Source organism: Lissotriton helveticus, chromosome 1_1 (assembly GCF_964261635.1).
Source record: "Lissotriton helveticus chromosome 1_1, aLisHel1.1, whole genome shotgun sequence".
NCBI lineage: Eukaryota > Metazoa > Chordata > Amphibia > Caudata > Salamandridae > Lissotriton > Lissotriton helveticus.
This window is the reverse complement of record NC_136057.1, coordinates 1,764,523,956-1,765,677,388: the sequence shown is the minus strand read 5'-3', so window position 1 is coordinate 1,765,677,388 and position 1,153,433 is coordinate 1,764,523,956. Positions and strand designations below refer to the sequence as shown.

General features: G+C 44.4%; 1 protein-coding gene across 1 annotated transcript; it reads left to right on the top strand.

The window, feature by feature from the left end:
* Positions 1-267,888: 267,888 nt before the first annotated feature.
* COL5A3 (collagen type V alpha 3 chain) lies at positions 267,889-866,772 on the top strand. Its single transcript, XM_078650321.1, has 67 exons — positions 267,889-268,448; positions 496,153-496,320; positions 499,150-499,363; positions 520,547-520,709; positions 556,959-557,090; positions 585,930-586,145; positions 594,854-594,979; positions 598,659-598,814; positions 602,903-602,950; positions 604,600-604,641; positions 609,277-609,339; positions 611,915-611,989; positions 614,176-614,259; positions 617,478-617,534; positions 617,823-617,876; positions 618,668-618,721; positions 625,385-625,438; positions 627,396-627,449; positions 632,151-632,204; positions 633,726-633,770; positions 634,442-634,495; positions 634,588-634,632; positions 641,439-641,492; positions 644,012-644,056; positions 651,626-651,679; positions 670,404-670,448; positions 671,787-671,840; positions 673,777-673,821; positions 682,061-682,114; positions 685,870-685,977; positions 689,668-689,721; positions 696,861-696,914; positions 697,934-697,978; positions 700,101-700,154; positions 702,552-702,596; positions 704,224-704,277; positions 708,247-708,300; positions 710,589-710,642; positions 727,128-727,235; positions 729,554-729,643; positions 730,081-730,134; positions 734,654-734,761; positions 741,175-741,282; positions 748,168-748,221; positions 749,901-749,954; positions 753,726-753,833; positions 761,188-761,241; positions 772,049-772,102; positions 779,456-779,509; positions 781,877-781,930; positions 782,433-782,540; positions 791,162-791,215; positions 813,766-813,819; positions 815,142-815,195; positions 816,111-816,164; positions 816,883-816,990; positions 820,683-820,736; positions 822,418-822,471; positions 824,386-824,493; positions 824,666-824,719; positions 827,999-828,034; positions 829,090-829,143; positions 836,270-836,522; positions 850,382-850,494; positions 859,667-859,735; positions 864,707-864,940; positions 866,458-866,772. Exons 1-67 carry the CDS (start codon positions 268,334-268,336, stop codon positions 866,602-866,604), a joined length of 5,454 nt encoding a protein of 1,817 aa, XP_078506447.1. The 5' UTR covers positions 267,889-268,333; the 3' UTR covers positions 866,605-866,772.
* Positions 866,773-1,153,433: the final 286,661 nt, after the last annotated feature.

The following is a 1,153,433-nucleotide window of genomic DNA, read 5'->3' as shown; positions in this document are numbered from 1 at the left end:
TGCACTACCTCTGTAAAAACATATAGATGTATTGCTTATTTCACAAGTTTTCAACTATCACCTAAAGCAACTGTTATGTCACACACACTTGAAGGACCATACACAATGCCAGCACAATTGTTGAGAGATGAAATTCATAACGATTTATGAATTTCAAAAATAGTGCAGTGACGGGCAGGGTGTTTGCTTCCATGTGCACACATACCCTTTAAGATGTACACTCGTAATAACAAATATAGGAATATGTTTAATGACTTGTGTGATAATACAGGCACCACAAGCACATTAGAGCGCGATGCAAGGGAGAGAGACAGCAGGATTGGACAGTGAGGGCTATAGTTGTAAAGAAGTCCATCATACAGTTCAATACAATATCTCAAGCGGGGGTGGAAGGATACACTCAAACAGCTTACAGCACCAGATAAGAGATGAAACAAGCCAAGATATGATTGACAAATGTTCAAGCCAATGGTGGAAAGAGGCTGGTCAAAACAAGCCAGCAGTTGAATTGGCAACCCAAAGTCCGCTCTATGTATACTTTAAGCAATATGACTCTTAAACATCTGGCAAAATCCTGATCTAAAATGGTGTCATGTCGATAGACCTGACTTTTACCAACCAACACACATATCACCAGTACACTTTATAAAGAAGCAAGGGTTTTGTCAATGAAGACAGAAGACACATGAATGTTGAGTCAAAATCTAGTTGCATAAAAGTAAACATTTTGAGGGGAGTATGCCTCCTCCCACTTTATGTTAACATAAAGGTATGTCCACTGACATATTTGTGGCAACGATACATTTTTTCAACAGCTTTAGTAAAAAGATATATAGGTACAGTTGATTTAAAGTTTATGGTTTTTCGAAAAACGTCGAAATTGTACATAAATGTTCGAATAATGCACGAACGATTTTCATGTAATGGCAAGCAAAACAAAGGGAGACCAACCCCCTATAAAGTAAAACATCGTAAAAGGAACATTCCCCAGGGTAATTTGCTCATCATACCTATCCCATTTGACACTTTTATTGAGACAAAAGATGTGAACTTCAAAGCCTTCTTAGAGGCTTGCCCCCTTTTACCAATATCTCCAAGCAAAATCTAGCAACTGGTTCTTCCTCAGAAAGTCCAAACTAAAACAAGAGAAAAGGAGAAAAATAAATCAAACAATATTAAAAATCCGAATTAGAGTGTTTTCACCTTGAAACAATATGATATGGGTGCAAGATTTTACAAAGCTGGATGTCAGATTTGCACATTTCATTGGAGACCACATATTCCTTCACATTTTTGGGTACATCAATATTTCACCAGGTAAATCTCCAAATTGTGGGGCATACGTACTAGGGAGTGGCGGAGTGAGGCGTTAGTGGTCATGGCTTAACACCACACTCCGCCACTTCAGAAACGCAAGGCTGCACCATATTTCCAAGGATATGGTGCAGCATTGCGCTTTCCCCTATGCTGGCGCTACACTGCAGGCACCCTTGCACAATAGTGCTAAGGTGTCTGTGTGCAGGGGAGGATTGTTTATGTGTAGGAAGGTGTCCCTTCCTGCAAATAAACAATTCTGAAATGCCATTTTGTCACTTCTATGTGTGCTGCTTAATGCAGCACACATGGAGGTTACAAATGTCACTTTTGTAAAGGATTGTTTATGTGCCGGAAGGGTCACCTTCCCACACATGAACAATCCAAGGCGTTTTGTTTCTTCCATGTGTGCTGCACAAGGCAGCGTACATGGGAAAAGGTAAAACAAGGAGAAATAAAGCATTTATCCTCCTTTCGCCAACTTAAGACCAGGTTTTACCTGGTCTTAATTTTGGCGCTGCCTCCTATTTACGCTGCCTTTGTAAATAGGAGGCAGCATCAACAACAATGGGTGTTGAGGTGGAATGCCCGCCGTAACACCCACTGCCCACCCCTTTCACGCTAAGCATAGCATGAAAACGGACCTTATTTACAAGGCAGCATTAAGCCACGTTAAAAGTGGCTTAACCCTGCCTTGTAAATAAGGCGAAGCCCCCATAACGGAAATGTCCCTTAAAGTGATGTTCCCGTGGTGATAGCGACCTGTACATATGCCCCTGTATTTTTTATTTAGTTCAGAGTTTATCAGAATGAAGGGTATAGATATCTGTCCGCCACACGTGCTTGCAGGTTCAAAGGCAGAACAAGGTTATGAGTATTGTACATGGAGCAATGAATGTTAAATGGTCTATGTCACAAAATAGCATAACGTTTGCTAATGCCAGCTAAGCCGCGGAGAAGATGATGAAAACAAGTTTGCTAGAAAATAAACTTACATTTTAGGATTATCAAAGGACACGTTCGGTTTGTACAAGAAGTTTTTTAATGTATCTTAATTTGCCTTGAGCCTTCACTGCTGCATTGTTTACAATGGGCAATACATTCACTAAGTGGCATGCCTACTTAAAGATGTAGCTTTCCTAATGCATAATTAGTTGATTCATTATTGTAACATGCTATCTAAACAAGTATTTCGGGTGACATGGCAATATTTTATCATACATGTTTCTAAGGGCTTGCTTTGAAATTTTGAAGTAAAATAAGTGGGTTCTGAAATGTGCATTACATTTGAAAATCGATTAACTCAATTTACTTCTCAGAACTCCCCATTTCACACCCAATGTCACAATAATTTATGGGAGCTGCTATTTCCCTCTGATATCCTTCCCTTTTCCATTCAAAAGATAGTGATTTGAGAGGGTTTTGTTGCAGAGATTGTAGAAATGCAGCCATTCTTCCCAGAGTTATTGTACTGCTGCACAGGGTCACCCTGGGACACCCACTGCCTGCTGCTTTAGGTCCTGTGTGATGCCTTGTGCAATCACGTCACCGTGAAGGCCAGCAGTCTTAAGCATCAGTGCAGTGCCAGTAGTGCAGGAATTGATGCGGTTGTGGAGACTGAGGTCCGGGCTGGAACGTCAAAAAACGGATATGAACTTCCAGATGTTTCCTATCCCCGGATATCCCCACCAGAGCCACCTGGAGCTGCAAGAGGTTTGGTTCAAAACTTACTTCTGTTAATCTCACAGACATTTAGAGCTGACATGTCATTAGTTCAAAAGGATAAACATTCCATCCAGCAATGTTCTTGATCCAGGAGCGCCTGCCTCTGATCTCCCTCTGGATTCATGGCGTGGGCTGTATCCCCATCACTCTTTGACCTTCCCCCAATCACAACAGAAAAATTATACAAGATGGATTGCTAGGGTGTCTTTACATGTTTTAAGTGCAAGTATATCCACTCAAAACTCTTTCATCAGTTTCCTTAGCTGGCCTCCTGAGTAAATTAGGTGGCACATCCTTTTGTATCCAGCAGACAGGAGTGTCAATGGAGGCTAAAAGGAAAATAACTGTAAGTCTTCCAGAAAAGCACTGCTGATGCTCCAGAAAGGTTGACTATAATCTTCAGTGGGGAAACAATGAGGCTTTGACCTGACCTGCACGCTTTGGAAATGCTATGGATTTGCACCGCCTCCCACTGGTATTTCCTGCATCTCAGATGTCTTTCAAAGCATGAAATATAAATCTGTGTCCCATCGAGTCACTAGTCACTAGTGACCCATGCCCACCAAAACCTTTTCTATGAAACACTCCTTAAAATGTCTGTAGCTCTCCAAGCCAGGGACATAATCAATTATTTGTTAGCAACTAGAACTGTTCCAAAAGAGCACTTCATGGCAAACATCAAAACTATATTTAAAAAAGCTGACTCTGATCTCACAGATCCTGACACCTTCAAGTCAATAGAGAACTTCTATGTGTGAGACAAAATGATTGGAATACCTGCTTTCAAATAAATATAAGCATTTATTAAAGATAATGCATACTATTGGACTACCAAAATTGCCTCCGCCATGGTCGTGGCACTGAAACATGCCACATAGGAAGAACATGAAAAACAACAGCTCCCTCTGATGGAGTGTGACATACTCCTACTAGAGCTTTCCGTGGCTTTTGACTAGATACAAAACCCAACGCTTTCCCAGAACCCTCACGACCGAGGGAGTCAAGGAACTGCCCTCAAATGAAATGAATCTTCCCTCGCACACAGGATGCTCACCATCTTAACCCCTTCGCTGCGGGCGCGATTTTTCCGCTGTGCGGTAAACAAACGAACAGGGCGGGGCCGTGACGAACCCCAGCCGTCATAAGCACACGCCCACCGTGGGGCGTGACGGCTGGGGTTCGTCACCAGCATGAGAGGGGTTAAGATAAGGTATTTATATAAATGGCATGAATATATTACCTAGTTTCCAACAAAATATTGGAAGAGAAGATGCCAGACCAGAAGTTAACCCCTTGGGCACGGGCGCGATTCTGCGCCTGTGCGGCACTTCTAAAGAGTGGGCGGGATCATGACGGCCCCCAGCCATCATCAGCACACGCCCACCGTGTTGCATGACGGACGGGGGCCGTCATCAGCATGGAAGGTGTTAAAGAATATCTGGGAATAACGCAGAGGACCAATTGTAATCAGTAAGTAAAATTAAAGGTTGTGACCAAAGTTTTAAACACAGAGCAGGTAGACGAATAAGGAGACCAGATGGGCTTTGTTGTCCTCATCTGCTCTCAATTCCAATCTCTATGTAGTGTATCTGACACTGAAATTAATGTATTTGTTCTGCGCCCTTTGCAGCTCGGCAGACCATCTCTGCTTCCGTCCCAGACACAACTTAGTTGGCTGGTTGCCTTATCTGGCAGAGTTTGTGTCCTTGGTGGCACTCCTCAATTTAGTGCCCGTGGGCATTGCTTGCCTTGTGGTCTTGTCTAATATTGTGTAAGCTGAAGAATAAGAAGGTGTGATTTCTGAAAAAAATAAAACATGAATGCTAAATATGACTTAATTAAAATGATCTTTTGTGAAGAGGAGAATCCATGGTCAGTTTTAGAGGCTTCACATTTTTGTCAGAATGGGATTAAGGGAGCCCTGAGAGGGCTATCATTTTTTACTTGTTTTGTAAGATGAGGTCAATGGGCAGATGCAGGATCCGGGCTGCTGGCATCTGCTGATACTTCACGGGCTGCGTTGATTCTCATGGGGATCCCCGGAGAGCCATCAGCAGGAAACGAACAGCATGTGTTAAGTGCATCTGAGGTCTCTGTGATGTGCTGCGTTTGCAGTCCAGACTCAACCCAATGAGTACTGGAGGTTCTACAAGACGAGACATTTGCGGAATGTGTCCAGAGGTCTGGCCAGGGATGCTTTCCTGCCTGCAAAATTACAATTCTGCATGGAGATCAACTCAAAGTTTTAGTGGAAGGAAGACCACTATCAATAAAGTTACTCCTATGGGATATGTTGAGAGGAAAGCATCAGCTATTAGTCATTAACAAACTAAATCACCCTTTTGTGCAATCAAGAGACTACATAGTTGCTCCCCGGGCACGTCTGAAAGGGTTCCACAGCAAAGTACCTTCTGGTCAGCACTGAAAACATAATACTTTAGATTACTGCTGGACCAAAAAGATTAGAACTACACCCACTACAAATACAAATGCTGCTGTTCAGTATTGTGGAACTAAGCTTAATTCATCTGGACCAAGACAATACACCACAGTCGAAAAATAAAAAGGACCCACAGCTTCTGCCAAATTACAAGCCATAAAAACACTTTTATATGAAGGTACTTCAGCAAACCTCATTTTTTTAAAGTCTGGTGTTAGCCAAGATCTTTTGTTTTTAATTAAAAGAATATCTATACATATATATATATATATATATATATATATATATATATATATATATATATATATATATATATATATATATATATATAATTCCGCAAATTGCCCTAAGCATTAAGAAGGCACACTCCATGCTCAGCCATCCAGCCTAATTGTGCTGTTTGCATATTCGCTCTCTGGTTTTTGGTTACCATAGCCGACGCGTTTCGGGGCTCAGGGCCCCTTCTTCCTGGGCTTGAATAGAAAACTCGAAGCCTGCATTACGTTGTCACTGGCTTTATTCAACCACACCCCCGCCTCACGTGGCCATATAGCAGTTGAATGTTCCTCGGGGCATTGTGGGGCATGTAGTTCACCATGCAGGTGAGTATTCCGCTTTAAGTAAGTTCGAGTGTGCTATTCAAAATTATAAATCCATTCTTTACTCTGAGTGAGTGCCAGTGAGAGATGTTGCAAACCTTATCATGCATCTTGGAGCATGGCGCTGATCAAAGTTCAGAAGAATTCTGAGCTGCAGCTCCGTGCAGCCGGTGGAGGGCGTATCCCACAGCTGCCGATGGTGCTCTTCTCCACGGCTGGGCCGCCGTGTTTTGACATGTAATTCCGCAAATTGCCCTAAGCATTAAGAAGGCACACTCCATGCTCAGCCATCCAGCCTAATTGTGCTGTTTGCATATTCGCTCTCTGGTTTTTGGTTACCATAGCCGACGCGTTTCGGGGCTCAGGGCCCCTTCTTCCTGGGCTTGAATAGAAAACTCGAAGCCTGCATTACGTTGTCACTGGCTTTATTCAACCACACCCCCGCCTCACGTGGCCATATAGCAGTTGAATGTTCCTCGGGGCATTGTGGGGCATGTAGTTCACCATGCAGGTGAGTATTCCGCTTTAAGTAAGTTTGAGTGTGCTATTCAAAATTATAAATCCATTCTTTACTCTGAGTGAGTGCCAGTGAGAGATGTTGCAAACCTTATCATGCATCTTGGAGCATGGCTGGATGGCTGAGCATGGAGTGTGCCTTCTTAATGCTTAGGGCAATTTGCGGAATTATAGCCGAACGGCTGAATGGATTTCCACCAAACTTGGCACAATTGTAGGGACTGGTACCCCGATGTGCCTTTGCTATGTCTCAAGATATATGCTCCAGTGGTTTTTACGAAAATTAACTTTGAAAAAATATATATTGGGCTACATTGGGCTATATATATGTTAGAGCCCAAATGTAACCCAATGTAGCCCAATGTAGCCCAAAGATGGCCACCAGAGACAAAAAAAACAAATGTAGCCCAAATATCAGCCAGATGTAGCCCAACTATAGCCCAATGACAGAATGTCCCAGAGTGTTCTAAAGAACAACTATAGCGCTAACAGTCTTACTTATGACAAAAGTATGGCACACCTGAAGTCATCTTGATTGGAATAAAGTGGTAACACTTAATACATTTAATTTGAAAAGGAACAAAATGAGGAGTTTCATTTTGCCATAGAAATTTTATATATATATATTCACTGAAAAAACCATAGGTTACACACCAGTTATAGTTAGGAATTAGCTTTTAAAAAACCTTTGAAATTCACTGAAAAAACCATAGGTTTCACACCAGTTATAGTTAGCTGGAAATTTTACTCGCATAAAACCATTGAAATTCCCACGTTATAGTTAGTTGGACTCACTATAACTTGCACGTCTGCAATGCACTGCTGATGACGTCACATATTACATCACTCATGCATATATTTAAATATTTAAACATTACTCGCTAATATATGTATTCACTAAGATACACTTAATAAGCCAGTTAACCAATCAAATTTTTTTTTAAAGCACTGTCATGAGTGATGTAATATGTGACGTCATCAGCAGTGCATTGCAGACGTGCAAGTTATAGTGAGTCCAACTAACAATAACGTGGGAATTTCAATGGTTTTATGCGAGTAAAATTTCCAGCTAACTATAACTGGTGTGAAACCTATGGTTTTTTCAGTGAATATATATATATATTCACAGAAAAAACCATAGGTTATAGACCATATATAGTTAGGAATTAGCATTTACAAAACCTTGAAAATTCCCTGAAAAAACCACAGGTTATAGACCATATATAGTTAGGAATTAGCATTTAGAAAACCTTATTTTACTCACACAAAACCATTGAAATTCCATATATAGTTAGTTGCACTAACTATATATCGTGCACCCGCAATCCACTGCTGATGATGTCACATATTACATCATTCATGACATGGTCAGTGACATCACTGATGACATCACTGATGACATCTCAAATGACATCACTGATGAGATCACTGATGACATCATCCAGTGACTGTGTGTTTCTATAAAGTTTAAATATGTCTTACATATTGAAGAATGAGTGGATGTGTAAGTGTCTGGACGAAGGATTTAGTAGGTGCATGACTGACTGTATGAGTGAGTGATTAAATGTGTCTCACTGACTGCATGGGTTAGTGACTAAACTGTCTTAATTTGCGCATCATTATGTCTGTTGTTCTGTAAACTGCTGCATGTGTTGATCAGTAGCTATATGAGTAACTATATGGGTTATTGATTGATTGCCCAAGTATTTGTATGGGAGACTGAGTGTGTGTGTGGCTAGCTGGGAGGTGTGTGACTCTGTGCAGATCAATCTGTACTTGTATCAATGATTGTATAAGAAGGTAAGTATGTGTTAGTATATGTTTGAAAATGTAAGGTGCTCTATGTTTAACTGTATAGACAAGAAAATGGAAGTGTCATTGATTCTTTACAGGACTGACTAGGTGTGTGAGTAACTCCATGGATGAGTGGCAGACTGTGAGTGTCTGTATAGGTGTATGAGTGCATATGATAGTGTTGTAAAGATGAGTGATTGTATGTATGAATGATTGTATGGGTGAATGAGTGAAGGTGTGTGTAGACGTAGCAATCAGTGAGTGCGTATGTAGTAACTAGTATTGGTGTGTCAATGGTTTCAAAAATTATACTCTCTTTTTAACACTGGGTGAAACAGAGGTTATATTAAAATGTGAGGAGATGCATTGTATTGTCACATGAATGATATCATCAGTGATGTGGTCATTGATGTCAAATGAGATGTCATCAGTGATGTCATCAGTGATGTCATTTGAGATGTCATCAGTGATGTCATCAGTGATGTCACTGACCATGTCATGAATGATGTAATATGTGACATCATCAGCAGTGGATTGCGGGTGCACGATATATAGTTAGTGCAACTAACTATATATGGAATTTCAATGGTTTTGTGTGAGTAAAATAAGGTTTTCTAAATGCTAATTCCTAACTATATATGGTCTATAACCTGTGGTTTTTTCAGTGAATTTTCAAGGTTTTGTAAATGCTAATTCCTAACTATATATGGTCTATAACCTATGGTTTTTTCTGTGAATTTCATTGGTTTTTTAACAGCTAATATCTGTAGCTGTAAAATGTATTCTTCTTTAAATCCAAAAATATATTTTATATGTTTATGAATAATTTTTTTTTTTAATATTTTTTTTTCTTCGTTCCCGCTTCGCGAATCGGGAAGCTTCCCGTTAGCTGACCTTGATGCCGCGAAATAGACCGCGAGCCGGTAAACGTTTCTTTACCGCAAGTGCCGCGTTAGAAAACAACACCGTGACGCCTCCCGTCCGCATGACGTTTCACGTTGTCGCGTGATACGTCATATGACGTGCTACGTTAGCGAACTGGTACGCGAAGCGAGTCGCAAAGCGCAGGTTTCTGGAAGCAAACCGGGAGGCCCTGCAAAGCGCTTAACGTAAACACAGCAAGTCATGTGACTTGGTAATAACACTTTTCATTGGTTCATTTCACTTTTGGTTTCCTAATGATGTAAGACTAGGTCATATAATCTAAAATGAACACTTTTGATTGGTTGAGAACTCTTGTTTTTCCCAAATGATGAAAATCCCTCCTTCTTTCCTCACTCTGACTTTCATCATTGTGAGAGAAAGACCCTTTGTGATCACTGAGCAATGGCTTCTTTAGTAGCTTCAGCTGGTGCTTCCCCACCACCTCCACCACATCCAAGGAAGAGTGGACCACCTGCTCAAGTTATAATTCAACAAGAAGAAGAAGAAGAGGAACAGGACGACGAGCACGAAGAGAGGCAGTTTTTGCCTGAGCAGCCCAGGACGTCTCACCGGAAAGAAAACTTCATTTGGCAATTTTTTAAAATTCCCAAAGGTCAGAAAAAAGTAAATGCAAGATACGTAACTTGCCTTATATGTCAAGATAGACTGTCCAGAGGAACCGAGAAAAAATACAGTTTCGGAAACTACACAATGCATCGCCATATGACTAGGTGGCATCCTAACAACTACAGTGCTGCACAGTTTCGGAACGACCTAGATAATCTCCCTATTATGGCCAGAAGATCTGTTGTACCGGAAGTAACGGGACCAGAGGGCAGGGAGATGGTGCCAAATATACAAATGAAATTTGGTGAAGTAAAACACACCTGCGTATTTTGCGATGGATTCATTTCCTACGGAGAAAAAAGCATCACTCTGATCAACAGAGCTATTGACTATCATATGCAAGTTTGTACGAAACGCCCAAAATAATAAATACTTCTTTTTTTGTTTTGTTGCTCCTGTTGAGCCCTTTACAATGAATCGTTTTCATTGCCCCCTCCAAGAAAAACCCAAAAAAATATAAAACTTCAGAAAAATTCAAAAAAAGTAAAAAAATGTTCCGAAAAATAATAAAAAAAATATAAAACAACAAAAACAATAAAAAAAAAGTTCTTTTCAGAACTACCTCCCCGTTATTAAAAAATTGGTACAATATTTGGAACTGTGCCAACCTCTATTTCTCTTAGTTCGCTTCCCAGTTCGCTCGCCGGTACGCGAACTAGAAGCGAACCAAAAACAGTAAGTATAAGGGAAGGAAACAGACACTTATGTTAAAAGAAAGACAGCTATAGGGGAGTAAACTAGAGATACTATTACCCGTAATCCACTGCTGATGATGTCACATATTACATCATTCATGACATGCTCAGTGACATCATCAGCAGAGGATTGCGGGTTTTTTGGCAACGTGCCTTATCCACGGTTTAATAACGCTGCCTTTTGCTTTATATAAGTTTTCAAATTGTATGAAATATATACCAATAGGTCGTTATGAACCTTTAGGTAGTGCTTTTCTTCATGAGGTCTGGTCGCTTCCATACACATACAGATGTTTCAAAGATGATCAAGAAGTTTATCTGAATGGAAAGGAATGCACTGAGACGCCAGATCATTCACTAATGTGTAGGCACATACAGTTACACGGTTCATGCAACAAACACCGACCAAATATGGCTTGCGTGTTGCAAGGCACGCCAGTTCCTGCTATCATCCCCACGTTCAAGTTGTTGGAAAATGGTAGTTATTTGATGCTCAATAATGAAGATTGTTCTGAGTTAATTGAAAAGGGTCTGCACCTCTGTACGGGTGTTCGCTATGTGAAGCACGAAAGTTTCACGGGCCGAACTCAAGGCCACCTCTCTCTGAGACAAAAGAGCTCTTATTCTTGCCATGCCGTTGAAATCTGTCCCAAGGTTGGTATTTGTGGCCAGATTGAAAACTCCCTATGTTCATGTGTGGGAGGAAATAGAACATTTCTGCAGCAAATAACCCGTTCACTTACTGTTACGATAAAAGGAATACTTTTAATTCAGATTTGCCTTTCAATTTCAGCAAGATGGTTCCGACTATCTTTAACGCATCCTCCACAAAGACCCTGGCGCACTTTTTTAAAGTTGTTACCAGTGGTCTCGTGACTTCATTTGAGAAAATCTTTGGAGTCATCCCTGCTTCCTTTCATTCCATTTTCTCCACTCCGGTTCGTGGATTGGCATTTTTACTTGCATTACCAGCGGACGCTCTTGTGCTTTTTTACATTTTTAAATATGGATGTCCCTCCTATGCAACCTCCCACCCTGCAGCTGCTGACACTGTTCCGCAATCGCATGCTAGAATATTATGGCACAATGCCGTTGGCGATATTAAGCACGGCATATGGATTATCTTTTCGATTCTCCTACTTCACCTGTGTCCAGCCTGTATTTCACTGCCTGAACTGTGATTTCGATTGGGCCATTGATTTGTGTCTCTGCGGACCGGTTTCTCCTGACGTCGACTTTAATCAGCTGATGACTCCTATCATTACTCACGAGTTGGTTTGTCCTGGCGAAAGGATTATGGCTGTGGCATTGATGCATGGACTACTTGGTCCCTGGAATTTACTGGCGGCAGCACAGTCTTTCTTGGAACAGAGCTTTCTTGAAAACCCACCGAGCTGTCCTCTGATGGTGATAGAGGATCCGGTGCTGGGAGAGCACGTATGTTCTTTTCCGCTTTTAAATTGGATGGCTGAACTGTTTTCGGATGAAGACGGTGACTTCCTATTGGAGGCTGTTGCAGCTTATTTTGCATACACAGTTATGTCATAGACCTTTTTCATGTTTGATATGCTGAGTACTAGCATTTCATTGACAATTCATTGACTTATTTGTCAAGTTTTTATTATTTACCTTGCCTATTGGCTTAAGACTCGATAAAGTACTTGGCTGTTTTATTTTTCTTTAGCATTAAATTTTCCTAGTTTTTAATGCTTTACCTTGCGGACCGTCCACATATAAACTTGCAATCTGCTCTCATGAGATGGCACTTCTATTATCTTATTCAGTTCGTTTCCGGATCATGGGGAGGTGTCATCTAGGTCCTGGATATCTTTACACCGTGTTAAGTTAGCATGGGCTCATTACCGGTTTAAACGCCATTTTTCCTTTTTTGCAACTTCTGCACACGACACTTAGTTGTTGCTTTAGCTTTCCACCTAGTAGTTCATCGTGGTTTACATGAGAATAATATGTTATTGCTCTACTATCTGCTTTGCTTGTTAAACTATATCTGTACAGCGAGTGCTAAAGTTTCAAGAACAACACGATACAGAATTGTTATGAGGTCTGATCTCCACGACTTCATACTCATAACATAAGTGCAACTTCTGCCAATTCTGGGCATGAGGCGAGTTTTATATTGCTTTGCCGAACACACATACACAACAGTTGATGCGGTTCACATGAAGAGAGAGCTGGTGTATGCTGATGTGATTCCTTCAAATCTAAGACACTAAAGTATGGGCACGCCCTAAACCAACACAAAGAGACCTTCTTAGCAAATAATATAATATGTGTATTAGGGAGGGTGAGATATAAGCAAACGCGGGCCGTGGAGGGAGTTACGGTGGGGCAGGGAGGCGGGGAGGGGGAGAAGCAGGGTGGAGCCCTCTCTACCTTGCCCCTCCCCCTCCCCGCCTCCCTGCCCCACCGTAACTCCCTCCACGGCCCGCGGCTGCTTATAAGTGTTGCTAACTCTTATTCATTTACTGCATGTTAACATACTGTCACCATTCGCTTTTTATGTACTAGTAACTATGCTGGTAATTTTGCTACTGATAATATGTGTACTTCTATTATCTAAGATACTACGCCTGAGAAGACGGCATTAGTAAATAAACATTTCAAATACACATGTGTTCTTCTTAACTCCATGTTCTGGTTTCTAAGAAATATATAACGACCGACTGTTCATGAGTTCCACGTATCCTGAGGTACTATAAGTTCATATTCTGGATTGTCTAAACATTGAGAGTTTGTTATATCCAATGTGACACTGTACCTAGCTTGCTAAGGAGTTTTTGATTACTAACGTGAGTTTTGGGACACCCTAATTCGCCGAGGTTCCAATCCTCTGTCCACAGTTCTGTGTGAGAACAGAAACCCTGCGACAGGGGCACCCCCGACCCTTGCTGGAGCTTCATCACACTTGCGATACAACTCCAGCAATGCGCCACCTTTACGGCACAGATACATCACGCATCTGTGCTGTTTTTGCCCCATGATGCGCCGCATTGTAAATGCAGCACACCATAGGTGACGGAACAGCGGCACAGAATGACTAACACATCCCTGGTGATGCGCCAGTCATCATAAATGTATCCCTATGCTTCTTATCTTGTTAGAGATGAACCGCCATATGTATCATCAAAGTTTTTTGCATTTACTAAATAGCGAACTTTAAGGAATAAATAGCGATTCTTTACCATTCCTAGTTTGCGATTAGCTATTTGCTAATTACAAATTACCCATTCATTTCCTTCATTTCCATAGGGCGGTTGGACTCACTTTTAGCTCGAACGGCTGAATGGATTTCCACGAAACTTGGCAAAATTGTAGGGACTGGTAGCCCGATGTGCCTTTGCTATGTCTCAAGATATATGCTCCAGTGGTTTTTACGAAAATTAACTTTGAAAAATATATATTGGGCTACATTGGCCTATATATATGTTGGAGCCCAAATGTAGCCCAATGTAGCCCAATGAAGCCCAATGTAGCCCAATGTAGCCCAAAGATGGCCGCCAGACACACAAAAAAACAAATGTAGCCCAAATATCAGCCAGATGTAGCCCAACTATAGCCCAGTGACAGAATGACCAATCAGCTTCGCAAACCTCCGTTACGCGAAGCGGAGCGCTGTTACAGATATATATCTTTTTTTGAACGTTAATTTCTCAAAATCCACTGGAGCACATATATTGAGACCTAGCAAAGGCACATCGGGCTACCAGTCCCTAATATTTTGCCAAGTTTCGTGCAAATCCATTCAGCCGTTCGATTATTATTATTATTATTTTTTTTTGCCCCGCGGGGCCCTTTTAAAACCTCCACATCAAACCTAGGGGGTCAGCGAGGATCTACTATGCCCCCTTATAGTTATTTCCCCCTTTGTTTTGACCTCCTCTTGTCTCTCGATCCTACCGAGAGACAAGATGGCGGCCGCTACGGACTTTTTGGAATGTTGACAGACGCCGGAGAACCAATCAGCTTCGCTTCACAAAGCTCCGTTGCGCGTAAAGTACGCGAACCGGAGCGCTGCCTGGTCCGCTATTACAGATATATATCTTTTTTTAAACGTTAATTTCTCAAAATCCACTGGAGCACATATATTGAGACCTACAAAAGGCACATCGGGCTACCAGTCCCTACAATTTTGCCAAGTTTCGTGCAAATCCATTCAGCCGTTCGGGCTAAAAGTGAGGCCAACCGCCCTATGGAAAACTCAATGTTAAAAACACGTTTTGGGACCCCCCTTTTTTCTCGGCCCCCCCTTGACGAACCCCCCCCAAATTTTCAAGGGCTGCTCAGAAACAAAATGTGCCATTTTCCTGAACATTTCAGCCAATTCCGTCCACAAACGCCAAAGTTATTAGACATAGAATTTTCAAAAAACCCATAGAGAAAAAATCCTAACTATATATACCTACTGGCGACCGCCAGTAGGTAATATATATATATATATATATATATATACATATATATATATATATATATTCACTGAAAAAACCATAGGTTATAGACCATATATAGTTAGGAATTAGCATTTACAAAACCTTGAAAATTCACTGAAAAAACCATAGGTTATAGACCATATATAGTTAGGAATTAGCATTTAAAAAACCTTATTTTACTCACACAAAACCATTGAAATTCCATATATAGTTAGTTGCACTAACTATATATCGCGCACCTGCAATCCACTGCTGATGATGTCACATATTACATCATTCATGACATGGTCAGTGACATCACTGATGACATCACTGATGACATCTCAAATGACATCACTGATGACATCACTGATGACATCTCATTTGACATCATTCTTGTGCTAATACGATAAACCTCTTCAGACTCTAATATAACCTTAGATGCACTCAGTGTATACAGACACTCACACACTGTCACTCATCCATGGAGTTACTCACACACCTAGTCAGTCATGCAAAGAAACAATCTCACCTCCATTTCTTCAACTATACAGTTATACACACCTTACTTATTCAAACATATACTAACACATATTTACTCTCTTATACAATCCCTGATACAAGTTCACAATGATCCATACAACCACTCACACATTCAGTGGCTCTCATGCACAGTTATTTATATATGCCAACTCTCACATGTACTGTGTTTTACATATGTACTTACTATGACATGTAGCATTGAGATATCCATTCACTCATCAATACACTCATGCACACAGTCAACTGCCCATGTAGCTGTTTCCACATGCACTCTTGAACTCATACACCTAGTGAATCAACTGCTCACACATCTATGCACAGAGTCACACACCTCCCAGCCACCCCCACACAAACTCAATCTCCCATACAAATACTTGGGCAACCAATCAATAACACATATAGCCTCTCGTATAGCTAATGATCAACACATGCAGCAGTTTACATCACAACAGACATAATGATGCACAAATTAAGACAGTTTAGTCACTAACCCATGCATTCAGTGAGACACATTTAATCACTCACTCATACAGTCAGTCACGCACCTACTAAATCCTTCATCCAGACACTTATACATCCACTCATTCTTCAATATGTAAGACATATTTTAACTTTACAGAAACATACAGTCACTGGATGTTGTCATCAGTGATGTCATCAGTGATGTCATTTGAGATGTCATCAGTGATGTCATCAGTGATGTCACTGACCATGTCATGAATGATGTAATATGTGACATCATCAGCAGTGGATTGCAGGTGCGCGATATATAGTTAGTGCAACTAACTATATATGGAATTTCAATGGTTTTGTGTGAGTAAAATAAGGTTTTTTAAATGCTAATTCCTAACTATATATGGTCTATAACCTATGGTTTTTTCAGTGAATTTTCAAGGTTTTGTAAATGCTAATTCCTAACTATATATGGTCTATAACCTATGGTTTTTTCAGTGAATTTCAATGGTTTTTTAATAGCAAATATCATAAGCTGTCGAATGTCAAGTACGTGGTAAGTGAAAACATTTTCGTGTTTATGCACACTGATCTGCTTTGAATGGTGCCCCCCCCCCTCATTTCTATTAGGAGTACTCTCTCTTTGCAGATAGTGAAAGGTAGTTAACGCAGGTCTTTGCCCCCATTGTAATCCGTCGTGCCTGCTTCTCTCTCCATTTGATTCATTGTTATCCAAGTATTTACTGTTTTAGAATTAGTTCTCTTTGGTTCATTCTCTATTTACAAACAAACACAGAGTCGCAATACTCTGTTTAGTCTTTGCAGATAACGAAAAATCGTGTAAAAAAAAAGAAAAAGAATCGAGCAAAATCAGTAGGCCACTAATGGGATCTCTTTTTGACCTCGCAAAAATAGAAACATTAGGAACAACCCCTCATGACAAATACAAAACTAGTGAGATGAACTGAACTCCACACAATGATGGCTGCAAAACAGCTCGGCTCCGCCACCCACCCCGCCCAAAATAACGATAAAGAACGGCTGCCATGATTGGTTGCGGAATGACCACGACGGAGCTACGAAATGGTGCTGCTCTCATGCTAACCCCAGCTTCAGTCTGAAACATCCAGAAACACTGTAGACTACCAATTCGATCAGTTCCGGTAGCGCCCCAATGTAACCCGGTAGAGAAGAACTAGCCCTCCCCTCTTTGACTGATGGTTCTTGTTGCCTGTCCCTTCTGTTGTCATTTAACAGAACTATTTAGCCTGCTGAAAGGGGTTGTGTTCCGACCGCTGGTTGGTGGAGACATTTTGACTATATTCTGTACCTGCGTTGTCGCGTAATGCGTCATATGACGCGCCGCGTTAGCGCATCCGGAAGTCATCCGGGGCGCGCAGCGCGTAACGTAAGCATAACAAGTCATGTGACTTGTTAATAAAACTTTTCATTGGTTCATTTTACTTTTCTTATTGTAATGATGAAAGGCTTGATCATATGACCTAAAAATTACGCTTTTCATTACTTCCGAACATTATTTTTTCTTAAATATATGTTATAATGTTCCAGGCTAATGTACTTTCCCGGAAATTTTACAACTGTCCTGCAAGTAAAATATATTCTTTTTTCGAGAAAAAGAGCGTTTCTTCGTCCCATGACGGAGCCGTTGAGCAAAAGAGGGTCGACCTGCTGTCTTAGTCGCCGATACGCCTGAATATGAGATTCTTATCGATCACTTTATGTTGCAGGAATAGAAAACACAACAGCCCTTGACCATTTATCTTTACTGCGTTCCTTCGTATTATACCTTTTACCCTTCATGTAATTGGTCTGCTTTATTTCACTTGCCTTTTAATGATTCTAAAACAGTGACTATTATTAAAAACTTTACCAATGTATATACTACTACCATGTTTTCTTTTAAAAACCTTTATTGTGAAAATTTCATTATACAAATACGAGCCTATAACCACGTGGGCCGGCCACGGAGCAAACTGTAATCGTATATGATGAATAGACATTTACACTGTAGAGGAACGTAACGGGCGGGCCATTAGGTTGCAAGAACTAAGGTGTCTAACAGTTACGGAATCGGTGGACGTACATTTTATAATTAAAATACGACAGGGCCAGTTACAATAAAATTATCTAGATATACATTTGCGGGCAAGTACCATGGGTGACGTTAATTCGAACTTTCAACAGTACAGTAATCAATAACACATCAGAACTTAATATCAATAGGGATGTCGAAATATTCAATCAATTCTCGTCCCCGCCCGCCATGTGCTTCAAAACTGCATACGTATCTCGTGATTTCAAGGTTCTGCAACCAGTACACAACAAGGAGTTACGAGTCCCATTTATTCTGGCGCCATTTTGGGCGAGGACGGGCAGGTCCAGGATATAGTCAAAATGTCTCTACCAACCATCGACTATGATGATGTTCATATGCTGTATTTATTAGAGTAACACTCAGATGTCCACATGAAATAAATTTGCCACAATCTAAACATGTCATTTTAATCTTTCCAAAGTTCTTCTAAATATTTGGGACCGTTTCCCTTGCCTCTGAAGCTCTCAGTGCCACTTCTTTGATGAATATACTAGCAGGTCAGGGGTTCTCCTCCAAATCTCTCTTTTATGCAGCACTATAATTAATTGTTGCCACCTCTCCATATGACGATGCATGGTATAGTTACCACAACTATATTTTTTTTCGGTTCCTCTAGAGAGTTCATCGTGGCAGATGAAGCGTGTAACGTACCGGGCATTTACCTTTTTTTGCATGTACAGGAAAGGAAAAAAAAATCGAGCGTCCGAGTTCTAAGGTGTCCCAGGGCCATTTTAGTGGACCAGGCCCAAATCCAAAGAACAGGCCGCCATTTTGAGAGTCCTGTTGCAGCCGCCTGTCGCTGTAGCATCAAGAGCAGCCGAAACTCAGCTGAATGGCAACTGAAACGGTAAAGGGGCGCCCCACTACAGCAGACGAGCCAGGCCCAAATCCAAAGAACTGCTATCTCACAGGCTAATGGGGCGACCCACGCCGAGTTTCAGCATTGTAGGATGACCACACAAGTACAGCAACTTGCTAGACATCACCTCGGTGCCATCCGGATCTCGGCGCCCCACTGCAGATGAAGTGCCTCTCAACTATGAAACCACCACGGTGACATCCGGATCTTGGCGCGTTGTGCTGCCTTCGGCCTATTCGCACATCGGTCCGCTACTGACGCCATCTCACAGGCTAATGGGGTGACCCACGCCGAGTTTCAGCATTGTAGGATGACCACAGCAACTTGCTAGACATCACCTCAGTGCCATCCGAATCTTGGCATCTCAACGCCTAGTGGTATCTTCCATACAAAAAATATTGTTACGCTGCCTTTGGCCCCATTCGCACACCAGTCCGCAACTTAGACATCACCTCGGTGCCATCCGGATCTTGGCATCTCAGCGCCTTGTGGTGTCAGTCAGAAAATATTGTTGTGCTGCCTTCGGCCTATTCGCAAATCCAAAGAACTGCTATCTCACAGGCTAATGGGGCGACCCACGCCGAGTTTCAGCATTGTAGGATGACCACACAAGTACAGCAACTTGCTAGACATCACCTCGGTGCCATCCGGATCTCGGCGCCCCACTGCAGATGAAGTGCCTCTCAACTATGAAACCACCACGGTGACATCCGGATCTTGGCGCGTTGTGCTGCCTTCGGCCTATTCGCACATCGGTCCGCTACTGACGCCATCTCACAGGCTAATGGGGTGACCCACGCCGAGTTTCAGCATTGTAGGATGACCACACCAACTTGCTAGACATCACCTCAGTGCCATCCGAATCTTGGCATCTCAACGCCTAGTGGTATCTTCCATACAAAAAATATTGTTACGCTGCCTTTGGCCCCATTCGCACACCAGTCCGCAACTTAGACATCACCTCGGTGCCATCCGGATCTTGGCATCTCAGCGCCTTGTGGTGTCAGTCAGAAAATATTGTTGTGCTGCCTTCGGCCTATTCGCACATCGGTCCGCTACTGACGCCATCTCACAGGCCAACGGGGCGCCCCACGCCGACTTTCAGCATTGTAGGATGGCCACACCAGTACCACAACTTGCAAGACACCACCTCGGTGCCATCCGGATCTTGGCATCTCAGCGCCTTGTGGTCTCTTCTACACCGGAAATATAGTAGAAAATATTGTTGCGCTGCCTTTAGCCCCATTCACACATCAGTCCGCTACTGACACCATCTCACAGGCCAACGGGGCGCCCCACGCCGACTTTCAACATTGTAGGATGGCCACAGAAGTGCGACAACTTACTAGACACCACCTCGGTGCCATCCGGATCTTGGCGCGTTGTGCTGCCTTCGGCCTATTCGCACATCGGTCCGCTACTGACGCAAACTCACAGGCCAACGGGGCGCCCCACGCCGACTTTCAGCATTGTAGGATGGCCACACCAGTGCGGCAACTTCCTACACACCACCTCGGTGCCATCCGGATCTTCGCGCGTAGTGAAGCTGCAGCAGCTGCAAATAAGCTTCAGACAGTGTTACAACCGCTGCTCAGAACTCTCAACTATGACACCACCTCGATGCCATCCGGATCTTGGCGCGTTGTGTTGCCTTCGGCCTATTCGCACATCGGTCCGCTACTGACACCGCCTCACGTGCCAACGTATTTTCTCCACATTTTATACCCTATGCCGCATAACAGGTCATGTGACTTCTTTATAAAACTTTTCATTGGTTCATTTTACTTTTGGTTTCCTAATGATGGAAGGCTTGATCATATGACCTAAAAACAACACTTTTCATTGGATGAAAACTTTTTTTTCCCCCCAAACGATGAAAGCCCCACCTTGTTTCTGGATGTTTCAGACTGAAGCTGGCGTCACCATGAGAGCACCACCATCTCGTAGCTCCGTCGTGGTCATTCCGCGAGCAATCATGGCAGCCGCTCCCCACCAGAAGCCTGCAGGAGTCGGGGCCCCCAAAACTTTTGATGAATTCTCAAGGCGGAGGGGACGCTTTCGAGAATGGGGTCCAAGACCTAGCAGACAAGCGTCCGATTTCCAAGGTGTCCCAGGGCCATTTCAGTGGACCAGGCCCAAAAAGGAAACAGCCTGCCGCCATTTTGAGAGTCCTGTGGCAGCCGCCTATCGCTGCACCGCAAGAGTGGGCGCAACTCAGCTGAATGGCGGATTTTGACACAGTGGACCAAAAGCGGACGGAATGGCAACTGAAACGGTAAAGGGGCGCCCCACTACAACAGATGACACTCCACCTGGAGAGGCCCGTTCACGCCGCCTCCCCCGGGGCGCCCCACGCCGTTATTCGGAGCAGCATTGTAGGATACCAAAACCAGTGCGGCAACTTACTGGACATCACCTTGGTGCCATCGTTCTGCTGCCTTGGAACTATTCGCACAACAGTTTGCTACTGATGACCCACCCCCCGCGACGCCCCACGCCGTTATTTGCTGGGTGGCAACTTACTAGACATCACTTTTGTGTCATCTAGATTTCGGCGCGTTCTGCTGCCTTGGAACTATTCGCACAACAGTTTGCTACTGATCACCCACCCCCCGCGACGCCCCACGCCGGAAATCTGGACGTTGTGCTGCGTTGGGACTATTCGCACAGCCGACCGCTACTTCGTTGTTTTTCTCTAAAAATGTTTATATGTTATTACTATTTTTGTTTTCTTGTATATATTTATAAATTATTAAAGTTTTATAATCTTACTACTTTGTCGGAGTGCTATATATTTTTAATGTGACACATAATTGTAAAAACTTTGATGTACAAAGAGTCATCCCTGGAATCTTCCGCTTCACGCTCGGTCCCCTCCCCAATCACAATACAGGATGGTTTTCAGATAATAGCAACGCTTCTGCTGTGACGGATCTCATCGAGTGTGGGCCTTGATCTACTATAACTCCTTTGAAGACGGGTGATTCTTTACAGCTGTGGCCATAAACTACATCTGCAGGGCTAGCTGATAGCCTAGGACCGGCCTGGACAATCGGACACAGAGGAAAAGGAGTGTCAGAGGGTGCGGTAGTGAATAGGGCGAAAGGGAGGTGTCGGGCGGGCACAGGGTGTGATTCTCAGGGAAGAACAGCGCAGATGGGGGGAGGTTTATTACCCATGCATAAAACAGAGAGCGGGGGTGACCACTGCCTGGAGGAGATGCTTGCGAGGGTGGGGAGCCATGGTAAGGATCGACAGCGTTCACAGAGTGGATCTGGTCAAGGCATCTAAAATGGCTGCCGTGCACGACAAAAGTGTGGCATTTGAAAAAAGACAAGATGGCGCACACAATGTTTTTCAACAATTCCTGATTTCCTTCGAATCGAACGTTAACAGACGTTGGGGCATATTACCAAAGTTAAGCGATATTTATCCCTAACGATGCATTGCAAAGATTTTTTTACCGTCAGAAATTATCGCAGATAAACCTTGCTATTATCAAGGTTTATCGCAAATACGATAAAAAACGAGCGCAATGCATTAATGTCGCTGAAAACTCCGCGATATTCATGCATTACCGAGCTAATGCTCTTAGCCATGTTATCCACCTCCCATTGGATAACATGGCTAAGAACTGCTCAGGGCAGCTGTTACTTTTTGGAGATATTCGCGCTTATCTCGAATATTTCCAAAAGTTGATAATAGGAGATAGCGATGTTAGCGACTGTTTCCAGTCGCTAACATCTTGGCATGCCCACTTTGCATGTCATTAGTGATAAATATCACTCACATGCAAAGTGGGACCCAAGATGGTCGCTATCTCCTACTAGCCGTCGCTAACTGGTGTTAGCAACAGCTAGGTAATACACATATAATTTTATCTCCGCGAAGCGGAGCGCTGTTACAGATATATATCTTGTTTTTGAACGTTAATTTCTCAAAATGCACTGAAGCACATATATTGAGACATAGCAAAGGCACATCGGGCTACCAGTCCCTAATATTTTACCAAGTTTCGTGCAAATCCATTCAGCCGTTCGATTATTATTATTATTATTTTTTTTTGCCCCGCGGGGCCCTTTTAAAACCTCCACATCAAACCTAGGGGGTCAGCGAGGATCTACTATGCCCCCTTATGGTCATCAGCCGTTCGATTATTATTATTATTTTTTTTTTTGCCCCGCGGGGCCCTTTTAAAACCTCCACATCAAACCTAGGGGGTCAGCGAGGATCTACTATGCCCCCTTATGGTCATTTGCCCCTTCGCTTTGGCCTCCTCTTGTCTCTCGATCCTACCGAGAGACAAGATGGCGGCCGCTACGTACTGTTTGGAATGTTTACAGACACCGGAGAGCCAATCAGCTTCGCTTCGCAAAGCTCCGTAACGCGAAAAGTACGCGAAGCGGTGCGCTGTTACAGATATATATCTTTTTTTGAACGTTAATTTCTCAAAATCCACTGAAGCACATATATTGAGACCTAGCAAAGGCACATCGGGCTACCAGTCCCTACAATTTTGCCAAGTTTCGTGCAAATCCATTCAGCCGTTCGATTATTATTATTATTATTTTTTTTTGCCCCGCGGGGCCCTTTTAAAACCTCCACATCAAACCTAGGGGGTCAGCGAGGATCTACTATGCCCCCTTATAGTTATTTCCCCCTTTGTTTTGACCTCCTCTTGTCTCTCGATCCTACCGAGAGACAAGATGGCGGCCGCTACGGACTGTTTGGAATGTTGACAGACGCCGGAGAACCAATCAGCTTCGCTTCACAAAGCTCCGTTGCGCGAAAAGTACGCGTCCTGGGCCGCTGCCCAGTCCGCTGTTACAGATATATATCTTTTTTTAAACGTTAATTTCTCAAAATCCACTGGAGCACATATATTGAGACCTACAAAAGGCACATCGGGCTACCAGTCCCTACAATTTTGCCAAGTTTCGTGCAAATCCATTCAGCCGTTCGGGCTAAAAGTGAGGCCAACCGCCCTATGGAAAACTCAATGTTAAAAACACGTTTTGGGACCCCCCTTTTTTCTCGACCCCCCCTGGACGAAACCCCCCCCAATTTTCAGGGGCTGCTCAGAAACAAAATGTGCCATTTTCCTGAAAATTTCAGCCAATTCCGTCCACAAACGCCAAAGTTATTAGACATAGAATTTTCAAAAAACCCATAGAGAAAAAATCCTAACTATATATACCTACTGGCGACCGCCAGTAGGTAATATATATATATATATATATATATATATATATATATATATATATATATATATATATATATATATATATATATATATATATATATATATATATATATATATATATATGTGTGTGTGTGTGATACATAAATACAGTGACTTTCAGTAAGCTGTCTTGTACTGGTCTCCTCTAGTGTCATTCACATTGTGCTTTGTCCCACCACATCATAAAGCAGGGGCCACAATGTCCACCCACTTCATCTCTTGGTTTACCTGCCTTTAAGGACATTTCACTGTTGCAGAAAGTGCATATCTGCAGAATATGATTTGAAGCCTGCCAGATGTAGAAAAATGTTACAGGCAGTCATTACAGCACATGGGGACTTGTTCTGCTATTAATAAAAAAAAACACACACACAGTGAGACGGTGTAAGGATACCCTGCCTTCTTAAGCCTTGTGGAAGGGTCCCAGAAGAACTCCATCTGGGGCCAAAGTGTATATCATTTTTTTTAAAAGGCCACAACCCATCGGGACTCCCCATGGTATTAAATTTTTTTCAAATAAAATAATACGCCCTCTGGCATTTTATACTTTATTTAGACCCCCGGGTGGGCCAGGGCCCAGAGGATCTTTTTATATAATACAGCCCACAGTAATAGCCACTCCCGCCAGGTGGGAGCAAAACTGGATCCCGCTGCACCCAGGAAGAGTGCATATGCAAAACCAGCTGGGGGTGCGAGGGCCCTTGGTTTCCACCCATGGCCCCTAATGTATTCACCAGAGCACCACCCAGAAGCAACTCACGCCCCTGGGGGATGAGGTCCCCTGGCGTGATGTGGCTCAGGGAGAGGGGCAGTGCACTCCCCCCTCTTAAAATATGTTTTGGCCTTGGAGGATGGGATCCCCAGACCCACTATTGGCTCAGAGAGGGAGCTGCACATGGTACTCGGGCCCCTTGTGTTTTGGGGAGGGGGATTGTGTGCCACCCTCCCCTTAAGAAATATTGTTCCCCCTCTCCTTCATTTAATTAAAGGTCCAAGGGGATGGGGTGTCTGAGGCCATTAGAGGCTTGGGGAAGTGGGCTCTGTGCCCCCCTACCCTTAGTAAAAAATAAAAAATAAATGGGGAATGGGGTATCCAGGGACCTTAGTGGCTCAGGGAGGGCAACTGTGCCCCCTCCCCTTCAAAATATGGCTCACGCAGGGTTTGAGGAGAGGGGCAACGTCAATGCGGTGGCTAATGGTATATAGAAATTCACACAAAAAAGCAAAGGTTAAAGTGACATTATAGTTAGATGAAAATTTCCGTGACAACATGACTTTTAACCTAAAAAACACTGAAATTCACCAGTTATAGTTATATCTAGTAACATTAAATCGTTCCCCAAAGTAGCTATAACTCGTGCCCTCTCTATGCAGTGCTAGTTACCCACATATTACATCACTCATGACATGATCTATGCCATCATTGATAACATGAGTGCAACATCTAAAATTACATAATTGATGACAAGATTGTGCATAGCTGGGGCGTGAGTTATGGTTATCTTAGGGCACGAGTTAAAGTTACTAGTGATAACTATAACTGGTGAATTTCAATGTTTTGGTTCAGCTTAACACTTTGGGATTGATTCCGATTCGGGAAAAAGCGCTCCGATTAGCTGTACGGAGCGTTTTTCCCGTACGAATCGTACACCTACAACGTCCCCGTACGAATGAGCAAGTACGATCCAAACCCAAAGTGCCACTCCGTACAACTCATACCAAACCCCGTACAACTAGAACAACTAGAAAGTTCACACGGATTGTCTCCGGGTGACGCTGTACGCTACGTCCGCACGTAAATAGGCAGCCATTTCCGGACCAGGAAGTACGATCCGTGTTGAAGACACTCCGTACGGCCCTTTTGCTACGAGAGCTGTAAACTGCCGTAAAACCAGAGTCCAGGCCGAACTGCACCCCGGTACGCGACATACACGACATGAACCCAATCGAGCGTGTCAGACCAGCCCTGTACGCCTACGACCTCGTATATAGAAACCGACGACGGCGCAGACGGTGAGTACAACCTACAGCAACAACGGAAGTATACCTGTACGGCGTGCCACACGCTAGCTCATGTCAACATTGCTATAGTGATACGTGCCTCACATACGCCATGAACGTCGAGGGTATGGCACGCCACATGCCAGCGCATATCAACATTGCTATACTGATACGTGCCTCACATACGCCATGAATGTCGGGGTATGGCGCGCCACACGCCAGCGCATATCACCATTGCAATAGTGATACGTGCCGCACATACGCCATTAACGTGGGGGGTATAGTGCGCCACACGCTAGCGCATATCACCATTGCTATAGTGATACGTGCCGCACATACACCTTCAACGTCGGTGTACAGTGCGTCACACGCTAGCGCATACCATCGTTGCAACAGCGAAATGTGCCGCACATACGCCATTAACGGGGGGGTTACAGTGCGCCACACGCTACCGCATATCACCATTACCATAGTGATACGTGCCGCACATACGCCATTAACGTCGGTGTACGGTGCGTCACACGCTAGCGCAAATCACCATTGCAACTGTGATACGTGCCGCACACACTTCTGAAATGTCAGGGTACAGTGCGTCACATCTGAGTGGTGGGTGGAAAAGACCCCCAGCAGTGCCCAACAGGGCCCAAGAGTATAGGGGGTGGGTGCAGAGGACTCCCAGCAGTGCCCAAGAGTGCCCAAGAGTATAGGGGGTGGGTGCTGAGGACCCCCAGCAGTGCCCAACAGTGCCCAACAGTGCCTAAGAGTATAGGGAGTGGGTGCAGAGGACTCCCAGCAGTGCCCAACAGTGCCCAAGAGTATAGGGGGCGTGTGCAGAGGACACCCAGCAGTGCCCAGCAGTGCCCAGGAGTTTAGGGGATGGGTGCAGAGGACTCCCCCCAGCAGTGCCCAACAGTGCCGGGTGGGTGCAGAGGACTCCCAGCAGTGCCCAAGAGTGCCCAAGAGTATAGGGGTGGGTGCAGAGGACCCCCAGCAGTGCCCAAGAGTGCCCAAGAGTATAGGGGTGGGTGCAGAGGACTCCCAGCAGTGTCCAACAGAGCCCAAGAGTATAGAGGGTGGGTGCAGAGGACTGCCAGCAGTGCCCAGGAGTATAGGGGTGGGTGCAGAGGACCCCCAGCAGTGCCCAGGAGTATAGGGGGTGGGTGCAGAGGACTCCCAGCAGTGCCCAGCAGTGCCCAAGAGTGCCCAAGAGTATAGGGGTGGGTGCAGAGGACCCCCAGCAGTGCCCAACAGTGCCCAAGAGTATAGGGGGTGGGTGCAGAGGACTCCCAGCAGTGCCCAGCAGTGCCCAGGAGTATAGGGTTGGGTGTGAGGACTCCCAGCAGTGCCCAGCAGTGCCCAAGAGTATAGGGGTGGGTGCAGAGGACTCCCAGCAGTGCCCAGTAGTGCCCAGGAGTATAGGGGGTGGGTGCAGAGGACTCCCAGCAGTGCCCAAGAGTGCCCAAGAGTATAGGGGGTGGGGGCAGAGGACCTCCAGCAGTGCCCAACAGTGCCCAAGAGTGCCCAAGATTATAGGGGGTTGGTGCAGAGGACTCCCAGCAGTGCCCAGCAGTGCCCAGGAGTAAAGAGGGTGGGTGCAGAGGACTCCCCCCAGCAGTGCCCAACAGTGCCCAAGAGTGCCCAAGAGTATAGGGGGTGGGTGCAGAGGACTCCCAGCAGTGCCCAAGAGCGCCCAAGAGTATAGGGGTGGGTGCAGAGGACCCCCAGCAGTGCCCAAGAGTGCCCAAGAGTATAGGGGTGGGTGCAGAGGACTCCCAGCAGTGTCCAACAGAGCCCAAGAGTATAGGGGGTGGGTGCAGAGGACTGCCAGCAGTGCCCAGGAGTATAGGGGTGGGTGCAGAGGACCCCCAGCAGTGCCCAGGAGTATAGGGGGTGGGTGCAGAGGACTCCCAGCAGTGCCCAGCAGTGCCCAAGAGTGCCCAAGAGTATAGGGGTGGGTGCAGAGGACCCCCAGCAGTGCCCAACAGTGCCCAAGAGTATAGGGGGTGGGTGCAGAGGACTCCCAGCAGTGCCCAGCAGTGCCCAGGAGTATAGGGTTGGGTGCGAGGACTGCCAGCAGTGCCCAGCAGTGCCCAAGAGTATAGGGGTGGGTGCAGATGACTCCCAACAGTGCCCAGCAGTGCCCAGGAGTATAGGGGGTGGGTGCAGAGGACTCCCAGCAGTGCCCAAGAGTGCCCAAGAGTATAGGGGGTGGGGGCAGAGGACCTCCAGCAGTGCCCAACAGTGCCCAAGAGTGCCCACGATTATAGGGGATTGGTGCAGAGGACTCCCAGCAGTGCCCAGCAGTGCCCAGGAGTATAGGGGGTGGGTGCAGAGATCTCCCAGCAGTGCCCAGAAGTATAGGGGGTGGGCGTAGAGGATCCCCAGCAGTGCCCAAGAGTATAGGGGGTGGGTGCAGAGGACTCCCAGCAGCGCTCAGTCATAGGGGTGTGCATGTCCAACATCATACAGCAAGTACATGCCTGTATGTGTACATCCCTAACTGGGAATACTCATGATAGTTGCATATCAACACATCACACACAGCAGGGACCTACTCCACAGAGAATGGTATCCTGTCACACACTGGGTGACACACCACATGTGGGTGTATAGTCAGATCCAACATGTATATCCACCCGTCTAGTTCTCTGGCTCACATGCCTCCATCATGTAAATGTAAATGTAAATGTAGTTGAGCTTATATAGCGCACAGCTACCCGCAGTGGGTTTCCCGGCGCTTACTTAGGGAACCCTTGCTGGTATTCCCCTGTGAGATAGCAGGGTATCCACAAGGTGAAAGTCAGGCATCCCCCCGCGAGGGGCCGTTGTGGAGATTAAGCAAGCTATTGCCCAGAGTCGCAGAGTGTGAACCCGTGAGTCAAGGAGGCACCGGGCGAGAATTATGGAGTCCGTGGAATTTTTTGCCCAAGACCCCGCCGAGGCGGGGAATTGAACCCTGGTCCAGGACCGATCTCAGCTTCCGGGTCTGCTGCCTCTAACCCCTGAGCCACACTTCTCCTATAGTGTTTAGTCATGTAAGAGACCACCAAACAAATGAAGCACTAATGAACTAATAAAGTGTCATGTACATCCTGGACATGATGTGAATGTGCAGGTGGTGCAACATATGCACCCTCATGGATGTAACAGGGTGGTAATCCCCTAGATACAAAGAACCAACATGTATTATGTGTGTCCAAATGTAAAAAAAGTACAATGTGAAACATAATGTTAAGGCTGATAACATTGTCACGCATAGTGTGATACAGTATGATGGTCTCCCTGAAGGCATTACTGCATACTACAACCCCAAGCACAGTGAGTAGCATGGATGGCACTGACCAATTATCTGAATTGATTGGTGAGCAGGCATGACCATTGGGTAAGGGAAGCTACAAATCTATAGGGAAGCAAAACAAACGTCATCACAACAATTGTGTAACTGTCCGTAGTGAAGATCACACGTGTCACTGAGGAAGGGACACTCTTTGGAACAATGTCTGCATGCAAACTGCACACACACCGATCTTGATATTTTGCTGCAATATTGGGATAGCACAAACATACCATGGTCCACCTCATTACCATCAGGAAATAGACATATGTTACAATACCCAAAAATGAACATTACACCAAATCGTAGGCACACAGCAGCTAAAGCAATTTCCTGAAAAGCAAAAATCCTGTTTGAAAAATGAAAAGCTTTATTCAGCGCAACAATCAAAAATACCAAAGTAATGAGTCCAGGCTCACAGAAGGCCAATGGCCAGTCCAAACAAATGTCCACAACAGTGTTGCCGCTGTGGATGTTGTCACACCCAAACTTGCCTGCACATGGAGTTCAGATGTCTGTGGACACATGGGGGGCATCATCGGTGTAATTTTCCGGCACCGCAGGGGCAGGAGAGGGAAGGGCAGGTGTAGTGGGTGCAGCTGGGGTGGATTTCTCCACAGTGGGTGGTGCAGCGCAAAAGGATGACAAATATTCTGCGCTGCACACTGCTGCCAGTTCTGATAAACTACTACTTGAACCCGGGGACACAATGGGGGTGGAGGTAGAGGGCTGTGAGTCAGCTGTCGTGTGTCTGTGGATGTGTGTTTGATGTCTGTCCCCTCTCCCTGTGGGTGTGCCTACATCCCCTTCAGATTGGATGCGTGGAGATTTGCGTTTTGACTGCTGTGTGGGTGTGCTGGGTGTGTCTGTTGTGGTGTCTGACCTGTGGCGTCTGCGTGTACGTTGGACAGGTATGGGAGAGGGTGATGTGGATGGGTCTGAAGGAGGGGGGGGCTGACGCTGCAGGATGGACAGTGCTGCCATCAGTGAAGACTCTATGGCTGCCAAACTCCGACTTTGGCCAGCCATGGCTGCTGACATGCCCTCCATGTATGACAACAACTGTGTCAAGATGTGTGTTTGGCCATGGAGGACAGTCAGCATTGACGTCTGACCAACTTGGATCTGCCGGAGCAGGTCCACAGGCTCAGCACTGAGGGCAGCAGGGGAGACAGGGGCAGGGGCTGCGGTGCCGGGGACAAAGGAGATACGGGGGTAGCACGGACCCTAGGGACCCTAACAACTGGGAGGGTGGAGATGGGTCTGGAGGAGGAGGGGACAGGCGTATTTGTTGTAGATGGCACAGCTGCATATTCCCCCTCCTCCTGTGAGTCAGAATCCGAGCCGTTCGCATGGTATGAGGTGTTGTGCTCATGAGGTCCGGTTGCCTGCCTCCCCTCACCCTCTGTGCCACTGCCTCCCTCCGACTCCTCAAAGCTGGTGGCACTGTTGCTGGGTCCCTCTGTCTGGTCCGTGCCTGTTTCTCCTCCAGGTTGTGGTGATGATGCTGTTGGCAACGAGAAAATGATAAATATATCAGTCACCTGTACACATCAGACATATCAGCAACAAAACCTTTGTGGACATTTCTAATCATGGCATGCATCATGAGTCACATGCCACATAACTCTGCACATATATAAGTCTAGTAATGCACAATTGTAATAGACACAATGCTCATTGTATACAAAGATACAAGTAACAGAACAGGCCACAACTTAGATGACAGTCACAATGATGAGCCACTGCCTGTCAACAGGATAGGTGTTGATCAATCACCGTTCAGTTGCCCACTCTGCCAACCAAGTCCAGACATGGTCATGTTCAAATCTGTTTGACCCTGTGCCACATGGGAACAATCCTGCCCGAACTGCCATGTGATGCCATCTCTGGACCTGAAACAAGTTTTCCATCACCTCTCACTGCCATCACAGCTGTCTACAGCCAGGCTTGTGTGACAAACAAGCATGGCAGAAGACGGCTGTAATGCCAGAAAGTGGTTCCAGGGACCATGTTACCAGTCCATGGAAGGCATGGCCTGACAATTATGGCTAGACTGTTCCCATGAGGCACATGGACAGGCAGATTTGCACATGACCATGTTTGAACTTGGGGGCAGAGTGTGCAACAGAGAGGTGATGGATAAAACCCTGACCTGTTGACTGGGTGTGAGTATATGATTGGTACAGAGGCCCCCTCCATCACCACACACTTCAGTGATACTCCTCACAGGGGCATCTATCCCCAGACCATACAGTTGCTAGCACATAACACACACTGGCTGTCAAGTGAAGTGGCACACATGTACCAAATCCAGAATAAGACAAAGCTAATGTGCCTACAATAGTCAATGTGAAAAACATTGATGCATTCTTGACACATCCGCAACCACATGGGAAAAGTGAATACAGTAGTGTGGACACCAAGACAAAACTGCGTTGCACCACCAAGCCATACATGTAGCATAAAACGATGTAGAACAATCATCTCTGTGAGCCAATAATATCGCCTGTAAATCCGACAATTACTGCATTGTCCAGCAGCACAGGCTAAGTGCATAGTGACAAGTTCACATCAGTAATAACATACACAGCACACCACTGACAAGGCAAAACAGGCAGGGCCAGCACACCTCCCAATCACTCCGTCAATATGAGTGATACAGCTCAAGTACAGAAAAATCAGAATCTGGGTCTCAATAACTAGTCAGCTATATTAAGTAAGCCAAGGTCACATTGTGTGGCTGCCCATCAATATTAGTCCCAAACAACCTGCAAAATATCTTGTGAATATGCACACACGCACTGCCCAGTGTGAGTATGCACAAGCCAAATTTTGTTTACATGGACAGTGTGCACATGTACCTAACACACGAGAAATACAAAGTATACCAGGGACAAAGGCCACTGAGGCAGACCCATGCAGAACTCCATGTTGAGACTCATGATCAGTGCAAAAATATCATGAAGGGCAACCACAGTGCACAGGTAGTGGAACAGTTAAGGTACCAACACATGTCACAGATCCCCCTCCAACAGGATGATGTGCTAAGCAATATGCATACTACTACATTGCACCCTAGGAGGACATGCACAAAAATGAAATACCCAAAGCAGGGGACAAATGTGGAGATGGGGAAGGGATGTAAAAGAGCATCTGCTGAATATGGGGCATTGAAATGACAATGCATAAAGTGCCTGTCTGACCAGACCACCCCAACTGTGGGAGTATTACCAGGCTTCGGAACACTGCAGGTAGCATGTGACACACATGACAACAAACAGACATGTACCTACCCCCTCCTTGCTGCTGTCCCTCCTGCAACTGCCTATGGAGGTCCGGAAAAACCATGGCCAGGACCCGGAGCAGGGTGGGGGTGAGGTGACGTGTGCCGCCATGGCGGCTTGGAGCCTCAAGGCGTTACGGCGGCTCCAGCACCGGATGTCCTGCTACCTCTTGCGGATGTTCCGTATCTTGCGGTGAGGGCCCAACTCAGACCTAACATCCCTGACAGCCCTGGCTATGTCCAGCCAGATCTCCTCCTTCTCATAGGCAGATACCTGTGAGGAAGACAAAGTAAAACAACATCAGTACACCTGCTCCATGTCCCAAAGACACACACTTGCACCACATTGACGATGACAACAGGGTAGAGGATGCTGACAGGACTTGCATCATTGTCCATGTGAATGTGGCCTGTGAGCGAACACAAATGCACTACATGCCTTTGAAAGGCAACAGATGCCCTAAGGGTTGCAAAGCACTCACTGAGCATGGCTAACACTTAACAAGATATGCTACTGCAGGGTGGTGGACAGCACGTGACATGCTCTCACATATCCCACTACACCTAAGAACTCTCAGCAGACCACACATGCTCTAGTGAATGTACTTAGCACAATGCCGGTAAGCAGTAAACACTATTTAGCTACATCATTCACTGCATGGTAGATACCTTAATGTACACACCAGGCACTCACTCCAAACTACATTGCATCTCTCTGTCCCATAAATACACAGTGGCTGTAGTGACACTCACACAATCATCACTCACCTGATCCCCTTGTTTCCCATACAGCTTGCTGTAGTTAGGTAGGAGGGCATCCAGCAGGGCCTCGTTTTCCTCCTCACTGAATGCAGGTGCCCTCTCCATGCTCAGCAAAATCAGGGTCCTGGGAATGCAGAGACAGCAGCAGTGTTGTCCACTCCAATGCTGAGGGGCTGTCAGTCTCAGGAAGACAGTGTGATAGGGCAGATTACTTTGCATCCTATGTTTCATCCAATCCCATTCCACATAAGGCCCTGACACACATTTGCATGGTTCAAAAATTGAGCTCTAGCTACACAACAAACATTGCAACATTGCATAGTTTTGGCCAACTGAATTTTGCAGAACACCTATAGCACACTCAAATCTCTGTTTCCTTGACAACTAGCCTGCATTCTGGGCATTCTACTCGTCCCCTAGGTGTTCCCTATGTATTTCCAGGGATCCACACACAGGTATGGTGCGTGAATCGTTGCAAACGCCAGTTTTCGGTAGTGAGATGACCCGTACACACGCACGCACAAGTGGGGTATGCTCCACTTGCCAATGGCTACAATGCAATAGCGAGACGACCCGTACACACGCTCACACAAGTGGGGTACTCTCCACACGCGTATGGCTACAATGCAATAGCGAGACGACCCGTACACACGCACGCACCAGTGGGGTACGCTCCATATGCGAATGGCTACAATGCAATAGCGAGATGAACCGTACACACGCACGCACCATTGGGGTACGCTCCACATGCGTACGGCTACAATGCAATAGCGAGACGACCCGTACACACGCACGCACCAGTGGGATACGCTCCACACGCGTACGGCTACAATGCAATAGGGAGACGACCCGTACACACGCACGCACCAGTGGGGTACGCTCCACACGCGTATGGCTACAATGCAATAGCAAGACGACCCGTACACACGCACGCACCAGTGAGGTACGCTCCACATGCGTATGGCTACAATGCAATAGCGAGACGACCCTCACACACGCACGCACCAGTGGGGTACGATCCACACGCGTATGGCTACAATGCAATAGCGAGACGACCCGTACACACTCACGCACCAGTGGGGTACGCTCCACACGCGTATGGCTACAATACAATAGCGAGACGAGCCGTACACACGCTCGCACCAGTGGGGTACGCTCCACACGCGTATCGCTACAATGCAATAGCGAGACGAGCCATACACACGCACGCACCAGTGGGGTACGCTCCACACGCGTATGGCTACAATGCAATAGCGAGACGACCCGTACACACGCACGCACCAGTGGGGTACTGGGCGTCTCACACGCTCTAGTGAATGCATGTGTACAGTGCGTTCCACAAGCTCACGCATGGCACCATTACTATAGTGATAACAGGAAAACAAATGGCAGGGAGGTGAGTGTGAGGTCATTATCAGGATGTCCATGTATGTGTTGGCATGGCATACTTACATGAGCAGGCCCTAGGTGTGGCACACAGTGATATAGCAGAGGGCATGTGATCTAGTGGCACAGTTGATGTGTGATGGGCTGTGGAGACATGACATTTGTGATGTGCCACTATGTGGTTCACATTACCTTGACACTTGTCACATGAGTAACCTCATGAACATGTTGGTATTCACATGAACACTGGAATGGCAAACTCTTCAGTACGGGCATCTGTCACATGATGCCAGGGACAGGGGCACTGTCTCACTTAACCAATTGATGCTCTGCATGACCCTGTGTGACAATGTAATGTGTGTGCCATGTAATATATTGGACATGCTGTTTGTATCGGGTAAACGTAATCCTCTTCAGGTGCATCTATGATGGGTCTGTGTCGTGATTGCAAGTGTCTCACATGTACGCATACCATGCCACAGGGGCATTTCTAAAGCTCATGTGTGTGATGGCATCATAGAGCATGTGTCCACAGACATACAGATCTGCATTCAGAGGACGGCTGTGGTGTAGTTTTGTCAAATGCACAACTCATGCACAATACCACAGAAATGTAAAATATATAGCACATGTGACGTGGGTGTGTTCCTTGCAGTCAGCTGTCTGGATGTGTTGACAACCTTCTCATGCAGGTCACGTGACGTGTGTCACTGACGTGATACATTGGTCTGCTAACTCAGACATGCCCAGATGATCATTTGTGTGCTTGTCGTGTCCATTTCACAGTCAACTGGTGAATCAGTTTTTGTTGTAGGAGTGCCAACTAGCTGGCATAAGTGTCCATGATGTATAGCCCACGGCAGATTCATAAGTGATTTCATGTGTTGAAGCAGTGTTGCTTGTGCTATGTACATTGTAATTGTTGATAGTTGTACACCTTTTTACCCAAACATGTCGTGCAGGGCACCCCCTCTGCCACGGCCGTTGCCTGACTTGGATACTATGAGGGAACATGATTGCATTCGCCGCTATAGATTCCCACAAGAGTTGATTCAGAAGTTGACGGACAGGCTGGAACAACATCTCCAATCGCGACACAGGTATCCAACTGCGCTGACACCCAAGGTAAAGGTGATGGCAGCCCTACATTTCTTTGCCACAGGTACGTTCCAATTTACCATAGGTGATGTGGGTGGGATGTCCCAGACCATGTTCAGGCGTGTGCTACGTGATGTCTTAGCTGCTATGTTGCAGCACATTGATGAATTCATTAAGTTCCCTACTCCACAGGAGTTGAACAATATCAAGGGTGCATTCTATGCCCTGGGACACATGCCACATGTAATTGGGTCCATTGATGGGACACATGTTGGACTGGTGCCACCACAGGCCCAGGAGCAGGCCTTCCGCAACCGGAAACATTACCACTCCATAAATGCCCTGGTGGTGTGTCTTGCTAACATGATGATTTGTGCACGTTTTCCAGGATAATGCCACGATGCATTCATCATGAGGCGGAGCAGGGTACCACAGATGATGCTGCAGCTGCGCAACCATCGGGCATGTCTTGTTGGTGGGTAAACACTGTTTCTCATGTATGTCTCAATGTTATTTATCCCTATCACGGCTACTCATTACACACTCATTGCCATGATGTATTTTTGTAGGAGACGCCAGATATTCCAACATTCCGTGGCTCATGACTCCACTACGCAACCCCAGAACTGCTGCAGACCAGCGGTACAATAATGCACACGGGCAGACCAGGCATGTGATAGAGCGTACGTTTGGACTCCTGAAGAGCCGGTTCAGGTGTCTCGACAAGACAGGTGGATCCCTACCATACGCCCCGCTCAAGGTGTGTGACATCTTCACCGTGTGCTGCATGCTGCACAACATAAAAAGTGGAGAAGGACGTGCCACTCATCCTGGATCCTGATGATGAGTGTTGGAAATGGGATCCCCGGCTGGCCAGGGCTTTCGCCAAAGTCAGTCAGAGACCACCACTCCCAAGTCAGGGCAAGGGAGTTACACGCCAAGATAACCCCTTCTCACCCTCTAGGTAACGTGGCGCGAGCAGCAAGGCTAAACTTGGAGGCGATGTAAGTTAAGTATTTGCGCACGCACCCCAGCAACAACATCCAGGACCCACCACAAAGGAAACTCCACACAAGGTTATAAAAAAATAGCCTTTGTATTACACCAAAACACATTAGATAAAACACACACTTTACAATGTGCCAGAGGCACGGGCAGAATTTACAGGGGATATGTACAAGACAGGGCCACCTGGACCACTGTCAGGAATAGCACTTTCTGAACGTAGAATACAATGCTTGTAGGCCTAGAACTTAGAACATAACAGAAAATCACTGTAGCACAAAATAGCACACAATCAGTAACTACTGGTAATCAGGTAAGTGCCACCTACGCAATCCTAACCACCTTAGGAACAGGTCACGCAGGGAACCAGGACCTCACTAGCACCACCTGTACTAGGAAGAAAACAACCACCTCAGTATCACAATACAAGTAGGGGCATAGACCTGGGGACAAAACACATGATGCATCATTATACATTCAGCGGTGTAGGGGAGGAAAACACATGATGAATAATCTACCCATTCAGAGGTGTAAGAGAAACACATGACGCATCAACACACGTTCAGCGGTGTAAGGAACAAGGCACATGATGCATCCACAACACATTCAGAGGTGCAGAACACAGGGTGCGCAAAACATACTACACATTGTACATTTCCTAACACCCAAAAGCAATAAGATATAGATCATAACAGCATCTAAACCTCAGTTAGCGCAGAAATTACCTTTAGCGCAGAACTCTTAAAGTCCAGGTTGCGCCACTTGCGCCAGACCTAAACATAGCAGCTGCCCACAAAGTGCTGGGCAGCTGAGGGACAGAACAGGGGGCCTAAACACTGCAGCTGGCACTAAGTGCTGCGCAGCTGGGAGAAGGCCAGGGATGAAGGAGTGCGCCTCACTCCTAAAGTCCAAAGTACATGTCCCTAAAAGAGAAAGACCTAATCGGTGCAGCTGCCCACTAATTGCTGGGCAGCTGGAAAATAAATCTGCGACAGGGGCCCTCACTGGCCCCTCAGGACAAGGACTGCGCCCAACTGAGCCCTCTGGCTCTAAAAACAAATATGCCCCGGGTTGGAGCCATCTAGGCTCAAGAAACACTACTGCCCAGCGTGGGAGCCCTCCGGCTCTGCGGTAAATACAATGTCCCAACACGTTGGAGCCACGGGGCTCAGCATGGGCTCCTCTGGCCCTTGAAATCGATACTGTGCCCTGGGGAATCATTAGGGAGACGTTGGGGCGGCCCTCTACCATCCGGGGCCGCCCTGAAGGCACCTCTCACATGGCGGAGTGCACGGACCCCGAAGAAAACGTTATGCCCCCACCGAGCACTCTAGGCTCGAAGAACAACTACTGGGGGCCGTTGGAGCGGCCCTCTGTCAAGCGGGGCCGCTCAGCGTTGCGAGGGGATCCCTCGCGCACTCTCACCACCCCCCCACCCCGGGGCAGCCCTACTCACCGGCTGCTCTCCGGAGGCGGCGGGGGACACAGTCGTCTGGCATCAGTCTGCCGGGGCTCTCCCTCGCTCACGGGGGCCCCGGCGGACATCCTCTGGCAGCGAGCGGGCTCTCCCTCGCCTCATGGGAGCCCCGCCCGCTCTCTCTTTCATCTTCACCCGGTCCCCCAGCTCGGGACCGGGACTCAGCTCCAAGCTCAGTCTTTCTGACGGCGCTGGCCAATCCCAGCGCGGCGGCGGGCGGGACTTCCTCCGGCAAACCGGAAGTCCCGCCCCGCATCAGGCACCGTAGTGCCTGACTTCCTGTTTTGCGGCGCTCGGGCCGCGGCGGTGAATCTTGGGGGCATTTCAGAGGGGTGGCACCCTCGAGATGAAATAAACAGCGAGGTGGGCACTCGCTTAAAGTAATAAACAGGGGCAAATAACGCCGGGTGGGCACTGGCTGAGATCAATAGCGCTCCCAAGCGCTAAAAGGCAAATAAAGCGCTCACCCAGCGCTAGGCACACGGAATACCGCTCTCATGCACCAGGGGTCAATGGAAAGCGCTCCCAAGCGCTAGGAAGGAAAATACAGCGCTCCCAGCGCTATGAAGGCACAAAAAGCAACAAGTCCTTCAGTATTCCAGCATCTCAGCAGTCCAGGGGCTGGGCAGGGCTCAGGGAGGCAAGCCTTCCCCTGAGCCCAAGCAGCAGCACGCCCCTGGCAAGATTCTAGTTGGGAACAAGAAAAATTTTCAAGAGGTTACAGCCTCTTTTTATACAGAGCAACCCTTTGTCTAAAGGTGCAGGGTGGGGGAAGAACCAGTCGCAGCTGGTCTGGGAGTACTGTTGATGGCTCAACCACCTTCTCTATTCACTGGCTGGGCTAGGGTCATCAGACACACCACAGGGGGGCGGAGCCAGCATTGTGTGGGGAAAAACCCAGCCCATCCAGGACACAGGTACACTCCTCCCACACATCACTCATGCTAATCTCACACTCACCACCGGGCAGACCCATCCAGACTTCCTGGAGCCTGGCATGTCAGCCAGCTCCAGCCAATCACGCTCCAGCACCCTCACTGCACACACACAGCCATGTCTAGAAGTGGCCCATCCCCACTAGACACATACAAGCCGCACATACCGTTGCGCAGCATTCACTCCCACGAGTTCACACATACCAAACTCGGGCCTGCACTCCCCACGCATCAGGAACTACCAGGGACACATACATTCCCCATGCATTCCTATGGGAGGGCAGGCCTACCTCACACACGCACTCAGGGAGCGCACGCACTTTACACTGCGCCACAGTGTCAAAGTGCGCAAAGACCAGAAATCACTATAATTTAAGGCAAAAAGTTCAGGGGTGAACCTGCCACAAGGCCCAAGTCCAACACAACCCCCTTACATCCAAAAAGCAGGGTAGGCCAATCACCACCGTGATGGACTTCACTGCTTGGGGCGATAGAACACGGACGCGGGCCCGCACTGCAGGGACACCCTCCGGTTCTACGCCACGTTGAACCATAAGACAAGCCCATCCTAAAAAAAAAAACAGGCCCAACTAGGCTACCCCACTGGTACTCCTTAGTTGTCCACGGCTAGGACCAGGCCCTAGGCCACCTAGATACCACTGCTCCTTGCCAATCCACAGAGTGGGGGGTAGTAACCCCTGGCCTGCACTAGCCATTCTCCACTCCCTCTCAGTGTAGTTCCAAACTACCACTGATCCTTCAACCTAGGGTCCGCACCCTCAGGCTGACCAGAGGTCACGGGAAGGACTGCCCCACCCTACCTCTACTTCTGAAGCACCCTCCAGAACACAACTCTCCCACCCGTTTAGGACCTTACTTCCTCAGCAGCAGTGACCACGGTCAGACCACCACCAGAACGGTGTAGCGAGGCGTTGCACGTTGCGGTGACCCCCAGTTGCGGTGCAGCCTATGGCTCGTTGACGGCGTCGAGACGACGTCGGTGAGCGCAGAGGCAGCGTTGCTCGAGGGGGACGTTGCTCAGTGCGGTGCCTACAGGACACCAGGGTGGTCATGACGGAGTCACAGCTCCCTTAACTGGTTTACCACCTGGGATTCAAATTCACCGGATGCACCGGGGTCAGACTCCCTCTGACCCCCTTCCAGAGTTCTGCACCCTCCCACTGTAGAACAGGATCCCTCCACTTAAGGTAGGCCCCACCTGCTCTCAGGGTAGTACCACAACACTCCGCCAAGAACCCTAAAGATCCCTGCTAGGTCTGTACCACCCCTTCTGGGAAACACAGGGTCTCTTCACTTAAGATGAGCCCCACCTGTGTTCACAGGGGTACCCCTAGAAGACAAACCGGCCAGGACACTGGCTACAGTCGCCCTGCCGTCCAGGACAGGCAACCACCTGAACCTGGCTCCCTAACCTAGGGACGCTACCCTTTGGTTAGATGCCTGGCGCACCAGGACTTCTACAAGTTGAAAACAAAAATCTAAGACTTTCTCTCCTCCTTCAGCAGCAAGGCAACCACTGCAGGTCAATCCCCCATACAGCTTACCCGGTTCCTTCTCTTCAGGCAGGAGTTCCCTCTTGTAACTTCAGGACACTACATACAGTTGCCCTTACGTCCAGATCCGGAAACACCGGCTACTGGCTCCCCAAACGAGGGACGTACCCCTTTGGTCAGATGCCTGGCGCACCAGGACTTCCTTGAGGGTGACACAACTAATGTGTCGTGTACAAGTCTACCTGACACTCAGGACAGAAGTGGCATCACCATGGTCACTCCCTGGCGACACAGCCCTTCTGGCTGGCCCCTGACCCACTGGCTCTTCCACTGGGGAACCTATCCCCCTCGCACCCCTCCATCTGGACTTCTGCACCCTCCCAACTGGAGCGGTACTGCCAGACACCAGAACTACTGGAACCCTGGTTACAGAGGTTCCACGTTCTCCAGACACTCTGGAAGATCCTCCTCAAATGACCTATTGGTACAGCCTAGGCCCCCGACCTGATGTTCCCTTCAGAAACATCCAGGCCCTGACACTGGGTTTCGGGCACATGGAGACATGCAGGTCCACCCACTCCTTCTCCTCTTGAGACAGGACGTGAGCCCCTACACCGAGACCTAGCTGGGCTACACTGAACCTCTTCCACCACGCTGGGCTGGAAGACACCTCAGACACTCCTTTTGGAATCACTCCATCCCCTATGCCTCTCTCCTCCCAGAACATTACCAACTCCAAAATTCTGTCTCTCAACAGACCACAGAAATCAAAAGCAGGCTCCACTGTCTGCAGACGTTCTTGGGAAAAGTTTAACACACAGGACTTAGGTATCTGAACAAAACAAGAGTACACAAGCATTCAGCAAGCTCCCCATCCAGAGAACTCACAAACACGTCCAGTGCCACACACCATTCATCCACACACACCCCTCCCCAGACTGGTAAGGCAGTTTCTACCACCCCTGACTTCTCAACCTGACCACACTTGACACAGGTACCATTACTCCAGGACAGGGACGGGGGACACATGCACTGGACACACTCATGCTGCCACCACTGGATCCCACCCTTCTGGTGAATCCAGAAAACACACTGCACTTAGGGGGATGATTAACCCTCCCGAGCTAGGGACACCTAACTCAAAGTGCACAAGAAACACATTTCCACAGAAATGACATTTTCAGCAAACTTAAACAATAATCCCCAAAATGTGATTCATCTAAAATGCAGAGCTTTGTGGTGCAGCCAGCTGCTACTGTGGTACAACGCAAACACAAATCCTTATCCCACCGCTTGCCGCCAATGTTGGAAATGGGATCCCCGGCTGGCCAGGGCTTTCGCCAAAGTCAGTCAGAGACCACCACTCCCAAGTCAGGGCAAGGGAGTTACACGCCAAGATAACCCCTGCTCACCCTCTAGGTAACGTGGCGCGAGCAGCAAGGCTAAACTTGGAGGCGATGTAAGTTAAGTATTTGCGCACGCACCCCAGCAACAACATCCAGGACCCACCACAAAGGAAACTCCACACAAGGTTATATAAAAATAGCCTTTGTATTACACCAAAACACATTAGATAAAACACACACTTTACAATGTGCCAGAGGCATGGGCAGAATTTACAGGGGATATGTACAAGACAGGGCCACCTGGACCACTGTCAGGAATAGCACTTTCTGAACGTAGAATACAATACTTGTAGGCCTAGAACTTAGAACATAACAGAAAATCACTGTAGCACAAAATAGCACACAATCAGTAACTACTGGTAATCAGGTAAGTGCCACCTACGCAATCCTAACCACCTTAGGAACAGGTCACGCAGGCAACCAGGACCTCACTAGCACCACCTGTACTAGGAAGAAAACAACCACCTCAGTATCACAATACAAGTAGGGGCATAGACCTGGGGACAAAACACATGATGCATCATTATACATTCAGCGGTGTAGGGGAGGAAAACACATGATGAATAATCTACCCATTCAGAGGTGTAAGAGAAACACATGACGCATCAACACACGTTCAGCGGTGTAAGGAACAAGGCACATGATGCATCCACAACACATTCAGAGGTGCAGAACACAGGGTGCGCAAAACATACTACACATTGTACATTTCCTAACACCCAAAAGCAATAAGATATAGATCATAACAGCATCTAAACCTCAGTTAGCGCAGAAATTACCTTTAGCGCAGAACTCACAAAGTCCAGGTTGCGCCACTTGCGCCAGACCTAAACGTAGCAGCTGCCCACAAAGTGCTGGGCAGCTGAGGGACAGAACAGGGGGCCTAAACACTGCAGCTGGCACTAAGTGCTGCGCAGCTGGGAGAAGGCCAGGGATGAAGGAGTGCGCCTCACTCCTAAAGTCCAAAGTACATGTCCCTAAAAGAGAAAGACCTAAACGGTGCAGCTGCCCACTAATTGCTAGGCAGCTGGAAAATAAATCTGCGACAGGGGCCCTCACTGGCCCCTCAGGACAAGGACTGCGCCCAACTGAGCCCTCTGGCTCTAAAAACAAATATGCCCCGGGTTGGAGCCATCTAGGCTCAAGAAACACTACTGCCCAGCGTGGGAGCCCTCCGGCTCTGCGGTAAATACAATGTCCCAACACGTTGGAGCCACGGGGCTCAGCACGGGCTCCTCGGGCCCTTGAAATCGATACTGTGCCCTGGGGAATCATTAGGGAGACGTTGGGGCGGCCCTCTACCATCCGGGGCCGCCCTGAAGGCACCTCTCACATGGCGGAGTGCACGGACCCCGAAGAAAACGTTATGCCCCCACCGAGCCCTCTAGGCTTGAAGAACAACTACTGGGGGCCGTTGGAGCGGCCCTCTGTCAAGCGGGGCCGCTCAGCGTTGCGAGGGGATCCCTCGCGCACTCTCACCACCCCCCCACCCCGGGGCAGCCCTACTCACCGGCTGCTGTCCGGAGGCGGCGGGGGACACAGTCGTCTGGCAGCAGTCTGCCTGGGCTCTCCCTCGCTCACGGGGGCCCCGGCGGACATCCTCTGGCAGCGAGCGGGGCTCTCCCTCGCCTCATGGGAGCCCCGCCCGCTATCTCTTTCATCTTCACCCGGTCCCCCAGCTCGGGACCGGGACTCAGCTCCAAGCTCAGTCTTTCTGACGGCGCTGGCCAATCCCAGCGCGGCGGCGGGCGGGACTTCCTCCGGCAAACCGGAAGTCCCGCCCCACGTCGGGCACCGTAGTGCCTGACTTCCTGTTTTGCGGTGCTCGGGCCGCGGCGGTGAATCTCGGGGGCATTTCAGAGGGGTGGCACCCTCGAGATGAAATAAACAGCGAGGTGGGCACTCGCTTAAAGTAATAAACAGGGGCAAATAACGCCGGGTGGGCACTGGCTGAGATCAATAGCGCTCCCAAGCGCTAAAAGGCAAATAAAGCGCTCGCCCAGCGCTAGGCACACAGAATACCGCTCTCATGCACCAGGGGTCAATGGAAAGCGCTCCCAAGCGCTAGGAAGGAAAATACAGCGCTCCCAGGGCTATGAAGGCACAAAAAGCAACAAGTCCTTCAGTATTCCAGCATCTCAGCAGTCCAGGGGCTGGGCAGGGCTCAGGGAGGCAAGCCTTCCCCTGAGCCCAAGCAGCAGCACGCCCCTGGCAAGATTCTAGTTGGGAACAAGAACATTTTTCAAGAGGTTACAGCCTCTTTTTATACAGAGCAACCCTTTGTCTAAAGGTGCAGGGTGGGGGGAGAACCAGTCGCAGCTGGTCTGGGAGTACTGTTGATGGCTCAACCACCTTCTCTATTCACTGGCTGGGCTAGGGTCATCAGACACACCACAGGGGGGCGGAGCCAGCATTGTGTGGGGAAAAACCCAGTCCATCCAGGACACAGGTACACTCCTCCCACACATCACTCATGCTAATCTCACACTCACCACCGGGCAGACCCATCCAGACTTCCTGGAGCCTGGCATGCCAGCCAGCTCCAGCCAATCACGCTCCAGCACCCTCACTGCACACACACAGCCATGTCTAGAAGTGGCCCATCCCCACTAGACACATACAAGCCGCACATACCGTTGCACAGCATTCACTCCCACGAGTTCACACATACCAAACTCGGGCCTGCACTCCCCACGCATCAGGAACTACCAGGGACACATACATTCCCCATGCATTCCTATGGGAGGGCAGGCCTACCTCACACACGCACTCAGGGAGCGCACGCACTTTACACTGCGCCACAGTGTCAAAGTGCGCAAAGACCAGAAATCACTATAATTTAAGGCAAAAAGTTCAGGGGTGAACCTGCCACAAGGCCCAAGTCCAACAATGAGGAACATCCACTCGTTGAGGATGAAGGCCTTGCCCAGGATGCTAGCGATGAGGAAGATGATGATGATATCCGGAGTCAGCTCATACGCAACTTTTTCTCATAACGGTGAGTATCTGTAAAATAGTGTGCAAGCTACTACCATAGAGTGACATGTGTAGCATACTGTGTGTCCAGCAGACTGTATACAATGTCACTTTGATGTTTGTGATGCAGTGTCACACAAGTACCGATGTCATGCCACACACATGAGCGCAATGACTGAACTTTGAATGTACAAGTGTACTACATTGTTAATGTATTGTACATGACCAAGTCTGAATGAATATATTCAGTACGTGACCCCTTGTGTGTCTGTCCTTTCCAGGTCGCCCTGTCTGTTGTCTGTTCGTGTCATCTTGGTCCCCCTGCAATTCCTCTTGATGATAGCAACGTCTGATGAATCTGGGTTCCCTGCACGGACATGTGGAAATGTCAGTTTGGGTAAGGATTCCAAACAGGCAGTTTATAGTTGGTATGGTTTTTGAATATGTGGAAACTGTTCATGCGCATGTTGTAGGCCCATACATACATGTTACATTAACATGTATCAAATTTCATGTTGCGCCACTCCCTTGACAAAACAGTCACCTTTCTTGACAGTCATCTGTAGTTGAGTTTTGACTTTGGTGAATGCATCAATGTGTGTTAACATTGACCCTGACACTTTGCGGATATCATGGGTTACCATTGTGTGTGACATCACAACACAGGCTCCGTGGAGAATTGCAGCCTCACTGTGTGCAACATGGTGTGTCTGAATCATCCACTCACCCTTGTGGGCCAGTACAGTTTGATTTCCTGAAAACCATGTTGTGCCGGTGTGGGCCAGTGTATGTCCCACATGTTCTGTCAACTGTCCTGTGAGTCTGTTTGCATGGATGCATTGCCCCTGTGGCAGGATGTCATGTCACTGTCATGTCGTTACCTCAGTGCCGGTGGAGAACATAGCGGTGTGGGGGTAGGTGGGGTAGGCTTGTGGTCCTAGGGCAAGAGTGGCTGTCAGTCAGTCCTCGGTGAGCTTGCACCAGCAGCGGCGTGGCATGGTCTGTGTGCCGGGGGGTGTGGTGGGTTTCCTGAAGGTGAAGTGGACGCTTCTGTGGTCTGTCCAGTGGTGTTAGGTGTTATTGTTGGATGAGACGTGTGGAGTTCCTGAGAAGATGGGGTCCTGTGTGTGTCTAGCGGTGTGGGTGTGGGTTGTCACGAGTTGTTGTAATCCAAGGTTGCCAAGGTTTTCCATCAGGGCGGTGGAGTTTGCGTCAATGTTGTTATGACGGTGGAAGTAAATTTCCCCAAGGAGGATGTAATCCGTGTATGTGAGGGCGTGCGTGCTGATGAGGTGAGCGATGGAGTTGATGAATAGTGGTAGGACTCCAGGTGGTCTGTAGATGAGTGTTCCTCTGAGGGTGGTGTTGGTGTCGGTGTGGATCTATAAATGCATGTGCTAGGCGGTGGGGATGGTGTCGTTGGTGTTGGTAGTGACTCTGGGAGTGTTAATGTGGATGATGGCAATTCCTCCTACCACTCTGTAGGTGCGGTGTTTGCGGGAGTTGTCATTGCCTTCTGGTATGGCTATGGTGATGTCTGTTGGCAAGGTGGTGTTCAGCCTGGTTGCCGTCCACAACACCATGAAGCCCAACTACAGCAACAACCTCTACACAAGAACAAGAACCTGACTCCCGGAGTACTTGTGTAAATCCAGGGTGTATGCACACACCTCATCCTCAACATCCCCTGCTACTGCCACATGACCATCCGCCTGAGATACCTACAATGGTCCCACAGTCAAATGCAGGTTCACCTTCATACTCCTCACTCACACTCAGACGGCACTCCACAGACCCAGCCAAAAAAAATGATATGGACGTCTACCATCCAACACCCCATTGCCCACAGTCCGTCTTGCCACCCTTGGCCAGGCCAACAATCTTCACATCCACAGTACAACAGCATGTGGCTGCTAGTTCTCATTCCTCATTAAACAGTTCCTGGTGCTCCCTCTGTGGACACCTACATATTAGCCATGCTCTTGACACCTCACACACTCTTGTATTACTGTCTCTCATTGCAGTATTTCAAGCAAACACCATCTTCTGCAGTTAGTAACCATAACGGGTGAGTATTGCCATCCATGTATGTAGTTTTGGCTATCTTGTGACCTATATGTGTCCACATCCGGACTCAGATCCTAGTGTGTGGATGGCTAGAGTTTGCAGGAGACTGTGGCATTTGAAGACATATCACCTCACAAATGTATTAGAATCTGGGTACATACAAATACATCAATGCATGTTGTGCTAGTTAGATTTATTTTGGACTCTTGTGAGTGTAACATGAGTAGGTGCTGTACAACAAGGGGGGAATCCAAATTTCACAGCAGGAGATGTATTGCCTTACAGTATGAGTCAACAGAGAAAACAGAGTCAAGGCCACGGTGCTTGGCATCATTGGGCACACTGCGACCAGCAAGTCCATGCGGGAGAATCTGAAAGTCAATAGGGTGATGCTGTTGCCCACAAAGGCAAGATGCCAGACCAGGTGACCTGGGAGTTGTGCATGACCCTATGCCTCTCAACGTCTGGACCGTGGACGACCTACCTTCCTTGGGGGGACCCTCACGTGCAGGCCTTGACGATGCATGGGAAGCTCCGTCTGACAATTCCTCCTCCTCCTCCTTCCCTGTGCCTGTTGTTGGTCTTTGCCTAGATGTTTCTGGCCTTGTTGCATGCTGACAGCGATCAGATGGAGTGATTGGTTAATTTCCCTATGCACCATCATGAACTCATCCAGTCTTGCCTCCATCCGTCCCTGGTGTCGTTCTTGACTGGCATGTAGCTGGGCCTGCTGATTTGTCATTTTGTTGAGGGCCTCCACTTCCAGGCTGAACTCCCTGGTGTCCCGCCGTATACATCCATGATGTCTCGGAGTTCTGCCATACCGGGCCCTGCAGCTGGCTGGTCAGGTTCTCGCCTCCGCCTTGCGCCACTCCCACCACCCCTGCCCACACGAGCCGGGACTACATTTGTGGGCACATCATGTCGACGGGACCCATGAGTGCTGGCAGTGGACGTGTCGTCTGTCACCTCATGGGTGCCCGGCGAACCATGTCCCTCAATGTCAGACTGGCTCTGTTGTGGATTGTGGGCAGGGCTCCGAGCAGGTTGCTGGGATGTGGCAGGAATGGGTGTGGTGGTTGGCACAGATGGCTTGTGTCGCCAGAACCATGCAGATCCAGCTGTGCTCTGTGTGGTCCAATCTGCACAATGCAGAGTTAATAATTGTGCCTGGTTCAAGCATGCACAGGGTTTTAATGCAGCATCTTTATGATGGCGAATGAGTGGAATTTTGCTGATTTCATTCAGCAACTTTTGAAAGGTGTTGCTGTGCCGTGACGGCCACTCTCTGCCAACCCCCCAGGACCAGTAGACCTACTTCCGTTACAGGGCTTTAGGACGTGGCACTTCTCCAATGACAGTGTCAGCTATTTTGTCAGTACTTTCACACTCCCTGTGCATTGAGCATGGTGCATGGGTGTGTACCTGGGCCATATGGGTTGAGTGCAGCCTCCTACCCTACACCTTGCACCCTCTCACCCTCCCCCTTGCAGCCTTCTGGCACTCCCCTTGCACCAACCCCATACTGTTAGGCACTGCTGGGAGTCATAGCCACACACCCCCACACCAACCCCATACAGTTAGGCACTACTGGGAGTCATAGCCACCCCCCCACACCAGCCCCATACTGTTAGGCACTGCTGGGAGTCATAGCCATACCCCCACATCAACCCCATACTGTTAGGCACTGCTGGGAGTCATAGCCACACCCCCCCACACCAACCCCACAATGTTAGGCACTGCTGGGAGTCATGGCCACCCACCCCCACACTGTTAGGCACTGCTGGGAGTCATAGCCACACCCCCCACACCAACCCCATACTGTTAGGCACTGCTGGGAGTCAGAGCCACACCCCTCACACTGTTAGGCACTGCTGGGAGTCATGGCCACCCACCCCCACACTGTTAGGCACTGCTGGGAGTCATAGCCACACACCCCCATACCAACCCCATACTGTTGGGCACTGCTGTTAGTCCCCCATGTTACATGAGTTGTTTGTATACTCACCAGGCTCCACGGCACCTTCAATTCCATAAACTCCCACTGGTGTAGCAGGGCCATGACATTCTCCTCCCAAGGATGGTATTGTGCAGGTCTGTGGGGAGCGCCATCTCCAGTGTGATGTGCGTTGGCGTTGTCCTCATCCCTCTTGCGCTTGACCATCCTCCGCAGATTGTACCACCTGTTCTGGCAATCCCTCCTAGTGCGCCTAGTGGCTGCAACAGCATTGACCTTCTCGACGATCCTCTCCCACAGGCGTGTCTTTTCAGCTATGCTGGTCTGTCTGACCAATGCACCAAACAGCTGTGGCTCAACTCTGATGACTTCATCTGTAAGGATCTCCATCTCTGGGATAGTGAACTTTGAATTCTTTTGTGTGTTCATGGTGTGGGGTGTATGTGATTGGGGGGGTGATGGTGTGTATGGATGAGGGTGTGTGGATCTGATTGTGAAAGGGGGGTGTATGTGTGAATGAGATAGGGTGTATGTGTGAAGGTGTGTGGCTGCAGTTGTTGGTGTGCTATCAGTGTCTTTGTGCAAATAGGTATGTTGCAAAGGATGATGGGTTGTATGTGTGGGCCCTTTTATTGGTCCATTTGTGGGTGTGGCTTATTTTGACATTTTGGTGGGTGTGGTATAAGGGGTGGGTGTGACTTGGTCCCTCTGTTTGCCTGTTTGGATGTGGCCAGGACATTTTTTTCCTATGGTGTGTACACAGTAGACTTGTTTTGTGGGGTTGTGCGACTCGTTTGCACCCTCCTTGTGCTGGATTAGGGGTTTGTGTGCACTTTATTAGTGGGGGGGTACAGTTAGTTGTTGTTGCTGGCTCATACGGGACATTTTTGGGGTGTTCGCGTATGCTTGATTGAGGGGTGTGCGGTTCGTATTTGTTGGTGCGGCTGGCTGTAACGGCCCGTTTTCGGGACCGGGGTTCGTGTATGCTTGTTTGTGGGGTGTGCGGTTCGTATTTGTTGGTGCGACTGGCTGTTACGGTCCGTTTTCGGGACCGGGGTTCGAGTACGCTTGTTTGATGGGTGTGCGGTTCGTATTTGTTGGTGAGGCTTGCTGTTACGGTCTGTTTTCGGGTTTGGGGTTCGTGTACGCTTGTTTGAGGGGTGAGCGGTTCGTATTTGTTGGTGCGGCTGGCTGTAATGGTCCGTTTTCGGGACCGGGGTTCGTGTACGCTTATTTGAGGGCTGTGCGGTTCGTATTTGTTGGTGTGGCTGGCTGTAACGGTCCGTTTTTGGGACCGGGGTTCGTGTACGCTTGTTTGAGGGGTGTGCGGTTCGTATTTGTTGGTGCGGCTGGCTGTAACAGTCCGTTTTCGGGACCGGGGTTCGTGTACGCTTGTTTGAGGGGTGTGCGGTTCATATTTGTTGGTGCGGCTGGCTGTAACGGTCTGTTTTCGGGACCAGGGTTCGGGCACGCATGTTTGAGGGGTGTGCGGGTCGTATTTGTTAGTGCGGCTGGCTGTAACGGCCCGTTTTCGGGACCGGGGTTCGTGTACGCTTGTTTGTGGGGCTTGCGGTTCGTATTTGTTGGTGTGGCTGGCTGTTACGGTCCGTTTTCGGGACCTGGGTTCGTGCACGCTTGTTTGAGGGGTGTGCGGTTCGTATTTGCTGGTGCGGCTGGCTGTTAAGGTCCGTTTTCGGGACCGGGGTTCGTGTACGCTTGTATGTGGGGTGTGCGGTTCATATTTGTTGGTGCGGCTGGCTGTTACGGTCCGTTTTCAGGATCGGGGTTCGTGTACGCTCGTTTGAGGGGTGTGCGGTTCGCATTTGTTGGTGCGGCTGGCTGTTACGGCCCGTTTTCAGGACCGGGCTTCGTGTACGCTTGTTTATGGGGTGTGCGGTTCGTATTTGTTGGTGCGGCTGGCTGTTATGGCCCGTTTTTGGGACCGGGGTTTGTGTACGCTTGTTTGTGGGGTGTGCGGTTTGTATTTGTTGGTGCGGCTGGCTGTTACGGTCTGTTTTCGGGACCGGGGTTCGTGTACGCTTGTTTGAGGGGTGTGCGGTTCGTATTTGTTGGTGCGGCTCGCTCATACGCGATGTTTTCCGTACGAATCATACTTCATGCGCGACTACGTTTGCCCATACAAATCGCGTACTTGGTCCCTGGTCTGGATCGTACTTGTTAGTTCGTACGGCATGTTTACAAATCATACAGTTAGAGTTCCGACGACATTTCATACTGGTCTTCGATTGTGGTTCGTACGGTTCGCTGATATTCGGACGTATTTTCAGAAATCGGATCGTACTACGTTATTCGGATGGACTTTTTTTAATTTGTACGGAGACGGATACGAATACAAATCATACGACGGTTTTTTATCCCGAATAGGAATCGAGCCCTTTATGTTGTCAATGAAATTTTCATACTTTAACGTAAAAAAAAATATATATATATAAAAAGCGAAACCTCCCAACAGCAAGAAGAGAGCAGGGGCCACGTAGGGGAGTTCCGGATACTTCTTTATTTCTGCATATCTCTGTAATGGCGGATGCATTTCGGCATATGTGTTGCCTTCCTCAGCGCCCAGAGTAATTATGGGGGGTGTGGGCGAAAACCATAGTAGTAGAGTGTCCTGCCGCACACCGATAGGATGACACCTGACTCCACCCCCGCAGCTGATGATCTGGCTCACCTGTTGCCTGGAGGCCTGCCGTGTGGACTACAGGACCCAGAATGCCGCACTGTGGCGAGGTGAGCAATGCGGGGACAAACAAATGTTGGTGCGGACTCTCGGACCTCTCGCTGTCACTCACAATAGTGTCCCACAGTTTGCAAAAATATTGTTGTGCCCTTGAGTCCCCTGAACCGCACCAACCCCCGAAGCAAAGGGATTCCAGTGGCAGAGGTAAGTCCGGGAATCCAGCTTGCCCAATGTGGAGCGTAATAACTCCAGCACCGCTGTATCTTCTTCCCAAGTCTCGGAGGTGGACCTGGGTAAATTCAGTACCCTGAAATTCGAAAAATCCGCCGTAGCAGCAGCCAGCAAAACCCAGGCCAACTTGTGATGCGGGGGCCCCTGTAACGCGATTCTGGCTATTGCGTGTAGACAGAAAGAGAAACCTCCCAACAGCAAGAAGAGAGCAGGGGCCACATAGGGAAGTTCAGGAAACTTCTTTATTTCTGCATATCTCTGTAATGGCAGATGCATTTCGGCATATGTGTTGCCTTCCTCAGCGCCCAGAGTAATGATGGGGGGTGTGGGCGAAAGCCATAGTAGTAGAGTGTCCTGCCGCTCACCGATAGGATGACATCTGACTCCGCCCCCGCAGATGATGATCTGGCTCACCTGTTGCCTGGAGGCCTGCCGTGTGGACTACAGGACCCAGAATGCCGCACTGTGGCGAGGTGAGCAATGCGGGGACAAACAAATGTTGGTGCGGACTCTCGGACCTCTCGCTGTCACTCACTATAGTGTCCCACAGTTTGCAAAAATATTGTTGTCCCCTTGAGTCCCCTGAACCGCACCAACCCCCGAAGCAAAGGGATTCCAATGGCGAGGGTAAGTCCGGGAATCCAGCTCGCCCAATGTGGAGCGTAATAGCTCCAGCACCGCTGTATCTTATTCCCAAGTCTCGGAGGTGGGCCTGGGTAAATATATAAATATATATATATATCCAAAGAAACTCGAACCAACACTCCAGCGGTCCCACTGTCCTTAGGATTTTACCGGAGCAAGAGACGAGAGCCGACCCAGTTTGCAGGTGAGAAATGTATTTATTTATTTCATCCGCCAGCTGCATAACGTTTTGGCCTTCCCAGAGGCCTTGTTCACACAACGCTACTAAGGAAACAGACGGTTTTTAAAGTGCCAGTGCTCTAAAAAATACTGTTACGTAATTGGTTGCCAAAAAAAGTCCGCCCAGTCATAGACATAGACAATTTCAAAGCGCCCATATTAATGAATGACGTGCATGTTTTGCACATTGAAACCAAAAGTCCATAACAACAGCATTGATAATTGTATAAATACATGAATCCGTTATTTAAAAATGCTAAAGTCAATTAGCAAATACCCAACCCCAACATTGAAAAAGGATTGACATCAACTCAGTGAAAGAAATGATGAATATATTACAAGCCCTTCAACATAATTTATCTGCTGAAAAGTCAGCACTGAATATAACCCAAGTGGGTAAATTGATCATGGGAATGCTAAAAGACTAAGTTGTTATTTACAAAATACAAAAGTGCATCGTGGTATCAACACTACGTAACAAAGTGCATAAGTACTGTGCAAATAGTGAGCTCAACATGACAGGATCAAATCCATCTTAGAAAAATGTTAAAAACCAAGTTAAAAAACAGAACGTATCACTGATATATATATATATATATATATATACACACATTTACAGGAGTCCGAATTCTACAGATTATAAGATTACATTTCTTAAAAGAGGACTAGGAATCAACGCCATCGGTAATAGGTATCTTTACCTATTACCGAAGGCGATGATGGCGGTGGGAGTACTCTCCTGAACTTGAATCTATTTGACCTTATACTGTTGGACCAGAGATTCCTAGTCCTCTTTTAAGAAATCCAATCTTATAATCTGTAGAATTTTATAATCTGTAGAATCTGTGGGATTCGGACTGCTGTAAATGGAAGGAATATTCTCCAATTTTTAGACCACACACAGTTTTAACCTGGAATGTGGTGACGATATTTCCATAAGAATACGTTTATGCCCTGATGAAGTCGTTGGGTGATTTTCCCCGAAACTAAACACGTGTCGGCTGTTGGCAGATTGGCTACATTTCATGATGTCTATGACACAGGATCTTTATTGAGAGACATTGCTTCAAATTTCTGCAATTGTGACAAAGAAAAGAAAACAAGAAAATAAAGGAATTATTAGTGTGAACTACCATATCTGGATGCTCAATTGGACTGATGATATAACTGAACTCTATTATTAGGTTTTGGTTGCTTGGGGACAATACCTTGTTTTCATTTTGTCCTCTGTGTTTCATCACAGAGGAGCTTTCCTGGCAAGTGGGTGGCGGTTTCTTTTGTTTCCTGGAGCATTTACTTTTGAAACTTTGCTATATTATTATTTTGTATTGGTTTGCGCAGGGTTTAACCTAGCCACGCTTCGCAGTTTGTCTAATAATATCGAAGTTAGTAATATCGACAGTCATAAAAAAGTTGTTAAAATATCGATTTTTTGTGTGTTTTAAGTGTTAGTATATGTGTTAAAAGTATGTATTATTTTTGTAATGTATATTTGAATTTTATTAAAGTAATACATTTTATGTTAATTAATTATTGTGTAATTTAATTCCGTATTGGGTTGTGGGTTTATTGGGGAATAGGGTGGGAATTAATTTAATTATATATATTATGATCATATTTTTTATATAGTGGCTCAAACAACACTTCTGATACTTGTAAGAGCTGTAATAACATTAACTCTCACCGACCCTAAAGCTTTTAAAGCTGAATTTGCTTTGCTAAGGTTTCCACTCTTTGCCTACAGGCCACGACAAGCATTTGGGTCACTGGGCTATCAGGCCAGCAGTGCGAGGGAAGCAGGGCTCTCTGGTGCACACATTTCAGGCCAAAAGTCCTCCATAAGAAGAAAGACTCAAGCAACAAAAACACACACAAAAATTTAACATCAAAGCAACATCTTGAAGATTAATCGTTAACAGCATACGTTTAGAAAAGGACTTATATTTCTTATTTTTTACAAGTATCCTCGTTTAGATGCATATGTCTTTCAAAAGGCCTGTGAAGTACTGTGGTGCTGCAGGCTGTGTGTGTGTGCGCCCGGGAAGGAATTTCCAGCAGCAGGAAGGGGGCCTGGAGAGAACTCTGGATTCGAGCGTGGCAAAGTTTTCTAGTATTTTGCGCTTCTAAATATAAATACAGACAAAGGAAATATAGATTTCCGTCTGTATTTATATGTAGAAATCCGTAAAAACCGGGATCCCTAATTATAATATATTTTTAACAAACTATTTACAAATGATTAATTATATTTTAATTACTTTTTGCATAATTTAATTCTGCAGCGGGCTGTATATTTATTGGAAAATAGGGTGGGAAGTAATTTAATTCTAATTATTTAATAATTTAGTATTTAATAATTTATATTGTTAATTAATGTAATATTAATTAATTATAAATGGATTAATAACAATTCATATGTAATTGGTAATTGTGGTAATTGAGTTATTCTTATTAATTAGATATTAATAATTAATAATTAATTTCTAAATATGTTATTTGTGTACTTTTTTTAGGGGTGGGTTGAGGGTTGATAGGGGAGTAGGGTAGGAAGTAAGTTACTTTTAATGTCATTTTTATTATTTTTTATATTATATTTATTAAAAGTTATTTTATAGTGTTAATTGTGTGAATTAATTTAGATGTGATGGTTATTAATTTACTTGTTAATTGTGTTTAGTTAATCAATGAATTGGTAATTAATTATGTTGATTTATGAATATTTAACAATATTGTAGGTGACGTTTATAGGGGAAAATGGTGGGAGGTAAATTAATTTTGGAAAAAAAATTACTTGTTAATTAATGTTAATTATATTGCAGGAGTCGGTATACTAAATTATTCCTCTACGCTATCCAACACTTTCCCTACTGTTACACTTGGTGGAGTGGGAATATTAAATTATTCCCACACGCTATCCAACCCTTACCCTACTGTTGCATTCGCTGGAGTGGGAATAGTATTTTTTACCCTCCCGCTATCCAACACTTTTCCTACTGTTGCACTCACTGGAGTGGGAATAGTAATTTTTACCCACCTGCTATCCAACACTTTCCCTACAGGTGCACTCACTGGAGTGGGAGTAGTGATTTTTACCCACCCGCCATCCAACACTTTCCCTACTGTTGCACTCATTAGAGTGGGAATAGTAATTTTTACCCTCCCGCTATCCAACACTTTTGCTATTGTAGCACTCACCTTGAGTGGGAATATTAATTTTTATCCAACACTTTCCCTATTGTTGCACTCACTGGAGTTGGAATAGCAATTTTTACCCTCCCTCTATCCAACACTTTCCCTACTGTAACACTCGGTGGAGTGGGAGTAGTACATTATTCACACCCGCTATCCAACACTTTCCCTACTGTTGCACTCACTGGAGTATGAATAGTAATTTTTACCCACCCGCTATCCATCACTTTCCTTACTGTTGCACTCACTGGAGTGGAAATTTAAATTTTTAGCCACCCGCTATCCAACACTTTCTTTACTGTTCCACTCGCTGGAGTGGGAAAAGTAATTTTTATCCACCCGCTATCCAACACTTTCCCTACTGTACCACTCGTAGGAGTAGATATAGTAATTTTATACGTTACGCTACGCAACGTATTTAGTAGTGTTATATTTAATGTAGTGAAAATGTTATTTTTTTAAAATATATATTTATTTTAATGTTTTAACCTTATTATATTTTTTTATAATACTATTGTAGGTTTATTTATATATATATATATATATAACTAGATTTTACATTTTTTTAACGTTATAAATAACAATATTATATATTAATAAATATTATTAAGTTAATATATATAATAAAAATAAAAATACATGTTTATGTTTTTTACATCACATTTATTATTTATTAATTTTACATTTTTTATTATTTTTACGTATGTTTTACTTAATTATATTTATTATTTAATTAATTTTATATTACTTTTAAGACATTTAAAATAGTTGATATTTTAGCAAACTATATTAATGACAACGATATTTAGGATTCGATATTTTTGTACTTACCTGTTTGTAGGTAGGAATTCGATATTCTGTTACTTAATATTTTCTCACCAGGAGTGTGCTCCCTGAAAAGTGACCGGTGTTCATATAGTGACAGGAATTAAATCTTCAGAAATCTAGAATTGTGCAAGTGCCTTGAAACTATTTTACTTTGAAAATAAGCATTTTCCAGCCTGCAGCTTAGTCAGGAGGTCAAACTAATACTGACAGAACCACGTTTTCTACTCTTCTGATTTGAATTTTCCAGTGCGTGAAGTACTGGACAAAAACACTAAGGGGCATCTCACACATTTTTTGGCTTTAATAGCCAAAAAATCTGAGATAATATTATCTCCCTATCAACAGCGCGGTGCTAACATGCATTAGCGCATATTAGCTGCCGTTTTTGTAAGACCATGCATCTTAGTGATATATATCGCTAATGAGATGCAAAGAAGCCGTTCCTGACCATTACTCTATGTAAATAATCGCTAACAAGGCTTCACGATATTTAGAAGCATGGAGCAGATCCGCAAAGCGATGAAAAAAGCTGCGCTAATCGCGGTTTTTGCCAGAATCTAACGCCTGGTAAAATCCTGACTCAGCTATCTTGTATATGGGGGCTGGATTTACAGGTTAAGTCCATACTCCTATGTTATTAAGCATTCCATGAGTGCTGTGAAATCATCGGTTGATTTCACGCGCTATTGACGATTATCACCGTCTATTGCTGGTTTTCACATCGCCATTTAGCAAAGCGTTGCTGATACGCAGCTAACACGGCGATGTGAATCAGCGATAGAGGGCAAAAATGGTAAACTCGATAAGCACGATTTGCGATGTTTATCGCATTACCTTGATAATATTCCCCTGAGATTCAAAATTGTTAACACTTCCCCGTTATCAGAAGGCATAACGTGCATTTGAAGATAAGCAGAGGACAGTGGGACAGCCGCAGCCGGTTGTGGGAGTACCGGCCGGGCAGTGACGTGGGGTGGGGCAGGGTGGGGGATAGTAATGTATGGATTATGGACTTTAAAAGGTAAGTAAACTTAAAAATACATAAAACGAATTTCGTTGCACACACTGCATCGCATTTGTTGATGGTGAATTCAAAGGGCGGATAACACGCAGCTGCAAGAAGTAACCGACCAAAGGAATATGGTAATTAATGTAACTAATAATCCAAGATCAGGTTATAGCCCTTGGTCTCTCCTTTTCTCCTGTCTCAGGCTTTGCCTATGCCCAAACAAGGGTGGATTTATTTAAGTTTGTGTGGAAGCTAAGGGGGGCATTAGGATCTCAGGTGGATCCGTCCCCACCCGCCACCCATTTCCCCCGCCATATTACTGTGGCTGGGGGCCCACAGCGAACGGAAAGACCGTCTGCCACTTTCCCGCCCAGTCAACCGGGCAGAAAAGAGTTTAATATGGTGGTGGTGTCTACTAGACACCGTCATCCATATTATGAAGGAGGCCAACACATACCTTTTCGCGGTGGCAAGGCATGCGGGAATCTCTGGCGGGGGCCCGTTGCGGCCCCAAGGGACTCTGGGAGGTGGGGGTACACATGGGGGGTACCCCTGCATTTCAATATACAACGTGGCAGGCACCGCACGGTGCCTGTCACGTTGTGCATTGAAAAGCATGACATGCTTTTTTAGCATTGCGGCCACAATGTTAAATATGCGGGATGCACCCGCCACTGTGGCTGGCGCATCCTAATGGCCCCCATGGGGCCCCACCCTTATGGTGGGGCGGTCCCTTTTCACATCGGGTTGGATGCCCACCATCCTAATGTGCCCCTAAGTCTGTAGAAATTCTTCAGTATGAAGCCAAAACCAAGACAGTTGATGACAAATATAAGAGATGAACAAGGCAACCTGCAAGTCTCTGAAATGGAGTATGTGAGAGACTTACTTTCTTTGGAAGGAGCAAACATTGAGGCAGATCCTGAGTTAGGGATTACCCAACTACTGGAACTATCAAGGATTAATGCGGGAAAGGGTGGTGACACCAACTTTAGAACCAAATCAAAATGTATTCCCCCAATTATGCATGATGGTTAAGAGATTTTTTTCTGATCTTTTGTCTGAGAAATGAGAAAAATGCAAACATAATCTGACATGAGAACTAGGAACATGTACAAACAGAATGAGCAATTCAGACAGGTAGAAAGGAAGTGGAGTATGAAAGAAGAGTGATATAAGCATCTGACAAAGGATGGAATGTGGTCCTCTAAGATAAAAACATGTATCTGGAAGAGGCATACCTGTAGCTAAATGATACCCATTTCTACAGGAGAATTTCGAGAATGGAGTATGAGAGCGTGAAGAATGACGTCCATGCACAACTGATAGAGTGGAAAGATGCAGAATTGCTTAATTTGGATGAATGGAGTGTTCTTAAAAGCACAGAACCTAAGGTGTCTGTATTTTGCCTGATACCCAAAATTCTTAAGAATAAGACCAAACCACCGGGAAGACCACCTATTTGAAAACACTTCTGTAAATATACATCATTTTTACAACATCTAGTATAGAACCTTCCCTTCTACAGAAATGATACAACTGATTTCCTTAAATCGATTATCGATGTGACGTGGGAGGAGGGTATGCTCATGATAAGTTTGGACGTAACGTCTCTGTATATGAGCATAAGACACAGAGATAGCCTGAGAGCAACACAACAGTTCCAGCCGCGGCCGGTAGTGGGAGTACCGGCCGGGCGGTGACGTGGGGAGGGGAAGGAGCAGGGTGGTGTGTAGTAATGTATGGATTACGGACTTTAAAAGGTAAGTAAACATAAAAATAAATAAAAATGGATTTCGTTGCACACACTGCATCACCAAATGCGATGCAGTGTGTGCAACGAAATTCGTTTAATTTATTTTTATGTTACTTACCTTTTAAAGTCCATAATCCATACATTACTATCCCCCACCCTGCCCTCCCCCTCCCCACGTCACCGCCCGGCCGGTACTCCCACTACCGGCCGCGGCTGAACAGGTCATTGGGGCAAGGGCAATCAAGTACTACAAAGACAACATGATGATCCTGCGAATGATACAGTGGTGCCTGAGCAAGCATATCTTCTTCTTTAATGACAACCTTTTTCAGCCAGAGGGGGACTTCGATGGGTACCAGCTTCACCTATAGCTATGTGAATCTGCATATTGGCTGATGGAAGGAGCAGGTACTCAATGGACCCGAACTGAGACAGTAGACAGATAAGATCATACTATGGGTTCGCTACATTGATGACTTTTCCATACTATGGAAAGGGGATGAAAAGATGGCCAGGCAGTTTGTAGAAGACACAAATAACAGCAGTCTCAATCTCAACTTTACCAATGAGATGAGCTGCACACAAATTGACTTCCTTGGTATGTAACTCATAGTCAAGGATTCTAAACTAACAACCACTGTGTTCCAGCTGCGGCCCATGCAGGTAAGTGCAGTGAGGCCAGGATGGGGGGTATTTCGACAGACAAAATTAATTATTTATTTAATTTTCCCTCATGGTTGTCTGTCGAATTGCCCCCCCCCAACCCAGCCACACCGCTCTTGTCTGCATTGGCCACGGCTACAGTGTTCAGAAAGCCCATGGTTGGAAACAGCATACTGCACGCTAACAGCTTTCACCCTCGAAAATTTTAAAATAATATTCCTTTTGGGGAACTGTTGCAGACACAGCGTATAAGTAGCAGTGAAGATCACTTCAAGAATACCCAGGACAGCATGCTGTCATGATTAAAACAGAAAGGTTACATAGAAACCACACTGAAGGAAGCTCAGGGAAGGGTCTCTAAATGTAAGAGAGAAGATATACTGTTCACTGAGAAAAAAACTAAATGAGAAAAGAGGCACTAACCAAGATGTTAGATTAATTAGCGCATTCCGTGATAAACCCAACAACGATGAGGAGAGCATTAGTGAAACACAGGCATTTGATTAAAAATTATCCGATTATTGGGAGCAGTGTCACAAAAGACCTCAGATCGCATTCAGGAAGGCAAGGTCAATGAGGAGCTTTTTTTAGTAAAGAGCGAGGTATCCACAGCTACCCACAACTTGGCTGAAACCCAGCCCAGGTTTTAAAAAGTGCCGAAAGTGCAAAGCTGCACCAATGGCAAGAACATTATTTGACTCCATTATTGAAAAGTTTAACATGCAAAACTGACTATGTGGTTTATGCATTATCCTGTCTGTGCCCTAAATGGCACACTGGAACTGTAATCCTACAGTTCCTTAAACACATCATATATTACTTACGAGCAATAAAGAATGTAGAAAACACTTGTCAAGTAGCACAGCACTTTCAGAAGTTTCATGGAGGTGATTACAAGTTATTCTCATACAGCGTGATTGACTGTGTGACGAAAAACTGAGAGGGGGACAGAGAGAAGGAGTAAAGAAGGCTCAAATTGAGATACATTCTTGAAATGGTTCGCACAGAATCATTAGGATTAAATGTGGATGAAGAACTTTATGTGCATCTATAACTCCTGGTCTGCTCGTTCTTGAAACCTCAGACGTTTTTTATTTGTATATGTGTTTTTTACAGGAACGAAATCTTGAATTCATTGAAGCGTAGAAGGTTATGTAACAGCAGGCACAAAGACAACTCTCCTTTTGGTACAATCCAGAGAATAGAGAGTCTCATTAACTAAGCTGGTTTGGCGTATGGTTTAAAATAAATATGTGGTTTATTTGGGGGAAGGTTTTCTGCATTACATTGATCAATTTATAATTGTATGATTTTTTTTGTGCCATATTTCAAAAAATTGATATTCAAATTTTGCACAATAGTGTGAGCCCACTTGAGCAGAATATGCAATAATATTGAGTATGAATAAATGATCAACCTGTATATTTTTTTTTTAATTGCCCACTTGGACTTCGCATTATTCTAAAGAAATACAGGAAACTAAACCATTCCAAGATGGCAAACAGATTAACATTGGTATTTGATTGTTGCAAGGACTGTAGCGCAAAATGTAATGAATCTGAATAAAACGTGTTTCATGCAAGGGATCTTTTCAATGAAATTTGAACATCAGAATTTATGATTTATGTCATCGAAACATGTTAAACAATAATCGTATGTGTACAACATGCCATGATGAACGACGCTGCAATATGTCAGGATTGAACAAGCATTTACAATTCAATGGTCTCGGCATTATTAAAGGTAGAGCTATTGGCATTGCTCATGACATTTTTTTTTTAAATCATAACATTACATTGCCAATAGCTTAATCGTTAAATAAATGGCATTGTCATTTACAATGCCAATAGCTTAATCGCTCGCAAATGCATGACCTATTGCATTTACACCCACACAGAACCACACACACAAAGCCACCCACACACACATACAGAGCCACCTACACAGAGCCACCCTCACACAGACAGAGCCACCCACACATAGAGCCACCTACAAAAAAAGCTATCCACACAGAGCCACACACACACAGAGCCACACACACAGAGCCACACACACACACAGAGCCCCACACACACACACAGAGCCACCCACACAGAGCCACACACACACACACACAGAGCCACACACACACACACACACAGAGCCACACACACACACACAGAACCACACACACACACACTTAGAGCCACACACACACACACACACAGAGCCACACACACCCAGCCACACACACACAGAGCCACACACACATAGAGCCACACACACACACAGAGCCACACACACACAGAGCCACACACACACAGAGCCACACACACACAGTTTTGCCATACAAATTTCCATGTTATTGTAAAGTTTTGATTAATTGTAACAGCCAATTCATTTTCACATCTGAACCCGTGCCTTTAATGCAAGATAGCTCGAAACTGGAATTTGTGAAAGTAAAATGGTGTTCGTCAGTCACAGAAACTAATAGCATTAAGCGCTACAGTGGTCCCTGCATGATGACGTAAGCATCACCACACATCATGACAATGCTTGTGCATTTTGTGTTCTCAACCCATCCAAGATGGTTAAACAAAAGTATGTGAAAGCAGATTATCAAGCTGACCAGTAGCAAAATGCAGCGGGGGTGGGTGGACAGAGATAGACCGAGAGAGACAGAGAGAGAGAGACCGAGAGAGAGAGAGAGACAGAGAGAGAGATAGAGAGAGAGAGAGAGACCGACAGAGAGAGAGAGACAGAGAAAGAGAGACAGAGAGAGGGAGAGAGAGACAGAGAGAGAGAGACAGAGAGAGAGAGAGACAGAGAGAGAGAGACAGAGACATTTAGTAGTTGGAGCAGGGAGCAAAGAATATGGGCATGGGGGATGAAATGTCTGTCAATGAGCAGTTACAAACGAGAACAGGCAGATGACTGGCATTTTATTTCCCCCAAAAAAACACTGAGAGGAAGTGTGAAAAAGAAGCACACAGGAGAGCACGAGAGACGAAAAAGAAGTTCTCTGAATGTAAGAAACGCAAGGACACAGGCCATCCAATCAGAACATAGTAAAAAAGAAATGCTCTAGAGTTAGAACAAAGAATATGGATGAAAGCCACTGAAGAAGAAGTAGGGAAATTAGATAGGCAAGAAACCTATCCCTCAAGAGCAAGGGGCTTTTTCAGTGCTCAATATTATAGTTTAAAGTATTAGAGACAGAAAGTCTTTGACAACATACACTTTAGGCAAGACCTAAAAAAGGCATCTGCTGCTAAAATATCACTTTACAAAACTTGACATGTACCTAAAGCCAAACACTTGATCTGAGAAAATGTAAATACTAGAGTTCCAATAGCACATTGATGCAGCCTTCTGACTAAGTGGGAAGTGACTGGCTGAATTCAGTAAAGCAACATTGTTAGGAGCCATTTATGTATACTCGATAGTTCACAGCAGAACATGTTAGGTCCGATTCCTGCAGTTTGTCTAGGTTTGTACAGAGAAGCTGGCAATTTATAGACACAAAAAGTTTTGGAAACTTGATCAAAAATATATATATATTAAGTCAAATTGTGCCTAATAAACACCAAGCTGCCACCCTGAACTTAGACCCGAATAATCAGATTCATAACCTTAAATCTATTCAGTTTCAGATTAATATCCTCTCACAAGCTAGACTAGTAACAAGCACAGGCAGGGGAGCAAGCACAGCCAGGGGGCAGGGGAGCAAGCACAGCCAGGGGGCAGGAGAGCAAGCACAGCCAGGGGGCAGGAGAGCAAGCACAGCCAGGGGGCAGGAGAGCAAGCACAGCCAGGGGGCAGGGGAGCAAGCACAGCCAGGGGGCAGGAGTGCAAGCACAGCCAGGGGGCAGGAGGGCAAGCACAGACAGGGAACAGGAGAGCAAGCACAGCCAGGGGGCAGGAGAGCAAGCAGAGCGAGGGGGCAGGAGAGCTAGCACAGCGAGGGGTCAGGGGAGCAAGCACAGCCAGGGGGCAGGGGAGCAAGCATGGACAGGGGGCAGGAGAACAAGCACAGCCAGGGGGACAGCCTCCCAGATATTGATGAATACTACTGAGCATGCTAGAACGATAGCACAGACTTACTTTTCCGTGCAACTTATACACAACAGGAAGATGCATGCACAAGACAAACTTGATCACAATACGCAGGAGAATAGAGTGCACACTGCACGCATGCAAGATCAGGATAACTTAGCTTAAAAAGAAATAATCATACTCAGACCCAGGAAGTATAGGTTAGACATACACTGTGTCATGACTCGCTCAGGTTACACTGGAGGGTGTATACACAAGACAGCGGCATGCTCAGGTTACAAAAGATGGAAGATGGCGCACATAGGAAGGGCTGACGTGGGCACACAACCGCCTGTTAGAGGCACAGGTAGAAGAAGGGTTCAACAGACTGGCACACCCACAGAAGGAAAGGTTGCTGAAATTAGCAGCAACATAGGAGGTGCTGGCACATACACTGGACTCTGTGGGGATGTATGACGGTACAACGCGTACCGTTACAACAAGTCCCTTTACGACACAGTTTTAACAACGCAAGTCGTTACAGCGACTTGCGTTGGGGGGGGGCGCTGATAGTGAATAGTTTAATTTACTATTCCAACACCAGTCCCCGTGGATAGTAGGGAAGGTGTTGGATAGTAAATTAAACTATCCCCTATCCTAGAGCGCCCCTCAGCGAAAGTCGTTGTAACGACTTTCGTTGTTAAAACTGCATCGTAACGGTACCGCGTTGTAGCGGTTCTGTTGTAAAGGATGTTTCCCCTCTGTGGGCACAAGAGGTGACAACACAAGCGCCACCGACCTGAAGTGACACAGGATGGACTAGAGTCCTCTGCAAATGGAGCCACGAATGCACGAGGTGGAGGGTGCAAACAAATTAGAGGGTGGCAGGCGCGGGGGGATGGGAGGGGTGGGACACGAGTTCACGTGGGATATTGCAGGGTGACGGGAGGGAGCTGCCGCAGGTTGGCACTTTGATGATAAAGGATGGCAGGCGCCCAGGAGGAGTGATGGCAAATGCGTACGAGGCGAGTCCATGGCTATGGAAAGGTTGCCACATGCCAGGGGATGGCGGGCCGCGAGGCGTTAGGAGCACAACCGAGACTGGTAGGGGAAAGGTGGGTGGGGTTGTTGCGCCGATATTGTCACATTCATAAAGTTTGGACGAGAAGCTGGAGGGCAGGCAGGGGGACAGAAGGGGTAGGCAAGGGTTGGCACAGGCATGGGAGAGTGAGGCATAAGCGAAGCTGCCACGGGCACTGCCAGAGGCACTTTCGTGGATACTAGAGTTGCTGGCACTGGCAGGGGCACAGGATAGGCTGGCTGGCATGAGCAAGTTAAGCACAAACACAGGGGACCGGCATGGCCAAGAGGTTGACTCGAGCCTGGGACTGGTACTGTCAGAAGTGCGCTGGTGCCAGGTCTCCAATGGGGCGGAGGGTGTTTAGAATGTATGGGTTTTAGCTGCCAATGCAAGGGTTGGTGCCATGCCACTGCGTCCACGATGGGAAACAACCTTTACAATGCAACTTTTACAACGCACTACCATTACAACAAAACTTTTACAACGCAACATCCATTACAATGCATGCAATTACAACGCAACTATTACAACGCATAACACTACAACGCACACCACTACAACGCATGTCATTACAACTCAGTCATTACAACGCATACCATTACAACGCATAACATTAACATTCAACACTTACCCTACTGTTGCACCCCCTGGGGTTAGAATAGTAATTTTTATGTAATATAGAAATTAGGTCACCATGTACTCATGAAACAGTGAGTCTAGGAAAACATGGCGGCCGGCTAACCAGCGGGTCGCGGATGTCAGGAGAGTGATGGTGTCAGGCTAATGTGTGAGGTCGATCGTCGAGTGCTGGAGTACGTTTTTCCACACGCACTTACTTGGGGAGAGCCACGGCGAGCTACCGGAGGATACTAGAAGCCGTTTGCCGGCTGGACACAGGAGACCAGCAGAAACGGCAGCGGCGGATGGCGGAGGGCACAGCGCAACAACCCGCCGAGACCGAGACTGTGGGGCGGAGTCGCGTTACCTGCCGGCCGGGAGCTGGGAGCGAGCGGCACAGGGTGTCTGCAGAGGCCGCCGAGTGCTTGCAAAAATCGGCACTCCAACGAGCGGAGGAAGGGGTCAAGGGCTCGAAGCTGCTACAAGTAATCCTGAATTGAAAAGTGTATTGCAGCGGACCATTACAGAACAAGTAAGCAAGAAGGGGAAGGAGGGAGGTAAGTCCTCAGGATACCAGTTGAGGAGTAAGAAGCTAAACAAAGAAACGTTTGTGGGACCGAGCAGAAGTGAAAATATACAAGTAGAAAAAATAAATAACGAGGAGACAGAGGAAAGTGCTTTTTCTAAATCTATTGCGTATAAATCTAAGGTTTCACCGTCTAAGAAAGAAAGGAAAAAAAGACAAAAAAAAGAAAAAGCGGTGTTTAAGACCCCTATCGCTCCCTCACTTAACCTTTATTTTAAGCCAGTCCCAAAGGTGTTGGTGTTGAAATCTGATTCTGTCTCTCAGCGTCAAAATAGGGTTGGCAAAGTAGTAGAGTCTGAAGAAAAAAGGGAACATCTATCAGAATATATGGAAGAACGCGAACAGGACTGGTCAACTCTTTCTACACCTAACCCATTTCAGGTTTTAGATACAGAGATGGAGGGGGATAAGGGTAGTAGCTGTGAGGCTGGGGCGCTTATAGAACAGATATCTCAATCTAATATACCAGCCACATTAAGTGAGTTAACTGAAAGTTCACCTATTGATGTCATGGAAGATAAGGTGGAAGAGGATATATTTAAAAGGAGAGAAGAAACTCCTATGAATGAGAAGTCGGTGTTCTCTAACACTGAGTCAATTTCAAGACAGCAAGAGAGATCTGCCTTCACAGATGGGACTGTCATGGAACTTTTAAAAAAGTTAGAACAAGACATACATTTAGGTTTTGAGGCCTCTAGAAAAAATCAAGAGCGTATTAGTGCTACATGCGTGCTGTTAGAGGATAAGATAGATAAACTAACGACTCGTGCAGGAGAGATGGAATCTGCAATGAAAACTATGCAAGGAAGAGTCCAGGACAATCGAAAGGAGATAGAGACTCTATATTCCCAAGATAGGCATATGGACGAAAGGCTAGAAAGGCTGGAAAATATACAAAGGCGGAATAACCTAAAAATTCTCAAACTCCCAGAAGGAAAAGAAGGGACAGACATAAAGGCTTTTGTAGTGCAGTTACTGAAGAAAGAGCTAGCACTAGAAGAAGATGAGGAAAGTTTGGCTCGTGACATACAACGAATACATCGAGATCCTTTTAGGTTGAATCCGGACCGGGCTAAGCCAAGGAAAATTTTGATCAATTTTGCGACCTATTCATTAAAAGAAAAAATTTTGTCACTCGCTTTGAAAAAAAAATCTATTTTAATAGATGGAATACTAGTTGATATTAGGTCAGACTTGTCACCAGCTACAGCTAATAGGCAATGGGAGATGGGAAAGCGGTTGGCACCATTAAGGGAGCTAGGAGCCACGGCTCAATTAAAATTTCCTGCCTTTCTTAAAGTTATGTGGCACAACAAAATGTATACCTTTCGAACGGTGGACGAGGTAGACGCTTTTTTGGATGTCATTCATAATACGAGGGAATAAGACTATCGACCATAATAAATCGAAAAATTAAGAGGCACCACCACTCAGACATCCACAGGCCTAGGCCATGGGAGTAATGGTTGGGTTTTCCGGGGTGGGAAGTGAGTGTAGGGAGAGGGGTGGGATAAGGGAAAGGGAGAAAATAAAAAAAAATATTCCTCATGAGCAGTCTTGCTGTGACTTAAACAGGAAGAAGAAATGGGCAGCATATGGCAAGCATGATAACTACGATGACCAGGGCCAGAGATAAGGAGTTAAGGTTCCTTAGTTGGAACGTTAATGGACTCCAAGTTAAATCTAGAAGACAGCTGATTCTGAAATATTTAGAGGATTCATCCGCAAAGATCATCATCTTGCAAGAAACACATTTAGCACAAAAGGAAAGTAATGAGATTTTTAGCACCCAAAAATGGATAGCAAACGCTATTTTTACATCCCAAGACTTGGTTACAAAGGGGGTTGCTATTCTGATAAGGAAAGGATCCGACATAGTAGTCGAAAGTAGTGTAGTAGATAGTAGAGGAAGATGGGTGATTTGTAGTCTGCGACTCTCGAGCGAAACGTTAACAGTAGTGGGTTACTATGGTCCGAATATAGACGATCCCGCAGTCTTAGAGAAAGTTGAATTGGAGCTATTGGATTTTCCTGGCAAAGTAATTATGGCAGGGGATTTTAATACGGTACTAGATGGGAAGATGGACAGGGCAGGTAATACTAGAGCAATAACAAATATCAAAATGACTGCCAAACTTAAGTCAATGATGGGGCAACTTGGACTTTGTGATATTTGGAGAGATAAATCTCCACAACAGTCAGGGTTTACTTTTTATAACAAAAAATATAAACACAACTCAAGGATAGATTTTTTTTTGGTTGATAGTAGATTGAGAGAGAGGGTTACTGAGGTAGTTCATTTAGGGGCGCATCTATCAGATCACTCGGGGGTGAGTTTAAATTTGAGTTTGGAAGAAGAGAAAATCACTTCAGTTTGGAGATTAGACCGGACAATTTTAGCCGATACAGAAGTCTTAGAGATTCTCAAAGAGGAGATACAAGTTTTCCTAGAAGTAAATGTGAGTTCAGCCAGGGATGACACAGTATGGGAAGCGTGCAAGGCATTTATGAGAGGCAGAATGGGAGTCCAGGGCGCAAAGAGAAGAAGACTGTATTATAGTCAGGTATCAAAGTTAGAAAAAGAGATTCGAGAGTGCGAAATGAACCGGATTCCCCAGGATGGTACTACTTTAGATGGTCCTTGGGAGAAAAAACTTTTAGACCTAAAGGTTCAGCTAACTGCGATACTTGCACAACGAGTCAAAGAAAGATGGGAAGCTAGTCGGTTGGCACATTTTTCATATGGGGAGGGATGTGGCAAGTTACTAGCCTGGAAAGCTAAGAAAGATGTCGTACGCAATCATATTAAAGAGATCAAGAAACCAGGCTCAGATCAAATTATAACAGAAAATAAACAGATGGTAAAAGCATTTCAGGAATATTTCACGAATGTGTATGCAGAAGACTTGTGTCCAGATACGGGGGAGATTGAGACCTGGCTATCTTTAATGAAACCATTATCAGATGAGGAGATGAGTGGGCTTAATAAGGAAATTACTCAAGAGGAGCTGATGAAGGTTATTAAAGATAGCAAGAGAGGAAAAGCCCCTGGACCGGATGGCCTACCCGCAGAAGTCTATAAAGCTCTTGATACTACGCTGGTCCCTACTCTTTGTCACTTATATAATAAAATATTTCGGGGGGGAAGCGAAAATCCCAAGCTCTTGGAATGAGGCAAATATTATTTTAATTCTTAAGCCAGGGAAATCCCCAAAAAATATGGATGCGTATAGGCCGATCTCGCTTTTAAATTGCGACTATAAATTCTACACAAAAATTTTGGCTGACAGGCTTAGTAAAATCATCCATAAATTAATACATGAAGATCAAAGAGGTTTTATTAAGAAGAGGTATTTAAAAGATCTTACCTACTCTTTGATAGGCATGATAGATTTAGCTTCTAAGTATGATTATCCCTTGGCAGCGATAGCATTAGACGCTGCCAAGGCTTTCGATTGCGTTAATTTTGTTTATTTAAAAACTCTTCTGCAATATCTCAATCTAGGAGATAAATTTACCCACTCCATTTTCTCATTATACAGTGCTCCGACTTCACGTGTACTTATAAATGGCACTCTTACATCTCCCATTAGGGTAATGCGGGGCACCCGGCAAGGATGCCCCTTATCACCTTTACTTTTCAATATATATATAGAACCCTTAGCCTGTAAAATTAGGGAATCAGAAGAGATACCCCCTTTTGCTGTGGTGGACTGGTCAAGGAAACTAGGTCTATATGCGGACGATATTATTGTTTATTCTACTAGTTTAGTTAGTTCTTTGGAAAATGTAGTAAAAATAACAAAGGATTTTGGTAGGATTTCTGGTTACCAGCTAAATCAAGAAAAGACCGAGATAATGACCTGGAATCTTAACACAAGAAGAGTAAAAACAACACCAGAAATGAGATACCTAGGTGTTAGGATCACACAGAAGATTGAGGACTTGGCTAAAACCAATCTTGACAGAGTAAAAAAAGAGGTTGGTGATTTGCTGAAGGGCTGGATGAATATACCTCTGTCAATATATGGGAGATCGAATCTAGTAAAGATGATGATTATTCCAAAAATTACCTTTTTGTTTGAAGCTATTCCATTATGTTTTAAAAAGGAATGGTTGGCGAAAATACAAAGCATGATAACTTCATTTATTTGGGCATCTAAAACCTCTCGAATTTCATGGAGGAAAATACGAAGAAGTGTAAATAAAGGAGGATTGGCGGCTCCTGATCTACAAATATATGCATGGGCTTTCTGTTTGAAAAATTGCAGGATGTTATTGGGTTCCCTTGTTCAGTCACAGATAGGTGAACTTTTTAAGACAATGCTGAAAATATCAGGCTATCATGAGTTTGGTTATTTATATAAGTTTGGAGACCCTAAGTTTTTAAAAAAAGTGAAACTCAAGACTCTGAAAGATTTGGCCGAGATTTGGTATAAAATAAGAAAAATCACTAAGATCCCTTATCTTAGTTACATGGCTCCAATATGGGAATCGCCGGGAGCTCCGACCTGGACAAGAGATGCGTTAGCTTTAAACTTGATAAAGGAGCCAGCCCTACAAAGATGGAGAGATCTATTCCAAGATGGAAAACTAATTTCATGGAGTTCATGTCAGCAAAATTGGGGCTCAGTTTTCTCAAAATACAAGTACTTACAGATTCAAAGTTGGGCAAACCACGAAGAATCAGAGATTGGACAGGAAAATGAATTTGAATTAAAACTGGAACTAGTGGTTTTTAAGAAGGAAGTTGCTTGCTGGTACTGGCGAATACTGGAGATGGAGGATGGGATATTTGATCTACCAGAGACCCTGTGGAAGAACAGCTTGCCAAGGATTGCTACAGAAGACCAATGGCAAGTAACTATGAGCATGCTATATAGAATTGTTAAACCTGCCAATCTAAGGCGAAATGTTTTATTTACTATCCACAGGGCATACTGGTCCCCCTACAGGCTTTCTAAATTTAAGAATGGAGGATTGGTGGAATGTCCAAAATGTAAAGCCCCAAATGTTGATGACCTCCATATGTTCGTATCATGCCCGAATATCAAACAATTTTGGATTGACGTGAGTAACTCCCTCTCCAAATCATTGAATCAACCCATTGAGGTAAGCCCCGAATTAATTATTTCTGGGAGACATGATTTGCAAAATAGAGTTTTGGGTAATAATGTAAGACTTATCTTTTATGCTATGTTATTAGCTCGTCGGGAGATATGTAAATTATGGGTCTCACCACACAGTCCTATTTTATTGGACTGGATATTAGCCATGAGATATATAGCAAAGTTAGATATGTTAGATACCTCTAAAAGAAATAGAGGTTTTTGGATACCCTTCCTGCTAAATTTTGGTTAAAGTTATATTTATGTTAAAAGTCCAATGATTAAGCCCGTGCCTGTCTCGCTGGTATTTGGAATCGATAACGAGGAATAGAGATGGTGGAGGATACACATCTTGGGTCAGGTGGTCAAGAAGGAGTTTCGAGAGGGGACCAGACCCAAAAATATGTGCTGTTCACGCCCCATTACTCTAGATCAGCCCAAGAGACAATAACAGCCCAGAGGTGGGAAAGTAACAAAGATATGGGCGGCAAGACGGCAAATGAGGATAAAAAAAAAAAGAAAAAAAAAAAAAAAAGGGCTAACTGGCAAAAGGAATATGGAAAAGAGAAATGGAACTAGGACACAGCTAAAACCCAATAGCTAGGCACGATGCGACATCGGTCAGGGGAGAAGTAATAAAAGAAAAATCTATAGGAAGAACAAGGAATTACTTGGGTGAACAGAAAAAAAATCAAAAATAGTTCACAAATTTAAGCCCTACCACTGGCCGCTAAACCATATACGGTAACCTCAGCTAATGTTCCAGTTCCTTCTTCAGGGAAAAATGAAACCTTGTTTCCTTTATGGTACAAAGCCATACACTACTTAGGAAGCAGAACAAAACGGACTTATGTAATATAGAAATTAGGTCACCATGTACAAGAGTCACAAATCTATAATTTTCATCCTTAGGTTACATAAATTTAGGGCTGTCTGTTCTTTAAGGGAAGAGGACAGTATCGTGACTAACAGCAGATGACACACTTTGATCCTGTATATCTCTTTTATTTTACTTCAATACTATATAGCCAAATTTGACATACACTGGTGAAGTGTTGTCTGTCTTGTTTACAGCACGAAAAATCATATCTGTGAAATTTAGTATCAGCGCAAATTCACCCAACTGTTGTGCAGCGATTACATCATCATGTAGAACCCTTCACAACACAGGTGAACTTGTAATAGTATCTAAAGCAGCAACATAAAACAAAAATATGCATAAAATAAAAAAATAAAAACACACACATGCCAAGCCATCAGATATACGCGCTGTATATCAAGCACAAAAAGCATAGACAAAGTACAATAGCATATGTAAATAAGCGGTAACACACAACACCATTGCATGCACTTTATGCACTGTGAACCTGCAGCCCAAAACAGAATATTCAGGCCTGCTTAATTTGTCAGGCTTAAAATCCTCACCCTCCTTTTGACAGCAGATCACTAGTTAGTGGAGATTTGGCTGTCAAACACAACTTACTGTGTTGCTTCTGACACACAGGACCAGCAGGAACAATTCATAAAAGGATAAAATGCAAAAATATGTAAAACGCACAAACATTTCTTTCCAAAGGAATTACGCAAAAACACATCTCTTTTCAACATACTGCTGACACTGCACATAACACACAAAATATCAACTGTTACTAACCATCTTTTGAAAACATGCTAAACCACCCCAATTTCGACGTCCCAAAAACTCTTTCACAGACACTCTGTGGGTCCCGTGCGCCAACACCCTATGAGGCCCTGCTTTTCCAAGCAATAATTTCTCCATCTGTTTACACTTACTCCTATCCTACCTCACTGACCTTAAGGTCAAAATCTGCCTTGCGGGCTCCTCATCCCTCTATCTCTTCCTCACTCTAAGGCTGAAAAAGACAAAAAACCTTCCCAACTCTTTCTAACCTGCAATAACCAACCCTATTTAAAAACACATGATACATATATTACTCCTGTTAGGGGCTACAATTTATTTCTATACGTAGATTATTAAAACAGTTACTGTGACTAATTCGCAGAACATAATAACACACATATCAGTTTATAGAACAAATGCTTGTTTGCAATGGTACTCATTTCATCAACCTTAAATGGATGAAGGTCTCAGTTAGGTCCAGCAAAAGTTAAAACCTTCCACCCTGATATTAAACTCAAACCTCTGCACCAGGCACATTGGCTCACTGAGCCATTTAAAAGCAAACCCAAATGGGAACAACCTGCAAATTTGTATTATACCTAAATGTATGCATTTACTGAAGCCTAAAGCACTTTAAAGCTATTGTAAATGGCAAAAATGCCCAAATGTTACCCAAATTCGACTTTGATATTTGGGGCACTTAAAAATAAAGATCCTACAATTGCATTACTTATTAATCATCTTCAGAATGTTCTTTACAAATTGCAGAGATTGGACATTAGACATATCTCATGCAAATCCTGAGAAAAATTAGTTTTTCACGCCTGCGCCAAGTGAAATTCTATATGCTAATGTCCTCATTATGCAGTATAACATAACTTAAATTAAATTATAATGCTAGGAGGTCACAGTATGAGTATCAAGCTTCATGAATAGTAAAAAACGAATTTTGTACCATTTTTGAAAATTCCACATATTAAGGCTCTATAATTCCTCGAATCTGACTTCATTTTTTTTTTTGCTCTGTGACACGTAGGCCTGCAAAGATAGCCTGGCGAACAAAGTGGTACACATTAACCAGATTAAACTGTAAGAAACTGACCTCCTCACCCGAAACTGACCTCGCAAAGCCAATTTCCCTGATTGATCTTTATCTGAGATTGCCAATCAATGTTCAAGACATCGTTAACTTTTTAGTTTCCTTGGACTTGCCTTATCTTGTTTCAGCATCTGTTACTGTTTCTTTCTTTTTAAATGTTTCTTCATTACATGGGTTAGTTATTATTTAGCAACAGAGCCAAGAATATACTTACAGAAATGCTTAAAGAAAGGAAAACCCTTAATTGAAATGTCTTCCTATAATACAAAATAATGAACCTTAGTTTTGGAACCTTTTTAAAACAACATTCTGAAATGCAAAGTTTCACACGTGCAACTGAGGGCAAAGTCCTGGCTGAATAAATATTCCTGTTTATGTAGCTTGCCTCTCAATGTTTGTAACATGAGCACGATGGCAATCTATTTAAAACTAAAACATATTAATTCTATAATATGCGTTTGAATTCAGCAAAAATTTACTTCAGCTGAAGTGTTTGCCTGTTAATATCTAATACAATGTATCTAAGGAAAATGCTGTAAGTTTATTTATTTTTCGCAAAACACCCAATTTCGTTTTTGGGGCCTTTTTTTATTCCTAGTGAATGTGAATTTACATTTTAGTTTTTAAGCATTTATACATTTTGCTTAATAGACTAAAAACATCAAAAAGAAACACAAACACACATTTAAGCTAATTTCAGACATAAACAGAAAGGGGTCAAACACTCAGGACACACAATACGGCGCGCTTTAGCCATGCATTTCATAAATAGCGCCATCGCTATGTACTTACAGAAGTTGCACTAATGGGAAAACCACATAGACATTTAAACACACATTTAACCCACAAACCAATACTTAGGACTGAAACAAAGGACAGCCCACAGACTGTACTTAAACCAAACCATTTGTAAATACTAGTTGTAAGTCATATTTACAAGAAACGCTTCTCAATTGTGTTCCAAAAGACTGCAAAAACAGACTGCTACATATCCAAGAAGCCAGCTTTGGCTGTCAGAACACCAAAAATCGCTCTGCATATCTTCATTCATAAAATTGCACAGAACAAAGGATCCTTGTATGTATTATGTCCATATTTTAATTCCCTGGGGATACAGAATCACCAAGGAAGAAATATGTTTATATACCTAAACCTATTTAGGTATTCCTTCTAGGAGAGCCGGCTAACTAATTTCACATCACACTATGGTACCTTCCAAATAAAGCAACACATTCCTCTATGTGAGCTTTGCAATAGGCATGCCAAAAATATTGCAAAATATACAATATTATATTCAAAGTAGTGCTTAATGTACTTTTCGTACGTGCACCGTTCAATAAAACCAAATAGAGAAAAATCTCCTCATTACCTGCCTACACAAATTGCATTTTGCATGTCAAATCCATACAAATCAAAAGTTGGCGAACACAAATTCCAAAGTTCCAAAGCTACAGTAGCTTTACTAAACTACCTTACTCTTATCAATCAAAAGATTGTCCAATTTCTAACTGCCAAGTTCTAAATGACCTAACGGTCCTTTTTTAGAATACTCACGCCAAAAAGGTTCTCAGTCAGGAGTGACATCATGTGGAGGATCAAAATCAGGAAGATCAGAAATATACTGGGCTGCAAAAACAAAGAATCTCCAAAATCCTTGTGCACAGAGTAGTAGAGTCCCGTCCTGTCCTCCTCAGTAGATTTCAGTCTCCTGACAGGATCACTCCTTCAAAAAGTCACTTCTCTGATGAAGCCCACGTTGGCCGCGCCATTTGAAGAACTGTAATCTTCATTCTCAGGGGTCTCACTAATGCGAAGAACTTGGCACAGAAGCTGATATATGAAGACATCTTTATTAAACTTAATTAAGTGAGACTACGTCACACAGAAGCCTTTAGCAACTGAATGAGGCAGTCTAAAGAGTACAAAACACAGAGGCCTTTTATATGCTTAGGATTACAAACTCAGCATAAAAGAAAGGGGCAGTCCTAGCTTCTGCAAGCATGCAAAATACCTAATATGGACATACAAGATCTGCAAAATATTAGCCAATAGGAAAATATTCAGAACAAAGCGTCATGTAACCAGAACGTCCCCCTTACGTCGTGTTTCTGCCCAACCCACAAGTAAATAAACTACAGCACCTATAGGTCAATCAGTAATGGCAGAACATGTCTGTATTCAGTTTAGGCCAGCTGGTGTCTGAGATTGATTTCAAAGCAAGGACAGAGGCGGGTTTTCAACACGTTGCAGTCCAAAGGGCAGAGACACTTCATGAATAGAGCAGCCTGTGTAAAGGCAACACAAAAATGACGACAAATGTAAGATGGAGTCAAAATTAAAGAACCTCATGCGTTGTAAATGTAGTTTTTTTTTTAAATGTTGTTGTAATGGCATGCGTTGTAATGGAATGCGTTGTAATGGATGTTGCGTTGTAAAAAATGTGTTGTAAAGGTATGCGTTGTAAAAGTGTGCATTGTAACGTCATACATCCGTCCACGATAGCCGTGTGTCCTCTTCGGTGACTTTGCAGAAAGTGCTTCTAATGATGCGGCCTGTACACAGATGAGCAGCCGCTAGAGCGCCCCTTGTGGCCGGACATCGTTGGTGCAGGCTGTTGGTTCAAAGTAACCCTTAGCGGGTGCTGCCAGTAAGATCATCTCTGGAGTCTGGCCCCGCTCCGGCTCGCTTGTCAGAGAAACGCGCATCCCTGGTTCTGTAGCTGAGCTCATAACAGGATGACATTCAGTTTGTCATTCCCTGCTCTATATTCACACACTCACTGACTCACCAGCTCCCGGCGCCCTTCCCCACCGGTCACAGCAGCAGCTCCAGCCGCCAGCGGCCTCCGCGACCCCGGGTGTCATACTCTCCGGCAGCACCAGCACCAGCTCTGCCCCTCCGGACTCCAGGCGCTGCCAGGAGGACCCGGGAGCCTGCCCGTCGCCAGAACTCTTCCTTCTGGCCGCCGCCATTGGAGTGATCTCAGCCGCAGCTCGGTCCTCCCAAGCCTGATCTGTGCCCATGTTTCGGGTGGCGCTGTGCGCTGCTGCCTACACGAAACATCTGAAGGCACCGAGACACTGACATACAAAGTCCAGAAAAAAAAGGCTTACAAAAGATTGTAATGTGAAAATACAGAATTAACATGAAAAACGTCTTCATGAGAAAACATTTGGAAGACGATGGTGAAACAATATGAGCGGGCAGGCAACCAAGCACAACGAGGAGGGGGCGGGCGGGAAACAAAGCACAACGAGGGGGGGGCAGGCGGGAAACAAAGCACAACGAGGGGGGGTGGGCGATAAACAAAGCACAACGAGGGAAGGGGGGGCAGAAAAGGGCCTCTCACCTGCATTGTAGAAGCGGGTCCATCACGCCGGTCTCCCCGAGAAGCGCTCCACACCACAATGTTTCTACAAGGTAAAGCAGAAATGCCTCGGAGAAACCACCGCCATTTTCGTGATTGCGGGCGTGTTTTCGTTCTCTCCTCTTCCCATTGGCTGGAATGTAAAATTCCAGCCAATGGGAAGAGGAGAGAAAGTAAATAGAAAGAAAGTTAAAAAACACGCCCCTGAATCGCAAAAAGACGGGGCTTGATCGGAGTGACGCCCCTCTCCTCCAATGGCTGGCCAGCATTTACTAGGCCAGCCAATGGAGAAGAGGGGCGGGTTCCAAACCCCCTCTAAGAAACAATAAATCTTCGGGCTCCGCCCACACTGCTTACAGCAGTGCGACGGGGTCCTCGACCTAAAAATGGAATGAGCTTGTCCTTCCTTAATGTCAAATAAATTGTTCACAGAGAGTGGTTCAAAATGGTGATTATTTGAGACGGTCAGCATCGTGAACAAGGTGTTCTGAGGCACCGAAATGCATTGATGTTGTTCTTTTGTGTGGATTAATTAAAACTTTATCAGCAACTGCACCAGAGTGGCATGACATTTTTGGACCAAGAGAAAGCTGCTTTTTGGAATCAAAAATTAACACACGGTGTAGTGCTGAGCACGAGCACCGCCTGTAATCAAGCAGCCCACAGCAACACACCGAAACCAGAAGACTATATCTATGTGTATTTATATGTATATATAAGTAAATAGACAGATAGACAGATAGATAGATAGATAGATAGATAGATAGATAGATAGATAGATAGATAGATAGAGAGAGAGAGATAGATAGATAGATAGATAGATAGATAGATAGATAGATAGATAGATAGATAGATAGATAGATAGATAGATAGATAGATAGATAGATAGATAGATAGATAGATAGATAGATAGATAGATAGATAGATAGATAGTCCTAAGAATGTGAAGCAGTTATCAGTCTAGTGAACCTCCTTTGTGGGCCCGGTGTGGTAACCTCAGCAGTGTCTCTGGCCTCATCACCTGTGCCTTGCAGCGTAGCAGCTCATTGAGTAATCCTTGTACTTGGAGTGTATCCTGAAAATCGCTTCTTTGTCATGTGACTCCCTATATTTCATCTGTTCTATCAAACAAATTACCGTATGTCTTCATAATAATTACAAGTTCAAGTTCATAAGTCTTTATTTCGAATAAAATTCATAAAAGACCACAAAATAAAATATTTACAAGATATCAACATTTTTGCATATTCCAAGGAACCCCAAATATAAAAAAAGGTTGCCCGTAGGCGACATACAAAATTTAAAAACACAAGTTAAGAAGAAGAATACAAGTTAATCAAAGCAGGGTTACACGTTCTTTGCACGTATCAGCCACATCCACCCCAGAAATTTAGCAACACAAATCACAGATTTTTCAGTGCGCATGTCGCGTAGTTTCAACAGGGCACTGCGATTCTCTACACAATTTAAAGTTTTACAAATTGGTTGCAGCCATTTTAGTCGGGGCAACCGATATGCTGGGCACGCAAAAAATATATGGCCAATACTCTCAACCTGATCAGAGCAAAAAGGACACTTAGAGGTAGAAGACTTTGTCCATCTTGCAGTAAAGGAATTGATCGGCAACGTTCCCACACGAAACTGAAAGTACAGCTTGCGGTCAAGGGCTTTGCATATCAAATCCCAAAAAGGCTCAAGGGATGGTATAATCTTATGTGATAAGAACAATCCCGTTAGGCTATTTTCTGATGAGAGTGAAACCAAAACAGATTTCTTTGCTGCCCAAAATAGCTCTTTAAACTCCACTTTGGAGGGGAACCTAGCACATTCCGGATGCAACCATAATTCAGAAAGGCCCATGGAGTCCAGAGTCTGTTTGACCTCCCGCAGCCAAGGGATTTTCATGGCACCCCACAATGATCTAATTTCACACAATTCGTGGGCAAAAAGGCTAAGCTCATGAGTAGTCCAGAGTCTTCGCCAGAAGGCGACAAGCCGGTACTGTGCCATCTCATCCAGAGGTCTGCAGCCCAAATCCAAAAGCAAGGGTTTTATGGGTGTCGATTGTGGAAGCCCAACTAGACTCCGAAGGAACCTATTCTGTGCTATGGTCAATGCTGTCAAGCTTTTGTAACCCCAAATGTCCGCACCGTACAAAGTGGCTGCGTTAACCTTGGCCTCATAAATTTTTAAAGCTGGTGTAATGCGTTTTGTCAAGGTTTTTTTTTGTTCCTTTAGCAAGCAGCCAGTGAGGCGGACAAATTTTAAAATTAAAACCTCCAGCTGGGGATTCCAGTTAAGTTGATGGTCAAGAGTCACGCCTAAATAGGACATGACTTTGACCTGTTCAATAGGGACACCTTCTAATAAAAATGAACTTGTAATTTGTTTGTTTTTGTTAAAAACCATAAATTTCGTTTTATCAGCGTTAATCTGAAGGTCATTTTCAGAACAAAATTCTGCAAATCTATTTAAAGCTGCCTGGAGGCCACTCCGAGTCCTAGAGAGGAGCAGGGTATCATCAGCGAATATTAACATGGGGTACTTGGCCCCCCCCAGGGTGGGTGCATCAGTTTGAGTTTCATTAAAGAAGGCAACCACCCGATTAATAAATAGGAGGAACAGCGTGGGTGCCAACACACAACCCTGCCGAACCCCGCGTTCGACAGGGAAGTTGGCGGTTACCTGACCCTGCTTCCCCCATCTTACACGGGCAAAATTATCCTCGTGTAGACGCCTAACCAGCTCTAGAAGTTCAAGTGGAAGGCCCATAAGTCTAAGGGCATCCCATAACTTGGCCCTCGGAACCAGGTCGAAAGCCGACCTGAGATCGACAAAGGCGGCATACATGACACCTCCGCCCAAGAGGACCACCTTCCAGTATAACATGGTAAGGCGAAACACCTGGTCTAGGGTGCTAGTACCTGATCTAAACCCTGCTTGCAAGGGGGAGAGTATATTATTCTGCTCCATCCACCCCTGAATTCTAGCTAGGGCCATTCTTGATACCACTTTCTGAATAGTATCTATCAAGCTGATGGGACGATAATTTTTCGGAGAAGTTCGATCCCCTTTCTTGTGTACCGGAAGTATTTCAGCCCCTTTCCAGGATTGTGGCACCCTAGCTCCCGCGGCAATAGAGTTTGCTAAAATTGTTATATAAGGGACCCATAATTCTATATTTAATTTAAAAAGATCTGCGGGAACAGCATCTATGCCTGGGGCTTTCCCAGACTGGACTAAGTGTAAGGCATGTTCGGTGTCAGAAAAGCAGAAGTTAAGAACATCCCCATAAACTTCTAGTGAGGTCCTCACTACAGACTCAGTAGCTAAATGAACGATGTTAGGGTCTTTAAACTGAGTGGAAAAGAATTCCACCCAATCATCAGGGGAAACATAATTTTCCGGAGTAAGTGAGTCAGAGCCCCGACCCCACCTAACCAACTCCCAAAACTTAATCTGGTTGGATGATTCACAGGCTTTAAGGAGTTCCGTCCAATATGAATCGTCCCATTCCCTTTTGGCTTCCCAAATAACGTGTTTATAGGCCTGTCGGGCTGTCCTGATTTCTGGGGTATTTCTAGATTTAACAGCAGCGATTAGTATACTATGGGCCTCTCGACAATTTTTAGTATACCAACCTTTGGGTTGCTTCACTTTCTGTTTTCTATATGGCCTAGTAAGCAGTTCTTTAATGGCCGCAAAACATGTCTCGTGAAGATCAACAATAGTGGGCTTAGCCCTGTCGTCGTCAGGTGAAAATGCAAGCATCTTATCTCTGGTTTCAAGGGCAAGATTTTCTATTTGACTGACAAGCTCCTGATCTACTATGACCCTCGGCCATTGGACTCGTCTTCTATTGTCACTTAGAACCAGATCTGATGTAATGCAGGCTGTTTCAGCCTGGGGGGTGCTAAGCCCGGGACCTTAAATACAAATAAGAGTGGATCATGATCACTCTCTGGCCTTATTTCAATTGACATGTCCACTACTGTGTCCCAGGAATCGATATTGACCAAAATATAGTCAATACGACTCACACCAAGCCCATTATTGAAAGTTGGGTTGCCCACCTTATCAGATAAGCAACGCCCGTTCACTGCACGGAACCCCCATTCCAAACAGAAACCAAGCCAGTGGAGGGCAGCCTCTGTTCCCTTAACTCCCTTAGTTATAGCCAGCGGGGGAATATTCCAGACAGAGTCATCCTCCAACCCTATATCCTCACCTAGATTCATAATGGGTTCAAATGTGCAGTTCAAGTCACCAGCCACCAAAACGAGCTGGTCACTTTTCTGCTCATTTAGGAAGGCTTCCAAGTCATTAAGGATGGGTTGTTTTTTTCCACCCTGGCAACCCCTGGCATAGATATTAATTAAAAGGATGTCCTTGCAGTTCTCCTTGCGCAATAGCAGACAAAGGAGATCGGGGTTCTTCACCTGGATTTCCTTCACACTAAAACAGAGTGAGTTTTTTACCCAAATAGTTAACCCACCTGAAGGCCTACCCCTAAGACCCTGCAAAGCAGGTATATAAAAGTTTAGAAAACCTACTCTAAACAGGGGATCAACTGACCAGGTTTCCTGGAAAACGATGATATCATGAGTGATAATGAAATCGACCCAATCATCGTTGTCCAGGCGACCCCTTAAACCTGCTATGTTCCAAGATGCCATATTTATTGGGTTAGCTGGATTACTAAAACTGGAGGTCGCAGTGTGTCCCGGAACTCCAGACTCAATCAGAATACGCTCACCATCGATGTCCACTGGAAATAATAATCCCGATGGCATCATGGTGCATTCTATACTAGGTGCTACCCGGGAAGGCAAGCTGAGATCTACTGGATGCTTAAGAGCAACCCCCCCCCCCATGTCAGTCAACCTCATCCAAACAGCCAAACATGTTACAGGTAGGCACACCTTGCCATCCAGTGTTCTGTGTGGGCCCACCATACCCAAAACCTCTAAGCCTGGGCTTTTGAATTGTCATCCAAGACCCACCCATGTCAAATTGCCGTTGAGGGGGATAAAAAAAGGTGAGGGGTCTAACAACGATTGACTGATCACCTTCGTAATGGGGCCATGAGCAAAGGTGCTGTGCAGTATTGGGATCAGCGAATGACACCACTATACAGTCACCAGTAATGTTTTTATAAGTGCGTCCAACCCATGGTACTCTTCGCACCATTAAGACCTGGCTTCTTAGGTGACTAGGTATCTGTTTGTTCTTGTTTAGCCAGTGGATGACTTTATTTTTAAGAGACCAGGGGTCCTCTTTTGTTTGATGGCCAAGAGAAGGAACGCCAGTTAATATGATGACATATGAGCTCGCCTCAGGAGGTAGATCAATATATCCACCACGAAAATTTGGTCTACTAGATTCTAACGGTGGACAGTTTTTATTAATCAAGTCGTTAGAACGTTGTACAACAGGTTTTAAGCTAGGTTTTGGACGTGTTGTATTCTGTGATGTGGTAGTGTGAGCCCTCGCCTTTGGTGGAATTGTAGTTTTAGCGGGGCAAGCTTGTTGTGTGGGTTTCGGTGGTATTGAGTCCTGAGGCATAGAACAAAGGCTAAGATTAGAAGAGTTGATGGCACTATCTCCAACAATTGTGCGAGGTTTAGGCACAGGTTTGGGGTTTGTGGTGGGGGGGGCAGGTGGATCTGCCACAAGTGGCTGTGGCATCAAGCTCCCATCCTGTATGACCCTAGCTTCCATTTGCTTAAGACTAAAGCTAGCCAAAGTAACAATAGTTTTGTCCATTTCTAACAAATGGTTTTCCATACGGGAGAGTCGTAGTTCTAGGGGAGTAAGTAACTTTTTGAGCGTGTCCCAAACTGTTTGTAAAAATTCCTCATCCCTCCTTCTGTCCCCCTCAACCTTACTCAATCTACACTTGTTTGGTACTATGTTATTGTTGACCTGGGAATTTTCCACTAAGGATTCAAACTCTACATCACTTGGGGCAAAACTAATGTCACTACCAAGTGGAGCAGGTACAACTTTATCTTTTGCATCCTCTGTCCCTAGTATACCCAATGGACGTCGATTATTAAAAAACTGGGAACGGGCAATCCTTGCCTTTTTACGAGCAAAGGTAGACCTTGCCAGAATTTTTTTCCGCTGGAGGGCAGCCTTTCTAGCGATAGCAGCTGACCTGGGCATGACAATTTTCCCCGGTGATTTTTTCCCTGCCACAAAAATGGATGGTACAGGCACCTCTGAAGCGGTTGGAATAAAAACCTTAACTTGCTTAAGAGGAGATACGGGTGGCGGGTGATGCATTTCAGCCATTGTAATCAAGGGGCGAGGGCCAGCTGGACGCTCGGGAGTTAGTGCTAAGGCCAGCTTTCCCAGGGACGATTTTTTGGAGGAAGCAATGTCCATAGACAGTTTCCGAGCAGCATCTAATTCCAAGGAAACCCTGTGCTGCATTTTATTTATTTCAGCATCAATGGCCAAGTTAGTCTTTGTGAGGAAATCGTCCAGAGTCCCACTAGGTTTTTTGAGACCCAAGGCAGTTTTGCTCCGACTACCCCGTGAGCACATTATTGACACAACAGAGGACAAGAATACACAGTGAGGTTAACACTAATAACAAAAAAGGTAATATAATAAAACCAAGGGGGGTAGCCCAGCCCAGCCCTCTTAGACCTCGAACGGCCTCAAACGGCCCGCTCTTAGCCCGGTCTTTGCCCCGGGCTGCGTCCCGCGCTGCGGGAGTTAAGTGCTGTGTTATAGGGCCGGGATGGGCAGGGGGCGGGCCAGCAGGGAGAGCGGACCGGATGCTGGTATCCCTGGTCTCGCAGGGACTCCTGGTTGACGGAGTCCCCGCACGCTCGCAGCCCCGCCGAGCCTCTTGCCCTGCCTGCCTTGCTGGTCCTCCTCCTTAGGATGCCGAGAAAATGCCCCACGCACTCCTGGGCGAAGCGGCACCCGCGAAGCGGGTGCGGCAAGAAGTGGAGAGAGTCGCCTTGTCCGGTCCGGTCAGGTACGCCTGTGGGTACGCCTGTGAGTACGCCTGTGCGTACGCCTGTGCTGCGCCGGTTCAGAATGGTGTCCCAAAGAAGAAAAGGTGGTGGAAGCCTTAACAAGCTTCAGCTGGGCAGGGGGCGGGCCAGCAGGGAGAGCGGACCGGATGCTGGTATCCCTGGTCTCGCAGGGATTCCTGGTTGACGGAGTCCCCGCACGCTCGCAGCCCCGCCGAGCCTCTTGCCCTGCCTGCCTTGCTGGTCCTCCTCCTTAGGATGCCGAGAAAATGCCCCACGCACTCCTGGGCGAAGCGGCACCCGCGAAGCGGGTGCGGCAAGAAGTGGAGAGAGTCGCCTTGTCCGGTCTGGTCAGGTACGCCTGTGGGTACGCCTGTGAGTACGCCTGTGCGTACGCCTGTGCTGCGCCGGTTCAGAATGGTGTCCCAAAGAAGAAAAGGTGGTGGAAGCCTTAACAAGCTTCAGCTGGGCAGGGGGCGGGCCAGCAGGGAGAGCGGACCGGATGCTGGTATCCCTGGTCTCGCAGGGACTCCTGGTTGACGGAGTCCCCGCACGCTCGCAGCCCCGCCGAGCCTCTTGCCCTGCCTGCCTTGCTGGTCCTCCTCCTTAGGATGCCGAGAAAATGCCCCACGCACTCCTGGGCGAAGCGGCACCCGCGAAGCGGGTGCGGCAAGAAGTGGAGAGAGTCGCCTTGTCCGGTCCGGTCAGGTACGCCTGTGGGTACGCCTGTGAGTACGCCTGTGCGTACGCCTGTGCTGCGCCGGTTCAGAATGGTGTCCCAAAGAAGAAAAGGTGGTGGAAGCCTTAACAAGCTTCAGCTGGGCAGGGGGCGGGCCAGCAGGGAGAGCGGACCGGATGCTGGTATCCCTGGTCTCGCAGGGACTCCTGGTTGACAGAGTCCCCGCACGCTCGCAGCCCCGCCGAGCCTCTTGCCCTGCCTGCCTTGCTGGTCCTCCTCCTTAGGATGCCGAGAAAATGCCCCACGCACTCCTGGGCGAAGCGGCACCCGCGAAGCGGGTGCGGCAAGAAGTGGAGAGAGTCGCCTTGTCCGGTCCGGTCAGGTACGCCTGTGGGTACGCCTGTGAGTACGCCTGTGCGTACGCCTGTGCTGCGCCGGTTCAGAATGGTGTCCCAAAGAAGAAAAGGTGGTGGAAGCCTTAACAAGCTTCAGCTGGGCAGGGGGCGGGCCAGCAGGGAGAGCGGACCGGATGCTGGTATCCCTGGTCTCGCAGGGACTCCTGGTTGACGGAGTCCCCGCACGCTCGCAGCCCCGCCGAGCCTCTTGCCCTGCCTGCCTTGCTGGTCCTCCTCCTTAGGATGCCGAGAAAATGCCCCACGCACTCCTGGGCGAAGCGGCACCCGCGAAGCGGGTGCGGCAAGAAGTGGAGAGAGTCGCCTTGTCCGGTCCGGTCAGGTACGCCTGTGGGTACGCCTGTGAGTACGCCTGTGCGTACGCCTGTGCTGCGCCGGTTCAGAATGGTGTCCCAAAGAAGAAAAGGTGGTGGAAGCCTTAACAAGCTTCAGCTGGGCAGGGGGCGGGCCAGCAGGGAGAGCGGACCGGATGCTGGTATCCCTGGTCTCGCAGGGACTCCTGGTTGACGGAGTCCCCGCACGCTCGCAGCCCCGCCGAGCCTCTTGCCCTGCCTGCCTTGCTGGTCCTCCTCCTTAGGATGCCGAGAAAATGCCCCACGCACTCCTGGGCGAAGCGGCACCCGCGAAGCGGGTGCGGCAAGAAGTGGAGAGAGTCGCCTTGTCCGGTCCGGTCAGGTACGCCTGTGGGTACGCCTGTGAGTACGCCTGTGCGTACGCCTGTGCTGCGCCGGTTCAGAATGGTGTCCCAAAGAAGAAAAGGTGGTGGAAGCCTTAACAAGCTTCAGCTGGGCAGGGGGCGGGCCAGCAGGGAGAGCGGACCGGATGCTGGTATCCCTGGTCTCGCAGGGACTCCTGGTTGACGGAGTCCCCGCACGCTCGCAGCCCCGCCGAGCCTCTTGCCCTGCCTGCCTTGCTGGTCCTCCTCCTTAGGATGCCGAGAAAATGCCCCACGCACTCCTGGGCGAAGCGGCACCCGCGAAGCGGGTGCGGCAAGAAGTGGAGAGAGTCGCCTTGTCCGGTCCGGTCAGGTACGCCTGTGGGTACGCCTGTGAGTACGCCTGTGCGTACGCCTGTGCTGCGCCGGTTCAGAATGGTGTTTATTGGCTGATGGATAACCTAAGAGTAGCAAGTGAATGTAACTTACAACAACCAATGGTTTATCTATTGCCCCCCTCCCAAGTAAATAACATAAGGCCGCGCACAAGAGCAAATGTGATCTTGCGCCAGGCCTGTTAATCATAGAAATTAAAAAATGTTGGAAGTGTTTTTTATTGTGGGAAAATACTCTCCGGAAAAGGTTTTCGTGGAAAAAAACATTCATCCCAAAAAATGTTTGTAGGACATTTCTGCACTGTTTTACCCACCAGCCCACAGCTTATACAGGTCTGGTAACTCCAGGCAAATGGCAGCTGCAGCAGACTCTGCTAAGTTCCCCTCTGGATAGGGATGGCTGAGATGACTGGAGCATCATTTGATGAACTGTACACCGTTCCTACTAGTCTGAGAGGCACCGACCTGTCAGGAGTCCTCCGGTTCTCCCTCTCACCCCGTCCGCCTCTGGGCCACTTCCTTGAACGTGAGGGATGACAGGGCCCACAAACCAGACATGAGCCGCTCAGGGGCCTCTGGACCCAAACATGACAGTAACATGTCGGCTACAATGAGCCCAATGTTTCAAGTCTTATTTTTTTCCCCGACCTTAAACCAGTTCAAAAGCTGCGTACCTACCGAGGAATGGTTGGTATGTGTCCGCATTCGACGGCGGTAACCACTGCCTCCTGGGTACCAGGCTCTATGTGCCGGAACCTGCCCAGAATGTACTGCATACTTTAAGAGTCGGGCATCAGACAGCCGGAGCACTTCTGCTGCCGTTCACGCTGAATATGAGCAATGTTACACTTCATGTGAATGTGTTATTTTCATCACATACTATCAGTATGTATTGAGTACAGAGACGTATTTACCATTTCCCGAAAGATGCATTCTGTATACCAGACTACTCATGACGTCAGCACGGGGACAGTGATTACTTACAACAACTGTACTCTGGTTTCATAATGTGTTTTGCAACCAGCAACATTTCCACAGGAAGAAAAAAAACACAACAGGCACTTCATTATTTAATCACACGTGTGTCTTTCTTTTCAACTTTCAACTTAAGAGATTTGTTTAAACTAATTTCTGGTCGCACTTTAGCATACTTTGGGCCTCATTTATGAAAAGTGACGCATCAATGCGTGAAAACAGCGATGTGTCACTTTTCACTACGCCCTCCTTGCAAGACCAATGATGCGTCATATTTACAGTATGATGCATCATGGCGCAAGGAGTTACAGATATGTCAGTATTTCTGACGTATCTGTATGGCGCAAAAGTGACGCATTGCTGGAGTGTGTCACAAAAGTGACGCAACTCCAGCAATGTGTCCTTTCACATGGTGCAAGCCCCATGTGAAAGGGCCCTCATCAGTCTTACGCCTGCTGTGAGGCAGGCGTAAGAAATTGTCGCATTTGTGTCCTAGAAGTGGCGCAGTGAAATCTTAAAGATTTCACTGCGTCACTTCTATGACCCTGTCTTGCGTCAGAACAGCCACCTACATACATTATACCTGGCGTAGGTATAATGTAGCGCAGGGGTTTACAAAGTGACGCATCTACTTAGATGCGTCACTTTGTAAATATGGTGCAACAAGGCCCATATTTTACACTGCTGGTGCGTCACAAAAAGTGACGCACCGGTGGCATAAAAGTGACGCAGGGCCTCATAAATGAGGCCCTTCGTTGTTTAGGACTGTAATTTGATTTCAGTATCAAAAGAACGGCTTTAACATATCTTCTGCATTGAAAACCAACAATATCTGTTGCATCAAATTCCACAGGATGCCAAGCTAGTCTTTTTGTGATCTATTTCCAAAGTATTTTCAGTTATAGCATACCCCATTCAAGCTTTTGCACACCACCCCAGAGTTTTATGAAAATACCACCCTATTCCCATACTCATTGACTTGGAGCATATCAGTATCGTCGATAGCAACTCTGTAGTTATGATTAAGAGTGATTGTCTGGCATGGGGGGCTTTTAGCGCCCATCCTCTTCCTCTTGCACATTAATAAGTTGGAGTCTGTTCTGGCTGGTTTAGGTGCAGATGTTCCCAGAGTAAAAAAGAAACTGGTACCGGCGCTCCTTTATGCGGATGACGCCATCTTGTTAGCCATTGCTCCTAACGGCCTTTTAGCCCTCATAGATGGCTTTGTTTGTTTTATGTTGAGCCTTTTTTTGAAAGCAAACATATCAAAATCCTATGTAACGGCCTGCGGTCCCAAGTCTGTGAAGAGCCACCCACTCTATATTAGGGATATGCGTATTTCAAGAACCTTTTCTTTTCCCTATTTTGGAATTACTTTTGCGAGAACCTCAAATGGACTTCTTGACATGGCAAATTGGTGCTCCAACTTTAAGCGGGCTACTGTGTTGGTCTTTAAAGTTTCAGCATGTGTGGCGAATAAACCCATTTGGCCACTGATAGGGATTTGCAAACACTGATGTGTCCCAGCACTGACACATGGTGCTAATACAGGATGCCTGCAGGTGGACGAGAACAAGATACTTTGCAAGCTTTTGGGGGTCCCGCCTTCTGTTAACAACTTTAAGGTGGTAGAGGAGCTCAGCTTATGTCCAACACTGTATAAATCTATCTCCTCTGTTAATTTGATGTTCTATTTGGCACAACGCACAGGCCTGCCTCAATAGGGACATTATTGAGGACTGTGTGGCGTGTGCAACAGGCCTTTCCATGCCATGGTTTCAGTACCTACAATTCAACATCTCAGATCTTGGAAGACCTATCCTATTCACTTACACATCAGAAGAAGGATAAAGGATGGGTGAAGAAACACTTTTTGCAGAAATGGTCTAGGGACAAGAGGTCGACTCTTTCAATTTCCGTCTCCCTTTGAAACTATGTGCTGATCCAAACATGTCCTGGGACCGAATCATATCTTGAGTGGGTTAATATTGTACAGGAAAGATCACTCCTTTCTAGATTTTGAATGGGCTTTGTCAGATGGAAGCTGTGTTTCCCCCTAGGGCAGGACGATGTGTCTGCTGTTTGACGCTGCCCTTGTGATGAAACTTATGATAAAACCATTCTGCTCTTTCTGTTTTTTGTAGGTATAACAGATAACAGTCAAAGGGGTTGCTTATCCCAGCTGTTCGGTAAATAAAGATAAATAACGGTAGATCGGTGTTATTTCACCTCCACTCTTTCTGCTCAGAGGAACTCTGTTTAAGAGGGGGCTTATTTTAAAAATCTGCTGTCAAATTGCGCAATTCTATGTTGTCTGGCACTTGTTTTAGCTGATTTTAAACATTCCAGTCTTTTAATGTATGAAATAGGTACTTTAGATCTGCTTTTGTAATTATTGTTTTTGTATATGCTTTTATGGTCACTTTCTCTGGTCGAAATAAAGATTTAATGAATGGAAAGTGTGATTGTCCTTTGAATAGGTGATTTTCTTTGCTTTACTCGCTATTTGATGAATTTAAACAAAACAAAGATAGAGGGGCTGAAAAATAAGCGCATTCCATGTTACCTCTGATAGGAAACGTTGCTCCACGCAAAAGCAACAGCAAAAATACAGAAAACTTGGCTTGAAACGAGGACTTTAGTCAGGGGAGAGGATCTCGGAGAGGAAATCTGCCTACTCAAAATATCTGGCTTTCACACAAAAAGTTCTGTCACAGCTGATATTATCCTACTCGTTGCACTGACCTGAGCGCTGCTTTGGAGGGAAACATAGGGTATAAGAAGGTTGGGTGAGCACACCCAGTCCTATGTAGGCAGGACCCAAGGGCTCTGCATCACAATAAAACATTGTTTTACAAACTGGATATTGTGGCAGGAATTGCCGATCTTTGGCTAGACTTGTGAAGTGAAGGCTGGTCTGCAGATCCTAGACAGTCCCTGGACCACACAGAACCTCTTGGGGGGTCTCAGAATCCAAAATCTTATCCAGAATTTACAAACTAAAAACGAAAAGTAAAAAACTAAATCAAAATGTTGGTGCTCCTCATGACATTTGGTTAACAGCTATGCACAGCAGGAGTTTGGTGTGTGTAAGAGATGGATGCAGACTCGCCCAAAGGGCTGGCAATTTGACTAGCCACTGATGCCACAGCTGAAGGCCATTTGCAGTGGTGGTAGGACCCTAGCCGCAGTTAGACACAGAACTCTGCAGAGGGCAAGAACCTATGGAAACCCCGCTGTGCATGGCAAAAGGATATGCAAAGCAGGCTTGGCTGCTCCAAGGGGCTGTCCCCAGGCCCTAGCTTTAGGCTGTTTGCATCTGGGATGGGTTTGTGTGGATGTGGCAGCATCCCTGGCCTTGCTGCAGCTAACCCTCACTGAAAATGGGAGTGGGGTAAAAGCAGGGGTGGGTACAAGTAAGAGTGTACATTTATGATGGTTGAGCACTTTTGCAGCCAACGCCCCATTGTGTATGACCAAAGGAGATGCACAGCTCAGGTTGGGCAAGCAAAGAGGTCAGCAGTGCCCTGCAGCCAGCAATTCTTTTTGTCGGGGTACACCATAGTGGTGGAGGGAAATAAATGGGTTTTGGGTATGTGCAGGAATTGAGCACCGGCCCTGAATGAAGTCTGTGTGCAGTGGGGGTAGGTCACAACAAAGAGGTAAGCAATATGATAGCAACTAAATCAGGAATGAGGTATACTACTCTGGTAAATTTAGTCTGCCATCTTGTTAATGCCTGACTTACTTGACAATGCCGCTCTAGAGTTTCCTCAGTATGATGATTATAATCAGCAGCTCATTGGTCGCTGTCAATAGAACATAAGATTCTAAAACTTTATGCAACTTCCTAGTCAACAAGACCATACCAGCCTGTTGGACAGACCATGCCCTTGTCAAGTTCAGCATCCCCATTCAAGTCCAACATATACGCACCACTGCCAGACCAGCCACCAGAACTGTTACGGCGTTACTGGAAAGGACTGGAACACCGCTCTCAACACTCACCAATGTGAACACAGCAACAGCCCCCATATCATCAAGAATTTCCACAATTGTGTTATCTCTTGCGTCCACTCGCTGGCCCCCATCAAACACAGCAATACGACAAGATCATGACCCCCAAGCCAATTGGTACATGGAGGATCTCATACTGTCGAAACACCACTGCAAACAACTAGAGCAAATAGAGAATGAACCAGGACAATACAGACAGGAGCACTTTCAAATCCACCCTAAAGAGCTACCACCAAATGATCCGCAACATCAAATGTGCGGGTATGGTGGACCACATTGATGCCAGCACCAACAGAAGCAAATAAATCTTCACCATTGAGAAAGATTTCATCTCACCAGAGGCTGCCTCCGCCTCCATCACCCCGTCGCAGGTCCTCTACAACAAACACTCTCAATTCTTCAGAAACAAAATGACCCCCAAATACAACAATTTCAACCCACAACAGGACCTGACAGGCCTCGACAAATGCCTCCTGATCTTATCCAAAGAACGAATGCTAATCACATGGCCCGTCAGCACCCCAGAAGAAATTACCTTCACCATTAAGTTCAACCACTCTGGGGCCACATCAAACCCACTATTCTCACCACACCAGAGGACTGAAACCCATCACGTCATACTCACACTCATTGTGAATGCCTTCACCTCTTCTGCGACCTTTCCAGACAACTGAAAACACACAACTGTCTTCCCATTGCTGAGGATACTCTTTGTAGACTCTTTAAAGCTCACCAACTACACACTGTTCTCCCTGCTACAATTCAAGAACTTAGAGAAAATCATCAACAGACACCTCACCGAATACCTTAATGACCACCAACTCATTGACACCACTCAGTCTTGTTTAAGACCCAACAACAGCACAGAAACTGCCCTCTTTGCTGCCATGGATTGTATCAACATTACTCTGGTCAGAGGAGGCACAGCCTTCCTTATCCTCATGGACCTCTGCAGTGTTTGATATGGTCTCCTATTCCATCCTCACCCAATGCCTACAAGATATTTAAAATCCAAGGACATGCACTCCAATAGATCTGCTCCTTCATGACAGGAATGACCCAGTCAGTCAGCTAGGGGAACCTCTTCTGTTGAGTTCTGCAAGGATCCTCCCTGAGCCTGACCCTCTTCAACTCATACATGATCCCGCTAGTCAGCATTATCCGCTCACACAACATCAACATTCTCTCCTATGCTGATGACATGCACCTCATTCTCCCCTTCATGACACTCAGTGCCCAGATCAAGTTCAATACCTGCAAGATTAAATTCGCTCACAGTATGAAGACCAACTGTCTTAAGTTGAACACCAACAAGACTGTAATTGTGATCTTCAAGAAGAGCAGTCACCATGGGACTCCACGAGGTTGACAGCAGTACTAGGACCAACACCCACCCCTAGCACCCATGACAAGAATCTCAGGAACTTCATCAACCGCAAACTCGACACCTCCACCGAAGTCAAAGCTGTCCCCATCTCATGCTTCCATATCCTGAAGATGCTGAGGAAGATTTTCAAATGATTCCCAATTTGTACCCGGAAAACCATCACACATGTCCATGTCACAAGCAAGCTGGACTAAGGGAACACCCATTATGACGGGATCAACAAAAAATCACCAAATGGCTGCAGGCCATTCAAACTCTGTGGCCAGAATGGCTCTCAACCTCCCATGCCACACTCACATCACACAACACTTTAAGGCGCTCCACGGGCTCACCCCACAATCAATCAATCAATCAATCATAACACTTGTATAGCGCACTACTCACCCGGAAGGGTCTCAAGGCACTTGGGGGAAGGGGTTCGCTACTGCTCGAACAGCCAGGTCTTGAGTTGTCTCCTGAAGGCCGATGGTCCCAGGTCAGCCGAAGGTGGATGGGGAGGGAGTTCCATGTCTTGGCCGCCAGGTAGGGGAAGGATCTGCCTCCGGCGGTGGCTCTTCGGATGCGTGGTACGGCGGCGAGGGCAAGGCTAGTAGACCGTAGCTGGCGTGTGGGCATGTAGAAGGTAAGGCGGTCGTTGAGGTACTTGGGGCCCAGGTCGTGGAGAGACTTGTGTGCGTGGGTGAGGAGCCTGAACGTGATCCTCTTGTTGACGGGGAGCCAGTGCAGGTCGCTCAGGTGGCCGGAGATGTGGCTGCGACGGGGGATGTCCAGGATGAGTCGGGCAGGGGCGTTCTGGATTCGTTGAAGTCTTTTCTGTAGCTTGGCTGTGGTTCCGGCATAGAGGGTGTTTCCGTAGTCCAGTCGGCTGGTGACGAGGGCCTGGGTGACCGTCTTCCTGGTTTCGGTCGGGACCCATTGTAAGATCTTGCGAAGCATGCGTAGGGTGTGAAAGCATGATGAGGAGACGGCGTTGACTTGTCTGGTCATCGAGAGGGAGGAGTCCAGGATGAAGCCCAGGTTGCGTGCGTGGTCTTTTGGCTTGGGAGTGGTGCCCAGGGCTGGGGGCCACCAGGAGTCGTCCCAGGCGGAGGGCGATGGTCCCAGGATGAGGACTTCCGTCTTGTCTGAGTTCAGTTTCAGGCGGCTGTTCTTCATCCACTCGGCGACGTCTTTCATCCCTTCGTGTAGGCTGGTTCTGGCGGTGTTGGGGTCTCTGGTGAGGGAGAGGATCAGCTGGGTGTCATCGGCGTAGGAGATGATGTTGAGGTTGTGTTGGCGTGCGATGGCTGCGAGAGGTCTCATGTAGACGTTGAAGAGGGTGAAGCTGAGTGATGATCCTTGCGGTACGCCGCAGATGACTTCGGTGGCCTCGGATCGAAACGGGGGGAGGCGGACTCTCTGTGTTCTTCCGGCGAGGAACGCGATGATCCACTCCAGTGCCTTCTCTTGGATGCCGGTGTTGCTGAGGCGTTGAACTAGGGTGCGGTGGCAGACAGTGTCGAACGCTGCAGAGAGGTCCAGGAGGATGAGTGCCGCTGTTTCCCCGTTGTCGAGCAGGGCTCGGATGTCGTCGGTGGCTGCGATGAGGGCAGTCTCGGTGCTGTGTTGGCTCTGAAACCGGACTGCGAGGGGTCGAGGGATCCGTTCGTCTCGAGGAAGGCGGCAAGCTGTCTGTTGACGATCTTCTCGATGACTTTGGCAGGAAAAGGGAGGAGCGAGATGGGCGGAAGTTTTTGAGGTCGGTGGGGTCCGCTGTTGGTTTCTTCAGTAGGGCGCTGAGCTCGGCATGCTTCCAGCTCTCCGGGAAGGTGGCGGTGTTGAAGGAGGTGTTGATGATGTTCCGGAGTTGGGGTGCGATGGTGGAGTCGGCCTTGTTGAAGACGTGGTGGGGCAGGGGTCGGTTGGTGATCCGGAGTGGATGGTGTTCATCGTGCGGGCTGTGTCTTCGGTTGTCACCGTGGTCCAGGTGCGGAGGGTGGCGGTGGGGGGCGTTGGTTCGACGGTTGGGTGCGTGGATGGTGCGCCGAAGCTGTTGTGGATGTTGGCGATCTTGCGGTGGAAGAACGAGGCGAGAGAGTCGCAGAGATCTTGTGAGGGAGTGATGTTGTTGTTGCCGGTGCTGGGGTTGGAGAACTCCTTGATGATGCTGAAGAGTTCCTTGCTGTCGTGGGCGTTGTTGTCCAGTCGTTCCTTCAGTCATGTTGTCAGTGGTCTGGTCGAGTAGCCAGGCTTTCTCGAGGGTGCGGCAGGTCTTCTTGGAGTCCTTGAGTTCGTCGGTGAACCAGGAAGCCTTCTTGCTTCTGGGTCTGCTGGGAGGGTTTTTCAGTGGTGCGAGGTCGTCGGCGCAGGCGGTCAGCCACTTTGTGAAGTTGCGGGCTGCTTCGTTGGGGTCCGTTGTGCTGGCGGGTGGGTTCTGGCTGAGGGAGGTGGTGAGCTGGTCGGTGGTGATCTTGCTCCAGCTCCTGTGAGGAGCCTGTTGCGGGTGGTGGTGGGTTGTGGTTCTTCTGAGGCTGAAGTGGACGCAACTGTGGTCGGTCCAGTGGAGTCCAGTGGAGTGGCTGAAGGTGATGTCCTTGCTGGATGAGAAGACGGGTTCAAGCGTGTGGCCGGCGTAGTAAGTGGGGGTGTTGACCAGTTGCTTGAGTCCGAGGTTGGCGAGGTTGTCCAGCAGAGCGGCGGTGTTGCGGTCCTTGTTGTTCTCCAGGTGGAAGTTGAGGTCCCCTAGGAGGATGTAGTCTGCGGAGCGGAGGGCGTGTGGGCTGATGAAGTGCGTGATGTCTTTGCTGAATTGTGTGCGTGGTCCCGGGGGTCTGTAGATGAGGGTGCCTCTGAGGGTCGTCTTTGGGTCAGTGTGAATCTGGAAGTAGAGGTGCTCGGCGGCGGCGAAGGTGTCGTTGGAGTCGGTCTTGATGCGGATGGTGTTCTTGTGGACGATGGCGATGCCTCCTCCGGTCTGGTTGACGCGGTCCCTCCTGATGATCTTGTACCCGTCCGGGATGGCGATGGCGATGTCGGGCGCTGAGGAGGCGGTCATCCAGGTTTCCGTCAGGAAGGCGACGTCTGGTGATGTTGTGTCGAGCAGGTTCCAGAGTTCGACGGCGTGTCTGTGGACGGAGCGGGTGTTGAGCAGGATGCACTTGAGGTGGTTGCTGCTGGTGCTTGGCTTGGCGGGTGCGGTGCAGGTTCGGAGGCAGGTGAACTTGCAGGTTTTGCAGGTGAAGGGTCCGTGGATGCGTTTCGGGGCGGCCAGGTAGCAGGCGGGGTTCCGGCCGGCATTGAGTGCATTGAGGGCGGCGGCGTCGTAGGTCTGTCGGGTCGTCTTGCATTGGTGGGGACCAGGGGTCCTGGCACTGGGCGCGGTCCAGGCGTGGACGGGCGCAGACGGGCTTGCCTTTGACGCGCCTTCGGCACGCAATCGGCGCGCCCGCTGCACATCAACGCTGCGCGTAGGCATGCACTGCCATAAGTGGAGAGTGGGGAGGGGAGGGGCGAGGGAGGAGCAGCTGGGAGGCTGGAGCGGGGTGGCGAGAGAGGGGGGAGCGGTGATGCTGGAGGGAGCGGGGGTGGGGCCGCGGGGGAGCAGCGGCAGGGAGCGGGGTGGGTCGGCGGTGGAGGCAGAGGGCAGGCGAACAATTACGGGAAAAACAATCAGGGCACAATCACGGCACAATAATACTCAGGGGTACAGGAGACAAGCAAACAATCACAGCAAAAACTATTCAGGCACAATACTACTCAGGGGTACAGGAGACAAGAATACAAACACGGCACAAGACTAATCAGGCAGAACGATACTTAGCAGGGGCACAGAGGACGAACTGGCAGCGGCAGTGGCGACGGATACCGGGACCTTCGGGGTGGGCCACGCGGCGGGAGGAGCGACCGGCTCTGACCAGGTCAGGTCAGGTCACAGCTCCCCGCCTCGCGGACACCACCTTTTCAATCCAGTGGGAGGGAGGAGCAGCTGGAAGGCGGGAGCGGGGTGGCGAGAGGGGGGGAGCGGTGATGCTGGAGGGAGCGGGGGTGGGGCCGCGGGGGAGCAGCGGCAGGGAGCGAGGTGGGTCGGCGGTCGAGGCAGAGGGCAGGCGAACAATTACAGGAAAAACAATCAGGGCACAATCACGGCACAATAATACTCAGGGGTACAGGAGACAAGCAAACAATCACGGCAAAAACTATTCAGGCACAATATTACTCAGGGGTACAGGAGACAAGAATACAATCACGGCACAAGACTAATCAGGCAGAACGATACTAAGCAGGGGCACAGAGGACGAACTGGCAGCGGCAGTGGCAGCGTATATCGGGACCTTCGGGGTGGGCCACGCGGCGGGAGGAGCGACCGGCTCTGACCAGGTCAGGTCAGGTCACAGCTCCCCGCCTCGCGGACACCACCTTTTCAATCCAGTGGGAGGGAGGAGCAGCTGGGAGGCGGGAGCGGGCTGGCGAGAGGGGGGGAGCGGTGATGCTGGAGGGAGCGGGGGTGGGGCCGCGGGGGAACAGTGGCAGGGAGCGGGGTGGGTCGGCGGTGGAGGCAGAGGGCAGGCGAACAATTACGGGAAAAACAATCGGGGCACAATCACGGCACAATAATACTCAGGGGTACAGGAGACAAGCAAACAATCACGGCAAAAACTATTCAGGCACAATACTACTCAGGGGTACAGGAGACAAGAATACAATCACGGCACAAAACGAATCAGGCAGAACGATACTTAGCAGGGGCACAGAGGACGAACTGGCAGCGGCAGTGGCGGCGGATACCGGGACCTTTGGGGTGGGCCACGCGGCGGGAGGAGCGACCGGCTCTGACCAGGTCAGGTCAGGTCACAGCTCCCCGCCTCGCGGACACCACCTTTTCAATCCAGTGGGAGGGAGGAGCAGCTGGGAGGCGGGAGCGGGGTGGCGAGAGGGGGGGGAGCGGTGATGCTGGAGGGAGCGGGGGTGGGGCCGCAGGGGAGCAGCGGCAGGGAGCGGGGTGGGTCGGCGGTGGAGGCAGAGGGCAGGCGAACAATTACGGGAAAAACAATCAGGGCACAATCACGGCACAATAATACTCAGGGGTACATGAGACAAGCAAACAATCACGGCAAAAACTATTCAGGCACAATACTACTCAGGGGTACAGGAGACAAGAATACAATCACGGCACAAGACTAATCAGGCAGAACGATACTTAGCAGGGGGACAGAGGACGAACTGGCAGCGGCAGTGGCGGCAGATACCGGGACCTGCGGGGTGGGCCACGCGGCGGGAGGAGCAACCGGCTCTGACCAGGTCAGGTCAGGTCACAGCTCCCCGCCTCGCGGACACCACCTTTTCAATCCAGTGGGAGGGAGGAGCAGCTGGGAGGCCGGAGCGGGGTGGCGAGAGGGGGGTGCGGTGATCCTGGAGGGAGCGGGGGTGGGGCCGCGGGGGAGCAGCGGCAGGGAGCGGGGTGGGTCGGCGGTGGAGGTAGAGGGCAGGCGAACAATTACGGGAAAAACAATCAGGGCACAATCACGGCACAATAATACTCAGGGGTACAGGAGACAAGCAAACAATCACGGCAAAAACTATTCAGGCACAATACTACTCAGGGGTACAGGAGGCAAGAATACAATCACGGCACAAGACTAATCAGGCAGAACGATACTTAGCAGGGGCACAGAGGACAAACTGGCAGCGGCAGTGGCGGCGGATACCAGGACCTTCGGGGTGGGCCACGCGGTGGGAGAAGCGACCGGCTCTGACCAGGCAACACAAATGAGCACAACTCAAAATCCTCACCCACACTTTCAATGCACTACACAATACTGGCCCAGCATACTTCAACAATTGCATATGATTTCACAATCCTTTCAGAAAGCTCCACTCGTCTGGACTCCTACTTGTACACACCCTGAGAATATGGAAAACAAGATCTGGTAATTGGGCCATCTCCTTCATCGCTTCTAAAGTGTGACACAACGTGCCGTTACACATAAGTGCATCCTCCACACTTTTTGAATTCTGCAAAAAGCTGAAGATCTGGTGGCATATTACCAAGCAATAGCGATAATTATCGCTATTGCTTGGTTAGAGACAAATATTTACAGCTGATCTGCGGCGATTTTTTATCGCAGATAAACCTTGTATTACCAAGGTTTATCGCAAATGCGATAAAAATCGGCCGCAATGCATGAATATCGCTGAAAAGTCAGCGATATTCATGCATTACCGAGCTAATGCTCTTAGCCATGTTATCCACCTCCCATTGGATAACATGGCTAAGAACTGCTCAGGGCAGGTGTTAGCTTTTGGAGATATTCGCGCTTAGCGCGAATATCTCCAAAAGTTGGTAATAGGAGATAGCGATGTTAGCGACTGTTTCCAGTCGCTAACATCTTGGCACGCCCACTTTGCATGTCATTAGTGATAAATATCACTGACATGCAAAGTGGGGCCCAAGATGGTCGCTATCTCCTACTAGCTGTCGCTAACTGGTGTTAGCGACAGCTAGGTAATAGGGAGATAATTTTATCTCCGCTTTCTTGGCTTTTAAAGCCAAAAAAGCGGAGATAAACCCCCTTGATAATATGCCCCCTGGTTTGTTGAGTAGTCGCAGCTTTAACTAGACTGGCACCTGCTCAATGCCAGGATATCCTTCTGGGTCATAGTGCACTCTACAAATCTGCATAACATAATTAGGTGTGATAAAATCATGATGGAACACCAGCTGGCTCAATGCAGTCTCTTTGCACACATGTCTCCAATCTACATAGGGCTCACTCTGCAATCTACTGACAACCAGTACGTAGAAACTCTTGATGGTAGTTTCAATGGAAGGCTACCTTTGTTGGCAATCATGGTTATCTTCAGTGCCTAATTTGTTAAAGAATAAGTGCTGGGACACAGAGCTCTGCTCAGAAGACTGGCACTGAATATCAAGGCTTGTGGTATTGAATCCACTTCATGCTTCTTTAATCCACTTCCAGACACTCACTGCCCCCTTATCACACTTTTGCAGGCTCCTGTTTTCTCCTTTTGTTGTGGTCTTTCCGACTTCTTTCTCATTTTTTCCCTTTGTGTGTTTTCCCTGTCTTGCGCTCCGAAAATGTCTGCTGAGGAAAAATAAGTGCGGTTATCTTCGAAACTACCTAATTTAAAGCATGAAGAAAGTATTACACTGCAATTCACATACAACAGAGAACAGAAAATGTAGAGCACTGGAAAGTGATTATGCACATGGTTTAGGGGTATTGCTAGGGTTGAGTTTAGGATTACGTTTGTGGTTAAGGCTTGGTTTATAACGATAGTTTGGGGTTACAGTTAGCTGAAATTCATTCTGGTTCCTTTTCTCTATGCTTGAATTAGTTGGAATACTGTAGACATATATTCACAAATAAACCATAGCGTCTCATTTGTCAGCTTCTGTGTTTGGCAACAAGTTTAGCAATAATTCTTACAAAAGAAAAATAATCCACAATCTCCTAGGAACCAAATTAGGCTTAGGAACATACTGTCCAAAGCTTTCTCGGAAAGTTATCTACATTTGGCAGTGAAAAGTTGGATAGACTTAAAAGCATTATCGTGCAATCCAGGATCCACCTTCAAATATCCACACCATGGGTTTTATTGCTGAGCGTGGAATCAAATTAGGAAGGTTCTCTCTCACAGCTGTGCAGTTCTAAAGTAACACCTGGTGTTGTGTTCAGTTCTACAAACCACACAAGCAGTAGTTTCCAATGACGCTTTTACACGTTGTTCCCTCCAAGGAGCACACACTGAGTCTGTGGATGTGTTTCCGAACTCCCAGCTGCAGTGTGGGGATGCATTCGTTCGTGAATTTGCGTGGGTTCATCATTAATCATGAAACTACTCAGGGACATCATAAGCATTTTGAGGACCTTGAGGTAATATATTTTGGAGGCCCCTGTTCTGAAAAGCTTTGAATTTATGATCCAATTTGAGCTCTTATATCATGCCCTCTTTGACCATGTCGCTGGCAATACACAGGCACAGATTAGATCTAATATTCAAGAATAATGATGTGTTTTTAATATTGTAACACAGCAGCATCTCACTAATGTTACAGCAACTCATCTCTATGACACCCTCCCATTTCTCCTATGTGAGGTCCTGTTCTGATCTTAAAGAAACATTTTATATGGATGTTGCATGGTGTTGGAACACAAGCATTTCTCCGCCAAATGTCTGTAATAGACTTCCATCCACCACCCACACTAAAAAATAAATGAAAGGAAAATTATACTTGATACAATCTGTTTAACCTGTTCCGTGCTAGTGACGGAACCACTCCATCACGAGCCACGGGCGCGCTGTGCTCATGACGGAGTGGTTCCATCACGCCGCGGCCGCTCCGCCCATGCGGCATTAATTCCCCGGCTGCGCGGGTGAATTAATGAGTGGGCGGGGCCGTGCGGAAGCACTCCATCATGAGCACAGCATGCCTGTGGCTTTCCGCGACCCTCCTCCGCCCCCCCAGTGCCGCAGCGGAATTCCCGCCATGGCCAAGGAGTTAAGAATTATTCAAGGTCATCAGGGCAAGACTCTTGTCTCTGCAGGTAGCTGGCTGTATCAGGTGGGCCTAGGGACCAAGCCCACTTTGCCCATCCCTTAAAACGTCTCTGAAGCTACTTTCCTTTAGGTCCAGCACCACGGTAATATGCATTTAAGAAAGCAAAGATAACTATTTTTTTAATGTTTTTGCTGTATGGGTTAGTGTGTACTTCTTCAGCCTTTGTCTTCACAGCTCTGTGAGGGAAGCTTACTTTGTCACTATACCCCACGGACCTGTAATGTCTTTATGAGGAACTGGAATAGTGCTTTAAATGGGCAGGTACTGTCTGGTACTAAGTACCTGCACAATGTAAGGTATCAACAAGGCTCCTTTAAAATTCACTTAAGCAGCTCCTGCTGAGTGGATTTGCTGGTTAGTTTTCCTGTGATACGGTCATTTAGTAGGTGTTCAGGGTGGGGCTCTGATTTTTGCTTTTCAGGGGAGAGAGATCTTTTAGGTGAGGATAGCATTTTGTCTTCATACTGTTCACTGTTCAGTGTGGCTGGTGAAAAGCCAGTTGCAGAAACTTCACACCTCTTTGTCCCTCTGTTGCGAGTACTACAGGCTGGTGACTACCTGGCTGTGAAGAGCATCACTCTACACAAAGGCTCTGTCTAGAGAATAGCCTAAGGATGACACCTGACAGAAGAACCATCTCACACTTGTTTCAAGATTCGAGACAGATAATTCACATTCCTTATCTGCTTTGACTGCTTAAAAGTGGAAGCTACTTACATATGTGTTGCTCCAGTTCCAAGTCCTTTCACCAAGGAAAGGAGTATTGTACAGCATACTTTGAGGACTGCTGTACAACACCAAGAACTGATGTCTGTGTGACAGCCAGCTTCCTCAGAGAAGAGGGTACATCAATTGGAGTCTTTACTTGTTGGAAGAACTGTACCCCTACCATGAAGAGCCTGGAAGCCAGCCTTCTTGCTGAGAGTGTGAAAGAGCCTGTCAAGCTGCAGGAGGTGTGACTGTCCAGGTAGTGCATGAACTACCAGACTCTAGTATGGAGGGTCTAACAGGAGAAAGAAGACTGCAGAAAGTGATATGCGACTCCGAAGAGAGTCAGTGCAGTCTCTCCTGAAGTGCAGTTTCAAGAGGGAATCACAAGCAAGCAGCCGACATTGGAATAGCAACAATCATGGTTAACCTTGCAGCCTAAATCAAGAATATAGCCACTGAAACCCAGGGCTGTTCCTGTGGCTGACTTCCCCACAGAAGTCAAAAACTATGTTTATGGTGGACGTCACCATCGTAGTCAAGGCTTGTGCGCATGACGGTCAATAGTGCAACCTGTGCTTGCTAACGTGCTGTTGGGACACTCATGTAAGTGGTGGCCCATCTGCTGCCTAGTGACCCAGAAGCTGGTCTGATGCCTGCCATGAGCCCTCCCTGACTTCCATTACCTGCATTCACCGAAGGACACACTGCTCCAGCTCTGGCTTCCACATTCCGCTGTGGCCTACCCAGACCGAGGGCCATTCCTGCAATTATGCTACCTCATCCTAGAAGCGGGCGAGAACAAAGACAGGTAAATCTGAAACGCTTAAAGATCTGCATTGTGGTGAGGCTGTATCTAGGAGATTGTACAGAACTGGGCACAATCAATTGAAATGGGGCACCACCATCAGACCCTTGATTAATGTCTCACAAATCTAACCTAACGGGTACGTGCATAGACTCACAGGAGGAGAGACTGCCTCGACAACAACGCACACAATAGCAAGGAGCTCTTCAACATTGTGAAGGAACTCTCCAACCCCAGCTCCAACGCCAACGCCATCCCGCCATCGCAAGCCCTGTGTGACTCCCTCGCCACCTTCTTCCACAACAAGACAGCAGTCATCCACGACAGCTTCAACACCCAGACAGCCCCAACAGACAGCAACACAACAGACCCTCCGCACACCATCGACCATGACCCCCTGCTAGCCTGGGCCAGTATGAGCATCGAGGACACCATCAAGACCATGCGCACAATCCACTTCAGCTCTTCATCAGACCCATTCCAGGACCACGTCTTCAACAGAGCAAGCAGCTCCATCGCACCCCACCTGCGCAACGTCATCAATCTCTCCCTCGAGACCGAAACATTCCCAGAGATCTGGAAACATGCCAAGATCAACGCCCTACTCAAAAAACCTAAGGCAGACCCAAGAGACCTCAAGAACTTCCGGCCCATCTCTCTGCTCCCCTTCCCGGGAAAAGGTCATCCAGAAAACCGTCAACAGACAGCTAACCCGATACCTCGAAGAAAACAGAATCCTGGACCCTTCCCAGTGAGGGTTCCGCAGCAACCACAGCACCGAGACTGTCTTCATTGCCGCCACCGATGACATCAGAACCCTGCTGGACAACGGCGAGACCGCAGCACTCATCCTCCTAGACATCTCTGTCGCCTTTGACACTGTCTGCCACCGCACACTACGCGCACGCCTCCACGCCACAGCAGGCGGCCCCTGGCAGGGATTTGGCGGCCTCGGGCCCCCTACCTACACTCACGGAGGCCCTGAGAAGGGAGTGTAGGTAGGGGGCCCGAGGCCGCCAAATCCCTGCCAGGGGCCGCCACGCAAATATGTATCTAAGGATATATATGGGCGTGGTGGCCCCTGGGGTTTGGCGGCCCTGTGCAGGTGCACAGCTTGCACATGCCTTAGGCCGGCGGATCTGAGACAAGGCTCTGGATTGGACCACCTCCTTCCTCTCCGGCAGAACCCAGAGCCTCCGCCTCCCCCCATTCCATTCCAAAGCCTCCAAGATCATCTGTGGCGTACCCCAAGGATCCTCACTCAGCCCGACGCTGTTCAACATTTACATGGCCCTGCTCACACACATAGCCCGACAGCACGACCTCACAATAATCTCCTACGTCGATGACACTCAGGACCCCATCACCGCCAAAGCCAACCTCCACGAAGGAAGGAAGGCTGTCGCCGACTGGATGAAGACCAGCTGTCTGAAGTTGAACTCGGACAAGAGGGAGGTCAAGCCTTCAGCCTGGGACGACTCCTGGTGGCCTACGGCACTGTGGGCAGCCCCGACACCCACCGACCATGCACGCAACCTGAGAATCATCCTCGACTCTATGCTCTCAATGACCAAGCAAGTCAACGACGTCTCCTCCTCCTGCTTCAACACCCTCCGCATGCTCCGCAAGATCTACAGATGGATCCCGACAGATACAAGAAAGACAGTCACCCAGGCCTTCGTCAGCAGCAGACTCGACTACGGAAACGCCCTCTACGCGGGAGCACCGACCAAGCTCATCAAATGACTACAACGAATCCAAAACTCCTCGGCATGACTGATCTTCGACATACCAGGCCACGGCCACATCACCCGCCACCTGAGAAACCTGCACTGGCTCCCCGTCAACAAGAGGACATCCTTCAAGTTCCTCATCCTTGTACACAAGGCACCCCACAAGACTGGCCCAGCCTACCTCAACACGGCTCTCCTTCCACATCCCCAACCGCCAGCTACACTCCACTGACCTCTCACTCGCCACCGTCCCGCGCATCCGAAGAACAACCACCGGTGGGAGATCCTTCTTCCACCTCGCCGCCAAGACATGGGACACCCTCCCACTGAGCCTACGACAGACCCAAGACCTGCTGACCTTCAGGAGGATATCCAAGACCTGGCTGTTCGATCAGTAGCGCCCCCCCCCCAGTGCCTTGAGACCCTCGCGGGTATGTAGTGCGCTTTACAAATGATTGATTGATTGATTGGTTGATTGGTTGATTGACTCATGTGAATGAGAGAAGATGAAAACAGTAAAGCCAGTATCCCAAGGTGCTGGAGCCTAAGTGGCTGTGCATAATATTGTATCTGCTGCAGTATACAGTTTTAAGAGTTTAAGTACGTTTCTTATCCACATAAAGCACTCGGTTGGGCAAACAGACATTGCTCTGCTGGGATATCTGAGTTCTAAGCTACCATACCGCTACACTACCTCCCTGAGACTTGTGTGAAGGTGAAGGTTATGCGTCGGTTCCTTGCTCCAGGGGAAGTGATGAGTTGGTTCCTTACTGCGGCGCAGGTGATCTGTTGGTTCCTTACCAGAGAGAAGGTGATGCCTCGATGTCTTACTGCGTGGGGAGGTGATGTGTCAGTTTCTTACTGATGGTACAGTGGTAGGACAGACCTGCCGCCTGATGGGATGATCCAGGATGATGTGTGGATTCTTGCAGCCGTACAGCAGGGCTTGCGTTGAAATGGGTGCAGTAATCTCGGACTTCGGAGACCCGTGCAGTCGATGCGGCGTGCATAGATTTCTCGAGCCACGGTCAGTTGCTATGTCGGTTTCTTCGGTGATGTGTCGGAAACACGTACGGATGCATTGCGCTTCTTGTCGTTGTGTCTCTTTTCCAGCTCCCAACAGCCAGAACAACCTCAAGAGGCCCATAACTGCTACAAGCACCTCTTGGCAGGTCTTAACTCCCAGAAAGTAAGTTCAGGGGAACTGGGGTGGAGTCTTTGTGTCCCTGAGACTTCAGAACAGGAGGCAAGCTCTTCTTCAAGCTTTTGGAGATGTTCCTCAAAGAGGGGACATGGCAAACAGCAAAGTCCTTTTCCCCTTCCTTGGCAGAAAGTAGCCACTGCAAGCCAATCACAGAGAGCAAACAGCACTGGGACAGTATTCCTCCTCAGTTTCTCCAGCTCTTCTCCTTGGCAAAGGTTCCTCTTGATTCCCAGAAGTGATCTGAACGTCTGGGGTCTGGGACCCTCTTTTTATAATACAACATCCTTTTTTCTCTGGAACCAGAGAGTGTCTTTGCCCAGCCAAAACCAGTTCTGTCCTCATTGGTGTAGCTTCCTAGCAGGAGGTGGAGACAGCATTGTCCTTGACCTACCAGGCCCATTCAGGTGTGAAAGACATGCCCTCCCCCTAGTCTGAATGCAGCCCAGGTCTATGTAGCCCAGTTCTGACTCACCCTGGAAAGGCAGGACCTACCTAACCCCCCCCCCAAGAAAATACAGACTTTCTAAAAGTGGTATTTTCAAACCCAGAATGTAAAAATCACCCTCACTAAAAGATGCTTCTTAACATTCTGAGTTCAGGCATATCAAACTGAATTTTCCAATCTTGTTCACATGGGCAGTTATGCCTATAAGATGTTATACGCAAACTCCCCATTCTATCCTATCAGGACAGATAGCCTTACTATAGTGGAAAACTAAATTTTCAGTATTTCACTATCCGGACATGCCACACACATCAGGGCATGTCCTACCTTTCACACAGTGCACTGTACTAGGGACTTAACAGTAAACCAAATAGACCAATCATGGAAAGTCTATATAGTCAGTGTCATTCACTTAATACGAAGGTTTCAATGGCAGTCAAGGGCACAATGCTTTAGGTAGGAATGGTGCAAAAGGCACTAAAGGCATTGAAGAAAAAGAATAAAAACAAATATTTTTTTAATAAAACTAATACTGTTTTAAAAACCACTTCACACCTTTTGGACAAACACCAGTACTCCACAAACCATGACATAACTCCTTGTGTTATTCTTGAAGCATTAATGCAATTAAGTTAATGCATGGTGCTATGATGTGAGTTTTAAAGCAACAAAACAAAAGTTTAAATGAGGGTCTACGGGCAAAATTAACCACCTACATACAGACACATGCCCCAACAATACGTCTTAATAACAAAGGGGGTCTGAGGGTCAAAAGAAAGAAAAGGGTCCGGATGTGTATACAGAATTAAAGCACAACTGGAGATAACAAAAAATTGGTGAAAGTGAAAATGGGTGTCAAAAAGCACTACATTCCTAAGGTTGGGAAAAAGTACCCATCAGTTCCCACTTGGTACCGCCTTTTGTCATCATATGGGCTCTCCGTAACCCAGGAGAAAGTGCTGCCTGTCACAAGATGTTATTGTGACAGACAATCAACTAGTGATGAATATATGTTTTCATGGATGATACCAAAGAATATCAGATGTCAAGGAAAGGGGTAACTGATTTGCAGTGCAATAGTGTAAAGTGAAAATGTGAAGTATATAAAATTGGATAGAAATGAGTAGAAGTTAGCAATTTAATAGTGTCTCTCAATTTTTCCAATATTAAAAACAATATGAAATACCAACATATTTAACTAAATATCTGTTTGCAGGGGGGGTCAACATGTTTCAGCATCTGTGGCAAATAAAATTATGCCACTGCTTTCTTCAGGACCAGTATGTTTATGCTACTCCAATAATTAATAAAAGAATGATACCAACTGTGTGTTCAGGTCATACTCAATATCCTCCAGAACACTGAAGAATCGTTGCGCCAAAGAACAGCAAACACAAAGAACCACAAGTGGAGGGAAAGAAAAGGGGACAGACATTACAATACTGTCACAACACATGATACATTTTGTTCAATGTGCCACTAGAGTATGGTACGATTTCCCATTACCCAAGTCAGAAATTTTCTTACCTAATAGGTAGGACAATAATGCATCACCCCACCTGGCTGCAGCTCAGGTGAGTGGAGCACCGCTCTAGTTGAAAAACAAAACATACATACAGTCACACACTTGCTGATATATTATTAGTTACAGAAAAGATGGTGGATGGTTCACCAGGGCGATCTATAGTTAGTTAGATTGCATCAATATTCCTTAGCCATTGCCAAGCATCCAATGTGTGCGTTCCCTTATGGAAGTTGTCATCAAAACAGCCGGATGACGTCAAGAATCACTGTCCATAGCCAGACATACCATGTATGAGTTCTTTTGTGGCAGTTGTCAGTAATAATAAGCCATGAGCATTCAAATTGATAACATCTGAGGACATAGCGGGAAATATATGTAGTAGCGCATTTAGCCGAAGTACTACTAGTTTCATAACTCAATCACACGCTGTCTACAGGTTTATTCGCACTCGTCTGGTGATGTATTCATTAATTTACATATGTAATGGCTGAGAAGTTTAAAAGTAAGTAGCGCGATACCCTAATATAAGGGTAAAGCCTGTTAGAATGCCGGTCATATGCTATCAAAAGGTATTTACTTGCAACGATATCAGCGGTTTAGCAGCAAATCAGTACAATACCTGATTGGACATTCATAGCGAATATCAGAGCGCTAGTGCAAATGTCAAACGATCAGTTCGGACATGTCCGTCGGTACACCGATGCGTCCCTCTGAGCAATCTGGGGGGGCGCCGGTCAGTATTTGGTCACCATTTTTGTTTTGCCAGATGATACAATCACGTGTGCCAGCGTATCACATGACACGGAACTACAAAATACTCAAAGGCTTGATGGAAGTTGTAGTTCATTGATGCAAAAACACATTACAATAAAGTTTCGGTTTTTGAACAAATGCCTTTGTTTTAACCGGGCAGTGTGGATCTTAACATCATTTGTCTCTCTGATGATATTTGGTAAATTAGGCATTATAGAAACTGCGAAAGCTATAATGCAATGTGGAAGACAATGATGTAGTTTGGATGTTTGGAGTTTTTAAGCACCATATTTAATGTGTTTCAATACTTCTGATATGTAGTTTTTAGGTCTGGCTATTGCCATACCTTGAGTAATCAACAGAAAAAAGCTTTAAGAAACACAAACGTTAGAGAGACTTTGGCTCCTCCCACATGGTTACCTTGAATAAAGCATTTGATTGGGCAAAACTTGTGTAGGGCTGCCAAGAAAGAGTGCAGTGCTTTTTGCACTTCTATTGACTCCTGAGTGGTGTTTCCTCAGCTAATATGGCTACCCAATTAAAACGCAATAACGTGGCAGTGTGCGGGAAGAAGACTATCCACAATGATGTGATAGCATTGGTTAAGAATATTGCTCTGTGAGCAAGCAGCAGTATAACTGGTGGAAGTATTGATGAACAGAGCTTCCCTACAAGGGATTCACCCAATCCGAAATGGTTGCTATGTCCAGCGTGATGACGCAGCGGTATCTGAGCTTGTTTGCTTTTTCTTCCCAATTTGCATTAGTGACATTCAAAACAAAAAAAATGTGTTTTGCCCAACCTTCCTCACACTTCCAGGCTCTCTGCACCCTTAGCCTGTGGTCCTGCATTGCACCAGCCTTATCCCAGTCCTTACCCACCTACACCAACCAACAACCTCACTTCACTCTCCTCAACTTCCCTGACTGAACCACAGACTGCTCCTATCTCATACATCAACTGTAGCCGGTGTGCCGGTGTGAGAACTCAGTCACCAGCGTGCGCTTATGAGTGGGCGGGGAGAGTAAAAAGTGAGCCCATGTGAGCAGAGGATAACTTGTGAGCCTGTGTGAGTGTATTGTGGGCTGAGTGAATGCATGATGATGTATCGCTAGATACTCTAAGTAATTCAGCAGCCTTCGACATCGATTTCCACCACACACTGATTTAAAGACTCCAGCAAATTGGCATCCAAGGTGATGTACTCAGATGAATCACTTCCTTCATCATCGGAAGGACCAAGCAGGTCTGCATATCATCTTTTACCGTTGAACACAAGAATATTGTCTGTGGTGTTGTGGTTCTGAAAAATCTGGATCCATATTAAGTTCTGGACCCGAGAATAAAAACTTTGTCGAAATAGGACGAATTTGGTATCAAAAGACCGAGAATGACGAGTACATCAAGTACATGTATTTTCGGCATATTCGAGTGACGATTTCACCTCGAAATCGTCATTTACCTTCTAAACCCTTAGCTGCATGTTGCCCTTTACATAGGCCTTAATCCAGTTGAATTTGATTCCACAAGGACACATACTCCTTAATCGACTTCTCCCTGACCCCAGTACAAGTTAGAACCATTGCCCCAGGCCGAACTCGTTAGGTCAGTTCCCTCCCAGTGGCCGAGCAAGATAGCATCTAGGCCCAACCAGCCATAAAACCATTTCAGCACGCACACCTGCCATATCTCGCTCACATCTTTCTCCACTCCTTTTCTTCACTTGCTCTATGATGGGGAGGTGACCATTTTTATTAGGGGTCCAGCGATATCTGATGAAATGTTGGGCCTTGCCGGATGATTTGTTATGGGCAGCACGACGTGAAATATGTACATGTCATCATGACTCTGCTTTTCTTTTGTAATCAGTAACCATAAATGAAATACCACGAATCCAAGGAATGTTTTGCCCAAGGCTGAATATTATGTATAAGAAGAGAAGCCTAACTTTGTGAAAGTGTGCAGTCTCCTGAATATACTCGTATTGTACTTCTAGGACCCTGTTACCTTGGTTGCAGCCAATAAAGTAATCTTTGACTTCACCTGGAAGACTCTGAGTTTCTGTAGGTCTGACTCAGGAGAACCCGAGGTCTCTGGGTGTTGATCCCCTGGCACCGCTGGGTTACCGGTTCTGTGCCGGTTCTTAAAAACCCAGTACCTCAGTTGGCGCCCACGTGGGGCGATTCCAGTGGTACCAATCAGCCTGAAGATCGTGAGGAGCTTCGTGTGGAAATTCCGGAGGAGGGCCCACCACCTCATCGACCCCTGCATGTCGACGTGGTCCGAAGGTCTTTGCTGCGAGGTTCCCCGCTTCCCGACGGCTACAAGGACTGCTGCCCTGGCTATCGCCCTGATGTTGGACCCTTGAAATTTTCGGTAGAGCGAAACGCTGAGACGAGTCTTCTGGTGACGCCATCGATATTTTTCAGTTAAGTATAAGTGGAGCGTCTCCCAGTCCTTAGTTGGACATACTTTGTGGTATCTTGGAGATACAAAAGGTTTTTATTGGTTCTTGCAAGCACCATAACCGAAGGACTCGTGTATTCACGAGAAATATCGTAATCGATAAATCCTTTGAAGTTTTGGAACTAGACTAGAGAGCGAGGATGCCTAGTCTTAGACTCGGGAATTGGTTTTGTCTTGGTAGTAATAATAGGGACTCCCGATTGGAGGACTCATGTCCGGTTCCTCCAGTTGGAACTCCGACTTACGAGCTATACGTTAAACATGGGGTAGGCCCCATCGTTTACAACGAGGTATGGATTAAATACACTAGGAAAGATGGTGTTTTAAAATGGACCCAATATGGTAGCTTTGATTCTGAAATCTTAGAAAACCTTGAAGTTAAACTCTTCAAAAAGAAAGCCCGGCCGGCGATGTTTGACTCTTTCCACTTATGGCGCAAAGAAGCCAAACAAAAAGAAATTAAATTAGCTAAGAAAAATAAGAGAGAAGGGGGACTTTCAGTAATGCAAGCTGCCGTGCACTTTAAAGATAATGAGGAAGAGCAGATAAATGAGCAGTTGCACAGGCAACGTAAAATGGCAATAGATAAATGTTATCCAGTTTTGCCGTCTCTTCAGCAAGGGACAGCAAAAGAGCGTGAAAAAGACCAATTAATGTCGCAATTATTAACTTCACCACCCCCCTATGCGCAGAATGCTACAGCACCCCCGCAACCTTTAGTTGCACAAGCTGCGCCTCCGGCTCTTCCACAGCACCCACCAGCTGTTCTTCAGCTGGCTCCTACTTCTTCGGTGCAGCCTCCTCCAGGCCCACCGACCACTTCTGTTTCACCTGTGTTTTCTACGATTTTGCCTACAGTGCTTTCTACATCTCCTAATGCCCCCTCTATGATTTTGCCTAGTACCACATCTATTATTCCTGATACCTCTTCTGCCATCTCTACCCCCGCCTTATCTCACCCCGTTTTTTCATCTGTTTGTCCTTCAGTTTTACCTTCCATTCGGCAGAAAATGGCCAGCACTGTTACTAATCTTCTTTTACCTCTTTTCGGGTCGCCTGCTACGACCCCTAACATAGGTAGAAGACAGTTGCGAAGTCAACTGCCTGATTATCAAGAGAGAGATTCCCTGAATAGTTTAGCTCGGAAATGGGTCATGGACACTGCAAAATATGATTTACAGTCTGTCATGGAAGTTTTCCATCAATGGGAAGCAGCGACACAGAGATATGTGTTCGAACAGATGTGTGTCTTTCTTGGCGAGGATTTAGAAGACAATGATCAAGAATGCATCCCGCGAGAGATGTGTCGTATACGATTTAAGTTTGGAGAGGGTATGATTGTAGGTCCCGATGTGGAAAAAGCAGTTGAAATGCTATTATCATATCGAAGTAAGGGAAGCAGTTCTGGGTCACCATCGGAATCCAGTGCATCTAGTAGGAAAAAGGCACGACAATACCCTATGAGAGAAGTTCCCCCACAGTGGAGAGAGGGTGACGCGACAGCTGTCCCACCTGTCCTGCCCCACTTTCACCGTGTATGGGTACATGTTCCATGGAAGCGAGCTGAAGTTTTAGCACTCAAACAAACACTACCAGATCCGCGTAAAAATCCTGCAGGGTACTATAAACAATTGTCGCAAACTGCTGGGTCATGTATAATGAATTTGGCCGATATCGATATGTTATTCGGGAACGTTGTTCCACAGCCTTTATGGGGAAAAATTTGCCATGTAGATCATGACCAGGAAGTAGGTGACACGTGGGTTAATATTACTGCTGCAGATGCACGACAAGTTGGTGGTGCCAAGCCAGAGCCTCTGATAGCGGAACTACCTGGTAGAATAGTAGATTACATGAAAACGATAATGCCTGCAATACGCGTAAATTGGGATAAGTTATCCGCATGCAAGCAAAAGAAAGAAGAAACTGTGTCAGATTTCTTCACCAGATTTGAAGAAACATTCATTGACCACAGCGGTCAAGATATGACCACAGAAGGTGGTCAGAGATTGTTTGTCGATAAATTTGTGCACAATCTACTTCCAGACTTGTGTAGGAAATTAAAAGATTCGGAAAGTTCTTGGGCAGTCTCATCTTCAGCCCAGATATTAGCTACCGCACAGTACTACGAGAATAGAGACAAAGATGAGAAAGATAAAGTAGAGAAGAAAACTAGAGAACTCAAAACGAAGGTTTTACTACAGCAAGCCTATCCGCCACGTGGTGGTGGTAATAAAAATAATAATGGTCAGAATAACTACCAGAACACTTTTCAGCAGCCTCAACAATATCAGAGAAACTTGCAAAGATTTGATTACAATCAAAACCGCGTAGTTCCCAACCAGTGTTTATACTGCAAACAAGAGGGTCATTACAAATATGACTGTCCTGCCCTACCACAACGTGCAAATGGAATTTCTGGCGTAAGAGGTCGTGGTAGTCAGCAAGCGCCTAGAGGTAGAGGGCGTGGAAACGCCCCTCAGGACGCACGTCCCCTTCCACCACAAAACTCTATGAACAGGTTTGACCAGCAAAATAACGTATCTGACAGGACAGCTCAATACTACGTTGATGAGTATTACACAGAAAATGAGCAGTGGGAGAATAATGATTGCTAGGACAGCCTTAGACAAGGAGAGGGAGTTGTTTCAGTTCCAGTAGATCAGAGTGGACCTTACGTTGAGGTGATTACATCGGGTGTGTCAGAACCTTTTCTGTTGGATACTGGTGCTACAAAGAGTTCTATTATGCACTCCAAACTCCCTGGCGCACCTTTGTCTGGCGAAATGAACGTTTCCGTAGGTTTTTCTGGCGCCCCGGTTAGAAATCCGATTTCTGACCCTTTATCTCTTTCTGTTGGTCCTTGTGAATTCGAAGCACCCCTTATTTTGACAACAGGTTGTGGTGAAAATTTGCTAGGATTAGATTTGCTAAAAAGATTGTATGCGACTTTGTACTGTTCCCCCTCAGGAGTACAACTTTCTTTAGGTAAGAAAGTGGTTTCTCCCATGTATTTGTCGAGAAATGCACTTCCAGCAGAATTGGCACTTCTACCAGATATTCTTTGGGCTACTGGTCCGAATGATGTAGGTCTTTTAGAAATTCCACCGTATGTTGTAACATTGAAGCCGAATGTCAAAATGCCACGAATTCCCCAATACAGGATATCCAATGAGGGCGAAAAAGCTTTGCTAGCGATTGTTTACGAGTTGATTGAAAAAGACGTAATTGAAGAAACACGAGGCAATGTTTGCAATAGTCCTGTTCTGCCTGTTTTAAAACGAACTGATCCTTCTCAGCCACCTGTGTATAGATTCGTGAATGATCTTAGGGAAGTAAATAAGATAGTGGTTCCACAATTCCCAGTTGTCCCCGACATTACAACATTATTGACTATGATTCCAGCCTCTGCCTCCTGGTTTTCGGTGATTGACCTGAAGAATGCTTTCTTCAGTATCCCGATTGCCGAGGAAAGCAGGGATATTTTTTCCTTTAGTTTAGGTGGTCGCAGCTTCCGCTTTAAACGCGCCCCTCAAGGCTACTGTGAAAGCCCCTCAATATATAGTCAAGCTCTGAAATGTCAGCTTGACACAATGGTTTTGCCCAAAGGTGCCACTCTCGTACAGTACGTGGACGATTTGCTCATAGCTGCGGATACTGAGAAAATATGTAAAATGGCCACGTTGGACTTACTGCGTCATCTATGTGATCTGCATCACAAGGTGTCACTTTCCAAGCTTCAATATTGCCGACAAGAAGTGACCTACTTAGGTCATCTCTTATCGAAGGAGGGAAGGAAACTGACCCCAGAAAGAATTCAGGCAATAGCTAAATTGAATGTGCCAAGAACGCAGAGAGAAGTACGCGCTTTCTTGGGCATTACATCGTACTGTAGACAGTGGATTCCAAATTTTTCGTTATTAGCCAAACCCTTATTGGCACTAACGTGTACAAATACACCCAATCCCATTCCTTGGTCTGATGAGTGTCAGAAAAGTTTTCTCGAATTACGCACAGCATTATGTTCGGCCCCTGTGTTAGGTAACCCCAACTACGGTAAACCTTTCACATTATATGTCCACGAGAAGGAGGGCTGTGCATTGTCTGTACTGACTCAGTTATACGGAGATAGACAGCGGCCATGCGCCTATTTTTCGTCAACTTTGGATCCGGTAGCACGAGCATTGCCGAGTTGTTTAAGGGCCACAGCAGCAGCAGCTGTTTCTATTCGACAGTCTGCAGGTCTAGTAATGAATAATACACTAATCGTGATGGTCCCGCATGCAGTAGACACGTTGTTAAATAGGACCAAGACACAGCACTTAACTAGTGCTCGACTGTCCAGTTATGAATTGACGCTACTAGCGAGCCATGTGCACATAAAAAGGTGCAGTACCTTGAACATAGCCACATTGTTACCAATTACAGAGGAATCGGATGCTTCAGAACAGCACGATTGTTTCCTCAGAACAGAGGAAGAGACGAAAGGGAGAGTTGATTTGTTCGACACTCCTCTTGCTGAATGTGATGGTACATTATGGGTGGATGGTTCCTGCTTTAAACTCCCAAATGGTAACGTGACTACAGCATATGCTGTCACAACTTTGCACACAATCATTGAAACTGCACGAATACCACATGGTTCAGCTCAAGCCGCTGAACTCGTGGCACTGACGAGAGCATGTGTGTTATCTAAAGGAATGAAAGTGACTGTCTATACCGACAGTCAGTATGCTTTTGGAGTGGCTCACAGTTTTGGACGATTGTGGAGAGAACGTGGGTTCCTGACTTCGCATGGAGCTAAGATTCAGCATGGTCAGTTGGTGAATGAGCTTCTTGAATCACTGACGTTGCCCCTGAAAGTAGCGATCGTGAAATGTAGTGCTCACAAGAAAGTGATTGATGATGTTGGTCGTGGAAATGCATTTGCTGATGAAACTGCTAAGGAAACTGCAAAGAATATGATGAGCCGAATGTATGTTGTGAGCCCAGAAAGATGGACTGGTGATGTTGGAATATGTGAAGACACGATAGAAAGTGTGAAGTCCATCCAAGCTGAGGCCACGGAGAAAGAGTTAAGCATGTGGAGAGAAAGTACAGGGAGAATGGATGCAAATGGTTGTTGGATTGAATCGACAGAGCAACAGAGATGGTTGTTACCCGATGCATATGTGCCTGCAGTGGTTACAATGGCTCATGGGATGGCCCATATCAGCGCGAAAGGGATTTGCGAGTTGTTGGCCCCAGTGTGGAAGAATTCAGGGATTCCCAAGTGTGCAGAGAATGTTGTCAAGAATTGCATGGTATGTCTGAAGCACAATCCTGGTAGGGGAACCCCAACTCCAGCTGGTCATTTTGCACCTCCTACGTATCCGTTCGAGGTTTTGCAGCTAGATTTCATACACATGGAGAGGTGCAACAACTTAAAATACGTGCTCGTGGTTGTTTGTGCCTTCTCAAGATGGGTAGAAGCCTATCCCCTAAGGGACAATACTGCCTTGTCCACAGCGAAAGCCCTTGTGAAAGAGTTCTTCCCCAGGTTCGGAATGCCTAGAATGGTCTGGTCTGACAACGGAAGTGAATTTGTGGGTTGTGTGATGAAAAGAGTGTGTGAAGGGCTAGGCATTAGGCAGAAGTTCCACGCTGCAAATCACCCCCAATCAGCTGGATTAGTGGAATGTTACAATGGCACGCTTAAACTTAAATTGGCCAAAATCCAAGCGAGCACAGGTCTTAAATGGCCTGACGCTCTACCCTTAGCACTCCTATCCACCAGAATGACTGTGCATTCGCGAATGAAACTCAGCCCCTACGAAATAATCTTTGGTCGGCCAGCCAACATATGGGGAGCGCCTAGGCCCACGAAGTTTAGCGAGCTGCAACACCCCATTTTGCTTGACTATTTGTATGAATTGACGGCTAAATTGCGTGTTTTATATCAACAGGTCCACAACACCTTGCCTCCGGTCTCTGAGACACCGGGTCACTCCATTGACCCCGGTTCCTGGGTGCTTGTCAGAAACTTCCAAAGAACAAGAAACGACCAGCCCAGATGGACCGGGCCTCACCTCGTCCTCCTGTCTACAAGGTCGACTGTTAGGGTGGAGGGGAAGGCCAATTGGGTCCACGGGATCCTTTGTAAGAAAATACCCTTCCCTCTGCCACATGACCAATGGGTCCGAAAAGGAGGCACTGACTCAGAGCGCACAACTGATGAACGTGTAAAAGAAGCCAATCCTGATTGTGAAAGTGGGAACATTTTTCAAGAAACTGCGCCACCACCAGAACAATTGAACTTTGTGGAACCTGAGCTACTATTTCTGGACCAGACAGTACCCGGGAAAAGACGCTACAAATTGCGACCAAGAAAAACAGACTAAAGTAAAAGTGATTTATTTTATGATCCGAGAGAAAAACCTGTGGACTAATAAAAAATGTGTTTTTCCCCAAATCCTATTTTTGAAAGTGCAGATTCTCCCATCTAGGTAACTTGCTTATTTTTGTTTTTTTCGAACCGCCATCCGGGTTCCGCTGCTAGGGTCGCGGTTGATTAAAGACTTTTGGGTGCAGCTGACGACGTTAGGTCGCTGGTTCCGGTTGGTCTAAGGGAGCTGCCCTAGACTGACGGAAGCATCCTTTAGCAGAAACAACCTACCACCGCGGGCAGCACCTTAGAGAGGATGGAGTTTCCTGATGTGGAGAGGCCTGCCAAACAAATGAACTTTAAGCAGAGACTTTTGAAAACAATAAGGACATTTTTATAATAATGTGTATTTTTATGCTATTTAGCGTAATGGTCTTTTTGATAAGCTATGTTTTATTCTCTTTTCATGTGACATTTGCGCCCACTACATCACCCATACCTCCTCCTACTGTTTCCTCTCATTCTTTCCACCCTTTGCCTGACCACGAATCAAATAAGAGATTAGAGTTCAATAATAACTCCTTCGTTCAGTTATTACACCAACACCAACTTGTAATGAACACAACCAACTGTTGGGTGTGTGGTCTCATGCCCCACACCACGGATAGAGGTATCCCCTATTTGGTCCTGCCATTTAGTCGCAATGGGTCAGTATGGGCATATAGGACAATGTTCATATATGCACGAGAAATCCAACCCCTACGTTCTGTAAAAGACAACCTCAAGACTAGCGCCCTAGTCAAGGGTATAGTTGACATGATCAAGGAAGTAACTTCTTACGAAGATACCCCGGATGATGAGATACTTGCATATGTAGGTTGGAATGTGACCGGATATGGCATTACATTAAGTGAGAAACAGCAAGCCAAGAGATCGTCCCCTATCTGGATCGTACCCCATCAAGGTCACCTGTGTCTGCAAGGTATTGGTAGGAATCCCAGAGCTCAGCTAGGGAAGAGTGTCTGTACAGAAACGTACGTTTTTGGATCTCAGACTTCCCCTGCCTTTTTAGCCGCTAAGGGTACTTATTTCATCTGCCATGATAGAGCCTATACATGGTTGCCCCCTGACTTCTCGGGCTCATGTTTTGTTTCATTCCTGTTACCTCCCACCTACACAGCAGCGGCGGATTACCATCGGACAAGGGTAGTTAGAGGTGTTTTGAGTAAAGAAGACACTGCAGGTCAAGAATTTGGTGACTTTGCAATGGGTGTTCTGCCGTTCTGGGGAGCCATGGCTAACAGCAGAAACATAAGGCAATTGACAAGGGTAGTTGAATCCACCGTGATTGAAACTGCTGGTGCCCTTAGTAACCTGACTGCTGAGCTCCAGTCGGATCGACTGATGACCCTTCAGAACTGGGTCGCTTTGGATGTAATACTTGCGGACCGAGGTGGAGTATGCAAATTGATCCAGTCCAGTTGTTGCATTTTTATTCCAGATAATGCTCCGACAGTGTACGGGGCCATCTCCAAACTACATAAGATTTCCGAATCTATTCATGTGGATAAAGGAGATTGGTCGTTAATGGGATGGTTCTGGGAACTGATATCTGCCTGGGGATGGAAAATTCTGATGGTCATTGGGATGGTCTTAGCCATTCTTTTCCTGTTCTGTCTATGCATACAGTGTGCTCCTGCAATATGTGGCCTCTGTGTTACATCATGTGTAAGGAAGCCTGTGTCAAGACATGAGCTCAGCACTAGAATGATGTTGCAGCAACATCTCAATGACTTTAGGAATATAGATCTGGACTCAGATTAACATGAGGATAGATTAATTGCCTATGTAAGGGCAAAAGGAGGGTGTGTGGTTCTGAAAAATCTGGATCCATATTAAGTTCTGGACCCGAGAATAAAAACTTTGTCGAAATAGGACGAATTTGGTATCAAAAGACCGAGAATGACGAGTACATCAAGTACATGTATTTTCGGCATATTCGAGTGACGATTTCACCTCGAAATCGTCATTTACCTTCTAAACCCTTAGCTGCATGTTGCCCTTTACATAGGCTTTAATCCAGTTGAATTTGATTCCACAAGGACACATGCTCCTTAATCGACTTCTCCCTGACCCCAGTACAAGTTAGAACCATTGCCCCAGGCCGAACTCGTTAGGTCAGTTCCCTCCCAGTGGCCGAGCAAGATAGCATCTAGGCCCAACCAGCCATAAAACCATTTCAGCGCGCACACCTGCCATATCTCGCTCACATCTTTCTCCACTCCTTTTCTTCACTTGCTTTATGATGGGGAGGTGACCATTTTTATTAGGGGTCCAGCGATATCTGATGAAATGTTGGGCCTTGCCGGATGATTTGTTATGGGCAGCACGACGTGAAATATGTACATGTCATCATGACTCTGCTTTTCTTTTGTAATCAGTAACCATAAATGAAATACCACGAATCCAAGGAATGTTTTGCCCAAGGCTGAATATTATGTATAAGAAGAGAAGCCTAACTTCGTGAAAGTGTGCAGTCTCCTGAATATACTCGTATTGTACTTCTAGGACCCTGTTACCTTGGTTGCAGCCAATAAACTAATCTTTGACTTCACCTGGAAGACTCTGAGTTTCTGTAGGTCTGACTCAGGAGAACCCGAGGTCTCTGGGTGTTGATCCCCTGGCACCGCTGGGTTACCGGTTCTGTGCCGGTTCTTAAAAACCCAGTACCTCAGTGTCACTCAGGGCTCATACCTCAGCCTTTCTCTCTTCAATACATACTTGACCCTACTGACCAATTTTTGGTCTCATAAAAATAATATCCTATGCAGATGACACCCAACTCATCATATCCCTCACCAATGACCCTTCCACCACTAAGACCAACTTGCACAGATGCAGGACAAGCATCACCGACTGGATGAAGAACAACTGCCTGAAGCTGAACATGGACAACAAGGACGTACTTATCTTCAGCAGCAACAGAAGAAACCCCAGGAACGACTCCTGGTGGTCCCTAGACCTGGGACTCGCCCCCTTACCTGCCAACCATGCCAGACACCTTGGAATTATCATTTATAAAAAGGTCACCATAAGTAACAGTTCAAAAGCTGTCACCTCCACCTGCTTCATCACTCTGTGCATGCTACAAAAGATCTTCAAGTGGCTACCCCAACACATGAGATGCACCGGTGCACAGGCTCTCATCACCAGCCAACTGGGCTATGACAACACTCTCGACATAGGAATCGCCACACACCTCCTACAGAGACTTCAAACCATACAGAATGCTGCAGCCAGACTTATCCTCAACCTCCCCGATGATCCCACATCACACCCCAAATCAGGCAACTCTACTGGCTCCCCATACAGAAGAGATGTCAGTTCAAGCTTCTGATCCACACACACAAGGCTCTACACAGCGAAGGACATGCCTACATTAACAACCACCTGAACTTCCACATACCGTTGAGAAGATTATGCTTCACTTCCCTATCACTTGCCCACATTCACCGAAACAGAAGTAAAGGACACTCCTTTTCCTACATCGCAGCAATGGGGCGTAATGTGGCAAATTGTTTTTATAGTATTGCCTCATAATTTTTTTATTTTTACAGATGGAAACACTGTCTCTGAAAGATTTTACCCTATTAATACCAATTCAACAATTAAATGCAGCATTAAGCAACTGAAATATGACCATTTGACCTTTGCGAAGGGCATTTCAGAGCGCAGGAACACATATTGCCATGTTTTTAGTGAATTGTGATCCATTTGAGCTAGGAACTATGTTTTGTCAAAATCTTTAGATTATGCAGCAGACAAAAGATTATGTGGCATATCCAATATTTTTCAAAAAATGCTTGAATTGCATGAATCCAGCGGCCCTGCTTATAGCATTCTCATTGCAGGCAATAATGTTTCAAAGTTTTACATTTGGAAACTATAAATTCTGATGAATGTCGGTCAATGCAGAAACTCATTTTAGTGTACTTAAGTGAAACGCCTCTAAGTTAAAGAAATATACTTTTTGAAGTATGAGTCTTTGACACATTTTTAAATGATGAATTATATATCACGTAGAGGGCTCAGTTCCTGTTTTGGAGCTTAGAGGCAAACCAGACCAATAGCTGGGCGCTTTACAAACATGGGAAAGCAGCACATTAATATATTGTAAATGAAATCCTTTCATTCTTTCTCCCACTTTGGCATTAACAGTTCGTAACAAGAGTGGGGACAGCAGGGGGGCTGCTAGCACACAAAGACCCGTGAACTGATAAATGGTCTTTTGAAGGCCTACGAAGAACTTTGGATGAGGCTGAGGCTGAGTTGCAGTCCGTGCCCATCCCCAGTCCACAACAGCTGACAAACCGCCTGTGCACTCCACAGACCGAGGGACTGGAGATGCGGGGTGGCTAAAGCCCTTTCAGCCTAATGGGAGTTGCACCCCTAAATAGCACAAACTAGAACCAAAGGTATTGGAATACTTTACATGAGCACCAGTTACATTACACAAGGACACTTTCATTTTTGTAGGCATGGGGAGATTAAGTGATTTTCCCAGAATTACATGATATTGAGCCTACGCCGAGACTCAAACCTGGTTCCCTGTTCCAAAAATGGCAGTTCTGTCCTTTACCCTACATCCTCTCCCCAGCTCCCTCGACCTCTCACAAACGCTGAAGTTGTTGGGGACAACACGAACTTTAAGAAGCAGATATAAACCCCATCTCAAAATAGCATTGTCCCATAATATGGAATGACATTTCCTTTGATATAAATCCTGCACTCTCACTCCAGATCTTAAATTTAAGCTAAAAGAACACTATTTAACCATGCCTGACCATGTTCTTTCTCACTGTCTGAACGCTACCTACACCTCCAGCTGACTGTGATCTGCAATCGACTAATTGCATACAGCCAATACTCAATTATGCATTTTTGTGTCCAAAGCTCCTTTTATCAACATCCTCTTTTAATGCAGATACGTTTAATGTGATGTTCTCTGCTACCTTACTGGTCAGAAACATCGTTTTTGTTCCTTGCTATGTAACACCCATGATGTTTTCCTCTGTAAACTTACCTCTACTGTAAGGTGCTCTGTCTTCATTATGGGGTTTACTAGTGCTATATAGGAAACGACTTAAATAAATGAATAAAAACAAAAAACTAAATAAAGGCTTGCATTAGAAAGCAGATGAAGCAAGAAACAAACAGAATAAGCGTGTTGCGAAGATTATTTTTTTTTTTAAATCTGTACAGTTTGAAGGTAGAGAAGAAGCGACGACCTATGGTAAAAAGTCATTTAAATGTGAGTATTTCCCAGCGAAGGAGGCTTCTTATGATGTACTGAGGGAGGGAGGAGGGGTCTGGAGAAACAGAATTAAGTTCTTGCATACAACCGAGGCTGTTATGTGCAACTGAGTAAACACAGAGAGTGCATAAAAATGAGGGGAGGTCTTTCTAGATAGGTGAAAAGGAAGTTTGACAGAAAAGAAAGGTATAAATAAGCAGGGAAGAAAAGAGATGAATAGATGGGAAAGACTAGGAGTGAAGTGAGATGGAGGGAAAAGAAAAGTGGAAAAGGGAGGAATAAGGAAGTAATATACACCAGTGGGGGGGTGGGGGGGGGGAGAGAGAGAGAGAGAGAGAGAGAGAGAGAGAGAGAGAGAGAGAGAGAGGAAAGGTCTCACTTTCCTCAGAGGAGGCACAGAGGCATAGACAGATGAGGCCGAGAAGAAATACGCAGAGGCGACAGGGTGGGAAAGTGGCAGTAGTGAAGCCAAAAAAGAGGTGACTTTAGCTAGCAATGGGGAGAGAAGCACAGCAAAGTAAGAGGAAGAGGTGAGAGAGCAGGATCTCGGAGCTTGAACAGGAGAAAGAGGGTGACATACGGGAAAAGAAACCTCCACATGTATCCTAATTCCCCGGACGAAAGCGGGAATGCTCAAAAGTGCAAATCATGTCATTATTGCATTATTGTACTGAACAGATCTATTTCCTTTGGCAGCGGCTGATTCTCCTCTGTGCCAAAACAAGTACAATTACATTAGGAAGGAAGAAGAGTGGAGGAGACAGATGTGTATGTGTCAGAGAGACAGGGAGACAATTTACATGTAAGGGGGCCAAATGAAGAGAAGTGAATGGAGGGGGAGAGAGACGAAAAGTAAAAGCGCAGGAAAAAGGGAAATAATGAGGTATGGTGGTGCGAGGTGGTGGAAGAGACATGCAATAAAACACAAGAGGGAAGTGAATTTACAGACAGCAAATGTCCCAAATCTTGGTCCCAATGTCTAGAGTTTGAGCATTGAAGAACCATATACACGCTGGTGGAGCATCCAGACAAATTGCACACCTTCCCTGTTGGCCGTGGCATCAACTAGAGTGACGATAACCTGAAAGGAGCTAATGTCCCACCTTATTTTTGGGACAGACTCCAGTAAGCTTGGTTCACTTCTATTCATTGTCCAAAAAAGTTCAGAAGGTGACTGAACAATAAAAATGCTTTGGATTTACACTTTAATCTTGTCACATTTGCTGTGCGTTCAAAACGGAGGTCAAACGTCAGACTGTGTCTACTAACAAATTACTGCATATTCCTTTCACATGGAGATTGGTGTTTACTTTTCTTTATCTGGCTGCAATTTTGTAGGATATTATAACTTGAACTTTGTGACATTATTGCCTGGAAAGGCTATAAGATGTCTATTTTTTCACAACAAAATTTTAATATCTGTAAATGAACTGTGTAAATATTTCAAAACGTAGTACCCCTTAGAAAGCACAAATTAAGCAAATGTGTTGCTCTTCTGGAGTGTGAGGGAAACAAAGCTTTTAATATGATCAAAACAAATCAAAACACATTACTATGTGATGCAAAAATGATAAATAGTAGATGACACCAACATATTATCTATTGTTTGTGTACTGTACATCTTTATTAGTAAGACTGCATGTCTCTGCCAATTTGGTGGCCATTTCAATAGAAAATCCATTGTATGTAAATGACAGTGAGGTACTTCATCACGCTTTAGTAACATATTTGTGAAAGTATGCTCCAAAAAGCACAAGCAACTAAATACTTCGGGGCAGATTTACAAGCTCCTTGCCCCACTTTTGTGTCATTTTTAACATGGGAAAAGTGACACAAATGTGGCGCAAGGGGCTTGTAAATCTGCTCCTTCATCCTTGCCATGCTGTTGCTGAATTTGCACAGCTCATTTGCTACACATGTTCTTTGTGTGACACTTGGATTTTTCAGAATCTCCTTGACTTAGTGATTTCACACCAGTGGCAGCACCCCTACTCTGAGAAATGTTCCAGCATCACTGAGTAAGTATGTAAGTAAGTATTTTTATTTGCATAATTAATTAAAATCGTTGCAATTTGTACAGACAGTAATTGCGATTAAAAAAAGAAAACTGTAAGCAGCATATAAAAGAAAAGGGAGATCATTTTAGGGAATAAAGTTCATTCTTGGGGTAGTAAATTTTTGATTCCTAACATAAATTTTACAAAGCGGGTGACCATCTGAGGTGAGTCGCCCCTTATACACAGTTCTAATGCTTCATGACATGTCCTAATGTTGAAAGAAAGCCAGATCGGACGAAGCCAGAAGACTCGTAGGGCAAGCAGGGGTCGACAAATGCATAGAATGTGAATTAGATTTTCTTCCGCTAGGTTGCAAAAACGACAATTTGTAGAAATTCCTTTTTTATATCCTTGGCCATGTTTGTACGTCGTTAGAGGGATTAGGCCAAATCGGAACCGCATTAATTCGTGCTTAATGTATGGTTTCATTAATGATGAAAAGTAAAGCGGTAGTGTTTTTGGAGCATAGAGTTTAGAAGTCTAGCTGCCATGGAAGAGCTTTGATACTGATAGAGCATCGTTTTCATAGGTCAAAATTTTAGCTTGCTTAGTCAGAAGTTTTAATGTCCTCTCTATGGGTAACGATGCTGACCATATGCCATGGGCTTTTAGCGAATTCAAGCAGTATGACAGATATTTGTTCCAAGATGAATCCGGATTGCTGAATAATGACCATATAATGCTCTTTAAAGTATGGTGGCGAGCTAGTTTTGTCTTTAGGCTATATGCAATGAACCTTGCACTCATGACCCAGTGTTGGGAGGACAAAGAAAATTCCATTCAGATTTGAGCATGAGAGGTGGAATTTGGTGATAAAAACACTCTGCGGTAGCATGCTTATCTTATCTTATCTTAAGTGACATTTATAAAGCGCACTGACACCATAAGTTTCCTGGCGCTAGAGAGTAGAGTGCATGGAATGTGAAGAGGCAGGCTAACCGGTTTGGGTGAAAAGGCGGGTTTTAAGAAGCTTCCTAAAATTAAGTAGAGAACAGCTGGACTTAATGGACAGAGGGAGAGGATTCCATAGTTTGGGGGCCAGGTGGGCAAATCTTCGGCCACCAGACTTGTTTGTTTTGATTTTGGGGGCGACCAGCAGGTGGAGATGAGCCGACCGGAGGTTACGCGCCGGTCGGTGCTGCGTGATCAGTGCTTTGAGAAAGGCAGGGCTGGTGCAGTGAAGAGACTTGAAAGTCAGGCAGCCGATCTTAAAGGCCGCCCTTTATTCGACTGGTAGCCAGTGCAGTTTGCGCAGCAGGGGTTTCACAGACTGCCATTTTGGCGTTTTATGGATAAGTCTGGCCACCTGGTTCTGCACGGTTTGAAGGCGGCGGAGCAGTGATTGTGGGAGTCCATGATATAAAGAATTCGAGAAGTCGAGGCGGGATAGTACCAGGGAGATGACAACCTGGACCAATGCCGCATGCGGCAGTAGATGGACTATTTTACGAATTTTACGAAGCTGGAACATGCATGCGGAGATCACAGCCCCTACTTGAGCCTTGCGAGAGAGCTCAGCATCAATGACCACCCCTAGGCTCTTCACCGAGCTGGCAGGGATGGGAGGGGGGGCCCAACTCGTTGGGCCAGAACTGGGGACCCCAGTGTACTAGGCTGTTCCCCGGGAGGATAAGCTCTGTTTTTCCGAGATTTAATTTCAATGCTGAATGAGCTCTGTTTAGCCAGCATGACATTTTGTCTTTATAGGTTATAGCACCGAAAGCTATCGTCGGCAGGAGTTTTGCGCCTATCAGTCTTATTAGTGGGGCGAGATCTGGAGAGTGGAGCGCGCTCTTTGTTCTAATGAAGGCTCCCTCTAAACTTCGGGTGACACTCTGCATTGCAGTAATGTGAGCGGTCGGTCTCCCCTTATGGTCTATCCAGACGCCCAAATATTTGTATGTGGAGACTGATTCCAGTGCCTTCCCCTTGATGAACCAAGTGCTTTTTCTTGTTTTCAAAGATGAGACTGTCATGACTTTCGTTTTGGCGATGTTAATCTCCAGAGTATTGATGTTACAGAACTGCTCGAGGGAATTGAGTAGTCTTTGGAGTCCCACCTGGGTCTGATCGAGTAAGATAGTATCATCAGCATACTGCAAGGTTTGGATCTTTGTTAGTTCGATTCGCGGGGGGAAGGCTCGACATCCGGCTAAGCTTTTAGGGAGATCTGCTAAATACAGGTTGAAAAGTAGGGGTGCATGGATACATCCTTGTTTTAGGCCTCTGGTGGTTAAAATTTTGTTGGTTGTAGACCATCTCGAGGTGACTTTTATTTTTACCCAGGTATCTTTATGTTATGAAATGAGAGCTCTCAATAAGGGCTGCGGAATGCCCCATTTTGCCAATTTTTCCCACAATTTGGGGTGAATCACACTGTCAAAAGCCATTCGAAAGTCAATGAAGCCCAGGTATGAAGATTTTCCTTTTGTGGCTAGTGTGGATTCGATCATATGGGATAGACAGATTAAGTTGTCTTCAATATGACAGCCCTTTTGGAAGCCAGTTTGTACAGAGGGGATTAAATTACAAATTTCAACCCAGGTTGTAAGTTCTGATAAAAGGACACTCACATACGCCTTTCCATCTACGTCAAGAAGGGCTATCATCCGATAGTTGTCGGGGCTGGAGCGAGAACCTTTTTTATGGATAGGGACAAGCCGCGACCCTCGCCAGGATGCCGGTATGGATCCACGCAGAGTTGCGGTTTCGAAGAGAGGAGCCAGCAGGTTGGCCCATTTCTGAGCGGATGCTTTGTATACTTGGGTAGGAATTCCGTTTGGTCCTGGGGCACCCGCTGAGCGCATTTTCTTTATTATGAGTGCAACTTGGTTTGGGGTGACCTTGATAGCTGGCGTCTTGTCGTCGGGGGAGCTGAAGTGGGGGAGGATGGAGAGATCGTTAAAAGTTATGTCACTTGGTTCGATATAAAGAGCTTTGATATAGGCCTCCCAATCGGCTGGAGAGATGTTTGTTACACTTGTTGGTTTAGTAACTTTAACAGCCTTATTTATCCAACTCCAGAACTTTCGTTGATCTTTTGTTTTTATAATCTCGTGAGCAGCCACCCAATGGTGTTCTTCTTCCAGTCTCTTTAGAGTGAATCTGGCCTTTCTGTATTCCTTTTGAGCGGCTGCTATTTCGCCCCGGAGAGATTTATATGTACTTTCGTGGTGGACATTGTTGCGCTGAAGCCTATTTAGTTTATGTTTGATACTAGTTATAAAGCATTTTTGCTCGGATATGGAAGATGAGACCGGAGGGTCTTTACCTTGAGCGTTTATCAATTTTGAGGCTAATTGGTCTCTGAACTCCGTCATGAAGATTTCCCATGAAGGAGCTATCGGACGACAATTGGAGTCTGGTGCCCATTTAGTCAGTAGATCGTCCACCTTAGCTCCCATAGTTTCCCGGTCATCCTCAGACCATCTCAGTTTTTTGGTGATCTCTAGGTTGGATTCTTTTCAAATCAGTGCTATTTTCGTGCGGTGGGAATGCGTAGTATCAATTTTACACGTGAGAGTTGCGTGGTCGCTTTCGAAAGAGGGGGTTACCAAGAACTGCTGTACTAACTGGAAGTGAGTAACAGCTATCCATATGTCATCTAGGGTGGCCATTCGAAAGGGAGATGAGTGGGTGTAGGCTGCCGGCTGGTCTGACTCGAATCGTCCATTTAAAATACGAAGGCCTAGTTGGTTTAGGTGCGTTGAGAGCTTTATCCCTTTTTCTTCCTTCCTTTGAAACTGGGATTTTATCTCCGGAATAGCCCACATTTCATCTGTTAATGATATTTGGGAAGTGGGTGTGGGTGCTACCTCCATTAAATTAGTGTTAAAGTCACCCATTATCAGCCATATGTCATTTGGGTGGAGAGCCTCGAGGTTGATTATATCAGGGAGCATTTTGCTCAGTGTCATCTCTCGTCTTGCTTTAGACGGATGCAAGTAGACGCTGCCGAGGATAATTTTTCGCAGTCTCTGCTTTTCTTTTTCATGGCACTGGATCTCAATGCTGATAAAAATGTAATCGCCTTGGCCCATCGAGAGCGGTGCGATCTTTGCGACTAGTGTGTTCTTCACGGCGATCAACACGCCTCCAGAGGCATGGCCACCTATGGCAGAGGGGATGGCATGGGATTCAGTAACAATGAAATCTTCCCAAACGGTATTTTCCAGGGCCCAGGTTTCTTGGAGAGCGATTATATCCTGAGTCTTCAGGAGACTTTTGGTTAGCAGTTCATTTTTCTCTTCTGTTAGGCCTCGAATATTCCAGGAGCAGATATTAAGTTATTGCAATTTGTCATTGGTCGTTCTTTCGTTGTTCCTTTTTTGTTGTGTTTTACCCTAAGGCCTGAGTAAGCCAAGACCAATCTTGAGTTTTATGTGGCACGAGGACACATTTGTGTGGGCCGCCCTCTTTTGACACTATTATTTGGAGGGGGTTCTCAATCCAGGGCAATGATTTTATTCCTGATCTTGAGGCAGATGATGTCAAAGAAGGCTGTTGGATCTGTTTGCCTTGATTTAACAATAATTTGTGATTGTCTGCCATTAGTGAATTCCGTGTATTATCTTTTAGGAAGTCCGGGTATTTAATGCTGGAAGAGAAGCTGACCTGGACGCCCCAGTTACTCAGTTGGGCTTTGTTGTTCATTAAGATTGTGATCAGACCTTTGTTGCGGAATGTTACCACTGTCGATTCGTTTTTTTTTGCCATGTTCTGGCTCCAAAAAGGCCACTGTTTCAATATCCGTTGATTGTATATTCTCTAATCCTGATAGATGCAAGCATAATTTTAGAATGTTTCCTCTGTTTAAAATGTCTCATTTTCCTTGGGATACATATTCTGAGTAGAACAATATTTTATTGTGTTCTTGAGAGAGAAGATACGACTCTCGAGAGTTTAGGTTGGAGTTGATCGGGTATTGTTGTTTGGGGAGAACCACTAATTTCTCTGTGTGATGGTTCTCAGTGATTAAGAGCATTGAATCACCTAGACTGTTTAAAGTAAATTGAGGGCCAGGAATTATCTGTTTGCTTTTTGTTTCTCTTCTCATCTCTCATTTTAAGTTGAATTAGTGGAGCTTCTGTAGTTTTTTTTGTGTTTGTTGTTTTGTCCTTTATTTTAGAGAAGGAAAAATCATCGTGATGAGTTATTGTTTTAAGCTTTAGTTTCTCATCAATTAATTTTTGAACTTGGTCAGTGGGCGTAGTGGGTTTGTTAGTTGGATTAATCAAGATTTCCTTTGGTTTTATAGAAGTAGTATGCAGTTTTTTGTTTTTGTTATTCTCTGCCATTTCTTTTTTGTCCATGGAGTTCGTCCAGTTCTTAAGTTCGTCTGACGGATGATTATAGACGTTGGTAGCTTTGGATGGAGTTACGACGGTGGTTTCTGTAGACTCTTCTTTGTAAAGGACAGATGTTTCCGTTGGCGGTGGTAGCATAGTTTTTAATTTGCTCTTATCTGTTCCTAACCACTGTAGTAATGCCTTACCCTTTTTTTTCGCTTTGTTTAATTTCTTTATTTTTTTCCTGTTCTTCCTAGATATAGGATTACCTTCCTTCGTGGTTTGGAGGGTCGGGTTTGAGGGGCCGGCACAATTTTGTGAGTTGGCTAGGTCAGGTTCAATGTTAGTTAAATAATTTTTTCCTGGGCCTTCAATGTTAGATGATGGTTAGAGTGGTCATCGCTTCCCTGGGGGCCTAGTATCTGCTCTTTAACGACAGCGAGGAGGTGATTTTGTTGACTACTTGGATTAGGGCCATGAGGTGAAGTTTTTGTTCTTTTCTCATTTGTATCGCGGCTCTGTTGCACAACATTGGTTGACAGGGCTTCTGTTCCAGGGGTCTTATTGTGAGGTTGAGAGTACGACGAAGTAGTAGTTTTCTGTGATGTGGCCAGGGCTGCGTTCTTCAGATCTTCAATCAGGGTAGACATTATTTCCGGGGGTGATTCTATTTTTTTCAAAAGCAGGCTGCAATTGCAGCCATTGTGGGTCTGTGTTAGGGGTACAGTTTCATTTGACTTCAAGATTCGGTTTGAACTTTGCATTTGATTTTGCTCCTCATTATTTTGGGCTCTCAATATCAGAGAATTTAATTTCTCAAGCTTTGAGTCTTTTCCCATTATTGAGTCAGCTACTAGATGTAAGATGTTAATTTGCGCATCTAGTTTATCAGCATGCATATGAGCGGCATTAGCAATTGAGTTCAAGGCTTGATTAGTGACTGAAAGAAGGGCCTCTACTTTAAGCATGGCTGGCATATCAAACAGGTCCACTTGGCTAAGTTCTAGTGGAGAGAACTTTTTTCCAGTTGAATAATGATGGAATTTATTGGTGTCTGATTTATTTGACACAATTTTATTCATTTGGGGAGTATTGCTTAGGTCCTGATGAAGATCTTGGTAGGAATTGCAAGTTTTTATTTCCGCCTTGCAGCTGTTGACATTTGTTGAAGAGACGTTGGGAGCACTAACCTTATCCTCGTATTGGCTTAGGTCGTTAGCCCCAGTAGGGGATGAATGCTGTCCAGTAGCAAGAAACGGGGTACATGTGAATGAGGGAAGGTCAAAACTCAGTTTTTGGATATGGTCTTCCAATGGGTCGTTTGATTGAATTGTTTTTTCGCCATAAGACGTTAAGTTTTGGAGGGCCAAAAGTTGTAGAGCTTGTGTAGGAGAGTGTGTCGATGAGATCCATATTATTGATTCTGGTGATTTACGAGGTGATTCTTGGACTCGGGTTTAGTTATGACTTTTTTGGGGGTCGTGATTGCTGGCTCTGGTTTTGAGTCATTATCGGCTCTGCGAGAGTTAAGTGTAACTGGTGATGGTGACAGAGCAGAGACCGACTTTGTTTTTTGCTGCTCGTCTGGCCTTTGATGTGATGGTTGCTGGTTTGGAAGAAGGGAGGGAAAATGGAAGATAGAGGGAGTTGCAGTTACTAATACCCTATCATGAACAATTATTTCAGGGAAAAGAGGTGCCATATGAGGGGAAGTGAAGGCTGTGACAGTGTGGTTGTGAGAGCTTGTAGTATTATTTGGCAACTGGTGGGGGGCGTTTTTGTTCAGCTGATCCATCCGAGTAAAGTGACTCCTAATGTCACTTGGATGGGTGGTTTTCGGTTTGGGTGGCTGCACGGGAAAGATCATTTGCATATTGTCACCCTCAGAGCAGGGTCCATCCGCCCCGACTGCGCCAAGGGGATGCAAAGGGTACGGAGGTGGCTGACACCCTCGGCCACCCACTTCGGAGTTGAGCAATTTGGTCTTCAGTCGTTTAGCGCTCTTGTGGGGGTGGTGAGTGCTTTGTAATTGTGTGGTACTCCTTGTTCGCATAGTTGGTCAAGAAAAACTTGTCCTTCACTTCACTTTGCTTGTTCTCCTCTTTTATTGCTTTTTGATATGTTGTATGTTCCTAAACGTTTTCTTGTGTGGTCTTGAACTTGACTGTACTTTAGTTGTGCTGTGCTTTATCACTTTGTGCTTTGTCAAGTGATCACTTGTCAGATTATTGACGGAGGGGAGTCTAGGGGCTCACCAAAGGCTCGCGGTGATTGTGGATGCGAGCGGAGCTCACAGGGAGGGCCGCGGGCAAAACTGACCTAGTCTGGCCGCCTCCCAGTCAACTCCCCGGGCTCTTACTCTGTGGCAGCCTCTAATGGCGGCCTCGCTCACCTCGTTCCCAAGGCCCTTTCTCTTTCCCTTACGTCGGTGATTCCTCAGCTCAGCAGGGCACCGGCACTGCCGCCAGTCGAACAAGTGGTGCAGAAGGGAAGGAATGTAGGTCCGCACACAGGTGGGGGCAGCTTTTAGGAGTGGTGAGGCGTGGAGGAAGGTGGAAGAGGCTGGATTGCCTGCGAGATGCTAGTTAGATTATATTATCGTTGGTAGCATCGAAGCAAAGTCACGACAACTGGATTTACGGAGTCGAAGTCCCCTGTTACCTGTTACCTGCCCACTGCGGCACACTCTTGCTTGGGCTTGCTGCCCCACCCCTCGGCCCGCAGCCACAGTTCACAGTTCACAGCTCTGCCCACTTCCCAGCCTGCCCAAACAGTTGTGCCACTCCCCTGCCGCTCCCCTGCTTACCAGCGGCCCACAGCAGGAGCGGGAGCAGCAGATCAGGGCACTTAGAGTTACTCTGGGGTACTCAGGGGCACTCAGGGGCTCAGGGGTACTGTGGGGCACTCCGGGGGACGAGAGGCAAGACTCAGCCACACTTGGTAACAGCACAGGCACAGGCCCCGCTTGCCCAAACCCCGTGTGAGGCAAGATCTGGCAAGATCTGGCAGGGCTGGGCAGGGGCTAGGAACAGAAAAATAAGTTGACAAGCTGGCAGCGTGTGGGAGCGAGGAGCCAGAAGCTGTTAGCCGGGAGCAGGGGCCGCGGGGCAGCAGTTCTCACCCCATCTGTTTGTCCTTATCCCTGTTGTGCTTTCTTGCTCACCGCTGAAGTTCGCCGATGGTCGCTGAGGCTGGGGCTGCTGGTCACAGGTCACAAGGGCGGCTACGGTCGGCTCGGTGGTAGCTGGAAGCCCGTCGAATTGCAGGGGGCACCCCACATAAGGGGCGTGGCCCCGTTGGTGGCAGCCAAAGGGCCGAATAGGCAGAGGGGTCCCTTCCGGGTCGCGCGACCCGGAAGGGATAAGGGTAGAAAAACAGGAAGCGCGTCAGGAGAAAGTGTCCGAGTGACCCGGAAGCAGTTCGAGAGCACGAGGCTTGAAAAGCCAGCGCCTCAGTTCACGCCCCCTCTTTGTCCACATCACCTCCCAGGAGTCGGACGTCGCAGAAGAAGTCCTGGTGGAACCATGTCGCGGCAGCCGGGGCGCGTGGAAAGTCAAGTCATCCGACTTCAGGCGCAGGTGAGTGGGCCTCGCAGTGCGATAGTGTGTGGAAAGTGTAGGTGTGATCCGTGCGCGATTTGAATGTATTGTTTGTGATCCGTGCGGAGAGCGTGGCGCTGGTCGAGGCGGGTGAGTGTACGCGATGCGACCAGCTTAGTGTGCGGGATGTTTGAGACGAGTGAGCGTGGAGATGCGGAAAATGTTCGCCGCGGGCGAGGGCCTAACAGAATCGGGTCCGTGACTGTGAGCGACTCGAGTGCGTGTCTGGGGCCAGCCTCGGGTTGAATGGGGTTGAATGGGGTTGGGAGCGTTTGTGTGCGCGATCGCGGGGCGATATCCTGCATTTTTGTCTTATGCCGGTCAGAGGGCTGCGCCTGTGTTCGCTGGCCCGGGGGGATGCAGCTCAGTGTTAGAGCCATGCTTTGCAAGTTCGAGGCCCCAGGTTCGATCCCAGGCATTTCCACTACCCTTTAACTGGCAGACGAAATTCATGCGCGAGGCTCCATATTTATGTGGCGAACCCAAGAGCCCCATAATAGTTGGTATAATGCCTTAGAGCGGCGCCATTTAATTTGCCCTTCATGCTGCAGCGTTTAACAGTTATATCAGCACTGGTATAGTACGGTAGCATTTCATACAGCCTGGCCTCCGCAGCAGCAGATGGAATCTTTAACTACACTAATTTTTATAAAGGGCAAAAGATACTTTGTAGCTTATCAATGTGGGCATGCTCTTCACTGGTTTCTTGTCTGGGGCGCTGGGAGGCACAACATTAAGAGTAGTGATATCTTGAGTAAGAACATTAAGGAAGATAGGCATCCTAATATCCATCCTTATTATTTCATAGCGTAGGATAGCAACAAAAATGGCTATCACATAACATATTTTGCTGATTTATATTTAACCCCAACAATGTATCTACATAATCGGAGTGCTTAGTATTTGCGACACCAGGTAACAAATGGGTGGCTAACCAGGAAGCGTTTGGTCATTAAAATTCAGGTCTAACACTTTTCTATTCTATTAAGTGCAGAATGCCGCCGAAATGGCCAATGAAGGGCAAGGGGTCCACGGCCAAAAGAGATGACTACCTGGCATTGACGGAACTGCTGGAGTTTACAAAGGAAAAAGGCGTCGATTGGGCGTTAAAGACTATGAGAGAAGGGGCAAGAGCAGATTCCCAGGAAGAAAGAGGACGAGGCAAGCGAGCTCGGCGCACACCGGAAAGGTTTAAAGAGGCCTCGTAAGAAAAGCGGCCGAGGGCAGTCGAGGCCCAATCAGCAGCCTCAGGTGAGAAAGAGGTGTTCGAAACAATAGACTTGATACCTAACACAACAAAAGAAAACAGTATCCCCCAGTCGGGCGCAGTAGGGGGAAGCAACACTCAGTCTAACATTACGCAGTCGGGGGTGGCGCCCGTCGCAAATGCGGAGGTGCCCGGTGTACAAGCATCCTTACCCCCAGTGGTCACTCAGCCGGGTAGTGGAATAGCACAAGTTTGGGTGCAGTCTGGGGAGGTAGCGCAATCCTCAGGCGTACTAGCGACAACTTCACACGGGCAGGCAATTAGTAATTGCCCTGCCAGCGCAATGGTTCTCTCCACAGCTTACCCTGGATTCGTAGGACCGATGGCGATGGGTACATCCCCAAACATAGTAACTTTGTCCCCCCAGGGGCAAACAGCAAACACCGGTGCAAACGTGACAGGGCCAACAAGTAATCAGATTCAAGGAGGACCGGTGCCGACAGGGCAGCCGTCGTTAGCTTACAGCCCTTTAATTTACGGTTCCTCGTCCATGACCCTATCGCCATCTGCGGAGATAACGTGGCATGTACCCTCTGACACCAAAGAAAAGATTCTAAAGGGAGAATTTATTGACGTATTCGATCTCATCAATACAGGGGTGGTTCCAGGTAAGGCGAGGGTTGGTAAGGAAGGCGAGTACAAGCAGAAAAAGGTATTGGTTGACTGGTCTATAAAGAATTGGATTACAGGATTCGCCATTTACGCTGCTATCATGGTAGAGAGGTACCCCGCGCTGGCCCCTCAGATAATCAGTTACATATCTTTGATACATGGGGCGGCCTCAGAGTTCTCAGGCACAGGGTGGTTACAGTATGACACTAAGTTCAGGCAAATGAAGGCAGTACACCCCAACATAGCATGGGACCAACACGAGATTAATGTATGGTATGCGGTATTTCATTCCTCTGCACCAGTGATTAAGACTAGTTACTCTTCACACAATCAGCCCTTTCGGAGCGACAGGGGGGCAGGAGATAAAAAGCAGGCCTGCTGGCTGTATAACAAAAATGAGTGCACCAGAGGGGCTACGTGTAGATTCAAGCATTGCTGCTCCTTCTGTGGGGGTCCATCACATCCTGAGGTCAGATGTTTTAAGAAGTCAGGAAGGCCAAAAGAACAGCCGGCCCAGGCTGCAGCTAAAGGGCGGCCCCCTCAGACATCCGAAAAATCTGCCAACTCCCATTAAGACTCATGTGCTGACACACCTCCTTAGCAAGTACGACAAGCTTCAAGATGCTCAGTTTCTACACAATGGTTTTATGTCTGGTTTCCGTATCCCATCTTTAGCTACTCCAGGCAATGTCGCCCCGCGCAACCAGAGCTCTGTGTTGCGGAACATGGAAACAGCTGAAGAGAAAATAATGAAAGAAGTTGCCTTGGGTAGGGTAGCGGGCCCTTTCAAACAATTGCCAAAACCTGATCTTGTCTGTTCTCCACTGGGGTTAGTAACTAAAAAAGAGATAGGGAAATTTCGCATGATACACAATTTGTCTAGCCCCCCTGGCCAATCCGTTAATGACAAACTTGACCCAGACTTATGCACGGTGCGCTACACAACGTTTGACACCGCAATCCAAAAGTTGCAGGCCATGGGGGAATGGGCCTTAATGGCCAAGTCCGACATCGAGGCGGCATTTAGGCTCCTGCCAGTGCACCCGGAGGATACTAAGTTGTTGTGTTTCACCTTCAGAGGAGATTATTTCGTTGATCTTTGCATGCCCATGGGCTGTTCAATTGCTTGCGCAGTATTTGAGTCTTTTGCCAGATTTTTAGAATGGGCGGTGGAACAATTTCTCTCTACAGACAAATCTCATGCAGTGGTACATTATCTAGATGACTTTTTATTCATGGGTCCCCAGGGTTCGCAGTCATGCAGGAAGGCCCTGCTGGGCTTCCAGCACCTGGCAAAAGCCCTAGGAGTACCGCTGGCAGCAGAAAAAACTGAAGGACCAACTACATGTTTAACATTCTTAGGCATTGAAATCGACACTAGAGAAGGGGTGTGCAGGCTGCCCAGGTCGAAGGTGACCGCCTTCAAGGATGCGATTGACGCCTGTTTGGGGGCAAGGAAGGTCACTCTACACCAGCTGCAAGTCTTAGTAGGACAACTGAACTTTGCTTTGAGAGTCATACCGATGGGCAGGGCCTTCTCCAGAAGCATAGCTAGGGCAATGTCAGGGCTGCGGGCTAACCATCATAGAGTTAGGCTATCAGCGGAAGTGAGGAAGGACCTAAACATTCGGAAGGACTTCTTGGAGAACTTTAATGGGTCCGTGATATGGCGTAGACCGAGCGCTTCGAACGCAGAGCTTGAATTGTTCACAGATGCGGCAGGTAGCGTAGGCTTCGGGGCAATCCTGAGTCACAAGTGGTGCATGCAGCATTGGTCGGAAGAATGGTCACAACAGGGCCTGACACGCAATATTACCTTCTTAGAACTGTTTCCCATAGTGGTGGCACTGCACTTGTGGGGAGATATGCTCACAAACAGGCACATTGTTTTCTGGTCAGACAGCATGTCGGTGGTGATGGTGATTAACAATCAGAGAGCAACGTGCACATGGGTGTTGCGCCTATTGAAAGAATTAGTGTTGCAATGTCTGCGTCGCAATGTACATTTTACTGCAAAGCATGTTCCTGGGGTAGACAACCAAGCCGCTGACACCTTGTCCCGTTTTAAGTTGGCAGAATTCCGCACACACTGGCCGCAAGCAGACAGAGAGATGACGAACTTCCCGGTGGGGCTATGGAAGCTTGGTGCCCCGCAGCCCCTGAGCTGATGACAGCATCCCTGGCCCCGAAGACTAAGAGTATGTATGAGAGGTCGTGGCAGTTTTATCAAGATTACTTACAAGGGGCGGGTGCAGTTGAGACTTTCTCTCCCCTGAGCGTCTTGGGTTTCATAGTGCACCAGAGAGCTAGCGGGAAATCAGTAGCGATGATGAAAAGACAATTGTCGGCATTGGCATTTTATGCTGGCTTAAGGGGGGTGGCGGACCCAATAAAGGACCAGAGAGTGAGGAAAGCTGTTAAGGGATGGGAACGTCTAACCCCGGGAGTGAAAGATTCAAGAAGACCCATAGACTTGAGTAGGTTGGTAAATATCCTGGAGACTCTGCCCAATGTTTGCTTCTCCCCATTCGAAACTCAGTTGTTCAGGGTAGCCTATGTACTAGCATTCTGTGGGGCACTCAGGATATCGGAATTGCTCCCTGCCTCTAAGGCGGATAGGGAAGGGGGCTTAAGGTGCGGTGACTTGATTATGGCAGGGGACGACCTGAAAGTCAGGGTCCGGAGATCTAAGACAGACCCATTGGGTAAAGGAATTTGGTTACCATTAGGCAGGGTAGCGGGAGTGACATACTGCCCGGTAAGACTAACAGGGGAATTCTTGCAAATGAGGCCGCAAGGGAGCGACGACAGAGTCCTGCTACATAAGAACGGTTTACCCCTCACCAGATTTCAGTTCATAAGTGTGGTTAAGCTGGCACTGTCTAGGCTGGGCGTTGACTCAACTGACTTTACATTCCATTCATTCCGTATCGGGGCGGCAACTACAGCGGCAGGCCTGGGGCTCCCAGTGGAAACTATTAAGAGATTAGGTCGTTGGAAGTCAGCCTGTTATGAGCGTTACGTTCGCCCGCAATTAGTTTGAGTTTCGTAGCGCGCCCCCCCCCCCTTATCGCACACAGGTAGCCTTGACTGGTTTTTTATCTCGATTTTGCCCTAGGTACCACAGCACACAGACCCCAGATATGCTGGTGCGGCCACTCTTTTATTCGCAGGGCTGGCCTGGTCTTCACGAATTCGCACAAGTTAAGAACATGGGAGGCGCAAGGACTTGACCACCATTGGGTGGGGGTGGGAGGACAACATTTAGCCGATGTTCCTAGCGATCTGAGGGCGGCCATGAACAGAGGCATGCCCACCCCCGACTTACTAGTGCTACACTCTGGAGGCAACGACATGATTCCGGCAGGTAGGAGGGGCGTAAAAGAGGCGTTGTTCACTGCCCTGGCAGCAATCAGGAATATGTTGCCTAACGCGATCTTGCTATGGTCCGAGGTAATTCCAAGGCAGAAATGGGCAAGGGGCGCCCCTCAAAAAGCGGTGAATAAGTCAGTGAAAAGGTTAAATCAGTCAGTTGCAGAAATTCTTCAGAAATCGAGCATTCGTACCATTAGGCACAAATTAATACTCACGTCAAGGCCAGAGCTATATGCTACAGATGGAGTACACCTGTCGGAAGTGGGCAATGAACTTTTCATACAAACGATATTAGGGGCCATCTCGGAAGCTCTTGAGTGCAGTGGGGGGGGGGGTCGAGTCCGCCAGTAAGCGCCTCGCCCCGTGGTGGGGTCCTGGACAAGAGGTATCACAGGGACTCCTTTGGTCAGTGCCATTTCTTACCCTAGAACAGGTCTTAAAATCATCATGGGCTCTGGGCTGGCGGGAGATTTGGGGCTGACCTGCTGGTGGCCCTGGATTCTCTAGCCCTACCCTGGAAGCCGTTGGTTGCCACAAGTGGTGGCAGATTATTTACCTGTGGCTCTGTTGACCGGAGGGCGGTTAACTTAAAGGGTGCAGGCTAACTTGGTTGTGGCCTGCTGGCACAGCCCGAAGGTCAAGCAAAGCCCCGTTGGAGAACTGGATGTAAATAGAATGACTATGTCTATGTATATACGTGTGAGTATTTGAATACTGTGATGTTGATAAACAAGTTTTAAAGAGTTTTTACAATAAATAAAAGAGGCCAATGGAGTAATTGGCCTGGAACTATATTTTAATAAAAATGGACACACTGCAAAAAATCAAACAGGACTCAGGTGTATCTTTGAGAGGAGGGGAGAAAATGGTGATGGGGTGAGTGCACTTTGTATGCCATCTATGCATGGGGCCACCCCACATAAGGGGCGTGGCCCCGTTAGTGGCAGCCAAAGGGCCGAATAGGCAGAGGGGTCCCTTCAGGGTCGCGCGACCCGGAAGGGATGAGGGTAGAAAACCAGGAAGAGCGTCAGGAGAAAGGGTCAGAGTGACCCGGAAGCAGTTCGAGAGCGCGAGGCTTGAAAAGCCAGCGCCTCAGTTCACGCCCCCTCTTTGTCCACATCGCCTCCCAGGAGTCGGACGTCGCAGAAGAAGTCACCCACCCACCCATCCCTGAACTAGGGCTTCAATTTGGCGGGGTCCTGGACAAGAGGTATCACAGGGTCTCCTTTGGTCAGTGCCATTTCTTACCCTAGAACAGGTCTTAAAATCATCATGGGCTCTGGGCTGGCGGGATATTTGGGGCTGACCTGCTGGTGGCCCTGGATTCTCTAGCCCTACCCTGGAAGCCGTTGGTTGCCACAAGTGGTGGCAGATTATTTACCTGCGGCTCTGTTGACCGGAGGGCGGTTAACTTAATGGGAGCAGGCTAACTTGGTTGTGGCCTGCTGGCACAGCCCGAAGGTCAAGCAAAGCCCCGTTGGAGAACGGGATGTAAATAGAATGACTATGTCTATGTATATACGTGTGAGTATTTGAATACTGTGATGTTGATAAACAAGTTTTAAAGAGTTTTTACAATAAATAAAAGAGACCAATGGAGTAATTGGCCTGGAACTATATTTTAATAAAAATGGACACACTGCGAAAAATCAAACAGGACTCAGGTGTATCTTTGAGAGGAGGGGAGAAAATGGTGATGGGGTGAGTGCACTTTGTATGCCATCTATGAGCACCAAGGGGGGGGACCCAACGCTCAGCCGCCCTGCAGCCAGCAGCCGGACGGTACTCCCGACGCGAAAGCCAGAATTAGCAGAAGCTGGAGCCGGGAGCCGTGAGCTCAGCCGCAGCCTGCCGCACCTCCTCGTCCTCGGCGTCCTGCTCGTCCCGCTCTAACGCTGCTGCCGGCAGTCAGAACCAAGACGTGGCAACTGGACCACAGAGCTCCGTCACGTGAAAAGCCTTCCTCCCCAGCATCACTGATTGTTAGTGCAAAAGTCAGCAAAGATTATAAACGTTCATTCCTCTACCTGGTCCTTCCGCCTAAGTTACAGCTTAGACAGAGACAGCATTAGCTGATGCCCCTTGATTGGTGATTTGGTCTGGTGCTCTGGCAGAGGTCAAAAGAAAATAATTTGCTTAGCTCTATCATTCAGGGGAGTAGTGTTTGCAGATGCGTAAAGGCGACCAGGCTTTTGACAGGCAAAGACATCTCAGAAGGTAGAAGAAGTATAAGTTATGTAGGGAGCAAAAAGGACTTGGAAGCATGATTTCCATGAGAAAACAAAATATCAGAATGAAATGGTGTGGAATTTAGACTACTGAAGCTGAGCAAAGAGGCCTTGGTCTATGTTAGTCAGGATATCTACAAAATACACATCCAAATGAAAATTTTCTCAATAGAGGCAATAAAGATTGTGAGTGCTTATCTTAAAAATCTTGTAGGAGACCTTGCGGTGGTAGATCGAAGCGTTTTTATAGGCAAGGGTACAACTATCTGCATTTGAGCCAAGCTCAAAAATGATGGGCTAGGACAGAGCTAGCAACAACAGCTGATTAAAATTAAAACGGAAGACTGTGTGTGGCAAAGTTGGTACTCTCACCTTGGACAGATAATCGCTGCTGATGATGCTTTGGCAGCAAATAAAACCATTACAAGTCAGTGGAGTAAGGCTTCTATTGAGGCATCTCATCAGACTTCCAGAATAGCTGAAATCCTTTTCAGATTTTGCTGTTGGCTCGTACTATAGCTTAATTGCTCAGAGCTCTCTTTCCCTAAGTTGAATGAGTATCACCACCATACAATATCTGTCCATAGTCTTCTTGTATTACAAAGACACTCACAGAAACTGCTCTTGGAGTAATCAACACTCAATCTACTAGCACAATCTTTGAAAACTGAGCCTGTAATTCTTAATCCCATTGACAAAGAACATAAAAAATTTCTCATCTAACAGACAATTCACTAACATGATCAGGTCTAATTAATGAAGTGAATTTTTACATGCAAAACTTTCTAAACCTGGAGGGAGAAAAAGTCTCTGCATGACACACATCTTGCAAAGTTTGTTAAGACACTGTAGTAAGTTTTAAAGTGTCCTTGGTTAGTCCTACCCTCGACAAGAGCTCTTCAACTACCTGCAGCAAACAGCAGCATCTACCTTGTCTCGACTGAAAGTGTTGCAAGCAGTGGCGGTGTGTCCATTGGAGCAGTGGAGCGTTGCTCCCAGCAGGAAACCACCATGAGCCTCCACCTGAAAATTATCTTTATAATTATACATCTGCTTGTCCTCTGCTCCAAAGACGGTGCTGCAGGGGTTGGGTTTGACTAGGGTGGAGGGGGGGGATACATTTTGTTGATTGGCAGCCTTGGGGGAGTACTTGTCTGATTGTAATATCAAGTGTGCATGTCAAATTGGACAGGCCTCTTGCTATGCCCAATCCCACATGCGTACTTCAGTACCTTCTACCCTGCACTTGTTTGGGGAGCCAGAGGGAGCACAGCACAGCCCCTTGTCTCCTATGGAGAGCCAGGTTGCCCTGCTCCACTCAATCCTTGCGCTGCTTTCAGGCAGTTTTCCCATTATAAACAGCATGATAGCCCCTCATGGGTTGGTTAAAGTGATGGTCTTTGACTCCTGCTTATAAGCCAGCACAGGGGTGTGGAGTCCGACCAGCAATAATTAGACACGGACTCTCGTATTCTTTCACCTGCTTTATAGATACAACCGTTCCCTTCTTGTCCCTACTCTAATCTGCCCCTTCCCTTGCTGGCCACCTTCCTTTCCTGTCCTGCCCACGTCTCTGCCCCTCAACCACTAGCACGCTCACTTGCATTATTACATCTCCCCTCTTCTTGAACAAATGCAACGGTCCCTTGTACTGGCAGCTGCCTGTCACCTCAGTGATAATGTGAACATATTTACAGTTCTTCAATCAACCTTACTGGTCTTCGAATGGTTTGTCGCGGTCTCAGATGAGCTTCTGGACCCTCATCTTCAGATTCAACGTGGTTCACGGGCCCTGGCGGAGTGCTGTCGCCTGCTGCATTTTCACTAGCCATGACCTTTGATGGAGTGGTGAGAGGCTCTTTGACTGCAGAAGTACATTTCTGAAAGTGTGACACGTTTCTTGTGATCCTCTTGTTTTCAGATTCCGCGGTGATCATAGTTCCTTTTTGCTGAGTGACCATTAATGGCTCAGCTCGATAGCGACAGTCCGTTTTCCTCTGTTGTTCTTGTCTGACCAGTACCCAGTCCCCTTCATGGATGGACGGGGTTTTGGCTCTCCTCTGAGTATCCACATATGATTTCATCTTTTCTTTGTTCTTCCGATCAGTTGCAGCAAGATCGTGGTGGTCACGCTCATGTGTGTTAGACCGTAAGGCATTTTCCAGAGTGGGTATCCTGGTCCTTAGGGATCGCCCAAACATGAGAGTCGCAGGGCACTTGCAAGTTGTAGCATGTGGGGTTGTTTGATATGCTCGTAGGACTTCATTTAAGGCAACTTGGGGATCCCTCTTGTCAAGTGCCGCTTGTTGGAATGTCTTCTTCAGGGTGGCCATAAATCTTTTGACCATTCCATTGGCCTGCGGCCATAGAGGGGTAATCTTGCGATGTTTGAAATTAAGATGTTTGGCAAATTCCCCAAACTCCTGCCCATTGAATGGCGGTCCATTAACTGTTTTGATTGTCTTCGGTATGCCCCATGCAGCAAAGACTTCATCGTGGACAGGTATGGTAATAGCAGCCTTTGTTGATGAGACGAACTGGGCAATGGGAAACCTGGAGTATTCGTCCATGATAACTAGGATGTATTTCTCTGATTGAAGAGGACCGAAGAAGTCCAGGGCAACGTCTTGCCAGACACCATTGGGTAGTGTGGACATTTGAAGGGTAGCAGGGGGCACTCCCTGGCTCACCAGTTGACACTGAGGGCAGTCTTTTAGTGTCAGTTCTACCACACTCTCTATCAGAGCTCTTTTGGTCGCCACCACTCCACGATGTCCTTCATGCACCAGGTTGATGACACCTTGGTGAACTTGCATGGGGATGACTATTCTCTGGTCTCGTGCACAAGTCCATCCGTAGCGACAGATAGTTCATCTTTCACATGTTTGAACGCACTCAGTTCTTGCCTTTCACTCGGCTCCCTTAGTTCATTCTCATCTGAATGCCGTCAACTGTTTGTTCTAAGGCGATGTTTTACCTGTTGCAGAATGACATCTTGGTTCGTGGCATCCCGAATGGCTTCTAGCGGCACAGCAGGTGGCCTGGCATGGTCAACCACAAAATAGATGTACTCTTCAGCTAGGGAGGGCCGCAATGTGATTGCGACCTTGGGATGCCTCGACATATAATCAGCAGGATTGGCAGCCTTCCAGGGTTTGTGTATGATGGTGTATGTGTACTCTTGGAGGCCCCATCGTTCTATCCTGGGGGGCATTTTAGCTCGTGGATTGCCAAAAATGGTGACCAAGGCTTGGTGGTCCATTATCAACGTGAAGTGTTTGCCATACACAAAGATGTGAAAGTGTTTGCATGCCCATACAACGGCCAGGCTCTCCTTCTCGGGCTGAGAATAGGCTCTTTCTGTGTCTGTAAGACTCCTGCTGGCGTATGCAACAATGTGTCGTTGGTCAGTATCATGATCAAACTGGGCTAGTATGGCTCATAAGCCAAGGGGGCTGGCATCAACCGTGATTTCCGTTTTCCTCTTCGGATTAAAGTATGCCAAGTTGTTGGCAGCTTCCACCGCTCTTTTAATCTCCTTTTTCGCATTGCGTTGTCCATTGGAATGGCTGACCCTGTTTTGTGAGTTTACGCAGTGGATAGCTGATGGTGGCATAGTCTCTTATGTACCTAGAACAGTAGCTCGCCATTCCTAGAAAGGATCGCACATGTCCTACATCCTGAGGGCTCGTGGTGTCGTTCAAAGCTGCTACCTTTTCAGGGTCTGGCTTCATCCCTGCACCTAGGAATATATGTCCAAAGAATTTCAACGTGGACTTATGAAATTCAAATTTTTCTTTGTTTAAAGTAAGATTAGCGTCCAGCAGGGCATGACAAACCCTGTCTAGTGCCGTGTCATGTTCCTGCACTGTTGCACCATAAACCAGGATGTCGTCACTGTAATTTAGGGCATTTGGAATGTGGTGGATTGTCTTTCTAATAGCTTCTTGAAAGATCTCAACTGCGGAGGAGACCCCAAAACTAAGCCGCTTGTACCTGAAAAGTCTGAGGTGAGTAGCAAACGTGGTGATGTACCTTGATTTCTCATGTAGTTCAAATTGATGGTATCCTTTGTTAAGGTCCAACTTAGAAAATACTTGAGCTCCATTGAGGGACGCAATCATGTCACTCAGATGCGGCCCAGGATGTCGTTTGCGCTCAATGGCGGTGTTGGGTACCCTCATGTCAACACAGAGGCGCACTTTGTCCGGGGTACCCTTTTTGGCACAATCACCACTGGAGAAACCCATGGGGTGGGTCCCTCTGTCTGTTTAATGATGTCAGCTTGCAGTAGCTCTTGTAATTCCTCTTCAACGCCCCTTTGGAGATGAAATGGAACCCTTCTGAGATGCTGAGCTACGGGAGTTACCTGTTCATTGATATGTAGCCGCACTTGACAGCGAGCCATCTTTCCAAGTCCGGTGAACAGTTTGGGAAACTTGTGGATGATGTCCGGGTCGTCACTTACACTGTAAAGGATTTCTACCAGTCGGAGTCGTTCAGCTGTGGGAAGGCTGAGAAGGCAATCTGCTTCTGGTCCCTCGATCACATTTATATGAGTGGGCACGGTGTGGTCCTTGTAGGTGAGAGTGGTTGCAAATTTTCCTAGGCAGAGAAGTGGTTTTCTTGACATCCAGGTGTACACCTTCACATGCGCCGGGCTCAGTGGAGGGGTTGGATTAATTCTGCGATATTCTGTCACTGGAATGTAGTTTAGGGATGCGCCACTGTCAAGCACGGATTTAGCCGCATGATCACCCACACGGATATCGAGTTGCGGGTATTTCTTAAGTTGATCAGGGTCTGCCACCATGCAGATGTATTCGTCACTGTCCTGTGACACAGGCGATGGTGATCTTGATTCTTGTGACGGTGACCTCCTCGACCAATACAATTTGTGTGATGCCCCGCTTGATTGTGAGGATCCAGTGGATGATCCTCGACGATCTCGAACTGCTTTGCGTGATGGCGTGTAGTCGTTGGACGAGATGACCTACCACGGTCCCTTTGCATGTCTCTTCGATATTCTCCACAGACGTTTTCAAAATGATTATCTCGCCCGCATTTCCGGCACTGTTGTCCCAGGGCGGGCCATGCATCAGTGTGAGGGAAGTCGTATCCGCATCGATAACACTTGAGCTGACGTTCCCATCTCTTGTCCGTTTTGCTTGAGTTGTGACGTCTGCGACCTGTGTGTTGATGATGAATTTTAGGTCTAGACGATTATTGTCTGCCATGAGGGGATCTGCGGGTGGCGCAAGATTGAAGTCGGAAGGCTTGTTCACGCTTCTCAGTATGCCCTGCCTCCATCTTCTTAGCATGTTCCTCCACCTGATCATGAACTCTAGTCATCTCTTCAATTTTATCTAATGTGTAGCTTTTTTTTAGAAGTCGCCTTCTTAGTGACTCCAATTGACATCCTTCTATGATGCGTAATCTGAGAGCATCTCCAGTGGAGAATGTGTCAAATTCGCAATATCGAGCCAACCGTCGAAGCCGTGTGGTGAACGTGCTTATGGGCTCTTCCTTCTCTTGTGAGGCTAGGTTGAAAGTATACCTTTCGTAGTCAACATTCCTCTGTGTAGAAACTTCCTGTTTAGTAGGATGCGCACTTTGGCGTATGACCCAGCATCACCAGTGGGCAGTTATTTTATGAGCTGACCAACCTCCTTTCCTATGAGGTTACGCAAAGCGATCAATTTCTGATCTTCTTCCGTCACATGAGACCCTTGCATGAAGTCTTCAAAGTCCTCAAGCCATTCTTGCCAAAAACGCCCATTCAGCTCACAGCGCAGAGCAGCAGCCATCGCCGGTCGCGCTGTAAGGCCCGCCCGCCATGCTCCAGCCTAGCTCTCGCCCCGGCATGACCGGCTTGACCCCTGCAAGCCGCTGACAGCCGAGGTGAGTCACGGAAGTGAAAAGCGGGAAAAAACGGGAGATGCCGCGGCCGGAGACCCGCGGCCACAGCAGGGCAAGGACCGCAGTGGAGACCTGCGGGGGAGACCCGTCGGGGGAAACTCGCCGAGAGCCGTGAGCAGCGGGAGTCACGCCCACCTGAGACCTGCAGCCGCAGCAGGACCGCGGGAGAGAGCCACACAAGACCTGCAGCCAAGGTGGGTGAAGAGACTACAGTGAGTGGTAACCAAACAGCATTTCTGCCGCCCAAAACGGTGTTGCCAAGCCACAGTCACCTGTAGCCCAAGTGAGGGCACCTCTCATGGGGGCCAAGAGGCGTGCAACGCACAATTAGCCTGTCAACTAACAGCAGTGCCGCCCTGTCGAATCATCGGTGGCCACCGTGATTCAGGTACCAGCCACAAGTGATTAATTGCAAAGGGGTGACTGGGGGCAGTGCAGACAGATAAGCGGGGTTGAGTAGGGTCCAGGGGGAGTTCCCCCTTGTTCCCTTGTTTCCCCCTCCCCCCCTTGCACCCTAAGGATACCAAGCGAAGGGAAGGAGAAGGAGGGGAAAAAAAACAAAGAGAGTCAAAAATCAAGAGCAGTCACTTCCACTCCTCCCTACTACTCCTCCTCGGTTAAGTCGCAATGCGGTCCGGAAGGCTGAAAAAAGAGACCGCAAGAAACCGCAAGAAGTTGAATAAGGAAAACAATGACCCACCTGAGAACTGGAGATAGTGCAACCCCATCCCTTGGCGTTACCCGCATTACCAACCTATCCGCAGGATTCTGAACGCAGACCCGACTCTATAGACCGTATTACCAAGAATGAAAAGTCACACCAGCCCCCAACTGAACAGCATAACACGCCGGACGAAACAACAAGTGACGTAAAAAAAAGGACCCTCAGAGACTTCTTGAAGAAACAAGGAATTAAAGTCCAAGCCCCAACCAACCCCATTGATATACTGTCACAACCGACACAGTCGCCTCAAACCACCATCAACACCGAACGAGCACAGATTAAAGTACAGGCCGTGGTTCACGAACACCTGCAAAACCAGGCCATTTTCACATCCCCAGATGACCATTTAATAAGGGAAGTATCACCCCCACCTGGGGAAAACAGTCAAAGGCCAGACATCAGGTCAGGATATACATCACCCCCTTCACAACAAACGCAACAACCTAACAAGGTTTGGCATTTCTCAACAATAACCATCTCAAGCGATGATTCTCCCCCTTTTCCCAGATTGCCTTTACAGCAGGAAACTAACCCCTACAGTGCGGGCTCCTTTGTAAACAAAACAGAATTCACCCCCAAGCAGCCCAATGGACCAGAACCCTTCCAGGAAACATAAAGCCATTAACACCAACAACGCCACCTGTCTGTGTCCAATATAAATCTCCTGAAATAAAGTCAGGCGAGCCTAATGATCACTCCCTTTTGGACCTATCCTTCTTCAAGACTGACCCCAACAAAACAAATGTCACAATGGAAGCCCACGACCCAGTAGTTCTTGAATCCACCACCATCTGGCCTCAGCTTCTACAAACACTACAATCCACAGTGTCTGCACTAAACTACCATTCAGACAAACTCGACATTCAAGTAGAACTTTTAAATACACTAGCAGCATATACGGCAGGGATAGACAATAAACTAGAAGGCTTGAACACCTTAATAACCAAAGCACAATCAAAAGCCAACCTGACCCAAGCAATATGCTGCTGTTCTCCAATAATTGATAGTCTGTCTACATTTCCACAGTTCCTTGCCCTGGTTCTGACAGAGATAAAGAAATTACCATCAGGTTCACAAGTTCAACCACACCTGTCAGGTCCGCACCCAACTAATGAAATCGCTCAGGAAGTCAATAACGAAAGTACAAATCATAAAAACTTGGGAAAAAACCACAAAGCACTTTCCTCAAAAATTGATATGCAATCAATGGACGCCCCGGCAGTAGCCCCATCCATGGACAATCGAGACAAACAAATGGTACCCAAGGAGTACAACATCTTTCTGTCGACAAAATCAAATAATAAAAACAACAACACGTTGAAAATAGATAAACAAACTACGACAGAGTCAGTGCAATCTGTCGACGTTAGAGAGACCGACCCAGGAACGGGACTAACAAACAAATTTCCCCAAAAACATCATCTGAGCAAGAGAGAAAGAAAGAGACTACGGAAAAAACGCAACAAACGTAGCTCAGTGATTCAAAATACGACCAGCGATCCACTATCCATCGAAAAGGGCAAGACACGATCTAGTTCAACTAGTACTGCAAGCTCAGACAGCATCCTTACTTCGCCACAAAAATCATTAACACAAACATCTACAGCATTAATCGACAAGGCTCTAACACCTCTCGTCATTAGCAAAAAGCATAAGGAGCCATCTGGGCTCAGGAGACACGTTCCAGCTAACCCATTACTGCCCCTGACCTTGGATGACCAGGGAAAGATCACGAAGCTGGGAACACCACCCCACGTCGCTAAGATCGGACTAGACGGCCCGATAGTCATAACAAATACAGTAAGCGGACCAAAGGCAAACCTAGACAAGGGAACGAATGAACAGTACGATAACGAGTATAGGCCGAGAGGCAAGGAGAATATCCAGATAACACTATTCAAGAACCCGGACACACCGCAAATGGGCAAGTCCCCACCCAATAAAATTGATCACCATTCACGAGGTGAAGACGGGAAAAACAAGCAACAATCATCACACATTCAAAGGAGAGTCGACCTACCGCAAAACAGGGTCAAAGACAATTATAAGATCACCGGCGAAAATATAGGACCCAAGCAACAATTGCCTTACACCCAAAGGAGAATCGATTCATCTCTAATCGTGGTCGAAGACAACTGTAAGACTCCCTGCCAGGACCCCCCATCGAATAATTTAAAAAATAAACTGTTATTCGTCCCTGAATATTACAGCCAAGGACCACATGACATCCTGAACAGAGGGAACATCCTGAAACTTTTTAAATGCATCCCTGAACTGCGTCACATTGAATCCAACGAACTTATCTCTATTGAGTTTATACCGATGAGAAGCTATCAGTTTGCAGAACAAACGTTAATCACTTTTTCAACTGTAGCGCTCACGGAAGAAATAATATCAAGGTCAGCTCTATTCAACAAATGGGGTATTAAAGTAGTCCCCCAATCGGAACCATGGTATCCCACGGTTCTCGCAAAACCCCCGTCCATATTAGACAAACAGGGCCAACGATCCCTCTCAATCTTAAGATCAGCCAAAGGCTGTTCCCCAGTAAGGGTGAGTCACCTAAAAATTAAGGAGACAAAAACCACAGAGACAGGGCCTGGCTGCCAGCGGCCCTGGATGGCGGTAACCACAACTGAACTGAACCCGGTCTCTCGGTGTGTTCATGGAACATCAACGGCCTCCAATCAAAATTTCAAACCCCAGATGTGATAAATTTCTTTAAAGATCATGAGGTTATATTACTGCAGGAAACTTGGTCCTTAGTCAGCCTCCCACTCGAAGGATATCTGGAATATAGAACACCCGCTCAGAAAACACATAAATCCGGTCGACCTAGCGGAGGTCTCTCAATCTACATTTCAACCAAGTTAAATGTTAATACAACACAACTGACATTTGAAGAAGATTGGATCTCTGGCGTACTTATTAACAACCCCACACAGACCGAACAACTGATTCTGATTAATATCTACATTTCTCCAAGCGCCAGGGAGAAAAAAACTAAGTTTAACCAACTAATCCAGGTACTGTGTAACATACAGAGTAATTACAAAAGACCAGCCTGTATAGTGTCCGGAGATTACAACACAAATCTTTTTCAAGAAGTCCCAGAAGAGTACGACGCACCATGGCCAGACACCATGGAACAAAAACAACCCGCCGGCAATAAACATAGCAAATTAGGCGAATACATGGTGTTGCAACTCACAGCCTTGGGTTATACAATCTTAAATGGTCGCTTTCCTAAGGACAACCCTCCTAATTGGACGAGAACAAATGGTCAAACCCATTCGTATTTAGATTACACCATTTGTAATAAGGAAATCCTCCCTTTTATCGAGAACTACACAGTTCGAGGGGACAGTGACCATCGTCCCCAAGTAACCACCCTGTCATTTCTCCTAACACATCACGCCACGACCAGCCAAACTACAGAAGGTAACTACACTGAAAATCTCAAAAGGTTAAAATTGACTGATTCGACCATACCAGCAATAATGAGTCAATGCAGAGCCCAGGAACATCCCATGAGTATTGATACATCTCGGCCCATCACATCGTGGGAGGGCTTCTCCCGTGCACTGCTTAAGAAATTTCCACGTATCACACAAAAAACCGCAAAAGGAAATCAGGTAATAACAACTGGCAAAATCAGGAATTTAAAATCAGCACGTAACAGCGCCTTAAGACAGGTACGCAGGAACCCAGGGGAAGAGCATTATCAAAACAATTTCAAGCAAGCTCAAAAAGCCCTCAGAAACGCAATATTCATCGAGAAAAAGAAACGATCTGAGCAGTTCTGGTTAAAACTGATACACGCAAGCAAAAATGATAATTCAAAGCCTTTTTGGTCTCTTGTTAACTCTAAAATACACAAACGAGGAGGACAAAGCAGTGCTAACATCTCTGAAAACGAATGGGTATTCTATCTCACAGATCATTTTGGCGAACCAGAAAATGAAACCTCACCGGATAGGCCATTAGCCATGGCTCTACAACCCAAAACATGCAAACCATCAGACATAATGGATGTGAAGACACCAGGAATCTATACCGAATCATACACAAGGGCTCCAATGATAACTGATATGAAATCCCAGGCCATAGAAACATCACAAAATGCTCCGACAACCCTAGAAATATCTGCAGAAAAAATCGCCTGAACGATAACAGAGGGCCGCTCAGACGGAGCGCCAGGGCCAAACGGTTTACCCCAGTCTCTGTTTAAACAGGACATAGAATTCTGGGCAAACAAGTTGGCTCCTCTTTTTTCCTATTGCCGGATTACCTCGGTTTTACCGGAATCGTGGCAAGGAGCTATTATACACCCAATTTATAAAGGCGGCAAGAGATCAGACCCCAAAAATTATAGGATGATCACCTTATTGGACGTGGAATCAAAATACTATGCCAAACAGCTACTTCAAGATCTGGCATCCTGGGTGGAAAAAAAACACCTCATACCCTTTAATCAGACAGGATTCGTCCAAAAATCAGGCACTATAACAAACCTGCTCGCAATCTCCGTTCTGTTAGATAAAGTGTCCACCTCAAGAATGCTGATGCATGGCTGTTTTGTCGACTTCAAGGCCGCCTTCAACCGCGTTCCTAGAAACAGACTATGGCTTAAACTGCAGAAATGGGGGATTCCACCAACGTTATTACAAGCCATAATCGCACTACATTCCAACACATGGATTCGCATAAAACTCGGGGATGGATCACATATCTCTAGGAAAATACAAACAACCCGTGGAGTAAAGCAGGGGTGTGTGCTGGCGCCCCTACTTTTCAACCTCTTCATCTCCGATGTGTCAGAGATACTTGACAAAGTTAACTCCCATCCTCCAAAACTGGCCGGGACAAGAGTCAGTAACCTACTGTACGCAGATGACCTGGTACTACTTAGTCACTCTAGGGTGGGCCTGCAGAGACTTCTTGATCAGCTGTCCCTATACACCATCGAAAACGACCTGGAACTTAATCTAACGAAGACAAACGCAATTACCTTTGGGCAAAGGAAATATCAAAGTAGTGGATGGCAATACAATGGCAAAAAAGTTGACGGAGCTCATTATTATAAGTACCTGGGGGTTCACCTGGACAGGAGGGGAACATTCTCTAAACATAGAGACGAGGTGGAAGCCAAAGCCCTGACAATCCAAGTAGCTTTTAAGACCCTTCCAAGACATCTGTCAGGCCCCAGCCTAATCCCACTTATCACTGTAATGAAGGCAAAAATCATCAACTTCCTTACATACAGCCAGGAGATCATGCAAGGGAAAGACAACAGCTGCGTGAATAAAATAATAACAAGAGTATTTAAACAGGTACTGGGCCTATCCAAGTCCTCCTCTCCTGCCCAAGTACGCCTGGAACTTGGTCTTCATGACCACCAAGCGATAGGGCGTGGAGCGTACATCAGGTTGTGTAACAAGCTGCGCAACTCCAGAGAGGGAAGCCTGTGGGCCCTTTTGTGGCTGGAGATCTCAGCCGGTCAAATCGGCAGCTCATATCGGCGCTACTTGAAGGATTTCATACAACTCCTTGATATAGAAGAAATCTGGACTTCTAATCCACCGCAGCAGGTACTTAAAACCCACATCAAAAGAAACGTCCGTCTCTGGTCCTTCCATTCTGATCGAGCTCAACTGATTCAACGTAAGCACGCCTGGACAGGTGTATCAGGATTTAAGCCAGGGATTACGGGCCCACACTTGTCATGTACCTACTCATTGCAGTGGAAAAAAAGATTCCTGGCCCTCAGGATGGGAGAATGGCCATTTCTCTATCACCTGCCGGTATGGCGACGTGCAAACCCAAACGTAACGTGCAGAGGCTGCGGGACCAGTACAGAAACAATCGAGCACGTGGTATGTCTTTGTGCTGCAGCTCAAGACGATCGAAGGAAACTGTTAAAGGGTGAATGGAACAAACTAGGCATTCGTACATGCTGTCAGGCTATTCTTGCATCAATGAACCCGGATAATCCACAACTTAACATCAGGTTCACTAAGTTTGTTGCAGTAACAGCAAGAAAATGTACAAACAGCGAGACTCTGCGAGCCAACAATGGTTAACCATTAAAAAAACAGACGAAGCCCTGCATCTACGTTGTCGTACTCTCACCCGACTACTACAATCCTTCGTAGTACGCAAGTACAGTTGATAACGGTCTCAGCACACGGACTGACCCATTTTTCCCCGTGAATCCCTAGAAATACTGTATGCAGGGGCTCATTACACAAATGGACTGTAGCCCCAGGATTCTCACCATAAACCCTGAACTATATTACCATTAAATGTTGCCTCTTATAAGCAAATGTCTGTATCCGATCCGATCAGATGGAAAAACTAGAACGGACAACTAAGGTTTACCACTGCTTTTAACAGGCTATTACGATTTTAAATTGTTTTTCTGACGAGTTGTACCCCTCATTTCCATTGTGATGGTATAAATGTAAATATATTAACTATTTATGATATATGTTTTATAGTGCTCGCATGTTCACCATTGTAATGATTTTTATTAATCAAACAATAAAGATATCTTCTTCTTCTTCTTCCATCCATTCTTGCCATCAAAGGCCCATTCCTCCTCCAGCCACAAGATGCGAGCGGTTCAGGTGGGCGTAGGAAGGAAACACCCATCATGCCTGGTTGGTTGGTGTCGGCTGGGGCTTGGGCTTGACGTGATGGTGATCCTGACATCCTTAGGAATAGTTTTTGTTACGTATTAGTATTCTCAGACAGTCACTTGCAGTGGTCTCACTCTTGTTCAGTCACGCACTCGCTGGTGTCGCAAGTTATTTCACTGCATGTATCACTGTAGGGACCATGTGCTTCTGGAACGCCTGTCTTCTTTCCCCTTTTTGTATTACAACAACATTTACGCAAGTTCGTGGCACTAAATTGCCGTTTTTCAGGCTTGCATTTGCCTGTGCTTGATGGTAGAACAACTGCCGCCTGACTTTACAATGTCCGCCGGCTATCCCTGGCAGGGGATAGATGCAGATGCCTGACCTCAAAATGGCCGCCACCGTCGAAATCTCGCTTCCTGCGAGATTTGGCTTGGTTCTTCACACCCTGGGGGCCTCGGCATACAAAGGCAGGCACTCACCGGGCAGACGATCGCGGCGATGCAACGAATGCAGGACAGCAAACCGGGGTGGGCTCCCGGCATCAAACAATCACTCCAGGGCAGCAGGTAAGACCGGGGTGGGCTCCCGGCATCAGGCAGCTACTTCCTGGGCAGTACACGTGGCTGGGGTGGACACCCAGATCACGGCGCGCATCCGCGCTTGCAGACACCACTCCCCACGGCTTAAGAAGCAGGAGGCTCGGGGAAACAAAATAGGTGACACTCAGCACGATCAGCTTAGCTGGAGTGGGCACCCAGATGACTGCTCTCACCGTGGCGTCGACACCACACACGCGGCATCACGGGAACAGGTCCACCGAATTCAGGGGTAGCTCGTTCAGGCCGTGCGCTAATTCACCACCCTCGTCGCCAGATGTAGAGTCTGACCAGCAATAATTAGACACGGACTCTCGTATTCTTTCACATGCTTTATTGATACAACCGTTCCCTTCGTGTCCCTACTCTAATCTGCCCCTTCCTTTGCTGGCCACCTCCCTTTCTTGTCCTGCCCACATCTCCACCCCTCAACCACTAGCACGCTCACTTGCATTATTACAAGGGGCGGAAGAATTACAGAACGTGGTCAAACACCGTGTGGCCTAATTATGAAGCCACAAAGTGATTGGCCATGTTTCTGTTCCCTGCGCTTGACCAATGCTCTTCCCTTCATGCACAGCGCCAGTGACGGCTCTACGCAGAAGTCGGTCAGAAGAGAGATGTTTTCTGTGCTCATCCCCAGCCTCTGTGAGCACGTAAGTCAACCCTTCCTGGGAGAGGCAGTCAAGGCCCGTTCTTCTCCTGGACATGGAACAGGCTCAGAGACTTCAGTTTCTTTGTTGCTGGCAACAACGACATTTATTTTTCAGGTGATAATTTTAAATGTTAGGTGGCGAGTGTGAAGGAGCCTTGATTTTGTCGTGGTTTTTAGCCCCTGGGTGAGCTGTCCCTTAATTCTGAAGTGGTGCATGCGGTGTGGCTGCCATAGATTTGCTGGGTGAGTTGGGTCTCTTAGTTCTGTCCTCACCGCTGCTCCAGACACAAGTACTATTTCACCCTGCATATCAATAAGTGGGTGTAAAGCTTCAAAGCAGGTTCCTTTCTGACACTTCTTCGATGCTTTAGCGGCAGACATAGAAAGTGACTCAGAGCAACTTTAAATTGGTATTGTGCCCCATCAGTGCTTGCATGGCCTGGATTGAACTCATTCAGATTTCAATCTCTACACAGAAAGTGCCAGAACTGCATCATAAACCCCCTTTGTTAATATATATCGTGGTTGACTGGAACGTGATAAAATGCATCTGGAAATGAGCCAAAATATTGCAGACACCGGGTGCCCAATAGTTAGTCACGTCACTCTTGGAGGGGCTCTTTTACATTTGTCTACATATCTGTTTTTGGTTTAACTCAAACGATTACAGTGATATCACTCCTAGAAGCCATTTCACAGCACCTTATAGGGATCAGCGTTTGGCTCTTATGTGCACACATGTATTTTCCAGAGAGTCGTGGAAATACATATGCACTAACTACTTCGATTTAAATCCAGACTGTGCACACAGACATAAGAAACTTTAGGTTAGGTTCCTCTTTGTAAAAAGCATTTACAATGCAATGGTTTCGCCTTTGGAAAAGTTAGAGCTATTGGCATTGTAAATGACAATATTTGTATTTATGTGTTGGTTTTGAAAACAGATAAATAAATGGCATTGTCATTTACATTGCCATTAGCTTAATCTCTGCAGTCACTCTGAAGTCCCATAGCACTCCATAGCACTCCCTAGTCACTCTGCACTCCCTAGTCACTCTGCACTCCCTAGCACTCCCTAGCCCTCCCTAGTCACGCTGCACTCCCTAGTCACTCTGCACTCCCTAGCACTCTGCACTCCCTAGTCACTCTGCACTCCCTAGCACTCTGCACTCCCTAGTCACTCTGCACTCCCTAGCACTCCCTTGCACTCTGCACTCCCTTGCACTCTGCACTCTCTTGCACTCTGCACTCCCTTGCACTCCCTAGCCCTCCCTAGTCACTCTGCACTCCCTAGCACTCCCTAGTCACTCTGCACTCCCTAGCACTCCCTAGTCACTCTGCACTCCCTAGCACTCTCTAGTCACTCTGCACTCCCTCGCACTCCCTAGTCACTCTGCACTCCCTAGTCACTCTGCACTCCCTCGCACTCCCTAGTCACTCTGCACTCCCTAGTCACTCTGCACTCCCTTGCACTCTGCACTCCCTTGCACTCTGCACTCCCTTGCACTCTGCACTCCCTTGCACTCTGCACTCTCTTGCACTCCCTAGCAGTCCCTAGTCACTCTGCACTCCCTAGCACTCCCTAGTCACTCTGCACTCCCTAGCACTCCCTAGTACTCCCTAGTCACTCTGCACTCCCTAGTCACTCTGCACTCCCTAGATTCATTGTCTGTATATTGTGTGTGTGGTGTAAAGTACTGATACACACTATACTGATATGAGTAGCGATATACAACAAATTAAATGCATATGAGAGAGGGGCTACGCAAAGATGAGGGGCACTGTTGGAGGGTGGCAGTGAGGAAATCCGAGAAGGAGGTAGTGGGAGGGGCTAGGGAGCGATGAGGGTCACTGTTGGAGGGTGACAGTGAGGGAATCCGAGGAAGAGGTCATCGGGTGGAGGGGGAGCTAGGGAGAGATGAGGTGCACTGGTGGAGGGTGGTAGTGAGAGAGTCTGAGAAGGAGGTCATGAGGGGGAGGGGCTACAGAGAAATGAGGGGCACTGGTGGAGGGTGGCAGTGAGGGAATCAGAGAAAGAGGTCATGAGGGGCAGGGGCTATGGGGAGATGAGGGGCACTTGTGGCGTGTGGCAGTGAGGGAATCTGAGGAAGAGGTCAATCAAGGGGCCATGGTGGGATGAGAGGCATTGTTGGAAGGTGGTAGTAAAGGTATTTGCGGAGAAAGAGGTTATTGGTATGGTGCCAAAAAAGACTTTCGCATAAGCGCTAAAGCCGGCCCTGTCAGCCTTTCCGTTTTTGTTTATTTAATTAGCAGTCGGGTCATAAGGGCTCCTGTGGAACATACTTTAAAGTGTGTGCTAATTATATTTACTGCTATATTCAATGTTTTAAGTTTGAAGGAGATTTTACTAATGTTTTTACCGGGAAAAATGAAAGTGGAGCCCGATGGTGCCTGATATGGGGCTGGGGCCTAAGGTCACCTGTGAGCCAAGGTGCACTGGAGAGGAGTAGTGGATAATCAAGCTTGTAAGGGAGTGTGTTGCAGAGTCCGGGGTCAGGTGGAGGTAGTAATGAAGAGGGATTTTCCCTGAAGGCTCGCACAGAGGGAGCCCGAGAAGTGTCACTTGCCTGATACTCCCACCTCAGAAACCGCCTCTTTCCATCAAAGGAACATTACATGGAAAAAAAACTTTTTGAGAGTGATAATATTTAGAAAGAGATTCAGAAAAGTGTGCGTTTTACTGGGCCTTGTAGGACTAAGAAGAGATAAAGGAGGGCACTCAAGCAGGCCTTCTCAGGCCTATATGCGACAAATCGAGCCCGCAGTGGCCCACCCAAATGCACCCTTGGCCAACCCAAATAAAAATTCCTGGAGCCGGGCCTGCTTGGTAGTAACACTGTATGCTGTCTTGTTAAACGTACAGCACTTTCCAGAGGACTGTTGTTAAGGTCCCACTAAAAGTGCTGAGCAGTTCCAACACCATCTTATCAAAAATAAATAAGCCCAGAAGTGCTGGTGCTGTCTGATTAAAAGTACTGTGGCCCTGCTGAGAAGTGAGTTCAGACACCCTTATGGTAAGTACTAATCATGTCACACCACAGGCATAGCAGCAGTACTGAGAAGGGCTGGCTCAGTCCGAGTTAAGGTATAGCAACCTGAAAAGGAAATGCTGGTACAAGTCTGTAAAATATATATTTTCTGTATAAGAAATGCTGCTACTTTCCTCAGTAAAGTTTAGCATTTCCAACAGGCGGGCAAGTAGAGCCAAATATCGGTGGGGGGGGGGAGGTGCTGAAAAAGATTGTGGGAGAAGCTAATTCTTTCAGCTATAGGCAGAGTTGCTCTAAGAAGGGGTGAAAACACAACACAAGCCTCATTAACAAGTAAATGGTCTTTTAAAGACCTGTGGTGCGGCTGCAATTAGACGGACGCCAGCCTGAGAAGCTGTCTCAGCCGGGCTGACACACACGAAGGGGGTGGTGGTGGGGAAGCTCTGATACTGTCTAATTAAGGAGTAAAATGCCTGCTGAGAGGCGACCTTGCTTTCCTACTAACATCCAACGGTTGTGCCAGTAACCGCTATAGCAGTCTTTGTGCGAATACAGCAGCACTAAAGAGAAATTATATGTGAACAGACTGCCCCAAAGTTAAGTGAAACCTAGAAACATATATATTATAGAAAAACTATATGGTTCCACTTGTAAAGGAAATTTTATGTATTTTCAGTATTCCCGTATGTTAACAAATTCCAAACAAAAATCAAAAGCACCAAACATGACATTACAATAATCTTTGTACTCATGTAAGACAGTTTTTTTAAAAATATAGTTACATAATAAAAAGTGATAGCTTATATGGTACAGTGGTAAGTGCAGCGGAGTGTACACTGCAATCAAAGCAATTGAATAGAACAATCTGAAAAAGAAAAAGAAACAACACTTCATTAAAAACAAGTGGCGAAAGTATTTATTATGGCAAAAAAGCCCAAACTATCTATGTTATGAGAAAATGAGGTCCTCAATTTGATCATCAGAGTTTTGATACGCCATATGCACTATATCGATGTTTCAGCTTTGTTGTGTTAATCAGCAGGACATCGGGGTTGGGAGCAACTTAGCAGTACATCTGAGTGTAATGTTAGATGTAGACTGCCTTTGAGGGAAAAAATAAGATTTATACTCCCCTGGCTGCGCACTCCACTGAATACAGTAGCGCCTTTTTTATGCTCATTATGAAAATATTGCATTATATGAATACATAGATTTCTTCTAAATTCATGTGAGTTCAGAGGTGCACATAGATTTTTATTTAACACATTAGTGAAGTGACATAGTTCTCCCATTAGAGGTGCAGCTGCTTTGTTGATAATGCAATATTGTGATGACAATATTATGCCCTTTAAATACTACTGCTTTTGCCATTAAAATACTAATATAAGTACTACTGAACTTACTGAATTACAATAGTATACTTACATAATAACATTATCCCCATAAAATACTAATACTATTGTACTTACAATGCAACACTAAGGCAGTGACAATACTCTCCTTCATATTTTAGCAACCTTACTGAGAAGTTTCATTATTGATCTGTTAGATATACAGCAGTGATAATGAGACGTTCGAATATTGCCGCATTAGAGGTAAAGCAACTTAGCTGAGCCGTGCTGTTCCTGTGAGTGTAGCTACCGTTGGTGCAGCAGGTGCTGTGGCACCGGGGTCCAGTGCCCTGAGAGGCAGGCGGGCAACTAGAGCCAAATGTCGGGGGGGGGCTGAAAAAGATTGGGGGGGGCTAATTCTTCCAGCCGTAACCAGAGTGCCTGTAAGAAGGGGTGAAAACATAACAAAAGCCTCATTTACATTTAAATGGTCTTTTACAGACCTGTGAAGTACTCGGGTGCGGCTGCAATTAGACGTCGCCAGCCGCGAAGATGTGTCAGCCCGGGCTGACACACACGACGGGGGGCTGAAGCCCGGTGAGCCCAATGGGTGTTGCGCGCCTGCTGAGAGGCCCTTAAACTTTGACAATAGCTGTATTTTACCACACCGAGAGCACTCAGATGGGCCATGTTCTTCGCTTGCACCAGGGGCCCCGGCATCCATGCTAAAGTACTGACTGGTACTAACCCATTAAAAATATCAGCGCTCTGCTACTGTCCCTTTAAATTTTAGCAGATCTGCTCAGTAACGGCGGTTGTGTCCTATTTTAACAGCGCTGTACAATAAAAATCCTATAGGAGAATGCAACAGAAAAAAATCGACAGAAACCTCCCGCATCGCACAAGATACACACACTATTGCTTCTAACACTGCTGTCCACTGTGAGTTCCCACACACAAGTGCATCGCCTCATAGTGGGTGGTACACCTCTCGTTCACTCAGCACGGGTATGCCTTACACCCAGCAGTGCTGTAGCGCTCAACAGCACTTTCCACTGAGTGCTTCTCCACGTCAATGCAATACCTGAGAACCAGAGCTGCCGACTTTGAAGCTGGGGAGTGAGTTTCGAGTCTCAGCGTCCTCAACATATTGTGATTGTGGGCAAATTATTTAATTTCCGCGTGCCCCGGCATCCATGCTAAAGTACTGACTGGTACTAACCCATTAAAAATATCAGCGCTCTGCTACTGTCCCTTTAAATTTTAGCAGATCTGCTCAGTAAAGGTGGCATTGTCCTATTTAAACAGCGCTGTACAATATAAATCCTATAGGAGAATGCAACAGAAAAAAATCGACAGAAACCTCCCGCATCGCACAAGAGACACACACTATTGCTTCTAACACTGCTGTCCACTGTGAGTTCCCACACACAAGTGCATCGCCTCATAGTGGGTGGTACACCTCTCGTTCACTCAGCACGGGTATGCCTTACACCCAGCAGTGCTGTAGCGCTCAACAGCACTTTCCACTGAGTGCTTCTCCACATCAATGCAATACCTGAGAACCAGAGCTGCCGACTTTGAAGCTGGGGAGTGAGTTTCGAGTCTCAGCGTCCTCAACATCCTGTGATTATGGGCAAATTATTTAATTTCCGCGTGTCTCATAAACATGAATGAGTAGTATAGCTGGGGCTCAGGTAAAGCGCTACAGTACCTTCGGTTCGAGTTCGTGCTATATAAAACTGAGAGAGAGAAAACACAGCACAGATATGCCTAATAGTGGGTATTAATATTGTATCGTAAAGTGTCACATCGCTTCATACAGGCACAGCAGACACCACCAAGATACATAACAAACATGGATGTACAAATGTTTAACTCTTTTACTGTCACAGAACACATCAGGCAGAAGACCCCACGCATCCAACGCAGCCCGCATGTGTCAAATATGTGCTAACGATGTCATATTGTAAGGTACCACATAATTTGCTAAAGCAGGCGGCATCTAAAAGCACAGAAGACATTAAATGTGTTGTTATTTCACTGCAAGATGAATACACTTGACAGAATATACTGCATATGTCGTATGTGGCAAATATCTGGCAACAATGTAATATTGTAAGATACCACGTCACTTCATATAGCAGACGCCAGCAAGATGTGCAACACACATGCACAGTTGTCATATTAAATGTGTTATTCTTTCACTGCGGTTGAACACTTTAGTCAAAGCAACCCACATGTATCCAGATGCCATGTATGCCAAGTACATGGCTGTCAAGTAGCTCCCAGAAAGACTACTATTGAAGGATACATTCCCATCCACACACAATAGAGCGCATCAGAGAAAACAAGGGCGAACTTGGTACAAATAAAAGTTAACATTTTAACAGAAGTGAAACAAGGAAAGGCACGGACAGCGGGAGGGGGGCGGGAAAGGAACGGACAGCGGGGGGGGCGGGAAAGGAACGGACAGCGGGAGGGGGGGCGGGAAAGGAACGGACAGCGGGAGGGGGGGCGGGAAAAACAACATGTTAGAAGCATAGTGTGCAAACAGAAACATTAACAACACGGGCATGTACAGACAACAGAAAAAAACAAACAAAAACTTAAAACAAAAGACAACATGAGACGGGGCATTGGAAATAACAACAACTTCAAACTCGCCAACCACTTCGGCCAAAGGCTTTTCCAAAATGACGAAAACATCACGGGACAAAAAAAAAAAAATACACGCCCACAGCCACATGATGTCAGAAAAGAGGCAGGATGAGAAAAACCTCGCCGAAACGCCCACGAATCGCCTCGAATGATGACAGGCAGATCTCACTTCCAATGGCTAGCCTCCATTTTTGGAGGTAGCCAATGGGAGAGTGAGGCGGTGCCCAAGCCACAATACTCTAACAAAAGATTTCGACCTGCGCCGGAAAGCTGCGCGGCGCAGCTTTTCGCCAGGTCGAAACCTAAATATAACACCACTGCCCTTTCCCTTGCGCTGTGGCAGGAGGGTTCAGGTGCACTCACTGCCAAAGCAGTGAGGTGGTTCATCCTAGCCTTGAGTGCCTGAACATGCACTTTTACAGTAGTGCAGTGATCAGTGCCGAGGTTAAGGTGGACTGGCAGAGTTAGTGGGATCAGCCCAGGGAAGGGTCAAATGGGTTTCATTAAGAAGAGCGCAGGCCTATTTCGAAACAAGTACACATGTGATATTAATTCTGTCTGGATTACCTGGTTGGTCACACAGGGGGTATTTTCAATCAAATAATCGGATTAAGTCGTCTGCTATAGAGATCTTTAGGTGCCCAGCATGTAAGATCCCCCCAGTAACAGCAGCAACATCTCTATGGTGATCAACGTACTTCCTGTTGGGAACTGTGTGCAGTCCATATAATTTTGGCATTCTCACTTCACCTGCTCTCTAAGTCAACCTTGTCCCCTCTTTTTACACCTCTCCGCTTTGAAAAGTCACCAGCCACCACCGGACTTGCAAGCTAATAAAGCTGGTGAGCAAACTGTGCTCAAAGTCTGAGGGAGTTACTTATTTGCTTCCGCTACTTGGATTGATGAGGTCTACTTCACCTACGTGTTGTGTTTATCTTAATAAAAATATTTGTAAATGACGCCTGATGGAGTTGTGGGGGTGCAGAAGAAGAAAAGTATGAAATCTGAAAAGTTCCAGAAATTATGATTTAGAATTATGCGACTGAACGATTAACTGTGTATCCTAAACAGCACCCAAGAAAACCAGAATACATATTTTTGAAATGCAAAAGTATGAACATTCACCGTTTCTAGGCAAGGGATGTGTGATTTTTCTTTCTCTCTCTAATATTAACGAGGGAGCTTGCATAAGCGAATGATAGTACAGTAGACACAGGGGCTTCAGGTGATGTTGATGAAGGTTAGTATTAACCATTAGAAATGTGTTGATTGGTTGCCTAATTAATTCATATGCTGTAATCTGATGCTCTTGCTCTGCAACAAAAACGGTAACACAAGGCTGGTTATTTAATGCTTGGTGTGGTCTTTCAGAATTTTGACTGATAATAAGACATTGTAGACTTGATGTGAACATAAAGGATGCTGTCAGTCCTTTTACAATATCTGTGAAGTTGAAGGGACCATTTTGTGAATAGAGGCTCCAGGGCATCCACATATTTCCTTGATCGCATTCTCATAGCCAGGGTCACTGCAACTACACCATTTTGGGGCTGCTACATTTTCAGCAAAATTATGGATTTACCACACTTGCTAAATGTATGAAGGTACCTCCTCAAATTAATTTGTAGGTCAGTGAGCAAGGTGTAAGAAAACCACAAGCAAAAAAGAAAAAAATCCCACACAACCTATATTCTTTTTTATAGGCTCGCTAGAGCTCTATGGGCTGCCCCTTACTCAAGCATGACAAATCATACACAAATTCATACTACTATTTGTCTTTTTGTTATATTTTACATTTATTCATATTTTTTCCCTTAATTTTTCGAAATGTTCAGAAAGATAAAAACATGTTTATAAAAAAATCATTAGGGCCAGTATACAAATGTTCCACTTGGAAATACATGTAGTAGTTATATTAATACATTATTACACTTTAGAGATGATACATGTATGATAACATTCAATATATCCCCCATATTTACCATGCGACCTCACACACAACAACACACTAACACTCTCTCATCATGTGCATAATCTGCCCAGTCTTAATTGCATGCATTGGTGGATATCCTGGAGAGAACACTTCAAATGATATCCACAAATGTGTTGTAGGCTGGGATTCCACATCAACCAGGTCAACGTACGTTTTGGTGGAGATTTTTTAGTTTTATCCACCTTCATCAGATCCACCCATTCATGAATTTAAAGGAGAGTGGTGGGGGAATAAGGATTGGCTGATAGGACTAATGTGCCCCTCCTGGGACTAGGGCCAGAATTGATGTATGAAGTGATTCCAATCAATGGTAAGTCCATCCAAAATAGAGAAAAACACTAACTCGTAGATGTCTTCAATATTGCCTTTTGTGCTTCTAGGCTTGGTGTGCCATGAAGTGTCGTACTAATGCCGAAATTAGTTTCTGCAGGGTATCCATTTCAGGTCAAAGACCTGTATGTGGCCGGGTCCTGCACTATGCACGTAAATCATCGGTGGAGGGTATCCTAGTACAGTACCAATGAAAACCAGAATACATATTTTTATAACGCAAAAGTATGGGCATTCACCGTTTCTAGGCAAGACATTTGTGATTTTTTTCTCTCTCTAATATTAACGAGGGATTTGGCGTAAGCGAATGATAGTACAGTAAACACAGGGGCTTCAGGTGATGTTGATGAAGGTTAGTATTAACCATTAGAAATGTGTGGATTTGGTTGACTAATTAATTCATATTCTGTAATCTGATGCACTTGCTCTGCAACAAAAAACTGTAACGCAAGCCTGGTTATTCAATGCTTGGTGTGGTCTTTCAGAATTTTGACTTATAATAAGACATTGTAGATTGATGAGAACATAAATGATGCTGTCAGTCCTTTTACAATATCTGTGAAGTTGAAGGGATTATTGTGTGAATAGAGGCTCCAGGGCCTCTTTATCTTTCCTTGATTGCGTAATCACAGCCGGGGTTCACTGCAACTACACCATTTTGGGGCTGCGACGTTTTCCGCAGAATTATGGATTTACCTCACTTGCCACATAATGAAAAAAAAATGTTGTCTCTTGCTTAAACTGATCAAATGTTACTAAAAATGCTACCACACGTAACCTCACAGTGGCAGGCCTTTTGCTGCATATCTGTAGGTCAATTTTTAGCAGCTGATTGCTGTATTTAGGTGTTAAACTGCTATTAAAGAGATGAAACATTTGCCCAGTGAGTGCTACCATGGGTACCAATGGCAAAATAGTGAAGTTATCCTGCTTCAAAATGTGCGCGCTATGCTACATAATTCAGTCAACCCTTCCACATAATTTGGTCCTTCCTTTCTGCATAATTCCAGTGTCCCCAGTCATGGTATATTTCATGGGAGGTGGTGCTAAAAGTAAGGCATAAACAGTATGGCAATTATTACACACAAAATATAGGTCTGTCAGGTGGGTGATATTCCTAGAAGAGTGACAACACTTTAGAGCTGTAGTCCACGAGAAACTAAAATGAACAGCATTAGCCCCAATTTTCTTACTCTCATCAATCAAAATAGTTTGCAAATATAATATTTTTCAATTAAGTCTGACATGTTCAAATCCACAGATTAGAAATGTTAATGGGGTTTTGCTGCAAGCAGGCTCAGGGGGCTTCCTGATCTGTGAGGAATCCCCAAGACTTTAGATTCATGCAGCTGCACCCAGTCAAGAGTAGCCACATCAGTTCAATGGTCCAGGGTTTGGTGGAGACACCCCAAGAAGATGGCAGGGTTATGGACTTCCCCTAACCCCCAGACTTTTAAAAATCACAACCCTGATGGGCCAAAGTGTACTAAATGGGCCTCACAGCTCTAGCATATGATCTCAGGACTGCAAAGAGAAGAAGCCAGCTAAGTGCTGGACCTTGGAAATGCAAAGCAAGGTGAGTTTGGTCATTATTATGTCTTTGGGTCACTTATCTGGTACCAGGCCTCTTTGAGTAGCAAAGTATGTGCTTATGCCATGTAGAAATTGTAAGTGAAATTAGATTTATATATAGCCCATACTACCCCTGACAAGGTGTTGAAGCACTTTTCAGCCAGTATCGCGCTACTCCGGAACTCAAAGAGGATTAGTGGTTAAATTGTATAGGGAGATATGAAATTAATTTAATTTGAGCAGTTCACATATGAGTTTTATTATTTGGATTGAAAAAGGATAGTGGAGGGATAGAAGAGGGAGGGAAATGTTTGCATTTATATAGTGCTTTCTACCCCTGACAAGTTGTTGAAGCACTTTTCAGCGAGTAGCACGCTACTCCTGAATCCAACATGAATTAGTGGTGGATTAGTATATGGAACTATACATTGTTAATTTGAGTAGTGGACATATGAGTCTGTTAGTTGGTTTGAATAGAATTAAGGAGAGATATGGGACGGAAGAGTCTGGAAAGTATTATTTGGAAGATCCTATTAGTAAAATGAGGTTTGGGTTGAGTCAAAAGAAGGATTGATGAGGGAAGTGTCTAGAAACCATTATTAGGGAGGTCATAGTTGTTAAATGAGGTCCGGATGAGTCAAAGGAGGGATAGAGGAAGGAAGAGTTTAGAAAGTGATATTTGGGTGATCATATTAGTAAAATGAGGTTTGGAATGAGTCAAAGGAGGGATAGAGGAGGAAAAGTCTAGATAGTGCTATTAGGGACATTATTGTAGTACAATGAGGTTTGAGATGAGTCAGAGAGTGGAGGTAGAGGTTATATTGAGAGAGGTATAGGATGAAGCATAGATTAGTGCAACAAAGAGAGTTGAATGTGTTTTTCCTACAGTAGGAGTAAAGTAATACATATATGGATACATAAGTACATAGAAAGATATACATGTACAAGGAGAATAATAAAGAGATATAAAGTTGTATTATATATAGTCACATGTGTGCATGTATGGATAAACTTTCAAGTGCTGCTTTTTTTGGTGAAATTATGTTTTTTATTTGTTTATTTATTTATATTAATTTTTATTAAATAATTTCCCGAAAAGTTCAACAGTGAAGCACGTATAGATACAATTGTTATGGTCATATTTAAACATTGTGATAGGTAAAATAAAAACAGAGACTCATAAGTATATAATCAAATAACATATTGGCTAACTGAGAACCACCTCCTGCTAAACACGTCCAAAACAGAATTCCTCCTCATTTCTCCCCAGAAACACACTCCTAATAGTGACCTCCGGATGAACCAACTCACTGGCTTCAACTGCTCCCCCCGCATCATTGACTCAGCTAAATCTCTAGGAATCACCTTGGACAAACATCTGAATATGAAGACCCATATTAGCAATGTAAGCAAGGGAGCTAACCACCTTCTGAGAACACCCAGGAATCTCAAACCTTTGTTACCACAAGCCGATTTCAAGCAAGTGGTCCAAGCGCTTGTTCTACCGAGGCTTGACTATGGAAGTGCCACGCTATGTGGCCTCTCCAAATACACTTTGGCCCCTCTAAAGACATCATTGAACACTGCGGCCAGACTGATTACGGGCACCAAGCGAAATGCCCACATCTCCCTTGTCCTAAAATCTCTAAACTGGCTGCCCTACGAAGCGAGAATTCAACTAAAGATTGCTTGCTTATCGCACAAAGCCCTCCACTTTAAAACCCCCAACTACCTGGCCCAAAAGTTAGAACTATCTGGAGGGGGTAGACCGTCGAGGAGTGCTAATTCCCTCCTCCTGAAACCTCAGATCTTCCGCAAAAAGAGAACATGTCAACAAGCCTTCTTGGGCTCTGCACCAAAAATCTGGAACTCTCTTCCACCGGAAATCCATAGAATCTCCTCCAAGGTTGCTTTCAAACTGGAAGCAAAAAGATTCCTCATGAACAAGTTCTTACCTTAACAAGAGCAGTGATTGTCAGCTCTAAGCACATCGGACTTAATACAAGAATGGTTTGTTAATCTTATATTTGACTATTGTATTTGCTCCCTTTTGTCATTATGTTCAAGCGACTAACCCATTCTACGCCTACCCCTGGTTTATAATTGGTCTTGTTTGTGTGCACTATTTGATTCAATGCCTATGTATATTCCCTATTGACTCATTTACTGATCTGTTACCTAATTTCCCTCACACTGTAAAGCGCTCTGATATCCTTTGGCATTAAGTTTGCGCTATATAAAACTTTATAAATAAATATAACTTATCACACATTGTGATAGATACACTAAAACAGAGATCCATAAGCATATAATCAAATAACATATTTTAACTATGCAGTGGCCTATATACATGTTAAGAATAAATGTTAGGGTGTACCTAAGGGTGGGAAACAGAAAAATTTGCAGATTACCAAGATAGTATCTCATTGATGAAGGAGAGCATGTTCATCAGGTAGCGTCACAGCTCCTGGTGGGAGCTTATCTGTATTCATTGATGGTTGTGAGGCACACTATGCAGACCTGCTGGTCCCCTGGAATTGGCTGAAAGTATTTTCTTGGAAAGCACTTCCGGTCAGCAGACAGGCAAATAGTGGCATCACTGCCAGGGGTAGAAATTCAGACTTAGTTCTAGCCTCAATCATTCAGAGAACACACAGGTGTGATTCAAGAAGCACCAATGGCCCACCAAGGCCCGGTTAAGTAGAGATCTTCACATTGCTGGACTCAAGCGTCAGCTTATAACTGCCACTTGTGGCAGTCAGGCCAAAAATCTAGTGCCAATCAAGATGCTGATTCGATTCAAGATTCGAAGCAGCGGCCAATCGTGTGCGAGGCATTATATATGGGGTTGCTTAGCATTAGAGGACCAGAAGCATGCTTGGACTAGGCACTCAAAGAATCCTCCAAGTAAAAGCCAGGTATGACTAAAATAGCTCTGTGTAAGGCACTTTGTCTCCTGTTGCTGAGGAGATTCTAGCTAGTCATCCTTCACTTTCGTGGGGATGCTGTCTGGGTAAATTGAACAAGAATAGAGTACTGGAAGCTTCTCCGATTGTTAGAGTTGGCCGGCAGTAGGCAACATGTAAGTCACAGAGAAGTAACTTACAGGCCACTGGAGATCACAGATAGTAGGACTGTCACATTTCTGGCGACATGAGGTAAGTGATCCCCCATACAGAAGGGTGCTTTGCTTCACCTCCTGGGAGTTGGCAGACCTCTTCCCTGAGATACAAACATTTTATACCTTTAAAATGTGCATATAGATTCAAATAAATAATGCAGTAAAGGGATCAGTGCATGCCACCTGAAAAGAAGGGTGGGGACCCTTTTCGGATCCTTTTCTAAAAGCAGCTGACTAGGGCTCTACTTGGAAGCACCTGAACTTGGGTTTAGGCAGTCCCTTACTTTAGGCCTAGTCTCGCCTCCAGTCAGAAAGAGTAGGGATGGAAGGGACAGCGATGGGTTCCTCGCTATCAGTCAGGCGGCGGATTACCTCCCAGACACGTGTGGCGACTAATTGATAAGGGGCGGGAAATTCGCGGATGCCGCCTGATTCCTGACATTTTGTGACCGAAGATATAAGACGACGTCATTGATGCCCCTCTCCCACCCACTGAGAGTTTCGAAATAAACTCAAATAAATACAATAAATATATTGTTTGATGTATTTCACAGACCAACGAGAAAAGTAAAGTTCGAATTTTGATTTGAGTATCGTTCTTATTGGCGACAAAGGAGAGGAAAGGAACGTGAGGGGACAAGTAGAGCCAGGTGAGAGGCAGTGGACGGGCCGTGTATTCAGAGAGTCCGCAGCGGGAGCAGCAACGTCAAGACACTGTCAGCAAGCGCGTCAATCCGCGCAGAACTGCAGGCAATCCCGGGTCAGCATCCCCGGGGCTGGTTCACTTCAGTCCCCGGCAATAGCCATTATTTAACAAGTGTTCACGGCTTGGACAGCGGCCCTAAACTTTTCGTCTTCTTAGGCACCTGTGCACTCTATAGAGGTACGCGTGGCGGTAGATCCAAGGGGAACAGGGGCGTAACACAAGGTCCTGCAACCCCTGCGACCCAGAGGCAACCCAAACTTTCCGGAGAACCCCAGCGCTTTCGGGGTACCCTGTCAGCCCACGGCCAATTAATACCTGTGATATATGAGAGGCTCAGGGGTCCCTCAAAACATTTTGCAGGGCGAGGTGCAGGGCACAAGTCCTAAATAAAGAAGTGGGGAGACGCTCAAAGACTGGAAGTGACGTCCCAACAGGAAGTGGCATCACGAAAAGGTAAAACATAGAAGTGGGGGAATGCTCAAAGACATGGAGTGTCGTCAAGACCGGAAGTGATGTTACGAAAGGTAAAGAACGTAGGCTTCTATTAATGGAGGTGCGTTGGGGCTGGTAGTTCCTGTCCAAGGTCGCTGCGGCGCACGCTTCTTAAGAGTCTTGCGTACTGGCCCAAAGTCTGCCCTCTGTTGCAGAGGTAGCAGTAGCGTGCACTTATCTTCTGTGCACCGTCTGCTGTGAGTAGACAGCTTTTAAAAAGGCTTATGGGAGGTTAGTGTCTTTATATTGGGTATGTGTTTGCATGTAGTTAATGGCAAGAATACTCTTTATTCCTCAGCAAGGGCATCTTTGCAGGGGGGGGGCGGCGACTCGAGCCCTGGGTAGGGGCATCTCATTTTGCGCTAAGTCATTGAAGAGAGAGGTGGGACCGGGACAGTTATTCCTCAGAGAATCTACTAGGCCCTCAAGGTTACGAGAGTAGTGTGCAACTGTCATTTGTGCAACAGGTACAGTAGCACCAGGATGCAGTGGTATGAAGGGTCCAGCCAGGGCTAATGTCCTCATGTCCATTGCTTGCATTAAGGCCCAGTGGCACTCTTGCTACACCACAGGTGTATAAAAGTGAGATAAAGCTTTTGTAACACTGAAGATTTTCACCAATGTATGAAATTTTATTTTACAATCCCGACTTCCCAAAAAACTTTGAGAGCCCTTTAGTCATTAATTCCATCTGCTTCCAAAATTTAAAAAGCATTTAGAACTCACAACAACATGGGCTTGTTTATTAGAAGTCCAAAAATAACTTTTATGAATTTGTAACAGATGCTTCCTTGGCTCTACTATAGTATGACTTTGAGTACCGAGCTGCTTCTGAAAATTCAGCTCCAGGATTCGTCAGAAAGTACACGTGTGAAAAAATAGGCAAAATGGATTCAAAGTAATCATTTTTTGTATAATATGCACACAGGAATATCTCATGGCAAGTCGGGATCAAACAAGTAAATCCTGGCACTTACAGTAAAAGTAGACCAAAATATTGCTGCCCGCAGGCATGTGACTCAAAATAATGTAAACATTCTATCAGCATCTCAGCTTGCTTGATGTAACTCATTTAATCCACTTAATTGCAAAGTTCCTGCTTCAAAGTTTAAAAAAATATAAACAGTGCCGACTGTCAAATCTTTACCAGCTAGCAGCCATAGCCTTTGGCGTCCGGCCCACCATCCTGCCAAGTCAGCAGAGGGATATATGCCACACCCTTGACCAAGGACCAGGAGCATTTGTAGAGGTACCCATGTGCCAATCAGGTAAGGTAAGGTAATGCTTTATTGTACATGGTTATTTAAAAACTTTACAATGTAGAAAAGAGTACAGTTAATAAAACAATGGTCGAATTCGTACATGTTAAGACAATAAATCCTTCAGTAAAACACATACAAAGACAGCAACATCAAAAGTTAAAATAAAGTATGAGTTCAGTTAGACAGCCTATTTGTCATAGTAAGTTGCCAATCAGGGATCGCTGCTGTGAAGGGAAGTTACGGTAAAACAAAAAGGAGGTGAGAGGGCCCGGTAACCCTCTAGAGCTTAGGCCACACCTCTGGAAATGAAACAATAGAAAATAGCTCTAACAGGATGGATACAGTAAAATTTCAAAAGGAAGCAAACTTATTATTTGTAACCTCACTGGGACTCAAATCACCCATTAAGATTGAATCCTGTGTATTCAATAGCACAAAGTACAATTATTATTGGTGGAATTGCTTTGCTACATTCAGGCAGAGCACTGACACAAAAAAACAGTTCACATCACAATTTTTACTTGTACCACGTCACTTACATATTTTACTAACAAAATTAGGAATTTGTGATCAAACATTAAGTAAAATATCAGAGAGCAACATTTATGTGCAGGTGACCATCAAGACCGTGTTGACGGAGAGTACACCGTTATTACAGGCGACAAGAGAATGCCATCTCCAGATAAGAACGCCAAGTTATGATGGACCAGGTATTGTATTGCATTGTATTGGTGGTTTTGTAGCGCGCTCAATTACTTAAGAGTATCCTGGCGCATAGAAATACAGAGGAGGCAGAGACATCTAGAGAAATTACAATGATAGTTTAAAAAGGTGAGTTTTAAATGCTTTTTAAAAAAGATTAAAATCCTGGATAGTGCGAAGCGACAGAGGGAGGCTGTTCCAGGCAGTGACTGCCTTAACAGTAATGGACTGGCCACCAAGGCGGGATCGATTAAAATGGGGAACAACCAACAAATGTTGGGAGGTGGACCGTGATGGGCGACTCGGCGAATACCAAGCAAAGCAAGTCCTCAAGCATGCGGGTCCTTGGTCATGAATGGCTCTATGCACCAGGGTGAGAGATTTAAACACAACCCTTTGTTTGACAGGGAGCCAGTGTAGACTGCGCAGGTGTTGGCGGACACTAGACTGCCTTGAGATATTGAAAAGGAGTCTGGCCGCCGCATTTTGAATAACTTGGAGACGATTGATGAGATAGGCAGGAATACCAGAGAACAGGGCATTTGAATAGTCAAGGCGAGAGATAAAAAGAGCCCTTGCCACTGTCTCTCTGGCCGTCCTTGGCAGCAGGGGAAAAAAACCTACAGAGGGCTTTCAGAGTGCCAAAGCACCCACAAGTGAGCTTTTTAATATGCTCCTAAAATTTAAGGTTTTCCCCAAACCAAACTCCTAAGTTCTTCGCTGATTTGCCAGCCGCACTCGGGAAGGGAACATCAGATGGCCATAAAGATTCTCTAAAGTTGGGGGGAAACTGCCCGTAAAGAAGTATTTCTGACTTATTCTCATTACATTTTAATTGGGCCAAAGCGAGCCAGGAAAAGACTGAGGAGAGGAATAACTGGACCGCAGAGGTGTCCAGATCCTCGCCAGGCCAGGTAAACAGCAGCTGCGTGTCGTCAGCATAAGCGATTATTTTTGCCCCTAGTTCCTCGGCCAAGAAGATCAGGGGGGTCAAATAGATATTAAACAACAGTGGGCTTAATGTAGACCCCTGTGGTACCCCGGTGGAAAGCAGCTTGGCCGAAGAAGCATAGGGTGCATCCACACCTGCTGAGTTTGATTGGTCAAAAATGAAGTCAGCCATTCTAGTGCAGAGCCAGCAATGCAATGAATGCCAACCGCGAGATCAGCTGCTGATGGGGCACCGTGTCGAACGCGGCAGAGAGGTCTAACATAATCAGAACCGCTCTGCCGCCTCCTTCCAGGCACTCACTTATAGCCTCAGAGATTTCCGCCAGAGCGGACTCAGTGCTATAGGTGGCACGAAACCCAGACTGAGCAGGATGGAGTGCATGAGAATCTTCCACTAAGGCATCCAGCTGGCGAAATGCTATTTTCTCGGTAACTTTGGCCAACGCAGGTAGCAAAGAGATGGGGCGGTAGTTGGCTGGGATTTCTGAATTTAGTCCTGATTTTTTGAGAAGCAGCAGGAGTTTGGCCTGTTTCCAGCAGTCAGGGACTGTAGCCGTCCTGAACGAAAGGCCAATAATCTCTGCGACCTCGGAGCAGACCACCTCCGCCACCCCCCTAAAATACGGGCCGGACAAGGATCAGTGGGGGAGCCAGATTTCATAGATTTGAGGACAGCTAAAGTGGCTGCCACAGTAGGAGATGAAAACACATTAAAAACAGGAGAAATAGGGGAGCAGGGACCAGAGGGATGCATATCCTGGTTACTCTGATCCTGGCAAATGACGCGCAGGATGTCCTGGTGATAGAGCGCGCAGGTCACCCAACCAACCAGATTTACCATACACGTATCGGGCCCATATATTTCAATTTATCATATTCATTAATCGGGTGACCATACACTCTACTACCAGTAACCCAGTTCCTTCCTATATATTTCTATTGTACCCGACTTACCAATCCACCGTCACGGGTACCTAATGACCACGATGAATCAGGGAGCTAGCTGTGAAGAAAAGGCAGATACCAAAATACTTATACATTATATATCCTATTTGTACTATAATAACCACAAACTCAGGAAGTTTGAAAACCTTTATCTAAAATTCATCAAGTTCAGAAAACACCAGATTTACAACGAGCAGGCAATCGATAACCAGAATTACAAAGAGCACGTATCCATAAAGGAAGTATATAAAACCAACCATTTGTGAATCTAAAGGGAGGTAAGAACAGGGAACATGCTAGGCAGCAGTTTCAGAATTTAAACTTAGTTTGGAGAGACTAAAAGACAGGGAAAAATAAAGAGCATACTAGAATATCAGAGTGAAATATTTCCCCATAAAGAAGAACTATAGATAAAATGCAAATAGACCATACTAATAAACTGGTGCAATTACTTGAATTAACTAAAAGATAGGTAAAAACAAAGAACATCTATGTATCATAAACTTGAAAAGGAATTTACTAAGGATGGGTACGAAAAATGGAACATGCTAGAATAACGTCAAATATCGCATGAGCTTTCATTCAGTGGGTTTGTGAAAAAGCATGGAAAATCAAAATATGCAAAGATATGTCTTTATTGAAGCAAAAGACAGAAAAATAGAAAGGTGCAGTATAGAGTTTCAGCACTATATTTACCTAGAATGGTGTGAAGACCAACCATGGCCACAGGTCAGTTAAGAACAGGAGGGACCCCAAAGGAAACCCGTCATCAACAGGACAGCAGGTGCAGAATGGACACCCCAGGACAGGACAGGAAACCCAGATTAGGATCAGGACAGGACCACCAGGATAAGACCAGCACCCGCAGTTTGGAAGAAATGCCTGCGCTCCACCGTCTCTGCAGTTATCGGCCAGAACCCCGATTGGGTTATCGAACTCCCCAGCAAAGTGCTCCGCCAGCACTTAGGGTTTCTTTAACAAAACCCTTGAGTCTATGGAATTATCGGACAGAGTGCTCCGCAGCCCTCTGTATCAAGTCACCTATTGAGTGCGTTGGGTCAGTGACAGGTCAACTATTCGGACAAGTCGGACAATTTCTCTAGCTAAACCTAGGCTAGTTATACTGTTTTCGGGTCGGTGTACCACCCCCCAAATGTTGCAAGTGTCAGAATCCCCAATTTCGATTGGTCCTCAAGTAAGTTAGGTCAACACACCAATCACATTTTACTTCTACAAGCCTACATTTACATGGTCTGGGACCGCCTAGTGAATTTGGGGTTCCCATGACAAGCTCTACAGAATATAATGGATAAATTACAAATGTATCATTTGCAGTACAGTTCGGCTCCATCCTGCTGGGTCGCAGGTCACTTTCTCAGGAGCATCTTCACTGTGGCTGCCAGCTGGCTGACTTCCACTGTTCAAGGTTGTCTTCCCTCTGTCAGGGTGACATGCGCAGTAGAGATTTTCAAGATGGATTCACGAGTGTCTTTCAAACCGTCAAGAACGTGGTACATGAAAAGTAAGCGTAAACAAATTAAAACACAGAAATAAATGAATACACTGTATACCATGAATTGCTACTCTATACCCCTTACTTTGTAATATCTATAGCGTTAGGGTAAATGCGGAACAAACGACTTTGCAAAAGCAGCTTTGCAAGCGCAGAGCATATGAGGAGACAAAGCGGCCATTTTAGCTGTATTGCGCATGAGCAAACATTTCCCAGCAGAACTGCGAGTACGTCACGTCACGTGAGTGTGACTAACGCATGCGCAGAAGAAACCCCGCCAAGCAGGGGCCATTTTCAGTGGCAAGCGTATTAATGTTAGTAAACACATAGACAAGCTTCACTGGGACACCCAAAATGTCTGAATAACAGGGAAATTAGTAAGACAAACAGGTTGGATTACTTTGTTACATATTATTCGAGGTTCATGAATTCAAGCAAGTCGCGTAATATGCGAATCCTTGCTCCATCAATCCCCTCTTTGATGATATTTACTATCATCACAAAACCAATGGAATCAGATGCCAACTTTTCTCACACTTGGTTCATTTCAATTACTTCTAACATTCGATTCAACTTTTCTTTAACTTCTTTGTTAGGGTGAGAATTCTTCACCCTTTTATAAATCTGATTATTCAGTTCCTCCAATTCAAGTTCATCCACACTTCGTTTCACACCTCTTTTATTCACAGTATACTTCTTTTGGTGTTTGCGACATTTGCAACAGACAAATATAAGGAATATGATAAAACCTACTACTGCAATTGGCATCAGTACCTTGTACAACAAACCTTTACCTAAATTAGAAAACCAATGACCTACAGAGGAGAGGCCATCAGTGAGTCTCTTCCAGGCACTATCAACCTCCAGTGGTTTGAGTTCCTTTTCCAAATTTGTGATGTTCCTCACATACTTTTTGATTTGTACACTTTTATCCGGTATGTAAGTGCAACAATGTTGCGGTTTCAACATCCGGCAGACTCCGCCCTCTTTTGCTAATAAGGTATCCAGAGCAAGTCTGTTCTGTAAAACCATAGATCTGATCGCAACCATTTGGGTATTGACCATCAGAAATCCACTTGCCGTGTCAGTAGACAACCGATCCAGTATTGTTGACAATTTGCAAATTCTGTGTGTGTTCAGAACCACTCCCACTGCAGGTATCAATGCACTAAAAATACTACCCATTATTTCACCTACACTTTCTCTTCTACTACGTACTAAACTGTTAGTGTTTTCACTGCTTCCAGCAATTTCTTTCACATGGTATATTTTCGGGAAGACAATGCCAAAATAGCAGCTTCCATACCAGTGATCCGGCAATTTGAAATAAGCCTTGTTTCCACATATGTAATAAATTCCGGGAAACACAGGTTCTGACCCATTTTTGAAACCCCAACCTCCAATTACCTTGTAATTGTGTTCACATTGACTGGAACCAATGAAAATGGTATTATAATAACTAGTCTTTTCTCGGTGAAGACAAAGCTTCCCTTTTCTCTCGAAATCCAGCAACAAAGCAGGACTAACCCCAACATTTGAGGTGCTTCCCATGTTTTCAGCCCACTTAGGTGTTTTCTGTTTTTATCATTTGCCTTTCTTTGGAAACTTTCTCTTCTTTTCTCTGCCATGTTTAGAAACATTTTCTCTTGTTCATGTAATGAACAGGTCAAATTGTCTCTGTGTGCTTCACCTAAATCTATGGTACCTATAGTCAGGAAATATTCTCACATATAACGTGTCACGTCACTTTTGGTATGTACAGGATTCAGATTTCCACGTATAGGAAGTTCAGAAAATATCACGTCTGACTTAGAGTAGTAATACTGTAACAGTCCTCTTTTGTAGAATAGGCTAGCTAAAATACTACAGGAAATTCCGTATGTTAATGGCAAGTGATGGTATGTCACTCCCTCAGCTACAGAAGTAGGTAGCTTCATGCAAACGTAGCAGTCCTCTATTTCCATGGTTTCTACATAATGCACTAAAAGGTTAGCGAATACATTTAAATGCCTCTGGTTCTTCACTCCATGATAATGCAGTCCTTCCTCATCTGATGCTTCTAAGTCCGGTTTAGTTTGTCTAACTTTAAGTACTCTTTCATGTCTTTCTACACTTTGTGATGTCGTTTCTCTTGCATTTTTCGTCACAGTCTCTGTGGTGTCAGTATCAGTACCTTTGCTCATCATATAAGGAATAGTAATTGTTAGTCCTATCCATAATATTAACACTAATGCTACACTACATATACATACTTTACAGCATGTTTTACAGCAATTACGTCTAGGTCTTCCATTCACATTTGAATCAGACATTTCTGCTCAACAGAAGCTTCTCTCAACCCCTCTTTGTAACTTTGCACAGGTAGCTTACACTGAGCAATTTCAGGTTGGTTCGTCTTCTTCGGCAGACTGGTCAGTAGTCTGTTCTTCGTCACTTTCGTCAGTTATATCAAGATCCTCAAATTCCTCCCACACCAGGAAAGTCCATTCAGGATCCTGGTACTTTTCGTTCTGTCTTTTTACTCGGGCACTTCTTCGCTTAGTGTTTTCTCCAGTTGGCTCTGTTTTACTTAAAGCTTGTTTTCTTTGCTCAAGCTTTTCTTCTACTGTTTTCAGTCTCAGTCTCAGTCTCTTAATGTACCTTGGTTCTGTATTTTTCTTCTTGAGTCTTTTGACTGGCACTGTGGTTGGGCTTTCGTCTAATGCTCTTTTATTTTCGTTCAGTTGTGGCACTTCTGCTTCCGCTTCTTCCCTTCCTGTCTGACTAGTCCCAGGTCTTATATCTGTTTCTTCTGCCTGGTCCCTAAGCTGGCCTTGTTCAGGTGTAGACTGAGTTTGACTTTTGAGCGTTTCAATTTCGGTATCCTGAACACATTCGTCTAATTCTATCTGATCCTGTTCAAGCACTTCGAACCTTTGATTTTATTCCGCTTGAACTTTTGCCCTTTTCTCTGTCTGTCCCTTTTCAATTTCAGGTGTTCTTGGAGGTGTGTCAATCACCTGTTCTGTCCTTATCTGATCTTCTTCTTCTTCAGATTTTACATGGATTTCGATAATCTGATTGTCTTCTTCTATTCCTGTCTCATCCTCACTATTCCACTCTCTGTCTGCGTAGGTCTGACTTCTTGTTCTGATTGGGTCATCAGTCAGGTCGATTATGGGTATCCACTCATCTCGACTGGTGCTCGGTTGTTCGTCATCAGCTACTTCAGGACCAACTTCTGGAGACCCCTCAGCTGGACAACCTTCAGCGTCAGTTTTCTTGTCTTCGATCACCTTCTTGGTGTGGCTGGCATGGATCCACTTCGGGACGCCGGCACACTTCACCGCTGTCGTGATCACCAGGATCACCTGTCTTGGCTTTCCCCACTTCGGTGCAAGGCAATTCGAACGGGTGTGCTTCTTGAGTACCACCCAATCGCCTGGAACCAATTTATGGACTGGAGTTGCTGGACTGGCGACGGCGTCTTCCCCAATCTGGCGAGATATAGAACGCACTTGGTCACCCAGTTGCTTGCAGTACTCAAGTACCAAATCATCAGAAATGCTTATCAGTTTGTGTCCTGGAACCCATGCTTGTCTCATCACTCTTCCCATCAGGATCTCATGGGGACTCAGGCCTGTATTTCGGTCTGGAATACTTCGGATTCACATCAGAACAAGAGGTAAAGCCTCTATCCAATTCATGTTAGTAGACTCACACATCTTTCCTAGTCTCGACTTGATAGTGCCATTTACTTGTTCCACCACTCCAGAAGCCTCTGGACGATATGCACAGTGCAGCTTTTGTGTAATCTTGAAGGCTTTACAGAGCTGATCAATTATTTCATTCTGGAAATGCCCACCTCTATCTGATTCAATTGTGACTGGAACCCCGTACCTAGGTATTAGCTCTCGTAGTAACAACTTGGCTACTGTGATGGCATCATTCTTTTTGGCTGGGTAAGCTTCTACCCATTTTGAAAATAGGCAGACAATGACAAGGACATATCTCATTCCTTTACAAAGGGGCAATTGAATGAAATCAATCTGCAATCTCACAAAAGGACCTCCCGACTTTCCAATTTTACCCATTTCAACTACTGTTCTCTTCCCAGCGTTGAACTGTTGACATGTCAAGCACCTCTGGCAGAGAGACTCTGCTACTTTCCTGAACTTCGAGCTGTACCATGTCTGTTGGAAAACACGAACCATGGCGTCCCTACCAATGTGTGTATTTCCATGTATAAGCCTGGCCATAGAAGCAAGCAAGCGGTTAGGTAACACAGGCATACCATCAGGGCCAACAATGACACCATCCTCGCTTCTTTGGTAACAACCAAACTTTCTCCATTTTCCCTTTTCCTTTGGTGTCGCAGCATGCTGCCAATCTTTCAATTCATCCCATGTAGGCACATCCTCAAACACGATAAGTTGGCAGCTGTTTCCGTATCCCCCCAATTTGATATTGACAGACATTCGATGTCTGGCACAATGTTGGGCTACTTGGTCAGCATAATTATTTCCTACTGTCACATGGTCATTTCCAGATTTGTGAGCAGCACACTTGACCACTGCCAATTCTTTTGGTAACTGGATTGCATCCAGCAATTCTTGTACAACCTTCCCATTTCTGATAGGAGTACCTGAAGATGTCAGAAACTCCCTTTGCAGCCACAATTGGCCGAAGTCATGCACAACTCCATAACCGTACTGACTGTCAGTATATACGGTTACTCTTTTATTTTTCCCAATTTTACAGGCTCTTGCCAATGCAACCAATTCGGCTACTTGTGCAGACTTTACTCCAAATAGACAAGATGCTTCTATAGTGCGTGATACCGTGACTACAGCATAAGCAGCACTTAGGCCTGCATATTCATGTCTCAGACATGAGCCATCCACAAACAACTTATAATCTTCCACAGGCAGGGGCATTTCCTTGATATCTGGGCGTGGTTTAGTACTGAACTCAGTCAGGTCAATGCAGTCATGCTCGACCTCTCCCTCTGCTTCTGCAATTAGTGAGTCTGGTAATAGGGTAGCTGGATTTAAGATGTTACACCTAGTAATGACCACATTCGCAGCACCTACAAGAATTCTTTCATATTTAGTCAGCCGACTAGGGGTAAGATACTGAGTTTTAGTTCTGGTCAGTAAAATTACAACTGCATGTGGAACATACACAGTTACAGGATGTCCCATAACGATGGATTCACTCTGTTCTAGACTCATGCAAGTTGCGGCTACTGCTTTCAGACATCCGGGCAATCCAGCAGCCACTGGATCCAAGGTAGCAGAAAAATACGCTACTGGACGTCTAGTCAGACCATGCTCTTGGGTTAGGACTGACAGTGCAAAATTATCTCATGTATCACAAAACAGTGCAAATTCTTTTGAATAATCAGGCATTCCTAAAGCAGGGGCTGTACAGAGGCATTCTCGTAATTTTGTAAATGCTGTCAGGCTTTCCTCGTCCCATTCTACTGGGTCTTTTGCTCCTTTCTTTGTCATTTTGATTAATGGTTTTGCTAGAACTGCAAATCCCACAATCCATTGTCTGCAATAACCTACGACTCAAAGGAACATTCTGACTTCTTTCTGAGTATTGGGTAACTGCATGTTTCGAATTATCCTAATTCTTTCTGAAGTAACTTTCCTGATACCTTTCTCTATCTGGTGTCCCAGATATTTTACTGATTTGGTACAGAACTGTAGTTTGTCAGGTGATACTTTGTGTCCTCCTTCACCTAAATGGTTCAGCAAGGCAATAGTGTCAACAACACAGTCTTTCTGATTTTTAGACGCCACCAAGACGTCGTCTATATATTGCACCAAAACTGAATTTCCAGGTAAGACTAGGGATTCAAGGCACTTTTTCAGAATCTGATTAAAGATTGAGGGGCTTTCTGTGTACCCCTGAGGGACACGATTCCAAACAAACACGTGACTGTCGAAGGCAAATGAGAAAAGAAATTTGCTATCTGGATGCAATGGGATCGAAAAGAATGCGTGACATAGGTCAATCACGGTGAACCACTCAGCATCCCAGGGAATCTGATAAAGAATCACTGCTGGGTTCGGAACAATAGGACAGCATGGAACAACAATTTTGTTTACCTTTCTCAGGTCCTGCACTACTCTGTACTTACCACTAGGTTTCTTGATTCCAATTATGGGGGAATTACATGGGCTACTCATCACTTCTTGTATGATGTTCGCTTCTAGCAATCTTTTTATTTCAATGGCAACTCCTGCTCTCACTTCTGCACTCATTTTGTAAGGCTTGGTATTGGGGTAAACTGCATTTTCTTTCATGGCTATCTTAATTGGATCAACATTTGCCATTAGTCCTACATCTTTTCCAGTAAAGTTTCTCCTGCAAAGACCAAATGCCAACAATTGGCGGATTTCTTTCACGGAAAAATCCTAAAAATCCTCGAGGCTATTCCCTCCGCGATTCCGGGTGAGGAACACGATCTCCCGCAACCGTCAACACCCTGCCATCTTTCTTCATGGGGCCAAGTCACGACTGAAGAAGTAGAAGACACGTTAACATCCATAAAAAGCGGCTCTCCTAAGGATCCCGCCCCACTCCGAATTCTCAAAAAGGTAGCCTCCACGATCATCCCCCCCGTGACTCACCTGATTAACACCTCACTCCAAAAGGGAGTCGTACCCCCAAGCTGGAAGGCGGCGGTCGTGAAAGCTCTGTTAAAAAAACCCTCCCTTGACCCCGAAAACCTGGCAAACTATAGGCCCATCTCCCTACTCCCAGGAATCAGCAAGATTGCTGAAAAACTGGTGAATAGAAAACTTTCCCAGTTCCTGGAGGGCAATAACATACTAAAAAGCTCCCAGACGGGCTTTCGCCCAGGGCAGGGCACAGACATCGCCCTCCTAGCAGCGGTTGAAGAGGCCAGAACGCTACTGGACGGAGGAGAATCAGTGGCAGTGATCCTCCTCGACCTAAGCGCGGCCTTCGACACCGTCGACCACCGACTCCTTATCAAAAGACTCAAGGGAGCCGGTGTAGAGGGCTCCGCCTTAGCCTGGCTTACATCTTTCCTGGCTCAAAGGACCTACCAAATCTGGGAGAACAACGCCCGCTCCTCCGAAATTCCCCTCCAATGTGGCGTGCCTCAGGGCTCCTCCCTGAGCCCCACTTTATTTAATATCTATATGTCCACATTGGAGGAGGTCATCATTCCATTCGGAGTGAGTGTCGTCAGTTACGCTGACGACACACAACTGGTTGTGTCACTATCCCACCCCAAACAACAACCAGCAGATCTATTTAATTGCCTTGTGGAGGTCCATCACTGGATGAACACCTCTGCCCTAAAATTAAATGGGTCAAAAACGGAGGTTCTGCTCCTGGGCCCAAAAGGACTCACACTGTCCCCAAACATCTGGCCAGCCTGTCTGGGCCCTCCTCCAGAACCCAGAGAGGAAGTAAAGAGCCTGGGAGTGTGGCTTGACACCGACCTCTCGTTCAACGTGCAGGCAAAGAAAGTGGCCGGGACCTGCTTTGGACTTTTGAAGTCATTGAGGAAAGTCCTGCCCATCCTGCCCCCCAACTCCCAAAAGTTGCTTATTCAAGGCCTAATAATCTCGAGGCTTGACTACAGCAACGTGATATACCTGGGCGCTCCAGAGATGACCCTGAATAAACTTCAAAGAATTCAGAATACCGCGGCCCGTATCCTCACGAATACCCCTGCCAGAGCGTCGGCCAAACCGGCCTTAAAACTCCTCCACTGGCTCCCCATAAGAGAGCAGGTCAAATTCAAGGCCCTGTGTCTGGCCCACAAACTACGACGAAATCAAGGCCCCCCTGCTCTCAAGAAATTCATCGCCCCTTACAAACCCTCAAGACCTCTCCGTTCTGACACCGAAAACCTCATTGTGGCCCCCAAATTCAAGAGAGCTCGATCGGGAGGAAGGCGTTTCTCAGTCCAGACTGCACGACTTTGGAACGCTCTCCCCCGAGTCCTGCGTCTCGAACCTCAATACCTCCGATTTAGGAAACAGCTCAAAACCCACCTCTTCCCACAGTGAATCACTCCTGGCCCGTATCTTGTTCCTTGTTCTGCCCTCCCTGTCCTCTTCCTTGTCCCTCCTTCCCTCTCCCCCTCCCTTGGTCCACTGTCCTCAGGAGATAAGATATTTTGTAGCGCTGGGATACCTCCGGGTGACTACGCGCTCTACAAAAATAAATAATAATAATAATAATAATAATAATAATAATAAAGTCCCATACTTCTGGTTTCACCGTCTGTTGGAGTTCTTCAGGTAAGTCTTGTATAGTCAGTCATTTAATTTCTGAGTCAGGTCTGATTAACATTAATTTGTATATTCCATCTTCGTCTGGGGTTTGAATTTCGACGCCTTTTGGTGTGCAAAAGATAGTGCAGTTCATTTTACACAACAAATCACGTCCTAATAAGTTTACAGGACTGGTATCACAGACAACAAATCTATGCATTTCTTTAAAATTCCCTATGGTAATCTCCATGGGTTCAGTAACTCGGGTACTAATCAATTGATTAGATACACCCACTACTTGGATTGCTTCTCCCGAGAGGGGTAGGTTTGGAACGTCTGCTATTCTCACAGTAGAACGGGTAGCACCAGTGTCCAACAGAAAGGTGACATCATTGCCTTCAACCTTTCCTTCAATGTATGGCCCTGACTGGTCTACCGGCAAGGAGGCGCCAAGCACGCACTCCTCGTCCTCCCCCCTCAGACCCCGTCAGTAAGGTTCATCGCAGAGGAAAGTGTCATTCAACAGAAATTGCGAAGTTGCTGCATTTCTATCCTCCCTTCCTCCCCAAATTTCTATGTCTTCACCTTGCGGTGTCTTTCCCTTATAATTCGGTTTAGGTGCATGAGGCAACTGACTCGCCTTTACCTGTTGCTGGGTTTTTCTTGGTTTTTCATTCTGCGTCTGTGGATTTAAATCAGGGTTTTGAGGGTTATTATTCTGTGCGTATGGACACTCGTCTCTCCAGTGCCCTATTTCTCCGCACTGGTGACAGGGGAATTTCTTTTTGGCTTCCTCTCGACTCATTTTCACTCTGGGCTTCCCTCCACCCCAAAACCTTGATTTTGGAAATTCTTATTCATTTTACCCAATTGCTTTTCCTGCTGTTCCGCTAGTTTTACTTGTGCCCACATGACCTTTTCCTTCAAAGCTTTTCGCTTATCAGCCATCTCGTCTTCGCAATACTTTGCGTATCGCAAGACTTTATCTATTTTCTTAGACTGCCAACAAATGTTATTGTCTTTGATCCATTGACAAATTTCAGGTCTTAAACCATTTACAAACCTGTAAATGAAGTGGGTCATATCCTTCATCTCAATGTTATCTATGCCACTATATGTTTTAAACACCTGTAGCAATCTTTCATAAAAGGAATGCACAGTCTCATCTCTTTCCTGTGTAGTTCTATCTATTCTGGTCCAATCAGTTTCTTTCGCGGGCACCTTTCCTTTCAAGTGTAATATTACCTGATCGTATTTTTTCATTACCTCATCAGAAGGAGCCCCTGAAACTGGATCCCTCGCGTATTCCTCACTAGGCCAACCAATGGCGATTTTACATTCTGTCCATAAATCTACGGGAACAACTATGTCGAAGAACCCATCCAGATCTTTCCACAGGCATTTTTGTACTTTCACGAACCTCTCAACCTGTCGGTACCAATCTACAATGGGCAGTACATTTGCCCCCAGCGTAGCGGGGTTATATGTCGCTGATTTTGAAGCTAGACATATTACACAACCAAACTGCCCCTGGACGGCCTCAATCAAAATATGGAGGCGTTACATTGATGATGTCCTAATGATATGGACAGGCAGTGATGAGCTACTACAAACCTTTCTGGGTTGGATAAATACACTAGACACCAACCTCAAATTCACCTCTGAACAAAGCAAAAATGAGATCACCTTCCTGGACGTCAAGATCCAGGTTTTTGGCACCAAACTATTAACAAAAACTTACCAAAAACCGACTGCTCGTAACAACCTTCTCGAATTCACAAGCTTCCACCCGAGGCCCCTAAAAGAAAACCTCCCATATGGACAATATTTGCGAATCAGACGCAACTGTTCAGAACTCCAAGACTTCAGAACCCAGTCGGCAGAACTAACAGAAAAGCTAAAATATCGAGGGTACCCTATCCAGATACTAAATAAAGGGTACAAGAGGGCACGTAACCAACCACGTGAGTCCCTCCTGGAAGATAAGATCATCAGCAATGAAACCATACCACTGACCTGCGTAACGACATACAATGCCATGTCCAACTACATGAAAAAAAATCAATTAACAGAAACTGGCGCATTGTATCCAGCATCAAAACTGACTGGGAGAAACCACTGTTCTCTTTCAGAAAAGGGCGCAGTCTGAGGGACAGCCTTGTACATACGCGACCCAGGATTGAAACACCAACCTCGGAAAGATCTGTCACAGAAACATGGGGTCTACCGAAAATCACTGGACACTTCCCTTGTGCCAACTGCAGTGTGTGCCACCTTACGACACACACAAAAACCCTAGAACTAGAACCAGGGAAAACGTGGACACAAAGATGTCAGACCAACTGTAACCCGGATAATGTTATCTACCTAATCACGTGTTCCTGCGACCTACGTTACGTAGGAATGACCACCCGCAAAGTCAAGCAAAGAATAGGAGAACACCGTTCCAATATCAGGTGTAAAAAACTAACAACAAAACTGAGTCGCCATTTCCTGGATCACAACCACACCCCCAACGACATGCGGTGGACCATTATTGAGCATGTAAGGGGCACAAAAAACATCACAAACCTTCTTTTTGAAAAAGAACAGAGATGGGTCTACCGATTGGGCACCCATCTTATTGGTTTAAATGATGATATTCCTTGGAATGCAGTAATCAAATGAATCAGAGTCCTGTGATATTAATGTTTCATTCATTGATTTGTCTGAGCCTCTTTCATTCATTGATTTGTCTGAGCCTCTAAAACAACTCCCCTGACCCTCATGTGAAGGTCATGATTTATCAGCTATACCTCCCTCTTTTTACCTCTACGCAACCAGTCAGGCTTAATAACCATGACGGTAATACGTCTGTATCTCTAGGAGCACTGTTACCCCGGTAATACGTCTGTACCCCGGCCCAGGTCATAGAAACAAACGAGGGACTATCCCTGCTCTCTCCGAGTTGTCTCTGACAAGACCTGGGCTCCCAAATCTTACATTAGATTGTGGTGCTGCACCGACATCTGTAACCAGTAATAGTTTTTAAATACGACCCACGGAAACGCCAGAGACGCTGTGGAACTTTCCTGTCCTTTGGAGCCATTAATCCACTGCTCGCCGCTCCCGCTGCGCGGGAGCCGCTTCGCCGCCTTGTCTTTGTGGGTGGTCCCACCAACGCTATCGAGTGTGGATCCTGACTGCTGCCCGAGGTAACATCGTGGGAAACAAACACCTAAGGAGGCTGCAGGGGTAGCGCGGCAGGGACTCACTATCCCAGGAGTCCCTGCGTGACCACCTGACATCTGGTCAGCGCCCCCCTGAGTGCCCCGCCCACCACCGGCAGTTTGATTTAAGGAAGCGGACCCACCTACTCCGCGTGTCCCACGGAAACGCCAGAGACGCTGTGGAACTTTCCTGTCCTTTGGAGCCATTAATCCACTGCTCGCCGCTCCCGCTGCGCGGGAGCCGCTTCGCCGCCTTGTCTTTGTGGGTGGTCCCACCAACGCTATCGAGTGTGGATCCTGACTGCTGCCCGAGGTAACATCGTGGGAAACAAACACCTAAGGAGGCTGCAGGGGTAGCGCGGCAGGGACTCACTATCCCAGGAGTCCCTGCGTGACCACCTGACATCTGGTCAGCGCCCCCCTGAGTGCCCCGCCCACCACCGGCAGTTTGATTTAAGGAAGCGGACCCACCTACTCCGCGTGTCCCACGGAAACGCCAGAGACGCTGTGGAACTTTCCTGTCCTTTGGAGCCATTAATCCACTGCTCGCCGCTCCCGCTGCGCGGGAGCCGCTTCGCCGCCTTGTCTTTGTGGGTGGTCTCACCAACGCTATCGAGTGTGGATCCTGACTGCTGCCCGAGGTAACATCGTGGGAAACAAACACCTAAGGAGGCTGCAGGGGTAGCGCGGCAGGGACTCACTATCCCAGGAGTCCCTGCGTGACCACCTGACATCTGGTCAGCGCCCCCCTGAGTGCCCCGCCCACCACCGGCAGTTTGATTTAAGGAAGCGGACCCACCTACTCCGCGTGTCCCACGGAAACGCCAGAGACGCTGTGGAACTTTCCTGTCCTTTGGAGCCATTAATCCACTGCTCGCCGCCTTGTCTTTGTGGGTGGTCCCACCAACGCTATCGAGTGTGGATCCTGACTGCTGCCCGAGGTAACATCGTGGGAAACAAACACCTAAGGAGGCTGCAGGGGTAGCGCGGCAGGGACTCACTATCCCAGGAGTCCCTGCGTGACCACCTGACATCTGGTCAGCGCCCCCCTGAGTGCCCCGCCCACCACCGGCAGTTTGATTTAAGGAAGCGGACCCACCTACTCCGCGTGTCCCACGGAAACGCCAGAGACGCTGTGGAACTTTCCTGTCCTTTGGAGCCATTAATCCACTGCTCGGCGCTCCCGCTGCGCGGGAGCCGCTTCGCCGCCTTGTCTTTGTGGGTGGTCCCACCAACGCTATCGAGTGTGGATCCTGACTGCTGCCCGAGGTAACATCGTGGGAAACAAACACCTAAGGAGGCTGCAGGGGTAGCGCGGCAGGGACTCACTATCCCAGGAGTCCCTGCGTGACCACCTGACATCTGGTCAGCGCCCCCCTGAGTGCCCCGCCCACCACCGGCAGTTTGATTTAAGGAAGCGGACCCACCTACTCCGCGTGTCCCACGGAAACGCCAGAGACGCTGTGGAACTTTCCTGTCCTTTGGAGCCATTAATCCACTGCTCGGCGCTCCCGCTGCGCGGGAGCCGCTTCGCCGCCTTGTCTTTGTGGGTGGTCCCACCAACGCTATCGAGTGTGGATCCTGACTGCTGCCCGAGGTAACATCGTGGGAAACAAACACCTAAGGAGGCTGCAGGGGTAGCGCGGCAGGGACTCACTATCCCAGGAGTCCCTGCGTGACCACCTGACATCTGGTCAGCGCCCCCCTGAGTGCCCCGCCCACCATCGCCTCGCCTACATCATCTAGCGAGAGCCCACCTTGCGGGACGCAAGCGGGACGCCGGGCGAAGCCCGGGCAAAGGGCGGGCCGTCTGTGGCCGTCCGGGGCCAGCAGGGGCCGGGACGGGCCACCCCCCTAACAACTCCGGTAAGCCTTCTGCCCATCATAAAACGAGTTGCTCATGTCTGCATATTCACCAATGGCAACACGCTCAGGCAGATGCTCACGTAAGGGGGGAAACACCACGTTAGGGACTATGGACAATTTCATAACCCGTGCAGTATCAGTGGTAGAAAAGGAGATCATACTAGCGGAACGCAGACTGTCACGGGAATACCTGGCTCATAGACGATCCTCTATGGGGTCCCTCGCACAGGCTAAATCACCCTCAAATAGCCTCATACCAGCCGACTCTAACATTGCTGCCATTCCTAGTGATACACAACCATGTGTCATTGACACACGACGGGCTAGTGACTTTTATGAAATTACATCTGACCAGGCTCCCCTACAAAAATCTCCTACGAACGTTCAAACAAACAACACTCAAACCTCAGTACCATTGCCCTTACCCTTAGTAATGATACATGACGCTCCCTCAGTCCACCCCCTCAAATCACCTCCTAAGATGACAGGGCGAACAGCTGCTAAAAGGAAAAGATTGTTCACCCCTCGTAAAGCGTATAGATTAAAAACCCTAAAAAGAATACGTAAGAACTTCATGAATGTAGGTGACCAGAGCCAAAAAGTAGCAAACCATCTAATGAACAACGGGAATGAGCATGGAGAATCCATGGAGCATAATAAAACAAGAGAGCATGCTGACACAGTTGTTACTATAGAATCAGCCAACAACTCTGTAGAAAAACCGGCATCAGGGAAGCTGACGGAAGAAATTCTTTCACTCATGACATCACTACTACAGCCAGTAACAGTAAAACTGGAAAGGCTAATGGACCGTTTGGACAAATTCGAACAAACATCTTTGGATAATTTTTTCGCCCTGAAAACGCTGGTAAAACTTCACTCAAAGATTGATCAAGAATCTGTAAGATCGGAAAAAAGTCCAATGTCACCCAGACCAGCATATCAACCTGGTCCAGCTATGAAAGACAGGGCTATGAACTCAAAAAAGCAGGTGGCCTCGAGTAGGTCAAATACTGTGCAGGAAGGACCAGGTATGGAGTCCCCGAAAATCTCAATAACCAGTGATAGACCGAAACCGGCTGATCCACCAATACCGGCTCCACGTAAAACTAAACAAACATCAAAGTCTACCACCCTGGAAACTAAGGCACCTGTTAATCCAACAAAGGGAACGCAAGCTGCAGCCACTTGCAATAACATCAATGCCCAAACATCTGACTGTAGCACTGTTCCGCATAAGCCCAAAAGGGCTTACAATGCACATCTTCCACCAGGATGCCAACCGTATGTGGTAGTTCTCACTGGGGTTCCACAATTAAAACCAAATAAAAGGGAGTCATACGACGAGCTAAAAAACAAGACCTTGTATTGGCTAAAAGAAAATAGACCTCTGCCCTACACAGTAAACTGCCAGGTTATCCACGTCCGAAGAGTCAGTTGGGTGGGAACAAGATTAAAAGACATTGAAGGAGATTGTATCCTGGTGAACTTTAAAGACCCCTCTGTTGCCCAACTTGTCTATAGCCAACAGCCATGCAGTAACAATAGAGGAATTGGGACCTGCGACCTTAGTTATTTTTACCCGATGCAAGGGGAACAGATTAGCAGAGTTCCACTTCAACATGGGATGACGACTAACAAATATTCCTTTTTTGACCCTCCGACACCACTTGAAAGAATACCACCGTTAATCGTAGGGTCAGATAAGAACTGGTCATGGTGGGGTTACTGACAAACAAACAAAGAGGTTGCACCCAAAAGTCCGCCTGCCCACCTATTCTATAAAGATCTGCAGGTAGGGAAAGCCGCAATCGTTGAAGGTAGCACTGGGGGCCACGGTTCCCTTCCACGTCCCTTGCACAACCAAGTTCATTGGTCTCAGGCAGTCGCACTGACAATCCTGGAGGTCCCCAAGGAGAGCCATCTCTCGGCTACAAGCCACTTAATTGATCGAGAACCTATTGGCCTTGAACCCTGTAAGCCAAAGCGTGACTTAAAGATCTTGTCATGGAACATTGCTGGGTTGTCCAGGAACCTGTGCGACAGAAACTGGAGCTCCTTTATTGAGGAGCATGACATCATACTTATGCAGGAAACATGGGCCACCAATATTATACACAGACTTGGCTTCAAAACGTTCTTCAAGGGGGCAATTCCATCATTAAGAGGTAGACCCTCTGGGGGTCTAATAATATGGACAAGTATCTCCCTGGACGTTGTTGTATCACCACTGTATTTTCCCTCTAAAGACTTACTAGGTGTTAAGATAACCACGAAAAATATGGGAGATGTATATATGATAAATGTTTACAATAGACCCTCCCCACGAAATAAGGCATCATTGGTTATTGAACAACTCAGTTCTTACTTAGTTAACATAGAGCCGGATTCCAAAATATACATAGGTGGGGACTTCAACTGCCAGTTCGAACCCATAGTAGGGCTCGAAAAATTACTAGAAATAGAAGATAGAGCGCTTGACATCCCCCCCTTAGATAATACAAAACATGTAAAATGTTCAGTGGCTGCTATGCAAATTTATGAACTGACTGTATCGCATGGATTGCGGGCATGTAATGGTCGATTAAACCCAGATAAACCGGCCAATTCTACTTTTAGTAAAGGTTTGTCTAAATCCCTGATCGATTTTATGTTAATTTCAATAAACCTCTGGTACCTATTGTTGGCCTTCAAGGTTGTGAACAGACCCGAAAGTGACCACTTCCCCTTACAGTTAGGATTATCATCTGACCCTTTTTTGATGCAAGACTGCGGGACGGAAAATGAGAGCGGGGTAGCTGAGGTTGCTATTTCTAACAATAGGAAGGCAATTAAATGGCCCCACATTCTAGCAAAAGAAGAGACACTCATGGGAATTTACAACATCTTCTCAGATATCGTCCCCCAATATGCAAACACAAGGCTGGGATCCCACAAGGTTTTGGAAATGCATTATCACCTAGTGGAATCTCTAACTCCCCTCCTGAGTAAATGTTGTACTACTAAAAAAGTTAATGTAAATAGGCAACTGGAACTAGAAACGCCCTGGTACAACGAACAATGCAGTATAGCAAAATCGAACTTAATAACTGCAGTGAAATCTAAAGACCAGATGAGGGTTAGAGAGTGTAGGAATGCTTATAAAACCCTTATGTTTAATGCAAAAAGGGAATGGGACGATCAAAACTGGGAAGACCTTTTGAGTGCAGCTAGGAGACATGATCAATGCACTTTCTGGAATTTAATAGCCAAAAATAATAAAAAAGGCTGTTCCAATAGGGATTTCTTCCTGGATGAAAAGGTTTGGTTTGACCATTTTGTGGGTTTGTATGATCAAGTAGGGTCCTCTGGTGTATATAATGACCCCGGGTTTCTTACTCAGTGCACAACTCCGGTGCAATTTAGTATTAATGAAACGCTCTGTGCTATAAAAGCAGTTAAGGCAGGGAAAGCTCCAGGTCCGGACAAGTTACCTGGCGACTTGTTCACCCATAATTTGGAGGTATGGAGCCCGTATATAAACTTCTTGTGCAATTCAATTCTATTGGGCACCCCGATCCCTGAAACATGGAAAGGGGCGGAAATTATAACTATTTATAAAAAAGGGGATCGTTACAATCCAGGGAACTATAGACCGATTAGTTTAATCGATATTTTACAGAAAATTTTTGCTAGACACATTTTAAATCGGCTTTTAATATGGATTGATGACTCTGAAATCCTATCTAATTATCAAGCAGGGTTCAGATCCAAGACTAGCACTGTGGACCAAGTGTATAGATTTATGTGTATATGCTGGAAGTATGTTAATATTAAGAAGAGTAGCATATATGTTGCATTTATGGACCTACGCTCTGCGTTCGATCTTGTCCCCCGCCACTTATTATGGGAGTGCTTAAAAAAGATGGGCGTCCCGGACGATTTGTTAGGTAATCTTATAAAATTGCATACAGACAACTTTGCTAAAGTAAGGTGGGGTAGAAATGGAGAACTTACCCGATCCATTCCAGTGAAAAGAGGTGTGAGACAAGGGTGCGTTCTAGCACCAACCCTCTTTTCATTGTTCGTAAATGATATCCCCCACTACTTAGCTCAATGCAATCATGATTCGCCCAAATTGTGCAGCGAGGCAGTCACTGCATTACTATTCGCGGATGACACCATCCTCATATCTCAAACTCCGAAAGGCTTGCAAAATCTAATAAATAAATTTAATAGTTATTGTGTAATGAAGGGGTTAGAAATAAATTCATCCAAAACGAAATATATGGCAATTAATCCCTCCAAATCCTTTAAGAAGAACTTGGTCCTAAATAATAACAAACTTGAATATGTGGAGTCTTTTGACTATCTGGGCATTAGGCTGGATAGCAGAATGTCTTGGGCGAACCAACTCGACAAAAGCAGGTTAACACTTACACAGAATTCATTGCCCATCTTAAAGATTCATGGTGGGAGTATATCTAAAGCTATTACACCTGCGATTGACGTGTTCCAAGCAAAAGCCCAATCCGCCGCCCTGTATGGGGCCGAAATTTGGGGGCCTTATTCTAAAAAAACATTTGACGTTGTAGAAAACAAGTTTTTCAGACGCCTACTTAGACTGCCCCTAAGAACACCTTTGGCGTCACTCTACTTAGACATTGATGTAAAGCGTACTGATTTCTTGTGTTTTTTGCGACCACTGCTTTATTGGGTGCGATTATGGTCTACCCCAGAACTAAGTAACTATAGAGCAGGCTTATTGGAAATTATGGAATTAGATTCATTCAACACAATTAAGTGGCTGAGACATGTATCTTACTGGTTTACAGTAATAGGCCTATCACATTACTGGGAAACACCAGCTGTATCTATCACCTTGCCTAATAGTTGTAAGATCCAGGTAAAATCTGCCTACTGGAACTATGTGAATAATCATATATATGAACGTGCCACTGGACAACTAACGTCCACATTCTTGCAATTCAAGGATCTTCCATTATTTGAACTTTTTATGGACGAAATTGAGCCACCCCTGGCTAAATCTGTCTTCCTCAAATTCAGATATGGAGTGTTACAGATTAAATCAAATTCCTGCCGGTGGGGAGGAGTAAGTAAAGATCCTCATTGTATTTCATGTGTACTAAACCAGAAAGAAGATGAGGCTCATATCCTCTTCTTTTGTCCATTATATGTTAAATCTCGAAAAAAATGGATCATGCCTCTATGTAAAAATATGGGGACACGTTCATTCAAAGAGGCAGAAAGAATATTTAGATCCTCTAACAGTAGGCTATTAGTGTTTGGTCTGAGTAGGTTTCTCCATGGTGTTTGTATAATCAGAAAGAAGCTTGGATTACCATTTTAGGATTAATTGATTTTAATATTAGTCTTTTAATATTTTTACTATTGTATATAACTGTTTTAAAGAGACATAAAAAAAAAAAAAAAAAGTTGATTGAACTGGTCGAGTATGATACCCTGGTATGTATATCCCCCTTAAAACCCATGATTAATGAATATGCCCTGAATTGCACTTTGTCCAAACAGCGCTTTTGTACAATATGAATGTTTTTAAAGTTTTTATTCATTGTAACAAATTTCTATTTCATGAAAAAGTATGTGTATTATATGTATGTTGGCTTAATGACAAAAATGTCGAATAAAAGCTTTTACTACTACTACGTCTGTATCTCTAGGAGCACTGTTACCCTGGTAACCACAGACGCCTTCCCTCGGACGAGGAGGGCTTTACAGCACGTCACCGCCAACCAATGGACTATTGCCGCCTAGCGACGCCTCCGTGATGAGGTTACGTGACCACACCCACCCGGAAGCGTCCTTTCACTGTTACCGCGGAGGTTTGGCGGCTACCCAGGCAACAGAAAGGCACCCTTACCGGGCAAACCCACGAGACAACGACCAATGGGACGCCCGCGTGTAGAGACGCCTACGTGACGTCTTACCACGCCACCAGGCCACGCCCACCCGGAAGTATTTGCCGCCCTGCCTCGCTGCATTAAAAACAACATACGGAACCCACTCACTTATCGTCGGGGTCGGGTAGAAGGGCGACGTAGGTACACTACGGGTGCCGAGCGTCGAGGGCGTAAGTAGGAACAACTTGCCTGCAATGAGCTAAGTATTGATCGCGCACGGCCAACCATTTGGGGCAATCATGATTCCAATGCCGGTTTTTGTTTTTCTTGTGTTATGTCATGATATAGGGTGTGCCAAATACGCTCCCACCCCCCTCCTGAGACCTATGGTGTTTATTCCTAACACCTCAAAAGTGAGACCCTTTTAACTTGATGATCATGTGTACATATTTTAATTTGATCGCAAAAATGTCGATCTTTTTTGGAAGATCTTCACTTGTTTTTATCCCTTAGTCACTACTAGCTCGTACCACAAATAGTACACAACACCTCTTATAGCCCTTGCGAACCCGTGGCTACTAGGCGGTGTTAAACATAGCGCTATTTTTCCACAGCTAGAGTGTCTTTCACGTTTGGAGCACCAATTTCACCATAAACCATTGTTGGCAACAAGGAGTAATTCTAAATGTTTGTCCTGTCCTATCTGTGTCTCTGTCCCTTACCTTTCAGGTGCAGAAACGATCAGTTGAAGCCTCCTAAACCAGGAGTAAATTAGGAATTAATCCTTTATTCCTAATTTTTTTGCACTTTTTCACATTTTTTATAATTTTCACATCTCACGTCCCTAGGTAAGGGTGGGCCTTAGAGTGCCCATACCGCCAGGGTTTATCACACCCAGTCCTGAAGAATTGCCGGGTAAATTGACACCGTTTCGATGGCAAGAAACATGTTGACTACTCTTTAGGATCCCACCATTCAATAAAAAGTGGACTGGATCCTTTAATACATTTTAAATTTTCTGTCTTTAGTGATCATTAATAAAATTGCTTCAGATACACTACTGACAATTTTTATAAATACCCTCATCACTCACTAATTTTTTCATTTTCACTCAACACGCCCTATATTCACCATCCAGCTCCGCAGTAATCCTGGCGTTGCAGCACACCAAAGAGACACTCGGTCTCTTTGGTGGGGCCCGATGATGAAGCATGTCATCACTAGGTGGTGAGTGAGGGCCTTCCAAAACATCCTAGTGTGGTTGTTACTGAGCTCCAAGCGTAGTTCTTCTTCCCTATTTTCTCCCAGACACCCTTCTTTTGTTTATTGGGTACCAATCTACAGGCTTCTCTCGCAATTTAGAGAAATCATTTGTAAAGGACACAATATCCTGTCGGGACCATGGAACGTGCACATACTTCCCACCTGGCACTTCTCGCATGGGGTATAACTGTTCTGGCTTGTCAACTTCCCTTAAAGCAAACTCAGAAGTCGTTTGTTTGGATCTAACTTCTTCCTTCTTCTTTGCCCACCTGGCTTTCCACTTTTCTACGTCTCCCCATTTTTGCAACACGGTCAACAATTCTTTGTTTTGCACCTTTTTCCCTGACACATTCATATTTTCCAAATCTTTGTCTGAGAAGTCAGCTCGATAGGGTTTTTGTAATGGCTTTGATTTTGAAATATCTATTCCCATACTAGCTGCAGTGTCTATTAATTTCTCATGGAGCACTCTGGTATTACGGGTAAGACTCTTGCCGATAAACAGCAGCTCCTCCTCGGAATAGGTATTTAATCTGTCTAACCCCACATTTCCGGCCGTCAGTTCTTCCATTTCAATTCTTAATTTGTAAATATCTAATGGTTTTGTCTGAGGAGTTTGTTTCTCTAGTTCTCGACTCCATCTCTCAATCTCTTCAGGAGTCACCAATGTGACACTCTTGGTACCTGAAGTCGATTCCATTTGAATCTCTCTCGTATTGAAAGGATTATGTCTCTTTTGCAAACTCCTTCCTGAGTTCCTAATCAGCAAATCCATTAAAGAAGCTTCAGATTCACATTCACTAGTCTGATCATCTACTATTAAGGGCTCTTTTCTTGGCTGCACTATAGTTGGGGTAATGATTGGGGCCTTTGGACTCCCTTGTCTATCCCCATACAAAGGAACAACTGGTCCAATAGTTACTGGGATTGTCAAGGCTTCGGGACTTGTATTTAACTGGGAGAGTTTCTGAATGATTTCGGTTCTTTGTTTGGCTAGAGCCTCTCGCTCTCTTTCCTGCAGAATTCTCTCCAGGCTTATTTCAGGTGCTATTTGCGGACTCAATGTTGGGGCAGTTGGATGCGTCATACTTGGTCCTTCACCATAATTAGGTTTTGGGACCAGGCTTCCTGTGTTTACGGATCTTGGTCCTTCCTCATAAGGAGGTCTTGGACAAAAGTCTCTTTCACCTGAATATCTTGATTCTCCACTAAATGGAGGTCTTAGACAGGTGTCTCTGGCACCTATAGGTCCTAGGCCTTCATTATAAGGAGGTATTTGACAGCTGTCTCTTGCGTTTACAGATCTATTCCCTTCCTGACACGGGGGTCGTTGGGAAGTATCCTCTACACTGGAAGATCTGGGTCCTTCCTTATAAGGAGGCGGATTTTTCATAAACATGTCATCCAACAAATCATCATCTGAATCCCCACTGGACACCCAATGCTTGGTCTTTTCTGTCTTTTTCTCTCCCGCGGGACCACCCATTGCCATCATTGGATACAGTCCTTCTACAATCATATTCTGTCTCCACTGTTTCATTTTTTTATCTCGGGTCTCTTGCTTCTGTTTAGGATACCACTTGGTTAACCCTTTATCCATTCGGGGCTTATCTCTCTCAAAAGCCTCGATCTCCCATTCCTCTAATGCCTCGTACTGCGTTAATCTAGGTCTGGGATGTAAATCATTCATTCGCGTTCTCAAATTAAAAAGGATTCTTCCATTAAATGTACCTTCTAACGGAAAAGCCAAAATTCCGTCATCCTTTGTGTACTCCGCCCAATTTTCCAACCACACACATGAGTGGTACCCTTTATCAAACATCATGGAAGATGCGGGCGTATTAGGTGGCGGTATGACAACACCTTCTCTGATTTTGATAGCTTTGTTCTTTTTGAAATAATTCTTTACTTTGCTCATTAAAGTCATTTTTCTCTTATTCCCGTACATAATGTCGTATCTATTACTTTTCCACTTATCTTTTCCAAACCCTAGATATCTCGGATCAGGTCTAGTCTCTGGAGTATACGTATGCCACATACAAAATTTCTGCAAGCGACTCTGTTTACAAAATCACTCCCAATCCAAATGCGGCTTTTATTTTTGTGCAACCAATCAAATGCACACTTTCAAATAATTTCGACCAATGGGTGCGCGGCCTTTTCGCGAGACAGGTTCTCACGCTCCGGCACTCACCTTTACAATTCCAGCTCCGTTACACACCCGCTGTTTCAACCAATACCAGCGCGGCACAGAGTGACGTCAGAGCAGCTCCGCAACTGACTCCCTCCCTCACAAGGTAACGGAAACTTTATTTCTTTCTTAAAGTGCAAGTGCGTTATTTATTTTACAACGTAGAAACATTCGCCACTGTACTAGAGTGTCTAGAAAGAAAGGATACTTTCACTGCAAGTAAACTATTTCCATTTACTTTTCAATTACTACGAGTGGAACTCTTCTGCCTACCCTTCACTCAAGCATTAAGAAACCTGCTACTTCTTTGACTCATCCACTTCTTTTCGGGATATATACTAAGTCTAAAGTTTCACCAGCGAACCCCTTTGCTGTCACTCAAGCTCCGATGAACCTACTACTCCTTTCTCGTGTGACCCTTTACTAGGTTATATCACAACTGATGTTTCATTAGCGAACTCGTTGCTATCATTTATTCAAACATACATTCAGAAAAAAAACCTAATTAGTGCTTCCAGTTCTACCTAACCTGCACCAATTTTCCTCCAGCCAATGACCTCAAAGCGAAGTGGATTCTCCTCACCACTCGCTATTCAATTCCCCGGGGATTCCAGACAAACATGTAACAATTTATCAACGAGTGGGTTAGTACATTTATCAATATAACAGTAAGAAAAACAATTTAAAACATTTCATAATTTTCAGAGTAAAAACATTTCACGTGATCGATCAAGTTAGCAGCAATAAAATGTTCACAGTTTAGCAGCAAATAATCTTTTTAGCAGCATCCGACCTACCTAGCTATCTTAACAAATCCTGCCTAACTTTTTCTTTAACTAGTCCCTAACCATTTCTTTAACTAGTCCCTAACCATCCTCTGCTTACCAGAAAATTACTGATAGAGTGCGCAGGTCACCCAACCAACCAGATTTACCATACACGTATCGGGCCCATATATTTCAATTTATCATATTCATTAATTGGGTGACCATACACTCTACTACCAGTAACCCAGTTCCTTCCTATATATTTCTATTGTACCTGACTTACCAATCCACCGTCACGGGTACCTAATGACCACGATGAATCAGGGAGCTAGCTGTGAAGAAAAGGCAGATACCAAAATACTTATACTTTATATATCCTATTTGTACTATAATAACCACAAACTCAGGAAGTTTGAAAACCTTTATCTAAAATTCATCAAGTTCAGAAAACATCAGATTTACAACGAGCAGGCAATCGATAACCAGAATTACAAAGAGCACGTATCCATAAAGGAAGTATATAAAACCAACCATTTGTGAATCTAAAAGGAGGTAAGAACAGGGAACATGCTAGGCAGCAGTTTCAGAATTTAAACTTAGTTTGGAGAGACTAAAAGACGGGGAAAAATAAAGAGCATACTAGAATATCACAGTGAAATATTTCCCCATAAAGAGGAACTATAGACAAAATGCAAATAGACCATACTAATAAACTGGTGCAATTACTTGAATTAACTAAAAGATAGGTAAAAACAAAGAACATCTATGTATCATAAACTTGAAAAGGAATTTACTAAGGATGGGTAAGAAAAATGGAACATGCTAGAATAACATCAAATATCGCATGAGCTTTCATTCAGTGGGTTTGTGAAAAACCATGGAAAATCAAAATATGCAAAGATATGTCTTTATTGAAGCAAAAGACAGAAAAATAGAAAGGTGCAGTATAGAGTTTCAGCACTATATTTACCTAGAATGGTGTGAAGACCAACCCTGGCCACAGGTCAGTTAAGAACAGGAGGGACCCCAAAGGAAACCCGTCATCAACAGGACAGCAGGTGCAGAATGGACACCCCAGGACAGGACAGGAAACCCAGATTAGGATCAGGACAGGACCACCAGGATAAGACCAGCACCCGCAGTTTGGAAGAAACGCCTGCGCTCCACCCTCTCTGCAGTTATCGGCCAGAACCCCGATTGGGTTATCGAACTCCCCAGCAAAGTGCTCCGCCAGCACTTAAGGTTTCTTTAACAAAACCCTTGAGTCTATGGAATTATCGGACAGAGTGCTCCGCAGCCCTCTGTATCAAGTCACCTATTGAGTGCGTTGGGTCAGTGACAGGTCAGCTATTCGGACAAGTAGGACAATTTCTCTAGCTAAACCTAGGCTAGTTATACTGTTTTTGGGTCAGTGTACCACCCCCCAAATGTTGCAAGTGTCAGAATCCCCAATTTCGATTGGTCCTCAAGTAAGATAGGTCAACACACCAATCACATTTTACTTCTACAAGCCTACATTTACATGGTCTGGGACCGCCTAGTGAATTTGGGGTTCCCATGACAAGCTCTACAGAATACAATGGATAAATTACAAATGTATCATTTGCAATACAGTTCGGCTCCATCCTGCTGGGTCGCAGGTCACTTTCTCAGGAGCATCTTGACTGTGGCTGCCAGCTGGCTGAGTTCCACTGTTCAAGGTTGTCTTCCCTCTGCCAGGGTGACATGCGCAGTAGAGATTTTCAAGATGGATTCACGAGTGTCTTTCAAACCCTCAAGAACGTGGTACATGAAAAGTAAGAGTAAACAAATTAAAACACAGAAATAAATGAATACACTGTATACCATGAATTGCTACTCTATACCCCTTACTTTGTAATATCTATAGCGTTAGGGTAAATGCGGAACAAACGACTTTGCAAAAGCAGCTTTGCAAGCGCAGAGCATATGAGGAGACAAAGCGGCCATTTTAGCTGTATTGCGCATGAGCAAACATTTCCCACCAGAACTGCGAGTACGTCACGTCACGTGAGAGTGACTAACGCATGCGCAGAAGAAACCCCGCCAAGCAGCGGCCATTTTCAGTGGCAAGCGTATTAATGTTAGTAAACACATAGCCAAGCTTCACTGGGACACCCAAAATGTCTGAATAACAGGGAAATTAGTAAGACAAACAGGTTGGATTACTTTGTTACATATTATTCGAGGTTCATGAATTCAAGCAAGTCGCGTAATATGCGAATCCTTGCTCCATCACTGGATCCCCACGATTTTGTCAATAAAAAAAGAGAACAAAGCCTCACACAATTGGGCGGAAGAGGGAACCGAAGGTTGTTCAGCATGGGGGGAAAGAAAACTTTTTACAATCGAAAAGATTTCCTTGCTGTTACTATTTGCCCTAGAAATCCTGCCTGCATAGAATTCACTCTTAGCTGTTTTTATGGCGTCATAGTATACCCTCTGAGCGGCACGTAGGGCCCCTTTAGCAGAGGGGCAGTAAGCGCTCTCCAGTGTGACTCAGGTCATATTGTGCACAAATCAATTGCATACAGCGGTGGTTTTAACACTGGTCTACAACAACATTTTAATTCTTCATTATTTCTTCTTCTTTGGCATAGGTTCTGGGAAGTCACAGCAGCTTTGTTCACAGCAATTAAGTTTGCCTAGTGGGCACCACTTTCAAAACGCTCCTTCATATAACTTTTTTATTCGGAGAAAACAGACTTCCAAAGCAGGAGTTTGAGCACAATGTCCAGGGAGTTTTCTCCCTGTGGATGGGTGGGGGGAGTGGGGCATAGGACATTGTACACACCTGCATTACCCATGCCTCACATAGTGGACACAGGCTTGGAAAATGAGGAGCAGTGGTGCAACCTGCATTAGTGGGACAACCGTCCTGGTGACCTAGCAGTCCTGTGGCATAGGGACGGCAGGGTCCAGGGTTACGATCGGTGAAGCCAGGTAGGACTCCTCTGATGGTAACCCAGTGTTTCCACGAACACTAAACAGAGTGGTGGAACCACATTCTTGACAGGGTGGGCGTACAGCCAATTTACAGGCTTCCTCCCACTCTGCAAATCCCTAAGTTAGTCCTTCGCTTTGTTCATATGTGAACGTGATTATCAAAACATCGAAACAGAATAAAAAAGAACAGTGACATTTAATTGGTAACTTCTTTTGACCTCATGCAAGCTGAGAGATTCTTTTACAAATTGAAACAACAACTTGGACTTTTCCTCTGAAATCCGATCTGCAAAAACCTCCAGAAATGTAACCGCCCCATGAGATCTGGTCGCGTTAGGGGATAACCAATGGGGCACATGTCGATCATCTACTTCAAACACACATATGAACGGTGCCCAGAAGCCTGACCCTCCTAAGTTTGCCTGTTTGAAATTCATCAATATATATATTTTTAACTTTACTCAGGCATTTGTCCATTGTACGAGAAATTTAGAAAATCCATTTTTTACATGTGTCATGCCAACATATGTCTTGCCAACATATTTACAGATATTCTTCCTTCAAGAACAAAGCTAAAAGATTATAACATTTGTCAGTGTTTTTATTATTACGATGTGGAACTCCAACGGAGCTCCATATTAAATAGCGATAGAAAAACACAATTTTAAGAACACAAAGAGACAAAGGGGCATATTATCAAGGTGCTTTATCTCCGCTTTTTTGGCTTTAAAAGCCAAGAAAGCGGAGATAAAATTATCTCCCTATTACCAAGCTGTCGCTAACACCAGTTAGCAACAGCTAATAGGAGATAGTGACCATCTTGGGCCCCGCTTTGCATGTCAGTGATATTTATCACTAATGACATGCAAAGTGGGCGTGCCAAGATGTTAGCGACTGGAAACAGTCGCTAACATCGCTATCTCCTATTACCAACTTTTGGAGATATTCGCGCTAAGCGCGAATATCTCCAAAAGCTAACACCTGCCCTGAGCAGTTCTTAGCCATGTTATCAAATGGGAGGTGGATAACATGGCTAAGAGCATTTGCTTGATAATGCATGAATATCGCTGACTTTTCAGCGATATTCATGCATTGCGGCCGTTTTTTATCGCATTTGCGATAAACCTTGCTAATAGCAAGGTTTATCTGCGATAAAAATCGCCGATGTGCGGCGATAATTTTTGTCTCTAAACAGGTTAGAGACAAAAATTATCTCTATTGGTTGGTAATATGCCCCAAAATCATTACAAGCATAAGTAGCTACAATAGTGTGCAAATATTCAGCCTCAATAGCCTTAAAAAGTGACAGAGTGCATTGTGCAAAGTAGAGTATACAAGAATGACATAGTTAAAAACTTACATTGCATTCAAAACAGTTCACTAACTGCCTGTAGAGCAGTGACCATTCAGAAAGTGACACCATATTTCATACATCACATACTCAGATTTATGGTCCCAACACATACCTTCGTACACAATTAAACAAGCATTTACAATGCAATGGTCTCGGCATTATTAAAGGTAGAGCTAATGGCATTGCTTGTGATTTTTTTTTTCTTTTAATCATAAACAAATAGCATTGTCATTTACATTGCCAATAGCTTAATCGTTAAATAAATGGCATTGTCATTTACAATGCCAATAGCTTAATCGCTCGCATATGCATGACCTATTGCATTTACACTCACACAGAGCCACACACACACACATACAGAGCCACCCACACAGAGTCATTCACATAGAGCCACCCACACACACAGAGCTACCTACACAGAGCCACCTTCACACAGACAGAGCCACCCACACATAGAGCCATCTACAAAAAAAGCTATCCACACAGAGCCACACACACACAGACTGGCTTGTTAGTAGAAAGTAGGGACGCCCTTTCATCAAACGAAAAAATGGCGTGAGAGGAGTCTCATTTGCGATTAACCGATGTGAGCCCATGCTACCTTTTATCCCAACTTGGGGCTGCTCACCACCAACCAGATGTCTCACACACACCACTGAATTCCAACAGTGCTCTTCGTGATTTACAATGCACCTTATAAACTTGCTGGGTAAAATATTCCTGTAAGTACCACCCTCAAAATTAAACACAGTTCCGAAATGCAGACTGGGCTACTGAAGTATGCAGGAATTGGTGCTCGTATAACAAAAAAAGAAAAAGACACCCACAAATAAAAATGCACTTAGTGCCAGACCGTCTGACAACATGTTTGGAAGTTCGATTTAAAAATAAATAAATAAAAACATGGTTTGTGCAGGTAGGAGTGCATACAAAATGTTCCATCTCGCCAAGCGCAAAGAAAACAGAGCAGAGATTTGTCAGAAATCTGAAACACACTAGAGCATGAGTGAAGTGCTCAGAAACGGTAACGGAGCTCGGAGCGACATCGGTCACAGAAAAATTTAATGATAAAACAGGAAGGGAGCATACTGAAAATCATGGTACAACCCTCAGCTCAGTGTCCAAGGGGAATACTACTTGTCCTAGCACGCACCTTTTAATTGACACAATGTACCACACACAGAAACACAAGCGCATGGGTTATGCGAGTTTGATTTGATTTGTTTGATTCTATCTTTAAACATAGAGGCAAGGAGCTGCGATCTCAGCGTGGAAGGGGCGAGCAAACAAGGCACTTCACAGGTCTTTAAAAGACCATTTGCATGTTAATGAGGCCTTGCTGTTGTTTACCCCTTCAAAGAGACCCTCTAGCTCCACTCTGCATGTCGCTTAAAGATTCAGCCCCCTCGAAATTTTTTCTTAGCCCCCCCCCCCCCCGAAATGTGGCTCTAGTTGCGCCTCTGGTGAAAAGTATACTTTGATACCAGACCGAACACAGCTGATTGATTTAGCAGTAATTTTAAGGCAGGCACACGTTTTCTGCGCTATTTCTCAGAGGCACAGCTCGAGGGGGGGGGGGGGGGTTGACTGTTATCTACTGCAAAACCAGGCATTGGCGGTCCACTTTGCCTGCTTACATTAGTGCTCAATGTGGCCCTTGCTACACCACAGTTGCCTCAGAGGACAGCAAGGATATTACTGACATCACAAGGTCATCCCTGCATGAGTTTATTTTCTTAGGGTCCGTTTTAGGGAACTAAGGGGTGCCAGCAAGATTTGGAGATCTGATGGAGGTATATTTTTACAGTAGGGTGGCTTACAGTTTGAGCCCTGCTGCAAAGAGCAGTGCATAACTTAAAGGTCAAAGTTTAGCTTCATGAAAGGCCTGCTGCACCTGTCAACATCTCAAATCAAGAAAATAAATGCTTTAGGTCGTGAGTGGACAGGTTATTTTACTGAGACGTGTTTGGGCCAGTCCTCATTCGTAAATTAAAAAGATAATTAATTGTGGGGCACGTTGTCTTGGCTCACTTTAGTTGGACTAAACAACCTATCGTGTTTTAATGGTCTGATGCCAGTAAATTAATGTTTGTATTGTAATTAGGACAATTTTCAAAATTTGAAATCCCTTCGCTTTGTGTAAGAGAAAGGACAAGGCAACCTGTCTGTTCAGCGTCCCCTTGTCATGTGCGAGTGATGCCTCCGGGTCAGTTTTGGGTTCTTGGAGAAGTTGCAGCACAGACCGCCAATTACATTCCACAAAAGGCACGATTTTACATATGTATTTAAATACGGCGACATAATTGCTTCATGCCGCTATAAAGTGCCACTCAAAATGTCACACAAGAGCAACTCACACAAACCGGGGAAATGCGACACGTGGACGAACACAGAACGTGGCTATTTGCGTTTCGATGAAGGCGTGTGTGTGTGCGTTGTGCGTTGTGTGAGTGTGCATTGTGTGTGTTGTGTGTGTGTTGTGTGTGTGTTGTGTGTGAGTGTGTGTGTTGTGTGCATGTTGTGTGTGCATGTTGTGTGTGTGTGAGTGTGCGTGTTGTGTGTGTGTTGTGTGTGTGTGTGCATTGTGTGCGTGTTGTGTGTGCGTGTTGTGTGTTGTGTATGTGTGTGTGTTGTGTGCGTTGTGTTGTGTGCATACAGGTTTTAAATGAATCTCTGGCTACATTATTCTGGGAACTAGGAAGCAATAAAGAAAGCCGAGTCTACAGCCTTTTCGCGGCCATCCTCGACATTACACCGAGCTGTGTATTTTGTAAACATGCCATGAGCGCTACAAAATGCCAATGCGTGGTAAGAGAGAGCAGGTGATTAGCAATCCCTGGGAGAGGCACCTGCTTCCATCCGCAGCCCCCCGGCCCTCAGGGGCCTTTGCTTCTGCAGTACCCTGGCCTTCGTGAGCCACACATGAGAACAGGCAGGGGGCAGAGTTCGTACTAACAGCCCCTGCCTTCCCCTCCCAGCACACGTGCAAACAAATCCACAGAGGGTCCGGGGGGGTGCCAGGGCCCGCGGCACATTCACATGATGGGGAAGAGAGTTTGATGTTTGAAGGCTCTACCGATGTTTCATGAATTACACGTCCATCCTCGACAACACACCGAGCTGTGTATTTTGTAAACATGCCACAAGCGCTACAAAATGCCAATGCGTGTTAAGAGAGAGCAGGCGATTAGCAATCCCTGGGAGAGGTGCCTGCTTCCGTCCGCAGCCCCCCGGCTCCCGGGGGTCTTTGCTTCTGCAGTACCCTGGCCTTCGTAAGCCACACATGAGAACAGGCAGGGGACAGAGTTCGTACTAACAGCCCCCGCCTTCCCCTCCCAGCACACGTGCAAACAAACCCGCAGAGGTTCCGGGGGGTGCCAGGGCCCGTGGCACATTCACATGATGGGGAAGTGAGTTTGATGTTTGAAGGCTCTGCCGATGTCTCATGAATTACAATGTTGTGCAAAGCTCACCGCGGCCCCCATCAACCCCTGCTTTCAGCTTTACAAGTGGCAGCATCAGCCCCTGCTTTCAGCTTTACAAGTAGCAGTTGGGAAAATAATTCTTCGTGAGGTTGGGGGGAGGGGGAGACCAGCCAGATGGGGAGATTGAAACGACGGTACACCGCAAAGGTCAGAAATTTTCGGAATCGGGGGCGTGTTTTTGCTGAGTGACGGATGACGTCACAGATAGAAAGAACGCCAAAAAAACGCCCCCGAATCCGAAAAAGATGGGGCTTAAAGGGAGTGACGCCCCTCTCCTCCAATGGCTGGCCAGCATTTACTAGGCCGGCCAATGGCAAAGAGGGGCGGGTTCCAAGCCCCCTCTAAGAAACATTAAATCTTCGGGCTCCGCCCACACTGCTTACAGCAGTGCGACGAGTCCTCGACCTAAAAATACCTGAAAAAGAACAGGATGTTGTTACAGGCCATTTCATTAGGGGAAGGCATAAGGCACTTACATGACCCAAGAGCAGAGCGTATATTATGTTTAAGAAACAGAGGCTTTCAAAAGTGGCATTGCGCATTGTGCAACACAGCATACAAATAGTACATGGTTTAGATCTTGAATGTGAGGATGACAAAACTCTCATATTCGCTGCTTTATTGGGATGCTATCCCAAATGCCAGTAACCACTCAAAGAGTGAGAAAATCCCTTCCCATTAAAAGAAATTGTCTTCTATCCCCATAAGGAAGATTCCAAGTTAGATAGGGATGCGGTCTGTTCTCCAAAGTACTGTCCTGGATCACTAGGTTCATGGTGTTAGACTGGCCCGGAGCAGCACCTCTGGCCAAACGTATTTTATAGAGAGAATTCTTTATATAACTCTTTAGCAGAGAGTTTGACATACAAGAGCCCAAATTCAGATCAAGCACAAACATTTCCTTTGGTACCTAGAAAACCCTGAAAAAGGCACTCTATAGTTCCTGAAGACAAAAAATGTCAGACCCAACTCCAGGGGAAGGGCATAGGGGGCTGCAAGAGTATTCAAACTGCAAATCTGAGGGTAAATGCATCATTCAATTCCCTTGAGAAAGCCCCAACATCTCATATCCACCACCTCACATGCATAACATAAAGGGGGGATTTTACCCTGAAAATCAATCGACAGAACATAGTCAAAATGGAATCTCCCACATGATTTATAAAATTGATTGGGGGTATTGGCCTAGGACAGGGCCCTACTTGCAAAGAGATTTGTGTGAACATCATCCATCCCCCTGCTAGAAAACAGCTTGCCCAAAGAAAGATAAAAATCCACCTTTTCTAGCCTCTCTTCCCCTAAAAACCAGTTAAACTTGTAACTAGTCTTTGTACCCTTCCTTCGACAAATCAAGATTTTGGTTGTATGATAGAACAACGCATGCCTCAACAATGCATGCCTCAACAACGCATGCCTAAACTACACTGTCTCAACCACGACTGTGTTTTTACCAAGCATGCCTTTACAATTAATTTTGTTGTAAAGTCCTGATTGGTAAAGACATACATGGTCAAGACCGCACCCCAGTCCCCCTGTCCTGAACCCTAAAAACCGTCTCCCAGCACTGTATCTGCCCACCCCAGCACTAAACACTACCCAGACTCCCCGCCCTGAGCCCTAAACCAGCTCCTATCACAAAAAAACTACCCCTGCCCCCGCCATGAGCTCTAAAACAGCCCACAGGCCAAAAAATGACCCTGACTCCTGGCCCCGCCCTGAGTCCTAAAACAGCCCCCAGCTCAAAAAACTATCCAACCACTGCCCCCGCACTGAGTTCTAAAACAGCCACTAGCCCTAAAAATGGTCCCCTCCTCCCGCCCTGAACCCTAAAACTACCCCTGAAAACTAGCCCCCTTCAAATTGCTCCCCCCTTCCCCAAACCCTACTTACCAAGCCGCATCCTGATCTTTCCTCTCCTGATCCTACCTGTTCCTCTCTGCCCATCTGGTCTCTGGAACTAGACCGCTGACTGCTGATGGACTTAACCATGCATATGCATGGGTCAGCCATATGTGTGGTTTAGGCATATGCGTTGTTAAGGCAAGTGGTGTTCCGCTTGTGTGATAAAGGCACACATGGCTTAGCCCACGTGGGTAGTGCCATTTCCCCTAGATTTTACTTTTGAAGATGTTATTTTCAGGAAATGAGCTTCTGCTTACTTTCTCAAGGCAGAGAGGCGATATTGCAAGCCAATAGGAGCTAAATCCATTATAGTCACATCATCGGCATACTGCAAGGATCAAATGAACATTGTTCCAATCTTCGGATGACCCCCTAGGCTTCACTTAGGATACCAGGAAGAATATAGGGGGATAAAAACAGTGGGGCCGTCAAACAGCCCTGCTTTAAGTCATTATTTGTTTTAACCTTTCAAGATTAAGCATGTACAGAACATTGCCAGGGGATGGGGGGTGCAGGTGCCCCCGCTCTTGGAGGATTGGCAGCGCGACCTCGACTGGTGCCAAAGAGCTGAAGAAACTGTATACAGAAGCAGGGGGTGTACGAAAAAATGGACGATAGTATGGGCACCCTTGTGAAAATATGGAGGAACGGGTACACTCTTGGAGGGGTTGTAAAATTGGAACATTGGATGGCCCTTGTGCTTCCCTGATGGGTAATTTCCTGCAAACTTTGTATTATTTCCTAATGTAATGTACAGACATGGTGTTGTATTGTATGGTCTCAACAGCATTGTTAATAAAAAGAGAGTATTAAAAAAAACTAAAAGATTACCCCGGTGACCCTCCCATGAGAATTTGGTACCAAGTACCAGTTTTTGATAACCCCAATAGGGACCTCATCAGGCCCCATGGCTCTGGAAGTTCTAGAATATTTGATAAAGTCAACAATCTCAGCTACAGAGAGGGCACCATACGCCGCAATTATCTAATCATCCACACATAGCACCCCTGGGTCAACTTCCTTCAAGTTGCTAGAATACAACATGGAGATATAACTCACCCAAACAGCTTCGGGAATGAGAATAGCATAAGCAGTCTCTCAAGTATTAAAGTATTCAGCAACCAAGTGCCAGAATTTCCGAGAATCCTTAGAGGTCGCAGCCCCCTTAAATTTATCCATTTAGCATCCCAACCCTGACTGCACTCTTGAGCTTTGAATCTACATCTTTGATGATCAATATTCTGTTGTCTTTTCAAGGTAAAGAACAAGTGCTGTATCCTTGTCAGGAGATTTATTTCCTGATTTAACTCCTTTGACCTAGGACCCCACCTTTTCAGCGGCGAGGGCCTGTATCGGAGGAGCTAAAATTACGAAACGGGATTCATAAATGATTGAGGTTGACGAATTTATAAGAGATTGACCCACATCCCCCATACCATTCACAGGAGAGCAGCCAGAAGAAAACCCTAGACCTTTCCCAGCTTGAAAAACACAGTCAATACCGGGCAAGGTAAAGTCATCCACAAAGACCACCTCCTCTTCCACCACAGCTTTGACATAGCCACCACATTTATCACAGTTTCCTTTTTCTAAAGGAGCTTTAGAGTCTACATGCACGCCACCGTCCTGCAAGAAGAAAATTATGGCACAGGACAGACTCCAGAGCCCTTGTCAGAGAAAACCCCCAGGGGCGCTGAACTGGGGCAACCATTGATATTTTTCTGGGGGCCTGAGAACCAAGTACATGCCCTCAGAAACTCCATACCATAACAAAGGCCCAAGGCACTCACTGCTCCCCCACCAACCAGGCTTTGGGCACTTCTGGAGTCTCCTTTGTATTACTTGGTGACAAAAGACAAGCATCCATCCAGAAATCTGGGCTTGAATATGGAGAAGAGGCAGCCGGAGAAGAAATCGATGGAATAAAACAGAAATAGAAGAATGAGATTTATAAAGATGGTGTTATGCGCCTCTATTGCAACTGGTAGATTTCCTAATTTTTTTGTTATGAAGCACATGGAATTGTGCACACAGACCGCAATTTCTTCAGTGTCATTGCAGCCGGGAGGGTGGATCACTGAGTAAAGGGGCTGGATTACTGCTCCTGCAAGGTACAATCCGTACCGGCCTAATGTCAGCTGCCTCAACACTCACGTGGGCCACAGGAGCCTAGCACACTGACCTTGAAGTCACCAAGCTGCAGCTCGACACACCTCTGTCTCTCCCTTCAAGAATAAGCCAACTCCAACTCCAGCTGTCGCCAATGTCATCAATGGGAGCAAGAGAGCCATCAAGCATTGTATGCCTGGGCCACGAGCTACAGATCCTCAGGCACCTCAAGCAGCAGCTGGATAAACTTGCCTCAGTTCCTCTGTACCTTCAGATCTCCTTTCAGCGATGGCCTATCCAATAGTATCCAACGGCACTCGATGGTGGGGAACATTCTTTACGACGCAGATGTTACCCCGCGCTACCATTACGACGCGTCTCTTACAACGCAAGTCGTAACCACGACTTGCGCTGGAGGGCGCTCAAGGACAAGGAATAGTTAATTTACTATTCCAACACCTTCCCTACTATCCAGGGGGACTGGTGTTGGAATAGTAAATTAAACTACTCCTAAGTCCGCACCCTACGTGGTAACGACTTGCGTTGTAAAACACGCGTTGTAACGGTACGCGTGGTAATAGCCCGCGTCGTACCATCATACATCTTCCAACGGCACTCGATGGTACACAATATTAAGAGTCCCCTAAAAAAAGTTGTCTAGTCTACCACATTCTCTCCATCTCGCTGTCACCTTAGTTGTCTCTGGTTGTAGCGCCTCAGACAGCTGACTCCAAGAGAGTGCAGGAAGAATACAGGGTCGCTGGAACAGTGTGCGACTAAGCAGAAATGAAGAGGAAACAAGCTGGTGCACAAGCTCAAGCACAGGCTTGCGCAAGCCAATGGACACAAAGTGGGCTCGGCCTTAGGGCTGCACTAAAGTCCATCAAATGGTGCCATGCGAGTCTAAAGTAATCAAGCACAGGGGGGCTGTCAGATGGTAAGGCGAACAACACGCAGGCAGAAAGGCAGAAGACCATGGGGCAAGAGGTAGCGGTAGGCCGCAAGGTGAAGCAATGGATTCGAGCAGCTCAAACCCAGGTTCTAGCCCCAATTATGGGCCACAAGAGAAAGCTCAGCTTCAGCGACCCCAGCAAAAGATGAAGGAGCGAAGAATGCTCGCGGCTCATGGCTCATGGCTTGCGGCCCATGTCCTGGGCTCCGCCTCAGCACTTCGTGTTTGTAAGCGGTTACGCTACATCGATTCTCCCAAAATCCATTGTATCTGGTGTGCGACATTCCAAAAATTTCAAGAAGATCCTTTAATTTCATATCTTAACCAAGAATGCTGGAAATTAGTGTACAGTACATTCTGATAGAATTCACCAAGGGCTGGACATGCTGTAAATGATGTTGATTATTAGCTTTGAGTAAATTACATTTGGGGCATAAAACATTTCTGTTGAAACTTGATGAAGTGCTTCAGCATTCTCTACAGGATGTGGAGTGTACAAAACGATGAATCTGAAGTGTGACTGACATGATGATTTTATAAACCATATTCATCCAATTTATCTTGGTAGTCTAGCATTGGCAAACACCCAGCTCACACTTTCTAAGGAAGACCTAACTTGTCTGTCTAGCCCTCACACATCACATTGTAACATCATGCAACTTCATTGTTTATTTGATTTTCTATATTCTACTCAAAGATTGCAGCTGCTGAAGATTCATCTTGATATTCTAAGGAGGATGCCCATGAAGTGACATGCATTTATTTAAATGTAGACTAATTGCACATGGTAGCTACACAGGAAGGAATTCCCATATGTCAGCTTGTCCTTCTGAAAACAAATTGACCCAAAGGTTTATACAACATGTCCAGAGAAGAAGAAAGATGGCCTTTTAAACATTCTCTGTACCTCGTCGAGCGATCCTATGTAAAATGTTTGAGAGTAAGCAAATAATAGGCAAACCCCAGATTGCACAATTGTAAACAGCCTGAGGAGTAAACACTGCTTTGTTTTGTGTGACCATATTACAAAAGATCTCATATTCTTTAGCTGGAAAGCTCTCTGGAACAGCTGGATGACTGGCAACACAAACTCTCCCTCCATTAGAAAGCACCAACCTTGTACTCAGAATTCAACAGGAGCAATGTACTCTTCCACCCATCACCAGATCCACCACAACGTCACACACTAGGTAAATGTTGGGACAACAGCGAAAATGTGGACAAGGGAATGGGATAAGAGTGAAAACAGATCCACTGGATATCCCTTGCTGATTCATAACTCTAATGGGCACTGATATCTGATTGTTAAGAGAGATATACTTAATAATCAGTCATTTAAATCATGACATCTAACTGAATAGTAGATATATATACCTTAACTGCATTTCTGTGTTGTCCATTCTCTGCGTTTGTGTAGTGAAGCTGAGATTTCAGTAACTGAAACATAACGGGCCTGATTCACAAAGGTAAACTGAGAGCAAAGTCTAACTTTACGACTTTGGTATCCACAAAGACCATTTACAAGAAGTAAAGTTAGACTTTTGTCTCAGTTAAACTTAAGTTTTGGTCTTACGTTTAAATGAGACCACAAATCCTTGATCTCAGTTAACAGTAAGGCCAAACGTTGTAAAGTTAGACTTTCGTCTCAGTATACCGTTGTTAATCGGACCCAACATGATTAAAGGCACTTTAATTGTAAGCTACCTTCTACCCTTATTTTAACTACCTGCAACTGTTAGAATGTGCACTCTAGGGTGATGATAGAGTTGTTTCCTAACTGTTCTCGGAGTGCATCTGCAAAGTAACCAGAAACCATCAATATTTTTGGTTCTAAGTATCATCAACATTGCTATGTACTCATCTATAGGCAACTATTCTACCTATATATCATGGGGAATCAAAGTTCTTGAACAATAGTTCTTACCGTATCTTAAAAAGAAGAAAATCCCAGGTTCATGTTAGCAATTCCCAAAAGTCTGAACTAATAATGACTTGTTTAATAAGTTCAAAGTTCATCTTTTTCCCAACATGAATTGATTTCTGAATACCTTTCTGAAATTAAATTGCACTACAATCCTCTCAAGCGACACTAATTCTCCAAACTAGAAAGATGAGAATCCAATCTGAAGGTCCTGGCTGCAGCGGTATTGTAGCAAGGCTCTCTAGGATGAACCCTGTGAAACATAAGGAATGTTACCTAATGATTCAAGATGGCTGCCTACTTCTCTAAAATAAGGGGAATATTTACAAAAAATGTTGGAGCGCAGTGTTATTCCAAAATTAGTAATGCCGCGCTCTGACATTTTTAAAATGCAGGGATGCGCTGTATTTACAAAAATACAGCACACCACTGTATGCACACAGTGCTGGTGCAAACAAAGCAGCCTAGCGCAAGCGCAGGCACCCTTGCCTCTTGTAACAAGGGTGTCTGTGCTGCAGGGGCACCTTTCAAGATTGTGTATGTGCAGGAAGCTGTCCCCTCCTGCACAGAAACAATCTTGAAAGGCGATTTGCTCTTTCTATATGTGCTGCAGGATGCTGCACACATGGATAGAGCAAAATATCGCCAATCTAAGACAATATATTCCCTGTTCTCAGTTTTTGACGCTGCCTCACCCTTGTAGATCTGTGGCAGTGTGAAAAAGCAATGGGTGATGCGGCGGAACACCCACTGCATGCCCCTTCCATGCTAACTAAAGCATGAAAAGGGGCCTTATTGATAATAATAATATGGACACTTACAAAGCACGATAGCTGCCTCAAACAGAGGTGTCCCATCGCTGAAGAGGACAGTAGTGCAGCAGAGGACAGACAAAAACCAGGGCTCCGGACCCTAATCCGCCCCAAACAGCCAGGTTTTAACCATTTTCCTGAAAAGGGTCTCAGTTTCCATGGTGTAGAAATTACTGGGCAGAGAATTCCACAGTTTTGCTGCACCAAGCATAAAAAATCTGCCCCCCATGTGCAACTTCTTGAAACGGGGGATACACAGTAAAAATTGTGAATTGGACCTCAAGGAGATCTTGACTGCTTATATCCATGTAATCTGTGTTTTAAATAGTTAGGGCATTTGTCATGCATGGCTCAGAATGCCAGTGTCAAGGCCTTAAATTCAATTCTTTTGGCCACTGTGAGCCAATGAAGCGCTTTTAGATGCGGAGAGACATGTTCACAGAAAGGTACTCGCCTGATCAGCCTCACAGCCGCATTTTGCCCCATATGCAGGCACTTGATCAAATACTTTGTTTGTCCCAGATATGGGCTGTTGCATATTCCAACCTTGATGTCACTAAGGCATGTACTATGCTTTTCCAGAACTCCTCTGGCAGCAGATGCAGGAATTTCTTTAAACTCCTCAGTTTACAAAAGCAGGTAGCTGTCACCTGACGTATCTGTGCTGAAAATGAGAGGTCAGCCTCCCACTTCCCTCCTAGGTTTTTCATACAGTCTGCAGGGGAGGGCCCATTTCTGTAGGCCACCAGAGGTCTGGAGCAGAAGTCCGGAGCAGGGGGCGGCTCTTTCTCGAAAAAGAGAACCTCTGTCTCTCCCACGTTGAGTTTAAGTTTATTGCTGTTCATCCACCGCGCAATATCTCTTAAGCATCCCTTGGAACTCTTGAAGGCGACCTCGGTCTGCTCTTTAAATGTGAAGACCAACTGGGTGTCATCCGCATAGGAGGTCGCTTTGATCCCCCAGTTGTCTATCAGGGAGAGCAAATGGGCCGAGTACAGATTAAACAGGAGGGGGCTCAATGCTGACCCCTGTGGGACTCCACACCAGAGCTGTTTTGGTTTGGGCAAAAATGGTTGGAGAGAAACCTTCTGTGTGTGATTATCCAAATAGGATTTCGGCCAGGCAATACCCGTGCCACCGAATCACAGTTCCTGCAGTCTCCCGGAGAGCAGGGTATGGTCGACAGTGTCGAATGCCGCCGACAGATCCAGGAGCACCAACATCGTGGATGCCCCTGAATCAGATGACTTTCTAACCAACTAAGCCACCTCCAAGAGGGCTGTCTTTGTACTAAAAACCTACCCTAAAACCAGATTGGGTGTCATGTAGGAGGCCCTCCCTTTCAATACAAATGGTCTGCTGCTGCTGCACCAATTTTCCAGCATCTTTGCCGGAGCTGGCAGCAAAGAGATGGGCCTATAATTCGTCAGATCCCCTGGATCGCCACTTGGTTTTTTCCTCAATGGGAGGAGAGTGGCAGGTTTCCAGATATCTGGAAAGATGCCAGATGTCAGAGAGGCGTTCCAGATCACCTTCCATAATTTAGGGGGGGCAAGGATCATCAGGTCCCCTGATTTACATCTCAGAATTTTAGTCAAGGCATGCTGTTGAGAATTAGTAGTGAACTCTGTAAGAGACGGTTCGGTATATTGTGCTTCCCTCTTGTCACCTTTCTCCTTCCCCACCTAAGCCGTGAATCATTTATATACTTCCCAAATTTTATTGTCAAAGAAGGCGGAAATATTTTTGCACAGAGCAAGTGAAGGCTCCACTGTGGTTTCTATGACACTGGGTTTAAGGAAGGAGTTGACAACTTTGAACACCTCCTTAGTAGCATTGTCTGCACTGTAGATGCAGTCGGTCAGGTACTCCCTCCTAGCTACCCTTATCAGGCTGTGGAATTATTTCAGAGCCATTCTATAGGTGACCTTAGCCGTCTCACTATAGCCTGCTCTCCACTGCTCTTCCAGTCGTTTGCAATTGCTCTCAGCAGACCTATGCACCTCCGTAAACCACGGGGCAGAGGGGGAGAGCCTTGCTGATCTGGCAAACCTGGCTGGGGCCGCAGAATTGACAGCAGTCGAGATCCACTGATTTGCTGAGATGCTAGGTAGCATCATTAACGTGTAAATTAAAATCCCCTAGAGCAGTGAAGTTTGCATACATTATTGATTTCTGGGTAATGTAACTGCATAGCACATGGGTGATGTTGGGTGCGCAGTCCGGCGGACTATATATAAGGATGCCAGAGAAGGAGGTGGACGGATCAATTTGCAAGCAGAAGTTCAGACCCTCTATCCCCTACAGGTTGGGAGGACCTGATGCTGCTAAAACCCAGGAGTCTTTAAAAATGATGGCTACCTCACCCACTCTTTTCCCCCTCTCCCTATTAGCATAACACATCTTAAAGCCACTGGGGATGGCCAGTTCTATTGTTGCCACTGAATCTGAGTTCAGCCATGCTTAAGTTAAGAAAAAGGCATCCCACTACTTGTTTGCTAGCAGAAGCCATATGTCCTCTTCATGCTTCGGCAGAGATCTACAATTTATCAAGCAAGCCTTAATCCTGGCCAAATTACTGCCTTGTTCTCGAATATTTCCCGCATCTGCATTTTTCCTCAGCGGCCCGAGGGTGCCCCTCATCGCCTGACATTTGAGCATAATGGCCGGCGATGGCAGCGGTCTGGCCGCAGACGGGCACAGACGGGCTTGCCTTTGATTTAAATAATGTTGCCGGGCACGGAAGTGACAAGGTTCTAGGGCGGAGTCAGGACCCTCCGTACAATCGGCACTCTCAAGCCGTGACGGACCGGGAATTCGTGCTCTCTAATCAGGGAAGAAGGTAAGCTCAACTCAATGCGCACAAACAAGAGGCAGCGGAACACCCACTGAATATCCCTTCCATGCTAAGTGAAGCATGAAAAGGGGCCTTATTAACAAGGTGGTGTTAAGCCACATAAAGGGCCAGATGTAGGTAATTTTATTTTACCACCTCTTAAATACCGAATCATACCGATTCGGTATTTAAGAAGTGGTAAAATAGAAGTACCGAGATGTAGGTAAATCCAGATGTGCATTTACCGAATCGGTAAAATTCGGTATTTACCGATTCGGTAAATACCGACCGGTAATGCCCATTCATTCCTATGGGCTTTGAAGCCCATAGGAAAGAATGGGCATTACCGAATCGGTAATTACCGAATCGGTAAATACCGAATTTCACAAGGGTGTAGGGGGTGTCACTTTTACACCCTCTAGCACCCCCAAAACGGGTTCGGGTGCCATGTGGCAGGCATACCTGCCCTAAGGGCAGGTCTGCCTGTCATATGGCACAGGTGTGCATGCACACATGTGCATGCACACCGGAATCGGTATTTTATCATCAAATAGGATTTGATGGTAAAATACCGATTCGGTAAGGCTTGTGGGACTCAGAAGAGTCCCACCTACATCTCAATTTTACCGATTCGGTAAAAATACCGACTCGGTATTTTACAGAATCGGTAAATTTACCGATCAGTAAATTTACCGATTCTGTAAAATTAAGTGACCTACATCTCAAATTCCAATTACCGGTCGGTAACGGCCGAATTCGGCCGTTACCGACCGGTAATTGGCCACCTACATCTGGCCCTAAGTGGCTTAACACCGCTTTGCAAATAGGGAGAAGAGGATATTGCCACCAGAACGTCACTAAGAGTGATGTTCTGGTGGCAATATCCCCTTGTAAATATGCCCCTATGCGAGAGTTTAACTATTCCTAGGAACTGTGAGTCTCCTCTTGGATGTCATTGCATTGTGCATTCTCCACAGGCGCAAATCCATTTGCCAAATAGAGTTGATACTCAACACCCACCCTAGGGTTTTCTTTCTCAGAATGATCTCAGCACAAGTGGTATTGGAGTATTATAACCCACGCCCACCGAATACTGATCAGTAAGTCATGCACCAGGACACCCTTCTTCAAAGACTGCTATATTTCTTCAGTATTATCATAAACCATTTGTCCGTTTGCAAATGTTTGCAGATGAATGTATCCCCTAGACATGCAATCAGCTTAATGATAACAGAATGAGACACAATGTCATATATTCAATAGACAGTGTAAAACAATTCGAATTAAGAATCATACAGAAATTGAAAATACCAACATTCATCGGTGCAGTGCTCGAATGACGGGGAAGTGCTTTACGTTATAGACGCCAAAGGCACATTCAAATACAAACACAATTGATGTGGTGACAGTGGTGTTTAAAGAAAAGACAATTAAACAAATCCAACTTTTTTGTGCATAATCTGATCTTTCTTTCCATTTATAGATCAGTTGACATTTCAACCCAAACACTGCTGGCTTAATTCTATATTGCATATCAAGGGAATGCATTGAAGCAGATACACTTGCCAGATAGATCATTGTTTTTTTTATAACAATGACGTACGTGCTGGGATTCATCTCTGGATTAGTGGCTAGCCCTGCTCTTTGTTACAAGCTGTTTCTTCGAGGACAGCCTGATCTGATTTGATTAAAAGTTTGTAAACCGGGCGTTTTCACTTGCTTTTGCATGAAGTTGAGAAAGCTGTCCCCAAAGTCATCCTAGTATCTGACCTACAGGGGAGAAGTGAACTGCTACGATTTTAGCAATTTTCTTAAGGCACGGAAATTAGGCTGGTGACTCAGGTGCCATGGCATCTGATTCCACAGACGAGAAGTGACATAAGAGAAACTTCTGCCACCTCAGGAGGCTCTGTGAATTAAGGGCACAGACACTTTTCTGGCTGTGGTTGATCTCAGTGGTTTGTTAGGGATGTACTAGGACATTTTATTTTTTATGGAAGCAGGCCCTGACTGGTTGAGCGTTTAAAGTCCTATACAGAGCGGTTTAAAAGCTGCTCTTTATTTTTATGGGGGCCAGTGTAGGTCTTCCCTAGCTTTTAGAGGCTGGTTCAAATTTCTTGCTGTTTTTCAGCAGTCTGATTGCGGCATTTTGCAGTCTCTGGAATCTTTTGAAAATGCTCTGCTGGGCACCAGCATAAAGGACATGTCTGGTTTCGATAAATCAAAAGAGGTGACCAATGTCTTTTGTAGATCAGAATGTAGAAATGGAAGACATTTCCTTAGTATTTTTAAAACAAGGAAACAAGAAGAAGCAAGTTGGTTGGTCTAATCTCTGAAAGAAAGATTGGAGTCAATTATGATTCAAAGGTTTCTGGCTTTTGGTACTGGGATCGGGAGTACCCCATGGAATTGTGGTCACCGGGCATCATTCCAAAAGGAGGTGTCTCGTCTGCAGAGAAGCACCCTCCTCTTCTCTGAGTTTAGTTTAAAAAATTGGGAGCTCATCCATTTGACTATAACAAGCATGCATGCATTGAAGCTGGAGGCCGCCTCATCTAGGTTGTTCTCCATGGATACCATAATTTGGGTAGCTTTGATGCTCAGGCACGTTGTTATTCATTGCGTTATTGCGTTGAAATTAGTCAAAATTTATTTGGGCAGGACTAACATCTTCAATTCGTTGTTCTTACAGATAATATTCAGGAGTTGGTTCATCCATTTTTTGATAATACCTTTAATTTACTGGTAGTTGTCTTAAGATTGTGAGACACGAGCTTTGTGAGGTATTTTGTGATCAGTGCACTGAAATATCTTTGTTGACTATTACTCAATACTTGTGAGTAAATTACACATTTAGGGGTCGGTTCCGATTCGGGAAAAAAATTGTCCGTACGATTTGTATCCGGAGCCCTCTCCGTACGAATCGTACCCGTCCGTCCAAGTCACGAAGTACGATCTGTATTCCGTGAATCCGTCCGAATCGTCGTAATCCGTACGTATTGCAAGGCTGAAACCGTGAACCGTACGACTCGTACACATACCGTACGACTCGTACACATGCCGTACGACCTGAAGAGTACGATCCGGACCGGGGTATGAGGACGCGATTCGTACGGTCCACATCAGGTAAGCGCGTGTCGTACGGAAAAGCACACAAACACATACACACCGTACGGTCCGTACCCCCCATAATCGCAGGGGTACGCACGTACCCCTGCGATCATGGGGTGTATGAGCCGTACCCCCATTGTACGATTGGTGTACATGCCGTACCCCCATTGTACGATGGGTGTACGAGCCGTACCCCATGTACGATCAGTGTACGAGCCGTCTACCCATCATACAATGGGGGTACGGCTCGTACACCGATCGTACATGGGGTACGACTCGTACACCGATCGTACAATGGGGGTATGGCTTGTACACCCCATGATCGCAGGGGTACGGTGCGTACCCCTGTGATCATGGGGGGTACGCACCGTACCCGGGGAGGCCGTTCCGTACCTGTTTCGGCGCGAACTCTGCTTTTACGGCTGTTTTCAGCTCCCGTAGAAAAAGGGTCGTACGGTGCGTACCCGACACGTATCATACTTGCTGAGTCGTAAAAACCAGCCGCGAACCATACAGATGTCGTGTACAGCGGGTTCCGAGGGAGAATCGTACGAAGATTAGAGTCGTACGGTGTCTTGTACGACTCGTACGGAGTACGGCTCCTGGTACGAATCGTACTTCGTCGTATGTACGGGGCCTTTACAGGTACGATTTGTACGGGGAAAAAACACTCCGTACGACGATTCGGAGCGCTTTTTACCGGATCAGAATCGACCCCATAATGTATTCTTACATTTCTAAGTAACTTTACTACTATTGTCTAGTGACAAAATCTGAGTGTAAAGGGACTAAATATTGTAGACTTACAAATCTTTCTCATTTGAAGGAGGGAGTGGAGCCAAATCTACAAGAGTAAATAGATTTGCGAACAATGTCATGTCATGTCATGTCAAAGGTTTTTGTATAGCGCAACTTATCACCGTAAGGTCTCAAGGCGCTTGCAGCACAAAAACGGTTGACCACATGTGAGGCTAGATACAGTATGGTAGGACTACTTACGAAAGAGCCAGGTTTTTAGGATTTTACGGAACTGTTTGTGTTCAGTGATGGATAGGAGGTGGGGAGGCAGTTTGTTCCAGAGCAAAGAACAAACAGTAATATGTCCAGCACCACACATGGCTAACCACTGTTACTGCAATACCCTCCCATATAAAGTAATGGACATAGGGACTTAAAATATAACCTCATGAGAAATAATCTTACATTAAATTATGTAAAAGAGTTATATATAAATAAACATAATTGAATGTTTAAAAAAATCTAAAAATAAAACATTTTTTATTTAATAATAAAATATTTCAACAACCCTTTAAATGTATAAAGTAATATATAAAAAGTTAAATATAATTAATTAATTTTAATTAATGCCATATATCACTATTATTAAATATGCATGCATAATATTTTTTACATTAGGTGGGAATTCACTTTTTAATTTAAACTTTAGAAAAACTGTTCTCATTTAATTGAACATATTTAAATTAATTGCAATTGAATTCAAAATAATTTAACAGTGCTGTAGCATTTTTGTCTTTTGTTCTACATTGACATAAATAAATAAACATAGATGCCACAATAGAATAAAGCCGGAAATGAAGAGTATTCCAATTCATTGGGAAATTATTGTGTCATTATGTCATGGTCTAGATCCAAAAATGATTAATTTCTCAGTACAGAGGGGAGATCCAAGTAAGGTGGTTTTAGAACCTAAAAGCTTTGGTAAAATACCTTTCTCCTCTTCAGTATATGATTACCATAATCAGATAATGGTGGGGTTTGCAGAATGATTACTGCTCTTTCACCAGTGTCCTCAATTTATGGAGAACACCTGGCACTGTCAAATGTAACAAAACAATGTGTTTATTACTAACCACAATGCTTTGTAAATGGTCCTAGATGGACATTATGCCTCTTACCTTTTGAGGTTCTTGAGTAACCTGGCTGAGCAGCCAATGTTGGTTTCATGGAATGTGGTGTGGAAGCTAAGCTAGATACAATTTATTATCACCCTTAAACTCAAAAATCCATGTTCACCCAGATTTGTTATATTGAGATGGAGTAACACTTTAAAAAGACACTTGTTTAGAAGTACAAGAAAAAATTAAGAGTTGTATAAAAGTGCAGGAAAAAAATAAACATAACAGTGGAAATTTGATATCTCTAGACCAAACCTTTCCAGAAATGCTTAGGGAAATAACTTAAGGAACTAGGCCATTTCTGAGTTTATTTTGCCAACACACCTCTATGGATAAAACTGGTTGAAAACGGGCAGCTATGGGCACTCACAAGTGTGGATTGAGGATCAGGCCAGTCTTGGGACAATATTTTACAGCCTCTTGTGACTTTTTGCTTTGTTTCCACTTTCGTATGTAATAGGCCAAATCTCACCTTTAATACAAAAAGTGAATAAAAGTATATTGAAATTAGTCCCCAATGGAGGAGGTCAATTATTTCATGGCTCTCGTAGTAGTTCTGGCCCTTTGTGGGTGTTAGCGGGTCAACACTGTCTTCCTCTGAATACATACTGGTGCCAGCTAAAAAACACCAATGTCACAGAGGTACTGGGAAAAAGGTTTAGGACTTGGATAGGGTAAAGACCAACCAACGTTTTTCAGTCATTGAATACAATATGGCAATTCTGTAGCATCTGGATTACCTTACAGTCTGTATGTTGGTGGGAAGGGGTCTAGGTAGTAGTAAGATAGCTGAAAATCCACTTTCTACAGTGGTTTTAGGCCAATCTTCCCTGCCATTGCGTGATTTTGGTTCCTTGCCGGTTGACCGTGTGAAGGGAGCCAACATCCTGTGCCACAAGGTGGCACTGTATGAGTTGGCAGGTATGGATGTGGTCATTCCTTTTGGCTCCAGAGAAGTAATGTGCTGATGCATGTACAACTGCTTTCAGTGGAGCAATATGTATGTTGAGGAGCCTGGTCAGGAGAGATTTGAAGTAGTCGATTCTTGACAGTGCTGTTGCTTGTGTCAGAATTTTGAGATCTAGTTCTGAAATGATGCGACAAATTCCACAGAGAAGAGGGATATTAAAACATGCAGTTTTCACCACAGTGTTGACTTGCAGCTGTAGACTTAGGCCCAGGTTTACTAAAACTTTGCAACGCAAAAGTGGTGCAAACCCATCACAAAGTGTTGGGGTGGAATTTATTTTCCATCACAAATCATAATTCGATATTTACTCAATAAAACTATATGGTAGTGCAATTGTTGTGGAGTCATATTCACAGTCAATTGCCAACTCTCAAAACCAATTTAAAAAAAGCAGTTCATACAATTAATTAAGCAATAGATCAGAAAATGAATTTTTTTTTAAATCCATACATACAAAATATAAATCACTGTTGAATCTTTTTACATTAGATGTTCCAAAAACTACAACAAATAGAGTAAATCTCTGTTGTAGCTTTTGGGACATCTAATGCAAAATAATTCAATAGTAATTTATATTGTGAATGTTTGTATATTTATGTTTATTTTGTAATCTTTGTTCTGATATATTGCGTAATAAATTGTATAAACTTTAAAAAAAATGTTTTTGTGAGTTGGTGTTTAATTGTGAAAATGATTTCCCACCAATTGCAATACCCTATGGTATTACAGTGCAAATATTGGATTATAGAAAGTTCGTTTTTGAGGCATCCTACCGGGTGGGGTTCTAGTCTCTCACAATGTCACTGGTATATACCTTTGGTATTACCTTTTAATTTCTCATTACAACCCTACTTTATAGAATTACTGAAAATCATGATTTTGGGTTAGAAAGTCACTTAATGTAATGCAAAGTAGTGCACAGCACTACTTTCAGTAGCGGCTCCTCCCCTAAGGTGGAGGAGTGTTGCCCCACTGCTTAGCTGCAGTAAAAGAAAGGGCAACAAATTATAATAACTTGATGTTCTTATGATTTTATTTGTTCCTGCTGCTGCGTCTTAGCAGGGTAGGGAAGGAGTGGTCGGCACACTGAAAGTGTGCATGACGCTTTAGCCGGCAGTCTGAGGCTGGCCAAAGCGGCATGCATACTTTGCATGTTCTCCACACAGGCTGCTTTACAGCTGGGTGGAGAACATGCCCAGGCCCCCATTCCCTGGCTGAATGTGAAACCACTGCACTCAGCTCAATCACAATGCTGCATTGCAGTATTGTGATTGGATCAGGGGATCCAGGGTATGCTTGCTGGTTCCTGTTTGTCCGGGACACGGAGTACAGATGACGTGGGAGAGATGGGGCAATAAGGTGAGTTTTTTTTTTCATACACCCCCCTAAATCCAACCCCGCCCCGCCACCCCCGATCCGTGCTGGCAGCCACTGACTACTTCGCGTAAAGGGGGCATACCATGAGTGGTACATGGGGGTTCTCATGCAACCACCCATGGTTTTCAACACAAGTCCCTGTCTACTAACAGTTGTAGAAAAGAATTTCTGCTGACAAAATGATGCCTCCTCAAAGCAGGCATAACACTTGAGCAACTTTTAAAACTCTCCACATTTTTCCAGCTTTGCCTGTGTGCTGCACTGCAAAGCATACATACAAAGTGGGGAAAGGATTAAAGCCTAGTTTTTATACAGGAAGAGTCCCCATCCAGTACAAAGTCTGTGCTTGACAGAATGCCCACAACTGGTGAAATATTTACAACAAGGGGTGGTGAGGGACAGAGTCTCTGAATTAAGCAGAATACTCTCACCCAGTCAAAAGATCAGGGTATAGATCCAACACCGTTTTTTAGCTCATTGCACCATCCCAGTTTCAGAACCTGGCTGTATGCAAATTAGTCTGTTCCTGTCCCAGTGCATGATGGGAACAGGGCAAACCAAACTACAAAAGCCAATTCTTACACTGGGAAGGAAACAAGCTTCCGGGGACCGGTTTCTTGCATTACAGCCGTCTTCGGCCCGGCTTGCTTGAATCCTGATGGTGCAATGAGCAAGGGACTCATGTCTGAGTATACCCTTCCACGCTTAGGGTGGACAAAAATATTTACAACAAGGGGTGGTGAGGGACAGAGTCTCTGAATTAAGCAGAATACTCTCACCCAGTCAAAAGATCAGGGCTAGATCCAACACCGTTTTTTAGCTCATTGCACCATCCCAGTTTCAGAACCTGGCTGTATGCAAATTAGTCTGTTCCTGTCCCAGTGCATGATGGGAACAGGGCAAACCAAACTACAAAAGCCAATTCTTACACTGGGAAGGAAACAAGCTTCCGGGGACCGGTTTCTGGCATTACAGCCGTCTTCGGCCCGGCTTGCTTGAATCCTGATGGTGCAATGAGCAAGGGACTCATGTCTGAGTATACCCTTCCACGCTTAGGGTGGACAAAAATATTTACAACAAGGGGTGGTGAGGGACAGAGTCTCTGAATTAAGCAGAATACTCTCACCCAGTCAAAAGATCAGGGCTAGATCCAACACCGTTTTTTAGCTCATTGCACCATCCCAGTTTCAGAACCTGGCTGTATGCAAATTAGTCTGTTCCTGTCCCAGTGCATGATGGGAACAGGGCAAACCAAACTACAAAAGCCAATTCTTACACTGGGAAGGAAACAAGCTTCCGGGGACCGGTTTCTGGCATTACATCCGTCTTCGGCCCGGCTTGCTTGAATCCTGATGGTGCAATGAGCAAGGGACTCATGTCTGAGTATACCCTTCCACGCTTAGGGTGGACAAAAATATTTACAACAAGGGGTGGTGAGGGACAGAGTCTCTGAATTAAGCAGAATACTCTCACCCAGTTAAAAGATCAGGGCTAGATCCAACACCGTTTTTTAGCTCATTGCACCATCCCAGTTTCAGAACCTGGCTGTATGCAAATTAGTCTGTTCCTGTCCCAGTGCATGATGGGAACAGATGCAGGAATTTCTTTAAACTCCTCAGTTTACAAAAGCAGGTAGCTGTCACCTGACGTATCTGTGCTGAAAATGAGAGGTCAGCCTCCCACTTCCCTCCTAGGTTTTTCATACAGTCTGCAGGGGAGGGCCCATTTCTGTAGGCCACCAGAGGTCTGGAGCAGAAGTCCGGAGCAGGGGGCGGCTCTTTCTCGAAAAAGAGAACCTCTGTCTCTCCCACGTTGAGTTTAAGTTTATTGCTGTTCATCCACCGCGCAATATCTCTTAAGCATCCCTTGGAACTCTCGAAGGCGACCTCGGTCTGCTCTTTAAATGTGAAGACCAACTGGGTGTCATCCGCATAGGAGGTCGCTTTGATCCCCCAGTTGTCTATCAGGGAGAGCAAATGGGCCGAGTACAGATTAAACAGGAGGGGGCTCAATGCTGACCCCTGTGGGACTCCACACCAGAGCTGTTTTGGTTTGGGCAAAAATGGTTGGAGAGAAACCTTCTGTGTGTGATTATCCAAATAGGATTTCGGCCAGGCAATACCCGTGCCACCGAATCACAGTTCCTGCAGTCTCCCGGAGAGCAGGGTATGGTCGACAGTGTCGAATGCCGCCGACAGATCCAGGAGCACCAACATCGTGGATGCCCCTGAATCAGATGACTTTCTAACCAACTAAGCCACCTCCAAGAGGGCTGTCTTTGTACTAAAAACCTACCCTAAAACCAGATTGGGTGTCATGTAGGAGGCCCTCCCTTTCAATACAAATGGTCTGCTGCTGCTGCACCAATTTTCCAGCATCTTTGCCGGAGCTGGCAGCAAAGAGATGGGCCTATAATTCGTCAGATCCCCTGGATCGCCACTTGGTTTTTTCCTCAATGGGAGGAGAGTGGCAGGTTTCCAGATATCTGGAAAGATGCCAGATGTCAGAGAGGCGTTCCAGATCACCTTCCATAATTTAGGGGGGGCAAGGATCATCAGGTCCCCTGATTTACATCTCAGAATTTTAGTCAAGGCATGCTGTTGAGAATTAGTAGTGAACTCTGTAAGAGACGGTTCGGTATATTGTGCTTCCCTCTTGTCACCTTTCTCCTTCCCCACCTAAGCCGTGAATCATTTATATACTTCCCAAATGTTATTGTCAAAGAAGGCGGAAATATTTTTGCACAGAGCAAGTGAAGGCTCCACTGTGGTTTCTATGACACTGGGTTTAAGGAAGGAGTTGACAACTTTGAACACCTCCTTAGTAGCATTGTCTGCACTGTAGATGCAGTCGGTCAGGTACTCCCTCCTAGCTACCCTTATCAGGCTGTGGAATTATTTCAGAGCCATTCTATAGGTGACCTTAGCCGTCTCACTATAGCCTGCTCTCCACTGCTCTTCCAGTCGTTTGCAATTGCTCTCAGCAGACCTATGCACCTCCGTAAACCACGGGGCAGAGGGGGAGAGCCTTGCTGATCTGGCAAACCTGGCTGGGGCCGCAGAATTGACAGCAGTCGAGATCCACTGATTTGCTGAGATGCTAGGTAGCATCATTAACTTGTAAATTAAAATCCCCTAGAGCAGTGAAGTTTGCATACATTATTGATTTCTGGGTAATGTAACTGCATAGCACATGGGTGATGTTGGGTGCGCAGTCCGGCGGACTATATATAAGGATGCCAGAGAAGGAGGTGGACGGATCAATTTGCAAGCAGAAGTTCAGACCCTCTATCCCCTACAGGTTGGGAGGACCTGATGCTGCTAAAACCCAGGAGTCTTTAAAAATGATGGCTACCTCACCCACTCTTTTCCCCCTCTCCCTATTAGCATAACACATCTTAAAGCCACTGGGGATGGCCAGTTCTATTGTTGCCACTGAATCTGAGTTCAGCCATGCTTAAGTTAAGAAAAAGGCATCCCACTACTTGTTTGCTAGCAGAAGCCATATGTCCTCTGCATGCTTCGGCAGAGATCTACAATTTATCAAGCAAGCCTTAATCCTGGCCAAATTACTGCCTTGTTCTCGAATATTTCCCGCATCTGCATTTTTCCTCAGCGGCCCGAGGGTGCCCCTCATCGCCTGACATTTGAGCATAATGGCTGGCGATGGCAGCGGTCTGGCCGCAGACGGGCACAGACGGGCTTGCCTTTGATTTAAATAATGTTGCCGGGCACGGAAGTGACAAGGTTCTAGGGCGGAGTCAGGACCCTCCGTACAATCGGCACTCTCAAGCCGTGACGGACCGGGAATTCGTGCTCTCTAATCAGGGAAGAAGGTAAGCTCAACTCAATGCGCACAAACAAGAGGCAGCGGAACACCCACTGAATATCCCTTCCATGCTAAGTGAAGCATGAAAAGGGGCCTTATTAACAAGGTGGTGTTAAGCCACATAAAGGGCCAGATGTAGGTAATTTTATTTTACCACCTCTTAAATACCGAATCATACCGATTCAGTATTTAAGAAGTGGTAAAATAGAAGTACCGAGATGTAGGTAAATCCAGATGTGCATTTACCGAATCGGTAAAATTCGGTATTTACCGATTCGGTAAATACCGACCGGTAATGCCCATTCATTCCTATGGGCTTTGAAGCCCATAGGAAAGAATGGGCATTACCGAATCGGTAATTACCGAATCGGTAAATACCGAATTTCACAAGGGTGTAGGGGGTGTCACTTTTACACCCTCTAGCACCCCCAAAACGGGTTCGGGTGCCATGTGGCAGGCATACCTGCCCTAAGGGCAGGTCTGCCTGTCATATGGCACAGGTGTGCATGCACACATGTGCATGCACACCCGAATCGGTATTTTATCATCAAATAGGATTTGATGGTAAAATACCGATTCGGTAAGGCTTGTGGGACTCAGAAGAGTCCCACCTACATCTCAATTTTACCGATTCGGTAAAAATACCGACTCGGTATTTTACAGAATCGGTAAATTTACCGATCAGTAAATTTACCGATTCTGTAAAATTAAGTGACCTACATCTCAAATTCCAATTACCGGTCGGTAACGGCCGAATTCGGCCGTTACCGACCGGTAATTGGCCACCTACATCTGGCCCTAAGTGGCTTAACACCGCTTTGCAAATAGGGAGAAGAGGATATTGCCACCAGAACGTCACTAAGAGTGATGTTCTGGTGGCAATATCCCCTTGTAAATATGCCCCTATGCGAGAGTTTAACTATTCCTAGGAACTGTGAGTCTCCTCTTGGATGTCATTGCATTGTGCATTCTCCACAGGCGCAAATCCATTTGCCAAATAGAGTTGATACTCAACACCCACCCTAGGGTTTACTTTCTCAGAATGATCTCAGCACAAGTGGTATTGGAGTATTATAACCCACGCCCACCGAATACTGATCAGTAAGTCATGCACCAGGACACCCTTCTTCAAAGACTGCTATATTTCTTCAGTATTATCATAAACCATTTGTCCGTTTGCAAATGTTTGCAGATGAATGTATCCCCTAGACATGCAATCAGCTTAATGATAACAGAATGAGACACAATGTCATATATTCAATAGACAGTGTAAAACAATTCGAATTAAGAATCATACAGAAATTGAAAATACCAACATTCATCGGTGCAGTGCTCGAATGACGGGGAAGTGCTTTACGTTATAGACGCCAAAGGCACATTCAAATACAAACACAATTGATGTGGTGACAGTGGTGTTTAAAGAAAAGACAATTAAACAAATCCAACTTTTTTGTGCATAATCTGATCTTTCTTTCCATTTATAGATCAGTTGACATTTCAACCCAAACACTGCTGGCTTAATTCTATATTGCATATCAAGGGAATGCATTGAAGCAGATACACTTGCCAGATAGATCATTGTTTTTTTTATAACAATGACGTACGTGCTGGGATTCATCTCTGGATTAGTGGCTAGCCCTGCTCTTTGTTACAAGCTGTTTCTTCGAGGACAGCCTGATCTGATTTGATTAAAAGTTTGTAAACCGGGCGTTTTCACTTGCTTTTGCATGAAGTTGAGAAAGCTGTCCCCAGAGTCATCCTAGTATCTGACCTACAGGGGAGAAGTGAACAGCTACGTTTTTAGCAATTTTCTTAAGGCACGGAAATTAGGCTGGTGACTCAGGTGCCATGGCATCTGATTCCACAGACGAGAAGTGACATAAGAGAAACTTCTGCCACCTCAGGAGGCTCTGTGAATTAAGGGCACAGACACTTTTCTGGCTGTGGTTGATCTCAGTGGTTTGTTAGGGATGTACTAGGACATTTTATTTTTTATGGAAGCAGGCCCTGACTGGTTGAGCGTTTAATGTCCTATACAGAGCGGTTTAAAAGCTGCTCTTTATTTTTATGGGGGCCAGTGTAGGTCTTCTCTAGCTTTTAGAGGCTGGTTCAAATTTCTTGCTGTTTTTCAGCAGTCTGATTGCGGCATTTTGCAGTCTCTGGAATCTTTTGAAAATGCTCTGCTGGGCACCAGCATAAAGGACATGTCTGGTTTCGATAAATCAAAAGAGGTGACCAATGTCTTTTGTAGATCAGAATGTAGAAATGGAAGACATTTCCTTAGTATTTTTAAAACAAGGAAACAAGAAGAAGCAAGTTGGTTGGTCTAATCTCTGAAAGAAAGATTGGAGTCAATTATGATTCAAAGGTTTCTGGCTTTTGGTACTGGGATCGGGAGTACCCCATGGAACTGTGGTCACCGGGCATCATTCCAAAAGGAGGTGTCTCGTCTGCAGAGAAGCACCTTCCTCTTCTCTGAGTTTAGTTTAAAACATTGGGAGCTCATCCATTTGACTATAACAAGCATGCATGCATTGAAGCTGGAGGCCGCCTCATCTAGGTTGTTCTCCATGGATACCATAATTTGGGTAGCTTTGATGCTCAGGCATGTTGTTATTCATTGCGTTATTGCGTTGAAATTAGTCAAAATTTATTTGGGCAGGACTAACATCTTCAATTCGTTGTTCTTACAGATAATATTCAGGAGTTGGTTCATCCATTTTTTGATAATACCTTTAATTTACTGGTAGTTGTCTTAAGATTGTGAGACACGAGCTTTGTGAGGTATTTTGTGATCAGTGCACTGAAATATCTTGTTGACTATTACTCAATACTTGTGAGTAAATTACACATTTAGGGGTCGGTTCCGATTCGGGAAAAAAATTGTCCGTACGATTTGTATCCGGAGCCCTCTCCGTACGAATCGTACCCGTCCGTCCAAGTCACGAAGTACGATCTGTATTCCGTGAATCCGTCCGAATCGTCGTAATCCGTACGTATTGCAAGGCTGAAACCGTGAACCGTACGACTCGTACACATACCGTACGACTCGTACACATGCCGTACGACCTGACGAGTACGATCCGGACCGGGGTATGAGGACGCGATTCGTACGGTCCACATCAGGTAAGCGCGTGTCGTACGGAAAAGCACACAAACACATACACACCGTACGGTCCGTACCCCCCATAATCGCAGGGGTACGCACGTACCCCTGCGATCATGGGGTGTATGAGCCGTACACCCATTGTACGATCGGTGTACAAGCCGTACCCCCATTGTACGATGGGTGTACGAGCCGTACCCCATGTACGATCGGTGTACGAGCCGTCTACCCATCGTACAATGGGGGTACGGCTCGTACACCGATCGTACATGGGGTACGACTCGTACACCGATCGTACAATGGGGGTATGGCTTGTACACCCCATGATCGCAGGGGTACGGTGCGTACCCCTGTGATCATGGGGGGTACGCACCGTACCCGGGGAGGCCGTTCCGTACCTGTTTCGGCGCGAACTCTGCTTTTACGGCTGTTTTCAGCTCCCGTAGAAAAAGGGTCGTACGGTGCGTACCCGACACGTATCATACTTGCTGAGTCGTAAAAACCAGCCGCGAACCATACAGATGTCGTGTACAGCGGGTTCCGAGGGAGAATCGTACGGAGATTAGAGTCGTACGGTGTCTTGTACGACTCGTACGGAGTACGGCTCCTGGTACGAATCGTACTTCGTCGTATGTACGGGGCCTTTACAGGTACGATTTGTACGGGGAAAAAACACTCCGTACGACGATTCGGAGCGCTTTTTACCGGATCAGAATCGACCCCATAATGTATTCTTACATTTCTAAGTAACTTTACTACTATTGTCTAGTGACAAAATCTGAGTGTAAAGGGACTAAATATTGTAGACTTACAAATCTTTCTCATTTGAAGGAGGGAGTGGAGCCAAATCTACAAGAGTAAATAGATTTGCGAACAATGTCATGTCATGTCATGTCAAAGGTTTTTGTATAGCTCAACTTATCACCGTAAGGTCTCAAGGCACTTGCAGCACAAAAACGGTTGACCACATGTGAGGCTAGATACAGTATGGTAGGACTACTTACGAAAGAGCCAGGTTTTTAGGATTTTACGGAACTGTTTGTGTTCAGTGATGGATAGGAGGTGGGGAGGCAGTTTGTTCCAGAGCAAAGAACAAACAGTAATATGTCCAGCACCACACATGGCTAACCACTGTTACTGCAATACCCTCCCATATAAAGTAATGGACATAGGGACTTAAAATATAACCTCATGAGAAATAATCTTACATTAAATTATGTAAAAGAGTTATATATAAATAAACATAATTGAATGTTTAAAAAAATCTAAAAATAAAACATTTTTTATTTAATAATAAAATATTTCAACAACCCTTTAAATGTATAAAGTAATATATAAAAAGTTAAATATAATTAATTAATTTTAATTAATGCCATATATCACTATTATTAAATATGCATGCATAATATTTTTTACATTAGGTGGGAATTCACTTTTTAATTTAAACTTTAGAAAAACAGTTCTCATTTAATTGAACATATTTAAATTAATTGCAATTGAATTCAAAATAATTTAACAGTGCTGTAGCATTTTTGTCTTTTGTTCTACATTGACATAAATAAATAAACATAGATGCCACAATAGAATAAAGCCGGAAATGAAGAGTATTCCAATTCATTGGGAATTTATTGTGTCATTATGTCATGGTCTAGATCCAAAAATGATTAATTTCTCAGTACAGAGGGGAGATCCAAGTAAGGTGGTTTTAGAACCTAAAAGCTTTGGTAAAATACCTTTCTCCTCTTCAGTATATGATTACCATAATCAGATAATGCTGGGGTTTGCAGAATGATTACTGCTCTTTCACCAGTGTCCTCAATTTATGGAGAACACCTGGCACTGTCAAATGTAACAAAACAATGTGTTTATTACTAACCACAATGCTTTGTAAATGGTCATAGATGGACATTATGCCTCTTACCTTTTGAGGTTCTTGAGTAACCTGGCTGAGCAGCCAATGTTGGTTTCATGGAATGTGGTGTGGAAGCTAAGCTAGATACAATTTATTATCACCCTTAAACTCAAAAATCCATGTTCACCCAGATTTGTTATATTGAGATGGAGTAACTCTTTAAAAAGACACTTGTTTAGAAGTACAAGAAAAAATTAAGAGTTGTATAAAAGTGCAGGAAAAAAATAAACATAACAGTGGAAATTTGATATCTCTAGACCAAACCTTTCCAGAAATGCTTAGGGAAATAACTTAAGGAACTAGGCCATTTCTGAATTTATTTTGCCAACACACCTCTATGGATAAAACTGGTTGAAAACGGGCAGCTATGGGCACTCACAAGTGTGGATTGAGGATCAGGCCAGTCTTGGGACAATATTTTACAGCCTCTTGTGACTTTTTGCTTTGTTTCCACTTTCGTATGTAATAGGCCAAATCTCACCTTTAATACAAAAAGTGAATAAAAGTATATTGAAATTAGTCCCCAATGGAGGAGGTCAATTATTTCATGGCTCTCGTAGTAGTTCTGGCCCTTTGTGGGTGTTAGCGGGTCAACACTGTCTTCCTCTGAATACATACTGGTGCCAGCTAAAAAACACCAATGTCACAGAGGTACTGGGAAAAAGGTTTAGGACTTGGATAGGGTAAAGACCAACCAACGTTTTTCAGTCATTGAATACAATATGGCAATTCTGTAGCATCTGGATTACCTTACAGTCTGTATGTTGGTGGGAAGGGGTCTAGGTAGTAGTAAGATAGCTGAAAATCCACTTTCTACAGTGGTTTTAGGCCAATCTTCCCTGCCATTGCGTGATTTTGGTTCCTTGCCGGTTGACCGTGTGAAGGGAGCCAACATCCTGTGCCACAAGGTGGCACTGTATGAGTTGGCAGGTATGGATGTGGTCATTCCTTTTGGCTCCAGAGAAGTAATGTGCTGATGCATGTACAACTGCTTTCAGTGGAGCAATATGTATGTTGAGGAGCCTGGTCAGGAGAGATTTGAAGTAGTCGATTCTTGACAGTGCTGTTGCTTGTGTCAGAATTTTGAGATCTAGTTCTGAAATGATGCGACAAATTCCATAGAGAAGAGGGATATTAAAACATGCAGTTTTCACCACAGTGTTGACTTGCAGCTGTAGACTTAGGCCCAGGTTTACTAAAACTTTGCAACGCAAAAGTGGTGCAAACCCATCACAAAGTGTTGGGGTGGAATTTATTTTCCATCACAAATCATAATTCGATATTTACTCAATAAAACTATATGGTAGTGCAATTGTTGTGGAGTCATATTCACAGTCAATTGCCAACTCTCAAAACCAATAAAAAAAAGCAGTTCATACAATTAATTAAGCAATAGATCAGAAAATGAATTTTTTTTTAAATCCATACATACAAAATATAAATCACTGTTGAATCTTTTTACATTAGATGTTCCAAAAACTACAACAAATAGAGTACATCTCTGTTGTAGCTTTTGGGACATCTAATGCAAAATAATTCAATAGTAATTTATATTGTGAATGTTTGTATATTTATGTTTATTTTGTAATCTTTGTTCTGATATATTGCGTAATAAATTGTATAAACTTTAAAAAAAATGTTTTTGTGAGTTGGTGTTTAATTGTGAAAATGATTTCCCACCAATTGCAATACCCTATGGTATTACAGTGCAAATATTGGATTATAGAAAGTTCGTTTTTGAGGCATCCTACCGGGTGGGGTTCTAGTCTCTCACAATGTCACTGGTATATACCTTTGGTATTACCTTTTAATTTCTCATTACAACCCTACTTTATAGAATTACTGAAAATCATGATTTTGGGTTAGAAAGTCACTTAATGTAATGCAAAGTAGTGCACAGCACTACTTTCAGTAGCGGCTCCTCCCCTAAGGTGGAGGAGTGTTGCCCCACTGCTTAGCTGCAGTAAAAGAAAGGGCAACAAATTATAATAACTTGATGTTCTTATGATTTTATTTGTTCCTGCTGCTGCGTCTTAGCAGGGTAGGGAAGGAGTGGTCGGCACACTGAAAGTGTGCATGACGCTTTAGCCGGCAGTCTGAGGCTGGCCAAAGCGGCATGCATACTTTGCATGTTCTCCACACAGGCTGCTTTACAGCTGGGTGGAGAACATGCCCAGGCCCCCATTCCCTGGCTGAATGTGAAACCACTGCACTCAGCTCAATCACAATGCTGCATTGCAGTATTGTGATTGGATCAGGGGATCCAGGGTATGCTTGCTGGTTCCTGTTTGTCCGGGACACGGAGTACAGATGACGTGGGAGAGATGGGGCAATAAGGTGAGTTTTTTTTTTCATACACCCCCCTAAATCCAACCCCGCCCCGCCACCCCCGATCCGTGCTGGCAGCCACTGACTACTTCGCGTAAAGGGGGCATACCATGAGTGGTACATGGGGGTTCTCATGCAACCACCCATGGTTTTCAACACAAGTCCCTGTCTACTAACAGTTGTAGAAAAGAATTTCTGCTGACAAAATGATGCCTCCTCAAAGCAGGCATAACACTTGAGCAACTTTTAAAACTCTCCACATTTTTCCAGCTTTGCCTGTGTGCTGCACTGCAAAGCATACATACAAAGTGGGGAAAGGATTAAAGCCTAGTTTTTATACAGGAAGAGTCCCCATCCAGTACAAAGTCTGTGCTTGACAGAATGCCCACAACTGGTGAAATATTTACAACAAGGGGTGGTGAGGGACAGAGTCTCTGAATTAAGCAGAATACTCTCACCCAGTCAAAAGATCAGGGTATAGATCCAACACCGTTTTTTAGCTCATTGCACCATCCCAGTTTCAGAACCTGGCTGTATGCAAATTAGTCTGTTCCTGTCCCAGTGCATGATGGGAACAGGGCAAACCAAACTACAAAAGCCAATTCTTACACTGGGAAGGAAACAAGCTTCCGGGGACCGGTTTCTGGCATTACAGCCATCTTCGGCCCGGCTTGCTTGAATCCTGATGGTGCAATGAGCAAGGGACTCATGTCTGAGTATACCCTTCCACGCTTAGGGTGGACAAAAATATTTACAACAAGGGGTGGTGAGGGACAGAGTCTCTGAATTAAGCAGAATACTCTCACCCAGTCAAAAGATCAGGGCTAGATCCAACACCGTTTTTTTAGCTCATTGCACCATCCCAGTTTCAGAACCTGGCTGTATGCAAATTAGTCTGTTCCTGTCCCAGTGCATGATGGGAACAGGGCAAACCAAACTACAAAAGCCAATTCTTACACTGGGAAGGAAACAAGCTTCCGGGGACCGGTTTCTGGCATTACAGCCGTCTTCGGCCCGGCTTGCTTGAATCCTGATGGTGCAATGAGCAAGGGACTCATGTCTGAGTATACCCTTCCACGCTTAGGGTGGACAAAAATATTTACAACAAGGGGTGGTGAGGGACAGAGTCTCTGAATTAAGCAGAATACTCTCACCCAGTCAAAAGATCAGGGCTAGATCCAACACCGTTTTTTAGCTCATTGCACCATCCCAGTTTCAGAACCTGGCTGTATGCAAATTAGTCTGTTCCTGTCCCAGTGCATGATGGGAACAGGGCAAACCAAACTACAAAAGCCAATTCTTACACTGGGAAGGAAACAAGCTTCCGGGGACCGGTTTCTGGCATTACAGCCGTCTTCGGCCCGGCTTGCTTGAATCCTGATGGTGCAATGAGCAAGGGACTCATGTCTGAGTATACCCTTCCACGCTTAGGGTGGACAAAAATATTTACAACAAGGGGTGGTGAGGGACAGAGTCTCTGAATTAAGCAGAATACTCTCACCCAGTTAAAAGATCAGGGCTAGATCCAACACCGTTTTTTAGCTCATTGCACCATCCCAGTTTCAGAACCTGGCTGTATGCAAATTAGTCTGTTTCTGTCCCAGTGCATGATGGGAACAGGGCAAACCAAACTACAAAAGCCAATTCTTACACTGGGAAGGAAACAAGCTTCCGGGGACCGGTTTCTGGCATTACAGCCGTCTTCGGCCCGGCTTGCTTGAATCCTGATGGTGCAATGAGCAAGGGACTCATGTCTGAGTATACCCTTCCACGCTTAGGGTGGACACAAATATTTACAACAAGGGGTGGTGAGGGACAGAGTTTCTGAATTAAGCAGAATACTCTCACCCAGTCAAAAGATCAGGGCTAGATCCAACACCGTTTTTTAGCTCATTGCACCATCCCAGTTTCAGAACCTGGCTGTATGCAAATTAGTCTGTTCCTGTCCCAGTGCATGATGGGAACAGGGCAAACCAAACTACAAAAGCCAATTCTTACACTGGGAAGGAAACAAGCTTCCGGGGACCGGTTTCTGGCATTACAGCCGTCTTCGGCCCGGCTTGCTTGAATCCTGATGGTGCAATGAGCAAGGGACTCATGTCTGAGTATACCCTTCCACGCTTAGGGTGGACAAAAATATTTACAACAAGGGGTGGTGAGGGACAGAGTCTCTGAATTAAGCAGAATACTCTCACCCAGTTAAAAGATCAGGGCTAGATCCAACACCGTTTTTTAGCTCATTGCACCATCCCAGTTTCAGAACCTGGCTGTATGCAAATTAGTCTGTTTCTGTCCCAGTGCATGATGGGAACAGGGCAAACCAAACTACAAAAGCCAATTCTTACACTGGGAAGGAAACAAGCTTCCGGGGACCGGTTTCTGGCATTACAGCCGTCTTCGGCCCGGCTTGCTTGAATCCTGATGGTGCAATGAGCAAGGGACTCATGTCTGAGTATACCCTTCCACGCTTAGGGTGGACACAAATATTTACAACAAGGGGTGGTGAGGGACAGAGTTTCTGAATTAAGCAGAATACTCTCACCCAGTCAAAAGATCAGGGCTAGATCCAACACCGTTTTTTAGCTCATTGCACCATCCCAGTTTCAGAACCTGGCTGTATGCAAATTAGTCTGTTCCTGTCCCAGTGCATGATGGGAACAGGGCAAAACAAACTACAAAAGCCAATTCTTACACTGGGAAGGAAACAAGCTTCCGGGGACCGGTTTCTGGCATTACAGCCGTCTTCGGCCCGGCTTGCTTGAATCCTGATGGTGCAATGAGCAAGGGACTCATGTCTGAGTATACCCTTCCACGCTTAGGGTGGACAAAAATATTTACAACAAGGGGTGGTGAGGGACAGAGTCTCTGAATTAAGCAGAATACTCTCACCCAGTCAAAATATCAGGGCTAGATCCAACACCGTTTTTTAGCTCATTGCACCATCCCAGTTTCAGAACCTGGCTGTATGCAAATTAGTCTGTTCCTGTCCCAGTGCATGATGGGAACAGGGCAAACCAAACTACAAAAGCCAATTCTTACACTGGGAAGGAAACAAGCTTCCGGGGACCGGTTTCTGGCATTACAGCCGTCTTCGGCCCGGCTTGCTTGAATCCTGATGGTGCAATGAGCAAGGGACTCATGTCTGAGTATACCCTTCCACGCTTAGGGTGGACAAAAATATTTACAACAAGGGGTGGTGAGGGACAGAGTCTCTGAATTAAGCAGAATACTCTCACCCAGTCAAAAGATCAGGGCTTGATCCAACACCGTTTTTTAGCTCATTGCACCATCCCAGTTTCAGAACCTGGCTGTATGCAAATTAGTCTGTTCCTGTCCCAGTGCATGATGGGAACAGGGCAAACCAAACTACAAAAGCCAATTCTTACACTGGGAAGGAAACAAGCTTCCGGGGACCGGTTTCTGGCATTACAGCCGTCTTCGGCCCGGCTTGCTTGAATCCTGATGGTGCAATGAGCAAGGGACTCATGTCTGAGTATACCCTTCCACGCTTAGGGTGGACAAAAATATTTACAACAAGGGGCTCATTGCACCATCAGGATTCAAGCAAGCCGGGCCGAAGACGGCTGTAATGCCAGAAACCGGTCCCCGGAAGCTTGTTTCCTTCCCAGTGTAAGAATTGGCTTTTGTAGTCTGGTCTGCCCTGTTCCCATGATGCACTGGGCCAGGGACAGACTAATTTGCATACAGCCAGGTTCTGAACTGGGATGGTGCAATGAGCTAAAAAACGGTGTTGGATCTAGCCCTGATCTCTTGACTGGGTGAGAGTACTCTGCTTAATTCAGAGACTCTGTCCATCACCACCCCTTGTTGTAAATAATTTTGTCCACCCTAAGCGTGGAAGGGTATACTCAGATGTGAGTCCCTTGCTCATTGCACCATCAGGATTCAAGCAAGCCGGGCCGAAGATGGCTGTAATGCCAGAAACCGGTCCCCGGAAGCTTGTTTCCTTCCCAGTGTAAGAATTGGCTTTTGTAGTCTGGTCTGCCCTGTTCCCATGATGCACTGGGCCAGGGACAGACTAATTTGCATACAGCCAGGTTCTGAAACTGGGATGGTGCAATGAGCTAAAAAACGGTGTTGGATCTAGCCCTGATCTCTTGACTGGGTGAGAGTACTCTGCTTAATTCAGAGACTCTGTCCATCACCACCCCTTGTTGTAAATAATTTTGTCCACCCTAAGCGTGGAAGGGTATACTCAGATGTGAGTCCCTTGCTCATTGCACCATCAGGATTCAAGCAAGCCGGGCCGAAGACGGCTGTAATGCCAGAAACCGGTCCCCGGAAGCTTGTTTCCTTCCCAGTGTAAGAATTGGCTTTTGTAGTCTGGTCTGCCCTGTTCCCATGATGCACTGGGCCAGGGACAGACTAATTTGCATACAGCCAGGTTCTGAAACTGGGATGGTGCAATGAGCTAAAAAACGGTGTTGGATCTAGCCCTGATCTCTTGACTGGGTGAGAGTACTCTGCTTAATTCAGAGACTCTGTCCATCACCACCCCTTGTTGTAAATATTTTTGTCCACCCTAAGCGTGGAAGGGTATACTCAGATGTGAGTCCCTTGCTCATTGCACCATCAGGATTCAAGCAAGCCGGGCCGAAGACGGCTGTAATGCCAGAAACCGGTCCCCGGAAGCTTGTTTCCTTCCCAGTGTAAGAATTGGCTTTTGTCGTCTGGTCTGCCCTGTTCCCATGATGCACTGGGCCAGGGACAGACTAATTTGCATACAGCCAGGTTCTGAAACTGGGATGGTGCAATGAGCTAAAAAACGGTGTTGGATCTAGCCCTGATCTCTTGACTGGGTGAGAGTACTCTGCTTAATTCAGAGACTCTGTCCATCACCACCCCTTGTTGTAAATAATTTTGTCCACCCTAAGCGTGGAAGGGTATACTCAGATGTGAGTCCCTTGCTCATTGCACCATCAGGATTCAAGCAAGCCGGGCCGAAGACGGCTGTAATGCCAGAAACCGGTCCCCGGAAGCTTGTTTCCTTCCCAGTGTAAGAATTGGCTTTTGTAGTCTGGTCTGCCCTGTTCCCATGATGCACTGGGCCAGGGACAGACTAATTTGCATACAGCCAGGTTCTGAAACTGGGATGGTGCAATGAGCTAAAAAACGGTGTTGGATCTAGCCCTGATCTCTTGACTGGGTGAGAGTACTCTGCTTAATTCAGAGACTCTGTCCATCACCACCCCTTGTTGTACACAACTGGTGAAAGGCATGTCCACTGGTGCAGGGCGGTCTAAGGTGCACCAGTACTAGGGGAGAGAAAAACAATCCCGTATATTAATAGATATGGCACAGATTTCTTTCTCACCTTTTGGTGCAACGCAATTCAGAAAATTTGGTTACTGTGGTGTATTGCGCCAAACTCTAGTAAATCTGCCCGTGACTCTTTTGTCATGGATGAATCCTAGGGATTGGGCACAGTCGACGATGATAGGTTTGCATTTGAAGATGTTGGTTGAATCCTACCTCCATGTTTCGAACTTTGTACACCTGATTGTCTCGCCATAAAGCTCATTTAATTTTTGCTGACCCTCCTGCCTTTATTCTCCTCTCTAAGTGACACTGAATGTATTGGAGTTTTTGTCTGTTTACTCCTGCATTACTTTTCTCACCTAGTTCAGTTCTCACATATCCTTTTGATCTGTTGTCATTTTCCCATTTAATATTTTCCCCTTATTCCCCCTAATGACTGTGCATCATGTTATGCAAACTAACTAATGATAATAAAACCCAACACCGCTCCTCCTACATGAATTGACCACAATGGGCAACTCGATGTAGCTTCTAGTTAGCCCTTTACGACCGTTCACGGGGTTGAGTGTCTGCTACAGAGCAGAGGTTAGCCCTACAGACCACAAGTGAAATGGTGACATGTATTCTTTGCAATGTTAACTGACTAACACTGTGTTGGCTCCTGTGCTTTGAGTCTCCCTGCTTCACGCTTCAGCTCCTGCTCTCCAGTGTCCCCCTCTCCCCCTCTATCTCTCTTTCTCCGCTCCCTCTCCAGGTCTGACCTCTATTGCTGCTTTTCTCTGTTTGCCTTCCTGATATGTTGTTACTTGCTTGCCTTTTTTCTTGCCTCCATTGTTGCCTCTTTTTTGCCTCTGTATTTTACTCCATCTGCCAGTGTTCTATATTTGCTTCTATTTCCATGCTTCTTGCCTTGTTTCTTACCTCTGTATGTTAGTCTATCTATTTTTCTGCCGCTGTTCTCTGTTTGCCTTGATGTTTGCTTGTTTTCTTGCTGTGGTTGCCTGTTTTTGCCGTAGCTCTTTTCTCTCATCTTGCTCTGTATCCCTTTTTTCTCACCTCTTCTCTCTTATTTCTCAGCCTTGCTTCAGCTTTCAGCTCTTATTTGCTCTTTTGCTCTCATTGTTTTCTCTTTTCTTTCACTTATTGCCCATTTTGCTCTTCTCCCCCTGTATTATGCTGTTTCCCTCCTCCTTTTCCCTTCTTCTGCCTCCCTGTGTGCTCTGTCACCTTCTTTCTACCTCCCACCTGCTGTGCTCTCCCGCTTCCTGCCTCCTGTGCTCCCATCCAGGTTTGCCCACCAATCCTTGCTCTCCTTCCCCCTCTTGTCCCTAATTAATTGCGGTCGCAGTGGGGTGGTGCAAAAGGCGCTGTGTTGGCTTGCCAAAAGGCACACCTAAGGTAAGTTTGTCTGTGTCCTGTCTGTGATTACCGCCAGGAACCCTGGTCTTCACTCACACCCCTTCTACCTTGCTGTGACCCTTCATACTTTCAACCCAAGACATTGCTTTCTGTGCTGCTGCCATGCTGCACCACACAATACCAAAGAAATATTCTCCTGACCACCTGCAAATTGTTGCCACCCTTCCCCACCCGCTGTTCACAACACCTGCACTATCAGAACCCTACACCCATCCTACACACAACAACCCGCCCACTGCAGAATGCTCTGCACTCTACTGCATACTCCTCAGCACCTGCTCTCTCACCACAAAATCTGGGGCCTGCTTCACAAACACTCACTGAAACTGTTCTTCCTTGCAGCAGAGAAATGGATGAGCCCCATATCTGCCACAACCATCTTGTCTACAAGATTGTCAAACAGGAATAGATAATACAAGCCTGGCGGCCAAATGACCATCTTCTTCAAGGATTCCATGAGCTGCATATTAAGCCTGGGTGGAGTTTGCGGACTGACAAAAAAACTCCCACAAGCTATGCAGAGTACAGAGAGCGGTGGAGTGGGTTACCTCATGCTGTTTGCACTGATTTTTAGCGCCATGAGTTTATCCCGCAGTGTAAAATCTGCATGAACTGCATCCCACACAGCGCAAGAGGGCACTGCTTATTTCTGTCGCTTGAGTAGATGTTCTACTTGAGCGGCAGCTTCCTCAACGCAAACAGAAGGTTTCTCAATGCAAGCAGTAGCAACCATCTGTGACCGCCCACGTTGAGAAATCTTGCTGTGATGTGGTCTAGCGTTGGATTCTCCCCACTTGCTCTCACCAACTCACCGTTGGTGAGCGCGAATGTGGACAAAAGTCCACTATGCGGAGCAGAATTTTTCAGAACTTCGCAAGCTCTGCATAGGGCAAAAAACTCAGCAAAATCTGTGAACGGAGCGGAGTTCACTGCCCAGGCCTTCTGCATATCCACCTTAGATGCTACTCTCAGCAACATCGATTACCTGAGTACCAAGCTGCAAATTACCTCCAACTTCACCTTGAGTGTCACCCTCATCTACTGGCCATCGGTACCATGCAGCAATTTCATAAGTACCACCATGGACATTTTCACACCTGTCATACTCAATTTGAAACACCTTCATACTCCTAGGAGTCCTAAATTTTCACATGGAAGACCACACTGTCCCTGCTTGAAGACCTGGGAAACATCAGCCTCACCAAATGTGTGGAATAACCCATGTACTCTGCCGGACACATACTGGACCCTATATGTATGACCTTCAGCGACATCTCAGTATGCAAGACTACTCCATTAACTTTGACCAACCATGCTCTCATCAAATTCATCATTCCAATCCCACATTAAAATAAAACTCCCACCACCAAACCTGCCCGCTGAGACTGAATCAAGTTCTCAGAAGAAGCCTGGACTATCGAACTCCTGGAACAACTTATAAACAGCATCAACCTACCAACTCCATTTCCAGTTTCAACAACTGGATCACCAACTGCACTGACACTTAGACATACCTCAAACTCAACAAATGCACAAGGTCCAGACTGCATGCCAGCTGGTACATGGAGGTGCTCAAGATGACCAAGAACCTCTGCAACTAATTGGAGCACAAATGGAGAATGAGCCAGACCATCTAGAACAAAACATTTACAAATCCGCCCTCAGATACTACCACCAGCAGCTTCTACCAACCAAACTCACCATGCTCACCAACTGCATCAATGCCAGCACCAAAAACTGCAGAGACGTCTTCGCCGTTGTGAAAGATTTCAACTCCCCAGCAGCCAGCTGCTCAAGGATCACTCCCTCACAGGACGTGGGCACTAAGCTCTCCCAGTTCTTCTGTAACAAGATAACAAGCATATACGACAACTTTGACCCTCAACCACACTCCGCTTCCCTCGCAACACGCAGCACCATCTCAACCAAAATTACTGCACTGATGGACTGACCGGCCCTCACCACAGACAAAACTGGCTCCACCATGGAATCTATCCACTCCGGGGTCCCTTCTGACCCATGTCACTATCATGTCTTTGCAAAAGGGAGCATAGAAGCAGAAGGTGTCTGCAGAATCAGGCTCCAGTAGAAGTCCAAAGAAAAGGAAATAAGTGTTTAGCATGAAGTCTCACACTCACAAGCATAGGGGAAGCAGAGAGGTCTGTACCTCTCCAAGTCCAGCAACGATCTTTCTCAACGCCTAACTCCAACAACTCTAACTCAAAAACTATGAAAACACCAACATAAAAGAAACAGGAGATTCAAACGCGTGTCATCTCTGTTCACACCACCAGCGATCAATCAAAATACTACTTGTGTGTTTCTGCAACATTGCTTTGAATTCCCAACGCGTTGGACTAAGGTTGCCATTCTCAGCCTCTAACAACTAGCCATCCTGGTACATAATGAACAGAAAGCTTAGTTCAACCATTGTTTCTCCATGTTTAATGTCAAATCTCTGTCAGGCCTCTCTATCAGTCGTCTAATACAAATAATGAACCTTTCCATAGCTAATAAAATAATAAACCTCCAGAGGAAGGAAAAATCATGTATGCAAGCAAAATACATTTCAACTGAGGCCTGTAGTCATGCTAACTTAAATAAGCATTTAATGTGCACTTCGATTTCATGATTATACATGCACACATGTGTCACTTATAATTAACTGAAAATGTGAGCAATAGAATACATGTTTACATATTCAATTATGAATTGAAGAGTGAGTGTCAAATGTAAATAAAGAATATGTGATTCATGTTTAAACTGAGCAAACACAAAGAGATGATAAACGGAGCGTTGAAACTTTTCAGACACTCATCCCCAGTCACATCTGGGTTGAAGCCATCATCGTTCTTTAGCTCACTCTGCCAACCCAGTTCAGACCCATCCATATGCAATCAGTCTTGACCCTGTTCTTCATGGAATCAGTCGGTCCTGAACTGCTGAGCCAGGTCTACCCTGGACCAGAAAGAAGCATCCTGGGACCAGTTTTTGGGGTGATACCCCTCATCAGCAAGGCTAGCTTGAATTTGGGGGCAAAGTAAGCAAGGGGCCCACATCTGGGCATACGCTGCCAACTTAGGGTGAACAAAGCAAACACAAGGAGATGATGGACAAAGTGCTGAAACTTTTTTCAGCCATTTACCCCCAGTCACAGATCTGGGTTGAATCCAACATCGTTTTTTAGCTCACTTCCCAACCCAGTTCTGACCCAGCCATAAGCAAATTACTCTTGACCCTGTTCTACATGGGAACAGTCCAAACTGAACTTCCAAGCCAGGTCTTCACTAGACTGGAAACAAGCATCCTGGGACTGGTTTCAGAGCAACACCGCTCATCAGCTAGGCTAACTTGAAACCAGTGGCTAAGTGAGCAGGGGACCCACGTATGGGCATACCCTGCCAATTTAGGGCGAACAAAGCAAACACAAGGAGATGATGGATGGAGCGCTGACACTTTTCAGACACTCGCCCCCAGCTACAGATCTGGGTGGAATACATCATCGTTCTTTAGCTCCCTTCACCAGCCCAGTTCAGACCCAGCCATATGCAAATCAGTCTTGACCCCGAACTGCCAAGCCAGTTCTCCCCTGGACCGGAAACAAGTATACTGGGACCAGTTACGGGGTAACACCCCTCATCAGCCAGGCTATCTTAAATCTGGTGGCAAAGTGAGCAAGGAACCCACGTCTGGCCATTCCCTGGCCACTTAGGGTGAACATAGCCTTTTGTGTGTTTGATGTAATAATAAAACCTAAACTTCATTTTGGGAGCAACTATAAGGATGTATGTTAACTTAATTTTAGTTTATCTATCCATTGCTCACTTTGCCACTTGATTCAAGCTAGCCTGGCTGATGAGGTCCCTTGCTCACGTTGCCGCTGGATTCAAGCTAGGCTGGTTGATGAGGAGTGTTACCCCAAAACCGGTCCCAAGATCCTTGCTTCCAGTCCAGAGAAGACCTGGTTGTGAGTTCAGGCTGGACTGTTCCCATAAGAAACCGGGTAAAGACTAATTTGCATATAGCTGTGTCTGAACTGGGGTGGCGAAGTGAGCTAAAAAACAATGATGGATTCCACCCAGAACTGTGACTGGAGGTGAGTGTCTGAAAAGTTTCAGCACTCCGTCCATCATTCCCTTGTGTTTGCTCATGTCTAAACTGACCAATAATACACATGCTTATAAATCTCTAAGTTCTACAGAGATTTCAATCCAGGAAGGTGTTTAAATGCTTCACACACGTTAATAGCATTAAGGCACAAGAGAGTAGCAAGAACACTTAAATACCCCCACTTTGAACCAAACCTCTCACGACATCAAGCAAGCCAAGCAAGTCACTGCGCCCCTCCCTAGATGTTGCTTGTCTCTTCCACCCAAGTATTTCTCCATTCATCCCTTCATCCTTCAATTCACTTGGTGATATACATCATTTCATTGGTACATTCTGCCATCTACCATCTTCTCATTCTTTGATCCAACATTCAGCCTGTCACCATTCCGTCCATCTGTCTGTCCATCCATATCCAAACCTATCCATCTATCTTCTAACCTATCCATCAAAAATATCCATCTATTCTACTATTCATCAGCCATGCTTTTACTTTTCCATCCCCCTTTCATCATCCATTCATCCAGCCATCCTTCCTTTCAATCACCCGTCTTTTTGTTCATTTATCTATTCTTTCACTCATCCATCCTTCCATCCACACTTTCACTCAGCCATCCATCCTTTCACTCATCCATCCACCCTTCAACCCATCAATACACCCATTTACCCTTTCACTCATCCATCCTCTCATTCACTCACTCATCCATCCATTCACCTTTTCTATCATCTCTCCATCCATTCAAACTATCAGTCATCCATCCATCCACCCTTTCATCCAGCCTCCCATCTACATTCCTTTCACTCATCCACTCATTCTTTCACTCTTCCATCCTTATAAACATTCTTTCACTCCTCCATCCATCCGCTCATCCATCATTTCACTCATCCATCCTTTCATTCTGTCCATCAATCCATCCTTTCACTACATCCATTCATCCAGCCTTCTATCAATCGATCCATCCACTCATTGATCCATCCATTCATACTTTGCCTCATCCATATATCCTTTCCATCCTCCATCCATCAACCCATTCATTCATCCCTCCATCTATCCTTTCATCCTTTCATCCATCCATCATCCATCCTTCCTCCCTTTCACTCATCCATCCTTACATCCATCCTTTCACTCATTCATCCATGCATCTATCCATCCACCCATTCACTCACCCATCCATCCATCATTTAACTCACACATCCATCCATTCACCCTTTCACTCATCCATCCATCTGTTCATCCAGCCACCCATCTCTCCTCCCTTTCACTTGTCTATCCATTCTTTTACTCATCCATACTTAAATCCATCTTATCACTCACTCATCCACCCATCCATCCAAACTTTCCTTCCATACATCCTTTCACTCATCCATCCATCCTTTCACTGCATCCAAACATCCACCCTTTCCCTCTATTCATTCATCAATTCTTTCACTCCAGCCATCGGTCCATCCATCCAATTACCCTTTCACTCATCCCTCCATCCTTTCACTCACTCATCCATCCTTCCTCTCATCTCCCATCCATCCACCCTTTCACTCATCTATTCATCCATTCACCCTTTCACTTGTCAATACATCCATTCTTCCTTCCTTTCACTCATCTATCCTTACATCTATCTTTTCACTCTTTCACCCACCTATCCATCCATCCAAACTTTAAGTCATCCATCCATTCAACCTTTCACTCGTCCATCCGTCCACCCTTTCATCCAGCCATTCATCTGCTCTCTCTTTTACTCACCAACCCATCTCTTTCACTTATCAATCCTTAATTTATCCTTTCACTCATCCATCAATGAAACTTTTAACCTGTCCATCCACCCAGCCTTTCACACCAGCCACCCATCCACTCATCGATCCATCCACTTACCCTTTCATCGTCATCCATGCTTTCACTCACTCATGAGTCCATCCATCCATCCTCTCATCACACATTTGCCCTTTCACTCATCCATCCATCCATTCACCCTTTCACTCATCAATCCTTCCATTCTTCCTTCCTTCCTTTCACTCACCCATCCTTACATCTATCCTTTCACTCATTCATCCATACATTTATCCACCCACCCTTTCACTCACACATCCACATTCCAAATCCATTCATCGGTCTATCCATCCCCTAACTAACTTAAATTCAGGTTAATTATGGGTCTTTTTCTGCCAAGTTGCAAATAGAAGAGGCACATCAAGAACCCCACCCCCACTGTAGCTGTTAAAACGAGGGTTGACTATGCCCCTGTTATGTCATACAGTAAATAAAATGCCAGATGCCCATATATAATTGCACTTCTGTGACGTGTAAGAGTAGAGTCTAAGTTATGCTGCTCCAAGCTGCGTCTAAATTAAGCAGCTCCATGCTGCAAACCATCGGCTCAGCGATACAAAACAGCTACACCTTAACAGCCACCTAACAGTATACCTGGAAACATGCCACAGATCTCCCCATCTCAAAAAGCCCTCTGTGGACCCGAAGACACTCACCAATTTCAGACCCATCTGTCTGCTACCATACCCAGCCAAAGTACTGGAGTTGCCTTTCAACAAGCACCAAGCTAACCACCTCAATGAACACGTCCTCTATATCGCTCAATCCAGCTGCTGACCAAACCACAGCACGGAAATAGCCCTTGATGCTGCTGCAAATTACATCTGTATGAGCACGGAGAGGACATCAAAGCCCTCATTTTCCTGGACTCCTTTGCTGCCTCTGACACAGTATCCCACCCCATCCTTATCTAATGACTACATGAAGCTGGCATCTATGGACCCGTTTGCCACTGGTTATTCTCCTTCTTGACTGGACGGACCCAGTCAGTGACGTGAGTTTGAAGGGTAAAAAGGTCCTGATCCCTTACTGGCCGTTTATTGAGCAGGAATTCCTGTTCTAATATTTGCCCTTGATAGGTGGAAAACCCCCTAATTTAAGCAAAGTTCAACAAGATTGTCAGGGCAAAATAAGTTTGTCTTATATCTTAGGAAAAATTCCAAAAAGGCAATGGTTCGTTTTTTGGGTGTTTATAATGATTTTGTCACTTTATCCGTGAGAGTGTGTGAAAGAGAGAACTGACAGCCAACACATGTTTCACCCCTTACATGGCCATCTGGCCTGGGGCTTCTTCAGGGCTGTACATACATTTATTACAAAAGGAAGGAAAGGAGGTATAGTGTATCTCCGTGACGGACAGGAAAGAGGATAGTGTGATAAAATAGGAACGGGAAAGATGAAAAAGGAAAAAGAGATTGTTATTTATTAAGTCACATGCAGGGAGGGGAATTGTGTAGGAAGGGGAGGAATGGCAAACCATGGACAACGTGCAATGTTGTAGAGAACATAACATGGTCGATCACCATAATTTTGTGAAGAAAAACCAACACAAGAGGGGAAAGCACGGTAAGGACACAAGGGTGAGAGATATGTAGGGTCACGATGGAATAAAGAAGGGAACATCGAAAAATAGAGCTATAGAGAGATAGAGAGACACAGCAGGATAGCAGAAGGCACATATATTCAGTTAATATACATCCGGTCACGGGTCGGTAGGGAAAGAAACATTAAAGGATGCAAGTCATTATACAAGTAAACGTTCAGTAGATAATACTAAAAAAACAGGAGTCATATTATGTACAGGCAAGGTTTGTGGTTATGTGAGTCCATAGAGAACATATTTAAGTTTGACAAAAATGTGACATGTATATATATATATATATATATAGAGAGAGAGAGAGACAGAGAGAGAGAGAAGGCAGCATTAGACATGGGAATGGTAGCAAAAGGGGTATTGCAACAGGTCTAGGGCCAGATGTAGGTAATTTTAATTTACCACCTCTTAAATACCGATTCATACCGAATCGGTATATAAGAGGTGGTAAAATAGAGGGGGGGAGATGTAGGTATTTCAGATTCGGTAAATACCGAATCGTTAAGATTCGGTATTTACCGATTCTGTAAATGCCGATTCGGTATTGCCCATTGATTCCTATGGGCCTTGCAGCCCATAGGAATCAATGGGCAATACCGATTCTGTAATTACAGAATCGGTAAATACCGATTTTAGCAAGGGTGCAGGGGGTGTCACTTTGACACCCTCTGGCACCCCAAAAATAGGCATGTGCGCCATGTGGCACACAGACATGCCCTAAGGGCATGTCTGTGTGTCACATGGCACAGGTGTGCATGCACACATGTGCATGCACACCTGGATTCGGTATTTTACCACCCAATTGGATTGGGTGGTAAAATACCGATTCTTAAAGCCCTGTGGCACTCTGACATGTGCAGCTACATCTGCATTTACAGAATCGGTATTTTACAGAGTCTGTATTTACAGATTCGGTAATTTTACCGAATCGGTAAATACAGAATCGGTAAAATACCGATTCTGTAAATGCATGCCCTACATCTCAAAATCCAATTACCGGTCGGTAACAGCCGAATTCGGCCGTTACCGACCGGTTATTGGCCACCTACATCTGGCCCATAGTAACCAATAATGGAATTAGTAGAAGGTTAAATACAAATATAGAGGCATATTTAGAATAAACAATAGTCAGTCATTCATCATCTGATTGCATACATTGAACCCCCGAGTAAGGGTTGTGAGATAAAAACATGGGTATGTAAGGAAGGAGTGATGGAAGCAGGTGGGAGCATCCAGTTAGATATCAAAAAGAGAAGAGAACAAAAAATCGAGAAGAGAACAAAAAACGAAAGCGTGGGCAGAGATATAATTACTTTTGATGTATTCATGTGGTCGATTCCAAACAGGATCTTAGGGTGTACAGGGAAAAAGGCGAAATGAAATTAGCGGGGGAAGGTAAAGCCTGGTTAGAAAGGATAGAGGATGAGTACCTCCGGTGAACATGCTTTTGCCACTACCAGTGATAAATAAATCTGTATGGTAGCGTTAAGATATTGTTATTAGCACTATGACACTTGTGCAGCAAGATCTATTCTGGGGAGGAGGCGCCGTGCGAAGTTAACGCAGCGGCGTTGGAGTCATGCGGCAAAGTCTCTAACCATGCAGTGGCAAGATGTCAGAGCCGCCAATAGATAGTTGCTGGGTGTGCTCACTAGCACTCTGGGACATGTCGGTGCATGGGAATTCCGTGCGCTTAAACAGTTCTCCATGAGTTTCAAGTGCTCATTTAAAGGACTTTCGGACAGTGGCATCAATAAGTCTATGGTTAGGCATAGCAATGCTTAACGTAATTAAGAATAAAGGTGCAGGAATTATTTAGAGTCTCGGTCGTGGGGTTCTTAAAGTAGCTAAAGGAAGAAAGATGAATAGAGGGTTGGAGGTTGCTTGGGGCAGGGTGAAGAGGTAGATGGGAGGGAAAGGCTAGGGCAGTGAGGGATGAAGGTGGCAGCTTACCTTGAAATAACGGGTATAATGCCGCTGTAGTATTTCCTCAGTCCGTGGTTTGGCAAGTCTCTCAACTAAAATTAGGGTGGCCATTTAAAATGAAGTTATGAGTGTTTCCAGGTCATGCCCCGGAAGAGCTGTTGGCGGTGTTTGGCCAGGCGCCATATTGGAACGGTTTAAATTCTGATTGTTTATGGTTATTGCAAACTTATTTGGAGCGGTAAGACGGTTCACATGCAGAATATCGGAGGCGGAATGAAACCCCAAGGCATAAGGTAGTCGGAATGGGGAAGAAACCCAGGATAATTAGGTACTGGTTGTGTTGGATGCAGCATCAGGGAACTGGATGGGGAACCGGTTGCTCCACGTAGAATCCAGAGAGTCGGAGGCCGAGGATGCTGCTACTCAAGACCGTCAGAAACTACTCCAGATGGACAAGATCTTGGCGATCATCCGGGAAAAAAATGAGGACTTGGAGGCCCACTCCCGCCGAAACAACCTCCGCATCACGGGTCTTCTGGAGTCCACCAACATTTCGAGGGTGGAAGACTTTGTGAAACAGCTGACCAAGGAACTCTTCGGGGACGTCCTTTCCTCGGTCTTTATTGTCGAACGTACTCACCGTTCCCTTGGTCCACGTCCAGGTCCCAGGCTGCCTCCCCGCCCCATCATCACCAAAATCTTGAATTACCGGGATCAGGATGCCATCCTTCGTGCGGCACGAGATAGGGGCACCATCAACCACCAGCGTAACACACCCTACTTCTACCCGGACTACACCCCCACTGTCCAGGAAGCCTGGAGAGAATTCCTCCCTACAAAGCGCATTCTTCAGAAGCTTGAGGTCTCATATTCCTTGGCTTACCCAGCAAAATAGAGGGTTCCTCAGGACACCAAAACACTCGTATTCCCCGAACCCAGAGAGGCCCTTGCGTTCGCCAAGAAACTGGACAGAGAGGCCCGCTCCGCCCCTCGTAAATCTCAGCCCTACGGCGCAGACTGTCTCAGCGACACGATTGACAGTGCATACATTATGGCGACAATGTTTGAGATTACCACAGTGACAATGATTGTTGTGCTTTAACTGGTTGTACTTATCCTTGTTCTGAATGATGCCTAACACCGCCTAAGCTTGGCCACCCTGCTTTGCTGCAGGGGAGTAAGCATAGCCCTGCCATGCCCCCACGGGATGATTCCCTATCTTGCTCTTTTCCTCTTTTATACCAGTTGTGGGTTCCTGGGGTGGGGTGGGTGGTATACTCAGCCTGATTGGGGGGTTGAAGTGGGTTGGGGTGGGTGGGCATTCTGATGCTCTTCTTGGTATGATGGGGTTGGGGGAGTGGTCGGGGGGCCAGGGTTTGGGGACCGTTTTTGTCAACTTTTGATCACTTCCTGCTACGTCATGTCAAATTATCCCTATTGGTAATGGGGTTGGCCGTGGTTGGGATTATGTTGAGTTTACTGCATCCCTCGTTGTGTTGGGGTTGGACTGGGATGGGGGCTTTCCGGGTGTTATGCACTCTTTGATGAGTTGGGTTTCAGTTGTGCTTTTATTGGGTCAACCTGCATCTTCTTTCAAATGCTCAGATTACTACTCTGCACTGTGTTCCTTGCCTTTACTTGTACTGTGCCTGGTCAGGTCACTTAGCCTTGTACTGATAGACTTGTTGGTTTCTCCCCCCTTGGTTCTGATTTATTTCCCTGGCTCTTGCCCGTTGGAGGTCCCTGCTGCCATCTGGTTCGCCCTACTGGTGGGTTCCTTATTCGTCAATTCAGTATCTGGGGGTGCTCCCACTGTACATCGGTCTGCGGACGCCATCGCGCTGCTGTGCTCCGCCCACATCCACCGGCGCTATCTCTTGCTCCTGCTGTGTAACATTTCCCTCAGTCCCACTGCAATATGACTGACATCATTTGTTGGACCTGGAATGTGCGTGGTTTGAATGACCACCGGAAGGCTCATACATTCTCATTTACAGCGCCACCGGGTTGACTTGTGTCTCCTACAGGAGACGCACCTTATGTCTGGGTCCCTCTCTAGACTGCGGGCATGTTACTGGGGGGAATCTAATTCCTTGGTTTACTCTTCTTATGCAAGGAGGGTCTCTGTGCTGATTCATAGGGGTCTTCCCTTGCAGACTTCTGAGACGCTCATTCACCCAAATGGTAGATATGTAATTTTGCACGGTTCTCTACAGTCTCAGCTCATCACCATTGTGGCGGTTTGGTCCAAACTCGGATGATCCGGATTTCTTTTAATCACATTTGGCGCCTGGTCTCTTCTTTCGGTCCGGTTGCTATTATATGGGGGGGGGGATTTCAATATCACTCTTTCGGCGACGCTTGATCGCTCTGGTCCTCACTCCTATCATCCACGCGCAAACGCTGCGCTTCAGTCCATACTCACTGACAATTCACTCCATGATGCCTGGCGACATGCAGGGCACCAGTGTCTCCGGTGCCAGGGGCTGCTGGTCGCGCATTGATTTTTGGCTCGCCTCCCCGGACATTCTCTCCTGGCTTACGGATGCGGCTCATATGGCGCGTACATTCTCGGACCATGCACTAGTTCAAATTAGCCTCCGTCTCCCCCACTCTCCTCAGCGTGCTTTCTCATGGCGACTCCCTCTGAATGCGCTCCGTGACACGGACTTCTGCGCGGACATTCAGACGGCCATTACTAATTATTTTGAACTAAATGTTGGTTCCGTTGACTCTGCCTCTGTACTCTGGGAAGGCTTCTAAACTGTTATTCGTGGTGAGTGCATCTCTAAACAGGTCAGTGTCCTTCGCTCTATCCGCAACTCCCTTACCAAGTTGGAGAACGTAATTAAGGCTCTTGACGCAGGCCAGGCTGCTAACCCCAGGACTGAAACCCTCACACTCTTACGACAGAAACACACAGAATTCACTGAAGAAGCTGACAGGGAACTCGCTTTTCTTGGTAGAGAGAGCCGGGCATGACGATCTGGGGAGGGGGACCGGCCTGGTGGGACTCTGGCGAACCTTTTGAGCCCCCCTCGCGAGGCATCATACATCACAGCTCTTAGTGACAAGGGACCCGTCAGAACCACCTCCCCGGCCGAAATCCAGATCCGTTTTATGGACTTTTACTCACAGTTATATACCGCTGGTCCCCCCCCCCCACTCGCTAGGCCTTCAAACAATATTTTTATATCATCTCGATGGGCTGGCTGGAGGATTACCATCGCAAATTTTTGGATGAGCCATTTACTAAGGAGGAGATACTTTCTGCTATCAGTGGCTTTCCCGGTGACAAGACCCCTGGCCTGGATGGTCTCCCTGCCTATTTCTATAAAACGTATGCTTCTCTCTTAGAGCCACATCTGGCAGCCATGTATAACGAATCATTTGACAATGGCGTCTTCTCTAAAGTCTCTACAGGAGGCCATGTTAACGCTACTGCTTAAGCCTGACAAGCCAGCTGATCCTCGCGACTCCTATCGACCCCTTTCCCTTATTAGCACTGGCAATAAAATGTTCGCTAAGTTAATCTCCTCTTGTCTCTTATTACTTATGCCCCACATTGCGCTTCCAGACCAATCTGGCTTCATCCCAGGCAGGGCCACCTCGCATAACCTCCCCACTATCTTCTCGGTGCTCCACCAAATTAATCCCAGCCTCCCTGCAGTAGCTGCTCTGTTGGACGCTACAAAGGCGTTCGACACGCTTGAGTGGCCTTTTCTATTCTTCCTTCTACCTCGTATGAGCTTCAGCACCGCGTTTATTCGTAAGCTTTTACTTCTCTATACCAACCCTTCGGCCTGTCTCCGTATAAACGGACAGATTTCAGATCCCATCTATATCAAAAGCGGCACTCGGCAGGGGTGCCCCCTATCACCCATGCTTTTTGCTATTGCAATGGAACCTCTCGCAGCTAGACTCTGACAGCACCACACTCAGAGGGGTATTGTTTTTTCAGCGCGTTCCCTCCTTGCCTCCATGTATGCGGACGACATAACCCTGTATGTCCGCCATCCCCAAGACAACCTCAGTTCTCTCGTGTGCGAGATCATACGATTTGGTGGGTTTTTGGGCATACAGGTGAACTGGAGCAAGTCTGTGCTGTTCCCCCTAACTGATGCTACTAAGCCGTTTACGCCGGACTTTCCCTTCGCCAAATTGGTGGTACTGCCGAAGTTCCTATATTTGTTTCTGAACATTCCTATTCTTTTACTGCTCATTTTTTCCGCAAGATATGCTCCTTGATGATCTCCCTTGTTTGAGACGGCAGGCAGCCAATAGTTGCGAATGAGATCCTTACGCTCCCTATGTCGGTCGGGGGTATGGGCGCCCCTGATTTTAAGCTTTATTCCATCTATGCTCAAGTCAGCATCCTGCACTTTTGGATCCACCCCTCTCCCTACCAGTCACATGTAGCGGTGGAGATGGACATTGCTTCCCCTTGGCTGCTGACCACAGCGCTATTTTCCACCGACGGTGCGTACACGTGCAGAGGTGGACACAGTTAAGACACTACGCTGGGCCTGGTCTGGCTTACGCTGTTTCTCTAATCTTCCGTTGCTCTCAGCCAATGCCATGCCAATTGTCCGTCATCCTGATTTTCCCCCCTTTCAGACTTCCGGCAAGTCCAAACATGCAGGGCAACTGGAATTGCTGACAGTGGCGGATTTATATCCGGGGAACTCCTTCTATTCTCTCTCTGACTCTTCTGGCCCGCTGGACACACTTGTGTTTTATCAGTTGCGCCCAATCTGCAGGTCACTCCACCCCACTTTTCCTCAGCCTCCGCTGACGATGGCTGCTCTTGATTTTATATTTACATCTCCGACCACACAAAAGATAGTCACTAAATTATATGCCATCACCTTGTCGACTGCTTCCATCTCTACGGATCGGGCGTGTGTGGCGTGGGGCGCGGACCTCAGCATGGATATTGCGCAGGCTGATTGGCTCTATTGCTGCAATCAGACAAAGAAACTGTCACCAAATTATCATCTTCGTCTTATACATTTCAAATATTTACACAGGATGTACCGCACTCCCGCCCAGCTTCACAAACTTGGACTTAAATACCTAGTGATGCCTGTATACTCTGTGCCGCCCCTGCCGCGGACTTCGCTCATTTAGCCTGGCTGAGCCCCAAGGTGTCTGATTTTTGGCAGGCAGTGTGCTCCGCCATTTCTGAAATCACCTCCACCATGGTGCAGCCTGACCCCCCCCGTGCCTGTTGGGTTTTGTTAAATTCTGTCCTGACGCCTCTTGCCGCCTGATTGCGATGCTGCTGGTCCTTGCTAGGCGTAGGGTGGCCATGTGCTGGGGTCGCAAATTGCCACCCAATTTTGATCACTGTTTGGAGGATGCTTCGAGGTGCCAGACCTTACTGTCGGAATTTTGGGACTTACTGTCCGCGAGATCTCAACCTGTGGACATATGGGACCCCTAGTGACATTCCTCCACTCCCGAGCCCCTTCTAGCAGCGCAGCCTCTCACCGCGCGGCTGCCGCCGGTGTAGGTTAGTGATTGCCTGCCACCACCCCCCCCCCCCCGGTCCTGTTCCTAGTCAGCTGCATTGTCCGCTGTAACTCCAGCTCAGCTTATTGCCTCCTGCTCCTGTGGAGAGGGGGACCTCACTTCAGTGTTTGTTTTGATTAAACAAGACCATATTGGAACTGTTGTTTGGCGGGTACAAGCACCTTACATATATGAGATTGACAGGGAACTTATTGAGCGTATTACTCTGGTCTGATGCACTATGTAATGTTTTGTTCTGAAATCACTCAATAAAGGTTTTTGAAAAATCAAAAACAAAACCAAAAAAAACAATATCAGAACGATACCATACAGATATAATTATCACTGGAAGAGGCACAAGCCTGTTCACCGGAGGTACTCCTCCGCTATCCTTTATAACCAGACTTTACCTTCCCGGGCTAATTTCATTTTGCCTTTTTCCCTGTACAGCCTTGGATCCTGATCGGAGTCGACAACATGAAGACAACAAATGTCATTATATCACTGCCCTCGCTTTCATTTTTTGTTCTCTCTTGTTTTTTTGTTCTCTTCTCTTTTTGATATCTAACTGGATGTTCCCACCTGCTTCCATCGCTCCATCCTTACATACCCATGTTTTTATATCACAACCCGGACTTGGGGTTCAATGTATGCAATCAAATGATGAATTATTGACTTTTTATTTATTGTAAATATGCCTCTATAATTGTATTTAACCTTCTACTAAGTCTATTATTGGTTATCATACCTGACACAATGCCCCTTTTGCTACTGTTCCAATATCTAATTCTGCCTTCTCTATACATATATATCTATGTCACACATTTGTCAAACTTAAATATGTTCTCCATGGACTCACATACCTACAAACCTTGCCTGTACAAAATATGCTTCCTGTTGTTTTTGACTATTATCTACTGAACGTTCACCTCTATAATGACATGCATCCTTTAATGATTCTATCCCTGACTGACTGTTGTTTATTCTAAATATGCCTCTATATTTGTATTTAACCTTCTACTAATTCCACTATTGGTTACTATACCTGATACAATACCCTTTTGCTACTGTTCCCATGTCTAATGCCACCTTCTCTCTATATATATATATATACATGTCACATTTTTGGCAAACTTAAATATGTTCTCTATGAACTCAAACACCCACAAACCTTGCCTGTACATAATAGGCCTCCTGTTTTTTTACTATTATCTGCTGAACATTTACTGTATAATGACTTGCATCCTTTAATGTTTCTTTCCCTACCGGGCCGTGACCGGATGTATATTAACTGAATACATGTGCTTTCTGCTATCCTGCTGTTTCTCTCTATCTCTCTAACTCTCTATTTTTTGATTTTCCCTCTCTTTTTAATTCCATTTTGACCCTACATATATCTCACCCTTGTGTCTTTACCGTGCTTCCCCCTCTTGTGTTGGTTTCTCTTCACAAAACAATGGTGATCGACCATGTTATGTTCTCTATAACATTGCACGTTGTCCATGGTTTGCCATTCCTCCCCTTCCTACACAATTCCCCTCCCTGCATGTGACTTAATAAATAACAATCTCTTTTTTCTTTTCCATCTTTCCCTTTCCTATTTTATTACACTATCCCCTTTTCTATCCGTCACGGGGATACACTATACCTCCTTCCCTTCCTTTTGTAATAAATGTATGTACAGCCCTGAGGAAGCACCAGGCCAGATGGCCATGTAACGGGTAAAACATGTGTTGGCTGTCAGTTCTCTCTTTCACTCACTCTCACGGATAAAGTGACAAAATCATTATAAACACCAAAAAAACGAACCATTGCCTTTTTTGAATTTTTCCTAAGATATAAGACAAACTTATTTTGCCCTGACAACCTTGTTGGACCCAGTCAGTGAGCCTGGCCCCCTACTGTTGAGATGCCTGCATCCTCATCTGTGGAGCTCCACAGGGATCATCCCTGGTCTCAAGTCTTTTCAATGCTTAAATGATCTCATTCAATAGCATCATCTGCACTCATGGTATCAACGCCCTACCCAATGCTGATGGCGCCTATCTAACACTCGGCCTTCCAGCAAAATGCTCAACTCCTGGACCAAGTTCACCGCTTCCATGACTGAAGTCACCCACAGGATGAAGAGTAACTGTCTCAGATAGAGCAACAACAAGACAGAAGTTGTGATCTTCAGAAAGAATTCCTTACTGCGGCACTCCACCTGGTGGTCAGCAGAATTCTGACTGACACTCTCCACCAGCTCCCATGCCAAGAACTTCAGAATTATAATGGACAAGGCCCCCAGCTCCAATAAGGATGCTCTTATGACCAAAACATTAGAGGAAATTGAATTAGTAGTAGAAGGAAAAGGTTTCCCCTTTGTTATTCTAACAGGAGACTTTAACGGGAACATTTCAAACAGACTCCTGGAAAAATGGGAGTACGGCGAACAAGAGGAAGCTTTGTCAATCCCATTACCACTATTTCCCCCAAGGATAAAAGCAGATAAACACTGGAAAATATTACTCTCTTCTCTAGCAGCCCTAAATGGATCATCCTACATGGAAGCATAGATGGAGATATCCCCGCGGCTTTCATAAGAAAAGGCAACTTTAGCTCATCGATCTTAGACTACATGATCTGTAGCAAAGATCTATTCAGAAGAGCTTTAAAATAAAGTAGTCAATTTACACAGGGAAGTGATCATGCAATACAATGTCTCAAAACAGGAATAATACTGCAACCTACTTCTAGTGGACCATTAAGCATCGTACCACTGTTGTAACCTGGCAAAAGGGTGGATAATAAGGAATTCAACAGCAATCAACAACTTAAATTCCACAATCATCTCTGCCCAAGTATTGTAGAAGGACAGTCCCCCAGACCCAATAACACATTTTTAATGCTCCAACGCCCCCCACCACCACCCTCAGCGCCTGGACCCAGATCAACACAGAAGACACCATCTGCACGATGAACTCGATCCACTCCGGATCTCCGACCGACCCCTGCCCCCACCACGTCTTCAACAAGGCCGACGCTGTCATCGCACCCCACCTGCGGGACATCATCAACACCTCCTTCGACACCGCCACCTTCCGGGAGAGCTGGAAGCACGCCGAACTCAGCGCTCTACTAAAGAAACCAACAGCGGACCCCAACGAACTCAAGAATTACCGCCCCATCTCGCTCCTCCCGTTCCCAGCCAAAGTCATCGAGAAGACCGTCAACAAGCAGATGGCCGCCTTCCTCGAGACGAATGGATCCCTCGACCCCTCACAGTCTGGCTTCCGAGCCAACCACAGCACCGAGACCGCCCTCATCGCTGCCACCGACGACATCCGAGCCCTGCTGGACAACGGTGAAACAGCGGCCCTCATCCTCCTAGACCTCTCCGCGGGGTTCGACACTGTCGGCCACCGCACTCTAGTACAGCGCCTCAGCAACATCAGAATCCAGGAGAAGGCACTGGAGTGGATCATCTCCTTCCTCGCTGGAAGGACACAGAGAGTCCGCCTACCACCGTTCAGATCTGCAGCCACGGAAGTCATCTGCGGCGTTCCTCAGGGCTCCTCGCTCAGCCCCACCCTCTTCAACGTCTACATGAGCCCCCTTGCGGCCATCGCACGCCAGCACAACCTCAACATCGTCTCCTACGCCGACGACACCCAGCTGATCCTCTCCCTGACCAACGACCCCGCCGCCGCCAGAACCAACCTCCACGAAGGGATGAAAGACGTAGCCGAGTGGATGACGACCAGCCGCCTGAAACTGAACTCAGACAAGACGGAAGTCCTCATCATGGGCTCCTCGCCCTCCGCCTGGGACGACTCCTGGTGGCCCCCCGCCCTGGGCACCGCACCCAAACCGACAGACCACGCACGCAACCTGGGCTTCATCCTGGACTCCTCCCTCTCCATGACCAGACAAGTCAACGCCGTCTCCGCGTCCTGTTTCGACATCCTGCGCATGCTACGGAAGATCTTCCGGTGGATCCCCACCGAGACCAGGAAGACGGTCACCCAGGCCCTCGTCACCAGCCGACTAGACTACGGCAACGCCCTCTACGCCGGAACCACCGCCAAGCTCCAGAAGAGACTCCAACTGATCCAGAACGCCTCAGCCAGACTCATCCTCGACATCCCCCGACGCAGCCACATCTGCGGACATCTGAGAGACCTGCACTGGCTCCCCGTCAACAAGAGAATCACCTTCCGTCTCCTCACCCACGCACACAAAGCCCTACACGACCAAGGCCCGAGCTACCTCAACAACCGCCTCAACTTCTACGCTCCCAAACGCCACCTCTGATCGACCAACCACGCCCTTGCCTCCGTCCCCCGCATCCGAAGAGCGACAACAGGAGGAAGGTCCTTCTCCTACCTGGCCGCCAAGACCTGGAACACCCTCCCTACCGACCTCCGCCTGACCCAAGACCACCTCTCCTTCAGGAAGAAGCTCAAGACCTGGCTGTTCGAGTAGTAGCGGCACCCCCCCCCAGCGCCTTGAGACGCTGGGTGAGTAGTGCGCTCTATAAATGCCTTGATTGATTGATTGATTAAGTAGTCCTTAACAAAGCAGTTGTATCCCTGCTGGATACTCCAAAATGTCGGAAAACGCATGTGGGAAACTGGAAAAGAAAGAGCCTAGATCTAGGATCAACCACATTGAATAAATTAATTTGGATGCAATTTCTACACTTTTCAGAGATCAGGCACAAAAAATCAAAAACATAAAGAAATTCTATTGGCGGGTAAAAGAAAAAAAACGAAAAGCTCAACAGGATCAAAATTGTGTTGATATCCAAATAGCAGGCAAACAAAAAAACAGTTGGGCATACTGGAGCTTAATTGCCAAAGAAACAGGAACAAAGAAATCCCTGCAAACCTCACCCGTTCCTCTATCTGAATGGGAAAAATATATCCATGACTTATATAAGTCAAATATGAGGCAAGAAAACTTGAACTAATCAATAAGTAAAATGGAAAAAAAATACCCAAGATATCCTCGCCCCTGCAGTACGGCAAAAAGAATACCACATAAAATAGACCAGATCTTCTGTAGCAATGGGTCCGATTCAGATCCCAATAAAAGTACTGCAAAGCAACCCAGAAGACTGGAGCAAGTTTTTAGCTCCCCTATATTCTCATTGTTATGCTACCGGGGAAATCCCAAAATCATTACGAGGGAGCATTGTGATCCCAATTTTCAAAAAGGGCTCCTCGTCACTTCCCAGCAACTATCGACAAATCGCCTTCTTGAACGCTATAAGGAAGATCTTTGCAGCAAGCGTCCTGGAACATCTGAAGGACTGGGCTTTTTCTTTAGGAGTGATCCCTATATCTCAAGCTGGGTTTCGATCAAAACACTCCATAATTGATAATATAGCGTTTGCTACAGATAGTCATAGACAAATATGTTGTGTCGAAATCGCAGGTCGTCAATTGCGTTTTTGTTGACTTTACGACAACATTTGACAGAGTAGATAGACCAACACTCTGGAAAGAAGTTAAACAATTAGGAATGCTTGATAAACTTCTCAATATATTTACATCACTGCACACAGCAACATGGTGTCAAAAACAAATGGGGAGAGGGAAGGGACTCACTCGACCAATAGCAACACCGAATGGCCTGAGGCAAGGTTGTCTTTTAGCCCCCTCCTATTCTCTTTATACATAAGTGATCTCCTGCACTGTTTTACAAAAATTATTAACTTCCCCCAAACGTATCATCCTGTAAAATCCACTTCATGATGTACACCAATGACATAGTTATATTAGATCTCACACCATTCAACCTACAAAGGAACCTATAGGCTCTAACTAGATATACAGAAAAAAATGTTTGTCCCAAACATATCTAAAATGAAAATCGTTCCGTTTAGAGGAAGAAAGCAAGACACCAAATTCAAATGGTCTCTAGGGGGGAAATCTTTAGAGGTGGTCAATGAATACACATATCTGGGGTGAATTTTTCCACAAACATTACAAAATTCCTCTCACTTTCAGCACATAGGCCACAACGCAGATGTACACGTTGGGGCACGTCAACACTTATATTCCTCCACTGGATACATGCATTTTCATTCTCTATTAGAGATTTTTAGTTCTAAAATTCCACCTACTTTATTGTATGCATTGGAATACATTCCAATAAAACGGTGGTAACAAATACAAATTAAAGAAGGGAAAATCCATTGTAAACTGATTAAAGTCCATCAAGCAGTTCCTGCACAAGCTTTGCGCCTCGGGCTCTCTTTGGTTAGCTTGTACGCCAGAGCTATCACTAGCATCATAAGATGGGCTTACAATCTTCTACACACTGAACAAGGGACCTTAAGAGTTATATTAAAAACTGAGACTTTCAGGACTGAATCACCACATCACACTTTTAGACAAAATCTAACTGCAGCGTTTACCTTATCGAACTGTACAACAACACTTTTGAAATCCTGGGGCCTCATTTATGAGAAATGACGCATCGCTGCGTGAAAGCAGCGATGCGTCACTTCTCGGTGCGCACTCCTTGCGACATGATTGATGCGTCATATTTATAATATGACGCATCATGTCGCAAGGAGTTACAGATACGTCAGTATTTCTGACGTATCTGTAGGCGCAAAAGTGACGCATTGCTGGAGTGTGTCACAAAAGTGACGCAACTCCAGCAATGTGTACTTTCACATGGGCAAGTCCCATTCGTTTGTGCCTGCGTCAGTCTTACGCCTGCCATGAAGCAGGCGTAAGATTTTGATGCATTAGCGGCTAAGAAATGGCGCAGTGAAATCTTATAGATTTCACTGCGTCACTTCCATGACTCTTTCGTGCGTCAAAACGCCCCCCCTTGCAGACATTATACCTGGCGCAGGTATAATGTGGCGCAGGGGTGTACAAAGTGACACATCTACCTAGATGTGTCACTGTGTAAATATGGCATAACAAGGCGCATTTTTTCGCCACTGGTGCATCACGGAAAGTGACGCACCGGGGGCGTAAAAGTGACGCAAGGCCTCATAAACGAGGCCCCTGGATTCCTGCTCACTTGAGGCTCTTTTAAAACACTTGACACCGAGAATAAGTTATGACCTTGACATCAAGCATTGCTCTCAATTAAAAGATTACGAACAGTATGCAGAATCAATCGAATACAGATACCAGCAACAATACATTTATTTTACCTTAGGGCATAGAGGCCGGCGCTGTATCATTATATTACGGTCCATGAATTCTCCCTCTAAAAGCATTTACATCTAGATAGAACCTCACTGAAAACAGCACCAGTATCTGTGATTTATGTGACGGAGGAGTGCAAGACTTACTGCATGTTCTGTTTGAATGCCCAAATCCGACACTGGTCAAGGCCAGATCCCGGCATTTAAAACCTATTCGAACCAGATATTATATCACTTCAGTCCAAGGCCTTATTTCACTTCTGAAATCGCCGACTGATGAATTTGTATGTCATAATTTGTTTAAATGTTTAAAGTCCTTTTTAAAACCGTTTTGAAATGATTATCATATTAATGTTTTATAACAAATTTATTTTTTAAAATGGTTGTTCACAGGAGAGAACTAAATCAAATAAAAACTTGAACTTGGTGGTGCAATGGACAAGCAACTCACCGTGACTCGTCCAAGTTAACACCATCTCTATTCCTATACCCTGAAAATGTTGCGGAAGATCTTCAAATGGCTTGTGCGTTTTGCATCAAAAGCGAGGCACAGAGATGTCCAAGAATCCACAATATCTGAGATCAATCACAGCTTCGTCGCTTCAGTAAACGGTGTGATCCTTGGCAAATTTTATATATCACCGAACCTTTTTTGAATTCAGGATGTGTAGTCTATAAAAACCTCTTGTGTTTGATTTTCATACACTCTAGCGTTGCTGCTGCATGATGATAAAATCCTAGGCCACATGTAGGGTGCATGTAACAAGTTACTGGCCTCTTAGTGCACCAGTGGCATTGTGGTCAGTGTGTGGACATGAACATTTCTATGCACGTTTAAAAAAACTACGACTTTTAATAAGTGCCTGTCAATGCGAGAATGCTGCCTGCCCTTGGATCGTCCATAAAATAACCCACCATATTACATAACGTTGTATGTAATAAACCTGCAGCAATTTTCCCAATACAAAATCTGTGTGGTGTGTACTTATTTGCAGACATGCTATGTGTTTGGGGGTGGGGGGTGTTGCCATGATGGTACTAAGGCCCTTGGCTCGACTCTGGCTCAGCTCTCCATGTTAATTTCTTGGCTCGCCACCCACCTTTACCCCCCATTCCACTCTGAGTTACTCGCCCTAATACTGGCATCTTTTACCACACTTCTGAGGGGCTACCCTGAGGCATTTCAACTGCATCACGCTGACAATCCTAACCAATGGGGCATGTCTGTGATTGTCAAACATCTTTGAGAGAGGTCCCACTTTATCTGCCAAAGACGGATTCAGCTCATGAGAGTTGTCTGAGCTTTAGTTCCAGCCACTGATGGTGAGTCTGGGCGTTCCCGGAGATAATCTGCATATTCTCACCCTGTGCCCCTGCTTGAGTTCTGCGTGAGAAAGCTGCGGCCGAGGAGCTGCATGGTGGGAGCTGCCCGGTGTGTGTGTGGATTATCGGGGGAGGAGGCTTGCATCTTTTGTACCGCTCATCTTTCTTCACTTGCCATTTCTCACTGAAAGGGTTTGGCGGCTTGCTAATCCCCGCCCTGCCCGAGAGACTGGCGGGTCAGTGGTCCAATGGGGAAGGCATTCTAGCTCGGTCCTCTATCCCAACCCTCACTCCCTACCCCACTGCCTCCCCCTCCTCTCCCTCTGCACATCCCTTCCCAGTAGCACCTGAGCTAGCCATTCTGGGGAGTCACGTTTGGCAGAAAGCTTCCTGATCGAAAATCACGTTATCGATCGGAAGAAATGTCCTTTTAAAGCACCGGCGACCACTTTATTTATTGTAGTTTTCGCTATTCTGTTTCGTCGGAAGATTCAACAAGTTACAACAAGACGGGGTTCTGAAGGAGAGAGGACCGTGATAACATCCCCATGGTAAACTTGTTCCAAGTTTCTCGTCGACTGCGAGAGGTAACTACGTCGAATCAAAAGGAGCCGAGCACCCTTGGCGCCCAGGCGTAGGCGCATGCCTCCTTAAGGCGCTAGCTGGCTCAGGATACGGAGCCCGACCCTTAGAGTGAAAACCTTGCCGGCGCTATTCCTCCAGACATGGGTCGACGTATCCCAGGCACGAGCAGACACCGTCGTGTGTGGACATGCCGGACGTCGCCTTTGATGCTGGTCGTGCTCTTCATCTTGCAAGAACTACCGGGTGCAAGAACAGGTAAGGCGATTTTTTTCTCATAACTCTCGCGCCGGCCTGAACCTATTAATCACGAAATTAATGTATTGCGATTGGAGAGGGGCCATTGGAAAAGGAAGGAACGCGATGAACTGTAGAAATGTCGATTTGCACCTATTGGGGTGCCCACTAATAAGCGCTGTGAAGTGGCTGCTAGGTGCTATAAAACATACATATGAATACAATGTCGCAACCATATAAGGAATCTTTCTGGGCTGAGCACCGGTAATAAACCTCATCCAAAGTTTGAAATCTTGGCGGGATTTGCTCAGCCTTTCATCAGTCCAACGTTGTTAAAATGTGTACCACTGCCATGGGTATTTGGCCCCTGTAGTTTACAGTGAATCGAAATACGGTCTCAACAGTGACAGGCGCTGTGGAAACACCACAGTTTTACCAAGGTCCACACACGTTTCAGACACAAGTGCAAGGCCACCAACACACGAAATCACACACGTCCAGTGCCACAAACCATGCAATATATACAAAACTATATACAGTGCCAGCAACCGCTACATGTATACAAACACAGGTGCAACACTACCAACCCCACCATCTTCTCAGACAAATGCGCAGTGCCCCCCACACTGGACGCTTTAGACACCTTTGTAGTTGCACCAACCGTGCAGGCTTGCAGACACACACCAGCAGTGCAGCCAACCTTGGAGCTACCCAGAAACACGTGCAGCGCTACTGAGCCTGCGCGGCTTACACCAGCGCTGATACCAACCGTGCCTGTTACGTTTTACAGACACATGTGCAGTGCCACTTACCTCTGCTGCGAGATTTACGTTGCCCTCAATGACACCTGTTCCACAATCATAATAGGCCCACTTTAACCTCTGCGTCAACTATGTCAGTTTTACAGCTCACATGTTGAGTGCTAACAGCCCTGTCTTACAGACTCACACCTGAAGTTGCACATATACACACAGTCGTGCAGTGCCATTATCCTGAAAGTTCCACAGTGCACACATTCAGTGTCTCGTAAGATTTACACACACAACCCAAGCCCAACAGTCTTTAGACGCCATGCAGTGCCTCTAACCTTGCAAGATGTATACAATGTAATGTACTCTGTGAGTTTCTCTCGTTCACACCTGTGCAGCGCTAGTAACGCTGTGATTTTTTTTTTTCGACCAACTCGTGCTTTATGAACGTGTCTTCATATTCACAGGGACGGGTGCAGTGCCACGTAGAACGTGAGCTATGCAGACATGAGTGCAGTGCCACCAACCTTGCAAGGTTTAAGACACACGTGCTTGCAGCGTCACAAGGCTTCACACGTGCAGACTTTACAAATGCGTACAGTCGCAGGGCCGCCATACACTTCCAGTTTTACAGACCCGCGTGCAGTGGCACCAACCCACACATTCCACAGATACACACGCGCCGTGTCACCAGCCGTGTAAGCTCGTGTATAGGAACACACACCTTATGAGCTTTACCGGCTCGTATGTGCAGGATCAACAACCCCGAAGATGTCATAAAGACACAGGTGTAGTGTAACCAACTCCACAGGCTTTAAAACACACGTGCTGTCCTACCAAATCTGCTAATTTTACACACACCAACCCTGCACGTTTTAGACACACACACACTTTACACGCATACAGTCTGCAGTGCCTCCAACCTTGCAAGATCTACACACGCACACATGCACCAGAGTAGTCAGGTTCACCGACACAACATCCCGTGCCCCAACACATACATCTGCAGGGTTACAGACACACGTGCATCTCCCAACACATTTACAGACTCACATGCAGAGCGTTCAACTGCAAGTTTCACACCAACGTGCAGTTCCACGAACACTGAGTTTTACAACAAAGCTGTGCAGTGTCTACAAGTTGGAGTTGTAGACTACAACTCCACCCCACGCTTTACAGACACGCGTGCAGTGCCACCAGCGAAGCGCTTTACTTCACACACTGGTGTGCCGCACACACCGCATAATTTACGCCTCATACAAACCTATACGGCGCAACCAAGGTTTTCAGATGCACGAGCAGCGTCACGGGCCTTTCAAGTTTACAGTAAACGTTCAATGCCACAGACGATGTTGGTTCACTCACACATGTGCAGGGCCGCCAGCGTTACATCACACATGAGTGACTGAACTTCTTTTACCCACAAAATATCCTGCAATACTTCTTAACCCTTAAGTGTGCTGGCAGTGGTTACAGAAGCGTCTTAGATTTAGTAGGCCCATGCAGTGACCGACACACTTCCAGTAAAATGTACTGGAATAGCCGCAATAGGTCAGTAATATTTTTGTTCTATAACATGGCTCTTGAGTGTGAGAAACCTGTCTAATTTTATTTCGTGTAAATCCACGAAATTGTGCAAATGTTACACGAAATCACAAAAAAATACTTAAATGCAACAATTGTCCCTTAGCGTTCTATGTGAGTGTGAAATATGATCTTGCATCAATTTTGGATGCGGGGATGCATTTTAGGCAAAAAAAAAGATGGCGCAAAAAACACAGCTGCCAAGATCAACCGTTGCTCTGGTTTCGGTCGTTCAGGTGATTTCTATGCTTCCGACCTAAAATTGAGGTGAAATTTGAGTATTTGGTATAATGTGAAATTCGCAAGATTACGCCAGTGTGATAGGAATTTCGTATGATGGGCCTAATTGTTCATAGCGTTGTAAATAAAAGGTGTTACGATTATTACAGCCCATCATGCATATTTTATACACGCATCTCGGTTCCTTTACCTGCGATGACTTGCAGCATTTAAACGTAGGCAAAACAAACAGGGCACTGTGACTATTCATTTATTTTTGGACCTTCGCTCCCTTATAGTGTTGACTTTGAGAATATAGTCGTGTTAGAGAATGCATAAATATGCATTAAACTTGATGCAAGAGGAACCTTTTCTATGAATGCACCTGGACACCTCTGACTCGAAATAAAATCTGAAATGAGTTCGTGGGTGGTCGGCCACATACACGCGTTTCCTGCATAATTGATACACAGAAGGCGGCTGCATTTATTAGGGCAAGTTGATGTAGCTACTCGGCTGGGCGTTGTATCTGCTGCGGCGATCGCTGCCTAACACACATTTCACAGGTTCACATTATGACGCACCTTCCAAGCTTTTCATCCTTCTGAGGTCGATGAAATGAATTCCATTGGGTGGGGCCGAGAGCAGCGTCGGGTTTAACAATCACGATCGTCTGTCTATCAGGGGCGTAGCTTCGAGTGGTGCAGCAGGTGCAGTGGCGCCGGGTCCCTGTGGCTTGAGGGGCCCAGCCATCAATATCTGAATAATGCTGACATTTATGATCTAATTAACAGCAGAAGGGCGTTTTCGTTGCTTGCTCTGAGGTCAGTGGCACACTTGCTACGTCACTGCTGTCCTTACAGACAACTCTACCCTGAATGACATGTGCGGCCATAACCAGATTCAACTGACCTTGAAAGATGAGGGTTTAGTAAGTTCTGCTGGAATCGCCCGGGCAGGGGCCCTGCACAGGTCCCAGCTGCATACCCCGGGCAGGGACTCTGCACAGGTCCCAAATGGCATCCCCTGGGCAGGGGCCCTGCACAGGTCCCAGCTGGCATCCCCTGGGCAGGAACCCTGCACAGGTCCCAGTTGGCATTCCCCGCGCAGGGGCCCTGCACAGGTCCCAGCTGGCATCCCCTGGGCAGGAACCCTGCACAGGTCCCAGTTGGCATTCCCCGCGCAGGGGCCCTGCACAGGTCCCAGCTGGCATCCCCAGGCAAAGACCCTGCATAGGTCCCAGTTGGCATCCCCCGGGCAGGGGCCCTGCACAGGTCCCAGCTGGCATCCCCCGGACTGGGGCCCTGCACAGGTCCTAGCTGGCATCCCCAGGCAAAGACCCTGCACAGGTCCCAGCTGGCATCCCCCGGACTGGGGCCCTGCACAGGTCCTAGCTGGCATCCCCAGGCAAAGACCCTGCACAGGTCCCAGTTGGCATCCCCCTGGCAGGGGGCCTGCACAGGTCCCAGTTGGCATCCCCAGGCAAAGACCCTGCATAGGTCCCAGCTGACATACCCCGGGCAGGGACTCTGCACATGTCCCAGCTAGCGTCCCACAGGCAGGGGGGACTCTGCACATGTCCCAGTTGGCATCCCGCGGGCAGGGACTCTGGGCCACTGAACTATCCAATGGCTGCTGTTCGCTCTCAGAGACTTCGCATGTTAGTGCTATACAAAAAGACCAGCAAATATTTTTCATTTATCCCAACACATTGCCTCAGAACGGATCAGAACGGATTGGGAGTATTTCTTTGCCTTTACTGCTGCGCATGGCTGGGGTGCCTCAGCCCAGGGGAACATGCCAGCTGCACCTCATGTGAAGCTGACAACGCCCAAGGGAGTGTCCTGCCAGTTCTCATTGGAGGGCCGGACTGGGGAGCAACAGCAGCCTTGGCAAGCACAGTCAAACTAGCCCTGCCCCCGTCCTCTTTTCCGCAATCTCTCTATTTCCATCCATAAATTCTCTCCCACTCCTTTCTTCTCTCTTCTCTCTCTTCTCCCTTTGAAGGAGCAACAGCATTGAGGGTTCTGTCTCTAATCCAATTTAAATTCCTGTGAATAAACCTACATCTCACACTACAAGCTGCGTAGTGCCTTCACAACAATTCCTTTTTAAAAATTCCTTTTAGAACTTTATCTGTATTTTCGCCAGTCTTTCACAAACTTAAAAAAAACGCACTTTCAAGAAATCAAGAGAGAGATATGTGAGGCTGGTATCTTGACATCGTTTGACACCAATCGTAAGTCTGTTTTAACAGTGGATGCAAGTGCTGTAGGTGTCGGTGCAGTGCTAGCTCAAATGCATGATTCCGGCTTGAAGACTGTTGCCTTTGCGTCAAGAACTCTCACAACCACAGAAAGAAATTATTCTATTATAGAACGAGAAGCCCTTGCTGCGGCATGGAGTTGCGAGTATTATAGAATGTATTTGTGGGGGTTCAAATTTACACTGTTAACGGACCACAAACCTTTGGTTAAGATCTTATCACCTGGTGGGGCTGGGAAGGGATCAGCGAGGTTGGCCAGACTAGCTGCAAGAATCCAAGAATATTTGTACACTGTGGAATATATTCCTGGTTGGAAGAACTGCCAAGCTGATGGTCTTTCCAGACTTCCACTACCCTGGGAAATAGTAGATAAACCAGGAGTGGATTCACTCAATTCAGAAGGGTCTGTGGCAGCTGTGGATGAGCTAGTAGAGATGTGTGCTGGGGCGATTAGTAGGAGTTGGTGGAATGCCTCTATGGTGAAGGATGAGGTGTTGAAAGGGGTGAAAGACCTTATTGTAAAGGGTTCAAGGAGAGAGAGTTGTGTATCTCCTGCTCTTCGTCCATATTTAAAGGTGTTGGAAGATTTGTCTATTTTGGACAATGAGGGTTTGATCATCCTGAAAGAAGATAAGTTCATCCCGCCACAGGAGGTGAGGTTCGCCTTATTCAAGTTGGCTCATGAGGGTCACCTAGGGCAGTCTCTCACTAAAAGAAGAGTGAGAGAACACTTTTGGTGGCCAGGCATGGACCTCGAAATTTCTGACTGGGTGGAAAGATGTTCTGATTGCATGGAAAGTGAGAAGAGGCTTAAGGTGGGTAGTCAGAATGGTTGTGGTAAAATTGAAGACCCAGGGTGTCCATGGCACACCATATGTCTTGATTTTATTGGGCCCTTTTATCAGTTGAGTCAAGATATGAGATTTGGTTTGGTGGTTGTAGATGTTTCATCAAAGTGGTTGGTAGTCAAATTCATGAAGGAAATCACCACCAGCAGCACTATCATTGCGTTGAAGGACATTTTCAGAGAAGAGGGTTTTCCTATGAGGATTATCACAGATAATGGAACGCAATTGACTTCCGCACAAATGGCTAGTTTTTTTAGAGGAATGTGGCATTACACATTCACGAACTTCACTTTACAACCCACAGGGTAATGGCATTGTTGAGAGGGCGAACCGTATGGTCAAAGGTGCGATTCAAATGGCCCTCTCATCTAAAGCCAATGTGAGAGAATTAGTTAATGACCTGGTTTGGGCCTATAGAACTACTGAGAATGGCGTGACAAGGGAGATTCCCTTTTGCATGATGAGAGGACGTTCGGCTGGTACCAAACTAGTTGCTGCATGGATGAAGGAGTGTTTGGGTACTGGAGTGTTTGAGAAACACGAAGGTGGAGAGGGGTTGGACAAGCTGGAAAGCGGGAAGGTGTCAGGGAGTCAATGCAATCTATCGGTGAATGATTGGGTGAAAGTGAAACCAGGAAGAGTTGGCGTCGGGTTGACGAAATTTAGAGGTCCGTTTAAAGTAAAGTCTGTTCATAAAAGATTTGTAACTTTATTTAATGGTGAGTGTTGGAACTTGAGGCGGGTAACATTGTATAAGAGAGCTGAAAAGGCGGTTAAGTTACCTCAGTCTAACCGTGTGTCAGAACCAGTCAATAGGAGTTCTGCTGATACTGGTAGAGGTCAAAGGGAAAGAAGGCCTCCTAGTTACTTACGAAATTTTGTTTCATATTGATGTAGATTTATATCGAGGGGCATGAGTTCTGTTTTTTTATTTCATTTCTGTTTTTTTTTATTCTGTTATCTATGCGAAGGAGAGAGGATATGTTGTATTCTCATCATTTCTATTCTGTAGTATTACTTTAAGAACCACATTCTATGTTTCTGATGTCACATGTCTCTGTATTCTGTCTTGTCAGTTAGCTCCCTGCTTTCTGATGGGGACACCAGTTATTCTCTGTAGTTCTTAATAAATATCATATATTCATCTACTTGGACCATTATCATCATTTACAACATGTAACTAACAATTTTAATGCCAAGTTCTGCTAGAACTGTGTGAACAGGTTCAGAAAAGGGACCGTAAAGGCAGTCAAAAAACATATCTCTTTAATTTTACCTCTGGATACATTTTCAGGACAAAATCAATGTGCAACTTATCACTAGATTGGATGCTTAGTCAGAAATATCTTCAACCTTAGAATTTTTTTTTATGCCTGGCCTTTAGGCTTTTTTGGCTGTCGTGCCAGCCTCATGTTAAAAAAGATGCATACACATGCATATATGAAGGGGCTTTCAGTGTGCTCTTCATCCATTGGGCAATTCGAGAGTTATGCACTTTTTGCATCCGCCCACCACTGTGGGTGATGACACTTTGCCAGATCATACATGTGGAGCTGCCCGAAAAGAAGTGCACTTTTATATACTTTATAACTTTTCAGGCTTTGCTCAGATTGTGTACGCATTTAAATCAATAAATAATAGTGCACGCTTGTTTAAGGCCAGACCCATTGGCTTTGCCAGTGCCACTGCTTGTTTTTAATGACTTAGGGCTTGTCAGAAATTCATATAAAAGTAGCACAACCATGCTGCTTTATTTTCTGCCATTCAGATTCCCATCTCAGCATTTCCTATTTCAATCTGAGCATCTGATTGGCTTGGAGCATGGTGAACAGTTCCCACACCTCCGCCACCTTTGATTGGGTCTCTGCCAATGTAATGAGGAAGTACAAGGGGGAATGTGTGGCAGACACAAATACAGCGGGATGACACGAGTCTGCACCAGAAATGACTCTGGCATATAGTTAATTCTGATTTATTATAAATGTACCCTCGGCCGTGTGAGTCACAAATCAGGGGGCGCAGCGATTATCAGAGCAGCAGGTGATTTAGCACCGGGACCCGCCGCACCCCATTTATGGCTGTCATTTCATCCCGAAAAGGGGTGCCGGGTCAATCTCCTCCAGCATTTGAGCTCCGACACCCTTGCTTTGTCACTGCGTAAAATCCTCCGAGATTCACCTGCTGCCCAGGTGGGTGCGGCCGGGCAGATGCCCCTCGACCCAGAAACAGTCAAAGTAAGAAAAGTGCCCTTCGGATCTGCAAAGCCAAATGAAATGAAATATCCAAATTCGCAATCACCGCGCACATTTTGGGTGCCAACCACAGAAAATAACCCCTCCAGACCAACAGTGCGACATCAGATCTACCACTGTCAGAGGTGATGTACGCAGGGCGCTACCCAAGGTTATGTCCTGCACATACCACATAGCAGAGCACGGCTGTGACATGTACAACCAACCATGCTCAAGGCAAGGTCACACGCTTGACCTTTACACTCAGTGCACCCGTGTGCACCATACACACACACACAGGAAATGCCGACTGATGATCTAAGGTCAAATGCTTGGGACCATTTTGGAAGTTTTCTGACAGTGGCACAGAATGCCCACGCACCAGGATGCACACTGCACGTGTAATGATGAATATTATTCCAGAACCCAAAACAGTACTTTTGGCGACGTTAACACTCTCTACCAAGCAAACTGACTCTCCAATGTTCATAATATAAAACCTTACTATCCCTTTGAAACAAATGTATGTAGAAGGATCGGTTCTGATCCAAAACAACCATATACTCAAATACTGCCAGTTACAGTCAACGCTGCAAAAACAACCTCTTCCACACTCAAAATAGTACGTTAGGCTGCACAAAGGGCATCACAAGGGACATCACAAAAATGCCTTCACTGTTATCTTGGTCGCCACTAATAAAAGCAGCTATCATCATCACTCATTTAGCCACTGCTCGCCTAAATAGCCACGCGCCCTGTCACCCATCTTTTCAACTTTCATTTTCCATCGGAACACTGGACGGAAAAACGCAAATCTCATAGTTGGCCAGTGGCCACACACGTTTTTAGTGAAAGTTTAGAAGTGCTGGTTATTGGCGTGCTAAAATCCTAATCTGTCGAATGTGGCCTCGGATTCAAGGTTTTCAATGTAGCCTTAACTAGTGTATCTGCTGCCAACTTTAATATATCGATATATTAAAATAAACAAAAAAAAATTGCAAATGTTCAGCGTGGCTTATGCAGTTTGTAACCATTGTTCAATGTAGAATAGACCATGACCCACGAGATGCAGAGCAACTTCTTGTTTTTTCTTTGTGTGTTTATCAATGTATAATTTGAAAATAGCCTCGAAATGCCAAAACAAACAACTGGATTGGGTTGGCATGGGCCAATGTATAATTGCCTAACAGACTCAGCAGTATTGAGACTCACACAAGAAGCCATGGATTAGTGAAGAGTTATCCACCCTTGTGCTGGTTGATTTGCATGTTCTCTCATGTGATTTAAAATGAAAGTTCCCTCTTTTACAGTCATTCAGCCAGTCCACCTGGGAAATGTGTTACTCAATAAAACTTTGAAAATTAGGTTATATTTTCCATTCTTTTTATTTTTTCATTCATGCTTGTAGCACTCTCACGTATGACTACAGTATAGATCAGGGGCGCAACTAGACACGAATTTCGGGAGGGGGGCGGGCCTAAGACTCCCAGCCAGGTCTGGCCCTAGAACTGGTCGCGCACAGTGCAACAGTCTTTTTTGCCGCCACTTCCCCACTTCCTCCTCTATGAATTCCCTCACTGCCATTCGCCAACAATGCACCTTATCTCTCTATAGCCCCTTTCTGACAAACATTTAATTTTTTTATAGCGCTTCTCATAGGTTACTCACACTTAGTTCTGTGATGTGCATGGTACATGTTCTTTGTAGCAGGCACATTATCCCTCTGTGGTGTGTGGGTGACAGGAGTGCCCATGTGAGTGCACGGCGTGCGATGCAACAGTGTGAGAATAGGGTGAGAGGATTGACTGCAGGGTGAGTGAGGTGACCATATGAATTTGGGTGTAGATGTAAGTGCAGAGTGGGACGAATGAGTGTATGGTTAGTGATGGGCTTGTTTGAGTGAGATTGCAGAATGAGCACTGAGAGGGACAGGTGAGTGAAGTGTCACATGAGTGCAGGGTGAGTAGTGTGCTTGTGTGACTGCAGGGTGAGGTACAGGGTGATCAACGCAAGTGCATTGTGAGTGCAGAGTGATCATTGTGAGTGCAGAGTGAGCGGTGTGCTCATGTGACCGCAGGGTAAGTGGAGGGAGAACGGTGTGAGTTCATGGCGAGTGGCCTAATTGGTGTGTGGTCATTGTGAGTGCAGGGTGATGGTGTGAATGCATGGTGATCAGTGTGAGTACATTGTGATCCCTGTGAGTGCAGGGTCAGTGTGAAAGTGAAGGGCGAGAATGAGGCGTGAGTTGTCTGAATGCAGGGTGCATTCCCAGACACTTGAAGTAACTCAACATGTAAAGCATATTTTCAGCACTTATCTGTGCATACTTGGAACAGCAAACATAAATAGAAGCCTTTTTAATTGTGTTTTAGGGCTGCCTGAGTTATCCATGAGTAATAATTAAAGGGAACAAAGACAGAAAAGTCACATTACAAATGAATACATACTATTTTATTTGTAACCCTATTTAGTGTCAAGACGAGGTCTTTGTAGGCTCTTTAATCAACTAATGGCTGGTATTTTTCTTTTGGGAACCCTACTTCATATTCCTTTTCATGCAATGCATTCTCACATGAGGGCAGTAAATGTAAAATACAAATGTAAGGAATAGGAAGAGTGAGGGCCCAGATGGTACTGGAACCAGAAAAAAAACTAAGCCTCAGTAACCAGTTTATAAAGGTATGTAAATATGCAAATGGTCTTTAAAGGTCTGTGGAAAACTCGGGCATGCCGGAGATAAGACTCCAGACACTGCCCAGCCGAGCCCACCGCAGCTCGAGCTGCAGCAGCCAGGGCCGAAACACACGGGGGGCTGAAGCCCTTTTAGCCCTTTGGGCGTTGCGTGCGTGATGTAGATAAAAGCAAATTTGTCTTTTAAGACTTTCAAAAAGTGATGAAAAAGCATCCCTGCTGCCCCCTATCGGCAGGCATTTCAAGTGGTCCCTTGTCAGGTGCAGAAGCCCATTCAGTCCTGAGATGTTTCCATTCTTGAGCCTGCAGTCCTGCATTTATACTGGGAGGAGCAAGGCCACCACTCAAGCCTGTCAGGGAAAATTTGAGGAAACACGTTATAAAAAATGGACGCCACTCTCAGCCCGGTGGTAGCTGGGGCCAATGCCAGCCAAAAAGTACTACCTATGTGCTTCATGTGCACTCCTGCATTTGCATCCGGGTGTTCTCCATGCAAATATCGCTCTGCCCTCTTACTTCTTCTTTGGTTGCACAGCTTTTCAACTCCGGCAGTGGAATGTAGGACACTGCCCATTGATGTATCAAAATCCTGCATGTGTAAATATAAGAGAGATGCTTAAAGGGCCATCCTGTGAATGTCGCAATACATCTCAAAACCCAGCTGACGGCATCAAAAACAAAAAAAACAAAAAACTGACATAATCAAAAAAACAAACACCTGACGTCATCAAACAAAAAAAAAGCAGCTGACCTCAAACAAAACTTAATCCTAGAATACTCATTTTTGGTGATTGTTAGAGACAGGACTGGGTAACGAGAACTGTTTTTCTTTTTCGCACTGGATGGTCTCTTTAAGGGGTACATCCCAGAGACTCACCATCATATGAGGATGTCCTAGAGAACCCCCAGTTAGCCCTCAGGGAAAATACTACAGAGGGCCTACCATTGAACAAACACAACAAGGACTTCCTTGTCCAACTGAGATATTTCTGCTCAACTGTCTAGCGGAACAAAAGGCCGAAATGGGTTGGTGGACGGGCGAGCAGTCCTCTCAGCCTTTCTCCCTAGTCTACAGACGGGGTGGGGGGGGGTTACTTTACTGGTGTTGGAAATTCCATCGCCTAGGTGGGGGATGGTATTTATTCCATAATAAGGACCCACAAACTCTGCTTCAGCAAAGATGAGTCCATAGGCGGTTCGGATTGAGGTGCGGATAGTTAGAGATCTCCTCATTTATGTATTTATTCAGAATAGAAAAGCGTATTCCTTTCTCGAGTGGTATGTGACTCACACCGTAAAGATAATCTTGAATATAATGGGGCACAGCATACTACATGCAGGGCAAAGAAATGTGGGCACTAAGTCATGTGTGTCTTTGGAATTTGAGCTAGTAATGTAGAAGGGCTTTTCACTCCACACCTGCAGTCAGTTGCAATACATCCTGGAGCTCAGTTGGCCGGCCATTTTGGAAACAGCCACTGGGAAAGACTTAGGGCCTGATTACAAGTTTGGCGTAGCAGCGCTGGTGCAATGCTGCCTCCGCTGCGCCAAACCCGCGCAAGGACCACTAGCCGTATTATGAATTGAACTCATGTTACACGAGTTCAACTCATAATACGATCTGCGGTCCTTTGACTTTCCCATGGTGGAGCCTGGAAAACAGGCACTGCAATGGGAACAGCAAAAAAGTTCCAGCACGGCATGGACCTTGATGTCCATGCCATGCTGGAACTTTGGGGGGATACAGACAGGGGGCCAAATGTTATGCCCGCCTGAATGTATCCCAGTGGCAGGGCCCCTTAGTTCCTTCACCGCCAGCCTTTTCATGGCAGGGCACCTGCCAGGAAATGCTGGTGTGGACGAACTTGGAATATACTGAGCGGGACTGCTTCAGTCCCCGCTCAGCATATTGCGTTATGGCGCAGCTGCGCCCCTGCCAGAACAACTGTTCCCTGGCGCAGCCAGTGGTCCTCCACCACAACTACTTTGCAAGTCGTAATGCTGTGGATGGTGGACCCCCACTGCAAGTCTGACAGTCGCAAGACCGCCAGACTCGTAAACAGGCCCTTATCTTACTGTATTTTTGTGTTCAAAATTGAATAGGGGGATGTAGGGTCTGTGACAGTACAGCCAGTCTCTTCCACTTTTGTTAGACCTTGCCTCTCCTCTTTTTCCATGTAGCTCTTTATTCACTCCTTTTCTTGTTCTCTAGCCAGTTTTCCCTGAATTTTCTCTCAATCCATCTTTTTCCCTAAAGCTCTTTTTGTAATCTCTTGCTTGTCTTCTCTTAACACCATTCCATCACTTTAAATCTATTGCCACCCTTTTCTTTCAGCTTTTCCACCACTCGCTTCCTTTTTTCTTCTCCTCTCATTCATCCACCCCTTTTAATTTTCTCTACAGATTTTCCTAGTCTCGCCCATGCTTCCTCTCAATAACCTTCCATCTCTTTGATTTTCCAATCACCACCTCTCCAGTCTCTTTCTCTGTTTCCTTTCTTATCTCCTCACTCTTCCACTTCTTTCCTTAAGCTCTTTTCTCTCCAACATTCTCCATCCTTTCCATTACATTTTCTCCCCACACTCTCTCACCTTCTTACCCCGAGTAATCGCACCCCTTTTCTTGCCCACTACTTTCCAACAGCTCTGTTTCCACTGCCTCCAGGACTCCCTTTTCGACATTACTTCTTGGAACCCATTTAATGACTCAATTTCTTCTCTTTTTCTCCAAAGCACTGCATCCAGTCGCTCCCTTATTATTTTTCCTCCTCTCTCACTCTTCCTAGATCCCTCCACAGCCCCTGCTCTGTCTCCCTCCTCCCTCCTCCCCACTAGCCCTTTCCAGCTCTCCCCTTTGTCTGCTGCTTCTCAAGCTGCCCTGGCCCTCAGAGCTCCTCGGAGACTTGCAAAAAATGCAGCCCTCCCCTTGGAAAGAATCTTCGAGTGTGCGCGGGCCCTTGTTTGCTGAGCACATATAGAACATGCTAACGTCGTGCACGCACGCACGCACACTGCCCCGCCGCTGCTTTTGTGGGAAGTACATTCGGGGCTTACTTCAGGGATTCGGGGCGAGGAAGCCTAGTGGCTGGCTCAGCCATGATAGAAGGGGGAGGCAAGGACATTTCTGTACACAGGCGGTCACCTCTGGCATTCCCTGCCTAGGGAGGCCCAATATGCACCACCGATAAGCCAACGTGCATTGTCTTGCAGTGGCAGGCTTGAAAACAAACATTGGCAAAGCCAAACGTTCCGGCTTGCCATTTGAGTCCAGAGTCAAACATTGCAAAAGTCTATTGATGTGCAAAATAAAAAAAAACGTTGATTTCTGTATGTAATGCATCTATGAGATAAGGAATATATGTGCGATGATTCAGAGTACTATTATGAATGTAAAATAATCGTTAAGGTATTGGAATGCACACACTCCATAGGAGGAAGAAAGTTACACCAAACAATGAAACATACTCTTCAGAGCCAAGCCAAAGCCCACTTTATAGATAATTTAAAGAAATAGTAACACTAGGTCTAGCAGACCTCTCTAGGCTGTCAAGCTAGACCTAAAAGTATGCGGAGGAAAGGTACAAAAATCTACCATGTGTAGGGCACCATAATAACCAGAGGGATCTGGGGAGGAGTGGGTGCATGGGAAGGAAAAGCAACATGCACAGTTACCAATGTAGATAATTCCATAAAGGGCATAAAAGATAGCTGAGCGGTTTGGGCGCCTGCTGCAGAGATCCATGTTCACTCTGCAAGCTACACATTTTGAATTCAAGGTGACCAATTCGTTTTCCATTGTTATGTTATGATCTGTTTATTTGTAGAGTGCATAATTCACCCGGGAGGGTATCCCAGTGCTGAAGCAGGAGCTGTATGACCAATGTTGTGAAAGGATTTGTATGTGTATGTAAGGTGCCTAAAGAGTGCTTGTTTGTGGATTGGGAGCTAGTGGATCTCTTTGAGGTGAGGTGTGATGTGAGTGTGGGGGTGGGAGGTTGAGGGTGAGATTAGCTGCTGAGTTTTGTATGGTCTGGAGTATTCTGGTCAGTTGAGTGTTGTGTCCTGCATAAAGTGTGTTGCCTCAGTCCAGCCTGAGTGTTGGTGGAGAGCTATGTGAAGATCTTCTTGAGCATCTTGAGGAGGCAGTGACATTCATGGAAAGTTGGTTGTCGATTACTATTCTGAGGTTTTCTGCATGTGTTGCTGGGAGGGATGTGGACTCGAGTTCCGCAGGCCACTAGGCAGAATCCCAGAACGAGGCGACTTAGCCGAAGAGTACTACTTCCGATTTGTCTGCGTTGAGCTTGAGGCAGTTGATTTTCATCCATTTGGCGACTTTGATCATGCAGGTGGAGAACTTGGTCCAGGTGTTTGGGGTCTTGTTTTAGAGGGAGAGTATGAGTGGGTGTCGTCAGCATAGGATTTGCTGTTGATTGTGTGGGTGTGAATGATGTGGCAAGTGGGGTCATGTAGCCATTGAACAGGGTAGGGCTTATTGAGGAATTCTGCAGATGAGGTTGAGAACGTCTGAGGTGAATAGGGAAAGTCTGACGAACTGGGCGTGGCCTACCAGGAAGTAGCAAATCCAGTGAATTCTTCTGTTTTTTTTTATAAAAAAGCATTATTATTTTGGGACAATCTACAAGCTGCCGTTTATACAGCTCTGCAGAAGTGCAAGAGGCTCATTCCCTTATATAAGTATAGCCCCCTAGTTCTGGCACAAGTCTAGAGAGCTGTCAGGTCTGAGTATCTCAAATATCCCCGGTTCTTCTGTGTATCCTGTTAAATGGAAATTGGGCTCGATAACAGGAACATACTCCAACTAAAAGCTTCAGATGTAACAAAAAAAAAAATCAGGACTTGGTGAGCTACTTGCAGCTGCAACTTTAGATCTTTACTCTTGCCTTCAAAGCTGCAATAAGCAAATGCCAAATGTTCCGTGAGAGGAGGTGTTGATCCAGATCAGCACAGTGGTTGCTCCTTTCCGCCAAGCCAATCCTCTATAAGATGGTAGCCTCAGTGTCAGAATGCTGGTTAGGGTGTCAGCGTGCTGCCCTTGTGGATGCCATGGGCCATACATCGGTGTCATGAGCAGGCATCCCCTCACAATACATCGGCACAGGAGCACGGCTTGCCAAGTCTTTTTGGGCGGTATGGGGTGTTTTACTTCATTTGGTATTTGGTGGGGTCATCACAAACTCTAGAGCACCAATTGTCTACTACAAACACACAACAGCAGCAGTTGCCTATTGCAAACCTACAATAGTACCAACTATCTACTAGAATTGCACATAAGCACAAACCATTGATTGCCGCTTGCCAGAGAGACTTTGCTGCTGTGAGGACTTGCTAGCGCCTTTTCTAATCCCTAATTGCCGTTGCTGCAGGAGCAGCCTTCCTGAGCCATTCCAGCTGGAGACCCTGTGAGAGGAGACGCGAGGCCGCAGCGGAGACGAGAGGCGCGGCCCGGGGACTGCGAGGGACAGCGTCAGTAACATCAGCTGTTCCCTCTTCCCGCGTGAGCCGCGCCCCCTCCCAGTGCCCCGCCCCCTACAGGCTGTTTAAAAGCTCCCGCGACCCCCGCTTCACGGGTGCCGCTTGCCAGAGAGACTTTGCTGCTGTGAGGACTTGCTAGCGCCTTTTCTAATCCCTAATTGCCGTTGCTGCAGGAGCAGCCTTCCTGAGCCATTCTAGCTGGAGACCCTGTGAGAGGAGACGCGAGGCCGCAGCGGAGACGAGAGGCGCGGCCCGGGGACTGCGAGGGACAGTGTCAGTAACATCAGCTGTTCCCTCTTCCCGCGTGAGCCGCGCCCCCTCCCAGTGCCCCGCCCCCTACAGGCTGTTTAAAAGCTCTCGCGACCCCCGCTTCACGGGTGCCGCTTGCCAGAGAGACTTTGCTGCTGTGAGGACTTGCTAGCGCCTTTTCTAATCCCTAATTGCCGTTGTTGCAGGAGCAGCCTTCCTGAGCCATACCAGCTGGAGACCCTGTGAGAGGAGACGCGAGGCCGCAGCGGAGACGAGAGGCGCGGCCCGGGGACTGCGAGGGACAGCGTCAGTAACATCAGCTGTTCCCTCTTCCCGCGTGAGCCGCGCCCCCTCCCAGTGCCCCGCCCCCTACAGGCTGTTTAAAAGCTCTCGCGACCCACGCTTCACGGGTGCCGCTTGCCAGAGAGACTTTGCTGCTGTGAGGACTTGCTAGCGCCTTTTCTAATCCCTAATTGCCGTTGCTGCAGGAGCAGCCTTCCTGAGCCATTCCAGCTGGAGACCCTGTGAGAGGAGACGCGAGGCCGCAGCGGAGACGAGAGGCGCGGCCCGGGGACTGCGAGGGACAGCGTCAGTAACATCAGCTGTTCCCTCTTCCCGCGTGAGCCGCGCCCCCTCCCAGTGCCCCGCCCCCTACAGGCTGTTTAAAAGCTCTCGCGACCCCCGCTTCACGGGTGCCGCTTGCCAGAGAGACTTTGCTGCTGTGAGGACTTGCTAGCGCCTTTTCTAATCCCTAATTGCCGTTGCTGCAGGAGCAGCCTTCCTGAGCCATTCCAGCTGGAGACCCTGTGAGAGGAGACGCGAGGCCGCAGCGGAGACGAGAGGCGCGGCCCGGGGACTGCGAGGGACAGCGTCAGTAACATCAGCTGTTCCCTCTTCCCGCGTGAGCCGCGCCCCCTCCCAGTGCCCCGCCCCTTCCCCACACCCCACTTACTTATACAGGGCCTATCACGCGCATCGCGGGACGCGCGCGGGCGAAGCCCGGGCCAAGGGCGGGCCCGTTGTTGCCCGTTAGTGCCCGATAGAGACCGGACCGGGCCATCCCTCTTTCATAGACGACCCAGCAACAAACAAACAAGCATGCCAGCAAAAACTAGAGGTGCTTCCAAACCCAAATCTAAACATGCACAGGAGGTAGCACAAGTAACTGGCCCTATCGACCTTTTTATATCACGGGTCAACGAAACAATAAATCAAAGCATAGCTTTAATGGAAAAGAGAGTCTCAATGGATCTTATGACCGCAAACGCCAAGCGCTCATCACTTGGTGCTATAGCGAACGCTGTATCCCCAATTAACCTGACCTCTCAAAACAGTTCACTTCCAGTGCCTCTCCCAGTCACAGATCTTAACACCGTCCCTTCAGTAGTCGACCTGTCAGTCACGCACTCTGAGTCGGATCCCTCAATAACATCAGAAGACTTGGAAGCAACCCCCGACCTAGCTGGATGTCAAACCCACGGAGATACCCAAACAACTGACAACCCGCCCCAGCATGGCGAGAGGGTAAGGGCAACATTGGAGACTCGACTATCACTCAGTGAAAAAACACAAAGCTCACTTATGACCCATTCAAACTCCCCATGCTTCAATAGCATACTGCACATTCCTGACTCCACTCTTCCACATAAGGCAATTTCCAATAATAACACATCCGAGCAATGTAAGACCTGCAGAATCACATCACAAGTGCTCACTACCACCAAAGATTTACTCTACCAATACCTAAAGCCTATCCAGTTGAGCATCAGAAATCTTGAAGCTCAACTGACAATAATATCGGCCACTCTTCTAGATACAAACACTAGGATAGACGTAAAAGGCCAGCGAAACACCTCACACCCACCAAAAAAGCAAAACCAAATACACATACAGAAAACACTCAATCCTTCAAACGCAACATTCGCAGCACAGAAGAATCTAAATCCACCGTCTACCATACCCAAACCAAAAGCAAACACGCCTCATCCCCAGCTGGAGAAACCACTACAACAAAAAGCACAGCAGGCAACTACCAAAGGCAAGATCACGACACACACCCCATGCTCAGCACAAAACCCAGATTCCAGTAGAATCCCCACAGAGAAACCCGATTCCCAGCCCACGAATCTATTACTTCCCCAAAAAACATCCAAGAACACATCGGAAATCACCCCGAAAATACTCCCCACAGTTAGACGCCCAGCCCATTTGCCCCCTGAAGCTACTCCCTACACAATAGTTTTAACAGGAGTACCCGAGTTAGCAGAAGACACCCCAGAAACTGCATGGTCACTTAAAAATAAGGCCATGCAGTGGCTCAGCATAAATAGACCTCTCGAACCACACCTATCAGGAGGGATTACGTCAGCACGTAGGGTAGCCTGGATAGGCAAAACCAAGAAAACAATACGCGGTGACTGCATCATTGTAACATGCAAAGATCCCGCAACGGTAGACTACATCTGTGCCTGGCCACAACTCGAGAAAAAAGGGGGAATAGACGCCCACCGCCTTTCTCTTTTTTACCCCCCAGCGAAACAACATCATATCATACCACCCTGGGAATGGCACCATCATCCCAAAGACCCACGAAACCAGGATCCATGGCGTCAAACACCATGGAGTCGGAGGGACTACCCATGTGAGTACCTAGACAGGGGGGGGCCAAGAGAAAGATACGTCGATGGCCAAGCTCAATATTGGCAGGATAGACCCTACCCAGCATATGAAGGTTGGCAGGGCTTCCCGACCCAAAATCGATACGAGTGCCTTGATATGGTCGATTGACCATCTATGGTCGATCTTAGCCAACACACAGTTGCCGTCTTATATCACCCAGTCTCTGACAAACACCCGACAGCCCCATCAAAACTGCCTGACACATCAGAGACACCAACGATCCAACTAAACAACCCTTCGACCCACACCTCCCCCAAAAAACCGGACATGAGCGAAAGATCATCCACTGACCAAGTTTTAGCCGCTGAAATCCCTACCAACCACAAAACAGTACCCGCCACCTCGACAGACAACGAGGCCATGAACATAGGCATAGCTTTCTGGAACGTCGCAGGTCTAACCGGAAAAATAACATGCCCTCAATGGCTGGAAATAGCAGGAAGCCACCAAATCTTGTGTCTACAAGAGACTTGGCGTACATCCCCCCTCCACCTAGCGGGTTATAAGACATTTTTTACCAAAGCAACGCCTAGCACAATGGGAAGACCAAAAGGTGGACTCATGATCTATTTCTCCAACACCATAGCAGTCACGGTAAAACTAACGAAAGAAACACCTACCTTTCAAATCATCCAAATTACCCACCAGACTACCGCATCGAGGAATATATACATACTCATAAATTATTATAATAACGCAGGTACTCTGGACTGTTGTACAAATCTAGATGAAATGGTGGCTTACATATCTACACTACAAAGCGCGAACCCAAGCGCGACAATAAAATACATCTGGGGAGGCGACTTCAATCACCCATTATGCCCAAACCACAAAATCGGAATTTGTGGCCTACTATCTGAATCCGGCAATCCCATCCCTCACTTCGCACACACTGAAAGCGGAAACAAGTTAAATGAAATTCTATTCACTTTGGACCTAGACTTTGTGAATGAACTAGTTGACCCTGCCCAGGAATTTCTACCCACCTTCCATGGGCGAGGCTGTATGTCCACCATTGATTTTATCTTAGCCTCTAATACGTGTAAAAGATCGCTAAAAAACTACAAAGTAGGGTCCAGTCCGATCAGTGATCACTATCCCCTCAGCGTGGAGCTCACAATGGAGAAAGCGGGCCCCTCCGCAATTAAAACCAGTTCTCTTGACCAACAATCAATAACAATAAAGAAGAAGAACGGGTACGCCATCAAATGGGCGAAAGTCGACCCTGAAGTGACCTCGCAAAGGATACTTGAAAAAGCGCACCCCTGGTTAAGGGACTGTTTGTCCGCAGAGGCCTCCCCCGAACTAATCATCACCTCTTTCCATAGCATTCAAGGGGCAATAAGAGACGAGTTACTCAAACACACGGCAAACAAACCCAAACCCCAAACTAAAAGATGGTTTAATTCAGACTGCAGAAAGGCCCTCACGTTCTTAAAAGAAGCCCTCCGGCAGAAACCAAGAGATGCCCAACTAATTTCACTCCGGAGGAAAACATATAACGAAGCTAGGAAAAACCGAAGGCGGCAGATAAAGAGAGACCTTTGGTGCCAACTACATGAAAGCGCACTAAAAAAGGACAGCATCACATTTTGGCAGACCATCAGATCACCTTTTTTAGATAACAACACTGATCCATACCACCTTGACGTAGCAGTAACCGAGAACGACTGGGTTCACCACTTTACAAAAATCTTCGGCTCGCCATCTGACACACCTCAAATAGAACGCGAGGACGAAGCAGAGAAAAATTTTCTTCCCATTGATTTACGCTTCACTGTCACTGAGGTCAGAAAGGCAATCAAAGCGTCAAAAACTGGCAAGGCTCCCGGCCCAGACGGGGTACCTATGGACTTGTTTTTACACAATAGTGACTATTGGTCGCTAGTAATAACCCGGGTAATGACTGCAGTCGCTGAAATCGGTCTCCTTCCATCATGGTCATCATCCACCCTCTTGCCAATATTCAAGAAAGGGGACCGCAACGACCCCGCGTGCTACCGGCCGATCTCCCTTCTGGATTCCACGGGCAAAATTGAAGGCCGACTACTCCTGGACCGATTACAATCTTGGGCCCAGGTAAATAACATCTTCACAGACCTGCAATATGGCTTCCAGAAGGGGCTCGGAACGGTGGAGCAGGCCCTAAACCTGACCCTCCTGGCCGGAAAATATGCTCACGCAAAAGAAGGAAAAATCTACCTGGTCTACGTAGACCTGAGCGCGGCTTTTGACTGCGTTCAGCACGCAAAGCTGTGGGAAATTATGTCCAATCTTGGAGTAGACCCACCGATACTGGCTTTCCTTAGGGGTCTATATACCAACGCAGAAGGCCGAGTGCGTTATGGCATCGGCGGCGAACTGTCACGTTCCTTTAAAATCACACGAGGAGTAAGGCAAGGGTGTGTACTGGCTCCCTTCTTATTCAATCTATACACCAACGGGATCGAAAAAGCCATGTTGGCAGGGAGCCAGGACCTCCCACAGATAGCACGCCGCCCTATACCCATCCTTCTCTACGCCGACGACTCGGTCATCCTGGCCCGTACAGCTAATCAACTCCAACGACAGTTGAACAAATATGTGACGTTTATGGACTCTCTGGGTCTAAAAGTAAATACAAAGAAAACATTTACAATGACCATAGGACCCAAACACGGAGCTTCAAAATCCATGCACATAAATAATACCAAGCTGGAAAAAACAACAGTATACCCCTATTTGGGTATACTCGTGGATGATTCAATGACCTGGCGTAAAGCCATTGAAGCCAGAAACCTCAACTTCCGTCGAGCAACATCAGCACTTTGCGCCTTTTCCAGGAAACTCGGCAAACCAGCTCCTTCCGAACTGCTAACGCTATACTACGCAAAGTGCCACAGCGTGGCTAGTTACGGAGCAGGCATCTGGGGATACGGAAGCATTAACCAACTACAGGTAACGGAGAACGCCTTTATTAAGTACGTTCTGGCCCTTCCCCACAGCTCTCCGATTTTAGCATCACATCGAGAGCTAGGGATGGAATTTGTGACAGACACCATACGCTGCCAGCCTCTCATTCTATGGCATCGCATATGGTGCAACCCAGAAAGCCATATAACACGCTCCCTCATCGCCGATTGCCTTAGCCTAGCTCACTGGAGGAAAATTCCCTGGCTCAACTACATTTTTAAATTTTTTCAAGATCTAGATCGGGAGCAATATTTTCTTGATCCACCTTCAATAGAAGACATTTCAAAGAAACAGCTTAAAGAACTATGTATGGGCCACTTAAGAGAACTCCGCAATCAGGCTGAGATTGTAAAAACACAAAACGGAAAAATCTGCCTATTGCAACCAGAGAAACTGATACAGCCCTACCTGACGTTCTTTCTTTCAAACTACGAAAAGTTTCTATTGACAAGACTCCGGTTCGATCTTTTCTTCCGCTTGGTCTCATTTCCGGAACAGAACAACTGGTCTCGGAATCTGTGTTGTTGTCCGTGTGACGGGGCCTCTAAGCAATCAACGGTCCATGTCACACTGTTCTGCAAATATCACAGCGTAGCCAGAAAAAAATGGATTTTTCCCCTTCTTCGTTCAAGCGGTCTTAGAAGCACATATCCAGCGCTTGTTTATCTCCAGTCACCGGTAAACCCGCACGAAGCCAAAATGATATCGACCTTTTTAAAAAAAGTAATGAAAACCCGTCAGAGCATTGTTTTATAAACTATAACATGTGAATTTCAGTATAAAACTGATGATTTTTATAAATTGTACTTTTTATGATTATGCAAATTTTATAATCGAATAAAAGTTTATGAAATGAAAATGACTGCAAATTACAAAAACATCAGCCAATAGTTACAAAACCAAACGAGCAGCAGCATTCTGCTAGAAACACGCAACAGCACTAGCCTCCCATGATAAAGTGACAAAAGCACAAGCTGTTGGTTGCAAAACCACAAGATCACCAATCACCATCTACAAACCCGCACAAGCCACCAATTACAAACCCACAGCTGTAAATGGCACGTACTGCAAACCTTCACCACCAACCACCTACTAACAAAATATAGCAGCACCAGCCACCTGCTATTAACTCCCAATACCAGTCCCCTATTGCTAAACCAGAAAAGCACCAGCCTCGTACTCCAAACCCACAACAACATCATCTGGATTCTGTAAACCCCCAAAAACAACAGTCTGCTCCAAAACCACAAGAGCAAACACACAACGACACTAACTGCCGCTATAAACCTTCTAAACAGAGAATGAAAGCATTTTCAGAAATTCAGCACAGTTTCGCTGAGACATCCCAGCATTGTTTGCTCTAATACGTATCTTTCACCTGATATAGACGGTAAAATACAATGGTAAAAATATGTAAAGTAAATTGGAGAATAAAACATAATTCCCATGGAAACGTATTCACGGCAGACAAGCCCTTTATCTTGTTTTCAAATTGCATCCCAGAACAAATACACACGCAAAATTGATGGGTATAAGCATGTTCACTGTCAAACACACGGTTTTAATTTTCAGATTTTCAAAAGAAAAAAATATTTTAAAAGTTTAATTAAATGCTTGCAGTATATGTGAAAAATAGGAAGCACACATAAGAGTAGACCTTAAAACATGCATTCAAGTTTACACTCAATATGTACATTGACGAGCAATCACCAGGGTCGGACTGGGTCAGAAAACAACCCCGGGTACCATGTGGATCCCCTTAGCTAGTCGGATAGCAAAAAAAAAGTGACACATTTGCTAATCGGGGTAGTTTTGAATTTATAAAGACACGTTGTATAATATTTTTCGATGAACTTGTGCTTGATGCAGGTTCTGTTTGTGGTAATATCAGCGTCATCAATAGTAAAACCCGGCTCAGCAGATCATAAAACAGGCCCACAACAGATACAATTCCGGCCTACACAGTGCCCTATCAGACCAGCGCATCTTCCACTGCCCGATTGTCCTAAATCCCCGGCCCACCCTGCCTGGCTGGACTCCAGCCTGACTGACCTGCTAATCACATATATGATAAGTGTGAGTCTACCCAGACACAAGACATTTTATTCCAATCTAAATTCACCAAAAATGCCAGGGGAGCAAAAGTTACATCACATAATTTCGGTTTGACCAATCACATAACACAAAGTGAAATCATACGATGGGACACTGATCTCTCCCAGGAAGTGATATCTACATTGCTCTCCTGTATGCTTTGTTTTACTGAGCAAAGAGTTAGGCCTTAGTTTGCAGCCAGAGCTTCATAAAATAGATAGTGCATGTCAAAGCACACTGAAACTTCTGTTCTCTTCTTGTTATTGCTTCGGCCATCCTCTGACGTCAGAGGCCGCAGAGACAGTAACAGAGGTTGCAAGGATTATGCTGATGCGACCCCTGGAAACCCCTAAATGGCATCTATGTTCAAACTACCCACATGTATGTTAGACCAGGAGGCGTCCAGTGTGGTCTAGGATTGCCGTATCCAAGCCAGATGTTCAGGGTACCTACTGGCTACCTCCATACTGCACATGTGCATTAATTGATTAAACATGTATTAGTGAGGAAGGTATACACATCAAACCAAGCTACTTTGCTACACTCAACTGATCTATCAGGGCAGCCAAACGAGAGGACAGCAAATATGCCTGTTGAGACCAAAAAACGTACAATATCCTAAAATGACAACAACTTGTACGTTGCCCCTGTCAGCTTGGCTTTTACAGCAGCAGACACAACATTCCAGTGGCCAAATGCTTTCTGTAGTCAGTCTGATGCCTTTAGCATGTTTTGAGTGAGGAAGTCAAAGGGACCTAGCACTGACTTTGGCCAAGAGGCATATGGTGCTGAAGTGAAAAGTTGCCCTAAGAGTTGAGCTAAGGGTGAGGGATGTTACGACTTGGGCTAGAGCAGAGGAGAGAGCCCTGATCAGAGTGGATGCCAGAGGCGTCCGACGAAGACCAATAGCGGTACTGGAAGCATGGGAGCACCCAGGGGAGGGATACAGAAAGTGAGGAGGAGGCGTAGGGTACTCAAACAGGTGAAACAGAGAACGAAAACCCTGGGGACACTGATGAGGAGGCAGATGCACACTGAAGAAGTACGACTTATTGCAATATTTCAGGGTGGTGCATTTTGTCGGACTGGACAGAAACTGAGCTCATGTGTGGGTCCAGCCCCTACATCTGATGTCTGCCACCTTTCCTCCTCCCGGCTGGACAGTGGTTCGCGCTCGGACATGGTGGACCCTCCGCCCCCGCCCCCCACAGTAGACAATCGACTGACCCCCCCTCCCCCGGTGGGGTTGATTTGTAAACTTCTGACCGTAATATACTGGAACCAATGACAGCCACTGAGACCGCTTGTTTTGTTTTATTTTTGATGTTTTTTCTTGTTTATAGACTTCAATGAAATGGTTGGTACAGACTTCCTTGTATGCTTTTTTTGCACACTATTGAAAGTCACACCTGAAGTTGGGTGTACTTATAGCATATTTGGGTGCGTTGCCAGGAAAGTATGCTAGGCTAGATGGTGTTGTGGCAGAACTAGGACACAGTGATAAAACAGACATCCAGTGTGTTTTGATGGGGAAGGCCAATGATAACCTTCTCCGATGCTACTGTTAATTTGATTGGGTGCTTGATATGTCTATTGGCATGTAAGGGATCGGGTTGTCTGTGTCACCTGCTACAAAAGCAAATATTTGTGTTGTTCTTTATCTGCAGACATTAAGCAATGTTCCTTTTATAATGTCTAAAGCACTAATACATTTTTGTATCCATGAAATTATCCATGACTCATTTCTAAATGCCAATAAAGAAAGGTTAAAAACAAATCTCCTGAATGACTACCAATGTGGCTTCAGATTATGCTGCAGCACGGCGACCGCTAGTTTACACATTGTAGATGGCGTTTTCATGATCATAGGTGAAGATGACCTCTGCCTCCTGTTATTGGTGGACCTCTCAGCGGCCTTCATCACAATTAACCATCCCGCTCCCATCCCACCATGGACTCTCAAATGGGATTCACCTCAATGTCCTTCACTTGTTCTTCTCCTACTTTTCCAACTGGCACTGGTTTGTTGTCATGGGCACCTCCAGGTCTCAACAGACCCCTATTGACTATTCATTTCCTACAGGTCACAGGTTTAACTCCCAGCTCGCCAATTTCAGTATTGCAACCTTCTTGGGAGCCTGAAGTGGCTAACACTGAGTTACAATACCACACATAGACATACTTAAATAGCAGGTTAATATAATGTGTTACCTACTCCCAGGATGGCATACCCTAGCTGGGTTATCAGCTGATCTACGTAATAGTATATACTTCTTCAAATATTTATTATGGAAATATATATTCACCAGTTTGCTTAATATTAATTGTAAATATAATAGACATTCGAGCTCTTCTTTAGGATGGCGCAGTGCCATGAATTTGTCATGTTGTTTTAGGGCATTTAAAATGAAAGATGATGTTGGCCAAATTTAGGATGACTACCTCACGCGTGTTTAGGATGGTGGGATTTAACAAGTTCATATGAATCACGCTGCTCTGAGGCATTATAAAAAAAAAGATAATTTTGGCCACATTTAGGGTGACCACCTCACTCCAGGTCCTTACGAATACCGCCTTCAGGTCTAAACGTTTCACCTAAAAAACCATTGGTTTCCGGTGAGTTACGCCGAGATTATCACTACTCAGATTGCCTTAGGCCATCGCACAGGTGTCCAGGATTGGCAATAGAGTCTGTAATGACCTGGAGGGAGATGGTTTCTCTTTCTCCACTGTCTGTATATCATAGAGAGACATACACAAGACACAGTTCATGCCACTGTAGTTTCCTATTTAGCCTCATACTATTAGACCACTAGTATCCATGTTTGTTATTAGTACAGTTGGATTGGGGGGTGGATACTAGAGGGTTGGTAATCTCATTTCTCCTTGGACCCTTTATTAAAGTTTATGTTTACAAACACCCTAACAACACTTCAAGAGCTGGGAAGAAAGTCCTGCCCCACCAACTAAAGTCCCACAGTTATATAAACCAAAGATGGTTCTGCCTGTCTCTGCAGACTTCATTCTGGAGGTCCCCGGATGCCTTCCCCAGGGCTCAGAGATATGATTTATGAGCGTCAACAACACTTGGCTTGGAGCGACGTGTGCAGCACGTCTCAGGTGTCCCACGGATTTCCCCTGAGGCACTACACAGTCTCAGACAAGCCTGCAGATGTCTAACCTGAGTTACGTCCTAGCTAGTGGAGTAGACGAGCGGGTTGAGCACCTGTTACTGAGCTCTTTATGTTACAGGCAGGAGTCCAGGTCGATCCAACTTCACATTTCATCCTTCTGGGGTCAGTAAAACATGCACAATTGAGGAGCATAATTATAATTGATTATACAGCTCACAATGGAACATTTTAGGGTGTGGTTTCCCATATATAATTAAATGCTTATATGGTTCCGGTGTTTCGAATAGAGGTGACTGACTGACATTTTCATATGGACTGTCTTCCTCTCTCTTGAAATCGTATTTTAGTCTTCGTCTTCCGATCCTGTCAACGATAATTGTGGTTCAGCAGAGAAATTGTTTTTTTTGGCAATGGCATTTCCAGCAGCTGGTAATGCATTCATTTCAGCTCCTCAAACCTCGAGGCAAAGCTCCAAACATCTTCAGGCCCCTAAACCCCAGCTCAGCTGCTCGGCCTTTATTGGCTCGGAGCTGGTGGAAGTTAGGAAACATTGTAGAAGAAGGAACAAGCATTAGCACAGCCAATAGATTTCGCCTTTGGGACCTATTAGCTTGGCTGATGCCTGTGGCGATGCCGTAGAGCATCAACAAGTTGCTGTATGGCGTGGCAAGGATAAAAAAAAAAGCAAGAAATAGGTGTGTATAATTTTGTAGATGCAAGCAGGCTCATTACGCACATGTGCCTGCAAAATTCTGTTGGCACTATTTTTTTTGTTTACCAAGTCGAGATGGATCAGTTTATTAAAAAAGTGAAAAATAAGTAGCACAAAGGCGATTTATTTTTTAAGGTGGAGGGGTCAGAGGTCATTTGCTGACTGATGTTCAACAAGTGAAAAAATAAATGATAAAAAAGACGGTGAGATAGGGGATCAATGGAGGAGCAAGTGAGAAAAAAACAACAGGAGTCGGTGGGAAGGGGGAAAGCGGCGCAAGGTCAGGGAAGAAGCACATAAGCCAGAAATCAACACCATGGGCCTTATTTATGAAAGCCTTGCGCCACCGATGCGTCACTTTTTCCCATGTTAAAAGTGACGCACCGGCGGCGCAAGGCCTTCATAAATAAGGCCCCATGTGCGGAAGGTGGGAGTTTGGCTAGGGTGAGAAGAAAGAGTTTGCTACACGAGGGAGACAGCAAGGAAGCACATGGAAGGGCAGGTAATGTAGCGAGCTTATGAGGGAGAGAGCTGGAAAACACATGCACCTACATGGAGTGCTTAAGCAAACAGTTGTTCTGTAAAAGTGAGCTGCGTAAGAATAGCAGTGAGAAATTTAGAGAAAAAGTAAGTAAGCTATGCTCCTACTGAGGGACAAACACAAAATGGACAAGCTGGGACAAGGAAAGTCACTGATTTAGAAGTGAGCAAATAAGAGTGAAACTAAAGCCAAGCAGTGGTAAGCAGTTGGTGGGCTTTGAGCCCCTGTAAGACAAGTTTGCAGTGTCTGGTAGGCTCGACCTAAAATGTACCTTTATGTGGCTTGTAGTGCTCTTATTCATTAGGCTTTCTCATTCACAACTGGTTGGGAATTGGAAAGAGCAGCATTGGAATAATAATTAATAAGCGATCCCTTTAACCTCTTCCATGCTCATGACGGCTCCCGGCCGTCATGAGTCACGGTGGGCGTGGGCTGATGACGGCCGGGAGCTGTGATGACCACACCCACGATCAGACTGTTCAGCACTGCGGCGGAATTCACGCCGCAGTGATGAGGTTAAAGTTTCACTGAAGCCCCAGAACAAGGGCCTTTCCGCATGGCTATGCCATGCCCCATGGAGATGATTGTAACTTAGATATGTGTGGTGACCAATTATTCCCGTCCACTTCCTGGAGGTATTTTTCCACATGCAAGGTTGATGCATGGCTTAAATGCAGAGGTTCTAGTTCGTGTGTATGCGGAGAAGGAGGAAGAGCAAGGATTGAGAGCGCAGGGAGCACCACAAAGATACTTTTTAATTCCCACTTCATTAAAAACGATTTCATAATAGAAATTGTGACAGGCAAGATACAATATGCTTGATTGGGCTTCAAGTGGAAAAGATTTCAAAGAACCTATTGGCATTAACACAAATCTCTCTTTGTTGAAGTGTCAAGAGAGTCATGCTTACAAAAAGCATGAAGAGAGTTCCATGTTGCTGAGCAAACACAAGGAGATGATGGACAGAGCGCAGAACCTTTTCAGACACTCACCCCCAGTCACAGATCTGGGTGGAATCCATCATCATTCTTTAGCTCACTTAGCCACCTCAGTTCAGCCCCAGCTATATGCAAATCAGTCGTGACCCTGTGCCTCATGGGAACAGTCCAGCCCGAACTGCCAAGCAAGGTCTTCCCTGAACCGGAACCAAGCATCCTGGGGCCAGTTTAGGGGTAACACCCCTCATCAGCCAGGCTTGCTTGAATCCAGTGGCAAAGTGAGCAAGAGACCCACGTCTGGGCATACCCTGCCAACTTAGGGCGAACAAAGCAAACACAAGGCGATGATGGACGGAGCGCTGAAACTTTTCAGACACTCACCCCCAGTCACAGATCTGGGTTGAATCCATCATCGTTCTTTAGCTCACTTTGCCACCTCAGTTCAGACACAGCTATATACATTGGAAGTGGTTTTGGTGCCAAATCTCTCTATTTTCTTCAGAGAAGACATTTGCCATTGGGAAAGCAAACTGTATGGGTTCAAATGGCTTTGGGAGCCTGCAAATTACAATGCAAACACTATTGAAAGGAGGCAGGAAAATTGCACCAAGAGTTCAATATGAAGACTCCTGTTTGTACTTTCAATACAAAAATCAGTGATGGCGATAGCAATGTTTCACCATTGGAAACTAAATTAGGTAGATTGTCCTGAATGTTATTGTGCAGATATGTGGGCCAGGGTTAAGCATGTTTGCTCATACAGAAGCATTCTTGTAGGCTGCAGGAAAGGCTCCACCTGCAGGGTCCATCACAACAGCGTCAGTAGCTTTTGCCTTGTGTGTCCCTGTTCTTCACTTCTTTATTCAGGGGTTGACTGTAAGTAGTGTGGCTGAAAGCACTGGGGGATTATTCATCCTATGGAAAGCCCCCTCCTGTAATGATCTGTAATTCTCATTTAAAGCTTTAGACACAATTAGGACCAACTGAGGCATGTTCCTTGTCAGGAAGGTGTACTCCAATATTGGGCACCTCCTCCCAAAACTCCTTGATGATTATACCTTTTTGTTTTAAGTTTCCACGGATGAAGGAGTGCAGGCTCTGGGGTATATGTATGTGATGTTCTGTCTTATTTTTTTGTCATCTGCCATCACATCCAAGCAAGTTTACTGTAATAGAGTATCCTCTACTCAATTACGGTTTAGCCATATTATGTCTAGGGGTGTGCAAAATATATGTACTTTCCTTTTCTGTCATAATGCAAAATTTCAGAAAAAGTTTTAGGAATTCCATGAATTACAAGCTTTGCATTTAGCGCAGTTTTTTTGGCATGAAATGCACCCGCTTGTCTTTTTTGGATGCAGGGACACATTTTGTGTCAAAACAAAATGCACTAAATCGCACATGAACCAAACAGCAGCCACCTCACCGTCTGTTTGTTTGTTTTCGCAGTCACTCACTTTCTATTTCTTTGTTTTGATTCTGTGCTCCCGCAATTGAATATTTCCCTAAAGGAGAGAAATTACAAGCATAACATGAAATACAAGTAATTACAAAAAATTATCAAGGAGTAAAAAAGATTATGCCCAGGCCTAATAATGTCCTAGGTTAAAAGGACCTGGAGCCTGGCCCTCTCCTAATGAAACAGGAGAAATTCCTTTTTTAGTTTTCGCGCAAGCAGCGCATTCGCTGTCTCTTGAGAAACACTTTTCTTTACTTACAGTGGGCTTAGAGCCCTTCCATTATTCTCCATTGTTTGGGTTTATTGTCTCTCCCATTTAACTTGTTTCTCTTTGGTCAGAGCACGCCAGCTTACCCTCTTTTTCCTATGCTTGTCCCTCCCATGGAGCATGGCCCAAGTACTAATTCCTTGCCCACTCACTGTGTGTACTTCCACTGCTTGTCAGACTTCGGGTATCCTATCTAGTGTATTAAAGGTACAATTGGATGTAATGCACTTATAACATGGCGAATGTGATATCCTTCAAGGTTGTGACAGAGCATCCCATCCGGTAGACACTAAGCTGAACCCAAATTTCCATAAGCAAATGAAGAGCAATGGTGGATATTTCAAACTGATTTTCACAATTATTAGCACAAGTTTTCCTCAGAAAGGAAAAAAGAAAAAATAATGCCTTCAAGGACCACATATTTCTAATAGTTTCTTGCCTGTGTTTTCCATCAAAAGAATCCCTTTGCTGTCTTTAATTGTTCACACTTTTATAGGGAACGTTCGGTTGTGCTATAAAAGAAAGTCGGCTCTCCAAAGGATGAAATGATTGGAAACTTGTAAAATGTAATTTCTTGTTTATGCTTTCATTCATTAGTGAGTACATTACTGCTAAATTAGCTAGTATTGAATATATTTTTAGCTGAAAAGTCTATCCTTAAAATAGGTGTGTTGGTAATCTGAAAAAATAAACCTCAGGCCATTTTTGTGGGTGGAAGAGATTGGGCCAAGTATGGAAGGTTATCTACTTAACAGGGTGAGAGGCTGCCCAGGCCAGGTGTGATAATGTACAAAGCCTCATTTGCACCCCAATGCCAGGTCATTGCCCTAGCGAAAGACCAAAAAACACCCAGAAAGATGATTGCTAAAGTTCATGCTGTACATGTTCAAGTACTAAGACATAACTAGACCCCATTCTTAAACATAAGGCAAGCCAAACTGACAGCTCAAAGTCTAACTTGCAAATGTGTTTTGAACATGGAGATGCTTTTAAATGTGCAAGGCTTTGCCTTATGTGCTAGTGCTCATGCAGACTTTGAGCAGCTTCAGCCATATTTAATTTTCTAATATTTCAAAATTTTCAGTTTGTAAAAAAACTAAATAGCCAAGCCAACTTGACAGTAAAAGCCCATATGTTTATGTGAAACTAATACTGGCAGGTCAGAGAAGAGCGTGGCCAAATTTGAATAAAGTAGGAAATACCATATCTATGCAATGTGGCTATCCTAGCCGAAACAATGGATGCAAGGTAAGTCTTCTTTCACTCCATTGTCTATATTTTGCCCTAAAATATCAATCACTACTAATAATCAAAACAGAGGATGCCAGCAAGGGAATACTTGAAGAGCTGGAGGACGCTCCCTTATGTAAAGTAGAACGAGCAAAGTTCTCTGGGTTCTAGTAGGTATTGGGTTTGCATGGAGGGACATGGACAGAAGGGTAAGAAGGGGTGGACTGATTCATTCTTGGGCTGTTAGGGCAGCAATCAACCCCTACCTCACCCAGTAACCTATTGTCTTTCACTATCATGTGTAAGGTACGAGTCTGACCATGATTTGATCCATACCCAGACTAAAGCTTGCCCGACGGGTGCTCTTTGGCATTTTTCGAGCATTTGGAAGAAATGAGAAGAGATTCGTGGGGTCAAACCCCTGCTCAAAATTTGGAATCCCAAGCTCCAATGGCCCGGCAGGTGTATGTTGAATTTGGACTTCTTCTCATGTTAATACCCTTGATTGCTCTTCCATTTCATTCCTCGATTATGAGGTGTATTTGTGCCGCACATGGCAGTATTTCTGCCTTTAAAACAGTGCATGGCTGCTGCTCATTACCAATTTATGCTTTTGCCCATTTAACATAATTGTACTCATTTGACAGCATCACTGCCTTGCGCATATTGCCATATGGATTACTTTCTCTATTTACCCCCCTTTTCAGGTCTCGCGTGCCAGTGCCACTATCTGCAAGACCCATTGCCACCAGTTCCTTAAAACATACAGAGAAGGTGCTTTGAGTCCTTCCACAAGACTATACTCTCCCGCCTCTGCTATTGGTTGTTTTGTGTGTCATCCCACCTACTATTAAGTGATTGCATTGCAGTTTTTGAGGGATGATTTCACATCTCAAAAATACACTGAATCATCACGGATTAAATGATTGTTTTCAATGGTGTGCTGTCTGTACATAATAATATTTTTTATATTTTTTTCACTGCAGCAGGCTTTATTCAAATATTGTCAACCAGACTCAAAACGCCAGTTAGACCTAATGGCTTTGCCAATGTTTGTTTTTTGTATAAATACACACACAAGCATTATCCGGTTGCCCTCTAGTTAGATTTGTGCTGTGGAGCTCCCTGTAACTGGACAACCTATAACCAGGGCCACTGAAATTATGCGACTGTACGGCAATTGTCGCATAAGTATATATTTGCCACATTTGCCACATATTCAATCATCTGCTGCATAGTCTGCAGTTTTTAACCCCAAAAATGAGGTTCTATCTCAAACGGTTCAAAAGTTATTTAAAATGTAGCAATACATGTTGCCTTACAGTGAAAGCCCCTTTGCAAAACTGGACTGATCACCTTTCTGATGCCTATTGCTATATTTGGGTGTTGAACAGGTACTAATTAGGTGCAAGTAATGCCCATACAGCGCTACCAAGTTTAGAAATGATGAAATAATGAAGTAATACTATTACAAAATGTGCTCCATTATACCACATAATTTGACTTTCCTTGCTGTATATTTTGCTCAACCCTGCTGCATAATCTAGTCTTCTCCTGTCACATAGTGCCAGTTGCCCTGCCTATAACAGACCATCAGGTTGAGCCCCTCCTTCTTTCCTCTGCCTCTAGCACAATTGAAACAATGAAACTTAATACGGGACCTGCAGAGTAAATTATAACCGCTACAATTAAATAGTACTTGCCTATCTCTCACACCTATTCTTCCATCACATCACTAGCACAGCATGTTTTCCTCTTTCGCTGTCCACTGCTCTATAGTGTGCCACCCATCTGAAAATGCGCGTTGGCATCCCACAACAGGCTTCGAAGCGCTATATAAATGCTACAATACAAAACAATAGTTAAGTCTGCTCTTGTGAGTGTGTAAGGCCCACTGCACAGCTTGCAGGTGGTCATTAATTGAAAGCTTGAAGCAGAATTTGAGGACATGCTTTTTGCTAACCGTGATGTCATGTTTATGAATTTGCATGGCATGCTAGAACGCTCAGACCACGCTTGCAAGACCAGAGGGAATGTTTCCTGAGCAGCAAAATGTAATGTACAACTCAAGGTCATGCTTGTAAATGTGCAGGGTTTGCGAACCATATTTTGAAATGTACATGTTTTCAGCATGATTCAAGGGCATGCTAATAAATATACAGAGTTCTGCTTGCTAATGCTCAAAGCCTGCTAGGCAGCTCTGTGCGATGCTTGTGACTATGCATGGTTGGATAGCCTGCTCAAGGCCAAACTTTAAAGTGTGCAGGGATTGATAGAGTTTTCCATACAAACCGGTATATTTATAAACCCTGACACAATGCTTGAGACATTTTTGAACAACCAAACAAGCGTCAGTCAGTGTCTCAAGCAAAATTAATTAAATCACTAGTAAGATGGGTTATATAGTTCCGAACATGCTGCAACATGGCATACAGCATAAGACAGTGTTAGCCATGGGCTCTCTTCACTTTGTGAGTGCACAAAGGCCATGGACGTAGTTCACTTCCGCCTAAATGCAATTGCTTTTCCTTTAAATGTGGTTTAAAGCGTTCTTTTTAATTTATGTATGGTATATATTAACTTTAAATGCCAGCTATTTGTTTTGCCTGCGCTTTGTGTACTGCGTTTGATGGAGAATTATTTTCCATCTGCTTTTTAAAGTTAGAAAGTGTTTACCTAACATCCTGCTGTTTGAGTACTTGGTTTTGTGGTGATTTATTAATGTCTCCATCATAAATAACAATAATACAAAAATGCATGGCACAAAGGAAACGCTTGGTATTTAAATATAATGGCCACATCAATGAATGTTATTTACATGTAAACCTTTTGAGGCAAGCATGTGCCAGCCACATTTAAGTTTAACTTCTTCCTCTTCTTGCTATGGCATATTTTTGCAAAAAAAAAAAACCTACAGCTTGCCAGAGTTGGACCTACTGACTTTGCCAATGCGTGCTCTTTCAGTGGTGGATAAAATTCGAACTATGGGGTCCATTCGGATATTGGGCGGATTGCCTCCGCCAGGGTGGCGGTGGCCACCGCCACCCTGGCGGAGGCAATCCGCCCGCCAACCACTCTCGTTTTCCCCTCCGCTAGATTAGAATGGCGGAGGGGACAGCGGCGGACGAAAAGACCGTCCGCCGCTTTACCGCCGCGGTCGCAATAGATTAATATGGTGGCGGTGTCCAATGGACACCGCCAGCCATATTACGATGTGAAAATGTGAAAATGTGTGGGCCTTTCCGCGGTGGCAATGCTGCCACGGAAAGGCATGCGGAGATTGCTGCGGGGGCCCCCTGCAGGGCCCCCAGGTTGCCACCACTGTCGGGGGGGGCACATGGGGGGCACCTATGGTACCCCCCCACATTCACATATGCAAAGCGGCAGGCACCGCGCGGTGCCTGCCGCTTTGCATGTGTGAATGCGTCAACTCATGTTTTACATTGTGGCGGGCGGTGCAGAGAGCACCGCCCGCCACAATGTAAAACATATAGGATGTGCCCGCCACTGTGGCAGGCACATCCTAATACCCCCAACGGGACCCCCGCCCTTATAGCGGGCGGTCCCGATCTCCATCCGCCCGCCATCCTAATAGACCCCTATATTGGGTGATGGCACGTATTATTTGAGTAGTAATGATGTGTGCTGTACAAATAGTCTATATATGTCACATAACGCACATGGGTCTTGAGAAAAGATTTGCAGAACATTACCTTGGTGTTACTTAGTGAAATACTGTATTCATGGGGCTCTTGCCAGAGTTGACAGATAGAGAATTGCAAAATTGAAAAAGAGAAAATGAAAGTAGAACAAAGATGTGCGAAATAAAGTAAAATCTGATGATATCTTAATTTAGCTGGCACATACAACATTCAAGTTTTGTAAACTTAAACTTCATATATTGGGGTGGGCGGAGTTCACAGAGTTCAGCATAGTAGGGAAAAAACTCAGCGAAAGTCCATGGAGTTCCACTCTGCTCACCCGGCTGTACTGGTTACGGTAAGGCGCACCTTACAAACTCTCTTTTCAATCACAGTAGCGTGCTGGGAACTATGTGAGTGCCGGTTGCTACAGAGATGAGAGCTCTTCGTTGGTGGTGGTGGTACCTGTGTGACTGGAGGTGAAGGGAGAGAATTAAGATGGTCCAGGGATGAAGCGAAGGAGAAAGATAGGGTATATGAGGAATGATGAGCAGCAGCGGGTAAGGTGAGACAAACCTGGCGGGGGTGAGGGGTTGGGAAAAGGTGAGGACTGCGAGGGGAGAAGTCCACGTACTGAAAAAGCTGCAGCACCAGTTCCCAGTACCAATGAAAAATCCCCAGAGTACCAGGGGACACCATCTGGCAGTGGATGAAAAGGCGGAGTCTGCAAGCATGCAAGCAGGAGGGGTGAAAGGAGAGAAAACATCCCCTGTTCATCTCCTGCCAGCAACTTGCTTCAGCACCCGTACCCACACTCCTGTGAGACCGGTACGGAAGGGCATGACACCGGACCGGGACCAAGCCCACCTAGCTGGAGCAAGCAGAGGTAGCGACAATGAGCACAGCACTCAGGACTCTGAAGGACACTGAACTGAGCAAACACAGTGCATTTTAAGATTTAATGGTCACCCAAAATAATTATGGAGTGCCCTCTATACACTGCAGTTAATTTAATTAAAAACACTCATTCTGCCATCCAAGTTCACAGAGTTCACCCGAGCTGGACCTGCTGCCGCATTCCGAGCACCTACTGAAGGAGGTGGGGTGGGAAGCAGTGTGGTGAGAGGGCGTGGATTAATGACCAGGGCGGCCAACAATTTCCAGTTTTAGCCACTCGGCTTCATGGGATACATAGTTTAATTCATTGTCCTTAACCTTTTAAAGGATAGTAGGTTTCATTTTTAAACTGGGGCTTGGGTTTCTCAGTTGCTTTAAATGGGTTGACCTGATCACTGAGGTCATATCAGTGGGGTGAGCGCTGCGGTAGCCGAATCCACTCCGCCGGCGGTAGACAGGGTTTTTGCTGAACTTCATGCTCCAAGCGGATCGCGGAGTTCCAAAACTCCATGAACTCCGCCGGCGGAGCGGAGTTTGTCGCACACCCTTAATCACATATAGTAAAATCACCCATATTTTGCTCCCTCTCATTAACATTGCATTGAGTAGATCTACGCATGTTGGTAAAATATAAAAAAGAATCAAGGAAACAAATTTTATCTACGTTTCTCGAAGTAGCTGCCCAACCCTATAAATGATCACAGATAAAGGAAAAAAATCCAATAATTTAATGCTTAGCTAAGATTTAAGTGTTTCGAAAGCACTGATCAATTCTTTGGAACATGCAAAAAGAAACTCTTTCATCCATTCCTAATTATTGGCTCACAAAAATGTATTCTGATTTTGAGAAGTTATCTCAGGCTGGGAATAAAATGAACACAAATTCAATTTGATAACCACTTTAACTCTGCAGGATATTCTAATGTTCTGTGTCAAAATCAGTGTCAGTAGTTGGAAGAGCAGCCCAACAGTGCAGACAGGGTTTACCCACATCCTAGTTGCCAAATGCAAATCATCTCAAGTTAAACTGCAATACCTCTAAAACAGAGATCATCACAAGTCAACTCCATGCCATATATTTTAGATATCCTCATAAGATAAATGCATATCCAAAGATGCAAGATAGCACTCATGTAAATAGCAGTTAAGCTGGAAGGATCTAACACTCTTTCACCTATGTTGGACACCCTCATATGAAGTATCCCAACTGTGATCCTAACATGCAATGATGAGGTGGAGATGAACTCCACTGGCGCATGTGACTGCCGGGAACCAGAGACTGAATCCAAATCAAAGCTTGGGAAAATAACTTCAACTTCTGCCACCCCAGTACTTTGTTGTCCAAAACTGGGATACGCATGAAAGAGAATGTAATGCTAATGAAAAAAAGATAGCAAAATGTAAATTTACCATTAAATGTTCTAATAGCACAGTTGTGGTCCATGTAATAAATGTATTGATTTAGAGTCAGGGCAACAATTAATATTCCGAAATAATAACATGAATAGAGGATCTACTAAGATGACAATACAGTCAAATAAAATAATGAGCCCTTTTACTTAACATTAGTAGAAAGAACTGTCCGTGAGATAGAACTGCATAATTAAACTGCCGAAGCATCATCCAACATTTCCAGGTTCCAAAAATATTTTTATTTATTGATTCATGCTATGTTATCAATAATATAATGATATGCTCACTTATCCATAACTTATACACTGTGATTTGTCACAAAAAATGGTTATTCAATAAATAATATGTATATCATTCAGGCTCCAAATATCTGTATTTACTGATTTTTACATAGTCATGCAGACAGGAAACACATTTCATGTCTTTATTTATTTTCAATTAAAGTAAAATAAATAAGTAAGGCCTTTATTTGAGTGTCTCTTGATGCTGTCAGATAAGACTGCCAGACAAATAACTGTGCTTATTAACCGCATGGGATTTAAAAATGAAGGTTGAACAGCTGCATGTGTGAACATCTGCTAATATTACAATGCCAATTTTTGGGGTGCTTGCAGTGTTTTATTGTGTATGGTGCACTAAAATCCTACAGACACCAAAAACCTTACCTTTGTCCATTTATTGTGAAAATATACAGTTTATTTGAATTTAGAAAGCTCCGGGCCTGATGAGGTTCTCTTAGACTTATTAATGGGGAATGCAGACCTGTGGGCAACTCTGTGAACAAATGTGCTCAATGCAGGAGTGTGAAATGTACTTTGCCCACCTGAAATCAATCCACGATATTAGCATTTTTTTAAAAAGGCAACAGGGCAGATCCATGTTGTTATCGACCCATCTCCCTTCTCACTCCTTTCTCAACTCCTTTCGAAAGACAGTAGGGAGAATTATGCCTTCCCACTTACAGGACTGGGCAGAGGGGCATCATATTATCACTAAGGTGCAATATAAATTCCAAAAAGGAATAGAGACACATGAACTATGGACAATTTTGTGATTCTCATGCAGAATTTGGATTTGAGCGTAAACTGCAGTAAGACCATTACCATGATTTTAGGACCAGCTAAAAAGAAATAATGTACCCATGTAGTATCATTGACACAAATTATACTTTCTCCTAACTAGGTATCCCTTTTGCTAATCGGAAAAATTGGGACCATTTAAGGAACATCAGGCACTGCATTTTAAGAAAGCAATTGTGGCTCTGAAAGGGTTTGTCGTAAACCTGGGGCATAAGCTGGTGAAAGAGTAGCTGGCGGTCCATGTTGCTAAATGTATCCAGTCTGCAAGCTATAGGACATGGGTCTAGGGGTCTCATTAATGTTACTGATTTACAGAGGGTGGAATACCAATTTCAGAAAAGCCTTTTGGTGGTCTCTTCAAGTAGACCCTCTATCTTTTGCCACCAGGAGCTTGGGATGTCCTTTTTAGAAGATAGCCTAGTGATAGCAGTTTCACTCCTGTGGTATACAATTTGGACATAACAAAATGCTGTATTAAATAGGGTAATTGCAAAGGATTGTGCAGGGGATAACTTCTGGTTAGAGTGGTACACAGTCAAAATATCGAGTTGTAAATATCGACCTACACAAATATCGAGTTAGAAATATCGAAGGTAAAGAATATCGATGCTAAGAATATCGTTGGACAGAATATCGACACTAAGGTAAGTAATATCGATTTTTTTTATATCGATGTAAGTAATATCGAAGTCAGTAATATCGATATCAAATATATCGATGTTAGTAATTTCGATGTTACTAATATCGATATTTGTACTATTGTTATGTATTTTAGTATGTATTTAATATGTATGTGTTATATGTTTTTTGTTAAGTATTTTACTTGTTTTAAGTTATATCTGAACTAATTTCATATCTTTATAATGTTATTTTTAAGTCATTTTTATGTTTTAGTACTGGAGCGGGTTGTGGGTTTATAGGGGAATAGGGTGGGAAGTAATTTAATTACATTAAATTAATTATTACTTTTTAGGAATTATGAATTAATTTAAATTAATTTTTGCGTTTAAGTTCTGTAGCGGATAGTGAGTTTATAGGGGAATTGGGTGGGAAGTATTTTAATTGTAATTAAGTAATGAATTATTTTTATTTATTGGTATTGATAATGTATGTATTTTTAATAGATTATTAATTGGCAATTAATAATTTTAATTGGTAATTAATTGTTTTAATTGGTAATTAATATTTCTAATTGGTAATACATTTATTTAATTGGTAATTAATGTCTGTAATTGGTATTTAATATTTGTAATTGGTAGTTAATGTTTGTAATTGGTAATTAATGTATTTAATGTGTAATTAATTTTTGTAATCGGTAATTAATTTATTTAATTGGTAATTAAAAAATTTTTTATTGGAAATTATTTAATTTTTATGGTATCCAATGCTTTCCCTACTGTTGCACTCTCTGGAGTTGGAATAGTAATTTTTACCCCTACGCTATCCAATGCTTTCCCTACTGTTGCACTCTCTGGAGAGGGAATAGTAATTTTTACCCACCTGCTATCCAACGCTTTCCCTACAGTTGCACTCTCTGGAGTTGGAATAGTAATTTTTACCCCTACGCTATCCTGCGCTTTCCCTACTGTTTCACTCCCTGGAGTTTGAATAGTAATTTTTACCCCTACGCTATCCAACGCTTTCCCTACTGTTTCACTCTCTGGAGTTGGAATAGTAATTTTTACCCCTACACTATCCAGCGCTTTCCCTACTGTTTCACTCTCTGGAGTTGGAATAGTAATGTTTACCCCTACGCTATCCAACGCTTTCCCTACTGTTGCACTCTCTGGAGTGGGAACAGTATTTTTTACTCCTACGCTATCCAGCGCTTTCCCTACTGTTTCACTCTCTGGAATTGGAATAGTAATTTTTACTCCTACGCTATCCAATGTTTTCTTTACTGTTTCACTCTCTGGAGTGGTAATAGTAATTTGTATCTCTATGCTATACAATGTTTTCACTAATTTTGCATTTTCTTGAGTGTGAATAGTAATTTTACGTTTTACGCTATCCAATGTTTTTAATACTGTAGTTTTTTTTGGACTTTAAATAGTTTTATTTATTATTTAGAATGAATTTAGATAATGTATTATGTTATTAATTTTAAAAATATTGAAAGTATATTTAATTTTTTTAATTTATTACTTTTTTATGTAATTATTTTAGGCGTGGAGATCTATTTGTAGTTCATAGTATTTTTAAATAATTTATAAGTAATTAAAGTAATTATTAAAATGTATTATTAAGTAAATATATAATATATATTTTACATATGTGTTTAATTAATGTTATATTATTATATATCTATTATTTATTAATTTTAAACATTACTAAATAATTTTAACAATGTTTATTTTATTTATAAGTATTATTTACTTTATTTTACACATTTTAGTTTAACAGATATAAAACGATATTTTTAATTACGATATTTTTAACATCGATATTTTTGTTTCGATATGTTTGTACTTACCATGTTGTAGATAGGATGTCGATATACTTGCCTTCGATATTCCAGCGTCGATGTTTCTGTAGGTCGATATTTTGTCTGTCGATATTCTGTCATAGATCCGGTTACAGTATATTAGAAGGGTGTGCCCGGAGATGGGTGTTGTCAAATAATTTGATGATCTAGAACCCTTACAGACAATTAACTGGGATAATTTTAAAGCTTGATTGATTACATATAGAAGTAATATTAAAGAAGATTAGTTGAATTGAAGGTGACTGTCACCAGTCATGCCTCCTCATTAACTTGTAGTGGCATACAACCACATATTAACCAGGTCACAAATCAACAGCATAGGTTTCTTCTAACTAGATTTCGTTTTAATAGCTTTGATTTCTTGAGTCTATTCCATTGAAACATGACTGGTCGGTTACCTTTCCCCCCAACCCATGGAACTCTCATTCAAAGCAAAGCACCTTGCATTAAACATTTTTTTTGCATTATGTATGTGAAACCTAGGTAGAGGTTTATTATACCTTTGTTAAAGTGCCGAAACGTTTCACAATGTTCACCAGCTCTTAGGTACTTGTAGCAAAGTCAGTTTGACATAATCTGCAACTCTATTATGAGATTTTTGGGGGAGGTTAGAAAGATTAAAAGTCTGGTTCTGTAGGAACATATTTTAATAGTCTATGATTATGCATCAGTCACATATATTGTGTTTTTAGATATACTAATTGTGTTTTATTCATTTAGTATCTATAGTATGTTTTTATGAGCTTTATCCTATTGTATATTGATTAAATTAATTATGTATTCTGTGCACTTTTTATCTTTTGAGGTTTGGACTATGCCCAGCCGAATAAAGATTGATTTGACTTTGAATTTGAATTTAGAAAGCAATTTTATCCAAAGTGCTAGATCAACAATATACTCTAAAAATAGCACAAAAGTAGAAAATATCATGGACATGATCACAAAATCAAGAAAAAAGATAAAGCAAAATGACAGATATTAGTGAGAAAATGCAAGCCCCACTTAATAACTTTTAAGATTTTATTGAATACAATGGCAGGGAAAAGCCAGGGAAAAGGAGGAGAACATTCCACAGTTTTGAGCCTAGTAAAGTGAATGATTACATTTTTGAGGGTGTACATGTGGGGCATGTTTAAGAGAGGAGGCCTTATCATGGTTTACGTAAATCATCAGTGGGTTGATATAAAGTAAGCCAACCAGATAAGATTGAACAGTACTTATATTACATTTAAAGACAATACATGTGTAATGACATTTAAAGTTATTTATAATGTAATGAGATGTGTAAGCAGTAATGTGAACAAAGTGTTAAAGGCGAGAAAGTATGTGAGCAGAAGAATGACAAATACATTGAAATATAAGCAAAGAAAATATGGAAGGCCAATACATAGAGAACAAACAGCTCTAATCATGATAAAACTAGGGACTGAATGAAGACTTGCAACTTAATGTTTTCCGACCAATAAACACATATATCTAAGTAGCACTTATATTAACCTATAATAAACTGCAAGTGGCAAAGTCAAAAGAATAATTGCCATATTCTAAAAAAAATGTATATAATTAACCCGTTGGCTGCTTCCGCTTTTTTGCTGCAGTGCGGCCGTTTTAAAAAACAGGCGCGGCCGCGTCGGCCATTGGCCGACGACAGCACCAGCGAGGTAGTGCTGCCGTCGGCCAATGGCCGACAGCAGCATGGAAGTGATTTAGAAATCACTTAAAATAACGAATATTAAATAAGTCCAAACCCATTATCCAATTGTTTCTGGCTTGTTAACTGTTGCAAAGATGAGAACACACTGGATTACCATCTATTGATGGTTGATTGGTAGAGTTCTGTCATAGTTTATTATTGGATGCAATCACATCTCTTGGACTTCCAAGTGGGAAACAAACAGTGTGCGCACTCAGAAGGCCTGCCCTACCCACCGACAGTGGAGCAGGGTGCTGTGAGCGGAAACCTGCCCTGACCCTCTGATGATCCACATTTCCATAAACCCCAATTCTTTCACTGTTTTTCTGACTTTATGCCCGGACCTTCTCACGCCTGCCACTGATACCTTTACTTTCTGAACTCCAAACCTCTAAAGATAGGATTTATCACTGGCCTGTATTGAAATTTCGGGGATCTCAAGTTGTCTCCAGATGGGAGCAAGATAGACCTTTAGATCTCGTGGTATTTGTGATAGTCAACTGCTCTTTTATTTATTCTGGTTATATATCCACAAGTGTACCAAATGAGCAACTCACACCTCACATGCAGCAACCTGAGATTTCTGGTACATTTTCTACCTGTCACAGATCAGTTTTCCTTAACCACATGGCTGCTGGAGTTGTTCATCTGCTGTGCTGGACAGCAATAAAAACGGGTGTGGTCATGACGAGCTCAGCTCGTCATGAGCACCTGAGAGGTGTATGCCATGACGAGCTGAGCTCGTCATGAGCACCGAAGGGGTTAAACGTTGCCTCAATTTCCCACCCTTACCACTCTGAAGTACTGAAACTTTTGCTCATCTCCAACATGGCCAAGACTCAGGGGTATAACACAGGGCCTCAAAGCCCCTACGGAGCAGGGTGACTGCCTTTCAGGGGTCCCTGCACTTTGGGGGGCGGGGGCAGGGCGTTGCACCATTCAGCCCAAGGCCAATGAATATCTGTGAGATATGGGAGACACAGGGGCCCTTCCTCACATTCTGCAGGAGAGGCTCATTATCTTGCTTCAACTTACTAGCTGTTCAAAAGCAGTATTTGTGCTTAAGGAATTACACTTACTTTGCTAGAGCCTTGAAATTTATGAAACTGGGGCGCATCGAACATGGAACTAAAATCACAGGGAATGAAAACAAAATTTGCTTGCTCACTCCCAGCTGTTTTCCTTTCTCCCTCGGGTGGGATTTGCGCTTGTTTTCTTGCTGCACTTTTTTTCTTTTTTACTACAACAGGCACAGGCCCAGCAAAGCGCCATTTTAGGCACATATTTTACGACACACAGAGCTCCTATGGATTTCAGAGGTTGTTTGAGTTCAGAACATTTTGCAACGGTTCTCTTTTCACCCAGATTGACTCCCCCCGCGTCTTTGCAAAGTGCTGCTCGCCGTCTGGCCTGTGCCACAATGAAAGGGCCCTATAAAATACATAAAGAGGCCTCAGGGAACACATCAAGTTGGACAATCCTACTGTAATTTCATGGGTGGGTCAAGTTTTAAGAGGCTTGAAAACTTGTGAAAATGCCAAGGGGAGAGTGGAATTTACAACTGTGTCCTTCCCAGAATCTATGCGCAGCATCTGACAGTACTTGTATCTCGCTAACAAAGTGTATTAGCTCCCTAGAGTCGGTGATACCCAACCCTAATGTAGGAAAATGGTTTGACTTTTTGTCCAGAATTGCATCAAATGTCTAGAATGCTCTCTGTTTACCGTTATTCTGAAATAGGTGTCAGGGACATCTTAAGGATTTTGGGGGCCCTGGGCCGAATGTATTTTGGGGGCCCCTGTTCAGGACGGCTTTGAATTTATGATCCATTTCCAGCTCTTTCATGCCCTCTTTAGCCAGGTCACTGACAGTGCACAGGCCCACTCTTCCAAATTCTTAATGTGTTTACACCTAATATTTAGGGATAGTGAGGTGTGTTTTCAATATTGTAACACAGAAGCAGCACACTAATATTACTGCAAATAATCTGACATATAGGAATATGGGAGGTCCTGCTTTGATCTGAAAGAATGAAACTTAAACACAACATTTCTCTGCCTAATGTCTGTTTCAAATACCATTTTCCTTTCATTTATTTTGCATATGGGTGATGTGCGAGAGTCTATTACAAATTGTTCAAGAATTATTCAAGGTCATCAGGGAAAAACTCCTTGCAGAAAAGAGGTGGTTCTATCAGGGGCCCACCTGAAAAGCTGGGGCCCCGGGCCAGAGCCCACTTTACCCATGCCTTAAAACGTCTCTGATAGGTGTGGCTGGGTCCCTTTTAGGCTGAGATTAGAGTATTCACCCTTTAGGTTGAACCTGTCCGCCCGTCATCCAGTCAACCTAAGAGTCTAGCACAGGGAGTCCTAAAAAATTCTGCCTGGTGAGCTCTGCTGCATGATGGAGTGTACCACTCTGGGAATACGGCCTGCAGGAAACAGCAGGCTTACCTGCACCCAGTGGTGCACAGAGCTGCCTCAAAGGTAAGGCCGAACTGGAAGCCACAATCAGTCCTGGCAAACTAACCTCACACTGCAGGAGGCCTTAACTAGAAAGGGGAACAGGGGGCATAGTTGGGACCTCAATATTGGCACCACAAATCTGTGTAGTGCGAAGGCCACAATGCTTAAACTGTAAGAAAAAAAGGTTTGGGCACCATAATATCAGGCAAAAATATGTTTGAATAAGAGAATATTCTCACGGAACAAGTTTTCAAAAGACAATTTTTCAACAAAATAGCAGTGTGTGACCGTCAAATATTCGTTTGTGAAAATAAAATTTTACTGAGCCTTAGTCCATTCATGTTGTAGAATGGAAAAGCTGCAAAACGCATAATGCCGAATAAACATGCAGAAGGCATTTATATCTGTTCCGTGTGGTGCTGTAGACTTATTGTGCGGTGTACTTCAATGCAGTGGCGGCTGGCACGGATCTGGGGTGGTGAGACAGGAGTGAGGGGGTAAGGGAGTGTAAAAAATAGAAAATTAAACTTACCTCCTCGACACTTTGTCCCACGTTGTCTCTCCTCCGTCGGACGAATAGGAGGCAGCCAGGCTTCGTGAGCCAATCACAACACTGCAATGCAGCAGTGTGATTGGTCTGAGCACTGAAATTAGGCACTCAGACTGGGGCTGGGGGCCTGGGCATGTTCCCCACTCGGGCTGTAGAACAGACTGGGTGGAGAACATGCGAAGTGTGCCTGACTGTTTGGCGTGCTCGAGACGGCCAGCCAAAGCGTCTTGCACACTTCAATGTGCCCACTACTTCTCTTCTGACCTGCTCTGTGAGCAGAGCAGCCCCTCCCTGCCACCACGCTGCAGCAGCAGCAACAAATAAAATGATAATAGCATCACATTATTATCATTTTATTTTTCCTTTGCTTCACTTCTGCAACTCAGTGGGGTGACGCTCCTCCGCCTTAGTGGAGGCGGCACCAATGCTTAAAGCACACCAGTGCAGTGTGAGGTTAAATGCACATAAATGCACCGAGGTGCCATGTATAAATGTAGTTGGAGTGTATATGTACATTGGAGTGCAGTATGTACCAACAACAGCATGACTCCGGCTTAGGGTAGGGATGAACTATTAATCTGTGCCGTAGCCGACCATGTATGACAGCAGTAAAACTACCCCTCGGAGCAGCTTGTTGCAGTATAACTGCAATGAAAGTGCCTGTCTCTTTTCACCCACACGCAGGCAGTGATACACTTATAGGAATTGCAATAGCATTGGTTTATATTAAATGTGTTTTTTTAGTATTGAATTTGTGCAATATAACTAGCAGACCGCTTATTTTTTCCAAGGATTCACAACAGATCCATAAAACTAATAAAACAAATTGAAAGACTTGGTGCAATCTATACTAATATTATAAAGAGAGAGCCCAAACCTTTGAGGCGGGTAATCTCAGGAACCACAGCACCAATCACAACACCCAATACAGTATTGGAAAGGGCAGTTGCAGCAGAAGGACATAGGCTATACAGATGCCCACCATATACATTTGAAAGGTAAAAGAACCTTACCAGCAAAGTAGTCCCTTGTGGGCGTGGGCGCAGCATGACAACAAAAAAAAAGCGTTCCTTAACCCCTTGGGCGCGGGCGCGATTCTGCTCCTGTGCGGCCATTTTTAAGATTGGGCGAGATCATGACGACCCCCATCCGTCATCAGCACACGCCCACCGTGATGCATGACGGACGGGGGCCATCAACAGCATAGAAGGGGTTAAACGTGTGCGTTGTGCTGGTTGCGTGAACAAGGCCAATGGGCGCGGCAATTGCAATTCCGTGGCAGCAAGGGGTGTGGCCAATGGGCGCAACAACCGGCAAAAATAGCGCGGCACATCCCAAAAAAAAGAGCGTGCCTTGGGGCCTGGCCAATGGGTGCGGCAATTGCCTGGGCTTAGGCGGGGGCAGACGCGACGGATCATGCCTGCGGGGACAATAACTGCACAGTATCGTGCGCGCTGTCAGCCAGTCAACTCTCTGCATAAAGGAACGTGCCTGCTGGGACACTAACTGCAGCGTCTCCTGCGCGCTGTCACACACTCAACTCTCTGCATAAACAAATTGACACCAGGCGCACAACATCAACCAGGGCTGGAGCCGGGCTCAGGCGGCGGATGACGCGACTAAGCGCGCCTGCTGGGACACTAACCTTTGAACTGACTGCACTTTCTCACACACGCAGCGTCTCCAGCGCGCACGGTCACCCATTCAACTCTCTCCATCAACGACTTTACACCACAAGCACAACATCAGGCAAAACTGGAGCCGGGCCTCAAGCAGGGGATGACGCGATTCAGCGTGCCTGCGGGGACACGAAATTTACAACTGAATGCACTTTCACGCACGCTTCCCTACGGAAGTGGAGTACATACACACTAGAGACATCTGCTAATACTTCTTACTCCGAGGTACACACAGTATCTGTACACACATGCCTAACTATTGTGACACTTCATACTAAAAATGTTCTCTACCACGAAATTTTAAAATAAATTTCCCTTGCCTATTACACACATTGCACAAATTCTGTTTCATACCCGGACAACGTCGGGACGGGCTGCTAGTGCATTTATAAAAAGATTACATAAGTTACTTTACTCTAATTTTTGAATTTAAAGTTAGGAAATGGCATTAAAAACTATAGAAATTCACTGAAAAAAACAAGGGTTACAATATAGTCAGGAAATAGAATTGCACAAACCTTAGAAATTGAACTAAAAAAAATAAGATTACCGGGATATTATAGATAGGTTCAGATTTTATACACACAAAACCATAGAAATTCTGTAATTGTAGTTATCTCAAGTAAGTATGACTCGTGCCTTAAGGTAACTATAACTTATGCCTTTACCATGCACTGCTAATTACTAAACCTGGGCGGAGTTCGGGGAGTTCCTAAGCTGAACTCCGCAAAGTGCAAAAAAAATTTGATAGATGCCGTTCGCAGTGATTTTCAGTGTCAATTGTTTTTCTGCACTGTTCAATCATCGCGAGCTGCACCATGCAGTAGATTTTTTATTCGAGCAGCAGCTTTCTCAACGCGAATAGATGGTTTATCAACGCGAGTGTTCACGAGCATATGCAACTAATTACAATGAGAAATCCGACTGCCCATGATGAGAAATCTCGCTGGGAGGTTGATTTTCCACGCTCGCACTCCCCAACTTGAAGTTGACGATCGGGAACGAGGAAAAATCTTGCTGGTAGGTGGATTTTCCTCCTTGCAATCGCCACCTTGATGTTGGTGAGCATGAGTGGAGTTTTTCAGAACTCCGTGAGCTCCACATAACGCAGAGTACGGAAAATTCCACAAACTCCGCTAGCGGAGTGGAGTTCACTGCTCAGGGTTACTAATTACCCCACATATTATATCCCTCAAGACATCTTCTATGCCATCAGTGATAATATCACTGCAACACTTGTAGTGAAATTATTGATAAGAAAACTGTGCATGGTAGGGGCGTGAGTTATAGTTACCTTAGGGCACAGGTTATAGTTACTTGAGATAAATATAACTAATGAATTTGTATGATTTTGTGTGTGTAAAATCTGAACCTAACTATAACGTCCCAATAACCTTAATTTTGCTTTAGTGACTATATCTGTAGAGATATATATATATATGCACTTACATATATATTCATAGTTTCCTTGTGATATAGTCATAGTTGATTAAATCAGATGATCTTATTGTTTCAGTTGATATTGCTGATCTCATTACACTGGCATTCAAGTTATACTTAATTTGACCCATTGATTGCAGGTGGGGCCCATAGCACTCATTTTTGTGGACTGGCTCTTATTTTTCTCAGCTGACTATTTTTCATTATAAAAGTTTTTACTAAGCAAAGACAATGCATAACAGTCATCTAATTATCTCCTCCAAAACTATTCTCCTACTGCCCTCAATTATTTATATTTTATCGCCGTTTCTTCATAGTACCCCCAATGCGCACTCGGCCAGCCAATAATTACATGCAAGGAGCCCCTTCCTTCCCAGCTCGTATTAATCTTTGCTATTAATTATAAGCAAGGCCTCTTAGTCTTTGTGGTCTAGTGAAGAATCTATATGCTAATAAAATGGTCTATCAAAGACTGGCAGATCTGTTTAACTGTTTGTGGTGATTATTCAAGTCGCACATTACTTTCTTTATTACTATCATGTTCCAAAGCTTAACATAGAATCAAATTAATGTCTGTGGGTGTGATTTCTTTCAGCCTGCTGCAATTAAATGTTTGCCAGCCTTGGAAATGATTCACTTTGAACCACGTCGCTTTAATCATGCCTTTTGGTCTGGTCTCACTAACACCAAGCAGAATTCCATTCAAAGTGTCCTATATATAGAAGCCTATAATCTTCTTTTTTTCCCCTTAAAATCTCTTTATAAAAAGGCCTCAGTTTGATTCATGACCACAATATATATAGAGTGGATCCATCCAACGCTCTTCCCCTCCACCATTACTGTCTCTTATTCATGTATGATCAGTGCTTATTTTGTGAAAGAAAGAGAGCCGGTGCTCGAAGCTCTGCTCAGAATCCAGCAGATGGTCCACTTAAACTTCGGTTCTGTGAATAGCAAGGGTGGGAGTTTTCAATCCATCCACTACCAGACACTGCCTGCAGGTGCCTGTTTTCTGTTTGTGATGGTTTTGCCATTTTTTTTCTTCCTCGATCTTTCCCATCTGCATGCTTTTCCCTCTCTTGTCCTCTGTACAAATCTCATACAGAAAAATACGTGCTGGTCCCCCCCATTAGCAACAACCAGCTCAAATTAAGCACTAGGTATATTTATTTTGGATGTATGACATTACAACGCATGCTTTTACATCGCATGCTTTTACAACGCGGTTTTTACAACGCATACCATTACAACGCATTGTGCTTTTAGGCGCTGGATAGTGAATTGTTTAATTTACTATTCCAACTCCAGTCCCCGTGGATAGTAGGGAAGGTGTTGGATAGTACATTAAACATATTCCCTATCCTAGAGCGCCCCCCAGCGCAATGCGTTGTAAAAGTTGCGTTGTAAAGGCACTGCGTGGTAAAAGTTGCGTTGTAAAGGTTGTTTACCATTTATTTTTGGTGCGTGGAGTAAGATACTAGTTATATATCAGTTTGCATCCCTACTCTCTGTGTAATACATTTTTATAGTTGCCTACTCTCTCTTCCAATAGCTTCCCACATTCCTTGTCTTTTATTTCCCTCCTCAAAAAATGTCCCCATGTCTCTTGAAAGCCCCATTTTCCCCTTTTCTCACCAGCATGTTCTGTAACAGACTGTGATCCAGAGCAGACAGAAAACCACAAAATGGGAAAAGGAGTAGAAAGACCAGAAAAACAGTAACAAGGGGATAAAGTAGGAATGAAAACGAACCTGCAAGGGTGAGAATTGTCAGGGGCGCGGCCCGCTGGCACCCAGGATGGCAGCACAGCACTGAAGCTCTGGCGTACCTGGCCCACACAAAAATGGGCTATATCCCTGATCAATTGGAGTGCATCTGGATTATTCATTGAGGCTACCGGCCAGGTGGATGGTGAATTGAAGACAGCTGAACACTCCCACCATGCCCATCTACTGAGGCCCTGTGGTGATTGGGATCGCGGGTGAGCTTGATGTATCAGGCGGCTGGGCCTCGCCGGGATGCTAGGACAGTTCGCGCTCCCTACACGGCACGTTTGCATCCACCTTCCCGCTGCATGCAGCAGTCCTGGAGCTACATTGTGCTGCTGTCTGGCCATGCAACTGAACCTGGCAGAACCGCTGCTGAGAACTGGGTTGCGTGCTGTGGCCTAGGAATACTGCCTGTGGCCCAGCCTATGGCTTGTTGTCCTGATTTGTGGGCCACGCAGGGGACTGCGTTATCATCCTGCGGGGCCTGGGGGAGCTGTAGCAATTGCCCAGGCTACCCACTGAGACACCCGGCCAGTGCTTGCTCTGGGTTTGGAATTCCCTCAAATCAACCCCAGAAGACGGTGGTCTGAGATGTCCAGCGGCTGTCTGCTCTGCTGATCTCTGGAGTGCATTCTACTGGTGACAATGTTTGACACTTCTCCATTCCTGCTCCTACAATCTCATCCTACCTTCCCCGTTTTTTGTACACTCTTGTTCTCCTTTATGAGTGGGGTGAGTTTGGTGTTCCTCGCTTTCATGTTTATTACCGAGCAGCACAGTGTCAATTCACTCATTACTGGTACCATACAGATGCACGTCTCACCTGTTCTAAACTCAAAAGAGATCACCCTGAGCTGAGGCCCCTGTGCTTGATACTACACCCCTGGGCTCCCCTTTGATCCCACAGATATCCAAGGCCGGACTGGCCGTAGCGGGCACCGGGCAATCCCCCGGTGGAATCTATGACATAATATCGAAACACACATTATCGTAGTACAAAATTATCGACACAAAAATATCGACATCAAATATATCGTCATCCTATACTTATTTAATCACATACACAAATATCGAAATTAAAATATCGCAATACATAAACATCGATATCAATTATATCGACCCCATATATATCGCAATATTTAAATATCGATAATTAAAATTTATAAATAGTATGTTAAAAATATCGAGAGTAAAAATATCGACTACAATATTTTCGTTATTTAAGCAATATCGAACAATTTTATTATTATTCTATAACACTTGTAAACATTAAAAAAATACTATTAGCACTACAAATCACATTTTACAACAATTTAAAAATACATACATTTTCACATTTAAAAATAAATGATTTACACATGTATAAATTATTTATTTAACATATTATATAAAGGTATGTATGCTCAACATTAATTAGCGTTTACCATATATGGTAATTAATTACACTCACAGTTTTTCAAAATTACAAACCAACGAATCAAAACAGTACAAACATAAACTCACCAATAGCTAACTAATTACTAAGTCCAAAACACTATATAAACAATTACATCCAACAAACAAATTACCTGAGAAAAGTAGAAGACAGAAAAGAATACTGTGGATACATTTGACGACGCCTACAAGAAAACTAAGATTCAACCTACCATTAAGAGGATTGAAAGTAAGTAACAAAATGTAACTTAATTAAAGGAACTGGTAAAATAACACATGTAGTAAAAAGGACAAATTACTCATACATATGTATTGTATATTATCTCCTACCACTACAGAAAACTTCACTACTAAAGAACAGAAAAAACTAAGAAGAAAACTACGAAACTACTAACAAAGTAATTATTATTATTTTTTTCTCGAACAACATTAAATTATTTAAGCTTTAACCTTAAAACAGCAAACAGACCTGCTTCCAAAAATATGTTAATAAATATGGATTTTAATGAATATTATATTTTTTTACAGATAAAGACATCAAAGAAAATACAGGCCACAACTGAAAATTGAACAGATTACCTTACACCTACAACAGCATTAAAACTCTGCATAACAAGCAACTAATACAAAGTAAGTCAATTAAATGATGTGACAAACAGTAACTCCTAAAGAATAAAAAATTGCTAACATATAGTAATAATTTATGCATATATCCTTCTTTTTTTCTAGCACCACTACAACATCCACTAACAACAAATATCAAAGAACAGAATTCAACAAACAAAGATACAACTACCAAAGTAAGTATATCCAAACACTTTTCAAAAAGATAAAATAAGTAAAAGCTTTAACTTATAGCAAAACATGTAAAAGCTACCCAAAAAAATATAACTAAACAATTAACACAAATAAATTTTTTTTTCAAGGAAAAAAAGACCAGAAAATACAGACCACAAGGAAAAGAGTAAAGAACATAAAAATCACAGACTAAACTTCAACCAAAGGTAAGCATGCACAATATAAATATTTATAATTCCCACTTAAAATACATATAACTATAACTATAATAACTATACCATATATTTCTAATAGATTTACAAAGGAGAAAATGACAGAAGGAGCTGAATTTGTTACCAGTCAAAAAGGGAAACTATTACTCTGCTACATGGGTTATACTTATACCCAAGAGAAACAATTTGGGATGAAAGTAAATTGGAAATGTTGCAAATATTACTCTAACAAATGTTATGGAAGAGCAACAACTAGAGAAACAACTGTCCTTTACACCAGGGAACACAACCACCCTCCAAATATAACAGAAATAGAAGTCAGAACAGCATTAGAAAACATTAAAGAAGCTAGTACATGTTCCCAAAAACCTACAAGCCTAATTTTAAAAGAACAAATTCCACAAATCCCAAAAACAGCCACTACCCAAATGCCTAATATAATTTCTCTCAAAAGAACAATATCGCGTACCAAAAAAGCAACTACTACTACCACTCCACCTCCTAAAACATATAGTGATATAAATTTAACTCATGACCAAACTATAACTTTAAACAAAATACCTTTTATAATTTACGACAATAAAAACAATGAGAAAAGAATAATAATCTTTGGTACTGCTATAAATTTAATAAAACTCCAACAATGCCAATTTTGGATGATGGACGGTACTTTTAACATCTGTCCCAGACCTTTCTACCAACTTTACACAATACATGGCTTATATCAAAACTGTAACATACCTCTACTATATGCACTGCTTCCAAATAAAACTAATTCAACATATATGGATGTATTAAACATTATCAAACAAAAAACAAATGACTATTCCCCTGAAAAAAGTATACTGGATTTTGAACAAGCAATGCTCTCAGCTATTTTAAAAATACACCCCCATACCTGTATCCAAGGCTGCTATTATCATTTTAATCAGTGTCTTTGGAGGCATTTACAAAAAACTACTCTAAGCATAGAATATGCTACAAGCTCATCTTTTGCATATCAAATAAAAAAACTGATAGCACTAGCTTACGTCCCTGAAACAGATGTGGCCGAACACTACAACCTTTTAATAGACAGCCAATTTTACAAACAAAATGAAGCAAAGTTAACTCCTCTCTTAGACTACTTTGAGGACACTTGGATAGGTAGACTCCATAGATCTGGCCACAGGAGAAATCCTAAATTCTTAATACCCTGGTGGAATGTTTACAGAAGCACCTTAAATGGAGAATCTAAAACAAACAACGCAGTTGAAGGTTGGCACAATGCCTTCCTCCAATCAACAGGCCGAACTAAACCAACATTAGAAAAATTCATTACATGCCTCCAAAAAGAGCAAAGTTATCAGGAATTCAGAATGGAGCAATCCATTACTGAACTAACTCCAAAAACATCCAAACAAACAAAACAAATGCACAAATACCTAGAGCAACAAGTAAAGCTGTACCCTAGCACAACAGGCATGGAATACCTCAATATATTAGCCAAAACACTACTATAAACTACTCTAAGCCACAAACAATCTCAATAGAAACATTTTCTAATACAATAATATTACAATCATATAATTTATCTCGAAAAAAATTAATGTATGTAATATATATTATATAATTAAATATATATACACACATTAATTATGTTTGAAATAAATAAAACTAAACAATATTCATGAAAACATTACCCACCCACAATTAATATAATGTAAAAAAACTTACCAAAGATATTCCAAATGATGTAGAATCCATTTCCACCAAAATAATCCAGTTTCGAATACCAGTTACCCAAAAAAAATGAAAGAATACAACTGTCCCAAAATAGATAAATCCATTCCACGAAGCTCTTTCGAAATACCATAAAAAACCCGAAAAATGTAAAAATGTAGAAAAAACGCTCCAGGAAAGCCGAAAAATTTGAAGAAGTGTCTACAAACTATTAGTTAATAAAACTAACCAACACTTCTCCCCAAAAAAAAACGCTTCCTTCGGACATCAGGAACTCCTGCAAGTGAAAGACATAAAAGAAATATTCCCACCCACATAAAATAACACATACACTCCTACTAAAAGTAATAGCAACATAATATTTCGAATAATAAACTTAAACATCGAAACACTAACTCTACACACAAGGCAATACAACACTAAAAAGTACGTTAAATGTACATCCGCAAACACAACACATCATAATCACCAATACAACACATTTACTTCTAACAACACTAAATACGACCAAACTACTCTCAAAATTAATTCAAAACACAGTTAAAACATATTAAATAAACCTTACCTTCAGAGACGTGAAGTGTTTCCCAACCGCTAGCTGAACTTCCTCAAAATGACACAAAACGACCTAAAGCGGTTACAAAATAAAGGACCCAAAACTAAAGAAAATGATAGACATTACACACTTATTATTTAATGCAAGCAAAGTATTTGTTAATTTAATAAACCAATGAATACTATGAAAAAATAGTAATTTTTTATTTGTATTAAATTACTTAGAAAAATGTACACAATTTGTAAAATTATAAAAATAAATATTATAAAATACATAATATTTATTATTATAATTGTAAAAATGTTGAAATGGTGTAAAAAAATTAACAAAATGTTTAACAAAATGTATAAAAATAAATATATTCTACAATATTTTTTCCAATAAAAATGTTTGTTACAAAATGTAATATTAATATATTTATATTAATATAAATACAAAACTATTGTTTACTAACAACATGTTTTTGAATATATACATTGTATATGTATTTTTCAAACAGTATATTTTATTTTGATGTATGATGTTACAACTCATACGTTTAGAACGCATACAATTACAAAGAAAATTTTACAACGCAAAAACTATTACAACGCATGTATTTACAACGCATGTTTGTACAACACAGATACCTTAACAACGCATACCATTACAACGTACATATTGGTAAGTATATAATAATTTTGTTAATTAAAATTAAGAGAAAATAATATAATTTAATTAAATGTAATATAATTTAATGTAATTTAATATCATTTAATAAATTTTAATTACATTTTTAATAACTAAAAATAATAATATTTAATTTAATGTAATTTAATTTAATTAATTTAAAATTAAATTTATTTTAACCCTGTACCCCTGTACCCCAAAAACCCAAAACTGACCCTGAATCCAAAAAATACCCTTTTACCCAAAAACCCAAAACTGACCCTGAACCCTAAAAATACCCCTTTACCCAAAAACCCAAAACTGACCCAGAACCCTAAAAATACCCCTTTACCCAAAAACCCAAAACTGACCCTAAACCCAAAAAATACCCCTTTACCCAAAAACTGAAAACTGACCCTGCACCCAAAAAATACCCCTTTACCCAAAAACTGAAAACTGACCCTGAACCCTAAAAATACCCCTTTACCCAAAAACCCAAAACTGACCCTGAACCCTAAAAATACCCCTTTACCCAAAAACCCAAAACTGACCCTGAACCGTAAAAATACCCCTTTACCCAAAAACCCAAAACTGACCCTGAACCCTAAAAATACCCCTTTACCCAAAAACAGAAAACTGACCCTGAACCCTAAAAATACCCCTTTACCCAAAAACTGAAAACTGACCCTGAACCCTAAAAATACCCCTTTACCCAAAAACCCCAAACTGACCCTGAACCCGAAAAATACCCTTTTACCCAAAAACTGAAAACTGACCCTGAACCCTAAAAATACCCCTTTACCCAAAAACTGAAAACTGACCCAGAACCCTAAAATTACCCCTTTACACAAAAACTGAAAACTGACCCTGAACCCTAAATATACCCTTTTACCCAAAAACTGAAACCTGACCCTGAACACTAAAAATACCCCTTTACCCAAAAACAGAAAACTGACCCAGAACCCTAAAAATACCCCTTTACCCAAAAACTGAAAACTGACCCTGAACCCTAAATATACCCTTTAACCCAAAAACTGAAAACAGACCCTGAACCCTAAATATCCCCCTTTAGCCAAATACTGAAAACTGACCCTCAACCCTAAAAATACCCCTTTACCCAAAAACTGAAAACTGACCCTGAACCCTAAAAATACCCCTTTACCCAAAAACCCAAAAGTAACCCTGAACACTAAAAATACCCTTTTACCCAAAAACTGAAAACTGACCCTGAACCCTAAAACTACCCCTTTACCCAAAAAATGACTACTGACCCTGAACCCTAAAAATACCCCTTTACCCCAAAACTGAAAACTGACCCTGGACCCTTAAAAATATCCCTTAAAAACAAACAAAACATATAAAATTTTAAATATAATTATATACTTACCAATACTTACATTGTAATGGTATGCGTTGTAAAGGCACCTGCGTTGTAAAAAAATGCGTTGTAAATACATTCGTTGTAATAGTTTTAGCGTTGGAAAATTTCTTTGTAATGGTAGTGCGTTGTAAAAGTTGCGTTGTAATTGTTGTTTCCCATTTAATTTACTTATAACAATACTTATGTTTATTAAATATGTACTCTTTCAATTAAGTAATATTACCAATATTGTTTGAAATGTTTAATAAAATTTACACAAATTCCACTAATATTTTAATAAATATAAATGTAAAAAATAGATGTTATACAAATGTTTATTGTTGTTCTTTCTCATGTTAATAAAAAATTTAATTTGTTAAAAAAAACACTACAGTATTTTATATTTTAATTCAATAAAATATTTATTTAATTACATTTCAATCTACATAACTTTACTATTCCCACTCCAGTCTATATTAATTTGGTGAAGGTGCTGGACACTAATTAAATATAATTTACTATTCCCTCTCCAGTCACCATTAATTTGGGGTAGGTGCTGGACACGAATTAAATATAATTTAATTTTCTCACTCCACTCTACATTAATTAGAGATAGATGGTGGAGACTAATTATATATAATTTACTATTCCTACTCCATTCTACATTATTTAGGAATACTTTAGCACACTATTTACATATACTTTTAAATTGCCACTCCAAGGAACATAAAATGCATGTATATATATATGTTTATTTTAATAAAAATCCATACCTTAAACACTATATACAATAATGAAGTTTAAAAAATAATCTTTTCTAATTAATAATTTTTATTTTCACAATTCAAATGTAGTATAATATACAAAACTGTACAGCAATATAAATAGTTAACAATTTTACTCACTCCATACACTCAACAAACAAATATACTTATTCCGAATGTGTAAAAATCAAAAAAAATGTTTTAAAAAATTAATATTATTTATATAAAAAAATTGTTAAACATATTTTAAAATAGAACAATCTAGTAAAATGTAATTTTAAAAATGTCGCAATTTATTAGAATTTTTTTGCGAAATTCGAAATTTTAATTTTGTATTTAATGTACATATTGGTTTTATAAATGTTTTGACATTTTTTAACACAAAATTTAAAAAAATATATATTTAAATTATAAAAAACAAAAATTTTTAATTTTTAAATTTTCCAAATACATTTTACATTTAAAAGACTTTTTTAATGTATAATTATTGAACAATTTTGATATTTTTCTCTTATTTAAATATATTTATTTAAAAACATTTTGTATATTATATTATTTTTAAATAATTATTATAAAATAAAATCTATTTAAAATATCAAATTTCTAAAAATATATATTTTAAAACATATTTTTAAAATTTTGAAATATTTAAAAAAATTTAAAATTTTTAATTTTTAAATGTTTTTTTAAATTTAATATATTTTTTAAATTAAATCAAAAAAATATTTATATTTATTTTTAAAACACTCCCCACCCTTATCCCCTATAAACCCAACATCCCGCTCCTAAATGTATATATCAATTGATTAATTTTTATATAAAATTTGGATTTTAATATTTTTAATTTATATATTCTCTAATTAAAATAAAATATCTGCTATTTAATATTTATAATATATACATTTTTAATACACTCCCCACCCTTATCCCCTATTAACCCAACATCCCGCTCCTAAATTTATATATGTTTTATTTTTTTTATTTATTATATTTTATAGGTACACATTACTATTAAATAATTGTAAATATTACTAATTATTACACAACAATAACACATATTACTACATAATTATTACTATATATTTTATTTCGATATTTTTACCATTTATCGATATTTCTTTACAACGATATTTTTACTTAGATATTTTTGTTATCGATATTTCAGCACACATACTTACTACGATATTTTTGACATCGATATTTGTGATTCCGATATTTTTCATCATCGATATTTAAACTTCGATATTAGGTCACTTCGATATTAAAAGTTCGATATTATGTCTCAGTACCCCCCCGGTGCACCGCACGGGTGGGGCCGGTTTTGGGCCCCTGGGGGCCATTTTGTTACAGGACCGTTTTGCAGCATAGCTGTACCAAAATCGGCTGAAAACCGGCCCCGGCAAAGAGCTCGGCGGCACCTCCAACCCACCCCCACCCAGAGTGGGGAGGGGGGCGGCCAAGCACTTTGCCAGGGCCGGTTGTGGTTCCCAGTCCGGCCCTGCAGATATCCAAACACTCCCCACCATTAGCTGTGCCAGGATGAAGCTTATCTCGTTATTGTGGGAGGGCTCCTTCACTCCCCAGTGACACAGCACTCCATACACACTTTTGGTGATCTCTTTCCAGAAGTTCACATCCTTTCCCAAGCTAACAATGTGCGTTTTGCCAATGCCGCCTATATGGACCGCTTTGTTTTACGATGCCTCCATAGTGCCCTTTGAGCACTGCTGCCATCATATCCGTTGGCCAATAGGAATTCACCCCTTTGACCCTCATAGTCATCGACGGCGATAGGAGTAGGCTGGTCTCCAAGCTGTACCATGCTTGCATTGCCCTCCTGTCGCCATGCGATGGGAAACTTAGGGATACGTAGGATGCTGCGTTAGGGTGCCCCTTAGCCGATATAATTTTGTACGCTTGTTGTGCCCAAACACACCTTATTTCACCCAACCACTGTCACAAGCTCATCTGTTATAAATTTCTAGTTAGTACCCTGGCATGCCTGGATCTCACGAGGTACTGTAGATGTCCTAAATGCCACACTGATGGGGCTGAGAGGCAAGAGGTTTCTGATGGTGGATTAAACAATACATGATATGGAGTCAATGCTACACAGTCTCGGTATTCAGGACCTCAGCCTTCGATAGAGCCTGCCACAGGCTTCTGAGCAAAAACTTTGGGGACCGGCACTTATTGTTTTACAAATTAAGCACTGCATACAACCCTGCGCACTCAATACACTAGGGGTGAATTCGGTATACCTGAAGTAGTAGCATGGCTACGTATGGTGCTGTGCACCTGTTTTAGAATTGCATACTTGCAGAATGTGCTGTAGAGCACTTCAACAGGAACACCGACCTATGCAGTTTGATGCCCTGCAAGACCGAAGACTTTATCCAAGGTAAGATTAATTCTTACAATTACACGGGTAAGATACATTGGGGCAAGGCTCGTAGTATCAATCACACTGGTTTCTCCTTGCCCACTGTTACCAATGTTTTCAGTTGTATTTCTGGCATCTAATTTAAATTGCAGATAGCTTGATTCCATCCTGTGTGCGAGGCATCTGCATATGTAATTCCCATTTGGGGAAATCAAATTCGAGCTTTGTTGTTCAAAACTCATCATGTTGGTTGACTGTATACTCCATTCCAAGTGGACCTGGCTGTTAGATGAATTGAAATGAAGTTAACACAAATCCTTATAGTTGCTCCCAAAATGAAGTTTAGGTTTTATTATTACACCGTCAGTATTGCATTTTATAGTTTTTTCTGCTTTCTAGCAAAGTACAGTAAAACGTTTAGGTAATTTTATATTATTACATACTCAGTCAAGTGTGTGCTGCATTGAGAACGTCCTCGTGTCTGTTCAGGCTATATATATTATGATTGGACATTCAGTAATCTCGAAAGTAGATTGAAACGATGCACACGTGTGTGAACTATTTTATTTAAGTTAACTGTGCGGCTTCCTAGATTGTCGCGCTATTTATACATTCAAATAACTGAAATCACAAGTTAATAGAACCATGCTTCACGATTCAGCCCCACCAACATATAGATGAATTTCACTTGCATTTGTATCCGTTTTCTTTAAGCTAGACATTATTGAATTAAACATCATAACATCGGAGCCGAAAGCTTGAAAAAACAACAGTTTGATTGTTGTGCAAATAATTTGTAATAGCCACACTTCTATATATCACCCTTTGTCTTTGTTGACAGTGATTGTTTCTGAAATCTGTGAAAATCTGTCCCCTAAGGTCGAGGCCAAAATGGACACCAGGTGCCGTATGACAAACAGGGTGCACTATTCCTGTTGCCATGCAGACACGTTCACTTACAAAGGTGGGGGTGCGGGGGGGGATAACTCCCTGCAGGTGGGTGAAGTGAGTGACTGCATGGACCTGTAAGGGAATCTCTAGGGGTTCATGAGACCTCCTTTCCCTGCACCATAGAGTTGCCCCAGGTGGTGAACTGCCCAGCACTCACCTGCACTTAAAAGGAGGGCCTGAGCACTCCCTGCAGGCGGGTGAAGTGAGTGACTGCATGGACCTGCAGGGGAATCTCTAGGGATTCATGAGACCTCCTTTCCCTGCACCATAGGGCTGCCCCAGGTGGTGCACTGCCCAGCACTCACCTGCACTTAAAAGGAGGGGCAGAGGACTCCCTGCAGGCGGGTGAAGTGAGTGACTGCGTGGATCTGCAGGGGAATCTCTGGGGGTCATGAGACCTCCTTTCCCTGCACCATAGGGTTGCCCCCAGGTGGTGCACTGCCCAGCACCCACCCACCTGCAGTTAAAAGGAGGGGCAGAGAACTCCCTGCAGGTGGGTGCAGTAACAAGGCCGGACTGGCTACCGGGCAGTTGTGTGTGCTGCCGAGCAGGGGGATGATTTCGTTGATGGGGACCTGTGTGTGCAAAACGAAATTCGTTTTGCTTTTTTTATTGCAAAGCGCACGCAGGTCCCAATCCATGAAATAAGCCCACACCACGGAGAAATCATCCCCCTGCTCGGCAGCACACACGACTGCCCGGTAGCCAGTCCGGCCCTGTGCAGTAAGCAACAGCCCTGACCTGCAGGGGGCCTATAGGACCTCCTTTCCCCAATTCGGAGGGTTGCTCTCAAAGAGTGCAATGACTGTGCACCAGTCTTTGTGGCATACAAGCAGTGTGCCTCCTGATGGCCTCTTTGCCTGTGTACATAATAGAGTGCAAGTGCGGTGGTAAAGCATTTCTTTCATTTGCATGGGGCCTCGCTCCCCTTCAGATGAAAAAAACAAGATGGCGCCACGCTGTATGTGCACCAGTGCTACCTGTATAACAGAAGGGATCGCAGGAGGGTCTGCGGCCCATTCTGTAATACCACAGTGGCTATGGGGCACAAAAAAATGCACATGTGCTTGTTGTGCCTCTGGGGCACTGTGCTTAATATAGCCCTGGAACTACTTGAATTTTGAAACACAAGACAGGGTACAATGTAAATTAGGTCGACTCACTGCAGGAGTCCCATAAAAGGGACTGGGAGTGTATCCACTAGGCCCTGCAGGAGTATCCAAGATGTTAAAGCATTCAAACAGAGGTGATTGGCATTCACGAGTGTGTAAATCAGTTCTTTGATGACCGCTCCACGATTAGCTAGATGTCATCAACCTACATTGGGAACACAATCTAATGGCTATAGAGGGATTGGGCGAGTGGGGTCATGAATGCACTGAAAAGAATCAACATAGGAGCAATCTTTCTGGCATCCCATATGTTAGTTGCTGTTGATGAGCGGAAGAAAGCCATTCAATACCTTCAAGACTTATAATGACGACTGAGATGGCATAGGAGGATGTCTTGATGAACCGAATTGATGGCTTTAGAGAGGAAGAGAACAATCCACACTCAGACATGGAATTGGCCACTGGTGGTGCCAAGCTTTGACCTAATGTTCATATGTGTAGTGTCATGACATGGCGGAAAGAGAAACCTGAATGGAACTCTATCGGGGGCAAAACATTCGAGAAGGGTAAACAGTTGTGTCAGCATCAGCTACAAAACACTTCACCACGCATAGAAGGCAAAGATAAGCTAGTGAAGTGTCAATATCTCAGGGTGTGCTGTGGGTTTTTTCAGAGTAATGATGTCTTTGTATGTCTGGTGATTGATTATTGCTACATTAGGATGGATCTGTTACCAGGATGCAGTGTACACACCATTCAATTACAGAGGTCAGACTTGGGCAGCATGACTTTAAAGACTATAACACTTGAAAGTGACAGAGACTGAACTTAGAGCATACCTCTATTGTTGAAGCTATATTTGGTCCCACTGGACAGCATGGTTTTCACTGAATGTTTCAATCCCAGAGAGGAAAAACCTTGGTGAGGTCTTTGCAGAGCTGTTGGAATAGAGAGCAGCATCTTGAGATGTTGGGGATTGGGCAGGGTCAGCTCCCCTTCGATGCTTGTGACGTAACCGTTCCGTCATCAGTCACGGCTGAGCTGTGCTGATGACGGAACGGTTCCGTCACGACCGCACCCTGTTCTGGAATGTCCAGCACAGGGGCGGAATCGGCGCTGCACGGAAGCGGTTAACGGAAATATCTTTCAAAAAGCTTTCAGCTTTTGCTGTCCGGTGATATAAGTTGGCCTTTTGGCTTTTGCTAGTGCAATCCTACCATCTTTGTTTTATGTGCTGTAGGCATAGTGGCCATGAACTGATCTGGTTTACTTTAGAACAGACAATCCTGATAATTGGGTTTAGCATAATTTACATTTTTTCCCATTCTAATGCCTTTCGGAAAATGTTTGTACCTCACAGACTGGTTTCAGTGGAACATGTAATGCAGGGGACCACTTTCTACATGGAGCCGCTATTTAGTATTCTTTTTGTATTAAAGGGCATACCTTAAGTACTATTTCCATGCAGGTGACTACCCATTACAAGGAGCAGATTTTCTGCGCGACCTTTACACACGTAGACAGCCGCCTAATTGTAATTGAGGTAATTTTCATTAAAATTATGCATATTAACTGTGGGAAAATGTACATAACTTTGCATGCTCCTAGGTTACTTCCACCTGCCTTCCACTGTGTATCGTGACTCAGATCATCAGTGAACAATTTGGTTGTTTCTTTATCATTTGTTTGGGAGCTCGTGAGTTTCAAGAGTATTCATAATTCCAGCTGATGGGCAACTGGGAAGTTTCACACTTTTCAGAACACTTGAGAGAATATTTTGATGTTTGGGGATCAACATTATTTGGGGTTTTAAATCACGCAGTGGCCTCTGGTGGATCTTCGTTGCGTGCAGTGAAACAGTTGACTGGACATGACTAGTAATTTAGGATTTGGTCAGCCCAGGTAAGCATCTTTTAGTTAATAATGCGGATGCTACTGTTTGGAAAAGGTCGTGAGTTTCTGTAACAGAAGTTTAAATCCACAAAACTCTACCTCACTGACCACACTAAGGAAAGTTGCCCAGGTGTTGGGTTGCTGAGTGCCAGGCTGCCGTGCTTCAGAAGGTTAAGGTTTGTCATTGACCAGCAGTTGCTTGATGAAAGAGTTGCACAGACCAATAAGCTCCTTCCTGGAGATGACATCAGAGACAATCTATGCCACACTGCCGCTGATCACAGGGCGCTTGTTTCTATTGATTACGTTGTAATGCCAAAGTAGAATACTGTGGAGAAGATTGAGGCGCAGAAAAAAAAACACATGACTTGACGAAGAAAACAGGCAATTTTAATGTCATGGTTATTCTTGACTTTATTTGCTACCGTTGTAGAGGTATGAAATGACCCTGTCACGTGAGTGGTGATGTTTGTGCAATGGCCAAGAGGTAGTTGAAAGGATAACGACATCAGGGAGCGAGAAAGTGATACTTGAACCATGTGTGGCCACCTTAGCAGAGGTATGCCAAAGCAAGTTAGTTGCTGGTGATAGGAAGGGCTCACTCTATGGTATAGTGAGAGACTAATCTTCACGGTAATAAATTGAGATCTGTGCCCCTGCTATGGGGGTTATGCAGTGATATCTGTCAACTAGAAGCACCTCAATGTCTACAGTCAGGATTAATCAGCACAATCAAAGAGAATGACTCCTCTAAGCCAAAAAGACTGGTTTGAAAGCAGTCAGAATGGGAAAAAAACATTGACATTCTAAGTGCTAAGGTTAGTGGTTGAGGTCTGGAGTAGATGAGGTAATTGCTGGTGCACAAAGGATTGGCTAGGCGGCTGGGCATAACAGCAGCACAGACTGAGTGGAGTGGAGGGGGCAAGGATTGGGTGGAGAGAGAGAGGTGAGGTGATCTGTGTTGGCTTGGTGATGCTTATGTGTTGGTTTATGTGTGGGCATGGTGTGGGGGAGTCTGGTGTTGCAGTACCCTAGGAGGGATTCAGTGTTGTCTTTGGATGAACACACAGAGCATAATGAGAACCAAAAGTGCAAATGCTTGTCCACTGCTCACGGAAGGGGTGAGTTATGCGCCGAGACTGAGCCAGATGGTAGGTGGAAGCAAACAGTGGTGGTGAAGTGGAGTACAGCGATCTTAGGTACAGTAGCGCAACCAGGCATATTCTCAAGCTGTGGGAGAACAACGGTAGTGCTTCGGCTGCAGTGAAGGTGCAAGGTGAGGTACAACTTTTGGTCCACAGGAAAATCACAGATGAGGTGTGTGCATGGAGTTTGCTGTGTATAGACATTGTGTGAGACAGGAGCATAATGATAGTTTAGCAACAGCTACAACCCTACACATGTTGTAATCTACAATATAGCAGCAGGTAGAGAAAATCATAAACTAGAAGGGACTGGTGGTTCTTTAATGTCAGTAGTTAACTACCCCATCAGAAGTCTCGGTTCAGACCTGCATGGGCAAGGAAATAACCACACCCAGCATGACTAGAAATTCCCTTCTCGATTGGTGAAGATAAGATAACCGTCTTCATTCCATTTGACATGTACGCATTTTATACACAATATTTCTGGACAGTCTAGAAGCACAAGCATGCAAATTTGGCACTGCCCTATCCTGGCACTACCTTTCCACCCCAACAGCAATTTAAAAAATCAGGATCGGAGAAGCTGCATCTTCCACCTGGTCAGTACCCTGTGACAACCCTCACGATTTATCCCTTTCCTGACTGTTGTTCAACATCTATCCTTGTGCCTTGGCATGATTTCCTGAGTAGTATCTATTACATTTCTGAATATACACAGAGAATACCCATATCCACTTCGAGTTAAAAAAAAGCAACCCAAACAACACCACTGAATGTTACCTTCTGGACAACATTCTCCACTGGATGAACAAAACCATGTGGAGGAGCATCGTTATGGGGAAAGTGAGCCCATCCCACTAAAATTTGATTGCCCTGTCCAACACCCCCTCACAGGCCAGGTTCTTGGGGATACTGTTTGTCTGTGAATTGTGGTTAGTTTCCCAAGTCAGTGAATGTGTCAAAGGAGGCAGTTTCCAGCCCTCTCCATCACACACAAGGCTCCCTTTACCTCAAAGCCACCATTGAGTGGAACTGACCAGAGTCCTTGACATACCCCACCTAGATTACTAGAATATCATTTACCCTGCCCTCCCCAAACAACCATTATAAGGCTACCAGACTGCAAAACGAGACAGCCAGAATGTGCCCTAAACCAAATAAGTGGGACCATAGCATGCTAGTTCTGAAAACACACCACAGACAAACGGTCAAAGCAAGGATCAAATTCAGTGTTATCTGCATGGACTACAAGGGCTACAGGGAAAATGTCCCAAAATACTTGCAAAAACTAACATCGCACCACACTGTGGTAAATAAAAAACTAATTATTTATGCTGTCGGAATTTCTATAATTACCCAAGAAATGGTAATACATAAAATGAGGAGCAGAGTCTGTGGTCTTCGAGTTGAAAGGGTTTTATTCCAGAACTCGAGTTAAGGGAGAGCTCCTTCACCAAGCGGGTTCAGGAGTAGTCTGCTTTACTTGGAACATAACAGCACTTATATACATTATGAGTACAATCAAAAAAAGGAGTTCCCCCGGACTTGATTCAATCATTCATGATGTAATCATACGGAAGACATAGCATGCTTGTTCTCGTTTAAAGAATAGCTTGGATTACATTTCCACATAGTCAAACATATTGCATTGCAGTGATTGTGGGGACAAGTTGCAGAGTTACTAGTGTCTGGGGACAGAGAATCGAGGCATTGTTACAGGGTCGTTTCTGTCGGAAAGGTAAAGAGGACGAGGCATTGTGCGTTCTTTACTTCTTACACAAGGGCGGTGATGTCTCACAATGGTATATGTGTGCAGCTGGGAGGAAGGAGAATGGGCTGTGGTTAACTATTCTCATTCATGGCTGTCTCGTGTGCTTGATCAGGTTTTCCCTTGATTGTTGACCCAACCCGTGGCTGCCCCCGCAAGCAGAGAGATCATTGACGAGCGAGAGCTGCTCGTTCTGTGACAGAGTTGGAGAGGGGAGGGTTTTGGCGAGCCAACCATCTTAACTGACTCCGTTCTGGTCTAAGGGAAAATATCGAACGGGACGGAAACCTGTAAGATACACGATGGCTGGCCATTATTTTCTTTGCATGTGCCAGTACAACGAAGAGAAAAATAGGCAAGAGGGGGTATAACAAGATCTGTGCTTGAAGTAGGAAAATCGGCTTGCCTGGTCGGTGTTAGGGTGAATAGGGTGCATGATGGGACACCAGGCGGAAGAGGGAGTTTTTAGTCAACTTCCACATTCCCTCCTTGTCCCATAGAAACCCTATTACAGAAATTCTTAATCAATTTCTATATTCATTAGGTCGTATACTTGTTCTTGCAACATGATCTTTTCATTTTTCTTTCCTCTGTTTCGTGGACGAGGAGTACAGGAAGTGGCACACAGTCCACAAAGGGCGGGGCCACACTGGACACAGAGGCAGCAGGTGAAAATAGTGGCTAAAACGAGGCCCAGGACTGTTAATGCCTTCCACCCCCAGGTGGACAGGAGGTCCCACAACCAGCCGGTCAGGGACCATGTGCCGGTGTCCATATCCAACTTATCGGATAGCACATGGAGGCGGGAGATAGCAGAATAAACTGATGGGGCGTTGTCTGGAATAAATACACAACAACTGGACCCTATTACCTTACACACACCACCACGGTCGGCTAACAGGACATCTAAAACTATATGGAGCTGCAGTGTCATGAGCCTGTCTGCAGCTACCTCAGCTGTAATGTTATATAAGGCGCCAGTTGTTTCATCTATGGCGGCCTGAACTACACGGGTTAGTTGCCGGATGTGGCGACTATTTGCCATAGGTCCCCAGAAAGGGAGAAAACCTTTAAAGAAGTCTCCAGCTTCTTGTCCTGCAGTATCTTCTGCATCTATGACCCCCCTTCGCGGTCTTCTAACTTGGGTCAGAGGGTCAATCAGGTGGTAATCGGCAGGGGCGGTGTAAGTCGGTGGTAAAAGGAATGCGATGTAGCACTTTCCAGACCAGCCTTGAGGCAACCAAGTGCGAGCATGGGGTCCACAGATGAAATAGGTGTTTGGGGCAGTTACTATGGTCGGAAAATCGGGAGCGGGTAGTGTATATGTCGTATCACACTCGCTGTTCCCCATTACTTCCCCTTTTCCTTTCCCCCTTATGCAAAACCGGCCGTTTTGCGGTACTACCCAACCTCCTTGATCTGTCCGTCTTTGATCGGCGGAAAACATTTCCCTGAAGGAAGCAATGTCATGGAACTGAAAGTAACTGATATTTTCGTGATCTTCGGCCCTCCCCCAGGTTGCAGTAAGATCCACCATTTTAGAAACAGCCTTTACTATTTTAGTCTTTACTTCGTTCCAATTACTCTCGTTTTTCAATTTTGTCGGGGGAATGTTTCTGACTGAGGCAGAAAATATCATGGCTAATGCATAGGCAGACCCTGAATAACCAAACGGGAGAGAGAAAAAGGGCATTCCCTTATGTACGGAATGTGGCATCAAGCCACAAACCCAACAGTTCGTCTTGTTGACTATGAGTTGGTGTTTATGGAGGGTGGAAATGAAGGTATTATTTATAAACTCCTTTCTTCTGTCCTCGAGGTGTGGGGGAGGATCAACATGGGAATGCATAGTGGTATTCTTTACAAGTGTGGAAGAATGCGGAGGGAAAACTGTACATAAGATCCAACCCAGACAAGCTGCTACACAGCAAACAAGTAACATTATCAGTAGGAAAATCGAGAACCTGCTATGCAGTAATTTTACATAATTAGTCTTTTTCCATTTGCGCATCATGTCATTTCTCCTCATTTTGTCTATGAATTTAATATCAAAATGTCTCTGTACACGAGATCAAAACATCTCCCAGCAGCCGCTTCACCAAGAGCTTGTTCCTGGGCTTAATTAGCTACTGGTGCGTTACGATCAGGTGTAATGTCTTTATTCTATTTTTGGTGAGATCGCAGCCGCGATCTGTATTCCTGTTGAGGAGTGAGTTCTGGAAGTGGGGAAATTATATCCGGGGCGTTTATAGCCGTTGAACAGGGCACAGTGTCTGTTGGTGTTGGTCCAAAAATTTTCTGCAGGGCTAGCGTGGAGCCATCCCTTGCGTCCTTCTACTTTGACGGCCGTCCTCGTGGTCAAGAGTACTAATTTCGGAGCCATCCACCTTTTCTCCAGGGGGCTGGTACGATCGAAGTTCCGTACAAGTATCCAATCTCCGGGCTTTATGGAGTGTTCCTCAGGCGTGGTGTGGTCTGGAAAAGCTGCTGCAACCTGCGAACGACAAGATTGGAGTGCAGACATCAAGGAAGCCAGGTAATCTGTCAACATGTTAGAATCAATTTCAGTCAGTTTCCTAGGAGAAGGGACACCCCAGATGTTAGGAGGTCTCCCGAATGTTATTTCGAAAGGGGACAGTCCCGTCCGGGAATGTGCCACCATCCACATGTAAAAGAGAGCGACCGGGAGGGCAGTGACCCAGACTATCCCTTTTTCTGCACATACTTTGGCTAGTTTCGTTTTCAAGGTCTGGTTGTGTCGCTCTACCAGGCCCGCTGCTTGAGGGTGTCGGACACAATGAAATCTCCAGGAATATCCCAGTAGTAGAGAAACAGCCTCCATTAGTTTGGAAGAGAAAGGCTGTCCATTGTCTGAATAGATGACCCTTGGTAACCCATACCTGGGGAAGAATTCTCTCACTAGTTGCTTAGCGGTTGTCTGGGCACCATAGTCTGGGACGGGGTATGCTTCAGTCCATCGTGTCAGTGTACACACTACCACCAGTACATATTTGTACCCTCTACATCTGTCCATCTGGATATAATCCATTTGGAGGACTTCGAAAGGATGATCAGGAGGCTGGAATCCACCCTGTTCTACTGGTACTCCTTTACCAGGGTTAAATTGGCAACATATCATACAAGTTTTTACCTTTTGTTTGGCTGCAGCTCTTAGGTGTTTGTTAAACCAGATGTTCCGTAAACTATCCAGCATACCTTTCTCGCCTAGGTGGGCGGGGCTATGGACTGTGTCAATTATGACTTGTACCATGGAGTCAGGGAGAAACCACACTGTTCGGTTTTTGGTCATCCAAACCTGATCAGTCTGGACCCCTCCTTGTTCAGTCCATTTCTTTATTTCATCTGCGGTGGCATGTGTCTGTATGTCTTGCACATCTTTCAAGGGGTCCCTCACTATCATAGTGACAGTCTGTGTGGGTAACTGAGAGTCTGTGGTATTCGCTGGATTCTGGGCTGTCTGTTTAGCAGTCCGGTCCGCTAAGTCATTTCCTTTAGATATAGTGTCTGTAGCTTTGGTATGTGCTTTGCACTTCAGAATAGCTATGGCTGTAGGCAGGTGTATGGCATCTAGTAAGGCTTGATTCAGGGGACCATGTTGTATTTTGGCCCCATGTGAGGTAAGAAAACCTCTTTCTCGCCACAACACTCCAAAATTATGAACTACACCAAATGCATATTGGGAATCGGTGTAGATGTTCACTTTCAATTGTTTTGCCCATATGCAGGCCTGTGTCAGGGCGATGAGCTCTGCTGCTTGGGCTGACAGGATGTCTATTCTTTGGGTCTCTATAATTTTACAGTCCGTTGTTACTGCATAGGCTGCCACTAACTCTCCAGCGCTTGTCCTCATGCACGATCCATCCACATAAAGTGTTACATCAGGATCTGGGAGTGCAACATCTGTTAGGTCTTGTCTTGGTTTTGTCACTACATCGATCATCTCCACACAGTCATGTTGTGTCGTGTCATCTGAGCTTGAGGGCAAAAGGGTACCGGGGTTTAATATGTTGCACCGTCTGATCTCTATGTGTGGCTGAAAGAGCGTTAGTTCGTATCCTGTCAGTCTTGCTACAGTCAGGTGTTGAGTCTGCGTTCTGTTTAGAAGGACTTCCACAGCATGTGGCACTTGTACTATCAGGGGATGTCCTAACACTATTGAATCGCTTTGTCTTATGGCCAGGGCTGTAGCCGCAACGGATTTCAGACATGCAGGCAAAGCTTGTGCTACGGGGTCCAATGTGCTAGAGAAATAAGCACAGGGTCTATTTCTTCCTGCTTTGTCTTGTGTGAGGACAGATAGTGCTGTTCCGTCACGTTCTGTCACGAACAGGGTAAAATGCTTGCTGTAATTTGGGGTAGCCAAAACTGGTGCTTGACACAGAGCTAGTTTCAGAGCTTCAAATGCTTGGGAGTGTTCTGATGTCCAAGGGAGAGTTGTATGAGTGGCTGCTTCCACTGTAGTTAACTGTATGAGTGGCTTAACTATGTGGGCATACTGAGGGATCCATTGTCTGCAATATGAAGTGAGACCAATGAATGCACGCACTTCTTTTTGTGACTTTGGCTGTGAAATTGTCGAGATCAATTGGATTCATTCTTGTGTCAGTTGCCTACCCTCCTTGGACAGCAAATGTCCTAAGTAAGCCACTTGCTGTGCGCAGAACTGCAATTTTGAGGGAGACACCTTGTGACCTTTGTCTGTCAGGAAGTGTAGAACTGTGAGAGATGCTTTTTCACAGTCTGGTTCTGTCCTTGCTGTGATGAGAATGTCATCTACATACTGTATTAATGCTGTGTTGGTAGGCATATTGATACTGTCAAGTTGTCTTTTTAGTGCTTGGCTGTAGATGCTTGGACTTTCTCTATAGCCTTGGGGAGCTCTAGTGAACCTGAAACTTCGTCCTTTTAAACTGAATCCGAATAGATATTGACTGTCGGGATGTATAGGAATGCTGAAAAACGCATTCTTCAAGTCGATGACTGTGAAAAATGCAGCTTCGGGGTCTATGGCAGTCAGTAGTGAGGAAATATCTGGGACCACTGGATATTGTGGGATCACACATTTGTTCAGTTCTCGAAGATCAACCACCAGTCGGTAGACCGGGGGTGCCTGAGGGTCAGTCCTTTTGAGGACTGGAAGAACTGGAGAATTGCAAACATTTGAATCCGTCTCTATCACCACTCCATGTTGTATGAGTTCTTGGATTATCTTGAGTAAGGCTTGTTCAGCCTCGGGTGGAATCTTATATTGTCGTATACGGGGTAGGACTACACCCTCCTTGAGTGTGACTTGATGTGGGGTGATATCCATGTATCCGACATCAGTCGAGCTTTTTGCCCACAAATGTTGTGGGATGTCATTTAGTCTGGGGTCGAATTCTTTGACTGTGAAATGTCCTTTGAAATCTCGTAGGAACAATTTTACTCCTTCCGGTGAACAGCATATTACCTCTCCTAGTTCTGTGAGTGTCTTGATTCCTAGTAAATTCTCTGGGCACGTTTCCGTAAGGACTAGATCAGTAGTACGTGTCAGAGGACCTACTCCTAACGAGACTTGTTCAGACACTTTGTTTATGATCGGTTTTCCTGAAAAGCCCAGAGATATATTATGTGAGCCAGAGAGAGGAACCTCTGGGACTTCCTTATGACTTATGGTAGTCCTACTCGCCCCCGTGTCTATGAGGAATTTTCTGTCTTGTCCCAGTAAGTGAGCTTGTACATATGGACCTTTCTGATCCACTGGAACTGGGATAAGGGGCAAGTCACTTTCTCTCTCTAGGCTGTCTCATGCATATGGTTCAAACTCGGGGTAATCTGACTGTGCGTACTGGTACATCTGTGTGGCAGCAGCAGCAGGCGTCTGAACCTGTGGAGGGGTAATGGTCTGAGGCTGCTGAGTGTTACCTGGTCTGGGAGTGTGAGGGCGTTCTTTTGTCTTTCCTGTCGCTATGTTATGTTTCAGGACTAGGCATTCCTTCACAAAATGGCCTGGTTGCTTGCAGTAGTTGCAAGTACCTTTATTGGCCCCCACATTACCTTTGGGGTCCGTGTTTACTGGTGCCGTCTGTGCAACCAGTACCTTCATTTTTGTGTCTTTTACTCGTTTCTTTTCTTGTTCCTGTTCTTCCCTTATTCTGTTGTGGTGGTACTGTAACATTTGTAACATTTGTGAAGGATTATTTGCTTGCCAGGTACTCTCAATCTTTAACACTCTATTTCTGATGGGGGTAAGGCGTTGTCCACCAGTTTGTACACAAAAAGATGAGGATATGCCTCGCTACTATGTGCAAGTCCACTATTTATAGAGAAACATTTCTCCAATCTGGTGTAATAATCACCCGTATCCTCTTCTGGCTTTTGTTTACAGGCAGAAATGGCATCCCAATCTTCCTTTTTTTGTTGCCAATAACAGAGGCAAGACCTGTATGAGGAGACTGGGTAATTCCTTTACACATTCACCTAGACCTTCACCTGGTTTTCGGTCTGTCTCTTCTTTTTCTAGGGCAGTCCACGTAATCTTTTTACCACCCACCTCCCAGTCCTTTTCCTTCAATTTGTCAAATATGCCTGTAGGTAGAATTACTTTAAGTAGTATGATTATATCTGGATATGTAAAACTACCCATTTGGAGGATATCCTTCAACTCTCTATGAAATCCTCCGGGATCTTTTTCGTGAGAGGGCACCATCTTTTTCATTTCCAATATTTCTAACTTGGTAAGGGGAGTATACACATGTATTCGTTGCAGTGTACCATCTGGCTGGGGTATGGGGTGGACTTCTCGTAAGGGGTATTGGCCTATACTGTAAGTTTCATGGTCTGATGAAGCTAAGGTAAGTTGGAGGTAACGGAGGCGCAGGTCCAGAATGGTATTGACCAATTCCGGTCCCCGAGACCTCCATCTTTCTGTCACTACTTCTTGTAACAGTTTGTATAGCTTATCTGATCGGTGGAAGTTATCCTCGTATAAGGTAGCCAGGTGTTGGATCATATAAATACCTGCTAGCCGTTGTTCTGCTCGGGGAAGAGCCAGAAACATTTGTGCTACTATATCTGGGCCGTATACCCGGTGCTGTGATATCCAATGGGTGGCAGACCGGGCCAATTCCTTTTCTTGTTGAGTAAGGGGAGGCTCATTGTCCATCCATTCATCTAGGGCTCTTTCTGTGGACTGAAAAAGGTCTTCCGAAGAAGGATCTAATCTTTTAACTTTCCGCGACACTCGCGGGGTTCGCCACTTGGAGCCAGGACAATGTCGCGCTACACCCAGGAAATTTATTCTACCTAGTGTCAGACCCTCATCTTCCTCTGAGTCGTCCTCCTGTGTGACTTTCTCAGAGTGGATGGTGACAATTTTCTTAACCAGTCTTTTAGTTATTTTGTCGATCTGATGTCCCAGATCGTGTGCTCCCCTGTGTACCTGATCACTAAGGTCTATTAACTCAGAGTCTACGCTTCCATTACCCGGGTCTAGTTCCCGGATCAGACAATTTATGATGAACCGCAGGAGCAGTCCTCTGATGGGAACTTTTCTATTTTTCATGACCTGGACCAGAGTATCCGGACCTTTACCTGTTCGTATGAACTCATAAACTCTATCCAAATGCTTTGTTATATCAGGGACCTTCTGGAGTTGACCCAGGGCTTGTCTTAATCTCTCTGATATCGTGGCCATTGGGCCACTACCGGGTTCGGGGTCGTAAGGACACTCAAGAGGCGGGACATCGTCTTTATCCTCAGCCCCGTTCCCGGACACTCCTAAATCAGAGGTGGAACCACCGGCTACTAGTTCAGGAGCACGTGTAGACGGGCGTGTTCTAGGCATGTTAACATAAGCGGGGGGTGGTTCCGACAGATAGGCAGGGAGAAAATTGTCGGGAGCAGTGGGAATTACTTTCACTGGGGATTTAGGATGTTCTTCTATAATTTCTTCTGACAAAACGGGATAAATGCCAGTAACAAGGGTGCTTCTTTCTCTATCTGCCTGTTCAGCTAAAACCTTCTCACCTTCTTCCTGTAATTGCTTTTCTTTAGCCTGTTCCGACATTCTCTTACTTTTCTCGACTTTCCCTAGTTCTTTCTGGGCCCTCCTATGTGCTTCCTTACGCCATAACTCAATGGTTTCTGTCTGTGAGGGCCTCGCCTTTCGTTTCCATAACTCTTCTTCTACTCTCATAATACATTCTATGTCCCAGGTACCTGCGGCGGGCCATCTATGCACCATTTCTAATTTTTCGGTATAGTCTACCCAAAGGTCTAAGAATAATATGGCACTCAATCCATGTTTGTTATACATGAAATGTCCAGGTGTATCTCTAGGCGGGATTTTAACTGGTTTCTCTAATAGATTCTTTTTGGTGCCGATCGTACGTAATTTGGAAAACAGAGGCATTCTTAAACTCAACTAATTACGGTTAAAAAGACTTGGAATATACAAAAACAAAACAAACACTTTATACACTGGAATATAGTGCAACCGTACCGGTCTCACGAATGAGACACGTCTTTACCGTTTTCCAAAAATGGAACCAGTCTTTATACTTTCCCAGTGGTACTCACCAAGAAGCAAAACTTGAAGACCTGGTCATCGGACTCTTGACGCTTGCGCAGGAATATCGGGGCTCCAAAGACCTCGGACTCGGCGTTCTCACTGGTCGGGCTCTGGGTTGGGACGCTCCGCTATCTTCTTCACCGCCTCGTGTGGATGATCAGTCGCAGTCTGTCTCCTCCTCGTCTCGAGGGAGTTAGCGGGAACACCACGCTGTTGTGCACTTGAAGTCCGTCGAAAGTATGGAAGGGACAAGGACCCGACTTACATCGCCGGCGCGTAGGGAAGAGGGAGCGGTACCTGTTTGGGCGCCAATTAATGTGGTAAATAAAAAACTAATTATTTACGCTGTCGGAATTTCTATAATTACCCAAGAAATGGCAATACATAAAATGAGGAGCAGAGTCCGTGGTCTTCGAGTTGAAAGGGATTTATTCCAGAACTCGAGTTAAGGGAGAGCTCCTTCACCAAGCGGGTTCAGGAGTAGTCTGCTTTACTTGGAACATACAGCACTTATATACATTATGAGTACAATCAAAAGAAGGAGTTCCCCCTGACTTGATTCAATCATTCATGATGTAATCATACTGAAGACATAGCATGCTTGTTCTCGTTTAAAGAATAGCTTGGATTACATTTACACATAGACAAACATATTGCATTGGAGTGATTGTGGGGACAAGTTGCAGAGTTACTAGTGTCTGGGGACAGAGAATCGAGGCATTGTTACAGGGTCGTTTCTGTCAGAAAGTTAAAGAGGACGAGGCATTGTGCGTTCTTTACTTCTTACACAAGGGCGGTGATGTCTCACAATGGTATATGTGTGCAGCTGGGAGGAAGGAGAATGGGCTGTGGTTAACTATTCTCATTCATGGCTGTCTCGTGTGCTTGATCAGGTTTTCCCTTGATTGTTGACCCAACCCGTGGCTGCCCCCGCAAGCTGAGAGATCATTGACGAGCGAGAGCTGCTCGTTCTGTGACAGAGTTGGAGAGGGGGGGGTTTTGGCGAGCCAACCATCTTAACTGACTTCGTTCTGGTCTAAGGGAAAATATCGAACGGGACGAAAACCCGTAAGATACACAATGGCTGCCCATTATTTTCTTTGCATGTGCCAGTACAACGAAGAGAAAAATAGGGAAGAGGGGGTATAACAAGATCTGTGCTTGAAGTAGGAAAATCGGCTTGCCTGGTCGGTGTTAGGGTGAATAGGGTGCATGATGGGACACCAGACGGAAGAGGGAGTTTTTAGTCAACTTCCACAACACCCCAACCAGAAACCTTTCTTTTTGATTGCCACCTTACTCTAGCAAGACTCATTTAAATAGAGGAAAGACAGAGGTAGATGCCTGGGAGTGCAAGACCCAAGACTGTGGAATGCCCTCAACTCCTCTGAGACCTCAATCCATTCATGGGCACTGAAGGGAACTTTGAAATTTAACTTTCTTTGGACAATGCCAGCGGTTTCCTTCAGTGCACCATATACTAGTTTTGTGGGTCCCAGCCCTTACACAGGATTCAGGACCTGGGAGGGCCTCAAATAAGCATGGCTGAGCCATGAAGACGAATCGGTCTGTCTAGCGTTTTCCAGGTGTCTGAGAGCTGGCTCTGGGGCATGATGGATGGTCTTGTAAGGGGATGAGTTGGATACTATGCTTACTATTTTTATCTCTATTACTAGGGCTTTGCACCAAAGTGCTTTTGCTCTTTCTGCCTCACCATTCTTTCTGTCTGCCTCACTGCCTTTCTCTCTTCCTCATCCTCTTCTCTCACTACCTTTCCCTCCTTTCTTTCCACTTCACACTACTCTTCTAACCCTCCTGCCTTACACTCTTTTTCTCTCACCTCACTCTCCTCGGTCTTTGCCCCACCCTCCTCTTTCTCTATCTCATTCTCTTCTCTCCCCGCCATGGCTGCCTTTCTCTCTCCACATCACAATGCTGTCACTGTACCTCTACCTATCCCTCATCGTTCTGTCTCCACCTGATTTTCCTCTCCACCTCACCACCTGCACTCCTCACTATCCTTCCTCTCTTTGCCTCCTCCTCCCTCTCTCCCTTACACTCCTATTTATCTCCTTCACCTCTATGCTTCACCATCCTCACTTTCTCGACCTCCTCTCTCTTCACCTCAGTCTTTGCTCTCTCCATCTGACTCTCTTCTGTCGGCTTTACCTTGACTCCTGTACCCTATGGGACAATGTTTTTCAAGTATCTAAAGGAAGCTTGAAAGGCTTCGATATGAGCAGCCCCAGATTGGGAAACCAAAAGCAGCCCTGGTAAAAATGTTCAAACCTGCCCCCTCCCTTTGTCTCATCAAAGCGCAAGCTCTCGCTTTCCATCCATGCGTTCCTTTTCTCTCCTCTCTCTCGTCTTCCTCTCTGATTGCTTTCTCTCTACCTTCACCCTCCCTCCCTGTTTCTCTCTCGCTTGAAGTCTCTGTGTGCCTGCTACAATTAACCTCCTTGAGCTGGAGAAAGTGACAAACATACCACCAGTGGCCTTGGGCTTTCAAAACCGGCATTCGAGGGCTCTTGCCCACCAGGAAAATGCCTGGTGAAGTAAAAGGCCTGTCCAGCCATGCATACAAGTGGTTGTGTTTGTGTGGGTGTGCTTAAGTGGACCTCACAACCCTGCTGCCTTCTTATCTGTTCTTCACCAGCAGCTCTCAACGTGTACAGAAGCCACACTAAGGCCTTGAATATGGAGAGCACTTATCAGCACACAGAAGATCTACAAAGACTGAGGGGCCAATCATATTTTAAAGAGATAGTAAAGAGCTATGCACCGTTTTGCAGTTGTGGCTAATAACCATTGCTGTTCATTCAGCTCAAACAGGTACAATAACAATCTGAAAAGCAATCCAAAAGGGCAACTGGTCAGACATCAAATGTGAGCCCATTTCCACACTTAGCTGCCCACTGTGGCAGGAGTAAAGCTTCTGAGGTTGACGATTAGATTTGACAATTTGGTGGCTAGTTTTCCTAACAATATTCAGCTGTCAGGCCTTTGAGTAGACTGGTTTGTAAAGGGAACAGAGTGGAAATGTGCAGCTGATGTGAGTGCCTCTAAACTGAGCTGTCTCACCTAAAGTGTGACTGCCACGTGTCCCCTCTTCTTTCCTAATCTCTTCCTTTCTCCCACTGTTTTTTCCTACTCCTCTCGTTCTCCCTGCCTCCATCACCCAGCCCATCCATCACTCTTCTGTTTTACCACTCTCCTCTTAACACTCCTTCTCTGCCACACCACAATTTCATCATTTGCCCATCACCCTACTCTCTGATATCTTTCATTTCTCATCAGTTCAATCCTTTACCACCCTCTTTCTCCCCTTTCACCTTTCCCTATTCCTCTCCCTTTCCTCAGCTCTCATCCTTTTCTCAGTACAGAACTACCGGTTACCCTATTCCCATCACACAGGTTGCTAATCATTCCCCTGCTCCATCATCCTCCTTCATCTACCTCTAACACCTTCTTCATCACCTTCTCTACGTTTTGACACATATCACTCTCTTACTCTGCTCAGTCGTATTCCTTCTTTTCCCTTCTACTGAGTTCTTTAGACTTATTTCATCCACCACTTCCCTTAGCAATCTTTTCTCTTATCCAACCTCTTATCCAACCTTATCATCTTTGCTGTCCTAGCACTCTCCTCTAACCACCCCCAAATCCTCACCTCTGTGGAGTTAATGTTGTGACAACTGAGAGGCTGGATTTGTCAAGACTTCTGAGGGAAGGACGCCATCCATCCTCAGCTGTGTGTTAGTTGATGGATAATATTCGTGGCCTTTACGGGTTATGCACCTTTCAAAATGTGCCAACATATTACAATTATTTGAAGCTCAAATAAGCGTTGTTTATCCAGAGTTGGGACACCTAGCAGTTCAGAATGCTTATTTTGATAGCAGGACATACAAGTTAATTTTTGCAGCACTTTCTGTCCTACTCATGAGTCTGAAATGAAAGGCTTAGAAGCAATATTTCAACGTATGACGCCACAGATTGTAGGCACATCTGTCCAGCAAGTGCATTAGCCCACTATATCACCATATGGATTTATGATCCGAGGGGATTACAGCCGAGCTATTATCCATTTCTACGTACCCATGTGGCATACAGAGAGAATTTGTAGGGAGAGAGCAAAGGCACTGTCGCGGTGCCCCGAAGCGTGTTGTCTTAGCCTTAACTTCCTTCTAATTATATTAGCAGACTCAGCTAGCTCCTCTGGTACTTCGGAGTAGGTAGGACAGTGGCAGCATGTGTTGCAAGTGCTGCCCTAGAAGAGATGCCACTTCCGTTCTTCGTATAATGGGAATTTGCACTGCTCCTGCCCAATCTGTATCTGTGTTGTGGTAGTGAACTTGGGTAAAAGTCTTTTCACTTCAGAAAAGTTAAACTGTGGGGTACTTGCTGGCAGTCGTTTTTATATAGTGCCATAAATTAAGAATAGTGTCACAGCAGGACAAAAATGAAACAAACTTCTGCTGAGAAATAGATTGTATTTACATTTTCAATTCCTTTTCTTTGGATGGCAAAATCCAAACAGATTGTTAATGCCACATGCAGGGCCACTGGAATTATGCGGCAGAAGAGGAACACATTATGCAGTTGGTTTCACTAAATTACCTGTGAAGAAAAGGCAAATTATGCAGTCTTACGTGGCACATTTTGTGGCAATACTACCTCCTTATTTTTTCATTTATACACATGTTAACACTGTCTGGGCAGTGGTTTCATCTCATTAGTACCAGTCTAACAGCCAAATATAACAATAGATAACTGAGAGGTGACCAGTCAACCTTTCCAAAGGGTCTTTCACCATTCACCAGCATATTGCTTCATTTTTATTAGCTTTTGATCAATTTGGCTAACAACAATGTTTTTGTTGAAATCTGCAGATTTAAGTAGCAGGAGATGGATTATGTTTTCAAAGCGATAAATCCACAATTATACAGAAAACACATTGGATGCAGATACACATAATTCCAGTAGACTTGGCAATATGTCGTCTCTTAAATACTGTGCAAAGGGAGCTTATGGGCCTCTTTAGATAAAATTGCAATGTCAAAAGTATTGCTAACAGCCCCCATCCGCAGGGACTTCACACCTCTCCCCAGGCACTTCAAGTAGCCCAAGGCATTGATGTTTTTAATGAAAGTTAAACAATGAGGCTTAGAAAACAAGGCTACAGGTGCACAACAATCATTAAAAAAAAAAAAGAACAAACAATGTTTTATGCTTGTAAATTGGCCTTGGGAGGGACATGGGCAGTGGCGGCAGGGTTGGTGGGCGTGGTTGGAAAAAAAAATAACACTTACCTTATGCCGGCCGCCATTTCTCCTGAGCTTCGGTCCCTTCTGATGCGACCGTCTCTCCTCAGCTTCGGTTGCAGTAAGAGGAAGAACCCAGGCTTCCTCCCCTAAGCCAATCACCACACAGAAATGCAGCATTGTGATCAGTCCGAGAGCCGTAGTTCCCCACCAGGCTGAGTAATGCAGCCAGGTGGGGAACCTGCGAAGTGTGCATGACTGTTTGGACAGGCCAAGATGGCCGGCGAAACGGTCATGCGCACTTGGAATGTGCAAACCACTCCCACCCCTGTGCCACCAGTGCTGCCCTAACCCAGCCCCGTAATGAAAAATAAAATGATAATAACAAGGTTATTATCATTTTATTTGTCCTTTCTCCTGCTCTGACAGCAGTGGGGTGACGCTCCTCCACCTTAGAGGAGGACCCGCCCCTAGCCACGGGCTACCATGGCAGGGCCTGGCCCTCCTGGCCCTCCTGACTCTCCTGCTAGAACTGGGCCTGCAACACACACGCTAAGAGTCGTAGACTATGCTTTAGGGCGCCCCAAACAATTTGATTTGCTCAGAATGGTTAAATGCAAAGCCCGACGCACATGGAAAGACTAGAAGTGTAACCTAAATTTCTAAAACACGTTCTCTTTCAGCCGATTTACCTAGCCACCAATCAGTCAATCAGAATTGGTCGTAGTGTTTAGAAAATTCTGATTTAATTCTTGGTGGACAGCCCGAACATCAAGAGGGAAGACAGCAACTAATTTACCACTTGAAGTCCAGGGAGATGAAGTAGCCTGAAGAGGAGTACTTTTATCTGATTTTCTCTGTTCAGGACTGGAATTACCCCTTTCTTTTTTATTGCTCGTGCCTGTTCAGGAATATTGAGGTTATGCAAAATGAAAGTTTCTCCACATGCTGACCTATCCTATGCCACTTCCACTCTTCTCCTAAATTATTCTCAAGTACCTCGTCACCCCAGTGCTTAGCTTCAGCTAGTGGCTGCAGGAGGAGCCTATCTGCATCTCTTTTTGTTGACCTATTTTTCCTCAACAGACTTTGGATCAGAGTAAGAGAGAAAAACAAAAAAGGGGGAAAGAAAGGAGGAAGAAAAGGTAGATAAACAGAGACAAAAGGAGAAATCAGGGATGAAAAAAAACCTGAAAGACTGAAAAAAACAGGCGGGGTGTGCTTAGGTTGAACTAAAGTGGCATGAGGCCGAATCACGACAAGCCATCCTTGGTGTTAGGCACCCCGACCTTAGATAGTACCGGCCGCAGGCTTCTGAGCAAAACCTTGGGCCGCAACACTTATCTTCCATAAATGAAGCACTGAGTCACCCCCTGCATCTCTCATAAGTTGGGGATCCAATAACACTCAATGCGTCAACAAGCCAAGGAACTGGTTGATGGTGCGCTACAGGGAGAGTGTGTAACACATCAATGTGATCACTTCAGTGTGTCTGGTCCAATCGCCTCTGTGCTCTCACACAGAGATGGCGATGAAAGTAAAGGATAAGTGAGACAAAGAGAAGAACAGCTTCAAAGGAGAGTGTTTGTCAAGTAAAGGATTGATACTTGACATGAAGAAAAATGGAAGACCACATGACCAATGAGCTGCGAGCAAGTGGCGACGTCTGTGAAGGGTTTGGAGTCTCCCTGTCTACCCATGGGCAAGTCTGAAGCAGTCCAAAGAAAATTCCAAAGCAGAAGGCCCCAGGACGGCTGGTAATTGTAAGAACTATGTACATGACATTCAACTATTCCTTTCACCGCTGATGAACCGTGACCTCTGCCACCTTACCTGTCCGCACCCGATGTTGCGATTTCGTGTTTCTCCAGGGCAGTGAACTCAGTAGCGGAGGTCAAAGGTGAAAAGCCCCAGGGTGACAGAGTTCCACACACAGAGCCTCGTGACAGCTAAGTAAGTCCAGTAGATGGGCTGTCAGGATGGGCAGATTAATGAGGACTCTTAAGAAGGAATAAATGGCTATTTACAGGGAGAATCCTTCAGTGAACAATAGCTGGTTGCGCCGAGCCCGCTTCGCTTTCCTCTCCAGGCGAAGCTGGAGCAGGCCGGGCAGCCAGGGCTTCCATCTCATCTTTCGACCACATTTCATTCCTCACTTCAGCTCATTAGTTCGTTGTCCTTCTACTATGTTTATGATCCCCTTTTAGTTTTTTTAACTCCCGAACAGTTACTGTAACAGCCCCTTCTCAGTAACAGATGCTCGAGTGGATGGTTGTGTTGTGCCTACCTGTCACCCACTGGAATTTTACGTCATAGCAGCCAAGTGGCTCCACGCCGTGTGTGACACCTTCTCCCTGTTTTGCCTTTCTGAAAATATGTTTCAACAAATGCTCACGGGTCTATAAATTAAATGAAAAAAATACAAAACTACAAGCATAAAATCCAAAGGGCTGCTAGCTAAGAAGGCAGGACTGATTGACCTCATGGTGAATTAAACTAGGGAAGTGGCAGTGATGTTATCAATGGTGCCATAGAACGTGTCATCAGTGATGTAATATGTGAGGTAATTAGTAGTGAATGGCAAGGGCGTGAGTTTTAGTTACTCTAAGGCAAGTGGAATAGGTGTTGAGAAAACTATAAGTGGTGAAGTTTAGTGTTTTTACCTAACTATTATATCCCTTTAATTTTAGTTTTTTTCAGAGAATGTCATTTTTTTAAAAAGTAATGTAAGATGCTGATTGCTGTGCATGACTTGTGGTTGGGCCAGGCCCTGAGCCCAATCCTCATATTCTGACTATGTGTTGTTACAGTATAAAGGATGCTTTTAAAGTAAGGAAGACTTACTGACTTTGTAAAAAGAGTCGCAACTCCAAAATATAAAAAGTGGACCTAATGGCTTTATCAAGGGGTCAGGATATTGTCTTTGTTAAATCACCAATAATCATAATTAAAAGTGTTTATTTCGTTAATTCACGCATTGAAATGTTTAATAAAAGTGAATTTCCTTTAAAAAAGTTATAACATTTTATTTTTTAAAACTCATCATGTCTTTCAGTCTTTCTTTCAACATTTTTCAGCCAACAAAATTCAGCCATAAAAACAATCACAAAAGTACCCTGCACACTAGTAGAAGAACATAGAGCCCCAGGTAGGAATGCTTAAAAAATATGGTAAGCTGTCCTGGTTTCAATGACTTAATGACCCAGGATTCTTACTGTTTTCTTTATATTGCTAGGGGCCTGTAGCAACCCTTGGAGCCCCACACAAAATTAAAAAATATCAGCAAAAAACCCTCACTGGGCAATATGGGGCACGCCATGCCGGAGCAGTGTATAATAAATGAGTGGCTCCTGCTGCTCATTTATCATTCCTTTAATTATTTATGTTTTTTGTTTTGTTTTGGATAGCCTGATGCCCACGCGGGACAACTACATGATTGTTCAGGGCTGCATGTAGAGCCCCTGGGCCCCACTGCCCTGCAGGCTCCATGCAAGTGGCCCCATGTGCTGTAAAGGAGTCCGCAACATCTTTTCTTTTTCTAATGAAACAAAAACAAACTGAGGTGTCACAGTGCCAACCCTAGGCACCCTAGAGCATTTTCAATTTTGGGGCTGTAGGAGGAGCCCCATTGCCCCCACAACCCCACCCACTCTTCTGCCTGCACCGATACTGGGTGAGGCAGGAGCCACCATTGCTATTACCCGGTGGCAGTAGCCATTCTTTTGCTCCCACTAGGTGGGAGAAATTCTGTGTTTACCTGCCTGCAAAAGCATGGGCAGGGACACATTTTTGTGCTCCCATCCGACGGAAGAAGCTTTCTAATCCCGCCAGGTCGGAGCACATAACAATCCCTGATATGGACACCGTAACTGAGCTGGCCCCAGGTGAAGGGAGACCATACAATGGCTCGGGTGTGGGGGCCACATAATCCTCTCCCCTTTTACTAAAATGCAGACCCAGGGTATAGGATCCCAGGAGCTTGTTGAAGGCTCAATATTGGTGGCTGTGCCCCCTACCCCCAATTGTGTTTATCGGCCCCAGAGGATGAAGTCCCTGGGATCTCCTAAATGTTTGGATAGGGGGGCAGCATGGCCCCTCCCCATTAAATTAATACACAGCCCCCGGAAATGGGGTGCCCAGGGCCAGGAAATTGCCCTGGGGGGGGGGGGGGGGGTGGTAGCATAATTACCCTACCCTTATTGGTCCTGGGGGATGAGGTCCCCGGGGCCTGCAAATGGCCTGCAAATGGCCTTAGGGGGATGCATGCCTCGACTCCTTATGTTATGTAATTTGAATGTTATGTTATAAAACTTCTAAAGCGCACGAATACCCGTGGGTGTCTTGAAGCTAGGTTGGGCATTGCAGTGAGGCAGTAACAGGAAAAAGGCTAGACATTAATAAGCCAGGATTTTAACAGTTAACTAAAACACAATAGAGTGGGAGCCGCTTTGATATGTATAGGCAGAGTGTTCCGGAGTGCCGGAGTTTTGGAACCTTATTAAATGGAATGCGCCACCCAGCTCCCCAGCCCCGGCCCATCCTGGAGTTTTGTTTTTAAAAACAAGGGAGCCCACGCATATTTATTTTTAAAAATTTACTGCAGAGTTATAGATCCAGGACAGGTGACTCAGTCCCTAAGTCTTATAGGGGCTGCCACCACATTTTTGTTGATGCGGTGCAAGCCAGTCAGGTCTTACTTTAAGATCTGACGCCTACGCAGATCCTCTGTGGCATGAAATATGTCTATTTTGTTAACCTTAATATCTCAAAAGCTACTGAACAAATTTACAACAAATCGCAAACAACACACTTTCTGGACCAAGATGGGGAAAACATCTTTTGGGACCCCCAATTTTCTCGGTCCCCGCTTGACCGATGACCCCAAAAAAGTTCCAGGAAAGAGCTGAAGCGGATGAGACTTTTTTTTTCAAATATTTTGTGAATATGGCACCAAGTTATAAGCAAAACAAAAAATGCCTTTCCTATGGAAATGTGTTTTTAACTATTACTGCCCAGTGGACCCACCACTGGGTAATACACATACACATATATTTTCACGATATGCACATCAGTGTCAATAATGATGTAATTTTAGATATCATCAGTGATGTTATAAATGATATAGAATTTGTCATCAGTAATGTAATATGTGAGGTCATATGTGAGGTCAGAAGCAGTACATGAAGCGTGCGTAAGATATAGTTACCTCATTTAATCTGTAAATGGTGAATTTTTGTTTTATTTTAGCTAAACTTTTATGTTTTTATTTACATTTTCACATAACTATAACATCACTATGACCTTTGGTTTTTTTTCCCAGTGAACTTATGCTAGTTTTTTTAATATAAGTTAAGATATTTTTACCATGCCAACTATACCCTCACTTTAACTGTTCTTTTTCAGTGAATTTCAAGGGTATTTTTTTAACGTAAAGTAATATATTATTATCATTCCCATTCTCCCATAGGTGCCGAACCCTGCCCCATGCACAGGGTGGGGTTGGCTGCAGAGCGTGGCCTGCACAAGGGACACTCATCCGACTTGTTGCTAAATTTGTTTTTGATCCTGTGGGACTTTTACTGGAGTAGAAGGGTTGATCTAACTCTATTGAGAGTCTCGTTGGATTGGAGCACCTCAAATAAAAATTTTTTTTTAAATCTGACCTGTGGCAGGGGCCTTTTGACTCCCCCCCCCCCCCTCACAAGGACCAGTGGGTCAGGATACCCCTACCTTACCCGCTTATATTATATGTGTTTTACGATTTTCAGAACATGGGAACTAAGTTCCCATGTCCTTTAATGGGTGCCGTAGCATTTCTCTTCATGTTGCTACGCTAGCGTGGCAGTTTATGGGAATTTTTTTGTACCTTCGGCAATGTCATTGCTCTGTTATTGAAGTTGTGTGCCCGCGGGCTCCTTTGGGACTGCCACATATCCAAACTTCCATATGTCTATAACTTTTGGGCCTTCATTTCTCAAAAACTACTGAATGGGTTTAAAGGAAATCACAAAAAACATGCTTTTTGGGTAAAGATGAAGCTTTCTGCCACACATGGTGTAACACGCGTGTGCCTTCTAAATCCAATATCTCTGCTCCATATCAGAGGCTCGTGCAATACTCGCCCCTGTGGCCCTCTGCTTCATTGTGTGGTGCATCTCGGCCGCACGACCGCTGCCTCTGTATTAATGCTCCTAGCTTGGTGTCGTCGTGCAAGATGCACTCGAGCAGAGATGAAGACCTCCAAGCCTCAGCTCCACTCAAAAGGTAAAAAGGCTCCAGCCGGCATTTCCCTTTCACAGTCCTGCTGCCATCTTCGCCTTACGCATTTCGAATAACTTTCTTCATCATAGGCTGATGAAGAAGGAAAGTAACGTGCATTGTCCAACCACATCTCCTTGTATTACCAAATAGCACGCCCTCTGAAATGCGTAAGGTGAAGATGGCAGGACTGTGAAAGGGAACAGCCTTCTGGAGCCTTTTTACCTTTTTAGTGGAGCTGAGGCTTGGATCTCTTCATCTCTGCTCGAGTGCATCTCGCACGACGACACCAAGCAGTAACGGCACTCTATTCGGTAGTATTTCAAAGTTCTTTATTCAAAACTGTGTTCGCAACTAGCATGGAAAATGACAAAGAAACAACAATTGAACCTGATACCCCAAGTATAGAGAAGCAAAAACTGACAGAAAATGAGGAACCGCCACTCATGATAATAAAGTATACCAAAGAAAGCTATAAGATCAAAAAATCATGACGAAGTATTGGCATGTGCTGAAAAAAGATCCGGACATTGGCAAAAATATAGGGGAACGTCCCCTAGTAACCTATACAAGAGCACCAAACCTCTCGGACCATTTGGTACGGAGCCATTTTTAAATCAAGAAAACTGAGTCCTGGTTGGAGAAGAGATCGAAAGGCTTTACAAAATGTCAAACATGCAAGGCGTGTAAAATTGGAAAAAACTTAAAAAATACCCAAGACGCCAACGGAAAAAACTTTGAAGTAAGAGAAACCATAACGTCGTGTGAAACCTCATTCGTGGTATTTCTATTCCAATGTAAATGTGGTAAAAAGTACATTGGGAGCACCACCTGTCCCTTGAAGAAGCGAATCCTGGAGCACATTCGTGCCATAAAAAACTCAGACCACACTTACGCCATGGCCAAACACATAGCATGCCATGGGGGAAAAACATGGCTGGATGTAACATACTCTGGATTGGCTACCATTCCTCAACATGAACGAGGTGGAGACAGAAAACTAAAGCTGAGAAGGCTTGAGTCCAAACTCATTATGAAAGTTAAAACGAAACAACCTCAGGGGCTGAATGGGGACGAGGAATTGTATGTCCATTTATAAAGTTCAACAATATTTAAGGACTCCATGAACTGATAAAAACACGTATATAAAGTAAAAATGTAAAGTTGATGTATACACTGCTCTCAAATGCTTATTTGTAAAATTGATGTCCAGACACTGATATATGTCCTCATGAATATTGAATGGCTAAATAGCGGTGTATAGGGCACTCAGCCCTAGGAATGATATACCCATCGCTTAAACAAAATGCATATAACTAAAGGCAAAATTAAGAACATGTGTAGGAAAAACGTACAGATTTAACAATTGTTGTAAACAGAAGTGAGGGTTTAAACGCCGCATGCCAAAACAGATAATACATGAGGACAAATAAAAGGCACACACAGGCAAAAAAATGGTAACACAAAAGGGAGTATATATGCTATCACATAATTAGAAGACCCACAACATTATCAACCAAAGTTGTGGACAAGAGGCAACAGGGCACTCAGCCCACATATTGCAATTTCAGTCGCATAATAATACATTTAATTATGACGATTATGGATTTGCCACACTTAAATGACAGATAGCACAAATATGGGATTATCACATAGATCCAAGAGTGGGCACACAAAAAGAAACATCAGGAATATACATCGAATCTGCCGATATGCATAAACTGCTCACACATCGGATACACATAAAGTTGAGGGTATTCTTAACAATGATCGTAGAACAAGCCACACATCCCACAATACATTGCACGGGTCAAAACGTACAAATAGGGAAATAGATGAGGGACAAACTGTAAGAAACTGCCGTGAACAAGAACTTTTGGTTCAAAACGCGTAAAAAGGCGAACACAGTTTTGAATAAAGAACTTTGAAATACTACCGAATGGAGTGCCTGCTGTTTTTTCATGGCAAAAATTAAACGGGATACTCCCCTGATCCCGGTGACGGCACCAACTTATCAGCGCTCCCTCTACAAACAGGACAATTGGTGGAAAAAAAAAATATATATATATATGTATGCAGATAACTCCTTCCCAACAAAGAAAGGCGGAGGCCAGAGGGGGTTCAGCAGGAAAACACCTTTATTTCAAAATACATTCAGTGAGTGGTGGCGAATGCATTTCGGCAGTCTTCGCCTTCGTCAGCGCCCTTCACTCATGATAGTCCAGTCAAAAATCAAGTTGTTTTGCTCTACCTAAGTAGTGGTGACGACACACCGCTCCTCCCCTGGCAATCGGCTCACCTGTTGAAGATCGTTGTGAGTGTCCGAACTTCAACTCCCACCATGCATTATGTTTATGCTGGTCGGTCGGTGGTGTGGGGGGTGGTTGGGAAATCCGGAGTTTCAGTGTCTATAAGCAGGCTGGGGGCGGCTTAATGTAATCCCACGCATTCTTTAACAAAAGCGTCTCCTCCAGTCCCCTCGGGCCGCTACGACCTTGTGAATCGATCAGACTGTAGGTGCAGGGACAGCCATGATGCACATAACATCCTGGAGGTGATTACCCCCTTGCCGCACTGGTCACACGATCCCCAGGGTGGACACCGGAATTCTCGATCCCTCGAGCCATGAAAGTACTGAACTTCAGTGCCGTGTATATATATATATTAGTTACATTTGCATAAAGGTAATGCACAAATACATTTGCATATTATTTTTTTGTGGCAGGAAAATATATTTCTTTATTTTCTTTATGGAGAATATCCCGCAGCCCCCTCCCACCCCCCGTTCTCCACACCGAATATGCATTTATTCCTACCACTTGCAAGAGTATAGGAGTCTATTTCGGGGAGGGTAAGTGCTTGCAAAGTTTTTGAATTAGCACAAACGTTTAGCTATATGGGTGTTCAATAATGCTCTTGTTCTGCCACTAAGTGTATATTCACTCACATTTAAAATGATATCATACTGTCATAATTTTACATGCATGATTACCACAAGAGGAGTTACACTTGCAAATGCAGGTATTTTTACTTCTGGTTTAAAAATAGGTGTGCAAATAGCTTAGTGAGTGTGGCCGAAAATGCATTTTTTAAGGAACTTTCTGTGTGTCAACAATTTAGCCAAAAATTCCTTTATGTACCAAATACAGATCTCTTATGGCATAGTTAGCGCCGTAGACTCCCTTACTCCTTTCCTTCCTGTTGTTTCGTCAACGCTGCAATCTCTAGGCACTTGAGGAGGGAGTCTTAAAGTGAATTCTACTTGTTCTTTCTCTAGGTATTTTAAAACAACACCCTATACAGTGCCTTAAGTTCCAAACACCCTATAACCACATGTATTGTCGAGTTTTCTCTCATCAGAAGAGTATAGAGTGCATGTCCTGGTCTCCCTTAAATTTGGAAGCAAACTAGCAATAAATGTGGAATTTAATTCCGCTTCTAAATACGCAAAATGTTTACATTAAATTGAAAAAACGTTTCTTAAGGCTTATCAATTTACATTATTACTCAGGCGAGTCGAGTCGATAAGTCTTTATTTCGAATAAAAGATTCATAAAAGACAATGTACAATCATACACAATATATAAAAAAAGCAGTCAAACGAAATGATAATATACACAAGTTATTCCTAAGAACAATAAGATGCTTTACACATATGTACATTGAAACAAATGGGACCCAAATAACATGCACATGAGTTGGTACCACTAATAACCATACAGAGCACTATATATAACTAGATAAGAGCGTTCAACGTACAGGGATGCCCAATTTCTTGGATCGGATCAACCAGGCCCATCTCAAAAATTTGGCAACACAAACCACTACAGTTTCTGATCTAATAACACGAAGTTTGAAGAGTGCATCTCGGTAGCCACCACTATTCAGGGTCAAGCATATCGGTCTTAACCACTTACTTCTCGGTGCTCGATAGACAGGACAACCAAAGAAGAAGTGGCCAACACTTTCTTCCTGGTCTGGACACCAGTGGCATTTATTTCCTGTAGTCGTGTCCCATTTTGCTGTAAAAGAATTGATGGGCAAGGTGCCGATTCGAAACTGGTGGTATAGTTTACGATCTAATACACTTGTGATTAAATCCCAATACTGCTCTAGTGAGGGAATGGCCTTATACACAAAAAATGAGCCAGTTAGATTTACGTCCAAGGATTGGGTTACAAGAATAGATTTTTTCCAAGCCCAAAAGAGCGCCTTAAACTCAAGTTTAGATGGAAAAGTTGCCCCCCCTGGGTTGGACCAAAGCTCCGGGAGACCCATCATGTTCAAAACATTTTTGACTACCCTAAACCAGTGTATTTTGTGCGCCCCCCACATGAGTTTTACCTCCTCCAACTCTCGGGTAAACAGACCAAGCTCGGGAGTGGTCCAGAGGCGGCGCCAAAAGGCCACCAGGCGATACTGGGCCATCTCGTCGATCGGTCTGCAACCAAGATCCAACAACAGGGGTTTAGTTGGGGTGGACTGGGGGAGACTAACCAGATTCCGTAGGAACCTGTTCTGCGCAGTTGCCAAACTGGAGAGATTCTTATGACCCCAAACTTCGGCTCCATAAAGGGTTGCAGAGATAACCTTCGCCTCATAGATTTTTAGGGCAGGGGTAACACACTTAGTTAGGGAGTTCTTTTGTTCATGGATCAAACAGCCAGCCAACCTATTAAATTTGAGTTTAGACGTCTCCACTTGGGGGTTCCAATTGAGTTGGTGATCTAGAGTCACACCAAGGTATGTCATGACCCCAACCTGCTCAATATGGACTCCGTTTAAGGAGACTGTACACTTAGGGGGATTTTTCTTGCAAAAAACCATAAATTTGGTTTTATCCACATTTATTTGCAAGTCATTCATTGTACAAAACTCGGAAAATCTATTCAGGGCTACCTGAAGCCCAGCTCTAGTTTTTGAAAGGAGGAGGGTGTCATCTGCGAAGATTAGCATGGGGTACTTTCGACCACCCAACATGGGTGCATCCGACTGAGTATTAATAAAATGTTGGGTAACCTGATTAATAAATAGGAGAAACAACGTGGGGGCTAGGACACAGCCTTGGCGTACCCCACGTTGTACAGGGAAGCGTTTGGTCACCTGCCCCTGACTACCCCACCTAACCTGGGCATAATTGTCCTCATGTAGTCGCTGTACTAGGCTCAAGAGCTCAGGCGGAAAGCCCATGCGACTAAGGGCCTCCCACAGCTTCTTCCTTGGAACTAAATCGAAGGCCGACTTAAGGTCAAGGAATGCAGCATATAACATACCGCCACCCAACAGAACCACCTTCCAAAAAAGTAATGTAAACCGGAAGACTTGGTCAACAGTGCTAGTCCCAAACCTGAATCCTGCCTGCATAGGGGAGAGTATGTTATTTGAATCGATCCAACCCTGAATTCTTGCTAAGATCATTCTCGACACAATTTTCTGGATCGAATCGATCAAACTGATGGGCCGATAGTTGTTGGGGAGGGAGCGGTCACCCTTCTTATATACTGGCAAGATTTCTGCCCCCTTCCATGAAAATGGAATCTCAGCCCCTGCAGCTAAGTTATTTGCCAGTAAAGTGATGTAAGGGATCCAAAGGTCAGGTTTGAGCTTAAAAAGGTCAGCGGGAATAGCATCAATGCCAGGAGCTTTACCCGGCTGAACAGACTCGAGAGCAAGTGCAGTGTCGGATTCCGAAAATAAAAGTCTGTCTCCTATATGTGGGAGGTGGCACGGTAGTATAGTTTTTATCATCGGTTCCTCCGCTGTAATTGGGTCATTAAATTGTGCGGTATAAAATTCCACCCACGATTGAGCGGAGACATGATTTACTGGGATCTGGGCGGCAGGATCCCTTCCCCTCCTTACAATCAACCAGAAATCTGTTAGGTTGGGGGAATCACATGCACTAAGGAGGTCAAGCCAATAAGAGTCATCCCAATCTCGCTTAGCAGCCCAGATGGTACGCTTGTAGCACTGCCTTGCTATCCTTATCTCGTCAGAGTTCCGGGCCTTCACGGCAGCTAATAAGTTGCTGTGGGCAACTCTACAGTTCTTATTATACCATTTTTTGTGCACTCTGGCATTAACAGGCCTAGATGGTTTCGTGAGAAGACTTTTAAGGCCCAAAAAACACTCCTCGTGGAGATTAGTGATTATGGGGTCTGCGTTGCCAGAAGGGGATAACAAAGGCATCCTACTCCACACTCCCCACACCTTTTCCTCAATCTTGGAAATAAGTGCTGGGTCATCCAAAACCCTAAGCCATTTTACACGACGCCTATTGTCGCACAAAACTACATCAGATGTTAAGCTATTAGTACCCCTGACTGGGGCCCCCATACCTGGGACCAAAATCTCGAGTGAAAGGGGATTATGGTCACTCTCTGGGCGGGGCTCTACCACCATGTCTTGTACAATGGACCAACACTCAATTTTAATCAATATATAGTCGATACGGCTTGAGCTCAGACCGTTATCGAAGGTGTTGGACCCAAGGCTATCAGAGCGTGTGCGCCCATTGACGGCCCGTAGGCCCCATTCTAAACAAAAGCCCAGCCAATGTAGAGCTGCCTCGGTGCCCCTAACACCCTTTGCGATAGTAAGCGGGGGGATGGCCCAAACAGTGGCCTCCTCAGAACCCACATCCTCTGCCAAGGAGGAGATGGGCTCAATGGAGGTATTCAAGTCTCCCGCTACAATTACAATCTGGTCGGTCTTGAAATTCTTAAATAGAAGATCAAGATCGTCCAGGACAGTTTGTTTTTTCCCACCCTGGCAACCACGGGCATAGACATCGACCAAAAGGAGATCTGGGGTGTTAGGTTTACTCAAGCTGATACATAGGAGATCCACACACGCCACCAGTGTTTCCCTACCATGGAAGCCCAAGTTATTTTTAATCCAAATGGTAAGGCCACCAGAGGCCCTACCCTTAGGGCTCTTAGTTGCAGGTTTTGAAAAGTTGAGGTAACCCAGCCTATGTAATGGGACAGTTGACCAGGTTTCCTGGAAGATGACGATATCATATAAATCGATAAAGTTGGCCCAATCGTCATTTTCCAGGCGTCCCCGTAGCCCTGCAATATTCCAAGAGGCTACTCTTAGTGGACAGGCCGTAGTTAGGGCACAAAGTGGCTGTGCCACGCCCTTTACTTCATTCATAGCCAAAACAGGAATGTTTACCGGGTCTAAAAATACACCCGGATTATTAGGCAAAAATGGGCCAGTAAGAGATGAATTTGGGGGTGGAGGCCTCCGTTGGTGGGGAATAGTCTTAATAGGAGATAAGTCTCCAGACCTCCCGAGTCAATCCACCTCCTCCAGGCAGCCGAACCTATTGGAGGTGGGAACCCCTTGCCACCAATTAAGTTGATTTTGTCCAACAAAACTATGTGTCGGTCGACTAGTGTTCCTAACAGTAGACCATGACCCCTCACTCACTGGTTGTTGTCTAGGAGGATAGAAAAAAGTGAGAGGCCTCACCACTATTGTAGAATTGGCCTCGAAAGATGGACATGCACATAGATACTGGGCTGTGTGGGGATCAGAAAATGATACCACCACACAGTCGCCAGCTATGGACTTGTGCGTACGGCCGATCCAAGGAACTCTCCGAACCATAAGTACACTACTTCTTTGGTGGTCGGGGAGCTGTTTGTTGGAATTAAGCCAGTGGATGACTTTATTTTTTAGAGAGAGATCATTCTCCTGGGATTGTTGATCCAACTCTGGAACACCGGCTAGAATAATAACGTACGACCCTGCTTCTGGCGGGAGGTCAATAAACCCTCCGCGGAAGTTGTGGCGACTGGCCTGACGTATTGGGTTATGCACCAAGGGTGGCCTAGGGGGGTGGTTGGCTGCTGCCCTGAAGTCAGTGTTCGGCCTGTATGCTGGTTTATGCGGGTGGAAGGGTTTTGGTACTACTGGGCTAGGGGTAGGTACAATAGTATTTGCAATGGTGGTGCGGGGTTTTGGAATGGGTTTGGATGTAATTAGGGTCGCAGGAATGCTTTGGGCTGGTTGTAAGAGGGATTGAACAGGTTCTGTTTCTTTGGGCTGGGGAGTGGGTTCGGTCACACGTGTAAGCTTAGCATCCATTTCCTTAAGGCTCAAGCTGGCCAGAGTGACTATGGTCCTATCCATTTCAAGGAGGTTATTCTCTATACGAGAAAGCCTCAATTCCAGGGGGGAAAGTAGCTGCTTTAACGTACCCCAGACTAATTGGAGGAATTCGCTATCACCCTCCCTGTCGTGCACAGGTCCGCTCACCCGGCCCTCCAAAATATTTGTACTGTTCTGACTAGGAGAGATGATAAGAATATCATCTTCCACCAAACTAGGTGTTTCCGGAGTAGCTTCCCCATTAAAAACACTGTGAGTCGGTTTGGGGTTATCATCTTTCACCCCAAGAGAACCCATGGCCCGTCTACTATTAAAAAACTTTAACCTTGCTATTCTAGCTTTTTTCCTAGCGTGAATAGTTCTCGCAAGGCATTTCTTTTTGTAAGTTGCGGCTTTCTTAGCACTACAATGGCTTGCTGCTTGGATTGTTTTGGGAGGGGGAAAGGAGCCTGCAATACTAAATAGAGGGGCAGGGCCAATATTTTGTTGCACTGGATTAGGTTGGGAATTGGGAGGGGAATGTAAAAGAATAGTAGGGGGAGCAGGGTGCATTACTGCCGTTGTTAACAGAGGCCGTGGAGCAGCGGAACGATCAGGGGTACGGGCAGATGCAATATTCCCCAGGGAGGATGTCTTGGAGCTAGCAATATGCGCTGACAGCCTTCGTGCAGCATCAAGTTCTAAGGAGACCTTGTGCTGCATTTTACTGATTTCCTCGTCAATAGCCAGATTGGTTTTGACTAGGAAATCATCTATGGATCTGTTAGAATTGCTAGCAGCCATGAGGGTTTTGCTCCGGCTACCCCGTGAGCACATGTTACAGAATACAAGTCAATAAATAAGTATACACACAACAATAAAACTGTAAGATGTACCAAGAAAAACTAGAAAAATAAGGGGGGGTGGCCCAGCCCAGCCCTCTTAGACCTCGAACGGCCTCAAACGGCCCGCTCTTTGCCCGGTCTTCGCCCCGGGCTGCGTCCCGCGCTGCGGGAGTGCTAAGACAATAAGTAGGGGGGGCGTGGCAGCAGGGAGAGCGGACCGGAAGTTGGAAAATGGTCTTGCAGGGACTCCTGGGCAATGGAGTCCCCTGCACGCTCGCAGCCCCGCTGACCACACTCACCCGGAAGCCTGCAGCCCCTCACCAATGTCCCGGTCTGCAAGGCGGCGAGATGTGGGTCTTTGTCCTCGAGAAGCCGCTAGGTTGCAAGGTCAGTCTCTAAAGTGCCTCCAAAGTGCCTCTGTTTGCTGGAAAGCGTCCCGCCAAAAGAAGGGGTGGGAAAGGTTTTAAAACTGCTGGGGGCGGGGGGCGGCAGCAGGGAGAGCGGACCGGAAGTTGGAAAATGGTCTTGCAGGGACTCCTGGGCAATGGAGTCCCCTGCACGCTCGCAGCCCCGCTGACCGCACTCACCCGGAAGCCTGCAGCCCCTCACCAATGTCCCGGTCTGCAAGGCGGCGAAGCGGCAGCCGCGGAGCGGGTGCGGCGAGATGTGGGTCTTTGTCCTCGAGAAGCCGCTAGGTTGCAAGGTCAGTCTCTAAAGTGCCTCCAAAGTGCCTCTGTTTGCTGGAAAGCGTCCCGCCAAAAGAAGGGGTGGGAAAGGTTTTAAAACTGCTGGGGGCGGGGGGCGGCAGCAGGGAGAGCGGACCGGAAGTTGGAAAATGGTCTTGCAGGGACTCCTGGGCAATGGAGTCCCCTGCACGCTCGCAGCCCCGCTGACCGCACTCACCCGGAAGCCTGCAGCCCCTCACCAATGTCCCGGTCTGCAAGGCGGCGAGATGTGGGTCTTTGTCCTCGAGAAGCCGCTAGGTTGCAAGGTCAGTCTCTAAAGTGCCTCCAAAGTGCCTCTGTTTGCTGGAAAGCGTCCCGCCAAAAGAAGGGGTTGGAAAGGTTTTAAAACTGCTGGGGGCGGGGGGCGGCAGCAGGGAGAGCGGACCGGAAGTTGGAAAATGGTCTTGCAGGGACTCCTGGGCAATGGAGTCCCCTGCACGCTCGCAGCCCCGCTGACCGCACTCACCCGGAAGCCTGCAGCCCCTCACCAATGTCCCGGTCTGCAAGGCGGCGAGATGTGGGTCTTTGTCCTCGAGAAGCCGCTAGGTTGCAAGGTCAGTCTCTAAAGTGCCTCCAAAGTGCCTCTGTTTGCTACTCAGGCATCATTTAGTTATCTCAGTGTGTTTTGATAACTTTGGTACCCTTCATCAGGAAAGTCTGACTGACTTTCCGTTGTCAAAATCGTTCATTAGGGAAAGTTGTGTTCTACATTGCTTCTCTTGCCAGGTTTATTTATTTATTTTATTTAGTTAAAGAGTTTTATATAGCGCTGGCTAGACCCGAAGGTATCAGAGCGCTTTACATGAGAATAAACAATGTAACAGAAAAGGATCAACAATTACACATTGCATCAAAAAATAGGCAATACATTAGGAGAGGAGAGGAAGGAGAGGGAAAACTAGTGGTGGGGGCAGGGGAGGTGAGAAAGGGAGGATAAGGGAAGAGACAACAAGGAGAGACGAAAGGAAGTCTGTCTAAAGACCGACTGGGTAGGTGACGACCAAGGAGGGAATCCACGGCCCATCTCCCCTATAGCTAAACCAGGTAGCTCCATCGGGCATCAGACAAAATAGGTCAGTCTCAAGTGGCGAGGGAAGAAAGTTCCCCCCAAAAACAAACAAAAAAAATAAACAGGGTGGGGACAAAGGGCAGGGGCAAGTGAGGGAAAAGGACAGAAGTTGGAGAGAGTGGGAGCGGTGAGGGAAGGGAGAGGGGGAGATAAGGTCAGGAGAGACGCAGGAGCGTTTGCCTAAAGTCCGGTTGGGTAGGTGATGGACAAGGAGAGAAACCAAAGCCCATCTCCTCTTTAGCTCGCGAGGGAGCTCCTCCGGGCGTCAGTCAAAAAGGCTCAAGGTGTGACTGATTTATTGTTGTCTTTAGCCTCTGTGGTCCATTCTGCAAGCTTAAACTGTCCCCCAATACTGTTCTTTAACTCTGGATGCCTACTGGCCACCTCTTTATAAGAACACATTAATGCACCTAGTGGACCAGGCTTAACGTGGATCACAGCAGCCTTGAAATCGCATATGGGATCTAGAGACCGGCTGCCACCCTACCCTGAGTCATTGTTGATGATGTAGTGGGTGATAGATTGCTTTCAGGGCTTCAGGATTGCTCACTTTTCCCAGTGGGTGTCAAAGAATAAGAATATGGGAGTGGTGGGGATCATCATATACTTCACACCCTAATGAAATCTATCTTGGTTCTAAGTAACAAAAATGTTGATGATGGGTTTGTTCATATGAACAAGCTTCAACACATTTGCTACAGTTGTATAACTGCAACGTTTTATCTATAAGCATGAGATATTTCTGAATACTGAAATATAACAATTATTTTTCTTTCAAAGAATATTGCACTTTTTTCTGTGTGTATTAGTTGCTTATTAATGGCAGAAAACAACTTACACAATAAGTAAAAATCTGCATTTTTTAATGTATGTATCTTGGTACATTCTACAAAAATAAAGACAAATATCAGATTAGTGAAAACCGTGCAATTTTCTTTGCATCTTCTCAATGTCCCTCAACTCATGCCCCAGAACATAAAAAGAAGCAGTTCTTCACCTGAAGGAGCCTTAAGATAAATTATTTTAGTCTTTTGATGTGCGGTTAGGAGAGTTATTTTTTAAGGTTGGAAATAAGCCAGGAAAAAATACAAGCAGCAAGAAAGGTATCACCTGGGGGCTAAGATCAACAAATCACACTCAAAAGTCGCCAGGTGCACGCCAGCAACTATTCATCCAACAAGTTTCAATATTCACTCTTCTTGCCCTTGGCGGGACAGCTGGGTCTGCTCCAGGAGACAGGAGCAGGTAAAGCATTTATTACATACCTTTTTTGAGGGATGGTAAAATGAGGTCATATTTTTGTTCTCATAGTTTAGCTGTTCCCCACTCAGAGATCCTGTAAATATTTGAGGTTCATTCTGGGTGTCATTGCACTATTTATTTGAAGAAACAAATAATTTTCTAAAACATTTGAATGTATGTGTGTGGTGAAGAGAGCAACTTTTGGCATGAGATGTTGCTTTGTACACGGAAAAAAAGAACAGAATGATTACCCCGCTGTTTTATAATGGCATCATTTTAGTTTTAATAATCTTATACAGGATTGTATTGTGTTGCATTGTCATTGCATTTATATAGCTCTTACTACCTGTAAAGAGGCATTGATGTTCCTTAAACTGGTCATCACACTGCTCAAAAATCCCATTTCAGTGGTTAATCCAGTGATTATTGGTTATTGGGATTATTCTTGTGCTCTCAACAAGTAGACTATTCCATGTTTTGCTGTAGTTTCTTTGTGGTAGATGTTACTGATTGGGTTGTATGGCATCAATAGTAAGGTCATGTGAGTTCATGCAAATGATTGGTGTGATTAACAACAACAGTAGAGATCTGCCACTAATGGAAAAGTATAAACAAGTATTAAAACAGAATTGTACAATGGGTAACATTTGTTTTTTTGGCTTCATTAATAATAAAGAAAATCACAAGAGAGAGAGTCCATATAAGGGACTAGAACTTCATAAGTCCAGAACCACAAATAAGATACAACCCAACATTTCCTTAGGAGAAAACGTATGTATTTTTATGTTTGGTGTTAGCCTAGACCTTTTGATTGTACTAATACTACATATAGTTCATTTACTGATATGGGATTTCAACCAGTCCTCTTCAAGCATTGCTCTGTGATTATGTATTTCACATTTTTCTACCGCCCACTACATCGTACAGCACTTGACAATGTATCAGTGCATTACAACCATTTGCAGTGAGTGACAGCATTCTGCCCTTTCACAAGGAGGACATACAGACACAAATAGCTCCTTTCAGTCCATGGGAATATGTCTTTTTTTGCGACCAAAACACTTTTTAGGGCAGATTTACAAGTCCCTTGCGCCACTTTTGCGTCACTTTTAACATGGGAAAAGTGATGCAAAAGTGGCGCAAGGGGCTTGTAAATCTGCCCCTTTGTGTTTACCATCTTTTTAGAACGATTCTGGTCCTGCAGCTTCCCTAATCACGAATCTTTGCAACAAAAAAGCATGATAAATCGAGACAAGCATTGAGAAAGTCAAAAAGATTTCAGCCAAAGTCCGAGTATTGGCTTTGCCAATGCTTCCTATTTGTTGGTCCTGAACGTTTCTGTTGCGGTTTCATCCACTGCCTTCTAATTAGGGGTGGGCAGAACTAAAAATATACGAGTGACAAAGCAAAAACCGCATTTGTGCAAAACTCCCTGCACAACAAAAAAAACAGTAGCGTTTCCTTTCCTCTTACAAATCCTATGTTTGGAGGGATTTAAAACCACTTAAAAACTTTTGCCAAACGTGTGCAGTTATTCCTGTTGGCTGAGTTTTAGGGAAAGAATAACAAAATACATTCCAAAGATTGAAAATGCCAAGTTCTCTAATTTCGTACTCTTCTACATTCAGCACACAACTTTGCGTCTAACTCCTAGAAATACCACTCCAGCCATTCACCAAAATGTTCACACGTGTGTAATGCGCGCTAATGCATTAAAAACTGCTCGTTAGAAAGCATGGTGGGTTCAGCGCCCTCTGTGGAGATTTGTCAAGGCCACAGTTGCAAACTTCTACAGGGCGAGCTCAGACTTACTCTTCGAAGCTTGTTTACCTAGTACAAGTGACATAGAAAACATGGCGTCTGTTCTGCGAACGCCGAGACAGTGGTGTGGGTTTCAGTTATGTGCGGTTCCCCGACATGCAGATGGTGTTACTCTCAGACTGGCAGTCTAGGAATGGAGGGGCCGCACAGCCCTACGGTTATGCTCACATTTGTGCTGGTCTGTTGCATTAATATAATATTCGGGGTGGTGGCCGTGCTTAAGCTGTCACTACAGGGAGGTGAGGAATTTCCCTCAGACCCTGGGGCTGGCATATTACTCAGTGGAATTCGGGCCATTTTCAAAGGCTTATTTGGTATGAAAATGCTTTACTAAAAGCTTGTCCTTTCACTGCTCGCGCCAATCCTTCGGTCTGCACCCCAAAATTGTTGACTAAAGTACGCGTTCTGAAAACTGGGAAGCAACTGTTTTTTTTGTTTGTTTTTTAAATCTTCTAATAAAATAACGTGACTATGTATTGGTCAACGGCTTTTCCTTAAGGCGATTCCAAAGCATGGTGCCCTGGGTAAGTCACTGTGGGGCAGATTACCAAGTCCCTTGCGACAACTTTTGTGACGCAGCGGTGTAAACAATGCGCCACGTTGCAACATATTTACAACGTGATGCATCTAGGGAGATGCGTCATGTTGTAAAGCCCTGAGCTACATTATACCTGCGTCAGGTAGAATGTATTCAGGGTGGGCGTTCCGACATAAGAAAGCCGCCTAAAAGTGACGCAGTGAAATCTACAACATTTCACAGAGTTTCACTGAGTCACTTTTACGGCGCCACTGCATCAAAACCTTGCACCTACTTGAAGCAGGCGTAAGGAGTGGCACAGTATGATAGGAATGGGCATTCCTGACCATTGCTGGAGTTGCGCCGTGCTTGTTACACGACCCCAGCAATGCGCTGCCCTTATGCCAAAATATGCGTCACATATCTGTCTATCCTTGCGCCACGGTGCGCCACATTGTAAATGCGATGCATCCATGGTGGCGCAGGGTTGTTTTAGGTGTCGCAAATTAACTGGCGCATCTCTCCTAATATGCAGAGATGCACTAGTACTTGTAAATCTGCCCCGTGTGATTTACTTCACCGTTCAAAGCAGTTGTCTTGAACACCTCAGAGCCTCTCAGGGCGGCATTCACAACAGAGACCAACAATCGAAGCCTTCTACTAACAAGCATTTGCAATGCAATAGGTCTCGCATTTACTAGAGTTTGAGCTATTGGCATTGTTAAATTACAATGCCTTTTATTTACTTGTTGATTTTTAAAACATAAATAAAAAGCATTCTTATTTACAATGCCAATAGCTTAAACTCTCACAAATGCGAGACCTATTGCATTGCAAATTCTTTTTGTGCACCCACAAACAAGGATACCCCATCCTCTCATGTACCCAACCATGCTGTCCACATAAAATGCACGCTATGGGTCAAGCAAGGGGTCCCACTTTCAGCCATCTGCACTGGGTATGCCAGTGAGAGAAAGTAGGCCCTTATTAGTATTGAAGGGTGCAGGTCAAAGGCCTATATCCCACGCACTATGGTCACCAGCCCCTAACAACCAGCTTTGACATTTCTTGCAGAGCTCAACACCCTGCAGGGAGGAAACAGCAAAACCATTGTGGAGAATATCTTAGAGACCTCATAACTCTGGACTCCAGAACTGCAAAAAAAAAAACACCAGGTCTAATAGAAATGTTGAAATCACGATTCAGTGACACATAAGAGCTGCACCAGTAACTTCCACCCCTACAAACAACCAGTGCCAAGGTCCCTGCTCGGTCCACAGGTATAATCCAGTGCCAGTACTTCATCACTGAATATTGACAGTGTCCTGGTTTCTATTCCCCTGTCAGTTCGCCTAAATAGTACTTGTGGCATAACCAGTCCCCAACTCTCTCCCGATAAAACAAGTTTAAAGGTTCCCAAGGTAGTGACTCCAGGACGTTACCGTAATCTTACAGTATTTACATTTTTTGACAGGCGGTGGTGAGGTTGGGCCGCTTCAGGGCCACCCCTGCTTTTAGGTTGCCCAGTCCAGGCAGGGGATATGGCTTGCCCGCACCCTAAGAGGAACTTTAGTTTCCTAAGGTCTTATCTTGCGAGGGTTCCGTGAAGGTGGACCGGACAGGCCGAGCTGCAGTTCAAGGGTTCTGAGCCCAAAAGTGATGGTAGGTGGAACTCGCTGTCACACGCAGACCTCGGGGAAGTTTCGGAGTCACATGTGACACATACATTAATCTCACTTCCCGAAATATGTGTACAGCACTAAATCTGACAGATGGCAGTGTCAGCGCTCGTTCAAGACAGCAGTGTGTGGTCCCCGAGTGGTGAGAGTAATTTCAGGTTACCATTTAAACCAGACATCAATGTTCAGCAGTGTTTGAGGTTAGGCTATTTAGCATACAATGGTGTAAGGCAGCAAAGATGGTCCAAGCTTAAAGGTTACCGAGGTTGTGACTCCAGGACGCTACCGTAATCTTACAGTACTTACATTTTTTGGGGTACTTGTCTGTAATTTTTTTGAACTTTTTTCTATGCCCAGAGGGAGGAGGAATAGAAACCAAACCTGTCGCGTGACCTACGCCTCTATTGTTCCTTCTGAGCTCCAGTCTGTCGTTGCTGCTGTATTTAATTGCAGCCGGCGGGAGCAAAACCACACCCACGTGCGTGTGGTCAGCTTTCAAAATCATCTTACAAGAGGTCTCCCGCTGCGCGACAGTGCTGCGCACTGCAACGCTAGGCGCAAGACCAAAAACAGTGACATCTTAAGGAATACTGGGGCCCCGGGCAAGATGTATTTTGGGGGACATTTGTTCAGAACATGTTGGAATTTTCTTATCAATTTTCTGGTAATTCAAGCACGTATACGCCATCCAATACTATGCTTAAAGTTTCATCCCCAAGCAACTGAAATATGCCGTGTTTGGTGAAAAAAGTCCTTAAGAGAAGACTGGGTAGAGAGACGGACTGAGTCAGAGCATATATCAGGAAAAGAGACAAAGGTTCTATGGTGAAATCAATAAAAGTGAGACAGAGTGAGAGGTATTGACAAAAAGACCACTTTACAATGAGGATCCTTTGAATGTGAAGGCCCTGGGCAAGGGCTTAGTTCACCAGGCCTTAAAATGCTTCTGTGTAAGAATTTAGAATGTAACAAATGAGAGTGGATGAGTGTACTCACTTATATGTACCATATATTGTGAAGCATATTAATGTATATACATGAAGGAGTCTTTTGTAACACTTTGGGGCAGATTTACAAATATGTCAGATACAGCGCAGGAGCCCAAGTTGCCATCCCTACAAAGAAATAATGCTGTTTCTCTCTCCTCCTGCGCTGGAGCTCTTCCAGTCTGCTTTGTGCCATGCGCTGACCTTGGCTCCATAGTGCAACATTGTGTGTGTTATGGCTAGTTTAAGTTGTGTACTTCTTTGTTCTTGGAGAAACACCTTTTACACATTGAATGAGTGCTGTATACTACCACATCCATGCAATACTGGAAAAGGTAGGAGAAAAAAAAATCTCCTTTTTAACACTTGCCTCAGGGAGGCTTTGTTGGTTGGCACAAAGACCTGTTTACCATTGTTAGTAGAAAGGGCTTACAGGTATGCATCAAGTATTTTTGCGAGCGCAAACGGTGCGAATCGCAAAATTCGGCCGTTTGCGCCCGCAAAAAGGGCATTTGAGATGCATCAAGGGTTCATGCACTCGCAATTTAAGAATTCGCAAATAATTACGAGTTCTCAAATTGCGATTGCATTTAAGGAATCGCAATTTGCGATTCCTTAAATGCAATGCATGAACTATTCCAAGATTGCGAATTCGCAATCTGGGGCCGCTATTTACCGCGAAGTCAAACTACGTGGTAAATAGCAAAAACTTAGAAATATGCACTTTAGTGCATTTTTCTAAGTTGTATGTTACACACACACATGTCCTTGGGACATGTGTGTGTGCAACACCAGTGAACATTACCATTTCAGGGGTGCAACAGGGTGTCCTTTGGACACCCTGGCACCCTTGAAATTGCTTCCTTATTTGCGATTCGCTAATTGCTAATCGATCGCAAATAAGGAATCAGTAGAAATCGCAAATAATATTTCGATTCCTACATGCATTCCGTTTTGTGAGTCTTTAATAGCAAATTCTTAAAGTTCGCTATTAAGGACTCGCAAAACATAACTTTGATGCATCTGGGGGTTAATGGCATAAACCATGGGTTGTTGCATGGGAATGCCCATGTAACACCCATGGAACTCCCACTGCTTTGCGTTACCTGCAGTTAACTTTCAGTGTATAACAAGTTTTGTGCTGAAAAGTAAATCGCTAATAAATATTTTGCTCCTCTTGCTTCACTTTTGTGATACAAATCTGGGACTACACATGAGCAAATCTTCCTCTTTTTGACTTTGCACAGGTGCAAAGCCTTCATAAACCTGCCCCTTTGTGCCTATGACTGTGATGTAACACATCTCAAGTGAACATCGCCCTGTTGCAAAGAAAGGACTCTGTAGCAGGTACAATTATTTTGATCACATTCTGACAATAAAAACAACTCACAAACATAGCGTTTTGAAATAGTTATTTTAATAATACTATGCCAAAATGCATTAACAGTCCACAAACCTGCTACCTCTTGTGTCACTTGTTGACTTTATTCTCGTATTTGACCCTGTACGGTGCTTTGGTGCCTTGGGCTGGGCTCACACTTACAAAAATGCCACATACATTCCTACATACATATAATGTTACTTAAACAATTTTAACTGTATTTTTAAAAGCTGTAATGCACAAATGAAGTTCCAGTATAGCACAGATTTTCAAACAATTAGAGAGCTTGTCCCAATAGTTCTTAAACATGTGATAAAAATAGTGTGCATTTTGTGTGCTACTGTTCCATCATGCCATTGCAAATTTCTTGCAGTTTCTGCACACTGCCGACCTTGTGGTTACCGCTGTGTCACCACAACCCCTTAATGGTGGGCCACAGCACGTTTTCTTGGTATGGATCGTATTTATATGTATATTCAGTGTTGCAGTTTGCTTTAGCGATTTGGAGATACGACACTGTGCAGATAGACCATGCTCATAGCTGTATAGATTGACAGTGGCATAATGCAAAATGATGGAAGAGGGGGGGGTCTCTGCAAAATGTAATGAGGGGCTCCGGAGTCTCCCATATCTCACATGTATTCATTGGCTGTGGAGTGATGGGGTCCCCTTGAAGGATTGGGCCCCTCTGAAGAATGGGGAGCACCCTTGCACCGCAGGGACTGCAGGGGCCTGCGTTACATCTCTATAGATGGGAAGGACACATTGTTTGGAGAGACTGAAATAGGTGCATCAACCTATAGGACTTTAATAAATGGTTCATTCCTTGGCCACTTGGACAAATATTTGGCTGTCTACACGTTCTTTCATCTCAGAAAAACTCCAATGTGTTCAAAATGCTACTGATTTATTATTCGCCAGAGAAAAAAGAAAATTTGATAGAACCCTTCCCTTAAAGTTCTACAATTGAGCAACATAATCAGTGTCAAAGTCTTCTGCTTTGGCCACGAGGGTTGGGGCTTCCATACATTAAGGTAAGACAGCAGCCACAGAGCAACACTCTTAAGTGGTGCCAAATTATAAGTAAAGACCCAGCATTACCTTTATTATTAGGTGACGGGGCCACCGATGTTTTTACCACTAAGCCTTAACGACTGGACACATATGCTTGAAAAGAAACCTCTTTGCTTTCTTGGTTCCTGTTTTTTCACATTTCTAGGCAAACAAAACATACTTTCTTGGTCCTAGGAGCTTGTATGCATGATCCACTATGCTCTGGAAAACGGGCACCGCTTCTTCTTCCAGAAATTCCTCAAGACACAGCTCATCTTGCTTCTCTCCAAACTTACTCTGAAGCTTTTTCTTCAGACCCTTTTGGCTCTGGGAGGGGGGGGGGTGGGGGGGGGGCTGGGCATGGACACACAGAGCCTGAAGTTCCTTTTGACTGGCTTACGAGCTCTGGTCAAGTAGTCCATGCCTTGACCTCATGAAATGCTTTGAAGGCTGGTACCAGATCCGAAATAACACAGAGCTTTCGAAATCAATAAAGGTTCATGATTTGCTTTAATAGGGAACGGGTGTTTCATTCACAAGTAGACTGATGGAACAGTTAAAATGATGGTTTCCAGTAACAACATAAGCCATTAGTCATACAGTTGAAAGGGACTCTTCTCAGATAAATTTTACTGAAAAGTGATGAACAAAAGGTGGCCAGCACCTAATAAAATGACTGCAACAATACCAGCCTGTAGGCATGCCTTGGAAGCTTCAAAGAGATCCTGCCCAACAGTGCTTGGAATGGGGCAGCTTTGACCCTAGTCGGCATCATCCAGGGAATGCTACCAGTACAGCGACTCTTAAACATCCTTTGAGAATATCGTAGCCAAGCATCAACTTAAAAATATTGTGAAGGCAAGTATAGATTTACTATACCTAACTCCACTTATGCGTTCCTCGACAATATATATATATATATCTTCAAGTAGCGCAGACGTGGAGTGAAGAACAGTAAACCCATACTTTCCATTATATTCTTAACTTTAAAAAAAAATTTGAAATTTGTCAACCTTCGAAAACATCAAACGTGCAAACAAGTTAACAAGTTAACATAAGCACATAAGCACATTTTGTAATTTAACCTTTTTCCTCAAAAAATTAAAAATAAGGCGATATGACAACGAAAACATTTCTGATCAGAATATTCTTACTAGCACAGAATCAGATTCAGTTGCCAGATGTAGCTTGACAGTCTCCCTGTACTGTCTGCCAGCTCTTCCAACAGCCTCATCTCACACCCCCCACACTGCATGTGCACCCTCTCTGCTGTGGCATGCTCTGCTCTTTGCCCCTGTGAGCGATATCTCTTTGGTGCCAGGGCTTCAAGGTGCATTGGAAATGCCTGCAGTGGTTCCCACATATCCTGCCACATGAACGGACGTGGCAATAGTGCGATGTATATGTCAGCCATGTATATTTAACCCCTTCCGCGCTCATGACGAGCTGAGCTCGTCATGAGTTACGCCGCTCGCACGCTCATGACGAGCTCAGCTCGTCATGTAACGCGGCTTTTCGAAAAACGCAGCGCGCAGTGGGAAAACCGCTAGTGCGCATGCGGTTAACCAATCTCATTCAATAGGATGAGGGACTCTGACCCATCTCATCACCACCTTCCATTTTGTTAAGAGAAGAGGCACTGAGAGATGCCTTGTATACGCTCCAGCAGTCCAAGCAAAGGAAAGGGGTTTAACACCACTGCTGTTACTAATGACAGCTTGTGTAATACCGCATCTCATAATGCTACTACCATCAGGCATTTCCAAGCCAGAGGGATGAAATTTGTGTATTCAGCAGAGCCCTACCAACAACTGGTGCCGCTCCCAAGATCGCACTCCACTAGTCTCTTTTAGCGCATAATATATTCTGTGGGAGAGCATAAAAAGAAGTAAACTCAGTTTGCCACAGACACATTCTCTAAAATCAAGAAGATATATTTGATACTTAAATATTTTTTTTTCTATGACAGAAGACGAGTGATTTCCCTTCTTTGATCCTGAAGACATCATGTTGTGAAAGGAAACTCACCTATTTTCATTTGGATGGACTATAAACTATATGATGCAGACTGGTGAACATAAAAAATAGGAGAAAACAATGGGAGAGCAAGGGTATTGTGGGGGCGCCTCCTTGTCCCCTGATGCATATAGTACTTAAACAATGTGGATGGGCCCACTATGTGTATGTGAATACTTTTAGTCACTGTTTGTGGCTTGAGTTGAGACCCATTGGGTGTTTAAAAGACCCCTCACACACCAACCTAGTTGGTGTCATGCTTCATCATCAGGGTCCCAACCGGGTGGCCGAATGCCCCCCGGTTGTGCTACGACGCCTGATTACAGCGGAGCGGGTGATGGTGCATTAGTGTGATGTGAAGTTCTACAGTTAAAACTATCACTGACAATCCTTGCCTCAACTTTATTATTGGCGGCTCAGGATATATGTTAAAATCTAAGTGGTGCAACTAGTAAGGATTGAGTACCTATCAGTTGACTATGTGTGATGGTCTACATGTTTCAGCCCCCTCTGGGGAATCTAATGGGGCTTTCTTCAAGACCGAGAAGGTGAATAGTGAGTGGCAAAAGGTGATTAGAGCCACGTGATAAAACCAATGCGGTGCCTACACACTCGCTAAGGTGTGTGGTAAAAAAGGTGTGAAAAGAGTGTCGGCATACTTACTGACACTACAAATGGGCAAAAAAATTCAATACCATCGGTATTACAGCGTGAATCGAGGGTCGGGGAGAGGCTCGGCTGCATCCAATTTGGAAATGAAGAGTCCTCTGCCTATTAACCTGCATCTGGTCCCCGCACCATCACCCGCTCCGCTGTAATCAGGCGTCGTAGCACAACGGGAGGGCATTCGGCCACTCGGTTGTGACCCCGATGATGAAGCATGGAACCAACTAGGTTAGTGTGTGAGGGGTCTTTTAAACACCCAATGGGTCTCAACTCATGCCACAAACAGTGACTAGAAGTATTCACATACACATAGTGGGCCCGTCCACATTGTTTAAGAACATAAAAAATATACTAGGAGGCATATTTACAAGCCCCTATCGCCACCACACCCTCACTTTTCACACCCTTGTGGTGGCGATAGGGGCTTTGCCTTATTTACAAGACAGCGTTAAGCCACTCAACGTGGCTTGACACTGCTTTGTAAATAAGGCACCATTTCACGCTATACTTAGCGTGGTAGGTGCTAGCAATGGGTGTGACGGCTGGCGTTCCACAACAACACCAATTGATTTTGGTGCTGCCCCATATTTACAAGGGTAGCGTAAATATGGGGCAGCACCAAAATTAAGACCGAGGAAAATCTGGTCTTACCCTGGCACAATGAGGAGACATTTTTAATTTCTCCTCTTTTTTGCTATTTCTATGTGTGCTGCATTGTGCAGCACACATAAAAATTCAAAATGCCAATGATTGTTTATCTGCAGGAAGGTGTCCCTCCATTCACATAAACAATCATTAAAAAAAATATGTTTTGCAACTTCTCTGTGTGCTGCATTAAGCAACACATATAGAAGTTACAAAACACCATTTAAAGATTGTTTATGTGCGGGAAGGGACACCTTCCTGCACATAAACAATCTTCCCCTCAATGCAGACACCTTGCACTATGGTGCAAGGGTGCCTGCGTTGGCGCTAGGCAGCTAAATTTAGTGCCAGCGCAGGGAGAATGCAGGGCTGCACCATATTCTTGTAAATATGGTGCAGCCCTGCATTTCAGAAGTGGCGGAGCGCGCCACTAAGCCAAGGAGGCTAACGCTACGCGCCGCCACTTCCATTGTAAATACGCCTCTCAGACTCTTTGAGTGAATCTCCGTACGGTTTTGTATTTCCAATATTCATGTTGAATATTGATAGCGGCTAAACTCACAAAGGGCTAAACACCAATGAAATGAATGTTATATTTATAGTACGTGTAATGTGAGTATGCCATAGCCAGCATTCCTCTAAATTAGGTCCACACCGGAAGCTCCTACAGAGGAAGTCCAGCTGTTGACTGCTGAGGAGACACTGTCAATACAGAGGGTCTGCCAACCGAAGCAAACCCCCACTTGTTCCTCGTCTATCTTTTCAGTCTAGGTTAAAAAGACACGTGAAGCCTTAAAAAAATACCGTAGCTTAAGCTCTTTTGCCATTTACTCTGCTCTAAGGCAACCCGGCTGTGGCAGCAAGCCCCACATCTTAACAGGGCCCGAAGTCCGTGTGAGAGCACCTGGAGGCCAGCGGTTGCTCCCACGCGGTCACACCTGTCTCGTGGCTGGGAAAAGAGGGGAGGGGCCTCCGAGGCCTTTGAAGCCGGGCTGAGCTCTGGAAGCTGAGGGCGAAGGCGCAGGCCGCTCAGACCCTCACAATAGAGGCTCGGTGGCTTTAGAACATAATCGTCCTAATCACAGTTATTAGGCTTCTGTACTCACCGCCACCGGGGGCAGCTGAGATCCGAGACCCTGGCATCTCCCAGGCCCGGGAGTGCCTTCCACCTGAAGCGACAAGCTCCCTGCCCTTGCCAGACAGTTGTGCTGGAGGTGTGGGTGAAAGTTAACACCTGGGAATTTCCCCTGCTTTCAGCCAGCAGACTGGGGGGCCTGGCTCGCCTGCCAGGGTGACAGTGACTGACATACAGGGGCAGGAAGAAGGCAAACTGCCTGACAGGCTTTCATGAGCGGGGAGGGGGGGGGGGGTCAAAGTATCTGCTGTGCAGGGCAACCCATCCCCAGCTATAGACAGCACTGAGAAACGCGTTTTTTCTCTTTGCCTCTCGTATTTCTGTACCTTGTATATATAAACTTTCTTTCAATAAAAAAATTACTGAAATCGGAGAAACGTACTTTAGGGTATGCTTGGCACTTTACAAGCTTCCATTAAATGTTGGCAAGGAGAGTTCCAGGGGTGTAGCAAGAGTGTGGCGGACCCTAATGCAGGGAAGCAATTGCGGCCCCCATTTCATTGTTTGGTGATAAATATGAGCCACTAATTGGAGTTCTATGAGCGCCTCACACCCGGTCCCCGGTATCACTGCACCTGCTGCACAATGGACAGCTACACCCCAGGAGAGGGCTGAGATTGGAATGCTGACGTCTAGTCTGAAAACTCACACCCTAGACAGGAGTACCAACCACCACACAGACTTGTACATTGTCCAGAGGTGGACATACCGTCTCTGCGAAGCCGTACTATACTGAAAACCCTGTGCCCTCAACTGATGGTGTCCTCAGACTCTTTTACCCCTCTCCCCAGATGACCTACTTAGGAATGACATTAAAAAAACACCCCCAGGCAAACGACTTCACTACAATGCCTTATAGTGGCAGACTGCCAACTAAAGCCCTGATAATATCTAGAGCGTTAAATTCCAATACCTGAACAACCAGGGAAAATATCCTGCTGGTTACCAGACAGATTTTACCTGTTACAAACTTGGTGAAGTTTATCTGGGAAAAGGAATCGGTAAAACCGCAAGCATGCATATTTTGATTCGATAAATACGCTGGGGCAGATTTACAAGACCCTTGAGACACTTTTGCGCCGCTGCTGCGTTACTTTTTGTAATGCAGCGGTGGCGTAAACAATGAGCCAAGTTGCAGTCCATTTACAACGTGACGCATCTAGGGAGATGCGTCACCTTGTAAAGCCTTGCCCCACATTATACCAGTGTCAGGTATAGTGTATGCAGGGTGGGCGTTGTCACGCGGGAAAGTCTTGTGGAAGTGATGCAGTGAAATCTACAAGATTTCACTGCGCTACTTCTAGGACACCACTGCATCAAAACCCTACACCTCCTTGGAGCATTCCTCCTTTAGATAATATAAAAACAAAGCAATAAGAAGTGTACTGACAGGAAATGTTCTGCTTCAGAAAGAAAACTTTACAAAAAGTTGAGGACTTTATTATGAGTTGGCTGAAGTATTCAATGTTATACCACTTCCGTGGACCAGTGTTGTGTCACTCGAAATTACTGCATGCGGGAATACCAGGCCAGGATTAACCAACTACATTTCCATACCCGGTAACACTAACGGTGGGTCTGCTGAAATTTTCAGGTGCTGGGAGTAGGTGGATGTGGTAAGGTCTCCAGAATTGGGAATACCCATGTAGTAAAGGAGCTTGTGTTCATGGATCCACATGTTATTCCCCACTCTGAAAACTTTAAATCAGATTGCTAAGATTTAGGGTTGAATATAATAACTGGAATTGTTAATTCCAACCCTGGCAGCTCTGCTCCAGTTTTCAAGGAAACCACAGTGGGAACCTCAGTTTTTTAACTTGACACTCTCCAGCCTGGTGGGGGGCTTGTAATTACTAAAGCACAGTTCACTAGTACACTGTTCAGACATCCATCGAGAGCTCTATGGGTCTGAAGTATCATATTCTATGTCAATGGGAAAATACATTGATACATCACGGCCTACATCAAGTGCACCATACAAAAGATGCAGGGAGTGATTCACGAAGGTAAACTTAGACCTGAAGTCTAACTGTTGACATCAGGAAGCATATTATACATGCAGCGCATTTACTTGATTTGCAATGGGAACACCTTTCAAAAGGTGCACTCTGCGCAATCCATGAATATGCACCACATTATGGTGAATGCGCTGCCCCCAGGGCAGCCGTAATCTTGTGCTGCCCCTAGGGCAGCGCATTTAGGTGAAAAACTGAGAGGCTGCTTTAAAGCCGCTCCGTGTTTTCACAGTTCAGGCTGCACCCTTCTGCACGTTTAAAGGGGATGTCCGGGTGGTGCATGGGACCCCTTCATCTCTTCCAGAGGGCTCCCATCAGGGAGCATACTGTCAGTGCAGGGGGCACACTGTCAGTGCGCCTCCTGAGAGTTTCTTTACCTCTGCGCCCAAATCTGTAAAACGGCGTGGGAGCAGAAGCAAAGGGATTCCCTCATTTGCATGTGGCACGACCCCATGCAAATGAGAGAATGCCCTCTGAAGATAGAGCTGGAGCTTTATGTGCGTTATCGGTATTAAAGAAGGATCCGCACAAGCATCTGCGGCCTCTTCTGTAATGCCAATGTGCTCCGGGGGCATGCAAAGCGGGCACTAATACCTGTTTTGCCCTGTGGCACTTTCATAATACAGTCCCAGGTCTAACCTTAGACTTCAGGTCTAAGTTTACCTTTGTGAATCGGACCCACAGTGTTTAAAGTCTGTGTGCCTTCCTGCATTAAGCAGATTATAAATGTTGCATGCTGGGATGCATAAGCACAATTTTACAGTCTGCATCTGGCTGGCACTGCACTGAGCACATGGTGCAGGGTGTACAGTGTTTATAACCTGTGCTTCCACTTCACTCTCTACTGTGTGGAGTCCTGTGTATCTTCTCATACCTTGACTCGGTCCCATGTATATGGCTTTGTACAGCACTGTATTGCTCAACACCTAAGGTTGCGCTGTGTAAATGTCAATGTATACATCCATTGAGCTGCAGGCTGGTAATATTGAGTTCCAAATCGCAACAGGACAGAATATTGTTATAATGATATCTAGGAGATTTCTATACATTTTTATACCTAACTCCACATATATATATAGCAAGGTGGTTCTGTCCACCGAAACGGGTCTGAGCAGATAATTGTGGAATAAAGCAAATCTTACTTTGAAGTATCCACGGAGTCAGCGCACAAGTTACCCTGATGCGAGATAAAGCCAACAGCAGGATGGTTTAAAAGCCATGTATTTATTAAAACAACACTCGCCCAGTCCAGAGTGTATTAATCCAGTCTCCTAACGCGTTTCTAGGTCACCGCGGCCTCTTCATCAGAGGAGCAATGTCTCAACCAACAGTCTCTGCCTTTTTTGGCACCTTTAAACGCATGCTAATTAATTACACAGGTGTGCAACTTTCACAGCATGCTGGTACCTGAAGTTCCTGATAGCCAGCGCTGTTTTAACCCAGTGAGTTCTGTTGATTTGCAACTATTTATGTCCATAAAAAACCCCAGTGGGCCTCCGGGCCGAGAAGGTGAGTAGTTTTCAAATACATTTCCTGCTGTGCCATGGACATAAATAGTTGCATTGCTCCTCTGATGAAGAGGCCGTGGTGATTTAGCCACCGTGAAATTTCACAACCTCAAATTCAACCTCAACTCTTGCACCACATAATGTGGTGCAAGAGTGACGCAAAACTAAAAAGAGATTTATGAAGCCACGCGATTCCACCTTGCGTGGCCCTGAGTGGCTTCATAAATCTTGAGCATAGCAACGCAGCGCAAATCACTGCGTTGCCATAGTGTGCACCAGGGAGGCATTCCTTGGGCGTTGCATGGGTGTTCCCACACAACTTCCATGGTTTTTATGCATTTCCAGATTTACCAGAACTGGTAGACCTGGGAATGCACAAAAAAGATACACCTCTCCAGGTGAGGTGTAACGAGATTAAATATATTTTTTCTCCTCGTTTCTTCCTCTTTCTATGTGTGCTGCATTCTGCAGCAGATAGCAGATAATGAAAGAGGAATTTGCCGCTCAGGATTCTTTCGTGCAGGAAGGTGTCCCTTGTTGACCAAAACCAATTTTTGTCTGCAATGCAGGCACCCTTGCACCATGGTGCAAGGGTGCCTGCATTGGCGCTAGGCAGACAAAATGGAGCCAGCGCAGGGAGAAGGATAGGAATACGTTATATTCTTTTAAATACAGTGCATTCCTGCCCTTTCCCTGTATCGCAGCACAGCAAGTTGGCTTGCTGCGCTTCGCTGCATTGCATTGCCATAAATATGGCCCTGACTTTTCTCCATGAACCAGAGTTTTTTCCAAGACAGTAAGCAGACATGGAAGTCTAGCGCTCACCTTTGAACTTTGTACTATTACCAACTTCACCTCTATGCACAGTGTTTAATCTAAAATGAATATGCATTTGCATAACAACTTATTTCTTTGCCTCAATCCAGTCCCATCGCTCACGGACGTGGCAGAGTGGAGATCATAAGAATAATTATGCCACAGGCACCACAAGTTTCCTTCAGAATCTATAGGTCTTAAAAACAAACCTGACATTTTGTTATTATTAATAATGAGGCAGCTAACAGAAAAATGCCCTTGATGGTGCTAGTTACTGTTTAAACAAGCATTAGCATAGCCAATAGGTCTCGCTTTAGGGACCTTATAAGTATTTAGTTATGAAGCACAATATCCTTGTTTAACGAGTTGCGATCCCTATTATGCATGATAATTTGGCTGATGGAAGGCACAGGGTGAGGTTGAGAGACCTTTATCTCCCCCAGGATGAAGGGGGCCTGGCTACATCAGACTATAAGCTATATTACACAGCAGCGCAATTGCAGTGGGCAATGAGATGAATGGTGGGTTGTACCGTCCAAGAGACCAGAATTATGTGGGCACACTTAGACTGCCTGCCATTGCCATGGGGACTCTGGGAAGCAGACGAGAAGCAAACCACCACTGATTTGCTGTTTCGAGCGGCTAGCTGGTGCTGGAAGAAATGCATGCAGAAGGCCCCTGCACAGCTCGCATATGCTCCAGAGTTGTCCTTTTGGTCCCTCCCAGGAAGTGTGACACTGGCTGTCTTGCATGACATGCGCCACTGGACTGATGCAGACGTCACAACATGGACAGATCTGTCCCATGAAGGATCTGTGCAACCCTTTCCTGCACTACAAAAGACCACTAATCTGCACAGTGATAGTGGGATTCTGGGCCGGAGTACTGCAATATATAACAGACTTCATGGGATGGCTGATACCTAGAGATGCCTCGCTTTTCCTGTTGAGATCAATGGCCTATTCGAAAAAGCATCAACATGTGTCACGATTGTCATGAATTAATGACCTGGCATAGGGACTAGCTTGTGGAAGGCGGCTGTGGTGCCGAAACTTGGAGACTGGGTTATAAATGTCCGGAAAGAGCCCAAGTTCAGATGGATGTCTGAATCCCGAGGTATGCACTAAGCTGACTGGTACACCTACCTGGATAAACTGGAACATACACTCTGCTTGAGCAGTAGCTACATGGTAATGGCAGATCAGACATTGAAATACTCAGGGCAGGATGGTGGGTGATCAGATGAGGTCCTTAGTACGAGGAAGGATGGCACTATGCAGTAGCCCATGACATGGTGCTAGGCTTTATGCGTAAGCATTACTGGTCGTCTCACAAACGTAATTACTCCTACACAGCACTGCACATGGAGAGTTATGGTTAGTGTTACAGTTGGTCACTACTGTGGTAATTATGCAGGCAAATATAATACAAGCTCTGTTACTGATACTTATAAATTTAAGCTGTAGAATTTAGCTGGAATCGACCGACCCGGAATTGCATGCACTTGTCAAAGTTTAACGTGCGCTGCTTTGCATGGTAAACAAGCAACAAACACGGGCGCCTCGTGCGGCAGGGGAAGAGGGGGGTTGGGCGCGATTCACTTACGGGAGCGATAATTGCTGCCAGATGGTGGCGCGCTCCCGCGAGTGAATTTCCTGATGTGCACTCGTTGCCATTGAAGGCAATGGAACGCGTGCACGTGCTTGGCTGAAAGCCTTGGCGTGCGGAAAAGGTCTTTTTCCTTTGAAACGCATGCGCGTTGCGAAGGTGAGACCTAAAAACGAGGATTACCTGTTCTCTTTTTCCTGGAGGAACATTTATTCTTTAAATCAGGAGGTGCATATGGCATAAATGGAGGAAGTGGGGACCCACATGTGGGTGCTTACCCGGGCCACGCACAAGCTTCTCAGAAACCTGCCAATGTCTCCTTACTTCTGCATATCAGTGGGTCTCATTTCCCTCAAATCTTATGTTGCCATTACAGAAGTGGTTTTGTGTATATTTAATTCAATTCAAGGATAAATGAACTCCCAAACATGGCTCCTACTTGGCAGTATTTCACTGAATTGTCTTCAGTTCCACCCACCACACTTTCTGTGTGGTGAACGAGGTTTTTGCACAAGAAAAGAGGCGAGCCACCCACTGACTCTTTCATCATTCACTACTCCTCAAGGCTATCAGTACAGATAGCCATTTTTGGGCAACATTCTTTAAATTCTATGAGGGGTGTTCCAATTGTGCTGCTCTCCTCAGCCAAGACATGCTGATCTGTTCTTAGAAGACACACTGGTGTGATTAAAGGACACAGATGAGACGGCAGACATAAGGATGTAAGACCTTTATATAAACTTCCGCAGGACTCGACAGGTAGACTTGGCAGCTGATCCAGATGTGTAGAAAGGAAACCTCGGATAAATCTGGGTGGATGTCTGTTTCTGCCAGCCCCGTGGACATGGAAGTAGTCCAACATGGCTCCACTCCAAGGGTTGATTGCTCCTCGCCTTTCATGTGGTTTAGGTCGAGAGGCAACAGCATTCATCATTTGAGAACCCTTTCAGACAAGCACGTTGTCTGCGGCAGCCATTTGTGGTCAGAAAATTTCATTGAGGAAAGGATTGCCTCTTTGGCTCAGTATTAGACAATCCCTTAATGTGCCATTCAGAACCAGATAGTGGGCTGAAATTCATGTTAGAATAATAACATTTTCGAGTGCCAGTGAATTGTATGTAAAACATTAGAGTACAAAAACATAGATTTAAAAGAGTAGAGGTAAAAAATGTGGTGGCTAACATGTATGACTACAGAGAATGCAAAAACATAGAGGTTAAAAAGTCACATTTTTACAACTATATAAGTGAACAAAGAGCTATGTCTAAGAGTGGGTCAGGAAATGGCACTGGAGACAGCTGTCCTTACAAATGGCAGTGAGTAAGACCAGAGTGGCCTTCAGGGCTAATTAAAGGAAGGAAGGGTGAAGATAGCTCTTCAGTGAACAGGTGGCCATCAGCATCATGGCAGGTCTAACTCTTCTGGTCAATGAGCGCCTTCCATTCTCTCACCGTAACCAGCTTCTGTTTCCACTAACAACAGGTTGGGCTGGTATAAGAAGCCTAACACACAAATCATGTTCTTACACTTTATGCTCAGTAATGCTTCTTGTTATGCAGCTCCTTCACCTCACTTTCATTGTAACTCCCCCTCATCCAGATAATTTTTCCATAGAAAGCACTCCTCTCTTCTTCAACCCACTTTTCTGTCTTTGCCGGCTTCCTCTGTGATGGTACTAAGCTACCAGAGGGTTAAGCGCAGGTTAATTTAGGGTTTGAGTGTGACTGCACCTTGACAGGAACTGTGGCTGCTGATTGAGTAGAGGTTCACCCCTTAACCATTAATCCAATTTCCTACAATCACCATCTTCACGTTTGTCATCATGGGGCATTGGATTTGTTGTTGGCTTTTGTACAAAGCTTTGAACTTGTTTTCCAAGGAGTGTCTAGCAGCAGAGACAGAAAAGTGGGTTGAAGAATAGGAAGAAAGGGGTGCTATCTTAAAATTCATATAACTTGCTCACCTCCATACATAGACTTCTCAACTTACTCGCCACACTACATTAACTATAACTTGCCCCTGTACCATGCACTATGTTCTGCCACATTATGTAATTTCAGATGTCATATGTGTTGTTATCAATGAAATTAGTACACATGCTGTAACTTCTGAAATATGCAAGGGTATAGGTAGTGCATGGAGAAGGGGCAAGTTATAGTTAATTTAGTGTGATGAGTGAGGTGAGAATACTGTGTATACAGAGGTGCATGAGCTTTATGAATTTTAAGGTGGTTTGTGAGAAAAATTGTGAGTTATAAGTCTAACATATTAATTTAACATATTCATTTGAAAGTGGTGCATACATGATGAATAAAAAAAATAACTATAACTTTAGAATGTGTAATGTTTGTGTAGAATAAGTTTGTTTGTATAGCAAACATAAATAAAGTTGTTCTAACTTTAACTTATCTTTAACCTTTCTTTTTTGTGTGAATTTTAATGTCTTTTCTAATCTTAGTAACTTTTAAACCTGACAACCTTAAGGTTGGCTTACCCCAACCTTTTGCGTGCCTCCCTCCATTTTTCTGACCTCGTTTTTGCTGGCATTAGAGCTCTGTGCACTTTATCACTGCTAACCAGTGCTAAAGGTCTTGGGCTCTCTCCCCTAAGCATGGTAACATTTGCTCATACTTAATTGTCATATTTAATTTACTCATAAGTCCCTAGTAAAGTGCACTTCTTGTGCCCAGGGCCTGTAATTAAATGATACAAGCGGGCCTGCAGCACTCGTTTTGCTTTAGTAGCCCTCTCACCATAGCTCAGGCCTGCCTTTCCAGAGCCTGTATGTGCAGTATACATTGCCAGTTTAACCTGGCAAGATAAACCTCTTGATATACTAAACCATCCATTTTTATACATATAAGTAAGCCTTTGGGTAGGCCCTGTCTAACCCACAGGGTAGTGTGCAATGTATTTAAAAGGCAAGACATGCACTTCTAAGTTTACACATCTCTTGGTAGGGAAAAACTCCCAAATTCATTTTCACTAATGCAATGCCTAGCTCTCCCACAGGATAACATGTGGATTACCTTATTACATCTTTTATGTGTAATTCCCAATTGTGAGGAGATACACTTTTAAAGTTTGGAGTCTCTGGACTCACAATTTAAAATCACAGCTTATGATGAAGTCAGGTTTTAAATTGCAGTTTTGAAAATGCCACTTTTAGGAAAGTTAGCATTTACTTTCTTTAGCCATTTGATGCCTGATAACTGTCTCTATTTAGTCTGGGTTGGATGACAGCTGCGCTTTGTGTATTCCCTCTAGATAGCCACACACAACGGGAGCTTAGGTATATCTTGATGGGCCATCCTGGGAGATAGGAGGGAGGAGATGGGCACAGCCTCGCTCTTTCACCTGAATAGGCGGTGTCCTACCCACACACACAGGGGTGTATACCCCCCTGTAGTGAGTCTGGAGCCAGAGCAGAAAGGGAGGACCTCTGTCTACTTTAAAGATTTCTTTAAAGTCTCCCCCACTCCAAAGGCACAATAGGGTGTAGGACTGGATCTCTGACACCATGACTTTAGTACAGTTCTGGACCTGTGACCACTCTGCCAGGAAGAAGAACTGCTGAGCTGCTGGAAGGATTGCCACTCTGCTGGATTGCTGCTTTGCTGCACTCTTGCCTGGCCTTTCTTTGAAGCCCTGCTGCATGCTGTTCTCCTGCCTGGGTTGGAAGGACTGGACCTGTATCACTTGAACCCAGAGTGACTCCAAGGGCTTGATGGCTTGTCTCCTGATTGAAGTCTCAGGGATACAAAATAATTCAAACTACCTGCACCTGCGATCTGGACTCTGCAAGCTGTGAGTCTGTCCTGTCAAATGCTGCCACCCCAGTCCTGGACCACTGGAAGTGAGGCCTAAGGTGCTTTCTGAAGCCAACCCATGCATCCTCATCGGGACCAGCACATATTCGCCTTTGCATATGTCGGAACCAGTGCATCGGCATCGGAGCATGGAACGGAGCCGGTGCATCACAGTCGGTACCAGCACATCGGCTTCAGAATCAACACATCCTCTGCTGTGGGAGTAGCAGCTGCGCATCACATGCGGAACCAGCGTATCACACTCAAAACTGGCCTTAACCACATCGCAGTAGGCCTAAACTTTTGACTTTTCCTATTCTGGCATGACCAGATATCCCATTTACGCGCTTATTGCTTCTAAGCACCGTTTCACAGTTTATTCTTTGAAAATTCATATTTCGGCTTCTACTTGTTGGATTTTTGTCATTTTGGTAGTGTTGTATTTGTAAAGGTATTCTCAATGTTTCTAACCTGATATGGAGTCTTTTAGTGGTGTTTTCACTGTGTTACTCCTTGAAGTGTTGCACAAAAACTTCACATATTGCCTCTTAAGTTAAACCTGACTGTTCTGTGCCAAGCTACCAGAGGGTAAGCACAGGATAATTTAGGGCATGTTGTGGCTTACCTTGACTAGGATTGTGGTTCCTGTTTGGACAGGATGCATACCTCTCCCAACCAGAAACCCAGTTTCTAACAGTAACAAATTTGGAATATTCATTCCGTTCAGTTTTGTGGACTGGAGTGGTATTAAGTGGAGTGTGGTACAATATAGAGGAGGAGTGTTCTAAAGTCTACTATAGTACAGTATCTTGTGGTATACTGGAGTGGATTAAAGTGGAATCAGGTATACTGGAGTGGCGTACAATGAATGGCATGCAGTGGAATGGCGTGGAGTGAATTAGGATACAGTACAATGGTGTATATAGGAGTGGTAAAGAGTGTAATGGCGTGCACTACCGTAGTATATAGTGGTATAGCATAGAGTGGAGCGTGGTAAAGTAGATTTACGTTTTGTAAAGACTGTAGAGTGTACATTGGAGTGCTATAGACTGGAGTGTTGTACAGTGTAGGATCATATATCTGAATATTGTATACTGAAATAGCACATAGTCAATTGGCATACAGTGGGTTCTGGTACAGTAGAATGGCATATACTGGGGTACAGTAAAGTGGCATATAGTTTAGTGGTGTACAGTGAGCTTACATAAAGTTAAGGGTGGTACAGTGTAGTGTTGTAAATTAACAATCTGTAAAGTGCAGTGGCATATATTGGAGTGCCATGCAGTGAAGTGGTGAGGAGCGGAATAGCATAGACTACATTGGGGTACAGTGCAATAGGGTACAGTGCTGTGGCGTATACTGGAGTAGAGTAAAGTGGAGTGCATTACAGTGTTAATGTTTATGTTTTATGGATTTATAGAGCACATAGCTGCCCGAGGGCTTCGCAGCACTGAGGGAGACTGGCTGAGGTTGCATTGAAGATTAAGGGAAGAGTCAAGTTTTCAGCTTTTTCCTGAATGCCAGTTTGTCCATTCGCATGCGCAATTCCCTAAGCAGGGAGTTCCTTAGGCCAGGGGCCAGATGCGAGAAGGATCTACCTCCCCATCTGGCTTCCTTTATCCTGGCCTGTTTCATAGGTAGATCTGTGGCGGATCTTAAGTGTCTACCTGGAATGTAGTGTGTGACAAGTATTTTAATTAGCATCAGGCCTTTGTCATTCATGTCGATATGGGCGATTTGAACTCTATCCTGACCTTTATTGGGAGCCAGTGTAGTATCTTCAGGGCTGCCTTGGCTAATTGTTGTCTGGGGATGCACAGTAGTATCCTAGCTGCGGCGTTCGGTGCCACTTGTAGTCTGTTTATGACGTATTTAGGTGCGTCAAGATAATAGGAGTTGCCATAGTCCAGCTGTGACAGCACTAGGGCCTGTACCACGGTTCTGCACCTGGTTTCAGGAATGAGCGGTAGGATCATCCGTAGCATTCGCAGTGCTCCAAAGCATGATCCTGATATTTTTCTAGCTTTAGTCTCTATGGACAGACTTTTGTCCAGCCAAATTCCCAGATTTGTTACCTCTGTCTTTGGGACCGGGGTTCTCCCATTTCTGGAGGCCAGCTAATCATGTTTCTTTGGACCGCCTTATTACCCAGGAACATAAGATCTGTTTTTCCTCCGTTCAGTTATAGGCATCCCTTATTCATCCATTCTGCTATTTGCACTATGCATGGTGCCAGGTTGTAGTGCATGAATTGGGGGCCCTCCGTCACAGATAGTATCTCCTGGGGCATTGACCGCGTATGACACTATCGACAGTCCTAATTGCTGCACTATTTCTGCTAGTGGGTGCATATACAGATTGAATAGTGTCGGATTTAATGCAGATCCCTGTGGGACTCCACATGAAATTTGGAGGGTATCAGAGAGATGCTCACCTTCCGTTAACCCCTTCGGTGCTCATGACGAGCTCAGCTCGTCATGCAGTACAGTGCTCCTGTGCTCATGACGAGCTGAGCTCGTCATGACCACACCCATTTTTATTATGGCCCAGCACAGGAGAGAAATGAGACCAGCAGCGATGGTGCTAATTGGAAGGATCTGTTGTCAAGGAATGAGGTTATCCACTTTAATGCAGAGCATGTGATACGAGCTTCCTTTAGCCTGCGGATCATTGTTTTATGATTCAACATATCAAAGGCGGCTCTGAGATCCAGGAGAAGAATAGCTGCTGTACCTCCCTGGTCTAGGATTCCCTTCAATTCCTCTGTTGCCACCAACAGGGCTGACCCTGTGCTGTTTTGGGGTCGAAAGCCCATTTGAGTGGTATGCAGTACCCAATTCTCCTCTAAATACTGGGACAAGACCTGATTAACGTGTTTTTTTGGTTATTTTGCCTAGTAATGGCAGGAGCGAGATTGGTCAGTAGTTCCCAGGTTCTGATGGGTCTAGCTGGGGCTTTTTCAGCAGTGGCCGGATTATAGTGCATTTCCAGATTTGGGGAATGGTCCCTTGTGTAAGGGAGAGTGATATAAGTGCTGCGGTTGACGACCTGTTTTTTTTTCCTCCTTACCTCAAGATGTCTGGTGGCATCGGGTCTAGGGGGGAGCCGGATTTAATCTTTATCAGGATGGAGGTCATATCTTGTTCACTTAGGTCTGTGAAGTGGAGTAGCTTAGTATTGAGTAGTCTTCAGTGTAATACCGTTCAGTCTTTTGCAGTATTGCACACTAGAGTGTTGTACAATTGCATAGGGTTAATTATCGAAGCATATTGTCTAGTAATATACGGAGAAATGTTGTTTAGTGGAGTTGTTTAAAATTTATTCTTGTAAAGTTTAATAGCATGCAGTGGATTGTAGCACAGTACAGTGGGGTATATTGCATTTCAGTATAATGGAGTACTGCAGAGTGGAGTAGCGTACACTGGAATAGTGTACATTCCAGTAATGTACTCTGAAGCGGGGCATAGTCGAATAGCACATAGTGGAAAAGCGTAAACTAGAGTTGCGTACAGTGAATAGCATACCGTTGCAAGCAGAACAGTGTAGGGGTATCTAGAAACTGTTATACACTAAAGTGTAATAGAATATTGTGGTGACCAGTATAATAGCGTATAGTATAGTGTTGGAGAATGGTGTGGCCAATAGTGGAGTTCGGTGGAGTAGAGTGGATTAACGTACAGTAGATCACGGTGCAATATAGTGGCGTATACTGGAGTGTCGTAAAGTGGAGTGGCATACTTTAAATATCGTACAGTGGAGTGCCGTAAAGTGAATTTTATACACTAGAGTGGTGTGAAGTGGAGTGTGTGAATTATAGAAAACATAGGGTTAAAGTGTGTGCAAAAATGTCAATTTTACATCTGCATATATATACTATAATATGTAAATGTAAATTTTCTGGTTGTATATGTAAATAGTCTAAGTAACTTTAAACCTATATGTTATATAAAACATACTTATATATTGCACTATGGTGTACCGTGCTAAGTTCACAGTCCACCAAAATTACATGGGGGTTGCAACTGGGTATTTTATTGGTTCATGGTTATGTTTGCCAAAGGTGAGAATCAGCCATATTGTTTTTTAACACAAATTTCCATTATTTTGTGGTCAGCATTTTGCTGACTTATTGCCTAGAGATTTACATTTAATTAAGTATTAAGTTGTATTGTTATTAACAACCAATTACCATTTTATTTCAGCTGTAATAGGTTACCTTTTTGATTATAAATGTGTAGATATTAATGACCTATGGATATTTTAATATTTTCTACCTTAACAATTTTTGACCTGTTTGCTGAATCGCCGCAAAATTTACCATTCTTGTTCCAACCGTTTCATTGTGAAAGGAGCAAAATATTTTGCAGGATTTAGTCAAGGGGGTCCAAAGAAAAAAGGGGCGTCCCAAAACATGCTTAATTGCAATGTATTTCCCATTCACGTTTGTATTTTCCAAATGGCATAAACCGTCAGTCACATTTTGTTACAATGTGGCAGGATTACATATTATAGTGCCCACATGATTATTTTGTGTAGTTTAGGTACATAGTACAAATTATTTATAAGTTTTAAGGTATTTAAAGTTAGTGATATCTGTTGTTGCGTTATTGTAGCAAAATATGGAGTTTTTTGCAATAGTACTACAGTACATAGTGATTACAAGTCATTGGCTGTATATCTAATCATTGGATTTAGAATACTTAAATGCAGTGATGTTGTTTTTAGGTACAGTTTGCCTGTTATCTGCGTTACACCTTCCAACAAAGGTAAGTATAAGGTGTGGTATATTTGCCCTAAATATTACTACTTTAGTAAAGTAGGAATAGGTAGATCAGAATATTTATACGTTTCTATATATATATATTTTTTTTTTTAATATGTGGAGCACTGTAGGACCTTGGTACCCAAAAAAAACATTTTGTATGGTTGACATTTTTCTTTTTTGATTTCTGTAAATTTATATAGTAGTGTACTATTAACTGCATCTTTTTGTAAAGTAGCGCAGCAACTTTTAGTAATTAGCCTGCTACTCCGTACACTTTATTGTACATATTTAAATATGTAAAACATTGAAAATACACTTTACCACACTACATTTATAAAATAGAGTGTCATATTGTATTTGCAATTTTTTAATGTTTATTTTATTTCAGTATTGCAGTATTCCACAACTTATAAATATTCTTCCCTAACTATTACCACTTTGCTAAAGTGATAATAGGTATGGGGAAAATACCAAACCTAATATTTACCTACATTGAAGGATGTAACACAAAACACAGGGAAACTCGAACTGAAAACAACCTGGCTGCCTTTAACTTTTGTAAAGGCAGTTATTAGCCAATCAGCTAATGATTTGTCATCGCTAAATACTTCATGAGTACCAATGTACTATTAAATGTATAAAATACTTACCATACTTACCCGCAGTACCCCAAAGAATCATCTGCACACCATAATACATAATCGTTCCAAATGTTGTTGAAATCCGACGGATAGTTTTGGTGGTATGCAAAATACAAAAGTCTACATGTAGAGGAGAGTGCCTTTCCACCTTTCCCGCGCAGTGTCATGAAGCCTGTGACCAAGGAGCTGATACTCTGAAACTCGTAAGGCAAGATATGCATCTGAATGAAAATGCTGGTTTCCTTTTATTAAAGAATCAGTGGAATTCATCTGCTCTTTGAGTGCGTCTTCAACTGGCGAAGTTTGTTGAATAATTTATATATATATAAATATATCCAAAATAGTTTTGCAGCGCCCCTCCTTTCGCTTAACCTCACAGAGAAAGGACACAAACTCCTCCTGTCAGTACGCCAATCATATGTTTGTTTAAGCGTTGTTGGCAGTCATAACGCATTTCGGTAACAGCCGTTACCTTGATCATATATATATATGATGAAGTGAACAAGGCGGACTTGTCCGCCGAAACGCGTCTGATCGTATGTATTGGTGAATAAAAACCTTTGATTTGACCCACGGAGTCGGTGCCTGTTCTTCTGAAGCCTAAGTCAGGATTGGTAAAATATATATATATATATATATACACACACACACACACACACCTACATACATACATACATACATACATACACACTTACCGTATGATTGTGTGATAAAATACAACGACGTGAAACTATTTGTACTGTGTTAAATTGCAGGCATTATAAAGTACTATGTAGTAAAGATATGCATTGTATAGTCTGATATTCATTGTCTGCAGACAAATAGAGCAGTGGCAGAGTTGGGCTCAATTGCTTTATGCACAAGCCCCTGAGTTTTACTGTTCCTTATTTTTCTCGTTTTGATTAAATATCTACCTACAGGAAGAAAATGTAAAAAAATAATTTACTGGTGAGTAACAAAACATCCACACTGACTGAAACACAACATATTAAAAAAGAAATCGAAACCTTCTTCTGGTCATAGTATCAGAAAGGCATGGCTGCATGAACATGTGCCTATTATTAGGCATCCACAGAAATGTCCTAAGAACAGTTGATGGATTGAAGTGAACAATGAGCATCATCTCTAATGAAAGGTATGCCATGAAATGTGCTTCAAAACTTTAAATGAGACTCCAACTTTTAAAAGTATTGTACACTTGCTTATAAGTATTTCTAAAAGATTTTGTTTCCCAGCCTACACGAGCTGACACACTTTTCAGGGTTGAAAAACTTGCATTATTTAAATTCCCCAAACATCAATTAGGAGTCTCTGCACATATCCTGAAAGGGTAAACAATTTGCCCTGTCTCTCTCTAGCATACTTGCCTGGTATAACGTAGGTCTTTTACTTAACACATTTCTAAATGCTACCAACTGTTAAACATAATATATATAAGAAACAAAAAGAGAAGGAGATTACCCTAGGAGTATTACAATTCGTGTAGTAGTACAACCAGCATTGCTCTCAGGGATTCATTACCAACAGAGAGCTTGGGTCTCATGAATTCACACCTAACATTGAATAATAACTGTAATGCTAACAAATATACATTTTAATATAATTATTTATTCGTTGTTGATTACCCAAATCATATAGTATTAACACACAACATACAAAATTTAAAATACACAATCAAGTATATCATCAGGGCTTGAGTTCTATTGTTCATGATTGTGGAAGCCTACATAGATCTTTTGCCTTCGGCTAACAAAACTGACTGTAAGTCAGAAACAGTTTCTCTTAGTAATAAAACAAATTGGTAATATGATCAAACGTGTCAACTGAATCACTTAAAACTGCAATACAGACAGAATGCATGATAAGTTCTGAACAATTTGTCATCTATATTTTGTCCGCTACTCTTGACTTTTTGACTACAGGGCTCCTAAAAGGATTTAAACTCTATAATTGCTGTCCAGTCATCATTACAAATATTCAGTTTAGCTCACAGGGAATTACTAAAACACCTCTCACAAATGATGTTGTTCCCATCAAGCTCACATGCACCCTGTACATATTTAACTTGCAGCATCTTAGTATCATTTAATGACTAAACAATTAAAGTTGACACGTTTAGGCAGTACCCTGGTGGTCCTTTCCAGTGGCATGTAATCTCCACCTCAGGCTCTTGCTACTTTACTTAACAATCATATCAGTGTTCACTTGCCAAGATTAATTTGTTATGAAATATTTTATGGGTTGGATTGAACACTAGCATTTATAAAGACAGTAAGAATAGATTGTAAAGGCTGGTGAAGCAGCGCAGGCCAATGGGAATGCATCCCTGTCAACACCATTCACACCAGGCTCTACTCCTTGTACCCCCGGCTCAGCTTCTTGTAAGTCTAGAATTACACAATTCAAAGCTGAGGAAAGAAGGAAGGCACTGAGTGGGGTCTGGAGTAGCATAGTAGCGCAAAACATTGCTAAAACAAACAGAAAAATAAGTCTGAAACAGAAGGAGACCCCTTTACAGGAATTCAATGCTTAATCTATAATAACAAATGCAAAACAACAGTTGATGGACAGAATGCAGAACAATGTCATACATTCACCCCAGTACAGAGATCTGGGCCTAAATTCATCATTTTTTTGCACTCCACACCACCCCAGTTCAGACATGGCCATATGCAAATCAGCCTTGACCCTGTGCCTCATGGGAACAGTCCAGCCCGAACTGCCATTCCCATGTAGCACAGGGTCAGACTGATTTGCATATGGCCATGTCTGAACTGGGGTGGTGTGGAGTGCAAAAAAATGATGGATTTAGGCCCAGATCTCTGTACTGGGGTGAATGTATGACATTGTTCTGCATTCTGTCCATCAACTGTGGTTTTTGCATTTGTCACCCCAAGTGGGATGGGTATGCTCAGACGTGAGTCCCATGCACTCTACACCACTGGATTCAAGCAAGTCGGGCTGAAGACGGCTGGAATGCCAGAAACTGGTCCTCGGAAGCTTGTTTCCGGTCCAGGGAAGGCATGGCTTGGCAGTTCGGGCTGGACTGTTCCCATGTGGCACAGGGTCAGACTGATTTGCATATGGCCATGTCTGAACTGGGGTGGTGTGGAGTGCAAAAAAAACGATGGATTTAGGCCCAGATCTCTGTACTGGGGTGAATGTATGACATTGTTCTGCATTCTGTCCATCAACTGTGGTTTTTGCATTTGTCACCCCGAGTGGGATGGGTATGCTCAGACGTGAGTCCCATACACTCCACACCACTGGATTCAAGCAAGCCGGGCTGAAGACGGCTGGAATGCCAGAAACCGGTCCTCGGAAGCTTGTTTCCGGTCCAGGGAAGGCATGGCTTGGCAGTTCGGGCTGGACTGTTCCCATGTGGCACAGGGTCAGACTGATTTGCATATGGCCATGTCTGAACTGGAGTGGTGTGAAGTGCAATAAAACGATGGATTTAGGCCCAGATCTCTGTACTGGGGTGAATGTATGACATTGTTCTGCATTCTGTCTATTAACTGTGGTTTTTGCATTAATCTATAATAACAGCACCTCCCTGGTGCACTATTAAGAAAATCATGGAACGTAATGTAGGAATCCCTTTATTTGAATTCAAAGTAGACTGTGTCAAGATGGGAGAAGCTACTGCGGACACTGATCATTTGGAGATGTACATGTGAACGAAGAATTATACCAGACACCCTGGCACTGAGCAGACAAATAAGGGAAGGGAGTAACTCTTCGGTAAAATACAGACCACAGTTTGAAATGGAGAAGGCACGGTGGAAGGATTAACATATTCTGAGACCCACTACAACATCAGTCTAAGAATGGACAATAAACATCTAAATGAGACGTTTTTGGACCTGTTATTATACAAGGATAGACTAAATGCACTGATTAGCAATGGATATTTATAAGAAATTGGAACAACATCGCACTCTTAAGAATGCATGGGGAGTTTAAAATATGCACATATCGTGTAACTAGCTAGGTCCTGAACAAGGTTGGGGCAAGCCAGAAAAGTACCACCAAAATTCTGCAATGACATATCTTTAGATTTTTTTACCTTTTATATTCTAAACCGACTTTAGCTTGTTAAATTTTATTGAAATGAGGTTTAATTAAATAATCATTGTATGATGAATTGTGAGGATATGTTGAGCAAAATGGAAATCTAACGTTTATAATGATCTATGTGATTTTATGTACTCTTAATGAATGACTTTGGTGTCAATATTGAGTTTCAATATATAAGGATGTATATCATTGTTGAAAAGTGCTAAGAAAGTTTTTTTGTTATACAGTAGGTTTTTATTAAAGAGATTCCACAAAACGAAGAATTCGGGTTCCATTTTTTACAGGAAGAAGATTAACATAAGAGGGAAATATACTCTTTGGTAATGTAGGATTGCTCCACAGATATGAAAAATACTTTTGCAATCACGTCTTTCTCTGGTATCTTTGTTTGGCATTACTCAGTTCAGCATCTTGAGCAACTACCACATTGTTCTCAGCAACGTGGTAACCAGGGATTGTAATTTCCGTGAAATTTTTAGTTCCCCCGTTACTGAGTTTCAAGGAGCCTTTTAGTTGAGTTTCTGTCTTTGCACAGAGCTATTGGCGGAATCTATGTAGAATCTAAATATTTCCCTTCTCTAGTAATCCATTGACAGGTTCCAGCATTTCAAAGATGGGTACCAACACTGCAACTATAGGAACCAGCAGTCCGAAAATAAACACCAGCATCCCATAGATAGGCACCTACTTCCAGACCCTTGAACCAGTGTTCCCGAGATAAGCACCATAGGTTTGTTGATATGTGGTTCAGGATTCATACCTCCTCCAATTGAGGAATCTAGGCAACACAATCTAATCCAGCATCCAGTCCAATCTAATCTTTTAACAAAATGTCTCTTAATTACATCTGAATGACTATTGTAGGTATGTTAAGTCATGGCCAGTTATACATGTCAAAGTGCCTGTACCTGCCAGTTTCATTAGGCTTTATTAATCAAGCAATACTTGTGAACATTTTCGCTTTGCACTCAGAGCAATCTGAAAGCACCGTAAACGTATGTATAGTTTATCTGAAATCGAAAGCAACAAGTTCTGTACCATGGATCTGAGCCTACCCTATGCCCCTCAGGAAACGTACAGGTCTCCCATTATCATATTAAGCATGCAGCTCAGACTGCAAGACTTCTTCATTTGCTCACTTGAATTACTTTCATATGCCATTGACTACTAAATATGCATTAAATTGTCATATGTATGAATCTGAAATACTCACCATTTATAAATATTTCTAAACGGTTGACATATGATATCCTACCACTTTATAAAATTTAGTGGGTGTTAAGCTCCACAAATAATTATCACCCAGAAGAGCTTTTTTGGCCACTGGCACACTGTATATATTCTAGAGTCAAACATCGGCTCAACATATAGGGACCGATTTCGATTCGGGGAAAAAAGTGTCCGTCCGAATAGTATCCGGAGCCCTCTCCGTACGAATCGTCCACTTCCGTCCAAATCGCGTAGTACGATCCCTATCTCATCAATCTGTCCGAATCGTCGCGAACCGTAGGAATTGCAAGGGTGAAACTGTATGACACAGACCCTCACAGTGAACCGTACAATTCCTAAACATGCTGTACGACCCGACGAGTATGATCCGGACCGGGGTATGAGGATGGGATTCGTATGGTCCACGTCAGGTAAGGGCGATTCGTATGGACAACCACACAATAACATACACACCGTACGGTGCGTACACCCCATGATCGCAGGGGTATGCACCGTACCCGGGGGGGTGGTCGTTCCGTACCTGTTTCGAGGCGAACTCTGCTTCTCCGGACGTTTTGGGCTCCCGTAAAAAAAGCGTCATACGGTGCGTACCCCACACAAATCGTACTTGCTGGGTCAGGAAAACCTGCTTTGAACCGTACGGATGTCGCGTACAGTGGGTTCCGAGGGAGATTAGAGTCGTACTGTCTTTGTACGATTAATACGGAGTCCTGCTCCTGGTACGAATCGTACTTCATCGTACGTACGGGGACGTTCCAGGGTAAGATTCGCATGGGAAAAACGCTCCGTTCGGCTATTCGGAGTGGTTTTTCCCGAATCGGAATCGGCACTATAATGTACGGAATCAAGGAGTCATCTACAATAGCATCTACTAGTATGTGAAAAATTTGGTTACCTGTCACTAGCCATAAACGACAATTTAAAGCAAAACCTTGAAATCAGAAAGACAAACCAGTGGCGCTCTTCCAAGACTCCTAAAACTTAAGTTATGGCTGTTCTAGAGTTCTCAATCTTGATTTATTTAAGTTTGAGTTTAAGCATAACATTTACCTGGTGCTTTTGGTGTTTATTTATTCCTTAACTGTAGCCTTGGTTCACTCACTTACTATTTTTTGGTTTCTTAGTTTACTCAATGGCTTCTTGGTTTATTCCATGCCTCATTGGTCCACTGGAGCTCTCCTTGGTCCACACAATGGATCTTTGGTTCATTTGACGACTCTTGAGATCACTCATTGTCTTTTAATCTACCCACTGACTGAGTACAATTCATGGCCTCTTATTCAGCTTGACGGCTCCATTTACTATCTACCTTAGCTCTATCAACTTTCTCTTCTAACCTGTTCACCTATTTTCTTTACCCCATTGACCTGATGACACTTTCACCTGCAAATTCAACCTCTTCTCTGCTGATTAATTCCTATTTTGGCCCATTTACCCTCTACTCAGCTTGTTCAATATTTTCTCAGCCTGTTGACCATCACCTTATCTCCATTTTCTGTTCACTGTCACCTATATATGTCTAGGAAATGATTATAAGATTGTTCTGAGTGCGTCATATCGAAAGCATTACATGATGAGGTCTATCTTATGCAAGTAATGTCACAGTGATATTCCACAATTGAGCCACAGAACCCTACAGGATAATGAACTCCAGGGGCCTATTATGCGCAGAGTGCACTTTTCCTGTTTGTGCCACAATGCACCATTCGAAAGGTGCCCTGGCACAACTAGGGAAAGTACACCCTATTATGAAGAATGCACTGACTTCAGGGCAACCACAAACTTGCGCTGCTCTGGGGGCAGCATATTCTAGTGAAATACAGAGCAGCTGTTTAAAAGCTGATCCGTGTTCCACAGAGCAGGCGGCAATCAGCCTGCACTTTCATGAGTGGAGAGAGATCCCCTTGCAGGCGCCCCCCCAGACAGTTCGGATGACTGCTGGGAGACACCGACGGACAGAGCGGTGCTCCTCCTAACCTGAGCTGCAGCCAGGTGGGGTGAGGCGCTACAGCCACAACTAATGGTATGTGGTTGAACAACCTGAACATCGCAGGTGATATTTTTCCATTTTCATTTATGAAAGCAGTAGTTAATTAAAATCTGGTCCTGACGAATGCATTGAAAAATTTTCATTAATGCTGAAACATGTTGACCACTACTTGTCACGGATATTTTGTTAAATCTGTGTTTTCACGTTTGGTTTTATACTTGGGAGACTGAGGGATAATAATAAACTACAGAGATCTACTCAGCCTATCCAATTTTATATTTCACTTATTTTCACACTGCTTATTCAGTAGGCACACCAATTTCTTTATAATACCTTCCCTCTTTGATCACATTCTGTGCACATTTCTATACGGTCATAACAATACCATTAGACCGTTTGTTTCTGCCTCCCGAGCAAAGGGATACTCAAATGATGCAAGAGAGGGCGGTACAGTGTGGCCTCTGATGGGATTAATTCCCTCTGCTCTTGGGCTTTTTCCTCACCTAGCTATACTGCATTGTTCGTTCCTACTATACTGTCACATGTTGGGTGTTGGTATATGGGCTCATAGTTGAGTGACAGCTATACTTTGACCCCCAGGTACTCCTTTTGTTATGAGTAGTGAGTGACTGCACATGCCTGCAAGGAAATGTATGGAGGATTCATGGAACAGGGCTGCCATCAGCGGGCGCACTGAGAGTGCGCCATCTTTTTGTGGCACACTTTCCGTGTGCCTGATGACAGCTTCTTTGACCTTGTGCCGGTGTCCTTAATATGATGTGGGCAAAGAGGCAATAGATTCTCTCATTTGCATAGGGTAGTCCCCCATGCAATTAAGGGAATGCCCTCTCACGATAGTGCTGGTGCTCATTTGTGCCAGAGCTATCAGTATTACAGAAGGGGCTCTACAAGCATCCCCGGTACCTTCTGTAATACCTATATGTTGTGGGGGCACACAAAGCTGGCGCACACTTCCGTTGCGACCGCAGGTCACTTTGTGTAATACGGTCCCTAGCTGGCTGTGGTGAAGCAAAGATTTTTTAATGGGGGCAACAAGCAAACCTGCCTGTGAGGTGGTTCTGCAGAGAAGGATGTTTCATGTGGTGTGGCGGGGTCTTGATGAAAGTCTTAGCTCTACTTTGAGTTCTCACTCATTTTGCTTTAGTTTTCATTCTATTGCACGTGAAGCAGCAGCTGCCAGCAGTTGAGTTACTGGACCTCAGTTGATGCAAGGTACATGTAGCAATATTCTTTCTTCCAGGCTCTTTACAGCATTAAGAGCTAAAAAGGCCTGGGGCCAAGACCACCCACATAACTAATTGGCAAGAGGTGTAATTACACCCCCGCTGTACTTTAGTGTTTTGTGCCCCCATTCTGAGCCCCTTTATCTTCTGCCTTGCTGAAACTCTTACCCGCTCCATGTCACTGAATCAAGAAAGTGTCCCATCACCTCAGCCACCTTAGATCATGTAATGAAGAGACAGGTCAAGATTAGTCGAGGTGTATGCGGCTAGTGAAACAAGGGAGGGGGCTGTTGTGAGGTGAGATAGAAGTGTGTGACGAGAAAAGTAGGGATGGAGGAGAGAATGGAGTCTGAAGGTGTTTGAGACCTGTGCCCCAGATTGCAGGAAGCAGAGTCCAGGAAGTGGTAAGGAGACAGACTAGTGCTGTCTCTTCCCAAGACAAAAAGTTGTTTAAAAAACGATTTTCACTTTCTGTGTTTACTGTCTGTGCCTGTGATTGTTACAGTTAAAAATGGTAGTTTTAGCCTGCCTGTAATTGCATATTTTATCACCTGTGTTGTGTTTTAAATTTGTGGTTTTCCCTGCCCATGATTGCCTCCATTTAGTGTGTTGAATTGTGGGATTTGCAGTTTAACCTCTCTAGTTTGTCCCTCTCATTCCTTGGTAACAATTCTGTTTTCCCTCCAAATTTCGCCTTTGCTCTGTGCTAAGACCTGTATATTAAAACAGTGCACTCCCAGCCACCATCTTGTGTTCACAAGCCAGTGAAACCAGCCCCCCTGCCTCCCCCCCCCAGCAACAGGGATTTTTCTACATCAGAGGGTGCTTCTGTGAGCTGTTTAAACTGTGTTTTATTAGGGCCTGTACAGTTCGTTTTTTTGGCCAGCTGGGGGAGTAAGGCTTTATTCAAACAGTATTGTTAGATTTCAAGTTAGTGAGGCCCTTACCTGCTGAAGTCCAAAGTGTGGATTGAGCCTGTCTGTCTCCTAGGAAATTCTGAAAAGTAGAAGCTGCTTCCAACTCCCTGGCTAGCAAACCTTGTCTTAGGTCGCTGGGACCTTATATGGACTGCTAGTGGTTGGTACATGTCTACACTGATTGGTGGTTGTCCCTGGTGTTTCTATTGGATTAGGGTTAATGTCCTCATTGGTTGGGTATTTGAGGGTTCTGATTGGTTTCTGGGTCTGTGATTCAATCATTGTAGGGTTGGGACTAGGGCTAGGGTTAGGATTTCTATTGGAAGTAGGGACTAGGGCTTCCTATGTTATTGGTTGTTGGGAGTAGGGTGGGACTAGGGCTAGAGTTAGACCTTTAATTGGAAGTAGCCATTAGGGCTTCTGGTGTGATTGGTTGCTGGACTAGGTGTGGGACTTAGAGTAGGGTTACACTTTCTATTGGAAGTAGGAACTAGGGCTGCCTGTGCCATTGGTTGCATGGACTTGTTTTGGGACTACTGGTAGGGCTAGGGTTCCCATTGGCTGAAGGGGTCACCTGATTACTAGGGCTATAAAAAATGCCAGGCTTACGGCGTCTCAGCCTGGGCGTCGAGGCTAAGGGTAGAGAGGACAAGGGCAGTTTCCTGTTTGAGCCTGTTAAGGGCGGAGAGGACAAGGGCAGTTTCCTGTTTGAGCCTGTTAAGGGCGGAGAGTACAAGGGCAGTTTCCTGTTTGAGCCTGTTAAGGGCGGAGAGGACAAGGGCAGTTTCCTGATTGAGCCTGTTCGAGACTGTTCGGGACTAGGGCCAGAAATGCTGCCCTTTTTCTCATTTAGCAATACCCAGCCCACACCATCCACATCCACAAACAGAGCAACACACTCACACCAAATGTACACCATGCACAACTTGCACAGATTAATGTACCCGCCTGTTTGAGCCTGTTCGAGATAGACCAGGGCCAGAAATGCTGCCGAATATACATACCTCCTTTATGTATCTATATACTTTCAATGTACTCATGGATCAATATATTGATCACTTTCTTCTAATTTAGCATTTCCAATGCACCTCCCTATTTCTCAGCCTATACTTCGCTCACTATATCTTCTAGCCCAACCTTCTGACGCATCTCAAACTTCTTTCTACTCTCTTTCTAGTGCACTACCCTATCTCTCATCCTATACATCTATCAATATGTCCTCTACATGCACTCTCTCATTTATCCCAAACCCCATACCACTACTATGATCCCCCAAAAAACCCTTTCTAGACTCTGTCCTACACTATCCCTCCTTGCATCATCTGACACCTCTTTTACTATACCGATCCCCCAAAACAAACCTTTCTAAACTCTTCCCTCTTTTCTACCCCTCCCCAACCCTTCTCAATCAAAATAACTGACTAACATATCCACCACTGAAATTACTTTCATTTTTCATCATACTAATTCAACACTAATCCTGATGGGTTCCAGAGTAGCGTGCTACTTGCTCTTCAAAACCCCATCAGGGGTAGCAAGCGCTATATAAATACAAACCTATTTTCCTTCACTATCCCGCCACCTACCCTTCTCTACCCAAATAACTGAATAACATATCCACTACTCAAATTACTTCATATTTTACTATACTAATTTTGAACACAAATCCTTTTTGGGTTCCGGAGTGGCGTGCTACTTGCCAGAAAAGCGCTTCAACATCCATCAGGGGTAACTAGTGCTATATGAATGCAAACCTTCCCCTTTTATCCCTTCGCTATTCTTCTCACTCCAAATAACTGACTAATATCCACCACTGAAATTTCTTTCATATTTCACCATACTAATTCACCACTAATCCTTTATGGGCTTCCGGAGTAGCGTGCTTCAACACCCCATCAGGGGTAACAAGCGCTATATAAATACAAACCTTTTTTCCTCCTCTATCCTTCTGCTATCATCCCAAATCCAAATAACTGACTAACCTATCCACTACTTAAAATGTACTTGCATGTTTCACTATACTAATTCAACACTAATCCTCTATGGGTCCCGGAGTAGCATGCTACTCGCCGAAAAAGCGCTTTGACGCCTCGTCAAGGATAGTAAGCGCTATGTAAATGCAATTACAATACAATTCAATACTCTGAAATGGGAAGGGCTTGCGAATCCTCACCTCTCCTTCCTCTCTTTAATGAGATAAATTTGCTTGGCATGCTAGAGGCCCAGTAAAATCTAAACTCAGTTAGGCAGCTGGTGAAGTTGGGGAAAGAAGAAAGGACTACGTTTTGGAGCATGTCGCCCAGGCTATGTTCAATGTGGAATCTGACCGCATCTCTCAAGCCACAACTACTTCTTTACCTTCTCGCCCCTCCCCCTTCCTTTCCTCATCCTTCTCTCTGTGTACATTGAGGTCTTTCTCTCTCATCCTCCTCCTTCTAGAACATCTGATCCAGGCATTTCCTCTTTGTGGAATGGAAGGGCTCTTCGATACATTCTCGGAAACTCCTCTACCCTCCAGGACTTCAAATTAAAAGACCAGTAGACCAGAAAAATTGTTCCTAAAGATCTGAATAGTGCTAAAAACTTTTTTTTTCTTGCTGCTTATTTCTCCATCTCTGTATGCACCTCAAAATATGTATCTCCACAGGGTAGGCATACTACTTTGATTATTATTATAGCTCACAGAATATAAAGATGTACTTGTTTTCAGTTTTATATGCTGCTACTGGCAACCGAGTGTGCCATCAGACTCTGTAAAAGAGGGAATTAACTAGGTGAGTGAATGCAGATATTTCATACATTTATTTTTACTTTTAAATAAAAAAGACACACAAATAAAACATAAATAGTTTTTTATGATACATATTTTAATTAAATTTCTAAAACAATTATTTTAAATTACTTCTATAAATACATTTTTGCATTTGTAACACAAAATAAGTAAAAATAAAATTTTGATTTAGGTAGGAATTTTGTAATAAATGGTAAAGACAATTTTTATTTAATATATTGAATTATTAACACATGTAATTCCAAATTAAGTTAATGGTGCTGCAGCATTTCTTTAAGATTGTTAATTATTTAAAATAAATATATAAAATTAGTTTACATTAATATGTAGCATAAAAATACTTTTACTCATTTTTGAACAATTATGATATCTGCATATATACTGCTTATAAATGCAAATTAACGTGGATGTGAAGTTAAGCACAGTAAATAAAGTAAATCTATTTTCACCTATATAAACTGATCTTCATGATATGATGATAGACAGTATTGTGATCATGATATTTTTGTAGGACACTATTATAAGTTCGATATTGTGGTAGGATCCAATTTAGGTGACATGACTATAAGAAGTAGATAAAATTATTTGTAGTCACTGTGATTATGCCTATGTCTTGGGCCTGAACTGGGGATTTTGTAATGATACTTTATTGATATGTATCTTTGGAAGATGAAGCAATTTGTTGACTCCTGACCCCAAAGGCTAAACCAGCAGCTGGAGTTTCAGATTAGAGCTGAGATGCTGAAGGTCTACCAGGCACAAAGTGTGTTGGAGTTTAAACAAAACCATAGAGATCTGGAATTCAATTGAGTCCACTTTGTTCTATTTTGTCTGAGGCATAAAGTGTAATAAAGCCTAGGCCAGCGTTTCAAAGTGTAAATTCTTCACTTTGCCTTCCTCCATAGTTAAGCAATGACAGCGCGCACATCAACAGAGGATACTGCATTCAGATCAGTAAGAGACCCACAATTTACTAGTTTTGGTCTTAGTAAGACTAACATAATGCAAATCCTCTACTTTTTTTAAGTTAATGTTTTATAGCTCTGCTGAAAACAGTGCGAGAGATTTTTCCAGCAACTGCTTGAAAGTCTCATTCTGTGACTTGGATCGATACAGTGCCTGTGAGTCTTGCCCTTAGGTCCAGAGGAGATCACACTGCCAGGAAGCTATTCCAGCCCACTTTCTGGCAATTTACAAGGTTATAATTCCTGGGAAAAGGAGTGCTACAGGAAGTGGTTATGAATGTAAGCTTGGCAAAACAGTCAATGCAACAGTGTGTGATGTTATTGTTCCCAGGTGGTTATGTTAAGAATTGGGTGTTGAATCAAGAGCTCAAGGCACATAGCGTCTTCTGATTTCTACGCTCAACATTTGTCAGATCTTCGTATGGGAGTGGATACAACTCGGATGAATAGTTACTGATGGTAGCACCAGAAGTCCTGCGATTTATCCCTCCCCCAACACCACACCCATCACTTTGCTAAGTTCTATAATATTGGGGAAACCACTTTATTTTAGGTGGCTCCAGCCTTCCACAACAGATCTTGCAGACAAGACTTAAATACAGACTAATTACAATGTTAAAAGCTGTCTAACAATTTGACCTACCAAGTGTGGTAAATTAAAATGTAATCATTTGTACTCCATCAAAGTGCCAGATGCAACACACTGCTGTGGTTTAGTATTTATTCATGTGTTTGTGGTATTTCTATAGCACACACATAGCCAGAAGGCAGTGGAGTGCTTTACAGTGTCAAGGAGAGTTAGTTGGGTTGCAAATGGTTACTGCATTGTGGTGTATTGTTCCTTAAGTAGTTGTATCTTCAACTCTTTCCTAAATTGGAGCAGTGTTGGGTTAGTCCTAATGGATACAGGGATGTGGTCTTATATCCTGGGTGCATCGATAGAAAAGGCCTGCTGCCTTGTGTTTTCATTTTTATCTTCTTAGTTTGTGGTCTGATGGTGTCCTGCTGCCAGCGTGCTGAGACACCCTGTGAAGGCGATCTTACCTGCAAGATAAGCAGGGGTGCTGGCCAAAATGACTTTGTAAACAATGCAGATGTTTTTGAAGATGGCTCAGGTCGGCAAGGGTCGCCAATGGAATTTTATCAGAATAGAGGTGGTGTGATTATATTTCTTCAGGCCCTGGATGAGACATTCTGCAATGTATAGCATGCCCTTAGGGTGCAGTCTGGTAGGTCGTGGAGAAGGGAGTAATCACCATCCAGATGCAAGGGTAATAGGGCTTAAGCATCAGTTTTGAATTTATTTTGTGGAAGAAATGTTTTCACTTTCTTTAGAAGAGAGAGATTTTACCAAGCCATCTTTGTTCTTTTGGCAATGCGTTCCTTGAGGGTAAGGTTGGTGTCCACTGCAAATACAACGTACTTATCATTTGGTGAAAGTTGTGGCTTGAAGCCATGAAGGTTCATGTCAATGAGTCAGGATTGCATTATTTCTTGTTTGCTGTGCTTAGTTAATAACAGAAATTCTGTCTTTTTTGGGTCAAGCTCTAGGTAAGTGCTGGACTTTCTAGTCAGGATGATGTCAGGCAGTGTTTGAGGCACTGGATGTCTGAAGCAGAAGAGACTTTCAAGTCGAGTTGGTATCATGGGAATATTGCTGCAGCGTGATACTGTTATCAGTGAGTAGAGTACCAAATGACTCCATATAGATGATGAAGATGACAGGAGAAAGAATGGAAACCATGCGGACGTGACAGGGATATTTTGGGACCTTGAGGTTCCCATAAGAACAAACTGGTGTTGGTTGGAAAGGTAGAATGAGAACCAGTGAAAGACATTACCAGTGAATCCATTCAAGGCTCCAATGTAGGTGTATGGTTGAGATAGTCGACTGTGTCAAAGGCAGCTGAAAGGTCCAGCAGTGTGATAGATGAAGAAGTGCGCGAGAAAGGCATGTAGCTTGTGGTTTTCAAGAAGTCTCTTTATGGTATTTGAAATGTTCATATTTTACTGAACTCGGTTATCTATTCTGGGATATTTTGTTTAAAGTTTATTTTCCTGAGCAGGCATAGGTTAAAAGGAGAATTGATGAAGAGATCTGCTGGGATGGACCAACCTAGTTAATGTCATAGCATATCTGATTGTCATTGTGAGTAGTATGTAGCTTGTTGGAACCTGCAGTGGTGGACTAAATTAAAATCCTCCATTGGCGAGCGGCATGTGGCAGATCTCTTATTCAATTACTGTTCAGTTGGTGATGAGTGATTTATTTGCTGTGGAATGATACAGTATTGGGTTATGAACGTGCCCCCTAGAAATTTTGTTTAATGTGAATGTAAGATTGTCAAGCAGTAAAAGGTAAATATTATGCACCCTGTATGAACTACATTCAACTGCCCAACCACTGAGTGCTGTGATATTAGTAATATTGTGAGGTATATATTGTTTTTACATTGTACTTGGATTTATTTAGTTCTTAATACCCATACGAGGTATTGTAGCGCTTTACGCCGAGCAGCTTGCAGGGTTCCAAGGTTAGTATGTTTTTGGTTATTGGGATTAGTCCTACACTGCTAAGGAAATCTTGCCATGCCTTTACTCCAGTTTCTATGTGGTAGATTATGTTAGTAGGAGTTAGGTGTATCTTTAGTGAGGATTGAGGTATGTAAATGTATGCATTGGTTGGCCGTTTTAATAGATGAGCTACAGAAAATTAGCTATTGTTAGAATGCAAAGAAATAATGTTTAAAGCAGAGGTTGTGATCTTTGAAATCAGGTGAGTGTAATCTGCTCAGATACAATAATAGGGGTTAAGGCAAAGCACACATGTGGCTTAGAGTAGGCCGTACTTAGAGAGAGGAGACATGCGGACATGCGGAGAGGATGGAAAGGTAGGAGAGTCATGTTTGAAAGAAAGGTGAGACAGCAATCAGATATTTTTTGTCAAGCTCAGTTTTCATGCAGGATTTTTAGGAATATGGTGGAGGATTTATAAAATAGCATGCAAAACGTTAAAAGGTAACATTATTTGCATGTGTTACAATACCACTGTTCACCATGAGAACCCAAGCATGCACACACACCATCACCCGCCACAGGAAAATTCAATTTAAATAGGATCTAATTTTCGCACAAAGTCTGATGGAGAAGACCACTGAAACAGGAATGTTGTATTTTAAATAATTGTGCTAGAGATGCTCCTCCCTTTTTCAGTTAGCATTGGTGTGATCATGGAGTTGAACATAGACTGATTTTTCAATAATCTTGATGATGAATGGTGAGCATTTTGAAGTTAGATTTGGGTTTACCATACGGCTAATAAATGAAATGACCAAAATTGCTAGGCATAGATATTTTTGGATTACATTCTACACAACAGATTGCAGGACATTTGAGGCTGCTTATCTTCCATCATACAGAAAACATTTTGCAGAACTGTGATGACTGTGTCTTCAGCTTTAATCTACAGCAGCTATTTTGGAACCACATTCACCATCGGATTGGACATTGGGTGATTTCTTTGCGAAGAGGTCATGGTTGAGATCCCATGTTTTCTATAACACATCTTGGCAACGAAGATGATTTTGGTTAGTTGGTTTGAGGTAGTAAATTTTAGGTTACCCACTTATTGGCAGCTTTAATCCACGGTTCCATTTTAATTTTTTTTGAGGAAGGCATATCTGTTCATGGTGATGGTTATGTTGTGGTGCAGGACTTCAAGCTGGTACTCTGGGTTTTTGATTCTTGATTGTTTTTCATGCGCCAAGTGTAAAAATTCAGCATGTGTTTTTGGTGAGCATGAACAGAATGAAGTAAGCATGATGTTTGATTTTGATGCATGGAAACAATTTCATACTGCGGAGTCAGAAGTTGGGAAAATACTACAATGTTCTGTGGGATACTTAGGTCCAGTGTGTGGCTGACTGTACACATGGAACCTTTACCTATGTGGGCACTGAAGTTTTTGGCTTCCTTGGCACTTTTTCATATTTTGAAATATCCATCCTTAAACTGTCCTCTTTCGATAACAGGTTTTTCTCATGGATTCACTATGTATCTATGGACATCAGGCATTCCACTCCATTGTTAAAACAGGCAGCTGTCATCTTCCCCGTTGCCCTTAAAGAAAGCTTTATGGCTTTCAAATTAAACTTTACTGGGGTTGATAGATAATTGCTTCTTATTAAACAAATCAGTGGCTGCCTTGCAGAAGGAAGGTTATCAAACTACACATTATATTCCTCTTTACATTTTCGAATACGTGGTCAGCATTCAACAAAAGTCCAGTCTTCTTACTAATTCTGGCTAGAGTCAACCAGGGTGATAGATGTGGATTCTGATGAAGATGTGCAGTTGGGTAGTAGTGACTGTAGCATATTGATGTGGTTCTCAGCGGACTCTGGAGAGGAAACATGTGATATGCTGGGAGGTCTAAGGGTGTGGTTAATGTTGAGAATGAGATCATGTGCAGTAGATAAGTGTATGCTGAGGAATGAATAAGCATTTAACTGGAACTCCCATCTGGCCTATTCTATTTGCATGCTCCATGTCTGGGGAAGACGCTACATCCGGCGAAGATTTGCCAATACATGCCTTAAATAAAACAGGGATGCTCTCCCTGAAAGATTGCAACGGTACAACAAACTGCTTGTACATGCCACATATGCCTCAAATTGATGCAAAGTAGTCTACAGCTGATACATATGGAGTCAAATCCCTGCTCCATCCCATACACAGCCCTACACAGGAGCACATTCAAAATGCCCACCCAAAAAAGCTGCTGTTGAAGAGGTCAACCGAAACAGTGCAGTATGCCTCAAATATGGAGCAATTACTCAAGCAAAGCAGAAAGATTATGACTGCGACAACCAGGTATGAGAAATAGAGAATTTTCTCACCGTTAAAGCCAAGTGAAGCATTCTATGATCTGATATCGGGCGTGGTGATCCAAGTCCAAGAACAAGGGCTGTGCTTATAGAAATTGCAGAGGATGGCAGATACAGCGAAAGCTATCTGAAAAGCACATGCTTTCAATAGCAGAAAAAGTGCAAATTACAATGTAGCAGTGCTGGGGAAGATGCAACATTGACCAAGGTGGATTTTGACTCGTAAATTGGATTCTAGTGAGATCAAAGATAAGAATGCTGATAATCAAATGATAGAAAGTGAATTAATGATTCATTCTTTCTATGTTTGGTACATTTCCGTTAGTGCTGTTACTCAATTATTGCATATGTAAAAATTGTATTTTGAGAATTCTAAATGCACTATAGGCATGTACCAGAAATAATAGATGTCATCCAATGAAAGGGATATGTAAATAGGTACCCCAACACACTTAGCTTTTTCTTCCCTTTCCTAAATGCTGTCACTTAACTCAGTTTATAATGCACTGTGCACGTGCTCTGCCGGCTTCTCAATATCAAAGGGCCTTTGCCTGCTAATCAAGTTTGTTGAAGTGCACCCGGAAAAGTAGCCATAATATTAGGGCTGCAGAACAGGAAGTGTGATCACTGTTTTAGCTTTTGCTTGTGCTCTCTCTGTGCTTTTGTTTTTTTCACTGTTGGCCATCTGGAGTCATAATCCACTGATTCTATGTTTGTGACAAGATGTTTCCTATTTTTGTTCCTTTCTGCCTTTTCTGTTTATTATTGTTGACCTCTTTAATACATCTATCATGTAGACACCCTCAGTTGTACTAGATAGTTGAAATAAATATAAAAATGAAACTGAATCCTTAAAAGGCGCTTGAGAAAAATATTTTCTAGTGTGTGAGTGTACGAATGTTTTATATTTGTCTCTGTAAAGGAAGTGGTTAGAATTATTTTGAGTTGAGAGCTTGTCGCATGAAGAAATGGCTTGCTTTGTCCTGTGTAGGCACATTTGCTTACACATTTTATAAACTCCCAGCCCTCCATAACATTTGTGTAGATCACTGCCTTTTGTACATGCAATGTTATATGTTGTTTCAAATGCTTATGGTAGACACATGAGATTCAATGTTGGTTTTTAATGCCTTTTGTTATGTTACTGACATGTGGTGCCAAGAGTATGGCATCACATCACTTTTGGTAGCCTGATGATGACTTCTAAACACTGAGTTTTCCATCACACACCCGATTCTGTTTCAGCTATTGAGAATTTGGTATCAGCAGTGTTAATGGGTATATTCCCATGATAGATGCAGTTGATAATTTGTTAATTTGTGTTTGTGGGTGCTGCTGTCCACACCAGAACTTAATTTGGGTGGCCAGGTCTTTTTTTGTCACTCCAAAGGGTGGGCGGACTCATCAGCCTACAATGAAGGCTCTTTAAACAAACATGGGAGGATGGGTTGCATGCTTGACCTTAGAAGCATGTGGAAACACAAGAACAGGCATTTCCATTAGCAGCTTTGTGGGTGACGTTGATGACATCCCATCATCTTCAATTGTTAACTGCGCAAGCAGGGCCACTTGTGCACCCTACAGATTCACTATGCATGTGTGATCTTGTCCCAAGTGCTGCTACTGACCCCTACCTGGAGCATATTTACAGGGAGGCAACAAATGACTAAGTACATGACCTCTTCTACTCTGTGGAGCTGGACAGCTGAGCTGGCCAAAAATGCCATGTTTGTACCAAAAGTCTCTTGACTTTCTTATTTTTGGTTAATAATTTTAATTGGTAATCACAGTTAACAATATTATAAATATAAAAACATTTGTATAATTTAATAAATGTTAAAACATTGCACAAAAAGGAAAAGCAGAAGATTTTGAAACAGATTTTTATATCAAAAAGATACAAGAATGGAAATAGAAAGAGAAAGAAGAAAAAGAAGACGAAAGAGGGTAAGCAAAACTAAATTGAATGAAACGTCAACAGGGTGCAATAAAAAAATATCAAGACTTGAATGAAGAGGCTCCCTATGTCCTGTGCAGCAGTATTCTGAAGGAAAGCCTATAATTTGATGGGATCATCAAAAGAATTACTGTTACCCGCATTGTGTTATTTTGCAGCGGCATAGATGAAGAATTCCATACCATATGTTCAAGTATCTCATCCTTTGGAGATGATTATCTTGATACACCTTTCCACCATAGGTGATGCCACCATGCCTCAACTTTAATTGACAATAGACCAATACAACACTTGAAGCCGGACCGTTTGTAAGTTCTGTGGAATACCATACGCCCATGATGTGTGATAATTTCAGTAACCAATCACACCACAAGGGCACTGGTAGGTACAATTGCTGAGGAAGGAGAGGGGTGAATATGTTACATTATTTTATCTCAATCATATCCCTCAACCTTTACTTAATTGGGGGAAAAGAAAAATCTGGATAAGTTAACCTCCCTAATGCATAATTCTGGATTGCATTTCCTGACTGGCCAAACCCTTTTAAACAGTCCCGCCTCCCAGACCTTTTGGTCTGGGAGCAGATCATCTACTTGTCTATACTTAAAATATTGTTGAGGTATTGAAGTGGGTTCTAGACATGAAAGTAATGAAACAACTGGCGAGTGGTCGCAGTCCACTGGTGGTCGGCCTGGCTATAAATGTCTAAATCCTGGTATCTCATAGTACATCTTTAAAACTGTCCCAGCAAACAATCGAAAAGTGGTGAAATGTAGTTGGGAAAAATACTGTAACCGGGCCTCATTTCTAATCAACAATTTGGCAGAGATTTTGAAAGCTATTCTTGCAGCAATGCAGAGTGGGGACAATATTGTCTTAGACTTATTATCAGTAATAAGGGTAAAAATGCAATTATTCCGGTCAACTAATAAACCAATCAAAGGGGTAACAAATGAAAGGAACAAATGGTTTGGCAAGGAATTCAGTGAAAAGAAGCATGATTTGTCATCTGTTCAGGTCACACGTCACTGCTTGGCAAGTAATGAATCCCCTTTTAGAGAACTCAGGAAGAACTGTATGGAATTGATAAACAAAAAAAGCTGGAAGGCCAAGAAATATCATGGAACAAGTTAAGATATAAAATCAGAGTTTGTCCTGGTCAACAGATCCAAACTATGGGATTTACTAAACCAGCTGGGAACAGAATAACCCTTACTGTCCCCTGTGGAAGTTACCACTCTGAAACAACTGCAGCAGTTCCATATTGACCACCAAGTGAATGTATTGATAGATCTTCCATATCTACAGGTGTTTGTCAAGCTTGTGTTCCAAACCACTGCTATTTACTTTTTGTAGTACATTGTATTGTATTGGTTATCGCTCTAGTGTTTCTAGAATACTTTAGTAGAATGTTTAATGTGAGGAATGCATTTACTCCTGTGTTCTTTGTTGTTATATGTCTTGTGGGTTCTGTTCTGTGGCAGTTTACTGTTGCTCATGCAAGGAAGAGTCTGCATCTCTTTTGTTCAATAGAAAGGAAGAAGATGTGTAGTACATTGTATTGTATTGGTTATCGCTCTAGTCTTTCTAGAATACTTTAGTAGAATGTTTAATGTGAGGAATGCATTTACTCCTGTGTTCTTTGTTGTTATATGTCTTGTGGGTTCTGTTCTGTGGCAGTTTACTGGTCGCTGCTGCAAGGAAGAGTCCGCTCTTGTTACTACTCTACAACTTAATAAAAGATTCCTCAACTTCTCTGGATCGTCTTCCAGTCTATTTACTACACATTTCTTATAAATGATGTTGAGGATTATCTGGGTGAGCCCAACTGTGACCTACCAAAACAGTTTAATAGAAAAGCCCCTATCCTACTCTTCACAGATGATGCCTTTCAGTTACCTCTGACTGAGAAAGTCTCTGCAAAGGTTGACCAACAGTTCTGCTAACTTTTGCAGAGAGAAAGACCTGACTATCAAGGTTACAAAAATAAAAAAAATATGATAATGATGTCTGCTCTCTCCACCCCCTTAGAAGACAGTCTCTGGTAGAGAAAACAGCTTTGATTATCTAGATGTATGCATTAATAGAGCTAGGGTTGGCACGTATACGGAGAGATGACCATAATTGTGTTCAAGTGAACCACTAACTACGTATTGAGATTTAAACACAATAGTGACAACTAACCTCTTAGCCTCATTCTGCAGGTGCAGAGGCACAAAGCAGTCGATGCCGGATTTAGGGCGCTAAACTTTGGGTTTGCACCAAGGTCATGGAACGTCAAAGAATTGAGAATTTATTTTTAAGAGCCATACTTAAGCTGGGCACTGGTGCTTCCCTAGTACATTTGTACTTGGGGGTAGGTGTTAAACTACTCTCAGACATCATTGCATTACAGCTTGCAATTGGAAGGGTTGTGCATTGAGTAGTAATTGGCAAGCAGCACCAGACGTAAAAATTTTGTTGGAGATCCTCACTTTTGAGGGGCTTGCTAATAATTGATGAGCAGTGGAATTTAGGGGCACCCTCATGCAGCCACGTCCCGTGGAGGGAGTTTCGGTGGGGCGGAGAGGCGGGCGGGGGAGGGGCAGGGTGGTGGGTGCTAAAAACTGTAGTATGGATAATTGAAGGTAAGTAAACAATTTAATAAAAAAAAACAAATTTCATAGCGAGCCCTGCATCGCAAAATGCGATGCAGGGTGCGCTACGAAATTCGTTTTATTTATTTAGGCTGCCCTCATGAACTTGGGTTTCATCCATCGACCACTATAGAATCCTATCTCATCAAATCAATTAAAGAAACACTCACAAACATGTGCCGTACAATTAGGGCCACCTCATGGGGATCATCTTATCTTTCTTCCCTAATTGGGCTCAGCCAGAGGCACGTCACACTTTTTATATCAAGTTTAGACTCAGTACTCTCCCCTAGTAAAGGTGACCTGTCAAAATGGAGCACCCCCACCTAGTAGTGATTTTTTAAATACTATTTTGTTTTGGAGACACTACGGGGGAGATTTACCAAATCTCCATGCAACGCAGCTCAGTCCCCCGCAAGTCTTTGCTGCATTGCGCAACAGGGAGGGAGCAGGAGAGCGCCATATTTTCAAAGATATGGCTCTCTCTTCCCCTTTCCCGTGCGCCGGCGCTGATTTCAGCAGCTGTGCTCCATCCACACACCTTAGCGCCATAGCGCTAGGGTGTGTGTGTGAGTCCAGCATAGGTTTTGTGCAGAAAGGATACCCTTCCTGTACAAAATACTATGCCTAGACAAGAGGGAAGTCACAAGGAAAACAAGGGGACCCTACTCACAAAGGAACCAGGGTGCATACTTTATATAGGAACAGTGGTTCCAGTGGTGCATTAAATGTACGGTTATGAATTAGTACATGGCATAATAGCGATCACACAATTGAGGGATTTCGGAGGGATGTCATAGGGAAAAACAGGGCGCAAGACAACAGATTTTGTTGCATTAAATCTTGATTTAGTATTATTTTCAAAATGGAAAATTAATCAAACATACAGTTTATACACATAGTATTATCCAAAAGTGAAAAGGTGTCTCAAGTGTAGTGTGTGAACCTAGACAGTAGTTCAGTGACATAGAGTGAAATATGTACAAGGTTTCTGCAAGGGGTATTTACAAGGAAAAGGGGGAAAAAACGACCATGAAAGCAATGATTTATACAAATATTGCAGTGACTATTTTAAATCATAGACACTTGATTATTTGGTTCATTTCCATAGGGCGTCAACGGCATTTCGACCCGGGAGTGGATAGCGGTTCTCGTCAGGACCAGAAGGATGAGGGACATCTAGGGGAGTTAAAACAATACGTAAGGGCATATACTACGTGTGGGTTTAAGATCAAAAGGGACCGCTAGGGAAGGTTGTTTACCTGGGTAGTGTGAGCTCAATCATAGGTGGTGGATGCCAACCATGTGTGGAGTAATAAGGATAAAATGTACTTACAGTGGACCCAGCCGGGTACTGTGGCATGGTAAGAGGGGGCGAAAGAGAGGAAAATGGGAATCAGGAAAGACATATTGAGGGTAAAGCTGGTGTGCAATACCGTAGAGGTGTAGGCACTTACCACTGTGGTTAATGTGGTGATGATTGCCCCGTGAATTATTTAGGTGCAAGATCCTTTTCCACGAGTAGTGAGGCAATCGGGGCCTTGGTGACGTGCAGTCGTCGGATACAGGCCAACCAGGGCAGTGCCTGAGGGCGAGAAAGTGGGGACCGGTGTAATGCATGTACTGTGTAAACCGGTTCAAAACTATAATGGGGAGGGCAGCGAGGCATGTCTTACCTGATGGAGTTGTGCGCGCTCACTTCCAGCAGTCTGTCTTGATCTGACTGCTGGCGGTGTGAGTCAGCGCACACGAGTATATACCGTATGTTGTGTAAAGCGTGTGCAGGGCGGCTGAAGTGAGCAGAGCTCTCAAACTTCGCCAGAGTCTAGAGAGTAAGGGAAAAGGGTTGGCATAGAGTTCGCGGATGAGCTCAATGAAGGTGACAGGATATTGTAAGGGGGGGTGTGGAGGCACGTCAATTCAGGAATGTAATGCCGGTCTCGGCGATTTACATGTAATTTGAGCAGGCTGGTGCTATGGGGAGGTTAGCAGGAGGCAGGTGGTTATGGAGAACAATGCACGCAAAAGGGTTACATATTAACGAGCATACTACAGTGTCGGTCATGAGACAGTTATTAGACATTTGCTATAATTGCAACGGAACGTTCATTCATATACAACCAAGAGAACAATTGGGTCATGTTCATGTATAAAACACAGATTGTTATTAAAACGATTTTACAAGTTGTAGAGATGTCTGAGTGCCCGCATCGTGGCCCCGGAGTTATAGGCGGGCTAAGGGTGTGTCTGAGTCACATGTCGGTAAGGGATGATCAAAGGAAGGACATTGTGCGATTGGCTCATTGTGCTTATTCCTAACGGTTTGTACCGTATGTGCAGGCATGATGCAGTACCGATCCTGAGATATTTATAATAGACAATGGTGCAGCGGAACGTACATATTTACACAACAAAGAGAGCAATTGGGTCATGTTCATGTCTGGAGACATACTATTCGGGAGAGTCTTGAAAACTATTTACATGTTGTAGACACAATGTTGTGGGGCAATTGGGTCATGTCCATGTCTGGAAACATACTGTTATGGAGAGTCTTAAAAACGATTTACATGTTGTAGACACAATGGAGAACCGTGTGGTATTGAGCACAGATTGAGATCTGGGACATCGTGTGAGTGTGAATGCCTCCGTTCAACATGTACACGTTTGGTGGTCTAATGGCATAAGGATGTGTTTAATCACTGTGCCAGTGTGGTTACAAAGCCCCTCTATTCCTCAGCGGAGTTGAGGCCCTCAGTGATTGAATTAATTCTATCGATCCAATGACATTCGCGACGTTGTAGTAATTGTGCAATGTCACCGCCTCTTTCTGGTAGTCTGGCAATGTCAACAATTTGCCATTTAATTTCGTCTGCTGAGTGCTGTTTGTCTATATAGTGGGTGACTAGGGGAGCGGTGATTACTGACCGTCTAATGCGGCTGCGGTGCTGCCCTATCCTGGCTTTGATGGGTTGTTGCGTTTGTCCTATGTATGGAAGACAGCAGGGGCACCAGATGCAGTACACGACATTCCGTGTATTGCAGTTTGAAAAGAAGTCCAGCTTGTGATCACAGTTGCCATGTTTGAAAGTGGTGGTGTTCTCTGTAAAGGGACATATCACGCAATTTCCACATTTGTGGTGTCCAACAATGGGGGGAAGGCCCCAGGCTGATTCTAGTGTACCTCCTTGATTCCTCCTAATCTCTGTGGAGGATCTGACTAAATGATCCTTTATGTTTTTGGCACTTTTGTATGCGAATAGGGGTACCTCCATCGTGGGATCTATACTCCTAATGATGTGCCAGTTTTTCGTGATAATGTTGCGGATCTTGTTGGTATGTGTCCCAAAAGTGGTGACACAGACAATTTTGTTCATCTGCTTCTTAGGTTTGGTTACAAGGAGTTCCTCCCTAGGGCAGTACCATGCCCGTTTCAGTGATCTTTTGACTATTTTATTGGGGTATCCTCTCAGTGGTAGTTTCTTTTTAAGGATTTCAGCTTCCCTCATGTAATTGTCCTTTAGGGCACAGTTGCGACGGATGCGCAAAAACTGCCCGAAAGGAAGGCCATCTCTCAGGGCCCTGGGATGTTGACTTTTGTAGGATAGTAGCGTGTTTCTCTCTGTGGCTTTTCTATGTAAAGAGGTGAAGAGTTTACCATCTGCACTCTGGATATTGAGATCTAAAAATGCTATCGTTGTTTTATCTAGTGTGGAGGTGAAGGTGAGATGCGTTTGGACTTGATTAAGATAGGTAACAATGTCATTGAAATTCTCTTCACTGCTGCTCCAAACCAAGAAGATATCGTCTATATACCTATACCAGCATTTAATGTTGGAATGTTGGGGGTTCAAACTACTTAGAGCATAGGTGAGTTCTACATGGTTCATATAGATATTCGCCAAGTTTGGGGCAAAAACTGCTCCCATGCTGGTACCACAGCATTGCTGGTAGTGTTGCCCTTCTGATACGAAGTAGTTGGTCTGGATTACCCCATGGAGTAGTGAGATGATAAAAGAAGTGGGAACGGTAAACGGTCTAGGTCTAGTGTCAAGCAGTTGTTCTATTACTTGTATACTCTCTAGTTGTGGAATGTTAGTGTATAAAGATGAGATGTCTAACATGGCTAACCAGTCAGTCTCAACATTGTACGTCAATCCTTCTACTAGGTTGATCATGTGCATTGTGTCACATACATAGCTCTTTTGAATGGGGACAATCTCTTTGATAAAAAAGTCATTGGGATCCAGGATCGATCCACATCCGGATAGGATGGGTCTGCCAGGTGGATGAGTGACACTCTTATGTATCTTGGGGAGCGTGTACAAAACAGGGTTTCTGGGGTTTTCTGCGTTTAGAAATTCAAATTCTTTTTTACTCAGATAACCTTGCTCTAGTCCCTCTTTGGTAATGTAGAGAATTTGATTGAGAATTTCGGATAGTGGATTATGGTTCGATTTCTTATAGTGTTTGTCTTCAGAGATTTGTTTGGTAATCTCTGCGTCATAGGCAATTCTTTCTTGAATGGCTATGCCACCCCCTTTATCAGCCGGTTTCAATATTATGGAAGTGTCTTGTTTGAGATTGTCGTTATGATAGTGAAATATTGTAGGGTGTGATTTGCTTGGTGTTCTTGAGAATTTCTACACTCTGTAGGATGAGTTTTTCGAATGTAAGTAACTCTGGGGGCATCATTCCATTTGTGGGATAGAAAGTAGAGGCAGTCTCAGTCCTGTAACTGATTCATGAGTGGTACATTCACGGTCCTTGAAAAACAATTTAGGGCGGATCTTTCTGAAAAACTGAAATAGATTGGTTTTAAGGTTAAAGAAATTGGTTCTCTCCGTGATGACGAAAGAGAGACCTTTGCTGAGTAGGGAAATTTCAGACGAGGATAGCATATGTCTGGACAAGTTGAAGATTGGTATTACTTTCAAGTTGTCCATGGTGGGATCTAGTATGGTTGTGGCCCCCATTGATAATGTTTGTTCCTGGCCTGGCGTTCTCCAGGGTATTGGTGCCAGACTCTTCTTTTGGGCCTCCCTCCTCTGCCTAAAAAAGGCTGTTCTCCATAACCACCTGCCTCCTGCTAACCTCCCCATAGCACCAGCCTGCTCAAATTACATGTAAATCGCCGAGACCGGCATTACATTCCCGACATGACATGCCTCCACACCCCCCTTACAATATCCTGTCATCTTCATTGAGCTCATCCGCGAACTCTATGCCAACCCTTTTCCCTTACTCTCTAGACTCCGGCGAAGTTCGAGCGCTCTGCTCACTTCAGCCGCCCTGCGCACGCTTTACACAACATACTGTATATCCTCGTGTGCGCTGACTCACACCGCCAGCAGTCAGATCAAGACAGACTGTTGGAAGTGAGCGCGCACAACTCCATCAGGGAAGACATGCCTCACTGCCCTCCCTATTATCCTTTTGAACCGGTTTACCCAGTACATGCATTACACCGGTCCCCACTTTCTCGCCCTCAGGCACCGCCCTGGTTGGCCTGTATCCGACGACTACGCGTCACCAAGGCCCCGATTGCCTCACTACTCGTGGAAAAGAATCTTGCACCTAAATAATTCACGGGTCAATCAGCACCACATTAACCACAGTGGTAAGTGGCTACACCTCTACGGTATTGCACACCAGCTTTACCCTCAATATGTCTTTCCTGATTCCCATTTTCCTCTCTTTCTCCCCCTCTTACCATGCCACAGTACCCGGCTGGGTCCACTGTAAGTACATTTTTCCTTATTACTCCACACATGGTTGGCATCCACCACCTATGATTGAGCTCGCACTACCCAGGTAAACAACCTTCCCTAGCGGTCCCTTTTGATCTTAAACCCACACGTAGTATATGCCCTTACGTATTGTTTTAACTCCCCTAGATGTCCCACATCCTCCTGGTCCTGACGAGACCCGCTATCCACTCCCGGGTCGAAACGCCGTCGACGCCCTATGGAAAGGAACCATATAATCAAGTGTCTATGATTTAAAATAGTCACTGCAACATTTGTATAAATCATTGCTTTCATGGTCGTTTTTTTCCCCCTTTTCCTTGTAAATACTCTTTGCAAAAACCTTGTACATATTTCACTCTATGTCACTGAACTACTGTCTAGGTTCACACACCACACTTGGGACACCTTTGCACTTCTGGATAATACTATGTGTATAAACTGTATGTTTGATTAATTTTCCATTTTGAAAATAATACTTAATCAACATTTAATGCAACAAAATCTGTTGTCTTGAGCCCTGTTTTTCCCTCTGACATCCCTCCGAAATCCCTCAATTGTGTGATCGATATTATGCCATGTACTAATTCATAACTGTACATTTAATGCACCACTGGTACCACTGTTTCCTATATAGACAAGAGGGAAAGCTTTTCCCACTTTGTATGTGTGCTGCACAGTGGAGCACGCATGCAAACTCGGAAACGGAAGGAGAAATTAAAGCATTTCTCCTTCCTTGTGCCTAGTTTAAAAGGGCGCAGTTTTCTCACGCTAAACTCACTCTACTGTGTTTAGTAAATTGTGCTTAGCGTTAGAATCCTTGAGTGGTTGCATGGGAACACCCATGCACCACCCTTGACATGCCCCCTGGTGCAAAGTAATAATCACTTAACTTTTACGTTATTTCCAGCGCTAAACAAGTTTAGCACTTGAAAGTAAACTAGGAAAAAAGAGTTTGGGCAGTTTTGCGTCCCTTTTGTGATGCAAACATGGCGCTAAATCTTTGGAAATCTCTCCCTACATATACTTTATGCTTTTTTGTAGCAGAGGCTGCTCGCCGTCAATGGGGTATTTCTGCTTTTTAACTCCATAGTTCTAAATGCTCAGACTGCCTGGTTGACGCTGAGACTAGGTTAATGGTGATGATATTATTGTGATCATTACATTCTATCGCTTCTGTTTTATTTGGAGACGAAGGACTAACACACCCCATTTTGGTATGTGTTTAGGTTAATTACTGCCATACCTTTTAAATGCAAGTTGCACGATTGCCAACACTATTCAACCATGGTATATGTTTTTAGGAATATGAAATTGATGTTTTTGTAAAATGTTGTTATCATAATTATATTTACATTTTAAATTGTTATCATGATTACTGTAGAAAGTTGGTCCTTGTTGCAGTGAGAAGGGTGCCAGACATACTGTCTATCTCTTTGAGCAGTGAGCCAGAAAAACGTACACTTTTGAGAGCACTTTAGCAACTAAACTGTCAGTTCTGGTGGGAGGGATCCAGATAAATGGCTCATTTTTGGAAGGGGTGAGTCAGATTAACTATTTATCATGGAGAGGAATGCGACAAGTTAAGTATTCATTCTGAGGAAGCCTGCACCCCATGAATCTTTAATTACAAAATATAGTACAATACAGTGACAGCGTTGGTTCTGGATGCACATACAGAGTCTCAGGAGTCCCAACACTTGCAGCTTACAAAGACTTTTTCTTTGTCATCAGATGTACTTTTCTGGCGGGCTCAGTCAAGCACGTGGGCAGAGGCCAAAGTGATATGATTCATGCAAACATTAGAGCAAGCCAATTTCTCAGTGAACAGATGCAACAGGATGGAGAATGGAATTCTGCTTCACAGCTGTTCAGTTCAGGGATTTCCTAAAGCCCTGTTTTGTGCTGTCAACCAGATGTGTTTAGGATTTAGGGGGTCAGTTAACACATGATGGGTGGCCTACCAGTCTCCAGGTCAACCGCGGCCACATTTATAGATACCCGCTCCCTGGCAGGGATCTCTTTGACGAAGGGGTATCTGTCCGTTAGGTGGGTACACTTTCATCGCTGTTGAATACCGAGCTGGCCTCTGTATTTTATTGCCATCTTGGCATGCTCATTTACTCTTCAGCAGTAACGCCCAAAGCAGGGATTTGTATAACAAAACAAAAGAGAATTGTCTATGATATCATGGACATTTTCACATTTTTCCTCCAGGGCCTGCCATGCATTGCCTGGAGATCCCCAGAAAGAAATATCAGTGAGGGTCACACAATCCTAATCAAGATTGTCCGCCTGGCCCAGTGACCCGACTGACCAGTGGTGCGTCAAGGGTTTCTGGAAGAAGAGCCAGCTGAGACTACATTGGTGAAACCAGGAAACTCCGTAGACTCTAAAGGAGTTGTGGCAGCCACCAGTGTGGCCCACCAGAAGCCAAAAAACTCTAATTGTGGCACCTAGTCAGCTAACCTGAGGCCTGGAGTCAGAGTGTACCACCTAGACTATTCTGGTAGCTTAGCTGTGAGCCGTGCAGCCTAAAGACTTGCAGGGGCAGTAAGATAGAGCCTGGTCCAATTGGAAATGCTCTTTCCTAAACTTTATGTAATTTGTTTGAGGAATGCTGAACATTTTGCCTCAAAGTCACTTCAGAAAACTTGTAGCTGTGGTAGATGACAGAGATATATAATCATGACTGGAAGCAAGTGAGAAACAGCAATGAAGAGATAGATGGAAATGTCTGAGGTACTGTTGTGTATTCTCAGCAAATTCCATTCCAATGTTTTAACCTCTTCTGTGCCTCTGCAGACATGGACAAAGTCTTTGCCCTGCCCAAAAAGCAGCTCTAAAGTCCAGACTGCTTAGGACGTCCCCAAAGAGTAATTACCAACAAATTCGATTAATTCAAGAATTACGTCCAGCAATCTTCACTTTTTCATGTTATTCACCCTACGTTGAATGGATATGTCCAGATCTAAGTTAGGTGAGATTGATTCAAGCACGCCATCCATCATATTTTGTTTTTCCACACACAAATGTGATGCTTTCACTTTGGAGACTTTTAATAAAGTATGGTTCCATCATGAATCTTAGGTGATATGATGTTTACAAACCATCCCTGGCATGCATCTTGTTTAGTTGATCTGTTGGACAATAGATTACAGTGTTAAGACAGAGAGGCTTATTGATCAATGGGGCTGAATTCATGATGAAAAAGTGAGGGGAGAGAAACTCGAGTAAACTTCCCCTAATATAGCTTTCTATATTCAGTACTGCTGTTTCAAAGTGGACTGGTTTCAGCAGACACGGAAGCAGAGGGACAGTAAATACATGTATTTTCCTGTGGTTGCATTTCATCAAGTCTGTAAAACAGGATCAAAAATATGCTTTCTCTGCTCTGTAGATGGAAACATACTTTCTCCTATTGCACTTCTATGTAAAAATCTACTTATTCCAAGAACACACAAAGGAATGGACGGCCACATTTTCTTTTCTCTTAAATATGAAGCAAGACTCTGCAGGTCATACAAGATAAATTGAACAGCTGTTGTACATGGAACAAAAAGTGCATGGCCATCTTGAGATTTTGATGCAAGAAAATTGAAAGAATTTGCTAAGGGCCTCATAAACTAGCAGTTTTAGTGTTTCAAACCCTCTGACCACTGACTACTCCTAAAAACGTTTTTGTCAACTTTCACAAGGGGGAATAGGTCCCTTAGGGGCAACTTCCTGTTTGAGAATGGGTTATCATCTTCTTTGAGTTTGTGATAACTTATTATTGTATTGCTAATGGATTTTGGTACATACTATAAGAAATCAGTACTTGGGAGGGATGTTCTAGCATGCCCCATTCAACTATCAGTTCCTTATTGTTTCCTAAATCCATTTAAAGATTTGTTATTTGGTTTTAGTAATTTTCAAAAAGTGTGTTAGCAGTGGCAAACCCTCATATTCACTGCATCTGAGGGTTTGCCACCAATAAAATATTTTGGACATGAGGTCTTATAGTTCTTATAGGCCCCATGTACAAAGGATCAATTCACTAAAAGTGGTGCAACTTGCACACTGACTTTTGCCAAATCATTTTTGATTTTGCAGACCAATCTATGTGCTAATAAGTCGGTTCACAGAAAACAGAATTGTAGTGGTTCATAATTCAACCTGCCTCATCAATATTTATTTGTTAGGTTGCACATTGAGACCCACTATAATTTGCCCCAATTACAGGGATGGTGGCCTACTGGGATCAGCAGACCACCAGGTCGGTGACTGAATATTTTTCATAGGGTTTTGTGAATGTGGGAAAACATCTACACAACCAAATATCAAAATAAGGGAACTATGGATAAATGAAGGTCAAGTAAAAATGTCAAAAAGCAAAACAAATTGATCTATAATGGAACCAGCAAATAAGCCACACAGCCTTAAGGTTAGCTCAAGGGTCAGGGGCAATCCTTAAGAAGTACAGCTCAACTACAAGCAAAGCTGTGACACCAGCACTCCAGATACATAAATGTAAGGTCCAGGCTGCAGCATTGTATGGATCAGAGTTATGGGGCACAAGTGACATCCGACATCTAACAGCTGGGGAAAACAAGTTTGCAAGGAGATTATTAGGATCACCCCAATCAACACCACTTGTCCCAATGTCCCACGATCTGAATTTGAGTAGAATAGGTCATCTCAAAACCCTACGTCCACTGCTCTATTGGATACGGCTATGGACTATACCGGAATTACTAGCATATAGAGAAGGTCCACGCGAATTACTGGATATTGATACATGTATCACCTTCCTGTGGTTAAGATTTGTCCGGAAATAGCTGACTGAGTTATGTCTTGAATCATATTGGACCAGACCACATCATTTAACACCAAGTTGCAAAGGTAATCTAAAGGGTATTTATTGTCAATACACATTGAATGCACTTCACTCTGATCCAAGGTCAGAAAGGTTAACAAGTGAATTCCTTTCTATTAAGCCAAGTCCGAATCGTGAGGACTTCCTTGACCATATACCACTGTTCCTAGCAAGAATTCTGTATCAAAAGTTAAGATGTAACACATTACAGATCAAAAGCTATACTGTAAAATGGGGAGGGGGAAGGAGGATCTTGCCTGTTCTCTATGCACTAGACGCACTTTAAGGCCTACAAATAACATTGAAAACATTGCATATATTTAGTTTTTTTGTCCAGCGTATGATAGGACAAGGAGTAAATGGATTTAACCACTATGTAAGTCGTTGGGATTCAGGAAACATCAAGAGGCGCTGAGGGTACTGACAACAAGTACCCTACCACACGTCATATTTGCGCTAACAAGATATTTGTTCATAGTGGGTCTAATGCAGGAAGGAAATGGGGCTAAAGTTGTGATATACAAATGACCAAGATATCTGCGACTGTGAAACTTACCTTGGACTGTATGAATAATTAGACATTACTCCATGTATATTTTAAAAAGGTTTTATTGAATGAAATTGTTTTATGGCAACTGCCAATTTTCTTGAAATCATATAACATTTGGCTGAAACATTTTTATTTTATGATCGATGTTTTACAATGCAATCTTTCATGGCCTTTGGCCGAAATAAAGAATTTATAAGACAAGATAAGATCTATAATAAAAATCTGAGAGGAGAAGTGTCTTGGGCTAATAATGTTTAAAAAATCCCATAACGGTATTTAAAATATATCATGCTAGGGCAATTGGACAAACAGCAAAATAAAAAACAAGCACATATTCCTGGGCTATGTGTGGAAAACAATGTCCTGCCTTATCGTTAGAGGGAGAACAATGTCATAAAAATTGTTTTAGAGTGCTGAAACCCAATACCTTATCAAAATGCTAATTCTGTTTAACTGTGCACAAAGGATAAGGGTATCCTTTGGCAAGTATCAATACCATATTGTATTTAAAAGACACTGAGGGTTATTTAGGGTTTTCTGTACATGGTACACCGCCACAAACATGATGAAGTTCCATGTCTGCCAAACTTTCGCTTCTCCTCTTCTATTTAAACTCGGGCGAGCTACTATGTTTCCAATGGATGGGTCTAGGCTGGCTCAGCCAGTGGAAACCTTAGAATGACAGCCCAATGTGCCTTAGACCAACATGCTGTTTAAGCTTCCAGGCATAGCCTCGTTGTCCCAAACAGGAAAACATATCAATGACCCCCAGACGCTGGCAGAAAAGGACCAGGGTGTCAGGGAAATTTATTTTCAGTTTTTTACAACCCTGCGCTGACCTAGCAGAATGGTGTACAGCCTACCAAACTCTAAATAAGCCCCATTTTGTTTTACAAGCTAAGACACTCTTTCTTGAAATTTCCATGAATTACTGTACTGAAATGATAGGCTGCATATAGGACACAATGGCAGCATTACATGATAAATATTTTTGACTAAATTAAAAAAGTAACTCAAAATAAAGGAAAAGGTTTGTTGCACTTATGACTAAACAAATATGTAAAATCAAATACATTGTATATTTTAAATAGAAATAAATCAGAAGTGATTAAGAGGCATTAAAATTACATAATTTTGAGGCAACAGCAATATTTATAGCATATGATATGTTTTTAAGAAACAGTAAATAAAAAGCAAACATCAGTGACATGGTGAGATGGAAACCACTGACATTTGCCCCCAAAACCTACCTCTAACCATAAGCAAATGATACATTAAAAAAAACACTAACAAAAATAATAAAATTTTTCAATTATAAATGACAAAAACATTGCTGAAAATCTTTGAAAATACATTGATAAGTAACACATATCTGGACATCATGATTCATATACCATAGCGAAAACTGCATTGAACACAGTTGTTTTGTTACTTTACCACCTTTGATTTTATTTGAATATTACTAATATGATGACACATGTATATGTGAAACAAACATGATTCAGTAGTATGAATAAAGAAAATTTAATGCAGACATGAATATTGCAACGGCACACGTTTGTATCGCCTCTAACATTGATAACACACACAACCAAAACAAACCTGTTGTGACAAGTATAAGGATATTTATCATACTACATCAAATAAGTAGTTAGATACTTGAGACCTAAACATAAATCCTACATAGATTACATAGATTACGTAGATTACGTAAATAAAGTGCAATAATAAATTATGTCTCTTCTCAGCTATAATCAATCAGTTCTTAATTGATTCACTCAGAGTAAAGATCCCCTATTTACTTCTGCATCCCTGGAAATCCTTGGTCCATATTATCTGTCGTCATGCATGGAGTATTTTGTCTATGTCAATGAAGAAATAACACCCCAGAATCCTAGTATTTAATCCCTCCAAGAAATATAAACATAATTGATTCTCTAAAAAACTGCATTGAGTTAAACGTGTCATCCTGGCAAGGAAGAGGCTTCCAGAAGACATCTTGATCTTATATCACTATTGTCCCGTAGAAACCATAACACCAACCTGCTATTTAAACCAACTTTTCATGTGTAAAAGTAAAATAAGGAAATTGATCCATATCCATTGAGAGCTCATAATATTTCAGAGTCTGCTATGGTGTTCAAATTGGTAACGCCTGATAAACTCAAATCAAATTTCTAGATCTGGCAATGATCTTGTTCATACCTTTGTCAATGTTAGATGTGAATCAACCAATTTTGATGTAAACATTAAGTCATTGGCTCATTGTACAAAACCAACTATCTTCAAACGTGGTGTACATCTATAAAATTATCAATTTATAATCTTAATTTTAAAAAATATAATGATAATTACAAGCAATCAATTTAACAAAAAAAGTCTAAAATGCCATTTTATTCAAACCATTAGCATATTGAGTGTATAGTTTTTCTGTTCATCATATTTCATGCTGTAGGTGTTTTCTTTGTCGTTTTCCACCACTTAGATGTTTGTTCACCACTTCACATATTTGGTTCCTGAACTGTGATATTTTTTGCCTCATTGAAATAAAGGACCTAATGACTATGTCGGTCGGAGTTGCTGTTTCGGGGATGGAACCACTCAACCATACGTCAGCAGTTCCGACAACTCCATTAGGATGCGACCTCACATGGTGTGGTCGCAAACTTCAATTTTTCAATGGGAGCTTGTGAGGTGGACTGAAACTGCCGGAAGCACAAACTTCCATTAAAAAAAATGAGTTTGTAAACATCCCTGCACTGTGTGGCAACACGGTGCAGAGATTTTTAGGGGGGAACATCCCTGTACAGTTTGGCAGGCACCTCACGGTGCCTGCCACACTGTGCAGTGATGTTTAGGGGGGCACCATAGGTGCCGACCAGACCCTAATGCAAAGGGTGAGGGAGGAAGGTGGAACTATTAGGGGCCCCCAAAGTCAGTTTCCGACAGCCAATCCATGTCGGAAAGGCTGACATGGATTGGCTGTCAGAAACTGACATCATAATCCCAACGGCGGAAACACCGTCCTTAAGGGATTATGAGCGCTTTCCGACTAGCCGACGGGCTCCTTGAGCCCATCAGAACCACGTTGGATTCCCCCGCCGGTTTAAACTCTGACCACCATCACCATGATACGGCGGTTGGTCTTTAAATCTACCATGTGAGTCGGAAAGCCTCCGACCAGTGGTCCAAAGTTTTTTTCTCTTTTTCTGTACAGTACCAAATACTTACAATACTGCCAATGAAACTCCACCATTGAATATACAATACTTCCACTGATGATTCTCTAATATATTTGTTTGTTGGTGCAATGTTGCTTCCCATCGAAACTCCAACTTTTTGAAGAGAAAATTAATTTTCAAAAACAAAAATATGAATGATATAGTATTAAATGTAGCAACTGAAGAAGGACTATTTCTTTACCTTGAAATGTCTTGCATTGCAAAAAAAATTGTTTCGACAACCTCTTTCCCTTCCTCATGTGATATATTACCATAAAGAGTGACCACACTGAAAGTAAAAATATCTCATCTTTCTTGATTGCACATTCCTCTAGTTTAAATAATAAATCTGAAGTATATTTCACTAGTGTTGGTATGTATTTCAAAAATTAGGACTGAGCTAATTAATGAATTACCCAAACCATTTGATGGCTCACAGTCAATATTGACTCAGTCATATAGTTTAGAGCATGGATGTTAGAACACATAAGGATGATCTGTGCATTATCTGCCTGCTTCATGCGGATCAACAGTGTCTTTATGTTGTCTTATTTCTGGGGCTGCTGTTGGTGACTCTACTTGTTTTCAAAAACGTCCCAGCAGCGTTACAGGACCTTTCTGCTGATTAGTCATTTACAGCCTCAATTAATTTGTAATCTGTTTTGAGGTAGGTGTTGGTTGAGTTTCTATTCTGATGCTGCATCTGCTCTTCTGTTGTAATTTGAGGTGAACTCCACTCCTTACATGTGTTAGTTACAGTCATTGCCTTCAATGTTAAAACTTTTACAGTTTCTAATTAAGAATAAATTGCTCATGTGGATGAATTAATGCGTCTACCGCCTTGCTGATATCAATAAGTACAACAGTCTTACTAACAATGGGGCCGCTGGTTGCAGGTCTGACAGTTATTGTTGAGGCTGCAGTGAATGCTTTTGTAGTGATTGTTGTGATGGATGTAATACAGGTGGATGTTGTTGGTGTGCCTGCGTTGGTAGATGTTACCAATGTTTCAGAGTTCCATGTTGGTACTGTTGGGTGGGTCACTTGAATCACTGACAAAATATCGAAGGTCACAATATTGACCTACAAAAATATTGTAGCAAAAATATCGAAGTCAAGAATATCGACATCCTAGCTACATTATGGTAAGTATAAAAATGTCGGAAAAAAATATTGATGTCAAAAATATTGTTGTTAAAAATATCGTTTTCTACTTAAGTTAAAAAATTATGTATAATAAATTAAATAATACATGTAATTAAAATAAACATAGTTACAAATATTTTAAAATGCTTGAAAACTATAAGTGATATATATATATATTTAAAATTGCATTAAACATATAAATACAATATATAATATATACTTACTTATTAATGTTTTAATATTTATTTTAATAACTTACACATTGTTTTTTATAAATTATAAATACATCTATACACATAAAACAATAATATAAATATAAATTAAATAAATATATGTAACAAATTAAAAAATATATTTTTAATCTTTTTAAAACAATTATAAACTACATTAGCTAAAATAATACAAACATTATTAGATAGCGGGGAAAATAAAATTACTATTCCAACTCCAGTGACTACAACAGTGGGGAAAGTGTTGGATAGTGTAGGGGTAAGTATTACTATTCCCACTCCAGTGAGTGCAACAGTAGGGAAAGTGTTGGATAGCGTAGGGGTAAAAATTACTATTCCCACTTCAGTGACTGGAACAGTAGGGAAAGTGTTGGATAGCATAGGGGTTAAAAGTACTATTCCCACTCCAGTGAGTGCAACTGTAGGAAAAGTGTTGGATAGCGTAGGAGTAAAAACTTCTATTCCCACTCCACTGAGTGCAACAGTAGGGAAAGTGTTGGATAGCGTAGGGGTAAAAACTACTATTCCCACTCCAGTGAGTGCAACAGTAGGGAAAGTGTTGGATAGCGGAGGGGTTAAAATCTCTAATCATCATTCCAACTCCAGTGAGTGTAACAGTGTGGAAAATGTAGGATAGCGTACAGGTTTAATTAACATACTTATCAAGTAAATTTTTTTTGTAAAATAAATAATGTATTAATAATTAGGCAACAAATAAATTATTAATAAATACCTATTAAATTAAATTCATATTTACTTAATATTAAATTACTTCCCAGCCTATTCCCCTATAAACACACCACGCACTACACATAACAAATAACGCAATTAATTTAATTATCAATTAATAAACATTAATTACCAATTAATAATTAATTAACAATTAATTACTAATCATTAGCAATAAATAAAAAATAATAATTAATTAACTAATTATATTTCAATTACTTCCCACCCTATTCCCCTATAAACCCACAACCTGCCAAACATTAAAAAGAGCATAATTAATTTATAAATTAATAAAAACGAATTACCAATTTATAATTAATTAACAATAAATCAATAAACAATAACAATAAATACAAATGTATCTAAATTAATTATAATTAATATAATTATAAATAATAATTAATTAGCAATACATTAACAATGAATAACAATAAATAAAAACATATTCATTAATTAATTATAATTAAATTATTTCCCACCCTATTCCCCTACAAATCCACAACCCGCTCTGATACTAAAACTTAAAATTTACTTTAAAAAAGTGACTATTTTCTAAACATGTAATACATACATTTAAAAATAATAAAAATACATTTAAAAAAATCAATACATACATATAATATCCATAATAAACACATAACACCCCAAGAAATAGATATTATTTACAACAATATTTTTTGCTAACCATATTATTTACTTCGATATTACTTACTTCGATATTAAAAAAATCGATATTACTTACCTTGCAGTCGATATTCTGGTCAACGATATTCTTGACATCGTTATTCTGTCCTGCGATATCAAAAAATCGATATTAGTGTAGGTCGATATTAAACACTCGATATTTTGACTGCACACCGGGTCACGTATGGCTGTAGGACCTGAAGTGATATTTTCATCATTATTGTGTCTCATACCTTGCAAACTACTGAATGCAACTGTCTTCCTTGATATGCCATGCTGTTCTTTGAGATGCTGTATACTCCTCCTGAGAGTGCTTGCTGATTTCTTTGGTGGTAGGCTTTACCTGTGGTATAGGTCATTATAAAAAGAAGTGCCACTATTGCATATATGAAAGCATGGGAGGAAGATTAGAGGTATAGTGTAGAGAAGATGAGTGAGAGAACTATTGTCCAAAACTCTGCAGGTGTTAGCATGCATTTAAAGCAACCTACTGCTGCTCTGGTACTTCCAGAAGCTGACATGCAGGCTAGCTTATCAGTGTTATTTGTATAACACATTTGGTAACTTTATTGGACACTTGCAACTAAGCTGTCAAATAGAACAATGATATTGGTGCTGATGCAGTCTAGTTGTTTTACCTTGTTGTTAGTCGTAACGAATATTCAGTATCTCCACACTGGTCTCGTTGTCTGATGTTGTGATGTTAACCTCACTGGGCGTATTTGTTTATAATCACATGACACCTGTAGTTTTACATTGACACCCCCACTTTCCATTTAAATGTCCCACACTTTACCCTATCTATATCAGTATAATGGGAATTTAGTGAATTTAGGAAGACTTGTTCATGACAGAGTTAAGAATACTACTAGGGTGAGCAATGAAGTGAACAGCCAGCTGTCCAGCTAAGTTAAAACAGACTGCCTCTGTCATATGTAAGGTATGTGGTGCCTCTCTTAAGGCAAAGGAATAGTCTCATGAACAGATGTGACCACAGTCTGAGGGCTTGATTTGGTTAAATAGATGAGAGTTTGATAGCACTTTTTGTCTGTCATCTGGCTCGATGACGACTGCATAGCGTGGTCTTGCTTACACACTCTCTTTCATCAGTAGCCATTACATTCTATGCTTTAATCTGATAAAGCAGTAGAGGTAAACTCGATAAACAACAAGATTCCTGCAGAGGAACTCTAATTTTAGCAATATTAAGAAGGTAGATGGAGCTGTAAGTACTAGAACCTACACGGTTCCCCAGATCCTTTTTTTTACGTCCTGCAAATGATAGCTAGCTCAACTCAACTTCAAAATCTTGGGACATATTTACAAGCCCCTATCACCACAGGAACGTCACATTTTTCTACAGTTCTTTGGCGATACAGGCTTTACCCTATTTACAAGCCAGGTTAAGCCACTTAATGGGGCTTAACGTTGCCTTGTAAATATGGAACCCTTTCACGCTATACTTAGTGTGAAAGAGGTGGGCAATGGGTGTTGTGGTGGGCGTTCTGCCGCAACACCAATTGATTTTGACGCTGCCCCATATTTACAAGGGTGGCGTAAATATGGGACAGTGCCAAAATTAAGACAAACAAAAACATGATCTTAACATGGTGCAATGAGGAGAAATGCTTTATTTTTCCTAATTTGTGCTGTTTCTAGAAGGGCTGCATTGTGCAGCACATAAAAAAACTGCAAAACGCCATGCGTGATCATTTATTTGCAGGATGGTGTCCCTTCCTGCACATAAACAATCATTTAAAAAATGATGAGATACAACTTATATGTGTGCTGCACAAAGCATTGAATTTGATGCTATTAGTTTGGCGGTGGAGTAGTAAACTGTGTGATCTGGGAGGTGACTTATAATATATAATATACACCTCTGTTCATACCTGCAAGAGATTTCTCTGGGTATGTTAGTAACATATATCAAGGTGTAACACTTATTTGTCATTATGGATTTGGAGGAATAATGAATAATTAACTTTTCAAATATAATCTTGTGTTTGTCAATGAGGTTATGGTCATGGGCGTCCGCAGAAATTTTTCCAGGGGGGGGCAAAATGTTAACATCATCACCATCCTCCGACATGATGTGTGCCAGGTGGGGCATAAGAAACACTAGGGCGCAGAACTGGGATAGACTCAATTAAATGCCAGGAGTCCAGGACATGTGACTGACCCTGCCACAGGCCAACAAACACCACCTGTAGGGAAAACGCTAAACGTTCTGACAAGGCGCGATATGTATCAAGCAAATTCGCATTCGCAAAGGCCGAAATTCACAGAATTTCGGCCTTTGCGAATGCGAATTTGCTCAATGGTATGTATTAAACAAAACGTTGTTCAGAATAAGGAATCGCAAAATCTGCGATTCCTTATTTTGCGATTGCATTTAAGGAATCGCAAATTTTGTGATTCCTTAAATGCAATGTAAGAAGCAAAAAGAAATAGCAAATTGGCCTTAAAGAATCGCAAATTACCACCAACTTCTAGTTGCAGCAATCATAAATCCTAATGATTCGCCAATGGGTCCTCCCTTTACTAGAATTCCCCGGGCAGTGCTAAATTTTACACACATTCAATTAATTTATACAAAATAAAATGTATAGGTCCAAATGTTAGCTATATTTTTTAAAAGAAACTTAGAGTCCCTCTGCATGTAGTCAATGTCAAACTGACAACGTGCCCACGTTTAGGGATACAATAATGGCCAGCTCCCTTATGCGGAAGCCCGGCACCGTAAACGTGTGGCACATGCGGCGCCCGCAGCGGCGGCACATCACAGGTCCAGGGATGCTGAGTCTTACACAGTGGTCGAAGTGGGGGAAAAAAAGTAGGGGAACAGTGGGCGGAGAATAAAAGGGCGGGAATAACCTAAGGATTGGATCTGTGGGTGGAGCCAGAGGTGTGGCCAGAATGCGCAGACATCCCGATTTTTTGTATTTGTTTGGCATTTCACTGCCCAGTTTAATCAACCAATGGATACACATGATTATTTAAGGTTATAATGAGTTATTGACATCAAAATATATTCACAAAGTGGGATATGCTTCTAATCACAGAATGTACCAAATACGATAAAATGTGGAAACGCAAGCCATTTGTCTCCGAGCCATGGAGTTTCTGTCATCAGCACTACTCTCTTTTTGCACAACAGCAGTTCAAACATGAATGGCAATATATCCTAGTTTGCAAATGTTTTCTCTAAAATTATGGCTCTGCCATATTTGCCTCATAATGCAAGATCTGCTGCATGATCTGACCATTTAAACTAATAAATTGTTTGCAGCTCAAACATATCAAAAGTTAATATAAAATGTGACTTGTGTTGCTGCGGAGTGGATGGCCTATTGTAAATGGTCACCTTTCTCACTGCTGAGTTTGTATGTTACACTGGTACTAATAAGGCAAAATCTTTCCAGAGACTGTTAGCATGTGTACAGACGTCAAAATAATAAAATATCTGAAAATATACTGCATTACGCTGCAGCCTTTTTTTAATGCATAATTTAGTCAACACTACGGCATAATGTTGTCATCCTTTGCTGCATAATTAATTCCAGTGGCCCCACAACAGGCAGCGCATGTTAAAAGTGCTTGTGAATGAAGCCGGGTGACTGTAAGTTTGTGAACTTAGGTTGGTGTGTGTGCAAATCCTGCATTGCCAATCCCTGGTGAGTTGCAGCTACTACTGCTGAAACAAGGCCAATGGAGGTACCTATGGGTGAGGCAGACTGGCTTCAAGGGCAGGGTCAGCCATAGCACTGGTGGTGTCCTGTGCATTAATGTTTGTTAGTGCCCCCCAATGACCACCTCTGCCATGGATTCCCTCACTACCACCCATTAACTGTGCCCCCCAAGTTTCCATAACCACACTCTCTCAGATGCATTTAATTTGATTTACAGCGCCACTCATACCATTGTAGGGTGTCAGAGCACTTTACATCACACACATTACACAGAGACAATCAATATGTGTGTAAATCACTGTATAGAAAATGTTACATAAGACTAAGGACTACAAGGTGTAGGAGTCACGTGACAACCATACTAGTAGCCCGTATAATTTTATAGTGATTGGTCTGGAGAAACACAATACCTGGAATTTAAAACGTAATACCATGGTTGGGGGTTCTCCTTAATAATCAGAATTGATTTCTGTCAAAAAGAACACTTTTTGGGACATTAGGATAATCAAAGACTGGGGGGGAGGAGAAATAACGCTCTAATTTATACCTTGCAGTTTGAATGCAGCTCTTAGATGACAGTTAATAGCTCACTGTTCTAAGTTAGGATTTTAACTTATAAACTGCAAGTAACAAAGGATCTCTCTGACAAAAGCAGTAGCCCACTGACCTATTTACATTATGTGCACTTTGTGATCTGCATGGCGCAAGTTCTTTGCAGCCGGTACATTAACCCTCTGAGCTACCTTTCCATGAGTCAAAACTTCCACTAGACAAAATTCTGATCTCTCTCTAGGAAGAACATTAATCACCAGAGTCATCATGACATTTGTATTGTTGCTGAAAATTGCTGGAGTCCAGGAAGGAGGCAGCAAGTGTTTTTAAAACCATAATATACTTGCAAACATGACGCCTCCACCTAAAGTCAGCACTCGGTGCGGTCACACTGGTTGCACTGCCCTAGAGCTGGCCGTTCTCAAGGGTCCTGTGACCTCAGTGACTGTTGTTCTAGTGTGTGCTGCTTCATAGGCCTGCCCGCAAGACTGGAGGTGAACTTCAGTATGGATAGTAGTGGACAAGACTTGAAGATTAACCTACACTTGTCATGCTAGGGTCCATCTGCTGGTGCGAAGACACCAGGACTTCTAAGGTGTTGCGAAGCCCTCTAAGGTCTAGCATGTGATTGTGCTCTCGCAGGAGAGTGGTCTGGTGGACTGGTTATTAAGGCTGAACCTGGTTCCGAGTTCCAAATTCAGCAGCTCTGACCATAGTGCCACATCCTCTCCCCCACTGAACACCGTACTGCCCCACTGAGAAAAACTCCCACTGTCTTCAACTACAACCCAATTGTTGCTCGCTATAAACACCTGGATGCGCTCAATTTAAATTACGCACTAGACAAGAGCAATATGCGGCCTACAAAAAAAAAAAGTAACAACATCCTGGAAAAAGCAAACACTTATAGGGAATGCAAAATTTAGCAAACCATGGGAAATGTAAGCAGGAACAACATGGTTAACCTTAATGCTTTTGCACTCACTATTCAGAAATCAGTGAGTGCTTTTGCCTGAAAATTTAAGGACACGACTACAGGGCCCTGAATGGACCCATTTCAATGGCCATTGCTTATATCCTTACAAAACGTAAGCAGTAGGGTAAAAAGACCACGTCCCTGGACGCAGAACCGCAGCACACATTTTGTTTCCCAATCCACACATTGCAGTACCTCCAGGATTGGTGCACTAGTTCCAAGTCCTGGGAAAACAAAGACAAGAATAACAAAAATAGCGCTTCACTGGCAAACTCTGTAAAAGTGGCGCTAATGTGTTTCAGTGTGAATAAAATCAGTTTGGCCAGTTTGCTACCACTCTGTCTTACTTTAATTAGTTATTTATCTAGTTTTCATATTTTTAGCCTTTCATTCCTAATGCTGCACTTTGGAATTAAAATGTCAGAAAAATATGACATTTCCAGCAAAAGTGTCTTTATCTTTTGGATCCATTTCACAGGGAAGCAAATAAAAGAAAGGAGAGGAAAGAGAGTGAGAACCCCGTCTTGAAGTCACGGTTTTCATGGGCGTCCACAGGGAGGGCAAGGAGGGTCGCTCCAGGGGGGGCAAGCGCCTCTCCTTGCCTCCCCCCTGCGGACGCCCATGGTTATGGTAAAGTCTGCCATGATCGTAGGAAGAGACTAGTACAACAATCAATTTTATCCTAGAATCAAATAATATGGGCTCTTCGGTCTGTAAATTTAATACACATCCTAACTGGTTTATTGACCATGATGCTCAGAGGGATGTACGACATTACAACGCATGCTTTTACCACGCATGCTTTTACATCGCAAGTTTTACAACGCATACCATTACAACGCATAGTGCTTTGGGGCGCTGGATAGTGAATAGTTTAATTTACTATTCCAACTCCAGTCCCCGTGGATAGTAGGGAAGGTGTTGGATAGTACATTTAACCTATTCCCTATCCTAGAGCGCCCCCCAGTGCAATGCGTTGTAATGGTTTGCGTTGTAAAAGTTGCGATGTAAAAGCATCGCGTGGTAAAAGTTGCGTTGTAAAGGATGTTTCCCTGCTCAGAGTGTTGAAATCAGTTATCGAGGTGAAAGCTAGAGGAGTTGAATGTATGCAGTATTTAGAGGTTGCCACTGCAAATATAATATGTTTAAAAAGCAGCAGAATCAACCCACAGATGTTCGTTATAAACTTCATACACAATGACCTCACCTTAGTAAACATCTGTCTTAATGAGAATGCGAAGGATTAGGTTATCAAGAATGCATTTCTACCGTTAGTAACGTTAAAGAGCAGTTGATGAGAAGTACCTCACAGTGACAAATGTCTGTATGTCCAGGGCCTTGAAGACCTAGTCTATGTCTATAATTTTGTCTGTCTATAAGAAAGGAGATCATGCTGACCCCAAATGCTATCGGCCAGTCTTACTTTTGGACCCTTAACTCAAGGTTGTAGGCAGAATATTACTCACCAGACTACAGAATTGGGCGGAGGAGAATAGTGTGCTTTCAATGGCTTAGTTTGGTTTTAAAAAGGGGGTTGGAGTAGTCAAACAGTGCCTTAATTTAAGTCTTTTTATTAGTAAATGCACACTGGTGAATAAAGGTCCCATCTATGTAGTATTTATCGACCTTCAACTGTGTAAACCACAGTAAACTATGAAATCTGAAGCTGGATATGGGAATAAAGATCCCGATTGTCAATTTTCTCAGAGATTTCCATACAGAGTGAATGCTATGGTGAGGTATGGCATTTGTGGAGAATGTACACAAGGCATTGGCATTGGCAGAGGAGTGTGTCAGGGATGCATCCTGGTGCCTTTTCTTTTTACACTTTACATTAATAAGCTGGGCTGGGTATTAGAAGAACAATGTAGGGATGCTCCTCCGATCGGTTACCAACCTCTGCCTGTATTTCCATATGCATATGATCCCATGCTCATGGCACAAACCCCAAGGGGCTGCAACAAACAATTGATTCTTTTGTTAAATATATGGCTAATTTGGATTTAATGAGCAATTTATCAAGTACTTTTATTATGAAATGTGGCCTGAATGTGGATAAAATCTATCACTTTAAAGTAGAGAAGTCTAGGCTTGCACAGACACCTTCATTTTTTCATGGACGTCTTCTTTTCAATGTCCAGGGCACAATGACCCAGCTGATTACATCTGGAACACTGGACTGAATAAGGCAACTGCAGCAATTAATATATTTGTAGCAAAACGAAGGTGGAGAACGATAAAAGCCCTATGCACTATATATAGAGCAAAATGTGTCTCTTTAGTCTGATATGGAGTAGTCATCTAGGGTCATGGCAATTAAGCAAAGCTACAGCTATCAGAAAGTGCCTGCTTCAGAAAGTTCGTTTCAGTACCGCAGTGTGTCTCTACATATGTTTTCATAAGGAGTGGGGCTCTTCCTTTTATAGAATTACCTTCTTTAGGTTTCACCCTTTTCTGCTTTGGTATAGAATATGGAGACAACTGGAGACTGACTTCAAAAGGAAGATAATTATAGATTGTATATTATTGGAGCATGTTGATAAAATTCCCTGGCTTAAGTATATTAAGACTTTCTGTATTAGACTGGGACGATCTGAATTTTTGAATTATCCAACCTCCCTAAAGGGAGTAATTAAGGCCAAAATTAAACTCATGTCCATGAATTTGGTAGAGGAGGAAAGAGTTGATAAGGAATGTGAGAAGCCAAGTGTTTTATTTCTTGAAATACACTTAAAACACTGTTAATTAAAGATCGAATTAATTTTTATCTGAAGTATGTATATATCACACTAATATAGATTTGTACTTACTTGCTTCAGATGTAGCATAATTTATTGTCTCATGAATTTTCCTAGTGAGAATTAAGGGTCTCCTATACCTGATAGTTGCATGTGATGGAGTTTCAATACAATGCACAATGCACATTGTTCTTTTTTGTAAATCTTATGTGGAACCTCATTTAATACCTTTACTGCAAATGTACAATTTTAGACAATGCAGACTAGCTTTGGTAGTTTTTACAAGAGCTTAATACCCTGGAAACTGTTTTAAAGTGTCTAAATAGTCTGCTATATTGATATGTAAGGAACTAGGGGCCCGATTCACAAAGGTAAACTGAGACAAAAGTATAACTATACGACTATGGTATTCACAAAGTACTTTTACGAGTAGTTTTGGTCTTAAATCTAACTGAGACCAAAACTTAAGTTAAGCTGAGACAAAAGTCTAACTTTACTAACTGTAAATGCCCTTTGTGAATACAAAAGTCGCAGTTTATCTTTGTAAATCAGGCACTAGGTAGGCAGCTAGTTTGAATGATTGTTATGCAGATGGAATTGTCTATCCTTTTGTCCAATGTGATATGTCTTTTATCAATGATGATTTTCTATAATTTATTTTGAGAAGATGTTGATATGATATTTTTCTATATGCAATGTTTGAACTTTGTGTTTTTATGGTATTTTTTTTGTAAAACCAAATAAAACTTACTGAACTAAATTAACTGAACTATCATAAGTTTAATGATAAGATACAAACCTCCACTCAGGCTCTCCTCGTCAGTGATCAGAGACTGGCAAGACATCGAAATACTCTATGTTCAGAAACAGACCTTGGAGAAATCTTGTGGTTTGCGTTTCTAATTCAATTTGCTTCCAAACACTATCTTATCATGCGCTCAGTGCAGCCGGACATGCTCACTGTGACACAGCTTTACTTGCCCCATGTGCTCAGTAGAAAGATTACAAATCCTGCACTATGTTTTTCCTGTGCCTATTTTAGTCAGGCAGACTTGGGTAATGTTCCAGTAAATGGCACCTATGCAGGCCTTTGCACCCGTGCCTGGTAATTTTACAGTGGTTGTACTACTAAATATTAACCCTCAGAATACCTTGATACAAAGATATCAAGGACAGAATACCGAGGGTCAAAATTTTGAAAGCTAAGGTTCTACAGGGCACTATAGATTTAGTATTCCTAACCCTAAATCTACATAGGCACATATATGGGGAGGTAGGAATAGAAAATCTCTACTTACTTACCTGTTGATATTTTTGATTCAATATGTTTTCCATGATGTCTGTGTCATCATATTCTCGTTTTGATATTCAAGGCGAACCATGGATAATCATTTTGACCACTCAGTCACTCCAAATACCATACCATGGAAAGCTGCAAAAGTTTTGAGCAACTGTGTAATTCTCAACACCAGCACAAAAAAGATGTAGATAATGTAATCTGGACAACAAAATGTAGCTTCCATGTACTTCTGATTATGTGAAATCTTGCATTTCATGAATTTCTGCCAAGTGATATCAAATCCTTCCAGTCACATTTTCATTATTATATTAATATTAGAATATATGAAACATGTAATCACCTTTATAGTCAGACATACAGTACAAAATAACAAATTACATAGTGATATGCAATAGGCAGGGATGGTGTTAGTTTACAGGACTGAACCTATTGAAATGCATTTGGTTTCATACCCATTATACTGTGATCGGTGCAGTATAAGCAAAAGTATTGGAAGGTGTGTCAAAAGGAAATAGGGGTGACTCTGTCTTATCAAATATATTTACTAAGGTCCATACTAAACTGAGAAACCACCAAAATATGCATTAAATGCAAAACAGCAAACTGTTGCTTATAACGTGCATTTAATCAAAGTGTTACATAAGATGCATATTTGCAATTACTAGTCCTTGATTGGAAGTTATACTGTTCTAACCTGTTGTGATCAGCGTGAAAAAGACAATAATAATAATGTTAACAATTTATACAATGCGCAACCCACAAACTAAATTATTTCTAAGTCCTAGAATAATATAGCATTATAGCCCACTGCTGGGGGATATCCAATTGGCCAGATGCCATCCCATGGCAAGAGAACAGGGTCACCGGAATTATACAGCAAGAGAGTAGCAAAACATGTTGCCTGGTTCAGTAAATTTTACGTCAAGAAACGGCAAATTATTTAGCACAATGTGGCTAATTTTGAAGTTGTATTACTTCTCTATTTCCTCATTGTTTCATATGGAACCATAGTCTCATCAAAGGCTTGCATTATTTATAACTGTTTAGCACCTAAATACAGCAATCAGTAGCTGAAAAGCAACTGCCTCTGCCTGATAAAAGGCCTGCCATTTGGCAGAAACACAGTTGTATTTGATTTCATAGAAAAACGATTTCATGGAATTTACCATCACTGAGAAGAGAAGCCATTTCACATAAACTGTTTAATGTAAGTTTTCAGAATGAATGCATTTACCATTTCATAGAAACCAAGTCACAGAATGTATTTGGCTTTTACATGCTTACATTTTAAGTTGTAAATGCAATGGCTGCAGGTTTTACTTTCAAGAAACAGTTTTGTTGGAGGTATTTACTTCAGTGTTCTACTTCAGAGGATTTAAGTTCAGATATATATACTTTAAATTGTAAAACAATTGCTTTTAATTTACTGCCTTCCTCACCATCACTGATTAAAGCCACCCAGCCCCTTAAACACCCCTCACCATGTCAAAACTATACCCATCCCTGAACTCAAAAACCCCTTTCAATCCCTAAACTCCACCCATTCCAGAAACCTAAAAAACCCTCACTACAACTAAAGTACACCCACCCTCACCCCTAAACTACACCCATTCCTGAACCCTCAGCCCCTCACTACCTCTAAACGCCACCCATTCCTGAATCCTAACAAAAACCCTTTCTATGTCTAAACCCCACCAATCCTTTACCCCTTAAACCTCCTTGTAACCCCCAAACTCCAATTATCCTGGAACCCTAAAAAAGCCTCATCACTCTTAAACTTCACTCATCCATGACTCCTAAAAATCTCTCACCACCTCTAAACTCTGCCCATCCTTGAACCCTTAAATCCTCTTTTTACAGCTAAACTCCACCTGTCCCTGAATCCTTAAAAACTCTCACAACCCTAACCTATACCCAATCCTGCAGGCTAAAAACATGTTACCACCCGTAACCTCTACACATCACTGAACTTTAAAAAGACTTAGCAGCCCTAAACACCGCCTATCCATGAATCTAAAAAAACTCTTGACACCCCTACACTACACCTATCCTGGAACCCTAAACGCCTCTTAGTGTGCCTGAACTCTATCCATTTCTGGCCCCTAATGGCCCCTCATCACCCCTACACATCACGCATTCCTGACCCCAAAAACCCCTAACAGTCCTAATCTTCACCCAAGTTTAATGGTATTTTGTTTTTTTCCATAAATTATGTTTCCTTTAAAATGTTTCCTTTAATTTTCGATTTAATTGTATTTCCTTAAAATTGTCTTTCCTTATAATTAGTTTTCCGTGATATGGTTTGTTCCAAAGTGGTTTCTCAGAGTTTGTTTTTCCATTAATTCACATGCATCCAAGAAACATGTGGTAGCATTTTTGGTAACTTTTGAACCGTTTGTGCTAGAAAGATAAATTGCTGTTGTTAAAATATGCAAACTTGCAGAAGTTGACAAAATATGTGGCAAGTGCGGCAAATCAATAATTATGCAGAAAACACCACAGCAGCATAATTCCAGTGGTCTTACAAAATACAGCATTGAATTAAAGATATAGCCAGAGGCAGAGGGTCTATAACGCTCTTAGAACATACCACCAATTGAAAGCAATTGGAAGTGACAGAAAGAGGAAACATTGAAATGTTTGCTTAGAAGGTTTATGCGATCCATTACATACCCTCGACCACTCAATTATCCCTTGGTGAAGCTTGTATTAGTCCAGCTCCTTAATATTCTATTTACAACTTCAAAGCGGATAGAGATTCCTCTTTTGCTCAGCTGTAAATATGAATACAGACCTACAAAGTTTGAGAAAAGTATCTCTATGTAAAAGTGTAAGGATCTTAAAGGGATAGGGTCTGGGGGCGCTTGAGCTCATTACTTTTATGAAGAATGACAGCGGGGGTAGGGGAGAGGGTGTGGCTTTGTGCAGAACCTACCCCTTAATGTCCTGCCCCAAAAAGGCTTCAGAGGCTTCCACTAATGCCCTGGGGAATTTGCAAATCCTCCCAAAGGACCTCAGCTGTGCCCTGCCTCCAAACATGAGATGGAAACTCACACTGTGCAGGGGTTTCTTCCTCATGTTACCTTCCACAATGTGATATTGACTCCTCACCGGGAAACCATGTGAGCAGAGTCTATGTGCTGTGACACACATTGGCACACTGCGAGTTGGCAGACCTGTGTATATTTGATTCCTAAATGGACCTGTGGTTAGTTGTATGTAATCCCTTAGCTAAATGTGTGTCTTCATCAATTTCAGCCTCACAATTGGCACAGCTAACCCATGTAAAGTTAACTGTATCTAAAGTTTGTTTGAAAACTTCACTTCATTGATCTATCAAGGATATGTAAAAAAAAATTATTGAACTGTTCCTGCTGGTACAGAAATAAAATATAATAAATCACCTGTTGCAGTAGGAGTTGCAGGTGCTTTAATTCCACCTTGTGACAAACACACACATATATATAGTCACTGAAAAAAACAAAGGTTATAGTGACATTATAGTTAGGCTCAGATTTAACTCATACAAAGCCATAGAAGTTCAGCAGTTATTGTTACCTGAGCTAACTATAACTTGATACTGTAAGAAAAGACCTGTTGATAAGAGCCTAGTAAGCTTGAATTGGGACAGTCAACCAAAGTTGTTAAAATATCTTTTCATGGCCCTACATACAAGTTTATCCCAAAGGTAGGACAGGCTCTACATAGGACGAGGTAGATGCAGGGCAGACACCAACAGCTGGCAGTGCATTAAACTAAATGAGGGCGTGATCAATCAACTTCATTTTTTTAGTGTTATTCACATTCACTAAATTTAGAGATGAAAAGATGAGATGTAATGTGTGGCCAGGAATGTGATTAGCCTCCTAAAAGCCCTAAGGACCAGAAATTCTGAGAGAGCTAGAGCTTAAGAAGTCATTGAGGTCACAAACCGCAGATTGAAATCCATGGGAACAATAGCCTTGAATTACCTTACTTGTAATCTGCCCAAGAGGTCCATTAGTTTATTTAAGAAGTCTCTGGGCAAGAAGGTGGGGCAGTATTTTAGCACAAAGCAGTTATAGCAGGTTACAAAGAATATTGCAGTTTAAATCTCGCTGTTCACCACTTCACACCTCCTCTCCCCCCCCCCCCACTACAAGTAGCGACTGGACTAGACAAGTGAGCTGAAATCCCATCCTACACTTCAAGTGTGCTGTAATCTTCTGCACCTGCGTTGCCCTAGGCACATTCATCCTGAGATCCTCTTCCAGAGCTGCACATTCAAAGCCCACTTAACTTATTTATTTTGGCTTCATCCCAGCTAAAATTCCATCTCAAACTCCATCTCAAACTCCAAAGCGTTCATTCAGAGAAATACCACAGTAATATCTGAATGGTTCGAATTACAGGCCAATACTGTTTGACCAGAGATTCCCTTCTTTCGCTAAGTTAGCATGCCAGATAAGGGTGTGGACTATTAAGGTAAGTCTTGGAAAATGGTCTATTTCTTTGTTTATTGAGCAGCAGAAGCCTTTCAATAAAGCATTTTGTACATAACAATAATGTAATGGTGCATAGGTCATCATCAGTTTTGGGTGAACAACTAATTCAGGACATAGTGTGTATGATGGTTGGTAGTGGTAACTGTAAACAAAGTGTGTTTATACAAAGTTATAATGACATATTTTTAGTAGATGGAGGGCCACACTATGATAAGTTATTATGGCACTTCTCATGAGCAGAGCAGTTCTTTGAGAGCATCCTTGAAATAAGGAAACATTAAGATTTAATGTAGATCACTTGAAAGATATTTCCAGTGAGAGTGCCCAGCAGACTGAGAGATAGGAACATTCAAGCCACACCTGGAGGTTTGGGTTTAACTGAATGTTTTGTATAGCCATGTACATGGGTACAAGTGGTGAAATCTAGAACTTTATCCACCGGCGACAAGGAAAGAAGGAGTGTGGTGCTCCCTACCAGTAGGCTGTTGAAGTAGTGAAATATGCAGTGAAATACAGTCTTAACAGTGTCTTAACTATGTGTAAAGCAATGTTTGAGTGATTTTATGTATATTTTGGAGCTTGCCATTGATGGGTTTCTGAAAGTCTATGTACATTGCAAGTTAAAAAATTGCACCAACCTTTACGGTTAATGGTGTCTCAGAGAGAACATAGATGGGGTTGGGTATAGACCAGATCTCGAGCACACAGAAAAGCAAATTGTTTCCATTTTCCATGAGTTAAACATGAGTGACCTGAGGGACATGTCTGTGAGGCAGTTGGTGATCCAAAGCTGGAGGAGGTGAGTAAAAGTAGGAAAAGGAACGAGCAAAGTGAGAGGAAGAAAACCAGCCCAGTGGTGTTCTAGTAATGCCACTGGTGATAAGGGTAGAGTGGAGCGATCCACACTGCCAAACACTGCAGGAAGGTCAATGAGTATGAAGATAAATTAGAAGTGATTGTGGTAAGCCGAGATTGTAAAACTGGTCTTGTGATAGTGAGACCTTTTGCACAGCAAGAAGTTTGAAAGCCTCATCCAAGAGGGTCAAGCTGGTTGTGGGCGGTGAGAAAGAATGGAATTCTTTAAAACCAATTGCTTCAGAATTTAGGAGAAGATGGGGAGTTGATATAGTGGTTGTTGATGGAGAGAAAGGATTGGCCATGTATTTTTATTGGCGGCAAGACAAGCTACAATAAACAATTCAAAGAGTAGTCTGTATTGAGTGTGGACGAAGAGGTTGAGAAAAGATAGGGTTTTAGGCTGAATCAGTAATATGGTGCATGGGAAGGGTTAACAGCGTAAGCTTGGGGTTTAATACAGTAGGAGATATGGGAGAAAATATGATAGAGTCAGTGGAAATACAGAGGAGGTGCATGAGGAGAGAGGTTTGGGGCATGAAGAGTGTGATGAGGGACCTTCTAGTTCATGAGATCTTTGATGAGATATATGAGGCCAAATCTGCAGCTGCTAGGAGGGAGTCTGTGACACATATACAAGAGTATGTTGTTGTTGATGATGTGGACATAATGAGAAAATTAGGTCTTGGAAATGAGAAAATGTAAACATTTCCAAGCCTGCAATGATGGAAGGACAGTAGCGAATCAAGGGTGCCATACGGCCTAGTGCAAGCAAAGAATATGTATAGCCATTCGCAAGTCCAAAATAGAATATCAGTTCATATTGCTGCAGAGTGGGCCCCTTAGATCATTAGTAGGCTTGAGTATACTCTGTTGTCTGAGTTTTGCATCATTTATCAAGATATACAAACAGTTTAGGTTTTTGAGTAATTTAGGGTTGAGAGCTACAGATGATTGTGGAGAAGGTTTGAGTGTGCATTGTGAGTCAATAATGTGTGCTCCAGCCTACCTGGTCTGGCAGAAGAGCTTTAAGAGAGAAACAAAAACACGTAGAAAAAGTATAAGTCTGATGGACGCCACAATTTGATAAATCTAGGGTCACAACAGAAGTACACAGAGCTGCCAAATTGTCAGTTGGCTTGTGTGTAATATTTCCATGTCATGAGTGTGCTTATGTGTGACATTTGAATGCAGTGCATGTGACACTGTGAGAGATATTACTGTAAGTAGAATAAAGCATGACACCGATGGAATGGGATTCATTTTTGAAATTGCTCCATTTTGTGAATATCAATAGTCTATAATAGGCCTTAAACACTTGCAGCACTCCAGCTTTATGCAAAATTACTGACCAAGTTCCCTTTTATAATGTAAGAATCATGCATCTTTTATTACAGGCACAGATAAAATCTCAGGTTCCAACAATCTCCGACAGCTCTTTATAGACATAATCATGACTCTCCTAATGCAAGTTGATGTGGTTGTTGCCCTGATCATAATGCTGACAAGTGGGAATATGTCATATGTGATATATCAGCAAAATGTGCACTTTATAGTGCTTATTTTGGCATTTTGGAACCTTTAAGCCTGTTCATTTGATGTGAAAATTCCTCTTTCAAGTTCCAGAATACAAGGTGCTCTTGGGTAAAAAGGCAGGACTGGCCAAATCTGTCAATCACACATGGTAGATATGGTACTTAAAGCTTGGGTTGCTCCCACTGTGTAGCCAAGGCCTAGTGCGGATGAAGAATTTAGCCTTGGGCAGAAAATGAGTGACTGTTACAACCTTACCAAAATAACTAAGCTCATAGCAAAGAACTCTCAAGTTGGCCAGCTCAGGCAAGAGAAGATAGATGATCCATTCCTGTTTGTTTGTTTACATTTTTGTACCTGTAGTCTTCAATTTATGATTTGACAAAAGTGACTAAAGTTCCATAATGCAAAGGAAGGGCCTAGACTGGAGCAACTGCATATGGAACTCAAAAGCAAGGGACCTCCTAGAGTCAACAGGCACATGCCGGGCCCTTTAGGTGGCCTGACACAGTACCTCAGAGCGTAGGAATATGTTTTGCCACTCTGGGATTACGGCATTAATAACAAATTATTATAATTTCCCCCTGAAACAGCTAATGTTACGTAACACTTTCTGGACTGTTCTTTCTTAGATGGAAATGGTATAGGTTAGGATATGGAAAGTGATCTTATTTTACTACAATTGAAGGCTTCTCACAATAACTATATGGTATGAAGGTTAACAAGTCAACATAGCACTTCCTAAATATGTATTTTTTTCTGACTCAGCCAGTGCTCTCAGGTGACCCTCTGGAACATGTATTATACAAATCAAGTTAATTAATATGAAAGCCTTTGGCAGACTGGCTTCCAATGCCAAATAATTACTCTGAAATTGTTTAGATCTATTGCTGCACAGGTGAACAATGTTGGCATTCTAAAGAGAATCTTGAAAGGGGGAGGACAGAAGTATCAGATTGTGGGAACACCTTTCTAGTGGTCTGATGGGCAAGTGTGTGAATAAGCTACTATTACCCTCTGCAGTTAAGGTAGGCTCATTGTTGCTGTAGAAGTGTGCCTCCCTCAGTTTACAAACTTACTTCAACTAATAATGTACACTTCACAGCAATCAGCTCCCTCCTATAGCTCAGGTGCCACGGTCAGCACAATTGCATGCAGTTTGGTCATCATGGCTCCTTTAGTGGGCCCAGGTCGTAACCTGCAGGTAAGAGTGGTGGGGCAAGGTTGGGGGGGATTGTGACAGACGGCAACGAGGGAAGATTATATATTTTTTAATTTCCCCTTGTGGTCGTCTGTTGAAAGCCCCCCAACATGGCCCTACCGCTCTTACCTGCATGGATTGTGGCTGGTCGTATCAAGCTCCGCTTCTCAGCTGGTTTGCAGATTGTTGAGGTGTGGGACTCAGGACCAAGGCTTACTGTGACAGTCCCAGAGCATTCTCCATACTCCCTGCAAATAACAGGCCTGGTTACTCACCCGCCAGGCAACTGATAATCTGTTCCATTGTACCAACTCGAAGGAGTGGTGTGCCTAGTCCAGCCATGTGACAAAGTCCCTCCTCTCCTCTAAACCAGAAACTCAGAAGCAGCCACTAAAATCAACACTGGCTGGTACAGTCAACGTAGCATGCCAAATTCAAACTGACAAACAATACTTAAACACACCAGTCTGCCTGTCACACACTTAATAACTGTTGCTGAGCTCAGAGGAGGTCTTATATGTGTGACATTAAGTTTGGATGCAGTGCTACTAGAAAAGGTACATAAGTGCTTTAGTTTAACCATTAATGAGTGACACTTGGCAGGGTGGGCTACAACGTGGTAAAGAAAGATCTAGATCCATTGTGTTTTGAAATATCATTGAGTACCTAGCAATTATTCTAGATCGCTTTTCTCTTTCCAATTCTAAGCACCATAACCGATCAGTTGAGTTTCCCTCGGCCCACCACACCACCACCCTTTCTGCTATTGCTTCTCTGCCCTATCCTCAAACCATAAAGGAACATCTAGCAGCAGGAAATTCAGCATGTAGCGATTGCCGGTGGGTTTAACTTTTCCCTCACAGGAGTCAGCAAAGTCAGGAAATTTCACCCAATTTCTACATGGTTGAAGCTTTTAACTTGGTTTGACACTAGGACTGAAAACAAAATGTTGTCCTTGCCTAAATTCCATTCCAAACTACACTGAGTCAGCTTTAGTTTATTAGAACTCGATGTTGCATTTATTTTTAGGTGTGACCTGCCCCATAAAATCGAAAGTAAATCATATATACTTCACTGAGTCTCCTGGAACAGACACAAATAATCCTAGCAATGAATTATTTCTGCCTCTATAACAATGTATTCATATTTGGGAACAAATTTTACAGACAAAGGAGAGGAACGGCGATAGGTACATCTTTCGCTCCCAGGTACGCTAACTTGATCATGGGTTTCTGGGAAGCCAAATATGTCTGATGTGACAAAAATAAAAGAATGACTGATAGAGTGGTGCTATGGGTGCGTTATATGGACGACCTATTTTAAATCTGGGAAGGAGGTGAGGAAGAACTAGAACTCTTCTCAAAATCCTTTAATGAGAATGTGTTTCATCTGAAATTCACCTATAATATAAGCCATCAGGAAATTGAGTTTCAAGACATGTACATTAAAAAGAATAGGATCTGTACCAACCTATTTCGCAAACCTACAGAGCGCAACAGCATTCTGGTAGCTAATAGCACCCATCCCAGATCACTCATGTGGAGTGTACAATTGGACACAATGTATACCAGATTCTCAAGAAGAGGATGTCCAACAGTGGTCCTGGATAATGCAAAATCAAGAGCCATGAGCAAAAGGAGAGAGGACCTACTAGATCCCAAACAGCTCACTGGCAAACCCTCCAGTGGAACAGTCAGAAATACCATGCAACAACATTGGAAAACACAACGAGTTGTAGAAGTGGAAGAAGATGCAAATAGATCAGAATCAACTACAAGATCTAACTCTATACGTGTTTCTAAATTGGAGGCCAAAGTGGAAGATATGGAGAATCGAGCACGCAGACATAACCTCAGACTTTTTGGAATTCCCGAAGGCACGGAGGGGGCTGATCCCAGATCTTTTGTTGTGAATCTATTCCAAAGAGCCTTTAGTGATCTATCGGATTGGGACTGGGATTCCCAACTCGAGCGAGTACACAGACTACCTCTTTTCCAAAAAAACAAAAATAACAAATTTCCTAGACCGTTCTTGATTTATTTTGGGAATTTCTTATTGAGACAAGCAGTATCACTTAAGGCCAAACCCAATAGCCCTGTTACTATTGATAACATTACTTTTTTTGTGAGGTCAGACTTGAGCAAAGGTACAATGGACTGACGTTGGGAACTTCGTAAAATGATCGACTCCTTCAAGGCCATAGGATGTACGGTTTATTTACAAGAACCTGCCCGCCTTAAGGTTATAAGAAATGGTCAATCTCTATTTTTTACTGAACCGGAAGAGGCGGTGCAGGCTCTAGAGAGATTTACACTAGAAAGAGACAAATGAACTAATATTAACGGGATATACTCACAGTCTAAAAATTTGTTGATATGATTACTTAAAAAATACAGGCTCCGTACTCTATCTATTCTTCTTTCTTTTTTCTCTTGCTTTTCCTTTTTGGTGAATCACGACTATATTTTGGAAGCGGATGGGGTAGTCTCCATGCATGTTACTTCACAGTGCTGCCCTTTCAGCGGCAGCAAGGGATAGTGGGGTGCTCCCCCTGAAGGGACGAGAGGGTGAAAGGGTGGGAGAAGGTAGAAGACAAGGGTGGGGGGGAGGGGTAAAAAAAGGGAGAAAACTCTTATTGCAAGAAATGGATATGCTTTAAGTAATAACAAAAAAAATATTTGTACAATAAAGTCTATAAACAGAGGAGAATCAATACTATTGAAAGGACTATAAGATATAAAGATGTATAAATTAAGATTATTAAGTTGGAATGTTGCTGGTCTCAATAGTAAATTGAAGAGAAGATTAGTACAAGAAGAGATTGAAATGTATAAACCCCACTTCTGCGTTACTTTCAGAAACTCATATCAGCTATCAGGGAAAAAAACTATTATCCCAAATGGGCTATGAACTGGTGGTATGCTCCACTTTAGGAGCTTCTATTCGGGGGGTTTCCATTCGAAAGCAAAAACGAATCTTGTCTGAAATTATTAAGACAGCTTCAGACACACGGGGAAGGTGGGCGATAGCTCAGATACAGTGCGAAAATAAAAAATTTGTTTTCTGTGTGTTATATGGGCCTAACATAGACGATCCTAAATTATATGAGCAATTAAGCATAGAGCTACTAGAATGGGAGGGTGAAGTTTTAGTCATGGGTGATTTCAACTGTGTTATAAATTACAAAATAGAATCCACAGGGCAAGGTTCTTCAAACAGGATGCGAAAGGTCAGATCTGCAATACTCGAACTGGCAAGATTAAATAATTTGAAGGATGTATGGCGCTTCAAATACCCCCTAATAGCAGGCCATACTTATTACTCAGCGCCTCACAGATCTTGCTCTAGAATAGACATGATTTGGGCATCTGACCAAATTGCAGAATGTTGCAACCTGGAATTATGCCCAAGAATCACATCTGACCATAATCCGATGCTACTTGAAATTGAAATTAGAGACCAAAAGAGGGATACACGAAACTTCACATTCCCAAGATATCTACTTGTAGAACCTGGATTTATTACACTATTGAAAGAACACATCAAAGACTTCATATCACTAAATATTAATTCCGCCAATATAAATATTGTGTGGGATACTTGTAAATGTAGTATTAGGGGATTCGCTCAGCAATATATATTGAGATCAAATGCTGAGAATCGTCGAGTTATTAAAACGAATACTACTAACATACTACAAGTAGAACAACAACTCGCCGAAGCTACGATATAATCAAAAATAAACATTGATGAGCTTAGAATAAAGCTGGCTGAACTACAATCATCTATTAAAAAAACTCTTAGAGAAAGATATAGCGCGAAAATTCACAAATATAAACTGGCTCAATATGAAGGCGGAGATAGAATTGGTAAAGTGCTGGCATATAAGACAGCTGATAAAAAAGCTAGAACTAAAATTAATACAATTATAGGTCTAGATCAATGTGAGTGCGAACAACCGGATCAGATTTTAAACCAGTTTGTCAGCTATTATCAAAACCTGTACACCCCAGATAATATACCCCCTAAAGCTACAATATTGCAATACCTTAACAAATATCTACCAATACAAAGAGATTTAGGTATAGCAATTTCTCAACAATTAAGCTAAAAAATAACAATAACTGAAATAAATTTAGCAATTTCTGCCCTACCTCTAGGAAAAGCAGTCGGAGAGGACTGTTTACCGCTGGAACTATATAAAATCGGTGCTCAGGAACTAGTACCTTTGTTAGAAGAAGTGATTAACTCGATAACCAGATTTGGGAAGGCTCCAGCATCATGGAAAATAGCCAAAATAATTTTCTTTCTCAAAAAAGGCAACCCCCCGAAAGAGTGTGGCTCTTAACGGCCAATATCTTTGCTCAACTCAGATGCAAAAAATGTTTCCAAGATTTTGGCTAATCGTCTTGCTCCCATCATGCCAGACCTGGTTAATCTACAACAACATGGCTTTGTGACGGGAAGAGATACTACAGCCCATGTAAATACGGCAATTACAGCCTTTGATGTTGCCGCAACTACTCTCACCCCACTCGGAATGGTCATGTTGGATGCGGAAAAGGCATTTGAGCGAGTGGGGTGGGAATATCTGTGGGAAGTACTAAACAAAATGGGCATCTATGGACCATTTTTTGATTGGGTCTGCTCACTTTATGATAACCCGCTGGCCAAGATTAGCTATGGGGGGAAGGACTCAATTAACTTCCGGATAGGAAGAGGAACAAGGCAAGGCTGCCCTCTTTCCGCTCTGCTTTTTGCTCTATCTTTGGAGCCTTTCTTAAACGCATTAACTGAACAGGCTAATATTATCCCAACTTACCATGGTGAAAAGAGCTTAAAGATAACGGCTTTTGCAGACGATATCGCGGTATACACAACAGACCTAGTCAAAGCCCTACCCGAAATAGTTGAAGAAGCTATACAATTTGGCAACGTGTCAGGTTATAAATTGAACGTGAGCAAGACACAAGTTATTGCTAACTATAACCCAGAGGAACCAATCCCCGGCACATGTCAAAGTGCGACATATTTAGGAATTAAGTTAGCAGCCAATACTGAGAAAAAATTAAATATGAATTATGAATCTTTATTAAAAGAAACTGCTGTAATTTTTAAAAAATGGCACAAGATCCCACTTAGCCTAGTAGGGCGAATTAACCTGGTAAAAATGAAGATACTACCTAAAGTATTATATCTATTTAGGGCTATACCTTTACAACCAAATAAACTTTTTTTCAAAAAATTGGATGGCATTTGTAGTAGCTTTTTATGGGGATATAAAAAAGCTCGTAGGGCTATGAAACTCCTGGAACTACCAATCGAAAAGGGGGGTCTTTCTTTTCCTGATTTTAATTTATATTTTCTTGCAACCTTTTTTCGTCGTATAAGAAGTTTGATGAAAAATGAAAATCCTTTATTTTACCATCAGTACATGCTGGGACCAGACAGTAACCAATTCTTATTTCGCTTACACGATCCTAACTATTTCAAACGTGTCAAATTCAAGACGGCTAGACACATTAAAACAATTTGGGATCAAATTATGACTACTGATAAAAGTTCCTTTTTTAATGCTGAACTTAGACTTTGGGGCAATCCAGGTCTTCCAGATATATTTTCAGACGGAACAGGAAATCTGTGGACCCGACATGGTATTAGTATTTTGGGAGATTTATACGGCCCAAATGGCTTTCTGGATTTTGATATACTTAAAACCATATTTGGTCTAACAAATGATATGTACTTTAAATATATACAAATAAGAGATTACCTGCTCTGTAAAATGAAAATTTTGGAAGTAACCCAATCAGACTTATTAGCCTGTCTATACTCTGAAAAAACAAAATCACTTATTAGTTTGGGCTATAAATACTTAACAGGTGGCAAATATGACGATAGCACCAAAATTGCGTCTAAATGGTCTGGCAGACTTGGCATGAACATTAGCCCTGTACAGATTGCAGCCTCACTATCTCATATAAACTCTATAGTACATTCCTCCAATTTAAGACTAAAATCATATAGAACACTTACACAACTATACTACACCCCGCAAAGAATATCTAACTGGACACAGGGTAACTCAGCAATTGATAAAACAAAATGTCCGAAATGCGATTCGACTGCAGCCGGAATAGAACACATGTTGTATTCTTGCCCCAAGCTATTTACATACTGGAAGGGAATAATGGATGTTCTAAAACGTAAACAAATTACTACTCCGGTGCTTTCTGCACATTTGGTCCTTTTAGACATTCAAGATGTTACCTGCCAGCATAAAGATCTCATAACTATACTACTTGCTTGCGCTAGGTTAGTGATAGCAAGATCATGGATTTCTAAAGAACCTCCAAATATATCAGAATGGTGCACTTTGGTAAGCGAAATAAGAGTAATGGAACTTACGCTAGCAAAACATAGAGGCCCAAAAGCGTGCAAAAAAAAGGAAAAGATCTGGAAACATTTTCTTGAACTCTGAAAAACTTACTGTATAACTCTTACTCAAAAAAGAGGCCAAACTTATTTGTGATTCTCTCTCATATGTATAAATACTACATATGTTATTCTATAATGTATTGTTTCCCCCTCTGGTCTCTATATACGTTTTTTGATATCTATTGATTTGTTTATCCACTATATTTTGGTATCTTTTTGATATGTGAATGTAATTTGTTCCTTCCTGCAATAATAAACATATTTAAAAAAAAAAAAAAAAGGAAAACACTCCGACATGATGAAGATCTAAGATCCTGCACCCAGGACTATCTCAGTATCACATACAGAAAACCCCCCTCTCTGGGTGACATTTTAACACACAGTAATTTTGACAAAGCAAAACAGAAAAACACTGTGGACAATTGGCTACGAACAAGTGGGTTCTACAAATGCCATAAGTGTAAAGCCTGCAGTTATGGATGCAATCAACAGCATGTAGTAACCTTCACTGGAGAGAAAAGAAAGATTAAAGAAAGAATCTCGTGTGAGACAACACATATGGTCTACATCCTTGAATGTCAGTGTGGAAAGAAATATATCCGCATCACTATAAATAAACTAAAAGTGTGCATCCTGCAACACAGAAGAGCAATAAATAAAAAAGACTTCACTTATACCATGGTGAAATATCTTTGAAAAGACCACAACGGAGATTCAAACCAGCTATCATTTTATGGAATTGAACACATACCCTTGAAAATAAGAGGAGGGGATCATGAACTCTCACTAAGAAAAGCTGAGTCCAAATGGATTATTACGGTTGGCACCGAGATGCTGTGGGGACTTAATATGAATGCAGAATTGCATAATTTTTTTGTGAGTCTCACAGTTTATGGCTGCACGGTCCGATAACACCTGTGCCACACTGTTATGATGGAAGAAAGAATATCGATTTAAACCATATGTAATGAGATAATATCATGTATCTTCAGCGATGTCATCTGATAATTTTTAATTAACATTTTTATGCGATTACTGTGCTGATTACACAACTTTAAACTAACTATAGGATTCTCTTCCAGGTACTTTACCAATTGAAGACTGTGCACTTCAATACCTTGGATACTAGTATAACATCCAGTACCCTCCCCTCTTTTTCAAGTTCTTTAAAGACCATTGTGGGATCTTTAATAGAGAAATAAGAGAGACACCTGTTCTCATAACGTTTATAAACCGATTTCTGGGTCAAGCGGTGTACTTTAATATTTATTGCTGTCCTAGGATTTCTAGGCTTCCTAAATCAATGCACTAATGCTTACATATACACTGTAAGCCATTCATCTGTTTAGCACCTTAAATATACCTTGAAATATACCTGGGAATAGGTACTCTGTTGACTTTCAATTGAGAATGCACATTAATACCTTGGATATTAGTATTGCATCCAGTACCCCCCCCCCCCCTTTTTTTAAGCTCATTATAGACCACTGTAGGATTTGTAATAGAGAAATAGGAGAGACAACTCTTCTCATATCGCTCATAAACTCATCTCCCGGCCAAACATGGTGCACTTTAATATTTATTGCCACACTAGGATTTCTGGGCTGCCTAAATCAATGAACTAATGCTTACATATACCCTGTAAGTTATTCATTTATTTACCACAGTGCACTTTAAATATACCTTGAAATATGCCTTGGAATAGGCACTCTGTCCTTAATGAAATGAGAACTTGGGTGTCCACCAGACTCTCCACTTGAATGCGTACTGGTTAGAAACTATCCCCCAGATGCATCAAGAAACCATTTTGCTATTCCTTAACAGCGAAAAATAACGATTCGCTATTAAGGAATAGCAAAATTCAATGCATGAAGAAATCACTAAAAAAATAACAATTTCTTAAAATTCCTTAATTGCGACTCGCAAATTGCGAGTCAAAATTAAGGAATACCTCCCCATTCATTCCTGTGGGCCTAGAGGCCCATAGGAATGAATGGGAAGACATTCTCAATTTGAGAATCGCAATTAGCGAATCGCAAATTGAGAATGCAATGTCAAGGGTGCAGGGGTGTCCAAAGGACACCGTGTTGCACCCCTGAAATTGATCTGTGCATATATGTTGCGCACACACATGCCCTTAGGGCATGTGTGTGCGCAACATGAAACTTTGAAAAATGCACTTTAGTGCATTTTTCAAAGTTTTTGCAAATTACCATGAAGTTCAACTTCATGGTAATTTGCGAGCCCTATTAGCGAAATCGCTATTTTTTAAACTTTAATGCATTGCATTTAAGGAATCTCAATTTGAGATTCCTTAAATGCAAGTAATCGCAATTTTGCGATTTCTTAATTTGCTATTTTTGCATTTGGGATGATGCATCCCAAATGCAAAAATACCGGTCGCAAAGGGGCAGATTCTGAGAATCTGCCCCTTTGCGAGAGGATTTTACCTTGATGCATCTATGCCTATGCACTTTAACATTTTAATTCTAGAGAGAAAATATATATGATTACCTTGTTTCCAGTCTGTTTCAGCTTAGCACAGTGCACTTTAACATTCATTTTACCTGCTTAGTCATTAAGATGTCTGGCATCAACAGTATTGATAGAGTCCATATTCTCCTGATCTGAGCCCTCTTTTTCTCACACGTGTCCTACCACTTTATCAACCCATCTAACTTACCAACAGTCCAGATATTTTACTGTATGTGTTCTTTGTCTCAGTCCCTTCTGATAACCTGATATTTACTTTTTTGTTACGCTACTCTCTCAGTTCAAAGCCCTTTTAGTATATTCTATTAGTTGTCTTCAAATTATATGCTAGCATATGTGACATGGTATTTCTGGGGTACTTTACCAGAATTGTGGAAATATCTGACCTGCATATGGTTTTGTACATTGTATAAGTAATGTCACACTAATGTCTCAACGTAAGTACAAATATATGAATTAGAGCTTTTTGCAACTTTTGTTTACACCACTATTGTCATCTATGAGAACAAACAACCTATGTTACTTTAAATTTTGGTTTTAATGGTTGTGAGTGGGACCTTTTGAGTCACTACTTATAGACACTCTGTACAGTACACTCTAAGACCCGACAAAGGCCTCAGGCTGAAACGTGTTGGTCTTTATCCCCATGTTATGACCATGCACTTTGCTGAAATTTTAAAAACTTTAAAAAGTAATAAAAGCATTTCCATAGGATTTACGGACCCGTTTGCTTCTCTGACCTACTCGGTGCTGTCTTACCGTTTGCGTTTTCGAATCCAACGTTGTGTCAAAATTTGAAAGCAATCGGTGAAGTACTTTCGGAGATTTGCGATTTTGAACAAACAAACATTTCAATTTTTATATCTATATCTATCTATCTATCTATCTATCTATCTATCTATCTATCTATCTATCTATCTATCTATATATATATATATATATATATATATATATATATATATATATATATATATATATATATATATATATATATATATATATATATCATCACCAATCTTCCTCCACCAGGAAAAACGGAGCACTCTTACGGGTATGGCAATGCATTTATTCACCTCAATGCTTCTTATTCTTTAAATGAACATTTCTTTCACACGCAAAATCCCTAGAAATTCACTCTCAATGTATTTAGGTTGCAGGTTGATATTTGTGCTTTTGTCCACGTCATGTTCTCTGTCTTAGATGGGATGACGTTAAGTGTTTGCTCATCATCCAAAGGCCTTCAGTTGCATCCAATTTAAGGATCATCTATCACCTGACCGTGTGAGCACAGACACAGTGAGGTGATAGATTATCCTTAAATTGGATGCCATTGAAGGCCTCTGCATATCTAAACTGGCGGACTGCCTCTGCATCACAAACACTAGGATATATTTATCACAGAGTTAATTAGAGTAAACATATACTTAACAATGCATACAATATGTATATAGGTACTATTTAATACTTTTGTAGAACAGTATTCTTCCCCCAACATTCCAGTAGAAATCCTTAGTAACATGCAAAAGATACATTAGATACATTATCTACCAAAATGGAGATTTTGGCTACAGTAAAAAAAATAAAAGGTTCTATGGGAATAGTCTTGTGTTTGTTGCAATAACATAATTGATTGCATGATGTATGTTATTGTACGAAGTAACATAAGTAGTTGGCTAGAGTGTGTTTTAAACCTTACTCATGCTGGTGATTCAATGTTTTGCCAGGCTGTGTCAAAAGTACATTGGTAGGTTTGCACAGAAGTCAGGGAATGTTGAATATCAAAACCTTAGGGACTACATTCCTAGTGGGACGGCATTAGTTCTGTTGTTGGCAGTTGAACAGATCAAGGTGTCAAATCCTTGCATGACATAATTACACAGAATGCCCATATTTCAGTTGTGAATTTTACAATTGTGTAGCAGTAGTCAAATTTGGACCCTCCCCCCAAACAAAACGGAAGAGGATGATAAGACTTCAGGGGCTCCTATTTAGCATCGTTTTGAATGTATCAGAGCTTTCAAAACACAAATAACAACCCTGTAACATCATCAGGTTGGCTGGCTCTTCTTCTTCAAGTACTTTTTCCGAATTTCCTGGTTACTTGGCCTCAGGTCCATCAACGACCTTACCTTGCTGTACATCCTTCCGCTGTAATCCAAAAGCCCGCATATCTCTACCTGGAAGAAATCAGAAAAAATGTAGCATGATAACAGCAACAGCTTATTTCTATGAGTGACAATAACTCACGTAGGGGCTCATTACGATGGCGTAACGATCACCACCGCTGAGCAAAGTCCGTCTGCCCTTTTCCACCGGTTGGCAATCGTTACGATTGCAGGCTGGGCGGAGATGGGCCAGTAATATGGTAAGCCAGCCATAATATGATGTGGGTTGTTTCAAGCCCTTTCCATGGCGGCATTGCCACCATGGAAAGGCTGGCAGGGATTGGCTTTGGGGGCCCATTGCGGTCCCCCGGTGGGGTAGTGGGGTGCACTTGGCAGTTCCCTGCACCAGGTGGCAGGCACCACCTGGTGCCTACCATCTGGTGCAGGGAAATGCTGTTTTTGCCCTTTTACCATTGCGGACTGTGCTGCAGCCAGCATCACCGTCTGCATCCTTTAAGTGGACTTAGTAGCAGCACTGTCTGTCAAATTTACATAGATCGTACACGTTCTTGGTTTAGGTGGCATAACTGTTCCACAAGAGACTTCGCACATGATGTGACAGCACAGAAGTGAGCAGAGCTTTCTCCAGCTTTCTACATAGAACTTTAAAAGTCAGATCTCTGACAGCTGAACTATCCCTCAGGTTATATAGCTGTAATGGTGCAAGACAATAGACAGCAGAGCTGCCTGTTATCCTACAGAGAACTTAAAGAGTCGGGCCTAAAGGTCTTCATTGACTCTCACTGAATATCAGGTGTGATTCGTTTATTTAACCCAGGTACTGCACTGCATTTATTAAAGCAAGGTTTTAGTTTTGTACCATCCATTTTCTTAATCCACTGCTCGCCATAAAGTATCATTGAAGGTGTCACACATGAGATGTAAATATCAGTCATAGGTGCCTTTGAAACATACAAACGTAACCCATGCACGTACTAAAAACCTGGCAACTATATTTGGGCCGCTCTGGTGATGGTCTGGTAACTCCGGTAAGGGTAAACAACATTTACCCCGAATCTTTTTCCCCGCAGGGAATCACAACGCGGTTTTTACAATGACCGCGTTATGATTCCGCATACCATTACTCCGCAAGTTGGAACAACAACTTGCGGAGTGGGGGAGGTGTTGGATTTAAAATCCAACACCTTCCCTATTGTCCGCACAGACTGGAGTTGGAATACTAAATTATACTATTCCAACATCCAGCGCCCCCCCTCCGCAAGTCGTTGTTCCGACTTGCGGAGTAATGGTATGCGGAAGCACAACACGGTCGTTGTACCAACCGCGTTGTGATTCCCTTCGGGGTAAAAGACTGTGGGATAACAATGTACATTCCTGGTAAGTGGTGACGGAGATAGTGTCACTCATAGCTGTTGAGATGGCACTCATAATTACACTGAATTTATAAAAATGTCACGTACAGCAATCTGAAAACTTGGAAGCTATGAGTAGGATTTTCTTCCCCAATATTGCTCTTAAAAAGTGGATGTAATCTCATTATTGTCGGTAATTCCACATGAAGGAGTAACATGGAATTATGAAAATTACTCTGGCATAACTGAAATTCTGCCCATGCCTACTTATTTCCCTTCCACTGATTGTGCAATTTTATAAATACTTCCCAGCATAACAAACATTCCAACCTAACAACTGTCAAAATTGCAAGTGCAGGTCTACAGAAGACAATGACATATTATGATTGAACATTTGTATGTTGCAGAGACAAAGGCACACACTGAGTGCCTCGATTCATTTCTGAGGAGGCACATGGCCACCCAAATGAAAAAAGATGGCATAACAAGTGGCACAAGGACATCAGCGTTGTTTGCTTTTACATGGTGGCCAATGATGCAATAGTAATGTAACCTGAATTTGCTTTCTATGGTAGCCCTTTGGGAAGGACACCTTGCCATGATGCAGCCCCTGTTGTAGCGATCTGAAGCTGTCAGGTGGTATTAGTTTTGTCATCCTTGCTCTTTCCTTTGCATTCTGAAATATGTACTTCTGTATTTCACCTTCATAAAGTTAGGACTGTAGGAACTAGCATCCATAGAACAACTAAGGGGTGAACGTGCTATTCATAACTTACCACAAACAACTTTGGTTACCTTGGGCCTTATTTATGAAAAGTGACGCATCGCTGCGTGAAAACAGCGATGCGTCACTTTTCATTGCGCCCTCCTTGCGACACCAATGATGCGTCATATTTAGAGTATGACGCATCATTGGGCAAAGAGTTACAGATACGTCAGTATTTCTGATGTATCTGTATGGCGCAAAAGTGACGCATTGCTGGAGTGTGTCACAAAAGTGACGCAACTCCACCAATGTGTCCTTTCACATGGGGCAAGCCCCATGTGAAAGGGCCTGCGTCATTCTTACGCCTGCTGTGAGGCAGACGTAAGAAATTGACGCATTTGTGTCCTAGAAGTGGCGCAGTGAAATCTTATAGATTTCACTGCATCACTTCTAGGACCTTTTCTTGCGTCAGAACGCCCTCCTGCATACATTATACCTGGCGCAGGTATAATGTAGCCCAGGGGTTTACAAAGTGACGCATCTACCTAGATGCGTCACTTTGTAAATATGGTGCAACAAGGCACATTTTTTACGCTGCTGGTGCATCACAAAAAGTGACGCACGAGTTGCGTAAAAGTGACGCACAGCCTCATAAATGAGGCCCTTGAGCGTAAGTTCCTGCACCCTGAACATGCTACCTTTTCAGAGTATGAAAGTGAAAACATGACCCTCCTTTCTGTTTTGGTTAAACTGGCAGAAAAGTGTAACTTCTCCAGTCAACCACTTTTTATCTAAAAACACTTGCACCTTGAAGCTCGCAGCCTTACTTTAGCCTGATTCTATTTATGGCCTATAATCCCCAGAATGCTAAGTACGTTTGTCTGAACATCCATTTGTGCCTGTAACCATCGCACACGACTTGGGGTAACGTGATCAATGATGTATTTTCCTAAATGGTAACGCCTTCATGCCTCACTAGGGAAACATCAAACCCACACTGTGCAGCTAATTGGTGGCCGGGAGCCTAAATGAGCTGATGTGTTCCCTTCTTTGTGGAAACTAACTTGCTTTCTTCTGAGAAAATGTATCAAATGTTGCACTTTTCACCCTGTCCCTGCAACTCATGGGCTCACTTCACATAGAACTTCCCATGCCTTTCCCAGAGGCACCACATCAGAGAAACAATCAAGCACAACAAAAGAGACAAGCCCTGAATGGGGCTGGCAGACATGTATCTTGTTCTTCCCTGCAGCTGGTATTGTGCCCGGGCAGTATGGGTTGGGAAATCTGGTCGGTTGGCACCAAAGTCCCTTCGAGGGGGTCCCAGCTGCTGGCCTTGGCTACCTTTTAAGGACATTGCAATAAAAATATTGTTAGGGTAATTTTGAAGGAATTTGTTTCAGTTACGAGCGTTTGTGCCAGGCATGGAAATCATCTGCCATTGCCCAAGAGGCTTACTGGATAGCAGGTTATTGTTTAAAAGATCAGAACTGGGTTTGAGGTCGCCAAACTTTGAACTTTTATTTTTTTTGTTGCAGTTTTATATAGCTCAAACTCAACCCGAAGGAGCTCTTTACATGACTGCAAGTTATGTTACGGAACAACGCATTAATTTTTTTTAAATGATCTTCCAGGCACGGCCAAGCAGGATGTCGTCGAGAGCGTTTGAATAAACCACCGAAACATCGTTCGTGTAACTTTAAAGTGAAGAGTAGTGATATGGTTGAGCTCCATTCAAGCAAACAGTGAGGTTCACTGCAGACGGTTGCAATACATATAGGTCCCCGAAGAAGGGACGACGGTCCCGAAATGCATCGGGCCAACCAACTCAGCAATCGCCGACCACTTGTCACTAATGTACTATATTGATTGAATCAAAAAAAAATTCTTGTATGAATTGTATGTACCAAAACATATCATGCTCAACTAGCATAGAGAAAGGCATGAATTTATAATTTAAAGGAATTCACGTGAAACAAGGTTTCAGAATAAAGATGACAATCAAGCATAAAGACTGAATCAGTATAATCATTGCAAAGGGGGAAATATCGTAATCATTGGCTGTGCGCCTGGTATGGTTGTGATATTGATACCACTAACCAACTCCCAACAGAGAGATTAACAACCAGATTCATTAAACAAAAATCCGCTCGCAAAGGGCCGGATTCTGAGAATCTGGCCCTTTGCGAGCGGTATTTTTGCATTCGGAATGCATCATCCCAAATGCAAAAATCGCTAATTAAGAATTCGCTAAATTGCGATTCTTTGCATTTAAGGAATCTCAAATTGAGATTCCTTAAATGCAATGCATGAAAGTGAAAAAAATAGCAAATTCGCTATTAGGGCAAGCAAATTACCATGAAGTACAACTTCATGGTTATTTGCAAAAACTTTGAAAAATGCACTAAAGTGCATTTTTCAAAGTTCAATGTTGCGCACACACATGCCCTAAGGGCATGTGTGTGCGCAACATATGTGCACACATCATTTCAGGGGTGCAACAGGGTGTCCTTTGGACACCCCTGCACCCTTGAAATCGCAATCTCAATTTGTGAATCGCTAATTGAGATTAGCAAATTGAGATTGTCTTCCCATTCATTCCTATGGGCCTCTAGGCCCATAGGAATGAATGGAGAGATATTCCTTGATTGCGACTCGCAATTTGCGAGTCGAAATTAAGGAATTATTAGAAATCGCAATTTTTTTAGTGTTTTTTTGATGCATAGCATTTTGCTATTCCTTAATAGCGATTCGGTATTTTTTGCTATTAAGGATTAGCAAAATGTGTTCTTGATGAATCTGGGGGTAAGTGATTTACTCAAATCACAGGATGTTGAGCCAAAGTATAGACTCGAACCTGGTTCCCTTAATCACTGAGGAACTCTGATCTTTGTCCAGCCACCCCTCCGCTATTCACCACTTTACAACTGGGCCACCTTGCTCAGTGTATCCAAGAATAAACTCCACACATCTCTGTTTGACCACTTAGTTGGAGGCTCAAATTGACGCAGGCCACTCTGCATTTCATTCTCCTCAGGTCAATAAAATGAGTAACATTGAGTTGGTTAAGAAGAAACCTCCGTTATCTTTAAGTAGCAGCAGCAGCCAAATGGGGGTGAATATGTACCCTACTATGTTATGTTTGGTTTATGTTTACAGCAACTTCTTTTGTTTTACTATTAATGCTTCTGATATTGTGAGATAAGGCAACTTGAAATATAAAATGTCATTATTACCGACACTAATTAACTGTGAAAGCCATGATTCTCATTCCACTGATGGAGCACGGACATCTGAACCTCAGTATCTTAATGAAATCAGCAACTATATTTCCCTATTATTCGTATGGATCTTTATTAGTTGACTTATAGCGGTATAAGGGAGTTAACATGAGAATTACATTCAATTTTGAGACGCCAATATGACACCACTATAAAAACCACAAATCAATAGATTCATACATAAAAGTTTATTTTAAAACATTAATCCAACTCCAATATATGGCAAGCAGAAATAAATTCAAAAGATATAACAATAAGGTCTGGAGACCAAAATGTGCTAGTAAGTTTAGACATAATATGATGCAATAGAAAATAGCAACAGGCACAATGAAAACAAAACACATTGACGAGATCAGGTGTTGCATAAAGAAACTTTCCCTTTCTAATCTATACAAAAGCTAAGACTACATTTCAAGGTTATTCCTAAAGGGGAGCATAGAATATCAGCATCAGGTCAAACTTCAGTAGAAGTTCTGGGAAACAGAAAGAGTGTTCAGCATGAAGCTTTACTCTCCGAGAAGCCCATCAGAAACAGAGCTTTGTTTCCTTGCAAAGTCAGGATGAAGTCTGCTTAACTAGCTATGAAACACCAAATAAAAATACAGTTGACAGCTTCTAAAACATCCATATATCATCCACACCACAGAAAACCTTCAATGAAGGATAGATGACTTACTCCCCAAGTTCCCATCTCCAAATAATTAGGAACACAGAGGCTGACCTTGAATGTTGCTTCTTCCTGGTTCACCGTGAACAGAAGGCTTCTTTCTCATCATCGGTTCCACACAATTTTTGCCAACTTTCTTCTCCCAGGCCTGACTACCAGCCATCTAATAGACAACAAAAAGCTTTTCACTAGCTAACAAGGTGATAACACAACAGGCAGAGGAGAGAAGAGAGCATACTGGCAAAATTAAAGCAAACATTTTCAGCTCAGGCCTAATGTCAAGCTAAGTTAGCTCGAGAATCAAAATGGATGCACTTTACAGTATTATAATCAGTGGAAGCAAGCAATCATTATTAAACATGAATATGCAATGAACATGATTTCATCAGTTTATTGATCATCTTAATATCCGTGCGTGTAAACTCTTATTAACTACATTGGTTATGTACTGTTAATTCCTGTAATTGTGTCACACTCGTTAATGGAGTTAAACCACATGTTGAATATGAATGGCGTATATGAGTGCATAAATGTATACACTTGGCATTAATATGGTGGAGCCTAAATTATGCTACTCTGCAACTGTGGACAATTTAGGTTTAAGAACACATTTCCAGCCAATGCTGGACAAACTCCATCTAGGCTTATCTCAATCTACAACGTAGTATCGCTTACCTTGTCTTTCGCGCTTGTTTTCTTAGTATTCACCGTCTTGTGGTGCCCCCAATCTTGTGTCTGTCTCATGCTATATGTGGACTTGTGCTTTCTTCCATTTTGTGGTTCAGCGACGTTACTTGTTGTCTTGTGCCTAAGCTGCAAGAATTGTAAATCGCTCAGTAGGAAGGTGCACTATTACTATAGAATGTTGTTGATGGGTTAGTGCTCTGAGGCTTTTTTCCTTTCTGCCTTACATATTTGCTGAGTGTAGTTGCAAGCCACTAGTAACCGCCACCTTTTCTGCCGAAAGCTAGAGAAGAGATGGCTCATTGAACGGACACCGTACAGCTACGCAGCCCACAAGAACGCCACCCGAAGACACTATCACTTCATCCGATCCGCCAAAAGGGCCTCCTTCAAAGACCACCTAGACAACAATGCACACAACAGCAAAGAGCTCTTCAATATCGTGAAGGAACTCTCCAACCCCAGCTCCAACAACAACGACATCCCACCCTTGCAGGACCTGTGCGACTCCCTTGCCACCTTCTTCCATCGCAAGATTGCAGACATCCACGACAGCTTCAACGCCACGACTGCCCTGACGACCACTGAGACCTCCCCCCCCCCATGACCACCCCCCTCACCGACCGCCTGCTCTCCTGGACCAACATCAACGACGACAACACCATCAAAGTCATGAACACCATCCACTCCGGATCTTCGTCAGACACATGCCCACACCACATCTTCAACAAAGCCAGCACCACCATTGCACCCCTTCTCTGGAAAGCCATCAACATCTTCTTTGAGACAACGACCTTTCTGGAGAGCTGGAAGCACGCCGAGAATAAAGCCTTACTCAAAAAACCCAAGGCCGACCCCAAGGACCTCAAGTACTTAGGGCCCATCTCCCTGCTCCTGGTGAAGGTCTTCGAGAAGACCGTCAACAAGGAACTGACCCGCTACCTCAAGGAGAACAGCATCCTGGACTTGTCCCAGTCTGGGTTCCGCAGCAATCATAGCACCGAAACTGCCCTCATCACCGCCACCGATGACATCAGGACCCTGCTAGACAATGCAGAAACAGCGGCCCTGATCCTCCTGGACCTGTCAGCTGCCTTCGAGACGGTGTGCCACCGCACCCTACGCACATGCCTCCATGACTCTGGGATCCAAGAGAAGGCCCTGGAATGGACCACCTCCTTTCTCTCCGGCAGAACCAAGGGCGTCCGCCTCCCCCTTCCGCTCCGAAGCCACCGAGATCACCTGCGGTGTACCCCAGGGCTCTTCCCTCAGCCCAACACTGTTTGGCATCTATGGGTTCTGTTGAGGGTTTTCACGTATGCAGGAAGAATGGCGCCTTGACTGGTAATGGTAGGTATTAGGTGAAAAGCAACTGTGATGGAACGGTGCTATAAGGTCAGAGAAGACCCTAAAACCTCTGCAGAGAGTGGCAAGGGCCCACTCAGTAAATACAACAAAAGTCCTGTGCACATGTTATGGTAGGTATATATAAATGTCATAACAAGTGAAGAACAATTCGTAGTTAATGAAAAAGGTAGACACAAATGAATGTTTTTTTTCAAAATTTAAATGTATTGGGCCTTCCTTTCTAGAAGGGTGACATCAAAGAAAACAACCAGCCGGCACGTGTTTCGTCACATGGGCAATGAGCCCGTGACTCTTCAGGGGTGTATAATGTCAATGGGTAAGGGTTCATGTAACCGGTGATAATTCCGACCCAGTGTTAAAGGGTTTGATACATACTACACCCACCATATTGCCATCCCCACAGAGCATTGACTTCAGCTGCATACCTCAGAGGTCGACTATAGGCCATTTGTGCATAACCCTCTGTTGACAGAACCCACACTATCCTGGACCTTTAGCCATAACTGCACCCAACCCACCATGTGCGGCCAGCCACAATTGCCTGGACTTCATACTTCCTCTAAGCCCAGCCCTATGCCCAACCCAACATGAGCAAGCAACCCCCATTGTGCAGAGTCTTTGGTAGTGGGGCCTAATGGCAGGGCTTGGCATCCATGCAGGGCCTCAGAGGTAGTAGACTTAAGCTCTTCCATTGATTTTTGTAGTGGTTCTCAAAAGTGTTTTTTAATTTTTTATTTATTTATTTTCTTCAGGGGGATTTTGTGTTTTATTTTGCTTTTTTTTTTTTGTAACTATTATGGCAACCATCACTTATTATTATACTAATAATTGTATTTTTTAGAATATTTGTCTCTCTCCTCTTTCCTAATTCATTAAATCAGGTCTCTGCACCATATGTTGGTAGTGCATGTGAATATGTTGTGGTATTGATTGTTTTCTTCTTCTACTTTCTTCAACATCTTTGCAGGAATGTTTGTGAGAGGATGGACAAGCTCCTTTTTCTGCAGTCTAATGCACTTGGTGTCTTAAGAATTCTCTCTCAAGCTTTGACTTGTGGTGTTGTTGTATGATTGAAGTGTTGCAGTAGTGCTTTCTGGCCTCCGCTCAGTTTATTGTCACAAAGCTTGCAGGTGAACATCTGGGAATTCAGATTCTTCTCATCTGGGTGAAAGCTGAGGAACTTTCAAATAATGGAATCCGAGCTGCTCTTCTCAGGCTCAAACGTCTCGCCAGTGCAGATCGCCTCTTGCTCATCAGATGCAGAAGTGAGGTCATACAATTTGCAGTTAGTGTCCAAGTTATGGTTTGCATGACTGTATTTGAAGTCATGGATTGTGCTACTAACAATAGACTGCCAGTTTCTTTAACTATGGTTTTTAGGTGAATTTATAAGGTTTTATAAACGTATGTTGAGGTGGTATAAGCAATTTCAACAATAACTTTACTTTAACCATTGTATTTTTTTAGTGAATATGTATATGTAAATATGTATAGTTAGGTACATGTTTATACATATATATACGCATATGTACTTATATAAAAACTACTTTACTCCTTGTATTTTCATATGTATATACAAATTAAGATATAGATATATTTGATAGATTTATGCTTATGTGTGCATGTATTCTTTGCAACATAAAGTGGTTGAAGATGCACAAAGTGCAGTTGTATAAAAACTCATAATTCACAGAAAAGTGGGAAATATAGGTAATATTTCACATTGCATGTTAAATAAAGGTTCATCATCATAATCACCGCAGACCCCAAGACCAGAATGCAGACCGTTGTTATTGCCAATGCTGTTAGGCTTGATGGAAAAACTGTGTGGCAAGTTTATCTAAATTATGCAGCAACAAATGCAAAATATGTATCACATTCTCCTGCAGAATTATTTTGATCCATTTGAGCTAAACACATTTTTTATTGTGAAAGCTATAAATCCAAAATTATGCTGAAGGCACAGAATCACATAAATTACTAGCCATCAGCATTGCCTATTGTTTTATCAAACACAATCTAAACATTCTAATTTCACTACAGCACTTTGAAGAAAACAGCATTTTCAGGGCAAATACATGAAAAGAAAGATATAATATATAAATACATAACGGACGACCTATGTAATATAGACCAATAATGCCATCGCACGGTTCTAGTGACACTTGCCCCCCTCTCAGTCTGCAGCCTCATGATTTATGATGTCACCAGAATCCATATCGAACCAGAGGAGACAGTTACTTAGCAGTTGTGCATTCTCTCTCTCTCTCTGTATATACACTCATGCAAACACCCACCCACAAGCAATGGATATACATTGATCACCTCTATGGGCTTGACGGAGGGGGTTTTCTTATAGAAGATAGTTTTTGAGAAGATACTTCATTCACATTTTGCGGTAAAGACAGCTCTTTGCATGAATCACCCTTTGTGTTGCCTTCTCTCTTCCCGATGAGAATCTCACTATCAGTTGACTTATACAAAACAAATGCCTCATTCATTAGCTAATAGATGACTACTGGAAAGTTATAACACCTGCAGAAAAGAGTAAAAGATCTCATGCAAAACAACAAGTTTTAAAGTGAAGTTTCCATAAACATGACATCAGGAGTTAGGCTAATTTAAGTCAGTTCTTTTGTGACTTTATTTGTGGGCTTTTAACATTTAAGTATGATTACCTACTGCAATTTTACAATTATTATACGTGCTATTTAATCGCTGACCTTTTCACATTATTAATAAAAAGGTGTTTTTGTTTGCAAATGAAATTCTCTCCTGCAGCTTCACACTTTGCATTTATAACATATATGACACAAACTAACCAAAATGCTTGAAGAAATAAATAGCAATTTAGCACAATTCAAAGAATTTACGATGAATCCATAATGAATTCTAAAATCACAAAATTAAAGGAGGATATGCAGAAATTATTTCAGGAGTCAGTATATGTATACATTAAGGAAGATTACAACTCTAAACAACAGAGATAATGTAGAACCAAGAAATAGAAGACTTAGGGCCAGATGTAGCTCGCCAAATACCGGTCGGTAATGGCCGATATCGGCCGTTACCGACCGGTATTTGGGATTTGTAATGTAGGGGGCCATTGATTTACAGAATCGGTAATTTTACCGATTCGGTAAATATACAGAGTTGGTAAAATACCGTTTCGGTAAATTTACCAATTCTGTAAATCAATATGTAGGTAGCACTGTAATCAGTGCCACAGGCCCTTACCGATTCGTTATTTACCATGGAATACTATTCCATGGTAAATAACGAATTCCTGTGTACATGCACATCTGTGCATGTACACCTGTGCCATGTGGCACCAAGACATGCCCTAAGGGCATGTATGTGTGTCACATGGCACACAAGCCAGAAACAGGGGTGCAACAGGGTGTCAAAGTGACACCCTGTCCCCCTTGTAAATTCGGTATTTTTACCGATTCTGTAATTACCGATTCGGTATCTGCCAATGAATCCTATGGGCTTCAAGGCCCATAGGAATCAATGACAAATACTGATTCTGTAATTACAGAATCGGTAAATACCGAATCATACCGATTCAGTATTTGTTACCGATTTTCTACCTACATTTGAATTACCGATTCATGAATACCAAATCGGTACAATTCGGTATTTATGAATCGGTAATTCACCTTTACCTACATCTAGGCCCAGAAGAGGTACCTTAAAATGAATGATCAGTGGAGATGAATGACCCAGAAGAACAAGAAGCCAGTTTAATAAAGCTCTCCTCTTGCAAGACCTGATGATCAAAGAGGTTTGCCACTGACCTATAGTCAGTTTTCAGGAAAAGGCAAGGGAAGAAATAGATAAAGAAACACAGGGCATAACCAGGAAACTTGGACAGACAGCTGGCCCATATCAGCCAAGAGAAAAGGCAAATTGGCATCTGAACATGACTATAACACTCTGGATATAAATATGATAGTTAATCTCACTGAGACACCGCTCACAAAAATAGAAACTAAAGTATTGAATAGAAGATTGGGATTTGTCCCTTTCCACAATCATGTTAAAGTTCAACTGAGGGTGGAAATACATCCATTTGTCTGCAATTTATTAATATTTTACTTCCAAAATCACCCTTGTGAAAAGGATTCTAATAACTAGATTGGCACCAGAAAATATCATCCCTTTGTCTTGTGAGAACCTCATCCCCACTGAAGTAATTGCTTCTTCAAATTTTAGGAGTACCTTATTCTACTCTAGTCGTTATGCCTATGTTTAGAGACTACACGACTCATCCTCCATTAGACTACTAGAGTTCCCACTTGTGGGAATCATGAATCTCAAAAATTTCAAATAAAAGGTGGAAAGATTTTGTAGGCGTCTTATCTACAATAGCTTCCAATACTATTCATTGAGACAGCTAGCTCCATCGTTCACCAGCCAACACTAGCCCCCTTTCTTCAATATGTAAGCAAATACGAGTATGGCATATTCGATATATGATTCATTTTAATTACTAATTTTAGTTTACCTGCAATATGAATCAAAATAAAATGAGGAATCAACATAACCCAAAAAATGGCGGACAGCAATTTAAAACTAACGATTAGGGCTCACGTTCCACAAATGCTGCACTATTGCATTTCATGATGTTGGCAACCACAAGCAAGGAGACAATGGTGGAATCAGACAGGTAAATTCAACACATATTTTGTTCCAGTGGGATGTATGAGTAGAGAGCAATATACCCCAATTGTCCTCAGCACCTGGTATGAATATGTGACAAGCACACCCTCCCTGGGATCATGTGACTTCTATGATATCCACTGGTCATAAAGCGGTGTCATATTGGCCAAATATCATGTGAGCCTGCACCTAGGTAACCCATACTAAGTTGATGACATTGCAAAGAGATTCTAGCACGAGCAGAGAGTCTGGGAGCAGGATAGTTGCAGCAGAAAACACCTCTCAACCAAGGTTTTATTTACCTCAGACTACTAAAACTACTTTATGGTGACACCCATTTCTTTCTCTGAACAATGAGTAGATATCTTGCTAGCACACGTCCCCACTGACAGATTGTGAAAAACAGACAACAAGGTGAGAGTATGTTATAAGAAAGAACCTACTGATCACATAACTTCCTTTGCATGTTGTGTGGTCACTTGACCAGCGTGTTGGTGTACCCAGAATGCTGTAATGAAGTGGTGTGTGTAATATTAAATATGTCACCATGTTATATGTATATCTAGATATAAAAGTGAAAAGAGGTTGCTTATCATTGAGGACCAGGAGCATGACTATCATGACTGCAAGGTTACCAGAAGTCTAGTACTGTTGATCGCATTATTATTGCAAGTACTCTATGGGATGATATACTAGCACCAGAACTGTAGGTAAAGTACAATGTGTTCCCCATTCCTCCCAGTTTCTCCTTCAGTACAAAGGCAAGGACAAGGGCCAACATTCTGATGAAGCCTAATGACCAATGAGAGCTCCATCTAGAGCCAGAAACATGCAGAAGAATTGAGATAGAATACAAAACTATAAAGCAGGATAGGTAGAGTAAAAATAGACCTAACAGTTAGAATTTGTAGTATTGTGAAAGTGGGAGAAAGATATTATTAATCACCCACCACTACATAATTGTAATCCAAGGTACACTGTAGAAAAAAGGACAGCAACAGAACCCCAGCATAGCTAATCTATGGAGGGATATCAAAGAACCTAAATATGATCCATTTTAGGTTTGAGTCTCAGACGCCGAGCGCCCTATGATATAGCATGCCACCTTGTGTGAGTGAGGATTTGTATCCTTTTAGCTGCTAATAATCTATACAAGTAACAATTGAAAAAATGTCAGCTCTCACACATACACCAAGGATAAAAAAGCAAACTTCATTGCGTCGAAAAGCCTATGTTTTTTTAAACATTCAGTCTTCATTGCAGGGGATTATGCAAGATATCGGGTTTTTTTTAGAAAGGAAGTGTTACAGGGATTCTGCTCACAAACAGAACTATGCATGGGGCCAGAGAACATCAGTATGTAGAGACTGTCACCATACCACATCACTATGTAAGGGCCCGAATCTGACTAGCTAATAGTGCCTCACTTGCCCTCCTAACCATCCCAGAGAGACAAGTGATTTGGTACCCCAGAACACAACAGTCGACCGTCTCAGGGATTGTGGTAGCGGGTCATCCCCTTTTGTTCTTTCACTCGTCCTTGTCTACCACAAATGGAAAAGAGACACACAGTCTTTTTTGAAACTATCATTCTCAAATATGAAATAACTGTGCCACAACTAGAAAACATATGCAGGTCAACACTGTCATTAGCATGAATAAAAGACCATAACCAATGAAAAGCCTTGTCATGTTACTTGACAGATTTGCCTACACCCACCCCCACTACTGAAGTAAAGTTTTATATTATAGATCTCTGGGAGTAGCGGCAAACCCATACCATGGAATAGATAGAGGGCCGTTCTACATCTCAGCTAATTAATTTTCGTCCCAGGACCTTAGCTCCGACAGCAAGTCTCCGCTCTGTGTGTTTTAAAAACAACACTTTCCCTGTTACATGACAAAACCTGTGTTCCTAAACAGCAGCTGGGTTTCTCTTTTATGTCTAGGTACTCGAGTCCGACCACAGAGAATAACAAGTAGCAATGTTGTTTGATCTTGCATGGGCTGTTCTGACTAAATCCCAGGAAAACAACAAAATACAAAAACCTGTGCTATGTGTGAAAAATACAATGTGGCATAAATCAAGCGTTGATAATGTGTGTAAAGCAAATGAGGCCTACAATGTTGGGTAGAGGATGTGGCCTAACATCTAGGGCCGTCGACCTCAAAGCTGGGGAACCGGGTCCAAGTCTCAGCAATGCCGCTCAGCATCCTGTGATTCTGAGCAAATTTAATCTCCCCGTGCCTACAAAATGAATGTTTCTTTCAGCAACGAAACCGGTGCTCATGTTAAGCGCTCTGGTGTGTATGGGTCTAGATTGCACTATATAAAACTTCAACAAAAAGAAATGTTCATAGTTAGGCTAACATAGAAATAACAAATACTGGCCATAATGGGAACACACAACAGAAGCTGTTTATGTAAAATACTTTGAAATAACTCAGTATTAGTCCTGCTTGTTAAAGTCTGAGGCAAGCTGTAGCTTGGCTGTATACATTTTCATAAGAACACAGCCATTTTTTTTATTTTTGTCCAAATTCAACCATGGGCCTAGGCCAGTCAGTGGCATTCTCCTTTGAGCTTATGCTGTTGATTTATACGTTTCTCCGCCATATATGGTCTTTGAAGGCTAGCAATGACTTTCCAAAATAAGTTGACAATGAGGGAGTTGTAATAGTTCAGTCTGCTGTTAATGATTGTGCCTGCTGATCACTTTTCACTATAAGGATGAAAGACTCAATTTTCTTAAGGATATATAATTAGTAATAGCAGGTTTTTACACTCTCTACTACTAATGTAGTAGTCATCCCAACTTTGACTATCATCCCATGGGAACTCATGGAGGTGCAGCTGGTTATGTTGTGGATTCAGATGTTTGTGAATGTGGTACAGCTACTTCCCTCCATGTGGTTCACCTTTTTTCAAAGTTCTCCTGTTTTACTACTACAAACATCTCAGAACTTCTCTTTGATATTAACCACCTCATATCTTACTGTGAAGCCTCTTCAGCTTCTTTGCCATTCGATATTCACAAACTAAACTACTAAAATTGTGTGGGCTAGGTATGTCGCCTATCCGAAGCTTAAATGAGTAAGATGTCAATTCAGAATTCGACATAATAAATTCTCTTAGACGGCCCTATACATGTTGAGAAGACATAACCTAACAAAGCACAACTTGAGTATTTGGAAAGTGCACATTCAACTGAGGATTACTTAGCAATCATTAACAGATGTTTATTCTTATCCACCTACTGTTTTTATCAAACTCTGGAGGATGAAAAATTGAGTAGATCCATTGAGATTCGAATTTGTTACGACAGTGTGACGCACAGATTCCTGCAGTGGATGCCTTAATCAACTCAGCCATCAGGCCAAGTATATTCTGGGCTTTTTTATTGTAGTCGAGGCCAGATCAGTAGTCACCGACTGTGAATGTTGCTCTACAAGTCAACATAAATAATGCTGGTGCCACTAAATATTTAAATAGGAAGCCAACAATATCAACATCTGGTTTGCTGAACAAAACATCCACCAACAGTGTGCACGTGGACCTGGTACTATCAAATCCAGAGTCTACAACAGATCATTCTTACTCTGTCACTCAATGCACTGCTGGCTTTCCAATACTATGCCTATGTTTCCTGTCCACAGACTTCATATTGCCTTTCTAGCAGCGGAGCCGCAGCTAGTAAGCGCACTCGTGGTACCACACTCCAGGAGCGATTTAAAGTTAGGCATCAAGGCCACCATATGTAAGGGAGTAGCAAGCCCTTAAGAAAGACATTTAGGCCTCCTGCCTTCCACACTGTTGAAAGAACAGTTATAATTGGGGTTGAGTGACTCATAGCCTCTTGTCCTCTTCCATTGCACCTTCTACATTAACGATATCTACTCGCCTGCCCGCATGGATTGCATGGTGGAAGCAGAACTACCACCACACCAGCTGCGGACAGGCTTACTAACTTAAATTTGTGCTCCGTGTTTCAGGACAATTGTTCCCCACAACTGCTTTCATGTACTTCAGAGCGACCTCTTCAGGAGAAAATAATATGTGCAGTCAAACCAGCATTTGCAATTCCCGAAGAAAGACCAAAATCAGGGGCCCACATTCAGAAATCATAGAATTAATATTCCTTCATACTGAACTGACCTACCAGTGTACAAGACACATTTTTCGGATTTTTCTGGCCCTGTTGACGATCCCAACGAGAGGAAATGCAAGCAATAACAGCATTGGAGGATCCACACTACTAAGGGTTTTCCCACTGCACTTTCACTGATGTCATCACTGCCAAAAGTCTGTTTTACAACAGCAGTGCTGGTTGTTGCCTAAAACACAGTTGGGCTTATTTACAAGTCCCATTCGCTGCCGGTGCATCACTTTTTCCCATATTAAAAGTGATGAATCGGAGGCGCAAGGAGCTTGTAAATAAGCCCCAGTGTCCCTATACATTCTGTATGAGGCAGGGGAACAATGATGATGGAGGAAGAGAAGTTCACCTTATGTGGCAAATGTTCTGTCAGCACCTAAATCAGGCATTTACTCTCTCCACACTTCAAAACAGAAAATCATATCCAGTACCATTGCCCCAACCAGTGACCACATAGTTATTGTTAAAAGTAAAATGCAAGATAGCCCAAAATCCTTTTTGGTATTACCAAAATAAAGCAGATTCTGTGAGTCAGTAGCAACAAAAATACATGAAGCAAAATCAGTACACAATGTTGGCTCATCTTTCCGTCTCTCAAGCTCTTTGTCCATATCAATCTTTTTGCATCGCTTGTGTGTGTGCATGAACATGTGTGTGATTGTATACCTCTATTTCTCAATCTCTGCAGATCCCTTTCCTACAAATTTGCACAGCTGCCAGGAGGATCTCCAGATATGTAGGGAGATATATTTTCATAGCAACGTTGTGGGTGTGAGTGTGGGGAGTGATAGTGTTCTTTCTCCCAGTGTTGAAAAACGCATTCGGTAAAAAATATTTCAGGAGCCTGGCTCCTCCGTAAAGAGAAATGTCTAGATTTTTATTTCACCAAGTACCGATCTCTACAATAACGCAGAGCAGGGGAGTTTCCATCTGTACGTGGACACACACAGTACATCTTCCAGCTGTACAGTATGTACGGAATTTGAGTCTCAGTCCCATCAGACTTGCCTGAAACAAGAACTTCTTGAGAAACAGCTGTCCCACCAGTACTTGGTTGGGTGCCCAGCTTTAGTCGCCTAATCTGTTACATAATTGTCTACGCTATCTACACGACGTCTTGTCACTGGTGCAGATGTTTATCGAGCAGCATCTCGGACAGTGCTAATTTTCAGAACTCCAAAACATTTTTACATTTCCAAAACCATGAAAAAATTTTCGGGGTACAAAAGTGCATGATAGTAATCTAAACTAATAAAATGAATGCTCAAAAATGGGAAGTGAAACAGACAAGTTCTATTTTAGGTCGAGCTTTCAAGACCTCTTGTATATACTTTACTATATACTTATATACTTTAGTATATACTTATATGTGTATGTACTTTGTGGGCTCTGGAAATCAGCCCTAGGACTTGTCTGCTTCCGCTTAGGGACTTTTTTCCCCTGTTCATCTGCCTCTATTTAACTATCTTGATAGAAAACGACCAGCAGAGATCATTAAAATACCAGAATTGCTTTCTGCTGAGGGACTTTCCTTTTCTGGCAACTGCCTCTATTTAACTTTCTTGATAGAAAATAACCAGCCGAGGTCAGTAAAATACCAGAATCACTTTAGATTCCAGTCCATAGAAATTGTCTTCCATGAGCACCCGTTTTTCATATCATGGATTTTCAGTGATATGACCACCAAAGGCCCTGATTTTATATTAAAAACAGAGCTTGGACTATACCATTTCCCGCTGAAAGGCAATTTTTCTCTCCATGTGTTCCCATACCTGGCATGTCACACAGTTTGGTGCTTACTTTCCCTTAATGTTAAAGAACAGTAGATAATGTGCTAATGTGCTGCATAGCTAAATACATATTAGGTCACTAAGGCGAGGCCGATTACATTGCAAATGCATGTTTTTTTGTATCCTCATTCTGCCAACTTTCTTGCTGGTATTGCTCTCCTCCCTCACGAGAAAGGAGGGGAAGGGAAGCATGGCCCCGTAAAGAATACTGCTGTTTCCACATTCATCCCCCCCCCGTGAGAACAAGGACGGACAAGTTCTAACACTTGGGTAATTATTAGGCACTAGGTAAGATAAGGGTAAGGTAAAAGGAAAGGTCAGGTTTAAAAGTAAACAGAAACAAGAAAATTCCATGATTAACCTCAAAATTTCCCCCCAAAATATCCAGAGGTTTAAGGAAAAAATAAAAATGAAGAACTTACATATGAAAACTTCATTAAAATATAGGGAGCTATTCATCCGAAATTACTTTCAAAATCATTACTGAACAAATGGAAATAAAAACACAGACATCCTTCAAAACAGCCTTTTTGGAACGCCAGCCATTGGCCTTTCAAGGTATGTGAGAGCCCATTACTGTAGCGAACACAATGTTAAAAAGAAACAAACTTTGTTAGCTTCCACAATCACTGTTTAAATTATGAAGCTATGGTTCCTCTCCTCCATAGATAGAGACAAATACCTTTCCTGTTTACACTGTATTTATTATTTGACTAAACTCTATCTTTTTCATGTACTGGTCCATTGCTTTTGCTTAAGTACTTTGCAGGTTAACTTGACTTTGCAATTCATGCTGTTACCCTTATGGCAAATGTGGTGCTGTGAGCCAAATTCTCAGTGGAAACAGAAAAGTTGAGCTCGCCGTGTGACTACACTCTTGGCCAATCACTTCCCCTTCAACTGTTTTCTTATCTGCCATAACTGTATATACACTAACCCCCACATGCATCAAGCATTTTTGTAGTCGCAAACGGTGCGATTCCTTAATAACGGCCGCTTGCGAATGCAAAAGTGCTTTTTGGGCTGCATGAAGCAATTTTAGAATTCGTAACATTTTTGCGAGTTCTAAAATTGCGGGTGCTTTTAAGAAGTCGCAGATGTACGATTTCTTAAAAGCAATGCATCATTACTTTTACATGTGTAAATTCGCAATTAGGGTGCCAAATTTACCGAGTGGTTGAACCACTCGGTAAATTTGGAAAAAGTGTGTAAAATGCTGAAAATGGTTTTTTTTCAACATTCATGTTTCACACACACATGTCCTTAGGACATGTGTGTGTGAAACATGATGCGAAAAATACATTTCAGGGGTGCATGGGGGGGTCCTTTGGACCCCCCCCTGCACCCATGAAATTTTCAAAGTGCCACTCGCAATTTGCTAATGCCTTCCCATTGACTCCTATGGGCCTTTTGGCCCATAGGAATCAATGGGAATTGCGAAAATTAACTTAAGAATTCGGTATTCATTTGGGATTCGGTAAAAATTGCGATTTTTACCGAATCACAAATGAATACCGAAAATAATGATGCATAGCATTTTGCACTTCTTAATTTGCGATTCCTTATTTTTCGCAAATTAGGAAGTGCAAAATGTCACAATGATGCATGTGGGGGTATGAAACACGACCAAAACCAGTATTAAGAAGTGTGCTAAAATGGCATTCAGATGGGCCATATTTGATGTAGCATACACACTAGAGCGATGTATTATGTGATCTGACATAGATTCTTAGAAAGGGATTGTGCTCACATAAGTACAGGCAGAAGGTTTTTGCATAGATCATGAATGTTCATTGGCGAGTGGGTTAAAGAAGTAACCTACCAGGAAAGAGCATAGGCACATCGAATTAGCTCTGGTTTAGATGGGTGTTTTTTCTTTTATTTTGAATTACAGCAGGAAAATCCTAATATATTCAAGAAGGCAGACAGACATATGTGCTGTTGCTAAGCTTTCCTCTTGCAAACCACCTCCTACAAAGTTTTGCATCAAATTTTCAAGCCCACGGCCGCCATCATTCATTCAGTTTCTAAGTCAAGTGGAAAACATTTCTAAGCTAACCCGCAAAAAACAGGACATTAATTTTCAGCAACAATTAGTACACCTGAAGAATCCCTGCCATTTTTCATGAACAAAACACCCCAGGGACTTGACAATGGAAAATAATGCAACTCAACATCAGGCCAATTATGGAGATATTATTGGACCAATTATTGGAATAATTGGGTTATTAATTGCGATAAGACAGTTATCGGGTCTACGCATGACTTAATGCAAATGATAAAATCTTTGGGCACCCCTACTGATATTCCTGTTTTAAGTCATCATTTTCAGGCTGATGGCTGTACTTTTAGGTTACTGGTGAATGCACCGTCGGTGCTACCTACTGGCCTCCCAGGTCCTTATTTTTATGTTTGTTTTATGAATATGGATGATAAGAAATATTATTTTCTTAACTTCTGCAAAAATGATCAGGAATTTCAGAGTGAGTGCAGAAGACTGAAAATAAACATCTTTGTTGTTGTTGAGTCACAAATGGTGAGTGAAAGATGGAACATGGCTGCCGCCCACCAAGAGACACCAAGGAGATCCTCATTCCTCACTTTTGCCCCTTCTCCCATCTTCTTTGTCACCAGACCATGTCTGAGGGTAGGACCCAAGGTTTGATGCCAGAAAAGGATGTAAGATTCTTCCTTCCTGATGTCACATAACCCAGGCTACCCCAGTGCATCCTTAAATTATTGCAAAGATGTATCTTTCCCAGAAACCGCTCTAAAAAGGGAATCTCTGCCCCAATGCGCTGATTGGCAGACTGGAAATATAAGATGGAATTACACTCCAGTTGTGTGGGGACCGTGTCTCCAGTCATGGTGCAGTGGTTACTTACCATAAAGCTGAGTGCTGGCTTTTTTTCTCGCCCAGGTACAAATTGGACGTACCCCTTTGATGCTCTTTTGTCCTCCAATGCTGCTAAATTGCCTGCCTGCCTGCCTGGTACCCTTTATTCAGTCCAAATGGTCCAGCGGCCCTGATATAGAGGATCATAAAGATCTTTCTAGCTCTCACCAAAATCCAAAGAAGACCCTCGTAGGAAAAACAGCCCAGGAGTGTGCATTATGTTTGTGCCGTGTATCCCTGCAAAGCACACTTCCTCTCTGTGTCCATGTTTGCTTTGTGGCTTTTCTCAGGTTTGTGCGATCACCAACACTTGTCTGTTTCCCACTTTTCTTCACCTGGGGAAGAGTTAGTACCACTCAAAACAAGCCAAACTGGTCTGGGTGATGGAGGCTGTTCATGTTGGGTCATGTGACCCTGCCATGCTGTGCAGAGATCCAGCACCTTAATGGAGAGCAGACTAACTGATTCTGGTTAGTTTAAAGGGGCCCTGCACCATCCAAGAGTATGCTCTGGAATGTGGCCTTAAGCCCTGGCTGGTTCACTTTCGGTAAGATAACACTCAGTACTCACTAGAACCGGTGCCCCCTTCCCCCGCGATTGTGGAGACATTGACCCATTCTCCTCATTAGGACTCCCTGGTATCAAGACATTTTATTTTTAAGGAAACTGTAGATTCAACGTCAAACCAGAAAATAAGAATGTTTTCTTCAGTGCTAAAACTCTTGACTCTCAATACTTAAGGGCTGATTCCAAATCGTCCAGAAGAGAGTCCTGGGAGGTGGTGCGATACCGAATACCTCTCTGGCCGACCAGAACAGGCTTGTGATCCCGGCTGTGGGAATTACTTAGTGAGAGATCACCTTGTGCGATTTTACTCTCCAGAAAAGCTGACTGGTAATATTACATGTGGATCTGGTTTGGGCTGTGGACACAACCACAATTTGGCTCCATGGGACCCAAAGCCTGCCCTATCCCCTGAGACCATGCCCGCCTGTGCAACCTATGCTAGCACCCATGCTCCTATTTACTTACTGCTCAGGGCAGGTGATAATTAGGAGTAGAATTGTCCTTGACATAACCATGAAGATTTCGACAATTTAATTTGGGTCTGCAGGCTTATTCCCAGTACCGTAGATAAAAGTCATAACGCTTGTCGCAGACAGTATATATTGAATGTAACATGGATGTTCAGTAAAAACAACTGCAGTTCCTTGGGTTATCAATGACGGGCTTCAATGGTTACTGTACATAGAATTACATATTGGGAGGTTCTATTAAAGTGTTGCACTTTTACATAAAATAACTCTGGCTGGTTGTTCCCAACTTTCTTGCAAATGTACCGTACCACACCACAGCCGAACCTTGACACTGCCTCCTTTGAGATGGCCTTGATTGCTTGACTAAGATAATCGATGTTTCAATAAGGTTTTGCAGGCTGGCCTTCTGTCACAGTATTTACACCCAGTGCCCTTCTAAGTGTGGAATACCCACAACTACCCCTTTGATGGCACTAGGCGGTCCCTGCAGCAGCAAAGGTGAGTAGGAATCCTGGTGCTTGCCTTACTCTGCTTTTACAATGTGCTAATTGGGTAGAAGGTTATGATGGAGGTGTCAATTGTCATCATCAAACTTGACAACTTTCCATCTCCTACTCCTGGACAATTTAATCAGGATCTCTGAGCTAATAGATAGAGATTTATTGATTCCCGACACCCTGAGGTACAAGGCCATGGGATAATAAAAATGGATAGGGCTTTTTCAGCAGGAGTTCTACCGAGTGGAATCACTTTTGGGTTTGTGGTTTGGATTACTCGATATTGGCCTTTGGCCATCAGTTCCAGGATGACGGTCCCCAGCAGAGGCACCTCCATTGGGCGTGCTAGGTACAGGTAGCTTCTTCTCACCCAGTCCCACAGATGGGCAAGGCATTTGGATATTTCTGCTTACTCCTCCAACTCTCCCTGCCCTCCAGAAGTACCATCCTTCTGGAAAAATTCCAAAGTCCTCCTTTGACCAATCATGTCTCTTCCTGAAACAAACAAGATAATGCCATAAACTATGGTCACCACATTTAGTATTTAATCAATGATTACTTCCATGGCACCCCGTGCCCCTGTCCCCCAGTAACCTCTCTCGTTAGTGTAATGCACTTCATTTAATTTGCTGTTTGGAAATTTTGCTCGAAGCACCAATTTCACAGTGCCAATGACATTTCACGGTATATGGCAGAACTGCATTGACTCAATTTCCTACATAGCAGAATACTGTGAGTCATTGGTAAGGTGCACGGAACTCACCCGCCAATCTCCTGGGCATGAAGTCTGCATTGCACTGTTGCCAAGGAGTTGACAAATAGAAGTCTCTGGCTTACATTGTCAGGAGAAACAGCTGCTGACAAAATGGATTATTTCCTCAAAATATCATTCAACTCAAATTTTCCTGTTCATGGCTCACCAATCATTTGCCGTTACATGTAGCGAGTGTTGAACATGCTTGGAAGGGTTCCCCCTCACCAGCTGTTGCAACTGTGGCATTGTTTCCAGATGTTTTGGGTGGTGCTGGGAAACAGGCAGTGTTCCAAGTGTGTGGGCTGACGAGAGAAAGAAGTCAAAGGAAATGTGGTCTGTGTCCAGGAAAGTAAGCAAATAAGGAGCGCCTCCCCCAATGGACATGCTTTGCATGCTAATCAAATTTGTCATGGAACGCACTCAGCAAATTGTCTCCCAGAACCTTGAGGAACTTTGCCCATCGGCACTTTCCAGGATAAGGCTCTGTAAGCTTTGTGGGAGCTAGATAAATGCATGAATGAATCAATGGTAGTGTGCTACTCATCGAAAAGCACTTCAGGACTTCATCAGGGGTAGCAAGCATTATATAAATGCAGACCTTTCCTTCTTCTATCCCTCCACTATCTTTCTCTATCGAAATAACAGTCTAACATATCCACAGCTCAAATTAATGCCATATTTCACTATACAAATCATTAATAATCCTTTTGGATTGCGGAGTAGCGTGCTACTCTCTGAAAAAGCGATTCAATGTCTCGTAAAGGGTAGTAAACACTACATAAATGCAATTACAATACAATACTATTCAAGGCTTCTTACTGTGCAACATACACAAAATAATCAGACCTCAGGCAGAAAAGAATACCCAGTGGTCGCCACGCAAAGCTAGAACTCTAGTTGAGGAGGACAATTCCTTTAGAAACTATCTTAAATGAGTCATCCAGTGTAGAGAACAGTTCGCTTTCCCAGTACTGCATCTCTAACAATTAGGACCAATAAGGATCTACAATGTTCATTTGTTTGATGATGTCAGCAGGGGTATGATATCTATTGTAATATATTTCACCGGATGCCCCCTTTAAATGAATAATTCTATATACCGTTTTCCTCTAGATCCGAATGACAGGTGCATTCTACAGGACTTTCCGAATATCTCCGAATAACTCAGGGTGTCTCTGAGTTAATAACAGCGTTTTCAATGGCTGATCCTTGCCTTTGAAACAGTATTTCCCAGTCTCTTAGTCACCCACAGGGCAATCTCAAAATCAGAAATGCCCTAAAAAGAAACAAGTTCATGTATTTTTTTGTAGCATTGATTGTATATAATGTATGTATTAACTGTTAGTGTGTAGGTGCACCAGACCCCCAACCACAGTCTGCTTCTGTGGTAATATTTTCTTTAAACAAGCACTGGCTAATATATAAGGTCTCATCTTAGAGATATCTTGGCTATGCCTTTTATTCATGCTGTATGATGCTGTACTGTACCAGCAAAAGAAAAGCAGGTGCGATATGTTGCTGAGGCGGCTGCATCATTTTCTATGAGCACATGCGTCATGATGTTCGCACACATATACATCGTGATGCATGCGCGTGAGATAGGTGTTCCTTTTTTATTATTTACTCATCTGAGGTGAATCAGTAAATATTAAATAGGAAACTGAAGAAGCATCAACGTGCTTTTATGTCTACAATGGTAGGGCCGGATCTACCAAAAAAATAAAAATAAATTGAAATTGGGACCAGTGCGGTGGAGGTGGGGGAAACAGAGGGGCGGGTCAGGCTAGCGGGTCGGGGGAGTAAATTAAAAGAAGCTTATAATGGAGAAAGCAACATGAAGGACAGGGTGGAGAGACGCAAATGAGGGAGAGAACAACACGAGGGCGAAGGGAGAAGCACATGGGTGACAGCAACACAGAGCATGGGAAGGGAATCAGATGAGAGAAATTAACAAGGAGAGCAGGGGGAGAAGCATGCAAAGGAGACAGCTGGAAGAAACATGCAATGTCATGGCATTTTAAGCAAAGTAGAAAAAAGTACCAGTGTGCAGTGGAAGGATATAAGGAAAGAGGTTATGATCCAGAGGCTGTACATCACATGATAGGCAAGCAATTGAATAAGAAGCAAGCACATGAGAGTGACAATAGAGCCAACCAACGGGAAGCTATGGGTGGGCTTTAAGTCCATTGCAAGTTCTTGGTGAGCTGACAGCAGGTCTTTTTCTAAGCTTTATGTAGAAAGCACACAAACTTAGACATACTATCACTGAGCTCTACTCATAATATAGTCATTCTTTAATATGAGTAATATTTTATAATTTAAGAGTAAGGCAGTGACATCCACCATCTTGGTAAAATATAAGTCACATCTAGTTTTCATGGCACACCTAATACTTTGAACAGACTTCACCCTTGTCAAAGTGAGTGGGAAGACGAAATTATGTACGTATGGGTGGCTGATCACTTAATAAAGTATTCAATATTTAGGAGCCATGGCTGTGGAGGTCATTTGGGCATTTGGTTGTCAAGTTCTCTTCATCCGACGAAGAGGACATAGGTTGCTATTAGGTTGCATTCAGTCTTTCCCAAAGTGCTTCCAGTGTTGAATTGTGAGAGAGCAGAATTGTTGCAGCCAATTTCAATTGACAAAGTCTTGATTAGTGTTCATCTCCTCTAATAGCCACTTTCCTCCAAATGATAGAGTCCAGACTCAAAAATAGTTGTGAATGGTCATCTGACTTAGACTCTGGCTCCTGTATTTGTCGCGGGCAATTTCTAGTAATCACCGCACAGGCCGAGAACTGTTAAAACTAGATCAATATTGTATAGCCTGCTCGTTGGAGCCTCTTGGATGCCCCAGTTGACTTTGTGGTGATGGAGCCAAGAATCAGCTCTTGCGAGGAAGTGCAAAGGCTGATCCTGGGTGCAAAGGAACCTGAACATCACCTAATGCCAACTTAATTTGTCCTTGTCTGATGAAAGGAACCTGGCCCTCGAATACCAAATCACCTCACACAGCAATGACTCCTAAATTTTGCACCTGCTGTTTAGCAACCAGGATTACAAAATCTCGCCTCTCTGCTCCCAGTGATAAGTATAGGTGCTCGAAGTTGGACTGTGGAGGGTGCTACAGCAGCTCCCAAATAAGCATGATTGTGTTCACAGGGTGAAGGGGCAATAAAGACACTAGGGGCATCTTAGCAAGAACCTTGTTAAAATTATCGCTGTTTTAGCAGCAGGAAACTGCCGCTAAAACGGCGATAATGAGCTTGCTAATATGCATTATTGAATTCCAATAGAAGCTCAGGTTAGATGTCCTGCACATCTAATCTGGGCTTCTATTGGAATTCTATAATGCATATTAGTAAGGCCATTATCGCCGTTTTAGCGTCAGTTTCCTGCCGCTAAAACTGTGATAATTTTAACGAGGTTCTTGCTAATATGTCCCTTATTTTTTTTGTATCTAGGAACATTTGATATGCTTCAAAGACAGTGCTCACATGTTACGCTGTGTGCTGACAAATTACTACTTCTTTTGGCATAGAGTTTGTGCTTTTTTACTATTTTTCTCTAACTTCAAGGTCAGAGGAATTTCTAAAGCAAGCCATCTGACACTCTTGCTGCAGCACTGGGAATGTGAGTTTTTGTTCCAACATACAACATAAAAAACACATGTTAATGACCCGTACAAACATTTCAAAAACCATAGCAGTTGAGAAAGCACAAATGAAGTGCGTTTGTTCTGTGATCCTTAAGTGTAACGGAAACAAAGATTTTGAAAGACTAAGAAAATTGAGACATTTTTCTTGGTGATGTACAAATTATAATGTTTGCTGAAACCCATTTGCCACACCTTTACCTTTGTGTGATGCTTGACTTTTTCACAGTCCCTGTGCCTTCAGTGGTGTAACATTGATGGCAGCAACCCCACTCTGAAAATAGTTACATCATCTCTGTGATAAGGGTGAAATTTGCTCACTTATGAAACAAGGAGAGCATGGTTTATTCGGAGAGAAGAGACTAGATCTTGTCTGGCTTTTCCAGACACATAAAAGCTTGAAAAAATGTGACACGTATTTCTTTAATCCGAACTCACCTCATTGTGTAATCAGACATTTATGAGCACGCTCCGTTACCACTTCTCAATGCAAGCTGGATTGAAGCTGTAGATGGAAATGACACATCTTTTATAAGTTCCAAGCAGTCGGATTGTGCCGTGGGCACAAAGAACGTTTTCCGATTTAATCAAATGTTAGAGTAATTCCATCATGTCTGTAGAATTACACTGTAGCTGCTCGCTACGGCAATAACCATTTCAGAAACAAGTACAAGTAAGTATGTAAATTGTTACACAGTGTCTTCACTGTACAGCCATGACAGGAAAATACAGGCCCCGTGTAACATTCTACACTATGACCGGGTGTGGCTGCAGCGCGTGCACACCAACAAGTTACACCCTGCATTACCGCAGAACGATTCAGCGTTTGGATAAAAATATAAAGGGTTGAAGCCACTGATGAAGTCAAAGAGAGGGTGCAGTCAAGTGACAATATATTACGGCGGGACAGGGACGAATGAGCTTCTCGCTATACAATGTTAATTATTTTATCGACCTTGGAAGGATGAAAGTCAGAGTCTGCCCTGGCAGAATCTTAACTTGTGTCTTGCAAGTAAGATTTGTGTCTGTGTAGCAAAATGCCTTCACGGTGCTAATGCTTACTAGTTTCAAATGGGCCTGTTTGGCCGCTCGTGTGGGCGTGGCCTGCTCGAGGGTGTGTGTGTGTAAAGATGAGGAATGCTGGAGCCCCACGAGCTGATGTAGGTTTCGGGTGTGCATGTGTCCAGGACAGCACGCGGGTTCACAAACAGCACTACTATTGTGGCCATGAGGCAAGCGGGGGCTTCAATAGGTGTAGGAGGAAATACCACCAGGGCCCTTGTGCCTGTCCGACACCTCCCCCTCCCTCCTTCGAGTCCTGAACGTTAACGATGAGTAAATCTGATGTGATAACATTGGGTCCTATTCACAGAACTAACTTAAGACAAAATCCAAAATTTACTACTATTTTGGTATTCACAGAAGGCACTTACTCATTTTGGTATTCACAGAAGGCACTCACTCATTTCGGTATTCACAGAAGTTAGGAGTCCTAACTTTAGGACTCCTAAACTGAGAAAAATCTTAACTTTAAGACTTTCGGTATTCACAGAAGGCATTTAGAAGTCCTAAAGTTAGGAGTCCTAACTTTACTACTCCTAAACTGAGAAAAATCCTAACTTTAAAACTTTTGGTATTCACAGAAGGCATTTAGGAGTCCTAAAGATAGCACTCCTAACTTCTGTGAATACCAACATGAGTAAGTGCCTTCTGTGAATACCAAAATGAGTATGTGCCTTCTGTGAATACCAAAATGGTAGTAAGTTTAGAATTTTGTCTTAAGTTAGTTCTGTGAATCAGGCCCTACGGGAGGAAAAGTTCAGCCGCAAGTGACTCAAGCAGTATTGCAAAGCATGCTGGTGATATTGACATGCCATGTCAACGATGCACCCTAATAGATATCCACATATATTACAAATGGGTGTGATCCTGCGACTGTCTCATGCAGACCCCGCCATGCTGCTTCGGGATCTGCGAGATATTGGTGAATGAAGACATTTTGCAAGGGAACAGCCACTGCAGACTGTGGGAAGTTTCAACGCCGCAGACAGTAATTATGTTATATAAAGAAAGTTATAATATCATATAATGTAATGACTACACCATGTTTTTGAGTTTATTTAGATGTGGCAATTCTCCTACACACTTTACATAGCATTATCAAAGGTAAATAAATTGTCATTTTATGAATATTTTTCCCTGAAAAGGATGGTTTCTGGGAGTTCACAGAAGCATTAACAGATGGTCTGTATGAAAACTGCTGGGTCTTACCTAAACAGCGATATAACAGAAGACTTAACGATCGAGGGTTGAGGTCTGGATCACGGGTCTTCAGAAGAGATTTCGAAGGCCCTCTTTGACTCTCAGAGCCAGTGGAATCCTCCCATGCCGTTCTCCCATAGGACAGTGTATGAGGAGGGGCTTGTCACCGGAGGAAGATGTATGTGAATAAAATCCCCAATTTGATGCATTCTTTCAATGGGCCTCTTTGGTTACCTGAGCCAGGCTGTCAAGCATCAGGTGGAGAAGAGAAGCCACATCGAACATTTTCATCTCTAGTGAATCTCGGCCATGGAAGAAGGAGGAGGTCTTTTTGCGACAGCTTATAGGAAAACCTGGGTACTGAGTTTGTATCCTCTGGCACTGAATAGGATGAGCCATGGGCCGCCACCTCTGTGGATGGCTTTTGGTGTTGAAGAGCAAAGAAGATAGGCAAATCCGACAAAGGATCTGACTTAGAGGTTGGCGGATGGGATACTCCATCATAAATGTGACGTATCACTACTATGTTGTATTACAAGCATCAAAGGATATAATCAGGGCCAACCGGGCTTTTATTCCTCTGGGCCTTTTCCTTGGGGACTGGAGCTACTGGGGTCCAATTCTGAAAGTCCTGTGTTGTTTCTTGGCCCTTTTTTCACTTTTGCTCATCCCCAAGATTAATTGCAGCAGACACAGGGGTGTCAATGTATAGAGTAAAAGGGGGAGAGGGCTGGAGAGAGACTGAGCTATCAGACAGGGAGATGAGAAGGAGAAAAATTATGGATGGATGAGAAGACAGAAGTTAACTCGAGGAGATGACAGGAGCACTGCTGGATTGGGCATTTCTGCCAGGACTGGTTTTGGTTCCCCAGTCTGGCCCTGGATATAATGGACTTGTGATAATGTAGACAATATATCTGTCATGTTTATGACTGTCTATATGCCAAACTCTAAATTCGGCCAAAAATATTTGTATTTGATTAGACATAGGTCCTCATAATATGAACCTGCACTAGCTAATCTTCACACAAGCAGGTTGTTTTCATTAATTCGTCCTATGAAAATACCTCCAGATACTTCTGTGTGAAGTGTTACATTTTATTGGTCTGCTTGTGCAATATGTAGCGTTTTGCAATTTGTTGGGATGCCACCTTTATGCTTTCTATACACAGATCTATCAGATATAGATTTCTGAGTATCTACATCAACAGGATGGTGTCAGAAATACTGCAGCCAGGGCGAGACAATAATCAATCATTTTGAAACAGACACAAACATTGAGAAACAGGTGTCTGAGGTCCACGATTTATGGCCAAATTAGGGGAGATGTACCTGTGGATCTACTCCCAATGCCAAATATGCATCTTTGGAGACACATAATTGTGGGGATCTAAAAAGTGAACATCACAGCATATACAGGTGTGTGGGGACAAGAGCACATTCAGAGGCAACTGAAGCCAAGAGCAAAATCGTACAGTCTGTGAAGCCCACATCCAAGCTAAGATAATTCTGAAACCTTCTCCTTACATTGGGTCTGTGGAGCTCAAAGCCAAGATAGAGTGGGTGTTTGTAGTCCATATCTAAGATATGGTGGTTCTGTGGAGCCTACTAACAAGTTGAAAGGAGTCAGGGCAGCCACGTACAAATCAAGATCAGTCTGCCAAAATATATCCAATTTGAGGTGGGAGCGTTAACCAGTGTGAGATGGTTGTGTGAAGAGCAGTGCTTAAATTGTAAATAAATAAGTGCCAGGGCATTCGCCAGGAGACCACGGCGGCATGCACCACACACTGTCCCTGCTAGCGCTGTCCATGAGAGCAACAACACAACTACTAGCCATCCCACTCCTACCAGTGTGACAATTCGGACTATTTCATGCCCCCAAAGCTTGGGTGTCAAGTAATAGTCATTTTGATTGTATATTGAATTAATAATTAACTGTTGTTGTGGTCATCTCTAGATTCACCAGACATGGTCACCACGTTGTAGACTGTCACAAGCACCGATGTTGACAGTGAAGTACCGGTGCTAGCACTGGAAACCACCTGCTCAAATTAAGCACTGGTGTAGAGCCTGTATGCCAGGTGTGATGGAATCTTAGGGTTGGCCAATCTGTTAATGGCGCAAATAATAATCACCATGACAACACATGTGACTGTGGCATTATGGCTCAAATGGTGTGGTCAAATCTCAGGGTATGTCCACACATAAAGCTCTTATTTGTATGAAATCCTGTATATATTCTTAATGTTCCCTTCATTAGAATGTCAAATGAATTTGAACAGTGTGGAGACTGGACAGTGTCTAGGAATGAAGTACGTAGCAGATTTATATACCTGTTTTTAATAGTACTTCTGTCTGTTGCATTTCACAGGTGGTCCAGTCGATTTTCTACAGGCACTTGATCTTAGGGAAACAACGGAAGGGGTCACCATCGCTTCTGGGCTCTGCACGCAGCGGAAGGGCGTAGAAGAAACGGACATTGCATTTCGCATCGAAAACAAGACACAGTTCAGTGCCCCAACCAAGCAGCTTTTCCCAGGTATGTTGGTTAGTATACACGCCAACGTTTTAGAAGAGGAAAGTGGGAGAGTTAAAAAATAATTGGGGGAATGCATTTCTTCCATTTACTTCTATTTAAGCAGAGGCAATTTCAGGCAGGAGACAGACAAAATAAAGTAATTTTTTACTGAAAAAAATCTTGATTCTCCTGTCTGAATCGAGTTTATTGACAAATATGATTAAGGTACGAAGCACGCGACTCTTGATGGACAAAGTGGCTGGATCTGAATAATTTAGGCACAGGCTGAGACTGCTGCCTGTATCCTGATTTGCCTAGTAGTGTAGCCCTAGGGAAAGAAAGGAAATGGGACCCCTGGCTTCCGTTTAAAGGATAAAATAATCAGGGTTCAGAGGGCCCCTCAGGCCGCGGTGTCACTGCACCTGCTGCACCAATAAAAGCTACGCCCCTGGATTAGCCAACTCATATACTATCCTTCTCCACTGAGATATTCAATTTTCTGCCGACATTTGTGATTTACCGGCATAGTGTGATACAAGTGATAGTTTAATAAATACACCATTATCAAGTCTATTTCACTCATGAATAAACTACACATTCAGAAGTTTAAACTGCTCCCTGTAGGTGTCTCCGGTGATGGAAAAGCTGTTAGGAAAAGCAAGCATGATGAACACCCATTTAGTCTTAACTTAATGATAAGCGACAAATATTTAAGAGATCCAAGTTACACCCAAAGGATTCAGATAAAGTGCTACTGAAACTATGAGAAAGTGCACCAGACACTACATTGTGTAGGAAAGAAAGACATCTTACTGAAAACTTATTTTGCATTTCTAAAAATTTCCAAACCCAGTGCATGCATTCTGTTCACAATACAAACGTGAGTTTGAGATAAATGTAAATTGATACTTGTATAGCGCACTACTCACCCGCTATAGATAAGATAAGAATTTTGGGCCAAGGTTCCCTTTCAATTCCAAAGATTTACAGCTGGAAACTACGACTATGACATAGGTCTAGTATGCATATATAAATTTGAAAGTTGGATTAGTAAGCTGGATAAGTATAATTTACTACATGTGTAGGCAGATAGTATGTATTGGATACATTGCACCTGTGCTTGTGAACCAGGCCCATTAACTTTATGGAGTCTCCTTGCTTCAGTGAATCAGGCACATGAAGGGTTTAAACCACATTCTCCACTGGAGAGTGAGGTTTGCCTACGACTCCCTGTCATTGGCCACCCTTTCTTTATTAATGCCATGGAATTCTCTTCTGCTCACAACCAGGAGCTGCGATAACCTACTGGGTTTCAGAAAGGCCTTGATAACATGGCTGTTCGGGCAATCCCGTTAATCTGGTCTCCCGCAATAACATTACATACGATCAGCGCCATGAAACGTTTGGTGACCGTGCGCTCTACAAGTTTCTATTAACATAACATAACATAACATTTACATTTACAGGCGTCACTCTCATTCTCCAGTATTGGGGCAATATATGCCATTTGACCTCAGTTCTCACTCAAGCAATGAACAATTTGGAAATGTTTCGCATTATTTAAACTGATCCTTTTGAAAAGTATAGCAGACGATGAAATCTTTATAGATTTATCAATCATTCCAATCATTGCAAACTTCTAAAGGTTAATAGGAGATTAAAAAAACAGCAACTCTTCAAAGAAGAGTAAAGTTAGTTAAGTACTACTTATAAGACTCTCATAAATATTGTTAAATGTATTCATTTTTTCTCACTAGAAAGCACTGTTTTGTTAAAAGTTCCAAAATACCTTGCAAAAGTAAAAAATAAATCAAATATATCTCAAAATAAAGAATATTTGATCACATCTAATTATGTATGAAAAACACAAACATTCTAAGTATGATACAAAATGTGCTCCATTCTAGACACTGTCCACAAAGGAAAATAAAATACAGCTACAGAGCATTGCATTGAATCAAAATTACCACACCTAAGTAGGAAAAGTTATCAGACTATGCATAAACACATGAGAGGCAAAAATGTTCTTGAACATGATAAATAGCATTGAGTTTTGATTTTCTTACCAGTTTAATAATCTACATTTTGAGGATTTGTAATAATATGTCCTCTAAATAAAACAACTCTTTTCAAGCATGTGAATTACTGCCAATTTTGTGTTGTAGAAAGATTAGGGTATATCTGAAATATGTAATACAGCAATGCTTCTAGCACTTGAACCTTTTAGTAGATACCAATTTAATAACAAAGTAAAAAAAAAAACTTGCAGCCCAAATGATGGTCCAATATTATAAAAGTAACATAGCTTAAAAGAATCATGTATCAGTTCATATTAGCAGTTGTATCTCAAAGAAAACCATTTGAATCACTTATTTTATTTTATATTAAAATTACCCAAACTTATTATTATAGAATTGGTAACATTGGCAGTGTTAATGGTTCACATTAACAGTGTTAATAGTTGCAAAATATTGCCATATTTTCTAAACACTAGCAGTTACAGCCGCGGCCCGTGCAGGTAAGAGCGGTGGGGTAGGGGGGTAGATTTTTATGGATGATTGATGATGATGAGGGAAAATTAATTATTTATTTAATATCCCATTATCATCGTCAGTCAAAATAAACCCAACCCCTGGCCACACCGCCCTACCGCTCTTACGTAACTGCACTGACTGCGGCAGAGCAGTTAGTTTTACAGTGGTAGGATATTTGCTTCATTAACGTGCTGACCTTTCAGAAAAGACTAAAACCTACTACACTGTATTACGTCTGTGCCTTCCTCACCGTTGGAGATATTTGATGGAGTAAATACAAACAGCTTAGTAAAGCGCAATCACATTTTTTTTCTAGATGGCCAATTTCCTGAGGATTTTTCTATACTTACGACAATAAGAGCAAAAAAGGGATCTCAGTTCTTTCTAATTTCCGTGTACGATGAACAAGGCATCCAGCAACTGGGTGTGGAAATTGGACGCTCCCCAGTTTTCCTCTATGAGGACCAGAATGGGAATCCTACTCCAGAGAACTACCCCTTTTTCAAAAAGATCAACCTCGCAGATGGCAAGTAAGTGAAAATTGCTAACTTACTGACTAAATGATTTGAAATGAATTATTAGAATAATGAAATTATGTTTGGGTACAAACCGTGTTTTGACTTTAGCACTAGGTCATTAGTTTCCATAATAATCGTAACAGCTCACCTATGTATTGCCTTGTCTTGGATAAGCCCTTTACAACTGAAGGTGACTGAATGGTAAGTGATTTTTCGAACTAGCAGTGCCCAAGGCTAGAGGCCCTCAAGCTATAAAAACAGGGGGAAAAAAATCTGGTCCAGCATCGACTATAAATTCTCTGACTGTACTTTGGTGTAGCCTGGGCCATTCTTCTTCTCTTCCCTCTCTTTACAATATTAATATGGTAGCTAATATATTTGTTGCTCAAATGTAATGGTATCTTTATGAAAACAGTATGTTATGCTCAAAACTCTTATGTTAGTACTGGTGTTTTATTTTTGCTTTTTTTGCTGTAATCGTTGCTGATTCTAGTTAATAAAAAAATAAAAAAATAAATGAATGAATTTTCAGACCAAGTCTGACTTGTGGCTTTAGTGCTTCTGGGCATGGCTATACATAACATCAGAAAAATCTAAATTATTAATCCGCTGTTTGATTGGATACACGTTTGATTCATTCTTCATTGCTCAAATGAACATTGTAGGGATGGAAAACAAGGATAAAACACCAACACATTTACAAATTGTTTATTTAATCAAATACATGGCACTTTCAAATGATCTTAAGCTTGTAGGAATGTATCGGATAAAAAGTGTCCCTAAATACGAGTTGTGCAGCATGGAACACATCTATGTGAATGAAGTATCTCTATGATAATACCGTTTTCCACTGAGGCGAACTGATACTCTTCTCTCTACATAATCGCAACAGACTGGGGATCACTTGAAATCTGGATTGGGACTTCACATACTCAACATGACAATTCTGATGAATATGTGATCCAATCATGGATGTCAATTTATGGTATCCAGGAGTAGGAATTGCTACCCCTTGCTTGACCTTTGACCCGTTGGTTTCAAGGACCAAGAATGAAGTGGCAAGGAGAGAAAATAAAGAGGCTCTGTACTGTCTGTAGTTTGCATTACTGGCTGTCTTCTAGGTCACCTGCTGCAAATAGACTATTGAGAGGCTATGGGCAGATATCATACATTTTCAAGGGTGTGTGATGTAACTTCTGCTACGCCAAGCATTTTGGTAAATCAGCATCCATTAATAAAAATCCGATGAATCCATAAATATCACAGAATTGCAGGCGGGATGGCTCTGGCTGACTAGGGGTATACTTCCAACGACAGGCCTGCTTTGATTAAAAGCATGGTAATTATGCATGTGAGTTAAAATACAATTTGGGGAACTACGCATATTCAATCTTTGTGCATGGAATACTATTTTGGTTGTTATAATCCCTCCAATCGACAAAGGAATGTTTAATTTCATTGCATTATACTCTCCTTTGTGAACCAGCACTTCTGACCCAACAGACATTTTCCTTCATTTTTCTTAGACCGCCTCGGAATGTGCAAAATCCAGCGACAAATGAATGTTGCAGTACTGTTCTACTGTGTAATGTTCAACATTGAAATTAGATATTTTTTCCGTTTGGAGCACAAACGTGACCCTCCCCCTTGCATTTTTGTGGAATAAGTGTTACTTTGCCTCGGGTCAGACTAAAGCAATGCCTTGTACTTGGTTGGCCAACAATGGTTACCGTAAACTTTAATGCTTCTCGAACACCGCAGCAAAGCAGATAGGGGCCTGATGAAGGGAGATAACAATGATCCCTAGCCAACTTCAGTGAAATGTCTGTACTAGTTTTCATTAAAATCTTATTTGAATCTGAAGTAAAAACCACTTTGTGAATTTATTAGGTACTTTTCTATATAATTATGTTGTAGACACACTTGATGGATAATCACCCATTTTGATCTGTAAGATTAGGGGCCCCTATGTAATCTCACAGTCAGGAAATACAACTCCTATCAGGCTGCATCAAAAAGGCACGGCTCCCTTGGGTATGCACCTGTTACAACGCATTCGTTACTCCGCACTACCATTACAACGCGACTTTTATAACGCATACCATTACAACGCATTGCGCTGGGGGGCGCTATAGGATAGGGAATGGTATAATTTACTATCCAACACCTTCCCTAGAATCCACGGGGACTGGAGTTAGAATAGTAAATTATACTTACCACTATCCAGCACCCCAAAGCGCTATGCGTTGTAATGGTATGCGTTGTAATGGTCGCGTTGTAATGGTAGGTAGTTGTAACGGTATGCGGAGTAACGTCATACATCCCTCCCTTGTAATACTCATCTTATTTGTTCCAGGACATGTGGGTAACACCATCATTTTCCGGTATGAAAACTGTTGATTCTCACACCCTTGAGATCAAGAAATATTAGAAAGAAGGACACTCTCTCTGCATGCGAAACAAAGGATATCCTTTAATGTTAAGAACATCAATTTTCAAAACAGGATGGAGCAGGCTGGTAGACGTAGATCTAAGGACTGGTCCTCCTGTTCACACAGCCTAGTTTACTACTTGCTCACTGATAGATCCTACCAGATTTGGATCTGGGAATATTGATCTGAAATGGGAATATTTATCAGTCCCTAGCATGTGGACTGATTACCTGATGACCTCCTTGTAGGTTCTAGTACATGACCAATTATACTCTGAGCCCTGAATTGTGAGCTTGTTTTGTCCTTATTTTCAACTGATTGATATCACCTCATAATGCCTCCTCTTGAGTACACTACTTCAAACAAATTTCAATCATATTGTTGCTTTTTACCTTGAATATGTCAGCATTTACAGACCCCTAAGAATTTTGCAGCCTGGGATGGCATATTTTGTGGCAAAAAAGCAAAATTTGTAGTTCCAAACTCCAAACTTTGCGGTATTTCTGTACTTGGTCCTTGGTTTGTCGCTGATGGAGACTCTCCCAATGCGCAGCCCTGGCAGGGTGAGTGTCCAACAGCACAGCACCTTGGACCTGGAGGATGTTGGATGCCAGAAAGTGCAGAACTAAATTTGGAAAAAAATGTGACATCTGACTACCTCCATTCCAAAGGTGCACAAGGCAGCAGGGGGTGAATGCAAAGGATGGGGAAGCACAGGTGACTCGGGTGTGGTGGAATTGGAGGTGGAAGAGTGACCAGATACCTGGCTCAGGGATGCTTATACGTGTTGCTTTATGGTCACTGTTATTACTCTTCTTCTTCTCAGTAGTATTATTACAAACACCGAGAAACTCTGCTGAAATCTAGAGCTGGCAAGAGAACCTGTGATGTATCGCGTCCTTAAATAAGTAGCATACGGATGGTAGGCACCATCTCCCCAACCCGAGGTCGAATGGGGGAAGCTGCACATATAAACAGCTGTCCCTCCCCGACGGACCTGACAGGTCTGCCCCCTCTGTATCATGACTGCAGACCTTCATTTTGCTCCCCCGCCCAGTTCTGTCGGGTTGGGGTTCAGTCTGTTGGAAGCACCACCTGCCGAGAATGGAAACTCCGACTGCTAGAAGGAGAGATAGGAAATGGTGTGTTTGGTTTCTGTTCTGTAAATATGTTGTAAAAGCAGAATGTGCTTTAGAATGTTTATCACTTGTTATTTGCCTTTGCCTTGTAAGTGTATAATGGCAAACAAATGAACTTACAAAAACACCCACATCCATCATTTTCAAAACCATAAATATCTATTGATATCTGCAGCTGTGAAATAATTAATGACCATACACTACTGATGAAAGGGAGGCAGAGTACAGTGTGGAAAGGAGGGCTGTACCCTTTAGCGGGGTGTACTCATCTGGAAGGGGGGCACCTTGCCGCTCTGGCATGTGACATCAATGCAGCACTTTGGGTGGTGAAGGAATCAAGGAGCTACAAGGGGATGGTGGATCCCAGGAGACAAAGGGCAGTGAGAGGAAGCGACCCCGAGGAGACAGGAAGGTAAGCAGGTAGCCATGCCCAACCTGTCAGAACAAAAGCTAGGCCCTGTGCATTTACCAGATGTTATAAGACAGGCCACAGAGGAACTGAACACATCTGCCGCCATAGCCTACTGGTTACTCTGCTTTTATTGGCTCAGCAGCAGCCACAGCCAATAAAAGGAGAAAACATAACATTTATTTTTTTAAACACAATTTTTGCAGGGACTCATGCATACATTTAAGGAATTATAACACAGGACATTTAAATTACCATCACACCAGTGCATACAGAGGAGTGTCTATGCGATTAGGCGTTATGCCTTTCACAGGACCATATATATATATATATATATATATATATATATATATATATATATATATATATATATATATATATATATATATATATATATACATATATATATATATCACTCACGTTACCACCAGCGCGTCCCTTTCCAATCGTCACGGAAAGAACTACACAGGAGCCGCGGCCACAGTTAAAGTGCAGATTTATTTTCCAGACACAAACGTCCTACGCGTTTCGGAGTGAAACTACTCCTTCGTCACGGGCAAAAGTTGTGCATTTCCACATTACTAATAAAGTAAAATAGTGTGTCACGTGATGTATTGACATAAACAAAATCCTATATTCTTACATTTTCTTATGAAAAATTCATTCACGGCATATTACATTCCTTTCCGATGAGTGACCGCTTGTTGTTGTATTCAGCAAACATTTTGTCAAATCATGTATTGAACAGTGCTGTCGACCAACGCGATGCCACACGCATCCTAAGTATTGAAAACATTTTCCCACACTTGCAATTCTGCTGTTGCTTTCAGCTAATAATAATGATGTTGAGCCATTTTTTTGCCAGATATACATTGTGGTCATGTAAACAGAAAATAAACTCTAATAAAAGAAATTAAATTCTAAAACATTACAATGTCGGCCAGCGCGAGACTCGAACCTTCGGTCTCAAAAGACATTCAATATGCACAGTCTATTACCCGCTACCGCTATGGTGACTGACATTTCACCGAATGACAAACCACCTAGTATCTTGGTTTTTCGCATAGCATACTGCTAGTTAAAGCGAAGTGTTGCCCAAGTGGGCCAATATTTCTTTGCTTTATGCTCAAAAAAACCACTTCTTATTTCCGTTCAATTTCATTCAGAACTGGTTAGCATGCAACTGTTAGGAACTAAATAAAAGTACTGCCCCAGTGGGCCAACAATCTTAATAATTGATATTGATGTGGAATCAAAACAAAATCAGGCCCCTTCGGGCTCAAGGTCTTGGTCAGCACAGTAGGGTCTCATCACTCAGTGTTGTACTTTCATCGGAAATATCTAGAAAGATAAAATAAGGTCCTGTTAAAATCTTCATAGCCAAAGAAGTGGTTTATGAAGAAAAGCACAAATTTCTAAAACAACAGAGCGAATTCAGCAGCAGCGACTTATTTTGTATACATTCTGAAATTAAACTTAGTGTAGATGTACTGATAATTCCTCGTCCATATTCAACCCATGGGGCACCATGGTGTTGAATCTGATAATAAATTTTGACTCGAGTTTCCTAAGTTCAAGTAATCTATTGCCCCCTCTTACATTAGGAGGAATACAATCAATGGATGCAAATCTAACAAGATTGGCATTACTCTTGTGGTGCTCTTGAAAGTGACGGGCTATCGGATAGGTTTTGTCATTGTTAGTAATTGCTCTTAAGTGTTCTAACACTCTCTTCTTGCCTTTATGGATGGTGCTGCCGATATAGTATTTAGAACATGGGCACTTCAGGGTGTAAATGGCATATTCAGTATTGCAATTAAGGTGTTTTTGTATGACCCATGGAGCCTCATTATCGTGGAATTTCAGAGATTTGACACTACTGCTGAATTTGCAGGCCTTACATTGATTGCACGTAAAAAAGCCTTGTACTGCGTTCTTTTTAATGGGGGTTGGTATCATGTTGCTACACAACTGGTCACGCAGAGATTTTGGTTTTCGGAAGGTTAAGGATGGTTGTTCACCAATAATCTCTTTCAAGTCATTGTCAGTTTTTAAGACCTCCCAAAACTTCTTAAGGCTTTTTCTAATTTCCCACGCATAAGTATTGTACGTCGTGATGAATCTTATAGTTTCCTTAGGTTTATTTAAAGATTCATCCGACTTGGGAAATATGAGCTCATTACGTGTCAGAGCATCTACCCTGTTGATCGCTTTTTTGACTATTTTGGGACTATAGCCTCGTATCAAGAATCTTTCACACATAGTGCTTTTCTCTTGTTCAAATTTCAAGGTTGTGCTGCAATTTCTCCGAGCTCGTAATAGCTCACCATAGGGTATGCTCTGTATAAGATTGCGGGGATGGCAACTGTCCGCATGCAGTAGACTGTTGCCAGCCGTTGCTTTTCTATATAGAGAGCTAACAATAGTGTTGTTGTCTATCTCAATTTTGAGGTCTAGGAATTCCATGGAGTCAATTATTAAGATTGTTGGCCCACTGGGGCAGTACTTTTATTTAGTTCCTAACAGTTGCATGCTAACCAGTTCTGAATGAAATTGAACGGAAATAAGAAGTGGTTTTTTTGAGCATAAAGCAAAGAAATATTGGCCCACTTGGGCAACACTTCGCTTTAACTAGCAGTATGCTATGCGAAAAACCAAGATACTAGGTGGTTTGTCATTCGGTGAAATGTCAGTCACCATAGCGCTAGCGGGTAATAGACTGTGCATATTGAATGTCTTTTGAGACCGAAGGTTCGAGTCTCGCGCTGGCCGACATTGTAATGTTTTAGAATTTAATTTCTTTTATTAGAGTTTATTTTCTGTTTACATGACCACAATGTATATCTGGCAAAAAAATGGCTCAACATCATTATTATTAGCTGAAAGCAACAGCAGAATTGCAAGTGTGGGAAAATGTTTTCAATACTTAGGATGCGTGTGGCATCGCGTTGGTCGACAGCACTGTTCAATACATGATTTGACAAAATGTTTGCTGAATACAACAACAAGCGGTCACTCATCGGAAAGGAATGTAATATGCCGTGAATGAATTTTTCATAAGAAAATGTAAGAATATAGGATTTTGTTTATGTCAATACATCACGTGACACACTATTTTACTTTATTAGTAATGTGGAAATGCACAACTTTTGCCCGTGACGAAGGAGTAGTTTCACTCCGAAACGCGTAGGACGTTTGTGTCTGGAAAATAAATCTGCACTTTAACTGTGGCCGCGGCTCCTGTGTAGTTCTTTCCGTGACGATTGGAAAGGGACGCGCTGGTGGTAACGTGAGTGATTTGAAAGGGGGTGGCTACCCCTGCCGTGAGCCCGCCGAAACAGAGGCTGGGGAACAGCTGCAACTTCGTGTATATATATATATATATATATGTATATATATATATATATGTATATATATATATATATATATATATATATATATATATATATATATATATATATATATATATATATATATATATATATATATATTACCTACTGGCGGTCGCCAGTAGGTATATATAGTTAGGATTTTTTCTCTATGGGATTTTTGAAAATTCTATGTCTAATAACTTTGGCGTTTGTAGACGGAATTGGCTGAAATTTTCAGGAAAATGGCACATTTTGTTTCTGAGCAGCCCTTGAAAATTTGGGGGGGGGTTCGTCAAGGGGGGGCCGAGAAAAAAGGGGGGTCCCAAAACATGTTTTTAACATTGAGTTTTCCATAGGGCGGTTGGCCTCACTTTTAGCCCGAACGGCTGAATGGATTTGCACGAAACTTGGCAAAATTGTAGGGACTGGTAGCCCGATGTGCCTTTTGTAGGTCTCAATATATGTGCTCCAGTGGATTTTGAGAAATTAACGTTTAAAAAAAGATATATATCTGTAACAGCGGACCGGGCAGCGCTCCAGTACGCGTACTTTTCGCGCAACGGAGCTTTGTGAAGCGAAGCTGATTGGTTCTCCGGCGTCTGTAAACATTCCAAACAGTCCGTAGCGGCCGCCATCTTGTCTCTCAGTAGGATCGAGAGACAAGCGGAGGCCAAACCGAAGGGGCAAATGACCATAAGGGGGCATAGTAGATCCTCCCTGACCGTTTAGGTTTGATGTGGAGGTTTTAAAAGGGCCCCGCGGGGCAAAAAAAAAAAAAAATAATAATAATCGAACAGCTGAATGGATTTGCACGAAACTTGGCAAAATTGTAGGGACTGGTAGCCCGATGTGCCTTTGCTAGATCTCAATATATGTGCTCCAGTGGATTTTGAGAAATTAACGTTCAAAAAAAGATATATATCTGTAACAGCGCACCGCTTCGCGTACTTTTCGCGTTACGGAGCTTTGCGAAGCGAAGCTGATTGGCTCTCCGGTGTCTGTAAACATTCCAAACAGTCCGTAGCGGCCGCCATCTTGTCTCTCGGTAGGATCGAGAGACAAGAGGAGGCCAAAGCGAAGGGGCAAATGACCATAAGGGGGCATAGTAGATCCTCGCTGACCCCCTAGGTTTGATGTGGAGGTTTTAAAAGGGCCCCGCGGGGCAAAAAAAATAAATAATAATAATAATCGAACGGCTGAATGGATTTGCACGAAACTTGGTAAAATATTAGGGACTGGTAGCCCGATGTGCCTTTGCTAGGTCTCAATATATGTGCTTCAGTGCATTTTGAGAAATTAACGTTCAAAAACAAGATATATATCTGTAACAGCGCTCCGCTTCGCGGAGATAAAATTATATCTGTATTACCTAGCTGTTGCTAACACCAGTTAGCGACGGCTAGTAGGAGATAGCGACCATCTTGGGCCCCACTTTGCATGTGAGTGATATTTATCACTAATGACATGCAAAGTGGGCATGCCAAGATGTTAGCGACTGGAAACAGTCGCTAACATCACTATCTCCTATTATCAACTTTTGGAAATATTCGAGATAAGCGCGAATATCTCCAAAAGCTAGCACCTGCCCTGAGCAGTTCTTAGCCATGTTATCCAATGGGAGGTGGATAACATGGCTAAGAGCATTAGCTCGGTAATGCATGAATATCGCTGAGTTTTCAGCGATATTAATGCATTGCGGTCGTTTTTTATCGTATTTGCGATAAACCTTGATAATAGCAAGGTTTATCTGCGATAATTTCTGACGGTAAAAAAATCGTTGCTAAGCATCGTTAGGGATAAATATCGCTTAACTTTGGTAATATGCCCCAACGTCTGTTAACGTTCGATTCGAAGGAAATCAGGAAGTGTTGAAAAACATTGTCTGCGCCATCTTGTCTTTTTTCAAATGCCACACTTTTGTCGTGCACGGCAGCCATTTTAGATGCCTTGACCAGACCCACTCTGTGCACGCTGTCGATCCTTAGCATGGCTCCCCACCCTCGCAAGCATCTCCCCCAGGCAGTGGTCACCCTCGCTCTCTGTCTTATGCATGGGTAATAAACCTCCCCCCATCTGCGCTGCTCTTCCCTGAGAATCACACCCTGTGCCCGCCCGACACCTCCCTTTCGCCCTATTCACTACCGCACCCTCTGACACTCCTTTTCCTCTGTGTCCGATTGTCCAGGCTGGTCCTAGGGTATCAGCTAGCCCTGCAGATGTAGTTTATGGCCACAGCTGTAAAGAATCACCCCTCTTCAAAGGAGTTATAGTAGATCAAGGCCCACACTCGATGAGATCCGTCACAGCAGAAGCGTTGCTATTATCTGAAAACCATCCTGTATTGTGATTGGGGAGGGGACCGAGCCTGAAGCGGAAGATTCCAGGGATGACTCTTTGTACATCAAAGTTTTTACAATTATGTGTCACATTAAAAATATATAGCACTCCGACAAAGTAGTAAGATTATAAAACTTTAATAATTTATAAATATATACAAGAAAACAAAAATAGTAATAACATATAAACATTTTTAGGGAAAAACAACGAAGTAGCGGTCGGCTGTGCGAATAGTCCCAACGCAGCACAACGTCCAGATTTCCGGCGTGGGGCGTCGCGGGGGGTGGGTCATCAGTAGCAAACTGTTGTGCGAATAGTTCCAAGGCAGCAGAACGCGTTGAAATCTAGATGACACGAAAGTGATGTCTAGTAAGTTGCCACCCAGCAAATAACGGCATGGGGCGTCGCGGGGGGTGGGTCATCAGTAGCAAACTGTTGTGCGAATAGTTCCAAGGCAGCAGAACGATGGCACCAAGGTGATGTCCAGTAAGTTGCCGCACTGGTTTTGGTATCCTACAATGCTGCTCCGAATAACGGCGTGGGGCGCCCCGGGGGAGGCGGCGTGAACGGGCCTCTCCAGGTGGAGTGTCATCTGTTGTAGTGGGGCGCCCCTTTACCGTTTCAGTTGCCATTCCGTCCATTTTTGGTCCACTGTGTCAAAAGCCGCAATTCAGCTGAGTTGCGCCCACTCTTGCGGTGCAGCGATAGGCGGCTGTCACAGGACTCTCAAAATGGCGGCAGGCTGTTTCCTTTTTGGGCCTGGTCCACTGAAATGGCCCTGGGACACCTTGGAAATCGGACGCTTGTCTGCTAGGTCTTGGACCCCATTCTCGAAAGCGTCCCCTCCGCCTTGAGAATTCATCAAAAGTTTTGGGAGCCCCGACTCCTGCAGGCTTCTGGTGGGGAGCGGCTGCCATGATTGCTCGCGGAATGACCACGACGGAGCTACGAGATGGTGGTGCTCTCATGCTGACGCCAGCTTCAGTCTGAAACATCCAGAAACAAGGTGGGGCTTTCATCGTTTGGAAAAAAAAAAAAGTTTTCATCCAATGAAAAGTGTTGTTTTTAGGTCATATGATCAAGCCTTCCATCATTAGGAAACCAAAAGTAAAATGAACCAATGAAAAGTTTTATAAACAAGTTACATGACCTGTTATGCGGCATAGGGTATAAAATGCGGAGAAAATACGTTGGCACGTGAGGCGGCGTCAGTAGCGGACCGATGTGCGAATAGGCCGAAGGCAATACAACGCGCCAAGATCCGGATGGCACCGAGGTGGTGTCCAGCAAGTTGCAGCACTGGTGTGGCCATCCTACAATGCTAAAAGTCGGCGTGGGGCGCCCCGTTGGCCTGTGAGTTTGCGTCAGTAGCGGACCGATGTGCGAATAGGCCGAAGGCAGCACAACGCGCCAAGATCCGGATGGCACCGAGGTGGTGTCTAGTAAGTTGCCGCACTGGTGTGGCCATCCAACAATGCTGAAAGTCGGCGTGGGGCGCCCCGTTGGCCTGTGAGTTTGCGTCAGTAGCGGACCGATGTGCGAATAGGCCGAAGGCAGCACAACGCGCCAAGATCCGGATGGCACCGAGGTGGTGTCTAGTAAGTTGCCGCACTGGTGTGGCCATCCTACAATGCTGAAAGTCGGCGTGGGGCGCCCCGTTGGCCTGTGAGATGGCGTCAGTAGCGGACCGATGTGTGAATGGGGCCGAAGGCAGCGCAACAATATTTTCGGAATAGAAGACACCACTAGGCGCTGAGATGCCAAGATCCGGATGGCACCGAGGTGGTGTGTAGCAAGTTGCCGCACTGGTGTGGCCATCCTACAATGCTGAAAGTCGGCGTGGGGCGCCCCGTTGGCCTGTGAGTTTGCGTCAGTAGCGGACCGATGTGCGAATGGGGCCAAAGGCAGCGCAACAATAGTTTCTGACTGACACCACAAGGCGCTGAGATGCCAAGATCCGGATGGCACCGAGGTGGTGTCATAGTTGAGAGTTCTGAGCAGCGGTTGTAACACTGTCTGAAGCTTATTTGCAGCTGCTGCAGCTTCACTACGCGTCAAGATCCGGATGGCACCGAGGTGGTGTCCAGTAAGGTGCACTGGTGTGGCCATCCTACAATGCTGAAAGTCGGCGTGGGGCGCCCCGTTGGCCTGTGAGTTTGCGTCAGTAGCGGACCGATGTGCGAATAGGCCGAAGGCAGCACAACGCGCCAAGATCCGGATGGCACCGAGGTGGTGTCTAGTAAGTTGTCGCACTTCTGTGGCCATCCTACAATGTTGAAAGTCGGCGTGGGGCGCCCCGTTGGCCTGTGAGATGGCGTCAGTAGCGGACCGATGTGCGAATGGGGCCAAAGGCAGCGCAACAATATTTTCTGATTTGAAGACACCACAAGGCGCTGAGATGCCAAGATCCGGATGGCACCGAGGTGGTGTCTAGCAAGTTGTGGCACTGGTGTGGCCATCGTACAATGGTAAAAGTCGGCGTGGGGCGCCCTGTTGGCCTGTGAGATGGTGTCAGTAGCGGACTGATGTGCGAATGGGGCCAAAGGCAGCGCAACAATATTTTCTGACTGACACCACAAGGCGCTGAGATGCCAAGATCCGGATGGCACCGAGGTGATGTCTAAGTTGCGGACTGATGTGCGAATGGGGCCAAAGGCAGCGTAACAATATTTTCTGTATGGAAGATACCACTAGGCGTTGAGATGCCAAGATTCGGATGGCACCGAGGTGATGTCTAGCAAGTTGCTGTACTGGTGTGGTCATCCTACAATGCTGAAACTCGGCGTGGGTCGCCCCATTAGCCTGTGAGATGGCGTCAGTAGCGGACCGATGGGCGAATAGGCCGAAGGCAGCACAACGCGCCAAGATCCGGATGTCACCGTGGTGGTTTCATAGTTGAGAGGCACTTCATCTGCAGTGGGGCGCCGAGATCCGGATGGCACCGAGGTGATGTCTAGCAAGTTGCTGTACTGGTGTGGTCATCCTACAATGCTGAAAGTCGGCGTGGGGCGCCCCATTAGCCTGTGAGATGGCGTCAGTAGCGGACTGATGTGCGAATGGGGCCAAAGGCAGCGCAACAATATTTTCTGAAGAGAAGACACCAAAAGGCGCTGACATTCCAAGATCCGGATGGCACCGAGGTGGTGTCTAGCAAGCTATGCAGTTGAGTTGTGTGCGCACTTGCGGCGAATAGGTCGAAGGCAGCATAACAATGTTTTCTGAATAGAAGACACCACAAGGCGTTGAGATTCGGTTACCACCGAGGTGATGTCTAGCAAGTTGCCGCACTGGTGTGGCCATCCTACAATACTGCTCCGAATAACGGCGTGGGGTGCCCGAAGGGGGGGGGGGGGAGCCGGCGTGAATGGGCCTTCCTAGGTGGAGGCTCGTCTGCTGTAGTGGGGCGCCCCTTTACCGTTTCAGTTGCCATTCAGCTGAGTTTCGGCTGCTCTTGATGCTACAGCGACAGGCGGCTGCAAGAGGACTCTCAAAATGGCGGCCTGTTCTTTGGATTTGGGCCTGGTCCACTAAAATGGCCCTGGGACACCTTAGAACTCGGACGCTCGATTTTTTTTTCCTTTCCTGTACATGCAAAAAAAGGTAAATGCCCGGTACGTTACACGCTTCATCTGCCACGATGAACTCTCCAGAGGAACCGAAAAAAAATATAGTTGTGGTAACTATACCATGCATCGTCATATGGAGAGGTGGCACCAATTAATTATAGTGCTGCATAAAAGAGAGATTTGGAGGAGAACCCCTGACCTGCTAGTACATTCATCAAAGAAGTGGCACTGAGAGCTTCAGAGGCAAGGGAAACGGTCCCAAATATTTAGAAGAACTTTGGAAAGATTAAAATGACATGTTTAGATTGTGGCAAATTAATTTCATGTGGACAGATGAGTGTTACTCTAATAAATACAGCATATGAACATCATCATAGTCGATGGTTGGTAGAGACATTTTGACTATATCCTGGACCTGCCCGTCCTCGCCCAAAATGGCGCCGGAATAAATGGGACTCGTAACTCCTTGTTGTGTACTGGTTGCAGAACCTTGAAATCACGAGATACGTATGCAGTTTTGAAGCACATGGCGGGCGGGGACGAGAATTGATTGAATATTTCGACATCCCTATTGATATTAAGTTCTGATGTGTTATTGATTACTGTACTGTTGAAAGTTCGAATTAACGTCACCCATGGTACTTGCCCGCAAATGTATATCTAGATAATTTTATTGTAACTGGCCCTGTCGTATTTTAATTATAAAATGTACGTCCACCGATTCCGTAACTGTTAGACACCTTAGTTCTTGCAACCTAATGGCCCGCCCGTTACGTTCCTCTACAGTGTAAATGTCTATTCATCATATACGATTACAGTTTGCTCCGTGGCAGGCCCACGTGGTTATAGGCTCGTATTTGTATAATGAAATTTTCACAATAAAGGTTTTTAAAAGAAAACATGGTAGTAGTATATACATTGGTAAAGTTTTTAATAATAGTCACTGTTTTAGAATCATTAAAAGGCAAGTGAAATAAAGCAGACCAATTACATGAAGGGTAAAAGGTATAATACGAAGGAACGCAGTAAAGATAAATGGTCAAGGGCTGTTGTGTTTTCTATTCCTGCAACATAAAGTGATCGATAAGAATCTCATATTCAGGCGTATCGGCGACTAAGACAGCAGGTCGACCCTCTTTTGCTCAACGGCTCCGTCATGGGACGAAGAAACGCTCTTTTTCTCGAAAAAAGAATATATTTTACTTGCAGGACAGTTGTAAAATTTCCGGGAAAGTACATTAGCCTGGAACATTATAACATATATTTAAGAAAAAATAATGTTCGGAAGTAATGAAAAGCGTAATTTTTAGGTCATATGACCAAGCCTTTCATCATTACAATAAGAAAAGTAAAATGAACCAATGAAAAGTTTTATTAACAAGTCACATGACTTGTTATGCTTACGTTACGCGCTGCGCGCCCCGGATGACTTCCGGATGCGCTAACGCGGCGCGTCATATGACGCATTACGCGACAACGCAGGTCCAGAATATAGTCAAAATGTCTCCACCAACCAGCAGTCGGAACACAACCCCTTTCAGCAGGCTAAATAGTTCTGTTAAATGACAACAGAAGGGACAGGCAACAAGAACCATCAGTCAAAGAGGGGAGGGCTAGTTCTTCTCTACCGGGTTACATTGGGGCGCTACCGGAACTGATCGAATTGGTAGTCTACAGTGTTTCTGGATGTTTCAGACTGAAGCTGGGGTTAGCATGAGAGCAGCACCATTTCGTAGCTCCGTCGTGGCCATTCCGCAACCAATCATGGCAGCCGCTCTTTATCGTTATTTTGGGCGGGGTGGGTGGCGGAGCCGAGCTGTTTTGCAGCCATCATTGTGTGGAGTTCAGTTCATCTCACTAGTTTTGTATTTGTCATGAGGGGTTGTTCCTAATGTTTCTATTTTAGCGAGGTCAAAAAGAGATCCCATTAGTGGCCTACTGATTTTGCTCGATTCCTTTTCTATTTTTTTTACACGATTTTTCGTTATCTGCAAAGACTAAACAGAGTATTGCGACTCTGTGTTTGTTTGTAAATAGAGAATGAACCAAAGAGAACTAATTCTAAAACAGTAAATACTTGGATAACAATCAATCAAATGGAGAGAGAAGCAGGCACGACGGATTACAACGGGGGCAAAGGCCTGCGTTAACTACCTTTCACTATCTGCAAAGAGAGAGTACTCCTAATAGAAATGAGGGGGCGGGGGCACCATTCAAAGCAGATCAGTGTGCATAAACACGAAAATGTTTTCACTTACCACGTACTTGACATTCGACAGCTTATGATATTTGCTATTAAAAAACCATTGAAATTCACTGAAAAAACCATAGGTTATAGACCATATATAGTTAGGAATTAGCATTTACAAAACCTTGAAAATTCACTGAAAAAACCATAGGTTATAGACCATATATAGTTAGGAATTAGCATTTAAAAAACCTTATTTTACTCACACAAAACCATTGAAATTCCATATATAGTTAGTTGCACTAACTATATATCGCGCACCCGCAATCCACTGCTGATCATGTCACATATTACATCATTCATGACATGGTCAGTGACATCACTGATGACATCACTGATGACATCTCAAATGACATCACTGATGACATCACTGATGACATCTCAAATGACATCACTGATGACATCACTGATGACATCTCAAATGACATCACTGATGACATCTCATTTGACATTACTGATCACATCACTGATGACATCATTCATGTGATAATACGATGAACCTCTTCAGACTCTAATATAACCTTAGATACACTCAGTGTAAACAGACACTCATAGACTGTCCCTCATCCATGGAGTTACTCAGACACTTAGTCAGTCATGCAAAGAATCAATCACACCTCCATTTCCTCAACTATACAGTTATACACACCTTACTTATTCAAACATATACTAAAACATATTTACTCACTTATACAATCCTGGATACAAGTTCACAATGATCCATACAGCCACTCACACATTCACTGGCTCTTATGCACAGTTATTTATATATGTCAGCTCTCACATGTACTGTGTTTTACATATGTACTTACTTTGACATGTAGCACTGAGATATCCATTCACTCACCAATACACTCATGCACACAGTCAACCGCCCATACAGCTGTTTCCACATGCACTTTTGAACCCATACATCTAGTCAATCAACTGCTCACACATCTATGCAGAGAGTCATACACCTCCCAGCCACCCAGACACACACTCAGTCTCCCATACAAATGCTTGGGCAACCAATCAATAACCCATACAGTTAATCATATAGCTAATGATCAACACATGCAGCAGTTTACAGAACAACAGACATAATGATGCACAAATTAAGACAGTTTAGTCACTAACCCATGCACTCAGTGAGACACATTTAATCAGTCACTCATACAGTCAGCCATGCCCCTACTAAATCCTTCATCAAGACACTTATACATCCACTCATTCTTCAATATGTAAGACATATTTTAACTTTACAGAATTATACAGTCACTGGATGTAGTCATCAGTGATGTCATTTGAGATGTCATCAGTGATGTCATCAGTGATGTCATTTGAGATGTCATCAGTGATGTCATCAGTGATGTCATTTGAGATGTCATCAGTGATGTCATCAGTGATGTCACTGACCATGTCATGAATGATGTAATATGTGACATGATCAGCAGTGGATTGCGGGTGCGCGATATATAGTTAGTGCAACTAACTATATATGGAATTTCAATGGTTTTGTGTGAGTAAAATAAGTTTTTTTAAATGCTAATTCCTAACTATATATGGTCTATAACCTATGGTTTTTTCAGTGAATTTTCAAGGTTTTGTAAATGCTGATTCCTAACTATATATGGTCTATAACCTATGGTTTTTTCAGTGAATATATATATATATATATATATATGTATATATATATATATATATATTACCTACTGGCAGTCGCCAGTAGGTAGTTATAGTTAGGATTGGCTACCATAGGAAATCCGCAACATTCTGTTGGGAATAACTCTGGCGCCGGTTGAGGAATTTGTGTGTAATTTTCCAAAATGTTGCCAGCTCCGCTCTGCTCCTTCCCTGGAAGTTTCGGGGAGATTCGTGAAGTGGGGGCTGAGAAAAAAGGGGGGTCCCAAAACGTGTTTTCCCCATGTTAATTTCCATAGGATGGTCTGACAAGTCTACAGCCCGAACCGCTGAATGGAATTACTCCAAACTTGGCAAAATTGTAGGGACTGGTACGCAGATGTACCTTTGCTATGTTTGGTGAAAATTGCTCGAGTGTTTTTTTTAAAAATTAACTTAAAAAACACATATATATCTATAGGCGCGCTCCCAGCACTCAGAGGTACGCGTACCGGGGAGCGCACCCGGTGCACTACGGGAGTGCGCGAGCGGAAAGCTGATTGGCTCTCGGGTGTCTGTCAACATTCTAAACAGTCCGGAAAGTCCGCCATCTTGTGTCTCGGTAGAATCGAGAAACAAGAGGTGAAAAAGAAAGGGGGAAATTATTGAAAGGGGGAAGGGTAGACACCCCCTGACCCCCTAGGTTTTGTGAGGGGGCCTAGAAGGACCCTGAAGGGCAAAAAAACTTTTTTGGGGGGGGGAAATTTTCGCGGGGTAAGCGCTGGGTGCGTTCCCGGGTACGCTCTCCGGCACGCGCACCCTGAGCGCACCACAGGGAAAAACAGTGTAAAAAAAATAAAGTAGAGTGTTTAGAGGAAAGTGATGCATTGCTGGAGTGTGTCACAAAAATGACGCAACTCCAGCAATGCATCCTTTCACATGGAGCTAGCCCCATGTGAAAGGGCCTGCGTCAGTCTTACGCCTGCTGTGAGGCAGGCGCAAGATTTCGACGCAACGGCGTCCTAAAAGTGACGCAGTGAAATCTCATAGATTTCACTGCGTCACTTCTACGACCCTTCCTTGCATGAATATGCCCCCTTTGCATACATTACACCTGGCACAGGTATAATGTGGCGCAGGGGTTTACAAAGTGACGCATCTACCTAGATGCGTCACTTTGTAAATATGACTCAACAAGGTGCATTTTTTACACCACTGGTGCGTCACAAAAAGTGACGCTCCGGCGGCGTAAAAGTGATGCATGGTCTCATAAATGAGGCCATCAGTTTTCTACTCTCACTTTTTCTTTCACTTTCTTCGTCTCTTCACTCCCTTACTCACCTTGTCTCACACTCACTTGTCTTTATCCAGTCTGTATCTCCACTCTTTCCTAAACATCACTGCTCTTTTCTTACCCTTCCACACCCCCGTTCCTTTACCACATTTTCTTCACTTATCCTCATTCCCCATGTTGACTCTCCTTCTCCTCACTCACCTTCCCCACAGTCACCTTCTTTCAGTCCCCCTACTTCACTTCCCTTCCCCTCTTGTCCCTTTCTTTGCTTTGTCACTCATTTTCCTCTCCTCTCTCACTGCACTCCACTTCAGTTACTCTTTTTTATTTTTTAAAGAATACAGCTCTTTTTTGAGAATTGGAGGTAGTTCTGAAAATAACTTTTTTTTTCTTCTTTTTTCTTTTTTTTCAACAAAAACAAAAACAGGGAATGGCAAACTGCTCAACTGGAGCAAAAAAAAAATCAAAATTAGGGCTGGGGACGGCAGCGGTGGTTCTCTAATTCTCGAGCAATGATCATAATACTTTGTTCACCGTAACAAAGTAGAGCATCACAATGCTTGCATTTGATGGAGGCCTCATTAAAAATAGGCTGAATATTGGGGATCAGCTGCTCTTGTCGCCCCCTCACCGATGCAGTTGCTCCTCCAGTTGAAGTATTGGCACCATCTCTTGGAGCCTCTCGTGCCATGGTCAGTGACATCACTGATGACATCTCAAATGACATCACTGATGACATCACTGATGACATCTCAAATGACATCACTGATGACATCATTCATGTGATAATACGATGCACCTCCTCACACTCTAATCTAACCTTTGATACACCCAGTGTTAAATACAAACTACCATTCCTGAAATTATTGACACACCAATACCAGTAACTACATACGCACTCACTGATTTCTAGGTCTACACACACATCCACTCATACAATTACTCATACATACGGTCACTCATCAATAGAACACTATCATATCCACTCATACACCTATACAGACACTTACACACTGACACTCATCCACAGTGTTACTCAAACACCTAGTCAGTTATGCAGAGAATCAATCACACTCCCATTTCCTCAACTACACAGTTATACACACTAAACCTTACTTATTCAAACATATACTAACACATACTTACTCTCTTTTACAATCACTGATACAAGTACACATTGATCTATACAGTCACTTACGCAATCACAGGCTCTCATGTATAGTCATTTATATATGCCAACTCTCACATGCACTGTGTTTTACATATGTACTTACTTGGACATGGAGCACTGAGATAGCCATTCACTCACCAACACATCCATGCAGACAGTCAACCCCCCATACAGCTCTTTCCACATGCACTCTTGAACCCTTATACCAAGTGAATCAACTGCTCACACATATATGCACAGAGTCACACACCTCCCAGCCACCCACACACACACTCACCCTCACATACAAATACTTGAACAACCAATCAATAACCCATATAGCCACTCATATAGCTACTGATCAACACATGCAGCAGCTTACACAACAACAGACATACTGATGCACACATTCAGACAGTTTAGTCACTAACCAATGCATTCAGTAAGACACATTTAATCACTCACTCATACAGTCAGTCACGCACCTACTAAATCATTCATCCAGACACTCATACATCCACTCATTCTTCAATATGTAAAACAAATTTTAACTTTACAGAAACACAAAGTCACTGGATGATGTCATCAGTGATGTCATCAGTGATGTAATTTGAGATGTCATCAGTGATGTCATCAGTGATGTCATTTGAGATGTCATCAGTGATGTCATCAGTGATGTCACTGACCATGTCATGAATGATGTAATATGTGACATCATCAGCAGTGGATTGCGGGCGCGCGAGTTATAGTGAGTCCAACTAACTATAACGTGGGAATTTCAATAGTTTTGTATGAGTAAAATGTTCAGCTAACTATAACTGGTGTGAAACCTATGGTTTTTTCAGTGAATATATATATATATATATATATATATATATATATATATATATATATATATATATATATATATAAACAAACAATCCTGCTCCCAGAGAAGAAGGCACGCACACGAAAGCTGCTGGAATAAGGCATCTTTATTTTCCTGGGTCTCCCTCGACCCTGAGCTCAAGAGACGCGTTTCGGCTTCTCAGAAGCCTTTGTCAATCAAATTGGCGCCCAAACAGTATGTGTATAAATAGTTCTCCCCCTACAGGCACGAGGTAGACATAAACAAAATACTGTTGCGAGAATAGACTGCACCGAAGTGGGTTAAATGTAAAATGTAACCATATTCTTGTTGTTAAACACATGGGCAATGTCACTGATACAATTGGAATAGGTCCGATATTTACCCCATTTGCGTAGTACAAAAAATTAATGGAAATCTGAAGTTCGTGATTTTTACGTAACCAGCAATGTACTGCCCCTCTCCCCTCTAGAGTACATGTAAACCCTCATAAATGGACAACATTCATGACACCTGCCTGAACGGGAACATTAGGAGTATATATATATATATATATATATATATATATATATATATATATATATATATATATATATATATATATATTTATATATCGTCAAAGTATATATATATGTACCTAGGTTTAGAAAATCAATGCTTACTAACCTGTGACTATTTTGTCCTTCGAATATTGCATCAACGATATTTAATGCCATTGAGAGTCCGACCTCGATATTCAGAGGCACACCTTTTTATGCAAATGCTCAATATGAGTCTTTGACTTCCTTTCTTCTCCTTAGATGGCACCGGATAGCAATCAGTGTGGAAAGAAAGAATGTAACGTTAATTGTGGACTGTAATAGGGAACAATCACATCCTTTGGAGCGCGGAGACAATCCAGTCATCAGTACGGAGGGCGTCACACTCTTTGGGACCCGGCTACTTGATGAAGAAGTGTTTGAGGTGAGTTTCCTTCTCCGGCTCATAATGGTTCATCAACACTTGTCTTACTGATATATTAACTAAATATGAAAATACATGAACAAAGACCTCTGATTTGAATTGTTATCTTATGTTTAGCCTTGCAAGACCTTCATCCAGTCTTTGACACCATACTCAATGTTCTGATTGAAGCTAGTTTTGCCACAGAGAGGTGCACTTTATTGTTGCCATAGAGTTAGCATTGTCAGCATCTACTGGTTAGCTGTGATACAATGTACCAACCAAATGCCTTTGAATGTATTGGTGCCTGGTTGATCTGTCACTGGAACTTGCAACTGTTAGAGGTAGCAGTGAATTTTCTGATATGAAAATTCCAGTATGTTTAATAATCACCCATTTGACAAATTGTACTTGTTCTTGGACGGCTTGCCCTATTTTGCGTTTTTCTCAATCTTTCAAAAGAACTAGTGGCAACATCAAGTATGTTCTAAATCTTCTAAATGATTGAGTCAAAGCTACTTCTAATTAATGTCTTTTGGTAAATGAGAAGGCATTCATAGATAATCCGAGAGCTCCTTCCTTGAGCTTCCCTTGTGTTCTAAAAAATAATATTCTGCACCTCAAAATGTAAACTGTAAAATTTCTGTGAGGTATTTTTTAACATTATGATTCAATGGTGATATAAGGTTAATCAGAACTGAGTGTAGTGCTCCCTGATTTTTATCAAGGCTTGTCAGTCTTCATATTGTAAACCTTGAAGCAAACCGTTTATCAAAATTAATTTAGGCTGAGCAACACAACAAGGACTATCTCCCTTGTACGAAATGGAATACATTATTTTCAATCTGTATATTTTTATTGGAACAACCATAGGCAATTAAAACAAATCTTGGCTAACCTTTGTGTGCAATAGATTCCGTGCAGTCTCACCCTCGACATCGCTAGGGGCTCTCTCAAACCAATGGCATCTGGAGAAAAATCTGACCGAAAAAGATTTTGTGAAAACTCACATATTTAGGTTGGAGTTGTATTATTTGAAGATCTACTAAGCACGAAATAAAGGATTTTGCATTTTTTTATACCACTGCTTGATTGCTGTTTTCTTTGGAGGCAACTTTAAAGGGATTGTAGTTTTGAAAAGTTTTCTTTTCTTCTTTACTTCATATTACAAGTTGCAATAAACAAGCAGAGTGTGTTTGTATAGACAAGCCTATTTCACTTTCTGTGGCCCGCGTAATCGAGTCATGAGTGTATTCTTAAATTATAAGTATATTCAGGGGGTCAAACTTCATATTTCAAACCTTTGATTGCATAACAAGGTTCTCAATATAAAGGAAACAAATTTTTTTTTCGTTTTTCACGAACGTGCATTGGTCTTGATGTCAAAATAATCAAAATACCTCGAAGTCAAGGTAACTCCTCATAACGGTTAGATGCGCTACACATGTAGTTATATCTAATGATCATTTAAATGCTAGGCAGAGTGCATTATTGTGCTACCTAGATCTATCTTGTGCTGATATATGTCCTAATTTAAGGATGCACGTTTTATGCTTCAAGCTTAGGTCGAGCACCTACAGTGAGCACGTACTTCTATCAGTGTCTTATGCTGTAATGTTAAAGTGTCCCTCACAAAATATAGACCATTGGTTAATTTGTAAAGAAATAGGGGCTCATTAGGATGGTGGGAGGACCTGAGTCCACCCGCCATTCCCGTGGTTTTGGGACTGGCCGCCAGACATGCGGCAGTCCCGCACTTCGAATTAGGATGCGACCCCCACCATGGTGGTCACATTCCACAATTTAACATTGCAGCGGGTGCTGCTGACAGCAGCACCCGCCCCAATGTTAAAATCGCATGCCAGGTATTTCACTGCATTTTAACAAAGGAAGGAGAGAGAGAGACTATATGGATTCGTTCTCCCTGGGTAACGTTTACAAAACAAGAGGAATCCATAAAATTAAGGGTTGACGATGTCCCTACTGTGGTTGGGAGCACGTCTGGTGTTTTTAGGTACCCCTCACACACCAACAGGCCCCTTGGTGTCATGCTTCATCATCGGGGTCATCGTATCCCTCTACGGGATACGGCGTGCTGCGACCAGCGAATACGCGGGAGCACTCTTATGTCTATGTGTGGTGTATAGTGAGGGTTATTTAATCATATAGTGAGTGAGTGTGGTGGTGGGGTCGGGATAGTGAGTGGAGATTTAAAAAGGACCTGACTCGTGGGTGGACTCAAAAACTTTAATGGTTCCCCGAGTTGGTACTATTAAAAAAAGGTTGTAAGAGGATGAGCGTAGTATTATGTGCGCTGCCTCTGGGTGTGTGTCAACATGTTTCGATGTAAAAACATCTTCTTCAGGACAGGGTTACACAAAATCCCCACCTTACTCACGTTTTTCTAATTTGTGTATATACAAAAAAGTGATATTTATTAGTGAAGGTCTATTATTGTACCTAAACTTTAGCCGCTATTTTGCAGACTGTAAAAATGGGAGTTCAATGTTCCATGAGACCGTGTCTAACGCAGGGGTTACCCGGGCTTCCTTGCTGCGGGTCTATGAGGAGAATCCCTCTTCGCTGCCCCTTACGCCGGCTCCGTCGTATCTAGGTATTTCACTGCACCACATGGCAGACACCACAAGGTGCCTGTCACTTGGGTACCCCCCAAGTTCACCCCACCTCCCCCAAACATAAGGGGGTCCGCAACGGCCCCCAAACACAATCCCGGCCAGCCTTTCCATGGTGGCGTTGCCTTGATAAAAAGGCCTTTCAAATGTGACATCCTATTATGGTGGACGGTGGACGGTGGACGGTGCCTTCTAGGCACCGGTACCATATTAGAACCCCTGCTCCGCCTGGCAGGCAATCGTGACAATTGCCACCAGCGGAAAAGTGGCGGACGGACTTTCTGTCCACCGTGATACCCACTATCATAATATGACGGGGGTAAAGCTCATGACAATGGCGTAACGATCATGACAATGGCATAACGTTCGCCACAGCTGGCCCGGTGGCGGCGATTGTTACTCTTTCTTAATGAGCCTCTAAGTGTGGTTCCCAAAGTTTTCTTCAGAAACCTTTGCCAGTGCTATCAAAGGTCAGGGTGCTAAATGCCAAAGCTGCATGGTCTTGTGTCCCTCTCATGCATTTTTAATTTATCACCAGACTCTCCCAGCCCCTTTACGTATTGTATTGTATTATATTGTAATTGCATTTATATAGCACTTACTAGCCCTGACGAGGTGTCAAAGTGCTTTTTGGTGAGTAGCACCCTACTCCAGAACCCAAAAAGGATTAGTGGTGGATTAGTGTAGTGAAATTTCTGTTATTTTGGGTAGTGGGCATGTGAGTCTGTTAGCTGGATTTAAAAGGATAATGGGGGAATAGAAGAGGGAATGGTCTAGAAAGTGTTTATTATGAGATCATAGTAGTAAGATTAGGTTTGAGATGACTATACGGAGAGATGGAGGAGGGAAGAATCTCCATGACTGGATTAGGGAGATTATATTAGTAAAATGAGTTTTGGGATGAGTTAAAAAAGGATGCATGAGGGAAGAATTGTCACTCATGCGGGTTCTTTTTCGTCCCTGGTTTCTCCCTTTGTCAGTGTTCGTTTTTGCTTCCTTCTTTCCCCCAAATGTGTTTTTCTTCCTGTGGATCAAGTTCTATTGTAGAAAAATAAGTGTCAGTCCCCATAACTGAGTGCGGGTGGGTCCCACCTTCATCCAACGGCACAATTATCCTACATGATTAGCAAAGCACTTATATAGGATGGTATTTAAGAATAAAGGGCTATGAGATGATGTCTTAAGCTTGGGCATACAGGTTAATTTTCTGAATAGGTCAAATATAGTACAAATAAATTGTTACAATACCTATGAGACATTTGAGATTTAGATTGCAGTTCATGTGATATACTGGCCACACCGTGCATTGGCAGCATTGGCAGAGGGGAGGGTGGTGCTTTGAAGTGTGTGCCAAACTGGAAAACGAAAATACAGCTGGTGTGCTACGCTCACACGGAATAGTGAAGCATACTTCAGATACTGGGACCTCGACTATGACACCAATTACATACATCCAAGTGACAGGACATTTAATGGTAACATACATAACAGAGTACAGTTGTAAAGTCGGTACTGGTTGTACAGTATATAGCAGGTGCTACAGAGTTACTGTTTGGCAACACCTTTGACAACATGCTTCTCGCTCACGAAAAGGTACAGTGGATCAGACCTCATTCCTCAGTAAGATCTGCAGTTTCGGGTTTATATTTTTTTCTGCACCCTTCATTAGTCACTACCTCGCCTAGAAATGCCACATAAAGACATGCTTTTAGCAACCAGCTTTCACAATGGTTACAAATTGATGCCATCACTGAGAGCCAAAGAGGCAATCACAACAGACTAGACTAGCAAAATACCACACAGACACACGCACATTGTCTTGGAATCAAACAAATCACACCTGCTAAACAGCTGTACTGTTCTTGTTGTCTGGCCAAGCTTCACACCAACCATACAGCCCAGCTATAAGTAGGCCTTACTGGATATAATATTCCACATGCATGAATAGAGGCTCAGTTTGGGGAATAGCTGGCTAGGGCTGTCACATCAACCCAAGACACACCAAACAAACACCCACTCATTACATAATAGACAGATCATACCACATGCAACCAGCACAACTCTGAATTGCTGAAATGTCTAATAACCAAGACAACAAACAACTAAACACATCAGATCGAGGCAAATCCCAAAATTTACAAAAGAGCACAAATATGAAGAAAGAACTTCTGCTATACTAATGCTGATACCATACCACACCACACCACACCATACCCCACCACACCCCACCTCACCATACCATAACACAACATATTCCCAAAATCGAGTATAGTGGCTCTGATGTGTGAATGTGCGATACAGAGGCACGGTGCAGGGAGACAAACATCCCACAAGGCAGTGGGCTGCCCCAGTATCCCGTGTCCGAAGATTTCCCCGGAGAGAGCCAAGGGTCGGAAAGATTTATACATTAATGTGGGGCGGGTTAGGCCCTTTCAGATGGTAATTAGATTCCTGGCAGCGCTGTGGCTCCCTCACTGCTCCTGGCAGGCGAGCCCTGGGAAATGGGCTGCAGAGAAGCTCGAGTGGCGGAAGTGGAAAAACCAATGGGGACAGTAGAGTCCGGGATTGGCCACCCTTGTTAACCCCATCTATGTGACTCCGCATTTGTGGGTCACTAGCAGAAAACCTCAGATTGTGTTAAAATGTAGTGTGCATGTGTTCCAAAGATTCCTCGTATAAAGCGCCTTATGCATAGAGGCATTCAACAGAATGTGTTCACCCAGTGCTACTTTTAAAAAATTAAACGAATAATATTCTTAAGAGCATGGTTATGATTTGAATGTTTTTGTTTTGCCAGCTAGCCGCCTTCTGACTACTTCAATGAGCTCCATATATATCAAAAGAGGGAGTGGAGAGGAAATGCGTCTATACAGACACCAGGGGTGGATTCAATCTCTCCAGTTATAGTTTATAAACAAAGAGAATCCACCCATATAAGATAGGTGAAAGGCGGAAAGGAGAGAAGGAAGAAAAAAGGGGAGTGTGCCTCCTACTATGGTGGGATGCACACAGTGTTCTTTAAATACCCCTCACACACCAAAAGGGCCCTTGGTGTCATGCTTCTTCATAGGGGTCTTTGCGTCCCTCTACGGAACGTGGCGTGCTACTGACCAGCGAATGCGCGGGAGCACTGATAAATACGCTATGTGTAGTGTGTGAGGGTTGTGAAAGGTAGGGTCAGAGGTGAATGCTATGTGAATATCTGAATATTAAAAAATACCTGGCAAGTGAGGGCTAAAAAACTTTAATATACCTCTGTGCTGGTATTGTTAAAATGGGTGTAATGGAGGTGTAGTGTAATTAATGTACAATACCTCCTGGTATTTTTTAATATTCACGTAGCATTCACCTCTGACCCTACCTTTCACAACCCTCACACACTACACATAGCGTATTTATCAGTGCTCCTGCGCATTTGCTGGTCAGTAGCACGCCGCGTTCCATAGAGGGACGCAAAGACCCCTATGATGAAGCATGACACCAAGGGCCCTTTTGGTGTGTGAGGGGTATTTAACCCCATGGCTGCTCAGCATATTCCTCTGCTGTGCTGGAAAATCGAAAATGCCACTCCTCATGACGATCTGGGCTCATCATGAGCGTGCGAGGAGGCTACTTCATGACGAGCCCAGCTCGTCATGAGCGTGGAAGGGGTTAAAGAACATTGTGTGCGCCCCACCATAGTAGGAGGCGCACTCCCCTTTTTTCTTCCTTCTCTCCTTCCGCCTTTCACCTGAGTGATGCACCCTGTGGTACACCATATTTAATGGAGATGGAGTGGAAGAGAGAGTACCCAGCTGTATGATTTACATTCAGTTGGTCAGAAATGAGTGGAGCCATTGTAGAGCTTTGGAGTGTATGCCTTTGGTTAATAATGTTTTTAACAAAAGATTGTGTGAAACAGTATCGAACGCTGCGGGCAGTTCCAATAATATCAGTGCAACAGCTTTTCCCTGATCTGCCACACATCTGATGTTGTCCAATACTGCTAGGAGTGTTGTCTCAGTACTGTTATTAGTTCTGAAGCCTGCCTGGGCTATATCCAGAAGTTCATTGGCTTCAAGATACTGCGTCAGCTGTCTGTTCATTAGTTTCTCCATTACTTTAGACAGATAGGGCAGTTGCAATATAGGACGGTAGTTCCCTGCCGTCAGTAACTGCCTTTTTTAACAAAGGAGTTACTGTAGCGTTCTTCCAGATTTCAGGAAATACAGCGGTGCACAATGATTGATTTACTTTCTTAAGAATCATAAAAATTGAACTAGCATCGTATTATGCTAATTCAACTATCTTCAAAACGTCATGTTTTTTTCACATTATTTTAGGTTAAAGCAATTGTTACAAATGACATTCGAAATACTGGTATCAATAAATATAGCCTTAACATCGTTGATTTTTTTTCTCTTTTTTTTAATAAATTCTCTATTTATGTGTGTTTGTTTCTAAATGTGTGTTGACTATGAAAAAATATAGGTGTCTGAGCGTGAGTACAAACTTGTCGACTAGCCAATGTCATACGGGCCTTCTTCATCTAGTTCGGCCTTTTTACCTAAAAACGTGTTGCATTCTGGGGCATCTAGTTCAGCATTTTCCCATTGTTAACATAGGCCTACAAATGTAGATTTTATTGTAACGTAGTTTAATTTTATAAAAGTGGTTCCTATTCATTACAAGTTTCAGACTTTAAAACCGCATAAAAATACGTAAAATATGCATGAAAGAAATTGTTCCATGCTGTGGTAAAAGCCACAAATGCTTTTCGGAATACAAAACTCGGTAGAGACCTAATGTAAAATGACTTAGTCTGCCAGAAGCAAATTATTGCGAACAGCCATCATGAGCCTACAAGTCCCTGCATGCTTACTGCTCTTGATTCAAAGGCAGGTCTGGTTAAAGGCAACAATCATGACAATAGCCTAGGATATGGCTATGAAATTCAATTAAAGTGCTGCAATCATCTTAGAAAAATTTATCTTATACATGCAGTGCCTACTTTGTAAAAGTAGAAGTACCGGTAACCAGAAGCCTACGGTAAGCGCTATTAAATGATGGGGTACCAAAATGCCAAGCCTGGAAAGACTTGATTCCACCTAATGCCTCTTTCATCCACCACCAAACATTATTTCCCCTTTTATCCCACTCTTACTGGTTCTTTTTCATGCTTGCTTTCTTCCTTTGACATGGCTTTTCCGTATTCTTACTTCTTTTCCCTGTAGTGTGTTTCTCTCATGTATTCGGAGTCGAATTCATATAAGGAAATATGAGTGCCGTTTCCCAAAATTCTGGGCTGACGGGCGCTACCTGCAACCACCTGCAACCACCTGCTCAAATTAAGGACTTTATATAAGTCCAGTAGGAAGTCCCCTTCATGTACATTTATTCTAGCACACTTCTTAAAAACTGTCGAATGACGAACCAACATTCCACACACTTCACAAATCTAACAACATTTCCTGTAAGAAAAGGGTAAATTGGTGAGCATCACCTCAATATTTGCACACTGACAGGGAGGTGTAAATTTGTATTTATGAATGGACTTTGCAATACAACCATGACTAATTAAACCATACTGGTGGGTTTCAGCAGCACATTACCCTCAGTGGATCTGCGTATATGGTCTGTGCTGAAGTAATGCATTCATATTGTGATATGCCTAAACTTGTGCAGGACTCTCCGCCTAAACGCTCCCGCATACAAGACAAGAAAAAAATCATGGGTGGAAAATCTGTCTCTGTTCAAGCAGACAAACTGTGGAATTCACTATCCACACACATAAGATTCATTGACACCCATCTCATCTTCAGAAGATTAGTCAAGAGCTGGCTCTTCCCCACATGACAACTATACTCACAACAGTATTCATGGACTTCAAAAACTATGCTTCTCACCGCATAGAGATGAAGTTGTCATAATACATGGGTCCTTGTACATTGAACACCAGCCGGGACGACAGGAGACCACACCAGGTTTGAAGATGGGTTACACTCTGAGATCAAAGTCTGACATAGGAGCGAACTTCTCCCGAGCCCCGATCAGCTGCCTAAACTCGACCATAGTGTCTTTTTGTTCAAGGTGTCCGTATGTACGTAGACACCTAGTCCACACACCTTAGCGCGTGTGTAGGTACTCTTTTTTCACTTACCACGTGGCACTACACACTTTGCCACTCGCCACTTTCACAGTCCTGAAGAAAGCCCCTTTAACATTCATGGCGGGCTGAAACATGTAGACCTATCAGATAGACAATTAATAGATAATAAATTCTTTTTTGGTTGCACCACACATCATTTTTAATCATATCCTGAGTCGCCGCTAATAAAAGTTCAGGATTCTCAGAGGTATTTTTAATTCACATCACTTCACACACTTGCACCCCACCAGCTCCGCTGTAATCAGGTGTCATAGCACAACCGGGGGCATTTAAGACAATATCATAATTGCTGCTTCTATGTGCATATAGGTGCAGGTGCATACATACAGGAGCTTCTGCCTGCTACCAAAACTTTAAGAAATGTTGTGAAAAATGTGCATACTTCGCCAAAAGATAACTGCGCATATCCAACAATGTAAATACTGCTGCTTCTTTGCACATATGGGTGTTTATGTAGAGGGTTTTTTTTCAGCCAATAAAACCTTACCAAGTGGCGTGTGCATATAAATATTATTATTTTTTTGAGGCAGGGGAACGTGCCGATATGCATCTGTTCGGTGTTTTTAACATTTTGGCAATAAAGTACAGATAAGAATATTCCTAATGTGCGACTCAATTTATGGTCGTCATAAGACCATTGTTGTGGAATATATATTTATTTATTTATATATATATAGATATATATATATATAGATATATATATATCTATATATATATAAAAAAATCAGTGTTTTGCTAATAAAAGAAATCCTCCTTTTAAACTTTAACCCATCCCTCCTCTCTCTAACTCATCCCGAACCTCTGTGACTATTAACCGCATGCGCGCTAGCGGGTTTTCCCGCTGCGCGCTGAAAATTGGAAAAAACCCGCGTTACGTGACAAAGCCAGCTCGTCATGCGCGTAGCGCAGGTAACGCCCATGACGAGCTGGCTTTGTCATCCGCATGGAAGCGGTTAAACTCCCAAACATCCATCTAAAAAGTTCACCTCCTTACTACTTCTCCTTTCACATCCATTCCCACCACCCTATCTCTACTCTAAACTCTACTAAACACGCAAGAATTTCATGAGAAGAAACTTAACACAACTATTGCAAAACAAAAACTAAAAAATGTTTAACTAATCTACTAACTATTAACTTCAAATGTTTAGCTCCAGATTAGTGTGCTACTTGCTGCAAAGTGCTTCATCACCTTGTCAGGGGTAGTAAGTGCTTTATAAATCTCATTTACAACTTACAATTGCAATATACATTCTCATTAAATAGGACTTGGACACAGGCGTAGCTAGCTTTCCACATTGCTATTTTAGCAGTAACACTAGGCCCCAGGAGGGTATGAGGCCATCTGCACCTTGTCCTAGACGATAGATGTTTTTTTCCTTCCAAAGGTGGGGGGGAGGTCTACTTTCCGCGCTAGCATTTGTCCCAGTGGCACTTTCAAAACGCCCCCTTTGGATCATTATAACCTAACTACTGTGTAGTCAGATGCCAATATTTCTCAAGATAGACTGCTATGACATCATTCAATTGAGCCCCTGCTCTCTTATAAACACATGCCAATGTAAATTATGAATAAACTTGTTCCATATAAGAGATTTTATTTGGCTCAATGGGTCGTGTTAGTTTCCAGTGGCGCTGAAGAAGCACACACGCTAGTATCTTCCCACGAGCACACATTAACACCCACACACTACTTATTTCAAACATTTTCCATTCCTCCCAGAAACTGCATCAATTCTAATCTTGCAGGGATCTTCATATGCTGCCATCTTTTACAGTGGGTGACAGCTGGTGCATTTGTTTCCCAAGGTGGTATGGATTAACTCGGTGCCTTGTTTACAGGGTCTTCTGCCGTCTTCCCCTTCATGTGGGTTGGAAAACATTTTCAAGAATCCCCACGCTTTTGTTTCTTTTTAGACACCCTGAGGGCAGATCTTGCTTGCAGATAAATAACATGGAAACATGTCCAGGGCTTGGACACATTCACTGCCTGCTGTCTGGGCAAATGCCCTTCACAACCAGGTGGCTAAAGAGGGCGGGAAAAATCAATCAGAAACCATGGATGGAAAAACAGGAGGAAGGAAAAACTGTCCGAAGGAAGGAAACATTAGAACAACTGCCCTGTGGGAAAATATGAAACCGCATTAAATGCTCTGTCCAACTTGTTCGTCATGCAGTCGCTGCAAGAAGGGCTGATTGAATACGTATGTAGTTCATTTTAACTGAACTGTCATGCTGTCTGTAAATTTTCTAAATAAACATGTGGATGTACAACCTGAAATTTTACAAGGCAGAACCCCTGTTCTCTCAAGTTTACGAATTCCAATTGTGAGCTGACTATCATGTGAAGGCTTTTTCTTCGAATTCTAGTACTTGTAGTTTGTTTTTACCCTTTTATAACTTCAGGAGTGCAGGTACCGGAATAAAAAGAAAAAAACTGGAATGGCTTTATTGGTGTGTTCTAGTCCCTGCCTTTTATAGAGTTGTTGATGCCGGTGACCTACTGGCGGTTAAAAAGCACATTATGAGTATACATTGTGGTGTCCAGGAACTCTATGGGGTGATACTGCGATTACTTTGAAATCGGGCCGCTATATGCAATGTTGTCTGATCAATTACCCATGTATACCAGCAAACTAAGGGCTTGTTCCTAATTTAGATTCTCGCTCCTAACGTGACAACGATCCTTTGCCAACGCCTGTGTTTCAGTCTTGCTTCCATTCACCTATTCCACATGCAGTGAGGTAGGCACAATGTGCAAGGGAGCTGCTAAACTCGGCCTACTGGATGCATTGCTGAACAATTCTCAAGAACGTCTACGAAAGCTCCGGACGAACAACGTTCAACTAAGGCTAAAAGAGCTCCAGTTGAACAATACTCATGCAATCCTATCTTCTGTCTAGCTGAACAATGATCAACTAAGCCAATTGCAGATTCATCCAAGCAATGTTCAACCAAGTCTGTAATGCTCCAGCCAAACAATGCCCGAGTATGTCTGTGAACACCTTCAGTCGAATAATAGCCAACTATGTATGGAAGTGCTCCAGCCAAACAATGATAAGATGTGCTCCAGTTGAACAATGTTCATCTGTGTCTATAAGTGCTCCAGTAAAACACTGCTGAAGTAATCCTATCAGAGCTCCAGCCAAACTGTAAGTAAGCCTGTAGAACTTCCAGCTGAGTAACGTTCAACTAAGCCTAAAAGAGCGCCAGTTGTACAATGGTCGCTTAAGCCTATGTTATTTCCATCTGAATAATGACCAACTATGGCAATTGTCACCCCAGTCAAATAATGCTCAACTATGTCTATATACTCCAATCGAACAATACTGATTATGGACGGGGCAGAAGCCAGGTCCCAGGATGTCTACACTCGCTGGAAGCTCCTGAGCTGGCCCTAGATTGCTTCCCCATTCGCGATCTTTGATGGTCTAGGTGACACTGAAGATTAAGCCCTGGCAATATTCAACATTTTAGAAAGGTTATATTGTTGCCTTGCTAGTGTAAAAATCCGTATTTGATGGACTGGGGAGGGAATTTTATCTGCAGCAGTAACCTGAGGCTCATTTGGCTCCCCACCATTTTAGGTGCAATGAGGCATAAAAAAGTGCAGATCAACAGAGATGGCTGTGGTTTGCCCATGAGAGTGCTTCCGAGAGTGAGAAAGGGAAAGGAGGTACCACCTGGGGAGGCCTGAGGGACTTTTTGTTATGGAGGTGGAATGGTGGCAGTATTCCTCTGCTGAGTTATCACTGTCAGTCAGAGCTGCAACATGGTAAAGCGGCGCTTGACGGACTGATTGAGTGGTAGGGTCTAGTGGCGACAACTCCCTCAAGATCACCTGGACAAGTGGTTCCTCAGATATGACAAATCGGAAAGCCCTAACCTCGATTGTGGCCCCCTGAAAGGATGTGCTCTAAAAGGCCTTCTTTTTCTAGTTTAATATGCCTGGGTAGGGAAACAAGGGTTTGACTCTGCCATTTAAACAACATGCCACATTATGATAATGGCGAATAGTTCTGTAGGGCGGGGATTGTTGACCTAAATGGTTTCTTGTGATTCGCTTCACTTTAGCCCACTGAGCACCAGCCATCTGCATGGAGAGTTATGTGAGAAAATGGAAACAGCTGAAACAGTGATGAAGGAGATAGAGGAAGGCATTTATGGCAGAATATTGAAGGTGGAACATTGGCTGGAGACTACCAAGTGCAAGGCGTAGACGGTAGTGGAATGGGCTGCAATGACCCATGCTGTGCTCAGTGACATTGATATATTTAAACAGAAGACAGTGAGTCATGATGCTCCTGGAGGGATTATAACGTCATTTTATCCAAACACCCACTGCCTGTGAGACTCCAGAAGCAGGCACCACTTCTACAGTAACAATACAGAGTAAGTGAAAACTTGACATCTGGATGAACTTGCACAAGAAGTGTTTTAAGGCTCTTGAAGGCAGGGAAATGGTTGTGACATTAAACCACTAGTAAATAGCATACATATGATATTTTAAAGCTTCTGCTCCACTCCCTTGTTTTCGTTGTTGCAACTTCTGACATCATGCAATAAGTCATATGGAAGGAAACAGTTGCTTATTTCTTCTTCACAACAAGGAGATCTCCTGGGTTTGTCCTGTGATTGACATACAGATATTGACTAATTATTCAGTAGGTTTCAAATAGTGATCTTCAAACCAACTCTGTCAATGGCTGACTTAGTGCATGCCTAACTGAACAAAGGTATGAATGAATAAATAAACACATGTGTAACTGGGTGACCGAATGAGAGCTGATGGAACAGTTTACCGCTCATAGCACTGATAAATCATTAGGAAAATTAAAAGATGACTTGATGCAAACATGGGAGTAATGGCAATGTAAGAGCAAAGACAGAGTTGAGGAACATGTTCTCTCTCAGTGCTGTGTGGCAGCAGGTAGTAGTACTGGGCAATCTTAATGGACTCAGTTCGTATCTGATGTCCAAATGTATGAAATAATGAATCCATCCAACCGGCTGTCACTCATTGACAACCTGCGGATGGACTGGCAGGGTAGACAGGAAGCCTACACAAAGTAGGATCTGCCCGATGTTTGACACCATCACTTGTGTTGTTCAGTTAGACTCCTTCCAGCAGGTTGTGTTGAGGCTGTATACTAGGCATCCATACAAAGCACTGGTGTCAAAGTTATCCTGTGGCAGTCAAACCTTATTCACTCTCACAGTGTTATCCTACTGTAGGCCAGCACCACCGATAGTCAATTCTCTACTACTGAAGCCACAGCTTTACCTCATTATTATCCACTTGGGACACATGCTCTCGAAGAAGGTTGACTCTGTGTTGGTTGGAAATAGTCCGGACCATCCTGGTTGTACGTTTTAGAGCTTCCACTAGTTAGATTTGTCTACATACTGATCCAGCTGTCTTAAGAAACTCATGCTATGCATTCTTTAAAAAAGTCAAATAAAATAAGTTTACAGTGAAAGAGTGAGTGGGCTTTGGGTCAGCCCCCTTCAGTCATGTGTTTTCATGCTTTGTTACTACTTGAATTGGTTGTCTGTCAAGGCCTTTATGTATTGAGGATTTTACATTACCCACTTGTGTTCTGACTGACTTTTGCTGATGTGGCCATCAAATATGCGTTTGTTAAGCTGCAGCTGTGGCATGTAGCTGGATTCTTTGAGGTGTTTACTTTGGTGGCAAAGTTACATTTTAATTGCTGGTGTATGGCTTTTTTTGTTTATGAAGTGCTTACATTTTGGATTCATAACATAAAAATCCCTTTTCAAAATCACTTATTTAGTACGATCTGAATAATCGGAAGGAGAGGAACTGAATGCACAATCAACGCATACAAATCACAATTTCGATGAATTCGCAAACCATATAACATATACAATTAAACAATTATAATGAAAAATGATAATAAAAAATAATAATAAAAAAATTAGGACAGTTCATGAGTCATTGGGAAAGGATGAACCAGTCTATATAGCTCAATCATCAAATGAAGCTGTTAATTTTAGCAACATTATTATTTATTATTCCATTTTAAATAGAATTTAAAAAATGATACACAATTTTACTTTGTACATACAAATGTATAACCATTTATAAAAACACAATAAATGAACTCATAAAATACTCATGATCTTTAAAAAAAAACTATCAAAATGATGTTCCTTTTAGCTACAATATGCTTAGTTGTTACGTTTTGGATGCCTTAGCCTGTCGTGATGACCGAGTGCCATTCACCAATCACCCTTTTTCGTTCATTGGTTGTACTACCCTGTCATAATAACGGTTGTTGAATGTACAGCTTTTTTCAGAAAGTAACATGCAGCCATGGCAGCTTTCTTAAACATGCAACAAATTACTAAGACTTTGTAAAAATTATATAGAATGCTATTTTCAGCTGTGTGTTCATGTCAAGCTCACCACTTATAACAAAATCTTCCGACCCCTTTTCATAATATTATTCTTTGAGGGTTAACTTTGCTGATGGCGTCTGCTCAGCCAATGGATCATGCCCACCGATATTATACCTCAAGATGTTTCTTACTCTTTTGATTCTCTCTCTCCCTCATTGTTGTTGTTTCTGTCACTAGCGCTGGGACGCTCACGGGCAGCCATGCGCTCTACAAATCCGTAAAATAAATAAATAAATATAGGGCAGCAGAGGGCAACACAAACATCATCGCCCAACTATTTGAAAGTACTTCCCATAGCAATAGAAATCACAGCCGTTGTGCCAGTGCTTGTTTTTTTATTTAAAAAAAAAACCCAATACAAATGGGAATAATTGTAGCTAGATGTGCACAGGAGCTCCTGCAGAGTGGGTTTAATTTTCTACTTCAAAGTGGGAGACCTAACAGTCCAGCTGGCACAGTGCTTGAATTAGCCTCATTCACTTGTGATTACTCTGGCTTCATTCCAATCCATTATACGTTTGTTCATAGGGCCATTTCATTCACCTCTGTATTATGTTTTTGTCAATGAGATGCCACAAGCAAATTGGGTATCCCAGATGTGGGTCCCTTGCTGCTGTTCTGTAGGGCTCCTGCTGCACTGGTTACCTATTTTGGGGCGGGCAAAACTCCTTTGTTTATGGTTGGTATCCATTAGCAAAGAACAATGGGCAATAATGTGGCATAGAGTATTTCTCAATGGCCGCAATTAATACATTGTTTTAGTTTTTTTGTGTCCTACCGTAAAGCACTGCAGGCAGGGCCGGTGCTAGGCATGGGCAGTGTGTGCAGCTGCCCAGGGCCTCGCACTCAGCCTACCAGCAAGGGGCACGCACTGATCGTGTGTCCTGTTGTTTCACTGTCAATGCAACTGAAAGAAAGGTGTCTCCTTGCAATTAGGTGGAGGGGCCCTCACCGGGCCTTTCAGGGATGGTGTCTGGAGGCCTAGGGGAGGGAGATGTTTCCTCTTGTCCCAATTGCAAGGAGACCATTCAAAGACACTGCAGGAAGCCCTTTGTCGAGGATTTTAGCACCCCCACGGTTTTAACTTTTAGCCCACAAGCAATGCTCACACCTATCAGGCTGAAGGTGTGTTTATTGCTAGTGGGCGGAAAGCTACTTTTGTGGAGGCACTAAAATGCTGGACATTTAAATGGTCTCCTTGCAAGGGGTCACTTGAGAAATTAGACGGGCCTCGCACATTCCCTTTTGGCCCAGGGCCCCGCAAATCCTAGAACCGGCCCTGACTGCAGGGAGCTCTCATCTCATGGATCCAATGCCCTGAGGTTTTCCTGTCTTCCTGTGGTAAAGTGCAGTGTATTAAAAGAGCATCCCTGGGAACCATTGTGGTGTGTCAGCATCCTTAGAATGCAGTTCAGTCTGATGGGTTAGTGCCGCGTAGGTGCACAGCTGTTGTTTGGTATCTCTAGGCTGCAATGCAGAGTGGTGGATTGGTAATGCAGCACACTATGGGTAGTTGTGTCCCTAGGGTGCAGTGCTGTGTTGTTTGCTGATGTCACTACAATGCAATTTGTCAGCTATTTTTCAAAGTGTGCCCTCTATAATGGTAGGTTATAATGGTAGGTTAGTATACTTAGGATGCAGTACAGTGTGGGCTTTGGTGTTCACAGAGTAGAGTGCATTGTGGTGGCTGATATCATTATCATAGAGTGTGGTGGGTTGGGGTCCCTTGAAGGCAGTTTATTGGTGTCCCTTGGATGCAGTGCAATTGTGTGCGTTGCTGTCGCTATAATACAGTGCTGTGTGGTTAGCTGATGCCCCTGGCCCTAGGAAGCAGATGGGTGCAGTAAGATAGTGATCCTAGGGTGCAGAATTTCAGAATAACACTCTTGTATCCATGTGTATCTGCATAGACCCCTTTTTGTCGTCCATGCATTACATCAATAGCGAGACCGTAAGCTCTCTTCGGCCATACCTAAAAATGCACAATGCTTTAATTCCAGTGAACAACTCGAGTGCAGTTTCAGCATTCTTCCTTCCTCGGCCCAGTTCCCAGCCTTTTAATGAGCAAAGATTTTTAAATTGTGCAAGAAAAGCAGAATTCACTGGCTGGTTCATCGCGAAAGTTCCCGGCCCTCTCTGAGATATTCCTGGGAACACAAATGTCTGATTCCCCTGTAGAGCTTTAGTTTCTGCCTCCCGGCCCAAAGCAAGCTTGGAGTTGAGCCAAGATCTACATGTCGTCCATCTTCATAAGGCCATGTGCAAACTCTGCGGTGATAATCGAGGCAGAGAGGACTGAATGACCCCCGCACCGGGGTCTGTGGTCAAGGGATCGCCCCCTTGCATAAGCTGGTTGGACTAGCAACCCACAGAGTGAAAATTACTGTCAAATGATGAGTATGGTTAGCGAGCAAAAACAATGGGGTCACGAAAACATTACCTTACAGGAAATGTTGGCGGCCTGAAATGCAGGAGGGGTTTTCAATATATTACAATAGTTGCTCGGAGTTGCAAGTGAGCCTAACATTTAAGATGAGGAGTGTATGTTAAAGAAGCAGTCCAAAAACCACCCTTGCTTATTTATCATAAATACACTAAAAATAATAATAATATTGTAAAGGAGGGAAGAAATGGATTCCTCTAATTGACAGAGTGTATATGTTTGCAGGAATAATTGACTTTTTAAGTTTGGTGAGTACAGACAGTCAGACACTTATGAATGTTGTCAATTAGGTTGTTTTTAACCTTGTGATTTATGGCTTTGTGCATGAGTGGTTGCATTTTGGCTTCAATTTCAGAGCTTAATTACACTATACAGCTTTTGTGAGATTGGTGTGAAAGGAGACAAAAAAGTGTATCTTCTCATATTGACTGCTTAGTCTCATAGGGTCGACAACCCAGAGATGGTTGGTGTAAGAAAGTGCCATTTTTGTATGGTCACCCGCACACTTTTTTCTCCAATGTTGATGATTTTGACTTAGAAAGTGTACTGCAGCCTGCTAACCAGGCCCAGTACCAGTACTCTCTCCCTAAATTATGATACATTTAAATTGGTAACACCAATTGGCAAGGAATTTAACCCCCTTATAAGTCCCTGATAAATGGTACCAGTGGTACACAGGGCATGGGAGTTAAAGAGGTCACCAGGACCTGCAGCACTGATTGTGCCACTCTGAGTGACCCAAGTAAAGAGATGACAGCCGGCCTGCCATTGCAGAATGCAAGAGCAGTGTAAACTCAGGGCCGGACTGGCTACCGGGCAGTTTGGAATGCTGCTGAGCTGGGAGCTGATTTCATTCATGGAGACCTGCGTGTGCTAAACGAAATTCGTTTTGCTTTAATTATTTCGAAGCACACACAGGTCTCCATGAACTAAATCAGCCCCCACCGCAGTGAAATCAGCCCCCAGCTTGGCAGCATGCCAAAACACCCGGTAGTCAGTCCGGCCCTGTGTAAACTGCTCAAACTCGACTTTTTCCTCACCATGAGTGGCAAGTTCCCTGCACTATTTTTAATATATGTCAGTTACCCCTAAGTTAGGCCTTCTGAGCCCAGGAGGCAGGGTGCATTATATTGAAGCAGTGGAGCTATAAGTGCAAGCTTATATGTCCCTATAGTCGCCTCCTTACATTAGGGGCTACTATAAGTGTTCAGGTGGCCATAGGATAACACAGGGTAGCGTCCATGCATTCCCAGGATTCTAGCTCCATTATGAATCCACTGTAAAGTGTCATGTTTGGTATCAAACAACTTGTCTCATAAAACCCTTATTCTCTCCAAAGTAGGGTTTAATGTGTCATGGGCACAGGAGGCTACCTTAGAGATTCCTCAACTGGTTGCCCCAGCCTTTCCTGTGCCAGTCTTGACGGCAAGGACTGCAATCTGACTCCCTGCCATGTGGTATGCACACTCCCAGGAGTCAGAAACAAAGACCTGCCCAGGTAGGAGGTGTCACCGCCCTTCTGTGGCAGGATGAATAATGAAGTGGCATATCAAGGTAGTGAGCTTTAAAGCTCTCACAGTCTCTGATATGCAACCAGGCTTCTTCCCATAGGAGGAAAAGGCAAACCCTTTTTCCCAGGCACATTTGCAGCCCAAACAGGCAGGAAAATTAGGTAGCCAGGAGGCTTACACCCCCAAAAGACAAGTCACAACCCCAGGCATGCTACTCAGTCTGTACAGCTGAAAAGTGGTTCTGCCATTTCTAAAGTGGTAGAATAGAGGTAACTGGATAGAAAAGGTGCTACGCTCCACAGGAAGAGGTCATCTCAGGGGCAGATTGGCAGTTGGGTAGTAACACATTGTCTACTAGTTCCCACGTCCCTAATACCCCATAATCTTGGATTTAAGGTGCTCCCCTGGCACCACAACCTCAAATAATTTGACGGACTTGAAACCAAAGGACAAAGAAGAGACTGCGACTTCAGAAGCTGCCCAAAGAAAAGGCGACAAAGACTGCACCTGTGGCAACCACCCTGCAACTGCATGATTGTGACTTGTCCTGGACCAGAGACCAGCTCCAAAGGAAAGAGGAACCCCTCAAAGAGCCAAAGGCAACTGCAGAACTCCCTTGGACTAGAGTTATTAGTCTCCTGCAGCCTGCAGGCAAATCCGCACTGGATTTCGCATCGAGCCTGCTGAGGGAATCGCCCAACCGTGACTTAGTTCATTATGGAAAATATAGTCCTGACCTCTAGCAAGTTTTAGGTGGCTACTGTTTTTCCCCAGACTCCATGACTTTGAAGTGACAGTAGGTTGAGCTTGCCACTACCAAAGCTTATTGGTGGCCAGTCTAGCTACCACTACCTTTGTTCAATACTGTGTCTCGAGGGAACCACACCACATCTTCAACTCGATGCCTCTGTGGCCTCGTTATTGGGATTTTACACCCCTTTCCTCACCAGCACCAGTATAACCAGCCAGTATAACCAGCAACTGCGGCTGCCGTTCTTCAGCACCAGGGACAGCCAAGATTACTCTGCACCTGGGCCCAATGAGCCAGGTAAAAATCAACTGACTGTCATAGCCTGGTGCTGGGAACCACTTCACATTACCTCCCAGTGGTTTCCACTGAACTCGAGCTGGAAGTGACTGATTGTCACAGATGTATTTCCCCATTGACCGCAACGTTATCATTTTGCAAGATTAAAATGCACTGATATATTTTTCCTTTAACCTATTCCGTGCTAATGACGAGCTCAGCTCATCATGAATCTAGGTGCTGCTGTGCTCACGAAGAGCTGAGCTCGTCATGACACGCGCGGCGCTCACACTCTGGGCTAATTCCCCCGCTGTGCTGAGCGTTCCATTAAAACGGGCATGGTCGTGACAAGTTCAGCTCGTCATGAGCACAGCGCCACCGTGCTGCGTGATGAGCTGAGCTTGTCACGAGCACCAGGGTGCTGCGCGCGCCCCCCCCTCCCACCAGCACAGCGGGGGAATTAGCCTTGCAGGGAAGGGGTTAAAGACCCATACCTTTGGTTATTCTCATATGATTGTCTTCATTTTTATGTCTAAAATTACATTAAAATCTGCTTTATTTTTATAAATTGGTGTTGGATTTCTTTCGACTCCTTTTAATTACTTATCGTCCATTTTGCTACTCCGAAATGCTTAACATATGTTCCTCTAGCAAAGCCTGACTGCTCTGTACCACATTACCAGGACTGATCTAGGGATTTATTAGTGTGAATCCAAATGACCTATTTGGGGTATTGTAAAGTTATTGCATAGTCCTAACCAGCCTTATTACATATTAATCCACTTCCCTAGAGTTGGTTACGTCAATAATGGTTTATTTACCTCAGGACTTGTTAGGATTGTTTTGCAAACGCTACATTGTTGACCAGTGGTCGCTGCCTCTGTACGGGGGTGGCGGGGCAGTTGAGGAGGGGTGGAGGCATGAAAATAAAATACAAAATAAATGTACCTTCTTCTTCGCCGCCACCACATGTCTCTCCTCCGTCCTTGCTCTCTACCACCAGAATCACCCAGGCTCCTGGACTCTTCTAGCTAATCATGACGCTGCAGGAACAGCGTTGTGATTTGTCTGAGCCGCCTGATTGGCCGCTCAGGCAGGACCAGGGAGGCTGTGCATGTTCTCCACTGGGCTGTGCAACACATCCCAGTGGAGTGGAGTGGAATGAGGAGTGTTTGGCCGGCCCCAGGGGGCATGCCAGGCCGTCATGCGCACTTAGGGAGGGAGTGCAAACCACTCTTGCTCCCTCTGACTGCAGTGAGTCAATTCCCATCCGACCTATATGGATTCCTGCAAAGAAAAATAAAATGATATGATAACTTCTAGTTATTATCATTTTATTTTTATTTTGCCCTGCTAAACAAGCAGTGGGGCAACGCTCCTCCGTCTTAGCATAGAATTGGCCAGTCTTGTTGACCTTAGTGTACATGGGCCCAGAAGATTTACTATAATGGCAGATGGCACGGTATAGCATTCCTTTGTTGATGTCACAGGCAACCCAAAGTATCCCATATATTTCAATACTGGAGAGTGATTCCAGAGAGTGATCAAAAAATGTGACATTCGATAAATGGTGAGCTCCATAACTCATTAAATCTGCTTGTTTACTTCACCTTTGTTAAATTAGTGGAGTGTTTTTAGTGCACCTTGTTGCACTACGGCATGTATGGGGGTGTGCTTAATCTCATCTCTTGACTGTCATTAGCCCAGAAATGAACCACGGCCATCTTGGTTTGGGAGAAGAGATGGAAATATAAATGAATAGGCATCTTGAAAATTTGTGGAACTGAGAAAAGCAGGACATTCTTCCACAAATTTTATGGACATGAATCCATGGTGGCACCAGACAAAAAAAGACCTGCTCCAAAGAAGGGATTGCTTGGCCTGAAATCTTCAATTAAATACGGTGAGGAGAAGGTATCTCATTTTTAACATGGAAAAAATTACAAAAAAGTGGTGCAAGGGCCTTGTAAGTAAGCCCCTTAGTATTTTGGTATGCCTAGAAATGAGCAGAACTCCAAGGGCTTAAGATTTAGAAGGAAAGATTAGGATTACCAGAAATTGAATAGATTTAGGTTACATGAGGTAAACAGTTAAGATTTTTAATTCAGCTTGTAGGACAGATAAGTGAATGTGGCTGTTTGAGCTTACTTTCTTGAACATCCCTGCCCTACCATTCTCACTTCGCAATAACGCTGTACCTGGATTTCTAATGAACACTGTAAAACAAAATAGTGCTGGCAAGAACCAGCTCTGATGCTCATATGATGCTGACAGACTCTGAAGGGGATTAATAAATGTCTCAATGTGTCTCATGTCAAGCGATCTGTTAGCATTTCTGCCAACCCTATCTGGTTTATCCTTCACTTTCTTCGTAATGCATGCATAGCTATATGTTCAATGCAAAGATAACGAACATTGTCAAAGTCAATAGGTCTGGCCCTGCCTGCCATTATTTTGGCTTTGTCAAGGCTTAATCTGTTTTGTTCTGGTGTTTGTAAAACTTTATTGTTGGGACAAATGCCAGGCACCCGCCAAAATATAACAAAATATCGACTAAAGGCAAAAACGTAGCCCCTTGCACTGAAGGGACCTGTGGATGTGCTCCATGTGAAAAGCAGAGTGCCATCACTCAGAGTGAAGTCAGCCAATGTCTGAAGTGGGTTGACCCATTGCTCCAGACTGTATGCTGTAGGGGGTGGTAGAAATGTGAATGACACAACAACTGACCAATGAATGAAGAGGGCTGGCTGTACATTATACATATTCTTTTAACACCAGACCAACATAGGGTGAGAGGCATGGCTCCCCACATCTGACATCTTGCTGCCCTTGAAATATAAAAAGAAAAGGAGCAGCAATGAAATATTCACCTTAAATACAAACACAGACAAGGAAACAGAGGCATGTCAACCAACCCCACAGGTGTGAAGAAGTCAAAGTTAGTCTGGCTGAAGGTGCGGTTAAGCCAGACTACTTCATACGAGAATAAGAAAATGACCCATGCTTCGTCAGCATGACTTGATCCGTGCCATAATGTCATAATAACCCATACACAAATGAGCTCAGGGTCCTAGGAATGCTTGATTCGGGTCGAGGGAAGACAAGGTCTGGCAGTTTGGTCTGGACTGTTCCCATGAGGCACAGGGTCAAGACTGATTTGCATATGGCTATGTCTGCATTGGGGTGGCGTGGTGAGCAAAATATCGATGGATTAAACCCAGATCTGTGACTGGGGGAGAATGTTTGACAATGTTCAGCATTCCATCCATCATCTTTTTGTGTTGCATTTTCTCCCTAAGTGGGAAGGGTATGCCCAGACGTGGCTCCCATGCTCACTACGCCACTGGAGTCAAGCTATCCTGGCTGATGAGGGCTGAAAGCCCGAAACCGGTCCTAGGATGCTTGATTCCAGTCCAGAGGAGACATGGCCTGGCAGTTCGGTCTGGACTGTTTCCATGAGGCACAGGGTCAAGACTGATTTGCATATGGCTATATCTGAACTGGGGTGGCATGGTGAGCAAAATAACGATGGATTAAACCCAGATCTGTGACTGGGGGTGAATGTTTGACAATGTTCAACATTCCGTCCATCATCTTTTTGAGTTGCATCTTTTTGTGTTGCAGTATAATTTCATAATAACCCATACACAAATGAGCCCAGGGGATGTAAATTGATATTGTGTGCCAATTCTTAATATCTAGAAGAGATCTGACAGGTTTGGGTATGTCAGTAACCCCTGATCTCAACGGAGCTTCACTTAGCCCCTACAAAAGATAAATGCAACCCCTTCACAAAGTTACGTGAAGGTAGTATTAAAAGGAAGGTTTGCCAAAGTATTCACTGCTGTTAGAGAAAAGAGCCAGGTCATGAAAGAGTGCTCAATAAAAGTAAAGGTGGGCGAGCCACTGAAAGCTCAAGCCATGCTCAAGCCTGAAGCCTGGCTCAGCTCGAGGTCCTGTTGGATCCTTGAGCCCATAATGAGCCGAGCTTTCATATGGCTTCTGCCTGCCTGCCTCCCTCTGCCCAAGATGTGCTATTATTATCAGTTACCAACTGGGGAACAATGTTTGAGTCTCAGTGTCTGCTCAACGTCATGTGATTCCTGGCACATCACTTAATTCCCTCATGCCTATAAACAATGCATGTGACCTTGTGTAATGTAACTGGTGTTCGTGTTAAGTGCTCAGCTTTTGGGACGATTTTGCCCAATAATTTATAATTGCAGAAAATGAAGAAAGGGGTAAAAACAAAGCCTTATTATAAGTAAAGATAAATAGAGACCCCTTTCCTGGCTGATTTGTACAAAATGAAACCAGAAAATCTGGTTAAATTGCAGCTCCCCCTCTTAAATTATGTGAACTTAAGCAAATACTTTATTTAACCAAAGCTCTTTTTTCAACACTATACCTTATGAAAGCACTTTCAAAAATGTGAGTTCAGACTACCAGTCGTACAGAGCTATCACTTTTAATAAGTACTTCTCAGTGCAGCGCTATGATGTGCCTTATTAATGTTAAAGCTTCCACCTGTTAAAGAAATACACTTTTTTGAATTTTTATGAGACTTTACCATATTTTACATGATGTTTGTGGTATAATTTACATAGCTAATATTGTCAGGGCTCAGCTCTTGCACATGCTCTAGGATCAGAGCGAGACACTTGGCTCGGCTCAACCTGTTAATTTGTTGGCTCACCTACCTCTAAATTAAAGGAGCTAAGAGCCCCATGGCTTCTTCATAATAGGGGCGCTGAGTCTACATCTATATGAGGGACAGCTTCTGAATCCAATTACATAAGACATTTCTTTGACACCCACACCAGGCATCTGACTGTGCAACAGAGGCTTCCCTGTGTAAGGCACACACCTACCTCCAACAAAGCACAGCAGGCAAACAATGGTGTGATGATGACCCGCGGACCACTACCAGGCCTGTGACCCTACCAATCCAGGAAACCAAAGGCTTTTGGGAATTGCAGCTCCCAGTGTAACAAGGCAGCCCAAACGTTACCTTCAGCCAAACCTGGCATGACTCTCAAAGACAAATACTGCAAAACCCTTCATTGGGTTATTGCTACAGTGACTATCATTTATTTGAACTAGGGGTGTGTAAAATTTGCATAATGTTCTTTTGTACAATTATGCAGAATTTTGGCAAAATTGTTTGAAATTACACGTACCTACCTGAAATGCAAATTTGTCATTTCGTGTTATATTTTAGTGAGAACTGTGTCTCTGCATCAATTTTTGGCACAAGGAAGCATTTATGAAAAAAGAACCATGAACAACAGCTGCTCGGTTAGCTGTGAATTATTTTCTAGACCTAGGCAAAAATGTTATTACACTGGAGTAATTGGAGTAATTTAAGTAATTACCCATTACTTTTATGAGGCAAATTACCAATATTGCCCAATTATATCAATGTGAGTAATTAATAGTTATTTGGGTCAAAAATCCTAATGCAGGAGCACAGGAACGACAAACTAAGACAGACGAAGCAGCTGCTGACAGCTGCTGTTTATGTCCTGCAGCATTTAGTGATATTTTCTTAGCATAAAATGCATCCTCTGGCCCATTCTGGATGCAAGGGTGCATTTTGCAGTAAGAAAATAGCACCAAATGCTAGATTATGCTTCTCAAGTAACAATGCATACATTTGAATAATTTTGCTATAATTAGGAGTAATTATGCTAGTATTACACCAGTTACGCCCACCCCTCTTTTTTACCACAAATGGCGCCATTCATGTAAAATTAATAAAGTAAATAGCAGATAATTACATAAAGTGACTTTGTTTTAGGAATTTTAGGAATTACGTTGGCATAATTAAAATTTTCCCCAGACCTCATTAGAACATTAGAATGCTGAAGACAATGGAGTTCTCCAGGCCCATAATGGCTGGTTTAGACCTTCTGCTCTGACATTTCAATGTTTGTCTTTTTGTTTCTGCATTTTTAATTCTGAACATTCTTCCCTGAGTGCATTGGATTGTCTAATTGCATAAAGCCCTCCTGCTGCGGGATATATTGTTTTTCAGATGTTCTCTACCTTGTTATAGTCCCTCGCCTGTATCTGGGCATAAAACTCGGGTTCAGGGTTTTTAGCAAACAGTATAGTGGTCGGCAGTGGGCTGTAATGGTGCATTATATTTCTTACAGAACACAACACAGATTACTGCTAACTTCTACGCATCACCAGGCATTGGCTAATCTACCCGATCACCCACGGTACCATGGTAATCAAATGTTTACCCAACCAATTATAGACTCACTAAGCTCATTGCCAGATTTAGGGCCAGATGTAGGTAAATTTTATTTTACCACCTCTTAAATACCGCATCATACCGACTCGGTATTTAAGAAGTGGTCAAATAAAAGTACCGAGATGTAGGTAAATGCAGATGTGCATTTACCGATTCGGAAACAATCGGTATTTACCGATGCGGTAAATACCGACCGGTAAATGCCCATGCATTCCTATGGGCTTTGAAGCCCATAGGAATGATTGGGCATTTACCGGTCGGTATTTACCGCATCGGTAAATACCGATTTACACAAGGGTGCAGGGGGTGTCACTTTGACACCCTCTAGCACCCCCAAAACGGGTTTGGGTGCCATGTGGAAGGCACACCTGCCCTAAGGGCAGGTCTGCCTGTCATATGGCACAGGTGTGCATGCACACATGTGCATGCACACCAGAATCGGTATTTTACCATCAAATAGTATTTGATGGTAAAATACCGATTTTTTAATGCTTGTGGGACTCAGAAGAGTCCCACCTACATATCAATTGTCCCTATTCCTTAAAAATACCGACTCGGTATTTTACATAATCGGTAAATTTACCTATCGGTAAATTTACCGAGTCTGTAAAATACAGGGCCCTACATCTCAAATTGCATTTACCGGTCGGTAACGGCCGAATTCGGCCGTTACCGACCGGTAAATGCCTACCTACATCTGGCCCTTAGTCATTAACTAAATTAGTCATTTAATTGCCCATTCAGATGTTCACTCGGTTGTGTGATTAGCTGCCACGTGGCCTTATTCCATGAAGGTGACTTTTCACTGCTCCTGATTTTGAGTCTACAGCAGAGACTATTCTCCCACTCGTGATTCAAGACTAATAAAGAGAAAAGCGAAGCAGCCACCAATCCTATGGTGCTTAGTAATTTTAGTTGAAAAACCACACCTGGCTTGAGGTCACCTTCATGACTTGGTCAAGTGACAATCACTTGATTGGCCATATACTCACCTCGCTCAAGACAATCTTCAGACAATCCATCATGGACCCGAACTTCAGTTCACCAATCCAATAATCACTCACTTTCTCCTCTTGTCACTGACTAATCGATGTCTCCTTTCTCTAATCCCCACCCCCTTTTTTTTTGCTCTTCGAGTCCTGTCTCGTGCCCATGTGCCAGCGCCGATCTTCAATCACTCATTCATTCGTCCGAGCCCTGCATGCAGCAGTCACTCGGTGCAACACGTGTGACTCCGGTGCCGCCCTCCCTCCCTTCTGCACGGTTCCCACTGCTGACATCTGGCATCGAGAGAGCGCAGCGTCCTGTTTCAGTGGCCGGTGTCCAGCTCCCCCTCGGTGCCTGTCTGCCCCATGGCCCTGCTGCAGAGGGCAGCGCCCAGAGTCTCACTGGACTAAGAGGAGCTTCTCAGCCCGCAAGCCGAGGCAGTCAGTCCTGGGTTCGGCATGGGAAAGAGGCGGGGAGAAACTCGCGTATAATGCTGGGTGAGTCAGAGCGCAGCAGGCCTCACCCAGACACCCCCGAGCAGATGGGAACTATTTAACTGAAGAAGCCGACTTGTCCGTTGGTGGGAAGGCCGACCCTAGATCTGAACAGCAATGGCTGCTTCATGGAGGGCAAACGTGGAATGTGACAGACCGTCTCCCCGATCCCTCATTACCATCGAAGGGTTAGAGGAGTGATGGTGGATGGCGTGGACTAATGTGTTTGGCTGACCCCTGCATCCTTGAACGCCACCACCTTTCCCAGATTGCTGTCATCACAAATCTGCAATTGCGTTTCTCCACCTAGTACATGCAAGCGTGAAGTGTGACCGGCTCATAGCCCTATCAAGCTAGAAGTCACTAGCTTGCGAGTTACCTTACTTTAAATATGCATTTATTTAGTTAGCAGAAAAAAACGGCACATCAATATGTGTACATAAATCTTGAAACAATCCCACTTAAATGTTATGCCAACTGAAATTGTCAAGTCATTTTAAAGTTTACAATAAACGTCCACTTTGGTCTGTGCGGTTTTACTCTGCGAATGAGAAAGGAAACACTTTGCAGAGCTGCAGGTCGTATTTTTCCCCAGTCTGCAGTGAGGGGGGGGGGGAGGTGTATTTGGAATTTGGTACCGAAGTCTCTCACAGATAAAAGGCGGTCTCTTGATTTTATGACCACTTTACAGAGTCAATTGGGGGGATTCGGGGTCCACCCCACCCACGACCCAGTGACACGTATAACTGAAGGGCAGCCAGGCCGATACATCATGTGTAGACACCTCTTGTAAGCTCAGCTGGTTGTGCTTTGGTAATTCAAGTTAGATTTGGGTTTCAAACATCCTCGAAGTATTTCAAGAGACCAGGTAAAGCTCCTGCTTTTAATTAGTATTTTAAACAACTCTTGGGAATAGATTACTTCAGTACTCATTGAAAGGCGAGGAATGCAGGCGCCTTCATGAGAGGACGTTTTCATTCAGAAAGGCATTGTGGGACTTGTTACCAGGTAAGATCTGGTGGCCTATATTGGGACAGCCTGTTTAGGACTAATTGCCGTCCTTCCTGGGATGTTTTTGACACAGTGGGTGCCCATGACTTGGGTCCACATTGGTCCAGAAACCCCAGCATTGGTCTTTCAGAATATTTTCCAAATTTGCGAATTATTAAGATCATAGAATTCACATATATTCTTAAAAAGTTATCCTGTCAAGTGGGCATCCTGCAGTAGGAAATCACCAAGGGGGCGCCTGGAGCCATGACCATCTGAGGTTTAGGGTTTGGAAAGTGTATAAGTTCAGGCAGTTGACTTTTCACAACAATATACCACTCCAGTGTAACACTTTACACACTAAGTCAACACCAACCCAACATCATGCAGTTAGCATGGTTTAGGCATACTTTGAACACCAACAAGACTCCATCCTATAAAGCCTCAGTCACATAATTCAGAGTGGCCAGTGCACATACAGCGTTTCCAAGATTGCATGCACCCAAATTGATGGACTTCTGTCTACACCTACCAAACACCATGAACCATTTCAAGAGAGATACCTAGGACCAAACATGAACATGAAAGCAGCACATAATCCACGCCCACACGACAGTATACAATTCACGCAACGAGAAATCAGACTCCTTTCTGTGACAGAATCTGCAAGACGGGGCTATACAGGTAATCACACTCAGACAGCACTGGACGGCAATACCACTGGCAGAGCATCCGCTACACAGACATCACAACCTTGTCAGGTCCTGGTTATTCGTGGTAACGTTATTTTTTCTGCTTAGGACCCTACCATGGATGTCCGCGGGAAGGGGCTAGGGGGAGCGCTTGCCCCCATCCACTGCGGATTTTTCACTTCCCCTTTAAAACAAATTCAAGTTTGCGCTTGCCGGTATAATACCAGCAGCGCAATCTTGATTTTTCTTTAACTATGCATCCCCCGAACCTCTGTGGATGCCCTTGGACCCTACCTGCCTCTGTGGCTTTTGGTCTTGCTTAGGTAAAGTCGCGAGACAGTGCACCTTAGAGATTTTCTCAGGAAAAGTCAGCTAATTGCGAGATATTTGTCACAGTGTAAAAAAAGCACTAATGCTGGATGTTAATGGGGCCAGCAGAGGTTAACATCGAGGATAGTACACATCAGAGAGAGCTAATTGGGCCTGTGGTACCACACAATGCCAGCCTGGTTAGAACAGGTGTGCCGTGATAAGGAGGCAATGTGAGCCATCATTAAAGAGAGAGGATGAGGGACAGGGCTAAAGCATTTGTTGTTGGGGCAGTCAGTAATTCTTCACTTCTTACTCCCTAAAAATAGACACAAGAGGCTCTTGAAGTCCTGGTCACTATAATACGCATGTACTGCTGTGTTTTCAAATTAAGATGAAAGAAAACTGCTTGAGGATTGAGTGCCCCTTGTCCTCAACCTGCTCCAACATGCCTATAACCAAGCTACTTGTCCTGTCACCTGAAGCGCTTTCTACAGATTTCTCTGTGGACCATTCCCTGCATTGTGGCCTCTTGGCACTAAGAAAACAAGCAGCTCTCCTCATGCCATCACCAGATGCCAAAGTCAAGTGCTCCCAGTACTGACAATTTCTGATTCCTAGTCTGAAATCGTTCTGGCCACACATTGTGACCCCACACATAGGTGTATAATAGGTGGTAGTTCTCATGCACTAATGCCCCCAGCGCATCTGCAGTGGGGAAGACATCACCAGTGCTGGTGCTTTGCTGGCTCAGCCGTCACTTGCTTTTCAACGTCATTAGTTTGCCGTGGTCCTGGAGTACAAGGCTTACGGCTAGAGCGAAGTCTTGGCCCACCTGGCTAGTTGACACAACCTCTGGATTCTGTGCTTCACCCTAGGAGGTATATGTGCATGCTGAAGACATTTGTATGTATCCTGCATGCCAGTGGTTTTGTGAAAAAATAAATGCCCGCCACTAGTCAGGAGGCAGCTTCCTCCTGCCCATTTCTCCTGTTAGCGCCACCTAATACAGAACCATGAAACTCTAAACAGCAGGAAAGATGTTGTGTAAAGGCCAGAGCTGCTGACTTCAGAGCTGGGGAACCAAGTTCGAGTCTTGCGTCGGATCGACAGCCTGTGATTCTTGGCAAATTACTTAATCTCCCTCTGCCTACCAAAAATGAATGTGTCCTTAAATGGTGCTCAAGCACCGGTGTTGATAATTAAGTGCCGGTGTTGAGCACCGGAAACCACTGGTTCAAATTAAGTACTCCTGCTACAGGTCGTAAGTTTCATTACCAGAAGGGCCAAAATGGAGCTGCACAAATGAATACCAATGACTTGGGTAATGTTAGTCACTATAACAAGTGAATTCCAGATGATCCGATAACTGCACAGAAAAACTGATACTGCTATTTCACTGTTACTCATTTGCCACCTTTTATTGTCCAGGGAGCTCATCTTTGTGAAACTGATGTCAAAGTGACTTCAGCGAGACAGTTACTAATGTAGAGTTGCAAATGTATTTATTCTGGGGCAGTTGTATTCTCCACTACACACAGTGTGCAGTCTTACCAAATGGTGTTTATATTGACTTGAGGTGCTCGGTGGCCATGTAAAGACGTAGGGCTGAAGGTCATGTGGAGGTCGAGCAGTGTCACTATAATGAAACAATATATGTATTAATATAATAAAAGTATTACATACTATGCGGTGTAGACAGCTGGAACGGGTGGAGGTTAACATAACATAACATAAAATCACGTCACCTCAGATGACATAGCATAACGACCATTCACGGTTCCACAGCTGTATTTTTCTCAGGCTAACTAGCCATCTGCTGTGAGTGTTTTAATGAAGCGGATTCCTCCTGGGCGCCGGGCCAGCCCTACGCTGCTGGAAAGACAACTGTGTTAATGTTTCTCAAAGCCTGTTCCAAGAACAATGTTCCACCTCCCTCATAAAACCCCTCTCTCACGCTTGCTGTCCTACTATTTTTCATATTTCTTATTTCTTTATTTTTGGGACAGTGCTGCGTCATCCTCTAATGGGTTTTCTGGGCGCTGTGGAGGGGGACAGCTCTTAAGATTATAAAGCGGGACCATGGACAAGTATCCAACGGCTTGTCCAGCGCTAACAGCTGCGGCTTGGTACACTGGACACGATGTTCACCCAAATACAGCAGCTGGGCATCAGATCTTTGCAGTCCATGCCATGCAGACAGGGATCCTCTATGTAATGGTGACATCTTTGCAGCTGAATTGGAAGAATTCTTTACGTCTGAGGCAAAGTGGTGTATGCCCGTCTGAAGCCCTCATTACTAGTGGCTTTTGTGAGGTGGCTGGCAATGACAGCCTTAGTGCTCTTACTCCCCTAACAGCAGTCACTTATTTGAGACATTTATTTGCCATCGGTGCCCCCAGTGTTAGCAGCCAAAGGCAGCTACCTTTGTTACGGTTATGCAAGTCAGGTGCTTGATTTTTGCCAGACTGCCTTGGCTTGTGGCAAATCCTAACTAGTGCTTCATTTGAGCCAGTGGTTGTCGGTACTCGTTACCAGCACTTCATTTTCAACACCGGCGCTTGTGACAGTCTGCCACAAGTTGGAACTGTCGGTGATGACCACAACAACAGTAAATTATTATTTCAATATACATAAAAAAATACTATTACCTGATGCCCAAGCAATTCTCATATCTTTGGGGACCTGAAATAGTCTGAAGTGTCACACTTGTAGGAGTGTGCTGCTTATTGGCTCTGTACTGTCATTGGCAGTGCTGTCTGGGGCAATGCGTGGGGCAAGCTGCAGTGTCCTCCTGACCAGAGCCCTGGCACTTAATTTTTTTTACAAATTAAGCACTGCTCTGACAGCTCACTGAAGGGATCTTTTTGCAAAGTTATACCCACACAACATATATGTGCTGAATGATCAAACGCATCTGACCCATTTAGCTTTGCTGTGGGGGATTTAGCTGATCTGATTGCTGGCTGAAGGGGATTTTCAGGATATTTTAGCTAGTGTGTTTGCTCCTCAAAAACTTTAAAAAGGGGTGACCTTTCACCCATCTTCTCTGTAGAACCTCACCAGCTACAAATGAAAGCCACACTCTCAGGTCTGGTTCTGATCGCCTCTGAGTTACTTCCTATTACCATTTAGGTGCTAAGGAAGTTGCAATGCTGCTAATGCCTGCCCGCTTTCCACAAACATCTCAAGGCCCACCTCTACTTACAAGCCTCTAAATCAAGAACACCTATTGCCCTGCATGCTTCCTGATGGACATGTACCCCGAAGACATCCCAGAGATGGCTTGTTGACTCAGTACCTATCTGCTGTTACAATATGTATCCATATATGTGTTTGTATAGTGCAAACTTAAGCAAAAGGCAGTGAAGTGCTTTAAAGTGTCAATGACAAAGATACAGTCAACAAGTGATTAAAGAGGTCGGTGCTCAGAACCAGTAGCGGTCGGCAGTAGGTGTTTCTGTAGGGCGGTGATGTGGGAAAGGGGAGGGGCAGAGTGGGGGGTAGTAATGTATGGATTACGGAGTTTTACAGGTAAGTAAACATTTAAATAATTAAAACGAATTTCGTTGCGCGCACTGCATCACCAAATGTGATGCAGTGCGCGCAACAAAATTCGTTTTATTTTTTAAAATGTTTACTTACCTGTATAACTCCGTAATCCATACATTACTACCCCCCACCCAGCCCCTCCCCCTACCCACGTCACCGCCCTACAGAAACACCTACTGCCGACCGCTACTGCTCAGAACAGAAGTGGACCATTACTGCTTTGTGATGTAGTGTTCTTTAAAGAGGTGTGTCTTTGTCGCTTTCATAAATCGGAGCAGGGATGGGGCATTTATGATGGGTACAGGGATGTTGCTCCCAATCCTGAGTCCATAGATGGAGAAGACCTGTTGACTTGGTTCTTTCTTTTTTACATTTCTTTACATCCAGCCTGAATGTGTCTTAGCTGTATGTGTGCAGAGCGACAGCAGAAATGCTAGCTCATCTGCCAGAAGTACTGTGGTGATGGTCATGCACATGATGCTCCTGTTTTTGAAGTTGGATCCAACCAGTAGGAGAAGCCAGTAGAGGTTCATCAGTGCTGCAGTGATGTAGTCATATGTTAACATCAGTGCTGCAGTGATGTAGTCATATGTTAACCGTCCCTGGATGCAATGTGCTGTGGTGTATAGTATGCCCTGGTGGAGGGCCAGTGTGCTGTCTGGGAGGCAAGGAAACATGATAATGCTACTACCATGATGCAAGAGTGTGAGCGCTTCAACAGAAGTTCTAGAGTTATTTTCAGGGAGGAAAGATTTTATTTTCTTTAGTCGAGGGAGTGGCAGGACATCTCTGCTTCCCTGGCAATGTTTTCCTTAACTGTGAGTTCAGTGTCCAACGTGAATCCAAGTGACATGGAGGTGTAACAAAGTTGGATTTGCATACGTTTAGGTCCATGTCATTCAGACAGGTTTGGGCCCGTTGATGCTTGTAGCTTACAAATTATTTTTCACTGATGCAGCAGAGTTTTTAGCAGCACAGTTATTCATATATTTCTTTCTCCAAAGAACATTTACATTTCATGGGTTCTTTCAACCTTTGCTAAAAAAGAAGCACACGAAAGATTCCCTTCAGATTAGACATAGTGTGTAAAATCTGTAGTAAATCCAGTATCTCATGCTGGGAGAGCAGAATGGGTGCGAACTGCAGGTTCACTTATAGGTTATGCCCAGAGGATGTGTGCAAATGTCCTTGAAGGGCCATGCTCCGCAATGAGATAAACATTTAATAAACTGAATTCAAATTCAGCCCCATCTGCCAGGATGTGTGAACACACGGGGCGATTTGTACAAAAATGAAAAGAAAGGAGAAATGTCCCTCATCTGCCAGGATGTGTGGCCAGGGTAGGTAAAAAAAAGTCCACATTTGTAAAGCGCGCAATCACCCGTAAGGGTCTCTAGGCGCTGGGGGCCGTCGGGAAGGTTAAGCGAGCTATTGCCCAGAGTCACATGGTGCTGGGCTAACCTGCCGCCGGAGCCGGGGATCGAACCGTGGTCCCCAGATTCCAGCGTCAGTCGCCCTGGCCGCGGCGCCACACCTCTTCCACCTGTAGGTCACTTACACAAAAAAGAAAAATAAAGGAAAATGCGCTTTCTGGCAATAAATGAAAATGATTACTTTTTTCTGCATTTAAGCTCTTTCTCTACGCCATAAGTGTGTTGTCATTACTATCTCTAGCTGCATGTACCACCCTCTGCCCTACCGTTTGTCCAACATATAAATATAATGGTGGCATGTCAAAATTATTTATAGAACCACAAATATGATATGGTATAAATATCTTGGCCTCCGTATCGTTAGCAAATTAACTGCTCCTTTGGGTAGATTGTTTAACCATGACTCCAACGTTAATTTTTTAACTTATGTTTAGGAAACATTAGTTTTATCAGATGATTTATAGACCACGATATTCTGGTACCTAATCAAATACATTTATCATATTCATTCAGTTGAGTAAATGGGCGTTTTGAGCTATAAATTCCGTGAAACCTTAAAACCTCAAATATTTGCTTATTGGCACGTTTTTGACACTGCGGGCACAATCTTTAAGTTGGTGAAGGGATGATTTTCAAACCTTAGCAAACAAGCTTGTGTGAGTGACTGTGGAGCAGGTAAAGTTGGCCAAGTAGTGGTTTATTGGGAAGACCAGATCTCAAACACAGCAGCTATTCAAAATTATGGTTCACCGTGCTTGGAGCCAGTCGACATGTTTGTTGCATTTTGAGCGCCATTGTTAAGAAGTTAAGCAAATTCGCATGTTTTTGTGTTAAAGCTCCTTGCTCAGGAGTCACTCCATGTTTTTTGTGAGTACAAAACATGCTAAAGTAAGAACTCTATTGGTCGAATACAAATATCAGTGGTGTTTCTAAAGCCCAGGTCACTGTCCTGATATTTCCAAAAATGTGGTCCCAAGGCGTAAGAACTGACCTTTAAAGGTGAAGTTAGGTGCACACTTGGATCGACCCACCGGGCTCTCACAAATGTGGACTATTGTGGAAATTGGGTCATTTCCGACCAGCTGGTGTCTTAGAAAGGAAGGTAAGTTTGAAGCAGAGCCAATCAACGGTTTGCCTGATTTGACTTTTCACAGGTGCATCCTGTCGGGAGATCGGATTTTTCTCCTAATGACCACTTCACCTGGGACCCCCCAGTGCTGCGTAAGACATATGCACTGTCTGTGAATGCACAACATGTATCCTACCCTCTGAGCAATTGTTTACTCCAACTCAATTGAAGTTGGCCCATCAAGATTGTTCCACGCTTCCTTTACTGACCAGTGTCTCTCTTCTCTGACCACAGGGTGATATCCAGCAGCTGATGGTTGTACCGGACCCCAGGGCCGCCTACGAATACTGTGAACATTACATGCCAGACTGCGACTCCCCGCTTCTTTATGCTATCCAGTCTCAAGACCCTGAGCCCCCTCAAGAGGTAAGACATTTTGATTGAGTAGACAAGTATGAAGATTTGTGAAGCTCTCTTTTCAGACTAGACGGCTCCAAGTGTTACCAGCAGCCATGAATCAGTGAGAGACCAGATAATGTAGAGGAAAAAAAGGCTCTTAGGGTAGTGGTTCCCAAAATGTGGGTTGAGACCCACCCGCTGGATGCCAGCTGATATCTGGTGGGTCACGAAAGAGCAATAAATAAAGATGTCATTACATTTTGAATTTAGCTTGTCACATTTGCTGTGATTCAAAGGCATATATCAAATGTTAGGTTGTGTCTTCTTACAAATGTGTGCTCAGTCTTTTAACATGGGGACTGGTGTTTACTTTTCTTTCTCTGGCTGCAAAGTGAGAAGAGTTTTGAAAGTGAACTATCTGACTCTCTTGCTGGGGTACATGTGAAAGGGAGTGTGAAAGGAAAGGTTGTAAGATGATTATTTGAAACATACACCTGATTTTAAATACCTGTAAATGAATGGTACACATATTTCAGAATTTATCAGCAATTAGGAAAGTAAAAAGAATGCACTTTTTTTGTAATTCTGAACTGTATTGGAAACATAGATTTAAATAGATCACAATAAATCAAGACACTTTTACATGGTGATGCTCAAATGATATTTACTGAAACCCAATTTCCACACATTATTATTTGCATCCTCTTTACTATTTTCAGGGAAACTGTATGTCTGTGCAAATTTAGTGGTCATTTGAATGTTAAATGTGCTGTCCATAAATGACAGTTCGCTACCACATGATGCCTTAGTAATACATTTTCAACACTGTGCTGCAAAATGCAACACCAGTAACATACTACATCTGTTCCACTCTCCTGCTGAATACGTTTGCTACACTTTGTGTGAAGATAGGACTTTCTTACAATTCCTATTCCTATGACTTCAGTGAAATAGCACTGATGTTGGCACCCCGCTCTGAAAATTGTTCAGCACAACTAGAGCAAAGGTGATAAACTCTGTCCCTAAGTCCAGTTTTAAAATAAAACCCTGGTAAGTATTTCCAAACAGAATTCCAGGTGAACCTTCCAGTATTTTTTGTTGCTGTTTTATTACCTCACACTCCCATTTTAACAGAGAATGTGTTCACTAAAGGTAACCATACACAATAATCCCCACCTGTGTATGACTTTCACACAGGAATTGAGAAATATGGATGTGGCCTAATGGTCACAGCTGCTAATTTTGGATCTGGGGTACCAGGTTTGAGTCCCGGTGTTGGCTCTGGGCAGCTCACTTATTCTTCTATCCTTAAAATAAAATTAATCAAATTAATCTGACTTTATGTATTATAACCTGCTGCTCATGCAAAGCACTCCAATCCTCTTGAGCATTGTTTGTGCCAATACTCTTCAGCAGAAGGGACTCAAAGTTGCTACAAATAATTGGTATCAACACAAAGATTTTTCGGAAGCCTTGTGATGTTAGTGAACAGATGCCACAGGCCAGTGTAACACTCTGAAAAGTGTTCCGGTTCCAGTGCTGTTCACCATCTGCCACTTTCATGGGCAAATCAATATCTTGGCCACAGTCGATAAAGATACATTGACATTATCAAGGTCATCAAATTTACAAACAATTGCTGCTGGAGTGGACTGCAAAACATTTTAAATAATATTTTAGTTGGGTATTTCACAACAGTTTGAAGGCATGTCTACTATTACATTAAGTTTGTCTTTCTAAAAATTGAGTCATGGTTCTAAAATGTTTGGGAAGAACTGTGTTTGTGTATTTGTATTAGTGGAGTGGTGTGGCTCACTGATTAGAGGCGGCAGACCCAGAAGCAGAGAACGGCCCGGGACCAGGGTTAAATTCCTGACGCAGCAGGGTCGTGGACCAGAGTCACCGGACTTGATAATTCTTGCCTCGGTACCTGCTCTAACCAGGGATCACACTCAGCAACTCTGGGCATTAGCTTGCCTCATCTCTACAACGGCCCCCCACATTTGCCGGGGATGCCTGGTTTCACCTTGAAGATACCCAGTAGGGACCATCTCACAGGGATAGCCAGGACGGGTTCCCCAGCGGTCTACAGCGCCACAACGCCTCAGGGCAGCAGTGTGCTTTACAAGACACATACATCACATTACATATTCCCTGAACCCTGATTGTTAGGTAGTATGATGTAGGTTCACAAAGCCCAGATTGGAGTAGCAATAGCATTCTTTAGTTTTGAGACACTTCTGAGGTATATCAAGAGGTGATGACTTGCTGATCAGAGAAAGGAAGGGTCGAATAAGGAAAAGCAGTTCTCCAAATAGGCAGTTTCTCCTTCATAGATTTAAGCCAGGTTATTTTCAAGCTGGTAAACTTCCTGGAACATGTCTGCTCCAATAAAATTGGCTTAAACGGAAATGTGGCAGTTTCTCCCGGGAGACATGTGCAACAATGAATTAGGTCTTCAGCACATGCTTACAATATTTTCTGTTCCTATTCTCCTTGCACGAGGTTGGTATTTGAAGGTGGACTTACCTGGAAAGGAGCCAACAGGAAAAATCCACAGATGTTGTGAAGCAATAAAAGCTACCAACAGTGGTATTAACAGCTAATTAATGCTTTTATACTGGCTATTGGGCCTAATAAAGTTGAACCAAACCTCTCAGTAAAAAAAATATGGCAGAGGCTTGCGTCCTTGATAGAATGATGTCAACATCCTTCACGTTCCTATTTTCCACGGTCCTTGCCCACCTTGAAATCTCTGCAACAAAGTTACTGGATAATCACACACTAAATAATTCCACTCCACAAGCACCCTCTTTCTCTTCTCCCTTCTCAAAACATGCAGGTAAGTGTGACAGATGGATCAAGGCACAAAACCCCACTCCTGTAAGAATCTCTGGCTCCAAATAAACCTCCCTGCCTTCATTCGCACCAGAAAAGCACTCAACACCATCTTCACTTGCATGATTCTAAGAGATAATTTATTGGTTTGATTGTGGATTCTCCTGAGTCTATCACTCAAAAATTGTGTATTCCTTCATTTGTAACCTGTACAACAGTCATTGCAACATGGAAACTTAAAGAATAGATCACTGTAACCTGAGAGCAGACCAGTTGTTTCTCTGAAACCTCCATTGCAGTTATAGACAGGTCAATTGCAACATTACAAATTGTGTTTTCTCTAGAATTACCATCATATCTGCAGAAAACACCATTGTAGTCTGTGACATGGTGACTGCAGCCAGTAAAATGCCATTGCAACCTCAGAAAAAGCCACTGTAACACCGGAAAATACTATAGGTTTCTATGAAATGACCATTATAGCCTTAGAAAAGACCGCTGTAATCTCAGAAAATAACATTGTTTTATCTTAAATGACCTTGTAAATATAGGAAATGCCACTGTTTTTCCTTAAAAGACAATTATTATCACAGGAAAAATATTGTCTTTTTTCAGAAACAGGCTCTGAAAATGTACTTGTTATCTCTTCAATTACCCAGCTGAAGTCAGAAACGACCTTTGCACTGACTAACATGAACATTGTAAATTCAGAAATTACTATTGTTATTTCCTAAATGATTAATATAACATCTAAAAAAAAGATTACTTTCCCTGAAATAACCATCATTAGCACTTACAAGACCATAGTTATCTCTGAAATGTTCATTGGTACCTTTGAAATCACCATTATAGACATAGAAATGACCATTGTATCCTCAGAAAAGCATTTAATCTCGGAAAATACTAATGGTATCGCTTCATAACCACTGTTTTCTTTGAAAGTATTTGTAATATTAGTAAATACAATTAATATATCGAAAAGGACATTGCACACACTGAATGGAAACTCAGAAAATACAATTGTTATGAAAAGACCGTTGTGAATAGGGGACTTGTTGTCTCTGAAAGGAGCATTTCAACCAGTGATATGAATATTTTACTCAAAGACAAGAGCATTGTAACCACAACAGTCATAACCTCGCAATCCCAGTAGTGTTTAACACATAATAAGTAATTGCAAACATTTCACTTTAGGTGTGATTTTAAAGCATCTTTACAAAATAATATTAATGATATTTAATATTTTTAAATTAACTAAATATTTAATTCAATCTTAAAGTAATGATGTCAAGTTCCAACTAGTTACTTTTCAAATTAAGGTGGAATTCCCTTTCTCTGGGGTGGATATCTCCCTACAGTAAAGTATAGAAAACATTTCAAACGCGTATCAAACTTAAAAAAAAAAATAACCAAAATATTCTCATGTTAAATATTATTGTAAATTAATGTTATGTATTTGTTCGAAATGTAGAACAATATAGAACACATGCTGAACAAAATACAAAAACACTACAGCACTATTAACTTAATTTTGATTTAAAGATTTAATCAGTACAAATATATTAAATCAAAATTATTTTTTACAGATTTTCTTTGCAAATCCCACTTAAAGTAAAATATTTAGATATTTTTAGGTCTAAAAATACAAAAACATATCTATAGATGTTATATACATTAATGTAAGTATTTGTTTAAAAAATTAAAGTTACATTTATTTTCAAATTTAAAAAATATCAAATATCTTATAAAATAATATTTATTTTATATGTATATCTACTATTCTGCCTTAAAATCAATGTATATATATCTATAAAATGTTGAAAGAAATTAGTTTATTTTACCATTATGTCCAATGGTGTTCTATTTTAACTGCCTACTGTTCTTTTTTTTCCTGGGAGGTTCTCAAAGTACCAGTCGGTGGTCATGTGTGGACCTTGACTTACTACTGTTTTGGGTCCTTTTTGGCTGTAGTATATTTAGAAGTGTAGTTCGAATGGGCTTTCTCTTTTGCGAGTGGTTGTCTGACACTCCCTAAACCCCTCTTTGATCCTTCCTAAACCCCTCCCATGTAGGCCCCTTTCTTTGGCCTCTACCGCACGCTTCCTCCCACATTTGCTACGAAGTAGTAAACTTACATGTCAGAGGTTCACCCCATAGAAAAAAATAGGATAGGTGGAGGTGAAGATTTTCACTTGTAGTTTTGTCAATTGCATTTTGTAGTAAGTAGTACTAATGTAGTACTAATTTACATTCTACAAAATGCAGTTTATGAATCAGGCCCTTAGAGTACACTAGTGAGTGCAATTTCAGTACACCATGAGAGCACTTACAGTGCAATAAGTTAATTAGGAGTATGAAGGATACGCTGATCATCTACTTGCAGTTCACTAGAGAGTACAATTGGAATACATTGAGAGTACTCTCTCAAAACACTCAAAGTAAACAGAGTAAACTTAAAGTTAACCATCAGAAAACTGGCAGTCTACGAATTACAGTATATTTTGAGTACAATGGGAGATCACTGCAAGCATGTCATTTGTTCACTGATAGTATGCTTAGAGTACTCTAAAGAATACATTGAAAAAAATAGACTTAGTGTACACCAAAAGTTACGAATGGAGTATAATGAAAATATGCTTATAGAATAATAAGTACACTATGAGTGTGCTTGAGTACAATTTATGTACACTTAGAGTGCGCTTGGAAGTAAATTGTGAGTACACTTCGAGTAAGATAGAGAGCACAAATATAGTACATGAAGAGTATGTATTGAGTACCCTGAGAGCACATTGGGTGTGAACTTAGTGTATCATAAAATGTGCAATTGGATTATGCTGTGGGCGTAAGATGCCATTACACTGAAAGTAAGCTTAGAGTAGACTGAGATTACAAATGTATTTGATTATTATATAAAAAAATACTGTAAACAGCAGTATATTGAATAAAAAAACAAAACAAGTCAGTCACCACACTATCAAAGCTACATTGTTTACCAAAGTTTTGAATGATGACAAATTGGGAGTACATCTCATAGTCAAATGAAGCAGGTCGACAGCAAAGAAGCAAGTAATTTAAATGAGAGAAAGTGTGGAGGTGTGCAGTGAGGTAGGGGCCGATAGCAAACAAGCAGAAGGAGGAAGAAGAAGACAGCTACAAACATAAGATACTATCAGCGAAGTGGAATAAGACAAGACAAGGCAAGAACATGATTGCATTCAAGGACAATACATAAGAAGGGATTTCCATTGCCAAAGATATGGTAGCAAAGTAATTGCTGCACGAAGAAGAAATTAGAAGAGCGAAGTAGAAGGGACAATAGTAGGTGATTGCAGGCATTATAGACTGCAGAGGTGCATAGAGGCATTAAGGAAAACTAAATCTAGACAAAAGCAATACTTGAGACAAGAAAAGGTTAAGAAGTAGTAGTGTCAGGAAGGATCATTCCAGAAGACAAAGAAAGTTTGAACTTAGAAACTAAAGGGCTTTATTTAGAGTTTGTGAGTACCCTACTTGCCAAATCCTCGGTTCAAAGAAGTGGAAACTTTAGGCTGACATGTGCAAGTACCTCAGTGCATCCAGCCTTTTTAGGGGGGGGGGGGCTTCTGATGTGCGTTTTTGTGTCTGAGACCACCAAGGAAAGTCTGATGGTGTTTAACCAGAAAACAAATCAATGACCCTCACCCACATGATGAGAGAAAACTCAGCAGGCGTCAGGAACATTCATTTTTAGTTTTCCAAAAGCAAACTGGGGGTTGTTTTTGAAACAAAAAAACTTTGCTGTATGGGTGCAATACACATGCGCTCACTCAACAAAGCTTCAGTGCCTTCAGTGGAGCATTGTGGCTCAAGGCCGATCCATATCTCTAAATACGGCCCGCAGTGGCCACCCAAGTGAATCCCTTTATGCTAGAGAAATAGTGTACAGCCCCCAAATATGAAATAAGCACATAAGAAAGGAGCAAATAGGGAAAATGGGTTTGACTAGTGTAGAGGTGAGCCCCACTGTCAGACCACATGGCTAGCCGAATGAAAAAGAGATTCACAGATGGTAGAGAAAGAGTCAAGGCATAGAGCGGGTGATGAAGTGGCTGGAGGAGAATCAGGGGTGTGTGTGTGGCCAGTATTAGACAGCACAGAATGAGAGACGGAAAAAGAAGTGTGAACATTAGAGAGGTTAGAGTCAGGTGTGACTTACACTGAGAGTGCAAAGTCAAAAGACAAAGGGCCTTATTTATGAAGGCCTTGCGCCGCCGGTGTGTCACTTTTTCCCATTTTAAAAGTGGCGCACCGGCGGCGCAAGACCTTCATAAATAAGGCCCAAAGTCTACAGAGGGAACTTTTAGAGCAGGGCGATAGTAACCAGCGAGTAAGTACTCTGGGGGGTCAGTGAAAGTATGCTTGGAGTACAATACGAGTATACTACAAGTTCACTGAGTTTGCTTTCCAATAGGAACCATATATAATGCCTATTGTCCTGTTTTGCCAAAGGTGAACCTGAAGCCCAATGAGATGGGAGTGTAGGGAAGCCGGCCTAGCGCTCAGGTCTCTCAATTTTTTAAGTCACATTTTCACCAGGGACGTAACTTGCACCAGTGAAGATATATCTGTGGCCTGACCAGGCCCTACTGAGCTGGCATATCTTTGTTTCCAAATATCTCCTTCTCGTCTCCTGTTCATCGACCAGTATATCCTTTCAGCTTCTATTGTGAATGGATTATTTGTGTGTCATTGGTTTCTTCGTGGGGTCTGTTTGTAGTAAATATTTCCTGCGTTTGCAAAGAGTAGAGCAAGCGAAGTTTGTTCACCAGATCAAACCTACCGCAGTCTGCAATCCTAAACTAAGCACAGTGCGCCCCATGCCCTCCCAGCTGTATCAGCTAATACTGGGGACAAGAAGGCCATGTTTTCTGTCCGAGAATCTGCAGACCAGGCTCCGATAAATAGTTGGCTACTGAGTTTATTTAACATGCTGTTCAGGCTCAGCTTCGCGTTTCTGACATTTGGCACCCGCAGCTTCCAGGGAGGGCACCAGAGCCAAGTTCTGAGTCTTGGCCTTCCGCGTGCGCCGGAACCTGAGAAGACACCCAGGGCTGGGAGGGCGCTTCCGGTATGGGTCAGAGCACACGTCAAAACGTTGTCTACGCATGGGAGCGTGACGCATGAGGACCTCGGAGTAGACAGGCCCCATTTCTGTACAGAGAGCGCTGTGCAGGAGTCCTGAGTGACTTTCGGATACGAGAGGAGCTATGTTTGAATTATTAGCAGCGGTTGCCATACAGGTGTTTGTGTGCTTAGGGGTCGGAAGGGATGTGCCTGGTATTATGTGCACAGAGAGCCAAATGCAGGAGATAGCGCTCAGATATCAGAGGGGACAAGTCCAGTCTTAGCAGCATGGCAAGCTTTGCAGCAGTCAAGGCACTCAGCTATCAGAAGAGTAATTGCCAACAATATGGTCTTAGACAGTGCCATACATGCAGAGGTGGGCACTCAGAGGTTCGTTTCTAAAATAATTGGCGCAGACTGTCATACGAGAGCCATAGCGCTGAGACATACCTGGTAATTATCAGTACTGACAGCACCCGCCACATGTTGGGGTGGGAACATTTTCGGTACTGCTGACATAGAATGTGCTGTACTGGAGTCACGGTCATGCATAAGAGAGTGGATCTTCCCGGTATCCCTAGACTGGAGCAACTGGTACAAATGACAGGGACTCCGATGCCACAGCTGTTCTGTCCAGTGTTTATTGCATGATAGTAGTGGTACCGATGTCGAGAAAGTCCGATGTCACAGTGGAAAAAACAACATTACATGAGCCAGGGTAAACTAATGGGCAGAAGACCTGCCCTGCAGTATCTGGCTGGATCGCGTGATACAGGTGATAGGGACAATGAGTGTCTCACTCAGGGAACTATCCTAGCACTATCTGCAGAAAGGTCTGAAACAAGATACTCAAACTATACCACAGTAGGCTTGTCCACAGATATCTGCCCGAGGGCGTGATACAGGGGAGAGTCAAACAAATGCCACACTGTATGAATCCATGAGTATGTGCAGGAGGGTGTAATACAGAGTCAACCTGATGTTACAGCAGACTTGTCCAAATGTAGCTGGGGAGGGTGTGATGCACAAAGAGTCAAACTAATGACATTCCGGATATATCTAGGAGTATGTGCAGGAGGGGGTAATACAGAGAGAGGCCAACTCATGTTACATTGGACTTGTCCTATTATATTATCTCCTGGAGGGTGTGATACAGGAGAGTACAACTATTGTCACTGTGGCCTGTCCTATAGTTTTGGTTTGGGGTGTAATACAGGAGAGAGCCAGACTAGTATCACAATGGACTTGTCCAATAGTATATGCAGGAAGGTTTCATATCGGAGAGTCAAGCTTATCAAACTAATGTCACAGTGGACTGTATTGTCTATGGGAATGAGTGACACAGGAGAATCACGGTGGATTTGCCCAATAGTGTCTGTCTTGAGGGTTTTATACAGGAAACAAGGTACTTCTATTTCAAATTAGCATGTCTTTCGGAATCTACAATCAGGGTATGATAAGCGAGACAGAGAAAACTAATGCCACTGGTGATTTGTCCTGCAGTAACTCCATGAACAGGCAGGGAAAACTAATTAGACAGGACTTGACCAGTGGTATCACAACAAAATGTATGTGAGGATTTTATATACCCAATTGACCTCATGGATGATTTCTGTCTGATTCTGCTCATTGCTTAACCAAAGGTGAGGTTCACAATGCAGCTGAGACCCTTCTATTGCCTCATCATTACTAAAAACAATGAACATCTACAGTATCTGTGGCTGTAGCCCACCACAAACATGTGTTACTGTTGAGTCACTCGGAGATATAGGGACTGGTTTATTTTTCCCTTGGCAGGTCATGGCCAGGTCTCCTATTCAGCTAAATTAGTTTCTTAAGTAAAGCAAGAAAGTGTTCCAAAACATAACTGCTGATAGACAGCAAATGCTTTCAACAATTTTCAGAAGCCATTTTGCACAAATATCTCTTTTGAAAGCTCACCTAACTATCAACTGACTCCTTCTTGAGTGTAGGGTGACGTCAATATGCAGAAAAAGTACAGTGGAGTATTGATTTACCACTGGCCATTTCAGGACAGGGTCATGCGACATTGTAGCCAGTTCCTCTGCAACTTGGTGAAGTTTCTAAATTCAAAATGTTCGGGTGAAAATTGCAAACTAAGGTTAAATTATGCACATCACCCAGCCCCCCTACTACTGCACATCCTCAATCTACAGACCACACATTCATATTAATTAACTCTCTGCAGTGCACCACACACAAGAAATTACAGACCTCATCACATATCACAAGATTGATTCCCTCTTCATCACAGAAACATGGATTACCCCGACATCTTCACCCATCCTAGATGTTATTCTTCCCAAAGGCTACCAGTGGCGGCTAGTGACATTTGAATGTGGTGAGGTGAATCAGCAGCAGATCTCAGGGCTCACAGCTAACAGGAACAACCCCATAGCCCTGTACTCATGCCTCTGCATTTCTCTGGTGCACAGATCGAAATTTAAGCGAGCATAGGTTGTAACAAGAAATGGACGGAGGAAAAATGGCACACAAGCCAACATCCCCATCTCAATTCATTCTCAACCTTCCTTCCAGATGTGTGTGACACAAGGTCCTTGCTATGTGGCATCAGAAGCAACCAAATCTGAACACAAAATCCGGTGCAACAAAGCAGGTGTTACCTACATAATCCACAACTGAAATTCAATACTCAAAAGTGACATTCATGGAAGACATTCCAGCATATACAGCTGAGCCGCAAATGTGAAAGGGAGCTGACCCACATTATTTCTTCCAACGCCTCTGTTGACTTGTGTACACCATGCTGCCCCCATCCCTTAGATCAGGGCTCGAGTTGGGGTACCACGCGGGTGGACGGTGTCACCCCACTTCTTTTAACAGGAACTCGATAACTGGAGCAAATGGAGCCACACATTCACTCTGTGGCCTCTCTGGGGCGAGATCGGAGCTCATTCAGAACGCTGCTCACGCGCTGGCTTCTCTGATGCAATTGCATCTAAGGGGTGAGCGAGGGGAGGCATTGATTCCGATGGTGCAAGCCACCTTTCGTGACGTCACTTCCTGTTGTGACATCAGCGTCCCCCCACTTCTTTTTTAGGACTTGAAAATGAGACTACAATAATGGTGCCACCCACCATAAAAAACAGCCAAGTAGAAAAAACAGCAGTTTAACATATGATACAAAAAAAATGTTTTTGGTGTAATGAAAACAAAGCCCGATTGCTGTTCTGGCGCTCACCGTAGGGAGAGCATATTCATATTTCCAGCGAGAACGGCGACTCTGAGGACCTTGCGTCCCTTTCCAGTCCTGTTCCATTCTAAGCAAATTTTCCTTTCGTGTCTCTCTCGGCATCACAAAGCCACATCGTATCAAGCTGTTTATCATACCCTGATTGAATTGCGACTAACCAATGCCATTTGATTGGGCGGATGGGCCTGAGATGTGAGGCTGCCTCCTATCTGCCTGATTTTAATATCTAGACGAATGTTGTGAGCAGTTACAGACATCATCTGCACCAGCACACCTATAAATACAGCAATCAAAGCTCATGCAGTTTGAAACAAATGAACTCTGAACGTTTCCATCTTGCAGTGCAATGGAGGATCTAACAAGCAGCTGATTTGTTTTCTTATTGCAGAGAATACACCTTGCTCACAAAGAGCAGCATTCTTTTTGGGCAAGAGGCTATAAAGCACATGTGTAAGCGATTTGCATTCCAGACAGTGGCAGTAGCCTGTGATAATACTGGTAACTATTAATGTGCTGAGCTGAAGGTCCCAGTTTACATGTCTGCCCCGTCAAACAACCAACAGATGGAAACCGTTGTTTTTTGCCATGCTCCTTTTGCGCATGGCAGTCATTTTCTATCATCGAACCTCTCAATGCACCTTTTCTCCGTGCATCCTTCACAGGAGGAAGTGACCTATAGGCAAGGTTATTGTCCCCAGCAGAAAGTTTTGGCCAGATTTTGTTTAAACAAATAAAAACAAAACAAAAACACATACTGATCAGGGCCGGACTGGCCATAGCGGGCACCGGGCTATACCCTGGTGCGCCGCACCGGTGGGGGCAGGTTTTGTGCCCCTGGCGGCACTTTTTGTTACAGGGTCATTTTTGCAGCACAAAATCGGCCCTGTATCAAAATCGGGCAAAAACCGGCCCTGGCAAAGAGCGCGGTCGCACCTCCAACCCCCGTGGGGGGTGGGAGGGCCGGCCGAGCACTTTGCCAGGGCAGGTTGTGGCTCCCAGTCCGGCCCTAATACTGATGTCAGTTTCGCGTCACTGGGACCACCATCCAGATAGAAAGAAGGCACTCCACTCTGTCAGCAGAAACCACAGAGCGTAAGAAGTGAAGAGCTAAACAAACAAGCCAATCTTGGAGCTGCTCTCATGTCGCTGTCAGCAAGAGATAAGAGCCACGATTGGTGTGAGTATGCTAATACAGTGCTCCTTTTCAGACTAGGAGTCTATGCCTGCAGTTTGCCCAGCTGTAACACAGCTGACATTGGTACGGTTTGAAGTGTGCATGTCAAGCCAGCCGGCGTAGGACAGCCGGCCAATCCCACATGCGCACTTCAGTCTGTAGGCAAGTCATTCTGCTGCCGATCAGCAGTAGAAATGGCTCCACCCCTTACTCAAAAGAGACGCATTGCACCTGGTCATGCCATTGACTACTTCACTAAATTCATTGTTTTCTGCAGTTGCTGCTCTCTCAGCAGGTGGGGCGACACTCCTCCACCCTGGAGGAGGAACTGCCACTGCAGGCTACAGCATCCATTATGTGGACCACACACATAAGAAGGGAGGAGGCCTCGCTGTCATCCATAAGTCCTCCTGGTAATGAACCCTACCCATGCAATACTCAACTGCATGGCAAGGCTGACATACCATTGCCTACTCTCTGCAGCTCAGAATACCACCGTCCACCTCATTTACAGGCATCCCAGACAGAACAAGAGTATCAATGATGAATTCTCAGATCTCCTCACCGCCTCGTCGACATGTCAACTACTGGGTGACTTCAAACTACCAGACAGCTCAAGCTCAAAAATACAAGAGACCCTCTCTTCAACCTCATTGATACATTTAATGTGGTAAAGCATGTCACACAACCAACACACTCCAAAGGACACATCCTCAACCTTGTCTTCTCAGCATCACTAACAATCCAATGCAAGCCACCTATACCCCTGGACTGCTAACAAACAAAGGTAAACACAGAAAAGAACACCATACCTTCATATCCTTCAAAGACTTATCCATAGTTCAAACTAATGCTCAAACATGTCTCTCACCCTATCAATTCCATGCCCGACATCAACACCCTTCGAAACAACTTCACCAATTTTTAGGAAGACATTGTGAAAATCCAAGCCCCAATTTTAACCTGCAAGTGCAATCCAAAGCCTTTAGCACCCTGACACTCTAAAGAACTGCTGACAATAAAGGATCCATTTGCAGACAGGAAAGAAAATTGAAGGAAAACAACTCCAGATGACCTCATGATACTGAAATCCCTCCGTCCAACACACTTGCAGCTTACACATCAGATTGTTCATCACATCAGCCAAAGCAAAGAACTATACAAACACGCTCATTGAAGACACAAACACATACAGAATGTTCTTCAAGACAATCAATCACTGCATCAACCCCCTGCTGGACCTACTTATTTCTCACTCTGAAAAGAAGTGCAATACCATCTACCTCTTCTTCAGCAAACAAAATACAATCAAGCAGCACTTCGACAACATCAAACCTGCTTCATCTTTTACACCCCCTGTAGAATCCTGCAATAGTCAGCCTTCAAAACCCTATCTCTCCCAGATTTCACTGGCACACCCAATTCCGTCAAAGCCACTTCTTATAAAGATGATGTCTTACTGGTGTCTTTCATCAAAGCTCTCTCTGGGGAAGCGTTTTTACCCCTACTCAGCATCAACAATTCCTTCCTTTCCCCACACATTTTCCCAGAAGCTCTCAAGACAGACCAGATCCTCCCACTCTTAAAGACACATATTCTAGACCATGATGACCGTGCCAACTACCAGCCAGTCACTCACCTACCATTGAAAAAACAGTATATTTCATGCACAGCTAACAACCTGGATTCAGATCATGTAACATTACAGTTTGTAGATCATGCCCTCTTGACCACAGATGAAGATTAACCTTGTCTTCTGATTTTGTTGGCCCATTCAGCTGCCTTCTACATAGTCAACCATCCTACCCTCAGATGCACCCTGAGTCTTGAAGGGGATTCACCAGCAATGTACTTCACTGGTTATCCTTCTACCTTTCCAACGACATCAGTTTTTTCATATGGCCATGCCTTATAACAAAAGATCCTTACCACTGGTTGAGCCCCCCAGTGTTCCAAGCTGTCTCCTGCTATCCTCAACCTTTACATGCAGCCACTTGGTGCTCTCCTCACAGACCACAGCATCAAGATTCACCAATATGCTGATGATACACAACTCCACTTGATATGCCTCCTCAGATTTAGAGATCCAACATCTGAAACACTTCTTGCACATCATCAAGAGCTGGTTGTTCAGTGCCTAGATGAAGCTCAACCCGAACAAGACTAAATTCCTGGGTTTTGCTAAAAATAACAAACTAGAAAAATCACAACACTGGTTCACTATCATGAGCCTTGAAGGCTTTTAACCCCAACTTTAATCAAAAACCAAGTCACTTGGACTAACCCTGGACACTAATCTCACACACAAGGAACACACTGCTAAAAATATAAAGACAGCCAGGTGCCAACTCTCTCTTCCAAAGAAAGTCAATATGTTTCTTCCAGTAAGCAACCTGAGGATGCCCTCTCAAGCACTTGTATTCTCGTATCTGGATGGTGGTAAAGCCCTGCTCTATTGCCTCCCAGACTCCACACTGGCATCCCTTAAAGCATCCTACATGCCACAGCATGTTTCATCTAGGGCCAAGAGTAAAATGATCAACATAGGTCAATCCTGATTGAGCTCCATTGGCTCTCTCCACCTGCCCTCATTATCTTCAAAGCCAGTTGTGTCATTTACAAAGCCACCATGATCAGCACCCCACACTTATCTTGAAGAAAATCTCACCATCTCTGGTGCTTCTTGCCACATCTACGGCCAGGACAAGATAATACTGTAGTCTGATAAGACTAAGAAATGTAAAAAAGATAGAACAAGAAAGCAATTATTTTTCCACCTTTGCACCCAGGATCTGGAACAACATCCCCCGTATTCATCAGGACCACCCCAACACTGCTCCAATCAGTTTAGAAAAGAGTTGAAGACTCCCCTCTTTAAAGAACACTGTATCTCAAGCAATTAACCACCCACAACCCAGCTTCCCTCATCTATCACTTGTTGACTTTTTGCTTGTTTTTGACCATGTACAGTGCTCTGCTGCCTTTTGACTAAGGTCCTGTATAAATACATGCATACATACATACCCATACTCCTTGGTTTAAAATTTGTCCCATTTGTCATGTTACATTTTGCAATATATTTTCCTTGCTGGACATCCTCAAATTATAAAATCTCAAAGGTATTGGGTTTACTCACAAAGCCAAAGGAGCTGTTTACTTGAAAACTGTTCACTGAGTTTGTGGAAGTCAACCTCAGCCACCACCACTGGAAATTAAGGGAACTCACCTGCTTTGGACCCTGTACCATAAGGCTCTAGAAGCTGAAGGCCCTATGAAAAGGAGACTGGACAGTGGTTATTGGCACCCCAGGTAAAATAGAGGAGGCTGCAGTATCCTTGAATGGTATTCCTGAAAAGGAGCTCCCTGGCATGAAAAAGCCGTCTTTGACATTGTAACCACTGGTTGTGGGACTATGTGTCCATGCATTCCCATTGACCTCCATGACTCTATGTAAAACTCTGTATTGTCTAACACCACTGTAAGAGTAATCCTTCCTATCTTGGCCTTACTATCCAGTGGGTAGCCACTGGACATCCTAAAGATGAATTTTATTTTTACTGTTATAAAACACTTTATGGGAGTATTGAGAGGGCCTAACACAGTCACGACTCAAAGCCTCTACCCTATCCCCATATTCCTTCCAGGGCAGGCAGTTCATCAAAGTGCAGTTGGGGACATGTTTAGCATTATGAAACCCAGTAGTCTTATACATAAATATGATGTGCAGTACTATCTGAAAGAAGATATGACATAGGTGTCCCAACTTCAGATACTCATGGGAGAATGAAGATCACCGGTGAGTAATCAGGCCATTACCCCATCCTCTCTCTTCCTCATGAGAGTCTGTACTTATTGAGGGATGTTCCTTCACAAAGTTTGTGCAGTTTTCATACACGTTGCAAGTTTCATAACCTGTGGACCATACCACAAAAACCTACTGGTAGAGTTCCACAAATCAACCAGCCTCCAAGTCAGGTGAGCATATTCATTCAAGGACACCAGGGTCAGTAAATCTACTCCATTTAGCAGCACCCAGGCTGCGTTGACGTAAATGTTGCATGGTTGGTACGACTTAGACTATGGGAATTGAAGGCAACAGAATAAATTTGACTAGGGGATGTACAGTCGAAAAATTGCGGTTTGGATATGTTTCTCCATTCAATTTAAAACTGCAGGCTAACGGCTCGAACTGTCAACTTTGAAACTAGGAAACCAGAGGGCATATATAGAAGGAAGTGGCAGAGTGAGGCGTTAGCCGTCATAATAATAATAATAATAATAATCCACATTTGTAAAGCGCACAATCACCCGTTAGGGTCTCTAGGCGCTGGGGGCCGTCTGGAAGATTAAACAAGCTATTGCCCAGAGTCACATGGTGCTGGGCTAATCTGCCGCCGGTGCCAGGGATCGAACCGTGATCCCCAGCTTCCGGAGTCAGTCGCCCTGGCCGCGGCGCCACACCTCATGGCTTAACGCCTCACTCCGCCACTTCAGAAACATAAAGCTGCACCATATTTACAAGGTTTTGGTGCTGCCTTGCATTTTTCCCTGCACTGACGCTACACTTCGCAATGTAGCGCCAACGTAGGCACGCTTGCACCATAGTGCAATGGTGTCTGCGTGCAAGGGAGGATTGTTTACATGTCGGACGGTCCCCATTCCTGCACATAAACAATCCTGAAGTGCCATTTTGTGACTTCTATGTGTGCTGCTTAATTCAGCACACAGGGAAGTTACAAAATGTAATTTTTTAAGGATTGTTTATGTGCAGGGAGGGTCAGTATCCTACACTTACCCAATCCCAATATTTTGCTCAGGCAGCACACATGGAAAAAGCAAAAATGAGGAGAAATAAAGCATTTCTCCTTATTTCACCAACTTAAGACCAGGTTTTCCCTTATCTTAATTTTGGTGCTCGCTCCTATTTACGCTGCCCTTGTAAATAGGGGGCAGCGTCAAAAACAATGGGTGGAACGCACACCGCGACTCCCACTGCCCACCACTTTCACGCTAAGCATAGCGTGAAAAAGGGCCTTATTTACAAGGCATCTGCCTTGTAAATAAGGCGAGGCCCCTACCACCACCACAAAATTGACTTTGTGCTGGCGAAAGGGTCTTGTACATATGCCACCAGGTCAGACAACCGTTGTAGGCTCAACACCCTGGGCAAACCACTTAATCTCCCCTTACCTAAAAAAAATCTGACCTTGTATAATCTAACATGGTGGTCATGGAGAGAGCTCTAATGCCCTTAGGCCAAATTTGTGCTATATAAAACGGAAAAAGATAAACAAATAAAAAAAAATGCACAGTGGCGTAACGCAGAATGACGATGACCACCTGCAGTTGCTTGCGTTGCAACCCTGAAAATAGATTGACTTTCAAAAATGCAGTGTACGCTCGTTTGGACATTGGCATCATCCTGATGCCGGTTTGAGTACATTTTAGTACCCCAATATTCAGAAAGATTCGGTACATCTCAATCGAGACAATGTAAAGCGGTCTGGAAATCGTTCAGGATGGTACATCTACTGAAGGCTGTACGCGGTATCAGGAGAATGGTTGAGACACAAGGGCAGTCCGCATATCATGAGAACTGTTCAGTTGTACAATATAGACAACCCCGAGGCTTTTTCCCGCATAACAAAGACTGCCGGCACCATATTCAGATTTTTTTTTAATTCAAAGAATCTTATTGAAATTTTCAACAAAGAGAGCCAAAGTAAGACAATACCACTCACACATGGTGAAAAGCGGGGACGCAATAAGTAGATCTCGTGTACAAGTTTGACTGGGGGATGCTGATCAGTAGGAAACAAATATCAAATCAAGTGGGATCATCAGTTGAAGACAAGTTACATTATATTGAATAAGCATAAGGAAAGCAATTTTTTTTAAGGGTACATTTACAGAAAGCAAACAGTTCCATGAGAATTACAGTTCTTTTTCCCTTTACATTTGCATTTCGAAATAAAACTTTAATACAAGTTTCAGAACGCTGTTTGCCCCTAATATGGAACAAATTAATGTTTGAAGATGTCCAGCGCTGGGAAATGAGTCATGACTGATTAACCCTGTTTACTGAGCCAGGGAGGGGCCACTCCCCGCTCACCCCCACCTCTTTTCTGTGCCCTAGCAAATTGTAGCACTGTTGTAAACTCATTTTTTTTATTTTTCTTAAACCTTCTGGGAAAGGAGCCAGTTATAGCCCCAGGGAGTGCTCATCAGAAAAGCAAACAACCCTCCAGTCTAGGTTTACATTAAACATTGTAGCCCCCCTCCAACCCCCCCCCCATCCTCTTGATAGCTAGGGTGGGAAACAGCATGCAGCTCACAAGAGCGCTTCACTGTCCTAGCATAAACTAACCATCCATTATCAAAACAATCATGACCCAGAGAATGACACAACACATTGACTAACTGCCTGCTAAAATGGGATCATGGGATACCGTCCAACTACTGTAAAACCTAATCCAGCTAGTGGTGCGAGCTGAAGCAGGGGCGTAGCTATCAATGCAGCAGTGGGTACAGTGGTATGGTCCCCGGGTGAGAGGGGCGCCCTTCACCCACATCCGTGTATGGTTTTACAACTAAGTCAAGGGTTGGGGTGGCATTTTCTTGCTTGCATTAGAGGTAGTGGCACCCCACCCCCCACGCTACTGCCTGGAGTATTCGTGATTGCATTCTTAACATTGTAAACTGGCTGCACCACGAAATACTGGAAAATGCTAAGGCAAACATGTATTTTTAATCTAGCGCCTAATACAAGCGTTAAGACTACCTCATTTTTGTTAAATCATGCAACTGAGGTCAAAAGAAATTTCTTCGTTGGTCCAAAATCTCTCACTGCATCCGAGCCTAAAGAATGTGATTACACTTCTGGTTTGCTGGTTCCAGAGAGGACAACTTAGCAATGAGGCCGCATGCACTTATGAGTGATGTGGCGGTACATGTACTGGGATATTTTAAATAAAATGAAAAGTCCAGTCTATTGAGGGTCTTGAGGGTGGTTGGTTGCTTCCTTAACTAGTGCTGCAAAATTCTTGTACATTACGGTGACAGCAGCTTCCCCAGATCCACATTTTCTTGAAGCAGTGTACCAAGCAACTGCCTAATGTGTACAACTCGATCACAGCAAAATACAGAATGAAAAAGTGTGCATTATTTTCCCTCCAAAATGAAATCCTCCCATATGAAAAAATGTTCAAATTAACATGGTTTGTTTGGAACCAGATCCACTTCACTGCTCAGCCTGTGCCGCCCAATGGCCTGCACTTCTGTGCAGTGTTTCACTCCTTTGCTTTACTCACACACATTTTGGTGATTCAGTTGAGATCATCCCCAAACATGTCAAAAATCACCTACACCGTCCAGTCTTGCAAGAAAGAAAAAGTTACATTTTCCAAAGCAGCCACTGAAGGTTTGAGTGAAAGCTCCCAACAATGAAGATCTACTGCAGAAAAAACGTGCCCGGATGCTGTGCGCTGTGCCACCTTCAGTCCTGTAAAAGATTAACAACTACCCTTTTGTAATATTGCTAGAAATCTCTAAACTTTAATATCCCTTTTACCCACAAAGTCACTGTTAAATAGGTGACCTAGGCTGGGAAGTGACTAAAGCCAGACTTCATCAGTTGGTGCCTCTGGAGAACCTCACCACAGTATTTCTAACCCTTTGTCATTTGCTTTCCCAGCTACCCTTATACTCTGTAAAACATGCATTCTAGTGCTCCAAAGCAGCATGGGCTGCATGCAGTGTTTTAACAAGTGCTGCCAAAGCCAATTGGTTTGGAGTTGACCTCCACCCTTTTGGATTTGTCAATGTTTTGGTTTGCTTTGTTATGGTTTTTGTCAAATGTTAATGCTCGGGTAGCTACTGGGCAGTGGCGTAATGCAAAATGATGGGACCCTCCTGCAGAATATTAAGGTGGCTCCTAAGTCATCCATATCAAACAAATATTCATTGACATTAAGTGTAATGGCCCCCCTTACAGGGTTGGAAACACACCTGGAGGCTCGTGGACCCCCTACACCGCAGGAACTGCAGGGGCCTGCATAACTTCCCAGATACGGGGCCCTCATCAATCTAAAAAAAAAACATTGGCTAAAAGCAAAGATGTTTTGGTTTCGAAAAGCCATAGTAGTCCCTGATCCTCAAAGGAACTACTTTGTGTGTGGATGTGCTCCTTGTGAGAGTGCAGAATGCCGTCACTCACAATGAAGGCAGCCAGTGGCTGAAGCGGGCTGACACATTGCCCTATCCTGTAGGCTGTACTGGGCAGAAGAAAAATGTGAATGGCACAATAACAGATCAATGGAAGAAGAAGGCTGGCAGAAGACCCCTATTAATCGGTATGCTACACATATAGGGGCATATTACCAACGATTAGCGATATTTATCGCTAACTAGGCTTAGCAACGATTTATATCGCTAAGCATCGCCGGAAATTATCGCTGAGATAACGTGCTATTAGCAACGTTTATCTCCAAAGCGATAAATTTTCCGGCGATAGCGTGAATATCGCTGAGAATACAGCGATATTCACGCATTAGCGACAAAATGCTCTTAGCCATGTTATCCACCTCCCATTGGATAACATGGCTAAGAACTGGTCAGAGCAGGCGTTAGTTTTTGGCGATAGCGGGAATATTTCCATCGCTACGCCTGCTTTGCTAATAGGCGATAGCGACGTTAGCGACTGCTTTCAGTCGCTAACAGGTTGGGTACGCCCACTTTGCATGTCATTAGCGATAAATATCGCTGACATGCAAAGTGGGACCCAAACCTCTCGCTATCGCTCTATTAGCAAGCTGTTAGCGACAGCTTGCTAATAGAGCGATAGAATTATCGCCACTTAGCGGCCGAAAACGTCCGCTAGAGCGGCGATAATTGCCTATCGCCCTGCTTGGTAATATGCCCCATAATTTTAGAAAAATTTAAAGGTTTTGACTAACAAGAGCGCCAAAAAGATTTTAAGTGTACAAAACAGCACTACATTGGATATGGGAATGACTGTATTTCATGTGATCCAACATCTCCTGCCCTTTGGTGACCAAAGGCCAGCTCCAACTCATGAGGCAAGGGAACATATTCAAATCTCATTTTTTTTCTCTGAGCACAGTGCCTCCAACATGATTATATTTTGATGAGATCTTTGCCTAATCTTTTTACGTGGATTGCACAGAAAGTGCAGACTCCTAGATTTGGCCCTGGGTTTTGGATGTGGTGGTTGCAACAATTCCGAAACTTCTAAAATCACTACCACCACTTCCTGGTTGTGGCCCAATGCAAAACCTGGAATGATTGAAAAGATACTGAGCTGGAGACTGCTCTTGGGTCAAGCTGTTCTAAGCGATCTGAGGTTATCCTAGTTACTTATAGAACATTTATCTGTGGTATAATGATACAAGGGTGAGTTTTAACCACACCAGTGGTGTTAGCAAATACCAAGCCAATGTAAAGACCCATAACCCAGAGATCACATTTTCCCAGGCTCCAGAAGATAGGCAGGCGGTGCCTAGACTGCAGAAGGAAGCTGAGAATGGAACAAATTCCCGGCTTTCTTAAATACCACAGAACACGGCCAGGTTGTCTCCCATCTATCCATGACTCATTTTGAGGAGATGATGTACTGTATGTACGTCTTCAGCTTCTTCTATTTTTGTTAATTGCCAGTGTGGTAGCCAAGATTACATCAAACTGACAGAAGCAGAACATGTATCCAAAGACTTTTAATCCTACATTGATGAGCTGACTCAACTTGCCCGCCTGCCCCAGGACATCACATTCGGTGCAGTTGGCGTTCAGCACAATTTCTCATTTGAGCAGCGGCTGGTCAGGAGGCGCGTGCAGGAACATTGCCACGTGGAGCAGAGACAGCTCCAGTGTGTTGCCTTCCCCACGTCATGCTTTCCTTCATACTTCAAATAAAAAAATATATATTATCTTTAGACTGGATGTATGTTCTATTTGGGTTATTCATCCCTTCAACATAGAACATTGTGGAAGTGCTGTCTTTTAAGGATTACAACTTGCATATTAGTGAGAAGCAAAGATAAGAACTGTCCTGATTGTTGATAAAAACGTACATTTATACTGGAGGTATACATTATTTTTGCATGTCACTGCTACATTAGAGGGTTGAATTAAAACACACCATTAAATGGTACCCATCGTTGGCTATCGTTGTCAGAATCAGATTTGAAATCTGCCACACCCCATTCGGCAGGACATGGGGGCAAGCAAAGACTACTGGGTCTCAACCATGGAGATTGAGGTTATTTGCCTCTGATGTCCCAAGGGGCCATTTTACTCTGACTCTGCACACTGGGCCAAATATTACCCCTTCAGCACTTTAGTCTCAATGGTAGCTATGGCGAGCAGTCACAGGCTTCTGAGGGAGGTACTGTGGGGGAGCTCAAGCTTCACACTCAACAAACATATATTAATTTAATACATGATTGCTCAACCAGTGCTGAACTTTAAGGCAGACTAGAACTGAATACGACACATTTGATATGATCAAGATATAACTCAGTGTCCTATGCACTTGAGGTTGTCTGCGATGTGTCCCATTATTGATCTCTGACCCCTTTATGGTCAATGTGGTCAAAGCAGTACCATCCCAGGTTCAATGTCAAGCTTGATTAGGGTAATGTGCAAATTAGCTTGTTACTCTTTTAATCTTCGCTTCTATCTTACACAGCTAGGTCTCTCAGTTCATGTTAGGGTCAGTGGACTTGGGCCCTTGACTAGTTTCTCTTTTGCTCGCCCACTATCCTGCTTCTGAGAGAGTGCAAGCCAGCAGTTCCTGTTGAGGGCTCCTCAGGTGGTCATGTCTCCGACAAGGCAGCTGCTTTGTGATCTCCAACGCCAGCGACTGGAGCGTTTCATTGAGGAAGACTGCTGCTCACGGAGATTCTGGATCGTAGTAGGTCTGGCAGTCTCAGGGTGGTGTGGTAGTGCACAGTCTGGTCTTCTTCTGGTGGCCCTCACTCCTGGGACCGCCTGGGACTCAATTTGTACGGCCACATCTGAGAAAGCGTTATTGCTTTCCTATGAAAAAAAGCAGCACTTATAGTCATTGCATTTCCCTCTTTTTATTTAATGTCTCCGAAATATCTTTGTAATAGGATATGTCATTACCAACCTGGGCGCGTCTTACAATCTGATCATTTTTTAGTCTTAAAATGCCCTTGGTTTCACCTGCTGAAGACAAGAGGTGGACGATCTTTCTCTGTTTTCATTTCAAAAGACTGGAACATACTTCCATTGACTTTGTGGGTTCTCAAGACAGAAGATCTGCTTAGATCTCAGCTGAAGGCTTGGCTCTTCAACATAGATTAATTTGACCTGGCTATTGGTTCCTTTCTTGTGTTCTAGTGCCAGGACGCCATTTGGCAGCTGTGTATCCTATCAATGTATTTAAAGGATTGACTTCCTGGTGAATGCACCACATATCAGGTTGAACTCTCATCATTGCACAGTGGCTTAAGTTCACACTGCAACTTTGATTCCAGCACAGCAGCTTTGGTCCAACCACAACTTTGATTCTGGCGCAATGGCCTGTGTCACGCCACAACTGCCACAGAGGTCAGTTCACACTGCAGATTCATGATTCCTGAGAGGAACCACAGTGCAGTCTCTGGTGCACACAGGTCGATCTCTGCTGGCAGACCTACCACACTTTGGGGCCCATTAGGATGTCTGGCGGATCGTCAGCGCCATGCGGGCGGTGGCAATCCGCCAGACATCCTTACCCCCCCGCCACCTGTTTCCACCCGGCATATTACTATGGCGGGGGGACCACGGCAGACGGAAAGACCGTCTGCCGCTTTTCCACCCCGGTCGCCTTGCGACCGGGGCGGAAAAGGTTTAATATGGTGGCGGTGTCCATAAGACACCACCAGCCATATTAGCATGGGCCAAAACAGATGCCTTTCCGTGGCGGCAATGCCGCCACGGAAAGGCAGGCGGTCTTCACTTTGGGGGGCCCCCATGGTGAAGGTGCGGTGGGGGGATGCACATGGGGGGTACCTGTGGTACCCCCCTGCATTTGCATACACAATGCGGCAGGCACCGCGCGGTGACTGCCGCTTTGTGTATGCAAAGGCATACATGCATTTTTAGCATTGTGGCGGGAGGTGCTCTCAGCACCGCCCGCCACAATGCTAAAAATGCTGGATGCGCCCGCCACTGTGGCGGGCGCATCCTAATACCCCCCACGGGACCCCCGCCCTTATGGCGGGTGGTCCCATTATCCGATAGGAGGGCGGGCGGTCTAAGTCCGCCCGTCATCCTAATGACCCCTTTAGTTTCACATTGCACTTCACTTCTCTTTGACAGTTACTCCTCCTTGGCAGGCTCCTTACCCCTTTCAGCAGGCAGGCTGACTTCATAGCACTTCAGGACAGGTGAACAGATATTCCAGCAAGGTGACGTGCCCTCTCCTCTGTGAAGATGGCTGTCAGGTGAGCACCAGCTCTGGTTACACATCAGCCCTCTAAGTTCTCTGCTGAGCACTGTGTTCCTTGGTCATGGAGAACTCGGAACTGGAACAACAAGTGGGTCAGTGAGTCCCACTTTTATGTGCAATCAGAAAGTAGATGTGGATACAGGCTGCACTTTCAGAACCCGTTTAGGGTGGTTATTCTTTCAAGTGTTCTCTGCAGGCTGCTCGCCAGACATTTTCCTTTGTGTAAACTGATGCTTCTTAAAGTCTCCAGCCTGGAACACCCACAATAGAGAGACACAAAGAGTAGTGAGCTTTCGGCACCCGGCTGTCAGGATCCACACTGAAAGAGTAATCAGGGAAAGACAAAAGACTGGCCTCTCTTAAGGGGTCCATTTCACCAGTCTTCAGTCCCAACCTCACCATATAATAAATGGAAATGCTTCAAGAAGACTAATCAACATCTACGTGTTCACGAAAAGCTTCAGTTGAATTTCTAAATGAGCCTTGAACACTATTCCCTCACTTCGCTGTCTAAGACACATCCATCTAGCTTCATAAATGTCAGCAACACACGTTAGCTGTCTGGGAAAACATCCTCAGCTTTATCTTGTGCAAAGGACAGGGCAAGGGCATCCAAAATGGATCCCACGGGCCTCTCTACTCTAGTTCACCTAAACACACCATGCATGTACAGCACAGGCCACATACACAAACATGCAAAACATACTCTCAGGATATTAGCGCTACAATCTAGGTAAACATATAAAATTGGAAGTATACATGAGTGGGCCAGTAGGCCTCCACTCCAGTGGCACATATAAGGACTGGTCACAACAATGGATTCCTAAATCAAGGTACGCTGCCAGCACTGCTCTATGTGCTAAAGCCCATGACAGTGCCAGTGCTCAGTGTCTGTACAATAAAGGAATGGTTGGTGTGCATCTCCAAGTCATCAGACTGATACCGTACCAAACTCATTTATAAGGGACAGGCCGAGGCCACCATGCACATGTTAGATTAGTGTAAGATTAAGGCCACAATAAAAAAAACAGGATACCAGATGCACAAAGTCAGGCATTCAAGGCAAGAGAACAGTGGACATTGCCAACCCGACAAAATTATTCAGCATTTCTTAGAATGGCTTCTGTTGTAGCAATGCATTTATTCATTTGATACGGTCCCTATGTTTTGAAGACTGAGGGCCTCTTTGGAGCGGTTTTTCCGTGGGCAAGCGCAGCAGGCCTTCTTGCGTCGCTTCTCTACGGCAAAACAAAAGGGCAGGAATGCACCATATCTATAAGATACAGCGCATTTCTGTCCTTTTTCCCTGCACCGGCGCACATTGGGCTACCTGCGCCAACACAGGCACCTTTCCACAATGGTGCAAGTGTGCCTGCATTGCGGGGATGAATATTTTTGTACAGTAAGGGAAACCTTCCTGAACAAAAATAAACCCAAAAAGTTTTTCCTCTTTCTACATGTGCTGCTGAATGCGCCTCATTGGGAGGCGTAAGGTTTTGGCACTGCCTCAGATTTACGATTTCTAGTAATTCTGAGGAAGTGCCAAAAGGCCATGGATGTTGTTGGGAACGCCCCCAGCAAAACCCATTGCACGCCCCTTTAACGCAGAACACTGCTTTAAAGGGACTGATATTTATCAGGCAGCATTGAGCCAAAAAAAGTGGCTTAGTGCTGCCTGATAAATACCAAGCAGGTTTCTGCGCCATGGAACGTCACAAAAACTGACAATCCGATGCTGCAAGGGACCTCATAAATGAGGCCCTGAGTTTCTCGTGGATGAAATCCCTGCGTCCTTTGGAAAGCCACTGGTAAAAAAGGGTCTAAAACTTCACAAAAGGCTTTTTGTTTCCCACTTCCAAACCATGGAAGTTTCTGATGCCTGGCTGGGTACCAGTAGAGTTTCCCAACAAACTTTATATCCATGTTTGGGCCTTATGGAAACACAGATAAATTAAACAAAATTCCCTGGTAAAGGAATGAGCTTATAGGTTTCTTGGTAGACAAGGAAACCAAACAACATCGAAGCCCTTAAATAGTTTGCAAAAGAGAAGCTTTTCTGGTGGAGCAAGAATGTTTTGAGCAACAGGTCTGCCCATTGGAAAAGTACCTAATTGCCTTATGGATTATTCCAGGTCTTTCAACAAAGAATTTTTTTTAACACATTTATTTTTTGGGTATAGAACAAATTGTGTGGTTTACAACTAGGGCAATTGATCCATTGCAGAATTTCAGAAAAACACTCAATAAGTAACTGATTTCAATTTAGAATCAATATATATAAATTCATTATAAATTGGGCTCCAGGTTTTATGGTATTTATTTTTTTATATTTCCATCTGTATTCATCCTTGTTTATTTTTGGGCCATTTTATTGGTATTTATTTTATGTTTTGAGAATAAATGGAGTCGTAAAATTGTATATTTCCACCTTTAATTAACTGATAAAGTTGCACTTATACTTTGATGCCTGTCAAAACAACCAATTATAACAGAACTCTACACCAACAGGTAAATATTAGCATTATACCCAAATATATGTTAACATATTCCTGTATTTACAGGAATTGCATCATGTTTTTAAAACCCTATGGTGTCTATCTCTTTGGCAGTTGGTCTGGAATTTATGAAGGACTACATGGAGTGTCACTCACAACAAGCACACTTTTCTGCACTTTTCCAATTTTAAAAACAAATACAGACAGAAAATAGATTGTTTCTATCTGTATTTATCTGTAGAAAAAAGTAAATTCTGGAAGCGCTAATTATAAATTTACATCTGAAACTCTGGAATGGATCTGACCCTCCTGGACATATGTTGGACTCCTGGACCTCTGGCCCTCCTGGACATATGTTGCACTCCCCTGAAGTAAAGACCATAGATGTCATTTAGAGTTTACCAGAGCTTCTGCACAGCCAAACTAAATTTAGAGGAGGGGGAACTGCCAGTTGTGTGATGATGGAGCCTCAGTTGGCTCTGCCTTTAGAAACCCTTGGCCCAGCAGTTCATCTGCCAAAGTACCACTGAGCCACAGTGGTGGCAGGCCCACCTCATTTAGGATGTTTTAAGACTCATTTTCTAAAACAATAAACTGTCCTCGAGTGCAGGGAGAACACCCTGTGATGCAAGGCCGTAGGGTTTTCCCACAAACAAAGCCCACCTCTCGTGTTTCTTGTGAATAACAAAGCAATAACTTGACTGGCTGCTCGATATTGAGTGTTGTCTAAAGTGCCTCTGCCGCACCAGTGGATGCACTTACGTTAACCAGTGGATGCACTTCCGCTAGAGTGGTCTCCACCAGTCCATGTGATTACCCAGTGTGTGCTGTAATCTCTGAATCCCATTTTTTGGTATCAGAGACTCAGGTTCAACACTTTAAGGAGCCTCCTGACTTAGTTACAGTACGGGCGTGGCTGCCTGCATTTTGCTGATGAGCTACAAGGTGCCTACCTGGAACTGGGAGGGGAAACTCCAATTACAATGACGGCCGACCCATGCCTTGCCTCTGCAATGCGGTCGGAAAAATAAATACATCTTAACCACGCATTCCTTTACCATGCATGTCATTACAATGACATACCTTAGGTAAAGTGGCGTTGGACTTTAATCCAAAGCTTTCCCTAATTTTCCCTAAGGCAAGTTGATGTAAAGACTTGCATGGTAAATTTGTTGTTCTGACCAGTATTATTATTGAACACGTGGTTTAGTCATGCGTGGTTGTGTCATGCAATTGACTGGGAGCACCGTGGCTCTGGGGTCGTACTGTTAACTGTGAGTATTAGGAAGTGCTCTCTCTCTGCATTTTATATCCAATGGTTTCTGACTTCTGTTTTAACCCTTTGTGGTGAGTTTCTTATTCCCTATCACTAGCATCTTTTCATGTTACTTTCTGTTAGGTGTGTGGGAAACTACAATACAATGAATAATCCGATCTGTGACTTTAATGTTGCTTCAAACACTCATGTGGAATGGTCTTTGGTGTGTCCTTTATCCTCTTTGTCTCTCTTGTGTTTGTGTCTCTATTCTTCTTCCCTGGGTTGCAGGCTGGGCCGGACACTCGACCACGCAAAAAGGGTAAAAACAAGAAAGACAGAAAGGGCAAGAAGAAGAAGAAAAAGGCACTTCCTGAGGACCCAACGGCGATGCCAACCACAGTGATACCTACCACGGTGATGCCTAGCACATTGATGACAACCACAGTGATGCCTAGCACATTGATGCCTAGCACAGTGAGGCCCACCACAGCGACTTGGGTGAAGGTAGAGCTTCTGCGAGTTGCTCGCCGCCACTACCATGATCACCATCATCATAAACCTGCATGGCCATGGCTAATCACATCTAAAAGATGCTGCAAAACCTTTAACACGTCACCTTAGTTTCTACTTTATTGTAGATCTCAGCACAACTCCTTACTTGAGGTGTCGCTGTCTCGCTTCCATCGCTATCTTAGTGTTAGGATCGGTTTCACCCACTGGAAGGTGGTTGCAAGTTGAGGCACACACAAGGGTATCTGTGGGTGGTCTGTGGGAAAGTGAAGGCTAGACTTTGTATACTAATCTTGAACTGCAGTGGTCTCTCTGAAAAGTGGGAATGTCACCATTCGGTGGAAGCGTTTAGATTGTATTTCTGCTGAGCACCCACTAATAGCTCAATAATTAGTTGTGAATGTTTTGTGGACAACTTGTTGAAAGCCTATTTCTTTCAAAGAATTGCTGTCACTGGCTCAAAGTATTGTGTTGAGTTATGGATGTTTCTCAGCTCCCAGGACATCAGTAGAGGAATTTACACGCCATACAGATCTCAAAAGTGACCCGAAAAACAGAAAAGTTACAAAATCACAGATTTTAATCATCCATTGCCATCTCCCAGACTCTCACCTGCATAGAAGAAAACGAGAAAAGCCTGTAAATTACATTTTTTTTTACATAATTGTATATTGTGTTTTGGATGATGAACTCAGCATTATCGTGGTAAAAAATTATGCAAAATGTTAAACCATTTTTGCATTGAAATTTCCTGACATTACATCCTGTATATGCACCGTATTGTAGCCACAAAATGAATCAATCAATCAATCCATTCATCCATCCATCCATCAATCAATCAATTAATCAATCCGCAGATTTATAGAGCCCTACTTGTCCCTCATGAGGGTATCAGGTGCTGGCAAGGTCCAGCAGATTAGCCGAATAGTCAGTTGTTCAGGGACTTTCGGAATTATGGAAGAGATGGGAAGGTCGTGGATGAAAGGGTAGTTTGTTCCATTTCTTCAGTGCTAGGTGGGAGAAGGAATGACCTGTGCATTTGCTACGTCTGATGTGGGGGGTGATGGTTAGAAAAATGAACATCGAGTAAAGGTGTCTGGTGGACTGAAGGAAGTTCAGGCGGTGGCTCAAGCAGGCGGGTCCACCGTTATGTAGGGCCTTGTATGCATGGAGTATGAGCATGAACTGGCATATTTTCTGTACAGGGAGCCACTGGAGTTTCCTGATGTAGGAGGTGATGTGGGTTTGTCTAGGGAGATCTGTGAGGAGTCTGGCTGCACATTCTGTATGGTCTGTAGTTGTTGGAGGATGTGAGCTGCAATCCCTGCGTGGAAAGCGTTGCCAGAGTCCAGTCAGTTGGAGATGAAGGCCTGAGTGACGGTGCATCTTCAAATTTGTGGTAGCCATTTGAATATCTTACAAAGCATGTGGAGGATGAGGAAGCAGGAAAAAGAGACAGAGTTGACCTGAGCCATCATGGTTAGCTTGTTGTCCAGAATGATGCCCAGGTTCCTAGCGTGGACAGTGGGGGTAGGATTAGGTCTAAGTTTTGAGGTCTAACAATATGCGTCCCAGGGGGAGATTTTGCTTATGAAAATCAGTACCTCTGTGTTATCAATGTTGAGCTTCAGGCAGTTGTCCTTCAACCAGTTTGCAACCTTTGCCATGCATTTGACAAAGTTTGTCTCGGTGATGGTGTTGTCTTTGGAGAGGCAGAGGATGAGTTGTGTGTCGTCGGTGTAGGATATAACATTGAGACTGTGGGTTTTGACAATGCTTGTCCAGAGGTGTCATATAAGTGTTGAAGAGGGTGGGGCTGAGCGAGAATCCTTGGGGTGCTCCATAGATGATTTCTTTGGGTTCAGATGTGAAGGTGGGGTAGGTGGACTTTTTAAATTTTTCCGGTGAGGAAAGAGGTGAGCCATCCGAGAGCAGCTCCTTGGTTGCCCATATTGTGCAACCTTGTGATAAGTGTCTGGTGGGAGACCATATCCAAGGCTGCTGAGAGGTCTAGGAGGATCAGAAGTGTTGAACAAGGTGGTGAGTATGTGGCTAACTCTTGCTTTGCATAGGTTGAAGAAATAGTGAGGGCATAGGTCAGTAAGGGTCCCTGAGTAGACCACATTCATGATAGAGGTGGTGTCCTGTGGGGCGAGCTGACTCCATTTGGTTAGTCGAATGTCTTTGGTGATAGTGGGATCATTGTGTTTGCTTGAAGAATTTGATGGACTTGGGCTGGGGTTTTACATTTCAGTAAATCTTGATGATCTTGTCGTGGAAGATTTTTGCAAGGTTGTTGGAGAGTGCCTGTGAAGGGGTAGTGTTGTTTGTTGCTGCTGAGGGGCTAGAGAATTCGTTGCTGATGTTGAAGAGTTCTTTGCTGTTATTGGAACTTGTTCGATGCTGAGGCTAAGGCCTTTTTCTTTGATTCTCTCAATTGTCTTTGGTAGAGGTTGAGGGCTGTCTTTATGACGGTCTTATCGGTCATGTCCTTGCTGGTGAGCCATCTCCTTTCCAGTTGTTAACAGTGTTGTTTAGTGGTTCTGAGTTCTTCAGTGTACCAGCAAGCCTGCTTTGTGGACCTGTTGTTGCCAATAGGAGCAATGCTCTCAGCAAAGTTGGTGATCCAATTGTTGAAGTTTCTGATTTTCTAGTCTAGGTTGTTGGAGGAGATGAGGTGGATGTTGTTGAGGGAATTGATCCATGAGTCCTTTGAGACCTTTCTCCAGCTGTGGTGCGGGCTATTGGGGGTTATAGGTCTGTGAGCTGGTGATGTTGAAGTGGACAATATAGTGGTCAGTCCAGGTGAGTTCCATGGCGTGGCTTTACCTGCTGTGGTCGCTGGAGGTGAAGATGGGGGCCTAACATGTGGCCTGCAATGTGCATGGGGTCATGAATGAGTTGGGTGAATCCAATGTTGTTCATGCTGTCGAGGAAGTTGGTAGTGTTGATGTCATTGTGGTCATCGAGATAGAAGTTGAGGTGGCCGAGGAAAATGTGGTTGCTGGAGTCTATGGTGAGGGGAGCGATGAAGTTGGCAATGAAGTTGTAGAAAGCTGGACATGGTCCTGGATGATGGTAAGTGAAGGTGCCCCTGATTGTGGTTTTGCTGTCTGTTTGAAGTCGGAAGTTGAAGTGGTCCATAACTGGGTGATTTAAATATTTGTGGTGGTTGATGGTGCATTAGATGGATTCTTTGTGTATGATGGCGATCCCTCTGCCAGGCTTGTAGATGTGGTTGCAGTGGGAGATATTGCAAACTTCAAGTATTGCAGTGGCGATGTCGGGCGCAGAAGTTGGGTTGAGCCACGTCTCAGTGAAGAAGAGAACGTCAGGTGTGAGGGTGGAGATGAGGTCCCAAATGTCTGTGGTGTGTTTGCATAGTGAACATTTGTTGAGAAGGGTGCATGCAAGTTGCTGTGGCTGATCAGGGGGCTGGTGTGTGTGCTAGGGCAGTGGGTACAGGCGAATGGTCCTACCATGGAGCCTATATCGGCACAGTGGCAGTGTTTATTGTGGCATTTGGGGTTAAGGATGTAGAGCTTGGCGATGGTGCATCATCTGGGGCCAGATAAACAGGGGTCGTGGAGCTGGACGCAGATCAGGCACAGATGGGTTGACATGGGCTTGCCTTTAGCGTGCCTTTGGCACAGTCGCCCTGCGGCCTGCATTAAGTAGGTCCTTGCATGGGCAGGGCTTCTGTTGATGGCAAGAACGGTGAGCGGGAAAACCTGAGTAGCAACGGTGTCACTGAAACAAGCAGGAACTGGAGGCTACAGGCCCTTGACAGACTAAGTGAACAGGTGCCTGCACAAGAGTACCAAATATGGGTAAACATGCCCACCACAATAAACTATCAGGGCCATCAATTATCAATAAATTCACAAAATATTAGATACAAAGGCCAAATTCTATTGCATAATTTTAATCAATTATCAGTCAATGTAGTCATGAATGCTCGATTTGTGAGCTAGGTACTCTACCTGCTGGGGTACAGAAAATCACCTTCCATTGAGAGGGGTTCCACACTAGGAATCATGAATTTTCCCAATTGTAGGCCATGATTTCTCCTATTAGAAATAAGTATAGCATAATAATCCTAAAATGTCCTCTCATGATTGGTTTTTTTAACATGCCTTAATTTACTATCTTCAAAATGTTTAAATTTGTCGATTGTTAGAATTCTGACCTCTCGCAAATGAGGAATATTTCTCCAACTGAATGTGAGAGCCAGGAATATGACTTCCATATTCATCCATGAATATTTCCCCAACTTCCATCAAAATCATCTTTTAAGCGTCTTCCAGGAATAGTCACCCATTTATCAACCAGGAATATTCTATTGAAAAGCTGAGAGGAATAATCTCCTAATTGCCAATCAGGAATGCCCCTGAATCTGAGCCACAAATGTCCCCCCACTTGGCAGCCATTAACACTCCCCCAACCAGCAGTCAGGTTCCACTTCCCATTTGAAGCCTGGGGGTATTCTGCTGGAAAGCTGATGAAGCTATTCTCTTTCACTACTCAGCCTGAAGTAGCGTAATGTACTGGTAAACTGAAATGCAAATAGTTACTCTCTCTGACTCTCAAGTGATATTGTAATATCAAGAGTTCCAAACCCAGAGAAGAGAGAACAGACAAATGCTTTGAAAATAATGCTAAATAAAATAGAGACAAACAGAAGTTGCTCTTTATATTTGGATACCATGACAGGTCAGTAGGTGTATTGAAACACCAGCACACATCAGTCCTCCAAGTTTATGCTATACAAGTGCCATTGCAGTCATACATACATACATTGCAGGAGATGTGGCCTTGCGGCCAGAGCTGCATATTTTGGAGCTGAGGAACTGAGTTCGCGTCCTGGTGTCAACTAGACATCATATGTCTCTGGACACATCACTTAATCTTACTATGCCTAAAACACTCAAATGAATCTGACTCAGTGTAATGTAATCTTGTGCTTATGTAAAGTACTTTAATGGTCTTTGAGGGTCAGGCTTGTCTAGCCAATAAATATATGATCATGCAGTGAAAAGGCCAGTGAGGCTTTTCCCCTCTTCAAGGTTACAATCATCCACTCTTTAAAAAAAACTAAGGGCTAATTATGTCCTGTTGACAAGGATGCAACCAGGCGCATTAATCCACTAAAGACAGGATAAGGTATATCTGTCCAATTAACCATTTCTATGAATGTACTGCTGACAAGGATGGGCCCAGGGTCATCATTCCCTTAAAGATATGTAAAGCATGTACATTCAACAAACTATGGATTTCCTTTAGAAAAGAACTGATACTTGCCCATCGTCCCACTAAGTAAGGGTAATGTATGCTCAACAAGGCACGCCTATGCTAGTCCTTCTGAAAAGGATGAGCTTATGCACACATGCCACTAAAAATGGGGGCATGGTTGATGGCCTACAAGGCTACTATTTCACATACCGATCCTACATGGATGGGTTTATAGGATAATCAAACACGCTACAGTTTCGCATACCCATGTAGCTAGAGCAGTCCACTCTCTAAGGGTAGACACATGCATAACCCTACTAAATGGACACGGGCAAGCAAGGCCACCCAGGCTCTAACAATCAAAGTACTGGCCTCATTACAGTGAAATGCTTGCTTTGTGTTGCACTGTGCTGCATTGACTAACACCATTTTTGCCTGTTCTTTTCCCTTTATGCCACATCTCCACCAGCAGCCTGCTTGCTTTAAGTGTATATCTCGCCAACATATGGATTATGCTTAGTCCATCCGCACGTCACGTTGTAATGGATGACATTTTGTCTTGCAGTTACTCCATAGCTCTTTAGCCTAGCCGCACTAGTGGAACTTTAAGGAATATATTTTATATATATTTTAGGCAACTGCTATTCAACATTGTTCATGCTTTTGTACAGTGGTTAATAGTGGGGGATACCAGGCTTCTAAGCACTTCCAATTTTAGCTGAAAAGTAAACTGAATTAGAAGTGATGAACCTGGCTCTACCAGAGGTGAAGCCAGCAGTTCAACCAGTAAATCACATCTCCTTCTCAACTGGAAAACAGTGTATTGGGGTGAATGTAATGTATTGCCAAAACATGATGTCCCGAAGTGCAAATATTGTTATAGTTTTATGGACACGGTTCCTTTGTTTTGTAAGGGGCTTTAGTAAAAATGTATTTGCAGTGCTCTGGTTGCTGCCGTTTTGAAGTCCTGACTCTTCAGGACAACTGGCACCTGGAGCAATACATAGGTCCTGATTACAAGTTCAGGGCTAAATTCCAATCTCTGTGCAAACACGTTTGATTTGTGTGACAATTATCACACCCTTCAGTTTTCCTCTGATAAATTCCGACATGTCAAACCTGCCGACATTTATCAGGGGAAAATGCCTGTAAACAAATGCAAAACAGGCTGAGGTCTTTCAATGTTAAAAGCGATTCTGCAGGTTATGCCTCATTCATAAGTTAAACATTCAGAAATAGGATGTATTTACTACATGTGGGAAAACTATTACCTCAGAGACCTACTCTGAAAAGGATACATAACATGCATAATCATTTTTTAACACTCTGAATTCTGTATATTTTGTGTTTCAGTTTTTTTACCAGACTTTTCACCCTGATACATTTTAGTTAGTTTGCCCTGCCAGAATTTATCAGGGGAAAACTGCAAGGGTGTGATAATTATCACACATACCCCAAATTCCAATGTGCAAACACGGTAGCACACGGATCGGAATTGAGCCTTGCACATGTAATCAGGGCTATGCAGTTTTTTGTGCAAGCAGAAAGATGTTCATCACTTGACCAACTCAGACTGATCAGTGCGGAAGCAAAAATAGGAGACCATTTATTATAGACTTATAGGCCGCCTTAGAGGGCTATACCAGCTATTAAAGGCCCTCTCCAGCGTTAAAGGCCCGAGTCGAAGGCGAGAGCCTTTAACAAGGGAGAGGGACTTTAATAGCGGTATAGCCCAGTATGAAGGTCTATAAGGCTATTAGAACATTCTGTCACTAGAGGACAGAATGTGCTAACAAAAAAAACCAAAGCCTTTTGGGAACTTGAGGGGATTGGAATCCCCTCAGGTTCCCTGAAGCCTTTGTTCACAGCCAGAACTGTAAACAAAGAAACATTGGAATGTTGGAGCTCCGGGCTTATACCAGCCATTATAAGCCTGGAGCACTCCATTGTTTTCAATGGAGCTCCCAACATTCCAATGTTCTAATATAGCCTTATAGCCCGCCGTAGAGGGCTATACCGGCTATTAACGGCCCTCTCCAGCGTTAAAGGCCCCGAGCCGAAGGCGAGGGCCTTTAACAAGGGAGACGGACTTTAATTGCCGGTATAGCCCGACTACGAAGGGCTATAAGGCTATTAGAACATTCTGCCACTAGAGGACAGAATGTTCTAACAAAAAAAAACAAAGCCTTTTGGGAGCGCGAGGGGATTGGAATCTCCTCAGGCTCCCTGAAGCCTTTGTTCACTGCCAGAGCAGTGAACAAAGAAACATTGGAATGTTGGAGCTCCGGGCTTATACCAGCCATTATAAGCCCGGAGCACTCCATTGTTTTCAATGGAGCTCCCAACATTCCAATGTTCTAATAAGTAATATTCTAGCGTATTGTACTATAATATCGCAACAAAAACAACATCTTACATAAATATTGTGTCCGAAATAAGGATTACAAAATATCACAGCACTTAAGTTGATAATAGGAAATTTACAAGCAATGCGACGATATTTTTGTAAACAATATTTATGTCACAATGTTTCTCTCAGATGATATTTTTGCTCACAATTTTCTAATATAGAACCATATTCTAGGCATCTTGCCTTGAAAGGTCTTCAACTCTGAGGGCCATTCATAATGTCTTATGATATGTAGCCCAGAACAATATGACTAAAGATCTTTGTCTCGGATGTATCCTGTCTCATCTAGTGTAGGCCTTCCAAGATGTATACTGAGGGCCCAAGTATAGTTTTTACCACAATTATATGCATTAATGTGAACATGCGTCCTTCACTGTCTCTCAGACTTGAAAATTGTACCAGAACTAGTGATCCCTAGGAGTGTGGACACAGCACGGAAATTATTATTATTATTATGGATAGCAGAGGAAGTGCCAAAACACATATTTACAGAAGAGGGTCCTAGGGAAATGATATTATACGGCCAGGTAGTCTCCTGCCCCCAACTACAACTGAAATCTGTTTTAGTAGAGTAAGTCCCCTCCAAATCTGAACAATTTCCGCTTCTGCTTCTCACTTCCTTGCAAAGCCAGTGATTATCTCTAAGGAACCGCTTTTAAGAATCTGCATAGCTACAACACAATAAAATGTAGAAGAAAAGGTCAATTGAACTTTTAAGGGGGCTGGCATAGGCATTGCTACTAAGAGTGCAGTAGGTGCAGTCGCACAGACTTTCTGGGAGTCTGCACTCCAATTATTTCTGTTTCTGACTACCATCCTATGAGATGAGGACATCTTCCTTGATTGCAAAGAAAAATGCCCCCATGGCACCACTGAACACACTGAAGTAGTATGCTTCAGTTTGGGTTAGGAGAGCAGTGAAAGAGGTTCTCATTGGAGATTCTCTTCACACATTCCCTAGCTTCAACAGCCTGGCACAACATTTGAGTTTCTCCTGCGATGAGCAAAGCCTCCAAGGTTTGATATCTAATTTTTGCACCCTCTTCTCTCACACCACAAGGAGACAAAGCGCACTCAGGCACCAGAGGAAGAGGAGGAGCCTTTCACGGATGATGATTATTTTGCAATTCCAACTGAAGAAGCCCTTGTTTCCACGATACCGCCGACGCTCGACCCAGAGTATGAGGTAAAGTGTGTAAAGTTATGTAACCAACTGTTCTTAAGGAGGGACATTGGTTGTAATGAGAAAACCGTGCATCGTATTGCATTCTTTTTTCAAAGAAGTTGGATAAAACTCGAATTGGCACCACCATAGACACCATCCAGCAAAAAGGAAATGCTAGCTTAACATCAGCAATTAATATTCCAAAAATAAAAAACCATAGCCCAGTTTGAAATACTTTTTAGATTCACTAATATAGCCCCTAAAAGGCATATTGTCATGTTTATAACATTGTTCCTCATATGCCAGCCTTTTCTTTTTAGTTTGAATAAATATGCGAATTTTCTTCATACATTAGCTCATCGTTTTTTAAAAGCAGACTTGATTTTCACTCAGATGGTATATTTTCACTTTAGTAACTTTTAGTGAAGCCAAATAGAAGCTAGTCATTACCTGGAAGTGTACTGCTTCCCAAAGATACCATATTCTGAAAATACTCAGTTTGGCCCCAGAAAAGCAGCTTCTGCATTTATTTTTTGTGTCGTAAGTCTTTATTGATAGATTAAAGGTATACACATTCATAAAAGTATAATACATTATAGTAGACCCATAAAAGTCTAGGTATTTAACATATTTAGTATAATATGAAGAAGTAAAAACGTGCATATAATAAAGGAAAGGGGAGGAAATAGGAGAAATGAAATAAAAGACAAAGTGTAAAGAAGAGAAGAGGAGAATAGTGGACATTGTATGTTAGGAAATCTAACTATGGCTAGATAGAATCATGGGAAAAAGTTAGACAAAGTAAATAATGGGATGGGTAAATATAATTTAGAAATAGTAAAATATGTTGTGTATATAATATGAAGAATGATATATGTATACATATGAGTGATGGAAATTCATGAAAGGTATAAACACACTAAATAATTAAGTTAATTAGATAAATGAATAATGGGTAAATAAACGGATAAATAAGTGAATGAAGCAGCTTCTGCATTTGAGTAAATTATCCTTTTTAGTTAAAGTTCCTTATAACCCTTTCACAGTCCCAGATGGCTAAGTATACCATCACATGCCAGAAACAGCATCTGATGCCCAGGTACACCCACCCAGGCTGAGTAGAGTTTCCAGTGGCTGATCATTAATTGATGGGACCTGGTGATATCCAGGCTCAGCCGTAAATCCCTGGTGCACATAATACATCACTTTGTAGTGTCAAATGTCCAAGCAACAGCATCACAGGCCGGGTTCAAAAAATGCTACGTTTCAGCATCACTGCCAATTTAAACTCCCATAGGTTCCATAAACCCCCATACAAAAGCTTCAGGGGCTACATGGGGCAGAGAGACATAAGGAAAAGATAATAGAGCTCCACTCAGACTCACGCAAGCCCATTTCCCCTTCCCTCATTGGAAACATTTGGTAGGCTCTCTATCAAGTGGGGGAAGTAGTGACCTGGGCATTTTTACCTGCACCCCTTGACCACTTGGTACCTTGCCTGTGCCCACCTACTGTGCTCATGTACTCAGTACTTAATAAAGTGCTTTAATTAAGCTGAAAGACTAATCCAAGGTCAGGCACTGAGATCGGTGATCAGTGCAGACTGACTGGTGGGCGTTTGGTTGCCTCACATGCCCTAATGGTGCAGTCCCTCCCAAAAGTGATATCTTCACTAGACATTGTACTTTTCTCAAATGTACTCACATTCATTTGTGTAATTGCCACTGGTTCTGTACTCCTTTTCATCTGTTAACCATGCCATCTCTTGTTTCAAATGCAATATCAGATTAACCATTTACTATCAATGTTATCATTCAAGAGTTTCCCCTCCTATTCTATTGTATCCCTTGGATGACTTCACCTTCCTAGTTTGACATTCTGACTTTGAAACCGAGTCTGTGGGTTTTTACTCAACGTTTTTAAGTGCAGTATCTAATTGCTATTAGGTTGCAACTTTTTAAAAAAAATATAACACATATATCCTCAAGTTCATTCATTAATGATTCCAGTCCTCATAAAAATAATTAAAAGTTGCGTTGCTCATCAATGCTCGGAGCTTAACACTACATAACGTGATTTATACCAACTATCATCTTGAATTACATCGCTCCTGCAAGACTGCTGCGAACACAGTCTTTAAATTTTACTGCCACAGCACATGCTTTGTTATTGTCACTTTTATCAAGCAGCTCAAGGACATCCGGCACAGAGCGGAAGTTATTAGCATTCCATACTTGCCCCAAGTGAATCCTTTGTATGCAAATTAAACTAGGACCAAGAATGACAATATAAGAAAGTGTTCCTGCATTAATAGAACATGGCCTACAAAGCTTACTACGTTGATCTTTTGTGTGCCCCGATGACAGCTCTGGGACTGGCATCCAGTGTAATTAAACTCTCGTATAGCCATCCCGCACTGTGAGAGCTCAAGGTTCCAAGAATACACCTTTGAGCTTCAGTAATAAATATCTGATTTTTAAATTAGGTTTTAAAAAAAAACAGATTCCCGAGCAACGGCCTATCATAGTTAAAACTGATCCCTGTGACCTATTCCTTTAGCTATTTTTCAGCATTATCCTATGAAGAAGACTAACACTACCTAAAATATAGATATAAACCATGCCCTGTGATTTAAGGACACAGGTGAAAAACATATTTGAATGGCGTTACCATCCACTTTGCTTCCACCCAGAGCAGACTTGGTAATGAGGAAGTATCAGCCCCATTCACTCTTGCCCAGTAGAGCGTTGGCATCATGGCCACTATTAAGTAAGCGGTGGCCGACCAAGCCCCAACATAAGTAAGGATTACGGAGTAGACTTCTGCATGATTGACAGACGTCTCAGCCCATTGCACAGGATCAGATGCGATTGTTTGTCATCCCTACACATATAAGCAACTGCAGCATACAACAGTGTAACGTTACCTGTGATTGAAAAGCCTACAATGTAATCAAATTAACTTCAAATTGTCCATTAAACAGTTTCAAACCAGTGATTTTAGTTTGCACGTTCTTAGTCAAAGTTGTAAAGTTAAGATCCCAATATTGGTGGGATTGAGAACCATTCTCAGACAATTGTATGTCCTAATCGCTCTATTGTTGTCCTCCAGATACTCAGGGTCAAAAATGTGCTTGCCCTACCAAACCTCAAAATTTGTGTTTTACCCATATCGGTATTTAAATGGTTTTTAGTATTCTTCGTGGCTACTAACATTTCAGTAATTCTCTGCTGCCTTTCAAGCAGGCCTCTGCCAGCACAGGTAAGAGCGGTGGGGTGGGACAAGGGGCGGGCGGGGTGGGGGAGAAGTCGACAAACTACTTGATAGGTAAAATTTAATAAAAAACTAACTAAAACCACTTTCCTTGCGGTTGCCGCATTGCCAACTCGGCAATACAACGAATGCAAGGTAAGCGGTTTTATTTTTTTTTTAATTTCATTTTACCTATCTGGTCATCTGTCGACTTCCTCCCTACCGCCCAACATTGCCTGCTTTCGAGGTCAATAATGAGATGTGGTATAAAACAGCTTAACCAAAAATAAAGTCAGAATTTAATGATCATCATGAATGTGTTTAATGAGAAAAAGTTTCAAAACAATTATAAAGGTCCACTATTTTCAAGTATTTTTAAAAGTAAACATGTTTTCTGAAAGATACCAGGAAGCCAAAGTCTTGTTTAACTCTTCTGTTCATGACACAGGAGGTGTTCGAAGAGTACGTAACTGGTGAAGAACAAGCTGGCGGCCAGAAAGGAGATGAAGATGAGTATGAGATACAGGAGTATGATGACAATGAGGAAGATAATGACAGGTTTGGTCCTGTCGAACGAGGGCAGGTGGAAACCCAGGAAGCACCGGTAAGTGTGCAGTTGTGTTTCCAAAGCCACCACAGGGAGCTGCACAGATGTTCTGTAGTTCACAGAATCCCTTATCGTATGGAGACGATGTACAGTAATAAATCCCCAGTACAGACTCTCTGCATCCCTATACACAGGCATCCACTGTAGGTTCCCTGCCTACTTGTAGTCACATTAAGGGCAACATTAACCTATCATATGTAATTGCACGTTGGTATCCCACACTACAGCGTCAGTGTTTTAATGATGCTGTGAGCAGATCAGGGTAGAGTAAACATTATTGACGGGGTAAATAGGCGGTGTACATCCTCCTTTTGGTACTTAAAGCATTATCATGTGTGGGTAGGATAACCTGACAGTTTCCTAGCAACAGGAGGATGCTTGATGAGTAGCATGGGCAGGACATTACTGGTGGGGTGTAGTTGCTTGAAGTCAGAGTGTGTTAAGCGAGGAGGAGCCAGTTATGTACAGGAGTGCCTACAGAGGACGAAGCATCCAGAGAAGTTAACGTTTATCTACTCCAGGGGTGTTCCGCTAGAAGAGAACCCCAGGATTGGGCTGTCCAAGAGTAGGAAATGTGAGAATTGGGTCAATAGTGAGCAACATGTTGTTATTCTGATTTAGAAGCCTATTTTCCACCCTTCTGAAGGTCAGAAATGTCATGTTCCGTTACAGCAGAGCACCATAGACACCTGAAGAGGAGAAGTAAGTGGCAGGCATGTCATGTCAACCACTGTAGGATCAATTCCCCTGCGGGTGGGTCAGTGCGCCATGGAGTCATTTGCCAGGCACTGGAAAGTCACTGCCATAGACCCAGAGGCTATGCAATCTCCAACCCATGAGAAAGTGGCACTAGCATCAGGGAGTGCCACAAGACCAGGTGTGAGGTCAGCTTTTGTTACAGTGTGAGTGAGAAAAAATCTATGGGAAATCTGCTAAGCTCATTGTCCTATTTCAGTTAAGTTTTGATGCAACTAAGGCTTACTTCATGTATGGATGCTCACATCTTGCAGTCATAGATGGGTTTTGGAAAGCTTGCTTAGGCCTCATCCGAAGAAAGAGACCCTGAAACCTTTTCCTATGGCAGTGAATCACAAACCCAGTTGTGTAGAAATAAAGTATGTGTGCATAGTTCCGATATCTGTGATCAACGAGGAAGAATGGGAATTCAGCTACTAAACTACTATACCTCTAAAATCCATGTGGAGACACAAAAGGAATATTACTTGGCTGCATGAATGGGCCATTGCTAAATGTCATACTGTGTGTCAGAAGGGGTTGCATCATCTTCAGTTCATCCTATGGCATCTGAAAAAAACTTCCTTCCCAATGGCCATTATTGAAATGAGTGAGGATGACAGAGAAATGTGAATAATATGGAGCTATGAGTTTTCTTCATATGGAGGAACAAATATGTTGCAGTATGTGTGAGGGCAGGGCTTTAAGTGGGATACAAATGTGAGGGGTCTCCAAAAGGGGCATGGCCTATGTCATTAAGGGTGTGGCTTAACCACACAACCTGCATTTCTGTGATTCCCATAGTGTGCCAGCCGAACAGTATTTTGGTTCCTCTGAGCTTTGTTGTTGCATCTACCAATATAACAAAACAACTGACCTATATGTAAAACAGCCAGAACTATTTGCTTTGTAAGTGCTAGTTAACTGTTTAAGATGAGTGAATAACTTTTTTGTGAATAATAGTACAAATATTTATATTCTGAAATTGAGAGACTGTGAATTAAACATTACTGAGGAATGTGGAGGAGTAGTGATCTTCAAAGTGGCTCAATCCCTCTAATTATATACACTCTGTGTAGACACACATGCTCTTTTTAACTCCATATTTCCTTCATCTGCTATCTTACACCGTATCTCTTTTCTAATCAGCACACTCTTATCCCTTCTTTTGAATGGACTTCCTTACATCTTCTTCATTTCACCACACTCCAAACACACAGCACACTCACTCACTTGTATGCACTGCACTTTCTTTTACTTTTTGCCTTGTCAATGTTTAGGCAACTGTATACCTCCTTCAAACACATTTGCACATAACAAGTGCAATTGGAACACAATACCATTGTTCTGTGCCTTCTACAGAGATGCCAAAGATTGAATGACCATGTGTCCTGAATACTTTTTATATCAATATTTTTATTAGCATTTGCTACATACAACAACAACAAGCCCCCCCCACCCTCGATTGACCCAAACGTGCTCAGACCAGCAGCCTCAGAATAAGGATAGAGTGCTAGTTAAGGTTAGCATTTCTCCATTAACTGATGGGCTCTACATTCCTCTATGGATTCCAGATCCTCTCAAATTTGCGAGGGCAGACACAGGCTTTGTAAATTGTATATCAACTCTTCCATCTTCATACACCAGTCCATGTGCACTGTGGGCGCAATGGAGCTGCCCATCGTTTGACGCAGGACACCTTATTCACCCACTTCCAGGCCCTCTAAGAACCTCACACTACCTTTAGCCTCAACTCCAGATCTCTTAATTGTGACCTGTTATAAACACCTGGAGGTACCTCGGTTCAAAGTATGCGCTATCAAGAGTAGTATGCGGCACAAAATAAATACAGACACCCAGCATCCTAGAAATAGCCAACACTATTAGGGAATACAATATTAAAGTAAAATATGTAGACTATGTTAAATATATATGAGAACTAAATCACTGATGTGGATTGTCCTAACATTTATTACATTCATTGTTCAGAAATCGATCAGTGTTTTTGATAGCCAAAAAGTTAGGGACATGAACAGACAGCTCAATAGAGACTCATTTCAATGTTCATTTTTAATTACTACCGGTCTCCAGGGCCGGACTGGCTACCGGGCAGTTGTGTGTGCTGCCATGCTGGGGGTTAATTTCGTTGATGGGAACCTGCGTGTGCAAAACGAAATTAGTTTTGCTTTTTTTATTTCAAATTGCACGCAGGTCCCCATCAACGAAATGAACCCCTACCACAGAGAAATTAGCCCCTAGCTCGGCAGCACACACAACTGCCCGGTAGCCAGTCTGGCCCTGCCGGTCTCAGACCCGGAGGGACCCAGCCCACTTAAAGCCGTGGGTGAAGGAACAATCACAGTGGCATATAACATAGCTGCGAATAATATGCCAGGGGGTCGGCCCCAACCAGAGTGTGCAGAGCCAGTTGTATTACTTAATTTTGTCATTGCCATATGAGAATGATTTAAAATATATATTTTACTGGTGCTTCAAAAAATACTTATCCAGAGCATGTATAGTTGCACTGCTTGCGAATAAGATAAAAGCATCTGTCTTCACTGTGTCTAATTCTAAGAACATTAGCAAAAAAAATGCTGTTTTGATCACTTTGGGTAAGGAGTTTTGATCGACCACAAGTCTGAACTACAGTACTGACTACAATCTCACTACTAGTTATTAGTAATAAGTAGTTATATTAAAAAATTGCTTAATATACTCTTTTTCTGCATGTTCCCATACAAATGTAAGTTGTATCTGTTTTTGAGGTGGACAACAATGTTCAAACATTGCCTTAGCCTTTACCAGACACCCCTTGGCTAAGCAAAATCCTAAATATATGTTGTTAGCACAAACAAACACCAAACTTGTGTTTCCCACTGCTGCTACATCATAGCAGTAAATAACCAGATTTAATATCTAGTTTTCAGGATAGTGCGAGTCATGCATAGTAAAAGCGTTATTTATTATACATATCTAATGTGCACGTGACATATTAGAGTGGGCTCAATCCAGTGTGTACTGAGTCCCCCACAATGACCACTAAGGTTCCTCCTCAGCTACCCGTATTATTAATAAGTGGTGCTGTTTTATATATATTACACTGGAACAGAGCCAAAACTCGGCATATCACAATTTCTTTGATTCACAACTTTGCTGAATAAGAGCCCCAGTCGGTAGTAGATGTGTGAGCTGAACGTGTGGAACAGAAGCCCTTTGTAGCAAATTTTTGGAAATGTAGCAAAATGTGGCTGAGATAGGTGTTCCACCATTCCATTTAAAATATAATACCAATTGCACTCAGTGCCTTTCAGCATTGTTGATATTCATTCTACTCATTATCATTGCAGGAAACCAGCATGAAAGGAGAGAAGGGTGAGCCTGCGATGGTAGAGCCTGTAAGTATTCCAAAAACCGCTGAAAGAAGGGATTCTCCCTTTTTCAATTAGATCTTTTTTCTGTAATAGATTTCTCATTCAATGCTTTTCTTACTTTTAATATAATGTTTGCTATTAGTTAACATATAGTTTTGAACCTATTTAGCTTTGTTTTTTGTTTTTTAAACTTTTTTTAGCTATTCTCATACTTTTCTCACTGGGGAACCAATTCTCTACCAATTTTGGAGGTTGAGGGGGGCTCCCCATTCCCACTCTGGATACATACTCCTGTCACTGGCAAATCTCCAACTGGATCTAGCGTGGGAATGCGGCTGCTATTTGTTTGTGGGTGTTCATCCACAACATGCCGCTGCGGCAGATTTACTCCTCCAGCAATAGCGGCACTGTTTACATGCCAGCATTCACAAGTGAAAAGTCAGGATTTCCAATACATTGCTATGAATTTGTACTCATCATCATCAATAAACTTTAGAGACCATAAAAGTGCAAGGTACATATGTACAGCCAAGTAAAATTTAGATATGTTAAAAACCTTCATTACACATAAAAACACAGAAGAAGTAACTTTAAAAATGTATTTGAATTTGTCGTCATAAAAGAGGGTGTTTGCTTATTTAAGTACAACCCATGTGTAGACATGCCTTTATGAATCAGGCCCCTACTCCTTCCATCAACAGCACGTCTACTGACCCTATGTTGCCTTGATTAGCTACTTGTTGAGTGAATTGTATTTTCTAACTTAGTTCTTGGGAACAAGGTCACAGTTTCCCCTCGTTTTTAACAGTACTGTACTATTGAAAATGTGTGCTGTGTTTAGTTTCTCAAGAATTTGACTGTGTCGGATAAGCCCCTTTCTTTCCCCGCCCCACCTGCTGCTTCCATCCTGTATATTCAAATAACAATGTATATTTCATTAATCAAATAGTTTTTGCATTAGGGCTTCTGCAGGCATTTGGCCACGCTGCCACAGAGCTCACAGACCCCTGATGTAAGATACCATCTGGCATTGAGTGGCACAAATAATACATCTTTCTGTGTATCTTACAGAAAGGATTTCACTGCTTCTGCCCTCTGACAATTCATTATGCAGCTGAAACAAATATAAGCATTGTAACAGGGCTAAAACCACCGCAGACATTGCTATGCCAACACGACATAAACACAGGAAAAATGTAGAGATGCAGTCCAGATAAACATTTATTTCACATAAAGAAATGGAAATTCAAACCCATGTATGGAAAAAGTTAAAGATCTTCCTGCTGATCTCAAGCATTAAATAAAATGTTAGTAAGAAAGGCTCTCAAATTTAACATTTTTTGTAATAACGGTTTGAGAATTGTAGGTCCTCTAGAGTTTTTTTATTGTAAGTCTTAGTGCCTAACATCGTTTATTGTTTAATTTATATAAGAAAGTTGAATTACTTATAAGGAAGGGAAGTGAGCTGCAATAATTAGTGCAATTAAACGGCAAAAATGGAAAATGATTACAAGAAATCTGTGAGAACAAAGCCAAGCAGCCATCTTTAGCAGAGTCAAGTTGTTCTAATGTTCCATCGTGTTACCTCAGGTAGACAATGAACGTTGTAAGGTTTGCCATTGTAAATGTTCCCTTTTGTGTTTAATTAACTGCATCTCTTTTTCTTACTGTAGGGAATGAGGATTTATGGTCCCCCAGGGTTTCCAGGATATCCAGTAAGTAAATGCAACCTTTTTCCAAATCCCACATTTGGTTCACCCCAGGCAAATCAATTTCAGTCTGTTCTCTAATAAGACTATAAAGTGAAAGAACAGAAGTCCACTTTTAGAATAGGAGACCCACTTGGTGCTGCTAAAATGACTCTATTGACTACAGGTTGTCTGTCCCTACAATCCTGTCGCAAATCGTCGCTGGTCGGCTCAGGTATGGGAAGGGGTTGGTGAGAAATATTTTTCCTATGGAGAACCAATATCAACTGAAAAATGTAGAAATTTGCTGTGCAACAGTTTAAGTGTAACTCTTCTTTCTGGATGAATGTTATATACTAATGATCTTGGTTTCAAGTGGAAATTCAAAGACTCAACATGAATTACTGAGCATGCTGAAATTTGTACAAAATGCCAGAGCAAGGCTAAGGGAACCAATTTCTGACATTTATAATTTGACAGCATATGAAAGAATAGACAGTGTATGACTTCTAATCAGAACTAATATCAAACGCGTATAAAGCATCACATCTGAGATCTTTATCATGGGCATTGAATATGCTACAGCTCTATCACTGAAAATGGACTAAAATAAACGTCTAAACTTCAGGTCAATCAGAAAAAAATTAATTAATATTTTTCCTTATGGCTAAAATTGCAATCCTCTAAACCTGTCATGTACTTCAAATATCTACTAGACCAGCAATTACATTATTTTTCTGAAAGCCATACTGTTTTGATGTCGCCACAACTTTAAACATATATTTCACTCTATTGCCAGTGAATACAGTGAATTTCCTGGTCTTGTCTTTAATGAGTTACTTTTCAAACCTGTGATTTTGGACTGTCAGGCTTACCGCCTTAATAAATGCCAGTTGCTCCTATATGCCTGAAGTTTCACTCCATTCACTGTCCTGTTGGCCCCAACAGGGATAAAATTCTGCCTCCACTGGCTATCATTAATACATTCTTTGTTCACAGTGTCTGTCTGTTTTCCTCTATTTCCTTCTGATTTTTACAGCAGATAAAAGGAGTTTGATTCCTTACCTTATTTTCATAAATAGAAATTGACATATATTTTCAAGTCAAAAACTGCACAAACTGTTCACAGGAATTAGGAATTTTACGTATTATTCAAGGGGGAGTGAGTTGGTAAAAAAAAAGGTTAATATTTAATTCCACGCATTCATTTTAAGGTCAGTCCAAAATCCTATAATTATAGCAATTTTAAAACATATTTCTTATTCAGTTATCAACTGAAGCAAGATCCGGAAACAGATTGGGCCACAAAAATGCAGGTAGTTTTATACCTACAACCATGCATCAATGCACAACTGAAACAATTCACTAATACATTGATTCAAATATACATGAATATGCATCTGGGAATATAGCTGAAATAATTAGAATGTTTAGTTATAATATTCAATAACTTTAAAGCCATGTGAAGGTGTGGGAGAAAGTAAACACCAAAGAAAAAGGGGAACAATTCACTTTTATCTGACGAGTGCCAAATCTCAAACAATTGGAATATAAAACGAAATACTCGAAAACTCGATGATATATAAGGCACACACGTTTTTCAGCCCTGCTCATGTTTTACTTGTCTAAGACAGAAATTCTTCATGCTTAAAAAGATTTATATTGTTATTAATTGCTGGATATAGTGCTTTTCTTCAGAGCGCAGCATGATGTTAGACAGTGGCAGAGGGGCATATTATCAAGGGGCTTTATCTCCGCTTTTTTGGCTTTAAAAGCCAAGAAAGCGGAGATAAAATTCTCTCCCTATTACCAAGCTGTCGCTAACACCAGTTAGCAACAGCTAATAGGAGATAGTGACCATCTTGGGCCCCGCTTTGCATGTCAGTGATATTTATCACTAATGACATGCAAAGTGGGCGTGCCAAGATGTTAGCGACTGGAAACAGTCGCTAACATCGCTATCTCCTATTACCAACTTTTGGAGATATTCGCGCTAAGCGCAAATATCTCCAAAAGCTAACACCTACCCAGGAGCAGTTCTTAGCCATGTTATCAAATGGGAGGTGGATAACATGGCTAAGAGCATTTGCTCGATAATGCATGAATATCGCTGACTTTTCAGCGATATTCATGCATTGCGGCCGTTTTTTATCGCATTTGCGATAAACCTTGCTAATAGCAAGGTTTATCTGCGATAAAAATCGCCGATTTGCGGCGATAACTTTTGTCTCTAAACAAGTTGGAGACAAAAATTATCTCTATTGGTTGGTAATATGCCCCAGAATTACTTTATTTTTAAAGAAGGTATGAGCCATATTTTGTTGATAATTCTGCCACTTGCCAGAGTCCTTGACGTTTTCTATTGGTAATTCAAAGAACTGGAAAATGGAAAAACCTTACCTTGATGACCGTTGTATAACTTTTAGGGCCTGCTTTAGAGTTTGGCGGGCAGCCTGCCCACCCACCCACCAGGTCAGCACAGTCTTTGGCCTTTGTTTCTTTTAGGGAATGACTTCCTGCTGTAGTTAGAGATTCCAGCCAGGCCTGGATCTCTGTGCCTTCTGCAGAACTACCACCATTCCACTTAAGGCATGGACGCTTGGCCGAGTAGACTCCATATTTCACGAATCCGCTCAGCAAAGGTTTTTGTTTTTAAAAAACGCAGTTATGAAAAATGAACAAAAATAACTGGGCTGATGAGTTTTCCACCAGTGCATGCGGTAATTTTCCTAATTTCTTCTCTGGGACTGCCGAATTTTCTCCTGAGATCTCCAATGGAAAACATGTACTTCAAAACAACTGCCCTTAATAGGGTGAGTAGTCTGGTACACATTGACCGACTCTCGCTCAAAGACTTCCACCAAGCAAGATGACCCACCCCCACCAGCAACCTAGGGCTGCAACTGACTCTAGAAAGGAAGAATCTCAAGTGTGGCGGGTGGGGCATCTAAATCGTTGACGTGCAAATGCCAGACCAGGGTTTTACCTTGTAAAATTACTGAAGGATAATATGCACCTGTATGGAGAATAGAGGGATAGAGACAAAGGCGAGTGCAAAACATCCCGTGCATTTGTGGAAAACTCCAGTGGAGATGGAGGGTCAAGACAAGAATAGGCAGAGAATAATGAATGATCCTATTATGGTCTAGTAAGTCAGAAGGACTGTCAGCAATATTTCAGCAGAGAGGCTGCATGCCGGGTTATTCATTCTCAAAAGGACAATCAATGCTTAAAATCTAAAAAAAAATGCATTTACTTTGATCGATCCGTGACCTGGAAATCACTGGGCGTAAAAATACACTTGGGCGGCCTATTCATTTTCCTAGCAGAAAACATGCGCACGAGCAGGCCCATCAACCGTCCCACAGAGAGCGGGATGGTTGATGGTTGGTTCTCAGATCCGATGCAGGTCTCTGGCGGCGCGCTTCTTCATTCCACGCAAAATACATTAATTTTTGCAGAATCCTCAAATTCATCAAATGCAAACGGTGAAGACTTTTGGGACCAATTCCTATAGTTTCGCAATGACACTATGGGTTGTAAACAGTTTTAATTATTGTTATTGATCAGAAACCACCAGCAGTGACTTCCATCACCGCACAGAATGATCACCCAATTGTATGTGCTGTCATTCAACAACAAAGTACTCCTTTGTTTAGTCTATTGAGGGAGCACAATTATAGAATTTCAATTGTAGCAGTCCCGCATTTTCAGTGAATTATTTAAGGCAATTGAAGGCATAATTAATATGTTTAGGGCTCCTGGTATTAAGATATTTATCTTTTAGGTATTTCCATTATTAATTATCCACATTTATTTTATGCTCTTTAAATCTCTAGTTATCCTGCTTAGTACACATTTTGTGGGGGAAATGAACCTGATACTAATATGGTTCCACATTCAACTGATGAAGATACACTTGCAACTGAACATCTCATGGGTTTTAGCACTACAGGAAGTCCCATGTAAAGCATAATTTGCATACAATTCACCCATATGCCATTCACATTTTGGTCCTCATGCACTTTGAAACTGGGCACTTGCCACTGGATGCCGCGTGGGTTTTAGCGCTATAAGAAGCCACATATAAAGCATAGCTCATAGGCAAATACTAATATGACATTCACATTTTAGTACCCATGTACATTGAAACTGTTTAAAACTTCAGTAGAAAAATTGGTCCATTCATTCTCTTATACGTCATACTATACACCTATTGGCCTAGCAGTCAGGTCTGACAGCATAAAATACATAACAGGAACAAAATAATTTGTCTGCAATTAAAAGCTTCAGTATACACGGAAAATCAGAAGTCTTAATAATGATGTATACCTGTCCGCCGCTGCAAATGTTTCTGCACTGGTAGGTCGATGCAAATTTTTGGGAATCTCAATACAAAAAAGGGATTCATAGAAAGAAATTAATTGCATTCAATTTGTGGCCTCAACTCAACTTCGAGAATGAAAGGTGCTACATTTCAAGCAAACATTCTGAGGCATTTTCAACGATGCGCATACGAATAAATACTAGTCTAGACACTAGTTTGGGGCAGCACACTCTTGTAGGTGGAACGAAGGAGTGTGATGTTTCATACTCATTAACCCGAGCATAATCAGAGGTTGCCCCCAGTCGCTTCATCTGTGAATTTACTTTTCTCAATAGGGTGAAGCAGGAATTCCCGGACCCACTGGAATTCCAGGACCTCCTGGTGACCCTGGAGAAAGGGTAAGTACATCTTTTTTTTTGAGTTTCAATGCATTTCCTTTTTTTGTACAGCTGTTACTCTGTTCTCTCAGCACTCCCAATGTTGTCGAAAGCGGGGCAAACGCGGTGGACACCTTATAAACACCTGCTTTCGGTCAAATGGAGAAGAAATTAATAGAATCGACGTAATTTGGTTCCACAGCAGACAAGTAGGCCTCGTGTCCTGGTTCTACAGAAGATGTTCAACCTCATATGTGCCCTGTCTCTACTATAAGTGTTAAAACTGGGCAGAGTGTGAGGCTAAAAATCAATTAACCTTTAACAAGCTGTTGAGTTTTTGAATGCCTACTAGTGTTCTTGGAACACATAGATCTTCCTGGCCAACTCTGGAAAATGTGTAAAAACCCACAACAGACTTTAAGTCTCTGTCCCTGACCCCGTAATGAGACCTGAAGGGATTCGGGGGTGAAGGAAAAATATCTAAGACTTGCCAGGTGTGCTAATTTAACTTTTATCCAATCTGTGACCAGTCAAATTCCCATGGCTTGCATTCAGCACTGTTACTGTGTACAAAAATAGCACACAGTTTAAAAGACTTCTGCAACACCCTAGAGGTGTTGACAATGCTTAATTTGTGCCAGTGGTTGCAGATGGGGCTCACCAGCACTTGTTTCTGGGAACCTGCAATTATTTTTCCCTCATCAGACTCTGACCCAGAGCAAGAGAGAGAAAAATACAAAAGGGGGAAAGAGCGAGGAAGAGAAAGAAGGAAAAACAGTGATGAAGGGAGTAAGCAGGAAACTGCAAGAATAAGGTAAAGGGACAAGGAGTGTAGGGTCATGGATTAAAGAGGCGTGAAGTGGAACCAACACTACGAAGTCTTGTTATTCGACATGGCAGTCAAGGGATTCAGTGCAATACTTTGGGCACCAGCACTTATTCTTTCACAAACTAAGCAATGGTTATTGAGTGGCTATATGTCACACTATTCTGGTCATATATATCAACCTGGAAAAATATTGATGCTGCAACATCGGCTAATATTAAATTGTCAAAGTAAGTTTATATAGAGAAGTGTAAATGTATTATTATTAACTCCACATATACTTACCGTGAAAGCATATTGGTTGTCAATATTGTGGAGTAGATATTGTTGCATATTTATATCACAACCAAATTACTGTGACCCTGCTTTGTTGAATACACAGCCCCTGATTTAAAGTTCAGTTGTAACAAAAAATCCTTCAATCTGTGCTAATTCTGGTGTACAATTGGATATGGTAAGGACATTTTTTTCCATGGACTATTCACTGGATATAGCGCTACCTTTAAAAACAAAAGGGTTTTTCGTCCACTCAAATGTATATAAGACACATAGACGTGTTCCAAGCTGCAACACTCCACATGTGACACATGTATGGTCCTGTCCCGTGTGGCCTCTTATCCTGTACAAGGCCATACATATTCTAAAATCCTCAACTTTTGTTTGGCATATTGATTCATAAAGTAGTTTTCTTTGGATATCATAATTGTGTTTTCAGGACACCCCTTTCCTGTGCTGCTGACCCTGGGCTTGGAATCATTGATGTTCACATTTTTATGGTCGGCTTGACAGCACAGCTGTCACTTGACAATTATGTGAGAATCACCAGGACAGGGGCTTTAGCTTCAGCCACATGTTGGGAGCCAGGAGTATAGGTTTTGATTGGTCAAAAGTTGTGTGCTTCCAAAAAAGGGCTTGCTTTTCCTACAGCTGTGATCATTTTGTTTATTTATCCAGCTGCCTGAGCTTGAAACCTTTAGGGGCACACACATGGCATTGTAACACTATTTTAGTGCCTTAGATAACTAGATAATTTATGACGTTTCTCTCTTCAGCAGCACATATAGGAGAAGGCCAGTCATTAATGTACATGGATGTTTAGGTCTGACTTGTTTAAATGTTTTAATAGGAACATTGTCCTGTGTAGAAAGGCTGTGCCTAGTATGTCACCTTTTCATGACAATCGAAAAACAACAATCTTAAACTCAAGAGAAGTGCACATATCAGAATCCTTGCCATTTTCAAAAATTATTTGTTGTATATTTTACAGAAAAAAAGCTTTTCTGCGGTTCTTTCCCTTGTTCAAAACTAAAAAGCATAATTATAGATCTATAAACGTTTAGCTTATTAAAAGAAAATGCCATAAATCCTGCATACCTATGCACAACTCTCATAGACAAAATCGCACCATGCAGGATAGACTTGTGTGTTGGTGTGCTGTCACGGGAGCTCAGGAAAGCTGTGTACGGCTAAGTTGTAGTATTCTGGCTCCATGGTGTGTGGCTACTAAGTGTGTCTAGTCTAGATGCCCTACAGGTCATTTTTTGAAGGAGAGGTATCAGAGCATATTTGCAGATAAGAAAGCTGACGATCAGACGAGACTTTAGTTTCAGGACATGTCACCTTTCACCATCCTTCAGTGCTGGTCTAAGCTTTCTTGATTTCTTTTCCCAGTTTTCCCAAGAAATATAATGCTGCACTAACCCTGAATCTAGGTGAATGTCTCCAAACCCATGAGCTGTTAATTCCTGATTTTCTGTTTTTTAATCCTAGGGTCCAGCAGGCCGGCCGGGTCTTGCTGGAGCCGATGGGATCCGAGGTCCTCCAGGAAACACTATCATGTTGCCAGTAAGTATTAATTTTACTTAAATCAAAAAAATAAGGTGATATGAAATATCAAGGGTTTGTGGAGGTAATTTTAAACTGATGATCACATTCACACCAGTCAATCTTGGATTATTGTTAGATCTGATCTACAGAAAAGAATATATATTCAATAAAAGTCATATCTATCTATCTATCTATCTTATACATATGTAGTTAAATATTACTTGGTTGATACTTTTATTGCACAAAATGCAGTGGTATTAAAACCATATTTCACAGAGAACAGTTATTTTGCTAGGTCATCTAAATTATGTGAAAAGGTTATCTAAATTATGCAGCCAAAAAGCAAATTATGTGGCTCATTCTCTGGCAGTATTATTTTTATACATTGTGGCTAGAAACAACATTATGCTTAAATCTGATAACTATGCAAATTATATGAAAAAATATGTGGCAAATGTCGTAAATCCATAATTATCCATAATGTATGCGGTAAAGGCAGCAGCCGTAGACCCACATAAAACCACTGGTTCTCACAACTGTTCATTGTTTTATCAAAAGTGTATTCATGAACAATAAACTTAAACATTTAAATTCTAGTAATTGCCCATTGTAAGCTGCACTTTAAAGAAAACTGCTTTTTCAAGCTATGTACTGTCAAATAATGGTATAATATTATAAATACATAAGTGATAGCAAATGTGATATGGTTTTATAGTCCCATATTGCCATCACGGGGTTCTGGTGAACCTTCAGCCTCATGATTTATGATGTCGTCAAAACCCCTGGAAGGTAATATTTATTTATATGGGGCCTGTTTACATTACCTTTCAACATATGAGGTCAGAATCTATAAAAGACTCAGCTGGAAACATTAGCATCTACATGACGGCTATCTATTTCAAACCATAGAGCCCAAATCTGGTTATGTCTTGCTCCATGCTGTCAACACTGCTACAATGAGTAGTCCCTCACATTATCAGAGGACCTTAAAGTTTAAAACTGTGACAATGCCCTAAACCTGGGTGTTCGGATAGGATGCAAAAAAGGTAGGTGGTGTCTGCAGCTGTCACCTTTGACAGTCAAGAATGTTTGCATCTTATCAGGGGGCCGATGAGTTTAACGCCACAGTATTACTTGAGCTATTGCCAAGCCCAGTCCACTGATGCGTTTAAAGAGAAAACTAACATGTTTTAGAGTGTCAGCAGCTGCGGCCCGTGGAGGGAGTACTGGTGTAGCAGAAAGGCGGGGCGGGGGGGGGGGTGCTAAAAACAGGAATATGGATAATTGGAGATATGTAAACAATTTAATTAATAAAATGAATTTCATAGCGCGCGCTGCTTCGCATTTGCGATGCAGGGCGCGCATACATTGTTTACTTACCTCCAAATATCCATATTCCGGTTTTTAGCACCCCTCACCCTGCCCCTCCCCCGCCCCGCCTTTCTGTCCCACCGGAACTCCCTCCACGGGCCGTGGCTGAGTATCAGTCCTCTGATAAACCAAACTTACCAATGGGATTCTAATTATTGTGATGTATACTGAAGCACAAAAATGGATAGAGACTTCACCTCAGTTTACACAGTTGGGCTTTTGCAGAGTTACCAAAAGAACATTTTGTAGCATGCCCAACAGAACTAATTCTTACTTAATTTTATCATTGCTTAGCATTTACAGCAGCAGTAATTACAAAACAATAACAAATTCCATAGACAATTTAAGAAATTTCAGAATACCACCAATTCTCTTAATTCTGCTCCTGTGTTCTAGTACGTTGTGGAATTTTCTAGACTGACAAATTTGTAGAAATGTTTCTCACATAGTTTTCCTACAAAATTTTTGCCACTCAGATTGTGGGGGCATTAGCCCTGGTACTAGTCTTGAAATAATACAAAGAACGTCAAACGAATATCCCTCCCCTCACCACATTATTATATAAATCATTACTTTAATATATGTACAGCTGCAGAGCAGGCAGTTTAACAAAGAAACCAGGAAGTCATTGCTCTTAAATGAGCTGTCCATCTACTTAAATTAGTTTGACATTTACTTTCCATTTCCATGACAATTCAATGTTAAAAACCTTTTTGTAAGAAAGTAAGGGGCCATTCAAGATATTTGGATACAGCAGTTATTAACAGTTAATTTTCAGATGCTCCCTCTTCAGAGACACAGATTGGCATTGACTGTGGCATTTTCCTTTGCAGTTCCAGTTTGGAGGTGATCAGCGGCATGGGCAGATTGTCTCTTTTCAGGAAGCCCAGGCTCAGTCAATCCTGCAGCAGGCCAAGGTAAGTAATGATAAATTGTTGCAATGGAAGCGTCCATTAATCGAAGAGTTGATATCCTTCTCCATCTACTAGTGGAATTCAACATTAGAACCAGTACTCTTGCAAAATGGGAAAGTGAAAAGAAGTACAATCTCTAGCTATTGGTCAACATTGTTTCAGCCAATGAAGCAGCGATCTGGATAAGGACTGGCGTCATTGTGCATGTATCACTTATCAAGTCAAGGAAATAGCAAATGTCACATGCAATGGGGGAGGCAGGTGCATAGGGAGGATTGAAGTTGGTGTTCTTTGAGAGTGTGCATAAATCCCTTATTTGACTCTTGATTAAGTATGTAAGATTTTGGAAACATTACATAAAATTGCTTAAAAAGCAAATATAGAAGTTTGAGCCATATTTTAGGAAGAGATGCATTCTTGTGTATATTTTTGTTGAGAACAAAAGCAGCTTACATTCTGTCCGTTCATGTTGTTCCAGTGCTACTGCTATAGGAAATTTACCATAGCAACCTCCAATTACGCCAATTGGCATAATTACATGATTCCATGGAATTTCAAGTTACAGGAATTCTGTGAGTTACACCATCTGAATTACAATGTCACCTGGTACTAGTGCTCTCCATCATATATCCTTCAGCAGGCAAACATATGGGTTGGGGCCCCTACCAATGGAACAGTAATCTGATCAGTGAACTTCCGTTCTTCTCCATCTACTGTTCAGCAAGCCAAGATGAGAAATGTACACCGTACTGGATCATGATAGCCTTCTTTAGTGATTGCTTAGCTGGCAATTGTACAAATATAAATTTCCTAGGAATGTAAGAGTGAACTCGAACAGACCTGTTATCCTTCCATGTGTAGCCAGCAGTTACGCAGGATATACAATTAATCCAGGCAGTTTCAGGCTCAATTGGTTCGGACACTATATTTACTCCATCTACCTTTAAACAGGTCAAGGTACAGGCAACTGTCACAGGCAATACGAGAGTGTGCTGGGCTAGACCTTGGAAATCTTCTCAGCTATTTTTCAACAGGCTAAGGTATGATGTTGCAGTTTCGGGGACAGTGGATTGGTCTAGGAATAGTTTTGCGACTCCTGGTATTGCATCAAAGAATATGGTACAAGTTTCCCTAGGTAAGGATGGTCAATTGTATACTTCTCTCACTGTTATTCAGAGTTTCAACCAAAGGCCTGTAGTCTTAGAAACTAAGAGCCACCAGCCACTCAGAGGCATAGGCATGGTTTTGAGTCTCAGAGCTTTTTTAAATCGTCCCAGTATGAAAAAAACCTATTAACTGTGAATTCCAGACATACATATATAAAATAAAGTAATAAAGCTCATACAAGTGATCATAGCAATACCAGAGTTGCATAATGGAATCACGATGGGCAGTTTTGTTCTGCAATAGTGTACTCAAAAGTTCTGCCAGCATTAGTGCAAAGTGCTTAGAGATTTTGGAATATAGCCTTATAGCCCGCTGTAGCGGGCTATACCGGCCATTAAAGGTCCGCTCCGGCGAGGGCCTTAAACAAGGGAGCAGGATTTAATGGTCGGTATAGCCCAGTAACAAAGGGCTATAAGGCTATTAGAACATTCTGCCACTAGAGGGCAGAATGTTCTAACAAATAAAACAAAGGCCTCTCGGAGCCCGGGGAGGTTTAAATCCCTTCAGGCTACGACAGGCCTTTGTTCACAGCAACAGCTCTGAACAAAAGTAACATTGGAATGTTGCTCTGTGGGCCTTTACCAGCCCATAGAAGCACAGAGCACTTCATTGTATTCAATAGAATGCTTCACCATTCCAATGTTATAATATAACTTTCAGTTGTCAATGGTAAGCACTCCAATGCTGAAACATAGCTCTCACTACCTGCGAAGTGCATTACATGCTATTTTTTATCAGTTTCAAAGAGACCATGCTGAGCCTTTGGTTAAAAGCCTACTGAGTAATCATCAATTAGGAAAAATAGAATAACTAATACCAAGTAGGACACAATAAGTGCAAGTAGAAGTTATCAATTATTTCTTTGACAAAATAAAACAAATGCATGTGCTCTATTTTCAGATAATAACACATACAGACGATTGATTATAACTAACATAATGTTTGTGCTTTCTTATGTGCTTGAAGTTGAATCTCTGTGTCCTTGTTCCGCCACATAAATCTTCCACTTCACTAGGAACAGGAGCAATCTCATGCATCAACACATGATCAACCATGGTTAAAGTCAAGAGACAATTTATGATGGCCACCAAATGCTTCAGAAATCACCATTCATTGGCGGAGTCACTATTTCTTTAATGCAGTCACTCTTTTCTTGGGGCAGGTAACCCTCCTTTCAGCAGGCAATCCTTCCTAATTTCAATCATTTCTCTGTTAGGCCAGGCACTTCTCCAAAGAAATAACTAGAGCCAATGAAAGAGACAAGCCGAAGACCTCCTGTAATAAAACCTCTGTTTACACAATGGAAGAAGCAACCTCCACTAATCTTCGGCCAATATATTCTCCACCTGACCAGCAGAAGATATAATTGGCAAGGCTCTCAATAAATCTTTTAAAATTTCCCAATTAGAGTAGTGGAAAGCACTTTACCCCATGTTCCTCAATAATATTTTTAATTAGTGAGAAAGGTAATTGTCTCCAAAAACCCTTGCCCCGATAAATACACACTTAAAATAATGATTGAAGCAACTGCCTCTAAGGCTCTTCTAATATTTCAGTCTTTATGCCAATGAAAAATGAAATTACAACAATTTTTCTCCCAATCAATATTTCCCTACCACATAACAAAATGTAACATCTTCCTCCTACATTACCTTTTATTCAATTTAAAGAAAAATACACTTGCATAGAAGATCCTTCCAACCAATCTTTCTTCAAGGTAGCTAAAGACACTGTTGCTTTTACCTGTTCAACCTCATCTGACATCAAGAAGAAGCATGTCCTCTCAAGCAATTATCACTTATTCTCAGGAGAGGGGTGTTTGTTCCCAAATTGCTCATAATCAATATGTGAATGCTAGAAGAAGGCACCACTAAGGTCTTCACTCAATACAATTAAATTAATACATGGGTAGATTCTATCAACTGCCTTGCCTTACTTAGCAAGAATGTGATTGCTAAAATGATTGGAACTAAGCAACGCTATGTACTGTAGTTGTTTGTTTTGTTGTAAAACATGTACAAACGTTAATCTCTAGTGATTTCTCTCCTTTCTAGCTTGCAATGAAGGGACCTCCGGGACCTATCGGTCTCACAGGAAGACAAGGCCCTTTGGTAAGTCATTCAAGGTTCTACAACCTTTACTCTCAAAGTGCCTGGCCAGAGGTATGAAGTAAAATGACCAAAATAATCAATACATCTTGTAAGACATCATACAGGTTGAGGCAAATTCAGCCAAAGCCATTTTCTTGACTTTTAAGTGTTATGTTTCCAGATTTAGCGTGATCTCGTTTGTAGCTCAATGAAAGAGTAAGTTATGCAAAATTTTAAATGAAATACAAATCAAATGCCTTTTAGAGAGATGTTTCTGGCTGCATCACTTATGCCATTCTTTTCTTTCAGGGCACTTCAGGAAATCCTGGCCAGAAAGGTGATGCAGGAGATATGGGGCCACCGGTAAGTGACGAGGAGAAATAACCCATAAATACCTAAGTAGGAGGTGGAGAGACAAAGGAGGAAGACATATGAATCAATCACAGAGGCTCACAATTCACTACTTGTGATCCAAGACAACATTCAGTCTACCAAACAGTATATTGGTGTCAGTAGCAGATCATCCTCCTCCTGCCATACTCCTGCACCATGGTACACACAGTTACTCAATACTGATGAAAGGCACCTTTGTACATTTCGAACCACATGGCTAAAATCTCAGTCACCTCAGAATCTTAGGTCACTGAAACAAACAGTATCACATCCAAATCCGAACATAACATCAAGACAATCCTAAATTGTTCTCTAAGGGTTTAAAAAACGGCCCCACCCCACTATCTCCACAATCATCCTAAATTCAGCACAAACTTCCACTCATGACAAAACTACTACATGAATAACACAATCAATCTGATAATTATCACAAATACTGCTCAGATTCCTGACATTGCTGCACATATTTCACTCTTCTATAATCTCATTGACTCCCACCAAATTTATAGCCAAAATTATCAGTTAAGTAAACATTACTACCTTCAAAGGAGACATCAAAAAGACAATACGTGATCCGAACAGCCCGCCTTGATGCTGTTTCCTACATCAGCACGGTTTAGATTCCTCTTTCCAGGTTGATAGCTTCCCCACCACACTGACAATCACCCTGATCTTTCATGGGGATATCACGTATACTTGGTTCATCTCTTTTCTGATGGAGATGGAAAGACTTCTGATTTTTTAACATGTGTTCTCTTTAGGGACCTCGTGGTGTGCATGGTGCAACAGGGCCCCCTGGTAAAGGAGGAAAGCGTGTAAGTATTCTTTTGCAACATATAATTTTAGAATAAGCTTTGAAGTCTGTACTGCTCATGGTTGTTTGCTCTGCCTTATCAATTACATAGTTCGTCTTCCGTTTTATTTTTTTCATTTTTCTTGGTATTGCCCAACTCTTGCTTCATTGCTGTATATTTTCTGTGGCAAGAGTTCACCGCTGGAATTTACAGGGAGTTATAGAGAACAAAGATCTATATATATATATATATATATATATGTATATATATATATATATATATACATATGTGGCGCTCAAAAATCCCTCGCAAATATGGAAGGAAACAGCACTCCGGCAGGTACAGAATCACAGCGATTTATTAGAATAGCAAACAAACGTTTCGGCGATAGCCTTCGTCAGTGTTGGTACCAAAGCCTAGTGGTTCCGATTTAAATACACATCAGGTAGAATAAAGTAAACATCGACAAGGGACTAGCCCCACAGACGCCTACATGGGCGCCATCTTTAAACATATTTCCATTAATAGAGGATAATACATGATGTCAACGTAAATTCTGATATTTACAAGACAAAAAGCGTGGGGCTTAAAACAATAACGCCGTGGACCGGCTAATGTCCCGATACAGATGTACAACAAACAATCATTATCTACAAATGGTGTGTTAATCGGAACTACAGGAAAGAAGAAAGAGTTATTACATGATAAACAAATCGTTGTAAATAGCGATATAGTCAGCAAGTGGCAGACACTACCAAGTCTCCTGTAATGGGTGGTGAGATTCAACCCACCTGAGGGGCAGTTCATGGTTATATACATATATGTTAAAATGTATAAAGATATCTTCATACTTATATAACAAATAAATCCTGAGAAGCAATTACGCATAATCAATAATCAGTCCATTGGGACATCAGAAAAACCAAATTGATACTTTTAAAGAACTTTTGAGAAATTAAAGCTATTGTCACAGATCTCATATGCTTATCATAATGCAAGGAAAAAGCAAGGAAAAAAGCACATATTCAAGTTCACAACGGTAGTCAATATTCATCACCCCTCTATTTTCCAAGGTGTACTGTCATTTCCTCCCCAGCATTCATGCCTTTGGGATGCTTAGTGGACAGATCAATTATATATCTTGATTCGAGGCGTCGTAGCCTCCTGAGTCTGTCTCCACCTCGTGGGTTTTGTGGAACGTGATCTAATCCAAAGAATCTTAGTTTACTTCTATCTTTGTTATGATATTCTGCAAAGTGCCGGGCCACTGGGTACGAGGGATCTACTCTATCAATTGCCCTTAGGTGCTCCAGCACTCTCAGCTTCAACTGGTTGATAGTGCTGCCGATGTAGCGTAGGCCGCACGGGCATATTAGACAGTACACTGCATAGACAGTACTACACGTGATGAACTTGTGAATTTTGTTAGTTCTGCCAGCATCCGGGATGTCATAGTGTAGCACCCTACGGCTGTTGGCACACGCCTTGCATTTTCCACAAGGAAAGAAACCACTCATCTCCCTCAAGGTGTTAGGTTGCATAATAGGAGCTTCCAAGTGGCTGTGCACCAACTTGTTTTCCAAGGACCTAGCCTTTCTAAAGGTCACTGGGGGTATGGCGGTAGATCTTCTTTTAACACCTCATCTGTTAGCAAAATATGCCAATTTTTGCGCATTATTGATTTAAGTTTGTTAGCGCCTGAGGAATAAGGAGTTATCATCCTGAAAGTATCCTTTGTGCTGATATTCAACCCTTTCTGTTTCTTTTTGAGTAGATCCTCCCTTGAGATCTTTTTGACTTTATTTAGTGCACCTTTTAGGAGTGATTCCTCATACCCTCTCATTCAATATACATATATATATATATATATGAATATATATATGAATATATATATATATATATATATATATATATACATATATATTTATATATATATATATATATATATATATATATATATATATAAAAACGCTCCACTCGCACCAGCCTGTTGCACTCCAAGGCGGGTGCCTGCCAGTCGGGGGTGCACCCGACAACAATATCCGCTCCGACAGTCCCTCCCCGCAATCCTCGGGAAATAGGAAGCAGCACTCCAAAGATAGGTTTTCACATAGATTTAATCTCACAAAAGCGCTTTCGGCACTCGGCCTTCCTGGTCTCGTAACTGAGGAAGGCCGAGTGCCGAAAGCGCTTTTGTGAGATTAAATCTATGTGAAAACCTATCTTTGGAGTGCTGCTTCCTATTTCCCGAGGATTGCGGGGAGGGACTGTCGGAGCGGATATATATATATGTATATATATATATAAATATATATATATATATATATATATATATATGAAATTATTTTAGTCTTATCAGAAAAAATAATACAATAAACAAGATATCCAACAAGGATCTATATAGACATTAATGCAGGGTGTTCACATGAAACCCTAACCTAGAATAACAAAGCATTAAATTGCAGTTTTGCCTATCAACCACAGCCTAAATCCCTATATAGTCACTCCTTGACTGAGTAACCGCCAGCCCCCAAGTACGATGAAAAATCTATTGTCCCATCAGCAGGTTTTGAAAGCACAGGTATTGCTGGTTGGAATCCAACCAACCCAGCGCCATTTATGTCAGTTCGTCCCCATTTCACGGGATGGAGCCACATGGGTGGCCCACAGAGTCCGTAGGGTGGGGTGTGAGTGGTGGCTGTGAAACATAAACTTCCATTGCATCATTACAATAGACTAGACCCTAAATTGAGGATTTCAGAGTTGGGACCATTACACATGCACAGAAGATAACCATACAACATTTGGCCAACAACAGTGCCAAGGACGAGAACCTGTGGTAGGAGAAAGGAAAATGGTTAACATATCCAAAGAATTCAAGAAGTGGAGAAAGCAGCAGACTTAAGTCAATTGTTTTCGCGAGTTCCACAAGAAGTAGACTCCAAAATGCTTGGATTAATGTCGGCCCCAAGAAGGTGAATAAAGTCTGCTTCAGTGCAGACACATCTCTGGTAGGCGGTGTTGATGAGAATAACAAATTAATGGAGCTCTCTCAGGCAACAGTACATTCTATAAAGAAATCAATAATCAACAAAGCTGTCTCAAATATTTACTTAAATATCCTTGGCTTGTTTTCAACTGTAATCTCCAAATCTCCAAATTGGAGAAAAGGTGAGAGAAAGAGATAATAATGATCAGAACGAGGTGTCTATTTTTGTGTGTGGAGAGTGTAGGATACATCATAGAACAAAAAAAAAAATACATTGCTGATGTCAAACACTTAACATGGCAGCAGGACCACACCTGCTACCAGTTCCCCAACACTGTCCCATCGCAAATGTCACATGGTACATCCGAAATCGTGCAAATCAGAGCATTGCAGTTGTGGAACTGCATTGGCGGATGCCTTATACAAAACACCCCAACATTACATAAGAAAGTGAACAACAGTTTTTTAGGAGATCTTGAAATCATCGGTACGACCACTAGTAAAAAAAAAGTGAACTGCTTGCACTTAGAATGATTGTGTTAAAGATCCATGACTAGTATTAAAATAGCTGTGGCAGGAAAGATGCAACCGAACAGTTGTTTTACCAGGCCTCCGCCCCACTTGCCAGATTTTTCAGGTCGGATCACAAAACATTTTTGATTGGTGCTATTATGGTTTCTCTAACCACCTTTTTACACCTTATTATGAAAAAAGGATTCTGGAGGTGGTAAGGTGTGACAAGAACGTTTGTGCACATTTACTGTGTGACATTTTGTTGTGCTTGTGATGTGTTCTGTTATTTGTGTGCTGCTCTACTGTGATGTTGTTTTGTTGTGCTGTATCTATTTTGATGTAGTTTTGGTTTTCTGTAGTTTTTGTGTTGCTTTCTGTTTTGACTGTCTTGTTCTGATGGACCATGTTTTGTTTTAGTAGTGGTGTTATGTTGATGTGTATGTTATTCGCTACGTGTTTGCTGTTTACTAGAGATAAGTCATCAAACATTGCTATATTTTCAGCCAAAAGCAATACTTGCTTTGGAAGCTCCTGTGACAAGCAACTATTTACCTCCTCCTAAGTTCGTAAAATGGCTCTGCTCCAGCCCTTCAACTACTTAAGACACCTGTCAGTCCAACCCTGTGACGTCAATCATCACTTTAGGAGGATACATATCTTTAGCTTTACAGATAAATCCAACTCTTTTCAGCCTTTGTTTTCAGCCCATGAATTTAAAGCTGCAGACGTGTATTCTTTCACAAGGCAAGCTCTGAACGTGACTTAGTAATAAGCCACTCTAAGAAATTTCCCTTAACAGGGGCCTCCCTTTAAGGGCCTGCTAGTCTGTACTGTAAGTGTTGACAAGAGCATCTAAGCCACAGCAGTAACCAAAGGCAGGACCAGACAAAAACCCTAAACAAACACACAAGGGTTGCACTTCCAAATAAGGATCCTGTTTGGTCAGCGAACTGGGTGCTGTGTCATTCTTTATGCAGGCATATTACAAACAATTTCCCGGAAATGTTTATTTGAAACAGAGCCTTCAGCGCTTTCAACAGTTGCAGTTTACTTAGCACATTATTGGTTCTTCGTGGAGGTCTTACAGATTGGCGAGTGGCGCAAACTGGGGATTCGTTATAGTGTGCAGCAACTTATCTGTTTAACACATAAATACAGCAATCAGCAACTGAAAGGTGACCTGCCTATGGGTGGCAAAAAGGCCTGTTACCGTGTAGACACACATTTGGTAGCGTTGTGGTAACTTTTGTTCTGTTTGAGCTAAAAACTATTTTTGTTGTTGTTAAAATCTGCAGATTATGCAGAAAATGATGGATTATGCAACAAGTACAGCAGGTTCATAGTTATGCGTAAAACGCATTACCAAAAGGACCACATAATTGCAGTGGCCTTGATCATCCCACAGCTTTTTTTAATTTTCGTCCTGATGTTTTTCAAGTTTGCATTATTCAACTAGTAGTTTAGGAATTAAACACCTCCGCAGGGCCACTTCTGATGTCACACAGAGCTGAGTTATTCTGGGAGTAAACTCAAACGCAGCTAAGGAAACAATAGAACCCATCACCACCATCATAATAAAATGCCAGACAAGAAAGATGCACAAACATTCTTGTCACGAATTACCACCTCCAGAAACCTGCTTTCATAATACGGTGTACCAAGCACTGCCTTAACTTACAACGAAGGGCATGAAATAGCGCCAGTAGAAAATGATTTGCAATTCAGCCACTCCTGTCTCTAAACCCCTTTTTAGCAGGGAGTAAGAGGTTAATGGGCCCTGAACTAGAGGGGGGCACCTAACGGTGCTCAATATGCTTTGGAGAATAGAAGTGGTATGATATAAACTGACTTTTATATAAAAAAAAAGTTACAGCTCTCTGTCAATAGTCACATATTTTGACTGACCTGTCAGTGCCCCAGAATGTTTAGATCCCGATCAATTCCCTTTAGTTAAAGTCTAGTTTGCAACTGATATTTTAACTATATTGTCAACAGGTGCTACCATAATTTTAGATATTCACTAGTGAGTTCAAAATCTCACAAAACTAGTTTTAAAACATATTTACATGTTCTTTGCTATCTTTCAAAAATGGCAAGCACACAGAAATTAGAGCCACATTGGAAAACTTTGCATAAATTGTACCAGTCTTGCATTTCCACATTCAACCATTTGTCTTTTCTACAAAAGTAGAGGGCCAGAATGTCTTGTTAGAGGTAAAATGGTTAAGATGGCAATACACAGATAAACACTTAAGAACTGATCTCAGAATCTCATGCAATGTCCATTTGCACTTCCAATTTATCGGTAAAAAGACGTCACCAATATAAAATCTGATTTGATTTTTATGCAATCCCAGCAAAAATATCAAAGTGTTCTCCACATTCTAGAGCAGTGTAATGTTTTTCTCTATGGCAGAAACAAGAAGCAGTCATTATTCACATATTCACAACCTGTCCAATCCTAAACCCTAAAATGTTGAGATACTGTATTGAACAAACCTACAAACACAGCAGGCCTCCCGGTAACCTTTGGGTCTTTAGTGCTGTCGACTGGAACCATCAACATGTGTAAATTATATGCAAAATGCTCAGCAGTTCTGCTGGCATAACAACAAATTGCATGCCAGTGGCGAGACTCCAAGTAGTCAGACATAGATAAATGGGCCAAGAAATACTGGAATAATATGACGTTGATGCATATATGTATGTTAAATATAATCAAAACACTTTAATCTGATATGGGCCAATTAATAGAGAACTGTTGTTAAAGCTGCAAAATGTGGAATATATGCTAAGTGACTAGGACTAGGACCTATTTCAACATGCGCCACATTTGTCCTAAAAACGCATTATTTTAAGATGTTAGGGCACTTGCTGGTTATATAATAGACGTATATGTGTGACCAGAAAACGTTGAGGTTTTGGGATTTTGTTTGCTGGGCATTCTTAGACTCTAAGATACGGTTTCATTACAGTTTGCTGTTGTAATAATTTAAACAATGTCTTCTACTGCTCAATACATGGGTTGGAAAAAACATACAATACAGTACACTGCTGGCATCCTTGAGAATGTGGTAACATACAATACTGTACACTGCTGGCATCCTTGAGAATGTGGTCAAGTGTCAAACATGTTTTAATTAATAACAGTTGAATGGAATATTCTACTGTTCTTATTTCAGGGCCGCCCTGGTACCGATGGAGGAAGAGGTGCTCCAGGAGAAACTGGTTCAAAGGTAAGTTCTAATTGAGTCTGTAAAACTGTCAAGAAATACCCAGAGTGTTTCATGGGAGTCTGGCTTTTGAACATTCTCTCACAATCTTAAGCTAATATTCATTTTTAAAATACAAAAACAGTCTGTGATCCTAAAATCTGACATAATGCAATAAGCATTACATGAAACACACAAAACAAGATAAAACATGGTAAACTGAGTACAGATACACAAACATCTATATCTTTGGGTCAGCTCTGACAGCTTATTTGATCACAAAATAGTGATAATAATTGGGAAGATGACAATAAGCACATTATTAAACTGCGTCTGTGGGGTTGTAGGGATAGGGGTTCACAGTGGGAAAACTAAACATCTGTTTTAAGACAACTAGGAAGTCCTGTTGCTTTATTCAACTTGTGTTACATACATTGAGAACATTCGCAGGCTTTTGTTTTTTGCATTAATCTCAGGGGACAGGTAATGAACTTGCAACAATTACCTCTGCAGCTGAATTGGATCTGCAAAATTACACCTTATTTCACCTGTGCAACGAAATAGTTTATAAACTGTTCTGCGTCAAAGGTGCATGGTGTAATATAATTATAATAATGGAAATGTTCATGACATGTCTTACAGAATAGCAAGCTTTTGTTATTTATGTCACCTTAAAATTCATTTAACTGCTTTGCTGAGAAATCTTACTTACCCCAACACTTTCTTTATTAAGTTATTAACAAGAAGTATTACAATTAGTATTAAGTATTAAGTATATAACAATTAAGTATTAAGAAGTATTAACACTTCTTTATTTATTTGTTTCCTGCTTAATTGCACTAAACTTGCCTTTGGTTAACTGTTGGTGTCTGGACAAGCGTTGGGATGCCCGAGGGTAACTGCGCGCTATATAAAATGTTAAATAATAATTAAATAATAATAAGTGTGCAGACAGACAACACAAATACAGCCAAAAGTAATTCTTAGAATTAAGTTCGTAATTATCAGAGGAGTATGTAGGTGTTTCTAGATTACATATGGAAAATGCTTCATAATAATTCCTTAGCTTTGTCACATCCTAGAAATTCTAAATATTTGCTATCTTTTCTCCTAAAATAGTAGTATTCCGCAGCATTTATCTCATGTATTATCTAGAAAAGTTGATATCAACCACACCATTGAATGAAATTATTTCAAACAAGGAACTGTATAATTATTTGGAATTAATAGGAAATTTGCAGGGTATTCTACTTATGTCCCACAAATGAAGTAACATGACTGGGTGATGCAAAAAGATCACAAGCAAAGCCGGATTTGCAAGCAGTGGAGTTTGAGGAATATGTTGTTTGGAAGTCTGATTTTTATGGATTAACTTCAGGAGATGCAGCCTAAATGCATGAATACACTAGTTTCAAGTAACATTTTATAATGCAACCGGAAAATGCAGATGCATTCTTTGTTGCTGACAGTTTTATATATGTCTGTTTAAAACAAAATGTCTGAATCATTTTATCCAAAGAAGAAGATTTAATTGTATATTTCAAGTCTTCTATGCAACTAGTCTTTATATTTAATGGTACTAATGATACTTTTCTATTCTGGTTTCTTTTTCTGTACTGCTTTGGGATTTATCTTTGTGTTGCCCTTTTTTTATTTTCCCCCGTTTTTCACACTAACTACATGACAAATAATGTAAGCCATGGTTTCAGATGAAAAGTGTCATCAATGGACTGATTCCTTCTATTGAAGCCACATCCCTAAAAGACTTGCAAATGTGTAATTTATGGAAGGCATTCTTAACAATTTGCTCATGTTACTGGCTTCTTCGTAGTGAGTATTTACCCACACAAAAATACACACACAGACATTCACACACAAAGTGCACAGAAATGGAATACTTTTAATTAACAGTTGATACTTATCCAAAACGGCATATCTAGTATTTATGCAAGTTTTAAGCCAATGTTTTATTTCTTAATAGGGCGACAGAGGTTTTGATGGCTTACCCGGACTTCCTGGTGAGAAAGGACACAGGGTAAGAAATGAGACCTTTGCAAAGCTTCTCCAATTCACTTTTACAATTTTGAGACAACTTCCCAAGGTGACTGTTGAGAGAAAAAGGTGAATGAGGTAGAGTTAATTTAAATTTAACTTACTTGGCTACACTATTATCAGTTTACCCTCTCTTCTTATTTTGGAAAAGAAAACATCCACATTAATTATTGGGGTTTCCTGTCAGCTTTGTGTAGAATAATTGATTTGTTTAGCTTCTGCTAGCATCAATCAATCAATCATGCATTTGTAGAGTGCACAGCTACTCAAGAAGGAGTGTCCTGGCCTGAACAGATGGCCTACGCCCATCCCCCAGGCACTCTATCTGTTCCTAATAAGAAAAGTCTGTCAAATAAATAGGGGGCATATCAGCAAGGGCCTGCAATAATTATCGCTCAGCGCTCTTAGCACAAGGATAAACAACGCTTATCTCCCAAGCGATAGAAATCCACGCGTTATCCACAAAACAGAGTGATTATTGCTGGTATTTCAGCAATAATCGCACTGCGACCGGCGATACCTTGCTGATAGGGCAGGGTGGATTTAGCCATGTAATCCACCTCCCATTAGATTACATGGCTAAATCAGAATAAAAGCAGGCGTAAGAAAAGTAGCAATAACCGTGGTTAGCGCTACTTTTCTTATCGCTCTGCATGTTAGCGTACACCTTGATAATTGGAGAAATGTTGGTTAGCGACATTTCTCCAGTTATTTTGGTGAGGATTGCCCACTTTGCATCTCATTAGAGATGCAAAGCTGGGCTTTCAGGAAACAGGCGCTAAGGCATGGATTCACGCGTTAGCGTGTCCTTGCTGATAGGGCGATAAAATTATCGCCTCTGTGAGTCTGAAAACAGACCCTAAAGCAGCGATAAATTTATCGCATCGCCTTGCTGATATGCCCCTAGGTTTTGAGAGACCTCCTAAAGCAGTTTTCATCCCAGACTTTGTGCAGATGAGGTGAAAGTAGATTCCAAGCATGAGCTGTGAGATAGGAAAAGGATGAATCTGCCCACATCTTAGGTTGCAAAGCAACCTGGCCTCAGAAGGGTCAAGAGTTCTGGCTGGGAGATAATGAGTGAGTCTCACTGAAAGATATTGTGGACCCATATGATAGAAAGCCCTGTGAGCCAGAGCTAATATTTTAAAATGAATTGTCCCTGATAGGTAGCCAATTCAACTCCTTCATGTAAGGGAAAACCGCCACCAGCCCCAGAACATTTATTAACAGCCTGTCATCTGCATTCTGAACCACCTGTATCCTTTTTCAGCAAAGAGGCAGGAAGACCTAAGTACAATGTATTAGAGTAATCCAGACGCAAAGTGATAAGCGTAGGTATGACAGTTTTTTATGCCAGTAAACGGAGCAGGGAAAGACATTTCTTCCTCGATCTTAAAAGACTGAAGTAGGATCCAACTTCTGCAGCAACCTGAGAACTGAAGATCAGCTGGCAGTCAAAACTGATGCACAAGTTAAGGGCTAAGCTGTTCGACAGAGGGGGCGAGTCAGCGCACTCCGGCCAGCACTCAATGTCCCAGTGGGGAGGGGGAGAAGAAACAACAGACTCTCAATTTTTCCAGCATTACCTTGGAGATTGCTAGTTCACATCCACTGAAAAACGGCTTTCAGACAGTTCTTAAACATCCTAGGTGCCTCAGGGAGACCTTAACGATTGAGAAAAAGAGCTGCATGTCATCTGCGTATGACACTAACCGGACCCGAAATGATTCAACTAAAGAAGACAAGGGAGCCACATAAACATTAAGAAGGCTAGGGCTCGATGCTGAGGCTTGTGGGACTCCAAACTTAATATTTTTGAGGTCAGAAGAATACAGTGCTATCCAGACTGTTTGACCTCTGTTCATGAGAAATGAGGGAATCCATGCCAAAGCGGTACCTCTGACACTGATGTCTTCCAGTCCCTGGAGGAGAATGGAGTGTGTCACCGAATCAAAGGCTGTGGGTAAACCAAGTTTAACCAATGCAGCCTGTTCAAGTGCCAATTTAATGGAGTCTGTCACCTCCACTAGAGCTGATTTAGTACTTTTACGTGGTCTGAATGCAGTGTGGAACGGTAGCTCATTTACGTTGTCTGAATCCAGTGTGGAGCGGTAGCACACCTTGCTCCAAGTTTTTGGATAACTGCCAATTAATGTGTTTTTTCAGCATCTGAGATGCAGCCAGTAGAAGGAGATAGGCCTGAACTATGCCAGCAGGGACCTATCTACTAAACGTTTTTTTTTTGCAGTGGAAATCAGTCTGGCCTGCGTCTAAAATGCTATACAGTGGTGGATTAAATAGAACGGTTGAATAATTGATTGAAAATCGGATTGATCACCATAGAAATCAAGGTTAAAATGTGCAGGGGACAGGGTTCATCAAACTTACAGGAGAGGGTATCTTGTTCAGACTCCTCCAATGAAATTATAGGAAATTTGCCAAAATGGTCAATTGGGGGCCCGACTATCTTCACCAGCATTTTCTCTGTATTTAGGATGATAGGATTTGCCACCATGTTGGTGACAACTTTAAGCATCATATCATCAAAGAAACTGGATAAATCCTTACATAAAATGGCAGATGCTGCTAAAGGATATGTAAGAGCTACCAGAGGTGAAGAAAATGTTTCACTGTCTTTAAGATTTCACAAGAATTGTTATTGGCTCCTAAACTTTGTTCAGCAATAAAGGCACACTGGGATATCTTATTTAGGGCCCTATTATAGAGTTCTTTATCCTCTGGGAGTTAATGCCTTCTCCAGCGCCGCTCTAATTTCTTACATTAGTTACACATATTTTTGTGCTTGACATTGAACAAAGGGGGCTGAAACATAACATCTAAAATTGACTGAGGTTTTAATATTTTTAAACTGGGTTATTTTTTCAAGTTCAATAGGCAGGAGTTAACTGCTGGGACATCAGACTCTACATCTCTTCTGATACCTCAGAAGAAATTGTTTTCTATATCCACCATATAGATCCTTAGGTTTGAGTTTGGCTTCAAAAGGGCCCTATTGGAGGAGAAATGTTCCACAACCCATGTGTAGTGAATAATAAAGTGATCAGACAAGCGAATGCTTTTGACTTTCCTCATCTCAACACTACAGTTGGATAAAATATGATCTAGAGTATGCCCTGCTTGATGTGTGGGGAGATTACTATATCGTCTCAGGTTTAAAGAATTTAACTTCTCTAGGAGTGTCACAGCCTGAGCAAAATAATCGATATGTATGTTAAGGTCTCTCAGGGGGTAAAATTTGAAAATTGAGGTAGATATTTTGCAATGACATCATCTAGAGAGTTGAGGATATCTCCTGCATATTAAGGGCTGATAGATCAATGCCCAGGCTAGAGAAATTTGTGTTGACACGGAGGTACAAAAACCTAATGCCTCTGCTCCATTAAGCCTAGTTAATGCAAATGTAGAGCACTGGAAACAGTTTTCAAAAACAGCCATGCTCCCAGCTCTGCTGCCCATCCTGTCCATAGGGACCAAAGGGTAGCCTTCGGGAAGGGCAAGTGCAACGTCAGGAGCAAAGGACTTACTCATCTACAACTCTGTTAAAAATAATACATTGATCGCCTCAGCACGGAGTAGATCAAAAACATACTAAGCATTCTTATGTAGTGAACATTGAGGAATGAAGCTCCAAATAGCATGCATTCTCCTTCCATTGCAGACTACAGTTAGATAAGCTAGCCCCACAACTTCCACCACGGTGAAGGGGCACAGTGCAACTCCATCAAAGACTCACCACTACAGCAGGTCTTTGGTCATAGGTGGCATAGTTCCTGGGTCGAGTACTTAATCCTATGCTTGAGGGGGGACTAGATGTGAACAGGGCCTCTGGCATGCCTTCAGCATACACGCATCGAGTCCACGCTGCAAACCTTCTTAAAAGAGGTCAGGGCTTCCCCTTCTCAAACTACTAGACCCCTGGCAAAAACCTTTCAGCTCTCTGATCCCATGAGTACAAATAGCCTCCTGGATCGGCTCACAGTAGCTGTATTGATTGCTCCATACAACACTTGGTATTAATAACCCCCCCCCCCCCGCATAAGACCTAACAGTAAGACTGCTTTAAAATCAGATAATTACATATAAACAGTCCATTTTAAATAAAAACTGTATCAACTAAACCACTGCCCCAAAAAACGACGGCTCTCTGATCCAAGGAGTAAAAACAGGTTCCTGGATTGGCTTGCTGTAGCAGTATTGAATGCCCCGTACGGCACTCAGAATGAAAGAACAACGCCCCTCACTGCACAAGACGAAACAGTATGACTGCTATTAAAATCATATTCAGTGGATTCCAGCTAGAATTTCATAAAAAACTGGTAATTCCAGATAGGTACAGTATTGTGCATGTTTGAATAAAGTGAATCCCTTCTTTTCTGCTCTAAAAACCAGAATGGCCAAACTAAAGGTAAGTGTTATGATTCATTTAGAACAAAGAGCAGTCCAAAGACCAAAGAATCAGAAAAAACTATGAAAAAATTAGCAAACATCCTCAGTAAATCAATCCACATATTTGCAGAGCTTTTAACAGTTCTGACCTTGTCTACCACAGAACCTTTTAGACAATTTGAGAAAGGAGTGTTGAGGCATCGATGAAAATGTGAGTAAAAATGAGGAGTTTCTGCCTATAATAAAAAGATTAGACTCATTTTATTTTCCTTCTCAGGGAGAAGTGGGGCAGCAGGGCCCCGTGGGACCACTTGGAGACAATGGAGAGAAGGTAAATATTTGTCCATATTTTACATCTATTATTATTATTGTTGTTGTTGTTGTTTTGTAGTAGTTTTGTTTTAATGTTGTTCCTGTTATTGTTAATATAAGCAGTATTAGCAGTGCAGTAATAGTAGTAGTAAGATATTCTGTCTATGGATTTTTATAATTAGCATCTTATTGCTATTATGAATCACTAAAAGGAGAGGCTATAAGAAAAGACTGCACCACCACCTTTATCTTCAGATGCCTTCAATAAGTGATCACCATGCCCTGCTCCTAAAATTCGGTGACAACGTTCTCCCTTAGGTCTCATCAAAGTGTTATTGGTACTTTGTATCATTACTTTTTTTACAACCATTATTGCAGTTATTTTGATATTATCAATATTTAATATTTTGTATCAGTCATGTATCTGGCAAAGCTCTTTCAGAGAGTTTCATTGAAGAGCTGTTAACAAAGAACACTCAGTTAACAAAGAATACGACGTTAACAAAGAACACACCTTTAACAAAGAACCCCCGGTGCTACAGAATGGCTTTCTTGTGTCTTTTGCTGATAGCAAGTGATCTGAAATCCCACTCTCTCCAGGGCCCTCCATCAGGAATTTTCATCAACTAGAATTTTGTTCATCACCCTCTCTTACAGCATTTAGAACCTCTCTACAGACATATTTATTTCAACTGAGGTGATAATGGCTCCTATACCTGCACTGCGAAACCCAGTAGGGTAATGAATACTAGTAAGCAATAACAATAGCTGTTAATCAGCATTCGTTAACCATCAAAGCACCCCGGATTAGGTTATGTTATCGATCAATGCTGAAAAAGATGGCTTAAAGGGGCTGTTCTAAGAAGGCGTCTTCACTTTCACCACTCATATGCAACAGTGCACGCAGCATTTTGACCAGAGACAAAGAGAGAGATATGGATGTTCGTCTTCTGGCGATGCTAGACAATTTAGGTTGCAATGGACCAGCAATAGCAGTAAAGAGTTGTATTCGCAACACAGTATTATTGTGTATCAATACCTCATATTTTCTAAAAACGGAATCAAGCCAAAGTCTTTCAAATCTGTTCACAGATAAATATTTATGATGCACTCCAATTGATTAATTAAGAAATAGTATTTGATCAAAATATATTGTATACTCTTTCCTTTTAAATGTAAGATATAAACAGATTCCTAATATGGGGTCATTATCTGTTTCTCTTTATTGGATATCAATACAATCATAAATGAAAGGTGCTCGTGGTAAAAATAATATAAGTTCTTCTATAAGTCTCATAGTTGTACAGTATGCCATGTTTCCCTCATTACCTCTCGGTGAAGTTGTAACCACAGGCTCTCCAAAAATATGACAGCTCTATAGCTGTATTTAATGTTGCAGTCCTTACAGTAAATGTGAAGACATAGCAAGCAACTTTGATGTTTCTACGTAGAGAAGCCCCTAAAATTACACACTGGTGGTGACAACAAATTGGTTAATCTATGGTTGGCAAAGTTTTTACTATAATTTTTTTTTTTCTAGGGATCAGATGGACAACCTGGACCAAGAGGCTTAGCCGGTGAACCAGTGAGTACATCCTGAATACCTTCTGTGTCAAACTGTATCTTGCATTGCATCTTGGACAAACTAAGGAATAGGATGTCACAGAAAATTAACAAATGTCCGCCGCCTAGCATGTAGGTTTCAATTTGTATTCCATGATGTGCATACCTGCAGCTTCCTGGAGTGTAATAAACATTAAGAGCACTAGCAAACCTCAGCTTACTGTCTGCTAAAAAGCACTTACACCCTGTGTGATCGTCAAGATAGGGAGATCCTCTTCCCTGTAAATTATGGATATCATAACATGTTTAATGGATTAAGTGAATGATGTCATAAACTCCAGCAAGCAAGAATGACAATGGCAATATAGTGAATGTTTTCATGCCTGAAAGCACCATTATAGTGACTTTCAGTTGAAGAATCATATGCTCCCAACAATACTGGATGGATGGGTAACCCACAAAGGCACAGTCACCTCACAGTTTCTATCAATGTATATTATCATTTCTGTTATCCTTCCAGGGTAAATTAAAAGAGTACCAGTCACTCCCAAATGAGAACATTTTCACGTTTTTGCCTGTTTGGTAGGATTACTGCCAGATCCCTCTGGCCATTGGTCCTTAGTGTGCAGCTGTTCTAATCAGTGTGACCACTGCGTTTTACTATAATCTAACATATGTTATTTTTCATTTTAGGGACCGCGTGGTTTAGTGGGTGTGAGAGGTCTCCCTGGTCCAACAGGACAACCGGTACGCATGGCAGCCTGTCATGTTAATATGTCGCCATTTTCATAAGTAACCAGACATTTTATGGAACTTACCTCTTGTCTTTAATATTTCAGGGAGTCAATGGGATCGATGGGCACCCAGGAGCCAAGGGAAACTTGGTAAGATGTGAAAGGGGGCCACATCGACTTCTTTTGCATTTAATGATTTATTTTTTAATGATCCCGACATCTAAAACTGAAATTCTGTAGCAGCAGATAAAACTTTTGACAGAACTTCTACAATGACACGCGTGTGTAGATTGTTTTTACTTTAAGTGCTTTTGTATCTTATTAATTACACAATTATCTCTTGAAGTGTGTCAATATGAAGCCAAAATGAGGAACATCACCTCACAATGCTAATAAAACTGAAAGTTTCTAGACACAAGAGAGCCGGTTATGTAGGTAGGTTATATGTGAATGGTACAAACTGCACTTAAGAATGTAGACTGCCCTGTATCACATGCTGTGCACGAAAGTAAAAAAAGATATATTTGTATATTATATGATATATTGTGGGAGAGGTGTGGCACAGCAGCCAGGGCAGGTTGACTCGAGAGCGCAGGGCTCACAGTTCGATCCCCGGCGGCAGCTCTGTTCAGCACCATGTACCTCTGGGAAATTGCTCACTTAGGGGCATATTATCAAGGACAGGCGATACATTATCGCCGCTTTTATCGGCAGGAAACTGCCGATAAAGCGGCGATAATGGCCTTGATAATATGGTCTATGAATTCCAATCGAAGCCCATGTTAGATGTGTTCACATCTAACATGGGCTTCGATTGGAATTCATAGAGCATATTATCAAGGCCAGTATCGCCGCTTTATCGGCAGTTTCCTGCCGATAAAAGCGCCAATATTGTATCGCCTGTCCTTGATAATATGCCCCCTAGTCTCTCCGACGGCCCCCAGCGCCTTGAAAACCTTAGGGGTGATTAGTTTGCACTTAACAAAACTGGATTTTATATATATATATATATATATATATATATATATATTCCATATGCAGACACCAAACAATTGGAAAGCCTCACGTCGTGTGCTTCAAAATCTCTTTATTGTCATCTTGCTGCAAACGAACACGGTAGTCCCCGCGATTTCAAAGTTCATATGCCTGGTTACACCATACGCGTTTCGGGAAGCATTTTTCCCTTCTTCATTGGCAAGGCACACGGGAACTTAACAGGCTGAGATTCTCGCTGCTTTTGTAGCGTGTTTTTGAGTCTTACCACAGTGGGCGTGGTTTCATTGCATCTCGGTAGTTGCAGTTTTAAATGTTGAGTCCTTTGTAGGCGCCTGTTCTCGCATTCCTCTATTTAAATCTTCCATATGTTGGTTTCGCAGGTAAGCAACATGTTAGGTTGAAGCCTTCTGTACTTGATGACATCGTCGCACATGACACCGTAAGCACCACCAACTTTCATCGGTGCTTACGGACTCGCATAAATCTCGATGGGGCTTTCCGTGACCGTGGCAGGCCACTATATATTCCATATGCAGACACCAAACAATTGGAAAGCCTCACGTCGTGTGCTTCAAAATCTCTTTATTGTCATCTTGCTGCAAACGAACACGGCAGTCCCCGCGATTTCAAAGTTCATATGCCTGGTTACATCATACGCGTTTCGGGAAGCATTTTCCCTTCTTCATTGGCAAGGCGCCTGTTCGCTTCCAATTGTTTGGTGTCTGCATATGGAATATATATATATATATATATATATATATATACTTCTCACAAAAAACGATCCTCCACCACAATGCGCGCTGCTGCGGGTGCTCTGCATAGGGGCCGGATCCTGGCCCATTCAAACAATTTTACTCCAAGGAATGCGGCACACAGGTAGGATAGTTTTATGAAAATCCTTTATGGGTCCGAGTACGAGTGAATAAAGGATTTTCATAAAACTATCCTACCTGTGTGCCGCATTCCTTGGAGTAAATATATATATATATATATATATATATATATATATATATATATATTACCGCCACTCCACTTCGCAAGCAAAGACGCAGGCGCTCTCTTCTCCCGAAGAGACACATGGAGCACAGACCCAGGTTAGTAGAAAAATCGTTGGTTTATTAGCTGCTACTCAGTCGGCCATTACGCGTTTCGGTACTGACGTACCTTGATCACATGACACAGTAAATGGTCACCTGGTTTCTTATATACCAACATTTGCATTTTTTTCTCTTTTGTTGGTGATGCAATTTAAAGTGACAGTGCTCTAATTGTAATAACAAATCTGTACATTCGCTATAGAAGCATTTTTGGCTCCACATTGCATATTGGCATACATTTCATATCGGTATAAATACCTTAAGACACATTTACATAGTAATATGTACATATTCAATTTATCTTTCTGTGCAAATTTCGCAATAAAGTGCATTGTATCACGGTATAAATACCCTAGAGCAGATTTAAAAGAGTGTAATAAATATATAAATAAATAAATATATATACATTTGATTAGAAAAGACTCATTTCTCTTCTAGCTCTGTGCAAATTCGCATGTGCAAGATAATATCCCTATAGATTTTCACTTTACATATGTTTAGTATCTATGAAATTGTTTTGTTGGGGCCACTTGTGTTTTTCTGGACAGATTTTAATGTGGTTTAAAAGGTCCTATTCAGAAGCCTCTGATAAGGACGGTAATTAAAAGAAAAGAAAAAAGAAACGTGTTATCGTGTAAACCCAGATGACAGAAAAAGAGAAAAGAAAACACCCTAAAAGAAGTGTAGCAACATGCAATTCATGATTTTTTGTCAATGAGATGTTTTGTTAAAAATCAATTGCTATTAAAAACCTTTTTATGCAGTTTTTATTGTTTTCTGTTACGGCTATGTCTTTTGTGATATACTAAACTCATTTATATTTACCAGGAGAATTGTTTGTGGGTATATGTTTGTTGTTCTGTTACTTTCACTATGCTCCATTTACACTTTTTCTATACTTCCCTCCTCTTGACTGTTATTATAGGCATGTATACAAATCTTCAGTTATATTAAGCCCATACGGTTGTTTAGAATCTAGCTTCAATATATAGCTAGTTTCCAATCTTCGTAGTTTTTCATCCCGATCCCCTCCTCTCTTACTTGGGGGTATTGTGTCAATGAGGTAGTATTTCAGTGATTTGACATCTCCCTGATGTTTTTCATTGAAATGACGGGCAACTGGGTAACTCGGGTCTTTGTTTTTAATTGCACGTATATGTTGCAATATTCTTTTATGTCCCTGCAATTTCGTGCTTCCCACATATCTTAAATTGCAGGGACACTCGAGGATATAGACCACATATTCCGTTTTGCACGTTAGCATATGTTTAATCTGTTGTTCACCTTTTCCAAATGCTAGTGCAAAACTCTTTTTGTTCACCCCATTCAAGCAAGCTTTACACGTTTGACATTTGTAGAAACCTCGTCTCTGGTTAAACCAGTTCTTCTTAGCGACTTCTATTGGATTGTTAACTACTAATCTGTCTCTCATGTTCGGTGCTCTTCTATGAGTGACTGTTGGTTTGCTTGGTAAGTGAGGACCTAATACCGGGTCATTCTTAACCAATGGCCAATTTTTTCGAATAATTCGACCAATTTCTTTGTTTTGTTTGTTATAGCTTACAATCATTCTGAAGTCGTCATCTTGTGGTTTCTTTGTGTTGGACACATGTGTATTTGTTTTTGCTAAGGCTGTTTCTAAGAGGGCACTTCTGTCTACCTCGTTGCTTTTTGTTATTGCCTTTTCAATGCAATTTATAGAATACCCTCGTTCTAAGAATCTGTTCTTGCTTGATTCTTGTGCTTTGGAGAGTTCTTCTGGTGTGCTACATATGCGTTTGATTCGTAGCATTTCACCGTATGGTATGCTGTCTATAAGGTGTTTATATATATATATATATATATATAATCATTTTCTCCTTCCTGCCGGATTGAAGAAACCAAGGACACAGGTGGGTTTCAGAGGTTGCATTTATTGACTTCGGTGCATGACCGGTTTCGGCTTGTGCCTTCCTCAGATGCGAAGTCAAAGGTGTGCTCTCTTGTTACCGTGGGCTCCTCTTAACAGTGTCCAGGAGCCTCACTTCTAATGAAACGTTGGGTTGCGCTAGTGTTGAGGACTACCAGTCCCATAATGCTGCATACCTTCAGGCCACTGCACAGGAGAGCCGCCTCGATATTCTCAGCATTAGATGCCTTCTGTCCCCTTCTTTCTGGCCACACACCTCAGGATAATCAGGTTTGGTGACGCTAGTGTGTTTCAAGCGCCTCGCCCAGCAGTCTCGGCCCGCCGTTGAAAACAGCAGCTTCCTTATGCCTGATGAATGGGTGGTGGGCCACGAATAAACTCGATACCTCGACAAATTCAGAATGCCCCATGTCTTTGTGGCCGCTTGTAACGAAAGGGTCCTTGGTTGTGCTTCATGGGAGGGCGCTAATAATTAAATCATTTTATCCTTCCTGCCGGATTGAAGAAACCAAGGACACGGCGGGTTTCAGAGGTTGCATTTATTGACTTCGGTGCATGACCGGTTTCGGCTTGTGCCTTCCTCAGATGCCAAGTCAAAGGTGTGCTCTCTTGTTACCGTGGGCTCCTCTTAACAGTGTCCAGGAGCCTCACTTCCAATGAAATGTCGGGTTGCGCTAGTGTTGAGGGCTACCAGTCCCATAATGCTGCATACCTTCGGTCCACTGCACAGGAAAGCCACCTCGATATTTTCAGCATTAGATGCCTTCTGTCCCCTTCTTTCTGGCCACACACCTCAGAATAATCAGGTTTGGAGACGCTAGTGTGTTTCAAGCGCCTCGCCCAGTAGTCTCGGCCCGCCGTTGAAAACAGCAGCTTCCTGATGCCTTATGAGTGGGTGGCGGGCCACGAATAAACTCGATACCTCGACAAATTCAGAATGCCCCATGTCTTCGTGGCCGCTTGTAATGAAAGGGTCCTTGGTTGCGCTTCATGGGAGGGCGCTAGTAATTAAATCATTTTCTCCTTCCTGCCGGATTAAAGAAACCAAGGACACAGGCGGGTTTCAGAGGTTGCATTTATTGACTTCGGTGCATGACCGGTTTATATATATATATATATATGATATATATATATATAAAAACAAACTCCAGACTTCAACAGGAAACTCCCATGAAGAAGGCACGGACATCAGGTAGTTGGTATACGGCTTCTTTTATTTGGTCAGGTCATCCATGTATATATATGTATATATGTAAAACATTCCACTGCTTTGCCATTTTAATTAGAATAACACATTTATGTAGAAAAATCTAAATTATTAATATATCACAATTGACACTGTAATTACTAGCAAAATAATTGTAACCGTTCATAAAAATATTTGAAACCTGTTCGATTTTCCTTATATAAGAATGGATGTATTTGCAGTGTATAAAGAAGCCATCATCAGTTCAAGATGACAAGTTAAATCATTGATAAACGCGCCAATTGCAGAAATCCGAACGCCCATCCCCCCAACCCCACCCATTACCACTTCCAAAGTAAACAGCTGTTACCGCACCGACAGAAATCCGACATTTTGCAACTTTCCCGGTTAAATCGGGTCAGTCAAACCTGAAATTTACTAAAGTAAAAATGACCAAAATATGAAGGGACTTGCAGATTGTGTTGTAGTAAGCACCTGAAAAATGGACGCAATGCCCCATTTTGCAGGCGTGATTACCGAATAGAAGTTTATAATCACAGCTGTTAAAATCTGATCTCCATCTTATGAGATTTGAGCAAATGAGATCATTATCACAAGAGGGATCGGACAACTCGTAAAGAGGGCCTAAGTGAACCCAGTCATTATGGCATTGTTACTGATATGCATTATGCATGACTCACTATTAAAAAAAAACACTCCTTGGAGAGGAAAAACATTTGTGGCATTTTGGTTCTTTCTTTACCAAGTCCCTCCCTTGCCAATGCAATGGACTGTGCTTATTGGCTCTAACAACAGTAGAAAGGGTACGTTTTCCTTTTCTTATTAGGTATTATCACAGTATTAACCCAAAACCCAAAGTCATAACATCTGCATGCAGTGTAATCTTAAAGATTTTTGGGGCTCCTGGCAAGACATATTTAGGGCCCGCTGCTTATAATTTTACTGCTGATCTTCTGCGAGCTGAGGGCCATATTATCAAGAAAGGGCGATACATTATCGCCGCGTTTATCTGCAGGAAACTGCCGCTAAAGCGGCGATAATGGGCTTGATAATATGCCCTTGTGAATTCCCATAGAAGCCCAGGTTCTGGTGTTAACCTAGGCTTCTATGGGAATTCACAAGGGCATATTATGAAGCCCATTATCACCACTTTAGCGGCAGTTTCCTGCCGATAAAAAGGTCGATAATGTATTGCCCTTTCTTGATAATATGGCTCTGAGTTCCTCATGATGTCAAATAAACTTTCAGAAATGGAGTTCACACAAAAACAGTTGGAATATATATTTCAGAAATCCTGAAGATGCCACTGGGAAAAAAGAAAGAGACTCTGAGGTAGTGGTAGGCAGAGAGGCGCGAGACAGGGTTGTGAACATAGTCCGAGATGAGCTAGATAAAGAGAAAGTTTTCTTTCCCAGGGGGGCCCTTGGATGATGGGGGCCAAGGGCAATTATTCACTTTACCTATGCCTTAATAAGTATCTGTCTGCTGGCATACATGGTCTAAATTAACACAACCAGGAACAGAACAGTATTTTTCATATCCCTTCCTTTAGAAAATGGGTGAGACGTAACATGCAGAGCCTGCCACCTGTTGGACAGACGAGGTGCTGCAGCTGGACTCTTTGCCCGTCCAGGGGGACGTAGTAAACACAGCCACTGCGAATGATGTTTGCAATACTTCATTATATCTGTTTTCATATATGTTTACTTTCATGATGTCAGAGAACACATGTTTTACTTTGTTTTAGGGGGTACAAGGTGAAGTTGGTGCTCCCGGTCAGCAAGGAAACCCCGGCCCCCAGGTGAGCATCCTAAGATAAATTGCAATATTTTTTATTTATTTAATGCATTGACTATATGACTTTACAGTTACTCAAAAATGAATAACTTCCAGTGTTGGGACCCAGTGCTGGGTCTTTATCATACTCGGTTGTCTCATTGTGTATCAGATATAGAACATTTAAAATATTCTGTCATAGCAGATGCAGCTTGTATTTGTGCCTGGTAGTTCTGCAACCCAAACCAGCAGTGGCTCTGACATATAAGCATGGCGGGGCAGGGGGGGGCGACAGGCGATGGATTTGGGAAAATTAAATAAATAAATAAATTCTATTCTGTTGTCATCCCCCCACCCGCCCTACCGCGCTTACCTGCAGGAGCCGTGACTGACCTAGACTAGAATTGCTGCAAATCGTTGATGGTGATCTCTGTAGGGTCTCGATACCCATATGAATGCCTCCGTATTTTATCAATAATCGACAAAATATATGAGTTTTTAGGAATTTAGCTTAGTCACTGGATTAAAAAAAGCATAAGTGGCATATATGAAAATGTAGAATTTGCGAGGTATGCTATCAATTGATAAAAATGCAAGTACAAAAAAATGCAATCTGTACTCCGAAAGTGAAAATATTATTTGAGGATAAAACATTATGATTTAAAAAAAAAAGAAATTGCAGGTATAATGAATGACACACCATCATTTGGTGGCTAAAATACCTGTGAAAACGATTTTTAATTGCTCAAACTTATGAATTATTTGCCCTCCAAAAAAAGGTATTTCAGATGTACATTTTGTGAGAATCGCAGGGAAAATAAATTGGATTACTAATTGAAAAGTAAAGCAAGAACGTTGTAAACAAAAATGTAAAGGCAGAGAATAAAGTCCAGGTTAAAAGGGTTAAAAAAAATTAAATGATGGGAAAAGAAGTGTTTCTCATGTGCCTCCCCAGTAGTCAACAGTACCGATTTCTCTGAACAAAATAAAATACGGGTATCATAGAATCCAAGATAATAAAAACAAGATAGAACAGCAGACATTGTCTACTTCATCGATTTCATTGGAGAAGCATAGTAGGCTCCTGCCTCCCCTATATGTTAATTAGGTTAACCTATCTTGGCAAACACTCTGATGGTTTCATCTACTGTGTCTTGTCTTTCTCTTGGAAAACAAATGACGGCTCTTGCTGAATTAGTGTGGTGTTTGACTAGCATACAATGTCAAGCTAAATAGCGAACAGGGCCATTTACACTGCAGGCTTGTAAAAGGTATGTACATAGCAACTACTGAGCTCTATTCAATGGTGTAATTATTGCCAGAGAGTGTGCCCTAGACTGGTAACTGTTTTTATTGGAGATACTGTATATTTATAACTGAAAAGCTCGGTTTAGTTGGCTGAAAACAAACTTGTATTATTCAAATGGCAAGTTCACAAAAAGTTAAGTTACTCTCTTTTTTAATTCTATTGTATTTTTGTAATAATTGGTTGAATTGTAAGTATGGTGTCAATTTGTATTTATTTTAATTAATCAAACAATGACATTTACCTGATATGGACTAGCATGAAAGTACTGAACTGGTGTACAGGCGCGGCCGGCACAGGTAAGAGCGGTGGGTGGGGCGGGGCGGGGGGGAGAGGCGAGGGGAGATGACAGTTGACAGGACAGGTAAAATTAAAAATAAAAAACACTTATCTTGTGCTCACCGCATCACTGATGCGGCGAGTGCATGATAAGAAGTGTTATTGATTTTTTTATTTAATTTTACCTACGCTGCCATTTGTTGTCTCCTCCCCCCCGCCCCTGCCCTGCCGCTCTTACCTGTGCCGGCCGCTGTTCTGAATGCCCCATGTGGTATATTGTGTCAAGCTCTGGAGCCCACAAGAGGGTGTTGTCCTAGGTCTGGTGGTCATGTGTATCTTCATGCTTGAAGACCACGCCAGGAACAGGGGGCCTAGTTCTGGAGGTGAGATCCCCAGTAGGATCAGGAGAGGATCCGGAATAGAACAGCCAAGATTGTGAACTTTTTTTTACCATAAACATTTCACAGAAAGATGTATGGGCTTAAATATGTGCCACTGGCTGAAGACTAGACGTATGGAACATGCAGTGTCTCAATGAGAGAATTACAGTGGATGCAGTGAGCCTATACTTGCAGAGCTATAGGGGAAAGATACAGGAGGAAAGGCATGTATTGAAGAGCCTGGACAGTTAGATATGGAACATATGTATATATTTTTTAAAGAGTGGTTGCATGAAACTGTATTCAGTCAGGAGGTATGAGGGCAAAATTAGAGATGAAAAGGGCCGAAAATGCAAACAAAATGAAATAAGGGGTTCTGCAATCGAATTAGGGTCTTTGTTGTTGTCTGAGGCAGAGAAATAGAAAAACCAGAAGCATTTGGTGGTCGATATATGTGTCAATGTTTGTGTATGAAAGAAACTGGGCGCATTGTCAGATGGCAGGCACACTGGTATCTGTAACTGTCTAGGACTCTTTAAAGTTGATCTCTTCTGATTGTCTCTTTGCCATTAATTGCAGGGTCTTCCCGGGCCACAGGGACCCATTGGAATGCCAGGAGAAAAGGTAGGTATCAAACGTGCAGACAGCCGCTAAGCCTTTCTAGGACTTTGTTTCATGAGTGGGACTGTGCTCAGCAAGATTCCAGGTTATTTCTACTTGTCCACACTGTTGAACTGTTAATGTCACTGCCTGTGGGTCTGTTGGTACCAGCCTTTCTTCAAAAGCCTCAAGTTTATGCAGTCATCTAGTGGTATTGCTTGTGAGACTGTGACTTTTTACTCTGCAGGAATGGAAAGGAATTGCGCAGCGCCATATTTATAAAGAGCCACACAAGCTACAAACAGTTTTAGCCCAATGCGTATCATTGTGTTAATGGATAGTGAATGACACGTTGCCTCGCTTGAAATGTGTACTGGTGGTGCATCCTCCAGTACAAATTTCAATGCCGCAAGATAAGCCATGGAAATTGTGTAACTGTGTGTTAATTGAACGCTATGAGTAGACGTATTAAGCGATATGTGGCTTATCCCATTTTTGCACTCACTTTAATTCATAGTTAGAACACCACTCACAGCCATGTCACGCTATGTAGTAGGTCACACTTTGCATGAAAACCCATGGGTGTTAGACCCCCTTTGCATGCATCATCGTATGTTGGCCCTCCATGTTACAAAGCAACTTCGGCACTGCGCGTGCATATGTTTTGAAGCACAAAATTCGTTTTTGTAAATGAAAGATGATCAGTGGTGCTATTTGTACCACTTTTTGTCCAGGACGCAACACCCTGTATCTCGACAAGTGACAGCTCAATTGTGTAATATATCTGAGCCTTTATTTGTTACCATAGTCATCAGGTTTGTGGGGATTTGTCTATAAAACAAAGCTGAGTCTTTAAAACACCAATGACTCTCCTTGTTAACTTCACCTTTTAGGTTTTGCCCATTAGAAGTGTTGTGAAGGTTGAGCCAGATCAGGTGTTTTCACATCCACAATAACTATCAATGCCCAGTCACAATAATTGCGGTTATAGATAAACTAGCAGCCCGTCCCGACGTTGTCCGGGAGCAACAGGCTTCCCCGACCCCCGCCCGCCCCGACATTGTCCAGCAGCCCGGCCCCCGCCCGGCCGGCCCCCCGCCTGCCCGCTGCTTGCACCGCCGCTGGCCTGTCCGCTGCTCCTCACGTCACCACTCCTCCCCCGCGCCATGTCCGCCACTCCTCGTCGCGCTCCTGGACGCCGCTCCTCCCCGCGCTCCTGACGTGAGCACGCACGTCGCGGCCGGCGCTACTTCGGAGGGACTACTTTTTTTTTACTGCAAATTTTTTTAATAACTTTTTTATTTTTATTTATATAGCCTATAACCATCTACACACCCTGACGATTCGAACGGTGTATCGGGTGTGTGGATTGGCGCTGTGGTTCCCGAGTTTACCCGCCTCAAAGGCTGAAAGTTCTTCCTTTATTATAGTAGTATAGATTTCACTTTAACGAGTACCTTAGAAGTAGAGTACAGTAAAAATGAAGGTCAATGTTGAAGGTCTCAGGATTCTATCCTTAGCCAATCAAGATTAATTTAATTAGTGTCCTTTTCAACAAACTGTAGACTGCTGGAAGTGGTTTTAGCAGAACACCTCTGATACGATATAATGGGAAAATATTTCCATGTGAGAACTGTGAGAGTGCAAGAATTCTTCAAGTTTCTAATCTTAAAGTCTATGGAGAATCAGAGCAATGCGACATGACACGCGTGAGATTGGCGCATCCTGGGGCATTTGGAGCCGTTTTTGCTGATGTGGGGCAGCGTGCTGTGGCAATTGCTGATTGAAGAAAATTGGGCTTTGGCAGTGTCACTGACCAGTAAAGGAGGCACTGAGGAAGTGGAAGGTCTACCACACTAGTTTCATGCCGGTACTTTGTGATTTTGTATCTGAGCGTTCGGTGAAATGTTGCTCACTAGAAAGGAGGACTTAGGGGTTGCTACTAGTGAATTTCTACACAATGCTATCCTGAAGTTTTACTGATGATGTCAGTTGCCAAAATATTCCTATTTTGTGTAAAATGGTCAGGAGAAAGCTTCCCCACTTATTGGTTGTTTGCAAGAGTCCATGTTTTGTGTCTCTGCTTCCATAAGAGTGTACAGGAGTTTTGTGAGGAGGAGTGGCTATGGCTGACTCCATGTTTTGCATCCATGGTCCTGCAAGAGTATGCAGTAGAGTGATCATGTGTACAATGTTCCTTGGTCCTGCGAGGGTGTGCAGTAAAAGGTATGTTCTAGTATAATTATTCCTGGTCCTGCAAGGATGTGCAGTAGAGGGTGATTATGTGGAGTGTCTTTGGTCCTGTAAGGGTATGGAGAAGAGGCTGGATGTGTAGTGTTTGTCCCCGGTCATGTGAAAGTGTGCAGAAGAGAGTGAACATGTAGTATTGGTCTCCAGTCCTGCGCGAGTCTGCAGTAGAGGGTGGGTTTAGTGTTTGTCCCTGTCCTGCCAGTATCTGCTGTAGAGGGTGGACGTGTAGTATTTGTCCCTGGTCCTGTTAGAGTATGCAGTAGAGGGTAAGTGTAGGAGATGTGTGGAGTAGATGTGTTTACTTTATGTCCTTAGTCCTGTGGCTGACTCATTGGCAGTAGAGGTAGGTGTAGAACATATCAAACACAAGGTGATGATGGACGGAGCGCTGAAACTTTTCAGACACTTACCCCCCAGTCACAGATCTGGGTTGAATCCATCATTGTTATTTAGCTCAGGTGTAGAACAAAGGCCTGTAACAGCAAGTGAATGCTATAGTGGGTATGTGGATTTCATGTGTGTCACTGGGGATGAAAATATTGTTGCCCTGTTATGGCACATGTTATTGGTTTGTTTGGATGGGTTCTGTGTGACTTGAATGTGGGTGTGCTTTTGGTTTCGTATGGATGGGGTCGTATGCGACCATTGTCTGAATAATTTCTAGGGCTTATCTAAGCCAGAGTCTTTTACAGCTCTGTTTGTATTTATATTAGTCCTGTTGTATTTTTTAATTATTTTCTAAGGGAAGGAGATGTGTCATAATCTGCTGTTGGGTGCAATGCATTCTCTTCATAGATTCTCTGTTCCCTGCTGCCCAGCCAGTGTGTGGTGTCTGGAATGTTGGTGAGTGCCTGCAGGAGTGGACAGTGAGAGAGAGCTCCTGGTGCGGAACCTTACTAAACAACCTGTAACCCCTTCAACAAACCTACAAACTGTTATTCTACTGGCTAACTGACTCCTGCTTATGAAGTGAGCACATTTAATTACAACAGTTAATTTGAGACAGGGTCAATACATTAAGCATTTAATAGTAATTTTCAGTAAAAGACACCACTTCTTATTTGATATAGTCCAAATGTTTCAGTCATTTTTGGGGATATTGAGGTCCCCGAAAGCTATTCATTTAGTTACATGTGTGCCTGTGTGACCGTTTGCTAGGATTGGAGGCTCTATAAATCTATGGATTACTACAGCTCGGTAACATAGGTGATAGCCACATGTGATAACTGCTCCCGAATTCCTAAGACATGTTACTTAAAGATCAAGGGGTCTGAAGTCTATATTAGTCCATGGAACATATTTGTAATCCAGATCTGTAGGAGTCAAAATCACATATGGATGTCATGATTGTGTCAACAAGCTTTAGATCCTTGGAGACGGGACCAGGCAGCTGCTGGACATGTTCAAAGTCTGGCAGGATAAAGGAGCCCCAGACGCAGCCCCAGAATACTCCTTCCAGTACACAGGCCTATGCCGACAGTGCAGTTTACGAAAGGCATATACTTAAAGGTGAACAGGATGAGAAAGACAACAGGATACATTCACTTCCTTTAAATATCTTGTGGTGATTCAAGAGAGCATGCTGTCTTTTTGGCACCTGTTCACTTGCACTTGTGTCATTACTGGGTAGCTGTTCTCATTCTCTGGTGACATTGTCCCTGAAGGGCTACTGGCAGGTTTTGTTTGCATTATCTGGGTCTCCTCCCTTTGAGTAAGGACATCTCGAAGAAGAATGTTAGATAAGGAGCTTATATAATTACTTCAGGTAATCTGTACTGGATGCTACAGCCAATAGGAGAGACTGGCTAAATCTGAATTCAGGACACCAGTCAAGCCCTTCAAATTGTATCTTTGTGTGTTTTCTTCTGCTCTGGTGTTTAGTGGACTGGCTGGAACTGTGTGAGATCTGTATTCCAGGCTCACCAAGTCAGACAGGGGATAAGAATTCCTTATATGGAGTCCCTTCCTGCCTGGAGCTAGGGAGCTTCACTTTTAGCAAAGCTCTCTGACCAGAAAGTCTTGTGGGTTGCCCTTGATAGATAAGGGGAAGAAACTAGGAGCTGCAAGGAGGATGGAAACCATATTTCCATGCTACCAAGCACACCCACCATCATAGGTACCCTGCCCTCTTCCAAACGGTATAGTTGCACATCACACTTGAGGCAGGGGAAGGTGCCCTAAATTACCTGGGGTTTGCTGAACTTTGTGGGGATTCTAATACTCAGCCCTGTTGTACAGCCAGGCTATTACCACAAAACTCTATGAATTAGTACTACTAATCAGTATCATTCTTGTACGGGGTTTTAGTGGTGCTGCCCCTTTAGGGCCAAAATGAGTGGTGCACCTTTAGGGTCGTCATTCCTCTAGCAGAATACAAGGGCGCTTACGGAGAAAGCACTGGAGTTAATGTCCAATTGGCCCCATAGATTAGCAGTGGAGTTTCATTCAAATAGTAGGATTTCAGGGCCCTTGGTGTGTCTTTGTATGGACAACCCTTCGAATGTTGACGGAAATGCAGATAAAAAAGTTAATTGGGTCAATATCCTATTTTCCTTGCATCTGCAATTACACGTGTTGATACACATGCATTGTTCATTAATAAAGGGTTCTTTTTATAACACAGACTTATCCCAAAGCAATGACATGCTATAAATAGTCAGATTTGGGACCAGTAGTGAATAATGCAAAACAAAATTGACAAATACGCACAGCACCCTAGAAATAGACTTCTCAGGTAAGTCTATATCACTGTGCATACAATTCTCCAGTCGTGGGCTTTCATGTATATTGCACTCTAGGAGCTGTACTACTGGGTCTGAAAAGTACAGACTGGAATATGAGATCACATTAGTTTGGAAAAAAAAACAGAAGTGGGCTTTTGTGTCCGTAGGACCATCTGGTATTTCTACGTACTTTGTGTACAAAACTTGCAGACAATACTGATCTACCCTGTTCCAGGTAACCAGTGAGGAGTACATTTCATAAACACACTTACGACATTTCTCGAGCATTGTACTTATTTGAGCTTAGAAAATATGTCCTTCCTCTAGGTCACTTACATACAAATACAGTATTACAAAAAGGTTTCAAACTTGGTAATAGTGTGCTTGAATGGTTCTTGTTAGCGTTTCAAGGCTGCTTGGATGCAAACAAATAGATCACAGTTGGAAATGTGTAGGTATTCAGAAATGTTTTGCAAGGCCATGCCCACTCTGTAAAATGTATGCATTGTTACTTTTTAAAGAAACGTAAAGGCCTAGTTTACTTCCCCAGGATTCATCCATTTGCACTTTGTAGTAGACCAGTGAGGAGATGTATGGGCTTCCAGGAAAAGTGTCACACTAAGTACACCTTCTGCCTCAGATGTCAGCTAGTTGAATGCAGCAGATGGCCTTTCCTCCAACACCTCAAAAGCTTTTATGTCTCAAAGGTTTCATGCAATGTATGGATTACAGGATATAGAGCAAATAAATCCTTAAAATCTGCTCTTCGGCCATACCCTGGCAAACATTTCCTTGCTGCTGTGCTTTTACAGACTGGTTGGAAGTGCTGTCGACCAAAACTGCATGGGAAAGGTATTTGGCGGGTGTAGCAGCACATTAGGGAGACAGCTAGAAAACACAGGAGTGTTGATGAAAAATAAATGTTCATTAAATATGATCAGTAGAAGGATACAGATTAACCAATCAAAAGGATCATAAACAGACTATGCTCCACTGAGGGACACACAAAAGAAGGGAACGGAAAGCCATCAACTAAGAAGAAAGTAAATGAGAGTGATAAAGCCAACCAATTATAAGGAATGTATGGGTTGTATGCCCACTGCAAGCAAACAATAGGTCTTGCACTCTCTTGTAGGCTTAACCTAAAAGGTGAGAACGATTCTAATTATAAACAACTTAACCTGTGTCTAAAGCTCGGTTAGACCTATAAGAATGGGGTTTATGCTAAATAATATGCTGTCCAAATAGAATGAACTTCATCACAGGTTTGGTACCCTGCCCTGAACTTTGGCTGGATGAACAGTTCCGGTGTTCTACAGCCGAGCAGCTGATCTCGGTAGTGAGTGTACCTGCAGGGCGGTGACGTGGGGAGGGGGAGGGGCAGGGTGGGGGTAGTAATCTATGGAATACGGAGCTTTACAGGTAAGTAAACATATAAATAAATAAAACTAATTTCGTTACGTGCACTGCTTCCCATTTGGGGAGGCAGTGCACTTAACGAAATTCGTTTTATTTATTTATATGTTTACTTACCTGGGAAGCTCCGTAATCCATACATTACTCCCCCCCACCCTGCCCCTCCCCCTCCCCACCTCACCGCCCTGCAGGTACACCAACTACCGACCGCAGCTGCAGCTGAGGTCATGTTTGCATTGTTCTGTGCAACTGTTCAGTAAAGTTCCAGGTGGCTCATGGTTCCTTGTTAACAAAACAAAATGACTGGCACTTTACATCCATCTGAGGGATGGCAATGTTCAGAATTCATTGCTATTTAATGGAAAGTCTAGTGGCCAACACTTTTTGTCAGTTTCAGTGATGTTTCCAGCAACCACTCCATCGGGCCCAAATTTCAAATTGGTGTGCTGCCCTGTTTCCACAGCTGCACATGTTTAACTAGGTACGCCTAGTGGACCCCAATAGTGCATCCGATTATACAAAAAAATAAGTTTTCCTCAGCGCAGGCACAAACTCTGACAGTTTATGCCTGTGGTCAAAGTCTGTGCCTGCACGGAGGACAGGGCATTGGTGGCAGTGGTTTGAAACCGTGTCTCGGTCATTCACTGTAGGCATAACAGACTCTGTTTAAAAAAGTAGAAAGACATCACCCTGCAGGGTGGTGCAGTGTTTTAATGCACCTCCCTGCAGAGCCCATGAGGGTGCACTGGCTGTGCAACACCTCATTTGTGGCGTTCAACCTTTATTGCACTGCACCCACATCTGTAATAGGGCTGGGTACAATTTCACCACGTTTCTTCATTTGCATAAGACCATGCCCCCATGAAAATACAGGAACAACCCCCTGTGAACATACTAGTGTTAAATGTGGGCTGGCATAATTCATACAATTGGTCGGCCCCTTCTGTATTCCCTTTAATGATACAAAAGTGCCCTGAGGGACAAAAATGCAAGGTGTGCACCTGGACATATCTGTAACGGGCATCAGTCTCCTTGATGATGCTGTTAGGGTAGAGGGCATGGAATAAATGCATGCAGAGGCTGAATGTGACTAGGCTGTGAACAGTCATTATTGCTGCTATTAAACACAACTGTGATTATTCCTAACAGGTATCACATTCTCTGAACATGACTTTGATAGATGCTCCTTTTATGCTTTACACAGGGTCCACCGGGCAAAGCAGGACAGCAGGGCCTGGCAGGGGCAGATGGACCAATGGTAAGTACCCACTGCGTGAACATGGACACAGCTTGGATGTTGCTAGGTCCCACAGCTATTTTAGAATAAAGATGTTGTAATATATACTACAATGTGCTTTATAGACAATTTTGTAAGGAGTGATGCAAGTGACCAATAGCAGTTTGCATTGCCATCCTATCTACTTCCTTTAAGTTCTCTGTGCCTTCACCGTCCTTGTTCCCTGTGCCATTTTGGACCACATACCTGATTCTTCATCTTTCCTTTCTAGTTCTTTGTGCCACCTTTCCCCCCCCTTCTGTTGTTGTTTCTTCATTTACCCATTGTTACTTGTTCATTTCACTTTTTGTCCCCTACACCTTTTTCCTTCTTTTTTAGGTTGAGCCTAGGCAGCGCGCATGAGTTGTCTTTGAGACATGCTGTATTCACTTGCTTTTCATTAGTTCCTTCCTGTGCCTGTTAAATTTCCTTTCTTTTCATTGGTAAAACGTTGCTATTAGTCCTGCCTTTGAGTGAGTTTTTCACTTTCATGACTACTGACCCTGTTACATGTCCTCCTACTCTTTGGTTTATGTATGGTTTGTTATGTACACTCTTTTTGTCTTTGAATTGGTCCTGCAACATTTATTGCTTGCCCCCAGATGCTCTCTTTCCCTTTTTGCAGTACCACACCATTTGTGAGCCTCCAGTCGCATGGTCAGTGGTGTGAACTTATTTCTGTGAGCTCCTGCTGTTCGTGTCTTCTGTGCATGTTCCACTTCTGCACCTCTCATTGTTTGCAGTACACTTAATCTCCCAGTGTCATGCGTCCGCCCCCCACCACCTTCCATTCAGCTCTGCTTGTTATTTTAAGTGTTGCCATTGTGCATGATTGCGCCAACACATGCCTGTCGCCGATTGTTCAATTCAGTGTTGCCATTATTTTGTGATCGTGCCTGATATCACTCGGGCCACATTTTGATTTTATTGGGATCCAATTAAAAAGATGGCTACAGTGCAGCACCTTTTTTCAGCTTCATTGATCTAGATAGTACATACATTTTTCATGTAGTTCATTTAATCTTCTCAGGCCATCCCCCCAGCCACATCCTCCCACTCATCTTGTAAAACGAAGACGCTTTAACTATCATTAAACATATAGTGGGAGCAATATGCGTATTTTCAACATATGAGCTCGTTTAATCAACTAAATCCGTAAACATTTAGAACGATTGTTCTGACACTAACTAGTAGTTAACAGCATTCAAAATGGCTCCTAACTTCAAAACCAGCATGTTAAATCATGTGAAAAATCGTTTTCAGAGATAGATGCTTGATCTCCATGATGGTTCCATTGAGGTGTAGCAAAGATTGGCTTCAATATTGTAAGTCTCCCCCCGCCATTAATTAGCGTATCTTTTTTTTGTTAATATGTATTTGGTTTGTGTATCCCAAATTAACATGTCTGCCAATATGGTAGGGTGACTTTGCCATAAACATAGAAGCAGTGCTACGCGGCATTGCTTCCCTGTGTACTGTTGAACACCACTACAGCACACGGGAGCCAAATCTTCCTGGATCTAGTGGGCTCTTGTCTTTGTCCTAGCATTCCGAAATGTAATACCTGTAACAAAGCTGATGGCTCTGGAGGTGGATGGCCAATGTCCCCATTCTCCTCAATGAAAGGGTAAGTTGTGGCTTCATATGGGTGGTCAGGTGAAGCAAGAGCAACCCCTGATAGGACTTGTTGGCCCATGTGCATACCATGGTAGCCATGTGGTCACTAGAAAGGGCTACTGTGTGACTACTTGAGCATGCTGAGCCGAGATCTGCAGTCATAGAACTTATGCTTTAAGAGCATGCCTAGGCACGCAGAACAGGGTTACTGAAGCATAGACTACAAACGGGAAGACCTGGAAGATGGACTGGATAATATTTGATTTCTATGCTCATGTCCTTCAAATTGTTAGTAAAAACATTTTTTCATACTTCACAGCTGTAGATTTTTTGGTTGAGTATCCCTGCATACCAGAATCCAGTTGGGATGATTTTTCTCTCTGCTTACAACCTATTACTCTTTAGCTTGTAGCCTATTCTCTAAAAAATGTGTGCTCTTCAGAAATATACAATAGGAGGAATTTTACCCTGTAACATAAACACTAACACGTTTTCTGAGTCAAGGGAAGTGGTGTATTGCATGCATACATGGAGGAAAATGTTACTTCTACATAATTGTTAACATTCTGACTTAACGTGTGTGTTCTATGCCAGGAGTAATGACTCTGACCCAGATAACATTATCCAATAAAGAGAGAGAAGTCCCACATACCAAAGGGACATGGCATTGCTTAGTCAAAGAAGAAGAAAAATTCCCTTTGGTACCCAAACAAAATAATTCTTCAATCAATCATATCAAATATACCACAAACCATTCATGTCAATCATACAATGAACCCATATACCAATATTTGCAATGCCACAAGACAACCACTGACTAATAGTGGAATGCCACCTATATTTTATTAAAAAAATGTTGGAAACATTACAAATGTTGTCATTATACAGAATTCATAAATCTTCATATTATATAAAACACATATATCATTATACAAGTTTATGTATTACCTAGACATCATATCAATTAATCAAGAGGGAGATGCAAAAATTCCTCATGTATAAAAAACAAGTATTATATCACATATATAAAGTCCTAGAAGTAGTACAACACTATATCCACGTATTAAAAACAATTAAAAGTGTATAGTCCAAAAGAAAGCTAAAACAAAAGAAGAAGAGAGAGAGACAGAACGCAATTACGACAGTACACTTCTGGAGAAGGAGCCTGAGGCAGGTTGCAGGCACCACGGACTGTCTTAATGTGAGTGTACGAATAATGCTATCTAGTGGTGGGAGGTAGACATCTTTTGTTAGTGCCTAGCTGACAGCTGTAGGACACGTTAACAGGCATTTGTGAAGGCCTTGCAGTCAGTCCAAGGGCTTGGTAGCAAATCAAATGTATGACATTAACAACTTAAATAGCCCTCAGAAGGATGAAAGACCGGGTTGGTGCGTTTTCCTTTCAGATTTCATATATTTCTGCAACTTATACACACTTCTCTGAGTGGTCATATGCTAGCGCCAAGCCGTAGCCTTGCTGCTTCCAGTAGCACTGGAACAATTTCAGAGTGGGGGTGCTGCCATTAATATGGCATCACTTAATTCGAAGGGATTGTGAAAAATCCAAGCATCACACAAAAAACAACGAGTGTAGAAAATGAACCACTACAATTTAGCAGGAGAATGACAAGGATGTGATATGCAGACTGCGGTGCTTCCTGAAGCACTCTTTTAAATGGCCACTAAAATTGCAACACCTTTTCCAATACCTAGCTGACAGTTGTACGGTTCGTTAAGAGCAATGCTCACCAGAGCTTGCTGTCAATCCTTGGGAGCGATTCAAATGTCTCTGTGACCAAATGAAATGGAGATCCTTTTATCAGCTTTTGAAGGATGGGAGGCCTGGCTTCTCTCTACATTTGTTTTCACAAGACTATAAAAATGTAATTTTACACAACTTTGTCCTACAAGTTGCTCTTACGAATGCTTTCACTTTGCTCATCGAGTCACTCGCCTGTGTGCTTTGACTCCATGGTGCACCCTTTATTGTTTGTTCACTTCCACCCCCATCCAGGCTGCTCCGTGGTGCATAATTGAAGTCAGTGATTTCCGGTGCACAGCACTGGCACTTAATCATCAACACCAGTGTTTTTCATGAGCACAAGCTAAAGGACACATTCATTTATAGTAGTCACAGGAAGATTAAGCGATTTGCCCAGAATCACAGAATGTTGAGCCTACGCCAAGACTCAAACTTGGTTCCCCAGCTCAGTTGGCAGCTCTGCCATTAGAACACATCCTTTTCCCACTTTCATGGTTAGTAGTTGGTTCTGTTTTAGGCGGCGCTAACAGGAGAAATGGACTGGTGGAAGTTGCCGCATGATGAGAGCAAATTAACCCTTTCGGTGCTGATGACTCCTCCCAGTCGTCATGAGTCACGGTGGGCGTGTGCTGATGATGCCTGGGAGCCGTCATGACCACGCCCGCGATCGGAATGTCTAGCACCGGCGCGGAATTGCAGCCGCAGCCAAGGTGTTAACCACTACTGCTCTTTCTGCATCTGCTTCCCTCACCGTGTCCTCTTTTAACCTCCTCCCACCTGCACCCTCTATATTGCTCCTCACCATGTGCCCGTGTGTGTTTTCCAACTTGCCTCTTTGTTGCTTCCCCTTCCTCCGTGATTCCACCCTTCGTCTTGCTTTCCCACCTGCGTTCTATCCCTACTCGTGCAGTTTCCACTCATGGACTCGATTTATTTATCTATAACTGATCCAACTCGCATTGTTAAGCAAAAAAGCAACAACCTGCTTATTTTCTATACTTACTTTGCATGAATACTCTCTCTCTCCTCCAAGTTCCTCATTGTTCCCTGTACCTCGTCCTCCTTTTACACCTTCCACTTTTATGTCCAGAGAATCATTTGGTATTTTTACCTTCGATGTGTACACAATATGCAGACATTGCTGAGATTCCTTTTTCGGTTGAACAGTGTATATCACATTTCAGTAACACAGTTAAGAGATTCATTGCTCCTTGTACACCTCGCACTATGTCCTTCCTGCAGACCACTTATAGTCAAATACAGCTGAACAAAAAAGGTAGAAAAGTTATTTATAATTTGCATGAAGGGTTATTGTTTGCTGTTTCAAGACTGTCTGGATGCAACCAAAGACAACCCAGCAAAATGCGATGCAGGGCGCACTACGAAATTTGTGTTTATTAATTTAATTGTTTACTTACCTGCAATCATCCATATTCCGGTGTTTACCACCCTCCACCCTGCCTCTCCCCCGCCCCGCCTTTCTGCCCCACGGAAATGCCTCCAAGGGCCGCAGCTGTACAGAAGTACCCGTAAAACAAAGGATATACATGTAGAGCAAAGGTCATGAAAGGGCGAGATTTTGATCGATACCTTATATCTATTGATCCAAACCTCGATCTGGTCGACTGAACCTTTGTTGCCTGTCTGTGAGGAAAGAAAGTGCACCTATTTCCAAGTTAGTTCACCCAATAAAGGACTCTGCTCCCAAAGACCACAAACAACTTCTAGCTTTCAAAAGTTTATTGTAAAGATATGATAAGCTGCAAATACAGGCATCTCAGAATGAGATTCACGAGATACACAGGTCCAATTACATACATGTGCTCTCGAAAAGCCCTCAGACGAGCAACAGAAATCACTAACACAAGTTCTAAGAATAATAAAGCTATCAGCATTGACGCATATCTCTCCTTCATTTAGGTTGGAGGAAAACGCAAAGGTTAGGCTGTCCCTACCCTGCTCTAGATGGTATCCCTACTTAACCAAATCCCAACCTAACAAAGGTGTCAGCAGTGAATGACCCCCAAGGGAAGTCACTCACTCTAAGTCTCTTGGTGAAAACCTATAGTTCTCCAGTCATGACCCCTCTCTGCCTACCCATCCGCTCTCTAAAGGGTCCTCAGGTATCTGCTCTAACTCCACCCAGGGGTGCTGTCCCTAATACAAAACAGTCAACAACATTTGAGACGCCCCTTGCGAGACGCCCCTCACGTGGTGTAGCTTCTGGCTTTTTCCATGATGCTTTGTATTGGGCCTCATACGTTAGAGTTGACCTTGCTTCTCAGACTCTTCTCCGGCCCGCTGATACCCCTCAAACATTCCAGAACCCTCCTCCATGTCTGGGCCGTCCACTGAACAGACCTCTATTCATTCATTTATAATTGGATCCCCCCTTATCCTTTGCAGACAGATATCTGCAGCCAAGAACCCAACTCTCATAGACTTCTAAAAAGGCTTGCAACATTTCTCAGCCCAGACATGTACGTGTAAATCAACGTTAAAACATTTCAGGCCTACAATATTTCTCATTATGATTATAGCATTCAACTTCTTCATTTAATTAATGCATGTTAATACTCTTATTCTATTATTTAGTAAACATCTCTATATATCATGGCCTATTTAATGCAATGACCAAAACATTAATACAATCTGTGTCGTGAAAAGAACCACCTTCCCTCTTAGCTCCAGCTCTGGCCCTGAGGCCTACCACATTCTGCTTTTAACCACATACCATCTTATGTTTTAGCAGCTACACGACATGGATTCAGAAATAATCACGTCTAATAAAGTCATATAATGTCACACATTTCTGTATTAGTTCCACTTCTACTTAAATCTCTACATTAGCTATACATTTAGAATATAATTGCAGATACTATTAGCACTCATGGCATTTCTCCTCATGATTTGTGCTTACTACAGGTAAGTGTGATGTACTCATACATTTAAATCAGTTTGCGCTCTCTCAGTTCCCCCCTTTGATGACCTCTCGGGGTCATCACTAACATTTAAACTGCAGTTATTGCTGGCATTCTCTGCGCTTCCAGAGCCCTCAGACTCCTGTACTGATTATCTTGTATGGCAGCCAATCTCTGCAGCTGTTCTCTTTGGGCCCTTTCTGACCTTCTTGCTCTGTACCATTTGAATACCCTCACCAATCCCCACAATATAATCCCACAGATCAATATTATGATGATAGGCTTTAGGATGTACCAAACAAAGCTTTTGCCTAAGGTGGAAAACCACCCTCCAACTGTACTCATTCCGTGGCCCACCTTTTCCCAGACATTTTCTCTACTCAAGTCTTCGATCTCCTTGTGAATATTAGTTATGTTCTTAATAACTTTCTCAAGGGGCTTCGAATTGTCTGGAATGTAAGTGCAACATTCCTGGACCTTCAAAGCCTTACAGACTCCACCCTCTTTTGCTAATAGGACATCTAATGCAAGACGGTTTTGAAGAACCATAGCCCTTATCGATTGCATCTCTCCTTCTACCAGCATTAAGGACTGAGCAGTGCTGGCAGACAACCTGTCGACAACTGTTGCCAGTCGTCTAATTTTAACATCATTAAGGATTACTCCCAAAAGAGGGAACATAGCTCCAAAGACATCTCCAACCATTTCTGCATCTCCTACATCTCTCCTTCCCCTCGAAGATGTCTTGCCCTCAATGATCACTAAGTCTTGTGCATGATATATTTTGGGGAAGACAATTGCTAGGTAACATGATCCATACCAGTTGTCAGGTAGTCTCACGTAGGCATTTCTTCCACATACAAAATACACATTTGGAATCACTTGCATTCCCTTCAGGAAATCCTTAGTGTAGTACTCTAAATTAAAAGCATGTTCACAGTCAACTTCTCCAACGTATACATTTTCATAATACGTTTTAGCTCGGTGAAGACATAGCTTTCCTCTCTGCGCTTTATCTAAAGCTATTGGACCACTACTACCCTTTCTCTTGTGTGCCTTCTCTTCCTCGGTCCAATCTGTTTTCCATTGTCCTGATTTTTTCAAAATCTTTTGTCTCCTGTAACGATCATCCACCTGCCCTATGAACTTCTTCTCGACTTCTGACACCTTGCATGTCAGGTTATTTCTACGGGCATGTGAAGTATCTAAGGTAATCCAAGGAATGAAGAACTTGGCCAATCTGTCTTCACTCTTCCAGTAGTCCCATTTGTTCATCTGCTTATAATTTGGGACTTCTGGCAACACTGAATCATAATTGGAGAAATAGTATTCAAAACTATCTCTCTCATAAAATATACTAAGCAATAAGCTACATGTAATGCCATATGTCAGAGGGAGGTGATGGTATCTAATACCCTCATCTACAGATGCCGGCAACTGCATGCAGACATAGCAATCCTTAACCTCCATGGCATCCACGTATTCATATAAAAGTTTAGCATAAGCATTTGACCTAAAGTCTCCTTGGGACTCATCTACGTGTAGCCTGCGGGCTTCTGCAGCCAATAACGCTTTCTCTTGAGTGTTTTCCCTTTTCTCACCAGCAACAGTAGGTGTAAGCGTTTCTACAGATTTCACATCAGTTACCTTTACCTCTTCCTCATGTCCCTTTACATAAGAAATTGTTACCACTAAAGCTATTAATATTATCACTCCTACTATTAGTGTACCTATTATACATTTAGCCCTGCGGTTCTGGGTGCCGGCCTCCATTTCGTCAGACAATATGGCTCTCTCTTATCTTAGCAAAAAGTTCTTTTCCTCTCGTTCCTTTACAGTCTCTTTTTAATCCTTTTGTCTTCCGAATCCACACAACTGGAGGCTGACAACCTTCTTCGCAAAAGTCCTTTAACAGTTCAATAAAGACAACCCTAGCCCTTCTCCATCAACTCAAGGGAAGTTCCCTAAAATTCTCTGCTTCCTGGGCGCTAGGTAATCTTCTTTTTCCTGCTTGTTTTATTTACAAAGTCTTTTAACAGTCTACTATTAGGTTAGTGGTTGCAGCTTCAATAGCATAGTTCAGTATTTCCAAACGAAGATTGTGCTCTTCATGTGCAGTTATCGTTGTACCAAAGTCGGGGAATTGCAATTCTGAAAGGAACATGTGTTTTAACTTGCTGAGGCGGGGAGGTCTGGGGAGCATGAATGTTAGTGACCCTTCTTGTTCGACACCGGGTACCAACAGTCGTATTTCCACGGTGATAATGGGCTCAGAACTGGACACCACCACCGCTCGGATCCTCCCTGTCTCCGGTTTCACAGACATTTGTCGCCAGATATGTCCACTCAGGTGTGGAGTATCTTCTGTTAGGCACACGCACTCTTCTTGACCTTCTTCGGTCCGGTGCTTCAGCGCCCTGAGCACCTTCTTCTGGGTCTGAGTCTTCTGATATCGGAGGAAGGGTTAACTCTGGAGTTGACCTCAGGCTAGAGCTCCTTCTTTGCGGCCAATTAGCTTCTCCACGTGCCCTTCTACTCCTTCTCCTTCTTGTCTGTTCTCGCTCTCTTTCAGACCTGTCAGGGTCAGACTCGTACTCCCAGCTGCTTTCTCCTTCTGTAGCGTCTTCTGTTTCGCTGTTGTACTGACCGTCCTCAGCTTGGTCAGACTCGTTCCCTGCTTCCGCTGGCACCTCTACAGCTTGGCTAGCCCCCTCTATGGCTTCTCGGTCCTCTTCTGGACGTCTATCCGAGAGAGGAGCTGTTTCTTCCCGAGGTGCTGGAACCCTTCGCGTATGTGACGCGTGGATCCAATTGGGCAGGCCTCCCACCTTCACAGCTGTATTCGTGATCAGGATGATCTGGAAGGGCCCACGCCAACGAATATCCAAGCAGCTTCTTCTCACATGTTTCTTCACCAGGACCCAGTCCCCAGGGTACAGGTCATGGCACGGGCCCTGGCACGCTGGAACCTCGGCAGCCTGCACCTGAAGGGACACAGAACGCATGGCGTCAGACAGCCCCTTACAATAGTCCAGGATCATATCATCTGTGATATTTAACAGTGCAGTAGCTGGGATAGATGGCAGCCTCATTGCTCTCCCCATTAACACCTCATGTGGTGACAACCCTGTTCTTCTGTCCGGGGTACTACGAAGGCTCATGAGAACCAATGGCAGGGCATCAGGCCAACTCAGGGTCGTTGAGGAACAAACTTTTGCTATTCTGGCCTTGATAGTGCCATTGATCTGCTCGACAATTCCTGAGGCTTCTGGTCGGTAACTGCAATGCAACTTTTGATCTATGTTTAGTGCTACACAAATCATCTTCACAAGCTCGCTGTTAAAATGTGTTCCCCTATCTGATTCCAAAAAGGCCGGCACCCCGAAGCGAGGAATGAGTTCCCTGAGCAGTAACTTGGCCACTGTGAGGGTGTCGCACCTACGTGTAGGGTATGCCTCAACCCATCTGGAGAACACACAAACAATCACCAGGACATAGCGGAGGCGGTTGCACCTTGGCATTTCAATGAAATCTATCTGCATTCGATTGAATGGACCTCCAGACCTTCCTATGTGACTTAGTGCAACTGGTGTTCTTTTCCCTACGTTCAGCTGCTGGCAGGTCACACAACGCTGGCACACTGCTTCTGCTGCTATTCTAAACTTAGGATTGTACCAAGTTTGTCTAAACACTCTCAGCATAGCATCTCTCCCTAAGTGTACGGGACCATGTATGAGTCTAGCCATTGGACTCACCATCTCATTGGGCAACACTGCTCTGCCGTCTGCTGAGACCCAAAAATGGGTCTCACCCATTACACATCCTGCCTTTTCCCATGTTTCTTTTTCAGAATCAGGAGCATTTTCTTGCATGGTTGACAGTTCATCCCAAGTATCAACAGTTTCCAGTATCATGGCTAATTCAGTTCTTACATTTATTCCACCCACTTCCACCTCTGTGAAAGAGTAACCTTGTTCCGCGCAATACCGCGCAACTTCATCAGCATATCTATTGCCTTTCGAAACAAAGTCCTCATTTCTGGTATGTGCGGTGCACTTTACAACTGCGATACTTGCTGGGCATTGCAATGCCTCTAACAACAGGCGCACAAACTCTCCATTGCGAATGGGAGAGCCTGAAGAGGTCATGAACCCTCTTTGAGACCATAACTGCCCGTAATCATGAACTACCCCATACCCATATTGGCTGTCGGTGTATATGGTGACTCGAATTTGATTGCTTGCCAAGCAAGCACGTGTCAGGGCAATAATCTCGGCTACCTGAGCGGAGTGTACTCCTTCCAGGCACCCAGCTTCCACAACTCCAGTAATTGTACAAACTGCATAAGCTGCTCTCAACTGCCCAACTTCGTCTCTTACACATGAGCCATCGACAAAGAAAATTTCATCTGGGTCAGTCAGTGGCTCATCTACGATGTCGGGTCTGGGTTTGGTGCATAGTTCAGTCACATCAAGGCAGTCATGGTCTGTATATTCATCATCATCATCGATATTATTTGGAAGTGGCATCAAGGTGGCAGGGTTCAAAACAGAGCATCTCTTGAGGGTCACATTCTCTGCAGCAAGAATAACTTGCTCATAGCGCGTGAGCCTGCTATTGGTCAGATGCTGTGTTTTGGTCCTGGTCATCAACAGTTCAACAGAATGTGGCACGCACACCTCTAACGGGTGCCCCATGACAATATTTTCACATCTCTCAATGCTGACACCCGTTGCAGCAACGGATTTGAGACATCCGGGCAACGCTGCGGCTACTGGGTCTAAAGTAGCCGAGAAATAAGCAACTGGTCTACGGGCATTCCCATGGATTTGGACCAACACAGACAACGCGCAACCTTCTCTCTCACAACAGTAAAGAAAAAATTGTTTATTGTAATCAGGCATTCCCAATGCCGGAGCACGACACAGGTCCTCTCTCAACTGTAGGAACGCCATCAAACAGTCTTTGTCCCATGGTACCGGATCACTCACCTCTTTGTGCGTCAGTTTTTGCAAGGGCTTTGCTTTCAGTGAAAAGTTCACGATCCACTGTCGGCAATAACCCACCATCCCTAGGAACATCCTGACCTCTCTCTGTGTCTTAGGCGCATTCATTTTCATGATCGCCTCTATCCTGTCTGGTGACACCTTTCGTTTGCCTTTCTCTATTCTGTGTCCCAAGTACTGCACCTCTGTCAAGCAGTACTGCAATTTTCCCGGGGATACCTTGTGCCCATTGGCAGCTAGGTGATTTAACAAAGCAATGGAGTCTTCCCTGCAAGCTTCTTCTGTTTCTGACGCCACAAGGAGGTCGTCTATATACTGGACCAGAACTGACTTCTGGGGCAGCACTAGACTTTCAAGATTTTTCTTCAGAAGCTGGTTAAAGATCGATGGGCTCTCTGTATACCCCTGAGGGATACGACACCATGTTAGGACGCGATTTTCCAGCTTAAATGCGAAAAGAAAATGGCTTTCTTCGTCCAGAGGGATCGAAAAGAAAGCCTGGCAAAGATCGATCACAGTGAACCACTCAGCTTGAAATGGAATCTGAAACAGTATCACTGATGGATTCGGTACCACTGGACAACATGAAACGACTATGTTATTAATCTTTCTAAGGTCCTGCACTATCCGAAATTTCCCATTTGGTTTCTGCAGACCCATAATCGGGGAGTTGCATGGACTACCCACGATTTCTTTCAGTATTCCCTGTTTAATCATGGACTCGATCACGGGTTTTATGCCTGCAATCGTTTCTGGAGTCAATTTATATTGGGGTGTTCTTGGGAACTCAGCATGCGGTTTCACTACAATTTTCACTGGGTCCACCCCTTTGACCAATCCAATCTCTTCCCCAGTGAAATCCCATACTTCTGGTGCCACTGTCTCTCTCAAGTCCCAGGGGAGCTCATCTACTGTTAAAGTAGGGTACAGCTCCACGCATATTCTTGAGTTTGCAACTTTGAAATCGGCGTCATCATCATTGGTCAATACCTCCACTCCCTGAGGTGTACAGTATATAGTACAATTCAATTTACACAACAGGTCTCTCCCTAGCAGACACACAGGACTTGAATCGCAAACCACAAACTGGTGCTCATCGCTGTACTTCCCTATTTTCACCTGTACCGGTTCTGTCAATTGGCTGGTTATTCTCCTGTTTGCGACCCCTACCACCTGTATGGTCTCTCCAGACATGGGCAGGTCTGGAACTGCAGCTGATCTGATCGTGGATCTAGTGGCGCCTGTGTCCACCAGAAATGTCGTAGGGCACCCTGCTACTTCTGCTTCCACATAGGGTCCCCTTTGGTCCACCTCCAAGGCTGCCCCGAGGGTGCAGTCTTCTCTTTCCACTCTCTGTCCGGTCAATGGGTCCACATAATAGCACTCTTCCCCTTCTACAAACAGGGGCATTTGTCTATAGGTCTTACCCATACTCCCTACTCGAGGAGGTTGCGGGAACTGGGCTCGGGGAGGAGCCCCCCCCCCTTTGAGCACCTTTCCTTGGTATGGCGTTACCCCTCTTGTAGGCGCGCTCTGGACCTCCTCCTCCTCTATCTCTTGTTCTCCTATCTCTACATTGTAGGGGCACTCGCGTTTCCAATGCCCCACCTCGTTACACTGGTGGCACCTTGTCGTTTTCTTCAAGGCAGCTATATCTATTCTGGGTCTAAAGGTGGAACTCTCCTCATTGCCCTTGTTCTGGCTGTACTGCTTCTTTCCTCCTGTACCTGTCCCTTGCTGCTGTTGCTGTTGTCCCCCCTTTCCTGCTGCCTGCATCTGTACCACCATCAACTTTTCTTTTAGTTTCTTAGCCTTAGAGTCTATCTCATCACAGCAGTACCTGGCATATCTCAGTATTTCGTCTAGGGGTTTAGTTTGCCAACAAATCGAGTGTTGCTGAATCATTAAACTAATATCCGGTCTCAGTCCCAGGACGAACTTGGACACAAATTGCCCTATGTCTTTTGGATCCATTACATCCAAGCCGCTATACTGTTTAAACGCCTTCAGCAATCTCTCGTAATATTCATGAACTGTCTCTTTGGGTTCCTGTCTTGTTCGGTCTATTCTGACCCAATCTATGTCCTGCATTGGCACTTTCTCTTTCAGCCAAGTCATCACTCTCTCGAATTTTGCCATCACAATCTCGGACGGCCCATTAGTCTTGGCATCTCTCTCTGGCTCCGTTGTGGGCCACTCAGCGCTAACCTTGCATGCTGTCCACAGATCGCCTGGTACTACAATGTCAAACAGCGTGTTCAGATCTATCCAAAGGACCTTTGAGATTTTCACAAATCTCTCCACTTGCTTGTACCACTCCACTGGGTTCTCTCGTAATTTGGGGAAAGAGGTGGTAAAAGCAGCTAAATCTCCCCTACTCCAAGGGACATGTACATAGTTCCCATTTGCAACTTCACGCAAAGGGTAAGCTTCTATTCCCTGTTGTCCTGGTGTCATACCAATCATGCTTCTCCTGCCGGTCCCTTTCTTGGACCACCTCTCTTCCCACTTATCTAGTGCTCTCCATGTCCTTATTCCAGTAATCAGTTCCCTTATGTGCGTTTTCAGCCCAATCGTTCTCCTCTCATCTAGGTCTCGATCTGTATAATGTAGCCTGTGGTTACCCTGTAATGCTTTGGTTCTTGACAAGTCCACCATATATTTGCCTGCTAGTTCGACTAACTTCTCATGGACTGCTCTCGCCTTTCGAGTGATGTCCTTTGCCATATACAGTATTTCATCCTGCTCATACATTTCCATTCTCTCTAAAGGCAGGGTACCATCTACCATGTCATCCAGGTCTGACCTTAAACTGGAGACATCGAGTCTCTTGGCTTTTATCTCAGCTCGCAATATGTCTTTTGAAGTGGGCTCACTGGTCTCCCTACCATCCCAACTTCGAGCTCTGCGTTTGGGCTCGGGAGAGTTAATGGGTGCCCTCCCTTGCTCCCATCTCTCCAGGTCCCATGCTCGGCCATCCGATCTTGGAAGGTGATGGAACACGGGCCTGTTACCCCCACTCTTTCTCTGCCCACTCTCTTCTTCTTCTCTCCTCTCACCGCACACCTCTCTGTTATTTTCCCTCTGCTCTCTACTCCCTCTTTGCCTAGTATCGCTCAGTATCTGATACGATCCTTCCTGGTTCCCCATATTCCCTGGGCTGCGCTCATTTCCGTCATCACAGGGACTATGATGCGACCTCTCACAACTCCCATTCAGTTCTCTGGTGCCGGGCACACAGTGTGGACACTTAAAGCTGTTTCTGTACTCTTGCGCTCTCCTCTCCCCTTCACTGAGTATTGGGCGCGCCACCCCTTCACTCCCGGGGCCCCTGTTTTCCAGGTCTGTTCCATCTCCTCTCCGGGCCCAATGGGTGACTCCCCTACTCCCTCTACAGTCCCACTCCGGGCTGCTCTCCCCAGCCCCGCAGTGAGTCCGAGCTCGGCTGTCCTGACTTTCCCTTTCAGCTTCTGCAGCTATGATGCACTTCTGAGCCTTCACTGCCTCATCCCACTGCTTCATGTACTCATTTAGCTCTTGAAAGGATTTTCGTCCAGATCCCCTCAGATCCATTGGCCATCTAGGGCCCCCAGGATCTCCTCCTGGGTCCCCTGCTGTGTGCATCGGGGTACTCCACTCTCTGGGTATCGGCATCTGACTTGGGGAATTGATCGTATCGTTCCTTCTTGCCTTCTCTGCTCTTTCTCTGTCCTTCCGTACCCGTTCTTCCCCTCTTGCTCTCTCTTGGTCATATATCGATATTATAGGACCTATGGTAACAGGTACCTGTAGTGCATCTGGTAATGGGTAGGATGTGGCGCTTTCCGTTTCCGGCGCTCTTTGTACCACAAACCTCCCGACTACCTGTTGCACCTGACTAGGCTGGGACAGCTCTTTCTTTGGCTCAGGATCCCACTCTGAACTGGGAAGCGGTCTATGCTCTCCTGCATTGCCCCCCTTTGCTCCTTCACTATTCTCGACCTCTCCCCCTGCTCTATTATACGGGGGTGGCCTGTCTGTCAATAATCTGTTTATCAGGCTATCCTCTGTTTCGCTCTCATCATCTTCTTCCAGGGGACTTTTATTTACTGGCGCCTCTAACACTGGGTACAGTTTATTTACTTCCATGTTATGCACTCTCCATCTTTTAGCATCCGCATCCCACCTGGCATCCTGTACTGCCCTTACCGATCGTTTCACCCTTTCTTGTCGTCTGTTCATATTCTTTTCATGCGCTGCCCTAATCCATGCATCAAGAGCTTCAAACTGGGTCGGTCTAGGCAAGGGTCTTTTTGAGGTCATGACTGATTTTAATCGATGTAACACCTCTAATCTGAACGTCCCGTACTTCGGGAACGTCAGTTCCTCATTTCCTTCAGTAATCTTACTCCACTCTGATATCCAAAGGATCGTATGCAGCCCAACATTTACTGCCATATAACGAGCTGGCGTACCCTCCGGCGGGGCTTCTTCCCCTTCATACGATCCCGCTTCTCTTTTTTAAACACTGCTTTCAGCCATTTAAAACACTTCATAATTATGCGCACAAAATCCAGCCTCGCTATTCTGTTTACTTCCTGATGACAATCCACCAATCCTGTCGCGGCTTTGCTAGCTTGGCCTATCGCAGCGCGGTCTTTCTCCAGTCGGCCAATCACGTCGCGACCCTGTCTGACGTCTTCGCTAGCTGGCCTATCACAGCGCGGTCTTTCTCCGGTCGGCCAATCACTGCGCGACACCACCTGACGTCACTTTTCTCCGCTTCGCAGCAGCACCCCTCCTTTCTCAACTCGTCTCCCGGTTATGCATGCGTCCCATTCATACACCGAAAAATGACTACTTCCGACCAAGCGGTCACTTCTCTCGACTGTACGTCCACAGTCTATCTGTAATTGTCAACACAACTGACGAGATGTCTATCGTCTCTCTGATAGGTTGCTTACACACACAGTAACTTCCGACCAGCGTCCGTTACTCACGCACTCACTCTTACGGTCCCCCTATCTCGGTCTTTCGGGTGATCAATGGTACCTCATGACCCCCTTCACACTAATTGACAATTACTCTGGGTGTCCGATACACCCGAACCACTTAAGCTCTCCTTGAACTTAAGATTTCCACCGGTTGCGCGCGCTCACAACCTGTTCCACAGTTACTCTACAGACATTCAACTCCGCCAGACATTACAACATAGATACAATACAAAACACCGCAATCTAACACGCATAACCCTTTATACTCACTCTCGACCGATACTGCTGCTTTTTCTGTCTCACGTCATCCGGATCTTCTTCGGCGGGCTGTTCTTCCGATCATCGATCTCTAGGGGCCTTGGGGTAAGCTAACCTGGCCTAGGTCACCGTCCTCAAGAAGGCAACCATCCTCTGCTACCAACTGAAAGGGCGAGATTTTGATCGATACCTTATATCTATTGATCCAAACCTCGATCTGGTCGACTGAACCTTTGTTGCCTGTCTGTGAGGAAAGAAAGTGCACCTATTTCCAAGTTAGTTCACCCAATAAAGGACTCTGCTCCCAAAGACCACAAACAACTTCTAGCTTTCAAAAGTTTATTGTAAAGATATGATAAGCTGCAAATACAGGCATCTCAGAATGAGATTCACGAGATACACAGGTCCAATTACATACATGTGCTCTCGAAAAGCCCTCAGACGAGCAACAGAAATCACTAACACAAGTTCTAAGAATAATAAAGCTATCAGCATTGACGCATATCTCTCCTTCATTTAGGTTGGAGGAAAACGCAAAGGTTAGGCTGTCCCTACCCTGCTCTAGATGGTATCCCTACTTAACCAAATCCCAACCTAACAAAGGTGTCAGCAGTGAATGACCCCCAAGGGAAGTCACTCACTCTAAGTCTCTTGGTGAAAACCTATAGTTCTCCAGTCATGACCCCTCTCTGCCTACCCATCCGCTCTCTAAAGGGTCCTCAGGTATCTGCTCTAACTCCACCCAGGGGTGCTGTCCCTAATACAAAACAGTCAACAACATTTGAGACGCCCCTTGCGAGACGCCCCTCACGTGGTGTAGCTTCTGGCTTTTTCCATGATGCTTTGTATTGGGCCTCATACGTTAGAGTTGACCTTGCTTCTCAGACTCTTCTCCGGCCCGCTGATACCCCTCAAACATTCCAGAACCCTCCTCCATGTCTGGGCCGTCCACTGAACAGACCTCTATTCATTCATTTATAATTGGATCCCCCCTTATCCTTTGCAGACAGATATCTGCAGCCAAGAACCCAACTCTCATAGACTTCTAAAAAGGCTTGCAACATTTCTCAGCCCAGACATGTACGTGTAAATCAACGTTAAAACATTTCAGGCCTACAATATTTCTCATTATGATTATAGCATTCAACTTCTTCATTTAATTAATGCATGTTAATACTCTTATTCTATTATTTAGTAAACATCTCTATATATCATGGCCTATTTAATGCAATGACCAAAACATTAATACAATCTGTGTCGTGAAAAGAACCACCTTCCCTCTTAGCTCCAGCTCTGGCCCTGAGGCCTACCACATTCTGCTTTTAACCACATACCATCTTATGTTTTAGCAGCTACACGACATGGATTCAGAAATAATCACGTCTAATAAAGTCATATAATGTCACACATTTCTGTATTAGTTCCACTTCTACTTAAATCTCTACATTAGCTATACATTTAGAATATAATTGCAGATACTATTAGCACTCATGGCATTTCTCCTCATGATTTGTGCTTACTACAGGTAAGTGTGATGTACTCATACATTTAAATCAGTTTGCGCTCTCTCAGTCATACTCACAAAACTCAACTATTCATCCACCCTTACTGTTCCATGTTCCTCCTTGTATCCTGTGCTCCACCAAGCTTCGTGCCTCCTTCCTTCTTGTTTCCTGTGGTCCATTGTTTCTACTTCTTTGTTCTTTCTTGTGCCCTCCGTCTCCAATATCCTTCCTGCCTCTGGTATTTTTACCTATTTTGACAATTGTCTGTTTATCTTTCCAAATGTGTTTTGATTTGTCATTAAGGTGGGCTCTCTCTTAACGTGGACCTTATATCACATGGGTATGGATCTTGATATCCTCTTTTACTCACTAGAGCTTTCGTGAGAGGTACTTTTGGGAACTGTGAGATCACTAGACTGCGAAGGACTTGAATCTCCAGGGCTGCAGGTCTTAAGCACCAATTCAACACTCCAGTCCACTCTTAGTCCAATATGACAAGAGTTTTGGGAGCTTTTCAGGATACCTACATAAAGCAAATTTACATACAATGAATCTAATTGGAACATGTTTACACATTAACAGACTACCCTATAAGTCTGGCATGGATGTAGTCACATGCTGTTTTCAGAATAAAACCCATTTGACACACTAATTTGCTTTTCAGGGCCACCCTGGACGAGAAGGACCAGCGGGCGAGAAAGGCATTCAGGTAAAAATAAACTGCTGTGAGCACTTTCCTAAGCTGAAGGAAGTGCCCTTTAGTGCCATGTTGCTATTGTTCTCTTGTTTAATCTCTATGCCAAACAAATCAGCCACACAGTTATTGCATACGGACACATGAATACAAAGAAAAGGTGCACAGAATGTAACATCCATAGGAAAATCATCACATATATGCATTTTGTTTACATGATTATATTCTTCTATCTTTTAAAATTATAAAGGAAACTCCCAGACATATTTCTCACCTTTTGATAGCTTGGTTCCCTAAAGTACCATGTCTTATGTCATTATAGCTTCTTTTCTGGCAGTCCCAATCAAGCATTTTCAGAGGGAAGTATATTGAATGTCTGTGTTTTGAGCTCCAGCCAAAAACAAGACACTAGATTTGAAATCTGGATTTTGAGAATTTACCCTTAGGCTCCTCAACCTCAGATGTGATCTTGTGGAACCCACTGCCACTCGGAGATAATAACATGTGTCGATTAGCACTTAGAAACCATCTGAGGTGGTTGTAAAAACAATGTGATGATCTGATAAAATCGCAAGACGGATGTCTGACATAATATAGCAAAATAAAGGCGCAAAACATAATTATGCCTATTTTTATTTTACGAAAATCTAGAAAGATGGTTTTCCTGTCGTAATCTTTTCTTCTTGTGTGTCCCACCTCAGAAACAATGCAGTAGCTTTTGTAGTTAGAACTTTCTGCAACAGGAAACTTTGTGATAAACCTGTGTAATCTTTGTCAAATTTGCAGAGATTTCATAAAAAGTCCCAATAGTTTTATTTCTGTAGGCTTGGTGGTAGAGAAGACTTGAGGAAACCATGATGGAACCATATGTTTGCCATCTCCTCGTCCCTGCCCGCAAGTAGAAACTAATAATAAGTCGTTAAGTTTACTGCACTCTTACCTAAATTACTTTTAGACAGAACTCATCTCACAGTTAATATTACACAGTATTATTCAATCATATGTGTTAGTCCTTCTATCACTCCTAGAAGGATGACTGACTTTTCTGTCCTGGTTGAATTCAAGCATGTGAACCACCGATTCGTTAGTGAAATAACCCAGGCCAAAGGACTGACAGCCCAGTTATGGTGGTCATAGACTGATTGCCCAGTTAAGGTAGCCATGGACTGATTGCCCAGATATGGTAGCCTAGCCATGGCCTGATAGCTCAGTTTTCATAACCAAGGACTGATAGACCAGTTATGGTAGCCATGGACTGACTGCCCTTACCTCTCATAAGCAACCTTACTGTGTAAAATGCACAGCTACAACAGTTATCATCCAGTTTCTTATGCAAAAGTTTGTTTGTTTCAGGGGCTTCCAGGTTCTGCTGGTCCTATTGGCTACCCTGGTCCTCGTGGTGTTAAGGTAAGTGTTGACAAGTTCCTTGTTTTTCTACTGTGACAACTTAACTGTGAGTGTTCATTTTCTTTTTCCAGTAATATTTAGCCTTACAAATTTTGACATTTGAAAGTTTATAGTCTGTACGGAATATCAGAAAGTGTGGGATATGGCCCTGGCCAAGGGGTTAACTCAAACAGAAATGTCCCCGTTAAAATGGGGTTTTCAACTGAGCAGGCCAGGCTGACGGGTTTGTGGGTGGATTAAGATGGTTCAGCTTCTAAAGGTTGGTGGATATAAACACACTTGAAGTATATATCAACACCAGTTTTGCAGGTAGTTCTTTTCCCTGAATACTATCCTAAATATTTTCTTGAAAAGGGCAAGGCTACATTTGTATTCATGGTGTAAATGGAAAAGGAACAACCTCATTTTTTGGGGGGTTGTGGAAGTAATTTCTTCACTGAAAAAATATTTTATTTCCGTGGGGAAACAATAAACGTGCAAAGTGTGAACCCACTTTTATGTTACACATCTGAATGAATGGATTCTTTTCGAATTCCACAAGAGTAAGAAATCTGGTATAAATTTTCAGTTTGTATCCTGGACCATTGAAGATTCAGGTCCTACGTGTGTTAAATCACTAGAAGGTCCTCTAGGGGCATATTAGCAAGGGCCATATCGCAGCTTTAGCGGCACTTTTTGCAGCTAAAGCGGCGATATTTTTATCGCCCTATTAGCAAGCTGTCGCTAACAGCGGTTAGCAACAGCTTTTAGGCGATAGCGACTGACAGCAGTCGCTAACACAGCTATCGCCTATTGTCACTATAATCTAACGCCTGCTAAAAACATGACTTACCTGTTTATCCAATGGGAGGTGGATTTTCAGGTTAAGTCCTCATTGGCGTTAATGTGTGAATATCTCTGGATTTCCAGCGATATTCACGCATTTCGCCACTATCGCTGGATATTTTAGCACAATGGAGAAAAACGTTGCTAAAAGCATGTTTTCTCCGCTTACATATCCAGCGATAGGCAGCGATAAAAAAAATGCGCTAAGCGCATTTAGCGATAAATATTGCTATTTCTTGCTAATATGCCCCTCGATTGTTAAAGCACACACACTAAATACCCCCACTCGCCCCTGTTGGTTCTATTCTAAAGATATTATCCATCTGAAACAGAAGAAAGTGAAACTTTTTGCATAGAAATGTGGACACACCGATGCCCACTGTATAAAACACTGCTCTATGGGCATACCGGGGTAAAATGGGTTGGGGCAGAGACCTACAGCTAAAAATGCAATTAAAGTTTTTTTTCGAAGATCTGAGTGGGTTGCTACATTTCTATATTTTTGAAATAGTGTTGCTCAATATTAATAAAATTAATAGCAAAATATATTTTGGCTCCTATATTATTATGAGGCAGATGATTTTCGTCTAATCTTTCAATCACAGAGTATTAGAGGTGAAGCATAACCCCTATTAACTATTTCACCCATTTTAAATTCCGGTAATACAAACTTCTACAATACATGTAACTTATTTTGTTGCCTCATATCCACCATCCAGGTAGTTCATATGGATCTTATTCCTCCCCATCTGAACGGAGGAATTAAACTCTGTGATATCCAGTGAACTCCAGCCCCTGAATCTTTGAACACATTATCATAACAGTGGTTGTTTTACATGTGTTTTTACGATTATTCTTGTATACTCTTGCAGGTTATAAAGTTATCTAAAGGTACTAATGATACCTGCAATTATTTATGAAAATTAAATCAGCTTGTATTCAATATACGATCATTGTAGAATCTAATATGTGGGCTGGAGTTATCTAAAACAACGCATAGAAATCTGACATGATTCTCTGGCAGAATTGTCAACAGTGAGCAATCTACCTTTGTATATGATTGTTGTTTTCTTGAAATCTCACAATCTGCTCTGGTTTTCTCTTTCCTTAGGGTGCTTTTGGAGTCAGGGGAGTGAAGGGCAGCAAAGGAGAAAAGGTAAGAATATGAGATAGGGGACATATTATCAAGGCGGGCGATATGAAGTTATCGCTGCTTTTGCGGCCTTTTTTGGCCGCCAAGAGGCGATAATTTCATCGCCTTATTAGCAAGCTGTCGCTAACATCAGTTAGCGACAGCTTTGAGGCGATAGCGAGCGGTTTGGGGCCCACTTTGCATGTCAGCGATATTTATCGCTAATGACATGCAAAGTGGGTGTACCCAACCTGTTAGTGACTGAAAGCAGTCGCTTACATCGCTATCGCCTATTATCAACACAGGCGTAGCGTTAAAAAATTTGCGCTAAGCGCGAGTATCGCTGAAAACGAACGCCTGCTCAGAACAGTTCTTAACGTGTATATCCAATGGGAGTTGGATATTCAGGTTAAGACCCATTGGCGTTAATGCCTGAATATTGCTGGATTCCCAGCGATATTCACGCATTTCGCCGCTATCGCCAGATATTTTATCGCTTTAGAGATAAATGTTGCTAATAGCACGTTATCTCTGCGATAAAATCCGGCGATAAAAAATATCGCTAAGCCCATTTAGCGATAAATATCGCTAGTTGTTGATAATACACCCCAAATTGTTTTCTGAGCCATTGAGACTTTTCGCCAAATAAGCTTGTCTCTGTAGGGTGGGATGGGGCCATCATTTCTGTGTAGCTTTCCAGTATGTTTTCGGACTGCCAGTCCTTGGATGAGAGACATTTCCCATAATCCACTGCCCTCACAGCAGTACGTTTCAACTGATTGGAAACATGTATGTGTAATGCCATAAACGTGTCTAGGCCATACTCTGGTTGCTGGAACCAGAGATGGAGAAACTCATTTTCACTATGTGGAAGATGACTTTGTGAGAGAAGAATCAAATATGATCATCTTCTGACTGGCTATCTACCATGTCATTGGGACATCAAGTTTACAGCCAACATGAGAAGTCTTGTTTGGGGTTACAAGGATAATCAGAAGTTACTAGGCACCAACCGAATCAATGGCGGCAATATACTTCTTGTGTCCTGGGACATCCATACTGAGGAACCTGAAACTGAACAAGTACAACATGGAGTCCCATTTATATCTAAGGATAGCGAGGCAGAGCAGTCCAAGGCTGACTCAGGGAGGTGCTGTGGACTACAGAGTCAGAAATCAGGAGCTCACACAATACCCTGCAAATGGCAATGTCCAGAGAGTGCTTTTAATTTAAAATGAAAAAATACTGTAATGCACACTTAGCTAAATACTACACATAAAATAACAAATGTAACAATCGTTTTACTGCCTACAAGGTAAATAAATATCCTCGAACGGTAGTCGCAGATTAATCAAGTTAACATTTTTACGAAGATTACATCATATGCAATAAAATGTGTCTAAGTATGTCGCTGGAATTTAAGAGATGCAATTCGCCAGGTGCAAACTTTATGTATTTGGACTGAGAATGCATGACAGTCCAAGAATATTGGCTTGACATTAGAAGAGCAGTGTTTTAAGTGTTTGACGCTGAGATAACACTAATTTAATTAGAGTCCCTTCTGGGGCCTTCCCAGAACCTTCCCAAAGTTTGATCACTATGAGAAGCATCACCATAAACTGGGGTAGGAACCCTGGCCCAAAGAGTGTACACTGGCTAAAGGATCAGTCTTTTTGTAATGAACAAGATGAAGTATTCATGTCACTTCTTCCACACTCCTTCTAATTAGATCTTACCTTTGTGAGAGGGCAAGCACCGTTGATGATACCACTCACCGCATAGATTTAAATATACAGTTAACATAGTAATCTAACCTGTGACATGATAGGAATAAGTTATGCTAATTCTTCGTCTGTAATTAAATTCACCTATTCTGTCATTCTGGAATTATAGATTGTGGATTATGGAGACTTGTACTACAGCTTGATGTGGATGTCAACAGTATATTATCTATGTTGCTAGTGCAAGTAATTTTGTAATGTAAATGTAAATGTGGGTGTACTTGTAAACCGCACTGTGACTACATGGAGTATCCTGGCGCTGAAGACCGCTGGGGAACCCGTCCTGGTTTTCCCTGTGAGATGGTCTCTTTCTGGGTATCTCCAAGGTGAAACCAGGCATCCCCGGCATCAGTGGGGGGGCCGTTGTAGAGATGAGGCAAGCTTAATGCCCAGAGTTGCCGAGTGTGTTCCCTGGTTAGAGTAGGTACCAAGGCGAGAATTATGGAGTCCGTTTTGACCCTGGTCCATGACCCTGCCGCGTCGGAACTTGAACCCTGGTCCCAGGCCGTTCTCTGCTTACGGGTATGCCGCCTCTAACCAGTGAGCCACACCACTCCTCTAACCAGTGAGCCACACCACTCCTGCGTATTGTTGAAAATGATAAATAAAATATAAAAATAAAATTACAAATTTGTGCAAAATTACTGTAGGCAACATATTTTCAGAACATCTATTAAGGGCCTCACAAGATTTACTAGGGTGAAAATCAGCCTCACTAAAGATCTATCTCAGAGGGTAACTAGCCCCAAAAACCTGGACCCTTTTAGTAATCTCGAGTTCCCATGCAAATAAAATACCCACCTGTAGCTTTAATAAAATTAGCCCCAATTTTTTAATTATTGCCTTTTACATATGCAGTTTATTAACAAAAGTACAGGCATACAAGCATGCTCTTCACAATGCACAGCGTAGGTGCAATGCTTTGAATGAAACTCTTTATCATTATTAAAAACAAGCTTTTTCATTACACTAGTTTCCATCTTTGAGAGGTAAAGCACATACAAGTAGACCTAAATGTAATATAAAATTACCTCTAGAGGCACTGGCATATCCAATGGGCAGACCTAAATGTCAACACAGCACATAACCTTTCCCTGTATGGGCAATTTTTACCAGAGTTCATTTTCACAGCTTGCGATCATAGTTGTTTATGTTGGTTATGTCGCAACCAGAAGGAAAGTGATTTTATTTTCATTCATTCATTGAAACTTTATTTCAGCTATTACAGCCATAAAAGAACATAAAAGGAAGCACAGTTTTTAACAACCTCTTAAAAAAGATCAAGAAAGTAGTCAATTTGCAAGTACAAAGATAGATAGTACACAAACAAATGTGAGTTCACTTTTAGGGAACTTGGCCAATAAATATACATCACTATGAGAAATGTGATTTTCTATAAATATCTTAAAAATATAATTTAACACCTAAATATTAAAACCAGATAAAGAATTTCATATAAAAATATAGCTAAAGCCCATCATCAACTAGCAGCCATTTGGTATATTTCAGTGAATTAATCAACCAGTGCCTACACAAATAACCATAGGTCTTGCGTGGCCCTTGAAGAATAAAGGTGAGTAAGCGACAGGTGTTATAAATTCTCATAGCAGTTTTCAAGGAAATGCCTATGCTTAGACCACATTGCAAATAAAAATGTTGAGATCACAACAACAAAAACCGGATCAGTGTCTGTTTATAAAATTCTAAGAAATTCTGTATAATTTCTAATGCCCAGGTTTCTGCAAAGTTGGATCACCCACTTAGATCTGGGGCTCTTATTACCCGGACAGAAAAAAACACGTGAATCACGGTTTCTTCCTCCACTAGACACCCAGGGCAAGGGCGGCCTATACTGACCACCCACCTATTGGTTCGGGCGTTTAGTGGGAGCGTCCCATATCTAAATTACAGGAACAGTTTTTTGGCTAAAACAGGTTGTATGAAGTCTATCACTTGCTCAAACTTATATTGACACTTTGAATCAAGAAACCCATATGTAAGGCTGGAAGGGTCGACCGTCTGTACAATGCGTGACAGGTTGTATTCCTTCATGGCACTTTCTAGTGATCTTTTGAAATTTCTGCACATGTTACTTCGGGTGCAGTCCATAGATCTTCCGTACCCATTGCTTTAAATGTGTCCCTAATAAAAGCCAACTAGGGAATTCTACCCACCCCCAATGTGGACAGTACCACTTTTAGTTTGTCCCTATAATGGGCCAATTCTGGGGTGCTCCACAGCCGTCACCAGTACATCAGTGGACGCGAAGATATTAGATCCGCGGTATGCAGCGTTTAGAACGCAAGCATTACCACGGAATACCTTTACAACGCGGGCGTAACAACAAAAGTTGTTACCACGCATTGCGCTGGGGGCGCTCAAGGATAGTAAATGATTTAATTTACTATCCCAACACCTTCCCTACTATCCACGGGGACTGGTGTTGGAATAGTAAATTAAATTAATCAATTTTGCGCCCCCCAGCGCAATGCGTGGTAACAACTTTCGTTGTTACGAACGCGTTGTAAAGGTATTCCGTGGTAATGCTTGCGTTCTAAACGCTGCATACCGCGGATCTAATATCTTCGCGTCCACTGTTGTAAAGGTACGCGTTGTCAATGTATGCGTTCTAACGTCATACATCCTAGATCCGCTATAGGGCAGATGCCCAGATCCATTCTCACTGGTACTAGGGGTGCATTTTTGGGCAGACTTAAGATCTGTCTCATAAAACTATTTTCAGTTGCTGTGAGGACATTCGCTGGACAGTGCCCCCACAGTTCTGCCCCATATAAGGTAGATCCCCTAGCTTGTTCTTTAAAAATTTCTACTGGTGGGCTTATGGCCTTTAGAGCAGAGGTTTTATGAAGTTTTAAAATCCCCTCCGATGGCCGGGGTTAATTTTAAATTAGCCTTATTGATTTGTGAGCCCCACTCATTTTATCATCAGGGTAAGTCCTAAGTAATGAAAGTTTGAGACCCTATCTAATGGTCTACCATCCATTCTAGGGTGTGGGCAGTTGACAGAATTTGCGTTAAAAAACATATATTTTGTCTTTTTGATGTGAACCACCAGATTACTACTCTTGCAAAAAAAGTATTTTCATTTTCTTGTACTTTAGCACCATTAACAGCTGTTGGCATTAAGCTACTCACTGGTGCTTCTGACTTCCATAATCACCCAACAATCTCCCTGCATTGCCTGTTCTTTGGCGTGGGGCTACACTGATTTGCACACCGCTCTACTGCTTGTTTAAAAATGTTGCTGGCTCTCCTTAATACATATGTGTTAGTAAGAGGAGTGGGTGCAGGCTGTTTCCAGAGCGAGAGGTCACAATGGTCGAGACTTGCCCAGCCTCTCATAATCTGACCTAAACCCTCTGACTTCTCAACAAACTTTCTTGAGGGCTGAGCTTTGGAATGTGCTATGGTCTCACGGAGAGCCTTCCCCACCATGGAACACTTTTCCAGTAAAGCCACAATCTGCCTAGTGAATTTTTGGTGTGATCTGCTTCAAGGCTGCTAACTGAAAAGTATGTGGTCTCCATAGGATTATTCGTAGCTGGCTGGTGACCTCATCCCCCAGCCAGCTCCTGATGATGTCGAAAAGATGCACTCGTACAGTAGATTACATTTGGGGTATGTCAGTATTTTAGCTATTCGGTCTTCTATCTTTCAAGGATTCTTTTAAGTTCTATCTGCCTATGCAGAGGTATTTCAGTGGTGGTAGATAATTCTGCAGTTTGTGGGTCCCTCAATCAGTCATGAGATGCTTCCTTAATTCACCATCAAACTATCATTAAGACAAACCAGCCAACTGTCTACCCTACTGCTCCTGGGTCGGATATACTAGGTTGGAAAGAAGTAATATAGTGAATCTTCAGAAAGCAGACCACATTAACTCTCTGTGCATGTCTCATCCAACCAAGGAATTTCCCATTCACTCTCTAAAATTTGGAGGGCTCACCAGCTGAAAACTGGAGACAGATATGTGATCGGTTCCTATTTTTCAGGCCAGGATCTTACCCTGCCCTAATTAACAGGGAGGTGCTAACAACAGCTCGTAGATTTCATAACATCTCCCCTTTCCAGCAACAGGAGAATCCATTTGGGAGTCTCATGCTAAAAAAGAGATCAATGGTCTAAAATGAATAAAACTGGGTTTTTCACTGTAGAACCCACTTTACTAGATCCATCTATTAAACCCATCCACTCGATAAATGATGGTCTAGTCTGGGTTCACAATTACAGCCATTGGGCTGTAGGCACCTGGGACTAGAGACACTGTACCCTCCTATTGTGATAGAGGAATGTATTTGCTCCAGCTGTAGAGGAAGAATGTACGACATTACAACGCATGCTTTTACCACGCATGCTTTTACATCGCGAGTTTTACAACGCATGCCTTTACAACGCATAGTGCTTTGGGGCGCTGGATAGTGAATTATTTAATTTACTATTCCAACTCCAGTCCCTGTGGATAGTAGGGAAGGTGTTGGATAGTACATTAAACCTATTCCTTATCCTAGAGCGCCCCCCAGCGCAATGCGTTGTAATGGTTTGCGTTGTAAAAGTTGCATCGTAAAAGCACTGCGTGGTAAAAGTTGCGTTGTAAGTGATGTTTCTCGTAGAGGAACAGCACTCTGAACAGGGTCCCGAGAGGCCTAAGGGGTAGGAGGAAGGAACCAGACACACATGTAGGCTATACTATATATCTTCCTCTTCCCTACGACTCCTTCAAAAGCAACAGTCTCTTGAGTCTAATCAACTTTTATGTAAATATGGGAATTTAGTATAGTGCTGTAATTTATTTGAAAGGCCAAGCTAAATGTATGTCATTCACAGTATACCTAAAAGGCACCAGATTTCCTCCCATTCTTATCTTCACAACAGTTGTTCAATAAACCTTCCTTGTTAGAGATCAAATTGAACTTTGTTTATTAAACTATTGAAACATATATGAAACAGTCATAACATATTTGAAAACTGACAATTAGCTTTAGCTTTTCTTTTTAAGATAACAAGCCCAGCTTTTCAAAACTTGTAAATCACTTTCCTAAACTACTATACCTCTTTCTTTAAAATTACCAAATTAATGTTTATCTTTCACAACTGTTTAAGAACACCTACATATGTACCCCTGTTTAGAAATGTTGAATAACCATTATAAATGAAAAGACCAACTGTATGAAAACTGTTAAAAACACTTGAATACTTTTAGAAATGGCATGATTAACTTTACAAAACAATGGATGTTACAATTTAGCAATCCAATTACACTCAGAATTCAGTGAAGGATTTTGCTTAGAAACCATAGATGGTCAAATGATCAAATACTATCTTAGTTATTTTGCCAAACTATGCCATCTTTTTGAAAACTCAATTAACAATAGTTTACATTTTTAACAACCTTGATAGCTTTTGTTAATGTATTACATGTTATCAGAAGCCCTCACAACTTTCAAAAAGGAAAGGTATGTCAACCTTTTAACTAACAATGTCAAATCTTTCAATAAAGCATATGGAACTGTCCTCGATGCATGCAAGTGACTTAATAGTATTTGAACTGTTTAATGATCAATTACAGATCTCTAAAGTAACCTCTATATGTTTCGTCACTAGAGTTCTTTAAAACAAATCTCATTCAAATATGTTTGAGGTTGCAACAATTTATTAACCTTAACAACTAAAATATATTTTTAAACACCCTAACCACCCCTTTGTCTTCAAAACCAACATAAAACATATTTCGAGATATTATGCACTTTTTAGACCTTAATACTTAAAATGTTAATGATTTAAACATTCATAAGTATCTTTCAAAATATTTAGCAATCAAAAGCTTGTCAAATGATCACAAATAACATTTCAGTTTTACAGATTGTCCAATCATTTTCAAAACTCCTTAATAATGTGTTTTTAATGTTTTGCCACCTTTTAAGACAATAAAATATACTGTAAATCTTTTAGCAAAGAGTAAAACATATTGGATTATAATTTTAGTTTTTGAACAACTAATATGCATCTTAAATTATTATTCAACTTTAACCAGTTCATAACCATCTCAGCATTTAAAAGTCATAAATATTTTAAGAATGATTACAACTCTCTACAAATTCACATAGAAATATTAACATTTTAAAAAATACCTTCGCAGTTTTAGAAAATTATCCTCAAATGTTTTTCATTGTAAACATATTTGAACCTTCAATCACAACTTTTAACATACCACTAAATAACTTTTTTTATAACACCGTTAGACATGCATTGCCCATTGTTAACTAGGAATCCTTACTTACGGTTAATCTAAATGTTTTTTTTTTTTAACAATTTGAGGCTTCACCAATGGAACATGCATATTAAAAATCTGCAATTTCACACATTTGGGGCGTTGTAAATAATGCAAAAGTTTGTTTGTTGGAGGAAGAAGCAATCAGACCTTCATACTCAAAACTAAAATGTTACTTTGGTTTCCTTTCTAGGGTGAAGATGGCTTCCCAGGCTTCAAAGGGGACATGGGGCCTAAGGGAGACAGAGTAAGTTTACATTTCAATCCCCATGGCTGTGTGATTGCAAACAGACTCAATGACTCAGGCATAAATACGTACATGGGAGTCCTGCTTAAAACATCCCAGATTCCTTGGTAATGCAAGAGTGCGGTTCATTGCTCTGTTGTTCTCAAGAAACATAGTTTTGGAAAAGAAACTACTGTGTACAGTTCTGATGATATGTCTGCACTAACATGAGTTTTCCCCCTAAATACATCAACAGTTATCAGCTCATTGCAGAATATTCCACTATAATAACAGGTGTTTCCATTTAGTTCAAGGGTAATCTTTCAGATTGTATTAAACCATTACCAATGCAATTGCTTGCTTTTGCCATATAATTACCTTTTTATGGTCAATAGAGTATTTCCTTATTTTGCACAGGTTTTTCTTACCACAGTAAAAGCATTCAAAAAATCACAATAGCCATTGCTTTATATGATCGCTATACTTTCAGTGACATCAACTTCTCCCTAATCAGTACAAGTATAGTCAGTCACAGAACTCCACCTTTTAATTATTTGTAAGTTTTTACATCTCGGCCTGCGAAAGACTGCGCACATGCGCAGTTGAGCTGGCGAGACTTAATGACAAAGAGGGATTTTCACTAGCGCCTCTTTTCCATTGGCTGGCATCCTAAACGGTGGCAAGCCTTTGGAGAAGAGGTCCTAGTGACGTTCTTCTTTCTCGCTAAGCCCCTTCCTTTTCAGACTGGGTTCCTTGACTTACGTTTATGGTAAAAGCTTTCTTATCTTCTTTATGGGGCCATCTGTTTAGCCCCATATAGAAGAAAAGAAAGCTTTTACCATGAAGCTATGGTCCAAAGGCTGGGAGCCTCCCCAGGCAGGTCACAGCCAGAGTCACTGGTTTCCCAGTCCTCCCGAGTGCAGCTGGGCAGGGGTCATTTGTGGAGGCCCTGGGAAGTGACGTACAAGCCCCTAAGTAGGTCTGGGAGTCCGTGAGCAGTGTGAGGGATTCCTAATTGAGACAGGGCGTGTCTTATCATGAACTGCGATCTGATTACAGCTTCCCCGAGAATCCCCTCGTTTCCTATGAGCTGTGGGATGCGTTTGCCCCCTCCGCCCCCGGGTGCTCCATCTACTGCAGTGAAGCAGGAAACCTGCCCGCAGTGCCACCACCCTGACCAATGAATACACACAAGGCAGCGGAGGTTCCACTCTTCATTCATTCAGTCGTGCATTCATTCACGTGTTTATTCGCTTTGCGCGAACAGAGCAGCATCCACTGGCCTCTTCTGGACGATCCTGCAAAAGCAGCTATGGAATAACCAGGGCGCTAATGGTGCATGTGTCCCGGAAGCAATTGCAATGCCGGGGTTCAGGCCTATGCCACACATGGGACCAACAGCAGCCACAGAAGACAATCTAATACCCACCATTACAACAGACACCAGATGCAGCGAGTCCCTCTAGCGCCAAGATGCGTTTGTGTAATTTTCCTCCCTGTGGTTTTGTAATAGTACTTTCATTTATACTCAGCCTGGACATGAGTTTCTGCACGGCCCCTAAACTTAACCCTCACGAACACGAGGACGTGAAAATGTTTAATTTTCTTGTGCTTTAGATGGAGCTGAAATTGTGGCAAGTACGGAAGAAAACATGCATTTATCAGACGTTTAATAAATAAATGGCTAAATACACAATTATTAGCGGTAAAGCAAGTCATTGTGGGTCTTACGACGCCTTCCTAGTATAACACTTTAATAAACAGACACATTCTAATAAATTAAAAATAGGATTCATTAGTGACTCCAATGGCTTGCCGCATAACCTGCTATGTGCTAAAATGTTAAAAAGAGTTTATTTGTGCACTCGGTGCCGATAGGCTGCTGGATTTTTGGATATGCATTGAGTGTCATGGTGGCTGTTAGTAGATATTAAGCGCCCCTTGTTTTTTTTTAAATAAAACTTAAAATACACAGCAGTGACCTGCGTGGGAGATGTGTCAACCTTGTAACGTGTCGACCTAGTCTTTAACTGCACATTAACGCCCGCGGAGGTAGTCAGTGGATCCAATTCAATAATAATCTCTCTGCCCCTGTGATTCCCCAGTGAGGCATGCGCCCCCTAGCATTATGTGCCCTTTCATACACTCAAGCCGAAGAAGAGGCCGTCACCTGGAAACGTGCAGATGAAAATGTCCTGTTTCGCCCAGTCTGACAGTGGTTAAAAGGTGTTACTTTTTATGCTAACGGGATGTCAGGAGATGCATCAATTCATGGCTCACAAACTGTGAGAACACTTTCACAATGTTAACAAGAATGTTTCTGTGTTACTGCGACCGGAGATTTTTGGGTGCACCTGTCTCTGCGTGGCTACATGTACATCTCTCTGCTTCTGCATATGTATGCATGAACGTGTGTATGTTTGATTGTGCCTGTGCGCGCCTGCTTTGCCTGTGTAGGTGTGTCCCATTGCTACCCCTGTGTGTATTGCACATAGGGCTGTGTTCAGGAGCATGCCTGCGTGTCTCTCTGTATGCTTGTCTGCGTATATATTTTCGTATAGTTGTGTGCTGAGTTTGCCTGCTTATGTATGTAAGTGGGCATCGGTGTGTGCCAGTGCGCGCCAGTGCCTGAGAGCGCCTTGTTTGCGGTCACCGGTGACACACCCATGTCACTGCAGGTGTGGTCACATCTCTCTGGGTCCACTCAGCTCCAGGTGTTCCGTGTTTTTACAGTATTACTTTAACAGGCCGCATGCTGTGCTGGTTGGATTCGGTATGGGGGGTGGGTGTGCGAGGGAGCACAGAGAGTCACGTAGTCTGAAGGTCTTGCAAGGGGGCCTGTTGGCAAGTACTTTTCTGTGAAATGTACTGGGTGGATGCAGGTCCACCCATAAGCAGATGTGTTGCTTGCGTCAGAGCCTCAGCTGTGCCGCGTACCCGGGGAGCCCCTGTGTGTGTGTGTGTGGCTCTGTGTGTGTGTGTGGCTGTGTGTGTGTGGCTGTGTGTGTTTGGCTCTGTGTGTGTGTGTGGCTCTGTGTGTGTGTGGCTCTGTGTGTGTGTGTGGCTCTGTGTCTCTCTGTGTGTGTGTGGCTCTGTGTGTGTGTGTGAGCGGCTGTGTGTGTGTGTGCGTGGCTCTGTGTGTGTGTGTGTGTGTGTGTGTGGCTCTTAGTGTGTGTGTGGCTCTGTGTGTGTGGCTCTGTGTGTGTGTGGCTCTGTGTGTGTGGCTCTGTGTGTGTGTGTGGTTCTGTTTCTGTGTGTGTGTGGGTGCAAATGCAATAGGTCTCGCATTTGCGAGAGATTACGCTATTGGCATTGTAAATGACAATGCCATTTATTTATCTGTTTTCAAACCCAACATATAAATAAAAATGTTGTCATTTAAATGCCAATAGCTCTAACTTTTGCAAAGGCAAGACCGTTGCATTGTAAATGCCTGTTTCCTTTACTATTGTAGCTTTTCACTTTTATGAACTGAGCTTCTCTATGTCATTTAAGATGTTCCCATGTTACTGTGGTACTGCATATTCCCAAATGTTGAAAAATATTGATAACAAATAAAAGCACACTAAACTCATGTATTTTGCCCACTTCCATGCTTGATGTAGGTTTCCAGTTCTCTCTCCTAGCACTTACCTATGGTTACGCCTTTTCACCTGTTAAAGGTCCTCAAAATGTTGATACTGGTTTTGCACCCAGTACTTCTGGACATTTACTATTATGTCTACTGTATGAAGCTGATGAAGAAACTTATTAGACTATTTTTGTCTCACTTACAGGGTGACCCTGGAGCATTAGGAGTTCGAGGTGAAGATGGACCTGAAGGACTGAAGGGCCAATCGGGGCCTCAGGGCGAAGGGGGCTCTCAAGGGATCACTGGGGAGAAGGTGAGTGTTTCCCTGTTTTCCGCCTGATGTCAAATTTGCATTTTTTGTTTGCTCTGTAATATTTTGTCTGCTTATGTCCAGCCCTAAGCATATAATCCATTATTTGTGTAACTTGGGGGTTGTATTTTATCACATGGTCTTGCTGATACCATAAAAAAGCCATGTCCTCAAGTCGTTTTAGCATACTAACCCTACTAGGCTTTCCTTCCCTGTTTATCAGTAGAACAGCTCACCCCACAATCTATTACTGTTAACTCACTTTGATAAGGTTGTTATTATTTCCTAAATTACTGCTGTACATTCTATTGAGCTCACTGTTGCTCGGATATTAGTTTACCTTAAATAAATGAAAAGACAAGAGGCATTTGGCAAAACAGAAATAAATTGTTTTTATTAAACGCTGCAGCCGGGAGAGCCTCAACAAAGTGCGTCTATTCAAAGTTTCCCTGTGTAAAAAATGTCGGCCGCTATTACATATAGTGGATGAGGTACAGTACAGCAAGTTTCTACATTCCAAACAAGCATGTCAGTCATATATCAACAAATGTGGGCATCTTGTAAGGACACAGAAGGCTCTCGACCTTGGGGAGATTAAGTGTGAGCCAGTGTGTATGTGTCCAGATGTCTGGCATGAGGAGTGCATGATCGCTACATGGGGTGTGCATGCAGTGTCCTGATTGGTTGGTTATTTCTAAATGTGGTATCTAGCTCTGTGGTATTTTGGATAATGCGAGCCCTCGGCCAAACATGTTTTAATGGGGCCAATTTCCTCAATCCTATTTGTGTTGCAACTATGTATCTGTGGGATTGTTAGACCTGGCATCATTGGCGTGGGTTTCCCCTGTGTTTTTGCCTTTTGCCTCCTGTGATGAGATTTCCTTGCACCTAAATGGGCCTGGTCTGCCTTCCACAATGCTGTCTCCACCTCCGGCCAGGAAGCTACACCAGAGAGGGCAGACTGGTTTTGACTGAGCACAAGGCTTCTATGCCACCAGAGAACAAAGGATTTTGCAGTATAAATATTGGGGCCCAGAACCCAGAACTTTAGATCACTACTGGGATTCAAGAGGAACCTTTGTCATGGAAAAGAGCCGGAGAAACTGAGGAGGAATACTCCCCTGTGCTATTTTGCTGTCTGGGGTTGTCCTGCAGTGGCTTCTTGTTCCCAAGAAAAGGAGAAGGTCTTTGCTGTGTCCCCTGCTGGAGGAAGATCTCCAAGGGCTTGAAATAGAGCTTGCCCCCTGTGCTGAAGTCCCAGGGACACAAAGAATTCATTTCTTCTGCCTTCCTGCATCTGGAACTGCTGTTTCAGCTGCCACAGAAAGAAATTGCAACACCGACGCTGACGAGCGGTGCAGTAACCTGCACCGAAGCCATGGGCACCGCTCATGCAGAGCACGACGCACCGCCCCGATGCCTGCTGATGCCATGCCGCATCTACTCCAAAGCCGTCACTGAGGCCGCTGCCTGCACCGGAGCCAAGGACACTGCTCGTGACGTCCACAACGCACCGTCCTCACTTGCACCACAGCCCCAACTTCACCAACGCCGGGGCTTCATCAACGCGGAGCCGATTCTTGACATGGGCGACTCCCGAATATATCGACACAGCACTGTCGTAAGGCACAGCCGCCTCTCCACCTCCATGACGTCACCTCCCGACACAGCAAGAAACCGACGTCTCACCTCCCCTGCATCACAGTAAGGAACCAAAGCTTCACCTCCCCTGGGGTCGTAAGGAACTGCCGCCGCCCGATGCCAACGAAGCATTGCCTCCCGGATGCCGTGCAAAGTCTTTGGTTTCATCGTTTCCAAAGTACTGTTCTTTGGGGGTCTGCTTGACTCCACGCCTGATGCCACGCACTTCGCAGTCGGCGCTGTACTTTGGGATTTTCATCTGTCATGACGATTTTTTGTCGTTTTCGTCTTGATTGGTTTATATAAAGATTAAATTTGTGGTGTTTTCACTGTATTACTGTGTTCACAAATGCTATACACACTGCCTCTGAGATAAGCTTGTCTGCTCGTGCCAAACTACCAAGAGGGTGAGCAAGGGTTATTTGAGAAGTGTATCTCCCCTTACCCTGACTAGGAAGAAGGGCCCATACTTGGGCAAAGGTACCTACCTCTGCCAACTAGAGACCCTCATTTCTAACAGGGATCAATCAGGGGTTTCCCTGGGTGTGCGTTTGTCTTTAGTTTAAGGGAGACCTCACATGTGACCTAGTATTCAATAGGATTGGGTGTGGGACTTAGAAAATGTCTAACCACATAATACTGACTCTGGGTTGATGGGGATGTCTCCTTGGATTAATCTGACAGCAATGATACAAGTTCATTGGAACTCCTGAAAAAATTATGGCAGTCGTTGGTATCATTTTTATTGTCATCTTTAACATCGTGCATATGGTTGTCATATCATACATTGACATTGTTCTTGCTGGTATTGACACAGTTAAAAAAAAATCATTATTTTAGAGAATGATCAGTATAAATTAAAATATGAAATTCAGTTGTTGGCATTGTAATGAATGAAGAATTCCATGGGAAGTTGGAATCTGTAATTAATGTGCATTAGCATCTGACAACTAAACTATGTTTATACAAGGCATATGAAAGAAGACAACATGGCATGTACCTAATGGCTTTCAGAAATTTTAGCAAATTACATTCAAAAGTAAAGATAGCTTCCTTTCTTTTGAAGAGAATTGCAATCTCATTGGACTTTAATGCAGAAAGACTGAATGGTGCAATTCTTCGAAATTCACAGAAGGATTAGAGCTAGCAACACACAGATGGAACAGAGATGTTATTTTTAGCACAACACAGCATAGCAACGAAAGTTGGAGCAGTGCATGACACAAGATTGAGAAAGCATCCCAGAGCCATATTTATTAAAAACAGCCTGGTGCTGCTGTCAGCCAGGGCCCACCCGAGAAACCAAAAGCAGCCCTGGCAAAGATGCGCAAACCAGGTCGCTCCCTTCCTCGCCTCGCTCTCTTTCCATCCATTCTCGCTTTTCTTCATTCTCTCTGATCCCTCGCGCTCTCCCCACCCTTCACTGACCCCTCTTTATCTCTCTCTCTCTCTCTCTCTCTCTCTCTCTCTCTCTCTCTCTCTCTCTCTCTTTCTCTTTCTCTTTCTCTCTCTCTCTCTCTCTCTCTCTCTCTCTCACTCTCTCTGTCTCGCTCTCTCTATGCCCCCTGTGAGACCTGCAATTAATCTTGGGGTGCTGGGGAAAGTGACAGTCACCGGTGGTGCCCTGAGCCTTACAAACCACCATCCAAAGGCTCCTGCTCACCAGTGAAAGGCCTGATAAAATAAAAGGCCAGTCCAGCCCTGCTGTCTGTCCCTACACTGTCACACTACAAAGACTGACAAGCGCCACCCACAATGGCACCATGGTACTGAGGTATTTGCATATTCTCTAACACAACATTCTATGCCTAGGCACAATGTGATATTCTACAAATTGCATAGGTGCTGTGCTGTACAGTGCCTCACACATGCAATGTGTGGAATGCTTGGCGAAATGAAAACATTGGGTGGAGAAAAGGACACTTTTCCTGTGTAAAATTCCTTTTACAGTGCAAAGTATATACCCTTGTAAGACTTTGCATCACTTTGCGTCAATTTCTGTGACTTTGCACCATGCAGACTCCTTAGCATGACTTTCCTTTGTCATTTCAGGGAAGTCTCGGCATTCCAGGGCTTCCAGGATATCCAGGACGTGTGGGACCAAAGGTGAGCACAAGCAGAATTTGCAGATGAAATGCACACATGCAAAGGCCCACAAAGCACACTTACTCACATTAATGATGGAATTCAATGAGAAAAATGTATATTCCATTTGTATACTTCCAGGAATTTGTCTGCAGTCCACCAAACTTGGTTGCAAAATTAGGAACTACCTGTCAATCTATACAGCTTTTTGGAGAAAAACAAATTAACTATTTAACTATCAAAGTGCAAAATAAATCTCTCCTCTTGCTTTTTGTTTCCCAAAACATTGCATCATCCCATAAAACTACTGTGATTTCCATCGCTCTCTCAATAGGATTGAATTCTGACAACAGAATTTAGGGACAATGTGGATTCTGAATATCGACTATAAAATATCATACGAGACTAATATTGCAGACAGAATATCGAGAGGCAAATTGAAAGGTAAGTATGTACAGATTATCTATACTTAATTCCGCATACATGTATCTTGACAGTGATCAAGGTATATAAATGTGGAGTTAAGAATAGTAATTTTATACTTTCTGATATGGTCTTACCTATTAATATTTTGCCCCTCAATATTTTGTCCAGGAATTAGTGTGCCACAATATTCTTATACTCGATTTTCCAGAATGCAATTTTCGGGGACTTCAGGGTGCTTAACCTACAACCACTTGATATGGTGCAGTATTCCCGGCACCGAGCACCTAAAGACGGTTGTCCAAATGCTTTGGGTACAAATAGGCAGTAGCCTGTGTATAAATGAAACTCGTTGCATTAAATAGGTGTCATATAGTAGGACCACTGATCATAAACAGTAGAGTGTATTATTACGCCCAGCTCACCCTATGATCTTGGTCCTCGACACTAAGGGTCCCATTTAAAAGCCCATTGTGCCACCGATACATTACATTTTAGACACACCGGTGGTGCAGTGTGCCTGTCCATATTTACAAGGCCAAACAAAGCCACCTTTAGTGACTTTTCATGGCCTTGTGAATATGGGTTCCTTTCACGCATTCTAAGGGCGTTCTATCGGTGCTGGTGTGGGTGCTCGCATGCAACATCCAAGGAACCTGACACATTCCCAGATTTACAAAGTGTCATAAACCTAATCCTACACCTCCCTAGGGGAGGCATATGAGTGGCACGAGGAGAAATACTTTTATTTCTCCTAGTTTTTTGCTCTTTCTATGTGTGCTGCATTTTGCAGAACACATAGAAGGAGCAAAGTGCCTTTACTGATTATTTGTGTACAGGAAGATGTCTTTGCCTGCACATAAACAATCATCTCGGTAACGCAGGTACCCTTGCACCATGGCGTAAGGGTCCGCATTGGCCCACAGCTGCTGTTTGATCCCCTGCACAGGGGAGAAGGACAGGAATGCGCTGAATCTTGTAGACATGGCACATTCCAGCCCTTTTATTTTGATGCACAGCAGTGCAGCAGGAAGAATTACTGTGCGCTATGCGTCAACATTTAGTAAATGAGAGACCTTAATGCCCCAGGTTCTAAATATTAGAATCTTAAAACAAAACAGGAGTTTGAGCTTTTACCATCTTGGCTGTAATGGTGTGGAACCAATTCCCCCATTAATAACATCCACAGTAAATCATCTGATTATTCAAAGACTTGGCAAGTCTGGTTGCTCTCCATGAAGCCTTAGAAACCTTGATTCACAAAGTCTTTGCAGTGAGTAGGTTTGACTTACTCTAGTCGTACTGCAAGACTAGGTCACAGCCGAATCTTTGTGAATTGGGCCCTTATAGTCTGTGAAACACACCCTGACATAAATAGCTGAAGTAGGCTTGTGTTAGTGTCTTACAAACCCCAAGGCAGTTTAAGAGATTACAACATGTGTCTTCTCTATTCTGCCAAAGCCCAAGATACTCAAAGCGACTACCTTTCATGTCTGTCCACTTCATTATTTAAGAATCAAGTCTGCAACATCTGGTATCTATCAAATATTAAACCACCACAAAAGCTCACTTTTATGTCTTCCAAAGCATAGGTCAGCAGAGCAGGCTCTGACATAGTAACTTCAGAGACTGACAGAGGATACGCCGCTGTATGAAGCTAAAGTGTGCTTCTTTGCGATTCTGACAAATCCCATGCCTCCAGGAGAGACACAAGCACACTACCTTAGTAATCTGCCAAATCACATGCCATCATGTGAGACTCAGACATACTATTATTTCGGTCTGCCAAATCATGGACCACCATACAATGACGATTGGATCTCTTGTTCTGACTTTAATGACCTATGCAGATGACACACAGATTGACAATACTTCTCATCTCAGTTAAACTACCTTCCAAACCTGCCTGGCTGCAGAAGCCACCTGAGTGAGTGTGAAAAGACTAAAATTTAATCCAGATAAGATGGAAGTATTAGTAGTCCCTCCCTCTTGGTCCAACAAGTGGTGTAAAATAACTTGGTCCGAAGCAAGATCTATGACTAAATATTCACGGGAGAAACTACTCTGCCTTAGTAAAGCTGATATAAGCTCCCCTTGCACTATAATAGACCTGCACAGTGATTCTAAGCAGCGCCAGCACTGTACATTCTATCTTAGCTTCACTAAAGCTAAGGTTTCAATCTCCCAGCACAAACAATCACAACAAGAAATTACTAAGGTATTCCAGGTTATGCTGATCAACACACAGTCCCTGCCAAAACATAACTCTGATTTTGCAGAAATGGTGGGCTCATATAAACTCGATCAGGCTTTTGTTACAGAAACATGGGCAGATGAATCCTCTGACCCTGATCTGACCTTAGCATTCCCAGGAGGATATTCCATCATTAGAGCCGACAGACAAACAAGAGGGGGGGAGGGACTAGCAAATAACTTTAGAGACAATTTGCAAGTAGCAGGAACCTCTGCTGGAAGTTTCCCAGCCTGTGAAATACTATCTTTCAGATCCCATTAAGTAAAAACTATACACCAAAGGGCCTTCTTCAATATGGGCCTCCTAGAGCAAGAACTTCCTTTGTGAATGCCATTAGACCTTTTATAGAATCCAGTATAGATGCGTCTGATTATACCATATCCGGAGACTTCAACTATCATCTAGAAAAACAGACGGATCAGGATACAGCCTCACTAGTCGATATGATTGCCCGCTTTTCCCTGACACAGATCATCAGGCATGATACTCATATCGCAGGGCACACCCTAGATGGTATTTTTATGTCAAATCCATCTCTTAAAGTTTCAGGAGTGTTTTCCGTCCCATGGTCAGACCATAAAGGCATAATGTTTACACTAAGTACAGATCAGCACATTCCAAGATCTTCAAACCCATCAGTCTCAGTAAATTTCCCGGACTGGGCTAACATCATTCCCCTCACTCTACAAGTGGCCCTACTCCGCACAAAGCCAGACCTCACCACCGACACTAACACTGCTGTTCATAGGCTTTCCACTTGTATCAAAACAGCAGTAGATCTTTTAGCCCCAATGAAGAGCTTCCTCTCCAGGTGGAAAAATCCATCAGCGCCATGGTTCTCAGATAAGCTTAGAGTACAAAAACAAACCTTTAGAAGGGCTGAAAGACAACGTAGAGCAAAATACGACCGCCATAGAAATATTGAGGTATGCACAATCTTTGGCAGACTGTAAGAAACTGATATTGAAAGAGAAAAGCAAATACTTCTCATAAAAAATCCGTCAGGTAAGAAATTCTAGTAAGGAGCTTTTCTTTACAGTTAAAAGATTAGCTAAATTATCTGAGACACCTAGGATGGAAACCTGTGCTGAATTCTGCAACACGCTGGGACACTCGTTCAGAGACAAAGTGTATCGATCCTTCAGGGACAGCGTGGATTCAGTCCCTGAGACCACTACAGCAGTTACAGATGCTATTATTTCCAATTCACCTTTCTCCTTTTCCCCACCTACATTAGAATAGATCATTCAGGTAGTAGAAACACCTAATTCAGGGGCCCCTGTGGACCCCTGCCCTCCCAAAATACTGCACCTATTTCCTGAAATACTAAGCGAAAAATTAGATGTAGTATTCAATGGGATAATTCAGCCAGGCATTTTCCCAGATGCCTGGAAAATAGCTTCAATCCTCCCCCTCTTAAAAAAACAAACCTTGACCCCACTGATCCCAGCAGCTATCGACCCATCTCCAGACTACCATTTCTGGCCAAGGTGCTGGAGAAAATAGTAAATGCACAACTCACTGCATTTATTACCTCCAGGGACCTTCTAGATCCTTCACAGTATGGGTTCCGTTGGGGGCATGGAACTGAGACAGCACTGGTCATGGCTGTAGAAGAACTGAGAGCAATACTGGACATGGGGGCAAGGCTACCTTGATTCTGGTAAATTGATTGGCGGCCTTTGACACTGTGAATCACAAAATATTAGCAAGCAGGAGATCAGAGACACCACCCTTATGCTGCTGACATCTTTGCTTGCCAATAGGACCTTTTCAATAGAATCCAGAGCCTTTTCCTCCAAGTGTGATGTGCCACAGGGCTCATCCTTGAGCCCCACACTCTTCAATGTATATGTGGCCCCACTGTCCTCTATCATTAGGCAGTTTGGGTTCTCAGCGGTCTCTTATGGTGATGACACCCAGTTAATGGTGTCAGTCTCAAGCAACATTGAGGAGACAGATGACCGTTTCAACGACTGCGTGACACAGGTAAACCTATGGATGCAGTTCAACTGCCTAAAACTTAACGGCGGAAAGACGGAGGTCTTGCTATTCGGCTCTGATTCATCCTTCTGGTCACCTAGATGGTGGCCGCCAGCCTGGGTGACTGCCCAGTGCCAAGGTAAAAAATGTAGGATATATCTTTGACGATAAGCTGACTTTCAAGAATCAGATCAATACCCTCTCCTCAACCATTTGGTTCATCCTAAAAATGATCAGGAAAACCCGTCCTTTCATCCCATCCGATTCCCTAAAAACACTGGTTACAGCATTAGCCTTGTCCAGGTTGGACTATGGCAGAGCCCTGTACATGGGGATCCAATCTCAGCATCTAAATAGGTTACAGCGGCTTCAAAACATGGCAGCCAGATTGGAGTTGGATATCCCTAGGTTACCGCCAGTCTCCCACAGTTTAAGAACCCTTTTCTGGCTCCCAGAGGACAGGAGGATTACATTTACATTCCACTGCCTAGCCTTCAAGGCACTGCATGGCGCCGGGCCTCAATTCCTGAGGACTCATTTGAAATGGCATGCTCCGTCTAGATTTCTAAGATCCGCACACAGCAAACTCCTGCAAACACCCAGGTTCAAGAAAGCACGCTGGGGTGGAAGAAGCTTTCTGTTAGGGACAGCAACAATTTGGAACTTATTACTGGTCACCATAAAGAGCAGCCCTACGCTGCTATGCTTCAGAAAGGCGCTAAAAACTTGGCTCTTTTCCAACTAACATGATATTTACACCTTACTGGCAACCTTACTTGGCCCACCTGTCTGTAGCGCCAAGATGCCCTTGGGCATTCGTTCGCTTTATAAATGTATAAATCAAATCAAATCTTAGTTCCAGTTTCTTCTACGTGTAACCTGAACATTATTCTAGAGCAAGCACTTATTTCCCTTATTGCACAAGTCAACAAAGTTGATTATGTCTAAATACATAGAAAGGTCTTTCCTTGCCTAAATTAATCAGTCTGACAGTAATTCTTTTCAGTCCAATATTCTCACTCGTGTGGCACCTTCTATCTATATACATTTTTAGCTGTGTATTTTTTATTCCTATTGTCATTATTTTTTCTTGCTTTTTTGCAATGCACCCCAGTATTCTTTATTGCACTTTATTGTCCTAGCACTAGATGTAAGCCCTTATTTAGAGCTTGGCAGATGGGATATTACTTCCAAACGTGAGGATTAATCTACAATATATGTTCAATAGGCTATAACACACTTGTAATACGGTAGAAGGGACAGCCACCATGCTTGTGATGGAGTATTTGTCTGCCAAGCACTCGACAAGCCCATTAATATTTCCAGCATCAATTCCTATTGGAGCCCTTGACACACATCTTCTCCTTCTATAAGAATAAACTTCTCTGTATCACTGCTCTGCACCTGGCTACCAAAGACCATTATTCAGATCTTGCCAAGGATTACTCTATTGGAGCATTCAATTACTACCCTCTGTAGAATTGTCTTCTGTGACATTACTTGCATTTCCAAATATTTAGGCCCTCACAACTGCCCTGGTGGATCTGTGTCATGACGGAAGAATGCCATAAGGACTAATTACCTTCTGATTAGTCCATAACCTTGAATAACCAGTAAGGATATTTATAAATTCATCGTCTATCACAACATAACATACTACATTGAAAACATTCTCTAGGAACCGAGGGGCATATTACCAAGCAATAGCGATAATTATCGCTATTGCTTGGTTAGAGACAAAATTTTACAGCTGAGCTGCGGTGATTTTTACCGCAGATAAACCTTGGTATTACCAAGGTTTATCGCAAATGCGCTAAAAAACGGCCGCAATGCATGAATATCGCTGAAAAGTCAGCGATATTCATGCATTACCGAGCTAATGCTCTTAGCCATGTTATCCACCTCCCATTGGATAACATGGCTAAGAACTGCTCAGGGCAGGTGTTAGCTAAAAGCGTGAATATCTCCAAAAGTTGGTAATAGGAGATAGCGATGTTAGCGACTGTTTCCAGTCACTAACATCTTGGCACGCCCACTTTGCATGTCATTAGTGATAAATATCACTGACATGCAAAGTGGGGCCCAAGATGGTCGCTATCTCCTACTAGCTGTCGCTAACTGGTGTTAGCGACAGCTAGGTAATAGGGAGATCATTTTATCTCCGCTTTCTTGGCTTTTACAGCCAAAAAAGCGGAGATAAACCCCCTTGATAATATGCTCCCTAATATTTTCAACCCCTGCTCTTGAATGTACCTCAAGACAACACTTACTCCTATTTGAACACTTTTTTTTTTACCCCAGTTCAATTTTGGGACCCTTGTTGCTCCTCTTTATCCAGCTCTAACCCATAGTCCCTGCTCCTCATGCCTCACTCCACACTCAAGTTCTGGTTATACGATTTTGACACCTAGAGATATTTTCAATTTACATGACTTGAAGCGTATGATCAACATCTGATTATCTCTGTTGTTTACCAATAAGCATGTTTTTTTTATTCCAGGGCTCCACCGGTTTTGCAGGAACGCTTGGGTTGATGGGAGAAAAAGGCAAACGGGTGAGTGATAAACATCCTAGTTCAAGGTATGCCACTTACCTCGACAAAGTCTTGACAGGAAGGCAGGTTGGCTTGAGAGACGATCAAAGACACTAAAGCTTTTTCCTTCAAGCACAAGGTTGAAAAATGTTCATAGTTGTTCTGAATGAAGAAAGCAAGCAAAAATATTGGAGGCAAGTCAAAAGTGAGAGAGAAGGAAGTTTCCAAGTGAGTGCCCTGTGAGGCACAGTGAACAAGGGCATAGCTTGGTCAGTTAGATTTGGCGGGGGAAGGGGGGTATGAGCTTCAGATTTTCCAACTATCACGCTGGCATATAATTGTAAAATACATTATAAAACAAGCAGGGCCATTGAAGGGGCTTCAGGGGTATTGCAAAGGGAGAGGAATGCAGATTGGAAGTAGTACTAAGTGAAAAAAACTAAATTTTTGGTCAAATAACCAACCATTTTTAATTTTCAAACAGATGGAGAGAGTGTGTGTGGTTTTGGCTATGTTTTCCAAAACTTACAGGTGAAATCCGACAGACACTTCACCATACCCAACTGAAAGCACCAGAACCCGACTATACATCACAAAATAAATTTATTAGGGCGGTGTAACACCCCCGAACACCCCCCTGAAGCTACGCCTGACAGTGAAACAATATTAAGGTGATAAAGGCTTAAAACCTCAGAGTCTCGGGCAGGCCATCCAGGCCAATACTGCTACAGCTTTAGAGTGAGGCTAAATTACCTCATTCCTCACTATCCATGCTGATGTGCTTTTGCTCTGCACTCTGAACCTCAGTGACTGACAGCCCAGTCATATCAACAACTCTTGTCACTTGCCCTTGAAGTCTGGAAACACATACAGCAAGCCACGAGGGTTGTGGGATTCATAAGCACCCACATACCTTCAGCACATACTGCCTTCAACACTACCCTGCATGTCTCATGTGAAAGCCCTTCTTCCACTGCTTCTGATTAAATACATTCAGGCATTATCTAACAACAGACTCTTCTGATCACTCTCTTGTGTAGGGTCGAGCAGGACAGCCTGGAATCGCTGGACTACGAGGGCCTTCGGTAAGTGTTATGGGATCGACACTGGTTCGACCTGGGTGCTTTTCAGATTGTTGTAGTGTTTGTTAGATTACAAATATTGTATCTCTATTCTATTGGATTTAATAAAGATTTGGAATTCGGTTTATTCAGTGTCTTGATATTTGTCTGGTAGAGAACAGTTATATATTTTTATCAATTGTACACATATATTTCTGTCGCAGAATACTATGTTGTAGAAGCAATCAAAAAGACCAATGAAGAGAATAAATATATTCAACGTATTGTATATGTTTTGAGTAACTGTCTGTAAAACAAAGGATGAAATAGTGATTTATTGTTGTATTCAGTGCTTCTGCAGGTCACACTCATGATAAAAACCTCTTGTTTGTATACATGAATAGTTCATTCAAACATAGACTGTACAGCAAGTAACATGATACTTTAGTAAAGTCCAGCTAAAGGCTAGAGATCATCACAGTCTGTGTCTCCCTCTATCTATGTGTACATGTTTCAACCTTCAAATCAGTTTCCAGGTCATCATCACGATGGGATGCATGAAAAGCTTCTGAGCTCCAACTTGTGTCGGTAGGATGGCTGTCAGTGTCTGACACACAAAAAGTGAACGATCCTTTTGATAGAAAACGTATAATACGTGCAATAGAGACTCACAACAGATTCACAATTCCTTCATTGACTTGATTCGTGCCCTCTCAGACCATCAGGTCAGTTAGTTCATATACATTGAATTAATTATCCAACCATTGTAAATCTGGCAGTGGAGAGTTATAAAACAACTATTACATGTTACTGTGGTCACACTTACAGTATAGCAGGACCGTCTCTTTCAAAGGGCGTCTTAATGTTCATTAAATGGTGATGCAGTTCCAGCATCTGTTCCTTGATTAGTATTCTGATATAATACCCAAAGAAAAAAACCTTCCTAGAGAAATAATGCAGTTTGATATTCACATGCACAGGCTTTCAGACACCCTTTGTCGTCATAGAGCTAGATTTAAGAATATGGCGCTTATGCAGTCCACATTGTGTTACTTAGCCCATCGCATAGCATTTAGAATGATCCTACTGGACGCAAAATAAATCAACAAAAGCGGGCATCCCTCCATCTATCTTAATGCAGATAGAGCAGATATATAACTTCAGTATTAGTCGGTTCCTCGGGAGTGGGAATAGTGACCAGGAAGGGGTGTGAGAGACACCTTGAAATCATCATCTGATGATTTGCTAATTATTAGTGATAGCATAGGTCATGATGGTTCATTACCGTGCTAGTCCCTTATTAGAGCCACCCATAAGAAATCTATAAACACGTAAACATATCTCCCTTATTAATTGCTATGGACACTGACCACCTCTCCTTGTATTTCCTTTTATTCTTAACAAAGAATAAAGACAATGCTTATGCCACCTACAAGTCTTTGAGATTCTCAATATGGCTACCACACCACTGTAAGATAACAGTTTATTTGCGTTCAAGGATCAGGGGTGGACTGGCTTATAGGGCAATCAGGCAGTGTCTGATGAACAGGTCTGACAAGTCGGTGTGTGGGCTTTTTTTAATACTGTTTGTGGGCCTCATTCATGGTCTGCTGGGCTGGTTTATCGTGTTGATTTCCCTGATATTAAAACAAACATTGCCTGCGGCAAGCTCAAATTCGTTCAGTCTTCCTTACCTTGTGAAACACTTACATAGCGTGACTTTCCAATTTCAAAGCTGCCTCAATTTATAAGCATGAGCCACTTTTCTAGCTATCTAGTTAACTAATAAGGGCCACTTTCATTTTGATGTCAGGGCCCATTTTCTGTCCCAGTCCGACCCTGCTAAGGACTGAAACGTGGGGACATAGATGTCCTACATAAGATACACATCACGCTCCTTGGCCACAACTAGCCAGTCTCGCTACATTCCGCTCACTGTCTGTGGTGTCACCGGATGAGAGAGCTGTTCCCCTTGATGACACAAGTAGTTTAAAGAACTTATTACCAGTAGGTTGACTTAAAACACACCTGTGGATTGTTTTTCTTCAGTGCTGCAAGGGACCCACTTTTCCATTCATAAAGTGGAAGTCCAAAATGAGAGGCTGTATGTTCATGACATTAACTAGTTTGTGTTTCTTTTCTACAGGGTCCACGGGGAGAACGAGGGCAGCGGGGGCCAACCGGCAAATCCGGACCAAAGGTAAGCAAAACTTCATATAAATCTGAAAAGAAGGTATCTTTTGACATTCATATGTAATCAGGTCGAGGTTTTATCACTCCCAAAATGGCTGAGGACCTTTCAAAGTACCAAGATATTATTTGTTCATGGAATTTCAGTAGGAGTATCAATTGTTAGACCAGCTGAGCTCACAAAGTCTTGTGATGTTGGCCGAATTGGACTTGATTATGAGTTGCCTTTAACTCAGTGGGGAGATACATGGGCTTGAATTGGTGATTCCAGATGGTGTCTTCCTGTGAGATTACCACATTTATGAGCTTTAGTCCTCAGAATGGAGAATAACAGGTGGACCTGGGATTGTGGGTTAAAACTTGCATGTCTTCCACAGGACTATTCTGCTCATATTTTACCACCTGCGCTAGCACACAGACCGGGTCACAGGGGGATGCTGTTAAAGGGCTCGGAAGGGGGAGCGGGCCGCACAGCTGAGGCTAGGACCTGATGAGTGCTACATAGTCTGGTGGTTTTACTCGATGCATAAAGACCATGTACTCATACAACTGGTAATTTCAGGCATGGGAACTCTAGGCCACTTGTGCGCATGCCAGTCTTCGACTCAAGCAGAGTCAGGGCAACACAACATCAAGATTACACAGAGGCCGACAGATTTCCCCAAGTTTATTAGCAAATATGGCTTCTCTGTACATGTGCTGATCAGGCAATAATGCTGTGCTGTGCTCGGCTTGCTGAAACTTCCGAGAATATTTCTTAAGTGGGTTGTTCGTGTTTTAAAAAAAAAAGAAATTCACTCCATTCTGTTGCAGAAGGTTTTACTTATTCCCTTACGTAATCCTTAGCAGTTTTTACACAAACATCCTAACAACATTTAAAAGGAATGCTTGAAAATATAATTCTTCATAGGCTTTTTCAGATGTTGAAGTGTTGTCGAAATAATTGTGAACTCATGGAAAAATTGTGCTTTCATGATACATAATTCTGAACACATTTCAATGACGGGGACTTTTTAAACACTCATGTTTACGATTAAAAAAAGATGATCATCATGTTTTAAATAGTTTGTGTATTTTTTTAATCCTAATATTTTTTTACTACGTTTTAGAGTTCACATGATAACTGCAAATTAGCACCTAGATACAGAGGGCACATCACCACTAATTGTACTCCTGCTTTTTCTCTTTCCTGTTTTCTTGTGCAAGGCACTCCATGATTATCCCTGATTTATAAATGGATGGCCATATTTTATCTGCCTCTTTGCACGGGGAGCTACCCTGCATCCATCATGGGTCTTTGTAAAGTCATGAAGTGTTGATTGCACGATTTCTGCTGGAATGTTCTTCCATGTTCTTCCTAATCTTTCCTATAAAAAGGAAGTGTTTCCTAATGGTCTTTAGGAGCCCATTCCATAACTATATTTCATCGTCTAGCTTTAGAATAGCACTTCCCTATTGCAACCTTTTCTTCCAATGTAGGCATTTAATGAATTCATAGTGTCCCCTTCACTGTCACATTGGACAACTTATACGTGTCTAGTTTCTCTAGCCTCTTCTCAGAACTCTGAACAGATACCTCCTCTTTATAAATCACCCATGCTGGCAGAATTAATACACTGGGTGCTTTTACCCAGATACCATTCAGTGCCCATATAATGAATGGTGCAGTGTTCTTACTTTGTTGAATAAGTCTTGACTTTCACACCAGTGGGTATTGCATACTTGTACTTTTCACATTAGTGCTACCAAGCACTGTGATGTGATCAAGAAGCCAGGTGGTTTGGCAAACTAGACTTGGGGTACATTTTCACTCCACAGCAAGTGAAAGTGTATTCCAGCAAAAATCGACAAAAAACTCTGATATCATTGGTCTTCGTGCAAGTTATCGAAAGTCATGAAAGGGCTGCTCTGATTGCCTACCCTTAGCACATGACCACAACCTCATTGGTTAAAAGGGAGGCCACTCAGATTTCTGAAACAACAATCATTTAATTGGCAACACTTTAAACCAACCAAAATATGTTCCAGTATAAGAACCATTCTGAATGGCTGCAGGGAGGCACGCGTACCTCCTCGGACTGCATTAGGTGTCCAGGAAGTGGTGGGAACCCCAAAAGCACACATTGTCCTTTGTTTGGTCAGATATTTGCCCATATTTCCTAGTCATCATGGAAATTGGTTTTTGACAAATTTTCAACTACATTTTACTGTGCCGGTAGTCTAAAAAAGGGAGATTTCACGTGTTTCATTTTGTTGGCAAAACTATTCACCCACACTAGGGAGGGCTCTAATGCTCTGATGATGGTAGATATGATTAGGTAATGGTGTTGATGTGCTGTCTTGTTAACCCCACCTAATCTCAAGTGCTTGTATTTCTTGATCACAGACCCTCTTGTTTGTTTTCTAGGGAGATTCAGGCAATGATGGGGTGCCTGGTGTCGGAGGGGAAAAGGTAAGTGTTTTGGAACAGTCCCCCTCATTCTCAGCCTAACAGTAATTTGGTTGCCCCTGTACAATGATTATATATTCACAACAATGAAGAGAAAACTCAGTGTGTAATAGACAACAGACTGTGCTACCACCTTTGTGATGTATACCATTCCAGCCTCTCTCCCGTGCACAATGACTAGCTTTTGTTCATCTTCAGTTGGTTTGATACAACCAGCTCACATGTGTGCAAAGGCTGTATAACATTTGGCTTGACAGGGCCACCCTCTAACATAAGGGGCCTAAGGTATGAAAAAATCAGACTAATGAATTAACTAAGGATTCAGTAAAATAAAGATTTAAAAGTTTTAGGAGGTGAGTTGTGCACTAGATCTACACACATTATTATGCGTAGAATCTCAAAATGTTGTTTAAGTGGTCTGATTGGTAATAAGTGTGTTCCTATCCACCTTTTTGTGCCAGCCCAAGCCAGTAAAAGCCCCTGTTAGCCCCATCCTATTTTGGGCAAAGTTAACTTTGCTTCCTGAGTCTGAACAATCTTCTATCTGCCAATAACCGCCAAATCCTTGTGATCTATCACTACCCCCTTTCCGACATTCTTTAATCCAGAGATAAGCACTTCCGCTCTAAAACAGCTTTCATGTTTAGAACTGACCTCCAGGGGGGGCTATTGATTTTTCACATAAAACTTCAGGCGACATACAAAATGCACAATCCACCAACAACTACCTGAGGGAACTAGGATATTCTAATCTGTACTTATTTATCATTTGTCTATTGAGAGATGGGGCATTAAAAGTTGCAAAAACAAATGTCACACAATTGTTTTGTCTTGTATGATTCATGATGGGCAAATTTTGAAAAGGTGAAATGAACTAAGAGAAAAAGGGCAGTTGAAAGATGGTTGTGCTGCCTCTCAGGGTTGTGAATGGGTCACTGCCAATTAGAAATCCAGGCACGGCATTACCCCCCTGCAGAAAGCTCCACCCCATGGGTGGGAGTTAAGGAGATGGGGAATCACCAATGTCTGCTTCCTGAGAAGAAGCTGTTACACTGCTTACCCCTGTTGCTAAGGACTGTGGGTAGCCCTAAGATGTAGCGGGTAAAAGAATGCGGATAAGTAGACATTGCCCCAGTTTCCTCCAGCTAGTCCTACCGTTCCTGAGAGGGACATTTGACTCCTGGGAATCTTCCACTCTCTGAAGATTAACTTCTTATCTGGTGAAGATGGGAACTTCAGTCACCTTCTAACATTGATATAATGTCCTGACTTCCCTGGTGAGGTTTAATAGTCTGCCAACGCCAACCGACAGTCTGTACATTTCCAAACATGGTAAACTTTGCATTGATCAAGCCACTCCATATGGTTATGTTCATAGATTAGGTTCAAAATGGGACCATGATGCAAAATGTCAAATGCACTTAACCCTTGAATATCACATTATTCTGTAAGTAGTCAAATTCGCAAAAATGGGTTGATTGATGCAGGACATCAAAAACAGGCAAAGTTCTTGTGCTTCCTAAGAAGCAGCTGACTGAAGTTGGAAGAAACCAAGCTGTTTAGAATATTGAGAGTTGCATTTTTAGCACTGCACTTAAATGTTGTTTTTCTTTTTTCCGAAATGGTGTAGGGCCCTCAAGGACCTCAAGGGCCTAACGGATTTCCAGGAACCAAGGGACCACCTGTGAGTAAATCATGCGACCGAGGGTGATGCAAAGTGAAATGTTGAGATATTTTTTCCATGGGTCACTATGTAAGGCGCATGCACATTCATTTCAACTCTTGAAAAGGGACATAGGGGCTTGTAGCAAAATGTTTGAGACACCCTACTCCCATCTTGTAGCATTCTGTCAGAGGAAGTTACTTTAGAGAGAGTTCCCATTCCTGAACGAGACAGCCATCTCTTTCTTATACATATAATCAAGAAATTACTGAACTGTAATTTAGAATTTACGGTCTACTGTCTGGAATGTCCCTGCCCCAAAAGGTACATTGGGAGCACAATACACCCTGCCAAGAAGAAAGTACTTGAACACATGTGGGCAATCGTGAATAAAGATCTGAGCTGTCCGGTCGGCCGTCATTTTGAACTAGTACATAACAGTAATCATGACCTACTCAAATTCTTTTGTATTGACCAAATACAGAAAGAAGAGAGAGGTGAACCACAAAAACTGCGGATTTTAGAATCTAAGTACATTATTCAGCTACACACTAAAGTCCCATATGGCTGAATAATGAGGAAGAAATGTGGGTCCATTTAGGCCAATGACTGATATTGATGGAGAATATTCATTTTCAGTTTTATTAGTGCTAGCTGCAACTGCTGATTAATAGGGGCACAGAGAGGGCCCTAGTTTGAGATAGGTTGCCCATTCAGGGCTTCATTGCAGTGAATCGATATATGAAATTGAGCAAGGTGGGGGGTTCATTTGAATGAGTGCCAAAAGCGGCTTGTTTATTTAGGATTTAACTTCATTATGAGATGTTTTAGTGATGAAATAGAAAGCCTCAGGATGAACATGTATGACTTTGGAATAAATTATTAACTTTCCTTGTTATTTTCCTTCAGCCATTTCCTTTCCCCTGCCCAGTGCTCATAAGAAACCATCATAGTGACACTCTTGATTGTACAATTGTAGAGAATTAATTTTCTAGTGATATAACAGTATATTAATACAGGCTAGCACTTGTTAATTCAAAATACATTGATGTGTGGAGTTGGCAAATGCGTAAAAAGATCCTTTTCACACACGCCTCGTCACGTCAATCTTCTTCCACCATTCAGGAAGAAAGCATAGTCAATGTCAGTGTCGATTTTATTCTTTTAGTTGATAAAACCGTTACAATTTATGATCAAACAATATTTAAATCACAACTGCTTTCCAAGTACAAAAGTTACTGAAATAAAAAGCAACAATGTTTTGCTTTCTTGTTAAAAGTTACTAAAACCTAAAATCCTATCCGTAACATAAAAAGGGAGTAGGGATGCAGATAAAAACCGATAGCTGAGTAGTTAAATGGCAGAATGTGAAGTATTGATGTCCTCTTGGACTAAAGAGTTAACAAATGAGGTTAGGGCGGGGAGAAAGAAATGTGTCATGTGATGCATGCAATGACTTAACTCATGGCTATCCCCTGATCCCTGTGACTGAGGGTTGCAGAATTGTAACCAACAGCCGTGTCTCAATTTGTCTTCTCAGTAATTGGGTTCAGAGTGCTTAGATGGAGTCGAGGCAAAATGAGAGAGGTGCTTCACATGGTGCATACAATTACCTCACTTGGGCTATCCCCTGAGAGATGAGGCCGAAAACGACGGAAGAATTTGCATTCTGCCTCTTCCAATAATAACGACATGGAGCTTCATATAGCTCAGGAGTTTATAACTCCTTACCGCACCGAGATCTCATTTCAGAGTTTCTCAGTAGTGGAGATGAAGGAGCTAGATAGAGTTCATTGGTGGAGACCCCTTAGTGCATCATGTTCTCCTTTCCAGCTTCTGTCGTCCATTGTTGGGTCTTAGGTGAGGATGACGGCAGGGGTGCCTCATGCAGAACTTGAACTAGGAGAACCTTGCCACACCAGTTCCCGCTTCAGGATTTCTGCATGTAATAGTCCGTTGTTAGTTTTTGGGTAAAAGTGACAAGCTGAGGATCCGCAGGTCGGAGGCGAATTTGAGCTCTGAGTCCCTTAACAAATATACCACACCTCGATAGAGTTCTTAAGTCACTTTGGGAGAAACACAGCGACGTGGCCTCCATCAGGTCAATTGGTTTCAGCAGGGACCTCCAGGTGGCATCAAGCTTAGGACAGCAGCACATATTGCGCAACCATAATTCATGGTAATAGTTGCAGAGTCTAAAGGACTCCATCCTTACCCAGATTAAAGTTGGCTACTTGTAGACCTAACAGGCACGTGAATAAAATATATCTCCACGACCGTCTATTAATGGCCTCCAAGAGGTATGGTTGTGGCTTCCCTGATAAGTAAGAGTTGTTCAAAGTGACAGGATGCCAGAAGACTTTAAGGAGTGAATGTCCGACAAGTACGAGGTTATTTGCAGCTGCCTGTTGATATCCCTTTTCCATGCCGTGTAAGGGATGGCATATGACGTTAACGCTGATCCTTCAATTTGAAGAGAGGTAATTGCATTTTGTACTAGCCTGGCCAGCGGTTCCCAGGGCTCTCAAATGTGTCTTTCAGGCAAGCCCTGAGTGAGCTGGCTGGTGCTTTCTGGACCCTGATGTAGTATTTCCAGGTATCAGCCTCACAGGTTGGAGCTAGTCTTGACAGGCCAAGTTCCAGACGGAGTCTGGCCTTCTGAATGTGTATAGGCATTTCGAATAGGCAGTACATTGTGCATGGTCTAAACTAGCACAGTCGATGTACCCACCAGTAAGTGCTGCAAGTTTAAAAAGTAAAAGAGCACGTTTATTTTGGATTTGAATTTTGGGATTAGAAATTGCAAAAGTTCCCTGTTGAAAAGGTTAGAAAAAATAGATGGTGCGTACGTAATAGTAGTTTCACTTAGATGAAGCTATCTTACGCTAGGGTTGCTTATCACACATAGCCTGTTTTTTTCCGTATACTTTCCTTACATTACTGGTAAATGCAATATTTGTGTCAACAGAGTGGAAAGAAAAGACAGGTTCGCGTGAGCTGCTCACATCAGACGTCAGACTACTTGAGAAGTTTGTGGTTTGGGCAAATATTCAAAGCATCTTCAAACATTACATGCGCTGTCTCATAGACGAGGACTCTGAGTCACTGTGATCCATTTACTGAAGTACAGGAAGGCGCATCCTGGGAGAAGCAGATCTGAAATCTAGATAGAAATAAATGACATGCTCCCAGGCGCATGCGCACAGAAGGTGCTTGTGCTGAAGTCTTGATTTAATCGTTCCATAAAAGGCTCCTGGGAGCTGAGAGTTGTACTGCAATTTGCAGTCCTCGTTTTCCCTGTAATTGCCAACTCACCACAACACAGGAACCGTTTTTCCACTTATTAGATAGTAAGGAAACTCTGACACCTAACGGCGAAAGAGGGCGCTGCAATCGTTTTGTGGAACTTTTTCAGTGCCTCGCATTGAGCAGTGTGACCAAAAAGGGGGAACAAAGCATTTCGCTGCTTTCTTAGGCGCCCGACCACATCCTCAGTTTGTGATTTTACTTGCAAAAGCCTGCTCTATTAGATTGAAAATAGCGGTTGTATATACTTTAACTTCTTGCCGCTCAGGGTTTAAAATTATATTGCGACGGTCTTACTCAAACTTTTGTTTTATCTTTAGACGTTGAATATGTCGGGAAAAGCAACATTCCCTAAAAAAAAGCAACCTCGCAAATAGCAGCATTTGGAACACTGAATGGTTATTTACACCCAAGAAAACAAAACACTTTACAATCTTATAGCGAGAGATAAAGCATAATAGGAAGCAGCATAGTGTGCACTAGAAAGAAACAAGTCTTATCTTAAACATGTCACAGGAAGATGGGAGTTCTGGTGCTGCTGAAAGTCATGTCTCAGAGAGGCTGTTAATTAAATCATGGTCACTCATTTAGAAATCAGACTATGCTGTCTTCGAGGCAGTAAGACAGGAGAAGTCTTGCCAACAAACCTTTCCATATTAATTTCTGAATTTATGTTTACTTCAGGGACCTGCTGGCAAGGACGGTTTACCTGGACATCCGGGGCAGAGAGGAGAGCCGGTAAGTAGTCTTTCTTGCATTAACTCAACTTTCACTCATTCATGATGAAAGAATGCATGATTTTGTAAAAGCAGAACAATATGACTAGAAATAAATACCAGAGGACCCTGTCCGTTTTTTTGTCAGCCCACATTATTTCCACACATTCTACTTTGCCTCTAACTTTTCCTTCAACTCCTTTACAAGGAATCATCACATTTTGAAAGCCACTGGCCTTAAGATCAGCTTCTGATAAGAATTATCAATTCTTATAATAGCTTTCGTGAAATCAAGAAATGGTCAATTGCTTCTAACACCAATCTCTTCCTATGTGCAATGGGCCCCATCTCACCGCATGCTTTCTGATCTTTTTGACAATCTGCTGAGATCAGGAACACTTCAATGCTGTTTCATCCATTCAGCTGCCCTGAATGTTTTGGCTGGTGTTATTGCAAATTACAACTTTACTAGTATACAGCTTCCATCCTCAATTCCCTAACCTACCTTCATCTCACATTAATGACACATTAATTAAAGATTCAGTTTTTATTGTCAAATTTAGTTAATAAACCTGCACAATGTCTCTAAAATATTCCACTGTGTGTCTGTGGCATCTGAATGAAAAACACATTTGTTAATAGCATTGCACTTTTAACAATGAATAGCTATCTCTTTTGATCAGGTTGTGACAAGGAAAAGAAATTTCCCTTTAGCCATGTTGCTTTTGAAATTCTGCATTTCACTACTAGCAAGTCTCAATTCGTTTTTGGAACATTGGAATGTTGAGAGCTCCATTTAACACAAAAGAGTGCCTCACATCCAATGAAGGCTGGCATAGTTGCGCGGTCCCAGCATGCCATGTTTCTCTTTCTGTTTCTCCCTGTTTAATTTAGAACATTCTACCCTCAGTGGGGGATTTTTTTTAAATAATCTGACAGCCTGTACGACTCGGGCTATACACTTTGTTAAAGGTGTGCACTCTTTCTTTATGCTCGATAGTCTATAATAATGGTTGTCACATGTGGAATGGAATTTATCTCTTAGATAATGGTTGATGTATATGTAAATGTCATGGTACTTATAGAGCACACTGTCACCAGGCGGTGTCACCTATTCAGCTTCCTGGCACTGATACTTATACTGCTGTGGAACCCCTCCTGGCTTTCCCTGTGAAGTGTCCACTTCTGGGCACCCCCAGGGTGAAGCCAGGCATCCTTAGCGCTGGTGTGGAGGCTAAGCAAGCTATTGCCCAGAGTTGCAGCATGGGGCCCGTGATTAGAATAGGCACCGAGACGAGAATTAACAGGTCCGAGGAAATTGAGCCCGAGACCCTGCCGAGGCGGGAATCGAACCCTGGTCCCTGGCCAGAACTCTGCATCAGGGTCTGCCGCTCTAACCATTGAGCCACACTCCTCCACTAATAATAATGATAATCTGATATTGTACTGAAGGAGTATTCCAACTGTGTATATACACTATCGAACAATAGTAAATTTGTATAATGTCGGCAATCTAATAATATCCATAAAACTGTGTTTGGAAAAAAAACTGTGCTCTCTTCCCGTAGAATCTCGCCTGTGCCTTGAGCGTTTACTATCCATTCAGGGCCTTTAACAACTAGTAAAGCCCTTCTCGGCATTGGGCTACGAGACTATAAAATGTTTTTCAGTACTGATAATAAGGATCCCAAAGCTAAGACTGACTTTTTTGCCATCACTTAATGTAACCTTACCTCCTATCGAAAATGCAGCCACAAGATATACTCACCACCAATATGGTTGGCCTATTGCTATCTCAATTGGCATGCCTGGGTGTCATAGTTCTTGAGAGAACCATGTGTCATGGGCATAAGAGAGTGTGCCAAAGAAAAGCGACCAACTGATTCAAACAGTGCTTCCAAAGTGCAGGTTGGTAATGGTATGATTAACATCATTAGGCGTGGGTGCTCGACCATGAAATAAAAACAAGTACGTTTGCTATTTAAAACAAAAATTGCTGGTGATTCAGCCATGAGGAACATTAGCTGAGGTTTATAGCTTCCTGGGCATTAAGCTGCATTAAGCTTCAGTCTATGTGCGCTATATAAATAATAACAGAACACAACATGAGCAGGTTCGAATTGCCACCGGTTACATCTGCACCATGAACAGCAAAACAGAAAACCAGTCGTCTAAAGGGCATAGGGAAAGACTTAAGTGGCGAAAATAGTTAAATGAAGTCAACAATGGGATATGTGCAACTGTTCCGTCCAATATTGTATATCTAGGATTTTGACATCATTGTTAATATGTGTCCTTTTATTTTGACAGGGATTTCAAGGCAAGACCGGTTTGCCTGGACCGACAGGGGTTGTTGGACCTCAGGTGAGTGAAGGAAACTAGTTAGTTGGATCACTAATGTAATCGAGAAGGCTTTCGGGAGGTGCACGAAAGGCCATGGATAAATAGATCCGGCGCTGCTAGTACATGTCTAGAAGGTTTCCTCAGTCCAAGGACAAGGAGAAATATTAAACAAATGAATTAAATTTCCAATGTGTTTATCGATTGTTTACATGACTTTACATTGTTGCATTTCATTAATAATTTTATAATGCACATTTCAATTATTATGAAAAAGATCCATATTTCTGCAATCTACAGTTTTAGTTTGCATATAATACATTCATAAATCAACCAAATTCAAGCATAACTTACCCTTTTGCATCATCAAACTTAAAAAAAAACAAATATTATATTTCGTCAAAAAAGCATTTGTCCAGCAAAATTGAGTGTTGCTAGTTTAATCTCTTATGACCTTTGACCTTATTCCTGATCTTAAAATTGCCCAGGATCCTGGCCCAGATCTCAGAAGGCGGCCTATGTTTCAAATACACTGGGGGCCTATTAACACCTTTAACGCTTTTGACGAGCTCAGCTCGTCATGATGCACAGTGGAGCTGTTCTCATGACGAGCAGAGCTCGTCATACCTGCTGCGGAACGCCCATGCGGGGCTAATTTCCCTCCTGTGCGGGCATTCTAAAGGAGTGGGCAGAGTCGTGACGAGCCCAGCTCGTCATGAGCACAGCTCAACTGTGCAACATGATGAGCTGGGCTCGTCATGAGCACCGCGGTGCCGCACGCGGCCCCTCCCTCTCTGCGCCGCGGGGGAATTAGCCCAGAGTGGAAGGGGTTAACAAGCAGGTTTGTGTAATGTTTGGCACCACCCAACATGGTACATGCACAACGCAAACCTTTAGAGACATTTATGAAGCCACGCAAGGTCACTTGGCATGGCCCTCAGTGGCTCCATAAACCTGGAATAAAGCAACACAGTGCATATTGCTGTGTTGACTTACTCTGCGTGAAGGAGGTGTTCCCATGCAACTCCCATGGTTTTTGACTCATTCCCAGATTTACCAGAACTGGTGAACCTGGAATGTGCCTAAAAGATATGCTTTCCCACAAGAGGCATAAGAAGGAGAATGTCTTTAGTTCTCGTAACTTCCTCTTTCTATTGGTGCTGCATTCTGCTGCACACAAAGTAAGATGAGTATGCCTCTCAGTATTGTTTTGTGCAGGAAGGTCCCCCTTCCTGCACAAAACATTCCTGCATTCAATACAAACACCCTTTCACAAGGTTGTCTGTGTTGGTGCTAGGCTGCCAAAAGGGCGCCAGCACTGGGAAAAGGCAGGAATGTTCTGTATTGCCCTAAATATGGTGCATTCCTGCCCTTGCCCAGTAACACAGTGCAGCAAGGTGACTTGCTGCTTTGCACCGTGTGACAAGTTCATACATCTACCTCCTGGATGTCAGCAGAGCACACTCCCTCTTCACTCATTTATGGTTATCCCCCCCCTCCGAACCCACCCGACAATCCTAATGAGCTTTCCTGTCATTTTAGTGACACCCTTGTCGGGGGGAGGGGGCTTTCACCTCCCCATGCCAGTTTAATCAGCTATATCTAAACAACACAAGGCTAATAATCCTTAGTTCACTAGGGAGATAGCAAAGGTTAGGTAGAAGGTCCGGCAGACTGAACAAATGTGCCATTGCTCCTGCTCTGAACCTGATCGCTTTATTTTTCGTCAAGAGCCCAGCAGCCATAACTCTGTTCTTATTGTACCTAAGACATCTTTTATTTCCAATTCTGAGTCGCATCTGCCCAGGGTTCACTTTCAGGTGGATTTAAAATGCGATGCTCTGCGCGCTACGAATTTCGTTTTATTAATTAAATTGTGTACTTACCTGCAATTATCCATATGCCAGTTTTTAGGTCCCTCCACCATGCCCATGCCCATCCCCCTCCCCGCCTCCCTGCCCCACCGTAACTCCCTCCACGGCCCGCGGCTGAGCTATATTCTGGTCAAAATCCATTGCTTCCATAGAGGCCGAGGCCTTTTTTTCCAAGCGAAACCTTCATTAATTTCTTGACCTTTTTAGCTTCTGTTGGTCAATGGGAGATTTGCTAGAAAGTCATGTTGTTAACCTTTTTCATGTTCTTCATCTGATTGAGATGAGTAACTGCTGCATATATTTTTTGCTAAATCAGCCAGCACGCTGATTGTTTTTTTTTTTTTTTTTGTTTGAATTTGTTTATTGGGTTTTAGGTTGCATTTACATGAACAATACGACATTGATCAATAGAGGTAAACGAGCATTACAAAAATTTAAGTCATAGAGATACAATTGGAGACTTGGATTCTGTTTGGCATTTCCCAGTTCGGGATCATTGTCTGTCGATCGTCCCTATCTGTGTGCTTTGGTAGCATGTATCACGTGGCCTCCCACCATAGCGTATGCCCCCCTCATGGGCGGGACCGTCTCGAAAATATTAGTCTGTCAACTGCACCCGTGGGGGGGTGAACTCGTGCTGTGTCAGGCGCTGTGGGGTCGGTGCTATAGGCGTCGGCTATGTGGGTGTGATTCACAACAACATGTGGCATCGTGGTGTCTCTATGCGTGAAGTCAATCAGTGAATAATATATACGGGTAGCGCTCTGTCTAAATCGAGCTTGCCTTCTTACCCAGGAACTAGGGGGGTGAACCGATTAACTTGGGAGAGGGGTGGAAGTAAGGGAAGGACGAGAGGGGGGGTTTCTAGGTCACCGTGTCCAAGCACAGAAAATATATTCTCAGGTCTTTAGGTATAGGTCTATAGCGAGCGTCGTTGATTTGTGTCTGGGTGTCGGAGGGTCGCTGAGTGTGGTCGCTCACGACAGGTATGTAGAGTCCGTGACATGTTTATGTATGCATGGGGGTCGGTGTTGTCGGTCGTGTCTGGGATTGCGAGGTCGTAGGTGACTCCTGAGGGCGTGTCGCCTGTGTGAAGTTATATAGTAGTTGAGCCCACTCCAGGGATATGGGATGTTTGCGGTGTCCCCGTACCTCCTCCTTCCGGAGTATCTCTTCCTCCGCCTTATCCCATTTATTTACCGCGCCGATCCATGCTGCCTCTGGTGGTCCCGTGGGGGCCCTCCAGTGCATGGCGATACCGCGTTTCGCTAGGAGGATTGCTAGTGATAGGAATCGGCATTGCGTTTTCTCAGTTTTCCGTTTGCGGAAAATTCTGAGTGCGCATGCCTCCCATGTGTTCATGGTGGCAATGGTCGTGACCTCTTCTAGGGTTCGGTGGATCTTGTCCCAGTACCGGCGGAGAGTGGGGCAGTCCCAGAACATGTGTCTGAAGTCTGCCCCCGGGGTTCGACATCGGGGACATTCGAAGTGGGTGTCCGGGAAAAATCGTTGGAGGCGGCCCGGTGTGAGATAGGCCCTATGGAGGACGTTGAATTGTATGTTGCGGAACCTTGCGTTTCTGGAGACTTTTTTGGGAAATTCCAGGGCTGACCTCCATTCCCCGTCATGGACCACTCTGCCGAAGTCTGTCTCCCACTTCTGGCGTAGAGACTGGAGGGACGGGAGGAGTAAAGAGCGCACCGCCCTGTAGAGCCACGTTACTAAGTGTCTCCCCACCCCCATGTGCATGATCGCGTGAATCACTGGATGTGTCGCGGGTTCACCGGCCTCTGGGTTCCAGTGCGTACTGCTGCTATCTAATAATTGCCTATGGAGCAAAAACTGTCCCGGGGGCAGGTCGTATCGGTCCCTCATCTGCTCAAACATCTGTAACTGTCCGTCTTCGAACAGAGATCCGATCTCCGTGACCGCCAGCTCTGTCCAAACCCGAAGCGTGCCCGGGGAATAATACGAATCCCTGCGAGGGAAACCCGCCAATGGCAACAAAGGTGAATACGGTGGCTGTGTTTTGGACATGCGGTGTATACGCATCATGCACGTTCGGGCAACGGACACTTGCAAGGGTCGAGTCCGCAGGGGTTTAGTACCTGGCAACAAAAGTCTGACGATCGCGGCTTGCGAGAGAGGACCAGTAGCTGTGATGGTTTCCCCTGTGTGGCGTCCCGCCGTCCAGTAGGACAGCCACTGGAGCTGGGCCGCTAGAAAGTATGCTTCAAAGGCCGGCGCTCCCAGTCCCCCCTCCGTGGTAGGCAGGTAGAGTGTGGAGAGCGCCACCCGTCTTCGACCCCCTCCCCATATCAGGTCTATCAGGAGAGTGTTCAGTTCTCTGAAGAATGATCGAGGTGGGATCACTGGGAGATTCGCGAAGCTATACAACAGGCGGGTGACCATAATCATTTTTGCCAGGGCCACTCGGCCTATAGGCGCCAGTGGGAGTGTCTTCCAGAAGTTGACCGCTGATCGAAGACCAGCTAGCGTCCTACGATGATTCCCTGTGTATAAGTCCTCCGGGGTGTGGTACAACCGTACTCCCAGGTATCGGGGGCGTCGGCATTCCAGGCGAGTGATTGGGTACCCATTCGAATTTCGAAGGGGGCCATATGGGGGCTCAGCGGGTATATGGAGGATTTCCCCCAGTTTACCCCTAGGCCCGACGCTTTCGCAAACTCCTCCAGCGTCCTCCAGATACACATCAGGTCGCTCGTGGCATCCCTAACATAAATCAGGAGGTCATCTGCGTACAGAGATACGCAGTGCCACGAGTGCGCTAGGGGGATACCCCAGTCTTCACCCTCTCGTCTTAGGCGTATCGCCAGAGGTTCGACCGCCAAGGCGAACAAGAGGGGTGACAACGGGCATCCTTGTCTAGTCCCTCTGTCCACGGTGAATTCCGAGGAGATATAGGTGCCGATCCGGACCCTGGACTTGAGTTGTGTGTACAGGAGCTTGGTGTAAGCGATGAGGTGGGAGCCAAAGTTGTTCTTGGCGATGACGTCGAACAGATATGGCCATAGGAGGGTGTCAAATGCCTTCTCGAGGTCTAGTATGAGGCAAGCTGCATTCGGGAACTGGGCTCGAGTTATGTCTTGGACGTGGAAGAGCCTACGGAGATTTTGGGATGTATTGCGGTTTGGCACGAATCCGTTTTGGTCGGGGTGGACCAATTGGGGCACGACCTGGGCATACCTCGTCGCTAACAGTTTACCTAGGATTTTACAGTCCGAGTTAAGTAATGTGATCTGCCTGTAGGATGATGGGAGCTGGGGGTCCCTGTGTGGTTTTAGGAACGACACTATTAATGATTCTCTGAGGGAACGTGGGAGGACTCCCGCTTTGAGTGCGTCTTCGAACATTGTCGTTAGACGTGGGGCAAGGTGAGTTAGGAAAGTCTGGTAATATTCGAGGGGGAAGCCGTCCATGCCTGGGGCCTTGTTTCTGGCCAGCGTCCCTATCGCTGCCTTAATCTCGGTCTGTGTTAATTTCCTGTCTAGGTCCTTCCGGAGCGCTGGCGAGACTTGGGGGATAGGTAACGAGAGTAGGAAGTTGGACGCCACGAGGGTGTCGCCTTGGCTGGGAGTTTGGTATATATGAGCGAGTAATATGTGTAAAAAACCTGCATGATCGCTATCTGGGTTGTTTGGAGGTGACCGGCCTGGTCTGTGATTTCCGTGATAGGTTTCAGGTCAGGGTCCTGTCGAGCCAACCATGCTAAGAGTGTGCCACCCCTGTTGCCCTCCCGGTGTACCCTACTGGCGTATTTTCTGAAGTTATATTTACGCAGGTCCCGCAGTGTCTCAGCGTATTTTGTCTTAGCCTCTGCTATTTGCAGCTGGGTCACCTCGCTGCGGTCATCCGCTTGCAGCATGGTTGCCAGCTCCTGTTCTGTACTGTGTAATGCGCGTTCTAGTACCTTTCGTACCCCTAGCACTTGCTGAATGCAGTGTCCCCTCGCCGTCACTTTGTGTGCATCCCACTCCACGAGACTAGAGGACGCCAAGCCCGCATTGAGTCTGAAGTGTTCCTGCAGGTGTTCCCCGTGATCATGTGTGAATGCCTGGTCTGTGAGGCACTCCCGAGGGAGCTTCCAGGTCGGTACTGGGGGGTGGGGCGGTTTCCATCGGAGGGTCAGGGCATGGGCGTCATGATCCGAGAGCACTCTGCCTAGGTAGTCTGTGTGTCTGGCTTTGGCGTGTATAGCAGGTGAGCATAGAAATCAATCAAGTCTCACGCGAAGGTCGTGTGGGATGGAGTGAAATGAGTATAGTTTCGTCGTGGGGTTCAGCGCTCTCCATGTGTCCGTTAGTGTCCAGTGTCGAACCCACGCATTGAAGAGCTGCTTCTGTCTGTATATTGGTGACCGTGGTGGCGGGGGGCGGGATCGGTCGAGGGTCGTGTCTAAGACACTGTTATAATCTCCTCCCAGTAGCCAAGGGGTATGGGTGTGGTGTGCCAGCGTGTTCGTGAGTCGAGACCAAAAGGCGTTCTGCTCCACATTGGGGGCATAGATGCTGCCTATCAGGATAGACTGTCCATCCAGTTGTCCTTCCAGTAGTACATAGCGCCCCTCCTTATCTACCACCCTGGACTGTTCACGGAAGGGGACTCCCGGTCTGACCCAGATCAGTGTGCCCCTGGCAAATGCAGAGTACCCCGTGGCACAGATCATACCCCTCCACTTCCTCTGTAACTTGCTGGCTTCCGCTGTCGTCAAGTGAGTCTCTTGTAGGAGAGCTATATGTGCCTGCTGTCTCTTTAGATAGGCATAGACTGCATACCGTTTGCTTGCCGTGTGCAGCCCCCTGACGTTTAGTGTGATAAAGGTAAAGTCCGTGTTAGGGGGTTTTGTCATGTGAGAGTGTCAGTAGTGTTGGTCGGTGCACCCGCCACCCTTCGACTATACCCAGAGCCACTCTCGCCCGCATCACTTCCCTTCATACATGGTTCCACCGTGACCAAATTACCATCTCCCGTGTAGGTATCAGGGTTAAAAGGGAAGGGACGTAACATGAAAACAACATATGGGAAACAGTCCCAACTGCAGGGGCCCATTGCAAGGCACGATGAGCCCAAACTGTACATCTCATACTGTCTCTAATTCGTTTGGTGTGAGGGGGTGGTGTAGCAGTGGAGCCCTGATCTCGGGTCAAGGCCACCCGCCACATTGTGTCTCTGCGTGTGTGTATGCTACCACCCATACCTTAGGCATGTCATCCCGGCGTCCCTCGTCGGCTAGTTTGCTCCTCCATCTCAATCTTACCGCTGGTTGTGTCATCCGCCATCAGATGAGTGTATCCGCCGTCTGTGGGGTCACCAGTGGCGGGGAGGCGGAACCATCTCTGGAGGTGCGGACGTCACTCTGACCCTCATCCTCGGATGTAAAGATGTGAGGGCCTCGATCCATCTCCTGTTCGGCGTCCAGTTGCCTGACCTCCGCCGCTGCCTGAATGGCTTTCCGTCGGTCAGCTATGATTTGTTCCAAGTCCGGGACGCGTTTGATGCTGGGCGACGGCGGTCGATTCATCTGTGTGAGAGTGACCTTTCTGGATCGAAGTCACCGCCGTTTGTTGGACGCAGAGCTCGACGGTGTATCTTCGCGGTCTGATCGGGGCTGATTGCGATGATCCAACCAGTGTCTCACCTCCGCGGGGGCCGTGAAGAAGTGTGTTGAGTCTTCATAGATGATCTTGAGGCGGGCCGGGAACAGGAGGGCATATTGTATCTTATGCTGGCGCAGGGCTTGCTTTACTGCCAGGAATGTGGCGCGTTGGCGAAGCACTGCTTGAGAATATTCCGGGAACACCATCACATTTTTGTCTTCCACCCTGAGGACTTTCGCTTGCCTGGCCGCCCGTAGGATCATGTCCCTGTCCTGATAGTGCAGGAGCTTCAGAAGGAATGGTCTGGGCGGGAGGCCAGCCTGAGGTCGTCCAGTCGGGACCCTGTGTGCTCTTTCTACTGAGAAGAACGGCGTAAGGTCTTGGGCTCGGGTGAACGTTTTTATCCAAGTCTCTATGTATCGAATAGGGTCTTCTTTCTCCACTCCCTCCGGCAGGTTGATCAGACGTATGTTGCTCCGGCGGGAGCGTCCCTCCAAATCGTCCGCCTTGCGTTCCAGGAAATTTACCTTCTCTTGTAGGTCCTTGATGGCTTTTTGATTGAGCTGGACCTGAGGTTTCAGTTCATGGAGCGTGTGACTCTCTTGCTTCACCTTATCTGCCAGCTTCCTATGGTCGTCGCGTAGTAAGGTGATGTCCGAGGCCAGTTCCCCGAATTTGGTTTCCATGGAGACTCGTGAGTGCTCGATGGCCGCCAGGACTTTGTCCAGCTTCGTGGACATGTCCGATTCCTGCGGAGGACCTCCGGTCTTCGATCCGCATGAGGGGCCCGGGTAGGGTGATCGTCTCTGAGCTGGCGCCGGCGTCACGGGCATCGTCCGCTGTGTTCGCCCCATGGGTGGTGTGGGTGACCTATCGGTCCGATCCGGCCTGCTAGAAGTGATTCAGACCTCTCTCTGTAGCGACGCTGGGCAGACTGGGCTTCCGAGGCCTCCGCCGTTTTGTGTTGCTCCTCCAGGCGGGCCCCTTGTCACCCGGTCGTGGGGGGTCTGTGGTGTGCCTTCGACAGGGGAGGCGGGATGCTCACCGCGCTGACGCACCCCACACTTTCTGCGTCTCTGTTGTGCTGCCGGGGTGGCCGGGGCGCTCCCCCTCTGCCACCCGCCACTCCCAGTCCCTCCGCCGAGGGCAGTTACAGCAGGTCAGTGTTCCCCAGAGGGCCTCGGATTGGACGTCGGGGACCCGAATCGGGCATTAGAGCTCACCTCGGGGGCGTACGTGTCGTTGCTCCCTGACTCCCTCCGCCGCGTGGCTCCCCGGTGGCACTCTATGGTGTTGGCTCTGGGCACCAGTCTCAAGGGTCTCCGCAGGTCGCGAGTGCCGTCCTGCACCTCTCCCTCGTAGAATCACTCAGGCGGCGCCATTTTGGGTTGGGGAATTCCCGGGGTCATCCGTGGGCTGCCTCTCCGGCGTCCAGCACTGAGCGGCCGGGTCCGCACCGGCCTCCGCGTGCACTTGCCGCGATGGGTCGCAAGGGGCCGCACCCGCCCAGGCCCCCCACGGCGGTGATATCACGTGCAGTTTTCAGTCCGTCGGGTCTCCTCGGCGGGTCCGGGGACCACGATTCCCCCCTGGATACCGCTGCGCCCAGCGTGTGGCAGCGTACTCCAAATGCGGCGGATGGCCGGCTAGGCGTGCAGGGCGCTCCGGATCCCGGCAATTGGAGGGATCGCGTCGGTCTCCCGGGACCTCTCGTGTCAGTCCCTGGGCGCCGCCATTTTGGGGGAGGTTCAGCCGCGGTCGTCAGGGGTCAGTGTGGGCGCGTCCCGGACACACCGTCGCTCTCCGAGGCTCCCTAGGTGGTCCCGGGAGTCTCCCCCAGCAGCTGGAGGTGGCAAAGGTGCATGTTGGCAGCTTTCATCATCGGCGTGGCGGGCAGCCGACCGGAGCTCTAAGGGAGCCCGTCCGCCATCTTGGCCTGCTTAGCCACGCCCCCCCAGCACGCTGATTGTTAGCCTCAATTTATTATTTATAAATTCAAACTTTCCATCCCAACTCCCCCTTTCTGAAAACCCTAATCCATTCTGCATATGATTCATCAGTAGAATGGCTCTGATTTGGTCGCCACAAACTACTTGATAGTCCGATGTGGCAAGTTTTTGTTTTAAATTCATATATACATATATTATTTTGCGTTTTTTTTAGTGCAACCATGGATCAAAAGCATAATGGCCCTGTAAGGCAACATATATATATAAATGTGGTAACATTGAAATTCAAGATCATACTTAATAATGTTCACTCCAAAAAAAAGACAATGGGCCTCGCAGAATATACAGTTGATGGGCGAGAAGAGTAAGGAGCTGCATAAAAGAATCATATTGAGGACAATTATATAAGAGACACAGTTAAATAAAAACGAATTTTCATTTTGTGAAGACTTCATTACAAGAGAATAACTTAAAGGCAAATCAGCCCTCTTGAGAGAGGACAAGAGTCAGAGAAGATAGTCTATCAATAGATTGGTCAAGAAAACATGTAGAGGTTAGAGCTTAATATTGTAGATGGGTCAGATAAGGCAGCAAGAAGAATAGTAAACCAAGAAAGATTGCAGCAAATGAAACAGAAACTAGATGTATTCCATTTAGAAATGTCTGTCTAAAAGAAGTTGTTCAGGGTCATTTCTGAATGTTCCAAGAGAGGTTTTACACTTAGAACAGGGGGAGGACGTTTCATACTCTAGTTGCAATCGCAAAAACAACTAAGCTACATTGTGTAATATTTCAGAGATAGTCTGGAGGGTATGTTGCCGATATAAGACATTTTAGATTTCTTTTTTTAAAGGATTACATTTCAAACATCTAATTTTGAACCATCTGGGGCCATATTACATAAAGTGCCACGGGGGAGCAAGAGGCGTTTGCGCCCGTGTGCGCGCCCTGGTTCACTTTGGTAATACAGAAAGGGCCGCAGACTCTCGTGCGGCCGCTTCTGTTATACAAATAGTGCTGGCGCACATAAAGGACTAGCGCTATCTTCAAGGGGGCATTTCCTCATTTGCATGGGGGCATGGCCCAGGCAAATGAGGGATTTTGTTTCCCTCTGCGCCCATGCATAATTACCAACATGGGCGCAGAGGCAAAGAAGATCTCAGGAGGCACACTGACAGTGCGCCACCAAAAATATGGCGCACTGTCAGTGCACCCCCTGAGAGCGTCCCTCTGGAGGTGGGAAAGGGGGTCTTATGGATCCCACAGACATCCCATTGCAGGCAGGTGCAGTAACTTATTCCACGCGCCTCAAGGGGATCTCTATTCCCCTTTAAAGGTGCTGACGGGTTTCTGCCTGCATAGTGAAACCCGGAGCGGCTTCAAAGCAGCCACTCGTGAATGTGCTGCACCCAGGGCAGCAAGTGTTCTCAGCTGCCTTGGGTGCATTTTCCTTCATTGTGCCTGGCGCCCCTTTTTAAAGGTGCACCCAGAGCAATAAAGAAAAATAGGCCGCATGTGTAATGCTGCCCAAGGAAGGCTTAGGAAAGGTATAGCAGATGATTAGAGAGTAGATCTTGAGGTAATGCTGGCTATCTTTACTTGTGGTATGGGATGCCAGAGCCCTTAGATAGTATAACAAGGTGTTTTTTTGTGGAGGTTACATAGGACAAGTTCCAGGAAGGAACTTTGAAATACTTCTACTACAAGTTGTCGAGACTGGAAGAGGTGCTTGAATAGTAGATCTGTCAAATATGATACAACCCAGTTTAGTATTATCTAAATACCAGGGATACCCAGCATCAGAAATAAACCCTGGAGAATAACTTTTAAAAAAAACTTTTAGATAATGGTTCTCCTGGAAAAAGTTTCAAAGTAATTCATCATCCATAGAAATCTGTCACTCGGTAATTGAGCAGCAATGTAGTGAGAGTGATTTTGCAATATTTCATATAAAAACTTGAATCTGTAGTCGGACAACAATGAAGCGCTCAGCATACAGTACCAAACTAATAAAATAGAAATGGATCGAGAATTATACCAAAAAATGTCTAGAAACACAATTTACTGAGGGGGAGAAAATTTGTTCTCAGTAATTCCACTGACAGTTGAACAGCAATAGCAAAGTCATAACAACAATCAAGCGAGGGTGGTTAAGGTTAAGGAGGTAAGGACAGTGAAAGGAGTTCGAAAGAGAGGAGCATACAAAAGCAGGAGGAGGGCAATGACCTCTAGAGAAAAAATAGTGGGCCTGATTTATGAGATTGTCACGCAGTACAGCGCAGCAGGTCACCTTGCTGTGCTGCACTGCGTGATAGGGAAAGGGCAGGAATGTGCCTTATTTAAAAGAATATGGTGCATCCCTGCATTTCCCCCTATGCTGGTGCCATGGTACAGTGGTGGGTGCATTGTAAGGTGGATTGTTCTTTTGCAGAAAGGGGCATCTTCCTGCAGAAAAACAATCCCCTGATGCATTTAAAAGACAAGGATAAATATATTTCTCCTAGTTATGCCTCACCTGGGGATGTGTCAGTTTTTGGTATATTCCCAGGTCTAGCACATCTGGTTAATTTGGGAATGTGTCAAAATCCTTGTATGTTGCACGGAAACACCCAACCAACACCCATGGAACGTCTCCCAGGCGCAGAGTATGTCAACACAGTGATTTGCGCTTTATTGCTTTACCTGAGGTGTATGAAACCACTCAGGGCTGCGCAAGGTGGCCTTGCATGGCTTCATAAATCTCATTTTTGAGTTGTATTGCTCTTGTACCACGTGTTGTTTGCAGTTGTACGGTGAGGCAAGCAAAGTTATTGGAACATTTTGATATATTAAAAATAACACGCAAGCATCCGTGTTTAATAATAGATAGTGCAGATATAAGGCAAAAAATGCACTCTTTGATGATCTAAAATTAAAACTCTAAACACAAATGGTGCAAGGACACATCCTTGACGTAATGACTATTTACCAAGGGAATAATGCCCTTATTGAAAGCCCTCCGGCCCCCAAAATGCCGAAGATGAATTTATTAAATGTACTCGCGTTTGTATTGCTGCCTCTGTGAGATATATAGAAGACACTCCCAGTGAATAAAAGAAGGGTGTCTACAGATAAATTACAATACAACAAAGCAAACACATGTTTTGTATCTTTTCTCTGCTCCTCGAAGTACTTTTAAATGCCCACCAGGGGCCGCTCTATCCCCTTTCAGAGGTAATACACACAATGAACAGCTACCAATTTCTGTTTTTTTCTAAACTTTTTCCTCGATACTTTTCCTCTATAAAACGGTTTCGAAATATGTTTATAACTAAAAAAGACGCTGTAGTTGCACCTGTAGTCAGTCACCTCCAATTCGTCCTCCGCCCTAACAGAGAAGCTGTGAATGTGAATGTTGTGTATCACGACCATCATCTTAGTGGCTTAAAGTTCTGTGGGGAGTGCCTAGCGCGCCGCATTTTTACTTTCTAAGGACTCCTTTCCAGCACAGCAGCTTCCTGGTGATGGTAGGGTAGCATGATTGTCTTTACCTGGTGTGGTACCACCCTCCTCTCCCCTAACTTTGAGGAGCTGACTTGGTGAAGTTTCGAATTACTTTCCTGCCTACCAAAACCGTTGGTGTTTTTCCACATGACAGATTTTTCCATCTGAATTGGGGTGGTTGGTATTTTCAAGCGCACACAAGGTGATAGGACGCCCTTGGTCCTGTGCTTCCTGTGTCGCACGATTCAAGACATATACTTCACTGACGAGACTCAAGTACGAAACTGTATTGCAGCTTCGGTCGGTGCAGGTAAGCACGGTGAGGCGGGCGGGAGGAAGTCGACAGACAATAGAATAAGAATAAATAAATAAATAAACAAACCTTTTTCCGTCATCTGTCGACATTCCCCACCCCGCCCGTCCCGGCCTGTCCAGCCTCACCATGCTTCCATGCACCGACCGCACTGGAGGGGGTAGGCTGGGCTGTTCCTGTTGGAGCTGGACAAGGACTGGTTTCCTTCTGACCGGTCTCTGTCTAGAGTGGCATTGTGAGTGAGAAGCGATGGACTGGGATGTGGCCCAAGTGATTGCCAGCGGCTGAGATTATTCAAGCATTCAATCCATCACTTTGTTTTTGATGCTAGTTGGTACTATCACAAGCACTTCTAATCGCGTTTTTTTATTGGTCGAAACATTTCTTATATTTGATAACTTAATTACATTTGAAGTTGTTTGTTAAAAACTCTGTTGTCAGAAAAAGTTATGTTTGTGTGAGAACATTTACAATGTATTAGACGTGTTCAGTAGATTCTGAAACCTAGATCATACTTAAGATTTTGGCAATAAATTAAAGAAGTAGGGGCATATTATCAAGGGATTTATCTCCGCTTCTTTGGCTTTAACCCCTTCCACGCTCATGACGAGCTGGGCTCGTCATGCAGTAGCCTGCTCACACGCTCATGACGAGCCCAGCTCGTCATGAATAATGGGTTTTTGAAAATCCCAGCGCATGGTTGTAAATCTGCGAGCATCGATGCGGTTAAAAGCCAAGAAAGCGGAGATAAAATTATCTCCCTATCAGCAACAGGATGCTAACACGCAAATTCGCATGTTAGCACCCTTTTTCTCTACGCTTCCCCTTGCATCTCTAATGAGATGCAAAGGGGGGGGTTCCAGAGAAAAATAATAGGAGAAATGTTGTTAAGCGACATTTCTCCTATTATCAAGGATTTCGCTAACCCTGTTAGTGATAAAAAAAAGCAGCGCTAACCGCGGTTAGCGCTGCTTTTTTTACACCTGGTATTTTCCGGACTTAGCCATGATATCCTAAGGAAGGTGGATATCATGGCTAAGTTTGTGAGCCCCTATCATCAAGCTAACGCCAAACTTCGAGAGATTATCATTGGTTTTCCAGCGATAATCTCTCATTTGGCAGTTAGCGCAAGGATTTTTATCACTTCTGAGATAAACCTTGCTAATAGCAAGTTATCTCTGCGATAATTTCCGGCGATGCTTAGCGTTAAAAAATTTGTTGCTAAGCCTCGTTAGCGAGAAATATCGCTAATCGTTGGTAATATGCCCCTAAATGTTTTGAAAGTTATTCTGCTTGAAATGCTGCAGAATTTTCGACTACATGAAGCCGTATGGGCGTTCTATTTTAAGCCCTAGCAAGACGTTTTTTTTAAACTTCTTTGATTGATAAGTGCCGTATGGTTGCAAACGAAACAGTAAGCCAAAGGTCCAGCTTCGAGTCACAAAGACATATCTGGTACACTATCTGGATAGGTAGGGTTGTTAGATACAATACCTGGTCCTAGAGATGTAACAGACCTTCCAAATGAAAAAATAGTTCACTGTGGTGTGAGGAGGGGACAGGGACCTGGAGTGGGTGGGTAAATAGAACAAGGAAGGAAAGAATATTGGAAGGAAGGGTGAAAAGAAGGAAGTATGGATAATTGAGTGGGTGGATGAACGAGTATTGGGATGAATGAGTGGATGAAAGGATGAGTGAATGATGATGGATGGACAGGTAAAAGGATGGCGAAGTAAAGGGATGGGTGCACAGACAAGTGAGTGAACAGGTAAGTGAATAAACAGGTGAAAGGAAGGCAGAGTAAATGGATGGATGAGCAGGTGAACGAATGGGAGAATAAAGAAAGGGATGTATAGTGGATGGACAGGTTAAAAGATGGGCGAGTGGATGGATGGGAGCGAATGGATAGATGTTGGACAGGTGAAAGAATGACAGAGTAAAGGGATGGATGGATGAGCGGGTGAAAAGATGAGTGAATAGATGGCACGGGGATAGATGGAAGGCAGAGTGGATGGGTGGATGATGGGTGGATGGATGGCAAGGTAGATGGATGGCAGAGTAGTTGGATGGCAGAGCGGAAGGATGAATGGCAGAGTTGGCTAATGGGTGGATGGATGGGTGGATGAGTGGATGGGTGGATGGATGGATGGCAACGAGAATAAATAAATGGATTGATGAAAGGAAGAGTAGATTGATACACGGTAGAGTGGATGATTTGGTGGATGGATGGCAGAGTGGAAGGATTGATGGATACATAGTAGAGTAGATGGATGGTAGAGTGGATGGATGGTTTAATGGATGTATGACTGAGTGGAAGATTAGATGGATGATGGATGATTGGCAGAGTAGTTGAACAGATGGGTGTGTAGATGGATACAGTGGATGGAGAGATGGCAGAGTGGATGGATAGATGAAAGAGTGGTGGATAGATAACGGAGTAGATGGGTGGCTGGTTGGATGGATGGATGGCTGGATGGCAGAGTAGATGGGTGAATGGATGAAATGAGGAAAGATTGAATGATGGATGAAAGAAAGAAAGAATGGATGACAGATTGTAAAGGTGAAATAGTGGATATCAGCAGGTAGATGGAAGGGTGAAAGAATGAATGGACAGGTGCATTGATGGAAGAGACAATGAAGCTTTTCAAGGGAGGGTTCAGCTCACTTGCCTCGGTTGCTTGATGGAATCAGCACTTTAGTGAGGACAATTTTTTTTCTTTCTACTCCCTTGACCTAGGAGGCACTTCTGCTCCTTCCCCCACCAAATCCCAGATCATTGACAGAATATCAGAAACACAAATATCACGTAGACAGAATATTGTGTCAAAAATATCGAGGGCCAAAATGTCAACAAGGTAAGTGCAATTAGGGAAGTATGGATTTACTATTATTATCACCACATATATACATTGTCAAGGTACATATATGTGGAGTTATATATAGTAAAACTTTGCTTGCATATAGAAACTTACCTTCACTATATTTTTCCTTGATATTTTGTCCACACAATATTTTGTCCACACAATATTTTGTTCACACAATATTTTGTCCACACCGTATTTTTTTCTCTGATATTTTGTCTGCACACCCTAATCCCCACCTCCCCCAACCACACAAATCTTGCAAAGGCAGGTTCCCATGTCCTGGGGTGTTTTCACGCCCATTAATGGACATTGGCTGATCAAAGCCTCTAAAGACGGTCGGATGTAAAGTATGATCAAATCTTTCCTGAAGAGAAACAGAGGACTGATATTTCTTTTCCTGTTTTACAGGGTAAATCGGGTGAGACTGGACCAATGGGTGAGAGAGGACACCCCGGGTCGCCAGGCTCTCCAGGGGAGCAGGGCCTGCCTGGTGCTGCTGGCAGGGAAGGTGCAAAGGTAGGTTTATTTGCTGCTCCGTTTCCCGAGGATCAAATAGACTAATTTGAATATTTCTGAGCACCACCTGGTACTGGAGCAGCCTCAGAGATTTGTATTGGATGAAAATTGCCAAAATGGTGAGACAGATAATTATGACGACGCAGTGAAGATTACATCTTCTTGGTGATTCCTCCCTAAGGAAATCATGGCTTGACTTGGAAAGAAGTTTCCAGATACTAGGACCCATAGTTGTGAAGGCATGTCCAATAGGATTGTTTCTAGGAAAAAAATATAATTTTGCTTTGGGTTTACACCATCAGCCCATCCTTTTTTCTTTAATCACCCCCTAATAACCATGTTATGTTTTCTTATTTTTCTCAACCTTCAATTTGTTATGCAAAAGTTGGCCTACTATACAAAGAATTATTCTTGACTCATGGCATGTATTATTAAGAAGGTCTTAAGCTTAAAAGAAAGCACCTTTTTATAAATGTTTTGTTGTAGTTTAGGGCAGACTTAAAACTGTCTGCAGCTGGTGACAAACCTTTCAGTATCCAGTCTTATAGTCAAAAGACTGCCTCAAGATTGATTAAGTTTGATTTAAGACTTGTCACTTTGAATATCCTGCTTGATAGGACTGTTTTCAGTTAACTGAATTTTTTGTCCATAGTTTCCTAAATCATGGCCATCTTATCATTTTCTTCTCATCACACAAGAAAACCGAATTTTTGTTTTCTTCTTGGTATCACCCTTCAATTTGCTAAACATCATACGGCTTGATGTTCAAAGTATTTTTCTGGCATAAGATGATCCTAAGAGTGTCCTAAGCTGAGAAGGAGCAGAGGTTGTGACCTGACCTAAGTTGCAAAGGTTTTCCTTTCTCCTATGCCATATTTCTGTGAATATCCTGCCCAATAGGCATGCTTTAAGGAAATACCATCTTTTTTAATGGAGTGCCACATCACGATCAGCCCCTACTTCTTTCTAATCACCTCACAGAAGAGGAGAAAACCTTTAGGTATTAGACCTGACAAGACTCTAAAAAAGGAAAAAGCAGTCCTTGGGCTTTCTTAAGCCTGGAGTCATCTTTAATAACCAATTCCCCTGGCTGTAAGCTTGTGAAAATGTATTTTATTTATGAAGGGGTTCGTCCAATCCTACAACAGCATTATTACAATCTTAAACTAAATAGTGTCCTTTTTAGAGCAAGGCGATTTGTTGTTTTGAGTTCCTTTAAACAACTTAACATTAAAATTCAATATCTTCACGCTGCCACTGGTGCTCCAAATTGAATAATAAGACTCTAACTGAATCTGTGGCTCACCCCAAAGCAGGAATTGGGTTATCTGGCTTTTGGTAGACAAATGCCACAAGCTGTGGAATCTGCAGCCGATTATCCTTACACGTATAATGTGATCTGCTGTATGATTTTTGCTGTAAATATGTGAGAGATTGAAAAGATCAGTCTGATCCTACGCAGGGTGGTGTGCTTTCGCTAACATTTTCAGAAGGCAGATGGAAGTAGTCTGAGTTGAACATGTGTTGTGCAGCTCTGCAACCATCACACCGGAAGAAACGTTGACAACCATGGATGTGCACACAGACATATAGCAGTATGACATATTGTCATGTTTTGGCAGAATAGTGTTATAACAGACTAATGGTTGTCAATGTTATGCACTATGCTAGGCATATGGGACAATTAGTAATGGATACATATCAAATATATAACGATTCAAGGCTGGAAGTAGAAATAAAGCTTAGAGCTTTACTTTGAGTTTTCTAGACATCTTTGCTTTCAGGTGTGTCTTAAAAACCTGGCGTTTCTAAAGCGCATATGTCACACTTATGTTATGAACACTATCAACTCCGTAGTCTTCTTTCTATTTGAGTGAATAAATAATGTTAATCCCACCTAGCCTCCGGCACCTTATAGCCCCGTGTGTTATATTTCAGCACAATAGCACCTGATGCAATATAAAGCTTATCTCACACTCACTGCAGGTACTGGTAGTAATGACTAGATTTTTTTTTCATTCCTTAGAATGTTGGGGAACCCAACGTAGGATAACAATGAGTGTTGCCGAGGCCCTAAACATATTGTATCAATAGCACTGCCAACTACACAGGCTGTTCCATGCAGATGTAAAATAAATTGTACCTGTCTAAGACCCCTGCTTTATCTGTCATAATCTATGATCGATTAAAGGCTGCAACGGTAAGTCGCATTCTTAGTCATGTGTGATGAAGAGTGTGGTGAAATTGATTTGCTGACCCATGGTGCCACTATGTTCCTGGTTACCCATTATGACACTTACGGGCTCCTCTTCATATAGGGCGATCCTGGTCCAACTGGAATTGCAGGCAAGAGTGGACCTGCTGGATTACGGGGCTTCGCAGGTGCGAGAGGCGTCTCCGGAGAACCAGTAAGTTGAGGGGGCTTCTTTTAATCCACTACCATGCATGTTCTTTGAGACTGCAGATTCCAAAATGTATCCTCTTTCCTCATGAGTGTTCTTGTTAAACATTATTTTATTTTGGCAGTTCTAAATCAAACAGAGTGCTGTCACTTTAAGGGAATCCAGGGTTGTTCCAGAAAATCGCTGTCAAAACATCATCAGAAATAAATATTGTGTCCTAAATATTTTCTTCAAAAATATTGCCCCATTTGAGTTAATATTAGAAAATCTACACCCACTGCGGTGATAATTTTGTAAACAGTAATTATGTTAGACGGTATTATTGTCAATGACATAAGTAATGTACGTAGGGAATCCAAATAATGTCTTTTTAACAGAAGGACCTGGGGGTTTACCAAGTGGCCAATGCTCTAATGTGGCCTATTTTTCCTTTTTCTGTGCAGGGTCCATCGGGATTAAAAGGAGGTGAAGGCCCACCAGGAACCGCCGGCCCCACTGTGAGTATAAGAGCCCCTAGGAGTAAACACGGGACTGTGACTGCAAGTGCATACATGATCGAGATTCAACACTTCACTAGTTCAAACTCATCTCTCAGCAATCTAGAGACTCCAACGCATTGTGCATTCATACTCAAAGGCTCAGCAGTCGCTGGCTCCCATGTCAGTGTATAAGTGATTGAGAAACAATGCCTTATGCAAACATTCTGAAAGTCTAAGCAAACTCTTTCCTCAATAGGAGCACAGACATGAACGAGCTTCAACGCCTTTTCTAGTTATGTTCTTTGCAAATTATTTTGCCACACACTCCTTGGGTCCCTTGTCTGCCACAGTATGGAGGAGGACTCAGAAAGAGGCTAGCTGAGGCCATAAGTTCTGTACACATCTGCTAACCCACACACAAGGACAAATACAAGTACACATTGGCTCATTTGGATACACAGTTGTAAGTACCAGTCCATTGCCAACAGAGACAACAGTCGGAATCACCAACACAGGCACAACAGACAGGTGGATCTTTAGATACAACTTCCACCCACAAGCAGCCTGCAAACACTCCACAACCCACCGCACAAAAAATAACTCATCCTGGTGGTAGAGTGAGACAGCTCAGCATGGTTTGAGGCCACCTTCAGAACCCGCAGAACTTTATGTTCCAAAATACAGTCCCAGTGAAGAAAGCCGGAAGTTTACCAATAGCCAATCACATCAATCTTTCACCAATGTCCAATCACGTTGAAGGAAAACATCATAGAAGCACCAGGGCTGGCATCACAAGGGTGCTCGAATGCGAGAGGCTCTAACCTCCCAGAGTAAGAAAGATAACTTCGATCCGAAACTGCCTGTTTTGGGGGTCAGCCGTGCCAGACTTCATAGCTCAGTGCTCTTTTCACAGCTCCCGGGGAGAGTGTTGTTTCTGGCCCTTGCCTCCGTGACACAGCAGCCTGTCTGCTGGTTAAATGGTACCTTGCACAGCAGCAGGCAGCGCCGCGAGAACGTCAGTGGTTCATTCGTCTTTTTACAAAATCGAAGTTGTTTTCTTTAGAGCTGCTGGGCCCACAGGGCTGGCGGTGAGACGCGCACGTGGCGGGGAGGGGCCGTTCCATGTGCGGACTCAAGGGCAGCGCACGGGGATGTAGTGACTGGCACAGGCGGTTGCCATAGACACGTCTAGCAAGATGAGCGCCGCATCTCTTCAGGGGCACACCACTCCTGGGATAAAGTAGGCACAGGAGAGGAAGAGGCCAAGCAGAGCTGTCATGTTAGAGGATACGTGGCGAGAGGATAGACAGGCACGTCGGGAGCCGAGCGAGGCATGCCAGCTCAGACACACGGCTGAGGAAATGGAGGTGGGCATGGAAAGGGCAGAGCACTGGTCTCTGCGGAGGCCTGCCCCAGGTGGGCAGCCGAGAGGTGAATGCTTGCTCATTCGACTGTTGCAGGGCGAGTTCTGCAAAGAGCAGAGAGCATCTGTCTCAAGACTCAAAACTTGAACATAAACTGACAGAATAGGGGAGCGCCGAGGGGAACAGGTGTGTCTCTTCACGGTCAGTTGAGGCGGAGCATGTCAGGAGAGAAGAGTTAGATGGTCAGTTCTGAGTGCTGAACAGAGATAGCGAGACAGGCCAGGGACCAGCAAAACGTCCCTCCATGGACGTTTCTGATTCAAGACACAGACAGAGGGAGGTAGAGGCGTTCAGGATAGCTCAAACTCTTGTAAATGCGAGACCTATTTCATTTCAAAGAAGCGGTCGCCATTGTCCCGAGCTTTCTTGGAAAGTGAAAGCGCGCATGGTGCGTTGAATGTTGCAGGAAAGCATGTCGTGCCTGCAGTAGGAGAAACTCATTAAAGAAAAGAGTGCTTACAGACTAGATAAAACATAATGTATAAAAACAGAAGTAAAAGGGCCAGTCCTCACGCGAGGTTATAAATGAAGACAAGGCCGTACTAATGAGGGACTAACAAACCTATTAACGAATCGGAAGCCAGCCTTTAAAAAGGACAGTGATGCAAGGCAATGAAAAATATGGGCGGAGAGTGGGCGGAGCTTCTAATCCATACTCGAATACAGCATGCCTCGCAGAGCTGCGCATGCGCTGCCCAGGCTCGACCTAAAAACCTTGACTACCGCAGCCTGAAGTTGATCCCCTAACTCAAGGTGCAGCGACAGGGCAGATGTCTATCTGTAGTTGCATTTTTACCATACATACTGCATGAAAATTGATAGTATTATACATTGCGCATAGGAATATGATGCTGAAAACTTGTGTATTACAAGCATAAACAAAAAGAAATGTCTGAGAGACCTCTGCTAACTCAAGGCTGCTTCATCTTCTGGGATGGCCAGCATATGCCATTCGGAAAGTAACCCCTGGTTTTCAGCATTCTCAGTCACCCCTCGATGTCCCCAGTTGTCCCACTGATATTACATCCGGCACTTTACTATCCGACCACACCATATAAAAGCACTCTATGGCATGATACACCTCAGAACATCCTACCAATTTACATAACAAAGCATGACACACCACACATGTTTACTTTATACCACAGTACTTTACACAAGTCGATGGCACATCACACTGCATCATACCACACCATGCTATGTAATAGCGTACGTTACAAACAATTGCCACATCATATCAGAGCACAACATATTACCATACTGTATTACATCACACCAAACAAACCATACAATATTCTTCAAATATCATGCTACAGGATAATATAGTGCTTCACATTAAACCACAATATATATATCACTGTACCACACTATACCACAAAATAGCATAGGCAGTTAAATATTAATATTATACCACATTACACCAAATAGTACAGCATAACAAAACACTATGCATCACATATCCCACTGTACAGCTCCATGCTAAACCACACTGCATTACATGGCACCACACTATGTCAGTGAACCAAACCCACACCACAGCACATCAAATGACATCACACTATCAAGCACAACATAATTCTACAACATATCTCAATAGACCACATTCCTCCATGACCACCAGGCCACACTAGATCACACCTTTACAAGGCACCTGATCACAACATACAACACCACATCACATCGTTGAACACAACAATGTCACCATCTCATATCACACACCACATCACCAAAACCAATCTCACATCACATACTGTATACCACATCACACCATCCAACACCACATCATACTGTACCATACAACATTTCTATTTCTTAAATCACTATGCAACCTAATACCAGACCACAGCACACAATTGTTGAAAGTGTATGCAGTAATAGCACACACACTTACAACATACTACTACCATATATCATACAACACTAAACATACCATAATACACTACAACACACCCGCTTAAAAATACCAACTGGAAACAACACAAAACACCATGCCACATATCAGACCATCCACCACATATTACTGCACCCAGCTTCACCGCACTGCAAACAAAACCATAATAAACCACACAAACAACACTGTACTTGAACATATCTCACCTGACAAAACAGTTAACCTCATGGGTGCTGCTGACGAGCTCAGCTCGTCACGGCCGTTGGAACGTTCGCACGCGGGGTAATTTCCCCGCTGTGCTGAACGTTCCAAAAACGGGTGCGGCCGTGACGAGCTCAGCTCATCATGAGGACAGCTCCGCCTTACTCCATGACGATCTGAGCTCGTCACCAGCACGGCGGTGCCGCGCGCAGCCCCCTCCCCCCGCAATGAATGGGTTAAGCACCACTCTTCACCGCATAAGGGTGCATGGCATTATTAGACCCGCGCAATCCTGACAATGAGGGGACAGGAGTAATATAAACAATGACCGCTCATGGAGCTATAGGGACAGGAAGAGTCACAGATAAGTGGATGCTGAGCAGGGGAAACCCTGATTCTGGCTCACAGGCCGAGTGAAATGCCACCATGAGGACGCTAGAACAAAGAGCACAATAACATTAGACATCTGTGGGAAATAAGGGTAGGTTAGAAGTGGGACATAAAGCCATGGACATAGGAAAACTCTGTCACTAACAGAAAAGAAAAGCAAACAGTTTCTGGCCATGAGCTGATGATCCACAAACACTACACTACAATAATGATATGCACTTAAATATAAGTCGTAGGAAGCACAAGACATATCCATGGGCAAACACTGTGTCTCTCGAAATTACAGAAGTCGCTGCAAGACCATAACAGGTTAGGAAGAGTGCTGCAGGCCACAACCCTCTGGCCCTCTATTTCTTAATGTGCATGATAAAAATACATGCCATAACTTGTATAGCACAAGAGTCCTTGAACCACTAACCCCCAATGCAAGTTAAGGAACAACCACCAATAATCACTAGAGAATTGGGAGCAGGTCTTGTTATGAGTTCTGACTGCCCTCTCCAAATATAATTTTCTAGGTGTCACTGCAGGTTTATGATGATGTTGTCTCTGTTTCACACTTGTACAGAGACACAGACAAAATGTTTTCCAATATGAATTATTTATTTTTACTGATGTTGTGTTATTACAGGGTCCAACAGGAGAACGTGGCCCACCTGGACCCGCTGGAGGAATCGGTCAGCCAGGACGCCCCGGAGGTCAGGGACCCCCCGGACCTGCTGGTGAAAAGGGTTCTCCGGTTCGTAAGCAAATTTCCAATCTTCTGCTTCTCTGTTTTGTAAATTTGAGCTTGTAATGTAATGTACCTGGAATTTATAAAGCGGACGTTCACCAGACAGTTTCTTGGCGCTGAGCAAATGATGCTGGATATTACAGTTGGGCATGGTATTAGTCGTAGGGCATGGTATCAGTCGTATGCCTATCTAAATGACTAGGGGGCATATTATCAAGGACGGAGTTAAAATTATCACCGCTTTAGCGGCAGGAAACTACCCATGTTCACACAAGAACATGGACTTCTATGGGAATTCATAAGGACATATTATCAAGCCCATTATCGTCTCTTTAGCGGCAGTTTTCTGCCGCTAAAGCGGCGATTATTTTAACGCCGTTTCTTGATAATATGCCCCCGCGTTTGTAGGAGTTTCCTGAATATCAAGTAACAAGGGCCCTTCTGATCTCGAGGGGGAAGGAATTCCAGACGTAAGGAGTGAGAACAGATAATCTGGAGCCACCCATTCTCTTCTTTTTTAATTGGTTTGAGGAACCTTTATGTAGTTCATGGACTTGGATCACAGTGAGCATTTGGGGTGTACTTCTGTATTCCGAAGGTGATGAATACAGGACTTTTGTATCCGAGTTTTTAAACTCAATGCATCCGGTTTTAAACATGGACCTCTGTTCCATAGGCAGCTAGTGTAGATGTTTCATTAGAGAGGTGATGAGGCACCTCCTGTATAGTCAGTATATTAACCAAGCTGCACGGTTCTGGGGAAGTTGGACCATGTGAATGAGGTCTTTAAATAAGCCAATGTATAGTGAGTTTGCATAATCAATTCTAGATCAAACTAGAGCAATCAAGGGTGTGATATTTGGCAATGTTCCTAATTGTGTGGAGCAGGAAAGAACATGAGGAGATCACTGACCCGATTTGGGGCTTTCAGGAGAGTTTGAGATCGATAAGCACTTAAGCTTTTTACTGACTTTTTGGGGAGTAAACATGAGAACGTATATACAAATTGAAGGGATGGGGAGAGAGGGAGGAGCCCTGGGGGACTCCACAGTCAAGGTAGACCTTGGATGAGGTGAACAAGGTCAGATGGACAGATTGGGAGCTGTCCTTAAGAAGGAGGTAATCCATGAAGGGTCGACCCCCGCAACCATGTGTCCTCAACATCGTCCACTAGGAGGTTGTGGACCACCATGTCAAAGGCCGCTGATAGGTCGAGTAGGACCAGCGCCTGGGTGATGCCTCTGTCACATTCTCTGTGCATGTCATTCATGACAATGAGAATGACTGCTTCTGTGGAAAAGGCTAGAAGGAAACTAACCTGCCTGGCGCGGGTCTAGGAATTTAGACTTGTCTAGAAAGGAGCAGAGATTTCCAGCTACATGTACTTCCAATACTTTTGCCAGAAAAGGTGGCAGGGATATGTGGCAATAATCTTTAGATGTGATCGGGTCCTCACCGGCTTTCTTCTGTAGGGAAACAACTTTGGCCTTCTTGAATGTACTGGGCACCTGCCCTAAGCTGAGGGAAAGGTTGAGAAAAAACAACCTGGGTCTGAAAGACTGGGGGAAACAGTTTTTAGAATGCTTGGGGGATATGTATGATAAAGGGATCCTGATTTAACTTTAGTCCACAATTCCACAAGACTATCTTACTGATACCGGGGAATGAGGATAAGATTGCGGAACTCATACCTTCCTGGGTGATCTTACTGGTGAGATAGCTCACAGGGATGCTGTTTTTAATTATCTTAATTTTGTCTATGAAATAGGTGCTAAGTGTATCATCAAGACTCTGTGAGGGTACGATTGGTAGGGTGACCCTATCGAGGTTAGAAAGTTCACAGAGACAATTCTGAAGATCTCCTTAGTTTTGTTTATGGACGAGAGGATTTTATTAGTAAAGTGGGCTGATTTGTCTCATAGAATACATGTTTTGTATTGCTTGAGCTGTTTTGAGCTAAGCGGTGGGCCCTGGATCTCGCTGGCACTTGTAAGCCAGTCATAAATTGCCTTTCCTTATAGGTTGATATTACTATTTGGGTCAGGAGTGGTTTGGCTAGGGTTTCATAAAAGGAGTTCAGGTCCCCCCAAGATCAGCTCCTGGTGGCAATTCCTAGGCGTGGTGGTGGTTTTTGCAGGTATAAACCTGTTAGCATGAATTTTATAAAGTAGTGATACTGTAATACAGCACTGGAGCAGAAGCCAAGGGGTTCCCTCATTTGCATGGGTCACGCCCCATGCAAGTGAGAGAAAACCCTCTGAAGATAGCTCTGGCACATTATATGCACCAGCAGTATCGATATTACAGAAGGGGCCAAACAAACGTCTGTGGCCCATTCTGTAATAGCAAAGTGCCCCGGGGACACGCAAAGTGGGCACAAATGCTAGTTGCGCCCCGGGTCACTGGTATAATACGGCCCTATGTCTACTATCTTCTTTTATCCTGGTTTACGAACTCCAAGGAATACAACACCATAGTCCCAGATCTCGGGACAATTTCTCAGAAGTTGCAGTGGCGCCTCACACCCTCAAACCTGGACCGGTGAGTTCTATTGACTCCCCCTCTTCCCTTGATGATAACAGAAGACAGCAGTCCGGGTTGGGGAGCAGCTCTTGAGGACCAGTCAGCCCGAGGTTTGTGGACCCCGGCAGAGTTCATGACCGTTTCGAACTGGAACAATCTAGCTGTTGCCTTCAAAGACCTGTTGTTCTTCACCCTATGGATAAAGTGCAAAGCTGTTCACATCAGAACAGGCAGCCAGGTCACAAGGGCCTTCATAAACCATCTGGGTGCCACCAACATCTCTCTGCCAGCCCTTCTTGCAGTGAAGATTAGAATTTGTGCAGAGGAGAACATTTTGTCTCTCTCAGCAATCTATCTCCTGAGGAAGGAGAATGGGCATGTGGACTAGCTAAACTGAACATTCCACTCACTGGTTTCTATGTCTTTGTGCCCTCATTTATTTCAGGTGCTTATGAATTGGTTCAGACCCCATGGTTAAATCTGTTTGCATCTCCTCAAAATGCTTTTCTTTTTGCTTGTGCTCGCTTCTACCATATGCCAAGTTGCTTGGAGGGTGCTTGCAATGAGTTTCAAGTGACCCTATTGTCTCCTGTACGCCTTCAATCTCATAAACAGGACCTTGTCCAAGATCAAGAAGGAGCAGGTATAAGAATTACTAGTGGTTCCACCTTGGAACCATCAGCGCTGGTACCCTTTTCTAAGTCATCTATCAATCCTCCTTTCTTAAATCTTCCTGGTGAGTTCATCTCAACTCAGGTTTCCTCTCTCCAGAAGATGTCTCTCAGTTAACTCTCCTTAGGCATTTGGAGATCGACAGGAAGAGGTTTAGGGAACTAGGCTGTTCAACAGAAAAAGCTCTTTCCATACAGCAGTCCAGAAGCACTTTAAACATGTATGAGAGACATTGGAGGAATTTCTTGAAATGGTATTACTTGAGAGGGCTGCTTTTTGGCTCTCGTTAAGGAGCGAAATTGTCTGAATTCCTGAGAAATGGACGTTTGTTGGGCTTATCAGTATCCACATTACCCAGACAATGGGCACCAATGTATGCCATTAAGGGCCAACTATTCCCTTCAAATATTTGATATTACAAGTCTTTTTTCATGTTGACATTACCCCAGGTCACAGGTTGGGAGAGCTTGGGGGCTTGCTATGTCATGAACTGTACCTAAGATTTTTTGATGACAATGCAGGGCTTTGACTAGATCCTACTTTCCTACTGAATGTTTCATCTTCATTTCATCTGTCTATGGATCTGGTCCTTCCTGCTTGCTTTACATCTTCATCTACAGAGCAGTTAATACTCTAGCATACCTTAGCTCTGCTAAGAGGTCTTTCCATTTATCTAGCAAGAACCTCTCCTTTTAGAAATGTGGATTTCCTCCTTGGTTCATTTCATATGGCTAACAGATGCCACCCTTCTAGGACCTCAACTTTAAGTGTCCCTACTTACTGATGTCCAAGGAATGCCCTTCTCATGCACAGCCTTCAGAACATGTCTCCATAGGGCATCTCCACTGCTGCCACATGGCCTGCCTCATATACCTTCATTTCACAGTACAAATTGAGGATGGGGAGGTAGTTCATTTTGATGTTGGAACTGCAGTTCGGTTTACACTTTTGGTTGGAGATTAAATTCATCTGGATGTTACATTATTGTGTACGATTGTATATCAATTTTTTCACAAAAAGGCTTGACGCATGCTCACTTTATTAAAACTTGGATGAGGAAGATGGATGTGGTAGGTAATGATCCAGTAGCTTGCCGGTAATCTACATTACTCAAAGTCATAGTCCTTGATTGCCTCCTTCGCTATCCTCCCTGGGAAAAGGGGAAAATTGTTATTTTGTGTTTATGTTTGGTATTTTCAAGAACAACTGTTGCTATGGCCCTGTCTATATGGTCAGCTATCAGCTAATTCCTGTGGCGGCAATGCTATGTGGGATTTATATGTATTCTGTGGCTGAGGCACAAAGGGCTAATTTTGTTAGGATTGTGACGATGTAGGCTACGTAAGTAACCAGTTCATTTCTCCCTCCAGTCTGTGCTTGCTCAGGTCTTTATACTTTAAAGAAAATATCTCAGATGAGATAGCCTAGCGTAGTAGCCAGTTACGTGGACTACGATCATTAGAAATGCCATAATGGCGCCTGAAGAGCAGTTGGAAACTGCCAGCTAACTGAAAACCATACACTGTGCACCTCTGTCTCATACTTCTTGATCCATCTCACAGTTAAGCGCTGCGTCCAATAACTGCACCTCAGTGGTCCTCACACATGGCATGGAAACACTTCCTACATAGGATCAAAACAAAGACAACACTCTTCCAACCAGGCCGCCTGTCTGTTGTAGCATGCAAGTGCCTCTGTAATTATAGGATGTGGCCTAACTGCTAATGCGGTCGACATCAAATCTGTGGAACCGGGTTTGATTCTTGGCAAGGACACACAACATCCTGTGATTCTGGGCAAATCATTTAATCTCCCCGTGCCTAACAAAAATTAACGATATGAGAAATGTTAATAAAAAAAGTTTAAAAAAAAGAATGTGTCCTCATGTAACGCAGCTTGTGCTTGTGTAAAGCGCTTTGATACCTTCGGGTCAAGTTTGCGCTATATAAAACTCTAAACAAAATAATAATTGTAACTTCACTGAAATGCCTGTAAATTTGCTGAGGTTTCTCCAGCTTCACTCCATAACTGGGACATCAATACAGTTCCTGTAACCCACTGGAAGCCTGAAACTTCACTGCCATTTGCGTAACATAGCAGCTTGCCTGTAACATAACCACTTCACTGCTATTAATATCATGTCTCCTTCTGAGCTGTAAAATTAAGGTCATGCCCGTAACGTCACTTTCACATGTAGCTTCACAATCAGTTTAGTAGCTATACTACTATGCCAGTAACATCACTACTGTGTCTGATATACCAATGTCATCTCTGCAATATAAGTGCAATGCCTTCAGGGTGGCAACCATGCTTGCACCTCAAGACTGCCAAGCCTGTAACATCGTAATCACACCTGTAGAATGAGCACCAAAGCTGAATCATTTTTGATCTTACTAATATTCTACTAAAGTTGCTGATACACCTCTCACATCCATCACTCCTGTTCCTCTAGTAATCTGCCAGCCTTGTAAAGTCACTGTTATTCATATATAATGCATGGGAGCCTCCAATGCTTGTGCAAAAGCCTGTCTCTAATTTACTTTTTTCATGCGACTTATGAAGTCTGTAGCCTCTTGGCACTGCTGCATAACTGCAGTAAGTTAATACAGTTGACTGCTACTCCAAAACGCCTGTTGGCTGCAGCCGTGGTGAAATACACGTCATGTAGCTCAGTTACAGATACAGTTTAAATGAAACTGGCTTTTCCTACTTCTGGCATCTTTTATTTAAAAACATGATCCACACTATAGGCCATTGCAGGAGATAGATTCTGTGTGTGGCTCTCCCTAATCTAAGCTACGTTGTTTTTAACTTGATTCACATTGAACTGATTTTAAAATATTTTATGCAAAAATGATTGCTTCTCTTTAGTGTGTTCTGTTTTTTTTACAAGCTTGCTTTTGTTGTTCCTGTCTGCAATGAACATGAAGCAGCAAGACACCAAGGATTTAAATGGTTTGTGAGAAGGGTGATGGTATGACTATGTATTATAAGAAATAAAGTACCCCCTGCAACCCACCTCGGATTTCCATGACCTCATCAAGGAAAACAGCTTTCGTTCTAAATCCATGGTCATGGAACTCCTCAGTGACTTGAAGTATCCTTATAATCTACAGCACAGGGTCCTTTATTCCATATATGTCTTCACAACAATGTCTGTAACATTATTCTTTGCGTGCAGAATCACTGTCATGTCTTTAAGACATTTTCTTTCTCTCTTGCAGGGTGAAAAGGGTCCAATAGGCCCTGCCGGACAGGATGGTATACAAGGCAATATTGGGCTCCCAGGTGCTGCTGGGACACAGGGTCCTGCTGGAGAAGATGGAGACAAGGTACTGTGGGAAAATGAGCTGTGGCTGTAACTGAGCATTCACTTGTGGCTTAGTAAAAGTGACTGAAGACCTTCAGAATGGTGCGACCCGTGGCATCTTTAGTGATGGTGCTGTATTTTATTGCCTATCCTGTAATTGCATTTGTGTGCTTTTCCGTGGCTATCCCGTGAAGCGCTAGCTTTCTGCATACTCCATGACTGCCAATTTAAACTTCAGTGTTACTGTCTATTATAAGTCATTTTGTTATTGATTTTCTGTACCACTACTTCTAGGTAGCTGCCTTCTTGTGTGTGCCTCTTTGTGACTTTGTGACTGCACTATCATTGCCTCTTTATGATTGTCTTTTAGCACCTATTCTGTGGCTGGTATTTGTGCTATATTTGTGTCGCCTTTTTAGGTTAAGCCTGGGCAGCGCGTGCGCTGGTGCGAGGCATGCAGTATTGGAGTATGGCTTTGAAGCCCTGCCCACTCTCCGCCCATTTTTGTAATTGGCTTGTGTCTTTGTAAACGCTAGCTTCCGAGTCGTTATTAGGCTTATTAGTCCCTTCTTGGTACCGCCTTGTCTGCATTTGTAACCTCCCATGGCGACTGTTGTGACACGGTATGTTTTATTTAGTCTGTAAGCACTATTTTTTTATGAGTTTCTCCTACTGCAGGCACTACGTGCTTACCTCGCCATGCACGCTTTCACTTTCAAGCAGCCCCAGGCAATAGCTGCTGCTTCTTTGAAGTGAAATGGTCTCGCATATACAAGAGTTTGAGCTATTGCCATTGTAAATGACAATAGTTTAAACTCTTGTAAATGCGAGACCTATTGCATTGCAAATGCTTGTTTGTAATTGCCTCTGAGAGCCTCGTTACTAGTTGCCCGGAGCAGTATCTCTGGGTTACAGCTCTGGGCAAGTTAACCTTTCCTGGTGTCCAGGCCTGGTATTATCGGGTCACAGATTTCAGGCCTAATATTTCCAGGACCCAAAACTTCAGGCTTAGACTTCCCTATGGAGCTGCGGGAGCTGCATGCAACTGTTGCATCTGACTACGCCCTCCTTTATCCTTCTGCATGCAGAAACAGGCAATGCTTATCACAGCAGGAAAATGATCCATCTGACATAAACAGGAATATGGATCACACTCTGGAGGAATTTCCTCATTTGGATCTAAATACTCTATCAGACATTTCCGTACAAATAAAATCAGGCTCTCCACTGGATCCCGCCCCTATCCATGCTCTGCGCAAGGAGAAAGAGGTGGTATTGCCAGCCATACGGGACGTAATAAGTCACTCAATCTCCAATGGAGTAATTTCTCCAGCCTGGAAGCATGCAATTGTAAAAGCTCTACTGATAAAGCCCAGCTGAAATCCGGAAGTCTTGAGCAACTACCGTCCCATTTAACTACTACCCACGCTCAGTAAGATTCTGAAAAAGTACATAAATTCCACTCTGTCTACCTTCCTAGAACCTCATGTGCTCCTACATCTTTCACAGACGGGCTTCCATCCCCACTATGGAACGGAATCCGCACTAATTGCCATGGTTGAAGTAGCAAAAAAAATTACTGATCAGGGAGGAGCAGCGGCCATTAACCTCCTTGATCTCAGTGCCGCTTTCAACATGGGAAATTTTAACATTCTCCTCGATAGACTTCGGATGGCAGGGGGAGCCATTGCATGGATCCAATCCTTTCTCAATTACAGAACATTTCAGGTTTTTGCAGGTAACTCCACCTCTAGGCCTTTACCTCTCAGCTATGGAGTTCCTCAGGGATCCTCCCTGAGTCCTACGCTGTTCAATGTGTACATGAGGCCACTGTCTGAGGTTGTCCAGCCTTACTAGATTAAAATTGTCACCTATGGGGATGGCACTCAGCTGGTGGTGTCTCTAAATCACCCACAGAATATACCTCCTGACCTGGAATCCTGCCTGGAGAAGGTTGCCACCTGGATGCAACAACCATGTCTCAAACTTAATGGAGACAAAACCGAAATTATGTATCTAGGTAATACATTTAACAAGGAGCTCAAAGTGCCATTGCCAACATGTCTGGGACCCCCACCGGTCCCTAAGTCCAAAATAAAAAGCTTGGGCGTGTGGCTTGACAAGTCACTCAAATTCGACCAGCAAGCAGTGGAAGTGGGAGGGGTCTGTCACGGCATCCTGAGAATGCTGTAGAAAATCCTCGCCCTTCTCCTTAAGGGGGCAAGGAGAACCATGGTCCAGGCCTTAGTCCTCTCGCGCCTGGACTACAGCAATTGACTGTACCTAGGAGCGCCTAAATCCACCTTAAGGAAGCTTCAAGTGGCACAGAACTGCGCTGTCTGATTACTGTTGGGCCAGTCTAGAACGCAGTCAGCCATGCCCTGCCTAAAGTCTCTACACTGGCTTACCATAGAGGAGAGGATGGGTCAAATCTAAAGCCCTCTGTACTGCACACAAGACGTTTAGGGGTAAAGGCCCACATATTAACCAGCCTCTCATCGCTGCATACTGCCAGAGGAAATCTCTCCGCTCTGCGAAGCTAATGCTAGCTACCATCCCTAAAATCCAAAGGATGCGAAGTGGGGGACGTTCCTTCTCATACAATACCGCTAGGCTGTGGAACTCCCTTCCCTTGCTTTTGTGCTCAGAGACATCCCACCTCACCTTTCGGAAATGTCTCAAAACCTGGCTATTCCAGAATGTCAACTGGTAGCTTTTCCTGTTGCCTGCTCTTTCTGCCGCTAGCGCTGGGATGCCTTAGGGTAGCCATGCGCTTAAAAAGTGCTAATTAATAATTATGGCACCTGCAATCCCGCCCTTTGCTGCCCCCACCTTGGAAAGGGTGTTTAAAAAAAGGAGAACAAAGGAATAACTCCTGAAACATTTACCACCTGCTCCAAGCAGGTTGTTAATGTTGATTCATTTGGGCCTATTATTTCACCTGGAAAGGGGAACGTTGTATCTGGTATTCCAGTGCCTGCACATTATAGCCATTCCACTGGGAACTAACTTGTAATCCCTGAAATCTCACAGGGAGTTACAACACAGAGGGGCAGATTTATGAAGGCCTTGCGCCGCCGGTGCGTCACTTTTTCCCATGTTAAAAATGACGCACCGGCGGCGCAAGGCCTTCATAAATCTGCCCCAGAATGTTTAATACCTAGCTGGTATCTATCTTTCTGTTGAGGTTACGGGCAACTGATAGTGGGGCTCTTAATCAGTGTCTTGTGATTGTCTCTATATGTTTTTCTGGTACTTACTTTTTTTAGCTGTATTTTAATGGATGACTGATTCTAGGTCATCTGTTTGGGCTTGCCTCTATTATTGCTTCTTCTCTGACACTGTCTCTAGTGGACTGTTCTTTCCAACGGGGACAAAAACAGCAGTCAAAATTATGAGATATGTGGGACTTTCACCCCGAGATTTCTGCTGCTAAACGCATCTAAAATTTCTGGGTGAAAGTCTGACACAAAATGAGGAATGAATAGGGAATCTGACCCCCAAATTACCAATTCCCCTGGTAATTCCTCATTTCTAACTGAATCTACAGGGTCTAACTCATAATGGGCCGGATTTTCCACACCCGCAAGTTACTAGTACCCACAGTGTCGGTAACACCAGAAGTGGGGAAATTCCAGCCATTTCCTGGACCCGCCGTAATGTGGACTCTACTGATGGCTAGCCCGTGTTCCTCTCCGCGAGTACCTTTTGTAGCAGCCATTTTGGAGATGCGCTGTTCCTGTATTTGTAGCGGTCTCTTTCCAACGCTGAGGTTGCTTTTTTTCGTGCTGCCTCTGGATAGGTTCTTCAAAGAGCATCTTTGAGATCAGCCCCTTCTTGATATCCAAAAGGCAACACGCGCTCTGCTTAAGCCCATACTTCTAAAACAGTCCTAATCATCATCCTTTCCTGCTGCCTCTCTCCAGCCCTTCCAGACTCTCAAGGATGCGCTCTAATCCCGTCAAGAAGAGTTTGCTTCCCGCTTCAGTAAGCCGCCATTTGAACAGCTCCCTCTTGGCGATGAAAGGTTGGCGGCGGATGTTTCAAACACCCCTGTCTGCTTTTTCAGCTTAATACTGGGACCTGGCAAAGCGACACGCTTCCAAGGCACCAGGCGCCATAAGGATGAAAAGTCCAATTAGGCTTCAAAAACCCAATTAACATTCCCTCAGACCTCAGAATTGCTGCTTTGGCTGGATTTGGAGCGCAAGGTGACCTTGCTTGCGGACTCTGGGAAGCCAGCACAAGACTTTATGCTGGCTGTGCGTTTCCAAGGACCCTAGCTCAGCTGAGACCAATATCTGCCAACAAGAGGGGCCTATGCTGGCAGGTTTGCAGCAAGCTGGCAATTGGGAGATAGGGCAGTGTGGCAACACGGTTCCCTGGTGCCAGGTCACAAACGTGACACAATCAGTGCAAAGTCTTGACAAATTATTTACTTTCCAGCTCAAAACATATTCTGCGCTGAAAAGTCGTCTGAAAAGTAACGCAAATAATCCTTTGCGTTACTTTTCATCGAGGGGACGTCCCACGCATGTTACATGGATGTTCCATCCCATCCTATCACCATTTACATTTAAGGCAAACCCCAATCGACTAAAATTGGCATGGGAGGCTTTGAGACAAAAATAATGTCTCTTTGAGGCAGACATTAGGAAGAAGAAATGTTTTCATTTCTTCTAACTTTTCCCAAATGTCATGCTCCCTTACACTGCACCATACACATGAAATGTGTGAAATGTTTTAACGTTAGCCTAAGCATAGTATTTTGTACTGCCATATGAATCCCACTAGTCCAAAGCCTAAGCTAGACATTGCATACACACCTATGCCCTATAGTAAGATGTTTGAATGGCTCCACGAAGCCTGCTTGTACACCAGCATTAGGGAAGAGAGCTGAAGAACCACACCTTAGTAGATATGGCTTTATGATGCTCTCCGCTTCAAGCGAAATACAACAATGGCAACTTTACTTTTGACTAAATCCGTCCCGTCCTTTAAATGCACATATTATTTATGCCTACCACAAGTTACCTAAACTTAGCCTGTTCATGTGCTCAAGACCTTGGCAATGGGCTAAGGAAAAAGACCCGGCAAGCATGTGGTGGATGTTTGAGGTTTTGGGCTACTTAATTCATAATACACAAAACTGGAAGAACATGTAGAATTGGACCCGTGTTCCAGGGCCTGCATGTTACTCTCTATGGCAGGGGGAAATCATTTGTAATCCCGTCATCTCATGGGGGATATCGTCCGGTATTGTTAGTTCCTGCCCGGCATCTCCCTGCTGAGACAGCGGGCAACTTCTAATGAGATCCTTAGGGTGCTACGGTTCAAATGTAGCTCTCCAGGTTCCAGTGTAGATAAATTATACCAGTGCACAGAAAGCTGAGCAAAGGAAATTAAGCTTGACGTGGAGTGGGCCTAATGACACACGATTTGGCTAGGAACAGAGTTTGAGGCAGTGAAGGCCTAATGCCATAAGGCATAATGCTAGAGTCCAGTCTCAGCATTACCATACCTAGTTAAAATCTGACCTTAGGTCTACAGGTTTTAGCACGTGCTCTTATTCACATGTCTACACTGGCCTGTGAACATGCAACTGGGAAACTTAGCTCAATTCTAATGATACAGTTGTCTTCACAGAAAAAGAACAGTGCCCAACGTGAAACTTTAGGTCTTAACTCAGAGGCCAATGGTTGCATGTGAATGGAATTTCTACTTCATGCTTGCCCACATGTGAAGATGCCCCCAAAAATGGAGGGTAGCTGGCATTGCTATCATGTTGGTCTATGCACTTGGCAAGATCGGGATCCTGGGCCACCCTATGCCACGGATGGAGCCTGGGGCAGTGTAGAGGGCGCATCTTCTACCAGTGCAGTTGAAGTCCTTTTCAGATCTACAAATCCTTATTTCCCAAGGCAGCCAGTCCAGGGACAATGCGCCATTGACGTAACAAAACTTGCGGGCCCCCCTGCAAGGCACGTGGAGGGGCCCCCTCCAGACTCAATCAGGAGATCTCCAGCCAGAGTATTTTGGTGAGGGGCCCCTCAGAGATTGCACTCCCCCCACACCGCGGGGGCTGTGGGGGCCTGTGTTACGCCACTACATGTCACCAGGGCTAGTTACGCAGAAGTGCATGGAGGTGTAAATCTGCAGTATAAGCCATGAAGGTTCACTACCTAGAACCTACTAACTTTTGGACACTGAAACTGGCATATACACCCTTATGCACGAATACAGTACGTAGACTACGAGTGCCATTTTAGATATATCACAGAGCGACACTCATTTAAAACGAATAACTGTCTTCATTAGTGTATCATGAGAGTTGGGCATGGATCAGCAATCAATTCCAACTATAGATTAGAAAAGGCTAAAGGGTCAGTGTACTAAAACTAGAATGTTTACATAATATTAAAAATAACTTGTTTTTACAATGCGGTTCCTACCACAATTCTGCTATGTTTAAATACTGTAAATAACAGTTGCTACTTCTACCTGAATTATTAGTATTCTTTTGGAGCACAATCCTCATAAGGAAGAAATATTTAAAATAGTATTTCTGCCATCCTGAAGAAGACCGTGCTCTACAAACTGTGACCAAAACGTTTTGCCACTGTTTAAGCTGAGAGTTGAATACAACTCAATATAGGTGCATAGATCTCAGTTTCCTCGGCGGCATCACCCTCAGTAAGTATTCTGGGATTAGAATTACAGGGGTCCCCTTTGTTGACAACCAGAAATACACTTCACAGCTGTATATTTTAAAAAGGAGTGGAGAGATATTAGGAAGTTAGGGAGTCTATGAGAACTGTGCCACTCTGTACATTCAAATGATGCCAACAAAGACCATGTTCTCCCTATGAAAGCAAATAACACAAGCTCTGTTATTTTTATCTTTCAGGGTGAAACGGGCGGGCCGGGCCAGAAGGGCAGCAAAGGAGATAAAGGAGACTCGGTAAGTATTACATCCCTTGCACCGCTACTGAATGTCACAAATTAAGCGACTGTGGGGCATATTACCAAGGGTGGCGATAGGCAATTATCGACGGTTTAGCGGCCGTTTTTGGCCGCTAAGCGGCAGTAATTCTATCGCTCTATTAGCAAGCTGTCGCTAACTGATGTTAGCGACAGCTTTTAGGCGATAGCCAGCAGTTTGGGGCCCGCTTTGCATGTCAGCGAAATTTATCGCTAATGACATGCAAAGTGGGCGTACCCAACCTGTTAGCGACTGAAAGCAGTCGCTAACGTCGCTATCGCCTATTAGCAAGGCAGGCGTAGCGATGGAAATATTCCCACTATCGCCAAAAACTTACGCCTGCTCAGACCAGTTCTTAGGCATGTTATCCAATGGGAGGTGGATAACATGGCTAAGAGCATTTCGTTGCGAATGCGTGAATATCGCTGTAGTCTCAGCGATATTCACGCATTTTGCCGCTATCGCTGGATATTTTAGCACAATGGAGAAAAACGTTGCTAATAGCATGTTTTCTCCGCTAACATATCCAGCGATAGGCAGCGATAAAAAAATCTTCGCTAAGCCTATTTAGCGATAATTATCGCTACTTGTTGATAATATGCCCCTATGTTCCACCAGGAGCTTCCCTAGCCTAGCAGAAGAAACCATGAGAGTCCTGGACTTTTGGGAATAACCTTATCCCCTATTTCCAAACCTGCTTCTGTACTGGGCAACCAGCTTAAAAAAAAAGATAGAATGTTATTGATGTTTTCCCAAGCCGAAGAAACATCTCACTCTTACCACCTATTTAGTAGAAAGTGGATGTTTCATTTTTAAATCACAGTTATTAACCTACGTATTATTAAAGCCACTGTATATCATTGTGGAGAATTTTGATAAAAAAATGTCCAGGTTGTATTTCTTTACAACTTTTAATTCAATGAGAATTACAAATTCAAGTCATTGATCTTTATTTGTTCAAATTTACATAAAAAAAAAAAAGTTTTACCATGTCAGGAAATCTTGGCAAAAATAAATACTTTCCACAACCAATAGCCAGGCTGATCCCCCAACTTAATACGAAAAGGGCAATTGAAACTATCACCCGTAGCACAATGTAAAATGCCATAACACAGCATAACATGTTTTGATAAAGAATAGTAAAATATATCATTTTTTTAAACAAGACGTTTTTCCCGTCCACCTCCCTCCCTTTGGCTGACCTCCCCACAAAGTACGGAGGGCCAAATATATAATTGAGTTGTGTCGCTCGTGCGTTATGCAAGTGAGTGTAATGGCGATGCAACTACTAAGTCAGATTTATCAAGCTGCACAAGGCCACCTTGTGAGGCTCTGATTGACGTCATAAATCTAGAGTAACACAATGCAGAGCAGAAGACCTTTGCAATGCTCAGTTTGCATTGCTGCGTTGTGTAGAATTCACCCTTTTTAGCATAAAAGCCGTCTTTTACACAAGGAAAAGCTTGTCCATATTCAAAGACAGACATTTGCACCGTAAAATCATCATTTTTGCTAAATAGAACGGATTACTTTCCACGTGAGAAGAAATTACATTTTGAAGATGAAATACAGCCATGTTTGGGACAGGACAATATTTTTTAATCACATTGTACCTATCAAATCTGTTACTAACCTTTTTTTTTATCTGTGTCACTCAGGGTCCCGCTGGGCCAGTCGGCATACAAGGCCCCATTGGTCACCCAGGACAAGCGGTAAGTGAAGCCACGCCTCTGTATGTAGGCCAAACACTCACACACCACTATGTATTTGGGTGCTAGCACGTGGTGCTTGTGTGTAAACAAACCTATATGCATGCAAATTTACACAAATAGTGAGCATAGGAATGATTTCAGATATTTAAATGCCAACCTGTGAACACAAACCTATATGTATGCTTTAGACATGCACCCAACATCTGCACAGGCTCGTTCACAAAGACACAGGTGCCTTAAGGGGTATAATTTGTTGCATAAATACACCAGGGTGCGCACGCATCTAAGTACATTTACAGAGATTCGGGAAACAGTTGGAACAACGCGGTCAGAGCCACACGTGTTCCAACAACACAAGCGCGACCACACATGCCATAACCACGCATATGCCTTAACCACGCATATGCATGGTTAAGCCAGTCTGCTGCGCGCCAGAAGCGGTAGCAGGAAGGATCGGGAGAAGATGCGGTGGGGTGAGTTGCGCCGGGCATTGGGAGGGTGGGGTCGTTTTTAAGGGTGGGGGTAGGTGTCAGAGCTAGGGGGTCAGGTTGTTTTCAGGGCTGGGGCTCAGGGAAGTTTTTTGGGCTTTGGGGTCGGGGTAGTTTTTAGGGCTTAGCGGAGGGCAGGGTAGTTTTAAGATCTTAAAGGGTTAATGGAAGTTTTTAGGTTTCAGGTGGGAGGGGTTGGTTTTTCAGGAGGGAAGAGGTAGTTTTAGGTCTTAGGGCAGGGGCTTTGGGAGCTGTTTTAAGGCTCAGGGATCAGGATACTTTTTAGGGTTTGAGGGGCAGGGTAGTTTTTAGGGCTCAGAGTAGTTTTTAGGGCTTAGGGAAGAGTGGGGTCGTTTTTAGGGCTGGGGGTCTAGGTAGTTTTTGGGATTCATGGGGGGGTTGATTTTTAGGAGGGAGGGGGTAGTTTTAGGTCTCATGGCGGGTGCCAGAGGTAAGACTTATCTAAGTCTTAACCACGCATATGTCATTGCCATATATATTTTGTTGTAAAGGCATGCGTGGTAAAGGCATATGATTGGTTAAGAATTGCGTGGCTAAGACTTCATGGATCCTCCATCACACTACCCAGCGATTCACATCCCCCAAAAACACGTTTATGCACTTCTTAAGGTGTATGCATAGAGTTCTGAAAACGTGTATATGTAAAAAAAAATGCAGAGCCAATGCAACAAACATATCATTTACAAGATATATGCCTTTAAGTATGCACTTGTATGAACAATCCTTTGAAGAATTCAATGTCAGTGTGAAGGATGTAAGTACATACAGAAGAGGGTGTGCTCACATGTATGTGGAATAACATACATATACTTAGGAAAAAACATGGACAGAAATGCACACAGACGTGTAAATATACCTCATGTGCACAGAAATGGATATGGACTCTTAGGCATACAGTTCTTTTTACTGACATGCCTAAGCAGATATGGAGGTGATGGAAAGGCATACACATGGATAGTCTGACACAAAATACAATCACACAAGTAGAGACAATTCACACATAGGTGGGGGAAACACAAATCTGAAATAAGTGACTAGCGGCCATATGTATCAAGCTAAATTGCGATTGCAAACGCTGAAATTTGCAGAATTTCAGCATTTGCGATCGCAATTTAGCAGTGTGCAATGTATCACACAAAAACCCACTCACAAAATAAGGAATAGGAAAAATTGCGATTCCCTATTTTGCTCATGCATTTAAGGAAACACAAATTGCGATTCCTTAAATGCAATTTAAGAAGCACGAAAAAAGTGTGATTTGGCCTTAAGGAATCGTAAGTTACCACCAACTTCAAGTTGGTGGTAATTTTTGATTTTCTTTAAAAAAGCTCTTTCAAGGATTTTTAAAAGTGCTGTATATGTCGAACATACATGCCTGTTGGATATGTATGTGTGCAAAATGTGCACACATGCATAGTTCAGGGGTGCAACAGGGTGTCCTCTTGGCACCCTGGCAACCTTGAAATTGCATCCTCAATTTGCGATTCTCTAATTGCTAATTGCAAATTGAGAATGTCTTCCCATTCATTCATATGGGCCTGCTAGCCCATAGGAATGAATGGAAAGATATTCCTTATTAGCAAATCCTACATACATTGCATTTTGCGATTCTCTAATTGCAATTCGCAAAAAATCGCAATTGGAGATTCGCAAAATTTGTTTTTGATACATATGGCCCCAAGACTGGTGAAGGCACACGCTCCCCATGGGATTAATAAACATGCAAATGTTTTACTTTTATTTGGCATGAATATAGGATGCAATCAGCCATTAGTATGGCACAGCAGTGCTTGTAGGTAGTGCTGCAATGACACATTTTGACACACATCTATCTATCTATCTATCTATCTATCTATTCACACCACAAGTCCTAAAAAAGTAGTGGGGGTTCTAACCAAGTTGGGCAACATGCAAGTGACATCACAGCGCAAAACCTCACAGTGCGTGACATCACAAGACATGGTATTGCTGCCCATGACCACATAGAAAGTGACATCAGATCGTAAAACCACACACATGTTTTTGCAGGTCTATCATGAGTACATTTGGGTGCATTACAATATTTAAAAAATTAGAATTTGCATCTGGGGACTGCCAAAAGTGATGCAACCCTGGCGCAAAATATTGGGCCTCAGCTTATACATTAAGGGGCTTATTTACAAGACCTGTGCACCACTGGAACATCACTTTATGTGGTGCACAGGGCGTAACTATATCTACAAGGCCACGTAAAGCCATCCTGTGTGGCTTTTCATGGCCTTGTACATGTACCTTGTACATGTGGAGCGAGGCAACGCAGTGCCGTAGTGAAGTAGTGTGGCTCACTGGTTAGAGGCGGCAGACCCGAGAGCAGAGGACGGCCCGGGACCAGGGTTCGATTCCCGGCGCGGCAGGTTTCTGGACCAGGGTCAGCGGACTCGATAATTCTCTCGCCTCGGTGCCCACTCTGATCAGCGATCACACTCGGCAACTCTGGGCATAAGCTTGCCTCATCTTCACTAACGGCCCCACCAGACCGCCGGGGATGCCTGGTCTCACCCTGGAGATACCCATTAAGGGACCATCTCTCAGGGAAGCCAGGAAGGGTTTCGCAGCGGTCGAAGCGCCTTGGGAGCCTACGGGTAAGTAGTGCGCTATATAAATGCCTATACATACATACATACATACACGTGGCTGCGTTGCCTCACACTGAGATGGAGAGGTGTGCGCCCTCCATTGCATCTAGGTGTGAGGCTCCCAATAGCTCCCTGCCAGAATACTCCAACAAAAGGAGGCCTAATGGTCCCTTATCTTCGGCCTTTGTTATGGGCCCAGCTGGAATTTAAAATAAGAAAGAAAATCACTTGGACAGTGCTTCTGAGAAAAAACGCAGAAAACGTGCAGGTGCTATCAAATGTATCCCGGTGTCTGAAAATTTACACTGGGACAAGTTTTACATATTTCTGAGGGCAGGCAGGATAGATGGCTGCCACCCTGTGAATACAAAAGCTAGACGCTGTCTACCTACATGTACCATGGACTTGTGCACTGTAGCTATCTGTTTGTTTTATGCATACACTCACACACATACACACAAATATATATGTATTGAGAACGAGAGAGAGAACTCACAAAAGTAAGGAAACACAGGAAACTCATGGCTAGCCTGCCAGTCACCCACATATAAACACAAACACATGATTGATACACACAAGGACAGCCACACATCCCTTCAGATAGACAGAGGTGCACACACACTCTGACGCCATTTCTGTCCTTCCAGGGCCAGGATGGGGAGCCCGGCCGGCGTGGTCAGCAAGGGATGTTCGGGCAGAAGGGGGATGAAGGTCAACGCGGTTTCCCAGGTGTGAAAGGCCCAATTGGACTGCAGGTGAGTGTGAGGAGAACTACAGCCTGTAAACAATATAGACTGCAGAACAAGATGTACACCAAATATCCTTCCTGTACTCCACCTGCTGCCAGTCAATGGGAAGGCAACCTTCCCCCAACCTCTAGGGTCTATCGCCGTACTTGGAACTAGAGAAGTTCAGATGACGTTTCATGTTGTTAAAAAACAGAAGCTGATGGCTCTGCTTCTCTTGCCCAGTAGGGAGAAACAATTTATGATGTCATAAAAAGCTCTGACAGTGCCAGACTGGTGCCCAAGCTGGCCACTGTGGCAGCCACCGAATGGATTTAATAATTAAGTTCAAAGTTGTTTATATCTATTTTAATTTGTATGTGTTTTCATTTGTTGTCTTACATAGAAATGATGAATATACTTTATTTTATGAGTGATTTTTTAAAGAAAAACCATTTCACTAATAGTCACTTTGATTTTTAATAATAATAACCATTAATTTCTTATCAAAGTTCTCAGAATGATTCCAGTCTGTCGGCCTCCTTCGAATGGACCATTGAACTGGGTTATTCAACTAACAGATATCCTTCAGGGTCTCTTTCTGCCGACTCTAGTGCTGACAGAGCAGGTGTGGGCGCCACGCCCTCTAGAAATAACCCCAAACATGTGGAAATGTCCCATGCATTAGAAGCATCCTCTGATGACATAGATGTGACTGTGTGTGCAATCTATGTGTACCTGAAAGCTCAATACAATTGTTAAAGATATAAATCTATTGCAGAATATCACACGCATGTTTTTTTTTTATTATATAAAGGTTGAACTTGGCTCGAGGGCATCAGAGTGCTTTACATGCGCTCCTGGGGCCGTATTACCTATGCGGCGCGTTTTCCTGGTTAGCGCTATGTGCACCTTTCAAAAGCTGCGCCCAGCGCTAACCAGGAAAATGTGCTGCATTTTAGTGGATGCGCTGCCCCCAGGCACCTGTGAACTTACCCTGCCCACAGGGCAGAGTATTCAGGTGAAAAACGTAGTGGATGCTTTGAAGCCGTACCGTGTTTCACCGTGCAGGCTGCAACCCACCTGCACTTTTAAAGGGGATTAGAGATCCCCTTCAAGGCGGGTGCAGTGAGAGACTGCACCCGGCTGCAAGCGGATGTCTGAGGGCTCCATGGGACCCCCTTCCACCCATCCAGAGGTCTGTAGTCAGGGGGCGCACTGACAACGTGCCACCTTTTAGGTGGCACGTTGTCAGTGCGCCTTTCGACAGCTTCTTTGCCTCTGCGCCTGCATCTATAATAAGGCGTTGGCACAGAGGCAAATGGATTCCTTCATTTTCATGGGGCCACACCCCCATGCAAATGATGGAATGCCCTCTGAAAATAGCTCTGGCACTTTATGTGCGTGAGCACTATCAGTATTACAGAAAGGGGTGCACAAGCATCTGCAGCCCCTTCTGTAATACCAAAGTGTCCCGGGGGCGCGCAAAACGGGCCCAAACGCCTGTTACGCCCCCTGGGCACTCCAGTAATATGGCCCCAGATTACCTTACACAATATTTTGGGCACTGGAAGATTACTTGATTTGTCTAGAATTGCACAATGTTGAGTTGAGTCCTGGATTCAAACATTGCTCTCCATTTCCAAAGTAGCCAGCTCCAGCTCATAGGCCACATCGCCATTTTTTTATACTTAAATTGTGAGTTGCGGTTGTGATTAATGTAGCTTCCATGTCAATGCAGCCTCAAGGACAAACAGGAAATTAAATCCTTAGTATTGCACGATCTGAAGTTAATAAATAACTAAAATGCGAGCCACCTCCTTGCCAGCATGGAGTGCGTCACTGCCGCATGAGTAGAAAAAGAAGGCTGCGTTACCGAGAAGCACCTTTTTACTGAATATCCCTTGGATCAGCCATCTTAGAAGGCAGGCGCTGGTCAGGAACAAAGAGGGATAAAATGTAGGCTGTCCCCTGCAGAGATCACGTAGGCATGTCTTCTGAGGAACCCCTCTTGCGCCTTCTGTGCCCCCACGCTTTCAGGGTCACCTCACATCCAGATAATGCTGGTTCTTGCTTTTAATGAGGCATCTAGGCTTCAGATCCTCAGTCACCCTCAGAAAAGCAAGGAAGCTTTGTCATCTTCCTTCCTCCCCGGCCTTCTGGGTCTCTTTGTGCAAGCGTTGCATCTCTTATAAAATGTAGACTTTTCAAGCAGAGGTCAGCAGGTGAAGTGTCTGCTGCTAATGAAGCAAGGCAGCATGGCGGCCAGCAGCAGCGAGTAGGAAAGATCTGGGTATTAATGTGTGAAAAGGAGGACAGGCGACGCATAGCACGCCTTTCAGTGAGGGAAAAGTATGCCAGTGAGACACGGGCCACTGCATCATAGTCAGAAGGCTGTAACCCGGCTAGCCATTGGTTAGAAATAGCACTCCTTAAAGGCACTTGACTATGTTTATTTAACACCTTGGGTGCTCATGACGAGCTCAGCTCGTCATGAGGCACATTGGCACTGTGCTCATAACGAGCTGAGCTCATCATGAATGCTGCGGAACGCCCATGCGGGGATAATTCCCCTGCTGTGCTGAGTGTTCCATGGAAACGGGCATGGTCATGACGAGCTCAGCTCGTCACGAGCACAGCTCCACCGTGCAGCGTGATGAGCTGAGCTCGTCACGAGCACCGAGGTGCCACGCACGGCCTCCTCCTCCCAGCACCGCGGGGGAATTAGCGCCGCGGCGAAGGGGTTAAGACAGGGCTTGAGAAGTGGAGTGGTCAGTGCTTGCATAGACCAACAGTGTTTTAGGAAATGAGGTAGCGGAGCCGGTAGATGGGGAACAAATTCCCCACATGAACAATCGAGTTATTAATATTATTTAGCATTTGTAGAGTACATAGCTACCCAAGGGTATCCCAGCGTTAGTGTCTAGGCAGAGGTTGCAGCTTCAGTTTAAGAAGCTGATTGCTGGAATAGCCAGGTCTTGAGAAGTTTCTCGAATCGAAAATAACGGTATTCAGCACAGATGAGTGGGGGCATTGTATTCCAGAGTTTGGCCACATTGTAGGAAAATGATCTGCCTCCGCTTCTTAACCTTCTAATGTTCGGAATGACTGCAAGATGGAGATTAGTTGAGCGGACACATTTTCCAGGGCGGTATGGGGGTAATGAGAGGTCTGTTGATAGCTTGGTCGATGCCCCAAAAGGCCTTATGGGCTATGCAGCAAGCATTACATTTGGTTCTTTCAGAGACAGATAGCCAGTGAAGCATCTTCAGTGCCAGTTTGGCCGACTTATTTTTTTGGCACCCCCAGCAATAGTTTAGCAGCATAGTTCTGTGCAATCTGGAATTTCCTTAAAGTTACTTTGGGTGCTCCAAGGTAAAGAGAGTTTCCGAAGTCCAAGCGTGATAGGACCAAGGCCTGTATCAGAGTCCTCCTTGTGCTCATCGGCTGGAGAGAGAGAACTTTGCCAAGTAGTCTAATAGCGCCAAAACAGTATCTAGCTACTCTTACTGCTTGGTCTTCGGACTTAAGGGAGCTGTCCAGACAGATGCCCAGGCTTTTTATCTTGGTCTTTGGAGTTGGGGCAGGCCCCAGGCAGTTGGGCCAAATCTGTTTGAGATCTAATCTGGAGGTGTCATTTAGGAGCATCAGCTCTGTTTTTTCGCCATTCCGCTTGAGGCAAGAGTGTTCCATCCACAAAGCCACTCCCCCCAGGCAGGTTTCAAACTCAGATGGGGGGGGTTTCATGTGCTTTTGAGGGTGATTACCAGCTGGGTATCATCTGTGTAGGTGACAATTTTTTTCCCATATGGCAGAATGATATCTGCCTGTGGCTGCATATATACATTAAATAATGTGGGACTCCGCAGCTTATCGCTAGGGTTCTAGAGGTTGACTTCCCTGAGAAGAGCTGAAAGGTTCTGTTATCTAGGTAAGATTGGATCCAGTTAACTGCCTCCTCTGAAACACCTCTCTTCCTGAGTCTCTCCAATAGGATGTTGAAATTTACAGTATCAAAGGCTGAGCTCAGGTCTAGGAGGATGATGGCCTCTGCCCCTCCTTGATCGAGGATCAGTTTAGATTCCTCCACCACTGCGAGCAGGGCAGTTTCAGTTCTGTGTTGAGTCCGGAAGCCTGTTTGTGTGGGACAGGGCACTCCAACCTTTTCCATAATAAGAGCTACTTATGATGAATGAAAATCATCATGAGTTACTATTATTAGTGTTGTAATATTTACGACATCAGACAAGATTACAGTAGTGGGTACCCCATGCAAGATTACCTGCCCTGGTCACCTGAGTGCATCGGGCAGGGTTGCCAGCAGTATTGTAAAAAGAATTATTATAATGACTCATCCATTTGAAATGCCTAAGTATGAGTAATTTATGGCAGCCACTGCTTCAGAGCCCCTAGAACCGAGAAAATATTGTTAGTAATAAGACCCCACAACACAGCATGATTTATCACTTACATTTCAGCTTTAAATAGATTTTGGAAATCCATTTTTATCAGAATGTCAGTTTATGAATTCTGAAACTACATACTTTTTCATCTCAAATATATGTTGGTAAATTTTGGTAACTATATATTAATTCAAACAAGGAAACCCCTACAATTTATTAGGCTGGGCTTCAATTAGGAGAGCTACTTGCAGGTTTCTGGAGAGCTACCAGTAGCTCATGAGCTACTCATTGGAGAAGCCTGGTGTGGGATGTAAAAGGTCATGGATTTCCAGAAATTCTGAGAGTGTCCAGTTTACAGGCTTTTCTAGGGCCTTAAGGATCACTGGAGGCATAGATATGGGGCGATGTTGTCCAAGTGAGATGGGTATTGAGTTCTGTACTGAGTTTTATTTCTGAAATGCAAAATGTATGGACTTGCTTAAGCTTCAGGGGAGAGTACTCCAGTACAGGGGAGCGTAAGATGCAAGACTCTCTTCCACAATGCTGTACATCAAGGTGTTGGTGGCTCGCGGGTGCCGGATTGCAGAGCACACTTTCCAAAGTAATCTCTAATATTGGCAAAGAGAAATGGCCTTGGACCAAGCTTTGGGAGACACCCTATGGAAGAAAGAGAACTGCGAGTTGTTAGAAAGCCATGTGATGCTGGAGTGTTTGGAGAAAGAGGATATGAACCAGGCCCGAGCTGTGAAAAGTGATCACCCCGATGGAAGCTAGCACAGGGTTGTTGATTCTGACGTGGTCATAGAGAAGGCCAATAATGGTGGTAGGGTGCTGAGCTGGTGAAGTTGGGAATCTGGATCAGAGTGGTCCTGGGCAAGAGGAGATGAAAGAATCCTAATTGAGGTGGTTGGATAATCTGTGTATCAGATAAAGACTAGCCTTCCCAGGGTATTGGAGAAAGCTGTCTTTAAAAGATGGTGGTGCTATGGCGGACTGTGGACATTTTGAGTTTTGAATTACTAATGCAGTTCTGTTTTGAAGCAGAGGATGTATGCACCAGGTTAGAGGGCTTGACTGAAGAGCAGGCTGAAATGAGTCTGTCTGTGGAACTGCAAAGAGCTCATGATTAATGTGGTCAAGGAGATAAAAGGGGCAGGCATTGGAAGAATTGCCTGAATGTGGACCTGAGGTGGTAGGTATAGAACCAGAGAAGATAAAGGGAAAGTGAGTGAGCAACAGGGGATGGGGAGGAGAGTGCCAGGCATGTGTTGGATACTTTTCATCTTGGGGAAGAATATGAGGGGAATCAATTGTACATGAACTGAGCAAGAATTGTGCGCATAGAGAAGATGCGAGATCAGAGGCTTCTGGACAGACTGAAGCTAAGGAGACAGGTTAAGGTGTTGGTTGCAATTGGAACTACATTGAGTAAATGCTGGAGTATAAAAGTCAGCAGGTTAAGGTACTGGCAATTGATGCAAAATAGGTTCTGCTGGCTTACCCTTAGAGGACTGGTTATTAGTTCTGGGCCTTTTAGAGTGTGTTGCAATTACTGCCTCGGTGTTTCACAAGACAAGGGCTCCTATACCCTGCTGTGTGTACTGTTTCTTGAGACAGTGAGCAATCTAGGAAAACACTTGTCAGGTACATCAGCTCCAACACCTGTCTCATCTCCGATCAGTCTCAGACAATCAGCCAGACGTCATGCAAACAACAAAACAAGGTGCATCTCTTTGGTTCAGAATTACAAAACTCTGTGACTTGCTTGATCACAATATAAGAACCCAATCTTCACACTGTGCAGTTTATCTTTTATCCGATACAAGTAGGATAATGGAGCAAACATGGCCAACTACTTATCCCCTGATCCCATTCAGACTAGTGTTAAGACATGCAAAATGACTATCTATTTGTTTTATGTTTTGTGGTGGGTTATGCCACATATTGCACTGATGATACGGCACAGTAGGCTGGAGGTACACCACAACACCTAATAAATGCATCTTTAATGAAGTTAAAGGGACGTGTCACTTTCTATGTTTTATCAACAAATGTGGCAGGTGTATCTACTGCGACCACGGAAAAGATATGTTGGGTATGATGATTTTCAAAAAGTAAAAATTGACCATATGAACCATACAATTGTAACAATTTCAGGGAACATAAATGTGGACCTGGGTCTGGTTCACTTTGGTAATGCCATTTTTAAAAGTAATAATCCTTCTCTGGCACTACCTGCTGAACACATCCAAAGTTCTGAGGGACACAAGATTACCCCATTATCACTAATGGAACACAATCATGGGCCATAACTTGGAAAACAATGTATCACACTGACTCAAATTAGGGGCTTATATACAAGCCCATTGCACCACCGGTAAATCACTTTTTCCCATGTTAAAGCTTTCAGCTTGTAAATAAGCAACCTAATGTTCCAACTATCCATGGCAAGGGACTTTTAGGTTAAATTTGAGCAACATCATTACAGGATTTAATAATGGCTAGGCTTTTCATATTGCGCATTAAGTTTCACAAAGTAAAACAAAATGGATCCCTCTTTCCTCCTCGAATAAGGCATGGATCTAACTGCATCTTTTGTTGTATTAATCAATTACAATTGTGTGCTTTTTCATTAAATGAACACTGAAAAGGTGGGTTCAGGGCAGGAACAGTCAGAATGATTTACTGTTGTGCATTTGCACTCATGTTATGCGCTGTTGCCTTTCTATCCACTATAAGAACGGTGAATGGGTAATGAAACTATGTTATTTTGTTTGCAGGTGATCTAGACATTGCAATGTGCATTAGAAAAGAAAAATGCTGTTAGATTTATTGTCATAAGGAAATCGTTCGCAGGGAAAATATAATGTAAATTTTAACATTTTGAAATTCATTTTCAACACCATCTACCGTGCTTCAGTCGTGACCTTGAATGCGGGTACCCCAACCGTTCTCTAACACGTTTACCGTCTTCATCACAGGGAATGCCTGGACCCCCAGGAGAGAAGGGAGAAAGTGGAGAAGTCGGCCCAATGGTATGTAACTGATCTCTGACAGCTTGTCTATTTATTTGTGTTGTGCTTCAACTGCCTTTGACTAATCTACAGTTCTAATTCATGAGGAGCGCTGCTGATGCTCACATGATTGTCACTCATCTGGCTCTTGATATTCCTGCCTGTTAGAGTTTAAAAATGCGTTTTGGATAGAGATGAGAATACATTTAGAGGAAAACAATAAAGGGGGCATATAAATTGGTATTGTTACTTGACAGGTTCTAAGCAAGTGCTTAGACTTCCCAAAAACAAAAAGGCAATTTTTTTAGCCCTTCAGAAGGATGAATTTTAGGAAATTAGCTATAAATTTCCAAATTCTGCGGGTGATAAGATACCCTGATTGAAACACACTGGTTTGTTAAAGGGACCAAATTGCATTTGTTACAGTATGTTTTTCGACTGGGCTTTGTAGTATTTTGACATCATCAAAAGCAGAAAAATAACAGTAAAAAATCCTTTCTGTGATTGTGGTAGACTAAGGGTTGGTTTCTACAAAACCAGAAAGTATGTATCATTGAGTGTCTTATAATTTTCTTCAAAACATCTGGCTATCAAAGACTAAGAATGTGGCTTGTTCCAAATTGTGAGTAACTTTTCTATGGCATAGGCAACTATATACAAAAGCGGTTTGGAAGGTGAAAAAACTTGAAATATAGAAAATCAATAAAGGCTGGCTTAGAGAGGGCCTAAGACTAGAGAATACAGCAAGTAGACATAGGGCACTGTAAGGGTTCATTTTCTTAAGCATGTGAGTGAGGAGTATTTGTATCCATGTCCACTCTTCGTCTCATTGGTGGCCAAATTTGCAGATCAGTATGAACCTATGGTAAAACAACAATCACATAGGATGTTCGGGTCCAGGAGTCTCCTCTAAGGACCACATTTTGTTTTAATTTGAACAGTCAACACATTCATGATGGCATTTCACAGGATCAATCTTAGTTGGTTGAGTTTGTCTTTATCGAGTTATATCTTTGTGTAGTGTTACACTTGTTGCAACTTTCTTTCAAACACATTGACTTAAAAACATTGAATTACTGTATACAATTCAATTCAAAGCTTTATTTCGTTTGTTTGAACAACCATAAAAACATTTACATAAGTAAAAAAAAGCATAATACCAAGTTCCATAATCATTCAGGACAATTTTTGATCTTATTTACACTATTTGATCTCACATGTATCTCTTCTTGGTCAATTAATAGTAAGAATACCATTCCTGACATGAATTGCTTTTAAAATGTGTAGTGCTACATAATAGTAAGTTCCCAGATCATTCAGTACAAAAACAAATTCATAGCTGCATGATGCGATCTTACTTTTTTTTTTTTTTAAAAGCGGTTTCAGGTAAAAACATCTAAAATACAAGTAAAATTTACAAAGGAGCATAAAGTGCACAGTGCTTTGTTTGGAAGATTCATCACAAGGGTTAGAATCCAAAGGTTCTGTTTTCATAACTGGAAATGCAACTAGGCAATGTACTATTCCTAGTCTCAATCTATTCAGCACCTAGCTATGCGAGGATTTATTCACTATATTCAAATAATCATGTATACCTCTTTTGGATTCAATTGATTGATTACATTTAAAACTTGATTGTTTCTCTATAATACTTTTACGATTATCTTTTTTGCTTGGCAAAAATGAATCCTTTATTTCCATTTTGTTTAAGGAAACCACTGCATCCAGGTTAGCAGAGATCTGAATATTAAATAACTTGCTGTATGTATCCATAATATTTTTTAACCACGGGATATGTGATTTATTTTCAAAGAGTAAACAATCTTTAATGATAGATCTAGTAAAAACGGTCTCACCTTTGGCCCATATCAGCAGTGGCGGCATAGAAGTTAAATCTGCTAAGTATGTCAAATTCACCTCCCGATGTATTAGCTCAGTAGAAGCTGAGGGAGGTAGATTTAGGAGACATTTTAGAAAGGCATTTTCTTCTTGTTGTAGGGCCTGGCTGTTGGGCCTGGCTGCAATGATATCCCCATACCCCTGCACCTTATAAGGCTTTTGTAACACATTGCGCCCTGTATATTGTCAGCATTTCCTTTATGGGATTATTACCTAATTTAGAAGCAAATCTAAATAAATGCTTAGCCATCTTGGAGCGAACATTAGCTAATTCCTGATTCTATATCCCATTGCTGGTATAGGTTACTCCTAGATTGCAGAATGTTTTAACAGTTCGGACTGGGGTGATATCAATATAAAAGGTTTTGTACTTCGTTGTTTGGTGCCACATATCATGATGAAAGTTTTTGTTTTTATTAATTAACAGTTTCCTTTCCCCTGTGAACATGCTGAATTTATCCATGAGTCGTTGTAGGACGATCAGTGTCCTAGACAGTAGCACTGCATTATCTGCGTATAATAAAATCAGAATAGGATTACCAGATATTAACGGTGCATCTGCCTTCTCCACCTGCAGCACTTTATCAATCTCATGAATAAAAAGCGAAAAATGTAAGGGAGCAAGGACGCAACCTTGGCGAATGCCATGTTTTACTTTAAAACTTGGAGTGCACTCGCCCAGTTGTCCATATGTCACTTTACAAGATAATGTTGTGTAAAGCCTTGCTAGAATATGGATAATACCTTTAGGTGCCCCAAGTTTAAGTAAAGTAGGCCACAAAATGCTATGAGCAACTAAGTCAAAGGCACTACTAAGATCGGCAAAACATAAGGATATTCGCCCTTCTTTATCACATGTGTATTTGCCGATTAGCAACTCTTGATTAATACATTGTTCTATTGTCCCTAAACCTCTTCTAAAACCATATTGGGTTGGAGAGAGTATATCATTATCATGTACCCATTCCTCCAGTCGCAGTAATAAAACCTTACCCTTTACCTTGGCAGATGAATCTAAAACTGATATGGGACAGTAATTTTTAGCTTCAGACCTATCTCCTTTTTTGTGGATGGGGACAATAACTGACTGACCCCATGATGGGGGCACCCACAAATGGGGTTCAGCTTTATATTCATCAACAGGTACTCCATCAGGGCCCAGAGCTTTCCATCCCTTACTGCCCCTTAGCCCCTCCTGGACTTCTTCCACTGTGATATTAAATGTAAATCATGCCAATCACTCTGTTTTTGATTAGTTGCCTATGATGTTACAATACCCATTGGGTTAAAGATACCCCTAAAATGTGTTACCCAGTCATCGCTTGTAACGTTGAATAATAGTTCTGGGAGTGAATCAGCCTTCAAAAACTGCATATTCACAGTATCCCAAAATAACTTAATATTTGCTGTATTTACGGCAATGGAGAGTTTGTCCCATGCTATCTCTTATAGCTCCCTTTTTCTAGTATCAAGAGCAAGTTTATAATTATGTCTTAGGTTTTTGATTAACACATTGTCTCTCTTCTTGCAATGTCGGGCTTGTTTCAGTTGCTTTAATGCTTCGGCGCAAGTATGGGCAAACCACCCCTTCCTTTTTTTCCTTCCCTCCCTGATGGGGGCCATTAAAATCCTGTCAATAATAGAATTCATTTTTATAAAATTAGCAATCCCTAGGGTCTATATCTTCTTTTAAACAATAAATAATCTCTTTGTTGCATTTTAAAACAATTTTATTTATAACTTTTTGGGGTTCCACACCATCCCATCTAATGCGATTTTCGTTGGATCTATGCGCTATTCGCGGCAATGTTTACTACTGTACATTGATGCATTGGCCTTTTTGTGCCCGACATTTGAAATGACATAACGATGCAATTGGCAGCCCGTGGGGTATCGCACATGTAGGTAGCATTAGATGAGATTAAGACATGATCAATAATCGAATTAGCATTCCTCCCAATAAAAGTTGGTATCAGGTGCCCATCAGTATCGCAGGCACACTGTAGTATTTCAAGATCGTATTTAGCAATCACTGAGTTTAAAATTTCCCCATATGCATTGTGTACAAAATGTGTACAATCGTCCCCTTCATCATTCTTTATGCCACAGGCATGAGTAGCTACCAGGGAGCAAGTTTGGATGTTAAAATCTCCAACCCACATGAGTACCACATTATTATTAATGGAGTTTATAAAGTTATCTCGGCCCTTATCCAGCTCAGTTACAATGTTACTCCTGTTAGTGTCAAACACATTGTTATAGTAATTGATTACAATCACCTCCCTCCCTTCTTTACAGTGCAGCCATATAATCTGTGAGTGTGCCCCAATTGTGGCAACTTTTTTGACAGTTCCTGGTAGTTTATTCGAAATGAGGGTCAAAAGCTCCCCTTTCGCTCTTCCATCTCTTGATGGTACAGCCTCTAACCAATATGACGAAAATCCATCTATATATATTGGGTTGAGGCACCGAGGGGCATATTATCAAGCCGCTTATCGCCGCATCATCGACACTCTTCTGCCAATAAAGCTGTGATATTTGCATCGCCCTATTATCAAGGCAGCGTTAAGTCAATTAGCGTGGCGTAAAGCCACGTTAATTGACTTAACGCTGCCTTGGTAATAGGGCCCCTTTCACGATAAACTCATCGTGAATGGGGGTGTGCAGTTGGTGTTGCAGTGGGCGTTCCACCGCAACACCCATTCATTTCGTGGGGGGCCAACTATTATCAAGAGAGGCGATAATAGGTGGCAGCGCCGAATTTAAAAACAGGAAAGACCTGTTCTTAAGGTGGCGAAACGAGGAGAAATGCTTCATTTCTCCTCGTTTTTGCTTTTTCCATGTGTGCTGCCTTGTGCAGCACAAAAGGAAAAAGCAGAATGCCAAGGTTTGTTTATGTACAGGAAGGTGTCCCTCTCTTCGCCACTTTGTTGGTAATATGCCCACAAGTTTCTTGCAGGCAAATTACGTCTAACCCATTGATAAAATCTTGCCATCCTAACTTGTCTCATTTACTCATTAAGCCTGCGATATTCCAAGTTGCTATTTTGTAGCCCTTTCCTGTACTGCTCTCTGGAATAATAGTCAGTGTCCCATGGTAAATATCTGCATCCCTATTTATATCACTTAGTTTATTAGGAATACTTTCTTTGTGTATAATAACCAATGAAACTCTTTCAGGGATGATAGCTACCACTCGCGATGCCAAACAGCTATTATTATAGCAAAAACCAGTTCAAGAGCCGTCAGCAATTATAATATTAGATATAACCCTATCAGGGAAAGCATCTGCAGCTTGTTGAACTCTACATCTATCAGCAATCCCTATTCCAGTAGGATTGATATCACTACTGGAAGGGTAGCAACTACTGCATACAATTAAGTAAATAATAGCTGTAGTTTTGAAACTATGAGTATGACCCAGTAAAAAATATTTTTAAAAAATCTTGTTTCCCCCATCCTTCCAGATAGTTCTGCCATCAACATTCAACCGGGTAGGAGAGGGGGAAAAACTCCCACTACGACATACTAGTTCTCAGCAGGATTTTACCCAAACTCAAATCAGAACTAACTACCATGTGTCATTGAAGTAATGCTGTTTCCTCATTAACACATCAATCTTAAAAAACAGGTTAATAACACAGAGTATATGGACAAATTAGGCGTCTTTGTATAGTGTGGCATTTCACAGAATAATGATTGAGTTAAATTCAGTAGCAATTTTATGAAACCTTACATAGTGAAAATGCCAACTATCTATCTAACCGTATGCACTGCATACCTCTGTTTTATATTCTACGGTAGATGTATGCAATAGTATAATGAGAGAGGAGCTTTGCATTTTACACATTCGAAATCAGATTGAATGAGAATCTTACCCACTGAAATATTGTGGAAGATGGATCTCTAATATGTATTTCCTTGTCTGTAGACATTTGTGGCAAACAGCTACTATCCCTCTCTTGGATAGTATATGATAAAATATTGGAATCTTGGTTTGGAACATTTAGAAAAAAATTTACATTCCAAATGGACAATATAGTGTAATGTATTGCCAACTGTGTGGGAATGCTTTACTTAGAAATATCTTCCCCAAACATATTGCGACTTTGAAGAATATTGAGTAAAAGCATAGTTATTTGTTCATTGTCACACTCAGGCCTTCCCCCTCCAATGGACCATCAAATATTCCCTTCCAAGTCCATATTTTTCCTCATTCGACATGATTCAGCTCCTTCATGTGAGCTTTCACACTTTAGAGAAGTATTTTCATTTTTTACTTTTTTGCAGCACCTCTCATTTCATATCAATATCTTCTATTTTTTATTTAAAGTGGTATAAAGCAAAGGCAAGAAATTACTGAGAAAAAAACAACTCTCTCTGACTGCTGCATGTTGCTGATGAAAGTTTCACACAAAGCAATGTGTACTGGAACCATTTTCTTCATCAGACGAGCATTCATTTTCTTGAGGCCACTTTTTCTTTCATGGCCATGTATTTATTTGCGAGATGCAGGTTTTACATCAGTCTCAGAGGAATTGATACCAAGTACAGTATCTGATTCTATAATGCTTATTGATTCCAGTGCTTTAGTGCACTCCCTGTTCCAGTAGAACCCAAAAATGTATTTTGGGAGTTCTTCGTCTTCATGCTCTCATTTTCAAGTACCTATCAAAGGGAAAGTTCTTAGGAGAGGACTGGAAAACCTCCAGTATTGGGTCACCTCTTCTCACCAGATGAGAGCATCCTCAAATGAATCTGGTTTTGCGAACAACCTTAAAAAAGTAGATACTTGTGAGGCCAAGAATCTTAATTCCGATGTTGACCGTGTCTCCTTCCTGGGCATGTGCTAATAAAATGGTATAGTTATGTCCTCGGTCAGGTGCAGCTGCTCCATTACACCTAAAAACAGCCAAATATAAATAACATACAAAAAGGTGGTCGCAAAGCGTCTGAAGGAGAGATTTCCACTAAATAAATGCAACCTAAATTGATACCAGATAGTGTCTTTGCACTATTTTCCTTTATTAACAGACACGCAAAGAAAAGAAATATAAAAACAAAAAAAAGTGCAGAAATATTCCAAACATCTATTGAACTTGACCCTTTCTGCAGGGTCATCCCCACACTTTTTGCCTTCCTCCTCCTATTGTGCTGAATTTGTTTTTGTTAGCCTTAGGAATCTGCACACTTTACCACTGCTAACCACTGCTAAAGTGCTTATGCTATCTCCATAAAATGTGGTAAAATTGGCCACATTTAATTTACTTGTAAGCCCCTAGTAAACTGGTACTACCTGCTCCCAGGGACTGTAAATTGAAATGCTACTAGTGGGTCTGCAGCATTGACTGTGCCACCCATGTAAGTAGCACTTTAAAGTTGTCTCAGTTCTGCCATTGGAGCCTGTGTGTGCTGTTTAAAACTGTCATGTCGACCTGACAAAATAAACCTTTCGCCAGGCCCAAAGCTTCGTTTTTAATACATATGTCACCCCTAGGGTCATATAATTCAACCCTATGGTAAGCCCTGGACAGCCACGAGGGCAGGTGTAGTGTATTTAAAAAGTTGGACATGTACTTTTAAGTTTTACATGTCCTGGTAGTGAGGAACTCCTAAAGTCATTTTTCACTATTACAAGACCTTCCTATCCGGTAGGAGGACACTGGAGTTACCTTATTACATATTGTAAGTCTCATTTTTAAATGGGAACAGGTACCCAGTTCATGTTTGGTGTCTTTGGAATTGTATTGAAAAATCCTAACTTCTGAAGTCGGATTGTAAATTACCAATTTGAAAATGTCACTTTTAGAATGTTTTCTTTTCCCTGCCTTAGCCATTTAGTGCCTGCAGCCTGTTTCTGGGTCACATGACTGGGTGTAGTTCATAGTTGTGCTTTGTGTAGTCCTCCTAGACAGCCATACACAACAGGGAGCGTATGTGTTTTTGGATGAACATCACTGGGAGGATGTGACCCTGCCTCACTTGCCCTTGACTAGTCTATGTGCTGCCTCCACACAAACTCCATACATCCTCTCTGTAGTTAGTCTGGAGCCAGAGCCAGAAATGTGGGGCTTAAAGGCATGCATCTACAAGATTTTTACCACTTCGAAAGCACAACTGGGTACAAATACTGGCCCTCAGACAACCCCATTTCATTACACTTCTGGACCTGTGGATACTCTGCCAGGAAGGACTGATGTGCTGAAAGAACTGCCACTCTGCTGGACTGTTGTTCTAAAAGACTGCTACCCTGCTGTAATGGCCTTCTGCCCTTTTGCCTGGGTGAGAAAGACTGGACCTGCATCTCTTTAACCCTTAATCCAGAGTGACTCCAAGTGCTAGTTGGCTAGCTTCCAATCTGAAACCTCAGGTATGCAACAGGCTTCTAACAACCTAGCACCTGTACCTGGACTCTGCCCTCTGCGAGTCTACCCTGCCAAGTGGGTTCAACCCAGTCCTGGACCCTTGAAAATGAGTTTAAGGTGCTATGACAGCATCTATGGATCCAGCAGTACCAACGCATCTCCACAGCTTCATGGATCGGAACCACCACTGCGTGACGCATTCTCTGCGCAGGCCCTCACATCCCTTGTCGATGCCAAAAGACTTGAACTCAGCTGGCAGAGCAGAGTTTCTCACCCACCCCTAGATTGAAGATACTCTGTTCAGCTAAACTAACTGGGTCCCTGTAGATGGCCCATTCTCCATCAGGTCAGCCTGAACGTCTGACTTTGTCCCGGCTTGGCACGACCAGATATCCACAGATGGCGCTTTGTGTTTTTTGGTGCTATTTTCAATAAAATCATTAACGTTTCAGCTCTCCAGTTCTACTGATTGGATTTTGGTCTTGTTTTCTTTATTTAAGGAAATTCAATGTTTCTACCTTCATGTGGGATCCTTTTTGTCTGCTGTTTTCACTTTATTATTTTTTGAAGTGGTGCACAAATACTTTACATATTGCATCTAAGTTAAGCCTGACTGCTCTGTGGCAAGCTTCCAGAGGGTTGAGCACAGGTTAATTTAGGGTTTGGCTGGTGCCTCATCCTGACAAGAATTGTAGTTGCTGCTTGAGCAGGGCTCACATCCCAGTCAACTCTTAACGTAGGGGCATATTTACAATAAGTGGCGCATCTCTGCATATCAGCAGGGATGCGCCACTTATTGTGCGTCATGCCTACGCCAACATGTTTGCGCTGCATTTACAATGCGGCGCACCATGGGGCAAATCCGGCACAGATGCGTCACGCATCTGTGCCGTAAAAGTGTTGCATTGCTGGAGTTGCGTCGCAAGCACGACGCAGCTCCAGCAATGCTCGGGGGCCCTATTATTCCAATGCTGCGTCAATCCTTACGCCTACTTCAAGCAGGCGCAGGGTTTTGACGCAGCATGGGCACCAAAATGACTGAGTGAAATCTTGTAGATTTCACTCAGCCACTTTCAGGAGGCATTCCTGCGCCGGAACGCCCCCCCCCCCTGCGCAGGAACGCCTCCTTCTGGCGCAGAGCTTTACAACGTGACGCATCTCCCAGATGCGTCACGTTGTAAATACCCCGCACCGTGGCGCATCTTTTGCGCCGCCGCTGCGTCACAAAAAGTGTCACAAAAGTGACGCAACGGCGGCGCAAAAGCGGCGCAAGGGACTTGTAAATATGCCCCCAAATGTCTTACAACATCATTCTCTGACACCTGCATGTGCTTTCCATCAGCAGATTTTGGTTTATTATCCACGGTGCTAAGGACCTGGTTTTGGCTTGTTGGTATTACTTCGTCTCCTTTTTCCTCTTTTCAATCGGTATACAAATTCTATAGTAGGTCAGGATATTAGCCCCCAAAACTGTGTTTTATAGTTTCTTCAAAAGTACCTTTTGCATTACCCGTGAGAGGATTCTCCTGTTTCTCAAGTTGCTTACACTGTGTAGGGCATCTCTTGCCCTCTGAAAAATTTTAACCACAGCTAGATCCACCTTTTTCCTTAAGAAACATTTGTTTGTCAACATTCTTTTGTTTTTAACATGTATTTAAAATCTAGAAATTGCCTAAAATTGCTGTCCAGTTAACACTTGTTTAGCTGCTTCTCCTGTATCTACAACCATTAAGCATATTGCAAAGTCTTCTGCCACAAGATGAGGCTGGGCAAGGTTTTGATTAAATCTTCCATCCTTCACCTTATTGCAAGCATCTACAGCAAAGTAGCCTGCTGTGCAAGTAGATTTTTTCTCAAAGATTGCTGTCAAAGAGCCCAAATAAATATAAGTTGCTCGTCTATATGTGGGATTCTCCACAACATTCTGCCCCAGGGCACCACCATCTTGGAGAAAGGTTTATTTGGGTTATATGTATTGTAAAGCACGCGCTTCTTGCTTTGGGTGTCAATACTTGCAAGTCATATTTGAAAGGTCCTTTGAAGCCTGATGTCATTAGACCGCTCTGGTCCAGAGGTGAAAGTTGTACACATGCCTCGGACTGGGGACATTACCATTGGCCATGGCATTGGGCAGCAAAATTGGAAGCAAGTTTGTCATTGGCAGCTGGTTTGGTTATCTGGCCCTACCTCTCGGAGAGGGAGATGGGCAGTCAAATTAGACATTTCTGCACTTTAGTTTCTTGTGGGGTCATTTTATCTGTCTTCTTGCATAAGAAAGTTTAAGAAGCATGTCTTGTTTTGTAACACACTGAATAAGGCATTGCAGCATGGTGTGGTCCAATGCTTGTGGTTAGTATGGGCGCAGAGAACTAAACTCGCGTGCATTTGTTATGCATTGCCTTGTCTCATATTGATATTGACATCCTGATCGATAAAGCAGACTGCCGGAAGCCTACCTTCCATTTTATGTCTTGTTTTTAGTTGAAATGATCTATATGCGTTATGTTCTAGCTCCTCTTCTAAAAGATATTTTCTGACAATCTGTATTTTTCTGTTTTCTGCAGGGTCCTCCAGGCACGGTCGGCCCCAGAGGCCCACAAGGTTCCAGTGGGGGCGACGTAAGTGACCAGTTACCATTATCTGATGCATGTTGTTCTTGAATCCCAGGCCTCTCAGTAAAGGGCGAAGATGCTGACCTGGAGCTCGCCTGTGCTAACGTCGGCGTCTAAATAAATAAGTGGGATGAAATTGTTGTTTTATCTGTTTCATCCTCATTTCTCTAGGGAATAACACGTAGCATAGGGTGAAGGGGAACAACTGCGAATGTGTGTAGGGGGTTCACTGTTAGAAGTTAGACTTATCACTTCAATCACCATGTCAGGCACTTGGTCCCGATGGCTTCCGCCGCTGCTGCCGTACTGAAGACAGGCTGTCATGGTCGCCTCCCTCCCCCCCGCATGGGTTTACTCTTCATCCACTCCAATTAATTCAGGCTGTTTGGTTGGCCTTGGCGCGCGCCCAGATGCTCCTGCTGGCTCCCGCGGCAGCCGCGAGCCACCGCCGGCAGATGGCGGGAATTGTTTGTTGGGCGATGCTTGTTCTGAGGATAGGGGACAGAAGAGTGGATTAGCAGGGGATTCCCAGCCAGCACAGACGGGGATGATAATGCCGTCGCGTGCCTCTAGCCAGGGGCTACTTGCAGCAGCTAGCTGCACCGGGCACGCCGAGAGCTGTCGGCCACTCACACCGAGGCATCGAACTGGCACGGATCCTAGTCCTCCCCTGGAGCAATATTCAGACACCAGCCAGTGTGCAAGGACGATCTCAGTACAACTCCTCAGCGAGGTGCGAATTCTGCCGCACCGCGCTGAGAACAACAACCAATGACAAAGCCCATACCCCTGGCTGCGTCTTTAAGCATTTTAAATATAGAAAGCACTGTTAGAAATGTATGCTTTATGTAGCTACTTCTTAGACAAACCGTAAACGTTGTACATGTTTTAGCAAATGCTTAGTATAGCAGAAAGCTGAGCTTTAACGCTGCACTATTTGTATTGAGTGCTTAGAACAGGCAGATGCAAACACAGAACGGAAATACGCCATTCTATGTATGATGATATGCTTTGTGTGGGTAGATTCACACACACTGCAAACACTGCCTTATTTGAATGATGAGATTAGGCAGGGCTTTAAGTGGGATGGAAAAACTGGGGGGTCTCTCAAGGGGGCGTGGTCAATGTAATTGGGGCGTGGCTTAAAACACATAAGCTAAAAGTTTGTGCTTAGCATAGTGTGCCGCCCGACTGGTATTTTGCTCTTTTCTGTCATTGCATCCAGATATATGATACAAGTAACATCATACTTACAGCAAGTCAGGACTATTGGCTTTGTCAATGGTTGTTAGCCGCATAGGATAAATAAGCAGCAACTGTGACTTGTATATAATATTGAAAAAGCTTCCACATAAAGCCCTGGTAACACCACAACAATGTTGCTGCTCCTTAGTTCCGAAAAGAGAAGAGAAATCCAGAGAGAAAAGGACTCTTTAAAGGATTTCCCTTCCCATATAACGCTCGAAAAACACGGACCTCCTGTGTCAGGGCACAAAACAGAGCCCGATAGAGACCCGTTTCGAGGCCTCCTTAAAAAAACTGCTGGTGCTCCGACCCGGTGAGACCCGGCCCACTTAAAGCCCTGAGATTAGGATACGTAGACACACAAACAGAATGCAAACAATCAGGGCACAAGTCCTAAAAAAAAAAGAAGTGGGGGGCCGCTGACGTCACGACAGGAAGTGACGTCACGAAAGGTGGCTTGCACCATCAGATTTATTGCCTCCCCTCGTTCACCCATTAGATGGGATTGTATCAGAGAAGCCAGTCCGTGAGCAGCGTTCTGAATCAGCTCCGATCTCGCCCCAGAGAGGCCAAAGAGTGAATGTGTAGATTCATTTGCTCCAGTAATCGAGCTCCTGGTAAAATAAGTGGGGGGACGGCGTCCACCCACATGGTACCCCAACTCGAGCCCTGCAAACAATGCTCTGTTTGTGTTACGGTTGGCACTTGTGGAAACACACAAACATAATATAAAAAGAAAACTTTATGTTTACAGAATATAGAATAAACAATTTCGCCGACTTTGAACATTACATTATCCTGTGCTTATTACCAGCAGGCACGCTGGATGAAAACATTGCAATATTTGTTTTTATGTCTGGTGTGGAAAGACACCCAACTACTCCCCTCCTCCCCCAGCCCCCATCCCCGTACGCAGGGCTTTAAGTAGAATGAGAAAATTGGGGGTCTCTCAAAGGGGCGTGGTCAATTTAATTAAGGGCGTGGCTTCAAAATAAGCACGCTAAAAATCTGTGCTTAGCTTAGTGTGCTGCCCGACTTTTATTTGACTGGTTCTGCCATTGCATCCAGATATATGATACAACAAGCACCCTCATACCTACAACAAGTCAGGACTATGGGCCAAGGCCTGCACCCTCCCCAGCAGCTCCACCATCTGATCACCGCGTCAGCACGGCACAGAGACTTCCGGCCGTGCAGGGTTCGAGCCAGCAGCAGTTCGTCCCAGGACCTCAGGTCGCCTGTGTGCCATCCGTCATCTCCCGCGCTCTTTGGCCATTCACTCTGCTGCCCCTGCTTATCTGTCTATTGCCTTCTGCTTAATTTTATTCTTCTTCCCCTCGCTACTGTTCATTTTCCCATCGCTTCTGCCTGCGTTTTCCCGCCGCTGCTGACCTTGTGGACCCGCCCCCTACTCAACCACGCTCCCACCTCGCGACCTCTGCTCCCGCCCCCTCCCCTACTTATGGCAACCGCTTCTTGGGAGCGAGCGTGAAAGCTTGACCTCTGGGCCAAGGCCAGCACCCTCCCCAGCAGCTCCGCCATCTGATCACCACGCCAGCACAGCACAGAGACCTTCGGCCGTGCAGGATTCAAGCCAGCAGCCCGTCCCAGCGCCTCAGGTCGCTTGTGTGACATCCGTCATCTCCCACTCCCGTGCTCTCAGGCCATTCCCTCTGCTAACCCTGCTTATCTGTCTATTGCCTTCTGCTTAATTTAATTTTATTCTTCTTCCCCTCACTACTGCTCATTTTCACCTCGCTTCTGCCCGTGTTTTCCCGCTGCTGCTGACCCTGCGACCCCGCCTCCTACTCAGCCACGTGCCTCCTCCCAACCTCTGCTCCCGCCCCCTCCCCTACTTATGGCGACCGCTGCGGGGGAGCGAGTGTGAAATCTTGACCTCTGGGCCAAGGCCAGCACCCTCCCCAGCAGCTCTGCCATCTGATCACCGTGCCAGCACAGCACAAAGACCTTCCGCCGTGCAGGGTGCGAGCCAGAAGCCCGTCCCAGCGCCTCAGGTCGCCTGTGTGCCATCCATCATCTCCCGCTCACGTGCTCTCTGGCCATTCCCTCTGCTGCCCCAGCTTATCTGTTTATTGCCCTCTGCTTAATTTTATTTTATTTTTCTTCCACTCGCTACTGTTCATTTTCCCCTCACTTCTGCCCGTGTTTTCCCGCCGCTACTGACCCTGCGGCCCGCCCCCTACTCAGCCCAGCTCCCGCCTCCTGACCTTTGCTCCCGCCCCCTCCTCTACTTATTGCGACCTCATGCAGCCTAAGGCAAGCATGTCTGCGCCCGTCCGTGCCTGGACTGCACCCAGTGCCAGACACCCTGGCCCCCGCGAACGCCACGACACCCAACGCCGGTACAACGCCAACCTCCTTCACGCACTCAATGCTGGCGGATCTACCGCCTGCTTCCAGGCCACCCCAAAGCACATCCTTGGACCATTCACCTGCCAAAACTGCAGCTTCACCAGCCAGCGTACATCAGGACGTCCTGCCCCCCCACCAAGGCAGGTAAGAGTCACCTCAGATGCACACTGCTCAACACCCGCTCCGTCCACTGGCACGCCATCGAACTCTGGAACCTGTTCGACTCTTACTCGACTCTTACTCCCCGGACGTGGTGTTCATGACGGAGATGTGGATGAACACCTCATCGACGCCCGCCGTTGCCATAGCCATCCCGGATGGCTACAAGATCACACGCAGGGACCGCATCAACAGCCCGGGAGGGGGAATCGCCATTGTCCACAGAAATACCCTCAGAATCTCAAACAACACCGAAGACACCCTCAGCCAAACACCTGCACTTCCAGATCCACATCAATCCCAACACCACCCTCAGAGGAACCCTTGTGTTCAGACCCCCCGGACCTCAGACACAGTTCATCGACTCCATCACAGACGCCATCAGCTCGCACGCCCTGGCATCCACAGATTACATCCTCCTCGGAGACCCGAACTTCCACATCGAGAACACCAATGACAGCAACTCCACCACTCTACTGGACAACCTTGCGAACCTCAAACAGCTCGTCACAATACCAACCCACTCCGCCGGACACATGCTCAACATGATTTTCTCTGCCGGCAACCACGTCTTCGTCAGCCACACCACCGAACTCCATTGAACCGACCACCGCTGCATCCACTTCTCCTCATGAAAACCACCACACACAACCACCGGCAAAGAATCCCCCACTGCAGCTGGAACAAGGTCACCGAAGGCCAGCTTCTCACCACCCTAACCCGAAACCCACCAACCGACCACACTGACACCGACACAGCCGCCTGCAACCTCAGGCAATGGATCAACGACTGCGCCAACACTCTCGCCTCTATCAAGAAACCCTCAAACAGACGCAAAGACAGAAGAGCCATCTGGTTCACAGCCGACCTCCAGACATCCAAGCAGACCTGCAGAAGACTAGAGAAGAAATGGCGCCACGAGCAAACACCAGACTACCATGCAGCCCTCAAGAACGCCAGCCGCAGACACCACCAACTCATCCGAACGGCCAAAAGTAGCTCCTTCAAGGAACGCATCGACAACAACGCACACAACAGCAAAGAGCTCTTTAACATCGTGAAGGAACTATCCAACCCCAGCTCCAGCTCCAATGACATCCGGCCATCACAAGAGCTCTGCGACTCTCTAGCAACCTTCTTCCACCGCAAGATCGCAGACATCCTCAACAGCTTCAACTCCCAGACCCCTCCTACAGCCGCCGTCACCCCAGACCCACCGCCCCTCAGTCACACTGGCTGCCTGATCTACTGGAACCAAGTCAACGATGAAGACACCATCAAGACCATGAACACAATCCACTCCGGCTCACCATCAGACCCCTGCCCCATCACATCTTCAACAAAGCGATCTCCATCATCGCACCACAACTCCGTAAGATCCTCAGCAGCTCATTCAAGACACCACCTTCCCAGAAAGCTGGAAACACGCAGAGATCAAGAAACCCAAGGCAGACCCAAAGGACCTCAAGAACTTCCAGCCCATCTCCCTGCTCCAGTTCCCGGCAAAAGTCATGGAGAAGATCGCCAACAGGCAACTGACCCAATTCCTCAAAAAGAACAACACCTTGGACTCATCTCAATCCGGATTCCGCAGCAACCACAGCACCGAAACTGCCCTCATCGCCGCCACCGACGACATTAAGGCCCTGCTGGACAACGTCAAAACCACAGCCCTCATCCTCCTGGACCTCTCAACCACCTTCGACACCGTCTGCCACCACACCCTCCGCACACGCCTCTACAACGCAGGAATCTGCGACAAAGCCCTGGACTGGATCACCGCCTTCCACCTCCCCATTCCGATCCGAAGCCACCAAGATCACCTGCGGCGTACCCCAAGGATCATCCCTCAGCCTGACCCTCTTCAATGTCTACATGACACCGCTCGCCAATGTCGTCCGATCGCACGACCTCAACATAGTCTCATACGCCAACGACACCCAGCTGATCCTCTCCCTCACCAAAGACCCTGCCACCGCCAAAACCAACTTCCACCGAGGGATGAAGGCCGTCTCTGAGTGGATGAAGAGCAGCCGCCTGAAACTGAACTCGGACAATACAGAGGGCCTCATCCTCGCTCAACCCCCTCCGCCTGGGATGACTCCTGGTGGCCGGCCTCGCTGGGAGTTGCACCGACACCCACTGACCACACATGCACGCCACCTGAGGTTCATCCTGGAATCATCACTGTCAATGACCCAGCAAGCCAATGCTGTCTCCTCCTCCAGCTCAACAACCTCCGCATGCTTTGCAAGCTCTACATATGGATCCCCACCGGAAGCAGAAGGACGGTCACCCAGGCCCTCGTCACCAGCAGGCTGGACTACGGCAACGCACTCTACGCGTGAACCACAGCCAAACTCCAGAAAAGACTTCAACGCATACAGAACGCCTCCGCACGCCTCATCCTCGACATCCCCCGCCACAGCCACATCACTACCCACCTGAGAGACCTGCACTGGCTCCCTGTCAACAAGAGGATCACCTTCAAGCTCCTCAACCACGCTCACAAGGCACTCCACAACACCGGACGAGCATACCTCAACAACCGCCTCGCTTTCTACAGCCCGAACCACCAGCTCCACTCCGCCGACCTCGCCCTTGCCACCGTGCCACACATCCGCAGAATGACCGCCAGTGGCAGATCATTCTCCCACCTTGCCGAGAAGACATGGAACACCCTCCTCACCCACCTGCAACAGACCCAGGACCTGTTGACCTTCAAGATACTCCGCAAGACCTGGCTGTTCGAACAGTAGCTGCTCCCCCCTCAGTGCCTTGAGACCCACACGGGTGAGTAGCGCGCTTTACAAATTGTTGATTGACTATTGGCTTTGTCAAAGATTTTTTAGTTGCATAAGATAAATAGGCAGCAACTATGGCTTGTGTATAATATTGAAAAAGCTTCCACTTAAAGCCCTGGTGACACCACAACAATGTTGCTGCTCCTGAGTTTCAAAAACAGAAGAGAAATCTAGGGCACAAAACAGAGCCCGATAGAGACCCGTTTCGAACCCCTCTTTAAAAAACTGCCAGTGCTCAGCATCGGTGAGACCCGGCCGACTTAAAGCCCTGCGCGTATGTGATATACATCGCCCTAAACCCACTAGTATTTCGTTGTGTCGTTCTGTTGATATATTTACAGCAGTTCAGGGCCTAAAATTCACAAAAATAATATTAGGTAATTTAGTCACTCACAGTAGAATCGTGTAAATACTTTTCAGCTTACTACACCTCATCATTAGTTGAAACCTGACAATAATCAACGGCCAGTGCCAACCTATTTTCAGCTAGTTCCATAACTCACACTAAATATGTCCTTTTTTTTATTACTTTGCCCGAGATCACACAATTCAGTGGCCTCTGAAATTTCGTAAGCAGCGAAATTGTTTCACAGCTAATGTGTCTCAGGTCACAAAATACCAGTTAGGCACAGAGTACTTGAGACAGTGGCCTCCCTTCTTGATTTGTAAAAAACACCATAATAGCAATAATTGAAGAGTGTCTTGACTTTGAATACTGAATTTAAATAACCCAACTGCAGGCATTCGATGTCTCTCACTAATATTTGATTTTCTGCAGGGTCCTCAAGGGATGCCAGGAGGAACTGGGCAGCCAGGAGCGGTTGGAGACCGGGTTTGTATTTTTTATTTCATATTATAACACTGGTAGCCTGCCAAGTACTTGATAACCAGATTTAAAGCCCTTTTGCTGAATGAACAGTTGGCCTGCAAAAGTAAAGTAAAGAGTGTTAAGTGTATTGGTAGAGTAGATATGGTTTAGCCCCACTGCATAACACTAAGGAGTTCATCTGGGGTTCTTATGACTTCAGTCACAACTTCATAATGGCATTTAGTGTGATCCTGTGCAAGTATTTGCTACATTATGTCCTAGCTAAATACTTTGCAATGTTTGGCATAATGTGCTACACACATATCTATTCTGAAAGACTCTGATATTGAGAATTCAAGCAATCAATCAATTGAAATCCAAGAAGCCAGTGGAGGCTGGTGACTTTTTAAAGTGATGGGATTTGAAGTTCTTTCCAACTTTCACACTTTGATCGAGAGAAGAGAGTGAGACAAACAGTCACAAGGACCCAAGGTCTGAATTGCAAAGTGAAACCAGAAACCTTGGGATCAATCGTCCCCTTGGACCAAAGTGTGTGATTCTGGGCATATCTTTGGTTCCACAAAGCCTCCTTTTTCTTCATTAATCCTTCCTTCAGTTAAAAAAGCCTTTTTTTCATTTTGAAGAGAATGTATTATATTTTAACAATATGTCTGCAGCATGTTTTTTACATGTCAAGGAACATTTTCATGCCACCGATTGTACAGGAGTTTTAGAGCAAAGGGTGGCCATTGGCTCAGCTCCCTGCATTAATTTGTCGGCTCACCTTCTGTTACTGGGGTCTCTTCTCCAGAGACCCACTCCAACCATCAGACACAGAAGAAGCAGGTACACGCTCTCAGTCTCACACACACACTCAGACACAGTTATGCATATTAATATTATTATTTAGGAGGTTATAAAGCGCACAACTACCCCCAACGGGGGTGTCCCGGCGCTAATGCAGACGGCAGAGGATAGGTGCAGAGTGGGAAACTAGAGGTTTGTGAACAGCCAGGTCTTCAAGGTACGTCAAAAGATGGGTTCTGACTCAGAGGAGCGGAGGGAGAGTGGCAGGGCATTCCAGATTTTGGAGGTAATAACTGCAAAGGCTCTGCCACCCGTTCTAGACCTGTGAAAACGGGGGTAGCAAGGACACGAAGATCGTTAGATCTGAGGGTCCGGTTGTGTTGATAATGCTTGAGTCTTGCTCTCAGGTATGCAGTGCCATGGCCCCGAAAATCTCTGAAAGCCATAATGAGAGCCTTGAATTCAATACGTTTAATCACCAATAAAACTGTGGAGCTTCCTCAGATGTGGGGTGATCGAATGGCAGAAAGGGATTTTACAGACCACTCTGGCTGCAGCGTTTTGTGCAATCTGTGAACACCTAATCAAAAAGGCTGGCGCCCCCAGGTAAAGACTGTTGGTGTAATCCAGATGGGATGTAATTAAAGCACTTAAAACTAGACCACACCCTGCACCTGAAGTGAGTGCACCAGCTTATATATGAAGGGTGAGTGGACCACATGACTGTGCATGCGCATTTATTTTTCACTACCACTAAGACAACGATCTGGAGCCTATCTATGAAGCAGCCAGCCTGTTTTGAGCAGCAAGTCTGTTCCCCCTTCTCCTCTCCTGCCATGAATGGTGGGGCTCCGCCCATCACGCTCACATTCACCAGCCGCTCCTGCAAGAAGCAAGAGCGGGATGTGGAGACTCGGAGCAGGTAATGTGATGGAGATAGGGAAAAGGTCAGAAGAAAGAAATCAACAAGGAGATGGGAGACAAGTTTAGGAGAGAGAGTTGGGGCACCATGTGAAGCGGAGTGAAAATGAGATGGAAGAGTGAAAAGAGAGTCTAGAATTACTGTAGGAAGTGACATAAAGAGTGGACAGAGGGGGAGAAGAGAAAACATGAGAGTGGCAGAGTTATGAAACACATAGGAAAGTAAAGAGAGAGGGAGAGAGAAATGAGGTGCAGTGAGAGAGAGTCAGGAAGTAGAGAGTAGATGGAGGAAACGTGTGGTAAGGGATGGGGAAGGTGGCTAGTAGCAGGTTGCGCAGAGGGATTTATGAGTTAAAGCACGAAGGTGGCGGGTAGGGCAGAATGACATTTGAAGGAAAAGAATGATTGGAGAGAGAGCTTTGGTACTCATGATTCAATCACCCCTCCATTAATGCATTAATGTGCCAATGCTGGCAGTGGGCAAATATCCCTGATGTTAGCACCACAGGAGCTGCTCGTGTTTCAAGCTGGAAATTTTGTGGAGCACCTTTCAAAACTGCATTCAACCACTCTCAGCCCTGATCGTTTTCACCAACAATAACATAGCTGTTGAGTCTTCTTTGCTCCTCTGTTGTATGCTCATTGACTTCTGCTTCCACACAGGGTGAACCAGGTGAGGCTGGAGACCCCGGATACGCAGGAGAAACGGGACCCCCAGTAAGTATAGCAGTATTTAGACTTTAGCAGATGCCTTGTCAAATCAGATCCCAGAGTCTCCAAGATCTGATTCCTAGCAAGTGAATGAAAGCTCAGTGAAAAATTGATGGGGTAAGGAGATGCCCTGCTTATCTGTATAAAAGGTATTGATGAGAGCATATATTTTAAGAATGTAGTCGATTTTGAGGGGGTAGCAATGGTTACATTCCCTGAACATGACTTTTAGGCCCATGCTGCAGGTAAGGGCCTATCACAAAGGTAGAGGGCCTTTGACAACTGGTATATCCTGAGGCAGAAGGGCTATTCGAACAATCGACAAACTGAGGGAAGATTGTTCTAAAGTAAACTAGTAGAAATGAAAATACAAGCATTGCTGGCGAATAAAGCTGTCGGAAATTGGTAGAGGGGTGTGGAAGTGGTTTGGTGCCACATTGCTAGAAAGAAAGAGAGGTACCCCATGTCCTGCATTACACCCATAGATATGTACTCTTATCTTTTCTAGGGTTCTAAAGGGGAAGTTGGAGAGAAAGGAGACACTGGGTTGTCCGGTGCTGGGGGGCCTCCTGGATCAAGAGGTTCGGCCGGGGAAGATGGAGCCAAAGGAAATCTGGTGAGTGAAGGACACTGGGGCTCCTTGGTCAAGGAGAAACACCTGTCAGACCTGATCAAAACAACACTTTCCTTCAAACTTTGAGGAAATTATTCAGGGGAAATGTCCACTCTTCTAGATGTTTCACAAGAAGTAAGAATGAGCTGATGGATCAATAGTTCCATGATAATTAGTTACTAGCATACATTCCTTACATACTGTACCAGAAGAGCAGAGCCATCTGCACAATAAAAATGTAGCAGCTGCAGCATACAATGTAGTCCAGCTGAATCCCAAGTCTTCCTGGTTAAAGAGCTCTAACAGTGGGGAAAGCTGCTGACTTCAGAGGTAGGGAACGAGGGGCCATATTTGTAAAATAAATCACCGACTGAAACGCAGCAAGCCACCTTGAATAGGGAAAGAGCAGGACTGCGCTGTATTTACCATTCTACAGCACATTACTGTCCTTTCCTAGAGGTGGTGCACTTTTGACTGCCTAGCACTAATGCAGGCACCCTTGCATTATGTTGTAAGGGTGCTTGCATTGCAGGCAGGAATGTTTTTATGCAGGAAGGGGTAACTTACTGCAAAAAAACTATCCTCAGAAGCATTTGAGGAATGCAGCACACTTAGAAAGAGCAAACAATGAGGAGAAAGACAGTTCCCCTCGTTGCGCTCTGGATGTGAGGTGTATAATTCGGATGCATCCCCAGGTCTACCAATGGTAGCAAATCTAGCAATGTGTCAGAATCCATGGGTAGATGCGTGGGAAGCCCATGCTCCACCCATGGCACGCCTCCTCGCAACAAACAGAAGATACTCATTTACGTGGAAATGATGCAGCCACACAAGCCATTTTGCTGCACCGAGCTGCTTCATTTTAAAAGCACAATAGATGAAAAATCTGCTTCCTGTGGGCAGGAGCATTGTTCTTGCTCCGAACGCTGGGAAAGGACTTACTGTTTGCTCTCACTTGGCAGGAGTTTAATTTGCTCTCAACAAGCGAGATCAAACACAGGTTTTCTTGCCCGCACCAATGCAGACAGGGAAACTGCTATGTCCTTGGGTGTGAAGAAGCAACAGGAGTAAAACCCATAAACCACGTTGGGATGGGTATAGAATGTGTATAGGAAACAATTCCCAACAGGTATCAATTCAAGGCAGTTCAATGATGTATGCAGTCAGCATTACATAAGAAAGAAACAAGGAGACTCGTGTGGTTTAAGAGCTTGTAATTCACCAATTCATAGGGGGCGTTCCACATGGTAAAACAGTTAAGCAGCACTGTACAGAGGAAATCATGTGACAACCCGAAGGCACTTGGTAAATAGTGATATATACAGTTTGGTGAAAAGTGATGATGCAAGTGCTGAACGTGAACAGCGTGGACGGCGCAAAGTGACAAAGATATATACAGTGTTGGCTCAGCAGGAATTAGTTTTAGTCACTTTAGTCATAATTTCAACATTTTTCAGGAGCCAAACGTTAGATGCGCCATAGAGTTGCGCTGTAATGTCGACGGCGTTTTAATCCCAGTGAGTCGGGATAGCTAAGCCTGGCCCTGGGGGATAGGCTCCACAGAGTCATTAATGGCTCCAGGAGGGGGACCATGCAGCCCACATCCCTTTGCATTGCATGGCCTAGCCCCGGGGGATGGGGCCTCCAGGGCCCAAATCAGCCCAGGACTGAGTCCGTGTGGCCACCCCTCCCCATTGTGCGTATCAGTTGGGTCCTGGGGGATGAGGTACCTTGGCTGAAATTGGCCGGGGGGGCGGGGGGTTGCATGGCCCACCTCCTCATATTCTGTTTTGGCCGTCCCCCAAAGGAAAGGGTCCCCGGGCTGAAATCGGTTTGTGAGTGAGGCCAAACGACCCCCCTCCCCATTATTACTATCAGTTGGGCCCCGGTGGATGACGATCCACGGTAACGTATTTGGCATGGCAGGGGGACCACATGCGCCCCCCTCCCCTTTATTAGTAATTCTATATTCTCCTTGTGCCAGGCCCACACAGGAGTTATGAAAAAAATGAGCAAGAGACCGCACTCATTTTTAAAACATTTTTACAGTGGACTCGTTGATTTGGGACACCCCCACCAGGCCCGGGTAATTCTACCCTGCTCCTTTTTGTTGTTTTTTGTGTTCTTTTGGGACTCAGGCTCATCCCAAGTCCCAAGACAGCTGCCAACCCTTCCTGGTTGAAGTTTTGCCAGCTAATCAGGTCTCACCATGAGATTTGTCAGTTCCGCAGAAAATTTGCATCCCTAAATATGTATAAATCTTATTTCTTTAATAACTCCAAAGCTACTGAACGTATCAACACCAAATTACAACAAGCATTTGCAATGCAATAGGTCTCACATTTGCGAGTTTGAGCAATTGGCATTGTAAATGACAATTCCGTTTATTTATGTGTTTTGAAAATCTGCAAATGGTGCATAAACATGCACTATGTACTAATAGTACTTGCTTATGGGAAGCAAGGCTGGCAGTAAAAGAGGTGCTGTTACTGCCAGCCTTGCTTCTCATAACAAGGACTATAAGTAAGCACTGACCAGCATTCTGTTTTGTAGCTAGGTTTGTGCTGTTTAAATACCTTTATTGCATTCCTTTGTATAGTGTGTGACTTTCGTTTGTATGATATACAAGTACTTTTCAAATATGGGTGCTTTTTATTGGTTTAGGTATCTCTTTGACCACAGTGGCCTGTTGATACTGTATATGGTTCTGTTGTATCCGTGGCCTGCTGACATTGTACATAGTTGTGTTATATCATGTTTAGTGGTGAGGGATATTGGACAGCTTAGAATAGACCAATGCATTTCTCTGTGATGAATTGCACTGGCTATAGATCAGCTAACTCTGGTTATAGACCTGTGTGTTAGGGGCATGTAAGCCTGCATGCACTGTACCTGTGAGAACAATTCCGGTACCAATGGCCCTCGCCCTGCATATACCCAGTAGAAGGACGCTTACAGCCCACCATGAGACGTTAAAAGTGATGAACATGGCCCCATCTTTCACAGCCTTGTAAATAACCAGCACCCCATAATGTACCCAAGAAGGATAAAAGGTTGCAGCGGCCCCGCTTGAAGGCACACTACCGCTTGTGTGTCTCTCATACACATACACTTCTGCAATAGGAGCATTAACCTGCTGAGCCACATTTCTTGCTAATGGACCCCATTAGAACCACCAAAGACCCGTGCCCAAATACTGAGAACTGCTGAGCTGTGCAGAGTGTGTGCTTCTGAGGGAGGTGTGTATATTAGTGTTCCTGTGCAGGATTGCCCTTTCTGTGAGCTGAGTTTGACAGGCCTGTGTGACGGTACATAACCCACAGAGGCCCCTGGTGCTGAGCGCCAAACTCCTCCTTACTCCGGCTGGAGGTGGTACTCTGGCCTGGCAGCCACCCACGAGCAGCCCATACATTAGGCCTGGTGAAAGAACATTTTGAATATCCCTGACTGGACGGTCCCACGAGTGGCTGGATCCCTTTCAAAGGCAGGGGGGTTGCAGTTCGGGGCATTGTGGAGGAATGTGCGCTCGCCCCCACCCCAGACTCAGCCCTTGAAAGGATGAGGGCAGATGGGCTGAAAGGCAGGGTCCAGGGGGTCACTGGCAAGCCGAGGCCGATGCGGGGGTGAGTCATATCCTTGTAATGATTGGCACATCGGGGCGAGGGAGGAGATGGTGCCCAAGACTTCAGTGGTGTGTTTTCAGAGCAATCTGGCATTGATCAGGAGGCAGCTGAGTTATTATGGGGTGGCCTTGCCGACAGGGCTGGCCTGGCGCTGGTTTCTGCGATGGTGGTCGGTGCTGGGGTGAAGGTGAACTGATAGAATCTGCAGGTGAAGGGTCTCGCTGTGGAGCAAGGCAATGAGAGGTAGCAGTTGTTACATCCGGGATCCAGGGCATGGAGCTCTGTGGCAGAGTATCTGTGGGAGTGCGGAGGGCCAGTTTTCCTGTCGTTGGGATCAGTCCAAGGGCGGACGGGGGCTGAGAGGCTTGCCTTTGGTGGTGCTTTGGCATATATATATATATATTTATATATATATATTTATATATAAATATATATATATATATATATATATATATATATATGTATGTATGTATGTATGTATGTATATATATATATATATATATATATATATATAGATAGATATTTATAGTTACCTAGTTGGTAAAGGTATGAGTGGGCAGATACGTGGTAAATTCATGCACTGTAAAACATTTTTATTAATGGCATGCGTGATAAAGGCCTGCATTGCAACATCATATACCCATTCCAACCAGTGCTTAATTTGAGCCAGTGGTTACCAATTGGGCCCACCAACGCTCATTTTTCGGGACCGGTGCTTATTTTTTTCCAATCAGACATTGACAGAGACAAGAGAGAGAAAAACACACACAGGTAAAGAACGAGAAAACAAAAGATGGAAAACCAACACAAAGGGAGAAAGCAGTAATGCGCAAAAGTCAGGAAAAGGGGTAGGGAGTGTCAGGGTGTGATAAAAAAGACATGAGGAGGATTCAAGTCTGCACATTTGGCACTGACTTTTAGGATCACCAATCACAGAATTGTGAGCAGTCATTCTTTTACAAACTAAGCACTGATTCCAACTCTTGCAGAGAATACAAATACTATCTGCAGATGTCTACACACACCAGCTGACATAAATATTTGAATAACAGAATTACAGAGTGCTGCCGTGAGAGCCTCATCTCCCTCAATTACAGTTATTTGGAAGTAATAAAGCAGCTTGTGCATAATACCAACCACGGCATATGAATAATTCTAATGTAACATTCCATTTGGAAACTTAAAGGAGCAGGTTGTTGACTGCATATTGGAAAGTATTTGGATTCATATTTATGAGAGCTTTGCAGCATGCAGCATGACGCAAACCTCTAAATCACATTTATGAAGCCACACAAAGCCACTTCGTGTGGCTATGAATGGCTTAAAAAGTCTGGAGTAAGGCAATGCAGAGAAGATCGCTGCGTTGCCGAATTCCGCTGAAGGGAGGCGCTCCATTGGTGTTGCAGTCGGTGTTTCCATGCAACTCCCATGGTTTTTGATGCATTCACAAATTTACAAGGACTTGCAAACCTGGGAATGCATCAAAAATATGCGCCTCCAGGAGAGACGTCACATTCTGCAGCACACATAGGAAGAGGAAAAAGCCTCTCAGGATTGTTTTTGTCCAGGAAGGTGCCCCTTCCTGCACATAAACAATCCTGCCTACAACACAGGCATCCTTGCACCATGGTACAAGGGTGCCTGCATATTGGTGCTCGGCTGCCAAAATGGTGCCAGCACAGGGAGAGATGATAGGAGTGTGCAGTAATGGATAAATACAGTTCCCTTTCCCAGTGGCTCAGAGCAATTCAGCAAGGTGACTTACTATGCTGCTCTGTGCCATACATTTCATAAGTATGTCCCCATGTATCACAAATTGACTGCCACTAACTACCATACTCATGCATCGTCTTGCCCCCTCTAGGGCCAGGTCTGCCCCTCCCCCTCGGTGATGTACCATAGAACTAGAAATGACTGCTCTTGAGAAACAAAAGATGTAATGCACACTATTTGCATGTCATTGGTTCCAAGTGTCCACTGCTGGTGACCAGAGATAGGGCTAACCATATACCAAGAGTGAAGGTTCTTCCGAAAAACAATAGTTATGTGGCTGTAAGATTCGTCTTGACCTTCAATACTTAATCCACTAACAATAGAAATGGTTTATTTTTATTGCTATTGAAGTAAATATTGAAGGCTGTAACCTTTCTTGAAACCATATTATAAGTGACATCTTATATTAGAATTTTCAAGGCGGTGCACTTTAAATTCAATTAATATGCAACCGTGCTTTAATTGTTGCACTGTGTATGGCATTGTCGATATATTGAAATGTTAATTTCAAATTCCCGTCTTTTCTTTTCAAAACCATAACAGACTTGTCCAATTCCTCCTCAGTACATTCTTGGAGTGTAATACGCCTGGAGTGCTGCTCTTAATGATAATTTGAAGTACTCTGTGTGGTTTGTCTGTCCTGAGACATGGAATAAAGGAAGGCACAACGAAGGAGTACTTCTGCTATAGCAAAAACAACAGTTGATGGACAGAATGCAGAACAATGTCATGCATTCACCCCAGTACAGAGATCTGGGTATAAATCCATTGTTTGTTTGCTCCCCATGCCATTCCTGTTTGAACCCAGCCATATGCAAATCAGTCTTGCCCCTGCTCCCTATGGGAATAGTCCAGCCCGAACCGCCAGGCCAGGGTATGCCCAGACGTAGGTCCCTTTCTCAATTTGCCACTAGGTTCAAGCTAGCCTTGCTGATGAGGGGTGTTACCCCGAAACCGGTCCCAGGATGCTTGTTTCCGGTCATGTGAAGACCTGTCTTGGCAGTTCGGGCTGGACTGATCCCAAGAGGCACATGGTCAAGACTGATTTGCATATGGCTGGGTTTGAACTGGGGTGGCGAAGTGAGCTACAGAACGATGATGGATTCAACCCAGATCTGTGACTGGGGGTGAGTGTCTGAAAATTATCATCTCTCCGTCCATCATCTCCTTGTGTTTGCACGTCCATTATAGGACACAACCCCTTCAAGGGCACTGTTCAGGAGAACTGAGGCTGTACCTCCTCTTTTGAAGCTTGACTTCTACTCTCAGTTGAAGACAGCAGTCCTCATAGACAACTCTAGAGTCTGCTTGACAGTGAATGAGAATATTTCTGTATCTACAGGTATTTGTACAGGTATGTTGCCTGTAACGCCTGTGACACATTCCACAATGGAGAAAACATATCATATGCTTGTACATGGGTACTAATAAACACAAACAAACACAAAATATAGCCATCCATAACCTACTGACAAGGATTTATTTATTGCTTGCGGGTGCTCATCTCAGAAGAAGCCTGATATAAGAAAAAAGAATTAGAACTTGGGCTAGATGGAGGTAATTGTAAATTACGGAGTCGAAAATACCAAATTTTACCGATTCAGTATTTTCGAATCAGTAATTGCAATGTAGATAATAATTCGGTAAAAAATACCGAATCGGTAAGATTCGGTATTTACCGAATCGGTAATTACCGATTCGGTATTTGCCATTCAGGCCTCCAGGCCCATAGGAATGAATGTCGATTACCGAATCAGTAAATATCGATTCGGTAAAATTGGGAAAAAGTCAAGGGCGGCAGGGTGTCACTTTGACACCCTCCTGCACCCCTGATTAGTGCTTGTGTGCACATGTGGCACACATCATGTATGTCTGTCACATGGCACAGGTGTAAATGCACATATTTGCATTTACACAGGAATTCCTTATTTACCACCAACCAATAGTTGGTGGTAAATAACGAATCCTTAAAGCACAAAAGCACACTTTTAACTGCTTCCTACATCTACCGAATCGGTAAATGATGATTCGGTAAATATGACACCTACATAGGAAAAGGCTATTACCGGTCGGTAACGGCCGATTTCGGCCGTTACCGACCAGTAAAAGCCTACCTACATCTGGCCCTTAGTGTCTTGTTAAGGATTTTGGGGGCCCCGGCCAAAACACATTTTGGGGGCTGAATGTTATTGCCCATGTCCTCATAATTCAAACTAGTATAATTCCGAACAATGCTAAACATATAAACTTTCAGAATCAAGGTCACACAAAAACAGTCAAAATATGTCCTCCAGGGACCCCAAAAATTCTTTAAATTACATTGGGGAGAGGGATATAGAGTAATAGGTAGAGGTAGGCGCAAAGAGGGGGGTTTAGGCGAAGAAATAGAATAGGTAGAAGTAACATAGATGGAAAGTTTACTTTGTCACGGGGGCACTTGGAAGTTTTGAGGCCCTGGGCAATTGCCTACTTTGGCCATGCATTAAAACACCTCCATGAAAACTTACTTGTTGCATACGCTACAATAATATAGATGAGCTCTGAGGCCTATCACGATGGGCTGTTCGGCGCAGATCTAAGCACTTATTTTTGTGCGACCGAAGGATGTAAAGAGTATCCATTTAACCCTATATTTCTCCGAGTTAGTGCATTATTTTAGACAGCACAACTCAGAAACAGAAGGAGGCAAACCTTACAGTTTCTGAGATTTACTGTCTTAATATCGAGCCCTAACTCAGAGGTTTATTGGGTTAAATGAATTTATCTGACACAAATCAGGTCCATAAAAACAGGCGCTCAGCCCTGCAGTGAGCCAGCGCAGCCCATAATGATAGCGCATAAGGTATTTCAAACCCTGAGCACTGCGCAGAGGCATGCTTGGAATTAACAAATACAATTCTGGGAAACATTTTTTCTGGCCAGTTTTTTTTAAAAAGAAGCGATTCTTACAAGGGAATCTGAGTGTCTGGATCCATCTGTATCTATTAGGATAGTTTTACCTGTGCTGTATGATACCCGGAACTCTTCCAAGGTGGCTGGGAAAAAAAAGTTCAAAGCTAAAAATTAAACCTTTTGATGTCAAAGAACTAGATGGTTAATATTGAAGAAGCATGTAGGTATTAGATGTACTTTTCGCTGCCACCTTTTTAGGTTGGTCTGTCAATGAAGGCTTGACTGGGAAAGAGATGAAGCCGTGCCTAACATGACTTTGTTGTGTTTTTTCTCCAGGGTGTCATTGGCTTTCCAGGGGACCACGGAGCATCAGGAGAAGCTGGCCCACCGGTGAGTGATATCACATCCTTCAAGAACAGGGCAACTTGGTCTGTACCAGAGAAATCTGGATACCTACATGTTTTTAAAAAAGTCTCCCAAAGTGACTCCCCTTTTAAAACTCAGTTGATCTGAAGAACACTTACTGACTTCACATGATCCGGCTAAAAATTGAAAATGGCACTGTCGATGCTGTCATGGTGCCTTCTTCTCCCCATCTAGTTTGGTTCGTTAGCTAGTGGGTGGCTTGTTAAATGCATCAACTGCTCCTGTTTTCCAGAAGATATTTAACCAGCGGCGGCCGATACAGGTAAGCACGGTGCGGCGGGGTGGGGCGTTAGGGGGGAAGTCGACAGATGACGTAATAGGTATAATTAAATAACGAAATAATACCTATTCCATCGTCTGTCGACTTCCCCCCTGCCGCGTACCTCACCGCGCTTACCTGAGGCAGCCGCTACTGATATTTACTCACATAGATGACAAGTATTTACCATATGAAGAATTATATACTATTAAAGCCGAGGAAATAAGTGATAAATCATTGGGTAGGCAAACTATTCATCAGTTATTAGTACTCTTTGAGTACTATTTATCACTGTACCAGGCACTGCAGCATACAGGCGGCGGGATCACTGAAGGGGAGGCCTGCTTTGTCTTGTTTGCAGAATATGTGGTCCAGTAACAGGCTCTTTCTTTTACCCGAGCCCTGTCTAAGTTATGTTGGGATTGCCTAAATAGTACCTTCGTTTACTACGAATTGTCACGCTGCTCATGATTAGGGGCAATATCGAGGGGTATTGTTTTTTTGGTGAGGGGGTGGGCTAGCCCCCTGATGGCAGTATAAAGGAAATGAAGCGCAGTGTTGGTTGTGGTCGCTGGGCAGAGCCCTTCTACCTGCAGGAATGTTTCTGACAAATGTTGAAATGTGTTTCTTGATTTTTAAGGCGCGCAATTCGTTTTTGTTGCATATTTTCATTACAATACTCTTGTTCCCTAAATATGTTTTGGAAAATATTGACGAATGTTGAGTGCTGGATCACGTTTGTCAAAATCCATTGAAATGTATCAATTACATTGTCGATGGCTGAGTTAGGGCATTAAGGGGATTTGGCGTTCGTCTAAAAAGTTGTGAAATTTTGAGAGAATCACTTTTTCTCGCTGTGCCTTAAATTGAGTATATTCACTGCTGGATAATATAAAAATGTGAAAGTGACAACTGTATATGGAGTAATACAGCACATGTTTTCCTGTATAACGTTAATTTAACATGAGTCTGTGAGGTAGGAACACCTGGAAGACTCTTACAAAGTTAATGCTGACTAAGTAGATACCATTATGTATCATAAAAATCTAAATAATATATTTATATGATATGTAACTGACTGACTGGTGATATTATAAATTACGAGGCCGTAAGCTGAGTGATTTCTAAATGTCAATAGATCACCTAACTGTCAATACCAGATAGCACTACATGTTAACCTATATATATATTTTATATGACATATTTATTGAGAACATGTTTTTTTCTTTGTTGCCATCTGTAGACGGCAAAGATTGTTGAAGCTGTTATCATCTGTGTGGAGCTTAGAGTGACCATTGTTTGCACTTTGAATGTTCAGATTGATTTACAAGGTATTCACCATTGTATGCCCACACAAACAATGTCAAATTCCGGTACGCTCAGTATTATTTGCCACCACAAAAACTTTCATAGGCATACCCATCCATCATCTTATGCCAATACCCCCATCATCTAGCCAAAATCCTGTATGGATTCACTTGCTATTAAATGTACTTACAAACACAAGTTTACTCCCACACACCCACCATGAAACAACCAGACATTCACAGTTCTACACCAACAAATAGCAATAAATATCAGAATTCCCACCAGAAGATCCCCACAAAGCTATTGCTATATGGCCAAACAGCCACAATCATACGTCAACACACCCATCATCATACACCTACAGTGCCGCCATTTCTCAAGGCTCTCCAGTGTTGTACAGGAACGTAGCAATGCCTTACTACATCCTTTTACTCATTTAAAAACATCAAGAGTTTGACAAACACTTCTCACCTCAAACTTTCACAAACCATTGCAGGGGTGGGAGTTAATGGAGCTTTAGTCATGGGTGTGATGTAGAAGAATGAGCGCCTTCCAGTTTTGCTTTTGGAGATGCAGTGAGTGTGGGTGAGTGAAAGTGAGTGTAGGTGTCTGGTGGGTTGGTGAAAGTGTATGCAGGCTCTTCAGGTATTCTGGTCCTGTGTTGTATAGGACTTTGTATGTGTGTGTGATAAGTTTGAATTAACTGTGCTTGATAATGGGGAGCCAGTGAAGTTTTCTGAGGTGGGTGTGCCATAGGAGGTTGTGTATAAGTCTTGCGGCCGCATCCTGTTTGGTCTGGAGTCTGTGTGGTTGTTTGGAGATTCCGGCGTATAGAGTGTTACTGTAGTCCAGCCTACTGGTGATGAGTGCTTGGGTGAAAGTCCGTCTGGTGTTCCGAGGCAACCATTTGAAGGTCTTTGGCACCATGCATAGGATGTGGAAGCAGGAGGTACACACTGCATTGACCTGAACAGTCATGTTTGTGCTTGTCATCTATGATGAGCACTAGATTTCCTGTGTGGTTCTGGGTGTGGGCTGAGGCAGTACCTCCATTATGGTGTAGGAGCATCGCCCCACTGCTGAAAGTCAGCAAATAAAAAATAAAATGATAATAAAACTATTTTATAATTTTGCTTTTCACTAACTCCTCAGCAAGTCCACTGAGTCTAGGGCGGGCCGGGGCCAACCTCTGCTTGCACCGTCAGCAGCAGCCAGGGAGGTGGAGTGGTGGGTGCACTGTAATTGCGAATATTGGTTTGGCCGGCTGTCTAAGGACGGCCAAACAACATGAGCACTTGGATCTCTTCATCAGAGCTGTGTTGCACAACTGGGTGCAGAATCGGCACAGGCTCCCAGCCCCTAACTGAGTGGCATTTCAGAATGCTCAGACTAATCCCGGCACAGTGTCTGGACTAGGCGGGGAGGGGAGCAGAGGAGCATGGTGGTGGCAGGAGCAGAGGAACTTCGAGGCAGCGTCTGGCAGTGGCAGGTAAGTCATTTTATTTAATAGTTCTGCTGGTGTTTGTCTTATTTGTAAGGGAGAGGATGAGTTGGGTATCATTGGCACAGGAGATGACAGTGATGTCTTGTAATCAGATGATATTGGCGAGCGATCTCATGTAAATTTTGAAAAGAGTGGGGCTGTGGGATGATTCCTGTGGGACATTGCATATCAGTTTCTTGGTCTCTGATGTGAAGGCTGGCATTTTGACCCTTTGGGTTCTTCCAGTGAGAAAGGAACAGATTTGTTTGAGAGTTGACCCTTATATGCAATCTTGTGGAGTCCTTTAATGAGGGTGTTTTGGGAGACAGTGTCAAAGACCGCAGAGAGGTCAAGCAGGATGTTTATCCCTTGTCCTGAATTTTTTCAAATGCCATCGTTACCCGCGATGAGTGCTATTCCGGTGCTGTGGTTCTTTCTGAATCCTGATTCTGATTGTGTGTTATCTAGAAGATGGCTAAGTTTAAGGAGTGTTGCTTGTTAATCGCCTTCTCAATCACTTTGGCTGAAGCAGGGAGATGGGCCAGGAGTTGCTCAGTTGATTTAGGTTAGCAGTAGGCTTCTGGAGGAGGGTGTTGCTGTTTGCAAGTTTCCATTCATCTGGTAAAGTGGTGGATGCGATTTTACCGTGGAAGAAGTTGGATAGGTTGGCACAGAGTTTTTGGGAGGCAGCAATCTGGTTCAATGTGGGTGAGAGTGAGGTCAAATCCTTGACAATTGAGCAGATCTCCTTGCAGCTGTTGGAGCTGCCTTCAATGCGGTCCACTAGTGATTTTTTCATGTTGTCCCTAATTTGCTAGTGATAGTCCCTAATTGCAGCCTTGTAGGTGGTTCTGTTGGTGGTGTTGTGGATGGCTCTCCATTTCCTTTTTAGATGTTTACAGTTTTGTTTAGTGTCTTCAAGGTCTTCTGTATACCAGCTGATCTGCTTGTTTGATCTTGTTGGACTTGGCCCTTTTTGTTGGTTCACACCGAAACTTTTCGCATTCTCCTAGCCTTTTTCTGTAACCTGGTGTTGGTGATTTTAGGCCTCTGAGCACTTTAGCACTGTGGTCCAGTGTAAAGTGTGTGCGCTCTCTGGGTACGTGTGGTGAGATTGGCCTGCCCTCCCATAGGAATGAATGGGGGATATGTGTGTCCATGGTAATTTTTGGTATGAGAGGAGTGCATGGGCGAGTTTAGTATGTATGAACTCGTGAGGATAAATGCTGCGCAATGGTGTGCACAGATTTATGGTGACTGGTGAAGAAATGCCACTTTTAGAAGTTGGCACTTCTGTGTACTGTGTGTCAGCCTGCCTGATGTGAATTGCATGTCTGGCTTGTGATTGACAGGAGCTGAGAGTTGTGGGTGGCTCCAGGAGCCAGGGGGAGTCAGCCCAGTGGTGAATAGAGAGATCTGCATGCTCCTTGAACCTGAATGGGGCTGTGCCTTCCCTCCACAATGCCGGCTCCGCCCCCTGTGGTGCGTCTGATCCCTGAGCCCCCACCTGACAAAGGAGAGAGAAGCTGAGCAAAACAAAGTGCTCCAAATCCCCTCTAAACCAGTCCTAACTGATATTCCCAAGCCCTGTGCTGTGACACAAATGAAAAGGGCATATAAATATAGGGGCTGTGACCCCATGTGAGTGTTCTGTTTTTGGATCCTGAACCTGTGGGGCGTGCTGCTGCTGGGGCCCAGGGGGGCTGCCAGGAGGGGTTTGCATTGTTGGACCCGGCATTGCCCCTTCCTCTGGGGACTGATTATTTTTCCTGAAGAGCTCCTTCCTTTATAGGGACTTACTTTTGATGGCCCTAGCGTTTGGTGAGCGCTGTGTCTGCAATCTGCTGAGAAGCGCTTTATTTTTATGGCAGAGCGCTTCCCTTGTGTCACTGAGCGCCTCTCTCTTCAGCCTGTAGTGCTGGGGTGCGATCTTCTTAGAGGGAATCCCCAGCATAGGGATTCCCCCGCATTGTGGCCTGTTGCGGGTGCCCACCCGGCTTATTTCTTTATTTACAGGGCGGGTGCCCACCCCGCATTCTTTGGGATTCTTGCGGGTGCCCACCCCGCTTATGGATCTTAATGGCGGGTGCCACCCCGCTTCATATTGGGAGCTCTGAGGGAACCTACCCCTCATTGCCTGCGCAGTGAAGAGATCACCGCCACTGACCGTGCCGTGAAGGGAAGTCAGGCGTGCCGCCTGATGTTGGGCGGTGCCCCGCAGGCTTCACTTCCGCCTTCCCCTGGTGACCTGGAAGACCGGCCATTTTCCCTTACGGGGCTCCCGTGGTGAGGAGGGAACCCTGCGTGCCGCACCAGGATGCCAGATTCCAGGCGGGCTCTCCCAAGTGGAGAGAGAGCCCCGGGTATTCAGCCTGGTAAAGTCCCGGTCCCAGAAGGAGGGCCGGGCGAAGAGGTGACAGGAAGAGTCCAATCCCAGCCCCGGGTGACCGAGGCCGAAGTGCCAGTGTCCGCCCCAGTCCCCGAAGAGAGAGCCGATGAGTTTGGACAGCTGGGGGGGGGGGGCGGACAGAGATCAGATGGAGGCACAGACGCTGAATGACTGAGCGGGCTCACCATCGCGGGCCGCTCCAACGCGGGGCCATTTTCTTTGTCCATAGGCACACGGAGGAGCCCAGTGATTGGGGCTCCTCCATACCCGAATAGTGCCAGTGATTTGGGGTCCAAATCGAGGTGCATTGTCAGCGCCTGGGCGGTCCTGCCAGAGAGCGGGCCGCCCCAACAATGGGGGCATGTGATTTAATGCCACTAGGGGGTCCAGAGGACACAGAGGCATTGGGCTCCCTCCTTTATGCAAAGTGCAACGAGAGGGGCACACCTGAGAGAGAGTCCCTGAGAGGGACCAGAGGCACAGTTGTGCCAGTGAGTTTTCACAGCTGTCCAGCAAGTAGTGGGCAGCTGCAACGTTTAGGTCTGCGCAATTGCGCACCCTTGACTTTCGCTGCCTTGGCAGTGCGCCCTGACTTGTGGACATAGGGCATTTGAGCCCCTTTAGAGATGGCCAGTTGACCAGGGGGACTGTTGGGTTTATAGGGTGCCAGGCCCTAATATGATTTATGTGGTGCTCGGAAATGTGATTCATGTAGTATTATTTACGCACTCTGTTTTATACCTCTAAATGTAGTTTTATGATTATGAGGTTGGTTTGCATATTATGCTTTATGCTAGTGAGATTATGTTCCACTGGGATGTATTATGTTACCACACGATCAAAATGATCGTGGTACATCACAACGCAGCTTTTACAACGCAAGTTGTTACCACGACTTGCGCTGTAGGGTGCTGGATTTAGGAATAGTATGATTTACTATTCCAACTCCAGCCTACGTACAGTAGGGAAAGTGTTGGAATAGTAAATCTACTATTCCTTAGTCTAGACCGCCCTCCAGTGGAAGTCGTGGTAACAACTTGCCTTGTAAAATCTGCGTTGTGATGGCACTGCAGTGTTTTGACAGCGTTGTAAATGTTGTTTACCATTCCACTGAGATTATTTCCTAATCTGAGGTATACTTAGAAGGCTAGGGTCTAATGCGTGTAGACTTATGAGAAGATGGCATACGGTGTTTATGCTGGTGAGGTTGGCGCAGAATGTAATTCGCGCCTAAGGTGATACTGGGCATAATGTAGTTTATGTTACAGGCTGATGCTAAGTACAGTGATTACCAGTGATTACCAGTGATTACTGGTTGTACGTTTATGATCTGTTTTACTTTTACTAAGTTCACTTGGTGATGGTTCTGACAGTGGTCCAGTGGGCCCTGTCAGCTGTATGTAATCCCTTGTAGATATGACCTAGTGCCAGGTGGCACCATGTATATTATGTGTTTACTATTCTAATGTGTTATGAGAATACAAAGGTTATTTTTATATAACCTTGTGTGGAGTTCCTTTTGTAGTGTGCCTGGGATGTTGTTGCTGTGTGTGTGCGCAAATGCTTTACACATGGCCTCCAGGATAAGCCTGACTGCTCGTGCCAAGCTACCAAGGGGGTGAGCAGGGGTTATATTTGGCGTGTACTTCCCTTGCCCTGACTAGAGTGGTAGTTTCTGCCTGGCTTTGGTGCAAGCCTTAGCCAACCAGAAATCCCATTTCTAACAGATCTACTATGCTTGTTGGGTTTTATGAGTGCGAGGGAGTTCGACAGTTCTTGATCCAGTAGTTGTTGATGTCCTTGTCGAGGTTCTCTGTGGGGCTAGACTGATCAGTGTTGAGTGCGCTGCCCCATTCTGCTTCTGTGATTTTGCTCCAGCTGCGGGTTAGAGTGCTGAACCTGTTAAGGGTGTTGGCTTGAGGTGTGTTTATTTGTAAGTGGATAATGGAGTTGTCCGTCCATGTGAGCTGCGTTTTGGAGTTCTATTTCATGCTGTCACTTGTGGTGAATATGGATTCCAGGGTGTGTTCTGAGTTGTGTGTTAGTTCTGTAATGAGCTGGGTGAGTCTGATGTTTCTCCATCTCTTGCAGAGTGCTGTGGAGCAGGGGTCATTTAGGTCTTACAGGTGAGAGTTGAGGTCACCGAGTAGAATGGAGGCTATGGAGTCGATGGTGAGCTTAGCGATAAACTCGGTGATGAGGTTGGTAAAGGTGGTTTGTGGTCCGGGTAGTCAGTAGGCGAGGATTCCATTCAGGGTGAATGTTCTGGAAATTTTCAGCTTGAAGTGCAGGTGTTCCACGAATGGGGTGGCATTCTCTGTGAATGTAGCGCATTTGATAGATTCCTTGTAGATGATATTGAGTCCTCCTAGCATGTGAAGGCAGTCTCATCGAGCAAGCGTGTAGCCCGCTGGAATTGCCGTAGCAATGTTAGGGACTGATGAGCGGTTGAGCCTGGTCTTTGTGATGAAGAGCATGTTGGGTGCGTCACTGTTCAGAAGGTCCCATATTTCGGCTGAGTGTTCATGTGTTGAGAAGCATGCATGCGAGTGGGTGTTGATGTGAGAGTTTGCTATGGTGTGTGGTGCAGCATGGGAGTGTAGGTGCTGTTGCTTCTTCTGTGGTATGTGTGTTAGGAGGGGGAGTTGAGGCCATTGTTAGTATTTGTGTGGGGAGTGAGGGTGGGTGGCTGCTGGAGAACCGAACGTGGGTGTAGGCGAAAGCTCCTACCATGGTGTGGTTCAGCACAGCAGCAGTTGGGGACTGGCATCCGGGGTCTAGCGACCTAAGGAATGCAGCAGAGTATCTCTGGGTGGTGATCAGACCAGGGTTACTGGTGCTAGGCGCAGTCCAGGCGTGAACAGGTGCAGACAGTCGTGGCTGTGGCGCTCCTGCATCTCCATCTTGCAAATGTCACTAAGTAGGTCCTGGCAGGGGGTGCCATCATGTAATTTCATGTGCTTGGTTTCTTATTTTGAAGACGGTTTTGGCAGGAAAACCAGTAATGTCACTTCCTGTCCAGTTGGTTGATGGTAAATTCAGTGATGTCACTTCCTGTGCAGGTGGATGATAGGGGATCCAATGATGTCACTTCCTGTGTTGATGTGTGGTGGCAAATCCCAAATCAATTAACATGATTAGGAGTCCTCTTTGTCCCAGTCCTAAACAAAGAAGGCAAGATGCCTCATTTGTTTAGCACAAGGACAAACATTTCTCTTCACCAGTTTTGGTAGATTATCTATTCCCTTTCCCATCCTACGGCCTTATGTTACTGCATGAAATAACCACTGTCTCCACATAATAAAAGTTCTTACTTCATGGTTTCGGTTTCCTGACTCGCCCAAATGATATACCTGTATCCAAATAATGAATGCTATTACTTCACGGTACTGGCCCTGCTTATTCAGGCTTTTTATTCTTGGCAGTCTTAAGACATAAACTATCCTACTTTTTAGCACAGAAAATGGAACCCTAAAATACCTAAGGTAGTGCTGGCTACGCGAACTCAATTACAGGCTGCATCTGTCACAAATGTCATTTTGGCTATTGAATCGTACAGCACAGCTACTCTACTCCTGGCCATGTTATATAACAAGTGTTTGTCTTGTAAATAACACGTTCATTTTCACAAAACGCTCCATTCAAGTTAGCGTTGGAATGTATCCAATATCGAACATTTAACAGAAGTAACCTTGAACTTACACAAACTTAAATGTATGCATCAGGTTCTCTAGTTCACCATTGAAACCTGTGAACTTAAGGTTAAACACAGATCAGGGCAACTGGCACTCAATCTTCTAAAAGAAGCTAAAAGAAGGGATTTAACACAGGCCCCTACATCCTTTTAGGCGAGCGTGCCCCCATCCTTTTAGGGGCCACTAAACCTCTCATGGGGGCCCCATTCCACCCAAGGCCAATGAATATCTGTGAGATAGGGGACCCTCTTATTATTATGCTGCCCCCCCCCTGTTTTATATTATGCCACTGCCTAAAATAGCTCACTAGGGTCGGTGCCTGGAGCGTTCAGGTAACACATCTTGTGTTTATGGAACTCAAAGCTCCCTGGATAAATATGAAAATATGTATTAATGCTGTTTGCTTCCAATAATGTCCTCCTCGATCCCACTGGTACCCCCAGCCTCAATTTTCCAGTACGTAGTTGCCCATCACTCTGAAATCAACAACCCATTAGGCCTGCACACCCCGTCCAACCACCATCACTTGTTGCAGTACCTTTTATCAGGAATACAAGGGAGGAATAGCATCTGTAACCACACATGCCAAAACTATGTAGGCTTAAAAACGCAATGAATACCACAACTGTGTCATTACCACGTGTTCCATTACAACACACATCATTACAACGATCAGTTTTACGGAAGCGCTCGACTTTGGAATAATTTAAATTACTATACCAACTCCAGTCGGTGTGTTAGATGGGAAGGTGTTGGACTTAAAATCCAACACCAGCCCAACACTGCATTTCCTAAAGCAAGTCATTGTAAGGACTTGAGTTGTAATGGAACTTGTGGTAACATCGCAGTCGTGGTACAGACTGTGTTGTAAAGGCATTATGATGCAATGCCTGCATTGTAATCAATATTGACCCTTTAAGGAGTATTTTCAGACTGCCCCTCCCGCTTAATGCTCTGCACTAAACAACTGTTACTGCTTTATGAACTGCACCACCCTGTCCAGGAAGACCAGACCTGCTGTTGGAGTGGCACTCAGCTCCTCCCTGATTCAGACTCCTTCCTGAGCCACTGCAAGTAAGGTCGGGTCAAGAAAAAGATGTGGGTATGAAACAAACAGGTATCTAACAACTGAACCACTGCGAAGACCCACCGGATTTTGGTCCTGTCTGGGGCACTGTTATGGCAGCAGGTACCAGTGTGTGAGATGGTAACCAAGCGATGAAACACCAGACCTTCTAAATTACATGGTGCCACTGTGTGCCACACAATATCTGCTCCCTTCACGTGATCACCCAATAAGCAGATGATATTGCATTGAGTGCCCACAATTAACTGGAATCCCCTGCAGAGAGCAGGCCTCCTACTAATTGTATGGAGGCTCTACTCAGCCGATGCCCATTACAGGCTGTGAAACATGCCCAGGACATCAACAGATGCCTCTAATGATTTGTGTGTTTTTTGGGGTTGGAAAAGTAGAGATAGTGAATTAAAGGGCCTCTGCCCGTGCTTGGCAGAAAGCTCAATCCTCCCAAATCCCAGGGCCTCCTAACATGGTGAACAATTTTCACAGATTGGCAGGTCTGAACTCCATTCATTCACCTCAGTACAACCTCCTGCTGCACTGGCTGAATGGAGGGGGGGGGCAGTGCCACCAGGGCTGGACTGGAGAACCTTAGCAGTCCTAGCAAAAATTGTGAAACCAACTCTTCATCTCCTCACGCTATCACCCTCTTTTGATCCAGCCATTCTCTCTCTCTGATCCCTTCCTCTCTACCTTCCTCCTCCCTCCATCTCTCTTTCTCTCCTGAAGCCTCCCTATGTGGAGCTGGGGAAAGTGACAGAGGCACCAGGACGCCCTGGGCATTCAACCCAGCCCAAGGGAAAGGCCCGATGTTACAAAAGGCCTGTTCCATCCCCTGAGCACCATATCATGTGCAGGCAATGCAGTAAACAAGAAGCAAGTGCATGAGTACAGTGATCTGGCAACTAACCTTTACAACAGCACAGTGGCCCCTCTCAGAATATTTTCAAACCAGGAAAAACTTGACACTGTTAACTGAAATAAAACATGCACCCTAGCAGAACAAATAATAACACATAACTAAATGTAGAAAGGCTTACTGAACAACAATTGGGACACATAGACATTCAGGGGCCAAGCGTAACATGGAATGCTCCACCCAGTGTAGAACCTACTGCCTTCCTTATGATATTTCTAAATCCTTAATTGGTTTTCATATGACCATCAGGAACAAGGAAAAGGCAATTGTGCATTGGGCAGATATAAACCGTCAGCACATCAGTTCTGAGGTGCAACATGCATTGATTGAACACTTTGGTAATTAAATCTAGTCTCTAGACTATTGTGCTCTGATAAAGAGTAGATAAGTAAAACATCGTAAAAAAACAGTACCGTAAATACCAATACCGTAAGGCGCCTTATTTAATAGGTGCTGCAGTCCATCCCACTACAAGCTTATATCCTCAGAATGAGGAATGGACATCATTATCAGTGTTTTGCACACTGATTATCATACTTTTATTCTTTTACCAAGCACTTTTCCCAGATATATTTTTATAGAGGTGTCCACTGGCGATGTGGCAGATCAGTTATCCGAGGTGCAGGTTTCCCCACCAAACTTGTATTTATGATTCACTGAGGATTTGCAGCACATTCGTTAAAACGGCATACATATTGACATAGGTTGTTGCAAAATCACCTATGTTTAATTCTAGTTCACTTAGATTATTTCATCAGTGTTTTGCATACTGATTTAGTTTCCACACAATTTCCTTCCATACAAGAATGTTTCTTGGATGTAGTTTACCAGGTTTTTACAAGCTATTGTTTCCAAAATTGTAGGTGATGGAAATGCCCCTTTCTGCAGGGTCATCTCCTCCCCCTTTTTGCTGAAATTGTTTCTTTAAGACCCTGTGCACTTCACCACTACTAACCAATGCTAAAGTACTTGTGCTCACTCCCCTAAACATGGTTTGATTGACTAATCCACAATTGGCATATTTAATTTACATATAGGTCCCTAGTAGAGAGCACTGAGTACACTACATGTTCCCGGGGCCTGTAAATTGAATGCTACTACTGAGCTTGTAGCATTGATTTTGCCACCCACTCAAGTAGCCCTTCAAACATGTCTCAGGCCTATCACTGCAGAGCATATGTGTACAGTTAACAAGGCTAAGTCAACTTGACATTTAAAACCTGTTGCCAAGCCTTAAACTCCCTGTTTTATTAAATATGTCACCCCTAAAGTAGGTCATAGGTAACTCATAGGGCACAGTGCTGTGTAGCCAAAAGGTAGGACATGTACATTTAAGTTTTGTATGTCCTGGTAGTGAGAAATATCCAAACTTGTTTTTCAGTATTGTGAGGATAGGATAACATTGGGGATTTCTCATTCAACTAATAAACTGTAACTCCTGATTGAGAGGGAGTAGTTTGTCATGCTTTATTACTATGGGTTTGTAATGATAAATCCTCTTTAATGGTGAAATCGAATTTATCATTAGAACTTTGAAAATGCCACTGTTAGAAAGTTGGCATTTTCCTGCTTTTAGCCTTTGTTTACCTGCAGCCTGCATCTTACCAGTCTGGGGTAGGTGACAGCTGGACTTTGTGTACTCCCTCTAGACAGCCACACACAAAGGGAACTTAGGTGTAAATTAATGTATCTTCCTGGGAGTAGGGGAGGGAGGAACTTGGCATAGCTTCACACTTACGCCTGAATAGGCTATGTCCTGTAAACGCACAAAGGGCTGCATACCCCCTTATAGTGAGTTGAGGGCCATGGCAGGAAGGGAGGACCTCTGTGCACCTAAAATACACTTTTTTGAAGTCATCCCCCACATCAAAGGCACAATTGGGTATAAGTACTGGGTCTCTGACCCCACCAAGACAGTGCACCGCTGGACCTGTGAAGACTCTTCCAGGAGAAAGGACTGCTGTGCTGCTAAAGGACTGCCACTCTGCTGGACTACTGCTCTGAAAGAACTGCTTTTCTGCTGTGCTGCCCTGCTGCCTGCTATCCTCTGGCATGACTCAGAAGGTCTGGACCCACATCAATTGAACTCAAATTGACTCCAAGGGCATGCTGGCTTGCCCCATGTTCTAAGTCTCAGGACATCAAATCCTTCAATTCACCCTGCTACAGCATATGGACTTTGATGGCTGCAAGTGTTGCCCTGCTAAGTGGTGCCAACCCAGTCCTGGGCCCTTGAAAGAGGGTATAAAGTGCTGCTTTAGCAAAAATCATTGCATCAACTCCATTGCACCGCTCAGGCCCGGCGCATCACTATCGACAACAACGCATCGCAGCGGTACGATGATCAAGGACATTGCTTTGTCTACCGCTCATCATATCACCTCCAATCCCAACGCATCTTCAACTGTGCGCAGCTTGGAACCGACGCATCTCCTCCATCGTAATGAAGAACAATAGTGCATCACCTCCTCTACTTCCTGCATTGTCATTGAAGTTGAAGCAGTCAAGGTACTTTTTAAGTGGGCCAAGGAGGCTGATCCCTGTATCTGACCCGCCCTCCATTGTGGTCAGCCTGAATGTTTGCACCTGCTTTAGTCTAGCGCATCCAGATAGCCTCAGTTGGCGCTAAATGCTTTCAAGCCCTACATTTCAGTGTATTCCATAAAAAACCATAACTCCAGTTACACCTATTGGATTTTTGTTCATTTGGTCTTTTTTCACAAAAATAAAAGGTTTTTTCTAAACTGGTTTGGAGCCTTTTTGTGGTGTTTTAACTGAGTTACTGTTTGAAGTGTGCACAAATACTTTACACATTGCTTCTTAAATTGAGTTTGACTGCTCTGTGCCAAGCTACCAAAGGTTGAGCAGAGGGTAATTTAAGGTGTGTTGTGACTTACCGTGACTAGGATTGTCATTCCTGCTTGAACAGGGTGTATTCCTCTACCAACTAGAAACCCAATTTCTGAGTTTATTTTAAATATATAAGTGGACTGGTTTATTTAAAAACAGTTTATAGGTCAGGTAGAGCTCTCAGAAGTGAGTTAGTATTCCTATTTTAAGTGTCTAAGCTCAGGGACTAGTCAGCTTTACTCTGTAGAGTTCTGTCTTGAAAACGTTCACAATAAATTTGACAATCTAGCCTAGGGATCGATTATTGTTAATTAATTGATGATAGAGTGCCCCAGACACAGTTTAGGAGCTGGAAGCAGCTGATACTGCATGATAGTGAACACATTTTGCTTTTAAGCAGCGTGTATGTTGTATGTGTTAAGAACAGCGACAGTTCTTGATGTCAAAAACTGTGGAAAGGTTGTGACCCACCTGTAACACATCCAAAAAAGGTAAGGCCTCTTAGTATGATGTAAATTGGTGCTTTTATTTCGGTTGTCAAAAAGAACCACTATCTTGCAAAAACATGCCATTTATGTTGAGTTACAATACCAGGGCTAATACTAACTGTATTGTATTCAAAAAAGTTCAAACTTTGCCCTCTGGCTGGTTTCTCTAGTAAATAAAACCTTGACATAGTCACAGCCAAGGCTTTTTCCAAATAGAAGATACGCTTCTTACCCCAGTGTAGTCCGAGCAATCACATAACATAATTTCAGACACATTCTAGCTTAATGTTAGTAGTGCTTTAAGTAGGATAAAAAGTGTGTAGGGGAGGGGGCGGGTCTCTAAAAGAGGCATGCCAAAGAAGCATACCTAGGAATCCTAGGAAGTGTGGCCTGTGCAATTAAGGGTGTGGCTTAAAACATGAACTAAAATTCTGTGCTTTCACAACATACCCCAACCAGTTTTCGGATACCTTCCTGTGAGTTTTATGTTATTGGACCCAGGCATATCACACAATACCATAGATGCACCTAAAACAAGTATAACACAGGAAGGAGATTGTTCCTCTATTAAGCTAGTGCACTGGGGGTGCTACCTGGCCGGGGATTAAGTTGCTGGTAGATCTGAATTTCAGATCATAATGCCCTCACACACCTGTTAGGGGGTCATGCTTCAACATAGGGCACTCCTCTTTAGACCGGCGCTGCAATATCTGATAGGCCTGGTGGCTTCTTTGGCGGAGTCCTTTAGATTTGAGGACGTCGTATGTGCTTGGTTCTTGTGGGTTAAATGCAATAAATGGTAATGTGAAAAGGGTGGCTTAAAATAGGCACCGGAACCCAGAATTTTTTTAATTCAATATGGGTCCAGGACTAGGTAAAAACAGTGGCGCTATCTTATGGTCCCTAGGTACTAGGATAGCTTTTATAGGTGCGTGGTCTACATGTTTCATGCCATTCAGGTCCAACCGTTGGGCACCACTTCTTCAGGACCTTGAGAAGCAAAAATGCCCCCTAGTGGGGCGGGGGGACTCCCCGAAATTTGAGGATATCCAAATTAAGTGTGGCTGGTCCCCAATGAGGAACCAGTATGATAGCTCCACCTCAATGTTTTTCGTACACTACTTCATAGACGAAGGGGAGGAACCTGACCACTGTAGGGAACACTTGGAAGAAGAATCGGGCAGTGCTGTCTCACCTCCACAGCTAACCCACGTCTGCATAACTAGGAATCTTAGTAGGAGTGGCCTGTGCAATTAAGGGTGTGGCTTAAAACATGAACTAAAATCCTGTGTTTCCACAGCATACCCCAACCAGTATTTGGATACCTTCCTGTGAGTTTTCTGTTATTGGATACAGGCATATCGCACAATAACATATGTGCATCTAAAACAAACCAGACCTTCTGCCTTTGCCAATTCTTGTTAGCAGGAGCAGATAACTAAGTAACAACGCAGATTTTTCTGTCAATAGTTATAATTGGAAATGTTTAACTTATGAAAAAATAAGAGCGTGAATTAATCCTTACTAAGGTCTGTGGATGGAGTTGCAGTCTATAGAGTGTCTTAGTCACTCCCATTCTCTCACATTCATACAATCTGCATGTCAAATACTTCCATCATCTCACCAGATCTTTTGACATCATCTATGCGCATGTCGCATACATCATCCCCTTCTTCTTCATTACTGTCTTTTCACTCAGCCCTTCTGCAGGTACTTGCTAATGTTGCCTCATATTTATAATTCTTTCTCTGTCAGACACACTCTCTCCCTCTACACTTGTTAACACAGCATTCTCTTTTCATTTGGCACTGTCAATATTTCAACAGCTGTGCATACTTCTCTCACACATTTTAAAATCAAATAGTAACGACTACTGGCACAAATCAACTTTCTGTGTTTGCAGAGAAGCCGAATGGATGGGCACCTTAATGATCCAGAGACAGGCACTGCCTTCAAACTCAACTCCAGAGCTCTCAAACATGACCAACATGAGCACCCATCCACAACCATCGCTCATCCAGATGCAAGGGGACACAAAACAAAAAATAAGCACTGTAAATCATAATTTAAGACAGAATCTGCCATGTTTTTTGGCTTTTTGGTGTCTTAAATGTATGAAGAGCTCAAGCTGTGCTATTTCACCTCCTACAGTGGAAAATGGTTGCTTGTCACAGGGATTTTCACAGCATGTGCTGCTTTGTGCTGGAAATGTGGCAGCATTTGTTGACATATCTAAAGGAAACAACTGAACATATCACAGGAACATACACAAAGCGACATAACAACACAAAGCATAACAGCTCATCACTTCAAAACAGAATGCAGGACGTCTGTAGCACAACACAACCACATTGCCATAATGTAGCACAAAACACAGCTACCGAAAAACACAACACATCACAACCACAACAAATAATGACACAACAAATGGGCACAAACGTCATGCATTACCACCCCCAGAATCCTGTTTTCACAGTTCAGTAGTAAAAGCCTTGACTTAACTTACCAGAAGCAGGTAAAATAGAGCCAAAGATGTTTTGCGTTGCAGCCTCTAGAGATGAATCAGTTCAAATTATGCGCTATACAAGAATCATATGCTGCATGAGGAAAAACATGTATTTAAAAAGCACAACATCTTGATAAAGCAAATCCTCTAATGGAATGCAAGATTAAATATAACATGTATAACTCAACAGGAACTGCTTCGCTGACATGGATTCCCTTTGGGGTTTTGGCTATCAGTGTTAAAACGATCAGAGTTTTTGCCTGAAAAGTTAAGCACATGAATACAGGGCCCATATAGGGACCCAGGTCGAATGCTCCACTTAAAACCTTCAATGTTAGCGTCCACGTATGTGGTTCTGTAAGATAATCATTCAAAGTGTGGTGGGAATGCTGGGAGGTAAACCCTCTAAGAAAATAAAAATCCCTCATCTTCTGGTTTTACCGCTAGGCGGTATTACCTCCCAGTACCAAGATTTGTAGGTCCTGAAGAGGGACAGCATGGGAATTTTTTTTCCCACTTTGGAAAACTGCATGTGTTCCCATATTTAAATTGTTTTTTAAAATATAAATTCCACTAGGAGAATACCTGAAGGAAGAAGAGCAGGGATAAAATGGTGGGCGTGTGGCACTTCAGATTCCGGAGTTCTCACAGCACTTAGAAAAGACTGTGAACACTGGAATTGGCTTTTGCAGGCACCCCCTCCAAAGGATGCATATTCAGTAGTACGGCACAAAAGGTTATTTTTAACCCCAATTCCTTCCAGCCTTAATAAATGGTATCATGTTCTCTCTATTATATCTAGCCTCTCTGAGCACCCCTGATATCACCCATTACTAACAACATAATGATTAATCCATTACATATTCAGCCTGCCTCTTCACTTGGGAAACCAACCATTTTACAAAAGTGATAACAATTCATTTCATTACCGAAATGAATAAAAATACTATCTTTAACAAAAAAAAAGGCAAGGAAGGATGGACTATAGAAGCTAGGCCAAGGGAAAAATAATAAATGCCCTGTTCTCACTTGTACAGAAGTCGAAGAAAAGGACACAAATCAAAGATGCAAATTTTGCTCCCTCTTTTCTGAGTAACAATGTAAATTGTGATATTCTCCCTTTTTATTTGTGCCTCGAGTTAATGCAATCTAAGACTCAATGTCAGTTGCGGCTGCTACCTAGAAGCAGCTGTGGGGTGGGTGGGGGTGAAGGGATGGGGGGGGGGAGTGAAATCAGGTATTAAAAAATAAATCACCTACCTCCGGGCCGTCCTGCTGGCTGGCCACCACCTCTCTTGTGTCTTGTCCTCTTCCTGCCTTCTTGTGACTGATCCAGCATGAAGCGTGCAAAATTTTATCACAATATGTTATCATACAAATCACAAATCTAGGCCCATAATCAATACACTCATTTCAGTTCAATACCACTTACGCAAGGTCTCCGATGAATCTTTGATTGATCTAATAGGGACTAGGACCTGAAAGAATGTGGGACAATCTCATTATGAGGACCTGGAATATGAAATAGCCAAAACAAACATATCTTCTTCAAGTATTCCTTACATAAATGATGGAAGGTATATCATGAGATGAGAAATATGACTAAAAGAATGAGACAAAATTCGAATTACAGGTCTTGAATCATGCAAACCAAGTATGGTAGTTTGGTTCAGTCCATCAAAGCATGTAGCATAAAATGCCACAGTTGGAGTCAGTAACCCTTTGGCTGGAAGGTTAATCTCTGCTAAACTTTGCCAGCCCACAAAGTAGAAATTTCGATTGCTCAGTCAGGAAAGTTCAGTTTAGAGTTTAGCATGAAGGAAAATCAGGATTCAGTACTTCAGCATGAAAATTCTGCAAATCCCCCTGCTCCTCCTTGACAGGGCAATTATACCTCGAAATGTTCTCTGTTTACACCCACAAATGTTTCTTTTGGCCAAATTGTTGAATGCTCATTGGTCTTTTCAATGGTCTGCTCATGGTGTAATCAATACATCATCTAAGAAATCCAGAATGTTAGGTAATCCATTTTGAATATCGTCCGATTTTGTTCAAGTTTGTTTGTAATATCTTTCATCCTTCCCATGGAAGTTTCATGAAACCTTTCTTTAGATACTTTCTGTCGAGTACTCTTCCTGGGTTTGCTATCTATGGATACAAAGTCTCTGCACACAACGTCCAATGGGGAGAAACATCCTTTGTTTTCAGAATGACTGCTCAGTATAACTTTTCTTTTATATTCTTGCACAGGTCAGCAGAATAAAACATTTTGAGGCCTATATGTAATTTATCTGAATCTCTGTCACGTTTATCACTTTGACACCATAGCCAAACTCATTAATAAAATTCATTTGCAATGCACTACATCTGAATTATTGTCACATATTGATTAGGACAACTTCTTAAAGACATACAGTTCAAAAGCACATTATTTACGTGTTGTTTCATGTTTTTCTTTATACGTTACAGAAATCATTTATTAGATTCAAACTGCAAGGCACGTTAGCATTTGATAGCAATCCCTAAGCATTAGTATTGACATTTCATTCATTTTCAACACATTATGTTTTAATCTGTATCACATTTATCTTTAATTATTCAATATTTTTTGTTATATCTCACATTTATCACTCAGGTTTTTTCTGTCAATATTAATAAATCAAGGTTTTCGAACACTCTGCATGCTTTTACCATGCAGTTGAACCTTTTCACGTTTATATTTTAACTCATTATCATGTCAACTTTATGAATATTAGTCGTAAATTCGGTTAGTAAAGAGAACTGCTAGAGGTAAACGTTTTTCAATAATTTACGCTCCATTATGATGAAACAGGAAGCACCAGGGCTCCCGCGTTCCCCGCATTCAATCACAACTCTGCAATGCAGCGTTGTGATTTGTCTGAGCGCCGTGAGGCGGTGCTCAGCCAGGTGCTGAAGGGGTGGGCATGTTCTCCATTCAGGCTGTAATGCAGCCTGCATGGGGAACAGGAAAAGTATGCACAACTGTTTTGGGTGGCCTGAGAGGGACGACTAAACAGTCATTGCGCACTTTGGAGTTTTGTACCACTCCTCCTCTGCTCTGCAGCCACGCCACACCTCCTTACGCACGCTGCCGCAGCAGGAGAACAAAATATAATTATAATAACATTACGTTATTATCATTTTATTTTTCCCTCACTTTTGCTGCGTCATGGCAGTAGGGCGGCATATCTCTGCCTTACCAGAGAAGCTGCTGATGCTCAATGAAACTCCAGACATGGTGTGAGTTCCACTCCCATGTCCAGGGCTCGCACACTGTCTGTCTCTGTTTGCATTACACATAGCGAGTGTCCCTCTAAAATGATCCCACAGTTGGAATGATACTTAGCGCTACATTATTCAGGTGATATCACTGTCATACTTTGGGTGTGATGCCTACTCCCTAAACAGTCACTTACCCTCACCCAGGATCTGGCACAAACCTGCCTACTCCCTACAGTTCTGCCGATGGAGCAGTAGTGGCTGCTATGGGGCAATAGTTATTGGGCAGGCGGGGGGGGGCTTAAGAAAAAAAATTAAATTGCATTTTCCGGCCGGGCGCAGCTTCTCCACCATCCTCTTGGGTCAATGCAGGAAGCAGGCTCCCCTTAGCCAATAATGATGCTGCTGTCATCAGCATGACAGCAATGTTGTGATTGGTCTGAGCACCATGGTTTGGTGCTCAGGCAGGCAGTGGGAGCCTGTGCATGTTCTCCACCCAGCTGTGGAACCAAGCCCAGTGGAAAACATGCTAAGTGCGCATTACTGTTTGGCCGGCCCACGACGGCTGGCCAAAATGTAATGCGCACTTAGAAAGTGCTCACCACTCCTCCCCATGCAGTGTGGGCAGCCCACACCTTCACAGTCAGTACTGAAAAATAAAATATTATCATGATGCGATTATCATTTTATTTTTCCTGTGTGGTGATGCTCCTCCACCTTAGCAGAGAAGCCGCCACTGCAATGGAGTCAGTTAAAACTCCATACAATCTGCATAACTTGTATTCCAAACAGCTTCTTGTTGGACCCCCTTACCCAGTATGTTTGATCTCAGAACACATGACACCAAAGATGCCAAAAGCCGCCAGAAAGACATGAAATCAGGCAAAAAGAGATCCGAACAGGACCTCCAGTTCGAGGCTCACTGACCAAACCTAAACTGACTCGAGTCCTACTTTTGACCTCAAAATGCAGAAACTCAATACAGTACATGTCCTTGCCCAATCCACAAAGGCTAGCACAGACTCTATGCAGAGTGACTCAACAAAAAAAAGCATGTCACAAAAAGTAAATCTCATCATCAAATTTGTTAAGTAGCAACTGATGAATAAAACACTACCAAGGCGTACATACATTTACAGATAAAATATGTCTGAAAACATTCTTAAGAAAAAGAACTATGCCTCCTTAGCAGTAAGTGCTGATCATTAATTGTACAACAGAACTAGTGTGCTACAGAAGTGCTCTAACAAGTCAGCGAGATTGAGGAATCATCTTATATTTATAAATTATACCTTGTAAATTGGATTAAAATTAATTTCAAAATGAAAAGTATTCAAGAGGTTGGGGATAAATAGCTGCAGTTATTGGCACTGAAAAATAAATGCTCACAACACATAGAGTTCTGTATAAACCATGTAGAATACCAGTTAGGGAACTCTGAGCAGTTCTCTGTCTTTAGATGGAGAGCTTCTCCTTCTCACAGAGAACAGCTACAAAACCAATAACACTGTAAATCGTCCCATACTAAATGTCTGCTTTCTAGCAGCATTTTATGAACAGGGTTAGCTAGATTACTAGCCCTGATGAGCACAACACACAACAAAGGTGACAAAACAAAATGTTTTGGAATTTTCCAGAAAAGTCTTTAAACATAAGATTAGCAAGAATATTGTTCATACCAAGATACAAAATGGCAAAGGAATTTTACCATTCTAGTCAGAGAATGACTTTTTGGCATTAGTGTAATAATATCCTAGCAAACCTGGAATTAGTAAAAGCATCTTCTGACACATGTTTTGCTCTCTTTAACTCTCATTTAAGAATCATAATGTTGTATAGTCATTGGCATTGGTTTTCATTTCTCTCCAGACCCAACCCTACAGTTAAAAACAGGTGGAAGACATGGAGCTTGGTGTACTGTCCCAAGATATCACTTTCAAATGAAAGCTGCCTTTGATAAGGAGAAACAGTGGATAGGGTTAAAATTATTGATTGATTTCTTACCTCATAGGATCTATGAGCAATGTCTGAAACTTCTTCCGCCAGAAGCCATAAAGTGCTATAGCTCTATGGACTCACATTCTTTGTCACATAGGAAAGACATGTTGAAGCTTCAACCAACATAATTGGTTTAACAAATGTTAATGCTCCTCTCATAAACGATGTGAACATTAATTTTGCATCTGATTCAAGTGCTATAACAACCCTTTCTGTATTTTCAGGCAAAAGATGCTGCTTTAGTGACATCATGTTGTGTATTCTCTGAAAGTAAATCACTCTTTTGATATTTGTACAGGGTCTTGATGGGCCTGTCGGACAGAAGGGGGATGCTGGAGATCCTGGAAATCCTGTAAGTTGATCAAGGCTATTCAGCAAGATGAGTGCACCAGGTTTGGAAAGCTTGGCTTCTGCTTCTTTTGGAAGTAGTTTCTGATCCCATTTTTTAAGTCTGGCTTTGTACGAAAGTATTCAGCACTAAGCAAGAACCTTTTTTGTGATATGCATTTCTGACACAAAGAGAAGGCATCAGTTGGGTAGCTAAAACTCACCTCAAAGACTTTCCTGCAATATATGCATTAGCCCAATTGGAGTGTTTCCATCTACAAATAAAGTAGACCATCTTACTCAATATTCCTTGCATACAAATGAAGGGTACAAATGTTTACTTGTGTCATCACAGAGAAGTCAGAATATCTTAGTTCAATGTGCTAGATTGAGTTTATTGAATATAGCAAATTACATTTGTAGGCTATTCAAGGCATTCTTAAAGTATATTTCATAATTAAAGTGGGGTTTAAAACCCCTTTTTGTTGGTAAAGTTATCTTTTCACAAAAAAGAGTTGAGATGATGAACTGCACACATTTTCACTTTAGGAACGTAAGAGTCCTAAGCAGAAAGCAAAGCTAATAGAAGAGAGGCCATGCAGGTAATGGGAAAAAGTGAGTAAGCAATTAGGAGATGTTCTGCAGACCCATCACAAACTGTTTCCAGTGTCCATGGAAGTGTCTTCATTTTTCTATCATGCACCTCCGTCAACAGAAACTGGGGAAAGGCTTCAGCAAAACATATAGCACTATATTCAAGACGTAGAAGAGTGCACAGATACGTGCTGTCTCTGCCAGAAACTGGGATGTTAAAGTTGCACTTTGATGTCTTAGGCATACACCAACATTGTCTGGAGTTGATTAACACGTTAGCTGCTTCAAACGTTCCGCGCCAGCGCGGGAACGTTCGAGGAAACGGGCGGGGCTGCGACGGCCAACGGTCGTTCGCAGCACCAGCCAGGTAGCACAGAACGGGTTAAATAGGTTTCAGGAAAATTAACACCCCAATGTCCTGCATGTTGTTCAGGGCCGGCCTGGGATCGCAAACCAGCCCTGGCAATTACGTCCCACTGGCCAGGGGTGATGAGGGGTACAGGGTAGTGGCTCTTCCACTGTTACAAGGGGCAAATTTTGCAGCACTGCTGCAAGATCGGCCCCCAGTATCAAAAACAGCCCCCACCCTTCCAGGCCACCGGGGAAATGGCTGGTGCCCACTATGACCAGTCTGTCCCTGATGTAGTTGAGTAGAACTATATTGTTCCGAATGGCATTTTATTCAGAATCTGGTTGTTTTTGCATACAGAATTGTGTTGCTCCCTTATGAAACTGATGCTTCTTTCTTTACAGGGGCCACCTGGACCTTCAGGAGAGCCAGGTCCACCTGGATCTCCTGGAAAAAGGGTAAGGTATTGATTATAAGAGTTTGGTGGAAATCTGCTCTGCTTTTGAAAACAATGCCCACTGTGTGAAGGGAAAATTCAAACCTGCAATCATGTCAAAAGTATCTGTAATCCAAAGCAATGAATAAACCAGTAAAACATCAAACTATTTGCATCCTGGAAAAATACACTTCAAATGTGCTTTACCAAATTGTGACTTTTACATTGAAGTGATAGCTTCAGTGCAGTAACTACATACAGACTAGAAGTCATCCCCAAAGGCATATTCTTGTTGGGATGCCAGAAGGAAAACATTATGATTTCTCCTTAACCATGGGATTTCCAGTAAGGGGTGGGAAAAGCCAAAGTTTGTTCCAGATTTCTCCAGCCAGAAAAAATGGGGAGGTTTCAGTCTTTTTTCTTTGCCACTAATTTTTAGGTGATTTTCTACTAAATCTATGAAGGAATTGTCCTGTAGAATTGTATTTTACCAAGATTATATTTGCACTTTTTAAGAAAAGAAAAAACTTCAGCTTATTTGTACTTTTTAAATCAACAAATGCAACTTAAGAACAGCCCCTCACTAGAATATTAACTCCGCTTTCTGGATCATAACCTCGTTGAAATCATGTTCTAAACACTTTAATAAACAATTCAGCATTTTAAAAAATCTTGACCCCCCCAAAACTCCCAATGAGTCTCAGTCACTTAATCAAACTAGCAACCAGATATATCATATCAGAGGGTCTAGTTTTCAATCAGTACTTTTTATATCAAGCTGTTTAGAACATGTTTTCCTAGTGAAATGTAACATAGGGAAATTGTCGTTTTCTTCTCTAACTTTTTTTATATTTCACCTAGCATTGTCATGTTGTGTATTCAGACATCAGATAAGTTGCATACAGCATGAGTAAAAGCCTTTTTTTCTCTATTATAGGGTCCTCTTGGGGCAGCGGGAAAAGAAGGAAGACAAGGAGAAAAAGGTGGTAAGGTAAGCTTGTCGACAACACAGTGACTATCTTGACACAAAACATCCCACATGGACATTCAATGTATACAAATATAATGTACATGCTGGTACTCATATATAAATATTGAGAGACGGACAAAAAAACAAAAATTTAGAGCAGAGGTTGTTGTAAATTATTCTGCAGTTTAACAAAAACATTCACTACAATTTTTTTATCTCACTCGTCTTCCTCCTTTGGGGGTACTCCTAATTGTTGAATCAAACAGTGAATTCCCATTTTCTGAATCACTTATAAAATGCTTCAGTTGAATGTTATTGTGCTTTTCCCAGTACTATATGTAAGAGATCTTAAATTGTTTTCCTACATAATCGTGGTGTCATGGTCATGTGTATGACTTGGTTTTGAAATGTTTCTGCAAAAATATGTGTTCCACAGAAAAATAATAATTAAACAAATCCCCCTATTCTTTTAAAAATCATCATTACTGGCCCATAAGTGCTCTTAGTATCCTCCACTAAAACTTTATCAATTAGATAACCATACCCAAGTGCTGCATTAGTATTTTCCACGTTTATCCTTTGTTCTTAATTGTTCTTAATTGTGCTTTTATCTGTTTATGATCATATATGTAGAAGGTTTCATCACATAAAGCTGTAGTTGGTACATGGGGCGAATGAAAGAATAACAGCGGAATAATTAGGGTTTCATTAACCCATACTTTGCCTTTCTTCGATACAGGGACAACCAGGTACAGAGGGGCTCCCTGGGAAGACCGGACCCATGGGTGCCCAAGGGTCGCCTGGCAGAGCGGGTTCTGAAGGTCTGCGTGGCATTCCTGGACCAGTGGTAGGTCCTGACTAGATATCAAATTATAGCCAAAACAAAGTATGATAAATAAGAATATGAATATGACCATCCCTCATTCCGATGATAGCCACCAGTGTATTTGATGGAGATATAATCTTTTCTTGTCTGCAACTTTTTTGCAGTATTATTGATGTACGTTATGCAGCTCTCTTATGCATTACAAAGGTACCAACCACTGAGTGTAGAAGTTGTAGTTTAAAAGGACTTCCACACAAGCAATGCGGTTGAAAGGTACTTAGCAGGTATGGGGCGAAAGGGGCTCGTCACAGAAGAAGTGTGGCAAATACACCAACGCTTCTAGGTACTTTAATTCTTGTCACAGTTGAATGTGGAAGGGGGCGATTCACAAAAGCATTTTGTTTATATGGGTACTACAGAAGTGCTCTTTTATATATTCTTAAGTTGGCTTTTGAATCGGCACAGAATCGTCCACTTGCTTATCAATAAATTTGTAAAGTGTATACACTGTTTGTAATAATTGACATGAATATTCCCTGAACATTCCCATTTTATTCCCATTGTAGATGTTTTAGGGCCTGTTTACAAAAATATATAAGAGTCTGCTAAAGAGTACTAAATGAGTACTACTCTACATACTCCAAAATGCCTTTGTGTATAAGCACCTTAGACTTTCCTTGTTCTTTTTCTTAAAAAGATGTACATGACATACATTTTGGCCAAGTGCTCAAATATGTAAGCAGTATCCCCTGGGGTCATGTATGGCTTTTCAAAGAAAGCAATAGTTGGGGTGTATAATGGAGAAGTAACGTGCAACTGTATTGAATGGAGGGAGATTGAACAGATTTTGATGACATGACTTGCACATGTTTATTAGGCGTTCGGTATAGTATTTGACCGAAGATGGGTGCATTTTACATCTCAAAGAGTAAATCACCATCAAGACTTTTTCCTATATAGTACGGACTTGTCAAATCTTTAGGGTACTTGTACGAATTCGGAAAGTGGAAGGTAAAAACTCTTCAAAACCTTGGGGCTTCTTAGTCAAATGCCTACAACTCATTGAGAAGGCCATCTGACATTAATAAAGTAGATTTTGGAGCATTGGATCAAATCAAAACTTTATCAAAAAATGCATACAGTATGTAAGCTAGTAATTAATTTCTTCAGCCAGAATCCCAAGGCTGAAGAGCATAAATATAGGAATGAATTGATGCTTCACTTAGTTATGAGCTACATTTGTGAGCTAAACACTCACCTTGAAACCTGCAAGTACAATGTTTAAATGACAGCAGTAGTGGTTGGTGTTAGGGAAATGTGGTGAGGCAGTGCTTGGGGGCCTGTAACAAAACAAACAATAAAAAAATCCTTACCTGCCAATCTTCTGCACGCCACTCTTCTGCTCCTCTGTACACAGACTCAAGTTCCCAGACTCCCTGAGGCAAATCCAGATGCTGCTCCCATACCCACGACAGTAGTGTCAGGATTGGGCAGAGCAGACTTGCTACACACTTCATCGGGAGCTGGAAGCATGTGCCTGTTGGTCTCTCCACCCAGCAACACAGCTGGATTGAAGAGAAGTCAGTGCTCATGACGGTTTGGCCTTCCTAAGATGGTTGGCTAAACCACCATGCAGACTAACAGAAGTGCCAACAACACCTCCTCCCCCTGCTGCAGTGCTGTGGCCCCGCCCCCCAAGACTTGGCTACAGGACGAAAAATAAAATGATCCTCATTTTGTTTTTCATTTACCGCTGCAGGCAGAGGGGCGATGCTTCTCCCCTATAGCAGAGGAGCCGCCACTGAATGACAGCAAGGCTAACTGAGTCTTTTTTTCTTCTGAGGTGAATAATCTCAGTACCATTGAGTTAATTTTACAATGTTACTTAGAAGTGCCTAATCAATTTAGTTTGGGGTGAGTGGTAGCTGATTAATAGCAGACAATAGCACTTGCCAAAAATTGTTCCTTGAAGTGTTTCTTTCTAGAGGCCCTTATTCATAATGATCTTACTTTGTTCCTCTACTGTGGTTAATTCCCATTTAGATGGCCGTGAGCATCCAAAATGGAACTACAGCACAGGTGCAGAGATTCGAGATCAGGAAGTTGTCAATCAATGTACAGATTTCTGACCCATTACACTTACCTTAAGACAGATGTATGAATATCTGATCACAAGATACTGGTCACAAATTTCTACCAGTATTTGTGCAACCAGTAATGATTTTAAAGACTCAACTGTCAGTTCATACAAATATGAAACACAGTGGGTCGCAATCAGATCTATTTCATAAATATTAATGAGGTAAATCACAAATTCGGACTCACTCACATTGGAGGCCATTAAGAGGATTGTCTCTGACTACTTTTAAATAAAGCATTGTTTTTTATTTCAGCCCATTTTCCTTAAAGGATACGGGCTTCGTTAATTTATTTATTTAAACTTATTTTAAGAGTAGTAATTTTTACATCCCCTAACTGGAAGGTACCCCAAGAGGGCAGGTCCCTTTCTTTTTGCAAATGCATTACCACTATGGTTGCAAACACCAATTCAGAGCATTTGCAGCTGTGAAAGTGTTTTGTACATCTGACTTTTTGTTCTTTTAGCTTGCTATTTTCTATGTACTTGATGCACAATATTTTTTTTACGACTAGGTGTGACTTAGTACAGAATTTCCAACAATGTGGAAAAAGAGCTTTGTGAATTTAGGGGCAAGTCCCCTGCCTCATTTACCAGGCTTAGATGCTTCATTACTAGAATCATCCTTTGTAAAATGACAATGGAACCATAAGGGATATTTGACAACCATAGGAATCAATAAGCATTGTCTGGTAAGTCAATGGACTAGTGCATTCTCTGCATGAATCTGTGTTTACCTCAATGGTCACATGTTCAAATCCCACCAATTCAAATGACCCTTTCATTCTCATGAGGTACCTAAAACTAGCACAAATGATTCGGATAACAATAAACCTATGGACTTGAGTGCCAGTATACCCATGAGTGAAAGTGTCTGTTGCAATGCAACCCCTTTTTGGGTGTTTCCCTCAGTTTATCCGTTGTTTGGGACTTGCCAGCCAGTAATCTTGAACTTTAACACTTGAACATTGTTATTCAGTCCATAGTGTATGCACTTGAATCCCTAAAATATATTGAAATTGACTTGAAACCTATATCACACACTTAACGTTCTGATAAAATCATAGTATATGTTGCAATGAAAGTTAAATGCCACTTATGGATGGCACCTGGTGCTATCTACTACAGTGGAAGTTAAGACTTGGTTCCAGGCCTACTCATTGTAGCCTGATAGTAGCAACTTAAACCCTCCTGCCCAGATATGTCAAACCGATATGTTACCTTCTGACCAATTTACATAAGTCCCTAGTTACATTTTTAGCACAATGAACTCCCAAAATTTACAACTGCACATCTCTAAATACGTATTAATGGTGGTTCAGTCTGATGAATCAATATATGCTTCTCAACAGTCTGCTATTACTAATAAATATCTCAATGTTTATGTTATTTGTAAAGCAATTACTTGTAGTTGCAAGTTTAATTTGGACTTTGTCGGATCTTTTTAATGACTGTATCACTGTGCCTTGGATTAATGAATGTTTAACTCAATGTACCAATGTGTTACCTTAACCAGCCCCGTTTGATACCTACTTGTGCAAGGGGAACATTAACCTAAACTTATATTTTCCTGTAGGGTGACCAAGGTCTGGTCGGCCCACCAGGTCAAACCGGCCCTCCCGGCCCCATGGTGAGTTCTGTTAATTTTATGCTAACTTTTCTGATATAACATTAAGTATGCAAGAGCTACAAGGAGATCTGGCATAGAACAATTTTCAAGTTGTACCCAATTTGCAGGCAGAGTAGTCAATCCATATTGAAAAATTAACAATGCATGAACATCACTAAGGTCCCATAACAAGTCGTGCAGAGTGGTGTATCTAGCAGATTTTGTGTTTTTTGAAGATGCAGTAACATGCCCGGTAAAACCTAATGTGTTTCTGTACACGTTTTCCTCTTGCTGAAAGCTGGAGGAAGATATTTTCGAAAAAGTGCCCAGAACCCATCAGGAAATTGACCCATTTATTTCAGAGCACGTTATTCTCCATTTTAGGATGATACCTTATAATGACAAGTAACTTGGGTGAAGGTAATGGACAGAATTAGTAACTCTAAACCTGGCATCTCAGCCTTCTAATACTTCCCAGCGTGCAATGAGGGCCTTAGTGTCAGCAAGTTGTCAGGGTTGGATAGAGTGTTAAGAGCCCACACTCTTTAATAGCCACAGCCATGATTATTAGATCTTACTAAAGGCAGTATTAGCTGCTTCAGACAGCCGAAGAGTAAGTCAATAGAAGGAGAGACCCTCAGAAATGGACTATAGTACATAGCAGCTGTAAGACTTCTTCCTACTTGTAGCTGTCTGTCCACACTAGGCATCAAATGTAAGCCTTTGGCATATATGGTTGCCTAAACTAAAGAACATGCACATAGATGTGGGTACATATGACATAAGGACTGGGTGGTAGCAGACTGATCAAATTTGCAGATGAAATAAATAATGAATTTGGTAAAGCCAAACAATTCACTAAGGGAAATATATACCAGAATGGTGTCTCAGGGCAGCGCAGCAAGTTACCTTGCTAAACTGCCCGTATCATAGGGAAAGGACAGGAGTGCACACATTTATCCGATACGGTGCATTCCTGCCCTTCTCCCTGCGCTGGTGCCATTTTGGCAGCCTAGCGTCAACGCAGGCAGCCTTGCACAAAGGCGCCTGCATTACAGGCAGGATTGTTTTTGTGCAGGAAGGGCACCTTCCTGCACAAAAACAATCCATGGTCGTCTTCCTCTATGCATACTGCAGAATGCAGCACACATAGAACGAGAAAAAAATGAGGAGAAGTAAACCTATTTCTCCCGGGTATACCTCACCTGGGGAGGCGTATGATTGTGACGCATTCCCAGGTTTATAGGTTCTTGTAAATTTGGGAATGTGTCAAAAACCATGGGAGCTTCATCGGAACACCCACCACAACGCCCATGGAATGCATTCCTTGCACAGATTAAGGCAACGCTGTGAAGTGGCTTCACAAATATGACTTGGGTTTTGTGTCGTGCATGTACCACATTGTGTGGTGCAAGCATGATTCAAGGCCCTTGCAAATATGCTCCTAAACTCACCTCCCTCAAGAGAGACTAATAAAGCAGTCAGCTTTGTAATGCAGTTAAGATGCCTGAGCAAGTTTGTAACCCATAAACAACCCCTTTTTTATTGCGAGAAAGCCAGGTGGAAGAGCTGTCTTGCTCCCTTTGTAGTTATGTTATAGTGCTATCATCTTCTGACATACTTACATACCCTAAGCTGAAAAAAACAGCTGCCCAGCTGTGGTACGCCATACTGACATTTTAACGAGAATTGTGTTTTTTAGGGCCCTGCTGGTCTACCCGGCCTGAAAGGGGATTCTGGCTTCAAAGGTGACAAGGTATGTACTGCTTTTATCAAGTAACAGAATGTATTCATTTCTATTCTGGGTACAGAAAATCAGTGCTTCTGAGACACTGTTTGCAAGATCCTCTTGGGAATGTGTTCCTTGCATAGCATGACACTCCTCTGCTGCCAAACATAAAATCAAATTCCCTGTCCAAAAATATTAGTAACTGGTAAATTCCTCTAGTACTGTTAAATTCCTCCCATTGCATTGGCAGAAAGTTTGTATCGAAACTGAACACATTTCCCTTGATTACTCCTTAAGAACTGTGCAGATTTTTTAGGCTAGTAATAAGTGCATGGAATTATGTTGAAAAGAGTCACACATTTGCATGGAAAGTGCACAGGATGTGAAAAGGAGTTCATGCATGTCTACGTCTTGGTCAGCACTTTAGGCTGTGATGCACTTAACTAAAACTACTGAAGAGTATGGTAACCCTTTTGTTGAACCGGCATAATCTCAGAGACATTTTAAGACATCGGCAAAGTGGGCTCTGGCCCAGGGCCCTGGCGTTTCATCGGGCCCCCTGATAGAGTCAGCTCTGTTCTGCAGAGTCTTGCCCTGATAACCTTGATAATTCTTAAACGGTATTGGGTTAAGTACTGTTTTCCTTTAAAAAAATGTTTAATGGGATTGCTGTGCGAGAGTCTATTACAGATATTTTGTAGAGTTACAATATTGAAAACACATGCTATAATCCCTTAATATTAGATGTCAACACATTTGGTATCTGGTCAAGTGTGCCTGTGCACTGTCTGTGACCTGACCAAAGAGGGCATGAAAGACCTGAAATTGGATCATAAATTCAAAGTTGATCAATCAAGGGCCCCCATAAATTTGTTTAGAACAGGGCCCCCAAAATCCTTAAAATGTCCCTGCATAATCTGTCATATTTTCTATAATTTCATGCTACTCTTGTTCCAAACTTACACTATTTAAGCCATGTCACGGACCTACTCACTACTTTGAGGCGCTAGGACCCCATCCCCTGGGACCGATATGAAAATTGGACAGAGGGCGCACAGCCCCCCTCCCAGAGCCTCATTGTTGCCCTGGGGTAGGGTGGGAGTGAGGCCCCTCTTCCCATGATACAGGTATAGAAAAACGTTTAAGTTTCAATGCATCTCTGGAAAATATTATTCTTATTGCTGTCAAGAACAAGTACTGACAGCTTCAAAAGACTGTAACCTGAGTACATAGTTTAAGTACATATGGATGGCTAAATAAGTCAAAAATTCTATTGAATGTAAGAAAGTCCGACCAACATCGTAATAGGTCCCTTTGTGTTTTCAAACCCTCACTCATGTGAGAAGTGTGGCTCAATGGTTAGAGCGGCAGACCTTGATGCAGAAGTCTGGCCTGGGACCAGTGTTCAATTCCTGCCTCGGCGGGTCTTGGGCTCAATTTCCTCGGACCTGATAATTCACGCCTAGGTGCCTATTCTAATCATGAGTCCCACTCTGCAACTCTGGGCAATAGCTTGCTTAATCTCCACAACGGCCCGACAACGCTAGGATGCCTGGCTTCTGCTTGCGGGTGCCCAGGAGTGGGCACTTCACAGGGAAAGGCCAGGAAGGGTTCCTCAGTGGTATTTGTACAAGCGCCGAGAGGCCTCCGGGTAGTCGTGCGCTCTACATTTACTTATCATGTAAAAGAAAACCTTAATGGCGTAATGCTTTAATTAAATGTTTTAACAATTCTATGAGGTACGGTGGAAAAACGTTTGTGCTAGTATTTGCATCCATGATGATGCAACAGCATACAGTTTTGCAACGGTTGGATTTGTGCAATATGCATGAATTTCTTCAAGCAGAAATATATTTGAATTAAACATCTGAAGTTGATACTTTGTAGCGCAGACATATGTAGTACAAATAAATGCTTCTTGGTGTTTTTTCCTTGCTGCAGGGCCACGCTGGGCTGATAGGGCTGATTGGCCCTCCGGGAGAACAAGGAGAGAAAGGAGACCGGGGTCTGCCAGGAAACCAGGGGGTACCGGGCGCTAAAGGAGACGTGGTGAGTGTGGATTAGGAGTGTGGAGGGTAGTGCTTTCTAGAAACTATCAATAGATGAAGGTGTGGATAAATGAGCATGATCTGCTCCTCACCGGCACAGTCGTAGGCTTCAGCAGATGAGTTTCTTGCTGTGAAAATTTAAATGGCTGACTTTATCTCTTGTGTGTTTTCAGGGTCTCTCCGGGTTACCTGGCCCAACGGGTCCTCCGGGTCCCTCAGGACTGCCAGTAAGTACTCACTCTTCGCACCCAGGTTCCTTTGAGTGCTGCCACTGTTTATCAGTAAAATCTCTAACTCCATAGGTCTCTGATTGTTACAGATCAAGGTACAACCTAATCAGGAACAAGGAGGTATCTTACCCTACAGCCCTGATTTAACGAATTTGCAAAACTGTTACGCAAAGTATTGCTTCAAGTAAAGTTGCTGCTTTGCATTTCATGAAAGGGAGAGAGGGCGGAACAGCGCCATCATTTTAAAGAAATGGCAGAGTTCTGCTCTCTCCCTGCACTGGTGCACTTTAGGCTGTCCAGCACCAACGCAGGCAACCTTGTGCCAAAGTGCAATAGTACTGGCATTGCAACCAGTTTTTTGCAGGAAGAGATACGTCCTGCACGAAAAATATCCTTGGAGGCATTTTTCTGCTTTGTGTGTATGTTACAGAATCCAATCCACAGCACACATGCAAAGAGGAAATAACAAGAATATACAAAGACAAATAAAATACTTGTTACACCAGCCTCAGACAGGCACATAATTTTGGCACAAATCTGTCTCCATTTCTTTGTGATATGGGTGTGCATCAAAATCTATGGGTGGGTGCAAGGGAATGTCCGTGCCATACCCATGAAAGGCATCTCTGACGGAAACTAATGCAAGGCAGTGCTCCTTTTTTCTATGACAAATCAATGCAAATCGACATTTGCATTGGTTTTTTAAACACAAAAATAGATTTTCTGTTGGGTCTGTGTTAACAAAGTGGCACAAACCTGATGCAAAATATTATTCAATCTGGGCTTAACCCCTTCCATGCTGATGACGGCCCCCGTCCGTCATGCATCATGGTGGGCGTGTGCTGATGACTGCTGGGGGCCGTCATGATCCCGCCCACTTAATAAAAGTGCCGCACAGGTGCAGAATCGCGGCCGCGCCCAAGGGGTTAAGGGTGTCCAAAATCTAAACCGAACTCAGTGCTACAGTCAGCTTGTACCGCACTGTATCACTGGTACACTGTCAGTAACCTCGGGCCACTCTAATTGCTACAAACTCAGTTCATCAACATTAAGACTTGGTACTCTCAATGTTAGTATGTCTAATACTGCTGTACTCTCCACTTTGCACAGTCAGAATGTCTAACACTGGAGCACTGTAATTGTTGGTCAGTATGTTTAGCAAGAACTCTCAGCACTCTCAAGTTAGTATATCCAATACTGGTGTGGTCTTTACATTGGACAGTCAGAAAGTTTGAGCCTCGCATGCTGTCAATGTTAAACAGTCAGTTGACACTCTCATGGTTAGTGTATGTAACACTGGTATACTTGCCACATTGTACAGTCAGAATTCCTAACACTGGAGCACTCTTATTGTTAAAAAGTCAGTATATTCTACATTGGAATACTCTCGCTGTTACAGAGTCGCGATCTGTTACAATCAGTGTATCTGGCACCAGAACACCACCACGTCTACAGCTGGAACACATGAGCATTGTCAACAACTAACAGTCAGATTAGCAAACACTAGCACTTGCTCATTGTTACATATATAGTACTTTCAATGTTGCACACATATCTATGAATGCACGCTTTCAATGTTACACTGTCACTGTAAATAGCCAATCCTGTTCACTCTCACTGCCACTCTGTGGGCTTAGGTTATAAAATGCTCAATCGTGTTCACTATTAGAGGCGTTATATCTCACACTGGAACACTCTCACTATTACACAGTCAGCTTATCTACCACTGGAGCATTCTAACTGCTCCTCAATCAGCATGAGTAGTAGTACAGTAGTCTCACTGTGAATCTGTCAGCAGCACACTTGCTGATGCACGACCAATGTCGCCCTCATAATTCAAGAACTGTGTGATCAATACTAGAGTATGAATCTTCCATTTTTTGACCTCTGGATACCTTAGTAAAATATGTTGAAATATTTGTCCATAACAGTGACATTACTTCAGTAGTACACTTGTGTATGTACATTACAACTAGGGCTTCAGTTTTTATGGTATTTTAAAAAAAATATTTTCGTCTTATTTATCCATATTTATTTTATGGGCATCTTATTGGTATTTATCCATATTTATTTTGAGTTTTGAGAATACATGGAGCTGTAAATTGGTATATTTCCACATTTATTTAACTCTTGGGCGTGAACTCATACATGGATGCCTGTCACATTTTAGCAAATTAAGCACTCTCGTATAACAAAAGGATACACTCACAGGCACATATTAGTGTTACACTACACATATATGTTAACATTTGCCTGTATTTAAGGAAATCTCATCCTGTTGTTTAACTCTCCATGCTGTCTATCTGCTTAGCTGTTGCCTAGAATTAATGAAAGATAGCATGTAGAGTCTCTCACAAGAAGCACAATTTTCAGGACTTTTTTGCTTTTAAAAAGAAATACAGACAGGAACCGCATTGTTTTCTGTCTGTATTTATCTGTAAAAACCAGTAAAAACAGAAAATCATAAGCCTAAATTACAACACCATTCAATAAGGCCTCACAGAGCATCTTTCTACAAAGTTTAGCAGACAAGGAGCTTCCCCATGATAGATTTGTGCCACAGTCTGCTCCTGCTTACCCAGAGCAAAACCAGATGGCAGAGCCTAGAGTAAAAGGCTGATGGGCCACCAGAGCCTAGGCCAGCCCACTGTCCCAACCTGGGGGTTTAAAGACAGTTCTTGTTCAGATAAAAGACAACATGCTGTATAAAAAGTACATTTCTTATTCTCTATGATTTACTGATATTGGTTAAGTGACATTGGTTACCCAATGCAATGTAGAATCTGTGAAACAAACTCTACATAAAACATTATGTAAAAATAGGTTGGGGTGGTGAGAAGACACAGTGTGTGGTTGGGAAAAGGGGAAAGAATGGGGAGTGTAAGGTAAAGACTTAAGTAACTCAGACTATGAGCCTTATTTCCATTCGACCACCATTACCCCGAAGCTTGTGAAAAAGAAAACTTTGGAGCCTTAACACCCTAAAATGCTAGCAGCCTGGGCCCGGTTACCCACTAATCCTGGTTACCATTATTTGGTCAATCATGTGGACTCTATTAGAAACAAGCACACCCATAACCCATCAGACATAATTATCCTACTACTAATAGGAAGATGTTTTTGAAAACAAATCTTTCTGATTATGAGTGCTGCAAGACTCCTGTTCTTACAATAATGAGAAGAGAGACTGACCTATCACAGCAGTAGCAATTTGAGACATCTTGTGCAGAACTATTTTTGTGTAACTCATTCTTTGACTTCTTAATGTTTTACTAGGGGCCGCTGGGACAGAAAGGATCAAAAGGAAACACGGTGAGTCTCATTATGTGAAAAAACTTTTTCATGGGCATGGCACTGGAGAGCCTATCGGTCCCTTTTTATTGTTTTTACATGTAGTTAGTGAAATATGTATGCAACTGTCAGTGTACTAAAACTAGTCAGTATCTATTACACTGTAATGTATAAGCAGTAGTCATGGGCTTTGTATAATCTCATTGGAATACCCCTGATAATAAAACACATTGTAAAGTGTTAACCAAGATTTGTTAATGGCAGTCATCTTGTAAAGTTTCTCATAAGCATATTAGTAAAACTCTACACAGCACATAGTGCTTTCAACATATTTGTATTGCATGTAAATGGTGCTTAAAGTAAATATTAAGGGCCTAATTTTGAAGGTCGCAGGTGGCCCTTTCTCCATCAGGGAGATGGAGTAAATTACTGTATCACCCTGGTGGAGGTGCTATCTGCCAAATTTAGAAATGATCACCAATCTGGTGGTAATTTCTAAAGTATTGAGGAATCCTCGTTGCAACAGTTCCTTTCAAGGTTGTTGACAGAATGATGGAGCCCTGCACCAAACTGTTTTCTTTTTTCTTTTCAAAAAGAAAATCCTGAACTGGGATTCTCTTTTTGAAAAAAAAGCAATACGCCCTCCTCTTCCATGGCGAGGGGAGCATTTTATAGTTTTCGCTGCCCCTTACCACTAAGGTTTTTTGGGTGATGAAGGCAGTGTAAACTCACTACTAAATCTGCCCATCTAAATTAGGTGGGCAGAATTAGAAGTCTGCCTCTGACGGCCGTCAAAGGGGATCAATCACAGTGGCTGGAGTATCTGTCTTTATTGTATTATGTTCTGCTCTCTTTTCCTCTGCTCTGTAACTGATGTGAAGCTCTCCGATACCCTCCGGACAGGCTAGCGCTATATAAAACCTCTTAAATAAATAAAAAAACTATCAACATTGAACGGGTGGATCTTTGTTGCCGTTGCTATGTAGTATACATGCCGACAAGATATACGTTAGAACCTGATTTACAGGTGTGTTTCCATTGACTATGAACTGACCTTGCTTTCTTATTTATGGCAGGGTGCAATTGGAACTCGAGGGGATCCTGGCCCTGTTGGCCCCCCAGGTCCTCCGGTAAGTTACATGAATCTCTCTTCCATGTGACGCAGTCAATTACACACATCCGTTCAAATTTTATTTGCAAGATTTACATATTAATCACAATTTTGTTTTGCGAATTGCACTGTGATTTCATTCATCACCATTTTGCTTTCTAATTTGTACACTGTTTGGATTAACCACCATTTTTTGTGGGGTTTAGAAATAAGATGCAATAGCACCATATTATTTTGCGATTTTTAGTCAGGGCACACAGAACAATATCGTGGACGCACACAAGAAGGAACAACCTTTCATGATTCCCTATTTATTGATTTTAGATCGGTGCCCTTGTTTGGTTGGGTTTCTTTCATCCATTTTTACTAACGTGGAAAGTGTAATAATCAACACATTTCTGTTTTTATTCTTTTAAATTCAGGCACATCTTTTACAGCACATAATGTCACATTGTCATCTTTCAATTGGCTTTAAATGCTTTCTATCACACAAAAAATATATATATTTGGAAATCCTGGAGGCACAGTGTGTGAACCTGCTGAGCTGCTGCTTTTGAAAATGACCAACAAACTTGTATTCAGTTTAATTGAGCCAGGCAACATGAATTACATTAAAGAGGAAGCTTACGTCTCAACAAGATGTGTCTATTCTTGGAAAGAGAAGGAAAACGTATTATCTGTAACAATGGTCTCCAGTGAGGTTGTCTTCCGAAAATCTATGCACTTATACCAATTAACTTCTGCAATGCTGGAACAATTGAAACCGTTCTATTCTATAATACTTCCATCAAATAACATTTTTCTATGCTTAAAAATAAACTGACCTAAATATAAAGAAAACTATTCATTAAATCTCAGGAATTTGCCCTTGTATATTACCAGAACCACAAAGTGCTCAGCATTATAGGAGCCATTTTATGTTCATTTGTTTACATGTGCACCAATACTTCTTACATGAAGGCTGGTTGGAAAGATAGCTGATGAACCTTGGGATTATACCCATGCTGGTTAACCAATCTCTAGACATTTAACTTTTACTCCTCTACGGATTCATACATTTAGAACACTGTTCAACAGTGCTCCTCAAAGAGGTGGAGGAGAAAGTCCAGTCAAGGAGGATGTTTGCAAAGATAACAATTTCTGAGAAATGTTGTGTCGATAGTTTATTCTTCTTCCCACAAGAGTCTATATACAGTAATACCTATAAGAGGTGCTAACAAACTCAGATTAGCCGTTTACAGGTAAGCAAACATTTCCCTATATTGCTGTGTTAGCTTCTTTTCCAGAATAGAATGTGAAACGGTCAAATTAGTTTATGATAACATTATTCAAGCCCTCTAAAACAAATTCTTTCAAAATAGTTTGGCCATCATTAGCTATGTTTACTTTCCAAACTGGGGCAGCCAAAAATTAGGAAGTGTTTGGCTTTTCAGACTTTCAAAAGAATCATGAATGACTGGAACCTTAATGAAAGATTCATGTACTGTTGACGTTTTGTTGACATTCAGTGTAGAAGCATGACTTCTAAAGAGCGATTGCTTCCCCATGGCATGATAGAACAATAGGATTGTTGCACAAACACCAAACACTAAAGAACTTTCAATTTACGGAACAACAAGTACTTGTGAATTTCCATAGTGAAGTAATTGGAGGTTATGATGTAACAAAACAGGGAACAAGTCATGTTTTGTCCAAACAGCAGCAATATTAGTCTCAGCTGACTTGTTGACCATACGTAATGTTGAGCTGATCAGTGGCATAGGTGGAAAAGCTCATTCCAATGCCCTTAGTTGGTCTGTAAAATGTACATGGACACCAAACTCTTTAGATGTGGTAGTGTAGACATGAAGAGTGACATTTTCTGCCTTATAGTGTGACAAAAGTTATATTTCTGGAGATCCTCCAGACCAATGAAACAATCAGCAGGATTCAAATGCTGCTCTTACTTAAGTGTGTATTACCCATGTTGAAAAACTGCTTATATATTTTGAACTCTTGAAAGATGTCACACAATAATGTGTAGAAACTAAAAACTGTTTTTCAGGTCCTTTGGTTCAGTCCCAGGCTTTTTTAGAATATAGTAAAACATGGGCTAAGCTTTGAGGAGGAGGGCTTCATACAGGGAAACCCAAATCAAGCAAAGTCCTCTTCAAAACCCTCCCATTCTTCCTTTGTAGCTGAATGGCACATTTTTAGATAGTTTCTTTGATAAACAGACGTTTTTAAATGTTTGCACAGGAGGTACAACATGACACACAATTATTATAGTAGAAAGTGTTCCAGCAGTTAACCACAGTATAGGCCATTAGGGTTGTATATTATCATGGATCAGAGGCAACACATCAACATACGTACCATCAGGTGGAGCCCTAGGCATATTGTCCCAGCCACTTCCCTCATACTCTACAATACTTCAGGGGGCAACCACGGTCCTCGTAGACAGGTCGCTCTTGTTGGGCACAACAGTCCACCCCCGCCTCTATTGCGAGAGAGTGGGAGGGGCAGGGTTCTTCCAGCGAATAGCTATGTCTCCCTTGGCCACATTGAGGCTGTACCCAGGAATGTTCGATCTGCTTTTGAGCCCCCAGAGCCCTCCAATACCCCGAGCTGGCGCACCAAGGGTGAAAGAGCGACTTCCCAACCGAGGACTTCAGTCAGTTCCCCCACCACCGTGATACAAAACTCCCGAATCCTGGGGCACGACCACACCATATGGTAAAACACAGCAGAGACTCCCCAAGCAGTGGGTGCAGATGGGTTCAGAAAGGAGGCCCAGTCGGTGTAACCTAGTTGGGGTAAGTTAGGCACAAAATAGATAGTATGTCTGAATCATGTGCAGCTTGGAGGAGATGGTGATGGTCCTAGGTGCCATCATTGCGTCCTGCCAATCGTCATTTTCAAAGGGATACGCCAGCCCACCCATCGAGACCTAAGGTGATTAAGGGTACCTGGGGCATTGAACATGAATGTACAGTACAATGTGGAGACCCCACTCTAGCCCAGTGTACCAATACAAATTTGGCATCCAATGGACTAAACTCCAGGAGTGGGTCGGTCTGAGATACATGAGTGAGGAGTGCATGTCACAATTGGAGATATTTGTAGAATTGTTTAGAGGGGAGTAAATAGGTATCCTGAAGTTCTTGAAAGGACCATATGTGTGAACTTGACAATACGCCACACAGCTGCAAGATGCCAATGAGGTCCCATTTCCCAAAACCTTATAGTGCCACCACCTCTCGCAGACAGGTGCTGTGACAGATGTGCATTTGCTGTGTAAGTGTTGTATTCCAATTAATGTGGTGGGGTGCAGCCCTCCAGGGGAGAAAAAACACTCTGGGCACCAGGGGGAGAGGCGCAGGGGACTGAGAATTTGTAGAGCATAGTCACAATTTGAGGGACCCCAAAAAAATAGTTCCAGTCTGTCGGTAGGGTGTGACCAACACCTGTTAAACCAGTCGTGTATCACCAGGTGTTGGGAGGCAAGTTTACAGAGATATAAATTGGCCATACCTAAGCCTCCATCATAAGGGGCGCATCGGCAATGGGCAAGGGGAGGCGAGGTCTGGATCTGTGCCACAAACAGGAGGTTGCAACCCTATGGAGAGCACAGAACCAGGTGCGAGGTATTGATATTGGGAAATTCTGAAAGACATAAAGAAATCTTGGCAGGATCATCATCATATATAAGGCTATACTGTCCATCACATTCAATGCAACAGATTGCCATTTGGCAAGGTCTTATTTATCCTTTGCGTCAAAGGCCTGAGGAGGAGGGACCAGGTAAGCTCAGGGTGGAATGTCACCCAGACACTCAGTTATTTAAAACTAAGACTGCGTATAGTGATATTATCTTGCCAATCAAAACAATCTCAGGTCAGAGCCAGTGGCAAAATCACTGATTTAGAGGGATTCGCCCGGAGGCCTCTCCGAAACACTGGAGGAGATGAAGGCAGTGAGGTCCAGTCACTGCGGGGTCTGTGCGGTAAAAAATAAACGATGCCTTCTGCATTGAGGGCTATGCGGTTTTCATGTTCCTTACTCCTCCTCCAGCTGCGTATCTGAGGATCACCACGAAGGAGGCACACCAACGGTTTGACCACCAGCATGGAGGAGATGAAACAGGGGGCATCCCTGCCTAGGCCCCGTTCTGAGAGAAAGTACACCGTTAAACTTAACCCGCGCTGTGGGATTAGAGTATGATGTCCGAATTAGCCCACAGAAGTGGGGTCCGAGCCCAGCCTGATTCTGCCCTTGTCCCAAATATCCCCAGTCCACAGTATTGAATGCCTTTTTTAAATCAATTAATAGCAAGGCCAGCCTAAATGTAAGAAGATGAGCTAGGGCCACGTGAAGGCGCCGATAAAGATGCCTCGTATTACAGGCACACATGAAGCAGTATTGATCCAGGTGTATGAGTATTTGGAGGACCTGCTTAAGACGGGTGGCCAGAAGTGTGGTGAGAATCTTGACCTCACCATTGATGAGGGATATTGGATAGTAGTCAGCACGAGATGTTGAGTGGGCTGTGTCTTTGGGTTTACCACAATTGTGGTAGCGTCTATTTCCAAAGGAGAGGCGACCGTCTGTGCTACTTCATTATAAAGGACCATAAGTTGGAGAGTCAGAAAATCCCAGAATGTCAAGTAGTACTCTGTGGGTAATCCGTAAGGACCAGGGCTCTTTCCGGAGGCCACCATAGAGATAGCCACCCCAACCACTTCAGTAGTAAAGGCGTCATCAAGTATTCAAACCGCTGCAAGGGGCAAGCGTGGGAGAGGCACGCCTTTAAGAAACTGGGTGGCAGAATCAGGGTCCACCCGAGGGGACACCACATATAGGTGGTCATAATAGTGAGCAAATGTTTGTGCGATTTCCGAGAGAGTACAGTGAGTATTACCAAAGTCGTCAGTGATTTCAGGCACAATTCTGTTTTCCGGTGGACGAAAGGCCAACCAATATAGCTTCCCATTCTTGTACCCCCATCCATAGACCGTGGCCATTGTGGAACACCAGAGGTTCTTGGCGGCCTCCAAGGATTGGATATGGATCTCGTCACGCAAGAGACTCGACTGTCGGGGGACCTCGCAGTAGAGGTCTGATGCGAGGCTTTCCTCCAACCGGAGGGCATGGGCTTCTAACTGAGTGATATAGATGAAGCAAGCTCCCCTTGGCAAATCCCCTTATTGTCACCCTGCTGGCATCCCAGAGGGTGCCATCACAGCTGACAGGGCCTTCAATGCATTGAACATAGGCTTGCAGCTCGGTTCCAAGGCCCTGATCATGAAGTTTATCTTGAAGATATCATGCATTAAAGTGCCACATAGGACGTGGGCCATCCCTGGGGGAGCTGAACTGAAGGAAAAAGGGGGGCATGGTCTGATATACCATGGGGGAGGATCTGGGTATGTGATACAGTGTGGCAATTTAGGACCTGGAAATTAGTATGGTGTGCCACGGAGGTAAGTGTGAGTTGATGTTGTTGGGGATTTCATACCCTCCACACGTCACAGAGACCAAGAGTGGTCACCCAGTCAGAGAGGTCATGGCCGGTACATCAGGATGCAGAGCGGAGACCCATAGCGTCAATATCCGGGACAGGAACTGGGTTGAAGTCACCACCTATTAGTGTCAGCCCGTGTGGGAGATCGAAAAGGATCTTTGACAGGTCATCGAGAAAAGCATCTAGAGTCAGTAGGGGTGCATATACGCATACTAGGTTAACAGTTTGCCCCTTGACTGCGCCAGTGATCACAATAAAATGGCCTGGGGGGTCTCTAATATCACGGGCGATGGTCATAGGAAAGGATCGACGCAGTAGGATCGCGTCCACCTTGGAACCCCGAGAAAAGTCTGAGTGGAAGACTCTGTCATAGCCTCTACATGCTAGAAAGGGGCAGCGGTAACCCACGAGGTGGGTCTCCTGAAGCATCAGGGTCTCAGGAAGGTGTTGATGTGCGAAACGTAGAACTGCAGTGTATTTCATGAAATCTAGAAGTCCATTAGCGTTCCTGGACAGAACTTGCAGGGATATAAAACCTGAGGAAACAGGCTTGTGTGTGGCTAGGACATGTAAGAGTGTCACACTCGACCACGTAAGGCAGCCAAAGTGCGTGCCCATGGTGTGGAACAAGGAATCATCTGTTGCCCTGGAAAAGAAAATGGAAGCACAAAACTGCTTGAAAATGGAAATGGAGTGATGGGCTTCTCCTTGGTGCAGGTGAATGATGGCCATCAGGAGAACACATTTTTCAAATTCCAGAAGTGGATGTCTCAGTGTTCTAAAACAAAGAGTAATTAATGAATCATAGTGCAGGACTCTGTGATAAGTCAGCGTCCGCTGGCAGTCTGGCAAGAGGTGGGGAAGTCGTAACTGGAAGCTCCTTGTGGTTCATCTGGTGCCCTGCGGCATCAGAAGTCTGGACGGAGTGCATCAAAGATGGAGACTGGTCTTGTGTCTGGGGGGACAGCAAAGAAGATTTGGATCATTTAGTGTTACACCTCCTTCATGAATGAGTATGGCAGTGCCATGGTTTTGGTGCCGGTGCTATCTAAGCAGGTTAGGTGGGTCTGGTTCCCCGGGAGGAGGCCCTGCCAGGTCCATGCAGTGGGCGTTCCTCTGAGAGTCATGTCCAAGCAGATTCTGGAGTGTTGAAGAAGTGGGACCTGGTTCCGTCGACCACTCGGAACCGGGCTGGGAATAGGAGGCGATACTAAAGGCCAAGCGCCCAAAGATTCTGCTTGACCACTAGGTAAGAACTGCACATTTAAAAAACTCAAACTACTAATTAAAGAGAGAGAAAAGCCCCTTAAAATAAACAATTCTTCAGTACTTTTTTAAAACCAACATTTAGATATTTGATCTTTAGGTAACAGTGCGAACTTCCACACTGGAAATGTTTCTACAACCTCTGCTTTAATGGTCTCATGAAAGAGGTACATGGAGAGGGGGGGAGGAATTAGAGCAAGAGTCCTTGAGGAACTGTATTTATTCAGTATTCATTGCTGTGTTCCAGTGGGTAAAGAAATGTGTTTATAGTATTAGCAGCATACACATTATATTATGCTTGCCTAATGAATTAAAGGTTGTAAAAAGAAGCCAGAATTTTCTTTCATGTGGATGTCCATGTCATTGTAATGTGCAGGGGCCATCAGCAGAGGTTGTGCAATCACTGCCACTAGAACTACGAAGGAAACGAAGGCGAGAGTCAGAGGGAGAACAAAAAGATGAGTCGGTGGACGGATCTGACTATCAAGCCGATGGAATGGAAGAGGTATATGCTTCGCTTGGCTCCTTGAAGACTGAAGTTGAACAGATGAGGCGGCCTGTGGGTACGCGGGAGAGTCCAGCACGCACCTGCAAGGAACTGCAGATGTGCCACCCACAGTACACAGATGGTGAGATGGGACATATATTTTCTTCATATAAAAATTACATCTCAAGTTAATCAAGGAGGCTTGGTGGAAGAGCAATACACGTCAATCAAATCAGCTGTGCATACTCGATTCTGGGATGTCAAGCCACTATCTTTGCTAATGAAAAGAACATTTTTTATGCTGAAAACTGTTGAGTTGACCTCAAAAATGATTAGGTGCATGGTTTGTTCATGAGGGCATGAACTTGACTTGAGAGTACATGATATTACTGTCAGCACAGCTAATCCTGTGAGTGACTTCTCTCCAGCGGACATGGACTTGTAGATGTCTGTCAAAATGTCGAGGACAGAAATATCATCATCAGAAATATTGTTGTCTAAACATTGAAAACCAATGTGGCTTTACGTGGCCTTGTAACTATGCCGGGCACATTGCGCCACCGGAATGTCACTTTTTTTAATGTTCTGGCAGCCCAAAGTGCCTAGCCATATCTACGAGGCCACGAAAAGCTACAGTAGAGCCTTGTAGATATGGTGTATTGCCTTACACTGCATGAGGGAGGCTTGACATGAACGTTGTGGTGAGTGTTCCCATTCGACGTCCATGGTATTTGACACATTTCCAGATTCACAACACAGTGTAAATCTGACAATGCGTCAAAACCATGCACTTCCCCAGGGGAGGCATAATGATTGTTTTTGTGGAGGAAAGTGCCTTTTCCTGCCTGAAAACAAACATGCCAACAACCAGACACCCTTGCACCATGGTGCAAAAGTGTCTGCGTTGGTACTAAGCAACCACTTATGCACCAGAGCAATGGAATAGGACAGGAATGCGCCGCATCTCATAAATACAGCAAATTTCTGCCCTTTTCTTTTGATGCAGGGCAGCGCGGGAAAGTGACATGCAGTGCTGCTTAGTGTCAAATTGTTAAAAAATGAGGGACTAAGGGCTACATGTATCAAAATTGTAAATTGCGAATACCTTATTGCAAATTTCTGAGAAACGAAATTAGGTCATCGCAATTTACAATGTATGAAACTCAAAGATCGAAATCACTCTTCCTCATTAATATTAATGAGATAGATCACAATTTGTGACCCCCTAGGAATCTCTAAAGTCACGGGGATGACTGGAGGGGAGGGGACAGTAGACCACCATATCCATGATTGCTTATAAATAAAGCAAACTTTTTTTTTAAAGCAGCCCTTTTTCCTTAAAGGAAAACGGGATGTGTTTCAAAACCAAAAAATAAATGTTTTATTTTCATTTTTTAATAGCAGGCAGTGGTCTGTGGGACCACTGTTTGCTCTTAAAAAATGCTGTAACAAACATTCACAAAGGGGAAGGGATTACTTGGGGACCCTTTCCCAGTTGCGAATGGGTTACCACCTACTTGAAGTAGGTGGTAACATGCAAATGTTTTACGACCGCATTTCAGTCACAAAACATTGCTACATACTGATGTGATTCGGTATTAGGAGGGGACGCTCTAAACACGCCCCTTCCTAATAGAGATTCACAAGCACATTTTGCATTTCGGTAAAAGGTTACGGAATCGCAAAATGGGTTTTTGATACCGGTGAAAAGCCTTTTTAACATTCGCAAACGGGCCAATTCTGAGAATTGGCCCTTTTGCAAATGCTAAATAGCTTGATACATGGAGCCCTAAGTGTCTCTGCCATTTTTTGCCCTCCATCATTTTTAAGTTGGCGTCTATCAGGCATGAAAGCCCCATCTTAGTTTTGTAAAACAGTGCACCCATACTTATTTTTGGTATTATTCAATTCACATGACACCGATGTGTAGTACTGAGCTAGCTGGTCATCTCCTAAATGTTGATGTAGTTCCATATACACTATTTTTGAGGCATAAAACTCTTGACATTATCTTATCACATAATCTTAGGATAAAGCACCTGCGCAGGATCGAGGATAGTGTTGTCCTCAAGAACATATGAGGCAATGTGTCCCTAAAGAGATTAGATTGACAGCAAATAAATCAGCATAAGTTAAAGATTAAATAAGCCACAAGTCAAAATGTTCCGAGTCCAGAAAAGTTCAGAAACCATGAAGTAGTTTTAAGTAATTATAATAAATTTCGAAGACAAAAGTAAATGTTAGTCAAATGCATGTTAAATCAGCATAGGGAATTGCAGTAATAATGTGTGTTACCTCGGACTATCTCGTGCGTTATACACCAGACTACTTCCCAAAAACAGTAATTTTTGTATTGCTGCATCGAGTAATTAACATGGCATTTTGTTGAGTATTAATGTAAAAAAGGTCAATAAAGTTATATAAATAAATCAGCATAGGGAATTAGCATAAGTCTCAATCAAATGCAGAAAAAAGAATGACTTGATGTCAAGTCTTTGTTTAGAAAAAGTCCCAAGCAGGAGACAGACTAACGAGCATGAGTCCACTCTCTAAAGTCAGGGCAAACCACACTTGGCTAACCTACCGAATGGATAATTTTATAACAAAATACACAGTGAAAATCGCAGTGTCAGCAAACATGTATCAATTTGTTACACAGCTTGACAAATCAGAATATAGAACTTAATGCAGCATCATCAAAATACCATCCCCTAAATAAATAATAACATAACCCTTTCTGGCCTAATGTCATCTCATGTGGCAGTACAAATCGAGTTACACTGAAAACAATGACAAGCTTATGCATGAATAGATCTACTCTGGAAACAGGCAGGATGGGTCTTCATTTGTTACAAAAGGCTTCTTCTGGAGTTCTTAAAGAACAGCATGTTAACACAGAGCATTATAATAGTGCACATTTTGCTATGTGTGATGAAAGGAGAAATAAAAGCACACATCATTGCTGCATTGGAATTCAGGATAGTTAGGCCTAGTTCAGACCTAATTTAATCAACAGATGAAAATACAGTTTTTCTAAGGGCAGCGTTTTCATTTGCAATGCAAAATGTTTATGATTTTAAGCACAAATTATAAATCAGAAAGCGTCTTCATCAGATCTTAGACTCCTATCAGATGATTTTCTAGTCTGCAATGATTTTTCTGTGAGAACTTATATCTTCACGTATTCTTCTTTGTCAAGACTTATTCTGTTCTAAGCTATTGTACCCAGACCTCTTAGAAATGTTCTTTTTGAACTCTTAGGGGCCTATTAGGATGGCGGGCGGACTTACCTCCGCCCCCCACCCTAGCGGAGCTGGGACCGGCGGCCAGTGGTGCTGCGGTCCCGCACCGGCAATCAGGATGCCACTGCCACGGTGTTAGTGGCATCCCGCATACATTGCATTGTGGCAGGGGGTTCTGGAAGCAGCACCCGCCACAATGCAATATATGCATGTCTCACATTTGCATGAACAATGTGGCAGGCACTGTGTGGTGCCTGCCACCTTGTGCATGCAAATGCAGGGGGGTACCATAGGTACCCCCATGTGCACCCTCAACACCCTGGGGACCCCCAAAAAAAACCACATGCCTTTCCCTGGCAGAGTCACCGCCATGGAAAGGTACTTTTCCGCCATCATAGTAATATGGATGGCATTGCCGTGCTTTTCCTCCCGGTAGGCAATCGGGCGGATTGCCTACCGAAGGAAAACTGGTGGACGGTCTTCTCATCCGCCGGGGTCCCCCCTGCCATCGTAATATGGCAGGGGGGAAAAGTCATGCTGGCGGTGACATATGGTGGACGGATCGCCACCCAATACAGGCAGTGGCGATCCGCCCGCTATACTAATCACCCCCTAAGTACCTACTTAGAGAGAAAATCATATTGCCCTTTGCTGTTCATAACTTTCAGTACAACGTTTTCAAGCAATCGCGCCCCTCCAAGGTATCCATTAATCCATGGACCTCCTTACATCCATCACATATTTCGGGTATCTCCAATCCTACGAGTCATGCTTCCCAAATACAAAAATCTACTTGCTTTACCCATTTAATTCAGCTTCAGGAAATATATATATCTCACGTTCTCCACATCTACATGTAGGGTTTTTCAAAGCCCTGTTGTCCTTCATCCCAATTTCAGCAGTGCCAAGTTACTTAATTTGGCAGAAATATGCATGATTTGTAATAATAAAAGTTCCTTTAGTATTGTTGTGTGTGATTCAGTGCTTGAAGCTCACTTAAGAGGTGGTGAGCTACATTTGGAAGTAAAACAGCAACAACATTTGCAGTCTTTGGCTAAATAATTGTGTAATGATGGACTGATTTGCTCTTGTTCAAGGATTTCTCAGCGGTTTCTCTTCTAGATTCTTTTCCATGATCTCACTCACCTGGCACGGTTCTTCTATTTAGTGCAACCATACCACTGTTTGGACAATAAATATCCATTTTCCTCTCCGGCACAACAATAAAGAAATAGAGCAACATATTTCAGCCAGTAAAGTTACCTCTTTTTTGCTCCCAGATAGTCGAATACTTAGACAGGAGAGGATGTTGACGTTTGAAATATTGACCTTATGTCCCAGATCGTTCATAAGAGCCAAAGTTATTTTACAATGTTGAGTAAGTTTCTTTGAGATTTGGGCTTTGATTAGTCATTTGTCTCTCAAGGATAGAAGAAATCCTTTTTCCTCACGTTTACTGCCATCCACCACTCCAATGCATTTGGGACATGTTCTGAGGGCTGACTTAAATTCATATTGAAAGACCCTGAACTGATAATGAGGTTTCCTTACTACATATCTCAGGAACTTCCTGTGCTTTATTGGTACTGGAATGTGGAAGTACACATCCTACAAAGCCACAGCACACATTATGTCTCTTACGTTTAGGTACAGAAAAATCTGATGTGGAGGCAGCTTCCAAAACTTTTCCTTTTTAATTTATTTGTTGCCATTTTTTCTTTTTTTGCGGTGTGCTGATTTGGTTGGTTCATATCATCAGCGAGATGTATCAGGAAACATGCCACATGGAAGTTTGCTGCTGGCTCTAATGCATATTTGAAACCAATAAGCTGCCACACTGACGTTAAACAGGGTTGTGAGCTCGCCCCATCCCTCCTCCACATTTACATGAGTGATCTGGTCAGGGAGGTGGAGTTTTATTCAGATTTCCACAAACACTTGGAGGGCAGCACATTGACGCACTCTTTTATGCTGAAAGCATAGTACTGATGTATAGGACCACGGTGGGATTGCAACGTGGCCATGCCTATTTGAAAGTCTACTCAATGGCAAACAGACTCAAAATCAAATCAGATACTTACAAAATTCCTCTGTTTGGCCATAGCACTGATTGGTGACAGTGGAAGTTATGTGATGCATATTATTACTTCAGACTGACCATCAAATAATACATTGCCCTGTTGCTCAATGATGCCTGAAAACTTAACTATTACCATTTATGCTGGAAGCCTAACCAGGGTTAATTGGGGGCATGGAGGATTCAGCAGTCTGGCATTAGGAAGGTCTACTTGGCAAATGTACTGCAAACCTTGATATATGGCACCGACGTATGGTTCACCTGTTGTAAGTTGAACCTGGATGCAATTGAAACTTCAATCTGGAGGAATAATCCTGGGCCCATGAGACCATAAACTTGAAAAGTTTCCCTCAGATAAGCTTGGATCCATGCCTTTCCCGTATATCACTACTATCAGTGCCATGTATTTCTGCAGACCCTGATTCTTAGCTGTTGTAACTGAAGCCTGATAAACTTAATCCAACCATTTATTCAGAAACAAGAAAGCTACAGCATCTGCACTACACAGGAAGCCTTCTGTAACTCCATATTAACGAAGCTACCATTTAAAAGATCAGTAAAATATGTCTCAATCAGTTTTCAAGCCTTACAGATATTACTTTACCCCAAATTTGCTGCATTTATAAAATGTGCATGGTGTGTACCTAACCTAGTCGAAAGGAAGCAAAGCGCTGTAAGGGGTCAAAGTGATGGGTGAGGTTGCTTGTTTGTTGACTTAATATATTGCAACATACTGTTTTCTAAACAGGCACATTTTCAACTCTTTCTTGAATTCTAGCGGTGTTGGAACAATCCTGAGGGATACAAGGATCTTGTTCCAGATTTCAGGTGCATAGATGGAAAAGTCATGCTTCCTTGGTTTTCTTTTTTACACTTCTAAGTCTAATGCCTGCATGTGTGCTAAGAACCACTGAGATGGTGAGCTTGTCTGTGAAGATATGCAGGGGTCTGACAGTTTTGGTTTTATAAATGATGCATCTGGTTTTGAAGAGTGTGCAGGACCGCAAGCAGGTCAATGGAGTTCCAATAGGATGTGGTGATTAATCATATTTGTTATGGCCCCCCCATTAAGATGTACTATGGCTTATAGGATGCCATTACGGTGTGCCAGTGTGGAATCTGGCAGGACATGGAGTAGAATAATCCCACCAACCAAATGTGAGGGTATGAAGCTTGAACAGCATTCTTCAAGTCGCTTTCAGACAAAATGGGTTCACTTTCTTTAGAAAAGAAAGCTGGCTCCACGCTATCTTTGTACTTATGACAATGTGTTCCTTGAGGGCGAGAATCGTGCTGTAAGTTTCATGTCATTGCACCAGTTTTTACTGTTTCCTGCTTGTTGTTCTTGGCAAGCAACTGGAATTCTATCGTAGTTGTGTTGAGCTCCAAGTAAGTGCTGGGCATCCAGGTCTGAAAGATGTGCAGGCAGTGTTTTTAGGCTTTGGGTGTCTAAAGTAGAGGAGACTTTCAAGTAGAATTGTATATCATTGGCATATCGGTGAATCTTGATGCTGTTATCTGTGAGTAGAGCACCAAGCAGCTCTATGAAGAGGTTGAAAAAGACAGGGGACAGTATGGAACCTAGAGGTGATCAGGTTCCTTTGGAGTCTGCTGTCAAGGAGATCTTGAAGTAATCTTCTTTGCCATCCTATGCTTTGACAACAAAGATATCATGGTTGAGTATTTTGATTAATGCCTTGACACTGAATAGTGTCACATTAAATGTTGCCTCCTTGACATCGAAGAAGTTTGACATTAAATGAAGGGTTCTTTTTAATGTTGTCATCTATGCTGTGTTGGTATCTATCTGTGGGCAAATAGAGACAGCATATGCTTTTGAGATTTTTCTTGACATCCAATGGGCACAGAGCCAGTGTTTGGAGTTCAAATGTTTTTATGCCTCCTTCTCTCTCTAGATCTCCCTTGTTGTTGCAGTCTTTGGGGTTAAAGAGCCATGTGTTATTGGAAGGATTCACTTTTCTGAATGGTCTTTCATGCTCCTGTGCATCAAAGACCTCTATCTCTTGAGGTTGCCCTCCATTCTTACATGAGGCAGATTCCTACTCACTCTTCCTGGACATCTTCTTTCTGTATAGTCATTCCTCCGTGGCATGGGAGTTTGGCAGACCATGCATAATCTACTCCAATCTTTCAAAGCCTTTTTACTTTTCCAACTGGGGCACTTAGCAAAAAGAAATAGCATCTTTGTGGTAAAAGCATGTGAAAAGACTGAAAAATTCCACTAATGTCTGTCAGAAAACACTGTAGACTCACAAGAGAAGTGACGAACAGGTATTCGGAAAAAATGTATGTTCTTTCACTACACAGAGTTAAAAACTCAAACAGTGTTCAGGAATCCTTCTACATGAGCTGCATAAAAAACTGAAGCTGTGAGACAACTGTCTGTACAAAGTCTGATTGAATAGCAATGCATCTGGTTCCTTAAAGAAGCAGTGTTATGTTGTCAGGTTTACATGATTGCTGTCATTGTGGCTGCATTTTCTGTCATTCACTGCACATTTTGTAAGCTGTTTAGCACAGCAAGATTAAGGGAATGCTATAAGGCTGTTCTATACATAATTTGTTGTTCAATGTGTTTTATTGTGGTGTAAAAAACATTTGAAATTTGGACAGTTTCAACTTGATTGTTTAATCTGGGTAATGCAATTAGTTTTACTTGTAGCACTAACTCTTTTCGATCCCTATCAGTCTTGATCACGTATGTTGAAAAGTTGTTCTGAAATGCCCATGCATGTGAGTGGGTTGGTTCTAGAGGAAATAATGCAGTTGGTATATTTAGATATTCCTAATGCATATGATGGCACATTATGCATGGTGCTGGCATATACACCCACACTCCTTGAAATGCAGCACCTAGTTTCATATTTTAATGATTTGTATCCTTAGTACCTCCTACTTTCTCTCAGCCTTGGGAAGTCTGTCACTAGATTTGTTTCTGACAAATGGCTACACCCACAGCACAAACACACGCAGTGGAAAGAAGTTCCAAGCAGGCTCACTCTGAACTGTGGTTTTGTAGTAGTAGGAGATTTCTGTGGGGCATGACACATCAGCGCAGTACACACCCAAGACTGTACAGGGCTGGACATATCCTTAGCCTTATTCTTAGATGCTGTGAGGTAAGTGGGACTTGTTCCATCAGTAATACTGTCTGTGAGGATATCCCCTGGAAAGTAGTGCCTGAGAGAACCAGGAGGGATATGTTCAATGGTACAAAAGCCTACAAGATGCTGGGTCCTAATTGTAGGACAGATCTTGATAAACTGCAGTTTCTGATCTAGGTAAGGTCATGTTTGGAGCAGAACAGAAGGGGAGAGCATGTGGCCTAATGGCTAGGGCGGTTGTTCTCAAATATGGAGACCAGGTTCAAATCTCAGGAGTGACACTCAACATCCTGTTATTCTGGGCAAATCACTTAATCTCCCCGTGGCTATCAAAAATGAATGTGTCCTTGTGTAACGCAACTGGTGCTCATGTAAAGTGCTCTGATACCTGATACCTCTGTGTAAAGTTTGCACTATATAAAAATTCAGATTTAAAAAACTGAAGCTTACAGTACTGGAGCAAAGCTGGGCCTGGCAGGAAAAGACCTGGCAGGAATGAAGTAGAACTGAAGCATTGCTGCAGCGAAATTGGAGTTGGAGCGGATCGGACTGCAGCACATTGAATTTGGCAGGGGACTGCGTTGCCAGAACTAGATCAAATATGGAGTTGAAAGAAGCTGAGAGGAGCTTGAGCTGGGGTGAATAGAGCAGAACAAGAGTGAAATGTCCAACAGCAGAAGGAAATCGCAGGTATTGAGATGCGTTGGTTTACTGACCAGAGCCTCTCTATATAACGTAGAATAAGATCTCCAAAGAGGAACATGCTGGTCTGAGAAACGGACATACTGAAATGGTATTTAACTTGGTGGCCATTTTAAAATGGAGACAGTGTCAACTGCCAGTCTTGTAGTGGTGTTTCAATAAAGCACTGTTGAACTTGTGCTCCTCACTTGTACGTATGCCTGTTTCTAATCTAGAACCATAAAACAGATTACCTGTAGCTACCCAAAGTTAAGTTATATATGCAAAGTGATAGGTAACCCCCAATATATTGTTCTTGCATCTCAAAAAGGGTCTACCCCAAGGTCAGTAATTTAGTAAATCCACTGTACATCCAAGAGGGTTGGATCATGCCAATTTATGAGGCTATCACTATACAATATATTTGATTTAAATAGAAAAATATAAATTGAACACATTCAGTTGATGAGTCCTGAATATATCAAAAGCTTATGGTAGACTCCCTTCTACTAATGATAGGGCTTGGCTGGCTTTGTGCACCTTCTCTGACATATGGTCTATTTGCTTCTCCCCACTGGCCTAGAGAGAAATTCCTGATTACTGATAGTTCAACAACGAAGATCAAGTCATGTTGTTTCCATACAAACAATGGAGAAAAACGTTCTTGAAGGGATTGTGAATGACACAGTCTTCTGGGTTGCTGGCCTCGCTGCCTCACCCGCCTGTGTTGCCCTTCTCTTTCCATTCCATCTGATGCCATATAAAATTGTAAAATGACTGTTAGTCCATGAATTAGTAATTATGACCCTAAGAGGCTCAGTTTTTCTTTGACTGGCTTAAGATCCTTGCTTTGAATTTTTACTCATTTTCAGTTTCTGGCTCGATTGACAAAGGTCTTTTGTACGAGTAATTGCATCTTACTCCATTATCATGTGAGCAACACCTAAATATCTAGGCTTGATTCAAGCAGCCTTTTGTGTGAGTAGTTACAATGAGTAAGATTTGCTTGCTCGTTGAAACCATGAGTAAACAACGCTTACCTGTAGCGTATCAAGGATGCCATGGATGGCTGGTGCAAGCAAGGAAATAGCTCTTTGACTGCTGTTGGGCAGTAAAATGCAGGAATTGTTGGGTCTAAATGAGCTACTGTGAACGCTGGCCCACTAAACCTGCCGCACCAATGGTAGCTATGCCCCTGATTGGTATGCTTGGCAAGTCATGTTTAAGGGACTACCACCAATCCATGAAAAACCACACTGAGAGGGAAGAGAGAAAAGATTCGACTATGGGGCCATAGGATACTGCCTCTCTACCTATAATCAAACTTACAAAAGGTATCCTACCACCCTATACTGAATTTTAAAAGGATGTCCTCGTCCTATTGCTCCTATAGAAATACTAAGTATTTTATTGTGGACCCTCTCACACCCTATTAGTGTTATGCTTAATCAATGGGTCACACTCTGGTCGGTAAAAAAAAGGTGGGCTCAGCTATCTTCATGGGAGCACTTTGAATAATGTTCTAAACCTAACGGGGAGAGTAAATATAAAACATATCTCATGGTCACCCCATTTCCCCATAATTTTGGGTACCACTTGCATGATTAAAACTGTAAGTAAAATTTGGTTTGGTCTGGGGGAGGGTTACTACCCTTATACTCAGTTGATAAATCAACATGTTTCAGCACTTCCTCATGGCCCATCTAGGGTCCTGGGCTTTCATCAGGACTAATGCTGAATACCTGTATCTAATCTAATGTCACTATTTCAGTCTGTGATGTTGGGTCTGTCACTCATCAGTTGTCACAACACAAGGCATAAGACAAACATTAAGGAATTAGGCTGGCCAACTTGCCGGAGCCCATGGTGGAGAAGCATACTCTGTGCCGTGTTGCAGAATCATAATGGAGCAAAAGGACATAGGGAACATACATATGTGGAAAGATAAAAAAAGAGACTTATTATTTTCAGATAATTCTGAGTGAGTGAGAAAAGTGTGAATATGACTCGTCCTTATAATGCATGCAACTTCATGCATGTTACGTGCGTGCCCAACTGTTATTTTTTAATATGCCCTTGTAGCTTCATAATAGGTTGCGGACATTATTTACACAGCGTGGACACACACGATTCTCGCATGCATCTTAATGCAGTAGGGTGAATTTGTAGCCCCCTGCATACATATCTTCATCCACTCATTAGAACCACAAACTAACATAATTCACATGAAAAAAAGTGGTATTCCCCCAATAAGATTGCAAACGTGATATGCGTGACATAATTGCAATATGTAGTCTTAGGGCCCGATTACCAACAATAGGACCAGATCATCATTTTATAATTAAGTACAGGGTGGTAGAATACCTTTTGTAAGTGTGTTCAAGTCACAACTACGCCTGGAATAAACGTCACAGAAAGTGCATTGTGAATCATGCCTCCTTCTAAATCCAAATAACTGACTAACAAATTGACTACTCAAATTTCTGTCATGTTTTACTATACTAATTTACCACTAATCCTTTATGGGTTCCAGAGTAGCATGCTACTTGCCGAAAAAGCGCTTTGACACCTTGTCAGGGGTAGTACGCGCCATATAAATGCAATTACAATACTATTACAATACAATATTCAGGTGTAACTCACACGAAAGTCTTGAAAAAACTAACCTACTCAGAAAAGAAAGCGTTGTAAATCCAGCCCCTGTTCTTTAACAAAGTGCACCTGTGCAATTACCGTTTTGAACATGGAACATTTCCTTAATCATTTGTTCAAACAGACAAATCGCTGCTATTACATTTTACAAATTAGCTTTTTAATGTTGTCATGATTGCTCAGGAAAACCTTGAATACGATAAGAACAAATTATTTAGAACAGTGATAGTTATTTTTAAATAGAAAAATAATACGTACCTTTCATCAGGTCTATGTCCAAAACAGTAAGAGTGGTTTTCTAGAATTTAAAAAAAGGAATAGCAAGAAATGAATAGTTTTAAAAGAAAAACAAACTATCGATTGCTTTCACTTTCTGTATTTTAAGGAGTGAAATATAGTTCGATAGGCGAAAAAACAAAATACAATTCTCCTGATTAATTACTCATAAACACATCGTCAAAGGGCATACAATGTACTGGAAGAGCAAAGAAAAAAGGAACGAAAGGGTGGTCATAATGGCAAAATTGCACAGAAGAAAAGAAGAAGAAACTTGAAAAATAGAGGCTGGGCGAAACATGTTGTCGGTCTCCCTATATATGGAAAAGCGGAACACTTGAACTGAAAAAGCAGCCATAAGTCATACTTCTCCAGTAGCAACAGTCCAGTCTGAACTGCCATGCCTGGACCTCTCTGAACAGAAACACAAGCAACCCCAGAATAATTTAGGCCTACCAGGGCCAGATTTAGCACTGGTGTCGCCCGGTGAGACAATCTTTTGTGCCCCCCCCATGAAATCCTCCTCAAATTCCCTCACTACCACCCGGCAAAAGTGCCCCTCATCTCTTCATTGCACCTCCCTCAAATACATTTAATTTGTTTTACAACTCTGGTAAAGACTGGTTTTACTAATCCACTCAGCTAACCATTTAAAATACAGATCTGTTCTTTGAAGAAGGCATATTAACCCTCTGCAATACTTTATGGGGAGTCTGATCTCTCTCTGCAGCATGAACATCAATCACAAGAGCTATCATTACATCTTTATTGCTGCCTGAAAGCTTGACCCACAAGAAACTCTGCAGCTGAGGCTTTTAAATTGTATGTTATTGATAAACAGTGCACTCCCCCTGAGGTCAGTGCCCCCCTCCAAGTCAGTGCCCAGTGTGGCCACTCTGGTTGCACAACCCTAAAGCAGGTCCTAAGGCCTCATCAGTTCATGATATATCTTAAGTCCTGAGGCCAGTGAGCAGGGGACTGCGTCAGGGCACAGCTCTTTCACTTAGGGCATTGTACTCAGGAAAACTGACTGCTGGTAAGTTTGACTTAATCTCTGACACTTGTAGCTACGTGTGCCATTACTGCATCAGTCTTTGTTTGCATGTAATCTAGGTCGGAGCAGGGCCAACACTTGATGGTCTCTGTATAGAGTGGCACAGTGGGAGAAAAACGATGGACTAGAATAAGGCCCTGAGCGACCACTGGTGACTAAGAATAATTCAAGCATTCCTTCCATCACTTTATTGTTTGTTGGGAGATGTCCTAAGTGCAATGGCTATCCCATGATCTAGTTACCGTGCCTACTGTGCTCCAAGGCTCAAGCTATACCTCACTGCTGAGACTAGGTAGGCAAGAACAGATCTGTGGTTGCTTGTGGTTCCGACTTGAAGGGGCCTATTGAAGCAGGATTAAGACGTATTTGCACATGACTGGCCTCTGTCTGAGGGGCATAGTGGATGAAAATGATGGACTGGAATGCAGTGATTGCTAATGGATGAGATTAATGTATGCATTCCTTCCATCACTTTGTGCGTTCTCAATTCAGCATTTACTCAATCATTGATACAGCTATCAGTGTTTTCAGGCAAATAATACATTTCCCATACAGATCATGAATACGTTATTTACACCTACGGTGAGTTCCATTCACCTGTGATGTCTTTTACTGGATCACAAATCCTAAAGGATATAACACATTAAACCATATTCCTGTTCTTTTTATAGATTAGGACACCTGGTAGTAATTGAGATAAAGGACCACAATTGTCGCTGTACTATATATTCTGTCAAAGGTCTGAAAATACCAGCATAAGGCCAGCAAATACCAGGGCCTGTTTAAAAACATTTGGTGACATGTCTGAGCTGGAGCTCTGCCCCTCCAGTCTCTGTGGAAAATCTCCTAGAATTCAGATTCTTTCATCCAGATTTCCTTTATATTTCCGAGCAGGAGACTATTGGATTGACCCAAACCAGGGATGCAACAGAGATTCATTCAAGGTTTTTTGCAACTTCACGGCTGGAGGAGAAACTTGCCTTTACCCAGATAAAAAAATTGAATCGGTAAGTGAATGATTTTTTTTTATTGGAGCAGATACAGAGAATGTGTGGCTAATATAGTGCTACTTGAAATTCGGTGCTTCTGAGCGACACCAGCAAGTACTTGAAAAAGCATGCTCAGTGTCAGACTGGCCTAGAAGGCAATGTGTAGGCCAGTTTTTCGGCTGTTTGTGGGTTTGTTTATGGTCTGGTTGGCTAGTTTTTAATGTTGATTTCCTCAACATTACCACAAACTTTGCTTGTTCAAGCACAAATGCATCCAGTCTCCCATACCTTGCGAAACACCTATATAGAGTCTTTCGGCAGGTTCAAAACGTCCCCAATTTGAAAATGTGGGTAGCTTATTAGTGAACTGATTCGCTAACGGGGAACACTTTTATTTTGGTGTCCATGCCTATGTTCTGTTCCAGTCCAACTCTGGGTAAGCTGCAAAGTTTTGAGTTCCATGAAGTGGGAATATGATGTCACGGCCCATCTTTCACTCTTCCTCCACTCAATTGCCTCTGTGTTGTCTGTATCTGTTCACTGGCACACTCATGCTATGCCCTCTTATTGTCACAAGGTTCAAGATTACAGACCCCATTCATATGTAAAACCTCAGAACTGGACTATGAAGTCACAGTTGGAGAATTTATGTTTTTTTTCTCCAACTTTCACACATACAAAACGTTGACAACTCTCTATTGGTCACTTTAATTAGCACATCTCAGGCCAATTGTGAGCTGGGAATGCGGCAGCCAGGTTTAGCAAAAAGCAAACGCCCTAGGAGAGCAGTACATACGTCTTGAAAAAAAATCTGCTTTCTCTTGGTGTGAGTCCACGCCATCTTTAAGACCCTCCTAATTTGATCTAGTGTATACTATGCAAAGTAAAACACTCTGCAACAAGACCGAGACAGAGGTAAGCTTAAAGTAAATGTATTGTTTGTATATGACATCCCTGCAGGAGCGGAGTTCCAGTCACCAGCCAACTCCCTCTGATCTGCCAACGCATGTACACTCCAAAGTCACAAACACTTTGACCCACAACAAACACATTTTCTACCCTTGCACTTATCAGATGTTTTCAAAATAACTTTACACATGGAAAATATACGAAAGGGAGACATATATAGTGAAGATAAGTACAAGTTATTAAGATGTAGGATATTGTTATAACAATATTGAGGGACGAAATATCGAAAGGTAATTTTCTATGCATTTTCTATGCCCAACTCCATATCTACGTACCTTGGTGATACATATATTTTTAAGATATATAGATGTGGCATTAAGAGTAGTAAATCCTTAATATCCCTCTGTGCACTTAACTTTCAATATTTTGTCCCTAGATATTGGTGTAAGAATATGCTGTCCATTCAAGAATCAGAACTCGATATTCCCTAAAACAATAAATGATTAAAGAAGTATGTTAATAAAAATGTGTGTGGATACACACATAAAATGTTTCCTCTAGATCATTTCAGTTTTACATGTATTAAACAAAGAAACATTACCAGAATAAACATTTACAATATTTCAGAATTCTCTATTTACCACAGAGTCTTTTTAATTGTTTTACTAACTCTCACAACGGGTTTTCTTGACTCCTTGCTTCACAATATGGTCAGCTTCTTCATAAACACATCAAGCAATGTATCTGGCACCTGAATCATTGTAGCTTGTTCTACATATTTGCACCAGGCAACTTCACTATGTCTCTTCCCTCATGGACAACAACAAGCAATGATTATGGGAATTTTGACATATGTTTCTCAGCCAGCTATTCTTCTATATCCAATGCACTTCATTGAAAACACAACTAATTGCTTTCACACCACCACAATCATCAATTGCCAAGTCTCCACCATCAACCTTTTTATTATTCTGTCTCAGTATCCACCCTTGTCATAGATTAGAAAGGAAGGCCCTCATTTATGAAAAGTGACGTATCGCTGCGTGAAAACAGCAGTGCGTCACTTTACATTGCGCCCTCCTTGCGACATGCTGGATGCGTCATATTTACAGTATGACGCATCATGTCGCAAGGAGTTACAGATAAGTCAGTATTTCTGACGTATCTGTGAGCGAAAAAATGACGCATTGCTGGAGTGTGTCACGAAAGTGACGCAACTCCATCAATAGGCCATTTCACATGGGCAAGTCCCATTTCAAATGTCCCTGCATCAGTCTTACGCCTGCCTCACAGCATTTGCGTCCAGGAAGTGATGTAGTGAAATCTCATAGATTTCACTGCATCACTTATACAAGGCTTACTTGCATCAGAACACCCACCCTGCATACATCATGCCTGGCGCAGGTATAATGTGGTGCAGGGGTTTACAAAGTGACTTATCTACCTAGAGGCGTCACTTTGTAAATATGACGCAACTTGATGCATTTTTTACCTTGCTGATGCGTCACAAAAAGTGATGCACCAGTGGCGCAAAAGTGACGCAAGGGCTCATAAATAAGCCCAGAAATGTACGCCGTCCAATCAACTTGTAAGGCATTTCATGGGTTGCCAAATTGGGAGCTGTGGACAATGCCCAGCCCAAATTCCACTTTGCCAACTTGCAGTCTTACTTTTTACTTGACACCATCTGCACTCCCTTCTCTGCTACACAATGTCACCTTTCCACCAATCCATTGCTCTTCTGTTCGCACAAACAACTTTGTTATGGTGCACTTCTAGTGCAGACAATATTACTTCAATCTACTTGAAACGAGCCGCAAATTATTATCTGTTACTACGTCAGTTGGAATACACAACTCCTCCAAAAATGAAATCATGACATTACTTTTTATATGTCCTACAAACGTTAACACAAGACACACATGATTAATAATCAACCACATCAAGAGCATACTTGAGAGACGTGCTAAGAGTTCCAGATAGCCCTGAACTATTCAACATAATGTTGTACCTAGGCCCTCCAGGCTTAGATACCTTCACCGCAGGGCGAATCACAATCATTGTGTTTTGTCACTCCATGGACAGAACACACACATGTGCATCTTTCTCAACTTCTTTTCTAAACGAGGTACATGACCATGTAACTAAATTGGAACCAGAAAAATGTCACACCGTCTTAGGATACCAGCTCTAATAAATAAAATAAGATGTATTGCCTTCCAGCAAAACATGCTTCCAACAGTAGACAATGCAGCAGAAAAGTCAACATAATAACAAGTCTTATGCATTAGGTTATGCATAGTTTAGTATAAAACAGTTCAAAACGAGTTCTAGAAGAGGGAAATAAAAACTATAAGAGATTATGATCCCGCTGTGGTAGGAAAGATACCATAACTGCAGCATGAAGAATGTATATCATATGTTGAGTTCATAGAATTACCATGAGACATTAGTATAGGTATTTTCTGACTCGGTGGACCTTCAGTATTTTCCAGAACGTAGTGAGAGGGGTCAGGGTTCCACAATTAGAGGGCAACAATTTCAGTCTTAGAAAGCCACACCAGAGAATGATTACTTTTGTCTGAATTTGAACGTTTCTGCCTTCTTAGAACCCTTTGTCCATCAGAGAGGGTATGAACCTTTAGGTCCTGCAACATCATAGGCACAGGACACAACTTGTGAACCTTTTGTGCAGCTCCACTTTTTAAAAACGTCAAAAGATCACATATTATGTGACAAACTATGTGCCAAATCCATGATTATGAGGTACATGCTGCACATAAAGAATGTCAAGAATGCACTATCCTGCACAGTTGCTCGTTGTCCAATGTTTATAAACAGTTTATTCATGAATGGTAAACAGGATCAAAACATTGTCTTACAGGAAAAGGGCTGCTGCTACCAAGTCTCATATACAGGAACATAATGTCATAAATACAGAATGTTAGTGTTCTAGTTTATTAGAATACTGAGGGAAGTTGCAGTAGAACCCTGGGGAATCAACAGACATGCTACTGCTAGAAGTGCTTGTTTAACTCAGAATATCAGAATTTCTTCTCACATGGCTGAGGAAGATAGTGTGAACTTTTTAAAAATTACTTTTATTGACGTATTTTCAGAATACAATATGGCATAATCAATAGAATGCATTCCAGCTGAACAAAGTTGTTTTCGATAACAGCATATCAACAAACCCCGAATGACCCCTCACCCCTCGCTGCTCTTGAGGTAGGTCACAAATTAAACAATAAGGGATAATCATTTGTGGATGGATTGTAAAGCGGTGTCAGGGAAAGCCCATCTGGCCCCACGGATGCATAATATCCCCAGTCATAGTGCCAACTGGGTTTCTGGTGACATCACTCTGTCAGCTCCTCTGAGGGGATATCATCCAAGAGTTCTTTCAAGCTGAACAGCATGGCTGCCCAGGCTCTTAGGTCGTCTCCAAGCCTATCATCTTTGCGGACGTGTTTCATGCATATTTCTTCCAAGGCCGCCCATTCAGAAACGTCAGTCCAAGTGCCCAGGGGAATCTAGACTCAACCACCTTATTTCTATCTGCCGTTTTGCCAAGAGTAGGCAACATAAGATTGTGTGAATTTATGGAAAATATGCTGTCAATTTATCTTCTGGAGCCCCTTCTGCAACCTTTATGAGACATCATGATAGAAAACAGTTTTCAGAGGGTTAAATCATCCGACAACTCACCTGAATTCCTAAAATGACTATAACACCACCAACAAATAAATTGTATTAAGACTAAAATCTTTATAGGTGCACCTTATTGTGTTCCTCAATTCCTAGTATTCACTACAATGCATTTGAATGGGCACCATGTCCCTGAGCCCTCTAATGTCTACCATGACATCTTGTCCATGTTGTGGCCAGCAAACCAAGATATGGAGGTCCCTTAAGGACCTCCCACATGCCTCTGGGGGGGGGTAATAGCTGCTCACTCTGCCCCCTTATATTTTTTAAATTACTTTTTAGGACACATGGATCCTGTCCCTGAATCCTGTAACGGCTACCAGAACATATTTCTCATGTTGTGGTCAGCAAATCATGATTAACTAGTCTCCTTTAAATGGCCAATCAGAGCACAACTAGACACCAATGGTCCAGACATACCTAACTTTTTAGCTCCTTCATGCGCAACCCCTGCACTTCTTTAAACGCTAATTTCTTGAATAGGGTTGAACATATGTACACAACATTTGAAAAAGCTTGCTTTTTGCAAAATTTGAATTCGTTCCATTCAGCTTTTTTCCTATACTGGAGAACAAATTTTACTATGGAAATTAACATGGGAAATCGCACAATGGGACCCTCCTTTTTTTTCGGCCCAACAGATCAGCGCAAACCTTTCCATAAATAGGCCGAGGCTTGATTAACTTTTATTTTTGAAATGTTTTGTGCACATTTATCACATGGGGCCAAAATGTAAATTTAGAAATTGTTTATATACACAACCTGACTAAATAGTGAAACACATGCTCCTGTGAGTTGTAATCATTTTCCTGATTAATAAATCATATCCTGAATCCCTTAGTTTTGAATTCCACTTGCGTTTTGACACATTAACTCATAGACTGGCTTTGATCTATGTACGATATAGATTTCCTAAACAGACAGTACACGTAACAAGAAAGCAACTCAATAACCTATTCACTTCAATGAAGTAATGTAGGAATACAATCTAATTAAGTAGACAAGTTTACCAATTTTAATGTTTCTGCTTTTCATAATCCAGCTTCATGTTTAGTTTGTGTTACATTATAGCGTATTTCCCTCCTAGCCAGTTTTTACAGCATTATGAAACTGAAAAAGTGTGGCACCGAATAATATATTAAAATTATAAATGATTGGATAAAATAGGAGCACTTCTTCAACTGGCCACTGAATTTGAATTTACGTGTCCTTTGGCTTATTCTGTGCTCATCTTGAATGTTAAAGGCTGGTCGAGTGCACTTCTTCCCAGCAGGAAAACATTCTAAAAGCACTGTGGCATTTCTTGATCTATAATGATAGAAGTGTCTCAGTAAAAGGTGCTTTCAAAAACCTCACATACTTATATTTCCTCAGGCACGGAACGGAAAATTGCAAGAAAAGATATTCATCATTGCAGGAGTGCGGTTGCCTAAGTTGTGAAGCTCGAATTTCACAATATTGCGACTTTGGGTGTATTTAACTCCAGCGGCCGCTCCTCCATTGGGGCAGAGGAGCGCCGCCTCCCTCTGCCACCAGCCACAAATAAAACAATACTAAAAAGGGTTTCTGACTAGTCTTGGGGGCGGATCAAGGGGGATGGCACTGTGGTGGGGGAGTGCAAGCACTCCCTCCACTGCGCCTGAGGTGTTTGGCTTTGCCTTTCAGGGAGGCCAAACACCTAATGCGCAGTGAATCTTTCTCAAGCCCCAGCTGTGGTGCTGGGGCTGGGGAAAGCAACCACAGGCTCCCAGTCTGCCTGGGAGCACAACGTTGTAGCGATTTATGGCGAAAGTCACAGAAAGCCCACAGCACTTCAAATCCATTACAAATTAATGACAATAACATGCCATGAGTGAGAGGCATATAAAGGGAAAAGGTTGCCTCTACCTGTGATATACACATTGTCAGAAAAATAGACATGGTATACCAGGTGATTAGTATTTGCCACAAAATCAAAATATAGTATTCGGAGAGGGGAATATCAAAATATATATTTTACACTTTTTGAGTGTTCTCTTTAAGAAGATGTATTACTGTAAGAATGGAGACAAACCCTCAACCACCAACCTAGGTTGCATGCTTCATCATTGGGTTGCTCTGCATCTCTACCACATATTTGTTGAATCAGATGGACTAAGAGATGTTAAGAGCCCTTGGAGGTGTTATTGCCTCCTTATGATAGTGTTGGGATACAAATAGAACATAACATTCCCTATAGTTCACTAAGAGGGTTTTTGTTAGATAGAATCTATTGGAATATTAAAAAACAGTATAAATGGGGAGGTTAAAGATATTTATTGGTCCTTTAACCCCCTAATTGACATGTTTCCGCCATATTTCTCTTGCCTCGTGCAAAGTCCATGGCTTTCTACAGGACTTGGATCTCTGCCTACAGTATAGCCAAGTTCAGGTCTTTTTCTTTATCTGATGATATATAGGGCTCTTAAATTCATTGAAGTTTTCTGTGAGGGCCAGTCTGGTATACTCCATGACAAAATGTCTGAGGGCTATATATTCCAGGTGGTATCTATCAAGATAGATCTGATTATCTGTAGGGCTTTTTTCTGCAAAATACTGGTATACAGGACTACAGTATCAAGGACTATCAGGATTTCTATATTGGTGTCAAAAGTAAGGTCATATAAGGGGATGAGAACCTCCTTGGTGTCCTTAAGGTATGAAGGCATAGTGCTAATAGTTGGGCAGAAACAACTGTCACAGAGCCTGGACAGTGGTTCTAGAATGAAGCCAATCCCAGACATGACAGGTCTACCAGTGGTGATCCCTATGGTCCATGCATTTTCTGGAGTGTCTAAAAATAAGGAATGTGTGGTTCCTTAGTTGCTAAGAATTATTATGCCTGTTTGACGATCTAACTAGAATTCAATGTATCTTCCACCATATTTTTATAATTCCTAGTGGTTTGTTGGTAGCATCGTCTATTAGGAGCTCATAATTGGTAACTTCTGAGAGTTATCTTAAAGATTCAGTTTTGTACATCTCCTTCATTTGTATTACTAGAGCTCCCCCTTTGTCGATTGGCTTTATAGCCAAATCAGGGTTATATTGCAATTTCGCCAAATCCTCTCTTTCTAATTTAGAGAGGTTATTAAAATGTGTGTGTCATTTGTCAATATGGTTTTTACTTTGGTGATTACCACCAGGTTATAATTCGAGAGGGAAGGTAATGTATCAGAGTTTATAATGATTATTATGTGCCACCAGCTTGTACGGTTTTGTTGTTTGTGAGCAATCTTTCTTATAGACTGCATGTTGACAGAGAAATGTTTCTGTATGTTTTCACCAATACTTTTTCCCCTTTATGTTCACCCATTTCTTTTCAACTTATGGAAGGGATGTTGACTTTAGAACTAGGCACATTTTTCTTTTAATGCCTGAGGTGGCCATATGCAATCACATGCAAAATCAGTGAGTTTATTGAGATATGCATTTAGCTATAGTAAGTTAAAAAGGTGATCTAAAGTGGCAATGCCTCATTGGTCCCCAAACCACTGCACAATTACTACAACATTATAAACGGGTTGTGTTGCTCCACTTTGCTGCTGGAAACATACCTATTTATCTGGTTCACCTCCAGAGCAGTTGTGTGCATTTTTAGCCTAGTTTCACTCTTTAGGTGAATCAAAGAAATGGGTGGATTCCACCCAATTCGATTTTCTGTAAATTTGATTGCTCCGCTCTACTTGATTGTCCTGACAAAACACAAGTTACAGATGTGAAAAAAGACCGTTTTAAAAGCAGGAGGAGATATATGGGTTCATCTAGCATTTGGTAGAATGATGCATCCTTCATCAACAGTGGGTGCACTTTTCTTCCAAACTTAGATGTGAGGAAATTGCTGGGTTTCTAACGGGAGACACAGCTGGATCTGTTAGTGGAAACATGTGACCTGATGGTATATCCACTGCAAGACTGACTGTTTATAGTGTTGTCTTCCCATTCTATTCCCAACCTATGTCGATTTAAGGCAACAAACATTTGCGTTCTCCACCAGTGACCCAATATTTGAGGAATAGTAGTCTGGGGTAGGGAAATTGCTCAATGTCCCACATGCACAAGGGTAAAACACTTTGTGGGCTATTGTTACTTTGTTCTGCAAGAACAAATTCCATAATTGGGAGTTTTTTTAGCAGAATAAAATCTTTGGACTGTAGGCACTTTAAGGATGGCACCCACTTGGCAAAGCGTCAGTGACTAGCAGGCGGGGATCTCTAATCTGGGAGTCAATCATCTGCTAGGGGAACGGACGCCATAACCTCAGCTGATCTAATGGCCTGCTCTTCTGCTAGTCCAGTCATTGTACTTTGTCGAAGGACTCCTTCAACTTCATTATATTTCGTCAATATTGCTTTACATGAAAGTTCCACTGATATAATAAGAGGACATATACTGTTGTACCAATTGACCTGATGATGTACTATGAACATCAATAGTGTGCTTATTGCTTAATGTGACATAAGGTCAAATTAGCCGTTATGTATTGGAAGGTTGAATTGCAGCCCGCCATCTTGAAAGGAGGCATCTAACAGTGTGCGAACTCTCTTTGTATCAGGTCAAACTTGCTTCCTGGACAAGGGACAAGCCAGGGAACTGGTACAGCACATTTAAACGTGGCAGACAGGTACAGTGCAATGATTTCCTCAGTTAATAATATTAACTTGTATTTGTATTTGTACTGGGATTTATAAAGCTCAGGAATCAGCCCCGAAGGGGTATCTCCGCGCTATTGTAGCAGGTAAGTCAGATAAGCATGGGCAGACATGTTTAAGCTCTGAATAATGCTGTTTTCAAGAGTTTCCTGAAGCGGAGTAGATTGGAGCATTTGCTCAGGTCCTCGGGCAAGGTGTTCAAAAATTTTGAGGCTAGATGGACAACGGTTTTGCTTCCGGTTCTAAACTTCTTAAACCGGGGTACCACCAGCAACCCTTTACTTTCCGATCTAAGATGGCGATTCGGACAGTAGATTTTGAATTAGTCTGACAGGTAGCTGGAGCTCGCACCATATAAAGGCTTTATGGGTGAGACAGCAAAGCTTGCTTTAGTCATAGCAAATCACACCGCACATATGCCATTTATAAGCAATGCAAATAACAAATATTACTAATACCCAAATGCCATTACATAAAGGACCAATTTGAATAATTAATAACAATTCCAATGTAAGTTCTCTAATGTTTTTTCTCAACTTTGATAGGTTGTATAACGCCAACCATGCTAATCCATAGCCATTTCAACTTGTACTGTTGTGAAAATTGTGATTCGTATTAATGAATATGCATGTGTTTAGTGTGTACTTTGTTTTATGATTAGTTAGCCAGTTCAAAGAAAAAGAGAGGTGTGTACAGTTTGACTCCTGATTTGTGTTCTGCACCAATGCCCTTGACTAGAGGACCTGTAGAAGTGATGAAAGTGATTGGTCGTGCGTGGCCGGAGATGAGACTAAGGGTAAATAAATACTAGTTCTTAGGAAAAAGCTTGTATAGGCATTGCACTTTTCAGTTTTTTTCTGAAAAATGCTTTATATGGCTATTTTTCCAAGATTAATTTACTTTAATGAGATGGTGGGGACTTGGGACTAGAGGCGTCAAGGAACACACCCCCTGAATATAGGGTAGGGGTGGAAGGAATTTAGCCATTGGAGAATTTAGCCAGAATATGAGAAGTGTAGTCAGTGATAACAAGGGCAATGTGTCACTCAGGTCACAAATATTGACATCTTTTGACTGGTGCCCCACTGCTCAATTAATATCCTTGTAAACTTCCGCATTCATCCTAATGTAAAAGTGCAGCTTTTTTTTTTCTTTGTCCTCATTAGCCTAGGTAAGCGGGAAGGCATTGAAAGATAGTCTTTCGCTTGCTTGACCTAAGTTGGATCACTATATGCCTTGCTATTTCATACTCCGACCATAGGAGGCCTTATGCAGTACCCGAGCCTTTCATCCCGACAGCCACCACTGGAGTCCTAATAGATATCAGGTATTGGGGGGGATCACCGAGGACGGTGAGTCTCAGGCCTCGATTCTGCCAATAAAACAAACATTGGAACAGATAGAGGAAGGAGATCCATCGCCTGGCAATATGAGTATACAAGTCAATAGCAATAACCTGTTGGAAGCTCAGCCTACAGCACATTTGGTTGCTACAGGGGACATGGCCAGTTCTCACCCTCAAAGTAACGCACAAGACCTGATTCAGCCACAAACACTGCCGCAAACACAAGCACAATCAGTGTCAGAACTGATTCAAATACTGACAATGGAGGTAAGAAGTAGATTTGAGACTTCAGAGACAAATCAAAAAGAGATTAGGATGTCCTGCGACAGCTTGGGAAAAAAAATGGATGACATCACCGAGAGGACAATACAGCTAGAGTGTACGGTAAAAGATCTGTGGATTAGTGGAGTGGTGTGGCTCACTGGTTAGAGGCGGCAGACCCGGAAGCAGAGAACCGCCCGGGACCAGGGTTCAATTCCCGACGCGGCAGGGTCGTGGACCAGGGTCAGCGGACTTGATAATTCTCACCTCGGTGCCTACTCTAACCAGGGATCACACTCGGCAACTCTGGGCATTAGCTTGCCTCATCTCTACAACGGCCCCCCACATTCGCCGGGGATGCCTGGTTTCACCTTGGAGATACCCAGTGGGGACCATCTCACAGGGATAGCCAGGACGGGTTCCCCAGCGGTCTACAGCGCCACGACGCCTCAGGGCAGCAGTGCGCTTTACAAGCCACATACATTTACATTTACATCTGGAGGAGAAAACTGAGGCGAACCAAAATAAAATTACAATCCTAAAGGGGAATGAGACTATGCTTAAAGAAAATCTAGAATCGTTGAAAAATCACCAAAGGAGAAATAATCTTCGATTTCTAAGAGTACCGGAAGGATCTGAAGGGGAGGATATAAGAGCTTTCGTGGTGCAATTAACTAAGCAGGGAGTACAGGTAGACATATCGGAAGAGGATTTAATTCAAGATATTCAGAGAGTGCATAGAGATCCCTTTAGACTTAATGCAAAGAAACCCAAGCAAAGGAGAGTTTTAGTCAACTTCCTTACTTATAAAGTCCAGGAACAGATACTCTCAAAAACCTTAAAACAGAAAACCCTATCATTAGACGGAATGATTTTTGATATTAGATTAGATGTGTCTCAGATAACGGCTAGTAAACAGTGAGAGTTGGGGAAGTTGATCGAACCTTTCAGGAAACTTGGCGCAATGGCGCAATTAGGATTCCCTGCCAGCCTGCGCGTCATGCATAACAATAAAATGCAGACCTTTCGAGTTGTAGAAGAGGCTGAAACATTTTTGGAATCAATATCCTTTCCGAAGGAAAGATAAGAAAAATGGAAAGTGATGAGAATGGTTTACCTCAGGTTAAATCTCAGGTTCTAACCCCCTTTTTTTTTAGCTTAACACATAAGCTTGTCTTTTCAACTATTTATTAGATGTGTTTGCGCAAGTGGTAGGTGTTCTACCTACTTATTCTCTTTCTTTTCTTTCCTTTGGATTTTAGTCACAAGTGCTGGCGTGTACCGCAATTTAAGCCATGCATATACACGCTATTTTTTTTATTTTTTTCTCTTCTTTTTCTGTTCCTTATTTTTAAGTTATCACATTTTTTTCTTTCTCACTGGGAAAGGTTAGTAAGATATATCTCAAGTCCCGGGAAGACTCCTCAGACATATGCCATGAAGGAAAAAGGAAAGGGGGTTTTCCAAGGGAGGGAAAGGGTAGGACACAGTTAAGGGTGTGGGAGCATAGGGAGAAAATAAAAAAAAATATTTGTCCTTTATTAGTGCTTTGCAGTGCCGACTATAGGAGAGTGACAGGTGTAAGGATTAGACCATGAGTACCACTAGGGAGGTTCAAATAAATATACTCTCATGGAATGTAAATACTAGTAAAACAGAGAAAGAAAGAGTTCTACAGTACTTAAAAGATGCCTCGGCTCAGAATATAATTTTGCAAGAGACACACTTACCAAAAGAAGAAACTATGGAGATTTTAACTATAAGAGGTGTGGCAGTTCTTGTTAAGAGTAACCCCCAAGTAATAGTTAAGGATGCTAGAATGGACAATCTAGTTAGGTGGGTAATTGTGAGAATAAGATGCCACAACCAGCTATTTACAATAGTCGGCTATTATGGCCCAAACCTAGATGATCCTAATTCATTTAGCAATTTACTGGTGGAGCTATTAGACTTTCTTGATCCAGTGATTATGGCCAGTGATTTTAATGTGGTACTGGACGAGAAATTAGATCGTTCAACTAAAAGTAGAGCTGTGACCCATAATAAAACGCGTTGCTTAATTAAAAACTCAATAAAAAATCTGGGCTGGTGTGACATTTGGCGGGAGAGGATGGGTGGGCTAAAAAACTTCACGTTTAATAATATAAAAATACAAACATCAATCAAGAATAGATTTCTTCTTAATAGATCAAGGTTTAAAAGAGCAGGTCAGGGATGTCAGCCATGTAGGATCCCACTTATCAGATCACTCGGCGGTGACCTTACATCTGGCATTGTTAAATACTGCATCCCAAAAAAGATGGACTATTGATCGTACTATACTGGCTGATGAAGCCAGTATGGAAGAGCTTAAGCAAGATTCCCTTCTATTCTTTGAACAGAACCAAGATAGTGCCCTGTTAGGGGTAGTATGGGATGCCTTCAATGCCTTCTTGAGAGGAAGGATTATGTCGATGCAGACTTTCAAACATAAACAACGAAAGGCAGAGATAGCTTCCATTGAAGAAAAAATCCAGATGTTACAATGTAAGGTGGATGTATGACGGTACAACGCGTGGTATTACCACGCGTACCTTTACAACGCAGGTTTTACAATGCAAGTCGTTACAACGACTTGCATTGGGGGCGCTGGATAGTGAATAGTTTAATTTACTATTCCAACTCCAGTCCCCGTGGATAGTAGGGAAGGTGTTGGATAGTAAATTAAACTATTCCCTATCCTAGAGCGCCCTCCAGCGAAAGTCGTTGTAACGACTTTCGTTGTAAAACCTGTGTGGTAATGGTACCACGTTGTAAAAGTTTCGTGGTAAAGGATGTTTACCATGTAAGGTGCGTACTCAGGAAAGGGCGGAGAGGAATGAGCTGAATGCTATTGAAGCCTTGAGAGTGGAATTGAAAGGCATCTTGGAGGGAAGAGTACATGAGAGATGGAAGGGAAGTAGACTGGCACATTTTAATTATGGAGAGGGTTGTGGCAAGCTTCTTGCCTGGAAGATAAAAAACGATCAGGCAAGAAATCATATAAAAGAACTGAAATCAAATGGGTCAGTACCTCTAGTTAGATCAAGGGAGGGGATAGAGGAAATTTTAGTGAGCCATTTTGAATCAGTGTACTCGGAAAATCTAGCCACTAAGGGTGAGGAAGTGAAAGAATGGTTAGGTCAAGATATTCGATATTCCTCGTAGGTTGTCTGAAACACAAAGGGAAAATCTAAATAGTCCAATTCTAGACTCAGAAAAGTGCAGCTTTTGTATTGCTGAAAAATAAGAATGAGTATGTTTTGAGAAAACAAAAAAGAATTTTCAAGTCTAAAAACAAATCTCCTTGTTGTCATAGTTCTTTTACTTAGATGCTGATGGCAATCCGGTGCACATTGTTCAGCTAACCTTCTTAAAACTACTGAGCGCTACAGTTCAGCAGAACTTTACCTACCACTGTCAGCACTCAGCAGCATGGTACGACTCCACCACAGATAGCTATGTGAGGTCCTTGAAGTTCATGGGAGCGAACGACGAAGAGCTGTCCTACACAAAGTCACCAGACATCAAAGCCCTCTACGATGGCTGCCAGGTATGGGTCTGTTTTATTATCGTACCTTTATCTCTTGCCAACAGACATTTTGAAGAGGTTTGTAAAGCACTGTATTACCATTATTACATCCTCACAGTTTTTAGTGCTGTTTAGCATCTATTCTTTGCAAAGTAGCTAATATAATGACTGAAACGGTAAGTTCCTATAGACAAACTGCTATTGCACCGATGGTCATCAGATCATGAAAAATAGTCTTGATACAGTTCAAATATATGGTTAAAGAATGGAATCTGAAAACAATTCAGAAACTACTGGGTTGTTCATAAGGCAGAAATAATGCCCAAGGGTGATTACTTTGAGACCCATTAGTTTTGTTTCATTAACTTGATATGGAATTTAAAAGTTGCATTGCAAATGCACTGTAGCACATCTACAAACACACATCTGAAAGGTATATTGTATTGGAGTCAAAAGCAATAGAGGCTTAGTAGAGAAAAAGCATGCAGTTGGTCACCACAATATCTGCAATGTCTGGAACATTCAAATTTATTTTAAAAAATGACTTGCTCCATGCTAGTTTCTGGGTTCCATCAAAAAGAAATGCAGCATCCAGAAATGGCAACAGGCATTCATAAAAAGATTCACCAACGAATGTATGTTCAATCAAAGAGATATTCATTGTGTAAACATATTGTCTTGAATTAAACAAAGAATCCACGACATCCCCAATGATATACTGATTAAATCTTATGAATTCCTAAAAAGGGGTACTGATATCTTTCATTAAAGTCCTACTTTCAGACTTTCTCATCTCTCTCTTTGTTGAATAAGAAAGGTGATCAATTCATAAGGCAATTACAATTAGTGAAATCTCAAAAGAATAAAGTTCAAAACAAACTAACGGTCTAAAAATATTATCAATATTCAAAACATCATTAACCTAATTCCCAGAGAACCCCAACACAGCCTGTAACTACCCCATAGACAAGAGTCCACATATTTTCTTATGTGGTCCTTATTTTGCTTTTTTGGGTAATGGTGTCGAAGTAAAATAAAATAGGAGACTGTGATCATGTGATTGTTGGAAATGAATCACCAATTGCAAATTTTTCTGTATCGGACCACAATCTCCAACATTGCTTTGAAGCATACATCATTTTGCTGCTCCGGAAGGCAGTGAATTGCTCCAGATTCCATACTATCATCGGAGGAGAAGGGAAAAGATAATCCCAATGAAGGGCTTAGAGAAAATGTCAAAGATTGGAGGAAAGTGGAAAGCAGATTTATGAGGAAATAAGCTAAAAGTTGCACAAACCTAATAGAAGGCAAACGAGATACCCTATTGCTAAGAGGTGATAGCAAGAATGACACGATGTTTTGTGGAATCTTGAACATACATGCAACTCTCTTTTCTAAAACCATTTATTTTGTATTTATTGCATTACTAGAATAAAAACTTAAAAAAATATTTAACAATGTGAAGTGAATGAATGTGTCTCTAAATAATTTGTTTAGATAAACTGTTAATATCACCCATTTGTATGTGCTTTTTCCAGCACCGAAAAGGCAACGAAAGGACAGTGCTGGAATTCAGGTCATTCAAAGTTGAGCAGATGCCACTCAAGGATGTAGCTGTCTTAGACTTTGGCGACACCAACCAAAAGTTTGGATTTGAAGTGGGTCCAGTGTGTTTCAATGGCTAAATTCTACAACAAAGGGATTGTTCACTAAAGCAAACACACAAAAACTCTGTGAAATACTGCATCAATAGCCACTCGTGATATTTATCTCTTTGTTCGTAACTGTGGGGAATTTGTGGTATGTATAATTACTAGTATGCAAATTGTTCACCCTTGTAGGGTTTGAAGGGTCATATGACCTAAAAGGTTCAATGGCTTTCAACCTAAGAAAGTCTTTGGCAGTGTCTTGTATTATAAAAATAAGAGAATGAGAACAAAATATATTTTATGTGCCATTCAACTCTCTGTGTTGGGGAGATCAGATGACTACCCCCTAGCAAAGATGCAATGGTTAATTGATTCTGATGGAACAATGTGCAGTTTTTTCAATGACTTGTCGTCATTCTTAGTGGAAACATTTCATTTCTGCAATCATTTTCAGGGAATTTGGTGCTTTTGGATGGTGCTCTGAGTACATCACTGGCAATTGAAGATATCAACAGAAAACAGTGAAGAGAGTTAAGGCATGCGGTGTGGCCAGCGAGCCACACTTCTGCTTCATGCCTGGCCTCTATATTTCAGATGCACTAGGAAGTGGTCTTCTCAAAGTGGAGGATTCACTTTTATCAGGATACTGGAATGCAGAAAGCAGAAGGCAGGAATAAGCAGGGTCCATGGATACAGACATAGTGATTATTAAATATACATGTTACATAAACGCAATACACTATAAAGAAAAATGAGGCACAATCAACTTACTAAGAATGGAAGGAAGAACAAAAGCCTTTATGGTGAGGAAGTCAAGACAGAATACTGTTAAATGGACAGCTTTCAGAAATATACATGAAGCCGTATCATCCTTCTCATCGAATTTGGAAAGCATCTTAATGGCAATTATATGTATTCACTGTGTGCTGAGGTCTTTAGTTACCACTTTACAGGCCTAATATGTCACAGAAATAAAATGAATCATTCAATTTTCCATCGCCAGTGATGAGACCAAGAAATTACACTATTATCAATCTTCTTTCTTCGCGTACACAGATTACGGCATATCAAAACATTGCCTGTTTGGATACAACTGACAAACTTCACCAAAATAACTTCTATTTTAAGTTTGGATACATTGGTTGGTAAATCCCTTGTATTTACAAATTAGGGACAGTATTTCAAATGCTAATGAGAAAATTGAGGTATTAAGAATCAAGACTTCGAAATGTAGTCTTAAAATTCAAAGGACTTGGCCCTCATTCACTCACTAGTGTGAGGATTAAATTAATTTCTTGGACACTGTTTCCAACCAAATGATAAAATGTCTCAATGATAGCCCATCTCACATACCTTGAAATTTCAGTTTCGCATTGTACATCCATTCTGTAGGTAAAATCTGACCACTGCTAGGATTGTATTAATTGGGCTAGCATCACTCTGAGGCACTCTGCTGTTAGGATTGTGCATCTTATTTTGTCAAAGTGATGGAAGAAACCCCTCTCTAATTGGTCAGAATAAAATGACATCATAACAATTGCTAAGTTGATGTGGATGACCTTAAACACAAATTGTGTCAGTGTCGTAGCGACCATATCTGCAGATGATGATACTGGCCCATGGTATGTTGCAAGATGTTACTACACTATAGATTTATTGATTTTCTTTTCTCATTGAAACAGTTTTGGGATCAGATAATGTGGCTAATATCACGTTGGAGTATGCTCCCAATATCTTCACTCTGGTCATCATTTGTGCATTATTTTGCCCGGCTTTATCCAGAAAGTGTCAAAAGACGATGATTTCAATAACCAGCTGTGGTTGTCATCCATATAATTCAAACCTCTACTGACTTTACTTAGTTCTTAGAAGTACATATTTGTATGACTTACTTGTGAATTCTCAAGAAGGAAATATTTGGATTTCTTATTTGAGAACACTCTGTGTCATTCAGGTCGTACCCCTGCAGTTTAAATACCAATTCAAGGTTTGAAACAAATAAACTTTCTCTTTTATGGAATCTATTGTTTTTGGGTTCCCTAAATTAAATTCTTTATTAATGTATCCTGCCTGTTTGAAGTATATATGACCTGTATATCTATGGTACAATACTCTCTTAGACTTGATTTGAAAGGGTATTGTAGCCACCTTTATCTCGATTGAGTCCTACATTCAATCTTCATGAAAAGCTAATTCTATAGAATTTCCTGTAAATAGCAATATACAACTTGATTATACACCCCGGTAAATAAAAGTCAATCATTTTTCACTGGTCCTGTCAAACATTTCCAACATCATTCTTTGTTGATTCCGAAAGCGCAAGGTATACAGTAATGACACAATAACCCTCTTGACAATGGCACTTTAAAACCCTACAGTGACAAAAAAAACTCTGATACACATAGCAACGTACACTAGATTGTGCTGGAGAATGGACATCTTGTGTAGAAAGGCAAAACCACTAGCAACCAAGAAATGCACCTGAAAACTATTGTCTGGTTACACAACAATTAAATATCATGGAAACTGACCATATATAGAAGGCAAGGGAATTGTCTTCAGCTCCAAAGCTATCAATATTATTTCCTATGACATCTCGCCCATATTGGGCTTCTTCTTTGAAACTGTGGTGGGGAATAACAAAGAATAATGATTTGCCTACTGCACACTCTGGGAGAAGGCCCAAAGATACTCAATGTGACATGGGTTTTAGAAGGTATTGGAAACCTTAAACGTTGTTAACGGCTTGACAGTGTCTCACATACAATAAAAAATCTATTAGTTTCTAATTCTTCTTGTTTTTAATGTTATTAAGCTCAGCTCTATGAGAGCTTTTGACTAAAAAAGGAAAAGGAAAAAGCAAATGTGAGGAATAGCCAATCACTGCAACATCACTGAAACCTCAACATATGCACTAGTGTCTCAAAACACAATCAGAATCCCATTTTTGCTATCCTGCAATACATTTGCATATGTAAATTCCAGTATATCCCAACTGCCATAATCATATACAGAAACTCATAAAGCCGTAAACAGCCATAAAATGGCATATATTTAGATATGGGGACAAGGCCGAGCAAGTGCAATCTGCATTTATTTTCAGGAAGAAATCCTGCTTTTAAAGGTGTGCAAAGGCAGGCGAGCCTTCATCATCAACATTGTATATACCGCAAAAATGGCAAGGCAGGCAAAGACGTTAATGGTGCACTGTGGTGCCATAGCACTTTGCCGATTGCATATGGTGCTAAGCTTCGGGATAAGAATTTCCTTATTTGAAGCACTGGAATACTTTCTAAGGTTGCATGTTTTACAAAGGGCGGAGAAAAGACAAGAATCAGACTGGGAGTGGTTTCTGTACCTATTTATCCTTGAGGTAGTATTGGGCATTTTCAACAGAGTTCCTAAAAGAAAGAAAGAAACTAAGAATGAGCTGATAATGTTATTGATCCAATCTCTAACTACAATGCATCAAACCAAGAGAATGGTCTCAAAGAAAACTGCTGTAATTCCTCTAGTACATGGGGAACTGTGTGAAATCTAAAATATAAAAGGAGAAGGAGCCCGTGCAACGACATCAGATACACCGTAGAACTAAATGCTACATTCAAGTGTGTCAATTCATTATCATTGTCATGGGACGCCTCTCATTATTGTGTTGATTTCACAGCTCTACCATGGGAACCTTCCTCCCACAATATAAGACTCATGCTACAACCGGTTGAAACCACTCTACTATGTCAAATATATATATGATTTAAAATAAAGATTTAACTCTACTGTGCCAAATTCTCTACACTCAACGGAAAATGTGGCACTCCACAAAAGCTAACCCAGGAATATTATTAAGGGCAATCCCACACCACTGTGTCAAATTTAAAGAATATATTTGAGTCTTTGTGACAACAGAAAATTGCTTCATCATGGAATCAAAAGGAATATATAAGATGAGTAATCACCAAATCAAGAAGTGCAGTTTAAAGCCTAGACAGAACGCCTGGGGCACAAGATATAATATCAAGTTTGCTTGAATATGCTGATAATAGAATGGCTAAGAAAATTCTCCTTTGAATGCATGTACATCCATGTAGAACAAGGATAACACTGTAGTTTAATCTGATCAGAATTCAACATCGATTGAAAAATAGCTGAACAAGGAACAGCGCACTTTGATGCTTAAGATGCATAGCTTACTCAAGTGCAAGAAAGATTATGCCAAGAGCGTGCAGGCACGCGCGCGAGCTCACACACGTGAAGTCCCAAATTCATAGCCTTACCAGGTGCATGGACCAATCAGTGTCCAGACATTAGCCCATGCGTTGTTACCATTGAGCACAGCTCCCCAAAAGTGTGGGATGTGGACCTTCAAATCATCGCCCTCTTCGGTTTCAAGAGCTGTTGAATATGCCCTCCTCAATGACCTTAGTGTCACTGAACACTGACTTCCAAGCCGGCACTCCCCAACCCACTCTCAGTCTGCCTTGTTCCCTTAGAAGTGAAACGGTGACCTCATGTTTAAACCAAAGCAACAAATATTTTGATGTGTTTAACTTGTTTTTTTATGGTGCTAGCATTTGATATACCAAATCTGTATTAAAGACTAAACTCCAACCGAATTTCAGACTTGCGTTTTTCTTCTAATTTATTTTAAATTGGATGTGCTGGTGTTGCATCGGAAGTACAAAGGAATGGTTTGACTCTGGTGTGAAAGCGTTCCCATCACAAGCAGAACAGCCCTACGAGGTCAGCAGCACGAGCTTGTTTGCACACACAGAAAGGGCACAGTACAGTCACAAGCAGTGCACGCTTCCGTCACAAAAAAGACCTGTGCGGAATATGGGAGGCTGCTGTGCAGGGTTAAAAACACCCCCACACACACATACATAAAACCAATGCAACAGACCAGGCAGAGGCAGTTCGGGCTTAATTACACATGACATGTACAATGGTCCCAGAGGTAGTGTACCACCCACAGTGTACTACCCACACAAAAGCATATAGCAGGAGCAACATGGCAGGGCCAAGGCAAGCATTACACACAATAGATTCAGTATGGGCAGTAACAGTTCAACATTGCAGCACAAGCAGAACAGGTGCTGCAGTGGGTAGTAGTCACCCACATTTCCCTCACACATACATAACTGGTACAGCATAGAGACTATCCAGACAAGCTGCCCTTAAACAGCACAGTCAGCAGTATTTTCAAGCTTATCTCTCTCACACACACTTCCGAGCACACACACGCACGTGCACACATACAAACACACACAAACATACGCACACACACACATACACGTGTTACCATCCTTGTGGGCACTATGTGTGATTGGGAAACATCACTTACAATGCAACTTTTACCACGCAATGCTTTTACATCGCAGCTTTTACAACGCAAACCATTACAACGCATTGCGCTGGGGGGCGCTCTAGGATAGGGAATAGGTTAATTTACTATCCAATAACCTTCCCTACTATCCACGGGGACTGGAGTTGGAATAGTAAATTAAACTATTCACTATCCAGCACCCCAAAGTGCTATGCGTTGTAATGGTATGCGTTGTAAAAACCGCGATGTAAAAGCATGCGTGGTAAAAGCATGCGTTGTAATGTCGTACATCCTGTGTGGACACCTGCCTTGTGGGGACTAACCTTTCCCAATGATTTTAAAATATAAGAATAACAGAAAAATGTTAAGAAAAAATTCATTATATAGAATCCTGCTTCAAATCTGCAAATATATTATTATTTAATAGCGTGCACAGAACTATCTTTGTGGGGACTTTAATGTGTTACCATCCTTACAGGGACCTACTCAATAATTGTCATTTGTGATTGAATACATTCACAAACAAATGGCTGCATGGTATTTTTTACTGCTATATCTATATTTCATGATAGTTTAAACATATATAAATAGCACTTTGTGTCCTGTAAGCATTTAGCAAACGGATTTTGATGATAATGCATTTCTCAGTAGAAACTATACTATATAAAGTCCATGGAAAGGGATTCACAGATATCCAGTCTATTTCTGAGTTCCCACAAACATTAAGGGATAAGGAGCCAACGAATAGTTAAATTAATGCATAGCACATACACGCATGCACGTGCACACACACACATACACACAAACTCTCTCTCACCTGGAGAGAAACAGTGGGAGTTTTCATCAAAGCACAGTTATAGCAGGGGTAGTGTCAGGGCAGTCTTCACACTTAGAGAAAATTAAATAGGCGTGCACACATGTACAATAGAAAGAGAGGAGTGAAATGTAAGCCTTGCTCTGAAACAGAGCACAGCACATGAACAGTATAGTCAGCAAGTGTGCAGGTTTACTGGAAAAATAATTCACTGCGAGGAGAGCAGTACTGCAGTTTTCCTTCAGAGAAGGCACAAGCTCAGCACAGGCAGAACTGGGTAAAACGAATCTCACACACATGGCACTAGCGCATCATTGACAACAGCAGTGCTTGCTTCCCTTTTCCGTACTTTGCAAGTACAGGAAAGGCAAGGCAGTATGTATGGATGTTGTGCTGATGTAGCACAAACCTAGCTAAAAGGAAGTGGAGCACTGCACAGATTCAGAGGCACATATACAGACAATGAGTCATTGGAGGCGTAGCTGGGTTCTGAGAGTGGAAGTGGACTTCATTTGCATAACATTTATTTTGAAGAGATGTGTCTTCAACTTTTTAATAAAGTGGAAGAGGGTTGAGGTAGTTTTAGGGATATTTGGGCGTTGTTCAAGATCCTAGGGGGCAGATTTATGTTAACTGGCGCATCCCCAGGGATGCGCCAGTTAACATGCGCCACAGTGCGCCACTGCTCCGCCACCCATGGTGCGCCGCATTTATGATGCGGCGCACCATGGTGCAAGACAGTGAGGATGCGTGACGCATCTCTCGGCGCACGGGCGGCGCATTGCAGGAGTCATGTCGCAAGTGCGACATGACTCCTGCAATGCACAGGAGCCTCCCATTCAATGCATGTTGCGTCACCCTTACGCCTGCTTCAAGCAGGCGTAAGGAATTGACGTAGAAAGTGACTGAGTGAAATCTCATAGATTTCACTCAGCCACTTTTAGGAGGCGTTCCTGCGCAGGAACGCCCCCCCTGCGCAGGAACGCCTCCTCATGGCGCAGGGCTTTCCAACGTGACGCATCTCTTAGATGCGTCACGTTGTAAATATGGCGCATTGTTTGCGCCGCCGTTGCGTCACATTTAGTGACGCAATTGCGGCGCAAGGAGGCGCAAGGCCTTCATAAATCTGCCCCTAGGTGTATAAATAGAGACGGCATTTGCCATGTTTGTTTTCCCTTTTTATTTTTTTGCGCTTCTTTGTCTCCAGCCTAATAGTGTGTGCTGCTGAAGTGTACCAAAAGCCACCAGACATGTTTGTCATGATGTCTTTGTTGATAATGCAGCCATTGCTAAAGATGGTCGAAGGCATGGAGAGTCAGTGGGATTCTATCAGGGTGAGGGTGACATGCATATATTTTCAGACCCTTAATGTGGCACATAGGATGCCCTTAAGGAGAGGGAGTGTGGAGCCTGTGAGACCGTAGAGTAGGGAGTTGCCATCATCCAGGTGAGAGAGGATGAGGGCTTGAACTCTGAAGACGTTTTCTGGAAGAAATAGTTTCACTTTCTCTAGTGTACAGAGCTTGCACTGGGACATGTTAGTGTTCTTGGTGATAGTTGGCTGTGTCTAGGGTGAATCCCAAAGACTTGGTGAAAGTTGGAGGTTTGAATCTGTCCAGGTTATGTTGTCGGTCTCATCATCATCATCAATAAAACTTCATTCGGTTTTTGGCAAACCATAAAAGTCACAGATAAAAACAAGATATAACATGTACTTTTGAAACACGAGTTTCAGAAAAAAGCAACTTAGCATACTTAGAGTTCATGAGGACACATCAAGGCCATCCTGATCAAATCATTTAAAATTCATTAGCATTATTAAAACACAATACTCATTCAGTCATATTTAAATATGTACATTTGTGTTACATTTCGCAGGCGTGACACAGAACGCTGTGAGTAAACATTTTTTTTTTAAGTGCATAGTGCCTTTACCCAGCGATAAAAGAATTTCAGAAACGACATACAGCCTTTGAGACAGACATTTCTCAAAGTGCATAGTGCCTTTTGAAAGCGGCAGAAAAGAATTAGAAATTCTCCGGGATTGTGAGTGATCTGTTTAGACAGATTGAAAAAAAAGAAAGACATCATTTTACAACTAGCCTCGTTAGAAAATTGTGGTAGAGATAAATCAATATATAATTTCACAAGTATATTCTGTTTGAAGTGGCCGAAGGTGGAACAGATGGAACATTTTCTGATATTCAACACCCTCAGAAGTGGTCAAATAAATTCCCTGCGTGGTTTGTCATATAGCTGACAAAAAAAGTGCAGCATGTTCAATCTATCAATCAATCAAGGGATTTGTAAAGCGCACTACATACCCGTGAGGGTCTCTAGGCGCTGGGGGGGGAGCCGCTACTGCTCGAAGAGCCAGGTCTTGAGAAGTCTTCTGAAGGTCAGCAGGTCTTGGGTCTGTCGAAGGTTGGTGGAGAGGGTGTTCCAGGTCTTGGCGGCGAGGTGGGAGAAGGATCTGCCGCCGGTGGTCGTTTTCCGGATGCGTGGGACCTTGGCGAGGGCGAGGCTGGCTGAGCGGAGGCTGAGGGTGGGGGTGTAGAAGCTGAGTCGTCCGTTGAGGTATGCTTGTCTGGCATTGTGTAGGTCTTTGTGTGCGTGGATGAGGAGTTTGAAGGTAATCCTCTTGTTGATGGGGAGCCAGTGTAGGTCTCTCAGGTGGGGGTGATGTGGCTGCATCGGGGGATGTCGAGGACCAGTTGTGCCGAGGCGTTCTGGATGCGTTGCAGCCGTCTTAGGAGTTTGGTTGTTGTTCCTGCGTAGAGGGTGTTTCCGTAGTCCAGCCTGCTGGTGACGAGGGCCTGGGTGATGTTTTTTCTCGTTTTGGAGGGGATCCACTTGAAGATCCTGCAGGGCATTCAGGGGGTGTTGAAGCAGGATGCGGAGACGGTGTTGACCTGCTTGGTCATGGAGAGGGTGGAGTCGAGGATGACCCCCAGGTTGCGTGCGTGGTTGGTGGGTGCTGGTGCTGTTCCCAGCGAGGTAGGCGACCAGGAGTTATCCCAGGCTGAGGGGGTGGTGCCGAGGGTGAGGACCTCCGTCTTGTAAGAATTCATCTTCAGCCTGCTGTCCTTCATCCATTCGGCGATGGTCTTCATTTCCCTGTGGAGGTTGGCTTTGGTGGTGAGAGGGTCTTCGGTGAGGGAGATGATCAGCTGGGTGTCGTCGGCGTAGGAGATGATGTTGAGGCTGTGCTGGCGGGCGACGTGGGCGAGTGGAGCCATGTAGATATTAAACAGCGTTGGGCTGAGGGAGGATCCTTGCGGTACCCCGCAGATGATTTCGGTGGTCTTGGAGCGGAAGGGTGGGAGGCGGACGCTCTTGGTTCTGCCGGAGAGGAAGGGTGTGGTCCAGGCCAGAGCCTCTTCTTGGATTCCGGCATCGTGGAGGTGCGTTGTTAGGGTGCGGTGGGAGACCATGTCGAAAGCGGCTGAGAGGTCCAGGAGGATGAGGGCAGCTGTTTCTCCTTTGTCCATTAGGGTCCTGATGTCGTCGGTGGCGGCGATGAGGGTGGTTTCGGTGCTGTGGTTGCTGCAGAAGCCGGACTGGGATGGGTCCTGGATGTTGTTGTCTTTGAGGTATCGGGTCAGTTGTTTGTGGACTATTTTCTCTATGACTTTCGCGGGGAACGGGAGCAGGGAGATGGGTCAGAAATTCTTGAGGGCCTTGGGGTCCGCCTTGGATTTCTTAAGTAAGGCGTTGATCTCGGCGTGCTTCCAGCTTTCCGGGAAGGTTGCTGTCTCGAAGGAGATGTTGATTGTTTTCCGGAGAAGGGGGACGATGGCTGTGCTGGCTTTGTTGAAGATGTGGTGTGGGCATGGGTCAGATGGGGATCCGGAGTGGATGGAGTTCATGGGCCTTATGGTGTCTTCGTCGTTGATGTTGGACCAGGTGCTCAGGCGGCTGGTGTGCATGGTGGTCTTGGGGGTGGTGGGCTCAGCGGTGGATGTGGGGGATGTGGCATTGAAGCTGTTGTGGATGTTGGCGATCTTGCGGTGGAAGAAGTTGGCTAGCGAGTCGCGCAGGTCCTGAGAGGGGGGTATGTCGTTGGTGTTGAAGCTGGGGTTGGAGAGTTCTTTCACGATATTGAAGAGCTCTTTGCTGTTGTGTGCGTTGTTGTCTCGGCGATCCCCTTGGCGGTCCTCTTGGCAGTCCTAATGACCTGGTGGTGTCTGCGGGTGGCGTTCTTTTGGGTCGTGTAGCTGTTTGGTGTACATTCGCGGAGCCAGTTCTTTTCCAGTTGTCGACAGGTGCGCTTTGAGGCCTGGAGGTCTTCGGTGAACCAGGAAGCTTTCTTGCTGGAGTGGTTGGCGGCGGGGGTCCTGAGTGGAGCGAGGGTGTCGGCGCTGTTGTTGATCCACTGTTTGAGGTTAAGGGCAGCGATGTTGGGGTTGGTGGGGTCAGGGGTGGTCTCAGGGCGAGGGTGGTGGTCAGTTGGTCTTCGGAGACCTTGCCCCAGCAGCGGTGTGGCATCTGTTGGGTGCGGTGGGGCGTGGTGGGTTTCCTGAAGGTGAAGTGGACGCATCTGTGGTCGGTCCAGTGGGGTTCGGTGGTGTGGTTGAAGGAGACGTGGGGACTTGCGGAGAAGATGGGGTCAAATGTGTGTCCAGCGGTGTGGGTGGGTGTTGTTACGAGCTTGGCGAGGTTGACGATTAGGGCGGTGGTGTTGGTGTCGTTGTTGTACTCGAGGTGGAAGTTCAGGTCCCCGAGGAGGATGTAGTCCGTAGAGGCGAGGGCATGGGTGCTGATGAGGTCGGCGATGGAGTTGCTGAACTGTGGTCGAGGTCCGGGTGGTCTGTAGATGAGGGTTCCTCTGAGGGTGGTGTTGGGATCGGTGTGTATCTGGAAGTGCATGTGCTCGGCGGTGTTGAGGTTGTCGTCGGTGTTGGTCGAGACTCTGATGGTGTTCTTGTGGATGATGGCTATTCCCCCTCCCACTCCATTGGTGCGGTCTCTGCGGGAGATATTGTAGCCTTCTGGGATGGCGATGGCAATGTCTGGTGCTGAGGTGGTGTTCAGCCAGGTCTCCGTCAGGAAGGCGACGTCGGGGCGGTGGAGTCGAGGAGGTCCCAGAGTTCGATGGCGTGTTTGCCAGTGGAGCGGGTGTTGAAGAGGATGATTTGGAGGTGGTTGGGATCTTTACTTGACAGTTTGGTGGGCTGGACGCTGGTGAGGCTGCAGTTCCGGCAGGAGAAGGGTCCATGTGTGCGCTTTGATGTGGCCCGGTAGCAGGCGTGTTCTCGTCCGGGGTTGAGTGCGTGGAGGGTGCTGGCGTCGTAGTGCAGTCGGGTGTGGGGGTGTCTTTGGGGTCCAGGGTTTCTGGTGCTGGGCGCGTCCAGGTGCGGTCGGGCACAGATGAGCGTGCCTTTGACACACCTTTGGCGCGCCAGAGGCGCGGCCTCCATAAGAAGGGGAGGTGGGAGGGAAGAGCAGCTGGGTGGGGCAGAGGGCCAATGGGGGTGGAGGGCGGGTCCGCAGGGGACGCAGCGGCGGGGAGCGGGATTGGCGAGGGAGCGGGCACAGAGGGTAAAACAAGCACAGTCAAAGGCAGGGAACAAAGTGGCAGAAGCAAATAAGTCACAAAGCAATCCAATCCAAAGACAGAGCAGATACAGTACAAAGCGATACCAGAACAAAACAACACATCGATCACAGGCTAAAATGCGAGCGGGCACAAGCAAACCTAAGGCCTACCACTGGCCACCAGGGATGAGGCACAGGTGGTAGCCTGCGGGTGGAGGTGGGCCTCGAACACCCTCAGGAGCAGCGGCTGGTCACAGGAGCAAGGGCGCAGTCTGGTGGGGCTGCGCGGCGTGGGGAGTGACCTGCCTGGAAAACAGGGTGAAGGGTCGCTCTCACTGCCGCGCAGCGGGCGCCATAAGAAGGGGAGGTGGGAGGGAGGAGCAGCTGGGTGGGGCGAGAGGGCCAATGGGGGCGGGGTCGCAGGGGATGCAGCGGGGGGGGAGCGGGATCGGCGAGGGAGCGGGCACAGAGGGGAAAACAAGCACATGCAAAGGCAGGGAACAAAGTGGCAGAAGCAAATAAGTCACAAAGCAATATAATCTAAAGACAGAAGCAGATACGGTACAAAGCAATACCAGAACAAAACAACACAGCGATCACAGGCAAAAATGCGAGCGGGCACAAGCAAACCTAAGGCCTGTCACTGGCCACCAGGGATGAGGCGCAAGTGGTAGCCTGCGGGTGGAGGCGGGCCTCGAACACCGTCAGGAGCAGCGGCTGGTCACAGGAGCAAGGGTGCAGTCCGGTGGAGCTGTGCAGCGTGGGGAGCGACCTGCCTGGAAAACAGGATCAAGGGTTCTGACATGAGTTACAGTCACTGGGGCAGGGATCCAGATGGGCATCGTGATATGTTTTACTGGGGTACAACACCAGAAAGTGAGCAACGCCAAGTCTAAATCTTAAAAGGTAAAACATTTTAGACTGACTAAAAGGGTATAAAAGATATGGCTCAATTCCTTCATTGGTGACCAAAGGTAAATAATCGGCTACATGCTTTTTACTAGCCACAACAAATTATCTGCGCTCCATTAAAATATTTTAAAATTCTCTCTTTAATTGGGGTTACGCAAGGGAGGTAATAAGATGAGGGTTAGTAAAACAGTCCTTCAGTCCCACGAATGCCAACTGGATATTAACATAGCTAAGCCAATGTATTTTATGTACAAGGTCATACTTCAAGCAGTCCTGAATTATTGCTCGATTAAGGGCTGGTTCTTCATTTGCCCAGAGCGAGCGCCATAATATGATTAGGGGAATTTGTATTCGATCTACCAGAGGAATTTTTCTCAGTTCCTTATAACAAATAATGGAGGGCAGACTGCGGGGGGCAAACATGAATCTTCTGAAAAATACATTGTCGGTCTAAGTTTTGACCAGCTTATGCTTGGTGTTCTTGGTCAATAGAAGGAATTCTGCTTCAGTGGGTATAAGCTTTAGGTATGTGCTTGGAATCTAGGCCTGGATGAGGCTTGGGCATTACTTGAGGAGCTGGATAACTGGAGAAGAAGAACGTTTCTAGAATGGTTGCGTGGAATTGGCATATTGGTGAATTTTGAGATGTTATCTGTGAGTAACGTCTGAATGGGTACCAGGTAGAGATAGAAGACGAAAGCGGACAATATGGTAATCTGGGGGACTCCCTTTTGTGGCACCTGGAGACGCTTATGTGAATGAACTTTAGTTGGTAGGAACAGTTGCAGTACCAGTCTACAAATATAAACAGAATAGATACTGAATACATAGGAGCAGTGTACTCTTTACACACTGCCAGTGAAGGATTTACACACTGCCATGCTGCGGACACTCACACAAACACACAGGCAGAGTAGTGCTTTCTCTGCCTTGTTTGTCGTAACTTTTCAATTTCCCCTAACGAATTTTTATATTGCATTTACTTATGAGACAGAGGTATAGAAAGTAAACGTATCTTTCAATGATAGAAAAGTCATGCCTATTAGTTATATAATTGTTTTTCAAGCTAACACGCGGGTCAACATCTTCCAAGAGGTACATTTTCAATGAAATGGCTCTATATGTGCCATTATTCTAATCAATTCTTATTCCATGAAATATTAAAAAACCAAGTAGATTCCTCAATATTTTCTTTCACCTGAAAGCCACACTTCCCATCTATTTCAATATTTGCTACTGGAAACTGGAAGAAAAGTCCCTATTTTGAAAAGGCTGCTAAATTTCCTGTAGTCACAGGGAAACAACATTATATGACATCCGAGAGGATTATTGATTCATGTTCACACCTATAAATGTCCTATTGCATGGTGCAATTTTTACAGAGGCAACATTTAAAGCATAAGTTATATGCATGTCTTTGCAATATAGATAAATCTCCACATAAAAGTTAAAAGACACCCTCAATTATTTACCGTATTGTGAGTAAGGGAAGGCACTGTTAAAATTGTATTTATTTTTTATCACTGTGGAAGGACTCCTGTTTCTGAAAACCCATCGGATATGCAAAACTCTGTCTTTTACAAAGTTGTCAGGATTCTTTTATAATATATGTTTTAAGTGTAGATACCAACATTTGGAATAATCAACTAAAATGTCAAAACGGATTTGTGAATCTAATCTGAAATTGCACCACAATATTTGCCGCAGATCATCAATCATCTCAACATTAATTCCCACAGGAAAGGATCCATCCTCCGTGTCTAATTTGACATTAATAACATCAACAGAAATCTGAGATACTAAACAGCCCCTTCAATAGAGCAACTGGAACATCCCCACGAAGATTGAAAAAAGTATAAAAGAGCAACTCACTGGGGTTTCATGGCATAGATCTTGCTCAGATTCAAATGGGTCTCAGGAAAAGCCAATTTAATTTCTGTAATGTCAAGATTATCATATTGTGAATATCAGTAAGGTAAAATATTCCCATTGAGGGAGTCCGCTCACATTTAGTGGTAACCAAGGCCATGAGTCAATTTCAGCTCAAAAACTTGACACTTCAGATAGTTCAGAAACTATCAAGATGAATCAAGATTGGCTTTAACTCTAAGTATATAAAAAAAGAACCCACTGCAACCATAAGGTGCAGAGACAGTGGGGCATATTATCAAGGACAGGCGAATCATTATCCCCGCTTTTATCGGCAGGAAACTGCAGATAAAGAGGCGATAATGGCCTTGATAATATGCGCTATGAATTCCAATCGAAGACCATGTTAGATGTGTTCACATCTAACATGGGCTTCGATTGGAATTCATAGAGCATATTATCAAGGCCATTATTGCCGCTTTATCGGCAGTTTCCTGCCGATAAAAGCGGCGATAATGTATCGCCTGTCCTTGATAATATGCCCCAATGTCTTTACATGCAAGAAAGAAACTAGAGTAATTATGCCTGACCAAGACCTTTTGAAAATATATGTAAGTCTGAACTAGATTTACAGTTCAATATTCCAAAAATCAACAAACGCTGACTTGTTTAAAAGATTCTCATACACACTAACAATTCTCTTCTTCTCCATTTATTTATCTCAAATTCAGCTTTATTCGGTTTTAAAATGTTCGTACATAAAAAACATGAAAGCACAAATTTCACAGTACCATATCGCAAATATTGCACAATAGTTATTAAATTAATTTAAAAACATGGAAGCAGGTTTATAATTTCATATTGCCAATATTATACAATAATTATAAAAATAATTTGTTAGAGAAAAGTTAAAAACATGATTTACAGATCTGTGAGTATATAAAAAGTAATACCTGAGTAAAGGGACCAAATTAATAGTTTCATACTGCCAACATTATACAATGATTATAACAGTAATTTAAACATGGTTTGCATATTTATGAATACTTAGAGGATAGGACCAGAGTACATATTTCATTTAGGGACCAAAGTCTAAGAGATTTCCTACATCTGGTCATGGATTTAGGTGTTACAGTGACTTGTTTTACAAAAGGATCATTATCGTAAATCTTCAATGCAAAGAGGGCCTAGCAACACTGCCTCATTTCTTAAATTTTACCAAATGTCCCACAAGAATATTTTAAGAGTAAGAAAAATGTTCATAGATGTTTCCTGCATTGAATTGCGTATATTAAAATTGCAACAATATTTCTTACAAAACATCCATTTTCTAAAAATTGCAGTGCAAGACATACCGGATGGCATTGCCTCATGCCCCAAATTTTCAAGATGGGTTTGATCCACCTCATCCTCGGCTCTCGATAGAATTTGCAGAATAGTACTATATGAATTGTTGATTGGGGTGAGACTCCAGCGCAGGGACAATTTGGTAAGGTTTTATACCAATCATTTATGGTAGGAAAGCTTACCAAATGATGGAATATGTTGAGTCTGAAACGTGTCAGAACCAATCTTTCATAGCCTCCCATTACATATATTAGATATGGTTGAATAGCGAGGGTGGAGCGCAGCATTTGATTCCTTTGAACCGTGGGCTTTGATGCCTCACTGGCAAGTCTATTTGCCTCCATGTGGTTCATACATTGTTTTTTAAAAGCCTTTCTAGGGATTAAACTCATCAAGGAAGGATTGTGGTAGTATTCAGGCTGGCGTGTTCTAAGTTAAGGCTGTCACTTAACACTTGCAGACTGAATATAGTTTTTTGTCGAAGTCCATATCCGGTGCTACGGTAAAACCGGCTGCACTTTTATTATGTCTGTAATAAATTGTAGACTCAACTCTGTGTGGCAAGTATATGTTTATGTAGATTGTGAAACAGCCAATAAATACTTTAAATACGCGTTCTCAACCCTCTGTATATCGTGTATGTCACAATAGCCCCCTATTCCCGCCCCGAATTTTAGCTGTGATAACGCACTTAGCTTGGTAAATTTTAATCAACCCTTTTCCGTGGGGCCTTTTCATTACTTTTGTGTGAAGTTTGCTAGGGCTGTCGTTGTTCTCATAAAATGAAGTTTCCTAGTTTTAATGGCCTGGGACCACGATCCCTTGTGATTGATTAAAATACCTAAGTAGGAGTACGTTGTATGCAGGGAGGTTTAGGTCCCCCAGACTTTCGAGCTTATTGCATGGCTAGCCAATTACAGTGGTTGTCTTACTGGCTAGCGGAACAACACTTACAGGAAATTGGCTATATACACCCCAGCTTCTTGACCGGGGGGTCTCCACACTTTACTCTTGCCCCATAGCAAGAGCCTACCCACTACTCCCCCTTTACTCAGGACCGCATTAATGTACTGGAGGAAGACACTTCGGTACACCAAAAGGGCCCTCCCTTACTCTCCCAATATCCCCTTGCTTGAGATACCAACTGCTACAGGATTATTTCGAAAAGAACAATATCCTCCTGGGCATGAGAAGGGGTGTCAAAGATTGGAACACTGTTCCTTGATGGTAAATTGGCGGATCATGAGAATTTTACTCATACCCAAGGGATCCCTCCGGCCCTTTTTCTCCCACAGGCAGCCATTTCCCATTACATCAAACTCAGTTGGTCTCCTGATGGTATTGAACCCCCTAATCATGAACTAGTGAATGCAGTATATATAATGGGAGAGGGACACCATCTCACCCGATGGCTATATAGAGTGATTCGGTCACACTCAGACATTGTATTGACCCCCACTCTGCACTAAGTGGTCTCTGGAATTAGGAAGGGAAATGACGGACAAGGAATGAGCCTCTGTTTTAAAGTGTCCCCCAACGCTAAATTCAAATACATACAGTGCATGATATTACATAGGGCATACCTCACACCACATTGTATCAATCACATATTCCATAATGCTCAGTGCACTGGCCCTAGATGCCAAGAGGTGGATTTAGGCCTACTCCATATGTTATGGGCATGGCTGCGCTTGCAAGCTTACTGGCAGACAATTAACTACAGAATGCAGGAAATCGGGGGGCGCTAGAGGGCGCATGAGCAGAATGGCCGCCATGTGGTGGCCCCTGCTACCTGGAATTAATATCCGGCATTTATCCTGCAAAACTGGAGTAATATTTGCTGCCAAGACGCCTACGTACGTCTAATCCTGTTTCCTAGCTGCGGTGCAACTTTGAGCTGAATCCGACGCTGTGTGGCTGAGCACCAGGGCGCCGAACCTTTGCCCAGGAGCAGCTCTGGACCTGCGCTGCTCACTGGAGCCGGCAACGAGAGGCAGGAAAGACCGGGGATCACCACGAGGAGAGCAGGCCGGAGTGGGAGAGGCAGACGGTGCAGGCGCTGCGCCAGCCAACTCAGAGCGGTAGGAATGCATGGCACAAACAAATCGGACTGGGAGGGCGACGCGTTCCTGTGCAGTCGAACCCGCGATGGACAGTTACCTCAGACCTCTCGGACCTAAATAAATAGAACGTTGCGGCCCACCTGCGCAGCGGCCTACCGACCGGCGCCCTAAAGCGGCAAACTAAGGTAACGGTCATCCTCCTTTGTTCCCCTTTGAGAAGTAGATCGGCGGTGGCCGCGTATAGCGCTGAACGACACGCTGCGGCGCTGGATGCGCCGGCTGCGGGTTCGAGGATCACGGGTGGCATCTCCCTTTGAGCAACGTGTATAGCGCTGAACGACACGCTGTGGCACTGTATGCACCGGCTGCGGGTTCGAGGCTCACAGGTGGCGTCTCCCTTTGAGCAGCGTATATAGACTGGGTGCGGAGTTCACTAACGCCTTCCGCACCCTTCATCTCCTACTGGATCTTTATTTGGCATTGCGGGGACATCAGGCTTGAGCACGCTGTAATACATTGGATGGCTGAATGGTGAACGGGACAGAATATCCTGGTGTCACATAAGGGAAAGTTGATAGGCCTTTTTTTGGGCGGATTCACCCCGGTTGGGCTGTGTACGTTGAACTCTGCTCTGCCTGGCAACCCCGCCTGAGTCGCTGCTTCCAGATCACGCAAGGCATGTTGGATCTGGGGACACGAACGACACAGGATCTCAGTATTTGTGACAGATAATCTTAACCTTACTGTGGAACGGAGCCGACGGTACAGGAGGGTGAGGTACTTAAAGAGGGCCAACCTCGCCTCCATAAATTTTGCGCCTGGACTCGTATTGGCTGCGGCAGAATGGGAAAACCGGACAAGCGCCAGCCTAAACTCAACTTTGATGCTGCTGGAAAAAAAGGGCCTAAGCAGAATCCCACTGACGCTGAACTGGGCGGCGCAGAGCAGTCGGGCAATGGCGAGGCATCTCAAGAGCTGTATATGAGGCAGATATTGCAGGAAATGCGACCAGGGTTCGCCAAGGTCGTCGACAAAGTGGACGGCATGTCCTCGAGGATGGACGCAATTGTGCATAAAGTTGACCAACATGAGGAGCGGATCGCAGAGACTGAACGACGTATCTCTGATAATGACGATACCACTGCCGGTCATGCGACACAATTGGCGAGAATGGACAAGTTGCTACGCGTTATTGCCGCGAAGAACGAGGATTTGGAGGCCCGTAGCAGGCGCAACAACATCCGCTTGACGGGCATACCAGAATCCACAGATACTGGACGAATGGAGGACAATGTAGAGAAACTGCTCCTGACGTCCATAGGAGCTGAAGCTTTTTCCACACAACTCATTGTAGAGCGGGCGCACTGATCCCTCGGGCCAGGCCTAAAGCCAGGAACGCCTCCGCGGCCTATTATTGCACGCCTATTAAACTACCGGGACCACGATGTTGCCCTCTGAGCGGCGCGCACCAAACAAAATCTGGTGTACAACGGAGTATCCTTCTCAATCTTCCCGGATTTCACTCCTGTGGTGCAGGAAGAAAGGCGCAAATTCATTGAAGTTAAAAAGAAACTGCGTGCAGCACAAATTGACTATGCCTTACTATATCCAGCGCGCCTGCGTGTGACTCACCAAGGGAAGCAGCGCTTCTTCACAAATCCACAACACGTGGAGGATTACCTACGGTCGCTGAAGAGGTCACAGCGGGGTGGCCATGGTCGAGAAGCAGGACAACAAGATAATGCTCATGCTGAGGAAGACGCAGAATGATGTGCAGGACAACCAATTGACTTGATCCACTGGACAGTGCTGGGATTCCTGGTTGGTCTTTTCTGGCAGATCCCGCGCTGTGCTGGGACTGGGGTTGACTGCTGGACCCCTAACCTGAGAAGATCGATGGTAATCCAGTGGTAACGTATTCCAGGGCCCGCTAATCTCCCTCAGAAAAGGCCTAGTGGTTGTACAGGTCCAGGGTCTTGAGGAGAGGAGAGTGGTGGTGTAGTCCTCTAGAATGCCCCCCTGCGGGTATTCCCCAATACACAACTATGTTGTTTGTGGGATGCTTAATTTGCTGTTTGGGTATTTGGGAGGTGGGAGGGTAGAGTATTCTGGCAAGTTGGGGTTGCTTCAGTGGGAGGGGGGTGTGACGGAAGAGACTCACATGTTCAACAGATGTATAGTGTGGATATTTGTTTACGGGGCAGTAGAAGGGACATGGGGACAAATGGGGGTGGGCGGGTGGAAGGGGGTAGTTAGTGTGGTGCACTTAGAGAACACACGCTTCAGATTTGGCTGCTATTGCGGTGGAGTGGATGCATGTGTGTTACGACAGGATGTGACATATGGCATGTTAAGGGCTTGTGTTAATGTGCTACGATGTACCCGACTGGTTTCTGGTACTGCCGGGTGGGCAGACACCGACACGATTATGAACTACACCACACATGACAGTGAATGATTTGAACCTTATCCCATGGAATGTACGAGGGCTGGGAGATCCGCGGAAAAGGCGACAGGTGCTGCCATATTTAGACCGGCATGCTATACACATTGCTTTTCTACAAGAAACACATTTCAGGCCACAGCCCGCTCCCACCTTTGCTTGTAGATGGGCGGTTCATGCGGTATTTTCCTCTTATTCGACGTACGCCAGGGGCACTGCGATTCTTATTAAAAAAGGCACACCATTTACACTGGTGGGTAGCAGACATGACGCACAAGGACGGTATTGTATAATGTGGGGACGGTTAGGGCACTTGTCGGCTACTCTGGTGTGTTGCTATGGTCCTAATACTGATGGCCCTCATTTTTTTACTGAATTGTGGGCAACTGTGATGAGCACAGGGCGTGACCACATCATATGGGGTGGAGATTTTAACATAGCACGAGACTCGGCTAAAGACAGGTCACATCCGGCCCCCCATCATTACACCAAAGCACGGGAGGAACTGCACACAACACTAAAAGAATATAACTTGATCGACACCTGGAGACACTTACACCCTGCCACACTTGAGGGCACTCACTTTACAGCGCATGCGAAGTCCTGGGTGAGATTAGATTACATGTTTGTAACCCCACAGTTGTGTCCTGCGGTTTCAGGAGTGCAACACTTGGCCAGGACCTATTCGGACCACTCACCTGTATGCCTCATCTTGCGGGCAGAAGACTTGGGTCCACCAAAATCTGCCTGGCGTCTGCAACCTACAATGCTGCTAGATGCTGTATTCTAAGAGAAATTGAGAGGAGAGGCCTTAGGCTTCTTTGAACGTAAGAAGGGCTCGGTTAAGAATGTGAAAACCATCTGGGAGGCATTTAAGGTCACATTGAGGGGGATCTGCATAGCAAAAGGTTCTGGGTTACTTAAGAGCATATTGACTACAGTAGCCAACCTCGAAACTGAGCTCAAATCACTAGAAGAATACCTTGCGAATGCCCGGATGGAGCAATTCGCTCGAAATTTTGGGGGAGACTCACAGAATATACTGAGGAATCCTGCAGAGAAACCAAATTCAGAAGCTGACATTGGACAGCTCGCCGATATGGCGAGGGCGAAAGACCGGGCAAAGCGATTGCTGCAACGATCAGGTTGACGCGACAGCCAAACATTATACTATCTATTGAGGGGACTGACGTGGTGGTGTATAGAGATACGGCTACTATACTTAATGCATTTGTTGAGCATTATACCGCACTATACACTACCACAAGAACTGATAAACTTAATTTACAGGACTATTTGGAGGATGTGTCTCTCGGATGGTTGAGTGATACCCAAAAAACATTCTTGAGCGCCCCGTTCGAGTTGGATGAGGTGCGAGAAGCTATAATGCACATGCAGTCTGGTAAAGCTACCGGATTGGATGGAACTCCGGCTGAGTTCTACAAAACTTATATAGATTTCATGGCCCCAGTGTTACGAGAAGTATACGAAGATGTGTTGGAGGTGGGGCATCTTCCCCCATCCATGCGCACTGCCCTCATCACGTCACTATTAAAACCTGGGAAGCCATCGACCAATTGTGATTCATACAGGCCCCTGTCACTATTGAATTGTGACGTTAAGATTCTTGCTAAACTTATTGCTACGCGCCTTAACCTCCTCTGACAAATCTGATTTTGCCTGATCAATCGAGGTTTGTCCCTTGTAGGGCAACATCCCACAATCTGCGAACTTTCTTCACAATTATGAATAATGTCTCCGAAGACTTACCAATGTCGGCCATGACTCCCTTGAGTGGGATTATGTGTTTGGAGTGATGGAACGTATGTGATTCCCTGCTATTTTCATTTCTTGGATTCGGCTGCTCTATGAGGCACCAGTGGCTAAAGTGGTCAATAATGGGAGGTTATCTCAGGACATATCCATCACAAGGGGCACGACGTAAGGCTGGCCATTGTCGCCTCTGCTCTTCGCGATTGCCACTGAGCCCCTAGCGGCAAAATGAAGGCAACATCATATGGCCAAAGCGCTGCAGTGTAATATGAGGCAAATTTTTATTTCAATGTACGCCGACGATATAACTCTATATCTCCGTGATCCCAGCCATAACCTATCCCATTCTCAGAGAATTTATCCGGTTTGGCAAGCTCCCTGGCATCCAAATTAACTAGAGCAAATCGTGTTTATTTCCTCTCACGGCGTCGACGACTAAATTCGCTCTAGACTATCCTATCGCCTGGTGTGAAGATGAATTCAAATACTTAGGGATACGAGTGTCACGAGACAGAGATGAACTAATGCGGCTTAACTATGGCACTGCTATGGTTCGTCTTACTGACGACATCACAAGGTGGATCACACTGCCACTGTCAATGGCAGGAAGAGCATCCTTAATGCAAATGGTGGTTCTACCACAATTGCTTTACTTTTTCCTGAACATACCATTTTATCCTGGGAGATACTTCTTCCACCAATTGCGATCAGAACTAACTCGACTGGTGTGGGGCGGTAAGACCACCCAGACTCAAATGGGAGACCCTCACTAGGCCCTACATTCAGGGAGGTTTCAGAATTCCCGATTTTGAATTATATTAGTACAGCGCCCAGGCGCATTATGCTTTTTTTAGATATACCCGCATCGCTATATGCCCCAGGTTGCGGCAGAACACTGGCAAGCTCACCCAGTCCTGATTAATATACATCCCTCCCCTCGGTCTAGATAAGACACAGTCGACAGTAATGAGCACTGTCAATGCATGGGCCCAGTTAGGGACAATGCTAGGCACACTTCTGATATATTCACCGGCTTGGCCGATAACGTACCATCCGGACATGCCCCTGCTGCTGGAGGCTATCTTCCATAAGCTAGCAGACCGATTACACATCACAACAGGGGGAGACCTGTACCACGAAGGGACATTTCACACTTTGGAGCAGTTTTTTTCTGATGCGCACCCGTCTTGCATCTGGCGTGGTCATGCGATGGAGTCCAGGACAACTGACGACAGGTGTTTACTGCACTGTCTAAGATGAGAAATACTGAGGTGATGCCCTCCCCGGTGCTAGCACTATTGGGGTATGTGGAACCGATACAAGCGGTACACCGTAAATTTATTGCAATGGCATTACTTGTGGCCAAGAGGAGAATGGCTTGTCGGTGGGGAAGGGGCAGAGCCCCTAAATATAAGGACTGGTTACACGACCTTACATATTGTCAGGAACAGATCACTACTTATGCTGAGCTACTCCCGGCCGCTTCTAGGCCAACTGACATATGGACTCTGCTGCAGTGCTACTTATTAGAACAGGATAGACCTGACGCTATAGAGGTAACATAATCTCCGCATACAACCTGACGTTTTAGTGATGCAGACCTACAACTGTCTATGCGAGTGATGGGAGGAGTGGGGTACTGGAGAAGGAAATGAACATGGCCAATGGATAATCAGTAATAACCTGCTTAATGCAACTGCCTGACCCGGGAATCATGGATCTCGCTGGATGTTTGCTATCTGTCCACTGCCTTTTTATGCATGTGATACCAGATGATACTGTACTAGATATATCCTCGAATTGTGTACATACATTGCTAATTTTATATTGTTAAGTTGTGGAGTTTGACTTTGCACGAGTCAAGGAAACATAGTTTGGGCCATTGTTTTAAATGATTTCTCAGACTGTAATGTTGTGTGATTCCCATCCTGATGCCAAGACCTGTAAAATGCATGCGTCACTTTCTTATCGCTGCAAGTATGTGGATACTATTGCACCTTTTCGTTGTACCACTATTAAAATGTGAAAATAAAGTTTAAAAAAAAAATAAAATGCAGGAAATCACCAGTACGGCTATTTGGACAACGGCAGAAAGTTGTCTACTGGGCCTACATTCACGACCCAAGCGGGAGAAGGTCCAGCACAGATTTGCCGATTTGGCTTTCCTAATAGAGAAAAGAGCTATCATAATGCACTGGAAATCTGCCTCTCCCCCCACACCACTCTCTTGGCAGACTGAAACAAGCCACTGGTGCACTGCAGAAAGCGCAACTATCAGACAGGAAGAAGTTCGAGGGCTGCGTAGGGTTCCTATCTCGCTGGATTGGGACCAAATGCTGGAAACATTTAAAGCCATAGACATACTAAATCCTCCAACATCGCAGACCAGGCCCACCTTATCCCTATATCCGGTGACACCAGAAACTGCACTGACCGATACACAGTAGTACTGTATTATTTCACATCCTTAATTGTCTTCTGATCTTTAATCATGGATGTTCTGTATTTCTTTTTTCTTTTTATTGAATGCATGCATTTTAATATTGAATCATGCAATAAACTAGTGAACCAGAGAACGGGGGGAGGGGGGTAGTTCTACATTTTGTATTCAGTCGATTATAGTATAGATCATTAGATAAACATGAGTTTGTAATAATTAGAAGTTCCCTTTACATCAGAGATCTAATTTACTCCGTTTTGTTGCCTCTAGGACCAAAGGTCACTATGAAAACCAGAACTTTTGTATAAGTATATTTCTGTTATCATAAGCACATCGGACTAGAAAATAGTAGTCATGACCAATCCTTTGCCAAAAAGAGCGTCTTTATACCATATGTATTAAAAAACTCAATAAAAATATGTTTCAAAAAAAATAAAATAGGAGTACGTTGTAGTGCTTTCCACTTTTTTGTTCTCTAGAAGAATGTCCATCTGCTTCCTTCCACCCCTCCCACAGTTCATTATAACAGTTTTAGTAGTATTTATTTTTAGGTCTAGGTTTTTCATAAAATCATTATGGCTAATGAGCGCCCGCTGTAGGCCTATAGGAGTTTGGGCCATAATTACAGCATCGTCCCCATAGAGTAGGGCGGGTATTGGGCGTTTTTGCAACTGAGGTAGGTGCCTCAACCCTCATTGCCTCTAAGATACCCCATCATTTTTCGTGGGATAAGCAATCAAAAGCGGTAGTGAGGTCGAGAAAAGCCAGGTACAATTTTCCCTTTCTGGCTTTTGTATACTTCCCCATTAATATGGTTAAATTGAGGCCCTGTTCTATTGTACCTAGACCCTCTCTAAAACCATATTGAAGATCTGGAATTATATTATTGTCCTCGGCCCATTGTTGGAGCCAATTGAGGACTATACTGCCTGCCACTTTGCCTTCCGAATCCAGCAGAGAAATGGGGTGGTAACATGCCGGATTCTGCCTGTCACCTTTTTTAAAAATTTGTATCATAATGGATTCTGACCATGTTTCTATGAGTCCAATTGTACAGCAGGCAGTCAATATTCACGTTAACAGTGGGCCCCATAATTCTAAGTTATATTTAAAGATGTCAACCGGTACTCCGTCTGGTCCCGGAGATTTTCCCCCCTTGCTTGCTTTTAAAGCAAATTGTACTTCTTATAATGTGACAGTTAGTTCTATTGGAAAGGGTGAGGATGCAGGACTGGAATTTACGACGCTTGCAACTACACCAACCTCCTACCTTTCTTGTCAGAATAGTTTGAGAAAATTTTCTACCCAATGACCTTCGTCAATGGCAATTTCTATAGTTGGGGTAGTCTGTCAGAAAAGGGGATTTGACCAAGCGTCAAAAGGCAGTACTGTCTTTGTTAATACTTGCCTTATGCAGGTCAGCCCAGTTATTATTCTTTAGTTCTAATTTACGTATTTTTATTGCCTAAATATATGCTTTCCTACACTGCTTTACTTCAGTTCTGTCTCTTTCCTTTTTGTGTAATGCCCATTTTAATTCTGTATATGCTTTTGTGCTCTTACTATTGAACCACCCCTTATTTTTCTGTTCCCCTTTTTTATTTCTAGTTTCAATGTATTCCTGATTGTTTCTGTTATTTACACATCTGACTCCAGTACTTCCGCGTGTGATGTGGGTTCATTCAAACACTTCATTATTGGTTCCAAGCTTTTCTCGACCACTATCTTATTTATCTTATGTGGTTCTACCTTATCCCATTTAAGGGAATATCCATTCATTTGATTGATTACCAGGTTTTGGGCTGAGTATATCCTCCTATTTTAAGGGCTATGAGTGTTTATTTAATTACCACAAATAAATTGGATCTTTCCAAATACACCTTTCTAATGTAAGCCAACCCATATTTTGAAATATCAATCCAAATGGAGAACACTATTGGCTTCCCAGAATTAATATTTTTTCAAACAGTGGTCTATAACATAGTTTTACTATCTTTAAGACAAACCTCACTGAGACTACTCTCTACTTGGATAACAAATCCTAAACCTCCAAACGGAAATTGGCTCCACAGATCTCACTTCATTGCAAGTAGAACTTATTAAGCGTGTAAAGAACTGTAACAAAACAATGCAGTGATCTAGAGGAGCCATACCTGAAAATCTGTAAAAATGGTGGAGTAATTTGGATGCGTTCACTAAAAGCATTTAAAGAAACAGTGAGGTGGTAAATAATACTCTGTTTCTTTTTGTATGCTCGCAAATTGATTCTTTGGTTAATGTTATGACTTTTTACAGTCTAATTTGGGTATGAATTGTTCAGTGGCTATTTTAATTTTTTTAAGTTTTACTATAATTTTATGGTCAATTGTTTTTACACTTCCTGTGGAACAAAAACATTTGTGAAGAATAGAGTGGATGCTGGTATTAGAGATCGGATTAACTTTGCCAATACCTAGTAATTTGATCTTGGTCTTTATCCTAACTGACAGTGGTATAGATCTGGAATAACAGCAACACATGCAAAAATGGAAACAATAACAATGACAATATTTTAGGATTTGATAACCTTAGACAATCCCTCCTGTTATTTGCTAAGAGAAACAGAGCAAAACTAAGTTATACTTTTACCAACAAAGTATACTTGAACAGTGGGAACTGAACTGTATCAAAGGACAAAGAAGAATAGACAATTATGTCAGCAAATAAGAATATCAGGAACACACACACAAAATAAAATGCACAAAAAAGGGAAACTGAGCAGTGCGGTGTAGTGTCCCACATTTACAAATATGTGTACACAAAAGCAATTAACCATCCAAAAAACGTGTCACTAATAGATTCTTCTAGCATCTATTTTACGAAATTACTCTTTTTTTACCTGCAAATTAGAGCTTAATTTACTAGTCAGTCAGAAGAATGTTGTTTATTTCATGCACTTTGCAGGGGTCAATATTCTACTGGTGGGTAAGGGTGTAGTTTAATTGAACCTCTACCTCTAGTATGCTCACATAGTGAATTGCACAATTTTCAGTTGAACAGTTTCAACAATGTTTGACTTTTTACCTAGACTGGATAAACAAAAACATCATCAAGATCAACAGAAAAAGTTATTGCCTTCTCAGTGAATCAAGAGCTATGTAGCATCTATAAATAGCCTTTTGCCAGAGGGCACATATTGCCAAATGAGTGTTATGCACCACAACAATAGATGAGGAGCCCACTTTGTTCCTACAAAGAATGAAGATATTTGCATTACATGTCTAAACATTAGCACCATAGTGAATCTGGATCTAGTTTATTGCCTGCTCCAAGTGGGGATTCATACTTGGTAAACTCTGTTAAAAGACTGGGGGGTATTGTGATGTATTCCTATAGGTTCTGTATCGATCCCCCTATTCCTGACCCTGTTCTGGTTAACAAGTTAACTAGCAGCCATCCCATGATGCAGAAACCGTTATCTGATAAGCCACACCACGGCACAGGAACGTGTTATCTGATTAGGTCATAACGCTTGCCATCTAATTAGACAAGCAATATTCCTCCAGCCCCTGATAAGGCATACGGAGTTCTCAAAACAAATCAAACCTATGACAACCTGGGAAAAACCCTGCGGCCATTGTTTTGATTTCACCGAGAACTTCAGCAAAAGAATGTGCTAACGACCAGCTCGTATGACATCCTTATTGACGTATCTATGTCCATCCTTACGTCAATCTCGGCACCTTACAGGTATAAATATTACCGGTATTGCCTTAAGCAAACACACGCGGTGGTGACGAGATCGGAGCAGCCAGACTTGCCGAAGCCCAGAGCAGAGCAGACCCCGCTGGCGCAGCCCCGCCTTCCTGACGCGCTGAGAACGAGAAGCTGCTTTCTCCTGCCGAGAAATCCAGCTCCGGCGCTTCCGAGCAGCCCTCGCAGGCAGCTTGGAATATCGAGACCAGAGACGAGAGATACCATCCCTCATTCATCCTAGATTCCAGGTACAGAACTGAATAACCCCTTGCAGAGAATTCTTGAGTCAGTCACTTGGCAAAACAAACTTAACTTAAACTGCTACTTTTTATTCCCGCCCACGTATTAGGCTTAGGTCAGGTACACTGGGGTAGGCGTAGTTAGAAACACCAGTTGAGTACGATTAGTCAAATGTATATGTGTATGTATCTATTTTATCCATTTTAAACCACCATATGGCTTAGAAACCATATAAATGTTTTTACAGTATTATTTTATACTTCTGCTTTTATTGTATGCACTTTACTTAACCATAAGTATTGCGATAATATCGATCCATTTCTCTTGTATGAGAAAAGAGACTGATCAATAAATACCATCTTTTATTGAACACGCCCGTCTCTTCCTTTTCTCTACAATCTGGTGAGACTAAGAATGCACATACTGACTGAGTAAAATAAGTTGTCTTTTGTTTTCACACGACTCTAGAGATACACTCTTGATTAGGGGAGAGCAAAGTTGTCATGTTCTATGGTTGTCAGAAACTAAATCCCTTCTTGTCTATCCAGGGAGGTTCAACTCCTCCTTGCCTATTCGAGAAAGTTTCTAGTGAACTCTGAGCTAGCTGGCAAACCCAAAACTTTAAGTCTAATATCGACAATAGAAGACCTAGTTAACGTCTGGTCTAGGCCTATACTATTGAAGGTATTATTCCAATGCGCAGAGCCTATTGGGATAATAGGAACTACACTACATGGCGCCCAAACGTTTGGAAAGGCGATAAAACTAACGCAAGACATTAGAGTAACTCAGTCGTGCTTTTTCACTCAGACCCCTTTTTTCCCATAATACTCCAAAGACGTCTGGAGTGGGTGAAAGGTCATATCCGCCAAACCTCGCAGGAGGAAACTCCTATGTATGGTTCTTGGTTTAGTCAACGTTGAAGGATACACTGTTACAAAATATTGTGCATCTAATCTTTGTTTCCATAAGAAACCTGATCTGCAAACAAACGGAATAACCTTCTGGACAGTACAATGTCAGACAGTGAAGGAGAAAGAGAGACAGCTAGAATAGCAGCTGAACTCGTAGCAGCTGATAATGCTATGCAAGAAACAGACCCGGATATAATACTCATCCCGGTCAACGTAAGAAAAACTATAACTTTAAAACTTATAGAAAATGGACTGACACCTAGAGGTGGCACAGTCATATTCGTAATAGAGGCACACGAATATCGGCAGACAGAGGTATTCTATTCATGGATACACTTTCCAGCAGCAAACGCTGTAACAAAGCACTTCCACTATTACAAAACAGAGGATCCTCCTAATGAGTACACTCCTTTCGAGGAGGTGGAAGTACCACTCAAATTTCAAGAGCACCTACTCTTGTTTAAAGGCGCCCTAAAACATAATAATCACATCACCAGGCTCGGTCCATTAGGTAGACCAGGAGCAACGTGGCCGGTCCTAGCCGGATACACACCACATCCAGACATCGAAAGAATGTCTGCAGCAGATCTTTTAATACAACTAAAACAATTAATAAAAGTACATAGACAATTAGTCCAATATGTAATGCGGACTTCAACAATCCAACCAGCAATTAAAATTCCACAGCTGACCCCTCATCAGGGGAACACAAATAAAATTACACCACAGAACATACAGTCCTGCCTAGGTAAAGTACCAGCTAAAAGGGAACAAATACCATTCTGGTTAGCACAAAAAATCACCCAAATAGAGGCGGTGTTTCCAGACACCACCCCGTTGGAAAAACACAGGATTCTGACTATCTGTCTTCCAATGGGAATCGCACCACACGTGGAGGACTGTGACACTTGGGGTACAGTCTTTGCTTCCATTTACACAAAAACGCATGGTGTTCCATCCATCTCGGTAATACCAGATGTGCTAAAACAAATTCAAGATGAATACGGTCCAGAACCCGCTTTAACTCTTGGTATGAAATTACTAAAAGACTTCAAGCAGGTCTCGGCAATACTATTAGCCAACATAAAGGGAGAAGCAGCAAACGTGGCGATCCGCCAAAGGTTAAAAGAAACAGATATAGCAGACCAACCAGTTGAAATTGCCAGAATTATAGAAAAATCCTATGAGGAACTAGGTAGAGATAGTTTAGGTGGAATACCAGTAAAACCCCGACTGATTGAAAGTCCTGAAAAAGTATTTTCTAATAATAATTTAACATCACAAAAAAAAAGCTGGGATGGAAACAAACAATCCATTCCTAAAGAAAAGAAATTCCAGTCCAGAGGAAGGTCTCCTCGGCGGAGAGAAAGATCTCCAAACCAAGGACACAGGTCTCCCCAAAGTGAGCCCTCTGGGAAAAGATACAACCTTAGAAATAGGGATAATATTAAGAAGCCTGATAGATATCAAGAAATTGATACACGCTCCTCTCAATCTTTTCAGACTTCCTCGCAGAAATCGGAAAGAAGAGGACGATCAGAACAAAGAGAAGAGCACGTCAAGTCCAAAGACAAGGAACCTGCTCATCTAAAAAAGAAATTACAATTTCCAAAAAAGAAGGTAACCAGTATTAAAGTAGTTAACAATGCCGAGAATACTGAGGACACAACTGAAAAACGGAGAATGGGCTGAGACAATGCTAGACAGCGCAGCAGAAGTGAGCATAGCTCGCAAAGTCCTTATGAATAAGCATGAGCGCAAAATCCGCTACGCTCGCGGATTTTGCGAATTTTCGGTAAATCCGCGATCCGCGAACTCTCGCGAATTTACCGAAAATTCGCAATCCGCGAGCGGCGGATTCCGAGGCCAAAAGTTCAAGCCTTCCTGGCCTGTTGTTGTAACTAATTTACGATGGCGCCGGCAAGCTGCCAGCGCCATCGTAAAATAGTTACTAAATTAGCTTCAACAGGAAGCACTAATAGATAAAATCAAGCAGGCGCTCGTGCATCTGCTTTATTTTATCTATTCGAGCTTCCTGTTGAAGCTAATTTAGTAACTATTTTAGGATGGCGCTGGCAGCTTGCCGGCGCCATCGTAAAATAGTTAACAGGCCAGGCAGCTGTGCCCTCTTCCCAAATATACCATTGAAAATCGGCTGTTATGCTGGACAGAGGCCTTTGCATCCTTGACTTTCACGAGCGCAATCCTCGTGCTGTTCCTGTGGCCAGGAGCTTTTATAGCTCACTCAAGGGACCCCTGCTCCCTTCGGCGCGATTGCATAGTAACACACACCTGGTCGCTGTAGACAACTCTCTGGCACTTTAGGCAGCTGTAGTGTAGTGAAAGCACTATACATTTACCCAACGAGGTATGGCAAACAAAGGTTTGCTGGTAAGGAAAACAAGCAGAGTTACACTTAATGGCGTCTTCTTGAATAAATATGAAGGGCAGGGTTCATTCTGGCACGATGGTCCTGGCACAAAAATTAAACCTCAACCGGAGGCACTTACAGATATCATTGGAGCATGTGCCCTAGTTGAAGCTTAAATTCAGTGGCTCATTCATCGGCCCAAAAAACAATCGTGAGCGTTGTCAAGGCTGGGCAGCTGTGCCCTCTTCCCAAATATACCATCGCTAATCAGCTGTGATGCTGGACAGATGCCTTTGCATCCTTGACTTTCACGAGCGCAATCCTCGTGCTGTTCCTGTGGCCAGGAGCTTCTGTATCTTCATCCGCTGCTCTGATCGGTCTCTGACCTTTTATACACACAAGAGGCATGTGCACTCGCATGGAAGCCCCGCCCCAAATCCGCAAATCCGTCAATCCGCAAATACGCGGATTTTGCGGATCCACGATCCGTGAATACGCAAATCCGTGAATCGTGGATCCGCAAAATCCGCCCATGCTTACTTATGAATCATCTGGAGACAGTGGACACGAATGAATATCTTCAAGTGGAAACTGCAGACACCAGAGTTAGCAAACCTCACAAAATATATGAAATAACTTTACGTATAGAAGGGGATAAGACTAGAAAAATAAGGGGACTATTTTGGGATAATCTCTCCAAGGGCTATGACATCCTTCTAGCTGAAAAAGACTGGCCACCAGAGTTTGTCAGGGACTGCCCTCATGGCGAAGAAATAATTATGCCTGCCTTCTCAAATCATATCCCAATTCATAAAAAATACACACTTGCCAGAAAGTGGGCAGTAGCTCAAGCTCCTGCTTTATATACAAATCACGTAGGATGGGATGAGGACTCTCCTCCTCACAAAATCCAGTTAAAAACACAACCTACTGCACAAAGACAGTACCCAATTAAGCAAGAAGCTAAAAAACAGGTAAAAGAAATCCTAGATCAATTAGAATACCAGGGGGTGATTGAAACTTGCACCTCACAAATGAACAACCCTTTGTTTCCGGTTTCCAAACCAGACAATACATATCGTCTAGTTTTGGATTACAGACACCTTAACTCATGTTGCAAAACTTTTGCAGTGCAAAACTCGCATAGTGCTGCACTAATGAATAACATAGTGCGCAAAAAATACAAAACAACATTAGACATCTCTAATGGATTCTTTTGTCAGAATATAGCACCAGAGAGCAGATATTTATCCGCGTTCTCAATAAATGGCGCTCAAAAACAATTCTGTCAGTTACCCCAGGGGTTCAAGAACAGCCCAGGATTATTCTCAGCGAGAGTAACAGAGTTACTACAAACATATGATGACGAAGCATTATCTTATGTCGACGACATATACCTAACAGATGATGACTTGGATACTCACTTGAAGAGAGTGAACACCATAATACTTGGGTTCGCAGCAGAGGGTTACAAATTCAACTTTAAAAAATCTAGAATTGCCCATCTAACAGTCCTGTTCTTAGGATATGAATTATCAAGTGAAGGCAAAAGCCTGGCTGACAATTTCCTAGAGAAATGTGCCGTACTCCAAGCACCTAGAACACTAAAAAACCTACAGTCAATTCTAGGCTTCCTAAATTTCGGAAGAACATACATTGCAAATTACGCAGAAAGGGTCAAGCCCCTTTATGATCTAATAAAACCAGATTTTAAAAGAACCAATTGGACTCAAATACACACAGAAATTCTGAGATCCTTACAAACTGACATGTTAATAAAAACAAAATTAGAAACACGTGATAACACACGCAATCTTGTGATTCGAGTCATCCCAGGAAGATGCGGATTCACATACCTGACCTCTAATGAGGGAGAAAAGGTACCAATTGCATTCAAATCACACTTGTACACTAAAGCTGAAATGAAATTTAGCCCAACGGAAAAAATTCTAACTGCAACACAGACAGCTATAGCGAAAGAACGAGCCCTGGCACAAGGTAAACGAATAATAATCGTAACACCGATACCAGCCCTAGAGGCTGTAACAAAAGCAAGCATTCCTAATGCTAAAGCGCTCCATCTGAGATGGATACAATGGGCTAATTCTCTTGCTGCAACAGACGTGGTATACGAATTTGATCCCAACTTAAAAACACAAGAATTTCTCCAATACGAATTCGAATGTCCTCCGCCGACCGAAATTCTGCCTCTAGAACATTACGGCTGTATAATATATACAGACGGATCAGCACAACCCGCAGTGGGGGGTAAACAAGCTTACAGTGCTGCGTGCGCGATTGTTAAAGGTCGTTGGCACGAAGGAAAATTTAGAACACTGGTCACTAAAACACAATCTCTAGGAGATTGTACAGCTCAGCGAGCTGAACTACTGGCATTCAAGATGGCGCTTGAAAATACCGATCGAGAATTCCCCACACTCATAGTGTGCGATTCGTATTATTGCGTTCAGTCTTACAATGAATACTTGCAGATCTGGCTTCAGAATGGTTTTAAGGATGCAAAAGGAGGCACAATCAAGCATAAAATGCTCTGGGAACAAGTAGTTATTTTACAAAAAGAACTACCAAAGACTCACGTGATACATACACTGAGTCATCAACGTGATGGCGTTCACGTTGCAGGGAATTCATTGGCTGATGAGGCCGCGAAGGCAGCTGTGCAAACGGCTTCCGTAGCTGCCATCACACGGTCAAAAACAAAAATAGACAGCGATATATTACAAGCTGTCAGCACTACAGAAAAGGATTCGATAGAAACACTCCCGAAAGGCTTTCCAGTAAAGTACTCATACATAACTGATGCAAACAATGTTCCGTTTGCTCAAATCCCTGGAGTGGGGGATAGGGCAATTCCAAACATGGAACATAGGTTAGGACTAATCATAGCGGCACACGAAGGGCTTGCTTCTGTACATGCTGGCGTCTCAGCCACAGTATCGTTATTAAAACAGAGATACTGGTGGCCACAAATGAGAAGACAAACAAGGAACTATGTTCTAGAATGTGAAATATGTCAAAGAATGAAAGTATCAACAGTGAGACGACCAGCACAGACGCCCCTTCTAATCTCAGATAAACCATTAGCCTGTGTTTATCTGGACCACTGTGGTCCCTTACAAAGGGATGGTAACTATAAATATATCCTGGTCGCAGTGGATTCATGCACGAGATTCATATGGATGTGGCCCCAGCGATCGGCTGACGCCAGAACTGTTATAAAAGATTTGCGAGTCTTTATCGGCACATACGCAATTGGCATGCTGCATTCTGACCAGGGTCCTGCTTTTAGCTCTAGAGCTTATAAGGAGGCCATGACCAGCATGGGCATTGTATTGCGGTACTCTTGTCCATTTCATCCCGAGGGAAACGGAATCGTAGAAAGAAAAAACCGTGACATAAAGCAATCTATAACAGCAAAGGTATTAGGTTCGGGAGCTGGGTGGGTCAAACATCTAATAAGTGTCCAACGTAGTCTAAACAACCTGCCAAGAAATTCTCTGAAGGGATTCAGTCCGTACGAATTATTGTTTGGAACTAGGATGTTAGTCTTAGATCTTGACAGTCAGACTTCAGTGGTGAAGGAAAAATGCTTTGATATCAAAGATCGTTTGGCTATTTTGCAGGACTTAAACAAAACTAGAAAAGACCTGAGCAACATAAAGTTGAAACAGCAGCCAACAACCACTGAAGAACCACCACCTGTCCCAGCAAGACCTGTCTGGATTCCAAAAGTCGGGGATCTAGTCAGGGAAAAGATCGCGGTAAAGAAGGAATTTGGGCCTTCTTACAGAAAAGCAGTTCCTGTCTTGTCTGTCAACGGGACAAGATCAGTTGTACTACCGCCACTTGCTGGAAAAAAGGAGAACCGAGTTGTATCAATCGACCTGGTAAAACCACAACATGTGGCCGATAACAAACAGTAGGCCAAGTGGACTCCCAATAAGTAGCAGAACACCAAGGTTTGCTACCAGTACAGAGGTCCTAACGAAGAGGCTCATCTCATTCGAAACACCTACAGAAGAACAAAAAGGACTGTGCAACAATGCAATAGAACTAAGACCTCTGAAAACCCAAATAAAAACATTTAGCAGAGACACACCAATCTATAATGAAGTACCAAGTGAAAATGCAAGAAACAGAAATCCTGAACCAATTGGAACAATTGACAGAACTGCATCCGGCTACTTCATAAACTTCGATGATTCCTCCGAGGGCTTCAGCGAATCAAAGACACAGCATCATCAAAAACCTTTAAAGACAAAGCTAAGGAACTTTTGAAACAACTGAAAGAAACATATCTGATTTCCCCATGGATTGAATTTTGGGTGGGTTTTGGTGCATTTATTCTCATACTTTGGCTCATCATGGTACTAACATTGGGACGCTTCATTGAGGGAAAATATGCAAAAATGGACACAGCAAGTCAGAAAATCAACTTGATCCTCAAACCACACACATCTTCACACGTCGAGAAAAGAGAACTTTCTTCAGCCAACTTCACAGCCAATCCGATACCTGGTGGGGTAGCCTGGGACAACACTGACTATGAAATTTATGGTCCGGTCGAGATCCTGAAATATCCACACCAAATTAAGATCTCCTTGAGTGACTTTGTAAAACCAAACTCATTTGCTGATGATTGGGACTTCGAAAGCATTAATAATATGATGTCTGATTTAGTAATGTCTGCTAAATTTACCAAACATGATTATTTGCAGGGTTCTACCAATTATGATAGTATGTACTGTTATAACCACTATGGTAACCATTTTTTACATAAATCGGCACAACCTAGAAATATTTTAAATTATAATCAATGGGAACATTGTGCAACCCCTCCAAAAGGAAGCTCACGAACCTTTTATGACAAATATTCATACTTTTCAGGATTCAACACAAGTAATGCTGAAACATTTTATTTCAAATTGTCAAATAAGACAGGGACAAAGACCATGATAACAAACACGAAATTGATATATTCAGACTCATTTTTTGAACAAATGATTACTTTTGGTTTTGATTATTGGGACAAAAATGTTGAAGTAAAAAGTGTTTGGGGTACAAAAGAATGGCAAGTACAAGGTTTAGAGCCTGCATGATCTCAGAACAAATTATATTTTTAAATGACACTGTTCAACAAACTACCTGTCTTGGCCAGCCAAAATCAAAGACTTAAATAAACCGTCTATTCCAAAGCCAACAATGAACAGCAATAGCTCTACAGATGAAGAGATAGACGTAAACTATGTATTAAACCAAAACAGAACAAATCCTGATTGGAAACAATGGTTAATCTGGCCCACAGATACTAATAACTGTCAAGACAGATTCCTGAACAAAACACAGGGGTTCACATTGACCATGCCAGACCCTAGATATTCCCAAAGACAACACCCAGGGATAATCACCACCTACAGTGTGGGCAAACTCTGCCTTCAATGGCTACAAACTTCCACACTGACAGAAATTAAGCAACACCTAACTTTACTTACTGATGGTGCTGACTTGCGTGATTTCATTATGGGACCACGCAAACAGCGTCAAAAACGCTTCATAGCAGCCTCTGTATATGCAGCTTACAACGAGGCCTGGAAGGTTACTCAAATTGAGACAGCGGAAAGTATACGGGAAATTGACCGTATTAATTTGGAAAAATCACTTTCTGTAGTGGACAATGGGTTAATGACTCTGTCCTCCAGAATTTTTTCTTTGGACAGCATTGTGTCTTCAGCAATCGACATAATATCGCAAGACTTACTGTTGTTACAACACGGTCAGTCTCAATTGCGTTCTATTGTACAGCTTGGCTGGACGTTACAAAATCTGCGTTCAGGCTATGTGCCTTGGCGTTTAATCAACACAACATCACTATTCAATATCTTTAACCTTACTGATAAACAAATCAGTATGGCACAGAAGGGTGCTGATTATACAATCCTGAGCATTGAGAAACTCGAGAGATTACCAGTGACAATGTCAGAACGACCTGTCAGTGAATGGATAATACATGGGATAATTAATATTCCAATATCAACCTTCAGGTTTCAATACTGCCAAAAATATATACAGGCTGGCATGTACGAAAAATTGGGAAAAGGGTACATTAAGACAACATGGAACTTGCCCTATTCACATGCATGTGTCAGTAATAAAGGACAGAAAGTGTTTCTTAGTGGCAATAATTTTGCGATGTCACTAAGCGGTACACTTCTGTGTAATGGAATTAGTTTGCATGGAGCCTGTGAAGGGAACTCAAATAACCTTTCATGTCACCAGCTAGGCACACCTGTAACAGAGATAGAACCATTTTTTCAAAGACTCTATAATGGGAGTTACATTCTAATTGTGGACCGCAGATGTTGTAGTCTTATGCCCGGGACTCCTTATCTCGTAACTACGACTGCGAAGGTCAAGTGCTGTGGACGCTTATTGTTCCCCAGCTCCTTTCCAGACAGGGAGGCAAGGGCATGGCCTAACTTGAAAATTACTTCTATTCGAGCAGATACTTTAAGCAGAATGAAAACAGTGCTTCTTGAGACGCCGACCAGGCTCACGTCATCAAAAGAAACGTATGATCTCCTAGTCGCAAGGACGACTGCAGAGATTCACTCATTGTTATCAACTAATTCCCCCATACATTTCGCAGAAATCCTGAATGAAATCTTAAATATTTCTGATACCAGTGGAGTCTCAAAAGTATTTAAGACAGTATTTTCGATGGCATTAACACCATTCAAAGCCATACTGGGTATTTTTCCAGATTTCGTCCATTCGATTTTTGGCGGACTTCCCCTCATTTTGGGACTAATTGCAGGAATCCTATTCTTAGTCCTTATATTTCGTTATGGCAAACCGTGTCACAGACAAAACACCTGCGACAAGGGAAGAAACAATCCGAGCCATTGGATACCGGGACCGGATATCAAAAATCCTGGGACTATCCCGGCTTAGAGACCTGAACATGACTTGGTTTCTTTCATTTCGACCAATGTGGCATCGATGTGTTTTACCTGTATTAAGGTGCTTGCTGTGCGGAGAAGAATGCGTGTTGGACACCTGTCTGATGCTACAATCGGATGCGCCTATGGATGCAGAAACATTGTTGGGTCCGATAACGGCTCATGCTTTGTGCTGCCCTCAACGGCTGCCAATCCTGATGACGGCATTCGTGGAAACTTCACCACTACGATTAAGGGGTAGTGAAGTTCAAGATGAAAGCAGCATCGATCAGGTACGACCTTCTGTCAGCAATACTAATCAACACGTCAATGGAGACAATCATGCGCACGAATGCATGGTTACACCTTTTTCCGAGTTAGTGGAACTCTCCCAGGAAGCTGTTGACAGCTTTTTCGACAGTCTAAATGATATGATGTTCTCACCGGAGCAGAAATAGAGACTTTTGAGCAAGCTAGGACACGGCGTTCCCAACACCCTGAATTTGGCCTTCAACTATAATAATAAAGTAACATGAACAATTTTCCCTCCAGTTCACGGACAGCAATTTTTTCAGCAGCCCCAAAATATTTTTACGATTTTTCGGGACACTTATCTTCTGCTTAAAGTAAGAACTATTCTTAGAGAACTAAAATTTCTACTTTTAGAAACTTTATAGACATTAGCTGCCCGCTGGTATGTTCATAATTATTTTTATTCTGTGATGAAATGGTCTCAAACTTTTCTTCTGTATTAAGAGCCATTTCATGTGTAATTCTCATATTCAAATTAGTAATAATGTATACATATGCGTGATTAATTTAGCATTATTCTACAGCTTGAGTGCATATAGTACATGTGACTATTTTTTTCCGTATATTACATAATTTCGAAATGCATTATATGTATTTTGGGGTGGTAAGGTATACACGATACTCTACAGTATGTTTTACTATGCCTAGATTCGTAAATATGGCCATAGTTAGCGTGGAGTGGGTGTGATGTATTCCTATAGGTTCTGTATCGATCCCCCTATTCCTGACCCTGTTCTGGTTAACAAGTTAACTAGCAGCCATCCCATGATGCAGAAACCGTTATCTGATAAGCCACACCACGGCACAGGAACGTGTTATCTGATTAGGTCATAACGCTTGCCATCTAATTAGACAAGCAATATTCCTCCAGCCCCTGATAAGGCATACGGAGTTCTCAAAACAAATCAAACCTATGACAACCTGGGAAAAACCCTGCGGCCATTGTTTTGATTTCACTGAGAACTTCAGCAAAAGAATGTGCTAACGACCAGCTCGTATGACATCCATATTGACGTATCTATGTCCATCCTTACGTCAATCTCGGCACCTTACAGGTATAAATATTACCGGTATTGCCTTAAGCAAACACACGCGGTGGTGACGAGATCGGAGCAGCCAGACTTGCCGAAGCCCAGAGCAGAGCAGACCCCGCTGGCGCAGCCCCGCCTTCCTGACGCGCTGAGAACGAGAAGCTGCTTTCTCCTGCCGAGAAATCCAGCTCCGGCGCTTCCGAGCAGCCCTCGCAGGCAGCTTGGAATATCGAGACCAGAGACGAGAGATACCATCCCTCATTCATCCTAGATTCCAGGTACAGGACTGAATAACCCCTTGCAGAGAATTCTTGAGTCAGTCACTTGGCAAAACAAACTTAACTTAAACTGCTACTTTCTATTCCCGCCCACGTATTAGGCTTAGGTCAGGTACACTGGGGTAGGCGTAGTTAGAAACACCAGTTGAGTACGATTAGTCAAATGTATATGTGTATGTATCTATTTTATCCATTTTAAACCACCATATGGCTTAGAAACCATATAAATGTTTTTACAGTATTATTTTATACTTCTGCTTTTATTGTATGCACTTTACTTAACCATAAGTATTGCGATAATATCGATCCATTTCTCTTGTATGAGAAAAGAGACTGATCAATAAATACCATCTTTTATTGAACACGCCCGTCTCTTCCTTTTCTCTACAATCTGGTGAGACTAAGGATGCACGTACTGACTGAGTAAAATAAGTTGTCTTTTGTTTTCACACGACTCTAGAGATACACTCTTGATTAGGGGAGAGCAAAGTTGTCATGTTCTATGGTTGTCAGAAACTAAATCCCTTCTTGTCTATCCAGGGAGGTTCAACTCCTCCTTGCCTATTCGAGAAAGTTTCTAGTGAACTCTGAGCTAGCTGGCAAACCCAAAACTTTAAGTCTAATATCGACAATAGAAGACCTAGTTAACGTCTGGTCTAGGCCTATACTATTGAAGGTATTATTCCAATGCGCAGAGCCTATTGGGATAATAGGAACTACACTACAGTATAATCACAGGAAGGTGTGATAACTACTGCAAAAGTAGCGTAACGCAACTTTCAACATCCCAGCCTATTGCGGGAAAATAACCATGTGTCAACGTGAAATTCACAATGCGGCAGTAGCATGCGATAGACACCAGATAACGTGGCAAATGTCCGCATGAAAATCAACACCACGCTGCTAACATATGATACGCAAACGCTAAAAACATGCCATGAGGTCAAACGCGAAACAAAAAGTTGCGAAAGTCAGCCACAGGCCTGCAAATCCCACGCTTCTGGCAGGAAAATGCACCATAAAAACCACAGAAAATATACACCAGAAACAAGACCAAGCACATAGCAACATGGATGCACCCTGACCCAGCGCAGAGCCCAACTCAAACCCCACAACCACCACAGACTACCAGCAAGGAACAACGGGTTTGGGGAAGGCCAAGAAGAAGAGCGAGAAGAAGACTGGGTGCAGACCGCAGGAAAACAAGAGCAATGTCACGGAGGTGATAGAACACTACCAGCAACTGACCCACTAGCAGACCACCTGGATTGCCGTCGGAGTCCCGAGGAGGCCAATCCAGGAGGCCAATAGGCGACAGCCTGATGTGACTACCTAAACCAGGCAACAACCCACTGCCAACAGGAAGGTAGCAACGGCAATAGGGGGTGGCAGTCCAGCCCCACCGGAGGAGCTGGAGGAAACCCAGGCTACAGTCATCAGTGTGGAGCCAGTGCAAGGAGTAGGGAGTACGGACACAGCTCGAGAGGACCTGACAAAACCTCAACAGGGAGTGCAACAAACAGGGACTAGGGGCCGGGGGGAGATGGGCACAATGGCATACATGCACAACGAGGCGTAGCGCACTGCACACCCACAAACACCCTGGATCATGTCCCAGATACCCTTGGCACCCTGCAGCACACACACATAGCACAAACAGCACACCCACATTGATGACAACATGGCACAAAGCGCATATCCAACACTGCAGAACAGAGGACACAACTGGCTCTGCACATGCAGAGAAAGATGCCAACTACATCTGACAGAGCCGGTAACAGTGAAATGGAAATGTACGCGTACAACCTCACATCCATCATGTAGTCCAAATGTACACTAACCCAGAGGAGAATCCAGCACCCCCCAAACAGTCACAATGTAAATTGCCATACAGCCTGCATGCAAACCAGCACAATGCGCCAACATATATGTCAACACAAAGTCAACACGCACCTCTCCTTCACATCGCAGAGGGGCACACAACACCTTCAGCAAAGCACAGAACACAACACATCCATGATGCCGGAGAGGACCACCACACCGTCGACACCGACTCCCTACAACAGCCCATGGATATCCCATGCAAACCCCCACCAGGACCCGGCCAGCCAAGCTACACAGAGGAGAACACCGAGCCTGCAATAAACCACACAGGAGGAAGCACCCGCAAGCACAGCTGGCTCACAACACTTCACCCACCCACACATGGCACCCCAATGCCATGTGTCAGCACACCAAAAGGAGGTGGCCCCCTCGTCTTGCCTTGCCGTGTCTCTAATCCTCCCCTCCTCTTTCCCTCTGCCTCTCTCTGTCTACTTCCCCTGCTCCTACCCCCCTACTCCCCGGAATATCTCCCCTTGCCTGCTTTCACCACCTAGCCCCCTGTCCTTTTGTGCCCTTTAACTAAACACTCCCTCTCCCCTTTTTTGGGAAAGATCCAAATTATATATGCTGGAGTCTAAGCATTCCCGCTGAGAGAGTCTTCAGCGCCAAGAGCCACTCAAAATTGAGGTATGGTATGGCACCCCTTGCCAAAGCACTCCCTCTCCTCTTTTTGGGGGAGGATCCAGTAAATAGGCCTTGGAGTCGCAGAGACCCCTCTGAGAGAGTCCACTGCGCTTAGGGAGCCTCTTGCAACAGAGATAGGGAAATGATACCACTCCCCCTGGGCTCACAGCTTCTGGACTTTGGGCGCAGCTCTGCCTCATCTACCGATTTGCGTCCCTGTCACCCTCCCCCTCCTCTTGCCATGCCATGTCTCCAACCCTCCCCTCCACTTTTCCTCCTCCACTCTGTCTACTTCCCCTGCTCTCACCCCCCCCCCCCCACTCCTTGGAATTTCTCCCTCTCCCCTTGCCAGCTTTTTCCCCTACCTATATGTTCCTTTTTGTTTGTCTCAACCTTACCTGTAATTAAAGTTGCCATAACTGTGTAACCTTTGTAAAGCTGTAACCTGCAATTTATTATCTGATACCCATGTAAAGCGCTTTGATACCTCCGGGTCTAGCCAGCGCTATATAAAACCTTTTAAATAAAAATAAATAAAAGGTGTGGGTGGGGGCTGATCCCCATGGAATGCTAACAAGGACACATACGTAGGGGTCTATCACCCTTCAGCGCCCACCCACACCCCACTAAGGAAACCCACAATGCCATAGAGACACATGCAGATGCAGATGCACAGCACAGAACCACGCCCAAGGGCGCTTAAATAGCAGTCACACACCCATGTTGGCTGTGCGTACGACAGCCCTGGCCACTCCCCTTATGAATTGAGTGGGTGACGACAAAGCTACATGTCCAAGCTCAAAACCACTGCCTGCGGTAATATGTCTGCATCCGATGTACACAGCGCAATATAATGTCGTAGGGCCCAGGCTCCTCATGCATACAACAAGACGACAGGGACACACTCAGATATCATGTTGAACTGGCTAGGGGCACATGCACCCGGCCTGTTTACTGTCAGGGCCACATGTACAGTGACGCTTGTGCTGGATGTATGTGGGGTGAGTGTACGTCATTTCGCACAGAATGTCTGGTGCTGGCAATCACTTGAACATTGGACACCAGTGCAACGGAAACAGAAAACACATGCAATACAGAGTCAACTGCTGAGCAACATGGAGTGAGCCGGAGAAAGTCCAGAGGACAGCCAACATGCAAACAGTAGGTCCGTGAGTTGCAGTGCACTGGGGTTTGGCCACTAGAGATGAGCGCGCTCATTTGAAGAAAAAGTCTTGGATTGTGTCCCTTCGATATATTTCTGATGCAGATGCAGTGGGGTGTATTAGACCTGTATCATCTTCCCCATCAATGTCTCAGGGCCCCCACACTGTTTAAGGTGACATACCTGTGCAACCGCTCCACAGCCCAAAACACAATCAGCAACGGGACAATGGCCTTCAGTGCACTGAGTCGCTGGCACCTGAAGTGCTGAGCAGGGCATCACGCTGATGATGGCATCCACGACAGGCCTGAACAACTTCGTAAGTCTGTCAGGACCACAGTTTCCTCTAGCAGATGGTGATCGGAGGTGGTCCTTGCGGTGGTGGCGTGTGCTTCCTGCGGTGATGCGTCGTCCGGGCCGGTTTGGACTCGCTTTGGTGTGTGAGCCCTGGTGGGACGCATTTGGGCCTGGAAGCTGCATACAGCTCAAGGCCACAGAGAAATGGCGTTGATGACCCCAAGGCCTACGCTTCAGGGTACATCCAATGTCTCTGGAAAAGGGGTCCCGGACTTGACCAGCACAGAGTTAGTGGCCCCGGATGCACTGCGGCCGGCACAGGCACCCAGCCACGGGACGGTGACTTGCAGTGCAGTCAGATGGGCCATGTGACCTGAGCGGGTCACCATCAATGTCCGAGGTGTATGTTGCGGAGGGTTTTGGGGGACAGTGGAAGGTGTTCTCCAGGGCAAGTCGCCGAAAAGTTTGATTTTCTCCGGAAGCAACAAATGGAGGAGTGGAATGTGACAGCCTCACTGCCACCACCAATTCGGTATCAGCTGCCCCCTAGTCCTAGTCCATAGACTCTTACGCCACCAAAGTTTGCCCAGAGAGTGTCCTTGAATGTCGGGGAACAGACTTAGTTGCACCGGGGCTGAGTGGGGATGCAGTCTGCGATGATGCCGGTACACTGATATGAACTCCACCATTTCTGAATTATGAATTACGACTCTGTGACCTACTGGACCACAGTGTAGGCTGTCAGCAGTGGCCCACAGCCACGTGTCTTTGGCTCGCGATGCACAGCGCTAGTCATGCCAGGGCAGTTGTTTGGAGTGTACGAACACTTCCGTAATGATGATCTTTTTCTCTCCACCAAGATGCAAGGCGTCAACCTCTTTCGCCTCTCATTGCTTGCAATGATATGTAATCTCTCTTTGCATACTCGATGTTCAGTTCAGAATCTGTGACCAACTCGAGAGCAGTCTAGGCCGAGAGCAATTTAGGCTGGAGGCAGCGGTCCGCACGGGCCATTCACCGTGTGTCACCGGCATAGGTTGGTGTCCCCACCGGCCTGCGTAGTTCAGGTTCAGTGGCACCACATGTTCGGTCACCTCCGTGACTGTGACCCGGCTTTTGTCCGGACTGAGCCGCCCGCATCTTCCTCTTATTCCTCTCCGTGGGACCACTGGTGTGTACTCTGCCATTTGTGAATCATGTCTAGGTGCTGGATGTGAGACCTACTGATCCGCAGGGTAGTCCTGGTCCCTCATCCAAGTGTCGCCGACTGGCGTTGAAAGGGGTTTGTGGCGGCACGTGTCACCGGCTGCCATTGAACAGGGTTAGTGGCACCACGTGTCGCCGGATGGCATTGAACAGGGTTAGTGGCAACATGTGTCGCAAGATGCCCATATAGAACTATGCTTCACTGATCCGGGCAGGTCTGGTGCTGTGGCCGCTGCCCAGATTTGGGGTCACTGCCATTCATGAGCTAGGACAAAGTTTCACATATGGGACCCACTGGGCCGCAGAGGACGCCGGTAGAATATGTCAATGAGGAAGGTGTAATGTGGGCCAAGGTTGGGGGGACAGCGGCTGGCCGGGTCGCAGGCCTCCGGCTTGGAGCTTACACTGGCAAGTAGTGGGCCCTCCTTGACACACGCCGGTGTCGGCTGCTGATCAGTGTGGCCTGGCTGCGCAGGGTCGACCCTGACAGGTTTGTGCTCCAGCGGGTCCGGGGTACGGCAGGCGCACAGGATCTCAGGCAACTGCTCTAACGAGGATGCCATCAGCCTTGTGGCGGGGTAGGAGGCGCCTCCCTGGCAGAGACGTTGGGCTTTCCGGAAGAGGACCACACCCAGGTCTACTTGTTCTTTACTCACACCCCTACGCTGGCATGGCGTACGCCGGCCAATCCCACTCTGCTCACGCAGAGGGGGCGTAACAGGCAACATTTACACGTGGAACCCCACTGGCTGGGGTGACATGGTTGCGTCCACTGTCCACTCCACTCCACACACCAAAGGTGTATGTCGCCATGGATATGGGTGTGTTCTGCATCCTGCGGTCTGTCCAACACTTCACCGCCACTCTTGGCATTGTGTACTTTCCCAAACATGGTTCTACTGCCACCTTTACTCATGCCTGGTTGCCACCTCTCCCCACATTCGTCTATTGTGTGGCTGACGTGCCCTGCCATTGGTTGGTCATGATCACGGCTTGCCACTGTTACCATTGTAAGTTGTTCCACTGTGTCTGGTGGGTGGGCATGTTGTTGGGCATGTTGGTTGTGAATTCATGACGTGTGCATTGCCAGAGTTGTGGATTGCATGGTTGTGGAGTTGAGGTGAGTGGGGTGTTAATTGGGAACTTGCCAAGGGGCTGTGCATTTCCCTTGATGCCATCCTGGGAAGGCTGGTTGCTGATGGACTGTCGGAGGATGAAGGGATCATGCACACTGGCTGTGTATTTTGAGGTGACATTGGTGAAGGTCCCACGGTGTTCTGATGTTGGCTGCACATGTGTGACGTGTGCTTCCTCTCGCGCTGATTGTGTGCGTGTGTCACCATTGGCACATGTGGGAGATGTGTGCAGTGGATTGCCTCCAACACGAGCGTGCATCCGGCTACGGCTTATGGTCTTTGCTTGGTCTCCAGCAGTTCCTGCGCATTGTGTTGGTCATACGGGCCTGGGGTGCCAGGGTGATGGTGATGTCCAGTACAGGTGTGGGGGACTTGGATGTGGCTGTCTGTGAGACTCCACCAACTCTGGCAGGTGTTGGTTGGGGTATGCCAGGGGCCAACAGGTGCAGCACAGCCAGCAGCTTGGTGTGGGGTGGGATGTTGGTTGTCCGCTGTGTTGGTGCCGTTGGCCTGTGGGCGATGATGGCCTGGATGCGTAGGATGGGTGTCCCTTTCAGCCTGTAGTGGACAGTGGCATTGTCAGATGTTGTGTCTGTGAGGCAGGTGTGTTTCCTCGGGGCCCGCTGTCTTTGTCTGCTCTGCCTCTGTGGTGGTCCGGGGGAGTGGGGGGGTGCTGGGTGGGTGTTGTGGCCCTCTTGGGTGTCCGGGCTGCATTTTCAGTTGCTCCATGGCATCTGTTACCCTTCCGATGATGCCCTGGGCTGGGCTCCCTATTATGATGCAGGCTGCTGTCCGACTTTACACCAGGTCAGAGCAGGTGTACGTTTCCTGCTGCTAACGTGCCTTATTGCGTTTTTTGTGTTCTTATCGCCGATCTGTCTGGTCGTTGTGAATATTGAGGTGTGGTGTTGTCGCGGCTTTGTGCACGGGAACTCCTACTCTGCATCTCATTAGCGATAGTTGATAGGGGTCCTCTGTGGCGATGTTTTTTGCGGCTGCTATCGCGGAAAAACTGGTGATGTGGGCTGTTAGCACCTGCTTGTGAATAGCGGGGTACATTTATCAAGACTTTGGCTGTGATAAAGTGCAGTTAATTCGGCTATAGCTCCTTGTGAATATGCCCCTGGAAGTGTATGGCACTTTCAGAATTTCAAAAATGATCCTTGATGTTAGAAAAAGAGCTGGAAGAGGTTTAGAGTAGAGGGAAAACATATGCAATTCAGATTTTGATGGAAAGCTAGATTAAGAATGAATTAATCAAACTCAGATTCTTATGGAAAGATTGATCAAGAATGAATGAATGAATAATAGATGACCAAATGAATAATAACACTTCTACAGCATACTGTACACAATTTTCCATCTCTGGAAGAGAATTTCACACTCTGCATAAGCTCGTTGGAAGAAAGACAGCCAAAGCCTACTCACAGAGTTAAAGAGATTACGTTCCAGGAGATTTCATTAACTTTTCTGTTGTTGTGCCACAAGCTCAATAACATGGCCAAAGGAGAGAACAGTATCGGCGTCCCTTGATGAATATTCACAATAAAGGTTGATTCTACTGTAATTTCCCAGTAGATTGAGGTAGACAGGATCTTGCTCGGCATAAAGGTTACAAGAGCAGTCCTACAACCCACTGCTGAGCTGAAACCATAAAATGGGATAGTTGTAAGATTATATATGCAAGGTTTTTTTATCAATATGGACTGTGCCACTAATATAACAGTACAGTTCAAATGTCAAACTGCAGCATATCTCTGTCCCATTAATATCAGGCATGGGTGAAATTTCCGTTGGGCCAGCATCATCTTGTTCATTTTGGTAATTTCACATTATGATTGTGCTGAGAAAATTCTGAAATTGCACTATAAGGCCAGGTGACCCTGACTTTCCTACACAAAATCCAGCTCAGAAGAGCTTGTTGGTGCAGGCGTCCACCAGCAAAGTCAACCCTAACCCCTTTCTTACAGTCCCTCCTGACCATGAACCCAAGTGTATGAAGACTTTCTGAAAGCGCATTTTTTTTTCCCTCTTCCAGCCTAGCCCATTGTTCAGTAAATTGTAGCTGTCTCCTTGGAAGCTCACACCCATGCTCTTAGACAGGGCCGGTCAAATCTTACCGATGGTCCTTGACGACTTGAGGACGTCTCTAGCCGAAACTATTCAAAGCGCCTAAGATGCAGCTAAATTTGTTATCCGGTCTTGCCTTGATACAACTGTCTGCTTATGTAGGGCAAATGGCATGAGCGTGGTGCTTCTGTGCCATGCTTGGATGAGGTCCACAGGCTCCATAGGTAATGTTCATGTCCTTAATGTATATGCTATTAGATGGCTCTCGCCTCTTTAGTGGGAAGGCAGATTGACCCTCGAATGATTCAAGCACAATCATGACACAACTCATGCATTGGGTCTCTCCACGTCTTCCAGGCAGTTTCTCAAATAATTTTTATCATTTTCATGGATACACAAGCTTTTTAACATAGAGACAATGAGAGGACCCCACCACCAGAGCAACAAGCCCCTCAGTCCTTTCGAGGTTGGGACCTCAGCTCCCAGATACAATGTCCTGTACATGAGGGACAACGTACCGCTCAATCCCTCACCCCTCCAGCAACAACCTCTAAACCGATTTAGTGTGTTCTTTGCAACACACAGTCAACCTGTAGGATGGAGGATCCCCCACTTTCTTCAGGGCTGGCAAGAAATCACTTCTGACAGATGGGTGCTTCATATTTTCCAACGGTACTACACACTTCCATATCTTTCTACCCTACCACACCTTCCACCAACGTTAGGATGGCTCATAGAGGACCACGGGCCATATGTATCAAAGGTTTTTGCCCATTCTGTGTCTATGGGAAATGTGTTGATACATATGGCCCCACATGTCTATTTTGCAGCAGGTAATGTTGGTCCTTTTGGCCAGTGGGGCCAAAGAAAGGGTTCTGGGCTCAGACGTACAAACTGGACATTATTCCTGTTAAGCCTCCATCCTATTTTAGACCATCTACCTCCCACTGCCTTCTTGAGAAAGGACGAACTCAAACTATCTAACCTGGATCCCATAAACAGGATGATAGCATGAACATGCAGCACACCTATTTCCATATTCCTGTCCTGCAGGCCCATAGGCACTATCTACTGTTCACAGAAGTCCAGTGGCATTTTCAGGTGGTGGTGTTCCTTTTTTTGCCTCACAAGTGTCCCTTAGGTGTTCAAGAAAGTGATGGCAATGATTGTAGCACAGCTTTGGAGTTTCAGGTTTCCAGTCTTCCCCTACTTCGAATATTCACTGTTGAAGGCAGGCTTGCCCCCAGACAGTTATAGATCACTTTCAAATGACCGCAAAACTTCTAAGATCATTGGGTTTCTCTATCAATGTGCCAAAATCACATCTGACTTGCTCGCAGATGGTCCCGTTCTTGGGAGCTATCCTGGATAAAGTACAGTTCCATGTCTTTTACTCAGAGTGCAGAGTCCAGGACACATAGGCTGTGATCCTGATGTTTCAAACTTAGTCCTGGATTGTAGTGAGAGAGGCTGTTATGCTTCCAGGACTTTTGACCTCTTGCATCCAACTGGTTGACCATGCCAAGTGGCATATATGGGCTCTGCAGTGGGACCTGAAGTCATAATTGACACAGCACCAGGGAAACGTATCGGATTACATTCAGAATTCAGACAAGGATGCAAAAGATCTGCAGTGTTGGGTGATTGACCACAATTGAAGTGGCAGCAGACCTCTCTCTTCACCCCACAGAGCAGACGGTGGTGATGGATGCATCACTCTTGGTATGGAGAGGCGTTTTGGGAATTGTGGGAAATTAAAGGACTCTGCTCTAGTGGAAATCTGTCTTCACATCAATCTATTGACATTGCTTTGATTAACTGGGCATTGAAGGCCGTCCTGTCAACCATCAAGGGTAGCCTGGTTAGGGGTTCTTATGGACAACAGCACTGCCACGTGGTACTGCACCAAGCGATGGGGTTTTGGGTCCTATACCAGGATTATCTTCTCCTCTGAAAATGCCTGAGTCATCAGGACATCTCCCTGATCGTAAACCACGTGGTGAGATCCTTAAATGCCAGAGCTGACAATCACTGCTGCTGGCTCCTAGTGGATCACGAATGGCAGTTACACCCTGAGTTGGTCCACGGTGATTTCCAGCAATAGAGAGAACTTTAGAAGCAGCAGTACTCTCGCACACAAAAACAAGGTATAATGAGGGTAACAGATAAGTCGAGGACATAAACAATAATAGCCAATGTAAGCAGAAGCAGGTATCCGAGTATATTTCTTCTCTGTCGGTTAAAGAAAGAAGCAAATGTGTAGTTTGCACATCCTTTATTGTTAACACTTCATTGTCAAAAACATTAGGAAAGTTGTTCAGTTGTCTAGAGGAATCTACCTTTTTATTAGAAATGGAGCGCATCAGGAAGAGCCACAGGATACTACCACCAAGGGGCGCACCAGATCCAAAACCCACAGGGGAAAACGCAGGGGCAAACGAGGACTATCGAAAGAAATTAAGGTCAGGGACACAGAGGAACTAACCATAACAAACCAAGATGTACAGGTCATTAACCTTTCTGATTTCCCCTTGACCACAGACATGATCTCTCTGTTGAGCAAGGGTCTGAGTTTCAACCCCTTTTCTACTGGTGATATCTGTCAGACCAAAATTGATGTTTTCAAATTTGTACGTAACCTTAAACTAAAAAAACATTTTGCTGGACAGGTAGATTCCTCTAGACAACTGAACAACTTTCCTAATGTTTTTGACAATGAACTGTTAACAATAAAGGATGTGCAAACTACACATTTGCTTCTTTCTTTAACCGACAGAGAAGAAATATACTCGGATACCTGCTTCTGCTTACATTGGCTATTATTGTTTATGTCCTCGACTTATCTGTTACCCTCATTATACCTTGTTTTTGTGTGCGAGAGTACTGCTGCTTCTAAGTATTGTGGGGTTCTGTGAATCTCCATCTGGACGGTTAAGGGTTTTTCACCGTTCACTCTTACGCACCACACCTCAACCTTGTCATTACACTCTTACGGTTACACCAGGTAGCGCGCCTACTCTCTGAGAACCTAAAAAAACCTCAGTTGCTGCATCTTATTGACACTCAGTTTGGCGCCTCCCCGTTTCACTAGATCTCCTTGCCTACCGACACAATACTAGTAGTCGGTTTCCCCTACCCATGGATAGAGCCAAAGCAGCTGCAGACCTCTTTGATAATTTAGCTAGAGGCATGCCTACACACCAGGCATCAGCCTCCTCTGGTCCACCACGCTCTGAAGGTCTCAGAGACAAATTTATTAAACTTGAGAAATTAAAAAAACAAGAGAACTCACGCTGGTGGGATGGGACCACCCTTAAGCATTACATTCAGCTTAAGCAAATACCCAGGGGATTACGCTCTCAGGTTTTCCCTACGTATGACGATCTGGACCTAGATCTAATGACCAAATGGGAAGATTCCCTTAACCATAATTCCATGACTTTAATGGATATCCTCATTGAAAGTGCTGATCGTAAGACTGCGAAACTTCAAACAGAGATTTGTACCCTAGAACAAGAGATCAAATATCTCAACCTACCAGAGCCCACAGTCAAAAACTACACCATATTAGACGAAATACTACTCAAACATCAAGCGGAGATCAAGAATAGGAAAGCACGCCAAATCAAAAGAGATGAGGCAGACTACAGAGATGGTAGGGTATATACATATGAACGCAAATACGACTCTATGATCCCCAACCATAAACAAAAGTCACACACAGGCAGATCTACCACCAGCAGCTCCATCAACTCTAGCACGACCTCACTGAGCACCACAGAACTTAGTGAACCGGATACTGAGCAAACTAACAGCAATGATACCACACGCTCAGCTTTTTTATTAGAAATGGAGCGCATCAGGAAGAGCCACAGGATACTACCACCAAGGGGCGCACCAGATCCAAAACCCACAGGGGCAAACGCAGGGGCAAATGAGGACTATCGAAAGAAATTAAGGTCAGGGACACAGAGGAACTAACCATAACGAACCAAGATGTACAGGTCATTAACCTTTCTGATTTCCCCTTGACCACAGACATGATCTCTCTGTTGAGCAAGGGTCTGAGTTTCAACCCCTTTTCTACTGGTGATATCTGTCAGACCAAAATTGATGTTTTCAAATTTGTACGTAACCGTAAACTAAAAAAACATTTTGCTGGACAGGTAGATTCCTCTAGACAACTGAACAACTTTCCTAATGTTTTTGACAATGAACTGTTAACAATAAAGGATGTGCAAACTACACATTTGCTTCTTTCTTTAACCGACAGAGAAGAAATATACTCGGATACCTGCTTCTGCTTACATTGGCTATTATTGTTTATGTCCTCGACTTATCTGTTACCCTCATTATACCTTGTTTTTGTGTGCGAGAGTACTGCTGCTTCTAAGTATTGTGGGGTTCTGTGAATCTCCATCTGGACGGTTAAGGGTTTTTCACCGTTCACTCTTACGCACCACACCTCAACCTTGTCATTACACTCTTACGGTTACACCAGGTAGCGCGCCTACTCTCTGAGAACCTAAAAAAACCTCAGTTGCTGCATCTTATTGACACTCAGTTTGGCGCCTCCCCGTTTCACTAGATCTCCTTGCCTACCGACACAATACTAGTAGTCGGTTTCCCCTACCCATGGATAGAGCCAAAGCAGCTGCAGACCTCTTTGATAATTTAGCTAGAGGCATGCCTACACACCAGGCATCAGCCTCCTCTGGTCCACCACGCTCTGAAGGTCTCAGAGACAAATTTATTAAACTTGAGAAATTAAAAAAACAAGAGAACTCACGCTGGTGGGATGGGACCACCCTTAAGCATTACATTCAGCTTAAGCAAATACCCAGGGGATTACGCTCTCAGGTTTTCCCTACGTATGACGATCTGGACCTAGATCTAATGACCAAATGGGAAGATTCCCTTAACCATAATTCCATGACTTTAATGGATATCCTCATTGAAAGTGCTGATCGTAAGACTGCCAAACTTCAAACAGAGATTTGTACCCTAGAACAAGAGATCAAATATCTCAACCTACCAGAGCCCACAGTCAAAAACTACACCATATTAGACGAAATACTACTCAAACATCAAGCGGAGATCAAGAATAGGAAAGCACGCCAAATCAAAAGAGATGAGGCAGACTACAGAGATGGTAGGGTATATACATATGAACGCAAATACGACTCTATGATCCCCAACCATAAACAAAAGTCACACACAGGCAGATCTACCACCAGCAGCTCCATCAACTCTAGCACGACCTCACTGAGCACCACAGAACTTAGTGAACCGGATACTGAGCAAACTAACAGCAATGATACCACACGCTCAGCTTTTTTATTAGAAATGGAGCGCATCAGGAAGAGCCACAGGATACTACCACCAAGGGGCGCACCAGATCCAAAACCCACAGGGGCAAACGCAGGGGCAAACGAGGACTATCGAAAGAAATTAAGGTCAGGGACACAGAGGAACTAACCATAACGAACCAAGATGTACAGGTCATTAACCTTTCTGATTTCCCCTTGACCACAGACATGATCTCTCTGTTGAGCAAGGGTCTGAGTTTCAACCCCTTTTCTACTGGTGATATCTGTCAGACCAAAATTGATGTTTTCAAATTTGTACGTAACCGTAAACTAAAAAAACATTTTGCTGGACAGGTAGATTCCTCTAGACAACTGAACAACTTTCCTAATGTTTTTGACAATGAACTGTTAACAATAAAGGATGTGCAAACTACACATTTACTTCTTTCTTTAACCGACAGAGAAGAAATATACTCGGATACCTGCTTCTGCTTACATTGGCTATTATTGTTTATGTCCTCGACTTATCTGTTACCCTCATTATACCTTGTTTTTGTGTGCAAGAGTACTGCTGCTTCTAAGTATTGTGGGGTTCTGTGAATCTCCATCTGGACGGTTAAGGGTTTTTCACCGTTCACTCTTACGCACCACACCTCAACCTTGTCATCACACTCTTACGGTTACACCAGGTAGCGCGCCTACTCTCTGAGAACCTAAAAAAACCTCAGTTGCTGCATCTTATTGACACTCAGTTTGGCGCCTCCCCTTTTCACTAGATCTCCTTGCCTACCGACACAATACTAGTAGTCGGTTTCCCCTACCCATGGATAGAGCCAAAGCAGCTGCAGACCTCTTTGATCATTTAGCTAGAGGCATGCCAACACACCAGGCATCAGCCTCCTCTGGTCCACCACACTCTGAAGGTCTCAGAGACAAACTTATTAAACTTGAGAAATAAAAAAAACAAGAGAACTCACGCTGGTGGGATGGGACCACCCTTAAGCATTACATTCGGCTTAAGCAAATACCCAGGGGATTACGCTCTCAGGTTTTCCCTACGTACGACGATCTGGACCTAGATCTAATGACCAAATGGGAAGATTCCCTTAACCATAATTCCATGACTTTAATGGATATCCTCATTGAAAGTGCTGATCGTAAGACTGCCAAACTTCAAACAGAGATTTGTACCCTAGAACAAGAGATCAAAGATCTCAACCTACCAGAGCCCACAGTCAAAAACTACACCATATTAGACGAAATACTACTCAAACATCAAGCGGAGATCAAGAATAGGAAAGCACGCCAACTCAAAAGAGATGAGGCAGACTACAGAGATGGTAGGGTATATACATATGAACGCAAATATGACTCTATGATCCCCAACCATAAACAAAAGTCCCACACAGGCAGATCTACCACCAGCAGCTCCATCAACTCTAGCACGACCTCACTGAGCACCACAGAACTTAGTGAACCCGATACTGAGCAAACTAACAGCAATGATACCACACGCTCAGCTTTTTTATTAGAAATGGAGTGCATCAGGAAGAGCCACAGGATACTACCACCAAGGAGCGCACCAGATCCAAAACCCACAGGGGCAAACGCAGGGGCAAACGAGGACTATCGAAAGAAATTAAGGTCAGGGACACAGAGGAACTAACCATAACGAACCAAGATGTACAGGTCATTAACCTTTCTGATTTCCCCTTGACCACAGACATGATCTCTCTGTTGAGCAAGGGTCTGAGTTTCAACCCCTTTTCTACTGGTGATATCTGTCAGTCCAAAATTGATGTTTTCAAATTTGTACGTAACCTTAAACTAAAAAAACATTTTGCTGGACAAGTAGATTCCTCTAGACAACTGAACAACTTTCCTAATGTTTTTGACAATGAACTGTTAACAATAAAGGATGTGCAAACTACACATTTGCTTCTTTCTTTAACCAACAGAGTAGAAATATACTCGGATACCTGCTTCTGCTTACATTGGCTATTATTGTTTATGTCCTCGACTTATCTGTTACCCTCATTATACCTTGTTTTTGTGTGCGAGAGTACTGCTGCTTCTAAGTATTGTGGGGTTCTGTGAATCTCCATCTGGACGGTTAAGGGTTTTTTACCGTTCACTCTTACGCACCACACCTCAACCTTGTCATTACACTCTTACGGTTACACCAGGTAGCGCACCTACTCTCTGAGAACCTAAAAAAACCTCAGTTGCTGCATCTTATTGACACTCAGTTTGGCGCCTCCCCGTTTCACTAGATCTCCTTGCCTACCGACACAATACTAGTAGTCGGTTTCCCCTACCCATGGATAGAGCCAAAGCAGTTGCAGACCTCTTTGATAATTTAGCTAGAGGCATGCCTACACACCAGGCATCAGCCTCCTCTGGTCCACCACGCTTTGAAGGTCTCAGAGACAAATTTATTAAACTTGAGAAATTAAAAAAACAAGAGAACTCACGCTGGTGGGATGGGACCCGCCTTAAGCATTACATTCGGCTTAAGCAAATACCCAGGGGATTACGCTCTCAGGTTTTCCCTACGTACGACGATCTGGACCTAGATCTAATGACCAAATGGGAAGATTCCCTTAACCATAATTCCATGACTTTAATGGATATCCTCATTGAAAGTGCTGATCGTAAGACTGCCAAACTTCAAACAGAGATTTGTACCCTAGAACAAGAGATCAAAGATCTCAACCTACCAGAGCCCACAGTCAAAAACTACACCATATTAGACGAAATACTACTCAAACATCAAGCGGAGATCAAGAATAGGAAAGCACGCTAAATCAAAAGAGATGAGGCAGACTACAGAGATGGTAGGGTATATACATATGAACGCAAATACGACTCTATGATCCCCAACCATAAACAAAAGTCACACACAGGCAGATCTACCACCAGCAGCTCCATCAACTCTAGCACGACCTCACTGAGCACCACAGAACTTAGTGAACCGGATACTGAGCAAACTAACAGCAATGATACCACACGCTCAGCTTTTTTATTAGAAATGGAGCGCATCAGGAAGAGCCACAGGATACTACCACCAAGGGGCGCACCAGATCCAAAACCCACAGGGGCAAACGCAGGGGCAAACGAGGACTATCGAAAGAAATTAAGGTCAGGGACACAGAGGAACTAACCATAACGAACCAAGATGTACAGGTCATTAACCTTTCTGATTTCCCCTTGACTACAGACATGATCTCTCTTTTGAGCAAGGGTCTGAGTTTCAACCCCTTTTCTACTGGTGATATCTGTCAGACCAAAATTGATGTTTTCAAATTTGTACGTAACCTTAAACTAAAAAAACATTTTGCTGGACAGGTAGATTCCTCTAGACAACTGAACAACTTTCCTAATGTTTTTGACAATGAACTGTTAACAATAAAGGATGTGCAAACTACACATTTGATTCTTTCTTTAACCGACAGAGAAGAAATATACTCGGATACCTGCTTCTGCTTACATTGGCTATTACTGTTTATGTCCTCGACTTATCTGTTACCCTCATTATACCTTGTTTTTGTGTGCGAGAGTACTGCTGCTTCTAAGTATTGTGGGGTTCTGTGAATCTCCATCTGGACGGTTAAGGGTTTTTCACCGTTCACTCTTACGCACCACACCTCAACCTTGTCATTACACTCTTACGGTTACACCAGGTAGCGCGCCTACTCTCTGAGAACCTAAAAAAACCTCAGTTGCTGCATCATAGAGAGAACTTTAGCTTGCTCTATTTACTGCTGTCAAGAACACACAATGTCAACACTTTTGTGCACTGCGTTCTCAAGAAGGGGCTCCATTAAAGGGGAATTCTACTTATAAAAGACACCAGTATATCTTTTTACTTCTACCTCTTTTGTCTCAAATTCTGAAGAACATCAGGAATGACAGCACACGAGTCATCCTAGTGGCTCCTGTTTGGGCCAGGAGAGTAGGGTGCACCGAACATTTGGGCAATTTTGCTGACACTTCTGCAGGTTTTTCTGTCATAGCATTAGAGCAGGGTCCTGCACCTGGGCCTTTGCCATTTGCACCTCCATATGTAGAGATTGAGCTGTGGTATTTGTTTCCATTCCATCCCAAGACCGTTGTTGTTATCTTGGCAGCCTGGTGCATGTTCACAAAGTCAGTGTATGCTAGATCCTGAGAAAAGTTTGTGACTTGGTGCAACAACTGCCAGTTTGACACGTTACAGAATAAGTTAATTTAATTGTTTTTCATTTTATCCTTGTTCCAGCAAGGACTTGCAGTGGACACTGTTGAAGGCTATTTGTTAGTCCTATTAACTTGTTTGTGATTTGCATATCACCCTCATTGTTCAAATCGCCTTGTTTGATGAGATTTCTGAACGGTTTGCGTTACATGTTTCTGCTGAAGTCCTGTGTGGTGCCACAGTGAGACTTGAATGTGGTTCTCACCCTTTTAATATGTGCTCCTTTTGAGCCAATGCACAGCTGCCCAATATGCCACTTGATCCCTACAATAGTCTTTTTTCTCGCACTCACATCAGTTCATCAGGAGTGACCTTCATGCACTCTCCGTCCAGCTGCCTTCCGGAACCTTTTTTCCAGACAAACTGGAGGTAAGGATTCAAGCTGCTTGTTTGCCAAACATAGTGACAATTTTCAAGTTGGGCTGACTAGCACCCTCCTGGTATTCTATACCCCACCTCACCGCTTGAAAGAGGAATAGAGACTGTATTGATTGAATCCTAAAAGAGCCCTTGGTTTCTACATTGATTGTACCGTAGACGATCCGGTGAACGATCAGCTCCTTGTGGCCATAGCAGGCACCGGGCAATCCCCCAGTGCGCCGCACGGGTGGGGTGGGGGATCATTTTTGGGCCCCTGGCGGCTGTTTTTGTTACAGGGCCGTTAGCTGCAAAATCGGCCCTGTACAAAAATCGGCCCAAAACCGGCCCCAGCAAAGAGCTCGGCGCCACCTCCAACCCTACTGGGGCCGGTTGTGGTTCCCAGTCCTGCCCTGCTTGTGGGTGTCTCAGGTGCAAAGAAAAGCAAGGCAGTGCAGAAGAGATCATCTCTAAGATGTATGTTTCTCTACATCAAAATCTGTAGGCATTAGATAAGAAGCAGCCCCCAAGGGGTTAATGGCTCCTTCCACTTGAGTGAAGACTGCTGCTACTGCATTGGCAAAAAGAGTGTCTAGCCTGAACATCTGTCAGACTGCTATGTTGCCTTAAGGGCACAAATCACGAAGCACTACTGTCTTGAAAGTCAGGACCTTCGTGATGGGCATTCTGCCTGTTCGGTCTTACAGGCTTTTTAAGTCTGAGCCATTCCACAGACCCCCCACCCTGCGAGGTCCCGCTTTGGTATCTACTTGCAAGGCAACAAATCTGCGGTTAGAGGTATCCAGCAGAAGAATGGATGTATGACATTACAACGCATGCTTTTACATCGCATGCCTTTACAACGCTGTTTTTACAACGCATGCCTTTACAACGCATAGTGCTTTTGGGCGCTGGATAGTGAATTGTTTAATTTACTATTCCAACTCCAGTCCCCGTGGATAGTAGGGAAGGTGTTGGATAGTAAATTAAACCTATTCCCTATCCTAGAGCGCTCCCCAGCGCAATGCGTTGTATTGGTTTGTGTTGTAAAAGTTGCGTCGTAAAGGCACTGCGTGGTAAAAGTTGCGTTGTAAAGGTTGTTCACCCAGAAGAACAAGTTACAGTAAATCAGCGCACATGGGTGGCATTTATATGCAGATCCATTTGTCACTTCCAGAGTGGAATGTGGTGTGTGTGTGTGGTGTAACATGGCGCCACCTAACAGCACACAGGGCTAATGCTTCTGGATCCAGTCTGATGCCTGGGGAATATTCATAAAGTGAAGAATCTGTGGTTGGTTAGTGTATTCACAAGAAAGAGCATACCGAAGGTAAGTAACTTATTTGTCATGTAATGTTTCCAAAATCTCACATGACGGCACGAATGCTAATCACACACTCCTGATATACCTAGGCGACCACTAACTTTCATTGTTAAAGAGCAGCAAAAGAAAAGAACGTATTTGGGAATCCTAAACTCCAGTCGTATAACCTTCTAAAAGCAAATATAGAGCCTCATGCCCAGAAGTCTGCCTTCTTCTTCTTTTCTTTTCATATCCTTTGACCTATGAAACGCTGCAAATGTTCCACTTAGTTGCTAAGAAACAGCTTGAATAGCCACAAATTTCAGTCGATGCTGCTTAATGTATATTTATTAGCGTATGCGTGTCTCTATGGAAATATTAAGCCTTTTATACCTCCCTGCCCCTTCCCACCCTCCTACACACACCCTTCTGATGACTTCCTCCAGATGGTGATGTGGGATTAATGAATGGACACTGGCTTCAGATGAAAAATGCTTGCAGATGTTAGGGGGGCACAGCTGGGGCAGGCAGCTGTCTCTGATCACATGCTGCAGCCATAGTGCCCACACCATCAGGCTTACTTCGCCCTGCATGCATAACTTACATACCAAGAAAACCATGAGACATATTTGTGGGAAAGCAGTGGTGCAGGTTTATTTCGTACAACACAGGTACTGGTAGGTGGGTCATCTTACAGGCGATCCAAAGCGGCAGCCTCTCGCTGACCCGCATGCCCAAGGAGCCATCTTGCACGGCGAGTCGATGCTCAGACGGTGCAGTACATTCACTTTATTTTGTTAGACTCCCGCCCCCCCTGTCAGGGCGGAAGATGAGGCACACCCCCGGTCGGTTCAGGCCCCCCGACCGCCCGAAGGACTAACGGGGCGCCGACGCTGCTGGAACCCCCTCGGCTCCAGGTTCTTGGCTCGGGCACCCTACTGTGCCGGGCAGAGGTATTTAGACTGTATCCTTCTGCCGCAGAGGTACCCCTACTGTCCATCTGCTTCCAGATCGCCCTGTGACTCCGCCTGCAACATAAAACATATCATTAAAATATCCAACAGTGCCAACCGCTCTGCAGCTGGGTCAGGGTTCAGGGTGGGTACAGCGCAGAGCAGCCACGCGGGAGAGAAGGCCGAGCCACGCTGCTGGCCAGGATATACTTGCGAAACGCCCTCCCCCGTCCACAATGAGCCCTCCCTATTGGCTGTTGTCCGGGGGGGGCGGTAACGAGGGCGCGCTGCTGGCTGCGCTCGCCAGCTGGGTGGTACTAGGGCGCTGTCCCCCCATACTCCCCTTCGTGTCGTGGTGCCAGCGGCATAGTGCCCACACCATCAGGCTTACTTCGCCCTGCATGCATAACTTACATACCAAGAAAACCATGAGACATATTTGTGGGAAAGCAGTGGTGCAGGTTTATTTCGTACAACACAGGTACTGGTAGGTGGGTCATCTTACAGGCGATCCAAAGCGGCAGCCTCTCGCTGACCCGCATGCCCAAGGAGCCATCTTGCACGGCGAGTCGATGCTCAGACGGTGCAGTACATTCACTTTATTTTGTTAGACTCCCGCCCCCCCTGTCAGGGCGGAAGATGAGGCACACCCCCGGTCGGTTCAGGCCCCCCGACCGCCCGAAGGACTAACGGGGCGCCGACGCTGCTGGAACCCCCTCGGCTCCAGGTTCTTGGCTCGGGCACCCTACTGTGCCGGGCAGAGGTATTTAGACTGTATCCTTCTGCCGCAGAGGTACCCCTACTGTCCATCTGCTTCCAGATCGCCCTGTAATCCGCCACAGCTCTGAAAGAGGCCCCCGTCGATGACAGAGCCCCCCCACCTACCCAGCTACCGACACCCTGCAGCCGACAGTTCTTCAAGTAGGGACATGCTTGCAGTTGGCAATTCCTTTCATGCCAATGTTTCAGCATGTAGCTAATAGGGGCATCAACTGCTGGGTCTTGCTGTAGGTACTTTTAATATCGCATTTGTGTTGACGGCATATGTGCGTGAAATTACAACCGGATACCAGCCATGGTCTTCGGCAAATATCTCGTATCTATTCTGTAACTAAACACAATCGCAACAGCAGATTGTTGAAGGACAACACAGGATAAGGTGCTTGTATCAGTTCAATAAGTGCTATTTTGTATTCCCCTGGGTCTTAAATATGGGGATTCCTTAGATACCGTTCTTAGCCACGCCCTTAGTTACATACCCCGCACCTCGAATGAGGACTGCGTAGACACGCCCTTAGCCATACAACCCGCGCCTCTAATGGGTCGTTGCGTAGATACTGTTCTTCGGCCAGGTCTCACTCTCGCAGGACTGGTTACCACTACATTGGTCTTGCCACCTTGGGACCTGAATAACCCATAATTCACTGCTCGGGGCGCCCTGCCCTCTTACTAGTGTACCTGGCCCGGGCCCTCCACCTCTTGTGAATCCTGTTGTCTTTTCATTAGGCTGTTTACCTGCCAATATCTACAAGAGGAGCCGCACATCCTTGCTTAGCCCCGCTTCTCTGTTGCATTCTGCATGTTATTTGCAATGTTTCATGGATGCTACTGGAAGACCGGTGATATTGGTCCCAGGAACCAAAGGGATGGGTATGGCAGGTATAACGGTAATGCCTGCAGTGAAAAGCCCTCATCATCATGTAGAAAACTGATCAGTAATTGTTGTAGCTTTTTACTTGCAGCTCATAACTAGAAACCTTCTAACGCCCCACCGTGGACTGTGAAGGATATGGGACTCCTGTACCTTGTGACCCTCTCCGTCCCCTGAAACACCATGTCTACCGCTGTCATACCCACTTATGCGGCACACCAAACTGGAATCCTTTCTAATATCGCACTGTGGACTCAGAAGGATGTGGGACTCTTGTACCTGTAACCCTCGCTGTCTCATGTGATACATATGATCTGTTTCCTTCACCACTCCACAATGTATTGTCCCTGTATGACGCGCATGTTACCCAACCGTGCTCTGCCATCCTGCATGGGGATGCGTGTTGCTGTTAAGCATAAAATAGTGCTATTTAAATTGTTATTTGGGTAAGTACCGGGACAGATAAAGACGACTGGCATTCTTATGGTGCCTGCACTTATTTAAATTGTTATTCGGGTAGTACCGGACGGACAAAGACTGGCAGAGCCACCATCGCCTATCTTACGTTTGTTCTAGGCCTGTGTGTCTAGCACATATTGCAGTATTTCACCACCCATTGCATCCTGACGCTCTTGTAATCTGCGCACTTATCACTTGTCCCTTCTGTATCACTGTTTGCTACCTCATGTATTTTGTTTGCCTCACCATCGCTTTACCTCATATAACTTCGTCTGCTTTTGTACAATATCACCGGTCATTTCTTGTGAAAAGTACACAAAACAATGCTACGTATTAGAAGGAGACTCGTCCGAAAAAGCGACGCCTCAAAGATGCCGCGCACCTCCCGTTAACAACATTATGGCGCTACACTGTTTCCCTCCATTTCCCACAATGCACTTCTCCATACCAAAAAGGGGGGGGGGGGGGGGGATAAACGAACGGCCCGAACGGGGACTTGAACCCTGGGCCCTCAGATCACAAGCCTGATGCTCTACCAACCGCGCTATGAATTAAGGTGACTTCTCACGGACTGCAGGGTACTGTACAACAGGAAAAGGCGCTCGGGCAGCCAATGCAAAACATCCTGCACGAATTATTTTAGCGGGATCTTGAAGGCCGAACATATAAACAAGGCAAGCGGGTCGCATTACACAAGGAAACAAGCTGTTCGCAAAGCTGCTGGGGAAAGTTCACACGCTACCGTAATGCCATACTTTTATTCAAGTGTTTGTGTTTTATGAGTTCGCCAATATATCTTTGTTTGGTGATAAAGGACGTTCGAAATTTATTTCACTGTGCTCGCTCCCGCGGCTCAGCTTGCCAGCACTGGCCCACATAAACAATACCAACATCCATTTCCAAACTCTAAAAAGGTGCGAGCAGACAAGCTGCAGCTCGTGGTGGAACATAACCCGGCGGGGGTCTCTCAAAAGTGCGCGGCCGATGCAAGCAACAATGCTGAGACGCCCCGGCTAGAATAGGCGCAAAGAAAGGGACACGCACTAATAGCGCCGCTGCTGCCGTTCCCAACATCCCTCGGCTTCTGACCGAGTTTAAACATTTGATGGGGAAACCCATGACGGGTGAAAAAACATACCAAACTCGCGGTATCAACGCGACTTGCTTGAACAGTGATACCCACGCTCTCCCTCGGCCCCCCCAAACCGCTGCTCTGCGACGGGACAACAAACGACCAAAGCCCCCGATCAATGCTTCTTCCCGCTCCGTGTCCTCAAACCCCTAACAACCCGCAAGCGGGCCCAATAATACCAGGACTCACCGCAGACCCGTTGAAGTAACAACCCGACGCAAGACCACGAGGCATGGAGACGCCAGACGGGAACAACAGCTACAGCGTGTCCTCAAACCCCTAACAACCCGCAAGCGGGCCCAATAATACCAGGACTCACCGCAGACCCGTTGAAGTAACAACCCGACGCAAAACCACGAGGCATGGAGACTCACTGAGCCACCACTCCCTGGGGGAATGAAGGCGGCGCGGGCCCGCCATGACGTTCCCGCTATCCGGGGTCGTGCACGGCTCCTTGAAGTGACGGGCCGATGTGTTCCATTCTAAGCACCCTTCAGTGCGTTAATTCAAACACCCCCGTCCTTTCAGTAGCACTTGCACCCTTGAAGTGTGGGGTTTCTCCGTGCTCCTTCATAAGCAGATTACTCTGTACTTTCAGCAAATAAACTGCCCTCTAGTGCATAGGAGCAGAACTTCGTATTCTTTATTTTAACGTGTAAAATGGGTATCTGTTTAACAAAGTGTACGGATGTAGCTCTTCAAGAATGGAACACCATGAAAAACCTGTTACTGTAAAAGGGGAGATACAGAGACGCCATCTAGTGCCTGAATTGGGCAATGATAATCCCGGAATCACTAGTTACAATGTAGAAAGCTTGTTTCTTCAACTAGCGCATCTTGAAACACATTTATTCCCAACTAAACTACCTTATTATTCTGTGCTGCGGCCGAGCCCTGAAATCTTTATGCTGGCTTACCTAGCTTGTGCTGGATGGGTATTTCTTATTTATAATCATACATTGTTGTTTAATGCTAAGTGGTGATGGTATGGGCGAGACCTTTCTAGCTAACAGATGCCATCCTAAGCAGCAGCACAGTGATGTGTGCCGTGTGGTGGGCTGGGTTGTGTGGTAGCGTGTTGTTACGTACTGTTAGATGCTGCTGCGAGCATATTTATACAATTACATGGTATCGCTGCCCTGTGTTTCTTTGTGTGCACAGGGTTATGTCTCATGTGTTCTGCGCACCGTCGTAACCTCCTGACCACAGTTTCAGCCATAGCTCTCGGCTGCGTGATTGTGCAATGTTCTGCTCAATGTGGCGATCATAAAAGAGATAACTGATAGTCTTAATTGAACTGTCGTTGCCACTGAGCCATGAAATACGTTTCAACTCCTAGACGATCGGATAATTGGGAAAAGAGATTGTTAACAGGGACACATGAGGGAAATTCTTTGCCGGAATTACTGATGTGGTGAACAGGTGTCCCTAGAGAATGTCCTTACATTATCTTGGCATGTAGCCGGGATATGGGAGACCACAGCAAGGAAGTGGTACGTGCTACCTTGCAGTCCCATTCTAGTCGGAAGTCCTACAGAAACTTACACGCAGCCACGGGGTGGGAGATCCCTGTTGAGATGCGTACAGCATTATTAGGACTACTGCCCACGCCAAGAAAGGATACGGAGCCGGACATTTTTACTATTAGCTTTAATATTAGCAAAACGGAGCATTGCGATTGCATGGTTGAATCAATACACCCCCGATGTGTGAAATGTGGATAACGAAATTATGCGAAAGGGCCACGGCAGATAAATTAAAGATGAAGCAGGTCAGCAAAGACGATAGGTAAAATATGACATCACGGCCTGGATGGCAATGATGACGGACTTAAGTACCCCTCCTGGTTAAATACGCGGATACGAGGCTACGTTTAAACATTGTCAAGCACAAGACCACTGATTACTCCCTGTGTGAGCATTTCATACATAACAGACATGAAGCCATGCCTCGCGTTAAGATCTCAAGATGATCTGTGAACATGCCAGAGTCGCTTACTGAGATTTGAGTACACATACTCAAATGTTACCCTCACATAGCGGTATTTGACATAGAAAGACTAATGGAATTCATTTGCCATTGCATGGCACAAGTTCCTAATATACGTAGCGGAGCCCTGAAGAAGTCCGGGCTTGAAGAAAAGCTTTGGCTACTTTGAATGGCAACTATCAATCACTATTCTAATGAATCATTTTTGAAAAAAAATTAATAAGGCTACTTTTTCAACTGAGATACTGTTGCCAGATACTGTGATTTACGTTGTGTGTCACATGTTTGGATATATCATCATTACGTTTGATGAATATATGTCGAATTCCTAATAATTTGTCATGTGTCCTAGGCATGAACTGCAGCCTGGGCGTGGCTAGTTTGTACCTGCCCCTCAGGGGCAGCCGGGCGGGTTCAAACACTGCCTGTGCCTGACCTTCACCGGAGCGAGCTGCAGACGGGTTCTGCTATTAACCACACCCACGAGGCCCGCGGTATACTCTCCGCTTCCCGCTGAACCAACTGTGTAACCCTGAGCACATTACCAGCTCCACCTCCCATAGAGTCCGAGTTACCTTAACGAATTGCACAAAATGGGGAGAAGTCTGATACAGCTAAACAGTATTAAGGACTGGTCATGTATATTTCACCCAATGACATAACAGGACACAGAGGGGAGGGCTGCACAAATGGAGTAAAGTGCGATCAGGTTTCTGCTGAGACCCCATTGTGACACAGGGGTTCACCGGGACCCCCAGGGTGGCAAGCGCTGTGCACGATGAATCGGAAGAGGTTAATCTTTCTCCCTAATCTCTGGGCCTCTCTTTTAATCAGGATTCACAAAGCGCCGCTAATCACCCAGAAGGGTATCCCGGCGCCTCTTTGACCCATTCTTTGGGGTCACTTCGAGCTATGGGCCTTCGGATGGACAATGAGCGCCGCAGAAGTAAACCAGACGTCTGTCTGTAGAGCCCGTCCTGGACAATGGGAGTCTGGCATCATAGACGTACATTGAACGCTTTCTAAGAGAGAAAAGTAGGGAGCATAAATCAAGAGATTGGACGGCCCGACATGCGAGGAAGGTTTAATCTATCATGTCTCTGCTCGCGCGGTTCCTATTTGTCCCTATTCTTGCCGTACTAGCTTGCGAGCCTTACTATGACCGACTCCGTGGAGAATTCCTGTGCTACCATCGATGCAAGGGGGGGGGGGCGTGGGGGGTGCTATACGCAATGCGGCAGAGCAATCCCTTCCAGCCACGCCGTTTGTCTCACCCCTGTGTTAACCGGAGGGGGCGGCTGCAAACTAGGCTGTGCGACAACATGTGGGTCATATAGTCCAGGGTATTTTGGTCCACTAGGTGAAGCCATGTCCCGGCAACGACACCCGTCCAGTGCGCGGAGCACGAGCGGCGCCCACCCCCACCCCAGATGACCCCTCACAGGCCAGGTAAACAATAAGAGCTCCTCGAGGCGCATCCCGTTGCAAGCGGGAAAAGCGGGGACGAGGACTGCAAGAGCACCCGCGACCCCGCACTGGATCAGCCAGAACCGAGCCCCGGGCCGGGTATCCGAGGGGCCTATGACAAAGGACTGGTGATGGCGGCGGCCCAGAATTTGGCGCCACCCGAACCGCGGCTACCTCAGTGGTAAATTAAATTAGGTGCGACCTGTTGCTTTCAAATCGCGGCGATATCTGTATATTAAAGACAACACCGCAACCACTTCGATAGACTGTGAACCGGGGTTACTTGCCTCTAATTCTTCGCACCGGACTAAGTGCTGCGCGCTCGAACGCCCTCCTCTAATGTGCCGAACGGAGGGATGCGCGGGTAGTCAGCCCACCCTCTACTCTTCTACCTGCATGTGCTCCCGGTGAGTGGACAGCGTGCACGTGCAGCTCCACGGCCCTCGCACAATGCCCCACGGCTCCTCCACCCGCCTGCCCATGCGGTCAGGCCGCAATTTGGCCACGTCTCCCTCCCCCGTGGTATCACAGCCACAGGCCCCTGTGCAACCTGAGCTTGACCCAGGGACGGGGCGGGGGGGGAGGAGAGAGCATGGCACTCACCTAATCAGACGACGACCCCTAACCGAGCGAAGACGTGCAGCAGGCAGGCAAACAGCGCAGAGCCGCGGGTGAAATAGGATCAGCGCAGATACAGCGCAGAGCAGCCACGCGGGAGAGGAGGCCGAGCCACGCTGCTGGCCAGGATATACTTGCGAAACGCCCTCCCCCGTCCACAATGAGCCCTCCCTATTGGCTGTTGTCCGGGGGGGGCGGTAACGAGGGCGCGCTGCTGGCTGCGCTCGCCAGCTGGGTGGTACTAGGGCGCTGTCCCCCCATACTCCCCTTCGTGTCGTGGTGCCAGCGGCATAATGCACGTGCACTGGGCGCGTGCAGGGAATTCAGCGAGCATCCCAACAAGGAGATGATGGAATGGAACACTGCTTGTTAGCCGACCGGCGCAGGCACTTACACGCTACGTCATCACAAACTCTCCACCCTTGGCTAGAATGCGAAGGCATACCTTGCACATCTGCACCAGCCGTGCTCCAAGGAAGAGATTTCAGGCCAACCTGGCATCACTATTAGGTACTGAGGGAGTTTCAGTACACTATCTGCTGAACGCTCAGACATGGCGTACTCCCGACAGCTGCAGTGCACAGAGGAATGACATACACCTGGCACCTACGGGAGACACGGGATGGGCCTCCACTCCGACTTTTGCAATGCAGACGGAAAGTGCTTTCCCTTCGGCTTTTAACTTGCACACAGAAGGTGCGTAAACACGTACATCTATTGTAGAGACAGAGAATCTTACTCCCAGAAACAGTTCTTAATTTGTAAAAATTAAGGGCCATATTTACAACAACTGGCGCATCCCTGCAAATCAGCAGGGATGCGCCACTTATTGTGCGCCACAGCTCCGCCATCATGGATGCGCCGCATTTACAATGTGGTGCACCATGGTGCAAAAATGGCACAGATGCGTCACGCATCTGTGCCGTGAAAGTGACACATTGCTGGAGTTTCGTCGCCAGCGCGACGCAGCTCCAGCAATGCTCTGGGGGCCCTATCTAGTTAATGCAATGCTGCGTCAATCCTTACGCCTGCTTCAGGCAGGCGAAGGGTTTTGACGCAGCATGGGCCTAAAAGTGACTGAGTGAAATCTTGTAGATTTCACTCAGCCACTTTTAGGAGGTGTTCCTGCGCTGGAACGCCCCCCCCCCTGCACAGGAACGCCTACATGTGGCGCAGGGCATTACAACGTGATGCATCTCCCAGATGCGTCACGTTGTAAGTACCCCTGCACCATGGAGCAGGATTTGGGCTGCCGCTGCGTCACAAAAGTGACGCAATGGCGGCGCAAATGAGGCGCAAAGGGCTTGTAAATCTGCCCCTAAGTTCCAGGGCTCAGGTCAGGAGTCCACTGCAGCTTGCGCCACACATTGCTGCAACAGTGCTGCCAATTACAGTGCAAACACAACGAATAACCATCTCGCTACTACAAGTGTGGCACTTCACACTATTCCAGGCCACCAAAGCTTTAAGAATGACTTGGGCGGCAGGTAATAGTCATTTCTAATGTATATTGAATTATTAATTGACTGTTGTTGTGGTCCTCTCAAACAGCGCCACCTTGTGGCAGACTGTCACAAGCGATGGTGTTGACAATCAAGTGCCAGTGCCGTGCACCGGAAACCTCAAATTAAGCACTGCCTAGGAACCTAGAGCACAAAGAAAGGGCACTGACATCTGTAATGCAAAATACTGTGCATACCTACACACATAGGGTGAGATTCTCAAGCATTTTGCGCTGGGTTAGCATCACAAAAGTGATGCTAACCAGCATAAAATGTTTTATCCTCATCCACTTTCCAGTGCAAAACTTGTTTGTGCTGCAAAGTACCAAATGTAAAGCAAAGCAGCACGAGACGCTGCTTTGCATTACTTTGTATCAAGGGGACATTACATGGGTGGTACATGGGCGTTCCCATGCAACCACTGATGCCTTTTGACACGAAACCCTATTTACTAACATTAGTAGACAGGGTTTAGCATCAATAATTAACACCGCTGAAATTCAGGCGTAAATAGGAGAAGTGTTTTCATTTCTCCTTGCTTTCCTGACTTTGCACCCGTGCTGCACTGCACAGCATACATACAAAGTAGGAAAAGGTATTCAAACTTTTTTTAGACATAGTATTTTGTACAGGATGGGTATGCTTCCTGTACAAAACCTATGGAAGACTCCGGCACGCATCCTAGCACTATGGCGCTAAGGTGTGCACCAGGAGCTCGGCAGCTGAAATCAGAGAGCGCCAAAGAGAGGGGCAGGAGAGACCTATGTCTTTGAAGCTATGGCGCTCTCCTGCTCTCTCCCCGTCACGCAAGGCAGCGCCGCATTTTTGGCTGCTGTGCTACATTCCGTGACACCTTTGATAATCGGGGCTATAGTACACAAAGAAAGGGCTTGCACTATAGCATCTATAGTGTACAAAGAAACCTTACACGCTGACACCTGTAATGCACATAGAAAGGGCTCACAAATGCCCACACGGGGCCCACACACTTACATCATACAGAAGTGGCTTACACATCTTACACATCTCGAGTACAAACAGGAGAGAATTATTTTTATTATTTAAATTTATAAAGCGCGGCTGTACCCTGGAAAGGTCTCCCGGTGTTGGTCATCCCAGAAACAGAAAAAGTGCAACAACACACTTATGAACAACCGGCAGATTGGTATTAGCCGAATACAAAGGTCCCTAAGAACGATATCGTTCACATTTGTGCTGTAACAACAAAAGGCAAACCTGATGGAAGGCTCTGTGGACAGTAGATATAGATTTAAACCTGAGCCTCTTAGGCATAAGAGGCCAGTGAAGAAAGTCCAGGCAGGACGATAAGATGCATGACGAGGAAGAGAAAGAGCTAGCCTAGCAAGCTAGAGACGCTTCAGAAGATAGTCTGGGGCACCTAAAAATAACGAGTTTCAGTAGTCTACTCAGCTAAGAATGGCAGACTTCACCACTAAAGGCCGAGAGTGATCAGGAAGGAAGGGATAGAATCTTGTTGATGATCCGAATTAAAGAAACACCGTAGTAGTATAACTTTTTCACAGGATTAGTAAGAGAAAGATCCTTATCCGTGTAGAGTCCAAGGGAGATATTCACAAGGAAGTGGCGGAGAGAGGCGTTATCCTTCTTGGCTTAACACCTCTCTCCGCCACTTCGGAAAAGTAGGGCTGCACCATATTCACAAGGGCATGGTGCAGCCTTGCTTCTCCCCCTGCGATGGCGCTAAGTTTCACAACTTAGCGCCAACGCAGGCACCCTTGCACCAGAGTGCAAGGCTGTCTGCAAGCAGGGAGGTTTGTTTATGTACAGGAAGGGACACGTGTCCCTTCCTGTACATAAACAAACAAACCTAAAATGCCAGTTTATAACTTACATGTGTGCTGCATCATGCAGCACACATGTAACTTAGAAAACAGCATTTTTAAAAAAGGTTTGTTTAAGTACAGGAAGGGACACCTTCCTGAACATAAACAAACCTCCCTGCTAACCTCCCTTTCTGTACATAAACAAACTATGGCATTTTGAATTTTCCATGTGTGCTGCACAAGGCAGCACACATGGAAAATGCAAAAATGAGGAGAAAAACAGCATTTCTCCTCGTATTGCCAACTTAAGACCAGGGTTTTCATGGACTTAAGTTTAGCGGTAGATACTATTTACGCTGCCCTTGTGAATAGGGGGCAGGGTAAATATTATTGGGTGTTGCGGTTGAACACCCACCACAACACCCACTGCACCCCCCTTTCAAGCTTAACACAGCGTGAAAGGGGGCCTATTCACAAGGCAGCGTTAAGCCACGTTAAGTGGCTTCACGCTGCCTTGTGAATAAGGCGAGGCCCCTATCGCAACCACAATGGCACTGAAACTGACATTGTGGTGGCAATAGGGGCTTGTGAATATGCCCCCAAGATTTCGAACAGTTGCTTGAATGGATGGAGCCGATTTATCCTCTAGAGGCCAGAAATCACCTGACACTGAGAGCCTCGGCTTGTTGCTAGAGCAGTGGAACACTTAGGGGTTATCAGCGTTGAATTGTAAAGAATTCGAGCCCAGACAGCCAGGGATGTTGCGCACACAGTTAAGGAAAACCTCAAGCATAGATGGAATCGAATGATCCACTGTTAGAATAAGCTGGGTGTGAGTAGCATGATTCATGAAAGAGCCAGCGGTCTCAGTAGTCCTGTTGTATCCCCTGTCCAACATCATTGAACCTGGAGCAAAATGGCAGGAGAAGAACGGCCTGAGCTCTGCCCGCTAAATAAGATTCGTCAACTAGAAAGGGTTGGGCCCTTAATCAGTAAGGCTAGGTCTATTTCACAAAAAATCACAGAATCAGAGCTTTAATAAATCCTTGTATTAAGTTCTGTATTGTTTAATGTTTAGTTTTGTGTTGTTGTAAATAATGTCAAGTAATGTAATAATGTTGTGTCTCTGTACTGTGTAGTTTTTGTGACAAAATTGATGATTTAACAGATGAATAACACAATCTGGTAATTCTCGTAACTACATACGAAATAACAGACGAAAAATAAAAAAATAAAAGATACGGTCATATCAATTGTTGTGTATGATCATAGATTGAGATGAATGAATTGGTATCAGTATTGGCACATGAGAAGTAGTTTTTTTCCGCCAACTAAGATTGACACCGGTCCAAAGCCTGGTCCTCTGACCCTGACCTCAATTACCCTGGTCACCAAGATGTTATGGCTGACTGTATCAAAGGCAGCAGACAGATCAAGTAGAGCAAGGAACAGTAACTCGCCATTCTGAGGTCCTGTGTGCGGGAAGAAAGCCATATTGAGATTGATTCAACAAAGAGTGGTGCTCCAGGAAATCAGAAAGCACCTGGCATCTCTAGTGCACACAGATGGGGAGTACTCTGAGTCTTCCACTGTGCACGCAGAAAGTGCTCAGAGAGTACATCTCTAGTGCCCAAAGATGCTCAGGCATCTACAGCGGCCACACACAGACACAGGGCTTCCACAATGGCATCCACAGTAAACACACGAGGGGCTTACACACGGACATCAGCAGTGAACACAGAAAGTGTTTACACATTGGCATTTAAAGTGCTCATTGAAGTACTTAAACTCCAACACTTATAATCACAGAAATAAGATGTCCAATCAGACTCACACAGTGTACACAGACATGGCTCACACAGGCTCTACAGTCAGTCACAGGTACAGCAAACACACCTAATCGCAAGAGATGTGCAGTACTCACAGCAGATTGAGTCTAGAAGTGCTGCACTTGTACACCGGCATGAGGGCCAGAACCGTGGCTGTATTTCAGGATATTGACTGCAGTCATTGTCCTCATTCGAATGAGTAGTTTCTAGATTTACTGAATGTAAACTATTGCATGCGGGGATGCAAAGCTGGCACGGGGCTAGGTCCGAAGCTGCACAACACTAGTCTATATGAACAAGTGTCATTTTTATTAAGAACATTACACCAAGTGGATCTTGTAAGGTTCTTGCATGGCAGAGCCCGGGGAGACCATGTTGCTAAACTCCATAGGGCAGATTTATGTTGGGAATGCGCCACGTTTGCGTCACGCAACTGCGGCGTAAACGTGGCGCATCCCTACGACCCATTTACAACGTGACGCATCTAGGCAGATGCGTCACGTTGTAAAGCCCTGCGCCACTTGTGGGCGTTCCGGTGCAGGGCGGGCGTTCCGGGACAGGTGCGCATCGCAAAAGTGGCTGAGTGAAATCTATAAGATTTCACTCAGTCACTTTCAGGCCAATGCTGCGTCAAAACCCTGCGCCTGCTTGAAGCAGGCGTAGGTCTTGACGCAGCATTGTAAAGATGGGGCACCCCCGAGCCTTGCTGGAGCTGCGTCGCGCTTGCGACGCAACTCCAGTAATGCGCCACCTTTACGGCACAGATGCGTCACGCATCTGTGCCGTTTTTGCCCCATGGTGCGCCGCATTGTAAATGCGGCGCACCATGGGTGGCGGAGCAGCGGCGCAAAATAACTGGCGCATCCCTGGGGATGCGCCAGTTATCATAAATCTGCCCCCATATCTCCAGTTCTCTTTAAAAATAAACCAATGCATTCTGGTAATTGAAGTTCAGATGGTTCAAATAAGAAACAGAAAAGCAACTCACAGGGGCAGATTTACAAGACCCTTGCGCCTCATTTGTGCCGCTGTTGCATCACTTCTGTGTCGCAGCGGCAGTGTAAACCATGCGCCACGTTGCGCCCTATTTACAACGTGACGCATCTAGGGAGATGCGTCACGTTGTAAAGCCCTGCGCCACATGAAACCTTAGTCAGGTTTCATGTGGGCGTTCTGGTGCAGGGGGGCGTTCCATCGCAGGAACGCCTCGGAAAAGTGCCTGAGTGAAATCTACAAGATTTCACTCAGTCACTTTCCCGACGCCGCTGAGTCAAAATCTTGCGCCTGCTTGAAGCAGGCACACGGCTTGACACACCATGTTGTACATAGGCAGGGTTGGCTCAGTGCTGGAGTTGCGTCGCGCCCGCGACACAACTCCAGCACTGCGCCAACCTTACGCCGGCAGATGCGGCACGCATCTGTTTATCCTTGCACCATGATGCGCAGCATTATAAATGCGGCGCATCTGTGGTGGCGCAAGGGTAAACTTGCATCACGCATCTTTCCTGGCGCATCCCTTCTGATTTGCAGGGATGAGCCAGGAAACGTAAATCTGCTCCTCAGTACTTAATGCTTTGCAAAATGGAAAGCTCAGTGCTGACCACACCAGCATGAAATAGATCAGCACAGTATACATAATGACAACAGTACCTGTAAAGTTAAAGACTTAGGGCCAGATTTATATTTTAGCGGGAAGGGAATGGAGTTCCCTACCTTCCAAGACTATGGTCCGCCTGCCTGATTTTAATGGGGGCAAACTACCACCATGGTCACACTACTCTGACAGCCCAACTGAGTAAGGGCATACGGATGTTTGCTTGTATGTTCGCCCTCCTAATTTAGATGAAGGGACATAGAGCTATTTTTCAATACTCTTTACCGTCCAGGAAACATCTAGTAGTAAGAGGCATTGAAAAGTGCTCAGTGCCTCCCTTGACATGGAGCAAAACTCCCATGGTGATAGTGGCATTTTTTTGACAAATAGAAAATCCCATTTTGTGATCATCTTTTTAAACCTAAAAGAAATGCAACTTTGATGCACAGCTCTGTCATGTTGGGGTGGCGGACGTTTTAAAATCTCATGGGTGGCATCTCCATCAGGGAGACAGAGTTATTTTATTTAATAAGATTATCCATTCTTTTGGCTTCGTCACTGTAGTGTATGCTGATGATACGCAAATTGTGGCATCGATATCCAGCAACGTGAGGGAGGTGGCTGAACAATTTAATAGATGCATGCGAGCAATTGATAGCTGGGTGAGCAAAAACTGCTTAAAACTGTGGGGCATATTACCAACAAAGTGGCGAAGAGAGGTGTTAGCCGCCTTGGCTTAACACCTCTCTTCGCCACTTCGGAAACTTTAGGCTGCATCATATTACCAAGGATATGGTGCAGCCTAGCATTTCCCCCTGCGATGGCGATAAGTTTTACAACTTAACGCCAGCGCAGGCAGGGAAGCCGAGGGAGCCGAACTAGGTTATCCGCAGAGGACCATTCCTATCAAAATAGGTACTGGGAATTCGTCTCCCCCGCGCCCTGAATACCTGGAGCAGAATGCTATAGTGAATATTTTTTCACGTAAGCAGAAAGTGTCTGTAAGTAAATAGACACCATCCTTTTATTTTATTTTTCACCTTTTTCCACACACCTTAGTGCGTGTGTTGGAGACTATCACCTGTGGCACCACTTTTACCATCCACTTCACGCTTCTACTGGTCCTGACGAAATTCCCGCCCAATTGTTTTTAGGGACTGAAACATGTAGACCGCATCACATAAACCAACTCTGAGTAATATTTATACTATCTGTAGTTGCATCACATAATTTTAACTGATACCCTGGGCCGCCAAGAATAAAATAATAGGTAAGGATCCCTAGAGGTATATTTTAATACTCACCTTCATCCACATCACACAAATTGCACGACACCTGCTCCGCTGTAGTCAGGCGTGGAAGCACAACCAGGCGGCATTCGGCTGCCTGGTTGTACCCCGATGATGAAGCATGACACCAACCATGTTGGTGTGTGAGGGGTTTATAAACAAGACCAATTGGGTCCAGGCTCAAGGCCATTACTACAAGTGACCTAGAACAATAGCACACACCCTAAGCTTTTAGAGGCCCAATCCACATTGATTTTTCCATATCATACACGGGGACTGGACAGGCCCCTAGAAAGCCTCGCTCTCTCTATTGTTTATCTATAGGTTTGTTTATGTACAGGAAGGTGTTCCTCCCTGCACATAAATAAAGCTTAAATGCCATTTTGTAACTTACATGTGTGCTGCTTCATGCAGCACACATGTAAGTTACAAATTGGCATTTTTAAAAAGAGGTTTGTGTATGTACAGGAAGGGACACCTTCCTGTACATAAACAAACCTTGGCATTTTACTTTTTCCATGTGTGCTGCACAAGGCAGCACACATGGAAAAAGCAAAAACGAGGAGAAATTAAGCATTTCTCTCTTGTTTCGCCACCTTAAGAACAGGTCTTTCCTGTTCTTAAATTTGGCGCTACCACCTATTATCACCTCTCTTGATAATAGGTGGCAGCGTCAAAGTGAATGGGTGTTGCGGTGGAACGCCCACTGCAGCACCCACTGCACGCCCCCTTTCATGATGAGTTTATCGTGAAAGGGGCCCTATTACCAAGGCAGCGTAAAGTCAATTAACGTGGCCTTAAGCCACGTTAATTGACTTAACGCTGCCCTGATAATAGGGCAATGCAAATATCGCCGCGTTATCGGCAGAAAAGTGCCGATGGCGCGGCGATAAGGGGTTGATAATATGCCTCTGAATCGCCAGAAAACTGAAGTTCTCATTTTTGGGAAGGAGGTTAATTTCTGGGGTCATGCATGGTGGCCTGAGCCTCTTGGCGCTCTTCCATTGCCAGTATCTAAAGTAAGGAAATCAGTGGTCATTTTTGATGCAGAGTTTTCATATGAGGCTCAGACAAATACATAATCTTCATATTGTTTCTTTATCCTAAAAATGTTGAAGAAAGTGTTACCTTTTATCTCTTTCGACTTGAAAAAACAGTGGTCATTTCTTTAGTCTTGTCTAGGCTTGACTACTGTAATGGCCTTTATATGGCCATCAAACAGAGATCTCTAAACAAGTTACAGAATGCTGCATGTTGTCTTCTGAAAACATTCTAAAGTTTAAGTCCGTAGCAGGTGCTTTGGTGGAGCTTCATTAGGTCTCCATTAGGACGAGGATTGCCTTTAAGGCCTTGTGCTTGGCTTATAAAATGCTACGTGGGTTAGGCTCAGAACATCTCAGAAGCAAGTTCAGATGGTACTTCCCTACGGTCTGCCATGTCAAAGACATTAACAGTTTCTACAAAAAAAGAAGCTTGCCAGAGGCGGCCATAGTTTTGTTCATTCCACGGGTAAAAGTAAGACTAATCTGCTTTGCTCCCACAAGCATCTAAAAACCTGGGGCCTCATTTATGAAAAGTGACGCATCGCTGCGTGAAAACAGCGATGCGTCACTTTTCACTGTGCCCTCCTTGCGAGACCAATGATGCGTCATAATTACAGTATGACGCATCATGGCGCAAGGAGTTACAGATATACGTCAGTATTTCTGACGTATCTGTATGGCGCAAAAGTGATGCATTGCTGGAGTGTGTCACAAAAGTGACGCAACTCCAGCAATGTATCCTTTCACAGGGGCAAGCCCCATGTGAAAGGGCCTGCGTCAGTCTTACGCCTGCTGTGAGGCAGGCGTAAGAAATTGGCGCATTTGTGTCCTAGAAGTGGCACAGTGAAATCTTATAGATTTCACTGCGTCACTTCTATGGCCCTGTCTTGCGTCAGAACGCCCCCCCTACATACATTATACCTGGCTTAGGTATAATGTAGCGCAGGGGTTTACAAAGTGACGCATCTACCTAGATGCATCACTTTGTAAATATGGTGCAACAAGGCACATTTTTTACAAAAGTGACGCACCGGTGTCGTAAAAGTGACGCACGGCCTCATAAATGAGGCCTCAGGTCATTCGCTTCTCCCTCATAACATGGTTGGACTGTGTGTTTCCTACCAGTGTTTCTGTGATTGGATGTATAACTATGCTAGCGCCAAGATGCTTTCGGGCATTCATGCGTCCTAGAAGTAAATCAAGCCTGACACCCTGGCGGAGGATGGGCCATCCGCCAAAATATAAATCAGGCCCAAAATTCTATACCCATTATGCCTTACAACATGCATGTGCTCAAAAATCTCTCACTGTGTGAAAGTATATAACATAGGATGGCTTGGCAGATAATGTTCAGTCTTCCCAACAGGGCACGCGCTCTCAACAACCAGCCTGTGAGTTGTGCATCACCAGCTGGAGCAGACAGGAGCTTGGCTGGTAGTCAAACTCAGGACTAGGACCCCCCTCCCCCCCCCCCAAGAGCTGCTGCCAAGCACAGGCCCAATTATTTGAGGCAAATGATATGCTCGACTGCAAGCGGGGAGGTGTTCTTCTAACTCCCCTTCCACCATTAACAGCAGCATAAATTTCAGAAGACATCTGTTAAAAGCCTGTCTCATTAGCAGGAGGACTCTAATAGACCTTTTAAGAAGTGCTTCCATGAAGTTCATTTCAAAGACTGTTAATAAAGTGCATTCTGATCCTCGTGTCTATCTGCATGTGGGCGAGCATGACAGCATCTGCCAACTAGACGCCAATGACCGGGATCATTTTCTGACCGTCCCTAGTTAACAAGAAGCAGTATTTTTCATTTTGCCCTGTCTGCCACAGCCTTATAACTTTGATTCATATGAGAATGAACTAATTTATGTTGGTATATACGAACTCAATAATCTACCACTTACTGATCTGGAAAGGATGACAAACTGAGCTGGCACGTCCCTAATTTGAACATATGGCTTACATGAGAGGAGTCCAACTCCAGTCCAGGAGAGCCTGATCCATGGCAGGGTTTCAAGTTAACCATGGAATATGGTAATGCGTTCCATAAGATTGTTGTATGTGCAGTTACACAATGTGGAAATCCTAAATATGTGGAATGCAACTGGTCCTCCAGCTCGTAAGTGGACATCACTGATCTACACTATGGATGTTTGGGTGTCAAATGCAGATTCAGAAGGATCAGATTCATGCTATATTTTACTGACATCCATGTAAAATATATTTGTGTGCAACTAATCTACAGTGACCTTATTCACTTTGTCGGTGGTTATCCTGAAAACCTGTCATGGATCTAGCCCCGTAGATTACCTCTAGTCTACACAAAGCTCTGACTTACTCCCTGTTGGACTTTTTCCAGGGTCATCCCTGAAATTTTTGCCTTCCTCCTGTATTTTGTCTGACCTATTTTTGTTAATTTTATGACTCTGGGCACTTAATCACTACTGATCAGTGCTAAAGTGCATATGCTTCCTATTGTAAATTACTGTATGAATTTGTGATCCCATGATTGGCTGGTTTAGTTTACCTGTCAGACACGAGTACAATGCACCAGGAGTGCCCAGGGCTTGTAAACCAAATGCTGCTGGTGGGCTTGCAGCACTGATTGTGCCACCCACAGAGGCAGCCTGTAACAATGTGTCTAAGGTCTGCCATTGCAGAGCCTGTGTGCAGTCTGGTATTGCCATGTTGACTGAGCACGCGCACCCACTTGCCAGTCCCTAAACCTTCCCATTTCTTCATATAAGACACCCCTATGGTAGGCCCAAGGGCAGGGTGCATAGTAAGTATAAGGTAGGACAAGCCCTGGTTTGAGTGACATGTCCTAATAGTGAATTACAGCCATTTTCGTTTTTCACTATTGCAAGGCTACCTGTTCTCCAGAGGCAAGAATGGGCAGTTAGATTAGTACTTTTTATAATCCTAACTGAATCAGGGAACATGGTAGAAATTCGAGTTTAGTATGCCTGTGCTCAGAATGATGAAATACATCTTTTAGTGAAGTTGATTTTAACATTCTGTGTTTGAAAATACCACTTTTACAAAGTAGGTATTTTCTTGTCTAACTATCCAAGCCTGACTCTGCTAGTTTGTTTATTCCTTGTCTGGAGTTTGTGTGACACGGCTGGGGGATTCCAGGAGACAGGATGAGTCAGCCCAGTGGTGAATAGAGAGATCTGCATCTAGATGGGTGGGAGGAGTCGCACCTGGGACCGGATAGGGCTGTCCCTTCCCTCCAAAATGCTGGCTTCAGCTCCTGTGCTGCGTCTGATGTCTCTGCCCTGCACTGTGAAGGGAGAGGAGTCATGTCAACAGAGTGCCTCAGGGCTGTGCCTTTCCTTCACATTGCTGGCTCCACCTCCTGTGGGGCATCTGATGTTTCTGCTCTGCACTGTGAAAGGAAAGAAAGAGTCACATAAACAGAGTGCTCCAGTACTGATTTGGACTAGGCAAAGGCCCTTCTGCCCTTAGAGGACAAAGGATTTTGGGGTGTAAGTATTGGGACCCTGACCCCAAGAAATTAGATCACTTTTGACAAACAAGAAGAAACCTTTGCTGAGGAGAGGAACCTGAACAAACTGAGGAGAGACTATCCCTAAGCTGAAGTGCTGCTTGGGGGATTGGCCTGCAGTGGTTGCCTGACTGCCAAAGAAAGGAGAAATGACTTTGTGTGCACTTTATTTCAACTTGTGAAGGATCTCCAAGAGCTTGCCTCCTGCTGAAGTCTCAGGGACAACAGACTTCAACCCCCAGCTCCCCATAGTTCTTTGGAAGTGCCTGCTGCTGTTTTGGGCCTTCTGAGGGACTGGGTGTCACAAGGAGCTGGAAGCGTCTCCCAACGAAGAAGAATCGTGTCGTTGTCGCTGATGCCGCAGTCGCTTCTTGGATGTCGCCACTGTAGCTGTCGTATTGCACCATATCAAGAGAAGCGCCTAGCATCCACGGAGAAGCGCCCGCGGTCGGAGCTGCTGTCGTCGCATCACGGAACAAGCGTTTCGCCGCTGCAGTTGTCGCATTGCACGGAATCGTCTCACAACATCAGAGAAGAGTGTCGGAGCCAAAGCTGACGCATCGAGTTGAGACTTCTTGCATCATCGGAGAAGTGTGCCGCAACAACAAGAAGACAACGTCTTTATTTCTTTGCAACAAATTTTCAATGCATCACCATCTTTGCAACGCTTTTCGTTGCACTACGTGTAGCATCTAAAGGTACATTAACTCAAAGTTTCGCATTTTAAGATCTAAAGAGAACTAAGCTAATTCTACCATTTTAAAAACAGTATTGTGGATTTTTGCCATTTGTGGTCTTGTGATAAATCTATATGAATAATACTTATATTTAATATACAGCTTGTGTGGTGTCCATCTGTAGTGTTGTCACTGGATTACTGTATGTGGTCACAACTGCTTTTCACACTGCCTCTGAGATAAGCCTGCCTGCTCGTGCCAAGCTACAAAGGGAGTGAACAGGGGTTATTTTAGGAGTGTACCCGCTCACCATGACTAGAGGCAAGGATCCCTATTTGTCACAAGTACCTACCTGTGCCAACTAGAGACCCACAAATCTAACATTCCCTATAGCACACAGGCTGGTATCTGGGATATCTTCACAGAGAACTGTACTTGTAGCTCATTAATAAAAACAACCATTAAGAAGTAGTTAAGAAGTATTTAACATAGTATGCAATGGTGCAGTGTGAGTAGAGCTATAGTGAACTTCTTTCCAACAGAAAAGAGTACGATAGCCACACTTATTTCCAGCATAATTCATGCTTTAGTCTCGCCTCTCCATGACCAAGCTCTCCATCTGACCACACTCCTTCTAGACAGTAACATTTCCATCAACCATGGTTTTTCCAGGTCAAGCCCTGAGCGACCCTGTTTTAGGACATGCCCACACCTCAAACCTAAGATGCCATTTTTAGGAAGTTCACATACCAATTGCAAGATTCCATTTAAAATGGGGGAGGGGCCCTTACTGATAGAGTGCCTACACCCATAAAACAGGCATTTTGATAAACAAAATAGCTGTCAAATAAATGGGTGAAAATCCAAACTTTTCTGATATTCATGATCAACCAGCCTGCTCAACAGAAGTTGCCTTAATCCAATATGTCTAGGATGGGAATCTGCAGGGCGCTCCAGCCTTCCAGATTTATATGGTCATTCAAGATTATGAGGACTGAATGAGCTAGTAATTGTTACTTAAGTATGACTCTCTTGTGTCTACTCTGATAACAAAGACCAACATTTCAGACTGGTACACTTAACCAAGTCAGTCTCTAAATGGTACTCATTAACCAGTCCATAAACCCCAAAAAGAACTTGACATTGGTCTGACCTGTCCATCACACATGATACACTCCCACATTTAGATGTTGAAGAGTCTTGTTCTGGTCTTTGATATGTAGTTAACACACACCATGTTTCATGGAAGAAATCGTTTCGTGATGTAAACGTCTGAACTAGCTGCCCCTTTTTACATTTTATGCCTTCAGAACTTCTTGCAGCTCTGACTTCTTCAGACATAATGCAATCACAAGGAGATGATGGACGGAGCGCTGAAACTTTTCAGACACTCACAGATCTTGGTTGAATCCATCATTGTTCTTTAGCTCACTTCGCCACCCCAGTTCAGACACAGCTATATGCAATATATAAATCAGTCTTGACCCTGCGCCTCATGGGAAAGGTCCAGCCAGAACTGCAAAGCTATGCCTTCCCTGGACTGGAAACAAGCATCCCAGGACCAGTTTCAGGCTAAAAGCCCTCATCAGCCAGGCTAGCTTGAGTCCAGTGGCAAAGTGAGTAAGGGACCCACGTCTGGGCATAACCTCCCAATTTAGGGTGAACAAAGCAAACACAAGGAGATGATGGATGGAGCACTGAAACTTTTCAGACTCCCACCCCCAGTCACAGATTTGGGTTGGGTCCATCATCGTTCTTTAGCTCACTTCCCCACCCCAGTTCAGACACAGCTATATGCAAATCAGTCTTGACCCTGTGCCTCATGGGAGCTGTCCAGCCCGAACTGCTAATCGATGTCTTCCCTCGACCAGAATCAAGCATCCTGGGACCAGTTTTGGGCTAATGGCCCTCATCAGCCAGATTAGCTTGAATCCAGTGGCAAAGTTAGCAAGAGACCCATGTCTGGGAATACCCTGCCAACTTAGAGTGAACAGAGCAAACACAAGGAGATGATGGATGGAGCGCTGAAGCTTTTCAGACACCCACCCCCAGTCACAGATCTGGGTTGGATCCATTATTGTTCCTTAGCTCACTTCGCCATTCCAGTTCAGACACAGCTATATACAAATCAGTCTTGACCCTGTGCTTCATGGGAACCATCCAGCCCGAACAGCTAATCCATGTCTTCCCTGGACCAGAAACAAGCATACTAGGACCGATTTCAGGCTAACAGCCCTCATCAGCCAGGCTAGCTTGAAACCAGTGGCAAAGTGAGCAAGGGACCCACGTCTGGGCATACCCTGCCAACTTAGGGTGAAGAAAACAAACACAATAGACGAAGCGCTGAAACATTTCAGACACTCACCCCCAGTCACAGATCTGGGTTGAATCCATCATCGTTCTATAGCTCACTTCGCCACCCTGGTTCAGACACAGCTATATGCAAATCAGCCTTGACCCTTTGCCTCATGGGAACAATCCATCCCAAACTGCCAAGCCATGTCTTCCCTGGACCGGAAGCCAGCATTCTGGGACCAGTTTCAGGCTAACAGCCCCCATCAGCCAGGCTAGCTTGAATCCAGTGGCAAAGTAAGCAAGGGACCCACGTCTGGGCATACTCTGCCAACTTAGGGCGAACAAAGCAAACACAAACATATTTCGTACACTCCTACCCTTTATGCCATTACCTTGTATTCTGACATTTTGCCAGGAAATCTCCTGTTATACCACGATGATACTTAGTTAACAATGGCAAGCCTAGCTTCGAGGAGTAACTACCCGATGCAAGACACAGAGTACCCAAAGGCCAGTGATACACCTACACCCATCCATCCATTCAACAAACAAAACTAAAAAGCATGCCCACGATGTCCTCACAAAGGCACACACATGTGTGCAGAAGCACTTGCACAGACACACTCATCCATGCAAATGTGCAGCACAGTTTCACAATAAAAATACCTCTGATCTTCCATCTCTTTGACTTGCCTATGCAGCCCGTGCTGCCATCTTCGCTGTCCTTAGCAGGTCATTCAACCCACCCTATAGCTTGAAAGGTCCTAGAAGGGGAAAGAGAACTGTAACCAGTCGTCTGGCTTCACACTAGTCGCCACTGGCCTCAGGAAACAAACCATCAGAATGCAGCTCTCTGCATCCTGTGTCAAGGGGAGGCCTTGACCCCAGCACCAAGGCTGGCGTGGGACCAATGGACAGTCCCGGGTGCTCCTACCAGTCTCCATCCTGATTTACATCAAAAGCGATGGTTTAGGCAGTGTATGGGTGTGAAGCACTCAACGCTGCCTCACAAATACACACTGCATTTGCAAGTTGTGGGCATCCATCTCCTCTGCTGCTTGTACCCCGATTCAGCTCAGTGGTCTTTTGGAGAACACCATGCTGCTATTGACAACCACTTTGTTCACAGAGGACTTTATATTTAGGGTAAGCACAAATTCAAGTTCCCCAGGCTGCTGATAATCTCTCACAAGAACTCAGAATGATTAAAGATGACATATTAAAGATGTTAATGGCTCTCAACCTATTGGTCATTATTAGTTTGTTTACTAAGGACAATATTTTTGTCTGATGATTTACCTTAACAGCCTAATAGCTAGGGGGAGTCGACCTCAAAGCTGGGGAACCGGGTTCGAGTCTCGGCAGGGACTCTCAACAACTTGTGATTCTAGGGAAATCACTTAATCTCCCTGTGCCTAAAAAAAATGAATGTGTTCCCCTGTAACACAGATTAACCGCAGAACTTGTATCCCATTGGCTACTAGCCCTCATAACCCTTAACAACCGCTTAATCCATGAGTTAAGGGAAACCCTTGACACCAAATCTGCTCTGAAGAAGAAAAGAACAAAGAAGAAGCTGTGTCAGCACAAGGTAGGACCCCACAACGAAGGGGTTCGAAGTAGTGCACCGGAGGCAGTCCCCTGCACCCGCTGGACTATGACTCGTCCCGGACCAGATGTCGGTTTCCAAAGGAAGGTAAACCCCTCTGCGAGCCAAAGACTTCACCAGAGCTCCCTAAGACTAGAGGCCCTGCTGTCAGCCGGCACAAACCGCACTTCCATGATCCAAAGAACTGACCGCTGGGCTCTGTGATGGGCCAGCGCAAAAGTAACTGGCTAAGTGCCTTCTGGGAAGCGTTTTCCTGAACCTCAAGTTTCAGCCCTCCACCTCATTCCCAGGACCTCTGGAGGAAGATTGACCCAGTTGTGACCTTTGCCAGTACTAAGGCTTCGTGATGGTCTGACTGACCACTAACTGCTTGATTCGATGCCCGAAATGGAGGGATCCTTTTGCATTGTCCCCCCTCCACTTCTGTGGTGCAGTTGTCGACTTCATGTATCCAGATGATGGCCTTGTTGGCACACCTGGTAAAGCCAGCTCCTGCAGTCCCGTCCAGCACCACAGATAGCCAGACACTCTTCTGCATACAAGACTCCCAGTTTAGGTAGAGCTGCTCTAACTGAGAATGCCTGGTCCAGGGGCCCCCGTTCAGCACCAAGGAGAGCCAAGTCACCTCTCCACCTGGACTGCCTGGGTAAGAAAAAATTGTTCTAGCTGTCAAAGCTTGGTCTGTGGACCCACAAGACTGTAACTCCAAGTGGGTTCCATTGAACTCACCTTTCAAATGACCAAGTGTCATCTGAGATTTTCCCCATTGACCGCACTGGTAAAGTTTGACAGCTTTGCAAAGTAATGATTTCTTGAACACTTTAAAATCGATATCTCTGTTTAGCCGCCTTGTATTGACTTTGTTGTGGTGTCTAAATTTATATAACAATAAACCATATATTTACAAATTTGTGTTGGATTTCTTTTGAATCATGTCAGTTACTTAATATCTAAGTTGGTACGTAACATGCTTTACACATGTTCCTCTAAGTAAGCCTTACTGCTCTTTGCCACTATACTAGGACTGAGAGAAGGATTACTAGTGTGAATATAAGGGCCACTTTTGGCTATTTGTTTAATATTGCATGGTAAAGCCTCCCAGCCATACCACATAGCATTACCACCTTGCTACATTGATGTTTCAACTGTACGATTTAGAACTTGTGTTTCACTGTACCACTTGACTTTAACAAAATTTTTTGTGCATGAAGAAATCCTCAAAATAGTCTTTAGAATGTTTTTTGTTTTATTATTTCTACAACAAAGTTTTATTGGATCTACTAGTGTCCTGTGTAGACCCCCATTCCAATAGCACAAGTTCAAATTCCAGTGATCTAGAAAGTTATGATAAAAGTGTTTTAAAGGTTCTTAGTAATTTTTAATAAGATCCTAACTTCCTAGGTAGAGTAAGCACAATGGAAGAGGTACAGAATCTCGATATGCCCATCTTCTCCACTCTCAAGATGAATGATCTGAGAGCACTGTGCAAAGTCAGAGGCATTAGCTTTAGATCTACTGACAAAAAAGGAGGAACTCGGGAAGGCACCCTGTGCCTACGTGAAATAGCAGGAGAAAGAGAGTCATGCCTCTGAGGTTGAGATAGAGGAAGATGATGACCTCCGAGCCCAAATGGACAATGGGTAAGAAGGTGAAGACCAATACTCTGAACCATTCCTCAGATCCCTCCCACAAGTTGTAAGTGACAGAAGTCACTCTAGTATCCCCTACTGAAAGGGTGGTAGGACATTTCGAGGACGAACTTGCCTAAATCTCCCTTGAGGAGAGAAAGCATGAACTAGAGGAGAGGAGACTGCCCTTTGAGGTAAAAAGGGTTCATTTGGGCCTAGTTCCCAAAGCAATGTAAATAAGGAAAAGAGGAGTCTTTTGACCCTAATATCACTAATGGGATTGTCCCCTAGTACAGTGATGGAGACAATATTGATAAATGGTTTGCAGCTTTTGAGAGAGCTCGCAAAATGAGGAGAGTAGGTTGCCAACACTGGTACTTTCTACTTTGGGGTTATTCTCAGTGAAAGGCAGAGATAGTCTTCTGGCCCTTAATGAGAATGTGGCCAAGTCCTACCAGCACATGAAAGAGGCCATCATAGAAGGGTTTGGACTCACCACGGAGGAGTACAGAGTCAAGCTTAGAGAAACCCAAAAGGGCCAAAAACAAACTTGGGTAGACTTTGTTGACTCCTCAGTCAAGGCACTGGAGGGTTGGGAAAAATGTAATAGGGTGGGTATTTATGAAGGGTTGTATAATCTGTTGACAAAAGAGCATATCCTGACTAATTGTACCACAGAGCTACTGGGATATCAACCTAGTAAATTCTGAAATGTCCTCTCACAGAGAGCTGGGGAGGAAGGCAGATAAATGAGCCAGATCAAGGGTATCCCAGAAAAAGACCCAAGGTAGGGGTGACCCCCTAGAAGAGTGCACAGGCTTCCCAACAGGAGATGTAGGTTAGCACTAACAATGGTAAAAAGAAAGAGTTCTCTAAAGATTCCCAAAAAACTTCTCAGGAGGGTGGGCCCTGAGAATCGTCCCAGTCCAAATGAAAGGGGTATCAAGGTACAAATTGGGATCCCAAGAATGTTGGCACGTCCTCTGACTGTAATCAGTCAGAGCACATGACAGGTGATGCAATATACACCAAGAAGTCCCCCACTGGTGAACAATCCATGGGGATTAGTTAGTGTTGAGATGGGAGTAGGAGTGTACTCTGGAGAGGCTAGGGGCTACAATGAGGCTACTTTAGGTTTCCTGGGAGGGGTGGACATTAAATCCTTGGCAGTCTTATCCCCACGCTTGGAAAGGTACAGAGAAAAGCTAAGTAACAATGGAACTGAAGTCAAGGCTCTGAGGGATAAAGGTGCTTGTGCCACCATCGTGGCAGCTCAACTGGTTTACTCAAACCAAATGATCCCTTTGTTAGTCACCCGATTACTAGTGGTGATAATGAGATTAGGCTTCGTCCAATGGCTTTAGTGAACTTAGAGTGGGGAACCTGGATGAACGACTCCTCAGCGCCCGACATCGCCATCGCCATCCCAGAGGGCTACAAGATCACCCGAAGAGACCGCGGCAACCAGACTGGAGGAGGCATCGCCATCATCCACAGGGACACCATCCGCATCACGACCAACACCGACGACACCCTGAAAACCGCCGAACACCTGCACTTCCAGATCCACACGGACCCCAAAACCACCCTCAGAGGCACCCTCATCTACCGACCCCCGGGACCACGCACACAATTCAGCGAAGACATCGCCAACTTCATCTGCCCGCACGCCCTCCCCTCCGCTGACTACATCCTCCTGGGGGACATCAACTTCCACCTGGAGAACAACAACGACCGCAACACCACCACCCTGCTTGACAACCTCGCCAACCTCGGACTCAAGCAACTGGTGACCACCCCCACCCACCTCGCCGGACACACACTCGACGCTGTCTTCTCATCCAGCAAGGACATCGCCTTCAGCCACGCCACCGGACTCCACTGGACGGACCACAGCTGCGTCCACTTCACCTTCAGAAGATCCACGACCTACCACCACCAGCATCAGGTTGCTCGAAGAAACTGGAACAAGATCACAGCAGACCGGCTCGCCGCTTCCCTGAGCCAGCACCCTCCCGCCAGCTCAGCGAACCCCAACCAGGCCGCCGACAACCTCACAAAGTGGATCAGCAACTGCGCAGACGACCTCGCCCCACTGAGGACCCCGCCGAGCAGACCCGGCAGCAAGAAGGCCCCATGGTTCACCGACGAACTCAAGAGTTCCAAGAAAAACTGCCGAGCCCTCGAGAAAGCCTGGAGAAGGAAGCCTACACCGGACAACATGACCACCCTCAAGCTCGCCACCCGGAAGCACCATCAACTGATCCACGCCACCAAGAAAACAGCATTCAAGGACCGGCTGGACAACAACGCACACAACTGCAAGGAACTCTTCAACATTGTGAAAGAGCTCTCCAACCCCAACGCCGGAAGCAACGACATCACCCCGTCGCAAGACCTCTGCAACTCCCTCGCCTCCTTCTTCCACAACAAGATCGTTGACATACACAACAGCTTCAGCCCACAAACAACGCTCCCCACGACCGCTCCAACGCCCCCCACCACCACCCTCTGCGCCTGGACCCAGATCAACACAGAAGACACCATCTGCACGATGAACTCGATCCACTCCGGATCTCCGACCGACCCCTGCCCCCACCACGTCTTCAACAAGGCCGACGCTGTCATCGCACCCCACCTGCGGGACATCATCAACACCTCCTTCGACACCGCCACCTTCCCGGAGAACTGGAAGCACGCCGAACTCAGCGCTCTACTAAAGAAACCAACAGCGGACCCCAACGAACTCAAGAATTACCGCCCCATCTCGCTCCTCCCGTTCCCAGCCAAAGTCATCGAGAAGACCGTCAACAAGCAGCTGGCCGCCTTCCTCGAGACAAATGGATCCCTCGACCCCTCACAGTCTGGCTTCCGAGCCAACCACAGCACCGAGACCGCCCTCATCGCTGCCACCGACGACATCCGAGCCCTGCTGGACAACGGTGAAACAGCGGCCCTCATCCTCCTAGACCTCTCCGTGGCGTTCGACACTGTCTGCCACCGCACTCTAGTACAGCGCCTCAGCAACATCGGAATCCAGGAGAAGGCACTGGAGTGGATCATCTCCTTCCTCGCTGGAAGGACACAGAGAGTCCGCCTACCACCGTTCAGATCTGCAGCCACGGAAGTCATCTGCGGCGTTCCTCAGGGCTCCTCGCTCAGCCCCACCCTCTTCAACGTCTACATGAGCCCCCTTGCGGCCATCGCACGCCAGCACAACCTCAACATCGTCTCCTACACCCAGCTGATCCTCTCCCTGACCAACAACCCCGCCACCGCCAGAACCAACCTCCAAGAAGGGATGAAAGACGTAGCCGAGTGGATGACGACCAGCCGCCTGAAACTGAACTCAGACAAGACGGAAGTCCTCATCCTGGGCTCCTCGCTCTCCGCCTGGGACGACTCCTGGTGGCCCTGGGCACCGCACCCAAACCGACAGACCACGCACGCAACCTGGGCTTCATCCTGGACTCCTCCCTCTCCATGACCAGACAAGTCAACGCCGTCTCCGCGTCCTGTTTCAACATCCTGCGCATGCTACGGAAGATCTTCCGGTGGATCCCCACCGAGACCAGGAAGACGGTCACCCAGGCCCTCGTCACCAGCCGACTAGACTACGGCAACGCCCTCTACGCCGGAACCACCGCCAAGCTCCAGAAGAGACTCCAACGGATCCAGAACGCCTCAGCCAGACTCATCCTCGACATCCCCCGACGCAGCCACATCTCCGGACATCTGAGAGACCTGCACTGGCTCCCCGTCAACAAGAGAATCACCTTCCGTCTCCTCACCCACGCACACAAAGCCCTACACGACCAAGGCCCGAGCTACCTCAACAACTGCCTCAACTTCTACGCTCCCAAACGCGACCTCCGATCGACCAACCACGCCCTCGCCGCCGTCCCCCGCATCCGAAGAGCGACAACAGGAGGAAGGTCCTTCTCCTACCTGGCCGCCAAGACCTGGAACTCCCTCCCTACCGACCTCCGCCTGACCCAAGACCACTTCTCCTTCAGGAAGAAGCTCAAGACCTGGCTGTTCGAGCAGTAGCGGCACCCCCCCCCCCCCCAGCGCCTGGAGACCCTCTGGTTGAGTAGTGCGCTCTATAAATGCCTTGATTGATTGATTGATTGAGGAGTTACTGGCCAGAAATAGGTGGTTATGTCTCCAGCCATACCAGTAGAGTGTCTGTTAGTCAACAATCTGGAGACTTCTGCATGGGCAGAAGTAGAGAAGAAGGCTCATGCAGAAATGCTGGCTCTCCTTGAGTGGGTGAGTGTGACAACTAGGGCCCAGGCTTCAGGTCAATGCAGTCAAGAAGAACTGGAGCCTGAAACTGTGGCCCAAAACTTCAGAAACAAGAGGAAGGGCAAGATGACTGGTGATGCAGCTTCTAAGAGTTCACAGGATCAGAGGCCGTAGTCTCCCCGAGGAGATACCCTGATGCCTGGGGAGGGAACTCCAGCTAAGGGTCTCAGTCTGACCTGGCAGAGCTTTCTGGTGCAGGGGATACCACAGAGACGACCTATGCCTGGAGCAAGGGAGATGCTTACTCTTGAGGGCCTAAGGCAGCAAGCAGGTTGCCAGGCAAGAAGATGGAGATGCCAGTGGCACTCACAGGGTTTATTTGGAAGATGGGCACTTGTATACTGAGGCCAGGGACCCCAAAACAGGGACATCCTGGAGAGTGGTGATCCCCCAGATATACAGAGAGTACATCTTAACTTTAGTCCACCTTGCTGGACATCTGGGACAAACCAAAACCTGGCACAGGTTGGTTGCCCATTTTTATTGGCAAAAGAAAGGAGCTTTGTCGCTCCTGTCCTTTGCGACCTGTCTGAGTGGGCAGTGGCTAGACAGGCACACAACCGAAGACCCCCTTAATCCCACTGTTGGGATTCCCTTTGTGAGGGTAGGGATGGACATGGTTGGTCCTCTTGACCCTCCTATTGAATTTGGATTTTTTCTAGTAGTAGTGTACCATGCCACTAGTGAAGGGAGTGATCAGATTCGGGTCACTAATAACCACCGCTCAGCCTTCCATTTCAAATGAAGAGTCGGTCAGGCAGTGGAGAATACAAACCAATCTTTATTAGATACACTCAGAGTGGAGTCCAGGCTGTCCAGTCTTTAGGATTCCTGCAGAGGGACTGAAATCAACAAGCATAAAGATACATTATGTACGTTTCGAAACTGGGCTAAAACACGCCCATAGTGGAATTTTCCAGGCAGGTGCTACTAAGCAATGGAATACAAAAATAAGGTCTCAGCACTCGTATCTTACACAAAGTTGCAAAGTCGAAGGTTGTTCCAGTTGGGCCATACACCAGACAAGAGAGAAAGGTATGCACTAATATGAACAGTCTATTCATTAGTGAAGCAAAACCTAACATTGTGGAAACAAAATATAACAGAGGCCTTTTGTCAGAAATAGCAGAGAATTAGTTTTGATCATGATTCAAAATGGCGCCTTAACATAAAATGGTGCAGCAAATGCTAACTTTACATAGGCAATGTACAAACAGGAATATTTATATTCTAACACTAGGTATCAAGAGACAATTCCCCACAGGACTACAACTGCTCCTGCAGTAGCAGAGGCCCTCCTTGGAATCTTCACCAGGGTTGGGTTTCCTAAATGAGTGGTCAGTGATAGAGGGACATACTTTTTGTCTGCAGAGTGAGTTGCAAATTAACTGCTCCCTATCACCCCCAGACTAAAAGCTTGGTGGAGGGATTCAATAAGACAATTAAGGGCATGATCATGGGACAATTAAGGGCATGATCAAGCTCAGGAGATGTGATGTTCTGTTACCATGTCACTTAGTTGCATACAGAGAGATGCCTCAGAAGGGGTTCGGATTTGGCCCCTTTGATCTTTTGTATGGCCATCCTAGAAGGGGTCCTCTAAGGCTAGAGAGGGAAAGATAAGAGAAGACTCTCAAAAAATCCATACAGGACATAATAGACTATATGCTAAACCTACACTCATGCATGGCAGAGTACATGAAGAAAGCAAACAAGAACATGCAGGATAGCCAGGAACTTGTCAAGTACTGGTGTGAAAAAAACTCAGCGCTGGTTGAGTACTAGGCCTGGGCAAAAATTGTGGAGTTCCACTCTGCAAAACTGTGCAAAGTGACAAAAAACTCTGCCGGGCTCTGCGGAATTCCGGAAGTGGCAGTGACGTAAACCGCTCTGCTTGTGCTGCATTTTAGCACCGGGCATGTGTCCTGCACTGTAAAATCAGTGTGAATGGAACCACGTGCAGCGCAAGAGGGCGCAGCTTCTTTCTGTGGCTCGAGTACATGTTCTACTTGAGCGGCAGCTTCCTCAACGTGAGCGGCAGGTTTCTCGATGAGAGCGATAGCTAACTGCTGTGATCCCCGCGTTGAGAAATCTCGCTGGGGGGTAGTCTACCATTGGATTTTCCTTGCTTATGTTCGACAAACTTAATGTTGCTGAGCAGCGAGACAGGAAAAACTCTGCTCCGTGCCACTCAGTAGAGTTTTTCAGAGGAGAAACTCCACAAAGTGCACAAACAAAGTAGTGTTTACCACCCAGGCCTATTGAGTACCTGTGGGTCCCAGGGCCCTCCAGGACAAGTGGACTAAGCCCTACCTCTTTTTGGAGAAAAAGGGGGAAGTTACCTATCTGGTAGACTGAGGCACTTTCAGGAGTCATCACAGAGTACTCCATGTAAATCGCTTAAAGCCACACCAAGACAGGGCTGACATGACCATGTAACTGGTCACTGATGCAGTGCAGGAGGAGGAAAATGAACCCCTCCGTAACTTGCTATGAACCAACCCAAAAGCTGGCCCAGTGGAGGGTGTAGTCCTGTCTGACAGTGTCACTGTACAGCAGCAGACTGACAGCAGGCAAGTCATCAGCCAGTTTGCAGCGCTCTTTTCTTTGACCCCTGGACAGACAACTCATGATGTGGATACTTAGAACAGCCTCCCTGTCAAGAACAAGATTGATCAACTGTCCAAGGCAAAACCAGCTTCAAAGCTGAAGCAAGCAAGATGCTAAAGCTAGGATTGACAGTAGTACTGGTCACCAAACGTCACTCAAAAGGTATGAAACCTGAAATGAGGTTCTGCGTGGATTACAGAGGTTTGAATGCAGTAACCAAGACAGATGCTCACCCCATACCAAGGGCAAATGAACTTATTGTTAAGCTAGGGGCAGCCACATTTCTCAGTGTCTTTGATTTGACAACAGGGTCCTGGCAGATTGGCCTGACCCAGGGAGCCAAAGAGAGCTCTTCATTTTCCACCCCAGAGTGGCACTTTTAATTCCAAGTGATGCCTTTTGGACTACAGGATGCGCCTACCACCTTTCAAAGGTTGGTGAATCACGTTCTTTCAGGGCTTGATGACTTAAGAGCAGTCTATCTGGGTGATATTGGTGTCTTGGCTCCACCTGGGAGGATCACCTGCTCAACATGAGAGACGTTTTTCAAGCTCTGTATCAGGCAGGCCTCACAATCAAGGCCAATAAGTGCCAAATAGGGCAGAGTACTGTTGGCTACTTGGGCCACCTTGGAAATGGTGTCCAAGTTAGATCTCTCCAATCCAACATCCAGACCATTCCTTGGCCTGACTGAATATTATAGAAGGTTTGTGAAGGTGTATGGTTCCACTGTGGCCCCTCTCACTGAGTTTACCTCAAAGAAGCAGCCAACAAAAGTCATTTGGACTACAGGCTGTCAAAATGCCTATGACACCCTGAAAGCAGCCACGTGCTCAGCGCCTGTCTTAAAAGCACCAGACGATGGGAAACAGTTCATTGTCCAAACAGATGCTTCTGAGAATGCGATTGGCGCATTGTTATCATAACCAACGATGAGTGTCAAGATCAGCTTTTTGCCTATATTAGGAAGTGACTCCTCCCTAGAGAGCAGTGATGGAGGCCATTGAGAGGGAAGACTGTCACGATTCGCTCCCTGTGCTCTCGTACCCACCACCAGGGGGGCACATAGTTGGACTTTCCAATCTTCTAATAAGCTTCCAGAACCTCCCCTGCATGCATTTCCAGACTTCAAGTGATTTGGACACTTATTGGGAACTAACATCCATTCCTAATCCATGCCGGGTTTTGTGAAAGCCAACCTGCTTATACTTGAAGCCAGCCTACTCAAGCCTGAAACTCCATTACCCAGAATTCCCTGCTCACTGCTTTGTCTCCACCGATGCAGGCCAAGGATGGGTGGAGGAATTCAGCTCACCTGTGGCTGGCTGCTGCTAGCCTGGTCACACCTGCTGCATGTGATTACTGTGAGCTCTTTTAAGCCCCAGCTCCTTTCAGCCCAGGGTTGGTTATTGTAGCTGTTTACCAGTGAGACCGATCCTTGTTTCCAGTGCTCCCTGAGCTTTTGCTATTGTTTCCAGTGTTTCCTGAGCTTTGGATATGCATTGTTCCTGACATGCTGCTGTTTTCCTTGTTTCTGAATTAGCACTGCCTGCAGTGCTACCTTGACCCCTGAGCCTTAGTAGTCCTTGTTCCCGAACTGCAGCAGTTTCCCTTCTCCTGAATTAGCACTGCTTGCAGTGCTAACTTGTTTCCTGAGTTCCGAGCTATAGCTATTTCTTGTACCTGAATTAGCACTGCCTGCAGTGCTCTTGTTTCCTGAGTTCCTGAGCTATAGCTATTCTTTGTTCCTGTTCCTGGGCTGCAGCTATTTCTTGTTCCTGATTTGCATTGCTTGCAGTGCTCTCCTGACTCCTTGTTTCCTGAGCTGTAGCTAATTCCCTGTTCCTGTACTAGCACTGCCTGCAGTGCTACCTTGACTCCTTATCTATAGTAATTCCCCGTTCCTGAACCAGCTTGCCTGCAGTGCTACCTAGACTCCTGAGCTATAGCTCAAATCTTGTTTCTGGCACAGCACTGCCTTTTATGCTCCTTTGTTTTCTTGATACCTTAACCTGCACTATACTGGTATACCCGTGTAGCCTCCTCTTCTGTATATCCCTTTCCAGTCCCTGCCTTTCTTCCCAATTCCTTGGTTCCAGTTCCTAGTTTGTTGTCTTTCTATTCTGCTGTCTTGCTTCTGTTGCCTTGTTTGTTTGTTACCTGCTTTCTTCCAAGTGTGCCCTGTGATTTCCTTCCTTTCCTGTTAAACACTCCTCCTTGCTAGCTCCTTGTCTATTGTGCTTGTTTAGTTCTACCCTCTTGCTGTTACTGCCTTGCGTGTTCCTGTTTGATCGCCAGGAACTGTGGGCACAGCTGACTACCTAGTTGGTGTTTTTTGTTCACTGTGAGTATTGTCTTTGAGTTATATTTATAACATCACCATAGGTATAAGCTCCACACACCCTGCCTTTGCATGCATATCCTATATGTTGGTATTTGCAGTCAGTATCTGTAACAGCAATTGTGGGTGAGAAACTTACTGAGCTTCATTCTTACCGTATGGAGCTGCTAAGTGCTTTACCCCACACTCCCCTTTATTGTTAATGTTGTATTATATATATGTCTTGCAAGTCCATCCCGGGTGTAGTTAGTCTGAATGCTAAATTGCCTTGTGAGTGCCCTTCCTTTCTGAGTCTTAGCCATCTTGTTCACTTGTACGGCTTCCCCTTTGGATCCCTTTTCCTCTTCTGACTTCCTGTGTGATCCTGGGCAGCGCTGTACTCCTCTCTGTGTACATTTTCTACCCCATTCCCAGTCCTTGCCCTAGTCCCTGACTGTGTTCCTGACATATTCCTATACAGTCCCTGACAGAATGACCAACCCACATTTCCAGGGTCACTTGTGAGGTTTCTTTACATTCAGTTAGCTACCACTTTTCTCAGAGCTCACCCAGTCAGTTCTTGCCAAGATGTTTAGTGTCAGATCCAGAAAGTCTGCGCATGTTGGCAGACATCCATTACCTAAGCAGCACAGTTCTAAACAACACATTCAAAAGTCCTTGGACTCTAGAGATCGATTCATGGCACAAAATAGACTTTTACGTGCTGAATATTATTCCCTGTGGTTGGCTGATTCTTCTATGTTAGATTTTCATTCAATCTGTGACCCTGATCCTCACCTGATGTCAGCCAGTGACCTACAGGATGAAAACGAATTTCTGCAAACCTTGTTAGCAACAGAAAGACAAAATAGCAATTTAGAGAGTGGTACTATTAAGGGAAATTTTTCTGAAGTTTGTAACTTAGAGACCCCCTGACAAGACTATGTTTTCTTTGAAGACATTTTCCAGACACAGTATTTAACCGCGAATGTCTGACAAAATATTGAAAGATATAATATCAAGGTACAAAAATATCGGAGGATTAATGTCGTTGTCAACAATACCGACATCCTATCTACAACAAGGTAAGTACAAAAATATCGGAAAAAATATATAGTTTTTTTTAATTAAAAAAATATATAAAATACATTAAATAATACTTAAAAATATAATAAACATAGTTAAAGATATTTTTTAATATTTAAAATTAATAAGTAATATACATAATTTAATAAAAAAATAATCAAACATACACATATAATATATAATATATATACTTACTTAATAATCCGTTTTTAATAATTATTTAAATAAGTTATACATATTTAAAAAATTTATAAATTACAAATTCATCTATGCACATTAAATAGTAACATAATAAAAACTAAATAATTATGCAAAACAAATTTAAAAAACTTAAATTTACTTTTAATATTTTTTAAATTAATTATATACTACATTAGCTAAAACTATACAAAATATATTAAAAAACAGAGGAAATAAAATACTAATATAACTCCCAAAAAAACAACAGTAAGTAAAATGTTGGATAGCGTAGAAGTAAAAATTACTATTCCCACTCCAAAGAGTGCAACAGTCAGGAAAGTGTTGGATGGTGTAGGAGTAAAAATTACTATTCCCACTCCAAAGAGTGCAACAGTAGGGAAAGTGTTGGATAGCGTAGGGGTATAAATTACTATTCCCACTCCAATGAGTGCAACAGTAGGGAAAGTGTTGAATAGCGTAGGGGTAAAAATTACTATTCCAACTCCAGAGAGTGCAACAGTAGGGAAAGTGTTGGATAGCGTAGGGGTAAAAACTTACTATTCCCACTCCAGAGAGTGCAACAGTAGGGAAATCAAGACAAGCGCCTCGCATCCACGGAGAAGCGTGCCGCTATCGGAGCTGCTGTCGTCGCATCACGGAACAAGGGTGTCGCCGCTGCAGTTGTCGCATTGAGCGGAACCTTCTCGCAACGTCAGAGAAGAGTGTCACCGCCAAAGCTGATGCATCAAGTCGAGACTTCATGCATCATCATCGGAGAAGTGTGCCGCAACGACAAGAGGACGACGTCTTTATTTCTTTGCACCAAAATTTCAACGCATCACCATCTTTGCAACACTTTTCGTTGCCCTACGTGTCACATCTAAAGGTACATTTACTCAAAGCGTCACATTTTAGGTTCTAAAGAGAACTAAGCTAATTCTACCATTTTAAGTACAGTATTGTGGATTTTTGCCGTGTGTGGTCTTGTGTTAAATCTATATAAAGAATACTTATTTTTAATATACAACTTGTGTGGTGTCCATCTGTAGTGTTGTCACTGTATTACTGTATGTGGTCACAAATGCTTTACACACTGCCTCTGAGATAAGCCTGTCTGCTCGTGCCAATCTACCAACGGGGTGAGCAGGGGTTATTTTAGTAGGGTACCCCCTGACCATGACTAGAGGCAAGGGTCCCTATTTGTCACACGTACCTAGCTGTGCCAACTAGAGACCCCCAAATCTATCACTCCCTATATCACACAGGCTGGTATTTGGGATATCTTCACAGAGAACTTTACTTGTAGCTCATTAATAAAAACAACCATTAAGAAGTAGTTAAGAAGCATTTAACATAGTATGCAATGGTGCAGTGTGAGTAGAGCTATACTGAACTTGTTTCCAACAGAAAAGAGTATGATAGCCACACTTATTTTCAGCATAATTCATGCTTTAATCTCGCATCAACATGACCAAGCTCTCCATCTGACCACACTCCTTCTAGACAGTAACTTTTCCATCAACCATGATTTTTCCAGGTCAAGCCCTGAGCGACATTGTTTTAGGACATGCCCACACCTCACACCCAAAGATGCCATTTTTGGGAAGTTCACATACCAATTGGAAGACTCAACTTAAAATGGAGGAAAGGCCCTTACTGATACAGTGCCTACGCCCATAAAACAGGCAGTTTGATGAACAAAATAGCTGTCAAAAAAACTGGTGAAAATCCAAACTTTTCTGATATTCATGATCAACCAGCCTGCTCAACAGAAGTTGCCTTAATACAATATGTCTAGGATGGGAATCTGCAGGGCGCTCCATCCTTCCAGATTTATATGGTCATTCAAGATTATGAGGACTGAATGAGCTAGTAATTGTTACTCAAGCATGACTCTTTCGTGTCTACTCTGATATCAAAGACTAACATTTCAGACTGGTACACTTCACCAAGTAAGTCTCTAAATGGTACTCATTAACCAGTCCATAAACCCCAAAAAGAACTTGACATTGGGTTGACCTGTCCATCACACATGATACACTCCCACTTTTAGATGTTGAAGAGTCTTGTTCTGGTCTTTGATATGTAGTTAACACACACCATGTTTCATGGAAGAAATCGTTTCATGATGTAAACGTCTGAACTAGCTGCCCCTTTTTACATGTTATGCCTTCAGAACTTCTTGCAGCTCTGACTTCTTCAGACATAATGCAATCACAAGGAGATGATGGACGGAGCGCTGAAACTTTTCAGACACTCACAGGTCTGGGTTGAATCCATCATTGTTCTTTAGCTCACTTCGCCACCCCAGTTCAGACACAGCCATATGCAATATATAAATCAGTCTTGACCCTGCGCCTCATGGGAAAGGTCCAGCCCGAACTGCAAAGCCACGTCTTCCCTGGACTGGAAACAAGCATCCCAGGACCAGTTTCAGGCTAACAGCCCTCATCAGCCAGGCTAGCTTGTCCAGTGGCAAAGTGAGTAGGGGACCCACGTCTGGGCATAACCTCCCAATTTAGGGCGAACAAAACAAACACAAGGAGATGATGGATGGAGCACTGAAACTTTTCAGACTCCCACCCCCAGTCACAGATTTGGGTTGGGTCCATCATCGTTCTTTAGCTCACTTCCCCACCCCAGTCAAGACACAGCTATATGCAAATCAGTGTTGACCCTGTGCCACATGGGAGCTGTCCAGCCCGAACTGCTAATCCATGTCTTCCCTCGACCAGAAACAAGCATCCTGGGACCAGTTTCGGGCTAATGGCCCTCATCAGCCAGGTTAGCTTGAATCCAGTGGCAAAGTTAGCAAGAGACCCATGTCTGGGAATACCCTGCCAACTTAGGGTGAACAAAGCAAACACAAGGAGATGATGGATGGAGCGCTGAAGCTTTTCAGACACCCACCCCCAGTCTCAGATCTGGGTTGGATCCATCATTCTTCCCTAGCTCACTTCGCCACCCCAGTTCAGACACAGCTATATACAAATCAGTCTTGACCCTGTGATTCATGGGAGCCATCCAGCCCGAACAGCTAATCCATGTCTTCCCTGGACCAGAAACAAGCATACTGGCACCGATTTCAGGCTAACAGCCCTCATCAGCCAGGCTAGCTTGAAACCAGTGGCAAAGTGAGCAAGGGACCCACGTCTGGGCTGGGCATAAACTGCCAACTTAGGTTGAACAAAGCAAACACAATAGTCGGAGCGCTGAAACATTTCAGACACTCAACCCCAGTCACAGATCTGGGTTTAATCCATCATCGTTCTGTAGCTCACTTCGCCACCCCGGTTCAGACACAGCTATATGCAAATCAGTCTTGACCCTTTGCCTCATGGGAACAATCCATCCCAAACTGCAAAGCCATGTCTTTCCTGGACCGGAAGCCAGCATTCTGGGACCAATTTCAGGCTAACAGCCCTCATCAGCCAGGCTAACTTGAATCCAGTGCCAAAGTGAGCAAGGGACCCACGTCTGGGCATACCCTGCCAACTTAGGGCGAACAAAGCAAACACAAACATATTTCGTACACCCCTACCCTTTATGCCATTACCGTGGATTCTGACATTTTGCCAGGAAATCTCGTGTTATACCACGTTGATACCTAGTTAACAATGGCAGGCCTTGCTTCGAGGAGTAACTACCCGATGCAAGACATAGAGTACCCAAAGGCCAGTGATACACCTACGCCCATCCATCCATTCGACAATCAAAACTAATAAGCATGCCCACGATGTCCTCACAAAGGCACACACATGTGTGCAGACGCACTTGCACAGACACACTCATCCATGCAAACGTGCAGCACAGATTCACAAGAAAAATACCTCTGATCTTCCATCTCTTTGACTTGCCTATGCAGCCCGTGCTGCCATCTTTGCTGTCCTTAGCAGGTCATTCAACCCACCCTATAGCTTGAAAGGTCCTGGAAGGGGAAAGAGAACTGTAACCAGTCGTCTGGTTTCACACTAGTCGCCACTGGCCTCAGAATCAAACCTTCAGAATGCAGCTCTCTGCATCCTGTGTCAAAGGGAGGCCTTGACCCCAGCACCAAGGCTGGCGTGGGACATAGGGACAGGCCCGGGGGCTCCTACCAGTCTCCATCCTGATTTACATCAAAAGCGATGGTTTAGGCAGTGTATGGGTGTGAAGCACTCAACGCTGCCTCACAAATACACACTGCGTTTGCAAGTTGTGGGCATCCATCTCCTCTGCTGCTTGTACCCCGATTCAGCTCAGTGGTCTTTTGGAGAACACCATGCTGCTATTGACAACCACTTTGTTCACAGAGGACTTTATATTTAGGGTAAGGACGAAGTCAAATTCCCCAGGCGGCTGAAAATCTCTCACAAGAACTCAGAATGATTAAAGATGGCATATTAAAGATGTTAATGGCTCCCAACCTGTTGATCATTATTAGGTTGTTTACTAAGGACAATATTTTTGTATGATGATTTACCTTAACAGCCTAATGGCTAGGGGGAGTCGACCTAAAAGCTGGGGAACCGGGTTTGAGTCTCGGCAGGGACTCTCAACATCTTGTGATTCTAGGGAAATCACTTAATCTCCCTGTGCCTAAAAAAAATGAATGTGTTCCCCTGTAACACAGATTAACCACAGAACTTGTATCCCATTGGCTACTAGCCCTCATAACCCTTAACACCCGCTTAATCCATGAGTTAAGGGATACCCCTGACACCAAATCTGCTCTGAAGAAGAAAAGAACAAAGAAGAAGCTGTGTCAGCACAAGGTAGGACCCCACAAAGAAGGGGTTCGAAGTAGTGCACCTGAGGCAGTCCCCTGCACCCGCTGGACTATGACTCGTCCCGGACCAGATGCCGGTTTCCAAAGGAAAATGAATCCCTCTGCGAGCCAAAGACTTCACCAAGGCTCCCTAGGACTAGAGGCCCTGCTGTCAGCAGGCACAAACCGCACTTCCATGATCCAAAGAACTGACCGCTGTGCTTTGTGATGGACCAGCGCAAAAGTAACTGGCTACGTGCCTTCTGGGAAGCGTTGTCCTGAACCTCAAGTTTCAGCCCTCCACCGCATTCCCAGGACCTCTGGAGGAAGATTGACCCAGTTGTGACCTTTGCCAGTACCAAGGCTTCTTGATGGTCTGACTGACTACTAACTGCTTGATTCGATGCCCGAAATGGAGTGATCCTTTTGCATTGTCCCCCTCCACTTCTGTGGTGCAGTTGTCAACTTCATGTATCCAGAAGATGGCCTTGTTGGCACACCTGGTAAAGCCAGCTCCCGCAGTCCCGTTCAGCAACACAGATAGCCAGACACTCTTCTGCATACAAGACTCCTAGTCTAGGTAGAGCTGCTCTATCTGGAAATGCCTGGTCCAGGGGCCCCCGTTCAGCACCAATGAGAGCCAAGTCACCTCTGCACCTGGACTGCCTGGGCAAGAAAAAATTGTTCTAGCTGTCGAAGCTTGGTCTGTGGACCCACAAGACTGTAACTCCAAGCGGGTTCCATTGAACTCACCTTTCAAATGACCAAGTGTCATCTGAGATTTTCCCCATTGACCGCACTGGTAAAGTTTGACAGCTTTGCAAAGTAATGATTTCTTGAACACTTTAAAATTGATATCTCCGGTTAGCCGCCTTGTATTGACTTTGTTGTGGTGTCTAAATTTATATAAAAATAAACCATATATTTACAAATTTGTGTTGGATTTCTTTTGAATCATGTCAGTTACTTAATTTCTAAGTTGGTACGTAACATGCTTTACACATGTTCCTCTAAGTAAGCCTTACTGCTCTTTGCCACTATACTAGGACTAAAAGAAGGATTACTAGTGTGAATCTAAGGGCCACTTTGGGCTATTGTATTAATATTGCATGGTAAAGCCTCCCAGCCATACCACATAACATTACCACCTTGCTACATTGATGTTTCAACTGTACGATTTAGAACTTGTGTTTCACTGTACCACTTGACTTTAACTATATTTTTTGTGCATGAAGAAATCCTCAAAATAGTCTTTAGAATGTTTTTTGTTTAATTATTTCTACAACAAAGTTTTATTGGAATTACTTGGGTCCTGTGTAGACCCCCATTCTAACAGCACAAGTTCAAATTCCAGCGATCTAGAAAGTTATGATAAAAGTGTTTTAAAGGTTCTTAGTAATTTTTAATAAGATCCTAACTTCCTAGGTAGAGTAAGCACAATGGAAGAGGTACAGAATCTCGATATGCCCATCTTCTCCACTCTCAAGATGAATGATCTGAGAGCACTGTGCAAAGTCAGAGGCATTAGCTTTAGATCTACTGACAAAAAAGGAGGAACTCAGGAAGGCACCCTGTGCCTACGTGAAAGAGCAGGAGAAGGAGAGTCATGCCTCTGAGGTTGAGATAGAGGAAGAGGATGACTTCCTAGCCCAAATGGACAATGGGTAAGAAGGTGAAGACCAATACTCTGAACCATTCCTCAGATCCTTCTCACAAGTTGTAAGTGACAGAAGTCACTCTAGTATCCCCTACTGAAAGGGTGGTAGGAAATCTCGAGGACGAACTTGCCTAAATCTCCCTTGAGGAGAGAAAGCATGAACTAGAGGAGAGGAGACTGCCCTTTGAGGTAAAAAGGGTTCATTTGAGCCTAGTTCACAAAAATGGTAGCAGCAATGTAAATAAGGAAAAGAGGAGTCTTTTGTCCCTAAGATCGCCAATGGGATTGTCCCCTAGTACAGTGATGGAGACGATATTGATAAATGGTTTGCAGCTTTTGAGAGAGCTCGCAAAATGAGGAGAGTAGGTTGCCAACACTGGTACTATCTACTTTGGGGCTATTCTCAGTGAAAAGCAGAGATAGTCTTCTGACCCTTAATGAGAAAGTGGCCAAGTCCTACCAGCACATGAAAAAGGCCATCATAGAAAGGTTTGGACTCACCACAGAGGAGTACAGAGTCAAGCTTAGAGAAACCCAAAAAGGCCAAAAACAAACTTGGGTAGACTTTGTTGACTCCTCAGTCAAGGCACTAGAGGGTTGGGAAAAATGTAATAGGGTGGGTATTTATGAAGGGTTGTATAATCTGTTGACAAAAGAGCATATACTGACTAATTGTACCACAGAGCTACTGGGATATCAACCTAGTAAATTCTAAAATGTCCTCTCACAGAGAGCTGGGGAGGAAGGCAGATAAATGAGCCAGATCAAGAGTATCCCAGAAAAAGACCCAAGGTAGGGGTGACCCCCTAGAAGAGTGCACAGACTTCCCAACAGGGTGAGCACTAACAATGGTAAAAAGCAAGAGTTCTCTAAAGATTCCCCAAAAACTTCTCAGGATGCCGGGCCCTGAGAATCGTCCCAGTCCAAATGAAAGGGGTATCAAGGTACAAATTGGGATCCCAAGAATGTTGGGACGTCCTCTGACTGTAATCAGTCAGAGCACATGACAGGTGATGCAATATACACCAAGAAGTCCCCCACTGGTTAACAATCCATGGGGATTATTTAGTGTTGGGATGGGAGTAGGAGGGTACTCTGGAGAGGCTAGGGGCTACAATGAGGCTACTTTAGGTTCCCTGGGAGGGGTGGACATTAAAGCCTTGGCAGTCTTATCCCTACGCTTGGAAAGGTACAGAGAAAGGCTAAGAATCAATGGAACTGAAGCCAAGGCTCTGAGGGATAAAGGTGCTGGTGCCACCATGGTGGCAGCTCAACTGGTTTACCCAAACCAAATGATCCCTTTGTTAGTCACCCGATTACTAGTGGTGATAATGAGATTAGGCTTCATCCAATGGCTTTAGTGAACTTAGAGTGGGGAGGAGTTACTGGCCAGAAATAGGTGGTTATGTCTCCAGCCATACCAGTAGAGTGTCTGTTAGTCAACAATCTGGAGACTTCTGCATGGGCAGAAGTAGATAAGAGGGCTCATGCAGAAATGCTGGGTCTCCTTAAGTGGGTGAGTGTGACAACTAGGGCACAGGCTTCAGGTCAATGCAGTCAAGAAGAACTGGAGCCTGAAACTGTGGCCCAAAACTTCAGAAACAAGATGAAGGGCAAGATGACTGGTGATGCAGCTTCTAAGAGGTCACAGGATCAGAGGCCGTAGTCTCCCCGAGGAGATACCCTGATGCCTGGGGAGGGAACTCCAGCTAAGGGTCTCAGTCTGACCTGGCAGAGCTTTCTGGTGCAGGGGGATACCCCAGAGACGACCTATGCCTGGAGAAAGGGAGATGCTTACTCTTGAGGGCCTAAGGCAGCAAGCAGGTTGCCAGGCAAGGAGACGGAGATGCCAGTGGCACTCACAGGGTTTATTTGGAAGATGGGCACTTGTATACTGGGGCCTGGGACCCCAAAACAGGGACATCCTGGAGAGTGGTGATCCCCCAGATATACAGAGAGTTCATCTTAACTTTAGTCCACCTTGCTGGACATCTGGGACAAACCAAAACCTGGCACAGCTTGGTTGCTCATTTTTATTGGCAAAAGAAAGGAGCTTTGTCGCTCCTGTCCTTTGCGACCTGTCTGAGTGGGCAGTGGCAAGACAGGCACACAACCGAAGACCCCCTTAATCCCACTGTTGGGACGCCCTTTGCGAGGGAAGGGATGGACATGGTTGGTTCTCTTGACCCTCCTAATAAATTTGGATTTTTTCTAGTAGTAGTTGACCATGCCACTAGTGAAGGAAGTGATCAGATTCGGGTCACTAATAACCACCGCTCAGCCTTCCATTTCAAATGAAGAGTCGGTCAGGCAGTAGAGAATACAAACCAATAACTCTTTATTAGATACGCTCAGAGTGGAGTCCAGGCTGTCCAGTCTCTAGGATTCCTGCAGAAGGACTGAAATCAACAAGCGTAAAGATACATTATGTACGTTTCGAAACTGGGCTAAAACACGCCCATAGTGGAATTTTCCAGGCAGGTGCTACTAAGCAATGGAATACAAAAATAAGGTCTCAGCACTCGTATCTTACACAAAGTTGCAAAGTCCAAGGTTGTTCCAGTTGGGCCATTCACCAGACAAGTAGGAGAGGGCCTCTATCTAGAGAGAAAGGTATGTACTAATATGAACAGTCTATTCATTAGTGAAGCAAAACCTAACATTGTAGAAACGAAATATAACAGAGGCCTTTTCTCAGAAATAGCAAAGAATTAGTTTCGATCATGATTCAAAATGGCGCCTTAACATAAAATGGTGCAGCAAATGCTAACTTTACATAGGCAATGAACAAACAGGAATATTTCTATTCTAACACTAGGTATCAAGAGACAATTCCCCACAGGACTACAACTGCTCCTGAAGTAGCAGAGGCCCTCCTTGGAATCTTCACCATTGTTGGGTTTCCTAAATAAGTGGTCAGTGATAGAGGGACATACTTTTTGTCAGCAGAGTGAGTTGCAAATTCACTGCTCCCTATCACCCCCAGACTAAAAGCTTGGTGGAGAGATTCAATAAGACCATTAAGGGCATGATCATGGGACTCCAGGAGAAGCTCAGTAGATGTGATGTTCTGTTACCATGTCACTTAGTTGCATAAAGAGAGATGTCTCAGAAGGGGTTTGAATTTGGCCCCTTTGATCTTCTGTATAGCCATCCTAGAAGGGGTCCTCTAAGGCTAGAGAGGGAAAGATGGGAGAAGACTCTCAAAAAACCAAAACAGGACATAATAGACTATATGCTAAACCTACTCTCATGCATGGCAGAGTACATGAAGAAAGCAAACAAGAACTTGCAGGATAGCCAGGAACTTGTCAAGTACTGGTGTGAAAAATAATCAGCGCTGGTTGAGTACTAGGCCTGGGCAAAAATTGTGGAGTTCCACTCTGCAAAACTGTGCAAAGTGACAAAAAACTCTGCCGGGCTCTGCGGAGTTCCGGAAGTGGCAGTGACGTAAATCGTTCTGCTTGTGCTGCTTTTTAGCACTGGGCATGTGTCCTGCACTGTAAAATCAGTGTGAATGGAACCACGTGCAGCGCAAGAGGGCGCAGCTTCTTTCTGCGGCTCGAGTAGATGTTCTACTCGAGCGGCAGCTTCCTCAACATGAGTGGCAGGTTTCTCAATGTGAGCGATAGCTAACTGCTGTGATCCCCGCGTTGAGAAATCTCACTGGAGGTAGTCTACCATTAAATTTTCCTTGCTTATGTTCGTCAACTTAATGTTGCTGAGCAGCGAGACAGGAAAAACTCTGCTCCGTGCCACTCAGTAGAGTTTTTCAGAGGAGATACTCCACAAAGTGCACAAACGGAGCAATATTTACCATCCAGGCCTATTAAATACCTGGGCCCTCCAGGACAAGTGGACTAAACCCTACCCCATTTTGGAGAAAAAGGGGGATGTTACCTATCTGGTAGACGTAGGCACTTTCAGGAGTCATCACAGAGTACTCCATGTAAATCGCTTAAAGCCACACCAAGACAGGGATGACATGACCATGTTACTGGTCACTGATGCAGTGCAGGAGGAGGAAAATGAACGCCTCCGTAACTTGCTATGAACCAACCCACAAGATGGCACAGTGGAGGGTGTAGTCCTGTCTGGCAGTGTCACTGTACAGCAGCAGAATGACAGCAGGCAAGTCCTCAGCCAGTTTGCAGAGCTCTTTTCTTTGACCCCTGGACAGACAACTCATGATGTGGATACTGAGAACTGCCTCCCTGTCAAGAACAAGATTGATCAACTGTCTAAGGCAAAACCAGCTTCAAAGCTGAAGCAAGCAAGATGCTAAAGCTAAGGATGACAGTAGTACTGGTCACCAAACTTCACTCAAAAGGTATGAAACCTGAAATTAGGTTCTGCGTGGATTACAAAGGTTTGAATGCAGTAACCAAGACAGATGCTCACCCCATACCAAGAGCAAATGAACTTATTGTTCAGCTAAGGGCAGCCACATTTCTCAGTGTCTTTGATTTGACAACAGGGTCCTGGCAGATTGGCCTGACCCAGGGAGCCAAAGAGAGCTCTGCATTTTCCACCCCAGAGGGCACTTTTAATTCCAAGTGATGCCTTTGGGACTACAGGATGCGCCTACCACCTTTCAAAGGTTGGTGAATCAAGTTCATTCAGGGCTTGATGACTTAAGAGCAGTCTATCTGGGTGATATTGGTGTCTTGGCTCCACCTGGGAGGATCACCTGCTCAACATGAGAGAAGTTTTTCAGGCTCTGTATCAGGCAGGCCTCACAATCAAGGCCAATAAGTGCCAGATAGGGTAGAGTACAGTTGGAAACTTGGGCCACCTTGGAAATGGTGGCCAAGTTAGATCTCTCTAATCCAACATCCAGACCATTCCTTGGCCTGACTGGATATTATAGAAGGTTTGTGAAGGTGTATGGTTCCACTGTGGCCCCTCTCACTGAGTTTACCTCAAAGAATCAGCCAACAAAAGTCACTTGGACTACAGGCTGTCAAAATGCCTATGACACCCTGAAAGCAGCCACGTGCTCAGCGCCTGTCTTAAAAGCACCAGACGATGGGAAACAGTTCATTGTCCAAACAGATGCTTCTGAGAATGCGATTGGGGCATTGTTGTCATAACCAACGATGAGTGTCAAGATCAGCTTTTTGCCTATATTAGGAAGTGACTCCTCCCTAGAGAGCAGTGATGGAGGCCATTGAGCGGGAAGACTGTCACGATTTGCTCCATGTGCTCTCGTACCCACCACCGGGGGGCCACATAGTTGGACTTTCCAATCTTCTAATAAGCTTCCACAATCTCCCCTGCATGCATTTCCTCACTTCAAGTGATTTGGACACTTATTGGGAACTAACATCCATTCCCAATCCATGCCGGGTTTTGTGAAAGCCAGCCTGCTTATACTTGAAGCCAGCCTACTCATGCCTGAAACTCCATTACCCAGAATTACCTGCTCACTGCTTTGTCTCCACCCCTGCAGGCCAAGGATGGGTGGAGGAATTCAGCTCACCTGTGGCTGGCTGCTGCTAGCCTGCTCACACCTGCTGCATGTGATTACTGTGAGCTCTTTTAAGCCCCAGCTCCCTTCGGCCCAGGGTTGGTTATTGTAGCTGTTTACCAGTGAGACCGATCCTTGTTTCCAGTGCTCCCTGAGCTTTTGCTATTGTTTCCAGTGTTTCCTGAACTTTGGATATGCATTGTTCCTGACATGCTGCTGTTTTCCTTGTTTCTGAATTAGCACTGCCTGCAGTGCTACCTTGACCCCTGAGCCTTAGTAGTCCTTGTTCCCGAACTGCAGCAGTTTCCCTTCTCCTGAATTAGCACTGCTTGCAGTGCTACCTTGTTTCCTGAGTTCCGAGCTATAGCTATTCCTTGTACCTGAATTAGCACTGCCTGCAGTGCTCTTGTTTCCTGAGTTCCTGAGCTATAGTTATTCTTTGTTCCTTTTCCTGGGCTTCAGCTATTTCTTGTTCCTGATTTGCATTGCTTGCAGTGCTCTCCTGACTCCTTGTTTCCTGAGCTGTAGCTAATTCCCTGTTCCTGAACCAGCACTGCCTGCAGTGCTACCTAGACTCCTGAACTTTAGCTCAAATCTTGTTTCTGCCCCAGCACTGCCTTTTATGCTACTTTGTTTTCTTGATACCTTCACCTGCACTATACTGGTATACCCGTGTAGTCTCCCCTTCTGTATATCCCTTTCCAGTCCTTGCCTTTATTCCCAATTCCTTGGTTCCAGTTCCTAGTTTGCTGTCTTTCTATTCTGCTGTCTTGCTTCTGTTGCCTTGTATGTTTGTTACCTGCTTTCTGCCAAGTGTGCTATGCCTAAAATTCATCGAGGCAAGATGGCGGCCGTGGTGAGAGCTGCGTGAGCAGCTCATTCCTCACTCCCGGAGGTGTATGTAAAAGATAGCGTTTTTTTTTACTCCAGAAAAAACGTTAAGGGGAAAAAAAACAGAGATGCCGGAGTATTTTTCGGAATAATTGAGTGCTACAGGAATTTGGAGTCTCGAGTGGTGTGTAAAGAACTGCAGCGCTTACCTGACACTACTCGTACACCCGTACCGACTTGCGTGCACCTGTGGCTATTTTGGTCGGAACACTCTCGGCGACGGCTGGATGACGGTGGGGCTCCTTCTCTCTCGGAGACTGTCGGCTTGGCTGTTTCCATTTCTTCTCCCGTACTGTTGCTTTGGTGTTGTGCATGGCCGTGGAGGCACCCGTGGAGGCACCCGAGCGGCGAGAAAGAAGATGCCGCCTAAAGTCGTCACCCGTAGCGGGAAAGGAAAAGAGCTACCGGCTGCAGAGAACGCTCAGAACGCGGCAAGCGCTACTGTTGATGATCGACCTGGAAACATTGTTGCAAGTGAGCCAGCTGGTGGCAAAGGCGGAGGTGAGTGTAGCAAACAACAACTAGCTACACCTAAGGCAAGAAGGGGGGGTGACTCCGCGGATAAACCTACTGCCCGAGTTATGAAGCAGGGGTTGAACACTCTACCCGCGTTGTTTGAGCGCTAAAGGTGAAAGGAGCTGCACGGCAGACTATTGATAGCCCTTTAATCGAGGATGTAACTGAAGTTCCCAACATGGAGAAAACATCTTTAGTAATTAAGGATGAAGGGAGAGAAGAATGTGTAGGTGATTCTGAACTTTATTCTCCAGCGCAGGGATCAGTGGCAGTGGGAGCTGTAGAGGCTGAGAAAGGTATTATGGGAGATGGAGTTCTCATTTCTACAGAAGTAGCTGCTGGTAGCTTGGATAACCTTGTTTTGGTAATTGATTCCCTGGCACTGAATGATGGAACTTCCTCAGAGGATCTTAAAGGGTCAGAGGAAGTGTTTGATAATTTTTATTCTCTCTCTGACCCTTCCTCAGATGAGAATACCAATATTAGCAAAGACTGGCTGGAGTACGAACAGGAGGGTAGTAGCTCTGAGGCTGAAATAACATCTGATCTAGCCTCCCCCAATATAAGTGCTACCACAGTTAGGAGAGTAAAGAAGAGAGTGAGCCAGCGGAAAAAAGCTCATGTGGAGGTGAAAAATATGGGGGACAATGAGAAGCTACCAGAGACAGCGTCACCAGAAATCTCGCTCCCACAGCAAGGAGAGACTATGAATAAAGGGAATTCGACCCAGGAGACTAACCAGAAAATTACTCTTGCCACAATTTATGAAACAATGATGCGGCACAGAGCAGAAATAAAGGCTGAAAATACAAGAACCCAAGCGACATTCAGCAAAGTCAAGAATGCTGTGCGTCGGGTGATTAAAATCTGCTCTGATACTACGGCAAGAGTCATGGAAGCTGAGACCAGAATTTCGGCATTGGAGGATGAGGTATCAGCTCAGAAAATTGAACTGGAAGCCATTAAAGCGCACCGTGATGACACAGGTCATAAATTATCTGAACTGGAGAACTACACACGTCGGAAACACCTCCGTTTTCTAGGCATTCCAGAGAAGTTGGAGGGGGTCAACGTGCGGTAATTCATTGCTGCCCTTCTAACTGAAGCCTTCCCAGAACTGACCTCATGGGACTGGTCAAGAGAAATACAAAGAGCCCATAGGTTTCCTTTCTTTGTGAGAAAGCCTCGGCAAGGAGAAGAGGAACACCCGAGAGCAATCTTAGTTTGCTTTAACAATTTTTTAGCAAGGGAGGATATATTCTCACTCGCTAGACCTGATAAGAAGGGTGTTACCAAAGATTGTAGCTTTTTTGTCAGGCCTGACTTTTGTCAGGCTACAGTATCCAAGCGCTGGCATCTTCGGCAGCTTATTTCAGATTTTCAGAATAAAGGGGCCATAGCTTTTTTACAGAATCCTGCTAAGCTTAAAGTAATAGTGAAGGGCAAAAGCAGATTTTTTTTCAGAGATTGAGGCTAAAGAATATTTGGGCTCTTTGTAGATACTGATCAAATGGAGCCAGTGGAGGTGATAATTTTAGGCCCAGCTTTAGTTATTTTTGGAGTCTTTTAAGAATAGAGAGTGGATGTATGTACGGCTTCTATTTTTCATTCGCTCCGGGAGGGGGGCACGGCATTCCATATAATACAGGGACTGATAGCCCCTGGGCCTCATGTGGTGGGAAGGGGGTGGGGGGGTGGTTGGTGGGAGAGGGGTAGGATAATGGGTGGGGGTAAGGTGGTGGGGGTAGGGTGTAGGGTTACTTGGGGTGAAAAATCAGCAACAGCCAGGGCAAAGGCTAGAGGGTTTCGACACGGACAGGAGATTGTAGAAAAGGGTGGAATATGTTTAACGCTTTGTGATGTTACCTTTGTGAATATATTCCTTCATATATTTGATCATGGTCATGCTTTGATGTATGTTCTTTTTATTAGGGAAAATGGATAAGAAATTAAGGATCTGTACTCTGAATATATGTGGCCTTAATGATCCCAAGAAAAGGTGGGTACTGGCTAGGATTGTACAAATGTTAAATATTGATTTATTATGTCTGCAGGAAACACATATTTCATGGGCAAATAGGGGGTATTTGAATAATCTGGGGTTGGAACTAGTAGTATGTTCTAAACAGACAGGGGTAAAAAGGGGGGTGGCGATTTTCTTAAAGCATGGCCTGGGTGCATGCTTAAAATCTGCATCAGATAAATGGGGACGCTGGGCAATTAGTGAATTCAGTGTTAATCAAAGCAGATTTACTCTTTGCACTGTATATGGTCCCAATCTAGATGATGCTGAACTACTTAGTTATTTGAACGAAGAGCTCGCCCAATGGACTCAACCAACGGTCTTATGTGGTGATTTTAATATTCATATTGAAGCTCAGATGGATATGAGGATTAGTAATATCTATAAAGGTAGAAAGAGACAAGTATTTAAATCATTGAGGGGGCTGATACTAGAACATGGTCTTTATGATGTTTGGAATAGATTACACCCTGGTGACCCTGGATTTACTTTTTTTTCTGCCCCTCATACAAAATTTGTTAGGCTGGATTATTTTTTTGTATCACCTATTCTGCTAGAGAATGCTAGTATTGAGATTCATCCCAAACTGGTTTCGGATCATAACCCTCTAAGCTTGCAGATTTCTTTAGGATCTGCTGTGAAAGAAGGGAACCAAACTTGGTCTTTCGAGAGAAAGTTATTGATGGACGAAGAATATCTTCAATTTATGACCAAGGTAATTAGGGAGTTTTTTAATTTAATAGAGGGACAGCCGAGGTGAAAATTGTATGGGATACCCTTAAATCTGTAGTTAGAGGGGAGACGTTGAGTTTTTCCAATTTTAAATTAAAAAAGGTATGGGCTAGACATAAAAAGGATTTTGACTTAGTTATGTTGACAGAAAGGGAATTGGCTGCTGTGATTGGGGCAGGGCAAGATCCAACTAGGGCCCAAAGCAATCTTACTACCAAAAGGACAGCAGCATATGCTAATGTAGCTGATCACATAGCTGAAATGTATGCACAATATAAGGAGGAGGTGTACGAGCTTAGTGAGAAATCCGGCAGAACTTTAGCGAAAAGATTAAGGGAAAAGGCAGCCTATAATGAGATTACTAAGATTATTGATTTAGATGGTAATATGCAGGATACAAAGGAGGATGTTCTTGGAGCATTTCAAGGGTTTTATCAGTCTTTATACAGTGAAATTGGACCAGAGTTACAATCAAATGTCGAGGAAGAATAATTGAAAGATTTGGTATCTGGGGTATTGACTGATACACAGAAAATTATCTTAGCTGCTCCTTTAACATGGGAGGAAGTTGAGCTGGCCCTATTAGGGCTAACAAAGGGGAAGGCTATGGGCCCGGATAAAATTCCATTAGAGTTTTATCAAACTTTTAGGAACGTATTGAAAAAAAAACTATTGGAGGTATGTCAGCAGGCTTTTTTGGGTTTTGTGCCGGACTCATGGTCCAAAGCAACGATAGTTGTTTTTAGGAAAAACGGGAAAAAGGATACTGATCTGGGATCTTGCAGGCCAATTTCCTTGCTTAATTCAGATAGCAAAATATATTCAAAGGTAATTGCAAATAGACTGAATGAGGTGATGCCAGGATTGGTATCCCTCAGGCAACATGGCTTTATTCAATGTAGGGATACTACGGATCATGTCAAAAGAATCATCTCCATGCTGGACTGGTCACAAGGTGCTAACACCCCAGTTGGAGTGGCCCTGCTGGATGCCGAGAAGGCATTCGACAGGGTCACGTGGAGGTTCCTGTGGTCAGTCTTATCATGGAAGGGGTTTCCGACCAGCATTATAACAGCTATACAGGCACTGTATTCTAAACCATCTGCTGTTATCCGGATCTCGGGTTCTCTGTCAGGGGAAATTGCGATAGGACGGGGGACAAGACAAGGTTGTCCGTGCTCCCCCCTCCTATTCGCTCTATATATTGAGCCCTTGATACTTATTATGGAGAGTAATGAAGTTATAAAACCGGTTGTTATTAATAACGAGGCATATAAAATATTTGCTTATGCAGATGATATTGTAGTTGTAACATCAGATATTAGAAACACTTTACCGGAGATCATTAGAACAGCCGAAGTATTTGGACGGATTTCCGGATATAAATTAAACGTCTCCAAAACACAGTTAATTCACTCAATGGCCGGCCGTCCAGTAGAAATTAATTTCGAACCGGTAGTAACCTATTTAGGGATTAAAATATCCCCAGTGGTTGAGAATATAATCCCATTAAATTTAGATCCAATTATCGCCTCTTCTAACAGGACGTTGGAACGGATCAATAATCTGCATTTATCTTTATATGGGCATTGTAATGTCCTGAAAATGCTAATCCTTCCAAAATTTTTATACATATTTCGTACTGTTCCCTTACTTATCTCATCCACGTTTTTTTCCCGCATTGATAGAATGTGTGCACGGTTTTTATGGAGTTATCATCGCTCTAGAAGAGCCTTGAAATGGTGTATATTGCCTAGAGCAAAAGGAGGCTGGGGAGTGCCTAATTTCCGATTATATCATTGGGTTGCTATATTACAACATCTAGGGGTGTTAATACTACAGGAAGACCCTACAGAAGATTTTGCTGCCCCGTCAATCTATGAGATGTTATTAGGGGCTGAGGCAAAGCAATGTTTAAATCGAATAATAGAACCCAGCTACTACAAGAAGACCAAATTCAAGGTAGTTATCTCAGCATTTGAAATATGGAAGAAAGTGAAGAAGCAATTGGGGATTGGGGCAAATTTGAATTTTGACACCCCACTCTATAACTGTCTAATTTTACCAGAAATATTTAGAGACCGGGTCATGGACAGATGGTATAACCTTGGGATTCGCACAATTGGTGGTTTTTTTCAGGGGAATCAGTTTGTCTCATTTGAGTCTTTGCAGAGGAAATATAACTTAGCTCAAAATGATTTCTTTAAATTTCTTCAAATACGTAGTTTTTTCGAACAAGAAATGAAGCAAAACCGAATTAGTCAAGAGAAGATAGAGATTGTAGAGGCAATTAGAATGCGAAAGAGAATGGGACCCCTGTATCAGATCTTTATGGAAAAAGAGAAGAATGATCTTGGGAGCTGGGAGACAAAGTGGAAAATAGATTCGGAGTGGAGCAAATTAATTTTGAGAAAGCAATTGATTTAGCTATGAACGTCATATTAAATGGTCCTTTGAAAAGCCAACATTACATGTCAATTTTTGATTTATATTATACACCGAAGAAAATTGCTAAATGGAAATCAGGCAGAAGGGATAGCTGTAGTCGGTGTGGTTCATATGCAGCAGACGCACTTCATATGTTTTTTTACTGTCCCAAACTGCTCAAGTTTATTAAAGATGTAGAACAATTTCTTCAGGTGTTAGGTATTACACAATCGCTATCTGCAGAATTGGTGATTCTGGGCCGGTTAGAAGGTTCAGTTAATTTTAGACCTGTTATGGAGGAAGGATTCATATTTCTATGTATGTCTATTTTTCGTTTATGTATTACTTAGCAATGGCTCGTCCTTGATCCACCAATCTTTATTAGTTGGCAATCTAGACTGCTGTCTGTATATTATTTGGAAATTGCGGCTTATAAGACTAAAGGTATGAGGAAAAAAACACAGGGGTTACAGTTATGGTCTCCCATTACTAATTGGTTATGAATCTAAGAAATGATTGTATATTGTTAAAATGTTCAAACTTTATTCTGATATCTTGTGGACCCTTTCTTCTTTTTTTTTATTTTTTATTGTACTGTGTCCTATCTGTTTGCTGATGTCAAACTTAATAAATAAAAAAAATAATTAAAAAAGTGTGCCTTGTGATTTCCTTCCTTTCCTGTTAAACACTCCTCCTTGCTAGCTCCTTGTCTATTGTGCATGTTTAGTTCTACCCTCTTGCTGTTACTGCCTCCCATGTTCCTGTTTGATCGCCAGGATCTGTGGGCACAGCTGACTACCTAGTTGGTGTTTTTTGTTCACTGTGAGTATTGTCTTTGAGTTATATTTATAACATCACCATAGGTATAAGCTCCACACACCCTGCCTTTGCATGCATATCCTATATGTGGGTATTTGCAGTCAGTATCTGTAACAGCAATTGTGGGTGAGAAACTTACTGAGCTTCATTCATACCGTGTGGAGCTGCTAAGTGCTTTACCCCACACTCCCCATTATTGTTAATTTTGTTTTATATATATGGCTTGCACGTCCATCCTGGGTGTAGTTAGTCTAAATGCTAAATTGCCCTGTGAGTGCCCTTCCTTTCTGAGTCTTAGCCATCTTGTTCACTTGTACGGCTTCCCCTTTGGATCCCTTTTTCTCTTCTGCCTTCCTGTGTGATCCTGGGCAGCGCTGTACTCCTCTCTGTGTACATTTTCTACCACATTCCCAGTCTTTGCCCTAGTCCCTGACTGTGTTCCTGACATAGTCCCGGACAGTCCCTGACAGAATGACCAACCCACATTTCCAGGGTCACTTGTGAGGTTTCTTTACATTCAGTTAGCTACCACTTTTCTCAGAGCTCACCCAGTCAGTTCTTGCCAAGATGTTTAGTGTCAGATCCAGAAAGTCTGCGCATGTTGGCAGACATCCATTACCTAAGCAGCACAGTTCTATACAACACATTCAAAAGTCCTTGGACTCTAGAGATCGATTCATGGCACAAAATAGACTTTTACGTGCTGAATATTGTTCCCTGTGGTTGGCTGATTCTTCTATGTTAGATTATCATTCAATCTGTAACCTTGATCCTCACCTGATGTCAGCCAGTGACCTACAGGATGAAAACGCATTTCTGCAAACCTTGTTAGCAGAAGAAAGACAAAATAGCAATTTAGAGAGTGGTACTATTAAGGGAAATTTTTCTGAAGTTTGTAACTTAGAGACCCCCTGACAAGACTATGTTTTCTTTGAAGACATTTTCCATATACAGTATTTAACCGCGAATGTCTGACAAAATATTGAAAGACATAATATCAAGGTACATAAATATCGGAGCATTAATGTCGTTGTCAACAATATCGACATCCTATCTACACCAAGGTAAGTACAAAAATATCGGAAAAAATATATAGTTTTTTTAATTAAAAAAATATGTAAAATACATTAAATAATACTTAAAAATATAATAAACATAGTTAAAGATATTTTATAATATTTAAAATTAATTAGTAATATTCATAATTTAATAAAAAAATATTTAAACATACACATATAATATATAATATATATACTTACTTAATAATCTGTTTTAATAATTATTTTAATAAGTTATACATATTTAAAAATATTATAAATTACAAATTCATCTATGTACATTAAATATTAACATAAATAAAAACTAAATAATTATGCAAAACAAATTAAAAAAAATAAATTTACTTTTAATATTTTTTAAATTAATTATATACTACATTAGCTAAAACTATACAAAATATATTAAATAACAGAGGAAATAAAATACTATTATAACTCCCAAAAAAACAACAGTAAGAAAAATGTTGGATAGCGTAGAAGTAAAAATTACTATTCCCACTCCAAAGAGTGCAACAGTAGGGAAAGTGTTGGATGGTGTAGGAGTAAAAATTACTATTCCCACTCCAAAGAGTGCAACAGTAGGGAAAGTGTTGGATTGCGTAGGGGTATAAATTAGTATTCCCACTCCAAAGAGTGCAACAGTAGGGAAAGTGTTGGATAGCGTAGGGGTAAAAATTACTATTCCGACTCCAGAGAGTGCAACAGTAGGGAAATCAAGACAAGCACCTCGCATCCACGGAGAAGCGTGCCACCATCGGAGTTGCTGTCGTCGCATCACGGAACAAGGGTGTCGCCGCTGCAGTTGTCGCAGTGCGTGGAAGCTTCTCGCAACGTCAGAGAAGAGTATCACCGCTAAAGCTGACGCATCGAGTCAAGACTTCATGCATCATCGGAGAAGTGTGCTGCAACAACAAGAGGACGACGTCTTTATTTCTTTGCACCAAAATTTCAACGCATCACCATCTTTGCAACACTTTTCGTTGCCCTACGTGTCGCATCTAAAGGTACATTCACTCAAAACGTCACATTTTAAGATCTAAAGAGAACTAAGCTAATTTCTACCATTTTAAGTACAGTATTGAGGATTTTTGCCGTTTGTGGTCTTGTGTTAAATCTATATAAAGAATACTTATTTTTAATATACAACTTGTGTGGTGTCCATCTGTAGTGTTGTCACCGGATTACTGTATGTGGTCACAAATGCTTTACACACTGCCTCTGAGATAAGCCTGTCTGCTCGTGCCAATCTACCAAGGGGGAGAGCAGGGGTTATTTTAGTAGTGTACCCCCTGACCAGGACTAGAGCAAGGGTCCCTATTTGTCACACGTACCTACCTGTGCAAACTAGAGACCCCCAAATCTATCGCTCCCTATATCACACAGGCTGGTATTGGGGATATCTTCACAGAGAACTGTACTTGTAGCTCATTAATAAAAAACAACCATTAAGAAGTAGTTAAGAAGCATTTAACATAGTATGCAATGGTGCAGTGTGAGTAGAGCTATACTGAACTTGTTTCCAACAGAAAAGAGTAAGATAGCCACACTAATTTCCAGCATAATTCATGCTTTAGTCTCGCCTCTACATGACCAAGCTCTCCATCTGACCACACTCCTTCTAGACAGTAACCTTTCCATCAACCATGCTTTTTCCAGGTCAAGCCCTTAGCGACATTGTTTTAGGACAAGCCCACACCTCACAACCAAGATGCCATCTTTGGGAAGTTGAGATACCAATTGGAAGACTCAACTTAAAATGGGGGAAGGGCCCTTACTGATACAGTGCCGCTCGAGGCTGGACTGAGGAAATCTGAACTTTACCTGCCCTGTGGGACTCAGCAACTTTGTGTCTTTCTTGGACTTTTTGGGGGCACACGCCGGAACCAGCTGCGGGACTGCGAGGACCAGGTAGCACAGCGCCAAAGACACCGGCCGCACCTGGGTCCTCTTCCCGCCCCACCCCCCAGCACTAGATAACGCTTCGCGGGTGCTGCTCGAGGCTGGACTGAGGAAATCAGAACTTTACCTGCCCTGTGGGATTCTGGCAGCAACTTCGTGTCTTTCTTGGACTTTTTGGGGGCACACGCCGGAACCAACTGCGGGACTGCGAGTACCAGGTAGTACAGCGCCAAAGACACCGGCCGCACCTGGGTCCTCTTCCCGCCCGCCCCCCAGCACTAGATAATGCCTCGCGGCCCGCGCTTCGTGGGCGCCGCTCGAGGCTGGACTGAGGAAATCGGAACTTTACCTGCCCTGTGGGATTCTGGCAGCAACTTCGTGTCTTTCTTGGACTTTTTGGGGGCACACGCCGGAACCAGCTGCGGGACTGCGAGGACCAGGTAGCACTGCGCCAAAGACACCGGCCGCACCTGGGTCCTCTTCCCACCCCGCCCCCCAGCACTAGATAACGCCTTGCGGCCCCGCTTCGCGGGAGCCGCTCGAGGCTGGACTGAGGAAATCGGAACTTTACCTGCCCTGTGGAATTCTGGCAGCAACTTCGTGTCTTTCTTGGACTTTTTGGGGGCACACGCCGGAACCAGCTGCGGGACTGCGAGGACCAGGTAGCACTGCGCCAAAGACACTGGCCGCACCTGGGTCCTCTTCCCACCCCGCCCCCCAGCACTAGATAACGCCTCGCGGCCCCGCTTTGCGGGAGCCGCTCGAGGCTGGACTGAGGAAATTGGAACTTTACCTGCCCTGTGGGATTCTGGCAGCAACTTCGTGTCTTTCTTGGACTTTTTGGGGGCACACGCCGGAACCAGCTGCGGGACTGCGAGGACCAGGTAGCACTGCGCCAAAGACACCGGCCGCACCTGGGTCCTCTTCCCACCCCGCCCCCCAGCACTAGATAACGCCTCGCATGCCCCGCTTCGCGGGAGCCGCTTGAGGCTGGACTGAGGAAATCGGAACTTTACCTGCCCTGTGGGATTCTGGCAGCAACTTCGTGTCTTTCTTGGACTTTTTGGGGGCACACGCCGGAACCAGCTGCGGGACTGCGAGGACCAGGTAGCACAGCGCCAAAGACACCGGCCACACCTGGGTCCTCCTCCCGCCCCGCCCCCAGGCACTAGATACCGCCTCGCGGCCCCCGCTTCGCGGGGGCCGCTCGAGGCTGGACTGAGAAAATCGGAACTTTACCTGCCCTGTGGGATTCTGGCAGCAACTTCGTGTCTTTCTTGGACTTTTTGGGGGCACACGCCGGAACCAGCTGTGGGACTGCGAGGACCAGGTAGCACAGCGCCAAAGACACCGGCCGCACCTGGGTCCTCTTCCCGCCCCACTCCCCAGCACTCCCGAATTAGGCCGCTCAGCGCACGCGCACGCGGGACGCGCGCGTGTGTGCGCCGGGCGAAGCCCGGGCCAAGGGCGGGCCCTCTGAGGCCCTCAGAGACCGAGTGAGGCCGGGCAGGGGGTTAATCCCTTTCATCACTTCTGTGGCAATTACCTCCTGGTGCTCCCCATCGCAATGGCGCTAAGTCCTGACAAATTAACTTTGGAAAAAACAGGGGCAAGTAATACTGTTGGGACTCTTGATAACTATTTTACACGGGCCACCACTGACCCAGGCAGGGAAAAGCTACTGGCAGAGCGCCGAGCAGAACGTCGCCGCTCCGTAGAAAGCATGAAGAACAGGACTTCTACAGATTCCCCGCTCCATGTTCCGCTGCCCATTTTAGGCCTAATCGGCAGTAATGAAGATCCTCTATCTCTGGAGAGCTTCCCCCTCTTGTTTCGCGAATGTACTTCAACTCCGCTACCCCCCATAGCTCTGCCTATAGCTGATTTTTCTCCTTCTAGTCCGATTTTAATAGAGATGGATCAGACACCACGGACCCTCGTCCAAATTAAATCAGCTCCAAATAATTTGAAAAAGTCAATGCCCGCTAAGGTACATGGCCCTCCACCTGCTAAAAGAAGACGGAAAGGGGGATTCCCACAAAAGCCAAAGATCAGTCATACTGACTTCGGCAAACCTTCAAGGGCTACTAATACATCTACTTTAGCCCCATTGGCTGTATCATCCAACTCGCCAATTCTTTTGCCTCCCCCACTACTGACATCAGCTCCCCAGGCAGTGACTAATATGGTCCAACCCGACATCCCTGTTGATCCCGCTTCAAAGGATACACCTCTTGCTGTCTCTCTGGATAATATGGAACACCTAATAAGGTCTTTCATCTTACCTATCATAGAGAGGCTGAAGAGGGTGGAGAATAGGCTTGGGGACATTGAATCTGCCCTCAGTAGGCATGTGGGCTTATCCAAGGTACTGGTGAGAGGGGCTGTTCCGCCCCCAGCCTCGGTTACACCAGGTATTCCCATTCCCTCTAAACCCCCGGTCCAATCCAATGATATAACACACTCTAAGCAACTGAGGGCTCCATCTGACAAGGAGGGCACTAACTTAACTTCTAATCTACTTAGTGCACCGAAGATGGGAACTGGAAAACCATCCGTAGGGACTACACGGGAGATTACACGGGAGAACACACGGGAGATTACACGGGGTCATAGCAGAAATATCAGATCACCGTCTCGTAAATTCCCTCCAGTAGAACTACCCCCTGAAGCCCTCCCCTATGTGGTTGCATTGACAGGGGTCCCTAGATTACCAGACAACAAGAGGGAAGGGTTCTATCAGTTGAAAAATAAAATTATGCACTGGCTCTGCCAATTTAGACCACTTGCACCAAATATCAATCGAGAAATTCTACATGTAAGGCGTCTTCCCTGGCTGGGCAATAGGGTTAAGGACAACGAGGGGGATCTGGTCGTCATAAACTTTAGAGACCCGAGAGCGGTCAATTATATATTAAATTGGCCCTTGGTAGTGGCTCCAATTCCATAGTTCCTCGCCCGCTGACCTATTTCTATCCCAGATCTTTAGTGTTCCCTTCTACTTATTCTGGTGGCCTGGCTCCCAATCACACTACCCCCATATTACCCTTTAACACCAGATATCCGATTCAAGCTCCTCACCCCCTTCCCGTTGCTGACCCCTTCGGGTGGAATATGGTGCCTTCCAGGCCCAATAGAAACTTCAATGGCAGAATGGACCACCTGAGACCTTTCACACCCCTGGAGTCAGCAAACAGGTTTGATGTGCTCTCAGGAATGGAAGACTGCCACTGAAGTTCACAGTCTCAACAGGACATGGGGGCCCAACCAAATGACACTGTCGTGGAAGTGATTGGTGTGGAATTCCAATCCACCAATTCCCCTGCCCAGCTGGTGCACTCTACTGTATTTGATTCCCCTGCTACTCCCCCTGGAGAGCGCACCTCCCGATTGTCCATTCTTTCATGGAATTTGGCGGGCCTTCAGGGCAAGTTAGACTCCCCTGAGTGGGGGTCTTTCATTGATGAACAGGACATATGCCTGTTCCAGGAGACATGGGCACGGAAGGATACATGGCGCTCAGGGTATGCAACCTTCACAATTCCAGCTAAATGGGAGGGGAAAGGACGGCCCTCGGGGGGTCATGGTGTATGGGTGGTTTCCCAGTTGGGATGTAAGGCTAGGGCCCTCCATACTAATTCTCTGGATGTTCAGTGCGTGTTATTGGAATGGCCAAGCCGTAGCCAACTCGCGCTGATAAATGTTTACTCCAGACCGACGGGCATAACTAACCCCTCACCTACGTGGGATGAGTGATCTCTATTTCTCCCCAGAATTCCTTTGGGTGCCAGGATCGTGTTGGGCGGGGACTTTAATTGCCAGTTTGAGCTGCTTACCCTGACTTTGGAGGGAGCACTTGTGGAGGAGGACGACGAGTGGGGAATTCCACAAGTGATTGGTCCCCCACCAAAGCCATGGTCTCCTTTAGCAACGCAAATCACGGCACTTACTCTCAGCAATTCGCTGAGGGCCTGTAATGGCCGATTCAAGAGTGATATCCCTTCAAAACCTACTTTTAACAAATCAGGGCAGGGGTCCCATCTGGACTATATCCTGGTTCAGACATCGGACTGGAACAGGGTCTCTGACTTTGTGGTAGTTGAAAGAACTGACAGCGACCACAACGCGCTGATTCTCTTCTTGGTTGCGCCCAGTGGGTACTTGGGTGACTCGCCGGTAGAAGCACCTTCAAATTCCAAGTTAATTCTAACAAATGATAGGCGCAGAGTGAAGTGGGTTAAGCTTTTGGATAATCCCGCCCACATCTCCGAGCTGTATGCTCAGATACTCCCCATATTTGAACGTGTCGGGCCCTTATTAGTCATTCCCCGCCAGAAAATGTTTTCCTCAAGTTGGGTACCCTCCACACGGAATTGGTGGACACCCTTGTGAAACTCTTAAATCCAATTGAGCGGAAGGGGATCCGCAGGGGCCAAAGACCCTCCTGGTACAACTCAGCTTGCAGGAAGGCAAAGGCCAACCTCCTCGCTGTATTGAAATATCCAAGGGACACAGATTTAATTAAGATCAGAAGGGCGGAATTAAAGCAAGCTATCCATCATGCAAAGGTGGATTGGGACTATTCCAACTGGGATAATATGCTGGCAACTCTTCGGATTAGAGATGCCCGCACATTTTGGCAGATAGTGAGAACAGGGTCTGCCGAGCCGACTCAGGCTGTGGAGGCTAATATAGCTGCTTCAGTCTGGGAGGACCACTTTCGTAGCCTCTATGAAGAGGTTAGCCCTGGTCCGCCTAAGCATCAAGACGACTTGACGCCCGTATACCATCTACCTTCTGGCGGGTCTATTGCGCAAACGGAAATTGTGGAGGGTGCTGTGATACTGCAATTTTCCTTGGGGGAGGTCCTGAATATAATATCTAAACTGCCCTCGGGTAAGGCCCCTGGGTTAGATAAAATCCCGGGAGACTTATTTAAGCACCAACCCAGGGTCTGGGCCCCATATCTGTTGGAAGTTTTCAATGATCTTCTTGGGGGAATGGCGGTCCCTAGTACTTGGCTGGGAGCAGAGATTGTACCTATCTTCAAGAAGGGCTCTCCTCTGCTCCCAGCCAACTATAGGCCAATCAGCCTCATTGATGTTGCACAAAAAACTTTTGCGAGGCTGATTCTTGACCGCCTGCAGGAACGGATGATGGATAACTCTGTTTTAAGTACATTTCAGGCAGGGTTTAGGAGTAAGGTCTCGACGATGGACCAAATCTTTCGTCTGGCCCTTCTCTTTTGGAAGACGGTGCGGGTGGAGGGGGGTACGTTGTATACCGTTTTCATTGATCTCCGCGCAGCCTTTGATCTGGTTCCGCGGAGTAAATTATGGGCAGTACTCGCTGAACTTGGTATCCCTCCTGCTCTCCTAGACATCATTGTTCGCTTGCATACTGACAACTATGCACAGGTCAGGTGCGGGAGGTCGGGCACCCTCTCACAAAGATTTCCCGTTGGCAGAGGGGTAAGGCAGGGATGTGTTCTTGCACCAACCCTGTTTTGCCTCTTTGTCAACGGGGTAATCGACCACCTAAATAATGTCCCCAATACAGATGCACCAAGACTCAGCGGCAGGAGGGTGCCCGCAATCATGTTTGCGGATGACACCCTCCTGCTGTCGAAATCTCCAATGGGGATTCAGCGCATTCTTGAGGGCTTTGAGGCATTTTGTCAGAATCACGGTCTCGAAATAAATGCCCTGAAAACTTAGTACATGATCTTCAATCCCCCCAAAAAAACACGCCCTAATCCCACCATAGGCCTGAATAGGCTTGAAAGAGTCTTTACCTTTGAGTATCTGGGTGTGACCTTGAATGACAAACTGGAATGGGGTGACCATCAAGTCAAGTCCCAGCTCAGACTGGCCCAAATAGCAGGGGGAATTATTAGGCTAGCTAATGCCAACAAATTATCTATTAGACCGATAGCCCCCCCCCTTTGGAGATTTATAGACTCCAGGCCAGAGGTGCAATTCTTTATGGCAGTGAACTTTGGGGACACACCTGCAAGAAAGAGTTGGTCACAGTTGAAAACAAGTTTCTTAGACAACTTTTAAAGTTACCGGTCAGCACCCCACTTCTACCTCTTAGGTTGGATCTGGGCCTAAAACCCTTGGACGAAGTTGTGGGTGTAAAGCCTCTAACTTTTTGGAGGAGACTATGGTCTACCCCTGAGTTAGCCAACTATAGCCAGGAATTGAAGGAAATTCTAGCTCTTCCTACTATAGAGAACATCCCATGGTTCAAATATCTAAAAACTGAGTTTGCCCGGCTGGGTCTCCCTACTCTTTGGAGTGACCCTGAGATGGCTTACCAGGGTTTGTCCCGTAAACACCTGGTGGTAACTTTTTATGCTTGTAATCTCGCATCCCACATACAGGGTATACGCCCAGATTCCCTGGTTAACACCTTTCTAGGGGTGAAAGACTTTTACAAATTTGAATCAGTCTTTGATGATATCTTTCCGAATCTGGCTAGAAAATTATACTTCCAATGGCGGTATGGTACTCTTCCGCTTAGAGCATTTACAAGTAAATGGAAGTTCCAGACCCCGGAAAACTGTCCTGGCTGCAATTGTGGGCTTGAAGACAAATTGCATTTAGTCTTCTTCTGCCCAGCCCACAGTGCGGCTAGAAGGTTCTGGATAATTCCATTATGCAAAAATGTAGGGTTTGTTAAATGCTCTGAGGCCTTTAGAATTCTCAAGACTGATCTTTCAAAAGCAACTGTTTTTGCGATGGCCAAATTCCTTGAAGCAGTATGGCATACGAGACGGCTTTTAATTTCTAGGATCCCCCTTCCTTGATTAGATCATGTACTACTGAGTGTGCAACCCTCTTGCATTGGTCATTTTTTAACTAGAATCTAAATTCTATATAGAACTGTGTTGTTTTGTATTCAAATATATTGTCCAAATAATTAATCAGTATTGATCTACTGATTGTTTTACACTTTAGGTTGCTATGTATTGGGACATTCTTTTGTTTATTTGTATGTTATTCCGTTTTTTTATGCAACATGGATGTCTGTTCTTGGTATCTATATGCAATTTTATGTTTATCTTTTATGGCAATTGCCAAAATAAAGATTAATGAATGAGAATGAGATACAGTGCCTATACCCATAAAACAGGCAGTTTGATGAACAAAATAGCTGTCAAACAAACTGGTGAAAATCCAAACTTTTCTGATATTCATGATTAACCAGCCTGCTCAACAGAAGTTGCCCTAATCCAATATGTCTAGGATGGGAATGTGCAGGGCGCTTCAGCCTTCCTGATTTATATGTCCACTCAAGATTATGAGGACTGAATGGGATAGTAATTGTTACTCAAGCATGACTCTCTTGTGTCTCCTCTGATATCAAAGACTAAAATTTCAGACTGGTACACTTAGTCAGTCTCTAAATGGTACTCATTAACCAGTCCATAAACCCCAACAAACTTGACATTGGTCGGACCTGACCATCACACATGATACACTCCCACTTTTAGATGTTGAAGAGTCTTGTTCTGGTCTTTGATATGTAGTTAACACACACCATGTTTCATGGAAGAAATCGTTTCAAGATGTAAACGTCTGAACTAGCTGCCCCTTCTTACATGTTATGCCTCAGAACGTCTTGCAGCCCTTACTACTTCAGACATAATGCAATCACAAGGAGATGATGGACGGAGCGCTGAAACTTTTCAGACACTCACAGATCTGGGTTGAATCCATCATTGTTCTTTAGCTCACTTCACCACCCCAGTTCAGACACAGCTATCTGCAAATCAGTCTTGACCCTGCGCCTCATGGGAAAGGTCCAGCCCAAACTGCAAAGCCATGTCTTCCCTGGAACGGAAACAAGCATCCTGGGACCAGTTTCAGGCTAACAGCCCTCATCAGCCAGGCTAGCTTGAATCCAGTGGCAAAGTGAGAAAGGGACCACCGTCTGGGCATAACCTGCAAACTTAGGGCGAACAAAGAAAAGACAAGGAGATGATTGATGGAGCACTGAAACTTTTCAGACACCCACCCCCAGTCACAGATTTGGGTTGGATCCATCATCGTTCTTTGGCTCACTTCGCCACCCCAGTTCAGACACAGCTATATGCAAATCAGTCTTAACCCTGTGCCTCATGGGAACTGTCCAGCCCGAACTGCCAATCCATGTCCTCCCTGGACCCGAAACAAGCATCCTGGGACCGGTTTCGGGCTAATGGCCCTCATCAGCCAGGCTAGCTTGAATCCAGTGGCAAAGCTAGCAAGAGACCCACGTCAGGGAATACCCTGCCAACTTAGGGTGAACAAAGCAAACACAAGGAGATGATGGATGGAGCGCTGAAACTTTTCAGACACCCACCCCCAATCACAGATCTGGGTTGGATCCATCATCGTTCTTTAGCTCACTTCGCCACCCCAGTTCAGACACAGCTATATGCAAATCGGTCTTGACTCTGTGCCTCATGGGAACAATCCAGCCTGAACTGCCAAGCCATGTCTTTCCTGGACCGGAAGCAAGCATCCTGTGACCAGTTTCAGGCTAACAGCCGTCATCAGTCAGGCTAGTTTGAATCCAGTGGCAAAGTGAGCAAGGGACCCACGTCTGGGCATACCCTGCCAACTTAGGGCGAACAAAGCAAACACAAACACATTTCGTACACCCCTACCCTTTATGCCATTACCGTGGATTCTGACATTTTGCCAGGAAATCTACTGTTATACCAAGTTGACACCTAGTTTACAATGGCAGGCTTAGCTTCGAGGAGTAACTACTAGATGCAAGACATAGAGTACCTAAAGGTCAGTGATACACATACGCCCAAGGGGAATCCATTCAACAATCAAAACTAATAAGTATGCCCACAATGTCCACTCAAAGGCACACACATGTGCACAGACACACTTGCACAGACACACATATCCATGCAAACGTGCAGCACAGATTCACAAGAAAAATACCTCTCATCTTCGAACTTTTTGACCTGCCTATGCAGCCAGTGCTGCCATCTTTGCTGTCCTTGGAAGGTCATTGAACCTGCCCTATAGCTTGAAAGGTCCTGGAAGGGGAAAGAGAACTGTAACCAGTCGTATGGCTTCACACTAGTCGCCACTGGCCTCGGGAAACAAACCTTCAGAATGCAGCTCTCTGCATCCTGCGTCAAGGGGAGGCCTTGACCCCAGCACCAAGGCTGGCGTGGGACATGGGGACAGGCCCGGGTGCTCCTACCAGTCTCCATCCTGATTTACATCAAAAGCGATGGTTTAGGCAGTGTATGGGTGTGAAGCACTCAACGCTGCCTCACAAATACACACTGCATTTGCAAGTTGTGGGCATCCATCTCCTCTGCTGCCTGTACCCCGATTCAGCTCAGTGGTGTTTTGAATAACACCATGCTGCTATTGACGACCACTTTGTTCACAGAGGACTTTATATTTAGGGTAAGCACAAATTCAAGTTCCCCAGGCTGCTGATAATCTCTCACAAGAACTCAGAATGATTAAAGATGGCATATTAAAAATGTTAATGGCTCCCAATCTATTGGTCATTATTAGGTTGTTTCCTAAGGACAATATTTTTGTCTGATGATTTACCTTAACAGCGTAATGGCTAGGGGGAGTCGACCTCAAAGCTGGGGAACCGGGTTCGAGTCTCGGCAGGGACTCTCAACATCTTGTGATTCTAGGGAAATCACTTAATCTTCCTGTGCCTAAAAAAAATGAGTGTGTTCCACTGTAACACAGATTAACCGCAGAACTTGTAGCCCATTGGCTACTAGCCCACATATCCCTTAACACCCCCTTAATCCATAAGTTAAGGGATACCCCTGACACCAAATCTGCTCTGAAGAAGAAAAGAACAAAGAAGACGCTGTGTCAGCACAAGGTAGGACCCCACAAAGAAGGGGTGCGAAGTAGTCCACCTGAGGCAGTCCCCTGCACCCGCTGGACTATGACTCGTCCCGGACCAGATGCCGGTTTCCTAAGAAAAGTGAATCCCTCTGCGAGCCAAAAACTTCACCAGGGCTCCCTACGACTAGAGGCCCTGCTGTCAGCAGACACAAACCGTACTTCCATGATCCAAAGAACTGACCGCTGGGCTTTGTGATGGACCAGCCCAAAAGTAACTGGCTATGTGCCTTCTGGGAAGCGTTGTCCTGAACCTCAAGTTTCAGCCCTCCACCGCATTCCCAGGACCTCTGGAGGAAGATTGACCCACTTGTGACCTTTGCCAGGACCAAGGCTTCTTGTTGGTCTGACTGACTACTAACTGCTTGATTCGATGCCCGAAATGGAGGGATCCTTTTGCATTGTCCCCTCTCCACTTCTGTGGTGCAGTTGTTGACTTCATGAATCCAGATGATGGCCTTTTTGGTACACCTGGTAAAGCCAGCTCCTGCAGTCCCGTCCAGCACCACAGATAGCCAGGCACCCTTCTACAAACAAGACTCCCAGTCTAGGTAGAGCTGCTCTATCTGTGGATGCCTGGTCCAGGGGCCCCCGTTCAGCACCAAGGAGAGCCAAGTCACCTCTGCACCTTGACTGCCTGGGCAAGAAAAACTTGTTCTAGCTGTCGAAGCTTGGTCTGTGGACCCAGAAGACTGTAACTCCAAGTGGGTTCCATTGAACTCGCCTTGCAAATGACCAAGTTTCACCTGAGATTTTCCCCATTGACCGCACTTGTAAAGTTTGACAGCTTTGCAAAGTAATGATTTCTTGAACACTTTAAAATTGATTGCTCCGGTTAGCCGCCTTGTATTGACTTTGATTTGGTGTCTAAATTTATATAAAAATAAACTATATGTTTACAAATTTGTGTTGGATTTCTTTTGAATCATGTCAGTTACTTAATATCTAAGTTGGTACGTAACATGCTTTACACATGTTCCTCTAAGTAAGCCTTACTGCTCTTTGCCACTATACTAGGACTGAGAGAAGGATTACTAGTGTGAATCTGAGGTCCACATTTGGGTATTGTGTTAATATTGCATTGTAAAGCCTCCCAGCCATACCACATAACATTACCACCTTGCTACATTGATGTTTCAACTGTGAGATTTAGAACTTGTGTTTCACTGGACCACTTGACTTTAACTATATTTTTTGTGCATGAAGAAATCCTCAAGATAGTCTTTAGAATGTTTTTTATTTAATTATTTCTACAACAAAGTATTATTGTAATTACTAAGGTCCTGTTTAGACCCCCATTCCAATAGCGCAATTTCAAATTCCAGCGATCTAGAAAGTTATGATAAAAGTGTTTTAAATGTTCTTAGTACATTTTAATAAGATCCTAACTTCCTAGGTAGAGTAAGCACAATGGAAGAGACACAGAATCTCGAAATGCCCATCTTCTCCACTCTCAGGATGAATGATCTGAGAGCACTGTGCAAAGTCAGAGGCATTAGCTTTAGATCTACTGACAAAAAAGGAGGAACTCGGGAAGGCACCCTGTAACTACGTGAAAGGGCAGGAGAAGGAGAGTCATGCCTGTGAGGTTGAGATAGAGGAAGAGGATGACCTCCTAGCCCAAATGGACAATGGGTAAGAAGGTGAAGACCAATACTCTGCACCATTCCCCAGCTCCCTCTCACAAGTTGTAAGTGACAGAAGTCACTCTAGTATACCCCACTTAAAGGGTGGTAGGACATCTCGAGGACGAACTTGCCTAAATCTCCCTTGAGGAGAGAAAGCATGAACTAGAGGAGAGGAGACTGGCCTTTGGGGTAAAAAGGGTTCATCTGGGCCTAGGGGCCCAATGTAGGTCGGTCGGTAACGGCCGAAAATCGGTATTTTCGGCCGTTACCGATCGGAATAGAGACAACGGGATGTAGGAGGCCGAAATCCGGCGAAATCGGCGATTTTACCGAATCGGAAATTCACCGAGTCGGTAGAATCCCGAATCGGAAAAAAGTAGGAATCGTAAAATTTTCCGATTCGGTAGAATACCTAATCGGAGAATTTTCCGATTCCTACTTTTTTCCGATTCGGGATTCTACCGACTCGGGAAATTTCCGATTCGGTAAAATCGCCGATTCGGTATTAATACCGAATCGGTGATAATCCGATTCGATGCGAAAAGCTGAAGAATGAGATGTAGGTAAGCACTGAAATACCGAATTTGCTTCAAATTCGGTATTTCAGAGTCGGAAATTACCATGGATTGGAATCAGGTGGTAACCAGGTGCAACCTATAAAAAAGGACCCAAAATGCAGTTCAACTTGCAACATGGCAGCTTTCTATGTCATAGCAAGACGGCTACGGCTACAGCAGGAAGGAGAGAGGGAATGGCTGAGACAGGAGCAAGTGTATATACAGCGTATCACCCTGTGCATGCTGACAGATCCAGAGATCCTACAGAGGTACAGGCTGGAGACAGACACCATCAGAGACCTCATTAGGGACCTCCAACCCCTGTTGCAGCACCCCACTCCAAGGGCACATGCAATCCCTGTGCAGGTGCAGGTGCTATGCTGCCTACACCTGCTGGCGTCTGGCAGCTATCAAAGTGTAGTTGCTGTGGCAGGAGGGGTGACCCAGAGCAGCCTGTCAAGGTTCTTCCACAAGTTCCTTGATGCCATGATTCAGAGGATGGACCACTACATTTCCTTCCCTTCCACCCATGCAGAACTGGCACAGACAAAAGCTGAATTCTATCAGATGGCAAGATTCCCCCACGTCATTGGCTGCATAGATGGCACACACATTCCGATTTGCCCCCCTGCTGACACGGAATACGTATACCGCAATCGGAAGTCACGGCACACCATAAATGTGCAGGTGATATGCAATGCTAAGTGTGTCATCACTGACCTGGTTGCAAAGTTTCTGGGGAGTACCCACGACTCCTATATCTTCCAGAGTAGCGGAATTTATGCACGGCTGATGGCAGGGGATTTTGGTGAAGGATACCTCCAAGGTAAGACACAGTGTTTGACCCCCATAACCAAAGTTGCAGTGTGAAGTACATGTATGCATGTGAGTAATGTTACCCCTTTTCCTTGTAGGCGACAGTGCATATGCCCTACGCTCGTTCATTTTCACCCCCTACCTCAACCCCTCAACACCTAGCCAAAGGAGGTACAACCGTGCCCACAAAAGCACGAGGAATGTAGTGGAAAGGACCTTTGGCATCTGGAAGAGCAGGTTCAGATGTCTGCACAAGAGCGGAGGTGCCAGGCAATATACCCCCATCACCTGCTGCAAGATTATTGCTGTCTGTGCAATGTTGCACAACCTTGCAGTCAGGAAAGGCACTGAGGTTGAGTTATCCGACTACGAGGACCCTGATGATGACAATGCTGTGCCACTACCACAACCTGCTGGACTCCCTGCCCCAACTGACGGCAGATACAGGCGTCAGGAGATAACAGACAACTATTTCTGAGTGAGTACAGATGCACAAACAGGTCAATGTATGTTTTAAGAAATGAAGTTTAATAATGTTGCATCAACGTTACTGCACTGATGTGCAACAAAAGAAAAGGTAACGAAGAAGTGGTGAACTGTCCATTGTCCGGGTTGCCTCACCCTCACTGCCAGTCTTATTTTTTGCTGCGCTTAGCAGCCCCACTAGGATGAGCCTCACCCCCTTCTGTATGCCCAGCAGCCTCAGCTGAGCGCCTGCTGCTCCGGCGCGGCTCTGACACTGTGCTGGCCGGGCTGCTGCGGCTGCTGCTGTCCCCAGCCTCGCCCAGGACGGGATTCACAACAGTGTTGGAGATCAGTAGTGTCTCCATGGCGGTGGTAATACGGCCCATGCCCCTAGTGACCTCTGACATGTTCTGTGTGAGGCTGGCCTCCATGTTTGCCCCACGTTGGCATAGCTGGGCGGTCGCAGCTGCAAGGCGGTTGAGTGACCTGTTCTGTATACGTGCATCCCTGCGACGACATTGCTCATGGTCATCCATCCTGTTGCAGAGCTGGGTGATGGCAGTGGTCATTCGGCCAATTGATGTTGCAATCTCCTTGTTGCTGTCTACAAAAGTCTTGAAGCCCTGTGCCATTTCCCCCATCTGCAGGTTGTGCTGGCGCAACTGGCGATGGCAGGCCAGGATGGATTTTGCCTGCATTCGCTGTATCTTCACCATACTGCTCTCCAGCCCTGCAAAGACGCTGCCTCCCTGTGCTTCTATTGGACTGCTGGTTGCACGTGGCCTCCGTGGAATCCTGCTGCCCTGCTGTGTGTGCTGGGGTGACGCTGGTGTCACTGGGTCTTGTGCAGGAGCCTGACCCGCCGCTCCCTCCATGATGATTAATGGAGCTACAATTCTCCTCCTGGCAGGGGATGCTGCAGGTGCAGGGTGGCTGTGTGGTGGTGTGATCTCCGGGGAGAATAGCAATGTGGGCGACTGAGACAGTGACAGTCGGGGGGAGTGTGGATGTGTGAGGGAATGTCCAGAGTCCTCCTCATTGCCCAGGGCACTGGTGTTGTCCTCCTCCTGTGCTGCTACACTGGTGGTGCTTGCCACCGCCACCGCACTGGCTGTTGGTGCTGGAGCTGGTGCTGGAGCTGGTGCTGCTCCCCCGCCTGATGGTGCCCCTAGGTATAAAGAAGCATTTGTCAACTGAGTGCTAATGTGTTCCAGTCACTACTATTAAAGCATTGCACATCTCATTACTAAAACGTCGGTGCAGTATTACAGTTATTTTTCTTAGCTTCTGCAGTGGCATTATTGGGTACTTTTGCTGACTACATTTTGCAAGATGCATTGCTCATGTCTGTTGCTAGCAGTACTGGCCTGGGGTTTGGCTGTGCATTGGGTCTATAGGGGAGGTGTCTGGTATGGTGTGTCAAGTTGCGCATGCTTCTTACCTGTAGCTGTAGCTCGGGATGAGCTATCCAGGTCCCCAATTCCCACGACACTCGCCCTCTCAATAGTGGTCGCCACTAGTTCCTCCAGCTGAGTGAGGGGTGGCGCCCGGTTTGTGCCTCCTCCAGTAAGTCCAGCCTGCTTGTGCAGGTCAGCCAGTTTTCGCTTTGTCACACCACGGATATCGTAAAACCTCTTCTTGAGGTCGTCTAGGCTCCTGTGGGTGACACCAACAGCGTTGACTTTCTCCCCGATGTCTATCCAGAGCTTCCTCTTGGTGCTCTCCGGAACAGTGAGGGACAGCTTTCCATAAAGCTGCCTGTGCACCCTCACCACCTCCTCCACCAAGGTTTGCAGCTCCATGGTGCTAAATTTTGTCTTCCTCTTTCGCTCTGCCTTCTGGCTCTCAGTGCTGGTTGCCATGTCTCACAGGGATCCTGCTAACACTGCTGCTCACTGTGTTTGCTCAGCTCAGGCAGCTTTCCAGAAAGTTCTGATGAGTTGCACCTGCCTGGGTTGCCACTCCCTGTGGGGGAGGGTGCTTCCAGCTCATTGGCTGATGTCTTCAGTGTCAGTTAACCTGCTCGACGAATCGGCATTCTCCGATTCGGTATTTTCCGATTCGGAATATACCGAATTTGTTCGGTAAATACCGAATCGGTATGTATTATGCGTTCCTATTGGCCTTTCGGCCCATGGGGCGTATTTCTATTTCCGATTTGGCGTTTACCGAATCGGTAGGATCCGCATTTTTATTTACCGATTCGGACGTGTCCGATCCGGGCTATACCGATTCGGTACTTGTCGAATCGGTACGTACCGACTCACGATACCGATTGCTACCGATTCGGTATTTTTCCGAATAATTTTTTCTACATATCATTTTCCGATTTTGAAATACCGATTCGGTACGGATCGGTATTTTAAAATCGGTAAATGCGTTTTACCTACATCGGGCCCCTAGTTCCCAAAAAATGGTAGCAGCAATGTAAATATGGAAAAGAGGAGTCTTTTGACCCTAAGATCGCCAAAGGGATTGTCCCCTAGTACAGTGATGGAGACAATATTGATAAATGGTTTGCAGTGAGAGAGCGCAAGTCGAGAAAAAAATTAGAAGTGCACCATATTCACAAGCACGTTGCATTAGTATAGTAAAGATTACATAAGAGTGTCGAATTTATAGAGTGAAAATACATAAGAGTGTTTAATTAAAATAGAGTGCATATATCAGTGTGAAAAGCTAATATAGAAGTGTGTAGAGATGTTAGAACGATGTTAAAATCCCATGTTATGTGGCTGTTGTAGAGGAGAATGTAATACTGATAAACGTAGAAATGTGTAGGCCACATGGCAGTTCACAGAGAATGAAAGGTGATGTTATACTTTCACATGATATGGATTTTAATGTTGTTGTAATTCAAAGTATTATTGATCATAGAACTGAAATATATGTTTTATAGAAGTGTTTCATATAACCATTGTGTGTAATGAGTTAGAATACTGTTTAGACTAAGAAATTAAAGGTTTATAGAGTGCACAGGCCCGTTTCATGTAATTCTAATAGGCCTGAATAGATAAGTTCATTTCTTTTGATCTGCATGTGTTAGTTAGAGGAATGTCATGTTAAGCTTAAATTGCAGAGACTGCTCGATGGTTTACGACTTAGAAGATATGGTGGAGGCCGGAATTTGCGGCCCACTGTACAAGTGTCTGTTTGCAGGTGCGAGGAGGTTCCAATCAAGAGAGTGATGAATAGGGTTTTGTTCAGAGAACCAGGCACAGGCCTGGAGGAGGCTTCAGGAATTTCCTGGGGGGTACCGTCCTGCTGGAGAAGAGCCTGAGAAGCAAGGTCAACGCTAACGATGGGCCCAGAGGAGTATCAGCATGGAAAATGCCAGAACTGACACCACGTGAGGGGCGTCTCTAAAGGGCGTTTCTATTGTAAATGTGATTTTTGTATTAGGGACAGCACCCCTGGGTGGAGTTAGAGCAGATGGTCTGAGGAACCTAAGAGAGCGGATGGGTAGGCAGATAGGATAACTGCGAGACACCGATTTACGACGAAGACTAAGGGAAGTGAGTGATCTTCTTTGGAAGTCACCACGGCTGACACCTTTTTAGGTTAAGATTTTACTAAGTAGGGATGTCACTTAGTCTAGTGTAGGGACAGTCTAATCTGGATTTTTCTTCCTTTCTGTAAATGACTCATAAGCTACAGCTTGTGTCTATTCTTGCAACTCTGATGATTTTTGAATTGGTTTTGGTGATATTCTTCTGCCGACTAAGAGCATTTAGAAAATGTATGTTTGTATTGATACCAGTATATCTTTTGAACCTTATTTTGAGATGTTTGTATCTCCAGTTAACTTTGGCTTTATAATAAACTTTTAAAACTTATTTGTAGTAAGTGGTTCTTTAGAGTGGTGTAAGTCCTTAATTGATTGACCTAGTAGTGGATTGCCTTTTACTCTATGACAGGTATCAACGGTTCAGTCGACCTGAGTTGGGATCTAGACCTATAGAAATAGATCAGAAATCCCGCCGTAACAGTTGGTAGCAGAGAGGATGGTTACCTTCTAGAGGAAGGTGATCTAGACTAGGTTAAGATTACCCCAAGGTCCCTAGAGATCGAGGGATGAGCAGCGGAAGAATCGCCTGCCGAAGAAGGTGCTGACGGTGCGAGAGAAAAGCAGCAGGGTCGGACGAGAGTGAGTATAACAAGGGTCATGCGTTGACAGATTGCGGTGTTTTGTGTTGTATTTGTATTGTAATGTCATGCGGAGTTGAATGCCTGTAGTGTGAGTGAGAGAGGGTTGTGAGCGCGCGCAACCTGGCTGGGGGAAAATCTTAAGTTCGGGGAAGAGCTTAAGTGGTTCGGGTGTATCGAACATCCAGAGTAGTTGTCGACCAGAGTAAAGGGGGTCATGAGGTACCATTGATCGCCCGCAGGACCGAGATAGGGGGAACGCAAGAGTGAGTGTGTGGGTAACGGACGCAGGTCGAAAGTTACCGTGTGTAAGTAACCTATCAGTTAAGGCGATTGTCTGGACGTACACGGAAAGACATTTCGTCAGTTAAGGTGACAATTACAGTTAGACTGTGGACGTACAGTCAAGGAAAGTGATCGCTTGGTCGGAAGTAATCATTTTTCAGAGTATGAATGGGACGCATGCATGACCGGGAGACGAGCGGAAAGAGGAGGGGAACTGCTGCGAAGGGGGACGAGTGACGTCAGCGAGAGCCGCACTGAGATAGGCCGGTTGGTGTGAAGCCGCGCTGTGATAGGCCGGTAGGAGTGACGTCAGCAAAAGCCGCGCTGTGATAGGCCAGTTAGCGAGAACCGCGCTGGGATTGGTGGATTGTTATCAGGAAGTAAACGAACGCGGAGAAAATAGAAATTTTGTAGATTTTGAACATGAAGTGTTTTAAATGTTTGAGAGCGATCTTTAAGAGAAAAAGAAGAGAATCTTATTACGGGGAAGAGGCACCGCCAGAGGGTACACCAGCTCACTATATGGCAACGAATGTTGGATTGCATACTATACTGTGGCTTGATACTTGGAGTAAGATTACAGAAGGGAATGAGGAACTGACTTTTCCGAAATACGGAACGTTTAGACTAGAAGTGTTGCATCAGCTGAAAGCAGTTATGTCCTCATTGAGACCTTTGCCTAGACCAACACAGTTTGAGGCCCTTAATGCGTGGATTAGGGCGGCGCACGACAGGAATCAGAACAGACGCCAGGAAAGGGTGAGGCGATCAGTAAGGGCAGTGCAAGATGCCAAATGGGATGCGGAAGCCAAGAGATGGAGGGTACAGACGATCGAAGTGGATAAGTTGTACCCAGTGAGAGAGGTTACAGGAGAAAAGAGACCCATAGAAGAGGATGACGAGAGCGAGTCGGAGGATGGCCTAATAAATAGGTTGTTGATAGATAGACCGCCTCCGGACAATAGGGAGATAGAAGGTACTGAGCTCCCAAGGGAAGATAGGGTTGACATAGAAGAGAACAGGCCACTCCCTATAACGAATTGGGTACCTACCAAAGGTGAGGAGACACCTCAACATAGTCCTGTACAGAGAGTAGTCGGAAGGGTTGTGGTGCAGAATATGCCAGCAACAGAGAGGGTTGAGTCTTATGGATTGCCAGATGCTCTTCAAGTACCCGTTACCATAGGTCCTATAGTGTCGGTTTATCACCCAGAGAAAGGGAGAGAGGAAGAACAGGTACGGCTAGACAGAGAAAGAGTTGAGATGGAAAGAAGGAATAACACGACAAATGCCTGGAGGAAATTGCCAGGACCGATAACGTGGAGCACCCCATTGGATTCAGCAGTGGATCCCGTAGCAGAGCAGGGGGGTCAGAGAGGACCGATGGACCTGAGGGGACCACGGCCGAAATCCTATAAAGAGTTGAGGGCTGACTTGAAGGAATGGGATAGGTCCACAGAAGCACAGAGCAACAGGTCAAGAGCAGAAGCTGGATGGGGAAGTCGAGGCAACGGGACATTATCTCACTGCGGCGCTAGCGAAAGCAGTCAGGAGTGGGACGGTAAAAGTCAGGAGAGTAGAGGAGTTACACGTCATATTGACGGTGGAAATGGGCAGGAGCAAAAAGGTAGAAGTGCGGAGTGTGGAGAGACGTCTCGTCTCATTCAAAGTGAGGGAGACCAAAGGACACAAGAGTACAGGGATAGGTTTAAGTGCACTCTCCACGCACCTGATGATAACGTACAGTACTGGAATTGTGGGAACATGGGGAACCGCGAAGTATCTTGCCATGCGTCGAGTGATCAGAGATCACAGACAAATTGCGAAAGCATGGGGAATAATGGGATGTCTTACCATGCACAGAGAGAAACCAGGCAGAATGGGAAATGTGGGACTATGGGAAATAGAGAAGTGTTTCACTATACACCCAGAGAGGATGGAACTGCATGGGACCTGGAGAGATGGGAGCATGGGAGGACTCCCCATAACACGCCTGAGCCCAGACGTAGGACTCAGAGCTGTGATGGGAGAGATGTAAATGGACTGTCTAGAGATAGCATACTGAAAGCTGTGATAAAAGCCAAAAGACTCGATGTGACCAGCTTAAAATCTGATCTGGACGAGATAATTGATGGTGTGTTGCCTTTAGAAAGGATTGACATGTACGAACAAGATGAGCTGCTGTTTATAGCAAAGGATGTTACTCGGAAGGCAAGAGCAACTCATGAGAAACTGTCTGAACTGGCAGACAAGTATATGGTAGATTTGTCCAGAACAAAGGCATTGCAGGGTAACCATAGGTTGCATTATTCAGATCAGGACTTAGATGAGAGGAGGACAACTGGATTAAAAACACACATAAGGGAACTGATCACAGGAATAAGAGCATGGAGAGATCTGGACAAATGGGAAGAGAGGTGGTCCAAAAAGGGAACTGTTAGGCGGAGCGCAAATGTGATGTCTCCGGAGGGAAGGCTAATGCAGATGGAGGCATTCTCTTTGCGAGAAATAGCAAATGGGAGTTATGTACAGGTGCCCTGGAGTAGGGGAGATTTGGCTGCATTTACCAACTCATTTCCGAAGTTAAGGGAAAATCCCGTAGAGTGGTACAAGCAGGTAGAGAGGTTTGTCAAGATTTCAAAAGTATTGTGGATTGATTTGAACACCTTATTTGACATTGTGGTCCCAGGAGACTTGTGGATAGCATGCAAGGTTAGTGTCGAATGGCCAACTGCAGAACCAGAAAGGGATGCTCGTACTAATGGACCGTCAGAAACAGTAATGTTAAAATATGATAGGGTGATGACATGGCTGAAGGAGAAGGTGCCACCACAAGACATAGATTGGGTAAAAATAGACCGAACAAGACAGGAACCCAAGGAGACAGTTCATGAGTTTTATGAGCAATTGCTGAAAACGTTCAAACAATACAGTGGATTAGATGTAATGGATCCCAAAGATATAGGACAGTTTGTATCGAAGTTCGTTTTGGGGTTGAGACCTGATATTTGTTTGATGATTCAGCAACATTTAATTTGTTGGCAAAACAAACCATTGGATGAAATTCTGAGATACGCAAGGTATTGCAGTGATGAAATAGATTCTAAAGCAAAGAAATTAAAAGAGAAACTGATGATGGTGCAGATGCAGTCGGCTGGAAAGGGTGGACAGCAGCAACAGGGAACAGGGACAATGGGACGGAAACCAAATAGTCAGAATAAGGACAGCGAGGAAAACTCAAGACCTAGAATAGACATTGCTACATTGAAAAAAATGACAAAGTGTCACCAGTGTCACTAGGTGGGACATTGGAAACGCGAGTGTCCCTATAACCCTGAAAACGGAGAGCTAGAAGTAGAGGAGGAGGAAGTTCAAGAAGTTCCAGTTCAAAGGGTGACAGTGCCAAAGAGTAAGGTGGCCAAAGGGGGGACTTCGGCTCCACGAGCCCAGTTCCCGCAGCCACCAAAGATTACGACAGGGGGAAAGATCTATAGACAAATACCTCTTTATATGGACGAAGAAGAGTGTTACTACGTTGATCCATTGACGGGACGACGTGTAAGTAGAGAGGAGGACTGTACCCTCGGGGCAGTTCTAGAGGTGGATCAAAGAGGACCGTTTGTTGAGGCTGAAGTGGCAGGGTGTCCTACAACATTCTTAGTAGATAACGGAGCTACTCGATCAACTTTGAGATCGGCAGTGGTTCCGGATCTACCAATGTCGGGGGAAACAATTCAAGTGGTAGGAGTCGCGAATAGGAGAATGACTAACCCTTTGACGGAACCAGTGCTAGTGAGAATAGGAAACCACAACTATGAACATCAGTTTATAGTATGTGATTCTAGTCCTGTGTGTCTGTTAGGAAGAGACTTATTGTGCAAACTGAACTGCACAATATACTGCACACCTCAGGGAGTGGAGGTACAGACTACAGACGATGATGCTACCTTTAAAGTTGCAAATTCGAGAGTATGCGTAGAACTGTATACTACCCTGACTGTGGAGGACCTTCCTCGGGACTTGCGAGATACGGTGTCTTCAGAGGTATGGGATTTTACTGGAGAAGAGATAGGATTGATCAAAGGAGTAGAACCAGTGAAGATCATGGTAAAACCAAATGTTGAATACCCAAGAACGCCTCAATACAAATTGACCCCGGAGACGATTGCAGGAATAAAACCCGTAATCGACTCTATGATTCAACAGGGAATACTGAAGGAAATCGTGGGTAGTCCATGCAACTCCCCGATCATGGGTTTGCAGAAACCTAGTGGGAAATTTAGAATAGTGCAAGATCTTCGAAAGATTAATAACATAGTTGTTTCATGTTGTCCAGTGGTACCGAATCCATCAGTGATATTGTTTCAAATACCATTCCAAGCTGAGTGGTTCACCGTGATAGATCTTTGTCAGGCTTTCTTTTCAATTCCATTAGATGAGGAAAGCCAGTATCTTTTCGCTTTTAAGCTGGAAAATCGTGTCCTAACATGGTGTCGTATCCCACAAGGGTATACAGAAAGCCCATCAATTTTCAACCAGCTATTGAAGAAAAACCTTGAAAGTCTAGTACTGCCACAGAACTCGGTTCTGGTCCAGTACATAGACGACCTACTTGTTGCGTCAGGAACGGAAGAAGCTTGTAAGATAGATACCATCGCCTTGCTGAACCATTTAGCTGAAAATGGGCATAAAGTATCTCCGAGCAAATTGCAGTACTGTCTGACAGAAGTACAGTACTTGGGTCACCGGATAGAGAAGGGAAAGCGCAAGGTGTCACCAGATAGGATAGAGGCGATAATGAAGATGAACGCGCCTACGACACAGAGAGAAGTCTGGATGTTCCTAGGAATGGTTGGTTATTGCCGACAGTGGATAGCTAACTTTTCCCTGAAAGCAAAACCCTTACAAAAACTGACGCACAAGGAGGTGAGTGATCCGGTACCATGGGACAAGGATTGTTTGATGTCGTTCCTACAGCTGAGAGAGGACTTGTGCCGTGCTCCAGCTTTGGGGATGCCTGATTACGAAAAACCATTTTCACTTTACTGCTGCGAAAGAGAGGGTTGTGCTTTGTCAGTTTTAGTACAAACTCATGGAAATGCCCGTAGACCAGTTGCATACTTTTCGGCTACTTTAGATCCGGTAGCCGCAGCGTTGCCCGGATGTCTCAAATCCGTTGCTGCAACAGGTGTCAGCATTGAAAGGTGTGAAAATATCGTCATGGGACACCAATTAGTGGTGTATGTACCTCATTCTGTAGAACTGTTAATGACCAGGACCAAGACATAATGACCAGGACCAAGACACAGCACTTAACCAGTAATAGGCTCACGCGCTACGAGCAAGTTATTCTTGCTGCGGAGAACGTGACCATTAAGAGGTGCTCTGTTTTGAATCCTGCTACATTGATGCCACTTCCTAATGATATAGAAGGCGAAGAATGTGAAGATCACGATTGCCTTGATGTGACTGAACTATGCACCAAGCCAAGACCAGATATTGTGGATGAGCCGTTGACTGACCCTGATGAGATTTTCTTTGTTGATGGCTCATGTTTAAGAGACGATACTGGTCGGTTGAGAGCAGCTTATGCTGTTTGCACCATTACTGGAGTTGTGGAAGCCGCTTGCCTGGAAGGAGTACACTCCGCTCAGGTAGCCGAAATCATTGCATTGACGCGTGCCTGTTTAGCAGGTAGCAAAATTAGAGTCACCATTTATACCGATAGCCAATATGGTTTCGGTGTGGTTCATGATTATGGGCAATTGTGGTCTCAGAGAGGTTACATGACCTCCTCTGGTTCGCCTATCCGAAATGGGGAATTTGTGTGACTATTGTTAGAAGCATTACAAGGTCCAGCAGCAATTGCGATCGTTAAATGTGTAGCCCACACCAAAAATACAGATTTTGTGTCGCAAGGTAATCGATATGCAGACGAAGTTGCTCGCTACTGTGCGGAGCAAGGATATTCTTTCACGGAAGTGGAAGTAGGTGGGACTCAGGAAAAGACAGAGTTAAACATGATGCTAGAAACAGTTGATACTTGGGATGATTTAAAAGACATGCAAGAGAAAGCACCTGATTCTGAGAAAAAGGTATGGGAAACAGCAGGTTGTGTGAAAAGTGAAATGGATTTGTGGGTTTCAGCAGATGGAAGGGCAGTATTACCTGATGAACTAGTGAGTCCAATGGCATGACAGATACATGGTCCAGTACACTTAGGAAGGGATGCCATGCTGAGGTTATTTAGGCAGACTTGGTATAATCCTAGGTTTAGGATTGCAGCAGAAGCAGTGTGTCAGAGATGTGTCACCTGCCAGCAATTGAACGTAGGGAAAAGAACACCAGTTACAATGAGTCACATTGGGAGGTCTGGGGGGCCTTTCAACAGAATGCAATTAGATTTTATTGAGATGCCAAAAATCAACCGCCTCAGGTATGTTCTGGTGGTTGTATGCATATTTTCCAGATGGGTCGAAGCATACCCTACACACAGGTGCGACACACTCACAGTAGCAAAGTTATTGCTTAGAGAGTTGATCCCGCGCTTTGGGGTGCCGACCTCTTTGGAATCAGACAGAGGAACTCATTTCAACAGCGAAGTTGTGAAGATGCTTTGCTCTGCATTAAACATTGATCAGAAGTTGCACTGTAGCTATCGACCAGAGGCTTCAGGTATCGTGGAGCAGATAAACGGAACTCTAAAATCCAGAATAGCCAAAGTATGTTCATCGACGTCCTTAAGCTGGCCTGATGCTTTGCCCTTGGTACTCATGAGCATGCGTAGCACACCAGAGAGGAGGACAGGTCTCTCTCCACATGAGGTTTTAATGGGGAGGGCAATGAGACTTCCGTCTGTTCCAACTACAGCTTTGTTGAATATTACAGATGACCTGATCTTGGATTATTGCAAGGGACTTTCTGATGTCATTCATTCTGTGTCTCTTCAGGTGCAGGCTGCTGAAGTTGCATCTTCAAGAGACCTATGTCACGACTTGTGCCCTGGTGACTGGGTCCTTGTGAAGAAGCACGTCCGGAAGAACTGCCTAGACGTGCGTTGGAAGGGGCCCTACCAAATAATCCTGACAACGAATACTGCTGTAAAGTGTGGAGGGCTGCCAAACTGGATTCATGCTTCCCATACTCGAAGAGTTCCAGCACCCTTAGAAGAAACAGCTCCTCTCACAGATGAAAATCCAGCTGTGGACGGCGAACCACTAGAGCGGATCAGTCAAGCTGTGGGGGTGTCGGAAGAAGTTGGGAGTGCTACAGAGCCAGAAGAAGAAAGACAGGACGACAGTGAAACTGAATTTGCTGTGAATACGGCTCAGACACAGATCAAGACAAGAGTGATCAAGAACCGAGTGTGAGGACAAGAAATAGGAGAACAAGGCGTGGAGAAGCTAGTTGGCCTGAAATAAAGACGAGGCCGAGCTTGAAGCCAACTCCAGAGAGAACTCTTGCTCCTATATCTGAAGACTCGGATCTGGACGGAGGTGCACAAAGACAGGAACAGGAAGGTCCGAGAAGATCGAGGAGGGTGCGAGTGCCCTGCAGAAGATACGCTACTCCTGAGTGGACCTACCTAGCTGCAGATGTCCAGTGCACGGAGATCTGGGAGGGTGAGGGAAGTGACATTGACCAGTACTGACCCAATCATAACATTGGAAGTAGTGTTGTTGATACCCGGAGTGGAGGTCGAAGGGTTGCTGACACTCACTATTCCTAATCCTCCTTATCTGAGCAGGATAAGAGAACTGGTTTTAAACAGAATAGAATTTCCGACTTTTTGTTCAATGAGGCCAACACCCGAGGAGATCATTCTTCGTTTGGAAATATTAGAATACGTGATTAGAGCGGCTGGAACACGTATCATTCCAGATTGTTAAAGACTTTGTAAATAAACAGATTGAAAGATGACCTAGCGCCAAGTGGAAGAAGAAGAAATTTAGGGACTTCCCATTTAGTGGACGGAGAAGGGCTAGGGTTGTCTGTTGCTATAGAACTCAAAGACTGATCTTGCAGAAGGGATTATCAGCTTCCAGGTGTGGTTCGGAAAGACTGAATAAGCAAAGAAAAGAGACTTTGTATTATGAAAGAAAATCGGAACTACACTGTCTTGAGATCATGGAGGCTGGCAACCCAAACCGCAGGACAAAATGCATAGTAGGCACACTTTTAGTGGGAGTAATTTTCCTTATAGTTTTAGTAGTTACTATATCATATGTAGTGGGACATGAAAATGAAGAGAAGGCAACAGAGGAAGCAAAAATTGTATCGATACAGAAACCTACTACTGCTGGTCAAAGGGGGGACAATACAGAGAAAGATAAAGCTTTACTAGCAGCAGAGACTCGTAGGTTGCATATGGATGAATCACAGGGACATTTCAAATCAAATGCATATGCTAAATTGCTTTATGAATATATTGATGCTATGGAGGCAAAAGATTGCTACGTGTGTATGCAATTGCCAGCCTCTGTAGACGAAGGTATTAGATATCATCATCTTCCATTGACTTATGGAATCACATGTAGTTTGTTGCTTAGTATATTCTATGAACCTGATGGTTTTGAATATTATTTTTCAAATTTTGATGCTGTTTTACCAGAAGTTCCAAATTACAAGCACATGAACAAGTGGGAATATTATAAGAGTGAAGATAGACTAAAGAAATTTTTCATTCCTTGGAAAACGTTAGATACTTCACATGCCCGAAGAAATAATTTGACTTGTAAAGTGTCAGAAATTGAGAAAAGGTTTATAGGGCAGGTGGATGATCGGTACAGGAGACAGAAGATCTTAAAAGCTTTAGGCCAATGGAAAACAGATTGGACAGAGGAAGAAAGGTCACACCAAAGAAAGGGTAGTAATGGTCCAATAGCTTTAGATGGAGAGAAAAAAGGGAAACTGTGTATATATAGGGGTACGTACCGACTCACGATACCGATTGCTACCGATTCGGTATTTTTCCGAATAATTTTTTCTATATATCATTTTCCGATTTTGAAATACCGATTCGGTACGGATCGGTATTTTAAAATCGGTAAATGCGTTTTACCTACATCGGGCCCCTAGTTCCCAAAAAATGGTAGCAGCAATGTAAATATGGAAAAGAGGAGTCTTTTGACCCTAAGATCGCCAAAGGGATTGTCCCCTAGTACAGTGATGGAGACAATATTGATAAATGGTTTGCAGTGAGAGAGCGCAAGTCGAGAAAAAAATTAGAAGTGCACCATATTCACAAGCACGTTGCATTAGTATAGTAAAGATTACATAAGAGTGTCGAATTTATAGAGTGAAAATACATAAGAGTGTTTAATTAAAATAGAGTGCATATATCAGTGTGAAAAGCTAATATAGAAGTGTGTAGAGATGTTAGAACGATGTTAAAATCCCATGTTATGTGGCTGTTGTAGAGGAGAATGTAATACTGATAAACGTAGAAATGTGTAGGCCACATGGCAGTTCACAGAGAATGAAAGGTGATGTTATACTTTCACATGATATGGATTTTAATGTTGTTGTAATTCAAAGTATTATTGATCATAGAACTGAAATATATGTTTTATAGAAGTGTTTCATATAACCATTGTGTGTAATGAGTTAGAATACTGTTTAGACTAAGAAATTAAAGGTTTATAGAGTGCACAGGCCCGTTTCATGTAATTCTAATAGGCCTGAATAGATAAGTTCATTTCTTTTGATCTGCATGTGTGAGTTAGAGGAATGTCATGTTAAGCTTAAATTGCAGAGACTGCTCCATGGTTTACGACTTAGAAGATATGGTGGAGGCCGGAATTTGGGGCCCACTGTACAAGTGTCTGTTTGCAGGTGCGAGGAGGTTCCAATCGAGAGAGTGATGAATAGGGTTTTGTTCAGAGAGCCAGGCACAGGCCTGGAGGAGGCTTCAGGAATTTCCTGGGGGGTACCGTCCTGCCGGAGAAGAGCCTGAGAAGCAAGGTCAACGCTAACGATGGGCCCAGAGGAGTATCAGCATGGAAAATGCCAGAACTGACACCACGTGAGGGGCGTCTCTAAAGGGCGTTTTCTATTGTAAATGTGATTTTTGTATTAGGGACAGCACCCCTGGGTGGAGTTAGAGCAGATGGTCTGAGGAACCTAAGAGAGCGGATGGGTAGGCAGATAGGATAACTGCGAGACACCGATTTACGACGAAGACTAAGGGAAGTGAGTGATCTTCTTTGGAAGTCACCACGGCTGACACCTTTTTAGGTTAAGATTTTACTAAGTAGGGATGTCACTTAGTCTAGTGTAGGGACAGTCTAATCTGGATTTTTCTTCCTTTCTGTAAATGACTCATAAGCTACAGCTTGTGTCTATTCTTGCAACTCTGATGATTTTTGAATTGGTTTTGGTGATATTCTTCTGCCGACTAAGAGCATTTAGAAAATGTATGTTTGTATTGATACCAGTATATCTTTTGAACCTTATTTTGAGATGTTTGTATCTCCAGTTAACTTTGGCTTTATAATAAACTTTTAAAACTTATTTGTAGTAAGTGGTTCTTTAGAGTGGTGTAAGTCCTTAATTGATTGACCTAGTAGTGGATTGCCTTTTACTCTATGACAGGTATCAACGGTTCAGTCGACCTGAGTTGGGATCTAGACCTATAGAAATAGATCAGAAATCCCGCCGTAACAGCAGCTTTTGAGAGAGCTTGCAAAATGAGGAGAGCAGGTTGCCAACACTGGTACTTTCTACTTTGGGGCTATTCTCAGTGAAAGGCAGAGATAGTCTTCTGGCCCTTAATGAGAATGTGGCCAAGTCCTACCAGCACATGAAAGAGACCATCATAGAAGGGTTTGGACTCACCACAGAGGAGTACAGAGTCAAGTTTAGAGAAACCCAAAAAGGCCAAAAACAAACTTGGGTAGACTTTGTTGACTCCTCAGTCAAGGCACTAGGAAAAATGTAACAGGGTCAATCAATCAATCAATCAGGTCATTTATAGAGCGCACTACTCACCCGTAGGGTCTCAAGGCGCTGGGTGGGGGGGGTGCCGTTACTGCTCGAACAGCCAGGTCTTGAGCTTCTTCCTGAAGGAGAGGTGGTCTTGGGTCAGGCGCAGGTCGGTCGGGAGTGAGTTCCAGGTCTTGGCGGCCAGGTAGGAGAAGGACCTTCCTCCTGTTGTCGCTCTTCGGATGCGGGGGACGGCGGCGAGGGCGTGGTTGGTTGATCTGAGGAGACGCTTGGGAGTGTAGAAGTTGATCCGGTTGTTGAGGTAGCTCGGGCCTTGGTCGTGTAGGGCTTTGTGTGCGTGGGTGAGGAGACGGAAGGTGATTCTCTTGTTGACCGGGAGCCAGTGCAGATTTCTCATGTGTCCGGAGATGTGGCTGCGTCGGGGGATGTCGAGGATGAGTCTGGCCGAGGCGTTCTGGATCCGCTGGAGTCTCTTCTGGAGCTTGGCGGTGGTTCCGGCATAGAGGGCGTTGCCGTAGTCCAGTCGGCTGGTGACGAGGGCCTGGGTGACCGTCTGCCGCGTCTCGGTGGGGATCCACCGGAAGATCTTACGTAGCATGCGCAGGATGTTGAAGCAAGACGAGGAGACGGCGTTTACTTGTCTGGTCATGGAGAGGGAGGAGTCCAGGATGAAGCCCAGGTTGCGTGCGTGGTCCGTCGGTTTGGGTGCGGTGCCCAGGGCGGGGGGCCACCAGGAGTCGTCCCAGGCGGATGGCAAGGAGCCCAGGATGAGGACCTCCGTCTTGTCCGAGTTCAGTTTCAGGCGGCTGGTCGTCATCCATTCAGCTACATCTCTCATCCCTTCGTGCAGGTTGGCTCTGGCGGTGGCGGGGTCGTTGGTCAGGGAGAGGATCAGCTGGGTGTCGTCGGCGTAGGAGATTATGTTGAGGTTGTGTTGGCGTGCGATGGCCGCGAGGGGGCTCATGTAGATTTTGAAGAGGGTGGGGCTCAGTGAGGATCCTTGAGGGACGCCGCAGATGACTTTGGTGGCCTCTGACTTGTACGGTGGTAGTCGGACTCTCTGTGTTCTTCCGTCGAGGAAGGAGGTGATCCATTCCAGTGCCTTGTCCTGGATTCCGATGTTGCCGAGGCGCTGTATTAGGGTGCGGTGGCAGACAGTGTCGAAAGCCGCGGAGAGGTCCAGGAGGATGAGGGCCGCTGTTTCTCCGTTGTCCATCAGAGTTCGAAGGTCATCGGTGGCAGCGATGAGGGCGGTCTCGGTGCTGTGGTTCGCTCGGAAGCCCGACTGTGAGGGGTCGAGGGATCCATTCGTCTCGAGGAAGGCGGCCAGCTGTTTGTTGACGGTCTTCTCGATGACTTTGGCCGGGAACGAGAGGAGCGAGATGGGACGGTAGTTCTTGAGGTCGGTGGGGTCTGCTGTGGGTTTCTTGAGAAGAGCGCTGAGTTCGGCGTGCTTCCAGCTCTCAGGGAAGGTGGCGGTGTCGAAGGAGGTGTTGATGATGTCCCGCAGGTGGGGTGCGATGACCGCGTCGGCCTTGTTGAAGACGTGGTGAGGGCAGGGGTCAGTCGGAGATCCGGAGTGGATGGAGTTCATGGTGCGGATGGTGTCTTCGGTGGTGATCGGGGTCCAGGTGCGGAGGGTGGTGGTGGGTGGCGTTGTTGCGGTTGTGGCTTGCGTAGGATGGTTGTTGAAGCTGTTGTGTTTGTCCGTGATCTTGTTGTGGAAGTAGGACGCGAGGGAGTTGCAGAGGTCTTGCGACGGGGTGATGTCATTGTTTCCGGCGTTGGGGTTGGAGAGCTCTTTCACGATGTTGAAGAGTTCCTTGCAGTTGTGTGCGTTGTTGTCCAGTCGATCCTTGTATGTATTTTTCTTGGTGGCGCGGATCAGTTGGTGGTGTTTCCGGGTGGCGAGCTTGAGGGTGGTCTTGTTGTCCGTAGTTGGTTCCCTTCTCCAGACTTTCTCGAGGGCTCGACAGTTCTTCTTGGAGCTCTTGAGTTCGTCGGTGAACCATGGTGTTTTTCTGCTGCAGGGTCTGCTGGGTGGGGTTCTCAGAGGGGCAAGTTCGTCCGCGCAGTTGTTGATCCACTTCGTGAGGGTGGGTATTTATGAAGGGTTGTATATTCTGTTGACAAAAGAGCATATCCTGACTAATTGTACCACAGAGCTACTGGGATATCAACCTAGTAAATTCTGAAATGTCCTCTCAAAGAGGAAGGCAGATAAATGAGCCGGATCAAGGTATCCCAGAAAAAGGCCCAAGGTAAGGGTGACCCCCTAGAAGAGTGCACAGACTTCCCAACAGGGGATGTAGGTGAGCACTAACAATGGTAAAAAGCAAGAGTCCTCTAAAGGTTCCACAAAAACTTCTCAGGAGGGTGGGCCCTGGGAATCTTCCCAGTCCAAATGAAAGGGGTATCAATGTACAAATTGGGATCCCAAGAATGTTGGGACGTGCTTTGACTGTAATCAGTCAGAGCACATGAAAGGTGATGCAATATACACCAAGAAGTGCCCCACTGGTGAACAATCCATGGGGATTAGTTAGTGTTGGGATGGGAGTAGGAGTGTACTCTGGAGAGGCTAGGGGCTACAATGAGGCTACTTTAGGTTTCCTGGGAGGGGTGGATATTAAAGCTTTGGCAGTCTTGTCCCCACGATTGGAAAGGTACAGAGAAAGGCTAAGAATCCATGGAACTGAAGTCAAGGCTCTGAGGGATAAAGGTGCTGGTGCCACCATGGTGGCAGCTCAACTGGTTTACCCAAACCAAATGATCCCTTTGTTAGTCACCTGATTACTAGTGGTGATATTGAGATTAGGGTTCATCCAATTACTTTAGTGAACTTAGAGTGGGGAGGAGTTACTGGCCAGAAATAGGTGTTTATGTCTCCAGCCATACCAGTAGAGTGTCTGTTAGTCAACAATCTGGAGACTTCTACATAGGCAGAAGTAGAGAAGAGGGCTCAGGCAGAAATACTAGGTCTCCTTGAGTGGGTGAATGTGACAACTAGGGCACAGGCTGCATGTCAATGCAGTCAAGAAGAACTGGGGCCTGAAACTGTGGCCCAAAACTTCAGAAACAAGAGGAAGGGCAAGATGACTAGTGATGCAGCTTCTAAGAGGTCACAGGCTCAGAGGCCGTAGTCTCCCCGAGGAGATACCCTGATGCCTGTGAAGGGAACTCCAGCTAACGGTCTCAGTCTGACCTGGCAGAGCTTTCTGGTGCAGGAGGATACCCCAGAGACGACCTATGCCTAGAGCAAGGGAGATGCCCTACTCTTGAGGGCCTAAGGCAGCAAGCAGGTTGCCAGGCAAGGAGACGGAGATGCCAGTGGCACTCACAGTGTTTATTGGGAAGATGGGTACTTGTATACTGAGGCCAGGGACCCCAAATCATGGACATCCTGGAGAGTGGTGATCCCCCAGATATACAGAGAGTTCATCTTAACTTTAGTCCACCTTGCTGGACATCTGGGACAAACCAAAACCTGGCACAGGTTGGTTGCCCATTTTTATCGGCAAAAGAAAGGAGCTTTGTCGCTCCTGTCCTTTGCGAACTGTCTGAGTGGGCAGTGGCAAGACAGGCACACAACCAAAGACCCCCTTAATCCCACTGTTGGGACTCCCTTTGCAAGGGTAGGGATGGACATGGTTGGTCCTCTTGACCCTCCTATTGAATTTTGATTTTTTTTTTAGTAGTAGTGGACCATGCCACTAGTGAAAGAAGTGATCAGATTCGGGTCACTAATAACCACCTCTCAGCCTTCCATTCCAAATGAAGAGTCGGTCAGGCTGTAGAGAATACAAACCAATAACTGTTTATTAGATACACTCAGAGTGGAGTCCAGGCTGCCCAGTCTCTAGGATTCCTGCAGAGGGACTGAAATCAACAAGCATAAAGATACATTATGTATGTTTCGAAACTGGGCTAAAACATGCCCATAGTGGAATTTTACAGGCAGGTGCTACTAAGCAATGGAATACAAAAATAAGGTCTCAGCACTCGTATCTTACACAAAGTTGCAAAGTCCAAGGTTGGTCCAGTTGGGCCTGTCACCAGACAAGTGGGAGAGGGCCTCTATCTAGAGAGAAAGGTATGCACTAATATGAACAGTCTATTCATTAGTGAAACAAAACCTAACATTGTAGAAACGAAATATAACAGAGGCCTTTTCTCAGAAATAGCAAATAATTAGTTTTGATCATGAATCAAAATGGCGCCATAACATAAAATGGTGCAGCGAATGCTACCTTTACAAAGGCAATGAACAAACAGGAAATTTCTATTCTAACATTAGGTATTAAGAGACAATTGCCCTCAGGACTACAACTGCTCCTGCAGCAGCAGAGACCCTCCTTGGAATCTTCACCAGGGTTGGGTTTCCTAAATAAGTGGTCAGTGATAGAGGGACATACTTTTTGTCTGCAGAGTGAGTTGAAAATTCACTGCTCCCTATCACCCCCAGACTAAAAGCTTGGTGGAGAAATTCAATAAGAACATTAAGGGCATGATCATGGGACTCCCAGAGAAGCTCAGGAGATGTGATTTTCTGTTACCATGTCACTTGTTTGCATACAGAGAGGTGCCTCAGAAGGGGTTTGGATTTGGCCCCTTTGATCTTCTGTATGGCCATTCTAGAAGGGGTCCTCTGAGGCTAGAGAGGGAAAGATGGGAGTAGACTCTCAAGAAACCCAAACAGGACATAATAGACTATATGCTAAACCTATGCTCATGCATGGCAGAGTACATGAAGAAAGCAAACACGAACTTGCAGGATAGCCAGGAACTTGTCAAGTACTGGTGTGACCAAAAGTCAGTGCTGGTTGAGTACTAGGCCTGGCCAAAAATGGTGGAGTTCCACTCTGCAAAACTGTGCAAAGTGACAAAAAACTCTGCCGGGCTCCGCGGAGTTCCGGAAGTGGCAGTGAAGTAAATCGCTCTGCTTATGCTGGTTTTAAGCACTGGGCATGTGTCCTGCACTGTAAAATCAGTGAGAATGGAACCACGTGCAGCACAAGAGGGCGCAGCTTCTTTCTGTAGCTCGAGTAGATGTTCTACTCGAGCGGCAGCTTCCTCAACGTGAGCGGCAGGTTTCTCAATGTGAGCGATAGCTAACTGCTGTGATCCCCGCTGTTAGAACTAGCTATTTCTGGTAGGCTAAGGCTGATGCCAAAGCCAGGCAGAAACCACCGTTCTAGTCAGGGCAAGGGAGTAACACGCCAAGATAACCCCTTCTCACCCCCTTGGTAGCTTGGCACGAGCAGTAAGGCTAAACTCGGACGCAATGTATAAAGCATTTGCGCCAGCACACAACAGCAACAACATCCTAGGCACACCACAAAAGGAACTCCACACAAGGTTATATAAAAATACTTCTGTATTGTCAAAACACATCAGATAAAAATCACACATGTACATTGTGCCAACTGGCACGGGCAATATTCATAAGGGATTATTTACAAGACAGGGCCACATGGGCCACTGTCAGAATCAACACTTTTAGAAATAGAAATACTGTCAGAAATTAGAATAAAAGGATATAAAATCACTGTAGCACAAAATAACAGTTATAAATCACAACCAGTAACTACTGGTAAAGGTAGGTACACACTACGCAATACTAATAACCATAGGCCTAGATCACGCATGGACACATAACCTCTCTAGTATAAACTATACTAGGCAAAACACAACCACCTAAGAATAAAATACATTTAGGGGTAGAAGCAAGAACACATTACACATGATGCATCAAAAACGCATTCAGCGGTGTAGGGAAAGAAAACACATGATGCATAAAACATTCAGCGGTGTAAGGAAAGAAAAACACATGATGCATAAAAATACATTCAGAGGTGCAAGGAAAGAAAACACATGATGCCTAAAAACATTCAGAGGTGCCAGAACATAACTCAATAGCGCAAAAACACATGATGCCTAAAACATTCAGAGGTGCAAGGAAAACCACACAATTGCGCAAAACCTACATAAGCCACCACCTGTGGCAGTCCCTAGGCCAACTGGCCTTGTTGGGGCTAGGACGCCCTGTGTCTCAATGACAGGGGCCTAAAGGGTGCAGGTGCCCACTACTTGCTGGGCACCTGGGAACATCCCAAGACCTAAACGGTGCAGCTGCCCACTAATTGCTGGGCAGTTGGGAATCACAAACTGCGACAGGGTCCTCACTGACCCTTAGGCGCAAACTGCGCCACTGCTGGAGCCACACAGTCTCTGTCACTAAACACTGCGCAGAACGTTGGAGCCACACAGGCTCTGGGACTACCCATAGTCAATTGCTGGAGCCACACAGGCTCTAAAACAAAATAGGCTCCATGGAGCCCTCAGGCTCTGAAACAACTGGGCCACCGTGGGGCTCTCTAAACAAACATGCCCCAGACGCTGTGCCTACACAGGCACCGACCTGCGCCTCCATGGAGCTTCTCAGGGCTCTATAACAAATCTTGCCCCGTCGTTGGAGTCCCTCTCTGGGGGACTCGAAATCTCACAACTGCCCAGGAGCCTCTCAGGGCTCTAAAACCATTAACAATGCCTCGTGGGCCAAACAAGAATGCGGTGGGACGGCCCACTGCCATCTGGGGCCGCCCTGACTCGAGTGCCTCAAACCGGCACCGCACGGAGCTTCCCCCTGGCCCGACAACACCCACCGGGCTGCTCCATGTGCTCTCGCCGGTCTCTGGTGCGGCGGGGGCGGACTCGGCGGCATCTGAGGAGCTCCTGCTCCTCACGGACTCTCCTTGCTTTGCCCGTTCCCCCGTCTCGGGACCGGGACTCAGTGTGGAGCCAGCAAGGCTCCCGGCGGCAGTCTCTCTTCTCTCTGCGGCGGGGCAGGCACCGGCAATGTGCCTCGGGCCCCTCCGCCTCTCCTCCTCAGCTCCTCGGGGGCCCCCTCCATGCGGCCAGCATTTCCGGTCTCCCTCTGCACTCGGGAGACCGGCAACGAACCAGCAACAGGCTTCCCCCGGGCAGGGAGGAAGCGGAAGTGACCGCCTCGAGGCCCCGTCCACGTCACCAAGGAATCTGCCTGTCTTCCTGTCCCGCAGGGCCGCCAATGGCAGCGCGGCCATGGGCAGGGAGGCGGGCACAGCGCCCCCTCACACGATCTCCGGGCCGGCGGCGGTGATTTCCACTCGAGGCACAACGTGAGGGGTGGGCACCCTCGATAATAGCAATAAAAGCGCTACTAAGCGCTTGGGGGCAAAAAATAAAGCATACTCAGCGCTATAAATGAAATGCAGCGCTCTGAGGCGCTATAAGCAGGAAAAAGGTCTCTTGAAGGAAAATGCAGCTTCTCCATGCTGCCAATGGTCCCAGAGCTTCAAGGGGCAAAGCCATGTCCCCCCATCAGCCCAAGCAAAGCAGAGGGGTCCCCCAGGAGTCCAGGAAGGTCCATCAGGTGTCCAGGGTCTGGGCAGGGCCCAGGGATTCCACAGAGCCCAAGCAGCACCACGCCCCTGGCAGATTCAAGTCCAAAAACAAGAACATTTTGGAAGGGGACACGGCCCCTTCTTATACACAGAAAAGTCTTTGAAGTCTTTGTGCAGGCAGTGTGAGAACCAGCTAGAACTGGTTATAGGGAAGTCCTTTCAGTATCAGGGACAGAGGTGACAGTCGCCCAGCGGGGAGGTGGAGCCAGCATTGTGGCAGGCAGGCACAGCCTCATTCACTATCAGGTGCTATCTCCACCCACTTCCTTGGCAGCAGATGCTGCCTTTCATCCATGGGCTGACTCAGACAACCTCCTGGGGCTCTGCAGCCCCTGTCACCCTCAAACCAGACAGTCAATCCACAAGCAGGCCCAGGCACTCTGGGCCAGGCTCACCAGCCAATCACACGCCAGGCACAAATTACACAAATATGCCTACTTCTCAAAGTGGCACTTCTAGACTAGACACAACCATGCCGCATACACCATTACGCAGCATTCAATCTCACGAGTTCGCACATATCAAACTCGACCCTGCACTCCCCACACATCAGGAACTACCATGGGCATACATATTCCCCATTCATTCCTATGGGAAGGCAGGTCACTCACCATACATACACCAAGAGCACACGCACTTTACACTGTACCACAGTGAAAAAGTGCGCAGAGGCCTAAAATCACTACCACCAGGGTCCAGAAACAGGCTAGGAAAAAGCAAAAAGTTTCAGGGTGAACCTGCCTAAAGGGCCAGGTCCAACACAACCCCCTTCCAGCCAAAACGCAGGGTAGACCAATCACTCCACTGATGGGCTTCCTTGCTTTGGGCGACAAAACACGGACACGGGCCCGCACGGCAGGGACACCCTCCGGTTTTTCCCCACTCTGAACCCACATAGATTTCCCTCAACAAAAGCTCTCTGGCACAACTAGGATACCCCACTGGTACTCTCTAGTCATCCACGGGCAAGACCAGGCCCTAGGCCATCCAAATATCACAGGTCCTAACCAATCCACAGAGCGGGGGGCAGTAACCCCTGGCACACAATAGCCATTCTCCACTCTCCCTCTCAGGATAGCTACAACTACCACTGATCCACCAACCTAGGGTCCACACCCCCAGGCTGACCAGAGGTCACGGGCAAGAATGCCCCACCCTACCTCTACTTCTGGGTTCCCGCACCCTCACAGGGAAGCACTCACCAGAACACAACTCTCCTACCAGATCAGGATCTCACTCCATCACTGGTCTACCACCTGGAAACTATTTCACTTCTGAGGTACAAAGCACACAGCACAGTCCCTCCTCAAGCAGGTGGGGGGACACAGCACACAGCAAAGCCCCCTTTCCTCTACCTTAGTGGAAACAACAAACTGCAGGTGGGCCCCAGAACACACAGCTAGGGCAGCCCCCTCAGTCTCTTCAGCTGATCTACTTTGGTAGAGATTCCTCTTGACCTGGAAGCTTTCTAATCTCCCAACCTAGGATCTAAACCCTTAGGTTGCACCGGGGTCAGAAGTAAGGACAATGTCCCTCTGCACCCCCTTCCAGAGTTCTGCACCCTCCCACCTTGGAGCGGTACCCCTGGAAGCCAACAACCGGTCAGGACACTGATTACAGATGCCCTTCCCTCCAGGTCAGGCTGAACCTGAACCTGGCCTCCCCCCTCCTCCGGGAACAACCTCCAGAGGCCCCACAAATGGTCAAGCACTCTAGACGGTTAAATGCCCAGCGAACCAGGACTTCTGCACCCTCCACTTAGGAGCGGTACAGCCCAACACCAGGACCGCCGGAGTTCTGATTACAGAAACTCCCCGTCCTCTAGACACAGGAAGATCCTCCTCAAATGACTTGTAAGTACAGCCTAGGCCCCTGACCTGGCGCTCCCGGGGGAACCCTCCAGGCCCAGAGACAGGGTTTCGGGCCAACGTGGGACACACCGTCCCACACTCACTCCGCCTCCACTGAGACAGGACGTGAGCCCCTACACCCCTACCATCCTAATGGGACCTAGCTGGGCTACACATGAACCTCTTCACCTACACAGGATCATCAGATACACAAGCCACTACTTTTAGAATCACTCCCTAATGCCTCTGCAAGACATCTAGCACACCGCCAGACATCCACCTTCTTGTCCAGTGCTTCTGCAGGACCTCCTGCACACCACCAGAGGTACACCTCACGTGCAAGCTCCTTAAAAAAAAATTCACACCAACTCCTCCAGTTCAAGACACCACTCATCCACACACTTCCCCTCCAGACTGGTGAGACAGTTCCTCACTGCCCCATACTCTCAACCTGTACCCTCTTACTGAGCACCAGGCACCATACTCTGGGAACTGGGAATGGGACTTCACGCACTGGACACATTTTAGCTGCCACCACTGGATCCTACCATACTGGGGAATCCAGACACACACACTACACTCAGGGAATAACCACCCTCCTGAGCTAGTCATTTCTCCTCCACACTCTCTCTCTTCCATCTACCCACACAGGGACATGAATTGGACACTGGACCCAGCAAGGGATTCCTAATCTATGGGAACCTCCCCCTCTACTGGCGTCCCGCCCTGTCATTTTCTCTCATCTGCCACTAAACATAAAGCGCAGGAACACCATCTGAAAATGACACTCTTGAGGAAAAACAAAATCATAAACAATAATCCCAAACATGTGACTATCTGAAAAATGCAGAGTTTTGTAATGTAGCCAGTTGTCGCTGTGGCACTGCGCAAACACAAGTCCAAATCCGCACCGCTGACCAACAATGTTAGAACTGGCTATTTCTGGTAGGCTAAGGCTGATGCCAAAGCCAGGCAGAAACCACCATTCTAGTCAGGGCAAGGGAGTCACACGCCAAGATAACCCCTGCTCACCCCCTTGGTAGCTTGGCACGAGCAGTAAGACTAAACTCGGAGGCAATGTGTAAAGCATTTGCGCCAGCACACAACAGCAACAACATCCTAGGCACACCACAAAAGGAACTCCACACAAGGTTATATAAAAATACTTCTGTATTGTCAAAACACATCAGATAAAAATCACACATGTACATTGTGCCAACTGGCACGGGCAATATTCATAAGGGATTATTTACAAGACAGGGCCACATGGGCCACTGTCAGAATCAACACTTTTAGAAATAGAAATACTGTCAGAAATTAGAATAAAAGGATATAAAATCACTGTAGCACAAAATAAGAGTTATAAATCACAACCAGTAACTACTGGTAAAGGTAGGTACACACTACGCAATACTAATAACCATAGGCCTAGATCACGCATGGACACATAACCTCTCTAGTATAAACTATACTAGGCAAAACACAACCACCTAAGAATAAAAAACATTTAGGGGTAGAAGCAAGAACACATTACACATGATGCATCAAAACACATTCAGCGGTGTAGGGAAAGAAAACACATGATGCATAAAACATTCAGCGGTGTAAGGAAAGAAAAACACATGATGCATAAAAATACATTCAGAGGTGCAAGGAAAGAAAACACATGATGCCTAAAAACATTCAGAGGTGCCAGAACATAACTCAATAGCGCAAAAACACATGATGCCTAAAACATTCAGAGGTGCAAGGAAAAACCACACAATTGCGCAAAACCTACATAAGCCACCACCTGTGGCAGTCCCTAGGCCAACTGGCCTTGTTGGGGCTAGGACGCCCTGTGTCTCAATGTCAGGGGCCTAAGTGGTGCAGGTGCCCACTACTTGCTGGGCACCTGGGAACATCCCAAGACCTAAACGGTGCAGCTGCCCACTAATTGCTGGGCAGCTGGGAATCACAAACTGCGACAGGGTCCTCACTGACCCTTAGGCGCAAACTGCACCACTGCTGGAGCCACACAGGCTCTGTCACTAAACACTGCGCAGAACGTTGGAGCCACACAGGCTCTGGGACTACCCATAGTCAATTGCTGGAGCCACACAGGCTCTAAAACAAAATAGGCTCCATGGAGCCCTCAGGCTCTGAAACAACTGGGCCACCATGGGGCTCTCTAAGCAAACATGCCCCCAGACGCTGTGCCTACACAGGCACCGACCTGCGCCCCCATGGAGCTTCTCAGGGCTCTATAACAAATCTTGCCCGGTCGTTGGAGTCCCTCTCTGGGGGACTCGAAATCTCACAACTGCCCAGGAGCCTCTCAGGGCTCTAAAACCATGAACAATGCCCCCGGGGCCCTCGTGGGCCAAACAAGAATATGGTGGGGCGGCCCACTGCCATCTGGGGCCGCCCTGACTCGAGTGCCTCAAACCGGCACCGCACGGAGCTTCCCCCTGGCCCGACAACACTCACCGGGCTGCTCCATGTGCTCTTGCCGGTCTTCGGTGCGGCGGGGGCGGACTCGGTGGCATCTGAGGAGCTCCTGCTCCTCACGGACTCTCCTTGCTTTGCCCGGTCCCCCGTCTCGGGACTGGGACTCAGGGTGGAGCCAGCAAGGCTCCCGGCGGCAGTCTCTCTTCTCTCTGCGGCGGGGGCAGGCACCGGCAATGTGCCTCGGGCCCCCTCCGCCTCTCCTCCTCAGCTCTTCCGGGGCCCCCTCCATGCGGCCAGCATTTCCGGTCTCCCTCTCCACTCGGGAGACCGGCAACGAACCAGCAACAGGCTTCCCCCGGGCTGGGAGGAAACGGAAGTGACCGCCTCGAGGCCCCGCCCACGTCACCAAGGAATCTTCCTGTCTTCCTGTCCCGCAGGGCCGCCAATGGCAGCGCGGCCCTGGGCAGGGAGGCGGGCACAGCGCCCCCTCACATGATCTCCGGGCCGGCGGCGGTGATTTCCACTCGAGGGACAACGGGAGGGGTGGGCACCCTCGATAATAGCAATAAAAGTGCTACTAAGCGCTTGGGGGCAAAAAATAAAGCGCACTCAGCGCTATAAATGAAATGCAGCGCTCTCTGGCGCTATAAGCAGGAAAAAGGTCTCTTGAAGGAAAATGCAGCTTCTCCATGCTGCCAATGGTCCCAGAGCTTCCAAGGGGCAAAGCCAAGTCCCCCCATCGGCCCAAGCAAGGCAGAGGGGTACCCCAGGAGTCCAGGAAGGTCCATCAGGTGTCCAGGGGCTGGGCAGGGCCAAGGGATTCCCCTGAGCCCAAGCAGCAGCACGCCCGTGGCAGATTCAAGTCCAAAAACAAGAACATTTTGGAAGGGGACACAGCCCCTTCTTATACACAGAAAAGTCTTTGAAGTCTTTGTGAAGGCAGTGTGAGAACCAGCTAGAACTGGTTATAGGGAAGTCCTTTCAGTATCAGGGACAGAGGTGATAGTCGCCCAGCGGGGAGGTGGAGCCAGCATTGTGGCAGGCAGGCACAGCCTCATTCACTATCAGGTGCTATCTCCACCCACTTCCTTGGCAGCAGATGCTGCCTTTCATCCACGGGCTGACTCAGTCAACCTCCTGGGGCTCTGCAGCCCCTGTCACCCTCAAACCAGACAGTCAATCCACAAGCAGGCCCAGGCACTCTGGGCCAGGCTCACCAGCCAATCACACGCCAGGCACAAATTACACAAATATACCAACTTCTCAAAGTGGCACTCCTAGACTAGACACAACCATTACGCAGCATTCAATCTCACGAGTTCGCACATATCAAACTCGACCCTGCACTCCCCACACATCACGAACTACCATGGGCATACATATTCCCCATTCATTCCTATGGGAGGGCAGGTCACTCACCATACATACACAGAGAGCACACGCACTTTACACTGTACCACAGTGAAAAAGTGCGCAGAGGCCTAAAATCACTACCACCAGGGTCCAGAAACAGGCTAGGAAAAAGCAAAAAGTTTCGGGGTGAACCTGCCAAAAGGGCCAGGTCCAACACCTGCGTTGAGAAATCTCGCTGGGAGGTAATCTACCATTGTATTTTCCTTGCTTATGTTTGTCAACTTAATGTTGCTGAGCCACGAGACAGGAAAAACTCTGCTCTGTGCCACTCAGTAGAGTTTTTCAGAGGAGAAACTCCACAAAGTGCACGAACGGAGCAGTGTTTACCACCCAGGCCTATTGAGTACCTGTGGGTCCCAGGGCCCTCCAGGACAAGTGGACTGAGCCCTACCCCGTTTTGGAGAAAAAGGGGGAAGTTACCTATCTGGTAGACTTAAGCACTTCCAGGAGTCATCACAGAGTTCTCCATGTAAATCGCTTAAAGCCACACCAAGACAGGGCTGACATGACCATGTTGCTGGTCACTGATGCAGTGCTAGAGGAGGAAAATGAACCCCTCTGTAACTTGCTATGAACCGACCCACAAGATGGAACAGTGGAGGGTGTAGTCCTGTCTGACAGTGTCACTGTACAGCAGCAGACTGACAGCAGGCAAGTCCTCAGCCAGTTTGCAGAGCTCTTTTCTTTGACCCCTGGACAGACAACTTATGATGTGGATACTGAGAACAGCCTCCCTGTCAAGAACAAGATTGATCAACTGTCCAAGGCAAAACCACCTTCAAAGCTGAAGCAAGCAAGATGCTAAAGCTAGGGGTGACAGTAGTACTGGTCACCAAACTTCACTCAAAAGGTGTGAAACCTGAAATGAGGTTCTGCATGGATTACAAAGGTTTGAATGCAGTAACCACGACAGATGCTCACCCCATACCAAGAGCAAATGAGCTTATTGTTAAGATAGGGGCAGCCACTTTTGTCAGTGTCTTTGATTTGACAACAGGTTCCTGGCAGATTGGCCTGACCCAGGGAGCCAAAGAGAGCTCTGCATTCTCCCCCGATAGGGGCACTTTTAATTCCAAGTAATGCCTTTTGGACTAAAGGATGGGCCTACCACCTTTCAAATGTTGGTGAATCGAGTTCTTTCAGTGCTTGATGACTTAAGAGCAGAGAATCTGGGTGATATTGGTGTCTTAGCTCCACCTGGGAGGATCACCTGTTCAACATGAGAGAAGTTTTTCAAGCTCTGTATCAGGCAGGCCTCACAATCAAGGCCAATAAGTGCCAGATAGGGCAGAGTACTGTTGGCTACTTGGGCCACCTTGGAAATGATGGCCAAGTTAGATCTCTCCAATCCAACATCCCGACCATTTCTTGGCCTGACTGGATATTATAGAAGGTTTGTGAAGGTGTACGGTTCCACTATGGCCCCTCTCACTGAGCTTACCTCAAAGAAGCCGCCAAAGGAAGTCATTTGGACTACAGGCTGTCAAAATGCCTATGACACCCTGAAAGCAGCCATGTGCTCAGCACCTGTCTTAAAAGCACCAGACGATGGGAAACAGTTCATTGTCCAAAGAGATGCGTCTGAGAATGCGATTGGGGAATTGTTATCATAAACCAACGATGAGTGTCATGATCAGCTTGTAGCCTATATTAGGAAGCGACTCCTCCCTAGAGAGCAGTGACGGAGGCCATGGAGAGGGAAGATTTTCCTGTGGTTTGGTCCCTGAAGAAGCTGAGACCATACCTGTTTGGGACTCACTTCAAACTTCAAGCTGACCACAGGCATCTCAGGTAGTTAATGCAGATGAGAGGAGAGAACACCAAATTGTTGAGGTGGTCCATTTCCCTACAGGGATGGACTTTGTAGTGGAAAACTGACCAGGGACTGACCATGCCAATGCAGATGGCCTTTCCAGGTTTTTCCACTCAGAGCATGAGAGGTACCAAGAGGGAGGTTTGAGCTGATCACCTTCTGGGGGTGGCATGTAGGAAAGTGCCCTTTTTGGATGGTCTCCCCCACTTTTTGCTCTAGATGCTGTGGTTTTAGACCTGAAAGTGCACTGGGACTTTCTAACCAGGCCCCAGTGCCAGTGCTGTTTCCCTCAAAAGATAATGTGAATTGGTACAGCCAATTAGCAAGAAGCTTTAACTCCCCTTATAAGGCCCTTGTATATGGTATCAGTGGTACCCATGGCAATGTGTTAAAGGGATCACCAGGGGAGCAGCACTATTAGTGCCACCCTGACTGACCCCCAAAAAATTAAAGTCTGCAGGGCTGCTACTGTAGCCTGCACGAGCAGGTTCTCTGCTCAAGTTTGACTCTGCACACACCATATGTGACACAGTCACCTCACTGCCTTAAGGTATGTTAGCCACCCCTAAGGATCGGCTTCCTGAAGACCAGGAGTTACAGCAAAAAAATGATGGACGGAATGCTCACAATGCAAATATTCTCCCCCAGTCAAAATATCTGGGTTAAATCCAGTGTTCTTTTTCCCACTACGCCACCCCAGTTTGGACCCAGTCATATGCAAATCAGTCTTGACTGTGGGCCCCATGGGAACAGTCCAGACCGAACTGCAAGGCCAGGTCCTTCCTGGACCAGAAACAAGCATCATGGGACCGGTTTCAGGGTTTGTCACAATTCATTAAAGCCAAGTTAGCTTGAATCCAGTGGCACTGTGAGCAAGGGACCCATGTCTGGGCATTGTACTGCATTCTGTCCATCAACTGTTGTTTTTGCATTTGTCACCCCGAGTGGGACGGGTATGCCCAGACGTGGGTCCCGTGCTCTCCATGCCACTGGAATCAAGCTATCCTGGCTGAAGGTGGTGAAACCACGAAACCGGTCCTAGGATGCTTATTTCTAGTCCAGGGAGGACCTGGCTTGGCAGTTCGGGCTGGACAGCGAACAACCATTACGTATGGCTTTGCGTCGCATGCGTTACAACGCATGCAACGTTACCACGCGTGGACATTGCGACGCATACTATTACATCGCATGCACTTGCGCAGGCACGTGCAATGTAATGGCGATGCTGGAACCAGGAGCAGAGACGGCGACGCTGCACAGGAACCACAAGGAAACAAAGGTAAGGGAATGTTTTAGGAATTGGGGCTTAGGGCTTAGGGTTTAGGGTCTAGGGCTTAGGGTTTGGGGTAGTGTCAGGGAAGATAGTGTATATTACTGATTAGGGCTTAGGGTTTGGGGTAGTGTATGTTACTGTTTGGGTGTTTAGGGCTTAGGGTTTAGGATTTAGGGCCTAGTCCTTAGGGTTTTGGGTAGTGTTAGAGGGTGGTAGTGTATGCTACTGTTCGGGGCAGGGGGTTGTAGTCTATGGTCATGTTTAAGCGTTTAGGGTCTGTTTTTTTTATTTAGTATGCAGGGAAATGGAGGCCGTTCTAAAGGCATTTCGTATTCATTTCTAAGGGCATGCGAACTAATGCCATACATTGTAATAGCATGTGTTGTGACATAAATCGCGAACTAAATACCACGTTGTAAAGGCACACATTGTTTTGGTTTGCGATGTATTGTCATACATCTGGGCTGGACTGTTCCCATGAGGCACAGGGTAAAGACTGATTCACATATGGCTGGGTTCAAACTGGAATGGCATGGTGAGCAAAAAACAATGTATTTAGGCCCAGATCCCTGTACTGGGGTGAATGTATGACATTGTTCTGCATTCTGTCCATCAACTGTTGTTTTTGCATTTGTCACCCCGAGTGGGACGGGTATGCCCAGACGTGGGTCCTGTGCGTTCCATGCCACTGGAATCAAGCTAACCTGGCTGAAGAGGGGTGAAACCCCGAAACTGGTCCTAGAATGCTTATTTCCAGTCGAGGGATGACCTGGCTTGGCAACTTGGACTGTACTGTTCCCATGAGGCACAGGGTCAAGATTGATTTGCATATGGCTGGGTTCAAACTGGAATGTCATGGTGAGAAAAAAATCGATGGATTTAGGCCCAGATCTCTGTACTGGAGTGAATGTATGACATTGTTCTACATTCTCTCCATCAACTGTTGTTTTTCCTAAAGCTGAGGAGGCAGGGTGCTATAGCTTAATGGTGATGGCATATATGTACAGACTTACATATCTCTACAGTAACCTTGGCATCCAAATTTACTGTAAGTAACTGGTGGCCATAAGTTAACGTGGACTGACTACCAGACAAAGTTGAGCTCCACAATGGAACCACCAAAATGTTGCTATGTTTGGTATCAAACACCTTGCTTTTTTACCTCTGACATGATTCTCGTGTCAAGGGGGAGCTGGAATGCACCCAGCTGAAATCCTTAGAGGTTACCCACAGAGATCCCAAGATCCCTTGTGGCTTGCCAGGCTGTCCTAGCCCATTGCTGCCAAGACAGAAGTTTGACCTCCTGCTGGTGAGTGCTATCACTCCAATAGGCTGTGAGACAAAAGGCCTAGTCAATAAGTAGATCACACTTCTGCCCTCCCAGGATGGCTAGTGAATGACCCATTATGGCACTGAGCCTCAAAGGCTTCACCACCTCTTATATGTAAGTGATTTGTCTCCCAGTGGAGACAAAGGACCCCCTCTTTCCAGTGGAGACAAAGGAACCCCTCACCCCAGGCACTCGTATTTGCAAGCAGGCAGGAAATTAGGAATTCAGGAGGCATAAACCCCCCAAAAGTTAGCCGTACCACTACGGGTAGGTTCTGGGTGATTTGGTGACATGTAACCCCCAGATATGGTTACCTCAGGGGCGGATTAGTCGCAGGGCTTGCAGCCCATTAGCTACTAGCCCTCAAACCCCTAAACACCCCCTAAATAAAGGAGTTAAGGGGCACCCCTGACTTCAGAACTACAGATCTGCTCTGAAGATGAAAAGGACAAAAAAGAAGCTGTGTCCGCACAAGGCTAGACTCCACAAAGAAGAGATACGAAGTAGTGCACCTGTGGCAGTCCCCTGCATCCGCTGGACTATGACTTATACTGGATAAGAGACCAATATTAAAAGGAAGGTGAACCCCTCTACGAGCAAAAGACTTCACTAGGACTAGAGGTTCTAGTCTCCTGCAGTCAGAAAGAACTGACTGCACTTCCACGACCTAAAGAAGGACTGACCACCGGGCTCCTTGTGGACCAGCCCAAAAACAGCCAGCCAGGTGCCTTCTGGGAAGTGTAGTTCTGAATCTCAGCGAGTCTCAGTCCTTTAGAACGTACACAGGACTTTTGGAAGAAGATTGACCCAGTTGTGACCTTTGCCAGGACAAAGGCATCTTGGTTGTCTGGCTGACTCACTCGACTCTTCACTCGGAGGGAACTTTTTCCATCATCCTACCTCCACTCCTGCGGTGCAGTTATCGAGGTCTTGCATCCCAAAGACAGCTTCGTTGACATTCCTGCTAAAGCCAGCTCCCGCAGTCACGTTCAGCACCGCGGATAGCCAGGCACCCCATTCCACCTGAGATGCCCGAGCTAGGTAGAGCTGTTCTGCCTGGTGATTCCTAGTCCAGGAGCCCCTCCAAGCTTTTCCTTCAAGGGGTTTCTTTGAAGTCAACCTGCAAGTACTTTTTTGTCAATTACTTTTTTTGACAGCTGCCGTTCAGCACCAAGGACACCCAAGTCACCTCTGCACTTGGGCTCCCTGGGTAAGGTAAAATTGTTCTGACTGTTGAAGCTTGGTCTGTAGCCCCACAAAACCTTAACACCAAGTGGGTTCCGTTGACCTCACCCCACAAGTGACCGAGTATCAAATTAGATTTTCCCCATAGATCTCATTGTAAAGTTTGACAGCTCTGCAAAGTATTGTTTTCTTGAACACTTATAACTTTGGTAATCTGCCTTGTATCGACTTTATTATGGTGTCTAAATGTATATAAAAATAATCTCTATTTTTATAAGTTGGATTGTAAGTTACTTATCAACTAAGTTGGTATTGTAAAATGCTTTACACTAGTGTGAATCTGAGGTCCACTGTTAGGTATCATATTAATATTACAGGGCAGGGCCTCCCAGTTATACCACATAATATTGCCGCCTTGCTATAGGTATGAAATTATTACTATCAACAGGTTGCTACTATCACTCGGCAGCAGTCACCAATCCCCTTCGCCAAGCCCCCAGCACCATGCCAAAGCCTTCTTCTGGCCAGGTCGAAAAAGGGATCCCACCTTCATTAAGTTGAAATTCCCCATCATCGCATGACAACATAGGTGAAATTTAAACTTCACCTCCGTGTACCCAGTAGGTAAGGCAAAATGATGGGGGGCCTCTTGCAGAATGGGTTGAGGGGCTCTTGAGTCCGCCACATGTCACAGATATTCATTGGGCTTGCCAGAATGGGGAGTCCATGGAAGGACTAGGGGCCCCTTGATTAGTTGGGCCCCCGCAACAAGGACCTGTGTTACTTTCCCACCCGTAAGTGTAATCCAAATGGATCACTGTCTTCAGAAAATATTTACGTTTTAGAGAGAACACATATGGGGGGCCATGTGGCCCCTGTCTGAAACTGGCACGGCAGAAATAACTAGTCCTGCTTAAAGAAATTCCAGCTCAGCAAAACCCACCCAGTGACAGCTCCAGTAGCTATGATCCAAGGGCTTGAAAACCTGATTAACTATCTTCTCTTGCATTGACCACAATGTTGACCATCTCTAAAACTGAGGATACAATCTCTGACAGACTCTAACTTTGTCAAACCACTGCCATTTACAGGCTGCCCTCACTTGAGCCTCATGTACATTTATCACTTCGCAACAGTGCTATTGTGAGCCTTGCCCACATCTCCATGTGCTAACACCAGACCTACAGTTTGCAGTACTGTGTGGTGCAATATTTGGAGATATTGGTTCTAATTCTGAGTTTCAGATCTATGATGGCTCAAGAAATCCTTCTATTGTTTCAGTTAATTAAAACCATTACAATATTACAAATTAAAACTACTCTGCTATTAATTAACGTTAACATGAAATTAATCAGTAGATATTAATAATAACTCACCAGGTACATACAATACTTGTAACAAAATGTTGACTTAATAAACTCAAGTTCCTCTTGGGATCAGTTACTGAGCTGGACCAACACAGAGGTTGCCAAAAAACCATGTCTAGGCTCCTCTGCTCCCAGGTGTCCAATAGTAATAACATCAGGTTAAATAATACCATTTAAATAGGTTAAAACACACAAGGAGTTCCAGTCAGTGCTATGCAAAAACGTAACACATTTGCAATTTAGCAGCAGATCACCAGCAGATCACCTAGGTTAAAGCACGCTACTAGGGCTTCCCTGCAAGACCGAATGACTCTCTCATTGAAACATCTCTTCAGAAGTTGCTGCCTAAGACTACGTGAAAGAGGGCACATGCAGACAATACGAATGCAATTGTCTTCATGTTCATTACAGTGCCTGCATAACATTGAACTTGGCTACTTCCTTGCTGATATATTTGCCATTCATGCGAACTGAAAGCGGAATTGGAAGATAGGCAGCAGGAGACAGCGTAGTGAAGTGTTTTATAACCATCCAAGCACGGGACCGGGCGCTGAGTTTGATTTTATCCATACTCATATTATACAGAGAGAGCCCAAACCTTTGAGGCGGGTAATCTCAGTAACCACAGCACCAATCACAACACCCAATACAGCGTTGGAAAGGGCAGTTGCAGCAGAAGGACATAGGCTATGCAGACGGCCACCATATACATTTTTATTTTAATTGTTTTTATTAACTTTTCTAGAAACAGTGGTGTTCATCACAATCATACAGTGCAAGACATACAATTGTACCGTAGGACACCATATACATTTAAAAGGTAAAAGAACCGTGCCAGCAAAGTAGTCCCTTGTGGGAGTGTCTGCGTTGTGCTGTGGGCGTGGGCTGGGGGCGTGACTAACGCTGGGGGTGTGTGGTACGGCCATCACTTCGTGGGCTATGGGCGTGTGCTGGGGGGCGTGACAAACGCTGGGGGCGTGACAAACGCTGGGGGGGTGTGTCCGCCCTTCATACCATGTGAGTCGGACATACAAGCTCCAATTACGTTGCTGGGCAGCATCAAGGGGCACACTGGGGGCGTGACACGCGGGGGCGTGAGAAATGCTGGGGGCGTGTGTCCGGCCTTCATGCCATGTGAACGTAATTGCGCCGCATCAAGGGGCACGCTGGGGGCATGAGAAACGCTGGGGGCGTGTGCTACGTTCCGCCCTTCATGCCATGTGGGTCGTACATTAATCAGAAGATCGTCTGCTGTGGCCGTGTGCTGGGGGCATGACAAACGCGTTCAGCTGGAGGCCTGGTAAGTAACATTACTGCAGCCTCTCCTGCGTGCTGTTACTGAACTCTCTCATTCACCGAAATTAGACGTGCCTGCTACCATCAACCAGGGCTCTAGCCGGGCTCAGGCTGCGGATCAGTACACTAATTACACGCACCTGATAACATCAACCAGGGCTGCAGCTGGGCCTCATGCGGGGGAACACGCGCCTGCTAACATCAAACAGGCCTGCATCTGGGCCTCAAGCGGGGGAACACGCAAATGAGCGTGTCTGCGGGTGCAATTACTGCTGCCTCTCCTACTCGCTGTCACTGAACTCTCTCATTAAACGGATTTACCCGCGGCTGATAACTCTCTCCTTCAATGACATAACACGCGCTTGCTAACATCAACCAGGGCTGTAGCCGGGCTCAGGCGGCGGATCACTACACCAATTACACGCACCTGCTAACATCAACCAGGGCTGCAGCTGGCCCTTCTCCGTCCCTATTCTAATGAAACAAAAAATGTTGTCTACCGCGAGATTTTAAAATAAATTGCCCTTGCCAAATACACACATTACACACATTCTATTTCATACCGGACAACGTTTGGACGGGCTGCTAGTCTTCAATAAAGGATGCTAATTTGGAAGCTCTGTTAGCCCCTTTTTTAAAGAGATCACATGACACACCAGCCTCCCGCAGCTCTGTCAGACTCAATCAATTGATGGAAGTGTGGAAACATTGGGGCAGATTTACTAGCCCCTTGCGCCACTTTTGCGTCACTTTTCCCATGTTAAAGGTGACGCAAAAGTGGCGCAAGGGGCTTGTAAATCTGCCCCATTGACTGTAAGCTGGTTGTCGATCATTTTGAAGAGCTGTCCAAAGAGCACTAGTCAGAATGTCTTGGGCTCGACTGATATTGGACCACATTTTAATCGCTAAAGCTCTTCTGGCCAGTTCTTGCCTTATTAAACTAAATTGTAAGCGAAGTTGAGCTGGAGATGTATGTCGAAGTAATTTAAAAACTCGCCTAAATGTATTGATCTGCATTTTATCTATTATCAAGGCATCCAAGCCCTACATTGCCTCGCTGGTGTAAGTAACTGTGGGCAATAATTTTGATGATATTACTGCTAAAAGTGGGTGATAAGAAGGCCCTTTAAATTGACTTGTCAAGGTGGTAGAAAGCATGTATTAGGGCTGAGTCCTTCTTTTCAATGTATTGTTTTCGCTCGACAAACATTCCCCGGGTGTCAAAGTGTATGCCCAGATATTTGTAATGTGGGACTGATCCAAGCTGGTTGTCATTCAACTCCGGTCTCGCAACACACCTTGATCGAGCGGCGACTAGCGTTGTTTTAGCTTTCATCGTATTAATCTCCAAGGGGCAGATTTACAACAACTGGCGCATCTCTGCATATTTGCAGAGATGCACCAGTTCATTTGCGAGATGAAAAAATAGCCTTACGCTACCATGGATGAGCCGCATTTACAATGTGGTGCACTGTGCCGCAAGGACAGACGGTATACACCCGTTACAACGGATCTTTTACTCCGCAGACCCATTACAACGCGACCATTACTCCGCATACCATTACAACGCATTGCGCTGGGGGGCGCTCTAGGATAGGGAATAAGTATAATTTACTATCCAACACCTTCCCTAGGGTCCACGGGGACTGGAGTTAGAATAGTAAATTATACTTACCACTATCCAGCGCCCCAAGGCGCTATGCGTTGTAACGGTATGCGGAGTAAAAGTCGCGTTGTAATGGTCTGCGGAGTAAAAGTATGCGTTATAACGTCATACATCCGGACAGACAGATGTGTGACTCATCTTTTGTCAGAAAGGCAACGCATTGCTGGAGTCGTGTCGAAAGCACAAGGCAGATGCAGCAATGGTTAGGAATGCCTATTCCTAACATGCTGCATCACTCCTTACACCTGCTTCAAGCAGGCGCAAGGATTTGACGCAGTGGCGTCGTAAAAGTCACTCAGCAAAATCTTGTAGATTTCGCTGAGTCACTTTTACGAGGTTTTCTTGCAACAGATCACCCACCCTGCAATCATTATACCTGATGCGCTTATAATGTAGCGCAGGGCTTTACAACGTGATGCATCTCCCTAGATGCATCACGTTGTAAATATGTTGCATCGTGGTGCATTGTTTACGACAACAGTGGCATAAAGTTGGCGCAAGGGGCTTGTAAATCTGCCCCCAAATATTTAGACCTGGCGTAATAGGTAAGTGTTCCCAGACCTCTGAAGGAAGATTACATGACAGTTTTATATGTTGCCCCTATTCTAAGGCAGACATATCCAGAATTTGCAGTGTTTCCTATGCGATTTAAACCAGGTTTGACCTGGCAAAACTCATGCGTGCAAAAAAGTAATAAATATAGCAAAATGTAGAATCCTGATTCAGGGCAGGATTTCCTTCATCAGTAAGCACTTTCATCATCCCTTATAAGTGTGACATAGGATGAGCTGTACAATAAATGCCACCCAACCTTCTAATGGCACTCTTACATTTTTGCCAACATCACCCCTTGCTAATTGACTGACATACACAGACTAACCGTGGGTAACAGAACAATGAGGGTCTTCCCTTTCCCTCCTCCCTGTGACTGGTCCATCTAGGTGGCTCATCCAGCATTTCTAAAATGAAGTAATAAATCTCTGAAAATTTCACTACTCAAACCTGTGGAGTCCCAACAGAACATCATCTTCCCTAACTCATTTCTGACCAAAAGAGCACTGCAAACTTCTCAAACAACATCTCTCAAACCTGCTAAGTGGATGTGGCCATGTCCAAAACCAATATCAACTTTATCACTAAGGGGCATATTTATAAGAAAGTCATGCAGTGCAGCAAGTCACCTTGCTGCACTGTGTGTCAGGGAAAGGGCAGGAATGTGCTGTAGTGCCAACACAGCCACCCTTGCACCATTGTAAGCATTGTAAAGAGGATTGATTTTGTACAGGAAGGTACCTTCCAGCATACAAACTATCCTGAGAGGCATATTCTGAGCACGCCTCCCCAGGAAAGGTATATCTTTTAGGCACATTCTCAGGTCTACCAGTGATAGCAAATCTGGGAATACGTCAAAACCCATGGGAGTTGAATGGGAACACCCACGCAAAGCCCATGGAACGCCTTCCCAGGGCAAGGTAACACAACGCATCAATTTGTGCTGCCCTGTGTTACTCCTGATTTATGAAGCCCCTCAGGGCCACACAAGGTGGCCTTGCATGGCTCTATAAATCGCATTTTGGACTTACGTCTCTCATGCACTATATTGTGTGCGGCAAGAGCAATGCATCTCCGCTCATAAATATGCCCTAAGTACTCCCAGCAAATGATGGAATTGAGGAACATGGAATACCCATCTCCTCTAAAGGTTGACCTCACAGAACAGTTGCAAGTCTCCTAATGCCTCAGGCTACAAAGCAACTCTCGGGATATGGCTGCTTAGACCAAACTTCTAGCCAACAGAGACTACACACCACAATAGCAAGTCCCCTCCTTCAACCTACTATCCATCCTCTGATGTTTAAAATTCTGTCCCTCCAGGCAGCAACTGCCCATCAGTGTGACACATGTAATGTATGAACAGCCTAACCCACTATCCCCAGAAGAAGCCTGACCCACCATTCTCCGTAAGGGGGTCACCCTCTTACAAGAGAATCCCCGGCCACAAATTGAACAGCTTGAGCCCTAAAACTAAATAAAATCACAAATAGAAACAGTATCACCCTGATGAACAAGTTACTTACCTTTGGTAATGCCTTATCTGGTAGAGACTCTGTCTAGCAGCAGATTTCTTACCTTAGAATATTCCCCAGGTGTCAGACTGGATTTATTTTATTTTATTTTATTTATTTAAGCTTATATCGCGCACAGCTACCCACAATGGGTTTCCCGGCGCTAGGGATAGACTATAGAAGAAAGGAGGGTTTATCACCTGACTTGAGGCCACAGCCGACTATTGTTCACGCTTAGTAAAAAGCAGAGTCTTCAGAGCCTTACGGAAGCGAAGCAGGTTGGTCTCTGATTTTAGTGCTAAAGGGAGGGAGTTCCAGTATTTAGGACCCAAAGTAGAAAAGGAGCGACCTCCCATTTTTGTCAGCTTCCATCTTGGCACTGTGAAATTACCAGTGTCCGATGATCTTAGTGAGCGCAGGGGTCTGTAAGGTTTTACCAGCCCTTGAATATATGCTGGGGCGCTGCCCTGCTTGGCCTTGAACATGTAACAGAGTGCCTTGAATTTAACACGTTCAGGGATGCTCAGCCAGTGGAGGTCACGTAAGGCGGCAGTGGCTGAAGTACGTCTAGGGACGTTCTTTAGCAGGCGCACAGCCGCATTTTGCGCAACCTGCAGCACATGTATGGTGGCTTTATCTGCGCCCAAGTAGAGAATGTTGCCATAGTCCAGGCGTGATGTTACAAGTGCCTGGACTACGGTTCTGCGGGAGGATAGGGGAAGCATCCACAGAATCTTATGAAGCCACCGCAGCGTTGAGAAACAGATGGCTGCAACCTTAGTAGCCTGTTGCCTCATGGTTAGCCTGTCGTCAATAATGACACCCAGGTTGCGAACTGCAGTAGATGGTATAGGCGCATTTCCCAGTTCGGTGGGCCAATGGTGGGGACCCCAAAGATGTTTATTCCGTCCCAGAATGACCACCTCGGTCTTCTCCCCATTCAGCTTGAGACAGTTTCTCCGCATCCAATCGGCCACAAGAGTGAGGGTCGCCTTGAGTGCGGAGATATTGTTCTCGTCTCTCCCTGATAAGGAGAAGACAATCTGGGTGTCATCTGCGTAGGAAAACAGGGTTAGCCCAGCCTGTTCAACTATGGTTGCCAAAGGTTTAACATAAATGTTAAATAATAAAGGGCTAAGGATTGAGCCCTGGGGGACGCCGCGGGTGGATGAACAAATGGTGGAAGCTGCTTTAGAAGAGAACACTTGAAAGCTTCGGTCGTTGAGAAAAGACACCAGCCAGGCCAAGGCCTGGCCTGCCACACCTAGAGATTTCAGAGAGTCAATGAGGATGGAATGCGACACGGTGTCGAAGGCTGCGCTCAAATCCAGCAGGATGAGCGCCATGGTGTTTCCCTGATCGACACCATGCCTAAGACTCTCTGTTACCCCCAGGAGGGCTGTCTCAGTTGAGTGCCTTGGCCGAAAACCCGACTGAGAAGGATGGAGAAAAGCAGTGTTTTCGACCAGTTTAGAAAGCTGGGAATTTATATGTCTCTCCAATATCTTCGAGAAGATTGGCAACAGAGATATAGGGCGAAAGTTGGCAGGGTTGGAAGAATCTGCACCCAGTTTTTTTAATAAAGGTACCACCATGGCGTGCTTCCAAGGTTGGGGGACATGAGCCTCACTCAGCGAAGCGTTTAGTAATTTGATAATGGTGGGGTGAGTGAGGGGATCTAATAGTTTCAGTATTTTGGCCGGGAGAGCGTCCCGTGGGGAGCCCGATCGCACACTATTTAGACAGGAAGCAAAGGAAGTGGCATCTAAAGGCTGCCAGATGGTGATTGCTGCATCCGTGGCCGTATTTTCTGGTTCCTGGACCATATCAGGGACAATGGAAGTAGTCCCTGGAAGTAAAGTAAAATGGTCATAGATAAGATCAACTTTATTTATAAAGTAATCTGCTAAGGACTGACACTGGGTGGCATCAAGTGCCGGAGGAGGAGGAGTGGAATTTGCACCAGTCAATTTTTTCACGATGGAAAATAGCACCTTTGGGCAGTTTTGTGCATCCGTCACTGTTTTTTTAGTGTAGTCTGCTTTGGCAGTTTTACAGCTGTTGTGGTACTTCTTCAAGGCTTCTTTATATGTAATTTTGCGTGAGGGAGAGTATCCTTGTCTCCATTTACGCTCCAAGGTCTTACATTGTGAGCGGAGGCTTTTAAGTTGTTCCGAGTACCATGGAGCCGGGGGATGGTGTGAGAGTGCGGACTTTGATGTCACCGGTAGCACCAAATTGACCGCATTAGTTAGCCAGAGTTCGGTGGCGCAATTGAATGCAGTAACTGGTAGTTCAGCGCACGGGAGAGATTTGATCAGTAGCTTATTGAGTACTGGTATGTTGATCTTCCCCCAATTCCGAACTGGCCTGGTAGTTACCACCTTAGGTCTTGTTGCTGTTTCAGCTATATCTAAGGAGAAGGGGACGGCTAAGTGGTCGGACCAGGCAATTTGTAGAGCTTCGCGAGAACAGTCTAAAGACAGGTTGGACAGAATCGGGTCCAGTAAATGACCGGCACAATGTGTGGGACCTGTGTTTTGAAGTTGAAGATTAAAAGCTTCCAGGATGGAGAGAAGCTGATTCCTATTAGGGCACTCGTGGTCGTCTAAATGTATATTTAGGTCCCCTAAGATCGTAAAATTCGACGCTTTAAGCATTACTGGGGCTAAGAGATCCGGTAATGAAGTTATCCATGAGCTCGCTGTCCCAGGTGGACGGTATACCAATAATCCTGACAGCGTGAATTGGGGGGTAATGGACAATTTAAATAGGGCTGATTCACAATCTTTTTGAGTGGTATCTACCAATTTACAAGTATATACATTCTTGTAAATAATTGCAATTCCACCACCCCTGCCAGAAACTCTATCCTGATGAAGAATGGCGTAATTGGAGGGTATGGCATCTACAATATCCGGACCTGAGCAGTCTCTGAGCCACGTCTCGGTCAGGAATATCGCATCAGGTTGATTTTCAACAAGAAAGTCGTGGATATTGTATCTATGTTGTGGCAAGGATCTGCAGTTTATGCTCCAAAAGCTTAAAGGGGGGCAAGTGGAGACTGTCTTGGAGCATACCTGTCTCTTTCGTCTACCTTGATGTTGAAGGGATCTGCATATGGTAGGAGATTTTAATGAGAAGCTGCAGCGAGGGCAGCTGAACTTGTGCGGCGGGAAAGGGTAAGTAGAACAGGTAATATTGGGAGCACCACGTAGCGCATATAACTCTTCAAAAGAATATGTAAGAGCCATGATGGATATAGTGGCTTTACTCACCAGAAGATGAGTGTGCCAGAGCCCAGTGCCCGGCCTAGCGCGGACGAGCGCAGACGGGCAGGACTCTGGCTGGACTCCGGCGCGACTATGGCGCGTCCGCTGTACGCGTTCGCTGCGCGAAGCAGTGGACGTCTGTTTTTATACTCAACCCTATCCAAGATGGCCGCCGCCGTCTCTACGAGCGTGGCCCTGATGAGTCAGCCCTGAATCGGCTGTTCACCCAGGGAAGGAGGCAGATGAGCAAAGTACAGCGTTCACTCCAGTGAGTATTATCAATATTTAAAAACACCTGAAAGCGGTAATGCCTCCACCCGCAGTCGGTGGAGTCAAGCAGCGCGATAATTCCGCGTGTGCATACAGGAGGGGGGTAGGACACAGAGGGTAATCACAGGAACAAGTAAAATCGGAATTTTAGAGCGTTTAAAAATAGTAGCAGCCCGGCTCAAGCCTCAGGCACTAATGGAAGTGTTATCCTCGCAAGCAAGTCCTATTACTGTTTTTATACTCAACCCTATCCAAGATGGCCGCCGCCGTCTCTACGAGCGTGGCCCTGATGAGTCAGCCCTGAATCGGCTGTTCACCCAGGGAAGGAGGCAGATGAGCAAAGTACAGCGTTCACTCCAGTGAGTATTATCAATATTTAAAAACACCTGAAAGCGGTAATGCCTCCACCCGCAGTCGGTGGAGTCAAGCAGCGCGATAATTCCGCGTGTGCATACAGGAGGGGGGTAGGACACAGAGGGTAATCACAGGAACAAGTAAAATCGGAATTTTAGAGCGTTTAAAAATAGTAGCAGCCCGGCTCAAGCCTCAGGCACTAATGGAAGTGTTATCCTCGCAAGCAAGTCCTATTACTGTTTTTATACTCAACCCTATCCAAGATGGCCGCCGCCGTCTCTACGAGCGTGGCCCTGATGAGTCAGCCCTGAATCGGCTGTTCACCCAGGGAAGGAGGCAGATGAGCAAAGTACAGCGTTCACTCCAGTGAGTATTATCAATATTTAAAAACACCTGAAAGCGGTAATGCTTCCACCCGCAGTCGGTGGAGTCAAGCAGCGCGATAATTCCGCGTGTGCATACAGGAGGGGGGTAGGACACAGAGGGTAATCACAGGAACAAGTAAAATCGGAATTTTAGAGCGTTTAAAAATAGTAGCAGCCCGGCTCAAGCCTCAGGCAATAATGGAAGTGTTATCCACCATAAATATTTCACCAGTAGTACCACTATGCATTGGTAAGTGGCGTCATTCAGCTCTGTGGTGGATGTGACATATGCCATGCCTACATAGGCGCCATCGCAGCGTTCTGATGTCAGTTTCTTTTTGTGACTTTCCACACCAGAAGCGCAGAACCACAAAGAACACTGACCACTGGTGTATGGCGCTAGGACCCTGAAAAGGGAACATCCCTTCTCATAAAAAGCAGGGAGGATGGGTGGGTTGGTAAGGAATCTGCAGATAGATAGAGGTTCTATAAGATCAGGCATTACCAAAGGTAAGTAACTTGTTTATCTGATAGAGATTTCTATCTGCAGAAGAATAGATACCTAAGCAATACCGTCACAGAGGTGGATCTGCAAACATGATTTAAACCAGAAAGTCCTGCAGGACCTAACTGGCAAAGTGCCCACTCTGATGCACCTGACCTTCCAAACAGTAGTGTTTGTTGAACGTGTGCAGCATGTCCCTCATTGCTGACTGACAGATGTCCAGGACTGGTCACAGCCTTTGCTCTGGTGGAAAGAGTACGCAAGACCTCTGGGGGTTGATTCTTGGCCAGTGCGAAGCAGATCTTAATGCAGAGCATGAGCCATCAAGAGATGGTTAGCTTCTGCCCAGCCTTTCCTTTCTTGGTCCGACATAACCCACGAAGAGTTGATCATCCACCCAAAATGGTAGAACAACAACACGCTTTTTGGGTCCAACCCAGTGCTTAATTTGTGCCGGTGCTGTCCCGTGCTTAGCACCGGCACTTACCTATCAGGGCCGGGTCTACACACGGCAGCGTCTGCACATCACATATGTTATTAATGATAAGACTGGCAGGCCTGCTTTATTGCGCAGAGTGTTGTTCTTCTTGTGACTCGTCCCCTGACAGAGTCCCGGTGAAGAGTGTTGCGACTGTGATAGCTGCCCAAGCCCAGTGATTCATATTATATGATGCCGGCGCGGCCCTTGGTTATTACGTTAGTGTTTCTGGTAGGCGGGAGTAGGGACATTGATGGACTGGAAGCTGGATAGATTTGGTTCCGAGGCGCCAGGCAACATGAGCCGATTTTTTCTGATTGCCACGTGACCTGTGTTGCTGCACCCCACCAATGAGTCAAAGTCAGCCTGACGGTAGATGAGGAGCAGAGGCACAGGCCACCAGGCCTGATATACTACATCCGCCACGAGTTAACCGTAAGTATGCCATTGCCATACCAACGCTGCTCTTTAATTTTTTGAGCGTGGTGACTGTGGCATCATTCTAGTTGTTAGTAGGAGCGCCGGATCCGGAAGCCTGATACCGGAACCGAAAGGCGGCCATTTTGTGAGGCGCTGTCGGCTCGTAGCGAGTGCACGCGTACCCTGGCGCTCCGGGTAAATATATACTTAAGTACACCAAGACCTGGCTCCTTGCTTCTTTTGAGGCGAAAGTTGATTCTCACAATGGCGACGAGGCGGGACAAGAGCCAGTATTATTAACATTGGTCCAAATAAAAAAAATAAAAAAAAAACAGGAAAGGGCCATTGGCGTCTAAAACTAACCCATCGGACCACCCCAGCACAGAGCAGCAGGCACCAACCCCGGAGCGCGGCACAGGGTGAGAGTCGGAGCGTTGGCCAGGCGCGAAGTCGGTGCCCGCGCCGCCCCACAACACGGGACACTAACTCCCCAGACCGTCGACGAGGACGTGGGCACGGCCCGTCCAGGTGGCGGCGGATGGTGATAGCGCGGGAAGAGGGCCCGCAAAGCACAGAACGGGGGCGACACGACAAGCCCATCTCCAGACGCAGCCTAGAAAGGTACTCACTACCCAGCGCATAACCACGCCAAGGCCGCAGCACGCTGGCGGATCAGCGGGAGCGTGGTGAGGGCCCAAGCAGAACAGACGGAGGCAGGCCAAGGGCGAACCCGACGGCAGAAGGAGCTGCGGGTGGCGCAGGCAGCAAGGAGATTGACGAAGAAGACGGAGACACCAGACAGGCACATGGCAGCTCGCCTAACCACGCTGTTCCCGCCCAAGCAGTCCCAAGGGGCAACGGCAGGATGGCGGCTCCATCCACTTCCCTCACCCAAATGGTACCTTTCCTTCCAAAAAGAGGAGAACCAACGATGCCTTGTGAGGATTGGAAGCGATACTTCCTTAATTATTTGGAAGCCTTAGAAGAAGAAAGCGAGGTCGCCTACACGAGCCCGAGGAGAAGAAAGATACTATTACACAATCTGGGCCCGGAGGGGCTGAGAGTATTTGACTCCATAGTCAAAAATCCAAGGGCCGCGACTGATACGGATGTATTCGGGCATGCCATAGAGGACCTGGATGCGCACTACAGACCAGTGGTTTGTGTGGCTATCGACAGACACAACTTCTTCCTGAGAAAACAAGGGAATGAAGAGACAGTGGATGAATACGTGGCGGCGCTGCAGAAATTGGCGCACACATGTAAATTCGGGACCCTCCACGACGAGTTGGTGAGGGATCAAATCATCATGCACACGACGAGCACACATGTGCAGGAAAAACTATGGGTGAACGGGGACGCTCCCCTGAAGGAGGTATGGGCCTTAGTGAAGAAGGCAGAAATGTCTAAACGATGTGCACAGGCAGCCAGGAAGGACAGCGGAAGCACGCAAACAATCTGCAGAGTAATGGTGCAAAACAAAGGGGACAAAACCCGGCAACGAGAACCACCTAGGGGCCCAGACACCAGGAGAAGCCAACAGACTGGGGGAGCAAACCCGAAGACAGGTAGAGGAGGAAGACCAAGCTGTTACAGATGTGGAAGCGCATCGCACCTGGGCAACGACAAGATATGCCCAGCGTTCAGGGCGAAGTGTGCGTTCTGCGGCGTGTTCGGGCATTACGAGAAAGTGTGCCATAGTAAAACCAAGGGAGCCACAGTCAAGTACATAGACCAAGGAGGCCTGGAAGAAGAATTAACGCAAGGGGAGGAAGAGGACCTTGAGGAACTCCTCTACATAGATGTCCAAGTCCTGGATGTGGGATGCAAGGAGATGGACAAACCAAGACTCAACATGCACATGGGAGGAGTACCGATCAAAATAATAGCAGACTCAGGAGCCCCCATCACGATTGTTCAAAGACAAGTGTGGGAAGAGAAGTTCATGACCAAGGTAAAGGAAGAACTACACCCAATGGACGTGAGACCGGTCACGTACACTGGACAGAGGATACCGATGCTAGGCTATTGTCCATTGCTGTTCGAATTCAAGGGACGACAAGCCAACTGCAAACTGTATATAGCTGAAAAGGGACCCTCGGTACTCAGCTGGAAGGATCAAGGCGCCCTGGGAATACAGTTGAATCCAGGAGGCATAGAAAAAGTGCTCCTGATGAACATGGACAGAGGGCAGGAAGAGGAAGCGTGGCACAGAGAATATCCAAAGGTGTTCAGTGGACAGATGGGAGAGCTGGCCAAGTTTAAGCACATGATAAGGTTGAAAGAAGGAGCGAAACCTGTCATCCACAAGGTCCGAAACATACCGTTCCGCTGCAGGGAGGCAGTACAAGAAGAACTGGACAGATTGGAAAAGAGCGGAGTAATACAAGCCATAGAGAGTGCGGAATGGTTGTCACCATTGGTGGTTGCTCAGAAGCCCAATGGGAAGGTGAGGCTATGTGTAGACCTCAGGGAGCTTAACAAAAACATTTTAATAGACAAATTTCCACTCCCACGCATAAACGAGATGCTGGCCATGACAAAAGGGGTTAAGTGGTTCTCGACGGTGGACCTGTCATTGGCCTACCACTAGGTGAAACTCCATCCATCCAGCAACCATCTTACATCCTTCATAACACCTTTTGGGTGTTACAAATTCGTGAGAATGCCGTTTGGACTGGCATCCGCCGCCGCGGTATTCCAGAAATTGATGCACAGACTCTTTCAAAAGGTGGAAGGAGTTCAATTTTTTTAAGATGATATCCTCGTAATGGGGAAATCCAAGCAGGAACACAACGAGAAACTGCACACCGTGCTGCGCACATTACAGGAAAACGGACTCACGGCGGAATGGACAAAGTGCAAATTTGGGGTCCCCTCAGTTACCTACCTGGGTCATGAAGTTAGCGAGAAGGGGATCGTGCCAAAGAAAGCCAACATGGAGGCGATACAGAACGCACCGGCCCCGGGGAAAAAGGAAGACGTCAGGTCATTCCTGGGCATGGCCGAGTTCTATAGTAAATTTATCCCCAACTTTGCCACTAAGACGCATTGCCTGCGCCAATTGCTGAAGGAGAGAAACAGGTTCAAGTGGACCAAAGATGAGCAGGAGGAATTTGAGGCCTTAAAGCGGGAAATGGGTGAAGCCATACCACTTGAAGGATTCGATCCGGCAGCAGTGTCCATACTTACCACCGATGCCAGTGACCGAGGCCTAGGGGCAGTGTTAATGCAAAGATCTGACAAGGGAGAACTATCAACAGTCAGCTTCGCATCGAAATCCCTGGTACCCAACGAAGAGAAGTTCAGCATCTTCGAAAAAGAGATGCTAGCGGTGGTGTGGGCAATGGAGCGCTCCCGACAATACCTGTGGGGAGCCAAGTTCTTGGTCCGTACGGACCATAAAGCCCTGATCAAAGTACTGACGTCTAGTGGACATGCGCACGCCACCCCGAGAATAGCAAAGATGACACTAAGGCTATTAGACTTCGTGTACGAGGTGGAGTATATACCGGGGCCTCAGAACAAGGTAGCAGACATCCTGAGCAGGGCGGCAGCCAAGGAAGGGGCGAATGAACAGGAGAAACCGCGATGGGAAGGCTACGTGGTGGCAACCGTACAGGACATGGAACAAGTGATCAGCGCGCAGGAGTGGGCAGAGGCCTACAGACTGGACGAAGATTTGGAGGCGATCAAAGGGTACGTCATCCATGGGTGGCCGGAGAAGAGGCACCTAAAAGAGGACTTGAGGAGATACTTGTAAGTGAGAGATGAGCTGTCACTCGGAGAGGACCCCCAATTCCTGCTCAGGGGAGACAAGGTCATACCCCCCCCCCCGAGGTCTCATTGAACACTTGATGGCGTTATTGCATGAAGGGCACCAAGGGATCACGAAGACCAAAGCGCTAGCCAGACAGGCGTACTGGTGGCCCACAATCGATGCTCAGGTGGAAAGGTACGTGAGACAATGTGACTCCTGCTCCAAGGCGGACAAAGCCCAGGTCATGCTGAGACCACAGTTAGGAAAGTTCCCCATGCCAGGAGGACCATGGGAAATGGTGTCCATCGACATCATTGGACCGATCCTGAACATGGAAGGAACACAGAGGTATGCCATAGTATTAATGGACAGGTACTCCAAGTGGCCGGAGGTAGAAGTGAAGGACACAGTGGACTCCGATGCAGTGATAACATTCTTGAACGCAGTGTTCATAAAGGAATGGATCCCTAAGGTGATAACGTGCGACAATGGCCCACAGTTCGTCTCAGCCAAGTGGTAGGCTTTCATGTCCAGGAATGGAATAGAGGTCAAGCACACTCCAATATATCATCCAGATGGAAACGGGCTAGTGGAACGTTTCAATCGAGTGATAATGGGAACAATCCAAGCAGCCATAAATGACGGCCAAGACTGGGAAAAGGAATTACCCAAGATGCTATGGGCCTACCGCATCACGCCAGGCAGCACGGGCTACAGCCCCTTTTAGGTGTTAAGGGGTAGAGAACCGTTCTCCAAGGACAACATCGCATGGAGGCAAATGGTGGTGCAGAGCAAATGGTCGCCGGCAGTAGTAAGGAGGAATCTGGAGAAGGCGCAGGAGACCTACACAGAACAGTTCAACAAGAGAAGAAATGTGCAAGGAGTGTCACTAGAGAAAGGTGACTGGGTGAGAGTGAAGGTAGCAACCATGAGGAGGAAGGGTGAGAGCAAGTTCACGCCCCCCTGCAAGTTGTGGAACCATATACCCGGTCTGCATTACTCAGCGACGGGAAGGTATGGTCGCAAGACCGAATGGCTAAATGCAGCAAAATCCTGAAATTGACAACAGGAGCGAAGGAGGGCGTAGAAGGAGACACAGAGATGATGGGCGAGGAATGTAGAGGAAGGAGAGAAGAGCAGGTAGAAGGAGGGGCGCAGCAGGTGGCGGAGAAGGAGAACATGTACGGCGGGAGCAATAGTGAGAGAGAGAAGGGTAGCAGTACGAACTGGAAAGGAAACATTGAAGAGAAGGATGATGGAGATGGTGAAGGAACAGAAGCACGAGGAAGGGCCATCACACCGGACATGCAAGGTGGCGAGAAGGTGGAGGGAGTGGTGAGAACGAGGAGAGGAAGAATCGCGAGAACTCCCAAGAGGTTCGAGGACTTTGATATGGACATTAAGTAAGATTGTTTATTCATAATTCAGTTGCCAATTGCATAAAGGGGGGAGATATGTGGCATCGTTCTAGTTGTTGGTAGGAGCGCCAGATCCGGAAGCCTGATACCGGAACCAGAAGACGGCCATTTTGTGAGGCGCTGCCGGCTCGTAGCGAGTGCTCCGGGTAAATATATACTTAAGTACACCAAGACCTGGCTCCTTGCTTCTTTTGAGGTGAAAGGTGATTCTCACAGTGACGTGACACCGGTTACCATGATGGTAGCTCCAGCTCCACAAGATTCCATGGATGCACTGCAGTGCCTGCCCTGGCCCAGTCACAGCCAGCTGCCGCCGGAGTACACATTATAATTTAGGGCCAGGGTTAAGTTAAAGGCCCTGCCCTGAAAAGCAGAATGTTGTATTGGTTGTAACGTGCGGCAGGCAGCGTGCGCATAATTTTCTTGTATTTTAAGTATGCTAACCAAGTTAACTTGCCTTTTCGTGCAAGTTTTACACTGAAATATTCCTTCAATGACCTTATTCTACTCTTCTTAACACCCGGGCCTTATGACTGAATATATATGCAGCATAAATATTTGTGTGTTAACGGATGTGACGGTTTCATTTCTGTGCCCTGAACTCTTTTTTAAGCATGCCTGTGTTTGTACAGTGCCTCAAACAAGCTCTTTGAAGCACTCGCAAGTATGAATGTTGCTGCCATACAGAACAAAATATACATAACAATGTGAATAAAAAAAAATTCCGGTTTCTGTTATGTGTCCAGGAAAATTGACCAGGTTTTAAAGAACGATTGCTAGAATCTATGTATCTTTTAGATTTACAGGTGCCACACTTTGCAACGCTACTTTAGACTTTCACATATACTGTTTACCTGTGGAGAGCAAATCAAGTAAGAAGAAGGCAATAGAACTCAGTTTGCAATAGTGGTGAAGGGACTTATTCAGAGTGTTGCGCAGCAGGGCTCTTAAGTGGGATGAAATAACCCAGGGGTCTCTCTCAGGGGCATGGACGATGTACTTAAGGGTGTTGCTTAAAAACACCCAAGCTAAAAATCTGTCCTTGGCATAGTGTGCCGCCTGACTGGTATTTTGCTGCTTCTGCCAGTGCACCAAGATATATATAAATAAGCAACTACTATGGCTTCCTTGTATATAGTATTGAAAATGCTTCAGTTGTGAAATGATGAGACAGTGAAATAACTATAACGAGTCTCTTTGATTTTACATCAAAGGCAGTTAAGAATGGTACTGCTGCAGAATTAAAAAAATAGTTTCACCCTGAGAATGAGGGTAAAAATGGAGAGCCTGATAGGGACCCGTCTATACACCTGATTTTTAGAATTGCCTGTGCTAAGTACAGCAAGACCCATCCCACTTAAAGCCCTGTTGTGCAGGAGAGGTCATGGATAGGGTAAGATATCAAGGTGGAAGTAAGAGCTATTTCGTCATTGGGTGTAAAGGTTTGAGTATTTAAGGCAGGTATTTGTTGGTGATTGTGTGCTTCCTTTTTTATCAACTACAGGACTGGTGTGGATTGTTTGATATGTGGGAGCAAGATGTTTCAGCTTCTGGCTCATAAATTGAGGTGGTTTTCCTCTCTTATCTTTTGTTTTGCATTTCTGGATTTTGAGTCGGGTCGTGTTGTGACTCCATGTGTGGCACTGATCTCTTGAGATATGATTTGATTACTAAGAGCTTTCAACCAGATAACAAGGACATGCATAACCTTACACTGCAACAAACCAAGTATACCTTTTTTTAAATTATTGATGGCACATTTAGTTAGCAACACCCCTAAACCGATGAGCTCCAAATACTGTGAAATTCCTTTGGGACTGTTGAGCAGATTTAACAGATTAGCATAGTTAGCTTGCAAACACATGTTCGCTGCCTTCAGAATATTCTATGTGGTGTTTTTTCTTATAATCATTTTAATTGAAGGGTTGTGCATTTTTCTGTTAACATTATGAATATGTACACAATTTCTCGAATCCTTATCTTGCCTGTGTCTCATGTTTAGATTGCCCTGTCAAATGCTCAGTTTCTTCAACATGTAAAATACAAAATAGGCAGCAGAGAAGTTTGCAGCAAACATTTAAAGCAACCCTTCAAAGTTTGCACTAGGTTGCCTCTTCTCTTCACAAGGTGTGCATGTCACATTCACTGGAGAGGTTTGGAATGCCCCAATACCTGCAACAAGCACACATTTAATAGGAACACATCTGTGGTGTACCTGCATTGAGTCATATAGGGTTTTGAAACGCACCTGATCATTATTGACTCTTGAGAGAGTGCCAGTGCCAGAAATACGCTCCAGGCTGCAGTGGCACCTGGATCCAGGGTGAAGGGGCTAGTGACAGGTCCATTTCTCATACCTTTGCAGTATTGTAATGCAACTGATAGGTTCTCCACTTGTTAGCTGCCATAGTGGGGTTGTCACTACACAGCTAGCTGTCTTTTATATATTTCAGCTGAATTTTTCAAGGAAAAGAGGTCTCAATACAATCTGTTTAACCCCTCATCTGTTTTGTGAGAAGTGTGTGTGTGTGTGTCGGATGACATCTCTCTTGTCATGTTACTTGCTCCAGATTTCAGACAATGCAAATACAGTGACAATCCCACAGTTAGCAACCACTATAAAGACAAGTTATTATGTTTTTATGGTTCTAATATTTAAACCAGTCATATAGTAACACTATATGAGGTAAATTGCCTATATGCAGATGTTAGTCACTTATTTGCTTCACAGTTTTCGACTGTGAAGCAAATATTCAGATTGGGTATAACATCTGCCAGTTGAAGATGTAGGTGGGGTCAATAAAGTAAGTGAGTGGAGCCAGTGGAGTAAGTGGGTGGAGCCTGGCAAAGTGGGTGTGGCCTCCGACAAACATTTGAGCACCTGGACTTCATATTTTACAAATTAAGCACTGGTCCAACCAATGGAACCTCTCCTCTTCCTTAGAAGGATGAAGCAGAGCATAAAAGGTAGGCAAGGTGATCAACTGTTCTGCTTGAAATGGGGTGACCACCTAAAGCAAGAAGGATCGTCGAGTCTGAAGGACCAGCTTGTCTGGGAAAAATGATACATATGAAGGCTGAGAAGATAATACCTGTATTTCATTGGCCATCCAGGCAGATGTTATTGCCACAGAAAGGCTGTCTTGGTGGTGAGAATCCTAAGCAGGCAGGTATGAAGCAGCTCAAGGTTAAGGTCCCACCCAGGTATAATGAAGGGAGCAGAAGTAAACGTGTTGCAGAACTTTAAGAAACCTAATAACAATAGGAGACATGAAGATGGCAACCACAGAAAAGCAGACATAGCAGATAAATAACCCTTCAACATGCCCAATACAGAGCCCTGCTGGGCTAGGGTAAGGATAAACAACAGAGCTTGTGGAAGAGGTGCAGATAACGGGTCAACCTGTTTGGCTGTACAACATGCCACAAACTTGTTCTAACGATCAGCATATACCGTTTTGGTGGAGGAATGCTGGGCTTCAAAAATGGCATCAAAGACTTTGAGCGGAAAGGGGAAAAGCTGGTCAAAAGCTGTTAACTGTCACCACTCAATATCAATGCATGTAAGCGGAGTGTGAACAAGTTCAGGTTCGGGTGGAGAACCATCCCCTGCTGCTGCGACAGAAGATCCTCCCAAAGGGACACCCTGATCGGAGGACCTATGGACATGATTAACAGCTTGGAATATCAGACTCTCCGAGCCCAATACGGAGTCACAATAATGACTTGGGCCGGTTGTTCCTGATCTTCTTTAGAACTCTGAGCAAGAGTGGTATTGTTAAGGTGGTGTACAGGAGCCTGGAGCTCCACTCTAGATGAAAAGTGTCTCTAAGCGAGAACCGCCTTGGAAACTCCAGCATGCAGAAGTGCTGACTTTGTGCGTTCTCTGCATTGACAAGCAGATCTAACCAAGGCTTTCCCCACTGCAGAAAGAGGCCTTGCACCACTTCCGGATGGAGACGCCAATCGTGATCCATGAGTCATTGTCGAGTTCATCCGCTTTGGCATTCAGAAAGCCCACCAGGTGTTGAATCACCAGGAAATACCCTGCCGTTCCAGCCATGTCCAGCAATGCAGAACCCCTTGACAGAGGGTCTACAACCCCACCCCGCCCTGTTTGTTGCAATATCACATGGCTGTGGTGTTATCTATGAGCACCTTCACAAGACATCCATTGATGGAAAGTAGAAAGTCTTTTAATGCCATCTGGATCACACGGAGCTCCAGCAGGTTGATGTGAAATCCAGATTCCGCCAGAGACCAGTGTCCTCTGATTCCTACCTCTCCCAGATGGGGGCCCCATCCAAGGAGTGGCACATCTATCACTACCATCAGCTGTGGTTGGGAAAGGGAGAGGAGTCTGCTGCTTACCCCATCACGATTCTTCAGCCACCACTGCAGATGTATTGCAGTGTCCTCCGAGATCTGGACCATGTCAGAGAGATTCCCCTGGGCTGCAACCACTAGAACTTCAGGTTGCACTGCAGAGCTGGCATATGCCAATGGGAATGCATCTCAAGCAGGATGCAGGAGGCCATGAGGCCCAGCAGCCTCAGTGCCAGTCTCACCGAAACCCAGAATAGAGGCTGAAACATCAGTATCCTCGCCAGATTATGCCAGACTCGCTGCTCGGGAGGATAGGCCCGAAAACGCACTGTGCCCAGAACATCTCCGATGAAAGGGAGCATCTGAGAAGGGATCAGGTGTGACTTCAGCATGTTGATAGGGAACCCCAGTAAGCAGAGGAGGTCTTCTGTATTCTGGAGGTGGAAGACGACTACCTGGGACAAGCCAGGCTTCAACAGCTAGTCGTCAAGATAGGGGATGACTGGCACCCCTGATTACCGCAGCTGAGCTGCAACCACCACCATCACCCTTGTGAACACAAGAGAGGTGCTAGAAAGGCAGAAGGGGAGCATGACCTCTGGCCACCTGATCCACAAGGCCTGTGGGTACCGCATCCTCGGCCACACAGGGGATGGGAAGCTCTTGTGCCATGTTGGCTGGGCAGGTAAGAACACGGCTGGAAGCACCGTCCGTAGTGATGGACGGAGGAAAAGGCAGACACGGGTTGTCAAGGGACAATGGAATGGCCCAAAGACCTGGCATAGCTCTGCTATTCTTGAAGTGCTCCAGTGCTGAGTCCATCTTGTCTCCAAAGAGATGGGAGCCATCAAAGAGCATGTCCATAAGCAAGGTTTGGACAACACCCGAAAAACCAGTGCTTCTCAACCAGGCATGGCACCTAAGGGCCTCCGACAATATAACCACTGTGCCTGGCAAGTTGGTCGTATCCAGTTCACAACATATAGTGTACTTGGCTGCATCTCTCCTGTGAGCCATAGCCTCTGAGAGCAGGACCTGGGCCTCCTCTGAGACTATGGGCAGCACCTGCACAACCAAATCCCAGAGTGAGTGGGTGTATTAGCCAAAATGCATGTGGTGTTCACCAACCGCAGTGCCAAGCTGGCTGAAGAAAACTTCTTCTCAACCAAGATATCCAGCCTCTTGGATTACCTGTCTGGTGGAGTAGTAGGGAATGCACCAGTATGTACTTTGGAGGTGGAAGTGGAAGCTTGGACCACCAAGATCTTAGGGTGGGGTGCTAGGTGAGGAAATAGGGTCCCCTGGGGAGGGGTGATGGCAGTGGGCAATAGTTCTTTTCATAGGAGCCCCTGTGCAGGCTTGGACAGGCTCCAAGTAGGACTCTCCAGATGCTGGTGTGGTCTCTTCTCCTGCAGTGGCTACAGAGGTGGGAGCCACTATTGTAGTGGTGATGAGATGGGCAGCTGAGATCCAGGACCTTCAGCGAACCACTGTGGCAGTCAAGACAAATGTCTTGACAGAGGTTTTTCTGCCTGGAGTGACCCATCTAAACTCATTCTCCCATTTAATGAAGCCTACCTGAATCTTCTTCATGGTCAAATTAAACGTTTCTTTAAGGCCTAATATATGTTGTGGAAGCACACCCAGGGAATAAAAAGTTAAATGCAGTCGGTGGCCTGCAACACTTAGTGTGTCAACCACTAGTGTGACCAAGAAAAACATAGCTTCAGATGTACTGGTGTAGCCTAACCGCTGCAGTGTAAAACCATCAGTGCGACCTGTTTAAACAACCATTTTTTGTGAAGTAAAATCCTCCTGCTTAAATATTAGTAAGTCACCCCTCTGTAGGCCTTAAAGACCACAAGATACGGTCCATGGTATTAAAAAGTGGGACATGTAGAAAATGAATGTTATCCCGTCCCTACAGTGACAAGGCCCTAAAGCTTTTTTCACTGTGGCAGGCCTATCTGTCCTATGTAAAGAATCAGAGTGCAGACTAAATTGCTAATACTGTATTTCAGCAATCAGACCAGCTTGAAAAAAAATTAAACCACCAAGGGTTATTAAAAATCTAATTTAATGGTGAAATCACATTTTTGATATATATGCATGAAACATACATTTTAGAAAATTTCATTTTCCTCACCTTAAATTCCTGGAAGCTAATCCGAAGAAATTTGGTAATTCCACATTAATCTTTGATGCAGAATTACCAATAAGTAAGTGATTACGCCTCCTCGTGTAATTAGGTGTAATTTGGGTGGAAATAAGCATTGAAACAACTAAGGGCCAGATGTAGTTAAACGTGAAATACCGATTCCTTAGTACTGAATTTTACCGATTCGGTATTAAGGAATCGGTATCTCCGATGTACGTAAATATTCGGTAAAATTACCGAATCAGTAATAATCGGTAAAAATTACCGATTCGGTAGCAATTGGTAAAAAAAAAAAAATCCGAAACCCCAATACCGATTCGTAAATACTGAATCCAATACCGATTCGGTAAATACCGAATCGGTAATTTAAAAATTTGGTTTTTGATGAATCAGCCAATCCTGTGCATCCCAATTACCTCCCAAACAGGAAGTGGCCACACCCAGACAGCTGCACTGAACCTGGCGCTGACTGTGAGGCAGGTAGCTGAGCAGAGGAGCCAGGAGAAACACAGCCTCTCATCTTCAACAAAAAAAACCTTGGAAAATGGCAAACCAGGAGAGAGAGAAAGAGGGAGCAGAAAGAAAAAGGAAGATGAAATTTAGTGAAAAGGAGCTGGAGGTCCGCATTGAAGTCGTCAGCAAGGACCATGAAAAGGTCTTTGGCAAGCAGTCTCTCCATGTACCAGAGTCTCAGAAGATACAGATCTGGCTTGGGATCCAGAGCAAAATAAATTCAATTGGGGTCACCCAGCGCTCCATAGAGGACATAAAGAAAAGGTGGTATGACCTGAGGAAGACGGCGAAGGCAAGGATGGCGGAGAGGCAGAGGCAGGCCAGCAAAACTGGTGGAGGGAAGAGCAGAGCACCTGCACCAACAGTACTGGAATTCATGGTAGAGTCCACCCTCCTGCTGGAGAGTGTGAGTGGGGTGGGAGACACAGACAGCTCTGCCAGAGCTGCCAGAAAACAAGGAAAGATGCATGCCCAGCATGCTGTGCTTCCGCCTCCCCAACCCCAATCCCCAAAGAGGCATAGGGACTCCAACTCCAGTCCATGTTTTACTCATTACCTGCAATGCATCATGGGAGATGTAGTCTTAGGAAACACATGTTCAGAACAGCCAGTCTAGCAAACCCAATAGCATGTGACAGCAATTAGCAAGCAGAGGACAGTCAGTGTGATTGGCAGGATTAATGTTTAATGGAATGCATATGCAGCCAGATAAGTGAGTATATCTACATTCTGTCATTACAGGCGAGACATCTTGCAGTGCAGCAGAGGGGAGCAGAGGGAAGGCATCCAGGCCAGAGGGGAGACAACAGGAGGAGGAGCTGTCGCCTGCAGGGCACACAACCACCGCACCACCAACAACAACTTCTCCATCCCCACCATCACCACAGCTCCAGATAACGCCGACATCACCACCAACTCCATCCCCACTGCCACAATCACCACCACCACAGTCAGGCAGGAGGCATGTCTTGGCCACCCTCCAGCAGATGGAGGTGTCAGAGGAGGAGGGCACCGGGAGTCAACAGTCTCTAGTGGATGAGGAAGGCTACATGGAAAGGGCTGAGATACCATCAGAGCGCGCCCACACATCCTCCAGACGGCGTAGGGCAAGGACAGCCAGTCCTCAAATCTCAGAGCAAGGTGACAGTGTGTTCGCTGGGCTGGAAGGCAACATGCTGAAGGTCCAGCGCCTGCAATGGAGAGCAATGCGGTCAATGCATAGGCAGATGTCGCACATGAACGCGCACATGCACAGAATAGAAAAGGGAATTAGTGCAATGAACAATACCATGTCTGAGGGCATGAGTGATGTTGCGACGGCTGTGAGGCAGCTTTGCAGCAAGTTGTAGGAGGACCAACTTTCTAGGTGCAGGGAGAGGCAGAGACTTGAGGCTTATACCAAGGCGGTGAACCGGCTGTCCACTGCTACCTCCCTCATGTGCACACAGTCAATAGCCATGCAGGAGGAGATGGCACATTGTAGTAGGGATGTGGCTAGGGGGATGGTGACAATGACCTCAGCACTGGAACTGCTGCAGAATGAGAAGGTGGCCACTACGGATGTGGGGGGACAGTGAGGAGGCTACTAGCCGTAGTAGCATTACACCCTCTCCCACCGAGAGCAGGAGGTGCAGCGAACGCAACAGCGCTGCCCAGGAACATACAGGCAGTACAGACAGTGGGGCCAAGGAACGTGGCAATGCAGCACGTGGGCGCAGGAAATAGAGCCAACTAGGATTTGGGACTCATTAGATGGGTGATGTAACCCATATCTGTATGGACACTGGTTTTGATCTTGGTGGTGTGCTTATTAAACACCATCACACAAATACAGTAACTGCCTCTGTCTCTTTACTCACTTAGAAATACTTGCATGTTATCTCAGCCCGTCTGTGTCTCCCATCCGGTTCTGCTGCCACACCAGCTGCGCAGGGCTCTGGCAGGGGATTGTCCGCACCCTCCTCCTCAGAGTCAGTTAGTTCCACTGCTGTTCCTTTTTTTGTGGCAAGGTTATGTAGCATTGCACATGTTGCTATTATTTTGCAGCATTTGATGGGGCTGTAGTGATGTGCACCTCCACTTTTTTGGAGGCAATGGAACCTGTTTTTTAGCAGTCCAAACGTGCGCTCCACCATGTTGCGTGTGCTCTTATGTGCCACATTGTATCTCCTCTCCCTTGGGGTGGATAGGTTGAGATATGGGGTGAGTAGGAAGGACCGGAGGGCATATGCGCTGCCACCTAAATGTATAAGAAAGTGCCATTAATTTGTGTCACCAATAGGTTAATCTAAGGTATACATCAGGGTGTGTCACATTGATTTACCTAGTAGGTATCCTTCTCCGAATTCACCAGCAGCCAGACGTGTATAGATCCCACTGTTCCTGAATATGTCAGTGATGATGAAGTTTGCATCACAAGTCACCTGTACGTTTATGGAGTGAGTGGATTTGGGGTTGCGGTAAATGTATTCTGTAGCTGCTGGTGGGCAGATTGGTATGTGGGTCCCATCGATGCAGCCTATTACGTGTGGGAACTGTGCTTTTTGGAAGAAATCTAGCTTGGTCTTCTGCAGCTCCGTCTGTGTGCTGGGAAAGTTTATGTAATGATGCATTCTGTCCTTCATGGCGTCCAGGAAGGTGTTGAAAAAACAGGATAGGCAGCTCTGTGACACACCACCTACTGCAGCTATCACACTATGGTAACTTCCTGGTGCCAGGAGGTGCAGGCAACAGAGCACCTGTACATGGGTGGGTATTGCGTGCGCCCTTGGTGTCTGATATGGTGTCAAGATATGGTTCCAGGTCCCGTATCAGGTCAAGGATGGTGTGTGGGTGTAGCCTGTTCCTATTAAACCCAGATCAGTTGACTGGGGGTGAGTGTTTGATTAGCCCAAATGCTCCGTACATCATCCCCTTTTGTATTGCTTTGTAGCCTGTCATGGATTTCTGGCTCAGTCAATTGAAACAGTGTGACACGCAGTGTGTACACACGCTCTTCCCATCTCCAAATCCTCACTCCTGCTGCTCTCAAACGTAGCCGCCTTGCTATGACGTAGAGGGCCACCATTGTGTTCACACTGTTGCATTTTGGGGCTGTTTTTATGCACTGCACCTGATTACCACCTACTCTGGATCAGTGGTAAATAACTATTCGTTAATACCAATTTTGGTCAAAATCGGTATTACCGAATTTTGCTACATCGCATTTCCGATTTTTTATCGATTCGTTATTTACTGATTTGGTATTTTTTGTTTCAGTGTTCACCGATTGGTAAATAAGGAATCGGTAACTGTTTCCCTTGGATTTACCGATTCGTTATTACTTATGGCATTCAGTAATACATACATCGCACAGGGCTAAATACCGGTCGGTAAAGCCAAAATTGACCGATTTTCGGCTTTATCGACCGGTATTTGGCCACCTACATCTGGCCCTAATTTAGTTAACGTAAGTGGCTGCTCAATCTGCTGTTTGTCTTATTTTGCATTTATTGCTATTTTAAATGCATACTCACGTCCATTTTGGAAGAAAATAGCACAAAATGCTGGTAGTAAATTGGAGGAACAATTGTGCTACTATTCATGTTCTGTTGCACTTAGCACAATCTGTGTCCATTTTGGACACAAGGAGGCATTTTTGTGCTAAGAAAATAGAACTAAATGCCAAATTACTCCACTTGCGTAATTGTGCTGTACCTCTTGTAATTTTGTGGTAATTCCGTGCAATTACACTGCAAAAAATTGCACGAGTAATGTCCACCCCTAAACACAGTGTCAAACTCTACCTGTCAGTTCCACTGAGCCACGTGAAACACTTGAAAGGGAGAGAACAGGATACCAAAACGAATTCCTGTGCATCACCTGTCTGGTTGCTGAAGGATCCTGTTTTTGTCCTACCAGACACTTTTCTCTGGATTTATTGTTTGCACAGTATCTGCTTCAAACTAGATTTTAGTTTTAGATGTGAGTACACACTGGGGATTTCCCTTTGGCACACCTGCACACACACCTAATCCTCCGAGTCCAAGTTAAGAGTGAATGAAGACCTTCACCATCTTGAAAATGTCCTGCCATGTGATTTTTTGGTCCTGTTTGCAGTAAACAAGGAAGGCAGAGAGGAACTACTGCAAAAGAGGATAGGGTGGCCTCCCAGAATGTTTATCCTATTGGTCAGAGAGTTTCCAGGAGTCATCCCCACCCACTAGTTACCGCCAGGCACAATTTTCAGGCAAAGGAAATTACACAATTTTCACCCTACCCATTACATTACCCCATGGACAAATATTTTAAAAATTGGCAATTGCTTGGCGTAGTCAGCTAGAGTCCGGCCTGCCAATTTTGGTGAAAGTCTTTACATGGGGAAAAATTATATAGGTGGGGTTCCCACAGCTATGGAAGAAATCGCTGAACAGATTTATTCCAAACTTAGCATGAAAGTAAAACTTTACTCAGAAAGCATACACAATCCTTGGTTTGGTTGTGAATCCTCTCAGTAGTTTTTAAAATAAAATAATATAAATAGGTTGCCAAGTGGGCTTAAAACAGTTAACCCTTATCTCCAACATTTAAGATCACGATCAAGAAAATCACAAATCCTGGCACACACTTGTGAATGTTCTTCTCAAATGTGATTGGCTAAAGAAGGGAACATATTTAAAATTCATGATTTTTCATTTTTGAATCCCAAATATTGTACTTTGGAAAAAAAGGTCCCTCAACCCTGGGGGTACAATGAGAGGTGCCCTTCCTCAGGGGTGTTCTGGGGAGCGTCCAGAGGTGTGGAAAAATGCCCCAAAATACAAAAAAAGTATGGAATCATAAAATTGGGATTTGAATGAAAATGACAATCTTGAGGCTGTAATTTATCAGCAGCAATTAAGGCAACATGTTGTGCTGAGAAACATGATTTTCATTCAAATCATAGATTTTCACATACGGTAAAACAAATATGGAAAAACATGGGAAAATAACATGAGCGTTTGAAAACATGACAAGTGAACATACACATTTTCTGGCCTGCATAAACTTGAATGGGTCTTGTCAGAAATGATCCAACCTGTTTTCTATACTCACTCAACCATCTTCTATGAAATGTGTTGTAGGCCTACTTTATGTATGGGTTCAAAGGGGGGGACCCATTAATTTCTAAATTACTCTGTAAAACGTCCCCCAGGGGTATGCTTCCTGACAGGGGAAAAACTTTCCTCATAACCTCCAAAAATACTAAATCATGGAGATGGTGTAAAAGGCACTCTAAAGGAAAAGAACTGAAGGCCAGATTTTGTTAAGGAAATGAGATAAAGTAATAACCAGAAATTGGAACTCCTTACCTTTCTCCCTACGAGCCGAGTCCTCAGAAAATACCTTCCGTAGAAAACTAAAAGCCTGGCTCTTCCATCCTTGAGTCCTCCTCTCTGTACTCTGCCCTTTTAATATCTAGGCTTCTCCTCTTTGGCTCCCTTCAGGAGAATGGTTTCCAGCGTGGGGACACACCGTTGGGTGTAACCAGGCGCTCTATAAGTGGAATTATTATTATTATTATTACCTTTTCTATTTGATACATTTTTGGGTCCATCTGTTTCTAAAGACACTTGGGGGTCGATTCTGATTCGGGAAAAAAAACGTCCGTAGGATTTGTATCCGGAGCCCTCTCCGTACGAATTGTATCCGTCCGTCCGAGTCGCGAAGTACGATCCGTATTCCGTGAATCTGTCCGAATCGTCGCGATCCGTACGTATTGCAAGGCTGAAACCGTGAACCGTACGACTCGTACACATACCGTACGCCTCGTACACATGCCGTACGACCCAACGAGTACGATCCGGACCGGGGGATGAGGACGCGATTCGTACGGTTCACGTCAGGTAAGGGCGAGTCATACAGAAAAGCACACAAACACATACACACCGTACGGTCCGTACCCCCCATAATCGCAGGGGTACGCACCGTACCCCTGTGATCATGGGGTGTACGAGCCGTACCCCCATTGTACGATGGGTGTACGAGCCGTACCCCCATTGTACGATCGATGTACGAGCCGTACCCCATTGTACGATGGGTGTATGAGCCGTACCCCATGTACGATGGGTGTACGAGCCGTACCCCATGTACAATGGGTGTACGAGCCGTACCCCCATTGTACAATGGGGGTACGGCTCGTACACCCATCGTACATGGGGTACGGCTCGTACACCCATTGTACAATGGGTATATGAACCGTACCCCCATTGTACGATCGATGTATGAGCCGTACCCCCATTGTACGATGGGTGTACGAGCCGTACCCCATGTATGATGGGTGTACGAGCCGTACCCCCATTGTTCGATGGATGTACGAGCCGTACCCCCATTGTACGATGGGTGTACGAGCCGTACCCCATGTACGATGGGTGTACGAGCCGTACCCCATGTACGATGGGTGTACGAGCCGTACCCCCATTGTACAATGGGGGTACGGCTCGTACACCCATCGTACATGGGGTACGGCTCGTACACCCATTGTACAATGGGTGTACGAGCCGTACCCCCATTGTACGATCGATGTACGAGCCGTACCCCCATTGTACGATGGGTGTACGAGCCGTACCCCCATTGTACGATGGGTGTACGAGCTGTACCCCCATTGTACGATGGGGGTACGGCTCGTACACCCATCGTACATGGGGTACGGCTCGTACACCCATTATACAATGGGTGTACGAGCCGTACCCCCATTGTACGATCGATGTACGAGCCGTACCCCGATTGTACGATGGGTGTACGAGCTGTACCCCCATTGTACGATGGGGGTATGGCTCGTACACCCATCGTACAATGGGGGTACGGCTCGTACACCGATCGAACATGGGGTAAGGCTCGTATACCGATCGAACATGGGGTACGGCTCGTTCACCCATCGTACAATGGGGGTACGGCTCGTACATCGATCGTACAATGGGGGTACGGCTCGTACACCCCATGATCGCAGGGGTACGGTGCGTACCCCTGCGATCATGGGGGGTACGCACTGTACCCGGGGGGGGCGTTCCATACCTGTTTTGGCGTGAACTCTGCTTTTACGGCTGTTTTCAGCTCCCGTAGAAAAAGGGTCATACGGTTCTTACCCGACACGTATCGTACTTGCTGGGTCGTAAAAACCAGCTGCGAACCGTACAGATGTCGCGTACAGCGGGTTCCGAGGGAGAATCGTACGGAGATTAGAGTCGTACGGTGTCTTGTATGACTCGTACGGAGTACGGCTCCTGGTACGAATCGTACTTCGTCGTACGTACGGGGGACGTTGCAGGGTACGATTCGTATGGGAAAAACGCTCCGAACGGCTATTCGGAGCGGTTTTTCCCGAATCAGAATCGACCCCTTTGTGCAGAATATATTCTATGCAGAAGAATAGGAAAAGTAAGTGAAGGGACCCTTTTTTCTTCTTTTAGGATATTCATGCAGCCATCTTGAAGATTTAGTTGGTCATGTTGAAGGTACACAGGAACCAGGTTGCAAAGTTCAGTGAGGGTAGACTCCGCTGAAAAAGTCATCCAGATTGAGCTTGTGCAGAAGAGTCTTGTGATGTTGAATTGACAAGAGAAAAGTATCTGGAAACTTTGGGGTCCATTAGGATGGCAGGTGGTGGCACCACAGCGGTGCTGGCGGGGCAGAAAAATGCCTTTTTCCACCCACGAGCAGCGGTCCTCGCGCCCGCCATATTAGTATAGCAAAACATAGGTCAGTTCCCGTCCACCGCGGAGCAACGCACACCACCATCAAAGTACGCCCGCCACCGCGGCGGTGGGAGCCAATGGAGACTCACAGCCGTGCGGAATGACGTCCGTCCTGCTCCAAAAATTAGGATGGCCCAAACAAGCAGGCGCACTGCAGCGGAGACACCGCCCAACCAGAGACGGCGGAAACTCAACAGCGGAGCGCAATAGCAGAGACCCGGTCCACACCACTCATTCACGACCGCCGTGGACCCAGCTCTACATGTGTTTCCGTTGCTGTACCTGCTACAGCACTATCATCTGATGGGCCGCCGCGGATGCCGCCGCAGGTATGCATATATACAAATACAACACCCAACACACGGGCTGACACAGGGTCCAAAACCATAACAGACACCCTGCTGGGGGCAACAACACATCCACAAGGGCCCCCACACATGACCCACCTGCCACCATGTCACTCCACTGCATCCTGGACACACATCGACCACGAACCTGCAGCAACGCCCCGGTCACGTCACCGCAGCGGTCAACACATGCGCACAATGCAGAAGGCAGGGCCATTTCAAGACATGGGCAGGGCACAAAGACCACAGGGACACACCTCCCCCAACCACACATCAACACACCCCATCAAGTCACAGGCCAGACGCCCATCCTGTGCACCCCCATGCACAGCAACAAGCAACAAGCATAGCAACAAGCACAGCAACAAGCAAGCACAATAGACACCCTGCACCACACAACAAACAAACAGGGAGACAGCCACTGCAGGAGTGGCTGACAAGGAACACGCAACACCAATGCTTCACACAGTGAAGGCTGCCAATACTTGCCAGCACATACACACACAAACAAACACACACCATGGGTGTAGCCATAAACAGAACACACACAGGGATGCCTGAACAGATGCCTGACCAAAAACGACAACAAACACTACAGAAACACACACAGAACCACATCAGAAACAGACATACCCTGTCAGCCAAACTGTGGAAAGGCAATGGCAGCACAGACACAACAGGAGTGCACAACCTCATCGCACAGGAACAAAATACACACAACATACCACAAATCACACAAGAAGAGCACAAGCACAGAACTACACTGCCACATGAAACCAACCACAGCTGCACATGAAATCAAAAATGAACAAACACCACAGGACATCAGGGGATGCACATCAGGCAATGCCAAGGCCACATACACACAGCACTGTATGCACAACAAGCAGTGTGTGCACAACAAGCAGAACAGTCACACACAGACATGACTGACAGAACTCAACACACACAACACTAATCAGCACAGCACAAACACAACAACACACCCAGGAAGTGAAGTGTGCACACCTCTTGACTACCCAAGAGCACACATCTCATGTAGGCCATGGGACCAGGACTAAGGGCCAATTCAGGATGACCATACACATACACATCTGGGCACACATAAAGGAATAACACACATACATCATGACAATGCCCAGTCTGCATGCAAACCTGTGCACAGCATCACACCCTGTGCTGGCAGTGTACCCCAACCTGACATGTGAACAATCTACCCAACAATAGCAAACCACAAAAAAGAGAACTGCATGACAGGTAAAAGAGCATTCACAGATAACACTAGTATCAGTGTCTGAATGGCCTGAAGACCCTGTCACCCCTGTATAAAAATGTGATGCTGGCAAAGATCTTGGCAATGTTGGAGTGACACATAGAGCATGGGGCACAGGCAACCAAATGCACACACCAAAATTACTTTAATCAGCAAGGACACTGACAAAACAGGCAACAGGAGTAACTGTCTTTATTCACATATTCCACAGATGTGACAGTACAACAACCATAGATAAGAGCAAGGCACAAAATGCTGATCATATGCAAGATAATCTGCACAGGCAAACTCCAAACAGGAAGACCAGTGTCCAGGGCAGGTGGCACAGCAGGTACACAAGAGGCTGCACAGGTGAGAGTACAACACAGCAGAGCAACAGGGCCAGTGTCCATGGCACAGAGGAGAGCCCAACACAGCAGAGCAACAGAGCCAGTGTCCAGGGCAGGTGGCACAGCAAGTACATGAGAGGCTGCACAGGGGAGACTCCAACACAGCAGAGCAACAGGGCCAGTTTCCATGGCAGGTGGCAAAGCAAGTACATGAGACCCTGCACAGGTGAGAGTACAACACAGCAGAGCAACAGGGACAGTGTCCATGGCACAGGTGAGAGACCAACACAGCAGACAACAGGGCCAGTGTCCAGGGCAGGTGACACAGCAGGTACATGAGAGGCTGCACAGGTGAGAATACAACACAGCAGAGCAACAGGGCCAGTGTGCAGGGAGAAGTGCAGAGTCAGGACATGAGAAGCTGCACAGGCAAGGCCAGAACAGGAAGGCCAGTGGGAATGGCAAAGTGCAGAGTCAGGACATGAGAAGCTGCACAGGCAAGGCCAGAACAGGAAGGCCAGTGTGTAGGGAGAAGTGCAGAGTCAGGACATGAGAAGCTGCACAGGCAAGGCAGGACAGGAAGGTCAGTGTGCAGGGAGAAGTGCAGAGTCAGCACATGAGAAGCTCCACAGTGAGTGTGTTTGACTGTACCCCTCCTTGGCCAGCAACAAACCCAGGTTGTAAACAATGGGCAGGATTAGCACACCTATATGAGAGACATGTGTATGAGAGGGACTAACACTCACTCTTGGCTGTCAGGCGGACTTGGAGCTGGCTGTGTGTGCGGGACAGCAGGACCACTTAAATGGGGATACAGAGGCCCAGGTGATGTAGGGCTATCAGTGGCTTTGCAAGCTGGGGCTATTTGGACCAGGGGGTGTAGTGGCACATGGAGGCGGGGTCATGCAGACCTGTGACACAGTGTGAGTGGGAGAGGTTGGAGGGGTGCCTTTCCACTTCTTGGGAATGCGAAACTGCTTTCCTGTACTCGGGTTAATGTGAACTGGTTGGGACACAACAGGCACACACACCAACAGAGCCACTTCAGGTGCAGACACTGGCACTTCCTCTGGTGACATGCTGGATCGTGTGAGATGCTTTGTCTGGCTACGCCTCGGGACCATCTTCCCCTGTTTGCAAGGTGTCCCTCCTACGGTGCCCTCCTTTGCCTGTTTGTCAGGGGTAGCCCCTACAGTGCCCTCCTCCACCTGCTTCACTGGGCTTAAAATTGGAGTTCATGTGGCAGGGAATGTGGCCCTGAGCCCTTCCTAGGTGTACCCTTGCCAGACAACACCCCCTCAGTGGGCATAGACACTGCACGCCTAGCTCTGCGTGAAGTTTTAGGGCCTGGAGAGTCTTGCGCTGGTGATGCCTCTGAGGAATGGGAGCCTGATGCCTGCTTCCTTTCTTTTTCTGCCTGGCTCTTCCCTGACGGGCTCTTGTCTTTGCATTCTGGACTGGCTCTGATCTTCTGAGGGGATGGTGTCTGTGGGCGGAACCGCTTGGGTTGCTTCTGCTTCTTGTGCTGTATCGTGAATGGGAACCGTGGTCACTATCATCTGATGTGGCCACTTACTGGGGGGTGGACAAAGGCACTGGAGCAGGAATGGGAGAATGTGCCTGTTGAAGGGCAGATGTCACTGTGGACAACAAAGCCTGGACTGTACGGTGTAGCCCACCCACGTCAGAGTTTATGCCCTCCATGTAGGCAACCACCTGGCCTAATTTTTTGTCATGGTCACTGAAGGCATTGAGCAGGGCTGTCTGGCCCACACAAAGCTGGCGCAGGAGCTCTACAGACTCAGCACTGAGGGCACCAGGGGGTTCAGGTGCAGGCTCAGCGGTGCCAGGTGTGAATCTAACTCGTCCCCTCTTACTGACACTGACACGGGCAGCACCAGAGGAAGTGGATGGGGGGTGGGCACTGGCCGCTGTGTGGTAGTAGATGATGCAGAGTCCCAATTCCCTGTGCCTTCCAACATTGTTGCATCCTCGCTGTCATCAGATGATGTTGTACTCTGTGTCTCAGGCAGGGATTCCTCCTGCATACTCCGGTCCCCCTCAGATGCGCTGGTGGGCTCTGTGCCACTGGCCTCCGGTGCAACTGTAGTGCTACCCTCGCCACCACTGGTTTCCAGGTCCTGTTCCTCCATGTCCACTGTCGATTCTCCATGAGAGAGAGATGCTGGGTTGTGTTAGTGTCATCATCAGGACAAAGCAAACCAATCAATGCAGTACAGGAGATGCCCAAATCTACATGGTGACCACCACACCCTGCAATCACATTGCGGCTACACACTACATAGACCACAACAGTGCCTGTAACCCTGAATATCTGCATGTTGAGGCCACACAGCACAACACCCTGCCTGTGGATGAAGTGTACCAGACACACAACTTGCTCTGCCCACACCTAGGGACATGATGTGCGGACACCACTTATTACCACTGACAGACCTTGAGGGAACAGGAGGGGACAACACACACACCTATTAGGACATGACAGTCCACATTGGCAAGTAGGCCATACCAAAAACCATGTGGTACTCTGGGGCACATTCTTGTCTGATGTGTGTGCCTCATCGATCATGGTACATGCAAAGTAGGCATACATGCAGTCACACTCAGATAGTGGACACTGCTGTTCACCCCCTAATAGATTGCCCACACCATCCCAATGCTGAATGACCATGTAGATGCTAACACATCTGGCAATGGGAAAGCATAGCATGGAGGCTCACCCTTGTAAGGGCAGTTTGGGCCAATGCATGACACTGGCACCCATCCCAGCAGCTAATCACATGACACAGTACAGAACCACCCCACAAACATCACATGGGCCACCGCTGCCACAGGCCCTGTACACATGTATCCGCTCCCAGGCAAAGTCACCCTCCCCAAATACTCACGGTGCTCCTTCAGAGGTGCATCCAGCTCAGAATGAGTCACTGCCAATATGCGGCCCATCAGTGGTGTCATGTTGCGCCGTGCCAAATGCCCAGTGCGTGGTAGCAGCCCCAATGGCATCTCTGCCACGTTCTTAGCCAGTCGGCTGATGTCGTCCCACCTCTTGTGGCAGTGGGTGCATCGTCGGTTGGATACCCCCAGGGCTCGCACCTTTGCTGCAATGGCCCTCCACACGGCCTTACGCTGGTGTACCTTGAGCTGCAGGCATGGGAGAAGAGAAGGGTAAATGATCAGTGACACAGTGTCATGGACCATGGATCTATCAGTACAGTAGCAAGACACAGACTCATTACCAATTGTAATCTCCTTCCATCCCAAACTGGGGTACACCTCACAAGGGCACTCTGCAAGGCCAAACAGATATGATTGTAGGCATTTATGAGGGCGTACAGGGTCCCTAATAATCTCACACACATGCAGGATGACTGCACTGAACCCCCTCAGTGGCTTGCACACATCTCCAGTTATATGCACATCTGGCCACTACATACATCACATTTCTACCTGTGTCTGTGTGTAGACTCACTGTGTGCATGACTGGGCAGCATTCAATGAGCATGTCCTGTGAACATATATGTATGTAATGTGTGTGGCATCGGGGTACATGGACTCACCATCAAAATAGCCATCTACACAAGTGTGGTTGTGTGCAATTATACAGGGCTGAGATGGTGCATATCTTTATTTCAGTGTGAATGAACAAGAGTAAGGACACAGTAAGTACAGTGATGTCATCTCGTCTTGGTGGGTGGGCACTGAGCATAGACTCTGGGTTCACGCTGAGTCGGACAACAGGGGCACACAGAGACAATCACTTAAGCAATTACTGTCCTGGCACCTGCATGTCCAACATCCTGTGACTCTGTATGGCTGACAATGTAACACACTCCACTGAGACATACAACTGCAGGCAGGGTAAACCGTGACATTGGAACACACACTCCCTCGCCCTGGAGACAGCATGTTTGTCAGTGTGTGACACAACCCCACACACTCAGGCATATACTGCAGCAGTACAACTACATCTCTGAACCCCCCTGCCATACTCCTCCCTTTACGATGACTTACCACAAAATTGGGTGCCCCATACAGCCTTGGGTACTGTGCCAGCACCTTGTCCACAAGGACCTCCAGCTCCTTGCTTGTAAATGGACTGGCACGAATCTACTCTGTCCTTGCCATCCCTGTGGACATGGAACACCTGTGGTGGAAGTGGGTGGTGAGGGGTACCAGGCAGTACACTCTGGATGCAGCAGCAGGAGAGGATCCCAGGCAGCACGCTCTGGAGGCAGCAGTAGGAGAGGGTCACAGCACGCTCTGGAGGCAGCAGCAGGAGAGGGTCCCAGGCAGCAGCACGCTCTGGAGGCAGCAGCAGGAGAGGGTCCAAGGCAGCACGCTCTGTGAGCAGTGGAAATGTGAGGCTCACTCCCACAGATTTATAGCCCCCTGGGTTCTTTTTTCAGGTGCCAAGCTGCAACAATTGGTTGTCCAGGTCTGCCTTTTTTCAAACCCATCCAATGACCGCCTCCGGGGTGGCGGAGCACGCCTTCCGTGATTTTCAAAACTGCATCCTGCCACCGCAATCATCGCTCCCATTGGCTGTAGGCAATGCCCATGGCGGTGTCACACCGCCGTGGCCAGGCGGTAGCTACCGCGATTTGGGTAGCGGCGCATGCCCACCGCCATTTACCCATGTCTCCATGCCAATGACTACCGCACTTGTGAAGGGGGTGGGGCTGGTGTCACACCGCCGGGCCCAGATGGTAGCTACTGCGATTTGGGTGGCGGAGGATGCCCACCGCCATCTACCCATGTCTCCATGCCAATGACTATCTCACTTGTGAAGGGGGTGGTGCTGGTGTCACACCGCCGTAGCCAGGCGGTAGCTACCGCGATTTGGGACACATGCAATGTGAATGTCCATCGTGAACACTTCTACAGTACACAGCGGCAACATGGTTAAGGGCAAATCATTGTGCACACAATGCCATTATTCCATCAAATCCACAAGTGGACGCACGTGACATGGTTGGCTAAGTGTGATGTACAAATAGTGTGATGTTCCATGCTTTCCTCGCTGCTAACCCTTTGGGACTGCTGCATGACTTCGAGTCTGATTATGGCTTGTTCTGTGACTGGATCAACCAAGGGCTACATTCCCTTATTCCTGCTAAATGGTTCAAGGGGCGAACCTTTATCACCAGCCCCATGGTATAATGACTCTTTGATCATTTTAAGGAAAACTTGTAAAAAAGTGGAAATCGATTGGAGAAAGGATTATGACTCTGAGAAAAAGGTATCTCGCTAGGATTAAACAGTATCATTGAACTATCTGCAAAGTTTGTGCAGCTTACTATGCAAACAAAATTAAGATTAGTCATAATCCAGCTAAATTTATTTTTAAGATCCTCAAAGACCTTAGGACTAGGAAAGTTACTGTGCCCGTTATCTTGTCTGCACAGCAGTGTGATGACTTAGCTACCTTTTTCGTGGAAAAAGTCTGTGCCATTAATGAGTCTTTTCCACAAATACCTACTCATTCTACCACTTCGCCTCCTGGAACTGGGTCTCGGCCGACTTTGGCAGCTATTCCTTGCATGTCACAGGAGGAGTTCACTCGGCTGAGTGGTAAAATTAAAACTAGTTCTCCATCCGACCCTTTGAAGCCGGCGCAGTTTAGGGAGTCACTTTCTATTCTTCGGGCCCCGCTATGTCATATAGTTAATTCCTCCTTTTCCACTGCAACTGTTATGGCGTTATGGAAACAGGCATGGGTATCTCCCATTCTTAAAAAACCAACGCAATAATGTGCTTACACAGTTCTTGAATTCCAATAACATCTTGGATCCATCACAAAATGTTTTTCACCCGGGCAACTGTACGGAGACTGCTCTCCTAGCCACTACTGAATATCTGCGGACCATTCTTGACTCTGGTCAGAGTGCGGCACTGATCCTGTTGGATCTTAGTGCCGCCTTTGACACGGTTTCGCATGGTATTCTGTTACAGCGGCTAGAGGAGGCGGGGGTGACTGGTCTGGCCCTGGAATGGTTCAGATCCTTTCTGGCCGAAAGATCTTTCCGAGTGCCCGGCCCGCATTTCTCTCTCAGGTCCATTCCATCGACCAGGGAGTACCCCAGGGCGCGGCATTGAGCCCTTCGTTGTTCAACCTGTAAGTCCAGCCTCTGGCAGCGGTCGCCAGGCAGTGGGACCTTACCATGGTCTCATATGCTGACGACATGCAGCTTGTTGTGACCTTGGCTGAGGCTCCTCTCCGAATGCCTCCAGGTTTAGAGATGGGATGGCAGCCGTGGCTGAATGGATGGCTACCAACTGCTTGCAACTGAATGCCAACAAAACTGGGGTTCTGTTGGTCAGGAAGAACGCAAGCTTGTGGAGCGAGCGTTGGTGGCCGACTGTTCTGGGTGACATCCCCATTTCAAAGGAAGTGGTAAAAAATCTGGGGATGTGAATGGACTCATCTCTTAGTTTTCAGGTCCACACCAGGAAAATGGCTGGTACGTGTTTTGGCCTTTTGCGGGGTCTTAAGCCCTTTTTGAAGTACTTTGAACCATCGACACATCAGCTGATTGTCCAGTCAACTATTTTATCTCACCTGGACTACGCTAGCTCCCTTCTGTAGGGGGCAAATAAAGCTGAAATACTTCGGATGCAACGTGTCCAAAATGCTGCTGCCAGAGCCTTGGTGGGACTCCTGCGATTCTGCCCTGTTACTGGCATCATTCGGAGACTTCATTGGCTCCCTATGGAGAAACGTATCCAATTTAAGGCATTGTGTCTCTCCTTTAAGATTTTGAAACTTGCTATGCCTGGCTTGCTGAGTAACCTGCTTACACCCTATGTTCCCCCCGCCAGCTGCGTTCTGCGGGGCAGCACCTGGTTAGTGTTCCACGGGTGAAGCGCTGCCGTGCTGGGGGGCGTTCTTTTCGCTGCATGGCGGCTAAGTTATGGAACTCCCTGCCTGTGCAGATTCGCAGTATAGAGTGTCTGCCTGTCATCAGGAAAGCCATAAAAAAAATTCTCTTTCCTTCAGTGTAGCTCTGGTGGTTGTCTGTCGATGCAGTTCAGGTGTTGTGTTTGTTCTGCCTCACTGATGCTGAAAGCGCCGGGACGCCCCTTTGCTGAGGCAGCTGCGCGCAATATAAGCCTCAATAACATAACATAACATAACATAACATAACATAACATAACATAACATAACATAACATAACATAACATAGTCTGTGGTCCCTGCCATGTCAATTATGCATTTGACGGTTGATGATGCAGGACAGTGTTGTAGTGGACCCAACAATGTGTAACCAATCAATGTATTGTGGATCATTGCTGACCTTGGCATGGCTTGTCTCACTTCTCCTACCTGGCGGCCAAGACATGGAACTCCCTCCCCATCCACCTACGGCTGACCCAGGACCATCTCTCCTTCAGGAAGCAACTCAAGACCTGGCTTTTCGAGCAGTAAAGGACCCCCCCCAGCGCCTTGAGACCCTTCCGGGTGAGTAGCGCGCTTTACAAATTGTTCTGATTGATTGATTGATATGTTGTTGTTACTTATGTGTGCTTTCATATCTGATCATGCACACAAATGACAGTTTGCAGCCTACTGTGATCATTGTGTTGTGGATGTGTGCCAAGTTTACATGATGCATTGAGGTGTGAGAGGTACAGCAGATGAGTATGATACAGTCATGTTAATTTTACACACATTGGCTGAAAGGTACGCTACAAAGCATGCACATGTGAAATGTGGGGTTCAGTATGTGTGCATTCACATTGACCTATGTGTTGTTTGAGGCACTCGTGTATGGTAAATGGAGAGGTGTGCTCTCTGTGTGTCTCAAATGTACACCCATGTGACCTGGAGTGTCATGCATTTCACATGGCAGTCTTTGTTTTTCTGTGACATCCTTGACGGTATGGGCTGTGGACATCTCATGAAGGTTGTCATTGACATGTGTCCATTTTCTTCTCAACTAGGAGGAGGCCTAATCTCCTGCGTCACTTGACACTGCTAGAGGACATGGAGGATGTTGCGATCATTCGCAAATTCCGCCTCGACAGACCCACCCTGAAGACCCTTTGTGATCTGTTGGAGCCCCACCTGCAGCCGATTTGCCACTACCCAACAGCTTTCACACCAACGTACAAAGTGATGGCAGCCCTCCATTTTTTTGCAACTGGTTCCTTCCAGGAGACTGTGGGCAGCGCTGCAGGCATGTCTCAACCCATGTTCAGCCAGGTGCTGAGGGATGTACTTGCAGCCATGATGATCTATAAGGATAGATACATACATTTCAGGGAGCAGAATTGGCTGTTGTGAAGGGAGACTTCTATCCGCTTGGGAACATCCCCCAGGTTGTTGGTGCCATCGATTGCACCCATGTTGGTCTGCTGCCAACACAGGCGAGTGAGCACATTTTTAGGAATCAAAAACATTATCACTCTATCAATGTGCAGGTGGTGTGCCTTGCGGACATGACCATATTGCATGTGTGTGCCAGATTCCCCGGCTCAGCCCATGACTCCTACATCCTGAGGAACAGCATTGTGCCCCGGATGATGGCAAATCTGCTTCCAGAGCGTGCTTGGATTGTGGGTGAGTATGCCTAGTGAAATGGCGTGCTGTGTGTGTGACCTGATGCCCTCTGCCTGTGAAACATTGCAATGTGTGTTTGACATTCACAGGTGACTGCATATCCCAGTCGTACATGGCTGCTGAGCCCACTATGGAATCCCAGGACCCCGGCTGACATCAGGTACAATGAGGCACATGGCAAGACCCGTCGTGTCATTGAGCAGACTTTTGGCCTGCTCAAGTCAAGATTCCGCTGCCTTGACAGGACTGGAGGTGCACTGTCGTACTCGCCTGGGAAGGTTTGCAAGATCATTGTGGCATGCTGTATGCTCCACAACATGGCCATTTACAAGGGGATTCCCCTGCTCCTGAATGATGGTGAGGACCCAAGGCCCCCGCCTGTTCAGGGACCTGAGGAAAGTGATGAGGAGAGTGGAGAGGAGGGAGGAGATGACATGCGTCAACAGCTCATCACCCTCTACTTCACTTGAAGGTGGGTCACGAGGTACAAATTGTACATTGTCTGGTGTGATTGCTGTTGTCGTGAAGGGCTATGTGCGGATGGTACAGACAGGCACATGTAGAGTCACTTGTGTGTGGAGATGTGGCAGTGACATTTCACCTGTGAACGTATACAGAACTCTGTTTGTTGACACTTGGTGTACATTGTGTTGTCTGCCTGTTGACTTATGTAGATGGTTGGTGTAGTGTTTTGTCTGTGATGCCACACTCACTCCAGTGACTGTTGTTCTGTTGTGTCTCCCTAGGTGCCTCAAAAATATCCAGGTCTACCTACTGTACATCTTTTGGATACATCATGGACATTTTGAATACTGTAAATATTGCACTAAAGACAAAGCTGCACCAATTGAAGTGTGTAAGGTATTTTATTTACAAAGTTGACATGTGAGGGGTGCGGGCAGATTTACAGGAAGGTGGTGATAGAGCAGTGAGTTGACAGTCATGGTAAATGAGATGTAGGAGTAGACACCACATGGATGTGGTGACCCAGTCCAACAGACATGTGCCATTGACAAGGCAGTGTGGAGAAGGACAGTCCAAACAGTCAATGCAGTGGGGAAGAGGGTTGCCCTCAGGGCTGGCTCCGTGACTGGCGTTTGGCTGGTGCTTTGCCTCCAGAGACTCCCAGACTCTTCTTTGGATGCCCCCTTGGCCGCTTGGCTGGGGAAATCTGCTGCATGGCCAGCGGCGTCTGAGGACTCACCCCTCTCTGTGGCTGCAGGGGAGGATGGTGCATAGTCATCCTGCAGCACAACAGAGGGGGGCAGAGGTATTGTTTGGGACGCAGGCCTCAGTAACGCCACTTGCTGGCCCATGAGGTCCACCATTTGTCCAATGCGTGTGTCGATGGACCTCATCAGCAGGATGAGCTCACGTAATAGTTCGTCAGACCTGCCACTTTTTCCCTGGACCTGTTCGTAGTCTCTGATGACTCTGTCGAAGTGGTCCAGGGATGGTGTGCCAACTTCCTGAGGTCTGGGGGTGACCCTGGCCCTCCCCCGCACACTCTCCCTGCCGTCCACAGTTGTTGGTGTGGGCTGATCATCCCCTGGGACATGAAGGGTGCTGCAGCTGGCACTGGTGGTGGTAGTGGTGGTGGTGGAGGTGGTGGCGGTGGAGGCACAGGCCGTGACTGCAGGGGCCTGCTGTGCAGTTGTTGTTGCAGCAGACATGGTGGTGGGGAGGATGGGGGCCTGGGACCTGTTGCTCCCTGGCACACCAGATGGGCCAGCCTGGAGCTCATCGTCCAAAGTATCCTGGGAGTCTACATCCGAGAGTCCATGGACCGGGGGTGGAGACTGGCTCTAATGGTCATTGTTGTTGTCCTCAGCAGAGAGTTCTTCGTCACCTGTGGATTAGATGGGGAATGGTCAGTGTTGGGCACTGTGCAAGTATTCTGTTAGCTGTGTGTCATCCACTGTCTGTACACTACACAATTGAGAGATCTTCACTATTTTTATTAAGTGCAGAGGTACATCAATTACTCGTACATGTCAGGTATCGATGCATTGGATGCAATTGGTGCTGTCTGTAGTGATGCAGGTCACCGATCCACAAACAGCCAGCCCAGTGAAGATGGCTACCTACCTGTAAGTTTGTTTGGTGAACAATGCAATGGCTTCCAAGTGCTCCTGGGAGGGGGAGGGCTCTATCCTGCTCAGGTGTGGGACAGAGGGCATGGTGGGAGTAGGAGTGTGGGCCTCCCTCCCCATACAGGCCTCCCAAGCAAGATGGCTACCTACCTGTAAGGTGAGGGTGAATAATGCAATGGCTTTCATGTGCTCCTGGGAGGGTTTGGGTGTTCCATGCTGCTGGGGTGTGGGACAGAGGGCATGGTGGGAGTAGTAGTGCAGGCCTCCCTCCCACATACAGGCCTCCCAAGCAAGATGGCTACCTACCTGTAAGGTGAGGGTAGACAATGCAAAGACTTCCAGGGGCTCCTGGGAGGGATGCGGTGCTCCATCCTACTGCGGAGTGGGACAGACGGCATGATGGGAGTAGTGATACAGGCCTCCCTCCCCCAAACAGGCCTCCCAAACAAGATGGCTACCTACCTGTAAGTTTGATGAGGGTGATGCAATGGCTGCCACATACTTGTGGGTGGGAGGGAGGGTTCCATCCTGCTGAGGTGTGGGACAGAGGGCATGGTGGGAGTAGTAGTGCAGGCCTCCCTCCCACATACAAGCCTCACAAGCAAAATGGCTACCTACCTGTAATTTGAGGGTGGACAATGCAATGGCTTCCAAGTGCTCCTGGGAGGGGGAGAGCTCTACCCTGCTCAGGTGTGAGACAGAGGGCATGGTGGGAGTAGGAGTGCGGGCCTCCCTCCCACATACAGGCCTCCCAGGGAAGATGGCTACCTTCCTGTAAGTTTGATGAGGGTGATGCAATGGCTGCCACATGCTTGTGGGTGGGAGGGAGGGTTCCATCCTGCTGGGGTGTGGGACAGAGGGCATGGTGGGAGTAGTGGTACAGGCCTCCCAAGCAAGATGGCTACCTACCTGTAAGGTGAGGGTGAAGAATGCAATGGCTTCCATGTGCTCCTGGGTGGTGTGGGGGGAGGGCTTCATCTTGCTGGGGTGTGGGACAGGGGGGCATGGTGGGAGTAGGAGTACAGGCCTCCCTCCACATACAGGCCTCCAAGGCAAGATGGCTACCTACCTGATAGGTGAGGGTGAACACTGCAATGGCTTCCAACTGCGGAAGGGAGTATAGTGGGAGTAGTGGTACAGGCTGCCTGTGCTCATGCTCCCATTGTAATATTGCTGGCTATGTTTAGGGTAAATGGGAGTGAGTGAAGGTTGGATCTGTGAGACAGGTATTTGTGGGTGTGTGGTGGGATTTGTCTTCGGTGGTGTGGGTTTTTGTTTGTGCAAGACAGTACATATCGGTGTGTTGGTTAACATTTGTTTGTACTTACCAGCCTCCACTCCCCCGGATACTCCTGTGAGACTCTCAGGATTCAGTATGGCAAGCACCTTCTCCTCCCATGGTGTGAATGTTTTCTGTGGGATGGGAGGGCCACTGCCAGTCTGATTAGCCAGCTACCAGTTCTTTCTCCTCCTCTCTTTGACAACCCTCTTGAGATCATGCCACCGCTTCATGGTCTCCTTCTTGGATCACTGGGTGGTCCCTACTGCATTGACCCTTGGTACTATCCTTTCTCACAATTGTGTCCTTGTGGCTAATGGTGTCTGTTGGACCAGGCTACCAAACAGTTGTGGTTCCACTCTGACTATCTCATTGACCATAACTGTCAACTCACTCTCTGTGAATCTGAGCATTTTCTGTGATGCCATGGTATGTGGTGTTTGGAGTGTTTGTGAGTGCAGGGGTGTGGGTGATGGGTGTTGTGTTTCTGTGTGAGGTGTGTTATGTGCTGGGGAATTGTTGGTGCTGGTGTGATGGTGGTGGTGGTGGTGGTGGTGGTGGGTGTTCTGTGTTGTCTTGCTTTTCCTGTCAGGTCTGGTGTGTGTCCTTATCTTCTGGAGTGTTGCAAAGGATTGTGGCCAGTGAAGGGGCTGGTGTTATACTGTGTGGGTGTGTCATAATGGGGTTTTGCTGTCAGGTGTGTTGTGGGAGTTGTCCTGGAAAATGTATGTTTTTGTTTGGCACTTATAGATTTATTTCATTTGGAAGTGTGTTGTGTATTTGGGGGGCATTGCTACATGTTTTGTGCGCAATGTTTGCCTTTATTGTGGTGTTTTTGCATTGTCCGCCATGTTTTATGTGGATTGTCCTCTGCGGTGGCCATGCAGCAGCTCTCCCGCTGGCACTCCCATTCACTGCAGTGGGCGACCGCGGCAGTCAGAAACAGCAGTTCGTAATGCGGGACCGTCCGAGATATACTAATTTCCCGTGCGGTGTCTCCGCTTTGCTTGCGGCTGGTTGTAGCTTTTCCGCTGCGTTTCCGACCACCGCAGTTGGTTTTTGGACGTCAACGCCCACGTAGGGTGGTTTTTGTTGGCCCGCTACTGCCGCAGTCGGTCTTTTTTGGCGGTTGTTCCTAATTTGACCGCCGGTTTATCCGCGGTCCTGGCGGGTGGTTGTTTCCCGCCTCCATGGCGGTCGGGGTGATTTTCCGACCGCCATCCTAATGGGGCCCTTTGTCTCAGCAAATGTGGAGAAAATAGAATCACTGTCATCTAAAACTGCATCAAGTTGATGATGCCTTTCGAGAGCAAGGAGATCAGAGGAAAAGCAAAAGTGAGTGTCCTCGACCAGTCTATCCAAAAAGCACTGCCCCAGAATCTTGGAACCAGGGTGAAGGTGTGCAGAATTTTGAATGTTCATCGGTTGCAAATAAGTTGATTTGATGAGTGCCCCACTAATGATAGATGTCATATTGAATGCCATAGTCTGTCACCCTTTTACACTTCTCCAGAATATGCTTATTCAGTTTGTCAAATGTCCGTACTGTAAGTTTGGTAGTAGGATCACCATCAGAAAAATGTTTCGCGTCAGAGCCCCTGCCAGATTAATTGAGTTTCCATCAATAAGAGTTTTTCTGTCGTTCACTGTTTTTTGATGTGACATATTATAGTTGTGCTGTACATTTGAAATAGCATTGTTGTAGAAGAGATGCACAGAAGAAATGATGCCAGATCCTGGTGAGCCATCCTCAATTCTTGCATGTTGATACAGCACAGTTTCTCCACTAGAGAACATCTTTCTTGAGTAGACAAATCTTCTCTGTGAGCTTGAAACCCGTCCAGTGATGTCTCTGGGAACACTAAGGCAGAAGTGGGAGGCTTTAGAACTTGAATTCTTGCAACAGCTTCACTCAGCAACAAAAACTTCCCCTGGGATGCTTCCTGGTGGCACAAGGAAATTGGACCAACACCAATGCCGACCGATCACGTCAGAAACCTAGGCTTCTTCCTAGACAACAAATTAACCATGACGTTCCAGGTCAATTCTGTCTCCTCCTCGTGCTTCTTCATCCTGCGCATGCTGCGTAAGATTTTCAAATGACTACCCCAGAGCTCAAGACGCACCATCAGACAAGCCCTTATCCCCAGCATACTAGACTAGGAAAATGCTCTTTGCTCAGCGATCGCAGCCCACATCCTCCATAGGCTATGACTATACAGAATGCCATGGCCAGACTCGTCCTCTCCCTGCCCTGACCAACCCACATCACCCCTCACCTCAGAGGACTCCACTGGCTCCAAGTACAGAAGAGGTGCCAGTTCAAGCTACTCACCCATGCATACAAGGTCCTACATAACTGCAGACCCACAAAATCAGCAACCGTCAGAATTTTCACCATCCGACCAGACACCTCTGCTCTGTTCCCAGGATGCTTCTTCTCCTATCTCATAGCAAGGACGTGGAACGACCTCCCGTTTATCTCCGAACTCCCCATTTCTACCTGAATTCCGATAATCGCTGAAGACCTGGCTCTTCGGCTGTACCACTGGACTCTGCAGGGCCTTGATACCCACACGGGTGACAAGAAACGCTCTATAAATCGACTGATTGATTGATAACACTGTGCATAGTTGTTGTGTGACATTTACTTGTGATGAGGTGTTCTGTTGGTTTTTTCTGTGCTGCTTTACTACAAAGTGATATAATGTGTTGTACTGTAGTTGTTGTGTTTCTATTTTAACTGTTTTGTTGTCTTGGACCCTGTTATGTTTTAACTGTGTTATGTTGTTTTGTATATTATTGTGTTATGTTCTGTTGTTTACTTTAGATATGTCAACAAAAGTTACAACATATTCATCTAAAAGCAACTCATGCCTTTCAAAGTCTTGTGGCAAGTAACTATTTACTGTTGATAAAGATGATAAATTAGGGTTGCCCCATCTCTTCAGCTATTTACGACACAAGCCAGCCAAAAACTGTGGCTGAAATTAGCTTTTGGAGTGCTTATTTTATGTAATACAGTAAAGGGCATTATTTCGAATATGTATTCTGCGTATGCCTCAGCTGCTCCACAAATATAAAGTGAATTGTGGGTGGGCACAGTTGAAACATAGGGGCAGATTTATGACGACTGGTGCATCCCTGCAAATCAGCAGAGATGCGCCAGACAAGATGCGTCATGCATGTTTACGTTTGTGCCACAACAGATGCACCGCATTTACAATGCGGCGCATCATGGTGCAAGGATAAACAGATGTGAGACGCATCTCCAGTCGGAAGGGTGGCGCGTTACTGGAACTGCAAGTGTGACGCAAATTCAGCAATGCTCGTGGCCTGCCCATACACAAAGTGGTGCGTCAAGCCTTACGCCTGCTTCAAGCAGGCGTAAGGTTTTGACGCAGCGGCGTCGGAAAAGTGACTGAGTGAAATCTTGTAGATTTCACTCAGGCACTTTTCCGAGGCATTCCTGCGCCGGAATGCCCACCCTGCGCCAGAACGCCCACATGAAACCTGACGCAGGTTTCATGTGGTGCAGGGCTTTACAACGTGACGCATCTCCCTAGATGCGTCACCTTGTAAATCCGTCACAGCATGGTGCTTGCTTTACGCCGCTGCTGCGTCAAAGAAGTGACGCAACGGCGGCGCAAAAGTGGCGCATGGGGCTTGTAAATCTGCCCCATAGTTTTTACTTATTCCTTGTTTACGCACAAGTGCAGCCACATCTGCACATGTGCACCAATAAAATGTTAATTTGTCAGATCCGTTTTACATCGTTGAGAATACTGATCACAGGAAGATGCACGTTTAGAATTCTGCGCCGGGACTCAAAATTCCATTAGGATGAGTAAACATTTCAACAAGTAATCCTTAATTAGAAAAAACAAAAGTCTCTCGAACGTGTTAACAGCTCCGACACTGTTGAATAAAAACATAAATTATTTAGGTGCAAATGCAACAAAGAGGAACGCACTCCCCTCGCGCATATGGAAAAGAGCCAGGGCATTAGCATATGACTTATGGTGCCATGGTATTTACTTCACTTAATTGCAAACAGCAACTCTGCTAATGAGAACAAAAACTGTGAATTTGCATATGCCACTGAGATAACGAATTGCTTACAGTAGTGTGTGCATCAGAAGACCAATTAGTAAAATAAAAACTGGATCCTCCCCCCCACCGAATAATTTAAACAAAGGGAAGGCAGATTTACAGACATGGGTGTTTGGTTTTTCATCAAAGCCACCCGCGCAAGCGCGATGATGTGTTGGAAATCAGGCGACGTGCAGAGGAAATTCGAGGCTGTGCGGCCCCACATGGCTATGATTTTCCAGTACTGCTATCAGTGCTGAGAGCAGGACAGCTCAGACTTTTTGTTCCAGTGCTTCAACCATACGTCCCCTGCTGGGACCAAGGCTTGTCACCACGGCTCTATGTGGTTCACCCAGGTTGCAGTGGGCAGGGGCTTGGAGAATAAGAGAACAGAGATGGAAGGCACAAACAGGGAGCACACCACAGACAGACACTTTTACCCTTCTTCCTTTTAGTTGGATGCCCAAGATGGACATGTTGATGGGAGAGATAAAATAAGTGATCTGAGCAACATTTCCCGGGGGATGAAGGAGGGACTGGTGTGCCGCAATCTCAACTACTGCACCTACAGGTCCATTAAGACACTAAGGGCCTCATTTATGAGAAATGACGCATCGCTGCGTGAAAGCAGCAATGCATCACTTCTCAGTGCGCACTCCTTGTGACATACCTGATGCGTCATATTTAATGTATGACGCATCATGTCGCAAGGAGTTACAGATACGTCAGTATTTCTGACGCATCTGTAAGCGCAAATGTGATGGAGTGTGTCACAAAAGTGACGCAACTCCTGCAATGCGTCCTTTCACATGTGGCAAGCCCAATGTGAAAGGGCCTGCATCAGTCTTACGCCTGCTGTGAGGCAGGTGCAAGATTTTGACGCAACGGCGTCTTAGAAGTGACGCAGTGAAATCTCGTAGATTTCACTGCGTCACTTCTACAAGGCTTTTTGCGGGGGAACGCCCCCCCTGCATACATTAAACCTGTCGCAGGTATAATGTAGCGCAGGGGTTCACAAAGTGATGCATCTGCTTAGATGCGTCACTTTGCAAATAGTGCGCAACAGGAGGCATGTTTTACGCCGCCATATTGTCACAAAAAATGATGTATCAGAAGCGCAAAACTGAGGCCCTAAATGAGGCCCTAAGAGACCAGCCCTTGAGGTGGAAGTAGTCAGCTCATGGCAGGGAGGAAGAAAGGGGCGGCAAGGTATGAACATAGCCCAGTAATTTGAACACAATGCTAGACACATGGGAGGAAAAACAACACAAAGCAGAGGACGAAACATTTTTTAAAACAAAGTACTGTAGATGCACAATCGCAACAAATGGATGCCTTTACACTTTGTGACTTTCTCGTACATTGGTGGGGTACCTAAGACCACTCACACATAACACCATGAGTGCACACGTCAAAATTAAAACCTGAGGCACCTATGAGATTAGTTCATCACATGGATAGATATTGTCTAATTGAAATAAGATAGCCTATCTGTTTCATAGGTAATCACAAATACCTATCAACTGTCACCGTTGACATCTTTAGCCAGACCACCTTATAGCAAACAATACTTTACAGAATACAACTCATACATTGTTTGGTAACATGAGTCTGCAAATCCCAGCATACCAAAAAGGTGCTGGCTAAAAAGACACAACTGAATGAAGTCAGCTCCACATTTTGGTGCACGGTGGCAGTCCTGACCACCTCCTCACTGAGCTGCAGACATTAGGCCATTGCATCATTCCTATTTGTTTTCTGCTGCTGTAAATATAATAATTTTATCCCCAAGAAGAGAGACCCCCCCTGAGAACAACAGTGAGCATTGAAAAATACCCGGCCCATGTTCTTTCTCATGTTGCATTCAGAAAACCTTGACCTCGGGACTTTGTGTCCTGCTCGATGGTCACAGTTTTCTGAATAAACCCCCTGATGGAGGGCAGATGTCTGCCGAAATGCATTGGGAATATACATAATAATGAAAGATGACTGGTCCTGTTAAGGACATGCAAGAATGATGCATCTATATAAAAAAACATGTTTGTGTATTGAACATACATCAAGACAGTTTTGGAACAATTAACTCCAAACAAGAGGGAAAAAAATCAAAATTGAATATCTAAATAAAATTGGTACCTTCAAACTGAATAGTGTCGTCCATTGGGAACTCAGGCAGTGCACGTAAGGGATGCTCCCCTATTAGGGTAACGCAACTTTCAAACAATCCAACCTACCCCGTTACTCTTCATGAATTACGTAGCAAATTGTGACTTACTCCAATGGATGGGCATTAGAGGAACGGTGGCTTGCTGTCAGCAAATCACCATGTCTCTCGTTTTCAATATGTTTTTTTTTTAAATGCAACCCTTTTGTCTTGAAAGAAACAGTGCGGCATTTAAAATTTTGTTTTAGAAAGATCTACTGGACCACTTTCCACTCCAAACTTTTATCTTACATTCACAGCAGGTAAAGTGTCTTAAAATGACCACTTTGTCTTTGTGATTGGGTTATAACTAAGCATGGGCGGATTTTGCGAATTGGCAATCCGCGAACTTGTGTATTTACGGATTCGCAATCCGCAAAATCCGCGAACTCTCGCGAATTTGCGGATTTTTGTGTTTTTTTTGTGTTCGCAAGGATTTCTGCCAGTTCGCGAGGGTTGTGTACCAGTTCGCAATTGCGAACTTACTTGTCGGCTCGCAACGGCCGCGACTATGTTGTTTCTACGTCTGGTTCATCATCACAGGTTCACAGCACCCTCTGTTTCACCACTGCCATCCTCTGGTACACCCATGCCACCCTCTGGTACATCACTGCCACTCTCTGGTTGGTTTATCACTGTAGATTATGGGGGTGAAAAAAAGCAAGCACACCTGCCCTGCTTCAACTGACATGAATTAATTTGGGGTTGATTAATGTGTCACTGAATTTAAACTTCCAGTCTGGCTGGCACCTGCTTCCTTATCTGTAATTTGCTTTCTGTTGCAGTGCAATTTTTTTTCACAGGACCTTTGTGGCCTACTTGTAGCTATTCTCTGAGCCTGCTGTGAGGGTCGGAGCAGGGTCATAGAATAGTTGCAAGTAGGCAACTGAACTCTGAGGGGGCCCCTCAGGAAGCACTACAGGGAATGGTTACTAATGATAAGATTGAACTTTTGCACCTGCTGAGTGCTTTCAGTTTTGTCTGTAATTGCTTTCTGTTGCAGTGTAATTTTTTTAACAGGACCTTTGTTGTATACTTGTAGCTATTCTCTGAGCCTGCTGTGAGGGTCAGAGCAGGGTCATAGAATAGTTGCAAGTAGGCAAATGAACTCTGAAGGGGCCCCTCAGGAAGCACTACAGGGAATGGTTACTAATGATAAGATTGAACTTTTGCACCTGCTGAGTGCTTTGAGTTTTGCAAAAATCCAAATATCCAGCAGCATCCACAAAAAGTAATCCTTCCAGGTCAAGATCCAAATCAAAGTGACCAGCACATGAAGAAAGCACTGGGAGGAGCCTGCTGGACAGGAACAGGAAGTTGGAGACTGTGGGACACTTCCTTCCTCTCACACCCCCCCCCCCCCAAAATGGACTCCTTGCAAAGAAAAAGTGCAGGCAAATGTCAACCTGAGGAGTTATTCTGATAAAAATCATAATTTTCAAGGTTTATGCTGCCTGCTGGTGGATTTCTTGTGCGAAATTGCAAATTTTGCAATCTCGCAATTGCGAGATTGTCGCTGCCCGCCGCATCTACGTGTTCGCAAGTGTTTACTCCCACGAAATTGAATAGTATTCTAGTTGGCAAGTGCGACCAAGCAAAAAATCCGCTTCGCACGGATTTTACGAATTTTCGGCAAGTTCGCGTGAGTTCGCGGATTGCGAATTTGCCGAAAATCCGCAAAATCCGCGAGCGGAACGGATTTTACGCCCATGCTTAGTTATAACCACATTTGAGGAGTTGAGGAGTTGATAACCTAAGAATGGTCTGCGACTCAAATTATGGCCGCTGACAATTGTTACCAAGCATTTTGAAATGCATTTTAATAGGGATACTGTACCCACCCCTTCCACATTTTGCTTCGGTATACATTTCTTAACCCATTATGTGATTTGGCAAGGGAATGCTTGTCAATCTATTGTTTCTGTGATGGTTAACAAAGATAAGGTACATGTGTTCACTGTCACTAACCAAACCAAAAACCTTCTCTGAGCCCATTCCACACTATCCCAAAATGTATACAGCTACTCCCACTGCATGTCCTGCTTCCAGCAGTCTTTACAATCCTACCAAAATATAAATGTTTTTTAACCCCTCCCATGCTCATGATGAGCTCAGCTCGTCATGAGCCATGGTGCTCATTTGCTCATGACCGTTAGAACGCTCACACGCGGGGCTAATTCCACTGCTGTGCTAAGCATTCGAAGGAAACGGGTGTGGCCGTGATAAGCTCAGCTCGTCATGAGCACACAAGCACTGTGGCTCATGACGAGCTGAGCTCGTCATGAGCACCGGGGCGCTGTGCGTGCCCCCCGCCCCCCAGCACAGCGGGGGAATAACCCCCGCAGCCAAAGCATTAATCAATTCAGCAAGAACGCTTATTTTCCCATCTAGTGAACCACTCGTCATGTTACCATCATTGCTCGGGCCATGAATCCCCAAACAAATATTCCTGGCTACGGTCCTGTCCAAATGGCTTTTCCTCCCACTTTGCTCCTCGACCTGATGCTCCGTGGCATCCAATTGTAAAATGAATAAATAAACAAAGGTGCGTCAATAACATCAGGCCCCACCAGGAGGAGGGGTGCAGAATTGCTCCCAAATTGCATAAATGCATGTATTAGAACATCACAGACAGCATCACTTGTGGCAGTGGGGGTGCAGCAGGACCTCTCAAAATCTCTTGTACTTGTATATGATTTGTAGCAAGCTTAAGGGCATGTGATATTTGTGTTGTTTGCTTTTGCATAGTTGCACAAAATTCATCAAAAAATATTCAAAATTATGTAAAATGCAAACCCAGCATTTAGAGCTATATTGTAGCACTAAATGCGTTCTCATGCCCTTTTTGAATGCAAAGACGCATTATTCACTAAAAGTCCAAGTGCCACAACCAGCACCTGTTCACATTTTGCACGTTCACATTAGCCGCACGCTACAATGAGAAAATTGCAAAATGTTGGGAATTTTGCATAACAAGTGTAACACAAAATGTAAAAAATTATGCAAGATTATGCCGGATTCACAGAAATTTCATCAGGCCCTAACTATTTCAGGACTAGGGTGAGGCAGGGCCGCCTGCTACTCCTGTACTGGTTCTTCACTGGCATCAAAGCATGCTAGGTGTAAAGGGCTCTCCAATGCTGCATGTAATATAGAGCATCACTCATGCCAGCCTACGTTGGGGCATGGAGTGTGCAGGGGCTATGTCAGGGCTTAAGTGGGCCAGGTCCTGCCGGTGCTCAGCACTGGCAGTTTTTAAAAGCAGGTGCTGAGGCGGGTTCCCATTGGGCTCTCCCTTTTTACCCTCAGGGTGAAAAAAAAACAACCCTTCACTCTACAACAGTACCACCCGACACTGTTTTGGATGTAACTTCAAAGGGACTCCATTTTCAGTTTTATATAATGCAAACTTGGAGCGCTTTACATGAGCACCAGTTACATTACACAAGAACATATTCATGTTCTGATCACAGGATGTGTAGTTGACGTCGGGCTCATGCCTGTTTTCTCAGCTCGAAGGTCGGTTGCTCTAGCCTTTCACCACAACCTCGGCCACAAGAACTGAAGCATTTTCAGTATTATGTGCAACAAAGTCATAGTTGTTGCTTATTTATCTTACGTAACTTACAACCATTGACAAAGCCAATAGTCCTGGCTTGTTGTAGGTGTAATGTTACTTGTTGTGTTATATATCTGGTGGAATGCAGGACCGACACTAGGCAGTGTGGGAAGCTGCCCAGGGCCCCATAGTCAGCTCTCCAACCTGGGGCCCACACAAATGCGACAGAGTCACACCAAGGCATGAAAGATGCCACCTTGCAAGTGCACCAATTTAGGAGGCCCCTCTCCCCTGGCCTCACTGCTATGGTGTAGGAAGGGGAACCTGAGGGGAGGGGGGCCCCCATTCCCAGTTGCAAGAAGACACATTTTTCAGGTTTGTCCGGTAATTAGGCCTCCAACCCCCACCCACGCAGAGGCACAGCTGGATGGCTATTGCCTGGCTGTTTACCTCCCTGGTAGTATTAACCCTCTTTGGAGATAAGCAACCCTCACGCTTCAGCCCTTGATGAGCTGTTAAAAGATGCTGTAGGTGGCTGAGAGGGGGGAGGGGCTGCAGCTTCAGCAGCAGGGGCATCTATTCAGATGCAAACAGCCCTTAATGTGTCACGTCTATTTAGAGAGCTTTGTAAATTCCCTTTCTGCCCAGGGCCCCCAAACTCCTAGAACCAGCCCTGGATGAATGGACAGAAGCAACAAAATACCAGTGGGGCAGCACGCTATGCTAAGCACAGATTTTTTAGCTTTAGTGATTTAAGCCACACCCTTGTTTACAGCGGCCACGCCCCTATGAGGGACCCCCAGTTTTCTCATCCCACTTAAATCCTTGGGCTATGTACAGTGCTGGTACATCAATGGTATACATCCATGCTGGGTCTGGGAATCACCCACCTTCAATGGGGCTTCTCGAACAGCAATCAATGCTGACTGAGCGCAGCTTCCTTTAAAATCCGTTCAAGAGAACACAGTGACGCCTCTCCAGGAATGAGACATCAGCCTTGGACGGACGCCAGACACGCCTGGTAAATCCTTGGGTGTTCCCAATGCGTTGCAATAAAACACAATTTTCTATCACTCATAATAACGTTCAAAGAAACCGGTCAAAGATTGCACAATGTTTCGACGACGAGCTAGGCGAGAATAAACCCCTCTGATTAAATTTGACTGTCCCTTTAATCAAATCTGAACCAGCGCCTTCCCTTCATGCCTCGCGCTGTTATCAGATCCAGTGTAAATTGAAGATGTATTGGCTCTGGGCATAAATCAGACAGCCCCCGGGTCTATATCTAATAGCATCAATCTCACTCAAACAGATGGAGTTGACTCTAGACAGTCTGACCAGAAAGGGGATTGGATTGGAGAAAAATAGCTCTCTAAAAGGCACCTTATTTCCTTTATTTTCTTGTCTGGTTAATCAGAACTCCAGGCTACGACACCCTTTTAGCTGAAAGAAGTGTGACAAAGGTGAATAGCTTTAGATTTGTAGCTCAAAAACTCCTCCGTTAGGCGGCACAGGTGAAATGTCCAGGGTGTGTTATTTTCTTGCAAAAAATAAAAATAAAAGACAGTCCTGCACATTGGGCTCACAGATCAACAACAATTCAGACGGGCTGATGTGTGGATGGGATATTACCCCAGAGTTAAGGCCTTTGACCTCCCTGTTTTATTTAAAAATACATGCAGCCTGTACTTGAAAAGTGCATAATTTAAATTCAACACACAGATCATTCACTGTCCTTACACTGACCATGGTCCTTCGGATTTGCACCAGTGGTTAGAATGCGTGCCTAGAACCTAGGAAAAATGCTGCACTGGGCTAACAAGAGAACACATATTCTAGCCACCTGGGGGCACATTCATCAAGCATTTTTTTCTTCGCAAATGGGCTGATTTGCAGAATCGTCCTGTTTGCGGACACAAAAAATGAAATGCTTTTCAGATGCAGCAAACCCTATTTTCCAAATCGGTAACCTGTTACTAATTGGCAAAATGGGTTTGGGATTCACTATTAGGAAGGGGCGTTCTTTAGGGCGTCCCTTCCTAATACTGAATCGCATCAGTATGCAGAAATGTTTTGTGACCGAAAAGCGGTCGCAAAACATTCACATTTTACCACCTACTTTAAGTAGGTGGTAACCCATTCACAAATAGGGAGAGTTCCCCAAGGGACCCCTTCCCCTTTGTGAATGTTTGTTACAGAATTTTTAGGTCACGCCTGAGACAGTGCTGTCTCTTCGAGAAATTTAGTAAGTGGCTTTTAAAAGTGCCACCAGAGGCATTTGCTGGCCTACAGCTTGTGTTCACGAGCTCGTGCACGCACACAACTGCCATCCGTGTTTTTATTGCTGTAATCAGGCTCCTCTGCTTGTAATACCCCCTCGCTTTTCCCCATCCCTCCTGGTCAGCTTCATTTGTGTCTTCTAGCTGTAAATCATGCTCCTCTGCTCGCACTCCCCCTCCCTTCTTCCCCTCCTCTTCGTCAGTTTCATTTGTATCTTCTATCACTGTGAATGCTTCTGCTTCCACCAGGCACACACACCATCAGTCGTCAGGGCACGTTTTCACCAGGCACATACACCAACAGCCATCAGTGCACACTTCCACCAGGCACACACACCACCAGCCATCAGTGCACGCTTCCATCGGGCACACACACCACCAGCCATCAGTGAACGCTTCCACCAGGCACACACACCACCAGCCGTCAGTGCACACTTCTACCAGGCACACACACCACCAGCTGTCAGTGCACACTTTCACCAGGCACACACACTACCAGCCATCACACACTACCAGCCATCGGTGCACGCTTCCACCAGGCACACACCACTAGCCACCAGTGCACACTTTCACCAGGCACATCCACTACCAGCCACCACACACCACCAGCAATCAGTGCACACTTCCACCAGGCACACACACCTCCAGCCATTAGTGCACACTTCCACCAGGCCCACACACCACCAGCCGTCAGTGCACACTTTCACCAGGCACACACACTACCAGCCATCACACACCACCAGTCGTCAGTGCACACTTTCACCAGACACACACACCTCCAGCCTTCAGTGCACACTTCCGCCAAGCACACACACCTCCAGCCATCAGTGCACACTTCCACCAGGGACACACACCACCAGCCGCCAGTGCACGCTTCCACCAGGCACAAGCACCACCAGCCATCAGTACACGCTTCCATGAGGCACACACACCACCAGCCGTCAGTGCGCGCTTTCACTGGGCACACACACCACCAGCCGTCAGTGCACACTTTCACCAAGCACACACACCACCAGCCGTCAGTGCAGCAGGCAGGCTCTGCTGCCTGGGGCTCACTCACTCCACACTTGTAAATTGTGCCTGCACCAGGCTTTTCCTCATTTGCAAAGTTCGGCGCATGCGCACAGCTAGGCAGACCCCACATCCCTGGCAATGACTGCTTCCTACAACCAGAATGGAAACAACATTATGAGCAATAAAAACAAGTTCATTTGATGCAAAGAACTGTTAACAAAAACCATGTCCAGTTATTGTAGATCTGGCAACTTAAACAAAACCGCAACAAAAAACAAACAAGCATTTGCATAGCCAATAGGTCTCGCTTTTTGGACCCTATAAGTATTTAGTTATGCAGCAGAATATCCTTGGTGCACAACATCAACTGTTGCATGGATAAACACTTATAAGGTCGCAAATGCTAGACCTATTGACTATGCCAATGCTTGTTTAAGAGCAGGCAGTGGTCCCACGACCCACTGCCTACTCTTAAAAAATGAAAAGCAAACTTTTCATTTTTGTTTTTGAAACACATCCCGTTTTCCTTCAAGGAAAACAGGCTACATTTTTGTATTGCTTTATTTAAAAGCAATTACAGACATGCTCACCATCCCCGTGATTTTTGCGTTTCCTAGGGGGTCGGAAATTGCGACCTACCTCATTAATATTCATGAGGTAGGTCATTTGTAATCCCTTAGGATCTCAAAAAGGGTTCAGCACACTTTTATGACTGCCGTTTTACGATTTCCTAATTCCAAATCGCAATTAGGAAATTGCAAAACGGTTTCTTCATGCATCTGGCCCAAGATGACATACCCACCTAAAACACATATTTGTTTAACAAAATGGAGGCAGAATATCTTTAAGCCTGTCAGTGATTTGTTCAGAGAGTGAATGTGTTACTTGTGAAAAGTGCAGGGTCAAGAGGACTGAGGAGTTAAGTTCTCCTAAGCAGTGTTAACCTTTCTATTGAGAGTGACATTAGTGTTGTTATGCAGGGATAATACGCATTGCGCTTTAACTTAGATGGTGACACAAGTCCACCTGGTAATGCAAGCAGGTTATATAGCTCAGCTACTTAAGCACCTACCGAAGGGATCTGGTTCTAATCTGCATTTCATGTGTTCAACTCCCAGCTGAGTTTATTCAACATTTCGGCCTTCTATGGTTGATAAAAATTAATTCAACCGAATCAGAATGTAAATCCTATTAATAAGCATTATTATTACTCCAACATTTATAGAGTGCACATTGAACCCCAAACGGGATGTCCCGGCACTAGACCGAAGTCCTAACCAAAGCGATAACCTACATAAAGGTCAAACTCAAACAAGCTTTTCAGAAAGAAAACAGCCAAGTTTTCAGCAAAAAAGTATAAAGACAGAACTCATGTTGCTTCCAATGGGCCTCTAGTTCACACCAAGAATTATCACAGTGGCCAGACTGGCAGCCACACATTTGTAGAAAGAAGGCTACTTCTACTTACATCTTGAAAACAACACAACTTCAAGCAACAATAGACAATCTTCTAGTCTACCGTAGATCCACCCAAAACCACCAGCGACTCTCCAATCTTGCCTCATACATGGCAGATTCAGGGGAACAAGTTTTTGAAAGTTGGCAGTTTTCACAGTACCGCTCCTCCAGTCTCCCAGTAAGGTGGTATAACAGTATATCCATGCAACTATATTGAGATTTCATGTAGTACATCACTTGCCACAACATCAACATTGGAAGTATACTAGCATTTTTATCCATTCATCAGACAGCTTACCCTATTAGCTAGTTCACTGGCCCATTATACTTACATTGAGATGTAGAGGTATGATGATCTAGTGCAGGGGATCTTAACCTTTTGACTTCTGTGGACCCCCACTGAATCATTAATGGAATCCGGGTACTTCCCACTTAGTCTTATTGGAAACTGTGGACCCTGTCCTAAACTTCTACGGCATGAACTGAAAAACATTGCAGTAAAATAAAGAAACAAGTGTTTATCAAACAAACACACAAATGATGAAATATTTTATTTAATTCACAATTAATAGAAAAAATCAACATTTTAATAGAAAGTTTGAGCTTTTCTGAATTTAATTGAGGCTGCTCATAGTCAATACTATATTCTGTGGATGCAGGTGCACTGCTCTCATGAATCAATTTGAAGATACGAACTCAATTTTTAGCCTGTGACTTCAATTTCCTAACATTTAAAGAACGCTTTAAAATTGTCAATTTTGCTTCTTTATTTATACAGCCTTCAATAATCTGTTAATATTATTTTATTTTCTAAGCATTCATGGAACTCCTGAGTAGGCTTCCCAGATCCCAGGGGTTCCCGGGCCACAGGTTAAGAACCACTGATGTAGTGGATGTGATACAAGTGTTATGCTATATAAAGTATGGAATATAGTGGGGCTATTCTCTCTGCAAGTGAAGAGGGCTCATTTCTGAAACATCAGACTCCTGACCATATTTCCATTTAGTGTAGGTGATCATTTTACTGACAATCTAGTCCTCTCTACTGATTTTGAAGTGGACGATTCTCCAAGAACACAAAGAAAATGCAGATGCAGTCTTCTACTAGACAGATCAGGTTGGCACGGAGCACCCAACTCCTTTCTCGGCATCAACAGAATGAGCTGGGCAAAAAGACAGCTATGGTTGCAGTACACCTTTGGGGAAGAGTCCATTGTAGTGAGCAAAGGGTCACCCTTAATGCATGCCATAGCTTTAGGAACTTAGGGCCTCATTTATGAAAAGTGGCGCATCGCTGCGTGAAAACAGCGATGCGTCACTTTTCATTGCGCCCTCCTTGCGACACCAATGATGCGTCATATTTACAGTATGACGTATCATGCCGCAAGGAGTTACAGATACGTCAGTATTTCTGACGTATCTGTAAGCGCAAAAGTGACGCATTGCTGGAGTGGGTCACAAAAGTGACGCAACTCCAGCAATGTGTCCTTTCACATGGGCCAAGCCCCATGTGAAAGGGCCTGCGTCAGTCTTACGCCTGCTGTGAGGCAGGCATAAGATTTTGACGCATTTGAGTCCTAGAAGTGGCGCAGTGAAATCTTATAGATTTCACTGCATCACTTCCATGACCCTTTCTTGCGTCAAAATTCCCCCCTTGCATACATTATACCTGGCGCAGGGGTTTACAAAGTGACGCATCTACCTAGATGCGTCACTTTGTAAATATGGCGCAACAAGGCACATTTTTTACGCCACCGGTGCGTCACAAAAAGTGACGCACCGGTGGCGTAAAAGTGACGCACAGCCTCATAAATGAGACCCTTAGAGCCTAGTTAAGCAGTTTCCTCATAAACATGATGGATATCCCGTCTGCCATATTATAAGTCTACTATATCATATGGCACTTTTAATACACACATTTGTGACAGACCCTCCTTCGAACTCAAAGTCAGGCCCTTAATGTATCCCGTTTGCCACTGCATTTCAGCTCTTTGAGGCTTCCACATGTCAGCCTCTGTACTGAGTTATATAAAGCAAAATCACGGCCCACCCTGCAGAATGTGGTGATGGGCCCCAGACACTCTCAAATCTCACAGATATTCATAGTCCCGGGCTGATTGGCTCCCCGGAAGGACGAGTGTCCTTCTCTTTACCACCACTGAAAACAAATCTAGCATTTCCGGTATTGCTTGTGAGAAGGCCAAACTCTCTGGTCTTGCAACCCCGCTGAGGTAGCCTGGAATATCTATTTATATGCTCAGGATTTCAAAGGTGCCCCTACCCCCTTCCAAAGAGCTGATTTCCATTACTTTGCCTGCCTCTATGGCCTCTTCTGGAAGAGCACATTTCACTATGTAATTCTGGATATAATTGTCTCAGCAACCGGATTCTCTCCTCCGCCTTCCACTTCTGAACATTAGAGCACGCCACTTGAAAGACTAATCTAGGCAACGTGAATATCTCAGAGGGGACCCCACATCTGCTAAAGACAGACATGTTTGTTGTCAGAAAGAATTCTGGCAACAGCAAGCGGTTAAGATTCTTCTGTTGGGCCTTACTTACGGGGATCAGTCAGTTTACTTCTATTCATCGTTTGTTCTCCTTCATCTCGTAATAATGATAAACGTATTCCTACTTTATTCAGTCCTCTCCTTTCTTATGTTTCGCATGTGTCTGCCCTGAATATTTTTTTTTGTTAAACGTAGAATCTAAAAAAATGCCATCCAGCACAAGCAGTGCTTAATTTGAGCCAGGATTTCAGGTGGGGCCCACCAGGACTCACTTTTGAGGATGGCGCTTATTTTTATCACTAGTCTTGGACCCAGAGCAAGATAGAGGAAAAACATAAAAGGGAGAAAAGGGGAAGGCATAAAACAGTGACATAAAACGAAAGCAGAGACTACAAAACCTGCAAGAGTGAGATAAGAGAGGCAGTGAGTGTCTGGTGGTGGATGAAAGAGGCATGTGATGGAATCAAGACTGTGCAGCCTTGATAATTGTCACCCCATACATATAATAGCGCCGGCCGCAGGCTTCTAAGCAAAGCATTAGGTCCCGGCACTTATTCTTTTCCTAATTAAGCACTGAGCACAAGGATTCCTCCTGCTTCCCAGTGGGGAATTATTATGCCGTCCAGCACTGTTACGGGCCAGACAATGTAATTACCTTAATGGTAATGTTATGTTAGAGGTTTGTAGAGCGCTTGGCTACTCCTGATGGAGTGTCCCCTGCATAAAGTTAATTACACTGCCCGGCTCCCTCAGTACATGAATGAAGTCTCCTTATAGGCAATGCTGCTCGTGGCATCTGCCTGCTACAGTGCCATGAGGCAAGCGCTGAACGCGGGCTTTACTGCTGGAGAAGTTGCTTTCAAGAACACTGACACGGGTCCAGGCAGTGTGTTTATCTTAATGCAATCATTATTAAGATAAATTCACTTCCCAGCTGTACACAGCACTTCTAAAGGCAACTGTGTTGGACTTATTTTTCTACCCATAGAGCAGCGGTGCAACTCTAATTCTGCTCCACAGATGAAAGCAAATGGACAAATTTTACATGCTGTGAAATTTGTCCAAATATTTCACTTACCGCTAATTCATGCCTGTAGCGTCTTCCCCAACCAGGGTACCCACCAATGACTATGCCAACACAGATCTTAGTTTTGCATGTCTTTATTGGTCTGCTTGTAACTGCGAACTCAACATTCTAAACCAGCCTTCAATTAATTCCGCTCCAACGTATGTCACAGTTATATGGAGTCCCTCAGGTGCCATTTCTAACTTGCAAAACATTACATCTCCCCCTCTGTTAAATAAAACATTGTAGGTTATTTTACAAAATATATAGACAGACAGACATATACAGTAATTTTTTTGGCGCTTCAATTGCTCAACCTCATCTTTTTCTTGGAAACTAGGAACTGTCCTCACCAATGTCCAGGATCTGAGTCAGCGGTGTAGAGGTAACAGCAGTCACTGATGGTTCAGCCCCAGTCTCTCCTTCAACAGTTAGATCTGATGAACAACTAGTTAAAGGCCTAAAGTGAGAAGAGTCTCTGGTAATAGAATTCCCAGTGCACTGGGCAGTCATCATACCGAAGCCACCGATATCATCTGCGGCGTAACCCAAGGCTCATCTCTCAGCCCAACGTTGTTCAACATCTACATGGCACCACTCGCCCACTTACACATCATCTCCTACATCGACGACACCCAGCTGATCTTTTCACTCACCAAGGACCCCCACACAGCCAAAACCAACCTCCACGAAGGAATGAAGGCCGTCGCAGACTGGATGAGGAACAGCCGACTGAAGCTGAACTCGGACAAGACGGAGGTCCTCATCTTCGGCTCTACCCCTCCAGCCTGGGACGACTCCTGGTGGCCGACGGCACTAGAAGCACCCTCCACACCCACCAACCATGCACAAAACCTAGGGGTCCTCCTCGACTCCACACTCTCCATGACAAAGCAGGTAAACGCCGTCACCTCCTCCTGCTTCAACACCCTCCGCATGCTTTGCAGGATATTCAAGTGGATCCCCACCAAAACTAGAAGGACGGTCACCCAGGACGGTCACCCAGGCCCTCGTCAGTAGCAGACTGGACTATGGCAACGCACTCTATGCAGTAGCCCCGGACAAACTCCTGAAATGACTCCAACGCATCCAGAACGCCTCAGCCCGCCTGATCCTGGACATCCCCCACCGCAGCTACATCACACCCCACCTGAAAGACCAGCACTGGCTCCCTATCAACAAGAGGATAACCTTCAAGCGTCTCACCCACGCACACAAGGCACTCCACAACACCGGACCAGCGTACCTCAACAGATGACTCAGCCTCTACAGCCCCGCCCGCCATCTCCGCTCCGCAGACCACACCCTCGCCACCATTCGGGGCATCTGAAGAGTGACCACCGGCAGCAGATCATTCTCCCACCTCGCCGCCAAGACATGGAGCACCCTCCCCATCTGCCTACGGCAGACCGAAGACCTTCTAACCTTCAGGAGACTCCTCAAGACCTGGCTCTTCGAACAGTAGCAGCATCCCCCCCAGCACCTTGAGACCCTCATGGGTATGTAGTGCGCTTTACAAATGCTATGATTGATTGAGTGATTGATTGATTGATTGTGTCCCTTGGTAGACACCACTTAAAAAGGCTCTGCATTGAATGGAGCATCAGATTTCCTTCTCCGCATCTGTTAAGCAAGCACTTGATCTCCTTTCTTGAAGATAATGTTCTTCGCATATCCTCTTTGGTCAGCCTTTGCTTTCATCTTTTGTTTGTTCACCGAGTCTTTCTCATGAGTTGCTTTCTCAACTCTCTTTCTCTGATTGGTTTGTTGAGGCAAATTGGTGTTCATTGCTCTCCCGAACATTAATGTTACAGGACTTTCACCTGTGTTCGAGTGATGTGTCGACCGATAAGCTCGCAAGAAGGTATTCAACACAGTTTTAAAATCAAACTTTTCAAGATTAGCATGGTGCACTGATTTCTTTTGTGTACTCATAAACCGCTTAACAAATCAGTTGGCCTGCAGCCACAAAGGTGTGCTCTATTGATGCTTTATATTCACATGCTCCAAGAAAGGTTTAAACTCTCGGCTATTGAAAGGCTGTCATTGGCAGACTTTACTATGGCTGAAACACCCCATGTCACAAATATGTCAATTAGTCTTTATATGACTCTTTCTTCTGTAGTAGATGAAAGATCTTCAATTAATGGAAATCGTGAATACTCATCTATAATCACCAGCTGTGCTGTGCAAGGATAGTATCTCAACCAGCGGGGCAAGCATCATCAACAACCTTTGGATGAAGCGTAGGATTGAGGTACACCATTTCCACAGCATTCTCAATGGCTTGTTTAAATCTTTCACAGCATTTTTCACATTCTTGTGAGCAATGAAATGAAACATTTTGTTTGTCAAGTCTCTCCATGAACTCCCCAGATAAAGGAAACAGTGACGGCCGAACCCTGCATTGCATTTGCAACACAGTCAGAACAATGAATGCATCTTAACCACACATTCGCTTTCCATGCATGACATTACAACAACATGCCTAAGGCGGTGTTGGATGTTAAAGCCCATCTCTTTCCCTACTGTTTGGCAGAGTAGAGTTGGAATAGTAAATTATTATGTTCCACAGTCCAGCATGCTTTCCACACCACTGGAGTCAAGCTATCCAGGCTGATGACGGCTGATAGCCAGAAACCGATCCTTGGATGCTTGATTCCGGTCCAGGAAAGACATGGCTTGGCAGTTCGGGCTCGACTGTTCCCATGAGGCACAGGGTCAAGGCTGATTTGCATATGGCCATGTCTGACCTGGGGTGGTGTGGAGTGCAAAAAACGATGGATTTAGGCCCAGATCTCTGTACTGGGGTGAATGTATGACAATGTTCTGCATTCTGTCCATCACCTGTTGTTTTTGCCTTTGTCACCCCGAGTGGGATGGGCATGCTCAGACGTGAGTCCCATGCTCTCCACACCACTGGAGTCAAGCTATCCAGGCTGATGACAGCTGATAGCCAGAAACCGGTCCTTGGATGCTTGATTCCGGTCCAGGAAAGACATGGCTTGGCAGTTCGGGCTGGACTGTTCCCATGAGGCACAGGGTCAAGGCTGATTTGCATATGGCAATGTCTGACCTGGGGTGGTGTGTAGTACAAAAAATGATGGATTTAGGCCCAGATCTCTGTACTGGGGTGAATGCATGACAATGTTCTGCATTCAGTCCATCACCTGTTGTTTTTGCCTTTGTCGCCCCGAGTGGGATGGGTATGCTCAGACGTGAGTCCCATGCTCTCCACACCACTGGAGTCAAGCTATCCAGGCTGATGATGGCTGATAGCCAGAAACCGGTCCTTGGATGCTTGATTCTGGTCCAGGAAAGACATGGCTTTGCAGTTCGGGCTGGACTGTTCCCATGAGGCACAGGGTCAAGACTGATTTGCAAATGGCCATGTCTGACCTGGGGTGGTGTGGAGTGCAAAAAAACGATGGATTTAAGCCCAGATCTCTGTACTGGGTGAATGTATGACAATGTTCTGCATTCTGTCCATCACCTGTTGTTTTTGACTTTGTCGCACCGAAATGGGATGGGTATGCTCAGACGTGAGTCCCATGCTCTCCACACCACTGGAGTCAAGCTATCCAGGCTGATGACGGCTGATAGCCAGAAACCGGTCCTTGGATGCTTGATTCCGGTCCAGGAAAGACATGGCTTGGCAGTTCAGGCTGGACTGTTCCCATGAGGCACAGGGTCAAGGCTGATTTGATTATGGCCATGTCTGACCTGGGGTGGTGTGGAGTGCAACAAAAGATGGATTTAGGCCCAGATCTCTGTACTGGGGTGAATGTACGACAATGTTCTGCATTCTGTCCATCACCAGTTGTTGTTGCCCGTGTGATCGAGGGGGCATACAACACCAGGATTCCCGCCCATTTACGCAGCTCCTCCCATGCCCAACGCAACGTTCTGGCAGTGTCTATGTCCCCACGAGGACGCCGCAACGGCTTGTAAATAGCCACTTTAAGTGGGACTGGCGCAACTGCATCAAGCTCTACTGCCACATGGGGTTGGAAGGGCATCGGGTGCACCCAAAAAGCAAGAATCAGGCCTGAGCGCATAGCGCATAAAGGTGCATGTCCGGAGTGCCCAATCCTCCCTGACCCAGCGGGAGTGTCAACATGTCCCAGGATGTCCTAGCCTGTCCACCCGCCCATGCTAAGGAAATAAGATGCGGCCTGAGAGTGGTAAAAAAATGCATTGTGAGTGGGATTGGAATATTTACAAATAAATTCAGAAATTTGGGCAGAATGACCATTTTAGCAAATGCTATGCTCCCAGCGAGGGAGAGCTGCACCTTAGCCCATATCTTAACCTTGTCCTCAACCCCACGACAGACCTAAATTTCATAATTTAGATTCCAAACCTCTTGGGTATCCTGACCTATCCATATGCCCAAGTATTTGACCGCCTCGGCTTCCAACTTTAGAGGATATTCGGAAGATACCCGCGGTGTGCCATCTGTCAGGGGGAATATCACAGATTTTGCCCAATTCACAAAAATCCCAGCCAGGCCTCCAAAACGGATAAACTCCCTCAAAATTGGGTCCAGATTGTCCTCCGGGTTAACAAGATAAAAAGTCACGTCATATATTTTCTGTGGGTGTTATTGAACCAAACTAAAGCAATCGAGTTCATAAAGGACTGCATCCCCTTGGGGCAGGTATCCTGGGTGGCAGTGTAAAGGTGGGTATGAAAAGTGGAGAACGCATTTAAAATTTCCATCATACCCCTGACAGCGTTATCTGGTGCGGTGTATATTTCATGAATAAACGTGGTGGATCTGGGCGGCCTGATCATACCAGCCAGCGTGCGTCCCGGCCTATCCCCCTCCCCGTACCGTCTCGCCTCTGCATATTTTCCAAGGAACATAACCTCCTGTTGCGCCTCTTCAGAAAAATCTAGCAGCCTGGCCTTCAGCAGGCAGACAGTGTCTGGGTCACCAGTGGAATAAAACCTCTCCTCAAGCTCCCTTATGCTAGCCTCCAAGGAGGAAATCATGCCCCTAATGGCCTTAAACACTCCCGCCTGTCTGGCAATGCACTGACCTCTTTTATGACAACCTTGAATGCCTCCCAGAGTGAAGCCTCAGTGTCTACCGAACCTGCATTCAGATCGAAATACTCAGTGATATTTGTCCGTATCTCATCTTTAAAGGCTTCGTCAAGGAGGGCATGTGGTGGGAGGCGCCAGATGAAGGCATGCTGAGGCAAGCTCGAAATCAACAATTTCAACAGACACAGAGAGTGGTCCGACAGTGAACGTGGCATGTGCTCTACTTCTGAAGTCCAAGTGGCTACATCCCGAGACACTAGCCAGAAATCCAAGCGGAACCATGCGCTGTGATGATCAGAGATGCAGGTACCCTCCCTGAGCAAGGGGTGTCTGCTACGCCATATGTTGACCAAGTCTCCGTCAGATATTATAGCCCTCAGTGCAGCGCTAGCTGCAGTGTGCAAGGAGCGGGCAGCTCCCCGCATGTCCAAGTCGTCATCTATGATAGCAATAAAGTCACCTCCCCACAGTGTCGTACTGCAGCCAGTTGCCCTGACTTCGTCCAAACATTGCTAAAAAACTCTGGGGAGCCTATATTAGGGCCATAAACAGCCACAATAGCTATGAAGACACCACACAAAATCCCCTGTGTAAAGGTGTATCTTCCCTCTGGATCAAAATGCACCAATCCCTCCCTCCAGTCCAACTCTCGCTTGATCAACACAGCTATCCCATGAGCATAATTGGAATATACAGAGGAGTAAACATGTCCCCACCGGCTATGGCAGAGCCTCTGTGATGGCGTAACATTGAGGTGCGTCTCCTGCAATAAGCAGATATCTACATTATGTTGGGATAAGTAAGCATGGACCAATATGGACTTCCTACCATCATTAAGCCCTCGAACATTCCAAGTAAGTCAATTTAATGTGTTAGCAAAAATGTGTGTAGTACGCACTTACAGAACCTATGTGAACAGTGACGGCGAGGTTCCCTCCAACCATGGTCTGCACAGTCTAGCCACCAAATTACATCCATACTGGCAATGAACAGTTAAACAAACCCTATCCCCCCACCTCCCACTCCAACCGCCAATCAGGTTACAGAATACCCACCCTAAAGAAAGAAAACCACAAAGTTGTACACATCATACCAGGGAATCCTCCCATGGGGGCGCAGCGACACCGGCAAACTACCTTGTTCGCACAAGGTGGCCAGGAGTACTGCGGAAGATGCTATATGCCCAAGACCTCTGCATCTCAGTTCAACGGAGAACAACATATCAAAGAACATCAGGACCCATATTAACAGCTGAAGCAACATTCCTCTGGGCCCACACTACATCGTTCCAGAATAACAAGCTAACAAACAATACGATACCCATATCAGTCATTGTCACTGAGGTGTTTCCCTCTTCTCGGCCTCACCGTTTTCTTTGTTCTTCTTGCCCCCTACATGCTTAGCAAATTTCAATGTGGACTTCGAGTCTCTAAAAAAGTGGGCAGTTCTGTCGAATGATACTTTCAATTTTGGCTGGATACAGCAGGGAGTATGGGATTTGTGCCTGCCAAAGGATGCCTTTAGCCTGGAGGAATTCCCGCCGTGCCGCCTGTACCGCCGGGGTGAAGTCCGGATAAAATGAGATGGTGTTACCCTTGTGCAGCAGTTCACCTTTCTCTCTAGCTAGCCGTAGTACGAGGTCTCTTTCCTGGTAGATCAAGAACTGTGCAAGGATGGGCTGGGTGGCGCACCAACAGGGGGCTTCTGCCCCAACGATCGATGGGCTCTTTCTACCACAAATCCGAGGAGAGGTGGGGATCAAACAGTTTGTGAAGCAAGTCTGTGATGAAGGTCTCCATTTTAGTTATGGCGGTAGTCTCCAGAATTCCAGAAATGCGAAGATTGCTACTTCGCAACCTCGCCTCCAAATCATCATTCTTAGCCCTGATGATCCCCAGTAGTTTATCCATGTGGAGCAGCTGCTCCCTTGTCTCCACCTGAAATTCATGGAATTCAGTATGATGGTTCTCCAGTGAATCAAGACGCGTCTCATGCACCGTCCCCTGTGATTTGAATTAGTCCAGCTGCGACGTCAAGGTGTCCAGTTTCGTGTCTATGTTTCATAGGCTGGAACCCATCTCTAACATAAGGGTCCTCAGGTCCTCACCTTGATCTTCCGCTTGTGAGTCATGCTGGCTGTCCATCTGTGCCTCACGCTCCGGCTCCGTATGTCATGTGGCACGTTTATTTTCAAAGGTTAACTTTGGCTGTTTAGCGTCCTGTTTGCCCATGGTGACAAAGGCGCTGGAGGCGTGACAGGTGGGTTCCGACTGGGGCCCCACCGGCAAACCTGTATAACAAGGCATTAGCATGACATTTATTAATTTTCCTACTACATGATAGGTTTGGCTTCGTAATAAGAAAAGAACCATTGTTAGCATCTTAGATATAATCATTTTTATAAGACCTGGATAACTTGTGCATGCACAGACACACGTCTTGGCCTGTTAACCACACAGACATCAACGGTATTCCAGAATCAGATAAATGCCACTCACAGCCCACTGCGCGTGTAGAAGTAGAATCCGCACCTGCAATATGAAATACCTAAAGTTTATATTTGGTAATCCAGTGGTAACAAATACTTACCTGAGGTTTAATTCAACTCCACAGGTGATCGCTCAGGCGGCACTTACCTCAAATGCCTTCACCGGCTGGTGAAGAATACCTGTATTAATTACATAAGGTATGTACATACTTGAGACACTTTCCTTGGTCATTCTTCTCATGAGTGCACTAGCGCTGACTCTGATGTACATATCCCCATAGAATCCTCCTAGTCAGGATATCTCCAAACAGGGTGTCGGCTGACACCGAAACCTCCAACGGCTACTGAAGAATCCTCTAGCTGTCCACGTCCTCAGGTGAGCAGGCCAACAGACATTGCCTCCACTCTGATATCATGCACCAGACACACACACGCCTTTTAATATACCGTCCTTACTATTACAGGCTGTTGTTCTCCTATTGTCCTGATGAAGTCCGCTACAGATGCAAATAATTCTGCACTAACGTCTAGGGTCGAAACGTCGATGTTACTTTTGTCAATCCGTCCATCTTAAGCCACAACACGAAAAAAGAAAATAACATGATTGTTGTGACCTACATTTTTCAAATATGGACTGATGAAATTCTCTGTTTTTCTATAATTATATATACATCATCTTCACTTATTCATGTATAGCATGGCCATCACCTGTCACTATTAGTCACTAAATATTTCACTCTGTATGTGATTGTTTGCTTTTATTGTCCCTGACAGCCACTGTTCATAAATTGATTTATACGTGTAAAATTTCCATAATAAGAAGAACTTTTCAAAATTGAAAATTGTTGTGTGTGTCCTTACGCATCATACCGCAAATGCGGACTGAGTGAAGTATATAAAGAAGTATTATACTCACAATATTGCAAAGAAATTGACACATATCTGACAGAACCAATTGTTTTTCTTTAACTAATAATGTATGAGAATGTGGCAACACGTCTCTCCGTGTCACCAATGCACAGCACCTCTGCGGTGCAAAGCTGCCATGTCACGCTCTCCCCAGCAGTTCTGTGTAGTACGTGCAGATTTCAAGCGAACCAAACCAGGACTGCGCCACTGATGTCTCCAGTCTCTCTTTAAACACTTTGTAAGACATGGAGCTGCCAATATGTTTCAGCTTGCGGCCAAGGCGCGCTAGATGCAGATAGGCACTTACAGTGTACACAGCGTGTTTCGGGTGGCACATGCAAAGCGGAACTGACCCTCACCCTCGGCCACAATAATGGCAGTTTTGCTTCCAGGCGTATCAAGCACAGCAATCAAACCAGCCATCTCCTCAGTGTCAGCGTTTAAGTGTAAGTTGACGCAGACACCATACGTTGCTCTCCCAGACTGCAGGGGTCTCATTCAGGACACATCGGGCAGTTCTGCACACCCCCAGAACCTCCCGGCAGGGCTTCCAAGCACGGCCAACACAGCAGTCAACTCACTCTGATCACTTCAGTGGGTAGAGTTTCTCTCATCCACTCCCCCAAAGCAGGCGCAGGCACCAAAATGCAGAGTTGCCCCGCCTCGTGTGATCATAAAATGGCCCCTGCCCGGTAAGGGGTTGCTCGTGGGTCCCACAGCGCCTCGGTTTTTGTCCAGCACACGTGGTCAGTGCACAGCCAGCGCAGCTGCCCAGGCAGCACTCACAGCGGGCTCACAGTGGGATCAACAGCCTCAAGTAGCGCCAGTGTGCACCTCAAAATGGCAGATAGGGGCTCGTGTGCAGGGCGCCGTTAAACTCCCACCTCCGATGCAGCTCCTACTCGCAGTCAGGGGCACGTGGGCACTCTGCAGCCCACTGCAGCCCGTCCCCGGAGCACCATGTCCCTGGTCCAAGCTCAGCCGGCAGGGATTCCACAGCCGCTCCTCCAGCTGTTGTCGGCCCGCCAGCAGCCGGGGGCTCAATTATCGCGGCTCCCCGTAATGGCGGATAGGGGCTCGTGTGCAGGGCATCATCAAACTCCCACCTCCTGTGCAGCTTCGACACACAGTCAGGGGCACGCGGGCACTCAGCAGCCCTCCGCACCACGTCCTCAAAGCACTGCGCCCCAAGTCCAAGTTCAGCTGTCAGGGATCACACGGCCGCTCCTCCAGCAGTTCTCGGCCTGCGGCCCACCAGCAGCCGCGGGCTCAATTATCGCGGCTCCCCGTCGGCAGCCCAGCCTTGATCGCTCAGTTTTCCAGCACCCGTGCCACCACTCGCATATCTTGACTCCGGGGCTCAAGTGGACCGCTGGATCGCCCACACCAGGGTCCACAGATGTTCAGCTTCGCGTGGAAGGTGTCAGGTAAATTCTGCACCCATCCGTAATACAGGATTAATGCAGGAATTAATCCTGATCGGCGGAGCGCACTCAAAGAGTGGCCATTCCGCTGCGCAGCAGACCACTTCCCCGAATGTTTGTCATTTTTATGTCATTTTAAAGATACAAATATTTCCTATTTTATTTAATTGGTGTGGTATTTTTATTTTGTGTTGTTTCTTTATTACTGAATTGGTGTTTTTAAATGCTTTACATCCCTGTCTCCTAATTTAAGCCTGCCTGCTTGCAGCCAATCTACCCAGGGTTGAGCATGGGAATAATTTATTGAGACCCATACTACACCCTAGACCATGTTAGTGGCCGTATTGCCAGTGGTACATTCATATTTACCACTACTAATAATCCACTTTCCAACTCCAGCACTTTCCATAAGGCCAGTCGTTGTGAAGACTTGCGTGGTAAAATAATGCATGGTTAAGGCACATTTGTTGTTCTGACTGCGTTGTTAAGGCATGTGTGTTTTATCCATGCATGGTTCTGTCATACAGCCACTATAGAAACATCTTGTGGGGATCAGTATTTGACAACCCTTGTACTTTAGCAGGATCTGGTGTCATACCCTCTTCAGAAATGAATTTTAGCTTTGTCTTATGGAGCTCACAATTGTCTGCATTCAAAGTCAAACCTGCTTCAAAAAGGAAATTACATTCTTGTGTCAGAGCTTTATCATGTCCTTTTTGTGTAGCTCCAAAAAACACTATGTCATTGCTATAATTGAACGCATTCATGACAGGCTGTATGATACTTCAAATGACGTCTTGAAACAGTTCGGCACCAGATGACACTCCGAAACTCAGGGGTTGATTTATAAGCACCTTGAGCTGCTTTTGTGTCACTTTTTATGAAATACCGGTGGCGCAGAGTGCAGACCCATATCTACGATGCCATGCAAAGCCACTTTGTGTTGCTTTTCGTGGCTTCATAGATCTTGTGTAAGGCAATGAAGCAGAAGTCACTGCGTTGCCTTACACTGCATCAGGGAGTCAAGAACAATTCTTTATTTTGGTTACAAAAACTCTAAAAGAAACAACCATACATCAAGGAGGCATTCCATGGGTATTGCTGTGGGTGCTCCCACACAAAACCCATGGGGTTGACCCATTCCCAGATTTACAAGGATCTGTAAAGCTGGGAATGCATTAATACTGTACACTTCCTGGGGACATGCGTAATGAGAAATATGTTTGTTGCTCCTCTTTTTCCACTTTCTATGTGTTTTGCACTCTGCAGCACACATAGAAAGGGGAAACTGCCTTCATGGATTGTATTTGTGCAGGAGGGTGAACCTTCCTGCACAAAAACAATCCTGCCAACAATGCAGACACCATTGCACCTTGGCGCTATGGTGCCTGTGTTAGTGCTAGGCACCATAATGTGTGCTGGCGCGGGCTGAAAGGACAGGAATGCACAGTATCTAGTAAATATGATGCATTCCTGCCCTTTTTATTTGGCGTAGGGCAGTGCAGCAAAAACACTTGAGGTGCTACCCTACGTCAAATCATTGTAAATGAGGCCCTCAGTCTTTTGTATCGAAACAGACGAACATGTGTATAAAAGTTTGTAATGTACCTGCAATTTTCTTTAATTTCTAACTAAGGTAACCTTTATTTAAATCAAGATGGGAGAAGACCTTTGAATCATTTAATTGCAGTATCATGTCAACAATATGTGAATCTGGATGTTGTTCTTGATCAATTGCCTTGTTTGCCTGACGCATGTCAACTCATATGTGTACAGTTCCTTCACTGTCTTTTTTAGCCACTACCACTATGGGGGAAACCCATGGTGTTGGACCAGTTGAATGTTCAATAATGTCATGCTTAAGTATTGCTTCAATTTCGTCTTCAACATCTTCTTGCAAATGAAAAGCAATTTGTAAATGTCTCAATAGGACGGACAACATCATTGATATGCAACTTTTCTTTCATAGTCTCAAGTTTTTCCAAACCATGAAATAACGAAGGGAACTGACTTACTATTTCATGGTAAGCATTCATGTTTAAATTCACAGAAATCAGTCCCATATCAGCGGCTGTGCTGAATCTTAGTAGACAGGCACTTGACGGCGTACCTGGAAGCACATTGATTGATGCTTGTACCTTCGGTTTCTTGTGTTTCATTGTCGCTACAAATGTACCTTGACTTTTTAAGGACGTTGATGCAGCCCAGGTGTACACTTTGGTTTTCGATTGTGTATGTTGTGGCACTGAGGGTAGTTCATTGTATTTCTCCACAGGCATAATGTTTATTGATACATTACTGTCGATAATGAAAGGTATCGGACAACCATTTACTTTCAGTGTAATCATCAGACAATGTTTGAATGACTTCGGTGCTTTGGCATTTTTCAATCTTTCTTTGACATTTTTCTCCACAAGTGGCCAAACCAACATACTCACAATTTCTGAGGGAATCATCAATATGGCACAATCATTTTCATCACTTTCAGTCGATATTAATACAGAAGAGCTGTTCGATGAAGATTTAGATGAGTATTGACTTTGTTTAGTGTCGATCTGCCTCAACTGATGTCTTTGCTTGACCTTATGAAAGTGCGTCGAACGTGGATTCTGGAACGTTCTGGTGGCAATTTTGTCTTTGTGCCGTGACGTGCTTAATATTTCAGTTATTTTGTAAACCGTCACAAAATGGTTTTCCTTCCCACAGCCTTTACATATCTGTCGACGAGTGGGACATTTACCTTCATGTGGAAATTAGAATCTACATCTAAAACACAACTTCTTTTTACATGTAAACATCACTTTGTGTGCTTCAGTCTTTTGTTGTGGCTTTTCACATTCATGGCCGATTTGTTCTGGGCACCTGCAACATCCATGTAAGCAGCTTGTCTGTCAGCTCAGGCAGCCATCAGCTCTTGCTCTAGACTAAGAGTTACCTGCCGCATTTGTCATCTGCATAGATCGGACAAGCATCCGTCAATAACTCTCAAGACGCATAGCTTCATCATCATTAAATTCAATGAACTTACAATGTTTGATGAGAGTGTCAAGTCTCTCCACAAATTCATCAATGGTTTCACCAACTTTCTGATGTTCTTAGTTGAAGATGTGTAGTTTATAATCAACATTTGGCATTGGAATAAACTTGAAATTCAGCACTCCATTAATCTGATGATATGTGACATCTTTGTCAGTTAGCGGCATTTTCTTTATGACTTCTTTTGTACCATCACCAGCAAGAATTTTGAGATACTTGATAAACTTTTTGTTATCAGTCTCTTCAAGTGCATTAACGAAGTCCTCAAACGTCTCTATCCAGGCAGTCCATCTATCGCCAATATTTTGATTTGTGGCGGTATTGAACTTTAGTGGTGGTTTCAGGAAAGCGGCAGTGTTGTAATTATTTCTGGAAGTAGTTGACACTGAGCTCTCTCCGGTTCACTCGGTGGTTCATCTTGAATTGATTTGTTTGTGAAATAAAGCTACATAAATAACAATGGTGCATTTTCAAAATGTAAGCTAATAAAAATCTCACTTCCAATGTAAACAAATGGAAATGTGTGCTCAGCTGCAATCTTTCTATTCATAATTGCATTAAGGGTGCAGTACCTTATGTGGCTAATACAGGTCCCTTTACAACTCCACAGTACTGCACCCTTTCCTTGCTTTGTGGATTTTCTTTTATTACTTATGCTACTGCTAGAATATTTTTGACAAAAAAAAATTATCTTTTGCAAAGGCTAAAACTTTCTCTAATGAGAGACCTATTGCATTGCAAATGCTTGTTTCCTGTCTGTCACTGTCAAGGAAAACCTGACAGGGACAAACAGAAAAATACAAATAATGACCCCAACACTCAGTGAAACCACTCCTTCGATGTTGGGGTTATTAGCTATTTTATTTAAAAACAAACGCTCACTTTGGGAAGTTGTTTAAAAAAAATTATAAGTCTGATGGACAGCCGTCAAAACCGGTGTACACCACACAGGAAACATTTGGTACCCTCAGAGGAACCGCCATGATGGGAGACCCTTTGAAGACACAGGTTCCTATGATGTTACAGAGATCATCACCTGAACTCTGTGATCTCTATATTTGGAAGGCAGTAGTCCGACAGGATGGCAGATGTAATGTCCTGGCCACTCTGATGTCTGATGGAGTTCTCGCTAAACTCTAAATCAGGCCCTCTGTGTTTTTGCCTTCATTCAAATTAAATACCCAGATAAAGGATAATAGGGAGCTGTGCAGTGGTAAATGAACAATTAGCAGTGGTCTGAGAGTTTGAAGATGCAGAGGAGAGCTGAGAAGACTGGAGATCTAAGACTAAGTGCTGGAGGATTGGGGTCAACAAGCGGGGGGAATGAGAGAATCCACACTGAGCTGAGAGGGATGGGAGAATGAACACTGAGGAGAGGGGTAGATGCAGTACTGAACATAGAGATAGAAGAGTGTAAGTCTTTTTGGGATCAATGGTCACTGGAAGGTAATATGGCCCTGATTTACTAACATTTTGCATTATGGGTGCACCACTTTTTAGGTACAGCTATGACGCAATAGGTATTTCAGAACTTACAAAGTCATGCAAAGCCCAATTTGCATGACTTTTTATGGCTTTGTAAAAAAAAAAAGTAATACAATGCAGCACAAACCACTGTCTCGCATTACTTTGCATCAGGGAGGTATTACATGGGTGGAGCATGGGTATTCCTATCCATCCACTAATGTATTTGATATTTTGATGCAAACCATGATTTACTAAAGTCTTTAAACCTGGGTTTATGCCAAAATGGTGCGAATACCAAAGGCTGGCCTAACAAAGAGAACTATCTTTATTTTTATTTGTTACTTCCCCTTCGCATGTGTGCTGAATTCAGGTACAAAGAGGAATATGTCTCTAATGATCCTGTTTATACATGAAAGAACCCCCTTCCTGCGCAAAAACTAGCCTGCCAACAACGCAGGCTAAATTGCACCAAGGCAGCCTCAACTACACTAGTGCAGTATCCTTCCTGCACATAAACAATCATCCCTGCAATGAAGGTACCCTTGCAACATGGGGGCAGGGTGCCTGTGAACACGGCATATGCCTGCATTTTAAAAATGTTGGAGGGCGGTGATGCCAAATTTGCTGCGTCTCCGCGATCCAACATTTGTTTGTAAATATGACCCTTAGTGTTGAAAGTGGATCAGATGCCTTTTGAAGAGACATCTCAGTGCCTTTTGCTGCTCCTGACTATATAAGGAGAGCAAGAAAGACAGGACAGAGTAAGGGAGAAAGGAGAGCAGGGTAGGGGGTAAAGACTTTGAGGAGAAATGAAGATTAAAAAAAAGCAAAAGTGCTCGACCTGGCATCCTTGGTGTGGTTTTCCCTGACTTTTAGCCTTCAGAACTCCTGTTTTTGTTGACTTTGTTTTTGCTGGCTTTAGGACTCTGAAGTCAGAGAGTCTTGTATAGCGCACAGATCACCGTTAGGTCTCAAGGCGCTTGCAGACCATTCCACTACCTGAGTTCTATCTCATTTCATTTAGAAAACAGCTATGTTTTTAATTCTCTAAAGAAACATCGGTTGTCTGGGATGGACGTAAGTTGGGGCTGTAGCTGATTCCAGAGGTGGGGTGCAAGATAGGAAAAAGAGCGGCCACCATTAAGCACAGTGCGGACCCGCAGAGGAATTAAGAGAGGTTTGGAGCTAGATCTCAGAGTTCTGGTAGGCTGGTATTTTATAGCTTCTATGTGTTAAGCACAGGATTTTATACTGCCCTCTCTTCCTAACTGGAAGCCAATGGAGGTGTTTCAGGTTGGGACCGGATGGCAATCTTGGAGGCAAATCCAAGATTAGTCTGGTTGCTGTATTCTGCAGAATCTGTAGTTTGGAGAAAATATCTTCGTTTATAGAGGCCAATAAGGCATTTCCATAGTCCATGCGACTTACAATAAGACCTTGCACAAGTGGCTTCTGGGTTTCAATTGGTAGCCACTTGAAATGTTTTCGTAATTTCCGTAGGATGGCATAGCAGGAGCTCAATACTCGGTTCACATGGGCTTTCATGGAAAGCCTATTGTCAATGGTAATTCCCAGATTGCAGACGGTTTGTTTTGGAGATGGATAGGGGCCGAGTGTCTGGGGCCACCAGCTGCTTGACCAGTGATCTTCGGCCCTGCCAAACAAAATGATCTCGGTTTTGCTGTTGTTTAATTGTAGCTTATTTTGTCCCACCCAGCTGTCAATGTGGGTCATACAGTTGTTAAACCGGATCATTGTGTCAGTAGGGTCAGGGCCAACTGTAATCAGCAGCTGGGTATCGTCTGCATACGAGACAGCCTCAAACCCGTAGGACCTGATTATATTGGCCAATGGGGTGACATAGAGATTAAAGAGAATAGGGCTCAAGATAGATCCCTGGGGGACTCCAATACATACTGGTCTGCTACACGCAGCCAGTGAACCTAGATGCACGGTGGTAGAGCGGTCCTTTAGGTAACAATGGCTTATCCACAATTGGCATATTTAATTTACTTATAGGTCCCTTTTAAAGTGCACTACTAGTACCCAAGGCCTGCACATTAAATGTTAGTAGTGAGCCTGCAGCACTGATTGTGCTACCCACTGAAGTAAGCCTTCAAACAAGTCTCAGGCCTTCCTTTGCAGAGCCCGTGGTTGCAGTTTCATACTGTTATGTCAACCTGGCAATTTAACCCTCTTGCCAAGCCCACACCTTAATTTTCAATACAAATAAGTCACCCCCAAGGTGTGCCCTGGACAGTCCAAGCGGTACAAAAGGGGGTGGTGATGGACGGAGCATCTGAATCAATCAAACACTCACACCCAGTCAAAAGATCTGGGTTTAATCCATCACCGTTCTTTAGCCCACTCTGCCACCCCAGTTCAGACATGGCTATATGCAAATCAGTCTGACCCTGTGCCTCATGGGAATAGTCCAGCCCGAACTGCCAAGCCATGTCTTCCCTGGACCGGAAACAAGCTTCCGAGGACCGGTTTCTGGCATTCCAGCCGTCTTCAGCCCGGCTTGCTTGAATCCAGTGGCAAAGTGAGCAAGGGACTCACGTCTGAGCATACCCTGCCACACTTATGGACAGTCCAAGGGCAGAGTGCAGTGTATTTAAAAAGTAGGACATGTACTTTTAGGTTTTACATGTTCTGGTAGTGAAAAACTCTCAATTTAATTTTTCACTATTCCAAGCACTATCTCTCCCATAGGATAACATTGGGATTATTGTATTGGTAAACACCCCTTACAACGAAACTATTACAACGCACTACCATTACAACGCGGTCATTACAACGCAAACCATTACAACGCATTGCGCTGGGGGGCGCTCTAGGATAGGGAATTTGTTTAATTTTCTATCCAACACCTTCCCTAGTATCCATGGGGACTGGAGTTGGAATAGAAAATTATACTTACCACTATCCAGCACCTCTAAGCGGTATGCGTTGTAAAGGTTTGCGATGTAAAAACCGCGTTGTAAAGGCAGGCGTTGTAATAGCCTGCGTTGTAACATCATACATCCTATTGTATTACATTTTATAAGTGTCATTTCTAATTGGGAAGAGATAGGGCCCCTAATTTGGTGGCTCTGAAATCACAATTTAAAATCACAACAAATGGTGAAGTTGAATTTTAAATTGTAATTCTGAAAATGCCACTTTTAGAAAGATACACAAAGGGGTCAGGCCCATTGGACAGGACACAGGTAGGGCCATTTATAAATGCAACAAGGGGGAAACCTGGTATCCTAATTGATTATGACTTTATTTATACAGCAACCACACTATATTCCTTTAGTGATTGGGTTATTTATTCACCCTATTTTTTCAACTCTCTTTTTTTATAATTATGAATTTTAGGACTTCATATCCTTTTAGTGGAACACATATAAAGTAACATATACATATGCACACACATGACAATTTACATAACATTTATCACAATAAACAATACCAATGATTTTTACAAACACCAATTTGACATTATTTCACATCAACGTAAATATATCACAAAACCAATGTGCCATATACACTCTAAAAAGACACCATTAAATTTCCATTAGGCGTTTTTAGAATTCAGTCCAAATTATATTCTGAATCAATTAAATTTCCTTTGGCGTTTTATCTACATTTGCCAACTTAATAGCAATTGCCAACGCGTTTCAAGCCACACGGATCCTCAATGGGCTCTCATCAGGGCTTCTTACTCACAACACATTGGAACAATCTAAAATACAAATAAAACAAACAATCACTCATTAGCCTAGACCCTTCTTACTGTTTCTTATACCCTTTATTTTCATGTGTGATCGTATATGCCAATGTCCTGAACAATTTCTTAACGACCATGCGACTCTCTCAATTTTGAAATAGGTCCACTGTTCTTGACCCTATGTGTACAATAAAGTTCCATTGAATCAAACAGGAACTAATAATCTGTTTAAATCCTATGGTACTGATTTTAAAACAACATACCTTTATTATTGTCCTTACTGGTTCAGCTGTTGGAGCGGATTTGCTTTAACTTGAAGATGGTACCAATACAAACCTGTCAAGAGAATCGACACCATTTAACCAAAGTGTGACCAACCGCTTATACGCTATTTAAATATGCATGTTACTCAGGAGCGTTTCCCCAAAGCTGTTCATTAGTCATCTGATTCCCGGTAATTCAGTCGCATTCTATGTAAAAAAATAACATAGCAGATCGTATTTAGACCGCACTCCACTATCTATACCGGTTTCTTTCTAACCGGAGATCCTACTAGTCCTCACCTTACTCTCTTTTTCGGAACCAAGTCGCTGTGTCTCCTCGCGCTCCCGTGTCAGTTCAAGACGGAAGTGTCTACCAGCTGTGACCTTTGTTTTTAGTATCAAAACACTCCCGGGCTTCTGGGTATTGTAGTTTGTGTACCATTACTCCCGTATCATGTGACTTTCTCACCCTTAGGTCATCTCTTATTCCCACATATAGTACGGAAAAATATATTATATTATAGTCTTCATAATTATAAAAAAGAGAGTTGAAAAAAAAGGTTAATAAATAACCCAATCACTAAAGAAATATAGTGTGGTTGTTGTATAAATTAAGTCAACATCAATTAGGATACCAGGTTTTCCCCTTATTGCACTTTTAGAAAGATGGCATTTTCTTCCTTTAAACATTTTGTGCCTTCTGAGTATCTCTGAATACACATCTGGGGTGGGTGACAGCTGGGTTTTGTGCATTCCCTCTTGGCAGCCACACACAAAGGGGGCTTAGGTGCGACTGATGGGCCATCCACATCCTTATGGGCTACCCCATGCATGATGGGAGGGAGAAGCTAACACTTACACCTGAATAAGCGGTGTTCTGGCCCCAATTAGAGGCCTACATACCCCACTGTAGTGAGTCTAGAGCCAGGGATGAAAGGGCAAAAAGGGCAGAAAGGCCAGGGGTTCAGTGTACTTCAATGGCTTTGCTTGAAGCCCCCCACTTTAAAGGCACCACAACCTCAGTACACTTCTGGACCTGTGGATCCTCTGCCAGGAAGATGTACTGCTGTGCTGTTGAAAGGACTGCCACTCTGCTGGACTTATGCTCTGCTGTGTTGCCCTGCAGCCTGCTTCCCTCCTTGCCTGGAAGTGAGAAGGGCTGGACCTGCATCTCTCCAAACCAGAACCAAGTGTCTCCAGGGGCTTGCTGGCTTGCCTCCTGTTTTGAAGTTTCAGGGACATCAAACACTACCAACTCACCTGCTACAGCACCTGGACTGTGACATCTGAGAGCCTTTCCCTGCAAAGGTATGACAATCCAGTCCTGGACCTTGAAAATGACTATAAAGTTCTGCTCCAATAAAGATCCAAGTATCAACGCCATTGCTCTGTTCGGAACCAGCACATAGCCATTGATGACAAGGCATTACCACTGATGCGAGGATCAGGGACATTGCATTGCCAACTGCACGGTGCATCATCTCCAGTTCTAACGCATATTCGATTTTGCCCAGCTCAGCACTGATGCATGGCCTTCATCCTGTCGTACAACAATGACAACGCATCATCTCTTTGCTTCCCACATCTCAGCTCAGTTGATGACGTAACTAAAGCAATTTGCTGAAGGCCAAGGCTGGCCCCTGTATCTGACCCATGCTCCATTGTGGTTTGCCTGAAGTTTTTGATTTTACCTGATCTGGCACGATCAGAATGCCCCAATTGGCCCTTTATACTTTTAAGCACTACATTCTTCATAACTAGGATTATACTTATTGGATTTTTGTTACTTTTGTCCTATTTTGTTCATTAAATTGAGCTCTATATTTTTAATCCAGGTGTGGTATCTTTTTTATGGTGTATTCCCTGTTTTACAGTGTTCAAAGTGTTGCACAAATACTTTACACATTGCCTCTAAAGTCAAGTCTGACTGCTCTGTGCCAAACTACCAGAGGTTAGGCACAGGTTAATTTAGGGTGTGTATCTGACTTATCCTGACTAGGATTGTGATTCCTGCTTGGACAGGGTGCACACGTCTGCCAATCAGAAACCCAATTTCTAACATTGGTGACAGCAATGGGATATGACTTGTGTTTGTTCAGAGCCATACAGTAATTGGGTGCACACTACCAATCCATACCAAAGATAATTTGAACTCTTTTCAATTATCACTGCTTAGCATTTTTATTTTATTCCTATAATCATGTCTCTAACTAGAGGGTTTACATCCGCAAATATTGAATTTGAGCTGGCAAATCTGGTACTGTGGTCCAGATCAAGGATTTGTGCAAGGGAATTGAGCTCCCTGCAAAGAGCACCATCAGGAAGGTGGAGATACAAAAGGCACTGAGGGCATGGGCAAAGCTTGTGCTGCTTTCAATGTAATCCCAGAAGAATATGAGGAGCTGGACAATGAGTAGGAATTGGTTCAAAACTCACAGGAGAGTCTGGGACTGCCTGTGGAAGAGGGGAGCAACAACCTGCCATGATTAGCAATTCCTCCTCGGGCAGGGAGAAATGTGTCATTCAGATGCATGTCCCCAGACTAGCTGGAAGACAGAAGGGAGGAGGGAAAGTTAAAATTGGAGCTGGCCAAATAAAAAAAAAAGAAAGAGAGAGCCTAGGAAGAAAATAGGCTGGCCATGGAAGAGGAGAAGAAGAAAAGAGCTGCATAGAAGAAGAAATTAACCATAGAGGTAAGGAAACTAATGCTGGATCATAAACTGAGTCTGAAGGAGCTGGACATTAAGACCAGACAGTGATGGTGACAGTGTTTCTCTTGTGACCAAGGACAAGAGGTGCCACATTCCAAAAGTTTGTTGCCTGACTTTGTGGCTAGAGTTGACATAGATAGATGGTTTGAAACTTATGGGACTGCACTACAGAAGCACAAGATCCCTAAGGGAATTTGGGGGACTAGTCTGTGGAGGCACATACCTATTGAGATGAGGGACACCCTACTGGCCCTTGGTGCGGGTGACAGGATAAGGTATCCCTCCATGAAAGAAGCCCTGATCAGAAAATATGGTTTGACCCCAGAGAAGTATTGTCAGAAGTTCAGGGGCAGACAGACACTATCCCAACAGATATGGGCGGATTGTGTTGATTGTTTTTTCAAGGCACTGGATTTTTAGGTGAAGGGCAGTGAAGTCAATGATTATCAGGGAATGTATAACTTGATTGCAGAGGAGCCCATGTCAGGCTTTGTTTTCCAGATTTATGTTTTTAGACCTGTCAGCCTTAGGGGGTCTTCCTCCAAATGGTTTGCCTGTTTGCCTCACTTTTTGCCGATCTGTTTTGTTAGCCTTAGGACTCTGGGCACTTTCCCACTACTGACCAGTGCTAAAGTGCATGTGATCATCATCATCAATAAACTTTATTCGGTCAACAAACCATAAAAGTCAAACAAGAAATAAAATACATAGGAAAATACATAAAGAAAAGCTCGGCTGCAGAGCTCAACTAGAGTTTAAATAGTATTCAATCGTATAAGTTAGAACACATTTACACATTTTTGCTGATACGGCATACAGAATAAAAAGCCAGGAAATAAAGTGCACTGTGCTACCTGATAGTGCAAAAGGTTTTTACAACCATCTTAAAGCGGATGTAATCTATTTAAGCAATGATGATAACCCATCAAATAAAGTACAACTTATTAAAAAACAATCATTTTCCTACTAGACTCCTTGATCGCACTGTGGCAAAAGTGGATCTGTATACCTTTTCACATATATATTCTGTTTGAAGGAGATGAAGGTAGAGTAAATCTGGCCTGCATTTTCTAATGTTCAGCACCCACAAAAGTGGTAAAATGAATTCTCTTCACGGTTTATCAAATAGATGTCAGAAAAAAAGCAAATGCAGCATGTTCTGAATTGAATTGTGAATGCAAACAAACAATTGGTGGACAGAATGCAGAACAATGTCATACATTCACCCCAGTACAGAGATCGGGCCTAAATTCATCTTTTTTTGCTCACCATGCCTTTCCAGTTTGGACCCAGCCATGTGTAAATCAGTCTTGACCTTGCACCCAATGAGAACAGTCCTGCCCGAACTGCCAGGCCAAGTCCTCCCTGGACTGGAAACAGCTTTCAGCCCTCATCAGCCAGGATAGCTTGACTCTAGTGGCATGGAGAGCACGGGACCCATATCTAGGCATACCCGTCCCACTAGGGGTGACAAATGTAAAAAGAACAATTGGTGGACAGAATGCAGAACAATGAATTGGGTCACATGGGCAGGAGTCCAGGTGAGCGTCATGATATGCTTTATTGGGATATGACACCAATAAGTGAGCAATGTTAAATCTAAATCTAATAAGATAAAATCGTTTAGAGTGACTAAAAGGGAACAGTAGGTATGACTCAATTCTTTCAGTACTAACCAGGGGGTAGTAATCGGCTACTGACTCTGCTAAGTTCCATGCGTTCTCTGCGCTCCATGCATGTGATCACTCCCCTAAACATGGAAATACTTGTGTATCCACAATTGGCATAATTAATTTACTTATACGTCCCTAGTAAAGTACACTATATGTGCCCAGGGCCTGTAAATTAAATGCTACTACTGGGGTTGCAGCACTGATTGTGCTACCAACTTAATTAGCACTTCTAACATGTTTAAGACCTGCCACTGCAGAGCCTATATGCCATGTCGATTTGGCATTTAAAACCCCTTGCTAAGCCTTCAACTCCTCTTTTACCACAAATGAGTCTCCCTACAGTAGACCCTAGGTAGGCAATAGAACAGGGTGCTGTTTGATTGTAGAACAGTCATGTTTGGTACCTATGGACTTGTAATGATAAATCCTCTTCAATGGTAAAGTTGGATTTAGGATTACAACATTAAAAATGAAATTTCTAGGAAGTATTCATTTTTTGTACTCACAAGGCTTTTGTTTCTTCTGCTTGTCGCCACTACACATCTGGGTTGGTGATAGCTGGGCTTTGTGCATTCACTCTAGCCAGTCACACCCAAAGGGAGCTGAGGGTTGTGTCTGCCACCATACAAAGAGCTGTTTATCCCCCTGTAGTATGTCTGGAAACAAGGCAGGAAAGGCAGGATCTATTTGTAATTCAAAGCCCTTATTAGGAGTCTACCCAACTTCAAAGGTACTTCTGGGTATAAGAACAGGACTTCTGACCCCACCAAATCAGTACACTTCTGGACCTGTTGATACTCTGCTAAGAAGAGGGACTGTTGTGCAACTGAAGACTGCCACTCTGCTGTACTGCTGCTATGGAAAAAACTGATCTTATGCTGTGTTGACCTACCTGCTGCCCTCTCTGCCTGGGTGAGATGGGCTGGCCCTACACTACTTGATCCCAGAGTGACTCCAAGGGCTTGTCTGCTTGCCTTCTGTTCTGCAGTCTCAGGGACATCAAAGACTGACTGAAACTCTCCAACCACCACTTGGACTTTGCCATCTGTGAGTCCTGCCCTGCCAAGTCGTGCCAGTGTAGTTCTAGGCCCTTGAAAGTGGGTTTTCTTGTGCTTCAGCACCAAAATCCATACAGTGCCGACTTTGCGCTGGTCTGAATGTTCCATGAAGGTTCTGTTTTCAGCTTCCCTGTGTGGCTTTTACTGTGCTCCATCGCGCTCAACTTGAGTTTTCAGATTTGACCCAATCGAGAGCTACCAGATGGCCCCAGTTGGCACTTTAAGTTTTTAATCACAAACTCTGGTTTTACTTATTGGATTTTTATCGATTTGGTATTTGTTAGAAACAGGACCCCCGGCCGGCCAATGCTCACGCCAAAGTCAGTCAGGGATCACCATTTCTAAGTCAGGGCAAGGGAGTTACACACCAAGATAACCCCTGCTCACCCTCTAGGTAACTTGACGCGAGCAGCAAGGCTAATCTCGGAGGCGATGTGTAAAGCGTTTGCATGCCCACCCCAGCAACAACACCCTAGGCCCACCACAAAGGAAACTCCACACAAGGTTATATAAAAATAGCCTTTGTATTATAATAAAAACACATTAGATAAGACACACACTTTACAATGTGCCAACAGGCACGGGCAGAATTTACAAGGGATTATGCACAGGACAGGGCCACCTGGACCACTGTCAGGGGTATGCACTTTTTAGAAATAATACTTGTAGGTATAACACTTAGCACATAGACATATAATGACGGTAGTACACAAATAATATATGTAGCACACAACCAGTAACTACTGGTAACGGGTAAATACCTTCTACGCAACCCTAACCACTGTAGGAAAATCACGCAGGGAACTAGGACCTTATCAGCAGGACCTATGGGAGTAAAACCATCACCTAAGCAGGTCACTTTTAGCAAAGGGAAGGAAACCTAAACAATCCTCTAAGCAGGTCACTTTTAGCAAAGGGGAAGGAAGAGCAATCACCTAAGCAAGTCACATTTAGCAATGGGAAAGAAGCATAAAACAATCACCTAAGCAAGTCACATTTAGCAAAGGTTATAAACCATAATCACTCCTCTATGCAGGTCACTTTTAGCACAGGGGAAGGAACATAAACAATCACCTAAGCAGGTCACATTTAGCAAAGGGATCACATAAGCAAGTGAATCATAACTTGCACAGGGTGCATATAGCACAACACTAGAACTGTCCCCCAGGCAAACTGGCCTCGCAAGGGCTGAAATGCCCTTAGTCCAAAATGTCAGGGCAGCTGCGCAGGCAGCAAAGAACACAACCTACACGTGGCAACTGCCCACAAAGTGCTGGGCAGTTGTAAATATTGGTGATGCCAACGTTGGAGCCTTGTGGGCTCAAGAACACAGGATGGCACACAGGAGCCTCCCTGGGGCTCTAAACCAAATGTGGGCGGGAGCCTCTCTCTCGGGGCTCAAAGAACAACTGGCACTCGAGCATCGCTGGGCTCGTAAAACAAAGGAAGGCAGCCTCTCTGGGCGGTAGAGCCTCTCGGGGCTCAAAGAACAATGGGGCCGAATCTGAGCCTCGCAGGCTCGTGAATCAACGGCTGGAGCCTCTCGGGCTCATCAATCAAAGGCCTGGCCCCTCGAGTCTCTCGGGACTCGTAAATACAATTGCGGTGACGTGGGAGTCCCTTCGTGGACTCGGGATACTCTTGTGCCCGTTGGAGCGGCGCGCTGCCAACCGGGGCCGCTCTGCACACAATGAAGCTGCCTCGCACTCACCGGGACGGCGGGGACTCTCTGGCGCTGCTCCTCGGGTGCCGCGGGCGGGGCCTCTCAGACAGCACCGGGCTCCTCTTCGGCAACGGAGCCCCGCCGGTACCTCCAGCCGCCTCCCCTTTCCTCGGGGAAGCCTCGCTTCCTGCTTCCGCGCCGGTCGAGCCCCCTGGTTGCTAGGCAGCGCCCGCGGCTGGAACCAATCCCAGCGCGGCGGGTGCCTGACGTCAGGGGAACTGTGGGGCGGCAGAAGGGCGGCTTCCCGGGCCAGCGGCAGTGAAAACACGGGGTGATGCCGGGTGGGCACCGGTTTTACTTATCAATAAAGCGCTCCTGAAGCGCTAGTCAAGCAGTTTCAATTTCGTTGGCGATGCCGGGTGGCACCGGCTGGGAACGATCAAGCGGCCCCAGGCGCTTAACAGAAAATAAAGCGCTTAGGTGCTAGCAGTAATTAAGGAAATCGCTCCGAGCGCTAACAGGCAAATAAGCGCTCCCAATAGCTAGGGGCATGAAATAAAGCGCTCTCAAGCGCTAAGTAAAAGTAAAGCGCCCCAGCGCTAAAGAGAGCACAAAGTCCAGCTAAGTTCTTCAGGGAGGCAGGGGGGGCAAGGCTGGGCCCAGAGCCAGCTCACTGGGTCTCCAGGCAGGGAGACAGTCCAAATGGCGGTCCTCCTGGCCCCAGCAACAGCAGCAGCCCCCTCAGCTAGGATCCAAAAAGCAGAACAACATTCATGGGGACACAGCCCCTTCTTATACTGTGAAATCCTTTGTTTGGAGGTGCAGGGTGGGGGGAAACCAGTCGCAGCTGGTTTTGGAGCACCCTTGATGGCCCAACCACCCCTTTCATTCACTGGGGAGGCTAGGGTCATCAGTCGCACCACAGGGGGCGGAGCCAGCATTGTGTGGGGAAAGCCCAGCACCATCAAGGAACCAGGTGCAGCCCCTCCCTCACATCACTCAGGCTGATCTCCCCACTCACTCCTGGGCAGACCCATCCAGACTTCCTGGAGCCAGGCTTGCCAGCCAGCTCCAGCCAATCACGCTCCAGCACCCTCACTGCACACACACATCAATGTCTAGAAGTGGCACTTCCCTACTAGACACATACAAGCCGCACATACCATTGCGCAGCATTCACTCTCACGAGTTCACACATACCAAACTCGAGCCTGCACTCCCCACACATCAGGAACTAACATGGACACAAGCATTCCCCATGCATTTCCATAAGAGGGCAGGCCAGCCATACTACACGCACGCACTTTACTCTGGAACACAGGGAAAAAGTGCGGAGAGACCCAAAAATCACTAACATAGATCATATACCAAAAGCAAAAAGATTAGGGGTGAACCTGCCATAAGGGCCAAGTCCAACACAACCCCCTTCCAGCCAAAACGCAGGGCAGACCAATCACCACCGTGATGGACTTTCCTTGCTTGGGGCGATAAAACATGGACGTGGGCCCGCAACTGCAGGGACACCCTCCTGTTTTACGCCACGGTGAACCCCTGGGGTTCCTTCTAAAACTACTGTAGGGCCTAACTGGGCTACCCCATTGGTACTCTCCAGTTGCCCTCGCCTAACAGGAAAGCTTAGGTTCCCATCCTGGTGTTCCCTAAAGAAACCATCCAGGCTCTGGGGCAGGGCTTCGGGCGCTTGGGGACTCTCGGTCACACACTCACTCCCGCTCCACTGAGACAGGCAGTAAGCCCCTACACCCTCCTCACTATACTGGGACCCAGCTGGGCTACACTGACCCTCCTCCACCACGCTGGGCTGGAGGACACCTGACCCACTATTGTTGGAATCACCCACTAATGACTCCAGAGAACCTCTCGCACTGTCCCAGAGCTCTGCTTCCTCTGCAAGGTCCCAAGGACAAAAGGAACCATACTTCAACAGGTGCTGGCGCAACTCTGGACAAACAACACTGAGCAACTGCTCTTTGAGGAACATATTCACTACTCCATCCACCTCATTGTCCGAGTTAGCTGTCAGCCAATCCCACATTACATCAGAACAGTCATCCACAAAATACTTCCACTCCTGGTGGGGTGGTTTCCTAAGGTTCCTGAACTTCACCCTGTTCTCCTCTTCTGAGGAAACAGGTACCAGACTCGGGGAACTGGGAGTGGGACTTTCTAAACTGAAATTTAAATAGCTGCCACCACTGGACTCAACCCTCCCTGGGGAATCCAGAAAAACATAACTGCACTCAGGGGATAACCTACCCTCTAGGGTTACCTTCTCCCTGAACAAGGCCCTTTCAGCCTCTAGCTGGGCCTGCTCTAACTTGAGCTGTTCCATCGCTAACTGGTGCTCCCTCTCTTCCCTCCTATCTAACCACTCCTCTGGGGACAGGACAAGGGATGGGGTGCTGGTACTGACACTGGACCCAGCAAGGGACTCCCTATCTATGGGGTCCTCACTATCTGCTGGTGACCATTCACTACCATCTTCATCCACTTCACATTCTTCAGGGCTCCCCCCAGACTCACCACCCTCATGGCGTGCGGCCCGTGCCCTATCTCTCTTACTACGCTCAAGATCCTTTTGACCCTTTTGCCATAGGATCAGGCTGCCCCTAAGTTCGGACTGAGTATCTGACTCATCCACCCCTATGTCTCTCGCTTCACAGAACCTTACCAACTCCAACATACTGTATCTCAAAAGATCCCAGAGATCAAAAGTAGGCTCCATTTTGGCAGACGTTCTCAAGAAAAGTTTGACACAGGGAACCTCGGGGTCTGAGCTAACACAGGAGTACACAATTACAAAATCTTCAACAATCTCCTTATAAATGAGAACTCGTACTCATTTACCCAGGGAAACACACCATTCATCCACACACACCCTCCCCTCGGACCGGTAAGGCAGTTTCTACCACCCCTGACTTCTCAACCTGACCATAAGTGACACAGGTACCAAACTCTGGAAGCAGGGCGGGGGACAAATGTACTGGACACAAAAATGACACTCTTCAGGAGAAGAAATACTTGAACTTCATAAAAAAAACAATAATCCCCAAAATGTGGTTATCTAAAAATGTAGAGTTTTGTAGTGCGGCCTGTCGCCACTGTGGTACAGCGCAAACGCAAGTCCAATCCGCACCGCTTGCCACCAATGTTAGAAACGGGACCCCCGGCCGGCCAATGCTTACGCCAAAGTCAGTCAGGGATCACCATTTCTAAGTCAGGGCAAGGGAGTTACACACCAAGATAACCCCTGCTCACCCTCTAGGTAAAGTGACGCGAGCAGCAAGGCTAATCTCGGAGGCGATGTGTTAAGCGTTTGCGCGCGCACCCCAGCAACAACACCCTAGGCCCACCACAAAGGAAACTCCACACAAGGTTATATAAAAATAGCCTTTGTATTATAATAAAAACACATTAGATAAGACACACACTTTACAATGTGCCAACAGGCACGGGCAGAATTTACAAGGGATTATGTACAGGACAGGGCCACCTGGACCACTGTCAGGGGTATGCACTTTTTAGAAATAATACTTGTAGGTATAACACTTAGCACATAGACATATAATGACGGTAGTACACAAATAATATATGTAGCACACAACCAGTAACTACTGGTAACGCGTAAATACCTTCTACGCAACCCTAACCACTGTAGGAAAATCACGCAGGGAACTAGGACCTTATCAGCAGGACCAATGGGAGGAAAACCATCACCTAAGCAGGTCACTTTTAGCAAAGGGAAGGAAACCTAAACAATCCTCTAAGCAGGTCACTTTTAGCAAAGGGGAAGGAAGAGCAATCACCTAAGCAAGTCACATTTAGCAAAGGGAAAGAAGCATAAAACAATCACATAAGCAAGTCACATTTAGCAAAGGTAAAGAAGCATAAAACAATCACATAAGCAAGTCACATTTAGCAAAGGTAATAAACCATAATCACTCCTCTATGCAGGTCACTTTTAGCACAGGGGAAGGAACATAAACAATCACCTAAGCAGGTCTCATTTAGCAAAGGGATCACATAAGCAAGTAAATCATAACTTGCACAGGGTGCATATAGCACAACACTAGGGGCCAGATGTAGAAGCCAAAATACCGGTCGGTAACGGCCGAATTCGGCCGTTACCAACCTGTATTTGGATTTCAGATGTAGGGGCATATCTTTTACAGATTCGGGAAATTTACCGAATCGGTAAATTTACCGATTCTGTAAAATACCGAATCGGTTTTTTTACCGATTCGGTATTTCCAAATGTCTGTGGCACTCCTGAGAGTGCCACAGGCCTTACAATTTCGGTATTTTACCACCCAATCCAATTGGGTGGTAATATACCGAATCCAGTTGTGCATGCACATGTGTGCATGCACACCTATGCCATGTGACAGTTAGACATGCCCTTAGGGCATGTCTGTGTGCCACATGTCACACATACCTGTATTTAGGGTGCTAGAGGGTGTCAAAGTGACACCCCCTGCACCCTTGCAAAAATCGGTATTTACCGAATCAGTAAATACCGATTCGGTAATGCCCATTGATTCCTATGGGCTTCAAGGCCCATAGCAATCAATGGGCATTACCGAATCGGTATTTACCGATTCGGTAAATACCGATTCTTACCGATTCGGTAAATTTTAAAAGAAATTTACCTACATCTCAGTACTTCTATTTTACCGATTCATAAATACCGAATCGGTAAAATTCGGTATTTATGAATCGGTAAAATAGAATTACCTACATCAGGCCACTAAACTGTCCCCCAGGCCAACTGGCCTCGCAAGGGCTGAAATGCCCTTAGTCCAAAATGTCAGGGCAGCTGCGCAGGCAGCAAAGAACAAAACCTAAACGTGGCAACTGCCCACAAAGTGCTGGGCAGTTGTAAATACTGGTGATGCCAACGTTGGAGCCTTGTGGGCTCAAGAACACAGGATGGCACACAGGAGCCTCCCTGGGGCTCTAAACCAAATGTGGGCGGGAGCCTCTCTCTCGGGGCTCAAAGAACAACTGGCACTCGAGCCTCGCTGGGCTCGTAAAACAAAGGAAAGCAGCCTTTCTGGGCGGTGGAGCCTCTCGGGGCTCAAAGAACAATGGGGCCGAATCTGAGCCTCGCAGGCTCGTGAATCAACGGCTGGAGCCTCTCGGGCTCATCAATCAAAGACCTGGCCCCTCGGTCTCTCAGGACTCGTAAATACAATTGTGGTGACGTGGGAGTCCCTTCGTGGACTCGGGATACTCTTGTGCCCGTTGGAGCGGCCCGCTGCCAACTGGGGCCGCTCTGCACACAATGAAGCTGCCTCGCACTCACCGGGACAGCGGGGACTCTCTGGCGCTGCTCCTCGGGTGCCGCGGGCGGGGCCTCTCAGACAGCGTGGGGCTCCTCTTCGGCAGCAGAGCCCCGTCGGTACCTCCAGCCGCCTCTCCTTTCCTCTGGGAAGCCTCGCTTCCTGGCCGGTCGAGCCCCCTGGTTGCTAGGCAGCGCCCGTGGCTGGAACCAATCCCAGCGCGGCGGGTGCCTGACGTCAGGGGAACTGTGGGGCGGCAGAAGGGCGGCGTCCCGGGCCAGCGGCGGTGAAAACACGGGGCGATGCCGGGTGGGCACCGGTTTTACTTATCAATAAAGTGCTCCCGAAGCGCTAGTCAAGCAGTTTCAATTTCGTTGGCGATGGCGGGTGGCACCGGCTGGGAACGATCAAGCGGCCCCAGGCGCTTAACAGAAAATAAAGCGCTTAGGTGCTAGCAGTAATTAAGGAAAGTGCTCCCAGCGCTAGCAGGTAAATAAGCGCTCCCAAGCGCTAGGGGCATGAAATAAAGCGCTCTCAAGCGCTAAGTAAAAGTAAAGCGCCCCAGCGCTAAAGAGAGCACAAAGTCCAGCAAAGTTCTACAGGGAGGCAGGGGGGGTAAGGCTGGGCCCAGAGCCAGCTCACTGGGTCTCCAGGCAGGGAGACAGTCCAAGTGGCGGTCCTCCTGGCTCCAGCAACAGCAGCAGCCCCCTCAGCTAGGATCCAAAAAGCAGAACAACATTCATGGGGACACAGCACCTTCTTATACTGTGAAATCCTTTGTTTGGAGGTGCAGGGTGGGGGGAAACCAGTCGCAGCTGGTTTTGGAGCACCCTTGATGGCCCAACCACCCCTTTCATTCTCTGGGGAGGCTAGGGTCATCAGTCGCACCACAGGGGGCGGAGCCAGCATTGCGTGGGGAAAGCCCAGCCCCATCAAGGAACCAGGTGCAGCCCCTCCCTCACATCACTCAGGCTGATCTCCCCACTCACTCCTGGGCAGACCCATCCAGACTTCCTGGAGCCAGGCTTGCCAGCCAGCTCCAGCCAATCACGCTCCAGCACCCTCACTGCACACACACATCAATGTCTAGAAGTGGCAGTTCCCTACTAGACACGTACAAGCCACACATACCATTGCGCAGCATTCACTCTCACGAGTTCACACATACCAAACTCGAGCCTGCACTCCCCACACATCAGGAACTAACATGGACACAAGCATTCCCCATGCATTCCTATGGCAGGGCAGGCCAGCCGTACTACACGCACGCACTTTACTCTGGGACACAGGGAAAAAGTGCGCAGAGACCCAAAAAATACTAACATAGATCATATACCAAAAGCAAAAAGATTAGGGGTGAACCTGCCATAAGGGCCAAGTCCAACAGTATTGATTTAGTCATTAAATTAAGCTGTATTTTCTAAACTGGTTTTAATTATTTTTGTGTGGTGTTTTCTCTGTTTTACTGAACACAGTGTTACAGAAATACTTTATGCATTTTCTCTTAAGTAAAGCCTGGCTACTCTGTGACAAACTACCAGAGTGTGAGCACAGGTTAATTTAGTATGTGTATCTGATTCAACAGTAGTCCCTATTTGGACAGTGTGCATACCTCTGCCAAGTAGTCACACAATTTCTAACATACACCAACACTTGATTGACAGTAAGCTCACTGACCCCAGGAAGTTTGCTAAGGAGGCAGAGAGCTGGGTCGGCGCCAGGGTTCACAAGACGTTATTTGGGGGAATCACCACAAGGGTGGGCATGGTCCTCACCAGAGGAAGGAGGGGGAGACAAAAACAAAAGCAATGAGTTATCTAAAGGCCCTCCAAATAGTTATTTGGGTCAGAACTCCCATCCCCCTACTGTGAAGGAAAATAGTTGGTTCCCTGACAATAGGTCTATAGGGAAGTCACCCCCTAAGTGCTTTGAGTGCCAACAGGAAGGGCACCTCAAGAGAGATGGCAAGTTTCTCAAGCAGGCATAGCCCCCCACCGTTGGGCAGTCACCGGGGTTGGCTAGTGTATCGCTTGGGGAGGAGATTGTCCTAAATAATGTGGGAGACCGAGTAAAGATTACTCTAATGTTCCTGGTTGGTGGAGAGATGGTACAGAGAACACATTTTCCAAGTAATACTAGGAAGTACAGGAAGTGGGTCACCATTAATGGACAGAGGTTGGAGGCTCTGAGAGACACTAGAGCTAGCATGGCAACTATTAGGTTTCATCTGGCATCCTTAGAGCAGCTAGTCCCTAATGCGTCCCACCAAGTTAATGCAGCTGACACCATTGAGGACTACTACCCAGTGACTCTGATTCCCTTTGAATGGGTTGGTGTCTCAGGTTCCTTAAGGGTATTTGTGAGTGCATCCATGCTTGTGGATTGTCTGCTTGGCAGTGACCTGTAGCACATTCTTCACAAAGGAGGAGAGAGGGTCAATTATTACGCTCTACCACCCCGAACCCCCTATAAGTCACATGTAAACATAAAGAGGGGTGGGAAGGAGAAACACAGCCAAATAAGGGCTAGGACTGGGACAGGTTGACTTTCCTGATGAAGACCGCAGTGACCAACTAAAGAGAGGCCACTTAAAGACGGTCGAAACATGTTGACCACCGCAGTTTAAAGGAGGATTGTTTTAGGATATTAATTTCCCGCTTAAACACTGTCCATCCTTCACCCATTTTTAATCCTGGTCGGGAACCTATAAATAAAGGGTTTCAACAGGTATCCACAAGCCAGTTTTAATGAGCACTTACTTACTGCACTTTTTGTCTATTAGTAACCTAGTCTTGAAGGGTAACACTTTCTTTTGTGATCATTGTGAGTCACCTTTGTGTTTGTCCCTATGTGTGTTGTGGTGTGTGTTTAGTGTTTCCCCCTCCCTATGCTCCGCCACATGCGTGGCTACACGGGGGCGTATTGTAAGCAGACCCGATGATTAAGCATCTCACACACATTTGTGTGTGAGTGAGGGCAGTTTTTTCAATATTTATTATTTTTTTCTAAACTGTCTTTATTTGGCTGTGTTTCTCCTTCCCACCCCTCTTTGTGTTTATTTGTAGCACACTGCCTGGATGCAAGCAGGTGGAGCTGTTCCACTTGAAGATGTTAGGGTTGCCTGAGTGGGTGTGTGCCTGACCACACAGCCTATGGCAGGCCGAGAGGGTAGTCAAGAGGACCGGGAGCCTGGAAAAATGGCCCAGGTGCCTGCCAAGAAGAGACACTGAGGGATGTTGGAATAAACAGCTGAGCGACAGGAGGAAAGGTAAGATATACAGAGGAGTTAGTGATATTGAGACATGGGTGAGAAAGAGACAAGGGATGAAGACAGGTGAGAGACAGGTGAAAGCAAGTCAAAAATTAGACTGAACTGTTCAGAAAATCCGGTGCGGGGGTATGTGAGATAACCTAAGGAGATTAGTGAGGTAGACACAGTTGACTTAGAGGAGGTGCCAGAGCATGAGAAAGAGACAGCAACAGGTGAGAAAGGAGGGTAAGTGAGAGGAAATAATAAAGAAAAACAGTCAAGAAAGATGATGTGACTTCTGCTACCTCTGACATTTTGGTGATTCGACATTCATGGATAGCAGGGCCCGAGTCGGGGGTATACGCGGGTGGACGTCGTCCATCCACTATTTTCACAGGGTGGATGCTGCCCCCCCCCCCCTGCTAAGAAGTTGGGCCCCACTGAAAAATATGCTGAATTTGTACCGATGTAATTTGCAAACACCGGGACACATTCAGCAGCGCCTGCACGTTGTCTGATTTTGATCCGTAATAACGTGCAGGCGGGAGAGGTCTATCCTATTTGAGACTCCCGCTGGGTCCATAACAAAGGCCAAATCTAAGGAGTAAACAGGCCTCCATTTGTTCGAGTCTCCTGGCTGGCAGCAGTCAGGAGTTTTTTTATATAGCGCAAACTAGACCCAAAGATATAGCGTATCAGAGCGCTTTACATAGCACTAGTTGCGTTTCATGATGACACATTCATTTTTGAGAGAGAGAGAATTTGTTTAGGGATTGACGGCCCCATGCATCATTGTTGCCGTTTGCGATTTCTTAATTGCGAAAATTAAGGAATCGCAATTAAGAAATCGCAAAAGGCTATGCATTAAGAAATCACAATTTTTTTTGCGATTTCTTAAAATTCCTTAATTGCGATTTACAATTTGCGAATCGCAATTAAGGAATCCCTTCCCATTGATTCCTATGGGCCTAGAGGCCCATAGGAATGAATGGGAAGTCATTTTCAATTTGCGATTAGCAATTTGTGATTCGCAAATTGAAAATGCAATTTCAAGGGTGCAGGGGGGGTCCAAAGGCCCCCCCCTGCACCCCTGAAATATAACTTTAAGTGCATTTTTCTGTGTGTGTAAAATGAAACTTTCAAAAATGCACCTTTGGGCATTTTTGAAAGTTTTCGCAAATTACCATGAAGGTCAACTTCATGGTAATTTACCTCTCCCTATTTGCGAATTCGCAAATTTAAAATGTTCATGCATTGCATTTAAGAAATCTCAAATTGCGATTTCTTAAATGCAATCGCAATTTTAGAAATCGCAACATGATTGCGATTTCTAAAATTGCAAAAAACATGATGCATCCCAAATTTGTCAATTGCATTCGCAAACGGCCGAAAATTGCGATTCGCACCGTTCGCGAATGCAATTGACAATGATGCATGTGGGCCAAGATTTCTGATTTTCTACATTCAGTTTGTAACCCGAAACACGAGAATATGATGACAGTAAAGAAAAAAAGGTAGGAGGGAGGGAATTAATTGGGTTAGAAATAAAAAGGAGGATATCATTCGCATAAGCAGTGAATTTTATGTCAACATTGAGAAAGTGAAACCCCGTATAATCTTTGGAACGTCTAATAGTCTCTAGGAAGGGTTCAAGAGCTAGAATAACAAGCATTTACAATGCAATGGTCTCGGCATCATTAAAAGTAGAGCTATTGGCATTGCTCATGACATTTCTTTTTTTCCCTTAAATCATAAATAACAGCACTCACTGCTCTGCGCACTCACTGCTCTGCGCACTCACTGCTCTGCGCACTCACTGCTCTGCGCACTCACTGCTCTGCGCATTCACTACTCTGCACTCTGCACTCACTACTCTGCACTCTGCACTCACTACTCTGCACTCTGCACTCACTACTCTGCACTCTGCACTCACTACTCTGCACTCTGCACTCACTACTCTGCACTCTGCACTCACTACTCTGCACTCTGCACTCTGCACTCTGCACTCACTACTCTGCACTCTGCACTCACTACTCTGCACTCTGCACTCTGCACTCACTACTCTGCACTCTGCACTCTGCACTCTGCACTCACTACTCTGCACTCACTACTCTGCACTCACTACTCTGCACTCACTCACTACTCTGCACTCACTACTCTGCACTCACTACTCTGCACTCACTACTCTGCACTCTGCACTCACTACTCTGCACTCTGCACTCACTACTCTGCACTCACTACTCTGCACTCTGCACTCACTACTCTGCTCTCACTACTCTGCACTCTGCACTCACTACTCTGCACTCTGCACTCACTACTCTGCACTCTGCACTCTGCACTCACTACTCTGCACTCTGCACTCACTACTCTGCACTCTGCACTCACTACTCTGCACTCTGCACTCTGCACTCACTACTCTGCACTCTGCACTCACTACTCTGCACTCTGCACTCTGCACTCACTACTCTGCACTCTGCACTCACTACTCTGCACTCTCCACTACTCTGCACTCACTACTCTGCACTCTGCACTCTGCACTCACTACTCTGCACTCTGCACTCTGCACTCACTACTCTGCACTCTGCACTCACTACTCTGCACTCTGCACTCACTACTCTGCACTCTGCACTCTGCACTCACTACTCTGCACTCTGCACTCACTACTCTGCACTCTGCACTCTGCACTCACTACTCTGCACTCTGCACTCTGCACTCACTACTCTGCACTCCGCACTCTGCACTCACTACTCTGCACTCACTACCCTGCACTCTACACTCACTACTCTGCACTCACTACTCTGCACTCTGCACTCACTACTCTGCACTCTGCACTCACTACTCTGCACTCTGCACTCACTACTCTGCACTCTGCACTCTGCACTCAGGTTTTTCAGGTTTTTAATGTCTTTATTTCGATGATAAAATCATAAAAGACAAATTTGACAAAACATTCAGAAACAATTCAAGAAAATCTCCACAATTTTACAAAATCTTTTAAAACAGACAATATCTGTATATTATGAGAATGTAAAAATAGGGCAAAATATCCCTGATTAAAACATTATTAAACTATGTATTCGAAAAACCAGACATTAAATAATACTCATCATGAGAGTAGGATTAGCTTATGCAGGAAGAAGAAAATTTACACATAATGCATTGTGGTCAGGGGACAGTTGGTATCCTTCTAGCTCTTATTGCCCACGCCCACCCTAAATACTTGGCCAAACATATCACAGTTAGATCGGAGGTATTTGTTTTTAAGGCCCGTATAGCTTCCGAGGCTTTTCTGCAGGACAGGCGTTTAAAAATGGGTTTTAGCCATTTGGATCGGGGTTCGCTGTATTGAGGACAAGCAAACAGGAAGTGACCCTCAGTTTCCTTACAGCCAGGGCAATATATACAAGAATTTGAAAAAGATTTATCCCAGGATGAGGTAAAGGAATTCAAGGGTAATGAGCCCACCCGAAATTGATGGTACAATTTTTTGTCCAATGGCCTAGTAATGAGGTCCCAGTATGTTTCACGGGCAGAATCCAGTTTAAAGCTTAAAAAACGACCCGCCAGACCCACAGAACTAGAAGCTTGTGCCAAGGACAGGCGGATTGAGGCCCAAAATAAACACTTAAATTCCTTTTTTGAGGGAAAATTGTTATTGCCTGGAGAAACCCATAGATGACTAAGACCCATATCGCACAGGCTCGTTTTCACTGAGCGAAGCCATGGAATTCGTTCCGAACCCCCCATGGCCTTCACCTCAGCTAGCTCCTTTGCGAAAAGTACCAAATCCTCGGATGTCCATAGGCGCCTCCACAGAGACACTACTCTGTATCTAGCCATGTCCGTTATTGGTGGACAACCCATGTCGTGACAGAGTGGGATCAATGGGGTTGATTGGGGCAGCCCCACCAAATTACGAAGGAATCTGCTCTGTATTCTATATAAACTTGTAAGGTCCATGAAACCCCATAGCTCTGCCCCGTAAAGTGTGGCTGTATTAATTTTAACATCATAAATTTGTAGGGCAGGGGCGACCCTTTTCGTGATTGTTTTCTTTTGCTCGCGCAAGAGACATCCAGTCAATTGGGCGAGTTTTAGTTGTTGGGTCTCTATTTGTGGTTTCCAGGATAATCGAGAATCCAGGGTGACCCCCAAGTACGTCATTTTGTCGACTTGTTCCAGATTGACCCCGTTTAATTGAACACTACTACGTAATGGTGTTTTCCTGGAAAAAACCATAAACTTAGTTTTCCCCACGTTTATTTGGAGGCCATTTTTATTGCAGAATTCCTCAAAGTGATTTAAAGCCTGCTGTAACCCTCCCCTGGTCTTAGACAGGAGGAGGGTATCATCGGCGAAAATCAACATTGGGAATTTCGTCCCCGCCAAAGATGGTGCATCGGTGTTAACAAACCTAAAGAATTTGACTACCTGATCAATATAGAGTAGGAAGAGGGTAGGGGCGAGAACACACCCCTGTCGGACTCCTCGTGAGACCGGAAATGAGTCCGTAGTTTGCCCTTTGGCCCCCCATCTTACCCTAGCAAAATTGTCTTCATGTAGTCTAATGATCATTTCAACCAGTTCCCCCGGCATACCTAAGTCCCTTAATACTTGCCATAGTTTTCCCCTCGGCACCAAATCAAAAGCTGATTTCAAGTCTATGAAAGCAGCAAAGATGGTGCCCCCTCCAAGTAAGACGACCTTCCAAAAGATCATGCAAAGTCGTAGAACCTGGTCAATGGTGCTTGTACCAAATCTGAAACCCGCCTGTAATGGGGACAGTATTCCTTCTAATTCCATCCACCCATGTACCCTCGCCAGGAGTATACGAGCAAAAACTTTTTGAAAGCAGTCAATTAAGCTAATCGGGCGGTAATTCCCTGGATTTGATCTGTCTCCCTTTTTGTATATTGGGAGGATTTCCGCCCCCTTCCATGTCTTGGGGATGCGGGCACCTCTCGCTATGGTGTTTGCTATGCGTGTTAAATAGGGTACCCAAAGGCCTGTATTTGCTTTGAATAGGTCTGCTGGGATTTCATCCAGTCCAGGAGCCTTCCCCCGCTTCGTTAAACCTAATGCGATCTCCGTTTCCATTTCTGTAAAGGTCATGATCACATTGCCAGTAGATATTGTGTGTTGCAGGTTCAGTGTGATCATTGGGTCAGGAACCTCTAGGCAAAATTGGGTGGAATAATGATTTATCCAATCTTCCGGGGATACATGGTTAGATGGAGTGCGGAAGTCACCATCCTTTCCACATCTGACAATGTCCCAGAATTTGGTCTGATTATTAGATTTACTGGCGTCCAGGAGGTCCGCCCAAAAATCATCCTCCCATTCCCTCTTTGCTTCCCATTGCACTCTTTTGTACCTTTGCCTGGCCACCTTTACTGCACTCAGGTCTCTAGATTTGACTTTCTCTATTAGATGGCTATGGGCCTCTCTACACTCTCTATTATACCATTTAGCTCTTGAGGCAATTGGATTCCCGGTGTTTGACTTACACGGTTTAGAGAGAAGGTTGTTAAGCTCAGAGAAACATTTATCGTGTATGCCCATAGTCTTATCTAAATAGGTATTACCCCTTTCAGCATCAACAGACCTCAAATTGTCTAAAGCATTCATCACCACATTTTCTATGTTAGCCTGTAGCACTACATCGTTTGATATGGTTGACCATTTCAGTCTCCTCCGGTCATTTGATATGGTTACAGCCCCCTGACCCCTAGGAACAGATTCTGCTAAACTTGTCTGATCTTGCATTTTAATTTTCAGGGACAGTGGGTTGTGGTCGCTTTCCGGGCGCATAACAATTTCCATGTCAACAATTAGGCACCAGTATTCCATTTTTAAGAAAATGTAGTCAATACGACTCTTTCTAACACCATTGTCGAAGGTAAAGTTGGCTCCAATGTCCGATTTGGTACGGCCGTTTACGGCCCTTAGTCCCCAAGTAAGGCAAAAGGCAGACCAATTCAAAGCAGCCTCCGTAACTTTAACTAGACTTTTGTTTGAAAGATCGGGGATTTTCCAAGTCACGTCTTCTGCAAACCCCCAGTTATCCTCCGGCAGGTACAGTGGCTCAATTGTACAGTTAATGTCACCTGCTAACATTATGAATGTCCCTTTGTTCCAACCTGATAGCAAGGTGTCTAAGGCACCTATCAGCTTGGGGCATCGTCCACCCGGGAGGCCTCTAGAGTATATGTTGATAATAAGCATGTCCTGCCCCCCTGCTTTACTCAACCTTATGGCCAGTATATCAGGGTTGTCCACAAAAATTTCAGAAACAGAGTAACACCAGGCCTGTTTGACCCATATAGACAACCCCCCTGACGCCCGCCCTTTAGTACCTTTTATTGCTGGTTTAAAAAAGTTTACATAACCAACCATAAAAAACGGGGCAGTGGCCCAAGTTTCTTGCAGAAGCACGACCTGATAATTACCTATGAACTCCAACCAGTCCTCAGAAACCAGACGTGTCTTAACTCCAGCAACATTCCAAGACACCATATATGAAGATAACATGTCCAGTTCTACAGAAATGTTACTAACTGTCGGGGGGGAAAGGGGACTCGATAGACATGCACTTGTTAGTCTAATTTCTTCTACATTAGAGATGGAGACCTCTTCCCCAAATAGTTCCCCCTGTATTCTAATTTTGTTATGGGGCGAGATCTGTTGCACCCTTGTGAGGACCGAGGTGGGGATGGATGGAATAGACGCTCCTTCCCCAATCCTTGTTACTGGAATTGGTAACTGGGTCGGTGCACATAGTCAGTCAACCCATTCCAAATCTGACAGTGCCTCGAAATGATTAAAGAGTGGGGGGTAGTATGGGGGGTAGGGGGTTAAGTGCTCTCGAGGCCTCCCCCCTCGAAGTTTCCAGTGGTTGGAGCCCATTGAAAAATTATAGTGCATGTGGGGGTAAAAATAACCAAGGTGCAGGGTCTGGACATCACCCAAATGTGCAAATCTAGCTTCCCTCTGAATTCTTTCCACCACCCAAGGATCTTTAAAAGAAATCAAAATACAATCCCCTTCCAGATCTTTTTCACCCTTTCCTACCCAGTCAACTCTCCTTACATAAAGGATTTCAGTGGGGGATGATGGGGGGAGAGGACGGTGTTTATTTAGCCAAAATGTGACCTTATTCCGTAGGTCCCCTTGTGACTCTTTGGTGCCCTCTCTTAGGGGGGCCACCCCAGTTAAAACAATAGTGTATTGTGCCGCTTCTGGAGGTAAATTAGCTCTGGGAGGGTGTCGTATGTTGCTATTGACAGTCCTATGATGCCTTTGTGGGTGGGGGGTTTTCTTCTCTTTACCCAATAATGGTGTTGGCACTGTGGTATTATTAATTTGTTGGGACGGGCCATTCACTAAGTGTTGTTTTACTGGCACGTTATTAGGAACCAATGGGTGTTTGGCTTTCGATGTTTCATGGTTATATGCTCTACTGGCAGTGATCGAAGTGGGTGCTGCCGATTTTGCCCCCGGATTTTGCTTCTTAATATTGTGGCTGGTTGATGTCCCTACGGGTAATGTTGAAGCTGTCCCCCCTTTTTGGTTGACACCCCCTGCGGAATTAGGACCCCCTGTCCTAGGACTGGAAGATGTAAGTTTGTGCAGAAGGTCCATGTTGATATTGGCTGCCGCTTCCAAGACATCTATTTTAGCGGACATTATCCTTGTTATTTCAAGGACCGGGAGCAATAAGGTTTGAAACATTGTTTCCATCTTGGCCAACAAGACATCGTCACTGCTAAAACACGTTGGACAAGGGTTAGAGGACCCAGAATGGGCTAGTGAGGGGCAATACACTATTGGGAGTTCGGGATTGATCTGTGAGTGAGAGGGGCTAGTCCTATTGACGTAGTCTATTTTGGGTTGTTTTTGTTCCTTGTCTCCCTGTGGACTTGAGGCATGTTTTCTTTTCCGAGAGATGTAATTGGTGGTGACTTGTTTCGAAGCTGGCATACTGCGTAAAGTGGGGACATTTGATAGAGGGGTGCCACCCGTGCTACTCTCGTCATCCTCAAAATTTTGGCTCTCAACTTCTAAGCTGGACAGGTTGATATCAGAATTCAATTCCATATTTACATTAGCCGTGGCTATTGCAGCACCATCCCCATCAACGTGGACTATTACTTCTGATTCTGAGGTTGAAATGCAGTTAAACGCTGCATTCGTTATGGGGCTTTTAGCACGGGCCAGGGTGCCTATAGAGGAACGCTTCCCAGTAACTAAATCCAGGGACAGTCTATGTTCTACCTGTTCTATTTCTTTTTCTAGAATTCCTGTAGCTCTAGAGATAAATGCATCGAGGGGACCTGAAACTACACCCTTTGAGGTTTGTATATGCACTAGGCGCTGTTTACCCGATCTTAATGGCATGTTTAAAAAGATGATGTTAAAACTTATAAATAAACCTCTGAATATGGCTAGGTGGGGAATTACAGGATATAGAACGAACCAGGACTCCGGGCCCAACCCAACCTCGTCCGACCACGGACGGCCACAGACGGTCCCGCCCTTGTCCCGGGCTTCTCCCGGCGCGCTCCCGTGCGCTCCCGCGCCGCGGGGAGGTTTCCTTCTTTTTAAGGATAAGCTGGGAACACCAAGGGGGCGGGGCCGGCAGGGAGAGGAGCCCAGCTGGAGACGGGCGCGCGGGGACTCCTGGTCCGTGGAGTCCTCCGCTCTACCCTCGCAGCCCTGCCGGTCAAATGGAGCCCCTTTGACACAAACCCGCTGCTGCTATGAAACCGCGAAGCGGGACCCGCGAAGCGGGTCCGGCGAGGAGGGGCGGCACACAGCAGGCAGGAACAGAGGAGCGGCACAAAGTTCGCCGCGCTGAGCACAAGGAGCACAGGGAATCTGCACTCACTACTCTGCACTCACTACTCTGCACTCTGCACTCACTACTCTGCACTCTGCACTCTGCACTCACTACTCTGCACTCTGCACTCTGCACTCACTACTCTGCACTCACTGCTCTGCACTCTGCACTCACTACTCTGCACTCACTACTCTGCACTCACTACTCTGCACTCTGCACTCTGCACTCACTACTCTGCACTCTGCACTCACTACTCTGCACTCTGCACTCTGCACTCACTACTCTGCACTCACTACTCTGCACTCTGCACTCTGCACTCACTACTCTGCACTCTGCACTCTGCACTCACTACTCTGCACTCTGCTCTCACTACTCTGCACTCTGCACTCTGCACTCACTACTCTGCACTCTGCATTCACTACTCTGCACTCACTACTCTGCACTCACTACTCTGCACTCTGCACTCACTACTCTGCACTCTGCACTCACTACTCTGCACTCTGCACTCACTACTCTGCACTCTGCACTCTGCACTCTGCACTCACCACTCTGCACTCACTACTCTGCACTCTGCACTCACTACTCTGCACTCTCCACTCAGCACTCACTACTCTGCACCATTGCGAAGATTCAGCCTTAATGTATGGACATTCGTACTGTCCAGCATGTGTAAATGATGCTCCACTTACACGGTCACGGGTATAGATAACCAGCACTACACTTGCATAGAATACTATGAGAAGTCGAACATTCCACAAGGGTTTTAAGCCACTTCTGAGGTACCAGCCAAGTATTTCTGCCTCTTCAGAATCACCAGTGGCACTTTTTGTACATGGTGTGAGGTAAGGGTTACTCTTTTGCTGAGATACAGAATCGCAGAGGCCTCCTAAAAGCAAAGTCGTTCCCCTGTGCAAAACAATTATCTTATCAGGCAGCCCGTGGGACAGTAAGCATGTGCGCAATACGAAGAAAGTGGAACGCGAAAGAACGCAAAATTGGATCGTTTCCCCCGATTTCTGTCGTTTCCCTCAATTTCTGCTTAGGGTCGTGTGACCGAGACTCAAACCCGGGTCCTCTCGGTCCGAGGTCGAGCGCCCTAGCCGTTAGGCCACCTCCTCTCCGCTACAAAAGCGGCATGCGGGGAGCATCTTGTGGTTTTCAAAACCCATTTGTGCGGCCTACTCTCCGCCTCCGTATCCCGTGTAATCGGAAATGTGTGGCACCGTCACAAGCCTCTCCGTAATTAGCACCGGGGCTGAGTAACGAGAGAAAGGATTACTCCCTTATAAAGTGCTTGAAACCCGGCTATCGGTATAAAGCGCCACTTACATAAACAAGGCCACAGTTAATTGAATGCCCTCCATTTTTTACGTCTAAATTCAATCGCGGGCCCTATGCTTTATCCCGTTCTCAAAGAAAGGGAACTTTGTATCCTTTAATGTAAGTTCTTGAACTGAAAAGCTTATTATTCTTTCAACAGTAGCATGTCTCCCTCTTGTTTAACTCCACCGAGAGTTTCATTTGCAAGAGAGTACCCAAAGCGCTACTGAGAAACTAGGGGCTGTTGCATTTAAATATCCGCAAGCCCAACACCAAGGCTGCCTAGTCTTGAATTTGTCTTGTGCTTTTTTACTACGGAGGCCGCTAGCAACCCTTCCGCCTTCCGGCCATGTCGGAGGCTGCCCCAAGTATTACATTATTTATCTTGGCGCTGTGCAATGGAGTTTCTTGTTACCCATCTCAACGAGCGTCATGTTATCGACCTTAGACGAATGATAGGCAGGGCAGCCCTACAGGATCGATGCCTCCTGGTCCTCGTGGTGTCCAGCTGGAGGGCCTACTCTTCAGGGTGCAATTGAGAGACCTGAACTTGCCATCACAACTGTCAGTCGAAATAGGGGGCGGGTTATGCCTCTCACCGTGGCATCGGTGGCCTGCGCAGTGCCTACCTCCCGGTGCTGGAAGGTATTTCGTGCGTAATAAATTGGACATAAGCTGGGCAGTCTTTAATAAGAGGACGTGCAAGATTATCCCTTTCACCGGCCAAAGCTTATCTCTCAATGGATGGCTGAGGGCCATTGCTCTACAGTTAATTAGCAGCAGAGGTAAATCAGGCTCTGGAAGGAGACGATCTCCACACATTTATCTTTGGAGGGCTTCTTAGGTCAGAGGTCACAAAGGACCGATGTGTGAGGCGGGAGGAGGCCCGAGAAATGAAAGAGCAAACGGCTGGAAAGGATCCCAGTGCATCTGAGAAAACCCAGCGCTGAACACTGTGTATTTCAATATAAACAAGAAATCACTGAGGTCCGTTTTTTTTTTGCCGAGTTTTATATAGCGCAAACTTGACCCGAATCGGGTATCAGAGCGCTTTACAGAGCACCAGTTACGTTACATGAGGACACAACACTCACCTTTAAAGTTGCTGGGGACGGCCGCCGGTGCAATCTGCAGACTGCAGAGTTCACAGGAGAGGAGGGGTTGGGGCCGGGAGGAGCAGCTCAGGCTCGCAGTCCGTAGTCGCAGGCTCCGCTCAGCTCGAAAGGAATTTGAAAAGGAGGAAGTGGGGGGCCAAAGATAAAGGGCAAGATTACCGTGTCACTGTTCTGTTGCATGCAATGGTGTAAGCGCTCGCACCATCTGGATTGCATTACACGGGCACTCTGACAGCTCGTAATTAAGATTAATCACTCTGCCGTGCTCGTTCTCGCACACAATATGCCACATCGGGCACGCGTAAATTACTTACATCCTATCACGGCAACGCTAATACATACACAGCACAGCGAAGACGAATCACTAGGCAAATGACAAAATACACTAAGGAATGTGTCTGTTCAGCCCCTAGAGATCCTTTCTTTCTTCTTTAGCATTAGGAGCTCGAAGCTCCACCCCCTTCGTGGGCGGAGGCCGAGCCCTAAAAAGGAGGGGGGAAAGGGGGCAACCCTGTCTGGTGCCTCTGAGAAGGGGGAAGTAACGAGATTGGCAACCATTTGCCCAAACCGATGTAGTGGGAGCAGAGTATAAGAACTGCACACATACTTAAGAGAGGCAGCTTTTCACTTTGTTCAGACTTTGTTTAGGTCAATATGCATGCGCTGTAAGAATGTCAGATGTGTTGGTCTTTCCCAATATTTACACAAAATAAATGTAATTTATATAGTGCTTACTACCCCTGGGGAGGCGTTGAAATAATTTACCACAATTTTTTCTTTTAAACCACTATGGGTAGAGGAAATTTACGCTGACAATAGACAACATTGTTTTATGTGTAGCTTGCAAAGGTGTGAATCTTCAGCCCTAATCAGGAGGGTTTGCCTATGTATTCGAAATGTGCTCCAATGTACTCATGATAGGCATGTTAAACATATCTGTGAGGGCTTAAGATCTGATTTCACTTCTTATGATGCCACTTCCTGTGATTTCACGTGCCATGTTGTCACATGCCGCGATGTCACACGCCGTGATGCCACTTGCATTCTGATTAACTAGGTTAGTCCCCCCCACTTCTTTTAGGACTTGTGCCCTGAAGGATAGCAATAAAGTAGAGCATTTTCTTTGGCCAAAGTAACTTTCTTGCTGGCAACTCTGTTTCAGTCTATGGGTCCCTGTGATATTGTTTTGACTTGCTCTGTACTTCAGAGATGCTTTTCCCTGTCTCCCACTACGCTGGTCTCAGGATCGGCTTTCCTGCGGTTTCCTGTTGCTCATTATTCTCTTCCCCAAGAATTGTCTCTCGGCGTTGCCCAGGCGACTTTGCTGTCACTTTCCGCTCGCAGACCCTGCGCGCCAAGCCCCTGAAACCCCTTTATTGGCAGTGATGGAAGCTTAATTGATTTGCTCAATTATGTTCAAGTTAATTGATTGATTAACTCCGGATCGCTTGGGTGTCCTAAAATGAGGATAAAACGGGTCTGATGAATTCTGCTGGCAGAGAGCGTTCTTGCCTCTGTCAGTGAGCTCTGTCTGCCATGGTCTCCGTGGAGGAGTGAATGCCCCAGCTGCTGTGCGTCGGTGTAAGAGCTCAGGCACTGTGCCATTGCCAAGCAGAAGTAAGCGATATCTATCGGCTTATGCACGCACTGAGCACAGTGAGACCTACTCTGCTTTTCCTCCAGCGCAGAGGATGGCACGGGCCGCCTGTTCCAACGCGTGTGCTGATGGCATACTGAGTTAGACCAGAATGGACACAGGACAGGGGCAGCTGTTCCCTCCAACTCATAACCCACCTCTGTCGCTGCCTTTCAGACAGGCCCTTGAGAGGTGGCAGTCATTGTAAGCTGGGTCCATCATAGCCAAGGACAGAGACATAGGTCTGGAGGGTCGAGAAGAGTTGATTTTTTAAAATTTTATTTGTGCAGTTTATGTAGCGCGAACTTGACCCAAGTGAATTAGAGCGCTTTACACGAGCACCAGATTATCTTGCACAGGGTCAGATTATTCATTTTTACATTTTTTTTTTATTGCGGTGGAGGTTAAGTGATCCACCCATTATGATAGGATGTTGAGCCTATGGTAGGACTCGAACATGGGGGCTCATTATAATGCCGGGCAGACATCAGTCCGCCTGGCCTCTTAGCGGTGCTGGGGCCGCCCGCAAGACGTGAGGTGGTCCCACCAGCCCAATTAGGATGCGCCCGTCAGTATGGCTGGCGCACCTGGCCTGTTAACATTGCAGACGGTGCACCGTTCGCAATGTTAAAATGCCACGATGTGCATTTCCATGCACAACGCGGCAGGCACCGTGCAATGGGCCCCCAAACACAATACCCTCCAGCCTTTCCATAGCGGCATTGCCGCCACGGAAAGGCCTCTAGCAGGACACATCCTAATGTGGCAGAAGGTGCCTGCTAGGTTCTGGCACCATATTTGTGGCCCTTTTCCGTCCGCCAGGCAATCGGGCGATTGCCACTGACGGAAATGCGGCGGACAGACTTTGCGTACGCCGTATCCTAATATGGCGGTGCGTAAATCTCATTGTGATGGCGGAATGATCGCCACCCAGACGTGGCGATCGTTCCACCATCCTACTGAGCCCCGTGGTTCTCTAGTATAAAAGTGAGCAGCTCTGGCTGTTAGACCACATCTGTTCTGTATACCGCGTATACATTCTAGGAGACAGGCTTTGGTTATCAAATTATTGAGCATACAAGCGTTAACACTTGTGAAATGCAAACTTTAGCTTGAATACTGGACTCTAAATCCAGCTATTCACTGCTCTCATGTCGCAACAGTGAGAAACAAAAGTTTTCCCCCACCGTTGTTACTTCATGAATTAATTCCAGCCATGCCGCCAGAAGTCTCAAAAAGCCTGTCACTATAATGCTGGCTTTCTGCTCTGATGGAAAGCATACAGTAAGCAAGGAAAGATACAAGTTTGTTGGTGTGTGAGGCAGGAGACTAGGGGCCAGATGTAGGTAATCTGATTTTACCGATTCTTAAATACTGAATTTTACCGATTCGGTATTCAAAAATCGGTAAATGAGATGTAGGTAAAAAATCGGTATTTTTTACCGAATCGGTAAAATTCGGTATCGGACTTTTGGAATTTACCAATTCGGTATTTACCGAATCGGTATTTACCGAATCGGTATTTCCCATTCATCCATATGGGCCAAAAGGCCCATAGGAATGCATTGGAAATACCGAATCGGTAAATACCGAATTGGTAAATACCGAATCTGTAAATTCCGAATCGGCAAGCAACCAAAAGTGAAACTAATGAAAACAGCCAATCAGGTGCAACCACCCTCCCCCTCCCTACCAGGAAGTGGCTACCCAGGCAGCTGCAACTCATTAGAAGGTTCTGGAGAGGCAGTCAGAGCTGAGCAGAGACACAGAGCAGCAGGGAGTGATTTTTGGGAGTTTACCACAGTGAAAATGGCTAGCAGCAGTGAGAGTCAGAAGGCAGAGAGGAAAAGGAAAGTTAAGTTCAGCAGCATGGAGCTGCAGGTACTTATGGAGGAGGTGGTGAGAGTCCACAGGCAACTGTTTGGCAGGCACTCCCTCACTGTAGCTGAGTCAGCAAAACGCAAGCTGCGGCTTGCTATTGGAGAAAGGGTCAATGCAGTGGGAGTTACAAGCAGGAGCATTGATGACCTTAAGAAACGCTTCTATGACATCAGGAGCCTCACAAAAAAGAAGATGTCTGAGCTTCATAAGCAGGCTGGTGTCACCGGTGGAGGCAGGAACCCAGCGCCCCCCCGACTGACCTGGAGGAGTTGGTGGCCTCAACCATTGAGCCAGACAGTGTTGTGGGACTAGGAGATGTAGACAGCTCAGCCAGAGCCAAAGGAAAAGGTAAGACGCATGCGCAGCATGACACCCCATACCAACCTGCTACCCTTAACCCTTTGTGCACAGGGCAACTCCAGTCCAGTACTGCTAGCACTATACAGGAGCAATGCATTATGGGAAATGTAGTCAGCTAATGTAAGACCATGTGTAACTGCACAGACATCAGAAAGGCAGTGAAAGTAATGCTGAATAATGACAGTAAAATGTGTAAAGCATTTATTTTAGTGACTGTGACACAGTAGCACTCAGTTGACATACGCTTATTTATACCTAAGGGCAACATCAGCCAGTCCAGCCACAGCAACAGCAGGGACTGCACCAGTGAGGGAGGAGAGTGACGAGGCAGGGCCAAGCCATGTCCATGCCTCGCAGGAGGAAGAACACACAACTGCCATCTCCCAGGAAGAGGAGACAGTCCAGACCCGGAGTTTCCCCACTCCCCACACCTCTCACAATCTCCTCCATTGCTTTTCTCTCCTGAGATCTCCCCATCACTGTTACTGCCTGCACCTGCACCCTCACCAGCCAGGAGGTGAGTCGTGGCCCCACTGCCAGTAATGGAGGCAGCAGAGGGTGTGGCTCAAGGCACTGCACCTGTGAGTCCTGCTGCACTGCAGCCCACCACAGAGTCTTTCACCTCGCGCAGACGGCAACGCAGGCCCAGCAGTGCAGGTGGACCTGGACATGGCACTGTGTTCCGTGGGCTGGAGGGGAGCATGGTGCGCATCCAACGCATGCAAGGGAAATCCATACAGGCCTGCCACCACCAATTCCGTGTCCTAAACTAACAAATTGGAGAAATGGGGAAGGGCATCAGAGACATGGTAGAAAGCAACAGGGAGATATCAAAAACCAATGCTGACCTAGCTGCAGGAATGCAGCAAATGAGCACTTCAATCACCCAGCTGTGCTCAAAACTGGACAGCCTGGAGCACACAAGGCGCAGGGACGCCCGTGTCAACAATAGGGCCATGAATCGGCTGGCCACTGCCACATCACAGCTATGCCGTAGAGGCAATAACATGCAGGAGAGCCTCACTCAGAACACGGCCGAGGTCACCAGGGGCATGGCCAGGATCACCAGTGCCCGCGAGGCAATGATAATATCATACACTGCACTGAATCCTGCCCTGGATGTGGCTGAGGGAGACGACAGCAGTAGCCGCAGCAGCTTGGCAAGCGCTGTAGTTCAGCCACGTAGGAGCAGCAGGTGCCCAGCTGAGGCTGCAGGCCATGAGGAAAGCAGTGACCAACATCCCAGTGGCTCTGGGAAGCGCCGGCGCAAATGACTTTGCCGGTGTGGGTGATGTAACCCAGGACATGTAGTCCCCACCTTTCTTTTGTCTAATTTGTTGCACTTCAGTGCATGAACGTTGTGGCAACATTAAATTACCTTCTTCTCATTCAAAACCTGTCTGTGCCTCATTACTTACTCAGAAATAGTTGCGTGTAATCTCCTCACGTCTGTATCTGCCATCACTTGGTGTTGTCACTCCAGCAGGTTGTGTTTCAGGCACAGCAATGTCGTCGTCATGATCCTCGTAGTCAGACAACTCCACCTCAGTACCCTTCTTAACAGCAAGGTTGTGCAACATGGCACAGGCACTCTTGTGCAAGCATCTGAATCTGCTTTTCCAGATACCAAAGGTCCTTTCAACAACATTCCGTGTGCTTTTGTGGGCCCGGTTATATCTCCTTTGGCTGGGTGTTGAGGGGTTGAGGTAGGGGGTGAGTATAAAAGAGCGGAGGGCATATGCACTGTCTCCTAAAAGGAAAAGGTAATACATTACTCACATGCAAACATGTACTTCTTACTGCAATAGGTATTATGGGGGTTAGACACTGTGTCTTACCTAGGAGGTATCCTTCACCAAATTCCCCTGCAGTCAGCCGTGCATAGATGCCGCTGTTTTGAAAAATATAGGAGTCGTTGGTACTTCCAGGGAATTTTGCCACAATGTCAGTGATGGTGCACTTTCCATTGCAAATCACCTGCACATTGATGGTGTGGGTTGACTTCCTATTCCTGTAGATATATTCTGTGTCAGCAGGGGGACAAATGGGAATGTGTGTGCCATCTATGCAGCCAATAATATTTGGAAATCGAGCCATCTGGTAAAAGTCAGATTTTGTTTGCACCAGTTCAGCATGGGTAGCAGGAAAAGAAATGTAATGCTCCATCCTGTGTAACATGGCGTCAAGGAATTTGTGGAAAAACCTTGACAGGCTGCTCTGTGTCACCCCACCTACCACAGCAACCACGCTCTGGTAGCTCCCAGACGCAAGCAGGTGGAGGCTGCACAGCACCTGCACATGGGGTGGAATTGCATGTGCCCTTGGGGTAGTGTGCTGCAACAGTGGTTGGAGGTCCCTGATGAGCTCCAAGATGGTGTCTGGGGCCAACCTGTACCTCTGCAGTATCTCTGCCTCTGTGAGCATGAACAAGGTGACCCTCTGCCTGTAGACCTGCTCCTCTCTCTGCCATTCCCTCTCTCCTTCCTCCTGTAGCTGTAGCCGTCTTGCAATGACATAAAATGCCGCCATTGTGCAAACAGAATTGCATTTTGGGTCCATTTTTATAGGTTGCACCTGTTTAGGTTACCACCTGATTCCAATCCATGGTAAATACCGACTCTTAAATACCGAATTTGAAGCAAATTCGGTATTTAAGAGCTTCCCTACATCTCAATATCCATTTTTACCACTTCTTATTTACCAAATCGGTATTTTACCGATTCGGAAAAGTTACCGATTCGGTAAATTTACAGATTCGGTAAATTTACCGAATCGCAAACCGTTGCGATTCGGTAAAATTACCGATTCGGTAAACTTTCCGATTCGGTATTTTACCGATTCGGTAACTTTTCCGAATCAGTAAATTTACCGATTCGGGCTATTTTCAGTCTCCTACATCCCGAAAGCTCAATACCGGTCGGTAACGGCCGAAAATACCAATTTTCGGACGTTACCGACCGGTAAAGGGCTTCCTACATCTGGCCCTAGGATGTTTTTAAATTTTGGAGTGGATGAAGGGGAGTATTCAAAGACTAAGTCTTGTAATGGATGGCAGGCCTCCAGGTTTTTTTAGTTGGGTGGGAGAGAAAATGTTAAATGCAGAGGGTGGTGGAGGTAGGGAGCAAGACTCCAGAGCCCATATTAGATTAAGTGCCCTAAGGGTGAAAAAGAGTTTGCGCCTCTGTCTTTCACCCCTAGGGCACTTTTATATTACAGAAAGCACTGCAAAAGATTCTGCTGTCTTATCTGCTATACAGATCACACTGGAATGCATTTTGCATCTGCATGATCACATGTGCACATTTCCTCTTTTACATCAAGCAAGTCCTACTCATAAAAGAGAAAAGGAACATGTGCAGAGTCTAAAGAACTGTCAGGTAGGACTCTGACTGAGTACCATAAAAAGGAGTCACACAGCCAGTTTTCCCCCAATGGCACCACTCAGAAGAAAGGAAAGGAAATCCCAGAGACAACCAGGCCTCCCCCCCTGCAAGTGAGTGCAGTCACTCACTGCACCCACCTCTACAGCAGTGCTTAATTTGAGCCTGTGGTTTCCGGTGCTTGGCACTGGCACTTCACTGTCAGCACGAGCATTTATGACAGTCTGCCACATCGTGGCAATGTTTGTGTAAATTAGAGGTAAGCAGAATGACAGAGGTTTCTTAATGGAATATATATTAAAACCAAATAATACCTGCCACTCAAGCCAGTTATAGCTTTAGCAGCCTCCTGACGAGAGCCCTGGCACTTATTTGTTTACAAATGAAGCACCGTTACAGAGGGATCTCTACCTTCCCCCCAGTCCTGGCTATGACCTGCAGTTAATTGTGAAGCAGCGGCTTTAAATAACGTGTCTGTCTTTTACTAACTGACTACCCTTAGGGCAGACATCAGTTCGCTGCTGTGCTGGGGACTGTGCAGTTACTGCAACAGGGTGCACTTTTTCGGTCGGTCTCCATCAGAGGCACAAATTGAATGTGCATAGTGGCACAAACAGGAACAGTGTGCCCATAAGTAATGTGGACCCAGGTACATTTTGTAATTGCTTGGGAAGGGATGGGTAATGCCGAGGAGGCATCCGAGGTTGGCAGAATGCCAGGTATCATTGTTAAAATGTGACTTTTGAAGCGGAGTGAAGAACACTGGGTGGTGAAGGTGGGTAGCAGGACACCAGGTGTAATAATGGCAGGGGTAGGCGCAGGTGAGGCCATGTAATTTATGGCTTTCCCATGACTCCTCCACAGCAGTAGCAATTTAAATGGTGGAGGAATAGATACCATAAAATTAAAGATGGGTGCGTGCAAACAGAGGGGATACTTTTCTCCTTGGTCATTCTAAATGACATCATAAACAACTCAAGTTTTGTTCTTTTTGTTTATGTAATGTCACTCACATTCCTGTGATTCATAGTATTGATCCAGTGGTTCAGCAATAACAGATACTACACTACCATATACTCACCTGGGCCCATAAACTCACAATGGTTAAACCCCTGGGGGTCACTGTTTAGGATTAGTCTATTTAATACCTCCGTTAAATTTTCAACTCACCCTTCACAGATCAACAAGTTCTTTCCTCTGGCCGATAGACCATTATTTGAACTAGTTGATGGTGATAATTAACATAAAATAACTTTTCTAGTAGTAGTAGTACTTTCTTCGATAACATTTTTATCATAAAAGTTGACAATTCAATACAGTACCAGAAACCACCAATCCATCCGTACATTCAGCTATAGATTAAAAATACAATAATTTATGCACATTTTTTAAAATAATAAAATGTACAATAAAATCACAAATATATAGTTACATAAAAACAACATAACAAAATCCATAAAAAGAATCGTCTATTGGGACATGTACTTTACCCTGCGCATGCGAGTCTGCCGTGCACTACGCAAAAACTTTGCTACTCCACAGATCAAGACTAGGGAGGAAGTATCAGTAATAAATACCCACAGGGCCATCCTGTGACACCTAAGGCCCAGCTCCTTACAGATTGGCTTTAGCCATGTCTTTCTAGTGCCCCTATATGCTGGACATGCAAGAGGAGGTGAGCCACGGGCTCCTTAGGGGCAGCACACCCAGGGCAAGATTTAGCCGGAGAGCTTAAATTGTTCCACCCTTCCGTAAATTCATTCACCGGGAGGGTCCCGAATCTTAATTTTAAATAGAGTAATCTATCCAGGGGTCTTTGTATAAAATCGAGAAACGGTTCAAGTTTCTTCCAGGTTTAAACTCTAGGAACCGCTCTGAAAGGGTACCCCCTTTCCCTCTGCATAGGTCCTCCTCCAGTACCCAATCCCAGTATAATTTCTTCATTACCTGCTTGGGAGGAGGTGCTTGGCTGGCCCATACTTCATACAATCCTAATTTTAAGACCAGCTGTCTGAGATTATTCAACCACTTGATCTTGTTACTCAAATTGAGTGAGATTAATTCGTCCAAGACAGCTGCGTAGTTTGAGAGTTCTGGGGTCCTCCTTAGTCAAACCCAGTAAAGTAGTGGGCGCAGACAAGCTATGTCCCTTAATGACCGCCTACCCATATCTTGTCGTAATGGTTTTAACGGAGTGGAGGTGGGGAGTGACACCAGTTCACGGAAAAACTTATTTTCCGATCTCACTAGGTCATTAGTATTCTCGAACCCCCACAACTCTGATCCATAAAGTGCAGAGGGCAGAGCTTGACCTTCATACACAGAGAGGGCCGGAGCTACAGGTTTGCTCGTTGACTCTCGCTGCTCCCGCAGGATCGCTCCAGATACCCGCTTGTGATTTAAAAGCATTTTGGCCAAATGGTCCCTCCAATTCATCCGACTATTGACCCTTACCCCCAAATAGTCGAATGAGTCTACCAACTCCAGTGGGGTGCCATTAAGGGAGACATTATTCTTAAATCTCTTAGAAGGGGAGAAGGCAATGAGCTTTGTCTTAGAGGTATTAATGGTAAGACCTCTGTCCTCACAAAATGAGCTTTTGAAGGCCAGAGGGAGTTTTAGAAATCAGGAGGGTGTCGTCCGCAAAGAGCAGGGTAGGTGTTTTTCCCCTGCCAAGGATGGGGCGTCCACTGGGTCCTCCCTTTAATGGTCCACCACCCCATTCACAAGGAGGGAGAACAGCGTCGGCGCCATCACACATCCCTGACGGACTCCCCTACTCACAGCCACCCTCTCTCTCAGCTGGCCCTGAGATCCCCATCTAATCCTTGCATAGTTCCCCACATGTAATTTCATAATGAATTCAAGGAGGGTAACAGGGAGCCCCATTGATTGTAGTACGTTCCATAACCTGGAGAGTGGCACTATGTCAAAAGCTGTTTTAAGATCTATAAACGCCAAGTACAGGCTACCCTTCCCGATGGTCACGGTCTTCCAATAAATAGCAAAAAATCGGAAGACCTGGTCCATCGTGCCCACCTTCTGTCTAAATCCTGCTTGGAAAGGGGAAAGGATG

Bases quoted from the DNA above. Each gene is read 5' to 3' on its own strand.
- COL5A3 (XM_078650321.1), top strand. From the start codon at position 268,334: ATGGGTCGACGTATCCCAGGCACGAGCAGACACCGTCGTGTGTGGACA. The intron at 520,710-556,958 runs GTGAGTTTCCTT...CTCTGACCACAG, and splicing joins TTGATGAAGAAGTGTTTGAG to GGTGATATCCAGCAGCTGAT. The intron at 685,978-689,667 runs GTGAGTGTTTCC...TTGTCATTTCAG, and splicing joins AAGGGATCACTGGGGAGAAG to GGAAGTCTCGGCATTCCAGG.